General features: G+C 39.3%; 12 protein-coding genes and 5 long non-coding RNA genes across 58 annotated transcripts; 8 read left to right on the top strand and 9 right to left on the bottom strand.

The window, feature by feature from the left end:
• Nucleotides 1-80839: 80839 nt before the first annotated feature.
• On the bottom strand, nt 80840-92164 carry LOC116231278 (uncharacterized). Its single transcript, XR_004167431.2, has 4 exons — nt 91990-92164; nt 82762-82810; nt 81844-81941; nt 80840-80998 (listed from the first exon to the last, which is right to left on the bottom strand). It is a non-coding gene; the product is annotated as an uncharacterized LOC116231278 (long non-coding RNA).
• Nucleotides 92165-209643: 117479 nt separating this feature from the next.
• On the top strand, nt 209644-449749 carry UNC5C (unc-5 netrin receptor C). Of its 2 annotated transcripts, XM_090139303.1 has the most exons (17): nt 209644-210020; nt 362538-362759; nt 381236-381379; nt 394082-394185; nt 405049-405229; nt 406718-406885; nt 408152-408316; nt 420715-420771; nt 422190-422381; nt 423591-423935; nt 426031-426118; nt 434211-434379; nt 435996-436229; nt 440109-440258; nt 440546-440710; nt 442965-443143; nt 443355-449749. In XM_090139303.1, the coding sequence occupies exons 1-17, from the start codon at nt 209897-209899 to the stop codon at nt 443518-443520; spliced, it is 2853 nt and encodes a 950-aa protein (XP_089995429.1). In that variant the 5' UTR covers nt 209644-209896; the 3' UTR covers nt 443521-449749. The 2 variants fall into 2 exon arrangements, with proteins under 2 accessions (XP_089995429.1, XP_089995430.1); XM_090139304.1 differs by lacking the exon at nt 420715-420771 and having other exon boundaries at nt 209765-210020.
• A 2691-nt stretch (nt 449750-452440) lies between these two features.
• Nucleotides 452441-690229, bottom strand: BMPR1B (bone morphogenetic protein receptor type 1B). Of its 10 annotated transcripts, none has more exons than XM_090139295.1 (14): nt 690142-690229; nt 639803-639873; nt 627674-627815; nt 602853-602911; nt 485571-485726; nt 476395-476497; nt 475370-475472; nt 468258-468354; nt 467348-467486; nt 462417-462609; nt 461707-462004; nt 459244-459419; nt 457450-457580; nt 452441-456085 (listed from the first exon to the last, which is right to left on the bottom strand). In XM_090139295.1, the coding sequence occupies exons 5-14, from the start codon at nt 485711-485713 to the stop codon at nt 455960-455962; spliced, it is 1509 nt and encodes a 502-aa protein (XP_089995421.1). In that variant the 5' UTR covers nt 485714-485726; nt 602853-602911; nt 627674-627815; nt 639803-639873; nt 690142-690229; the 3' UTR covers nt 452441-455959. The 10 variants fall into 10 exon arrangements, with proteins under 10 accessions (XP_089995421.1, XP_089995422.1, XP_089995420.1 ...); XM_090139296.1 differs by lacking the exon at nt 627674-627815 and adding an exon at nt 602146-602201; XM_090139294.1 differs by lacking the exon at nt 627674-627815.
• Nucleotides 690230-705492: 15263 nt separating this feature from the next.
• LOC149918203 (uncharacterized) lies at nt 705493-715692 on the bottom strand. The gene is made up of 3 exons (XR_016466443.1): nt 715601-715692; nt 712383-712497; nt 705493-705543 (listed from the first exon to the last, which is right to left on the bottom strand). It is a non-coding gene; the product is annotated as an uncharacterized LOC149918203 (long non-coding RNA).
• A 10212-nt stretch (nt 715693-725904) lies between these two features.
• Nucleotides 725905-840384, bottom strand: PDLIM5 (PDZ and LIM domain 5). Of its 20 annotated transcripts, none has more exons than XM_090139272.1 (21): nt 840242-840384; nt 837876-838011; nt 803936-804087; nt 779290-779332; nt 777764-778179; nt 773788-773805; nt 773323-773495; nt 771704-771740; nt 769346-769375; nt 767606-767740; nt 766789-766905; nt 762820-763020; nt 761987-762073; nt 761107-761262; nt 760155-760286; nt 753838-754025; nt 740623-740797; nt 734622-734802; nt 733485-733605; nt 729694-729809; nt 725905-729051 (listed from the first exon to the last, which is right to left on the bottom strand). In XM_090139272.1, exons 2-21 carry the CDS (start codon nt 837969-837971, stop codon nt 728962-728964), a joined length of 2664 nt encoding a protein of 887 aa, XP_089995398.1. In that variant the 5' UTR covers nt 837972-838011; nt 840242-840384; the 3' UTR covers nt 725905-728961. The 20 variants fall into 20 exon arrangements, with proteins under 20 accessions (XP_089995398.1, XP_089995409.1, XP_089995411.1 ...); XM_090139283.1 differs by having other exon boundaries at nt 777764-777879; XM_090139285.1 differs by lacking the exon at nt 777764-778179 and adding an exon at nt 775783-775799.
• A 13741-nt stretch (nt 840385-854125) lies between these two features.
• Nucleotides 854126-882557, top strand: MCUB (mitochondrial calcium uniporter dominant negative subunit beta). The gene is made up of 8 exons (XM_031596956.2): nt 854126-854452; nt 874907-874982; nt 875569-875739; nt 878696-878800; nt 879008-879168; nt 879995-880198; nt 881396-881512; nt 882355-882557. Exons 1-8 carry the CDS (start codon nt 854141-854143, stop codon nt 882430-882432), a joined length of 1224 nt encoding a protein of 407 aa, XP_031452816.2. The 5' UTR covers nt 854126-854140; the 3' UTR covers nt 882433-882557.
• A 334-nt stretch (nt 882558-882891) lies between these two features.
• On the bottom strand, nt 882892-898501 carry CASP6 (caspase 6). 3 transcript variants are annotated; one of them, XM_090139269.1, is made up of 8 exons: nt 898365-898501; nt 891547-891588; nt 890235-890277; nt 888084-888230; nt 887569-887645; nt 886954-887129; nt 885023-885179; nt 882892-884401 (listed from the first exon to the last, which is right to left on the bottom strand). In XM_090139269.1, the coding sequence occupies exons 4-8, from the start codon at nt 888197-888199 to the stop codon at nt 884163-884165; spliced, it is 765 nt and encodes a 254-aa protein (XP_089995395.1). In that variant the 5' UTR covers nt 888200-888230; nt 890235-890277; nt 891547-891588; nt 898365-898501; the 3' UTR covers nt 882892-884162. The 3 variants fall into 3 exon arrangements, with proteins under 3 accessions (XP_089995395.1, XP_089995396.1, XP_031452806.1); XM_090139270.1 differs by lacking the exon at nt 898365-898501 and adding an exon at nt 893056-893419; XM_031596946.2 differs by lacking the exon at nt 898365-898501 and adding an exon at nt 893446-894848 and having other exon boundaries at nt 882900-884401.
• A 777-nt stretch (nt 898502-899278) lies between these two features.
• Nucleotides 899279-902836, bottom strand: PLA2G12A (phospholipase A2 group XIIA). Its single transcript, XM_031596953.2, has 4 exons — nt 902442-902836; nt 901760-901836; nt 900686-900851; nt 899279-899406 (listed from the first exon to the last, which is right to left on the bottom strand). The coding sequence occupies exons 1-4, from the start codon at nt 902659-902661 to the stop codon at nt 899288-899290; spliced, it is 582 nt and encodes a 193-aa protein (XP_031452813.2). The 5' UTR covers nt 902662-902836; the 3' UTR covers nt 899279-899287.
• Nucleotides 902837-903073: 237 nt separating this feature from the next.
• LOC149918202 (uncharacterized) lies at nt 903074-916268 on the top strand. Of its 2 annotated transcripts, XR_016466096.1 has the most exons (5): nt 903074-903506; nt 907080-907176; nt 913568-913671; nt 915478-915612; nt 916160-916268. It is a non-coding gene; the product is annotated as an uncharacterized LOC149918202 (long non-coding RNA). The 2 variants fall into 2 exon arrangements; XR_016466095.1 differs by lacking the exon at nt 916160-916268 and having other exon boundaries at nt 915478-916135.
• On the bottom strand, nt 903574-917277 carry CFI (complement factor I). Its single transcript, XM_031596954.2, has 12 exons — nt 917137-917277; nt 914888-915227; nt 914369-914510; nt 912970-913136; nt 912171-912281; nt 911441-911557; nt 910190-910228; nt 909603-909706; nt 908913-909028; nt 907984-908258; nt 906677-906778; nt 903574-904853 (listed from the first exon to the last, which is right to left on the bottom strand). The coding sequence occupies exons 1-12, from the start codon at nt 917194-917196 to the stop codon at nt 904636-904638; spliced, it is 1791 nt and encodes a 596-aa protein (XP_031452814.2). The 5' UTR covers nt 917197-917277; the 3' UTR covers nt 903574-904635.
• Nucleotides 917278-917673: 396 nt separating this feature from the next.
• GAR1 (GAR1 ribonucleoprotein) lies at nt 917674-922302 on the top strand. Of its 5 annotated transcripts, none has more exons than XM_031596951.2 (7): nt 917674-917859; nt 918413-918630; nt 918711-918865; nt 919696-919755; nt 920152-920287; nt 921071-921181; nt 921554-922302. In XM_031596951.2, exons 2-7 carry the CDS (start codon nt 918426-918428, stop codon nt 921565-921567), a joined length of 681 nt encoding a protein of 226 aa, XP_031452811.1. In that variant the 5' UTR covers nt 917674-917859; nt 918413-918425; the 3' UTR covers nt 921568-922302. The 5 variants fall into 5 exon arrangements, with proteins under 5 accessions (XP_031452811.1, XP_031452812.1, XP_031452809.1 ...); XM_031596952.2 differs by lacking the exon at nt 917674-917859 and adding an exon at nt 917903-918096; XM_031596949.2 differs by lacking the exon at nt 917674-917859 and adding an exon at nt 917903-918186.
• LOC116231273 (uncharacterized) lies at nt 921189-930612 on the bottom strand. Its single transcript, XR_004167429.2, has 3 exons — nt 930538-930612; nt 929423-929537; nt 921189-921609 (listed from the first exon to the last, which is right to left on the bottom strand). It is a non-coding gene; the product is annotated as an uncharacterized LOC116231273 (long non-coding RNA).
• Nucleotides 926510-939967, top strand: RRH (retinal pigment epithelium-derived rhodopsin homolog). The gene is made up of 7 exons (XM_031596955.2): nt 926510-926677; nt 931636-931826; nt 933466-933565; nt 934262-934415; nt 934792-934960; nt 937437-937615; nt 938510-939967. Exons 1-7 carry the CDS (start codon nt 926572-926574, stop codon nt 938613-938615), a joined length of 1005 nt encoding a protein of 334 aa, XP_031452815.1. The 5' UTR covers nt 926510-926571; the 3' UTR covers nt 938616-939967.
• Nucleotides 939968-940341: 374 nt separating this feature from the next.
• Nucleotides 940342-952093, top strand: LRIT3 (leucine rich repeat, Ig-like and transmembrane domains 3). The gene is made up of 4 exons (XM_090140084.1): nt 940342-940472; nt 941649-942127; nt 949533-949838; nt 950846-952093. The coding sequence occupies exons 1-4, from the start codon at nt 940357-940359 to the stop codon at nt 951949-951951; spliced, it is 2007 nt and encodes a 668-aa protein (XP_089996210.1). The 5' UTR covers nt 940342-940356; the 3' UTR covers nt 951952-952093.
• A 10016-nt stretch (nt 952094-962109) lies between these two features.
• Nucleotides 962110-1019317, top strand: EGF (epidermal growth factor). Of its 4 annotated transcripts, XM_090139266.1 has the most exons (26): nt 966097-966759; nt 973914-974045; nt 976846-977045; nt 977995-978176; nt 980940-981170; nt 982146-982348; nt 986130-986255; nt 987201-987323; nt 989184-989306; nt 990501-990626; nt 991453-991589; nt 992722-992870; nt 995003-995107; nt 996720-996943; nt 999654-999821; nt 1000612-1000761; nt 1001724-1001873; nt 1002196-1002312; nt 1003281-1003406; nt 1004950-1005069; nt 1006839-1006989; nt 1008547-1008705; nt 1011459-1011561; nt 1015215-1015317; nt 1016752-1016965; nt 1017061-1019317. In XM_090139266.1, exons 1-25 carry the CDS (start codon nt 966633-966635, stop codon nt 1016952-1016954), a joined length of 3738 nt encoding a protein of 1245 aa, XP_089995392.1. In that variant the 5' UTR covers nt 966097-966632; the 3' UTR covers nt 1016955-1016965; nt 1017061-1019317. The 4 variants fall into 4 exon arrangements, with proteins under 4 accessions (XP_089995394.1, XP_089995392.1, XP_031452805.2 ...); XM_090139268.1 differs by lacking the exon at nt 966097-966759 and adding an exon at nt 962110-962166 and having other exon boundaries at nt 1016752-1019317; XM_031596945.2 differs by having other exon boundaries at nt 1016752-1019317.
• An 18791-nt stretch (nt 1019318-1038108) lies between these two features.
• LOC149918201 (uncharacterized) lies at nt 1038109-1048819 on the top strand. Its single transcript, XR_016466094.1, has 4 exons — nt 1038109-1038390; nt 1044965-1045085; nt 1047985-1048145; nt 1048466-1048819. It is a non-coding gene; the product is annotated as an uncharacterized LOC149918201 (long non-coding RNA).
• Nucleotides 1048820-1050641: 1822 nt separating this feature from the next.
• ELOVL6 (ELOVL fatty acid elongase 6) lies at nt 1050642-1116520 on the bottom strand. Of its 3 annotated transcripts, none has more exons than XM_090139264.1 (5): nt 1116233-1116520; nt 1073311-1073442; nt 1055741-1055892; nt 1055361-1055498; nt 1050642-1052994 (listed from the first exon to the last, which is right to left on the bottom strand). In XM_090139264.1, exons 1-5 carry the CDS (start codon nt 1116319-1116321, stop codon nt 1052570-1052572), a joined length of 936 nt encoding a protein of 311 aa, XP_089995390.1. In that variant the 5' UTR covers nt 1116322-1116520; the 3' UTR covers nt 1050642-1052569. The 3 variants fall into 3 exon arrangements, with proteins under 3 accessions (XP_089995390.1, XP_089995391.1, XP_031452803.1); XM_090139265.1 differs by lacking the exon at nt 1116233-1116520 and adding an exon at nt 1076859-1077099; XM_031596943.2 differs by lacking the exon at nt 1055361-1055498.
• Between the last annotated feature and the right edge of the window lie 36913 nt (nt 1116521-1153433).

Raw genomic sequence — 1153433 nt, 5'->3', positions numbered from 1 at the left:
CAAGCAAAAAGTCTTTTAGTTCTAATGAGTAGGAGCAGCTTTTGAAAACTATTTTTTATTTATAAATTGCTGTTAATAACGTTTGTTGGTTATTAACTTAGCAACCACTTCTTCCATAATAGACATTTGACAAGTCACAATAATTATTGTCCCTACAGTGAACAGAGAAAACATCAGCAGATACTTTCCCTCATGCAAATACAAAGAAATGCCAGAGAAATTAGAAAATAATAAACATTTTAAACAGTGATAAGGTATTTTTTTCTGAAAGGTATTTTAATTAATCATTGACTGCAGTTATAACTGTGCCCACTGCATTGAAAGCTAAGTATCCCAACCATTTTTTTTTCAATATGTAAAATTCACTTCAGCTGTGATTTATGGTATATCCTTAGAGTTCAGTATCTCCCTACTAACCCTTTTCCATCAGGGCGGTTGATTAATTCCATGTCCAAACAAGTGCAAAATATTATTTATTATCAGTATTATAACTCTAGTAAGTTTAAATTGGCAATCACTTTGATTTTAACCAAAAGCCATAAATATCTTCTTGCCTTCTTTTTTGTACTTTGTTTTCTGTATCACCAGACTGAAGCTGCAATAGCAGACTGGGCTTACACACTTGGCTGCTTCCTTTCTCCCCAAGCTCAGCAGCAGCTGATTTACTCAGTTGTTTAAACAGACTGGCAGGCTCAGCTACCACTGGTGTTCAACAGTCAGCCTCACCTGTTCAGCCTTTTGCTGCCAAATTCAAAGATTTTTTTCTCATCTTCTTTTTAAGTAACACAATGGTGGAATATTGAGCTTGTATGTAGCACCACACTGAGCAACAACATATATGCTGGAGAATAGGAGTTGCATTGATGACAAACTAGAGAAATGAATGTTGAAAACACAGACTTTAGTTCCAATAGGATCACTTAAAGATATAACTTGGAAGAAACTCTCATCTGAGGAGGACAAGAAATGAGGCAGCAATATAGTGAGACACAAGTTGAAGAGCAATGGCAGGCTGTAGCATAAGACAAGCACTACAGCTGGCTGCACGAATGCAAACAACTGCAAGAAACTTCAAATAATTATAGCAGCAACCAGAAGTAGCAAAGACTACATTTAAACACTGTGTCTTACCTTTGCATGAGTACAAGAGATATATATGTGAAGTAAAGGTCTAGAGAAAAGTAAAGTATGCAAAGAACTGGAGAACGTGAACCTGCAGGGAAGAGCTCAAAGCACTGGCATTTGGTCCAGGTAAGTATGAGAGGAAGTGTGTGAAGGAATAGTGCAAAAGAAAAGAAAGAAAAAGAAAAGGAAAAAAAAAAAGGGAAGAGATTGCCTTTGATATTTGTGTTAGAATGTGGTGTGAAGATAACTTAAGTTGCAGAAAGAAAATACATCTTCAATTGTACACAAGTTTTCTATAGACAAGGACAGTTAACCTATACAATACCTGATGTCAGAAAGATACAAAACCTCCACTGTCATTTACTTTAAATAAACTGTTGGGCAATCATCTGCCAGGTGTGATCTTGATCTTATTTATTATGAGGCAGACAAAAAAAATACATGATTTCTCAACATTCCTTTATTTTTCTACTGCATAAGTTACTGGTTTAATTTGCAAGTCTCTACCTAACATTTTTTTTTAATAGATTTAGATCTTTTGATCTGAAAAAAGAACAGATAATGTAGCTTGGTAATCTTGTAATTCTTGACCTTGTGATGAAGTGAGACATTAGATACAATCTAGAATTATTGGGTTATTTCTAATTATACTCTAAAGTCTCCTCTAAAATCATTTTAGCAATAAGCAATTGCAAAAGTTCAGCAAAATAATTTTTAACTTCAGTGATTTCTTCTTTATCAATGATAAACAACTTTAAACTACATATTCCATTTCACAAGAACCCTCAGTTGCTTGCCTTAGCCAGAATTACAGTTTCTCTGCATAGCTCGTGTAGTGAGACAAGTGCTTAGATACACCTCTACTTGTTTACATATTTACAGCATCTTATCTCCTTAGCTGTTTCACATTGCTATGGGGACATCCCACTGAAATGGAAAGAGCTCTGAGCAGAGAAGGCAAATGACAATGAAAACACAGTTTACTGTATGCTGTAGGAAAGGGGCAGAAAAACAACATTGGCACAGACAAGAAGGAAAAGCAGTGCTGGATTGTTGACATCCACAGTACAGGCACACTCTCATTTGAAAGATATCATTCAGAAGAATTACTTACCTCTAAATGGATTCATTGAATATATTGCTCCCTGAACCATGATTATGCACAGTACAAATATATCCCATTTGAGTTCTCCTAAATCACTAACGCATAATAGTAGGAAAGCAAACCACATTTTCTAAATGTCAGAAAAGTTTAATAAAGCCTGAAGAAGGATATGAAAGTGTCTCTCTTTTACTTGGAGCCATAATTTGTAGTTATCAATGATGATATTCATTACTGAAACAGTGCAGTGATTGAAGTACCTAAGTCAAACTGTGCGCATTAACTACAAAAAATAAATGCAATCATAATTCCATAGGCAGACTCCCTATGCTAGACCCTTAATAAATGTAAATTATCAGCTGAGGATCTGGTCATCCTTGCTGTATCTTTCTCCCATTTTAAAAGAAAATGCCGTTAGTCGTACATAAGAGATACCAATGCTTCTTTTTTTTTTTTAATTAAGCACAGCATGACTTTTACATTTTTATGGGACTGCCTGAAAGGAACTCAGAGATCAACTTAGTCAAAGATTCCAGACTTCTCATAGAGGACCTAAAGATGGAAAGAGTCATTACGAGTGTAAGATTGGTACTAACCACGATGCCAATGACTGCTAACATTCACATAAAGAAATGGAACCTATTGGTAGCACACATGAAAAGCAAAAGAGATGCTTGGCAAATATAAATGCTAATGAAAAGCTTACATCTAAATAATGCCTGATGAGTTCATGAATTCAAATTATTTCTCATAATCTTGTAGTAACTTTCATTTAATAACTTGTTTGGCACAAACTTTATAAAAGTCAAAACTGTTCTCCCTATTCCAGAGAGCTCAAGGTTAAGTAATGTCCAGTTCTGATGTCTGGCCACCGGATAGACTCTAAGTAATCATGTGGTGAAACAATAGTCTACTTGCACTATGAAGCAGCATACTTCCTACTTCACTGACCTGTTTGTTTATCCAGACTGAGTTCCTGCAAATGTAGCTTGTCAGAAGAGTAACTAGGCTCATGGTCCATCAATCAATCAATTGGAATGGAGAGTGATGCTTACACTGAAGTTCAGCATAGAAGATTTTGTGAAGAAGCTGTAGGTCCCTGAAATACTTAGGGATGCAAATAAATTCATTGTGATGTTGCTATGAATAAGTTAAAGGGACACTGTCAAGGCTGTTTAGCTAAGAAAAATTGTTAGGCACAAAATTTAAAATAAATAAAACGCACACATGACTTACAGTGGAACCCAATAAAAACAAACCAGAGTGAACTATTGTTTGGTGCTTGATGCTGCCTTTTTTTTTTTTTTTCTTTTTTTCTTTTTTCTTTTTGCTAGTTGTTTTCCTTTAATTAATAATATTTTTCTTTATCATTTATATTTTGGTTTGTTTTTAAATCTATGCCTTTGAGAGATGTAGGCTTTCCAAATTAGTATATTACTGCAATCAGGAAGCCAAGGTATATGTGAGGAATTTTTTAACAAGGGCATTTTTTTGGTATGTTTGATAGTTAAATAGTAGATATTGGAAACTATATCAAATGTAAGTACATCACTGAAAAAAAAAAAAGCAGAGTTCGATCAGAAGATGTACTGGGTATAAACTGATGCAATCTGTGAGTTTAAGACCTGCTAATCGTTTTCTTAAAGCTGTTTTACTTCTGCCCTGAATCAAAGGGTTAAAATTTATGCAATGTTTCAGTACCAAGAATTTTAATAAATCAAAGAGGACATTTTTAACCTCTTTAACAGATACCAAAAATGATGTAGAAGACTATCTCAGTGAATGCATATATTGTTCTAAAAGGCAAATATGTATTTCTGGTTCTACCAGTGTTAATGGTCCTATAAGACAGATTACCCTCAGAAACACCTTAAAAAATAATTCCCTATACATTCTAGGAGTTCATCAACGAAAGTCATGTAGGATGCTCTGAAAATAAGGCTTCCAATTTATTTCCATGGAAACTACCACAGATAAAAAGAGCACGATAACACCATTGATAAAGCAAATTCTCAGCTACAGAATACTGTTTTTCAACATAGCATTCAGTGTTTTTCACCACTATGCACACTATGCATTTTTGCCAAGAATGAACAAGGGCCTGCATGCCATGCTTGTAAATAACTGCACCAGCAGATGTGACCCGTTGTCGTTGTTTCTACTGCTGAAAGGCAGCACCCACTCCCTCACTGTGCTCACATTCACTTGTTGGTTTGCATAAACATTCAGCAAACACCAATGAATGTCAATGGGTGCCATATTTTCCACATGGAATGTGGAAATCACTCCAATTACACACCTTTTCTTCATACATGTTCTCAAGTCAGACATCATATTATCAGTCTGTCCCCCTGTGGCCATCTCTTGCATGGCAACAAAATATAATGGGATATGGTTCAGCTTCTACTGCTATGCTACCAACACCTGCCTTTGATGTTGTGGTCCAACATAATACAATAGAAATCATTACTCCTGGACTAGTCCTCATAAAAAGATGGATAAAAGGGAAGAACTGTGTGATTGAAATATGGTGTAATGTTTAACTTCCCAAAGTAGTTAGGAAAGTTTAGAGGGCAGGGATATTCTGAAGAAAAAAAAAAAAAGCATTAGAAAATAAAACACGGATTGTCCAAAGGCTTCAAGAGGAAAGAAAACACTGAACAAGTATATTCATAATCAAGAGAGCCGGGTCATTGGAGTATAGACTGAATGTTTTGCACTATAGCAACAACTAATTTTTAAACCCTACTTCCTGTACATTGACAAGTATGCTTTGGCCTCAGAAGCATTTCCTCCCTCTACCAGTACTGAAAGTGGGCAGTGTAGCTGGGATGACTGCAGAGATATGCTCTCTACCAAGCCCTTGCCTAGAGTCTTGGAGAAGAAAAGTTTAGACAAGACTGAGAGTGATTTATACATACTACTCCAGCAGTCTCAGTATGTTGTATAAGAGTAAGGGTACGTGGTAGCTGGAACTTGAAAGACACATATGGGTTTCATTTCATATTCTCAAAAATGTTGTACTGCACCTGTGTAGAGCATAATTACCCAGCTATGAGGACTGGTTCCAAGTCAAAATTAAACTTAAGAAACTTATGGGAAAATAAAAATCAGTGTAGAATGACAAAGTACAGAAACAGAAAAAGAAATAAAAGCAGACATAAAACTGTTTGCTTCATCAGCTCAAACTTGTGTTTAATATTGTTTGCTTTTTTTTCTAGCAAGTTAGCAGTTTTAGGGTCCTGCTAGTGATAAACTAATCTGGCTGAAAACTTCCATATTTTGATTAGTCACTCTTTGCTGCGTTCCAGAAATGCCATTTGAAGGATTAAATTTTAAATGAAGATAAAGTGCACATTTAGACAGACTGTAAAAGATGAAATAGAAGAACAAAGTGGCTGCTTTAAATTTGCTGGACTGATGTAAGCATTGGTATATTTGAATAGAACATGTAACAGAGTAGGACCTACTCACAGCCTAATTAGGACTATCTCTGGCCTAATTTCTGTAATTATTTCAGTGCACACTTGTGGTCAGTCAAATCATAAGTATAAAAATGCAAGCTAATCCTACACACTTACATGAAACATAAATTCTTATTATCCAGCAGACTTATTGTAAACTCCTCATAACTAATTGTTTTGAAATCCGTAGGAGGACTGACTCATTCCTTCAAAAATACAATATTTGGAAGGCTAGGAACTCCTACTCTCTTACCTATTTGTGGATAAAGAGGAGAGCAGAATTTTTATTTACAGAACTCTAATACTTCTCATAAGACCTAGTCAAGAAATTCAGAATGGATGCACACACAGGTAGCTCCCATTCCTACCCATTGCCAAAATAGGGGGAAAAAGATATTAATTTGAAGTATTCCATTGGAATATATTCCAAATACTGAACATTTGCAAAATAATTAACCAAAATTATTTAATTTATTTTTTTGTTTTTGTTTTTAATAACAATGACTTTAAAAGTTGTCAGCTTGATTTCAGCCAAGACCCATCCCCTTCTTTCTTTCATTTTGTATACTAAAATAATTTCAGATCAAGTTTTCCTTCTTTTCCCCTTAATTTTCATTTTCACCAATAAAAAGTAAAAATGGAAAAAAAAAAAAAATCACAAAGATCTAGCTCTGGTTCTTCACTTAAATAAATAACCGCTGTTTTCTTAACCTGTATGTTCTGATTTCCAGCAAATGATAAGTGATCCAGTTTGAGTTATGGTTACAAATATCCTCATCCTCAGTTTATATCCTCCACATCAACGTTATATAAATAAGAGAACTTCAAGCTTTGCTTCAGTACTTCACCCTCCTTAAACTGACTTAGTTCTAGGAGAATGCTGTGGAAGAACAGAAAGATCAGCCATCCTTTTAAATCAGGTTTAAATAGGTAACCTACTGAAACAGGAGAAAAGTTTAATACCTATATTTATGCATATCTAGAAATTTATACTTGTTTGATCATGTTTGATAGGATTAATCTGACTTTTCATTATAAAATCCTATGCTTCTATCAAGTCTCAGCTAGTTTTTCCTGCTTTCTTTGGAGCCACTCTAGAGAGTAACTTACACCATTCATGGTCCAAATGCATTCATGCTTGTGGTTGTTCCCCTTCTGGTGACTGGAGTTAATGGAGAGGAAAGTGGGATTCATTGCTTAGACATTTTGCCAGATTTTCAAACTGTCAAATGCCCAGAGTTTATCCAAATAGTAAGGTTTAAGGATTTAGGAGAATGTGAGCTCCTTGTTAAAATTCAACAACATCAGTTCAGAGCCCAAATACTGCAGAGCATAGAGGATAGAAAATTAGAGAATAAGAAAAGTGAGAAAAGAAAATGGTACAAGCGTGCAGTACAGGAGGTTCCAGAAGAATAAACCACTACTTGAAATGGCTAAGTAAGTTCAAAAGCAGGATCAGAGTTTACTACCTTACCCAGCCATGAAAATGGTAATCCACTTAAAAAGTTGATTTATCTTCTTTGGTGAGATTTTTCTTTTCTGTTTTGCAGCTAGGCCTTAAGATAGTTATTACAGCTCACCTCCAAAATACTTTATAAGTGGTGATTTTTGCCGAGGTATACCAGCAACCTTGTAACACATTCTTGTTGAGGTTTAGGGAACGAGACAGGGTCTGCTCATCAAAGGAGGTGTGTTTGGTTTGGTTTTTTTTGTGGTTTTCTTTGGACTATTTCAAAGCAGTCTGCAAATTTCTTACTCAGAATAAAACACATCATTAAATTCTGGCTCCCACTGTGTTCACATTTAAGTATGCATATGACTTCACTCACATGAGTAATCTTCTTGACCTCTGGGCCCAGGGATCAGAAAAAGTGTATTCAGGTTTGCCTGTCACTGGAATGGATAACGTACATTAATACTTTGGTTATGAATAAAAAATCTACTGCAAAGCTTTCAATAAATATACTCCTGTTTATATATGGAAAAATGAATAGAATTCTGTTTTGTCAAGATTTTTTTCTGATTTAGCATCAGATCTGAGATGCCGGAAATCCTTCCAAGTGAGAACACTTTTTTGACAGTCCATTGCTTTAGCCCTGCCTCTGTGTCATTTTGCTTGCCTTTTTGCTCGCTTCTGAATCACTGTGAAAAATAAATTTTAGTTATGCAGGAAGGTTTTCAGGGGCATCATACTAGAAGAATGATTACAAAAGGGATAAGAGGAGTAGTTGCATTGTTGGGTTTACAGTAAAGTTAAATTCACTTATCAATTCCCAGTCTATCATCTTTCATTAGTCAGTTCAGTGCAGGATTTGAACACCGCATGGGCCACTTGTCACAATGACCAAAAGTGAGATAAGAAATGATGTAGAACTCTTTCCCTTGACAGTACAGACACAGATGGAGACTTCATTCTGACCATATTGTCTGCTTTAGTGCCATCCCTAAAGCTATTAACTATCATAATGATGGGGCTCAAGTTATTTATTTCTTCACCATTTCCTGATGTTTTTGCAGCATTACTGAGCATACTGAGTCCTACTAGAAGCCTTTGTGTTTGTCCTTGAAGGCGTATGGTACATGCAAAATGCTTGATCTAAGGTATTCACTTATCAGCAGAAATACAAATGTGAGATAAAACACCATTTTTCTACAGTGGCTGATCTAACTCAGAACGGAAACATATTACACTCATTTGCCAAATATCTGTGCTTTCTTGTACTGGGGCTTGAAGATTTTGTAACCTTTTTGACATTCTTGTGATGATTAAAATCAGCAGATAACAGTTATTATTACAAAAATTTGTTACAATCTGATTCACTTCAGCTGCCTTTGTGAAAATTATCATACTTCCCAACTTCTAAGAAAAAATGAAAAACTAATGTTTTCAAAATGACAATTTAATAAAAAATGAATATGTAGTAATGTAGACCAACAAAATTAATAAAAATCCCTTCCATGTTTTTCCTTTCCACACTTTCTCAGCCAATACAGAACTCCCTAATTGTAAAGTTGCAGTAAGCAGCTCCATAGTTCTGGAGAATAGTTGGAAACTACAGCAAATCAAGAAACATGGAGGGGAATGACCCAGGAGCAGATCACAAATGTCATAGTATCAAAGAGAACTCTAGAGATCAAGTTCAACACCCCTGCTAAAGCAGATTCCCTACAGTAGGCCGTACATGTAGGAGCTCAAGTGGGTCTTGAATGAAAGAGGCTACGAAGCCTCTTTGTGCAGTGGTTCCAGTGCTCCATCACTCTCGCGTAAATAGTTCTTCTCTGTGTTTGTATGGAACTTCCTGTGTTCTGGACTGTTCCATGCAAGAAGTTAGAGTTTCTCATCTTAGAGAGACTGAAAAGTCTGAACATTGGCAGAAATGCTATTTCTGACAACAGATTTTCCCATGAAAAATTCCCAGTCTGTTCTTAGAAACTAGATAATTTCTGGGGAAAAAACAAACAAACAAACAAACAAAAAACCCCCAAAACCAAAACCAACCAACCAACCAACCAAACAAAAAAAACCAGTACAATTAGCCTGGTATGGATTGCTGCTTCCCTGGATGATAAGAGATGCTGCTAGTCTTGGTCGTGCAATCCAACTTGGATAACACAACAACCTCTGCATTTTCTTCAGATTTTACTCCAAAGACAAGCCAGGCTGAGATAATAACTTCTGTATACATATTAGCTGAAAGTCACTGCAATTATTTACAATGCATTAAGTGTTATGAAAGCTAGACAAAAAGAAAGAAAAAAAAATAGCAAGCTTAATAAAGCACTCTAAAAGCACTCTAAATTAGCTCATTTCTGAGAACAACATTATTTCTCTCGTGAGTGCAAAGGTTTTTCTTACTTTAGAAGGTATCCCAACAGTAGAGAAACAGAGAAAGGAAGACTCCTGACACTTTTATCCCAGGTGTGGTTATGGCAGGGTTTACTGTTTAGACCAAACTGAAGCCATGAATGCTGCTCTCAAAGCTGCCATCATTTCCAGTACATCTACATGCATATCTGCTTCCATAGGGCACAGAATGTCCCTCAGAGAAGGGGAAGCTTTTCAGCAGGTGTTTGCATACATGCAGTAAATTATGAAAGAGAAGCATCCCAAAATTTTTGTGGGATCCACCCTACTGTCTGATTTTATTTACTCTGGAAACTAGTTTAAATAATCAGATCCTTCATGCCTACATGTGAACTGGTGAGAATCCCTTTCTGCTGTGTTTGTTCTCTCCATCAAGAGCAGGTATTTATACCCTTGCTATTCATACAGCTCCTTGTAAATACAGCACAGCAATCCAATTTTAATTTAATTGGAATGACAGCTTTGATGCTCAGAGCTATTGCTCTGCAGAAATTAGTAGGGAGATGTTTGGTCCCTGTAATCACAGTGTGCTTACAGTTTGCTGCAAAATAATTCACCTAATAGGATCTTAACTAGAACAAACTTCATGGTGAACAAGTGTGAACATGTTCTGTACTACGAGTCACGTATAGGTGATAAAACTGGTTGGATAGGTAAAACTTGGATCAAGTGCCTTGTAATTTAACAGGATAATTTGCCAAAGTCGTTAAGAGTCCTCTTAATAAAAAAAAAGTTGAAACATTTAAATATCAAACACTTAGTCAACAGGCCTCGGCCAGTAAGATACTTCATAATTTAAATCTCAAGTTGCAGAGATATTGTGTAGTAACAGGACATATTTGTGACAGGCCAACTAACAGTGCATACGTGCAAGTATGCCTATAAGCATCCATAAAGTTGTACATGCATGTTACGCACACACTAACACAATATCTCTTCCCCCTCTGCATATAAGCCCTAGGGTGGAGACAATGCAGGATGTAAAAACAACCTAAAATAGCTACCCCTCAGACTAAAATTATTTGTGTTTCTATGTTCTTTCAAGGAAAAAACTCCTTGTGAAAATGGAAGGCAGTGGATTGTAACTAAGACCCCTGTTCACAGAATCACAGAATGGCTTGGGTTGGAAAGGACCTCAAGGATCATTAAGTTTCAACCCTCTGCCGCAGGCAGGGTTGCCAACTGCTAGATCGAGTACTAGATCAGATTGCCCAGGGCCTCATCCAACCTGACCTTAAACACCTCCAGGGATGGGACATCCACAACCTCTCTGGGAAACCTGTTCCAGCACCTCACCACTCTTCAGTGAAAGCCTTGCCCCTAATGTTGAACCTAAATCTCCTTTCCTTTAGTTTAAAACCATTCCCCCTTGTCCTGTCACTATCTACCCTTGTAAAAAGTTGATTCCTCTCATCTTTATAAACTCTCTTTGAATATTGGAAGGCCACAACAATGTCTCCCTGCAGCCTTCTCTTTTCCAGTCTGAACAAGACCAGTTCCTTCTCCCTTGTCTTCATAGATGTGCTCCAGCCCTTGGGTCATCTTTGCGGCCCCCCTCTGGACCCTCCCCAAAAGTTCCACATCTTTCCTGCGTTGGACACCCCAGGCTTGGACACAGTATACTTCAGCTGGGGCCTCCTGTGGACAGGATAGAGGGGAACAATCCCCTTCCTTGCCCTGCTGGCCACCCTTCTTCTCACTGAAGCCATGATACCATTGTCCTTCTGGGCTGTGAGTGCACACTGCTGGCTCATGTTAAGTTTTTCATCATCCAGAATCCCTAAGTACTTCTCAGTAAGGCTACTCTCAAGGAATTCTTTTCCTATATTCTATTCCTACATATTTGAAAAAATACATTAAAATCTGTGAATTTTTATCAATAATCATATTTCTCACACATACCAAATAAAGAATATAATCTTCTCTTTGTATTTATTTTATGATCATTTTTATCACTTTGAACTCTCTCATCTACTGTCATCTTAGGGCTGGATACTGTGCGAAAATAAAGGCCCCCAACTTCCCGAAGTGGAAGCACTTCACTTGCCCTCAAAGGGCCACACATGACAACATTAAATACATGCAACTGAGATGCATTATCTACTTCAACCTGCTTCATGCAAAGAATAATACAATAAACATTATAAATCACAGTAATCACAATTGCAAATACACATTTCTTTAAGAGGATAGTTTGGCAAATTGAAGTCCCACTGATTTATGTAGGGACAGTGTATTTCATATGCTCTATGGAGCATCTCTGTGAATCAGACTCGAGTTCATCTGTGGTACTTTTCATACACTTTCATCTAGTTCAGGAAGAGTTCAAGCAAGTTCCTTTCAAAAGCAAGAAACTATAAAGACCATACATTTTCACTGTATATAACATATCTAAACAAACATGCTAAGTATTGGCTAGCCCCAGACTTTGTGCCTGTGTTAAATCCCAGCCAGAAGCCTACTAGTAATGTGATACTTCATTTGCGTAGTTGCTGAAATTGCCACTTTTTACATTATCTTCGCCTTTATTGGAGTAAACCGAGTAACAGACTGATTTGCTGGAGAAGAGTAGCTTTTGATTTCATGACACATGGAAGTCCTCCAGTGCTGGATTCTGGCACTGACAGCAACACAGAATGTGTTTAGTGCTTAGATTTCTTTTCTCCCCATCCTTACTATATATAAAACAAAATTGAACTTTTTGCCTGATAAGAGAAAATGTGATCTTGTAGCACACAGGCTGTGGAAGACTCATACAATTCCTGTCACTAGTTTTACCTCTCAGCAGTGAGGTATGGAATAGGCTTTTTTAAAGATTAGAATGTAAATGGGCGTACACCTGTATGGCTAAGTCTGTTATTGACAGCTTTCATTTCTGCTCCATTGGTGCATAAAAAGTATGGCTTCAAAACACCAGTCCAATTTAGCTGACAGGCAACAGCTATATGCCTTTTCAAAGTAGAGGTTTAGAAAGCAAACTCATGCTGAATGAAAAGCTCCTACCTTCTCAATCTCTGTTCAATTAAATGACTGCTTTCACTGCAAATTTTATTTCAAAATTTCTGTCAACTGCACCGGGATTTCTATGCATTTTTTTAACCTTGCATGTGCTCATGTTGCTCGTGCTACATGAAGGATCATTTTCCATTTCACCGCTAGAAAGAAGACAAAAAAATTCAAACACACTGTGAATGCTGAGCACAGAAATCTTTTCTCATGTCCAGGCCATCTTTGTGCTTGCCTCCTTGCCTCTGCCTTTCCCCTCAGAGCTGTGTCTTTTGTCTTTTTTTCACTGAAGCTATCCTCTCAAGAAGATGCAGAAGGTATCACTGAGCCTTTACTACTTTCTCCTTTCTTAGCTTTATTCTTATCTCATCTTTGTAGAGATTGCAAAGTAGCTTTCCCCACATTATGAGTCTTCACCATGCTATTTGAACACCTTCTACATGAAAATCAGTATTAATGTTCCTGGCAGATTTCAGACAATTGCTAGCACTTCTTACAATGATCATAGTTTAGGGGCTGGCATAACCATGTCAGCTCCATGCACACATACCTCTCATCTACTATCTGATTTCTGTGTTGTAATCACTGATTTTTTGGGTAAATATGATGTCACATCTTATTAAACACACACAACTGCTCAACAGGTACTTGTGCACTCTAGTCTATACATCCATTTGAATTTGCTGAAATTAGGTATTCTGGCTTCGGTAACTACCCAGAAATGCATAGCTCTGAAATCTGTGTGCATATAAACCAATTTTGTTAGGAGAACCTATATAACAAATTAGGGAAAATTTATTTTCAATGATATTCTCACAACCAGCTAATCAGTGTAAACATGCATGCTAACAACTTTTAAAGTGTTGTTTGGAGCAATCCACATATTGTTTAGACCTTCTATAAGCAATACATTTTTATTTCTTTCAGTCATCTTGTCCAGCTCCCCTGCAATGAACAGGGATATCCACAGCTAGATAAGGTTGCCCAGCACCTGATCCAGCTTCATCTTTGAAGTCTCCAAGGGACAGGATACCAACCACATCTCTAGGCAACTTGTTCCTGTGAGTTACTGCCCTCACTGTGAAAGACATTTCCTTATATCCAAAATAAATCTACCATCTTTAAGCTTGAAACCATTTCCCCTTGTTTTATAGCAACAGACCCTACTAAAGATTTTGTCCCCTTCTTTCCTGTTGCTCTTCTTTAGATACTGAAAGATTGCTGTCAGCCTTCTCTTCTCCAGGCTGCACAGTCCCATCTCTCTCAGCCTGCCCTCATAGAAGAGCTGCTCTGGTTGCATTCCAACAGGTTGATGTCGCTCCTGTACTGAGGACTCAGGAGAAAAGGATGTTATGAGGTACCATGTTGAAGGTCTTACTAAAGTCTAGATAGTGGCTCTCCCCTTGTCCACTGATGCACTGGCACCATCATAAAAGGCCACTAGGTTTGTCAAACAGAATTTTCCCTTCATGAAGCCATGCCGGTTCTCCCAGATCAACCTCCCTGACTTCCACATGCCCTGCATAGCTTGCAGGAGGATCTGCTCCATGACAGAAAAGAGACCTATAGGTGGGTGGTTCCCAGGGTCATCTTTTTTACTCTTCTTAAAAATGGTTGTGATGTTACCTTTTTTCCAGCCACCAGAGACTTCATCTGATTGCAACAACTTTTCAAAAATCTTTGAGTGGCTTGGCTACTTCACCATCTAATTCCCTCGGGACTCTGGCATGCGTTTCACCAGGACCCATAGTCTTGTGGATATTCAGGTTCCTCTGGTGATCATGATCTTTGCCTACAGTGGGAGGGACATTGCTTCCCCAGTCCCCTCCTATCAAACCAAACATCTGAGGGCTGTGTGGCAAGCAGTTATCAGAGACGACTGAGGCAAGAATTCATTAAGATGTAGAGATGTAGAGCTTACCTTCCTCTCCTCAGTAACGGGCACTGGTTAAATCCCACTAAGAGATGGGATTTTGGTTAAATCCACTACTTAAAATCCCATTAAGACCAACTACTATACTGTTTCTATCTCCTAGCTACAGGTTGTCCAATCTACCAGAAAACAGCACTTGATCTTTCTGTTTACTTTGTTAAAACTGTTAAATGTAGAGAATTGTTCCAACAATATAGATGATGTTACTCTAAAGGAAATAAAAGAGGTAGGAAATGTGCTATTCTATCACAGAGGTACTGTATTTTCCTGGTACAATCTAAGGGCAACAAGGAGAAGATGCACCCATTTGGGGAAATCATTCAGAAAAGCTGTTCCCAAAGCAGAAAGGCAAACATCTCTACACAGACAGAAAATTAGCCATCTGTCTTGACCTGTTCACCTTACATGAAGTGAAAGGGGACATTATTTTATATGCTTGTAGTTCTCAAGTTGCAGAGAAAGTATGCTTGTTACTGGCCTTGTCTTCGGGGAAAAAAAAAAAAAAAAGATTTCATAATGATGATTCTGAAACCAACAAAAAAAGAAACCTGGCAAAGCTTACTATTTCCACATAGAGCCTTGGGAGTTTTGCCCTTAAGTTTCCAAACAGAAATATAAATTGTGTTTTTACACTTTTTCTTCCATTATTGTCCTCATCACTGATGTGAATAGTGCCACTGAATTAAGTGTCCTCAGTGCAACACAAGGGAATTGCAAAATATAACTGTTGGAATATGTTCCAACTCACTCGTGTTTACATATTTCTTAAAAGAAAATTTGTGTCTTTGTGTCTTAAAAAAAAGAAGAAAGATGAATAATTCCCAGAGGAATTTTGAAGCATGCCTAATAAGCTGATTTAGTAGCAAACATCTTTGAAAAGAAATGTCATTTAAATGCTCTAAAACACTTTTTGCTCTCAAAGACTACTAGTATCTGGGGACTCTTTATCATGTTTCTGCCTCCAGATGTAGCTCATCCCAGTTGCTGAAAATGAGAATGTGAATAAATCAGTGCTTCCACTTAAATGAACTTCGTGTATTAAATTACTGGACTGATTCCAATAAAATAAAATTAAATAAAATAAAACCAAAACCCAACAACACCAAAAACTCTACCTTTTATATTTTTCAGGAGTTTGTGAACCTCAGTAAATGTAAATGGAAAAAGTTAAATGCTGCCACACAGAATATGAGCAGCAAACTCTCCCTGTTTTTTGACACTCAAATCATTTCGTACTCACTCTGCTTTCCTGTTTACCCACAGACACCACCTGCATGGCTGCACTTGTATATCCACACCCTCATGAAGTGGTAGAATGGACAATCACATTTTCTTTGAAGATAGCTTCCCATCAAGTTAGCATATGGTGACAACATGCTTCAAGACAACTGGAAGATTGGTTTCTGGGACAAACTCAAGCTTGCAGCTTTGAGAATAGCAAAGTAAGAGGTTTTTAAGAAGGTGATGCCCCTGTCTTTGGGAAGACAGCTGCCCAATGCAAGAGCATCTTCCAGAAGACTGGATTTGGCAGTAGCCGTTGTGCTGCTCTTGCCTGAGTAGACAGTACACCGCAAATAAATGAATGTGAAATAAGAAGAGAGAAAATAGGAGTGAAGGGAAAGAAAATAAAAATTTTTATTTTTCATGACTATACAGCAATTATGCAGCAAAATGAAATGATTGTTCTGTCAGGAAATTAGCACCACTTTGGGAAAGGGCAACAAGTGATGTCCCCCAAGGGTCTGTCTTGGGACCAGTGCTCTTTAACATCTTTATCAATGACATCAATGATGGAATTGAGTTCACACTCAATGTGACCTAATTGCAGCCTTTCAATACCTAAAGGAAGCCTATAAACAGGAGGGGAGTCAACTTTTTGAAAGGGTAGATAACAGTAGGACAAGGGGAAATGGTTTTAAAGTTGAAGGAGGGAAGATTTACATTGGATGTCAGGGGGAAGTTCTTTATTATGAGAGTGGTGAGGTGCTGGAACAGGCTGTTCAGAGAGGTTGTGGATGCCTCGTCCCTGGAAGTGTTCAAGGCCCTGGATGTTCAATGCTGGATGGGGCCCTGGGCAGCCTGGTCTAGTATTAAATGTGGGGGTTGGTGTCCCTGCCTGTGGCAGGGGGGTTGGAGATTCATGATCCTTGAGGTCCCTTCCAACCCTGGCCATTCTGTGATTCTGTGTTTCTGTGATTAGGAAATGCACTGCTGTTGTTCAGAGTACTAAGCTCTGCTATACGTTTTTCTCCCCACATACATATTGTCTTGAAGGTTGGACTAGATGTTCTTGTAAGCCTTTTCCAAACTTATGATTCTATGATTCTATGTCCTGATTGTATTTCCTTTTCAACAGCTTGATGGAATGCTGAACAGGTCTGACATTAAATTGTCCTTGGTCTCTATTTTTCAGTCTGTGACACTGGATGAGGAAAAACTGCAGTGGACAAAACACTTACTGTACTAGCATTTGTTTAAAAGTCCTCATTCTGGGATAACTATTAAAAAAATAAAAGGGGGATGGAGGGGGGAAGGGAGGAAGGAAAACAACTTTCCCTGTCTCACAAACATTGTTATCTGCTGCTTGTCCTCCTACTGTCAATTCCCTTAAATTTTCTGTCACCTTCTCCTTTCTTTCACTGCAATTCCTGTCTTCTTTGTGGTTCTCCTTCAGTTTTATCTCTAATCCCCTTCTGATGAGTCTTGATGAATCTTTATTTCCTTGTTATTTCATCTTTTAAATAAATATAATTTATAAAAAAACCCTAACATTTCTTAGCTGGGGAATCAGATGATAATGGGTCGTTCTGGGTAAAGCTAGTTTATGTGCATAGTTCTATTTCTCAGGGATCCTTCAGTGCTATGCAGCCAAACCAAATGTAAGATGTGGATAATAATATAACTACTCTCTCCACTCTTGTAGGTGACATCAGAGGAGAACATGCTTTGAAAGTACAATATTGTCATCTTTCAGAGGTAATAATATTTCATTTATAGTTTTTTAAAAAATGCTCTATTTCCCGCTTATAACAATTTGTGACTCAAAAAGCACAAGGTAGTAGCATCAATTAAATCACATTTTGAGAATAAATTCCTTCCTGTTTACATATTCTTCTAAAACCCATTTTTCTCCTTGCAACAAAGTATGGGGTTAAAAGCATTATTTCAACATCTCTTATTTCAAAATACTGAAGTAGCATGAGAGAGCACTCTCCAGAAAAGAAAGAATCTAGACTGAAAATTAACCGCTTTAATCTATACAACCAACCAGTCCCACTCTCTAAAAGAAATGCCAGTAAACATAGTTGAATCAAACTGCATATATCTCCCAGACAGATGGTAAATGTTATATATGCAATTGTATTATATATTACCTTCTATATAATTCTATTATACATAGCTTCACTTTTAAAAGAATGTTACATAGAGTAGCTAGAAGAAATGGATGGGAAAAAAAAGATCTAAATTTGTCCTTTGAATAGATAAGAAGTGTTGTTTTCATTTCAGAGAGTCATAAAATTTCATTTCTCTTTGTTTTTAAAATATTTCTTTGGTAAGATGGGAACAGTGAAAATCTAATGTCAGTTGTTATTGAAAGCCCTCTTTCTTCTCATTCACATAACGCTGGCATCGTATTGACTTTTCTTCTACCTCCACAAATCCCCTGACTATTTGTATTTAAGGTTATTGTTTAATAAATGCAAATACGTACATCAGTGGCAAGTATGCCCAGGAGCTCCAGAACAGCTCCAATGCTTCATATGAATCTTCCACAATTTTGGCAGGTGACCTTTCTTTCTGTGTGAGCAAAGGACACAAATTCCAAGTGGCACAGAGCTGTTTTCACTGCTGCGATCTGCAGCATAGTTCAAAGAGCACAATGAAAAAAGAAGATACTTATTAAGAATTTTTCAGCACAGGATATTTAATAGATGCTTAACTTTCTGGCTAAGAAGAAAGATCTTCAGTTAAATAATTGTTGGTTTAGCTAATGGTGCTAGCATCAGATATATAGAGAGCAAATTGTTTAATCATTAGAACAGATGCTTCTGAAAACCAAACCAGGAATACACTATTAGCCTTATCATTAGCATAAATTGATAGCTTTGATTGGCTGATCACTTAATTAGGAAAGAGATCCTTAATACTGTCCTGTTTTGGAATATTTTCTATAACTACAGTATTTTCTTAGCCTGGTCCTGTTAAAAATTTAGACTCCTTGTTACTTGACATCTATTTGATTTTTAAAAATCTGGTAATATATTACATAGTGTATTGTTTTTTCCCTTATTTTAGAAACTTACATAAGGAGAAATATAAATAAAAGATGGATTTTTGCTCAGTTTTTCACTGATTTCCTTAAATCATCTAATGTTCTTCCCCAACACAATCAGAGCATGTGTACAAATGAAAGTTTCAGCGTCAGCTCCTTTACTGCCTCTAAAGACACAAGCTATCACTTCTCTTGAACCACACAAACAAATGTAGTTCTTCAATGCAAAGTAAAAGACCCTACATTGCAACATACAGAAATTAAGCCATCATCTCTTTACAAGGATTGCCCTGTGAGTGATATAAAAAGGGGAGCTGAGTATTCTAGTTAGAAATAATAGATACAATATGTTATGCTGAAAAGGTATTAATAAGATATAAGGAAATTCTTTCAAAGGCCAGCCTAACAATTCTCCAAAAGAATCCCATGGGGTCTGTTGCTTTCCCTCTCCGATGAGCCCAAATAACTGTCTTACACAGTGGCATCACAAAGTAACTAGCTTAAAACAGCATTTCAAGAGCTTTTTAAAAGCAAGAATTAAGTGAGTCTGTCTCGTTTAATTTCATTTAACGTAAGTGAGCCTCTGAACTGCATTCCTTTGCTCTAACACTGAGCTTGAAGCCATGCTGGCTGATTAATACTGAGCTGTTTGAAGTCTACTCCTTTCTTATCTAGCACTGTGCAGGCCTCACTACAGCCTGGGGAGACCCGCTGGTAAGTCAGAGCTTGGGGAGATTTTTGTCTGCTCTTCACAGAGGGGGATGGAGACCAGATAAGCCTCATGCTATAAAAAAGAAAACAAAATGAAAACCTGTTGCCAATCCAGAAAAGCTTGTTTATATGGAAACCAGAGGGAACAAATTGCAAAACACTGACTTGCTCTGTTTGCCTACTTGCCTATGACTTTTCTTGTGTTGATGCACTCATGAGTGTTCTTACAAATAAAAATAATCAGATACCATTGCAGAAAACTTTATATTTCTCTGAAGATCTTGTTTCTTAATTCTATTTTTGCTTCTAACATGATGTAAATTTACAGAAAAATTATTAAAGGAAGGCCAGAAAAGATTTAGTTAATCTCTGAAAGGGACCAATTAAGACTTGTCATCCCACCCTTGAGCCAGTTACCTTCATACTGTGTTCACAGTGAACTTCACAATTTTTCTCTAATAATTTGAAATCTACAGATATTGCAGATCTCAAGTTCTGCTAAACATGGGAAACAACTTAAAGAAGTACACATTGGTATATACATGATTTTTTCTGCCAGCACTCAGTTAAGGTGAAACAAAAAAACTGTTCTTGTTAGAAGCATATTTTGGAAGTCTACTATATTTTCTTCGATGCTAGAAAGCTATGTAAATAGCTGAGTTTGAAAACATTAAATTATACTTCTTTTTAATAAGATGTTCAAATCTGCTTGGTGTTGAAGCCAAAGACATAAAAAGAATACATAAGCAGTTAGGTTTCTGACTTACTATGACAGTTTTCTGCAGTCACAAACTAAGAACATCTCCCTGATCAACAGCATCCTCAGGGATCAAGAGATGAAAATAGCAAAACTGAAGGTGTTTCCTAGAGGTTTTCAGCTGAACTTAAAGGCCGAGGTTAGGTGAGAGAGGTCAGAAACGACACATTCTAAGAGTTGGCTGAAGCATATTTGTTACTTCTGTTATCAAATTGATTGTAAAGCATTAATGGACATAAGAGAAAAAAGAAACAGACTCTAACTTAAGAAACTGAGGAAAAAAATGTCTTCTTTTTCAACTACACCTCATTAAGAAAGTTAGCACCTGACAAATACTTATGACAGGCAAAAGAAATGAACTTCCAGATTTCCTCATTGGCAACCTCAACTATATGTCAGGAAAGCCACAGGTTATTTTGCTGACTGGACGAATCATTATATGACCTTAATTATCTTGTGGCCAGAATGATCTAAGAATATAGTAGATAACACTTTGGTGAAAAAGAGACTGTTTGTTAAATGAGCTGCTAGGGCTGGAAAATTATTTAGGGGAAGGGGATGCAGAAACAGCTTGGTCCCAATACGCAGAGAAAATATTGGGCATATATTTTGTACTAGATCCTTTATTTTCCTCTCTTCTCTCTTCCTCTTCTCAGTAATTCATGGGTTTGTACAAAATGTCACTCATTACAAACTGCATGACTTTACTGCAGAACACCTTCTAACTACCAAGCCTGAGAATTAGGCACATTGGAGAAAAAGTCTGATTAAACACCCATGTATATTGAGAGGACTGAATATGTCAATTTGGAAAATTCACACCTTCACAGTAGGTTGTAGCTAATTACATACAGTGAGTATTTAAATATAGAAATGATCTGACTCCATAAAGCATGTAAAATTATCAGAAAACATTTTGAGATGTAAACAGCCTATTTAGCATCAGTAATATAATTACTTAATGTAAATTCAGGAGTGTATCTAAAAGGCCTTATGATAATTGCCATTAAAGATCTATAGCTGTTTTTCTGCCTATTTTTCTCTTTTCCTACTAGTCTGATCTGCATTAAGTAATGTCTAGGTCCCTGTCTAGGTCCCTTTGAATGGCATCCCATCCCTCTGGTGTGTCAATCTCACTCCACAGCTTGGTGTCAAACTTGCTGAGGGTGCACTTGACCCCACAGTCACTGTCATTGATGAAGATGTTAAAGAGTATCAGTCCCAGCACTTATCCCTGGGGGACATCACTCATCACTGATCTCCATCCAGACATAGAGCCATTGAACCCCACTTTGTAGACTTGATCTTGCAGCTACTTCAGTGCCTGTTGAGCGGTCCACCATCTAATTCACATCTTTTCGATTTGGAGAGAAAGGTCTTTTCGATTTGGAGAGAAGTCCATATAGCATGATATTGCTGCTTCTGCTCCTCCCATTCTCCTGTTTTTCTCTTTACAGTACAACATATACTGCATTTTCTTGTACGTCACAGCTTGACAGTGAACATTGAAATTTATTAGGCTATGATTAAACATTAAATTATCTTTTAAGCAAGAAGGATATTGACTTTTAAGCAAGAAGGAAATGTATTTGCTGTCTTTGCATCAAGCAGACACACTTTACTGCACTTTTAAGGGGAACATAAAGAAATGAATTGTCCCCCATCCTTATTCACTGTCAGCCCTCAAAAGTGAAATTTGTCAGGATAATTTGGCTCTATTTTTAACACACATATATATGTTAGCAACAAAAATTCTACAATGGTACCTTACTAGGAAATGTATTTTTAATAATTCTTAAAAGGCCCAAGAAAGTTTAGCTGATGACTATGAGCTCTCTGCCATACCAGTGTGCTGAATCAGTTCTCATGCACATGCAGTTTTGTTCTCTCAATGTACTATTCTATGGCTAGCAAAAAAATATTAAGTGTCTTTAAATAAAATTAAATTAAATTTTAAAAAGAAAAAAAAGAGAGATCTTGTTACCTACTTTACTCTACTCTGAAAGAGCCTAGCTTTTAGGGCTGTTGAGTGATCTTCCAGATATAATTTCAACAGTATAAATGACAATGACAATCTGTAAAAGAAATCTAATCCAACAGCTCATTGTCTTTGACTGACCTTTGCCAAAGACCATTTTTTAAATATCAAATTTCTTTTGGAGTCTTACAGGAAAATGATCATCTTTTGAAAGGTTTTGAGCTCATTAATATCATTAATTGAGTGTTAATCCCCTGCATATTAAAAGAAGCACCATAAGTTTGCAATATTAGTTATGCAACAAGTATAAGAAACTACAGCATGCATTTGAAGGTTTCTTTCAGCCTGAGATATAAACTGTTCTTTTATTAAAGCAAGGAAGGAAAGCTTTGGAGAGAGGCAAAGTATCTTTTTTTTGGACTGATGGACCTGGAGAATAACAATTTTTAAAAATATATAAGTAGCACTTAATATATGTGCTACTGGAAACAAATAATTAGGTTTGTTTTGTGAAAAATACGCAGCAGAATCTTTTTATGCCGTAATGTTTTCCTCACATTTTACTTTGGATATTATATTTGCGTACAAAACTGACATGCTTTCATATTGTTAAAGATGGTGCACTGCTTGGTTTTACAGTGCAGTGATTAGAGCATTTGAGATTTCTTCCATATGTATTATAAACCTAGAAAGAGACATGTCTCCCCTGTGCAACCAGTTTGTTAGAGCAAGAAGCAGCAAGACTGTATGCACTGTTATACTGCCAACTGTATGGCTTTATATAAACAACAACTTCTGCTTATTCCAGAATCCTTGTCTGTAGAGCATAGAGATGTCCACATAATGGAAATATGAATTCTTACACAGATACCTCTTCCCAAAATCATTTTCTTAAATAAAAATATATATATATTTCTAAGTAATATCATTGTTAGTGGAGACAATTATTATATAAAACAAACAACTGAAAATGTTTGTTTCCTAGGAGTGGAAAATGAGCTCATATGCAAAATATAGATCTGTGACTGAGTTAGACCTCACACTGAGATCAAAGTGACAGAAGCAGTGTTCAAAAACTCTGCTCTATCTTTCTGTAACTCAGGAGTTCAATTGTACTCATTGAAGAATATGTTTGGTTACCTATGCATGAAAACTTCTTACTAAACATTTTCTGGAAATCAAATTATTCCATCAAGCTGATGTTTTCTTGTTCACTGTTCACTGATTTATTGTATCAGAATGCACAGCACTACTTTAGATGTTGGAAACAGGAAACAAACAAAAAGTAAACAAACGGAGTTTTCAGAATAATGCTGAATCCAAGTAGTGACTTATATGCTGATGGCTAACTATCATATCTTCTGTTTTATCACTGTCCTGGATGCTGGAACCTATGTTCCCCATGATTCATTTAGATCAAGTGGGCAATTGCCTGAACAGTGAGAAATGCTGACAGGACAGAAGATCATACAATATGTCATCTCCCAGTATGCTTAAGAATCCTTAAGATCCCTTAAACCAGCCTTTCATATTCTCCAGCACCTTCCTAAAAGCATGTACTCCCTTAAATACTTAAAAGCTTAAAAAAAACCCACTATTGTTGGGACAAATCTGTCTAAAACCTAATATTCTACAAACAGCATAACAGCGTACCAGCTTTCTCCTTTGGCCTGGCAGTTATGCCCAAGGCCTTACTTAGGACCGATACAGATAACTGCCTTGCTAAATATTACCAACGTGATTCAATCATTTTACCCCATAAATACTGAGCAGCCCAAGAATCCCTTGAGCTCTAGTCCTCATAACATTAATGCATATGATCTTCCTAGTTCCTCTTAAATATTATGACTTGAGTAACTATAGTCTCAGGGTGGATTATGTGGAGTAATTATTGCAGGTAACTTACTGAGATGTCCACCTCTTAAGAGAAGATACAGCACTGAAGAAATCTCCGGTCATGAATATGTGGTGAATATGCAAGGAGCCTGTTCCATGATAGTTCCCTAAGCAATATAAAGCCTGTAGATCTTAAATGTTAAGAAAAGCAGGGGAGCATAGTATCCTGACTCTAAGCGATTCGGCACAGAGAGTGGAATGGACTATAAACACCATGCCCAGATTCTGTGATAATGTCTCAGGGATGGGAACTTGATAGTACTATGGAACCAATAAACTCCGTAGTTCTCACTTTCATTTTTCTGCTGCATCAATTTCAACAAAGATAGGTACAGTTAGAGTAACTCAAACTCCAAATGTAACTAGCACAAAAATGTCTTAAGAGAGAAGGAATTTGGAGAAGATGCCATTGCAAAAAAAATCAGGAGGATATTGCTAACTTCTGGGCCTGGTTAACAGACTGAGCCTCCCTTTTTCCCATGTAGACACCTATTGGATACGATTTGCAGTCTATACTGTATAGAGTGCTTCTGGCAGGAAACTTAGAAATCTCTATTGAATTACTCCATAATGTAATGCATTTGTTGTGGGCTGTCATACTCTTGGTACTGATGAGTGCTCTGCAGCGAGTGTATTTGTTGTCACAGGCGATCCAAAAGAATCTGTAATCTTTTGCTTCAGTGAGAAGCACTATTTACTAAGGTAGCCATGACTGTTTTCATTGGGCACAAACTCCTTCAGAGGAGCTGTGTCAGCCCATTCAAATATTATTGTAATTATAGCACCAAACTGGATGTTTATCCTTTAATGCAACAGAGAGGGAAACTGAGCAGTATTGTGAAGTCCTCTGATCAGAACACGCAGATGGGAACCAGGCTGTCATGTAGATTTCTGTATTTCATGATATTATGTTTCTTGCAGCCTACAAAAGACTGAAGATCTGTTTCAGTTGAGAGTCTTCAAGTGATGCGGACTACAAAAGCATGTAAGTCTAAGAGCCAGACAGAAGTGGTGCAGCTGAGTTACTGCTATTGCAGCTGGTAAGTAACACAGAGACTCCTCAATATCCACACTGAGGATGCTAAAAACAAATCTAACAAATGTATAAACATGCTCTGGTGTTCCCAGCTATTGTTATGAGAAAGGTGGTTTGTCATATTTATACAAAATTTAGGGCAGTTTTTACTTTAAAATTAGGGATTTTCTCATTAATAGACTGCACCCCTTTCATTATCCTCCAGGTTGAAGACACTCTGAGATTTAAAACATTGCTATCTATCTATACTGTGTGACATGGACTGTGTATGGAGAAATCTCCTATTTCCCTCCCTCCAGCACTAGCATTTTTTTTCCTCGTGACCCTACAAGGCTCTATGCTTTAAAAAGAATTAGATTAAGGCAAAGAACAGGTCTTCCATTAAGACAGTACCTTTTCTATTTTTCTGTTAAATCAGACCAAGAAATTTTCCACTCCTCTTTTAACTAAAAAGGTATCCCCTGTGATTGTTTGATCTACAAACATAATCTCTCTTGCCTCTGGCTATGCATTGGCTTTTAGGAAGAAAAAAAAAAACAAACCTGCAAATGTTCAGAAACTAAGGGACTTGAATAAAAGTATGATACAACTAATAACTATGGAGAATGAAGTTATATTGCAGACTGTAAAATACTCTGGAACATTCATTTAAAATCTTAATTACTGCTGATTATTGGCTTGTTGAAAATTTCAAAAGACAGCAAGGTCTGATTATATTCATCCTCTGCATTTGTGCATTCTTTTTCCATATGCCAGTCATTAGTTCCATTTCACTTCTAGTTAGGATGGGGCAATGCAAAATAATCTATGTCATCATATGATGAGCTCCAAAATGACAGCTCTCTCCAATGAGGAGCTGATCAAAATTGCAATCACGAAGAAGGGAGTGAGGGGAGGGATTCTTAAAGCCAGCGATTGTCTCAGAACTTTGGCAAGGTGCCCACTGATAGCAAAACAGGCACCAACAAGCACAAGAAACAGCTGACAACAATGGCTAAACCAGACTTAGGCTCCCCGGGAATCAGTCACTGAAAGACACCGTGGCTTACAAGAGCCTCTGGTGGGAATTTTTAGACAAAAGACCCAAACAGCTTGCAATGTTCTCATTATCTGCAAAACAAAGTGTGTTAATAACTATGCCAAAATGCTCCCTGTTTCTGAAGTCTGTACGCTGCAGACCTTTCTTCTTTTCATCACTGAAAGTTGGAAAAACATTATCTTTAACAGGCGAGAGAGCTGAGTTGGGCACGGGGGGCGGCTTAATACATAGAGCATATCAGCCAAACTATTTTCCATTCTTCTTCATTTCTCATTAGAAATTTCTTCCATAAACCCAACATCCTATCCTTATTATCATATATGGAACATTCAGTGAACTGCTTATTTCACTAAAATGAAAAATAAATAATCTTCATGATATGTTGTTATGGAGTTTAGATCATCGATAACTCTATGTTACTAAGTGTAATGTTAAAACAAAAATAAGGCATGTAAAAATAAATAAGTATTTATATATAAGACCTGCATGTGTATTGCCCAAATAATCTCAGTGGGAGAAGTCATTAACAGTGAAGAAAATTAGGAGTAATTAAAACATAAGCCTCAATTACTTTTAGGCTTGATCCAAAGATCACATCTGCCATGGTAGATCTTGCTGATTTTTGCTGATGTGAATAGTTCATATTCTAGGGAGGGATTTTAACATTTCTGCTTCAATGAGAAATTAGTTCTCCAAAAATAATGTAGAAAGAGGTTCTTTTCTGTGTTATCGCTATTGAAAGTATCACCACCAATAAATAAGGGATACATTACAATACACACATTATCTAAAAACTAAATGTGAGTTACAAATTTACTTTTAAAATTAATTCTGTGTTCCTTAACTAGTCCATGTGATAGACAAAATAGATGAAAACAAGGCACTTTCTTCCTATTCTCCTATATGTAAAAATAATAAGCTGGACATGAGTTTCCCAAAACTGTTAAAAGTTGAAGGTTATGCCATTTATCAGTAGAAAGGTAATTTCACAAACATATGGAATCATGTCTAATGATCTGACATATGACTTAACATCAAAATGATTTGAGCATATTAATGTCGCATTTTTTTTTCTTACAGACTAGTTTTATGACCAATAATGCCCAACTGATGGCACCCTCCTGTACGAATCAAAAGAAAAAAAAGCTGGAACAAGACAGATTTTTTTTTCTAGTTCTTTTCTAAAAATGGAAATTTCTAAAATTATAAGTGTTAGGCATCTTTCTCCTTTTGTCTCTCCCTTTGAAAAGATACAAGACTCAGGGGATGCTGTAGTGCTGAGAAGAAATAAATACTGTGTAATGCTGCATACCTTGCTATCTATCCTGGCACTCACAGACAATGAATGAGTACTTCCTGAATTAAAGCAAGAAGTGAATGTCTCAAACAATCTTCAGTGTATTTTACACTGCTCAAAAAAAACAGGTTCTCTTACTACTTTGTCAGCTTTTGACATCTGTCCCAGAGCACTCTAAACAGGAAACTTTATGAAAATAGTAGCGGATAAATCCTCAGCAGGTAGTCTAGAAAGCAGAAGAGTAAATATTAAAACAGAAGAGAGGAAGAGTGTTGAACAGAAAGAGAGCATGCCATGAAAGCAAGGTGAAAACAGGAAAACTGATAGGAAAAAGATATATATATAGTAGAGGATCATAATCATGGAACTGGACTCCAACAAAATGCTCTGACTTCAGGAGCACGGTACTTCAGAGTCATAGCTAGACTTATGTACAGCTTGCTCAATATAAGAACAGTGGCAGCTTGTTTCTTCATATCTGTGTTGCTGACTAGAAAATATGTCTTGTCATCTGTGAAGATTCTTAGCTGTAGGTAGCTTCTGTGTGCTCATTTTTTTTACATGCTGACCACCCCAACTTTTGTAACAACTCCTGATAAGAGAATGGAAAGAGAGTGCCCTCCCCGCTAGGTTAATCTGTTGTAGAATTCTCCTAATGGGATTTAATTGTTGCTGTTTTTTTTTTTGTTTGTTTGTTTGTTTTTACAGCAGCCATTGCATATGCATCTACTGAGCAAAAATAATGCCAGTTTTTTGCTGTAGTTTACTTTGATAATCCTGACTCTCTTTTATAGTTAATACTGTTGATTTCTTCTGACATCATTTGTTCAAAAACAAAACCAACCTGTATGTAACTAACAGCATAAACTCCAAGTAATATGGGAATTTTATTTTAGTGGCAATGCTTTCTAGAATATTAGTTCATTCACCCACCTACATATCGGTAGAAAGACAATATCTTCATCAGTCTGGAAAGTGACAATGCCAAATTATAAATACTACTAGTTTGTGGGTATTACTTGAGGAATGTAATGCTTCCCCCTCCCTATCACCAGAAATCAGTTAGCAAAGATTTTAATTCTCTATAAAGACATATTTCATCTAATGAGAAGCTATGATATGCAAACACTTCACAACACAGAGGATAAATATGAAGTTGTTACAGTGAAAAAAGAATATTTTTTAGTTGACAGACAGAAGTAGAAAATCCATTCTCACTGAGTTGGTCAACTAAGATTCAATGAGTATGAGACTTGGTATTTAGACGCATAAACATATCTTGAGAGCTGGAGCCTATATATATATATATTTATGGAGAGAGAACTAAGAAGTGAACTAAATAAACAGCTGCATCTTGAGTTGGGCTCTAAGTTATGCAGTATCTGGCCATTGCCATCTATCTGTATATTGAAAACTTTGTTTTAAAGGCATGCATTCAGAATTTTTAAAAAGAGATCACAGTCTGACCGAAAGGTAACCTCCGCTAATAATAGCGTAGTCAATAATTCACAATAACAAGGAATTTATGATTCTATGAAGTGTGCATATTTGAGTACATGCATATGTAATACACACACCTTTTTATTTTAAGTAAGTGGTACACACTGAAAAAATCATTCTTTTCATTCTCAGCTAAAAATCTAAATTTTTAAGAAATACACCCACACAGACTTGAAACACCAAGGAATTTTTTATGTGCAGTTCATTTTCTGGACATCTCTATTAAGGGAGTTTAAAGTAATTTAGTAGTGAATTCCATGTTGGAAAAGCTTTCTGAATATAAAGAAGCCACCTGATGACATTGCAAGGTCATTCTCAAAAATCTTTGAAGGGTCCTGGTGACTGGGAGAGTTGCATGAGGACTGGAGGAAAGCAAACGTCACTTTTATCTTCTCAAATGGCAAGAAGGACCCAGGGAAATACCAGCTGGACAGCTTCAGTTTGATCCCTCAGAAGGTGATGGTACCAATGGTTTCCATTCTGGAAACCATTGCCAGGAAAGAGAAGTTTATGAGGGCAAGTCAGAATGAATTTCCAAGGGAAAATCACATTTAAGCAGTACTATAACATTCTATGATTAAATGTTTGCTTTGGAAGATGATAGGAAAACAATGGGTATTGTCCTTTACTTCAAGAATGCTTTCAATACTGTTTCCCATAATATCCTTCCAGATAAGCTGTTGAAATATAGACTGGATGAGCAAACAGTGGAACAGCTGAGTCCAGAGGGTGGTGAACAGTGGAATAAGATATAGGTGGAGGCCAGTAACTAGTGTCCCTGTACCCCAGAATCAATACCTGGTCCAGTTCTGGTTAAGATTCTCTTTAATGATCTAAATGATTGAACAGAGTGCCTTCTCTGCATGTTTCCTCATCATAAAACATGGGAAGGAGTGCCTGATTCATCAGAAAGTCAATGATGCCATCCAGAAGGACTTCAGCAGTCTGGAGAAAAGTGCTGATAGGAACCTCATGAAGTTCAATAAGGAGAAGTGGAAAGTCCTGTCAGTGAGGTGGATCGACCACATGTACAAGTAGATGCTAGAAAGCAATTTTGGAGAACCTGGGGGTTCTGGAAGACACTGAGTTGAACATATGCCAACACGGTGTCGTCCTTGCAGCAAAGAAGGTTAGGTGGGCAGGTGACTAAGCACTGAACCAGGTTGCCTGAGAGTCTGTGGAATCTCCCACCTTGGAAATTTTCACAAACTGGACACGGTCCTTGACAGTCAGTTCTGGATGACTCTGCTTGATTGGTGAAGTTGGGCCAAGTGGTTTCCAGACATTCTCCAATCTCAAACATATTTTTGTGATTCTGTAGTAACATAACCACTGCTCTTCATTTTCCCCAACCTAGTGGAAATTAGATAGCTGTACAAAAATGCCGGTAAAAGAAGCCAAGGCAAGAAATATTCCTTTCCCAACAGGACAAATCCTCTTAGAAGATCGTAATATCTAACAGTTTTTCCTTTTTTCCCCTCAGTTTCTTGTTCCTGTTAATTTTATTCTGTCATAAAATCTGAAGAATATATGATTCATACAACTACAGACAGTGAAAACAACCCTCTCTTTACACAGGAATGAAGATGATGTCTGTATAATCAATGAATATTAAGATGTTATAATTATGAAATAAACAAGAGAGTTTAGGCAAAGCAGGTTATAACAACAGAGAATAAATAGGACACTTACCCATATCCTGGGCTCACTTATGAAACTCCAGCAGAGTGGATCTCCAGAAGAGATCCTTCCTCACAGGTAGTCAGCTCTTAAATGGGTCTTGGAGAGGTGGAGCCAGGCTCCACCCCTTCCTGCAGCACAGGGTGAATTGCTTTCATCTGTGCTCCTGTGGCTGACTCATTGCTCACCTCAGGTGATCAATCAGATCAATCATGATTCAGCAATTCCTGTACAACATCACTAGTCATTCATGTCAACTAATAGGCTACATTCAATGCTTCATGACTTTAGTGGAATAAGGATGAGGACTCATTCCATATTAACTTTACCCGATTCACAATTACTTAATATATAATATTAATATATAAACCAAGACCAAAGATAGCTATAACCCAGGGTAAAGATATTCTAAAATGAGCTGTGATGTTTCATGCTTGTACTGATAATAATTTAAATACAACCAGATACTCAAGGCAATGGTTGGGACAGGAGATTTAAGATGTCTTTAAAACATTCTATATCAAGAAAAGGAAAATACTAGGCATCAAATTAACAACATGAGTTTAAAGCATGTGGCCATATAGAACATAGTGATGTCATGTCATTTTAGAAATGCACAAAATCCAATTTTTCACTTACCAGACATCATTTAAATTTGGATAAATTCTGTTCTAGATTTCAATATTTTACACTATGGAACTTTTTGATTATTTCCACACTGTGAGAGGTAGAATGTGTTTTTGCAGTAGAAATTTCCAGTATTTCTGTATGTAGCGCAGGATACGTTGTTTTTCACAAAGAAAGCTGCTGAACAGAGTTCAAGTTGAGAGTGAGGCATTCCAACCTGGGTAGAATTGGCACAGGCGCTAAGTAAGGTAATTATGAAGGGTACAGGAAAGTCTGTTACAAGACAGAATGAGTGAGCTAATTTTTGAAAATATTGTCCTCTTATCACAATAAAAAGTACAGAACATACCTAAAAACAATGGGTTGGTAACAGGCATTGTATGAAAATATAATGTAGCAACCACATCAGGAAGACTGAGAGCCTGAGATGCTCAACCAATGAGTGTGAGGAGAGGCATTATCTGCGTGGTACCCAGGGTACGTAAGAGTAGATTTCACTGATTAGGTGCATAATTTCTCCCTTGTGAGTAAGAGGTGTGCACCCGTTATTGCAGTAACGAGTAAACTGCTCTTCACAAAGATCTTTGCCTGATTAGAAAATTTTGATCTTGAGCATATTTCTCACAGCACTTAGTTCTTAGTAGTATTTGCATTTAATTGGACTAAACTTTCTTAATGACAAAACGTGACTTTTCTAGAGGAGGCACTTTAAAAATGCTCATGAAATTTATGTTCCTTGGTCAAAACTACAGTCATAAGTCTTCAGTGCTGCTGTGTGATCCCTAACAAACAGATTTAACCTTATCAAGGATATAATTCCAGTACAGAATGCCTACACGCTACTGGAACACAAGTGGACAGGACTAATAAAAAATTACAGATCTCTGTTGTTAAGAGCTATTATCAAAATTTGAGTCATCATTATATAAAGATCTGTTCTTGCTCAGGCTTCACCCTGTTAAGACTGTGAAATGTCATCCTAGAAACAATTATTAATTGTGGCGACAGCCTAGCAATCAAATATGTGACATTTCATCTCTAACAGAAATTCATCTTTTATCTTTCTTTGTTTGGAAAAGCCCAAAGTGTCTTTTATTTTGTACATACTTATAACAATGTAATCTTAGTTTTAATTATGTCCATTAATATCTGAATTGTATGCAGAGCTAATGCTACTGAAACTGAGAATTGGAGATCCAGAGATGCTTATGGGAAAGTGATCATTTTATGCGATGTGACCTGCTCACACTTCCACATGTGCTTAATTTTACATCCATGAGGATAACCCTATTATCAGTCATATATTGACTGACCAATCAACATATGATCACAAGTAGAAGCATTTTAAGTGTAATTAATTACTAGCACCACCTTTGGGGAATTTAAATGCCCTTAAATGGTACTATATCTGCCTCAAAAAAGAAAAAAAAACAGAACCTGACAGACAAGTTTTTAAATGTACTACTATTAAAGAAATTACTTGGCTTTCTACTTGGCAATTACAAAAAGATTTTCACACTGAAACTTGCCTATCTTAAAAAAACACTATTTACACAAGATAGAGTATAAAAAACTCAAAAAGAAAGGATTGAGAAGCAGCATCATATTAACTGCATTGAAAATTTCAAGTGCTGATCAAGACATAGCATAACTTAATTTGTTTATTAGTGATAAAATGCCTCATCTGAGGTCACATTGATATTATACTTGATATTGTATGTGTACATGCTAGTAAACAGCACCTGTACTGAGGAATTTATAGTCTTATCAAGCAACATAAATAATGGGAGTGAATCAAAGAAAATTTATTTTCTCTTTCTCACACACTTCACCTCTGAACAGTTTCCTGATTCCAAATTACTGCTCCATAGAGCCAAAAGTACAATGTCAGTTATTTTAAGATATCTTCATAATATATTTTGTGATCTATTCTCTCTTTGACTGCTTTGAAAAACAATTTGTGCAAGTGGATGGATGACAAGCCTAGAGCAACTATAATATGAATCACTGCTTTATACAATCTCACTAAACTGGTAACTAAGAGCTTAGCGTTCATTTGATTGGTGAAATAAGAATTGTCTTTTGTTTTTTTCCCCTGCAGTTTATATCAAGAGAGCAATATTACTTTCCTTATGTTTCTTAACTACATACTATATACAGTTTGTATGAGAGCAATCTGTTTTACAGTATTAATGATTCATAAAAGATCCCTAAAGCAAGGTACAACAAACACTGTGGCAAATATTTGACCACTTTGCCTTTGTTAAAAAAAAATTAAAAAAATAATCAAGTTAATTCGAGTTTCAATAGGAATCACTAACTAAACCAGACACGTTCTGCTTGAACAGGACATCATGTATTGAAATATCCTGAAATATTTGAGAAAGTATCCTATTTATTCATCTTTTCTAGGTCAGAATGAAGACTAATACATCTCATTGCCTATGCTGCACACCAGTGAAATGGCTAGTCACTTAATTCTGCTGTCATCACCAGCATACAAGGGATAGGCTTGGGGCAAATTCTAACCCCTGTCGGTAATTACTAGCTACTCTGGAGATTACTCCAGATGATGGAAAGATAATCTTATGTCTCCCTGCATCTGCATATCCATCTGCACAGCCTCTCAAGATCAGACACATTACTGACAAATGTCACAATAATTCTTTTTTCCTTCCCCTTTATCGCATTTTCACGTCTGATTAACTGCCTATGACTGGTAGGAAGATTATTTCTATATAAGCAACCAGGCATAGCTGACTTATTTCATAGGCATTTGTAATTTTTCATCAGAACCACCAGAATGTCCATTAATCTTAGAAATATAAAAACAGCTATTTTTGAATACGTCATTGAAAAATACAGATTACCAATGGAATCAACAATCATAGGCTATTTTAAACATTAATAAAAGTCAACATTAATATGAAAGGCCAACAAATTTTCTAGCATTATCATTAGTTTAGCCATCACTGGGTGGCTAAGCAGCCATCTCAGTCAACTGGAACTGACATTGAACTGAACAAGAAGACTGCTATTGAAATGTGTATTTGTAAGAATATTTTACAAATCCTTTCAGGATTCTTTAATGAGGAAAAATATAGTCTACAATTCAAAATCAATTATCTCTAATTTCATCCACACAGTAAACATTGCTAAATATTGTTTGTCTCTTAAGCCAATTTTATATGCATTAAGTCACTTTAACATAACTGATTTTTAGATGTCCTGAATATTCAGCTGCATATTCTTATCATATATTAAAAAGTTCTTCTTATGTTTGTGTGTCCAGTATTAACTACTGCTGAGATTTTCATTGAAACTAGATGCATTTTTGCTCAATAGCTCATTTGGTAGATCTTAACCTACACACATTCATCTAGAAAGCTGAGTTTCAAAACTCTCATTATGTTCCCCAAAATACAAAATATTCTATTTTGTGGGCCAATTGACTTAATTGTGTTGGATTTTACCCACCACCAAACAACATAAGCTTTCCAGCAGGAGAGCATGATCTGTACTAATAATACAATCTTTTGTCACACTAAGTTTTTGGGAGACATCATTTCTTAAATGAAGCACAGAAATGGTTTCTATTCAGATAAATCAAGACACTAGAAACCATAGAGTCTATTTGCCCAAACTGAGCAGATTCAGTGGATTTCCTGTAAAAATAGTTCCTAACCACAGAAAAAGAAAAAAGAAAAAAACCTGTTTGATAATAAGAATAATCAATACTAAATATCGGTATTAGATGGCTTTTTCTTCCCTTGATTCCATGACAAAAAAAAAATGAGATTATATTAGAAGTCATGCAAAATCAGTAACAGAGTATCACAAAATGCAGAATTCTTAACGTGAAGACAGATTGACCTTCAGAATGTTTGGTGGCAAGGAGCATGCTTTAAAATGATAAAGGCAGAGATTACCAAATTAGCTATTCAACACCTTCTGAAGAAAAGGCATGAAACTAGACGTAACACAAACAGACACACACACACACATTGTTTCATCTCATATTTAACTATCCTAAATAAAAGGAAAGCTTCTAATTCTAATTGTTGTAAGAAAACAAACAAAAAATATCCTTTCAAAACATAACTAAATTAATGTAGCAATACATATGCACAAATCTGCAGAGACCTTTTCAGAATGTCTGAGATCTCAGCTGCCCTATTTCAGTAGTTTATGAATCAGATGACCAATAGTTATTTCTGTCAGAATGTAAAGAAGGAGATCAAATATTCTATTATGAAGTTCAATAGCAGCATTCCTCAAAGCATAAAGCGAGAAAGTTTTTAATAATCAGAGGTTACAAAAGTTACTTTCATATCAACCTCATACTCCAGCACCTATCTTATGATCTACCCTTAGAATGCCTTTATGAGAGAGAAAAATAGTATGAGTGCTATTGAATTTAGATCATCTGAAGGTAAACAGATCCTTTCACCATGTGCTTTTCCTTTACTTGCTGGCTTCAAGCTAAATGGCAGAGGAGCAGAGGGAAGTTGTAACAGAATTATTCACAACAGCAGAGTATTAGAATCAAATTATTACTGTAAATCCTCTTATCCACCTTTTTTATCCTATTAAACACTGATATTATTATCCAGCAGTCTATCTTGCGGGAACAATGTATGCCAATAAACAATCAGAAAAAAGCTCTCAAGGAAGATCCTGACATGGCACAGAATCTAATATTGAATTTTAAATTTGTCATTTGCTTTTTCCTATAAGCATATGTACATATCTTTTGTTCTTAGGATAGCCTGGATCAAAAATTGAATACTGAGTTTTATTAAATTAACTGACTAAAAAAATCTGAGAAATTACCCAAGAAACATCTGTTCAGAGGAATGCTTCCTACAAGGAGATGAATCATTCAACTCTTCACACCTTCCTGCACCCCATTGACCAAATTTCCTTACACTGCCAATCTAACTCCATTTGTATAGAATCAGAAATTACTATAAAGCATAAACAGCTTTCACAAAGGTCCCAAAGAAATGGCTTGTGTAATCAGACTAGCTTCAGCAACTGAATGGATCTGGTATAAATGACAAGAAAGCTGTACTCAAAACAATAGAATTTTAAGTTACAATCAAGGAAAATGGTTCTTTCTGGAACTGTAAAAACAATTTCTACAAGGACTCTTTTTAATAATCCTTCAATTAAACAGTACTCTAAACAGCACTCTTCCACGCACCAAGACCTTTGAAGACAGAAATTTTACAGTCTTTTTTCTTTTTTTTTTTCTTCTTTTTCTTGGGAATGCTAAACACCCAGATCTAGAAAGTCAACAATAATTTGAAAGTCAATACTAAGTCAATCAAGACATTCTACCATGTTGTTTTTTACTCTATAAATGTAAAAAAAAATTATACTCATTACTTGAAAAAAGTAGTTTGATACATGGAACAGTTTTCAAAATATTAAGATAAATATTAAATTGACAGTAATGTTTTAAGTCAGCTAGTACGTTTGCTATATAACGCAATTGAGATAATGCAAGACTGACATTCTGGAGCTTAGAACTCCCAAAGTTTTTTGTTTTGTTTCTTTTTTTTTTCCCCCCTCTATCAGCCAGACTTAAAAACCTCTAGAGAGTATGGTTGTTGGAATCCTAATTAAATACAATAAAACATAAACTCTAGCTCTGACATTTAACAAAACTTCATAGCCCTAGGGACCTAGACTTTGGCTAGAGTTTGAAATATGAATGAATCTGCTATTTCAGAAATGCTTAAACTGAGCTCAAGGTTAAAAATAAGATTTTGAGGGCAGACAACAGAAAAAATACCAGAAGGTTAAATAAAATTCTGAGGTAGAAGCACAACAGAATTCTGTTTGAAAAGCTAAATAATATAGAACTTAATTACTATTGTACAAAGAATGTGCTAATAAAAATGAATGACAATGTCAAATATTAGGATTAAAATAGACACGTAATGTGGCTGTTTAAACGTGTGGGAAACAGATGTAGGAAGAAAAGAGTGGTAAGTACTTTTTTTTTTCCTATTAAGATTTCTAGCAACAGAAGTTCCTGAAACAGATACACATGTATTCTAACAGCCTTATGATAGGAAAATGGTATTTTAAAAAATTAAAATTAAGGATATTGGACTTGCAATATCAAGACAATTTTTTACCATCTCACAGTGAACTAAAAGCAGTAGGCAAGAATCCCTTACCATACCCCAAGATGAGCTAAATCAAATTTCAATAGGGATTTCTGTTTTACTACCTCAAAAGCATCTTGGAATAGAACAAAGGAATTCAAAGAGCTGCCACCTTCTCCCAGAACATTCAGAAAAAAATCAAACATGCTTTATCCTTCTGCTGTCTTTTCATTCTACAAAAATTGAGATATTTATTGCTTGTAATATTTGTTTGATTTTATGAACTTCCTTACCTTTCTGTCCAGAAGTCTTAAGGAACCCATTTTGGTAAATAAACTAATCTTACTTTCCCTATATAGAAGCTCAGTTCACAGCTGGTATATATTCTACTCTTCTACTTGCTGTTCTCCCCAGAACTTTTTGTCTTATTTCTTTCGGCTAAGGCTTCATTGCCTGTTTTGAAGCTACTTCCTCACCTTTAGTTGACAAAAATAAAGTCTCTCTCACAATGAATTTTCCTTATTATATTCCTTCCTTTACCCTGTTTTTACTTGTCCATGAAGGAAAGATTTAATTGCTTTGCAATATCAGAATATACAGCCAGGACTATCAAAATTTCTGTGATTACAAAATGAGGAAAAAACACTCCTATCTACCAGATGTGATTGGACTGAAACAGCTTAACTTATGTTGCCATCTAGATATCTGAGGATTCAAATTTTAAAGTTTTGAATCAGAGAAAAATGTGTTGGTGCATAAGGCATTAGACTACTGATTCAAGAGTGTTCAGGGCTTGTGAGTTGAGATGAAAATTTCTGCATTTTTTAAGAGAAGCCAAAACCTGTATCTTCACACCTATAGGCACATGTTTAGATTTTTCCTGCAGAGTACAACTATGAGGAAGGAAGATATGATTTAAGAATACAAAATATTGTGCCAGTATCCAGAATTGTTCACCATTAGTGCTCTCTTGAACATGTAGAAAATAAGCTTATGCATCATCACACTATCTTCTGTTTTTTGCATCATTTAAAATTGGCTTTAATCAAGTTACAACAAGGAAGTTGAGAACAATATTTTCAGAAGCTCTCCTGGTCAATGACTGTGAAGGTTTAAAAATGCGTGAGTATGAAAATTGTATGAAGACTGCCCAGTCAAAAAATTGTATCTCATAGAGAATTAGTCCATAAGTCCTTCTCATAGCACTTCTGAGAAGGACTTAGGGATTCTGGATGATGAAAAACTTAACATGAGCCAGCAGTGTGCACTCACAGCCCAGAAGGACAATGGTATCATGGCTTCAGTGAGAAGAAGGGTGGCCAGCAGGGCAAGGAAGGGGATTGTTCCCCTCTATCCTGTCCACAGGAGGCCCCAGCTGAAGTATACTGTGTCCAAGCCTGGGGTGTCCAACGCAGGAAAGATGTGGAACTTTTGGAGAGGGTCCAGAGGGGGGCCGCAAAGATGACCCAAGGGCTGGAGCACATCTATGAAGACAAGGGAGAAGGAACTGGTCTTGTTCAGACTGGAAAAGAGAAGGCTGCAGGGAGACATTGTTGTGGCCTTCCAATATTCAAAGAGAGTTTATAAAGATGAGAGGAATCAACTTTTTACAAGGGTAGATAGTGACAGGACAAGGGGGAATGGTTTTAAACTAAAGGAAAGGAGATTTAGGTTCGACATTAGGGGCAAGGCTTTCACTGAAGAGTGGTGAGGTGCTGGAACAGGTTTCCCAGAGAGGTTGTGGATGTCCCATCCCTGGAGGTGTTTAAGGTCAGGTTGGATGAGGCCCTGGGCAATCTGATCTAGTACTCGATCTAGCAGTTGGCAACCCTGCCTGCGGCAGAGGGTTGAAACTTAATGATCCTTGAGGTCCTTTCCAACCCAAGCCATTCTATGATTCTGTGAACAGGGATCTTAGTTACAATCCACTGCCTTCCATTTTCACAAGAGTTTTTTTTTTCCTTGAAAGAATGTAGAAACACAAGTCATTGGATTGGAACTTAATGATTATCGAGGTCCCTTCCAACCCAAGCTATAGAACCTATGATTCTATGAATTCTATTCCGATCACCGCATGGGAAAATATTCTAAATTATGGCTGATAAGTTCATTGTATCTCATGATTTTCACCCAGAAGTTTTCCAATGTTTTTCCTCAATGTGTTTGAAGAGAGCCAATTTCCTCAATTTAGAGAAAAGAAAACCCTAAGAGAAAAAAATGATAATAATTTATGGTTTATAATAGAGAGAGGACTATATGGGACAAAGCCACCTATTTTTAATCTTCCCAAGGCTAGAATAAACAGTAATAGCTAGATGACAAAAGGCAAGTCATGACACACAAAAATACCCATCTGATCTGAACTCCTTTTCTGAGAATTGTTAGGATTGATTTCATAAGAAATCCAACAGAATATCTGTCTTTTGTAATAGACATCAAAACAGTAACAACAAATGACTTCAATAATGAGAAGTGAGAGATTTTTCTTAGAGTATTACTTATCTTCCTTAGTGTAACACTTTCACATAATACATTTATCACAATATTATATTTAAGGACTGGAGAAAAAGGGATAGAAGCACCTTATTCTACCAAAACTTTTCTTGCTTTATATTTCAGCAGTCCACTGTGATTATGTCATTAGCCTCTTTCAGTTGGTGACAGCTTAAAGAGCTCAGCACTATTCTGACCAGTAGAAAAATTAAAAAAAAACAACAAAAAAATATCTAGGTGTTAATGGGGCAGTTCCAAACAGGAAACAGAGATAAACAAATTCCATCTGCAAAATGGTGGCCAAAAATAAAAGATATTCAGGGACTATTATTTATTATATGTCCAGTTTTCTTCCTTTACCCAAAATAACTGACATAGCTTCAAGTTTCAAAACACATTTAAATCCCTTTGCTTATTATAACAAAAGGACTTCTGTATGTCAAGCAATAAAGAATTGTCCAAAACTGAGCTGGTAAACCTGCAAAGCAAAGCACACACACTCCTACTTCCCCAGGTCTGTAAACAGTGTAGTTGTATCCCCCTACAGGTGGTCCTTAGTTTCTTTGCAGACAGTCACAGCTTTCTAGACTTAGGAACCTAACACTTATAGATTAGTGTACTTCAATATGGAAGCTTCTGCCTAGTCAATGAATTCTGTGTTTAAGAAGGAAGAATTAACATGTCCACTATTACACACGAGGAACCGAACTTACAAATGTCAGAATATCCAATGAAATTTATGTTTCCCTTACAAAGCTGTACAGAACTGAACTGCTTAAAACCACAATGAACTTTCTCCTAGCAATGAAAAAAATGTAAAATAAAAAATACTTATTACTTCCCATCAACTTGAGTTCACTGTGCAGATGATTAGCTCACCAGATTTAAACTTCCACTTGGCATTAGAGGAGGGGTATGTTAAATGACAGACTGTTCCTTCAAAGCACTGAAAATCTAATGTTTATCTTCAAGAAATAAAAAATAGGTGTGAGTTAGGTCTTAGAGAGCTTTCATTTGAATCACTTACTATTTACTTAAAAGATCAATACCACAAACCACTGGGATCTAATAAAGCTGAAAGTAGTTCAGACATAAGCCTGTTAAGAAATGAAATTAAATACTTCAAAATAACAGGCACAATATGGTAAGCTTTTAGGAAGAAACAATCATATGAATTCACATAAATTCTTACAGTCTTTTCATTCTTCCTACATTCAAAAAGCATTCCTAGTGGTAAGGGGAATTTTCTGTGTTCTTAATTAGCAAAAGCATTAGATCATTCAAGTTTTGCAGTAATCTTATATTATTAATTTTTGTTACTTTACTTAACATATATGGCTAAAAAATAAAGTAGAATTCCAAGAATCCTATAATTCTGAGAAATCCAGAGTCAAGGAACCTTTAAGAGCTTGCTTTTCCACTTGCACACCCTATTGCAAAGCTAATGAGAGAAACATGCACAAAGTTAGTGTTTGCGCAAACTGAACCAAAATAAGTTCATAGATAGCATAGTCTAGCACAACAACTTTTGCTTTTCACAATGAGAGGAATCAGAACATGAACTTTTATAGGTATACTGATGCACCAACAGCTAATTTATTTCATATTACATTGTTCAAAAACAGTGTCTTCTAGTGCCAAGCTTGATATTGCCATTAAAAAAGCCCGAATGAAAAATGTACTATAAAATTTATGCATTTCCCTGTAAAAATTGTGAAGTAGGCTCAAGAAATGCTGCTCCTGTCCAGTTAGAATCGTGCTGCAACAAATATATGTATATAGAAATTACAAGACCTTACAGAGCAACTAGTTTGTGCACAAGATGGGTAACTCACTGCTTATTTCAAGTGACTACACAACTTTATTGAACAGTAAAACCCTTGGAAAAGATCATAAGAGAGTGTAAAAGTATGATTTTATATAGAATTGTATTTATATCAGCTTACAAAAAAGATTTTTTACTTTATAGAAAGTGTCATGCAGCACCAAGAATATAGCTGATCAGTTCTGCCAAAGTCAAATTTTAACTTGGGCTGCTACATAGATTTCTGAGGTGTATCAAATTCCAACATGAGTGCTAAAATCACAAATGTAAAACAGAAGCATTTCTTTTTGCCCAAGTTGGGCCCAAATTTCATTTAAAAGCATTAGTTTTCTTAGCACAGGTAAACCAAAATACAGGCTCACATCAACAGATGCAAAATGAAGATTTTACAAAGTGTGACTCCATAAAAATGTACTAAATTTCAAGAAGGCAGAAACTCAGTCTAAGATTAATCAAACAAAACTTAAAGAAACAAAACTTTTGTTACCCTAATGAAAATAGTTACATGGTATACTCAGGTTGCTGGATTCATTGAAAATAAATAAATCAGTTGAAGAACATTACCTGGGCAGACTTGAATGGATCATTATAAATAGACTAGGTAGAGAGGTAGCAAGACGATTCCAAGCGCAATGAGATTTAATTCTTGTGCATCCTTTTACAGTAGTGAGACTGACCTATGTCACTTTAGCAAACAGAAAGTCTTCAAATATCTTCTATGTCATCACTACGATATAGAATAAATTTGTTGCTTTATTCCAGTTTCTTCATTATTGCTTCCTTGGTATTTGGTTTATTATTATTTTTAATTATAATTTCCCAAGCAAAAGTATTTCTCTTAAACTGATAGCTGGATGAACACCCAAAGTAAATTTATGATCAATTAATTCATTATTATCTCATTACATAACGAGATTTACTTAAATCTTACCTATCTGTTCTTAAAAATAAATCTGTGCTTGTTTTCCTAATATTTTCCCTTGCAGTTGAAAAGAAATGCTGCTCACTTCGAAGCATTTAGGTGCCCCAAAAATATGTATTTCCCATATTTTGGAACTAATTATGATTTAATTTTCAGTTTAATTGAGTTGAGCATCTTGCATGAACTACTGAAAGTAAACCATATGAAAAATTATGCGATTCATCTCTTAATTCTAAAGGTCAAATCTCTGAATCAGATCTCAATAATGCTGGTATTTCTAACGTGCATTTGAGAAGCTGTACTATACAGCAGCAGAAACAACTTTTTAAGATAAGTTACAGCACAAGTAGTATTCTGTGCAAGGTCTGAGCTACATGGAAGTCTTAATCCTTGCTGGGTAATAGGCCACTGATGCCAAAATTGCTACTGAATGGATGAATGGGTGGGGGCAAGCAGGAAGCAAGGAAAGAAAGGACAAACAAAGTACAAATTTTTCATTCCACAGAAAGACATTGGCAACACAAAGCAGGAAAATCCTTGAAAGCTGGACTGTTTGTCCATGCCATACCAAAGAATACAAGAGCCAGTGGCTCTTCATCAAATTCAGTACACCACTGAAGGAAATTTATTGAAAGGAATGAAAGTAACAAGATGTATTGCCAAGTTGGGCTCTCAGAGGCAAATTATATCACTTCATCCTGCAAAAACTAAGACTACCTTTAGGAAAGACATATTTTGGTAACATTTCACAGCTGGAAAGCAATGACATGTTTTCTATTTACAGAGTCTTAGATACCTGAATACTTCCAAGTTCTTCTACAATCCTCGTCAAACTTCAGCCAACTGAACACTGGAAACTGACAGCAAACGGCATCTTCTTCCCTCAGGTGTTCACTATCTAATTAACTGTGACGATTTCTGAATGTCTCATAAACTATACTGGGAGATGAATGGAACACTGGATTGTACAGCTTACCTAGCTTCTCTCTCTTCAGTCACGAAACAGACCCAGAATCATTCACTGAATTTTGATAATAGTTGTTCTCATTTTGCTTTGCAAGTACAGATTTCTGGTCTGAGTTATTAAAAGACAATTTTATTTCTAAATACTCCTTTGTGTAGGCCAACTGATGCAGAAACTAATTTCCCTTCTTCTTTTAGAGTCTGTCAGGATCTACAGAACCTTGATAAAATTCAGATTTCGTGGACACAAAAAATAAATCCCAGGCTTTATCATTCTCTTGTCCGTAACAGCCTTAAATAGTACATGAAGAAAACAAGAAGTTAATTGTAAGCCTCACAGAATTACCACTCTCATACTTTCTTCCTCTATTCTGCTTTCTCACTCCCTTTCTCTTTAAAGCTTTTTTTGTTGCTGCTGTTCTTTATAAGCACAGCAGTAGGAAAGACGAAAGACGACTTGCGGTGATAAAGAGACACCGCTGTTGAAACTATTATTAAAACACGACAAGAAACACTGAACCAACTGTGGCATCTGAGTGGGATCTGTCTCTGTTCACATAAAGGCTAAATTGTTACAAAAAGCATAACAAATCAGCAAAACCAAGACAGAGATGTCTTAGTTCTTGGTAGGCTAAAATGAGGCAGGAAAAAGAAGCACAGAAAATAATTTTTATTAACAAAGCTAGTAACATTCTGATCTGGACAAATAAAGCACAAAATAAATCTAAATTAAATGGGTCTTTTGGACTAAGTTCACATTTCATTAGATAACACTCTATAAATTATTAGACTAGAATTGAAGACAGTCTGGAAATACAAAAACACAGATTTGGTAATACACAGACTTCTCAGCAGGGGAGGTTTCTCCCTCAGTGTGAATGCCATTTCTCTATGAACAACAACCCTGCAATGTTAGAAACACATGTCTAAATCAAGGAAAGCAAGTGCAGATCCTTTGTTATTTTGCTAGCCATGAGGAAAATTTGATGTCTGAAATTCCCTTGTTTCTTTATACTTTTATCCCCCCACCTCTATTTCTTTTCCATTGTTCCTTCTCCTTTACTCCTCCCACTCTAACTAATGGAAGAAAGATTCTCGACTAACACTACACAAGGTGAAAAAAAATTATGGTTTAGAACAGGGATGATCATAGAAAAAAGTCATTATTTTTTAAGTGGGGAGAATGACATATAAAGAATATAAAGAGTGCTTCTATAGCTTATTGTACCACTGAGAAAGTCTTCATGGACCAGTTTACTATTAGTTCTGGATATATTTCAAACTGAAAAAGGTTATATTGTTTAACAACTTCTTTAGCTATTCTCTCCCTTGAAAAGACCTGACATTAAAATATTCTATGAAATTAACCTTCCATCAGTGAATGCAGGTAGTACATGCCTTCAGTACTAAACTTTCAATATCCAGAGCACACAAGAACCAAAAACCCTGGCAAAATAGATGAATGGTGTGATAGTCACATGAGATCTTATCCTATACACATCTGTAGCGCAACTCAACATACTTGTCTGGCAGCCTGTCTAGCACAGAGGCTGTCATCTTATAGGTCTGAAACATCACACTTTGGAAGACAGTATAGGTTTATTTGACAGGATGTAAAAAATTTATCTGCCTTTTCCAGGTATTAAAAAATTGGGAGCCTTAATATCTGGAATTCTTTTTTTTTTTTTTTTTCTCCTCTTTTATAAATGCCCTAACTTCTAAGAATATTAGAAGCAGAGAGAATGTTCTTTGAGGAACTTCAATGTCATATTATCATTAGTTTCCTAATGATTCATCTTCTCCCCTCAAAAATATTCATCTTTTTGGCATAAAATTGCAGCGGACAAAACACAATGGAGGTGTAATTCAAGATAAGTTTCTCACATGCTGTGCTGATTCTGGATCGGTGCCCCAAGGGTCTTGCTTAAAATCACCTCATTTCATTCACAATAGAACGTAACACGAATTTGGGATGTTAAAAATAGTAATAACAAAAGAACAACAGGACCTCAATTCATTTGAATCAATACTTCTTAAAATTGTCAACAAAGCAGGTATTAAAAAAATCTTGAAGAAAAAAAAGCTCGAGTGCTTTGAGGCTAGTGACAACATCAGTAATGGAAGGTGGAAAAGAAAGAGGAATACTCTATTTAATAAAAAGTGAAGACTTGGAAATATGGTCTGAGAGAAGGCTAGATGACAGTTTAAACAAAGAAATTTACTAAACTTAAACAGATTCTATAAATATTTGTTGGTATCATGACATTGTTAATAAGAAACCAAATGCATCTGCTCTTTGTGCAGTTACCTAGACTACATTTCTTGACACTACTGTTCAATAATAACCTCCATCTGCTCTGTGTGTCTGTCATTTCTTTTGCTATAACATACTGTGACAGAGGTTTCATTTGCCTAAACTTATCTTGGCAACTTGTACTTCATTAAAGAGAATCCTGCAAGCATCAGTTAAAGCTTTCTTATCTGGCCATGCATAGATAAGCTTCATAAATCATTCTTTCACTTTCCATTTTGCATCTTCTGGAAAGGTAACATTATTGAATTCAGATCACTGGAATAGAGCAGTACTGAAATGTTTATTGACCGGCTTTTAGGCACTGAGATCTGCTTTGAATGCAGACAGTAATATTAGCTAAAGCTTTTGAATTTAAAAGGGATGTCACTAATATGCTTTATACATCACCATAAATACTGTTTGATGGCAGGCCACTTTAGCAAGCTGCTACTAATCTAGGAGAAACAAAATATTATTGGCATATATTTCCTCCTTCCTTGTCATCTTTTTTTTTTTTTTAATCGTAGCATCTGAAAATAAAGTTATATTCATAGACCCAAGACCTCAATCACAGCTCAGTGGCACAGACTGTATCTTACAAAGAAGAAGGAAATGTGCAAAGGGACTTTAAACAAACCATCAGATGAGTCTGGCATTACACCAGGACAACACTCAATGCAAGTTACAGCGGCTGTGAAGGTGCCAGCCCCTAGTGCAGTTGTTTCTGATCTGTAGTGCAAGAGAATTAGGTCGGATTACTGCCTCTGCTCAGACTCCTATGTAGGAGTCATAAAACAACAAGCAGTATTTATACTGTGGCCAGTATTACCTCTTAATGGGGATCATTTGTTATTAGAATGAAAATAACGATGAGCCCATTTGCAGATGGACTGAGCTATTCTCTTTTGTGTCATACACAGAAGAGATTCATGCTGTGATGGCTGATGAGCCAAATTACAAGAGCCAAACTATCTAATAGAGTAGGAGGAAAGGAAGAGGAAACATTTTATTTGCTAGACAAACAAGCCTTCATCAACACAGAATAGCATAAATTCAGATCAAATTCAACTGACAGCTTTGAAAGGATATTTTCTATATGAAATCATATCTGAACTCTTCATTCTGGCAGTGTCAAAATATGTTGGCTTAACAATCAAGGCTAAACGTATATAATAATTTACAATAATTTGGAAACCTCAGAGATAAGTAGGGTGCTGGTGACCTGTATTTAGGACTCTGATCTACAGCAACAATTTGAACCAACATTTCACAGCTTCTGTGCACAAACCACTGGACTTCAGGGAGCCTGAAAATAGGATTCTATTGGTTCAACATACTCTAGTTAATCAAAATTAAGCATTCTGTAGACAAGAGACAAGAAAATACATTAAAGTAATTAAAGATACATACCTAAATGTAAAAAAAAAAAAGCCAAAAACTGTATTACCATTTCCTTGGAAGTTAGACCAATGTGATTCTAATGGTGTGGAATGGATCTGTGGTTCAAATTTAACTCGGACAATGAATTGCACTCTAGTGGAATATCCTAAAGCCCCGAGGTATGCAAAGACAAGCTCTGAGAAGCTTCTTGTAATAGTTGCCTTTCCCCTATTAAAATTACTGCTAAAACTGAACTACTTTATGTGAATAAATTTTTATTTCACAAAATGTACAAAAATAATCACGTTTTAAGTCAACATGAAGCAACTTTGACATAATTTTCCAACCAAAATTCCAACTTCACCTATTGAGTATAGTAAATCTTGATTATTCATGGAGAATCACAAACCACCCCCAGATAAGGAAAGTCAGTGAGAAAGTTCTGAAAGAGCTAAAATCAGTCTTCAGACCCTGTACACAAAAAACATGCAGCTGCTTAGGACAATTTCCCACATTTACCAAGCTTTGTAAATAAGTTCAATATCTAAAAGGAACTCTAATTAAATGTTACAGAACTCTAGGCTTGGTTGGCTTTCATTTTCATGCCAGCTTAGCAGAGTCTATTGTCTGTAGAGTAATATCTACCACTTTGATATTCACTCCTTTTGATGGAGTTGTGATGAGGGGAAGAAAGAAAAGCTACAAGAACATGGTCACCAGCTCAGAAAAAAAGACAAATTCTCACGTATCCCTATAGCTGCTGGGTACATCTGATTATGAATGGTTGCAATTCTTTCCATAGGAAAACCACAGAAGGCTCACTACAACTGGATGCTTTCCTTTCAGAGCCAGTTTCTGAACCCAACCATCCCCATTAACGTGTATGTAAAACATGAACTATTTCTCTAATCTGAACACTACTAACAAGATTGAAAGGGGTTTATAAAAGTTTTCCAACATTTAAATGTAAACTTCCTTGTTTAGAAGGAATAGAGAAGTCTATTATCAGTTTAGATAGCAATTTTATCATGAAATGAAGCTTTGTTTAAATGAATTATAATACCATTATAATAATTCCATTTTAACTAAGGTATTTTTTTGCTTCTAAAGGGCTTACTCTGCATCTACTGCAATTAGGCCCAATCTGCAAGGTAGGTAAAGTGAAGCAATTACTTTTTATGATCAAGAAAATAATTTTCTGCTGGGAATTTAAAAACAGTTTTTTGTAGCTGTTTAATTATGATCCTTACAGTGATAAAGGGGAAAAAAACCTGTGCATGTACTGCATTACAGGAGGAAGAAACAAGAATGTTAAAAATAAAAATGCAATCTTTAATGATAATCAAGGGAACGAAGAGACAATAGACAATTGTATTCAGCAAATAACATTATGCCTGTCTCAAATTCAGACCTTTTATGTCTGTATTGCAGTAATGTTAGCACATTTCATTAGTAGATTCTAAGCTTTTCATAAACTGCAGCAAACTTTCAAGTAAGAAGAATGCTAAAATTCCTAGTTGATTTTGGGAGACTGTCCTGTCTTCCAAGAACTTGACAGAAGAAAAGAGAGCACATCATATTCACTCAGTGTGAGGCAGTATGTGTACTTGTCATATTAATGACGAATTTAGAAATACTGAACTCATTAGTTTAGTATTAGTGAGTTAGAAAGGTATCTTGCTTCTCTGAGTATTAACTCAGAATACTAGTAACTAGATTTGTAGTAAAACTTGATAGAAAATAATAAACATTTAATAAGATTACAGAGAGTGAAATCTACTGAATATAACAGAGACTTAGCTATATGTGGGGATAATGATCAGACACTAGCACTTGCCCACAAATAAAAAATTCTAATAGTCTCTGAGTAGCTGAAATACTGCTGAATTTACACACATTCCTTATTCCTGCAGCCTGCAAGCAGTCCCCTACAAAAACATGCCTTCTCTCACACTTTGTCTGGATAACTAGGGCACAATAGTTTTGAAAATGAAGAAAGAAGTTATAAGTTAATGAGCAGAGGTGGACTCACTTTGAACATTTACAGATCAATATATGAGGAATTCAAATCATTACACGAAGCTCAAGGGAACTACTTCACTTTTAGCTCCTGCAAACCAAATAGTAGGATTCAATATAGAAGTCTTTCCATAAAATAACTGTTGAAGATATTATATAATACTTGCAAAACACTTTTTGATCTCTGAGAAAAAGATTTTATAAAGGCAAAATATTGTTATCTTTAACCAAAGAGGAGTCAATACTGCACTGTTTTAAAAGAATCTAAAACTTGATCATTTTTTATAATTATAGTCATCTAAAAATGCCTTGTACAAAAATAGTTCCCTGATAAAAACATACAGATACGCTGAAATTGATACTGACCTCAGTTGTTAAGCAACTAATATAATTGATATTATATATATTATATATTTTATACATATATATATATATATATGTGTATATATATACACACACATACATACATCCTGACCAGTTGTTAAGCAATTTGGAGCCACACAAACATTTTTTGTTTTAAAGCACATTTAAGAGAGTAACCTTAAAGACGCTGATAGTTTTAAAGTTTTCAAATGTATATATTGCAAGCAAATTGATCATTTCCCCTGTTATAAATGTCGTCCCATTTCAATTTCCAACTGCTCATATCTTTGTCAAATTAAACTACAATATTTCACATAAAAATCTGTTTTGAATCTTTGTTTCACTTATTTTTAAAACTTCAGCCAGAATATTCAAGACATTTTTAAAAAGAATACAACCTTTTCTCCACATTCAACATTTTACTGACCTTTTGCTTTATGGGTGAATATATTAAAATAGGAGTCATTAATTTTGGAAGTGACCTCATACAAGCAAAAGGATCTCTAAAAGACTAATGAATAGCTCTTGAAAGCATCAAGTTCCTTCATGGCAAGAGGAATAAATAAAATGAAAGCTAGAAAGACATTATCAAATAGGCACATCATTGCATTTAACAGGGAATCTTACATTGTTAATGACATTTGTATTTCTGACAGCACTGATATCCTTTTACGTGATAAAAAACCCCATGCCATTATAAAATCTTTCTAAGTCATTACTGAGTTTTATAAAGAAACAGATTATCCATAATGTCTCTTCATTCATTTGTTGGACACAAGCAGTTAGTTACATTGTTTTTACTACAAAGAACATGACTTAAGTTTTGTAGTCAGGCCATCACACAGCATTATGATCAGTCCGATTAAAAAGAAACAGTAAAAAAAGAAGTCTGCTACTTCTCTGTCCAGTTCCCATCCTGTGAGAAAGCAGGAGATGCTTACTGCTAAAATTCTGTTCAAGGAGATCCAAACTGTGAACTATTACAGTAAACACCTAAAGGAATTGGAGAGGAATGATGGGATATAGGTCTGCCAAGAAAGAATATAATTGTTTTGTGATAGGTGATAGATTATTACCTGTCTTTACATAATTAAGCAAGCATCCACTGTCTTGAATAGAGTATGATAGATTTCACATCAGATGCAGGTCTTGTTGATGGGTTAAAATTACATCACAGAAGATTGTTCTCTGTTACTCTTTGATGACAATGAACACCAGAATCTGTTCTGCACTTTAAAATCTTTCCCCAAAAGCATTCAATCTCAATTAAAAAAGGCTCCAAACAAGATTACTAACTCCTTCCTAAAACCAGGTAATGATTTTAAATGCAGGTAATGTATATGCTGTTGGGGGAATAAGTATCATATAGGTCAACTCCAAGGCTGAAGAATTCCACTTACCTCTATAATAGTGTCCATCTTTTCTACTGTTATTTAATCACTTTCCAGACTTTAGTGCACTAGTGCTTTATCCCTTATATACCTAACCTTAATGTGGATGGAGGAGGAGTTAAGATCTTATATTAATTTCATGAAATAGCACCCACTTTCAGTCATAACAAGCAGATATGGATAAACATCAGTATTATTTATAAAAAAAAAATAAAGCAAAAAAAAAAAAAAAAACCCCTCTGTTTCAGTAGGAGATATATTGTATTCCTTTAATAACTGAATTTACCATGACTAAAGTTTTCTTCACTGGCCTTTGATTTTTTTCTTTATTATACAACTTCTTCCCACCCTTAATGTTTTATCACAAGCATTAAATGCATGTGCCTTTCACAACTGTGTTGAAGATACCAGCTTCTACTGCTGCAGTCTTTACTGACACCTCAACACATCATGCTTCGTGTCTTTGTAAAAATCACCAGTACATTAAAATGAAAAAAAAAGTCTTTGCTTTTTGAATTGTTTTTATAAAAAGCATCATTGAAGCAATCCCATGTGGTTGGGCAAATGGCAATTGCATGAAATTAATACGTTCATTGAAGTTGTTCATACTTGAAAGGTACCTTCACTCCATGGAAAAGGGTTAAAAGCATTTTATGACCTGGGTTAATAATAGTCAAGTTACTGAGTCAATCAGCTGATGAGTTGAGAAAATCATTAATGGTGGATCGAGTGCTTGACCTGCTTTCTCAAAGGCAAAAACTAAAAATGGCTTCCCTTTAAAACACTAAGCAACCTTGAGAGCTTATGTGAATATTTGATTGACACATATGGTGAGTCAGTACATTTAATAAGACATTGGTTATTCTCCGATGTGCAAAACCTGAGGAAATATTTTTTCATATAATACTAGCTATCAAGGCCAGAATTTTCAGGAAATATCATTAATTTATTCTCAAGAAAATCTAACAGCCTGCTTCCAGTAGCACTATTTTTCTTAATCCCATTTCTGTATGGTAACTTTTTTTTTTTAATCAGCGTTTATACTTCAATACACATTTTTAAAAGAGAAATCTAAATTGCCTAAACTGATGTCACAAAAACCAATCAAGGGAATTTTTCATTGACAAACAACTGCAGATAGAGTTTTGCACCAAGCACTGTTTGCTCTTAAGCAGAGGTCCTACTGTGAGCAGGAGGGAAAAGAAGAGCAGAGATGAGAAAATGCAAGTGTGACCTATGGCATGTTTTGAAGGAGGAGGGTTTACCACGCAGATAGTTTCAGCTTGAAACCATCTCTGGAAAGAATAATAAGATGATTGCTACAGCTAGAAACTCAGTATTGCTATTTTGCTAGAACTCAAGGCAATGTTACCTCTCAAATTTACTTATAAAGTACCTACAGTTTTAGCTTCTGAATATTCCTGCTTCCTATATCTTTCTCAAAAAAGGTTTCTGTCTGTAAAAGAAAAAAAGCAGCTCATTATGGTGTTCAAAGCTTCATCATATGGTGAAAAGCTGAGATGCTAAATAAAAAGACTTCTGTATAAAAAAAGTCTGTCACTCTGTGCCAAAATATGAAATACACTGAGTGATACACTTTCTAGCTTTAACCTAGGAAAACTCTTGAACAGAATCAGAATTTTAAACACAACACCATGATTGGTGCCAAAGTTAAAGACTCTCAGTGTTCACTTAAACATATTTTAGTAACTTCATGAGTTTGGAACCTTGAATTAGTATTAAGTACAAATCTCTAAAGCTGGATTTTCATGGTTCTTAGACTATATCTGATGTCTCCTCACTTTTTTTGGGTTTAGCCTATTTGCAGAAGCCTCGCTTCTGTGTATGTTAAGGATAAAATTCTTCAACTACATCACCGGATATGTATTACCTGAAACTGCTTACGTGCTTTGAAGATGAAGCAAACACACATTTACTTAACATTGCTGAATCTAGTTATTACTGAATCTAATCTAAATAGTATGCTTGAGAAAGAAAACCTAATATTCTTTGCTTAGAAACTAAATTATATTTAGTTATGACTTGATCTGGACTATCATTTAACTTTCTATTATATGTAGGTCTTATATCTTCATCACTGGAGTACTGGACAGCAATAAAGAAAGAGTTGTTGCTTCATCCATAACCACCACAGATACTATGGTTAGAGTTCAAAGTAGAAAAGTCTCATGTCTGATAACAGCAAATATTAATGTTCCAGAACAACAGAAATATCATGCATCTTTAAGGAACATGGGTGTTATCTATTTCCTAATTTTTTTAATTTAAATTTCTTAAATTATGTTTTTGCTCCCTCAAGACAGCTTTTAATTCTTACATTTTGCTCTGCATGTTGAATTGTGTTCTATTAAATTGCTGAAAACACCTAGTAAAAGCACCAGCAAATATCAACAGTGAGATAGTTATTGGCAGACAGTGTTTGAAATGCAAATAATTACAAAAGTCTACCTTCCGTTCAACCTATAATTGCAGGGTAGAATGGAGGACAGGTGGGTATTTCAAGCTCTGTTAAGCACTAACATTTTTAAGTGTCTCTCTGGATATGGATTTTGATTGATGGCTGATGTGTCATCACTTGCTTAGAAATCTTGTAAAATAATGTAAACAAAACAGCCAATCTTCTACAAAGCTTCATCTTTGTACTTTTATCTGTTAACACAGAATTGTTTCTAATTAAACTACAAGTGCAGGGAAATTTAAAAAAAGAGACAAAACAAAACAAATTGAATAAAGCAATGATCTAGATTACTGGATAAGCAACAACCTTGCAAGAAAAAAATGCAAAAAGCAGCAGAGAGAATTTAAATGCATGTGCTATTGCTAGAAGAAATATAATTATCAAACCACAGGCAGTCCTCATTTCACATGAAGTTCTAACACTGGTCAGCAAATGGGATTATCTATAATGAAAATAGTATGGTCTGGTCTAACGATACTGGGATTATTTTAGCTTGGACTTGCCCAGTTGTTACTGTATATTCAGGAAGAGCTTAGAGTAAAACTTCAAAATTTCACAAACTGCAGGTCCTTGTTGGCTTGACAGTGTTGTGTGTTGTTACTTACTCACTGACCTTGAAATCTAGGACAAGAGTTTTATTTATTCCAGCAGATTCTACATCAAAGAACAAAAAAAATCTTCCATAGTAAGTAACTCTTGGAATAATACGTAACATCAAGGACATAAAGGATCGTAATATGCTTAATAGAGAATGTAAATACAATACTTAAGTTTTGCTCATGAAGCTTAATAACCCCAAGTCCAAAAACAAGCCAGATTTTTCCAGAGAAGAAACCTTAACAGAGCTTGTCAAGCGTTATTTAAAACCAGTGCTCAGCTTCCTGCTCACTTCAATATCAATCACCCATTTAATAGTGATTTGTAAGTTCAGTTTATTCAAGCAGGGACTGTGTATGAAGTGGGGAATGGCACACACAAGTACACTGGTGAAAATACTGGTCTGTTTTCAGGCAGTAGTGAGCAGTGCCTGATGCACTCATACAGTACCTACAGATATTTTTTGACGCATGCAGTGGAATAAAAATTGAGGGGAGTCCAGTATGAATGATCTTTTCTATGTTCGAATCAAGTTAAGTACTATAGGCAAAAGCAACTTCAGGCTCCATTACTGTCTCTGAAACAACTTAAAGCTCAGCTAAGCAAGAGGGTTTGAAAAATTTTACAAGACCTTTTCTTGCCCAAACAACTAGAACTTGAACAGCTAATGGTTATGCTTAATTTATCCACACACCAGTTGGAGAGCTTTGTCCCTACCACTCTCTTGGCAAAAAGACTCAAATGATAGCTCCTTATCTATTTCAAGCCAGATGGCCTGGCCTGAAGTAGGTTAAGAAAAAAAACTATGAATTCTTCATAAGGAGACTACAGGAATGTCAACCTCTATAGAGAGAGGGGATAAACTTAGGAACATTTTCAAGCCATCAGTTATTTGCAAAGGCAATCATAAATCCATAGCCTCAGTCAACTAAGGAGATTAAATTTGCCTCTTGCTGTTTGTGTCCTTTTCCACATAAAGTTCCAACTGTACTTGAAACAATTAATTACAGAAACATCATAAGGCAAACCTTTATGCTGCAAATTCAATTCAGACTGACAGATGCACACAAAAAGATTGCTGACTATACAGAATGAGCCTCCGCCTCTGGGAACAGTGATAACTTCTGAGTGTATACAGAGCAGAAGTTGGCATCTTCTCAGGCAATGCTCAAGTTAGCAGTATCACCACCATATCTTCTCAATCCCCCAGTCAGGATCATCAGCAGCCCAAAATACTTAACAAACAATATTTCTAGTTAAGTAGTACTGAAAATGGAGATACTAATAATAGTATCTTGGAGGTCTCAGATGCTAGAGATTGCACAGTGTGTTCTCAGTAGGTCAGTGTAACCATATGGTCAGGCTTATTGGGGAAGTGCTTCATCTCTGCTTTTGTCCTCAAAAACCATCAGGAATTAATATATGATGCTTCCAAATGCTCACCACAATGGGAGGACTCAGTCTTCTAAAGAAATGAGTAGCAAATTAGGTATCCTCTTGAATTTAATCCTGAAACTGAGCTGTTTTAGTTAATCTGTAGTTCTAAGTAAGATTCTCTTTCCATCCTTTTGTTTGTTTTTTAGTACTTCATTAATCTTGTTCTGCAACACGCTATTTGCTGTTAAAGTTTGCCGATTTCTACCGAGTGCTTAAGCACTCTGTGATAGCAAGTGCTACTAATACCCATGAAAATATAACAAAACTTGCATTGAAACACATGCCTTCCTCTCTAGATTGAAGGAAAACTGCTAAAACAAGCACAACAGAATTTAATAATAATACTAACCAGAGAGAAAGAAAACAACAGCAAGCAACAGAAAACTAAAATAATTTCACAATAGGAAAACAGGAAACACTTTTCCAGTATATTCAAATAAGACAGGTTCAAAATGGTCCACAACGGAAGAAAAGAATAAATTAGAAGTGATCAGATCACTGTAATGGAATGTATGTGGATAGAACTGGAAATCTTTCTCTATTTTGAATGCCAGTGAAGCACATGATTGAATTTCAGCGGTTAACTTCATTACTGGGAGAAAACAGAATGATTGGTGAGTTACAGCTTATCCTCAGTCCAGTTCACTGCTAAAGTATTAAGGAAAGACATTTGCAACTGAAATGGAAAGATTTAGAATATGGAAGAAGAGCTTCAGAAGTCTTGTGCTGTGTGACCAAGAAATGAAAGGCATATAAGCCCAACATAAATATATACAAAATAATAAAAAAGTGAATGCAAACTGGATATTACTATTTACCACAATTTATAGCACAAAACCAAACCACTGATGTTGAACGCAAGCAATTTTTGAAGAGAAGGAGATAAATATTTCAACACAGTAAGTAATTAACCTGTGGCAGTTTTCCTGGAGGTATTATTAAGAACAAAAGTTTAGCAAGCTTCAAAAAGGATTTAGACATTTATATGCATTATGAGGATATCTATGGCTGCATTAGACGAGATTAAAAAAATAAGACAAGAGATTTCAACCCTGATTCTTCAGTGAATAAGTCAACTTCTCTCTGGTGGGCATTAGAAAGAATCTTTCCCAATAGGTAAACTGCTCTAGAATTAGGCATTATGGTGCTTTCTTCACTTACCCTAGAAGGAACTAGCGCTCAGCACTCGGATTGCTGGAAAAGACGACAGATTTGCTTTGGCTATTTCTACCTTTCAAGTACAGTATTAGGTATTATTATGCAATTCAATTCAGTATGTGTGAAAGTGAGCCCACAGGATTTGAAAATTACAATAAATCTTGTATCAATCATTTCCTTTAATTATCTAGTTGTAAGTCACTGGAGGATGACAGCTTTGCCTTTACAAAAATTCTGTTTTGTGCAACTTCCCTTAAAATTTTGGCTTTTCACACTACATCTTAGTCTCCAGTCCAGCGCTTCGGTAAAACACACAGATAATTTCATGTGCTGTGAAGTTTCCTGTCAAGAGGATGCACAGAAATACTGCTTTCCTGTAGCTTACTGCTCACTAAAGTGTGATAACAGTTCTCATGACATCTGTAGTGAGTAAGGCGACATCCTTTCAGTAGCACCATTAAAATTTAGCCATCTTTTATAACTCTACTAGGATCCCCAGTAGCCTGCTCTCCTTCCTTGCAATACACAAGTGTTCTCTTGTGTAACAATATTTTCCCACCCATGCCAAATCTTAATAAATACAAAGTCTTTCAGGTTGTTCCCAAAGTCCAAATAATCTCTTGCCAACAGCTAATCCAGATTGTGAGAATAGCTTCAAAAGTCAATCAAGACTCACAAAAATTACCTGAAAATGGGACACTTTGATGTTCTTCTATTCAATAACATATGCTTAGCCAGGAAAAATGTTTGTATGCAACCTCAGTATATACTGGTAATGTGAAAGGAACGACGTGGAACTAGGCAGTTCACATCCTAAATCCTGAAACAAGTGATGAGAAAGAGTTGACGCATGCTGCATTAAGCAGCAATCCCAATTTGAAGGACTGTTTCTAAACTATGTTCTTTGACCAGTAAGTATAAGACACAAGCCCAGTTCTCAGAGCAAAGATCTAATCTACCTAGGGAAATTTGTAAAATAGATTAAGATTAGTATCTTAAATATTAAGCTGACAAAAAATAATACTCTCTTAGTCTGAACTAATGCATTGTTAAAGCTGCTCTGTTCAGAAAAGAGAATAGAAAACCTAACCTTAACTCTTTCCTCATATTCTAGCTCACAGAACCAATGATGAACATTCATTCATGAGATAAGCATGTTCCAAATCTCTACTGCAAGGTGAACTGGATTTCTTCACAATCAAGACACATGCTGTTAAGGCTGTCTGTCTTAAGTAAAAGCTATTATCCCTACTTGCCTCTTTCTGACAACACTTTTTTTATAGCATAGAAAACAAGATCATTCAGCTACACATTTGTCTTGTTTGCAGCACACCCATCAGACTAGATTCCTCAGAAAACACCAGCAGTAGAAGGATTTAACTGCAGAGATGGATTCTTTCAGCACAGAAGAGAAACTATTGAGTTGCTCAGAGCTGAATATTTACGAAGTCCAAGACAATCAGAAAGAACTTCCAGACGCTCGGGGAGCTTAACAAGAACCAATGTACTTAATGGGTTAGGTGAAGGACTGAGAAGCACATTTTCCAACTTGCTTGACTAGTCCCCTATTATATTTTCTAGATATAAATAAACAGATACTTAGCAATCAATAGCAAAGTAGGAATTGCACTTTCAGAGGTCATGCCACACCACTACTATAAGGCAACATCCTTTGTCTGCTAGTTTTATAGAAAAGTCAATGCTTAAACATCAACATCACTGAATTTGAATATAGATATAAATACACAGAATACCCCCGTGGATTGTCTATGAAAGTTTGTGTTTGTTTTTTCACCATATGCCAAAGATTTCCAATTTGAATTAGAGGGAGAAAAGCAGCTATTTATTTCTTTTAGAAGAATCTGGCATGCGTACAAAATGTGAAATACTGTATTTTTATAGATTACATTGTAAGTTAATGTAAATAACTGTGCCGAAAATGGCATTTTCAAGTGTATAAAGACAACTGCTTGTCAATAGGTATCCGTAAACGATATAAAAAGCCTTAATGGCAGACTGTGTACATAACCATATTGTCTGAATTTCACTTACACTCAGCTCAAGCTATTTTAACATCAGGTGACTTTTTGATTGTTTCTATATTAGTTGCTTTTTTGTTGTTTTTTTTTTTCTTTTTCTTTTTTTCCCTGAAGAAAATAACAATATAACTGCAAAGGAAACATCTTCACTTATAGCTCAAGGTCATCCCTAGAGACAGCTCATTCTAAATAAATCTGTCTACACTAATTATAGGTGCGAACTCAATGAAACCAATTATTGGTGCAGACCATCAGTTCAGAGGAAGGTAGTGCTTTTAAGTAAATAAATTATCATTTTTACATTTACCTTTATTAAAGAATCTAAGATCTCTTGTATCATCTCTAATCCCATTAGATTAACATCTAATTAGACAAGAATTCTTTTTTGTTTGGTCAAACTTGAGTAACCACACGTGACTTTCAGTAACTTGCTATGGATTTGTCAATATTTCACTGTGAGCATAAAAGACATTTTCATATATCAGCAGTTAGGTGGTTCCATTAACCTGAGGTTGTAAAATATACATAACATATACAATACTCAATACAGTCAGATGGGCTACGCTGATGGGCTTTTGTAGCAGATGTCTTTTTTATACCTCTGAAATAATGTAGCCGTTGCCATAGCTAAGATTTGTAATAAAAGATGTAGCATACATCCCAGAGAGATTATCCACTAACCACTAAAGCTTATAGCCTGGGATGCTGGATGCTCAGAGTCCCTGCCTGAATCCAGATTCAAAATTTACAGCAAGCTTCCATATTTATAATTGATGACAATATTAATTACAGACATACAGGCATACACACTCTCTTCATCTCCCTTTGAGGTGTTAAATATGAATATATAGCCACAGGTTGTTGCTTGAGCAAGTATCTCTAACATATTCTTTTTAATGCAGGGGGCATAAAATTCTCATTAACAATAATTGGAGTTAGAAGCAGGAATCCCAGGAAAGATGCGTTGTCTCATTAGATATTAACTAGAAATACTGTAAAATATTCTGTTTATTCATTGTTAGAATTCTGAAATCTTTTATTTTTTTCATCTTTCAAATTAATTCCTCTATGAATAAATCATTCCGAGACAAATGAAAGCTCCTATAAACCCAGAAACCACGTATACACTTGTAGCTCCCCTAAGAATATAGCCTTTCCACTACATTGTGGAGTTATAAGAAAACAGTTTTACAGCACCTGCATCCTGTACTGCACAGGTAATTAATCTCCACCAAAGTTCAGAGACCAGAAACTTCTAGTTATGTCATCTCTCCTTGATATTTCTGCCATACTGGAGCTCAGAAATTGCTGGTGGAGTTCTGCTTCATGACAAGAATATATCTATTATTTTTGCCTACACAGCAAACCACATCATTTCTTCTACATTGAAAAGAACATGGAGAAGAAGATAGAGTTCTCTTTAGGAATTAAGAAGTCAGAAGAATTGTAGTCTTCTGTCAGGCACCCATCACTCTCAACAGTCACCCAAAAGTGGTTTACAGCTCCATCAGAAAACTGATTCTGTTCAGATAGATCTTTCTGAGTCTCAGAAAGTGTACTTCGTTATGCTGCATATGTCAGGATGAAATTTTCATTAGTAGCTTAAGTCCATCTCTTAAAGTCAGACAAAGCATTCCCACAGATTTTGGTGGAAGAAATTATTGTCAAATGGTAACAAATAAAATGATCCTTTCAACTCCCGCTGCCAACTGAGAGATTACACATGATCATTTGTTAAGAAAAAAGCAACTGCCTCCTTAAATTCATGTGTTTTTTTTTTTGTGCACAGGTCATTTACTGGTAAATAAAATTAAGAGGGATCCTTCAGTAACTGATTTCCTAGAGCATATCCACATACGGATACAAAGTAAGTCCAAACAAAAGTGCAGTTGAATAGTTTAGACAAAACACCCTTATCCATTCTCATTCAAGCTAAAATACTGTTCCTTCCTACTGCAGCTGACAATTCAAAGAAAATATACCTTACCCCTCTTACAAAATAATAATAATAATTCTGTACAGGATGTAAAGCATCTCAAAAGAGAATAACTGTCAGTCTCTTAAAGAAAGTAGCAGTTGCTGGCAAAATTTTGTTGCAAATTTTAAAACAAAAAGAAAAGGATCAAACTGGACAACACTTTCCTTTTATTGCCGTTTCATTGCTTGATTGGTCAAAACTGACAGTGTGATTTATCATCTTCACTTCATCTGTTAGGGTTAAACCTTTCCAAAACGCCACAGGACTGTAAAGGATGCTACTCTTAACCTCCTTGTTCTTCCATTAATTCACTTATAATTCAGTATAGTTGGAGGTGCTTCACCTCCATACTGCTGCATTACACTGCATTCTTTCTCAATGTTCTTATTATTCTGTGGCACAATCAAACCTCTATTGCAAATCCTACAATCCTAACACTTAAATCCTGAAGAATACTAGATAAAAAGAATCTGTATTCATGTGTATGGTAAAAACAAACATACACAGAAGTATAAAAATCGCATACCAGAACAAGTTCTCGAAGCTTCCTTCTGTTGATAGCAATGATAAATCTCTCACTAGACCTGACATTTCAGTACTTAGATTTTAGTGTCACTGAACAGTCCTGCAGCATTTGACAACAGAAGACATGTTTGCAGCACATACTTCAGTTCACGATTCCTTCACATCTCCAGTAGCTTCTTGGTTCAGCCCCAGAGGCTATCAAGTGATTACTTTTCTGATCTCTTTTCTTCAAGCAGGCACAAAAAGTATACAGAGCTTATAGAAGCTGACTTCGCAGTCCGAGCACTTTCTGAATGTTATACTTTGACTCTTCACAAAGTTAGGTATTTTTTTTATTTTGACATGTTTTTCTGTAGAGTGCCAACATCATTCCTATAGTACTCAACATGCCTCACCTTAAAAAGGTGATACAACCCTTCATAACACTTCACAATCCAGACATCCTAGTACAACTGTATTATGAAATTGCAGACCCTTCATAACTGATGTATCACAATGTTTTGACTAGCTCATCGTGCTTTATCCAGAGATTCCTTCACACAATTAAACTACATCCGTGAACAGAAATACACACATGTACTTGTAAATAAATGTTACACTACTTGAAATTGCAAATATTTGTATATGAAAGGTTTTGTTGCTGTTCTCCAGAATTTACACATTCAAAGTCTTAAGGGTGGCATTTTGTGTCCTCTCAGTACCCTGGTTTGCACTCTTAATAACGGTGTCACATTTTCCGTTGCAAGTGGGAATCATGCACCAGCGGAAGATATTTTACAGTGTTACACTGAATACATCCAAGAGCTATGATCAACTCCATATTATTTTCCTGCATAAAATAGCCAAAATAAAATGTGAAAAGATCTATAAGCACATTTTGAATTATATGGTTCTATGAATACTATGATTTTATGAATGTTTTAAGCCCTTTAAAAAGTCAAGAAAAATTCTGCTAAAAATGATATATTTATTCACTTTTTATTCCCTATTTCCCCTGTTCTTCCAAACTAAGGCAAAGGAAAAAGCGGAGCCTTGCTATGATCTTTACACAGAACCTAATCAGAATGCATCAAGAGTTTGGTTGCGGATTCTAGGAAATAACCTAACTATGGTAGCACTCTGCTGCACACCTTCTCACCAGAACCTATATACACATATACATATGGAAAAAAAAACTTGTCTATTACTTTTGCATATCCACAATAAACAGTTGTTTAACACAAGTACTTCTACTCTGTGCTATCAGGCAGAGGAAACAGAAAAAGCATTGCATGCTCCTTGTTTTGTATAAATACGTAACAGTATTCAACTTTTTATCACTTCAAGCACTCCTGTTTATTCATAACTACTTCCAAATTCTATGTCTCTGCTGTAGTTGTTAATGTAAAAACTCTCAAGGGCCAGTCCTAGCCATTCTCTCTAGGAAAAAACATGAGACACACATTACTTTTTCAGGTCTGTGTACCTTGCTCTCTTGAGGACTTTCTGCACTTACTGATCTGTGGTTTTTATAACGTCCATTTGCTGTTCAACATTCCTATACACTTCTGATCAAAAGCACAGATTTCCATGCCCTGATTGCATACAGATTCTTCTGCATTCACTTTAATTATTTAACTGATTTACAATATCAGTTCTATTAACAACACCTGTGTATAGTCAATGAATATAAAGATGCTATAATTATGAAATAAACAAGAGTTAGGCAAAGCAGATTATAGTAACAAAAAGAGAATAGATGAAGCTTACCCAGGTCCTGGGCTCACTGCAAAACACCAGAGGAGAGAACTCCAGAAAAGACCCTTCCCCGCAGGTAGTCAGCTCTTCAATGGGTCTAGGAGAGATGGAGCCAGGCTCCACCCATTCTGGCAGCACAGGTGAATTGCCTTCACCTGTGCTCCTGTGGCTGACTCATTGCTCGCCTCAGGTGATCAATCAGAGGTTCAGGCTGTGATTCAGCAGTTCCCATACAACCTGAAATACAACATATTCCAGATCTGAACTAATTTACATAATTCCCAAGTCTCAGTGGCAGCACCAAGCTATAGTATTCCAAGTTGCAAATAAGGTTATTACAACACAAAATTCGAACTGATTTTTTTTCTTCAAACATTGTAGCAACAGATATTTGTTCATTTGAAATACTGAATCCTTTGCTAGTGAAAAGACAGCACATATTAGAAACATGGGACTTTATACACACACACACTTTTTTTTATTTTTTATTTTTATTTTTTACTAGAAAAGGCACTAAAGCAGATCACTGGGACCCATCACTTCCAAATAGAGCTGGTTTTTCTTTCTTTCATTGTGATTTTCACGAAGGGCTCGTTCTGGTCCAAAAAAATGTATGTTAAAATGTGTTTTTTCTTAAAGTATTTTTGAAGTTGCATCAGTGTCTTTAAACTTTTTATCATTCCATTCTAAATGCTATTTAAAATTCTAAAGTTTTTCATATTTAGTTCTAAAAGGAGAAAAAAAATGGGGAAAAAAGATCAGGGGAATACTCAAAAATTATAAAACTGAGATTGGATTTCTGAAAGGCAGTTGTTTTTGTTTTTAAGAATTGAGTAATTTTAATCCCAATTCCAAGAAAGTAAACTTCATGTTTGTTTGTTTTTCAGAGGTACACTGATCTGCTCTTTGGAGAGAGAGGGAGAGAGAGAAAAAAAATGGTTTTCCAGAACACCTCTATTTGGCCATTTTTAAGTGCATATCATCAAGTCACCTTAAAATCATTTTATTGCATGACTGACTGCTCATCCCACGTCCCAGCTTTGGCTCAGACTACACACAACTTACCTGCTCCTAAAGCCTAATCAGAAGTTTGAAATACCATCTCATAAGAAATCTGCTTTCAATTTCATAACTTCATACTTACACCTGAGAGGAGTTAGTTAGCTTACAATTTTAGGTAAAGACACACAGACTTTGACTTTAGATGTATCCAGAACACTGTATTGAAATCTTGTACACTTCTGTGACAATACGCTTTCTTGTGACTCTATTCTTACACTTTTTCAGATGCCAAAGTGTATGGAAAAGTTTACTGTTAGCATGTACTTCCTAGTGAAGCAAAGCATTCTCATCCCCTTACGACATTACCAGTGCTTAGTGGTTGCATATTTTACTAAGGACTAGACAATGTCACCATGACACAGTCTAGAACAGCATGCTTCTGCACTGAAGCATTCCACAAGAGTGACCGCAAATTAGTCAGAGGCAATTCCATCTTGCTTCCCTGTTGTTGTAGAGAGAAAGTAATTAGCTGCTGGCCTATAGCAGCAGCAAATCATTAACCCTCCTGCCCCTAAACATTAGCTCAGCTGTGCCAGCCACTGAATTGCAAAGAAAATAAATATATCTCTGCCCATCTTATACATCTTTTGGTCCGAGAATCATCATATGGGTACTTTCATTGACTCTTGAATAATCAATCTAGATTCCTGAAACGACTGAGAAGGATTTGGATCTGCTCATGTGATATCCAAAACATAATGTGGCGCTGGGTGACTGCAAAAGCTTTCCAGCGTTCCTGAAAGGGCAAAACCACGTACACCCACGTCAGTTCCTACACATCCTTATACTATGACAAGTCTCTGGGTAAAAATGAGGTTAAAGCTTGAGCAAGATCTGGGGCTGAGTTTTATAACCACTGCCTTGTTTTATCTTTATTATATATCACCTAACTATTTTAGGTTTTGATTCTATCTAATAAACACAATGCTTGCCATTTAACATAGACAGCATGATTATTTCTCACTTTGAGAAATATTTAATTGAAGTATTTCTTTTGATATTCTTCTTACATGGTCTTGAAATACATGTTGTAAGAGCAATTTTTCTTCACGGCTATAAGTTGAGCATCAAAGTAGGACAAACACATCCATCTAACTCAATGGGCCAAACATAAAAATATAAGCCTCTCACAAATACTTATAAGAAATCATGTTTTATCATTTGAAAGATGGAGTCATTGCGTTGGCATTAGAGCCTATGCATTAGATCAGACAGCAAATGAGATATTGATAGAACTATTTTGAACACTCAATAAGCTTTCTAATGATTGATAGCTTTGAGCTGACTCTGGTAATATTCATGTCTGCACTTGGAAGCTAGAGATTGAAACTGTAATGCAATATTCTCTTTGTGGAATTCATAAACATAACTCAAATTTAGGTAGTGGCTCCAGTAGCAGAATTTGTATGGAGCTCTTTCTTCATAGTAAAAGATAAGAATGACAACAATTTTCACTTGTTTCAATATTTCCATCTACATTTAAACAAATCAGTGCATCATAAGATTAGATCAGGGAGGGGGAAGACATGAGAGACACCGAGCAAAAGAATAATCTCAGGAACCAGAACTTCTCCGTATCCATTTTGCTTAAAATGTTCTGCAGATTAATCCCACTGATGTCAACAGTAATTGAAACAGAGTAAGTTACTGGATACTTACTCTGAATAAAGAACCAAAAAGTTTTCCCCTATATAATTTTCTGTAGTATATTTTAAAAAAAAAGTGGACAATTTCCACATCCCATCATTAATCCTTTACACCATTAAAGAGGGGAAAAGCAGCAGAGGAGAGAAATCTGACCATGACTTATGAGAAAGAAGTTTGATAATTATTGAAAATCCAGCAACTTTAGGCATTTTGTACCTTCCGCCATAAACTTCATTCATTTATCTGAAGGAGGAATCTAATATGGAACTACCAAGAATATTCTTTACATTTGCAAATTTTTCTCTTTGTTTCTTTAAGCAGAAAAACTAAAAAGGATTTTAATTTCCCTAACCTTTGTAAAATAATGAATGACATTAAAGACATTATCATTTATCTTAATTTAAATTTCCAAGTTCCAGGGTGATGGAAATGCTCTGAGAAAGCTTCAGTGTGAATTCGGTGTGAATTACAGCCACAAACATAGATGATTATCAAATAAGTTTCCCTTCAATTTCATCCAAAACTGGGTACAGGAGAATAGCAGAAGATGCAGACTAGAAGTCTTATCATTTGTAAACATTTGTTTTCCCTTATGGTCTTATTGAAGTGCTATTCACAGGGGTATTGGCACACACTTGCAATATGTTTGCAATCCAGATATTAGTAAAATAAAATATAAAACACATCAAGATTCTGTACATTAGAGAGGAAGTTCATAAGAATTACTTCATCAAATTAACTGTTAAAATCACAACTGTAACAGACTACAAGCACTAATGCAAATTTTAATTGCCAGTGATGCACTGATGCTTCAGTACCCTCAGGCATATTCCCCTTCTGCCCTCCCTTCACCTGACATGCATTCATTTCAGCCCCTCCTACACAAAACAGTCAATAAAAGCGTGTGTATAGTTAGGGATTCTCTTTGGAATCTCTGACTGTCAGCAGAGGTAGCTCTTCTTTCACTTACTTGCTATTATTCCAGTGTGAGTCTACAGTCATCCATAACACTGCTCTTGATTTATGCAGTCCTACCAGATTAGGATCAGTAACTAAAATGAACACAGTTCGGCACATGTTGATTTATTGTCATAACCTACTCAACCACTCAACCAAAATTTCCTTCACAGATGGTATTCTGTCCCAAGGAAGTGGTACCCTTTTCTACTGTACTGCTTCAAACAGGTGTTTAGTATCCATTTTAAAGCTACCTACTTGCTCTCTCTTTTCTGTCTTTCTATAAAAACTATGCCTGAATTATGGTGTTTGAACTTGAATAATCATCCCTAAAGTGAACTTCATGGTATCTAAACAAAAGAAAACAAACAAACAAAAAAGCTCATTTTAAATTTACGTTGTATAGGCATGTGAAGAAAACTGCTTGAAAAGTTAGTTCACTACAACACTACAGTTGCAAGGTGCTCAAACTGGAGATAAAAAGTAGCCAGGTATCCTACATAACAGTGGGAAAAGAAGCACTCTAGGAGTTAATGAAGTAATCCAAGACAGTGAGGGCAAAAACAGTTTTGGAAACTAACTTACACAGTGGTGTCTGGTTATTTTTATTTTACTGACTGCTTGATATAAATAAAAATTTAATAAACAAGCTTGCATTGCAGTCTACTAAGGAATCATGCCCTGAGAAATGAAATAAAGTAAGAAACATACTTTAAGCTTTGTCCCAACACCTGCATACCACAACAGAAACAACCGAGGAATGATAAGGTTCTCAAATTATATAAATAAATAAGCACAAGGAAAATAAAACAGAATAAAACCTACCCAAAAGAGTAAATGTAATTTTTCAGGTTGAGATTTGGAAGTGACTTAGCTTCAATCTTTCGTTTTTACAAAAAATTAAAGTGTCACAGTGTGTACTGTGATGATTTTAAGTATAAAAATCTGGATTTTTATATTTCTTGGAAAACTGTCCTGCTGTACATAGCACTAGCCTTTAAATTTATTTTATTGTTAGAGAATGGAAACAATACAATCATAGAATCATTAAGGCTGGAAAAAACATCTAAGATCATCTAGCACAACTATCAACCCACCACCACCACATGCACTAAACCATGTCCCTAAGAGCCACATCTACATGTTTCTTGAACACCTCCATCAATTCCACATGACTTGGAAAATGGAAGAAAAGAAGGCTATAATGGAGGATCACTTAGGCTTAAAACGACTCATCCCCCAAAAAAGATTGCCAGTAAGCATTTAAGTTTGTATTTAGAACGCACAGGAGTAAAAATTCAGTGAAAATGTTAAAGGGTGATCCTCCCAAAAATTCAGCTTGACGCAAAAAAAAAAAAAAAAAAAAAAAAAAAAGCTTGTGATTGCCCAGTGTCATCTCTTCACTGCAAAGCTCTTTTACCTGAGTAAAATTTAGTTAAGAACTATGTATGACGTTACTATTTGATATGGCTGTGTACTTTGTCTGCACTAGAAGTACAATTTGCTCTAGATAGAATTCACCAGCACACTTTAGGTCTAATTCTATTACTAGAGCTCAGTACAAGCTATTTTAATTCTATTTTAGCTTTGGGAGGAATTAAGTAAGTTTGGCTAATTTACAGCCATTACAATAGGGGTGGTGTGTCCATCCACAAAAGGCAAGACCATCTGGCTGCCTTATATGTATGCAACCACAAAGGAAGGTGCACATCCGCCATGAGACATGTCATGTCTTCATTTCAGCATAATTAGGTATTAGATACAGAAAGAGAAAAGAGGTCTTTAAGATTTGTCAGCAGACTGAATCATAATTACAAGCCCACTTGTTTTTTTACAATAGATGTAGCCTATAACAAACTTACAACTTCTGCTAGTGAACCTTCACAAGTCTGCAAAATCTTATGTAGAATGTCTCAAAAATAGATCTGTAAAACTCACCAACAGAAGTTGCAACTTATTACACAATACACTGATTCAAGGAAGAGATACAAGAAAGTCAGATAGTTACTAGATAAATAAAGCTACTACCAACCTAGCATGTCTCCTCAACCCAAAATGTCAGTGAGGCTAAAAGTATATGAAGTAGAAGTACCTTTACCCTAGTTTTACCCTTCACAGCAATTACTGCGAAGGACTTTTGATGTTACTTGCTAGGAAATTCTTGTGTTGTATTGAAACAAAATGATGTTTATTTTTTGCCCTAGCTGCTTGAGAACTGTACAAGAATATGAAACTTCTGTTCAGTACAATTAAATGGCATAATGGACTAATACATGTGGTGAATATGTTGAAACATGATTTAGAATTGATACAATGCAATGCACTGCAATTTAATTACCTGACATTCAAACAGACAAAATTCTGGAAATGCAGGAAGTGTCACTACATAATCTTAGCTTCAAATCTAATCAGTTTGTATCATCAATACGGGCATCGCAGCATCGGAGGGCAAGCACATTGTGCAGGAGCTTGGAGAAGCATGATCTCTGCATGCTTTGGAGCACAGCCATGCCATGTGCCACCTGCCCCCTCCCAGCTCTCACAAAGACTTCTCCGCTCCATCACAAATGTAAAAGCATCCCAGTTTGGCTTTTCTTTCTCTTTTTTTTTTTTTTTTTTTTTTTTTTTCTCTCTTTATGTTGCTTGGATATAGCAGAAAGTGCTCAAATACTTGCCTTCAGCACAAACAGCAAAGGGATTCTCGAAGATTTTCTTTCCTTTCTCCTCCCATTTCTGCTTACAGAGGGCATTTGGCCAGCACACCAGCAGCCTATCCTGGAGCACATCAGCTGCATTCAGGCAGCAAACCACACAGGTCTCGTTCACCCCGGGGATGTCCACTAAAACTCTTTCCCTAAGCCCACCCAGGGGTACTACTGGCTGTTTTTCACAGATTTTTCTGCCTGGAGCAGACGAGGCCTCAGGGAGGTCACGTTGAGGGCCGTTGTCATGGCAACGCTGCCACACGTGCCATCCTGAGACGGCTCAGGTGTCGGAGCACGGCAGCCTCGTGCCACGTCCGGGAGGTGCTGACTTCCCGCTTTGCAGGGCGGCCCCACAGAGCTCTGCGAGGCTCGCGGATCTCAGCAAAACAAGGGTGCAGAGACCGTATCACCTCTCCTCCTCAGGGCCACTCCAAGCCTGGATTACGAGCACACTAGCAGCCCCTGAGCACACGTAAGGGAGAGGCAGTGCATTGCCCTCAGCAGGAGCAATGAAGCTGTTGGTGAGGGGACAGTGCAGCCGGTAGCACTTGTTCTTCACAGTTACTTGGAGGTACTGCAAACCACACAGGTGTTACTCCGCTTTTTGTCTCTTTTGTTCTTCAAGCAATAGGAAGATCCTTCAAAGAGACTCAATCTCCCTCAACTAGATTCAAGGCTATTTTTTTTCTGTGATTGTTACACACTCGAGAGAAAACTTAAAATAACTTTACTCGGGCTTTGAGTGCTGGCAAGGATTGCAGAAAGAATGGAGAAAGCTTTATGATACTCAAGAATTGCACCTACATTCAACAGCACCTCTTCATGCAATCCTATTTGAAATACCTTCATATCCTGTATCGTATATTTCTCACAACAAACTGAAATAACATGCAGAAACAATTTCAAATGTTAATGTAAGACTTCAACTGTTGAAGACTTTAAATGAGAATGAATCCAAAATCACATCCGTTTTATGTGAACTGTCACATGGAGAACTCTTGAATCAATTCTATGCATTTCCATCCTATCAGTTTGTTACACTCTCCAAAATTCAGTCACGATCTTTTTCAGTATCAGGGAGAAATATCAGTAAACTGAAGCAAGAGACTTTTTCCATTATTTTGGTACTGCTGAAGAGAAATGAATGACACATTCACCCAGGAAAGTGGAAGATATTTTGCCGCATGCCAGATCCTCTGTGCAAGAAAAGAGACTTCCACAAGCAAAACCCAAAAAGTAGGTAATAACTATCTGTGTTTAGGGAATCTGATTTTCAGTAGTGCTGAATGTTCTTTGGATTATTCACTGATGATCACAGTGCTGATCCAAGAAGTTTTGATTTTGACACCCCATTTTAGACTCAGACATCCTAAAACACGATGCATAGAGCTGGAGAAACAAAGATCTAGGGAAATAAGAAAATGTTTATAACTGTAGAAAGAAGCATCAGATCTGCTCATATAGCACACTGAATAACACCAGGGTGTTTTAGAGGAGGTGATGATATCTTCTGCAAATGCTGCTGGAGGGTGTGCTGCCAAGTTATCTTATTTATTTATGATGACATTCTGAAAAGAGATTTCCCTAGATAATCCAGTCTAGTGATTGGTTGGATCAAAGTATGTGCTTGTACTGCTTATTCTGCCTTCATGGTTTTTTGCAATCTATGCTAGTTCTGGGTCTCATCGTACCCTATAGGAAACCAATTTGAGGAACCTAAAAAGTAGAAAACTATTTTCTGTGGGTTTCCACTTCAGTTCCATGAACTAGTTCCTGCTCATTCAGGTCTCAAAGCAAGGGAAAGGAGCATGGGGGGAGGGGAGGAGCAGAACTTTCCATTTTACAACAGGCTGTTTGACCAGCTTAGTTTTAAAATGAAGCCTCTATGCCACAGTCAACACAGTTATTCCCAAAAGCCAGAGACTTGTCTGGTGCAAACTGGTAAAAAAAAAAACACCAGATCTCTTTCTTCTTTTTTTTTCCCCCTCCATCTGGGGCATTGATCCACATGGTTTGAAACTCACTTCATTGCAGTTCTACTTGATCTACTTCCAAACCAGTATGCAAAAAAGAAATTGGGACAACAAGAAACACTGCAAATTATTGAAGAATGTGAAGTTGGTTTATTTAAACACATCTGAGCACATAAATCAGTTATGGGCCTGTATGCTCTTTTAAACTGTGAACTAGCCAAAACTGATGCTATACCACCTTGGTTGGTTTTGTTTTTGTTTTTTTTTTCTTGACTTCGCTATAATGGACAATGATATTTTGGAAGTAAAAACTCAAAACTGAATATCAGTTCTTTTCACTGTTTGATATTTCCTTCCATTCTGTTCCAGGCTGCAGGTTACATTTCGTGTAACCTAAACTTCCAACTTACTAAATTTTCAGAATTTTATAAGAATGCTTTGATAAGTCTTCCCTTGCAGTTACTGAGGTCTATTTGAAATGGAGAATTTTTTTTCTGGCCTTCTCTGACCTGTTGCTTGTCTACCTGATTTTGCTAAACATTATTTTCTGAAAAAAACAGGTAGTAGTAGTACATCTGATCACAGAATACTGTCAAGGCATAATGTCTCCACAGTGGCTATTTTGGATCTATGCTATTTTATGACAAAAAATAGAGAGCGTATGAGGAAAGTTTTATCTGATTTCACCTAAACTTTGAGAAAAATAATGTCCCATAAAGCACATGGAAGTGAGCAACAAATCTGTTTTCGGCCTTTCTGATCTCTCAACAATGTTTTCCTTTTTTTTTGCCCAGGGTAAGATGTTTCCAAACCTAGCATTAAGCTGAAAATGTAAGACTTCATACAGTATTTGCACCTCCATTGAATATTTAAAGTGTTTGAACAGGAACTTTGAATGTGATATTTTTTTTTTCTTTTTTTCCCCCCCTTTACAGACTGCATTAGAATTACAAATAGGAAATGGCCAACATTTAAAGAGTTGAAGAGCAAACTGATCTTACATTTATCAATTTGAAACAGGTTTCCAGTCAATAAAATGCTGGAGATCTGGGAGTAACTTATCTAAGATACCATCAACTCTTGGAAGAAACAGTACATTTTCTTCTGATAAATTCTTTGCAATACCAAAGTATCACTAGGAATATCAATAAACATATATAGTGGAAAAGGTTGACTCACAAAACTGATGAGTATCTAGCTACAAACCACTTCTTCTCAAGAAGCAGCCTTCACCTAGAAGAGATTCTCTTTTCAGAGGCTAGCTCATAAATGAACACAGGGAGGAATAGAAACCTAGGTCAACCCCTTTCAGTCAATTGCAATTCTGGTAAATTGCTTGCGTCTGTGCTTCCAGCCACCCCCTTCATCAGGTGCTCAATCATCATTTCAGGCCGTGACATAACAGTTCCCTTACAGACATATTGAACAGAATGGATATTTTTGTAATTGCCAGCAAGATTTTATGTTATGATTTCTATGTCTTTATTAGTTCATCCTTAAGGAAAATACTGTCTACTTGTTCTAATTCATTTCATCTTTACTGTGCCACACATTTTCAAAGCTTTATAGAGTGAAAATTGTATCAAGGATCCCAACAAGGTACTAGGCATACTCAGCTTCCCACAAATTCAAAAAAAAGTAGTGGAAGCTCCCCAGAGCACTTACCAACTTAAAAAGCTTGAGACCTCAGGCTGTCATTTACATCTAGAGTCTACTGCAGATGATATAAAGATGTAAAATTGGAGGCCTGCCATACGCTTAGTTTTAAATAATGTTCCCATGCAAGTATGTGGTTCTTTCACACAGAGACTTTATCACTAATAGTGATTGTGTAATGACATTCATTTATACAGCCTTGCAATCAGCTGCATCAATGTTATCTGTCACATGTATAGTTTTCTGGACTGCTTCTTAAAGATAATATTGATGGTATTACTTGAAAACACCCCTTTGGCTTTTGGATTCCTGCTATAGATTTTTGTTTTTCTACCTGTAATGCTTGTTTCTCTCTAATATGTAAGTGTTTCTTCAAAGTAGATCTATAACAGGGTAGTTTGGATTGTGTGCCTTAGTACTGTCTGCACACTATTAGTATTGGACTCCCAAGGGCTGTATGTGCAGTGAACCACAATGAAGATGTTGATGTTCCATAGAAGGGCTGATGTGACAAATTACTGACCTGTTTTGGAGACTAAGTGACCAAACCTTTGTCAAGATCTGTATGTAACATTTTTATTCAGCATAATTCCTGTAGTTTTAAGTATGGTATTTGCCCTGCTGAGTGTTCGATGTGGCAGTTTATCAAGAAAACAATTGCAAGATATAGTCACTGACATGATTAGTTGTGTCTCTCCCAAGAAAAAAAAACAAACAAAAACACATTTCTCTATGATTCATAACCTGTGCTGGCTTAAAGTTTATACAGCTTCTTGCTATACTTGAGGTCTTTAGGAATTCTTCCATTATCCTCCTTCTCCAACTCCATTTGAAAGAGTATTGGAAGGGGCACGTGTCCTCATTTATCCATAATAGAGATGTCACTCTTTCATTCCACAAAAGTATGAGTGGCATTTGTTTAAACTGTAGTAGTATCCTTCTTTAAGATGATCAATTAAATCACTTTTCTTAAGATAGAAACCCTTTTCACAGCTGGAACTTGAACAAATGTTAATAGTTTCAAGTTTCTGAGGCTGATATCTGCTTTTTATCAGTTTAGAGACTTCTGTTAGAAAAACAATCATGGATTTGCAAAGTCCATTACTTTCTCACTTCCTAGTTGATTAACTAATTAGACTAAATTTTCTCTCCATCATTATAAGTAATATTTTTCTCACCAAGACACATTTACGAAGCTTGTTTCATTTTCATTCCTAATTTCTTACATAAATATTAAATAATGAACAGAAATTATGGACAGGTACTTCTGTGATGTTCTTAAAAGTTGTTCTGTGGTTATGTAGGGGAACTGTTAGGTCACAGCTTGAAATGGTGATTGAGCTCCTGGTGAAAAGATGTGGCTGGCCTAGGGACCATAGGTAAATTGTTAGTACCTATGCCCACCATGTAACCAGAAGGGATGGACCCAGGATGGAGCCACCCTGAGTTCATGTAAAGGCCAGCCACTAGAGAGAGGTTATTTCTCTGACCTAGGCTGCTTCCTGTGGAGGACTGCTGGATAGCTAGCGTACCTTTGCTAGCTGGGTGAATTTTATTCTTCTTTCTGATGTGACTCTTTGCCTACCTGTGAATGCTTTACCTGGTATTGCTGAGAACCTGTCAGAAATAATTTTGCTTCTTCAGTGGGTGGTGATAAATGGAGTTAAATTCAGCTGGTGATCAGTCACAAGTGGTATTCCCCACGTGTCTGTACTGGGACCTTTCCTGTTTGTTGTCTTTACTGATGACCTGCACAATGGGGCTGAGTGCATCCTCAGTAAGTTTGCAGATGACACCAAGCTGGCAGGAAGTATTGATTTGCCTGGGGGTAGGAAGGCCCTACAGAAAGGTCTGGACAGACTGGATCCATGAGCTGAGGCCAATGGGATGAAGTTCAGCAAGACCCAGTGCTATGTCCTGCACTTTAGTCGAAGCCCCAGGCTGGTTTGGGATGAGTGGCTGGAAGACTGTGTAGAGGGAACGGACCTGTGGATGTTGGTTGATGCTTGGCTGAATGTGAGCCAGCAGTGTGCCCAGGTAGCCAATGGCATCCTGGCTTGTATCAGAAATAGTGCTGCCAGCAGGAGCAGGGAGGTGATCATCCCTCTATACTCAGCCCTGGTGAGGTCACACCTCGAGTACTGTGTTCAGTTTTGGGCCCTTCACTAGGAAAAAGACGTTGAAGCCCTGAAGCGTTTCCAGAGTACAGCAACAAAGCTGGTGAGGGGTCTGGAGCACAAGCCTTTTGAGGAACAGCTGAGGATACTGGGATTATTTCCTCTGTAGGAGAGGAGGCTCAGGGGTGACCTTATTGGTCTGTATGACTACCTGAAGGGAAGTGATGCTGAGATGGGTGTCAGCCTCTTCTCCTGTATAACTAGCAATAGGATGAGAGGGAATGGCCTCAAGTTGTGCTGCGGAGATTCAAGTTGGACATTAGGAATAAATTCTCTGAATGAGTGGAGTGGTGATGGAACAGGTTGTCCAGGGAGTTGGTGGAGCCACTGTCCCTTAAGGAGTTAAAGAAGAATTTAGGTGTTGAATTGAGGGACATGGTTTAGTGGGAAATGTTGGTGATAGTTGGGTGGTTGGACTGGATGATCTTAGAGGTCTTTTCCAACCGTGGTGATTCTATGATAAGCAGAACAGTCTTTAATGCCAGCATTCTAGTTTGTGTGAAAATTATATTCTTGTAAAATTTTAGGGACAACTTCAGTTAGACATATTCATTCAGTTGGTCTCTTCTTATTAACAGATCTTCTCAGAAGCGCTCTCAGTTTTATCAAGGCATGATAGTTTCTATCAGTAAATGGGACCTATATTGTTTTCTCTGATCTTGCTATTGGAATAAATACAACGTATGACTTTATTTTGTTTAGTATCTCATTGGTACCACTCCATAAATCTTTGTCATTTGTCATGCATCTATGCAGATATTATTTATTTTTGGTTCATCAAGTAGTTTGTGAGGTTTCTCAGCAGAATCAGCATCCACAATGTATTTTATTTTGCTGTTACTTTTGCTGATATGCTTTAAGTGTTTCATTTATGCCTGCAAGATTTTACATAGGTGCATTTTTATGGAGCAAAAATGGCTCTATAACATACAATGTGCATTTACATGTATTCCACAGTACTATAAGATTCTCAGTAGGAAACACAGAAGCTGTTGTTGTACTTGATGATTATGCTTAATTTGTCATTTTATTTTTGGAATATTCAGCAAATTGAGCTTCACTGTGCTACAGATGTGGCCAACAGAGAATTTGCATTGATGGTCTTTCCTCATTAGCATCGGCACTGTCTGTTGTTCTAGCTTTCATCTTTCCCATAACTGTTGCTTTGTTGTTTTTTATTTTATTTTATTTTTTTTTCCTGCAAGGACTCTTAAGCATTTAAATGAGCGCAACTTGCTGTTGTCCTCTCTCTGCAGTGGGATTGTCATTTCTGTCCCTGCTGCTGTCTCACATGCGTAGATTTCCCGAGGAAAAAAATGAATTCTGTGAAGTATCTTGCATAATTGTCTGTGCCTTTGTGATGTGTATAATGATGTGCAACATTACTTTGGAAAGGCTAAAGCAGTGATCAAAAGTTAAATCCTTGTTGCATGTCTGATTCATGTTTTATCAACACAGATGGCAAGCAGTGGTCACACTCACTTCTGCAATGATATACATCACTGTACAAACAAGTCCTCACTGGATGACTTTTGCAGAACTTATCTCCTACCAGGTGCCAGGAAATAATTGAGGCTTTGTGCACAGATAGCAGTGTTGTGTATTGAAAAAATATCAACACCAACATGAAAGTGTAACTTAAAAGTGCTGGGTAGATGTTGTGGCAATAATAGAATTCATACTAAAACTATCACATATAAAGTAGTGCTTTAACTTGACCTGTACTTTTCATTGTTTCTCTCTATTTTAAATTTACTGCCTCAACTAAAATTAGTTATTAGTGTTGTGGGGCTTTTGTTTCCCAAAAATGGGAATGTTATTTGAATAAATTTGGAAGTATGAGTCTCTGCATGTGATACTCTGTAGACCTTTGTTATGATGAGAGTAGGCTTAAAATGGAAGTCAAGATCCATTGTCAAAAAGCTGATCCTTACCATCTCTTGTATTCTGTATATGGATGAATTATTTGCGTGCACCCAGAGAAAGAAGTATTGAGCTATAAACAATCATTCTTTAATATTATCATGGCTGGTTTTTGGTTTACTAGTTCTTTCCAATTTTGATAAACCTCAAAGTCCCAACACTGTTTTTCACAAGTCTTTTTTTATTTTTACTTATATCAACTCATAACTCATCTTAAAAAAAAAAAACCCTCACTGACAATTGAATACGGTTGACTTGTGACAAGTGTTTATGAACAGAAATCTCTCTACTTATCATTATTTATTTTTAATAACCAACTAATCAAGATTGATTTATTCTTATTCTGAAATGTCTTGCATGATATGAAAAACTCTTCCGTAATGAATTTTTTGGAATTCTGCTATTCACCTGAGATTTGAAAAGCAGTTGATATCACCATCCATAGCCTTAGGTCTCCAGACTGTGTATTCTGCTTAAGAGTATATCAAGACAAATCCTGTTAATAGGCCTGCCTGGAGCAGAGCCTTATTATTCTGCAGCACAGTTAAGTTATATTGCAACATCTTTTCTTCAAAGGGAGTGTCCACATTGCTACACTGCAGTATTATCTTATATGCAAAAGTTTGAAGGACCTGCATTAAAAATGAAGTGTTTAACCATTTTTATAAGTAAATTGTTATTAGAACAATCAAGGAATTTACTGAGATGTTGATCAGAAGCATTTGTGCTTATAGTGACATAGCTGACTTCAGAGAGCAGCAAAAAGAGTATGTCAATCAAAAATTCAAAAATAGTGTTACTTTATTTAAATCTGATATGCTCTCTATATGTTGTGTTAAAATGCATGGCTCCTATTTCAATAAGAATAATTATACCAGGACAATGAATGGCATTTTGTGAAAATCTATTAGCGGTAGAAATACTTGGTATTTGGCATTCAGAGTCTCTGATTATTCCACTCATCAATTTGAACTGATATGATAGAAATACTTTTTTCTTTTTTAATGGCAGGAAATATCATCTTATGATAAAAGCTCTAGTAAATGTCTTTAATGGTTTAGCCTTCCACTGACTTGTCTGGGCTGTAGGATAATAACCAGAAGGTTCACTTGCTCTCTTCTTGAAACAAACTTTGTGCTCAGAGACACTAAAAATTTACACTGAGGCATTACTAAAAGCAGGGCTTTGTTTTGATTTGCTAACCTGTCAATTATAACAAATTTCAAACACTGTATCTCAGGGGACTACTTTTATGCAAAACTGATATAATATTCAGCAAACTTTCCCTATTTTTCTCCATTAAATTCCTTTTCTTGTCAAATTGACATGATTGCAACTATTAGTAACAACATTATCTCATGTTTCTCTTGATCACATCTTAAAGCTCAATAGAACATTATCCCTGTTGTCATGGCAAGGAGATACAATGCTTTTCTAATCTTTCAAAGCCTTTAATTGCTTCAATTAAAATGATATCATTTGTGTAGCATGTTTTTTCCATAACACTACACAGTGTAACATTGTCAAAGAAAAATCTGAAGAAGGCTTACTATAATTCATGTGATTTTTTTTTCCATGCAAAATCCAAAAATCCTTTAAAAATTACCAGCTGGTAGGCTTGTGGTCTACTGATTACTTACAAAGATACATAATGGAAAAATTAGATGTCACTCTGATTGGACACCCTCACAAAAAATGTTTTGAATTAAAATTACAGCAGAAGGCCATTAGTGGGTGCAGCCTGGTCTGCGGTGAAACTTCTTTGAAAATATTTCTGATGTATATACTTATAAGTCACATCCTTGTACAGTAGAATAACAAAATAACACAGAACTTTTGTTTAACTATAACATTGTAGGCAAATTTTTTTGCAGGTGAGAAAATAACTGGATGTGGATATTAAGTACATGTTCATAATGGACTCTTTATCTTCCCACCTGAAAACAAAGTACTAACTGGGAAAAAGGAAGTTTACAGAACTCAGTGCCTTCAGGAAATACCTACAGTACTTATATTACTCTTTCACCATAAGTGTCAGCTATTAGATGGTTATTATACAAGATAGAAGAAAATAATTACTTTCATCCATTTAAGTATTAGAAAAATCTTGTGATATTTATGAGGATTTTGGTGAGCTTTCTGACATTAATATCTTATAGACATTCATATATATATATATTATATATATTCATATATAATTAATGCTAGCATTTCTCTGCAGCTTTTTATAGCACTTGTGCCTTCTAAACAAGGTCCAAACTGTTCTATGGTCTTAACATAGCAGTAGTTCTCACACCAGTGCCTCAAGGCTCCTGCCTAACTTGTGTTCCTTTCACCATTAGCCTCTTCTAAGAAAAGGTATTATGTGGTGCCTGTTCAGTTTGAGAATTTTTCAAAGATGAATTGGTATTTGTGATGTCAACTTCAAGTCAAGATCAACCTATACATAGTTTTTTCCACAATGTTTTTGATCCAAAACCTAATTATTTTAAGTTCAGGAAAAATAACGTAAATACTTTACACTCAGAGATACTGTTAAGGCTGACAGGATGACAGTATGCCTGGACTTGATGCAACTCAACCAAAGTGGGAGTAAGTGTTTCACCAAAGTACTAGAGAGCTGAGAGGTTCTGGTAGTGCAGAACATTTTGTATTTGTCTGCTACAGAAAACAGGCTCCTGTGTCCTTTTGTTCTTTAAGCCAGCCTTTTCCATCTGGCACAATCTGCATGAAAGAGGTTTCAACTTTATTTGGCTTGCATGGGGAAGAATGGAAAAAGGATCCTTAGAAAGAACTTGAAATGGAGGTTCCTGTACAAGATAACAATTTTTTTTTTCATCAGAATTTTGCAATGAAAGTGGTATCTGCATTTAGGTGATGATAAAAATTCTGTAAATGTACAGTGTCTGAAGATGACAGTTTTTACAGATTAGCACAAATATTTGCCAGAGCACATGCTTGAAGTTGATCCAGTAAAAAGGCAAAGCTGTCATAGGGGAAAAAGAAATCAAGGATTTTCTTTAGTGAGCTGATAATTCAGGTGACTTTCTTTAGTGTGCTAGAAGTACTGTATTAGATCAAAGTAACAGGTTGCCTAGATAAATTAAAAAATAAAAACATTGCAATGGGAGAGACTGAGAATAATCAGCATATAGAAGAAAGCCGTTGTACAATTAATGAATATACAGATGTTATAGTGTATCCACGAGCGTGGCTATGTAATTACTATACTGGAGCAAGAAAGGACGATTCTCACCCTTATCCTGGGCTTGTGTAAGAAACTCCGGTGGAGTGAATCTCCAGAAGAGATTCCCCTCCACTCGCAGTCAGCTCCCAGAATGGATCCAGGAGAGGCGGAGCCAAGCCCCACATCCTCCGGCAGCACAGGCGAACCACCTATGCAGCTGACCCCACATTGTCCCGGGCGGTTGACCAGAGATTCAGGCCATGATTCATCAGTTCCCATGCAGCCGTACAGCATGTAGATGAAGGCCATAAATAAATAAATCTAGATTATGCTAGAAACCAAGCAATTATACTATTTATTTTCCTTTCCAAAGAATCCTTCCTATTTCTAGAACTGAACACTGTAATTAATCTTGACAATTACTTTCATATGAGGATGTAGAATCTTGCTGATGAACTTTTAAACATCTATGCTGCACTCAAGTGGATATTTCAACTGTCGCATGAGGATAAGTAGGTGTATCATAATTTTTATTAGCTGTTCTATTCATTATTTGTCTACCCCTATAATTTCATTTCTTTTTAGTCTGTTCCTTGAACTGAGTGGTTCTGTTCTGTATATGCATCTTCACTAAGAAACTGTCCATTCTTTTATGAATTTATTTTACCAGAGTTTGAATTTCTTGTGTGACTGCTTTCTCCTCTCTAAAGGAATACAGAAAATATTGTTAATGATAGTGTGTAATTGATATAATAACATACTATCAGTTATTTGCTGTTCCAGACTGTGCTTACCTTGAATTTGGTGCTGCTGAAAATCGAGTATGTATTTTTAGTCTCATTCCAAATGAATTCATTCTTTCCTCAATTACAGGAGGTTTACAACCACTAATTATCTATTTAGTATACATAATGCTTTTGTCATAGGATGATGAGAGTCAGTGTGTTTTTCCTTTCCTTTTGGCATTCTCAGTCTTGTTTAGACTTAAGCAACCTAAATATTCAGCTATTTGCAAATGCTACCACTTACATTCTGTTATTAATTAGTAATTGCAGTCTGCTATGACATCTTCAGACTAGTCACCAAGTTTTCAAAACAGACATAGATTAATACTTTTTGTTTTATCAGATATTGTACTTCTATATTTTGATCAAAGAATGTCTCCGAACAAGATGTGAATACTCTAATAGTAAGGGTCATTTGTCAGTGCTTGAAAAGAGTATGTTAGTTTTGACTGAAGACAACTTTTTGAAACTCTACTTATATAGCAGTTCACAGGGAGAAAGAAAGGAGAAATATGATCAGACTCTGAAATTTACCAGAAACTGTAAACAAGAACTTTTTCACTGACTTTCCAGGACAAGACACTGTAGATTGTATATGTGTTTGAATTGATGCTTGAAAACTGCTGAACTGACTTAAAATAATAATAATAATAATAATAATTCAATGGTTTTCTTCCTAATTCTCTTTCCATTTTGTGTTAGTCCTGAGAGAATATGAAGATCTGCTGTAGTGATTTGGGAAAAAGTGTAACTTGTGTCCTTACCTCTCTAAGCCTGGCAGCTCTGATTTGTTTGGATTTCATCTTGTAGATTGTTCTATCCGTTTAAAAAAGCAGAGAACATATATCCTGGGGAATCTGCTCTGAGAAATGGAGGTTATGACAATGCAGGAGGAATTTAAGAAATCGAAACATACTTTTTTATGAATGGTTTTGGGACATGACTTTTGGTGATACTCTGATATATTTGGGGTGTACCTATTTTGTATCCATAGTCAAATCTACAGTTAGCATCACATCCATCTTACACCATGTTCCAGGGTGCCAAATTGCTGCAGTCTGCTAGAGAATGGGTGAAAGAAGTTCAGCTGGCAAGTGGGAAAACTGGAATGACTATCTCTGACCTTAGATATTGTGTAAAGTTTAGTTTCTCATTGAAATCTTAACTTGGTAATAGTCTAATGGTGCATGTAAAATGTATTGACAAACTTAGCAGTAGTGAATTCAATCATGGTTTGCCACTTCTACCTCAACCAAAATTTTTAAAGTTTGCCCTTTTATTAATGTACAGAAACCAGTTGTAGTGAATGGATAAATATTTCAGCTACACATTGCAGTAGCTAACAGTCTTCTTGCATCAGTACTCTGGCTCACTTTCAAAGCAAAGTCATAGACAAGGTACTACTGAATGTCTAATTTAGTTATGCAGCTTGATGTGAAAGCCTAAGCTGAAGATTGTGTCTGTGTGTAATTTCTTAACTGCTGCTCTGAGCTACAGGCTTTTTCTATCAAGGTAAAATGCATTTAACTGGCTCATAATTCTTCTGTCTTCTTTGTGTTGCTTGAGAGCCTCTAAAGAGCTATAATTAGTTTGCCAAACAAATAAAGAACAACCATGACCTTGCACCATGCACAATCAAGAATTCACTACTGAAAATGCTGTGTGTGTAAGTATCTCCTCACCTGCTACATAGCTGCAGAAGCTTCAGGGTCCTTGAAATGACATTGTCTGCTGAATAAAGAAGAAAAAAGGAGAAAAAAGGATAGCAATGGATATTTTACTTTTCTGAGGAGAGAGCACTTACCTAATTTTAAATTGTATGTGATAGCAAATGAAATTTGCTGGTAAAAATGAATTCTGATTGACAGGCTCTATATGTTTCTCCATGCTCCTAATTTAAAATTATAAAAATGAAGGTAACATATCATAAACTGTGGGATTATTTCACAGAAAATGTTTTATATGAGTTTGCAACTGGGCATTAAGGTTGTAGTTTTTTTTTGTCTGAAAAGGAAACAGAACTACTAATCTGTGTGTTTGACCACAATTTCTAAAAATGCCCATTGGAAAGTCATTGGTAAAAAGAATTCAATGAAATCATGGCTATTTTGGATTTATTTCTTTATTTAGGAAATCATGATCAGACTACTAAAAATACAGTCAGAAGAGTGAATAACAGTCTGTGGCTTCCTCCTCGTGGCACAAAAGAAGAAAAAGCTCTAAGGAGCTATGCATAGTCTGTATTTCTAGGCCTGTCTTCCTATATATCTTTTATCACCCAATTCCCAGGGTTGTTGGGGACTGCGGACCTATTACAGTTTCCACTATGTTAGCTATTGAGGGCAGATTCTTCAGCCAGGATCTCTTCTTCACTTCTGTCACGTGTGATGGACTCATCACAGAATGGTCACAAGTTAGTTGGCAAAATCATCTGTGCGTCACTATGAAGTTCTCATATTTTAGGGAAATGTAGTTGCGTTGTGCTGCCAAAGAAATGGCTGGTAAATATGGTAGACTATTAATCACCCTTTCCTAGACTTGAGAGCTTAGTGATTTTCCTTTTCTCTCTCCTTTGTCTGCAATTTAAAACTGATAATATACAGAGTGTTTATTGTTGTTGTTGTTGTTTTATTTTGCCCTAAAAGTGGAGTTCAGTGAACAAATAATCACCATATGACATAAACTGACCCAAATCTTTCCATAAAGAGTGCTAAGAAAAGTCAGTTTCAGAAAGCAGAAAAAACAAATTTAAGTGACTGAGATGCCATCTGTTTAGAGGCTAACTTCAGTTTCAGTATCACCATTTTCCCACATATTTCTTCACCTTTTAGATTGGTTCTAGAACAGCAATTTGTAAACCTCTTTTTTTTTTTTTTTTTTTTTTTTAACCTCTTCTCTATTTTCTTTCAGACATGCTGGTTTTTAAAAGTGATTACTCAAGAATATGTCTAATTAGCAATCATTTTCATTAATTGTGCACCAAGGAAGGTGCACGTTCCCTCACTAATAAGTAGTCAGCAGTGGTTTCCTGACATGACGAAGTAAAATGACCAGAATTGGATTATTGTTGAAGTGAAGCATTTTGTTTCTTCTGCAAAGCTTCATGCCTACATGTTAGCCAACAATGATTTTACCTGGTGTGAAGCAGTCAGTGAAGAGTGCAGTTCAGCTTTATGCATTTGCTGTATAACTAATGTAGCTCTGAAGGACGGTTAAGGAAGTAAAGGGCAAGGAAAATGGCAATTTTGTGACTGCCTTTTTCCTGTGTAGCGAAGTTCTTAAACAGTAAGCCTAGAACTTACTGTATCTCTTCCTCGGAATTGTTCTTTCCTGGCAATTGAGTAATTGTATAAGTGCACAATGTACTCAGTACCTTCTGCTTGCCAGCATATCAATGGCTGGTATGAATGTTACTTAGAGACTGAGTAAGTTCTCAGATCATTACTTATTTCAGAGTATTGTCAGTATTTTTGAAGCATTAGTCATGGAAATAGAGATATTTGGAGGAGAGATTATGATAAGATGAGCGGTTAGAATCATAGAATCCCCAAGGTTGGAAAAGACCTAAAAGTCCAACCATTCACATATCACCAGTGTTTCCCACTAAACCATCTCCCTCAGTCGAAATCCTGTGTAGCTAACTCCTCCATAGTCTTAACGCAAGGCTGATTAAAATACACAGTATTCCTGTTTGGATAGTTTGTTTCAAGTCAGATCAGATACTGAGGATATATTATTGCCACATGTTCTAGTGCTCTGAACGTCCTAAAGGCAAGGTAACCAGACATAACAATCTCTAAAAACATGCTGGTGCTGTCTAGGGACAGAGTTTACACAGGAATGAGACAGTGCATTACCTGAAGGCCACACAAAATGAGTTCAAGGCTAAACAGAAGTGAACTCTTTGTTATCTACGGATTCAAAGAAACACAAAAATAGCCAAACAAAGAAAATAAAAGCTAGAGCACCAGATTTGGGAATTTCTTACTGATTAATAATTACTTAAGAAATAATATTGTTGATGTTTGGCTGCTTTTTCTAGCTGTGCATCTATTTTTGAACATTCTTCAGCTTTGTTTTCACGTCTGGCATTTTCCTTTTAATAAGCCTACTGGAATATCATGCAACAGCCTTCAGCTCTCTGTCAATATTTATATTAAATGCAGAAGTTTTTGGAGGAAATGGCCCATCTTGTTTGGGTGCAATCAAACCACAGCTTTGCTTGTTGTTACAAGATGCTCTCCTTCCTGACACTTACCACCCCTGTGTAAATACGTGCACATATTATTTTCTTCATGACAGTCAAATGCAGCAATGAAGTTGCTCATGGAAGACACTGGCAAAGAGTCATGGCTGTTGAAGCCATGTGGAGAGTAGCTGCAACACAGCCAGAGCAGCTGGAATCACACTTATAGTGAAGTTGTGTGAAGAAACAAAGATGGAACAATGGTGCTGGTTACAGCAGGTGAGATCCACTGATTGTGACTGCCAGCTCCTCTCTGTCAGCAGAGATTAGATGGAATAAGGATGTTCCCAGCAGGAGGCTTCAGAGTTTGAGCAGCTAGTTTTGGAAAAATGTTTTCAGCCTAGAAACTACAGTGCTTGGTCCTGCCTGATAACAACTTCATGGTATGGAACACAGTAATATTCACTTTCCTCTTCTTCACCTATCTTCTTCCCTATAATTTGAATATTTATGTGTATATATGTACATATTTTCATATTTTTGTGTGTATGTATACTTCTGTGACTTTCTTCTCTATTGATAGTAAAGAATGATACCATTAGAAGTCCTAGCATCACTCTTCCAAAAGACAAAATTGGAGCAGTGTTTTAAGTTACAGTACCTATTTTTAACATTCCTGATTAGTACCCTCCCATTCTGACATTCCTTTATTAGCCCGGTTATTAAAGGAAACTGCCAAAGTATGAGTTAAGTAATGCCATTACACGACTCTGCTGGTGAGCCCTATTAATGCTTTACTTTAGAAGCATTCAGTACAATACCAGTAGTGGCTACAGTAAGTCCTTCACACAGCGTCCCTGCTTTGAGGGGACAAAAATGAATAAGGAGTGTGAAAATTTTATATGTAAAGGTTCTGTAACTTCTCAGGATTCAAAGAGTGGTGATGTGAGTTTGCTTGTGTTTCAGTCTAGACCTTAACCATCTGAGAAGTGAATGTTCTGCTTTGGAAACTAGCAAATATCCCCTAAGGAAAGTCCTGATTATCCATTTTGTTTTGTTTTTGTTTTCACTAGGACACTCAGTACTTTCCATGCACAAAGCTAAAGAGGGTCTAAAAGAGAATGGATGACAAGAATGATTTGAAGCTCATGTAGGAAATATGATTGCCTAGGAGAATTTTGAGGAAAGACATTTGATTTCTGGTGAAATTAAAGCTTACCTAACTGTAAAATGCTGAGGAGAGTAAAGATTGAACTTTAACAGTTCTAACTGTGGGGAGCTCCGTAATCCAGAACGCACTAAGGCCCTTATTTGCTGCCTAGATAACTCTCTAGAAATATTTGCTCTTTTCTGGGAATGTATGTCAGTGATGTTAAGATGATTCTACCACTTCTTATAAAAGGAGACTACTGCCCGATTGTTGTCATATAAGTGGGATCACAGGAGGTTGCAACAAGGAAATTACAGAATGTTAAAAGAGACTTAGAAAGATGCTAAAGTGATTGTAAGCACAAGTGATGTCCTCCTGACCGGAAGCTGGGTCCTGGAAAGAAGGAGGAGAATAGATCCAGTAAATGACTGGCTGAGGGGGTGGTATTAGGATCAAGGTTTGGGGTACTATGATCTCGGAAAGGCCGTTTAGAGTCCAGATATGTGGGTGTCAAACAGAGTGCAACTGAATAAATGGGGCATAAGTGTTCTGGGGAGAAAACAGGCTGGATTGGTGACTAGAGCTTTGAACTAGATTCAGTGTGGGAAGGTGGTGGAGTTTCTTGTGACAGAGAAGGATCTGAGAACACTCTCTTTCTAGTAAACTATGGAGAAAAACCTCTCAATTGTCCAATAGGTTCTTGTGAGGACTCTTCATAGAAGATAACATTGCAATAGCCCAGCTTAAGCATTCTTGCATCCCTCTAGAGATACCTGCACCCTCTGCTTCCCTAAAGTGCCTGTATACAAATGAATGCAAATTAACAGGAGAAATTAGAGATCTGTGAGTGGTTAAAGGGCCATGATCTCATTGTGGTCATGGAGACGTGATGGTGCAGCTCACATGACTGGAATGCTGTTATAGACGGCTATGTTCACTTTAGGAAAGACAGGCTGGTAAGGTGAGGCGGTGGAGTTGTTCTTTATGAGAGAGAGCAAGTAGAATGTATGGAGCTCCACTTGATGGGAACGATGAACAAGTGGAGAGCTTGTGGGTAAGAATTAAGGGGTAGGCTAACATCAGTGATACTGCTGTGTGTGTGTACTACAGGCTGCTTGATCAGAAGGAGGAAGTGGATGAAGCCTTCTACAAACAGCTGGAAGTAGTCTTGGAATCCCCGTTGCTGGTTTTTATGGGGTACTTCACCCATCCTGGTGTTTGTTGGACAAACAACATGGCCAGGAACACAAAGTCTAGTTGGTTACTGCAGTGCACTGATGATAACTTTCTGATGCAAGTGGTAGAGTACCTGAAGAGAGGGGGTGGGCTACTTGACCTTGTTTTTTACTCAGAAGGGCAGAACTGGGATGTGAAGGTATGGGACAACTTGGGATGCATCAATCATGAGATGGTAGACTACAAGATTCTGTGTGGAAGAAGCAAAGCAATGAGTAGGATTGCTATCCTGGACTTCAAAAGAGCCAATTCTGACATCTTTAAAGACCTACTTGGAGTGTTCTATGGGCTAGAGCATTGGAAGGTAAAGGGGCTCATGTAAGCTGTTTGGAATTTAAACACCATTTCTTCTGAGCTCAAGATCTGTGTAAGAAATCGGGGAAAGGTGGCAAGAGGCTTGCATGGAAGAACAAGGAACTCATGGATAAAATGTAAGGAAAAAAGAAGATCCGTGGAATGTGGAAGAAGGGCCTGTCCACCTAAGATTCTAGGGATGTTGCCAAACCCTATAGGGATGCAATGAGGAATGCTAAGGCCCTCTTGCAATTATCTCTTGCAAAGGAGTTAAAGGATAACAAGAAAGTTTTTTTTCAAGTGTGTCAAATGTAAAAGGAAGAGTAGGGAAAGTTGGGTACCCTACTAAGAAAAGCGAGTGCCCTAGTAACAGGGGACACTGAAAAGACAGAGATTCTGAATGTCTACTTTGCTTCAGTCATTAATGCTAAGACTAGCCCCGAGGAATCCCAGACAGTAGAGGTAAAAGAGAGAGTCTGAGGAAAGGAAGACTTCCCGTTAGTCAAGGAGGATCAGATCAGAGAATGTCTAGCAAAAATCAATGCACACATGTTCTGAGGGAGCTGGCAGAGGTGACTGCTGAATCACTCGATCATCTTTGAAAGATTTTGGAGAACAGGAGAGGTGCTCAATGACTGGAGGATATTCAGTGTTATTCCGGTCTTCAAAAAGGTCAAGGATGATCTGGGAAACTACAGGCCAATCAGCTTCTCTTCTGTCCTTGGAAAGGTGATGGAACAAATTCTCCAAGTAAGTGGAAGAGAAGAAGGTTATCAGTAGTCAACATGGATTCATCAAGGGGAAATCATTCCTAACAAACCTGTTAGCCTTCTATAATGTCATTACTATTTGAGTAGATAGAGAGAGAGCAATGGATGTTGTGTACCTTGATTTCAGCACGGTGTCTGACACTGTCTCTCACCACATCCTTCTTATCAGACTTAGGAAGTCTGGGATAGATGAGTGAATGGTGAGGTGAATTAACAACTATCTGACTGGCAGAGCTCAGAGGGCTGTCATCAGCAGCTCAGAGTCTGGTTGGAGGCCTGTAATTAGCAGTGTCCCCCATGGATCAATGTCAGATCCAGTTTTGTTCAATATATTCATCAACATGGACGGTAGGGCCCACCTTCAGCAACTATGCTGATGATTTGAAACTGGGAAGAGTGGCTGGCAACCCGGAAGGTTGTGCTACCATTCAAAAAGACCTGGACAGACTGGAGAGTTGTGAAGGAAATAACCTGATGAGGTTTAACAGGAGCAAGTGCAGAGTCTTGCACCTGGAGAGGAATAACCACATGCATCAGTACAGGTTAGGGGATGACTTGCTGGAGAGGAGCTCTGTGGAGAAGGACTGGGGGGGGTCCTGGTGTATTAAACAGGTTGGCCATGAGCCAGCAGTGTGCCCTGGTGTCCAAGAAGGTCAATACTATCCTGGTGTGCATAAAGAAAAGCATGGCCAGCAGGCAGAGAGAGGTGATCCTCCTCCTACTACTCTGCCCTGCTAGATGTAGAATAACTGTGTCCACTTCTGGGCTCCCCATTTAAAAAAGGCAGGGATCTTCTAGGAGTCTAGTGGAGGGCCACAGAGATGATAAAGGGCCTGGAGCTTTTCCCGTGTGAGAAAATGCTTAATAAACTGGATCTGTTTAGCCTGGGGAAAAGAAGATGGAGGGGGATCTGATTAATATTTATAAACATTTGAAGGGAGGTGGGAGGCAAATGGATGACATCAGGCTCTTCTTGATGGTGTATAGTGATAGGACAAGGAGTAATGGCCTAAAAATTGTACATAGGAAGTTCTGTACTGACTTGGAGAAGAACTCCTTTATGTAAGGGTGATGGAGCACTGGAACATGTTGTTCAGAGAGTTGTAGACTCTTCTTCTATTCAGATATTCAAGACCGATTTGGATGCCTATCTGTGTGAGTGCCTGCTTTAGCAGGGGGTTGTACTCAATGACCTCTTGAGGTCCCATCCAATCCCTATGATTCTGTGATTTGAGAAGAATGAGAAGGGGCCTCTAGAAAGATCAGATAGCTTTTACTTACAACAAAGTCTCCTCAACTAATGCCAATTTAAGCAAAAGGGACCTTCAACCTATGAACTTTCTAGGTAAAACTCCTGGAGAAGAAATCTCCAGAAAGGATCTGAGCATGAAATCCTAACTAAACAAACCCCCTTTCTTTGTGGGTATTCATATTTGCCTAATTTGTAAGGATGATATGAGAAGATGGGTGAGTATTAAAACTGAATAACATGTAAAACTGAATAACAATTTTACAGGGAAAATTGCTGGAGAATTTCCATCTATTCATTTAGAAAACATCAATATTAGGCTCTTTCTTTCTTTCCTTCTTTATTTGAGAAGGAATATCTTTCATTTAGAGATTTTTTTTTACCTATTTGCTCAGTCCTCTCTCTGACGTGATTTGCTTGAATAAAATGTATATCTTAGATTATTTAACACTTTTATAATACTTATTTTTGTCCCATCTTTTAACTATATTTTCTGTTCAGTGTTGTTACTCTCCATGTTTTGCTAAGGCCTCATTTCCCATCTGATCTGTGCTCAGAAAACTGAGCACTGAGTCTGTTTTCATGACCTAGATAATATGCATAGCTTTCATAAACAGGAAGTACTTGGCATTGTAACAAGTTTTTCCAAGGGACCACAGTTTTCATTCAAAATGTAAAGAAAACATCCTCAACAATATTACACAGTTTTAAATCTCATGTAATGTTTATCCTTTGAAGGGTACCCACAAAATTCAAATTCTTTGTTTGTATGCCTGTTCTCAGAGTGTGTGGAAGTATTAAGAGTTATGTCTATTTGCTACTCCATATTTACTGTTATTTCATGAAGAAAATTTTAAGCAATAGAACTTCTAATTGTAGTTGTCTGGGCAGCATGAATAATCATCACACTGTTTTAAAAATGGATGTTTCCCAAATAAGGAAGACTGAAATTGTTTGAATAAACTCATGCAGAAAAAGAAGGCCTAGCTCTGTTTGAACTGACATACTACTCAGTGATACAGAAATAGATGATATGTTTAATCTGAAGTGGTTACTTGTAATCAGTATTGTATGAATTTTGTTTCTTGCAGGTTATCAACTTGTTCCAGAATTATGTCTGCTTAACCATGTTTCATTTTACATGTTTGTTTATAGTCCTAAATTGATTAGCCTTTCCTATGGGTAATTAGTCCATTATTTTTGTATCTATTGTTTTAACATCCACTCATTCAAGATGTGGCTGTGGTCAGGTGGCAGAATATCCCCTACTCAGCAACATATGCAAGTAATTTTTGTCATTCTGAAATTGTCATTCACCCCAAATGCTTAATAGAAGCATCCAGCAGAGCTCTCTCCACTGCAGAAGGACACATTAATCTCCTATTTTAGGATTTGTTTGCAGCACTTTGTATCAATAACATCAGTTTCTGCAGCAAAGATTAGGTATCTCTTCTAGATTATCTGGCATGGCATGAATCGTATTTCTTTCAAGGGAGCAAGCTTGTTCCAGTTAAGCCTCTTTATCTTTAATGCAACATTCATTAATGCTGAGGTTCTACAAGATCCCATTTTGGGACCCATACTGTTTTGTAATTATGTATTTCCCTGAGGCAGTATCAGATTGGACTCATTGTTTCCAGCATCTCATGCAGATGATCCTCAGATTTGCCTTTTTCTATTCCATCCTAAATGGAATGTTAACGAGACAGAGTAGTTACTAATTGGTCCATCTCTAGGTCTCTGCACTCCTCACTCATTGCTTCTATAAATAGATGCTCCATTTTCCCTGTTGCCAAGGCTAGTAGCCTTGGTGATAAAAGAAGAAAGGGGGAAAAATTGAGTCCCTGAAAAACAGTGAAGATGTCCTAGGTGAGATGTAAGCATTTATAAGAGAGCTGAACTTGTTTTACTGGAGTCCTTATAACGGAACAGATAGGAATAATGTTAATAAAAATAATACATAGCAATGACTGGTAGGACTCAAAGTATAAAGGGAAAAGTGGACTATCTGCAAATATTACTTACCATCCTAAGAAACTCTATGGGCTGTAAAATATTTTTGCAGCTAATGGATTACAGTTTAAAGAACCATTCCTCAGGCCATTGTGTCTAATCTGCGGTCTCAAAGGCATAGAAACAAGTAGAAATGTAAGTGTGACACAGAAGGTGACAATGCAGCCCTCTGCAGTGTGACATCATAGCAGCTTGATTCTGACGTGGAGTTTTTTTGACAGTGTAAGCTAAAGAGGCTAGAAAATGATAGTCACTAGTCAGGAAAGGTGCAGAGAGAGTCCAGTGTAGAGCAACAGGGTTGCAAAAACATAAAGATAGATAAACTGCATCAAACAGTCCATCTCATTCAGTATTCCTGACACAAATGAGCAGTGATTGTTTAGAAAAGAGGGTAAAAATTAGATTTAGAACAAAATGCCTCTCAATGTATTTCTGAACTTGTAGTAAATTGGAGTTTAGGGAATTCCTGAATTCGAAGCTGTGTCACGATCATATTTTTTAGTTGCCATTTTTGTTTAAATGTTGAAGGTGAGTTAATTATTTTCTGGGGGGCAATATTAATACTACTGATATTTTTATCTACCACATCCTTCAGCAAGGAGTCCCAGGGGAAAGCTTTCTATTAGTAAGGAGAAAATGAAGCTCTGGAAGAGACTGTAACTTGTGGTGATCTTTTAGTTTATGTCTACGAGAAAAGGATGGACAACTACTTGTCTGAAACAATATAGTATAACATGACTTGGACAAGCAGATGAATTACTTTGTGTTTTACTGTTGTTCTGGGATGTTTTCTTCGTCAATTCTCAAAAAACCCTCTCCAAAACCCTAAATTGTTTCTCACCTCATATCTCATATTTAGTTGCCAATAACTAAAGCTGTGAGGCAGACAACAGACACAACTGCTGTGTTGAGAAAGATTTATAGTAATATTCATAAAGGATGAACTTATTAGCTTGTTAGATAAATGTCTGTTAGGGAGTAGCCAAGATCCATGGGTTTTTAGAAGCAGATCTTGTCAGAAGCATGTGAAAGGATTAATCAAGCAAGTGGGACAAAGAGATTAGAGACTGGGGATGCTATAGATCTGATTGACTGAGATCTGAGTAAGGCTTTGGTAAAGTTTCACAGAAGTTGATAAGCAAATTCAAGAATACCAGAGTCAATGAGAGGATGGTAAAAATGGATGAAAAACTGAAAAGAAGAATGCTGCATAAATGAGCACAAACTGACTTAGAGAATAGGAACAAGTAAAGACTCCCGGATTCATTCATTTACCATTTAGAAAATACTCCAGGATTTATTCAGATGCTTACTCACACTGAGCATATGTCCACTATTGCAGGGAAATGGCTGGAGATGCAACAATGTAATATACTTCTACATCTGAGGAAATTTTCTGTTCCCCCATGAGAAAGAGAGAGAAAAGGAGCCAACAGAATGCAATTTCTTTCATTTCAAGACATAAATATTGAACAGACAAATCCATTTTTAGAAGTGCTTTTTACCTCTGAAGTATGTGTGACTGACTTTTGAACGTAAACATGGTTGGCATAAACTGAAAGCAAGATGAAATTACTCCAGTGCTTTTTCATCTCATTTTTGCCAGTTATATATAAGAGTAACTGCTCTGACTTGTGCTACTACTTTAATTCCCTCTTTTGAAGGATTTCCCCTTTACACCACCTTAAAATGCCCTCTTTCAGTTTACCTGCCAGTTTTCTTTCAGTTTTTAAATACCGAACTGTGAAGGCAGTATGTGACCTTACAGAGGTGCACTGCCCTTAAGAAAATCTCTACTTTTGGAAAATCTCCTCTCTCCTTGTGTGGGGAGAAAGTCTCAAAGCCAAACAATAGAAACATCATCTGCTACATGGAGGTTTGGGCTAGCATTCGGTCCCGGCTCTAATTTGCCCTTTGAACAGTCAGTTCATGATTTGCCTCAGTGCTCTCTGTATAAAAGTGAGAATGATACAGAGTTATAGTGTAGACATAATCAGATAATGAAGCATTTAGCACTCTGCCATAAGGTGGGAAAGCATGCTAATTAATGCAGACTTTACAAACAAACTCGGGTCTTGGAAGAATCACACTGTACACAGTCTTTTACTGTTTAGAAAGGGGATGTATGTACCAAAAGGGAATGTATATGCCATAATCCATTCCAATCTGTGTTGTTGAATGAATTTGCAATGGGGCACATTGTAACAGTGCTAGTGTATATAAGACGAATTTACAGTCATCCATAGAAGTGAGTACATAATAAGGCATATAAGAGTCTTTTTATTCAACATTTTGTTGTTCATTTGATCCCTTTAAAGTTCAGGATCACAAACTTTTGCAGGTGCTGAAGAAGTATTTCTCTGAGCTCTGGGTGAGGAATGTAGCCTGTCCTCAGTCAATGACACAGAAACACGTGTTAAAATCTACACAATTCTTTTTTTCGCTAAAAGTTCCTATTCTTCATATTCTCAGTATAACTCCACTGACATCAAGTATACAGCATAGACTCAAACAGAACAGAAACAGTAGTACTTTAAATCTAGATCTTCTCTGAGGAAGTTTGGGTGCCCCATGAATTTGAAATTAGAACTGGGACTGACATCAGACCAACTCTTTGTGAAACCAAACCAAGGCCGGGAAGGACAGTGCAGTACTCTCACATCTTGTATGACCTTAATTCTACACAAAAAGCCTGCAGTTTCCATCATCTACAGAACAACAACAACAAAAAAAGCTTTGCTTCACTGCAATTCCACGTTGCAATGAAATGTCTGCCAGTACAGGCCCATATAAATTTTCATTCAGCATGAATTTGTTCTTTTCCTTTTGTTTTGTTTTGTTGAGATCAAGAAAGGTAAACCCTTTTTAAATGTCAAAGAAGCTCATAATGATCATTTTGAATTCTGCATCACAACTTGGTTAATGGGAATATAACAAATACAGCAGTCCCATGTCAACTATGGTCAACTACCTTGACTTCGATAGCAGTGTGTGTGAAAACTTTTTTGATGCTCTGGAACTGTTCTGACATGTTCAAGCCATTTCATGATCATCTCCAGTTTTATTTAAGTAAATAGTTTGAAAAATACAGATTAGATGAAAATCAGCCTTCATTTCTAAGAGGCTTTGAATAAAAAATTGAAATAATTATTCTACTAATGAGCTTATCATTTGATTTTACCAGATGATCAATCTTATTTTTTTTTTGTTCAGTTTGTAAGTGTAATATAACAACTGGAATATATAACTTCCAAGTTAAGGAAATGCTTAATAATAAGGGTTGACTTGATAGAGAAATGAGTACTTGTTCTGCTAGATACTCCTATTCAGAAAACTTGTTCATGCTGAGCCCATGCTCGTTAGGTCAACACTCTATTCCAACAATATGCTAATCAATGCCTTTCCAAACAACAAACTCACAGCTATTTTTCTCCTGTGGGGAAAGTCAAAAAGCCTATAAAGCTTTTATTGACTTTAGGCTCAGGGTTTAGAAACAACTTGCTGAGTTCTGAGCATTGTATTGTCTGAATTCAGTACCAAGACGCTGGTGAGTGAACAGTTTTCTCCTTTTTGGTAGATGTCACAAGTCAATAAGAACTACCCGATGGGCATAAAATAAATTTGACCAGTCAAAAAAGTAATTTGGCAGCTAGTTCTATAAATAACCTGAGTGATTCTTTTTAAAAAACAATTGTAAAGTAGCAGTAGCTACACATTTCCTACTTGTTCTTCCAAATACATCACCTTTCAGAAATAAAAATATATTTAGAGAAAAGGGAGATATTCACTTGAAAAGTGCCATGAAAACTGTTGTCAGTTTTTTTCATTTTTTATTTTGTCATTGAAAAGGGAAAATATCATTTTTATGAGGTGCCTAGCTGAGGTCAAGGTGACTTCGTTATGCCCAGGTGACCAAGAAAACCAATGGCATTCTGTTCTGCATTAGAAATAGCGGAGCCAGCAGGGCTAAGTGGTTGTCCCTCTTTTCTCAACACTGGAGAGAACACATTTCAAAACTCATGTGTTCATTTTCGAGCCCCTCACCACAAGAACAACAGTGATGCTTTGTTTCACATGTATTATCATTAGCTGTGTAAAAGATTCTTTTCCTTGTATTGAAATCAGTCAGTCATATCATATGAAAGCCCTAATGTAAAGAAATTTCTTTCTTAAGGTAAGAATTTAAAGCTACTGTACCTCAATCAGTGTTTGCCTATAAATCATTATTATAAAGTTTAATCCTAATAACTTGGCCATAGGAAAACCTATTTCCCCTTTTTTGGGAAGGCAGGGGAAGTTGAGAGAGATTTGTCAGTTTTTCAATACATGAGACTTTTTTACAGGCCAGGAGGCTATGCAGAAGGCTCACAGTTGAGGCACAATCACTTATTCAGAGGTTGTTTTTGGAAGCTGCCTACTGTCTTGGGAAAAAAAAAAAAAAAAAAAAAGACGACATTACATTTCACTTTTGAGTACTGGTTAAATTTCAGTTTGGATGGAACCCACTTGCTCCCTTGCTTTTTTTCCTGAGTTTTGTTTGATCTGTGCCCATACAGGGCACTCATTTCAGTACTCAGATGCATACTCTATTTCTGTGTTACAGGTATCAAAATTATTGCCATTCCTTTGCACTACTACCCAAATAATTTGCATTAGTAAAGGGTATGTAAGTGGTGAGGGACACCAATGAATAGTCATTTTTAATTGTGTGAAGTATGGAATTAAATGCATCTGAGCAGCGTTGTCTTATGCAGAGCTGAACCATGTACATTTTACTGAAAGACCTAAGATTCAAGTGTGTGGAGATTTATATAGAATTTGGGCAAGCTGTTGGCAAATCTAAATCTCTCTGGAAAGGGCATGAAGTGGGTTATATCTTGTCCATGATTCAACCCATGTTGCTAAGCCATTTGGTTAAACAAGATTTAATTAGTAAAGATCACAGCTTGATAAAAGCAAAGATATGGAAGAGCTTTAAAAGCCACTTGATCTATCCCAAGGCAGAAGTACACTTGTAATTTAATACTAGTCATATCGTTAATTAATAATTTTATCTTCATGAATTCTGTAAGAATAGTAGTAGTGTTCTCACTTAGAATATGAGAAAAGATCAGTGAAAACGATGAAGGCTTTTCTAACCAGTCATGCAGCCATCAATAACTGCCATAAGGATTTTCTCCCTTATCTACTTTTGACAAGTAATTCTAAACTAATATTAAGGTGTAACTTAAAAACTTATTGTACCTTTTGATTTTAAAATTAGCTGTTGAAATCTACACTAAAAATACATGGTGTAGTATTACATAAATAAATTTACAGGTTTAGAAATATTGAATTCCCATGCATAAGGAGTTTCTATGACTTAATATTGGTAATGATTTCATTTTCTTTCTTCTCCAAGACTTTTCTGATAGAAGAACGTAAGATCCCAGAAGTTCTAGTGGTAGGTGAGGTGCTAACAGGCAGCTAAATCTGAACACCTTCTATGTTATGACTTTGTGTTTAGAAGAATTTGAAGAACTGAATATCTCTAACAAATTGCCAAGAAATGTCTGTATCTTTTACCTACAGGTTAATTGCACGAAATCTAGCCCAGATAAGTAGATAATGTGGTATACCTGCCTGATACAAGTTAGTGACCTTATATTAGCTGATGGACAGTTATCTACTATTGTTTTCAGAAGAGATTGTAGAATTTAATAGAAAAGTCACGAGTAAGAATTAAGTTCTCAATCTTTAATATTAAAGTACAGAAAGTATAAAAATCATAAAGTATGCAGATTGATTTATTAAAAATGTAGTCAATTTCCACATGAACAATTTAATTACAGTTATAGAGAAAATTATACAGACTTGAGTCATAAGATTTGGTTTAAATTATAGATTCTCCCAAGAAGTTTCACAGAGACAACTTACATGTTTGCCATCTACTTGCTACTGAGATCTTTATATTAGCCAAGAAGTCAAAGTATTAAGTGGCCCAGAGAATAAAAGTGTCTGAATGATTTGTCAGAAAGGACAGAGAAATACTGAGGAGGATTCGTGTAAAAGTTACTGGTCTATGGCAAGTGACATAGTCACTTCTTCTTCTTCAAGGGCATCAGTTTATCTTCTGTCACAAAGTTAAAAACAACAACAACAACAACAAAAACTCTCAACTTTTCTGTCCACTGTCTGATACTTCTGGAGACTATCTTAACTGTTACCCATTTTAAACCATCCTGCTACATATAAGTGAAACTACTCCCATTGGATTTATTTAAGAGAATAAATAATTTGTTCTAAGTTTGGAATCCTGAACAACATTTTCTGCTCAAAACAGTACTAAAACAAAGCAGTTTAGTTTTTTTGTTTGCTTTTGTTTCTGTTTGTTTTTTTTTTTTCTTACAGTTTTTATCTGCTAGTTATTACCATGTGTAATTTAAATGTCACAGCTCAAAAACTAATCTTGACTTATAATTAAATAGCAGGTGTTATTAGTAATTGTTTTGCATTTAAAGGAAGCCTATGACTAAAGGCATTTTTTTCATCTAATAATGTCAAAGCGAATGCCTATCTTTACAACATGTAAATATTTCTGAATAGATTCTTTTCTGTTATTTAACATTTTTAACTATATACACATTAATATGGAAGAATATACCCAGAAGGCTATGCCAAGGCAGAAGAATTTGACCTATAATGGCATTTTTTAAAAAACAAACAAACAAAATTCTTCAAATTCCCTTAAGATTTCATAAGACAATTAAGTACAGATACTGATTTATTGAATTACTTCTCTGACATGTACAGTAGGATTGCTAGAAAAATTGTATATCTTCTCTGTTGCATTCATTCTTCAAAAACAGACAGAGACTAAGAATAGATCTTTTTGAGTTTATTGCTCATTAGGTTTTGGCACCAAAATATGCATGGCCATGAGTTTTCTCTTTTTGGAGGTAAAACTAGAATAGATGCAACTGGAAAGCTAGCTTTTGTAAATTGATGAGCTTGAATACCCTGTGGATATTTTGTCACACCTACTACATAAAACACAAAAAACTGTTTTGTAGAATCTGTTGTTCAGTGTAACAAAGGGCCTCTCTATCATATCTGATTTTGTAAAATCATTTTTCACAGACTCCATAGCTATGTTATGGATATCCTCTATATCATTTTGAAATAATTTTTAATAAAACAGACCATGTTCATCCATCAGCAGTAATTACAAAAGCAAAGACTGATCACTACCAATACCAATTAGCCAAGCTGATAATTAATGAGTATGATACACCTACCAGAGTTTATAGTGGCTATTATTTTACCAGATACCAGCACCTCAGCTGTGTTATCTTTCATGTTACAATTCTGCATGCCAATGTTAAGAATAAAACTCAAACAAGACTTCTTTATAGAAATTGTTTGGAGTTTTATTGATTATGTTGTTTTGTGATTGTTGTAGTTGTTTCCCCAGAGATAAAGTATAAGTGAAATTTGAAAAAATAAACCAGTGGCATTGTAGCTCATGTAAAAGACCAAGTTCTAGACATTTCTATTTATTTATAGTTCAATTTTTTTTTTTTTTTTGTATTTTTTCTTTGTTGGAATTTCCAATTTTTTTATTTTTTTATTTTTTTTGTATTTTTTCTTTGTTGGAATTTCCAGTATTCCCTGTTTTCTGCTAATACCATTAAAACCATTTACAGATTATGGAAATGTCTTTCCTTGAGTTTTTACATTTGACTGGGAAGGACAGAAGCTCTCTTTCTGATGTGTCAAGTGTCCTTGGTTATATTTTCTTGCATCAAAGTTGTACCTTATGCCACCTCACATCAATATCTAAATGTCTCCTGTTCACTTAAAACTGGAGTGCAAAGTCTCATCTTTGCCATCTCCTCTCTCTTTCAAGATACTGAGCCAGAATTCAAGATCAGGGTCTATACAATTCCGTCTAGACATAAAAACTAGATAAGCACATTTTATTCTTCTGAACAGTGATAACATAAATAACCACAGTTTCTCATAGGGAGTAAATTTGCAAATATTTGCAAGCAGCACAACACATCTCCTCCCCAGTGCCATTTCCCATTTTGGGAGTAGCATTAACCAGGCTATACTGCTTGCTAAAAGTAAGCTCTTAAGAAAGAGACTGTTATTTTAATTTATGTATACATTTACAGTCTTTCACCTTGAAAATAAATGTTTGTATTGGAAAAAAATGGAAGAATCCTGCAATTTTATCTGCTATCTTAGTCTGTACAAGCTTAATGCAAAGTACCTTGAACAATGTCCCAGGATATTCTTATCCAGAGCTGAAGCATTCTGTTTAAATGTGAGTCTATGTAACTGGGACTTGTAAATGTGGATCTGGAGTTACAAGTTTAAGGATTTTATATATAATTGGGAAACACACGTGCTTAATAGCTTTGGAAAACTGAAAATTTGACCCCATTTCTTTAAGATACATATGACATAATTTCATTCCATCTTAATATTTCATTCATAATTTCATTCATAATAATTTAGAATGACTTTTGCTATTTATTTTAAAAATTTATGTTGAATTCTTGGGATTTGTTTAAAATAGTTGTTTGATATGACTGACTCAGTTATCACATCCTCAATAGCATAGACAATGATGGGAAGAGAAATATCTGTTAGGACTTAGGTTTGAGATGCAAATGTAAGGAATGAGAAGATTAATTTGATAAAATAATAGGAAGAGCAATGCCTTGGAAAATTATTAATGTGTGCAGATAGAATGTAGAAAAGGATTAAAGTAGGAAAAGAAGTTAAGCTTCAAGAACCAGAATATATATTTATAAATCAGAACAAGCAATAGAATAAGGATTAGTTGAACTGTAGGAAGAAAAAAGAAGGATATCATAGCAATATTAGCTGTTTTCTTATGCGTAAAGATGGCATTCAGGTACAGCACTTCACCAAGGGCAAATCCTGCTTGACCAACCCAGTGGCTTTCTATGATGGTGTCAATGCATCAGTGACCAAACGAAGAATCACTGATGTCATCTATCTGGACTTTGACATGACAATCCATAACATCCTTCTCTCCGAACTGGAAAGGTATTGATTTGATGGGTGCACTGTACTGCCTGCAGGATCAAGTCCAGAGAGTGGTGGTCAATGGCTTCTTGTTTGGATGGAGATCAGTGACGACTGGTGTCCCTCAGTGGTCAGTGCTGGGGCTGATATTCTTTAATATCTTCATCAATGTCATCAACAGTGCAGTCAAGTGCACCCTCAGCAAGTTTGCTGATGACACCAAGCTGTGGGGTGCAATTGACGCACCAGAGGGATGGGATGCCATTTGAACAGACCTAGACAGGCTTGAGCAGTGGGCCCAGGTGAACTTCATGAAGTTCAACAGATCCAAATGAAAGGTCTTGCACCTAAGTCGAGGCAACCCCCCTTACCAATACAAGCTGAGGGATGAAAGGATTGAGAGAAGCCTTGCTGAAAAAAAACAGGAGTACTGGTAAATGGGAAGCTGGACACGATCCAGTAATGTGCCCTCACAGCTCAGAAAGCCAACCATATCCTGGGCTGCATGAAAAGAATTGTGACCAGCAGGTTGAGGGAGGCGATCCTGCCCCTGTACTCTGTGCTGGTGAGGTCTCACCTGGAATACTGCGTCCAGACGCAGAGTCCTCAGTACAGGACAGACAATGACCTGTTGGAGCATGTCCAGAGACAAAAAATGATCCATGCAATTGAACACCTCTTCTATGAGGACAGCCTGTGAAAGATGGGGCTGTTCATCCTGGAGAAGAGAAGGCTGCAAGATGACCTGATAGCAACCTTTCAGTATCTAGAGGGGAGCTACAGGAAAGAAAGGGACAGGCTCTTTAGTAGGGTCTGTGGTGATAGAACACAGGGAAATGACTTCAGTCTCAGGAAGGGTAGATATAGGCTAGATATAAGAAAAAATCCTGCAATTTTATTACAAAAAAATGGAGTAAAATATGCTGAACTTGAATGATTTTCACAGAAAGTAAAATATAATAAACAGAAAACTCCACATTCCAGAGAATGAATACCTCATGGGTCTTAAAACTACTACTGGATATTTTAGAAATAAATAGCATTAGATCCAAACATAAATTGCTTAGAGTAGAATGTAAGTGAAGAAGATGAAGTGAAGTGCCAGGTTTCAAAATCACAGTTGTGAAAGCTCCAGATTTACTGCTCCTTATACGTAGAGGTGCTTAAATTGCAGTAGCTTGGTCTTTCTTGGAGAAATTCCCTACAGCTCTCATCTCTACGTTCCTAGAAATTCAAGAGTTTTGACAGGATGCACATCTGATACTGACTTGTACCAAAACTCAGCAGAAGCCAGAAACAGCTTCTTTCCAAATTCCCTGAGAAGCTCAAACCAGGAAGTGTTCTCAAAATATTTGCTGCATACTAACAGCAGCAGATCCCCTCAAAATCCAATTATGACTTCTGTTACTGTTGTTGAGAACCCTATTTATTTGATTACCAAGTGCTTAGAGAATTTATCTTGGAGAAGTAGCAGATGCAAATAAAATTCAGTTCTGCTATGTATCTGATCTTGTGCAATACTTCTTTTCTTTTTCCAAGGTGAAGATGGATCTTTATTTACCTGCCAATAGCACACACATTGTTCTTGTTGAAGTTCTGTTGCAGGACAGTAGTCTTTATTAGGTCAGGAGGAAAGAGTAAACTTGAAGATGAATCCACAGCCTGGAATGCTTGCCTGGAATAAGGAAATCCAGATCTCAGCCAAAAGACTATCAGCACAGTTTTGTTTTCCAGAGTCTTCCAAGTAAAATAGTGTTGTGGTTGAAGCAATCTTTCTGCCAGTAAGAGTTGTTGGTTTAAATCAACTCTAATAACAAATTGGAAAAGCCTGACATTTACTTGTTTTAGAAAACTGTGGTACTCTCTGTCCCCAGAAAACCACTCTCAGCTTTGGAGCCCCATCTGTCTGAGCAGGCACAGGCATGTCCCTGCACTGGAAACAAAGGGGATGCTATTCAAAGCTTCATTGCTTCAAGCAGCATTTCCTGTTACTTGTCCTCACAGTGATGGTGTAGGATACACCTGGCCCTGTACTTAGCATGCCAGTTATGCTAGGTCCTGTTCTGAAAGCTCCCAGTGTTCTTCTTGATACCAAACCTAGTCCTGGATTTCACTTGAAGTTTTCACATTGGTCTACAATTGAAAATGTTGTTTGCTGCATACATACTAAAATACTATGTTTTTAGAGCTACTGTTGAAAGCATATTGGAGATCTTGAAAGCATATTGGATATCTTAATCTGATGGAGCCAGTAAAATGAACCGTCTTAATCTTAGGTGAGATAAATAGTCAATCATCAATCATGTGATAAGAAATTGTAGCAGATTTCAAGAAGGGAAGGAGGAAAAGTAAAAAAAAAATTCATTTACCAAATCTTATTGATATTTCACCTGCCAAAATTACTCTCGACATGACACATAACCTAACTCATGCATATGCATATGTTTGGAGAGGAATCTCTATTTGCCAGTGTTCTGTGAATTAAGAGCTGAATTCATGATTTTAAGGAAAACCGCTCAAACAATTTGCTGTTGTTTCTGCATCTGCAGTTACTCATGCTTTTCTCAAGCCTCAGGTTGCATGACTAAATACAGCTCCCCCGCTGTAGTGTATTTATAACACCCTCAGTGTTATATAAGATGATACTGAAGAAACATTTAGATTTTACCTGAGGAAAATCTGAAGGAGACTGTATTACCCTTAAGATAGAAGGAAGGAGAAAAATTCAAATGAATTGATGGAAAGGCTGGATGTTAGACTGTGAGGACAAAGTACTCTTCTGTGGATGTATGTTGATTGACTTCAGTCACCCCTGACTTGGTAAGTGGAAGTGCCTCATACGGAAAGAATTGCACAGGCAACAGTTGATAAAGAATATTGAGAAGTTTGATAATATGGAAGATGGACCAATTTATTGGTTCAGAAACATTAGAAGCTCTATCAAAAAACATCAGAAACATTAAAAGCTCTATCAAAAAAAAAAAAAGAAAAAAAAAAAAGGAAGAAAGAAAAAGTAAAAGGAAGCTTAGCTTGATTTTATTTTTCATTTTATCAGGAGATAATCCTCAGGAATTGTGGTGACTTTTCTTTCACCAAACTTCATATGAAACCCAGCTTGGAAGTTTTTTTCTTACTGCATTCCAGATAGTCCTGTGTGCAGTATCAATGTGGCCAGACATCATTCTGAAAGACTGCTGCAGCAAGATCTCTTGTATCAGAGATGTAAATAGCCCTCTGAATTGGTGGGACAAATACTGTAATTAATTTTGCTTCAACTGATTGCCTTGATCCTCTTGTTTGTTTTTGCCTGAGTTAACTTCTTTTGATACTTTATGCAGTTCATCACTATAGGATTTTAATTAAATTGATATATTAACTGTTTGGTAATTACAGTTGAAGTATCTGTTGTAAATGTCACGCTGCTGTGCTCTCACCCCTGGTCAGCAATGAAAATGAGATGTTGTGCTTCTATATATTTACCCAAGGAAATTAAAACATAAAATAATTTATGATTTATCATGATCATTAGAGGCATTTATTAAAATTATTTATTATCATGTGTGATGCAGCGTTTCATAAATGCATAATGTTCTGTGTGTAAGGAGAGAATAAGACATAAATACAATGAGATTTAACTTTGATGCCAGTGGTAGCTCTTCTGTGTTGCCATGTACTTTGTCTTGCCTTCCCTGGTGGAAGCTAGGCCAAAGAAGAGAAGAGAGAACATTCAAAACAGGCAAGAATTTTTAATTATAGTTCATACCTTGGACTCTTGCTGTACTAAAATGGAATTGTTACTACACATTTACTTCATAGAGCTATTACAGTAAGTAAAGACAAGGATTTTGATAATTTAGCTGTAGTGTCATAGATTGTGAGGAATGTGAGGATGCTTATTCTATATTCTGTAAGGATGAAAATGAGTCTGCTGTACAAAGTACATGTTGCCTGATAAAGAAAAAAAATGTTAGCCAGTTGAACAAGTATTTCTACCTAAATAATGTAAAAATTCTCTAGAAAATACATAGGTAAATGTAAATAATGTAAAAATACATTATTAAAGAAAATATTCCAGTCCAAAACACGTATTCAGTCATTACTCCGGTACTTTCTAATAGTGGCAAACTTTACCTTATAGAATTAACATTAACATTAACATTAACATGAGTACAATGTACTCATATATTTGACAATATTAAAATAGAAGTTACTTCCAAATAGGATTTCAGGTTCTGTTTCTTGGATTAAATAGACATATCACTGGAACATATAATATGGTGTCTCAAGATATTTAGCATCATTTTTCATCAAAATCCCCACTGAAGCTGAAACCATGTTATGCAAGGCATTGCTCGTACATATAATTGTTAAAATGAGAACTTGCAATGTAGAACATTAAAATGACAAGAAAAGCTGATATTGTCCTTTTATAGCTATGGAATTCGGACGTTCTGCATTTAATGCAGAATTAAATCACTTCTAGAAGGCACGTAGGAAGATATGAACTAACAGAACCCAACTGTTGAACCAGCTGCTTGGCTACATCTGAGTCTGCTCTGTGGAACAGTATGGTGAACAGTTTGTCTGTGTCCTTTCACATCATGATCAGGTTGTCAGTTCAGCATCGCCATGTGCCCTGCTCTCCTATAGAGTAGCCCTCTGCACACTTTAGGAGATCCTTCTGTGCAGATGATTAAAGGACAAAGGCTGCAGGATACACCACGGAGTGCATCTGCCACAAAATGATTATACAGCAAGTAGCATCCTCCCTCCTGTCTTGTTCTGTTAAACACTTAATCTGGCTTCAAAGATGCAGTTCTAAGAAGCGTAGTCCCATTGCTTTCTACTGACATGGCTATTTTGATGTTACATTCTCTGAGGTTGTTAATGATCTCATACGTGTCAAACAATCAATATAAATAAAAGAGAGAAGTTCAGAATGCACTAACCTGCACTACATCAAAATAATTCACTACATAAATTCCAAAATGTAGAGGATTTTTCTAGACATCATTGTAGTTTCTTGACATTGCTCTGCTGCCAGTATACATATTTCTTATGCTACGGTGTACTGCAGATAGAGCATTGTGATCAAGTTACTTTAATATATTAAGTGGGGCAGCTTTTTCAAAACATCAATTTCTGACTGAAAAGCTGACTGCACTTAATAGAAGTGGGTATATTCTGACTGTGCTGTTCTGCCTGGAGTGCACTTTAAGTGCAGTAAAGACTCTTCATGTAGGATTCAGAACAATGGGAGAATGTGTATAGGTTATTATGTTTGAAACAGACATTTAAAAGTGCCTTTGTATGTAATTTTATATTCCTATGTGTTCAAAAGCTTCAGAAATTTTTGAAAGGCATAGGTAAATGCAGTTTAAGACTTCATCCCAGCAAATGTTGAACAGTTGAAAGCATCAGTGCAGTCCTCATCTTGTTCTCACTTACTACCGCAAAACAAGGATTTCTTGTTTTGTCTGTTACTCTGATGCATTGTGTGCCCTTGGACAAGTCACTTAGTTTTCCGGTATCTTCATTTCTTCTTCCATGAAATTAAGAGTCATAGTTACTTCACGTAGGCTTCATGATGATATTTTCGTAATTTTATGAAACCCTTGGGAGGCAGATTCTTAAGGAAGTTGTTAATAAATGTTTGGGTTTTTTTTTGTTTTTTGTTTTTTTTTTCATTAATTCATGTCTGTGTGGGACCTGTTAAGTCACAGCCTGAGTCAGTGATTGAGTGCCTGGTAAAGGGGCATTGTGAGAACAAGTGCAAACAGTTTAACTGTGCAATTGGAAGGTGTATACCTGGGTCCAGCCCTCCCTAACCTCATTTAAGGGCTGACAGCCAAAAGTAAAGAATCTCTTCTTAGATATTGCCCCTTTTGGATGTTTCCAGAAAGCCCTAATTCTTGGAAAGGGGTAAGCTATTTCATCTTAATTACCAAATTTTGACCACTACATTTCTCAGGTGATATGAAACTGATTAAACTTTATCAAATGCCTCCTATCCTTACAATGGCATATGCGCAACACAACACTGCTGGCCAAGGAAGAGACACAACAATTTGGCTAACAGGATTTTAGATTAATCAAATTATTCTTGAACGGAACTGTTATTAGCTAGTGATTCTCACAGTCAAATTATCACTGATTAAAAATGAAAACACTAGAAGGCTAGAAAACTTGGAGCTATGTTTACCTGTGAAGTATCATCTTGAATGTCTTGACCAAATAGTAGTCTCAGTCTGAGAATATGTTTGGTAAAATTTTAAAATCACAAAGCTATCAGATTGATTAAAGCTACACAGTGTTGTCAACTTAGATGTTACAAGTTAAGATAATTCCCTTTTATTTTTATAGACTACAAAACATTATCCCCAAATTTAATATATTACTTTAACATAAGGCTTTGAGGGAGATAAACAGTGAAATCTGGACTGGTAGAACTTGTACTGACTGTGCATCAGCTTTTGTGGATCCAAACTATTTGGAACAACTAAATTTGAAGAGCCACTATAATAATAGTTGTAGGTAGGACAAGAAATCATTCACTTTCAGATGTTCTGTATTTTTCTCAAAATGAAATTTAGCATTAGTGAATAACTAAAGTGCATTAGGTGCTCTGTGAAGATACTGGAGAAAATGGCAGACAAGTCCTGGATACAAGCCACCTTTTCAAAATTTAACATTAACAAACAGCAGTTTAAGTCTTTGTGATTTTTTTCTCCTTATAGTGTCTAGGATCATAATCATGGGATATTCTTTAAAAGTAGGTCCTTACCTTCTGTTGTTCCAAAACTAAACTACAATAAAGAGTTTCATTTCTGCTCGTCTTCTGAAATGTAGCAAAATTTGATCTTTTCAGAGTAGTAGCAGGCTGTCCTAATCATGTGGAATCTCTTGACAGAACAACTTGAATTTTATGGGTTGTCTTGTGCTGCTCCCCACCAGCATTAAAATTGTTCACTCTTGCTTAAAGCAGGGTCTATTTCATTGAATTGCCATGCCCACACAGATCAGAGGTCTAGCACATAGTGCTTTGACATCTTCCACAAAAAGACTTCTTCACAGTTGTATCCACAGTATGTGTGGACAAGATTAGAACTCTATGTATTTTTAGATAGATAATGTTTTCATGAACATTTGGGTGTAAAAAGTGCCAACACTATTGAATGGGATAATGCGATGCTTACTGAAACGATTTTCTTGTTCTGAGCGAATGTGGGCTTTGTTGCTCTGAACACTGTGCTGCTATACTTTCTTTTCTGGTTTTGACTGTCCACTTTACTGATATAAATTTCCATTTGTTAAATTAAACAGTAATGATTTTTTTTTGCCCCCACTAATTTACAAGCATTTTCACCACCGGACTTCTCTCAGGACATGTTCTATGAAGAACAGAAATCACAATGTTAAAACTGTAACATGTTAAATAATAAAATGTGGAAACTCTGTTAATAGTGTTCTTTCCCTTGTTGGTTTGGCATCCCCTATTGCAAAATAGATGGAACTCTCAGGTGAAAACTACTCCTTATTTCTGTCGCCCCCACTGGCTTTCTGGAGGCCAGAATTTCTTCAGGGATTTTACATATACTTCAGAGCTTTTGCAGAAAGCTTCTTGTAAAAGTAGTAAAGAATGTAAACTTTGTGAAGCTGAAGAATATAAATAAACATGATTTAACTCACGTCTTGAAGTAATTCTTTACACTGATCATCATTAGATCAGCATCACATCAGTTATATGTGGGCTGGTCTACTGGGAATTTTCAGATGGAAAAAATGCTGCTGGACTCAAGTAAGCACGAGAAACCCTTTCTCTCCTGTCCAGAAGGAAATAGTAATGTGGCTGGACCTATTCCTTCACAGACCCGTAGGAAAGTAAAGCAATATCAAGTAAGTGAAGCTAATGAATGAATATCAATTCAAACATTAGTATTCAGTTACAAAGAAAGATCAAAAAGAGATGCTCAGGAAGATAGAAAAATCAATCAAAAACTGATGTAGCTTGGAATCTTCCATAGAAATGGGAGAAAACCAAGAGACAATTACAAGTTTTAATTGACATGGAAAAGTATTGTGAAACTGTACAACTGTTCTGGTGCTCTTTAAATACTTCCTGTAGTCAAATCTAAATACAAACCCCAGATAACTCACAAAACAGGCACCAAGACACCACAGAAAAATAGGTTCCCTATTTGTTTCAGTAATTCTGTCATCAGATTCTCTGTTTTTCATTCACTATACAAATGAGAATAGTAATTCAGACAGACATCATGATAGTGATTTCTAACAGTTTCGTACACTATGGAAAACAGTAATATCTTCATAAGCTCTATATTAATTTTTTGGGATAGAAATTTATCTGAGCATGTAAGTTGATTCATCTGCTGACCTCTGAGCTGATTTCTCTTGAAGTCAAAGGCTTTGGATCATTTGACTTTTTAGAAAGTGCTGATTTGCATCAGGTAGAGTCTGAAGGGCTGTGATGAATGTTTATTTTCTCTGAATATTCACCAAAGCACAAGTAGAAACTTTCTGTGAGAAAAAAAAAGATTTCTAGAAGAAAGTATATTTATTTTCCTAAGACTATCTGGAAATGCCTGTGCTGTGAGAGCTATTTACTCTGCCAACGCTTAAGTTTTAACTGTTGTGAATAAGCCTTATGCTGTTGTTAACAGTTTTGATGCACTCATATAAAATGAACCTTAGTTTATGAAAACTTATTATGCTACAGATAATCAATTTGGCAGAATTGGGAACAAAATAAATTATGTATTATCACCTGTAAAAGAAAAATTCTCTTCACACATGAGAGATTCATCAGTCACTAACAGCGTTAACCCCTTGTAAGATGCTCCCTTAGGCATGAAGATATGATCAGCACATAGCTGTGCTCTACAAAGAAAATGTTCTCTTGAAAAACTGATTATTTTCATCTTGAAGAGCAAGTAGTTTATTTCTGGCTATTTCAGCTGATGTTTTATTTTGAAGTCTCTGTTTAGGCTATATGGGTAGGCCATAAACATCACTGTGAGTATCTAAAACCACTTGGCATGTAGTTGTTGTTGCTGAGTCTAAGAAACTTCTCTTTTCCATCTCATTTCTCTGGCATACTGAAGATTTGCACAGGCTCATTACAATGTGTAATTTGAGCTGTCCAATTCTCTCATTTCTCCTTCTGTCACATATGTTATCTTCCAAAATGAAAAACTATTATTCACAATACATTTTCCTTTTATTCACAGTTCTATCATTGCTTCCTTTGCAAATATGGCCACAGCTTGTCTAGTCAAAAGACAGAAACTAAATACAGTATAATGCTGAAAGAATTTGACTAGCTATCTTACTCTGCCAATTAGTAAGAGGATTGCATTTTAACACTGTGTTTGTTACGTGCTACTTGGAAAATATTTTCCAATATACGTTTTCTCAATTTTTAAGGCCTTGTGGGTATGGAAATTACAAACTAAGTTTGATTTCTATACAAACCTAGATACTACTAATTGTAACTAAAGTTATAAACATCCACTTTTTTAATTTATCTTTAGTGAGGAATGAAATGTTGAACTTGTAAAGGACTTGACAACAGCCATTGAGTTTCCCCTGTTGTTAACTGCATTACTCTATACATGTATGATAGAACTCACCTGAGCCTGGAGACCTAAATTGTAAAGAAACAGACAGAAACAGACAGAAAGAAACTATTCCAGTCAGAGCTCAGATGAGAAGAGCTGTACTGCTATTGGCATGATCCTGACTCCACACACTCCCCTATCTCTCTGTGGTAGGGGAGGACCACTGCAGCTGTGGACTCTGTCTGCTGGTCTCAGTGGACCTGCAGTTTTCCATCCGCAAGTGAACAGAGAAGCAGAATACAAGCTTATCCTAATGAGCAGGCTGTAATTTCAGTGTAAGAGGGAGTTGAGAAATGTTTTTTTCCTAATAATTATTGAAGCTGGGAGGGAACTTATTCCCGTGGTGCTTCTGAGGAAGGAATATTTTGTTTTGGCTTGCCTCTTCAAGTGGAAACATAACTGAATTAAAAAATGACATGCTGAGTTCTAGGAGTGGCTTTTTCAATATTTGCCAGAGAAAAGCGCTGGGTAGAGGGCAAGTTGTCATTGAGTTTTTGAAGCTTGAGTGCACTTTTCATACCCTGATGCGGAATAGTAAGTGTAATGCAGTTTACAATAGAAAGTCTATGAATAATGCTAATAAATTGAGTGTTCAAGCTGCTGTTCTCCTTCCTTGACATTACATAGCCACCTGCTCCATACTTTTTCACTGATAGAATATGAATAAAAACTTTTTTTTAGGAATGTGATAAGTTAATATAATCACAATGAGAAAGCAATTTCAGAAGCCCTCAGGTTCTTTGTTCAGATTTCTCTCTAATTCTGTTTAATAAGTCATAATAAATATATTGTTATTTATAAAGTTATTTCAGTAATGTTCTTCTGTATATTATGATCTTCGGTAGTAGCAATGGAAAAACTACTGGTATTGCTTTAACACCAGTGTGAATGTCAATCAAGATGATGCTGTATGGAGCTAGCCAACAGGTCATCATAGTTATTTTTGTATAGATTTCTTGAAGAAGAAAAAAGATTTCTGCCATGATCAAACATAAACTGAATTAAAATCCTTGTTTTGTAAACACTGACCCCTGAGTCATTTAATGAACATCCAGTGTAGATAAAAATAACTGATTGTATTAACAAGCAAAACATTCAAGAAATTGTAAAGAATGCAAATAGCAACACATCTGTAACATTAAATTATTACAGAATATAAATAGCATTTATATGCTGCTATCAAAAGTAGAATTCAGTCCATAAAATCTGATTTCATAAGGACCACCAAAATGAAATAGAGCATCCTGAAGTAGTGCTTTTGGCCTGGATTGTTGTCATTCTAGAGCCATATGGTAATGGTCTAACTGGAGAAACGTAGTTCAGTTCTACTCCTGATTTTTCTCTGATTATCTTATTAAAAAGAAAGAAAGTAAAAAAATCCACCAAGAACTAAAATTCATAGTTGCTTTTCTTGTGCATGTCTTGTCCCTTATTTCATGGAAAACTTTGTTTCTTTTCGCATTTAGATTTTGTCAGTCTTAAATGAATGAAATTTTTTACTGAGAGGAGAGATAATGTATTGCTTATTATTACTGTAACATAATTTTGCAACAAACTAAGATAGTTCTATTGTTTTGTCCCAGAAGATGTGTAACTTTGTATTCTTCCTTTTTAAACAAACATGACATTAAGCTTCCTCTACTATCTCTGGGAGTTACCCAGTAGTTAAATTAAATTTCCTAGAACAATGCCTGAGTCAGCATAATAAATAGAAATTATATGTTTCAGTTTATGCCTGGAAATGAGAGCTTACAGAGGGAGCTTTTAAGCAGTACAATTCATGCTACCTTTTTTCCCCTCTTGGAACGAAATTCAACGCCATATGATATTTAGGGCTTGTTTATGCTCTCTATTTTAAGAACTAGTAGAGACTTATGCAATTCATAGACTTCATTTGGTCATGGAATTTTACCTGTGCACTACAAAGCAGCAACAGAAGCCTATCCTGAGCTTTGCTCAGATTAGGGTGAGACTTGGAATAATTTTATCGCTTTTCTTACTTTACTCCCCCCCCCCCCTTTTTTTTTTTTTTTTTTTTTTTTTTTTTTTGGATGCTGCTAAATCATGTCAGATGTGACTTATTGCTCTTGGACTCACAAACTTAATTCTGAACAGTGAATTGCTTTCTATAAGCAGATTTATTTAAAAGGCAGTTTTTTGTAAACATCAAATGATCTTCAGTTTGGAAGACATCTTCAGGGTCCTGCAAGTCTTCAGCTCTCTCACTCCTCTTTCATGTTATAAATGACATGCTATACTTCATGCTATATAAGCTGTGATTCCAATCTTTGTTTTGCTTCAGGATGGGAAATGAATACAACCAATGCTCTTTTAGTAGGTGCTACTGTTTTTTGCCATTGCTTAAAAAGTCAAGTGCCCGTGTGCTGAAGATTGGAACATGCACAGAAAATATGGACACTTGAACAAGAATCATCCTTTTAGCTACCCCTTAATCATGGAATGTAGCTGGGAAGTATTTCTTTCTAGCAAGACGATCAGACTGCTAATATACACAGACAGTAGAGAGAAATTATACAAAATGATAGTGTACAGTAAGTGGACCATCTTTGCTATACTTTATAGAAAAAAGGCAGAAAGACCACATTTCTTACACAAAAAGCAAAACTGTGCATATTAGGAGAGGATGCATGAAATATAAAAAGGTTTAGAATTTAGGAGCTGTTTGGAAAAGGGTCACACAAGTTCACATATGCATGCAACTATACTGATGCAGCAAAATATGACTGAAAATCTTGGTAAGATTTCCTATGAAAGTATCTGTCACATTATTTTTCTGCCCATAGATCCTTCAGAAGGCCATTGTATGTGCTAATGCTGCAGTTAAGATGAAAACTATGTTAGTAAAATTCATCTGCATTTCAGAAGATTTCTGTTCAATGTTGTTATGAGATAGTCTGCTGCTGTGGATGTCTCTATTTATGAATGGCTAATTATGATTGTGTTTTGGGGTATAATTTTTTTTTTTTTATTCCCAAATGCTCTTTTGTGGATATGTTAAACGAGAATAAACTCTTTGTTTTTAGCAACATCGTTGCTAATTACTTACAGGTGAAATGTATATAGCTAGGAATTTTCTGGAAGGCGTTCAGTCTTTCCATGCCTGTCTGCCTACTTAGAGCTCACCACAGGATTTGCTGTGGTTGGATACCCTGCTTTATCTGCTTGAGGGGTGGCACTTTTCTTATAGATGAAGAGTGAAGCAGTCTAGGACTATTCGAGGCAGATAAAGATCCACATAAATAAACCTAGCTACACACAGAACAATGCATTATAGACTCTCTTTAGAGAGTCTTATTCCAGTCCTTTTAATGATCTGTGATTTTTTTCCAAAAATGATAGTCTGAATGAGTAGCATTTCATTGGAAATAAAGGACTGTGATAAATACCATCACTCATATATACGAATATTGCAAAAAAAAAAAAAAAAAAAAAAAAAAAAAAAATCAGATATATTGACAAAAACCTCACAAACGCACATCATAAAGTATTATTTCACACAAAGGATCAGAACTGTCCATCACATACACCCCAAATGTTGCAGTAGTCCAAAAAAGAAGGAGAATTCCACTCATCAAATGAGATGCTGATCTTTTGTTATCACTACTAATATTGCAATACCAGTGGAGGTTTTTTAGGACTTTGCTGGAACTGGCAGTCTACAACTCTCTAATGGAAGGAAATGATAGACTTCCTAAAGCGACAGTATCATTTCACTAATGTGCAACTAAAAGTATTCAAGAGAAATCTAATATCTTCTACTTTCCCAAAACATTATTAAAATAATTGCTCCCTCTTTTTGCAAAGTAATACTTTATGTAGCATTTGTCAAAAAGGAAGGTAACCTAAAATATAATAGAGAAATGCAAATTGCTAAGACTATACATTAGTAATTCCTGAGTGGTATAACAAGAAGGATTCAACAGCCCAAGAAACAGAACTAAATAGGGCCTGAGTATAATGGATCCCTTTCTCATTGTCCAGAAGGTTGTGGGACTCAGCTCATCCTATTTACTTTATTGGTTATTCATTCTGTGCATTTCTTTATCTGTCATGAAAGTAGCAATGTGACAGCTTTGTTGTACTCTGTCTTATTTATTTCCACTTTCACACTCTTGCATTTGGTTGTATGTATTTATATACATGAATACTTGGGTAGTGTGGATATGAATATGTATGTACATGCACTTATATAAGAATCAAAGAGAATACATGAATAAAATATTAATAGTGTACAGTGTGATTAAATATAAAAACTATTTCAAAAACACTGTATATCTGAGCACATTGTTTTTCTTGGCATAAGCTATTTTTTACACTGGTATTTGTTATGTGTATATATTAACTACAAAATTAATGAAAAATGTATAGGAAATGGGCATAATGTGAGTACTCGGTGTTCTACACTTCTGTGAACGCTGACTGGAATGTCAACAGGTTTTTTGTTTTGTTCTTCTGACTTTTTCTCCCTTAAGCAAACCTGCTTTGTTTTCATAGAATCATAGAATCACAAGGTTGAAAAGGACCTACAAGGTCATCTAGTCATACCATCCTCCCATTACCATTCCTATCACAAGCTACTAAACCATATTGCATAGCTCCTCATCCAGACACCTTTTTAACACTGCCAGGGATGGCGGCTCCATCACCTCCCTGGGCAGGCCATTCCAGTCCCTGACCACTCTCTGAGTGAAAAAGTTTTTCCTTGTGTATAATCAAAATCTCCTCTGGCACAGATGGCCTCATTGTGGCCATTTCTTCGGGTCCTGTTTGTTGCTTGAGAGAAGAGGCCAAACCCCTCCTCATCACAACCTCCCTTCAGAAAATTGTAGAGTGCAATGAGGTCTCCCCTGAGCCTCCTCTTCTCCAGACTAAACAATCCCAGTTCCTTCAGCCATTCTTCATAAGACTTGTGCTCCAGACTGCTCATCAGTTTCATTGCCCTTCTCTGGACACGTTCCAGGGCCTCAATGTCTTTCTTGCAGTGAGGGTCCCAAAACTGAACACAGTACTTGAGGTGTGGCCTCACCACTGCTGAGTACAGGGGGATGATTACCTCCCTGCTCCTGCTGGCCACACTATTTCTAATGCAGGCCAGATGCCATTGGCCCTCTTGGCCACCTGGGCACACTGTCAGCTCATGTTCAGCCAAGCATCAACCAACACCCCCCCAGGTCCCTTTCCTCTTCACAGCCATCCAACCACTCATCCCCAGGCCTGTAGAGCTGCATGGGGTTGTTGTGGCCAAAGTGCAGGACCCAGAACTTGGCCTTGTTGAACCTCATCCCATTCACCTCAGCCCAGTGATCCAGCTTATCTAGATCCCTCTGAAGAGCCTCCGTACCCTCAGGCAGATCAATACTTCCAACCAACTTGGTGTAATCTGCAAATTTATTGAGGGTACACTCAATCCCCTCATCTAGGTCATCAGTAAAGATATTAAACAAGATGGGCCTCAGTACCGACCCCTGGGGGACACCACTTGTAATAGGTCACAAGCTGGACTTAACTCCATTAACTACTACCTGTTGGGCATGGCCCTCTAGCCAGTTCCTTACCCCAAAAAAAGTATACCTGTCCAGGCCACAGGCAGCCTGAGAATACCGTGAGAGACCGTGCCAAAGGCTTTGCTGATGTCTAGGTAGACTACATCAACAGCCTTTCCCTCATCTACCAGTCTGGTGACCTGCCTTTTCTATTATAACATGAGTAAAACCCCTTCCCATTACCTCTATGAGTCAAGCCCAACCTAAAGCTGTGAGTTTCTGCTCTTACCCTCAATCATGGCACTCTTGCTCTTCAGCAGTCTTCATTGCTGCCAACTCAAAGCACTGATATAATCACAAACATGGAGTTTTTCTGCTAGATGTGATCCCATTCAGTGCATGTTTTCCAGCTGTGTGTGTGGTGAGAAGGGAGAGGTGGGGAGGGAGGGGGCTGCGACCATGTACTTCTCACCTTGCTGTGTTGTAGGACATTATGGCTTTTGGAAACTGCTGCCTGCTTCCTGCAGAAGTGGAGCACTGTAGTCTCTGTGATTCCTCTGCACAGCATCACAGGCAACAGCTTCCAGCCTGAAGATATGAAGATATAGCACAGCCTGGGTTTGCTTCAAAACCAAGGAAGATTACTGCAGTTGAGCTGCTGCATTTCCCCAGGGGCAATAAGTTTCCTTTGCAAGCTTTCGTGTTCTTCAGACTGTCTGTTGGTAATGGCTACAGCATGGAGAAGAGCAGTGTGTGAGGGCAGCTTGCCACATCAAAGTGAGAGCCAAGGACAGGAAATCAGTTTAAATCTCCATAAAGAGAGGGATTCTCCCTCTTTTTTCTGATTGTGTGTGCGCACTTTATAGGATATGTGATTAGAGCCTTGCATTAAGCTGTCAATGCAGCCTTAACCTGGAAACTTAACACTGCAAGTGTTTAACCCACTTGAAATACTGACAGCAACATTTGGTTTTAATGTACGTAAGGCCAAATTCTTCCCTCCCATACTTTCACTGGCCATAGTGAAATTATATCACAGGGATATTTGTCACAGAAAATCCTGAAATAGTTAACCTTCATATGCTTAAATTACTAACAACCTTTAGTCACGTAGAACTGTGTGGAAATAAATAAATCTCCTTTTCAACTTTCAAAGAAAAGTGAGAATGTACAATGTGGCACTGTTATACTCAACTGTTCTGCTTCATTTCAGCAGGCAGAATTCCATTAGTTGGCTTCAGTGCCTTAGCAGGACCCTTCCAGTCTAGTGGTATCAGTAGTTCCACAAAGGCAGTGATGTAAGAAAAGAAGTGCTGCATTTTATTCCAATTAACTTCTCTCTGAAATGAGAACTTAATACATAATAGTATAATATAAGCATATATCATTTCAATTCCAGAACACAATATTATGAAATTTTATAATTGTATATATAATGAAGCGTCTATAATCTTAAACTGTCTAAAGCTCAGCTACCTCTGTGCAATCTCATTGAGAGTATTATAGGACAAGCCAGATGTTTCTGATTGTATAATTAGAAGCTAGTGGTGTTGATAATTTGGCCCGTCCAAGAAAGTAAATGCTAGGGAACGTGCACCAGAAATAAGTGAGTCATTGTTCCCCTATGGCACTATGCAGAGAAGGTGTGTGTTACTCTGTATACAGGGAGTTTAGCTTAAAGTTATTGTGAAGTAAACATCCAGTCTCAAAATACTCACTTCCACTAGGTCATGTTTCCAAATAGGAATGTTCTTGAAGACATTGCCCCCTGTTTGGGCATGCTGTACAGTCTATCTGTTAAAATAAGCATTTCTTTTGACTCAGCAAGGAATAAGCTTATACTTCGCTGGAGCACGTGCTCGAAGTGTTAGCTAGTCTTGGGACACAGAAGTAGATCCAGATTTAAGTGTTTGACCAATCTAGATACTGAAAATTCAGAAGTCAAAATTCTCTGAGATGACCCACACAGTAAGGGCAGTTTCCCAACATTTTTAATTCTATTAGCAATCTGGGCTTTTATTTTTTTTTCTGTTCTGGAGACCATGTGTCAACTTGTCAACCAAAATAATTTCGTGTTAGATCTTAAGCATCAGACTTAATTTATCTTTCAGATATTTGTGGGAGAAATAAGAAAAGTCAAGCATCCACCCTTTGTTTATTTCTTTGGGTTTTTTTGCTTTTATTGCTGTTCACAAACCTAGGGGGAGGATTCTTTCTCAATGTTTTATATCAGTCATTGAATGTGGCCTAGAGGCTGGAAGGGGAGGTCTGCAATGCATGGAGCAAGAGTTCCCTGCAACAATGCCAACATTGAATTATTTCTTGTGAACAAGTATTATTTTTGCCATTCATTTTTCCATAAACTCCTTGCCTTCTTTTCTGTGCTTTTTTTGTGTGTTGGGTGTGGCATAGATGTCTGTGAGAAGAGAGCAAGAGAGAGGTGTGAATTTTTAGGAATAAAATCTTGTTACGGAATCATCCTGCACATAATTGACAGAATTGCGACTTTCCTTTTCACCTCATGGCTGTGATTGTGCCTGAATTTATCATTTCCATTAAGGTTCAGACCGATTTATTTGTCTTTTTTTTTTCCTCGTTTTTCTGCCTGTGAGCGCACACACTTTGTCTTGTTCTCATATTTGAATGTACACAAATGTGTGTGTACACAACCCTACACTCTCCTATAGGGAAGGTGCAAATTAATTTCCCAGTGCAGAGCATGGCCTAGGTCATATAAAGCCCTGAAGAGTGGTGGCTGAGCTCTTCAGGAGGAGTGGCGTTGGTACTCTTGTGCTGAACTGGACCTGTGGCTTTGTTTCCAGTGTCATATAAACTCCACAGAAACCTGCAGCAATATTCTCTTTATGACAGACAGTGAGTTTCAGTCTGTTTAAATGATTCTGTATACATTCAGTGACAGGACTCTGGGTACAGAAACGAAAAGCAGTATTTTTGATGCATAATTTTCCTCATAATTCTCACAGTGGTTCCCCCCTGCATTTCAGAACATCAGCAGGAGTTTGCCTTATTTAAGCACACCACCTTGGATGTGTCCACAGCATGAATTGAGCCTGCTGTGCTCCTGCAGTAAACAAAAGGTGCTCAGCAGTGGCCTCTTACAAGCATGGTGTGCGTGATGTTGAAGGCACAGTTTGTTAGAAATGATATCCCATTTAAACCTGGCTTGCCGTGGCAGCATGGTGGGTTGTAAGTCTCTGTTTTGGACCCCAGCACAAGGCGTTCTTGTGCTATGTTGTTTGCTGCCCAGTTTGATAGTGCTGCTGTCACTGCTGTCCTCTCATTCCTGCAGGTATTTGGCATCTCCGGGGAGCGCTGTCTTTGTGCGAATGAGGAATATGACACTGCAGGATGCAACTAGGGCGTTAATGGGTCAGTGAGTGACAGCTGAGCCTGCTCTCTGAGGTATTGAGCTGGCTATCGCTGCCAGGAGCACAAGGTCTGTACAGTGAAGTGTGCCAATTTAATTTTGTCACATGTGGCCTGGGTTGTACAGATAGGGCTGTTTCAAGTACTCTTTGACAATGCTAAAACTGATTCAGGCTACAATGCAACATTAAAAGATGCTAATTAGAAAATAATTGTGCTGGGTTGTACAAACTTCACCATTGTAAACATCTTAAAGGCCCCTATAGAACGGGAAATAAGGTATTTTTAATGTGTTTTACATGCAAAATAAGGCAGTAGATTTTGTGATTTGTTACAAACCACTGTACAACTGCCATCACCCAGTAAATCAGAAAGCAAAAATAGTTCTTAAGCACCAAGCACTCTGCTTTATTTGCTAATTAAAATGGGTTTTGGAACTGCTCTTCAAAAATGATTGCTCTAATTAATTCGTTGTTCTTTTTCAGTTTTACCTTCTATGCCATTTGAGTACAGGGCAATCCCTCGTGCTTCTCAAAAGCATGACAGCCAACAGGGCATCCTTCCCTTCCTCAGAACAACAGGCTGTATTGCTTGTCATTGTTTAATAAAATGTCTATTCTATACCACGGCTAAAAGGTCATTCATATACACATTCACAAATCTGTTTTCAATAAAGTGAAAGCATAAATGAAATTTTTAATTAGAAGTCATATTTTTAATTTATGCAGAATTAAAAAAAAAAACAAACCACAACCAGATGATCAGTTTTATAAGGCCAGTGATAGATTTTAGCTTTAATTATTTTTTAAAACTTAATAAAAGTTAGTGATTATTGTAATTGCTTTTTCTGTCACAGTGATATAATCTTTCATTTATGGATGATGGATGCAATTTAAAGTAGTTCCAACAGTTGCTCTTTAAACACAATAAAACACAATATGTGTTACTGCCATGGCTAAGCAGAGTGTAAGGCATCACATATGAAAATGAGTTGAAGTATGGAAAAGGATACACTCATTATTTCACAGAGTGCCTGAAAGTTTGAATATGACGTATATAGAACAGAGGTAAAAGGAGATGTAATTGCAATATTGGTTGTGAATATACTATCTGATATAAGTAGTCTTTTTCTCTGAAAGAATAATTCTGAAACTGATCCTGCTCTCTGTATTACATGTATTAGTCACAGGTTTTGGCCTTATGGCTGTTTGTAAACTGATGTTTTGATGACTTGTTCAATACATGAATAAGTTTGTTCTGTTGCTTGAAGAAAGAGTCCTGAGAAATCCATTGAAGTCAGTATAAATATAGATACTTGATGATATCAAAATCAATTTGAACAAATCTAAAGAAATATTAAAAATATAATGTAGGTGTATGAAATAATGTACAAATGGCTTCTTGTACAAAAATGAACGAACTCTCAATATTATTTTATACAAAGAACAACATGATCCCACACATATATGACTAGTGTGAACTCTAAATTTTATTCTGAAGAAAGATGTGAATCTATCCTGTCACATGTTATTTGACCAGGTTTATTAAAGTAGCTGAAAACAGGGTTTTAACAGATTTTCATTGCCAGCATATTTGGAATGAATCTCTTTTCAACAATACTGTAAAAATGACTGTGACTTCAGCTTAATGTGTTTTAAAGAATTTAAGATATGAAGGATAAATGTCCGTAAATTTAGATTTTGGTTAGGGGGCTTGTAAGCTAGAGCTAGATCAGCATAGTGGCTTTTGGATTCTGCTTTGTGCAATATCTGTATACAAAGTATTAGGAACACTACAATAAATATTGGATAACTGTAATGAAAGTCTATTTTTCATAGAAACTTCTCTGCCAATCCAACTCTCCAAGGTATTTGAAGTTACCCTCCAAGGTATTAGAAGTTGGCCTCTCCATATTTATTTAGTTGATCATTAGAGAGAAAAAAAAAAGACCTCACAGTATCGAGCTGCTCTATGGTTAAGAATATTCCAACACAACAGTATTTGTCAGCAAATTATAAATCTTGGAAAGGAAGTGTCACCTATTTACCTCTCCTTTATCCACCTGTCTTTTCAATAACATCTCAAAATCAACCTAACTCTTTGAAAGTATTCCTCCTTAAAAATGAACAAGGAAGCTAACTGATTTCTGTTAGTCTTTTAAAGCAAAATGAGCAGGAGCAGTGCACAGCCTGATTGCTCCAAGCAGGGAGCAATGGATGCAGCCAGGGATCTGCCTCCTGTCTGCCAGAGGCATACTGGTTCCTTCTGGGAACAAGCACACTTAAATATGGTGCTTTGTCTACTTCCACATATCTTCCAGCCTCATCTTACTCATCACCAAGAGATTGGTAGTCATTGTAACCTGACTCTAAAGTTTTCATGTTTTTCCTTATGTTTGAGTAAAATAATGATACAACTTTTCATAGGAATGGACTATGATGAGTGCTTCCATTTCTTAAAAAGCTACAGATGCTTAGCCTTCAACCTCATGCCTAATAGCAGTGTGGCTTATTGGTGTAATAGTTGTTTTCTGTACATCTGGAATAAGATCTTGTATATGAATGTGAATATTTGAGTATACATCTACATGTACAATGCCTTTTCACCCAGCTAGTAGTTTTGTAGCTAAGCATTTGCAAAATATTACAAAAGCAGCAGCAAAATATTTTCCTGTTAAGTCTACATTTCAAAATAGCAAATGAAAGACTTCATAAAAGTAAGATATTCTTACAAATAGTTTACATGTAGTTTGCTTCCTACTTTCACTGCATTATTTTCTTGAGTACTTGTCATCTTCTCCTGCCTGTCAAAGTCTTCAGATTTTCTACGTTAGTCTTTCAACACTTTATTCTAATGAAGAAAACTTTTCAGTGGCGCTTTCTGATCAACAAATGAACTAATGCAAATCTGCTCTGCTTAAACAATGTCTTCTGATACTTCTAGCTCTTCTAACAAAAATGTTTGTGGGAAAAGGCAAGAGAACTATTTCTAGAAATTAAAACAAAAATCTCTGGGTATGAGTACTTAACAGTCTGAGTACTGATGAGAATTTTACCAGGAAATGTCTGAGATAGAGAATGGGAGAGGCTGGTAGTATGAAGAGCTAGCTGAAACAAGCAGGTGGTCTAAAGGAAGCTGAGAAAGGCTGTTAGCACATAAAGCAACAGACACTTGATGAAGAATTGCCATTTTGAGTCACTAGTTTCTAGAAGGGTATTGAAAAGCATCCTTCATCATTTTTACCCAACGGTGGAGCTGTTTAAGTGTTTAAGAGTAGAGTAATATAAGGATGGATTTCAAGCCAAAGGTGCATGCAGCCCTTGGGATCCAGACATTATATGCATTGGTCTCATTTAGTTAAATACATTGCTTTAATGTTATTTCATAACAACTATTCATTACTGGTAATGAGCTTAGATATGATGAAGAAGATATATTTCCAATTTTCTACTATACCTGTAACGCATTAGTAATTTAAATGAGTCCATGCAAAATATGAAATTACAGCATCATGCACTCTCACTGCAGTATGAGTGGATTGCCACTCTAAATTGTTCATCATCAATAAACACAAAGCATTGGTCTAACTGTTGTCTTGAATTCAATAGCTTAGCTTTATTGCCTCAGCAGCAGCTGTTTAAGTGTGCCTTCCCCTGTCACTCAGGGATGTGATACACTTTTTCCATAAGGCAAGTCCATCAAACTTGCCAGGATTACACTTCAGCCCACCACAAGGGATCTACTCAAGTCTAGAATGACACAAGTATATTTAGGGGACATAAATAAGTAATGAAGGTATGAGTACCCCTTAATTTCCCTTAACTTAATTAAGATTCATAAGAAAAAATGATTATGTTGGCTGGTGATTTGTAAGCATGCATGGAAATGTTTCTTAATCATTTCTGAGCCTTTCTCTTTCCTAATTTGATGCAGTAGGACAAGTTGGTTCCTCTCTCTTTCAAATTGTTTGCAACGTGTTGTGCGAACTCTTAGTGAACATGTGGCAGACACTCTAGAAAGAAGGAAAGAACAAGTTATCACACATTGTATTCAGTGCCCAGGCCTTCCCTGTCATCTACTTGGCAATCTAGTCTACCCCCTTCTTCTCATGCAATTCAGAATCTGACATTTTAAATGAGCTAATGTCATATTTAGTTATCTTTTCATGAATGTCAGGAATAATTAAATTGAGAAATACACCTAAATGGATAAAGATAGCATTTGTGTATCTTCATTAACTTCATTAACTGGGTAGCTTTAACTGTGAAACTTTTCATTTTGTGAAATAATGAAAAATATTTATAAGCTTATTCTTTCATTTCTGAGCTAAACTAATTTATGAGCAGGTTGCTAATTTACACAGGTAAAACATTCCCAGGGTGCCTCCCACAAAATAAGATTATTAATATTCTATGCAAATAAAATACAGTTATTATTTTGTATTCATGAGCTTTTCACAAACACTTTATGTCACAAGAAAAATAAATATAAATATCTCCACTACATCTGCTCTGTATTCTTCAATATGATATTCTGTTGTTTCGAGTTTTCAGCCTGGAGCTTTGTAGCCTGGATGACAATGGTTAGGCTGATGAAGTTGTTAAGCTAATTAATGTATAATATAGTAATAGCTAGGTTTATCTCTGCTCTTCCACACTCCTGCCCTGTGCCAAGAGCTGTTTATAAATAAGCTCACTGATGCTCAAAAAAATAATTCTGTGAGCACAAATCATGTAAGGGAAAAAAGATAATTATGCAATACAAATATGAAAAAATGAACTCCCCAAAGAATTTGCTGTGAATTTAAACTTTCACCATGATAAGTCCTATCATGTGCTTTAGTCATGTAAAACTTAAGGACTTGATGATCTCTGAGACCTTTTCTACCATAAATGATTCTAAAATTACGCCTGATGAAAATTCACATGAACAGCAGTTTATAAAAACTTATGTAACGCTTTTTCACTACTTCAAAGAATGGCTTCATCCAGAGACCACTGAATTTATATGGTAATCAAGATAACTTCTCCTAAGTTAAATTCTGAGGTCTCTGCAGGTTACTACAGTATTCTACACATCCATACTCTTCAGCACACTGATAAAGAATATGGTTTGCTTTAAGACAATGCTTAGGAAATTTAAAAAAAAAAAAAAAAAAAAAAGATATTTAAAAATAACTCACTAAGTGTTCTTCTGGATTGTGACATTTGTCACATGCTAATGTAAATATTTCAAGCCTTTTCTAGATATATACCTAAGCATAAGACTTTCATCCTGAAATTTAGTAAATAATTTGAAGAAAATGCCTTATTCTATTTATTAGTCATTTTAAGGATTGAAGGGAGGCAAGATTCGTTAATATTTGTAATCATGTGGTGATCGCATTGTGTAACTTTTCAGAACTACTCATCACATAAGTTCTCCAAATAATTTTGAAAGTTTGTTCAGAATACTTCATTGCAAATATCAATATTTTCAATATAAATGTCAAATGTCAACACTGCCAAGTTCATGTTTTCTTACATTCTGGTTTGACCGAATTCACTGAGGACATTTTTTAAATTTTTAACTGAAAAAAATAAAATTTGGAGCATGGAGGAGGGGGTGCTGAGTTTAAGAACTTTGGTTTCAAAATTCCTTACAATTTTTTCTGGAAATTTTGAAAGAAAATGCAGATAGAGTGGATATGTATTTCAGGAAGCTAAACTGTTAAAAAAGAACTGTCAAATATAAGGAGTGAGATTTGGATTTTTTTTTTTTAATCAAACTAATAACATTATTTTTCAAAAAATTATATGCCTAAATTGTTATGGCATCCTCAGTAAATAGAACTAAAATTCTCTCAGACTTGATTGTAAATGAAGTTTCATTGTGTTCATATGAATTCTATATGCATTTTATTGTATGGACCACTAAACCTATAATCCTTGTTCCATTATTGCACAATGCAAGAACAAGCACATCTTTACTTCTACCAACCTACTGAAGCCTCATTTTGTTTCAAAGATGGACTTAAGATTAAACTATTTTACAAAAGGCTACATAAAGAAGTCTATCTATATGGCATATACAAAGCTGAGTTTTAAAAAGAGGATTTCAAACAAGTTGTTGCTATTCTTCTGGTAACATCTATAAAATACATTATTTTCCCAGCAGTTATGCCTTCTGCCCAGAGTTATTTTATTTACAGATTTTTTGATTTCTTTTTAATTCCTCAGAGTATCTCAGATCACAGCAAGCATAAATCTTGGAACAACTGTAGGAAAATCATTGAAATCATCTTTGTATTGATTTTCCACATTTTTATCCACTTTATAAAGAAAGTACATAAAAGCTCTAGGAAGCAAGAGGTGCATACGTGTAGTACAGTGATCAGAACAGCTTAAATCATGAGAACTAAAGCAATTCCCTGAGTCTAGGGAATATTTTATTAGAATAATACAACAAATTCCAGCAGTTATTTTTAATGAGTTTCTAAATAAGCTTTAGTATCCTCTTTAATACAATCTAGGTTGATGTGAAAGCCAAATTCATAGCATAATTTGGGTTAGCAGCTACCCATTTCCCGTACATTAGGAGCAGTTAGGAAATGAGTTATTAATAGACTGAATGGAGTAGAAAAAATATCTTTGTTGAACCTTTTGCACTTCAGATTTATTTTACCATTTACAGTAAATTATCCCATCAAGCCTTTGTGATTGTTCTTCTCAAATAAATTTTGTAAATGTGTAAGTGACCCTCATTCTGGTTTTATGTGAAGAATATACCTGAATTGTTTGAGATACACTATAAAATATTTCTCTAATTCCTAAATGAAAACATTCCGAATTTCTAGCAGAACCTCCTTGGCTCCTAGGAAACAAGGGAGTTGTCTTCTTTAGGATGCACACACTTTCTTTATCTTTCACTATCCTCATCCTGGGCATTTTAGATCAGCACTTTCTTCTAGGCTCCTCCCTGGATGAATTGAGAGTGACTGATTAGTTCTGAGAAGTATCACCAGAAAAGGAAATACATTTTAAAAAATACTGAGCTAATTTTCTGCACCAAAACATTTCTGTCTTTTTCTGAAGAGAGAATTCAGTATGTCCTTGAGAATTTCAGTTTTATTTTCCTGGAAATGCTTGTCATAAGGCTTATGCTGAAAGCTGTCACCCCAAGTGACATTTTGCTTTTTTTTTTTTCTGCTTCCCTTTCATTTTGGTAAATGTTTAATTTTGTGCTTTCTCATTGGGCTTCTGGTGTCATTGCACAAGCATCTGGGCACAGTCCTTGAAACTGGGACAGTATAACTGCTGTATTCTGTAATATTATTTTAGGCTTGTTCCTATTAACATTTCACTACAATACAATGGTATCAGAAGAATAGCAAGGACAATCTTGTTAATTAAAATGGTATTTTGGATGCCCTTAAGGTTATGACAAATGGATAAAAGGCAGGAAATGTAATATAAAGTTTGACATGCTTTATGACTAGCTTAGTCTTGTAGTGTTGGGTTTAAACTTGGTGGTAAAACATGCAAGTTAACAATGAGACTGTATCTGTTTTAAGTTCAGAGTATCTTCTTATCAGAAAAAAAGTTATTGTGTACTATAATTAAAAATAGGATTTTGTATCCACAAGGTTTCCTTGAAAAGCTAGAATTCATTTCTCACATACTGCACTTTTAAACATAATACCTCCCTCATCTCTGTTGATTAGGCAGTATTTTTTTTTTTCTTTTAAATCTAGAGCAGAAAAAAGCAGAGTGAACCCCTTCCTCTCACCAAGATTTCTTTTTTGTTCTTCAGTTCTCATGTTAGTCTTAATTTTGTCATTCAAAGGGAAACTGCAAGCCTGGCCCTTCATTTCAATAAAATTGTGTTATGTTATGGGGGTTAAAGTAGCTCGTGCACTGAGAACAATGTAATAACCCATCCCACCTGCAAATTTTTTAACCAATGCTGTCCGAAGTCAGACAAACCATGACTGGCTCCTTAGGGAGGAGTGGGAATCCTTGCGTGAACAGCAGTCCTAGCTTTTGCTGAAGTATAAACACAGGATACCATCTTTCAAGTTCTTTTTGTTTTTGTGGATTTAAAAATACTTTTGGTACTGTGCTATAATTGCATCCTAAAGAGCCATTCTAAACAAGAAATATTCTTTTCATTAACTGTAATAAATACTTATACCAATACTGAGTTGCTGTTAAAATGCTTATTAATATACTTCATGATATCTTTGCTCAGTGCAAAAGAAAATTACGGAAATCTATTCTTTACCTAATCTTTATGTCTAAGACTCTTCTACATTTCCTTTCTTGGAAAGACCTACGATCTGTCAGCTGAGGTCTCTAAGCAGTCTCAATTGCTTAGATTGACCAATACCTAAAAAGTAATCAAGTGGCTTCAAGAAAAGGATAGTTTACACTCTTGCAGGTCAATTCTTCTAAAAGCGGATACTAAATACTAGTATTCTTTCTATGGCGAGTTTTGAAGATAAAACTCCTTGATTAAGAGGGATTTCCAAACGTAAATATTGACTTCCACAAAAGAGTAATCAATAGTGATATTTTGCATGCTCAGTATTGCATTTCAACAAAAACAAGGGCTGCACAAATGCATGCGGTCCTGACACAGGCATTCATTCAGCTGCTCATTGCTGGTTGATGTTCATGCAAACCTGGAGGCATTAGTAGGGCTCCTTTCTCAATTTGAATTTCTGTTGTGTGATTTTGTTTACTGTTTTCTTATAGAAGGTACTTATATCATGGAAATGCTGGAAATTTAGTACTTGAAATTCTCTAGTTTAATTTCAGAAGTTAGAGAGGAACTCATGATGTTTATTCATACTTTCAGGTTGAATTCATATGTATAGTTGTTTCCATTTCTAGATGCAATATTCAAGAGATGCAATAATTCACATTTAATTATCACACATCAACTTTTAATTCTCTGGCAATAGAAGAGTCTTCATTACAGTGGTTCTATTAGATACTGTTCCTATTTTAAGAAATGAAATACTAGAAAAATCTAAATTTGCAGAGTGCGTTACAAAAATCTGTTAACATGCATACAGATGAGAAAATTCATTTAGTTAAGATCAAATGTGAGGTTTTCTGAAGTATGAATAACTGTAGGGAATCCACCACATTGTTTTTGTACTTCCAGCTCTTCTATTCATTTCTTATAATGTTCTCCTTTTAGTATTAACTGTTAAACTGTGCTCACTTCCCCATTTAGAAATAACTGTCTATCAAAAATAACCTCTGAAAACAAACTTTAATCTTGTTCAAGTAATATGTGAGGTCATATTTACATTTCCTCTTTACTACAGTGGAAGTATTGGAAAAGTACTCTTTTCTAAGCCAGGCTACACTTTTACTAGAGGATACATATATAAACCAAACATTTAAATCCAAAACAGTTGAAAGTAAAAAATAAGGAATGCGACAAAAAAATCATCACCCTACAAAGCACTGTAAGAGTCATATCATAAAAATAATCTTAAACAGAGATATTTATTTCTGTTCAGTAACAGGACATCTCTGTAGGTGCATATGGCACAGAGATTTGAATGCCAGACCTGACCCAGATTCCATCCTGTACTTGAAGCTCCATTTGCAGTAAACTGCAAATAAAAGCACAGCACACATAAATATTTGAGTCCATGGAAGTTGGTGGTATTAAATAATAATGGTCAGGAACCTGCATCATGACATTTGATATTTTATTTTCTACACCTGGTTGCCTTGTTAGTTACTGGTCCATTACTATCTCTGCCTTTTATTTCAGTGAAAATACTTGTTATTTCCTTAATGACTGTACTAAATATACACTCTACAAAAGTATTTCTCTTATAAGAGTGTTGTATGTCTACGAAACCAAATTTGTGACATTGCCTCTGAAAGAAAAGTAATGTGAATGAAAGGAAGTGTTTTTTTTATTATGACTGGTGCTATCATCCTCCTATGGTGTCTCGGCCCGATGAGTTTAAATCAGTGAGAAAAGCAGACAAGTAAAATCTAGCTTAATCTTCTTTCTGACTTCAATTTTGGTTTATCCATGTGAATGTGCCACTAAATCACCTTGAATTTATTTGTTTTATAGATTTCTCAGTCCTATTTTTTTATTATTTTTATTTTTTAAATACCAGGAGTAGCTACAAGAAGAGTTGCAGCTCTAATGTTTGATCTCAGTTAGGCACAATAATATATGCCACAGATCCACAAAATGAGCTCATCAAAGCTGTCTGCATGACTAAAACTCTCATTAACTTGTACAAGGAAGGAGACTTCTTGTTCTTTCACTTTTTTAGCACTAATTTTCTGTTTGCCTGACTATTTCTCGATGATTAACTGAAGTTTTCTGTTTTAGTAACTGGTGAAAAGGAGTAACTTCCTGCTTCTATTTTGATATAATACAATAATATATATATCATCATGCAAAACTTACATTTACTTTTCATAACATCAGAATGTAAATCCATTTTAAGGGGCAGAAAAACAACAAAGCCTTAGGCAATGAGCAAAGTAAGCATCAGGTGAAAGACAAAAGCCTAGAAGAATTGATTATGCCACTTGGCTGCTCTCCTGAGGAAGATAAAAGAGGCCAGGACATGCTCTGCTACTCTCTGCATGTAGAAATCAGGCTTGGAAACAATACTTTGACATCTCTGCCATGCAGATAACTCCAGCAAGCAAGTCTGCTGATATAACTATTTACATTTCGTATTTTTTGTGCCCATTGATTGACAGCAACAGAACACATTCTACCAGCATGATATTTGTGTATTGGCTTTATTGAGAAAGAAAGAATTAGGATAGGAAAGGGATGAAATTGCAAAGATAATCTGATTAAATAAAAGATAAAATTCCTGAGGACTGGGTATTCTGCCAAGATCATATAAGTAGAACTTGAGCCAAAGTATCGGGCCTTTGTGCACACAGCCAAGGGCACCAATTACTGTACAAACTTTGACTGTTCAAAACTTACCAGGAGATGTAGCTGCACAAGAGTAGCACTTCATAGATCTTCACCCTCTCAAAGGCTGGGTCACCAACATGTTGCTACCTATTGTGCTGTAATACCTCCAAGCCTGTGTATGAAAGGGCAGCACTCTGCTAACATTCAGTTCCCATTAAATATAATGCTATAAACTCATGACATTGCTTGGTACTGTGCTGGATCTAAGTGGAGCTGATAAGAAGATCTAAGTCATGGTCATTATCTGGAGAAGGAAGAACCTGAACTCTGAGATACAAAATCTGCTCTCCAACCTTCTCTCCAAATAAGCCAATTTAACTCAACAATGAAACATCCAGAGTAATATGACCCAGGTTTTTTATGTGTGTTTTTCTGTATGAAAGTTTCTTCTGTCTTGCTTTGCCTTCCTTTGAGTGCAGGACAGAAAGGAACTGCTTAGAACCATGAAGTGCTGGTCCATTATGATCCAAGTTGGAAAAACGGATTCTGTAAGCTATCATATAAAATGCTAGTTATTAGAGCTAGCACTGTAAGAAGAGAATAGTGTGGGTAATTTTGTATCCTTGAGCGATATAGCATCATCTGATCAACAGACAGCACACCAGGAAGACCCTGCTGTGGAAGATGGTCATTCAAGCTATAGTAGGATATAATAGGATTTTCTCATAAAACAAAACAAAACAAAACAAAAATCATTTTTACTGTCATACAGAAAGGATATTCATGTGAGAAAGCCTTTCTGTATTTTAAGTAAAGGCAAGACCATGCACGTGGTGTAATCAACTGCTCCAAATGGGAGCTGCCTGCAGATGCCTCTGTTACAATGAGTAGGCTATATTTACCCTAAAACCAAGGGATTTATACAGCCCAGCACAGCCTGATGTCTACACTGGGTGTGCAAGAGCGCAGCAGAGCACAGGCCTGCACCTACTGAAGTTAAGTGTTACATGTGTCACTAAACATTTTATGTACAATGGTTCCCTGGCCAGAAACACTGCAGGAGATGGCTTAATTTTGTATTAATCTGAGTGTTGGCACTTTTATCATTCAAAAAGTAATGATTCCTGAGTTGGCTATGAAATAGCAAGTTACAATGAGCAAGATGAAGTTAGGCTATCCAAAGGAAGCATAAGGATCTGTGTACTAAGAATCTAGCTGCAGCAGCTTTAAAATAAAAGCCAATAAAAAAATGCAAGAGCTTGGAGATAAAGCTCAAAGCCCTGATGTCTCAAGTTCTCAGAAAAGAATGATCTGCCAGTTGTTCTGAGCCTAGCTTTTCACTTTTCCAGATACACGAGCTATGACAGTTGAGTCTTTTTACACGTTATCATCATCCTTTGGAGACACTGGAAAGCAGGTCTGCAGAGAACCCTTTACAGTGATCATTCTGCTAATGTCCCATGGTGGCACTGCTCCCCTTCCTTCTTTCATCATGGCCTTCCTTACCCCAGCTAGGTTCTGCAGATCCTCCTGACTGGAGCAGGAACCTGTGCACAAATCTGTTTTACTGTTTTATAAAGAAACCTTTGCTAGTTCTCAGAAGATGATTTATCTGTTTCAGAGTCCTCCAATTCAGTACTCTGTCACTTGAGAAGAGAACAGTAACATATAATTTCAATATATTTCATATTCACCACTTTTCTTAAGAAAATACTACAGTTCTGACATTCTGTCTTCACTTGAGAGATACACCTTACTTCTGCAAAAATTGCTTGTTACATCTGTTACATTTTTGAACACATGCAGAAAATCAGAAGTGTGCCAAATTCAATTTCTTACATTCAAAATGGAGATTCATTTATGTTAACATAAATCCAGTACTCTAACAAGAAGCAGAAAAGCTGATAAAGTGGAAGTTATCTTCTGTGCTCAGGTAGGAAATTACAAAACACAGTGAGTTCTGACAGAAATCATGAAAAATTTGCACTGAAGAGGGTAAGACTGTATTAGCTAAGCTACCAATTAAAGATGTTAGCGAGTGTAGAAGATTTAAAATATGAAATGGCTATTATGTAGAATAATTGCTGAGTGCCCAATAAGGGGAAAGAAATGGGAAATAAAGAGGAGAGTCAAAAAATAAGAAAAAGGGAAAAAAATCCAAAGGCTGCAACTGTGATTTTAGGAGAGGTATCAAGAGGTAGTTTTCCAACAGTGAATTTGAATCTGCAGTCCTGAACCTAACATGACATCAACCTAAGTTGCCTTGTTACTGCCTTGTATACACACTTGTAATACAAAAGCTGACAGCCAAAAGACATAAGAAACAGCACAGTGCATGTCTGTGGCTGTGTGTGCTGTAGCATACTCCTCTGCTTAAAATAAGTCTTTGATAGACATTCCTAATGGGCAAGACGATCGTGTTAAACTTTTCCTCCAAAGATGAACTGTGTTGGGAGCATATGAAAGATAAAGGATGCTGTAGGAAGGTGATTGGTGATATTGCATTGAATTTAATCTATTACAGCAGAATTATTTTAGCTGGCATTCATCTTACTGAGAGAATTATTTCTTGGCACTCGCTACTGTAGCAACTGAACACATAATGAACATTAATAGATTGTTTTCATCATCATAAGCCTTATGTGAGCTGAGTAAGAATTAGCCCCATTTCACAGGTGGTGAACTAAGCTCAATCCTTCAACATGATGAACATGTCCTGCACAGCGTTGTATGCCCTCGGCTCCCATTGGAATTGCAGAGTGGTGAATACCTTGGTGAAAGCTTTCAGACATCCAAGCATTTTGTTCAAGTGATTTGCTAAAAGTTCTACATGTGTGGCATTTCTTATTCACAATTACACTAAAACCATATTACGTTAACTGGGCAGGAAGCCAGGAAACACCATCTGAATGCTACCACAGTAACTCAATGCCTTAACCACAGGATTGTCCTTTCCCCTTAAAATGGACACCAAAAAATCCAGGATTTTCATCAAACATAGATGTTGGGCTAATGGAAGCAGCACATTCCCTTGGCACAAAAGAGAATCTGTCAATGACAGCTAGAGGGTGGAAGAACGAAAATGATTGTGTGAATGTTGGGAGGGGGGGAAGAGACAGAAGAAGGAAGGAGTGGCAAGATGGAGAGGATGTAGAACAAGTCAGTAGCAGCAATATGTGATGAGTGAGAATATGCTTATTAGTTAGAGCATGGAAGGAAGGCCATTGAGAGGGGGAAAACAAATGCAGCAAATGGTAAAACATGAGTAAATGCACTGCATATGTTTTCAGTAAGCAAATTTTCAGTATTTGGTGTATTATTTGCACAGTGGCACATGTAAAGCTCTGGAAAAAGAGGTGTGTAACTTAGAATACTATAATAGCTGTCAATATAATTTGATTTTCACCAAATGCTATTCTATATGTTTGTTGTTAATTATCTTTTGTGAGTCATGTATTATTTCCTTATTATGTTACAGTATTTATATTGATTATGGAATTATTAAATGCTGAGATATACTTATTTATATTGATCCAGCACTACAGCAACAAAATAATTGTAACTTTGGGTTTTTTTAATTAATTTATTATTTTATTTAGTGTTATAATTCATGTAATTCCCCTGTAGGTTCTCTTAGGTGCTGCTCAACAGCTTCTAGAAAACTACATGAAATCTTGAAAGGATTTCAAAGTATTAGGAATTTTGTCCCTAAAATGAGAGAATATTAGACAGAGACTGATCTTGCAGCTTTGTGTTCTGCCACTTCCTCCCATTCCTTTTGATCCCCTCCAACTTTGCCAATGCTAACTTCTGCCCAACAAGTATATCACAAATTGTTCAAGAAAGAACATACCCTTCTTTCTTTAACCAATTACTTTCACAGTATCACTTATATATTCAGACGCTGTTCCCACTCTGCCAGTGTTACATAATTCTGTAAGAAGGGAAGATGAACTGCCTAGACAGAGGCACAGTCACATGCATATTCATAAAAGAAATTCAGGTTTTCTTGAGAAGGATAACATGTTTTACCAGAAAAAAATTATACTGCTACTCTGAGGCTTACAGGATTTTCATCAAGTTCTTCAAAACAGTCCTTGAGAAAGTGCTATAATTTTGCTAAAATTATAGAGGAGGTTGGGAGAAGGCACTGTTATGAGCTGACCCAATTACTCCTGTTCAATTTCCACAGTTAAAATTATCTACTGTGACACCCATTGAAGATACTACTGGTGCCTAACATTTTCACCTGTTTTTTTCACATGCAGTGACCACAGCCTTGAGGTACTACACTCTCATCAAAAACAGCTTTCAAAATGGTCCTCCCAGATTTGCTGTATCAGATTTTTCTTGCAACAGAATGGTCAGCAGCATTTGCCATCCTTTCAAACAAACATTAAGAGTTGCTATTCACTTTGTTCTCACTTGCTGCTCAAAAAGGGAGAACTGGCCCCACTAAAGGGGAACTGATTGCCTAAATTTCTCTGGGTCGGCCACCAACAAGTAACAAAGGGGAGACAAAAGAGATCTGATTGACACAGATTACCCACTGGGCTGAACAGGAACCAAACTTTCAGTCAGTCTACTAACACTGCGGTCACTCTCCAGAACTTTTCCCCTACACTGGTCATTGCCTACTTACTTTCAAAGAGAGAAGTACAGTTTGACAAAATAACAGCCTTTTCTGATAAAAATAAGTGATTGATGTTTTGCATTTCACCTCTAAAAGGAATGGTCACTTTCTGAAAGTGTGCTACAAATGTTACTCCAAAGTGGTATTCCTTAGGTAATAGCTGCAAACTCTTTATTATTTTTCTACAGCAGAACAACAGTAAAACATCTTTTAAATAATCCTACTTAAGGTTTAAGCTCAGTGCTGCAAAAAGCTGTCATGGTTGTTTTGATTTCAGAGGCTGAGAGAAAGGGAAAATGGTGAAAATTGCTCTGACCTTTATTCCTGGTATAATGGAAGTGGATCATTTCTGTGGTTACTGTATAGAGAGCTTTGATATTTTAGGATGAAACCATAGGTTGTTATTCACTCTTCAGTTTTTGAGAAACCACATACACAGAATGAATGTAACTTGGGCTTAAAGAAGAATGTATATGCGCGCACACACACACACATAGATCAGCTCACTTACTACAGAGAATATCAATGTGCAGCAAATTGGCAGAATTTGATCTCTTACCTGTACATCTTGTCCTGTCTGTTCAGGTTTATTCCTTCTGTCCTTTGAGTTGTCTGTTATCTGAACACTGTGGCGAGTATCAGAATACTATCAAAATATTGCTGTGCCTCACTAAAAGGAAAGACAAGGGCAAACATGTAATGGCTATAAGTTTGGAGACACTCAAGACTAACTAAGCATTGCAAGATTAGTAAGACTTGCAAGTTAGTTTGACTTGCACAAAAGAATTTTAGGGGGAAATGTGACTAGGATGCTTTTTAGGGTCTCTATTAGCCAAGGCAGTGATGCAATGGCAAGAAGACAAAACTGTGAAGTAGGATTTAAGTGACCAGCTCTAGGAATTAGAAGGGAGATTGGCAAGGCAGCACATGAAAATCTATGAGCATATTATGAAATAATGGAAAAAAAGCAGAAAAAAAAAAAAAAAGAAAAAAAAGAGAGAGAGAAAGCAGTGATTCACTTTCTGTAAGAAATGATACCCGTTACTTTTAAAACTTACACAATGATCCAGGGGAAACAAAAAAACAAAAAACAAAACAAAACAAGACAAAAAAGCATAAAACCAATACAAAACAGTATGATTAGGGCCATCCATAGCTTATAAATCTGCTTGTATCCACATAGTAATTTTTCAGCTATGATATTTTTTTAAAAAAATTGTTTGTTGTATTACTGATGTCATCAGATTACTGAGCACTTCTCAGCTAAAAATGGCCAAATATAAATGAATCCTTAGAAATCTTAATGAAATCTGTAGTTTCCCACTACCACAGATACAACATTGTTTCAATTGTTTATTATCCAATGTTAATTGGCATAAGGTCAAATATTCAATCCACTTCTGTTATCATTTTAATCTTTAAGAGCCTAAGGCATTACGAGTCATTAATTAATTGGAATTTCCCTTCGAGTACATTTAATGAAATGCTAATTATATAAACAGGAGGTACTGACAACTAATAACTTGCAAGAAATTTGTGATATGTCATGTATTGTCTTTGTATTTGGCTGCATATATTTTGTTTATAGACTTTTGTTGTTGATGTCAACTTTTACATTTCCAAGGACTAGAATTTAATGTTAAAATATTCTGTAGTTATCCTCCACCCATTTTTAAAATGTGAGTCATGAGCAAACTCTGAAATTCTTAAAACATAAAAAAAGAAGTAAAAATGACTACAGATTTTCCAAATAGAATATTCCCTGCAGGCCCTATATAAAATAGATTGATTCTCTTGTCTAATCACGTGTTATCAAAAATAAGTGTATTGCGTACTTACCATATGAAGCACACAGGACATTTTGAATGAAGAAGAGGCATAGACAAAAAAAGACAGAAATGAAAATAAAATGTATTTCCCATCTTTCCCATTTTTCCTAATGGCATTAGGAATTCATATTGAATTTTATTATTTCCAATATTTTTTTGAGAAAGAGATAGCATTTTGATAGTTAATGGCGTTAAATCCAGCTGGAGACACAGGTCACAAGTGGTGTTCCCCAGGGGTCTATACTGGAGCCTTTCCTGTTCGATATTTTTATTGATGACCTGGACGAGGCAATTGAGTACATGCTCAGTAAGTTTGCAAATAACACCAAGTTGGAAGGAAGTGTCAACTTGCCTAGAGGAAGGGAGGACCTACATGGCCATCTGGACAGGATGGATCACTAGGCTGAGACCAGTGGGATGAAGTTCAGCAAGACCAGGTGGCAGGTCCTGCACTATAGCCACAACATCCACAGGCAACACTACATGCCTGGGCCAGAGTGGTTGGAAGACTGTGTGGAAGAAACGCACCCAGGAGTGTTGTTTGGTTCTTGGCTGAACACAAGCCAGCAGTGTGCCCAGGTGGACAAGAAGGCCAATGGCATGTATCAGAAATAAGTGTTCCAAGCAGGAGCAGGGAAGCAATCATCTCTCTGTACTCAGGACTGGTGAGGCTGCACCTTGACTACTGTGTTCAGTTTTGGGCCACTCACTATAAGAAAGACACTGAGGCCATGAAGTGTGTTCAGAGAAGGGCAACAAAGCTGGTGAGGGGTCTGGAACAAAAGTCTTATGAGGAGTGGATGAAAGAACTGAGATTATTTCTTCTGGAGAAGAGGAGGCTCAGGGGAGACCTTATCACTCTCACAACTACCTGAAAGGAGGTTGTGGGCAGATGGGGTTCAGGCTCTTCAGCCACATAACGAGTGACAGGAATAGAGGGAATGCCCTCTAGTTAAGCCAGAGGAGATTCAGGTTGGATGCTAGAAAAAAAATTTCTCTGAAAGGTTAGGCATTGGAATGAGTTGCTGAGGGAGGTGGTGGATTTACCATCCCTGGAGGTGTTCAAGAAATACTTAGATGTTGTACTAAGGAACATGATTTAGTCAGGAAATATTGCTGGTAGGTGGACTGGATGATCTTGGAGGTCTTTTCCACCCTTGGTGGTTCTATGATTTTCTCCTACAAACAATTGGATCTTTCAGTGATATAATTAATATTTCTGAATACAAAGCTGCACATTATTTGAGTCGGTCAAATATATTTGACTTACTATTATTCAACAGAGTAATTATGGAGAAGATATCTAACCAAATAAATGTAATTAATATCAAGCCTTTAAACAGGAGGTAAATGTTTTCTTTGCATTTTTAATTCTGTACTGGATTTAACTTTGGACATAACAAGAGAAAATCCTGCAGCTGATCAGCTTCACAGGAAAGCAACCCAGTATAAGAACAGAGATTGAAAATCAAAGGACTGGTGAGTTTTGCTATCATTACTGAGGAAATTTATAAAGTCAGTAGTTAAATAAATAAACAAAGGAAGCCACAGCACCTGCTGAGACAGTTTGAAGAATTTAAATTAACACTTCATTATTACTGTTCTATCTTGCACTACTTTCCCTAACCATTATGTAAGAAAAACATCTCCAAATATTAAATATCATTATTAAAAAGCCTCATGATGGAAACAGCATGAAAAAGTCAGGTATTTCTCCAGAAAATCTTGGTACATCCATAGCTGCTGAAGGCAGGCTCTGTGTGAGCTCATATTCTTAACTTACTGATAAATGTACCATAATGAATATGTAAAATATATGTGCTTGTCATAAGAATTGTGTGTGCAAGCATACTCTGTGGCAAAATAGAACGTTAAAATCATAGAAACATAGAATAATTAAGGTTAGAAAAGACTACTAAGATCTAGTCCAATTGCCAAGCCATCATCACCTTGCCCAGTAAACCATGTCCCTAAGTGACACATCAGCCCTTTTCTTGAATACCTCAATGGATGATGACTTCACCATCACCTTGAGCAGCCAGTTACAATGCCTTACCACTCTTTCTGAGAATTGTTTCCTAATATCCAGCCTAAACCTCCCCTGGCACCACTTTAGGCCATCACCTCTTATCCTATTGCTAGTTACCTTGGAGAAGAGGCCAACCCCCTCCTTACTACAACTTCAGGTTGTTATAAAGAGCAATTATGTTTCATTTGAGCATCCTCTTGTCCAGACTGAACCAACCCTGTTCCCTCAGACACTTCTCGTGATACTCGCATTCCAGATCCTTCAGCAGATTCATTGCTCTTCTTTGGGTATGATACTAGTGTTCCCCACCTGAACAAACTATAGACGCCTAAGGATTCAGCCTTCCAAGGCTACAGCTCATGCCTTATCCAGAAAAAGTTAGCTCTGCACCCCAGCTGAAGTCTGATCTGAAATAACTGCAGCTTTTCTCATTGTGGCCTTCTAATACTTGAAGGGAGCTCATAAGCAGGAGAGGAAACAACTTTTTACACATTCTGATAGTGACAGGACAAGGGGGAATGGCTCTAAACTAAAAGAGGGAAGATTTAGGTTAGATGTCAGGAAGAAATTTTTTACTCAGAGGGTGTTGAGGCTCAGGAACAGGTTGCCCGTATAGGTTGATGCCCCATCTCTGGAAGCATCCAAGGCCAGGTTGGGGGGGATCCTGTGCAGCCTGATCTAGTAATTGGCAAACCTGCCCAGGGCAAGAGCATTAGAACTAGATGATCTTTAAGCTCCCATGCAAGCTAAGCTGATCTATGGTTCTGTGTTATAATTCTTAAATTAGTCTTCATGATCTCAGGGTCCTTTTCAGTCTAAACAATTATACATTTCTATGGTTCTGTGGTTCTTCCAAATTTTTATTTATTACCTCACACATTCAACACACATCAGAACTGCAGAATCACTGTGAGTAGCCAGCGCATACAGGGGTACCTCTGAAATGCCAAAGATTTTGAAATACATTTCTATCACTAGAACAGCTACGTTGAGCTGCACCTCTCTCTGACTAAAGGCTGCTACATAGCAGGAATTGAGACATTTTACTGTTCCACTTTGTACTTGCAGATAATTCTGTCTATTAATATATCTATGAAATTACTGAGTACAGTGTGTCCTGAAAGACTCTGTATGTCTCAGCTTGGCTGAAATCTACCTCTGAGTAATACGGGGGGAAAAAAATTATATATATATATTATATATATATATGAAGAATGAAGAAAATGGGAAAGGAAAGGTCTTTTTTCACCCTCTTTCTTCTGCAGCTTTATGAGGATGAAGTAGTTTGCACTGCAGAGCAGTTCTGTTTCAGAAGATACCTTAACAGATAAAAAGAAATAACCTTGTCACCTTCTCTATCTTTTGCTGAAGTTAACATTATGTCATTATGTTTCTAGTGTTTTACAGTGAGACATCGAGTCAAAATAACATTTCTTTTGTCTTTTTGTTTTTGTTCTCATTGTCAGAGCCTTGAACTCTAGGTATAAAGTGGGCCTTGAATTAAACATCTGCTCTCTCTGAATTTTTGACATTTGCACCTTTACTAGGAATTCAGCATACTCTGAATGTAGTCCTGTCCTTGCTAACACCAGTGTAAAGTAGGGATCATTACAATACAGACATTAGAATTATTCTGGTAGCAAATGGGGGTAAATGGGGCTCAAGATTGTCCACAGATTTTCAGTCAATTGGAAAAGATGTTGCAGTATGTCCTCCAATTATTATTAACAAAAGTGCTCTTCTCCACATAGCCATTTTTCTCAAAGTGCCAATTGCTTTTGAGCTCTACTTCCCATTAAGACTTTTCTTGAATGAGGGCAAATGAGAGTGATGCTCACTTTCATCAGCCAAGAAATACTGGAGAACTGGCCTTGCTATTACTATGCACTCAAAACCAGCTCAGAAGCAATTGCAACACACTTGGTTGTCTAATTTGAAACTTTGAAAGAAGAAATAAAAGTTTTTTTAAGGTTCAGCTCGGTAAGAGAATACTCTGCATGGCAGCATCTCAAACTTTCAAGTTCTTTTTATGGCAAAATGCATAAGAATATTTTTTTCCTCTCTTCTCTTGTCAGTGTCCAGAATTTGGTGTGTTTCTCCTGAACGAATTGGTGACAGCAACAAATATCTGCAAGATAAAGTAAGAACTGCAAGAAAATGTTTTGTCTTGATTGTTCTTAGTGTGACTAAACTTCATGACAACAAATTAAGTCTGGTCTTGGCAGCTGAGTGAAGGAGAGCAGATGTATAGAGAAGAAAATGTACAAAAAAAAAAAAAAAAAAAAAAAAAGGTGAGCAGTCCAAGGTCTGATTGACAAATAATAAATTTCATGCAGTAAAACCTCTCAGTGAAGTAATGAGTGAAATCCACTGGCTCCTGTCCATCCTGGTTGCGGAGGAGAGCTGCTCTCTCCCTCCACTGAAGAGTAGAAATGGCCATAAGCCCAGGTGTGACGCAGGCACATAGAGCTAGACCAGGATTATGCCTGTCTCTTTAAACTAAAACAATTTTCATCTCAGTGACACCAAATTTATATCCATTTAGACTCCTTTACATTTGCTTGGAGTAAGAGTGACAGAATCTAGTTTAGATAGTTTTATTAATTACGTCTGAATCAAATCTGAATCTGTTTTCTAAGGGAAATTAAATAAAAATGTCCTCTTCGTATTTATGACAGCTCTCCCTTGATCTCAGAAGCACACCCTCTGGAATACTGTAGCCAAACAACTTCTCAGAAGATTACGGGCAAAGTTGTTATTTTCAGTGGGACACTCACAACACTCTTTACTTCCATTTACTTTTTGTGTCAGTATGTAAGCAGCTGCTAGCTGACATATACCCAGCACCAGCCCTCTTGGTTTGGGTGAGATGTTGGCATGCTTTCTGCCTCACCCAGTAAAGCCATATCCCATGGGTGAAGAATGTGCATGTAATGGAAAACATTACAGCTTATTGCAGAGTCTGTGGAAAATATTACCATTTATTGTAGAGTCTGTGCTTTAGTAAATGTAATGCATTTATTGGCATGCTTATTCCAGTATTTTTTCTGCTTAGAGGTCAGTTATTCCCCATCCTGTCTTATCAAAATTCACAAACAGTACTGGTTGGAACAAATTACGATGGGCAAATTCTAATATAGCTATAGCTATAGTGCTAATATGAAGATGCTACTGAAACAAAACAATTACCCTGATTTGTAGGAAATTTTCAGTTGGGGAAAGTTATGCCAGAAGGACTAAGAATGAAGCATTCTGATTTCAAAGTGGCATTTGTACTGAACTTACTGTTACAACTTAGCTAAACAAAAATTCTTTGTACAAGAAAATATTTACTAGTTTTCATCCTTCTTACTTATGTCCGCTGCTAAAAATATGATGAAATTCTGTACTAACCCTTTTTGCCTACGGGGATTAAGGCATTTTCATCAGAATGTCTCCAATTATTACACAAAACCTGCAAGTATTGTATTCTTTTTCTCAGAAAAACAGAGAGTTTGTTCAGACTATACAGTTGTAAATGAGTAGAAGTGAAATCTCAATATTTTTTCTTCTTGCTCTCTTGAATATATTCCATATAAATATTGTGCATATATATATAGCATAGATTGCATAGGTGCTTTTAGGGATCCTGTCAAGCTTAATCTGCATAAATAGAGTGTCTCTCTGTACTGTGATTACAAAGGTGGTAAACTACCTTTCATACAAAAAAATCCTACCAAATATAATATCTATCTCTCTGGGGCTCTTTAGAGAAAAACTGTCTTCACTCACACTATGATCTTTTTTTTTTTTTTTTTTTTTCCCCCATTATCTTTTTATTCACTTATATTTGAAAGAAAATCCAATATTTTAATTATAGTAACAACAGAAATATGTTTAAAGGAATTCTGATTACATCCAGTTTTAGGAAAAGCTCTGTTTTACTGAATCATGCACTAAGGATGTATGTGTCAGAGCCTCAGGACTTCATATGAGGTTTTACATTCTTATGCATTGTTTTGGTTTGTATGCATCATTGTTTGGAGCTAGTGGTGGCAGAGGCAGAAGAGGTGTCTGTGCACTGTTAGGATACTTCATGGAGCTCCCTTTCTGTTGAGAAGCAGTGCATGCACGATTATTTTCAAGTGAATGGTATTCAAATAACTGGGCAAAAAGAGGAAATCAAAGTTTCAGAGCTGTTTTTAAATAAATTTCCTTTTTAAACAGATGTAATTTGAGAGAGGATAGTACTTCAGTTGTTGATGTTTTAACTGTAAAATTGCCATAAATATTCAATTCCTCATTATTTCTGTCTGATGGGCAGACTGGCACATATACATCTACTTGATGTCTTATCATATTGCTTAGTCATTTATTTTAAAAAGTATAGGTTGCAACAAAATTTTTCATCATGTAAATTAACATTTTAGTACTTCATGTTAAATAGTTTTTGTCGTTTTAAAGAGATAGATTATCAAAACCGTTTTAAGATCTCAGTATTCTCTGCCTCCAGGAATCTGTTCTGGATTTTTTCACTACTGTTCAAAATGTAGAAATGCAGATGGCCCTGAAAAAGCTTTTCTTGAACAAGACAGAAACAGACAGCATTGTTTAAGTGGTTTTGCAGCATTTCTTAAGTGAGTTTGCCTCATCTTGGAGACCTTCTTGACCTGCTTGGTGGCTCCTTAATGAGACGACTGACAAAAATTCCAGTGTGAGCCTTTCAAGTCTCACAACTAAGAGTGCTAAGAGCCTCCTCAGTGTTGCAGAATATCCCTTTGTTTTTATTCCTGACTCTCCTTATTGTATTTCCTCACAACACTCTACCTAACTAACCTTGAGAAACATAATTATACACTCACCATTGATTAGTAAAGATCTATATTTAATTACGTGTAACACATTCCACTCTCAAACTTGTTCATCAGTGCATGTTAGGTCAGACTGCTGTTTTCTTTCTGCCATTAGAATGATGATCTTCATAGGACACTGAGTTTCCCACTTCATAAATTAGTTGGGAAGATACATTTCCTGATCCTCTAGTCGCATGCAAGCAGAAGCTATAATCTATTTTTTGGTACAGAAGCTTGACCGGTGATTCCTCCTTGAATGATTGTATTTGTATTTTTTACAAAGAGAACAGTTAGCTGAAATAGTGCTTTGAGATTTTTGCTTTGAATTTTTGCTGTGGGTATCTGTGGATCATGTCAGTTAAATTTGGATGTATTGCCATAGCAGTTCCCTTATTTTTAGGTCAAATAATCAGCTATCTTGCTGGTGGTATAAGATCACGTATCTGTGCAGAACTAGTCTTCCTTAACCAGTTCTTATTTACTGCAAAAATAAACTTCTCCAGAAGAACAGGAAATGTAAATGTGAATTCAAGCCTCAGCAGACCATGAACTATCTGATTTTGAAGACAATCTCCTTAGAAGTAATATGTGGTGATTCACCTCTCATTGAAAAAGGAACCATGCATTAAATAAACCTTACTTTACAAGATTTTTCTAAAACAGAGGCCTAATCTAATCTTCCTTCCAAGGCAAATCTAATCTATGATTCTTAGAGATGCAGACAGCAATTCTTGCTTCTGAATCTGCATCCTCCATTCTTTTTTTTATTATTTCAGTGAAGAAGAATTAAAATTAGAGCACTGTAGTCTCTAGACCTGGTTCACATATGCTATGAATTAGAAGAAGAACCATAACAGGACCTCACATAATTGTGCTCCCAAAAGTCAGATTTTCCAACAGACTTCTCTACAGCACATTTCCAGCATCAAAGAAGCTGTTGCTACTGATAATTCAGGGTTCCATTCATAAGCATCAAACTGGATGCTAAGTGAACTAACTTGAGATGAGTGCCTGCCACAGATATCACTCCAGTCTTGCTTAAATAGCTTTTACAGACTTTAGTATGAGATGATTTTTATAAGGGCATCCTTACTTTCTTCCATGTCTATCATGCCTTTACATGATAATCTCATAGGAATCAGGATTTTGCATTGTGAAGAAGCTGTGTGGCCAAATTCTTCGTCTCTTTGGAGTTTTGATTGCTACCAAGGCATAGAACAGGATTCCCTTAAAGGAGAATGAATATGCCCTCTTAAGATGCTGCTACTAGAATACTTTTTTTTCCAGAAAATGTGAAATGAAAACATACTGATGAATTCATTGCTGACTGGGGCTATTTCTGGAACATTTACACTCTTGGTCAGAGATCTGCCTAGTGTTATCATCTAGTCATGAAGGTTTGCTTAAGATCGTTGTGCAGTGCTTATTAGTGGATGTATTTTCTTTCAGATATGGCTGTACTCCAAAAAAGAGTGGATTATTTGTGCAATAATGCCAGTTGGTAATATGCACTGGGAGCTGTTTGGATCTCAGATGTTACAAGTAGAGAAACATTAGCACTGTAAAGCATTTTTAGTGGAAAATATCTGTATGAAGAAAGAAAAAGAAAGAGATTGTAATGAGAGTGTAAAGATCAGATTGAAAAGCTTATCAGAGTAACTAATAGAGCTGTAGTAAATATTTAAATTTAGTAGTGTCATGGGATTATTTCATTTGTATCATGAGCATCTCTGATAGGAAATAGGTCTACAAAGCAAAACTGAATGACATTGTTATGACTGAATTGAGTACAAAATATTCATCTTGTAGTTGATAAGGAGATATAATAATCTCTCATGATAATAATAATTATTTATATAATGCAAGATGGGTTACATTTTTACTTTGCACTGAACAAGAACAGAATAAGAATGGTACTTATCCTACTGTTTGTGCATTCAGTGAGCAAGAGCTAATCTCTCAGTCTTCCAAGTTGTCCAGACCAACAGAAGAAAACTACTATAAAAATCTGGCTTTAAAAATCACATCTACGCACAGTCAACAGCCAGTGGATTTTGAATATACCTGCAAGAAAAAGGCAAAAGAAATGCATAATATTTGTATATCTGGTTATTAACTACATTAATTAAATGAAAGTTTTACCATGATTGAAATCACAGAATAGACAAACATTATTTTATAGTACTGTTGCTGATACAGTAAAAGAAATACATTCTCCTAGTAGTAAAAAGTTCTGACTGAAATCCCCCACTTTATGTACAATTGATTAGCTGTGGTGCATCTTGCAGAGTTCTACTTTTATGTCTGATAATACCATAGTGATGAATAGTGCTGTGTAATTTTAAAAATAATAAAAATCCTTAAACAAACATTTGTGGAACTAGGAAAAATGCATAAGACAGTAATGGCAAGACTAACAATAAGATAATTTTGTTCTGAGAAATTTTCTACACACTTTACAAAATCTACAAAGTAGTTTGGGTGAGCTGAGACAGATTTTATCTGAAACTTATTTTCAATTTACTTTTTATAGTTAGTTATTCAAGAAAGCTTATTGAGATAGCTTTATAATTTTTATGTTTTGAGAGGAGAACACAGACAGAAAATTGTTTGCACTACAGTAAGTTACCTTCCACTAAATGGCTAACAGATCAAGTGATCAATATCTACATCAGGTAGAAAACACCCTTATATGATTTTAAAATTGCTTACTTTTTCCAGTCTGTAACCTGAGGCCATAGCAGGTTAAAAATTATCCAGATTTTATCTTTAGAAAAATACAATCAGCATTTACTCTTGACTTCTTTACCTCAAAATACAAATTGCATGATACAGGAATGCATGACATCCATGCTTGCATTCTCCAGTCGTTAGCAGAACCTGTGTTCTGGACACCCTTGAATAATCTGTTCTGTACAAGTAGCTAAACACAGTTCCCTCATGTTTTGGTCTGATGTGTAAGAACTGAATCCTAATGTGGAAACAGGAAATCAGCATATAAAAGTAATAGCCCAAGGTGTTTCACATCTCATAAGGACAGTGTCACTTGTTTCATGAGATACTTGTAATAAAGCTTGTCTAATCTCAGCGCCTGGGCCTAAGTAAGCTAAACTGAGTGGGTCCATACTGTGACTGAACATCAGCGTTTTCCACTTAGTAATGAGCAAGGACGAGAAGAGTCATATACTTACTTTTTGTTGTTCTTTGTATTATTTTTATATAAGTTTGAAATTACTCTGTGTCCAGGTCTTTGAAAATTCTAATAAACATAGAGACTGTGTGAAACTATTTTAATATCCTAAACAGAAGTAGGTATACTAGAAAATTATACTGCATGGAGTATGCATTTAGCGAGACAAAACGAAGACAAGATCTTCATCCTTATTTTTTTAAATTTAATTGACCTTGAATCAAATAATATTTCAAATCCATGAAGTAAGGATTTTCATAGAATCATAGAAGGATTGGAGTTGGAAGGGACCTTAAAGATCCTGCAGCTCCAATCCCCCTCCTACGGGCAGAGTTGCCACTTACTAATATCATATTAAAGACTGAGAGGGAGGGGGTTAAAAAAGCAGAGGGCAGTATATCTGGATTTGGCCTCGTCAGTCATGTTCACGTTGACAGCTACAACTGTGAAATTACAGCTTTGCTTTAAGAAAACTTTTATCCTTCTTGATCAGTCATACCAAAGCTTTGAGACTTGTGATTAGACTGTAACAGTGAAAATAAATTCTGGCAGTAACAAGTGAGAAAGCAAAACTTTAATGTTTCACAGTATTTTAAAATATTCTTTTGATACAGTTATACCAAGAAAGACATTAAGTATGGAGGAAATCATGAGTCTCTACACTGATATTTACCTTTGATGGTTCTGCTCCAGGTACCCATTAGTTTAATGCACACCAAAACATTGCTAAGAAGGTCTATCTAAGGATCCCATTTTTTCAGGAGGGAAGAGTTTCAGAATTTGACTGTCATATACTGCAAACTTGCTTGATAAATACACGTAATACAGGGGGAGACTACAGTCAGGTTGTGTTATTTTCTAATCAATTATACCAGCTAGCTAAGACACGGTTATGTCCTCCAACAATAATTCATGTTATATATTATATCTTGTCATTTACATGGCCTCAGAGAGTCTTCAGGCAAGTCAGATAGGTTACAGTAGAGAATCTGAAAAGATCTATGGAGGAATCAGCTTTTCTGCGCTCACCTCATGAGTCATTCTGGAACTTCAAAGCTGGAGAAGACTTCTTAAATGGATCCACACTGACTACAAAAAATAACAACTCTTCCAGAGCATCAGTTTGTCCCTATTTTTAGCAGGAGTGATACTTGGGAACTCTAATGATCCTTAACATGAAAAAGAACTTTAACGTTGTCAAAAAAATGTTTCCTCATGAAAACATCACAAAGAAATAGCAGAAGTGTCGGGAAAAATATAGCAGGGTAATAAGGAATTGGGTAGGGCAAATATCAGATGGTACAAGAAAGTGAGGTCTCTTCAGGAGGTTGATCGCCCTTGGACAGTGTTGAGAAAAAAATAATAAAACAGTACGGAGATATGTAAGGGACACACTTGTTATACAAGACTCTAGTAGCACAAAGTGAAGGAATTCATTGTTTAAGAGTTTAAAAAGAAGATTAACCTCCTTATCTGCACTACTTGACCGTAGGTTATTAGGCATAAATAATAGATGGTGCTTACTTTGATAAGAAATAATTCTATTAAAAATTACTCTGGACTTGTATGTGTAAGGAATACAATTGTGTGCAGCCTCACCAACAACTTGTGTGAGTGGACCAGAAGCCCGCTTATAAACACGAAGGCATAAAGAAGACAGAATGGGGTTCTGAGAATACCTCATTGCAAGGACTGATATGCCTTAGAGTCTGCCAAGCTGAAATAATGGATATATATTTGAAAAATTTATGGTAAAATTGAGTAGAAATGTGTGAGTTTTGTCAAGTATAATATCCCTAGGAGATTTCATATTATTGAGATAATGTCAGGTGCAGAGCAAACAACATAAATGCTGAGCTTTGAGAAACTCTGTGTGGATAAATATGTGCCTATCACACTTCAATCATGAAATTTTAATATAGTTAAATTCTAATTCTTCTCTAACTGGACTGTTTTCTGAAAAAAAAATGGATTTTTTTACAGAAAGTCACTGACTATAATTTACACTGAATTTTAGTGGTATTAACAGTGGCTAGAAACACTAGCTGGCTCTTCCTTAAACCCCATTCTCCTTTAATTGTGAATCTTCACATTACATGGGGATAATTACAGAACAAAACATAGCACAGGGGGATAACAACACTTTTTCTTGCATCAGTGCCTATAGTATGAAGCTGGTTGGGATTCAGATCCAGGCCTTGAATTCACTCGTCTCTGAGAAGCAGCTAAAGATTAGTGTGTAATAACAAATAGGTCAACTATGTCCAGCTTCAATTAGGTCAACTATGAGCAGCTTTAATTAAAAAGGGACAGTCTGGGATAATTCCAAATGAAACATTGTGCTTTCTTGACTGTTTAAAGCAGAAAAGAGCTGTGTACCCATAGTGCTGATGGGAAAACCCCAGTGATATCTCCAGAGTTTTCAATGACTCGTGGTCAGGCCTGGAAATAATACTGAACCAAGAAAAACAATGTATATTTACTATTTTTATTGGATGTTTGGTCATTTGCAGCACTGTGGGCTGAAAGAGACATCTCACCTCCTTATATGACAGATCTGAAAAGAATAAGAAATTTGAATCGATATGCAAGTATTGTTCAGCTGCTTCATTGTGCTCAAAGTGAACAAATGCAATGCAACTACCTGATTCTGTGCATCCATTCCTAGATCCATGCCTTTGAAATGATAATCTCTAGTGATAAATAATGGTCTTTAAAATTGTGGGGTACTGAGATAATGGAGTGATATTACGAAGATATCTGTAAAGAAATAGATGTTCCGAAGCAATCTCTTCCTGGGGAAAACAGCATGCACCCTACTGACATGGCAATCACCTAGCACGGCCCAAACCTTCCTTCACTTGCTTTTACACCTGCTGGAACCCTTTGCTGCGTTATTGATATTTATCTACCTTGGCTAGCTCAGTTCTCTTCAGTATTGCCAAGCAGCAGGTTTCTAGGGCTTTATCCACCTTCCCAAAAATATAGCACTGTCTCTCTTGTGAGTTCTCTATATTCATTTCTCAACTGGTTTTCTTATTCCTTGAGCACAAACAAACCTGCCACAGCATATTTCATTGAATATTTTCCTTCTCTATCAGTTTCCTGACTTTCCATATGCACAGCTGAATTTTCATCGTCCCTCTAGCCAGCTAAACACTTGTGGTTCTTTACACTGTTACTGCAGTTCCTGAAACTTAAAACTGGTTCACAAACTCTCCATCTCCTTTCAAATCTCACCTGAAAGCATTTTAACATTTGTTTACAGCTCTTATTTTTCTCTTTGTATTCATTATTTAACCGATCATTTTTGCTGCTTAAGAAATATATAGTAAAAATATATTTTTAAGTTATATAAGATGTAGCTGATTTGTTTTGGTCAGATTATTCTTATTCACATCAGCAGGAAAAGAACTCCATGGTTGTCCACAAAATTACACTCTGGAGCCATGCAAAGGGGCAATTCTATAGGAATACTTGACAGCAATCCTGTAATGGGCCGGAGGCTGCTCAACTGTGTCATGTATGTGAGCCCTACATTGCGCAACAAACTGGTCCAGCACCAGGAAATTGCCATGGCAGGAAAAGCCATGTTATAATAAGACACAAGACAAATGAGAATTTCTGTGAAACAAACTTCTTGTATAAATTCAGCACTTTGCTTACTGTCTTTGGATGAACATTATTTTAGCCCTTGCTACTTATTGCAGCCTCCTTATTAATACAAGTCATTAGTATAGAAATCTTATATGCACAGGAGAAACAGCAGTCCATGCTCATCTTGCATCCTTGGTCACATTAGGTCAGTGTGTAACTTCTAATGCCAAAGGGCCAGCAGCACTGCAGTAGAGCTCTAAAATCACTTTAAGGTGCTTGTATCAAATGACTTTTCCATGCTCCCACCCTAAGGTTGAGTAAGTCAGAAAACAGAGAGTATATGTGGTGCCCCCAGAGGTTGTGTCACCAGTAAGTCAGGCATTGCTAATTACTGAAGTGCCTTACTGTGTCCTCTGGCTTAAGAAACTGAAGGGTTGATCCAAAGAGACCACAGAAATCAGTAGGAATTTTCTTCAATTTAATTCAGCCAGCCTGGGGTGAGGCCTTTATTACAATGTTTCAAAACCTGCTTAAACACCTCTCCAGTTTCTGCTACACTGGTAAATTCTATCAATTGTTCCTGGATGTACTATGCAGGAAATAATTTTCCTTTTCTGTGAGATTTCAAATACAAATAGCAAACAATATGAGAAGTCTGTGGGCAGCCGGTCTGACTGAAGGCTGCGGGGTGACCTAATTGCAGCCTTTCAGTACCTTTCAGCCTACAAACAGGAGGGGAATCAACTCTTTGAAAGGGTAGATAACTGCAGGACAAGGGGGAATGATTTTAAGTTGAGGGAGGGAAGATTTAGGTTGGATGTCAGGTTGAAGTACTTTACAGAGAGAGCGGTGAGGTGCTGGAACAGGCTGCCCAGAGAGGTTGTGGATGCCCCGTCCCTGGAGGTGTTCAAGGCCAGGTTGGATGGGGCCCTGGACAGCCTGGTCTAGTATTAAATGGGTAGATTGGTGGCCCTGCATGTAGCAGGGGAGTTGGAGATTCATGATTCTTGAGGTCCCTTCCAACCCTGGCCATTCTGTGATTCTGTGATTCTGTGACTTTTGTCACAGAAACTCCAAGCTGGCCATTCATAACCTTTCTTGTACAGAAAAAATAACAGTAATTCAAATTGGTTTGGATGTGAGTGAAGTTAAAAGGATTGAAAACTGGCTAAAAAGACCCTGGTTTGAGAGGAACTTCAAACACCACTGGGGAGATAAATAAGAGGAGCAGAGAATGTAACTGCAAGCTGGAAATTATAAAATTAAATTCAAACCAGAACAGAAAAGTTAATAGATCTTCATTAAAATTCTGACTTCATTTGTACCTTACGTTTTTCCTTTGTTCCTGATTTCTCTTTCCGGTTTTAAATAGGCCTGATAAGGCCACTGGCTTCACTAAGGGTACTGCAGTTTATCCTCAGTGATTTTGCAAAGTGTATCAGCTTCAAAGACTTTGAGCTTACTGCACACAGACAGAAGAACAAGTAAAAAATATGAATGATATTTACATGTCTTTTCCTATGGCATCACTTTTCTCAGAATATGCTGGGAAAGGGGCAACTAAGATTACACCATCAAATGGGGATTTGGCATTTCCTAGCTCAGTGAGGGATGTGTGCTTTAAATAGTCTTCCTGAATACAGAAGATAGAGAATAGGCAGACTTGTTTGTGTGACACTGGATGGAAAAGAACTTAAATCCATTAAATACTTGAACTAAGTAGCACTTTTTACACCAAGGGAATCGTTTTCCTTGAAATGTGCTAAAAGCCCTGCGAAACAGCAGAAGAAAACTGCAGGAAGCAGCCTGGCCTTGGCAAGAGGAAGAACCTTGAGGTCATGTTAGTCTAAAATGAATCCTGCAATAATTGTAATGCACTTGTCTTCAACTGGGAGTGATGCAATGTTAGCAGCCAAATTCCTTACTTAGTTGAAAGAGTTCAGACACTGATATATTTAGAAACTAACCACAGCCTAGTCTCATTGAATTGTGACACAGGTAAGATGGGTGCTAGATACAAGAGACACTGAATGAAGAAAAAAATAAGAAGAGGGCAGTTTGAGTATGAACCACAGAGGCTCTGTGTTCCCTTGTTTCAAGGAAAGATCCAGGAGCCAGAAGAATCAGTTGACATAGGTTAGGGAGGAGAGGGAGGGAGTGGGAAAGGTACTCAGGTAGTAAATTTCAGTTTGCAGTCATGAATTTGAGATACTCCATCCAGGATATGTCATAAAACAGTAAAATAACATATATGTACTTTTAGATACATTTTAGATAAGTGTCTATAGTCAATTTTTTTTTTATGGAACTAAATGAAGCAATTATAATCAGGCCACATAGTATCTGCATGCATGAAAATCTAGTGCATAAAAAGTAATTAGATTAGCCATCAGTCCAATATACATTTAGACATATTGTATAAATGAGTGACCTAATTATTCTGTCGTGCTACTGTTAAGCAGATGTAAAACAGGTTTAAATCATGTGCAGTGGCTTGGTCCATTTTCTTTTTTTATTTTATTTGGAGTAGGTTTGTCCCTACGTAATTTCAGTGCACTGGTATATGCTTAGTGCCACAGGAAGAAACAACAATTTGGGTTTTTTTTATTTTTTTTTTATTTTTCTACAAATTTAAACATTAATCAGTATGTTAAGATGAACGTAAGGATAGAAAGCAAGAAGGAGGAAGAACTGAGGGACTATTTATTTGCAGAAAAAAATGCAGAATTTCAAACCAGTGGAGAAATAGGTAAATTCTTCATCTCAGTTGATTTTCACATTCATATATCCATCTAAATTTAGCCCATTAAAATCAATATAATTTACTTCATCTTTTCCTAGAAACAGTTCTCTGTTTCTCTTTTCTCTTGTATGAGTGTATTGCTGTTAACTTTTCTTCTGGTCTTCTTTTGGGGTAGATAATTTTAGGGATTGTGTGGCATCTTTTCAGACACTACTCTTCCCAGTCTAAAAAAGCTGGGAATCCCATCATCCCCTTCAAATCTAAAATTCCAGCTTTGGGTTGTTTTTGTTTGTTTGTTGTTGTGTGTGCTGTTGTTGTTCGAAATCTTGTTAAGGTGAGGTAGACTGTGAGAAAAGGAAACGATAACACTAGTCACTTAAATCCATGGGTGGAATTAAGTGGACTGACAGGTCAGGCTTCGTTATAATTACAATGGAGGAGATTAGGAATCTCAGCACACCAACCCCATGTTTAGGTGTATACCCAGGGGAGTGCAGGAGACCAAGAGGGATGGACAGTGTAGATAAAATGAGAAGCCTCGGTAGAATACAATGGGGAATGTGAGTTTAGTTCGGATAGGAATAGCAAGTCTTGCTGCTCTTCTTACTCTAAAAGCTGCTGTTTGATTTTTTCTATTTGGATTTTTTTTTTTTTTTTCCCTGAGAAAACCAGATACATATCACATGAGCATTTTGAAATATTCTGCACTCACAAGCTTCTGTATGACAAAATACACAGAGAAATCTAATATAAAGTATGGATTCCAAAAAAAAAAAAAGAAAAAAAAAAAAGAAAAGAATAGAATGATGCATAAAAAGAGAAAGCAGAAGAGTGTAGATTAAAATCCAAGAGGTGTTTATGGAATTGAGTCAACAAATCAGCTTGAATACATTTACTTTAAGACTATCTGTAATTCAGTTTCTAGATTGTTTGCTGGAGTATGTAAGGTCTGATTGCCTTCTTGCTTGCTTGTTTCAGTCAGAAACTTCAGTGCATTTACTAATATAACTGCTATAAAACAGAGATGAGTCAGTCACAAAAAAGAAAATGTATCTATGATAGCATTTAAGAATGATGTGCCATAGTTGGCTGTAAGGAAAAATAATTTACAAGCTGTCAGCAAACATGTGAGTAAGATTATCTACAGGGGACCAGTTCTACAGTGGCTCAGTTTCAATCTGTGCAGATGAGAGGCCTGTTTGGAGGCATCTGGCACTGAAGCAAGCCCAGTGCAACAGTTTCTCCCAGTGATGCTATTGCTTGCAATTCACATTGGCCAATGGTCATTTCTTCATGTTAGAATCTGAGCCGGTCTAGTCTCCTCATTTTCAGAACCATGTACAAGGCATCTACCAAAATCTCTCTCTTTTTTTTTTTTTTTTCCAGCTTTCATGTCCAATATTGCTTTCACTCAGTCAAGAAACAAGAGTGAAGACACATGATAGATTTGGTCTCCTACAATTATTTGCCAATCTTGTTGGAACAAAAGAGATCAAATATAGAGAACAGTTTGTATTCTGTCCACATTCTTAAACAAAATTAGCTTTGGATAATGAATACATTTGAGGAAATCGTGACTTGCATGCAGATAGTTCTACAAACAGGAAATGGGACTAAATCAATTTGATAAATTACTCTGAGCAAATGAGTCATACAGGCTAGTATTTTGCAAGCACTGCCTTGAGAGCTGAGTGACCAAGAATAGAGGTACTCTTTCCTGGCGAAGTGTAAGGAGAGTGTCCATCCTATTCCATCCAGGAACCATGTAGTGGCAGCTGTCAAAGTTTCCCACCTTCCATGAAGCTGCCATCCTGTTACTGGAAAAGTCCTCCACAGTGACCAGGAGATATCTCTGTGAGTATTGTGGTTTACTGCAAAACTCGGGTCAACTTTCAGGGAGCTGTGAGAAAGCAAAACCGCAGCTCTTTTCTGATCTGAGAATGCTGAACACCATCATTGTGGAGGCGCTCAGCATCTTGTGACAAAGGTGTGTTCTTCACAGTACCAAACCATGGATGTCAGTGAACTATTTCAACTCCCTCAGCAGCTATATTACACCAGACAAACTGCATGTGAACTTAATAGACCTAGACTTCACTTCTAATGTATTTATTTTATTTTACTACTAGGTGTAGCTACACAAGGGAAAATAAAGATTCCAGGTAGCTAGCTGAATGTATGTGAAAGTAAGCTGTCTGTCTTCCTATAGACTTCTTGTATGAAATAACATGCAAAGGAATAATTAGATTCCTTAGTGTCGATCTTAGATTTATCTATGTCTCTGGTACTTTACAAAAGGGGCGAAGAACATAGTGGCTGCTATAAACTGTCAGGGAAGCATGCCCACTCAGGTGTGCTCTACTGGTTTCTTATGGATGAGTGCTATGCCCACCGTTACCCTTTGTGGAAGTTAATGGTATCCTGGTTCAAAGAGAATTATGTGCAAAATGATTTAACATCATTTCTTATTTTTCCACTGCATGTTGATACAGAGGTTGGTAGGTAGTATTACTGAGTTACTGAGGCTGCCAGGTAGAGCAGTTTTGTCCCCCTTTCTGTAAGGTAAGACTGAGAAGATGGATTCAGTATTCCCACAGATCAAAAAGGTAGGATATTCTGTTTGAAAAATAACAAATCTGTTGCTAAAAAAGTAAGAAGGAATGGGAGAAACATGTGGGGAGCACTTAAATAAGAGTGTATAGGTAAGAGTGTTTTTGTTCCAAAGGCATAGGTATTGTATGTGCATATCTGTGGGTGAGAGAGAAATGTTTTCAAAAACACACATTTTTCAGTGCAGGTGGAATAACAGTTTTTACTCCTGAGAATACTAAGGTGACAGACAAAGTAGTGCTTAAAGAAACTTTGAGCTGAAGTGTTATTTCTATAGCCATTATCAGCTGTACTCCCATGACTAAACCGAGTTCCTCCAGAGAGAGAGGAAAGCTAACAGAGCTACTAGCCATTTCATGGGAAATCGTCTTTTTCTTCTTCAGAAGGGAGCAGAGGGAGTACTAGGTGAAAAAAACTTACTTTGCTAGACCAAATTTTCAGCACACAAATAGACATTAAATAGGCAATTATATAAGAAGCTAAAGACCCAGTCACACAATGGGGCATCCCAGAGCTACTTGTTTTTAATGGCCTGGTGACATTTGAGACTGGATGGACACTGTCTTTCAGACAGCAGTGCACACAGTGCTAGGAAAAATTTTCAATTGTTGAAACTGTAAATCTCTTGGAGGATTTCTACTTTTCATTCTTCTATACCTAAAATGATACTACTTTCTGCATTACTAATCACCATCTAGAATATATTTGTTACACATTCTGTATTAGGATAACATAAATGTTCATGGTAGATGGAGCCAAATGACACAGAAATAAGAAGATTCTATAATTTCTCAATAATCAGAGATCATCAAACCCATTTTGTACATAGAAAAGCAATGACTCTTACAAATGTTCTGTGGCAAAGTTTGAAAAACTGTTGATTTATAGGAATTATGTAGTATCTGCTGTACAGACCTACCTCCTCCTCATTAAATACTATCACTGAAGCCAAAGGTTACAAGGTGCATTTAGCAGGTGAAGCAATCACGCAGAGGCAGTCCACAGCTGAGATGTTCTTCCAGAGTCCCCATTCTACTGACTTTTTTTCATATCTCTCTCCTAAGATCTGTGTAGGTTTAAAGATGTTTCACTATTCTGTTTTCTTTTCAGTACAGCAGTATACTGATAGAGAACACTGGTATATCAGTACAAATACTTCCTAGTAATGTGCGAAGAAGCATTTTGAAAGGGAGGGTATTTAGAGTCTAAACTATTTGTTGGAGCAAGATTCTGTCTCCAAATTGTATTTGGCAATTTTAGGTTGTCCCAACATACCTAGTGAGACAAATTTCTTGAAATGTTTTTTAAAACTAATGTTTTTTTCTGGATTCAAAGATTTTTTTTAAGCATTTGCATTGTGTGCAGAAAAGGGCTGGCACATGAAAAAATAAGATGAAAAAGTGTGTTTTTCAAAGTATACTGATATGTTAGACAGTATGTTCCATGTATCTGAATTCACTACTTTGCTTGTACAGTTGGTCATTAGTTTTGGCCATCAGCCTACAGTTCTTGAGCAGGACAGAGGAAGAGAAGCACTGAAAAGTAACTCCTTTGAGCTTCAGACAGTATAAAACAAGTCAGGAAAATATTTTGTCAACATTTTATGGGCTGGTTCGGCCCGGTTCCATGACTAGCGGGGCGGAGGGATTTCACAAAATCCGCGCCTCCGGAAAAAGGGAACAGGGGACCCCAAAATAATTGAAAACAGCAGCAACGATCTGAGGAGAAACAAACTAATTTACTAAATATATTATCGGAATGCAAGGTAACACATTATAATACAATATAAATAAAATTGAAGCTAATAAATCAAATATAATGAGAGAGAAAATGTCCAAAAATTGGATAGGCCTCACCACAACACTGAGGTGAGATGCGCAGTCCAGTTGAGCAGGCGACAGGAAGAGAGCCGACGAAGAAGAGCAGGCAAAGAAGAACGCATCAGGTGACCTTGCCAGGAGTTGTATCTCGAGACTCTGTGTGACCGCAAAGTCCCCTGGGGAATGTAGTTCTTCTCTTCTGTGCACGTAACCAAAACTTGAGCATTAACAGTTAAACTCCCAGTGCCCCACATGATGTTATGATGTGGAATACCGAAAACCAAAAATCACAAAACCATGACATATTTCCAGCAATTTAGGTAATAGTACTATCACATGAGAAGAGTTTCTAGATGTGTCAGAGTCTCAAAAGAAGCATTCCACCCAAAAATCAGAAATACATTTATCTGATTGTTAAGCTCCATTTGAAAATGTGGCTTAAGTATCATTTGTGTATATGACTGCATTGAAGATATCATCACTATTAGATGAGAAATGGAAAAGAGTAGGAGTTATGAGAGAAACTGCCAGCCAGTGGAGGTGATGGGAAGAAATAACATTTAGAAACTGATTGTGATGAAATATGTTTGTATTGAAGGAAAGAGTTAACGTTCAGAATACATATGTATAGCATATATAATTTGGTGAGATGCTAGGATTGAGCTAAAAAGACCCCTGGTTGTAGACTACAAGAGAAAGACCACTACTTAGAACTAAAGAAATCAAAACATTCTACTTTGAACTACAAAAAAGAGGTACCAGTAAGAAGATCTTTGCTTTAGCCAATTAGCAACAGAGTTCTGCTTTGAAATATAATTAGGGGAAAAAAAAGAAAAGAAAAAAACAAAAAACATGTCATACTACACTCTGAGATGAAATGAAATTAAGAACTGTTTTCTTCCAAAACAAACACAATACAGATCTGGGCATTAGAAAAAAGAGCAAGGAAAAACAGTTGTAAATGTAGCAGTGGAGTTGTGTTATCTAATGGTCAGTGTTCAGGATTGAAGATAGCTTCTTAGTCATGGATGCTATTCATCTGGGCATTCCTTAGCTGTATTACTTACCTGATGGCTTCACTCTGTAAAACAAAGCTGCTGATGCTTACCTAATTCGCAGAAGTGGGAGTATTGTTTACACTATTTGAAAGTGTTATGCCTTGTGTACATGCTAATATCTTTAAAACACTTTACCTTGGCTGATTACAATGCAAAGTAGAGAATAAAAGCCTGCTTCACTATAGGAAAGATAAATGAACATTCTAGCTGTAAAGAGGAGACAATGTAGAAAAAATCAAAAGACTGAATAAAAGAGAAAAGAGACAGAAAGGGCTGGGGGAAAAGAATTAAGCAAAAATACTTTTCCAGGTTCATCTGTCATCTGTGAAATGGAAATGATTTGGAAATGACTTGCAACAAGGTGAGTTTCCACATGGAAACGACTTGCATCAAGGGAAGCAGTGTTTGCTTCCCTCCTACTGGATGCAAGGCCTCTTGCTGTTGCATTGCCATCTGGTGGGGAAAAGTGCTGCAGAGAAAAGCGATGCTCTCACAGCACGTGCTCTTCAAGGAAGATTGTCCAAGCGACATGAGGAAAGAGCCCCCAGGAATAGAAAGCAGAAATGCCACTGCCCACAAATGCCATTGCTTGATTGATATCTCTGGGTGCTCTGCCATACTGAGGAGACCGACTGTGCTAATCTGAGAGCAAATGCCACATATAATGGTGCTTCCCCTAATGGGTAGACAAAAGAAGGCCAGTCATGCTGAAGAGGATGTGCTGAATACTTCAAAAAATGGTATATAATTAGGGAGACATACGGGTAAATGAACTCCAAAGACTGAGTACTTTAGCTGCTCAACTGTATGCCTCAGCTAGCTTTTTTCTTCAATCATTCCAATGAGAATGGAGAAATAATGAGACAGAGCTACGTACTTGTACTCCTAAATGCATTAAATGAAGAGCCTGATAATTATGTCCAGTGTAAAGAAGATATATACAGAAAGAGCAAAATCAACTTTATCTTGAAAAAAAAATCAATATCAAAATGTGCTGAATTAATTTTTGTTATTTTTTTTCCTTCAAAACACACACAACAGAGGAAAGAAAGAATGAAGCTGTGAAGAACAGAAAGCTCTGTGTTCTGCAGAATGTTTTGCTACTTCAGTATGAATAATAAGTGTGATACGCTTATTGTATCTGCAGACCAAGTCGACCAGCTAAAACAATTTTTTCCAAAGAAAATGTTGATCTTTGTGGGCTAAAACACGTTTCCAATATGTACAAAACATACCAACTGATGTAAAAGTGCCATGGATAAAATCATATTCCCTGAAGTTATTTTATCTTCATGAATGAAGTGATTAAAGTCAGTCTTGTTCAGGGAGGCCAGATCCTGAGTTCATTTTCACCACTGTTTGTCAGATCAGCTCTGCCAACTCCATTCATCAGCCCTGCAGCAGTAAGTTTTCTGTGGCATCACTCAAAGGCATCAAAACAGAAAGTCCTTCAAATATTGATTCTGCCACTAAGTATTAGGCACACTGTTACATTTGATTTTTATGGATTGTTACCTTCATCAAAGACCTTTCTATTCCATGTGCCCTTGAGATGGATGAACATGCATGCTAAGCGGAACCTATCAAACATTATTCTCCACTCATTTTAAACCATTTATTTCAACAAGCAAGATGAAATTCAACATGCCACAAAATGCTTCCAGAGAACTGAAGTTCACCCTTCTGTCAAACTGAGAGCAGTAGAAAATTACACCAAAGGAGAGCCTGCTTAGGGAACACCTGTGTCCTTTTGTGTTGCATGATTGAATAGCAAGACACCGGCACAGACCATCTCAAATTCCCTACACATGTTGCAGAAATTAAACATGGACTCATTTTCCTCCTGCAGCTTTTGATGACCCTTTTCTCAACATGGCAATGAGGCTTGGAAAGCAAAAGGTGCAGACGTCTTCCATCCAGTGATAAGATGGTGTGACATTGAACTATTCCTGTTTTGTGGTATCAGTGGTATGACCTCAAGCTCTACCCACATTGTGGTACTGTCTCGCTCCAATTTATAGGAGGTTCTTTTAATATCTGTATATCCAGTGTGAGATTAAGAAACAACGGTTCATATGTTGGTCCAACCAGTTTATTATAAATCCTAATCAGGGAGACGGGGAAGGGAAGGAGGGTGATAGAAAATATAGGAAAGAAGCAAGAATTGTGTAAAGGGGGGATAGTCATCACCAGGATCCAGCAGCGGTCCCGTTGCACGATGTTTTGAAGGTCCGAGGCAGAAGCAGCAGGGGGGGAGAGCAGCAGCGTGGCTGGCCTTGGGCAGCAAGCAGGTAGCAGGAAGAAGTCGCAGAGCCAATCCGGGAGGAAGCAGCAGGACTCAGGCAGAGGCCCAGGAGAATCTGTCAGCTTGCAGGAATTCCGTAGTGAGGAATCTGATGGCAGACCTTTGTTCTTCTTCAGCTTCGTGGTAGAGCACAGAGCAAGTTCAGGAGGGAGAGAGACAGGTCATGAGGCTTCTCATCTCAGAAACCTCTTCCTCTTCATGAAGAATCTGTTGCCAGAAAACCTCCACCTTATGGTTGTAGGTCCCCTTTTTACCCTTCTTCTTCTGCCAACGTGGTATTCCTGGGTGCTTGCGTAAGAGTCATGTGCAGCACCTCCTGAGATGGCCATCTTCCTTGAGATAAGCCTACACAAAAGACTGCTTCACGGCCATTGAGCTGTGGCTTATCTCTCTCTTGTTGCCCCTGACCTTTTCCATCTGTGTCCCTCAGAGGAAGGATTTCTCAACCCTTGCCCAGGACTTGCTTGAACTTGTTCATCTGTGTCCCCAGCAAGCTTTGGGACAATGATGTAAAAGAATAATCTCTTACAGGTACTAGCACCTTGGGCTTTCCATAGCCTATCTGGATCATTTACGTTTTTCTCCTTTGGCTTAAAGTAGCTTGGGCATATTTAAAAGACAATAATAAAAACCTGAATTCCAGACTATGAAGATTTGATAATCTCTTCAATCTGAAGAGATAACTTGGTGTACTTTCTGCATAACTGCTTTTGGATAACGCTGAATTCTGTTTCGCTGTATCTCTCTCAATTCATGAGAACCGTACAAAATTTCAATTATTTGAAAACAAATGCCATTCAGCATGGAGATTTTAGGAATATAAGGCTTGAACTTCTGTTGCAGCATCCACAGCTTGACTATTTCCAGCAATGCAAAATGAGAGTGAAGTGGGTGGGAAATGTTAGTAAAACTGCATATTTAATACCCACTGAAGGCATATGACAGCAATTTAAAAAAAAAAAAAAAAAATTAGAGAATTAACTCCACAAAATGTACTGTAGCTTCTGCTTCTCAAGATTGTTAAGGAAAAATCATACTATTATTTGTCTATGGGCATATTTCACCCTAGCAAGACACAAGTACAGTCAGGTACAACCAAGGAATGAACACTCTAAGGCAGTGGACTCCATGCTTGTGGCTTGGCACTACAAGCAATACTGCAGTTAGCAATGGAAGAGGCTGTCATAATCGGTTTGTATGGATTTCAGGTTGTGCTATTAAGAAACATCTGTTGATCAACCAAAAAGAAATGCCACTATGACAAGACTGAGTACTTAAGTCAAAACAAGATACAGCAGTTATTGCTGAAGTACAATGCAAAAGATGCAAATAATAATGCTCTTGCCATTTTTACATTCTTTAGCATGTTCTAACTTTTACCTTGCAAACTCTTATTTCACTTAGTATCTTGCAGGACAAAGCTGCTTTTATGGCTATTTAATTAAAACCAATTATCTCAAAGTGATTCCATTTTCTACATTGCAGTGCCCTTGTTTTACTTAGGAATGCTCTGAATTTACATCAGCTTGACAATTAAAGCTCCAAACCAGTTGTGAAAGCCTTTTATATCTGGTTTTCATTAGTTCATATTAAACGATTCATTGGCTTGATTCTCACTTCAGTAAGCCTTCTCATAAAATCTCCTTAGGCATAATGGTGATATCACATAGAATGTGAAATGAATTAGTGCATCAACAGAAACAGTAACTGGAAGACAATTTTTTTTCTCACATTTTGTTATTTTGCTAATATATTTGTCAGTCATGTGCAAGATTATACTGAGACCAAGAGGGCAGGAAAGTAGCATTAAGTCAAAGGGATGTGTTGACATTGTATTCTAGATTCACTTGCTGAAGCAGGTGTAGTCAGTAAATGTATGCTGAAGGGAATTACCTTCTACACACTCTCAGTCTTATAAGAGTGCCCAGTAAAGCTGCAATAATTAAGCAGAATTTCATTACAAAACCATATTTTCAAGTGTATCTATAGAGAAATTTTGCATTTCATTTGAATGTCTTCCTTAAATTAGAGTTCTGAGTGAGTTTTTTAAAAAATACACATATTAATTTGTTGATAAGATTGACTTGATGTGTGTTTAGTTCAGAAAACATGGAGAAACAGCTGCAACCCAATATAAACAGTTCACTATCTTCCAAATCTGTGCAAGTATTGTACATAAACATAATATATAAATGCTCCTGTGTCCAGGCGAAGACACAGATGATCAAATTTATATTTGTTTATTAGGTAGGGAACATCTTTACACTTATACATTTTTAATGTTTGGTGGTAGACTTATGCTGGCTAATTGAATTGCAAGATCTTAAATGTTATAATCTCATCAAAATATTAGGAAAAACAAACAAACAACAAAAAAACTGAACAGATTAAGTTGTAGCTTGCCAAAGAAGGCATTGAGGGAAAAAGCTGATCATCCAGTTGTCTGCCCACTCCAATAAAACATTATTTTACATTATGCTTCAGCTAAAGGTACTCTTCAGTTATAGAATCATAGAATGATAGAATCATAGAATCCTTAGAGTGGATGGCCATCCAGTCCAACTCCCCTGAAACATACAGGGACATCCACAGCTAATTCAGGTTGCCCAGAGCCTGATCCAGCTTTGCCTTCAAAATCTCCAGGGACAGGGCGTCACCCACATTTCTGGGCAACCTGTTCCAGTGTCTTGCCACCCTCACTGTTAAAGACATTTTCCTTATATCTATCCTAAATCTACCCTGTTTAAGCTTGAAACCATCCCCCCTTGTTACAATATAGCAGACCCTGCTAAAGAGTCTGTCTCCTTCTTTCCTGTATTTTCCCTTTAAAGACTGCTATCAGGTCATCTTGGAGCCTTCTCTTCTCTAGGCTGAAGAGCCCCAGCTCTCACAGACTGTCCTCGTAGGAGAGGACATCCTTTGGATCATTTTTATGGTCCTCCTCTGGATGTGCTCCAACAGTTCTACATACAGGAGCAACATTCTAGAAATGTATCTGCTGAATAGCATGTGCAAGGGCATATGCAAATTAGGCTGCCATAGGTGAGGAGATGTGCTTTAGCCCCTAAATCCATAGCAAACAGCTTGATAGTATGCCTAGGCACTCTGGCTTTCAAATGTGGTTTGCCTGTTGCAGGCAGTGAAAGCAGTGAGTCAAGTAAGAAAGATGCCAAACTCATCTATATCCTCCACACAGCTAGAGCAAGCCAAGGATCTCCAGTTATTGTCAGTCTGTTTTCGTTCTTTTCCATGAGTCTTCACTTGATAAAATCAGACTGGGACCCTGTTCATGCATGTGAAATGGTTTGTTGAGGGTGTCCATGGATAAATATGACAGTGGTAATTATGTTATTCCTTGTCAGGCTTTCTTCTCTTCCTTTGGAGTTTCCCTTCCTATCCAAAGCCTGTTCACTATGAAGATGTTAGAAGAATCGGTTGTGTACTCCGGAATTTGAACTTCCAATACTTTGAACATCCAATACTTTCCACAGCACTGTCACAGGCTGTTGTGGAAATGAGTTCTGTTACAAGCTTAAGACAGCAAGAAATGACACATATTTTTTTCCTTAATTTCTGTAGAAAAAAAAAAAAGCAATTTCAGAATTTCAATCTCTGTTGCGCCATACAATAACTTCATTTAGTTTTATTTTAAAAATACACCTAAAAAAATATTTCAGACATATTCAGTCTGAATATCCAGAAAGCTCTTCACTGGAACATATAGCCATACAATCTATAAATAACAAAGAGGATTAATTAGGTGTTTATGCAACAGATGGTCATTGAATTAAATAATACAAATTGTAGAGCCTGTATAAATAAACATTTTTCCTGACAGCCTAGTAAAGAACTGTATAAAACACTAAACATGAAAGTCTGGAGGATGACATTTAAAAGAAAATGGAAAATAACAAAAGCATCAAAGATCCCTTTCCAAAACTTACACAGTTCAGTATCAAGTGTCTGCTCTTCCAGTCTTGTTGGAGTTACTTCTGATTCATGCTAATAGAACTAGGAACAGAATCAAGGATGGAGTTTTGTTCTCTATAAAACATGCTATTCTGCCTTTTTTATTTTTGACTTAAATTGTTCTAGCTTGCCTATCATTTTGTTATATCCTTGGCACTAAATCATATTGCACCATGTTTTCTGTTGGAGCTATGTTAGTCCACTTTACATAGAAGGATGTGTATATATACATACATATATATATATATATATAAAAGTATGTAAAATATGGGATTGTATTAATGCTTAAGTTTAAAGAAAGTGCTCACTATTAAGCTTTGGTTTTGACAGCCTAATTCATTTCTACTTATTTCCACTTAATATTATCTTCTCCATGTCCTCTCCGTTTTTCTTCCATATTTCAAAGCCCCAGTTTTACACAGCAGATTTACACTATGATTATGTTTCTTTTACCTGCACATCCATGTAATCTTACATCTTGAGTAGCTGAAATCTGATTCAGGTGCTGTGGAAAAGCCACTCTGCCTCACCTGCGGAATGATGGTCATATTGTTATTTGAACAAAATGATGATTTTTTCCTGATAAACACACCACATGTATTAAACTGGCAGTTCTAATACTGACATGACAACCATTTGGAATGGTAAAACTGCTTTTTCTTTCTTCTTACCTTTTAAATTCCTTTTGTAATCAGCCTATTCCAATTTTATCTATGTAGAGCAAAAACAGCAGTTTACAACTCTACATCTCTATATTTTAGTCAGGTTAACACTTAACAATACCCACTCTTCTATTTTTTTTCTCTTTTTCATTATTTTACTTATTACTTCAGGTCACATACTCTCATAAGAGCAGAAACCACTTTTTAAAACATGAAATAGCAGCAAAAGATTTTCTATACCTCATAACTGTAGGAATAAAAAGATGTGAATCTGTTATCTGAACATCTGGTAAGCCTCTGAAAAGTAAAAAATAAAAATTAACTACAGATGTTCTTTTAAATCAGTTTTTAAGTTGAGCATATGAGATGGTTTCATTGAAACCTGATTCTGATGTTTGCAAGGTTTCTCTGAGTCCTCTCTGGAAATGTGTGGGTGTCAGAGGAAGATCACCTTCTGCCATTCATCCCAAGAGTGTAAAAGTTAGACTGCCATTAGAAAGGGCAATGATGATCCATTGTCTGTGATGCACACCCACAATCACCACTTTCCTACAAACAGATGAGAAGAACCACATTTGCTAAAAATAAAGTTCAGTCAGTAGCTGAAAAGCAAGCAGGAACAATACTATAATGCCCTCTAGAAACTAAGGATGGAAAAAGGGCAGGAGGGGGAGGAAGCATAGAAAAAAGTGAGAAGAGCTGTACAAAGAAGTCAAAAGGGAAACAAAGCAGGTGACCTACAAACCAGCTACTATTCTTCAGGAGGCAACTTTGCCTTGGATGTTGGAAGAGAAAGCATGATCGGTAGTAGACATGGAGTATGCAGTAAATGCGAGACACCCCTGTTGAGAAGAGCCTATAAATAAAGCCTTTTATTTCTTTTTGTTAAAAAAATAGACAAAATCCTATTTTGCTTAACGGTGCTCATAAAACTTTCCAGGAGCAGAGCTAAGAGGTCTTCAGAACAGTTATTAATATAGTTTCCATTACTTAATTTTACAATTTTTCTTTCTTCTGACATCCATTTTCCTTTCTAACAACAAAATGGGATTAGAGAAAGATAAACCAGAATCAGAAGGGGAAAAAAAAGATAATAATACTGTTTGTAAGATTTGAATTCACATTTTGTAACTTCTAAGGAAATGTTGGTAGATTTTGTACAACTATTTTTTTCCCTGAAAATGTTTGTATGTCTTTGCAAAGTCCTTCTGGAAAGAGCATAAGTAAATAAATCTGTTACAAAAACTATTCAAGGTTGTGTATGCACAGCCTGAGATAAAAGCAGGGGATAGTGCATTCTACCACAGTGTCTGAAGCAGAGATGCCAAAGTTCATAGAGAAAAATAGAAAGAAACCTGGATACCAAAGAATTTGCTAAACATATTCATGTGGTTTTCTAATTTTTTGTATAATTATGACTTTTTAACTTTATAACTTAATAACTTTATAACTTTATAACTTAAGTGAGGATCAAACCCTTGAAAAACAGTCATGGTACGAAGAGAAGCAATGGGAGCAGAGAGAGGTAAGTAATAATCTGCTGCAAGTGCCAAATTCAAGGTGAGCTGGGACCACTGGCTCTTTCCACTCACATCATCACACAGATGCCATCTGGTAACAATTTATTTAGCACTGTAGAAAGGGGAGATTTCTTGTCTTAATTACACCAGGTCCAGAATAGCACTATGAATTCCATTGAAATTATTGCATAATTGAAGAGGTGGCTGAAGTAAAGGAGCCTACAGTCAATATTCATATTTTATTACTTAGTTATTACCACAAACTGTGTCCTGGTTTCCTAATTTGTGGAAGCAGAGGAATATAACACGGACATTCATGTGGGACCCCAATACAGAAGGAATGTGCGAGGCAAAGGGAAGGAACAGGGGACCGTGGCATTGGTATTCTGCTTTTGCAGGTGGGATGAATTGAGGAATACTGCATTATAATGTGGCTTGCAATATGGAAGATATAATAGTCTGAGGAATAAATAAAAATGGATAGGTAAGTCTATTAATGCTGTTTCTCCCTGAAAACTGTAGTTAATGGACAAAGAATAGAAATTCTATGTTGGCTGGTGGTAAACAGCAGAGAAAACAAATGAAGAAGTATAGTGGCTTCTCAGTGGTAGTCATGGAAGAGACAGGAAACTTCATATAAATATTACTAACTATGGAGGAACTCAGTTCTGTGGCTAGATCTAATCAAATAGCCCATACCTAAATTTCTAGATGCCAAATCAGCCCAATGAATGAGACAAGAAATGTTAACTGACTGTTGAATGACACACAGTTTACAAAACCTAACAGTGAAAAGCTAGTACAACAACTTTGGTGAAATGAAACCAAGTTCTGTCTTGTAACTCACACCTTAGAACAAGTCAAGTTAACTTTCTCTGTCATTGGAAGCAGTACTTGGGGGAAAGAACCATAGACATTCTTGGAGAAATACTGGTGACTAATTCAGGTTGTGTTTTTTTTTGTTTGTTTGTTTGGTTTTTTTTAATTATTATTATTCCATGTAATTGTAGGAGATGATCTGGCAGGGGGCAAAAGAGATCGTCATTTTTTTCCACATCCATAGGAACATCTCAATACCAGAAAATATCTATTATATTTGATTTCCAGCTTTCACAGAATGATTTACTATTAAATAACTTCAGGGAATATTTGCTTTCTGAATTTCAAGTTAGGGTACAGAGAGAAAAAATCCCAAGCAATTGCATTATCTTTTGGAATAGATATCACATCTTTCAAATTTTGCAGATATCTGTTCTGGCAGAGCAAGGCACTGAATCCTAAACTGTTTCGTCAGTTTGTCCATTTAATGGATTAAGGGCACACCAAGGTTCATGCCTACCACATGGCTTCTTTTATTACAAAGAAATGCTCTTATCAGAAAAATCCCAACATTTATTTAGCACCAGCAATGCAAACAAGAACCACTCTCTGTTCACAGCCCAGTAAGGCTGGTTATGTGGCTGCTGTCTCCAATGGCCAGATGAGTGATGGCTTCCACATAGGAATGAATATGTTGCAGGATAGACAGAGAAGGGATCTTCTTATGCCCTGCAGAGAAACCTAAAGGGGAATGGGATTTGCTTCTTAAAGTCCAAAAAAGGAAAAGAAAAATCATGATTATGTCTGGATTCTTTTTTTTCCAAGCAGCTAATAATTTGGTAATATGCCTGCATATTTGCAGCTGAATTGGACGCTGCTTGGTGTATTCCAAGGGGAATTTTATCAGTAAAAACAGTCTTCCCAGTGCAAGAATAGAGACATCTCTAGGACAGTGATTGCTGAACAGAAGACCAACAAAAAACTATTCCCAGCCAAATATAGCATTAATTCATGACTCCTGAGAGCTAACTAAACATATGTTTTTCTAGCATCAAGTGCAGAGCAGCAGGAGGAGATCTTAAGATCTCCTGTGATTATCTGAGCTCTTTCTCTTGTATCAAAACATAACCTTTGTTTTGCCCACTGAGACATCTTTTGGCATTTCAGAACACCTCTGAGTACCTTGCCCCAAGGCTATGCAAAACTGCTTCTCTCAACTGGCTTTGAAATTGTGCAAATGCTGCACTGTATCTTGGGGAATGGAAATGATTTGTCCGTTTGCACTTACCACCAGATCAGACGAGGCTCCCCAGCCAGGGCTCTGGGCAGAGTTTTCCTAAGTAAATTCTAGCAAAGTGAACATCTTTCGTGCTAAGTATTCTCGCACAGTGCTTATGTTATTCCCTTGTCAAAAACAGTTTGTGCTGAAGTGGCTGGTTGTTGTAAACAGGGAGCAAGAGAATGACTTCAGAGGAAGGCTCACACACGCACACAGCTCTGCAAGCAGCTCTGATTGAAGCTGTTGGCAAACTAGCAGCTAAAATCTGCCTTTGGAGACTAGAGGCCAGAGGGACCTAAACAGCGCAGGAAACTTAAGACATTATCAAACAGATGTGGTTTAATTTTGCTGCATCTGTTGGCAGATAAACAGAATGTAATAATGCAGGGCATCTGCTAATAACAGCCTGAGAAGGCAAAGCCACAGGCAGTGAAGACTGAATGTCAGGGATGTGGAGCCCGAGGCAGGTGGCTCTGGGCATGAAGAAAACTCTCCCTGCTCAGTCTGCCAGCCTAACAGCATTTGTTTCTTTACAGAGAAAAAGTTGTTCCTCTAGAGATGCTGAAGATATTTAGCAGGGTGTTCATCCTGCAGGTACAGTGAGTTGGGAAATGCAAAATAGAGGCATCAAATTAGTGGAGAGTTAAAAATTTGGAAGTCAGCATTTCCAGGACTGCGTACAGGTTTAGGAGGGTTTGGTTTCTGCATACTCAGCCTGAGATACACATGGGGGTGCTTAAGGGCTGACTCCCCCCTCCCCCCACTTAGAAGTCCCAACTTTTCAGAGTTCTCAGCCTCCATTACAAAAAATAGGCATTGGTTCTTTTGTGTACTAAATGCCTACAAATGAAATACCACCAATCATCAGCAGCTTGTTCTAAAAAGTCACTTCCAGATTTCACCTTTGTTCTTTATGATTGACAGCTCCATCCAGCAAGCCAGATGCGCCAGTGTTCCTGCAAACTGAGATCCCCAGTTCACTTCTATTCACAGTCAGTTTTGTTGATTTTTTTTTTCAAATTAACAATTAGCTATTATATTTAGGACTGAATACAGATAGAATCTTCAGAAAGATAGCATCTACAATGGATTTTTCATTTTTGGAATGCCATGTGCAGTGACTTATTTAAATAAGATCTTCCTGAGCTTCTGTGTGTTAGACTGCTGCTAATTTATTCCTACTTTAAGTGCATAATAACTTCTTATATGAGAAGCAACACAAAGTTTTATTTGATGAATATAACAAAGGTTCCTGCAAAAGGTAAGCTTGTGCAAATAATCCCACACTTTGTTTTTTAAATATCAGCTAGAAAGTATCTTCTCTCATGTCCTATCCTCAACACCAAAAAGTGAAAGATATCAGAGATTTAGAAAGGAAAAAAAAAAACCTTTTCTTTTTGGGCAGCTAATTATTGCACCTGTCTGAAAAAAAATGCCTTAAGAGTTCAGCAAGTATTCTGATTGAGAATATAAAGGACAGTGCCTGTGCTGATTTGGCAAAATTTGAGATATATTTTACAACTCAGGAAAACTCAGGACCTTTCAACTTCACCTTGCCCTGGTGGCAGGAAAGGAGCCATATCTTTTAGCCTTCTTAGCTAGATTGTCCCTAGGGAGAAGCACAGGCATTTGCCATTATCTACTGCTGCTGGGATCTGCAGACAAGAGGAAAGGCTCTGGCTCACACTCACACTGCACCAGCAACCGCTTTCAATAAGCTAAGCTTCTTGTATGTCATGACCATGTGCTGTTGAGTATCCAGCTTGGCTCCAGGTAGTCCAGTTCACTCCCAGAGTGCCAGAGTGGTACGACTATGTTAGCACAGCAAATTCAGCAAAACTAGAGTGACTGCCACCTGTAAAAATGCCTGTACTTGCTGTGAATAGGCCACAGACTCTGTGGGACCTGGATACCCTAAGGCTACGACAAGGTTACATCAACATGCCACTCTGTCTGGCCTAAATACCCTACCTAGAATTATAGAATATCCCAAGTTGGAAGGGACCCATAAGATCATCAAGTCCAACATCAAGTCCTGGTTGGTCTCTACACTGGACCACCCAAAAATCAGGCTACATGACTGAGAGCATTTTCCAGATGCTTCCTGAACTCCAGCAGCTTGGTGATGTGACCACTGCTCTGGTGAGACTATTTCAGTGCTTGACCACTCTCTTGGTGAGGAACGTTCTTCTGATGTCCAAAATGAACCTCTCACGTTGCAGCTCAACAACTTTCCCTTGGGTCCTGCCACTTTCCCCAGCCAGCTAGTTGCATTGTGTTTGATGTGACCCAGGATACTGTTGGCCTTCCTGACTGCTTGGGCATACTGTTGGCTCATGTTCAACTTGCTGTTGACCATAACCCCAGTTCTCTTTGAGAGAGCTGTGGCAGACAGGCCAACTATCTCAATTGGCAGTAATTTCCACAAAGATATGGCAGTAACTGCTCAAAAACCAGCAGAAATGCTAATCAAAAGTAGCATCACATCACAAGCTTCCTGAACAATACAGTTACCAAAACAAAGCAGAATTCTGTAGCTTTCAGGTTGATGCACATCGAGCACTGGTCACACAGGTGCAGACTGAAGACCTTCCCTCACATTCTCATTGTATGGGGTTAGCTTATTCAATAACAACTCAGGTTCTTCATTCCTAAAGCATGAGTTCAACTTGCTTCCTTTTCCTTAAAAGAACATGGACTTTAAAATCAAGCATGAATGCATTGTACTCACATAAGTATTTTTATTATCTCCTGGTACTTTATTTAAATACAGCTTGAGTATTTTTTACATTGTGTTGCCAGATATCTGCTTGATTTCCTTGTCTCTGAATGTGAACACATGATCCTCATTTCAGAAGCAGTGAAATATCTTTTTTGTAACTCTCCCTTCTTAGTCCCGTTCTTCCATAGCTTTCTGTGTCTGTGAAGAGCAGATAGTGTTGTGCATGGGTTTTCTCATTTCCAAGGAGAGATAGGAAATGGAGAAAGATGAATTAACTGGAGCTCAGTTGAAACAAGGCTAAAATTATTTCATTTAAATATTCAGTTTATTTCAAAGGCAGAGAAGGGCAACTATTATTGTAGTAAGACAAGATATATTGAGAGAAATACAGAAAACATCACAGGTCTTTGCCCATTCATCTTCTACAGCTTGTAAGCTATGAAAATATACCTGATATAATCACAGAAATAATTATAATTTTACCGTCTGGGGATGCCGCCAAAATAAATCAGACCATTTTCTGCAACTTCACTGCCTTGAAGTTTACACAGAGAGCCTTCTTCAAGCAAATTTCCCAGTGAAGTCAAGGAGGTTTTAAGGCACGAAAGAATACATGATTGGCTCTTCAGGACACATTGATTTTGACATGAACTGAGAAAATACTCCTGCTGCGAATGCAACCACTAACTTCATGCTTTGATATTGAAAGGCAACCATAGTGCTTAGCTACTAGGCAAAGAACAGAGAGTGAAATGCAGCTCAGGGCAGCTGGAAAAGCTAATGAAAGCAAGCAGTACCTGAGCTGCTCCTTCCCAGAGCCATACAGCTTGCACCCCATAGGGCAGCTGGAGCATCTCCTGGTTCTCCCACTCTATGGCTGCAACAGAACTGTATCTGCAGTGGTACTCATGTGGGAGCTTGAAACGAAAACCCAAGAAACAAACAGCTACTAAGATAAAGAAGAGGTGCTGAGAAAAACAGAGCCCTGGGCTAACACAAGCCTGCATTGATGGGAGTTGGACCAATAACCTGGAAAGCAACTGTTCTGGCTTCAATTCAATTAAACACTTTGCAGGGAGCCAGAGTGGGTTTCTGTTGGGGATGTGTGATGGCTGTGTTTCCCATTGCTCAGAAAATGTTGTTGTTTTCTGCTACAGGCAGGGGGGCTGGAGTATGATGATCATTGAGGTCCCTTCCAACTCAAGCCATTCTATGATTCCATGATTCTGCGAGCTCCAATGAAATTATGAGAAAGAATAAAAGTAAATTTGGAAGGATTCAGAAATGAAAAATGATATTAAAGGAGCTTTGGGAATTTGCAAGAGGAAGTGAAACCAGAAAGTACTTGAGCTGCCTGCAGTAGCATCTTCAGTCTGCTGGTGCAAGATGCTTTCACATACCCCATTGAAATCTGAGAGGTCCACTGTTGAAGCCAGTGCACTTAGAAAAGGGTAAATCCAGTGAGAGAGAAAAATTAGGAGCTATTATTGTGACATATATTAAGAAAGTATATTTACTGTGAATATAAACAGAGATAGCTACTGAATATATTTGTTCCTGGAGAAGTTTTGCCTGTGCACTCTTTCTCAAGCAACATTCTACTTACAGCCAGAGAGCTTATTTAATGAAATCACTTCCTGTTTGTCTTAAGCTTCTGATCTCTCTTTATCTGAACTGTGGTGGTCTGAGTTCATATTTTCAATGAGTGCTACATTAGTGTTTTGTCTGAGCCCACTGCTTTTGTTTGTCATTGTGGGACATGCTCAGAGCTCTCAGCTTCCACCTGCCAAGGCTGCTTCTGGTACCCCTTGAGCAACATCAGAGGTCATCAGCACTTCTCATTGAAATAATCTTTTTCTTCTCAGGTTCTGTCAAGCTAGACTCTTTGAATGCTGTGTTTAACTGCATTCTTTGAATTCTGCTGTTTTAATTCCCATGTTTGACTGATCTATTTCCCTTGGAAGTTTCTGATTTGTCAGCTTACTGTTTATTATCTCCTTGCTTTACACCTACCACTTTTTCCTTTGGCATTTTTGAGCTATCTGCACTTTATTTGTTGTTAGCTGTATCACCTAGGGCTGAGATGGCAGCACACACTTCTGCTGTCACTTACTTTTGTCTGAATGGTTGACTTTAATTCTTTCAAAACAAAACAACAACAAAAAAAAACTGAGTGATTTTTTCCCATTCCACAAGTTTCATCTAATGCTGCAGTGCTCAACTTCAAAGCAGTAACTGGCCTTCAACTCTCTGAACCTATGAATTTAGTTTTTTTTGAGTTTAACACTCCTTGAGACATGACAGCAGGGTCCTTCATCATGATTGCCATCTTCCAAGGTGTGAAGAACAAAACCAAAAATAAAATGGTAATAAGAATACAATATTGGCGCTGACATAAGATTGGGATTGGCTTTGAAATGGGTGATCTCCAGATATTACTTAGCTATCACAGGAAAGAATATTAATGAATGCAAAGCTTTTATTTTTCCCAACTCAGCACATAGGCAATGTTTCACCAGGATGACGAGATGCTGTACTGCAAGGTTTCTTTCACTTAAATGTAAAGCCAAGTTTATGACTTCTTATGGTCACTAATGTGTCCTGGTGTACTTCCAAGTGCTGGATCATTAACCTTGCTGTCAAAGCTAAAATCCACTCATATAATTAGGTTACCTTGTAGTTTCAAATGGAAAAAAAAAAAAATTCTTTCTTGCCTTTCCTTCAGGAAAGAAAATGTGTGGAGCTGCTGCCAAAGAAAGGTGGCTTGGCTCCTGCTTTACATTCTCCACTTGTTTTTTTAAACACATCTCCTCTCCTTCCTCTCTGATTCTGTAGCTATGTCATAGAATTCAACTTAGTAATTTTTGATTCTTATTCTGCACCTATGATTATGTTGCAGAGAGGTACTAAGCCAGGTGAGTGGCAGCTTTCATATTTGTTGCTTTCTCCTTAGCTCGCTTCTAACCAGGCATAAGGTTAGGGAGAGTAGGAACAGTTATGGTTTGCCATGAGATATTCTGGGGCTTACCTTTGAAGACAAGGTCACAGCACCTTTTAGTCTTCAGAAAGGATAACAAGAGGGCTTAAGGTGGTTCTTGTTGTATGAGTGACAATTTCTATGAGATATTTCTGGTGCCATTTTTCGTCACATTTTTCCTCAAGGCATAACACATTCCTCGGTAACTCAGTACTTTCTGTCATCTGTATAATCCTGTACCATCGTTTAATGTGATATTCATACCTGGAGAGTGACCTCAGCCACCCGGAAGGGCAGCAGAAGACATTTCATGTGCAATCAGCCGTGTGCATGCTTGCAGTTTTAAATCGCAATTATGATTTGAAACTTGTGCCTGTGGAAGCAACATTGTGAGAGTTTGGAGCATCTGCTCACAAAGTTCCCAGAGATAAAGTGCTCTGTAAGCTTTCTATTGGCCAGTGCTCTCAAGCTATTGCCAGTGCTAGTACCTGAAAACCCATCTTTACTCGGTCTGGCACAGATAATTTTATATGTAGCAAAAATTCTAGTAGAGCAAAATCTTACCTCATTTACATTTTTGCAACTTTATTGCCATTAGGTGCCTCAATTCCCATCACATTTTTATTTTTACTGTATACCTTAGAGGGATATAGACTGTGGATTTGCACAGGTGCCATGGAGGCACATCTGGACTGGCAGCTGCATCTGGGTTAACAGGTTTGTCACAAATGAGAGCATAATCCAGCTCAGGCACTTTCTATGCCAGATCTGCATGACTAACAAAAATAAGATAGCAGTTAAGACACATTATTGTTGCTAATTGCCATCAGCTTGTCTCCAAATATTTCCATTCTCAACATCTGATGGAAAAACACATTTTGTGTATCTGCTGCTCTACTGGGAATGTGGACATTGGCTTTATTGAGGGATTTTGTTTTCTGTTTCTTTTATTGCCTGAGCAGATAAAATGTTTTCAACCCTCAAAGCTTTGATGCTGATCATTCTGTATGTTCTTGTTCATGTAAATAGAAGAGATGATGACCACTTGGGTTTGCATCTGTTTTGGTATAACCATTTGTAGTTGTCTTTCTGCTATAGCCCAACACTTTCAGTTGTGCTGAACAATAAGAAGCTGTTCTTTGCAGAGACTGTAATCACAAAAAAAGGAAAGATTTTTTTTCCCATGAAATGTAACCAAGATTGCAGGATTTATAACTTAGGAAAAAAAGTCAAACCTCACATAGATAAAGAGAGGGATATTTTAAGTAATATAATGTTAACGAGAAGACTTTATTAGTGGTAACATGGCTTCACTTTTCTCTCCTTTTAAGCTATTATGGAAACAATTCTGGTTTTAGAACTATAATTTGTCTCAGTTACTTATAAACCAGAAACTGTATAAAGCATTATTAATAACTGGATAATAAGGAGCTTAACTTATTTACAACTACATAGAGCAGAATATAACCAACAGGAAAATATAGATCACTTTCATGTAATCACTGTGCTCTTTTAGCAAGGAGCAACACGTACTTTGATGGTAAGAAATGACATATGAAAGAAGATTAGACCCATCATATGTTATGCTTCACAAACTATCTCCATGGAAATGCAGAGTTCACCTTCTTCATTGCTCAAAACTTGTTTTTGGTAGAGATGACTATTGATTTGAAATTTAAATCAAAATTTCCTCATGAATCAAAGGATTTTATTAGTCATGCATGGCATTGTTCTTTCCAGTATGACCTCTGCTTGCAAAATGATGTCTCACTCCCACTCTCAAATTGATAGTCGTCAAAGAAGGAATAAGGCTGGGCAGCTTTGAAAAAGGTAACTATTTATCTTGATTGCTTATTTCAGTATTTTCTGATGTGGAAGCAAAAACATATCAGAACCAATTTCCTTGCCTTCTGTCAGCCTGCCTCACTTCTTCTGCATGGTGCAAGTTGTGGGAGATCACTGGAAAGCAATGATACAGTTCAACCTGTCCTAAGCAGAGCTCTCACTTCCATTTTAATGTGCTCGCCATTTGAAAATGTTGCTTGGAGTGGAACATCCTTTAGCATCTGCTGTATAATATTCTAGTCCCTGGTGCCAGTGGTGTATGGTTGAATACTAAAATCAACCAAGAACTCAGCGTACTATAATATTTTTTCACAATGTTTCTTCCCTGGAATGATGTTGATTGATGTCTTTGATTAGTCCAATTTTAGCATAGGGGATGGTGCAGTTTATTCTCTGTCTTGTCCTGAAATAGGAAAAAATGCAAAATCTGATCTTTCTAGCAGATATTTCTGAATATGGGTACTGCTCATTTCCCCAGTGACATGAAGCATTTAAGGATTTATGCGCTGCAAGGTGAATTCATCCAATAATATAAGAAAAACTCATTCTCTTTTCTAAGGAATATGCACAAGCATATATGAATACAAACAAATAGTTTTATTCCTGTTCTGAGAAACTTACAACTCTGGAGTCAGAGCCTGTCATTCTTATTAACAGCATTTCAGTTCATTTTAATTATATATGTATTAAATAGGATTTAGTTAAAAGTTTTTATTAAGCAGAGCTTTTAAAAGTTCAAGTAATTCACATAATTTTAAATTAAAATGACAATAACTATTTCCTAGCAGTAAAATAAAAATTTAAAAATTTTGATTAAAAGACAGAAGTGGAAAAAAAATTAAATCATCCACTCAAGTGATTCCATTATTTATACTAATAGAAGGTTTCAGGGGAGTTTTCAAACATCATCATAATGAAAAAATCTAAATATAAAGACACGTCTTTTTTTTTATTATTTCCTCTTTCTTTGCTTATCTAATTCATATAAATAAAAGTAAAATGTAAAGTGGTTTTTGAAAAAAAGAGTGTATGCAATCATATTTTATGGGCTACATTTCAATTGGTTTAAAAATAGAGACATCAATGAGACTAGGTTTCTATGAAGTTTTATCATTGACTTTAATGTTCCCATAAAAGTGAATGAGAAGTTACTTTTTTGGTCATCACAGTAGTTAAGCTAACAAAAATATATACTTTTTCAACCATGCATAAAGTAATAGTCTCAAATGATTAAACCGTTGTGTTCTGGTTTGTTTTGTTGCTGTTTTTCTTATTTTTCCTTTTTATATTTATTCCCTGGAATATTCCATTATAACTATCCTAAATTCACCTGACTATCAAATGGTATGGCTTGGAATGGCATCTCTTTTGAGGAAACCAAGTAAATCTTAGATAGGACAAAATAATGTTCTTTATATTTTTTTTGCACAGAGTCATCTCAATTTTGGGCTGAAGCACTTATTTTGGAGAAAAATGAAAATGGGGAAGGAGGAGGTTATGCTAAACTTACAGAACTGTTCAGTTAAAAGAACAAAGACAAAATAAAAATGTAAATTTTTTACGTAGAATTTTTAAAACCTTTGTTAGAAACCAAAATTATTTTATTCTTTCTTCAAAAACCATTTCATTTTTAAATTCTCCTGCTTATTTTAGCTTTTTTTTTTTTTAAGTGGTGAAATTAAAATGGTGTTAGCATACCATCTTCATTCACCTGCATTGATCTGCTGCTTTTGATCCTGCATTCTTCTTGTTACTCCTAGAAAAGATCATATATCAAAAATACCTTTCCAGTTTCAGTTTCCTAAAAGAAAAGAAAGCAAAAATAAATCTCATCTTGAACATCACTTAGGAGCACTGAAAAATGCATGTTTTGGAGCTAAACTAAACTAAGTCAAAAATCATTTTCATCATTCTAGTTGTATTGGTTTAGATAGGAACAAGTACAGGGAACATCCAGCCTTTGGACATAAGCTTGGAGACACTGCACAGATAAAGGAGGCTGGTTGATAGAGGCACATAGAGTCTAACACAGATATTCTCCTCCAAGACCAAGGTGGTATGTCTGCAAGATAGTATGCAAGGTGCATTGCTGGTGTTAGGGCAGCTTTTATGTCTTGAAACAGTGCTTATTCGCAGCAAGAAGAAATCACCAAAGATGTAAATGATTTTATTATCTAAACAGAATTCCCCCTGAAGCCAGGAGTCTGTGAATTAGCAGTAACCTTGCATAAGAACATTTCAAACTTCTAAGAGAAGCAAAAGGCATGTATCAGCCACTCTTGGTTAACTCCATGTCACTTGTCTCACTTACGGCAGCTCTGTTCAGCTGCAGCTGGTGTTCCTACCTCATTCTTTATTGCTCAAATACCTGAGGTATAAAGTCAAGAGACTGGGTATGTCCACACAGTGGTTAGAGCAATGGCTGCTGCCTGGTGTCGAGATAACCATGCTGACTTTTAAGCAGCTATCCTTGGTCATAGGCAGCACCTTGTGACCCTGACACATCAGTCCACTGATCAGCCTCACACTGCTACGTGGACAAATCCTGTGTCTCCCAGCAATGGAAACAAATCACAATCCTTTCATGCTCAGCCTTGATTCTGCCTGTTCAAATAGACTTGAAAGTTAATGAAACAGGGAATATTGTTTGTTCTGTAGTTCATTTCACCAAAAAGTCAGGACTTCAAATATTAACTGCTAAACAGGGTCTATTTGGAAAACAAGGTGTTTTCTCTGTTCCTAGTGGCAGTTCTGTTAGCTGATAGTAAAGCAAATGAAAGTTGGCTTTTTAATACAAGAGTAAGATCAGCTTCTGACCTTAAAGGAAGATTCAGCTGATGAATCTTCTCATAGTCCATCAACTCCTTTTAATAAAGAGATATTAAAAAATAAATACCCTACCTATCTCTCTATCCTTTGTAGTAAGTGAGAAACAGTAATGTTTATGTTAACATGATTATGAACACAGCAGAATGGTCATTATTAGGTAAGAGAAAAAATAGAAAACTTGGAAGCTAGGTTGTTCATCATTACTTGATAGAGTAATGGAATTTTGTACAGCAGGTATTCCTTCAAGCACAATGAAGATGATACACTGATAACAAAATCATTCCACTGTTAACTTTTAAATCCACAAAACGTATTTTTGCAGATAAATATTTTTTCAAACAACAATATTGTGAAAATAGTGTGAAAAATATTTTAATGTTAATGCAAAATATTTTGTACTAGTTATTCTTATGAAGTCTAGGTACCCAAATAGCAATGTGCTGAGCTTAATCAAGTAGGCAATTTCTAATATGTCTTTTAATGTATGAACTGGATTAAATATATATATATATTGTGTTATATGTGCCAAGTACATATAAAAGTATTAATTCATAGCATAGTTAGAAGTAACAGAAATTTCACTCTAGAAATTTCACAGAATAACAAAATTGCAGGGGTTGGAAGGAACACCAAGAAATCGTAGAGTCCAATACCCCAGCCAAAGGAGATACCCTACAATAGGTCACATTAGTAAGCAACCAGGAGAGTCTTGAATATCTGAATAGGAGCCTCCACAATGTCTCTGACCAATCTGTGTTTTGTCACCCTTACTGTAAAGTTATTCCAATGTTAGTATGGAACTTTGTATTTTCAAGTTTTAGGCCATTTCTCCTTGTCCTATCGCTATGTATCACCAAGAAGAGCCTGGCCTCATCCATTTGCCTCCCACCTCCCTTTAGATATTTATAAACATTAATCAGATCCTCCCTCAGTCTTCTTTTTCACAGGCTGAGCAGACCTAGGTTACCCAGCCTTTCCTCATCTGGGAGATGCTCCAGGCCCTTTATTAACTTTGTGGCCCTCTGCTGGACTGCTTCTAGGAGATCCCTGTTTTTCTTCAACGGGGGAACTCAGAACTGGACACAATGTTCAAAATGTGGCCTCACAAGGGCAGAGTAGAGGGGAAGGATCTCTTCCCTCAACCTGCTGGCCGTGCATAGTGGTTTGGAATTTTATTATTAAGAAATGAAATAAAATAGACCCTAATTGGAAATTCTGACCTAGAGGATTTGCTAGTCTACTTCTATGTATTTCTCTCAAACTTATACTTTTACTCAAATCCCTAAAGAAATATTTTTTAAACTTTATTTTAGTTACTAAGCAAAATTTTATTGCTGATCTACCACAGAAGATACAGCCTTATTCCTCAAGTCCATTTGAAAAGAGCCACTTGGAAAGATGAGTCTGACCTTCAGCACTTCAGAGCACCACAAAATTGACACAGCAGAATTTTCAAATCACGTATCAGCGTTAGTGATATCAATTTTTAAACTGTTGCACACCATATAGAGCAGAGTGTTATACTGTCCCAATTACTGGTAAGAACTGAGCTGAGAAGTTGTAACATCCAATAAAGTAAAACATGATAAAGAAGGAAAAGATTATGTTTAATCCATGCTGAAAACTCCTATTCATACCTGTGACATTTCTATGAAAATCACAGGTAAGGTGTGATCCTAAGCTGTTAAATGTAAGGTCATGCCTGCAAGTAGAACTTAAAACCTCAAGGTACTTACAACTGTGCAAAATCAGCCAAAAATATCTTGCTGACACCAGTCTCTTAATATTCCTGTCCCAGAATGGAAGCTGTTCAGCTGCCTATTTCCCATGGTATCAAACACTTCCAAACCTCTGGCCACCCTGGCTCCATCAAGGTCTGGAGGAAATTGCTGTTGTACATGAGCGTGGGCTGAGGTCATTTCTTCCATAGATTTGTATGAACTTACATCTGGAAACAGAGATAATGCCATATCCCTGAGCTTTTGTAAGACTGTGAATAGAAATTAAGAACTGAGAGAAAATGGTAGCAGTGTAACAGAAGTTTTGCCAGTACCTTAAATGGCCTATAATGCTTTTCCTGAGGATGGACTCCTGCAGAAGCTCTGTTGGCTTCTGTGAGGCTTGGGATGGTATGTAGTCCAATTTTCAGTCAGCATAGGATATGATGTGTGACCTTAAATAAAGTAGTGATGGGTAAATAGATTGAGAGATTCTCTAAAGCAGGTAACTGGTGAAGGAGGATTGAAGTTTATATCAAATCAAGAAAGAAAGAGTAGAGAGACAGAAATCTAGACAGAAATAGAACAAAGAAGACAATTCAAGATAATTTTCCTATATAAAATTGCGCTCTTTGCCTATGGGATCCTTGTGACTAAGCAGGAAAAAGATAAATCAGAAAAATATGTAGAGAATCTTTTCCATTACTATATTTTCTGTGGTGACTTTGTGTAGCTGTTCATGTGTCTGTAGAAGGGACTTCTGTCCATTTTTTTAGTGATTTTCCTTCAAGGCCTATGAGATCTGTTCTTGCTTGCTTTTACTACACTGCTCCTTAGCTCACACAAATAATTAGTCCCCATTTTAAATGGAAAAAATATGTGAGACTCGTTCTGTGATCATGACATATGAAATGCTTTTATCTAGTTTGGGATCTAGAGTGTTTGGGCCAGAACGGGTAAATATGATGATGACAGCTGAGCAATGTCTCAATCAAAATACGAGTGCCTCTTCTAGCAATTACAGCTAATAAACAATATGCCTTTACCTTTCTAAGTGAAGGGTATCACTGTTTGCATGAGATTCTGGCTAATATCAGTATGTCATGGATTTCTTGCATGTATTTTATTTTAATGGTAGTTTTGTGCTTTTGTTTCCCCTTTATCCTTGGGCATTAGGTGGATGTTTTCATCTTACAGGCTGGCTCATTTGTCTCTGTAGCTCTTCCATTCAGTGCATGTTCCCACTGCCTGGTGCAAAGCCCTTCAGCTAGCAAAACCAATTAACCTCGTGCTTTTTCTTTAAAACTGAAAAAAAAGCCCTCCTCCCCTCTTGGTGCTTACAATAGGGTTAACCAAAGTACATATTCACAGCTATAAATATACTTCTTGGAGAACTGTAAGCATGTGCTGTGAATTGGATTTCTTTTGTCTTGGGAAATCACGCAATATAAAACTACAATTTCTGACCTTTTCTTTATTTTTCATTGTATTACTTATTAGCATAAACTAACATTTATACTTCTGCTAATATCCAAAAAGGTGTCAACATACTCATGAATAGCTAAGCTTGTCAGATAAATGACAATCCAGAAGGACGAGTCTTATCCATGCAGTCACTGCAGTGCATTGCAAAGAAGCAAAATACCCTGCAGGTCAAGGAGGTGTTGCAGGATGAACACCATCACCTTGACTGAATACAATCGATTTGCCTGAAAGTACTGGCATCAGTTTAGGGAACAGTAGTCGCTCTGTCAAGACAGGATTGATATACGCTGTATGAGCCACCTGTTTTTTTTCCACTTGTAATACTTGTGACAAGGGTGGGTGGATATCCTATAGTAACCAGTGCAGCTGGCAAAAATTACCCCTCATTCTGGCAAAAGTCCCACCTAAGCCCACATGAAACACATGCTTTGTTTCTATTTTTATAAAGAGAAAGGCATAATTAAATCTCATTTCTGTTTCCCAGGATATTTTTCATCTGTAGGTCGGAATCTGTATTAATAAACTGAAATACTTGTAATCACTTTCAAGGAATTTTATGACGAAGAGGTTTTGTGTGGTTTTGTCATTATCATTTTAAATGCCACATGTAATATTTCACACGCTGTTACTATTTTATTAATTTATGAACTACCCTGAAGAAAGGTGTGATAGCTATAGGCTAGCATAGACTCAAGGCTTCTCCTGACTATTGGGTTCACCTTCAATTCACAGAGCTTCATCTGATCCTGGCCTGAAAAGGACTAAAATTTTGTAGATACAGGTAGCACACAGAGCACAGATGTGATCCAGCCATGGAGAAAAAAAAAAAAAAAAGAATGTTGAATAAGAGTTAGGAACAAAACGAGACTATTGAATTTTACCAGGTATCTAATTCACGTATTTGAAACACCTGCAATCTTTTCTAGGAAGAAAAATGCTAAAACCAGGTGATATAGGACAATTCAACAGATTTTGCTGCATTCAGTCCTTGGTAAAAGCATGTTTGCCACTCATAATGTGATCATACATAGCCCTGTACATGTTCACTGAGATTTCTGTACCTCAGTGTTCCAGTCAGAGATGTCCCGAGCACCTCCATGAGCCCTTGTTTCCATAAGTCACAAGACAATACTTCAGAATCCTTGTTTTATCACATCATTCCAACAATTTCACACACTCTCATGCGTACTCATGCATCTAACCAATGTCTCTGGGTTTGTAAACATTGCCTTTGGATCAGTAAAACAAGAGGATGTTTTGACTGCATTTGTTATCAGGGAGTGATCTGCCCAAACCCTGATTGGCCGCATTACAATGTGCTGAAATTGGAAACAAGTTGACTCACTACCTCTTCAACAAGTTGAGTTTCCTTGTAGCTGGGAGTTTTCTCAGTGACCAGATTTTCCAGGATTTTGCTGAGAAGCACAGACTGAAAGGTTGGACCTTCTGATGCAAACTCCCAAGCGGGGCTGTAAGAAACACCCATGCATGTTGCAGTTAGATGTATGACTTTGCAAACTCTTGTTGTAATATAATGGAACTCTAACTTCTCCCTGTCTATAGAGAAGCCCTACCCTTGCAGCCTTAGTTGCCTGTACTGCTGGAGGCAGACAAGGAAGGTGCAGCCCACAAGGCTGTGAGCAGGTGCTTTGAATTTGCGTTTTGGTCTGCACTAATAAGAACACTGACAGAAGCTGAGGGGAAGCATCAGATTCTCATTTCTAGGTCACCTCTCTGCCTGTTTTCTCTCAGCCTAGAAATTCTTCATGCAAAGGTCTTTTCTCCCTGATATCTGTTGCTGCTTTCCTGAGAAACCAGTTTTTGTTTACAGCAGTTTCCTAGAATCCACTGACTGATGATCAGGGGCCAAACTAACTTGTACGGTAGACAACAGACCCTCAAGGTAAGCTCAGTAATTGTACCTTATATGTGTTTTGGTGCCTGCTGTGAGTTTAATGTGGGGGTTGGTAATCAAACACACTACCTTTCTCTACAAGAGAGAGTGGGTAATTGTATAAAGTCATCTTCACCCAGTTGTATAGCTGTGTGCATCTGTATGTGAGGATTTTTTTGGCAGAACTGAAGTTTCTCCAATATGCTTCCTGTGTGCTAGCTGTAGAAAACAAGCAGAGATCTGTCTTTTTGAGACCCTAAGTTCTTCAAATGCAGGAATTGCGACTAGTTACGTGACACTGGAGTCCTTCTTACTCTAAGACTTGATTTTTAAGGTTACCTTCTATGTGAATTTGATAGACCTCTGGAGTGTTTTTAAGCTAGTTAGTGTGTGATAGGAGGTGTTGGTTCTAGACCTGTTAAAAGTGGGTACTTATATCCTGCAGTGAGAAGAAAGTGTGGAAGAGGAGGTTAAAAACAAAATTGGTTGCTTTTGACCTGACAAAAAAATGTAATATTTTTCCTGGGAATAAAGTAAGGATAAGAGTGTTATTTGTAGTGTCCACAGTTTCAGAAGCAACTGTAGAAATGAAATCAAGCCCTACTGTGCAGGTGTGAAATTGAGAGGTCACAGGCATCTAGAAATATGCTAGATAGAACAGATGCTGCTTATTTGACCTTACTTTGTGTGCAGTAGTTTCATAACCTTGGACAGTAAGTGACATGTGGCACTGGCAGTGCATAGTTCTGATATCCTGTATGCAGTCCTTTTGTTCTTTTCCTCAACAGATTGACTCAATGATTTGCCAGCATTTCTGATCCAAAAGTGGCTGATCTTTCTGTCCAAGTCCCAAAGACCTGTGCCTACCTCTGTGCCTTCCACACATTTCTTGTAATGTTGTCTTGGATTGGAAGCTTTCAACTTGCCAGATAAAGTAGTAATTAATTCTATTCTGAAGTCAAACAAAGAAAAAAGAAAATACAAGGGAAATATGTTTTCTTTATTTTAGCATAATTTTAATCAAAATGATCTTTTCCAGCCTACTCTGTCAGTAATCTGGAAGGCTCTAAAACATGGTAATTCCCCTCTCATCTCTTTCTTCACAGTTTCTTAAATATAGAATAGCTCGTTTGGAAGGGGTCCATAACCTAGTCCAACTGTCTGACTGCTTCAGGGCTAACCAAATGTTACAGCATGCACTGAAGGCATTGTATAAATGCCTCTTGAGCACTGATGGGCAAGGGGCATCAAGAATCTCTTTAGGAAGCCTGTTCCAGTACCCCACCTCCTTCACAGTAAAGAAGCTTTTTCTAATGTCCAGTCTGACTCTCTCTTGGTACATCTTTGACCTATTCCCATATGTCCTGTTACTGGTATCTAGGAATGGATCCTCAAGGAGCTGTAGAAGCCTTCTCTTCTCCAGAAGGGTGTCCTTCATCTCTTCTCTCAATATATGCCCTCCAGCCCTGTTACTTGTTGTGTTGCTCTCACCCTGATGCTCTCAAGGACCTTAGCAACTTTTTCTATAATATTCAAAATGAGGATATACCTGTGCTAGATATACTAGGAGAATTGCCTCTTTTGACCAGATGGCTGTGCTGTGTTTAATGCCTGAGTGCTGATGCAGAGGGCCTCTCAGTTCTGCTTAGTGGGTTGATCCTGTGATCCAGCTGGTCATACCCACACTTTCAGTGCAGCTTCAGGTAATACAGTAGGGCAAGTCCTATGAGATCAGAGTGGAGCTTGTCTCTGCCAATGTCTTTTTCAAATCTCCTGCTGTGTTCCACCGAGCCAGAATTTCCCACTTTGTGTGGTGCCAGATATCTACTTCTCTTGGGCAACAGTTGACCTTGCCTTTATATAGGCTGTCAAAAATGACCAGGTTTTTTTCCAGCTCTTCTGGACAAACATGGAAACCTAAATTCCGGTGGAACTGTGGGGAATCAAAATCGTTTGGCAAGATCTTTCCAAAGAGAAAGGCAGAAGTAGCACAAGCATTACAACTACATCGATGTTGTTTTCAAAACTAAGTGTTTTCTGTTAATTCTCATGCTTATTGCATAGCCAGATCTTGTCAGCAAAGAAGCAGAGTCGAAAGCTCTCTTGTGAAAATTTGGTATTTAGCTTATTTCTTATAGTACATCTAGCTACTGCTTTCAGAGTGATAAAGCCTTCTATGAAGGAAATGAAATGTTTTAGGCTTTGTATTTCCTGTTCATATTGCAAGTGAGAGTTTTCCTATCAATTAATAAGTAGGTATAAAAGCTCTCTTTCCAGAGTAGGGAAAAAAGCCACTATAATTTGCTGATTTGTGCCTACATAAAGCAAGCTTCTGTCTTGTCCAATTGCTACTTTCAGCATTGTCCAAGTATTGAACACCTTTATCCCTCTAAATTCATTGTACTCTTATTCTGCTGTTAAAACAAGAATACTTTAAAATACTTCTTTATAACCACTAGATGCTTCAGTTATTTTTCTGCCCAGCTTTCTCAGTTCCTTGCACTGGCAATATACCTCCCGTCATCTCTTTGGGTCACACACTGCTTTGTGTACAGTACAGCAGAGTAGGGCTGAATCTCATTTACAGTACTTGTAGTCATGTTTCCAGGGAGTAGGTACAGAATTCTGCCTCTTTCAGGTGCTGTTCTGTAACTGTTTAATATGGATATAAATGACTAAATGGAGATCAAAGTGGAGGTAGACCCTCTGTATGAAATTGATGATATCTATTCTTATTTTTGAACAAAAATGTAGACAGCTTGTGCAAAGCACTGATCTTAGAAAAGGAAAGCTTTTTGAGGTTTGCCTCTGTTTGGCCTTCTGTATAACTGACAGGAAAGTAAATGCCCTGTTTGAAAAGAATTTACTTCAATTCACAAAATAAACGTTGGTTAATAAATTATTTTACTGCTGATATTATTACCACTTCTCTTAACTAGGCAGTTATCATAGCAATGCATTGCCTGCTTGTAAAGGCTGAGCCTTGCAGGGTGGGATAAAACCTTCCCATGCAGATGTGAGGACTGGGAAGAGCTCCAGTCCTGAGCATGGTGATTGAAAGAGGTGGGAAGGCATGCTGCCAGGGTTTGGCCTTTAGGAAGCAGCATATCTTCATTTTGACAGCAATGGGAAAAGATAATAGGAGAGAGAATCAAGTGTGGCCAAGGGGCAAGGGATAAAAAGCTACAGGGCCCCTTTCCAATTTCTGTATGTAAATTATATACAAACAAAATCTATTTCCTGTTTTTTTTTTTTTTTAATTAAGACTTCAGAACACACAGACTATAGAAGGAAAGGCCCTGCTGTGTACTCTGAGGTAAAACAAGGCGGGGTGGCACAGTATGATTTGGGCCAATGTTAAGACTTGTTTTATCACAGCGACTAAAAAATGGGAGCTTTCTGCAAGTTCACTCCCAGAACATCATCACTATTCTGCTTAACATTAGATATAAGTATCTGACATCCCAGCACTCACAGCAGGTGAGGATTCAGCATTCAAATGCTACCCCAACTGGTCAGCCTTGCTGACCACCTTAGCAGAGAGGCCAAGGACTCGGTGATGTTGTTCTAATTTGAATGGAATAGATTGGCACAAAGAGTTGAAGGCATTAGCACAAAGTTGTTGCTGTACACAGGGTTCAGGGCTTTGAGCACAGAGACTCCAGCTGAGTCCCATGGCAAAAAGCACCATAAAAAATCTTTTGGCTTTTATTAGAGATTCAGAGGAATGAAGAAAAACACTGTAGTCCTTGAAGTGTAGACTTAAGGTTTTCACACACCCTTCCTTGTTCCTTTAACTCTTTAGTTATAGGAATCAATTTGTATGGAGAAATAAAAAGTAAATATTTAGTCTCAAGTGGGATGAAAAATGATGATTATTATGGTTTCAGGAAGAAAAACAAGTTTGTTGAGATAGTCTAAACTGTTGCTACTAAAGCCCATCCTCCACTAACTGAAAACACAGCTATCCATGCAGCAAATGGACTTTCTGCTACTAGAACTAGCAGAGTTCTTCTCCAAGGCTTATACTTTTCAGGAGGTTTTTGGGGCAGATGAGGCCTAGGGGAGACTCAAAGCAGTGGTGTAGCTTTGACAGAAATGGTGTCCCTCAGGGTGATGCTTCATGCTTGCAGAGTTGCTTATATGCAGAACCATTGACTCAAGAACTTAACTGAAGTTTTATTTTCTTCACCAATCAATTACACAAGCAAGCTAGTTTTCCCTCTTCTTGCCTGTATTCCTTGGGTAGGATCTAACGTCACACTTGAGCTTTGTCAGTGCTCTTGGTTGGACAAGCTTTGTGTCAGAAAAATTCAAGAGATACTTCACTACATGACCTGGACTTGATTTACCTTGAATAGCTTTGTACATTACTGGAAGAAGTGAACACAAGCTGGACAGCAGTGTGCTTTCTGGATCTTGCTGAGGCAAAGTTTTAGAGCGGTGCAGAATAAGAATGCCGTGCTGTTTTGGGTGATTAAAATAACTTAATTTGCCTGGCCATCTATCACAATGATGCATCAAGAAATAAAACATGAGCCCTGGTAGTGGTAGGTGTCATACAGGTGTAGGTTACAAGTCTAACCTCAGATATTTGATAAAAGTAACTTAAGTACCTGCTGACATTTTTGCTTCCCTTTCCATTTGGCTACTTGGAAGACTGAATTAGTCTTATGAGTAATGGCCCTGTGTCCTCCAAAACCCTAACAAGGCTCAGATTACCTAATTTAGTTAGCTCACAGTGAAAAGGAGTATTTAAAAGAGGAAATACAACTGCGCATGAAATTCTTCCAAAGTCACTCAATGGAATATTTCCTTGAGTTGTTCCGGGCAACTCTTACATGCTGTCAGCCACAGTCGGATAGAAGTATGAAATCAAAATAAGGGAGTCTGCGGAGCTGCTTGAACAGGAAGACATTGCTAAGGAAAAACACAAAACATGCAAGGTGAGGAACAGAAATGGAAAATGTAAACCTCCTTACACCTGTGAGATATAAAATAGGTGTACAGACCTATGTGTGTATGACCTATGTTTGTAATTGCTCAGCTTGCCTGGTCCAAATCCAATTGTGTTATTCTTGGTAGCTGCAGGAACTCAAGAGCATGAAAATGGGAAAGAGGAAGTTTCTCCAGACCTAGAAGAGTTAAAGCCCTTAAAACTTAAGAAGTGTTTTCCTACTCTGCTGGGTTCATAGGGACAGGGCCTATTGTAAATGTAAAGTTAATTCCGTGTTACCAAATAAATTAAAGAAGTTTACTTGAATTTAGAAAGAGTGAAATATAACCTGGCTATCTCTGCATGCAATCTGTGCTCTTTCCCATGCTTAGGCAGCAGGAGCTCTCCTGAGTGCATTCTTAAGTGTTTCCCTGCAAGGCATTGTTGTAGAAGGGAAGAGGGGAGGAAAACAGTTCTTTAAATAGGAATGGTAAAAATGTAGCAATGCAAACAAATACTGATGTGTAAACAACTTACTTCTTGAGCTTTGCAGTGGATGTGAGTTATAAAATTACAAAGGCAGCAGTTTGCATGCTTTCTAGGGCTTCATCCACCACCTGGTAAATCTCAAGAAAGGGCAGCAAAGCATCTCCTGAAGCTCTGGGATAGTGCCAAGCTTCAAGATGCTGGAGTAAATTTAGCATACCTGCTATCCTTGCACCCATGCAGAGATGGCTCAGGGTTGGAAGAGCAGAATCAGAGTTCAACTACCAAGCAAAGCATTTGGAGGGGCCCTAGAGCCACGGAAACAACAGCAGCGCTTGCTAAGAACTTCCATTACCTGAATCCGAACAGTGGCTGTTTGGCAGCAAGATCAAGCCAGTGTTACATAGTTGAGATACAAAAATGAGGCCTTGATATTTGGAGACCCGAAAGAATCCAGATATGCTGTCCCACTAAATAGAAACCAGTGCCCCTTTTCTCATTATAAGAAAATTCACTCTGTGTAGAATTTCCTTGACAGGTAGAATTAATATCAAATCATCACTCATTCTTTGCTGTTATGTAATACCATACAGAGTTCTCAGGAACTGTTTTATTGCCCCTGAACAGTTACTTTTGTGGACACTTTTACTTGGATGAGCTGACTTCTGTGTTAGAAAACAGCTTTACTTTTTTACTTCTACGGTCAGAAATTTATGCTATGGTCAGCTTTAGTTTTTCCAAAGTGTTTACTGTAAGCAAGGCTTTTTTTTTCCAAGTATATGATATTTAATTGAGGTACTTCCTAATTGCACAAGAAATAGAAGTAGAAAAACTGCAGGATGGTGTTTTAATTTTTTTCTTTACTTTTGCTGTGGGGGAAAAAAAAAAAAAAAAACATTTTTGCACTGATGAGATTTTAGTTAGACACAGCTTGCATTAGCTAAGATTAGGAGCTGGATTACATCTCCTGCATTTTTTTGAAACTCTATATAATGATAAACAGAAAAGGAAGAATTAACACAAAGTTTCATTGCATCTAAGGATATGCTTAACAGCATCTGAACAAAGATTACTGCCTTCCATTTTACCCTGCTGATACATCTGGGTTTATGAGCAGGAAATGCGGGTGTTTATTTATTGGGAGATATTTGTTTTAAATATTTATAGGGTGCAAACTCCTTAGGCATTTATAGGAGGCTTTGTGAATTCATGATGAACTTTTTACTCACATGTATTTTAATAAATCCTTTGGCAAAACACAAAGATTTCTTGACCAGCTTCTGTATTACCCTTAATGCATTGTTTGGGCTAAGAGGAGTTGGAGAGGCAAGGACGCTGTCACAGATGCATGGATGTACCTGGTACATGGAGAAATCTCAGTCTGAAACAAAACTGAGATGGTAGAGTTACAGCTCTGGTATTCCTAACATTTTGTTCTTCCTTTACCTTACCTTTGCTTACACAAACACATATAATTATGATTCAGAGTTTTCTCTGACTTGAGTATACCAAAGAGGTTTTTGGGTAGCTAGTGTTTAGATAGGTGCTAAGAACTTATCTCCTGTGAATAATCACAAAAAATATAGGAGCTGCCTTGCTCTGCTTCTCCTCTATCTTTTGCCCTTAGATATGTTTCCCTCCTTTGGCTTGTGAAAGAGCTATACAGAACAGTGAGAGATGTAGATGTTTAAAGCTGAGCATAAGTCAGTGCTTCAGCATCCAAGATAAATATTCTGGATCATGCCCTTTAGGTTAAGGGCAGAGCACTTCTTAGTGCCTCAGTTTGTTTGGAGAGGTTGGGCAGGGGGTTATGTTGTTTTCTTTTCCTCTGTCTAAGTGACTGTACGTGTTGAAGAATGACCTATGAGTTTTCTTTTTACTTATGTATCTATGGAGGAAACAAGAAAGAAAAGTAGAGAGCATATTTTTTTTTGTCCATAGTTCCTGATGACACAAGTGTAATAGGCTACACCTCCCAAATTCCCTGCCAGCTCTTCACCCGAGAGCAACCTGTGAGCCAAAGACTGTTTCTTTCATTGAATTCTACTTTGTAAAAATGCATGCTGTGGAGCACTCAGTTGGCTGACAAATAGTCTCTCCCACGTGGCATTTCCATATCAGTGGTACTTAGGACTGAGAGCTCTAAAATATTTGTAAATCTCCTAGTACAACACCTCTGCCATGAGCATGCTCATGAAAGATGCAAAATCTGGCTTGACAGTCGGTACTTTGTGCCCAAGCTGATGAACAGAATGAGTACTTTGGCTGCCAGCTCTCCAGTCCCATCTGTTAGGAAGATGCTTATGTGGGTTAGATAGTGGTCAGTCCCCTGTCCGTATCGTAGAAATGCCATATTTGAAAAGCCTGGCAGGTCAGTTTGATCCCAAACTTGCAGGAAGAAAGCAAACAAGGTGCATATTTGTTGAGGAGACTTACAACTGACTTCTTTAATTAGAAGCTGTATTAATTAGAAAACTTTTTTAAAAAAACACAGTTCTGTATACACATTTCTAATTTTATTAACTGGAAACAAAAGTGAACTGAAAAATTATAATTAGCTTTGCTTCTCTACTGAATGATTTTGTACACTCTACCACACCTGTTGACATTTAAGTTCCAAAAAAACTTTTCTAAGTTAGACAATAGTGAAAGAGCAGATGATGAGTAGGCATGCAGATCGTAATGCTTGTAAATGCCAAAAAGACAGATTGTACGGAGCAGGCACCCTGAAAAAATATTTGGAAAGCTACTTGGTCTCTCTAAGTTTGTCACAGTGAAGAACTGCTTCCAAGCAGTCTCACTCCATCCACTGACACCTGCAGATAAACTACAAAAGGAATTAATTAGATGAGACAGTATTTGGAGCCTGGCAGTCAAAAAGGAATAATCCCAACTGGCCAACCCCAGGGTGCATAATGCCCTTGTAAAAATACCAAGGACATCACAAAAATCTTACTTTCCTGTAAAGTTTATTATGATATATTGGTTCATATCATCCTGCTTCCTCTTGGTTTACACGGCAGTTTTTCACTGTATTGTATATAATTGTAAGTAAAAGCCTCACTTAGTGCTCTGGGTTCTGGATTGTGGTGACCATCCAAATATGAGCAATGGCTTTGGACTCTGCCATAAAAGCAGAGGCCATCAGACAGCATACATGAGGCAAGATGGAGAGATTCTTTAATAGCTCTGTAAGGAGTTCAGTAGATGTTAATTTTGAGATGTTCTTCATCCTGTTTACTGTCAGCTGTAACAGTAAAAAGAGGAAGATGAGTTTCAGCTAAAAAATCATTTCTGAAAAAGCCCAGAGCACTGTTAAGAAAACAGGAGAGTGTTTGAAAGCTTAAGTCACTATTTCATTGTTTTTGTTTTCTTTCCCTATTTCCCTGTCTTTCTTCTCTAACCGAATGTCCTTTGCCACACAGCATATATTAGCTCAGGGATGTATAGAGTTTTCCTCTTGAAGAACACTAGAGTACAAATAATGTAGGACATGGCAGGAAATACAGCAACTGGTGGTCTCACTGCCATGGGAAAAGAGTAATTTTTGTCATTTCTGACTTATCGGGCCATTATAAAATTACTTCCAGACATCGGCTGAGATCATCCCATTGTAACTTTGATTCACTTAGGTTGTAAAATAAATAAATAAAAATAAGGAAACGAGCAGTAACAGAGTGCACAACCCCATAATCTGTTGCTTCATTAATGCAAGATGTAAATGCTTCTCTTAATCTTTCTGAGTTTAGGAGTACAGGGTGGTGTATCATGATGACAAAGCAGGGTTATTGAAGGGACACTCTATGCACCCTTTTTAACTCAAACACGTTTGGTGCCACTGAACAAAGAGCTTTAATTTATCTCGTGCAAAGCTCGGAATGTATTGCTCCTTTTAATCATGTTGATGCAGATAGCACAATTACTCAGAGCTGAAACTTCTTTCACCTACAGCTCAACTTCAGGTCATATCAGAACCAAATGCAGAGGTCAATTCCAAGTTGTTGCATAATGTGAGGCTCTTATTCACAGCTGGGCTAGCCACAGGGCTGCAAGACCCAAAGTCTCCTGAATTCCCAGCAAAATCATTAGTGATAGAAGCAGAGAGGGAATGCTGTGCTTTCCCCAAGCCCAGCAACTTGAGATCCTTTTTGGGGATATGACACTTGGTCACAACTTCAGTGTATCTTTACTGAAGGACAGAGATATGTCCAGTGCAGGCACTGGCAGAACAGAGTCAGCTCTGCATCTGTGGACATCAAGCCATTCAGCTGGAGAGTTGAGAAGGCAGCTACAAGTACAGATGAGTGTATCTTATTCTGTGTGGTTTACCTCATTACACTTTGCTTTCAGACACACATGTATGTTGCACCAGGCTTAATGCAGCTTCATAAGCACACAGCAAAGCAGGATATTTATAGTGCCTGTCACTGTGATATGTAAGTACTTGTCTAACTTGCTTTAAGTGCTGAACAAGCCAGCTGCAGGCCCTCCGAGGAAACAAGATTAGCAGGCAGCTTGTTGCTGCAGCCTCAATAGGAAGCACTTCCTGCTGGAAACTTTTGCAACCAAAGCAAGGGGATGATCCATTTCAGTGCAAGTGGCATACTCAGATCTGGCAGCAGGATACTCAGCCATGGACAGGGTAAATCTGGTTAGAAACTTTAAGTATTTCAGAACTCAATTGTATTTTTATTTACCTCATGTAGCTCTTGTTTCAGCTCTTACATGGCTTTGGTGTTGTGAAATAAAAAGATTCTGAGTACTGGTTCTGCATACATAACCTGTTGCATCCCATAAAAATAACTGTATTGGAATTGATCTTAGTCCTGCCTCTTTCCTCCAGGCAAATTCAGTCTATTTTCCAATTGAGTATGTCAATCATTATAACAAACATTTCTAGATCACTTGAGGCACTGCATGTCCATGCCAGGGGAAAAGGAGGAAAACCCTAGAGGTTGTTTTAACAGTTGTTACAGAGCTTTTCCTCAGGTCTTTGCATTCTAGGGTCTAGCCCATGACTTCCTGGAACTTCAGTTTAGCTTTACTAATTTTAATGTTGCTCTGTTTGGATATAGGGCCAAAATGTAAATTCCCACATATGCATGTGTACTTACAAACCCACTCTTGTCATCATAAGCAGCATGACTGCAGCATCAACCTCTGCAACCAGTCTTTGCACTGGCCATAAGAGGTTTGAGATGCAAGGCAGCATACCAAGGCCATGCATTAGTACTGATGGTAGTATACATCTTTACATAAGAAATCAAAGTTCAGTTCATGTGTCATTGAATTTCAACTGGTTTTAAATTCCCTCTAGGTTAACAAAAGGACAGTTACATTTGAATTCTTACACAGTCACTGGTCTTCAGAGGATTCTCAGATGTTTTGAGATGCTCTCTGTCTTGCTTTTTTTTTATTTCAGTTAGATGTTTGCATGACCTTCTGTGATAGAAATCTCTCATTAACTGTAGGAGTGAGAGATCAAGTGTTTTACTTTGAACTATTTAATTTAAGATTTAATTTTGTGCATGTCACTGCCTTCAAAATCAGTTATGGAACAAGAACTCAGATGATTATTGCTGGCAACATGTTACTGTTTGAGACGTGGACAAGTGATCCTGAATGTACTTATCTATGTACTTTGATAAGATCTGGGAAAGAATGTAGGATCTCCACATGCTTCCCAAATTTCCTGCTGCCTGCACTCTGATTAAATTGATAGGCTTCTTCTGCCTGATTTCTGTCTGACTTAAAGGGCTGTAGCAATGACAGGATAGTTTGAATTAATATGAATTACCCAATAGTGTTATAGCATTTCTAGATGTCACATGTTCGAAAGCTGCTCTTCCAGGAATGATTAAGAAGCTGACATTGACAGCAAGTTGAAAGGCAACTTAAATACTACCATGTCTGCAACTTAGCATCCATCATATTACTGTATGCAGAATTTATTCTGCAGCTTTGGTCTGGTTATGGTTTGGTTGGATTAAGTTTTTAATTAACACAGAAATAGGGCTTATAGTGTTTTGAAAGTGAAAGCATATATAAAAAATGTTTAAGTTCAGTATGTGCAAATTTACTTATAATGCTTTGGAGAAGTAGAACTTAAATGCAAAGATAAAGGTCTCAGATAAATCAGACTTGCAGTTGTAGTTGAAGCTGTTCAAGGTGGGATAGAGGAGAGGCCATTAATATTAATATGGGTTTTACAGTTTGACATATGATAAAATAGAGGACAATTTTGTCCCTTATTCCATGGAATCACTGGACCTCAGAATAGCTGAGGTTGGCAGGGACTTCTGGGTCTATCTGCTTCAGCCACTGCTCCACAAGGACCACCCAGAGCAGGATGCCCAGGACCACATTCAGATTTTGCACATCTCCAAGGAGGAAACTCCACGGCATCTGACCAACTTGTGCGTGTGCTCCATCACCCACGTAGCACAGAAGACAGAACCTCCTATGTTCCAGCTGTGCCCAGTGCCTCTTGTCCTGGCACTGGATGCCACTGAAAAGTCTGGGTCCATCCTCTGCAGCCCTTCTTCATGTATTTATGCATATAGATGTAATCCCCCTGAGCCTCCTCTTCTCCAACTGAGCAGCCCCAGTTCTTTCAGCCTCTCTTCACAGGAGAGGTGCTCCAGACACTTAATCATCTTCATAGCCCTTTGCCTAATACAATCAAGATACCATCAGCCTTCTTAGTTACAAGTGTGCATTGCTGACTTGTGGTCACCTTCGCATCTATCAGGATTCCAAAGTCTTTTTCAGCAGAGCTTCTTTCCAGAAGTGATATGAAAGTACAAATAAGGCATCCAAAGACCTTTGGGTCATCACAATCTCCTTCTTTTCTTTCTTTCATAATCCATTAAGCTGCATTCAAAAAGTCATAAAATACATATTTATGTGAAAGTGTGGAGTTACATGGCATGGACAAAAAATAATATTCAAGTCATTTTCAAAAGAGTTTTATGTAAGGATGTGTATAAAATAAGATTAACATAATTAACTGGGTCTGTGTTTAGTTCTGTTTTGCAGTCAAACTTTCAGATATATACATATATATATTTGAAAGTGAATAAAAAAGCTTTGTTTTATGCTTAATTAATGGTAGGTACCACCTCACACTTCATGCAGCAATAAGATAGTCTACTTTCATTATGGAGTAGTGGATTATATTTCTTTATGGCTAAAATAGATTTATTGTTACTATTTCAATGGAGTTACTTCCGGGAAAAGTATTGCTTAGATTTCCTTTCCTCTTTTTCCACTCTTTCTTCATTAATTTTTTTTCCTTTATGTTTTTTCCCCCTTTACTTCTAGGCTTTGACTGGAGATTCTTTTTATAGAGCAAGGAAAGCAGAGCAGGTTTGGCATTCTATTTTGAGTACCATTAAAATGTGTATAAATGGAACACTCAACAAAATGTGACAGTAATGGCACGCCAAATTCACAAGTGTTACTGTTTCACACTGCAGTTCCTGCTCTCATGCAATTAAAATGTGCAGTAGATAATGTTGGATGACAATCTCTAAATATTTCTATGAGTTTCTGTTTCTTGTAATTTTGCCACAGTTCCCTTCCCTTATAACAGTAAGGTAAGAGAATATTACAGTTATTAGTGTACTTTCTGGAAGTATTTTGCAAAAACACATCTAAAATTCAATTATGTTTAATGTAGGCCATAATCTTAAAAGATATTTAGATGCTGAACTTTGAGGATCTTGGCCCTAGGCACATTGCAGGATGTACACACATGAATAATAATAGCACTAGTCACATTTATGAAGTCACTGCATGATGGGATATATGCGGGATCAGGAGCTAGTGTTACTGAAATTAATGAAAGTGTGACCGTGGTTGTAAATAGAGAATAACAAATGCAGAACCCTGTAACTGTCTTAATTGGAAAATGTCTTGCACATTTCCTGAAATTTTCAATAATAACAATTAAATGCAAGACAATTTACCTTAAGCACTTAAAATTCCTGGACCCTGGCATCTTCTAGCTCTCTGGATCCTGCAGCCAGCAGACTAGCCTGGTAACAAGCTTGAGCTGACAGTCCGACATTTGAAGAGATTTTCTGCCTCTCCACAATTTTCATTAGATGATTACAAGAGATTAAAAAAAAAAAAAAAACCAACCACCTGACAGCCTGGAGTTTTTCTTTCTCAGAGTGAGTAAAAATATACAACTATGCTGCAGATTTTCCAGCATCTCATTCTAAATTAACCAGAGACTAAATCAGACATTAAATAAGTCTAACTTTAGTCTAAATGAAGTCTAAAGAGCATTAATATCTGCTCTAACAACAATTCATCTTACAAGATTTATCAAGCATGTGTATTATGTATATGCAAGTCAATCCGTCCGCTGATGCGGACATAATTAACTTGCACGGTGTCTCCTAATCACCTCCTTCTGCAGCTAAGAATCTGCACAAAAAATAATAGGTAGATTGTTTTTTGTTTAGAGTAGCATTCAACATTGCTGATTAGAATCCAATTGCAATCCTCATTCCTGAGGGCATGCTGGAGACAGGCTAATTTATCCTTCCTTCTGGCAGTTAGATCAACTTCCATCCTTTCTCTACAGTTACTAAGGTACAAATGAGTCTCAAAATCTAGATAAGATACACCCAGAACAAGCATGGTCTGAAGAATCCAGAAACACAGAATTGTATGGTTTTAGATGACAAATGTTCATCCTCAAGTTTCCAAACTCTTGCCATTGTTAACTCTCTTTGCAGTGGATGTATGCTGGCATTTGCAGAATTAGATGCTTTTCTTTGGCATCTACTTGCACAGAATTTTGCAGAGGGCCTGAATGGCTTGTAACGTCACTGTAGGCTTTATTCTTCCTAGTCTGTTGCAAGTCCCAAAGAAATTTGTATAAAGGTTGGGAGTTGTGAAGAATTAGGGAAAGGTATTATTGAGTAGGCAACTCATTTCCTTCACCCTGGGAGAGCAAGAAGTGGTTTTGGTTATTGGCCAAGGAGCCCACAGCTGCCTATCTTCTGGGGAATGGTCAAATTCTCTGAGGCAAGAGAGTGAATGTCTCCACAGGTAACCAGGAATGACAGCTGGTTCCCACTCCACCTTTCTAAAAAATTTGAGATTACGTTGAGAGATCATCTGTCAGGGGAATGGACAGTGAAAGGTCAGACACGTAGAGCTCTCAGATCTTTAGAAATGTCAGGGAAAAGATTGTAAGCCATCTGCATGTTTTAGTCATTTTAACTAAACTTTCTTATCGTTGGACTGGGTTTCAAATGTTTAAGCAGGATTTGTAGAAACCCCAACATCCAGGCTGAACCACATTTGATAAATATTGTTGTATTAAGTTGCAGGGCTTTATCTCTCAATGTCTATACAAAGGCATTGCTTCATTTTTCAGTTCCCTTGTGAATTCCTCTTGAATGTATGGTCGATGTACAACCCATCAGCCAAAACTGTACTCATTCTAGCAGCAGCCTCAAAGCACAAAGCTAACAGCATTGCCATCAATAAAATGTATATGGAATTCCTTAAGCCTGTGAATGATCACTTTCTCACCTTTTTCTCTCAGAGGTACAAAGTAGTTCATAAGAGCAGGAGATTTCAGTTATAAAGAATATTTGTGTCAGTAGCAGACATAATTAAAGGAATCGTTCTTTGGTTTAACATTCACCTTTGGCACAAATTCTGTTGGGGTTTAAATGTGGAAGGTCATAAATATTGTACGTAGGAAGAATAGCATCTCTATTTACAGACCAGCTGAATTAAAAACCACAAGCAGTTAGGTGGTCCAGATGAAAACTATTACAGTGAGAGGTGAAAACCATAGCGAGTATTGTGGCCCCAACTTAAGGAGCAGTGCACACACCCACAGTGATTTGCAGCAATGGTGAAGTGATTTCATGGCCAATCTGCAAATGCACACCTAAACCTTGATAGTGTAAGTTTGCTAGGAAATCCCTGCTGAAGTTCTCCAGAAACCAGTAATAGACAGCAGGGAAGATTTGCTTCATGTTTTCATTGCTTTTCATTGCTTTAGGTTACTCTGGACCAATATCAGATGTCATCTTTTGTTATTTTCTCTTCCAGTTACTTTCAGCTTATGCCTTTCAATACTAATCACCTTCACTTTCTATTGATACTTAATAGGAGACAGTACAGGAATAATAGGAAAAGCAGGGCAGCTCAGCTTTTATCTCACCACCAGCTGTGTCTATTCATCAGTGCTCTCAAGTGAATCAACTAGATGCAGTGATCTAAAAATATCTCTTTTCTGCTATCATAAATCCATAAACTGGCACATGTTTCTTAATTATTCCACTCATCAGCAGAGAATAAGGATGACACCAATCTGGTACCCAAGCAAATCTCTTTAGCTTTGGCATTGCAGCTCCTGTACAGCAGTGTGAAACATGAGACCAAGTAATATTTGTTTCTATAATTTGGATTAAAAGAACCACATAAATGATCTGACATTCTCAAGTGTGTTTACATGGTTACTTGTGGATGTTTTAAATAATCTTTTCTTCAAACCTCCTGTTCCAAAGCAATATATGTGTCTAAACTTGTCTACCAATACTTTCTGTAATCAGCTGAATGGAAAACTGGAAAACTCCTTTATTTTGGGGTACTATAATGAGATGCCCATGTACAGGACTGGGTTAAGTCTCAATGAGATCTGAACCAGGTCTTGCTTCAAGGCACTGCATGCTGTTCAGAACTTTTCCATGGAATCAAGTTTTACCGGTGGTTTGGAGAAGAACAATGATTAATGCTGGAGCCGTGTCAAGGAATAAACAGATCTTACTTATGTATGATGAAATTGTTGATACGTGTACTAATTCTGGGAAAAACAGCAAGGAGAATAAACATGCATTGAATGTAGACTTGCCTCTTCATCCTAAGACCGTTATCAGTGGAGATCTTAATTCTTTAGTAAACATGAAGGACATATGGTATTCCTAAGTAAAAGAATGTCCTTATAAGGCAACTAAGGGTCTGGGACTGAGTCAAAATGGAGTAAGACTGCACAGAGTCTCCTTTGCACTCTGTACTCTCTTTTTGAAGCTCCACCCAGCACAAAGATTTGGCTTTATGGATAAAGTCACAGAGCTACCTTTCACTGCAATACTCAAAGGCAGTTCAACTCACGGCACATGCTTCTGTGCAAAACACTGCTCTCCTGGCACTACTGCAAAAAGGAACATGAGTAGGTAACTGCAGAGGCGAGTAAGCCAAAGGCTGCACTGTTAAGGCATCTCTGAACACCCCTTAGAGAGATCTAAGGAAAAGCTTTGTGGATTCTCTGCCTGACACCACAGGTCTCTGTGGCTCTCTCCCTGGCTGCTACCTTCATTGGATGGCCTTTCTTTAGGGAGGATAAGGCAGAGCAGGGCTGCAGTGTGAGCCACATCACTGGGAAAGTGATTGTCTTTGCAGAGAAGGAACGGCAACATGCATGGAGGAAATTTAAGTGGAAAATGAATTATTTCTGTGGAAAGAAAAAAAAAAAGGGAGTGGGGAGATGGAAGGGAAAAAAATGATAACTCGTTCTGTGCTCCTCCAGGGGTTTTAGCAACTAGAAAAATTTTACAAGTATAGGGAAGAAGAAGTATCATGAAACATTTTCTCAATTTTTAATGGTGAACCTTATTCTTGTTAAGATTGTATCATGAATCTGTTTCTTTTAAGAAAGAGGATTGTGCCGTTTATACATATAGTGTAGAGTTACTGTTCCAGTGTCCCATCCTCTGCAGTCCTCTCACATGGTCATCATCGTAAACTGCTATCAGCTCTTTTTTCTTCAAAAGTAGCCAAAACTTCCTTATCAATTAAAAAATCAAAGGATAAGAAGTCAGCCAGCTGCCTACAAAATGGCAGCCCTGCTCAGTTTTAATTTATGCCTTCCTCTTCCAGGAGATGTTTGAGAACATGTAGAGCAGGTAAGGCAGCATCAGAGGTCTCCAGCCATTAACAAACTTACCACCATACCCAGAGAATTTTGAGACTTCTCAGTAAGGGACTATCTCCTTCCTCTTCCCAAGCCTATAGACTTCCATCCTATGATGGAATGCCTTCTATCTCAGTCACTTAATGATTACACTTTGTTTTTCAAAAGAATCATTAAGTGAGCTGGCATTGTTGATACTTGGAACAACTAAATTCAAGAGAAATCAATGAGTCCCCAGACAGATCTATTACAGTCTGGCCCTGTTTGGTAAAGTAATGTTCTTCCCTTTTTCCCCCTCTATAGTGCAGAGAAGAAGGAGTTATTTGGGGTGTAAGTAATCACTCTTTTTCTTGCCAACAATACCATCGCTTGTACTGCTTTGTTGGGTCAAAGAACTGGAATTCACCATATCCTGTTCTTCGTTTTTTTTTTTCTGTGTTAAGTTCTTGTTTTACATTTCAGAGCTGTTTTTAATAGACTAGAGACTGAGTAATGGGTGGTGTTTTAGTTATGAATGTAAAAGACTACTTTCAATCCTAGAGTTCATATTATTCAGAGAGGAAGGAAAATCTTGGCCATTGTCAAGTCAATATTGGAATCTGATCAGGGTCGTGAAGCGTCTGTGAATAGGTCCATCTCAGAGAAGAAAAAAAAAAAGAAAAAAAAAGGGAAAGGAAAGAAAGAATAAGGGAGGAAAAAAATCTCTACAACACATTACAAAGAGTGCTGTAGAATATTAAGTTTTTATTAATAGATTACCATCTATTAATTTATGAATGCATATGGAACGAAATAAACTAAGAAACTCAGTTCAAGATTCTTTAATCATCCTTAAACGCAGATCAGCTGAAAGGTGTAATATCAGAAAGCATTGTGTGGAGCCAAAACCAGGCGTTCCTTTATGTGACATTACCTTTCAAAACCTTACTCAAAAGAGAAACAATGAATAAGAATGTAAGCCTAATATTAAAGCAATAATAAACTAGATCGCTTCAGATAACCTGCAGTGCTCCCTGCTTAAAACACAGCTCTCACTGTTATGTTTATGATAGAGGCCTACAGGTGATAGAGCACAGTGTTTTTCACTTTTGGGGGAGAGGGCTTATTCCCAAAGGTCCCGAGCCAGTTTCTGTAAATATCTGTGTATCTTTAACGCAAGCACACTCACATTAATTGCATCTACTTGGAACAAAACTTAAACCTTTGTTCATTTTTGTTATGAGAAGGGCATGCGATCGTGGTTGGAACTTAGAAGTATGTAACTTTATTTTTCAAGTTTGCTCAAGATTATACAAGCTCCACAGGAGGAAGCTCACAGCTGAGTTCCCAAAAACTTCTTCAGATGAAGAAATCTTAAGGCTATCAATTTAAATCACTGTAGTGATGCAAACCACAGAAGTTGCTTCCTATTGCTGAATAACGTGATTTAAAGAGCTAAAGGTTATATTTAAAACACAGCCACCTGTTGTCATGATGAGTGATTTGTTTCATAAACTTTTCAGCTGTGGGGCTGAACATTTTTGTTCCATTATTTTCCAGCCTCTGTTTGGTGAAAGGAAAATGGCTATTTCTACTAAAACAAACTAATTACTGCTAAACAGGCGAGAATGTTGTTAATTAAGGGACTTAAACAAATCACGCAGTTTGTGAAACATTAAGGTCTGTTATAAGATGATAATGATAACTGTGAGTATTATAACTGCCATTATGAAAATGTTAGAATAAATGTTCTGGAAATTATGCAGCCTCTCTTCTATAGTTTCACACTGAACTTTTTTACTCCTTTATCTCTGAATTCATGAGCATTAAACACACACAGCTTGGAGCACTTCACAGAACAGAATAAATACATCTCCTCTTTCAAATCAATAAAGCCACTTCAGTTAACAAAGACTTCATTCTTGTTGGAGCAATAAAAATCTATATAATGTTTGCTTTGATTACTGTTCTGGGATATCTTTTGCCTGTACAGTTGGAGCTCTAATTGCCCTGCCACCAAGAGGCCAGGAGAAAAAAGACTCAAACCACACAGCCAGGCATAGCATTACAGGCTTCCATCGAACACTCTGCCCGGGAATCAGAGGGTTACTCTATGAAAGCTGCTTTCTGTTAGGTGAAAAAATATGTATATAATCTGGCTATTCATCAGTGGTAGGAAATGCTTTCAAGGAAGCTGCAGTAGCACAGCCATAGGGAGAGCTGCACTTTGAATCCACCATACAGCAGAACAGTTTGTCAACATTCAAACTGAAAAAAATAGTAATAAGAAAGGGAAGTGAGGCTGTTGTGTTCTGGCTGTAGTTGTTCTCCTCTCACAAAGCAGATGTAAATGGGGAGGCTGGGACCACTGCCATGTGCTCGGAGTCCCGCAGCTAGCTTGATGTGATCTGCTTTCACTAAACTGCTCGTGCATAAGCCTGCACATGTATTTAACTCTGAGGAAAACCCTTAACAATGAGAAATATGCCGGTTTCGAACTAGAAGAAGGCAGATTAATGTTACAAAGGTGTGCATGGAAGTCTGACCCTACTTTGTTCAGCCTTCTTTTTAGGGAAACATTTTTCGAGTTTTTCTGAGTTTTTCATGTCCTTTAGGCTAAGCTTGAATCTGAACCTTGGGAAATCTGTTGTGGGAAGATGCAGAGGCTTAGAGAGCCTTGCCCCAGGACAAAACTAGCGAGGAGCCGTGGGAGCGATGTGCCGCCCGCCCCAGTAAGATGCGCCGGGGCCGGAGGAGACGGCGCCCGCCCTCTGCCGGCAGCAGCCCGCCGCGCCCGGGGACGCGCAGGAGGGAGCGCAGTCAGCCACGCAACAGCCCGAGCCGGGAGCGACCCACGGGGGTGACAGAGGCCACCTCCTGGCTCCACGCTGCACCGCCCGAAATACGGCAGCAGAGCTCACCATCGGGATTTCTGGCAAATCAGGGGATCAAAAGGATCAAACTTGTTTGTTTGTTTGTTTCAAGTGCTACAGAGTATTTGTAGATGGGAATAAATAAATAAGAGATCTGTCACCTGTTCGTAGATAACTTGAATGAAAGATAAAGCTCTTTGTTTTATCATTTGGTTGTAGTTCGAGGGCACAGATTTCAATAATGGGCAACGAACCAAAGCCTCGCTGCCTTTCAAGAATATAACATCCCTCACTATTGAAAGTGACACACATCTCTGAATCTTTTGTCTTTATTCCCTAGGTGTGTGAGTCTGCAGCTCCAACAGCACCCTACTGCACAAGTTACAAGCTTGATATTAACAGGATAATATTCAGAGTACCCAATATCCAGCAGGAGCACAGGTACGGAACTTGACCTGAACACTGGCATAATTACTAAATGCTCTTTTAGTTCAAGGATGTCCCCTTCAGATATCATAAGCCCAACTGTTCTAAAGAGCAGTGAGGGCAGCATTAATTGCTATACATTTGTTAAGCAAGCAGGAGCATGTGAAGCCAAAAATGTGTCATGAACAGGACATAATGCTGCCTCTCAGTGATTCAGCACAGATCTGAAGGGTTGATTATTATGAGGTGAAATGCACTTTAAATCCTCTTCTCCGGGTAGGGAGGTATACTTTGACCACAGCCTTGCTAATATAACACCCAGACTGAAAATTTAGCACACCAGTATAGCGTGTGAGCTTGGGTGGTTTTCAGAAGATCTGGTTCCCTAAATGAGTAAACTACACAGTGATCTATGATTCTGGAAGTTGAAACACAATCACCTGTTTTCATAGATTTTGCTAGCTATAAAAGAAACTTTCCTCAGATCACATTGCCACTACAAACAGTCATTCCCAGCATGAAAAAAAACCCTCAGAAGTTTCAACTGGAAATGATGTTGCATTGCTCTTTAAATGTGGGTAGTTTCATTTGCAGATCTTCAGTATCACACAAAGCAATCACAGAGGAAGTAATTGCCTACAGATTTAAAACTGCATTATTTGATGCCTTGTGGTATGTATGTCAGTGAAGTTAAGAGATACGTATCACACCTGCTTTTTTGATTGTACTATGCTGGGCTCTGCCATAAAATAAGAACAGTGTGGCAGAGCCTGAGGAAATGGTACAACCAAAAGAAGGTGTGTGGTATGCCTTCAATGACAGGCATGCCACATGCTGCCCAGCACTGCAAACAGCCAGAGGAGTAGCTTGCTAAATGTAGCCTTTGCTCAAGTACTTCATGCTTCTTCAGGTGTGTTTCAAGAGCTGAGAGCACTCTACCAAACATAATCACCTGATGTGGAGCCCCACTCTGCCCCCTTATAAATACTTATGAAGTAGAGTGCTTTCTCAGGTGAGTTGCCCCAAAGTGACAGTATCTGTCTAGGGACATGATGCTCAGGGCAGAAATGGGTTATTGAATCTTACCTTAGTCATCAATCCATGGACAAGATTTCTCTGCTGTTCAAACAGCACTGCTCCCACCTAACATAGGGTACCTTATTACCTCTGCTCTAGTCGTGATCCAAATTTCCCTGCTCTGTGCAATGGGGATCAGGAAATCATTGTTTTCTTAGTGTCTGCTGCACTGTATCACTTCACTTCAGCTGTGCCACTGTAACAACTGAAAATATAAGTTCCCAATCTGTTGAGCACTGTAATTAGATTACTTTTTGTATATTTTTTATAAATGTAGAGAACCTCAAGAAAGTATCTAGAGCAAAATCTGGTAATTTATACTACTATTCACAATGTTAATTATGAAGGCTGGTAGGACTTTTCCAGTCCAATCTACCCTCTACATGATTGTTTTGCAACTCCAGATGCTTGGGCAATAAAACACAGTAGAGTCAAATGTACCAGCTCTGCACTTTCAAAAACTGCCTTTTAAGAGCTGGAAATTCCTGAGCTGACAGCAGGGGTGAAAAATTTCAAGTACTGATTGAGAACCTTACTCTCATTTAAAAAGCTCTTTTGGAAAACAAGCAAACAAAAACACACACAAGTTACATAGAAACACACAAACATTACCCTTGTTTGCATAGTCACTTGCTATAGATATGAAGTTGCTGTTTCTTGAATCTAGCTGAATATATCAGCTAAGATAGCACCCGTTAGGCACCTAAATCTACCTTCCAAAGCAAACTGTTTGAAACAGTTTGACACCCCATATTTCTGTCTAAAATTGGAGATGGACATCTGTTTCAGGTAATTTTCTGATGGTGATATACTGATATTCAGTAGTTATTAAAGGCATTTAAAGAAAATTAAATGGTAAACTTAAGGTGGAATATATTTTTAAGTCACCTACTTTTCAAACATTCAAGAAAATATCCTCTCCAGCCACATTCCATTAGAAAGCAAAAACAAATCCACTTTGGAATAAACCCAGGCAATTTGAACTTTCTAATCCCAAATCCCGGAATTATCTCAGTCTTTTATCTGTATCAAATCTGAAATTTATTAAGCTGGCCTAATAATTCTGCTCACCTCACAGGGAGAAAGCTAAAGAGTCCTCGGGACAGACTGCTTTCTGGATGGGCTATGTCCTATTAGTGGCATTTGGGATGCCCAGGCACAGGTAGTGTTTGACAGTACGTAGAGGACCTCTGAGGATGCCCCATGATTTGGGCATGTGCAGCAGATCGGATGCACTCTCTTATGCATAATGGAGCACAGAAAAATTGGAAAATACTTTTTCCAGAGAGCCTCTGTTTAGCTTTTAAGTGCTGTTGTTTGAACTGCCTTCTGCAGGTCAAAGCATATCTACTTCCAGCAGGAAAGTGATTCCTCCACTCCTTAGGCTGCAGTACTCTGGTTCCTTTGTCTGCCACAACTTGGGTATTCGGAAAAGACTTCCTTTATCCCCCAGCTGAGAGTTAGCTGTCCCCATGCTGTCACTTGCATCCTGACTGTGATCAGCTCTGCTCCCCATGCACTATACCAGAGCAGAGGCTGACTCACTGGCAGCCACTAGAGATCCCCAGACAAGGCTGCAGGGACATCGACTTGAAATTGGGATGGACCTATTTAATGAGGTCACTGAGGTACTAACTAGAAACTAAGCCTGGAACTATAGGTATTACTCCTGGGAAGACCCAAAACATCAAAAATAAATTAACTCCATTTAATGGAGAGGCCAGACCTCCCTCTCTTGTCTCTTGTGGCACTGGATGTGCCCGTCAGCTTGTGCCTCAATGCATTCAACTTCCATCTTTCAGGGATCTGTTTTCTTGCCTCTGCAAAGTTTCATCTAGCACAAGAGAAACAGTAAGTACCCAACAAATGACAGAAGCTCCCAACTTTACTGAGTTATGGCAAAACTGGCAAACAAATGTCATGGATGCGGAAATGATCTGTTTGCTTCCCACCCACCGCGTAAGGCTGGGGATTACGAGGTCTGGGATGTATGTAGGGCACAAGTAATTAAAAACAAAACAACAAAAACAAAACCAAACAAACAAAAAAACCAACTTGTTCTGGAATTATATTCTTGTTCAGAGTTTCCCTTCCACTGCTTACACAGCTTCCAAAGTGATGATGGAGCTTCAGTGTTTTCTAAACTATGCTGTAGAGCTGGAAACAGACAGGACTAGAACACAGAAGCTGCTAGGCTTGAAGTGTGGTCTTCCTGGGGCACCTTCCTGGCATATCTCTCCTCTAAAATAAAGCTCCCAAAACCCAGAAATGGGGATGGTACTTGTGGGAAGAGCATTAACATCACAGGGCTGAGGTATAGAGCCCCATGGGGATAAGCAGCTCCTGTGGCCCCAGGAAACTCTTATGCAGCATTGCCATGGCAGCCTCATGCTGCTACTTCTTCCTGACGGGCAGAAGGCAAAGGCAGCGTGTCTGGGAAGATGCATGAAAAAGTGCTGCTTGTCTCATGGGCACCTCTCCTTGGGGAGCTTATGGACTGCAGGAGAGGCTGCCCGGGGAACACGGTATGCTATGGGACTATAGCCCCTTGGAATAGGTGCAGCCTGGCACATGAGAAGCTGTGTCTGGGCACTGCCACAGGCAGCCCACCTGGGTTCTGCAAGGGGAACAGCAACTTAAAAACCCAAACCAGCAGTGAAACCTAAGCAAACCCTGGTCGAGCAATGAACCTCAGCTGTGGGCACTGCCTGTGGGATTCGGTGGACAAGCAATGAAGGCAGAGGGCAAGAGAAGGCACGTTGAGGGTGCTGGGCTAAGGGCTGGGACCCTGGGGTGACCTCAGCCTTTTAGGAGAGGCGGAAAAGGAAGGGAAAGGGAGAGCCGTTCCCTGGGGAAGGGGGCTCCCCAACCCTCTCCTGGGGTAGCCTTTCCCCTTCTCCCCCAGCGGGATCGGGGAGGGCTGTTTGCGTTCGGTCGTGTGTATGCGTGTGCTTCAGCATCCGTGCAGGGGGAGCGGGGCAGGGCTGCGGCGGGTGGTTCCCAGCCTCCCCCGCCCCCTTTCCCTCTGGGTTCGCTCCTCGGCTCCGGCTCGCATTTGAGCGCAGGCGGGCGGCACAGCCCCTCTCCCAGCCCGGCCCTGCCCGGCCCCCACCCGTCCCCGCCCCGCGGGCTGCGGGCTGGAGGTAGCCGCGCCGTTCCGAGCCGAGGCACCCGCGGGAAGGCAGCGCTCCGCCGGGCTCCGCTCCGCGCCCCGCCATGCCGCGCCCGTGCCCCGCCGCCCCCCGCCCCGCCGCACTCCGCGCAGCCTGAGCGCCTACGGGGCTCCGCGCCGGGACGGGGCCGCCGGCGGCTGAGCCGGCTTCGAGAGGCACCGCTCCGCGCTACCGCCCGGCTATGGGGAAAGGGTTGGAGGGCACGGCGGCCCGCTGCGGGCTGGGAATGGGATACCTGCTGCACAGCGTAGTGCTCCCCGCGCTGGCCGTCCTGGGGGCCAGCCGGCCCGGCTCCGCCGCGCAAGGTGAGACTGCGGGTCGGCGGGCGGGGCGAGCCGGCGGTGCACGGCCAGCGGGGCGGCTGCCCCGTCCCGTCCCGGGGTCTCGAGCCGGGAGCGGAGGGAAGCCGCCGTGGGGCTGGATGGGGCCCGGTGGGGCTGGGGGCTCCGCGGGCACAGCAGGTGGGAGCCGTTGCGGCCGCTCCAACCCCTCGGCAGAGGTCTTTGGTGAGACCCGCTTCTCCCACGCTCTGCTTCTTTCTTAAAGCGTGATGGACCCGAAGGCAGTTACCGCTTGTGTGGTGTCTTTATTTTATGTTACTGTTTTATGTTCGCCGGGTCGGGGGCTGCGGAACGCATTTACTAAGTCTGTTTCTCTCCGAGCTCGTGTGCAAATTCCCCCATCAAAGTGAAAGTGGCTCCATGCGTTCCGCGGTGTCTGGAGTATCAATCACAAAGAGACCCGGTTCGGTTCGCTCCAGCCCGGCTGCTGCAGGCAGGCACAGCGGGAGGCTGCTTCTGCTGCCAGATAAAACTTTCTCGGTGCTTTTCTCCTCTCTTCCCGAGAGTTCGAGCTGAAGTGGAAATGATGGCTTCTGCTGGGAAATACTTTTCTACGAGCTCCTCAGCACTGTGGGGAGAGAGGCTGCTGCTGCGTGTGGGCAGCGCAGCACGTAGCAGGGATGTGCGGGTTCGTTAAAGCTCTTGCAAATTCCCGGTTATGTTGGTAGCAAGAGAAAGGAATTGTCAGAAGCTGATCGCGTGTTTCAGACCTGCCACTGAGAAACAGCAACGTGCAACAAAGCTTTGATTTGGAGATGTCAGCATAGTGCAAGTGGAAGAACGCTGGTTTCCCCCTCATCACTTCAGTCGAGAGGCACTAGAGATGGCCTCGCAGCCCGACCCCGTGCTCTCTCCCAGCCATCGCAGCCTGCTCCTCTCCAGCCTTTGGCCTGGGGAGCGCTCCCATCCGCTCTCGCTCCCGTTGCCCCCGGCAGGGTGTTGGGATGCAGTGTGCATCGTTTCTGTACCTTAACACCGTTAATCCTTACCCACTGGTAGTTGCTTCATCCTTGGTCACATTTCCACAGTGTACCAGAAATTTATCTCACAGGGATATTGGAAACCTGGTTATGAAAAAGAGAATGTAGAAAATGGAAGTACAAAAACCAATTATGCATCATATCACATTTCTGGATCATTTTTTTCCTCGGTTGCTTTCCTGTTGGACATGGCTGGGGCTTGATGTTATGTTTTTCAAGGTTTTATTAGCACCATGTGCATGCAGACCTAGATGTCAGTGGCTTCATGTCAGTCTGTGCAGATCTGAGAATTGAGAAGATCCCCTCGGGCAGCAGGACCTGGAGCAGCAAGGAGCCTGATGTCCTGCTGGCAGGACACGGGGACCTGCTGCTCCACGTCTGCTCGCTGCAGGGCATCCTGCACCCGCTGCCACATGCTCATAATGTAATGCTGCACGGCAGAGTGCTGTGTGCATGCTTAGGGACAATGGCAGGGGGCATGAGTGTGGGACCAAGAGAGGCAGGAGAGGTCTCCAGCAATATTTCCCATCATTTGCCATGTCACACACTTTCCCCAACTGGGTGGAAAACTGAAGGAGATAGTCATTTGGTTTTGACTCATTTTTCCATGGCTGCTTTTATTTTTGCTTCCTGTTTGTTGGATGTGGGTGCAGAATTTGGGTGCAGACCTGGCTTTGGCATCCTTCCCAGAGCTGAGGGATTTTCTAATTGGTGTTTGTCTTGGTGAACTTCATTTATGTATGCATAGTGCTTCTGTAAGGCAATGAATCAACAGTTTAACTGTGCCCTCTTCAGGAAGTTTTCTTACTATATCTCACAGGCAAAGTTTTAATGCTGTTTTGTTTCTATGTTTCCAAAATACACAAATATTAAAATGATTCTTATGCAATCTCATTCTCCAAAGCCATCACCCAGTTGGTCAATCTTTTCTGTGGTGGAACCCCTCCACTACTTCTTTCATTTACAGACCCTTGAAAGCAGCAGAAATTGAAAATGTGGCACTCTCCAAATCAGCCTTGGTCTTTTCTGATTTTCACTGGGTCTGCAGCCAGCTGACATGGTTTTAATTGTGCAAAAATTCAGTGGTCCTATGTGATGCTTTGAAAAGCAAAAACAACAGCAAAAAAAGGCTTAAAAGGGTGACTGTCTCCAACCAGCAAACACTGACACAGTTATAATGTTAAGAGGCATGGAAGGAAGTGCATTTTTTTTCCCCCAGTACTTGCTCCTAGTGCTATTTCTTATTTTGCTTTGCTTCTCCATTCCCCAACCAGCTTTATCTTTTGAAGCTGGCTAGGGAAGCTGTAGGCATTGTGGGGCTTCTGCTTTAATGCTTTCCCTTTCCATTGCCTCTTGGAAAATAAATGTATCAATTGAGTGCTTGGTGGATCGGCCCCCACGCTCCCTTGTAGAGAGATTCATATCATTGCATCCCAGAATCCTCCTGTAAACCGTTCAGCAGACCTAAATACACTTTTTTATTAGCATTTCTTATCTTATTATCTGAAGCTGTCTTAAGTATTTTTCCGTTGTTATCAGGAGAGAACAGGAAATGGCCCCAATGTTAGAGAGAGCCTGTAATTTTTAAAGGGGAGTGAAAGCGGCCAGGGAAATTATCAAGCCAAAATCAGTTTGAATGTGATGTTTGTTATATTCATTATACTGCTATACATTAAAAAAGCCCCATTAGAAGGAGAATCCAGGCATCCCAATGTGCAAGAGAAAAGAACAGCCAACTCCAGACCAAGCTGTGCTCAGCGTCTTGGTGCCATCTGCCGTCAGAGCAACTTTCCCTTCTTGTGTCTATCAGCAGAGACTGTGCTTCAGCTGTTGTGCTTCCCTACTTTCTCTTCTCTTTGGACGTAAAAGGACTTTGCCCCACAGCCCTATTCTTTTTTTTTCAAAGATGGGTGGGACAAAAGGAGAGCTGAAATGCCTCATGCAGTGGTGAGTGTGGTTCCACCAGCTTCATGGGTTAATAATAATGCGGAAGAGATGGGTAGAAAAGTTGAAGTCAAAGGGACTGCATGTGAATGAGGCTTTGTCTCATTTCTTCCTTTGCAGTGAAAGTGCATTTTTTATGCTTAACCTCTGAAACCTAATTAAATTAAAGTGATAATTTAAAAAGAAAACTGTAAAAGAGCCATATGTGCAGATATTTGTCCTACCCCAGCATACTCCTTATTACCGACAGCAGCAGTTTGAAAATGCTTGGTGCGGAAAAAGTGAAACACAACATGTGAATGTACGAACCTTTTGGGGATGCACTTCCCGATTAAAAAACTAAATGCATCTTGTAGGAAAAAGGAAGAAACAGACTTAATTTTCTTGATGTATCAGTGGACCACTTGTATTTGATCGTGTGAATGTAATAGCATCTGCACCAGTAAAGCCAAGGAGTATTTCACTGTGAACAGATAAACCCATTTGGAACATTAATCTCTTTTCAAGTGTTGTGCTCTTGCGGATTTCAGTGATGTTCACAAGTTTGGGCCAGATGCTGCAATCCTTGCTTGCCCCCAGTAGCATTTTAGTGCTGCAGAGGCTTCCCAGGGAGCATGGCAGCCCACTGGGAGGCCCTGGTTGGCTGAGGGGCAGTTTCAGCAGGATTAAAATGAAGTGCAGAGATCCCTCTGTTATGGAGGGAGTTTCTCCATGGGAATGAATGAGTCAGAATCTGTACTTTGGTCTGTCCAGTCTTTAGCCAGCTGGTTGCAACAGTTGCAGAAAAAAAATAACACAGAAGTGTATGCATCAAATACAGCCCCCTTCTGATGAAATTTCAGCATTACTGTTCTTGCTATTGTTATTCAGTATAGTAAGAATGCATTTGTGGTTTCTCAACATTTCCACAATCATGCAGCATTTTTACACCCAGTCATTTTACGTGCATCGTTCAGCACGTGACTTTTTCGTTTGCTTGTTTTTCTGTAGTGGTCTCAAAACCCTGGTTATTCACTGCACTTTGTGACTAGCTTTGTGTGTGAAAAAGTCAGAAACAGGAAAGAGCATTAACCATATTAAAGAGATTTTTTTCTAATTGAATTTTCCAAATACAGTACATCTGAGAACTGTGTTCCAAAGACAGGCAAATCGGTTCCATAGCTGGTCTGCAAAGCAAGAGAGGAGAACATGTGGATTATATTTATCAGGCATTTTCAAATAAATATCTTTATTTTTTTGTACAAGTAGAGACTGATGTTTTGAGGCACAGTCAGTCTGCCCAGTTGAATGGGATAAAGTGCAACATCAGTTCTCATGGTACGTGAGGGGAGCTCATGCTGGTAGAACAGTAGCTGGATATTTCTGTACTGTACATGGTCAGAATTTTATATATATGTAAAACACTGGGTAGAGCTAGTTTGAAAAGTGAAGCTACACATATTTTGCATTGCCAGCCTGGAAGTCTTGTTTGAAGTAACCTACATATTATGGCCATGTTTTTTCCTTTATGGTGCCTTTCAGGACTTCACACTGTTGGACTTCTGAGGAATCTGGTTCCTGAATTCTGGAAAAAGACACATAAAAGTTGCCTTTGTAGATAATCAGAAAAATATTTGTAATTGCTCTAACGTTGGGGAATTTGAGTATGTTACTCAAAGTAGCAGACTGTTTACTGCAATTTAGACAGATGATTTGACTCAGTGTGAGTCTTAAGCATTTGGATCTTTGGTTTGTCATCTAAAACACGTCATATCCTTGAAATAAAGGTTAGTTTAATCATGGGTGCTCTGCCAATGCAATGTGTTTCATGTAACTATATATATATATGGTGCTATAGGAAAGAAAGGTGTTCTCTTTTCCCATCCCCATGTCCTCCCCTCTGGGTTGGGAGAGCAGTGTGTGTGTTTGTGAAGTGTGCGTGCTGCTGGCCACCCAGTGGAGGTATTCAAGTTTAGCAGGCAGCAATCTTGGCACCAGTGCCAATACAGCAGTAATTACATTGCCTGTCGTTTTCATTAGCTAGTTCTGCTTTGACATTCGACTCACAGATATAAACCAATGTGAGCTTTAAAGCATAAGTCAAGGATGTAGTGTAAGGAATAAGAGGCAAGTGGTGGTTTTCCAGTTAACTATGACCTCCGTCTGCAGAGCTGCAGAATAATGCTGTACAGAGGCACAGTTCAGCTCTGACTGCTTCCAAGGGCTGAAGGATGGTGGTGTTTTAGGTGATTTATTGTGTGCGCTCAGCAGAGTCTGGTCTTGGGAGTCAGTGCCCCTAGAGCTCTTCATCATAACATTATCCAAGAGGTGATCCAAAGGAAATGGCAGTAAGTCTTCTGGGAGGCCAACTGTATCCAAAAGAAGATTTAACTGGCTTCATTTGTAAGTGAACATTTAAAATTATGTTGAAAATGGAAATGTTTGTGAAGCAGCTAGCATTGACTAAATAGGAACAACAGAATTCTTCTTAATTTGCACATACTTTGTTACCCTATGCTTAATATGATGGGGCCATCTGCAAATATTCCAGCACCAAATTCTGGCAGGTGACAGGGAGAGGATTTATTCAGTATTGTCTTTGTATTTGTAGTAGGTGTGCTTAAACATTTTGCAGAGGGTGGGTTGCGGGTTTTTGTTTGTTTTATTTAGATTCATCTTTCTAAGGTAGGGATGAAGCACAGAAGTGACTGTAAGCCACACACGCTAGCAGAAAAAGGTGAAATGAAGCCACAAACTGTAGTATGTTTCATTTGCTTTCTTCAGGGCTGGCTTTGCACTTTCAAGCAGCATTCACAAGTCAGGCACTGTGGTTCAGAGTAGTGGGCAAGAGCTGCTAAAGTATTTCCCAGCTTGTCATAACCTTGGAGATGCTCATATGCAGCATTCCCCCCAGGTAGTCATCATCAGAGCAGCTTCCTGTTTGCCTTCCTAACTCCATCCCAAAGCACATGTGTTCAGCAGGAAAAATGGGATTTCCTCCTAATTCACCAAACACTGGGACTTGGGGAGTCCCTTTATAGTTTGGCACATTATTACCTAAAAGCTCTGGGCAAAAGCAGTTTCACTTAAAAATTTTATCAATGCAGAAAACTCTATTGGGGCGGGGGAAGAGAAGAATAATTTTTGTTTATTTGCTTGGGGAAGTGGGATGTGGCTGACACCCTTCAAGAAACCTCCCCCCAACAAGAAACCTTAATCAAAACCAGAAAGGATTCAGTTCTTTTAGCAAAAAGGTCAGTAACATACCAAATATTTGTTGTGCTGGCCAAACTCTTTTTTTCTTCCCCTCTATAAAAGTCTCCTGGATGTTCAGTGAAAATAAAAATGTTAGACATTATGGAATCTTCAGACAATAACAGCTTTCATTCTTCTTTACATTTATAAAAATATTCCAACCAGATTTGTGGAAAGCTTCACTATTAAGCTTGACTTACAGTCCTGATTCAACACAGGTTAAGGCATGTATTTGCAGCACTTCCTAGGTCTTGTGCTGCTTTTATATCTCACTGATTTGACTGATGCAGATTGAGGTGGAGAATCACAGCTTGGCCACGGTGCCTGCCTCAGGAAGGACAGGCAGCACTGGGTTTAAGTGAGTGTTTTTGCCAGTCCCCAAACACATCTCTCCCTGCTGCTCTAGTTTGTGTAGGTGCAGTAATCCCATAAAAGCAGGGTCTTTTTATATATAGTGTAGTGCTCGGTGCCTCTCCAAATTCTCACCTTCCTTTGTTATGAGGTCTGCATTGGAACAACAAAGAGAAGGCAGCAAAGAAGTTGTGTGTGCACACATCAACTGGTGGCACCCCACATGGGGAAAATCTACAATTGCCTCTTTAGGATGGTTTTGCTATGTTTGCATTGCCGGAGATAGTGAGTTTCTCACTGGTTACATTGCACTAATGAGATTTTTAATTCACCTTGCTGAACTGGGAGAAGAGCTGTGTTTTATTGCTGTTTGGTGGAGAGATGCTGAAAAGTGTGGAGCAAATGTGTAGGAACCAGAATGAGAACCAGAGGCTTGTGAATGCTGGAGATGGTGTTTTTTCTAGTCCCTCCTTTTCCTCATCTGAGAATCCCAAAGATGGATTGTGGTGGGAATGCTGTGCTGAAGGCTCTCAGATCTTTCCTAAAATTGAATTTACTGGGTCTACCCAACAGTTTGTTTATATATGCTGGCACCAAAAAAATGCCTAAAAGATGAAGGGCAAAACAATACGCCGTTGCTCAGAACAGGGATGCTTTGTGGGAACTCTGCATTTACACTGGCAAGTGTTTAAAATGGACTTGGTTAGACCAGTGAAATTATCCCAAACAGCCTACCTTTGCAAGGAGTGATAGCAGTTCCATTGGGTAGCAGCAGCGCTGCTGTAAATGGAATAAGGATCACTGCTTTGGGTGGATTTGTTTTGTTTAAATCTGCAATTCGGGAATATCATATTCAACTGAATGAAGCGACTTACACCCTGTTGCCTTATGAGTTGCCAAAGCTCAGGTTGCCTAGGCAATTAAATCAGTATCTTTTTTTCTCTCTTGGAGGTAGCATTATCAACAATAATGCTAAGGAGCTTGGAAAGGTTTTACTGGTCTGGCAACAGCTGAGAATTTTCTTGTTAGGTAGTTCCTCCCAATCCCTTTTTAGTTATTTTCAAGAAGTAAAGTAGCTTTATTTCTTAGTCTCATATTGAGTGAGAGGTTGAAACGTTAAGCTCTATGGATTAACGGTGTATCCTTTGAGAGAAAGGAAAGCCTGCATTTTCCTTGGTCCCCTGAGTAGTGGATGTGATTTTTTGAGAGATCTTGAATTTCATCAACTAGACAGGGGGAAACAGGCAAGTAAGCTTTAACTTATCTGCCAAAAGAGTTTGACTCCTCTATGTGCGTTTAGGAAACCTGTTTGAACTCCTCCTTTGCTTGAATTTAGTACATCTCATGTGAGGCAGCAAGAAGAGATCGCCACAAGATTATTAGACATTCAGAGAGTTTTTGAGAGCTGTGTTATAGCCATAAACTGGCTGAATAACAATTGGAGTTCTCCTATGGTATTTGGTGTATTTATGTATTGCACAGATGTATCACTTGTCTTCTTCAGTTCCAACATGCATGTTTATACTAGAAGTTTACATATTGAGAGAAAATAAGGATGTAGTCTCCCTGAATAAGGTTAATTGCAGTTCAATCATACCAAAAGGGGGGAATGAGAAGTGGGACAGAATAGCAAGTGAGGTTAATACTGTTCTCGTGCACTGGATTTACCTACACGAACTGTAACAGATCTACTTCTGTTTGCTAAGAATAATTCAAGGTATGCACGTGCACACTTAGTCTGAATTAATTTTCTCTGTCATTAATATGTCTCCCAGTTCTGCCAGCTGCTCTCAGAATTAACAGATGTATTCCTTTCACCTCTCAATTGTACAGCATCAACAGCTTTCAGCAGCAACCAGAGCCGTGCATGTAGCAGCGAGGCTCTCAGTCTGAAATTTTGGATAGTCTGCAGTCACTGAGACAACAGTGTAATCTCTGTGGCTTGAGCTTTTGTTCTAAGTTTAGGACAGAACTCAATGGTGTTTTTAACTAGTAGGACATAAAATTTCCTTTCTCTCTTGTTTGCCACAGATCTGAATATATGAGTTAATTATGGAAAAATCCCAGTTCTGTCCAGTTAAGGGATGGGGCTATAATTAGATGGTGAAGAATATGCCCTGGTACCAGCAGTGTTCTTGCTGAATTGGCTCATGAATTACCAGTATTCCTTGCTGTAAGCTTTTTGGCCCAAAAGCTGCAGTGGTTTTTGGCAAATCATCATCCCCATTAAAAATTCCTTTCACACAGACGTTACAAACACAGCTTAGGGACTTCCTTTCTGCTTCCTCACCAGTTTCTGAAGGTGAGGGTAACTTTTTCAGTCACTTGCTGAAATAAAACACAATGTTCTTCTTATGCAGCACATCTCTGCTGACAAGGGTACGAGTGCTGGTTTTCCTTGTCTTTCTCGTTTAGAATAGCTGTGCCTTAGCAAGTAGGAAGTTCCTAATTTCTTGGTTATTACTGAGTAACTAGAAAGTTTATAGCTAGAAAGTTCAGAACTTAGGTGTCAGTTTACTTTTGTTTTCTTTTTTTTTTTTCTCCATACTTAAATCAAGGATAGACTTACACAAGTCCAGGCTGTGGCCAACAAAATATATAGCTCCATTAATTTCAAAGACAGGACATAGCAGCTGTAACAGTTTTGTGTAAAAAAAAAAAAAAAAAAAAAAAAAAAAAAAAAATTATGTCAGCATAGTAGAGTGAGACTCACAAATATATGGACTTTGATATAGCCTTTTGTTTGTTTGTTTGCTTTTTGCTGTCAATTTTTTTGGTATGTTTTGTTTATTTTTTAGCTCAATAATTTGAATACTTTTGTGGCTTTCCATTCCTCTTACATGTAGTGATATGACTTAGCTGTACAGAGATTAATACCATGCCTTACTTGAAAATCGGTTGGTGAGGATCTTCCAGGCAATTGTTCTTTTCTTGGGTTTTGCCACATTATTTCCAGTAGGAACACTGACAGCCAAATGCCACCAACTGTAGGCAGATACCTGCATAAATGTCTATTACACACAGGCGATGCCTGGCGATTACCTGCCTCAGCGTTCTGTTGTTTTTAACTGAAGTCCTCTGCTACTGTGAAAGCATACTCAGGCTTCTGAGGCTGGAGTTATAAATGTAACAGCTGGTAATAAAAGTGATTATCCTAGGCTAGGTAGTAGAATGAGTAGTGCCATGTGTCTTTTGACAAAGGCAAAAATCTTCAGTTTCTGCTAGCTTTTGTGCTTTCAGTGTCCTGCAGTATTTCTGTATGAGTCATCTCTTTTTTTATTCTGCTAAGTCTTTTATATATTAGTTCTGTGTAGTAAACATAGCTTATTGGATAAAATCTACCAAATCTTGAAAAGAAAAGTACTAGTTCATTTACTTGCGTTGTAAATGTGTCTATCATTTTGCAATCTCCAGCAGAAAGTCTTAAATTTGCATTTATAAGAACCATTTACAAAGAAAACTGATTTTACATGACAAAGTGACGTGCCGTGGAGTATGTATCTGCTAAAACTTTGCTGATGAGCTTATTTTATGGGAACTTGATTTTATTGTAAAAAAAAAAAAAAACAAACAAAAAACCAAAACAAAAAACCAAAAAAAAACCTTTCTCTTGGGGAAATCAACCAATGACATACCTACATCATGTTTTTCTTACTATCTCCTTAGTTTTGCTGGGTTGCTTGGGATTTACATCTGAGTAACATGAGGAAAATTTGGTCTTTTGTCCTTAAAGTTTTATATCTGCCAGCACCAATGTAAGATGTGTATTTTGTTTGTGGAGGCCGGGCTGAGGTTAAGTTGGTTTTAAAGATAACAGTAGATTCCAGCGTCCTTGCATTTGTTTTGTATTTGGTGACAGTCACTAAATCAGAGGAAGGAATGTTCAAACAACATGCTTGAGGAAAAGCGATTTTTATAGAAAGGGCCCGTTCCTGCTAATAGCCAGTAACTGCACATAACCCCACTGACATTAAAAGTCCATTAGCTAAGCCCAGTTTAAACAGCAGCTGATGCTATGTCAGCTAAATGTACAATGGAATTTTTCATGTAATGCAGCAATAGCACTTCTGTAATTTTTCTAAATGTATGTACATTAAGGAAAGCAAATGTCATCTGATAGTAGTAAGATGAAGAGTTCATATTAAAGTAGGGAGAGTTGTAATCATACTGAAGTTCCCATCTGGCTGCATTAACAGGAAACAAAAATAGTTAAATGAGAAGCAATGAGTGTCAGGTTTGTGAATTGAAGCTAAATTAGCAAATTCAGCATACAGACTTCTGTAACACAGCGTAACCGCAGAGCTGCTTATCTGTTTGGTTCTTTACCATGAAATATGTTATGACCTTGCTCAGGAACATTTTCTACTGAAGCTAGTAACATGCTTTGTCATGTAGAGCACTGGGTTGCCATGGGTGGGGGGGGAGGGGGGGGAAGGTTATTTGCTGTCTGTTTCGGAAATATGTCTCATTATGTAATGTGAGAGCATTTAAACTTGTCAGTATACAGTGTTTGTATGCCTTTGGCCCTAAATTCTAGTTAACTATTTCCACAGCAAATAGCATCTTACACATACCACTTATGTATAGGAAAAAGGATACAGAGGGATGGCGAGAAAACGGTGTGTGTTTATTAAAAAGAAAGGAAGCATGACAAATGTTGAAAGAGTGGAAATGGACTCATCTTCAGAAGCAGCCAGCAGACTGGAATCCTCTCCTGGAGCACCACTTAGCACCCAGTTTGGCAATCCGAACCCAGTTTAATTCTGAAAAGTTGTCTTGAAGTCATCTTTGAAAACAGATACTGTGGTATAAAGCCATTGTGGAGGCCGTCTAAGGGATGTTTAGTAAGCTAATGCGGGAGCTGAAGCAGAGGGGTAATTAGCTCCTTGCTGTCATTCTCACAGACTTCTCCACCTCCTCTTTGCTGTTATCAGTCCATTAGTGAAACCTTGTACAAGTACTGACAAGAGCAGAGCTTAAATACCTGATCTGGGTAGGCATACCCAGAGCAAAAATCCTGCAAGCGCATCTGGAGGGCTCTCTTAAACTCATAACACACCATGCTAATAGTGCAAAACTCTCAAATGTGGTGTGAGGCTTGGCTGATTTTTTTTTTTTTTTAATTATTATTTTTTTTCTTCCCAGGCTGCAGGAGTCGACATTAGTAGCGTGATCAGAGCAGACCATGTGTTTGTGAACCGCAGGCTTTAAGGAGAGTAATTCAATTGCATTTTTTCCCTTCTGGAACATAACATGTAAACATATTACTGAACTAAAGCCTGGCTTTAATTACAAGCAGTAACTTTTCATGTTGACAGATTTTCACATGGAAAGCTTTACTGAAAATGAGAGGAGACTTCTTTTTTTGCCATCATTATTTCTTGCTGCTTAGTGCTTTTATCAAGTACAGTAAAATACCATTTGTAATTAATTCCAGTGGACATGTTTAATATAATTACCAAACAAAATCCTGTTTACTAACATATTGCTTGTGAAACCAGTCTGAATAATCTGGTCTCTGGCACACATAAATCAGGCAGTAATAACAGTAAATATTTCACAATATACTTAAGAGTGCTTTGATTTTAATACTGAATCCACTGGGGTTTAAAGGATAAAACATAGGTCAAAAGTGACTTTTTCCATATGTTTTTGACTCATCTTTTGCACCATTTCTCCTGTTATTGAAAAAAATCATTATTGTATTTGATTATAAAAAAAAAAAATAGTAAATATATACATTTTCATATGCTGGGAGAATTATGTAAATGAATTAGGCCAGAGCTGACAAAGTGATGCTGTTCACATTGACATAGGACAATTACAGTCACGAATACTTTTCATTGGAAGAAGAATTGCAATACCAATACTCTTCGTCTTTCTGAAAGTTTTACTATTTTTACCCATCTGGTTGTCTGTCTGTTGCACACTAAGCCTGAACCACATGCATAATCATCTTCTTCTCCTAGTTTTATGAGACAATTCAGGGCCCCTAAGGACTGTGAAAACCGAAGGTGACCAGAAGCTAGGTTTGTAGCGGAGCACTGGGAGACTCGTGAGCCTGTGTTATGTGCTAGATTGAGGCTTTCAGGGAAGACTGAGTCTGTATTTAAATAGAAAGAGGAGAAGGAGATCAGTAGTCTAGTACAGAATAGTTGGGGTTGCATGAGGCTACTAAACCGTCTTTGTGGTAGGATTGTGTGTGTAAATGTGTTCAGTTCAGAGGAGAGCCTTGAAGTTCCATGAAAAGGTTTATAATCATCCTGCAAGTCATTTTTTTTTTCCCCCCCAAAACAAAGGATTTGAAAAACAGTAATGTAAACCAAAGTATTTTTCATTTTATTTTTCTTCTGTGGTTGGATTTCCCCACTGAAGTTGACATAAATTGGCAAACATTTTGTCCATCACTTTCTTTGAAAGAATTCCTTCCTTCGTTTAGCGAGAACCATTGGTGATAGGTGAATGGTTGGACTGGATGATCTTATAGGTCTTTTCCAACCTTAGTGATTCTGTGATTCAATACCTGGAGCTTGGCTGTGGCTCAGCAGAGGTTTTTTCATAGCAGGCCAATGAAGATCTGTGGTGTAATTGGTACTCCAAGACACTGTTAATATTTTCTGCAGTTAGTAAGGACTATAACGATTGCTTGCAGTCATTTATGCAAGCAAAAACTTACTGTCAAGCAAAACTTCTGGGATGTTCTGATTGTGTCAGCTCTCAAAGACGTCTGATATTTGTACAGTTTTCTCAGCTTTCTGCTGTCAAGTAAGCATTTTGGAATTCAGTGGGTTAATACATATGCATTTCTGACTCCTAAGCTGTGAAGAGGGATGTTTATTAAATAAAAATTGTAAGGGTTTTCTAATGTATTCGTTTATTTTTCTTTCTTCTTTATGCTCATCAAAAGAGCGTCTAGTTGATCCTTTAGAAGTTTCCCATTTTGAACTGTGAATTTCAGGACTTCCATGGAAGTACATTAGTGGGGAACTACTTGCTTCATCTTCTGCAAGGTCAAAATTTGTCTTAAAACTCTCTTGACTACTTTTTGTCAGGTCTTGAAGTTTGGTTTATTTGAGTATATTAACTCTTAACCATAGTCCAAAGTAAAAATAATTGTATTGCTTGTTGTCTGAAGTGGCATCTGAAAAATAAATGCACAAAATAGGCTATTTCTTATTATTATCAGTCATGCTTATGATAAAATAGAAGTACCAGGAAATGTTTTTCTTAAGGTCACTCTTTAAAAAACAATAAAAATCAAAACCTAATTCTCTAATGATCAGACTTCACCTAACTTTATCTTGCTTTTAGATGGTCACTGTTTTAAGATACATCAATGTATTTTCTTAAATATAAACTGCTGTCATCTTGCAGTCAGTATTCATCGCTATCGACTTCATATGGGCACCTAGGAATGCATAGCTATGATTTGCAAAGGTGTAACTATACAATGTGTAGCAGGTGATTGTTTCCAGAGAGGCTCCTAAATAATGTACTTTGATTTTTGGAAGCTGAAGTGCCACTTCTCAGTTTTCTGAGAACCTGCACTGAAGTCTGAGTCATTGGTTGAGAATATTGCAGTGTATGAAAAATACTAAACTGCTTTGTTATGTGTATGTGCATACAGTGTCCACTGTCCTTTGAGAAATTTTTATATATATAATTACTTAATCACAAGGAATTTCTGAGCTGAAATAACTTACATAAATGTTTGTACTTTTCCCCCATAAACACAACTAAAAGGCTCGTGTGAGTCTATTGCAAGTCTACAGACAGTGAGATATTATTTCAGAAGATGCATTTACCTGCAGAGTAAAGAGCTGACCTGACAATAGCCCTAGGCTCAAAATTCTGTTTTCCTGACTTGTGTGCTGGTTTGTTTATCAAATGTGGGATTGCTTAATATCAGGTGATGTGACCTTTAGTTTTCAGCTGCCACCATTATCTAACTGGAAACATAAGTCTTTCTATAGTAGCAAAAAAACCTTAACAAGAATTTCTGCAGTACCGTATTTTCATGACTTGAGGGCCACCTGGTCTGATACGTGTGTGCAAAAATCTTGTGATTGAAACAGCATGGGTCTGGGGCTAGGCAAGGCCAACAGCATTTTGGTTAGGAAGAATGTAGACACCAGCTGGTGTAGGTATACGTATAAATGCATCTTAATGTGTTGAGGTGCACAGGTAAATTGTGTATGCATCTTAGCCTCATCTGTTCGTCACAAGTATCAGCCCTTGGGCTGTAGTTTTTGAGCCTTCTGATTATGCTTAGGTTTGCTGCCTTTCTTGGATGGAGGGGCCTTCAGCAAATGCGTTCCTTTGCTAAATGCTTTAGTGCAGTGCTGGCTGAGGGCTGCGAGCAGCTCCAGTTTCTACAAGGTTGTGTTCATCAGGGAGAGATTTCTGTCCCATCTGTTGGGATGGAAAAATTTCCATGTCTCTAAGCATGCCTTTAAAGTAAATGAAATAAAGGAGCAGAGACAGCAAAGCACATCAGAGATCAATCCCAGTGCTAACAAAAAGCCTCCGCATTAAAATAGGGAGGAAAATGTTTCTATCTTTACAAGATCTTGTCCCAGTTGAAAGAATCAAGAAGAAAAGATAGCCATCTAGAACAGCAGTTATTGGCTAAAATGTTTTTTATGACTGCTAGTTGTTTGGGAATCTTTTAGTTTTTAAAAAGAGCACAGCTTGCAGAAATTTTCTTGGGAAGACATTGAAGCTGCTCATCACCTCACCACAGCAAAGGTTTGGCCAAGTATGATATTCAAAATGAAAGGACTGTGCTCATATTGCCCCTAGAACAGAAATATCTCCCCGATCTGGTCAGCAAGTGAACTTTCCTCAGCAGGTCTGGGTGCCACCGAGGCTGTCTGTCTAGCTGCTGCATTTGCCAGCTGCTTTTGACCATCTCAGAAGGTATTTACTAAAACAACACTAAAAGTGCATTTTCATCATTGGCTTTTCTCAAAGTAGGTAATGGAAAATTAAAACAAACAAAAACCAACCTGAATAGGATTAGTGGTTTCAAATACTAATTAGTAACAGTAGAAAAAATACATTTCTCTGGAGAATTAAGAGTTTTGAATACATTACAGTATTTATTTTCATTTCCCTGCGTGGCAAAACAGATACTGCACTGTATGAAGAAACTAAAGCATCCTCTTTCCCCCAAAACATGTTTAAAAAGATGATGTACAAAGTATACCTTCTATTTTACTTGCATGAAGACTTGGGATGGGAACAAACTTACTTATGGGATTTAAAGCTGAAGAAAGGCAGCATTTTGTTCTAACAGCCAAACAGAGATTTGTTTGGGGGAGTTGGGCAGTGTGCATTTAGCAGCTAGTTCTAAAGCCCATGGCAGACACATATGGGCAGTCTGGTTAAGGTTACCAAAGCATGTGCTACATTATGCTACTGAAAGCAACAAAAGGAAGATTATTATAAAGAAACCACTCCTTTCTGTGCAGGCACAGAACACAGAACTGACTGGGCCTGCCTAATTACTGCAGGGGCTCATGCAGTGCTCTGTTACTGGGGCTTGTTTGCAATCAAGTGGGCTGAGTAATGCCCTGACATAAACCAGAGGAAATGGTTAGGAGACAGGCCCATAATTACCAGCAGCAGGTGCCCATAAAGAAATGCTGGAGAGATGTTTGGAGAAGCACATGGTGCTTTGGGATAGGCCTCAGGAGCCTCCGACCAGGCTGGCAGGCAGGTCAGTAAGAGCTGGGGTGAGTGGTAAAGCACTCCATGAAAACCAAAAGAAAAGTCATGTAAATTGAAGGGTTCTTAAAATAAATGTTTTACTATCTACATGCTTTTAACATCTACGCTGTTGTAATTACAAGGCCTGTTAAATAACACAGTAGTACTTTAAGAAGCTAGACAAAAAAATAAAATTGCCATCCAGTAATCTTTTAATGTTGTGTCATTTATTTATTTTTTTCAATAGGTGTTCATTCCTTTTTCATCCAAAAACTATTTCAGGAGTCTGTGTGTGGTGTGGGCAGCACTCAGAAGTGCTGTTTTCCAAATTGTTTTTTTTTTGTCTGGTACAAAAGATACTTTAGTGTCATCATTGTCTCTAAATGCTAGAGAAAAAACTGCGGAGCCGAACAACAACAAAAAAATAGCAGAACACAAGAAAACACGATGTAAAAAGAACTGATAAAGTTGATTTAAGCACTTTGGGGTTTCATACTCATAGAAAACGTCAAATGAAAATGTAAAGTGCGAGTGGGAGTGAAGGCAGAGTTCTGCACAAATCATGTCTCTCATGACCAGTCCTATTAACATTTCAAGTACAAGGACACTTTGGCAACTGTCTGTGTATCAGTGTGGGAATAGTCCTATTCCTCTGCGTACAGCTGTGCAAGGCTATGGCCTAGAACAAGGGATCCTACCAAAACTTTCTGACAAGATGAGGAACAGCCTCTTAGGAAGCATTTTAGAGCAGGAATATCTTTGAAGAATTATTAATGTAAACTCCCCGTTATGGGAACTCTCATCGGAAAAGTGTTGCTGATGTCTATTGATTACATTTCTTTTTTGTATCTTGAAAAGTAAATGAATTTTTTTTTGTATTGGTGTGCAAGAGGTGTTATTGAATCTTTCTTATGAGTCATTATTGAATCTATAGAAGCCTAACTAGATTGCATAGTTAAGCTTGGTAAGATTGCCAGCTCTTTTTACATATGCAGAAGAAAGGAAAATACAATGTCCCTTTTCGTTATTTAAATTATGTGTGAGTGAGTGAATTTTATGGAATCAAATACATCTTAGCATAGAAAGAAAGCATGATAGATCTATACTACTCCATTAATTCCAAAATATGCTTAGCAGGGATTTTGAGGGAATACTTTGTTTTGCTGCCTAATGGTACCACATATTTATCACTATGAAAACAAGCAAAGAAGTCAATCGTTCATTATGTGTGCCAGAAATGCTTGCCACAGTCACAATGGTGATATGTCAAAACTCAGTCTCACTTTAAAAGAACAGGCAGGATTTATTCTGGAACTATACCAAAATGGACCAATCTTTCTCAAAAATATGAAGCTGGGATCAATTTTGCAAAGTTAAAATAAACAGTAGTCACACTTGACCCAGTATATTATGCTAACAGAGGAAGAAATTTAAAGGGCTGTTTGTATCTATGGATTTGGCTTGATTTAACATTAAACATGATACAGTGGATCAAAAATTATCCACTAACTTAAAAACTATTCATAATAAAATTTAGGAAGAGTTTTTAGTGTATTAGTGTATTCCACACTGTTTTCTTATACATATTTTTCTTTTTATGCCACTTGCATGAATGAATGAACGAAGGCTATTTTGCAAGGGACATGCAAAGCTAGTACCCTCAGAGTAAGAATTGCTTTGCATAGGGAGGGCTCAGATCACACTCATGAGAAACTCAGAAAGCCTTCAGAAAAATATTGTACATTTTTATTTGCAGTAGGAAAAAATGTATCAGAGACAGGCACATGTAATTATCTCCATTTTGGGATGGAAACTGGAGGAGTGAGAGGCAGGACTGGAGATTCAGCAGACCCTGCAATTCCCCTCTGGTGGGCTTATGGAAAGCATGGAAGTAATTTGTGGTATGAAGAGGGCTGGCATTTCTTGTTTCCAACCAAAGACCATGGAAAATGTAGAAAGACAATGCTGGGTTTTTACGTGGTGAGTTGGTTCGTGAGCAGTCTTGTTACTGCTTCCTGACTTCATCCTTGCTGCTCATCCTCAGCGAGCTGCTAGAGCAGACAAAATTAGGAGCCAGATTTCCTAATCCTTTTCTTCCCATCAAATTGGCAGTCTCTCCAGAGCATTTACAAGGATGTTCTTCCTGCTGCCAGGAAACTGGAGCCTATTCCTTTTCTCAACTCATGGAATAGGCACAGGTCAGCTCTCTGTTTTTCATTTTTTGAGTCATGTTGCATATTCAAGTACTCTTTTTCATTCTGGGTAATGGCTGTGCTGGCTCTGGTGTTTATAAAATTATGTTACTGCTGGAGGGAAAAGATCTGTGGTACGTCAGACTCCCTTTATTTTCTCCTGTGGAAGATGTATCTAGAAAATACATTGCTTGGATCTCCCTGGGTGGGAGCATCTGCTGAAGCCAGCTGGAGAAATCATCTGAGCTGGCATAAGAAAACTGCAGGATTACCTGAACAGTATATCTGAAATGCATTGCTGCATCAAAGAGGGAGAGGCAAACCTGTTACCTTTCTTTTCAGGTATAAGTAACACAAAGAATAAAGGTCTGGTTATTTTCCTTTTAATTGAACATTTTGGTTAAAGTTCCTTGCAGTTTGGAGATGCCAATACTTATAGTAATATATATAATATATTTGAAAGATAAAGACGTTCTGATGGCTGTTAACATGTAGTTTCTACTTCACCTAAGCTCCTGAATTCTTCTATTTATTGATCAAGCTAGCATTTATGGTTATAGGATGCCAAGAAGTGTTTGACACTCCACATCAGTAAGAACACAAGGAGTAAGCACAACTGTATGTGCTATCTCCAGGTAGGCTTCCAGGCAGTACATTTCTAAGAAGACAGACAATTCCTGTTTTGTAACAGATAAAACTGAAAAAAGAGAGAGATAATTGAAAGAAGGCAAATAGGTAGATACAAAAATGGAGAGAGATAGTTGGGATTAATTAATTCTTTGCCGACATGTTGTAGGCTCCCCACTGTTCACGGGAGTGTGCCTGAGAGTTGTGCAGCGAGCAAAAAACTAAGCTGGTTTGGATGGGGGCAGAAGGGTGCTAAGTTGTCTGAGAAGACTCCTGCATGATCCAGCTGACAACAGCAGCGAATGCAAACAGAGCTGTTTGCAGCTGCCAGATGGGAGTGAGGGCCATGCTGATGACTTGGCTGTCTGTCTGGAGCCCTGCTGCAGGCAGGCAATGAATCTGCTGAGTGTTCATGGCATGCCTCAGGGGGAAATAAAAGCTTTTGTGAGGCATTTGCTAACTTGGGTTAGCAAAATACTGGGTATTTCCAGCAGGCGTTTCATTCCCAAGCTTCAGCTGTCCCATGGAGGAGATGGGTGAAGTCATAAGCCATTCCCAAAAGCCTCAGCCCAGCTCCTTCCTTTGACCTCCACTGCATTCTCCCTGGAGACCTGTGTATGCTTTCATGTTCAGAAGTGCTTCCCTGTGTTTTGGAATTTCTTGCTTTTCAGAAGTCTGTAAGGGATGACCCGTTTTACAAAGCTGCCAGTTTTTATCTTTCCATTAATACACCAGGCTTCTCTGGACAAGGTGGAACTGGTGTCTTCTCCAAGCTAAATGAGGTTTCCATCTGCTGTTGAATCTGGGGATATTTTTTTACTACTTTGTTATATAACTTTGGGTCCAAATGGGTGTTTCATTGAGTCTCAGAAATGGCAGTTATCACCATGTTACCTCAGTACTGGTACCAACCATGACGTTAAGAGGTAAGCCACGTTCTTAGCAAGTTGAGAAGCTGGGGTGAAAGCCAGGGTAGAAGTATGCCAAACACTTGCACGCATTTGACTGGTCTTACAAAGAAAAATGGACTACCCCTGTGCAACTACAGCCAAGAAAACCAAGTTTTGGATAAGTGGCTAAAACAACCCTTGTTTTTTGGAAGCAATGAGCAAGAGTTCAAGCTTCATACAAATCCTCATTAGCTACTGTATGGTAACTGTTAGGTCATAGCTTGAACCAGTGATTGAGTGCCTGGTGAAGGGGTGTGGCCAGCCCTGGGAACACAGGTCTGAGCAATTAACCTGTGTGACTGGAAGGGGTGGATCCAGGGTTTAGCCCTCCCTAAGTTATTTAAGGGCTGGCAACTGAACAGGAAGCATCTCTACTCGGAGACTGCCTTCTCTGGGAGTTTCCAATAAGCCCTGCTCCTCAAAAACTGGTAAGCTATTTCTTCTTTGTTACGGGACTGCGTCTGATTCTTTTCTTGGGTGACCTGAATACTAATCAAAGGTAATTTTACCTGCTGTTGCCTATCCTCACAGCTACAAAATGAGGCTGTGCTACAATAGCTTTGAGATACTGCTGAGCTTCCCTGTGTTTGCAGTGCCCATACTGGTAGGATGTACTGATGAGCACAGGAGATTCCCCTGACAGCTCTTCCCTTCCTCATGTTAGTTGTGGGTATGCTGCTTTCAGCTGGGTGCTGCTAAAGCATGGCTGCAGCACTGTTGAGATCCTGGATGAGCCAGCTGTGCTCATAACATTCCTGCCATAAACTCTGTTGTTTCCCTTCCTCTCCTTTTCTCTTGCACAGCACTTTTCAGGCTTTGTGTAACAGACCTGTGTTACTTGGAGCTTGATGATGCTTGAGGTTCTTTCCAACCCAAGTCATTCTATGTTTCTACTCACAGCCTTTAGGACACCCAGATAAGCAAACTACTCTAAACCTGCCCACAGATACTGGTGACTGTCACTGCTGTAGCAGCTAAAGCTTCATGCCTTTATTGTTAGAAGCTGCATGGCGTTTCTGTGGGAGGCCAGCTCAGGCCTGCAATTCCCACAGAAGGTTACATATAACAAAAATCCCTGGTCTGCAGCAAATGCAGTACTCTGCGTGATATTCACTTTTACTTTGCTCTTCAGGCAAGGAGAGTTTGTTCTCTACAACACTTTAAAGTGAATTATCTGCTTGTAATTTGCACTGCAGAGATAGCTGTGCTTGTCACTTCTGGAATGGAAGGCTGAAGAAATAGGATTTGTTTTTTGCAGAGGAGCAGTTGAGCTTTTTGGCACATGGTATATTTCTGCTGCTTGTATGCAGACAACTGGGCAGGGGGTTCCCATTAAAATTCCGTCCTCTGATCTTCACTGAGTACATAGCTAGACAAACACTGTAGCAGAACTTTCATGTGGTTGTTTTGCTGGTTACTTTTTTTGGTATTAATGGCACAAGAGGATTTGCATTACTTCTCTCTCTCTCTTTTTTTTTTTTTTTTTTCCTTTCTTTCAAATCAGGAAGCTGCATTAATGATGGGTATTGGATCATTTATCTCAGGTGTTGCAATAATACTGTGCAAGGTGAAAGGAGCAGAAGAACAATAGAGTTACATTCTCCTTGTGCTGTCAACCACCAGGCTGCCCTTCAAGCAGCCTGGCTGGGCTTTGTGCACACAGATGCTTGTACTCTTTCCCTGCAGAAAACGCTGGTAGGGTCACAGTGCGCAGAGGAACTTGTTGAAGAATCTAAACTCCTGATGAAAACAGGGAAAATAGCATTGCAGTTTTTTTCTCTTTAACGAAATATTGTGTTTTTTTAATGGTTAAAGCGAGACTTAGGCTCCACTTATGTTGTGTTCAAATAATTCCAGTAGGAATTCAGTGTTGATAAGATATTGTATGAGTCCTTTGCAGAGATACAGATTAAATTAACAAGTGTCACAGTGTAGGAAGAAAACTTAAGATTTTGTTCTGTTTTTTAAATGGTTTTCATTATATAGTTTACTGCATCAAATCTTATTTTGATATTGGGGTTATTGCACAGACTTGTATTGTCATAAGAGGCTGCTTACAAATCCATCTGTCTAGTGCATAATAAACCTGTTTCAGTCGTATACGGTAAGATATTTGATGTTGCAAGAAAACTTGGTTCAGCTAATTCATATGTAATACACAAAATGTTTGAACTGGGAAACTGGATCTGTATTTGTAATACAACTGCTCACTTCTGGTGACGTGCAAATACTGTGCTTTGTATGTCTTTGTCTTTCTGTAGAATACTTAAAGTGTTAGGTTAGTAAATTGACTGTGTATTAATAATGTATTCAAGTCCAATTATTGGGACAGCAACAGCTTTCAAAGTGACAGCTGAGTGATTCTTCCTAGCCCTTCTAATACTGTAAAGCCACATCTCTGTGGGAAAGTGGTGGGTTTATGTTTTCTGGGATGTATTAGCTTCATTCATATGGCCATTGCTAGGAGTTAACAAAAGGTGGATGTGTTTTGGAGAAACGTGGGACTGAAGTTTCACAGGTATGTTCCACTGTGTAAGCAACACTGTGCTGTCCATCAGACATGATGTACACAAAACCCTGATCACCCAGTCATCCTTGTTCACATTTCCACTTAAATCTGGTAATCCAGGATCTACATGTGCCTTGCTGTCCTAGAAACTGATTTTTTTTTGTTTATGCATACGTGAGTGCTACTTCTGGATGTACAAGGACAAAAATCTTTAAAGTTATTTATAACACAGCTTTATTGTTTCAAGGGCGGAGGTATGGAAAGGATGCAGCAGAATAGCTGGAATGATTGTGGCAGGGTACAGAAGGCCATACCTAGCATTAATTTGCAATGTGAAATATTAAACAATGCCTTCAGACAATCTGAAACCTCCAGAATACTTCCTGTTGGGGGGGGGAGGGAGGGGACAAAGCAACCTTCCAGGAGAGTAAAGAGAGAAGCTTCCTTTTCTACTTGTTCTATTGGCTCTACTGGTACCTTGCAACCATTATGCTGGTTATGTTTACATGTGTGGTTTAACAATCCTTGCCACTTTTCTTGGCATCAACCAACACAAGACAGAACAAATAAATAAGCTATACTTTTTCATTGTTATACAGACAGTATATAGGAAATTCTTCATATGTGTGTTTCAATATGCAAGGGATCACTGGCACATTTGGGTTAGTGAAGAGTTCCTCTGCCATTGTGGATCTCCCATCAAAAATAATAGTGCTTTAGGTTTGCTCTCTGATTACAGAAATGGAGAGAGGCAATGTTGACACTTTTGTATGTAGACTTGACCAATGAAAGCATAGAACTGAAAACTAGTATTTTTCCATAATACTTTATTACATGCTTCTTATGTAAATAACATATAATTCCCCAAGTGAAAAGAAGAAAAAAAAAACAAAACAAAAGAGCAAAAAACAGATGAAAGTAGGAATAAATGTAAGCATGTTAGACTGGCTCTATCATAGCCCCATCCTTTTCTTCCAGTTTCTTCTCCTATGACTATGTGAAACAATTCTCAAAAGTTCTGCCTCATTGCCTACCCCCTTAATTTCCTCACTTCTTCCAGTCGTTCTGGAATTAAATGTGAATCTGTTTGACGTTTCTACAACCGTCAGTTCATTTACATGCTTTGCACTGCTGACTTTTTGTTGTTTCTGCACATCCTTTTGATGGCCCTGACAAGGCAGTAGGTTTGCCTCTGGTAGTGGTCCTGAAAGTGAGAAGAACAAAAACATCTCCCTCCCCAGCCCATTTTCAAAAGTTTCCAGTTGAATTCTACAGGCCATTTTCAGAAGCTGTCTTAACAGCTATCCAAATATTTTGTTACTTTTCTGTATGTTGTTGATAAGACTGATGCTCTCATTACTTGTAATGCTTTTTATCTCCCAGAGCAAACATTTGTCAGTATGTTTTAATTTCTGTGACCCTTTTGATTGTACTCACCAGTGTTTTGGAGCATTTGGATAAGGTAGCATTCAAAACTCGTGAATCTTTACTGTCTGTTGAGTTGTAGTGTGATTGATCATTTGTCTGAAAATATGTATTAAAAATGCATTGCATATGCAAGGTATGTCAGCAACATACTTATGATTTACTCTTTTCTAGTACTGGGAAGCAAGAATGGTTTGTAGGATCTTGTATGCATTGCCAGCTAAAATGGTATATTGCCAACACAAGGAGTTTGTGAGTAAAGTGTGCATAAAAATTTTCTGTGGAAATAACTGTGAATAGCGGGAAACAATAAATGTAGCTGAATAATATTCAGATTGGATTGTAAATAAAAGTAAGAAAGAAATAAGACAATATATTACTCGCAAAGAAGAGCACGATCATTCATTTTTGTCACTACTTTATCTTCTTGCTGCCACTATTCAGAGCCAATCAGAATTATTGTAGTCATTTCAAAAAGCATGTCTGAGTTACTGGATTTCAGGAAGCACAAATCTGAACAGTGCTGTTCTCACCTTTGACTTATGCTTCCCATAACACAGATTTTTTTATTTTTTTTTTTAATGCAATGAGATAAAAGAAAAATGAGAAGCCTGGCACAGTTAAAGTTGAGAAGTTCTGTGAAGTAAGGCTGGTACATGCAGCAAAGATGATGAAGGCATAAGGTGAGGAAGGACCAATGGGATCAAAGCCTGCCTCAACAGAAGCCAGGAGAGCATTACTGGGGTAGGACCTTATCCAGGCATACAGTGGGTGCCAGTGGGAAGCTACAAGTGAATGAGTCCTGTACAGAACTTTTTCACAATCTGTGTCTGTTTTCCAGTAGAAGAAATACATATATATTTTGATGACAAAGTATAGTTTGCCTTTCCAAGCAGGTTAAAAAGTGCTGATTTGCAGCTTGCTTGAATTTTTACCCTCGAGGGTATGGGAGAAAATCACAGGAGAGGAGAGACAGAAGCACCTTAAAGATGTTAGTGTGTTAGTGTATCCTCTGGTTCCAGTTGCAGTGATTTCTTCCAGCACGTTCTGCTTCTAGCATCATATTAGGTATTTTATCTGAATGTACACAAATCTTTTATAATTGCAGATATTTGCTCAGGAAAAAAAAAATCCAGGAATTTAAAATCTAAGAAGGAAAAAAGGAAAGAAAAAAAAAACAACAAAAAAAAAAACAGTATAATTTCACATAAAGAAGTGAAGACTCATGGGGGGGGCGGGGAGGGGAAAGAGGGGGGAGAGCGAGAAGGCAAGTCAGAGGGAGCACTACTCTTCCCTGCTCAGAGTGAGTACCCATGGAGCTGATAAGAATTTGGAGGCTGTGCAGAGCTTGATGTATTGGGAGCGAGGCAGGCAGTGTTTCCTGAGGGACTGTCAGGGGTGACAGTATAACATGGCTGAAAGGAGCAGAGCTGTCTCCTCTCTGGAGAGCAAGCAGAGTCAGAGCCTCCCTTTGGTATGTTATCAGTGCTTGCTGTAGTGCCAGCTTACGCTGAGTTAACATGTTTGCTATCTCACTCGACTTTTTCTTTCTCCTTTAAGTCAAGGAGACTCAGCTATCAGAGTGTGGATAGCATGCTCTGTGATTACAGCTGATGCAGTCACTAACACCTTCCAGATGTTTTATAGTCCCATGCATCAGTTTTAATGATAAAATTCCTCTTTGTTGCTCATAATTTCTTTTATTTTCCCCTAAATCTAGACTGTAATTCATGAGTGTCAAACCTTTTGGCTTTCCTGGGCCACACCATGTGAATAGGAATTGTCTTGGGCTGCATATACATAGGCTGCTACAAAAGTACTGCCTCCTATCTATTACCATAAAAACTCAACAGATACAATGAGCACAGTAACTCTGTATGCTAAAGCAGATTCTCAGCTGCAAAACAATATTTTTTAACTTAGTCACCATAATTAGCTATGCATTTTTGCCAGTAGGGAACAAAAACCTGCATACTATGCTCTTCAAAATCTGCATCAGTGGAGGTGAACCATGGTCGCTGTTGCCACTGCTGAAATGCACCATCTACTGTATCACTGCTCACATCCAGAGTTTGGTCTCCACAAATGTTCAGCATGCACAGATGAATTTTTTCCACACAGGAATTCAGTTCCATACCTTTGCTTCATATGCACTTCCACGTCAGGCACCATTCTGTCAGACTGCCCCTCTGCTGCTATCTGGCACACAGCAACAACATGTAATGGAATATGGGTGGGAAGGTTCAATCTCTACTGCCATACCAACAACATTCACATCTGACATCATGGGCCAACATAATAAAATAGCAGGCAGTACTTTTGGAGGAGCCCTCAAATAATGCATACCTAATGTGTATAAGTAACAAAACTTACTTTAATTGTTAACCTTTTTTTTATAAAACTTTAAAAAAAAGAACGGCAAAAACATAAATCAAGTGAAATATGTGATGCTGTTTTTGTGAAACTAACACATCATTCTGGTTCAGTGGCAGTGACTGCAGTTTTTAGTGATGTTTTTAGTCTTCCTGTACCTCATCCTTGACAATAATTGTACACAAGTATGCGTACTGCCAAAAATTGGTGGTATGAATAAGGTGTGACTGTGAAGTGAGGGATGTCTTCCTCTGGTAACAGGTTTTACATAAGTCTAGTAGAGAGACATTATCACATTTTGAGTTGAATATCTGATTGCGGCTCTACACAGTCCATTTGAAAATTTGCAGGTAATGTATTTATGTAAACTGAAAATGGAGTAATGAACTGAAAATGTAAAATAATGATTTTTATACCAATCTTGAAACTTATTCTCAAATTCCTTTTTCAAAACATAAAGTATGGCTGCATGTTTTTTCTTCTGTTCACAGGACTGTGCTTAGCCAGGGTGTCAAAACGTATACAATTATTTACCATCACTTGAGTTTGCACTCACTGTGCCCTCCCCTTGCACTGGTTGTGATTGAAACAGTGCTAACAGCATACTGATGTTTGGTTGTTGCTGAGTGATTGGATCTGTGCCCAGGGCTGGACCAGGCTGATTAGTGGGGAAGAGCTGCCACCGTGATGGCATGGGACAAAGGACAGGCTGCACTGCAAGCAGGGCTGTGCTGCATGTGGCCCGCAAGCCAAGGTTGGACATACCTGCTCTAATGGATGCCTGCTTTATAGGATGTAAATTAGAGTATTTCATCAGTCCATAACAAACGTTCACTAATAGCTCTACATGAATTTAGCGAAATTTTTATATACTAGTTTAGCTGAAACAAGATTGAGTATTTGGTGAATATCCAGATACCTGCTAAACAAGGAGTCAGGGAAATCAGTATTTCTTGATGCAGTTATATAAACCAGGATATTCCTGGACATCCTGAACAACGATTTAACTCTGGCAGAGGCAGCCCTGCCTGGAGCTGGGGAGGGATGGGGCTGGGGATTTAGCTGTGAGTGGCTGGGAAATGCTCCAACCCTCAGCACAAGTCAGGCATTTCCAAGCCCTTCAGCAGGAACAGTCTTAAAACTTGGGAACGGATCTGCATGATTCAGTTGAATAAATGTGTTTGACATTGAAGACAAATATTGTACTCGGTAGACCAATTTTGAAGTGTTATATTCTCCTCTCCCAACTAATTCTAAGGCTTAATTACTGAATACCAATATTGTATAATTCACAAATAATTCCCTGGCTGCCTTTTGTTCACTTGTGACTTTAGTACCGTATTATCAAATACTAAAAAGATTACCAGATAGCACGACTGCCTTGCAGATACTCAGAGTGCCAAAAAATATCACAGGACGTTGACTTGCCAGTTCACAAAGTGGTGGTGTTCTGCCTTTGTAGAAGGATGAATTATTATTCCCCTCTGGTTTGCCAAGCCTGATTTTACACACGACAGTAAAACTTCTCCTTCATAATACTCTTAATGTCCCAAATTTGAGAGGCAGGTAGAATGAGCTTCCTTTGTTTTTATGTAAGAAAATACATGCTTTGTGTGTGTCTTAGCTATTTGCCATCATGTTGTTCATAGCCCTAGGACGTACAGGGAAGAAGACATCAGATCATCCTGTATGGACAGTTTCTGTTTTGGTATGAACAACTGCAGCTCAACTGATTTAAACTACAGCCTTCTCCAGGACTGTTACGTCTGGTCAAATCCTAATAGTTTAAGACGACACAATTTTTTTTTATTTTTATATTTAGTAAAAATTAGTTTCTTGAAAAATCAAGCTGTGTGAATGAAAACTTTGGAGTGTCAATTTTCAGTTAGGTTAAGTACTGTATACAAAAGGATATAAGAGCAATATGTCTAGCAGTGGAAATTGCTAAAATTGGGGTTTTTTTTGGTACAAATTAATCTTACTTTTAGTGATAGTCATATTACATCTTTACATCTAGAGATTTGATAGATGTGCAGTTTTTTCTCCCTTTAATGAACAAGTGTCAGTCAGACTCTTAGCATTCCTGTGTTCCATGTGAAAGTGTGGGATGGACTGGGATTTTCACTGTGAATATGTATCCCACCATCAGACACAGCAATTCATATATTTAACCCAATGAAGGAAAAGACACAAACTGAATTGCTATGTAGCCCTTGGAAAGCTGCAGTATAACTGCAGCCTTGCAGTCTCACCTGATGATTTCCTACCCCCAAGAGAGATGTAGCAGGCAACACGAAGGCCTTTCCTCATGTTAGTTTATTAACCTGTGCATCAGAATTCTGCATTGATGCTCAGTTTAGTCAGGACTCTCAAATTCCCTGTGCCAAGCAATGAGTTCAGAACAGTTCTTGTTGTTTTCCAAGCTGCAGGCCTAAATCTATTACTGAAGCAGTATGTCTTTAATCCCCTTGAAATACCACATACGGCAGCCACAAGAAAAATAGCGCAGAGCTGCCAGGCTGTCTGACAATGGCAGAGTGACATGGACCTTCTTTGCATAGACTTCTCTCCCTGCTTGGCTTTTGGTGCTGATGAAGATGACAGCAGCTGAGGGTGTCACCCCAAGTATCATGGAACAGCAAATGCTGCAGCTTGAGCACTCATTGTGAGCAGGGCTGTAAATTCTCCATCACCAAAGCCATACTTACCCTTCTGGGGTGACTGAAGGCTTCTGGGTGCTAGTTGTGGCTGAGACTTCAGGGAACAAAGAGATGAGGAGGCCAAAAAGTGGTAGGGCTGAAGACAAAACTGTCTGAACAGTCAAGCTGATGAATTAAACTAAGCATGTTGTAAATCTGGGTTGGCAGCCATGGCTTTGGGTTCAGTTTTGTTTTCTCCAGTACATGTTTACAGAAGACACAGGCTATCGTGTAGGATGGCGGAGTGTCCCTCAGAGATAGGCAGACTTTCCACCGTGCTGCTGCAGCATGAAGCTGAAGTGCATCAGCGGGGTGTTTCAGAGAAGCTGTGCATTGCTTCCAGCCGTGTTAGGTCTACTGCACAGAGGGTGATGGTTTCTAGAGCTCTCTCCTTACTTTACATATGTGAACATGAGGACATTAGGGCAGCAATTAAGTGAGGTGGCATTAAGGAGCCACAGCTGGCCACTTAGCTTGTCATCTGAGGTAGGAAACCCTAGAAATCTGCCTGAGAATGCCTGAATCAGCAAAAAGGCCAGAACGGTTTTGAGATCAGATGTTCAAAGGATTCATTAACTCTAGGAAAACCACCTGCTAATGAATCCATACTGAGCCTGTAGTCAGGCCCACCACAGAGTGGGATAGGGTCCTAGGGCTCCAATGTGGCCAAAGCCATGGCTGTGTAAGTAAGCACCCCTCTGCCCAGCAGTGCCAGCCATGCAAAGTCAGCGTTAGAAATGCTAGAACAGTGTGTTGAACCCTGCTCGCTTCTTTGTTTCTTATTTTATTCTTGTACCTTCCAGTGTTTTCCTGTCCCTACTTTAAAATGAAAATCCTTTTTTACCAGAAGATACCATGAAGTTGAGTTCATTAAGCTTTGAATTTCTTAGCCTCAGCAGGAGCTGAAGGGCTACGTGCATGTGAAGCAGTGCTGAAGGAACATGGCGATGTTTGGTGAAAGCAGCCCAATCCCACAGTCTGGTACCTTTGTCATGCCAGTCCCTAGAAGTAAATAACCAGTTAGTGATTTTTAGAAGGTTTTTCACTTTCCTGAGAGAGAAGTGCTTAAGCATATATGCTTCGGTCCTTCGGTAGCAGAAGACTTTCTCAGACACTTTCCCTCTGATTCAATATTACTACAACAGGCAGGGATCTTATAGCTGTTACTTCTGCACGTTGCAATATGTGACAAATACTGCTTAGCATACTGAATGGCACTGTCCCTAGCTTAATCTGCCTAAAGCCCCCACTGCAAGTTATAAATAGATTAAGAGAGAAAATCCAATAATTTCTCCATTCTCCCACCAGAGCAATACACATTACATGTTTCTTTCCACCTAATTGCATTACATAGCAGGGATGCAATAAACATTTAATGACAGTCACAGTCATCTGTCACTTCCCTTTAGATTGGTAATGTTCAGTATGATTTACATGCTTAACACTGTATGTTTTCGGAGGGGGGGAGGGGAAGAAATATGAATAACCTACATCAAAGTTGTGCTTTTTAGCTAAAAAATTTATTTTTTTTAACCCTAATTAAAGAAAAAAGGTAGGGTACCAAGGACCCCTGAGGTTCCTTAATTATTCCCCCAAGAAACCAGGATGGGACTTTCAAAGCATTGGGCCTGATTTATCTCTGATGGTACTTCAGTTTCACACGGGTACACTAGAACAAAATGAGTTGCATCAGGGAGTTAAAAGCAAACAATTAGAAGTGTTCTAGGAACTATGACTGAATCCTACTCTAACTTGCTACTCAAATATCTTCTACAAAGTACTGTATTTCAGGAGATGTGGTGGGTGCTGGAAGCAATGTGATCTGAAAAATTTATATATTTCACGACTTCCTGAATGTAATTGATTTAAACACTGAATTTTTCATTTAGCTTCAATGAGAACAGGGCAGTTCCATTCCAAAGTCTGTTCTAAACACAGACACCATGAAATACAGCATTCATGTTGAACACTTTAATGGAAAAGCTACAATCCCGTGTGGACGTGTTAATATCCAATTATATTATTTTTTTTTCCCCAGGGGAAGATGCTTAGCCACACTTCTCATAAAGCTGCTTTGCTGTGCCTTCCACAGTTTTACCATGTGACAGGTACCGTGTTACACCACCAGAGGCAAAAGCAGCTGTTTCTAAATGGGGTGAATGAAAGGATTTTTCTTGCAGCAGCATCAAGAGCTGTGCTTTTGCATATGCAGACCATTAGCTTTAGTGAGGGAAGTTAAATGTTACTACTTCAGAAAATGTCCTCCACACACCACTGTTTTTCAAGTTTACTACATAGGCATGAAATATTAGAAACAAATCCCAGCATAGTTAAGACCAAAGCATAAACCAGACAAAGTTAGTTTGAAATAGGACAGCAATTTTTAAGGCAGATACAGTCACTGTCTCCTGCTGGCAGACCACCGGCAAGATATCATCTGGTGAAAACTTTCAGCTGGGGAGAATTTGAGCCCAACAGTAGCCTGCAGGTGACAGTCTCTGAAGCCCATTAGCAGTCCCTCGAGGCTCACAATCCTGCAGCTGAGCCCACTTCTTTCTCATCCGAAGAGCAACATTTGTGTTGGCTTTGCTGCATTCCCCAGCAGCGTGGCACAGTTTCCTTTCTCTGGCTCCTGGTGTTGGTTTTGACAAGGATTGCTGAGAGGTTTCTTCTCTCAATTTTGCTTTGGTACTCTGTGTTTGTGAAAAACAAGGGAACAGAGGTTTAGTTTAGTCTGGCAGAAAGTGGCATCCAGAGGTGGGACAAGCACAGAGAGATTGAGTACCAAACTACTAGAAATCGTGCTTGGTGAAGCTGAAAACAAAGCTGATGGCAAAAATCAGAGAGGTGTGCGTGTCGGGGGATTCACTTGTCAGCAATCTCTTCTCTGTAGTTTAGCAGTGAGCTACCTGCCGTATGGTGCTCTGGGCTTCTGCTAATTTGATAAGGTCAGTTCCTGTGGCACTATCTGCAATGCAAACAATTACCAAAGGTGGCAAGGTGTCTTTTCTTGCATGAACCGCTAAATCATTAACTTCTGTGTCACTGCAAAAACATCCAGCTCTCTGTTGTGTCCTCCTCAATCAATATCCCCAGACAGAGTATCCATGTCCTCCATCCCCCGCAGGAACAACTGAACCTTTCCACCAGCTCCACATCACTCAGCTAATGGGCACGGGAGCACAGACCTTAATTGTCCCTGACACCAACACAACCGCTTTTCTTCTCTGCATATCAATCCTACGCATCTCTGTCAGCAGGGGCAAATTGAGTTACAAAAACGCTAAGGCTGGTCTCAGAGTACATTACATCAAGTTTAGGGCATGCCGACTTGATTCTGCTAACATACTCGGGAATTTTAATAACTCCCTGAAAGCAGATATTAGTCATTCATTGTTGAGCTTGTCTACGTTACGCTGCTTCAGTATTGTGCAAAATGAAAAAGAAAAAAAAAAAGAATAAATATAGAGAGAGGGAGAGCTCTCTTAACTCCAAGGATGAAGTGCCAAGCCGAATTTTTGTCGTAGGAAGTGGAGCGGGCTGCAGAAAACACAGATAGCCCCGACGGGAGCCACGTCAGTAAGTGAAATAGAAATAGAAGGGGAACGCGGAAGCAGCGCGGGGCTGGGAGCTGCGTCCCGGCGCGGTGCCGCTGCCCCCTGGCGGCCCCGGCCGTCAGATCCCCTGGGGGCTCCGGAGCGGAATTCCTGCTCCGAACCGAATCCCTGCTCCCCTTGATAGCGTGCTGCTTCAGTTTTAATGCTGAGAGGAGGTTGTTGAGGAGTGCATTTCAGCGCTGCCGCCAAATTCCCTTGAAACTACTTGCAGGGCAATTAAAAGCAAGGGTTGCAGCTGTTTTTATATGGCCCTTGTGATCACTGATTCAGAGGTTTTGCAAGCTTGGAGAGTGTGGTAACAGTGGAAATGTTGATTGCCCCAACAGTGAAGCTCCAGCACCTTTTTTATGGTTTGAAAATTGCAGAGATAGATGGGACCAGCAGCACTGGAGAGCATGGCCGTGGCTGCTGAGCCACTCACTTCTTTTGGGAATGAGAAGTAGGAACAAGTGCAGTGCCCTCTCTGGCTGCCCATTTAGGCATAAGTACATGCTCTAATTAATTTTTCTACTAGTGAGATATATTTTTCCTTAACTGAGAAGGTTACAAGAATTACTCCATCAGTGCAACTGGGAATTCATGGCCTGAGATGTCTGAAGCTTTGTTTTTACAGATAATAGGTCCACGAGGAGTCTTCCCATACAGCTAATAACAGAACAACATTTTGAAGCTGTATTTGTACTGGTAGTGTAAATATACGTGTCTTTTTCACCCTGTCCCACACGTAGCACAGAACCCAACACAGTCACTGCCATGGCAGCCCCCATAACCCCGCTGCAGCTGCTCCTGAGCCATGTGAGCACTGCTACTATGGGCGAGCATGATGGTCCCCAAATGTTCAGTAGTCACATGGCCCCCTCAGATCGGCCCTTTGTTCCTATCTCTTGGTTCTGTTTTCTATGGAAGCATCTGCACTTACGGGCAAGTGGAAGGAGATGACTTCTCGTACATATTCAGCATTGTTACCTGATTATTATCAAGCTACAGGCCTTAGAAGTTTTGATAGAATTATGTGTGTATATACATTGTCATTACTGCTTCTATTATTTGAAAATCTACAGTTAACTGCAGTTATTAAATAAACAAATGTGAACAGCCTGTAACATTATTACTAAATTTCCTGGAATATTTATTTCAGTCGGATCCTGCAGTGGTGTAAACAGGTGTAACCCCACTGAAATCAATGCTACTGTGAGATTTAGAGCAATCTGAAAATCTAACCACAGCATATATTACTTGTTAAGAATTTGAGGAAGGAGTTTTATTTATTCCTCTGAGGCCAATCTCAGAGAAGACTAGATTTAAAACCAAAGTGATACAACCTGTCATTAACTTTATAGGTAATACACATCTCAGCAGCGTATGCCATAAACCAGTACAAACAGCTCTAGCCCCTGGAAATCTTTGGGAAAAAAAAAAAAAAAAACACCACATTTTTGTATAGCATATAAAGCATGACTCCATCAAAATAATACAGGCTTGGTGAGTTGTTTTCCTACGTCTGAGAGGGTGGATTGAAATATTCTGCCTGTTGTGGGTGCTGGGACAAGCCCATGGAAGCTTCCCAGGGAGTTTGGTGGCTGCACCATGCGGGCAGGCTTCTGTTTTTTCCCCATGGCTGGTCTGCAGGGATTGGGGTGGGGAGGTGCTGTCTTTCCCTGTTTGTTTCCAGACTCACTCCGTCTGGCTGCCAGCTTGCTCTCCCTGTTCTGCTGTGTCTATCATTGCCTGTTCATCAGAAGCCTCCAGCGTCAGCTGCTCGGTCCTCTGAGGGTTCTTGCCTTTCTTTAATGTATTTCTAAGTTGCTAAAAAGTTTATCTGTAGCTGTAACGGCCTGTGCTATCCTAATTTTTGTCTGCATGTTTATAAAATCATATGCCAGCAGCCACCACCGTTTGAAATCATCGCTAGCAGATTTCAATTATATCCCTTTAATGTTGGTAAGGGCTCTTTAAGAATAAAATAACAACCCTGTACTTAATGCAATCAAAGTTTCCTCAAAACAGGTTTATGCCATCATCACTCATTCAGTATGGTTGAAAACATTTTGTGTAATGCTATTAGAGTGAGTTGCCAGTGAACAGTACAAGTTAAATATTGATTTTAATACACACAAATGATTCCTTAAATCCCCAAATGCTAAATGAAAATTTCAGTGTATTCTTATAAAATAATTAATGGATGCCAGCTGGATAGCATGCAAACAATCACTGATTCTTTTATTCCAGACTACAAACTGATATACGGCATACTTGTTTATCTTACCTAGCCTCCAGGTAAATAGATTCATGGCTCTATAAATATTTGACAGGCTCTCATATTTTTTTTTTTTCTGTGTTGTTGTTGTTGTTGTTTTCCCTTCAAAGAAGATCACAGAGGTGTGTTTCTAAGGCTCTGTCTGCACAGGGAACATTCAAAAGCTAATTCCCAGGGTTAGCAGCGATAGGAGTACTGGAGCTGACGATACTTTGCAGGCAGACCTATTTTTAGCACCAGTTAACAGAATGAAAACTTGCTGCGTTGAGAACCAATGGATGTTTCTCTACCTGACCTCATCCTCTCACCACATTTCTGCTGTTTTAATTTCCAAGCTCATGTATGATCTGTGTTGCAATGTGTAGGGGTGATACATGGAGAGCACAGTAGGTAATGGTGAAGGGAGGTCTTAGCAGCACTGTCTGGCTGCTTTGTTGCCTTTGAAGTCAGAGACCTGAAAGTGCACTTTCATTCTAAGAGTAGAGAGCTCAAGTAAAAGACAAGGTAAATAAAAAATAAAGGGAGCTCAAAAGAGCTATGAGAGGATTGTTCCAAGAAAATGGAGGTCCCACCTTCCAGTCTGCTTTGCTGCAGCTGGCAATTTTACAAGATACGTATGAACAGGGGAGTGTTACGTGTAAAGATTCACCAGAGACTGAAAAATAACTTGTCTGGAAATCCACCAAGCAACCAGAGATAATCATATGTCTGAGTCACTGGTAAAGTAGCTTTGATTTGAGTTAGTGACCTACAGTAAAAACGTCCGTGTGCTGGTAGCGCTCTGGAGAAATGCATTGCCTTTTCCTCTGTGTATTCATTAAGCATAAGTTGCATTTTTATATCTCCAGCTTATGCATTAAAGTGCTAAGGGAAATGCTATAAACAGAAGAAATACTTTATAACTCTACAAACTTGCTAATATTTGTGCAGCTTGATAATTCTTTTTTTTTTTTTTTTTTTTTTTTTAGATTTTATTTTAAGATGTGCTTGTAGTGTGAAATCGCCACCCCCAGATAGTTCATGTTTTTGCCCAGGCTGAGACATACAAAAGCATAAAGGTCATACTGATGCTTCAGTGACTGATGTTTAGCAAGCATTGCATTTTGTGTAAAAGAAATCCCCTCTCTCAATCTGGTCTGCATTTACCCTCACTTCCTTTCCTCCATTAGCTGGCCCACTGCTGCTTTCTTTTACACAGATTTGTGTATGGAGAGTTGTTCCCTCTCAGAGGAAAGGGAAATGTGACCCTAATGGCTTCATCCAGTATAATTCAGTTGTGTAGTCTTTGCACCCCCTGAAGCCTTTAGTGCACCATTTTCACACTTTATTCTCCCTGGAATACCAAAGAGGTCTGGCAGTGGCATGAGGCACCTCTGTATGCAACACTCCTGTGTCTGCACACCATATCCACACCATTGCAGAGTATGCCTTAAAGCTGAAACTATTCTACTCAGTAAATTGCTTTGAGATTGTAAATTGCTTTTTGATCCTTTGGGATGAAAAGTTCTATATCAATGTATTATTATTAATGACAACAAATTATTCTTAAGGCAGTGGCATTGCTTTGCTGCCAATGGTGCAGAATGAGCAAGCAGTTTCCTGTGCGTACATCCAAAACACAAAATGTGTCAAGTGACCAAGCAGTCTGAAGCTCATAGAGAGGATGTTTCACCATCAAGTATCCTCATGTGTGTCCTGTTTACTGGCCTAAAACATTAGGCAAGAAGGTGTCACCTTCCCTATGTCTGGCCTGGCCCTGAGCCATGTTGTCCCTGCCACGCTGTTGTAGCCCTCAGTGGGAGCAAGCTGGAACAATGCCTCCTTTGAGAGGCTTTTGCTACATCGCAATTTGGTTGCTGAAATGTTTCCACCGTTTATTTTTCTAGGCTCCCTTCCAGAGCTGTGTGCTCATAAAGACCTGGCTGTGGAAGGAAGCGGGGTAGGCTGATGCTGAATTGGCCCCTTGTTTGCTCAGCTTCCCTGACCTGTGCAAGGCCTTGTGGCACTTCCAGGCCTCGGCTGCTCACTTGCACGGCTTAGTAGATAAGTCATTTTGGGTTAATGAATAATTCAAAGCCAAGTTGTGATAAGGGACAGACTGGCCTTGTTCGGGAGCTGACAGTCTAGAAAGCAAGCGAGTGGGAAATATGGCCTCTGGCTGCCTTCCTCTCATGGCTTAGCATTGCTGTTAAAGCTGCTGGTCAAAATTTTGACTGAGATGCTGCCACCTGGTTCCTGAGGTGCTGCAGGAAGAGAGTTCAGCCTGGCACAGAGGAAGGAGCCACCAAGGCTCAGTAGCATGCTATGCTTGCTGTGCACCACAGCCAGGGGATCTCATCTGATGGGCTGCCCTGGCACTCACCCTGTTTTTCTACACTGGATAGGCAAAAGGCTGTTTTAAAATACTTCAGTATTCCTGAAGTACTCAAAAACACTCCTATGTTACAATCACTGTCTGTGGAACAGCTTGTCTTTTCTTATCCTGCCACTGACTTTAAATATTAAGAATTTATTGCTTTGAACAATGCCCTGTGCAAAGACATCTTTCAGAAGACAGAAAGGCTGACAGTCCTTAATGTTTGTTCTGGCATTTTGGGAGTGCTGTTAACAAAGTGAGCTTCACAAAGATGCATTTCAACCAAGAACAATAGAAATGTTCAAAGTGATATATTCACAGCCAAGCAAGTACAGGAACAGCTTTACACAGGCTTGAGAACGGGAGAAGCAGAGGGATGACAAGCAGTGTAATAACAGATTTGTTCAATCGTTCTTTCCCTTCTGTTTTTATAGTAAGTGAAAGGCTATTGCAGACTGTTTTGTGCCAGGGAACCTGTTTTCTGAAAGGAACCGGGTACTGTCGAGAAAAACAGCAAAAAACAGTTGTGACACAACTTCCCCCACTAACTACTTTATACCAAGTTTTCAAGGCTGAACTAAAGCCAAATCATTAAAAGAATTCTTATTATACACTGTAATTTCATGCAAAATGAATTTATTTGCTAATTTAGAATGTTTGATAATGGAATAAGTTGAGAAGGCTGGAAAAATAATATGAAGTTACTTTTGTTTTCTTTCTGCTAAACCTAAAGAGATTCAGATAGTTGAGATTTCAGAAAGAGGGAGATATAAATGAGTTGGCAAAGAGATTGCTTTATCCAGTCATAGCATGCAGGGATCCTGCTTTGTAGCAATGTTGCAATACAGATGTTGATAGTTGCTACACAAAAAGACCTGGAATGGAGCGATGATTGATAAGTTTGTTCTTCTGAATAATATACTTTGCTGACAGTCTGATAAGAAATAAGTACAGAAAGTCCTCTAAAGATCAGAGAAATATTCTGAACCACAGAAATCTCCTTCTTCTTCAAAAGAGAAAAGTGAAGAATACAACTACTGTGGGCTTGACTTGCTGGGCATCAGCCAGGGGAGAATTGTTGGGAAATTTCTTTGGAGGATTTGGTGAAGAGTATTACAGCTGAAAAATTTCTCTAAAGAAGACAACAGGAATGATAAAAGGAAAGTCCTTTTTTTTTTTTTTTTTTTTTTTTTTTTTTAATGCATGTTTGTAATAATTTTCAAATACATAAACACACGTTTTTGATCTAGCAAATTCTGAGCTACTCCATGCTTATGTTTTGGCATGAAATGGGAAGAGAATGAAGAGAAGGTTGGGTTGACTTCTGGATCTCTGGATTTAGTTGAGGCAAAGATGGGAGATCGTGATCCTGTGCTCAAGTGTAGCACTGGCTGCTTTTACAAGATGCTAATTTGAAAACCTAGTTTGTTTAAAGAGGTGTTCTTGTGGACAGATATAGATGATGTGGACAATGAAGTTAACTGCCACTGTCATTTGTGCCAGACTAATCAAATATAAGCAGTAGGGGTCAATAGGATTTTCGTCTTGTATGGTAGATCTTTCATGGAGTTGTTCCAATATAACCACATCTTTCAAGTACAAGAAGTCAAACCTTGGGCAGCTTTACATAAGAAGTAATGTCATCATGGAAAAGGCAGATAAAATAAAAAGACTCAACCACAGAAGCTAGACCACATCTAAAGTCCTCATACAGAATGAGCCAGAATGTAATGGCCATGGCAGCAAAGCATCCTTAAAAATGTTAGACTAGCATATTGTTATTTACAGGATTCATCAGGGAAAGGGAAGAATAGCAATCCAAAGAAGTGATGTTATTGAAGGCTGGAAACTAGACCTCAGGGACAGGAAATGGTTCTGATTTGCATGGGTGGTGGTTTTTTTTTCTTTTTTCTTTTTTCTTTTTTTTTAGAACTGATTGCATTTGTCCTCCACTGAAAACAGGAGGAGTGGGTGGCTAGGGACATATTCTCTTTTTGTCTCTGAGGACCTATTCTGCTTTTGTCTCTGCTTTTCTTCATTTCAGTTTTTCTAATGAGACCAAAATAAAGGAATCATTTATCTCTTTTCAGAGACAGCAATTTAATATGACCTAACAAGAGCATTAACAAAATAAAGGCTGAAAATGATAATGATTAAGTAGAACACTAGTGATCTATTCACATGGCATTCTGTGTGTGTATGTGTTTTTAAAGAGAGCAAGCTATGCAGTCACTCTTATTAGGAAATTAAGAGCAAAAGGGTAGTCAGGCAGAACTGTTCTACTTAGAGGGTAGTAAACATATGGAAGAAGCTGTTGAGCAAAGCTATCAAAACCAGTATGCAAGTTGCAGAGAGACAAAGAGGTTGATGTTTTTATTGTGAGCAAGTACGGGATATTGAAGAGACAGAAACAGATGCAAATAAGCAGGGGTGAAACACTTTTAAAGGGAGTAGATTTGATTATGTGAGCATAGCATTTTCTTGTGTTCTCTTTTGTACCCTATAACATAAGGGATAAATTTATTTTTACATAGGAGTATTTAACTGAATGGGAGCTGATGTTTTCCTTTAGTTGCTTTTCTAAACTAAAAGAGCATGGATATGGATAGCTTTATCTTTTTCTTGCAGCTGCCATTTTGAGAAGTTTAATTTCACATCCACAAGAGCATTGCTGGACTTTGGTGTCACTACTTCAAGTGAACCTTGGCATTTTACACTAATTAGCAGGTTTATGAGCAGGTCTTCCCTTTCCTCTGAAGTCAATGGATGTCCTACTGGAGGAAAAAAAAATAAAAAAAAGAAGGATCTACTGATGCTGTGATTCTGCTATATTTACAAGATACACAGCAGAAACAGAAACCATATAAAGAGGATGTCAGCTTCACAGTCTTCTGCATGCAGAGGGCTCAGCCCTGCCCCCAGAAGACTGGCTCCCTGGGTCTTGGTGAGATTGCTAGGTGAGGGGTGGACTGCCTGCACAACCTAGAAATGAAGCATCCTTGTGACCAAGGGAATTAATTGGGAATGGGCTTTGCCTTTTCAAGAGCTGTTCAGGAGGCTTGCTTTTTCTGCTAGAGTTATGAGGAAAGTGTGGGGTTTTCTTTAAATGGAAATTTTAATGATCTGAGCACTTCCAGGGAGTCCAGCTTCCAGCCCTGCTTCCCCCTGAAACATCGACCCCTTCCCACAGACAGTTCTGATTGCAGAGATAAGGCTGTTCTGTGAGAAGCCATCCCTGCCTCCTGGGGTCTCCTGTGTGAAGTGTGCCGAAATGAAGAGAAGGACACATCCTTTGGTCCAAAGTGATAGTGAGAAAGAAAGGAAGTGTGACCTGAGATCTCCTAATTATGGCTTGGAGCACAGAGATCCAAGACCAAGGGTCTGGTCTTTGCCCCCATGCCTCTTTTTCCTTTATGTGAAACAATCCCCCAAGTGTGATCATTGGCTTGTGGGTATCCTAGCAAAATCCTAGCAAATGTGCAACCTGGAAAGATTGCCTGCTGCTTTGCATCAGAGCTCTCCTTAGTTAATGCTTAAATGTTTCACATAACATTGATCTTACATGGCATAACTGTTGTGTCCAGGGGCTTTCAGCTCCCTGAAATTTCCTGTCTTGTTGTCCAAAAAATCTATAGTGTCTGATATTTATTATAATTTAAAAGAGCACGTTGGATAATATACTGTAGGAAAATTTTCACTTTTAGGATTGTATCTTTTTTTACAAATTGATAAAAAAAAAATTACACACCTGAAAAGTTGTACCAAGCCTTATGCTGGGAACAGCCAGTCCTCGGCGTGAGCTGGGCTCAGCCCTGCTGGAATTTGCCATGTGTTTTTTCCAAAAATTGCCTGTTGTCCAAGAAGAAATGTCATCAATAGAAATAGTTTATTTCTAAATCTACTGAATCCAATTTCTATTAAATGCACTGGGAGCATTGATTAATTGGTTGTTTCAGCTTTAAGGCTTGTGCAGGTGGTGGTGGGAAGAGGGGTTTGGGATGCTGGTTGTCTGCCAGGGGTTGTCACTCATCTCGCTGTCAATTCTGTCTCACTGGAAGGCCATATAATAACGTATTTCAAAATAAAAAGTCAGTTAAGGGAACATTCATCACTTTGAGAGCATTTTCAAAGTGAGTGTCAGGCTTGTAATTCAAGCCTGCTTCAAAGCAGAGCTCCCGAGAGAAGAATTAATGGGAGAAAGGCACGGTCAGGACACTGTGTTCTCTTTCCAACCTAACTTTTCCTAGCAGGAGAGATGTAGCTGGTAGTCTCCATCTTGCGGACACCAGGTCCAGTGTTAACAACCATGCCGAAGCACTGCTGCCTATTAGCGCTGGTGTAAGCTTAGACAGGGCTGTCCATCCTCTCCTTAGATTGGAAAGGATAGAGCTGGTATCTCTGGTGGTTTTCACATGTGAAAGGGATCTGTTGTTATGGGTCAGAAGTGTGCTTGCCAGCTGGTGTCCTGCATTCCCATGGTAAGAAAAGGCTGCAGGTATGGTGGTGCATCTCTGTTAATTGGGCAGCAGAAAATCTTGTATCCCTCAGTTCCTTGTAAGCTTCCGCTTCAGGAGCAGAATACAGTCTCCATGCTTGCCTCTCTTCAGTTATGATCAAAGCTGAAGTTTGGGGATCCTGGTACAAACCAATGCTTTGCTGTAGCCTGAAGGCTTTGAGATTCTACATTTTAGCCCATGATCTTCATGCAGCCATGTGAGTACATAGAGGTTACTTGAGTCTCCAGTGAACTGAGTGCTTTTACATTTTTGGGTTAACAGGATGAAGCCAGAAGATGCTAAATTGCTCTTAGTGCCAGTTGAGGCTAATTTTTGTTAGACCTCGATTCAATCTTTAGGTTAGTTTTGCCATCTTTCCAGTGGCATTCTGTTGGCCTGATGAAAAGATATTATTTTTCTGATCTTGCTGTTTCTGTGCACTGTGCCTGCTGCCTTGGGTCTAGATGGAGAGGATCCTTCCATTTTTCCATGACGAATGCTTCGTTTGGTCTCACCATGATCTTATCTAACATCTCCATCAGATGAATGAGAGTTGATGGGATTTTTAAACTCAATTTCTCCTAATCATATTTGGAAAACAAATTAATCTTAGGCCTATTTGTCTTAAGTGTAATTGGGTACTGGCTTGTCAATGCTGCTGAGCAGAAAACCTTAGTTATTACTGCATGCCATCTCCACAACACAAAATGTCTGGTGCCTATAGACAAGAGGATCAAGGTGCTATCAGTGAAACTGCACTGTTTTCACCTTTAGATAGCTGGTAAATGAAAGTTTATCTCCAGGATTTCAAACAGGAAAGTGTTAGAAACTCTTAACTAATAGCTTTCTCCCTGATAGCATTAGTTTCCCATTCATTTCATTAAAGGGACAGTTTTGTAGGGACTTGTAAATTATAGCACGCTCCTAACAAAATGAAAGTTTCAGGAAAAACATGTAATAGCTCTTTGTAATCATAATAAGGGCAAATTGTTATTTATCCAGCAGAAGAGCTGTTGATCACTAAAGCCTGTTTTTCTGTTTTTCACACTTGAACAATCACACATTTTTGGAAACATGTTTTAAGATTAATATAGGCATATTTCAGTAATGTACGTCCTTATTTGATTATTTTTTTTGTTCTGAATGTGTTTATGCTTTGGTTTCCTTTTTTCTTTCTATGCTAGTCTCCCTGTTCATGCCTCAGCCATCTTCTTTGGCTGTGCCACCAGCAAAAAGAGGCAACATCAAACTGTAGGATAAAACAGAATTCTGCCCCTATGGGATAATGTAGCAGATATTATCACTGTTTAGATAAAAACTGATGTGAAAATCTCCTGCTGGAGTTGAACAAATCTTGTCTTAGTCATGTAATAGATCAAGTGAGAATTTCTGTGAGTGCTTGTGCTGTAATACTCAAGACCAGATCATGTTAACTCTGCATATGTAAATAATTAACACAAGGTAGAAGGCAATCCAGAATTAAGCCACTGGTGCTAGCTGAGTTTTACAGGGAACATTAGAAGCAAACATGCTGAACATAGCTAAGGCTGTGGTCTTCATATTAAAATAGAATAAATATGTTTGTGAAATAATGCAGCAATTTAATAGCTGTAATCCCTTGCTCATTGCCTATGTATTTATAAGGACTGACAGGGTACTATGCCATATCTTGGAGCCTTCTGAAACCTGGGTACTTGTGCTCTTTCATTAAAAAAAAAAAAAAAAAGAAGAAAAAAAAGACACAGTAAGACTAGGGGTTATTTTTTGAAAGTTAAATACTTGGTTATGATTTTGAGAAATGCAGGTGATTTCCACTGACTAAAGGCTGGCTAATTTGTAGTGGAATAGTTGCAAGGAGGAAGGAAGTGTTATGCAGGGACAAGGCTGGACCGTAGTTTGCCATTACATGCTACCAGACCATGAGCACTGGCTTTTCCCATAAACAACTAATCAGTGTTTCTAGCCTGTCTACATAGAGTCCACTGGAAAAGGACAAAATAACAGCCCTTTGTTTGGACAAAATGAGGACTGGAAAACTTATTCCATCTGCTGCATGTCTTTCATTTGGCTTCCTTGATCTGGTCCAATAAATATGTTTGCAGATTGTAGTGTGGCAGGGAGCTGGAGTAAAGAGCTGGGGCCCCTTGCATCATGTCAGAGGGCAGGAAACTTGTGCCTGCATCAAAATCTGATTTTTCATTGCTAATGGCTGACTTCAGTAATAGCAATGTTGGTGCAGATGGAAGCAGGCAGAAGAAATCATTGAGAAAACCATGAAGAGCCATAATGTTCCCCAGAAACAGCTTTTTTCTTGGACATACAAGGTGTGGCATGCAGTGTTCTTGCCTATATTGTGTTCTCCATCTGGCTGGTTACTGAAAGCTCAGATTCTCCTGGGCTTTTCTGAGCTATTTACTATAATATTCTGCCTTTTATAGAAAAGATTATCTTACAAACTGGATTCTCCATAGTGGATAGATTTTTATGGTTTAATCCTGTTTTTGATATCTAATTCTGTTTTTTCCCCTTAAATTTAATATTGTTTCCCCTGACACACATACATAAACATGCACAGGATTTCATGTCTTATTTTTTTGGTGGTAGTGTCTCATGCAGAGATTCTTTTCTTACCACACTTGATTGAGAAATAGCTCCTGTGGGATTTGGAGAATCATTCTATATTTTCAGCCCACGGACTGAGAAATCCCCATATGCCTTGCTCCCTTTAAATGGGGACTACAGCCAGAACTCAATTAATACAGTGGGAATCCTTCCATTGATTTCAGTTACCTCTTGGTCAGGCTCTCTGTATTTTATGCTTCTTTATCATAATCAGTGAATATACCATAATACAGGTATTTATCTTACTACGTGCCTATAAGGCAAGGAAGTGATAAGTATTTTTACTTTCTCAATGAGGATTTGGAGTACAGGAAAATAAGTGCTTGATCTGGAAAGAAACGGAATTTAGTCACTGAAGTTCCGGCTTAGATAAATCTGGTGCGTTCTTATCCAAAGCAGGCAGGTGCTGTTGAAAAGTATGTATCCTGTGCATCCTGTGCATGTCATGGAAGAAGTTTTAGGAGGGCAGACTGGGGTTTAGGACTAGGAGTCTTTCTGGGATGCTGGCCTTAGAAGAGCACAGCAGTTGTCTTTACAGTCTCTCCCTACTCCTTTTTTTCCTAGGTATGCACTCAAACATTATGCTCTTTGGCATCAATGCTGAATATCACTTGGTGACTCTAAGGCTCTAATAAGAGTTTATAGACTGGAGCTATCAGGAACTGAGCCTTGGCAGTGAATGGTCTGTGATAGATTATTCTCCTTTCTTTCTGTGCAATTTCTCTCAAGACATTGGCTCTTTAGAAGTGTCAGAGCTGGACAGCACTAAGCTGATAACTATTATTGCTATTATTATTTTAATCAGAAGGTTAGTTGGTGCGTATCATGGATGGTGATAGCATGCTTTGGATTGCAATGGAAAAAATGCTTGGGATGCGATGAAGAAAGTCTTACAGTCTATAGTTGAAACAAAATAGCCTGTGTTTTATCAGCCCTGAGATCACACCAGGGGCTGTTCTACCTCTATCCCACCCATTGTGCTTACAAGTATGGTGCTGCATACTTGCAGTGAAAAATGGACCTCATCTGTTTTAGGTATTTAATTTTATGCAGGAAATTTTTTTCCTATTCTTTACTTAAGACTTTGGTGTAAAGGTCCTTTAATGCCTTATGCAGACCATTGTGAGAGTTAAAGCAGAAAGCCTAAGACTGTGTTTAGTCTTCCCGTTAGGCCAAAAGAGGTTTAGATTTCCACTGATTGACTGCTGAACCCCTCCTCCCTCCCTCCTCAACCAGCTCCACTTCTCTGGCCCAGATCAATGTCAGTAGTTAAATGGATCGGTTATTTGAAAGCTGTCTATTGACCTTTCCTTCGTGACTGATTGCATGAAAAGTGCACAGGAGTGTGGCTTCCAGCTAGGCGAGCAGTTGCTGTTGATGGCTCTTTTTCACTGCTCCCCATAGCCCACTAGGATTTCCCACAGTGGAATAGGCTGCCTGCAAACATGCAGGGACAGAGAGTGCTCTCAAGTAACCATAATGAAGCTGAAAGCCAGCGCTAGCCTTCCTCAGTGGCCAAGAGGAATTATTTATGAAGAGAAGCACAGGGCTGAGTGGTTGACTGGTCTTTAAAACACTTCCTGACTGGAAAACTGGAATTGGAGAGCCACCAGAGCCTAGGATGATATTTGCCTAGGGGTGCTGGTTTGTGTCCTGACAAAGATGGGGAAGGAGGACATAACCAGGGCCTACCAGTTCTGTCTGGTGCACACACTGGCCTGCAGCTCCCATTTTACATCTTGCCATCTCACATACGTGCTGTCCTAGTCCAGAGAAATAATTAACTTTATCTTTCAAGGTGCATTTAAATACAAAAACAGCCTGCAGGAGCAGATGTATTGAATTAGTCTCTGTGCAACTTTTCTTTCTTATGCTTTTGGAGTCTAAAAGTAATGTTGTCAGGGTTTTAATTTGCTTTAAATCTCCTGTAACCAATTCCATGGTAACAGGTTTTGATTTTTGGCATATGGAACGTTCTAGTTGCTTCTGATTGTTAACATTATGAATAATAAACTCACCTTTTAACTCCTAAAATAAAGTTTGACAGTGCAGTAAGTGACATTCTGTTTGCACAGAAGCAGAGAATACAAATTACCCCAAATCAGGTAATGGGAAGTTGATATATGATGATTATGTTGTTTCATCACCTGTTTTTCAGTAGATTGTGCAGGATTGGTAATTCACTGCTTGGTCTCCCTTTTAAATCACTTTCTTAATAAACATGTAACAACATTGTCCTGATGTAGGGCACAGCATGACTCCATGCTTAATCTGTATTTTACAAACCAGCAATACACCACTTGTAATGAAAAGGTTCATAATGTCAATGCATGATTCTGATTATCAGGGAATTGCTCTCTGCAGAGCGCAGGGTGGCATAGGAGGCTGGAGGTTGGAGCAGGCCGGGAACTGGGGTTTCTGCTCGTAAATTGCAAGTACCAAAGCCTAGAGCCGTCCCTGATTGCTAGGACATAGGGCAGATCCAGGCCAGAATTTGCGACTTGGAGAAGATAATCCTTGTCCATTCGTGGCTGAACATCTGAAAGTGAAACTATGATGGGAAAAATCTTGCAGATCCACCTGAAGTGTACTTGGTTCCATATAATTCCATCTCTACTCTCTCCATTTGGATCCACAGCTTCTCAATTTTCTGAAGAGTCATATATTGCTTCTCTCCTACCCCAGTTAAGACATGTAGTTGATGAATTGCGTCCTTCTCTTCTCACATGCTCCTCACAACAGGAGGCTTATTATAGCAAAACTCCCAATTTGCCTTGAATACCTTATTAATTTATAAATGTCACCTGCATGCTGCCACTTTCTAACACCGGAAGGTATTGACAGAGAGTCTTCACTGTCACTTCCCCATCATCTTCTAAAAGGCTTACTAAAAGAGAGGGAAAACTGTTACAGGGTTAATAAAATAAATTGTAGCTTTTGTAATTGATAGTAGTTCTTGTTCATCAGTCCAGTCAAAACTTCTTCCTAAGCAGAGAGCAATCAAATGTTGACTTATCAAATCATAGGGAAATTAGATTATTTCGGGCTCTAAAAGGATTGTAATCAAGAGCAGACTATTTATTTATTTTCTTGGTGCAAGATGAAGTTATTGTACTAGAGGGGCCAGGGAAGGAGAAAAGAGATGTAAGAAGGAAATAATAATAATAATAATAATAATAATAATAATAATAATAAGGCAATAAATAAATGCAAAAAAAAAAAAATTAAAACATACTTGCCTGCCACTGAAAACAAACAAAAATCCTGTAGGGATGTTCTTTTATTGCAAAGATGTAATGGGAGACTTTAATAGAGCTAAAAACTACATATCTATAAAAGAAAATAATTAGGATTGTAAAACTGACCACAGGAGAACTAACTGTTCAGGAGCAGTCTGCACTCATTAGCTTGCGTGCTCAGGCATAACAGGTTTGAGTTTCTCTTCTGACTTAGACTAAGGACTTGAATTTCACTTTCAACTGAGAAACACCCACTGAGTGTCCTGGGTTTATTTCTGAATCAGAACTCATATCTTTGATCTGAGGAAAAAAACTATCAGAAGCTTCAGAGAGAGAAATAAGTTTATTTCATCCAAATTTTCTTTCTGGATACCATGTAAATATCCTTTCAATAGGAAAGGAAGGGAATCGGTCTAAAAATCTCCAGCTTAAGAAAGAATGAAACAAAATACAGACTTTCATATCAGTACTCACTCTCCCTCCCTTCCTTTCATTGCCAAAGCTACGCTAAGTCAGTGACTCTTTGCAGCAAGCCCTGGGGAAAATCCTTATTGCAACCCATGTATCCTGCTTCAGGAAGAGTTCTCCAGAGCTTATGCCAGAGGGAATCCCCGTGTCTCCCACTGATCTTGCCAGTTTGGTGAAAAGCCTCTGAGCTCATATTTGTGGTAAGGGCAGACAGTAACTTAGTGTTGATGTGGAGTTAATCCTGAACAGTGCTTGATTCCTGTACAAGGTCTAGAAGTAGACCTGAGACATCAGCACCTCACATTTGAGTAAGACAAGGACTGAAGAATTGTTTTGATGGCTGAATAAAAATGAAGAGGATGGGGTTCTATTTAACTCTCTGGTAGCATAGTATAATGATTCCAAACTTCCAAACCCCAATATGTCATCTTGGAAAAAAAAAAAGAAAAAAAAAGGGGGGGGGGGGGGGGGATGGTGGGGGGGAGTATCAGTCTGTTTTCATTTCAGTTAGAGGAAAAAATTGAGACATTTAGAGAGATGAAGTGATATGCCTAAGGCTGTGCAAGGGGGTCTGACCAGAGTTCAGACCTGAATTTACCGTTGCCCAGTCATTTCACTCAAGTTCAAGACTTTTTCTAGCCTTCGAGTAAAAACTGCTTAAAGCCAACATTTACCATTCTTTCTGGCATGGTTTCTTTCACATCATCCCAATAAAACCAGGGATATTAGAAAATTTAAGAATAAAAAAACGGGTCACAATGTCCTGCTCTTTTTTTTTTTTTTCTTTTAAGTCTCCAAGTGAATTTTGAGAACATAATTTCTATTTTATCACAGTGACACCTGTAATGTTTTGTTTTTTTTTTCCTTTGCAAATGCCAAATCTAAAGTTTCAAAGAAGGCTTAAGATGAAATGAAAATGAGAGCAGAAGGCTGCGTAGCTGTCATTAGCCTTAAGACTGTTTATGAGAACTCGAGATGACCTACAGCTTTAAATGACATTGATTGGCGTACTTTAACTTTGTGCTAATGGACTAATGACTTGCAAGGCTCTGAACAGTCAAAGGAGAAAAAAAAAATACTGGCATCTGTGAAAGATGTTGATTGCAATCTGTGGTATTCAGCTGACTTTTCCAATAAGTGTTAAATATGCAGGGTACTGCATAGAATTGTAATTGTTGCTATTTAGAAAAGAAAAAAAAGGAAAAAATCATTCCTCAAATAGCAAGTTTTTTTTCATTGGTAACAAATAGTACGCCCATTAAAATGAATACTTTCAACTTGCCTTTTTGGAGTGGAGGCAAATCTTGCTAGAATTCAACAGCATGTAGCTTCTGAATAACTAAATCTTTAGTCTAAAAGGGAGAGGACTAAGTGGATAAGGCTTAAAAATACCACATAAATCCTTCCTTCTTCTGCTGTGGAGCACCTACTAACTGCCTCTGATTCTTGTTTTCCTTGTAACTCAGTGGGATGCTTGGGATAAAAGGGAGGGTCGAGGCTGGCCTCACATTTCCTATGTGTCGTTGACTGTTTCTTCTCCTTTCATTATCCTGAGTAAATTGTGCCACTACAAGAACCCTTTTGAGACGTGAAATACTGCCTAAAGGTCACTGTTTAGAGCACAGCCAATATAGCAGGAGACACCGTTAATCTATTGGTTCTGTGATGAATATGTTGACAAGCAGCTGAATTTTAATAATTAATCATGATAAAACTAAGGAGAGTTAATAATTTAAAGTCTGATAATGGAGAGTGGTGCTGCTACTCAAGTAGGCAGTTTCTGTTAAGTTTCACCTCTGTTAATTTTAACCAAAGGGAGCACTGTCACTTTTAATTAGCAATAAGAAGCTCTCGGTGCTGTGAGGCTGGCACAGAGGAGGTCAGCTCCAGTAAATGTTAACAGCTCAAAGAGAAAATGCAGGGAGAGTATTTTAAATAGCCTAATGATAATCAGCAGGGCTGATTCCTCAAGCTGTATGTTTGTTTTACTATAGCAGTGCATTTCTGGACAGCAATAAATTAAAATTATGAAATGAAAAAGACAGGGAAAGTACATGTTTCTCATCCCGAATGTGTCACTCACAAAACATCAGTGACCTTCAGCAGAATTTTTATCTCTAATGGAGCCAGCATTTATCCATTTGTAAGCACATGTTCACCAAAATGTTATCATGAGACATCTGTCTTTGCAATTCCTCCTTTCTTCTTGAAGTGGACAGACTGAAAATAGGTTGGATTCCCAAAGAGATATAGGTACACTTTGGAGACGTAACAGAGCAAAAAAACCCTTCATGTTACTTGCTTTAACTAGCAAGTTTAGCTCTGTGATAATGCATAGCATAGCAGGAGGTAGGAGAGGACCTTGACAACCAGGTGCTGGGCAGCCTGATGTGCTGCTAGGGCTGCGCCCAGGGAAGAAAGTGGAGGGGCTGCAAGGCAGGAATTCGAAGGAAACCAGGCTTTGTCAATTCTGCTACTTATGGAATACCTTTGGCTTTTATATCCCAATGGGCACATGCATCGTATTTTCTCAGGGATGAATGTGCCAGAGTGAGGCACTGCAGTGCGCTCTCTAAAATGGCCAGCACAGCATTAGGTGCCGTGGTGTCTGAACACTGTCCTGTGTTTCCCACTACTCACAGGAGGAAATTCCTAGCATACTGGAACTACTGAGCTACCTATTCAGTTATCAGAAGCATTTGGTGGGCTTCTAAGGGCGACCAGCATAGTTGAAATGTTATTTTAGTAATTTTACAAAGTCCTTTGATAAACAGAGCTTGACATTTCTAAGGTGCCCTGTTCTGTTCACCCTCGTGGCAGTCAGAGTAAGCCAGGGGATAGGAAATGCCTTACACGGTATGGCTCAGGTTACACAAATCAGATGATTTAACAAACTTTTCAGTGTTTGCTACTTTAAATAGCTGATTTTGTTCCATGTCTGGCTGAGTTTTCAGTGGGCTCCATTCTCCACTATCTTATTTGCAAAAGTTCGACATTCATGTTAAAGACACATTAACATGGTTTTACAAGAAGGAATTATAAAGCAGAGCAGCAAGTAGTTAAAACATACTGTGTGTAATATTCAGAGTTATGTTATTTGGCCTTGGCACTATATCAATGGCAAAAAAATTAACACCAGAAATGCATTCAAAGGGCGGGTGCTTCTGGAAAGTGCTGTGAGCGGTACTCGCTTGCCACTCTTATATCTCAGAAGTGTGTGATCTTGTCTCTGTCAGTTGTTTGTTTTGGCCATACTCCAAGGGATTTGTACTACAGGCAGTTTTGTTCCTCTAGCTGATATAAGTTACAGTTTTTGCCTTTGGTTTTTTACTAGAGGTAATTGTATTTGTTGTACTGCACAGAATAACTTCATCTCACTGTCTGTAACTGCATGTCATGTTGTGTTGATGTGTGACAAAGGCACGTCCTGTCATGATTTTATGTCACTATATGACAAGACACCTTCCTCATAAATTTGTCATAAATTTGATTATGTTGCAGCTCTGGGTCAAGTTACTCTAGTATGTATTTGCGAAATTTCACAAGTTCAGGAGACCCAAACTGATTCAGAACAGCAGCAGTGCGTAAGGCTGAGCCTGTGTTATGCGAAGTACTCCCCATAAAAATGTGGGCATCACATGAACTTCTTTGTAGGAAATCTTTACGTGATCTTCCAGCCTTATGCTGTTATTAAAACTGCTCCTAAGTTGCCCAGCAAGGCTAGGTGTTGAAATGCTTGTGCTTAAGGCTTTCATTTCCCTAAAGACAGAATACGCCTGTTTTCAGTTGACTTGAAGAAGAGGAACTACAAAATATCATTCTAATTCCCCAAATCCATTACACTGCAGTACAATTGGCTAGATCAGACATGTTGCACATTTGGAGAGTGATAGCCCAGAAGGCTAAAACCTATACCCTGTGCACCATCATACTTCCATGGGCATCCATGATCTATTAGTCATTACATTTATGTTAGCAACCAGCTACATCAAGGGTGGCACTTCAGGTATGAGCAAAGGCAGTGAAAAATAGAGCCATACCTATTTTATAGTAAATCATAATTAATTGACCATGTTCCCAAAAAAAATGTGCCAACATTTCTGAAGTCATGTGTGAACTGCAAGTAATTATGGACAAATATCTTCATGAAAGGTTTGGATGTGTTTCACATGCCCCGAGAAGCTGAGTTACTTTGAGCCAGACTTTGAGAGCTAAGTCTATATCTCAAGGATCACCAAATTCAGCCTCTCCTTATGTAAATGTTATCACCTACTTTCTTGATTTATTTGTTGAGGTAATTGCATATGTTATTACTCTACTACTGTAGATTTTTCATTATAATCCACTCATCTATAAACTCAAGGCCAAAGGAGACCGTATGTCTCATGATATTTTTATTTGTTATAGCTATAGAAAAATAGCTTAATAACATTTTAAAGTATGTTTATTCATATCAGCAGTCATCAGCTTCCTCTTGGTGAGCTGGAGAAGGAGTAATAGTGCATTCTCTCTTTAAAAATACATGGTTTGGGGTTAGTTTCCACGTATACCTGTAAATGTTTTTTGAGAATCTTGTGACTTTTTAAACTGTTCAGATCTTTTGTAGGTGAAATGAGATGAAAATATAAAATTGCAAAAGGAAAAAATAAATAAACCCAATTTTTCTTTCTTGCCAGTCATTCATCGCTTTATAGCATATGAAACTCTGGAGCTTTTTTTTTGTCCAGCTTTCTTCTTGCTACATAACATCAATAACTACTTATATCTTCAATGCAATCTATGGACAAAAAGACAAGTCTAGCTTATCCATGATTTATTGTAAAAGGGCTAGCAATTAGTGTCCTGGTTTTGGCTTGAGTTCATTTATTTTTTCCTAGTTGCTGATATGGTGCTGTGTTTTAGATTTAGAATAATGCTGATAATGCATGGATGTTTTAGTTGTTGCGCAGCAGCGCTGCACAGAACCAAAAATGTTTCAGCTTCTCACGCTGCCCTGCATGAGTCTGAGGGTGTGCAAGGAGCTGGGAGGGGACAGAATCAGCACAGCTGACAAAAACTGGCCAAAGAGATGTCCCATACCATATGATGTGGTAAAAAATGCCATATGCTATGGAATATCCCTCTGGATGCTTTATATTCCAATTCCAATACCCTGCCCTATTAAGCTGTCTATATCACAGCCCGTGAACTCTATCTTTTACCAGATTCTCTCCCTATCCCATTGGGGCTGGAGGAGTGAATGAACAGCTGTGTGGTGCTCAGCTGCCTGTCAGGGTAAACCAAGAAAATTAGACTTTGGTTTCTGGTAAGCAGAAACCCCTTACACTTAATCTGTCCCTACTTAGTGAATAATACTGCAAGTTTTCTCAAGTCATTCAACTAGTACAGCTATAACAACGGACTTCCATCCTACAAGCCACTATATTAAATAGCTAAAATTGCCCCCCATGTTTTGGCTTTTACTACTTTATAAATAATGGATGTCACGTTTATTTCTTCCTTAAGCAAATGGTGCTATAAAGTAACCCATTCTACATCACTTAAACAAAAATAATGACTAGAGTTTAGTGTTTAGCAGTTAATGACCTTGCTTTAGGATGGAGACTCTGGGGATGACAAGAGAAAAAAGGAAAGGGTCCATTCCTTCTTAACATACCCCAAGTCTTGCATTTCCTCAGCTTCACTATGATTACAGAAGCCCAGATTTGTCCCTTCTGCATTAGATAACATGAAGAATTTAAGGTGCTCCTTTTTTTTTGCTTTTTTCTGTCCTCTAGTTGCTCACTAGTTTTTTGTTTGGCTGCTTTGAGGCAGCTGCAAGGCCACTGCACTGTATCAGTAGAAGAGTAAAACATGTTACATAAATCAGATAAAGAAAATATCAGTCGATACCTTATGGGAGTTTATCTGTTTTAAATCACTTTCGTGTGACTGATGTGAGCTGAGCTGCAAAGAAAAGCTAGCAAGCTCACAGTACCTCTGGCCATTTTAAGATCTCTTCTGGAGAATTTAATGCTCCTTTTGCAGTCCTTGGGCATCGTCTAGTTGGAAATGATCATAGAGAAAAGTGAAATAAAAACCGTGAAGCCATTGGTGGAAGAAAGTCAGGATTTTGTGCCTGTGGACTCAGAACTACCACTGTGTGGCTGCTTGCAGCTCACTGGTGATCACAGTTGCTGCAGAAATAAACTGTATTTTATGTAGGCTAAAGTTGCACTCCTAGCATTTTGTTTTCGTTTTCAAGATATAAACATTTTTGGGGCTTTTGTTTTCCTTTATTTAGTTTATTTTTTAAAAAAAAAGTTTTGTTTTTTTTTTTAACAAAGCAGCAGGGTGGAAAGCACTCCTACATCTTGCAGCATAGAAAAATTGCAACGTAAAACTCAGTACTGGCAAATTATAATCACTTGTTCTTTATGCTAGAATAGACAACACACTTCAGGATCTATTCAGAGATAGTGGGAAGCAATGATTCCTGCACTGCAGAGCTCCTCAAGTCAGTGCAGGCATAGAAAAGTAGATACGAGCTAGAGCAGATATAGAACATTGAAATAGAAGTTAACTCTGCTTACTGTAATATTGCATGATTTCTTGAGAGTAATGCAATGGAAAATGAAGCTAAACAGTTTAGTTGCATTACCCAAGCTGAGATAAATGCACGGGGAATGCATTTTGAAATATAATCTAAGCTTCCGTGTGATTTAAGTCTTCAAACAAGTTCAGCAAAACACAACACTGCAGCCTGTTCAGCAAAACACTGTAGAATTTGGACATTTAAACACAATTAAAATTTGAGATCCCTGAAAAAAAGGGTCTAAATTTTTGAAAAGGATTGAATGATTGGCAAAGAAAGATTTTTTCCCTAATTAATTATTCTGAGATCACAGCGGACCATCATTATCTTTGGCATGTACCATCTTGCAGATTATGTAGAGCATTTGGACACTCTTACAGTTAGAGAGAAGAAGCAAATTTAAGGGTAGTTGGAGTTGATGGGCTGGCAGTACTGGTCAGTTGGCGTCTGGACCATGGTAGAAGGGGTGAAAACAATGTATTTTTTATTTCATTAACAAAATCCCCATCCTCCTAAGGGTCTCCTGAAAGCAGAATAGAACTGGGGCCAGCGCTATCTTCTAATGAGAGAGACAAGTACAAGAGACACAAATTTTAGGGTAGATGAGACTGGGGAGTAGTGCAAAAATGCCACCTCCACCTATGTGCCAAAGCTGCAGGTTGGCCCTGGGGACCCAATGGGAAATGAATTAGCTTGATTGCATGTAGGGATGCAGAAATAATCCCAGGTCTGATGTTTTGCCAAACTCAGGAACATGCACGGAGTCATGGGTTTGAGAGGGAAACTGATCCTGAATACCCGTCTCACGGAATTCTGACTTAACAGCATTTATTATTCAATGTAAATTTCTTTAAATTTTCTTTTAGCTTTTAGATTTTAGGGTTAATAAAAAAAATCAGTGATGAAATGTAAGATGACACGAAGACAGCAGAACGAGGACAGTTGTTGAAGGTTTGGTGTTTAATGTGACTACGTCCCTGACACAACTTGTGCTGTTCAGCCCAAGTGACTCATGGCAAAACATCATTTTTGCTTCCTTCTGTGTAGTGTGTGCAGAGAGTGAACAGAAAAACATTTAACCCACCAAGTCTGTTTCCCCAGGAATTCAGTGAGAAAACACTCACTGACATTTGTGAAGAGACACAGCTTCACTTGCTTGATAGATTTCATGCAGAAGGTAAAACTTCCCATTCTGAGGTCTTTTATAACCTTGCTAATTGCTGCTCATTAATGAGGATCCTACTTCCCTTCTAGCAGTGATCAGAAAGCAGAAGATGTGTTGGATCTTGAGGTACCAGAGATAACACAAGGCTCTATTTTGGCTCATTTGCTCTTATGCCCTTCTATGAGCTCAAAAATGTGCTGCAACTCTGTGGAAAAGCTATAATATACAAAACAAACATGGTTCTGGGGATGCAACATTAAGCAACTGATGATGTTAAGAACAGTACTAATATTCATGTTTGAGCTTGCCTGATCTGGTTCAGTCCTCCTGAGCCTCTTTAATAGATGGGTACTGTGTATTAAACAGTGAAGCACTTCATGATGAAAGTCTTCGTGTTGGTAACTTCAGTGAGATTACTGTTAGCCGATTTATAGTTCCCTTGACTCTCCCTTCTTCGTATGTATGCATGTAATATGTTTATACATTTTGAAATGGAATCTTATATTTCACCTCTCCTGGGAAAATTCTGTTCCCATCAGAAACCTGGTTTCCCCTTACGCAGGCTGGCAGCAGTGAGTTAATGAATTTTTTGCTTCTTTCTGGAAGAATTTTCATTAGAGACACTTCAATAATAGGATAGTACTGGATGTAAATAGAATATAAATTTTACGTAGTTGAAATGCTTCCTGTGATGGAAGGGGGAAGAATTAGAAATGTTGGATATTCCAAACTGTTTCGAGATTGCTGGGTTCATTTGAAATACAACATTGGTGCAGAGAAACAGCTTGGGGGGGGATTGATTTTGTTTACCTTCTGACACGTTCCTTCCACAGTTGTTCGTCTGTGCTGAAATTTGCCCATGCAGAACGGTATGCACGGGGGAGGCAGAGTCATTACAGAGCTTTCGCCTGATTTCTTTAGAGTATTTGGGTTGTCAAAAAAAAAAAAAAAGAAAAGAAAAATGTTGAACTGTTAAGCTTTAGAAAAGCAGCTAAGATTCATTTAAGCCTTTAAAATGTTTCAGCGGCCCAGAATTTCTAGAGCATCTCAATGCGTAGTTGCATCACTCTAAAGAATTGTTTCCAACTTTTAATTCCTATATAATAGAGTTAGCTAAGGTACCAGTGTAAGAGGTAGTAGAACTGGGCAAGAGTACTGTTTCTCTTGGTTTGGTGTTCCCTATCCTCTTCTGCCCATTAAATTGTGCTGCTGCACGTGCACCTATAGCGAGGAGCTCTGCTCACTCTCTTCTGCCCTCACCCACACACCCTGCTGTGGGGTGGAAGGGAAGAGAAAACAAGTTCCCCTGTGACAGCACTTTTTATAATGATTTATTATTTCTAATAATGTTGTCCATAGAGGCCACATTTAAAGACCAGGGGTTAATTTCACTGAGTGCGTTTCAAACATGCAGTAGAAAAAGGCAGGCATCATCCTGAAAATGCATGCTAATAATGCTCCGTTGCTGGCTGCATGTCAAATAGATGTGTGAGATGGATGCAGGGAGAACAAGGGTAAGATGAAACATAGGAACAAGTTGCTGTGTTGTAGGCATGTACATATATTGAGGAGTGCCAGGATGCCAAACCAGAGGTGCCAATCCAGTCGTGGTGTGCAAGGGAGGGACCAACCCTCTCCACCACTTCCTGTGAGCGTGCCTTTACTACTCTGCTCCACCTCCCATATGTACCAATACCTACTGCTGCAGCCTCGAGGCCAAACTTCTTCCCTGGCTGATAACATGACAGCAGCTTGCCATGTCCCTGTGTCTGCTGCTGGGCTCCAGCTGTGACAGGAGCTGGGAAATGCAGGCAGGTGGAATTAGGGAAAGGCAAAGTTATGTCATGAGTTATGTTTAAGAGTAGTGTGGATATAGCTATTGCTTTCAGCAACAACACACAGGAAAGTAAACGTTGGAATTACAGTTTTGCTTATTGCTCCCATGAAGAAGTAGCCTGGTGAACCTGGTTATAAATCAAAGTCCAAAGCCCACAGCGATGGGGAGGTGAAATACAGAAAAAAACTGGAGAGGAAAAAATGAAGACAATGGGGGAGGCATTGATTTAATTTTGATAGCTGCTAAATAAAGTGGGCTGACAAAAACCATTAATGCCCCTTTCAGCCGCCTACACAGGAGGTCAGCTGCCAAACAAGAAGGGAAATGGCAGGGGTGAGTTATGTGCTGGCTGGAAGGCTGATGACTTATGTTGCTGGATTGAGACAGCATTATTTGCTTGTGGATGTGCTGATTCAGAGAAAGGCCAGGATGTTTGCTCTCTTCTGGGGCATTCTGAAAGCAAGGTCATGCAAAAGCTATGTTTGCAATGGCTCCGCCACATTTGCTTGTGGAAAATGCTAAAGCTCAGATGTAGAAGACATGCTGGGACCACTTGTAAATGCCCCAGTCTTTCCTTGAAGACCCAACCTGAGCTCATTCTTACTGAAAATAATTTCCATGTTGGCTGTGATTACAGACACAGTTTGTTAATCTGTAAAGTTGTTTGCCAAAGCACTAGATCATATTCTGTGGAAGCCCAAGTTGTTTCACTAATGGCAGAAGAGGGAATAGCCATGTATTGAACATTTAATTATTGATATTGACCAGTGCTAGCTCTTCCTTCTTTTTTAAGTGTTTCTGTAGCTGGTCACTTGGAAGGCTCAACAAAATCTTGCAGCAATCAACTGACGTGAAGTTTAACAGCAATGCAGGACAATGTTTATGTTTGAGTGGTACTTGATGGGCTAAACAAAATCTGAAAGAATGGTTTTCCTTTCCATTTTAATGTCTTAGTCCTTCACTGAATGTTTTCATGTTAGACACCATGGAAAACAGTTGGTAGTCTGTCCTGTGTGAGTGATAGTGCGTTAAAATACTGTGGATTTCAGCAGCAGGCCATAGTTAGCACTTTTATCCAAATGGTGGCCAGTGGGCCAGAGATCCAATATATGTAGCTCGTGGTAACTTTGACACTAAAGCTCTGTTTAGCTTTTAAATGTCCAATTTGTTCCCATTTTGTATGGGAAAAAAAAAAGGTACCCTGCTCCAGGCTACCTTTACACATTTTCTTTGACTGCAGATGTCCAAGGTAGAAGTCTGTAAACTACTAATAAAAGGCAAATTGAATAATATTGTTGCATGTTTCCTTAGGTACGTTATCATATAACCAAAGTAGTGTACCTCTCCTTGGCAGAAAATGTGGCTTGGGAGGTGTCTGTGTGCTCTGCACCTCTCCACTGCTTACTCTTGGCATGATCTGAGTTGAGAAGAAAGTCTTAGAATCACAGAATCATAGAAATACCAAGGTTGGAAGAGACCTCCAAGATCATCTAGTCCAACTGTCCACCTACCACTAATAGTTCCCCACTAAACCATATCTCTTACTACAACATCAAAACATTTCTTGAACACCTTCACAGATGGTGACTCAACCACCTCTCTGGGCAGTCTGTTCCATTGCTCCACAAAAAAGAAACTTTTCCTAATATCCAACCTGAATTTCCTCTGGTGCAACTTCAGGCCATTCCCTTAGTCCTATTGCTAGTTACATGGAAGAAAAGGCATCGCCTCCCAAGCTCTCTTCTCTCCCAGAAGAATCTTTCCACATTTATCTCTTTCTTTATAACATTCCCACTCCTTTCAACACTCACCTATCCCTTACTTTCTTTCCCTCCTCTGCAAATATTTGTTCTTGTTCAATTAATTCTCTGAAAATATTTCATGGATTTTAGGAATTCTTGATTTTGTTGAATATAAGATAATGCATAAACTATCAAGGAGAAGTTGTAAATAGCAATCTCTTTAAAATTCATTAAATTATTAGGGAGGTATTTTACTTAATAAAGAAACAGTTAAAGATTAATTTAGAATAATAGAATATCCTGAGTTGGAGGGGATCTGTGAAGAGAATCAGGTACAATTCAACTTAAAATATAAAGAGCTTTAAGGAATTAATAAAGAAACTGACCAAGGCCGATAGTTTGGGAGTAGAAAAAAAAAGAGACAGCTTTGAACTGAAAGCATAGCACCTGGAGTATAAGAAACAGTTCTGTTTTTCTGGAACTGGTGCTCAGAGGAAACAATGCCCATGCAACTGCTCTAGAGAAACTACGCTGACCTCATTAGAATAAGTGGATTTTTTTTTTTCTAACCATATAACTTTGTATTAAAACCTCAGTGCTTATTATTAGCATAACCAGGCAAAGAGTGAGCTATTTTCCTTATCCTCAAGTGGTGGAGATAATACTCCAGGCTGAAAATACCACAGGTGACTTCTCTAATTTCCCTCATTTTAGAAGCTACCTTTATTCTAGCACTTGCTCCGTTATTCCCTTTCAGTTTTCCTTGCCTTCTGTAAGTATCTGAAAAACAAGCAGCTTCTGCATCTGTACAACAGTGCAAGCTTCCAAGATTTTTATTTCCGTTACTTGCATCAGGACAACACTAATGAGGTATGAAATCATGCTGGCCACGAGACATTTTCTGAGCAAATTCTTCTCCAAAATAAGCAGGCATCTGGGCTTGATGGAGCAGTGAAAGCTGTGCAGCACAAGGAGGGCCTTAGAGAGCCATATGTCTGAAGGCTGGTGGTGACATTTTCTACTTTTCTTCCTTATATGGTCCATTTCTAGAGTTTGTTTGCTTTCTTAATTACTCTCTGTTGCTGAGTTTGTGTTGACTGTAATGCATGTAAAACAATGTGTACAGTTCAAGGGAAAACAAGGCTTGCAGTGCATATAGATATGTGGAATGCTGTGAGCTACAGACTATAAGTTTATGGAACCCACTGTCCAAATAAATCTTCAATTGGTTGTAACTTAACTTCTTTGTGATTTAATTGTGATTTAATATTTCATATGAGCAGACTTGTGTAGTGGTGTTGGGCATGTGGTAGTTGCAGAAGACAATAGTTTGCTTGGCTGGCTTGCTGCACACACTATGGATGTAGCAGCAGAGAAGAGGTTGCTTTGGCTGAGTAGGTACCAAGTCTGAGGAGAGGGAAGTGTTTTTGCCTTGTTTGCAGAAGGGATTGGCTAAAAAAATTAGCACACCTGCCCATAATCTTTTGATATCTTCAGAGGTGTGCTGGAAATTGAACCTCTTGAGTCCTGGCACATCGCTGTCATCACAAATTGCAAACTAATCAATAACACGTTTATTTGTCATCCCATAATTGCAGCGGTATTTTGTTGTTAAATACCCTACAGTGTCATTAGAAAAGTGGTTACTTAAGAATTGTAACCAACACAAGCACTTGAGGCATTTCTAAAGGAAATAGTGTGTGAGCCATTCAATAGAACCAACAATAAAGCAAAGTACTTGAGTAGCCAGCGGTGCAAAACTGAAATCCTTCCTGAAGCAGTCTGGAGAAAGCCTGGAAGTGTCTTACTGGCACAACATGATCTGTTTATGACTCTGCATAGCATGGGGAAGTGGACTTGAAATGCAAGAGTAGAAAAAGTAGACTTGGGCTACCTTGATCTGAGGCCAAGGGAAAGAGCATATAGCCCTGTAGCCTCCAGTACTCTAAAAAGAAGCCCTATGGCACATAAGGCAAGATCCAAAATGATGAATGAGAGCCTTTAAATTCTAGATTAAGCATTAAGGAAGATTGGAATGTGGTCAAGCAGACTGATGATCTACTGGAGATGCTACCTGCAATTGTGTTTTCAGACAAAAACTCTTAAGAAAGCCACAGGGTCACTAACAGAGGTGCAGAAAACTCATTTTCCACTTGTGCTTTCCTTTAAGTGGTTGTAAACTGGGATTCCTTATCTTAAAGTCAGAGCAGTGCAAGGAGATGATTATGTGGTTTGATATGACATTTTAAGATGCTTAAACCTAAAATAAAACAAAAATTCATCATGCTAGACAACAACTCAACTGTGTAGGTAAAGGAAGCACATTGTACTTTCTGAGCAAGAGCACATGAGATAACACAAATACTGAATGTTCACACAAAGAGAACCAACATGCCTTATCCCAGTGAAGACAAAATAGAAAGCAGTTGTCCTAGAGTAAAAAGGCAAGGTCAGCTAAGAGGACCAGTGCATCGGGTTTTATAACCTACAGAGAACCAAGGCTGTTGCATGTAATCTTTACACAGTAAAAATCAGATTAAAACTACTGGATTATGATCCAAAGAACTGAAGCTAACAAACTAATGAAGATGGCTAAGAATTATCCAACAAAGGAAATGTCTGCAGATAGTTTTCCAAATCTCAGTAGTTAAAAAAATTATGAATTCAACTGACATATGGATAACATTGTCTCTGCTTTCTGAACAGGAACAGTACATTAATTAGATTTTTAGTATATGTACTTGCTGTTAGAATTGGGTTTGGATAAACCCACAGGGAAGTTTGCCCTTACTGTATTGCTTTAGCAACATTCTTGTTTTCTAATATTCTCATAAGACCAATATTTAAAGGCTGTAAAATCACTGAAGTGATTTTATTTACAACTTTGAATGAACATTTGAGGGAAATATTATTCTTTTTTAGTTGCCCTTTTTCCCATTTGGTTATCAATTATGCTGGAGATAAGAAGTCTAGTCCTGTTCATCTGCTATTGATTTTGGACTAAGCAAGCAATCAGCCTCCGTAGCTCTGCTTTATCACATCCTGCAACAACATCTGTAAAAGCAGAATTGTACTAACAGACGTAAAGATCAGATATGGGTAGCCCACCTCTACAAGGGAAGCAGGAAGAATGAAGTGAGGATAGAGAGTAGGACTTGAGGTGGGAAGGATGCTGGGGTTATTTGTGCTGTTGAAAATTAGAGAAACAAAAAATATAATTTCACCATAAACTGATGTTGAAATTCCTCTACATCAAAACCCCAAACTGAGAATATGAAGCAATTAATGCAAATATACTACAGTGTTACAGAGAACAAGTTTATACATTTTTTTTAATTTACAACAATGGAATAGGCCAAATACCATTATATATTACATTAATGAGATAGATTGCTACTTTTAATGGAGTCTCTGTGCTCTGCACTGCACTGTATGCAGATTTGCTAGTTAATAAGCTCGAACAGTGTTTCTCTTCATGGAAAATGAATCTGAAACATTTTGTCAGATTATCTGTTTGGCATGCCTGACTGGTGTCTGGAGTGGCACTTTGCTAATGTGCTATTACTCAGTGTTATTAACCCGCACAAGTGATTGAAAGGTGAATTTATATTTACATCATGCTGCTCAGAGCAGGCGGAGATCTGGATTAATGCGGTGCCCTGTGAAATGGTGCTGCATGAGATAAAATGAACTGTGCAGCTCAGGAAGCGCATTGCCCAGAGTCTTGGTAGCTTTTCTCCTTAGAGGAGTGTCCTATTGTAGTAAAACACTGTCTTGGAGTTGCTTGTGGGAATGTTTGTTTGTTAGCTGTCCACTCAATGCCATTAGAAATCCAGAATTTTTCTAATTTCTGCAAAAAGCTTTACTCTTCAACATTAAAACCACATCAATATTTTGGCAGCTGAATTATGTATGCATAGCTTTTAAACATTGCATAAAGAAAAGAGGCTCTGAGAAATGCAGAGCCAATGTTTTTCCTTATTGATCAAGAAAGTGTATCCGTTTGCATGCAAGCAGATTATTCTGCAATATATTTCCCCTGCACTGAAATGGAATAAGTCTGATTTTCTTTCCTTAAGTGGATCCATCACCATTAGTTTGTTTGGGATGAAATAACTCAACTGCTTAATGCTTTGGATCTTAACATGTTTTTAAAACAAGTTTTCCTTGAAAATGGTTATTAAGAGGGGTTTGTCAAGTAAAAGCTGTAGTTCACAGCCTTTCATTTACATTTATTTTGGAGTCAAAGTGGGGTTTGCTACATCCTGTTGGGGTTTGCGAGGCAATACAAACCCACAAAACTGTTTTGTTTGAGTTTTTCAGCTCACTCAAATTGTAGAAAGTGAAACGGGAGGAGCAGGAGAAGAGGAGGAGACCATGGTTATTTTGCATCTTTTCCAGTTTGTTTTATTGAAATATCTAAAAATCTATCTATGTAAAAAGGAAAAGAAAAATTAAAGCCTTAGCTCATTTGCAGCGTACTTTACAAAAGGCAGAGGAGTGTGATGGACCATGATAATCTCCATTTGATGTACCCCAGCACTGGAAACACATTCAGACACCCTGTGAAAGGGGATTTCAATTCCTACATCACCATAGCAGGGCTCTGCTTCCACCTCTTCTGCAGCAAAAGTGCACATCAAACTGCACAGTAAGGATGAGAAAAAATGGTTGCCAAAGCATATTCAGAGCTGATTGAGAGGTGTCATGATCTTAAATGAATTCGGTGAATCGGGATGATGGGCTGGCATGTTCTGGGTCAGGCTGTGTGTGCCCCCCTCTGCAACACCATGTATCTGCATTCTTACCAGTTGTCCTGTCAGGCTTAGGGCTGACTCCGTTTAGGAAGTTTGACTTCATTCAGGGACTGAAAAATAATAGACTTGCTATTCTTCTCAATTAGTGCTCTATTTTGTTTCATCAGATGGGGATCAGTTTTCTGTTGTCATTCCTAATAACAATAATAAATGCACTGATGAGCCTAATTGTTGTAGTAATTAGACCTCAAACTGGGAGCAGTAACCCAGAAGTTTCATTGTTCAAAAAAGGGTAAATGCAAAGCAACCTTGAATGTCTTTCCATGCGTTGATTAGCTGCGTACCCTGAGTACTGGGATTCTTGTATGCATTATTTTTACTGTTATTGGATGGTAAAACAAAGAAAAGAAATCCCAAGGAGTTCATCTACATTGACATGATAGATTACAAGTGCTTCTCCAGGGCATTTGTTCATCACATATAGATAAATTCAATCTCCCTCTCCTTTTTCTGTAATGGAAAGCTTGCTTCAATGTGGGAGTTAATTAGCAGAGCTGTTTATGAGAAGAGGGTTTTTTTCTTTTTCTTTTTTTTTCTTTTTTTTTTAATAGGCATGGATAAATGCCTGGGTGGACTGATGGATGAACAGATAGATACTGGGATGTTTTTACGTTTAAAAACAGTCCAAGTGTATGGTATACACGGGTCTGCAAAATTTCGAGTTAGCTTATATTTATAAAAGAACTAAATTGCTACTTAGTGTCAGCCCAGAGATGCATTTTACAACAGAGAGATTTTGTATAGCTGTGTGTGCACATGTGTTTGTGTTAAATGAAAAACACTTCTTGGACCCTGTGGAATTCCCCTCACTAAGCAGCAAGTTGCTCAGTGTCACCCAGTGGAAGCAGGATGGGCAGTGCAGATCAGTAGAGGAAAATAATCACACAATTTAAGAAATTTAGCAGGGACAGGGAGGTGATTGTTCCCTTCTACTCTGCTCTTGTGAGGCCCCATCTGGAATACTGCGTCCAAGCGTGGAGCCCCCAGTATAAAAAAGACAGGGAGCTGTTGGAGAGGGTCCAGAGGAGGGCCACAAAGATGATCAGGGGACTGGAGCACCTCCCCTATGAGGACAGGCTGAGGGAGCCGGGCTTGTTCAGCCTGGAGAAAAGAAGGCTGCGGGGTGACCTCATTGCAGCATTTCAGTACCTAAAGGGAGCCTACAGAGGGGAGGGGAATCAACTCTTTGAAAGGGTAGATAACTGCAGGATGAGGGGAAATGGTTTTAAGTTGAGGGACGGGAGATTTAGGTTGGACGTCAGGGGGAAATTCTTTACAGAGAGAGTGGTGAGGTGCTGGAACAGGCTGCCCAGAGAGGTTGTGGATGCCCCATCCCTGGAGGTCACAGAATCACAGAATCACTAAGGTTGGAAAAGACCTATAAGATCCAGTCAAACCATCCACCCATCACCAATGGTTCTCGCTAAACCATATCCCTCAACACAACATCCAAACGTTCCTTGAACACCTCCAGGGTCGGTGACTCCACCACCTCCCTGGGCAGCCCATTCCAGTGCCTGACCACAATCTGGTGTTCAAGGCCAGACTGGATGGGGCCCTGGACAGCCTGGTCTAGTATGAAATGTGGAGGTTGGTGGCCCTGCATGTGGCAGGGGGGGTGGAGATTCATGATCCTTGAGGTCCCTTCCAACCCTGGCCATTCTGTGATTCTGTGTGATTCTGTGATTCTGTGAAATCTGTATGGATTTCTTAGACAAAAGATAAAATTGGTTGTATTTTGTGTGTAATTCTTTATTATAGTCTACATTACTCAGTTTGGAAAAATGTTAAAAACTTCAACTAATGCATTTGTTTTTCCACATTTTGCTCTAAGGAGATTAAGGCAAAGGCCTTCTCCTATTTCCACTTTAATGGTTAATACCGATATAAATCTCAGAAAGTTCAGGGCCTTTCTGTTTCTGATTGGTTTCCATTCCTGCTTCTCCCTCACTAAGAAAACATTACTGTGGACCTGCACGGTGCTCTTCTACTCAGATTTCCATTCCTCTGTTCTGATGTTTATTTCACTTAATACAGTTTTTAAATAAAGCCATTGTTTGAATTTAATAATAATAATAAAAAATTAGTAGCTCTTGAAGTTGAGATATCTCATCATAAAATAATATGTTCCCATTTTCTTTTTAAGTAAATACAAATGTTTAAGATATGAGTGAAACATGTTCATTAGAATATATAGGTTTAGCTCAGTAATTTTTCTTTTATTTGAATTTGTCCACAAGAAATGTAAATGTTAAAAAATAAGCAAAAGTCTTAAAAGCAGTAGAATTATTTCTAAAGCGCATTAGCAGGATGTATATATAAATATATATAGCATTCCTTTGAGGTTTAGGAGGGATAGCACAAGGTTCAAAGTAAAAACTCAACCAAAATTAACTGCTAATGAGCCTCTATACAATGGCATGTGTAAACATGTCAAACAAAACACATTTGGGAATTGTACAGAAGTACTTTGAAACTTGCCATGGAACAAGCCTCCTTACTGTCCTGTTGATGTGGAAGAAACTGTCTTATTGAATATGAGACCAAAATCCCTCTGAGCCTCTAATGCTTTCGTTCTGTGATTTAGTGCAGAATATAGTGTGACTGTGTTTGAGTGAAATCTTCAGGAACGATCTTCAAGAGGAATGAGAGCTTTATCCAGAGTAAGAATTCATCTACATCGTTCACTCCTCCACTGTCCCATGCTTGCTCTTGCAATTTCGTAATTCTTCTTGCCCCTCTTGAGGCATGCCTTCACCCTGCAGCACCATTGCTCTGCAGAGCGTGCCTTTCTTCCAATGCACATCACCCCTTGGTTTCCTGTTCTGCTCTTTTTTCCAGCACCTAAATCTTTATTTAGGGTGGATGGGAGATGTCCAGATACCCATAATCAGCCAATGTGTCTCCTCCAGCTATCTGATAAGATTTTCTGTTTCAGAAAGCTGCTTGCAAGAGTACAGCTTGGTCACAAACATGTTGTATGGCTGTATATTAGCCACTGTCAACAAATAGTGCCAAATCTTCCACACATTTCCCAAATACCATATTCCTACAGAAAGTGAGAGTCCTTCCACTGGGATCTCATCACAGAGAGACACTGTGCAGCTTCACATTGAGTGCCATGTTTTCAAACATTATCAGCTGAGATCCTTCTCACTAATGAAAAGGAAGGTCATGAGCAGTTTTCAAGATAGTAAGCTGGTGAAACACACTTAGGACAAGCTACCATTTGGAAAATAAAAATGCTTAACTTATCATCTGGAAGGACCGGCCCTTGGGATGTGGGGACTCATTCCTTTGTCCACACAAGAAACCCATTGTGCTTTCTCTTGAGTGCTCTGGGGGCTCTGCATTTGTTAGATTTAAATTTTTTATTGTTTTGTTAGCTTAACCTGCAGTTGACCCATGCAGATTTCATTCAGAGTGATGCCACTTAGTAGTAATGCATTTTCTGACACCCTGTAGAAACGAGGCTGCCGGTGTCACAGTCTCGGCTGTCAGAGTGGGCTGAGAACTGGTGGGCTCATCTGCAGCTAGGGAGCCTTGTACAAGATTTCTGTTTTATTATTTAGCACCTTGCTTATGGCATTGTGCTTGAACTCTGGAACTTTTCAAGTCCACTTCCTTGGAGTTTGAGGGCAGTTATTAACCTTTGTAACACCAAAAAATCTCCATGATGCAGAAAACCTATTAATGTGTGTGTTTGCAGTGTTGTGTACAATGTTATTGCTTGAAATGAAGGCAGCAGCCATCTTCTAACACTACCTCACAGATGCCAGTGGCAGTCCCTGTGCAGGGCTGGACTCCAAAGAATGGGCTGTCACTACCCCACGCATTCCTAGCAAAGTCCTAGCCATGGACATAGGCACCTAAAGGCAAGCTTCTGATAGCCATAATGGGGCCAGGGTTTCACTCCTGACATTGAATTCCAAAGTTAGATGCTCTCTGTAGAAAGAAGCATTTTGTGCAGTTATTTTCAGGGCTTGCCAATATATATTACTGGTTTATTTGAGTGGAACTTGTACCAATATCTATGTGAAATATGCCTGTTGAAGTGTAATGAAAGAACAAAACAGGCTCATTACCACACTGATTACATGTGGTATTCACTGCTCAACACCTTCTTGCAAACATGATCCTTTAGGAAATCAATTTTAATTAAAAAAAAAAAAAAAAGCCAACTTAAAATTAATGTTTCTGCTGTGCCTGAGCCTTTGGACCAGGCAAAATAACTTAGAATTTAGCTTTTGATCTAGAATGTGTGAGAAATTAGTGTATTTTATCTAATGAAGTAGAAGTTATAAAAAACAAGTGAAACTGTTTGTATTTTGTTTTAAACTTTGAGCTGTAGGGTTGGAAAGCAAGAGAATAACAACCCTGCACCACACAGGGAGGTTTTTGATGGCACAAGCTGCTGTGAGGCCGTGTACCTGGCTGTGGGGATGCAGCAGCCGAGTGGCTGCTCATACTTCAGAGGAACTGAGGGAAGCCATTCGGTGATTCCTTCTTTCTTTTCCCATTCCCTTTGTGGGTACCTGGACAGCTCTCATGAGAGCTGCATTACAAACAAAAAGGAAAGAATAGCCAACGTCAGTGATTAATGCCAACTGGAACTGCTCTCACTGGTCCCATGTTTTGGAAGAAGACATCCTCAGTGTTCCCTTGGTCCTATTATGACTTTGTCATTATGGCAGGGAGATGCTGATAATGAAGCTGTGTTGGTCCTACAAAGCCAAATAGGGAGACAGAGGCTGTGCATGGGGCAGCACCTTCCTGCGGACACTGCTGAGACACCAGGCTCTCTTCGTAGGCTGCTCCCAAAAGAAGAGGCTGACACACTTTGACATAGAGCTTTGACATAGAGCTACATCAAAAGCAACCATGGCAAAGACACTTTAAATCTGTTTCTCTTTTATCTTTTGACTCCATCTGCTTAATGGAGAAACATTTCTCTTGTACCAAATAAGCCGGACATAGATGGCAGCTACCTTTAGCTCCTGTGCAGCTATACTTTCAGATCTTTGCGTTTTGCTCATTTTTCACAGCATAGGCATAGTTCCTCAGATTGGCACTACCTACCAGCCAAGTGTTTTTTTGGCAAACCTCTCTTGAAAGCACATGGGGCTGATCCAGCCTTTATCTTTACAGCTACTCTGTCTGACCTTCTCATAGTGCACTGGGAAACTTAAACTGTCAATGGCACAACACTGCCAGGTATTTTGTTATGAACAGGTCTGTGCCTCCATTGTAATCAGGAATCAAAATAAAATGTGGTAAGATGTTATGCAAATGAGGAAGGAAAAAAAAAAGTATTGTTACGTAAGTGCCAGTTCATGGAAATAGATGTCTGAAGGCTTTCAGGCTCCTGCCCTCACATGGAGCTCTGGAGAGCTCTGCAGAAACAGGACAGGGAGTCTTCCTCATGCACCCACTTGCAGGAGTGGGACTGGTGTATTAACAGCATAGAAAAATATCAAGTCCTGTTTTTGTTCTACAGAACATTACCGTTTGGAAAGGTTTTTCTGTAGGCAGGCTGTAACTGCTTCAGAACTAAGTGTCCATAAGATACAAAACCACTGCAGTTCCCTTGTTAAAGGGAGATTAACTTTTAGTGGATATGAATTTAATCCAACCTTTCTATTCATATTAGACAGATCATGCGTTATTGCTGATGATTATTGGAATTCTGCTTCAGCATTTGAAATTGCAGTGGGATGCTATGAAAGTAAAACTGAATAGGAAATGATTGCAGAGAACGGTGAAGCCTGAAAAAAAATATTTTAAGTCTTGAGAAACATGCTAGGTGGTGAGAAAATTTCTCTGTTGTTGATAATCTTAACATGCTTGTATTTATGTGAACTTCCAAATCCAAAAATTTTAATACTATGTATGTTAAAATGCATTCCTTTCATACAACAGTATTTTTTCACCAAGTCTGGATCATAAAATTCACTAGTCAGTTTGTGGGGAACCAGCTGGGAAAACAAAAACTAATGAAGTCGCCAGCAGGCAACTCTTTGACCATCCCTGACAGACCAAGACAAGGAGAGAGAGAAGCAGAAGCTACCCACTTCTAAATATAGTTTGTTGTTCTTTTACTGGGTGGTGCTTGCTGTTTAGTGACTGAAGTCCCTCTGGTGGTATCTGCTGTGCCATCCTATGGCATTTCCCAGGGCAGCTGGCAGGAACACTCCACTCTTGTGATTTATCTCATCAATGACTTGTACTGTAGTTTTGTTAATGCTGTAGAACTAGTTAAGACCGCCTTTCTAATTAAGAGGAATTTTTTTTTTCCCACTGTAGAGAAGGTTATTTCCCACCTTTCAAAATGGGAAGATGAATCTGGATTGCCTAGTAAAGAGCATAAGTTGTGCAATGGAGAGCAATTTCTTTAGCTCTGTCTCATTCATGGTGTGCCATAAAAAACAAGCTTCTCACAGTCAGCCACAAGTTTTTAGTGCTTTCTTCCTTTCATAAAATACTTAGAATTGTAATTCTTTAGCTCAAAGAACTGTTTGGGGAGTATAATTATTAATATTTATTCACTTAATTTTCTTTCATTAAAACTAACAGCTAATATTTTAATTTTTAATACTACTCCTGGTATACCTGGTTCTAGAGGGAAAATAAGGATGCATCTGGGAATCTTGTTGAATTTATAGCTGACCTACCAGTATGAATCAGGCTTCCAAGAAAACAGAGGTTCATTTTGGTAATCCTTTGTCTAGAGTTTTTATACTTACAGGAAGGAGACTGGGAGTGTTTAAACACTTACCTGGTCAGTAAATATGTACAAAAATTAATTGCAAGTTCAGTTACAAGTGGTGGCCAAGCAGGGGTGAATTTGGTCCCATATGTGAGAGAGAAAGGGACATAGTCCAGTCCAGTGTGCTGGGCTAGTCAGCTGGAGAATGCAGATGAAAAGTCATCAGGAGCTAAAATACAACAGTTTTTCCTTAAAACTGCATTTCTGAGGATGAGCCAGCTCCAAAAGAAAGATGTAATTGAAAATTAATGTTTAAATCCAAAGTCGTCTTTGGGTATTTACATTCATTAAGCATTGCCTTATTGAAACTGGTTTTGCTAAGTTGCTTATAGCTCCAGAAGTAACCTAGAGCCCCTGGTTGTGCTATTGGGAGTAAGGTGAGAAACAGGACCCTGCAAAACAGCACTATGGACTCCGGATTATTTTTTCTTAACATTTTGCTTTTAAGAGAAAATAAGTTTTTCTTTTTAGTGTTCATGGATAGTAACAGGTATTTTGATAGATATTGACAGATAACAGATAAAATAGATATTGACAGAAATGGCTCACAAGTGAATGGCTTCTATTTGAGAACTCTCTAGGGAAATCTAAAGGTTTCTGCCTTCTTTCAAAGACATTGAAAGCAAAGCTACTGTATAACTCGGAAGATCAGTTTCCCTATATTTAAGAGTTTGTATTCAAGAGTTTATGAATGAATTTGCATGGATACAATATCATAGAATCATAGAATGGCCTCGGTTGAAAAGGACCTCAAAGATCATCTAGTTTCAAACCCCCTGCCACGGGCAGGGTTGCCAACCACTAGACTGGGCTGCCCAGAGCCACATCCAGCCTTGCCTTGAATGTCTCCAGGGATGGGGCATCCACAACCTCCTTGGGCAACCTGTTCCAGTACATCACCACCCTCTGTGTGCAAAAATTCCTACTAACATCAGCTCTTCCTATGCCTGGGAGTGGTGTTTAGGATCGCCCCTCCCTACTGGCTCCCAGGGATGGGTACCTCTGCTCCCAGCTCTGCATCAGTGCAAAGGATGAGGACCTTAGCAGGGCCTCTGGACTTGGGTGGACTAGGGATTTTGGGAAGAGAGCATCTGACAGAGACAGTGCTTGTGCAGCTCCCATTGAGTTGAATGGAAATGCTGTGTGCCTTAGGCAGATGGCAAGGTCAGGGTGTGTGTGGAGCAATATTTAAATTACAGTTTGCAGAAACGAATATTCTGACCTTTTTGTAAACTTTTTGCTACTTGTTCTTTTCTTTTTTATTCTTCACTCACTGATGCTTAAAAAAAAAGCCAGCAGAAGGTCTGAGACTGACATTTTGGAGTGAAAGAGAGAGTACAAAATTTCAGTTTGACCCTGGCACTGCAGCTGCTAAAATATTAACGGCATTAAATGCAGGTGAATTGGAAACGTGTGTGCAGGCCAACGATTCCTCCAGGCGCTTTCCTTCAAGCTGCCTCTCCCCCCTGCTCCCCCCCTACTGCCATGAGCAAGGAGCCTCATCTGCCCAGCACGCCCAGATGAGGAGTGACAGAGTGACGGGGATGTGGGTATTGCCGCAGCGCTTCTTTGATAGCAAAAGCTGTCTGTCTGCTCAGATTTAGCAGGTGACACAGGCTCTCCAGGCAGGGCAAAGCTGCCCCTGGGAAGGGCAGAGGAGAAATAGGGAGGGTGCTCTGGGGGACTTGGGTTCTGGTGGGTGCTTTGCTTGCTTTTCTCACCATTAAGATTAATGTTCAGACTTGTATTAACATCTTCCCTCAAAAGGCTTGTTCTAACAATTCTGCTCTTCTGAAGGTTATCTGAAAATAATAGATCCAGCCCCCTCAAAGCTCTGTAGAAGGTGGGCAGGAGAGCAACGGGCCAGGTCTACTTCTGATGGACATTGCCTAGGATGCATTTGATACAGCCAAGATGATGTGTATTTTTCACGGTCATCCATTTTGGTCATGTAAAAAAATGACTAAACCTGTAAGCAAAAATATTGAACATAGAACAGCAGATGTTATCTATCAGTACTTGCAGGGGCATGGAAACACAAATTGACTGTTTGAGAAGGACTGGGACCTCAGATTGCGATGCACTGCTTCCCAGTACTGAGCTTCATCTGTGATGTTTGCCCATGAATTTGTGATGGAATTTTGTGAAGTGGGCTGCCTCAGCACATGCCCCGAATAGAACAAAGGTAGCGAGTGAAGTCCTGTGGGCACAGGGTATAGGCAGGACCATTGTTTTCTGTAATAAGCTATCACAGCTTGAAGTCTGGGAAGAGGTATTTGATGACTGAAAAAAAAACTGCTCTGAGCATTGCGAGCACTGAAGAAAGCAGTGGTGCTGTGCATGACTGTCAGGCATGACGTTCCCGTAGCTGCAAGGTTTTGGTGGTGTTAGAAAGTGTAATATCTTGTGGCTCCCAAAGACATTTGAATTGTTAATTTCCATCAATGTCACATGAATTTTTTCACAGAACTGGTTAATGAGGTTCAGGAGTCATTTCGATATTGCCACATTTAGATTACTGGAAAATCTGCTGTGACATAAATGGATTTTAAAAAAGCCAAAATAAAATGCAATGTCTTTAGCTGTCCCCACCTCCCATATTTGAATGAGATAAAATACCAAGAAGCAGATTTAAGTGGCTGTATACATGCCCAAGGCATGAGTTTCCCTCCTTTTTATTCTCAGGACATGAATAAAAATCATAAGTTTGTTTTAAAAGTTGGTTCTCCACCAAGAGTCTTGTCTGATTTTGCTTTAGCTTTTTTCCTGCTCTTTTACCCCACCAGTCTTCCCTCCCCCAACTGCCACCACACACCATACTTGCTAGCTTTCTTGCAAAGCTGCCAAGAAACTGTGAGCAAATTTAATGTCTGAATAACTGCTTGGTCTCTCAGTGACCTTGAAAAAATTACTTTGCATCATTAAAAATTCATAGAAATGAAATTTTTGTGAGGAGACTGGCACATGCAAAATTAGTACTTGTTGAAATGCAGCTGGAGTAATCCAACCTACTGAACTTTCAAAATTGTAATTCTTCCATAAGCTAATTGCAGCCACCTTACTACTTGGATCAAGTGTTGCTATTTGACTTTCTAAAATAATATCATCCTGTGCATGATACACCTGTAAGCATATGCAATAACTGCAGGTAGAATTGATCCATAGCTTCACAGGGACAAAAATGTTTCAAGACTGTTAAGTGCCAGTACGATGTCTGGTGCCGTAATAGGATGCAATGATTGAGTGGGACTGTTGGGAAACAGGTAAATTATAATGTTTTTCTGCTGTTAATAAACTGCACATCCTTTCTGTGTCATTAATTAGCTGTGGTGCTGTGAAATTCAAGCCCATGTCAGCTGTGACTTCTTGAACTATCAGAATGTACCAGTCCAGTTTTTGTTCCGTTGTGTTTGCCATCTGATCTGTAAAGTTCAGTTGTGCCTTTGAGGAAAATATAAAAAAAGGCTGCTTCAAGCATTTTGGGGTGCTAACCATGTTTCATGTTGTCTCGCCTTCCTGTTATATGTGAAGACTGTTTAGATGGAGAGAACTATAATTAAATGATAACCACTGAAGTACAGCATGTTGGAACAAAGTGCACTGCTCATCAGTGTGGCAGGAGAAGGCTTTAGCAGATGTTGCTTGTTGAGCTCAGGGAAATGAAGTGTGATGTTCATGGGCCTGAGCAGCAGGGGTGATGTCCCAGGAACCGAGTGCACCAGGTTGTTTGCCCAACTGAAGCAGTGTTGCTATTGCATACAGTGTTTGCCAGGATCAACACAATCCCTCACTGTCTGGCTCTCCATTTTTTTTTTTTTTCCTTTTTTATTCTTTTTAGGCTGTTTGTTAACACAGAAAAGCCCTGCAGTATGCTGGGTGTGAACCCAATTTAACTAATATCAATTGGAGACTTTCCATCTACACTGCTGGATTTGGGTTTCAGGTTTGTTGCACTCATGAGAAAAGAATGAGATGTCTTTTAGGCTTACAGTCCACGGAGGCTAGTTAGACTCTCATAGTTTAAAAAAATCTCTGACTATTGAGTAATTTCCTCTGGAATCAGTGCATGTCACTTAGAAGTGCGATGTGGCCATGAGCAAGCCTACACCCAGGTGATGTTTCTCCACTGCATTCCCCTGGTCTAGCAAGAGAAGACCTCTGGCAATCCTGGGCTCTCAAACAGAGCTTGGACCTTGTGAAAGAGGCTGTGGGAGTGTGTTCTTTCTATGTAGCTTTTGTTTGACTAGCTCTGGAATCCACCCAAAGCTCAGTGGACACAGTGAGTACCAGTGGCAGCTCTGTCAACACCCGCACCGTGGTCCATTTTGCTGTCACGTAATAATTAAAATATCATTTCCCTTAGTAATGTTTAGCAGCACGGCTGAACTAAAGCAGTAAGTAGCTCAGATTGGATGTGATTCAATGAAGAAGTTTGGTTGCCCAGCATATTTTCCGCAAAAATCTGCTAGGATAGCAATACAGTCATAATTTTGAGGAGTGGGCTCACACCCTTTATTTGTTTATTTGTTTATTTTAATTTGCTTTGTTTCTGGGTGTTTTTTCCTCCTGTCTTTGTTACAGTGTCTTTTTGTTTCTGATCACAACCTGGTATCTTCCTTAGCTCCTGGCTGCTGGATGCTATTAGCATATATCTGAGCCATCCTTTGTGCCGAGTTGTCCCCAGGTGAACACCCTCATGGTCTGGGATGGAAAGAGGCTGCAATTTACTGAGTCCATTATCACCTCCGGACGTGTAGAATGATAATGGAAGTGACAGAGGTGCAGCTGAAAATTGGTTCTTAATATTTTATGTGTTAAAGCTGAGGATTGGAAATCTCACACTGCTCTTCAGGGAAAATGAAGTGTGTGTGTCTCTTTCTCCCTCTTTCCCCTCCCATCAAATCCAACCATTGAGCAAAACAGCTCTCCTTCTACACCTACACATAAGGGAAATACTGTACTTCAGTAGTGATAGTTTCAAAGACAATGCCATGAAATATTATGAAGAATGAGAAATTATATGGCGTGGTCACATGGTGCCATTTGTATCACTGCTGCAGTGAAACTTTGGAATATGTATGTACAAGAATACTTCCTTTCTTCCTTCAAGTTAGGGATGGAACAAAATGTCTGCCTTCAAGTAGCATCCTTAAATTGTTTTCCTTCAAATCTCATAGACTGTACACTGGCTGATTTCATCACTCTCTTCTAACGTTGCAAATGGTGCTCTTTTTAGCAAGGCCGTTTCCTTCCCGTTCCTCTGCACATACATACCAAATCATTAGTCAAGATTACTTTTCATCTGTTCATATGTAATTTGTCATAGATACAAAATTTTAAATAGTTTCTTTTTCTAACTGACTTATGCAAACAGCAAATTAGATTCCCAACTTTCACCAAACTCTGCAGACATTTTGCATTTTCTTTTTGGTAATGATTACAAGAAATATTGCATAAAATTTGTTCTTGAAGTTTAGCTTTAGTAATTTCTTATGTTGTTACATCAATTAAAACACTTAGATCTGGGTGTTGTCTTGAATTCCCATTGACCTGGAGATTTTTTGAGTGCTTCACAGGACTCCTCCTCTTTGCTTAGCCTAGTCCATGCCTAGAGACTAGAGAGTAAGAGCAATCTGCTGAGGGGTATTTCCATGCATACAAAAATGTTTCTGACTTTTCTGATGTGCTCTGCATTTTTGAATGTGATGTTCCTATTCCTTTCACTGCAAAGTCTTCCTGTGTACTATGTCTGGCTTGTTTTGGAGCAACCACTAAATACAGTTCTATTCAACTTTACATCAAGGGCTGCCTTACTCTGTGCTGTGTGCTGTTTCTGATATCCTGCCCACAACCAGAAATGTTTAAATATTAATGCAAACCACCATTTTGTTGTTTTCATTACAGTAACAGGCTGTGAGTTGTGTAGACCGTGTAACATACTTAGATTTAGGGAGCATGGACCCTTGTTGTGGATTTGCAGAGACTTCGTATCTTGGTCCATATGCATGGTTTCTCCATGACTCAATTCTTCTTTTTTTAATGAGAAGTAAATACACTTCCTCAGCATAGTCATTGCATATAACTAATTTGGAGATTGCTCAGATATTATGACAATAGGAATACTAAGAAAAAGCTTATGTTACTCATCACTTTACAAATTGATGAAATAAAGATGTCAAAGAACTTCAGCGTAAACGAGGTTGAGGAATTATAGCTAATCCTATGTTTTTATTATGTGACGGACTAATTTCACTGAACAGAAGAGCACACCCACCTGTGCTCTGCTTCTGTTTCTTTTCTCAGCATTGATGCACAAAGATACAGGGAACGACATCATGCGTAGCTGGTTGCAGCTGGAGTGGGAGAGAGAGAAGTACCAGTTTGAGGAGCAGGGAATATTGCCAGGATAGTAAACATGTTTTCTTTGTTGGTTCCCACTTGACTATTATGGAGGATTTTTTTTATTAAAATTTGTTGATATTGAAGCGAGCAACTCTACATGCCATATGGGTGCACATAAAATAAAAAAGAACAACCTTTCCATACCATTTGTATTCTGTCTTTTTGCTTGTTCTGTTATAAATAACCAGCCAATCACCCTATTAATATCCATTGAATTCACACACTTAAAAGCCTAAGAATGAGGAGCAAGTATTTCTCCTATTTCTAGCAACTTCTTATCCAATATAGAAAAAATTACTCAGATTCTGTTATTTATATATTACTCAGATTTTGTTATTTAATCACCATGTTTGTGCCCAATTTCTGTGCCTCTTGCAAAGCCTGCTGCAAATAGGCAATGAATTTTCCACTGGAAAGCCCTGTGCAGATGGTCAGAAGGAGCAGTATATTTGCAGGACATTATAAGAAGGCATAAAAAATGGAAGATGGTCCTGCAACCTAAGCGAGGTAAGGAGAAAAGAGTGGATGGAAATTAAACTGTGCAGTTGTAGTCTGCTATCCTTTTTGAAGGTATTGGAAAATGTTGGCAATTACAGGGGAAAATAATGATAAATATTTTTCCCATATTAGATAGTGAAGATGAGCAAATAGAGCCACAACATGAAATATGTGGCTCCAAATCAAACTTCAGACTAAATGGATCATGATTTTTGTATATGTAGGAAATTCTGCTGAAAATAATGTAATTCAGATGTTTAGTTTTTGCATTATTACATTTACATCTGCTTTCCAAAGGCTGTTATTTAAATGTATCTACTGTTTTAGGGTTTTAAAATGTAAGCAGTACTTTCTTGGACACCTCAATAAATATTTATCAGAACAGGGTAAAAATTATGTAATGAACTATCCTGAGAAGTAATTGTAAGAAGTAGGTTTCACTGTGGTCTAGTGCTCATAGGTATGGTTAGCTCAAGATATGAGTACTTGAAGTAATGACAAGTAATAGTCCGCCATTTCAGCACTCTGACCTTTCTGAGGGCACTGCTAAGCTTCTCATACATGAGGAGCTTCATGTAAAAGCACGCACAGTTCTGGCTTCCCATGAAGTGAGGAGTCCCAATTGGAAGCTGCTGCAAGTGCTGTGCAAACAGGAAAGCTCTTACGTGTGTCTGCCTTGTTTCAGAAAGGTGGAAATGAGCTAGAAATCTTTTCTCCAGGTTTTCTGCTATCTAATGTTCTTGAAACTTAACATCTTTGGGACACCTGCCTGTGCAATGGACTTTCTTGTTGTCCAGATGTTTTAGCAAAGATGAGAAAACAGAACCGGACTCTTTAATGGAAAGCAGACCGCCATGGTGGGACGGAATTAAACTTCTGATCTGTGATATGCTAGATCCCTGCCTCCTTAGCAGACCACAGCAACACTGGGACATCTTATTTCAATTCCATGTACTTAGAACTAGTGTCAAGTATAAATAGAGCTATTCATGCTTCAGTATCTGGTGGTTAGGGGCTTTTTTCCCCATCATTTTATCCAGTGACTTTAAGAGTAACAAATGAAAAGATCTTGCTTCTCTTTGGTCTTTATTACAGCCGCACAAAGTGCAGAAGGGCTGACCTGGACAGCTTTGTAATTTAGAGCACAAAACCATTTTAAATCCCTTTACCTTTTTCTTTTCTAATTGCTTTCTTTGACATGAAGTTAATTGCCTAATGTTCTTGAGAGAGAGAGAAGTAAAACAAAAGAACTGATAACACTGGTAGCACTTGTGCTTGCTGTGAGATTTGAGTTCCTAAGGTTTAAAAGACCTTGGAGACCTCCTGTGTTCCCAGTGCACCCAGATTTCATGACACATTGACAGTGTGTGGATTCTTACCTGCTCTCTGTTATTTCTTAGTTTTTACTATTGTTGTTCTAATATTTCACTCACTCAATTGACAAAGAAAAAGGGATTTAGGTGACTGATTCTTCTAAATTATTTTGCAAATATGTATAAATAATTTATATCCCCAAATTCAAGACAAAGCCACACTGATTCCATTTAAAAAACGGAAGCCAGCAGGGTTACATGTGAAATCCATTTTCATATGAAATAATTTTTGCAAGATTTTATGCGCAAATTAATTGTACGTATTTTAAAGAAATGACTCTTTTAGAGATAATTATGTTTTTTTGTACAATTTGAAGGAACAGATATTATTGACTAGTCGTTATCAAATAACACTCCCTTTGTCCTCATGCTAATGGGGGAAGAAATCCTTAGAGTTTCCAAATAGAGAAGGAAATGAAAAAGTAAAATAACCAGTATAAATACTTTGTGTGAAGAGACTTGTTAATTTAGGACAAAAATGAGAGTGAGAATAACTCTATTGCAGCTGTTGGTCTTCTGAGCTTGTCTAGAGCAGATGGCCCAATGGTCTAAGCATCTGGTTTGAAATATCTGCTTTCCCTAGGGACATCAGTTCGAATTTAGGCAAGCTGGGTTTACACCTTTATTTCAAAACAGATCACTTGATCTGACTCTCTGGTTGGTTTTACAATCGTTTTTGTCCACCACTGATAACTGGTTCGGAAGGTTTCATGCAATTTACAGGGCAAATTTTCCAGGTTTGTCCTTGAAAGTGGAAGTTAAGTTGGCTACATGTGATTCTTACAAAGGAACTTTGTGCTGCCGAGGGATTTGTCCTGATGTCATTGCTCTGAATTTCCGTTTTGTCCCTAGTGCTAAGCAGCATTTCTTGGATGGATGATGTATAATTCTTACTTCTCTTTCATGCTTTTAGTATTAACTGAAAAGTGCTTCGTCTTGGAAAATTCACCTGAATTTGGATGGAAGGCTTAAGTGTGAGAGCAAGAAGGAATAAAATTCCCTCTTATATGGAGAGCAACATGGGAGCATTGTATCATCAGTACTCATTGCATGGGATTCTGCAAGATAAGACTTGTTATGCGCTCTGTGTCACGTTTACATCTTTCTTTGCTCTTTGCTATCTGTTACGCAGAGCATTCTCTCAGACACTTTCTAATAAAACATAAAAGAACATTTTCTTATAATAAAGAGCCAAATCTGAAACAACAATAGGAGAATAGGAGGGCAATGGAAGGGCAGGTTCATTTCTTGATCATTGTGTAAAATTGTTTATGTTATCATGTATTCCTCATTGCTGAAATCGTCTTTCTAACAGATTTCCTGCAAATTTTGTATTATGCTGCGCTACAGCTGGTGACCTATATGCTGTCATCTGCGTGGTTATTATATTAAGAATCTGGGGCTGAATTACTTTTCTCCTCTATTATTTATTGACAGCGTGTTTTCAAAAAAAAGAAAAAGAAAAAAAATGAATAACAGGGAGATTTATAAATCAAATGATGAGAACAGAATTTAGTCTGCTGTATGGTAATTGAGTGGCAAAAACAATTCCCCCTGCTGAAGAGAGATTAATCGAAAGATTAACCAAAAACACTTGCTATCGGAAGTTCTTAGGACAGTCCAGAATATGTACGAGGCAAAATTAATCCTCCTAAATTGCTAGGAAACTCAGAGACTTCAATATTTAACTCAGAGCTCTGTGGTTAGTAAACCCTTTCCAATCTGTGTCAGGTTTGTAATTCTTTGTTTAGTTTCGGACATATATATAAAATAGATAAGGAGGTTGGCAGACCTGCGTGCAGGTTGGAGCTTGATGATCCTTGAGGTCCCTTCCAACCCAGGCCATTCTATGATTCTATGAAATCTCACCTGTGTTTGTGCAGGGGGTCAAACACTTGCCTGAGCTGTGTCACCTTGGTTCCTATCTGGGTCCTGCAAGGATGGGCTCTGGAGACTGCTCTGAGACAGCTCTTTGTCTATCTGTCTGACAGAATATGGTGGACACTGTTGATTTTTGTCATGTGGGGAGACTTTCTTTAGCTTCTGTCCCATTGACGCCTTTTCCTGTTTCTGGAGCTGATCACAGAGTAGTTGGTGCAGCACTGAGTTGACGGCTTTAGGCCACTTCAGGTTCTGGCTACATAAGCAAAGGGATCCTTCATCAGTTAGCTGTGTTCATTTTATGGTGGCTTTGCATGGTGGTAGCCTCCATGCAAAAGTATTCTTACTCCACAGCATTGGATGCCAGAGAGCTATGGCATTACATATCTCCAGGGTTGATCAAGGGCTCTAATGAAGAGCATGCCTTATTAATGGGTGTCTGTGTAGGTTATCTTAATAGATGACCTGAGCCTTTATATAGAATACTTAGGATGAATACATTCTGCTGTGATTAGAATTTAAAATAATCTGCTTCTTATGTTTTGTTCCCAATGAGTTTATTGTGATCAAATTAAAATTAAGAAGGAAATGAAAAATAAACAGTACTGAAAAGGAAAATGAGACTCCTGCACAAATAATTTAGCAAATTATTTTTATCTCAAATATTTTTCATATTGCAAAGAGGGGAGTGTCAGAAGGACAAGACTTCTGAAAAATTCACTTTGATATCGCGTTTTCTTCATGCTCTTTCCACTATCAAGGCAAGCCAAAAATCCACATTTAACTGTTTCTTTTTTCTCTTTTTCTTCAGACTGGCAGTTACAGTGCTTCACTTTCCAACTGTCACCTTCCCTTCTCAAATGGCTTTCAGTTCCTAAGGAGGCCCTGGGAGGGAGCAAGCCTGCCAGGCGTGCCTGCCTGTCCCTGCCAGCTGCATGCACACAGACTGGCAAGCGGACTTAATTCCTCCCTCTGTTGCCTCACTTTTCTTTCTTGCCAATATTTCCAATCCTGGAAGTGCTTTTCATAAGTAAGCAAAGAATCCTTTGCTCCTTTTCCAGGACTTCAGTATTGCTCTATTGTGGGTATCGTAAGTTTACCATTCCTTTCCCTATTGCTGAAATTTTTGCTCCACGGTATTGAATTATTCTGAGCATACAGAAAATGAGGATAGAAGTATGGGATGATTAAAACCAGGCACTGGAGCAGTGGAATCCTATAGACTGTCTGAGGTTGGTTTTTTTTTGTTTTTTTTTTTTTGTTTTTTTTTTGTTTTTTTTTTGAGGATAATCTAGTATTTTGCTGTTGCTTTTTTTTTTTTTTTTTTTTTTGCCAGGTTAGAGATCTTTAATAATGTACTTATTCATTACAGAAATGAATTAGTTCTTGAGTAGCCAGTTTGCTTTCTAAGTGATTGCCAGATATCCGATACTGAAGCAAAGCTGCTGCCATTGATTCTTGGTCACTTACTCTGATTTGTTATCACACACTTTGCATGTGATTATTGAATTCCTTTTTATGGACTGTTACTACAAAAAATAATCAGCATTTTTGCCGTTGCAGGTCCCCTCAGTATTATGAAGGGAAATTGGAGAGGAAAACCAAACCAAAGCAGTATTTCTTAAGTAGTGAAAGGCTAAAACTGCAATAAGCACAGTCCTGTTGCTTGGCCTAGCAGGGCACTTGAACACCTGTGAAGTTTTGGGGATGGTGTATTTGCAGTTCATGTGTGGTTTTCATCTGACATGCTGCAGTTCTGAGCTCCTGAGTTCCCCGAGGGCTTTATGTGGATTGAGAGAGCCTTAGTTAAGCTTGATTTGATTCAATACTCCTGGAGCCAAGACAAAACAAAGCTTTCATATTTCCTAAAGAGCACGTTATCCTCAGAGCATTTCATTTGTGCCCTCCACTTCTTCTAGCGGAAGAGGCAGTGCAGCTCTGCAACACATGGGGCAGTATCAAGGCTTTATTCCTTTCTCTCTCCTCTGCACATCCATTTAGCCGTTAGAGGCTATATTATTCATCTGTATTTGCCAAGATTGTTGTGTAAATAAGGTGATAAAAATGAGGTGGAAGAGGATATTTTGCTTCGAGCCTAGTGCACATCTGGAGACCACTTTTTGTTCCACTGTGCCTGTTGCAAAAGACTATCTCAGAAAGGAGGGAAGAGAAAATGTGCACTTGTAAATATGCAGTAATGCTTCACAAATAAGAGAAGTGGCAGAAAGGCGAGAAGAACATTATTCACTGATATTGTGATATGTGTAGAAAGTCTTATATATGAGCTCTCTATATACTGAAAATGTAATCCCCTGGATATTTTCCCAGATGTAATCTAATGGCCTTTTTTCACTGCCGACTGTTGTCCTATTTTATTCCTACCCTTGGCCACAACTGGCGAAGCAAATAGAAGGATGAGATGGCATGATTCTCCTGAGGTTCTCAGTCCACATATCAATTCATAAATATCTCTCAGATGCATGTGGCAGACTCTTAGCAATTGCTGCTCAGCAATTGAGGGAAGTAGCAGAGTAGCTGCTTCCATCATATGCCTGGGAAAATGCTTGTGGTATGGTCTTTGGCCAAGAAGTATACAGACAGGGATCCTTCTTATGGCAACATATGTGCCCTGCCCAGCACACACAGCTATGCTGCTGATGCACATGGGCCTGCAGATGTGCACCTGACACAACTCCAGCAACTGTGGGGGGCAGCTGCTGATGGGCACAGAGTGTACAGGGTGAGAAGCAGGTCCATGCCATCAGGTGTTACAAGCCTCCATACTTACACCTATACGAGTCATGGTCTGGAATAAAACCAGCATGCAAAAGTGCTGTGTAGAGAGCCTAAGGAGAGATGAGGCAGGAGCTGGAAGCCATTTTTCTATACCCAGCACTCAGCTTGGTTTTGTTGCATGAATGTAGAATAGAGATATTAGAACAGTGAAAGGTACTTCTTTTTATTCTTAATTTGCATCTCTAGCTTGTCTTATTAGGATTTACATAAATAAATTAGTAATAAATATAAATTTGTTAGAAATTTATATAAATACTTGCAGTTTTGCCTGGAAAATCATGGCCCAGTGTCATCTTCCATGAGAAGCCATGGCAGACAGAGGATGGGGGGAGGCATGGATATTGCCCAATCGCAGCTTGTAAGAGGTCAGAATCATACAGATGCTTCTCAGGCATGACAGTCCAGGAGAGCAAAACCCCAGACCTAGTCTTGCTCTTGCCCTTTCTCTTGCTTTCAGATATTAAAATAAAATAAAATAAAAAAATTAAGAACCATTCTAGGATCTTTTTTTCTTCAAACTAATGAATGTTTGCAGTGTGTCTAGTTTATTTTAGATCTATGTAATCTGTGTTTATCTGTCTAAGTAATGTATGTATTCTGTACGTATTAGACTCTCATATTTTCTGTGCTGCATTGCTATTGCTCTCCATGTCCAAGATATCCCTCTATAACACCGGGATAGTGGTACTGACTAGCAAGATAAATCTGATTTACCTGCAGTGCTAACAAAAGTGTTGCAGTAATGTTCTGTGGAAAGAAAGGGGCAAACACATTAAACTCATTTTTCATACAGCAGAACTCCTTTGTTGGTTTCTTTGGTTCATTTTGTTTTGCTTTCAGTAAGTGAATAAGATCTGCACGCATTATTAATAGTCAGGAGCATGAGTGAGCTGGCTTTTACCCACAGCCCTGCTGTTATCTCTAACACACAAATAAACTGCAGCTAAATTGCAGAATTAATCACATAAAATTTTTTTGTCCCTGATAAGGAAAATGCCACTCTATTTTTATTTATTTTCAGCCTGGAAAACAATTTAGCTGAGTTCCTCTGGATGTGCAGTTTGCTTCCATTTCAGCATCCTATGGCACTATATTAGATCTTATCTTTACTGTTGCATTAGCTTTGTCTAAGCAGCTTTCCAGTGATTATATCCACCTTATTCAACTCCGCTGCTAAATGAACTGGGACGGAAAAGCTAATTACACCTTTGTTCTGGAGGAAGTTTTCCTATTATTCAGTCTACCCTCTGCAAAAGAAATGCGCTCCTTGACATCTGTTTCTTTTTCCCTGTAGGGTTTGGGGGCTACAACACAATGTAGATTTTAGGGGTTTGGCTTTCAGCCATTGGTAGTGGCAGCAGCAGCTACTTGCTAAAAGATTCAGAATCCTTTTAGTACACTGCATGCCTAAAATGTTGAAGGACTCAGACTCCAGATACAATTTTTCATATTGCTTGGTCTGCTCACTGCCTTCCCAGGTCTGCAAGGATTGTTAAGCACTGCATGCCTTTAGGAAAGGCTGGAGATGGTGAGAAGAGAGGAAACTCACTGGTTTTAATGGAAAGAGGCAAAGGAAACTGTTAGAACCAGGACAAGGTGGCTCAGAGGCAGGAAGGAGTGCAGCCTAGGAAATTGTAGGAAATTGTTAAGCCCTAGAAAAGTAGGGGCAGGCTCCAAATCCAAAGCCACATCCTTTATGGGGTACTGGTAGGTTTGCTGTACGTGCAGATTGAATCAGCACTATAAAAATCATAAGCCATAGCCATAAAAAGTAACAAGTATGTCTGAGGAAACCATGACCTGATTATGAAAAAGAATTCTAGTTTCATTGAATGAACTATTTCCTGATAGTGATTAACTTGGATGTAGTAATAAATGAAGTAATAAATCTCTATGTTTGATCCTCTGGGTTTAATCCACGAGACAAGATTTATGACTGGATCCATTAGCTCTTATACTGGGAAAAAGCTCTTCATCTCTCATCTGCATGCTATTCCTTTGGAAGGTTTGCATTCAGACAGGTTCATTTTCAGTTGAAATAGCAGGAACCTCTGAGAATATTTCACACTTCAAATGTGGAAGATATAGTCCCAAAGCAAACTCTTCTGAGGTGCACAGCATTGTGCTGGATGTTGTGAAATTAAGATCTGGATAAAATATAAAGCATAAGTAAAATCTATTTACAGCTTCAGCCCACTCTGAATTCATGCTGCTGTTGCCAAATGTGATGGCTACTGGTGGATCTAATTCTGCAGGAGAGAAGAGCGTATGAGCGGTGGTGTATTGTTCTAGCAGGATAGATTTAGAGCAGAATTCAGGACTTAACTCTACATTTCACTGCCCCTGTGGATTCCAGCTGGTCTACTGCAGGCATGTTCAGGCAGTTTGAAGGTTCACTATATATATTTGCACATTTTGATAGTCTGAATTCCCACCATCAGAAAGGTGCTAAAGCTATGAATGCATCTTGGGAGATTCAGCCAAATCAAACAGATCTGGGCTTTAGAGTAGTTCAACACAAAAAGAGAAAATGGCCTCATATTTAGTCTCTTATAAGTGCTTACAAAATGGCAATGGCAATGGTTTTGTTGTGCTCTTTGTGTCTGTTGTAGTTTCCATGGAAATAAAGAGGAGTTACTTTTGGAGCAACCTATGTGTGTGTGTACATATGTATATATGGAACACACTGTGCTTGAAGTAAAAAAAAATGAGGAGACATGTAAGTGCCTGTTTTCAGGTTGTTACTTCTGACAGTAATGGGAAAATAAGTTCTTTTGCAGTGCGCTTTCAGACACTAAAACAATAAGCTTGTTACTACCCAGAGTATTCAAGGTCCCTTAACATCAGTGAGAGCTTAATTATAAAATATTACCCCATAATAAGGACATGAAATGTTTTCTAAGTGTAAACATCCAGGCTGCTCCTATTACAGCCTCTTCTGTACCTGCTTTGGAAAGACTCACACTTCTTTGCCAGCTTGCAGTGGGCAGAAAAGGGTGCAATCCATGCTGTGGGCTGATCCTGCATGCTCTCAGCTGTACCAGCTGAATAGTCTATTGACATCAAAGAAAGCCTTCAGAAGATAAAATCTCAGCATTTTGTGGCCAAGTAGGATTTCACCTAGGCTCTTTAAATTAAAGTCAGTATGTGCAGTTTTTGCAGATTTTGGACCTTAAAGACCAAACATTGCCCTGAGGTAAGACTGCACAACTCTTTTGAAGTCATTAAGACTGCAAAGTGTGGCTTGTGGCTGTGCCACTAAATGTCCGAAGAAGAAAGATTTCTTTCTTCCTTTTTTTTTTTTTTCAGTCTGGTGAGGTGTGAGACTCTAAAGGATTGGTCTTGGGTGAGTATCCAAAAAGTGATTTAAATTAGTGAGCTGCACATAAATTCCTGCTATTTTTATTTGATCATTACTGACATTCAGTCTTATGTTCAAAAGAGCAAAACGTTCAAACGGTGCTCCAAAGCAGGCACTCTGTCTCCAGTTGAGCACCCGCATCCAAATGGTTGGCATGCAGAAACACTCTTCTGTCAGCCCAGCCCGGGGTCCTTGCTGGGAGATTCTCCTTCTGCAGGGTGCTTGTGATCTGCTGCAGCACCCAGACCTCTGCCTTCCTGTGTGGGACAAACGTGATGGGAGGGGTAGATGTGCCCAGCACAGACGGAGCACCATGCAAACATCCTGCTCCACTCTGCTTCCTGAAGCAGTGACCCATGCCAGTGGAGAGGGGAAGGCAGGCAGCACCCACCACATCCCACTTCTGTGCACTTTAGTGACCCACTTCCTACCCTTTGGTAGTTTTTTCCTTTCTCCTCTCCTCTCCTCTCCTCTCCTCTCCTCTCCTCTCCTCTCCTCTCCTCTCCTCTCCTCTCCTCTCCTCTCCTCTCCTCTCCTCTCCTCTCCTCTCCTCTCCTCTCCTCTCCTCTCCTCTCCTCTCCTCTCCTCTCCTCTCCTCTCCTCTCCTCTCCTCTCTTCTCCTCTCCTCTCCTCTCCTCTCCTCTTTTTTTCTTTCAAGCCCATGCCCTTGGGAATAATCTGTTTTCATCTTTTTTTTCCAACTGCAATTGAGGTGACTGCATGCATCAGCTACGTTCACAAGATCAGCCTCCTAGGGTTTGTAAAGCCTCACATGGTTAAGCTCTGATGGTAAACTTCTTTTCTTGCTTGCACATCTACCCCAGAGAAAATGGTCAGAAAGTGTGTTCCTGGCCTGGAGACTCACTAACCTGCCACTTAAAGATGGTTGAAAGGGTTCCTCTATATTTATGGAGAGTGCAGATCAATAAATCTTTAATAAACATTCAGTTTTTCAGAAAATGCATGTTTTCATCTACGGGAATACTAAATCACTTGCAAAGATGTGCTTCACTACAAAAGCTCATGTATAAAATTTCAGCCCTGGGAATTTTTTGTTTTAATCAATTTGCTTAATAAAATACAATAAGGCTATTAGAGTTATCAGGAAGATACTTTTCAGAAATCTTACACCTACAGCTGTCACATTTATTAATGCGAATCACAAAAATAAATAGGAAATGCACAGCATTCAGCTCGAGTTGTGTTAGCTGCCAGGATGCTTTATTCCATTGCCTCACTAGCTGAAGTTTACAATGACAGCATTGAAGATCTCATGTCTTTGTACTGAATTTTTTAGTAATTCTTAGAAGAAGGAAAAGTCAGTCACATAACCAATTAAGATTGGGTTTGGGTTTGGAGTTAGAGACACTTCAAAGAAGGCTAAGTTTCCCCCAAAAGACATTTTCTCTGTCACTTTTAGTTCAGATGTGAGATATATGTTTGTAAAATGGTTGCTTGTTTAGTGTATAAAAGCCATCTAAACAAGCTTGTGGTTGTAACAATGACGGTCATGTTTAAAAAGTAGTTGTATATATTATAACATAATAAGATAATAAATAATACATGTCTGTCTATATCTATCTGTCCACCCATCCATCCATCTATCCATCCATCCATGTAAATCTGTTCCTCTTAACTGTGAATTACAAGTAGCAAAAAATGCTCTTTCTCCCTAATATGCTCTATTTTTTTCCAGGAATGACTTTGAACTTCAACCTCAGATGTAAAAGCACTCATTTTTTGCTCAGCCTTTGTTACAAATCTACATGCTCTCTGTGTCACCACAGATGTCAGCATGACCAACATGCTGCCCTTCACTTGCATTTAGAAATTGCTTTTTGTGTTTTGCCTTTCTTTTTGTGGGGACTGTTCTGAAGGACAGGAATGTTCTTTCGTGCAGAAAATGTTGCAGAGCCCCAGCCCTGTCAAAACCCTTGGTCTTTGCATAAATCTGAGGAGCAGGACCTTGGGTCCAGGTGCCAGCAGTGTCTCCCATGTGCTGACATCAACTAAATGGCATTTTCTGTTTGAGAATGGAAGTCCCTGCTGCTTGTGGTGGGGAGCTGCATAGTGGCTGAGGAGGGTGATGGGGGAGTGTCGCCACTTGGCATCGTGGCAGCTACCACCAGCTGCAGGCTCCACTTTTAATAATTGAAAGCTTTGCTCCCCTGCGCAATATGCTTTATACAGTCCTCCTGCAAAAACTTCCCAGTTCCTTTGCCAAGCTTTTATGTTGCAGAAATCATCTGTGTGGGATGTAGCAGCAGAAAAGAGATATAACTAAATCTCCTCTTTCAGACAAAACTTGGTCACTGCAGTGGGGAGTACACAATTAGGAATAAGCACAGTGACGGGATGGAAACCACAGCCAATGAGGCCAACACTGCGGGGCAGGGGAGCTCACACAAGTGACCATAAATCTTGTTTGGTTCTGTTTGCATTCCCAGCATGGATTATTTTAGTTCTTCTGCGGATTTATTAAATGCATCTTGTACTGGTGGATCAGTGCTTATTTGTCAAGTTAAAGCAAGCAATAAATTGCCTAAGCTTGCCTAGGCACAATGGACAACAAAACAGCACTTCAGTTATTGTGCTAGGAAATAAAAATGAATAATCAGAATAATTTAGAGAAAATTGGAATGCTTTTAGTGCATTTCTTGCTTTTGCGTTCTGATAGATCTCTCTGGAAAGAGGGATCTGTGTTGGATCCCTCCTGCAAGCAGCCCTCCTCTAGCCCTGGGGCACTGATCCCAAGCAGCCCTCTGGCTGATGAATAATCACTAATTTTCTTTCTCTGAATATTGGCATCAGCCTGCAAAGGCTGATCCAGGCCAAGCATGTGTTCCATCCTTTTACTTTAGCTCCACTTTTTCTTACACTTTGGAGTTGCAATGGGGCTGCATGTCCCCCTGAGATTCACAGATAGGTCATCTCTGAGGCTGGCATGCAGGAGTTTTGTGCTACATCCACAGTTGGCCCTTCTCCATGCAACCCATTAAAGCTTTTAAATTATAATTTAGTCTAAGAAATTCTATTTTATCAATTTTGTTTTCCTTCAGGTATCACAGTGAAGGTGAGATTAGGTTATACAAATGAGGATGGTTTTAACAGCCTGTTAAAGTCTTTCTGCTAGTTTTATAACTTAGTTTATAAAACACTTCTGTGAGTATTGACTTTGTTATAAGCAAAAATGCAGAGGCTGTTTGGTCTTCTGAACACATTTCTTCTTGAAAGAAGCAGCGCATTGTGGGGTTTAGTTGAGAGCGTCCAATAAACATACTGGGTTCCCAACATCTGTCTGCCCACAACCCCCGTATATTTTCTATGCAAATGTTTTCTGCTCATTTTTGTTGATCTTCTCTAGTTGTGATCCAGTGCATCTCTACATCTGAGGTGTTTAATTGGCTTCTGCAGTTTCAGAATGGATTTTGTCATGTTTCGGTGGAGAAAATGTTGCTTTGACCAATTACTGCAAAATCTGCTATTCCAAGAAGGAATCAGAAGAGAAAGCAGAGATAAGAGACCATCAGACAGAATGCCTTTTGTAATTTCAGATGGCCCATTCCTTTCTGGTGTGGAAAAAATACCAAACATATTACCGAACAGAACAATATAACCATATATCTGTATGGTTGATATTAGTGGGAAAAGGCTCATGAACATACAGTGTTCTTTAGTAGAAAGAATCTGCTCATGTCTTTGGGATAAAACAGCAGTTTGTAGAAGGGAGTATTTTTTTTGCTGTCTTCCCAGCTAGCTGTAGAGTTACCGAGCTGTTTGCAGTTATAGCCATGCTACAATCTATTGATAAAACAGGCAGATGAAGGCAGGCTCCTCTAATGACTGGAAAGAGTCCAGGCTATGTCAGGAATTTCTGAGAAGCTTTCTGGGGTATACCACAGCTAATTAAAAACAAGGAATAATCAGGGGAAAAAAATAGCATAGAGGAAGTGCAAATACAGATTGCAGAGCTAACCTTAAGGGTCGTTCCCATTTCTGAGCTGTCTTCACTTGAATTATTATTTTTTTTTTTTAGAGGGGGCAGGGAATAACTGAATTTACTTGCATTTCCACGTACCTTCTACTTCCCTTCAGCTCTCTGGGTTGAGCATCCTCAATGTGGCACCCAGAGGGTTGCACACAAACAAGAATAAGCCAAAATAGTCTCCATAGGATGGGTGCTGCCTTCCTCCTTTCCTTGCAGCTGTTGGAGCAGCTCCATGCTGGTGAGGTTTTAAGTGCCCATCAATACCTGAAAATGTTCTGTATCACTTGCATGTGTAGGATTCTCTGTGAGTCACTCTCTTGCTCCTTGCTGTTTGAAGCTGTCTAAGCATCCAGCCACATGCTGAGACTCACCTAACAAAATGCAATTCAAGAGGTGTGCATGTAGGTTAGGCTTCAGGAATGCAAAGACTTATTCTATTCCTGCAGTTGACAGCCCACTCTGGAAATCAGCAGGCTCTTGCCACGCTCAAATAAAATGAAGAGAAAGGCTCAGGGGGAGCCAGGCATCAGCGTGTGGGGTTGCAGGGCTGGCCCTGCCCTCCTGGGCATTCATAAAGCAACAGATAAACATTTTTGCTCATTGTTTATTTTCTGAAATGGGAATAGAAATGAGCCTTTCTGCAACTCCTCTGTCCCAAGTCTCTCAAGGAGCAAAGCAAGCTGTTGTCAGCAGTTTGTGGTACTGGCATGCCTAACTTCATCACCAAGTTACCTTCAGCATTCAATTGCACTTGATCCATACCTGTAGCCATCCTTTTACAGTGCCTGCATCCTGTGCATGCTAGTGAGCATTTGTGACTAAGCTACTGATGGACAAAGCGTGCAGGAGAAACCTATGGAGGCGCCTCACCTACGTTTTTGTGAGTCTCCTTCTGGTCATACTGCTGAGAGCTGAGCACACAGCTCCAATCCCATTCTTACCAGTGAGCAAACACAACTGGCATGATGCTCAAAGCTCGCCAGAGAGAGGGTGGGTAATTAACTATAATTTTACTTTTACTTTTTTTTTTTTTTACTTTCAAAGTTGGAGGCTTTGATTTTCATTAGCACCAAAAACCTCTTGGTCAAAACTGGATTCTTTTTTTTACATTTTATTGAGAAGTGGCTCTCAGTCTGGGTTATCTCTGCTAAAAGGGAAATAATGAGCAAGGTAATGTTTTTTTCTGAGTTAAGTGCTTGAATAAGAGAAAAGGAATCTCCTGTGTTCCTGTATCTGCTGAGCTTGTTTCCTACTAAAGGATGTAAAGTTGTAAGGCATGGGGGTAAAGTGGCTGCAAAAATTTAGGCACAATTACAGTAAGGATGAAGATTTTGAATTTGTAAATTCTTGGGAGTGAGCCTTTGGGCTGGCTGTGGAAATTTCTTCTGGAATGAGGTTTTGGACTGGGCATACAGATTGCAAGATGAGGTACTTTTGTGCTTAATAATGTCCCAAATTTTCAGTATGAACAAATAAATGCAGATAACAAATCTTGTGGCAGTAAGAACCCCAGGAGCCCGAATGCAGTGTCAGAAAGCCCCTTTTTTTCCCTCGTTTCATCTGGTGCAAGGCTTTGTTTCAGATTTAGACCTTTACTGCAATGCAGTTCGGCAAAGCTGAAAGCCCACAAGCTGCCTACTAACCTCGGGCTGTGCACTCAGGTCAGAAGTAGTCTCTTTTCAGTGGCAAAAGCACAAGCAGAGCTTTTCCATTTCATTCTTTAATGCTCACTTCTATCCTCCACACCTCTTGGAGGATGGATATTTTCAGAAATATAACAGTAATCCCATTGGGCTATAAGTACTGAGACTTTTAACTGTTTTTGCTGTGCTGGCTTTCCAGCTTTCGGCCAGAGTCTTTTTTATTTTTTTTCTTATGCCTTATTCTGTGTGTCTGTGGCTCTTCCCTCCTCTAGTGGCACCTGCTTATTTTGCTTGGTTTTATGTTTTAATGGAGATGTGGGAAGATGACAGGTTGTCATGTCCCACTGATAACTATAGGAGACACGCTGTAAAACTTTGCTTGTATCATGTAGAAATAAGGTCCTGATTTTCATTTGCTGGGTAAAACTTGGAAAAAACTAGCAGACATAGGGCATATCTGATAGCCATTGTGGGCTCTTTTTGTGCCCTATTCCTTAAATACGACATAAATGGAGAGGCTTTCCATGCTTCAGTGACTTGGCTTGCTCTTCAGTAGCTGTAGTATGGGAGGGCAGTGCCTGGGAAGGGAATGTGATTTGTGGAGTAAAAAAGCTTTCATGGGGTGCTTACATGAGTTTTGCAGTATTTGGGGATCCAGCTGCTGCTGGTGTTTGTGACAGATACATTTCTAACATATTGCTGTCAACCTGAGCTCAGCAATGTGACCTAGGGCATGCCAGAACCATGCCAGCTCTGCAAGGGACCTTGAAGGGATCCTTTTTTATTTTTCCTTTACTTTTCATTTCTTCTTTTCCATTTTCCACTCTCGTAAGGGATCAGACTGGAAAGATTCAGTGTCCTCTGAGGAGTGTCCCAGTGTCACCAACTCAGGCCAGCTCCAGGGAGGCCAGGCTTCTTGAAGTTTATGTTTTCCTATCCCATCCAGCTACCACATCTCTGCCCACTGATTTCCAGAGGCTCTCCTCTTGCCTAGCAAGTGTGATGTGTCTGTTCTTGATAATATAGTAGCAATTTTCTCCAAATGCCATAACCAGATTTTGCCAAGCTGAAACTTCAAGTTCACAAACCATGTTTCTTACATCGCTCCTCATCTTTTAATAAACACATGGCTCATCCCCTGACATTGTGATGCTTTTTTTTATACTGATTACACTGAAATTCTTACTCATTATTATGGTTTATAATCCTCTGAAACCCCATTATGAAACCTCTTGTAGTAACAAGTACCTGGCTGCCACGTATGCAAATGCCTTATCTGGTGAGCACAGCTGAGCACAAAGGGTGTACTTTGCCAAACACTTCAAGGTATGTGCTGAGGCAGCTTCTTTCTTTTTCTGCAAGCTTATCCCAAAATGAACCTGCCCTCGAAGAAATCAATAATGCTTCTATATTTGTCTGGGGGGTTTTGTAAGTTTGTTTAGCTGCACCAACACAAATCTAAACCAGAAAAGTTACTGAAGCAGGAAGATAACTTTTGCCTGGCAGCTATCAGAAATATCACATTATTCCAGATGTGCAGGACCCGCTGTACAAGGGTGCTAGATGCGCAGCCTGCCATGGCTGGGATGATGAGCAGCAGCATATGCTTTTGAGCAGCTAATTTTGTATGTAAAATCCAGGATTTCTTTGTAGTCTCCTTCACTACTTTTAGGTGGTTTGAGGAAATGTGCAGGGAGCAGACAGCTGTGCTGCCTTCCTCATAGAGGGGATCTTCTCTTACCAGAAGCACCCTAAAGGTCTGTGTTTTATACAAACTGTCCAGTCTTGTCTCAGGGCTTAATTTGCCTCTTAAACACCTCTATGTCTGCACTTCTGTACATCTGCTGATAGTCATGGTTCTTCTTTCTGCAGCTCTGGGGAAACAGTGTAAGCTCAGAGAGCTGCCCCTAGTCCTTGCTGGAACAGTAATTAAGGAACTTGCTGCATTAACATGCACAATGTGAAGCCAGATTGCATCCTCTCTTGGGAGCCTGCAGAGAGACAGATACTAGGCCTTTATCGTAGGTCTTCGTCTGGACTAATTGAACTGTCATAAGCTATACATCAGTTAAGAAGGTCAGTAACATCTCCATCACAAAATCTACAGTTTACAAAGCAACTTTCTTCAGGGCACATCCTAGCCTTTGGCACTGGGGATGGAAGGGAGTGTTCTAGGATAAGAAAAATGGGTTAAAAATAATAACAACAGCTAACAACAAAGGCCTAATCCAAATTAGGAGTGATCCTGTCTTAGAGAATGTTTTCTTAACAGGTTGCTGCAACACTCAGCGTCAGGTTTTCATTGAATTGCTGGTGACAAAGAAGCTCCATTAGGGCTCTCATTTTCAAAGGAGGATTTTCCATTGAATTTCCTCCCTCTTTCTTGCCCAGATCTCAGGTACAATGCTAGAAACATTAACAGGGCCCAGAGTAGGCCAAGAGGATGAACTTTTTATTACTATGCAAATGTAGGCAATCTGGGAAATTAATATTTCATGTGTGCCTCTTCACAAGGAGTGTTTTGATTACAGACTCCTTGTCCCTGGGCTGGTGTCTGTGTAAAGGGCTCCTCTCACAGGCAAGGTCTTGAGCTCATTTTCCTTTCCTGGTGGCTGTTTTTGGGGGGGCAGTCAGGGTGTCATGTTGTGAGCAGATGCATCCTTATCCTGCACCACCATCTCGTACATTCTTCCCAAGGCATCCAGATGGGACAGGGAGCTCTGCAATGATGAGAGAAGAAATTGTTGCCTCTGCACTTCCCCAGCAGGTATCTAGGCCAGATGTCCCTGTACTAAGATGTTAACATGACAAGCTGCCATCCGCTGGGATAAACCTGCTGTGTGCTTGCACGTTGCCCTTTGCGCTCTGCTTCCAGCCGTGCACAGGTGATGCCAGCAAGGCTGCAAGGCTGCGGGGCTAATAGAAGTGGTTTGAGCAAAGAGCAGGTCTGCAGGCGCAGATGAAGGTGCAGATTTCCTCAGGCTCCCCCAAGGGCACCAGCAATCTTTGCACCTGCCTTGGGAAGAAACAGGACATTGGTCCCCCAGCACCCGATACACTAACCACATCTGTGCCTGATTTGCTGCAGTCCCCCAGGGCTGAGGCTGGCTGCGGGCATGCTGCCCAAAACCCTGATATCCTCAGGAATACAGAACTGGGACTGGATCCTACCCCCTTCCCTCTTGCTCAGCCACTCTTTAAGGAGCAGCTGCAGTTTTGCATTCATTAAGCCTTGTAGTGAAGTAAGTAAATGCTGCTGTATCATTTGCTCTGCAGCCACTGTTGTTAAGTGGCTTAGCCAAACTAATGTATGAGGCGGTTGAGGACAAGTCACTGGACTCATTTCCTTGCTCTTTTTTTCACCGTGCTTTTAATGAATGCTGATCACAATACACATGCAAGATGAAAGCCTGAGTCAGTAGGTACCGCAGCCTGAGAGCTCATAGGCAGCATGCTGCTTCAGGTGCACTCACCCAGAAGGAGTAAGAGCCTTTTAATGTGTTCGAAGCATTAATAAGCTTAAAGTGGATTTGGAAAAAAAGGTAAGAGAATTGTGAATTAAATATTGATCCTGGTATTTCATTGTTGAATTACAAACATTCAATTGCTCGTGGATTATTCTACCATTGAATCATAGCAGCTAGAGATGGAAAAGCTGTACAATTATTCAATTCATCTCTTTGCCAATGGAAGAGTGTTCCCTGCAGTACATTCTCATAGTGGTTGAAGTTGATTACTTAATTCCAATTACTGACAGTCTACTAATTGCTTAGGCTGTATTCCAATTCTTGTCAGCCCTCCCATCACATTAACTCCTTAGCTAGAGGTCTGTCCTGCTTTCTGGAAGGAGAGCATGGGAGTGGTTTTGAACAGGAACTTTTACAGTAAGCTAAAGTTTTCCCTTGATTTTTTTATTTTTTTTTCTCATTTCACCTTCATTTCAGAACCTATGTGCTCTTGATCCACCTGTGCTGCTATGCAGGCAATCTAAAATGTCTCAAAGTGAGTTCTTTAAGGAGAGCAGACATTTTGTTTGTCAGCCTTTCCCAGCCATGATTATTTCTCTTCACTTTTGCCCTGGTCACTAAACTCCAATGGATAGCTTTCTGATTTTATACACTTCTGAATAAACTGAGGAAAAGCATTTTTGTTCAAATGCTCTAGCATCAGATTCACATCATTTTTTCCACTTGCCACTATCCTCCAGTAAGCCCTAGTTTCAGAAATTAGTCTCAATTAAGCAAGCAGAAATAGTAATTCTTTTCATTACTCGTTGTTAAATGTATGCTTCAGCCTTTCACTCCCTTCTCTCATCTTAAAGGTGCTATGTTTTACTCCAGGTCACTTTTACTATCAGAGAAAAATCAGATGTGCGCAGTGAACATCAGGGGGCAACTGGCCCCCTTTCTTGCCCAAACTGCTTTAAATCATTTATTTACTCACTCAGACTTTTGTCCAGCAAATATGCATGAGCAAGGTCTTCTTGATAGGCCTGGGCAGACAGAAAGGTGCCATATGGAAAGGCTGGCAGAGACAGGGGCACAGGAGATCAGGGATGAGTTTGTGACGTTTATTTAAAAAGGAAAGAGCTGGCAAAGGAGCTGGGGGTAAAGGCTGGCATGGGTCTGGGGACAAGATGAAACAGCTGAAGGTGGATAAAAAGAATGTTCTTGTGCATATTTGTGCACTGCAGAAGCACATAACAAAAGGCAGCCAGGTGACAGCAGCAGGCTGGGAGGATGCTCAGTATCTCTGTGCACTGCTCAGCACCCCAGGGGAACAGTGAGAATGAGGGGCTGTGGGTCACCCATCCATGGAGGATGAGCTCACTCCAGGGATGAGGTGAGCATAAAGAGGCTCAGCGACATCAGGAAGACTCTAAAGGGACTGTGGTAAAGAGGCTTAGTTTTGACAGGTGAGGGCGCGGCAGTCCCGGATGAAATGACACCAGATGAATGACTGTCATATTCAACCGCATTGCTGGCGCAGAGTTCTGTGAAGGAAGATTTCCAGGCACAAAGGGAGGAATCTGACTGTTACTGGGGGTTGCAGACAGGAAGAGTAAGTAAGTAGAAGAAAGTCCACTTTTATAAGAAGTTTACAGAAGACAGACAACCATGTGAAAGCAAATTGTTTAGAGCTTCATGCACATGACATTAAAGAATTCTGCTCAGTCACAAGATGATTCAGAGATATGTCAAGCTTTCGGCCTGAGAGCTTATAAAATGCATTAAACTCTTGGTTGATCTCTTCCTTTGAACGTCCTTATTCAGTCCTGAGGTAAAGGAGGGCCAAGGAGCAAAGAGGCTTAAAAGGAGCCTGTGTGGCAGAGCTGCTGCTCTGGGGGCTCGTGGCCTCTCACCGCTGCACAGTTTCATTGTCCACAGCTCACTGAGTATGCAGCCTGGTGAAATGGTCAAGGCAAAGGGAGGGGAAGCAGCATGAAGGGCAAATGGTACATCCTTCTGTCATTTAAATTGAGCCTTGAGTTCAGTTTACAGAGTAAAGTAATTTTGCGGGATTTTAATATTTCAGTAACAGTAGTGAAGATCATGGCTGTAGTTACAGCTGGCAGTGTGGAATAACTTAAAAGAGAGATAATCTCTCCTGAAGAATACATGGTCTGAGACAGGGGTGTTGTATGTAAGCTCAGAGTGTGATATTAAAAGGAGCTACTATCTCCCTTGATAGTTGCTTATGAAAGAAATGTATTGCTGGTTACTGTAGCTATGCTGCATAACCCCCCCAAACTAATCTCCACTACCACCTTCGAACAATAGCTTGTGGATTTTTATCTTCCTCCCTTTGATAGTTCACATGGCTGTTCTCTCAGAATATGAATTGTGTCTCCATTAGTGCTGGCTATCTAAAGCAAAAAATCATCTCATTTTTTTTCTGCTTACCTTATGATAATGTATAGCTTATGGCACATACACTTGACCAGTCTCAAACTTTAACGTATCCTTCATGTTATGAGTTTGAACAAAAAAGGTGATAAGATGATGCTGGTGATACAGTCCTGTTGGTCTCAGACCTTTATATTAGGCAATAATTTTTTGTTTCAGTAGTGCATCATTTTATGCTCACAAGTATGGCATTCCTCAATTAGGGACAGCCTATATTTAGAAGATTTTCAGAATTCATTTCATTCATTTCCATATCAGTTATCAGCTAGATAACATATGCTTAAATACATAGGTTGCTCCAAAAGCAATGCCTCCTATTTTTATTTCCATTTAAACTAAAACTGATACAAATATCACAATAATATATTTGATAGAGCAAATTCTCAGCTACAAAATACTATTTTTTAATGTAGTCACCACCATTAGCTATTTATTTTCGCCAGCAATGAGGCCTGAATGCCTCATTTGTAAAAATTTGCACCAGCAAAGATGACCCCCACTGTTTCACAGCTACTATATGATATCATATATAGGAAAATGTTGCCCACACAGTCCATCTTTCATCAGCCTAAACAGATAGAATCAGAATAGAGGAAGGTGCCAAATCTGGACTATACAGTGGGTGTGGTAGGACAGTCCAGCTAAGACTGGAAATATTCTCTACAGTTTTCAAACTGTATGAGGTATGTGGCTTGTCATTATTGTGTTGCAAGAGAAAAGTTGTTTTCTTCTCTGCCTGAGTCTGGAAGTCCAAGCCTTCAGCTTAGTCTGATTTGTCTGGGTTCCAGGAAATCCAGAAGGATCACCCTTTTTATTCCCAAAGGCAGTGGACATCACTTTAGCCACTGAGAACTGAGTCTTGAATGTTTTTTTTTCAGTTTGGGTAGATATCCTAAAAGTCTTTTAAAAAAAGAATAATTAATCACCACGTGGTCATGTCTGCACTGAGAGCAATTAAAACTCATTTGGGCTTGTGTTGTTGATCCAAGCTGAGCAGATCTTGTCCATGGACTAAGAGGTGACATCTGCTTTCAGCAGTTCCCAATTGTCAGATCCAATTGCTATATCTGCTGTGCCTACTGCCTCCTTCCTATGCTCTAGCATGAAGTTCAGTGCTGCACCAGCAGGGCAGGTGGACAAGTAGGGAAAAAACATGGAGATTTGTCCCCTATCCCTCTCAGGGTACCTCACTAGTCTGTGCACGCCACAGCTAGAGAAGGAATCATATGAATGAGCAAAAGCAGCAGTATCAAATTATTTCTGTCCTGCTGTAAACAAGAAACTCCAAGGTTTCACACTGGTTCCTACCATCCTGCCCGGATTTAAATCCCCTTGTCTTGAATGGGTGATAGGATTATAAAGCTGTAAGCCTCAATAATAATGTTGTCTTTAGGGCAGTGCACTAGTTTCATAACACAACATAATTGCAAAGAAAGGTCAATGGCCTTATTCAGAGTTAAGCAGAAAGATACACAAATGAAAATAGCCCAAGTTAGCAAAGCAGAAAAGAATAATTCAGTGGGCAAATGCCCTTCTGTTTCTTTTTAAACTGTAATGGTCTTCTCTTCTAAGTTTGTTCTCCAGTTGTACCTTAAATATTAGTGAACAGAAGTTTTAGAATCTCCTTCCTGAATAAATAGGAGGTGCAGATTTACAGGGTGGTGATGAATGACTGCAGAGACCATTAATACTGGATGTGCCTCCAGATCATGCAGTGTAGTTCACAACTCCTCCAACCTCTCTGCGAAGTTTCTTTAAACAGCAATCAACCTCTAGCCTGTTGTTGTAACGAACACTTGAAGAGGATTATAGGACTGTGGTCCTGCATCTCTTCTCACAGGGGATGTTGTCATCAAAGCAGCTCTGGGAAGAAAACAGCTTGCAGAAAGCTGGACTTTGCAGAGCATGGTCTTGAAAGCCTCTTCTTTTCTCAGAAGGAAGAGGAGCTAATTTCTAGTTTTACTTTCTTACTTTTTGTCTTCCTGTCTTTAGATATCTCACAGTGAAGTACTGAAGATTTTGCTTGTGATTCTAGGGACGCTTCAGGACAAATAGTGATGGGCATGCATCGCCCATCTGGCTATTAGGAGCTTTCCAGCAGCCTACACTGCCCAGAAGCAGCAATGCCATCATTCCTGCTGCTGGAGAATGGACTCCTGAGCTGCTCTGTGTGATTACTTGCTTATATTTGTGCTACAGAACTAAGTTCTTGAAATGAATATGTGCAGGTGATAATGGAAAACCAAATGAGCAGCAGCGTGTTTTCAAATGCTTATCAATTTTTTTCTTTGGCTTTTCACTTGCAGGAAGGCTTCAGGAAAACGGGGCTGGACTAGCAAATAGGAAACTAAAGAATATGTCCACACGTGAATTTTAGAAACAGTCATCCTTGTTTTGGATATTGCTTCCTAGGTGAAACAAGAGAATGAGAGAAGCATTCCCTTCCCTCTGTTCTCAGTTCTGACACATTGATGTAGTATGCACAGGAAAAAAAAGAAATGTTTGCACCAAAATTATTTCCCATATCTTTGAGAGAAACAAGCAATATATTCTCTTCCCCCCTCCCCCCAAATTCTTAGCACTCAGAGCTCTGCCTTTTCTCTTTAACAGATGACTGTGTTTGATGAAGCTTTTTGAACTGGTTAAATGGTCAGGTGTCAGAATCTATAGGCAGCTGGTGCTTGTTTAGTAAATGATATCCCTGCTATTGCAGTAGAAGACAAGCCTCAGTAGGCTATAAATACACTCTGTTCCAGGGTATCATCATTTTGTCCAAAGGAACATTTCAGACCTTTAGTTGTTTGGTCTTCAGTTTTTTTACTGATTGCCTACCAAGTTATTACGCTGAAACATGACCTAAGCAAGTAATTCAGGTAAGCCTTTCGTAGGGAATCGCAGTTCTCTGTACACAAAAGTTATTGTTGCAGTCTTTATTGTTGCCATTTGTGAACAGTCAGTGCTACTGTGTTACTTGAATAATATGGTAGAGATGACAACAAACATGTATTGATGGATACCACTGTTGCAAAATGCTTCTGTCTGCATCGCTAAGCTGGGTGGAAATAGTAGATCTTAGTTTTTTTTCCAAAGTTGATGGTATGTCTGCATTGGAGTGAGTTAAAAAGGAAACTCACCTGGTCAGAGTGTATGGGATTCTGTGATCAGATGAATCAAAAGAGAACTTGTATAGAGGGGCTGTATTTACTATCTGTGGCTCCTTATTTTACTCTTGTGGTGGTTGTGGAGGAATTACAGGTAACTTAATGTATTAACAAAGCCCCACCAATATCCCAAGCACACCAGGCATTTATTTGATTATCTAAAGCAGTAAGGTCAAGGAGAGTGTAGCTTTTGAGGGCTATTTTTTTTGTAGAATTTCATTTCCTAACTGAATGTATTTCATAGTCTCATATACTCTGATAATATTTAAAAATAGGTTGTCTTGTGGTGTCCTGATCATTTTGTTACTGAATCTGTAATGTACTGAAGTGAGAACTTGATTCAAGGCTTGGAAAAGTCAAGAGAGGGACTTATGCAGCATATAAGTGCTAACCTTTCTTTGTTTTGTATGCTGCGTGATCTTTTTTCTCATATCAAGTGATTTGTAGTCTATGGATTGTCTCATCTCTTTTGCTATAGCCATAACATGAAGCTGCCAGTCTGCTTGGCTGGAAATGTCAGTGGAGTGAAATTTAGAATAGAAAAAACTGAACAGATCTTGCAGGTGGAGTCAAATCTGCTCTGAATATAAAGACATCTGAATCCAGAAGGAGAGTATGTTTGAAAGAGGAAAGTGGGATGTAAACACTGAAGCTTGGGGAGGTTCATATTCTCATAAAATCCTTAGCCTTGTCTTTCCAATAATAATGATCTCTGGCTTAACTCTTTGAGCAGTAAACCTGGACATCTTATGTTTCTCTTCTGTTGAGGAACTGGCAGAAAGCCTGGGAATGTGGAGCCTTGAGCTGTCCTCTGGTTAAGATCTCAAAGTCTTCAGATCTACAAGTAGGAAACCAGCATCTCATAGGATCTGGGCACATCAGAGTTGCTTTTGACCATGATTTAACAAATGCATTCATGATTTAAAAATTGACTTATAATTTAGAATCACATGCAATTGCTCAAGGAAATTCCCTGATAGGCATGACATTCACCAAAAGGTCATGAGGACAAGAAAGAATTATGTTGTAGATTTTCTGATACTCTTCAGAAAGGGCATAGTCATTTGTGCAGTATGGAGGAGAAATGCAGTTGGAGAAGAAGCACAAAACCTTTTTATTGCTGTTTTTTTTTTTTTTTTTCCCTTCAAGCATATCTGGTGGGATTAGAACTTCAATAAAACTGTCCTGATAATGATGCCGATCTGTGAAATTGCAGATCTCCTTGAACAACTTTGTGCCCTTACTGAGTTTCTTTTCAGCTTTCAAGCTGCTGATTTTAGCCTCCCCTTATACTGAAACAATATTTTATTGGGGAAAAAAATATTTTTTCACTTTCTTTTGACTTAAATTTCCATCGTCTGCATTGATACTCCAAAGGATGATCTTTGAGGGAACCGGATAATTGGAATCTTCAGGGTGCGGATTGTTCATTTTCCACTAAGTATGAAACTCATCATGCTGAACTCTGAATACAGCAGGATACACTTAGCAGGTGTATAAAAACGAAAATAAAAGGATACTGATTGAAAAGAGAGAGGAAAAAAAAATGAAAGTGACATTTCCTCAACTCATCTTAAATACACAAAACTATTTTAGCTGCTTTCATAACAGATACCATGCAAAGAGACCCAATTAATTTTATCTCCATGCTGCTATACAATCTGTATAATTCTTTTGGTCACCAAAGTGTCTGAGGTACATTATATTATTCATACAGACTTCACTCCTTAGAAAAAGAAATCACATTTAATCTCTTTTCCTCTTTATCTTTGGATAGATCTGCCCATGAGCAGTTCCAAATCTTAGAAGGAAAAAAAGCATAAGTAATAACAACCTGATAAATTCTGGAAGAAACCCTAAAGAGAAAAGCATGTTCACATCAGACAGAGACTGACTTATAAATAGAGGCACAAATACTGTGTGAATGTAATTGCCTTTAAGAACATAATGCCTTTACACTTAATATATTTGATGAGATGAAGTACTTTAACAGGAGGTTGCAGTGGTCTTATACTTCCTACCAGGATAAATGGAGAGAACATTGACAATAGCCAATGATGCCCTGATTTTTGTCTATAGTTATGGGGAGCCAAATCCACTTCTGTGAGTCGTTCAGCCAGATTCCTTTGGGTTTCTCAGCTTTATATATTGGCAAAAAAAAGATGATGTGGTTGAGGCCCTCAAGGGAAAGCACTGGAATGTTGATCATCAGGCAATGGCAGAAATGTTAGGCAGGTTCTCTGAAAGGTATGTGGGATGGATGGTCCTGTTGCCTTGAAATTTGTTGAATAATACTGTGTTTTCTTTGCAAGGCTAGAGCTAGACAAGTTCTTGCATTTTCAGTCTTGATGCTCACTGCAGATCCCTTCAACCTACAGCATATACTACAGGCTGCTCAGTATGCCTGAGCTGAATATATTTATCTCCAAGGATGGTGGAGAGAGAAAATGACACTATCTGCTGGAATTCTGTTATGGTGACACAAATGAGTATAATTTACAGATTAGCAAATGGATGCTCAGTGATTCGTTCTCCAGTAGTATCTGAGAGGGAGGATGGATGAGTAGGTTGATTTCATAATTAAGTATGAAATTTTAGGGTTTTGTTATCAGTTCAGAATGGATGGCCCCATTCTGATGGGCTCCATTTTTCTCTGGTTTGCAAAGTTTTCGGGAAGTTTTGATGCAGTTTCAAGAAATCTTGGGTTGAATACAGTCTGGATAAATCTATATTGGTGTATGATTTCATGCATCTAGTACAGAGAAATCAAAGCAAAGTACATAACAGAACAGTACTTTTTCCATGTAGAGGCCAATACAGGAAAAAAAAAAAAAACTACTGCCAAAATTGTGGGGGACTTCAGATGCTGATTGGGTATGTGGACCCATATCATATTTTAAATGCCTGGGACCCAACATTTGGTGGTCTGTGTTTGTTATCTCATCTGAATGTAAATCACAGTATAAAGCTTGCTGATCTCCTGCAGAGTGAGAGCATGAGAATTGTTCTTGAAATATTCACTACATTGAGTGTGCTGATTGCAGAGGCCAACATGTACTCAGCTGGCTTTTGAAGAAACCTGAAGGATACCTGTGGCCACTTGGCATGGAATAGGGCTGGTAAATGTCTGAATCTGCATGCAGAAATGGAAAAAATAAATGCAATAGAAAAGATGAAAGTATTTCAACTTTCAGCTACAGAATTCAATGTCTCCTTTGTATTTAGAGGTGGGAAGTGATTTGTCAGATGTTTACTGCTTTTGCAGTGCTGTTTCCTTGAAAATAGTGGGTGAGTGCCCAATGTTCAGGCACCCACTTTGGTACACAGAAAGCGATATCCCAGGACCTAGAAATGATCCCTTCACCTTGTCCGGTTTCTCCCACCTAGTTCACCCATTGCTTTGCAGATGCAATAATGATCTTACGATCTTTGGCTGTGATAGGAAGGATGGGAGTAACTCCTCCGTACCCTCTTAAAGAAAGCAAATAGACTGGCAGAAGAAAGGGGTAGGATGGACAAAACCATAACTGCACATCTCCCGTACTCACAGTCTAGCTTCTGAGGAAGGGATAAACCCACTCTGCAGATGGGGTGAAGACATGTGTCCTCCCTGCTAAGCCTGGGACTACTCGATGCAGAATATCACTTGTCATCCAGTCTGATGCCTAGGCAGCCCTGCAGCTCCCTGCCCTTTCTGCGAGCAGGTCACACAGCTACTATCTAGTATATAACGTGTGTGTGTTCTTTTAAAAGATAGTAACATCTTCTCCAGGCTGCCCTGATGTCAAATTCATAATAAGTGTGTATTTGTAACACCGTGGGTGGGAAGCCTGTTGCAATATAGGACAGAGGGCCTGTCCTATATTACAGTGTTGTTTTTTTTGTTTGTTTGTTTTTTTCCCCACTTAATAAATGCTAATTTATCAAGCTGTTGGGGAGAAGGAAACCCAACTATTTTCTGGCTGTGTGCTTGCAGGGATTTAAAATACACCTCTAAAGGTATAAACATACTTGAAATCCCAAAGGATTTAAACACAGACATGAATCATATGTAAGTTTTCAGAAAGATAAGCTCTAAACTTACTGTGTTTTTACTGATTCAGGAAAACACCTTAAACTGTGGATTTCAGAATTCTCCCTACATTCCTCTTCATGCATGTATCTTTGCTTGGTCTGCACATTTCAGGGAACCTATTTATTTAATTGTATTGTGTTTTGTTTTTCCTTATTGTAAATTATTTCCTTGGTAGTGATTGTATTTAACATTTATGCCTCAACTAAGAGGCAGAATGAATGTTATGGTTACCATTCTCTTCTCAAAGAGTAGAGGTCAAAGGGTAACTGTGAAGTTCAAGTAATTGTGTTGCTCCAAAATTGCCATTAGAGGCTTGTTATGCCTCTTTTTTTTTTTTTAATGTGTTCTTCAGTGTTTTTAGGGTGGTTGTTGTGTGGTTTTTTTTTTGTTTGTTTTTTGTTTTTTTGCTTCTAACACGTAGAAAACTACTTGAAGAATCATATTTATTTGTTCTCTACTTGCTTTGTTCTTCATACAGCTGTAAAAGAAAGAGGTAGACTAATTCCTGTTTCAGGACATGACTGATCACAGAATACTGAACTGTATCTTCCTTTCTTTAAGAGGTTCAAATAAGAGCAAAAGTCAAGAGAATTGAGAACAGCAGGGAGAGCCTTCCTATGCAGGGGTAGATTACTTAATTCTCCTTCTTTCCTTGTGCCTGATTTGATGTGCACGTTTATGCATTCATGTACACACCTACTTATACAGCTTGAGTTTCTCTTCCCTTCCTTCAGAGCTAGAAGCATAAATCTTGTTGCTCTAATAAAGGCATTTAAAGCACAAAGTTACGAAAATAGTCTCTCTATTTCTGTGTTGGATATGTCATTGGCAGTAGGAAGCATTTATCTTCCCTGTCACTTAGTTTCTCTACTGAAGTCTCCAGAGTCTGTAACATTTGGTTTTCTTGAAATTTTCAATAAAGGACAGGCAAATAATGTTTCCTTACTATGATTTCCCAAGCTTAAGCCTACCCAGGGTGTCTTGCAGGCACAATTAAACTGCTACTGACTGAGCTGGGCTGGACAACATTATTGCTGCATTTTTCCCCTTCCTGACAACTCATAGAATCACAGAATGGCCTGGGTTGAAAAGGACCACGATGATCATCTAATTTCAACCCCCCTGCTATGTGCAGGGTCGCCAACCACCAGACCAGGCTGCCCAGAGCCACATCCAGCCTGGCTTTGAATGCCTCCAGGGATGGGGCATCCACAACCTCCTTGGGCAACCTGTTCCAGTGTTTCACCACCCTCTGAGTGAAAAACGTCCTCCTAATATCTAACTTAAACCTCCACTGTCTCAGTTTAAAACCATTCCCCCTTGTTCTATTGCTATCAACCCATGTAAACAGTTGTTCCCCCTCCTGTATATATGCTCCCTTCAAGTAATGGAAAGAACTCACATTATTCCTGTGTCCTCTGGGGAACTGGGGGATGATGGTGAGAAGCTGCTTACCCTGAGCAGCTCCTGTGCTCTGTGGTGCTCAAGAAGTTAAGCAGTGGTGCTCAGGAGAGTAAGCTGGAACTCTTCTGGAGCTCTTCTTAGTCTTGCTTCTCTTAGCTTTGCAGCACTGCACTTGGAAGGGGATATTTTCCATGGGTTGTAATCCTCACCAATGCCTAGAAATAACACTGCCTTGCTAAAATATGTTAAATAACTAGGCAGGACAGCAGATGTAATGGCTCTGCTGAGGTCTGTGCAGTGAAACTCGGAGCTTGTCACCTTGGGAGCAAATGGAGCCTCGATGTTGCTTGTTGCATTAAATTAAGAGATGTTAGATGATAGTTTTCACCTTGACACACTGATGTGAGGACGACAGGAAAGTATGAAGAGATCAAGAATTAAATTCTTATTTCAAGGTGAAAGTCTTCCCCTGTTCAATCCTAATCTCAAACATTCAGCTGCAAAAGCCCCTAGAAGAACAGTTTGCAATTCTCACTTGTTTGTTTCCATGTTTCTTGTTTAAGCCTTACTAATGCATTCTTGTTCTTTAATTATGGATGTTTTCAATTTACTTTTTGACATATGGACAGGAAAGATCGTGCATTATATATTTCCTAATATATAAGTATTTCACTTTACCTAAATAGGCTGCTTGGGAAGTGAATGGCTGTGCTTTGAGAGGTAAACAGTCTCTGGTCTTCTCCCTGATTGCTTTAAAAAGCCTGCAGGAAGCTGGTACTTTATCACTTGTAAGGTCCTTTCTCTTTCTTTCCTCAGAAATCACTCCCTAGAAACAACACGTACATGTTGCTCCCTTCCACCTTCATTATACTGCACTTGTGAGAGAATACTCTTATGTTGTGTTAAAATGGCTGATTTAACTTGCTCAGCAGTTCAGTTTAGCACCTTAACTTCTAGGCACAGCCCTATTGATAACTGTTTCCACTGGAAAACAGATGTTCTCTCCCTCTCAGAGAGGCAGGTAATTTGTTTGATGGTCTTGTTCTCCATGAACTTTTATGTTTTAATAGCATTTGCTAGCCACATTTTTGTTTACCCTAGACAAAATACATACCCTACCACATCAATGTTATGCACATCATTGCTTTTAGAATTTATATAGGGTTTAGGTGGAAGCACATGAGTCAGAGTGGTTAAGTGGTTAATATATAGCAAGGTATGATTTGTTCCTTCTGTTTTTTCTTCCTTTGATGCAGACAGTGCCTTATTTAGTGCAGGTGCTTAGTTGGGAGTCTCAATACCTTGCAGTAACAATAACTGCAGATAATCAGCCTCTGTCTGCAACAAAAAAATTACTGTGATTGGGTAACATACTTTATCTCCTCTGGGATATCAGATTAGTGTGTTGGCATAGCTGCACAGTCAGCCAACACAACTGCTTTACACACTGTCCAGACCTGTGAGATGCTTCTTTGCTCAGTAGGGCTGTAATGATCAGTCATCTGCTGAGGCTGCCATTCCCACTGTCATTAACAGTGTGGGTACTGTATTCCCAAAATATTCCTAACACTCCCACAATTCCACTCTTCCTTACTTGTCTGCAGAGCTCTTCTGCTTGTGAAAAGGTGTGGCTTTGGCATTGCCGTGCTCTTCTGCCCTCTTTCTCTAAACACAGCACAGTACTTTGCATTACTGTGCCTAAAAATAAATGCTGTGTGATCAATGATGAGATTTTAAAGATAATTTGGTGAGGCAGTATGTTATATAAGATTACTGTTATGTTGTTTGGTTTTTTTGCTATTGTTGTTTTTTCAAGAGTTCACCTTTTACTCAGTGCGAAGTGTATGAGAGTGTGTGATTTGCTTTCATGCTTAATTGGATATAGCTAAGCTTTAGAAGCACCAATCACTTGGAATATATGAGAACACACCTTGACTGCGTCGAGAACTTTATTAGAGTAAGGTCTGGGAGTCCAGGCATGCTGCAAGAACTGTAAGCTTGCAATAAGTTCCTATACAGGCAGAGATTGAGCAGCTCACAGATGATAATGCATAGGGACCTCAAGATGGAAGATGAATCTGTGCTAATGTGGCCTCACCTTGAGTACATTGTGAGTGTGCTGAGTACGTTGTTGGTGCAGTTTGGGGCACCACAGTACAAAAAGACATAAAACTATTAGGGAGAGTTCAAAGGAGAGCTACAAAGATGAAGGTCTGGAGGGCAAGACCCTGGGTTTGTTCAGCCCAGAACAGAGCAGGCTGAGGTGAGGCTGCGTGGCAGCCTGCAACTTCTCACAGGGAGCAGAGGGATAGAGATGAACTCTGCTCTCTGGGGACAGCAACAGGGCCTGAGGGAACGGCATGGAGCTGTGTCAGGGGAGGGTCAGGAGGGTGTTAGGAAAAGGTTGCTCACCAAAGAGTGCTTGGGCCCTGGAACAGGCTGCCCAGGGCTGTGGCCACAGCCCTAAGCTGCCGGAGTTAAAAGGAGGACAGTGCTCTCAGACATAGGATTTGAATTTTAGGTTATCCTGTGTAGAGGCAGAAGTTGGACTTGATTATCCTTTTGTGTACCTTCCAACTTGGGATAGTCTATTCTTTCTTTTTCTTTCATTTTGAGCCCAAAAAAGGCTTTTGAGAAAACAAAAATAAAGTTTATACTTCAGGATTTGCATCTGTGTACATAGGTGTACATCCACGATCTATGAGTTAAGACCTTGACTGTGACAGTAAGTAATGCTCCTTATTTCACTAATGTGGCTGAATAAAATACAAAATAGAAACAGTATCTATGATGAAGAATAAAATTCTTTAGTTTTAAATAAACTTGATTAATTTGTAAATCCAGTTGGTGTTATTGACTTCAGTGGGTCTCTCTGTGAAACAAATAAGCCTATTTTTAATTCCCCAATCTTTCTTCAAAGCATCGTTAGGACATTTATATATAGGAAGTATTTATCTTGATAAACTCTTATTATTTGAGGTTAAAGTCAGATAATATATTAGAAAATGAATTCAGCTCATCAATCTCACTGCGAAGCCATCTACAGTAAGAATTTCATTTTGATCTCTTGCTGTAGTTTCTCCTTCCAGAAATCCACTTCTTGGCTTGGGGCACAAATTACCACCTTCGTCAGGAGCCCTGGCCTCAAGATGCCCATACATATGTTGTGCCATCACTAGTGCCACTGACTGGGAAACAAAGAACGTTACTGAGACCTAAGTAATTGAGAGATTCTGGCCTTGAGCAATATTGCCTACATGTTTTAAGTTGAGTTGTGAGGATCTAATGGAGACAATTCTGCTATGGGGTTTTTATTGTTGTGATTTTGTTGTTGTTTTTGTTTTAATTTTCATTTGTTTTGTGGTTGTTTTTTTTTTTTTTTTTTTTAAGTTGGTTTTTTAATATTTATTCTAATTAGCTCTATTAACTATGGGCATTGGTAAAAGAAAAAATATGCTCTGCTTTGGTCTGTTAAAAACCACTTAATACCTTTCTAACATATCCCCTTAAAGAGCAAACCATGCTACTTGAAAAGAGACATTCAGAATACTGTGTAGAACAAAAATTGAGTGTTTTCTCTTAAGTTATTAATTCTTAACAATCCAGTAGATGCATGAGTTATAAAAGAGCATCTCAAGTGACATTATATACCTATGTTTAGGCAACTGATTTAAGTCTTTTGTATGGCAATGGCAGTATGATTAATTCATACTATACAAGAAAATATACATAAGTAATTCATACTGAATGAAAAGTGACATTCTTTTGGTCTAGTGTATGTAGAAAGACTTGGGGCTGAAATAAAACTTCGGAATTTTTCTTATATGTTTTCATGCATATGGAGGAAATACAATATTTTTTTTTTAATTTCTTGTGGCTTTGGTACATCATCCAATGCAAAAGCTGATCTCAGCCTTGAAAGTAGTGTCAAAATTGGAAATTTGTCTTAAGTTCTTATGGCATGAAATAAAATTTATTGGAAGATAAATATTAAATGGACACTCAGCAGCAGCAGTGTGAATAGGGAAAGGCTGTATAGCCAAAGGAAAATGCTGAAGTGTAGCGGGATCAGGAAGCCACAGAAATCATCAGTTCCCTTAAGATAATGGGGAGTAATCAGAGGAGATCAGAATGTTGCAGATGCTTTTCATGATTCCTTTTTCTTGGTCTTTGCCCCTGAGAATGATGAATAAACTTGGAGAATTCCAGGGAGTAAAGGTGCCATCTCTTTGACAGATGTTTCCTAAAAATTTCTCCTTCTATATATGTATTTGTGTGTTCATGTATAAAAAGGAAGAACTCAGGAAATTAAATGTCAATAAATCATTTGGACCAGATGGCATTTGTCTGAGCTTTCTGAGAAGCTCAGTAGCAGAGTTACTATAAATATATATACATAGATTTTTCACTGAAAACAACCTCATCTATTAAACAAGTACAGTTGTCAATTGAAAAGACTTTTTAAATGACAAGAATAGTGACAGAAATTCTGTGGTCCCCACTGAATTCAGTCTCTATGGCAGGAAAATATATTTACGATGCTTTACTGAATTAGCATACTACTGCATTTGACTGGCTCAGTTTCTGACTGTCTTAAAATAAAAATAAAAAATAAAAATAAAATAAAAAAAAAAAAACCCTGAAAAATTGGAAAAAAGGGAGAAAAAATAAAACCATTTTTTTTTAACATGGAAAACATGGACATATTTATTTTTTTAATGCTTTGTTTTTAAATGTTTTAATGAAATTTGTCAATTAGAGGGTGAGGATAAAGTTAGATATGTTCAGAGAGTAAGGGGGGAATTAAATTACCTAGCTTACTGTTAGAAAAACCTGCAGTCGGAATATTAAGAGCCAGAATGTGTCCTGTTGAAGATGCAGTGGGTGGGGTCTGGAGGGAATGAGATGACTTGGCACAATGGTAGACAATTTGATCAACACAGTGCCTTGAAAAACCTAAAGAAAGCTAGAAACTTGGGTGATATAGCTCAAGATAGTGCAGTGAAGCATCTGCTGGGAAGTACAACTTGACAGGCACTCTGGATAGCTTTGGTTCAACCCCGGCGCACCCTAGAGAAGATAAAGGATTGGTGGTGAAACTGTGTCCCTTCAGCAGAGCAGTAGTACTCTGAGTCCTCGAATAAATGAATCCCTGGGACTGGAGGGAGGAGAGACAGTGGTGCATGCTGTGGGGTGCTGAGGTACAAGACACTAGTTAGCTTTGTTCTTTGGGCATCTGTCAGCTCGCTTTGCCCAGCCCAGCACAAACTAGCATAATCATCCATATGAATGCATGCATCATTGAAGGTAGACAGTTACAGATACCTGTGTGGCAGAGAAGAATGAGCAGGGTGCTGAAATGCTGTGCTTTGTTAGGAGGAGATAACGTTTTCTGTTCTACATTTTTCACTTTTGTTAAGGGATTCACTTTCACTCATTTTATTGTGACAAAAAGAGTAAAAGAAGAGTAAGAGAAGGCTTCCCAAAAGGAAAGAATAGTAGATAGGAGTGAGAAAAAAAAGATTTGGCAATCAGAACTGGAAGCAGCACTAGGAAATTGATTTGTCTCCCTTCCTATGCACAAGCTGTAACTAATGGCTTGGAGGAGGCAGGCACTTGCTGTGTACCTCTGCTGACTGCTCCTTTCAAGTCAAAGTACATGATGGGGGGAAAAGTGTGCTTTATCTTCTCCTCTCAAGGTAGAAACAGTCCCACTCATGTTTCTTTCACTTCCAGCAAGAAGTCTACACTGCTGATGTTTTCAAGTCCAGCTTTGCGAAACGAACATCAAGAGACCACTTCTTAAATGCTGTCTGAGCTCTTATTTCCTCCAAGGAATCAAAAGGCTGGACCTATCACAAAAGATTTACAAGCGTCTCTTCCAAATTCTCAACATTCAGTTGAATAGGCATTCTGTCTGTTGAAGAGCGGATTGATAACTCACTGCAGTGGGGATAAACTATTAGCTTCTGGTGTTTGCCAAAAATTTTGTATCAGGATGTCCTGAAGGAGCAGGATCAAGAGCTTCAATGTCTGACATTACAAAGCACATCTCTAGAAGCAAATATCACGTGGTTTGGAGTTTAATGAGAGGATGCATTTTGCTCAGCAGTGTTGGGAGACTTTCAAAGGTCAGAATAATGGGATTTTTTTCCAATGTGATTTTTTTTTTCCTAATTAGACAAAAGGCAACTTTTCATCCCAAGAAAGCCAGCTCCTGCATTTCCTCTCTGAGAGTGCTGCTGACAGACCAAGGGCTTGCCTCTGAAACCATTGCTACCAATTACACAGGGAAGATAATTCCACTGAGAGAGCAGAGACCAAACTTTATCTCATTAAGACAAAGTCCAGATGCTCTGTTTATGTGTGTTTAAAACTGCGCAGTGAAGTATTCCAGATACATATAATTGGCAAGAGAAAACAGTACGAAAGGGTAATAGTTCCACTCTTTTGTTTTAAATTAACAACTGTGGTGTGTAGTCTCCTCTCCAGATACACGTCTGTACAAGGAAGTCTTTTTGGCATGCCTGCAAGCTCTGCAGGCTTAAATAACAGGAACAAACTAAGGGGTTTCTGGTGGTGAGGAGACACTACAGAGGCCATGGTGCCCTCACAACCCGAAAAGCCAACCATGTCTTGGGCTGTATGAAAAGAAGCGTGGCCAGCAGGGTGAGGGAGGTGATCCTGCCCCTGTACTCTGGACATCTGCATCCAGATGTGGAGTTCTCAGTACAGGAGAGACAGGGATGTGTTGGAGCATGTCCAGAGGAGGACCACTGAAATGACTATAGAGATGGAAAACCTACCCTGCTAGGACAGGCTGAGGGAGCTGTGGCTGTTCAGTTTGGAGAAAAGAAGGCTCTGAGGTGACCTTATAGTGGCCTTTCAGTATCTGAAGGGGAGCTGTAAGAAAGAAGGGGACAGACTCTTTAGAAGAGTCTGTTGTGATAAGACAAAAGGAAATGGTTTCAAACTAAAAGGGGGAAGATTTAGACTGGGTATAAGGAAAAGGTTTTTGACTATAAGGGTAGTGAAGCACTGGAACAGGTTGCCCAGAGATGTGGTCATCCCTGGAGACGTTCTAGATTAGGCTGTGAGCAACCTTATCTAGCTGTAGATATGTCCCTGTTCATTGCAGGGGATTTGGGCTAGATGACCTTTAAGGATCCTTTCCAAATCAAATCATTCTATGCTTCTATGGAGAAAAAAGTCCTCCTTTCAAGTCTGTTGCAGAGAGCAGGATGGGAAAGCCCTCCAGGTCAGTAGGCTGCCCAAAAGTCCCAGTTATAGAGGATGCTTGTAGACATGGATGCCTTGTCTAAACTTGTAGATACTTCATGCTATGGATTCTGCATGGGAATAAGCTTGCAGGTTACTGAGAGTATCATTTTACACAGAAAGAGTAAAAACTCTGCATTTAGGCAATCCTCTTTGGAAAATCATAGCCCAAGGGTGTAATAAGATGCCAGTGTTATGAAACTGAAACAGGCCTTGGACACACTGAATTAAGGAGTAAGAGGAGCTTAGACAATTAATAGCAAAATTGCTCTTAAATATAAATGAGTATTTAGAGGATAACATTTTTTTATGAGTCCTTGTAATAGCACAAGGAAGTAATCCACGTTGCTTTCCTTCATTGTTTTTCCTTGCAGAAAAACGTTTATGTGAAATGCCCTCTATTCCCTTCAGACCAGCCTTAGCTGTTTGTTATGCACTGTAATGGTACTCAGTGCTTCCCAAGCACATCTGCAGAGTCTGGCTCCATTTATCCCAAGTGCTGAATTCTGCCAGGATCCTGTTGGTTCTATATGGCACCAGCATGGTCAGGGATGTGATGTAAAATAATGCTGGGCAGAATCCAGGTTTTGTAATTTTAGCGGTGTGTGCAAGGGCAGGTCTCTGAAAGAAGAAAAAATCCGACTTTTTAAAGAATGGTTGCATTCAGTTTTGCAGATGAGCAAAATGGCTATTATAAGCATACCAGCTCCTTTAAGTGCTTTCTGGGGGAAGCACCAAGTGCATCAGAGCTTCACAGTGTTTCTCTTGCCTCCCAACTGAAGGGATCAACTCCCATACTTGCAAGTGCACCAAAGAAGCAACTCTTTTCTGTGCTCAAAAAGTAGGGTTTGGGAAGAGGCTGGAGGCTGGTTGTTGTCCGAGGGGCTGTGAATGCTTCTTGGTTGTTCTCTGAGCCTGGAAATGTGAATACAACTTCTATTCTCACCCCTGGTCAGGCTGTGCCATCTCTGGTGGCAAAGGAAGGAGGAGTCTTTGCTGTACCATCAGGATGTGCTTTTCTAGGGATGGGGTTAATTGACTTTTTAGGGCAGTGGGAGGGAAGTCAGGGTGAGCTGACAGCTGTTTCATTAGTCGGGCTGCTGAATAAAGCAGTTAAGAGACTGCACACCCCCAGAGTTAACCTTTCCAATCTGTGTTTCAAAGCTTGGCAGTGAGGTTAGGTTTGAAAAGGCTGATGAGGTGGGGGAGGGGAGGTTAATGTGTTCCATTGCAGTCAGCTAAGGGGGAAAAAAAAAGTTTTGCTTTCGTAATGACCTGAATTATTCTCTCCTACTCTAAATGAAATGATGGCTCACCTGGGAGAAGAGAGGAGATTTAATAGCAAATAATGATTCATAAAATCCATTGCCACAAGATAAATAAGTTTCAAAGAACCTCTAGCACTCTGCTAGCTTGTGCTCTGTGAACAAAAAGAAGTCTAGCTGAAAGCCATTAACTCAATTAACACTGTACAATACATCAGAGCTACTTCGTGCTGACTGAAGGTCAGCTCAAGGCAACAATGTCCTGGTCTTTCTGATAGTCTGAGGCTACAGAACCTCCACACCAGAGCATGGCCCCGCAGCACAGGGCAGCATGAGGATGCTTGCTCTGCAGCCTGGGTTTTGGGGTTTGCGTACTGCATAGGCTTTTTTTGTTCAACTCTCCTCTCCTGGAACTTGCTTCTTGTTATTTCCAGGCCAGCATCAAGGTCTTCTGGCAGAAATGTTGAGGACCAGTGTGCTTAGGGCTGCTCTTGTTTGCTAGGGGACCCATGCTTCAGGATCCCATCAGATGTAGCCATGCTCTGCACCATTGTCAATCCAGAGGAAACCCCTAGCCCATTAGTTTGCACTGAGGAGAGTGGAAGCCCCACTGCATCAAGGGCATTCTGCCAAATGAAGTAATAAGTCAGTCCAGGACTCTGCTCAGCCTTGTCAAAGGGCAGCAGAGAGACGTGTGGCTGAGAGCTGGGCTGGGTCGGGAGTGGGCTCAGTTTGAATGTTTGCCCTTTGAATTAATTCCGGTTGACCTACTTCAGCAAGGATTGAAGAATTTTTTTTTCAGTTTGCCCTGATCTATCCCCTGGTGAGCATACGCTTGTTATTTTTTAATGAAACCATTTTCACAGCCCGTTGTTTTAGGTGTTGAGAATGAATGTGAGTGAGGTTATTTTTTTGGTTTGTCTTCTATTCTCTTTCTTCAGGGTTCTCAGTGCCACGTGGTCACTTTTAGCTGCTGCCTGCAGCTTGCCATGTGCCTCGCACTCAGCTCAGCAGGGCTGTTTGTTCTGCAGATAAAAACAGTGTAAGGATGTAATTGATGATTAAAAAAAGATCTCTCTTACAGGAGTTATAACTAAGTATTTCGATCTTTCCCTGGGAGTGACATGGAGACAGACTTGAGGGTATTGTTCTGGCTTGAAACTGTTACGAAGCACTGGCGTTTGAGCCTGTAGGCATAGGATATATGTGGGATGCACAGAACTTACTGTGCGAAGTTGCTCTTTATTTTCATTCTCTGCTCAGGTTGAACACAAAGGATTTGTGCTGGATGAGATCACCGATCCATCTTGCTTTCTACCCTGGTGAAAGCCCAGCATCTCTCTTCTCCCATCACAACACATACATATTGTCCCCCAAAAGTGATTTCACTGCAAGCAGAACATCAAGCATCCTGCATTTTTGGGAGCTCAGCTTCACAAGATTTGCTGTTATTCTTCCTTGCACTGGAGCTTCTGATGACTTAGTGGTTGTATGGGGCCAGGCTGATAGCTTCTGAAGCGTTGTTTTAGCTCTGAAGGAGCAGGTATTGCAAATTTCTTAATGAAAGTAAACTCTAGGTTTCAGGCAATGAAGACATTGTGAAAAAGGTTAGTTTTAAAGATCCAGACAACTGAAAGTGAAATAAAAAGATCTTAGATTTATTTTTTTTATAAGTGAATGCTTCTTCGGCAACTAGCATTGATAATCAATTAAAATACTGATTACTGGATTAGGACAAATGCCAGTAAGCTTTCTCTAACACAGAAATAAAAATATTCCTAGGGAGGAATAATATGGCATTGTTATTTGCTCTATTATATCACTGTGATCAGCCACATCAAGTTGAAAGGGATTAAACAGCAACAACAACAAAAAGGCAGCCTTTATCATAAACAAATACATAGAGCTTTATTCCTCCTTCTCAGTATAGCTTGCCAGGAACAGATTTCATAATGGGACACTATTATCATAACTTTAATCTTGTTTAAATTCAAAATTCTTCCTGCAAGCCTTGAGGCCTAGAGGAAAGACCTTTAGTAAGTTATCTTAAGAAAACAGATTGCCTGTGAATCACTTCTTATAGTCTATAAAATCCTTTGTAATTTACAGAACAGCTGTCCATAATAAAACATCAGAGAAGCCCTACTTTGAGTTCTTAAGCTGAAATAAACACGATACAGAAAAATACACTTATGTGAAATACATTTACAAAGGTGCAGGTGCCAGCTAGAAGCTTTCGCCACCTTGGCACTCTGTGTCCTAATGCAGCAGGTTAGAAAATGCTGCAGATTAAATAATAGCCATATAAAATCCATAGGGGAGCTCAGAGATCACCCACCAGGCTTCCTCAAAGAATGTGACCTCTGAATTTGAGTGGGAGAAAATGTTTCTAAATGCAGGTTTTCTTGAATCATTGACCTTCAGGTTTTTAAGTTATTCTTCTTTTTACTGTTCTTATAAACAAGTTGCTGGATATCTCAAGGTTAAAGAAGAGTTGATGTAACATTTCAGTGTAATAGGGGTTCACTTAGCATACGCTGGCCATGAAGAGGACAAATGGAGCCTTTTTTCTCTCATGGCTATTTAGAAAAATAGCATTCATGATATTGATCCCAGGTAAATGTCTTCATAACTTACGGATATGTTTTTTGAAATGAAATTTCCTGTAAAGTCAGGTGCCAGTTAAAACAATATTGATGCCTGTTTTTCTACCACCTTTCTTCCTTGAAGACCTTAAACTTACTTTGGCATCACAGACCCATCCATAATTCACTGACAGAGTCTAGGAAATAGTAGAGTGAGGAATAAAATACAGACCCATGGACAGAATATTTTAGAGCTGACCTCTTATGTTGGTTGGGAGCAATGTTGCTCCTTCTGATGCCCTTTCTGAGATTCTCCAGAGTGGACTTCTGAGCTGAATAATTTTTCTTGGTACTTTAAGGAAACATCACCAGCTCAGGTTTATTGTGGAGATTGCTTGAGCTGGATTGGCAGCAGTGGCAAGCCTGTCCACCAGGAAAAAATCCCTTCCTAAAAAAGCAGTTAGCATTCAAAGAAGGCAATGTGAGCCCAGCAGAAACCCTGCTCTTGTGAAACTTGGGGAGCAAGAAGTAGGCTGCCAGTTCTTGGATGGCAAAACCGTTCCAGCACTCTGTTCATTTTTACACTGTCTGAATCCTTCTGCTTTTTTATTGACATACTAACCTTGCAGTGATTTCATTGCAATAGGTCTGGACGCCTGGTGGTACAATACATGTAATTTGCAGCATATGATGGCCTCTACATAAAACACGGGATTATTTAAACTGTCGTCTGTGCTTCTGTCTTATCAAATGAGAAAGTGAAAATGGTTGTTATGTCCTTATGTTAAGACATTGTATCATTACCTTGATAACTCTTTACAGGTTTATTTTCTTTGCCCAGAGCTAATAAATAAGGAGGCAGGAAGGCAGGGATCTCTTAGTTTGGTCAGCATATATTAATTGTTACAATGAAAAGACATTGCTTTCTGATGGGTAAGAGCTGTGTGTGCTTAACTACTTGAAAAATAAAATGTTTAATCTAATTGCAAAATTACAGCAACTCCTTCATCCAAACAGCAACAAAAAGATCTGTCAAAGAAAGATTTCAAACCTGTTTTTTTTTGTTGTTTTCAGTTCAAAACTGAGTAGTGCTGTTATTCAAATGGGGACACTGAGAATGCATTTGAGATCTGACCAGGGGAACTATGGTAAAAGTGAAGACTGAATTCAGCAAAACGAACTGTGGAATAGAAGGATTTTCATTCTGCTGCAGCAAAGGGATTAAAAATAAAGCAAAAAAAATCAACAACTTGCCTCGCCATAAATATGAACAACCACTTTCATGGTACAGGGCTCTATAATATGTCCCATATCAGTGTACAATCCAGGACCGTGTGTAAGGACAATCATCACAAGCTACAGTAGTTAAGACAGAAAAAAGACTTAAAAAAAAAAAAGGCATAATGAGAATGAAAACAAAAGCTAAGCTGTGAAACAAACACTCCATGTGCTTGCTCTTAATCAAGTAAATGACTTTTGTAAGTAATATATTTAAACTGTTTCTCCCTTCTGACAGCATTTCTCACTATTACGTTCAGCTTATCATCTTATTCAAAATCTTCACCTTCATATTAATCAGAAACTTAGCCTGTCACTTCCTTACAAGTGTAAGAAATTGTATCACATAAGCACAAGTGATGGAGGGGGAAAAAAGAGTTTGGGGAACTCTTGGTAGAGCTAAAGATATGTTTTGCTACCTCATGTGTGAAAGGATATCCGTAAAGATGGTTCTGCCAGGAAAGATTAAGTCATGCTTGAGAAGAGGGGCTCAACTGTGAGTTTGGTTATTGAATAAGTGCAGTGACTCTCCTTTGCTTTCAGGAGTGTTTTTAGCTATCTAGTCTTGATAAGCACAGGCAGAAAGAGAAGGTTGAGAAGGATATAGCTTCCACTTGTGATTAGGCTTCCATACTGATAAAGGGATTTGGGACTGTCAGTTCATTTTCTTAAAAGTTCCATTGCTGTTTTCTCAAGACCATCATGCTTGCTTGCTGAATTTACTCTTTCTATATTGGCAGATTTCAGTGATTGATGCCCCTTTGCATGTTTTTCAACATTACCTTCATAACAAATTGACACTGCATTCATTTTTGCAGTTCTCACACCATATAGAAAGTGGTAATATAAACAGTTAAATTTCCTTGGTTAGTAATATTCACAACAGCTTGTATTTATTTTGTTAAATTTAGACTATTAGTACATCCATCAGAGACTTTTTCTGACTTTCAAATACATTATTTCCCTTTTTATCTCTTGGCAGCTCTAGCAAGTAAGTTGAAGTTGCAGAAAGCTCCACTAGCTGTTGGCATTTATTAATAACAGTAGTGAAAGTTGGCAAAGGTTTTGGTATGGAGGTCCTCTGAGAGACTCCCCCTTGAAGGAGTGGGGAGTCTCTCAGAGGGGGGGAGGCCAGCGCAGCCAAAGCTGAGTAACCTCATGACTGCTTGAGAGGAGGCAAAGAGGGTATGCTTACTAATGCAACATAAGAGAAGTATTTACTAATTGGGTTTCTCAGAAGCTGATCTGCAATTGCGAGGTAAAAATGTTTTCAAGGTGACTTTACACAACTGCAACTGGTTTTGGTGATGGACCATTAAGAGAAAACAAAGGTAGCATTCTGCATAGGGAGCAAGTTCCGCTGGGGTAGCAGCATACCTACCTTGTATTTCTATTTATATATTTTGCAATATGCCCAACATTAAATTTCCCTGTTGCTGTTGCTTTGAAATTTATCAACTCTCTTTGACGCATCCTGAAGCAGTAGGTTTATAATACACTGTTGTTCCTACGTCCTCCTTTCCCAGATGCAAAGTGTCATCCTTCCTTTAATCTTCAGCAAGCACATGGATGGAGTAAAAGACTGAGCCCTTCTCACTCTCCCTTCTGTCTGTGGACCACTTCCCATATGTTACATTTTAAGATGTAATTTAATAACTAAAGGGAGCTAATACATGGGGGGAAAAAATTGATCATGAATTTTCAGTACTTGTGGAAGGTGCCAGATGGACAGGTGGTGGAGAGGGGGACCTTTCTTCATCAGAAGCCCTATAACATCACCACTGCCAGCAGAAAGCTTATCATGTGCATGTTAACATGTCGTAATCTTGATGTGAGAGGCATACTCAGAGATCTCTGCAATGGTGTTCTACTGCTAAGCTTTTTCTCGGTCTTTGCTCCAGGCTGACCTTTTTGGCTGTTCCACTGTCTGTGCCTGACCCACAAAGGGACAGGTGGGGAGGGAGCAATGGATTTGGGCAAGGTGATGCACAACTCCTAGGCTGGGGAGCAGTGTGTGTGCTCATTGGAAAAGATAAAGGAGGAAGCTGGCAATTGCCAGACCCCTCCCTTGGGTAGCTCCTGATTTTTGTGAGGATACAAAGGCAGCTGCAGATAAACAGAACTAGCAGTTGAAGCATGTCTAGCCTGCATGGATACAGCCTGTGGTTTGCTGAGATTGCAGGGGTATTATACAGCAGAAGTCTGTTTGAAACCAGGATTTATATAACTAATCCACTAAAATACTATAATGAATAGGGCATTGAGCTTTTAATCAAGAAGTGGTCTTTATAGCTACAAAGTTATACCACAATAGTATTATGTAACCCAGTTGCACATTTAAAAACAAACAAACAAACAACAACAATTTAATACTGATGACTTTTGCTATCTTATTACTCCTCTCTCTTAAATCTGCTATGCAGTGCATCAACTTGTTTTTCAGAGTGTGCTTTCAGCATCATGAGTACAGTGTAGGATGTTTATTTTAAAACAGGCCAACAGGACACCACCTCACTCTTCTTGGAGCTGTGTCTGAGTGCTCACACTGTCCATACCCACACAGAGCTGATGCAGTACTCCTGCGAGTCTTGTAGTCACTGTCAACTCTAGTGCATTTTTGGTAGAAGCCAACCATTAATCTTAGCCTGAAGTTTCCTGAGAGATTTAGCAGTGAGCTTGGCACTGGGATGAAGGGTCAGGACAAATGTATGCAACTGGAAATCTTGTCCCTTGTTAGTGTGTGGCCCGCCTTGTCCTCTGCATGGCCCTACTGTGATTACTGCCTGTGATAAACTCCTCTAGCATCAGTGCTCTCCATCTTGAAAGGAAGCATCAGAGGTGTTGGTTTTAGCTGGGTTTCTTGCTGTTGCTGGCCTGCCCACAGCTCCACTTTGATGATAGGCTGTCAAAATGGTTTTCCTGCCCATGCTGCATTCAGTGTTTATTTCTCATTACCATAGCTGCTGACAACAGTGGTGAATAGGAATTTTAGCAAACATGTGACAGCCTCTTCAAGGAAACACACATCTTCAGTAAGTTAATCAGCTCTGGATACCTACAAAGCAACTGTAATACAGGAAGAAGACTGATGGCACGAGGCAGCAGTAAATTGTTCCTTTATGGGAAATATGGGGTAGTGGTGTAATTGGGACGATGGACCATGTGACAGCAAGCCCTTCACACGCGGCACACCCACAGCATGCTTCTCACTCCCTTTTACATTCAGCCATGCAGTAATGAGGTAGTGGCTAACCAGGAGAATCGCTTTCCAATCAAATGGCAGAGTGGCTATTTATCCCCTGGCCAAAAGGTCTCTGTCAAGCCCCGCTGCCTGGGGGATGTTCACTTGGCATATTTATGCGAGGAAGTCCTGTGTGTGCTTGTGTGTTGGAGGCTTTTTATTAAAGAAAAATGGCTGAAGAGATAGGGAAAATAGTAAAAATCTTTGTTGATGTATGTCCTATTGCATTCATTAAAGTGAGGTGGCAGAGTGGCAAATTCAGGGAAAGCTATGCAGAGTCTGTGCAGCCATGCAAAGGGAGTCTTTTTCAATGTTTAATAAAAGAAAGAGCGATCAGACAAAGAATGTATGTACATGGGCTGACCTGGTTAATCGGTGCTTGGCTTGGCCAGATGTTGGAATATTCAAGTAGCTTAAAGAATGACCTGTAAACAGAGTCAACACTGTTATGCACGTACTGCTGCAGCATTAATCTGAACTTTCTGAGGGATTTAAAACACAAAGTAGAACTATGATTTTACAAGTGATTGGGATTGAGATTATCCAGTCTCAATATAGCTATTTCTTTTTCATGAAGCACATGATTTCTATAGAAGCACTTATCTTCTAAAACTACTGGGAAAATCCTACAAGCAAAGAACTCAGTTATTATCTGAAAAGGGAAAAAATGCAGTTTCAGTGCAATAAAATTCCCTGAATTATTTGACCTCCTCCCTATATATTAAATGTATGTACTCCAACTACAATACTATGTGTGTGTTTTAGTTTCAGAACAGTTTGAGGTTTTTTTTTTTTTAAGTATTTCTTCAAAAGCATGTTGTTAGAAAGGTGGTAGTTTAGAAGCTTATAGTTTAGGAGCTTACAGCGGTCAGAGATTAATTCTTCTCTCCAGTGATCACCTGCAACTTTTTTGCAGATGTTTGCATCTTTTCTTTAAGTCCTGAAGTTCTGCAGACAAGTACTTACTTTCCTGCCTTGTCCTGCTTTTCATCCCCATGCACAGCTCTTAGATTAGTTGCTTTTAAAAAAATTGTAATTTGCAGTGTTATAAACTTACTGTATTTCTACTTAAACTAATAAGGCTTGTTTTGGATTTACACCCATATAAATTGAGAGGAAAATCTGTCTAATTATACGTTTATATATGCACACCTTTTAAAAAAATCCTTCATTTTGAAGTTATGTTTCACTAATATTTCTGAGACACTGAGCAATAATATTTTTGAGATTTGCACCATTTGGATTCACTTATCTACTTATTTTGTGAATATTATACCTCCTTTGGTCATCTGACTTTTCTTGCAGGTGCTGTTATACAGCTTATGCTTTAATGCTGCTGCTGTTCAGCTTGTCTGTCATGAATTACTGCAGACCTGTTTACTTTAGGTAGATGTCCAAGTTCAAGTATGTGAAGTTTGTTTACTTCAGTACTTAGCCCAAATGTGGGTCGTATTCTGTGCAGAGTGTTCGTGCATGTCTTAAAATTCCATCTTAATTTCTGCCTACATTCAATTGGGGTTATGTTTGTATAGAAATATATATATTTCCCAGGGCATCCAGATTTCAATATAAGTTATTAATGGTCTTTCAAAGTAAAACCATGAACAACCGATGTATCTCAAAGGTTTAATGCTTTGGTATCACAGTGCTTGGTCCAGTATTGCTTAGAGCTCAGGTTTTAATGTTTGAGAGGTAGGTTACCAACAATCATATCTGATTGCATCACATGCAATCCATCAGACCCTATGGAGCTCTGGTAAAAGCTTTGATTTTGGTACTTAAAATTTCGGTTCAAAGTATGTAAAGACACTGGAAATAATCCTTCCCTCTACATTTAGGTTAAATAAAAAAAAAAGTCAACCCTAAGAACTGTCCTACTTCATATCTTCCTCCTCACTCCCTAAAATATGCCTACGTGTTAACATGTGCACCTGCTTTCTTTGCAGAAATGGCCCCTTTCTGAAGATTTATATAGATTTGTTTCACTAAGTTTGGTTCCGTAGGCCTTGGGTGAAATCTGGAGGTTGTGTTTGGGTTGTGCTACAGACCTGACACCATAGATCAGTTGTGGGCTTCTCTAGGCTCCATGCAATTGTAGCTTTGCCTAACCCTCTGTTGGGGAAAGCATGGATTTGCTCTGCAATTTTAAACACCTGCTTGGGAGACTTTAAATTTGGACCCTGAATTGCTCCAAGCATCATATGTCAAGGTCTCTACTCCAGGATTTCATTCTCTGAGTAGAACTTTGCTCAGGGTTGAAAGCCAAGGAATATACAGGTGCCCAGGAGCAGAAGTCAGAAGGGACAGATCTCCATGTTCGCACCAGAATATTTTGTCTCAGGTTATTTTTATATGTCCCCATTTTCTGCAACAGATTCATTTTCTTAAGTTGGCTTGGAACCTATATTGTAGCAACAAGGCTAATCACAGCAATAGAAGACAGGACGGGTGGATAGGTGATCTTGTAGGTCCTTTCCAACTTTGTGATTCTATGATTCTAGGAAAGTAAGCTCAAGGATTAAACTGCATCAGACCCCTCTCAGTAGATTTGGGTAAGTCATAGTTAGTTAGCATACTGGAGGTTTGTGCTAGATTGTATGCTGTATGAGCATTTTATTTTCTGTCTATGTTAAGAAGATGTCCTTATGGGAGGACATGTTCCTTTAAGAGTAGAAGAAATAAAACAAACAAGAGGTCAACTGCATCAAGATACCTATTTTGTACACCTTTCAAATACAGATAGATGCAACATTTGATGGGCCAGCAGTTCCAAACGCATGTGGTGAAAGTTGCATCTCACTGCCTCTGACTTTGTAGATTAAATAAAAGAGGATTTGTTTAATCTAGGGTCAGCTGGCAGCCAACTCTGGAGGTTTTCAGCAAGAGATCTTAAATTGAAGTCCCGAATCTTTAGAAAACATCTTTGCTGCATGGTTTATGGCAGTTCTTGGTTGTACTGAAGAAGCCCATGATAAAGTTCTGAAGGATGAAAGTTAAACAGGAATGATGCAAGGTTGTCTGTGTCCTTTCTTTACCACTCCTTGCTACTGTTTGGGATTAGGGGTGGAGGAAGAAATGGAGTTACAGTACCTCCTGAGCTACCTTGTGGATGACCTCATTTCTCCATCATTTAAGAACCTACACTGTGGCTTCCACAGAAGTATATGAGAATCCTGCTTTAAAAATAAATCATGCACTACTGACTCTGCAATTGCTTGAACTGGTAGCATAGCAAGAATTTCCTGAGATACGCAATGTGAATATCTTATTTTGTACAAAACAATACGGTACTTTAAAAATGTAGGGCTGTAAGGGGATTTCTAAAAACAATCAATCAAAATGTGTACTCTGACAAGAGTGATTCACACAGGCTGTATAACAACCTCTAAATGAAATGCCAACATCAGGAAGGCTCTGCAAATGTTTCTAGAAGCATTTATATTTTTCAGTGTGACACTAGTGTTTTTGTTGGGTGTTTGGGGGAGTGTGGCAGTGTTATAGACATAGAAAGGTTTATCTATACTACTGCTGCGTGCTATTTGCTGTGTGTCATAACCTTATCTTCCTCGCAGATTTTCCAATACTGCACAGTGTGCATCTGTGACAGAGACAAAATCAATGCTTATAGATTTAGCTGTGTAATCCTATCACGTGTCCTCCTAGATATGATTTGAAATGTAAAGTTCATTAACGTTTAAATGAACTTGAAGGCTGAGAGTCTCTAGAGGAGTTTTCAGTTTCTTAAAGAGTAATCCATTTCTTATCTTTTTTCCTGCTTGTCACTCTGTCTATCTTTTTGTCTCCTTAATCATTTAAGACTCTGCAACACTCAATCATGCCCAAAGCATATATTGAATGAAAAAAAAGCAGGAATGTTGCTAATCGTGTTACCAATAGCTGCTTAAGTACAGGGAATACTTGCATTCCTCTGAAAGAAGCGGGACTAGGAAAGGTGAAACAGAAAGCGAGTAATTGCCTTTTACTGCTTTGGCTGTAAAATCAGCTAAAATTCATTTCCATTGTTCTTTAGGCAACTATTTTTCCTTCTTTCAAAAAAGCTATGTACTGTTCTACAGTACTCTTTTTGGTAGTAATCTTCTAATGAAGATATAGACAAAGCAGCTCATTTGATTTTTTCTCATTCTTAGTTTACCAAAGTGTATATATCAGTGCCAGGAGAAAATAATAACTGAGGGGATACTTTGAGGCAAAAAAGTCCTGTATGAATTTGTAGAGGAGGCAGAACAGCTGGGGACTTGTTGCAGGTTTTGCTAAGTTTGCATTTACAACCAGCTGTTCCTTGGGTTGTACTGGTGAGGAGCCAGGGTTGCTTACTCATGTCAACGGCTGCATGGGTCTTGTAGGAACTCACCTGTGTCCAGATTCTGAGAGCAAAATGTAATGACTTTCAGACTCTTAAAACCCTATCTAACTGAGACAACTGCATTGTGCTGCTGTGTGTAGCCCTTACCACAATGTTTTTCCTGCATATTCAATGCCTTCCTACAATTTACTCATGCTCATCTGATAATTATTTCTGAACTAGATGTGAGATGTTGCTCTGGCATTTGGAAACAGGGCTTATGTAGCAGAAGAGTGGCACAGACTGCCCAGCCAAATGTCTGCAAACATACCAAGCTCATCTCATTCCTTGTGTCTTTCATATCAGTGGCCTTTGGCACTTTTAAGAGAAGATTTGGCAGAGATGCTTGCCCTTGAGGATAGCAGCTCCATGTGGAAGAATGTCTCTCAAGTTTGCTCAGCTTGAATTCTCAAACAAACCAGAATGAAATCAATAAGATTCTATTTTTTTTTTGAAACCATCTTCATGATTCATTTCCTAGAACTTTTATGCAGTGAATCTTCAAACACGTCTGTTTGTGTGTGTGCATAGCTGGGGTAAACAGTCAAATCTTGGTCTTCCCACAAGGCTCCGTATGTGTAGAGACTGTCAAGGAGTCTCCAATGAGAGGCAGAGAGGAGCTTGAGGAGGATTCTTTAAATGTCATTTTATTTTGGTGAGGGAAATATCAAGTTTCTTGTCTTCAACTCAAGGCTAATGCCAAGACTTTTTGTTTCATCTTTTGTGCATTTCTTTATTTACTTAGCAGGGAGGTGTAGGACTAGCAGGGATATTAGGGTGAGTATTTTGCACCTGGTGATCCCACAGAAATAACCTTGAGTGTATGGAAATGTTTGCCTTTAAGCTTGCATATATGGAAAGCTCAGGCTTCTTCCAGCTCAGGCATGTGCGTCACTGAAGTGCAGCAGGACAGGGACAGCAGAGTTGGATTTGTTTGATCCAGTTGTTTCAGGCATTTTACATATCATCCCTGTGCATCTCCCAGGTCAACCAAAATTGCAATAAGATTACTGAAAAAATGGGGCTCATCTTTCAAAAAAAGTGTCCTGATAACAGAGAAACTCTTCCTTTGAAAGTCGTGACCCCTGTGGGCTGATGCCTGCTTACACAAATGCAGCCTGCAGGCTCAGCTTTGATGTGAGGTTGTGCACATTGGCACGGGTACTCCCACAGACTGACCTTCAGCCAAGGCTGAGCAAGCAAAGCTGGAGGCTGGTGTGCTGCCTCTCACAAAGGAAGGGCTGATAGTAGGCAGAGGGGGCAAACAGCCCCCTTCCTGATGGCTACAGTCATGGGATGAGTGCACATGAAGGGCTCAGCCATTAGATAGTGATACTGAAGCACTGGGATTGAGACATGGACAATTCTTTTCTTTTGGTTTATTCTCCACAGTTTGTGGCTTACACCCACTGGAAGATGTGAATTTGAGGTGAAGTAGTGAGGGATGATAAATTGGATGCAGAGGTTCTGTCATAATCAAACTGGTGCCCACACAAAGTGCTATTTACAACTGTGAAAATAATCTATGTTAATAATTAATTGCTCAATTACTAAAACAAATGTTACAAAGTTAGACAGCCTTTTGTGCAGGTGATGACAAGAATATATTTGACCGTGCCCATTATCAGTCCAAGGCTGAGAAATATTATTTCAAGCAAACCCTATTTTTTATTCCTCTGGCTTACCCTTTTCTTCCTCCACCACCTCTAATTGCATAATGCAGGCAGACACAAGGCACATGCTGTGAAGAGCATTAGATGAAGATTGAGCGATGTGTATGGTTTCACTGCTGATACTACTAGGTAGCACAAAAGGACCCAGGGGTGTCTCTGCCAAGTAGCATCAGAGACCCAACTTCTGCACATTTTCAGGAGGAGAAGCAAGCTGGCAGAATTTCTTGCAGAGGGCACAGAAACAACATCTGCTGCAGTTTTATTTAGTTTGCCCTTGTAATGTTGTTATGTCTAAAGCCACAGTGGTTTTTATTGCAGAAGAATGCCAAAACTGTGGTGTAAGCAAATGTAACTTTTTGACAAGCCTCGGAAATGTATAAATGCAGCAGGTACAGATTACTTCCTCTACAGTGCAGGGTTTTTGTTTTTTTTTTACTTTAAATATTTGAAAAAGCTCAAATAAATCCTTTTCTTAGTGGTTTATTTTAGAAAATGGTGCACACCATAAAGATTTTCTAAACCTGTTGCCAGGAGCTGACAAATCCCTGATCAGGAGCAACACAACTGCTGGACTGCTTCTGGATACCCTATTGAAATCTATAAAGTTTTTGTACAAATCAATACTGGAAGTAGCACCATAGTAATCATTCTTCTGATTGCCACCACACATGGGATTCCTAGGGCAGCTTTCATGGAAGGATCTCAGAGAAACACCTAAATGTTAACAGATGAAACCTCCCTGCATGCTGTCAGGTGAACCTAGTGGGTGTGATGATGTTATGACCATTATTCAAAGGAAGGTTGCCTGTGAAAGAAGGCAGCTTAATAAATGGATGGGACCAGCTTAATAAATGACTGTGCCCTATATTTGGCGCTCTCCGTTCTGAACAAACGGTCCAACCCCTCAACCTGCCAGCACAGTCAGCACTTTTTAGGCTGCTGCCTGGTGGGTTGGGAATTTGAACTTCATGTATTTTAATCTCTTAGCATTTTGGGAAAGAAATTAGTAAGCTAGCCTGCTTACTCGTATTGCCGCAATGCTGAAGCTATGCGGAGGCACTGGGTATGCCTGTAGGGCTGCACAAGTGCACCGGTGAAGACCTGTTCCCTAGAGGAGATGTTGGAGGCATCGCCTGTGATGTGATGGATTTGCTGTTGCAGTGTGCTAGAGTGAGGAAAATTTGGATGTAGGTGCAAAGCTGCATCAGTGGGTGCCTGTGCTGACATCAAGAGGAAGGAGGCAGAGCTCAGTGCATTTGTGTAATGAGTGCTGAGGAGAGAGATGTGATTAATAAAGGTCATTATGGAGCTGGATGGCTACAGAGATAGCTAGCGCCTGTTTTAATAATCCCAGAAGGCTTTGCGTTTTTAAGTAATGGCAGTGACAAGAAAGAGTCAAAAATAATTATACCGTAGTAAAAGCCAGTAGTTTATTTTATTGCAAGAAGTGTAGTGCTGAAATTTTCAGAGATTTCTCCATTCCAAAATGTCTCACCATTTCCTTCAGTGTGAAAAGGCAGCAATCAAAAGTGGATCTACTTTTTTTCACTGCTTTTTCTGGTTTTCTCCCATCTTTGTCTTTAGGGACTCTGTGTGTGCCAGCACAGAAAGATTTAATAGGTGTTTGCGCAGTGTGTTTGGGCTTCCTTCTTATTGTAGTACTTGAACACTACCAGAATAGAGCTAATAAACAATAATTATATCAATACTAGAGCCACACAGACACATATGTAAAAGTTTATAATGGAAAATCAGTCTTAACATGATTAATTTGATATAACGTGATCAATTAATATAATCAGACTTATAGTAAATTGTGCTGGTTTTCTAGCATGTGTCTCTGCCATTCACATAAAAATCCCCGTCACAACTTTTGCATGTAAAATAGGTTGGTGGTATGTGATTTTCTATAGATATTACATCAGTGTAGTGTGGAAATTGACTTTTGGTTTTGGTTTACAGATTGGCTTGACTTTGACAAAACGATTTGGAAATGAATTAATAAAGAACTCCACATATATTTTTGAATATCGAAACTCTTAAAAGATTGAATTTAATAGGAGACAGACTGAAAAGACTTTTGCCAAATGTGTGATAAAATATTATATGCCTCTTAGAGTTTGCAGCACAGCTTCCTACTAAACACATGGTGTTCTCCTACTGTTTTCCGTTTATATGTTTGTTTAAAAGAGAAATAAATTAACTCAGAAGAACAGCTGATGAAAGTGGACCAGCAAAGAGTGAGTTTTCTTGGCTTGTCTTGTTGCTGTTGATCAAGGAAATAGGTCAGGTGGTAGAAGTTAGGCAAAAAATGAAACTTACATAAATTCCTTACATGGTTCTGGAAGTTATTGCATGGCTCAGATTGAGTTTCATTTGTGAGGTTTTAGCAAATATCATGTGCCATTGGCATTAATAACTGAGTTTGATGTTACATCCTTCAACATGGCTTGAAAGAATTTGCAGAGCTGCACAGGAGATAGATGGTAGGGATGCAGGAACCTCTTTTTATGGCAGTATTGCTAGGTCCCAATTTTCTAAAGTGCTTTTCTCCATTTGTCAAGACGTGTCCTGAACTACAGCATTAAGTCCAAAATTGACAAAATTGTTCTGTGTTGCAGGGATGTATTTGTATGGGACATTCTGTGAGAATAAGTGAACTGATTCTGGATCCAAGATCCAAAACCTTAGGGCATACATTATCTATGTTCTTTGTGTTCTGACATAATTGCGAATAAGTAGTAAACATGAATACAACAAATTTGTTACACTTCTCTTGACTATATAGTTCATGATGATGAAAATATATACTTAGAAAGCTATTACTAAAGGAAGATTAAATTGGGAGCTGTGATATTCTTGTGCATTGAGTGCATTGAAAATTACTGCTTTGCTGAATCTAAATTTTGCCTCTTAAATGTAGGTGTAGCATATCTCATCTCCTGGAAGTCTACTGCGTTAGCAATAGTATTCTATTGTTTACTGTAATTTAGGCCATGAAAACTTGTAAACTGAACACTTGGAAAGCAGCTGTTCCACTGAATGTATTAAGCAATTTACTTTAGGTAATGTAGCCTATAAAATTTTAATTTTGGACTAAATAAACCATATCCTTCAGCATGACTGTTCTACCTTGATGTTCAGAAAATGAAATATGGGCGCATTTAGTGAATTTCTTCTCCAGGATGCTCCAGTGGATAAGGGTCAATAGTTTCCTAATGAAAGCAGTCAATAGCAATTTCTCTTAGTAAGCACAAAGAAAATTAGCATTATACAACAAGCATCAGTGGCAGAACTTTTACTGATTATGTGGGTAGACTGCTACAGGCTTTAGGAAATAGCTATACCAGGTAGCGTACTGACTACTGAGTGGATGGAAAGCAGTTTAATTATATCTCTGTTGACAGGAAATGTATCATCAAAACCAGTGCCTAAACATGTTGGCAGCAAACGTACAAATATTTGTCCATGTGTGCAAAGGTAGGAATGTTTACTGCAGTGTTTACATTATGCATTTTATGTCTTAAGACATGAAACTAAGCAGACATTTTGCTGTGGAAGAAAAGCTGAAATGGTTTCCTGTCACAGTTCATTCATGAACACTCTTCTCACTCTAAAATCTTGACATTTCTTGCCTTAGTTATGGTGGAATGTTATGTGAGTTTCCCTTGCACTTCTCTAGGGACAAGATCTTCAGCTGGCATTGAAAATCTTGCTCTGCTGATGGTGACTGACATATCATATGGAACTCCTGAAGGTCTGTCCCTTCATGCCTTGGTCTCAGGACAGAACAATGTTGAAATGATGTAACCTAAAGCATTAACCAAGGCTGTCTTCCTACATGAAATGAATATTATACTGTTAATGTCAGCCCAAAATCCCACAGGTGACATAGAGTCTCTCCATTGACTGGAATCACTGGTGTCTAAGACTGAGAAGGTACAGACAGAGATGTTGGTAAGGGTATAAGTAGTTAAAGAGATGGTGACAGAAAGTAGTCAGCTATCTTCTCCAAAGCATCTTCACCAAAGCATAGCTAACAACTTTCTGAGGAGAGAAAGGCTGAAGCTGAACTATATATAGAATGGTTTTATAAACAGGTGTAAAAACAAGCAGCCCTGAGAACTGGTGAACACCATCAGCCTTTGCTTACTATTGTTTAGTCTTGGTGTCAGAATAGCTTTTCACAAAGGAATCCATGTAAAATGTAGGCTCTGAGATGTAAGAATTTGGAATTCATTAGATTTCACTAATCTGTTCAGAATATGTTAATAGCCTGGGAGACTTGGTTGTGTGGTGTGTGTTATCTTTTTAACTCCATATTTTTAATACAGTCCTTCTAAAGTTCTTATCTCTCTTACGTCTTTTCCAGAGCAAATTATGTCTCACACAGTCAATACTGAAATTTCTACAATCTGTAGCATAGTATTGATGTGGGACAGGTGAAAAACTCAACTATTGGCAGACTGAGGAATGAAGAGCATTTTTAATGTGGCTGAGATTTGATTGTGCCAAGGGCCCTTTGTTCAACCTGATTCCAAACCACTGCTTCACACTGAAATATCTGCAAGGGAAGCAAGTAAAAGCAGGGCAGAATAGAAAGATTTTGGAAAAAATCTCTTCCAGATGTCATCTAAGGCTATAGGATTTTGTACTGTGTATATTGATTATTGATATATTGTGTTTGGTAGGCTGAAGTAAGCTAGCTCAAAGTGAACACATAAGTAATATGTTACAGTGAGAACAACAGAAAGTGGAGTTTTGGTAACCTACTGATCAAAAAGATGCAGTGAGGGTAAAAACAGTTTAATGTGTTGCTTTTAAAGACTAGTGTTTCATCTCTTAAGATCTTGAGAAAATCTAACTGTTAGAATCACAGTAAGATAAATTAACATGCTCTTAGAATGGCAGAAGGAAGAATTCAGGTTATTTTATGATAGCACAGCAAGCACTTGTTTTTTAGCAGTTTTGAAGTCCCATATTTTCATGTACTTCTTTCTTTGATGAGAAAAGTAGCTTAGCACTTGCATTATATCATTTACTTTCAGAACTGTCATTTGATGGAAATATTTAAAGCATGGATGGGTTATTGAAGTTTTGATTTTATTCTTGACAGACTACAGATTTGCCCAGCAAAGGAAGTTTTTAGGATAAATTTTTCTTACAAGTGATTCATTCCACAGTTCCCTTTCCAGAAAGCACAACTTTATTATATATTCAATCTCACCCTCTGCTGTTACACAAAGAGCATACCACAGAGATATGCACTGCTTGTGAGATAAGGCTTTGCTCTTGGTCAGCTGTGACTTTATGAATAACCAGGCAGAGAATCTCCCTTGCTGCTCAGCCTGACTGATGGACATATTATTGTGAGACCTTGGAATAGCTCCTCAATAGGTACAAGACAGTGTCTTACAGTAGCCAAGAGATGTGTAGGGATTCATCTGACTGCACAAAAGCCCATTTCTGCTGGAGGAAAAGAAGCGGAGCCATTTGAGAACACTAGAGCAAGTTAGAAAAGATGTTTTATGCTGTGTAACTACATTTTTGATATTTTTTTTTTCATATTCTTTTTCATGGAATAATTCTAGTAGGAAAATAGAAGACTATGTAAAAATGTAGCCATGGCACTGTATAGATGTCTGTAATTTAGACTGAAACACAGTACGGTTATCCCCTGTCAAGGGTTATAAATGCAGGATATTTAGACTTCAGTTCACAAATCTATGCTTGTCAAGGTAGGAAAGTGCTCGCTATGCAGATGAGCTTAACTCTTGCCACCCCAAATTAACAACCCTGTTATTATGGGCAAGACATTTTGCCATTTTGGTCCAGGATCAGATTAAGCTGATATCAAAGGAGTTGTCACAGGTTTTTCTCCACTGTGTCTGTGTGCTTTCATTGATTTCTCATGCCGCTAGTCTTCCTTTGCATGGACACATAGACTCACATATGCACTGACTACCCTTGTCTCTACGTAATGCCCTTCTGTCCTCACTCCACAGCTACAAATGTCTTCTCTTTCTCAAAACTGCTGCCACTATCCCTTGAAATTAGAAGACTAGTGACAGGCTGTACTATGGTGCTCTCTTTCAATGTGACCAACTCCTTTATTATTTCCAGAAAAGTAAAGTTGCCTTTTTTTTTTTTTTTTTTTTTGAAATTAACTGTATTCTCAGTCCTCTAGTCCTCTTGAAAATAACAGGAGAAAAAGTGTTCTCAAAGTAGCAACCTAACAGTGGGTAAATTATAACCTTTGTCCCTTTCAGAGCAATAGGAAATTATGGCCATTTGGAGAGATGGCAATTCTAGATGATATTCTATATTCTCTGGGTACAATCACATGCTGATGCTGGAAAAAAGAAATGCTCAAAGTTGAGAGAATCACTGGAAAAATGCTAAAAGGATCACCACTACCACCAAACCCAGCTTCTGTGTGCTATTTCAGTGAATCTCTGGCTATTTCAGGCTATTGAGTACCCAGACACACCTCAGTCTGTGTTCCTCTTAGGTGCCCTTAGTACAAATACTAGTGAAGGAACAGCACTGAGGGTTTGATTCAGGTTTAGTGATGGAAGCAAAATATCCAGGGTCAACACATAGCATACTGAAGACAAACCTGTCTCTTATTCGTTGCTTCTATTACCCACACAGATTACAGTGGCGCAGTGCCTGCAAATATAATTCAAATGGTGATGCAGATGCAGATTTAGCTAAAAGAGAAGTGTAATGCATCCATCTTACTCCGTAATGAGGAGGAAGCGGTCTGACACCCACAGGCCAAATTTCTTGAAGGGCTCATATTAAAATAAACTTATACATTAATCAGTTTGTTTGCATTGTCTCAGAAAGAAAAGGTTCTTTGATCAAAGTCGTAAGCTCTTTGACCGGCAGAAGGTCAAGTGCTTTCCTACTAGAAACATAAGTAAGTACTTTGTTGCATCTGTGCCTAAATTCTGTGATTTTCTGGGAAGCTGTCATTTGCGCATAGCCAAGGCTTTAGCTTCAAGGCTAAGCTCACTCTGTTTAGATAGAGCAGGAATCTAGTGAAAGGTCTTTGTCTCTGCAAGACTTCAAAATATTAAGAGGTAAAATACAGGCAGAGCGAAAAAACAATTACTTTGTGATCATATAGACCAAATAGCTCACCCGTGGATGTTCAAGTCATCCTTGGCAGAACTGGGATTGACCTTGTAAACCCCGTGCTCTGTTGTGGAGTTCAACTCCCTTCCCCTCAGGACGATGTGTTGTTCTGTGAGGCTGGACTCACTTCTTGTGCAAGAGGGGAAATCTCCTGTGCCTAGCTTTATGCTGTCTTTACATGGGCTGACTGAGAGCAGAGGGCATAGCGGCTGCAGGGCCACCACCAGGCTCCCACCTGGCATAACCTTGCACTGAGAATTGAGATATCATTGCAATGTGGGACACAGCTGCCGGGAGCTGTAATGGAGTGCACTTTCCCATTTCCTGGCAAAATTGATCTAGTCAGCACACAGTATGCTTTACAGCAATGATAATCAACCATTCCGTAATGATGTATGATTGAAAAATAGTGCTGGCACTCCCGGCCTGCTCTCACCAGTTCTTCATATTAATGGACGGCTTTGCCAATTTTCCCTCTCCACAGGGGGGAAATCCATCCAGGCAGCTGGGCTGCGCTTAGTTCAGCAAACCTTGGAGCATACTCTGCTTACTCCACAGCAATGGGATCAGCAGTGCCATACATTCACTGGCATTTTCCTAAATAATTTCAGAGATGCACTGGGTCCTGGCCATGGTTTTAATGGGGATTTCTGAGAGTTTAACGCAAATCACAGCATGCTCTGGGTAGCAAGGATATGAAATTGCAGCAGTTGCTGCCAGTATATAGTCTGGGGATCATGTGAAGACCATCTTCCATCTTCCCTGCCTCTCCTGAATGAAGCATGAACTGTTCTCAACACAGGCACTAGGAAGAAAAATAATAGGTAACTCACAGGCTGTGTTGCTATTCCACTAGTATTGACTGGCAGCACCAGGATACTGAAGAACTGCCTTTCTCTAGCTGTCAGCTGATCAGTTGTGACAGTGGTAATAATGGTTGTGTCAGGAGGCAAGCAAAGAGATGCCACAAATGGATTGCACGTGTATAATTGCTTCAAAAACAAATCTGTTAATAAAAGGAGATGAGAAAATTGATGGAAAAAAATAGCTTATTGCATGCTAATTTTCTCCAGCTTTCATATGCTTTCTCTCTTCTTTTTCCTTTATTCGGGTCACTCCTCCTGGGTGAATCATGGTCAGCAAACTGAATATGGGAGAATGTCTGTATAATGAATAATTACAATGATGTGTTTTTCACAACAATAGTCAAGTTCAGACAGATGGATTTGGCTGAAGAGCTGTTACCTATCTGATAGCTCTTTCATGTTGTTTACAATCTCTCAGCTCTTGGAGTTTAAAGGCAATAAAGAAAAGGTGATGAATGATAAATGAAGGGGTCCAGAGAGCATAAAATCCCTTTGCCCATGTGTCTTCTAAGGTCCCATGATGTCCCACATGCAGAGGAAACTAAAGATGCTGCAGCTTTTCTTCATAGAAATGCCAACATGCACAGCGGATAGGAAGGATTTTATTTTTCCCAGCCCACAACATACCAAAATCCGTAACTGTTTCAGAGTCACAGCGCTTAGGCCTTCTGCATCCTCTCTTTAAGGTTGCTAGTGTACATAAGCAGTTGCATAAATGGGTGTTTATGAAGTTTGTGACTGACAAATGTACGTAAGAAGTGGAAAACTGAGTCACACAAAAATATATATAAGATAAAGAAGATATATAAGAGATAAGGAAGCTGAAGTAGAGGAACAACAACAAGAAAAAGTGGATAATACAGCTGATGGAACAATAAAGCAAGTAGTAGATAATTTGAGAAAATTGTGCCAAGTAGTGAGATCAATGCTTTTCTTGATGAAGGCAATAGTTGACAATAGTGAAAGCAGCTGCAAAACCAATAATACAACTCAGGCATGACCTGTAAATTACTGACTTAGTTTAAAAAAAAATTAAAATTTTTTTTAAAAATAGCATCTTTGTCTCTGATGTATGAGGACCATTGCTGATGGGAAGATGGACTCACACAGGAGTACTATGCACATGCAGAAACTGTTTGATGTGTCTATTTTGCACCTGGCTTTTTTTTTTTTCCTTGTATCTAATTTATGCTACAAATACACATTTCAGAAAAGGAGTCTAGGGAACAGTTATTTTCAGATTTGTAAGGAGATATTAGAAATGGCAAATGATTAGAGCAGTAATAGCAGCCAAGGGAAGTGGAACAAATATGAAGAAAGATCTGGACAATAATCTTTGATGTTGGTCATTTAACAAAGATAAAGAAGACTCATTTTGTAGCTGACTGCTGCAAGCCATACTAAGATAGTCTATGGCTTTGTCAGTTCTTACACTTTTCATCAGGTTGTTTAGGGATGTAGCATTTACAGCATGTTATTTAAAGACAAGGTGCGCTTCATATTTATGCTTTCCTTAATTAAACTCTGTGCACCAGGGCTCAGGGTTCAGCAGAGCTATTGCTGCATGAGTTCTCTCCGCTTGAGCAATGAAGAGCAAGTTGCTTTACATGACAGCATTTCATCTCTGTATGGCTGCAGACAGTAATGCATGAGCAGCAGGTGAAGGCATTAATCTCCTTAGCTATCCAGAAATGAACTGTCATGTACAGCAACTTGTTCTCTGCTCCTGCTGCTACTCCTCTCCTTTCGCATTCAAGATCATCTGTACATGCATTAAGCGTATCCTTGGGGCAATGACATTTTTTCACCTGGGAGTAGCAGGCCAGGGAAATACAAAGCCTCAGTCTGCAAGGCCAGACAGCAGTGGTGGCTGTGAGCAGCAGGGATGGCGCAGGACATCTTGACAAGCCTGCAGATGACATAATCTGCAGGGTGCCACAGGGGAGATCCACAGGACTAGGCAGAAGCTGCTGTATGCAGCGTAGTGGGCAAACAGGTTGGCGATTGGTTGTCTCTGCATTAGGTGCAGTACAAAACCCAAACTCCTTTCAGGCTGGGATTTCTGCTTATCTGGCCAGAGTGCAGGTTTTCCAGCATGGCAGGGAGGATCCTGGAGGGAAAAATGTCTGTGCAGGTGTCAGAAGAGGTTGCCCAGAGAGGCTGTGGAGTCACTGCATTGGGGTTTGGCAAAAGCTGCCTGGACTGATCAAAGAATCATAGAGTGGTTTGGGTTGGAAAGGACATTTAAGATCATCTAGCTCCAACCCCCTGCTACAGACAGGGATACCTCCCTCTGGACCAGGTTGCTGAAAGCCCCACCCAGCCTGGCCTTGAATGCTTCCAGGGAGGGGGCATTCACAACCCCACTGGGCAACCTGTTCCAATGTCTCACTGCCTACACAGTAATGAAATTCTTCCTATCTAGTCTAAATCTACCATGGTATTAGACATCCAGTTGGAGCAGGGGCTGGAGCCGGAGCAGGTGGACCTAGAGGTCCCTGCCAACTTCAACCACTCTGTGTAGTCACTTAAAACTCAGCTGCAGCTACAAGACAGTCATCACGTGGAGCAGTGTAACTTTAGCATACCAACAGAGATGAATGTAATAGTGGTTTGTGGCTTTTTTTATGGATTCAGATTAAATTTACAGTGATGGAAAGAGTCCTCTGTTGATTGCGCATAGGGTGAGAATGTTACATGTTACCAAACAGCAGAGGTGGCCTTGGGAATGAAGCAGCTCAGCTAACAGAGGTTTTGTTCATTAACAGGAAGCGACAGCCCAGGCTCCCGAGGCAAAATGCTGACTGTCTGGCTCTTACAATACCTGTTTTCAGCTGCGCTATAATGTGTTTTGGCATCAGCTCCATGTACAGTGAAAATCTAACCAAAATATACCCCTCGCTTTAAGTATTAACAGAGAGCTTCTAAGGTTTCTTGCATACAATTACTACCCAAGTGCACAGCTGCTGTTTTAATTTAGATATTTGCTTGTATGCTGTCATTTTGCCTCTTCAAAGGAAATGTGGCTCAGAGGGTAAGACTGAACAAGTACAAGTGACTTTTTTTTTAATGTGAGATCTTCACATATTGTGTCTGATAATGCTATACATTTTCTATCCTTTCTGTTCCAACGTTTGAACAGTCACAGAACATGACTATTTACTATGTATTTACAGATGTTTGGTTTAATGATACTGTGTTCTTCTGGTCACAAACTAGAAACCTGCTGAATGAGATTACCTAATGTCAAAACTGGCTTGTGATGTTCAAGCCAAATAACCAGTAAAAGCTCTGTAACTGGAGAACCAGTTTAAACTGTGGTATTTGGTCAGACTCAAGGATAACACAGGATTAACTCTTGCCTTATTAGCGTATTTGAATATTACAATTACTACTGTGTGGATAGATGGATTTTGTATGAATACGGGTAAAAAAATGTAGTTAGTTATTCTGAGAGTCATGAATGTAAATAGAAATAGTTAAGTTGGATACTGGCTTTTGGGTGAGCTCCTATCTATAGTCATTTTCTGTCTTCTTGCCTATAAAGATTTTACATCTGTAAGAACATAGTGGGATTCCTGACTAGTAAAGTTGGTTGAACTTGAGAAGAAAAAAGGATGGGGAGAAGATGGGAAAACCAAAAAGGTAGAGAGCATTGAGGAAAGAAAGGAGAAGATTAAATAAGGGATAAATGATACGACAGAAAACCAAGAAAGGTGGTAAAGAAAATTGGACGCGAGGAAGCAGAAGGCAGGATTTATGTATTTATGTCTTATGCTTAGCTTAGATCTGTGTTTTTCTAGTGATGGCATTTATGATCAGAACTCGACAGATTCAACTGAGGTTGAATATCAGCTTCCTTGAAAAAGGTTGGGGATGATGGGGAGGGAGATTAGAACACTGATTCATTGCTCCTCAACTTCGATCTGACCTGCTGAGAAGCACTGATAAATAAATAGCATATAGCAATACAAAATATGTCCAGAAAAACCTGCAAATGAATTCCATTTCCATTATTCCTTGTTTCTTTTTTGTTTTGGATTCATTCATTGGCATTGCTGTGTTGTCTTTTTGAACCTAGGTCAATATTTTAGAAATCAAATCCAAAGACATTCCTTCTCTTTTTGTGAGGACCAAGGCTCTGGCTCGGGCAACAGAGTTACATATGCTGAGAGTATAGACATTAAGGATTTACATTTTTATACTAGATAATGGTATAAAAAAGCTGCAACTTCTTGTAATAATGTGAGCTATTAATGAGCAATACTGTTTTTTTTTTTTGTTTTTTTTTTTTTAGACACAGAAATCAATGGCAGAAATAAATTACCGTATGTCCCTATACTAGTGATGCACTCTGGCTAAATGACCAATCCCAAGTGCTATCAAGTCTGTTAGCACCTTTGTCATCTACAAGACAGAGCTAGATATTTCCCAGTATTTATCTGACATTCATACCACATCATATCATTTCACATCTAGGATTTCTTATTCCCTGCTGCTAGAGTTGGTCAAGTTAGAAATACCTCAGGCAGCCTTTTCTCTCCCTTTCTGCATGTATGATTTCAGCTATGGATACTGTCAAGGAAAGTAAAAAATATGAGTATCTGACCTATAATCCCAGTTTTGGAATGCTTCTAATTTACTGCAAACCAATTAACAGTACTGAAATGAAAAACATCTTGGTAGCAACTCTTTTATTGTCTTTTCATGATCTGACACTCCAATATCAGTGGCATTTTCTGTTGGCATATGGAGAGATAGCTATCTCTGTGGGTAAGAATTGTACATTAAAAATGAATGTAGCAGACAAGAAACTGTTTACAGATGAGAAAGAGAAGCAAGATCCGGGAATTAACCTTAGGATGCCAGTCTCTACACACCAGAGCTGTCTGCCATTCCACGAAACATAGGTGTTGCATCTGTTCTCAGTACTTACTGAGGGTTTCTCTCATTTACCATCATTTCAGTTGTAGTGCTGATTACTGAGTGTTTAGAAGGGTTTCAGTTCTTTTCCTACTCTTGTTCATTTTTTGTTTTAGTGGTGTGGAGTGAACCTGGAAAAATTTGGAAGCAAAGGGTGGGATGGTGGATAAGAAAGGTGACCGCATGTTTTGCTGGTACTGAGGTTTCACACTGTGATCCAGAAAAAGTCTCATGATCTTGTCAGGGCATCCTATTGGCACAGTGTGTTTGATATTGTTAGTGTCAGCAACTTCAGTTTGAGCTATCTTGGACACTCCTGATGACAGAAGGGCGCTTCATGCTTTGCAGACACTTGGGTCGAAGATTGAGGTGGGAATAAAGAGCCAGAGGCCTGCTGTCTCATGTTGCTGTTTAAAGTTTTACAATTATTTTTTTCAATTATTTATGAATTTGAGAGTAAGAAATCAACAAGTCTAAGGAAGTGAGTGTCAGTGAATTTAGACACTGCAGGGGGAACTCTGCAGTCTGTAACCAAACGCTTCATCCCTTTCACAGACTTCTGAAATGACTCTGTGAATGCAGAATGAGAGGTTCTGTGCTGCAGTGTCCCTCCATGGGCCCTGGGATCCATCCATAATCATTTCCAAGTTTAGAAAATGATAGGGTGTTAATCTAAGTGAACTAGCTGCATTCTCTTTCCACTTGCCTTCATGTGCTGAAGCTGCTGGTGGTAGGGCAGAGGAAAGGATTTGCTTTCCTGTCAATAAATGTTCTCAGAGGGGGATATTGTCTATGCATCCCCTTGAATAAACTGGCTCTGCATGGAGGACCCTAGCAGATTCAATCATCTTGTGGGTTCCCAAAGTAATAAGTCTCTCTTGCTTTCATTTTCTCCCAGGGGAAGGAATGCAGTTGATTATTTTGTATTAAGATTTGGTTGAACACTTTATTATTGGCTTTACTAGTATATATAGTACACACAATCTGTTGTTATCTGCATGAATGTGAGCATGACAGGCCTTTACTTTTCATCTGCTTACAAAGTCCCATGTATTTACAAAGCCAATTGCTAGTCAAAATAAATAAATAAATATCTGAGTCATATGTCTGATCCTAGGCAACAATCTGCATTCTTCCATCTGGCTGCCTATATACCTATGTGCTTAATTCAAAAAGATTATATTTGTCTGTTTTTTTTTTCCTTTTGCTAGTTCTTTAAGGACTTTTTTCCTTTTTTTTTTCCCCCCCCCCCACATTTTATACTCAGATTCCCAAGTTACTTCCCTCCCCTTCTCTTTCTCCCTGGAAACCCCTGCTCAGAATTTAGCTAATGGATTTCTAATTCAATTTAGACTTCTGCTGGGATAAATCAGCCTCCTACAAAATAATTTATGGTTCTTGAGAAATTGGCTGCGGATGAAATTAGGTAACTAGCACTACACCAATAATAATACCATTTAGACCCAAGGAAGAAAATAGTGAATCAGTAGATATTCATGATGAGGATTAGTGTTAGTCTCAGAACATGGGTGCAGAAAGAGACCAACATGAAAGCAAGAGGTTACTACAAGGGCGCAGAGAAAAACCTGGTATCTTCTGTACCTATCACTGGCTCCAAAATAACTGGGATATATTTCCTAGTTGTTCTGTAAACATAACTTCAGTTGTAGTCCTTTGTATAACTGCTGCTGGCTGTTTAGTAAATGATGCTGATTGAAGCGTTTTGGATACATTTTGAAGAAAGAACCTGAGTGCTGCATTGTGCACTCAGTTGTGAAGGTGTAGTGCATTACAGTGCTAGCTGTTAGGCTGATGCATCCATTTTGCAGATGGGACCTTCAACCTGCCAGGACAGATTTCCTCATGGTTGCACAAGAGTATCCATTCCCTGGTCTCAGCTCAATGCCTCAACCAGAATGCCAGCTGACTGAGCAGTTATTTGAGGCATGGGCAAGTGTCCTGTGTTTCTCTGGGATGGAGTGATCCTGCTTATTTAATTAACTGGGCACTTCAGATATCTCATGCAATCAGGACCCATAACATCCCACTAGACTGCAGTTTTATTAATCATGAGGTGTTGTTCATTGGTCTTTGCTAAGAAAAATGCCAGCACTGACAGCATTAGAAATCTGGAAGCAGAAGTCTGCAGCAGTTTTAATAATTGGAACAGTAAGGATATAAATAGCCATACTTGCTAAAACCAAAGGACTGACATTTTAACCCCAACACACTGATGCAAGAAGCAAGCTTAATTATTAATATGAAACAGCATAAAAAGAAAGAATTTGCAATGTATCGCATCCAGTTATAGAACATCTCTCAAACTGACAGTGCTGAACTCCTTTCATGTGCCCTAGCCATAAACAAAACGTTTTACATGGGTTGATTTATATTAAACCAAGTTGTGCTGATGCTATGATTTACCACTAGCCCTGTTTGCCTACAGCTGATGACTCTCCAGTCTGAGCTCTGTTGTTGCTTCCAGGACATGAAAAAGCACTAAGGATCTTCTTTGGTTTTTGTATTCAAGACACCGTGTTTAGACTGTTAACATAGCAGTCAGATGAGGAATCTATGTTTGAACTTTTAATTCTACAAATACATAGAGTTAATTATCCTCAGATTTTTCTTGAACTGTATGCTTTGGACTATGCGTTTCCACTATGTGCTGAGGATATATTTTACAGGCTATAAAATGCCTCCTACCTTCTCACCACAAAGGTTAACTTAGGTCTTGTAAAAGGATTTTTTGTATTATTGTACGAGGCACCTAGTTTCATCTTCATGTAAATACGGTGGGCTCTGTCTGTGTGATAAAGGGTGCCTGAAGGGGACTTGAGAATGAATAGGTTTAACGAAAAGTATTTTAGCTTAAGCCTTGTCCATCTTTAATTAGTTATCAGGGTTAAAGGAGAGGTCAAGAGCCTGAAGCTGCTTCAGGACTAATGTGTCAAAGAAAAGTGAAGCCTAACACTGAAGAGGAAATGATGCTCCTTAGAGGTTCAATGATTTTTTGACCCTGTGTCAACCATTACGACTGCTAATGGCAACTGGGGCAGAAATGTTTCAAATCAGACTTCGCTTTGCAGGTGGTTGGGAAGGAATCTCATGCTATCATGCAAGCTCATTGCTGAGTAGAATCCAAAAGGAAAAATGCGTTTCAGTTTGCAGATACTATCTGGCCCTGTTTCTTCACTGTTTGTATATCGTACTCATACTACAGAATAGAAGAATGGAGCACGCAGCCCCAACTGCATGAGTCTACAAGCACAACCATGTCCAACAGAGCCCTGCAGTTTTGTAAGTTCGGTAAATGCCTAGAGCTCACACTTGAAGAGTACAGCATATGCACTCAGTGAACAAACACTTCTTGTTACTCTTTGTGTTTTTGTTACATGACAGAGAAAGGGAGATAAAGTTTCTGAAACACTCCTCAACCTGCTTACTTTTTAAAAAACACAAATCTTTTATTAGTTTGAAAGAATTGGAAAGAGCAACAGGACAAAGGAGAGCAATCTTCCACATGATAAGTTACAAAGAAATTTCACTGATGCCATTTGTTGTTTACAAGCCCTATTTTATTTTCAGAAGCTGCACCTTTGTTAGCCTTGGTGATGTAACCAAACCAACCCAGTCCAATAGCTCTGTGAAAGCACTAGAGCAAAGTTTCCACTAGAATTAATGGATGTGTTGTAAGGAAGGATGGCAGAGACAGGGCACTGCCTCTTCACTTTTCATTTGCCTCCATTTTTATTTATCTATCTAAATGGCTAGGCAGCTTCATAATATGTAGATTACTGCATTAGATTTCTCGTACTGACAACAATTATTATAAACCCCATTGCACAAAGAATGGCTTGTTGCTTTTCTTATTCTGCAGAAAATAGTTTCAATGCCTTCTGTGAAATTGCACTCTGTTCTGGCTTTTTCCTATACTGAGTCCAATGCTAACAAATACCTGTGCCATCCCCTGTATGTTTACACAGCAGCCTATAGTCTGACAGAGTTTGTCTCAAGGCAATGGTAAAGATCTGGATACAGCACCTTAAATGTCATGTCTGTGTCTGTACCCATGTCTGCTGGATTAGCAACATGATCTACAAAGAGCTCTGTCTCATACAGAAGTCTGCAAGAATCATTTTGAGGACACATTCTGTCTTTGGATTGTCTCTGATCTGAGTGATGATAAAACTGCCATTGGCCTCAGGAAAAATAATAAATTTAATTATAATTATGAATTAAATGAACTGGGGGAAGATGCATTTTGCCAGGCAATGATACGTAACTTGCACATTGCTTTATAAAACTAGTACACACTCTTTAGTGCATCTAAGTAAAAAATAAAATTGTTCTCCTGCTTTTGATCTAAATTTCCTTTTTGTTACTCAGATGCAAATCATATATGACTTGATTACCATCAGTACAGTTTTACCAGGCTAAGCATCGATGTGGAGGAAAGGAGAAGGTACAGCCAAGGAAGAGGTAACAGGGCACAAGCTGATTGCTGTAGGTAACCCAGTTGTGCAGGGTGTCCGCATTAGCCATGTCAGAGTGATAACTGTTTACTGTTTCATCTTCCTTTGCCATTGGTTTAATATCTGACCATGCTCCATTCATATGAAACAGGAAAATGGAGCAAAGCGTGCAATTGAGAGCAGTCCTGTTCACTGCAGTTCTGCAAGCCAGCAAAAGTACATAGGCTCCTCTTGCTTCTGCAGCTGTGCAGCTTTCCAGTTCTTGAACCACTGCTCTCAGCTCATGCAATGTTGGGCTGTGTGCTGATGTTACACAAGAAAGATGATGCTCTCTTCTCTCTTTAAGCTTTCCCCAGCTTGCTGAGGTGGGCCGATCAAGATGAGGTGGATAAAATGAAAAGTATTATTGCATCAGATCTCTGGTAGCCTAGATTTTATTTATTTATTCATGTATTCATTATGTTCAGTATAGGAGGCCTGTCATCAGACAGAAGTAACCTCTTTCCTGTACTCAAGTTGAACTAAAAATGCAGTATTTCAGATGCCACAGATGACCGTGCCCTGGCATTAGAAAGGGCTCCAGGTTGGCACCTGTGCCTGACATTAGACTGCACATTGCTTCTGGACCTATACTGAAGTTGCTTCTTTTGGTGAGGATAAAAGAAGGAAAGAAAGGATGTATTTGAGTTTTGTTTTGTTTGTGTGTTTAGAGAGCAGACTCTTGCCCAGCAGCCTCCTGATCTAAGCATGGCTGCTCAGCGTTGATGGCTTTCATTCTATACCATGCAGAGCTTGCGCTTGTCCTCCTGGGGAGGTGTCACTCAGGCAAGGTAGGATTATCTGCACTGAGCTCTTGTGGGTGCAGGAGAAGTTCATTCTTCTTTCTGGTATTTATTTATTTTGTTTCTGAACTGAACTCGCCCATTTCATTGAATGCTATATCAATCCTCCCCTCCCTTCTTTTTTCCCCCAAACTGTGCCTGCCCTCTGCTTTCGCTGCTGAAAGTGCATTTACTTTTGTCAGTGCTCAGTAAATGTAAGCCTGAAATCCCCTTCAGTGTGTTTCTAATAGAGTTCAACAAGTTTCTGCATGCATCTCATTTGTGGGCTGCTACAAAGCCAAGGACTCTTTTTTAGATACAGAAGGCCTGCACTGAATTCCACTCCAAGCAAGCAGATCTGAGCCTTCCAGGCTGGCTAAATATGATGCTGTTATAAAACTGCAATCTTCCCAGGCTTTTGGTGAAATCTTTCTTCTTCGAGATACTAAAGAATTAAGGTGTGATTGCCTCATAGCGTGCTGCCCTTGCCATCAGTTGGCTGCAGGGCTGGCAGAGGATAAGGTGCTGAGAAAGCCACCATCTCCTCTTCCTTCATAGGGTAAGGCAGGGAAATATGCTTTCTCTTTTCAGAGGGCTCCTGGGGTGGGACAGGGACAAGAGGGACCTCTGACAGGGCAGTAATTCTCTCCATCAACTTGCTTCTTGCTTACACATAACATCTCATTGCATCTTTGAAGAAGTCCTTTTTCTCCCACTTCTCATGCTGTTTGGCCTAATTGTCGTGGCAAAGTTTCTAGCTCAGGCAACATAAATGGGCTGTAAGGTGGAAGCACGCTGTATGGCATGCAGGATTTTTGCTTTCATGCTTCCCATCTGGTAGCAGCATGATATTGCATACCCTTCCTGGGAATTAAGAAAATTCTGGGACCAAAGGGCTTGGAATTGAGCGATTTGTCCCTTTCTATTTTCAGGAAGCAAGCACTGTAGTACAAACCATTGCCTCCATCCTGAGAAAGCTGTCTTACCAAGCTAGCACCTGCTGTTAATCTCACAGTAAACAATACTCGTTGCTCTAGAAAGCTTTTAATCATAACATTAAAAACCAAACAGAAATCCCATCCATACAGTTAGCTCCGGCTGCCTTCCTTGCAATGCACAGGGAATGATCTTGCCGAGTGATGGGCATCCAAATGCAAACGGAATTAGCTTCACAGCCATTCATTTTAAATTGCTTTTGACTCATTCTGAAGTGAATTCCATTTGAGAAGAATTTGCTGCAGGTCTCACGCGAGATAATGGTCCTATCTATTATGATCTAAGCAATAATAGTGTAAGTCTTACAGTTTAGAAATATAGTGAGTTATACACTGGGCTGATGAGAATTAAATCTCGATATATAGTAATAAAACTAGTGATCTAGAGATGAATAGATTGGTGTATGAAACACAATATTTTCCTGCCACAGATTAGAACAGGGATACTAGTCCATAAAAAGGGAAGTGTACTATAAAATCTCTTTTTCCACTTGTTATGCTTGAAGAGCTATAATACATACAGTTTTACAAACAAGTGCATGAAAAGAATAAAGATGTTGACATCAAAAGGCTCTTGCTTAGAAAAAGGTTTGTTTTAGCTTCATAGAAAATTAAACTAAAATTAAACTGAAATTTCTATGTGCGTCATTCTGTGCCAGCTTCAGTGCTGATTTCAGTAACACTTTACCTATTCCTATAGATTTTGCATTTCATTTGCACTTAAAATATATATAAAATTGTCAGATACTACAGAAGGCACATAGAAAAGCACATCTGTATTCAGGCCAGCAACTAAAATAAAATCCAAATTAAATTTATAGATTAAAAGGACTTTTTAAAATTTACTCTCTTAATATGAATGAATTGCATAAGTGAAATCAGTTTAGTGGTACCATTAATCAGGTCTTTTGTCTTGCTAACATAAATCAGTCAATAACAACAGATGGGCTGTACACTTTATTATGTGAAAATAAAGATGAATGTGACATCTTGCAGAAGTAAACTTGCAGCTCAAAGTTGCTGAGCACAAAAGGGGCTTTGTTATAACAGGGGAGAAGTGTGCATGACTTGTGTTTGTATTTGATCAAGGTTGTGAAGAAGCCATGGCAGAATGATTGGCAGTCAAGTTTGTTTGTTTCCTCCAGACAGAGGAAAAATTGTCTACCTCTTCAGCACAGTTCAATAAGAACAATATTAAACTTGCTTCTTCATTGACAAATTGGGAGATAAAAATTTTAAATAACCAGAGAGGATCACCAGGAAGACTGAGATCAAACTCTCAGACAAGATTTATCCCCTTGTATAGAGATGGAACACACTGTGAGAGCTGCACTCCACCTGCTCTATAGAAACAGACCCACTGGGTCATAGTTGAAACACAGTAATTCCTCAGAAAACTAAGTCGGTACTCTTTTGGGCAGAGGAATGGCCCAGAGGAATGGTCAGGAGAACCTTTGATGGAAGTATTTATAAAATCATTGGAAACGTGGCTTAATGAAAGCACAGATTCATCAAATGACTTTAAGTTCTGCTGAAAGCTTGCTTTGTAGAGGGTTGCAAAAATTCTGAGTGTTTTCAAGTATTCTGTATTGATGTTTTCAGAAGTAAATGTGTTTGATCTTTCAGAATAGTAATACACTACCATTATAATTATCCATTTACATTGCTGCAAACATCACTATGAAAGCATAACAGTATATAATTCCATTTTTAAAAAATGCAAAATTTTATCTGAATTTGGTTCTAAATCCCACTCCGAATGAGCAGTCTGTGCTTTACCTGTAATCCACCAACATGTGACTTGGGTTGGGTCCTGTTTATTTGCTTGTCGGAATAAACTTTTCCAACAATTTGAATGCAGCAAGAAAACCCACACCTTTGTCTTTTCTGCAGCTCTCTTCTCCTTCCTTTTAGACTTTCTACTTACGTCTTTGCTAAGATGCAGTTAATTGGTCAGGCAGCAGAAGTATTGCTTTTGATAATGTGCTGAAATCTAGAGGTGAAAATAAATACATTTATTCTTCCAGTCACCAGAAATTAGTGAAGCAATACTTGTTTAATTATGAAACATATGTGTGCTTTGTTAGTTTCCATCTGTCTGCTCACTGATTTGCAATTAAATGACCAGAAGAAAAAGATACATCCTGTGGCAATTCAGGGGAAATGATTCATCTCTAATGTTGCTGTGCTGCATGTGGCTGTGGAGCAAGTGTGTGAGGGAGGGAAGCAGTGGGAAAGTGGGGAGTTACAGGCAGAATGCTGGAAATCCTTTTGCTTCAGTTTAGGCATGTTTCTTTGTCAGGAAACCAAATGTTGTGTCGCCTCGCTCACTGAATATCATCATTCCCTTTGGAAAGAACTGGAGAGCAGAACAGAGCAAGGAAGAAATACCTAATGAGAAGTGGACAGAGGACTGCAGAAAGGGTGTCTGAACTGGTCAGAATGGAAAGAGAAAGAGGAAGGAAGGAAAGTGTTAAAAATTAAATTGAAATATTTGGAGCATTGGAGATGGAAACTGAATTATTATTGTATGTCACAGATGTTCTCTTTGCTAGAAAAATGCCAGGCTGTATTTAGTGGTCCTTTCTTCGTACATTTAACAGCTCCATTGTCTTATCTCTGAAGGAGTGATGTGGCAATGAAACAAGCTCATTAAACTAGGGAAAAAATGCTAGACGATTATGAATTAATGTGAAAAAAAAAAGGTGAACTTATGCTATATTCATAAGCAGTTCAAGAGGCTCACAAAGTCTCTTACTGCACAGGGTGCTCCCTGGGCAGCCAGCTGCCTTCTCGTCCCATTTTCTCCTTCTGTCACTGCTCTTTCTCATCTTTCTGCAATGCTATGGCTAGAAGAAGTCTTCCAAGCCCATGTAATTTTGGAACAGCTGGTTCAGGCATGTCCTAGGTAGGAGAAGGAGCTGCCTGACATTTTGTCTTCGTGAGGACTGGAAGGGAAGAGATAGCCAGCCTTCTGCAGGGCTTTTAGTTTGATGTTCTGTGCTGTTTTATTGCTCACCAGCAACGTCCATCACTGTTTATAGTGATAACTCCTTCAGAGGCAGAAAGGATGAGGTTGAGTAGAGCTCTCAGGACCATCAAGCTTATTGCTGATGGATCTGTCACCATTTGGCGTTGGCGATCCCACCTGGCCCCACCCTCCCCTAATTCTTGCATGCATTGACAGCGAGTGGGACAGGGGTTGTTCTCAACTGAAATGATGCTATCTCTACTAAATTGGTGTTTTCTGGTGTATAAATACTAAGCAGAAAGGGGCAAAAGGGCTTGAAAGAGAGGTTTGTGAAGAGGGGAGCAAGAGAAAGAAGGTACATGGGTTGGGTGTTTTTAGTGATTTCTTCTGTTTATTTGGACTCTTTTCCTTCTTCTTCAGACTTCTTGCACTGAATTTACTCATGACCAGCAGCTCCAGGGAGGTGCATGGGTTCCTTAAATCTATAGCATGGGTTTCACTGGTCCAAAGTTTCACCCTCTCACAACTGCCATGCCCTGTGTTGCAGCTCCTGCATCCTCTCCATGGTGGGAACAGCACAGACAATGGTGCCACAAACCAAATACATTAAATACAGCTTGACGCTCTCATTAGCAGTCTTCACGACAGTCTGAGTGCTGAACAAAGAGGCATAGACTGGACATGCATTTAGTCTTCTGCTCTTAAAGAAAATTTAAAATTGTTCATCTAAAATGAAAGGCGTTATTTCCTATTTGTAACATCCTCAGCCTATACTTGCTCTGTGCATTCACTTGATTAAACACAGTGATAAGTCACAATAGTAAAGTGTGACCTTGAAGCCTTCAAAAGTTTCTATTATTTCTTTTTATGGTTTTTCAGTCAACTCTCCCAAGTGCTAACATAATGTTTTATTGCTTGTGTTGCTGGTGATGATAACAAAGGGCCATTTCCAGTCATATGAATGTGCACATCGCTGTCACATCACATAGAGAAAGGAGAACTGAGGATGTAAAGAAATATTTCTTCTAGTCTGCAAACAGCAGTGCATTTAAGCCTCTGTCTAAGATAACCTTTTATTTGAAAAGCATGATCAGGAAGTACTTTTGAGTCTTTGACAGCTGAATTTTCGTTGTTTCATTTGCCCTTCTTGTTTCTTTTTTTGCAGATGATGATTTTTTTCATGAACTTCCAGAAACTTTTCCTTCTGATCCTCCAGAGCCATTGCCCCACTTTCTCATTGAACCCGAAGAAGCTTACATAGTGAAAAACAAACCTGTGAATCTGTACTGCAAAGCAAGCCCAGCCACACAGATCTATTTTAAATGCAACAGTGAATGGGTTCATCAGAAGGACCATGTGGTGGATGAGAGAGTAGATGAAACCTCTGGTGAGTTTCCATTATGTTATGAGAATTAAAATGCTTCATATCAAGCTGACCTTTGTAATCTAGCAGCTATTCATATGGCAGCTACTTTTCTTTACTCCTGATGCAGTTGTGAATTCTGTACTGGCAATACTGAGCACTAGGTGTCATAGCACAGAGGTAGTGTCTGCATTCTGGTCAATTAGTAAAATGTGATTTGTAGAGTGTCCTACTCTCATCTGAACCAAAAACCATAAGGACCTTTCACAGGAAATAGAGAATTGTTTCCTTAGCCAAATCTACCTCTTTGTTCACTTTTCTAGTGTCACAGATTCTGAGTGGTTGTTCTGCATTTTAGGTACAGACCAAGAATCACAATTTCCAGAAAGTGCTGAAAAGTACATGGGTTCTTCCTAGAATAGAGTTTTTCATAGGGAGATCTGGGGGGAAATAGGAAAAAGAAAAAGAAAAAAAAATCATCTTCTAGGATGATTCTATGAAGGAAGGAGAAAGTACATGTGAGCACAGTTTAGAGCAGGGTATTGATCCAGAGAAAGCACCTGGCTGTTATTCTGTTACACCTGCTCCACAGAGCCCATATGATGGAGAACAGTATGTTCGCAAGGAAGAGAAAGAAATAAAAAGCCCAGAGCCTCATCCTTCCTCAGTCAGTATCTGAAATCCAATGGCATTCATGGGGGCTGGAGGCAAAGCTTAAAAACTTGAGCTGTTATCTAGAGGAAATCAAAGATATGATTGTTCCAATTTGGGAAGACTGGTAATCAATTGAGTTGGAGTAACATGCAAGGAGAGAAGGGAAACTTACTTCAAAAACTCAAAACAGCAGTTTTGATGGCTCTGAGAAATAGCAGGATACTAAACAAGAAGGTACCTTTCATTTGGGAATTACACCACCACTTGGTCTAATTACTTAGAAAAATAACTCCACCAGATGTCTTGGAAGTCTCTTGTGAACTGCCTTTTATTTGTTTTGGCTCATTTATTTGTACAGAGATCAGAAGCATAAGCTTTTAACAGTACTGTGGTGCTCTCAGCTTGAGAAAGAGAAGGTGGGTGTAGGGAAGAAAGACTCTTGAAAAAATCTATATTAAACTTAGGGCCTCTTTATTTGATTGTAAGAATAGGCAATTCCAGCAGGGTGGATGCAGCAGAAAAACTCAAAAAAGAAATATCTTAATACATCAGCTTTTTTTTTCTTTTCTTTTCTTTTTTTCCATCCATGGTAGTGCACTGCTGTGAAGGACAAGCAAGAGAACAGCTATCACTGTTAGTTCTTTAAGCTTTTATCAACATCAGTATTCAGTAACTGCATTGTGGCTTCTGTGCAGTACAGTCAGAGGCAGCTTTGAAAATGAAGGGTCTGATTTTTCTCAGTAACCTAGAAGAACTAAAACAGCATTTGTTTTGAACTCAGCAGTTCTGTGCTGATCTGGAGGAGGAAAAAATAAGTTTCTAAATGATTGTTTTCAGGTTTCTTCTTTCTGATCTAAGGAAGGGAATTAACATTCCATATAAACAATGAAAAAGTACAGCAGGCTTTCATATGGAAAAGCTAATGTAGGGCTTGTAAAAATCAGTTGTGAATCGTGTGCCTCAAAAGATAACACTAACAGCAAGCAGTTATCCATCCAACTACAAAACAAAATTGCTGAGTAAAGCGCTGCTCTGTAGTGAAAAAAGGAATACCTAAAGATGCTGCATACATCTTGAGTAAACTGACTTGAATACCAGAAGTCCACACATGATTAATATATAGTCTAGGGTTAGTGTGTTTGGTAAAATTGGTGCAATAATGCCCAATAAAGTGCAAGATGGAGACAAATGCATTATATTTATTCTCAGAACTTTAAACATAATGAGACAGAACAACAAATTATTGAGAATGCTTAACAATAAATGCATTCTGCAAGCTTTATTATGGGAGGTAGTTTACATTTAGGAAACACTGACTTAAAAAGCTTGAGCCAAAATAAGAGAAAGAAGTTGCAAAGCTGGCTCATCCTGTTAGCACCTTTGTTCTGCAGCACAGCTTACAGGTCTGAGAGAAATGCTGATGTGTGGACATTAGTTTTTAATGCAAGTGAAAAATTCATTGCAACACTTTTTTTTTTTTTTTTTTTTTAAATCTCATTCCAGAAGACCTTCATGGTGTTGCAAAGCAATTTGAAGCAGAGAATGTAGAAGCCTAGTCTTGAAAAGAGATGCAGCTGAATATATTAAAGGACAAATGTTTTGAATGATAAACAGCAGCAATTACATGTAAACAAAACCCATATCCAATTAGAGAACCTACATTAGAGAACCTACATTTGTTAGTCAACCTGGTTGATGCCAAAGGGTTGGTTAATGCATATAACAGGTGCAACATTTGTGCATCTTTCTCTACTTAAAATGAGAATCCACAGCTCATAACAGAGTGTTGGATATAAATGGATAAACTGTATGTTTAATAGGAGTAAAGTTGTAAGTAAAATAGAAACTTTTTTTTTTTTCTTCAAAATAATAGAAACTCAGGAGAATGTATATCTGCTGTAGGAGGAGCTGGAGATGAAGCTGTAGGATACCATGGCTTTGAGGATTCATATTGGTGCCTACAGAGAGAAGGCACTAAACGTAAGAGGTGATCAGCTTGGCAGCTTGCATCCTGCAAAGCCCTTTGATTCTACCACTATTGAGGCTACTTAGGTCTCTTTTGTTTTTTTTTTTTGGCTAGTTAGCACAATAGTTATGATACAGGGCACAACAGTAGCAGGTGAGATGCACAGAGGGTGGTGAAGGGTTGGGAGCTCAAGTCTGTGCTGCTTCTGGCTTCAAGCTTGTGGATAAGGAGGCTGGAGAAAAAATCCACATACCAGGATATGCCTATCTCTTATGTGTGCATGTGTTGTGTGCCTGTCTATGTATGAAGAAAGTGGGTGCACTGCCCTGTCTGCACATGCAGACATGAAATCCAGTCTGTCTTCTTGGAGCACCTCTAACAGCAAACTCTTTGTTTACTCACCTTGTAATAACCCAGAGCTCATTTATAAAGTAGTTCTGCTGCTCCATCTTGTAAGCCAAGCAACTGAGAACTCAGCACATTCTTCACCTGTGAAGTTTTACCACTCCTAAGTTCTGTTCTGTACAAATATGAAGAGGTGCACCATGCTGAAGTGCTCTTCAGCTGCCATTTTTGAACCGAGCTTTCCCTCTCTGGCCCTCAGGTAGTAAAGCAGAGCAAAGGAACCAGATAAACAGGCAATAAAATAAATGACAGGAAAATAGTAGAGGTCAAATATGCTTTCTTTTCTACAGCACAGGTTGTAGGAAAGAGAGGTGTCTAAAATACAGGTATAATGCCAGCAGTACTTCATCTAGGAATTGTAAATGATGCATGAAAGAGATAAATATGCTTTGATTTGTGAAAGATTATATGCTCATGGATTTTGAGCCTGTGGCAAGGAATTAAATCTGCCTAGAGATAATTAACTCTTCTTATAAGGCAAATTTGTTTCTGCCACCAATAAAACTAGAGAAAACAGCACAGCAATAATTGTGTGCAAGAGGAGGAATGAGAGTGCAGTCATACTCTCATTGAAGAGAGCAGCTAGACACTAATAGTGACCGTATTAAAAATGCTGATTTTTAAGAGGAGAGAAATAAACAATTCTCCTGCATTTGTTTATATGTATGTACATATATACATATACATATGTGTATATATCTTTTTCTTTATAATGGAAAAGGTACAAAGTCAGAGTTACGTACCTATGCACTTTGCAGTGTGTGCTATTTTAAACAGTAGGTAAAACTTCGCTGTGAGGAATACGCACAGGGACTCTGTGGGAGTTGTTACCTTCTGGTTGGAGAGAATGAGAACAGTAACAGTGACAGGGTGTTCTAGTACCCACTTTATTTAATCAAATTGGCCTGAAGAGAGCCTGGCAAAAAATTCCAGTGATTGAGCTTGAGAAGCCAGAAGCTTTACTTAGAAGATCATTAAATTCTGCTTTAAACTTCAGACTCTCTGGAATTTTTCTTCTTTATGAAAAAGTTAAGCATTTTCATAAAGAAGTCAAATGGGTGCTTTGAAAATCTTTAGTGCAGATCTTTGACTTTCATTTCCTAAGTACATGAAATACAAGGCAAGTCATGGTCTATTTTTTTATGTTTTACTGGAATATTTTCCCATTAATGTGGAAAAAATATATGTAAAGAAATAAGAACACTGGTTTTAAAAAGTAAAAATGGAAGTTGTTTTGAGGGAGCACATTTGATTTTATGACCGACTTTCATAAAAGATAATAGCAAAGAAAGTAGAAGGAACCCTGCAGAACTGCTGCTACTGGGGGCAAGAGAATTCCATTGTCAAAGAGTGGGAAGCTTAATGACATCAATAATTATTAGAGAAATTTTTGCACGTTTTCCAGATTATTGTGCCTCTAAAAATGGCTATGGCAAAAGATTTTATCTTGCTTGTCTGTTTTTTATGGAGAAATACTTACATGCAGAAAAAACGTTCTGTGGTGGCAGAAAAAAAAAAAAAAAAGCTGCAGACATACAGAAAATCAGTATCTTGCACCACTTTAATTTGTCCAGAGGGATTAAATGCTGCTAAATCAAAACAAATATTGCCCTGTTGTACAAGAGAGAGAAATCAGGACTACTGCTTATCCATTTGGATATGCATTGAAATAATTTCCCCATAAATATTAAGGTGAAATGATCTATAAACCCTCTCTTGCTCTCTGCAATGGCAATGACTTGTACTTCTTTGTCTGCGTCAAGCAAAGAGAAAACAATGTTAGGAACATTTCAAGTGCTAATGAAATGTATAGAGCAATTTGGTCAACATTCTGTTGGCCTACAACTTATTTTTCTCAGGGAGAGAAAGACTCAGGGAGTTTACTGATTCCCTCCTGAGTGCTCCTAACTAGTAGCAAGATGGAATAAAGACTCCTGCACCTGTCCTGAGGGCTCAGGTAATGCAAAATGAACAAGTTTATTTGTGCCATCACAGTGGAAAGACATGCTGAGGGAGGCTCTGTTAAGGACCAGGTGAAATCACCAATTCTTTTATCCATCTCTGGCATTCAGAAGCAGGATCTCAGGGGATATAACACCTACCAGGACATCCTAGTGCCACTTAGCCCTCAGCAGGGAATAAAGGTAACTCCCTGTACTTCCTTTGAGCTGTCCCTTCCACTCACCACTTCTCAAATCAATAAAAACAATGAAGTTAAAATTTGGATCAGAATAAGGTTTCTACCATGCTGCAGGTGGCTTCTCAGACTGCACTCAGCAAGGTAAATATGTTCTTCTTCTCAGACAGAAGTCTCAGACTTCTTCATTTCAGTCTCTTGACATAGCTGCTGCTATGATTCCTGTGCTTACCTCCCACCATTACCTTTTCCCATTAATAATGTATTTCTGGATGACTTGTAGATTTGATGAAAGGAGACTGAGCTTTTGACATCTGGTCAGCATTGATCTGGCAAATAGAAGGTTGTTACCTTAAGCAATGGCTTTGGCAGCATGTCAAGGGAGTAGGCATCCAGCTAGCTAAATCTTTAATAGTTCTCCCTCAACAGAAAGATCAAAGATTGACGTCTACCCCTTTGCCTTTAAGGCAGTTCTTGCAGGATGTTGCAGCCAACACAGCATGGAGAAGCCTCCACAGTGACTATCTGCTGTTCTGGCACCATTTACAGAGACAGAAATATCACTTCCACAGCACTCTATCACTTTCTTTTTCTCTGTGTGTATAGATCTCATGAAAGCTCTTTTGGTGTTTGTGGCATGATGTTTTGAGGCTGCATTGCCCTAGCAAACAAAAGCCCCAGCAATTTGTTTGACCTCCAGCTAACATTCCTTGTTGAAGCTGGGACTTCTGATTGCACAAAGATCATCTTACACCCTCTCATTTTGAGCAGTTGTGTGCTTTTGTCCTGGTATTTTTCATGAACAACAGAAACTATTGCTACTGTTAAAATGCAGCACTTATTTGAATATCAGCTGTGGAAAGTTTAACTTAGGAGTTTAGATATGAAATTTAGGTGCCGTGTATGAATGAGTCTAGGAGAGGAGTACAGAGGAGTATTGTTTTCCTTTTTTTCTCTTTTCCTTCTGCATGTTTGCTCTTTTCTTTCTGCATGTATTTCTTCCTTAATGCCTGTTTGCTTCTTCGTGACCTGCTAAAGCCTCTTAATTCTCTTTATTATTTTTCAAGTGTTCAAAATATGACCAGTTTCCCTTAGCAACTTCAGTAAGGAAATTACAAGTGATAATAAATGCTGCAGTTATGCCTCAGCCTGCAATATTTTGACTCTCTGGGGCAGAATACCGTAGGATTATGTTAGTATGGGTAACCACATATCATAAATAAGAATTGTTTTCATTCCACTGTTGTCATAAGCCATTTTATTTTCTGTTTGTCATTGGATCAAATCCATTACAAACATCAAGTACTCCGATTCAAAATAATTATTTCTTAGCAACATATTGCCAATTTTTAATTCTATACCTTCAATACTGTCCCCTAATCTGCCTCATTTCAAGGAAATTTAAAAATGTGTCCACGTGTCTTTTCTAAATGCTTCTATTAACGGTTTGGAGATGTGGGTTGGTCCATCTCCTTTAGTAATTCTAACTCTGCTCTCTGCAAGGATGCTATGAAACATGCCTAAATGTATGGACTGAAAGGCTGCAGCTGGTCCAGAAAAAGCAGCAGTCTCTGTTCCCAAGGGACTGAGATTCTGTGGAAAGGTACAGGATGTTTACTTACCTAGAAATATATGAGTAAACCCACAGTATTTTCCTATTTGACATCTTGTTTGGTGCTATTTCAGGTGCCACTCAAGCCTCCATTCTGCCCATCACTTCCTGTGACCTTGTGGGAGGCCTGTGCCCATCACTGCTGTGAGAGGAGCTCTTTCTTGTCCTCTTCCAGCTAGCACCTCCCAGATCACCCTGATCCAGCAAATTCCCCACAGCAAAGCTACTGTAGGCATTTTTAAAGAAGACAGTTTTTCCTCTTTTATCTTGAGTAATTAGTACATTTTGATAGAAAAAGAACCTTTTTGAATACTTCAGAAGCAACACATATATGCTCCTCCAGAGAATCCCCATTTTCTGGGATAAAAATTCAAAATGATGGTGTTTCTCAAATGATTTTGTTTTGTTTTGTTTTTGTTGTTATTGCTTTTTTTTTTTTCTTTTGGAGGAAATAGAGGCATCATTAAGTTCAGTACTTATCACAGGAAGGGAAGTTATATTTTTGTGTAGAGAGTAAGTACATTAGGCTCTACATTCGCTCTCCTGCTTATAGGTAGTGCAAAATCATCAGATGAACCCATAATTTTTTTCTCTTTAGTTAGTAAGATTGCAACGGACTTTGTAGATTTTGAATTTAACTCTATCGAGTATAGTATTTATGGTAAATAGCACACTTATAATGCATATATTACCATATAATTAATTTCTTCATTAATCATATGGTGCTACAGAAGGTTTTTATCCCTGTAATTACTTGTGGGAGGCAACTTCTAGCTCTTCCATCTAGACACCTTCTTTAAATGCTCATAGACCTGGGCATCTGTCTGTTCTTGTGCCATTGCTGTTGTTATGAGGGGACCAGCCACTTCCTGACCGGGTGCTCCTGTGTGCCAAAACAATGTGGTGCACTGATTGTTGGTTTGGGCTCGTACCAGCTCCAATGCACTGAATTCTCTTGCTCTGTCCTGCAAGGTATTTGGGGATGCTAACAGGGGGGTAAAAGGAGCTCTTCCTCTTTCTGCAAGTTAATCCTGCCTAGGCTCTTTCTGTGAGTAGTTATGGGCTCATGAGAAGAATCATTCCAAATTTTCTGTGGCTTTGCCATGTATCTCTGTGCAAATCACTCCACTTTTCAGTTATTTACCTCTGCTGAGTTCTCTGGGACAAAAAGATAAAAGTTTAGGGTATTTGTGCGTTATAAGGCCAATGAGTTTTGGCTTTGTTTGGCATGGGAAGTGAGTTTCAGTTGCTTTTTGGATACAGGAACAGAGGAGAAGAAGAGCAGAACCTGGACCTTGTGTGCTGCCCAACAGAAGGGCTGCAGCCAGCAACAACCTAAGAAGGGATGCTTGCATCCTATACATGTAGGTTTCTTAATTAAAAACATAATGACTCAGTCTGAAGTCTCTTCATTAAAATCCCAGGAAGTATTCAGGGAAATAGAGGGTTCAAATTATATCTTGCCTTTTCTTTGCTGAGAACAAGTGATAGCCCTGTTCTCACTAAGCAGACAGGCCTCCAAATCATTGCTCAGGGGGCAAGGCAGAGTAACAGATGTCACACATTGCTCTGCTCCATGCAAGATCTAATTTTGTGCTGCCTTTATGGGTTCATAGCTTGTACTTGTTTTGTCCTTCCCGTGCATTCCTTCTTCAGAGTTATTGAGCAACATGATGTGCTGGATACCAGCACAGCTGCCATTCGCTGCTCTTTCTCATCATGTTTTAATGGGGTGCCTTTCGTAACTCATAACTCCTCATCCTTCCTCATATTTTGATTGTGAGAGCAGAAAAGACATCTTTCATCAGTCTCTTCTGCATCTCTTCATCCCCCTGAACACTGATCTTCAGGCTCTCATGGTCTCTTCCATTATTTGGTCCTAGCTTTTGATTTTAGAGAGGATTGCAGCTGTCTGATTGCTGCTTTGGGCTTCCCAGTGGCTTGTGTAACAATACCTCTGCAATAAGTGGGATGTGGGAGCAGGCAGACCTTCAGGTTTGCCTGATGAAAGTCACTTCACTTAGTTCACTTGGCCTCTCTGAAAGCAGCTTCTTAACTTATTTTTGGTACAATAGTAAGCATGCCCCTAAATCAGCCATGAAACGAACACAGAACAACGGTAACAGAAAACGGTGTGGCTGTGACACATCTCCCCCAGCCTTCTGTTCCCATGTAAGTGGGCTAAAAAAGGAAAAAAACATCTTGAGAAGGCTCCCAGGTGACCCCTTGTGTCATGTTGTGTCTGTCCTTGGTTTGACAATATCTGCACCAGCCACTGAACCATGTCTCTGCATCAAGCACACAGAAATGGGGCAGCTTCACCTCATCTTTGCTTCTCATATCCATTCAGAATGGGCGTGGTACATGCATGCATATATGCACATGCTTTTTTATATAAATATGTCAGTAAGTCAATAACAAAATAACTTGATGTACATTTTTACCTTAAAATGTTACAAATATATTTATTTAAAGAAATACACACAAGCCCACTTATTGTTTCTTCCCTTTCCCAGCTCTTCCACTATGCAAAGAGAATGTAAACACGCTGTTCAAAATTCAGATGCTCTCCGGTGGCTTCCCAGATGTTTGAAGTTCAATAGAATTTTTTTCCCCCCTAATTTCCTCACTTCTTCTAGTGAAGTGCTAAACAACCATTATTCTTTTTTTTTGCCTGCACATTGAGATTCATCTGTAGGCTCCAAACTGCCTCAAAAGTGCTTCAATTTTGCATGAGCACTAAGCTGGGGACTGGGAAGCATTACCCACTGCTGAAGGCCCAGATCATTAGAAAGAGCATGTAAATCCTCTGAACCAGAAATAAAAAGTGCACAGATTTTCTTTGTGAAGTCTCAACTGCAGCTTTATGTAAAACATGAACCTCTGGCAGGATTTTTTCCTGGCCTTTGGAAAAAAACAAAACAAAAAACAAAAAGCAACAGTATCTTTTCTCAGCCACATGTGCCTCAACCCAAAGCAGGGAAAACTGGGCTTTGACTCAAAAGCTGCTAAGAGCTCATCCTCTAGCTTTCCTGTGCGAGTTCCCCTCTACCTTCTGCTTCCTCCTTTCTGGGCTGCTGTGCAGTGGGAAGGTTTGGGTGGGGGCTTCCTTGTACATTTCTTTCTACTCCAATACCTCAGGGATCTAAAATGGTGATGGCTGTGGTAGAAAACAGATGTACGCTTGCAGCAGTTTTTCTTCAGAGTCCTGCTATACCAAAGCACGACTATTTCTTTTGTACGAGGAAGAAGAAAAAAGAAAAGGGTGGGGGGAGTGAGGGGGGAAATAGCAACAATAAGCACACATTGTTACTTGTGGAAGAGAACAGCACATTTTGAAGCAATTTGCGCATATTAACACAAAAATACCATGAAACAAAAAATAGCTTCCATTTTTTAAAAAGTGAGGGGAGGTTGTTATTGTCTCTGAGATGTTTATAGGTGAGAAAGAGCAATTCAAAGTAATTTTAAAGTATTGAACATATAGAGAACAACAAGGTGCCTAGGTAATCATGGAATTGTTTGAGTTGGAAGGGACCCTTAAAGGTCATCTAGTCCTACTCCCTGCAATTAACAGGGACACCTACAGCTAGATCAGATTGCTCAGAGCCCCATCCAGCCTGACCTTGTAGATCTCCAGGGGTAGGGCATCTACCTCTCTGGGCAATCTGTGCCAGTTCTTCCTACCCTTATCATAAAAAACATTCTCATTCTATCCAGCTTAAATGTTCTCTCTTTTAGTTTCATTTCTCCTTGTCCTGTCACCACAGACCCTGCTAAAGAGTCTGTCCCCTTCTTTCTTACAGCCACTGTTTAGATTCTGAAAGGCTGCTACCAGGTCTTCCTGGAGCCTTCTCTTCTCCAGGCTGAACAACCCCAGCTCTTTCATCCTGTCCTCTTAGGGGATAGGAGAGTGATAGTGCACCTGCCCTATGAGGATGAGCCCACACAGCCCTTGCCTGCAGCCCACCTACTCCACCCCAGCAGGGACCAGGGCTTGCATTTGTTTTCCACCCATATCCAAGAATTCAATTTTGAAATCTTTCTTGCATCTTAAAACACTCGATTCTTCAGATGTTAATGGGAAAAGAACAAAACCAGCTTGTTTTTACTAAAAGAAAATAAAACCCAAACAGGATGCACGTTCTTTAATTCCAGTTCAAAGTAAAATCTCTCTGAAGACAGCCCTTTGTAATTTCTGTGGAAGTGAGTAAGTCAGTTAAAAAACAGTGCGGGAATGAGGATTTTAGCTCAACCTACTGCTGTTAATTGGTAATTAGATACCCTAGCTAATGTGCAGACTAGTGCAAACCTGATGTAGGTTGTAATGCAGAATTTTCATTAGGCTGTTCATCTGTACTAATTTGAGTCAAAGATGTATTTCTTTCCTAGGGAGAAAGTTATGAAGAGACCACAAATAGCTGGAAGCCTTTAATTTAAATATTTGAGCTAATATTTGTGGAAAATTGTTTGTAATCTGCCTTCAGTTGCTTTCTACCATCAGCCAGACACCAGTTAGGGAAAAGCAGCATCAAAGCAAAAACAGGTGCATGCAATCACAAAGGAGGATTGCTGAGTATTAAAGCTGTTTGCTTTTTTAAAATATCTCTAGATATCTGTGTGCCTATTTATCTTTTGTTGAGATTGCCACTGCTTTATGTAGAAAATAAGATATAGGCAAAGTGTGCCGTTATGCAATCATCTCTGTCCCATTAGGATGCACAGAGTACATTTTTCTCAGCAAGAACTTTAATATTTGAAGCTGTTCTTCTTGTACATAGCCTATTTATTCATTTTAAAAACACCACATTCTACAGCATAAGTACTCTAATGTTTTGGAGCAGAATTACTCTGTGGCTGTGAGAGATCCATCTCTGCAAGGGGGTAAATAAATTCCATTCTGTGCTGATTTTATGGTTACCTTTGTAAAAAGGTTATTTCACAAAAGTGATCAGCCTTCTACTGCAGAGGCAGCTTTCTGGTAGCACCTGAGATAAGCAATTACATAAATCAGACAGATCGTTCCAGACTATCACTAACTACAAAGATCATCACTCTTGGCTTTGGTCATGTGAATTGTACCATCAGAGAACAATAAAATGACAAAGGACTGTGTAATAAGAAACATATCTGTTAACTTCCATAAAGTCTGTTTATGGTCATACCACTTTGTTGTATGGGCTTGGCCACTTTCACAAAGTCAAAAATATGACTTTGGAATTTTGGATGAAGCTTTTTGTATGAAATGTAAGACAGATGGGGCCTATGAGAATGCTTTCATCCGTTTTTGCCAAATTCTGCAGAGATGATGCAGCCTCTTCTGAAATAATAGCAAAACTTCCATTTTAATTTTTCATATCAGGATTCTCCTTCCACCTTTTGTCTTGCTTTAAAGAGCATGTACAGGCGTGTTGTTAAAATACAGAGGCTGTTCTGAAAGTAAGGCCTCCTATTTTATTATATTGGCCCACAGTGTCAGATGCAGATGTTCTTTATATGGCAGTAGCGGTTGAACCTTCTCACCAATATTCCATGAGGTTTTGTTGCCGTGTGGCTTATAGCAGCAGAGGGGCAGTCTGACAAAATAATGTCTGACACAGGAGTGCATATGAAGCAAAGGTGTGGCACTGAACTTCTCCATGTGGAAAAAAAATGACATTCATTGATGCTTGATGAACATTTATGGAGACTAAATAGTAGATGTGAGCACAGTGATGGATGGTGCATTTCAGCAGTGGTGACAGTGACAGTGGGTCTCTTCTGCTGGTGTAGATTTTTAGGAGCATGGCATGCAGGCTCTTATTCATTGCTGGTGAAAATGCAAAGCTAATGCTGGTGGCTATGTTGAAAAAGAGTCTTTTGTAGCTGAGAATTTTCTCTATCAACTAGAGTTATCATGCTCTTTGTATCTGTTGTATTTTCCATAGAAATAAATAGGAAGCATTACTTTCAGGGTGACCTATGTACTGCCTGTAAGATGTGACTGTAGCAGCACTTGGCATTCCCTACACCATAGCTGTTTTGACTCCCCAGAACCTCATCTCTATCCTCAAGAAATATGGTCCCTGACCTCTATTTCCCTTCTGCGCAGCACAGAGAGAAATTTTGTGGAATTTAGGGGAACCTGTGACTGTCTAAGGAAAGAGAGCCAACAGTACCAGCAGCCAGTTTTGGCAGACTGCTCTTAGTACTGACTTCAAGACATTAAACTTGTAACGGGTTGCAAGTTGCTTGCATGCAAATAAGCTATATTTCCATACTTGCAGTGGCTGTGAGACACCTGCAATCTATATGCATGTATCACAACAGTGTCTTTCTCCAGACCAGCAGCTCATAAAGTTCAGTCTCCTTAAGAAATGTGTTCTATGGCATATGTGATTGCTAATTAATGAAATACCTCTCAGGCAAATGAAAGCACAAAAGCACAAAAATTATCTGAATTTCCACTTATAGAGAAAATAAATTATGCATCCTATTTCTTGGAGCTCGGAAGCACAGTTTAGTGTTGTAACTAAATAGCTTCTGGTTAGTACTGTGCCAGAGGGTCAAATACATGCCAATATAATGCTTCCACAAAAATTGCTCTGTTGAAGTCCTGAGGAATAGTTTCACACACACAGGGTATTAATATCAAATGCCTAACATTTATGGCAGCCAAAATATATTGAAATAATTTCTTGGCAGAGCCATTCCCAGTGAGGTGTGGATACTGACTTTGAAGCCTCAACTGACTCCGGACTGGAAAATTGCATTTGATTAATTGCTAATATTCTGATGTTTTCAGATGTTTACTGTGATCATTTCTCACCATAAGCAGTCATATACATTTGCAGAACCTTATAAGATATTTTTGTTTCCCTCTGGAAAGAAATGGCTCTGACTGGCATATCTGCTCCAATTAAAATCATTGGGAAATTTGCCAACTACTTCAGTAGGTGCAAGATAGAACCCATGAGTTATTATTGCAGTTACTAATAATGTACCATAATATCATACAATTACATTACATTTGCATACATTTAAAATGATAACATTTTTGCCTCTGAAGACCAGATTATGTAGCTCACAGTTTGTAGAGCCGCTAATAACTTAAGCACTTGGGGACTGTGTGAATGGAGTATGTCTGGGCTTGATTGTGTTTCTAGGATACAGCTTATAATAAGATAGTATATATATAAACCACAATCTCCTCCCCACTCTTTCTTTTGCTCCAAGAGGGGTAGTAATTTTATTTTGATGGGTACCCCTAGCCCATGCCTCTCCCCCACGTTCATGCAGCTGTGCTCCTTAGCAGCAGGCACGCTGAGCACAGCTCCCGTTGCCCTCTGCCTTGTTCTACCCATTCATCTCCTGTTAACATGCAAATACAAAAATATGCGAAGTTCTGGTTTCCTGCTGCTCCATTTCGGAGCCCAACTTGTGTCAGTCTCAGAAATACATTTAGTTTATTGACATTAATAATTGTGTAAATTGTGCTCCTAAATATGCAGAACTTTTCATTCTTGGAGAACCTATTTAATTTGTGGAATGCCATCATAAACTGATTATTGTGAGGCTCTGAGCCTTCTCGTAAGCCAGCCTCTGTCCTAACTAAATAATTAGTCTCCTAAAAGGTTTTGGACTTCTTTTTATGGAAAGCGTAACAATGGAACATCTTTATCTGATGTCATATTTAAGTGCTTTAAAAGTCTAATCAGTGTGTTTAAGTAGCCTGGCCTTGAGCAGGCTCTCTGACATTTTTGTAGCCCAACTGATCCAGAACCGTATACTCAGGACTGGGAGAAGACAACAAGAAGATTTTTTTAGTTTTGTTGTGTTGCTGTTTGTCTGTTTGTTTTTTTCCCAAAAGATTTTCATCCTTCCTTGCACTCAAGTTCTAAAACTTCTTACATTGCTAATCTCTTGGGAACTCTGCTGAATCTTTCCTCATTCACACAGATCAGAAGAGAAACACTTATGCAGAAAGAACCCAGCAACCCAAGAATGTGCTTTTAAGGAATTGTATTTTTTCAGTGTGCAATCAGCATTTATTTTGGAGAATTGTTTTAAATTACATTGATTCTCTGTATTTTTGTTTTAAAGCTTCTTTCTTCACAATCTTCTTGTTGCCAAGAAATAAGGTGGTCATAATTAGACCCAGTATCTTCACTTACCTGTGATAGACACCCAAGATTCAAGTGGCTGCAAAAGTGGGTACGGAAACAGTTCTCAGTTTGCTGAATGCAAATCAAGTTTGGATAAAGCAAGCAAATACCTTTCTCTTTCCCATTTTAGTTAATTGTCACAGGCAGAGTAGGAGATGGAAGTCCTGTGTTGATGCTCTTTGTGGATTTGTGCATAACATTATGAGGGATGTCAAGCTCTTTAGTTACCTACATTCCTGTTGTTTCCCTTCAGTTGTGTTTATTATTGCATTGCTTTAAAATAGGAAAATCATAACTTCTTTCAGATTGTGGCACAATGTAAGGAACTGTTTTAATTTTGGATTTTTGCAGCCTTCTCAGGTGTTTTAAGAAAATAGGGTAAAAGTATGCTGCATAACTTCACTTGCTGTGTAGTTATATGTGAAGAGCTAGACTGAGAGTATCAATGTATTTCTAGTAAAGAAGGTAAAATAGAAGAGATACTGTGTGAGAGGGGGTGACATTTTGCTGCTTATCACTATAGCAAAGTAGATTGAAAGGAATAAAATGAAGATGACTGTTTGAAGTCATCATCCTAAAGCTGTCTTGTGCTAACTCTACATGTGAAGTGTACGAACGATATACTGCTGAATGAAAGCAGACATACTGAACCACCTTCTCTATGAAATCTGATGTACAGCAATCTGTCAGCTGGTAACGAGGCTGTTGCTATCTGAAGTACCTTGGTAAATATCTTCTTTGTAACCCAGCCTCAAAAGGCATTTCCTATTCAGGTTATGGTGAGGCATGTTAGCAGAAGGAATAGGGTTGCGTTTTGATGCAGCAAGAGAAGGATATCCCTCTGTGCCTAACCCAGAGTCTGAAGCTGGTGAGATGTTCCTCCTAAATCATTGTGGCTCTTTGTGCAAAGTGATGTCCATGAGCAGTCCTGGGAAAGAGTGATTGCATCACCCTTCCTTGTGCCAAGGCAGAGGGAAAAGCAGCACAGTCAACAGATTCCCTTACATGCCTCAGATGCTTGCTGTGCAGCACAGGGAACAAATCAATATAGTGGAGATATCACTGTGGGGAATTTCTACGTTTTTGTCACCCAAAGTTCTGGTCATTGATCCTTATATCCCAGGTGATAACAAAAAGTCGCCATCTGCTTTGATAGATTCTGAATTTATAAAAAACAGTTCACCTTAAAGAAAAAGACACATTTTTTTTGCTTGTAAGCAGAAGGAGGCAGCAGCTGAAGGTATGCTCCTGTTTGGCCATGACATAACTCTTGGTATTATTTGATGTCCAAAGGCCAAATCAATTTGAATAACCTGATACCTATCAGTACTTTATGGCTCTCCCAAAACATACTAAGTGGGATAGTTTGTAATTCTGAATTAGGAAACATCTTGGAAATTCAAAGAAAAATATCCTGCTGGTATTGTTCAATGGGAGCTGTTTTTGTGTGGGTTTGTATCTTCAACAGGCTATCAGAGAAATGTGTTTGTGTCACAGATGTTAAAAATATTTCATAATCACTATTATTCAGGACTGTCATTATGAGCCTGCTTGCCTCAGCCTCTGGGTAACATAGTCCACTGTTCCATCAAATCCTGTCATAATCAGCCATATTACAAAAAAATAATATTGTAACCTCCTAAGGCTCCCTGGGCTAGTGTTATAAAAACTGGGAATGAATTGAAGTAATCTTTAGGCAAACTGCAGTTGCGCAGGGAAAATATAATGATTTTATGCATGTAATGTACATGTTCCCTCCTTCCTTTCTTCATGCTCTTCTCAAAAGGACAAAAGCTACCCCTCAGACCCCTTCTGCAGCCAAATTAGCTCATCAAAGCAGAACAAGTTTATATTATAGTGTTTGCTGCAAATCAGGTGTTCACACACGACTTTGATTTTCATTCTTTGAGCTCAGTTGCTATATATTTCATTTCAAGAGGGGAAAGCTATTAAGTATTTTCCCCAAAGTATCTGATTATTCAATGGCTGAAGATGTCAAGGATAATGAAATAAAAAAAAAGGGCTAGGCTGCGATGGTCTCTAGCAGGAAAATGCATCTCATTAGAAGGCATTCCCAGCAGAGAGGCCTGTGATATTACATGCATGAATTCCTTTCTGCTGGTGTTAGCTGAGTTTTGGAAGCAAACAGCATGGAGCCCCGGTGACAGTGCATGGGTGTGTACAAACAGTAATTAATCCTTAGCTCCCTGAATGGAGCCTCTATGAGGCTGGAGGCAAAATCAAAGGGCTCGCTTGAAGAACATGCAAGCCATCCAGGCAGGAGCATTCTCAGCATGAATATCACCTTGTAGTCTGTGTGGGGGACTTAAAGGGCTCAAGACTGTGCTCAGCAGAAGGGCTCATAGCCCAGCCTTTGGTATATGGTGATGGGAGATCACTGAGCAGGCTGTGAGCCAAGGTCCTTGCCATTCAGTTTCCTGGCAGTTCTAGAAAGAAAGAGAAAATCAGTCCTGCTACACAAAATATTTGCCTGTGGAAAATTTGTATTCAAGGCTGTTTGCGAGAGCACAATTCTGAAAAGGTGATGGTGTTTTGTGCAGGCAGACACATGTTAATGGTTTGTTGGTACTTTGGCATTGACAACAAAGACCAAATACATTGACAAGGAGTGCATGCACCTCCTTTCTGTCCTTCCTTCTGATATCTTGTCAGGGATTAAGAGTATTTTGGACAGGCTATGCCTTTTTAAGTGAAGAAAGAGGATGTGTTGGTATAAAGTTCAGTGGTGGCTGTTAGATGATTACCATTACCAACAATTCCTGCAGTGATATCTGAGATACCACAACACTTTCTTGCACTTAGAAGTAAAAGAGCTTCCAACAGAGAGTACTCTGTGGGAAATGTGGCCAAATCTGGTGGTCTGCTGGTAAGGGCAGATGTGTTTAGGGACGGCACTGAGACAAACTGTGGCCAGGGAGGCTGTCAGACATTGAAGTATATTGTAAATGTCTTACAAAATCATCTAAAAAATCCTGCAGTATTTCCAGAATGTGTGGCAGTAACAGTAACAGCCCCCAAACTGACATCTTGCTATAAATGTGCTGCAACACTTGTGCCCATCATTACAGAGCACCAAGACATTTTCTAAAATAGCAAAATCTATTTTTCTGTGCAGTTCAGTGTCAGAGCGAGCAGGATATCTCCCCATGGCGTATCCAACTAGCCAAAGCAGGTAAAATGCAAGAGGGCTAAGGGAGTTATATAAGCTTAATAACTCTATAATTTTCTGATATTTGTATGAAAATAAAACCAAGTTGGATCATCATTTGATGTAAATCATCCTGTGGACATGATACAATTTATGTCAGCTGAGGTGCTTATCCTTTTATTTGTCAAACAGACACATGATATGTGATAAAAGTCATGATCAGAGTGATTTATTTTTCAGTTATCGTTTCTTGTATTTTTGCAAACAAATTGTCGCTTTTCTTCTTTCATATCCTTATTGCTGCAAGATGGGCAGAGCATCAGAAGGTCTCAACCTTGCAAGCAGACTTCTGATCCTTCTTTTCTTCCTTCCTGTATGCATAATTCTGATCAGTGCTCTTTGTACCTTCCCAGGTCTGATTGTCCGTGAGGTGAGCATCGAGATTTCCCGCCAGCAGGTGGAGGAGCTCTTTGGGCCCGAGGACTACTGGTGCCAGTGCGTTGCCTGGAGCTCAGCTGGCACCACCAAGAGCCGCAAGGCCTACGTCCGCATTGCATGTGAGTGCTGTGCCGGTGTGGGAGGAGTGAGGGAAAGAGGAGTCTCTGCCATTTGGGAGAGAGAATTTGTGTCCCACACACTGAACTTTGTGTTTTCTAACGTTATGGATGTGTACTAAAGTTCAGTCCTTCAGACGCATAAAAAAAAATCTGTTTATCCTGTTTTTAAGAGCAAGGAGATGTTCAAGGTTAGGTTGGATGGAGCTTTAGACAACATGAGCTAGTGGAAAGCATCCCTGCCCATGGTGTTGGGGAGAATTGGACCATGTGATTTCTCAGGGTCCTTTCCACTCCAAACATTTTCATGGTTCTGTGATTCTGAGATCTCATTCTTCTCCCTTGTGTGGGAGGAAAGCAGCAAAAGCAATATTTCCTGTGTACAACAATTACATGTCTCAAGTGTCTGAAGCTAATGAGTAGCAACATTGTCAAAGCAAGCTCTGGAACAAGGTGACAAGCATTCTTTTATATCTAAAGCTACTTTTGCTACAAAAAGAAAAAAAAGCACATGTTTAGTATATCATGTAATGAGATTGGTAATATAAGACTGCAAGCTGTTGTCTCAGCCCTAACACTTCATCACTGTTATTCACGGTTACTAACCTCCATGTTTATTATGGACAACTCCCAGCTTAGTCCCCAAGAACTCAGAGCAGGCAGCTTCCTGAAAACAGATCTTCATTTGACTGTACAAATATTTAATGTTCATTAATTTTCAAAGAGCTGCTTTTCTTTGTAATAGAGTAGCCACACTTGGGACTCCTGTTTCATACAATCAAATCCTGTTTTATATAATGGGAACAAAATATTTCACCCAGAATTGTATCTCTTCCACAGTTTTCATCTCAACAAAAACACGTTTTGTGAGAAAAGGTCATTAAGAGCTGAGTTTCCAGCATACTTATATTTCCTGCACCAACCTTAACAATTTATAATGAAAACGGAGAAATCTTCCAGCCAAATAAAGTTTTTCATTGACACGTTAGAAGAAGGACTGATAGGATGACTCTTCTGTTTTAAGCTCTTCATTTAGAGCTTTATTCTTGTTTTGTTCTTGTGAAAGTTCTCAAATACACATTTTCAAATGCTTTTACTCCAAGTAACTTACTGGAAATAGAGGACTTCCACCTTTGAGCACAAGACTAGCCTCAGAGAAGAATTTCTCCAGAGTTAAGGTAATTAAAAATATTGCACATGGTCACTCTAAAAGATTAGAAATGCTATTAAATATGTATATAGTGTTTCCATATGCTAGAAAGCTTTTCAAGACTTCAGTTATTTTCTTATTTTGTACTGAAACAAAAAAGGCATTCCTTTTTTTTTTTTTTTTTTTTTTTCTTCCAAGCAGTCAGCACTTCAGGGAGGCTTAGCAATGTTTGAACAGGTTTTTTAGATTATGAGCTCTGTGTTAACTCATTAAGTCGATTTTCATGTCCTGCCAGTTAGCCTGTGACAGATGACCACTGTATTAATGCAGTTAGAAACTCTAAATACATATCACTTCCGTGCATTGTCACATCTATGCACTGAATTTTTATATATAACATAATCTTTGTACTCATACACAAGTTTTTTTTTTTTTTTTTTTTTTTTTTTTTTTTTTATATCAATTGACATTTCTTCCCAGGTGTCCAAATTTCTATTAAAAATACTCATAATACAGATTTTACTTCTTTTTCTTACCATATTGTGGAGAGAGAAGAACAGTTTAGTGATTTTTGTAGTGTCTTGGGCTTTCTTTTAGAATAGTCTAATTAAAGAAATTCTAGGGAGTATTACATGCTTGTCACTCAAACATGGCTTTGGTATTTTAGTGTAGATTTTATCATTTGTTCCTGAGCTTGGGATTCTTCAACAGTTTTGACTTAGCCAAAGTCAAAACCTTCACTCCTTGGGACTAGGAGTTGAAGTGTTAGGCTGTCAGACTGCAGGTTTTCAAACAACTGTAGAGACACCTGTGCAGAATTGTCTGTTTCCAATTTCACAGATTTCTATAAATTTCTCAGGGAACTCAGGACCACTCTTTTAAGAACTCGAACAGCTGATGAAGGCTACATGCCTCCCTCTGTGATGTGATTTTGTTTGCAAGATTACTATTTTAAACAGTGAACTATGCTGTATCTTTGTTTATTAATACTCACAATATTTATTTCAGAGGATCAAATCTGTACTATAATGGTTGTGTCCTACCTAAACTTTAAATACATCTGAAAAGTCTTCTACACAATGTGCCATGAGACTGGGATATAAGGGAGGGTCTGTGTAGTATTTATGAATCTGGAAGACCAAGGATGTCCAAGATTTAGGAGAGGCAGAAGTGTCCAGTTCTGCCTGCATTTGTAGTTGCATGCTTATGGCACCAATGCAGTTCTCATTTTTAATTCATACAAAAGGGGGTGCTGATACCTCTATGTATCAGTGAAGTGAATGGAGCATTCAAAGTATTCTGCTTAAGCTAAATTATGGCATATTTTTATACCCAAACCTGGTGGTGTCATCTCAATAGCTGCAACTGTAGCATAACTTGCCATTCCAATCACATTAAGAAAAAAAATATTCTGCCATTCTCCCTCTCTTCCTTCTCCTTCTTTCTCTCTTTTCTCCCCTATGATCACTGGTCTTATTCTGGAATTACAGTGTCATCTCAAAGACTGGAGCCACACTCTGTTAAAACAAACAAACAAAAAAATAGCATTCAACATCTCTGTTCACTGAGCGTGTAATGGAATTAACTGAAAAGTAATTTGAAAGTGTGAAAAATGTGCATCCTGGAAAAGTGGCTTGTATTTGTTTAATGCAGGGTCAGGCATGTGTCAGAAAGTATATAACAACCCAGTCAATGAAAGTTCTCTATGAAAATCAATTGCAGCATCGCCCTGGCCAAGTAAGAGTTTCAGTTATTCAGGAAGGGAGTAATCTATAAATATGGAGGGAAGATGCTGCTACATTTTAAAGGCTGCTCATGCTAGCAATATAAACAGGAAGAGTCTCAGTCTAAAGCCAACATCCAGGCTCCTCTAAGTGTTCGTGTAGGGTACGAAGCCACTCCCTTCTGGGCTGTCTTTTTCTGAAAACGAGGAGAAACAGCAGGTGATAGAAACATCATTATTTTCAGCTTCTTTCGTATGCCATGGAATTGATCTTCCTGAGGCATTAGACTTCCCATGAGAGCAGAGCTGAGCCTTTTGTCCTCTTGAACCAGCAGATATGCTGGGATTCATTTTCACTCTCTCATTCTTGATAGCACAGTAAACTGCATAGTGGGGGCTCTCAATGTACATCTTTGTGGAGCTGGAAAAATATAATATCGTTCTCTGGCTTAGCGGTCTGTGAAAGTGCTAAAATGCATTTCCTACTTGTTCACACATTTCTTATTTACTTCAGGCACATCCTGCCAGGTGTGTTGGAGTTGCTAATAGGTTTTGATACAGTTTTTCTGATCATGGTTTGTTTGTTTTTTTTTATAGTTACTTTCATTGACATAGAGGAAGGGAGGATTTGAGGTGCCTTTTTCTTTGGCTGAAAAACATCAAGCCTAGTATAAAGTTTTGATGTGAATTTTATGTAACAAGGCAGATGTCATTGAACAGCTAAGACCTAACAGAGACAATTCCTATTAAAAGGATGAATGAGGCCTGAGTGAGCAAGAATTAAACCCACCAGGAAATGCATCTGATAAAGACTAAACAATAGCCACAGGATTTGACCTAATTTTTAGATCAGATAATAACGGGGTGGATAAGACAAATTGCTTTGAGCCCATGTGCAGAAAGCAGCCTCACTTTTCATTTCCTCCAGTTCTGTGGTGTAGCCTCACTGACTTCATGATGTTAACCCAGCCCGTCCTTGAGAAGGTATAATGAGAATGTGAGCTGTGTGAGCTGTTGTCCAGTTTTCAATTTGTTGAAAACTATTAAGAAAATATCAGCTTTCACTGTAATTTCGTTGAATAATCTTTTTTAGTCTAATAAACTGATTAGTTTTCCTTTTTTGTTACTTTTTACCTTAAATCAGAAAGGAAGAGAAAGGAAAGAAAGAGTTTTATTTTTCATTTTAAAAAGCCCTGATGTAGTAAGGAAATGAACTTGTTAATCTTTTGTATAATTTCATATTCATTTCTTATGTGCTAATCTAAAAGCCTTTTTCTCCCCAGACATTTTTTCAAAGGAATGTAACTAATAGATGCATGTCAGATGCTGTATACTGATAAGATAAATGCGGTATCGAAAAGTAGACTGGCTTACCTGACGGTTTATCTCCACTTACAAGGGTATACAGTCATAAAAGTAGCAGATATGAAAGAAATCACGGATTCATTATTGACACTCCGTTATCTCATCTTTTAGTATTGGGGCTGCAGTGCCTTTCTTCTTCCTGCCTTCACACACATAATCCAGGACAGTGCTGTGGATGAGGGAAAGGCTGTTGATGTAGTCTGCCTGGACTTCAGTAAAGCCTTTGACACTGTCTCCCACAGCATTCTCCTGCAGAAGCTGGCAGTCCGTGGCTTGGACAGGTACACTCTTGGCTGGATAAGGAACTGGCTGGAAGGCCGGGCCCAGAGGGTGGTGGTGAATGGAGTTAAATCCAGCTGGCGCCCAGTTATGAGTGGAGTTCCCCAGGGGTCGGTGCTGGGGCTGTCCTGTTTAATATCTTTATTGATGACCTGGATGAGGGCATTGAGTGCACCCTCAGTAAGTTTGCAGATGACACCAAGCTGGCTGGAAGTGTCGATCTGCCTGAGGGTAGTGAGGCCCTACAGAGGGATCTGGATAGGCTGGATAGCTGGGCTGAAGCCAATGGAATGAAATTCAACGAGACCAAATGCCGGGTCCTGAACTTTGGCCACAATAACCCCAGGCAACGCTACAGCCTTGGGGTGGAGTGGCTGGAAGACTGCGTAGAGGAAATGGACCTGGGGGTATTGATTGATGCTAGACTGAACATGAGCCAGCAGTGTGCCCAGGTGGCCAAGAAGGCCAATGGCATCCTGGCTTGTATCAGAAATAGTGTGACCAGCAGGAACAGGGAAGTAATTGTCCCCCTGTACTCAGCACTGGTGAGGTTGCACCTTGAGTACTGTGTCCAGTGTTGGACCCCTTGCTGTAAGAAAGACATCAAGACCATGAAGCGTGTTCAGAGAAGGGCAACTAAGCTGGTGAGGGGTCTGGAGCACAGGTCTTATGAGGAGCGGCTTACGAGGGAGCTGGGATTGTTCAGTCTGGAGAAGAGGAGGCTCAGGGGAAACCCTATTGCTCTCTGTAACTACATGAAGGGAGGTTGTAGTGAGCTGGAGCTCAGTCTCTTCTCTCGTGTGACTAGTCATAGGACTAGAGGGAATGACTTCAAGCTGCACCAGGGAAGGTTCAGGCTGGACCTTAGGAAACACTACTTCTCTGAAAGGGTGGTTGGGCGCTGGAATGGACTGCCCAGAGAGGTGGTGGAGTCACTGATCCTGGAGGTGTTCAAGGAACGTTTGGATGTTGTGTTGAGGGACATGGTTTAGCGAGAACCATTGGTGATGGGTGGATGTTTGGCCTGGATGATCCTGTGGGTCTTTTCCAACCTTAGTTGGAATTCTATGGATTCTATGGATTCTATGGATTCTGTGATTCTGTGATTCTATGATACATGCCTATACCCACCAAAGCACCTTGTAGTAGGTATAAAGTTTGGTGGAGAGAGAGGTGGGAAGGATAACACTTGGCAGTTTTAATAGGAAGGCATGTCCAGGATGTATGCTATTAAAAGCAAGTAAAAAGAACATTTTTTGCACTTTGATAAGTGTATATAAGAGTTAGCAGAGATAGGATCTTAATTTCTTCCTTGTGCACATTTCAGTTGCTCCTAATCAATATCTGCTGCTTACAGTTAATAAGGGGATTACTGCCTGGCATGATCTGGAGCTGAGATTGCTGAAGAGACAACGGCAGATCACAGGGAGGGCAGCATGGAGTTAACCGAGCATTTAACACACTTGATACTCGTCTTTCTCTCCTCATAGGCATGTTTGTGTGCTGCTTCCCAAATTAATAGGCACAACCAGCTCTCAAACTTCAGCATGCAATTGCAGCAGTAATAAATACACATAAATAAGTAGTACCAAATGCAATAAATACAAATCACGTTGTTTTATAGTAAGGACTTGCAGCTTTATAGATTAATATGGACATTCACTTCACTGTTAACATTGCTTTAAATGAAAAAGAAATACCTTTAATGAATCTATATGGATTTAATCCCCTGGTAGGAACCTTGAGAATATCCTGCCTATATTGACATGCTCAAGAAATAATCATCTTTCAGTGGAGTCTGTTTAGTGCCTGATGGTGAGACAGAGATGCAACCAGAAGTTAACAAAATTTTGTATATGTTTTGGTCGTGAGAAGATAGCTCTGTGAGTCAGAGTAGTACATCAGGAGGGCAACAACAACAAAAAAATGCCATGTTTATATAAATTGTTTGCTGTTTTACTGTTTCAGTGTGCTATTAATTCAATTCTACGTATAAATTGTAATGTGCACCTGGAGTTTCTAATGCCTATCTTCAATGCATTTAGTTAATCTGCCATCTAGAGCCTGTTGAGGCTAAGTCATTTCAATTTTACATTTAGATTTATTTGAAAAATGATATTTAGGTCCCATATTTAATCAACAAATAAAATAATGAAAAGAATTAAGTGTGTAAGTTAGTTTGCAGGTTAAGCTTACAAAGAAAAACAAGAAATATCTAGCTATCAAGTAAAAATATAAGAGGAGGGGAATGGTGTGATCGATGCGTGCTGGAAACCCATCTGCTCAGTGAATTCTTTATGAAGTGGGCTTGCTTGTGTTTTTTACAGTTGTACCAATACCAAATGTCTTGTATGGGCCCTTTACTATCGACTTAGCCCACATGAAAGCTGTTGTTGCAAAAGGGAGTTCTATCCCACCAGTACCTGGCTAAGCTAGCTTAGAGTTGAATATGGAGGAGTGGGACAAATGGTTCTTTGGAGCCATGCAGAGGGTGAGTGAGTTTCCAAGGAATTGCCAAGGGTAAGCTTTATCCTCCTCTGTCTCAAAATGCTATCAGCAGAATGAGGGTAGGACAAATGTTTCGTTTGCTCAGACTGTAAAGACACAATACATACAAGAAAAGTGCAGGCCCTGGGCTCAAGCAAAGCATCTTCCAGGTGGTAGACCAGCAGGCAAGGGGTATGCATCACTTTGTTCAGTATCTCGAGTCAGGCTGTACCCTCAAAAGATACTGTGCTCTTGAAAGAAGTATTCTCTGTCCCCATCAGCTGCTGGACTGTGAGAGCTGATTTTGGTCACAAGGGATGATAGCTTGAAGACTCACTCCCCGGGCTGCTCCTGGCCAGCTCAGCTCTAACCATGTCTTGTGAATTGGGAAAGCTTCAGTGTCCTGCTTTAATCTAATTAACAACAGAGAGCTAGAACCACGCAGGATAAAGTGAAAGAAGAGAACTGTGAACTGAGAGGCTAAACTATGTCTCATAGCACATGATTTCTTATATTTGGAACTTCAGCTTAGTCTCTAACACCTTTTTTTTTTTGCAAAGAAAAAGGTGTTTCTCAGTTCCACCAGCACAGTGAAAAGTGATGAAGGAGGAACAGGCCAGTTTTACAGTATTACTCAGGTTGCTCCAACTCAGGATCAATTATCTAAGTTTGGAAAATAAATGCAGTGAGATGTGCCTTCATACGCATGTGGATCCTTTCATTTCTTAGAACATCATCGACATTTTCCCACTCTTTCTCCAAAGTTATTTTTCTGATGAAGTATTTCATATTAAGTTAACTAAAATTAAAACATCAACAAATCTAGCCACTTGAGAATACTCTCATCAATAGGAGATAGACTTGATTAAGAGAGCTTGCCTAACTTTTAGTATACTAGTAATGGTTTAAAAGTGTCATGCCATATTCTCTCTTTTCTAGTGTTTTAATGGCATTTTTTGCATAAGATGTATTTGGTTTTATATGTATGCCTGCATGTGCTACCCATATAAAGCAAACTGCCATATATATGTACTCCTCATGAAGTTTTTTTTGCATTCTTAAGAACTTATTTCTCTGAAGGCATACATCAAATATACTTCCCTCAGCGGCCATAGCTAATGTGAAAGTTGGATAAAAAATAATGTGGCTTTTCAATTTGTTTTCTTAAAGCTTGCTTTTTTTTTTTTTTTTTTTTTTTTTTCCCCATTTAATTTTGAAATATTTACATAGAAGGAAAGCTGAAGTTGGAGTTACTATAAGGAGCACAGGATAAAGTGTCTTTAAGGTCTACCAAGGGCAGAAATCCATCTTTCCCTGACAGTAATGCTGCATTGTTCAGTTCATTTATGGTTTACATCTAATTCCTGGCTGACAAGTGTCCGTTTTTCATTCTCATTCATTAGTTACCCTTACATTAGCACCGCCTTTAAGGCATCTGGTCTGCCTCTTCTCACGTTTCTCAGAAATGATAAAAGATATCTTTAAAGTTTTACCCACCCACCTGTCACAGCAAAAAACAGAGCAACAGTAAGGATATAAAATCGATTTGATTAAAAAGAAGACTAGGGCCATTCTTTGCTCTTTCTTAGAAGATGACAGCTACTAAAGGAAGTGAGGAAATACTGTGAGTTTATATAGAAGCTATTACCTTTAGTTGGTAAAAATGCAACTTTTGAGTGTTCTCTTAGCTAAGAATGCATTGAACTTAAAGGGAATTTAACAGTGCATAAAAATTAAGCTCTAATGCTCACCTCCTCAGAAAGCATAGAAATTCAGGAATAAAGCTAACAATATGGTGTACGCTGAGTTTTGATTCCCCATTACACTATTTCAGTTTTATGCTTGTGGAAATTCTCTCATTTCAATGCAGTTCTGAATGCAGCCATCTGTCCTTAACAGATAGGCTTGTGGAGAAGTATTTCAGGAGTCTTGGAGGAAAGTCTCATCTTAAGTATGCTGTAAATGTGCTGCAATATATGCCACAAGAGCCCCCTCTGAATTTACTAAGACCCTATATTAATAAAGAAAAAGCTTGGCTCAAGGTGGTGGGTCGGAATCTTAATTCTCCTCCATAGTTTCTTTTTATGAAGACATCCTCAAAGGGGTGTGAGAGGCAGGGGAAATGCCTGCTGGTGCTGTGTTGACCCCTAAGCCTGGTGGCAGAGTGACACACATGAAGAAGCCACTGGCAGAATGAGGGGGACCTCTCAGCATCACTTCCTAGCAAGGTTTGATCTGCTCTGAAGAGATGAGTTGTGGCAGCAGTACTACCTGTACAATGGGGAGAGCATTGCTAACTCAGTCAGAGATTATTCAACATTACTAAAATAATAATGGAGAGAAAGTGCAGCTGCCTTCTTTTTGTGTCTCTCTGTATTGAGAGTGAGGGTAGAGAAAGCTCTCTCAGCATCACGTTTACAGGGCTGCTGCAGACCAAAAGCTTTAATAATTCACACTGTCTCTCACAAAGAGGTCCTGACTCAGAATGGATCGAGTGTTTTATTGTTTTGCTTTTTTTTTCAGGCATATTTTCTGAAGATTTTGAAAACTTGTTTTAAAAAATTGGATGTATTTATTTGTCTTTTACCATTCTATGTGAAAATGTATTCCTTCTGCTTGCAAGTGGTTGTAACAGACATGACACTTCAGAAAAACAACAAATGTCTTTGAGAAAGCTTTGTTTGGCAATGATCCAAAGTCCCTTAGTACATTAGCACACTCACCCACTCCTGGTCGGCAGTGTGAAGTTGTCATGAGGACTGTAAACATTAAATGGAAAACGAAGCTGCAGATTGAAGAATTAGAAGGAAATCTTTGTTATCTACAAAAAAAAGTCATACTGCAAGGGCCATGAAAAATAGAAGTCAGTGCAAAATGCAGTGCTAATCCAGTAGAGTGTTTCACGGTAGCACAGCAGGTGAGGAAATTGTTCTCCTAAGCTTTCCGCTTCTTCGTAATTTAGAGCTCACCTTATTACCATGATTGTCTTTCGCAATCAGTGAACCATATGCCTGGTGAGGTAGAAGCTGCCCTGCACAACTGCTGCCTGTAGCTGTTTGTAGGTGGCACAGCTGCAGCACGAGGTGGTAAGTAGTTCTGCATGGGTTAAGCTGTAAACACGTGGGAGGGAGCCAAAAGAATAGGGTATAAAAGCTTCCAGTCTTGTAAATACACAAATATGTACTTTTTTCTTATTTATTTATTTATTTTCAAATGAGTATCATTTACTCAACAGTATCTAATGGCTCCTTTGAGAACATTACTGTCTATTATGTCAAGGCACCTACTTAGTGTATTTTTAGTTTGTGACTCATTGACCCGCTGCAATCCAATGGCACCAACAAGTGGGGTGGGAGGGGAGCTGGTAGGGGCCATTCCCACAGGATTCATTGCACCTCCCATATCCACGCTGGAGAGCTTCACAGAGAAAACAAGCCCTGCACACCCAGCACTTCCAGCTGGTGATAATAAAGAAGGTAAAGTGAGTGGGTTTTTTTTTACTGTTATTACACATTTCTAGACTTAATGCTGTTTACTTTTGTATGCACTAAAACTGAGGATTTTTAGAGGGGAGTGTTTTGTGAGTAGGTGATTGCTGTGCAAGAATAAGGCTGCTGAGAACTTCTGAGCTCTACAAATGTTTTGGGAAGGCAGGGATGACAGTAAATCAGCGATCCAAGGAGAAGCCTCAGATTCTTGTCTGTCTAATCTGGCTCCACTGTATCAATCCCTCTATATTGGCACGCCTGAATGCTATTATTCATGCACAATTTATTAGTATTATATGCTTCTCTTACCAGCACTGTAACTTTCTTATTTATCCTCGGCTGTGCTATTTGAGCACGTCTGTTATAATTTTCCTACCATGCACGTATGCATACACGCATATGTACATTAAGTGCACTAAGGCACTTCTTTCTTCCTCTTTGAAGAAGAGAGAATTCCTTTGGATATATCTGTGGAATTAACAGTGATACGATTTTAAAAATGACCCAGATGGGTCTTGAATATCTCCATAGAAGGAGACTCCACAACCTTTCTGGGCAACCTGTTCCACTTCCTCATCACCCTTATTGTGAAGAAGTTCTTCCATATGTTAGTACGGAACTTTCTGTATTCAAGTTTTAGGCCATTACGGAACTTTCTGTATTCAAGTTTTAGGCCATTACTCTTAGCCTTATCAGTACACACCACCAAGAAGAGCCTGGCCTCATCTGTTTACCTCCCATCTCCTTTCAGATATTTATAAACTTTTACCAGACCCCCTCTCAGTCTTCTTTCCCCCGCAAAAAAAAAAAAATTACTCAAATTGAGCTGTACAGCCAGTGTGTCCTCTGGGTAGCCTGTCAGAGGGTGGGCTGGAGCTGGTGTTGCTGGGGTTGGCAGCACAGTGGGAGCTCCACAGGCATCATGGACAGCACTGCTCTTGCTGGTTGTCTTGCTTTGGTCACTCTCACATGAGGTAGCCTTGCTGGGCTGGAGGACCTCCAGTGTAGTAAGGATGACAACACACACAACCGTGTGAAGGTTCACATGTTGTCTGACAAAATTACTGATTCTAGACGAAAGATAGCACTTTGGATAGTCTATTTGTAAGGTGGTTCACTTCAGTGATAAGTTTTCCTGAACAGCCATAGGTTATAGCTTCAAAATATTTAGCATTTAAGTTGATCCCATAGGGTTTATTTCTAGTATGACACAACTATTTGCACAACCTTGCCATGAACTGGCATAGGGAACTTGTCTGACTTCAGAACAAAAATTTTAAAATCCCTTTTTTTGAAAGGTGTTTTTTCAAAGATAGATCAGCTCTCTGACATGGCTTCCAGCATGGCCTCCATCTACCTGCAGCAGGAGCCAACAGCAGGGAGAAATGTCCCCAGCTGTCACTAGGGCTGGATGCTCACTTCTCCAAAACCCCATCCTCCCTGATACTACACAGAGGATGCCAGTGCGTGGTGGAAATACAGACGTAGTAAGAAGGGAAATTCTCAAGTCCTTTTTAACACCAGTGCAAATATATTACAGATGTACAAAAGCCGAAGTGTGCATCTGCCCAGTACAATGAACAGTTCCATGGTTAGGAGACACATCTGATGCTCCTCTGCCTTTGAGGTTTCTGTGGTGCTGTGCACAGATCCATATGTCGTTTGACTCCACATTATGACTGTTGTTATCTAGTACTACAGGAATAGTGAGATAGTAAAGACAGATGAGCTAAACTTGTAAAATTAATGATTAAAAATGGCAGTACAAACACTTTAAAGCAGGAGTTTAGGAAACTCAGCTTATGTATTTTAGTTTTACAGGCTTATATAATTTCCTTTAACTTTCTTTAGTATTTCCCAGAATCTCTTTGCAAACATAAATTATCCAAAGAAGGAATTTCTTTCTTGTTGAGTTCCATGTCTGGGCGTGACCTTTCACAGTGAGGCCTTGGTTCCTGGCTGGGTTCATGTGTACTACCACAATATAAATAATAAATCTGCTATGAAACCTTTGACCACTTCATGCTTGAATGAAGTGAAAACATGCCTCAGTCTTTATTAAGTGCTCTACTTTCTAGGGAGCAAATATTCTATTTTCTCTGTTTAAAAAGACTTTTCTCTTATTTGGTCGTATGACAATGAAACATGAAATAAGCAAGCAGTTATTAATACTACTAATTTATTAATACTGTTAATTCTTCTTCTCTCCCCAGATCTCAGGAAGACTTTTGAGCAGGAGCCCCTGGGGAAAGAAGTGTCCCTGGAGCAAGAGGTCCTGCTCCAGTGCCGTCCTCCTGAAGGCATTCCGGTAGCTGAGGTGAGCAGTGGTGGTGTTTTGCCCCAGCAGCTGGTACTTGGATGTCCTAACTCAGGCCTGATCTGTGGCTAATGGAGCAGGGAATAAGGGCTTAGCATGATGAATGGGTGGCAATGGAGAGCTGGCTGCCTGCTGCTGGTAGATAAGATTGATCTGGAGCTGATTAATGACTTTGGAGGCAATTACGATGTCTTGCTGGGCAGAGCTACAGGTGGTGTAGTTTCAGGGTTTTTTTTCCCTTTCAAATATCCTAGTTATTTCTGACATCCAAGCAACATATAAGTGGTGGAGTATACTGATACCAGCCTATTATCCTTCCCTTCCCTTTTAAAGAAAATGCCATTTCAGTTTTTGAGAGAAGCACCTTCCCAGCTCACCAAGACATTTTAATTCCATCATGCACTTATGCACACACTTGAGTATGCACCAGGGTAGCTAGCTGGGTGCACAAGGACGTACTGTGGTTCAGGTGAAGCAGCATGTACTGGCAAGTAGGGGATGCATCTGCATAAGAATTCATCTTCATGGATTTATCTTTTTTTTTTTTTTTTTTCCTGACATTTAAGTATTAGAGAGTGGGTAGCCTTCCACCCACTTGGCAGGAAGAAACTTTCTCTTCACCAAAATCTGTGCCCACCAGCCGCAGCAGGTATCCCTGCCTACATGCAACTGTGGCTTCAGCCAAAAATGGCTCCAGACTCTTTGCTCACAGCAGGGGGTTCCTGAGTCACGGAGTGGCTCTGAAGTCCTAAGTCTGCTGTTGATGTTCAGTGAAAAATTCATATTGTTAATGAGGGTAATTCTCTTCAGTCTCCCTCTGCCATACAGGAAACTGCTGCCGATTTGCATTAAGATAAGCTAGACTGTCATGGCTAAGTAGCAAAGCTGTTGTTCCTCGGCACTGATGACTGATTTCTCAGGAGACCAAGCTTAAAATGTTGCCTCCCTATCTTATGCAAGGTTTAATCAGATTTAATTTTTTTTTTTTTTTGTAGAAAAGTGTCTACAAACATCTGAGGGAACAATTAGCATAGGTTTCTCCTGTTTCCTTTTTCCCTAGGTTATTTTCTTTCTCCTTTACAATACCCAAAGCTGTACAGAGCATATAGGTCTGATGAATCTGCTTAGTCAGTTGGCTTTCCCCAACAACATTTTAGTGAATTTTTAATATATTTTTTTCCATTTATGATGCATCTTTACATCAAATCAATATGCTGTCATGCCTTGATGAGTATTTGAAATAGGATAGGTTATTATGGAGGTGCAGATACTATCAGAGAACTTCATTAACTGAAACTGAGATTGGTCATAATGAGTGGTTTATTTGAGCATGATGTTACAAGCACCTCTGAAATTTCAGCAATCAGCCCAGCTATTTCCATGGAAAGGTCTGTAAAACCCCAGTCAGGTGGCCAGGCCTGGATTTAACATGACATGTGGAAGGGGAACTCTCTCTGCTCTTATAAACATTCTGCATCTTGTAATTGCTGTTCTTAAGTCAAATTATACCTGTCCTCCTTCCACTGAGCTGCTGTAAAGGCAAAAAAAAAAAAAAGACAAACAACAAAGATTCCTCAGTAGCCTTGTCTGCTTCCTAATACAAGGAACTGAGCTCTGAAAAGATCCTCTTCAAGTTCTTCTCATAATAATTGCACTTATTTCTGCCTACTTGTATCCTGACTCACTCCGTCAGTAGCAGGGACTCATGACTCTACATTGGCTCCAAGTCTTATTTGTACGATGGTCAGGGCAGACACCAATTACCACTTGGCAGCCTCAGAAATCATATACTACCCATCTGACATTGAAAAGAACTGTTCTCGATGTTGTATTTTTTTTTCTCTCTTCTGACTCTTGAAGTCAGGAGGAGATCAAACACCCAGATTGGACAGCCGCCTAATACAGACTCTTTGTAGATTCTTTCCAACACTATTAAAAGTACAAAGACCTGAACACTAATGAATATGAATACCTTAATGTGACACTTTATTACAGCCACTTGGTGAAGCTGGTAAAATAAATTTTAAAAAATACCGAGATGAAAGGTAAGTTGGTAGGTTGAAGGATTACATGATTATTTTAATTTAGAGATGAATTAATTCTATGCTTATGACTTCCTTTATTTGTTCAGAGGATTTTCTGATAGGATGGTACAGGTAACTATGAAAGCACTTGGAAGAAGGCAGGCAGCAAACCAAGGCTTTTTGTACACTGAGTGGTTTAATTTCAAGTACAGTAGGTAACACTGTTGCTGTAGTATTAGCAAGTTAGCAGTATTTACAAATGCTTTGGTGAGCGTGTACCTTGGACTCTCCCCACTCTGGGCATTGTGTTGTGTTTTTTTGTTGTTATTGTTTTTTCAACTTCCTCCCTTGTGAAGTGGTCACTGGATTTAGCAACAAAATGGGAAGAAGAGCTTATACTGTGAAACTGTATGAAATACTCATTCAGTGAGACATCATGCTGGAATCCAGAGTCCACAAGTCTTCCACTTAATTTTTCTTTTTTCTTTTAATTCTGTCCCTTAATTTTGTTTTTCTCTTAATATTTCTAAATAGCTGGAATAAACATGCTTAGGGATAAATACTTTTCTCTTTTTTGTAGCTAGGGTATTTAGTCTTGTAATTCTCGGCATATTTAATTGCAATTAACTGCACTGATCTCTTGCAGGTCAATGCAGGAGCAGATATTATTATTATTGAAAAGCTGAACCACATAGCAGCATTCAGCTGTTCCACAGGGCAAGAAGGACAAAGGTTGAGATGGGCAGCAAAGCTTTTAAAACAGCACTTACCAGCCCCTTAGCCCCTGCTAGGACATGACCAGCATTAGAGTAGACTCAGATCACAGCTACTGAAATGAAACTTCAGGATCCACTTAGAAGAAAAATAGAAGAAGGCGTGTTAAAGTACACCAGTCTCATGGCCTGAGGTCAAATCAAAGAAAAGGTTGAATCAAAGCACATCTTGCTTGTTCACTTGGGACGAAGTAAGAAGCAGAGGGTTTGCTTGGTCACTAGGAAAGTCAGATCAGCTGCTCTGTGTCCATATACCTCTGTCCAGCATCTGTGCCACTGCTCCATAGCATGTAACTCCCATCCTAGCATTATAGCCAGTACCAAGCTGAACCAACCTGCAGGCTCTGACACACCTGAGGAAATGTTTTGCCTTTTCCTATATGTGGCCTAAATGAGCAGGCACAGATACTATTATTATTAAAAAAAAAGAAAGAATGAATGAAAATGTAAACGAAAAAAAAGCCTGCCCTACCTCTATGCTTCCTTGACCTGTGCTTTGCCTTGGTGGGAAGGAATGCGACAAGACAGTGAGATAGTGAGATAAACAGTCTGACCTGCTTATCATCAGAAGCTGCTGCTGCTGCTGCTCCTCACTGCTGGACTTCAGGCAACTCCAGCTTCCTGGTCTCATCCCAAATAACCGTTTCTGCTTCACTCTGTTTTGTGCATGCATTTTTTCAAGCTTAATCTGAGAAGTGGATAAGGATCCCATTCTGATGCATTCCAACACTAATGGCAGAACTATTAGCAATTAATTCCCTAGGTCATTTAATATGTTCTTTTGAAAAATGCCAGCATCAAATTGCACATGATAAAATATAGTCCAAGACAGAGTCACATCAAATTAGGTCAATGAAATAGGATATAGATCAAAGTATCAATGAGATGTAAGATTGGTTAATATGCCATAAGCTGCTAGATGAACTTTTGCATAGAAATGTGTGATTTGCTGCACCTTCAACAGGGGGATAATTGCTTCTTTAATTATAATTGAAGTGTTTCACAGAGGAGTTTAACTGAAGACCAGGGTGCAGTGTATAGTTTAATGACTCAGCTGAGTTTAAAACATGACGTGGTATTCTTGTCTTCAATTAGGTATTAGGGCAAGAAGCAAAATGTCCCTCAGTAAAAAGGCATAACAAGATCTTTTACCAAGTCAAGATAACTATAGCACATAATTCATTCCACTCCTGTTGCATGGAAGCAGCTGGAAGCTAGGGATTTCTCCAAGTAGGCAGCATCAGGTAGCTGCTCTATCTAATTGTTTATTGATACAACTGCTGTTTGTTTTGTTTCATGAGAACTGCTCATGCTTTGCTGCAGTTATCCCTTTATTTGAAATTCATGTGTATGCATTTCCATGGAGGTGAGCATTATGGAGACAGTGTTTTATATTCCCAGACAGAAAGTGAGTTTTAAGAGAAGGGAGAGAAGCAGTTTGTGGGTACAAATACTGATCAGCTGGGAAATGGCACTGTCCTTTGCAGTGCTTGTATCACATAGCAGACTTATTTACCCAGAGCTTCAAGGGTGGGCAAGAGGTTCATGTCCATATGTCAGTGTTGAAGATACAGCAGCCTGATACCCAGTTCTCACCTTGCCTGCAGGGAGGAGCAGGGAGATGAATAAAGCTCTTTGGTACAAAGGAACCCTACTTTCTCACTGCTGCTCCAAGGACTGTCCATTCATTTTGCCCTGGAGAGCCATTGGATAAGGCCTAGCAGAGCAGGTCTGTCCTTCAAATGTAAGGATAAACTTCCCATAATAGTCACTGTGTGGTCCTGTACATTTCCGCTCCTTTTTCACCCAAATCTATTGGTGGATAGCTCTCTTCTGAGAAGCAAGAGTTAACTTACAGCCTCTTCCTTGAGAATAGGCTTGCATGTTGGTCTTGTGCTACCCTAGGAAATATGCTGACTATGAGGTTGTATATTTGTTTGTTTATATTTACCTTAGATACATATTTGGAAGACATATAGTGTAGGAGACAGTTTTTACTAACATTTTTTGTTAAGCAGATGAGCATCACAAAAATTTCTGAATTCTCCCCTTAGAGAAGATAGCTCATATCCTGGAGAGACTATTCTGCACACCTACAAGGTGCACAAATCCTACTTTGACGCCAACAGATTTTCGCTCCTTACAGACTTCACAGTGCCAGATGTGCTTATCTCTGACAGCAGTTTGTGGAGCTTGAGCTCTCCTCAGCATTCACAGTCACCCAGCAATAACATTTGCCTAGGTCAGTTCTTGTGGCAGTAGCTTCTTCGAACTTAGTATTCACAGTAAGCATGAAGAATGTTAATGCCTCCATATTTAATAGAGCTGTTTCCAAAATTTGCTTTGTTATCACTCAAGAGTCATTTGATCAAGTTTTGCTGGGTTTTGCTCAGGAATTTCTAGGTACTTCTAGAGCTGATGGTCTTCTATCATTAACATGTCCAATGTGGACAGAACCCTAAATACCTTTGAAATCAATTGGGGAAGTTGTACATATGGCAACTTCAGGGAGGACAGAAAGAGAGCTGTTCTCAAGGAGTGCCCTCATCCCCAACATCCTTCTTCCTTGTTGAATTTAGTGATCCAGAAAAGCCTATAATTCAATCTATTTGTCCATTTGCCCATCTCCAGTGTATTCAAAGAACCACAGACTTCACATAAGTGACCTGTTTAAAGCTGTTTCCAAACTCTGGGACTTGTGGACCCAGGACCAATCAACATGTATGAGCTGTGAGTCATCTGTCCCTAAACTCTCTTTGCAGCAGGAAACGGAGCACAGCAACTCCTGGGTGTCACAGGGCGGGCACCCCCATCATTTCCAGTTAATGATGCCATGATCTTTATTTAAATTTGCAGGTCTGTGAAAGAAAGTTTTCCATCTGCAATTACTTGAACCATGCAGCCCACTACGGCCTTGGAAGTTTCCTTGTTGAGGCTTCACTTCCCCATTGTGCACAAAATGAAGCTGTAATAGGGCCAGAGACATCCAGCAGCTGTACATACACTCTGTATATATTTTAGTGTTCAAGCAGCAAGCTAGATATATGTGCAATTAAGGAAGCGTTTCCACAGCAGGAACACAAATTCCCTTTATTGGCAGCAGAAGTAAAGAACAACTGAATAAAATGTCACTGCAGTTTGCATTTGCTGTCTCATTCTCAATATGTGTTCTGCAGTCTCTCATGGCTGTAATCTCAGCCTCTTTGGAAAGAGATTTTTTTAACTTTAAACCAACTAGCATGCAAAGTACAGCATCCTCCTGTTGATGGGATGAAAGCATACATCTGAGAGCAAGTCCAAAAATCAAGTAACTTCTTCAAAGAGGCACTCAGATCTCAATATACCTGAAATAACTGTTGGCCCAATAGCCTGTATGAAAACTGCTAGTTTCCTCTGTCTCACTTGGGCACCTTGCATTGTATCCAAATCAGTGGTTAGCTTCACAGATGTTTTATTAGTTCTGTGACATATAAAGAACATAACCTGGATCACTGTTGTGTCTGGGAGATGAGATAGAATGTGATCCTGCTGTTTTGCAAGCCATGGGGAATGCAGGTTCACAATCATCTTTCGTTCCAGGTTCCTCACTCATCTTTTATTGAGGCAACTCTCTCACTACTCCCAGCTGCTTGCAGCTTGTTTGTTCTGTCGGTCTGTGCCTAGAGATTTTGCCTATGCCTACAGGGGTAGAAAATGTAGTGCTGGTGTTGGCAGGTGCTCCGTGCTCTGAAGATGGGCCTGGGGCAAGCTGTTGCAGGGTAGTGAAGGATCTAGGGCCTGCACCCTGCTGGATTTTCTTGAGATCGCTAAAGGAAGAACCAGAGGAGTCCACATCCCTTTTGCATTCTGTAGTTCTTTTTGAGCAGCTGTGCTTCTGCTCTACCAGCTTCTAAAACAGTCACGCATACAAAAGTGTGCCAAGAGATTTAAGTATCTGATAATGTTAGTAACTTGGCATGGCTAAATTTGTGTCAGCAATTAGCTTCCGTAATAGGTTATCCAGCATATGTAATCACTTGTGTGATTTATATCCTCTGTGCTCATTTAGCCTGCCCAGGAGCCTGGACAGGTTTTGCATGCTGTTGGATCTGCCTAAACTATGTTATTTCAGGCTGCTGAAGCATCCTGCAGTGGGACAGGGCTATCCTTAGCCCCCAGGTACCACCATCCCGGTGGCTGCAGGCTTCCTGCTCTCACCGATGGTCTCGCTTCTTATGTCGAATGGCATGTGGCAGGTTCCCACTGTTAATTAGAACAAATGTGCCAATTATGTTAATGTATCTCCCGATACCAATCAGTGAATAATTAGAGTCAACACATCTGTCTCTCACCAGGGAGCAGGATGGCAGCACAGACACTACAAAGTACACTGCTCTGAATTACAGCCACATTGGGTTGTGCGTCCTCGGCTGCTCACAGGGACAGTTGGGTCTTATGGCAGGCTGGGAGGTACCTTCTGAGCAACTGCAGGGACTGTAAGCTCATCCGCTGCGCTCACTCCTCTGCTTACAGACGTCTAAAGTAAAATTACCTGAACTAGGAAACTGGCAATAGAGATAAGAATTTCATTCTGGCTTTGTTCTGGAGGGCTGATGTTTATGAAAGCTGAGTGAGTGTTGTTATTTTCCATAGCTGGCATGTCCAGGAGAGAAAACTTAAACACCCTTTATGGCAGTATTGTGGCTGATTAAATGTTTGCTGTTAGATGAAGGAAAACTTATGCTCAGGCTTGTTCTATACCTATGCACAGCTATCCATGCATTTATGAGTAATAGTTGGAGAGATATGTCTGGTTTAATTGAATAGACAGATCTAGATCATAGAATCATAGAATGGTTTGGGTTGGAAGGGACCTTTAAGATCATCCAGTTCCAGCCCCCCTGCTAGAGACAGGGATACCTCCCACTAGACCAGGTTGCCCGAAGTCTCATCCAGCCTGACCTTGAAAATTTCCAGGGAGGGGGCATCCACGACCTCACTGGGCAATCTGCTCCAGTGTCTCACCATCCTCACGGTAAAAAATTTCTTCCTAATATCTAGTCTAAATCTACTCGTTTCCATTTTAAAACCATTTCCCCTCATCCTGCTGCTACATGCCATTATAAAAGTCCCTCCCTAGCTTTCCTGTAGGCCCCCTTCAGGTACTGGAGATATCTGTTAAAGAATCTTTGTGACTATAGCCAGCAAATGCATACTCTCAGTATCTAGGAATAGCAAGCATCTCCTCCAGAAATGTCTTCTTCAGAGAAGACATTGAAAAACAAAGTCACAAGGGCTTGGTTTAGCCTGACCCTGAAGATGGACATCTTGTGGATCTCAGAATGCCCATGGGCATCTCACTTCACCTCTGCCTGCTCACCTGGTAGAGCGCAGGTCTGTGGCACAAAGCGAGAGGGCTACACCCTGGGGAATAACATGGCATCACAAGAGAGTGTTGCTTTTAATTTCAGTAATAACAGTTTGCATACTTGTCATTCACAAGTCATACTGTCTCACTCCACTTTGCTCTCTTTTGTGTTTGACACCCGATCAGTTTATATGTACATGAAAACAGCCCTGCTTTCCTTAGATCTGCTTACACTGCAACTCAAACCTGCCTCTTGTCAGGAGTGCTGAGCGCTGCAGCCAGTGGGTGAGTAGCTTCAGAAAAAAAAAAAAATAGGCCATTAGCAACTGAAAATATATACTAACAGAATTCTTATTTACATGTTATAATGTGCTTTAATTGGTTAACATTTGTACAAGGACTGAAAGAGAAAACACAAGAGCTAATTATTGCAGGAGCAGTGTGCTCTTTTCTGTGTTGCTCTTTATACTAATGGCTAAAATGTGTAAGAAAGAAGCATCCCTTCTCTTGTCTCAGATGTTTTCTCTTCAGTTCCTCCCTTCAGATTTTGTGATACTTTGCTGTGTGAACAGACTCATTACATCGTTAAAACCCAGATATCAACACAAGAATGAGTTGGATTATATTCAAGAAGTACCTAGTAAAAGAGATGAGATTTAGACATGCACACACAGTACCAATGTACTGGCAAAGCAGATTTTTCAGAAGAAAAAATAAATCCTGTGGTTCTGCAAGCTTAATGTTTTATTGTTAGCAAATTCTGTAAGCCATTAGGTGAAGAGGATCTTTTTCCCAGCTGATTTGACAAAGAGCTAGAGGCAGTATACTGAATTATGTAGAGCCTCTTTTTTTTTTTTCTGATATTGGCAACTCTTATTTTCATATCCTCTTCAGTTTTCTTGCAGGGATGAAAGGGAATTTAATGCTCATAGCTTTAATTTTGTCTAATCAGCTGAGACTCAAGCTGAATATGCATGTGTGTGCTTTTGTGGAGAGAGAGAGAGTGTTGCAGAGTGCTGGTATTTATTGAATACAGAGCTCTTGGCGAGGAGGGCTGGTGCACATACTTACATGGCTATACCAGGAAAATTGTTAGCTGAGCCTCAGACCACGATACAAGTGTAGTCCTGTCCTCACCGATGTCCTGATTTTCTCAATGTGCAGATCACAGAAAAAGTAGTGGTGGGTCTGAAGGTGTTGGAGTGCACAGCTCTGGCACTGTGTGTAGCATCTTTTAGAGTCCAAACACTCCATCCCAGAGATAGAGTAGGACTGAAAAAACAGAAAGATGCTTGATTTGTGTGAGAGATGGGGGTTAAGTAGCAACCTTCTGCAGGAGGAGAGGTGAGCTGCTGGCTGTTTTTTCAGTCTGGGTTGCATGCAGACTTGACCTGCATGTGGGAAAAGAGCCAGAGATTGCCACTGACTGAACAAGAGTCTGTCCATCTTGATTATACTTGATGGCCATGGGGATTCCGGAAAGGAAGAACAATTTCAATCATCCTGGCAAGCAAAACCAGGTTATGACCAAGAATTTGTGTCTTCCATGGCAGATAAAACATGAACGCTGCAGTGATAGAAACACAGCTTCCAAAGATTTATGTCTTTTTATTTCTCATCCATTCCTATTAATTTCTGCAGGACTTTTAGCATCACTTGTTTTGGGATGATTTCAGAATATGTGGCTGTCAAGCAGCGCATCAAAGTGGAGTTTGAGAGAGCAGGCCTTGGCAGATAGCACCTCTTGGGCCCAGCAGGCTGATTGTGTTTATGTTTTTCTTCCTTTCATTAACTCTGGGCACAAGCTGAAATGATCCAGAGACACGAAGGCCCTGCTTTGATCCATCCAGGTCCCCAGTCCCTTCCTTCAGAGCACACTCTGTTCAAAGGAAAACAAGCTACTAGTTTTTCAGCCAAATTACATAAGGGTGGCTCACAGCAGTCAGCTGGGATATAATAGGGTGTTTCTTTGGGAAGGCAATAAAAAGAACATTGTCTGGATTAAAAATCACATATAAAAATATTTTTATGTGTAACCAAGGAAATTACACTTTATTAAAATGAAATACAGCTTATATAAAGAAAAAGGAAATCTAAGCACCGATGTAGTCTTTTTGAGCTCCTATTTCCTTGGTAACTGTCTCTGTTTCATTTAACCCTGACTACAGCAGAATGATAGCAGACATATATGCATGAGTGCATGTGTACTAGAAAATTTTGGCCTGTTTGCTGTCTATCTGTTATGTGGCCTCACCGTGTTACAACTTGTGCAGATGCATACAAGGTTACTGCACTATTAGATGAGATGTACAAAGATTGGGTGAGAGACTTGGTCTTTTTTAGGTTTCAGGTGTAAGGGAATGTTCTGCATGTAGATAGAAACCTTAGTTATCCTATTCCATATCCCATGCCTCATGCTCTGAAAGCACACACAGCAGCTGGCCGACTCTGAAAATGCATTAATACTTTGAAGGCAAGCCATTCAGTGAGAGTAACGGTGGGAGATAGTGAGCCTGAAGAAAAAGGTAGATGTCAACATTACTCTTCCATACTCCTGCCATGGTGCCACCTTCCAGTTGGCAGTGTGCACCAGGTGAGTCCTTTGTAGTGTGCTTCATAACTCTCTCAGAGATGGGCAAGAAGATGGCAGATTTTGTACCCACTGTGGTGTGACCAGTGCTGATTCAGTTTTTCCCCTTCTGCCCTTTGAATCGCTCAGGTGGAGTGGCTGAAGAATGAAGAGGTGATTGATCCCGTGGAAGACCGAAATTTTTACATCACCATTGATCATAATCTAATCATCAAGCAAGCCCGGCTTTCTGACACAGCCAACTACACTTGTGTTGCCAAAAACATTGTGGCCAAAAGGAAAAGCACTACAGCAACTGTGATCGTCTATGGTAAGTGATGCCTTTTCCTGCGGCACAGGGGTGAACAATCAGGAGGGAGGCTTCTAGAAATGTAACATGCCTGTATGCAACTCTTAATGCTGCTAGCACTCAAATTGCTACATGGAGGCTTCCTCTAGCATCACACCTTGCTTTCTACCCATACATTTCATTCTCTCACTGATGCTTTTCAGAAATAAGAGTGAAACTAAAATGAAATCTGTGCTTCCATGTACTGGTAAGAGTGTCTGTTCAACGGACTCACCCATCTTCTTATCCCTTTCTAATCAACCTATTTTTGATGCCTATTACCAAAGCATACTCTGATGTCAAATTCGCAAAGCACTCTATGGCTTCAATTCATAGGAACACAACCTGGCTTGGAAATAAATAAGGGGAGTAGAAAGTATTGAATAGCATTATTCTACACAACAGCCCTGATCTGATAATGAGGTTGGCCCTCCTTTGGCCAGCCCAGTTTTTCTATTGGGGTCTCTTCTAGCCTGTCCTGTTTTTCCCCACAGCTTGAGTTCCTGCCCCAGTAAGCCATCGCTACAATGCTTCCCAAGCTGGGGTTTCCTGCAGAACAAAACCTGATCTGACAGCATGCCAGCTGACTATCCTGGTGTTCCTTACAATCAGCTTAATTATAGGATAGACAAGTGGGAAGAAATCCCTATGATTATCCCTAATATTCATTTCATATTCAGTCTAGCAGTTAGATTTAATTGTAAGCAGTTGCTTCCCTGAAGTTACAATGAGGGCCTTTTAGTTCAGATTTTATAGAAAAACAGCTGAATTGAGTTGATTAGCAGTGTTTGTGATATTGAGAGATGGACCTTGCAAAAGCACTATGTTTTGTAACTGTGGTGAATGCAAAAGCATAGACATATAGGCATGCTTGAACTCCTCCTCATTTATATACAGTATTTTTTTGAACAGTGAAGTCAAGAACGTATGTAGAGGAGCAGCCACTTGTGTGGGTTTTGATATTATATCCTCTTAAGGGTTGTGTTATACCACAGATATTTGGGAGCTGGGGAATTTAAACGGTTGGTATGTTATCCGTACCCTGATGATGCCATTAATACATAGAGTGGCACAGTTCCCTCTCCATCCACATCATTCTTCTATCTAAACTAGAAGCTGAGGCAGGTGGAAAAGAGTGGGCAGAAACATCTTCCCAAGGATAAATATCTCCCCAAAGTCCAAAATGAAAAATAGTGTGAGCTCACTCTGAACAGCTTAAATATTTGTCATGGAGGTGCTCGGACATTCATACGCACCGGCTGTTACTACACTGGGGTGAGTGGAGTTGCCCTGACACCCCAAAATCACCATCTGGAAAAGAAAGATAAATCATCACTTCCAACTCTTCCTGTTGAAAGCATGAGAGTGTCTCAGTGTTCGTAGATGATGGATAAATCCAACAAAGAGGTGCAGTGCAAGTTATCTCCAGGATAGCTTTCATGCAGTCACACTCTTCCTCTTGCTTTCCAGTGAATGGAGGCTGGTCTACCTGGACTGAGTGGTCAGTGTGCAACAGCCGCTGTGGGAGAGGCTTCCAGAAGCGCACAAGGACTTGCACTAACCCTGCCCCACTCAATGGGGGAGCTTTCTGTGAGGGGCAAAATGTTCAGAAAATAGCTTGCACCACCTTGTGTCCAGGTAAGGTATGAACAGCATATAGCTCTCAATGCATGATTTTTTTCTGGCACCAGTCATTCCAGGAGAAGGCCGCTAGTCACAGAAGCTTCTTTCTCTTTATTAATAAATCCAGCATTTCAGTGAATGAATAGGAAATTGTGTTATGTAAGTAGATAAAATAGTGCACACATTACATCAAGCAGCAAGGGATTTGGTCCCACTTTTGCACACAGATTGCGACCTTGTCTCAGCCTTAGTAATTCAGGGGATTTGGAGAACGCTCAGAGCTTCAGACAGTGGGAGATAAAGCCTGAAAGCTCTGGAACAGGACAGGAATTTGAGTCCACAAAGTAACGGTGATGCAAATAAATTTGTAATGTTTGTTCAGTCCAGCTGTCACAGCAAGTGCGTCATTTGAGACATGTGAAGAGCGGATGCCAAATTTCAGGCACATTTACCTGACTTCAAATACAATACCTTTAAAAGGTATTTAAATGCAAACTTATGAAAATTACAAAATTGTTTTAGGAGACAAAGGGTAGTTTGTGGCCTTTCCATGACAACATTCTGCCATCTGTCCTACTGCCTAGTACTCTCCTATGTTGGCTGCACCACTGAAATTAGTATCACTATGGTGTCACCTTCAACTTAGGAAGCTTGGCCATCCAAGACAGTCGTAGGAGTGGGTCAAAGGAGTTCAAATGAGCAAAAATCTCACCTCTTCTCATTATTCCAAGTTGCAGTCTACTGTCTCAAGCTCTGTTACTGGAATAATTTAGTTATTAGTTCATTGACTCTTTCACATTTTGCTTTTGAAAATCTTTGCGGGATTTTGAAAGGTGCTAAATGCATTCCTGATTCTATTCGTGTGAAATATATCAGTGCCTTTAAATAGTTCTTTTAATATCAAATATTTAAAATTAAATATCTTCATTCTAGGGAAGAGCTGCTGGCCAAGTTTAATTTTAACCTCTGTGTTAAAAAAAAAAAGGAAAAAAAATCACAGATTGCCAACTTGCACACTTTGAGCATAGATAAACTGCTGACATGTTTCTAAAAAGGGAGAGGAAGAGCAGAAATGATGCTGGGACAGAAATAGGACTTTTAAAAATACAGGCTGGTTCATTTCCTTGATTCACGTGTTGGCATGGCTTAGAGTCCTTCCTTGCTACGATAACTGAAAATTCCAGGTAGAGTTATCCCAAGAAGAGCAAGGATTTGGCTTGGTCCCACACATCCCTTTGTGTACCTGTTCCCCTAACACCTTGTGTCTTCTCCTTGTCTCAGTGGATGGCAAATGGACATCCTGGAGTAAGTGGTCCACTTGTGGCACAGAGTGTACCCACTGGCGCCGGAGGGAGTGCACAGCCCCGGCCCCGAAGAATGGAGGCAAGGACTGCGAGGGACTGGTGCTACAGTCCAAGAACTGCACCGACGGGCTCTGCATGCAGGGTGAGTGCTGCTGCATCAGCTTTGGGGTCCAGGAAAGATGTAGCCATAGAAAAACCTGCTATTGTCATCATATATCTCCTGACAGCTGTTACCTATACAACCTTCATATAATTTATGCAGTAGCATCATGAAGGTCTGCTCTAGTACTGAGATCTGTTCAAGTCTGTGTCTGTCCATGCCGTGGTCCTGTCTTAGGGACTAATAAGACTGAGATGAAAGCAAGAGTACGCTTGTGCTGTGATTCTGACTTTTTTGCAAGCAATATCTTCTATGTCTTTCTCATCCATTCTTAAAAATGAAATCTTCTCCATTCTGCTGGTATGTTGAAACTTCTCTTTGCATTTTGTTAGAATAACCTGAGTACAATAACTTCTCTCCTGAAGAGTATGAGACACTTCTTCCTTCTTCTCTGTTGAGCCTCAGCTCTTCACTGCCCAAACAGATCATAATATGCTTAGAGTTTTCTAATGAAAAAAGAGTCAGGAATTTTTATTCTCTCTGACAGATGACTACTGACTGAAGTAGTCCCAATGCCACATAAGTAACACCACTAAACTAATAGGTCTACTTCCTGAGTAGGTGGCTACTGTCCTGGCAACAACCTCTTGTGATAGTCTATGTCAGTTATTTTGCCCCAAGTTTTCCAGATTTACCAAAAACACTTCTTCAGTGTGACTTGCACCATCACTTTCATCATGTGAAATGCTATTAGTCAATGTCAACAGCATAAAAAGTGTAGCTCTCCAATATTTGTTTTTAAGAGGAATATAGAAAGGTAAGATTCAGAGCTTTAGGCTTTTTATTTTCCAAAGACATGGCTGGATTTTTTTTCCCCTGTTTTATTGTAAAACATCTTTGCGACTATCATAGTGGGAAAGTTAACGCACCTCTAGCTCCAGTGGTATGAATAAGTCATTATGGTAAATTAGGAAGAAAAGATGCATCCCCTCTACAGAAGAGCTCTTTACTATCAGTTTATATTTAGACAGGTGTATGTCATCTTTGTGTATGTGCATAAAGAGAGCCATTTAAGCAGAAATCTGGTAGAAGAATAGATATAATAGTACAGCAGAATAAAAGCCCTATAGGGATCTCATTTATCTGTTGATGGTATATTGCATTTTATTTGTGAAAGTGGATGCTGAGTATAAAGCAGAAGCCTTCAGTGGGAGAGAATGTGAGGTTATTGTGAATCTTACTCTGCTTCATATATATGTATATAAAAATGGTAATGAAAAATATTCAGTCACATATTGACCCACTTGGCTCCAGGGGCCATGATCATCCTTCAGTGCTGGAATTTAATGGCAGTGTTTTAGTGGTGTCTTCGTACTCCTGGGGCTTCATACACCTGTAAAACCTACAGTGCTGCTTCCAGATCCATCACCTCTGGGAAGATTGATTTGCTGCACTTTATGGCAGTGTGCCTACTGTTCTCTCTCTCTTTCTCTCTTTCTTTCTTTCCTTGCAGTTTATGCAAAACCATTCTGTCTCTTTTATATTTTCACTGATGTGAGTCTAGATCCATAGCAGATCTGCCCATAAGCAAGGAAGGAACATGGACCTCTTCATTCCTAAAATACTGCACATGAGACTGGTGAGGGCTGGCCTGAAGCTGGCATTTCCCCTGCCTGGGAACATCTGGACCTACCAGAGATCTCAAAGCTGTCATGCTGGTGGGTGCCACTTAGTGCCACAAACACGTGCCCTCTGTGTTCAGCCTTTCAGGAGGCTGCGTTGGCCGGCTGCTTGCCTGCCCTATGGCCAGATCCTGTCTCTGGGTGCTCTGGTGCTTCCTGCTCTGAGGCAGACCTCAGTGACTGCATTGTGTGAGCAGCTGGGATCAAAGAGTTACTGGATGGGCCCAACTTACCATGAGGCTGTTGCTTTGACAAAAACTCACTTGTAAACATACATCTCTATATGTTTATGTGTATAAAAGGTATCCTGGAAAACGTTGAGTTGAATGAGTCTAATTTGCAAGCTCTTTCTCTTTCAGTCTATTATTCACTACAGTAGCATCAGCTGGATAAATCAATAAGCTCTTTCATCAGACTGCCCCTGCTCCAGCAAAGAGCAGCAGTCTGCACTGATATTGATTTCTGTGGGGATAAAAACTGTGGAGCTCTCTCCATCCCTTGTAATTACAGTATTTTGCACCCAAAGCTGCAGTTTGTGCTTACCGCTAACTGTGGCATTTCTTGTGCAACTCAGCTGTCACATTTATTCGGATTAATGATCTTGCTAGTACACACACACACTCTCTTATTCAGTAGTTAGTATTTTTTCTGTTAACATGAAAGGATGAACAGTCATTAAACTAGAAAGCCTGCAGAGAGACAGAAAGCTGAACTGAAGAAGAGTAGCTGTAGTGACAATTCAGAGTGGTCATTACTATTTTAAGTTTCCCCATACACAATATTGCCTAGCAGGTGCCGTTAAAACAATTTTGTAATTCCCATAACAGCATTAATATGATCTTCTGGAACAAAATATGGTGTAGGTGTAAGAAGAATTGGCTGGCTACCACCCACACTAGTTGCGTTACTGCCTCTATAGTTGCATTATTTCCCATTTGAAGTACAAGAACTGCAGTAAATACTTTGGTGCAATGAAGAACGCTTTCAAAGGCACACACTGCATCTCACAGGGGATTGCTATAAACTGAAATGCTGCAATTAGCCCTCCCCTCATCCCACTTAATGACTTTTGTGGGTGTTCTGTGCGGACACCAAGCAAGCACAACACTGCACCATCGCCTCACACTTCAGCACAAATAAGATGATGGGACAAGCATCTTTAGAGCAAAGTACAGTGTGAAGTGTTTTGCTATGCCCAGTAGTGGCAAGATACCTGTGTGATACTGAAAAGTGTCTGGTGGCTGAAATTTGGCTCTGCATTCTGCATAAACTGCTGCTGTTGGCCAGGAAGAGGTGGACACCCTATAAAGTGAGTTAACTGTGTTGGCTGGAGGCTCCCTGCATGAGTGGTGATGTGCAGCTGTCTTCTCGCTTTTTCACACCTGAGGTCAAAAATATTAGCTGCTGTATCATAGTATCATAGAATTATCCAAGCTGTAAAGGACACAGAAGGATCATTGAGTCCAGCTCCTGGCTCCACAGAGCCAGATCAGACCATACATCTGAGAGTGTTGTCCAGATGCTCGTTGATCTCTGGCTATTATTTGATGCCATGTTCCATACTCAACCACCTTCTCTTGGTGAAGAATCTTGAACATGTCCATGCTCAAAGTGTTTCATCTGTGTCCTGTCTGCTGATGGTCTCAGGTGGCAGTTTTCAGGTCTCTTTTATCCTTAACTTCAATAAATAAGCTCAGAAAGTCTGTAGACATGAGTGAGGGTGCCTGTCCATGCTGGTAAAGCATGTATTTTCTGAAATCTGAAATTCTGAGATCATGCTCGTGCTGAGCAAGTTGGCACCAGCATACTCAGGAGAAGATAACCAGTGTCCCTTCCTCAGCTCACTCTCAGCTTAAACAGGCCACTATGGCTTTTCATAAAGGCTGGCTTAGCTGTGCTTTTAATTTTTCTTCAAATCATAGGTTTAGCTGTCTTACAGCAGCAAGGTAATACTGAAGTACATGTCACTTGAGGACTGTAGATTATCTAGTTCTATAAATAGTACCATTGCTCTGTTTAGTAAAAACTGTTCACTTTATACTGTCACAGTATGGATTACAAACCCATCATTTAACAGAGCCAAAAGGAAATTTCCTTGGGTTAAGCATAATCAGATGCAGTGTGGAGTTTTCCTTTATTCCTTTAAATAAATTATCATGAAAAGACTGAGGCAGGCTGCTATCACTTAAAGAATGGTAGAAAAGATTAAAAAAATCCTCACCTGCCACTAAGGGCATCACTGGACCAGCTCCCTTCTCACTCTTACACTGTAAGAGAACCATATAACTTATGTGCACAGAAACCTAGTTGGATTCACCATTTGAGAAATAGGAAGTTTTGCAATGAAGAAGTTGTTATTACCAGAACTGTAATTCCATTTCTTGTTAAAAAAAGGCCCCCTGCTAGTTGAGAGTGAATTGATGTGTTGCTTCTGTAGTTGCTAAATTTTTTGAAATCCTTGTATAAAAGTCAGAGTTAAGTTCATAAGGTTGCCTCTTACAGCCACAGTGACTTAAGGACGTGAAGGAGATGCAGTTTGTCCTACTGGTTCACTAAGCGGTTAACTACTGCCCTTTTCCACCCCTGTGCTATTTGTATACAGATCTGAAGTGGAAAGCAAGGTTAATCTGATACTAAGAATTCTTTCTTCCTGGAACATACATGTACTGCACATGCCCTGTTTGTTTAATATAACATGCCAGAACTTTCTGATGGGATAAGCATTTGTTTCCCTTATTGGCTTGTTTTGAAAGCCAGCATTCAGCAAGGAGTTACAGAGCAGAGAAGTTTGATGAGGACTTCTGGTCTTCCAGAGAAGATTAGTGTGCAGAGAGCAGGGGAACGTTTTTCAGGCTCTGGGAGGTAAGCAAAGCTCACTCGAGGGAGATTGCAACAGAAGCCTATGTGTGCGGAGGAATGAAATAAAATCTTTTATTAAGAGCACGTGGGTCAAGAAGGAACTTATAATATGTTCAGTCTGTCAGTGTAATGATATATCCACATGGCCAGTTGCATTGAGCCTTTGAGGGAGAGTTTCATTCGTTTTAAGAGTGCATCTCATCTGTTCCTAGAGGAAGTTTTCTACACTATTGTTATTTGATATGAATAAAGAGTTGTGATATTTTATTTTTAACCCCACTTCTATGTAATGATGTAGCAGCTAAGGGAGTTTATGTACACATCTCAGAATTATGACTCTTATTTATTTTTATTGTAGTAACATGAGAAATCCCCAGCTGAAGACCAATCCACTCTGGTGGGTCGTCTGCAACTGCTTACTGAGAGTTCATACTTAACAAAGCTCCTACTCAAAGCAGATGAAAGCTCTAAGTATAAAACAGAAGTGCAGATCCACAAGCAGAGCCTGGGACATTGAAACTGCTTTTTCCCACCCCAGTCACTTCAGAAAAAATGTCCCCTCCCCATTAGTTTTAATGAAAAGTGAGCACGCTAAGATCTCTAGACTGTTTTGAAAAATAAGCCAGAGAATACATTACCTTACTTAGGAGCTTATAGACCTGCCAAGGATTTTGGTGCATCACAACATCCATTCAGGTAACTCCTGCTTTCCACAAGCCTTTTTTCCAACAGTTTCTGACTCCTCTTCTGGATGCATTCTAACCATGTTTTCTTTCACCAAGCTGCTTGCCATGCATTCCCTCTTCAGTGCCATCCTGTCCTTGTTTCAACTCTTACTGTAACTCATTTGCTCTACAAAACAAAACTCATTTGCCAGCTACAAAGCAAACCCCAGGAAATCTATTCAGGCACTGCAAATGTGGAATTTGCAAATACACAAACTAGCAAATTGCAGTGCTAGACGTGTGTTTATTTTTGCTGTCAAACATCCATAAGAAACCCAGCATTAAAGTTCTAAGATACTAAAGACAGGCATAAGATTTAGCTAAAAGGTCAAAGTCCTTAACTTCAAAAGATTGCATAATGTCAAAATTGCCTCTTCTAATCCCCATCCAAATTGTAGCAACAGGTTATCCTACTCCTCCATCTTCTTCCATCCCATGTAGATGATATGCATGTTTAAACTAAGGCAAGACCTTTCTAACAGTGTTAGCAAAAGTCAGGAATCTAATTTAAAATGAAAACACAGTTTCAATCTTAATTATAGAATATCATACACTCATGTTCAAGGATAGAAATGAGAGAGGCTCCCTATTTAACCTATACACTCAGGAAAGATCTGAGATAATACCCAAGTAAATAATCAGTCACAAAACCTTGAGCTTCTTGTTTATTAGCCCACCATGAACTTGCCAATAATTAGTTCTTTAGCAGGAAAATAAATTACTGTGCATTATCTCCAGGATGCCTGATATCATATCTGACCTTCAGCATACTTACTGCAGACTTGAAGGTCTTTCTCTAGAAGAGCAAATAGAAGAAGCTGGACACATTCTGCCTGAAACATTTTTTGCAGTTCTGGGGATGTTATTATGCACTTCCCCCCCTTCCTCCCCCCCCCCTTTTTTTTTATCCACTATAAATTAGAGATGACATTTCCTTGTTTATGTGCTGGAATTTCTGCAAAATAGTAGGGGAGAGAAACAATTAACAGCAGCTGCAATACAAAGATTATTATTGTCATTTCTTCTCTATTAAATCTGTATTAGAAACATGTTAAATGAGCATGGAGGTTTAGTCCTAAACAGTAGGAATATGGGATTTACTTCAAGGTTATATTTGTACCCTTAACTTTGCTCCCACACAAAGAAAGAACTACTAGCAGCTTGTGCAGCCATGGCCTATGGGCACTGGAGGGAGAAATTCAAAACTGTAAGTCAATTTAAGTCTCCTAATTTCCTTCTTGTAAAAGTGACTGCTTTTCCATGATAGGGAGTATATGAAGACCTATGTAGTTGCGTCTTAGTTAACATTATGACTTGAAAGCTTTGAGCATTTTCACATTCTGCTTGTCATAAAGAATTTGCTCTAAAAACAGCAAAGAAACTCAGCAAGCAATTCTGAGCATTTGAAGCCAGAGAAAGAGGAAGATACTGAATTACCACTGAAAAATCTCATCTTCAGAATTAAGAACAGAACTAATCAGATGCCTGTTATTTGGGACTGGCATGGGAAAAAATGACTAGCTTGCTGGACTTGATTTATTAAATATTAGAACTCATCTAGCATATGTATATACATATAGTTGGGAGCAAAGAGCTGTTCCTGTAAACTCTTGTGTCACTATGCACCATCTGCTTACTTTAAATTGTCTAAGAACTGCTTCCATCAAATTTTAGGCCTCTACATTTGAGAATTAGTCTCTATTCATCTTTCACAGTTCTGCAGTTCAGAGCCTGTTGCCACCAAGAGGTTACTACAACTTCACTGTCACTACACTGGATAAAACCATCAAAGTAGAGAAAGAAAGATAGCAGTTGAATGAGTGCCCTCTTCTTTTCTTACATGCAATTTAAAGGGCATTGACTTTGGAACCAAAAGGGGAAAATGGGCTATTACTGTATATTATGCTCAACCTGTCATGTTCATTGCAACAGGATGATATGGGGACACATCATGTGGCTAGGCTTTCAGAAGGACTACATAATTACATGACCCTAGCTTCTTTTAAAAGCACTGTGCAGAGGAGAAAGTAAAGAGCTTTTATAGATTAGAAGCAAGTGATGCCAGATTAAAATATTATGCATTAAAGAAACGAGCAGTTTTGATGTACTTTATGCAATCTTCACTTTATTAAATGTGTGTGCATGTCTCAAAATCTCACTAACCTTGATGCAGTCTCAAAATATGTACCATTAGCTGTGACCTCAGCAGCTAATGGCATAAAGCAGTTTCTTTGTAGGATAATTGTAAATGTTTTTGTAAATATGACCCAACTGGATAAGTATCAGTGTGCCCAGAAATATCACCTTCAGCTGCTCCACCATCTTATGTAGTTACCTGCAGGGAAGAGAAAATAGTGATGCAGGCAGCTGGAGAAAATACAAATGGAAAAGGCTTTTTTTTCCCCCTTTCTTTCTAATGTTGATATTTTATTTTCTGCAAGTAACAGAATAAAACATTTTCATTATCTGCTAAAAATGAAACAATAATACAATTTCAGTATGACTAGAAAGCTGGTAAAATCTATTAGGGACCAAAAAGGGGATGCAGTTACAAAATTCTCTCTGTGTGAAGCTGTAACCTACTGTACACCACAAGGAGCAAAGTTGTCTTTGAAATAAGCTAGTTCCCTGGCCAAGGGCTTTCCAGGTAAAATCAGAAACAGGATTTCAGAATGCCTATGGTTATGATACTGAATTCCCACTTTGTGTAGTATGCATGTGTATATATGCTCATAAATATTTTGAGAGGTGTGTTCATCCCTGGGGAGAGGAGTTGGAAATAGTTTAGAAAAGTTATCTGTCATAGGTCTGAGGTTCTTCATTCCTACCCCATCCCTTGGCAAACAGTTTTTTCCCGAGGTAAATTGCAGCAGCTGAATTCTTGCTGTAAAAAGAGATGTTCTGCTATGTCACAGTTAACCACCTAAGCCAGGTGATCCCACACATTCAGATATTCTGAAGACTATTCAACCCCAGTGACGTGCCTTTGAGTCTCCTGTGGTTATTGGCACAAATGGATTTCCAGAAGGTTGGAGCAAGGCGTGTGGGACCAGAATGCTCCGGCTGGGCTCCCAATGGTTAGGGATCATTTGTATTTGCAAACAGCACCAGACTAATTAAATGAGCTTCAAAATCTATTTAGTTAAATGGACTCAATTTCCCAAAGCAGTGTAAGTGTGACTGCTACAGAAATTGAGTTAAGCTAAATTGATAAAAAGCCTGCTGAAGTCTTTTCTGTTTACCAGTGTTAGACTGGTTTTTCTTTCCAGTTCTCTGACCCTTGACATATTCATCCTTTCAGCGTATTACATTGGTATAAAAGTGCTTAAATTGCTGTAGGTATTCTTTATGGAAAGCGAATAGCCAATGCCTAGGGAATGCATCTTTATAATGACATAGCTGCATTTGTACAAAGCATTTGTGCCTATGTAATTACTTGAGTTAAAAAAGTTCACCTTTAACACTTAATAGACGCACTTTTACAGGGGGAAAAAAAATGTATTTAGAAGCTTAAAGTGGAATATAAAGTAGAAGGCATGGAAAAACATCAAATTAATTAAAGACTTTTTCATAAATACATTTAATGTGCAATTACATTGGTGCAATTTCTGTGCATAGCCCAAGCCTCCCACTGATTCTCCAGGTATGACATAGAGTATAATACTTGTAAAATAAGGGAAATAAATAGCCACTGTTGGTAAGTCGCTGAGATCCTCAAACAGAAGGGACTATGCAAGTGTAAAGTATGTTTATTACTATTTGACTCGTCCAGCAGTAAGTTACACAACAAAAAATCAAAAGCTGCTTTGAAAATGTACATTTCCCAACAAGCTGTAGGAAGAAGCTTAAATTATTTTTCTCAAAGCAAGTAGCTCACTGTGAAGCCAGCTGCTCCGTGTGTGAGTCAGCAGCATCGGCAGCCTTCCTAGAGTCAAAGCCAACAGCACCTTTCTACATTTACCCTTGTTAAAAAATGTGATGGTCCTGGTAGAAGTCCCTGAGGTTTTTGCCAGGCGATGCTGTTGATACAGGGGAGAACAAAATTTTTTAAAAAATGAAAAAGATGTCTATTCGCTGCAGTTACTTTGAAGAGAAAAAGGGAGTCATTCTTCATTATTACAGGTATCAATCCCAGCAGGTTTGCTTCATTATTCGATGAAAACATTCTTTCTTATTGTTCGAAGGTGTAGTCAAAGGGACTGGTATGAAAGCCTATTTTCTAAAGCAGCGCCTGTGCTGTGGTTCTGGGAGCATGGCCATGGACCAGCCTTCTGTGCAGCTAGCACTGCTGTGTGCAGCTTCATTCCATTGCCATGGCAAGGCCCACTCCCTTTTGGAACACTCTTTCATGACAAAGGAGCACCTAAAAATTGTTTTATTCTAGAAGCTCCTGCCCAAATGGCAAAGGGTGACTATAGTAGCCGTGTTTGAGTCATCTCCTACAATTATGCTTAATTTGCAAGCACAAATGGAGCTGGCATTTGATGTGTTGTTCAGCGGACTGATGACATGGCCCAGCTTGGCTGGGATGCTTAATAACCAACCTGAGGTAAGGAGTCCTCTTGCTTCAACCAGGGGAGTTCTTATGGCCACCACAGCCCAGCTTGTTTTCTTGACCAGGACTTTGCACTTTGCAGTCTCCAGCACGGATGGCTATTTATCTACCCATGGCCAGCATGCTCAGACATGACTCGGCCCTTGGCAAAAAATTGGTATGCCCACAACTAAAAGCTCAGCATGGCGCCTCATGTCCTTGGCCCTTCCACTTCGTCCTCTTCTTTCTTCTATTCAAAACACGTTTTTCCAGCTGCAAAGGTTTGCTCAGAAAGTTGCCACTCAGTAGTGGTACACACAGAAGGGTAAAATCAAATGCTATTTGTAAAATATGTCAGTTTGTAAGAGTAATGGAAGCAAAAATTTTCCTCGTCTTTTCCTCCTCTTTGTAATAGGTGTGCTTTGAATACAGACACAAAGCGTTTCTGATAAAGGATTTGGTATCAGTCTTTGGCAGCTGCAAGGCTGTTCTTTGCAGTTATCAGTATGAGAATCTATGCAAAATTGTCAGAGGCAAATAAGTATTTGCAACAAATAGGGTCTATGAAGAGATTGCTGCTTCTTTTAATGTATTTTGAGACCACAATTGGTTACTTCACTGAAAATACTTGAACTTGGATTTCTACTTTGTTGGGAATAGAAAAGGCTGTCAGTAAACTCACAGCTAATCCAGGCGGTGCCAATTTTTGTGCCCTGAGTGGCAGATATCAAATCACTTCCTGTGTGGCAGAATGACGTATTCTCAAATGCCAAACCCAGCAGGTTTGAGTATGAGGCATTTGGAGAAGCAGTCAGCCTAAATTCAGCCTTGTTTTTGTACCTTGCATTTCTTCTGGCTGCCCCCTGCTCTCCAGGGACATCTTGCCATAGGAAGTATTTGCCATAACGTTATAGCTGAAACAGCTAGAATTTAGGTGGACTAAATATGCACCTCAGCATTCACCTGGGGAATAATTGGGAAGTAACCAGCTCACGGTAAATTCATGCTCCAACTTGCTGAGCACTCACTCAAGCCCTCAGAAGTTACCTGCCTGACTTTTTATGGCTGATGCCACAAGCGCACTGGTAGAAGCGGGAAGCGGTTATTACAAAAGATTTAGTGTGCATGCTGAGAGTACACGTAAGTGAGCTTCCCTCAACAGACAAAATAAATGAGTGTGAGAACATAATATTTCTGAAAGCAATTGTAAGGCTGGAATCATTGCGGTGAGATAAAGTTTTAAGTAGATATTACAGGCAGTATAGTCTATCCCATACTGCCTCAGAAAAAACATCATCATCAGAAAGCAGCTCTTCTTGCTCTGGCATTTCAGTTGAGGTAGCATTTATGTGATAGTTAATGTCTGGAAACTTTGTGGGGAGGTATGTCTATATCTGCAATTGGGACAGACTGTATCTTCATTAGCAAGCGGCACAGCCAAGCAGGATGAAATACGCAAAGCTCAACAGATGCTGAGCACCGATCTCAGCATTTCTGGGAGCTGGAGATTATTACTCTGATCTGCCTATAATGTGGTCCTGTGCATTAAGCGCACACCAGGAGTCCAGTTTTGTTTCACGCAGTGTGCCCCAAGGCATGGGGGAGATGGAGAGAACTGTGGGATTCCCTTCAAAGGAGGAAGAGGGGGACCCTTTCCCTGGCACCCACTCTAATTCCATCCATGGCAGTGACTTACCCTTGCTTTGTCATTTCCCTCTCCAACAGCATGCGACTCAGAGCCTTTCCCTTGCTCCCCATGTAAATGGAGGGGGGTTGAGAGATACTCAGCAACTCCATTGATCTCCTGTAAAACCAAACATCCTCAGCATGCTTCGCTGTACAAACTGCAGAAAGAAGAGACTAAAGAAACGATCTCTCTTATTTAGCCATTCTGAAATATAACTGTAAATTGTGTTATCATTTTGTCGATATACAGGGCTTGCAAAGATTTCAAATAAATAATGCTGTGACCCCAGGGGCCTTATTGATTTTTTAATAATTTTGAAGAGAAGCCACTCAGTTTCCTGTTTGCTGACAAATTCTTTGCTCCCTGAGGAATTCCTATTGAACGCGTCTTAAAGAGAGGATAAAATAATTCCATGGAAATCCAGAAAGAGGGCTTTCTGCATGGACTCTGCACAGCAAATGGGTATTTAACCTCTGACTGGTGACGACAGGTCTCCTTTAGCTCTATTAGATCAACAGCAAGCTACTATAATTAAATAAAAAAACTGTTTAGAGCCTCACCGAACATGTCCTGGGAATTAAAGCATATGGCAGGGATAGGGAAAAAAGACTTTCCATATGCTAATGACCCTTGATGTCTGAAATAAATTAGATCCATTAGAGTTTATGCTCTATAAAAGAAAGACTTTAAGCACTCCAAAGTTAGTGACTCGAGACCGATTTTGGCTTAGAAATTCAATCTGCCTACTTAGTAATTCTTAGTAAGGCTCTGGAGGAGACAGAGGATGCAAAATCATAATTCTGTGCTGTATCGGAATTCTAAAGTGCCATCAATTTCTTTTCCTTTTTTTTTTTTTTTTTTTTTAATTAAACCATTTTTCATGCTTCCCTTTTTTTGTTCTCCTCATTAATTTGATTTTGTTCCCATTTTTGTTTAATTTCTTTCTTTTTAAGGTTTCATTTATCCTATTTCAACTGAACAGAGAACCCAGAATGAATATGGATTTTCTTGTAAGTTTAATGTTTCATTTTACGTTCCTGGACACTAATGCAATGCTGTTCCTGGGGTCAAGCTTTAGTATTGTGCCAGCTCTTTGTGCCCAGGCAAAGATGGATTGGGCAAATGAAGCTGCCTGCTTAGCAGCGGCTTCCCTATCAGTGGGCTGACATAGGCTGATCACAGCCCTTCTACCTAGGGAAAATGGGAGAAGCTGCTGCATCAAAGGTAGAAAATGGAGAGAATGAACCCTCTCTCTCGTTAGTGTTTCCTTAGCAATTGGAAGAAATGTGGTGGAGGGATAACTTTGCATTGAGCTGTAACTCAGAGATCTGCTTCCTGAACCGCTGGGGATGTAAGTCCTGCTGTTTTGAGGCTGGCATGTTGAAAGTTTCATAGCCAGAGGCTGATGGACTTTGATCAGTCTTTTTCAACATCTGCCAACTCTCACCTCTGTGCTGGAGGGCAGCTTAGCTTAAATGACTAAAAGGTGGGGAGCAAAACATGAAATAAAAGTGATTTCATATGTTTTAAATTAACAAAAATGGGCTGCTAAAAAGGTCTGATTTGATTTTTCATTTTCTTTTTGCATTGTCTCTGCTACTGGGATTTTTCACTGTGTAGAAACACATCAAATTTTGATCATGTATTCAGGCCCTTTGGAAAAAAGTCTAGTTGATAATGATGCTGGAGATTACCCTGGAATTAGTGCTGAAGATATGGTATAAGCAGCTAGTAGAAATATCAGAGCCATTTTCTCACAAGACAGCTGTAATAAATCTGGGTTCCTTTTAGTAAATTACCACATTATTTCTCATGCCTGCTTTAGCTTTTATCCAAATACGTATGTGTTAGTGCCAGTAATGAGAATTCAGTGGTTGATTCTTTGCTTTCCTGGACATTTTTAAAAGGCAAAAGAAAATGGCTCAACACCTTATCAGTCAGAAATCACAAAATACATTCTATAGGCATTCTATAGAAATTGGACTTTTTTGTGGTTTTTTTTTTCTTAATTAAAAAATAAGGCTTCTGAAGTTTAAAAACACATGACATGATCTGCACCAATAGATAAACAATTAAATACTAATATTATGATGCTATATCTCAAAGACATACTGTTTTAGTTCATAGGGTGAATTTGTTTCATGAGACTAACTGTGTTATGAGTGTTCTGTTTAGTGCTTCACTGCCTGGGTGCTAGATAGATGAACGAGTAGATAGGTAAAGAAATAGAACACGAGTTAAAGAGAAAACAGAGATCATTTCCCATAAAAAGGGCATAGACCTGTTATATAGCTTTAGAAATGGATTTTAAATTAACCTATAAAAAGGTAGTAAATATCTGCAGGAAACGGGAATAATAAGAATGTATTTTCTCAAAAGACCCTGTGAGAAGCATGTTTCTTCAAGGTTCTTGCCTCTCTTCCTCTAGCTGCACCTGACTCGGATGATGTTGCTCTCTACGTGGGGATTGTCATTGCTGTGATCGTGTGCCTGGCTATTTCTGTGGTTGTGGCCCTGTTTGTCTATCGCAAGAACCACCGTGACTTTGAGTCAGATATTATCGACTCCTCGGCGCTAAATGGGGGATTTCAGCCTGTTAACATCAAGGCTGCAAGGCAAGGTTAGTTGTCACTTCATTCCATGTTGACCAATTCAGGGGGATACTATAAGGATATGGTCTCTAGGGCTGTATGAATGATATCTGAAGGATGCCTGTTGGCACTTCATAAATGAGAGAAAGATTATATCCATTTGTTTCTGATGGTCAAGCACTAAAAACCCGCAGTAGCTTTTTTTAGATGTGCTCAGGAACATACAGCAGAGGAATTTAACTTCTAAAGGGAGAATGTGAATGTGAGAGTGAAACAGACATTTATAAAAATACAGGTCCTGCTCAAATTTACATCAAAGGCAAAGCTAAGACAGAAACAAGGGAGGCAGGATTAATCACAGAAACAATAATTCTATCACATTTGCTTCCCTTTTACTTCACTAATAGCCTCTTTTACTGTGCCCTGTCTTACATGCATAAATAGTGCATAGTTAAAGAAGTACTGTACCTTCAATGGACAATGTAGAAGAGGTTGTGGTGTAATTTAATAATTAACATTTTATATCACTAGTACATAATAGATTATTTCCGTGCTTTGGTGTCCAGGAAACAAACCGTCATATGCTAAGGCTGGCTCTTTCAAGCCCCATGTTTAAGCTGAAGAGTTCTTTTCTTCCAATACATGTTTATGAAAAGTAAATCAAAATAAAGAGATGAGATTACAAAAGAGCTCTTATAAGGAAGGTTAGCAGAAGTGTCATTTTCTGTGTGATGCAGGTACTGTTTCTACACTGACTGGGAATTGCGGGCACGAGGACTTCATGGCTTTGTTCTTTCTGCTAATTCAGAAATTCTGTTTTTATGCCAGTTTGAGAAATTCCTTAATGAATCTCTTAGCATTTAAGGTAGGAGTATTAATTAATACTGTTATATCTATTGAGCATGGAAAACACCTTGCCATGAGGCTAGGCATATCACACTTGAAATCTGAGCACAGCCTGAAAAATAATGCCAGTGAAAAATCCTTACAGCAGAAATGTGCTGTAATTTTGTAAAACGATTAGATTCCAGAGCAATTCAGGCAACACAAGCCGTGGGCTGTTGCTAGATACAGGTACCTGGAAAAGGTATGAAGGTCAGTTTACAAGTACCTTGTATATCTTACCCTTTGGTATGAGCAGAACAGAATGCAAAACCAAATCATTAAGCAGAAGAAAGTCGTCAGGTTAGAGAAGTAATCATAAGCAATATGGTTCTTCTTTCTCATTTCCAATGCAGACCTCTTGGCAGTGCCACCAGACCTCACTTCTGCTGCAGCCATGTACAGGGGTCCTGTGTATGCCTTGCATGATGTCTCTGATAAAATTCCAATGACCAATTCTCCGATCCTGGACCCACTGCCCAATCTGAAGATCAAAGTTTATAACACCTCTGGAGCAGTCACCCCCCAGGATGAACTCTCTGACTTCTCTTCCAAGCTGTCCCCACAGATTACCCAGTCTCTGTTGGAGAATGAGACATTGAATGTGAAGAACCAAAGCCTTGCACGGCAAACAGACCCATCCTGCACTGCATTTGGGACCTTCAACTCCTTAGGGGGCCACCTAGTAATTCCCAATTCAGGTAAGTGCTAGCCATATTTCAAGGGTTTAAGTAGAATTAGCTTTCTTGTATACCAGAGAAAAACAAGGTCACTCCAGGGAGTTTGCCTTTTCTTTGGTCAGAACGAACGGATGTGTTTTACTCAATCAGATTAACTAAAATATTTCAAGGTTCACTTTCCCAAAATCCTGGCTGCCTTTTTAACAGAATGTTACAGGGCATTGAAGTGCTGCCAGTCATTCTCGTATGTTAAGATGTTTTCGAGGAAAGCCATGCTTCTATTTAGTTCATAAATGAAATGTTTTTATTCCAAATTTTACACCTAGATGCTCCCATGTGAGACCATATAGCTCAAAGTCTCACAGCTTCTAACTTTGTATTTTGTGTTCAGTTCTTGGTCATTTTACAGCACAGTGCCCAGACCAAGAAAAAACTTCTTGTCTCCTGCTTCTTTACTGGATCCTTTTTTTGTTCATTGATGTTATGGAGAAAGCAAAGCATCTGGTTGGCATAGGATTAGTTTGTTCCTTTCAGGATACAGACCTATACTGCCCAGAATGCAGCCAAAAGTGGGCCATAAGCAGTAGTGTTCCTCTTTGAGGAGGAGTGTCTCCTTTTCACATAGAGCCTAATTGGAAGCTGAACTGCTTTAAGACATCTGATACAGACTGCTGAGCAATGTTGAAAATTCATGCTATACTATCCTAGATTTCACAGTTCTCTAAGCTGCAGCTGAGAGTAGGCATTAATACTCAGGTTTCTTATGCCGTGGTGGTGAATGGTTCAGCAAAGTCTATTAGTCATATTTAATTCACATATATTAATATCAATTTGTAAAGAAAAAGAAATGCTTATTCATCACTGTAATCTCTTCAAAATTATTAAAACAAGTTTTGGAAGATATATCAATCTGTCTACCACTCCTGCATACACCTCTGTGCTGCTTCTAGATGAATTTATGTATATCCTTGTAGCAAGACGATCAAAGTCCTTCATGTACCCTACACCTGTCTCTACATCTGAGAACATGCAAAGGGATGTTGTAACAGTCCTGTAAGGAAACAAGTCAGAAAACCTTAATGGAAAACACTTTCACAGCTAATCCTTCCCGTACAAAGCCAGTTGTGGAACTGACTCCCAGTACAACTCTAGTACATGGGAGGTTTCCAGTGTAACCAAACGGTGTACAGTGAAGAGAAGAGAGAGGGCCATAAAAGATTTTATAATAATTCTATTGTGAGTATGCATATATGGAAATAATCTGCCTATAGGTTTGTACTGAGCTACGTATTCATAGCTGAATTCAAACCCCTGCCAGTGATTCCCCACTAGCCCGCATCTGCATCGACAGCTGGCAGAGCCGTGTCCAGCAGCATGCCAGAGAGTTCCTGAGCTATGTTTGCCATGCAAGGACATGACCTCTGGTTCCTGGGGAGTTCCTTGCAGTGTAAGAACAGCATTTTGCAATTGATCAGTCCTGAAAAGGGCACAGAGTGTAGTTGCACACATTTTTCAAGGTTGGATATCCAAATTTTGAGCCATTCCACAGAAGCAGGCACATTCAAAATACCAAGAAGCCCCATTTTGTCCCCCTGGTAGTCTAATTAGAAGCTGAGTGCATTAACAAACATGATGCCAGTTTCAGAGCCCATCTTTCAAGAAACAACTAGTTCTTGTTGCTTCCTTGTACAGTACTCCACTGCCTTCCTTTCCTGCTTTTAATTAAATAGGAATTGCCTAGGGAGATATATCCTGTTACAGCTGTTGGAAAATTTACTCAGAGTTGTTCCCTTTCCATTATTTTACAAGGTAAGAAGCAGTGTAACCATCTGTTTGCTCTTTAAATAAAATAAAAGGGAAGTGAAGAAAATCCTCTTCTCTGCTGCAGCATTTTGTGCTGAGGCACAAGAGATGCCGGGGCTGCAGTAAATGCTTTATCTCCAGAGCTGCTAAAATCATATAGAGCCCTCTTGTGAGGCTGGGTGAAAATCTAGCATTGCAGATGTCATCTACTGCTTCTCCTGTTGCTCCTCTTCAAAGGTTCACCTGGCTTTTTTTTCTTTCTTTTTTTTTTTTTCCGTTTTATCTTTTTTTTTTTGTCTCTTCTGTTCTGCAGGAGTGAGTTTGCTGATCCCAGCAGGGGCTGTTCCCCAAGGAAGAGTCTATGAAATGTATGTGACAGTCCACAGGAAGGAGAGCATGAGGTAAAAATTTACTTGCTTTGCGCATTGATTGCATAAATGGAGGGTAAGAGGGCGTGGAAGAAAATGTAGTAACTACAAATCTGTGATAATATGCTTATGTAAAGCCAGCTATGTTGACGTTATTTGATGACCTGGAGATAAACTTGAGCAAAAATGACAACTCTACACAAAACCAGCTTTTGCTTTCCTAATGAAGGACTGCATTCTGCAGCAATCTCTCAAGCTGGAGGATGCTGAGTCTAAGCCAGAAGCATAGAAAGTAAGTCAGCATGAATCCAATGCGGCAGAGAAAGTGTGAGGAAATGTCCTAGTAAAGACCCATTTCATGAGGGAGAGAACAGAGGAGCAGGGTGACCAATCAGCTCCACAGAGGGACAGGTGTCTGACCACCTGCTTTGCAAAACCTCCTCTCCCGCTGTAAGGAAGATGAATTTGTATTTTTCTATTCATGGGCATGGCTCATCTATGAAGTGATGAGGACAGAGCCACCAGAGCACACCATGCCATGCCACCATGCCACCCAGAGCCAGCAACTAGATGATCCCTTTTCTGCTTGCTGACCTCTATATGCACATGTGCCTGATTCATATTCCAGGACTCAATGTCTCTTGAGTGATCTGGCAGCCTTGACATAAAAAGAGTTTCCATGAGGATCAAAATACCATTTGAAGCAATTTAGTAAAAACTTAATGAAAAGGAAGGTGAGATCTTAGTCTCCTGAATAAACTCATGAACAAAAGCTGAATGACAAATAGAAAACTAGCAATCATTACACGGTACTTTGCCTCTTTGTCCTCCCCATAGCTAGATACATTTTTTTGGCTCAGCCCTTTAATGGCTTTTATAATGTGCTAAGCCACATCTGTTTATACACTGTGTGATATTGAACACTGTTCTTTAGCTTGGTAGTCTTTCACCCATGTTAAAATAATCTGCTTAAGGAAGAAATAAGTAACATACCCCCCTTGCACTTTTGCATACATTATTCATGTCTTGCTCTTTGAAAATAGCTAATTGCAGCTACAGAAGAAGAGTCTCTGTTCATATTTAATATTGATTGTATTCCTATTACTTTTGTCTATGTTTTAAAGAAGCTTGCAAACTACTGAAAAAAGAGGGAGGGAGAAAATAATGAAAATCAGAAGGCTTTCCCTGATACTCAACTCACCTCCAAATCTCTCTCCTTTAAATATCTAATTCTTCCCCCAAAAAACTGTTTCATTCCCATCAGGAGCTGTACATGCAATTATTTTCTTTCCAGCCAGCTATGGAGGGAATCCCTGTCTTTTTATTCATTCAACTGTAGACAACCAACACTGCATGCTAGCCTAATTTATTGGCTTCAAAGATCATAAATCCTCTTCTGTGTGCTTCATGATAGCTGTTATTCAGCAGGTCATACAAGGGGTAGAAGTATAGGTCAACCAGTGTTGGGAAATGCATGCTTTGGTGCCATCCACCAAACTGAGTATGCATGCTGAAATACCTCTGCAAAAGTATGGAAAGGTGTGAACCCTCACTTGAATGAAGATTTTGTGAAGTTAGCAGAGGGCAGGCTGCTGTAACCGTAGCTCATCCCATTGTAGTGATCATTGCATCCTGAGCATATGGATCCAAATCCTTGAGGTTTGTGTATAACAGTTTTTCAGACCCCCATCCAAAGTACAGTGGAAACCAACCTCTTCTCTGACATTGAAAATGGAGCTCATCAGCTCTCACCCAGGTCACTCTGAGGTGAACAGTCACCAAATATTACTTAAACACAGTGGAACTGTAATACTTTCCTCTGTTACCTGTTCCTCTTTCCCAGATGCCCATGGGCAGAAAATGCTGACTTGCTGACTGGCACCAGCACCCAGATGTAGTGGGATGCTTCCATTGCACTGTACTGCCAAATACTTTTACTTCCCTTTCTGCCACAGAACTGCACTTCTGCTCTTCTTTCTGCCTGTATGGGCCACAGATGTTGCTTCGTATAATTGGAGTCATATGGGTACCACAAGTTAGCATGTGGCGTAAATTATTTTTTAAATCTGTTACCGTGCTCTCACAGCACTCCAGCAGAGAGTGATAGTCCACAGTGAGGACTCACTGCAGACATTTGCTTTTGTGGCCAAGCAGTAACTGGAGTGTGTTCAATAAAACCTTGTGAGAGCTGATATTTATTTTCATGTGCACTGTGTAAATGTGCATGGATTGAAGAATCCTATTGTGTGTTGATGTAGTTTGAAAGGGCACAGATAGGACACTGTAAAATGGAAATTATAATCCTCTTGATATACAAACAGCACTGACAAGGCAAGAATGTGGTCCTCATAGCATTACCCTAAGTAAAACCACTGAAGGAGCAGAGAGGCTCTCCATCATAGATCACAAGCATATCTTCAGCAACTTAAGATTTAGCTCATACTTTGTAGAAATACAAGACAACTTCTGAACAGTCAAACTGAAACAGGAAATCTGTTATCCCTCAGTCCTGCAAATTCCCCTTTTCTTTTCCTTCATTTTCCTAATCCATTTCCCCAGTTAGTCTCTGAAACCTGTAGTACAGAAATTTTGTCACAACCCAGTAACATCACCCTTTATGTTGCCTCACAGATTGGTTAGGAAAGCTTTTTGAGCTATAGTATTTATTTCATTTTATATCTATAGCAGAAATGCTAATTCACGGCCCGAACCAGTAATTGAGCACCTGGTGAGAAGGCAGGACCACCCAGGGGAGCTCAGGTGCATACAATGCACTTGAGTAACCAGAAGGGATGGAGCCAGCATCCATCCCTTCCCAGACCTTATGTATGGGTTGGTAGTGGAGGCAGGAGTATCTTGCTGGAGATCCCTGCCTACTAGAGGCTTTCCAAAGGTAAGTGTTTTTTCTTCCTTTGTTTTTGCTTTTATGGCTGCTGTATTTGGGCTTGTTCTCATTTGCTGCAGCCTGGGCTTGTGTCACTCTGCTGTTATTGCTGTACTTTTCATCGCATTATAGCATTTCAGCATCCATCAAAGAGTGTGAGTGTGCAGGTTGGCCTAGAAACATCCTTCTGCAGGTAATTCGGGTTCTGATAGCTTGCAATAGAGGTCTCTTGGAGACAGTTGTTTTCTTCAAGTGTGTGTTAGTGTGACTATGGCACAGTGGGTTTTTTTCTATTCTCAACCCAGTAGTCTAGGAGGCTGTTTTGACTAATTCTCATTCTGTTTGTCAGACAGGACACAATTGATTGTAGGTGGCTACCAGGCACTGATCCCTTTACTGGTGTAGGAGGTTTGTGTTAGCCTTATGAAGAAGTTCGTGTGTTTTAAGAAGTGACTTATAATGGGGAAAAAGATATCTATGTATTAATGTGTTTGTGTACATACATATAATTTTTTTTTAAAGCTGAAAAAATAAGAAGCCTGAGAATATTTCACTGCAATCAGACAAGTTTCTGTCTTGAGCTCAAAGGATCAGAACTAATCTCTGTTAGTAATAATAGTTGGTCTCCCCCTTAGTCTGGGGCAGTATCACCACATTTGAGATTTGCAAGAAGGGATCCCTTCTTGAGCTGTAAAATAATCACACTGCTGTGACCATAACCCAGCAAGAGGCTGTTTCCTTGAGTAACTGGAAAAACCTAGGTGTTACGCAACTAGGGATTAAATAGCAAGAGTATAAAGCTCCAAATTTCAGGGACTTCTTAACTGCTTCAGGTTATGGAACAAATATAGCTCTGTGCTAAATCAGGGGAACTCTGTGCTTCCTATGGAGACATCTAGCACTGGCCAGTGCTAGACAGGGTCTGGCACTGTTCTGATCTTGTATGGCAGCTCCTGTTTCCCATGTGAGCCCCTACTGAGTTCAAGCTCTCCTAGCTTTAGATGGAGGGGAAGGGGAAGAAAATTCTTCATATCACCTTCCTGGGAGGAGACTGAGAACAGATCTTATCAACATGTAAGATATCTGAAGGGCCAGAATTAAGTGGATGGGACCATACTCTTTTTGTTGTTGGCCAGTGAGAGGAGAAGGGGTAGCGATCACAAACTGGGAACACGGGGAGTTCCATCTGAGCATGAGTAAGAACTTTTTTACTTGAGAGTGACAGAAGACTGGGGGGAAAAAAAAAAATAAATAAATACACAGAGAGGTTGTGGAGACTCCTTCTCTGGAAATATTCAATGCTCCCTGCCCCCCACCCCCCGCCCCATCTCCCTATGCAACCTTCTGTAGGAAACCTGCTTTAGCAGGGGGATTGGACTAGATGATCTCCAGAGGTCCCTTCCAATCATCTGTGGTTCTGCAGGTTTGTGATTCCTTCTATAGACGGACTTTTGGACAAATCAGGATGCCATTTGAGAATATTAGATTTGATACTTAAGAGGGAGCATGTGTTAAAAATAAAGACCCTTCAACAAAAGGAGAAATAAAATGTCTTTCCTCTGACTTATGGCTAAACTGGGCAGGAGGGCTGCCATCTGTTGCTGCAAGTTAACCATGCTGTTCGCTGCTCCATTGTGAGCTTCCTGTTTCTTGGAGAGTTGTGGTCCTTGCCTGCAACATCTATGCTTGGTGCCAGGAAGCCCGCTGAGGAATGAGGATTTCTCTGGTTGTGCTCACATCTGCTGCCTGACAGCTACCTTAATGAAAACAGTCCACCTCATTACAGAGAGTCGGTTTCAAATGAGCGATCTCATTAAGAACACAAATTTGATTGCGAAAGGACCGGATGTAGTGAATAAAAGTTTGTTCTTTTTTAAATAAAAGTTGACTGTTCTTGATGAGCAGTGCAAGATATGGAATGAGGACTAAAAATATCTGAAGACTTCTCACTTACACTTAGTGTCTTTTAATTATAATGCTAGATGAAGTTGAATTCCACACTTGACGAGATCTTTGTAAAATAAAGGCAGCTCCCATTACCACTTGGACATGCTCCAAGTGACTTTGGAGTCATACTGACACAGCTGGAAGCCCAATCGTATTTAATAACTAGTCCAAAGACTAATAGAAGCCTAAAGTGAGCACACTTGGATGATTTTTTTGTTCTGTGTTTTTTGGATAACAGCCTTAAACCTGTCTAGGTCTTCCTGCTTTGGAGGAGATAAGTCCCTTTCTCTGTGTTGTCCCCTGAGTCAGCGTGTGCTAGATCTTAAGTGATCTCTAACAGAAATCACAGTTCTTGGTTACAGCAGTCGAGGCCTGACTTCGATAGTGCTGCATCACCCTGCTACAAGAGAAAGTGGAAAAATACTTGTAATGAATAGCTGCACAATAACCTGTCTTCAGGGGAACTTGTTGTTTACTAATCCCATCAATTAGTGCTGGGTTTATGTCTTGAAGCAGAAAGATTAATATCTCCTGTATAATATATCTTGTCTACTGCATCTGTTTTGGTCCTCATTAGCTATAGGAAGGCATAATCCTTTTGTTTTAAGATGGAAATTAAAAACAATGAGAAATAAGGAAAGCTCAGTCAAGAGATTTGCATTTCTTTCTTCATTTCATTTGCCACAGGGTGACTCTGCTCTCTGTGGTGCTGCATGGTTTCATTCCTCCAAGTTTCAGGTGTTTATTTCCAAGCTCTTGACACAGTCCCTGAACACTCTGCTGCCTGCAGTCATGTTAGAGCTGTGTGGGAAAGGGAATAGCAGCTCTGTGTGCTTTGACACCTCATCCCCTACTGCCCCAGAATTCAGATTTGCTTTTTGCAACCATGTTACATTGCAAGGTGACACATGCTGTGTTGCCGTAAGTTCACCCAATATCTTTTTCACTTTTACTGTTCTACCTTGCCACTAAATACAAGTGTTTGGAATTTGTTTCAGACCAGAAATGAGAGCCGCTGAATGAATTTTACTTCCCACCAATATTTTTATCCTCAATCATTTGCATGGTTTCCTGTCTCCCATCGCGTCTCGCAATATTGCCTTACGTGTTGCTGTCTGTAAATTTAATGATTGTGCTGCTATTTACATTGTCTTCCACTTTGTGAGTAGAAATCTTGGCCTCACAGCAATAAGGGAAAGATTTAGCACTGACTTCAGCAGAGCTGGGATTTCACCTATTAAATGACACTTGCCCTCATTTCACACCACTTGAGAGCTTCTCCACAACTCATTATTATCTCAGCTTCCTAAAGCTTTAAAGTGGCTTAGATTACTTTCAGTCTCAAAATTGGTTCAGGCTTTGGAGAGCTGAGGTGGGTCAGCATCTGCATGAGGTGGGCTTTAGAGGCACTGGGACCAGCAGCATTACCAACTTGGAGAAAAATGCTAAGCCTTGCTATTCTTTTGCATTTCCTGTCTATGGTTGTATCCACTTCCCATCTACCTCACTAACTATTCAGTCTGCAGTGCCTCCTAATTTCATGTCTGTGTCATCGTTTATACTTGTGCTAATCAGATATAAAATGCTGCAGCACAAAATCATGCCCTCCATCAGAGTCCTAAAATTTAACAGCTAACAAAATTTTGTCACGGAGCAGTGACTAAACTTAATTTTACTTTGAAACAACTTTCAGCTGTGTGATTTATCAGTACACTATTATTTTAATGACCTTTTGGCTTTTTTTTTTTCAGCTGCTTGCATCAGTGCTCAGATTCTTATTGATTTTAACTCATTTTTCACCTAGAAGACACTGTATGAATTTTTTACATCAGTCATGATATATTTTCTCCTATATTCTTTTTGGCTGCTGGGCTTGTAATTCAGTCTGCAGAACTATGATAATTTGTATTTTTCTTCCTTCTTCATGGGTCAGTAGTCCTTTAGATGAAGTTAGGTCAAACAGATGATTAAGTCTATAGCTTGTCATTTCTGTAGCTTTCCAGACGAATATTGTAATTTTCAAAAAAACTTTCCTGTAAGACTTAATATTTTTAAATAACTTTTTTGAAACTGCTTGACTTATCTGCAGGAGAATGTTCAAATGTCTGTTAAGGCATTAATGAATACACTCCATTCTGAGCTATTTTTAAGCTACTCATTGCTTCTTATAGAAACAAAAGCTGAACCTAAAAATTTTAGTCAAATTTTGCTCAATGATTTATTCAGTTCATTCTTGCAAGAGAACAACCTCTGATCTTAGCCTGTAATCCAGAGATCAATATAGCTTGCAACAGGAGCTGAATGGATGCTCTAAATGCTTCATTTGTCTTGTTAGGCTAAAACAACCAGTGTAATTCATGATAGCCATCCAGATTGTTATATTTTGGGTTTTCTTGAAAGACAGCTACCACAGCTGTTTGTTTCCAGCCCATGGCTTTTTAGAAACAATTGTTAAGTCATTTAGTAAACTCATCAGTTAATTTCCTTAAGGATCCGCAGATGTGTATCATCTGGTTTTACTGATTTGTGTACATCTCAATTTTTCATCTTTGTTCATTTTTTCTAAACTGTTATGAAACCCCAACATTTTTATGAATGATAGACACTCTTCAAAAAGGCCTTTGTTGCTTTTTAAAAAAGAATTTCTCATAAGTTTCTTTCATTTTCTGTAGGATTAATGGATTATTCAAGGTGGCTTAAGGTGGCAAAATTAGGATGTGCCTGTGAATGTATCTGCAGTAGTCAGCATAGGTGCAATAAATTCAATCTCAACTCAGCTTTTGTCCTGATTTAACCTACTTGAGAATGTTCCCTAAGATCATAGCTACTTTTTGACTTTCTTGGTTGATGCAGACTTGCAACAATACTTACTCTTGTCTCAACTAATCCCCCTAAAACAAATTGTAATATAAACAGAAGTGTTTGCAAATACACTTGAACTGAACCCTCAGCCAGTGCAGAATATGCAGGGTCCCGTGGGCTGATCCTATGTCCAAGTGAGATTTCACTGAATACTTCTTAGCTCTCGCTTGCTGGTTTCTGGATCATGAATTTGTCCTCTCTATTTTTCAGGGATGCAGCTGATGAGGCACATTCAGCTGTGTTTGTCATACACCAGATGTCAGGGTAGTTAAACTCACTCATGCTTCCTCTGTTTTAAACTCCTCAGCGTTTGGGCTGGGATAGCTCACACATGCATGCAGCCATTTACAAACCACACTGTAAGAGCAGGATTTTTGCTCTTTCTACCTAGCTTAACGTATCTTTTTGTCTTTCCCCCCTGTTTCATGATAGACCACCTGTAGAAGACAGCCAGACGCTGCTGACGCCAGTGGTGAGCTGTGGCCCACCAGGAGCGCTGCTAACCCGACCTGTTGTGCTGACCATGCACCACTGTGCTGAGCCCAACATGGATGACTGGCAGATCCAGCTCAAGCACCAGGCAGCCCAGGGACCATGGGAGGTGAGTCTCCAGGCCTCTGGCCTCTACCTGCTGTGCAAGGTGCCTGCTGCCCCAAGAAATGCATTCCTGGGACAGTGGTAGGGCAAATGTGCTGTGAAACATGGTGTTCCTTGCAGGATTTGGCACTTCGGTTTGGGCTTTGGCAAACTATAATGCTGAAGTTATGGGTAGGGGAAAAGAGATAAAACAGAAAAGAACACTAGAATATCAGTTCTGATTCAATTCTAGAAATAGGAAAATACTTTTTACAGAATACTTTGAATTTTCTTTGTTTAATGTCTTTCTTCAAGAGCAAGACAATAGTGCTGAAAATAATGCTCTGCTTCAGCATCAAGGCATCAGCTAGCTTATTAAAATGGATAGGCCTTGTCTTTCTCTTTGTTCTACCTCATAAGATGCTGGTGGAGCATGCTTTGCATTTAACTTATGCAGTCAGCACATCTTCACACCCCATTAGCTCAGGGAGCCTCTACGAGTGTTCCTTGGCCATGCAGCTTGGTGGGATCCTCTACCAGGAGAGTACACTGGTGCTGGGCAGCAGAAGCACCTTGCTTTCTAACTGGAGCATGATGTGATGCTCTCAGCAGGGCTCAATTCAGCTCTCCAGCCCATCTTCTGGAGAACTTTATTGCCCCTAGGTGCCGGCTGCCAGTTTGGTCTCATATAATTAATTTGGCAAAGGCAAATTCTACTGGCAGGTTTTATGAGGACAGGGTGGCTTTTGAAGGCTGGCAGCTGCCAGAAGTGCCGTGTCCAGCACAGCCTTTGCAAGGTCTTGCTTTGTTGACTGCCCATGGCACCAACTCTCTCTCACGCAGTGCACACCAGCCTGTCTCGCCATCCAATATGCACCCTACTGGCCTGGCTGTTGGCACCATATGCATGTTACTTTATTTGTGTTTGGGTTACTGGCATCTCTTCATTTTCTACTCTGTCCTCCCTGGCCTTGACAGAGCAGTTGTGTCTGGTGCCAGCACTGTAATCAGCATTGCAGCACCTTGTCTTCTGCTCTCCTGAAGGACAAAGATTCCTTCTAACCCAAGTCACTATGTGATTCTACGTATCCTGAATGCCATAGGCCCCAAGCTCAATTCCATGTTTCTGTTAAGCCCAGACTGCTGCAGACTTCAAGACAATGGGGATGAGGCAGATGGGGTGCAGAGCATGAAAGCTATGCGAGGGGAGGCTACAATCCACTGCTGACCTTTTCTTTCTGCTTGCTCTGAAGCTCCTTGAGTTGTGCACGGGGTGCTGCATGGGGGTTAGTGGAGAAGGTAGCAGGCAAATTCTTTTATTCTGAGCCGTTTGCATCGTAGGCTCTATGTATTTTTTCATTCACCCTGCAGTTTCATCACAGAGGTGATGAAGCAGCAGGTGATATTTCTTGTAGTTGTGGCATTTGGCCATTGTAGAAGTTACTTCATTTCCTTGAGTTTTTATAAGGCCTTATTTTCATGCTTAGGAAGTGAAGGGCAGCTATTTGTTCATATTTATTATCTGGTTAATCTAAGATGCAGACAGCAAGGACTTTGAGCATCACTGAGGCTTGAAAGAAATCTGAAAGGACAGCATCTCTGAGAGGTCAGGAGATCTAATATGGCCTCTTTCTCCCTTAGGATGTAGTGGTGGTCGGGGAGGAAAACTTCACCACTCCGTGCTATATTCAGCTGGACCCAGAGGCCTGCCATATCCTGACAGAGACCCTCAGCACGTACGCCTTGGTGGGACAGTCCATCACCAAAGCAGCAGCCAAACGTCTCAAACTCGCCATCTTTGGACCACTGTCCTGCTCCTCGCTGGAGTACAGCATCCGCGTCTACTGCCTTGATGACACACAGGATGCCTTGAAGGTGGTTGTTGCTCTCATACTTGCTTTTCCTCTCTCGTCACAGCAATGCAGTGACCAGACACTCTGCTACATGTATTTATTTTCCTAGATTATTTTTCTGATCAGGAGAGCCTGACAGCAACTGCTGCTTTACAATTTAACCTTCCCAAGCTATAAATTGTTCTTTGTAAAGGGATCTCACACGTGTATCAGACTGTTTTCCACCCAACGGCGTTTTTTCCTTTGTTTACCTGTATCATATCCTGAATCCTAAGATTTTTGCATTATTAAAGGGCCATAAGGTACGCCAGGCTTCATTCGTTATTCATGTATTTTTAATGCTAAGTGCCAGCTCCCCAGAGATGGGGAAACATATAAATGCCTCTTTGTAAATAGTTGATAATGATAAAAGAAGCTTCTGGACTGTTAATCACTGCCTGCTTTCATACTGCTTCATTACACCTCTTTGTGTATTTTGTGCTGGGAGTTCAGCACCAAAATAAACCAAAGCTGTTGCTTACTGCAACTGTACTCTTTACCCTCACTGCATAATTCTGTTGTTCTCATATACACACACACTCCCTCCACATACAGATGAGCAGATAGATAAACATGCTTCCTTTTCCTCTTTATAAATGTGTATTTATACAGATGGTATCTATAATAGATACACTCATAAAATATGTAGCTCCAACTGTACGTGTAAGAATGGAGCTTATTAAAAGGTATTTTTTTTTTCCTTTAAGCATAGCTGATGTGACTTTCCAAGTGCTTTTTTAAAGCAGAACAAGTTCACATCTTGCCTCTATGCAGAGACATCCTTATGCTGTGCATGGGTTTGCTGTACCAGCACTGCATGGGAATTGTTTGGGCATACACCCCAGAGGCTGGCAGGGAGATGCTTTTGCTTTTCAGCTCACCTGTCTCCATCATTGCAAATGGCACAATCCCTTTTCATCCAAAATACTGCTAGCTACCAAGACCCTGCCTGGGCTTTGTTGGTGAGATACTAGGAGCATTTTCACTATAAATAAGAAAATTTTCTTCAGAGAAGTGGAAAGCATTTTTTGTACTGATCATGAGGAAATGCTTTGAAAGCCATCATGGCTTTATGGCTATGCTCTTTGGTGCCTGTGCTGTGTAATACGATTTTCCAGGAGTCCATCCAGCCTGAGGGAATAATAAGTAACTGGGCAGAGCCTTGGACAGATAGTGATTTGAGTCAGAGCTGGGCCAATCAAATTAGGTAATACTCAAGAGCTATTGGTTTATTTCTAATAGACTGCGGGAGGCATTGCAGGGTAATGTTAATCCGATTCAAAGAGACAGCTGAAGAAATCAGGAAGGGCATGGGTAACTGAAAGCCATCTTTCATAGGAGAAGCTGCGATCAACTTATAGGAGTGGAGTGGACCAATTATTGGGTTTTCTGCTGCAGGTATACCCCCCAAAGCAAGCTTGTAATTTGGTGAGGAAAGGGTTGCGGAGAGAAGTCAGATAAACACTGTCATCTGGTACCTATCAATCCTTTTTAATTTTCTATTTTTGGGCACTTTAACATCAAGAGTGAATGGCTATGCACAAGCTGCTGTACACTCTATTCAAGACCAAGATAGCTGGGCTTTGCATGACTAGCACAAGCATTTCCTGGCCAGAAGCTCTTTGGAAGCTATAAGTTACATTTTTCTGGAAACAGACAGTTTTGGGAAGGAAGATGTTGTAACAAAGAGAGGTCAAAATGAAAAATGTGAGCATGGTCATGGTTTTGGCTGGAATCAAGTTTGGTTTATTAGGGCTGTAAAGCCAGATAGCCCCAGTGCTCTGGCCATGACGAGAACCATGTTGTGGGCTATGGTGCCTAGATAGGATGCTCATAAAATGTTTTCTGGGGAAGACTGAGGGTTGCGATGTCCCAGAGCCCTGATATCCTTTTTAAGGCACTTAGACAGGGTTGCCCAAACTAATCTGTTGTGAAGAAATCCTGCTGTTTTATTCCCATCTATTAATTCACGTATGGCTTTGAGACTGAGGTGGCTGAGCTATGTGTGGTGATGGTGGCAGAGCATTGGGCCCACCATAGGTAAATAAGTTATTTCAGGCTGTAGCAGGGTGGCTTTCTCCTGCCTGCTTCATGCTGTGCAATAACTGTTCTCTGACAAAAAAAAAATAAAACAAAAACACCACCATAATCAGTATGCCATTTTCTCTCAGTTATTTAGTGCATATTTATCCCTCTAACAAAGATGCCTTCTTGCCTTTGCTTGCTGTGCTCCTTTAATGAGGAAACTGTTTTCCAACACAGGTTGTAGCTGTGCTGGTGGTGCTGCTGATGGAGTGATGTCCTATGCAGTTCCCTCTCTTGGGAAGGGAGTAGGGCACAAGTCCTGGCTCACAAGGGAGGAGAGCGGTGATGGAAAGGATTAATTCAGGTGGTGGCCCTGAATTAATTAGCTGAGCCGAACTGGAGAAGTGTGGGCTGCTTGGTGTCCTCCACTTGGCGGAGCTACAGTGAATAGAGATGGCTGCTAATGGTGGGATATCAATCTCAGACACAAATTTGCAGTGCTGAGATCTTTGCCCCTGCAGTAGCACAGCTCTGGACTGACCACAGGTGGGGAGCGAGAGCCTGCAATTAGCACACACAGTGCTGCCAATCTTCTGGTTGTTCCAGGGCGGTAATTTGGATGTAATGAAGATCTATAGTAATCAGATAATTACTATCGATTGCTCTTTAGATGTCTTGACGAGGTAATTAGGGGGCAGTGAAACTGACTCATTGGAATAACCTTAATCTAAAAGGTTTCCTGATTCTTTTTCTTTTCCTGTAATGGCTGATAAGCAAATGTTTTTGCTTTGGGATCTCTCAGGAGCTGGGCTCCCTGGGAGTGTGGGCTTTTCTTTTGTGCTAACTAGATGCTGAACTTGATCAAGAGTGGCCCCTAGCTAATACGAGACTCCTTTTGTTAGCCTGGGCTAGCAGCCCAATTTCATGTGCCCATGTGCTCCTGGTGTGTGTTCACTGCGTATGTGATTGGCTTTGGCTGCATGAGACTGCTTGTTTGGCCTGCTCTTGTAATTAAATATGACTGTGTTTGGCTGTATTTGCTTCTGATGAAGCTCATGCAGCCTTTGTACTGACTTCTTCTGTGTGAATTACAATTTGAATGTTTCTCTGTAGTCAGTGGTCCACTGTGATCTCATTTGTTAGAGGCATATCTTTATTTTTAGCTGCAGAAAATGACCACGCTCTTCATCTACTAGCTTTTAATTACACATTCAATATTTCAGTAACCCTTAATCTAGGTATTTGTACATATAAAATGCTCAGTCATAGTGTCTTACTTTCATTTTGATTCCATCCCATTCAATGGTTAGTCTCAGTAAGCCCCTGTATCCCACTCTGTCATGGATCAGTTTGCCAGGAGGCTGTCAGCTGCAGGACAGCATATCCACATGTCCTATACCAGCAGTACCTACACAAATAAGAGCTCATGACACAAAAGAGTAAAGCTGCATTAGATGTCCAGTTTGCTGAACTGTGGAAAAGGTGAATATATTTCAGTATTCAAACAGTATGTAACATCATCTTTGCATTCAGTATAGTTGCATGTAGTTAGTATTGCTGCTCCTAGGATGAATCAGGTAATGATGCATCTCCCACATGAGTCAGGGAGTCTGTATCCCTCCTGGGTTCTACTGTGTGATGGGGGCAAGAGGATTATCTGTGGATCCACTGGTGCTATACATAGGGAAAAGTAACTTCATGCAACACCTGTGTGTGCATTTTCTCAAGTAGTTACAGCATCTAAATCAGTCAGTCTGGAAGAGCCAGCAGACCAGTGCTGATGTCTTGGTGCTGTCCGCGGCCTGACCTCTTTCCTCTTCTGTTCTCTGTACTGCAGGAGGTCCTCCAGCTTGAGCGGCAAATGGGTGGGCAGCTGTTGGAGGAACCCAAAACTTTGCATTTTAAGGGAAGTACCCACAATCTCCGCTTATCCATTCATGACATTGCCCACTCTCTCTGGAAGAGCAAACTGCTGGCTAAATACCAGGTGAGCATCGCAAAACATTGGATCCTAGGGGCTTAAAGAAATACAGTGACACACTGTTTGAAGAAAACCAGTTGCCAAGCTGTAGAACCGTGGACATTTTTTCCCTGGACTATCTGCAGTAGCAGTTGCATGGAGCTCAGTTTCCAGTCAGATAGTATCAGTGCCTTGGTCCCTCAAAATGGTCCCTATGGCAATGTTAATGCTGAGCTAGTCCTCAACTGAAAAGAGACTGTGGAAAATAACTGATATTTATACTCTATTCCTTTCTTTTTTCTTTCCTCCTGCAGGAGATTTCTTTTTACCACATCTGGAGTGGGTGCCAGAGGAACCTGCACTGTACCTTCACGCTGGAACGATTCAGCCTCAATACAGTGGAGCTAGTCTGCAAACTCTGTGTGCGGCAAGTTGAAGGAGAAGGGCAGATCTTCCAGCTTAACTGCTCAGTATCAGAGGTAAGAGGTGTAAGTGTGGGAACACGGGATGACTGAGGAGTTATAGCCTTTCCCATCACTGACTCTTTTGTGCTTTTTATTTTCCTCCTGATGGTTGAGATCATCAGAAGAGAGAGATTAAGTTATTGCTTTATATCTCTTCCTGCGTTTTTCCTTAGTTTTTCTCTGTACTCTGTCATCTGGAATGGAGTACCCTGCTTCAAGGAGGGAGGAGGGCAGTAATGGTGTCCTTGATTATTCGTTTTTCTCCATGGAGGAGCTCTTTGCCTAACATCGCCTAACACATCTCATGAAGCACCGCATGGTTCTGGCTTCTAGATAGGGAATACCAGATGGTCTAGTTGCAACAGACTTGTCCCCCCGGACTTTGCTACTGCTGCAAATCACAGTTATTATTTTTGACAGTTTTTCTTTTGCTGAGTGACATTTTCCAGTAGAAAAATTATCATAAGTTTTGGGGCATCTTTGCCATAGCATAAAAATTTTAGCTGAGGGTGAGTGACACACTCAGGTGTGAAGCAATCTTGACATCAGTTTGTGTTGATGGCTTTTGTGCCCGCTAGATCTCAGGTGTTGTCTTCATTTTGTGGTTCACTGTCATCCTTTAGATGCTGCTAGGCCAGCACAGAGGAACAGAATAGAACTGCATTATAAGCCCCATATGTCAGAAAAGCAGAGTAAATGAGCTGTTACCCTGCTCAAGGGCTGCTGCTTTCTCTTTACAAAGATGGACAAAATGCATTTAGAAAATTAATTCACCTCCCACAGCAAACCTCGAACACATCCTCATCTTTTATTGCATTTATTTATTATTTACTCTCCTAATCTACTTTTGGTTTCATCTCCAAATCTCTTTGGAGTTGCCAGGTGAGGCAGCAGAGGAGGTATTTTTTACTGCACAGTTCTGTGGCACCCAGACATTAGTGGCTGCCGGTCTGGGGAAAGGCTGGGAGGTTGGTACTGTAGGGCCATGTTGGTGGTTGTTGGTACTGTAGGGCCATGATGGTGTGCATCATTACCCATAACATTTGCTTGGTTATTGGGTGTAAAGCTCCATTTTCAGCTGGGACTATACAGCATTAAAGACAGATGGTGAAACAAGTATCATAAACAATTACTGTAATAAGTGCTGCATTGAGGTAATCTCTAATTTAACCTAACAGAGAAGAGAAAGAACTGAGAGTAACTTTAATGAAATGCAAATACAGACTATAATCATCTTCAGCTGCTTCTGTGTAATAGGGCCTGGTAATAGATGCAGGGGGAACAGGATAATATTCATGTCTTGTGCAGTGATCCCATCCATCAGGGATGAATAGAAGGAGTGAATAATACTGCAGTTATCAAAGCTGCCCATTGCAAAATTGCTCCTTGTTGTTGACGCTGAGTGACGTGCCCAACCCAAATGAAGGCCAGAAAGAGTTTGGGTGCTAAGGGCTGGAATAAAGTGCTGGATCCTTCAGCAGCAGTGGACCTGGATGTGACAGCAGTAGCACACGAGTCCTTCTGCAGCCCATACTGCTGGATGAGGAGGAGGACAAAGACAACAGCTTGTGGCCTAGAGCAGTGGGCTTGGCGCAACTAGTTTGCAATGCAGAACATTGCCTGATTTTTAAGATGGCTTTATGAGCCTTTCTCAGCAGTCGGTTTGACATGAAACTACTGGACAGCTCAAGGAGGAGCAAATAAATTGACATTTAAGGATGAATATTTTGCTTCCCTCCAGCAGAGGCAGGGACAAAGTTGTTCTCCTCACTTCTGTCAGCATCACCTCAGGCTGATCACACTGCAAATGAGAGCAATTGAAAATTCAAACAGGAGATGTGGAATGAGAACAAATCACTCCTGCTTTTTTCCAGGCTTCTGCCTCAAATAATTAACCATCTCTCATTGACCTCTGAGAGATTATTATTTCACCCAACCTAGGAGAGTTCAGTACTGCCCTGGCAGTAGTAATTTGCTCTGAAATGTGACAAAGTGCTTGATATTTATTTACAGAGAGTGATTAATTAAGCAAGGCACAATGCAGTCCAGCCGTAGTTCATCCTCAAAAATAAGACAACCAAAAGTCTGATGTCTACCTAGAGCTGGCTCTTTTCCAGCTAACATAAGTGCTTGACAGAGGGCGGCTGCTCTTCTAATGCGTGCAGGTAAAAGCACTGACTCTTAGAGGATACACTTCTGTGATCGCTTGTGCATTCAGCAACAAAACTACTGTATTTTATATTGTCTTTTGCCTTCTTTTCAACATCAGGAACCCACTGGCATTGATTATCCCATCATGGACTCATCAGGCAGCATCACAACAATAGTTGGGCCCAACGCCTTCAGCATACCACTCCCAATAAGGCAGAAGCTCTGCAGCAGTCTGGATGCACCCCAGACCCGGGGCCATGACTGGAGGATGTTGGCTCACAAGCTGAAACTGGACAGGTGAGAAGGGTAACATGGGAAGGCAATACATCCTTGGAGGTAGGTGCAAAGGGACTTCAGGAAAACCTTGCTGAGATGAGTGACAGAAGGCGTACCTTCAGACTGCTCAGATTAATGTCACAGTAGATGAGCACCCTGACTAGTGACGGGGATGGTCTAAAAGTATGAATTCATGCAGCTCAAAGAAACAAATCTCCTTTTGGCATTGCAGGTACCTAAATTATTTTGCTACAAAATCAAGTCCCACCGGGGTGATCCTGGATCTCTGGGAAGCCCAGAATTTCCCTGACGGCAACCTGAGCATGCTGGCAGCAGTGCTGGAAGAAATGGGACGACACGAAACCGTCGTTTCTTTGGCAGCGGAAGGAAATTACTGATGCAGCCTTGGCATGAACAGGAAGGACAGACACAGGGAGCGGTAATGCCCCATTATTGCAAATGTTTGAAATGAAAACCCCAGACCAATGAGTTACACAAGAGACATTTCAGAGAAGAAAGCAAGCAAACAAACAGAAAAAATATACAGCCCTGACCTTCACATGTGCTCTCCTTGTACATTATCACAGGATCTAAAAGAAATCATGCAAAGTTGTACCTTGAAAATATAAATCAACCTAATGTTCCTCTTGGCTTGGCTGTACACTGCTTGGTACAGGATTTTACAGTTTCCTAGGAAACGCTTTTTATTGCTATCCAGATATATGGATAAACTTTCTTAACAATCCCAGTTTCTATGGATGTTGTTTACATCAAATTCTGGACAGGGGTAAGGAGACTGTCCATGGCTCTTTATATTTTTTGTTCAAAGCCATTCTAAACAAGGCTGTGGACAGTTGGTTGTGGCTATTTCAGATTATTGTTTTCTGGTGAATTCAGATTTTGGCTACAATTCTGAATACTGATTGTCTCACAATGATACTCCTGTCATTATTCTGTTTCCTAGACCTACCTGTAAAAAAAAAAAAAAAGCAAACAAAAAAAATCAGTGTTTAAGAAGCATGCATCTGGAAAGCAGGTACTCTGGGTGCTAAGCAGGAACACACATACTATTCCCATCTTTCCCTGACGGGAGCCCCCACTGAGCCTTGGTGGAAAATGGCTGTAAGACAGTGGGACTATAGAGTAGGAGTCAATTTTCAATTCAAAGTGTAACAAGACCCTTTCTACCCCTTTGCTATATGGTGGGATTGGATATGCAATTCAGAGTGGTTAGAGGGGAAAAAAAAACAAACAAAAAAAAAAACACAAAAAAGCCTGAAAAAAGAAAAGAGAATTTGCGATGATAATTATTTACTTATTAGTATCTAGTGCAAGGATTATAATTATTATTATTATTATTATCGTTATTACTTTATTTGTAGTTTTGTCAGCAACAGGATAAGTTGTTTCCATTTTTATTGAACCTATTGTCCCCTTCCTGAAGGTCTTCTAAGTTTTCCTCTATATGCTGTCCATCCTTCCCTTCTCCAGTCATCCTTCCAGAGTCCTCTGCTAGCACAGAAGGGGTGGTTATTTCATGTTAGCCTTGCTGTGTATGCTGCTTGATGCAAAAAGGGTATAAAAACTGGTAATAATTCACTGAAGACAGTGATCTGAACCTAGTGGGGATGTTTGGCATCTGCCTGGTCTGCTAGTACTCCAAGAAGCAATCTGGTTCCTAGGTGTCTGCAATGGCTTGGCCAGTCCCATCGAGTCTCCCAGGCCAAATACACACAGCCCACTGGTTCAGAAGAACAAGTGCAAGCGTATGGAGGCACTGATACTGAATACCTGATTTATGTGCCCACTGCGTGAGGCTCACTCAGCACATCCCTTATTCTCCTCCCGAGCCAGAAGCCATGACAAGTGTTGAGTGGTGAAGTGGTCAACCCATGCAGCTTTTTGCCTGCATGGGCAGTGTGTTGCAGGTCCCTGCTAGCCTGTTGGGTGCATTTGGTCCTCTGCTACACCCCTCTTGGCTGCTGCAAGCCAGTGGAATGGGAACTTGGCAAAAGGACCTTAATATTATTTTTATCAGTTGTCACTGCAAACCTATTTCATTTTCTGCTCTGTGAAAAGTCTGACCTTTCAATACAACACAGCACACAAGATTGCAGTGGTTTAACTTACATTCCTGTTTGTCTGCTATTCCTGATGCAAAGAATTCTTTCTTTTCCATCCCATCATCAGCTCCAGGTTTAGACCAGGCCCTGGTTATTGCTATTGTGCTCCAGCAGCCACCTCCACCCATGCATGTATTACCACTTAGTGTTCTTCCTCAGACTTGAGTTGTTTTGTTTTTTTTTTTGTTTTGTTTTGTTTTTGTGTGTTTTACCCAAGGCTTTCAAAAGTGTGCCTTTAAAGGTAACTTTGAAAATGTCAGTGGTCAAAATTAAAGGAAAATTTCATCTGATCTTTTTCCCATTTGACATTTCCACTGGCTTGGGACAATTTTTTTAAATTTCTCAGCTCTCTGACACCAGTGATACTTTCTTTACACACTGAGCAGTGATCACAAAGCACTCATTTTCTCAGTGGTTAGCCAGCAGTATGCAAATCAGACTTCCAGTCAAATCCAGGGACTTGAGGACATAAATTTTAACTTTCATCATCAGTTCAAAGTTACACATTTTGCCTGTGTAAACCTCTGTGTTCTTACCAAAACATAGAGATGCCAAGGGCATCTTTTTCACAACCAACCATCTTCTTTCTAGCTGCGCTCTGCAATGCTAGTGGGAATCTTGCTTTCGATTTCATGAGGCTTTGACCAGGGCTGACAGCTCTGCCTTTTCCTACATTTTTTCATCCACCTTAGATCTGTAGGTCTTAGCATTCCTTCCTTCTTCACCCTTCCCATGCATTCTTCTTCCTGTGGAACTCCTTTCCCAGGGCAGGTGCATGACCATTACTTTCTTTCAGCTCCTTCCTCTTTTACCTGTCTTTGTTAGCTCACATCTAGGCTCACCTGTACTCCCAGCTATGAGCTCTTGATAGTGTGAAATGCATGCACCCTTGTCACTGGGCTGTGTGAGGAAGCACCTCAGAGTTAACTGGTTCACTTCAAGACTTCTTTCTGTGTGAGCTATTTGACCTACTCTTTCAATATCCACTTCAAGAAAAATAGATGAGTAATATTCTTAAAATATTCTGAATTTTGGGCATTATCCTTCTGCTGTTTTGCTGTAAAGAGGATTTACTGAGAGGTAGGGGGATCCACAATGAATGGTAGTGAAGGATATCACTGCCTGACAGGGCAATGGCATCACCATCACCAGGAGATGGAGCTGGTCTTCTTCCATCCGGACTGGTCAAAACTTGCTGCGGTCATAAATGGGACAGTTTCTCTGTTCAGTTCTCCATCTGCCTTTGCAGGGAATGTGTGAGCTGCCTTTTGTTTCTTCCACAGATCCACACCTCATTACCACCACTGCTCACATGAGCTTCCACTCCAACTAAAGCTATTTTCTTTCTCTCTTTTTAAATTTTTCCCAGTCCCTGAGGCAGAGCCTGGTGATGCTGTGAAGGAAGGGAGTAGACCTCGTGGCATCCCCCACAGGAGGAGGGTGGGCAGCAAGGCGAGCTGGCTGCCAGTGATGTCACGTTGTGTGGGAGGCCGTGCGGTGTGGGCACACTGCCATCTCGTGGGGCTGCGCCCTGAGAGGAAGGCCACACTGCTCCGTTAACCGGAGAAACACCGTCTGTCCCATCACTTGTGCTTAGTTTGGCAGATTGAGCAAATGCTTAGAGATCGCTGTAACATTTGCTCAGGGACATGATTTAGTGGAGGGCTGTTAGGGTTAGAGTAGTCTGGTTAGGTTGTGGTTGGACTCGATGATCTTTAAGGTCCATTCCAACCTGAGCAATTCTATGATTCTAACATTTTACATCAGGTGAGCACATTTGTTTTTGGAAATGGCTGCAGGCTTCTTATCTTCCAGTTATTGCTACTTTTTAAAAAGTGCTTATCCTTTCAGTTGTCTACCACATGCTGTATCAGTTTTGTTGCTCTTCATATCACCTCTTTGTTAAGTACATGCTGATTGCTAGTGATATGAATAATATATATATTATATAAATATATATAAAATTCCTACTGACTTTAAGGAAAATCTTTGATTTCTGAGTTAGAAATGCTGCTGGAGACAGTCCTTTTCACCCGATTTTCTTCAGTTCTTCTGTGTTCTTGTTGTTGTGTTCTTGTAAAGGTGGCTGTTAGTGTATGGGGTAAAAGTTGTTTGGGGTTTCTTTTGTTGTTTTTTTTGTTTGTTTGTTTGTTTTTTGTTTGTTTTTTGTTTTTAAATCTATTAATATCTGATCCTTGCATCATGCTGAACAGTGCAAGACATAAGAGCTGTTCTATTGAATACTGAAAGTTGTGAGACGAGTCTTGAGTCAAGATTTGCTTCTCTGGAAGACTGAGGCTCTTTTTTTCCAAATCATTGGCAGAAATGCAGACACTCATGAGACATGTCGGAGTCTGGGATGTACACAGAGCAAAACATGTCTGTTGCTTGGGTTTCTTGCTATTTTTGTTGCTTATATGTAGAATAAATCTATTTACGTGTTGTAAGCCCATCACTGTGGACAGTCCTAATGTCTTGTATTGCTACCTGAAATAGTTTATTTTGGGTTCTTCTTTTCTTCTTGTTTTGGGGGTGGGTGATATGGGGAAGGAATAGGGGGACCTTTAGACTCTTGTATGCTCTAGCCAAGTAGGTACCCCAGCCCAGAGGTTAATTTTAAACAAGATGATACTGTTGAGTTTTTGCTCCTGTGCCAAGGGCACTTTGTAAACTATCTTCCTGAGTGTTCAGAAGCCTTTTCAGGTATTGCTTGGGCTCTTGTCTGGCCCCAGAATGACTGCTTGCAGGCTGGCTTGCTTAGTCATATGAAGATACGAGTGGGTTGTGAATGAAAACCAATCTTTGGCCCTTCTCCCACAGGGGCTCCAATGAGATATTGACATTGGGGTCACCACCACCATTCACTCCTAGCTTGTGTGTGAACGCTTGAGTTCATAAACTGAGCTACACTGCAGACTTTCAATTGCTGAAGGATGCATCTCTTACTTTCTTTGAGGTGGGATTTCCACAGTAATGCTAAGTGTGCGTATATACATGCACATATACATACATACGTAGAGAAGTGAAAATAAAGGATATCTGAGGGAAGCTTTTAGCTCAAGTTAGTCATGGGCATCCTCTTAAGACCAACTTTTGCTGAAGGTCAAAATTCAGTGCTGTATCATCACTGCAAGATCAGATGATAGGCAGTACTGCAAGAGCAAACAGTTGTTTAAAAACTGACACAGAAGTAGAGTTGGTCTTGAAAGCCACAGAAGTTAGCTCTCAGGTTTAGTAGGTCAAGCTCCTTGCTTGAAAGAGAATCATTCCATTTACTTACCTACCCGTGCTTTATTTAAGCTTGGCACATGTTCCCTGAATTCTGAAAATCCCTTTATCTGAAAGTCCTTTGATAAGCTCTGACTGTATAAAAAAGCAGAGATAACTCAGAGTTCCCACTAACTTCTGTCACTGAATAGGTATCCCACATTTTCTGTGATGCTGGTTAAGTGTATTTAATAGTGCTTGAGTCTCCTTGACTGTTATCAAAGAAATTAATAGCTGTGTGTACCACACCCTGGGTCTGGCCTTTTCTCCAAGAGCATCCTGTAGACGCAGCAGGCACGTAGCTTCTGGATGGCCTGAAGAAGCGGAATGTCACCTATGATCTCTCAGGGACATCCTACAACAGTGAGGTGCCCCTCAGAGTCTTGCATGCTGGTCTCCAGCTGTCGGCTTGCAGCTGGTGGGACAATAGCCCATGGATGAGAAAAGCTTGCACAGCCTCTTTGGTTGCTGCCAGCTGGCTCTTGCTACAGCTTGCCATAAATTTAAGAGCTTAAACAATAAGAATAAAAGCAAAATCTGCCTGGAAAGTAAACAAAATTACAAAGAATGAGAAGCAAAACAGTCTTTCCCATCGATCTTACAGGTCTGCTCTGCAAAAGTGCTCCCCGAAGAGTGAGCCAATACTGTATGTCAAAGGAGGGTGCATAACACAGTTAAGAAGTCATGGCATTATCATTTTAGCATATCCATGTAGTCAACTTGTTTAATAGCATATGTTCTGTTTGTTAATATTGAAGAGAGAGAAAATGTAAAGGCTGTATCTTTATAAAGTGCAAAGTACTTCACTTACTTTTGTACCTTCATAAAGTGTCCAAGGAGGGCCCATTTCTTCTGGGTCCTGTGTGATCCAAGCCGAAGAGGTGTACTATGTTTCTTCCTCCTGTTCACAGTTCTCACCTTTGCAGCTCTGCCAGGGTTTGTGGGATTTGTTTTCTTTGCTATTCAGACATGGAGAAGTATTTTCGTTTTGATTTCCCTATTGCTGTATCTTCTATGCAACTCCTTTTCTAAAGACTTACTACCAGAGAAGTGCTAGCCATTGCATTATTTGTATTGCTGTACAGTGGAGGTGTGGTTTACTAGTTCTGAGTGTGCCTCTTACCCCCCTCCCTTTTTCTCCTTTCCTCTGTTTGTAAATGCCTGCATTTATTCTGTCAGCCTGACATGTACAAAGTGTAAGAAAGAATTTTTAAACAGGTAATAAATTATATTTATAAGCAACTAGAAAAAAAAAAAATACATTACTACTTTGTGTTCAATTGTTTAGTTCCTGGTAGCTTGGAAGGAATAAGGGGCCTTTAATTTAGTTTAATTAAAACATCAACAAACTACTCAAAAGAAATGCTTCTGTGCATAAAATCTCCTTGTAATGCAGCTTTTCTTGCACTATATTGTTCAGTACACCAGTTCTTACCTTAAGCCCATCTCCCCATAGAGAACAGCCAGAGACCTGAGGAAGAATCACTTTGGGTAATTCTTCTAGGGCAGCATTTCATTACCACAGTCAAAGATGGCAAAAAGCAACAGTTAGGAAAACACATCATCAGGCTTATGGCTGCAATGGCCATCTGGGGCTGCCCCTCCATGAGGTGCTGGTGAGGAATGGTCCCCGTGAAGCTGCCAGCTGCACGCTGGAGGTCAGCTGGGACTGAGGAGCCTGCCCTGCTTGCCATGGCCTGTGTGAAAAAAAGCAGAACACAGCCCAGAACAACCCAAAAGCTGAGAAAGTGGCAATAAGCTTCTGTATCAGGTTTGCTGGATCCTGAAGGCCAGCTGGAAAAGGGCACAACTTTACAATAATTAGCCTGTCCTGTGCTTGGATTACAGGAAGCTTTTGTAGGATTTAGTATCTTTATTTCATTTTCCTCCTATTGGCCATTCCTGATGTGAGTTACAATGGTGGCTGGGTTCCAGCTGCTCAGGCTGCCTTGCCCATGTGGAACACCACTGGGGTGTGCCATGGCATAGCAATTGGACAGATCAGTACGATGGGAAAAGCACTACAACAAAAGCATGACGACAGAAGGACCAACATCATAGAAAAGTGCTATAAAGGAAGGGGAGATGATTACTCACTCATATCAGAAGATGCCAAGTTCACAGGGGGAAGATTTACCAAGGAGGAATCACCAACTAGAGATCCTTCCCCAGTGGCAGTCAGCCCTTAAATGAGGTCTAAGAGAAGTGCAGCCTGGCTCCACCCCTTCCAGTTACACAGGTGAATTGCCTTCACCTGTGCTCCCACAGCTGACTGGATCCTTTCCCCAGGTGCTCCATGGCCGTGACTCAGCAGTTCCCATACACACGGTCTGCAAGGGAAGGGTATCACCATGAGGCCTCCTGTGGGCAGTGGCTCCTATTCTCCTCTGGCTTCTCTGTAAAAATGGAATGAAGGCCACCTCTGCCTACCGTTCCTGTCTTTTTTGTTTCAATTTACAATTATCTATTCTGTTAAAGAGAGGTTATATATGACATATATTGGAGCTACAACACAAATGGAGACCTCTATCTCAAGGGTCGCAAAGAATAATTTCTTGTCTGGTAATTTTGAATACTTGGTGGTCCTGCAGCTAAAGAAAACCAAGCTGCAGGACTTATTTCTATGACAGAAAGACACCCAGACACCAGTGACTGCCGTGTCTGTCAGATTTCTCATTCATTTTTCCCCTTGCATATTTGGCTTTTATAGAAGACAAGCTCCTTTCTGTTCATCCCACTATTGCCATCTTGTCCAATCCGTGTGCTGCTGAACATGAGATTCCTGTATTTGGCATGCCTGCAGGCTGGGGCTGCTGTAGCCCACAGTTTTTTCATTGTCCAAGCAGTTTCCTCCTTATCCTCAGGCACTTTTCCATAAGGTACCCCATCTCTAAATATTATTCCTGAGACTCCTGAGAGCTCTGCTCCAGGTGTTTCTGCATTTATCGGTGGAACTTCAACTCTTCTTCCCTTGTAGCAAGAGGCACAAGGAAGCAGAGTTTCACTTTCAGCACGAGACAGTAGCATGACTACCAAGCATGTATGGAAGCAGGACAGTCCCAGCGTTATCTGAACTGCAGAAGATACAAGTAAGTAACAAGGTCCAAGGCTAAACAAGCCAGGAAACTAGCACAGAGGGAAAAAAAATAGAATGGAGCTTGGTACTACCCCAGAAAGCTGAATATGAAAAACATGGCAACCCATAGGCAGAGCTGGTAGGGAAGTACAAATAGCAGCGATCACATCACGTGAACAGAGCCAGCTGTGCCACCACAGGACGAGGTACAGACATGGAGGCATGGGCTGAGTGCAGCTCAACAGAAAAATGCTCTTTCCAGACTGTCAGAAAATAACCAGCAAGGTAATTATATGCTCATAAACACTGAGCTGAATGATGAATGCTGAAACATGCTAGTGCAGAGTGAGAAGAGGGCTCAGGACATAAATATGCATACAAATTTCTATCTGAATGTATAGTTACATACAGTCTGATGTCTCTAAGCACAAAGCTTTGCTGTGTTTCAGCTGATGCAGTACATGGGGGCTGCAACTTGTATTTTGTTTTGCTGAACCACTGGGCTGGGAAACCAAGCCTGTGCACGATTACATTCTGCACCTTCATTCTAGTAAAAATAGTAGACATAATTAATAAATAAACTGGGGAAGAATGGATGGGAGGAGGGAGGAGACTCACATAAAATTATCAAATTCCAAGTTTCTGTGAATTTTCATAATCAGCCACAAAATGCAAGTGACTGCTCAATTAATGATAACACTTATAATTACTATTTCTCTCCTCACTAGGTTGTGAAAGGGGTGATGCCTTTTTTTTTTTTTTTTTTTTTTAAAAGCCAGTGGAAAAACACAAAACATCTTACTGTTAACTTCCTTGCCATGGAAAAATTTTATGTAAATAAATAAATAAAATGTGTCATGGTCAAAACAATCTAACCAGTGAAACGAAACCCAAAGGTAGTGCTTTTCAAATGCATGAAAAGTAAATAGAAATAAAAGCAATCTATTTCATAGGGAGATGGAAACAATTTTATTCGGGGGAACGTTAAAACATCCATATACAATTTGAACAAATACAACAGAACAGTGTGTTCCCCAGGTTTATAATTACAGTATTTACAGGTTTAATAAGGCACTGGTTCTCAAAAAAGAACACAAATTAGTTTCTTAGTCTTTACATCATCAACCTTTTCTTTAATAGAAATAATTCTGTGCTAGAGAAAGGATAGCAATTGCTAGATGGCATCTCTCTTCCTCTTTGTTGTATTTTTTTTTTCCTTTGTCTCCCTATGCCATCTTGTCTATGCCAGTAAGTCACTACACTAAGCTTTTCCCATTAGAAAACTGGATTACAAACCCGAAGGCATTAAAACCCCAATTAATTTTACCACCAACTTCCAAGCCCAAATCAATGCACACTGTGAAACTACCAAATCTGGAAGTGCCATTAAAAGTCTACAATTGGTAAAATAAATGTACTAATGTGTGTCACCGGGCACCTTAAAACTGTAATAACTTTATCTGGAGTATTGCATAAAGTCAGCCTTGCAGCCAGCAACTCAAATGTCACTGTGCTAAAAGAAATGACTTCCAAGCTTGCCTTAAGCCATTTTCAGGTCTTAGGAATACACCTTTATAGTGTCATTGATTATAGTGGATAGGAGATTTGAGGGGGAAAGTCCAGCCTTTTGGGTCTAAGAAGAAAACGAGCAGTTACTCACATAAACGCAGACCCTCTGCTTTCTCAGGTGTGTGTCTCCTCATCTATATATACACATATATATATATATTTTCCTAAATAGCACCGTTGCAGTGATTTGTCAGTTATGCATTTTCATAAATAAATATTATGTTTTATTTAGTGCTTTACCATCCATAATATTTTACTCTCAACCCACATACTGAAGTTATTCCAGACACCCAGCTGTATGTGCATATATATATATATATATATATATAAAGCCCTAAACATTACCTTGAACACTTAACATAGACACTTTATGTAACCTATCAACCAGTACTTCAGATTTCTTCTGGACTGAAAAAAATAAGGCTCGTTCAGAGAACAAGCACACTTTCACAGCACACTGACAGCTTGGAGAGCCATTTTGTCCAGTAAACCATTGGCAGGAGGCACCAGCCAGCAAAACCCCCTCCAAAACACTTTCTGAGAAATAAATCATCATTAAAGTAAAAAAAAAAAAAAAAAAAAAAAAAGTATTTGAGGAAAATGCAACAGAGCAGGAAAGAGGCTTCCTGCTGAGTGACTGCTTATCCAGGACCTGCAAGGACTGGACTTGCAGGTGCCATGTGTGGGACCAACCAAGTCCACCACCTACTGTTATGAAAATCAGAACAACATCCCTGTTTCCAAGAGTTTTACCCCCTCACCAGCCATAGTGGGACCAATCCTGGCCATTAACATTTCCCATTCTCTTTGTCAGGGCAAAAAAATCCAAGCCCCTTTGAGATTGGGTTTGTTTCAGAAGGGAAAGGGCACAAAGGCAAAAGGTAAAATGAATTAATGAAAATTAATGGAAACCCTATGAGTCAAGTCTCTAAGACAAAAAGGTACTATTTTTGTCCACAAATCTTCAAATAAAAGCACTCAAAGAGAGCAGCAAACTCAGGCCTCATTAATGTGAGTATTCTACTTATTAAAGACAGTGGAAACCAGCATTCCCCCTCTGGGGCAGGATTTGGCTTACTGTTAATTTGCAGAGATTTTCTTTTCGTGTTGCTTGGTATTTTTGGGTACAGGCAGGGAAACTGCAAAGCAAAAACAAAACAAACAAACAAAAAAACCCAGCACTCTAATTAATGAAAACCCTCTGATTAAACTTTAACACCTATAATCATGCAAGTCTCGCTGTTTCTCTTGAACCTCACACATTTTTCTCCATTAGCTTGAAAGAATTAAATGGTAATTTTTCAAACTAGAAATACCTTCAGGGATCCTTGAAGCTAAACCCCAATTATATTTACCTACCTACCACAAATAAATCAGTTTTGTCCAAAAAGGAAAACAAAATAGCATTGCATAAATGTTAAGGATAAATCCAACATGGCAATTATTTTACTTCTGAAATAGTTTTTTAGCATAATCAAAGCAGTATTTGTAAGGATCTATTTCAAAATTAAACTGAACACTACCATGTGAAACACGACACAGGAGGACAACAAAATTTAAAAAAAAAAAAGTGTAAAATGGTAGCTTCCATACAGCTCAGCTTTGATAATCTGATGAAGAACAGAGACCTTTCCATAGAAGAATACTTCATAGGGAAAATTTTGTTGTCCTGTTGCCTCTCATTCCCTCTTCAGTTTTTACATTGCAGTAATTGCTGCAGCTGTAGGATGGAGGAAGGGAGAGAGATAACTGTGTTTCCTGAGGCTCTTTTCTTCTAAAAACTCTTACCAGTGAGATGCTACGCAGTCTTAGCTTGGTGGTGGAAACTCTCGCTAGTGTGCAGGCTTTGAGGCTGCTGAAAAGCCATCAAAAATAGTCATAATTTCATGTCAAAATGCTCATCTAAGTCTAGTGCCCTAAAAGTATGGTCTTAAATGTATACCTGCTGCAACATTACAGCTGCTGCCTGGTGATGCTAGCCACGCCTACTACATGCTAGGAATGAAGAGGGGCTTTGGAATGAATGCTAAGAATCAGCCCCTCACTGAGATGACAGCTGACATGAGGTGTTGCAGCATCACGCTGGAGCTGTGTCCCAACAGCTTTGGGTGATCCTAAATGAGATGCAACCTCCCTAGGGGCAGGCAACTGCAAGAATTCTGCCTTCCACATCTATGACAGTAGGGATGTAACCAGGCTCTGTCTGCAGCAGGACAATCCCCCAATGTGCACAGGGCTGTGGGACGATGGCAGGGAAGTGGCTTTCAGGATGATTTCCACTGCAGCTTCCCCAAGATGCTCAGACCCTCTCTTTTTCTAAATGCTGGAGTGCAAGAGTTTCATTATAAATGAGAAAGTCGCTTTGCTTACATCATCAGCACAGTTTCATCCTTTTTTTTTTTTTTTTTTTTTAATGTAACAATATACATCTTTTTAACTTCTAACCAAAGGTTTTATTTTCATAAAATTTAAAGCAGTATCTTTTAAAACAATCAAAATAATAATAACAATAATAATAATAAAATAATAAGTGGCTTTCATGGAAAGCAACATGCATAATCTTAAACCAGTTACTAAAACTGTATATCCCTGTGTAAACAAGGGCAGATAAGCCTCTCCCAACCTTGCATGCCAAAATTCAGCTGATTTTGCTAAGAACAGTCTCCTCAAAGCTGTCAAACAAACAGTTGCTCTTAAATACGACTGCACTCAGGGTACTTATCAGCACCTCTCCACGACTTCTGCCTGCAAGAGAAAGTCTGTTTCCATGGGTCTTCATGAGAAGGAGCTGTTTTTGCTTCATCAGAGCTTGATGTCCTGAGACTCTGACATTTTGGCAAGTGTTTTCTTGACTCGTAGGGCTGTGAGCCTGGAGGCAGGGTTATGGGCCCAGCACTCCATCATGAGCTTCCCCATCTGCCGCAGGCACTGTGAGGGGAAAAGAAAGGGAAATCAGTGGAATATGAGACTGCAGCTGGTGGCCAACTAAAGGGAAGTGAGTCTTTTCTAAGGCAGCCAACAAACATAGATGCTGGCTTTCAAAAGGACTACTCAGCCTTGCTCTGCACCTGGCACCTCCTTTCAAACACGCTAAAGTCTATCTAGAGATAGACACGAAACATGTTCCCTCTGGTGTGACCATCCTGCCTGAACGTTCAGCAGCTGCCATGAGGCTGCGTTCCTGGGCACACGTTCCCACAGGCTGTGGCACAAGTCACCCAGAGGTTGTTTTGTTTTCCCTCACATTCCCAAATGATTCATAACCTGTGTAACCTCAAATGTTCATCTGCCTTCCAAACATTCATCTAAAGGGTGCTGTTCCCAAATGACAGCTGTCTTCTGTGACTGTAGAAGACTTTATAGCATGAAACTGTACCAATTAATGGGATTAATGACCCCTCCATAGAATCTCTTTTGCAGTCAGCAAGTTTGGTACATCAACGGTTTGTCTCTGATTCCACCAGCACAATATTGCTTCATTACATTCTCTCGGACTGTTCAGGTTCTCCTCCACTCCCCTTACATCAAGATTTGACTCTGGAAAAAACTACATCTCTTTTGAAAGGCTGCATCAGTAGACCTCCTTACTACAATGCAAAGAAGTGCTGCTCCTGTAAGACATAAAGGCTGCTCTTCTGTGCAGTCTGGATGTAGTGCTAGCACTGCGTATTAATACCTTAAGTATGAAATACAATATCACACACTAATGCTAATGTTAAATGATGCTAAAATCAGGTTTTCAGGACTGTACATCTGTGATCACAGAAAAGCTGTATGCTGACTCGATTTTAACTAGATAGAAGAAATCTGATTATTATTATTATTATTATTTTTTAAGGTAAAAACTCTAGGAATCACATTCCTTGTGCCAGTTCCCATTGAAGTTGCAGCCAGTACACCACGTACACCATCAGTGCACTCAGCACTAGGAATTAATTTAGCTTCCAAAATGTTCGGTTAACCACTGAATTGTTATTAATGCTGGGAAAAGAAAGCAAAATGAGCAGCAGATGAATACAGAGAGACTAGAAAGGTCCACATGCAGCCTGCTGTCACTAAGTGATCTGGTAGGCAGGCAGCAGCCTTTGGGGTTTTCTACACCTGCAGCTTCAGTGGGCATCTCTGAGAACATCACTTCCCCTCCTAAGCCTAGTTGCACCAGCAGTGAAGTTCCTCCTTACTCAAAATGACACAGAACTAGGTCAATGTCATTTACTCACTCTGATTAAAAATATTAGGAATTTGAGCCCATGCCCTGTTAAGCAACAAAGCTGTGTTTTAAAGGATGGTACCTCATCGCTGCTCCATCTGTTGGGGAATGAAGGACGTAGTCTTTTGATGCACACAATCTCTCGCATGTCCTCATAGGATGGGTCACTGGGCACAAGGTCGTGATATGGGAGCTGGTATTCTTCCACTATTCCTGAAAGAAAACAGCAGCTGCACATCACTGAAGAAGACATTTCCCACTAGCCTCTTGTTGTTGACCACACAGTAGTCACACCTCTGCCATGCACCAAGCTTTGTCCACTTTGTCTTACTATCATTCCATTTTGGCCTTTCCTGATTGAGTTTCATGAAGGCACTGCAATGAAAGAAGAGCTAGCTCATGGTTTCACTGCAGGACAAACTTGTTTTATTAACCCTTGCCATTCTTATCTAGTATAGGGCAGTGGGACATGCGCATCCAGCACTCCACATCTATTTATTACTCATCCACTGATTCCTCTACTCCCAGCCATTCCTTCTTCTGAAATGGACTTTCTCAGAGTTAAAGCAAAGATAGCATAAGCACAATTTGCTGAGAAAATAACTCTAGTGGTTAACAATTAAATGCTTCTAAAAAGGACTTCACTGTGAAAGTTCATGTCACAGTCAAGCTCCAACATAATCATTAGCTACTTGCCAAGTGAGACAGTTTCCATCATTGTTGTCCAGTCCAGCAAGCTCCAATAAGTCGTGATAAAAAAGAATAATTTTTTAGCAATGGACTCCTATCAGAGCAATTATGCAGATAATGAACTCTGAATTAGGTTTACCTCATATCAGTGGATCTGGCACGTATTAAATACCTGCTTTTTCAGGAAATGGCAAAGCATTTTTTTCTTTACAGCAGCGATGACAATATCATTACAGACTGTATGCAACATCACTGCAATTTACTCTACCAGTGTGCAAATACAGGGATCACGTTGCTCACCAGTGAAATTCAGCTCCTCTCAGGTGAGCCCACAGCAAGCATTCAGCACAAGACTGCAAGGTTTTAAATATCAGTAAGGTCTGGCGAAGGTAACACAGGCCCAAGAGATGTGCTCTGCTCTTTACTCGCCACCAATCTGGTGTGTAACCGCTGCCAAGTCATTTCTCTGCATTTAACTCTCCTCAGTGGCAAAATAGAGGTAATAACAGCCATCATTTCTGTACTACACTGAACAATATGTGCAGAAAGCACACATGGCCTATGCAGACAAGAAGGGTTCTTCACCCTAAAGCTGCAACTGGCTGCATTGCTTCATCACTCTCCTCATGCTTGAATGCTCAATACCAGAAGGAAATGAGGCACATGACTGGTACAACAAATGATGTAATAAGTGCCACTTCCTCCTATTTTTTTTCTACTTGCCTTGTAAATTGATTATTTATTTTAAATAGCAGTGCTGCATCCTCCCAAACTGTTTATCTTGTTATATTTAACTCCAACAAAAAGAAAAATTCACTATGTTCTTGCTGCTAAAATAGCTGAATGCCTTCAGTCCAGAAAAAATTTGTCTTTAGAAAAAGCACCAAGATTAGTCCCAAACTCCTTTCACAGTGCAAGCATCTGCTGCCTCCAAACAAGCCACTAAAATACAGTATAAATCTTTGCTCTCGCAGTAGCATTGACAGATGCTTTAAAGTAAGTTTCAAGCAGAAAAGAGAAATTAAGAGAATTACATGCAAGGTTTATCCATGTATTTATTACATTAAAAATAATAAAGAGGAAAAAGGTTGCAATGGAGCATTAGGGCTTATAATCAAATCATAGCATTCACTGACACAATTAAAAGCAAATTCCCGACTATCAAATAGGTATGACTGTCATTTACCTCCTGACACACATCTCCTGGCTATCTCCCAGAGGATGAGTCCAAAGCTGTACATATCAGCCATGATGTATGACTGAAAGTGATTTCTGTTCAAGCTTTCATCCAGCACCTCAGGAGGCATATAGCGTTTTGTTCCCACACGCGTGTTTGGAGGGATGTCTACCTCATTTGTATCACTAAAGTAAAGAGAAGTAAAAAAAGGCATCAAACATGCTATAAAAGTAGATTGAAAAGAAAGTAACTGAGAAGGGAGAAGTAGTAAATTCAGACCACATCCACTCTCAAACAAGGTCAAAAGTAGTGCATAATCTTAATGGAACAAATCTTACAAAGAAAGCCTCTTAGTGTGAACACAACTCTTCCTAAAAGGCTGACTTGCCTCAGGCAGTATTAAGTATCCAAATGCAGAACCACAATGGAGATAAGACTCAACAGGGATGCTGTAACATTTGTGAAATTTCATTAGCATTAGACTGAACTCTAATGCTGGTGATAACAATCAAATCTTCATTAAATGCTATTTTCTTAACGTACTCCACCACATAATGCTTTAGTCTTAGTAATTATTGGAGGATACTAAATAGCTCCAGCAGTATCATTTAGCTATAGAAAATCAGGTCTGCAATGAAGAAGAGTCTATGTTTTGTGCATGCATTATGTTTGATCTCTCTCAGCCTCTACACATCACAGAGTACAAACACACAGATGGAAATGTGTAAAAAAATCTAACCAAAGGCGTTGCATCTCACACACCGACCAGAAGAGACAATGTGTTTCTAACAGGAAGCAAACACCCATTAAATGTGTGACTGGATTTTTTTTTTTTTTTTCATTATTACTTAAGATTCAACTGTAGCAATTTTGAAGTGTTCAAAAGTTTAGTGTCAGGCATACACTGAGGCTTATTTAGAAAGGTCTGTTTCCCTTTCCTCACCTTCAAAATCTGAATCTTTTAATGTGACAGATACAACAAAATCTCAGAGAATAATCACAGAACTGTAATTTTCTTTACCTACAAGTATGAAAATGACACATAAAAGCCAGACCTGAGATACAACCAGTCACCTGTGCAGTCATTAAATCATACATATGGTGATTGCATTTATGTATCCCTCCAAGAACTAACATAAATCTAGTGACCTGCACTATCTCACCAGATTTTGAATTAAATGAGAAAAGCAAAAAGCTTTACTGAACTCATTATTTTCAATGCAACACATCCCATTCAACCACTTCTTTTCTGGTTGTTGCCTGGGAAGTGCTAAGGAAGGATTCTTTACGAAAACAAGCTATGCAAAGTAAATTCCATTCAGATAATGAGAGCTACATAACTCACCTTTTATAGACACACTTGGTCTTTCCCAGTTCTCAGTTCAGACCTAAGCAGTATGCTGCCCTGTATCTGTCAGGTAAAGTACGCCTACAAAGGATTAAGTTCTTCCCTGAAACTTTTAGAGTGAACAGGGTATTTCCTTACCTATTGTTTTCCAGGCCCCTGCTCCCCAGTGTAAAATTGTTCATTTCTCATCTCCTACAGAAATGTCAGCTTCATAAAGGGAAGACCTCACCAAGAAAGCTGGCAGATAAGTTGCTAGTGAGAAGGGCACATTAAACTATCTTTTCTTACATTCTGAATAATTTCACTTCAAGATCTGTAGAGATTTTTTTATATATACATACTTAAGGGAGCCCACAGTTTCAAAGCTGACCTCTGAAATGGAAACTTTCAGTCTATGGCCACATTTCTGTGCTTGGAAAAATCAGAGCATTCGTAACACACATCTCCATTGGGACCAGTGCTGAGCTCGGGCTCCTCGTGAGCAGAGCAAGCAGCTGTCAGAGAGAAATGACTTCTTTATGAATCCCTGGAGCAAGCAAGTCCTACTTGTCTGCTCCTTCTAAGTTGTTTAAACACATAACCATTTTTAAAAATCAAATTTAAAAGCCATTTCAAAAATCAAATCTGTACTTTAGCAATTTGATTTGTTGGAAATGAAACAAAACACAGCCCAAATGGGGTGCTTTTCAATAAATCCCAATTAGCAACATGTGCAAACGATTAGTATTATTCTATATAAGTTATCTATGAATTATTTAGTTATCAGACAAGCTGAAAGCTTCAGCGACGAGTTTACTGATGTGAATTCAACCTGTCTGTGCAAAGTCCTTTTAACACAGGGCAGTAATATGCAGGTTGATACTGAGCATTCAGTGATGAAAACTGTATGTTTACACAAATGCAACGGATGTGCGCAATTACTGGAAAGCAACTGTTTCTACACCTGGAGTATGTGTTTATGCAACATTCACCCAGGCAGCTGCAGCTCAGGTACGGGTGAGCACTGCATGGAAGTGATGCACACAAGACACAGGTGCTTGCTCCCACATGCAAACTCATGCATACAACAAAACCAGCATGTGGCTCTTACCCAACTTTCCCTCACCCTGATTAGCTCTACTCACCTAATAAATTTAACAGCCAAGCCCAAATCTGCTATACAGCAGGTTCCATTCTTTTTCACCAGGATGTTCTTACTTTTTAGATCACGGTGGGCAATAGCTGGTTTGCCTTGGGTACTGAAGATCTCCGTATGTAGGTGGCACAAGCCACTAACGGAGGAGTAAGCCAGTTTTAGCATGCCTTTTGTGTCCAGGGTGGTTGATTTTAGGTAATCATAAAGGGAGCCATTCTCATGATAGTCAGTGATGAGATACAGTTGGGTCCAAGAGCCTGTGCCTTTAATGTCTGCTGCAATGAATCCTGAAAAAAGCAATAGCAAGTTAATTCTTCTCAAGGCATTTTTGACTGCTCAGGAGTCTGAACTGTCAGCCACTTCCATATTTTTTATTTTAACAACATACTCAATTTCTTTTACGTTACTTACATGCAGCTATGCCTCACCTTTAGCCCTTTACACATTTGCAGAAAGCCTAGATACTCAAACACAGGTGGCAGAGCCAGATGTCTGATTTTTCAAGCAATAGCCATATCCCCATTATTTTTTACCTGCACAGTAATCCTTCCAGCTTTTTTCTTTTCAAAAGTGCAGACTAACTGCAGAGCACAGCAGGTAACAAAGCGCATAAGAAAGGGCATCAGACAATGACGAATATAAAGTAATTAAATTTAAGAAAGCCATCACTATCAAATGATGATCTTTAATTTCACTCACCGAGAATATTTTCATGCCTCATCAGGACAGTTTGGTAGATTTCTGTTTCTCTGAACCAGCTGGCCTCTTCCGTGGTAAAAAACACTTTGACAGCTACCTTTTCGCCACGCCACTTTCCCATCCAGACTTCCCCATAGCGACCTTTTCCAATCTGTTTTACCATCTGAATCTGTTTTGCTATGGTCCTTTGAACCTGTAAAATGCCAAGACTCGCAGTGAGAACTCGTTCTGCAGAAATTTTCTGCCTTCATCTCAGTCCTTCATTTTCTCTCTGAACAGCAGAATACGCAGCAGTTGCAAAATAGATTTCAACAAAATTTTGCCATATGGATGCTCCTCATCTCTCCCCAAGAGACAGCACTAGTGAGGCCATCCCTGTCCCTGAGAAGACGCCTTCCTATCTCATTTCCAAAGGCTTACCTACTCAACACTTTTGAGACAGTCTCAAGATCACTGAAATTACTGTGAATAGCTTCCTATGACCTTCCTTGAAAATCCTATGACTAATAATTTCAAAATATTAATTTGTTATTAGGAGCCTTAACCATTACTTACCCAGTTTGGATCCAAGTGCCTACATTCATTTTACTAGGAACTGATGTAAAAATGAAAGCATTTGTCCAGCTCTAGCAGAAGGTCAATGCATTTATTTAGCAGCTTTGCAGAGTTATACATCACATATTGACAGACTATGCATAGTAGATGGGCTGATTCTACATTTAATGAACTTTTATGATGACAAAAAGTCTTGGACAAATGGAGACTAATATAGAATTGGAGCATGTCTGAAGATGATGTATTTCAGCAAGCTCATAGAAGTTAAAGTAGATGCTGCAACACAACCCATTGGTGTTCATGGTTGACTCAGCCTCTCCTTAATGTAACAGGACATTAAGATGTCACCACAGATAACAATTTTTGGTTTTGTAGGATTTTGCAAGATTTTGCAATTTCATTTTATTCTAGGGTTTTTCGTCTGGCCCAGACTATGGGTAAAATCTGGATAAGAGTCATGTTGACTCTTGGTAGGTTTTGCCACCATCCATACACAATTCCTGAGAAGCTTAACGCAACAAGTCTGCACAGTCTGAATCTCTATGAAATCATAATCCTAAGAATTTCTGCAACCCTGGCTAACAGAAATGATCAAACTCTGATTTTAAAATTGTTTGCTTCCACTGCTATCCCTGGAATGACCACTGAAACTGTCAATCTGGTAATGCAGAGCAGGACTGCCACAATCCTCCTGAAGTATGACTGCATGTCACAAGATGAATTCAAAAGCTATTGAGGTCTATAGCTATTTGTTTCGTAAAGAAATTACTGTTTTCCATGTTAAACAATTCAAAGAAGAAAAATATAGAATGACATTTATGCAAAGCTATTTCAAAAGTTCCAGCTTTCTTCTGTTTCGGTTTACATACAATCCCATTTTTTCAGCCCTGCAATGTGTAACTAGGGTTCCAAGATGGCTGCAGTGCCATTCTTTTTTATTAACATCAGTGAAAGCCAAAACCAGATCAGACTGAATTTTTAAAATTGACTCATTCTCCTTTATACTCTTATATAGTGATTGAACAATAGTTACATTACATTGGAATTTTGCTTTAACATTTTGTAATGTCATTTTAGCATTGTTGCTTTCTATTCCGCCCATTTTAAAAATGCATCCTGAACAATAATGCTGTTATCCCAAATAACTCAATTTGTGCAAATATATGTAATGGCATCATAAAGTACATGAAATTACAATACTTAATGATGAAAAGTTCCTTATTATATTACATTAAGAAAATGAAAAACACATCTCTGTTATGGGTTTTCAGGCGGCAGAATACTATGTGAAGACCTTAACTTGGTTTGCTTTTGCTAGAACTAGTCAGATGATTTATTGTGAACAATTTATATTATTTTAAGGAATTTAGCCCTCTCTGAAATCTGATTATGATTTTTGGAACAAAGCAGTTAATCAAAAATGCTAGATGAACTAATTCTATAAGTATGCCAAATGATGTATCCATGCAAATTGTTTACAGTGATTTTCTTTACTTATTTCTAGATTTTGTTCTGCTGTTTTAGCTGTGTGACCAACCAGGTCCCTGTGTCCCATTGTTTCCTTTCCTTGACTGCAATCAATCCAACCGCCAACAATTTCTAACTGCTGCATTCTGCTTTTCTGATCTTCGGCTAAATGTCTCCATCTAATGCAGACTAAAATTCAGACAAGCAAACTTTTTTAATCTCAACATTTTGAACAGAGGGCTGGGGTGCAATCTATTGAAAAGCAAAATTCATTGGAAGAGAAATTTGAAAAAAAACATACACGAAAAGGCAGAGAGGGAACTCTGATTTCTCTCTCATTTATGTACTCAGCATTTTATCTCCTTTCCTGGTTTTGAATGTAGGTTGACTGTGGCATTAGCTTTGCATAAACATCTTGTGTTGGGCAGTGGGGTTCTGTTTGCTCATGCAGACTTGACTGTACCCGAGCTTATTGGCTCAAAGCTTTTTAGTTACAATTTGCTGTACTTTTTTGGTTTAAAATTTGATTGGCAGCATTTGACCTGCAGCAAACTTTTCTGTCAAACAGCCCAGGAAAAGAATGCTTGCTGAATGTCAAAATCTAGATAAAATCTTGTTTAATGCTTATTTTTGATGTAATATCTGTCCTCATTGGAATAAATTTTCTGCATAGGAGGAAGACAATACTGTTTATCATAAACTTACATTTTGAAATAAATGTGTGGGTTATGTTCCTGAAATAATAGCTTTGGATGTTTCATTCCTTGAATAAAAAATAAAGCAGTTGAAAACAAATTCTTCCACAATATTGTCTAGAGCATTATTGCTAGGCACTTCCTATATGTTTCTTTCAGGCATGGGCCCAGAGGTACTAAGCTGTGTACTTCCAGTGAGCATGTAGTGGTTGTAGCTGTTTGGGAAGCACAACCAACATTTATTATTATGGGTAAGTTTCACTGTAGCTCTCATTTTTCTTCTCTTCCACAGAAAATGACTATTTAAAGGGAAAGTTGAAGAAAAATGTGTGTTTTCATAGGCAAAGAGAGAGCTAGGGGCAGCAGTAAGACCACAGATCCCACCTTCAACCAGCTGAGGCTCACCAAGATGGAAAAAAGTATAAAGCACAAACTGTCATAACCAGTTTTTTTCCCAGCTTTCTTGTCCCAAGGGCATTCTTTGGATGAAGTATTATGCCATGAACAGCTATGAGATCAACCAGGCCACCTGCTACCCATGTGGGCTGCTAGGAACACATCCTCTCAGAGGAAAACGACCAAATTCCTTGTGTTTGCTCTAATTACAGTATTTCTTAGAGAGCCATAGAAACAGCTAGATTGAAAATGATCTTCAAAATCATCAAGCCCAAATTCTGTCACTATAACAATTAGTGCAGAACAAGACCTTGATGTGGAAGGAATACAAAAAGCAAAACAATAACATTAAGAGCCCCTTACAGCCAAATAAATTGGAAACTATCATTAGGAATGGTCCTTGATATTAAGTATGATCCATTCCTTTCCATGACAGCTTTCCTAAAAGCCTAAATGTAAATGATGGAGTTTTTCCTCAACAGAGGGAAATGAGCATGGCTTTTCTATGCTCAGAACCATTCACAACACACATTTGTCAGCTTGCTTTTTTTTTTTGCTTTTTTTTTTTTTCCTCAACAGCTATGTTGCCACAAAATTGGATTTAAAAAAAAAAAAAAAGTTAGTGCTCATCTTAAATGAGACTCTAAGCTCTTACTCCTGTCAGAGCAAATCATAGAATGGCTTGCATTGGAAGCGATCTCAATGATCATGAAGCTCCAAGCCCCCTGCTGCAGGTAGGGCCATCAACCTCGATATTTAATACTAGACCAGGCTGTCCAGGGTCCCCTACAACCTGGCTTTGAACACCTCCAGGGACAGGGCATCCACAACCAAACTGAGTCCAAACTGACTCCACTTTTAGCCAGCCACTCAATCTGTCATCTCATTTCTCAAGGAAATAAAGTTTCCCATTTATTTTTGTCTTTTAGGTTTAAAAAACAAGATGTAAGGGCAAAAAAAAAACCAATAGACACTACTTGGAAATTGGGCAACATCACCAGTAGCAGGGCCACTACAAACTAATCAGTTTGGAAGAGTCTAGAGACATATAATTTCTGAAAAAAAGAAACTGAAATCTAATTTGTGCCGTTCTTTCAGTGCTAAAAAGCAACAATGGCCCTTGAGAAAACAAACTGCTGAACAGAATTGTTTTCCTACAGAAAGTAAAGCCATTGCTTTTTCGGCATGTGAGCTGAGGGGGTTCAGCCATCCTGCAGTCAGTTTAGAAATAATGGTAAAGCTCACTCCATCCCCATGCCTTTAACCTTTGAGATTACCTCAGTACAAGGTAAAATAATTCATTCTTGACTTCTGAATGCAAAGTGAAGTCTGCACATAAAAAGGTTCCACATTCGATGAATTGCAATTTCTTTCACATAAAGCCTACGTGTCAGTGTTGGAAAAGCTATTGTGTGTTGCACATAAAAAGTGAGAAAATAAGACTGCAGGCTAAATGCTGTCATTTGCAGTGGGGTAAATCCTGATAAATTTCTGTGGTCTCTGTTGGTCTCTATTTCCCCTGTGGTATTCTAAGTTAAGAGAGGAATTAAAAAGAAAACAGAACAAGTAAGATTTTTGGCTGAGTATATATGAGGAGAAAAAAAATTCTCCTGATTCTAATGCTGTTGTTTGTCAGCTTAAATCCCTGTCAATTCTAGAAGAAAATAAAAAACAATAATAAATGAAAGACAAACCTTAAAGACACAGTGCCTCCTTTCAAACATTTTAAAAAAAACCATTTCTTGCACATCATTTTGTTTTCTCTCTTTACTCCTTTTTTCCTTGTGAACTGACATTCAGATAATGTTGCTTCCTTACCAGGAGAGGGAGCCCGGAGCCGCTGCCGGAGCTCTGGGACTGCTCAATCAGATCCTTCAGGGACTCTCCAGGGGGAATGTAGGTCTCATCCTGCTCCAGTCCAATGCTGTAGCGGGGCCTGGCCTCTTGCCGCTTATACCTGCCATTCGTACACCAAAGTTAGCTTCCAATATAATGAGCACAGGTACAAAGAGTAAAGAACCTTATCCTCCACATCAGCCTCATATACAGACACACGGCTTCCTCGGCTTCTCCAACCAATATTTTCAGTTTTATTTCTAACAAACCGTTTTCAGCATCAAACCTCTACGTATAAAACTCAAAGACTGTGCAGCGTGCTATGAGCTTGCAAAGCTAAGAGATGCTTTTCTTTCAGAACCTTAAAACACAGACAAAATAAATACAAAATTTTATTTACCAACTGCAGTGGGTATTTTAAAAGTAAAAGGAGGAACAATCATGGGACCTGGGAGTATTTAAAAAACACAAAGAATTATTTAAACATATGTTGATTATGATGATATTCTAGATGCTTACATTCCTGTATTCTCCTCTTTTTTAAGATCCTCACCACATAAACACACTGAGAAGCCTCAGGTTTTTTGTTCTGTATAAACTTTGTACTGTGGCATTCTCAGCTTTACTAAAGAGCAATCTGTGCTTCAAACCAAAAGGCTTCTTATGATGCTGGGTGATAGATTATACATGGAATACATCACTGAGGTATGTCTGTGAATAACATGAACAAAGTACACATTCTTTCCACATGATAAAATTACATCATTTTTCTTTTTTTTTTTTTTTTTTTTTTTCCCATGAAGCCAAACTTAAATGTTTCAAAATTTTGACTCCACCAAAAGACAAAAGTTAGGAAGAATGCTAATGAGGTGATAAAACGCTCCTTATTTACCTGAAGTAGCAGAATATGATGATAAGCACCAGAAGTATACTACAGACAGTCACTGAGATCAGCAGGGCCTTATGGTGAATGTTTCCTTCAGCAAAGTCTGGAGATAAAACAGAGCAGCAGGAGGAAAGAAGTGAGAAAATTTGGAAAGGGAGATGGTACAAAGTCAGTGTGAAAAAATGCACATCAAGCACAAGGTTGTTGAAGCTGTGGATGTCCCATCCTTGGAGGTGTTCAAAGCTAGGCTAGAACAGTTCTGTCCCTGCCCATGGCAAGGGGGTTGGAGATTAGATGGTCTTTAAGGCCTCTTCCAATCCAAATCATCCAGTGATTCTGACTTTGTGATTCTACTGCAGCTCTGTACATGATGCCTCTGGATTTCACTGATGTTTTGTGCATGTCCTCATTGTCCCTTACCCAGCAGAGCAGAACCAGTGCCCACAGGAGCCCATGTGTTGATGCATACTTACTCTGTCAAAGCATGGATTTGCAAGTCCCTGTTTGATTCTGAATGAAATCAATTAGGAAAATCAAACCAGGACTCATTGTTTTGTGTCTTAACATATGTGATCAGCAAGAACATGCAAAGATCTTAAATTCATATCTTAAATCACTGGCATCTGATTGAACAGTTAATATAACAAATAAATAATTGTGTTTATCCTAGTAGGGAAACAGAGGAGACCACCCAACCTCTGAGAAGGCAAATCGCTAAAGACTTTGTAGGCATATTTCCAGCACTGAAGAATACTCCACCTCTCTGATCCTGCTTTAACATTTAAGTGGGCATTTTTTCCCTCATTCATTCCACAGCAGCCCTATGTGCCAGAAAAAGCCATACTGAGGGGTGAAACCATCCTTGCAGCATTTATTCTGTAAAACACTTTGAAGATGAACCATGTCAAATAACTTGAGGAAACACCACAGCATGAAAACTACTAAGATATTTCAGTCAGTCTTTGCATGGAAGACTAATATTGTGCTTTAAAGGGCATTGCTAATCCCTAAATTTGTATTCTTGACTCAGGCAAGTGATACTGACCTTCATCCATGTTTCCCTGCTGTACACCAAAGATATTTGGCACTGCTTTTCCTTTAAACATCCCAGTCTCAAAATTACACATCAGCATGTACATACACAAACCATTCTCCTGAAGTTGCTATCTAGATTACTGCAAATGAGGATAACAGTTCCTGAAGCTCTCCCAGCCCTGCCGCCTTGCATCTTTCACGCTAATGCCGAACACATCATAAAATGCAAGCACTCTACCCTCATTCTGGAATAGTGCTACTACATTTCAGATTTACAAGGGTAATGAGACAAGGAGATTCCTAAGGGACTCTTGGCTTACTGTCAGGCTCTTTTAGATTAAAGATCTAATTTCTCCCTCTGTTTTTGTGCCCAAACAATTCCTTCCCTTTCTTTTTTCACGATAAACAGAGATTACCTCCCAGTGCACCTTTTGATCACGCTGGTCATGTTTTAACCTGCCGTTACCTGCACCCAGAGCATTAACAATGTAAACATTCAAGCCACAGCCAATGCTTTTGAAAGGGGACACTGACACGATGTCTATCAGGAAAACATCAGAGCCTGTCATTCCCACTGCTGTGGCAGATTTCTACCTGGCCTGGAGCTGAAACAGAGAGCCCACTGGGGGAATCCAGTTCTCTCCTGTGATGATGAGGGCTACTGAGGAGGTCCAAAGGCTCTATTTCATGCTCCATAGGCAGCCTGGGTCTGCCAACCACTACCCTCTAAAATATGTGGTTTGCAACAGTGGAAGATGTTGCAGTGCATCAGCTGAGGAGAGGATAAATAGGGATCTGCACAGATGTGTGTAGTACTAGTGTTACACTACAAGAACTTGAGATGTGCCAATATAATTTACACTGACTATGTGGATTTGATTATGTACACGTGGGAGAAGGATGATAAAATGACAGATCTTAATTGTACTGTGATCATTTTAAATGATTCAAACACCGTGCCCAACATTACTAATGGGCTTCTCCCATTCAGACAACTAAACATGGCTGTATGTTCCTCAAGGCCAGATGGCATCTTGAAAGTGTTGCTTAGCTCTAACACAAACTTGAGTCTTCAACAGAATTTTTTACTAAGTGCAAGGGAAGCATGCAAGACATGAAGGGCGTGGCAGTAGGTGACAGTTCCCTGCGCACATCACAGTGGGCATGCAACCAGATCTCATGGAAAAGGAGAATGACTTCCATATGTCTTCATATTTATTTGGCCACATAGGAAGAGAGGCTACAGAGATGCTAAATGGGCTGTTGTCTTGTCCTTCAAATACTTCCTACTGGCAGAATTTTGCTTGTTGGCTTGAAGACTTCATAAACCAGTTGGCACATGGACAACAACATATAGAAAAACTGCCTCTCTTCTGCCACGTGTAATGTCTGTTTGCCATAGAATCATAGAATGGCCTGGGTTGAAAAGGACCACAATGATCATCTAGTTTCAACCCCCCTGCTATGTGCAGGGTCGCCAACCACCAGACCAGGCTGCCCAGAGCCACATCCAGCCTGGCCTTGAATGCCTCCAGGGATGGGGCATCCACAACCTCCTTGGGCAACCTGTACCAGTGCATCACAACCCTCTGTGTGAAAAACTTCCTCCTAATATCTAACTTAAACCTCCACTGTCTCAGTTTAAAACCATTCCCCCTTATCCTATCACTATCCACTCTCAGCCGTTCTCCCTCCTGTTTATATGCTCCCTTCAAGTACTGGAAGGCCACAATGAAGTTTCCCCAGAGGCTTCCCTTTCCCAAGCTAAACAAGCCCAGTTCCCTCAACTTTTCTTCATAGGAGAGGTTCTCCAGCCCTCTGATCATCTTAGTGGCCTGTCTCTGGACCTGCTCCAAGAGCTCCACATCCTTCCTGTAGTGGGGGCCCCAGGCCTGGACGCAGTACTACAGATGGGGCCTCACAAGAGCCGAGTAGAGGGGGGACAACCCTCCCCCACCCTGCTGCTGGCCACCCCTTTTTTAATGCAGCCCAAAACACAGTTGTCCTTCTGGGCTGCATGCGCACACTGCTGGCTCATGTCCAGCTTCTCATATACCAGCACCCCCAAGTCCTCCACAGGACTCTCCAGGAAATTCCTCTCCAGGAAATCTTCCCCCAGTTTCTATAAATACCTGGGATTGCCCCGACCCAAGTGCAGCACCCTGCACTTGGCTTTATTGAACCTCAGTAGATTTTCATGGGCTCATTTCTCCAGCCTGTCCAGGTCCCTCTGGATGGCTTCCCTTCCTTCCAATATATCGACTGCATCGCTCAGCTTGGTGTCATCCACAAACTTGCTGAGGGTGCACTCGATGCCCTCGTCTATGTCATTGATGAAGATGCTGAAGAACACCTGATGAGGGACACTGCTTGTGACCAGCCTCCACTCTGACACAGAACCATTGATCACAACCCTTTGGCTGCGTCCAGCCAACCGATTCCTTATTCACTGAACAGTCCATCCTTCAAATCCGTACCTCTCCAATCTGGAGAGAGATGTGGTGAGGGACCATGTCAAAGGCCTTGCTAAGTCCAGGTAGATGACATCCATCGCCCTCAACAACAAGGTGAATACAGTATTTCACTCAAGCTTCCCATGTGAGCTATCTGCTAGAGTTACCCCAAGTACAGGAGGCTGCTGAACTGAGGCAAGCTAGTGCTGCTGGAGACTCACTCCTCTCTCCTTCTACAGATGAGGATGCTTCCCACAATGCAGCAGGATAAAACCACTCTTCCTGCACCATTTTAGGCAGCTGAGACCATCTCCAAAGAGAGGGACAGGACAGGACTCAGCCATGAGTCCACTTTGTCTCTGCAGTGGGTACCAGTAAATGTGAGATGAAGCAGCTCTGCTCTTTAAGACTGATGCTGTGCTTCTTACTGTTATGTTCCTTGGCAACTGCAATGTGCCAAGCAGCGAGGTTATGAGAATAAGCAGCAGCTTCCAAGGAGGCAGCAGTGAGCTATGACTGTGAGCTCAATGAGGGGAACACAAAACAAACAAACAGTAAGTTTGGGAGGCTTCCTCAGGTACCTTGGCTCACACATAACAGCAAAACCTAGCATAGAGCATGTTTAAAACAATTTTAGGTGTAAGAAAACATGGATGTGTGCAGGTATCAGATATGATCAGCAAGAAAGGGAGAAGTGGCAACAAAAGCGGGATCTCGTTACCCCAGCCTGCCTCTAAGTTACTCTTCTGTGCTTTCTCCCTTCTGCCCCTCACATTCACCCCACTTTGCCATCTGCAAGGTCACGCTGATGAGCGCACTGCAAATGCCACACAGCAGGTTGAAGGGAGAAGTTCAGGGTGTCAAAGGCTCTCCTCCCTCCCTGTTTCATCCAGTTCACAATGTTAGGATTATCCAAGTAAAAATGGCAGTGAAATCCGAGGCGTGGAGACTGTGTGCACACATCAAACCCAATCGTTCCTCCAATCGTTCCCTTGCCCATTCATCACTAGCTCTACAGGCAGGGAGCCAGACACGGTGGCACCACCACTTCTGCTTATACAGGCTTTAAATCAGTAAAGATATATTTCTCCTTTCGACTGGTCTCAGTCTGCACTTTCACAGGGATTTCCAGGAATATCTTTTATTGTTTAAAGCAGAGGTGTTATTTCAGACCCAGTTATGATTTTCATTTCCTCAATAAGACAAATACACAGCTGGTACAAGGATTTTGTGGTATCATCTGGCTATTTTAACTTGCCAGGTTTCTACTAAGATGAGCTCAAAACTTAAGTTTGGCTCTTACTTTCTTCCATCTTGTTCAAGAAAACCCTGCTTTGACCAATGCTAACTCTTTGAGCTCCCACCCTCATGTGCACAGCTCTTCTTTCTTCTCACAAGGAGAGGGTAAAACCGTTTTTCAGCACATGCCAGGTCTGGAAAAACACTTCCAGGACACAAGCCGCTTGCCTCTCTGGAGATGTTACCTTGGTGTGCGGGTTAATTTGCAGTTCAACAACCTCTGACCTGCAGCTGGATGATCTCCCTAGGCTCTGTTTCCCATGAGATACGACCTTGGATGTAAGTTCAGAAGCCAAATTTCTGTTTGTTTTTTAAATGCCAAGTAGCACACACATTTTTCGTGGAATCCTGGAGGTCAGGAAGCTTCCTAGAAGCTTGTTTTTAGGTTAATCTTCCTTTTGTCATAATTCCAGCTTATCAGAAATGTAATGTACAAGTCTCACAGCTCTCATTCAATTGTAGCAACTCTAAAAGTTTCCAATAGACATAATGATCACAGTGCACAGTACTGAACACTGGCAATAGTGGGCACTCAGTATTTGTACACAGCTGCACTGAGAATCCTCTAAGTCCAGGCTTTGCTCCGAGCTTTTAAACTAGCATACAGCCATGGCACATAAGAACAGTTCTGGCACCAGGAATGACATATGTGCGTAAGGCTTTAATAAAGGTGCTGGCTTCAGCCCTGCTCAGCCACATGGAAAGAAGCAGTTTCTGGAATATGCTGTCAGGACACTAGTAGTGCACAAACTTAGTTAAAATAAAAATCCTCAGAATACACTGAATGATGCATTGTCTTTTGTTTGTCAGTATAAAATAGACATTTTGCAATATAAAATGGCTAGAGTCCTGCTCCAACCCTATAACATTATTCTTTCATCAAAAAAATCTATCTGCTGTTTAATGGGTCTGCCACCACAAGTGCCCAAGCGATACTTTTTTTTTAACCCGTGTACACACACAGCAAAGTCAACGTTGATCCAAACAATTTCTGCCACCATAAAAATCTTGTTTTACTGTTTTCTGTATAAGCAGCAGATAGTACAGCCAAATATCTAAAAACTTAATAAGGCAGATGCCTAATGCTTGGCACTGATTCGGTACTTTTAAGTAGATTTAACATAGAATTAACTCAGCAGAGAGAAGAAATCATCTTCCAAACTGTAATGATATTTACTGATACACTAAGTAAGTGTGAACAAATATTGACTTCCTTTTGGAGTTTCTCCCTCAGTTCAAATAACTTTTTAAAATGAAAAAAAAAATACACAGCAAAATAGTACATAACTCTCACGTTGGAAGTTGGAATTTTATGAGGTTTCACTGACTTAATGACTTGCTAGTAAATAGTGAAATATTTACATACCACCCTCCACATGCCTGGCGCTGCAGCCCATCTGTGCAGAATTTCATAGGTGTGAAGGGAATATCTTACATGAGAGAAGGCTTTCTATGAGCATGCATTTATGTGTAAGTAGCTGCTGTTTGCCAATTTGAATTTCCAACTCAGAATGCCATGATACAAATTCTCCTGCAACCCTGAACATACTCTCACAGACTAAATTCCATGCTGACCACCACAGATCTTGTCCATTGTTGACAGTGCCAAGAGTTCATGAAGGAATAATGTTACACTCATCTCAGGAACACATTCTTTAAAATGTAATCTGCCATATCCAGCCAAAATAGTTTTAGAAATTTTCAGAAAGCAATGTTTAAACAAAACAAACACACCTAAACCTGACCAAGGCTTGCCTCAGAATCTACTTAAAGTTAAAACACTTCCATTTGTTCTTAATAACAACACACACCAATTAAATAATAGTAATTGCATGAGTTTTCACCTTTCATTCTATTTTGAGTTACATTTTTCAAGTAGAAAATCCACTTCAGTGGATTACTGGGTCCTGTAAGTAAGAAACACTTATGGATTTCAGTCAGTTTGAAATGCTAGATTAACCTCGAGAGATCTGGTCCCAGATGTGTGTGCTGTTATGAACAGATAGAGGATTCAATTTTATTATCAGGCAAAAACTATACACTATCCCTGCCACATGCAACTTCAGTCTTTGGGATGACCACTAACAGCCAGCAAATCTCTGAAAATATTGAGCAAATAATTCGTCTGGTGCTCACTGCATGTGAGCAACATGAATAACAGCAGGAACCTGCAACCATGGGTCAAGACACTGCTCTCTACTTCAATAAATCCAGACACAGTTTTTAGTGGGGCTCATCTCTCTAATCATGTACATGCGGGTGCCTTGGTTATGGCTTTGTTTCTTCCTGAGACACAAAGGTCAGTTTGGGCCTGGATGGACTTCCCTTTACCTCGATTTTTCAGTGGAGGCAGCGTTGGGTGAAGATATTTGTTACAGTAATCTTGGCCTGTGCAACATTCAATAGATCTTCTTTGGTGTGGAATAGGAGTGTCCTGAAATACACAATTTCAGAGAAAGGAAAGTAACTAACTGTGTTGTAAGCAGACACACTCATTCTGACACTGCAGAAAAAGACATTTGGTAGCAGCTTTGCAGAATATTAATTTGCAGGATATGTGGAATAAGGATTTGTGCCACTGAATGTATCCAAAAGCAAGTCATCTAAATGATTAAGAAATTAATCCCTCTCACATATTTCTATTGATGCCTTAGTGCTGCTGAAGGAACCTATTGTCATTAAGAGCTCGAAACAGAGTTCTGAAAGTCTCCTGTGTGCATCAGTTGGAGTTGCAGTATAAAATAAATAAGCATATTATAAAAAATAGTTTAGCCAGAATAATACAGGAATTGCTGAATTGCTGCGTGGACTCATTTACCTGCTGCTGCTTCTCTCATGGAACTGAGCAAAATACCTTCCATTGACTTTGAAGCAGCCCTGGCTAGAGTGGCCCTGTACTCAAGTAAAATAATTTAAGGACAACTGTAGAAGTTGTAGAAGCAATTCCTGCTGCAAGACTTTCTCAGAGGGGTGATCATCAGACTTGCAGCATTGGAAATAGAAAAGCACTTTGGAACTGCATGTAAGAAAAAGGTTGCTAAGGTCCATAAAACAGCATCCTGACTAAATTTACTCTGGGACTTAAAGAATTAAATTGTATTTCTCTAAATTCAAACTTCCTCTGAGTAGGGCTGTTGCTAGACACAACACTGATAAAAACAAAACCTTAAGTTTTTGAAAGGAACAGCTATAACATCGCTGTCATAAACGTTCTGGGATATAAATGCAATCCCCTCAGCAACTTTCTGCCAAATGAACAGAAATTGAGCACGTGGCTGTTTTAATATCTGCTGACTGCACTTCAATTGAAAGCCATCAAAATTCAAGCAATACTCAGGCAGCCAACACTTTCTTACCCGACACTGGAAGTCCGAGCCTTCTAGTCCTAGACATCCTTTGGTGACCAAATGTCCACCAGAATCATCTTCTTCTATTATGGTGAAGCAGTAGCCATCAGTGCTGAGGATTGAGAAGAATGAATCAGTACAAGATTCTGAAGTGAAAAACATGCTGTTAAATACAGTCTTCAGCATTATTCATTGGAAGGAAAATCTGTCATTACCAAAGCAACATATTTCCTCCAACAGCATGACAAAACACAAAGGGATGAAGCAGTATTGCACGTGTGGAAAAAGGCAGGCACCATGCAATCTGCTGTAACAGCACAAGACGGCTGACAGCATGACATACTCACCTATCCAAAATTTCACAGCTACAAAGCCCACTGACATCTTAATTCTCCGTAAACACCTGCAGCCATTAACATGTGAAGGCTTTGGAAACCTACATAAATGCAAACAGCAGTGCTACAGCAGGTTTGCCCTGCGCATGGGAACAAGGCATGGCTACATGCACCATGGTGGGAATATGGAGAAAGAAACATTCTTGAGATTCTCGCTGTGAAATATTATTAAGAGTGATTTGCGATTCCTGTTTTAGAAGTATCACAAACTGCAATGCTGGTGTGTGAGTCCTTGAGTTATCATCAACACTCTTCATAACTGTTTACTTGGGTTACAATCCTGAAATTATCCAAAACACTCCCATTTACACAACCGTGTCCCATGGAAGATAAGTATACCAACAGATGGCTAGATGGTGCTGGTGATAAATGTCCTTCCTTGATGAAGGTCAAATGCCTGAATGCTGAGGGAAGGGGAGGAGGGTACAAAAGGGGGACTTCATTTTACTGAGACTGCTATGCATTAATTTCTAATTACTGACAGCGAGCATGTAGCATAAGTGAGGAACACAAGTTGACTGATTTGGAGGAAAAACATCCAGAAATAAAAAAAGAATTATTTAATCCAGTACATTTACGTCACAAAAAAATATTTCTTTATTTTCATGGGAAAATAACATTGGTTATTACGCTCAGCAAGTATTTTTCTGAGGAGAATAAACTCAGTTAAAAGAAGGAAATAAAAAGAAAAAAGGATTAGAAAATTTAAGCACCGCAAAATTTCAGATGATTTGCTCCCAGTAGAAGGAAAGGAAGTCTAACAGAGCAGCAAGAGAAAAGAAAATAAGATGTAGGATTCAAAGGGTGCTGTTACACATGGAATAGATAAACACCATTTGTAAGTATTAGCTACAGGACAGACAGATGCTGGCTGGAAAAGAATCATGTCAAACATTTGCAGTAGCATATTTTTATATTAGTGGTGCAGGGTCTAGCCACTGTAAGCTTATTACTTCAAATAATAATCTATCACTCGTTATTGACTTCTGGATTTGAAAAGTAACCAATTGTATGTTACAAATTGCTTTCTCAGAGAAAAGACAGCTAAGAGTTCTACTCCTCTCTGACACTGTGCATACGAGCAAGGCAAAGGAGACAGCTGCCCTTCTGGGCAACAACCACCTTGATTTCATTGCCAAAGCTTAAGATAGGAACGATAGGATTGCCAAGAAGAGAGACTGTAAGGAATCCATTAGAGTAGAATATTATATTAGATTAGATTTTATTTGTTTGCATGGTGCCTTTGATTCAAAGTAATGAGTAAGTGTAACCCAAGGGACAGAGCAACAAAACAATAAATTGCAATCCAGTGAAACACAAAGAAGAACTACTCAGCTAGCAATTCACAGCAAAAAACAAAACTCTGTTCACCAAAAGACAGGGGCGGAAGGAAAAGCCAAATTGTTTGCAGAAGGGAAAAAAGAAGCAGGAAAAGTCAGCAATTTTATTTCATTTCTTCTGACTTGTTGTGGGACTCTGATCCTTTGCTCATTTTAGAAAATTGAATTTGGGATCCTCAAGCACTTCAGTCCCTCTGAAAATTTTACTTCAGATTTAAAAAGACAAACAATATTACACTAGATAGAGCAAAGCATAAAAGTTATAAAGCTCCAACAATAAGGGTAACAATAAGGGTTGCCTGTTCTTTACAGGCAACAATAGAGTAATGAGGGAAACGCATGAGAAAACGAAAAATAGCAATGCCAATCAGAATAAATATTGGTTGCAGTTGATTCTAACACTAAGAAAAAATAAAAAGTATTCATACAATATAAGAATTCTTTGTTTTATTGCAGATTTGGGAAAGAGATAGAGGTGACTCTTCTGAAAAGAACAAAGTCTTTCATTCCCACCCTCCTGCCCTGAGCTCCTCTCCTGATTCACAGGCTGTCCAATGAACTGCGCAATGCAAGGAAAGGGCACAGCATACCCCTGCTGGTTTATTGACTTACCTGCCTCAAACTTTCCTTATTCTAACAAGTTAGAAACAATTTAGCTGTGTATCATCTCTAATTTGATGTTTAGTTTGGTGACTGCACAAATAGAAACATATGCACGCTGCTGATATATACAAAGCAATATAAAAAAAAACATTCTCCACTTCCAACCAATTTGCACAATTAGAATTCTGCATAATTTGACTCTAAGAATCTGAGACTGTTCTGTAAAGAAAGAATTCGTCCCGATGAGTACCACCCCATACACATCCACTAGCCTGTTTCACTAAAGCATCAGCTTCTTAAGGTATGATGCAGGAGAGCAATTGAATGCAAGTTGGACGTGATTGCTAATAAGCACAGATTTGGTATGTCACACATTTGCCAAGAGTGAACTTTCAGAGCCAAGACAAATGCCAGGGAAACAGAGCTAGTCTGTAGCAGAAACATTGGCAGGCACTGATAATAGAAGGTGCTGCTACAATTACAGATTACCTGAGCAAAAGAGGTGATCTTAACCAAGAGCTTTACTAAATGTCAGAAGAGAGGAACAGAGGCCAACAGTTCTGCAGCTGCTCACACAGATGTCCTTACTGGCCAACAGCCATTGCTCACAGAAGATGCAATACCTTAGCTACCAAAACTTGCCTGCTGAAGATTTCCTGTCCTGCTTTCTATATGCAGTCAGGCATAGCAATATATAACTTGGAAAAGCAACATTGTTCCTTCGTGTGATTTGGTGCCTATGACAAGCAGATGGGTTAAATAACTTGGTGAAAAGAGTCCTTACATTTAATTCTGTTTGCAATTGAGTCCATATGGGTGTTATGTTTTTATCTCCTCCTCCCCGTTATACTCCTGGTTTTGATATCAGAAAGAACTACACCATCTTTTCATTTTCATCCTAGGGAACATGGCAAACTTCTGTGTTGGTTTTAAAAAATGATTAAAAACTGTTAGAATATACAATCTCCAGAAATACTTCTATAAAGATTGGATGAAATGATCTAATTCAAAAATTGGCTGGCTGACTCTCAGTTTTCATCTATTTCACCTATTTTGTCATATCATTCACTTAAGGAAGATGCTGAAGGCCAAATTCAGCAAAACAGTGCCTTTGGATATCATCCATTAAACAAAGAGCCTCCTGTACATGTGCTCAGTACAGGCTAATTTTCCAGAAGAAATAACAGTTAGTGGCTGTGCATCAGGGAAGTAACATGAAACCACGTGGGAAGGAGAGCATTACACAATTGTCGAGCCAGATGCACCTTCACATTTGCACAGCTACTCCAAAGGCAATCAGAGACATACAGACATGACAAAGCATAGAAGATGGCCCACAGGAGGACAAAGTTCCTGGCTCCACTAGTCTTTGAGATAGTGATGCTGGTCCTACCATGTTCTGCTGTGTGTCATACCCTTTGGCATCACACTGAAACCAATACGATGATGGAGAGAGTAAGATCATCGGGGTGTTCAGTGACAATCTGTGTCTACTACGTTACACACAGAGCATGGAGGGGAAGATACTCAACATATCTTAGCAGAATATCTTCCCATATATCCCATTTCCCATATAAGTCTATCCATCAATATTATCTCTATGTGATCTTCCCAGCCATGACTCAGTCTATCAGATGTGTCGTACACTCCTCTTATCACAGAATGGCCAGGGTTGGAAGGGACCTCAAGGATCATGAAGCTCCAACCCCCTACTACATGCAGGGCCACCAACCTCCCCATTTAATGCTAGATCAGGCTGCCCAGGGCCCCATCCAATCTGGCCTTGAACACCTCTAAGGACGAGGCATCCACAACCTCTCTGGGCAGCCTGTTCCAGTACCTCACCACTCTCTCTGTAAAGAATTTCTCCCTGACGTCCAACATAAATCTCCCCTCCGTCAACTTAAAACCATTTCCCCTAGTCCTCCAGTTATCTACCCTTTCAAAGAGTTGATTTCCCTCCCCTCTGTAGGCTCTCTTTAGATACTGAAAGGCTGCAATGAGGTCACCCCGCAGCCTTCTTTTCTCCAGGCTGAACAAGCCCAGCTCCCTCAGCCTGTCCTCATAGGGGAGGTGCTCCAGTCCCCTGATCATCTTTGTGGCCCTCCTATCACAAATCAGATCACAGTTTTCCCTGATTTGTGGGTCACAATGCCGAATTCAAGACACAATGCCAAACTATCCAGGCTACATGCTAAGTATATGAGATTTGACAAGTCTACAGATCTAGTAGCATAACCTTAGGTATGACAGTAGCACCAAGCATAGGTACCTCTCTGCACATTCACCAGGTCTCTCCAGTACCTTTCACTTACGTGCAAAATCCATTTCAGGAAATGTGAAAACTATGAAGAAGGAAACTACCAACATAAAGCTATATACTATTCCCTTTCCCCTTTATTTTTTCCTTTTCTTTCTTTCATGTAAAAAAAATTAATGGTAGGGCAGCTTCAACATGGATACTTGCAATTTTCGAATGTTTTCTTGGTTTAAGTAAATTCAATATGCAAGGGAAATCTTAAGTACTTCAACACAATAACACCAAAGTATTCCCACATGCTAAAAAAAGCTATCTGAAAGTAATGCAACAGGTCTCTGTACAGGGAAATTGGACCTGCATTACTGTTTAGCATAAGGCATATATTAAAAACCAATACAGGCAGCCTCTGAGCGAAACTAAGAACAAGCAGTTTCTGAAGCATGGTTCAAAAGGGTGGGATGGGGACCTGGACCTTGGTTTGAGCACTCGGAGAAGTCATCTGCTGAGCCATGTATGGGACATAAGGCTGACAGGGAAAAGAAGAAGAGTGGAGCTTGCAAGGGTTTTTCACTTTTGATTTTACCCATCAAAACAGACTTACTTGCCTCCTGTGCAGCCCTGTATAAAGGCTTACATTAACAAATAAAAATAAGCTAACATGCAACATCTCATCATAGCTCCCTCATTAGAAAGTGTTTAATTTTACACTAAAAATTGAAAGTGACTAAAAGAAAGGGTGTTTGAACTGAGTGCTCTGGCCCACTGTTAAATCCTCTACATTTCAAATTACATAGAAAATTCAATCCCATTATCCGGAGAACATGAAAATGAAAATAAAATCAGTCAGGTGAATTATCACCTCTGGTAATGCTGAGAAAGCATCTTAATTATTTTATTGCATTAGATAACCAGTGCTACCTTAAGACACAGTTGGGCAGAAACCATAAGAAATTAAATTCTATCACCCCGATCCCTAAAACTGTCAGCATTTATTTATGAACGTAAAGAGAATACAACTAGGAACCTAATCAGCTCTGCCTTTATTGCGATCCCATTACACTGATAGCCAATTAAATCTAACAATACTTTTAAAAATATGCAACTAATTTTGACTAGACACAACTGCCCACACATTCATTTTGCCCATACAAAACTTAAAATAAAACAGTAAAATGAGGTCCTGGTTGTTTCAAAGCAGCTCTGAGCTTCTTTATTGAATGCCTTTTATGGACTGCACAGATGTTCAAAAGAATGAAGTTCCAACACATCACAGGTTAGCACACCCTTTACAAGCAAAGAACCATGAAACTTTTACAAAAACCTTAATCATCACGGCCTCAAGTGCACTAATGAGCTTTAATTACCCTGAGTGGTACCCTCACACTGCCCAGCCGCCCGTTCTGCCCAGGAGCTCTGCTTGACCTCAGGCTTAAGCACTACATCCCTTCCAAGCTATGGTGAGAGAGTGCCTACCTCTAGTTCCCTCTCCTGCTGCTCCATCCTGGAACTAGCTGGCCCCTTGCCACAGCTATCAATAGACCTAGATCTACCAGTGATTTTAGGTACACTGAGGGGGACAGGGTGTTAGTGGGTAAGGCAACAGCTAGCACTGGTATCACCCTCTGCTCTTGGCTTGGTCTACCACACACAGCAGTGTCCTTTCACCATCCCCCACCACTGTCTCTTGATGAAATGCCCCTCTAATGAGTCTTTCAAAACTGTGCTCACGGATTGATCCATTTTAAAGAACACTCTTCAAGCTAGAGCTACCAATTTGTTGTTGATAAAATAATGTGCATTTGCAGCTGTGGTATCATCGATAGTTTCCTAAAGGACTATTGCACGTAAGTTGAAAAAATACAGAGAAAGGATAATTCTGTATAGAAACACAGAAGGCTGGTCAAAGATTTGACACAGATGTAGCTTAAGAATATTTATTTCAAATTAAAAAAAAAAAATACAATTACAGAGAAAACTTTAAATGGCCACCAGATGTCCTCATTTTTACATAAACATTCAGGCTACTAGTTGTCTGCTGTCCTGATAGATAAATATTTGTGGTAGCAGACCAAAAACTTCAGCAGGGATGGGAGACTGCTATTTATAAGAGATTTCTATTAGTGACTGTGGTGGAACTGCCTCTTTTATTCCAGGGCTTCTAATTTAGCCACAGCTGGAACTGCTTTTCCATTGAACTTTGGGAGCCCTTCTCACTCTTGGGCACACAAAAAGCTCCTCTGCTCTTGTGGAAGCCTCAGTGGGAACAGTGCATGATGCTCTGAATCAATGTAGCTCAGAGACCTGCAGACTCCAGTACAGCTCAAATCTTAACAGACTGACAGAGCTGCCAACAGGGTTCAATTCTTATCAAATATTGAAAGCTTTTAGTGACTCTATCTGAGGGAAGAAGATAATTAATGCAATAACAGTTAATCAGGAACAGTTTATTTATTCTTCAGACAAACACAGCACAATCAATAATATTTGAATTTCAATATGGTGTAGTTTTCTTTAGAGTGAAGTTAAATGAGAATTCTTGAGTGCTTTCAAACTGTGCCAATAGCCGTTCAGGCTAGCACGAAGCACAAAAGTTACAGGCTAACTAGTAGAAATCTCTCAAAGCATGGGGAAACTCATAATCCCTGCTCACTTGACTGGGCTTGGTCAAATCTTCTGAAAGCCAGATACTGGAATGTTAGGCTTAGAATTTCCTTGTCACTGTAATGTCCCTTTTCACTTTTCATCCTTAATTCCAGCTAAGCATTAGGAATTTAAGACGCAAAAGATTGACAAAGTTAAGCAGGTGCAGAGAAGACAAGGCATGTTGTATGCTTTGTTGTCCTTTGACCTTACTGCAGCTCCCATATCAAGGTAAGGGGAGCTATGGCCACAATCACTATCCTGAAAAGGATTATGGCTGGTAAACCACAAAGGTAGGGTATTTAATTTCAAATAATCTAAATTTTTTAATTTTAAATTTCCCTAAACTCTTCAGCAACTTATTGTTGTTCATTGGGCAAGTTGGATAGTGCTCAGGTAACAGCACAGGATGGGAAAGAGCGGATAAAATATGCAACAGAATACCCAAAGTTGGAGTATAAATTGTTCAATGAGTCAGTTCCTTAACATGTGCTTCATAATTAATGAATTCAAGTCTTCTGCATCTTTCCTGTTGATGCATGCAAGCCAGCATGTGTGAAAGCAGTGGCTCTTGTTGGGCAGGGACAGGAAAACTGATTTCTGCTGCAGGAGATCTGCAAACTGATTTCAGAGGGAATTTTTGTAGCTTTTTTTAAATGGACTGCCATTTGAGCGCAGTTAGGTCTGACTTCTAGCTATATATGGGTTTGAAGAAAGAAGGTTGAAAGGGGGAAGTAGTATTTACAGCTGTCATCAAAAACTGTGATACACCTCAGTGTGAAACAGCAGGCTGAGCTGAACCAAGTCAAGCTACAGAACAACATTCATAAAATCCCAAGAAATAGCACTTTGTCTTCAACAACATTGGGTTTTTCCCTTGTCTATCTTCTTAACGTGCTGCCTGGAAGACCTAGCTAGCACTGACACAACGTTAAACAGTCTCACCTCAAACATAACTGCACACACAATTGGCTCATCCAGGTGGGCTCACATCTGTGTCCTGCTTTGATGCTTCCTGCAGTTGCACAACTTCACTAGACTAGAGTAGGCAGTATCTCCAGTATTTTATTTGTTTTTAAGTAAGCAGAATAAAAGGTTGATATTCATGTGAAGCAGATGAAGAGTTCACCCTACATGGCTGCAAAAAAAACCAGTGCATTCATCTCAAGCCAAGAGGGGTGTTAGATCAGCACCCTAATTCAGCAGCAACAGTTCATGTGTTTGCTGCAGGAGCACCCTGTTTAAAAAGTCAGAATGGGGGAAGGGCAGCGTGCTTCCACTACAGGTACCACTGGTCCACTCTGCTGTATCAGGCAGTGCTCATGCTGAGCCACCAAGGCACAGCAGGATATGTCCATCTTAGGGAGTTAGGACCTCTGGGGAAAAGCAGAATCCAATGCAAAGAAGTTTACAGTACTCTAACCAGTGCCTGAATAAAGACTGTAAGAGTACAGTTAATATCAATAAAGTATTGAGGTTCTCTTCACCACAAGAGAAGACTTCTATCATGAAACAAGATGTCTTATCAACCTATAAAACACTTCTGTAAAAACACATACAAAAGAGTAGGTTTCTTATGATAAATGGTGCTTTATGAAGATTGATTATAAATTTATGAGCATTTATAGACACTTCAATATATTTCCAGTAAGTCTCCTCTCATCAATTGCATGCACCCTTTGAAAACAAACTAATACATTCAGAATATATCATATATAAAAAGAATTAATATAAGTATTTATCTAAAACTTGAAAGATGTAAATACTGTGAAAAGAAAATATAGATGTGTAGCTGACATCTAGGCAAAAAAGAAACAAGCCAGCTAATTTCTAAACAAATCTCTTACAGATTCCTGCTCAAACAAGAACTAACACCCAACTCGAGACTGCAGAATCATCACAAACAGATTTTCTCATGTTTTACCACCAGATAGATGCTCCACAAACCTGCAGGTGCTGTTGACTGAGTCCTCAGGACAATGGTGGTGGCACTGACATGACAGCTTCTTCTGTGGAGGGGCAGGTGCTGTGCCCTCACCATCTTCTTTTCTGCTCTCCATGCTCAACTTGCTGGAGCTTAGCAAGGGCATCTTGTCCAGAAAACTAGCAAGAAATCAAGGAAGAGAAAAAAATATTTAGGCAGGATTGCAAGACATGAAATGGAGGCTTTGAAGTATTCCTTCACATCAAAATTTGAGTTATTTGAACAGTTATTTGCTACAGAAGAATTTTCTTTAGAAGTCACTAGTCACTGTGGTGTTTGAGGCTCACTGAGCCTCAGTGGCCTTAGATTAAAGGTGCTGATGTTCCAGTTCAGCTGCTGCCAGTGTTGCAAATAAGAGTTATGCTGGGCTTTACATACTGTGCAGTGCAGCTTTTCTTCTATTGCATTACATAGCTCAGATCCTTGATTGCACCTTTGCACTTTGTTTCTCTTTGTACTTGGCACACACCTTCACCCACTGAACTCTGTAACACAGACTGGGATTTACAGCTCTGAAGGCAGAACAGAACATGAGTATAATTCGGAAAAGATCTAACAAAGTGATGCTCTCTCAAGTTCAACAGAACTTTCTGTCACTGAATGGTATAAAGGCTACTCCTAAAAATTTTCCTTGTTTTTCCATACAAAATACTGTAAACAAAGTAAAATGCAAGAATGCGCCCTAAAATGAACAGAAATACATGATTACTTCTAACAAATCAGAATACTGAATCTCCATGAGGCTGTTGCAGTACAGCTGGAGATGCTGATGATGGGCTAGGAGCTGCTTAAGCAACTTGTTCTTTCTCTTACAACATTTCTTCTCATAAATATCAGCTTTCAGTGCTTGTGAATATTTTAATTTTCAAAGACAAAAATGAGATCAGCATGAAAAGCTTCAGTAGGCAGTTTCTCACTTTCCTGGTGCTTCCCTGTAAAGAATCTTAACTAAAGGATCATTTATGAACAGCTGTCTCCAACAGAGTAGTAGATCAGGCTTGAAATTCTTGATCTACTGTTAAATCTTCAGAAACAATTGGCATTATTATTATTGTTTTGGTTGAATGCTTCTTTGTCTCTAATTGAAATCCTTCCCAAATTTCCAACACCAGGACTGATATATTGCGGAGCTGAAAGAAAACTCCATCCTTCTTGACACCCTAGAGAAAGAAGGGGTGGGCAAACAGGCAGAGGGGATAGGAATAAGTAGCTGCATTGGGGCTGGGATGGCAAGCAAGGACTAGAACAGGCTGAAATATCCTGAGGTAGTGTAAGATTGGAGCAAGAGCAGGCAAAGGGCATGGTAGGAATTGCCTGCACTCATAGAGGCACTGGCAACAGCTGGCAGATGTGCTCTCATCATTAAGTGAGCAAATTGGGGAATACCCTAGCAAATTGGGGAAAAAAGATGAACATAATTCACACTGAGGAAAATGAGGCTTTGTGTGAGAACAGTATTATTTAAAGAATTTTTTTTTTGAAGATTACAGCCCTTTCACTCTTTACATATTATGATGATATATGAATTACAACCAGATCAAATTATAACATCTATGAAAAAGAGCTTAATAATCAAATTTGTTCAGTACCTACAAATTCCATTGAAACCAACTGGAGGTTTTGATTAGCTCACCTTTTCTGAAAGCCAAACCACAAAACTTATTACAAAGCATACACAAACTGTGGGCTTGAAATCCTTGTGCTCAGCATCAAAATATTGCTTTCACGACGCAACTGGCTGCTGAAGACTAGTACATTTAATAACTATTAAAAAGTAGAAAATTAGAATGAAATGGTTTGGTTCACTTGTCTGATCATTTCCTCATTGCTATCACTTAAGATAAAGAAGCAAAAAAGCATTTTATTTCTCATAACATATTTATGATATTTTGATATGTAGCTTGTGTACAACAAATTAACATCAACAGAGATTTGGTCCCTGGGTCACAGGCTTAGAGTTTATTAAATAAGTTCTTTCAGTCAGCAGATTGCCTGTATTCTTACAGTAAATGGGAAATATTATATTATTAATATTCCTGTCAATAATTTTCAAATTTCAAGCTTGAGAGGCAACAAAGTTACCTGCTAACTCATGAGGTAGCTGAGTGAAATCCTATGCTCTGTGTAACATTTTAATGTTTTTTTCTACAAGCATCTACAATTCCATTAGCGATCTTTCCTCAGCAAAGGAAGAGTGAAAAAATGAAAGCATTTTATATCTACCACTTAAAAAAAAAAAAGTATTTTCATGTATGTGAAGGAGACTGAATAACTAAATACCTACCTCACGATACATACAACGATAGGTCAATTCCTTTTTCAATAAATAAGACCCCCCAATACAGTCTGTGTCCATCATTCATTAAGAATAAGCTCAAGAAGAGCTTCTGCAGAGCTTGCTGTAAACAGCTTACATTCCTAGACCTGTCTGTACTTTTAAAATATTTTTTAAACAAAAGACAAGAGCTGCTGAACTAAGATCTGAAATCTAAAGTAACATTAAAGTAACAGGTGGTTCTTTAGAGGTGTAGTACCCTTCTAGAAAACACAGGACTAGCCAAGCTGGCATTCAAAGCTACACTTCCTAATTGTGTGAAATAGGGGATAATCTAAGATTTTGCTTTCAACTCATGCCCAGGGTCAAAACTAGTGGAAAACCATTGCAGTTCAATGCCCAATGCATACAGCCAAATACAAATAAAAGAATCTCATATTCTTAGACTCTTATTCTTAAAAGAAAATCCTTCTCACTCTATTCTCTTGTTCCTCCCAAGCCTTAATATCCAGGCACCTAGCTTAAAAAAAAAAAAAAAAAAAAAAAAAAAAAAAAAAAAAAAAAGCAGATCTCCTGTCTCTGAAATTCAGATGTCTCACCCTACATTAACGAAATCTCCTGGTCAAAGTTGAGTTTCTGTTTGGTTTTTTGAATTCTACGCCTGCCTGACTCCAGAGCAGAAAGATTATCAGAAGTTCCCACCCTTAAAATATAAAGTGTGTAGGATGAATGCCATCACAACATGAGCTTTCCATGGTTTGACAACAAGTTCTTCCTTATTTCAGGTGTCAAACAAAGTTTGGATGGCTAGGTCCGTTATTCTTGCCTTTGCTGCTGTGCTGTAACAAGCACATGCTGATCATGCAGACCTGACTCTGTCTAGCAATTAGAAATCCTCTGGACTTTGAAAGTGCTCCCCAGGAGCTATATTCTAGTGCCATTAATGCAAGCAATAGGTCACCTGCAGACCTGAACTTCTTCATCAAATTCAGCTGCTCTTCTCAGCTTGCCCTAAGAATTTCACCAGGCTGTACAAAGTACCTTACACCACAAGAACAGGCAGTTGTCCACTACGGTTCTTAGCCTATTGAGAGTGCTGTTTGTGAAAGATTTCCATCTGTACAACTACAACTACTCAACTGTGTTGTGATTCATTCTTATGAATGAAAAAGAAGGTTATGTGTGCCCAGGCATGCCTGCTTTTTTTCTGTAAAGCCTGGGTGACTACAGGAATGACTAAAGTTTCTAGTCTAAACCCTCATGCCGACAAATAAACCTTCTCAGAAATGTTCTTCCATTTTGATTCCCATCACTCCTGGACTTCATGGTAATCAAAGATCACTAACACTTCACTTTTAAATATTGAATTCTCCCTTCCTATGTGTCAAACCCTTTCTGTTTTTCAGTTTGTTTTGCTATCTTCTTTCTAAAGATAGAAAAGTGATTGCATACCCCAATTCCATAACCCCAGTGAATTAACAGTCAGAATGAGACATATTTTACTTTTTAAATGCAGTCTATAAGATTGTGATACCTTACACACAAAATGAAAACCACCTCTTTTAGCTTCTTTGCATTTACCCACGTAAGAGCATAAGCTTCATATATGGAGTGCATCTCCTGACATGAAGTCAGTCCTAGAGCTCTCTGCTTTGGCTGCCAGTAAGCACTCCAGCCCTTGCCAACTACAGCCATAGTTATGTGATTTGGACAGGAATTCCTCCACTAGAATCTGGATAAAGCCCAATAACTCATTTCACACCGGCCCACAGCCATCAGATGGTAATGACTTTTGGGCACTTCTCCGATTCAACAAACTCAGTAATGCAGGAGGTGAAAAGCTCTGTACTGTTACTAGAATCCAAATCTTAAGCCACACTGTTCCCTGAGGATGAATAATTAGTAATAGTTACCTTGACAGATTGGCTTCTGTGCCACAACCACGTGATTTACGTGCTAGCCATCCAGTGAAAAAGCAGATCTTCTACATTCATTGCCAGGATAAAAAGTCAGACTTGCTTCTTATTAAGAGATACTAAGGGACAAACTAGTATAAGAAGAAGAAAAGAAAAAATCAAAGTAGAGTGTTCACTCCTCTCTCTACATGAAGTATTCAAAGCCTCGTAAAATCAGAGTACCATCCATTCATATTTTCCTATGCCAATAACAGCTGGCTACAGCATCCACTGACAGTGTGCTGTTTGCCGATTCAGAGGTTTACCAAGGAAGCTTTGTGTTACTGAAGAACCCTTTCAACTGCTTCTTTGTGCTGGACATTATACACATTAAATACACAAAAGCATTTGAATAAGAATTAAGGAAAATCTTCTAAATCTATCTTTGATTAAAAGGTGGCAACACAGTTAGTCAAATTGATAAAATTTTCATTAAGCCATAAGCTTACTTTATCTATAGCCTGCATTGCCCTATACATTTAGCAGGCTTTTCATCAAATCATTCCTTTATTAAAATATGAAACTACCATACAACACTATGTTGGAGTTTCCCATGCTACATCATAAACTACAGCCTGATGACTTCCCACCAAGCCAGTGTTACATCACTGACACAATTGTTTTAAGAGAAAGGGAAATAACTAACTGCTAACTCACTGCACTTTACAGTCATCAGATAAAAGAATTTCCATGGGATATTTTTTGGCAAACAGTCAGCAATGAAAACACAGGGTGGTTAAAGAAGCTGAAATAAATTACACCTCTTAAGTCAGCCTGATCCACTGTGTAGAATAGTCAAGAGGTAAAAGTAAAGCATTTTTTATTGGTGACAAATAATAAAGAAGGAAATAAGGATCATGACAGTTTCTCTTCACGGGATATTCAAGGCTGACATAAAATTCAAGGAAAAGTCATGTACACATTTGATCCAAAACCACAGTGAACAGAATCCGGCACAAAACACCAGAAAAATAAAAATAACCATGTTTTGCTTTTCAGTTGATGACTGTACGGCATTAATGAGCTCCAAGTGAAGATGGCATCAAACAGTGGCTGAAAATATCTTTACTCTGACAACTCATCCATTGCAGAAAGTTGCCATATAGACAGAAAAGTAGCACTGTTGAGCTTATCTTGTATGATTTGCTTCATTCCACAGCCATGTTGGAGCTGCTGTACACCAAAGCATGGAGAACCACTTCTCTATTTCTCATCTCTACGGTTCAAAATTTGGGATGCTTTTGCATTTACTCATGATGCAAATAAGTAGACTACAGTCAGATATAATATTAAACTGTCAAAATATCTTTAAAAAAAAAAAGCACCTAGTACTAGTTTAGAAAATAGATTTATTTTTCAGAAAATGCTTCTGCATTTGATTTGAACAAGAAAAGCATCCTTCTTTCACGAAGTCTATTTAAACCTTCTTGATCATACTCCATGTTATAAGCTAAATTAGTTAAGTTCAGCATGGAATCTAATAAGCTGTGACAAAACCACTGTGACAAAACTCTCCAAATTAATACTTAAATTCATGTCATATTACTTTCAGCTTAAAAATGCAAAGGCTTCTATGGTATCATAACCCATGGAAAACTCCCATATAATTTGCTGTCCGCCATTACATCACAGTTTGATTGAGTGTTACTTTTTCCAGGTTTCCTCTCATTTCTGCTATCCACAGTTAATGTCTCATTTTTCATTTGGAAAAAATGAGAATCCATTGGCTCTCTTCTCATAACTCAAGATACTATACCAATAGATAGGGGGAGGAGGGAAAAGCACAAAAAGATTTTTTCAAATTTCCAAAAGAAAGTTCACACAAAGTAGATTTCTTGACACAGAGAAATCTAAGCTATAGCTGCTGTAATTTGCTAGAACTCCATCAAACACCTCAGAGTTCTACTGTTGATCATCATCCGGTTCCATCTGTAAATGTTTCTTTACAAGAAGAAGCTTTTTAAACTTAAATCACTTTTTTAACATTTGAGAATATGAATGAAAAAGTATTTCACATCATCCTCAAAATATTTTCCTTTTTTTCTGGTCTCTTTAAGAACTACATTATACATAGCCAAACTACAGGTTCCATGAACTCGATCTATCATTACGCTTTTCTGAATTGTGTTATTGTCAAATTCAATATGAATAGGCATCTGTGCGAAAGCGCTACTGTTTGAGGCATATATGAGGATAACAGGTAATAAAACTAGAACACTAAGACAGATATTTCACAAATGCAAAGGTGAGATCCACAGCCCATTCTGAGAATGACTAACTCACTTGACTTCACCCCACATATGATTTTATCATAATGCATTACCACCACTTCAAAAAAAAAAAAAAATCAGAATAGATGCAGGTGCAACTAGAGCAGGTCCATTCTGTCCTCCCAATAGTGTTTAGTACCTTTAAGGTACTAAAAATAATCAGAGATATTTATTTCCAATGCACATCAGCATAGCTTCGGAAATCAAAGTTCGCTAAGCTGGCATTTCTTTATATTCCTTCTTTTATCAATTTGGTTTATACTGAATGCCTATGTTTACAGGATAATTTTAAATGGAAATTAAAGTAACGAGTAATAGCTTATAAAGGCACATTAAATGATACCCTTTTGTCTCCACCAAACTCACTGTTTTCCTTACTAAAAAACAAACAAACAAAAAACAACAACAAAAACTATTTCATTGAAACCACTGAAGCAGCTTCTTTGAATGACAGGTGTTGTTTTCATCTCTCATCATTTATGAACCAGAGTTCTCTTTCACTTTTTTCTTAAGAACATCTTGGGAGACTGTTTAGCTGATGTAGTCAAAACTCATAAAGCTACTCCAACCAACCCTCAGCTACATAACCCTGTTTACTATTTATGGGCATCACCTGATGAAAACTGGGAATGAAGGCTCAAATACAGAGATGTGAAACATGTAATCCAGCTTTCAAACTACAGACAGCATTCAGTTTGTGTCACTCCTCCATTTAGCAGCTTTTCATGCAAAGAGAGATAGGAAGATTGCTGTCACAGACCAAACCCAGTTATTTCTATTTTTACACTGCAAATTCTCGTGTGCTTGCAGTTTCCAGTAGCAAACACTGAATTCCACCATCACTGCAAGCAATCTTGAAACTTCACTGAACTAGCAAGAAAAAATAAAAAAGAAGCAATATAATCTGATGCTACTGAATTATGCTTTGCTATCTGATCTTTAAGAAGGCATCAAAGATTGAAATGGACAAGCATTATTTCTTATTTCAGATGATATTATGATTGACTGAGACATTAAGACAATGAGAAGCATTTAAGAGAAGCAGCAAGAGACAGCCTTGACCCCATGGCTTTCTTAGATACATTTATTAAATCATCACCACTTGTGTTCCCTTTTCAAAAGAAAAGGGACCCAAGATCACCATTCCCAGCAGTCAAGATAAATACAGTGGCTGGAATATAAAAATATCAGCCTGTCTTTCTATCCCAACATCAAAGACTGCACCCATACATTAAAATGTAAGAACATTGCCCATGCCATGCTCGCAGAAGCCAGTGCCCTTCTGACAGACGTGCTTTGGCTGTTGTTCAGTAAATATGACATATCTTCAGAGCAGTATGAAGAGAAACCTACTTTACAGTTCCCAAGCTCATGTTTCAACTTTATGGTATAGGAATTATTCCTTCTGACTTCCCTTAGAAAATTAAAGAATGCAGAATTCACAAGAATAAGAGAGAGCAGTTATATACCTGTCTTACTGCATAAGCATGCAATATTTTTAATGGCATTTTTAATGAAAATGTTTTAGTGATGAAACTCAGTAGGCCAGTGTCCTGTCACGGGCATAAATTGATCTAGTTAACTCCGTGACAGCCAGGCTGCTGATTAGACTTGATGATGGTCTTGAACAATTTTTGAAACTAAATATCCCTATTCCTATGGAATATCCTGAGTTTGAATGGACCCAAAAGGATCACTGAGTGCATCACCTGGCTCCATGCAGGACCACTCAAAATTCAAACTCAATATCTGGGAGCTTTGTCCAAACACTTATTGAACAGCTCAGGGCTATCGGCCACTGCCCTGGGGAGCCTGTTCCAGTGCCAACCACCCTTTAAGTGAAGAATCTTTTCCCTAACACCCAGCCCTCTAATTAGTGTCTCTTCAAGGCCTCTCTACCCCTGAGATGGTCAACAGCTCCACCCAATTTAGTATCATCTGCAAACTTATTTTGCATTCAAATCCCACATCCAGATCACTTATAAAAAAACTGACGAGAACTACCCTGAAAATGGAAGTATGGTTCTATATGATTTTCTTTCAACTTGTTTTATTTATTAGCTCATCACAAATGCTTCCCAAGTCATCCACTTCACACTGATTTCCCACAAGTGCCCATCCATCTGCCAGAAGGACAGGTTACTCAGTATCTGGGGTAAGCAATGGTAAGTTTTGATCATTTTTCATGTGTGAATGCCACCAATACCCCTAAATCACATATGGTTACTACATACTGACCAACTCAACACTGCTGAATGAAGCACTGAAGTATCTAAAAGACTTTTTCCTCCCTGAGGCAAATGCTACCCTGCCAAGTCACCAGGCCAGGCAATATTAGAAGTAATTGAATAAGTGGCAGGATAAATTCCTACACTGTTCAGCTGCCAAAGCAGAGAGCAAACTGAATTGACTGCTGCTGCTGTTGGCTTAGCTACACACATGAATGGGGGCTTGAGCAATGAAGAAAATCTTTGTGTTTGGAAAGGAGGGCTAAGGTACAAAACTTGTTTTCTGCAGATATGGTTGGATGCAACAGAAAGTGCCACTGATTTATTCACTTTGACAGAGAACAAATAATTCAAACAAATAGGGAGGAGGAAAGCATCTCTACTGCAAACCAAAATTAAGTGCACGCGTGAAATGATGATAATCAGTTCCAACCACAGATGTAAGTACTATGGGTTTCCTGAAGCGTTTGAGTAGCCTAAAAGCATTTCCCTGCCTGAACACTTGGAAGCATATGCTGAGCTCATTTGTGTGTGCCACATGGCACCAATGGTACTGCTACCAAAGCATCAGCCAGCCAGTGCTCACCTCTGGAAGACAGGGATTGTGCTGTCAGCCACACAGGGTTTGGCTGGCTTGTTCTTTAACAAAGGCACAAGGATATGTATAAGGACCAAAAAAGTTCATTGCAGATGTCCTTATAACTTCTATCTCTCACGCACCGCTACTTGAATAAACGTTTTTAAGACCGATATGACTACATTTTGAAACGAGAAACAATTCTGGGCAAATGTAAAACTAGTCTTTTTCAGTACTCAGCCACACAAAAACAAAAACTAGCTTTAAAAAAAGAAAATACAATTGTTTCTTATTTTGGTATTTTTTCTATTAATCAATGTTTAAGATGCATAGGACAGATACAACTTTTAAATAAGCATTATTGACATACACGTTTCCATCATAGCTTTAAAATTAGACAGAAAGGTGTCTATTGCTAAGGCTAAGACCAGTCCTAGCTCTGTAATTCATATGCAAAACACAAGCCAAGCATCAAAATTGGACATTAACAAAATTACTAAAGGACTTTTAAATTAACTTCAAAAGCAAAGACTAATATGAAAGCATGTTCAAGCACATTCCATTTTAAACTGTCAGGCTGAATACTGAGTATCAGATCTTCCAAAATTCTCTTTTTCCTTACCAAAAGGAGAATGGGAAATCTTTTGTTTTAGCTGCAGTATTTTTTCTGGGGATTTACCATCTCTGGTTAATAAAAGAGCACCTGCAAAGCATTTGAGGAAGCCTGCAGTACAACCTCCCAGAAGGGTGCAAGGTGAGCTCCAAACCCTAACTGCCCCCACACACCACAGCCGTAGAGTGGTGAGAAGCACAGCAAGCATCAGGCTGCCCCTCTTTTTATTTTATTTTCTTTTTTAATGTTTTCTTGAAGTGCTCTTAAAAAATAGATAGGGGAAAAAAAGAAAAAAAAAAAGAAGGAAAAAAAAAGACAAGTGCTTTGTGAGCTGCAAAGCTAAGCCATCTACTTACAGGCAGTTTCCTTGGGCATGCTACATCACCACCAGATTCTCCAAAGATGAGAGTCATGTGAGGCAGCACACAGTTCAGCTAGGAAAACACAGTACCGTGTGCTGTGCTAATCCTGCACCTGTGGTGTGTTATTCAGCAGCAAAGAAAGGCAGTCCAGGCTGCTCCTGCCTAATAGAGCTCAGCTGTTTTCCTCAGCCCTCCCTTTGATTGTAAGCTGGCAAACAATGTTTTTTCAGCCAACTACAAAGCACTGTTCAGGCTGCATAGGATATGACAGTAGAAAGGTGAAAGAAAAAGAAAATCCTGGAATTACAAATAGAGCAATACAGAATTTGTAACTACTTCCAGATGGCTACACTCAACTTCCAAAGTTAGGATGTGAAACACACACTGGAACTCCCCTTTTGCTCCCCAGCTCCCTTTAAAGTGTGTCTGCTTGTGCCAGGGATATACCTCTGTATCCTGGCTCCCATGTATCCAGACCAACACAAGGCTTCCAATCAGCACAACTAAGAGAAAGTTTTGATGGTTTCTCTGTTCGCTGTGGTTTACCTTTTAGGCACAGTAAAAAAATAGTGATGGAGAGCAGATGATAATTTAATTAAAGATATGGCCTACAACCAAGGTTGTTGTTTTTTTTGTTTTTTTTGTTTTTTTTTTTTAATAGAAAAAGCCACCAAAGAGTTCTTCAAATCTCTGCCATGACACACAGTTTTTCAGAGCATATAACAGCAACAACAACAAGATAGGAAACTTAATAAAAACTATGTGCAAAGAGGAGGAAAATGTGGTCCCTGGTTGGAAAGATAGCAAAAATTTTGGGAAGTTTTTAATTCCAAGGTAGAGGTACAACAGTTTAGAGTAATCAATTGTCCTGATGCTTGTCTTCAAGATTAACCAATATTTAGAATACTCTGTAATTATGATGTGCAAAGGCATTTAATAAAACAGTGTTATTTATTTAAATTAAAAAAAAAATTGTCAGAGTATTGAGTATAGTTAGATTGTAACACAATGAAATCTTATATTAGACATTTATTATATATAATAGACATGTCAATTAACATCATACACCTCTTCCATATAACACATAACATCTACCATTTCCAAGCTCATATATAATTGTTATACTTGACTGAAAGTTAGGGTTTCTAATCAGCTTTATTCTTTTTGATCTTAAGCTGCAAACATGTAGATGCTGCATTGACAATGTCCTCACAGCATTTTCTATTTAAATGCTTTTCTCCACAAAATCATACTTTAATTTCTACTCCATCATTACCTAATCTAATTCCAAGTTTGCAAACTACTAATGAAAATAACAGGAATTGGAGTACTGGAAAATTATGTATCTGACTTCTTCTTGGATGTTTACTGCTGTTTTTGTTTACCAATGAGATTATTTCCAAATAAGTACATTAAGTTTATTTTATTTAGGTAAAATGTATTAATGTTTTAGAAGAACTATATTCTTATGAGAAAATGTTCAAAACTATCCAGATTTTCAATTCTTTAGTAGAGAAGGGCCCCCTTATCAAAGTGTTGAGTGAAAGCAGTACAATTCTTAATGTGACAATCAAACTTAGGCATTTGAATATTCAATTTGATGTATAGAAGAAAAGGTAAGGAATAAGACTTTATACAACATCAACATCAAAATAGCCCAGTGGCTTCAAATTTCCATTTAAAAAAAAAAAAAAATATATATATATATATATATATATATATATTACCCTAATACTCTGTTTTCTTTTTTAAAGCATCCTTAACTACACTTTCTTCAAATTATGCAATACTTGTAGACAACCCTCTGTTACCAAAGGGTTTGAATCATTCCAGTGTTTTGTGCATTCCTGCTGCAACTCTGCTTTAGCGAACTACTGATCTCTGCCAATGAGATCACAAGCACCATGTGTAGAAGACACATGACTTACAATACTCTGCCAATGCAATGACAGGACATGGTCCAGCATGAAATTCCTTGAGCTCCCTAGTGGTGCTCCTGACAGCCATCACACTTCTGTTTAGCTCCAAGGGCATCCCACTTGTTGCCTTGTCTTGTCATTTCATAGGGTTTTTTTAATTATTATTGTTACCATGTTCTAGGGTAACTATGTGAGAAGGAAGGAGGAGGTATCCCCCATGTTTTGGTCTCACTTTCCATGCTTTCACAGTTCTCCTAAAATGAGGATGCAATCAGATGCTGAGATGAACTACACAGCCAATTTGCTTTACATTTCATAAGGTTTATATTGAATGTGGTAAGTCAAAATGAACCAAAATAATGTAAACCAGCCCTTCTCTCTCACCCCTACTGTCACCACACATACTCCAAAGTGACATCTCATTTTAGAGCAACAGAATGGTGACCCCCAGGTCACAGATTTATTCATGTGGTTAGGCCCCAGCTCAGTTCCACTTCACATGTGAGCCCAGCCTTTACAAGGAAAAAGCTCTGCACAGTGCTGGAGCCTGGATCAAATCAGGCAGCCTTTTTGACAGAGGAAGGTGAGACGAAGTGGGATGGGAAACTTCAACCAGCAGCCCAGGTTCCTCAAATCCAAGAACCAGAGTTGAACAACAAATTACCTGACGCTGGAAATCAAGTAAAGATAAAATCAAAGAAATTCAGTGATTGTACCACTGTGTAAAGGAACAGGAACTTAACTGTGATTTTTCAAATCTTAGGCCAAGTGCCCTCACTCTGTGTTATCCACACATCTTTACATACGAATATTCAATACAATGTGCAAAGCACATTTTTAAAAAAATGTGAAGAAAATGGAAGCTGAAGAATAAGCAAGATTGATAACAATTTCTTTAAGTAGGAATAAATTTTGCAGTTTCTTTTACAACTGGTCACACACCTACATCTTTATACTGAATTAGCTTTTCAAAACAGTGGACTAGATAGCTATATAGACTAGGAACTAGATATGGAGACTCCTCTGCATGTCACCAGCAAAAATTGACCTAAAGCAAGGAAAAGCTTGCTGCTGGATTGCTTATCTGAAATTAGAACCTTGTCCCAGCTGGAACTCTTCAAGGAGATATTCACCTTACACTGCCAGTATCTGCAACTTACAGTAAATACTCTTTTTTCAAGTAAAAGAACTCAGGTCAAAGATGATACGGAGATGATGACAGAAATATAGAAGAACATTAATGCTCAAAGCATGAGGCATTGTTGCTTTATTATTCCCATTTCAAATTTTGTTCCAGAGGTAATAGAAATACAGCATTTCCTATGAGTGTTAAATCTACTCCTTTTTTTCTCTTTTTTTTTCTCCTGAAGCATGCACTTAACTCTATCATAATGGAAAGGCTACCACTTTACTACATTCAGGAACCATGCCAAGGGAATTGTCAGGAAAATGTATGGGGAAAAAAAAAAAGGGCATTTTACTTTCATTAATTCATTAAAATGTCATAAAAAATGCTACAGCACAAAATGCAATAATTGCCAGCTGCCAAATTATTTTCTCATTCTCCTCTGGCCCTCAACATAATGCCTCCTTTAGGCTCACTGCCAGCGATGTTTGGAACATTAAAAATATCCCCAATTTCTGCAGAGATTTTATGTGGCAAAATGTGCTCTGATGGATAAAACTGAAGCAAATCTATGAGCAAAGGGATACTATTTATTTTAAATGACGAGAGAAACAAGACGGCTGCATGCTGTTAACTTACCCGCAGGATAAGTAACAATACAATCTGTATTTGTAGGACAGTTCAATGATAGGAGGTTAGAGGTGGCTGAGGACAAATTTGGGTTTCCAATTAACACTCGTGAGCCATGAAAGCCTTGTCTGCTAGGCGCCATCACACGCAAACTATCCTCCCATAGCACAGGGCCCTTGCTCTCGGCTGGGTTCAGTGTCTCCTTACTTGCTCAACAGTGTAAGCAGAGGGATCATTAGTTATGACTGGTAGAGTCTCAGAGATAATGTTGACTCTTATTTCAGGAACTATTAAGCTATAAACACTGCTCTGAAAGCCATTTATCTACATTTGAAGATAAACAGAGAAGCTACTCAATTAACAAGATTGCAAGAAATAAGCTACAGATGCCAAACTGAGAGACTTTAAATTCCAAAAAGGAAAATGTGTGCGTTTAATAAGCATAATTTTCTACCACAAAATTACTGATATGAAAGTTCATAAGAAGTATAACCTCACCACTCTGCAATATCTGAGAAAGGAACACAAATCAAAATGTAATTACAAAACAGTTAATTCCAAGTAACGCAGATTACATTCACTCAGAGTTTGCAAGTTACTACCAGAGATATCAGTGTTGAAGTATAGCATTATAAAGTGGAAATCTATGTAGAACAAAATTTAAAGTTCATCTCTGCATCGCTGCAATTTGAAAATCAGATGCTATCAAAGACTTCTGAGAGCGTGATAAACACTAAACCTGTCATGCCTGAATCCACACTTGCTAGGGAGAACATTCTTGCCCAGATAAGCAACAGAGTATGAAATTATTTTCCTGAGTCTTGCCAACGAACCCTTTATTATTATTTTTTTTTTAGTGAACACTATCTGTTTGGCTGTATCTCTATGAGATCTTTAAGATAATTTAATAGAATCAAAAGGAAAAAAGGCACCAAACCACTGAAAGGCACACCCACAAAATAGTTTCCAATATCCTTTACAAAGACATAAAATGCAAGGCGTTCTAAGTCAGGAAAAAGAAGGACCTTTTTTTTCTTTTGGTCACAACAATTAAAAACCTGATCTTTCCTTGTGCTTACAGATACCAATGCCTTTCAAGGCAGCTCAGGGGTCAGAGTGGGGAACACACAGGTGCACAGTGTGTTGGCAGCTGAAATCTTGTGAGGTTGTGCTGAAATCCTATCCCTCCCCTCCACATTCCTCCAGGCATTATAAACGCTCCCTGGAGGAATATTACCCTAATGCAGACTAATTTTCCACAAACAACCCCAACCTCATTAAACCTCTTCTTTATCAGCATTGTTCAAAGCTGTTTTTCTGGTAATATTGAACTCCTTTACGCCTGTCTAAGAAGAAAAGCAACTCCTTTTATTTTACCTCTGGTATCACTTCTCCTATTCAGGTCCATTGGCACTACACAATAGATTCAATAAAAATATTCAGTTTCATCATACGGTAGTAATGTCCTAAAGACTACGACACAGAGATTAAGAGAGAGAGGTTATGTTCCCATAAATAAATACAGAGTAAAGGCACTGTTCTCCAAGCAGGGTCTGATAGATTTATATTGGTGACTCATCCAGTTGGCAAGCAAGCTGAAGTGAATTAGCTGGACAATATTCCCAAAGCAGGTGTTCTCCTGGACCTGTGGTTCCTCATGCTCCTGAAATGACCTCCTATTCATCCCTAGACAAATCATTTTGGCCTTCAGTAAGATCACACAAATTTAATTCTCTTAACATGAGTATCCACTGCCATTAAAATCATTTAAAAATTTGAATATGTTTTTGCCTATCAAAAAGAAGAACTAGCTTGCACACAGGTATACTGCAATGGAGCCTAACATAATAATGAGGCTAAAAGAAAGTAGATTCTCTTCCCAAGGTGAGAACTACCTAATTACTAAGCTCTGTGATGTGATGCATCTTGGCCATCTGCGAATCATTGATGCAAACAGTAATATTCTTTAATAGTGCTTCTGGCTTACAGATGAAAATCATTATTAAAGGATTGGCCCAAGGATGGCACATAGAGATTTCCTCTTTCCCCACTATATCCAGATTTTCTGGAATAGCCTGAAATCCCACATATAGCACAGGATAACAAACTACAATAAGGAGACAGACAGAGAACATCTGCCTATTGTAAGGACAGTCTAACAACAATCCTGAAATGATAAAACCAGTTGGACTATAAGTTGCTTGCTCCAAGGAAAACAGTAGAAAAAACAGTGCTTTAATTCCCATTGATTCTTCTACCTGCTGCTCAACATACAAGTACCCAATAGCGATTGCCACAAAAAAGGACACAGGCAAAATGAAATGCATGTGAAAGACATGAAGGAGGCAAGCCATATAGAAACACATTTTGACCAGTTCACTGCAAGCTTATAGGGATTCTTTAGAAGGAAGCAAAACTATAAATAAATAAACCAGGGGAACAAAAATTTAGCTGTGTTGAAACAATTACTGGGAAAATGAAATGTCTGAAACACTGAAATTATTCAATATTGGTAATGCAGCTAATATTCAACATGGTAACGTCAATATCAGCATTGCAGATACAAAAGCTGTGGTCCATATAATAAGCCAGTGGTCACACATGAACATGAACATAAATTTGAGGTAAAACACTGTTGTCATATGCATTTGAAAGATGTGTATTATGTGACTTCTTAAGTGAAAATCACTGTCTGCGAACACTTATGAAGCAAGCCAAAGCAATGGCCACATCTAGGACAGCCCTAAGCAAAAAAACAGCCATTCCATCCTCCAGATAGCTCAATTACAGACCCTACTGTAGATAGAAGAAACTTGCAATACTGTAAAGTGCGTGTGTGCTGCTGATATCCACGTGGCACCAGCCAAAGCCAGAAAAATTCCTTGTGCTCGTCTTACCACTCTGACAAGGAAAATCTGAGTGTCATGCTTGTTTTAAATTGTTTAAAATAAAACACTGTTCCTGTACTTTACTGTTCAAATTACTCTCTCTTCTTTCATAATTTCTCATTTTAAACACTTCTATCTTTTCATCTTTTGATTTTGTTTTTGTTGCTTTCTTCAGGAAGTTTTCTTTTAAATAAACCAAATAAGCTTCTTTCCAATAACTCCTTTCCCCCAGTTTACATTCTCCTGGTCTCTCTCTCTGTCAACTGCCTTTCTTCTATTTTCTTCTGTATCTTTATCACTCTTCCAGCTTCTCTCTACTAAGGATCCTTGGACTAAGTCCCTGATCTTTTCCCCTTTCTCTCACTTATTTTCTCCTCACTTCCTAAAATATTTGGCTAAACCATCCAAACTTTTTTTTTTTTTTTTTTTTTTTTGTCGGTCTTTATAGCACTGTCCCATTTTCATACCCATTTAAAAGCACAAGTGATGCAGACTATAAATTATGCTTAAATTATGCCACATTAAGTATACCACCTTGGTATGCAGGAAAGCATAATATTTACCTTTCTGGAGGGAATGTCTTGCATGGATGAGTGGTCAGAATCACAGAGTTTGTATGCAATATGAATACTTCTGTATGCAATACCAGCAGACTCCCATAACTGCTGCCTAATCCCCATAGTAGTGACTGTCTGACACAAAGCATTTCAACTTTGAGTGTCTCAAAACACTCAAATCTTATATATCTTTACTGTGGGGAAAAAAAAAAAAGTTTTGGTCTCCCACTTTCAAGTAAGACTCACTCTATTTTTCACACTCTATTGCAGCCAGCCCCTCCTTACAAAAGAGGGAGAGAGGTTGTATACACTTTTCACAGAAAAGGAGATAGAAGAATACAGGCTGCCACACTATGTATTTCAGATGAGATCCAATCTGAAGCTTACTGAGCTTCCATTAGTCCATTAAAATTTGATTAGAAGACTCAATCTCAATGAAAGCCAATGAGAAGCTGCAACTAATACCAGCAAAATGGAATAGTGTACATCTTCCCAACACCTCATATGAAATAGTGGCTATGTCCACAGGTATGAATAAAAAATCAAAAATAGATTATTCTTTTTCTCTTTAGCTCCTTTAAAAAGATGGAAATTGTCATTCAGTTGAAATTTTCATTCCTTTGGTCCATTCAATCTCTAAAAATACTTGAAGTCATAAGAACAAGGGGCCTATAGCAAATATGTGTTTCAAGCTGAGATGCTGTGTAACTTCAGAGAGAAAGAAAAATATTTTCCCAAGCTTTCAACTTTTCATTTGTATAAAATAGTTTATTTTATAGCTAGGTAAAGATGTAAAATTAAACTTCTTCATTACTGTAATGTACTGTAACTCACTATAACACTGCTAACATAACTAAATGCATGAATTGTGCAACATTTTCCATCAAAATATATAAGGGAATAGATGCCAAATATAGGGTAAAAAAATAGAATAACAAGTCAGCTTTCTTCTCTAAAATAGCAAAATTCATAAAGAATGTGTTGGTGGTCAAGTTTTTGACAAATAAGAGGTTGTTTCCTTGCTACACAGTCTGATTATTGGTCTGGTCAACCTTTATGAAGGATCAAAAAAAAGCATTTGGATATTTTGTAAATATGCACAGGGAATACTATTTTCCTATAAAGTCATATGCAATTACTCACTGCCGACTTGTATTTCTTATTGCTGCTTATTTCATGCATCATTTCTAAATGAATGCCCTACTCAGCACTGCAATACTAGACTGATTTTCTATGACCATTTCCTGGGTGGGAACAGAATCAACCAGCATCACCAGAGAGATGGAGAATGAAAGGGGTAAATTGAAAAGAGTTTTTTAGAATGATGGTGATGACCATAAAAATTTACTCACTATCAGGCATGCAATACTCTACATGGGTTGTTCTGAAAGTAATGCCTTCTATTGATTTCTGTGGAAACTACAATAGGTACAATGAGCACAGTAACATTGTTTGATACAGAAAATTCTCAACTACAAAAAATTATTTTTCAACATAATCACCACTATTAGCTATGCATTTAAGCCAGTGATGAACAAGAACCTACATGCTGTATTCGTAAAAATCTGCACCAACAGAGGTGACACAATATTTCACACCTGATATGACAGCATCACTGCTAGTAATATGTTGTCCATGCAATCCCTCTTTCATCACCTCAAATAGATATTAGTCAGAAGGCACCAAATCCAGTCTATACGGTGGGTGCAATACGACAGTCCAGCCAAGAAATGCGCTCCACAGTCTTCACCCTTCTTTTTTCTAGGCTCAAAGGTCGCTCTGTTGCTGTTGAGAGTCATCAACTAACAACACAACCTCCAATGACCCATCACTACTGAAGATCTTCATCTGGCTCTACAAACGCCTTCTGGAGCCATAGTGGTGACTATTTCTCTTGCTTTCTACAAAGAATCCTCGCTTTTGTTTCCTATCTCCTTTCTATCACCCATCTTCCCTTCCCCATCTCCCTAAGTGACTGGGATTCGTAATTAACTAGTCAGGCTAACATTTGAACTGTTGTGTCTTAATCTCACTGTCAGGCATACATATATCAAAGAATCTCCTCTTCTTCCTGTAATTGGAGAGAGACACTGGTATGGGGCCTGGCATTACCGTGTTGCAAGAGAAAGCCTGTCTTCTTCCTTGGACTGACTCTGGAAGTTCAAGCCTTCAGCTTAGTTAGCATCATGACATAGTGGTCAAAGTGATTATTTGTAGGGTGCCAGGAAATCCACAAGGATCACTCCTTTTCTATCCCAAAAGACACACTTTACCCATCGAGGGCTGTGGCTTGAGCTTTTTGTTTGATGGGGAATTCACATTAGCACTCCATGGACTGATGTTTTAACTCCTGCTTGTAGTGGTGATACCACGTCATCACCAGTAATGGTGTGATCCAGGAAACTGTCACCTCCAACCTCGTATTGGTTCAATAGCTCCTAAAAAACTTGCACAGTGTTCTTTCTGTTCCCGAGTTAGCATTCATGGAACCTGCCTAGTGCGAACTTTGTGATATTCCATAGTTGCCACCATCAGTTCCAGTGCATTGAAAATGCAGCTCTGTACATAGTTCCCTGGTCATAACTTTCTGATTCATGTGGATGAACTGACTGAGATACTTTTCCTTTCATAGTGTGATAGTAGCTTGATCGTCCAGAATGTGGCTTCTGTCACCACTGCTGAGACACATCATCACCAGTCAATGCACTCACATCCACTATTTGCTCTCCAGAAAAGTTCAGTAAGCATCAATGAATGGCAGTAGATGCAGTTTTTTCCACATGGAAGAATTCAGTGACACTCCTTTGCTTCATACACACGCCCATGTCAGACACCACTTTGTGAGACTGCCCCTCTGTTGTCATCTGTTGCACAGCAACAAAATGTCATGGGACTTTGGCAGGCTGTCATACCACCAATATCTGCCTCTGATGTCATGGGCCAACATAATAAAATAGGAGGCATTCCTTTTGCAGGAGTCCCCATACATTTATATACCAGTTTCCTTTCTAAAGTAGCTTTCCCTTGGACTGAAGATAGTGGACACAAGTACCACCTGTGTACATGAAAGAATCAGTCTCACCTCCATGCTTGGGTTACAGAAAAAAAAATCTTAAAAAATAAAAATAAAAAAAGGCCAGTTGATTCAGCACAGCATAGGATACAGATTTTTTCACTTTCAGTTACCAGTACATACAAGGAAACTAAATTATAAGATCTGGAACTGAATTCAACAGAAAATCAATTAATGTGTGTGACATCAGTATGTTAATTTTAATAACATTCTTCCACAAAATATACTGTAGTTAAATAATTAGCAAATTTTTCTCAAAAAATATTTATTTTGAATACTCCAGTTACACACCCTCCTATATGGAATGGCTACTATATGCAATGCCTACATGTAATTTTACACAAATTACATGTAAAACAGACAGCCAAAAAACAAGAACACCAGTAAGAAAATCAGCAGAAACTATGAATAACCTTTGCTAAACTGATTGCATGCTACAGCTGTAGGATCCTGCTTAGGAACTGAGCTCTGAGGCACACACTTCATCTTATGAGTTATAGCAAGAATTATAAGGGGGAGTACCCCGTTAGTTTTACCTCAGAAATATGAAGTTTAAAAAACTTCATATAAACATGATGAAAATATAAACCTCAGCATCAAGCTAACATTATACACTTTATTTTTGTACTAAACAATATCCATCTAACCTCAAAACAAACAAGAACTAACTTTTAACATCTATTTGACATAATAAGTTTAAGAAATTTCTATTTAGAACAGTCCAGAATGTACTCGGAGAAAAAGAATATATTTTCTTGTGTAATCAATCACGTATTTGTTATCCATATAAATATAAATATCACAAATCACCAAAGCATAAAAGGCATTGGTATCTGTTCAAATGTATCCAAAAAAAAAGGAGGAGTTAAATAAAAAATAACAGAATTAGCACTTTATAATTTATTCTACATCCTGCCTGCTGCAATTTCGATAGGATGTGATACTCATCATAAAAACAAACAAACAAACAAACAAACAAACAAACAAAAAAAACCACTTATTCAGTTTTATCCTCAACAGCACTGTTGATGCAAGTTATTAAATTGAGCTGATTAAATTCCAAAGCTGGCTATGTTTCAGGAGAGAATCAGTGATTCCTGTTTTGACATCTTCAGTAAGAGCCGTAATCTAAAATCTTAACCTGTTTAGAAAACCTAAATCTAGATAATAAAATCCTCGCTTTGCACTGAATTCCTGTTGCTTTCTCTTTGTCAGTTAGGGAAAGTCAATTAAAAAAATTATGTATTGCAGTAATTCCCCTGTTTCTCACCTAGACCTTAGTCTCCACTGAAAATAAACTGAGTTATGCCGTTAAAATTGAATGTAAAACTAAGTCCAGCACGCACTGTAATAGGTTTATGGGATCTCTTTTGATTTCTCATTCAACAATGAATGAGAAATACTAGGGAGGGCTTGGGAAGAAGTCAAAATCCTTGACTTTAAAACCTCACACCATTCAGAAACATCTTTTTAGGAAAAACAGCGCTCTAGCATCATATTTCTAATTCCCTTCACTAGTAATAAAATGTTTTCAGATTCAGCAATAATATTAATCAAGTGTTTTAAGACCTCATTTTCCCTTCTCTGCAAACCTGTGCCCTCTTAGCACTCTCAGGAGCTTTTGTTACTGCCAAAGGCAAATTCATTTTCTACCCATAACATTGGTGGCACAAAGGGGCTCAGCACACTTCTAGCAAGGACCAGATGTACTTTATATAGAACCTTCTATGAGAATAGCTCAAACCAAAATATTGCCAAATTAAAAGTGAAAAGAACATGCTTTTCAGACATGCTTACAAGAAACCAGCACAATCAAGTTACATAATTCCATAAAGTCCTGCAAAACAGATTCTTTCTCTGATTTTGTGTGTGTGTGTGTTTCTTTCAGAGCCCTTTTAAACTATGTGAAGAAGAAAAAAAGCTACACACTCTGAAAAATTCCTTTATACCCACTGTACCACAAGATAAGCATCACCCAGAGATACCAGGGAAAATTGTGGAGAATTATTTACAAAACAGATACATTAGAAAATTTGGCATATAAATTTGCCATATTTTCCTCATCTCTCCAAAGAATTTGTTTCTCCTAGTCATTCTAGCAGCAGATGCTATCCACTGTGCAGTCTGTCCTACAGCAAACATGAATCAGCTCACCAATGTTTCCACTCCAGCCATTCTTCTCTTTTCAGGAGAAGGGCAACTCAATACTCCTTCAGACAGTCACCAAACACCCCCAAATCACATTACAGGGGTGACTGACAGGTGGGGTCAGCCTTTCTCCAATCAAACAGGCTCAGAGATTTTGAGAGGCAGACGCTGAGCTTCATCAATCCAAAAGCTTTCCAGAAGTTCATTCAAGGAGAAGAGATGGAGGACAATGCACTCAAGCAATTAGCCATGTTTACAAACTTCTCAAACTTCTGGCAATTCGGATATAGACAAAGGGCTCCACAGCTATATAACAGTGACCCAAACTAGGAAAATCTTCTTTCCAAAAGCAGCTCCCCTTTCCAAAGTCCTCAGCAGCAGGCATGAGCAATGACTACTTGCTTCTAATTTTCTAGGTCATTCATTGAGAGACCTCTTGGTCTTCCGATCCCAAATGACAAGAGCTAGGGATTCACTAGACTGTAGGGATTATTGTCAAGAAAAGAAAATAAATGATGGAAATCTAAGCTTAAATAATCCCCAAAGATCAGATTTACATGATTTAATTCGTAAACAAAGCAGAAGTGGAAGTTTGTGGATACAGGGTAGGACTCCTCTTTTATGTGAGCTGCCAAAGTCTAGTCACCTATGCCTTCTCTCACATTATTCAGACTCTTATTTTATATCAAACAAGCATCTTCTGGACCTCTCTAAACATCTAAATACTTCTAAAACACCTTTCTTCTCCCTTTGACTATGGTGCTGGATATAGGCAGGAGACATGACACAAATTGTACTCCCATAGCATGGGTACACAACTCTCTTTTTATATTTTACAGTTCATAAAGATAGGAATTAGAAGCAGATAACTCCTTTCCTGCTTGTGCTTTGCAAAGAAAAATGATATTCAAAATTGGGATGTTCTTTGGTTGGGTGCTGCTTCAACCAGAGGCTCACTAGGATGTTGGTGGGAATCTCCATTTGCCATCAAGAGATGCTGAAGGTGCAGCCTCTCCACTTCATCAGACCCAACTATTCCTCCTACACAAGTCCTAAGACATATATTTTGGGCCAAAGCAGACTGCCTGGATTCAGCTAGCAGCTCTGTGACATAACACAGAGGCTGAAGGAGATGTAAACTATTTACCCTGCCTCCACACGGTTATTTTTGCAGGCCAACCTCTCAGACTGTATGTTTATAACACTCTCTGCTGCAACTCAGAGAGATGGAGTCAACAGGAAGATTCTATATGGGGAAGGCGCTAAGTGACTGGGACTTCTGGCCTGGAGGGAGCTTTGTTTAACTTGCAAATAGTTTGGAGAAGTAGCATAGCAAGTGCATTTTCTTCCCCAGAGAACTTGGTGTCACAAATGATGCCACAATGAGAATAAGGAGGAAAAGCCACTGGTTCAAAGGAGACCACATGGAAGTATATATACATCTAAATAAAATGTGTGCCCAAGCTTTAGGTTGAAAAGAATAGGAATTTTCAAATTTGGCGACTAAACAAAAGAAATAAATAGAAAGTAAACTTAAATAAGCTTTGGAAGATTCCCCCCAACATTTCCCAAAGAAACAGCTTAAGTCATGCCTATTATTTAGCCCAAAGTATTTTGTTTCTTTATTAGAGTATTTACCACTTCTTGAAAACATTGCATTTTTGTTTTTGGGGTGTAGAGCCAGGTCAATGTCCACACAGAAATGTTATTTTGAAATAAAAGTATTTACATTTCATTGAGAACTATCCTTACAATTTTTCAAAACTCCTCCTTCTGTCTAGTTGAAACTATTACTCAAGCTTAACTCAAACTTATGAATACCTCGGGCCTAAAAAGTAAATATTTTTCTGCTGATCTGTACTATCTTAAGTTTATTGTCTTGACTTTTTCCATCAGCTCTATCAACTGTACCACTTTCCAAACTCATAGGAAACAAACTAAGGTCAATAATGTTAATTAAGATGTTTCTACTGTACCTGTAAATTTTACAGGATACTAAGATCAAGCATTAGACTGAAAAGAAATAAAACTAAAGAAAAGTGCCTATAAAAAAGTAGAAATTCTAAGGAATCAGCACTTAGAAAATTCTCAGGATGTCACAGTAGGTGCTTGTTTCCATAACAATGATATACCAATTTACATACCTCTTGTTATAAAAACCTAACAGAGCTCCATATATCTGTGAAAACAGTGACATAACGGGCTCCAGTTAAAATACATAATCAATCCTTCATCCACTCAATGTTCAAGATCTTGTCACAAGGGTGAATCCACTGGTGGCAAACATCCCTGCCTTGCAAATTCACCTCCAAGTTGGCTCTCATCAAGATGCCAGTGAGTCATTTAAAAGTAATCTTGGGTTTTAATAAAGCTTAATGTAAATCACATTCTTTGTTGTTTTTGTTATTGTTGTTTATTTAAATACATTATGAGGCCACAGTTCTACACTGATGGTTCAATTTCAAGGGAGAAACAAGGAGTTCAGCAAGAGCTGATCAAACATATCACCCAGGGGACACACACTGTTTTTCCTGCACTTCACGGAAAAGTGGTATTTCAAAGGCAGAAGATACTTAATTAGAGCAACTCTGAGCCAAACCAGCATTCAAGCACACCATTCTTTCCAAAACATCCTACAGTTTGAAGGCTAACACTGCAGTGTGGCAAACCTCATGGGGTGTTTCATAGTTTAATTAACACAGAGCTGCTTGGATTTTACGATGCAGAGGATACCCAAAGACACACATCCTTTCAGACTCTGGGCGACTATGTGCAAAACAGCTACAAGTTAATTACATCTGCATTTGCTAGAAAACAGTTGTATTCTTTTACTTCAAATATCAGACATTTAGCCTTAGTTAAACAGCCCTGGTGCACGAAGTCTCTAGTCTACATGGTGGCTGTAGGAAACACTTTGCAGGTCTGGCAGCATGCCTCATGCCCGATTTGGACTTTCAAGGGCAATTTTAGTGTACTTCCTGTAGCAGACTACTGCTAGCAGCTCCTCAGCACTCCTTTTCTGTCTCCATCACTTTTAGCCCACCAGGAAGGGTTGTTATTTAAGTCAATGCAAATTACCTTTCCATTAAAATTTTTGCTGCATTAAATACATTTAAGATTAAAATGCATTAGAACTCTGGCATTTGTTTCTATTTTTCAACTTTTAGTGTTCAAAAGTCAGTCTTATGCTACTTTCCCTGGGATATTTTCATGCCAATACAGAAAAATATTTAGATAGAGAACATATAAAGTCTATGGAGCAAATCTTAAATAATTGCTACTGACTGCAGTGACTAGTGCTGCAAGGAAACCTAGGGGAATTTATAGACTTAACTTGAACTGTTTAATATACTATTTTTCATAAACGTTTACTACTGAAAATGAAACCAAATTATGAAAGAGTCTTAATTCTCCAAAGACATCTGTATTTTGCATTACTAGGAGAAGAACACATGAATGTTGTTCCCCACAGAATAATATAAGATTGGAGCAAATCTTAGCAGAAAGAGAGTAAAACATTGCCAAAATCCATCCACAAAGAACACCTCTTCATTCATCATCTCACACATAAACCTTCATTTATATAACTTTAAATAAAAGTTTTAATCTGGAAATTGGGGTTGTAGGTATAACAGCCATTATAACAGCATTACAGATGAAACTGGCTCACACTGGAAGTGTTTCTGTCTTTGAAAAATAATTCTGACTGTCCTTCAGCTTCTTGTTGCCAATGACCCAGACTGTGAAAAACAGCAATAAAAGAAGCAGTAAAGAATAGCTCTGATTTTCTTTTTGGGGTTAGTTTCAGATTTTTGGCAGTGGATTTACTTCCATGCTCTATAGATCAGAAGTAAAACAGCTATTTGAATTCTCTCTCCCCTACATCCTATCACCCAGAAGTTCACCTTTATTCATTAACAGAAGGGAAAGATGGACTGAAGAGAGAAGAAACCAGCTCAGTTTAAACTCTGCCTTTTGTTTCTCACAACACAGTAGGATTATTTATGTTTGAGTACAGAATGATGCACTCTGTTGGGAAGCTGCACAATTAAAAAAGATCACATCTGATTATTTAAAAAGTCTAAACAGAAGATAACTTGGGTTGAGAAACTTCTGAGTCTGATCAGTTTAGTTTTCAATTGTTGTGCATGTCTCTGCTGTATTTTTCAAAACAAGACTCCACTTCTCTTTTCAGTCTCATTTGCTCTGATGGAAGTGCAGCCTTAAGTCAAAACCCTTTCGCCTGCTCCCATGCACTGCAGAGATGCTGATAGACACACTTGTTAACAGGCACGTTAAGTGTACAGAAACAAGGAGATATATTACAGGGAGGTGCTGAAAATGAAACTCAAAGCTCTGGCATTTCCTTCAGAAGGGGTAAAATAACATCATGATCTTAGACTGCATTACTGGTGGCCAAGAGCCCCATAGTATGACTGTGTGAAAGACCTTAAACAAATAACTTCTATCCGATTAAAACTGTGAACTGTCTCCTTACTTTGGTGAGGAGACTTTTCTCTAATTTCTGAATAGACTGATATCTTAGTGCTTAATGAGTAAGTTTATAACAGCCTCGAATTATTTAGCAGATCATCAAGAAACTGGAAGGTCTTGCCAAAGGAGTTAATATGCACATATCAAACCCAAAAGCATATGAATATTCTTTGCAGAAGATGGGATGGGCAGAGATGGGAGATCAATTCTCGTTCTCTTTTGCACAAAGTGCGTACTTCAGATTCAACCGAATGACAAATTTCTGCATTGCTCAAACAAGTAGCTAGATTGAACTGGGCAATTTGACTTATTATCTTTTATCCCATCTACCAGTGATAAATCACCTTAGTTAATCTTCCAGGCAAAATCAACAATTGAGCTAATCCTGATTAGGCCTAATATTGTTTGAATCACATTTGTGCTCACCCTGGAAAAACAGGTCACAGAAGTTAATCCAGCCTGTAAAAATATCTAAAATAAAAAAACCTGTTAGACAAAGAATAAGTCATATGCCCAGTCAGCTGACACCTGCTACAGGCCCAATTTTAACAAGATTTAAGCATGGGCAACATCTTTGATACCCTTCTTTTCCTCTCTTCTTTTTTACAAGTTCCTCAGCAACAAAAAGCTAGATGCATCCCTATATTTCTACCAGAAAAAGCCTTCAGGGAGAGTAGGCAGTCTATAAAAGGAAGAGGTTCTCTTAACAACAGGAAGAGCAGCTGAAATTTGAGCAAAGAAGCCCAAGTTTTACTTCTTGTGCCTGACCAAACCTGATTGTTGGCTGTTCTGAAACCATCTGGACAAGGAAATCTTATGCTTATGCTAATGGTTTGGGTATCACCAAAATTAAGGTTCCAGGCTTATTATGAGATCATTCTCCCAAAGGGAGGAATTCTCTTAGATCATCCAGAAGTGCTTTGCTGCTAATGGCCAAGCAAGCCAAGTTGCTGGCTTCCTCCTCTTCTATAAATATGCCTCAGCACACCTGAATTTTATAGCAGAAATAAAAGAAAATCCAAAACCCTGCTGCTAAACTTACTGCTTATAATAAAATAACTGTAGTGTCTTTCCTTTTTTTTTTTTTTTTTTTTTTCAGATTAAGGAAGACCTTTTTTGGGCCATTTCCCAGGATGAAAAAACAGCTGTCTTTGCCAATCTCCTTGCAGGCAAAGAAAATCTTCAAGATGAGCAGCTTTGATAGAAAACAGGAGATTAATTTTTTTTCTTTCCTTCGCCAGGATGGCCTCTTCTAGAGTCAACATTGTGATCCTCAAGGCACTACCAGCTACAAATTAATTGCAGATTTGACGCATACTTGTTGTTCATAGGCATCAGGAGTGGTACACTTGAAAATTCTTTACATCCTTGAAGTCTACAAAATTAATTTCCCAGTTCTCAAAGTAAGCTTATGTGGAAAAATCTCTGCTTTTCTGTGATTTGAAGCACAGTGTAACGAAACTGCATCTCAAAACTGGGCTTTGGAAGAGGATGGTGGTCCAAAACCACAGTAACTCTTACAGGAGAAGAACTTCCAATTCACTGATGAAGCAAAATAGCAGAGATTGGTGCACATCCATGCCGAAACCTATGCTGCTCAGTATGTTTTCCTTTTTAAATAGGATATTTAAAAGACTGATATATAGCCAAGAACCAGAATTGCCTGTTCTGGTTTGAGAATAAGCTCTCTACCGAAACAAAGTATTAATGTGTCACTCTGTATAATAAATACAAGACTTACTATACAAGGAAGTATAGCAGAATGGCTTTGGCCTTGCCTAAAACTAATATATTTTAAGTCTATATATAACAAGTTCCTCTGACAATGAATCGTGTAACGTCTACAAGACAAAAAACGGCACACTTCGTTAGCTACAGAAAGACAGGTGGACCGACAGAAACTTCCACTTAGTGCTTTATTGGCTGCCTGCCACAGCTTGAATGGGAGCAATTATGAAAAAATTGAACACATGACTTTAATAAGCTTCAATATGGATTGCTGTCTGGTAAAAACAGAGCTTTACAAAAAGTTACTCTGGGACTAGTCTTTGCTACTGGGAACAAACCTCTTGCTTCAGATGTTGATCACATACTCTCTGGATTATTTGAAAAGGTTAGCAAGAAGAGTGACATGTGAAATTGGGGGTGACAGGAAGCAGGCCTGGGAGATAGCAACTCATGCTGTGCTAGCGGGCAAGCACCTCTCCCAGCACAGTGGCTGCTGCATTTTTGCCCTTTGTGCATACACACATTTATTCAAATTCAACACCTGGAAAAATACATATTAACAAAGATGTGCTCAAACTCTTCACTGTGAGTGTGGTGGGAAACTGTAACTGGTTGCCCAGAGAAGCTGTGGATACCTCATTCCTGGAGGTGTTCAAGGTCAGGCCCTGGGAGGACTGATCCAGTGGGTGGTAACCCTGGTAGCTGGACATAACTGGTCGTTAAGGTCACCTGCACCTTAAACCACTCTGTGATTCCATGATAAATAGATACACCCAGGAACAGGCAGAAGGATCTATTTCCAGTCCCATAGCACCTGGAACAAGACTACTGCAGCAACTATGGATTGTTTTACCTTCTATCAAGAAAAAAACAAAACAAAACTGGAAAGGATAAGAAAAATGCTGTTCCATTCAATAAGAAATTCCAAAAAATTATATAATCTTTAGCAGAAAGTGAAAAGAACATGACTAATTTTAAACAACTTTCACCTTGAGTGGGACCACTGTAACAGCTTAGAACGCCCAGTATGGTAGCATCAAAATTGTTCCACTTGCTGCAAGCTTGTATTTTCCTGAATATCCTTTTTTTCTGCTTGTGTTTTCAATGGCCACCCTCCTGTATGTGTATTTGAGATGAACTGTGCATGCGCCCTATTACGCTTTTCTACTTTCAAGCCACAAGTTCTCAAATAATATGACTGCCCAGTTTAAAAAAAAAATCATACACAACATAAAGGAACTGTTGCAATCAAATGACTACTACGAAGTGTGTTTTATTTTCACAGGTTTTTGAAACTTTGCCCCAGAAACGATGGTATCCTCTCCTTTTAGCCTGACCCCAAGTTCCCTTATCTATAAAATAGCAATTATTAACAATAGTAACAACATTCACTGATAACAGCTCAGTCTGAGACTCTTCTAACACATCATAAACTCAGTGAGGGTAAGTCCAAATAAAAGCAGCAATAATCTGCTGCACAAATACAACACAGAGAACAACTGGCTAGTCAAAAATCTGCAGCATTAGACAGTGGGTCTCAGGATTAATGAAGTCATCAGTGCAATCATTCATGAGAAAGCAGCTACTGTATCAGGAGGCATCCAGAGACTGCTCTGTGTAGGATAGGAGAAACAAGCCTCCTGCTCAGAGATGGGAGAGCCTCTTCAGAAGGTGTATCTTGCTTTGGGCAGCACTGCTCAAAGAGGACAAGAGCTTGTGAAAAAAGCTCAGAGAGGAACAACTACAACTGTCACACATGGGAAAACAATAATCTATGAGGAATGATTAAAAGGAGTGTCAGTCTTGAGACAAGGGCCACATGGTAACAACTCTGAAATAATGATGAGGTCTCTGCAAAGAGAGATGGAATGCATTCTTTTTCCATGTACACTCACACAGGATGAGAAATAAGGGCTGATGTTCTACAGCTGAGATCTCTTAGACATTCTGAAAATGAGATTATATTTGAAAGTGCAAATAAGAACAGAAACAGATAGTCTACGGAGGTAACAGGATAATTGCCTGCTCCTATTTTAAAAAATCTCTAGAGCCTTCTAGGCTCATTTTCCACCACTGAAAATTTATGACATCCAAAAATTGATCCAATGGATTTCAATTTTCAAAGCATCAACACTTTCTCATGTAATTTCAGTTTTTTATTTCAGAACATCTTAAATTCTATTCTGACCTAATAAACAAGAGAACATAATTTAAAAATGACTATTAGTTGCCAAACAAAATAAAAGGTCCATCCACCCCAGAGCTCTAATCAACTAACCATATGTCATCATTGCTGTGCTCACATCAGAACATGAACAGATCAAATATAGGGTCAGTCTTCGTGAGAGCCTGAAATCATCACTGTTATCATCAGGGAGAAGAAAACAAAAAGGAAAGCTACTGCTGAAGAAATGCTAAGATTTAGAACTAGAGAACTCAGGCGATAAACTATTCTGAGAAGACATACAGAAGCTCTGGAAATAATGAGACTACAGTAATTTGTTTTTTTTGTTTGTTTTTTTTTTTCTTAAGATTCAGAATTTACAGCAAGTCCTGGGCTAAATTAAAACATATTTTATTTTTATTACTGAATCTGATTCTGCAGTAAGTTTCTTTAGTCATGATAGCTTAATATCAGAGGAACAGTGCAATATTAAAAACCACACTGTGGCTTTATCAATGTTTTCTAATCTCCTTTGAGACAATTTTTAATGAAGGAAAGAAAGCATCTTTTCCAAGTAAAATAATCCATAACACACTTGTCTCCACACTTTTAATTATTTAATGTAATTTCTCTATGAAGACATTAAGATTCATTAACAAAATCTTCTTTTATTCCAAAAGACTGATCAATAGGTTGAAATGAAAAGCGACTTAACTAAAAATATATATATCTTGACTTTTCACATGAGTAAAAATGAAGTTCTAGCAAACAATGTAAGTTTTGTTTTTTGCCCACATTCAACGTATGTATGCTTGTGCAAATTGTAGCACTTGCCAGCTGAGACTTGGCTACTTTCATCCTTTCTAAATGTCTTTCTTTACGCACTAGAGAACTTTTCATTTACCACAGAATTGCTATGTATGCACACAAAAGTGAATTGTTAACTTATAGGGGAAGGTGGAGAGCAATATATTCAGCCTGGAGTGAATGTAGGGAATAAATAGTCAAGGAAAGAATGGGCATGAACAATAAAGGAAATGTGGTAAAAAGTGTCAACTCTGCTCAACTGAAACTGCCAAGCATTGCCATTGCTTTACTCAAAACAATAATGTTATATGTCTAGAGTAAGTCTGTAACAGGCCAAAGAATATTTTCATGAAAGGGAAGAAAAATGCTATTTAAGAGTCCTTCCATGTCCGTTCTCAGGGGTTTAAGGAATCAGATAGCAAATGCTTACAACATTGCATAAATTGTTTGAATTTCTTTATGGTGTGTGTCCAGAACATTCCCAAAGAAACAGCTTTGGACATAGCGTTGGAGCAAGGACACTATGATCAGCATCTCGCTCTGTGGGCATGCAGGTGTTCTGAAGGAATTCTTGTCTGAAACCTGCCTTGCTATTGTTATGGTTTTGGAGATGTTCTTAAAAGAGAGCTCTGACAACAGAGCTGAGCTTTGTTTAGAGAATGTAATCCTCATTCTCCCAGCTGCTGACAGGAAAAGGCCATGTCTTGCTTAAGTGAAAAATTCCTTTCTCAAAGTCAAGGGATGAAAGTGGTAGAGAAGAGCAAATTTCTTGCCTGAACTGCAAACTTAAAACGTCCAACAGATGGCTGTTAACAACATCAGAAACAGCTTTTTTTTTCTATTCTTAAACATATATCAAAGTTAAAAGTTTCTACCAGGTGGTATTAGGCATTACAGGGATACAGAAAGCATCCAAATAATAACCTGATCCTCTGAGTTACAGAGGTCCTCCCTCCTATAGAAATGAATGGTGTGGAGGGCGCTACACTCTTGCAGGCATAAGCCATTCTGGTGCTGCACTGAGCATTATTTTAAATTTTTTCAAAAAAAAAAAAAAAAAAAGCCACTGTTTATTTAAACAAAATGCAGACCTTAGATACATACATTGCCATGACCCTTGATTTCCATTAGTCCTAGAATACTGTTAGTGTGTGTGCAAGGAAAGGATTTTTTGAAATGTATCGCATAGTTTGATTTTTTTCCTAAACAACAGCAAAAACCTAGACACTGCCAAACACACTTAAATACTATGGGCATTTAGTAAATGTAATTTAAAAAATTAAGGGCCAAAAAGTTGAGAAAAAGCATTGGAGATAAAACTGATATGCCTGACAAGGAAGCAAAGTGAGCTGACAAACTACATAAACTTGTTCAGAGGAAGATAATAATAGGCTGTGGACAACTGAGTCAAGTAGGAAAAAGAGGAAGTGGATGAGAAGGGGAAAATTATGGCATGCTTCTCTATTGCTTAGTATGGCACTGAGATTTGCTGAATCACACTGCTCTTCTGTGGAAGACTTTTCTGCAAGGCCCTGATAAATCACCCTGTCCCTTCTCAGAGTGAGAGATGCAAGGATTTGTAACTTATTAGTTGTGCCACTTACTCTGTTCACTTAAAGGAGAAGTTGCATGCAGTAGATACGCCTGGACATCATGCTGCATCATGCTCTGGCTCAGTGGGTCTGTGTACTACATGATGAGACTTCTATTTTCACTTCTTTTTGAAAGAGAGTTGAAGCAGTGCCAAGTATAACGACATTACGCTAAAAGCACACTTTAAGAAAATAACCAGCTTAACCATCCACAAAAGATGCTACAGTAATACTCTTCGAAGTTTGTTTCATAAAGAGTAATTATTTTTGCCTATTTTTTTTCCCCAGAAATTTAGAAGGTAGATATGGTAGCTGACAACAAGAAGAACAAAAATTATTAAAATTAAAAATAAAGGAATGATTTGAGAATATTGCAGCTAAATGCTTTGTTCTGACCTATTTCTCCCACACTTCTTGGGTGTTCTCTGCTTCACTTCTCTTCACGCTCAACTTAAAAATCCTGGGTCAAATTGGCAAGCACGTTGATGACTTGCAAGTATCACTCATCTCTGGGAAGACCGTTTTGTGGCTTCAGTAAGCGCTAAAGGATTGAGCCCAACACACTACAAATAAGCATGAAGTAAAACAAAGAAATGACTCCACCAGTGGCTTCAGCCAATGTATAAAGGCACTTCCATTGATAGAGAGAGCCCACTCGAAAATAAGTCTCCCATCTGTTTTGGTGAAGCCATTTTGCAATCACATCAGCAGTTTGCTTCACCATGTGGTTGCCTAATCCTGCCTTTACCATTCAAAGTGAGGCTGCTGTAACCTAACTGTGAATGCACAGCCTTGGCGTTTTCACCCAACCTGCCCCTCCTCTGTGCCATTGCCCTGTATGCAACATGGAGTACAAACACCTCTTTGTCTACCAGGGATTTTTGAAACTAAATTTAATGAACTTTCAGATACTACAATGATGGGTGTCTCAGGGAAACATGGGAGGAAATTAATAATTACAGCCTCAGCAGGTTTTGAATAGCATGCAGTAAATAAGGTGATGGTCACACATTGAACAATGAAAGTAAAACAGAATGCTGAATGGGGGCTCATTAAGCGAGTGCTGCCCATCTTTAGGTTGGAACAAAGCAGGGGTCCAGTGGAAAAGCTAATCTGTTAGTTATCATGTAATTAAAGCCTGCATAGAAATGCTTACGCACAAAGGTCAAAAAAAGGTTGCCCACAACATAAATACAGAGGTTTTAAACAAATCCAGTAATGGCATTTTCATGCAAATTTTTGCTTATGTATTGTTACATACTTTGAATATAAAGCTTACCAGGCAGCACTCACTATCTTTGTAGCTCTGTAAATAGTCTTTCTAAACAACACGTTATTCACCTGAAAATTTACTTGTTTGGGTAGATTAAGAGTTTGAATAAATTCTTCGGCTCAGATCAGGCAGGAGATCAGCCCAAGAGATTAAATCTGGGCTACTAAGGTTAGGATGCACACCTTTCCTCCAGCACATCCCTCCTCTGGTCCTCGTGATACAGCCTTCACAAGTGAAAATCCTGGTTGTGAGAGTGGCAACAAATGAATGGCAAAACTCACTTCCATTCTATGAGGGAAATTTGTTTTGATTTTAGGTTAAGCCATGCTGGGGAAAAAAAAAATATATATATATATATATATATATATATATATATATATATATATGGGCATGTAACATGAAAGAAGCTTGTAGTCTAAATGGGCTGCTGGAGGAGTACACAAATTTGGAAAGCTATTTAGAATAGAATAGAAACAGCCTGTTCTTTATATATATATATATATACAGATATTTCTATGGCCTGTCTCCACCTCTGGAGACAGCTGCTCCCAGTTAACATCTCTCACAAACAGCTCTGTGGTGTCAGACTGTATTATTATTTCCATTTTGCAAGGAAAAAGGTGAAACAGGAGAACAGATCAGGTTCAAGAAGGTATCTTCGCGCCTCTTGCTGAAATCAGCTGAATTCGATTTAAACAAACAATATCTACAGAGCTGTATCTGCAAAATGGTTGTCCAACTAGGTGGCATTACACTACAAAGTTGCAATATGAATCTATTTTTAATTCTCAATCTATTACATCTCTAAAAGATCACTGAACAATGCTGATCTATGCTAAAAAATCATGCACTCTAAATAACAAAACTGCACATTCATAAAACTGGTCTGTATTATTTCCTTCAGTAAACTCTTCTATTCTGTTACTACCAAGATAGAACATTAAACAGGCAAGACATTTGGAAAGGAAAAATGAAGAGAGTTGTTTATTCCAAATGGTCGCTGTGGTGGGTTTGATGACTCTTTCACATTCTGTCTGTGACTTTCCCTCCCACAAATATTGTCCACTCACTAAAAGCAAGTAAAAGCTTATAAACACAGAAAATACAAAAACTACTAATGCTGTCATGCAGTAAGAAAAATCTTGTCATTTTAGCTGTTTCAGAAGTAAAAGCTTCTATAATCCTAGATTTGTAGAGCAATACAGTAAAATTTACAAAACGTCTATAGTTAGCTCTTCAAAACCATTCTGATGACAAGTAAGAGTAGAACCTAACTAAAGGACCAGAGAGCTCCTTCAACTCTTCAGGTACAGATATGAGACATGCTTGCTCACTAGCAGAAACACGCAATCTGGAGGGAAGGCAGGGGAGGACATCAGTCTTCAGAATATTCTCCCCAGTGCTTGCTTTCTCCAGTTGCCAACAAGCGTGCCAATGGCAGGCACACAGCCCATCTAATAACTGCCCACCAAGAAGCACGAAGGTGCTTTCCAAAGCAACAGTGTTTATGCAAAGACATAAAAACAAAGGTACAAATATTTGCTCTTAGCAGATGTTGACATCCGAAGTTGTAAAGCTACAGATTACATCCCCTCCTTGCTCTCTAAACATGCTGAAGAAACTACCAGCATGTCTCTTACAGAAACTAAAGAAAAATAGGAGCTTCTTCACATTTTAAAAAATGTGTTTTGGAAGCAGAATTTATTTTCTCTTCTTTTTGCATCATCTAGGCCTTTATTTCCGTTATCTAAAACAAACACAAATTTTCATATATTTTTTACAAAAGGAACATACTGCTAAGCTGATCAAAACTTATTTTGGGTGATGAAGTGATGGGATAGTGCACAAGCATGTTTAAGGGTAATGTGTTTGGCATGTGTTTTACTTCCTGAGGCTGAAGTAAACTCAATTACAAAGGTTAGATTTTTATATAAAGGATTGTCCACTTTATGTGCTTCCATAATTCAGTGCCACTCCATTTTATTGGTTTATGAGGTTTAGTCTGTTCATCTTTGGTGGTATTATTTTGTTACAAAACAAAATATACACAACTCAAGTGCATGTTCACATAGCTTGAAAGAGTCTATAGGATTCTCTTCCCCCTAAGCCCCCAAAGAAAAGGTTCTGAGTGATTTATGGAAAAGTTACAACATTATGCTGAAGTATATTGGTAGTAGATACTCCAGAATGTGTTCTGCTCAGCTCACACAAAGGACAGCAATTCCCTCAGAGAATAGTCAGTTTGCACCAGTTTGACAATCATAACTATCAGAGCATAACTATGCTTCCCTGAGTTAGCACAGCTTTTTGCATGAAGACAGTAATCTAAGAGAAACACAAATTTCATAAGGCCACTGTTGAAGAGGAACCATCAAACACAACATCATCTGTTTCACAGGGAGCAAACGTTCCCTGCCTGAAGTTTCCCTTACAAACAAGTCTCTCCCTAGCATTTCCTGCAGACCTGTGATCATGCTGTTTCCAGTAGAAGTACTCCACTGATGTAATTTATTGCCATTTTTTTTATTTCCTTTGATTACTTCTTATCTTTCTTTTTTCCAGTGACAAAAACACTCTACTAAACCATCTTTTCTTTTGTAGCACTTCCAGCTCCACAGGCAGCAGTATTTTTTTTTGATGGTTTCCCATTTCTTCCTTTAATTCATCCATATTTTAATACACAATTTTCAGTACTACCCCAAGGAAGGGCTTGGGGAAAGGGCAGCCTAGGAGCAGGGACAGGAACAGAGCCTGTTCTAGGCTGCCTCAAGGCAGCTTTGCAATGGCATTATGTTGTGGTACCTCAGCTCAACACAGCTTGGCCATTGCATCTCAAGTTTCAAGCTTTTGTCTCTGGCAGTCAACAGTTCAAACCCCTACTGCCCACCTAAAGCATTTATTCCCATCTACAGAAATAAATTTCTCTAAATTTCCTTTATTGTAGTCCTAGACAGAACTTTTCCCACCTCCATTCTTTTTTGTTATTTTTTTCTCTTTTTTTAAGGAAATAAATATTAATAACATAACTACAGAATGACTTTTTTTTTTTACTCTCTTCTTTTTAGTGAAGCCTTCTGGTATACAGAAAGCAACAAAAATCAAACACATCTTTAGGCACATAGCAACAACAAAACTGTTAAGAAAGTATAAAATAAATTACATTTAACTAGTGATGGAATTGATGTTCTTTGAAAACAGATCAGAATGCAAGAGAAGCCTAAATTTATTCACAAAATGTAAACCATTCATTACCAGTTCACAAGAAGATTATGTTATTTCTTCATCTGTAGCTGTATTTTCAGCTGTTGGCTTCCCACAGGCAGCAATCATTCATCCAACAAAATCTACTTGGTGGCCCATATTCAAATAAAATAAGTTTAGCTTCTTAAATAGAAATAATGAGTTCCCATGTGTTACTCAGTCAAAGTGAAAAAGAGGTTATTATCATGTGATATTGATTTAATCAAGAGGCGTTCAGACTTAAGAAAAAATGAATTTCTTTCAGCTTCCAAATGCTAGTTTGCACTGAAAGGATAATATCAGCAAAAGTCCCAGATGAGCACTGAGCTGCCTCATGAAAGTAGACACAACGTATCCATCTATAAGAAATGGGGAACACCCATTTTCAACAACCCAATATTAAATACTGTTGTCCTGTAGAAAGATGCTGCATAATTTATGCTGAGGCATCTCGATGAATAAGAGCAACAAATACTATACAATATGTGATATCTATTTGGGTAGGAGGAACAAAAGCATAATTAAATAAAAGCCAACACTGAGGAAACAGACCATGTGATGCTTGTGTTTGTCTTTTATTTCTGATAGTAATGAGTTGCCAAGAGGAGATAATGCTGATTTCACAATATATCCTGTTCTGAGAAGTGAGGGAAATGTTTTATTTACACTGTGTATTTAACTATAATACATATGTAGCTTTATCTCAACCTATGTGAATACAGAATTGGATTATTAATCATTACATTTCAGAACATAACTTTTATACTTTTTTTTTTTCAAAGGAAAATCTACCTGGTTGATGTAAAGGTTCAATCTGCCTTGAATTTATCACAATTAACACAAATCATGGCAACCTCTGCAGAGAGTGAATCTGCACAATAGCAAATTGTGTATTTTTAAGTCATTTTTGATTCAAGGTTGACTTGCTAGGATTTCCCACAATTTATCATCCAGCCACTTCATAATCTTATGTGAACATTTAGAAAGTAAAAATTGCATCCAAAAAAGAAGGGGGAAAAAAAAAGTAGAAAGAAATGTTAATCCTGCCATCTCTACTTAATAGAATGAGTTATATCAGTAAAAGTTATCTTATTGTTCGGGCTGATCAGACACAGAGACACAGAACCAGGCTGTCTATCAACAGCCATAGATGGTACAAAACCCAACTAAAGAAAGAAATGAAATCCATTTGCTTCTGAACCTGTGCTCCACCTACTGAATTTTCCAGTGCTCCTGTGTAGTCACAAAGACTTTCCACAGCTGGCAAGAATAAGAAAATTACTAGAAACCTTCTGCAAATGAAACCCAGCTGCTTAAGCACAATCCTATATGTCTCCTACACTGTGTGGCTCTGATAGATTAAATTGAGCATAAGAAAGAGATGAAATATTTATGAAAATTAAATTTGCAGAATGCATGTCAGTAAGCCTGAAAAACATTTCTTTTCAAATGAAGACAGGAAACCACATTTTTTCACCCAACCAGGTTAGGGTAGGTTATAGCAGTGGTATTCACACAAGCCTCTGAGATGCCTATGTTTCCTGCAGCCTGCTTAACTTTTACTCAAACCACTGATTCCAGAAACAACGACCACAAATACTGACTCTGACACTGGTGTATCAAGTGTTTGTAAACAACACACACAAACGAAATACTGTGTTTTACTCCATCTTCACCAAAAGATATTTTGAAGGCTGCGAAAAGGTTCAGATCACGTGAGGTATTCTGCGTACTGACACTACCCTGAACAGAATATTGCTGGAATGAACAAAATCCTTGTTAAACATTTAAGAGAATGCTTTCAGATATTTAAGTAAATGAATACATTCTGAAAGAGACACCTTCAGGCTGTTTGTTTACCAAATGTTCATATTTTCCTTGTACTGGCTTTCTCCAAAGAGCTATGAAAGAAAAGTTCAGTGGGGTAAAATAGTCACAGCAACAGAAAAATGAGCTAACATTTAGATTCAAATAAAGCTACAGAAGCACAAAATACCTCCTGTTTTTCCCAATGGCAAACATCTTGCGTGAAATCCCCCCAGATAGCTTGCATCTCTCTCTGTGGTCCAGATCTTGCCTGTCTCAGCAGATCTGTTATCACTACAGCAAGCTCTACTAATGAGTATGATCAGGGTTTCATTTCCTATCCAATCCTACCTTTCATCTCTTTAGAGGCAAACAACTCAGAAAAGGTGACACTCTCTTTTCCAGGTGCTCTTCTCTCTCTTTATGGGATTGAGAAGCCCAGAAGACCTTTTAGGGAGATAATCCTTCTGATGGTTTAGCACTCGATTATTCCAAATTCCTGCATGATACAAATACCCATACACACATGGAACTGTGACCTAAGGCAAACAGATGTGGTTGTCTTAGCAAAGCAAAACCAAGACACAGCATTAATATTTATACTGAGGATTAATAATAAAGAGGTTGCAGCAATCTGTGCTGCTTAGCCCTGACTTCAGCAAACCAGAGACAAAACCAACTCTTCCCATATTCTTGTACTGCTTGAATGCCTTCCACCAGCATGCTGGGGCAATGGGATAAGCTAGGATACTAGAATCATCCCAGAGGAGATCCATGATTTATTTAAGAAGCACAGCAAACAATGTTTCCCAAACTCTTTTTCAACAAATATTCTATTTTCTTTTCACGGGGTGTTTATACATCAAGAATTGAGTACCTTCTATGATGCTAAAGTGATACAAGGCAGATATCAGTAGAGAAATTATGAGGAGTCCTACTTACATTAACAGTATCTGAAGTAATAGTTTAAAATTTGCTGATCAAAAATACTAAATAATATCTCCTTACAGTCAGTTTACAACATAAAAGACTGAAAAACAGAAAGATGGAATTTAGTAAATTGATAGGGTGGACTTCCTTATAATCCCTAATCTTGACATGATAGTGCTATATTTTTTTTATCAAAGATTTAAGCCTCCACTTCTGTCAGGTACTCAAAGCCCTGTCAACCCTAGAAAGACCATTTCCATTTAGAATTACATAGGTGTTTTACATGACTTCCCGAGAAAAAACTTCATGGTTAATTTGGCTAACAAATGGCACATTTAGTTTCAGCCCACTCAAATATTCTACAGTCTAGCTATGATTCTGAAACAAACAGCACCCAAAAGTTGTAGGAGGGAAGTGTTTGCTGAACTGCAAAATAAGCCTGGCCTTCAAACCCGCATCTTGTCAAGGCCAGACAGTGGAGGAGCAGACACTCTGAGAGCAAAAAACTCCTGCTCAGAACAAGTGGGTGCAAAACATGTATACAACTCGTGTGTCCTGGGCTGAACCATACCTTCTAGACAAGTGAGGGGGTGGAGGAATATAGGAAAGAAGATGCATATCCCGCTGTCTTCCCTGCAGGTATGATGCTGAAGAGATCAGGTTTCCAGCATCTGTGATGCTCACCACAGGTCACTTTTATTGCTGATTAATAGCAAGAGATTAATAGCTGGGGATACCACATAATGGCTTCAGCACAAAACTCCAGAGCACCCAGCCATAGCTATGCCTTTAACAACTGTGCTCATACTTGCAGTGCTTTTTGCCATATGGTTACTGGGATCAGCTTACACTTTAAAAATTATTACTTTAAACACATACTAAACAATAATACTGTACATTTACCTCTCGAATAACATAGCCCGAAGGCTGCCTGTCCTCATGCCTCATCCTTCAGCTTCACACAAGCCAAACAATGTCACCTCATACCTTGCAAGTGCATGAATGTTTTATCAGAGTGCAAAAACCCATGGAGTAGCACTGAGTATTGCCTCCAGGACTCATTGGTCTGGCATTTTGCCAGATGACAGCCAGACCAGCAGGTGAACACAAATCTCTTTTTCAGATTAAAATGAAGTACAGTACTGCCTGCTCAATCCCTTGAGCAGTGAACTGTGTGACAAGTAACTACTCTAAGGAATTTTCTTACATCAGGTTTATATACTCACCAGCTTGCAGCCATAACAATTGTGATGACTCAAAGTCCCTGTGGGTTTGGATCTTTTGGTTGTAGAGGCTGATGTGTCATAGTGCAGCATGAGGATGGAGCACACCAACAGAGAGGTAGGTATAAGTGCTTACACTGTAGGTGTAAGCATCGTCCTGCTCCTATAAGATACCACTGGCTTCAGCACAGCTTTCTCCAACATCTCTTCCCTGTTTTTCACAAACATTATCCTTTTGTACGTGGAAAAATCCCTCATGATTTCCAGGAATCAGCTTAGGATCAGCCTATGACCTGCTCTGTGCCCATTGTTGGGAGGGCAGAAGTATCTGTCAAATAAATATTCCACCTATATCCCACAAGACAGGCAGGAGGGAACCAGGACTCGGCACATGTTAAGCTACAGTATCTTAAGGCATCATTCTACATATAGGGATTGATATAGCTATTTAGTGTTTTGCCCAATACTCAGCCACCCATGCAACATTTCTTTCTTTTTTTTCTTTGGAGCCAATCTTTGATCAGATTATGGAATATAAGTTACTTTCCCCCCAGGATATAAGAGATGTTTTGGCAAAGGGAGTTTTTGCCACCCATTTATTTTACAACACAACCCTTTGCCTCATCAAGCTCGGTAAGCCTTTTTTTTTTTTTTTCAAGGACCAGTTAATTTAAACTTTTGTCCTATGTCAATGACAATTTCTCATCTTTGCTGAAGATTTCCTTAAATGTGAATTCCAGCTTTGAAAATTACCACCTGCAATTTTGCAATGCAAGATAGAAACATAAAATAGCACTTTGCCCAAAATTCGGAAGACTAAATCTGCAGTTCTGTCTGACTGAACTGATCTACCCTCAACACATGTTGTCAGGATGACCCTTTGCCCTCAAGATTAAGGAGAAAAAAATTAAACCCAGCCAAAAATACCCAAAAAAATCTAGAAGATAACGTCAAGAATAGTAATTGCTGGTCCAGGTAAAACAAGTGGAGTCAGAAGTATTTAAATTCAATTCAGAAAAAGGCATTGGTCTTGTGGATAGAAAATAAGCCACAGATGTAGCAAATGCCTTGACTCACACTGCGGTTTTTGTCGTAGCACTGTGTAACACAGCCACAGCCTCAGATGCAGAACCCACTGGGTACAGTGTGGGCAGAGGGATCTCCATCCAAAGCACCAGTGGCAGTGACTTGTCACCAAGACAGAAGCATGCAGCATTCAGCATATTTCTGCCCTGAGCGCAGTCTGGTATCACATTTTCACTAACAATTTAGACACTGATTTAGATGTGTTTGCTTACAAAAAACTGCACTTGCTACCAGGCTGAGAAGACTGCACATGAGTGGGAGGACAGAACTCACACTGAAAAGTGTTCTCAAGAAATGGGACAAGTGAATAAGAAAGCCAGCTCTGCTGTTCAGACAGTACAACATAATACACAAACAGTGTAACATAACGCACATGCAACCACACAAATAAACAATCTGCCAAATGGCCCTTCTCTGAAAAAGGATCTGCAAATTACAAAGGCTTATAAGCTGAACACAAGAAAACAATGACAAGCCACCCTGAAAAAGGGAAACACTGCATTGGGATGTACGAACAGCCACAGCTCAATAAGCAACTCTTCTGCAGTAGCAACACAAGATCCCCTGCTAAGAACCAGCTTCTGCACACCTCCCTGCATTCAGGGCAAACCCACTGTTCCATTAATGATATGGCTACAGGTGCTGTAGTAATGATGTAGAACCATCAGCACCTCCATGGGCGTATCTCCAGGCAAAATTCAGGCTCCACAGCCTGATCATCTCCCCAGTGTGATCACTCTGAAAACCGTGGCGCTTGAGAGGGCAGAAGTAGAAGCATCTACCAAGCAAATTTAAGCTGGAATGAATACTGCTTTAGAAAACTTTGCACTCGGCCTGAGGCCAAATTACTTAAAGGATCTCTTAATTTGATTTTTAGCATGCCAGTCATAACAGCTAGCCTGGAAACTGCCTAGAGCAACAGGACTCGGACACATTACCCAAAGGGTAGGAGGAGGAAAAGTACTACAGTCATGTAACTGAAAAATAAATTATCACATTAACAATATAATTTAACAGTGCATAGTTTTGCAACTTTTTTTTTTTTTTTTTTTTCCCAGTGATTTCTCTCCTAAAATTATCTTAAAGCATTTGGCTTCAGTTGCTCCTACCTTCCTCTCTTCAATTGCTGAGAGGTCTTGGGCCAGCCTCCATCCCCCTCAGCTCTCAGGAGGTGACAAGGAGCATGTGAGAGCACTGGGGGGCTGCCCTGTGGGCTCTGCAGCACCGGCCTCTGCCGCAGAGCCATGCTGATCAGCACATAGTCCTCAGGAAAGCAGAAATGGCCAATCTGTACAAGGCACTGGTTAAATTTGTTGCAGTTTGGACAAACGCTCAAAAATCAAGTCAAGCTTCCACTCCCCACTGATGGGAACATACTTTCAATGCAAACTGAGATCAGGAACAACTGGATTTCAAATCAGACTCCCAGGAATCTTCCTCTGACGTGCAGCTACAGTGTTGATCATATCTAATATCTGGGGAGCAACTTGGAGTACCTTTTGCATGCTGATCTTTGCACCTGAACTTCTGTAATGATGCAAACATCTTGTCACAGAATGGTTTGGGTTGGAAGAGTGCCCTAAATATCATCTAATTCCAACCCTCTATTATAGGCAGGGATACCTCCCACTAGACCAGGTTGCTCAAAGCCCCATCCAGCCTGGCCTTGAATGCTTTCAGAGAAGGGCCATCCACAGCGTCCCTGGGCAGCCTGTTCCAGTGACTCACCACCCTCACATCTTGGTCTCCTCCAGACCAAAGGAGTTTTCTGTGCACAACTCACTGCAGTTCTGCTACAAATCTGCATATTAACTCTGCAGATGCTCCTATGTCAGAGTGCAGCTGCCTGCCCATGGGGGTCAGTCATCACACTCAGATTTCTGGTGTCTTTAAGAGCATAGCTTCTAAATGCACTTTTAAATGCAGCTGATGTCTGTGTTTCTAAACTCCATTAGATGTCAAATTTTTTCTTTTGGGTTTTGTTTTGTTTTGTTTTTTACACTGGTAACTCTGAAGATAATTTAGGAAGCCCCTTGTTTTTTCAAGTGATGATATGAAAAAGAAAGTGCAGATCACTAACACATTAAGAATGTTTCCAAGGGAATTGAGACACTAATAAAGTTCAGATACATTTATGGCCAGCGCCGGGTTCTGGGTGAGCTGTGTACATCCCCAGCTGCACTGCCCGCTTGGGCAGCAGAGGGTGCTGGCAGAATACCACGGTATCCCTGCCAAGCATTCCCCAGGTGGGTATGCAATTGGGCCACAGCCTGCACTGAGGGTCTCTGAGAATGAACAGGACCAGAGAACGGATTGAAAGAAGGGCTGAAATAGCACCTACAGCTTGCAAGATCTGCTTGTGCTATGCAGAATTGAGACCGTGCTCACTCCTATTCATACACACAGGCTATGAGATGCTCAGTTGAAAATCAGACAGAAAACATGACTTTCAGCAGTTCCTTTGACATACAAAGAAAACCATCAACCAGTGGTGGAAAGAGCTGCTACATCTGGCACTGCAGCCTCCTCATCCACCCTGCATCCCACTCCTACCACCCCCCTGAGCCACCCCATCACACAGAGCTGCGGGACAGGTGGATTGCAAGAGTGCAGCTGAAGCATCAAAAAAGCTCACTCTGCAGACTGAAGATTGTAGGTGAGGTCACAGAAAGTTTAACTGTTTAGTAAACAGAGCTGACTAATTAATAGAGAAAAAATAAAAAACTTCCTTACTGTATGTTCTTCTTTTCAGATGTGATACTCAGACTGCTAACAGCCAAAAGACAGAGTGCTTCACTACCTTATTTGCAACATCTTTAAAGACCCGATGTTTAGCAAACAAACAAAATGACTCTTCAAAGACAGCAATGTACACTCCTTCCAAAGAACATCGGTTCAGGAATGAAGCACACCACCGTAAACATGTTGATGAACTACAGAAAACATGCCCTCACATTCGCTAACTACTGAGCTGGCTTTCCAATGCAATTGCTGTAAATACATTTCACTCATTAACACACGTTCCATATTTTCAGTCTCCATAATAAAGCTGCCACGATTGTGCTGTCAATCAAAATTCTGCCTAATTACAGTCCGTTTGCTGCTAATTAATGCCCCCTTCTCTTATTAGCTCTGTCAGATTTTTGCTTCCTGATGGTTAAATATAGCATCTTCATTTATCACTAGTATGATGCTTTCCTATTAGAACTTCAGCGGGAACAAGTTCAGCCTTCTCACTAAAGAAGCAGAACAGCTTTTAGTGTTCTTAAACAAACAAACAAACAAACAACAACAAAAACAGCGAACAGCTCGCTCTGAGAAGGAGTAATCAGGTAAAGTTAAAGCCTAAAGCCGCTCAGGATTCCTACGGGAAGATTTAATCCACCCGGCCGGTGTGTAAGGCGACGCACGGAGTCCGGAGCTGCCTTTCCCCTCCCGCCCCAGCCCCGCGCACAACACGAGCCCCCCCCCGCAGTCCCTCTCAAGCCCCCCGGCCGCACGTACCGGCTGCGCTCCCGCGTCTCGGCTGCGGGTCCCAGCTGCTCGCCCCGCTGCTGCCCCTCCGCTCGGCCCCGGGACTCGAGCGAGAAGCGGCTCAGCCGGGGCGGGCCGCAGGCAGGCTCCGTGCGCCGGGAGAGCCCCGGCCCCGCCGCGATCGCCGCCCCCCTTCCGAGCCGCCGTGCCGGGGTGCGCCGAGCAGAAAGCGGCTCCCGAGCGGCAGCGGTAGGAGGTGAGGAGGAGGAGAGCGTGAGCGGAGCGAGACGCCCGCCCCGCGGCTCGTCACTGGACAACTGCTGTAAGCAGCGGGGGAGCCGGTGGCATCGCTCAGGCGCTAAATGAGTTCCTGCGGCATGTGCGCGGGGCTGCCGGCGGCTCAGCCGGGCTGCAGCCCGAGCCGTGCTGCCTCAGCTGGGCTGGGGCTGCAGGACGTCCGCGTTGACTAGATGTGGATATTTGCTCAAGAAAACGCTACTTTCCATCGCTACACGAATTTCGATCCCTTACCAGTTGCTCAAGCAGGGTAAGTGGATGCAATCCCAGAAGATAACCCAGCTACAGGTCTGCTCTTTGGCACAGCAACAGCACTAGAAGTGCTCTGGCATCAAATAGAAAAGTACAGGGTCTAGTTTGTGAGCAAAACAGAGGTGAGATCTTGCAAACTTGGAATACAGCACTACATCAGCAACGCTACAGACTGATGGACTGCAACGGACAGACTCCCAACTGCCACTAAGCAAAACAAATAAAAAAAACAAGAGCAGGGTACTACTCACTAAGAATTTACAAATTCACTCCATACTTACAGGTAGCAATTAGCAGTGAAAACACTAATAATGAGAAAAGCAGCTTTGGTGATTCATTAGCTTCTTTTTGACCAGTTTGTTCAGTTTGGCACTGACACTCTCTCTACTCCTGCAGCTAATGAGAGCCTGGCATCTCAAGGAGCAAATCTCACTGCCATGCTTTGAAGGGTACTTCACACTAAAAAGAGTGAGCCAAAGATCCACATTCTTGACAGCACTTAGCAAAATGAAAATGACATCTATGAAGTGGGCACCTGGCAGCTGTAGTGTAACACATAGTAATAAAGTAGCAAAACCCAGCTGACCAAGAGCCATCTTCCTAAGCCTTGTCCAGATATCAAAAGCCCAATGAGTATTGGTCTTTCCTTCCCAGTGATGTGGGGCACTTATTTTTCCTTTCTTTATCCTTGTTTAAATATCCATACTCTCGTTGAACAATATGTCATTTTGCTGTGTGAAAGCAACAGAAACATACATTTTATACGCATAATTGGAATACATCATTTATGAGAAGGTTTGTGTTTTCATTGGAATATGTTGCAACATATAACATGTTAGTATCTAATCTATTTATTTTGTAAAAAACCTAATTACAGGTTTGCTCCACACTTAATATCAATTCGCATGGGAAATATTCTTGTACCTCACATTTAATGTATATGCTGTGTTGCTGTGTATATGCTTGATGTCCTTCCCAATCTCGCATGTAAGCACAAAAAAGCATTAGAGCTTATCCAAAAATCCCAATCTGCCATGTATCATACACCTTTCATCAAAAGGACAGGATGATGCTCAGTGAGCTTTCAAACTGCAAGATGTGGAAGAATCATTATTGCAGACACATGGAATGGACACCACAACTCTTGGTTGTGACTGCAAAGAACTGGATAGATCTAGACTTGCAAATTGTGTAATTTGAAAGGCTACCATTAAAAGCAGGGAATCTAAACTGAGATGCTTTTAGGACGCCACAGAAAAGAATTTCTTGTGCAAACATAAGTTTTTAAAAATCTGTATGTAATTCAAGTTTGTATCTGTCCACAAATCTAACTACCCCACTGCAGTAGTGAGATAAAGTGCATGGTGGTAGGAGCTCAAGTACCGCTGTTAACATGGTTGTTTCTTGAATAACACAAGAGGTCTCCCATCCCATACTCCAGTACTTCTGACCTCAGCACAGAATCATAGAATGGCCTGGGTTGAAAAGGACCACGATTATCATTGAGTTTCAACCCCCCTTCTATGTGCAGGGTCACCAACCACTAGACCAGGCTGCCCAGAGCCACATCCAGCCTGGTCTTGAATGCTTCCAGGGATGGGGCATCCACAACCTCCTTGAGCAACCTGTTCCAGTGCTTCACCACCCTCTGAGTGAAAAACTTCCTCCTAATATCTAACCTAAATCTCACTTGTCTCAGTTTAAAACCATTCCCCCTTGTCCTATCAATATCCACCCTTGTAAACAGTCATTAAATGCATAAATGACACCATCCCATTCAGCAGAGCAGAGATGTGATGGTAACTCAGTTCTGGGAAGCCACTGAAAGGGAGAGGCTTTTTGCAGTGATATTATGATCATATTTTTCTGATGCCTTCGATGTTCAAGACGTGAGCTGTAAAACTAAGCAATCTTTTCTATTGTGCATTTTTAATGAGGGGTGGGGAACTCCTGTTGGTATTAGAGCACAAAGCAGTACAAATAAATAAACAAGGCAAGCAATAATGTGCTGTAATTACAGGACTTCTAGGAAGGCTGACAGCATTCATGGCTCTTCCCCTCAGTCCTGTGGAATAGGTCAGCTTTGTAACATATATTCACTGCATAATATACAAGCAAATAATTGCACTGATAGGGAAATCATATTCCCAAAAATGGTAAGAAAATTTTCAAGATATCATAAATGTGGAAAAGATACTTCTACATCATAGAGGATGACATAATTGTTTCCATAGTTGTTAATGTCATCAATGATGTAACTGTATCTTTAATTTCTTCCTGCTAATTGTTGTATTTCTTATAAATTCTGTGTTCTGCAAAAGCTCTTTGCCCATTAAAATATTTTTCTAAGCCAAAACACAAATCAAGTCTGAATTAATAACATTTCATTGCTTCCCCCCCCCCTTTAGACAACCATGCAGCATTTAAACTACAGTAAGCAACAGTCACAAATAAAAGATTCTCCCTTCATACAGTACTTTCTTACTGATGCTTTCTCCATGAGAACTTGCAAAAACAAATTCTTTAAGATGCCATTTTCTAATATTTTTGCTTGCCATGTGGTGAAACATAACACTGCCATTCAGAGTGCACAAACTCAAAAAAAGCAAAAAGATGCTTTTAGTCTACTTTGAAAAAAATGGAGCATTCAAACCCAGAGGTAGGCAGACAACAAAAGTTATGATGTGTTTAGAAATCTCTGAAAAGACTCTTAAAAGAAGGGACAAATTTTGCCCAAGTTTTTTCCCCTCCCACTCCACGTGTGGAGAGCTTCACAATATAGATGTGGTGCACAGGGACCAGCACTGCCTTGCAAACAACCCCCAGCCCCCTACATGCAGCATGGCTGAAGGAGCCCTCTGGTATTCCAGACACGTATTCCCTCCTGGTTACTTTGTTTTTTGTAGTGTTTTGTTTTGTTTTTCAGAGTGCTGCCAAAGCTTGTCCTCCCTCCATCACCTCCCCCCATTTGGAAAGGGGAAAATGCAAGCAAGAAGGGAGAAAATCCCTCAACTTGTCCAAAGTATGCAAGGATGATTTGTGTTCTCACTTATGGGGTATGACTGTCACTGTTGATCTGCTTTCAGGCCTAGATTACATGTGATAAGGGCTGACCTTATTTGAGCATTCACACATTATGCACTCATGGAGAGCGCGCTGGACACAAAAGTCCCTCAGATGTTCTGGGCATCAATCACGCTCACAGCGTGGAGGCTGCCAAACTTTTCTTCCATTTAGCTCGAGAGAGGAGAGGGTAGTCCAAGACAGACTTAATAAAGTTTAAAGCTGTGCCACAGTATATTTGGGGCCCATTGTCTCCTAAAAGTGTGCTTTTCAACAAATTCTCTGCAGTTACCATGGGCAACTATTCGTCTTTAACAAATTTGGTCAGGGAGACTGTAGGGAGGAGGGCAAGTGAACAAAGAGTTTGCCAGATCATTTAAAAAAAAAAACTAACTCAGCTTCTTTCTTTTATTTCTCACATTTTTACAGGCAAAGTCATTTTTAAATTCATTCCTAAAAATTGAGTAACTTCAGAACACGTCTTAACGCAAATTACAACCTTAGGAACACATGAAACTCATTGTCCATCACATGCAATTTTCAGTAAATACTTAAACTCATTTCCTCAAATAATGCATGCTTCTGTAAAGAATATATTATAAACAAAGATCACCATTGAAATGTTTCATCTGTTGTGATGAGTGACACCTCTGTTTAAGCTTTCCTGATTTCATGAGAATTACAAATCGTTTGCTAAATCTTCTGTTTCAGTCTGCGCATTTATTTACAATTACAACATACAGTCAGTTGGAAATGAGAGCACACAGCAGATGATGCATGTGCTGCTCCAAAATGTACTTACCAGCAGGGCCCAACTTAATTTGTCAAGTCTAAATTTCCATGGAGTATCAGCCTTACAGACAAAACAGACTGCAAATATTCATCAAATAAGCAAAAAACCCTCCAAACCATCCAATCTAGATCTGAAACGCTTCTTATTCCCAATTTCTGTAGACACAAAATGACCCTTAGAACAAGGTATGATTTGTTTTGCTTATATGTTTGTTAACTCTGAAACTTACTTACACCATGTAAACTTGCTTTCTTTCACAACCGTCCTTACCAGCAGTAAGACTGAGCAAAGGCATTTGTCATAAAGTTGGAAAAATATAGGGAATGCATTTGTTAGCTAACGTCTTTGCCAAGGATGCTCTGAAGACTTCAGCGTGTTCTCTCTTTTTCAGTTTTAGGTGCTCTCACTGATGGAGACTGTTGCTGCAAGTTAAGAAACATGTTCACAGTATGATTTATTTTATCATGGGAAGAGAGACTTGGTGGTCCTGGTGGACAAAAAACTGGACATGAGCCAGCAGTGTGCACTTGCAGCCCAGAAAGCCAACTGTATCCTGGGTTGCATCAACAGATGGGTGACCAGTATAGTGAGGGAGGTGATTGTCCCTCTTTATTTTACCTTTGTGAGGCTCCATCTGGAGTACTGTGTCCAGGTCTATGGCCCCCAGTACAAGAAAGATGTGAAGCCAATGCAGAGGCTCAGAGGAGGGCCTCAAAGATGATTAGAGGGCTGGAGCACCTCTCCTGTGAAGACAGGCTGAGGGAGGTGGGCATGTTCCACCTGGAGAAAAGAAGGCTCTGGGGAGATATCATTGTGGCCTTCTGGTACTTAAAAGGATCTTATAATCAGGAGAGTTTTTACACCAACAGTGACAGGACAATTAAAAGAGGGGAGATTTAGATTAGATGTCAGGGGGAAAATTTTCACCAGAGGATTGTGAGGCGCTGGCACAGGCTGCCCAGAGATGCCTGGAGGTGTCCAAGGCCAGGCTGGATGGGGGCCTGGGCAGCCTGATCAGGATGGCAACCCTACCCATGGCAGGAGGGTTTATCAGATGGTCTTTAAGATCACTTCCAGCCCAAGCCATTCTATGATTCTGTGTGGGGAAGTTCTGCTGTTTTTCCAAAGTCCTCCCTTCCCCCCCCCCCTTTTTTTTAAACCCCATCCAATTTAAAACTGTTTCTCAGCTGTGTGTCAGATATGACTGATCCTCAAGAAAAGGAAGGAGCAGCATGCTGCCAAGACAGGAAGAGGCCTGTGGATTGAACCCAAGGAGAAACATTCTTGAAATTCAAGTACTTTATTGTGAAGGAGGGAGTATGAGCAATACACAAAAAGACACATACAGGTGCTCACTCCATTAAAAGTTCATTTGTGTATTTGAAAGGAATTACCACATTATAGAATAAAAGTACATTTTTCAGACAAGGGAGATCAAAATCTAAAAGTGAAAAGAAAGAATGCATCTTCACTTTTTCTAAAGCTCCTTGCTAGTTTGAGTATATTTCAATGAGGAATCAACATCATAAAAGGTGTATAATTAGGAAAGTTGAAGGAGTTTGGATGTATTTGACTAAAGCAGAAACAACTGTAAGTAGTATTTTGTTATATTCTGCCTAATCCAGTCTACCCATACTTCTGCCTGAGCACTTAGACAACTGGGTGAGAGCCTCACAAACAGGAAAGCAAAAGCACATACAGCCATCAGCTCAAACAGCTGAGGACTCTATCACGATAACTCCATCACCACAACTCAGCTCCTACCACAGAGAAGGCTACTGTCTGGATGCCTCAGGCTGTGGCAAAAGAAAAGCTTGCTAAACTGCAAAGGCTAAAGGTATCCCCAAAAAGTCACGCACCACTCTCTGAACTGACACAGTGGGTCAGACCAACAGCTCAGTTAGCCTGTATTCCTGTCTCCAATAAAAAGGATATGCTTTTTATTATTTTTTAAATGCATCGCTTTTTAATTTCATTGGGATGTCTCCTGTCTTTTATTATGTAAAAGGTTAAATGGAAGAATCCAATTTGCCTCGTTTTTTTTTTTAATACATATTATTTTATTTTCCTTCTCTGTCTCCTGTTATTGAAGCCCTCTCTAGCCAGCCTCCTTATTTTAAACTCTGCTCTCCTCTGAGAGATGGCTCATCTCATGTTTTAGCCACTCACTTATTTCTGCTGCCTCTTTATATAGGCTAGGATGGCTAGACACAAAAGCAGCATTCCTGGGGAGGATGTGGCACTGAGCAGCACAATCACTTCCAGAAGTCAGTTCTACCTGTTGCTTGGAGTCTAATGTTTTATTTGTTTTTCTCACTGTGCTAAGTAGAAGATTCACTGACTTGATAAGGAAGATAAAAGGGTATTTTTTGTATTCAGTTGATTCAACATACAGTAAATACACTGAGACTGAACATTTGATAATGAGCATTTGTCAAAAATACTTTAACTTGCCTCTATTCATATCATTTCAGAAAATCTCTCTCAGCTTCACTTTTTTCTTTCTTTCTGACTAATTTAAATCATTACCTTCTCTTTCTCTGAAGTCATTCTGTCCTGCAAAGCTTACTATATGTAAAAGCAGTTCCAGAAGTAGCATATCATTACCTTCCTAGATAACACTGCAGGAGCATCATATCTTCCACATCCCTCATTCTCTTTTCTTTATGAACACAGTGCAAGACTTGGAATGGGAAGAACTACAGCGAACCATGGTTGGGTACAGAGGAGAGGTTCCATAACACTGCCCCATAGCACCTCAAATAACTCTTTTAATAACTCTCACTGATTCCTCAGGTCTTTTGTTTTCCTCTCATAGAGAATGCATTACTATAGACATGGTTACTGTGCATTACACTTATGTGGACCCCATTGCAGTGCCCAACATGGGACACTTACTTTCTTAGTACCCACAGCCATACTGCCACAGGGAGCCCAGATGTGCTTTTAGCCCTCTGGTCTGTCCAAGAGAAAAGGATGAAGATTTAGGAAGGTACATGTAACATTAGCCAGCACAGACATTTGAATGAACAAAACATTAAGTTTAAGCCTACATCAATAACCACTCTGTCATGAAATTTGTCTTCTCTCACAGCAGAGAAAAATGATGAAAAGGGGTATCAAGCATGCATAAAAATAATTGGCAAAGTTTTTATAAAATAAATTGTTCTCACTAAGTTATGGCAGAGTTTCTCAGTGTACACAATTTCATATTTATGAAGTTCCTTTTATCATAGTTTACATTTCAGTATCCAAACTATTCTCTCAGCTAATGGACAAATAAATAGATTTACATTCTTGGGGCAAAAAAAGGTATTTCTGATGGATCTGGCAAGTGTCCTATAAATTCAAAATAGGCACCCACCAAAACTGTTATTAAATGCTCATGAAGAGGACCTTTTTCTTACAAACTTCATACTGGTGAACAATTTCTAGTTCAAACCACATCCTTTTACTAAGTCAAACAACTGGTCAGTCTATTTCCATTATACTACTCTGGCTGGGACCTTGCAGCAAGTCATCCTGAGGAACCACACTGCCCTTAGGTGCCCAGCACTGCTTTGGAGTTAATGCCATAACATGTATCCACTATTTTTAACTCCTCTAATGACAGGTGCACCAGGACTACAGAAGACATCTAACACACAGAAATCAAATGCATTTAATGGCTTCAAACTCGCGAAAAGCACAAGCAGTGCTTGGCATCAAAGTAAATCTTGGCTGTATTTTCAGGTTTAGCACATTTTGGAACAACAATAATAGTAATAAAGTCGTTTTCATTCCATTGCTACTAAATTCTTTGTATTGCAATACAAGACACACCAAAACCTCAATGCAATTTCTAACACCATATGAAAACATATGAATCACATCTAACTGGTTTGTCGAACTTGAAAGCAAGGAGAAGCTTGCACACTGAATTTTCAAGTAGTAATTTCACCACCACCTCTGTGGTATTATTACAGATAAACACACGTTTTAAAATATTTTAGTTCAACAGCAGTCCCTCTTTTGATGGAAGGTTTTATTTGCTTGCTTGACTTTTCTTAGCCAGCATACATATTGGATGCAACAAAACTGGGCTCTGCCTCTTTAAATAAGTAGGCAGCTTCTTGAGTCTTCCAAATTCCTTCACCTGTCCCCAGTTACACAGCACAGCTGCTCTGGGGGTTAAGATTTTTTGTGAAGTAACAGTTCATGATAATCTCATTAAATCCTATCTAACACTTTCCAGTTCATACAGGATTTCCTTAGTCCGGGTGACTGCAGTGAAGATTGGCTGTTTAAACCCCCTCATTGAAAAAAAAAAAAAAAAAAAAATTAAATTAAATTAAATTAAAAAGTCATCCAAACCTTTCGTCCATGCAGATCAAACCTCTGCAGCTTGAGGAGCTAAAAGCTTAGCTCAAAGTGAGAGCTGCAACAGCTCTCTTTTCTGTTTCTTCCTACAGACAAAAAACAGCATTAACAATACAATCTTTAATAATTTCTGCATGAAAATTGTACTATCCACTGTTCCTTTACCTATAGATCATTTTGTTTAAATGTAGAAAAATCCCTTAAGTAGGGAGAACCCATCTCCACTGAGCTGCAGTGGTCATGCTTTGCAGGAGAGGCTCTACCACCAGCCTGGCCGCTCACCCTCCTTAGTTATCCACATGATGGGGAGAAAAGCCTTCAAAGCAGTGATTAAAAATAAGTGATTTAAAAGATTTTATAGATACGCTTCTGATTAGATCTTCAAAACCATGCTGCGCATGTCCCCAAAATGGACAGGAGTTTCACTTTGGAAAGCTCAACCTAGATGTCTTGGTGATGAACAGGTAGAAGTGACATTACAAGGAGCAACACCAAATAAAATAATAAAATAAAATAAAATAATTGGATGTCTTACACTGTTCCGGGGGGAAACAATTTTTAGGCTTCATTGCAAAAAAAAAAAAAAAAAAAAAAGGACAGTACCAACTAATTTGAGCAAAATACCAATTTTCATTCTACTGTACATAGTCTCATCAATTCCAGTTTAATAGGATTTTTCCCTATTTACATGCACTTAAATAGCAAATGCACATTTCCTGTTCTAATGGCCAAATATACTTTTTCACCTTGTCTGCCTAAACTCATCCAAAATGAGCAATGCAAAAAGTCTGCAAATAGTAGAGCTCAGGTATCTGGATAACAAATATTTTCATGGGCTTTTCAGTGGCTTACATCCAGGACAGCTCTGCGGTGATTTATATGTCTCCAGCAGCTCTAGGATGGCCTGTGTAAAATTAGCTGGTAATCACAACCCGAGATCTCAGCAGGCACGTTCCCCACCAACAGCAGCAGAGCCCAGTGCTCAGAACCAGGACTGAGGATATCTGATTGCTGTTACAAGGACAAGGCTCTATAGCACAGCATTACACTAGGATTTCGCAGGATCAAAGCACAGGTTGTCTTATTTAAGCTATAAATATAGATGTCACTATTTATGATTGCCCTGGTAGCACTTTGAGCAGTCATTAAGAACAGTTTTTAAGGGCTGTGCAGAATTTCTCTTTCAAAACACACGCCCGACAGACACTCAGTGTTGGCTGTTCGCAGCCTAAGTTCCCACTGAGGTTCACATTTTTTAATGCACTAAAATGAAAACTGTCTATTGTTCCTCTAATGTGGAAGGGAGTCAATACTAATAGCACAAGCTGTACCTTCCCCATTCAGAAAAGCTCTCATGTCTGAGACCTCACTGATGAAGACTTTTTGCATTACTGTAACACCTTATTTAAGACAGACACGGTTATGAATCTCCACACAATGCAAGTCTCTACGTCTTGCCAACAGCTGCTCTGGCCTGCAGGCTCCAGCTTCATCTGGAAAACAAACACACTTTTCTAAACTATCATAAAGTAGAATTATCTATTTAAGCTTCATTGAATGGGGCAGCAACATACTTTCTAATCATTCCACGCTCTCAAACTGAAGATCGTAAATCAACGTCTGGAGCACTCATTGCAAATCAAGTGAGTGCTTGCTTCAATCAGGAGCGACTCCACCAACAAGTGCTACATGAGTTTTGAGATGCTGACCTACCCTCAGCCAGTCATCACTGAAAGGGCTGCCCATATTACTCACTTGACCTGCTGCAATTCCAGCCCCACAAATGGAGTTTTGCCCAGTGCTTATGCCAAGAACATAGGAACAGACTTACTCCATGAAATCACACAAAGCTGGCACTGGTCACTCATCAGTAGAGGAAGCTCTTGGGAACTCATTAAATATCTACAATAAAGTCCACAAACATAACTGAAATTGCAATGATTTTTATTTATTTATTTTTTCCTGATTCCAGGTGCAAGTCCATCTATCTGTGCCAAAACATGCAGGAAAGGCAGAGGCTGAAGTGCAATATATGTACTTTATGTGTGGTGGAGATAATTCAGCAACATCTGCATGGTCAGATCAGATACTAGTCTGATAACTTTTTCTGTCACCGACCTTAAGCGAATATCAGACTGTAGTCATTCTCATACCCTCAAATTAAAGCCAGAAGTTGATAGGAGACTCCCAAATCCAAAACAACCGAAACACAAACCCAGAAAAGCAACTTCCTTTCTTGAATGATTCTCCTCTAATAAGGAAGAATGTGATTCAGAAAGAAATCACATGAAATCACATTTTGTGCTCTCAGCTCCTATTATGTTCACTCAGGTAAAAATGAGTACCTCATGCAGATTCAGTTCTGCCATATTTTTCATTAATTTTTGTTAATCTTTTTTTTTTTTTTCTATGTTCTCCGTATGTACCTTCTAAAGAAGTAGCACACATCAAAAATGTTCTCTGCCTGCAGATGACACATCAATCTCAGCACTCAAAAATACTCAGATGGAAAATATGAACTGGACACCAGAAGCTGCACGATTATTGAAAACATGTAGCTGGACAGTATCAACATGACACAAGGAGAGTAGATTAAAATTAACCTACATTTCTGTAATATCATCAAATAAATCGACTTGCTAATAAAAGGAAACACATTTCCATAGGAATACGAGTGGTATCCAAGTAACAATTCCACAATGATATATTTTCAATTAAAGAATTACAATAGAGTACTCTTATTTTTTCTCTCTAATGTTAGGTTGTAATTCATTATTGTACAGGCAGCTGAATATTAACTTACAGCTTCTGTTCTTTGTCTCTGTAGTAACTAGGAAACATTTTCAAGGTCAAATCCTGATTTTATCACAAAGAAATCTACCAAGCAAACATTTAAAGTTGAAGTTGCTTTGCTTTCCCTTTCCTTTCTCTTGGGGCTTGTTCTTACTTTTTATCAAGATATGGAAATATTGACAGATCTGTGAGAAACTGATTGCCAATGGTGTGGAAGAGTGCGTAACACAATAGAAGCAGTGGTAGCTACTTATTGCTATTTTGTGACCAAAAAAGGCCAATTTCCCACAAGGCCACAAGACTCATCAGAAACATTTAATGAGTCAATGTTTGCATAGGGCAACCCATTTCTTATTTATATTACATATACTTATAACTACCCATTTATGGTCACAATCTCTTGAATTGCAAGAGTGTGAAAATTAGAGGACTAATTCTTAAAATACAAAATGCGGCCTTCAATTACCTTATTATCAGGTTGCATGGCATTCTATCACAACATATCATACACTAATGTCCTATAATATTACAAAATGATGGCATATAATCAAACAACAAATACAATAAATTACATTTTTAAATATTTTTTCATAAACAGCTACGTTTCTGTCAATAATTACAGTTTTAAGTTTTGGACGGATAGCATCAATGCCTGAAAGAAAGAGAATACTATTCTGTATTATCCAATTTCCGACTAAAACTTAGTTTCCGTAATTCAGAATTCATTTTGAATGCTAAATTGCACAGCCATCGAATTTAAAGCTCGGAAAAAAAAAACCTTCTGAATCTGAGAAAAACTTTTTTTTTTTCCTTTGAAAGTTTTAGGAAAAGAAAAATAGGGGGATGGGAAAGAGGGAATCAAGACGTTGTTACACAGTATCTGTGCAAGGATTATTTTAAGTTAGAAAGCTACCAAGAAATGCAAAAAAATATGACATGCTGAACAGTAGTTCCTGCTTCCCATGAAAGCCATCTGTTCTGTGTATGTACATGGTTTGAAAGACATTCCCGGGATTGTGTCAAGCCAAAGGAATCCCCACTAGAGTTACAGAAATATAAACTCTCTTTACACTGGCAGAAGGGCTCTGAAATGCAGTTCCAAAGACACGTATACCACATGGAGCAGAACCGTAACAGTTCTGCTGACATGCCATACGTTATGCAGGATTTTCTCATCTGATATTATATGATGAGAACTGAAACTTTAGCAGGGATAACACTGCAATACTTTGAATTAGAAATTCTTCAAATGAGCATGAGGCAAGTTCTCCACTCCTCTGCATTGCAAAATGGCATCATCACCCTTTTTCCTGTTTGCAGCTGACATGAAAAATGCCTGGAAAATATTTCCAAATCAGGATTAATTCCATAGCATGATTTTTGCCATTACTGACTTTAATGGGAGAGAGACACAGCACAGTTTGAATTAAATACTTGTCCCATGTTCACTCTCAAACTCAGCTAGACACTTTGTGGAAAGGAGAGTTTGAAAAGTGTAATAATTAATACTCATGTAAGAAGGACAATCCTTCCTGCTCATCTGGCATTTTCACAATCCCTATGTTAATTATACGACTGAGTTCAAATTGCAATTATTTTTCCTAGGGAGCAATTAAATACTGCTACCAAAGTTCAGTATAAACACCACTCTAACTACAAGCAATGCTCAGATGACCAGCTCAGGTTCAAAGGTTCACTGCACATGAATATCCATAAATACCACTGACAGCCTTAGCAGTATAATGAACTTTGCAGCAACTCAAGCAGGCAGTCTACTCAATACATGAGCATAATGCCCTTAACTTTAAAGCAAGAAACTTCCAAAAGCAATTTTGAGCAAGTGCTACAGCTGAGACAGCACATCTAAGAACTATTTAATAAATATTCCAACCCTCTTTTCAAAAAGTTCCTCTCTGTTATGTTCATGTTTATTATTTTTGAAATCACCCTCTAGAATCATACAGTAGAACTGAATGAAACAAGCTATTCACAGAGATGTTCAGTTCCACTGAATTGTCACTCTAATTAGTGGTGTATTTGTAACTCTGTTAATTTAACCATGTGACATTACAAATTACATACCCTTTGCTTTTTATAGAAGCACACAATATTTTATCTTTAAGATATTTACATTTTTTTTCTTGCAAAACACATTACCTCATGTCCACACATAAATAGATATTTCAGGCATCCATTGGAATATATTCCCAGTTTCCAACTTCAAAATCTGTGTTGAAGAAACATTATCTATTTGAAATCTAGGGAATATTTTCCAAGCACTGGTTCTGTTTCTTTAATTCCATTGCTGATTTTCCTAATCACAGGGATGCTGCTGCTCTACTTCTGTGCAGAGTTGTAGTATGAACAATAGAGGAAGGTACTGCACAAATCTGCATACCTCATAAATGCTGCTAACAAAAAGGAGAAAATTGAAAGCGTGACATATTTACTGACTCCAAGCATCAGGAATCTCAAAATGACATTAGAGGGAAACCAGCAGAATATATGATTATTAAGTTAATAGGGTTTTTCAGGGTGCACACTAATTCTAGGTAATGACAACATGCCTTCCTATCTCCTTGATTAAGAACATGATGGAGAGCCTCTTTTGAGGTGTTTTTTGCTATTTTTTAAATTATTACAGAAATTTAGCACATCAGTTTCTCCCTCATGAAACATGCTATTTTCTCACAGAACACCAGACAGAGTGAGCCACATGAGAAACCCCCTCACCTCCCCATCTATTTCTCAGACAGCTCTGCTTGCCTTGGTCTGAACAGCCTCAGCAGCAGCTCAAGGCAAAACACTCGAGCACTTCCAAAGCAGATGAGAAGCACTTAGCAGTCCTGCCATCTCTCTCTGGGAGAAAGGCCAGAACCATCAGCAGACAAGCAGTAATATAGAAGTACCTGCCCATCTGTTCCAGTAGAAAACATCTGTCTACATTCTGCTTCACCAATGTACCCACCTGGGATTCAGAACTGCAAAGGAACTCAGCATCATCATGGATAATTATCTTGTAGAATTGGAATATCAAGCACAGACTAGGGGCACTGTCTGGTTCAAGTATAAACTAGAGATGTTTTTAATTATTTACTGCTAATTTGCTTCCTGAATCTTACTATTAGATAAGTAAACTGCTGAAATTAACAGATCTTTTTGATTTTAAGCTCAAGTTATGTTTTAATCACCTATGATCACCAATGCTCCACAAGAACTTGCTGGAGTCTGATCTGCTTTGCTCACCTATAAACCACATGCTCACATGGCATATGCCATTGTATATAATGTAAAATCCCATTCTTCCTGAATATGCAGAGATCGTGGCTTGGGAAAAGTGCTTCCCAGTTTGATTGTGTTGAAAGACAGCAGAGATGCTAACTCATTTTTGGCCATGACAAGACCCACTTTTGTGCAGACAACCAAAAGGCAAGTATTACTGCAACCAGTTCCTCTTAACATAGTGGGGAAGTTTGCATGTAGTAACACAACTGATGCACAGCACTTTGTGAGTCCCAGGAAGAGTACGTGGCAGGGAAAGGACCTGGCTTGTCTATATACACTGGTGCTTGGGAGAGGGACAAATGGAGACTAAGTCACAGGTCAGGTGACCCCACTCCTTCTGATCACAAATTTTAAGTGAAGAGAGGTTTGTAATTCGAGGAACAAGAAATCAATACAGTAGCTGTGCTGTCTTTATTTTCTGTCTCCAGTATTTTCCTCAAAACCCCTACAAGGGATTTCCCCTAAATAGAGGCAGTTACCACTCTATTCAGTGGCTGATGTAACTTATTTACTTCCATGTTTTCTTTCATCTTCTTAGGAGCTCAACCATATTCACACATAGCTTTTTAATGGGGGATCTGAATGATGCATTTATCACTTATCTTAGATGAAAAGCCCTTTAACCCTGTTAGGAAAACAGCCTAATATATAGAAAACAGCACTACTTTTTTCCTGCACACCTACAAGCTTGCACAAGTCTGATACAAGTCTGAAAGGTAACAAAAAGAAATATAGTTATTTGAATATCCTAACTGCAAATTAGTAGGAGATTATTGTAATTTTTCATAGTTCTTGAAACACTACAAATGCTGCATTAAATTTTCTCAAAGATACAGAAACATAGCTTTAAAACATTTATTGTAGTCCATCTCTGATAACTGAAAGGCCGTTACAGAAATGAAAATACTTCATTTTCAGTACTGAAGTGCTATAACTACTCAAAACATACACTGGTTCAGATGGTAGTTTATATATACACCTAGAACACAAAACAGCCTCTAAGCTAAAGATGAAGAGCAAGCTATCTCAAAGGAAGCAGAATAAGCTGGATAGAGAAGAGCAACATGCAGAATGGAGGAGCATGAGAAAGGCCATATGGAGCCAGGCAGCAGTGCACGGATGAGAATGGCAAATCGTCCATTGGCCGAGTGTGGTCACTCCCAGCTGTGACCCTGATTTTCTGCCAAATATTGAAAAGACAATAATTCTACAATAATACATCCACAGTAGGTTCCAAGAACTAAATAATATTGTTTTTTTGTTGTTGTTGTTTTTGTTTTTTTAAATCTCTTAGTTTGTTTATTCAACTTGTTAAATCCAGACACAACGAGGAAGTGTTATTTCTCAGAACTGTTACCAAATCAAGATGTTATTTCCATGTTTCCTTAAGAAGCAACTGTTTATCTTTTAAAATGTACTATTTAAAAATACAGTTTAAGTATGAAAGTGCAATTGCCATAGTGTTTAAAAATTTTGCTACAACAAATGCTATTCAGTTACAAGGTAACATCCTGGTGCTGACAGCCTGTAGGAGTGAAAGGAGTACGTAAATAGTTCCTAGCAAAAGAAAAATTATATACACCAAGAATTTTGATTAAAAATCACTTCCATGAGCCAAGTAAACCTATAATGTGCCCTATTTGTTAAAAAAATCCTTATGTTGCATGACTCAGCATCTTGATTACTTCAGTAACTTGTTAGTCCAGTCATTCATTTTGGATGAACAGACCTGTAAGTTTGTTATCTTGAAGATAGATATATATACACACAGACTTTCTTTTTCTAAAGATCTTTACTGAGATGATGATGAATTTAAAGGAACTTTCCTACAAAACCCTGAATAGGATCTCTCTGGTGAGAGTTTAGAGCACTCAGACCTTAAAAAAGACAATAAACAACTAAAAGTCAATAGATAGTAGAAGGGATTTAATTCAGTGCACTTACAGAACAAAAAAGGCACAGAACTTTCATATCTTGCCAGCAGGATAGTTTTCTATGTTGCAGCTCCATTTGCCTATTCCAAATATAAAAGTTTTTAACATGTCATGAAACCATCGCTCTGAAGCAGAGATGAAATGTACTGAAGTAATAATCCACAATGCTAATCGTAGATTGTTAACTGATAATCTACAATGACTGTCACATTTATTGGCTACTTAATGCCCATCAGTTGGCTTTGACAAATTGCTTCATATAAACTTGAAAAGTTACCATTTTTGTTGTTCTAAATTGATTTGTTGATTTTTTTTTGTGTACATCTTCACCTCATAACCATATGGAGTCTTTCCTACTGTTCAGTCTTATTTACCCCACCAATTCCTTGCTCAAATATACATAGTCTATAAAAACATGTAGCTTAAATACTTTTTCCTCTGAAATACTAAATTTATGGGGGCACAGGGAAAACAATTTCCTTAATATTCACATTCTAAGCTGCGAAATGGGAAATGCTCTCAATGAAAAGTTTCAAAAGACTGCCACCACCTCCTTGTACATAAACAGCCTCAAATCAGAAGTAATTGTTCACAAGCTATATGGCAGATATAGGAAGTGCAATTAAAGGAGACTCTTTGAGAGTATTAACTCCTTATTTTCATGTCAGAAAAGCTGGTTTCTTTCTAGCAAGTATGGATAAAACACAAAAATGTATTTACCATTTCAAGGCATTTGCACAAGAACAGAATTATGTTTCAATACAGAATTCATTGTTCCCAGAAGGCATTTAATCCTTTACATACCCAGAGCCACAAGTAGTTTTTATTCAGTTTCCAACACTCAAACTTTTTTTTTTTTTTTTTTTTTCAAATACTGAATGATCTTCTTTGCAACCGAATTACTACTCTGCTATTGCTAACATATAGAATAGATAAATAGGATATAGATCATAGACAGAATCACTTTGGAAGATACTCAAGTCTTACTATATTAAAATTTTAAATTATCATAAATAATGATCCACATCCAAAGCTGGATTTTAAGAAATCAAATGCTACACTTGTCATTCCATTCTATGAAATAATAGGTATCATATGTGTTTGTACTTGCCTGTGGCAATCTAGAAATAACTAAATCCGAAAACAAAAGAATTCTAGTTAATCCATGAAATCTAAAACACTCAGGAAAGGCGAAATGGAATTACTTGAAATGCCGAATTAGATATCTATATTATAATTAGAATATTTTGAGTACATTACATACTTCTCCTAGAAACCCTGCATTGTCAATCATAACTAGAATTGTGAATCTATTTATCATCACTGTACATACAAAATAGACATAATAAGGAGATACTCATTAAGAAACCCTGAAACTGACTGGGAAACATTTCCTACAGTCAGAAGGACAGCAGTTATACTAACTCCTCAACTAAAAGAGCACAGCTGGGCTTAGTCTGAATAGCCAGCAGCAACAGTTCAAGGGAAAATACCCAAGCACCACAGCAAAGGCAAAAGAGGAGTATTCACCACTCCTGCTACCCTTCTTTGGGAAAGAGGTTGTGATTACCAGAACATAAGCAGTAATGTATTAATACCTGTACATCTGTTCCAGCCGTAAACACCTGTCTGCAACTCACTTTACTAATGCACCCACTTCACCCAGATTCATCACTGTGAGGGAGCTTAACATCGTCTTTGATAACAAGCACGCGGATAAAGGACTCCAAGAAAGGTGAGGAGCAATACATGACCCAGATATAAACTAGAGATAGAGATATTTATAACTAGTTTTCTTTCCAACATGAGAAAAACAGATTAGATTTTAAAGATGAGCAAACTATAAAGTCTAACATGCCTTATTCTTCATTAACAAGAAAAAATCATTTGTGGTAGATGCCATCTGTGATGTTGAACACTAACACAACTCATCCACAACTTGGAGAAAAGAAGAGTCTGGATTTCTTGAGCTCTTTGGAATTTTAGCTTTTCTTTTTCTTTTTCATTGCCACTGTTCAGTGAGATTTTTTTTTTTTTTTTTTTTTTTTTTTTTTTCTGTTTTAACAAGATGGCTTATAAAGGAAACAGTAAGATCCACATTTTTATACACTACTGTCTATACATTTGGAGTAGTGCTTAAGTCTTTGTAGGTTGGGATTTTCAGGAGAGGTAAAAGCACACTGCTATCCTTTTGGACATGCTTATGTTTCCTTTCTTATTTAACATTAAAGGCTCATTTGTAGCTACAGCTGAATTGCTAAAATCAGATTATTTGAACAAAAAGAAATTATTTTTTCCCTACACTAGCTTCAAGCCTTTGGTGATCATGTTTTCAAACTTTTCCCTAACATTGTGAGAAATGGAAACCTAGTTTTCCTTTTATTTTGCATGAAAGCATACATTTTCATGTCATCATTTGACTGTGGACACAGGGATATCAGACAAAGAGAAGTTACTGGGAGGCTAATGATGAGATTACAAAAGCTGGCGGCTCTGTACTGCCATTCAGAGCATCGCAGGGGAATGTTGACAAAAATACCCACTTATTTCCTATTGAAAATGCTCACTCACTGCAATTTATCTTAAAAAATACTACAAATGAGACTTCCTAAACCATTTGTTTTCATCATAATTTTAAGACCTTGTTTCTTGCACATGAGCTGCCTTCCCTGGTGTGATCACTGAGGGACGCCTGGAGTCTTATTTGCCCTGAACCTGCTCATGCTGAGTTGCTGGCTGCTTTTCCATTAAGAAGGAAGAAGGACCTCAGGGAGACTTCCCAGGAAATAAACTTGTAGGAAAGAAGGCATGAAACACATCCTGAATCATGATACTGACTGGCATCATGCAACTCCTGAATCCTACATATGTGCAACAGGAATATTCCCAGCTATCCCCATCACTGGCAAATACACAACAGGAGAATGAGCTGAATGTGTGACCTGTAAGCACTTGTGAGCTGAATGTGAGCACAAAATGCAAGAGAGCATGTGAAGTGTAACAGCAAAATTACCTGTAATGAGAGTCCTAGGATAATGGAAGATGCTGTGGCAAAACCAGTTGAGGAAGTGATCTACCATCCTCTTCAAATAAACATGGAGAAGCAGTGAACAACCACTACCAACTCCTGACCTGCCCTCTCTTAAACAGAGATGGGATAGCATTGTAAGTAAACTATAAGGCAACAACTGTTTTTCTTTTAAATTCCAGAAGTGTGTGCATTCAACATTACTGCAAAAGTTTAACATGATATTTTAGTGATCTCTTAGCAATTAAACCGTGGCCAAAATTGAAATTCTCATTTCCACAAGACAAGCATAGGAAAAAAGAGAGAGAGAGAGAGAGAGAGAGAGAGAGAGAAACAAAACAGGAAAGGCAGACTGCATCATCTATCTTTCACCTCCTTATCTCTCCAAAGTATTTGTAGAACAAATACTGTATTTTGTTCTAGCTCATGCAGCTTTCTGTCCTCTGCTTGGGAACATGAGATTAGCCAGACAAAACAAGAGGGAAGTCCTCAGAATAGGAGGGAGCTTCAAACCTGGGAAGCCTGCTTAAGTCTGCAGGCTGCTTTGTTATTGGCAGCTGGAATGAGCAAGTTATAAAGATTAGAATAAAACACACACTGAAATGGTGCACGTCAGCACAAGTTTAAACTTTCAGCTCTCCATTTTGAAATCTATAATCAGTGAGCAATTATCAAAAATGGTTGACCCTTTCTCATGTTGGCCAAAATGACAGGAGTTAAGATAGGCTATGCTTTTGGCACTGTTTAGTGTTTGCTTGCTTTACATTTTTGTCAGGGCCATGGAAACCTACAATGAGTCTATAAAGCAATACTGAGATTCAATGGTTAAATAACGTGGTTTTAAGCAAAATCAGCTTAATAGTTAATGCTTTCTTATTTTTTTAAGTAGGAAACAATTTTTGAATTTGTTTACAGATGTTCTTTATCTAAAAAGATTAAAAAAAGAAAAAGAAAAAAGTTGCAAAATAAATGGCTTACAGTTCAGAGAGTATTAATGAGGTAAGACATTTCCAAAGAGACCAGAGAGTGACAGCAGCACGCAGAAGGCGGCGGTGCTGTAGCCACAGAGCTGTCCCCCAGCAGTGAGCTCCCACTGGAGCAAAGCAAAGTGAGGAGACAGAGAAAGGAAGGGCAAAAAAAAAAAACTGTCGCGAGTTCATGCACCCCTATTACAAATTCATTTTAATTAAACAAAGAGATTATACAGACATTGCTGACAGGGATTATCAAAATAGAATGGCACCACCTGCCCCTTGCAACCCAATTAATTAGTGGAGAATCTGAGGTGCCAATTATCATGAAGAAATAGGAAAGGATCAGTAAACATAGCTCACGGTGAACTTGAAAATTAACTATTTCAGCTCAAGCCCCACAGCCTCCCACTCAGGCTCCTCCAAAAGCCGCACACTGACAACACAAGGGACTTCTGCAGATCCTTGTTTCACATGGTCATGGGAAGAATGACTACTTCTACTCCTCCTAATGTCACCATGTAGATTTTTAATTGTATTAGAAAACTTAAAATGATATTTTTATCAATTAAGTTTGATGGGTCTCCTCAAAAAAGGAAGATGGACTTTTAACTGTGGTTGAGGTACATCAAGAAGTGGTAGATCATTTCCCACGTCATATCAGAGAGCTTCAAAGACAGAAAAACTCCAGCTAGAATTCCAATTATTGAAAAAAAAATCAGGCTGCAGTCAGGATCACTCAAAACTTACTGATGGTAAAGCTTCTCCTCCTGTTAAAACATTCAAAACTCTACCTCCTCTAAAACTACAAGCTTGAAGTAGTGTCATAAAGAAGAGTTACTATTTCATATGTGGGGCTTCTGCATTTTTTCCAGCCTTTGGAACCAACTTCAGCAGAACAGTAATCTCCTGATTTCTTTGAAGAAACAGAGCTAGTATGTTTTCTGCACATCTGTAGTAACCCCTTAACCCTACTGTACGGCTACCCGAAGGTCATAAAAAATTAAATAGACACTCAGATGCAAAACCACAGAACATTTTTCTAGTTAATTTCACTGAACAATAATTTACTTTAGAAAATGTTTACCTCTTCACTACGCATGTGCTCATTTTATGGTTAAACTGACAGCTGTTAAAGATAAGACAATGATAAATCTGCCCATACTCAGTTACTAAAGGCTGGATGAACCCTCTACAACCCATGTGAATTCCACGTAGTTCCATTCACTCTGCAGGATTTAACGTGGAAGTGAACATTTCTCCCTAGGTATGCATTCTTTCTTCTTTATTGCATATGAAATTTAAAAGTGTTGAACATGAGCAAGTGTATTATTAAGTAGCTGCTGTAGTAAATTAAACAGAAAAGAATAATTTCAAAATTGTTTGCACTGTCAACATTTTCTAATACTCCTATAAATAACAATCACAACAGAGTATTTTCAACCAGGTAGTGCAATTGAATTTAAATTAACACAATTGATGCTGCATGATACATAATTACATTTCAGTACCTATCACAAGAACTGCTCAAACACAAAATGAATATCCAAATATTTTAATAAAAGCAAAATGAAGTACAACAGATTTTAAAAGTAAGTCTGCTTGCAATTCCAAACCACTTTTCCCAAAATTAGTGCTGAATCTTTACTCGGTGGCTTTCACTGTTTTGGATCAGAAAGCGAAGAATGAAGCTGCACCATACAAAGTTTGTCACTCTCTGCACACCCGAGTAGTGAACTGAGGAGCAGGATGTGCCTGCACTTGGTGCAGAATGCTCCAAAGGGAACTGGCAGGACTTGGAGTGCCAGAATGCTGGCACCAGGCAGCTTGGTGGGACCTCGCATACCTGTGGGGTGTGAAAAGGCCACTGGCACTCATCGGCAGCCATCAGGATTAAGTTCATCTTATCAAATGGGCCTTTGAGTGTATTGTGAAGTAATTTACCAACCGAAAAAATCATAACGATTTTCCACTTCATTTACTTCAACAGTAGCTACGTAATGTCAATAGTTTTAAACATTTAATTAGACACACCACGTGTTTTATGCTCCACTAATTACATAAAATTGTGCTCAATAATTTTCTTCCCATTGAAACAAACCTTCAGCAGCTGTTAAAACACTAATTGGGCAAATGCCTCCATGCAACGCATTTGACCGGGAGCCAAGTGCGTTTCTCCTGAACGGTGAGCAGGGTTTTTTCCAATATCCGCGATGGAACAGTAAACGCGTGTCAATCTGTTAGCCAAGGGTGAACTCAAAACATTTACTTTGGCTGTCACCTTTAAAAACTAACATAATATATAAAATGCAACAGTTCAGAAAGATGTTTAATTATACTGGGCTCTTAATTTTCCCTGCTTCCATTTTTACCTCCAAAGAGCTGCTAAATTTGACACAGAGCTTGTCATTTACAATCTCATATGAAATCAACACATTTTATTACATTGGGGCTGCTTTGCAAATGTTATCGCAGTATTGCAAATGGAACTGCATGCTCAGTCACATTGCTGAGCCTGGGGAGGATGAGGGCCTTTGTACCACGAGAGATTTTATTTCTATAATATTTAAAAAGCTGGGTCATAAACAAATACTTGAGCCTCAGCAATCTGTGCATAAAGTTGCAAGGAATGTAAAAGCCTATTTCAGTCTTCAATGAAAAGATCAGTTCAAGAACTATTTTTGCTTTGGATATTCTTACAAAAAGGCACAAAGTTTTACTACCAACAAGTTTGGGGTGATCTGATCACAATTTGAATTGAATCGGCCCCTCTAAATCATTCAAATGGCCTCACATGGAGCTTTTAGCCCTGGATGTAACTCCATTAAAATTAGGTTTTCTCAATTAGTAACTAAGTCTGTACAGCTGCAGGCCTAATCCTGGCACTCCAATGAGGCTGGAGGCCAAGCAGAAGGAACTGAACAGCCAACAACAGGAATTGTCAGAAACATTTTCCTACCTTGGCAGGCCGCAGGCCAACCTACAGCTCTCTGAATCAGGAACTTGGTACCAATCACATCAAGACGATTCCATGATATTCACTTTAGGATACAGGGGAAGAATTCCTAAAAGAAGAAACTGCCTGCATTAGCTTGCCTTGGAGACCCACAGGGGCATTTGTCTTTACATACGTAGTTTGGGATGAGTTTGGGATGGCCTAGATGAGTGCATGTAACTGTTCTAAAGTTCAAAAGAAAACAGATTTTCTGTCTTTGACATAGTTTGACAAATTTCTAAACATCATCATCTGTGCATGAATGCTGCTTTTACAACACACATAGCATGCCAGAGTGCCTGGTGTACTACATATAATGGATCTCTTATATTAGCTTTTGTTGAGTTTTGTGAACTATGGATTTTTATAATTTTTTTAAATTACTTTTTAATCATTTCCAGAGCTTGGTAATCCAATTTACAAAATACTTCAAAAATATGTTGTATGTGTAGGCTTATTTACTTTATATACTCCCTACATTCTATATTAAAAAAAAAAAAAAAAAAAAAAACATTAATTATTGTTCTCAAAATAATTCTAGACTTAACTTAAATAGCAATTATAAATCAACACCACAGCATTAGCTAGAACAATACCTTGGTTTACAATCCCTTGTTTGTGTGAAGCATTAACTCTCAGAAGAAAATGAATCACACATACTTCCACTAGAATAGAAAGCTTGCCAACACCTGGGGGAATCCTTTCAAAACACTTCTGCAAAATTAAGGGGCACATGTTCCTTTCCTTCCTTTCCCACTGTCATTACCATATACATCAAGTGTACTGTGGAATATTATTTCTTAATTTGCATCTCTGAAGTTAGTTACATTGCTAAAAAATCCACATATCCATTCCAACACTGAAAACCATCAGAATACTTCTACTTTAATGAATTCATATCATTCCTATTGAACTCACTGAGTCTCTACAGAGGAGACAAACATTTTCTATTAAAAAAAAATAAAGAAAAGCACAAAATGAATTTAGCATCTGTGTCAGAATTCAGACAGATTTTTCCTTTTACTTTACATTGAAAACCCTGCCAGTACAATGACATACATGAGTTGAACTTGGTGATCATTGCAGATCCCTTCAAGCTCTGGACATTCTATGATTTTTTGATTCACAGCAAGAAAACATTTCCTGGGTAAAGGAGTGCATTCACTCTCCGTACACTGGATGAGGGAGAAGGCTAAAACAGGAAAAGATACTTCCTTGCACGCTTTCTGTTCTCCATGACATCACTAAACAACTCCAGATACAAACCACCACAGATGTAGTTTAGAAAGTCTACACAAAACCTGCAGGATTAGAATCTTCTTTATCCCAGTTTTTGGAAGTTTCCAATTTAGCCCACTTCTTAGGCCATTTGCACAGGCAGGGAGATACTCTTATGAAGTATACAAAGGAAGGTACAACTCTTCGTCTAACACATAAGAGTAAAAATCACTTTTGAATGAATTATAATAAGATGTAATATGTGAACTAGTAGAAACCTTAATACATGAAACTGTGGATTCAAGCACTTCTCCTACACTAAAGGTCTACAACATTTTTTCTAGTAATTAATACATCATTTAATCTCCCCATTAAACTCCTATGTGCCAAAACAAAGTTCCCATTCTTTACTTCATAAACAAAAATAGGAAATTTAGGATTTAGTTGTCCAACTTGCATCTCCATAAAACTCTAGCAGTCTGATCTAAGAAAACATCATCTGAGAAGCTGATTAGGGTGCAAAAAACATTAATGCAAGACAAATAATTAATGGCAGACTTTTTTGTGCTGTTAGAGACGACATTTTTAGTCCTCTTTTCACAAAGATGTCAGACAGTCTTATACTCTCATTAGAAAGCACATCCATATGTATATAGCTAGACATGACCCATAATTTCCATATACCTGTAAATAATCTTTCTTGTGTAATCACTTACAGCATCTTTTGTTGGAGCCTTTTTGTCGACTTGTTCAAAATAAGGTAGGGATATTATACAGAAATGCTGCATTCTCTAGCGAGAATAAATTTTTAAAAAACTTTATGACTTTTTTCTATAACCATCACTACAGAAAAGTTATACATTGATAGTAAAGCTCATCATGCAAGCTAGAACAAGCATTTTTTTTTTAGTTTTTTATTGTTTGCATATAAAGCTGTGGAAATTCACTTACTGAAGTGCTCTTCCAGGAAATAGTAGTAGAACTTGTTCCACTAATATGGAACAGTTCTGCAGTGTGCTCCATTCTACACCAATCCCCTGCACATGCTAGGAGACTAATTCACAGCAAGAATCCAGTGTGTCATTCCGACACTTTTGTCACACAATCAGAAGATGCATTTTAGCTTCAGCGCTAATATGATGGCACTTCCCTGATACATGAACATCCATTTTGAATTCACCTCGCCGATGAAGACTCCAATGCAGTGTTAGCTTTGAACAAGCTGAATAAGGAGTTTGATGGAGTACAGCTGAATCATTTGTCCCAGCTAATGTGTCTTCCACCATACTTCCAGCTACCTGCTTTGACCATGAAACGGATTTAGATGACTTCCCAAGAATTCTTCCAATCTGAACAACCCAATCATACCTTAATAACTGCACCAGGCAGCAGTATCTTCAGTATCTTCAGTTGCAGCTGATGTCTTAAATCTTCCATCTTAATACAAAAGACCATTACATCTACCCCCTGCAGCCTGGATAACTCAGTGACTTTCTTATAATGTTCGATGTGCAACAGAATTCAGAGGCCACAAGGTCATCATCTCTTTCCAGTTCCCTCCTGTCTGCTGTATTTACTTAAAGAAAATTTCCTAATCAACCACAGCCATGTTCTTAGAAATGTGTTTGTTTCAATAAATTGACTCACTATTTTATGGAAGTCTGAGGCCAATGACCCAAATCCTATAAATCAAAAATACTTTTTCTCACAGAATCCTAACTATGTTGCTTTTTTCTCAGTAGCAGAGAAAGCATCTTATTATAAACAGTTACATTTTTTGCGTACACTAAAAATTCTGTATTAAAAATATAGTAAATGAGTGACAGATGTTTGAAATAGTGGATCTACAATGAAGTATTAAATATTGCTGGCACAGTGAGTCCTTTGGTACAGTTTAGTCTGTTTTTGCAATTGGCATGTTTTCACAGCTGTAAAAGCACCAGAAATTACTGTCTTTGCTCCAATATTAATATAGAAATCAATGAAAAAACACAGCAGACGGTTGAACAGATTAGACTATTGTTCATACATACTATTATTAAAATCATTTGCTTTTATAAGTTAATATTAAAATCAAATGGTTTTAAGTTGTTGGAGAAGTGTCATTTTGATTATTACATGGATTGTCTATGCAAAATTTCACTTTCTATCAAAACAAGTTGCAAGGTTTGATTAAGAAATCAATGAGCTTAATTTTATGCTCATTAAGAAAGTCTGAACAATGGCAGCATGGAGACGTTGGACAACCTTGTGTGATATACTTACAAACTTGAGCTAAGTATACAGTGTTGAGGTGAAAGCCCTTTTCCACAATTACTGGTAAATGTCTAAGGGCACACGAGCAAGAAGTTGAGATAATATGTGAAAGCACACACTGAGGCACAGTAATTTTGATATTAATACTCACTGCACATAAATAAGAAGAGCAAGGACATAAAATATACAATGAATAATAATAGTAAAATCTGAAGACCTTGATCCAATAACTACAGGATTGATTTCAGTAGCATTATAATCACACGTCAGGACCTGCTCAATTAACATTAATCTGTGGCTCCCACAGGTGGAAATGAGGAGTACACATCAGTAGCACTTCATTTTTGATCTCCTGCTACATTAAAGGTTTAATTTCTGCATCCCAGTCCAATGACACAGAGCTCCAAAATTGAAGAGTACTAGTTCATGCTACCAGCCAAATTTCATCCCAGACTTTGCCTCATTTACTTGAATACCAACTAAGCAAACTGTGACCATTGTAATCCTCATGAAGTGATGCCTACTTAAGTCAGCAACAGCCTGAAACAATAATAGTGATCGCTATGTGATGCCAGAAGTTTGATTTTCTTTTCAGTGAGTCCCACTCCCAACATCAATTAGGAACATTAGTTCTTGTAACATGACATGGAACTCTTACTACTCAAAGCAATATGGAGAGGAAACAAAAACCTGCATCTGCTGTTACATAAAGTGTGGAGGATTTGAGCCTTTGAAGGAACTGGAAAAAGAAAATGAACTAATTCAAAGTATAGGTTTCAATTTATGTTGAAGTTCATGATAGACTGCTGAAGAAAGACAAAAATTATTAAAGCCTCCTAAATCTGGAAATACTGTTTTAAAAACTGGGGAAGGTGGGGGAAAGGAGAGGTGAAAGTGTAGAACAGAGGCAAGGACTCTGCACGCTGAGAATGACCAAGAGGCAAAATGCTAACACCTATGGTAATAGAAACAAAATCCCACAAGGCTTACTGTTGAACAGCACAACTCATACTCAGTAATTGAATTCCCTGGACTAGAAGTTTTCTAGAAGAAGTGTGTGTGGCACAAATTTTTCTACTCCCCTTGCTACACAGAGTGCTGCAATTTGTAACCAGCGTTTAACAGGACTGTACTTTTCCGAGATGGCAAAACAAACAAACAAACAAAAAAAACCCACAAAGAACATCACACACACAAAAATAAGACTGAAAATAACAATGATCCAAGTGAATCACGATTTTCAGCCTCTAGAAAGTAAAGTGCTACCTGCCTCAAGTAGATCCTGGAAGAAAATGATGAACCTAAAGACCTATCCTCAGTGGGATTCAAAATAGATATGGATGTGGCACTGTGGGACATGGTTTAATGATGAGAGTCCATAAGTGAATTTGATGGTCAGACTTTCCGGTCTTGAAGGTTTCCCCCAACACAGATGACTATAGTTAACCCTGTGTACATACCTAATTATTGACTTGAAGGGTTGCCCATTGCAGTGCTGACAGTCAGTCAACAAAGTGAGAACAGTTGCAGTGGCAGCAAATTGCAAGCACCAATGCTTACAGCTGTACCCACATCTTAGCAAGAATTGCCATCACGAACATCTCATGTGGAACCCCACTGGCTTCACTGGTGTGTCCTCAAGGGATGCAGTGGCACAAAGCAGCTAGGCTGCCATGGAGGCCAGCACAGGCCATAATGTAAGGAAACAAATATCATGGTTAGAGGGAAAAAAACTCAGGGGCTATAAAACCTGGGAAGGTAGAAAAAAAGGGGGAGTAAAAACAATCTCTGAGTAGAAAAACAGTATAAATTTATTGAATAAATTATTTACGGGAATTATTCACTTAGCTTAGCAATTACAATCTACCCATTCTATTCTTCATCTACATTAAATTATAATAAATTCTTCTATTATAACTTGGCATCATGCCTGCTGATTTACAATAGCATATTTATTCAGAAAACAAAAGTCTGATGCTGTGTGGACTTCCATAGGATTTAGATGTGCACACCTGGACATCTACAGTTGTTGGGCATCTACAGACAGTTTCTTTTTGAGAAATTCATTCCTTTTTTGAAATTATGGAGCATATAATATTTAAATAGCTACCAGATACTCTGAATAACATAAAAATAGGCCCAAAATATCAGAATAACCTTAGAACAAAAATATCCTGCTGCTTTCCTGAAGAGTTTGGCATACATTCTTTACTGAATACACAAACATAGTTCTGAGAATATATACTCTCCATCCTTCAGGTCTCTTTGCTGAAAAGATGTTTTATGATTCTTCTGAATGAAAAATATGTTATTCTCCTTTACCAGATCATCTTTGACAATCATAAAATACTGTAGTTAAAAATTAATACAAATAAGACTCAGAAAAAGGGAAAAAAAACAAGGGTTACTTTTACATGTCATATATATATAAGTTTAATTTCCACAGAAAAACATAATACATTTTTTTGATAAGCATCCCAATTTGTGATAGGATAAAACAGAGATTCAAAGGAAAATGTCTACTTACATTGAGAAACAGTACAGGAAGCATGCCATTAAACCAAAAGTTTTAAACTGGGAGAGTAGTGCTCAATTCCTACCCTCATCCCCATCCTACTGCAACCACTATTCTTATAAACTTCCCAATGAGGAGGGGGAGGGCAATTCCAAAGGTGCAGGTTAAGACAGCTAGTGGACATGCACTGAACAGGACAGATTCATTCTCCCTCTGATGACAGATCAAGACGAATTTATCAGTGCAGAAAAACTCCACACATGTTCTTCTGTTTCTGAAATTCTGAAAAAACACTAGCACTACTTCCCCTGTTGTTTCACCACTGATGTCTACTACAATTAAAGGGTAAGCATATACTTCAGAACTATAATTCACTTAGCTAGTTACCATAGCCAGTATTACACGGATAAGCTTGATAGATCTGTGCTCCCAACCTACCAGAAAACAATTTATGGAATCTAATAAATTAAAAATGAATTGTCTTCAGAAGCCATATATTTCACAATAAGATATACTCTTTGATCACGACTCACTGCACTATGCTCTAATTAATTTTTATACAGAAGTATGCCATAATAGATCTTATACACAAGACTAATCAGTGAATATTTTCCACTGTGCCTTCGTCTTTTCACCTTCCAAACAAGTTAAATATTCACAGATTTCTAGTATTTATGGCATTGCTTTCAGCCTGAGTCATTTCAGTTTATGGAAGCAAACACCCATACTTCTCCTTTGCTTTCTTGATCCCAACAGGAATATAATAAATATATCTAGATAGCTTAAGGACTTGACTCTGGACTAGGGGACTATGAAAATGAATCTCTCTATAGCACTCAATTAGTCTTTTGTCTAGTGGAAAACAGAAACAAACTGCAAAACTACTAGAATTACACAGCCACTGTGTATCTCCTCCATGATATTCTGAGACAACAATATCAAATGGCTTATATTTCTGTGTGAGATAGCAGAATAGCCAGCACAGAAGTACATTTTTGTCCTTGAGGAAATGAAGAAAGTATCTCATAAATTCAAATGAATTCCCAGAGAGAAGGAGAACGGCAAATTTTGCTTCAATATCAGGCATCACTGCACAGAACAAAATTCCTTTTGCATACTGTGTGGTTTAGAGACACCAGTAAAGTTTGCAGAGCATCACTTTTAAAGCAGATCAGAAAAATATCTCTCTACAGTAATCTGAGTGAATAAAGATCCTGCCATGGGACAACTGCAGGTCAGATAACCCTTGGAGATCTTTTCCAGCATTTTTCTGTGATTAACAACTTTTTTTAAAAGTTAAAATTTTAGAAACATTCTTTGTTCTACACAGAAACCATGTCCAGAAACATTATTACACTTTGATACTGGTTTCTCTATGGACTGATGTTGCAATGAATAAGAAATATACTTATTATATAAGAAATATAATTATTGGTTTATGAAGCACTGTCTTGATTTTTTTTTTTCTTTTTTCTTTTTTTTCTTTCTTATTTTTATGGGTTTTTGTTTTGTTTTGTTTTTTGGCACATACAGACCATACAAGACCCTTTATGTTAAATGCTTAAAAATGAAAGTCCACTCTGTAATACAGACAGGAAGTTAATGCAATGGGAACCAAATGGGAGTAATAGAACACAGGTGGTTGGAATGGGTACAAAAAAACATATAGATGATCATGTACAGCACAAACTGAAGCCTGGAGATGATTATAACTGCAGCCTTCCAAAAGAAAGAATAGCTGTACACTGTACAGTTGCACCAATGCAAACATCTTGGTATCTTAACATTAAGGAAAGTGTGGTGAGAGGGTGTTTATAATTTACTTATAACTAATGCAATCTGATCGTGCTGGCTGTAACTTATTAAGAAATATAGTGGTACAAGGCATCATATGCAAATATTTTAACTCTTGACCAGAATAAGACCTGAGCATAACAGATGTAGTCCATTCCCCAAGCTGAGATGGAATTTACTTCAAATTTGAATGATACTGATTCAAATGTTACAGGACAAAATTGTCATTTGAGTATAATTAATAGCAAGAGGAATCATAGAATATCTGTTATTCAGTAAATAAGTCAGTAGATGAAATACACTTAAACTTTAATAATGTAGTTTGTGTCTCTAAAATTCCTTCATTTACTAATCTGTTTATTGCAAGGCAGAAGACTAATGTCCTTGTCTAAAAGGATTACGTACAAAGCACACTCAAACTGATGAACAAATCCTTCCCAGATGAAAACGAACACCTTGGAGAAGTGTTTCTTTAAGGGAGAGTATATACAACTAAGAAATGGTAATAATCAGCCTCAGAGAAAGAAGAAAGTTCCCAAATGTCTCTGGCATTGGATGTATGAAATTAAAACCCTGAAAAAACACAAGCTGAATCATAAGCTTTGTGAGCCACAGTTATCCCCATCAAATGCAGAAGATACAGTGACAACAGCCTACAAAGCCTATGTCCAGGGCTTTGTAGATTTGCATTTTATAAATGCAAATCATATACGATATGTAGGACGATATACTCATTTTAGCAGTCTTTACTGCAACAATTGATAAAGCAGTAAGACTTGCTTCATCTCTGTAGGATTATCTAATAGCTCAAGTCTGCTTTTGAGGGCTTTGGTTGGTTTTTTGTTGTTGTTGTTGTCTTTAATAGGAGGAGGGAGTAATTTTTTTTTGACAGAAGAGGGAAGGAGGGCAGACATCAGTGACATATATCAAGATCCAGTCTGAAACCTTTAGTAACACTTAGTTCATGTTGCACACTGAAGAAATATCATTTTGGCATCAGCGGACTAGAGGTAGCTACCCTATCAAAGAATAATGAACCAAAAATGCAACTCAAAACACTTCCAAGTAATGCAGAATTTTTAGCTTATTTAAATCTACGCAAAATAAATATATCTTACTTTCTCTTACTTTGATGGCAAAAAGATCCAAAGTGCCTATTGTTTGAGAGTTCATTCTTTTCCACTGCTATGGCCATTTATCTGGCTATATTTCATCGTTTGCTGATTTTGACTTTTTTTTCCTCTTCAAAGCCTTTGTGGCACATACTGTAAGAATTAAACAAATCTAGACACAACCTTTAAGAAAGTAGTCAGAAATCTGTAAAACCATGAAGAATGTTAGAAAGCAAGGAATTGAGCACCCTGGATGTTAAAATCAAATGGAACCAAAAGTTACCATTTTAAGATACTAATCGAGTATGACCCAGAACCAGAGCCAATACCATCAGCCTGACCTATAATATAAATGCAGACAATATAGAGCACTTTATTTTTTCATTATAAAGCTAAAAATACAAACTACCAAAACTCTGTAAAACTGAAGAATTGAAAAAGAAATCTACAAGACATAAGACCCATATGTAACACCTACAGAAGTTGCCAGTAACCGAGTCAATATATTTCTAATAGTAAACATCCTGAAAGAACTGACTGACATTTCTGTAGTAAAAGAAAAGATCTAAAGTCCCATGTGAAAAGGAAATAAAAAATATCTGCTTAGGATGCAAGCTGTTTCTTAGCTGGCATCAGCTGTGGGAAGCTTCCAGTGTATCAGCTCAGAGCATGCCAGCAGGTGTTGCTGCAATTATTCAGAACAGGTAGAGGTGATATTTCCCAAAGAATGGAGATGACAGGGCCAAGAAATATGGCAAGCATGATACTGTCAATGACTGAAGTGTAAGTATTTCTCACAGATTCTGAGAGGATCTTAGTGGTAAAGTATCTTAAAACTATCACCAGGGCCTCAAATTTTACGAGTCATAGCCACATGAAATAATATCCTCCTTCATGAAAGATGTTACCAAAATGTTTGAAACAACCTGATTTCTAACATACTATTTTACTATGGTGAAGCATCTCACCTTGACAGAAAAGAAATGCAAAAACAACAAACTGGGTAATATTACCAGTACATATTTGATTGTACTCATGTATTTTCAATAAATGTGAACTTTTGTTAATGTTGAAGTTCATTATTACTTAGATAAACCGAAAACTTTCTTAGCTTTAATGCATTTTGTCATTTTCTTTTTTCCCTTACTGACAATTTCAGCATTTATTTTATATTCTTTCAACGTAGATATTTTCCAGCTTACATGTGAGCATAAAGCTGGTCTCTACTATTTAGAGGCAGGTTTTTAAATTCACTTTGAGTACTTGGTCACACTGACTACATGTGTGATATTCCCCAGCTGGGCATAGAGGCTGACATTGCTTTGTAGATCAACACAAAACACAGCATAAATTTACCTAACCATAATTTTTATTTCCATTAATGAACTGTACCTTACACACCCAACACTTCAGAGTTTCAGGTAACTCAAAAGTATGTCTACTCTATGATATGCTCTCCAGTCTAACTCAAATCATATTCCTTATTCATTCATCATTTTAAAAGAAATCAGAGCTTGCTTTTGATTTCTATAAACTATTATCTTTCTAATTACCTTGAAATCTAGATGAGAAGTCTATGAAAGAATCAAATTGAGCATTATAGGGCTAAATTTCTACTCATGAAGTAAAATCAGTGGGAATTCTTCACACTGAACTGCATTGTGATCCTGCATCACTTGATTTGCAACTTTGCTAGGGTCCCAATGGACAGTTTTACTGCTGTCTTCAGAGGGCTTTTTGTCAAAAACACAGCTGCCTGTCATTTAAATCACACCGTTCATTTCTTGGAAAAAGAACTGAAAAGAGTTATCAACCCTTATTTCATTTAATTTCAAGAGCTAGGCTGATGCCCTGCTTATTTCAATGTTATATAACTGAGATGTGCTTTGGAGGTCTGGCCTCAGGACCAAGAGCCCACTTCTCCTGGGCACACTTTTATAAAACACTAGCAGCTGTAACATGATAGAGTTTATCACAGAAATACAGGTGGTATAATTACACTGAAGTTCATTTTTCCTTTTTACAATTAATTTCCTGTCATTCATATGCTTAGCACTATACACTCAAGTCAGTTATTCTAAGGTTAAAAGGCACACATTCCTTCTGTGCTCAGAATAAGTTATTTAACACACTCTCTACTTTCACCATAAAACACAGTTTACCATTTTCCTACAGGAAGGATGCATTAGCAAAGATTTTAAAGTCTTCTTAAGATGCAAACTGCTATGTAAGTGGTAGAAAATATTCTAAAGAGATCTGAGGGTGGAAGAAGATGCTAACTGGCACAAACATTCAAAAATATCCATGAGAGAAAAAAGACCCAATATATCAAGTAGAAAATGAAAAGTGGTTTGGCAGAAATGACACACTGAAATTCAATATTTATCTTACAATTAATCTGAAGTCTACAAGTTTAAAACAAACTAACCAAAAATTAAAAAAGAAAAGCTAAACAACTTGTTTTTTTCTAACAGCTCACTTCACAAACCACACCTGAAGTATTCTCCCTTCCTCATATTAGAAAACAATTAACAATTTTGTCAATCAACAAAATCAAAATGGGTTCCAGCTCATTTTCTCATACAATTATAGATCCAATAACAGAAAAAAAAAAGTCATCAGTGTTTATTTTTGAACTAAAGAAAGCAGATACATCTTGAAATAGAGACAGATTTTAGATCTCTGGAGAAAAATGATAGCATTTGTACACAGTCCTTTTCTGACCATATATGCACTTCACAAACAATCCCCCTATCACAACATCTTAGCTGGACTAATTCAAAACTGGAAAAATGTCTGCATTTCGAAGAATATTTCTTTCCAGTCACATGCATTTCCTTCATTAAACTACTGAAAATAGCTGCAGAAAAACTATTTGACTACTGGCAGATGCACAACAACATTTGGTGATTTAAGAAATTGAGATAGTACCAGTTATATGAAACCTTTGTTATTATGAAATAAGAATTATCTTTTTTCTGCCTATGCATATAAAATAAAAATCTTGCACCATACATGCGCTTCTCCCTCTTTTTGGTAATCAAAGCTGGACAGCTGGAGGGGCAGCAAGAGCCAGAAGTTGGTACCACTACTGTGGCTCATGCTGCTTCAGGAGGACAGACTAGAAGCAGAAGCAGCAGAACTAGAGAGACCTGAGAACAGAAGGGAAAAGTGCTCTGAATAAGGAGAGTGTTGAATAAGTAAGAGTTTTGAACATGACTTAAAGCCTAATTGAGACAAGGCAGCCATGAACAAATGTAAGCATAAACCTCTCAGTTTGCTTCATTATTACACCAAGAGAACTTGCATTTAAGTTAGTCTCAACCCATTCTGCATAGTCCTGCATGCCATGTGCATAGCAGACAAACAGAGAGAAGGAAATGAGTTGAACATCAACCAGTACCCACCTGACACAGCTCTTATTGATACATATCTAAAGCAATCAGAACCCAAACACTGCACACGCATCAAACATGAGAAATGCATCTTTCAGCAAAAGAAGAAAGGAATTCTTCCAAGTGAAAAACCTCCTAAGTGAAGGACAGGAATCAGCACTTCACTACGTAACTCACCTCCTCATCACCAGGAGTACCCCTGTGGACACCTCCAATTGCCCCAGGCTGAGAAGGGATGACAGAGAGGGGACCCACTTCAGTCCAGACACAAAACTGCAATCCTCAGTTTCATTTGTTCAAAGCAAGAAAACAGCTTAGCTATCTCAGTAACACTAGCTAGTTTAGGGAGATTATCTTGCTCTGCTCTATGCTGGTATGGCCTCACCTCAAGTCACAGTTTTGGGCAGCACAATATAAGAAGGATAGAAAAAAATAAGACAACGTACAAAGAAGGACTACAAAGATAGGGCAGGGTCTAACGGACAAGATCTATGAGGAGCAGCTGGGGGCCTTTGGTTTGTCCTGTCCAGATTAGAGAAGGCCAAAGGGAGGTCTCATGATGGCCTACAGCTTCTCATGAGAGAAATGAAGGAGCAGTGCTGATCTCTGCTCTCTGGTGACAGCAACAGGACTTGAGGGAACAGCATGGAGTTGTGTCAGGGAAGGGTTGGATTGGGGATTAGGGAAATGCTATTCACCAGAGGGATGTCAAGCATTGGAACAGGCTCCCCAGGGCAGTAGTCTTGGTCCAAAACTACTGGAGCAAGGAGTCTTTGGACAACACTTCCAGAAATAGGGTTTGAATTTTGGGTGGTCCTATATGGAGCTAGGAGTCAGACTCAAAGGTCCTTATACATCCCTTCTAGTTTGGGATATTCTGTGTTTCTATGATTCAGCCTCAGCAAAGGATGAATGGACCCACATCCATAACCACGTGGGCCACTTCTAAATGCACTTGTCTCAGTTAAAGGCACTTAGCATCGAAGGAAGAGTATTCTCACACAGAGAGAAATTAATTAGCAGAAGAAAGGGTTACAGGTTCAATAATTCATGCATCCCACATTAATGATTAGCTAACTGAACTGGCCACGCAATTGGTAATTTGATTTGTTGGAGAAGAAAAGGCACTCTACAAACCTTGAAAGATTTTAGCAGAACTGTGTGTCCCAGGTCACTGTTTCCCCTTGTCTTTAATATCTTATTGTCAGGCTTAATTTGCCAGCAAGGTCCTGACAATAAACACAAAGATATGTTTCAAGGTTAGTAGACAAAAGGACAAGCCACTGTAGTGTTGAAGTAAAGGAGATCTTTGGGGGGGTTATCAAATGGCATAGCCTTATTCAATTACCACCCTTCATTTATTTTACTACGCTGTTTAACACTTTGTGTGTACCTATGATTACTAAAAGGAAGCAGAAAAACATTCCTAGGAAGTTGAAGTTATTATTATTTATGGCTTAGAGAGAGAAATGAATGATCTGCTAAACAGTCTAGATACTGATATGTAATTTTCCAAATCAAAGCACTAAGACAATGTGCTAGTTAATTAAAAATCACACTTTACACTTATGTTTTCTTAGGTGGAATGAAATACAGTAAGCAACAATAATTCACTGCCTTATTTTAATTTCAATAGAAACCATGGTGCCACTTCAATGCTCTGGCAACAACTGCAACGTCTAAGAAAAGGGTATGCTGACCTTAAGAGAAAGATTTCAAATATATGGCCTATGAGCCAAGTAACAATTCACAGCAAAAGATTAAGAAAAATTGGAACACTGCTAAAATAAATGTATTCTTGAGTGTCAGTTTGACAGAGGAACCTGATGGCTCTTGAAACACAGTGGCTATCTGGTTATTTCTCTGCACAGTTTGTGTTTTCAGCACCACTGTTTTTTTGAGGCGGACTATGGTCAAGTCTGCCCATACTAGCCAACACCAAAGACAGCATCTAAACTAAGAAATACATTCAAAACTCTAACCTTTTTCAAACCTATTTTATGCAAATATTAAACATTTCAAATAAATTAGAAGCAATATTAGATAAGAAATTCACACTTCTTACAATTATGTGTAAGCTTAAGCCTTCTTCATGCTCTAAGTTGTCACATTTCATTTTACAGACTAAGAAAAATTAAAAAAAAAAACAACTCTTCATGCGACAACTGTTATTTCTAAACCAACATTAATGAATGAACGTATGTAATTCTCAGCATTCCAGGTCTACCTAAATGAGCACTGGCAATGAAACAAATCAATCTTGCTCATACAAGACTGGACTTGCTATGTGTGGGGAAAAATTGACAAAGGTCAGTGATCAAGGGTCTTCGCAAGGGCAGGGTCTTCTGTAAACAAGTATTGTTGGATGTACACCTGCTCTCAAACTAAGCAGTGTTTAATGTGGACATTAAGTGCTCTCCTTGTATCCATAAATGATGTTACTGATAAAACCATTTTAAATGAAATGTCCAGGCCATTCTATGATTCTGTGATAACAGAAATGTTTGTCTAAGAAATCTTTGCCTCAGACAAAAAATTATAAAATTAAATTCAGTGATAAGAGGATTGGTAGCAATTAGCAAATACAAATTAAACTGAAATATATGATCCCAAGAATTTAAATTTATTTAAATTTGAGATCTTTTTTCCATTCAAATTTTTGGAGACACCAAGATCTTTCAAAAACATTTTCTCAAAAATCACAGATAGAAAAAGTATATATTTCAGCCTGTCCTGACTTCAGGAATTTGCACACAGAAACTAGTATTTTTAAGACAGGTCGTAATAGACAGAAGAACTTGGTAGTCTAGATGTTAGAATAGTCATTGTATGTGTAACCAGGGGATGAGTCTTCAGTCCCATATACATCTCAGCAAATGTACAGAGCGAAACAGCTTTGAGGCTTGAGAAGCTCACAGCTTTTTATAGGCTAGTGTGGGAAGTACCCAGCTACAGTAGGGGAAAATGAGGGCCCACAATTACAAAAGGAATCAGACAAACTCACAAGATTAAACTTCAGTCATTCACAACTCACATCTGTGCTTTCTATCAGGTATTTTCTTGCCATACTAGTCTTTGTTGTTCTAGTCCTGACTAGAAATTCAGTCCCAGATCCAAGATATCTTTCCCGATTAAAATTTCTTCCAAAAAATGTGTGCCATAAGCAATCCTCCCATCCTGACATATCATCACTTACATCAGAAATGATGTCAAAAATAACACGCAACTCCCTAATTCCTATTCATGTGTTAGGACTCCAAAACACTATTTCCAACCAAAGCACTCACCTATTTCTATGTTAACTTTACCAATATACACACATACACATACATACTTCATTTCATAGAATCATAGAATCACTGAGGTTGGAAAAGACCCACAGGATCATCCAGGCCAACCATTCACCCATCACCAATGGTTCTCGCTAAACCATGTCCCTCAACACAACATCCAAACGTTCCTTGAACACCTCCAGGGTCGGTGACTCCACCACCTCTCTGGGCAGCCCATTCCAGCATCCGACCATCTTTTCAGAGAAGTAGTATTTTCTAAGGTCCAGCCTGAACCTTCCCTGGCACAGCTTGAAGCCATTTTCTCTAGTCCTATGACTAGTCACACGAGAGAAGAGGCTGACCTCCAGCTCACTACAACCTCCCTTCAAGTAGTTATAGAGAGCAATAAGGTTTCCCCTGAGCCTCCTCTTCTCCAGACTGAACAATCCCAGCTCCTTCAGCTGCTCCTCATAAGACCTGTGCTCCAGAGCCCTCACCAGCTTAGCTGCCCTTCTCTGAACCCACTCCAGGGCCTCGATGTCTTTCTTACAGCAAGGGGTCCAACACTGGACACAGTACTCGAGGTGAAGCCTCACCACTGCTGAGTACAGGGGGATAATTACTTCCCTGTTCCTGCTGGTCACACTATTTCTGATACAAGCCAGGATGCCATTGGCCTTCTTGGCCACCTGGGCACACTGCTGGCTCATGTTCAGTCTAGCATCAATCAACAACCCCAGGCCCATTTCCTCTACACAGTCTTCCAGCCACTCCACCCCAAGGCTGTAGCGTTGCCTGGGGTTATTGTGGCCAAAGTTCAGGACCCGGCATTTGGTCTCGTTGAATTTCATTCCATTGGCTTCAGCCCAGCTATCCAGCCTATCCAGATCCCTCTGTAGGGCCTCACTACCCTCATGCAGATCGACACTTCCAGCCAGCTTGGTGTCATCTGCAAACTTACTGAGGGTGCACTCAATGCCCTCATCCAGGTCATCAATAAAGATATTAAACAGGACAGCCCCAGCACCGACCCCTGGGGAACTCCACTCATAACTGGTCGCCAGCTGGATTTAACTCCATTCACCACCACTCTCTGGGCCCAGCCTTCCAGCCAGTTCCATATCCAGCCAAGAGCGTACCTGTCCAAGCCACGGACTGCCAGCTTCTGCAGGAGAATGCTGTGGGAGACAGTGTCAAAGGCCTTACTGAAGTCTAGGTAGACTACATCAACAGCTTTTCCCTCATCCACCAGACGGGTCACTAGGTCATAGAAGGAGATCAGGTTGGTCAAGCAGGACCTGCACTTCGTGAACCCATGCTGGCTAGGCCTGATCCCCTGGTTGTCCCGCACATGCCCTGTGATCTCCCTCAAGACAATCTGCTCCATAATCTTCCCCGGCACTGAGGTCAGGCTAACAGGTCTGTAGTTCTCCGGATCCTCCCTGCAGCCCTTCTTGTAGATGGGAGTCACATTGGCAAGCCCCCAGCCTTCTGGGACCTCACTCATCAACAAGGAGCGCTGATAGATGATGGAGGTGATGGCTATCACCTCCGCCAGTTCCCTCAGCACTCTCAGATGAATCTCATCCGGTCCCATGGACTTGTGGCAGTCCAGTTGGAGTAGCAGGTCTCTGACTGTTTCCTCCTGAATTGTGGGGGGGTTTAGTTTGCTCCCCAGCCAAGACTGCCAGGTCAGAGAGTGGAGAAACCTGAGGATAACTGGTCTGACTCTTAAAGACAAATGTAAAGAAGGCATTCAGAACCTCTGCCTTTTCCTTATCCTCAGTGGTCACATTCCCAGCCTCATCCAGTAAAGAATGAAGATTCTCCCTGGTCCTCCTCTTACTGTTGATATACTTGTAAAAGAGTTTTCTTGTTCCCTTTTACCCCACTGCCAGCTTGAGTTCAAGCTGGGCTTTTGCCTTTCTGATTTTCTCCCGGCACATCTTAACAACTTGAATTAATTTGAATTAACTGTGTTCCTCCCTTCCTTTCTTTGCATGCATTTTTTGGTTAGGCCATGGACTCACTGACAGTAGGGCCTATCTTCTTTTCCTCTTAGTTCACCTTTGGCATTCAAGCAAGTGAGATTAACTGCATCCAACTCCAGACATGGCATGATCACAGAGAGGCACAGCCATGACCATTGCACCCACACATGATCTTACTGAAAATATTCTGATGTTTGTTTTGTGGTTTTGGCTCCTGTTCCATTCCACTTCTGATTTTATTGATAAGATATTACTACTTAGGAGATTTGGAGGCTGACATGGGTGCTATGAGGGCTGACATTCAATTCCTTGTGTGGTGTCCCAGCTCATTTTCCTGAATTTTCAGAGCCTAAGGAGGCTGTAAGAGTAAACATTGATTTTCCAGTGGAATAAGTGAATAAGTGCACAGGGAATAAGTGCACATGTGAACACTGGTAGTCTATTTTGAAGGAAACAAAAGGAATTTGATTTGAAATATATTTATGTCTTCACTGCTGCTCCAATAAATAAGAGGGTGACATCATAAAAAAGTAATCCCTGTTCTTGCCAATGCAGCCTTCCTTAGCCATCAGTTTGTAAAATCGCTGGAAGAAAATTTGAAATCCTCTCAGCCTTGAAGTTTATCCTTCCCTAGCAGGTAAGGAGTGGACAACCCTCCCAGCTATATAAACAACAGTCAAAGAGTCCCAGCACTAACTCTTGCAATACCCAATGCTGTCAGAATTCCTACAGACACATGCGCTATCAAGGCAGTGCGTGACTTTTCTTACTCAAACCCCAGCAGGTAATTGGACTTCCCATGGATAATCCCAGCTATCAGAGAGGAAATCTCTGCCCCTGCAGTGACCTATTAGCACAGAGTTCACTGATCAGTAGGTTAACATGCCATTAAAGCACCTCTCTGCGGGGCTTAGGAAGGGTCAAGAAAACTCCATCACAAAGAACAGAAATACCTACAGAGTCCTTGCATGATTCTACCAAGGCATTTAGAAACTGGTCAAATTCTGCTCACAGGCTATGTGCTTCCCCACTGCTGGACATCTGCAGTCCTGATATTATTCTCCACAACCTCCTTTGGATGTCACTTGAATATGCAAAATAAAAAATGTTTTTCTAAACTATATGGGAAAGCAAACAATCCACCTCATTGTAAGATTGAGAAGATAACATCATACATTAGCTACTCCACAACTTGCAATTTATGTACCCTGGTTAAATATGTGGTTTACCAGCAGTTAAGCCACATTAACATAGAATAATGACATACACACAGGCATATATTCTTCTGTACTGAAGAACAGTTGATGCTCTGTAAGGATCATATAAATTTTCCTCTGATAAATAATGGGCCCATAGCAGTAAGGAGCACAGTAACAGTAAAGATAATAATAGTAAAAACTATCAAGGCTGCAATCATGAAGGGACATGCAGTCATAACAATGAAGTTCTGAAGAACTGGAGTAATGCCTATTAATCCACTCTTTGCAATTACACCATGTTAATTCCCTTTTCAACAACACTACTTTGTCTCACTTCCTAATAGCTGCCTTTGCCAACATGCTAGACCAAAGAACACCCATGCCATTTTCCAGCAGAAGCACAGATAAATTTGGGTAAGAAAGAGGGGAAAAAACAGGAAGTTTCAGCTTGCATATATCATTTATTTATAAACCTCAAAGAAATGTAACAGTGCTGCTCTTTACACCTCCATAAAATTCTATGCTTAAGAGACAGATGATTTATATATTTATGTATTGTATTTTGGTTTTGATTTATTTTTCACAATGCTCATGTACTGAAATAGCTCCATAACTCTATAATGAGAATTTCTGAGATTAATTTTATTAGCGTTAATTGTCCATATAACACAGATTTCTTTCTTGCCTGTTGAACATCCCAGAGCAGCTTCTTAACACTTCTAGCGTTTGTGATGGTGTTTCAACACAGAGTATATGATATACATAGGAAATAATGATCATAATAATCATTAAATGTATACATGTTTTTCTATAGGTTTCCCATATAAATTGCTTTTCTTAGCTGGAAATCACCTCTGTTCTTATGCTTTGCTTGGTAAGTCTTAAAACTGCAGACAGCGGCTCACATTACGTGCCCTGTGTGTGCAAAATGCTGCTGCTAACAAGTAAAGTTAAGGATCTAACATGAGCCCTATCTTGCACTTCCTCATATTTGTTAGTCTGAACCTCAGGCTTAAAGTTATTTTAACATAATTTTGTTTTCAGCACATATTCAGTATGTGTCTAACACCCTCTGGAGTTGCAAGCCACCCTCCTACTCACCCCCAAAAATCTTCAACCAGTGCCAAAGTCTATATTTTCTTAACTTAAAGAAGTAATTCCAGCGCTGTCAACTGATAAATTTCTTTGAGGGAAATGCTGTGTTCTTTAAGCAACACATTAATCTTCTCTGAGCTAACCACAGTAAACATAAATGTTGAATTGTACAGATTTCACATGTTGCTGCCAGGAGAGAGTTTTAGAAGAATTATCCCCTTTTTAGGTAACCTGGCTTTTAAAATTACACCCTAGAATATGCAAACAAAGAAGACTAATGAACTCAGCAGCTTGTGTGAGTTGAGGAGGCTGTTGAAAAAGATACTGTGAGTAATGGAAAAAGGTTCATTTTTCAAAAGCCATATGTAGCTGCCTGTGTGAAGGTGGGCGAGGGGGAATCTTGCTTGCACCTTGGTTATAACAGTTTGCTGTAAACACTCATTTCCCTTCTGTTATCAGGAAACATCCTGCAGGGGTGTGTGTTCTTTGTCACCTTTAACAATGCAAGAAAACAGGGATTTTCCTCTCATAATAGTCCATTTGCTTTCCCAACCTTTATTTAAAAAAAAAAAATAAAAACCAAAATCTATTGTATGTGACAGCCATTAATTACTGTCCTGATCTCCAGAAATACACAGTTGCTGCAACATTAACACTGAATACCTTATGCAAAGACAGAAGTTTGAGCGGATATTTTTCTGATTTTCAGCTACTAAAAACTGCACATAGAGGACAGCAGGCTTGTCATGTAAGTACAACCATCTACATACATTGAGAAACGGATACTTGAAAACTCAGCATAGACACTGCTGAACATTCATGTTTTAAATGACCCACACCACTTGCAACTGCGCAGGGGAAGCAGACCATGCACTTCTCCTGATGCTAGCTGACCTTTTCAGGCATGTTGCTAAATGAAGGATCAACCTGATATTCCTGTAACTGTAGACAAAATCACCGCAGACGGAACATCCTTACACAGCAGGCAGCGCTACACTGTACCCAAAAGACAAACTGAGCTCCCACTTACAGATGCTATGCCCTCAATGGCAGCAAGCTGGCTAGGACACTGGAGGTAAAAACAACACTAAATCAATTACTTACCCACCAAACTCTTGTTTTAAATCTGTTGCTTCCACCTGGTCATAATGCAGAGCAGGACCGCTATAATTCGCCAAGAGAAGATTAAGCTTGACAAGGGGGATTTATTTTCATGTTATTTAACTGACAAGAACCTGAGATAAAATTGCCTTCAGTTCAGCCAAGATTTCTCCTTCACTCCCTCCTCGCCTCTCTTCCCCGGACTGGCGTGCAGTGGTCTATAAATATTGGCCCCAACACTTGCTCAGCACTCACCCTCCCGTAGCACAGACCTGTGTCACCATACACCGCGGCATGGCTGGGATGAAGTTCTCAGCTGCTCAGACAAAGCCATGGATTGGCTCCCGTGCCTGCAACACTGCCTGCCTGGAAATACTTTTCTCCTGCCAGCCCTACAGATGCTGCAGCCATTCCCAGAGGCCCAAAGCAGGCACAGAATGGTAATTATGAGGCTCGTCCAAAAAAGAAAAGAAAAAATACAGCTTTTGCAAGCAGGTGGAAAGAAAAAGGGGAGGAAGCACTTTTGTTTCATCTGAGCAGCCTAATCTTTCCCACACTGCAGCACATACCTAAATATCATTTATCTACAATTATAGGCTCTAATTCCTAGATAGCATAGATGTCAAAATGCTCTGCAAGCACATTTCCTGTAAAAACAAGGTCTCCAGAATGGAAAAGGTGCATTTTTGTCAAGAACTCAAGGCACTCATAGTAAAATTACATACACATTTGCAGTGTGATGAAAAATATACATGAATATTGCCTCATGTAATTTGTTAGTAGTCAAATATTCTATGCCCAACATCTTTTTTTTTTTTTTTTTTTTTTTTTGTAATTACACACAGATGAGTAAGCAGGAGACATCACTGAGGGTAGGAATCTACAGTCCTGCTTCACAGTTTGATCTTCAAAGTTTAAAAATCCTCCCAAACCACAGAATCGTCATCTCCTGTCCCTCTCCTTGAACTCCCTGAGAGACTGCTGCCCAGCAATGGGTGCCTTGCTGTTGAAAGCAGAGAAACCAAAAAGCAGCTGGCAATACTACCATAAGCAACTTAACATTTACTGTCTGCTTTTGGTGAATACAGTGAGATAGGTATCACAAATGCAGAGAAGTGTCATACCTATAAAAAATTTGCATGATACAATGGGGGGTGTTCATCCAAAGTAAAATATAAAATATATTTAAAGCAGTTAGATGCTGTGTTTTAAGAACTGCTGGACTTTGATTTTATTTTAAAATCAGTCTTTTTAAAGTGGCTTATGATCATTATATTTTCCTTATCCTCTATGCCTTCCCCAGGATTTTATATACACATAAACTCAAGTCTGTTCAAAGGCTTACATGACCATCAAGTTTGTGTGAATAAAGCAAATTTGAAGACTCCAGATTGGCATGGTCCAGTGGTCAGCATTCTTTGACATTACCACCAGTGTCATGCCCAGTTCTGTTGAAAAACCCACTCTGTTGAAAAAACACCAAAGTTATACAAATAAACAAAGAACAACAAGAAACAACAATACATTTTTACTACTTACAGGAACAATAGCTTTTGGAAAATGCTCCTACTACTTTGTTCGTATAATTAGTGTTCTACTTTCATATTTATTTTTACTCTATCATTTGAAAAACTAAGTTTATAATTATTAATGATAGTACCAAAACAGACTTTGTTTACATGGGCACTGTTTTTAAAACATCAGTTTAGAAGCCATTAATTAATGCCACAGAAACCTTTTGTCTTTAAATTAAAGTACATTTTGATGACTCCAGTAATTTCTAAGCTTAGAGAACAGGTGCAAAGACTTCAAGCTAAGTTGCTCATCACAAGTTTCTTGGTGATAAAACTCCTGAGCAAAGAACTTCTGTGCTTTTTTTTTTTGCATAAGATCAAGATTGCTGCCCATCAAGTCAGCAATTTGGCTGATGGCTGTTACTGCATCACTTAAGCTCAAAGTCTTAAAACGCAATCTGATTAGCCCTAGATCTAGGTTATACTGCAAATATTAATCAAAGATAAGAAGCTTACTTAAAATACTCCAACAGCATCATAAATTTCAAGAGGATGTAACAGTTAGATAACATAATCCCCGCAACACTTTAAGAACTGCATAGGAATGGTATAGACCAGTTCTGTTCCAAAACACCCTTTTAGCAAGTTTAATAATACCAAAGTTTCACAGTCACCTAGTCTAAGTGAAAAACTGAAAAAAAAAAAAAAAAAAAACCTGCTGATTGATATAACTAGAAAAAAAAATTATTAATGTGACAGACTCAAGTTATTTGGAAAGAGAAAAAGGAACGCACCCATCTGCAAGAATTGTACTATAAGGAAAAAATTATTTCCAGTAATGCTATAAAACTGGGAGATTGTAGCAGATACTAAGACTCAAACTGTACCCAGAGCCCTGGATTTCTGCAACTATAAAACAGTTCAAATAATGAAAAATATTTTAAATATTCTGTGTATTTTAAAAGCACCTCATTCTGTTTTCTTTTATTACAACAGTATGATTCATGCTAAAGTTCAAATTGCACATTTATGTATAATGGTCATGTTTTTCTGCTTTTCTGCTTCTTCCTCCAAAACTCTGAAATTTCCCCAGAATTAGAAATTTCAGATATCCTATACAAACATCACAGAACTGAACTTTATCTGTATAGGCAGTAAACTTGTTTCCTAGATTAAAACTAAAAGTCAGTTAAAAATGTATGTGTTGAAATCAGCTATTGAGTGTCTTACACTGTAAAGGATACCTTACACACCCATTTAACTAGAAAGATATAAATCCTCCATAAATCTATCTGCTGTTTTCCCTGATTAATAAATGCTTTAAAAACATGGAATTTGTTCTCTGAACAGATGACTGAAGCAAGACCAAACGCTATGGTATTCTGTAGTGTTACCTTTCAACCTGCCAAGAAAAATAAGAAAATGAGCACCCCTAAGGGTTTTTGCAGTATAGTAAAAACTTAGACAAACCTATACTAACCACACAAGGTTAATAACATCTGTCCTCTAGACTGGTGCATTTCAAATGTAATGTTTGTGAAACTGCATTCATTCTGAGATGGAGTTTGCAGTTTTAGCACAGCCTATTCTTGTGTATGTTGCACAGCAGGAAAGCTTATCAGCAGCACAGACACTCCTGAATATGGCTTCAGTTTGCTTTCATGAAATTTAAAGAGGTTAAAGACATTGCTGGAAACAATCAGTTCTTCCACATATTTTGTGATTCAACTCAAGAAGTCATTCATACTACACATACTGTCTACAGAATTCTGTTAATATTCCACAATTCTGGAACTGTAAGTTCGAGTCTGCAAGTTAAATATAAATAATGTTTCTTCCCATCAGGAGGTTTCTGATCACTTATACATTTACAGAAAAGTAAGATATACCAAGCATCTACCTAGTGGCTTTCTTGAGACTAGGGATCAAATTGTCTAATGTTTACTCCGTGAACATCCACTTTGTCTTGGTGCTGTTATGCTTTATGTGAAATCCACCAAAAAAGGAAGAACCTAATCAATCACAGTAGAGCTGCTTAGGGGTAACCCCACTCTGAATTAACTGCTCTCTGTCTCTTTGAGTGACAGTCTATGAAGTCTCTAGCCTGACTAGAATAGCCCACTGTTGCTATGATGCGTTTTCATGAAAATCTTCAAAAATCTAGCACAGAAATTCAGCAAGAACATAATAAATAATTCACAGCAGACATTTATAGCTAGGAATAATGAAAGCAAATTATGTTACAGATTTTAAAGGGTAAGATCTTAGTCTCAGTATGCCAGAAGGAATCAGTTAGCCTCTGATGATGTCATTTCTTCACTTCAAAGACCACTAAAATTTGTGGAAATTATGGCAGGGATTTTGTCATGCAATAACAGGACTGTCCAGAAATTGTGAAAATTCATTTCTGCTTCATAGGTGCATTCCATCTCAGGAAAATTAAAAATCAGTTTGAACTCAATGATCTCATGCTGAAATAAATGATACTTGTTCACTCCTTGCCTCCTTATTTATTTAATGCCTAGACAGACTGAGAATTCACATCTGTTCAATTGACACAGAAATGGATATGACAGTAATGAATCAGTTGTAATAGTGGAGCATATATTGGGAAGACACTATTAGAAAGTATATAGGAACAGAAGCTGTTAAAAATAATTCAATCACGCATGTCGTGTTCATTAGGAAGATGATTAGCAGAGGATACATTGCAAGAATTAAGATTCTATGCCTCCAAAAAGATCATTTGAAAAAAAAAAGAAAAAAAAAGATTCTATTCTATACATATTGAGAAAATACTGAAAAGATTTTTTTTTTCCAAAGTAGTCAATTCCTAGAAGATTCTATCAGCTTCACTGAAAGCTCATGGGGACTCTCACTGACTTGGAGAAGAATAACTGACCCCAAATATTTTTCTTTATTTAAATTGAATATATTTATTCTTCTACAGATTCTGAACTAAATTACCTTACATTAATTGACAATGAATTCGATACTTCAGTCAAAGCTTTGACAATATTTTAACTTAAAAAAAAAAGAAAAGAAAAGAAAAAAAAAGAGGAAAACCACTTCCAAAATGAGAAACCCTAGACTTGCCAACTACTATGCTCAAACTTTGGAAAACAAGCAACGCAACACCTCAGACTTCCATAGGAAGTGACTCCTGCATACATAGCTAAGGCCATGAAGTTATCTAAATTCATATCTGCAGCACCCCCCTACAATTTCTCTCTGGGTGCATATTACTGCATAGTCATAGGCAATGAATTCTTCCAATAAAATGTGTTTTGGATGCCACTGAATAGCGAAGGAAAAGCTAACTGATTCTATAAAAGGTTTTGGTTGAATTTATTAGACAGACACATCACTGTTTCCTACAGTTCTTTTGCAAGCTTTTGCAAAGACTCAAACATACGAAAAAAACACCTGGGAAAATGCTGAAAGGTAGAGGAGGAAAAGCAGAACGGCAGCGTGAGTTGTCACAGACCTCCAGCAAAAAAGCAAATGTGCAAAATAATGTAATTAACAGAGGTCATTTTCAACACATTAAATTTACAATACGTATCTTCCACATATGCTTTCCTTCAGGAATACATACTGACAGGAGCTAATGAGGTGCTGTCATGGAAGGGCACTCTGAAGCAGGTCCTTCGTTTTACAACACAGCATCAATAGAATAGTTATTTCTAAAAGGAAAAGGCTTTCAGAAATGGAGAATAAATAATAAAACCACGAAAGATCTCTTAATTCTTAATTTCTAACAAAATAATATGGAAAAAAATCCACAGGCAGTGAACTGTACATGGCTGCACACCCTGTTCTGCTTCCAAAAGATGAAAAACTAATTCAGATTTGTGAAATTTGGACTTCAGATTCCCATGACGCTGGGTTTCTAGTTTCTTCTCTCCCACAGCCTTAACGATTAGCCTGATTTTCACTAAGTCTTTTTCTCTTAAGCCAAACATCTCCATCTTATCAGATATAACAGAAAAACTACATATTTTCTAACATCAGCACTGATTAGAGGTTTATTTAAGTGGGTTGTTTCCAGCACGAATACAAATGAACAAAGAAAAGGGAATTCTAAAAGGAAGATAACCTTGCAGTGTTATCAGTGTTTGCTGTGAATTTGTTTTCACCAAATGCGCCACTAAGAGCATTTAAAATGTCAGAAGGCATATGTTAAAAATATAAACAAAGTTTCCCTTCTTCTTCTTGAGAATTTCTATTCAAAACTCCAAACATGTTCCAAATACTGCAATGAGACTTTATCATATTTCATTCATACTAGCATTATGAACCACCCTAATAACCTTCACTCAGAGTGAATTCTATTTAGTTTTAAGGGATTTATTCATACATGTCTTAAAGTAAAACAAAACTCGCATTCTTAAAGCTTGCTAAAGCCCTGTAAATCAGTGTAACACATAGGTTGCTCCAAAAGTAATGCCTCCTATTTATTTCCACGGAAGCAACAACAGTTACAAAGAGCACAGTGACACTATTCCACAGAGTAAATCATCAGCAACAAAACACTCTTTTTCAGCATAGTCACCAACATTAGCTATGCATTTTCACCAGCTATCAAGAAGAGCTCTTCATTTCATGGTGTGACAGCTGTGCATGGCTGTCTGGAGCATGGCTCGTCTTTCACATCTCTGTTGCCACTGTTTGAAACATACCAACCACCACCTCACTGTGCTCACATCCACTGTTTGCTCTCCATGGCATTCAGCAAACATCAATGAATGGGTGCAATTTTTTAATTTTTTTTTTTTTTTTTTTTAACAGATGAATCATAGAACAGCTTGGGTTGGAAGGAACCTCAAGGATCATCATCATCAAGTTCCAACTTCCCTGCCACAGGCAATGTTGCCGGCCACTAAATCAAATAATTGATCAGATTGCCCAGGGCCCCAGCCCACCTGGTCTTGAACATCTCCAGGGATGAGACATCCACAACCTCTCTGGGCAACCCATTCCAGCATCACACCAAGAAATTTGACGACACATCTTTGCTTCATACATACTTCCATGTCAGGTGCAATTTTGCCAGACTGCCCACTCTGATGCCATCTATCATATGGCAATAAAATGTAAAGGAATATTTGCAGAAAGGTTCAGCCTCTACTGACATACCACCAACATCCACCTCTGACATAATGGGCCAGTATAATAAAGTATGAGGCACTACTTTTGGAGCAGCCCTCAAAGTTATTGGCATTTGCTTACAAAGTTAATGTGAAAAAGATTATGTCATTTTCTTAAATACAGACTTCCATGATACAGATTTGCCACAACTGAAGAACTACAGGGTGCAAAACGATGCTCACTCTGTGACATACGTGGATCAATACACTCAAAACAGGGGCTGGAGAACCTAATGTTTTGTGTTTGTCTGGAATAAACATGCATTCCTTGTTGAATAATGAATACATATGAAATACAGGGTAGAGCATGAACATTTTACGAGCATGGCCAGGGGAGTCATACCGCTTAGCTGAACTAGCTGGGAGGGCATTGGGTGGGAAGGGAACACTGAACACACAGTTGGTCCCATCAGAGGCCTGTTATTCACTGTTCTCCACTATATTCCCATTTACAGCCATGTTCCCACTCTTTCAGCACACTGTTGCTTACCTTTGGCTCTAAGGTTCTTTGTTTCCAAGTAATAAATACTTTGGGCTCCAGGGAGCAGACAGGAAGATCATACATGACTCCAAAAAAAGTTTACTGTTGATAGATTATTGTAAGTGCTTATTCACTATTAGCTGAAATGGTATTGACTGCACACTTAATAAATAGGCTATTTGTTCTTTTCAACTGAAGCAATACTGAAACGGGACTTCTGAAGAGAAGACCATTAAAAATATAAAGACATCACACAGCAAGCAATTTGGGGAATGTGGTTTCACTTTTCTGTTCATCCCAAGACAATCAACAAATGCTGCGTCAATAAAAATGCTGCTACTTGAATAAAAATTGACTGTAGGCCATTTATACACCGTAAGAGTGGCCTCGCCATTTCCAAGAAATGAGGCACTAATGCAAATAATAACCATATTAGCATAGTTTCATAACACAAAGTAATCATTTTGCTCCTCTCTGGACAAATAAGGCAGCCTTCGATCTACCAGGAAATATGCTGCCCTGAAGCACTAAGCCAATGAACCCAGTGAAGAGCCCACTTTGCTGCCAGTTGTCAGAGTGGAAGTTAGAAGGTTATAAAGCTGAATGGTTTTTTCTCCTTATTTATAATTTTGCTTAGAAGAAGAGGAAAATATTCCATTTTAAAACTTCTGATGTTCTAAGCCAACCTATTTGTATGTTATTTGATGATTACAATTTTTTTGTGACTTAATTTGTTGCTTTTAAGACAGCACCTTATAAACTATGTGCAACATAACTGTTGCTTAATGCTGTCGAGAAGGAAAAATATAAAAATTCAAACTGTTTACAAAAATAGAATCATAACATAGGCATACTGCACAGGAGGAAGACAATAACTGAGAGAAAAAAAGCAGAAAGAAACAGTCAAAATATGTTTATTACAATATATACTATTATTTACAATATATAATTGTAAATAATTATATAACAAAGAAAAAAATAAGAGGAAAAGGAAACAATAAAAAGGAGAAAAATAAAAAGTAAAAAAAAAATAAAGGAAAGAAAAAGAACCATCAATGAATAGTAATTAGGAGTAGTTAATCTGCAAGGTTCCCAATGAGAAAAAGCACTATGTATGTCAGAAATAATACTTAAGAAATTCTTCATTCCCATGATAAAAGCCATAATATCTTGTCAATAATTTCCAATTAGGATATAAAAATAACCTAATTCACTAGTATACTCAAATTTCCCATGTGACGCATTTGTGTTACAAAGATGATTCTGAAGAAATCTTACGCAAGGCTTGTACTCCAGCAGAGTAAAACAATACCTTTAAGAACTGGTGATGGCTAAACAAATGCGACACATGTTTAGGAATGCCTGTTTATTTATGATCTTGTGCAGTAGTGACTTTATAGGACAAATGAGAACGTTACAAACAATTCCAGACTTCTGCAGTCCAATGTCTTTTTTTCCTAACTTCATAGAAAAAAATATAAGGAACAGCAAGGTCAAAAAGCAGTGTAAATTTCAGCTATAATTATTTTACATGTGTAATTTTTATTCATTTTATATTTACAAGAATGTTTACTTAAACATACTGAATTTTTGTCTTTGGTGGCAAAGTTTCTGAGCAGTGAAGGAGAATGAAATATGTTACTTATCCACAAACACATATCTCATTGATGTCTTACAGGTACCTCATTTTGCTCCTGATGCTGGACTTCCCCATACAGCTGGATACCAGCACTCTCAGCTGGATGCCTGATGCTGGACAGCTACAGTACTCATGGCAGAAGCAAAAACAGAGGTAATGATATGCAGTGAATTGGACTTGTTTAAATCAGACTAAATATTTGGGTTAGAGTCAAATTCCTTCTAAAACACATATTGCAGGCATATGTATGATAGAAGAGTTCACTGGAGGAGAAATATAAAATAAATAGGAGTCCAATACATGGGAAGAACAAACTAACTCTTTAAGTGTTTCTCAGACAAATGTAATTGATTTATTTCTTGCAATCCTATATAACTTACTTTTCTTGAAGAGTTAGTTATTGCAACTGGTATCATTCAAATACATGTAGGAATATTTGCTATTCTCAATATTCTCAAGGTCTCATACTTATGTTCTCTGGCTAGTCAAGATAAGAAAGGCAGAAAGAACATGAGCATGCTGAGTTTAACCTTGATGTGGAATCTGAATAGGGTTCAAAACTTGTACACTTGATTCCTTACCCTGTTTACAGGTAGCCATTGGTCCATGACATGGGAAGCCTGGAAACGGTGAAGCACTACCAGCTTATATTCTGGTTTTTGTTACAAAAGAACTCACTGATTTATGGTCACAGACCCTCCAAGCCAGAACAGCGACTTTCCTCTGGCTAACATTTATATGAACAAAATGATTCATCACATTAAAACATGAAAGCAACACATCAAATACATTTACACTTGCATTTGTGCCTATTGCCTCTTAAACCATCACTACACACCACTGAGCAGTGCCTGGGTCTGCCTTCTTTACTTCCCCATTTCATGCCAGGGAAAATTCCTCTCATTAGTCAAACATTCACATAATAATTTCATTTTCCAATCCAAAGCAGCTTTCAATCCATTGTTTTTAGTCATTTTAGACAAAGTTTGAATTTAAAAAAAAACAAATAATGTTACAAAAATAGGGCAGATGGGCATATGACTAACAAAACTACCAAAACACGCTTATAAAGACATTGAAAATACATCTGTTTTAAAACACTGGACTAGGGAAAAGTAAAAAGAACTGCACTAAGAAGTAGTTCATTGACAAAAGATCATCATTCAGTCAGTTATGGATATTTCCATAGTTATTCCGTCTTGGAATTGTTTCCTGTCACTATTCACAACATGTTTTTTGGCAAATGCTAGCTTGTAATGATTAAGAGCCCATGTATCCAAGTGCTAAATTATGAAAATGAAACTTCAAAGCTTGAGAAGTTATTGGCCATTTCCCTTAAAAAACTGTTGTTTAAAAATTCCCTGCTTTTTGCCTCTATCCCTTCCAAACTCTGATCTGCTGGCTACTAGCTGAAAAAAAATAAGCTATATGGGAAATGCTGTTCTGAACCCTGCTCCATGCAGTTGCAAACTGATTTTATGGTTGCACAGCAAGGGCACACAACGTGTGGCAAGAAAACCAATTATGTCGCAGGGGTTTATAAAATGCAGCCAACCACCATCCTTCTCCCTGTAACTACATATCTGATTAACTGTATGAATTGCTTGTTAACACAAACAAGAAAATTTTGCACAGCCTTCCAGGAAACTGGAAACCTAGCAAAGCCTGGCTATGGGCTTTCTTGTAGGAGGAAAAAAAAAAAAAAAAGAAGAAGAAGAAGAATTCATAGACTCTCTCTTTCACAATCAATTTCTAGTTTTCTTCCAGAAGCTTTGGGGAAACCAGTCTCAGGGTGATTTTGCATTAATATTTCATATATAGTTTCTGGGAAACTGTAGGCTGCAGGAGCCAAAAAAGAAATTGAGCACTCTGAAGTTGGTGGTCAAAAGGTTTAGAACAAAAACAGTCACCTGGGAGGAGGAGAAGCGGCATTTTCTCAGAGATAGAAAATAAAGGAAAAAAATATATACATTTATTTTAAGTATATGATATATTTTGTCTCTATAATCTTTATTCTAACAATTAAGAAAACACATTTAAGACACTGATAAGCAAAGTTGAGATAGTTAAGAACAGGAGTATAACTTATACTGAAAAATGCAAGAATAGAGAACGAGAAGCCTAGCTTCTAACTTTTTCTTTCTGAATGTTCATAATATATTGTTAGATTATTTTCCAAAGGTAAACAATATTTCTTCATTCTTCATTAAACCAAAAGTAAGTTGCTCAAAGATAAGCTATAATTAAGCAAAATTTAAAAAGAGAACATCCTAAAAATTACATACAATTCAACCATGTTGTCTAGAAAAATACTGTATTTTTTGTTCAGATGCAAGATAAAATAAATAAACATAACACATTACACTTTGTAATCATGAGCTTTGAGACAGATAAATAATTTTAGTCATAATAGCTAGTGATAAGAAGGTGTTTGGGGTTACTTTGTCCTCTTTCAATGAAGGAAAGACAGAGTTCAATGGATAAACAGAACGTTCCAAGTCCCCAGAAAATGCCACTGATCAGATAACATGTGACTCACTGAACTGACATTAGACAAAAGCAGAAGTTCCATCTCTTCCTAAAAACAAAACAAAACAAAACAAAAAACAGAGTAGATTAAAAGAGAGAGGGACATGAGGGACATGGCAGAAGAACAGAGAAGAAGCTCTTGAATTATTACCAGGAAAAAAAAGACACCTGTGAGGAGGAACTATGCACCTGAGGCACCTGAAGAATCAGGAAAAATTCCAAACTAAGAGGAGGAAAGGATGTCCAGGGAATGAGTACATTCTTCACAGAATGAAAAAGGGGTGTGCAAGGAGGCCCCGGAACACATGGTTACAAAATGTTGTGAGGATGCATAAGGAAGGGTTCTGTGAAAAGGAGAAAAGGAATAACTCCAAAAATTTTCTGGAGAACTAAAGTTTCTTGAAGTATTTGCAACGTGCAAATACTAAGAAGTAGAATTAGTGTACATGTACTAAGGTTTCCCAAAGTTCACATTCTTTATAGAAACTAGAGACGAGCCTCGCCTTGTAATATATGTGGATAAGAAAAATGGAATTTTGTAGAAGCAGAGAAATGAAACTAATTTACCACCTCCCAAAAAATAAGCATTTGTCAAGAGGATGGTGCTATTAACAAAGACAGAAAAAAGAAATCCTTGTTGCAAAATTCTGAAAAGTTACAAAGAACAGAGGCTGTATTTCCTCTCAGCTTACTGAAGCAAACAGATCTAAAGAATTTCATTTCTGTCATGACAATGCTCGAAGTAGTTAAGTAGAAACCAGAGAGCAATAAAAAAAAATATTTTATTTGGGTGTTATATGCAACACTAAAGAAAAGATTCCATTTGATTCTCATTGCTTCTATATTTTTTTATTGTTGGAATTTTATCATTATAAAGCTATTTAGATTCAATAGGCTGGCTTCCAAATTCTTTACATAGGAAAAAAAAAAAAAAAGAAAAAAAAGAAAGAAAGAAAAAGAAAAAAGACATTATTTATTATTAGTATCCTAGATTTGGCAAAATTCAACAAGACTACAAGATGCGTACATTAGAAATTAGGGCAATAGAGTGTCTTTGAATTACTACCACATGTACCTCAAATTATACTCAGGGAGACACAAGTTCCAACATTCAGAGTCTCCGTGCACATTACACTGAAGCATAATTTACAGCAGACCTTCCACATTAAGCTTTCATGGTGGTAGCTGTGTATGTGTCTCATTATTTTTTCAAGAGATTTGGATAGCAGTGATTTGTCCTACATACACAGTCCTCACACGTTACAGACTGCGTTAGTAACGGTGGCCTCCTTATTCAGACTCTTCCTCCACTTTTTTTTTTGTCCCTTTCCTTGGCTTTTCTCAGCCATACCTGCCAATTATTTGTACCTTGTGTTTTTGGTTGTCACTATATATATTAATAATATGCTTTACCTTTTGATTAGCCCTAAAGTATTCAGGCAGTTGGATTTCATGATATTTGTAGGTCCCCTCTGAGTGAACTATTTTGTTCTACCTGTATTCCAGCTACCAACCAGTAATTCACACTACGTGTTCACTGCTTTTCTTCTCCACTCATGTGCCTCAATGCTAGTTATTTAATCAAGGCTTGAAAGCAAAACTCTTGGCATTTGTCAAGTGGAGCGTTTGGATAGGTATCTACATTTTAAGCTTTATTTTGGCTGCAAAATGATCTTCTAAACATGAATGGGGAATAAATATTACAGCCGGATTCTCACGTTTACAAGCAAGTGAACAATTTTTGATACCTCTTCAGCTACAGAGAACTATGCCAAACTGTGGCTGATCACAGCAGCTAGTAAGAACCAGGCAAGGTGCTTGTGGGAAGGTGAACAGCAATAGGAACAGAAAGGACAGCTACCACCTTCTTTGCTACAACAGAAAGCTCCTTTGTTACAATGTGATTGGTGTTGGGCTTTTTTCAAGTTTTTCACTTTTTATTTGGAGACAGTAAGATACTAAGATACTAAGAAGCATCCCCTTCATCTGCTCATCCCAGTCTGATGGTAGCAAAGCCAAAAAGATTCCAGGACCAGGGTAAGATGGGATTCAAAGCACATAGCTTAGAGAAGGACTCAGCATATCAGGGTCTCTTAGATAGTCAGAGTTGACAGATGTTAAGTAAAAACTCTTAAGGATATTAAGGGATCTGAAGGAAAATGTGGATCAGTGCATAGCAACTGAGAGCAAACAAAGAATAAATTTTTCTTCCAGATACCAAAAAGTAATGGACACATAACACACAAAAAAAAGGTATCTGAGAAAATGCAGTTATAACATTTTTGTTCCTTCACACCTTTCTTCCCACACTTATTTTTTAGTCTACCTAACATACAAAACATCCATCTTCATGTTTAAATCCAAGTCCTCCTTAATCACTGCCTCTGAACACAACAGGAAGCACATCAGCTCAAGTATGCCCTGGCATGAAAGCACAGGATACATTTTTCAGGCCCTTGCCTCAGCCTCATGCCCTGGTCCGGTTCCTCGAGGAAACAGGACAACTCAGTCACACCTCATTCCACAGCAGGCTAGGAGCACAATCTGTTCCCTCGCTGCAGCAGCAAAAAGTGCCAGACTGCCTCAGGACCCCACAGCCACCCTGGCTTCAGCCTGCCGTTTGTCTTCAGCAGCTAACAGGAATTAGTGTAGTACTGTGACTGTGGTGAAGACAGCAAAAACTACCAAACAAAGGTTACTGATGAGCTTGTGACTGAGCTTCTTCATTTTAATAACATTTATTGCTCCAAACGAGGCTATTCCTACCAAGAATGATACAAGAACTACAGTGAACATGCATGGTCCAGACAGCAGTAACTGCAATGGTAATGTATGTCACACCAAGGAAACCCAGGCAAAACATAGCTCAAGAACAACAGATAAACACTAAATCCCAATAAGCAGGTTTATATGGGACTGGGGGAAAGGCCACAGTCCCAAGGTGCTGCTTCCAGTGCTCCATGAGGGCTCATGCCCTCAAGTACCCACACAGTCTCTGGCACTACAGCCAAACTCATCCCTGTGAATTTAGAACCTCAGTGAATCCAAAACCAGCATTTATTCTCATATACAACACAAGAAAGCTGAGAACAACTACAGATTCTCCAGTGTCACCCTACAGCAAAGAGAGGGATTCCTCTGCCCACTATTTGATAGCCCACTGGTACAAAGTATAGTTCCTGAAAGTCACTCAATAAGCTGTTTTCCATCAGTCTGTAGCAATAAAACTATACAACACTATAAACATTTTCTGCATTTGACTCCAAGATGTTTGGCGCATTAGGTGGAAACACTGCTCCTTCTGTTTTCTATGTTACAGCAGACCCCTTTAGACTCACTTTCCATCAAGACACCAAATATTTTTATCTTCTATTTTGTGTCTGGTGGGCCCTTTCTAAAACCAGGCAAGAGACTTTTGAGCACTGGGGGAGCATCATGGCACATCACAAATCAGACCTATTAAAAAGCAGGGGGATGCCCAGGGAAGGATTTTCTCTTCTGTAACCCTTCCAGCACATGGGCTGGCCAAACAAGTAGGATTAGAACTAACAGGAGATAGGGATATACATCTCACAAGCAGCAAGGAGGGATCCCACAAAGGGCAAATTTTCCTTTTTTGTGCAAAGTTCAAAGTAGAAAAAAGTCATCAACTCTCTGCTGAATGTTATCAGTCTGAGTAGTCATCTTTGTACAGGAACATTTTCTCCTTTTCTGTCTAGAGGGAGGACCTAATGTCTGAGAAGTGCAGGGCAGGTAAAGCACGAGCAGAGTTACAACATAAGAAATTCAACAAAACATCATGTCCATGCAACAGCTGGCTTCCCTACTAGCAGGGCCAACAGGAATGCTAATGTTTCAGTCAAGGAGAAGCAATATACTTCCTTAGAGCAACTGATACAGTTGGAAAACAGACAAGCTTTCGGGCCACAGAAAGCCTTTCTTCCACAGACCTGAATAAGGGCTTGGTTGCCTGAAAGTCTGTGGTTTTTTCCCAGCTAGATTGATAAATCTAATAAAAGATATTACCTCTCCCTATAAACCCTGTCCTGATTAACACTGAGGCTACAACAGAGACACTATGACTTTTTGTTGTAATAATGGCTTGCAGTATTTACTTTTCTTCAGAAACTTTTTGTTTAACAGGCATCAGTTGATTTCACAGAGAACAGGCTACTGGCTTTAAAGGCAACCACTGATTACAAAGCATTACCAAATCAATCTCACTCACAGAAGATTTTTAATAGGACTAATGAGATAAAATTATTTTCCTCCACAAATTTCCCCTATGTTATGGCAACACTGACAGACTGATAAGTATTGGGCTTGGCAAGTGGTACTCCAACACACGCTATACCCTAAAGGACTTATCATGAGGAACATGCTTATATAGCAGAGAAATGCTCACAGAAACAAAGCTTTTCAAGTGCTGTGGGCCTTCCTATCTTACATATTTTGATATTCTGATTGCTTCTGGCAGAACAGGTGAAACAGTTGACTGACACGCTTCATGCTCAGGGAATGTAACCAGGATGTGCAATAAATATCTGAAAATGTACATTTGTCTAAAATATATTTTTTCTTTTCATAGTCTATTATTAGCTTTAGTACAAATCTAATTAACAGCTATACTGTAACATGAGAAAAACAATTTTCAGCATATGATTTACTAGCATTAATTTATGGAATGAATGTACTGAATTTAAAAACTTTTCATTGCTATCTCCTCTCACTCAAACGTGCTTTCATTAGCAAAGCCATTTCAGCTTAATCCTTCTAAGAAGGTTCTCAATTGGAAAAAGACAGGTAATTCTTCATTGAAGTACGTTTTTGGGACACATTTTCCTACCAAGATACACTGAGTTTTATTTCAGAGTTCTAAACAGCAAAACATAAAACATCCTTCATGAAAGGCAGGGCATTTATTTTCCAGATCTCTTTATATTCAGATTACAAATACATGAGCCATACTTGATTCAGAGATGGAACATAGATTAAATATATTAATTTTCATGGAATTCCTCCATAATTTTGCTTTGTCTTATAGATCAAACAGATGCAATCGTTACCACTGAACAACTTAATGTATATATTGTAAGTTATAACTAATGCATAATCCTTTTCTACAGTAAAATCTATCATCACTGGAGGATGCCTGAAGATCTGCATTTTAAAAACAAAAAGAGTATAAAATATCTTTATTTCTTTAGACAAAATTTCTGTAATCTAGCTAATAGTTAAAATATATTAAAATATATATTTATGCAAATAACAATTACTCTCTGAAACAATTTGGGGGGAGGAATGAACAAACAGTTCTGTAAAGAAGTTTACTTACTGATAAGAACTAGTTTAAAACCTTGGTTTTACACCACATATGAGCCAAACTGGCTATGAGTGCAATGCAAGAAAGCAAAACTTTCTAAAACAATATGGGATTGAAGAAAGAGGAAGGAAAAAATAATTTCTGCACTTAGCACAGGTAAGTGACCGCAAATTTCTGTGTAACATGGTGTTTCCTCATTTGCTTTCTAATTGTTAGAAAAAAAAAACATTAAAATTAGATTTTGTTCTACTAAACATCTGATTTTTTTTTCATTTCTTCCAATTTTAATAAGAGAATGATAAGAAGAGCCTTCATAAGTTATTTGCATTTAGAATGAAACTGGATTTGTTTTAATCATACCATCCCAGCCAATGTGGCCTGACCTTCAAAAATAGGAATGTTTTTAAAGTGTCCTCCTACCCAGAGTATTGTTTGGCACAAAAGCCATAGTAACGGACACCAAACATTAGTCACTTGGTACAACACAGTGTCAAATGTTCAAAAGAATAACTTCTTTTTGCTAGGCAGCCACCTCATATTTCACTTGCTGAATTAGATGTTCTGCATTTACAAATCAGAAGGTAATTTCCATATGTTTTGCTATATTGAATATTAGTATTACATCTGCTTTAGGATATGTCTGTAGAAAAGTCAGGCACTCTTTTGTAAGGTTCCTCTTAGATAGCAAGAGTGGTTTGTAACTGATAATCCCCAGAAGGCATTAGTTATTTTTTTTTATGAAATTATTTCTCTATATGCAGCCACAAAATGGGCATCATTTGATTAATACCATAGACAGGAACAATATACTCCTTATCTAGCTTCATGTTGCAAGGTTAGCATTGATTTTCTCTTAGTATCTTCAGCTGGCTCACAACCACCTACCTGGTGTACAAGCAATCCCTCTGCATCACAGAGACACGAGAGGCACTTAGCTGCTGGATCTTCTTCCACACAAAGAAAGTACTGCAAAAGACAGCTAAGGTAACAGCATTAATTGATTGTCTATCTTTTTGTGGCCATATTACCCCATGAGGCTTGGCAAGTCTGTGAGCCAGGCCATGCCCCAGTCAGGCTACTGGGCACTGAACAGCAATTGCCAGTTTTGTCTCCTTACTCCAGGGAGAAGATCCAGGTGAGACATGAACTGGCTGATCAACAAGCATCTTGCTGCTCTGTGTAGCATGGCAGCTCTCTATCTAGGGACATGTCAAGGGAATGTTTTGGACATACTTTCTATTTTTGTCACATTAAATGCAGATATTTACTGGAACACAGAGACCCAAGTTCAGTTCATGCATATCACCAACAAGATACTGAGACTCCAGTCCAGGCATCCCAGACAAAATGCACAACAACAGTATGAGTGCCCATATCCTCTGCCACCTTTACTTAGAAGAAGTGATAGGAAATTAGACATAACAGTGATAGCAACAAATTCCTACTTCTATTCAGTACTACAGCCTCTCCGTAAAGTGGCCTCCATGGCATCACTGAACTCGAGATGCACAGAGAAACAGTGAAGCAAGTCTCCTTGACCTGAACTATAAGAATTGACAAGAATTTTAAAACCTCTACATGCAGTCTGCATAATAATTATATTTAGGAAAAAAAAAAGACTACATTAACATACTTCACACGATTTGCCTTCTGGGCCAGGAAGCTGAGTACAACACAGTTTTTATCAACTTTAATGCACAGTTTGGGTCAGAGGAGAGGCAGAAGGAAATGGGACCAACCTTTGACCAGTATGACAGCAGCATAAGTAATCCCTTATTGCATTATGAAACGATTCATACATGGGGACCTGTTACATTAATGGCCTGTTAACAGCATCACAGATCCTTACTTTTAACTTTTTTTCATTTTGTTCTACATCAGACAAGACTATTGCTGTCATTGGTAGAGAATGGAAAAGTTGTTACTGCTTTAATATAAAACACAGAAAAAAATACACAGCAGCTGTTCATATTTGCTAGGAAGGCTGTTATAATAATGATGTCATGGAAAAAGGCTGGAATCTATTAAAATGAATCAGACAGGCAGGCCATTCAAATCCTTCAGACAATACGCGTATACAAGTTGCACCATGTACCTTACATTAAAATAAAAGCAAGCAAAGAGTGGAGTTCTTTAAAAAATATCATTCAGAACAGGCAACTAAAGTCATTTCATAGCTTTCCTTCAATAAATTATGTTTACTACTGGAACTACCCAATAAAGCAAAATACAAAAGCTACAGCCAGCTCACTGTCAAATAACCTCATTTTCACCTATAAAAGCATTTAAACCTATTTTGAAATCTCAGGCTTAAGCTATGTAGGAACTCTCATTGACAAAGGAGACAAAAGGTGATTTGCTTTTTTTGCAGGGGTGGGAGTACAGGAGTAAGGGTGATATATTTTTCCTAAGTAGGGAATTAAAACACACAGAAGGTGCACAACCCAGGCCTCAGTTTGGCCTAAAATTACTGATCAGACATTCTAACTGTGTGATGCTACTTTTGAACCATGGCAAGTTTACATCTCTTGCTGCACCTTGTTTGCATGCCTCTCCTCAACCTGCACAGCACAAGTGTATCCGGAGTATATTAAAAAGAAAAAAGGTAATCTGCCTGTCTCAACAACTATATGTTGCTCGATTTCTGATAAGCTACACCTTACTCCCTAAGATTATCACTAGAAAGGATTTTCTGATGGTGGCCTGAAAATGTTTGCCAAACCTGTGTGGGAATGAAGTGACATGTTTCTTCCTGGCTCAGACTCTGTGACAATAATATATGGAACTGTAGCATTGTAAATTCCTGCTCTCTTTCCCACTGGTTAAGAGACAGGCTCACAGCTAACTGGTGACTAGTGGAACAAAACTAATCTTGAGAAGGCCTCAGAACAAAAAAATTGCACAGTAAGACTCTAGTGAATGTTACAGAACAAACACATGAGTGCAAGAGCAAAGAAGCAGCAAGGAGTTAGCCATTTTGCTTAAGGCTGTCTCCTGTCCCTCCCTACTTTTCCACCCTCCCCAACCACTGCCATGCGAGGGGAGAAGCACAGACAGTGCGGCATGCGCACAGCATGAAATGCTGGACACTCTCTGCCTGGCAAAAGCTCCTGACCCAGTTGGAGGGGACCGTCATAAGGCAAAAGGCACTGCCAACCCCACAGGCAGCACCACTCAGCCCATCACATCCTCAACCACCGTAGAAAGAGGAGAACAGACCCTCAGGACATCATGGGATCTGCAGTGGTGACTTCTTTTAGTTTCCTTCCTTTTCTTCTTCCTCTCTCACTCACCCATCTTTTAGTAAATAAAATAAAAATAAAAATCCGTACTTGATCAACACCTTTGCTCCATTGCAAGATTTCGTTTGGAGGGACTGTGGTCAATATAACAAACCGCAAGCCTCTCTGGCTTGCACCAGTATTCAATGGCACCTGACACAACATGCATATATTTCTGCTAATGCAAGATCATATTTTGACCCCACTTCTTAAATATTCAAGCTGACTTTAGCATATTCTGATGCTGGAAAAGTACAGCAAGACTGATCATGTTTAATCTTTTAAAGTCACAGGAGACATACACAGACCAAAATACAACAGACACAAATACCACAGGCAAAGTTTTAACTTGTATTCTGGGAGGGCAGTGAGAGCAAGAGCTGTATTCTTCAAGATAAGAAAACAGATCCTCACCTCTACAGCAGCTGTGAACAGTGTGGAAAGCAGAGGTCCTACTTTTTCTCCTGTTTTACCAAAATACAATGAAGTCAACTATATATGATTTCAAATCTTGAATATTCTGAAATGCACTGACAAGGCTACATGCAAAGTGAATATATTTTAGAAATAAGCATTCTAGATTTGAGATTGTGTAAAAGTTAATATGATAGTCTTAAACTTCTTTTTCAAACTATCAAATTTTGTACCGTATTCTGTCAGTTATAGAATACAAACAAACAAAATTAAGGAAAATATCTTGAGACTCCAAAAATGAATGTAGCTGCAAATTGGCTTAAAATGATAACTATTGAGTCACCTCAAAAGAAGTTTGATTACAGCCCTTGTCAGTTACACACATTGCATAAGATGTTACACTCTATTAAACTGTACTGAAGACTGCAACAACCATCTCTGCAGGATAGTTGTCAACCAGATTTCAAGATTTCTTTGTAAGGATTACTAGCAAACAAAAATTCAAATTGCTAATAAAAAAAGAAGATAACTTTACAGATACATTCACTCTTAGGTCATTTAGCACTTCGTCCTGCAACTGGCTACATACAAATCCCAGAGTTGACAAGCCTAGCTGCCAAGACCCCTACTGTTTTGCTCACATTTCCAGACCTGCTAAAAGCAATAGGTTACGTATGAAAGTAGCTCTATGTATTTAATTGAAAGTACAAAAGATTTGAGCCAGAGGTGAGTAAAATGAGTTTGAATGCCTTATCTCATGCACCCATAGTATCCATAAATGATAACTATTATTGTATATAATAAAATAGTGCTAACACTTAAGATGAACATCCAGGGCAAGCTTATAAACCATTCAGCAATTAATGCCCTTGTCTCATGTTTTCAATTTTCATTGCTACTGACGGTCACATGTTATGATGTCAGCTCAAATCTGGATTTCCAATTTCAGCAATTTAATTTTAAGTCACGATACTAAGACATATGATTAAAAATTGCTTTTATAAAGTCTCTTAGTTCTATAACAGAGTAATCTTATTCACTCTGTTACTGAAGTAGATTTCACATTTGAGTGCCACTTATTCAGCAAGCACACACCACTTGGATATATCTTCCAGCACATCAAACATGCTGTAATTCAAACATGCAAAAATAAGATTTATCAACACTGATATGCAACACAACACACCAACATTTAGTACAGGGGTTTGTAGTCTGCGCCAACAGGAAATTAATTAACTCCCCAGTGTGCAATGCAAATTGAATCTGCCAAAAGGATTGAAGAGAAGGAAGAACAGGAGTCTCTAAAAGAATTCTGAGCTGGAGGGAACTGTGGCAAATATGATCCTTCAGAGCCAATGTGATGAAGATGTTTCATGGGGTCTGGCACTCAACCATCATTCACTCATTTATTCTCAGCAGACCAAAAGACTTCTCCCAATATACAAGTAGCATTTTTGCAAGACAGCTGAGTGGAGCTGACAGGTTGCCACCAAAGGTACTGCCCTCCCCCCTTTCCCTAGTTCTCCCCCTACAGTCCTGTTCTCACCCTCCTATTTCCCTTGGAGTACTGCTTTTTTTTTTTCCCCCGCCCAAAACCCTGCCTGTGACACCAGTTTACAAAGCTCTTCCACACTGCAGCTACCTCCTCCTCCTTTCTCCACAACCTCCCTGGTCTTTCCTTTCCAAAACAAATAGAATTCAGGTGCTTTTTCTCCTTAAGATAACTCTCTGTGGAACCACTAAAAGCCAGCTCAAGAATCGGGGTGGTTTCAAGCCCAGGCTATGGAGCAACATTTTTCTGAACATTGCCAAGGTGATTCCACAATACTGGCTGCTTGCAGGGCTGGGGGTGGATATTCAGTTCTGCTGATGACTCATAAGGAATAAAAGGAACCAGGCAACCTTATCTCAGCTGTATTGGTTCCATGTGAAATATTAGCAGAAAAATCATTCCAGCTGTTGAAGTTATTAGGTTTAATATTATCATTAATAGTTGCTATTATATAATTTATTCTCTCCATGAAAGAAATACCTGTGGAATACCATGATTAAGCTTAAATCCTTCTGAAAGCAAAATCAAGCTCAAATGGATTTTTCAGATGTACAATGCATGAAAGACCAGACCTATTATTACTGTAAAAGTCGATAATAAATGACAGGAAAAAGAAACAAGACTTAGTGCAGTATATTTATACACAGCCTTTGAAGTACAACAGTTCCTATATTTGCAAAGCAATGACAGACAACAGCCATACAACACAGAGTTACTTCAACCTTTGCAACAGAAGGGAGTTCAAAATGTAAATATTCACTAAAATCTCAGTTTGATTTCAGTTGTAAGCAGTAAATTGTTAAAATGCTATTGTCAAAGACTGGACAGTCTTCTACAGCATTTTGAAGACAGAATCTTATGGTAGAGCCTTTTCAAAATTATTGTATCATCTGCAAGTTTAACGCAAAAAATAGCTAAAAGGAATATTACAAAGAATTACACAGAACAAGTATGGACCTATTCACAGTTCTTTCTGTGTTCAACTTACTAGTGTATTTTCTTTCTAAAATGACTGAAGTGACCTAACATATAATGCAAGATGTCAAAAATAACTCCTCGTTCCAGAGAAGCATTCTAAACATAGAATAACTCAACGACCTTCAGAAGACCCTCATTGTGAAGCAGTAAAGACACCTACATCTACGGAATCACAGAATGGCCAGGGTTGGAAGGGACCTCAAGGATCATGAATCTCCAACCCCCTGCCACAAGCAGGGCCACCAACCTCCCCATTTAATGCTAGACGAGGCTGCCCAGGGCCCCATCCAATCTGGCCTTGAACACCTCCAGGGACAGATCATCCACAACCTCTCTGGGCAGCCTGTTCCAGCACCTCACCACTCTCTCTGTAAAGAATTTCCCCCTGACGTCCAACCTAAATCTTCCCCTCCCTCAACTCAAAACCATTCCCCCTTGTCCTGCAGTTATCTACCATTTCAAAAAGTTGATTCCCCTCCTGCTTGTAGGCTCCCTTTAGGTATTGAAATGCTGCAATGAGGTCACCCCGCAGCCTTCTCTTCTCCAGGCTGAACAAGCTCAGCTCCCTCAGCCTGTCCTCATAGGGGAGGTGCTCCAGTCCCCTGGTCATCTTCATGGCCCTCCTCTGGACCCTCTCCAAAAGCTCCCTGTCTTTTTTTGTACTGGGGGCTCCACACTTGGACATAGTACCAAGATGGGGCCTCACAAGAGCAGAGTAGAGGGGAACAATCACCTCCCTGTCCCTGCTGGCCACCCCTCTTTTGATGGAGCCCAGGATACCATTTGCCTTCCAAGACACAAGGGCACACTGCTGGCTCATGTTAAGTTTTTCATCTATCGATACCCCCAGGTCCCTCTCCACAGGGCTGCTCCCAAGGACCGCTCCTTCCAGTCTGTATGGATGCCTGGGATTCCTCCGGCCCAAGTGCAAAACTCTGCACTTTGCCATGTTGAACCTCATCAGGTTCACTGGGCCCACCTTTCTGGCCTCTCGAGGTCCCTCTAAATTGCATCCTTTCCTTCTATCATGTTGAATGCACCACTCAGCTTGGTGTCGTCAGCAAACTTGCTGAGGGTGCACTCGATTCCGTCATCGATGTCATTGATAAAGATGTTAAAGAGCACCGGTCCCAAGACAGACCCCTGGGGGACGCCACTCGTTACCAGCCTCCACCTGGACATGGAGCCATTGATGACCACCCTCTGTCTGCGGCCTTTCAACCAGTTTCTTATCCATCGAGTGGTCCACCAACCAAATCCACATCCCTCCAATTTGGAGATAAGGATGTGGTGGGGGACCATGTCAAAGGCCTTGCTCAAGTCCAGGTAAATGACTTCAGTTGTTGCCTTTCCCTTGTCCACCAATGCCATCACTCCAGCATAGAAGGTCACCAGATTGGTCAAGCATGACCTTCTCCATCTACAAAGATGTACAATCAAATGCGATGTTGATGTTCATGCAATTAAATTGGTAATATTACTTGTGTATTCTTTTTTTCAAGCAGACAAACAACAAACAAGAATAATGAAGAAGCAGGGCCAGCACTTGTTATCTTACAACTACACAGTGTAAACAAATCAGTAACCTTAAAAGGATTCAAAATGGACTGCATTTTAAAAAGTCTATTGTAAAAGGTAATATTTCTAAACTTTAGTTTAGAAAACCTATTTGAATATCTAACAAGAAAAAATAATCACTTTCCATAGCCAAGGCAAAGATTTAGGAAATAACAGAAAAGTAATGGATTACTTTTAATGGTCTTAAAAATTTTGTACAACTGATTTCTATAAAAATGAATATTAAAATTGAAAAGTTTGTCCTTAATTTCTATAACTTGTAAGCTTTGAAAGACAACAGATAGCTTCTAGTGCTCTGAATACCTCCATGAACTTACTGGCACCTCAATGGTAACACATCCATGTTTATAAGAAAAGGCTTCAATTTTATTTCGAACTTAACAGGCATTCATTCTTCTCCTTTCAAAACCTAGGCACAAGTAACAAAGCACCAGAGCCTTATAAATTCCCCAACACCAAATGCAAATTAAGTCATGAAATTGCTCTAGGATATGTTCCAAGAATGCAAGCCCAAAGGAGTTTCAACACAATTTTTCTATTTCAGGCTCTTTATGATACTTCAGCAAGGTAACAGAATATTATAGGGTCAAGAAGAGTTATCTATGTATGGAAAGATTTAATTATCCAATTTCAAAAACTTTCTGTATTGTATTTACAAGCTTTAAGATGAGAAATATGTTTATAAGCAGTATAAACCAAAAGGATGGCAAAGGTTCTGCAGATTAAGCAGCTCAGAAAGTTTTAATTCCCTTGGAATGCTGCACTGAAAGTTTTAAACACTAACTTCATATGTTTTGCAAATGGCTATCGTATTAGTGGATTTTTCTCTAACTCATAAATACATGAACTGCTCACTCGCATTGTACTAGCCTGTATTAGAAGTAAAAATATGCACAATCCCCACCCCATTATGTGAGAAATGTGAGAAAGTAAAAAGACTTACGTTTTATGTCAGCTGTAAGTATGCGCCTTTACATGGCCATCTCCAGCAAATTGGGACTGTTCCCATAACGAAAAAAATATTTAATCTTTCAACAGTCGTCTTGAAAATACCCAAATTCTTATGCACAAAGCAGGCATTTTAACAGATTGTATAAACAAAGAGCTGCTGATTTTTCACTCTGCAGAGCTACTGCTTGTTTATCCCAGGGGAGAGATCAGTCAAACAAGGACAACTTCAGTTACTGGCCTTGCTATTATTTAGCAACAGTCCCTAGGGGAATAAGAACAGTTCCTGAACATGAAGTTTGAGTCTGCCAAAGCTCCCCAAAACATAAGAGAGAGACTACAACAAGCAATCTGCACTAGTCATTTTGCTAAAACCTGGTATCAGAGAGCTGCCCATGAGCCACCTTCTCAGCTCACTCCCATTTTTCTGTCCGAAGACAGTTCTTTACCATTCCTTCCTCAAAAGACATGCTAGGTACCAAATATTCAAAATAGTAAAACCATCCAAAAGTATATATCTATGTCTTTTTCAAGTAACCTGTTTACTATAGCTTGCATCACTTTCAACACATTTCAAGTGACTTTTCTTCAGCTTTTCAAAGTTTAGATCACAAACAGTAACCACCCTCTGTGTTCAGTTAATGCTGGCAATATTTTTCTTTCTTAAGTCCACACTTGTTAAAAAATGAGTTCTGTCCTTACCTGAAGATCTCAATTTTCACGAAATCTTCGTCTTGTAGTCTAAGTAAAATGGGTGTAACCTATAATAGAACAGAAGGATATACATTACATTACATTAACTTTAACATGAGCCTTGTAATTCAATCACATATGAGAAAACTGACAGCTATTTTTTTTGTTACTATGCTGTGGCATGATTTTTACATGTGACTTATACCAAGCAGCAATTCTTTGGCAAAAACTGTACAATATCACATATTGACTCACTAATAAGAAGTACCTCTTTCCTTCTCTAGCATTTCTGTTCAAACACAGAGATGTAAGCTTTGATCTACCTCTACATATTACTCATAATGACTGTGTTGTGGTTAGATTAAATAATTAAGATCCTGCTAACATCCTATTTCTTGTTACTAAACAACCCAATCAATTGAATTAGGCACTTGGGGAAGAGGTACATGATTGGGCCCAGATACACTCAATTCCCATCTAACTAACCCATCAGTAAAAACAAGTTAAAATGTTTGCTTAAAATATAGATCTAATTTCATCCTAGAGAATAATCAGTAAAGCCTAATTATTAATTAGCATCCTGAAATGTAGCTAAACAAAACACTATTAGCACTAGTTTCTCCCTATCTAAAAACCTACAGAGACACAGCAAAGATATTCAAGTCAAAACAGCATACATATTTGTATGCTGTACCACCCAGATAAGGCACAAGTTACAAATTCAGTCTCTTACACATCTGAAAATACTACTGGATATCACCAGCAATTATATCTACTGCCCCTCAATCTGTATTTAGGGCCAGTCTTGTGTAAAACTCTACAGTTATCAGTCACTGAAGACTCTTTGCTGACTTGATTTTCTAGAGAGATTCACTTATTGCCAGCCCAAGAAGAGCTGTTATAAGATATTGAACATTTGCAGACCTCAAATTTCATTCGTTTATTTTTCTTTCAAGATAGCTACATATCGACAGCACAAGTTGTCTTTAACCGCACCTCAACCAACACAGCAAATTTACACATGGTCTCCCTAAACTGCACACCACTAAGCTGACCATTGGCAGTAAAAGCATTTTATGCTCAGGTATCTCCAGGAACCACTGTCCAGACTTTGTTTCCAGAGACAGTTCTGCAAGCAGGATACACAAGCAGAAGACTCAAATTACACTTCATTGACCAAGAAAAAGGAGATGGTGTTCAGTTTCAGTTCCATAACCTCCACGCTGACCTGCATGTTTGTTGGCCTAAACAAGGAGATTTCAGGAAATGAAGGATTTGCACTTTGTCCAAGTTTTGTTTTCAGATAGAGGATCTCTGCCCCAGAGGAATGTGCTGGTTTGAAAGGAACTGAGAAGACAGCCATGCACACTGGTCCACATTCCTATTTGTTTTGCTTCTTCAAGTTTTGTTTCTGCTCTGTACTCAGTATGACCAAAACAAACAAACAAACAAAAACCTAGAAATGGGAGGAGGACTCAAGTTCAAATTTCTTTATTTATTTTTTATTCCTATATTTTTGCTTCCTCTGGTGAAACTGTTATGGAAGGAGATTACCAAGCAATTTGCACAGTAATTATTTTCACATATTCAGAAGATTATATACACTCAGGCAATCCAAACACAAAATTTGATCATATGAAATAAAAATATATCCTACCTGGAAATTTAAAAATGTAATGGATGATTATGTTAATAAGATCTCAGCAGTGAAGTGCTATAATATAAAAGTAGGGTACAAAAAAGTTGCCCTGAGAAAAACAAGTACTTCTTCAGTACCCCCTACAAACTAAAACATTTATTTTATAACTTTTTATTGAGCTACTTTATAGATAAAGGTTGGTCAGACGTAAGAATTTCAATTTGAACTCAAGTAAAGATTTTCATTTCAGTAGGCCACAAAAACATTTATACAAATGGCATATCTTAACATCCTGCTCCACATTAAAGCACATAGTGTGAATAAATTACACATTTTTTGAGAAAAAAACATTCACTTTTCTAATGCAAGTAGAAAACACTATCTCATTGTATTCATATATGGGAAATTGAAGACTAGAGTTTCAGTTATTTGCCTAAAACCATATAAAAAGGAAGCATAATCTGGTGCCTAACTCAATTCTAAAATCTGCTGCACTGCCTCTGCATTATCTTACCTTCCTTTAAAAGGCTGCATAATTCTAATATCCTGTTATGCTGCAGCCTTGTCTTACACCTCCCAGCTGCATTTTATTATTTATTTTAGCAAAGTAATTTGTTTGAATCTTCATCTGCATTCAGATGGTACCTTCAGTTTCATAAAAAATCTCATACTTCATGACTTTAGGTTAAGGACACACATTGCAACTGAGCAAAGGCTAAGACCCTTGTTTCTCTTTCTATACAGAGATTTTCATAAGCAAAATGTTCATACCACATCCAGAGACTCAAAACAAAACCCATCATGTTGCAAGTCTTTTTTTTTTTTTTTTTTTAATTTAACCTAAAATAAAAAGGACATGTAAAATTCACATTTATTTCCCCACAGTTCAAAATTCAAGAGAGCCAAAAGTTCATCATTAAATTAGTATGTTCGTCTGTCCCAAACGCAGAGGAAACAAGTGCTAATTTCAGATGCTGATAGTGCTCAGTTCTGAATATCCTGTTCACTGTCCAAAGACCAGAGATGCCCTATTGTATACTTATTACAGACACCTAGCTGTACACCCTCAGTAGCAGATGTACTGATCAGAGAAAGTTCATTTTCTGAAGTTGGAATGTTAGAGCAAAAAATGTAGCCTTTTTTCATAAGTTACAGTACAAGAAAGATGGTAGGAAAATGAAAGGTAGAAACCCATTTAAGATATGGTTTCCTTTACATTTCTTTCAAAACTAGAAAAACAAATATAAAGTTTCACCTTCTTATCTTGAATATGTAAATGTTTCTGATCCTGATCTCACGCTGACACCAGTGCAGTGGCTGCACACAGAGCTGCTGCTGTCCATCTGCTTTATGCTGGTTCAAGATGGCAATCAGATCTGGGGCATCTCACCCTTGAGTTTGTTACCCATATAAATTAAGAGATTACACATAACAGCACTTGTATTAGTTGAAGTCTAGCTTACAGGCATAAAAATATTTCATCTTTTCCCCAGTTGCTAATGTGGAACCTATTTACATAAGTGAAAGAGGAACAACTTCTTATTTGCTCTCTCTTTTATGCAGCAGAAAAACACACTCATGCAGTATGATTTCCCATGCTCACAGAAAGAGATCAAACGTGGTATAATGTATTAAAACACAGGGAAAAAGGGATTTTTTCATTATATTAGCTCATTACAAATATACATAACTAACACTACATTCTGCATTAATGTAGTCATATGAGCAAACAATCATAACTTCTGTGGCTTGATTCATTTCAGTTTTCATGAGGTGCCTACTTACATTGTCCTGGATGACAAAGATTTTGTGATCAAGCCACTAGCAAGAGCATGAATGCTGTAACATGCAAAGTGTTTGCTTTCCAGTAGCTGCTGTATGATTCCCTGACATTCAGAAGCAGAAGTACCTGGTACACAGTGTGTTACTGCCAGGTGCCTTCACTCTCTTCATTCAAATCAAGTAAGCCTGAACAGGAAAAGTAATACAGTAACACCAGCAGCTCAGCATGCAGTGCTGACCTTGAATACATTTCAACAAGATGGTTCAGACTAATTAACATAGCATTAAAAATAAAAAAATGAAAGCGCAGAACCTGACTTATATTGTTCTGAATGTATTGTACACACATGGTGCATTACTGCATTCCAAACCAAAATATTATATGCCTACATTTAAAACAACAGAAAGACTGCTCTGCTATATCCAAGCTTGAAAAGCAGTCTACATTCACAACACCAAGCAACTGCAAATGCTAGGTCATCCACACAAACACAATCTAATACGCTTCCTATATCCTCCATCGTTTTCAATTTTCTGAGTCACAAGAAATATCTCAAAAAGAAAAGTATGGTTCCACATGTAATATTTCCTTTTCATCTGCATAATCTGTATTTTCTCTTGCCTTCTTTTATAAGTTAATTACACTTTAGATTTACAGTATAGAGAATATGCCAAAACACAACTGAACACAACAGGTTCAGTTGAAGTGAAAGAAGCAGACTGGTAGAAGTGACAGAATCATGGAATGGATCTAGTCCCAACCCCCTGAATCCTTATTTTTCAGTACTTACCTTCTCAATATCTTAGATGCGGCTTAAATGTGAGCAATCACAACTCCTTCCAAGGCTGATGTTGTACCAGTCACCCAGCTAAATAGAGGACCATTTAAGCAGACTTTTTTTTGATGTTCACTGAGACAACGAAAGCCGCAGCTCAAAGACTAGTGCAAGCAGTAAGCTACATTTCTGCTCCCTCCGACTGGTTTGTTCAACAAAACACACTGCAGTTCTTGGGCCACCTGGTGTGATCTGGTTTATATGCATAATGGGAGCTGCCAGGGTCTCGAAACACATCGCTCACAGGGACAATAAAAGAAATATGCAAGAGACTCTGGTCTGTGGCCAGGTTTCCCAACTCCAGAATTTACTTTCCTTACTTGAAGCAAAGGCAAGGCATAAACTACACAGGAAGGATAGGAGGCTTTCACTCTCTCCCTTCTGTGAAAGGACAGGTGTCCCTCAGAGACTAGGAGCTGGCTTGGATCCAGCTCCATTTCCTATGTGATGCTCTCACAGAGGAGCAAAATCAACACGGATTTCAATGCACAGCAGGGAAATAACAAGTTTGTTCCCACTCTGAAAAAAAGAGGGGCAGATTTTTGCACAGAAGGCAGGCTGAGAAGCCAGGTTTTGTTTTAGAATCAAGGAAGCTGCTTCCTGTTGTTTGATCTTCTCCCTTTAGGAAAAGGGCACATGTTAAATACTGCATCAAAGACATTCTCATTGCCATCCTGACTTCCACCTGTCAACTGAAACACAACCCCAAGCAGCGGCAGATGCCTCCCATCCCAGCTGGCACCAGCATGCTCTTCATTTGATGTTCCAGCATGAACAGGCTGAGAAACTGCTCTGCTATGGAAATAAAAGGTTTGGAGTCTGTCCCCTAAGTAAGTTTGCACTCTGTCCTATAGAGCCTGCATAATGCAAAATTGTCTTTTAATATTTGAGAAAAGAATTAATTTCCATCACTACTAAAACTTATAAATTACCTTCTTCATGAAATCTGAACAAATCTGGCAGTGAATGTGAAATTTCAGTTCTTTCACATCAAAAATCATTACAAAAAAGAAAATTAATCTATACAAACTGAATCAAGTAAACAGATAAACCTGGTCATTGCAAGTGAGCAGGACTACACTTACTGGAAAATGTTCAGAGCTTTGCATTCCTGTTAAATTCAGAGGAAGGCGCTCCTGCTTCACAGACTTGGTAACTAGTGCCAGGAGCAGCAGCATAGCTACTCTGCCTGCAGTGATTTTGCAGCAGGAATATATGGTGCCCCAAGTGCCAGTGTAACCAGGAACAGGCCAAGGACATGGCCAGTCCTATAATGCAGTGCAGAAAGGTGACTAGTTAGTAAAGGATGGGAGAGCCCTTTGAGGAGAGGGAAAATTCATGGCTAACTCACAGTTTCCCATTCCTCTTTGCTTCTCTACTACTTCTTCCTCTTTCCTTTCCCATTAGTGGAAACATCAAGCTAACCAGGCAGTACACTGCATCATAAAGCAATCATGTCAAAGGAATCAGATCACTTTCTGTCTTGGTGGTACACCACAGCAATGACAGATGAGTCAACATGCAAAGCTAAACAATAATAATGCAAAAATAAAACATTCTATCTGTTGGTTAATATTTCTTGTAGCCTTCACGTAATAAATAAATTTGAGAGTCTAAAGCAATTGCTGAATCGTAACTGGCTTTTTCCACATGATGAAAAGATTCAAGTATGTTCCAGCCTTATATTTACACCTACCTTTTCCTCTTACAATAATGCCCCTTATTTTCTGAGTTTTCCTCCTTCTGTATATCAACTGCATCAGCATAGAGAAACAAAAAAGTATTACAGAACAGAATTACAACACTGGCAAACATGAAAAACTATAAGCTTTCTTTTTTTTTGTTAACTAATTACACAGAAAAAAAATTTAACTTGACAATGTCTTTTCAACACTGCCCTACCAATTCCCAAATGCTCTCCAATGATCTGGTAAAGCTTGGTTTTAGATAGAGCTGCTTGTTTTCTCTCTCTCCTCTTTATCTGAGGCTTTTCATCTTCCCACCTGAAGTTCAACAGAATACCAGCTCTCTATATTAGGAGGCGCTTTCAAGTGCTTCTTGCCTGCATATAATCTCTTGGATGTTTTGTTTCTTTAAAAATAAAGAAGCAGAATATTTTATCATTATATTAAAAGCTTACTGTTTTTGTATCTTCACTGACCTAATCTCTGAGTGAAGTTTAGTAAGCAGCTGGTTTTAACTCTGTGTTCATTGAGGAAAAAGTATGCTGTGCATTTTTATTCCATTTAGCTTTACTCACCTCATATTGTAAAATTTAGTCTCCAAAATAGAAAATCTGTTATTCAGAATGTCAGTACTAAAAACATCAGCCATACTGTGATTAAGGGTCTCTTTCAGTTGCTGATGAATCCTTTAATTGTGACTGAAGTGAAAACACATGAGAGTCTGAAGCACAGCACATTCATTTCTCCCATGTGCCCTAAAGTACCCATGACTATGCAGGCAATAGAGAACTGATCAAGTTGCATTATCTGCCCATACATCCCCTGAACAAGAAGTCTGTCTACATTTAAGCAGGACACACTTCCCTCAAACAACTGTACCACGTTAGGCTGGTCAGAGGTTTCTGCACTTGGGGATGCTACCATTGCAGTGCAGAGGTGCCACCCAAGCTGGGAAACAGCTTGCCCCACCCTGAAAACCATTCCAGCTGCAGCCTTCATCTTGATTTCAAACCAATGAAATAAATATTCTGAGCATACTTTTCCAGACATAGTCATCCATGAGGAGTTTTGAGTTCCATCCAGGGGTACTCACATATAGGTCTGTGTATAGGCAACGAGCATCAGATTCACCCAGCCCACCCACAGACTGTATAAGTTGTGCCTTGGGGGCCCTGGCATTGTGCTCAAAGCCCCTCCTAAGATCCAAGATGGTAAGCTTAGTAAGATATGATGCGTACGGAGCCCTGTAAAATCCTTTAATGGAAACAACAAGCCTGCATTTGAAGAAGGTTTAGCAGCCACATAACTGCAATATGAGCAGCTCAAAACCCAATCATGTGTTTCTGTATCATTGTTTGCCTTCAAGTTTGCATCCTCAAGTCACAATTCATATAGCAAACATCAATATAATTGTAGAATGCTTTTTTCTCCATTCTTACGCTAAACTGTAGGAAGTAGGTTAGAATGAACAAGATGGATCCTTCATTTGCTGCTCCTGTGACTTCTGTGGGATACTGCCATCCAATGTTCCCTTCATAAATTATTCTTAGACACAAGACACTCAGTTATAATTCCTCCTAAGTGGAAGAGGGCTACGTCTGTCTCAAGAAAGGATTCACATAGCAATGAGGAGACAGGACTGAAGAAGCATCAAGCTGCTCATCACAGCAAGCCTGTATTATCCACATTTTTCTAGGTATTTCTTTTCTTCCATAACACATAAATGTAATGGCCCTTCCTCCTTCTGCAGAAGCTCTATAAATTTCTGGAACTGTTATCTGTAGCACAGAGTGCTGGTTATTTCCAGACAGAAGGGAAGGCAGGACTCACTCTGAAAAGCATTGCAGAAGCATGTGTTGGGATGAAAACAGTAGCCCTGATTACATTCATCAAGCACAGCATCTCTAGTTCTTCCATTGCTTCTGTTCCTTGATGTCAGTTTGGCTGTAGAGCCACCAGGGACATCAAGTTGCTTCTACTTCATGGAACCTTCTTAGAAAGCAGCGATTCTCTAGATAAACAGGCCTGTGAATATTACACTTTCCCTATCATGTCATAAAAAACCCAATTATGTAATTCACTGGAACAAAAGAAGTAGCTGAATGTGACTGTAACTGCGCATTCAATTATTACCCATAATCAATCTTTTTTTCCTGACTACTTAAGATTCCCTTGCTACTCAGATACCCATGCCACTCAAGCAGTTCAGAAAAAAAAAAACAAAAACAAAACAGCAGCAGTTGTACACAGGCTTAGGGAAGAGGAGCACCAAATAGAAGTCCTCACACACTAGAGTTAGAAAAAATCTGTTCTCATATCTAAATATGAATGGCAACATAAATATTGAAAAAGAAGACGGTAAGAAAGTAGAATCATCAACAGGTAGGATTCACATCACCTACAGTAATAGATCAGACTTTCATTTCTGAAAAATGATGTGAAAACGGAAGTGCCAGAAAACACTGCTTGAACTGAAATCTTTCTGATACTCACTTATTGTAATTACATTTTCACTTTTGCTATGAAAATTTAAAACCACTAGTGTGGCCATTAGGGAATTGTCTGTTTAAAGCCAGAAACAATCTGAATCCACAAAGGAAGGAAAGAATTAGTACAACTGCCTTTTCTTGATGCTTATTTTCTATGTAAGGGGACTAATAATACATTACCCAATTTTTCATTCAAACTACCATTTCACACTGGGGGGAAAAAAGTCTTTGGAAAATAGTGAATGACTTTTTTCATGACTGAGTATCTGGTTTATATTTAAACATACAGGAAATAGATTCTTCTAATCAGCCCTTTTTTCCTACTGCCAAAAATATGAGTATGCAGCTTTACAGCCAAAGCAAGCTGTCATTCACTTTTTTCGTAATTGATTTCAAACTCCTACATTAATTCAATATTGCAAATGAGAGCTTAAATGCAGCAGAACCAGGAAAAACAAAAGTTTAGAATCTCTCTGATACGTGGACACATTCGATAGTCCACAAAAGGAGATGTTCTATTCTTGGGTTATTTTTGCAGACATTTGATTTCATTCAAAAGCCAAAGTAAACTCCATCTTAAGCCACAGGAAAAAAAATAGTATGGGAAAATAATATAATCTGCCCCAATATAGTAAGTAAGAAAATATACTTTCAAATGTTTCATTTGCATACAGAATCATTCTCTGCTTAAAAAAAAAAAAAAAAAAAAAGGAGTTACCATACATTCCAGGTAGTCTAAATGTGTTCTGTTTTTCCAAAATAGATTTTTTTTCAGACAGAAAATTATCTTATCCATTTGTGCAGAACAGTGTGCTAGAGTCCAGGAGGAAGGCTCTTATACTTAATGCACTGCCACTGCAGAGATGGCTTACATATGTACAATTAATCCCCAAAATTTTCTTCATATCAAGTTTATAATGTTCAGAGCAACTGCACAACTCACCAATTCACAATATTTAGAGTTTTTCAGATTCACTGCCCAGATACAAGCCACATTAAATCATGAAATTATTTCAGTTGGAAGGGACCTTTAAAGATATTTACTTCAACTTCCCTACAAGAAACAGAGGCATGTACAGATCCATCAGGTGCTCAGAGCCCCATCTGAGTAAGACTGACCCCGAGTGTCTCCAGTGATGTGGCATCCACTACTCTCTGGGCAACCTGACCTGGTTCTTCACCAGCATTACTGTAAAAATCTTTTTCCTTACATCCGGTCTAGATAAATCCAATTGTATACCTAAATGTATGGGCTACCCTACAAAAGCATGATACCAGCTCCCAAATGTAGATGCTCATCATGTAGCAGGAACAAGCATTTTAAACTGAATCTGTAAGAGAGAAAGCTTGCTGTATCTAACGCCATAGGTGGCAGATGATTGATCTGTTTCCATTTCATCTGACGGTCAGAGAGAAATCCCTCAAAAGAGGCAGACATTCGTATGCACACAAGGAACACTTTCATTCTGACTTAAAGTAGGCAACACCAAAATAACTTTCAAGATTTATAATTTAGGGGTTCAGAAACCAAAAAATATAAGCCCAGGACTGAGAAATTTGACAAGTACTTTAACAAAAATATGGCAGAACCGTTAATGCATTGTGACAAGACAGAAAACACTCCTAGTACAGGGCACCTGAACAAACATTTATTATCCTGACCCATGTGTAACCAAAGAGTGCCAGAGCTTATATGCTAATGTACCTTACTTCAAAGATTTCCTTAAGCTATATCAGAAGGCAAAATCTCTAACACTGAGAATTTTAGCACTGAAGAAAATAGAGCTGACAAAGTGCCATGCAGGCAAAAGGAAAAGATACTGAGAAGTGTTCAAAGATGTGAATCCTTTATCTCTCTCCAAGTTAACTATTGCTGTTTTCTGCAATTGCAAATTGCAAAATCTGCATCCAGATGATCTTTGTTCCAGCACAGGAAAAGAATATTTGACAATAATTTCTATTTCCTAAGTGTTTTGGTTTAACTTGCCCAGTAGCTAAGCATTTGCTTTACTCCTCAATGTGATGGGGGATAAAATGAGGGATAAAATTAAAAAAAAAAAAAAAAGATATTTTGAACACTTTTGTGAGAATAGGTTTTTAAAAGGCAGCAGATATGCTCAATATCCACCAATTTAACTGGAAAAGAAGAGCAAAAACAAGTTATATTACTTCTTCCTGCAAGCCTTGCTTCTTTGTATACTTAGACAATACTGGCTAGAAAAGTATAATATCAGTAAAAAGCCCCATTAGCTTGTTAGCTTAAACTTTTTTCTGCCCCCAAACCTTATCGGTTAAATTCATCTTGCATATCCAATTGCATCTTTCACACCTGCTTTATGATCTGTTTAGTGTCAGCATACCACCACCTAAGGCATCACTGGACTTGCTCTGCAATGTCAAAAACAGATCATATTCTAGAAAATTACTTGGTTATTAGTATTCATGGTTGGTGCTCAGTGCCTGGAAAAATGACAGTTCAAAAGAAGAAAGTAGTCATGTATTCTATCAAGAAATAAAACACTTTTGTTAGTATTTACTTCTGTGTTCTCTCAAGTTTCCTTACTGCTACTGGCATGACTTCCATGAGAGTAAGGTGAGGTACCACTTTGCACTCAATAAATCATAGCATAAATCCTAAACAGCTTGGGTAAAGAGATAAAAAAGCTACCAGTGCAGGAAAAATAAGGCCTATAATGCCAAAAACAAACCTTGATGATAGTTAATAAATGTGTCAATCTGCAAAGGAAGCCCATGTAACTTTAAGGCCATCTGTAATTTGACATCCAGACCAAGCAAGCATTTTCAGGGGATTCAATTGATATATAAGCAAAAAGAGTTATTAAATTAATGCCAGACAGCATGGATTTGCAGACAGTATATCTAGTGAAACAAAGGTTTTGTTTACTGAGTATAACAAATTTAATTAAAGACTTAAAAGTATTGTACGTCAATATTTGTGAGGCATTTGTACCAACCAAAATTGAGATTAAAAATTCATGCTGAAAATAACTAATATTCACACATTCAAAAAGACTGGCTGATCTTAGAGTCAAGACCAATACAGAACCAGTGTCCACTACTGACAGCTGTATCAAGGCTCTGCAAGAACATGTATCAACTCAGCAGTATTCAACACCAAGCTGAAACACAGATACTCCTTACAAAAGAAATCTAACCATTGCCTCACCAATGAAAAGGTTTAATTAACACAAATAAACACAGAAAAGGCACACCGTTCTTTCTTTTGCTTATTGTATTGTCTTGCATGACTACAGACTGCCTAATTTGCTGACAGGAGGAAAATAAAGTGGCATGTATCCAGTACAGTACAACCTGAAACTGATAACATTATCCTACTTGAATGTCAAGTTTACTTTGGTAGCACATGAGTGATATGAAGCCAGAGAAAAATCAACAACAAAAATCCCCAAGATGCTTAGGGGAAGGAAGGAATTTAAAAAAAAAAAAAAAAAAAAAAAAAAAAAAAAAAAAAAAGCTAAAATGAGCAATTGATCTCAGGCAAGATACTGGAGTCAAATTTAATCATATGCTATGCAAAAGCAAGCATGTCTCAGGCAAAGTGGATTACCTTTGCAAATGAGCAAGCACTGAAAGGAGAGTTTACTCAATTCCTTTTTATACTCTAGGATTGGAAATACAGATTGGAAAGAAACACTGCTGAGAAAACAAACCAACCAGGGGAGGGCCTCACAAATGGATTGGAATACAGGTAACAACATAAAGAGGCAGAACAGCCTGTGCTGGATAGAAAACATCAGGAAGAAAATATTGCATAGCCTACAAAATTTAGTTGTAGGAACAAAATATATGAGTAGATTGAGGAGAAAGGTCAGAACAGAGTTGCTATTGCACTTCACTACTTCCGCTTGTTTCAAAAATATACAGGATCTGTTTAAGTTTGTACAAACCCTGCTGGATCACATAGAGGACAAGAAGTTTGCCAGGCAAGCATCTGAACAAAACAAAGCTTGCTGTGCTTCTCTGCTTCTTCAACACTACTGCTCACATCAGGAGCTGGAAATGCTGCTTTCTGAGATTACACCAAGAGCTCACCTTCTAGGCAAGAGTAACATCCTTGTCACTAACCGATAGAATTAATAACACACTCCTCCAAAAAATATATGTATAGAAAAGCTGCAGTATCAATGAAGCTGCATTCACATTTGGAACCTTTGCCCTGCGCAAAATAAAATAGTAAATCCCTTTTAGATGGTGTGGCACATCAGAGTCTGCTACTAGCACCAGTAAAGAAGAGAATATTCTATGAGGAAAGAGAATATTCTTTATGAAATCCAAATACACTCCAATGAGCTTGATAACACCTGATATTCCAATACTGTGGGAAGAAATTGCCTGCTCAGTATCTTGAAAATTGGTTTTGGTTTTGAATAACTTAGGTGACTTGAACACATCAATCCTTCACATAACAACACAACCTTTACTGAACAGGCAGTACATAGCCTTTTCTTCATGGCCCATATTTACACTTGCTGTGAAAGATGAGCTTGATTAACTGCAATCATCTGTTCCACTAGTGAGCAGTTATTGCTTGTTTAATTACCACTTTTATACATACTTAGCAGATGAAATATTCCTTCTCAGTTCCTGAATTCAGTGATAACCTACTCTTCGCATATATAGCGCCTCACAGTCTCTGTCTCTCTGAGTACTGTGTGTCTGATGCTCACTCACCATTACTGCTTTCCACACAAATCCTAGTCTGTCAGTATTTCTCCTCCAGATGGGCACATGGGAGAGCTTTCCTTTAGCATATCATCACTAGAAAAGGTTTCTGGTCCAAAACATCAGGTAGATGTTGTCCACTTCGGTATAAATCATAAGCAGCAAAACATAATGAAAATTAAAATATCTCATAAGGAAGCATTTAAGATAAAGAAAGAACTGTATAAAGGTTTTACAAAAAGTTACTGTTGAATCCACAGGACCGCCAAAATTCTGGATAATCTCACTTCATGGCTGTGCTCTCAAATTTCAGCACTGTACAAAGAATTCATTATCACCTTTTAATCTTATGGATTAAATATGCTTAAGAAATATTTGGACCATTAAGGAGACCTCCCAGTTTATAACTCACATATTAAATAGGACCTCCTGCTTAGAGTAACTTTTTCCTAAATGTTGATTTAACAAAATTCATCACTTTAAATGCATGGATTATGATGTTTGCACCAAAATATACAGTTCCCAGTAAAAAAGTTGCCATACTTGATGAAATACAAGTGTGGATGTTTTTATGGGAAAACAAAACATAAAGATCTTAAAACAATGAGAAGATTATGGATGTCTCAAACAAAAATGTGTGGAAAATCACTCTAAAAGAATCTTCCTACCAGTAACAACTGCCACCACTACACATTCTGCCTCTTAATTCCATAGAAAGTGAAAAATGCAGAAATGTCCAAATAAAATAGATTTGATTGTTAATTTATGAAAAAAAAAAAAAAAAATCCTTAAAAAAAAAAATGTGTACAAGTTTTAGCCTCAGACTGAAAGGACCAAAATAAAAAAGCAAGCTCTTTTTTCTTCTTGTCTGCAAATGATGAAACCTCAACATTTCTACACTGAAGTTCATACACTGTTCTGGCACACTGCACAACAAAGGATTAACTGACTTCAATGTTATTGATGTCAAGGGATTTAAGGGCACACAAAATGTGCTGAAAATTTGGCACAAGTGGATTTTTCTAATGTGTGTTTGTATTGTTTTTTTGTTTTATTTTTAAAAAACCTTCCCATTCTGATTCTGGAGTTACTAGAAACTGTTCCATTTTAGGGAATGCAATCCATTCAATTTGAGTGCTACTAGAACTGGCTAATTATATACAAAACATGACCAGCTATCTTTTGCATTCAGTTTTACTGCAGCCAACATGTTGAAGACAATCTCCAGAGTCAAAAGACTTTCTCACAAGTTATCAGAAAAAGAAATTACATGTTCTGCTGTTCACATGCTACTTCCGTGCTTAACACACTTAACCATGACTGAAAGGGATTTAGATTAAAAAAAGAAATAGAAAGAAAATAAAATTTATTTCAACAAGTTCTCCAAAAAGAAAAAAAAAGCTGATCTTGTTCCTGGTTTTATCTTCTTAATTAACTCTAGCTCAAGGCAGACAATAACACTCTTAAGTCCTGCAGCATTGGCTTTTTTTTTTAATTGGAACAGAGTATCTTTTTGAGTTGTACAGCGTTTGCACATACATGCAGCAGTCCATGAAATGATTCCATCATTAGATGACTCCCCACTTCAAACAGGACAGTTCATGCTGCTGAGCAAGAAAGCTTGTCCCTACTACAACTCCTGCAAAATCCTGCATGAGAATAAGAAAACCCCTTTGGCGGAGAGAGTCTCAGCAATACCACAGTTAGGGTATGCCACTTCACTTGAAACACTCCTGCATGCACTGTACTTCCCAGTGAATCAATCCCAAAGAAAAAGACTTGAAGTCATCTTTATGCCTGTGCATAACCCAGAACACAGTATTAAAACTGAGGGGTTGCCCAGAGGTTAAAATCTAACACACATTCCCTAATTAATCAAAACAAGAGGGAAGCATATTTAGCTGGAATGAATGCAAGAATGACACTTTAATTGTTCCAAGTAAAAAGCAGAGTTCTCTCCCTCCCAAGCCCCCAGTAGGAAAGCCGGCATGCTGTCAGCTGCACTGATTAAACCACTTGCAAACACTGTCCCCACACCTCCATGGCAGACCTTTCCAGATGAGAGGTCTCATGGCTGATTTGCATCCATGTGATCCCCCTGCGGGCCAAGATAGAAAGAAAAGTATCTCTCTTATAGTGGGTGTTTGAAGTCAAGCACCTGCCACAGTGTAAGCTCTTAATTCAAGACAGCAGAAAATGAGAGCACAGGACCTGAGAGATTTTCAACTGCAGTTTACTATGTTTATGCATTTCAGACTCAGATTGGGTTTTGCAGAGAGAGCCATGGAGCAGCCTTTCCCTGTGCAACTCCCAGTCCTGCTTTATGCTACAGCAGCCCAGGAGTGGTATCCTGAGTATCTGGACCAATGCTGGGAAAGAAATCCCACAGTTCTCCCAGTAAAAGATTCTTCTCAGAACGCCAAAAATTTATTACCTACAAGCAAACAGGATTTTCTATGAAAGACAGTATGGTTTTTAATAAAAAACATGAAAGTTAAAAAGCTTTCTATATTCAAAGAGCAGGAAAAAGAAAAAGCAAACAGATCGAAGACATAGTAGTTTCAAATCCAGTAAAGCTTTTACAGTTGCTCATAACTGTATCAAATATTCCTTTTGAATCATACTCCTTGCCCAAAAGAAAAATCTTGCTAACAAGTAACTCGCATTACTGAGTCAAAGCAGAGTGAGCCTCACAAATGTTTTTCGATTACATCAGATGAGAAATCTCACAGTTAGGGAAGATTTCAGATGAGTATTATTAATTTAGCCTTGGTTTTTATTATTTAGACAATTGTAATATCCTAAACTCTCCTTTCTTATCTATTCAAGATGTTGAAGATCACCAGAATCTGAGTCCTTTATCTGGGAGGAAGGAAAACAAAATCAGAAAGATTTGGTTCATAGTGGCTTCTACAAAGATTTTCTACTCAGATTCTTTATTCCAGAAAATGGTGCAATGCCAAAAAAAACCAAACACTTCAGGCTGCTGAGAGAACGAAGTCATATTTCAAAAAATCTAGCTTAAAACTAAGAAGCAGGACAGAAGATACAAGTGAATATGAAGCTGTAAAACTTTATAACAAGTTACTTCAGGAAATAATACCTAAAATAAGTCAGCTGACAACACACACACATTTGCTGTATTTTTTAGTCCTTGGATGCTGTTACATGTTAAGGCACATGCCTTTTCTCAGTACAATCATACACTCAATAGAATTCTTCAAATCTGACTCAAATTGTATGCATCATTGACTGGTTAGCCTTTAGCTAATGCGAGTTGGTATGTTCAAGCTTCAATAGAGCAGCATCTTGAAATGCAGTTCCTCAAGCCTTCCTTTAATTTTCTTACAGATTTTAAATCTGTATAGATATTATGCATGGTTACATTTCATTTTTGTACCATTTTATATGTTTTAGTAAATACAAAATCAGCTCTTCTATAAGTATCATACTTGACACATTAGAAGAAGTAATGAACATTTGGGTGGTAAATGTGAATCATGCTTGCACTAGGAGAAAGCATTTGTCCTGGACGGAGGCAGAAGGAGAGAAGAGCAGCAGATTGAAGTTCCTGGATGCTGTAAAGCAAACAGAAGCATATCTGCTAACCTAAAAAGAGGTTCCAAGCACTACTTGTGAACAAGAACATCTGAGAGGGCAGGAACAGCTCCACAAGGGTATAAAGCTACAGCAGAAAATACCCCTGTGCAGCTAATGGTGCACCAGTTGGGCCTGAGTGTGCCTTCAAGCACCTGCTGAACATAAGGGCTATTTTTAGATTTCTTTACAAACTGAAAATAGCAGTTTGCAAAGCTTGAAAATGGATTATTTAATTTCATTTTATTTGTCCTGGCATTTTACTGTATATACTCATAAGACTGTTTTCAGGTTAAGAAAAACAACCAAAGGGAAAATGCACAGGTTAGAGCTCATTCTTCTTGAAATTTAGCCCAGAATTGCTATGTGTTAATCTCCAGAGGAAAAGCAAACTAATTCTGTAAGAGTGGCTCTGATTTTAGGCCATGTGATCTGTTTCTCACATCTCTCAGAGATTTCATATAGTTTTTGACAATCTACCATTTGCATAAAATCCCAGGGAGGTTTTTATTCATTAAACCTAATGATTCTAGCAAACTCTTCTCTCTTAATAAGCTTTCAAGAGCACATGCCAATAGCTGCACTCCTGAGCTGCTACCTGCAGACTTTCCAGTTAGAGCAACTGAAATTTTGCTTTCCTCAAACGTGAGCAAAGCAAATACATTAGAATCTGTTTAGAAGAGAAAATGCTAACTGAAAATGGGACTTATCATATTAACAACTGTTTCTTAATCCTAAGTAAAAGAGTTCAAGTACATAACAATGTCACTAATGAAATTTTGTGAACATTTCAAAACAAAGGCTGCACATCACAGTTAATTTCCAAGTAACTTGTATATGTTAGTTAGCAAGTTACAATTCTGTGTGAGGCTCCATTTAGCATTTAAACACTAAATGGAACATAATTTTTTTCCCTAATTAACCATCATTATTATTTGTTTATTTTTTCATGGGGGAGTGGAAAATAGAAGGAAGGCTTTGTTCCACAAAACATAGCACAGCTTGCTACATTTATTGCAATATTAGAACAGGTATTAGAATGAACACTGTAGGAAGTTATGCTAATAACTCTGCTATATACACAGAAACATGAGAGACTTCAGTCTTTGTTGGAGGGAATTGTTTCTGCAGTGTACCCCACCTTCACCATTCACACGTAAAGCCTTTCAGCTTTTCCTGCATGGAGCCCACTGTGTACCTCACTCTCTACCTACTTCCAGCTTAAGAAAGTACTGAACTTCAGCCAAAGTTCTCTCATCCTTTCATTTGTCCTTACTTTGAATGCTGCCTTTGTTCACAGCTGCCCAGGCGAGGTAAGTATTCCAGTGCCTCTTGACTAATCAGAGGTCAGTGCACCTGGGCATGATCCTGGCCATACTGCCTTGAGCATCCCTGCTTGAGCAGGGGTTGGATCACATGGACTGAGACATCCTTGCCAATCTCAGCCATTCTGTGATTTTTCTCCTCTGGTTGTAACTACAATGAAGGAACAGGCCTGCAGACTTCTCCCCTACACTAAGGCTTTCCTGACAAGTAAAGTGGTTGGGTGAGATTTATAGCTATCTACAACAGTGGCAGGACCAGCAAAAGATGCAGCTACAAAGTTGTGTGGTGGAGCCATCACCAAGATGCCTTAGATCAAAACAGAACCAGTGAGGAAAGAGCATCTGCCTTAAGTGTTGTCATGTTTCTTAAACAGTGTAGCATAATGAGCAGTGAAAGGATTGCACAGTCTGATCCCGCAGCATGCTAAGAATCAGCAACTGTGAGGCAGAGTAAGTGGCTTCTGCCTTCTTGACCAGGATTTCCTGAAAGCAAGCACGTGCCTCAACACCGGAGGGCACTTCTGCACAATACTCTGTAGATCTGGCACCAATTTAGAGAGGTACTGACACCAATGGAATGAAGATCCTTGAAACAAACAAAAAACATACAGCCACATTCACACTTGAGGCAAGAATTGCATAAGTATAAGAACTTTAAATTTCCTGAAAATGATGTGTCACCACATCACTATCTAACAAGATAAATAGTTATAGACAAATTTCTTGGTAAGTACACAGATGAGTAAAATGTCACTTAGTAAAACAAAGCAGGCTGCTAATATTAAATGCTTCTTTCCAGATTAAGAAGTTTCCATGTTTAGACAATTTTTTAAAAGCCAAAAGCAAGGAAGAGGTTATTTTATTAACACTTTCTATTACACCCAAGGCCCCACCATTCCAGAGATAGACAAATATTGTTATTTCAGTTCACTGCTACTATACAAGCCATTTTGCTCCCCACGATCACTATCTTTTTTTTTTTTCCTCCTTTTTCCATCCTTTATGGTCGCAGTGCAAAAATCCACCCTTGGTTCAGCTAATGTAAAACACTGGAGCTATGCACAAAGCAGGCACTGACTCAGATCCACAGGCCTGATCTCCCACACTGTAGTGCCTTTCTGCACCAGAGCACGTGGCCCAGCCAGGAATGTTATGGTTGGATGCCATACAGGTCTCCAAATGAAAAAAAAAAAAAAAAAAAAAAAACACGTTGATTTCATTCCTGTCGTGTTTACATAAAGGCTCCAAAGATCACAATGGGCAGGTTATTCCTAACCCCCTCTTCTGCCCACCTCCCCAGCCATGGCCTGAGCAAAGCAGCTGCACGTCAAGCCCTTGCAGTAAGAACCTGTGGTTCTCCACAGCAGCTGTAGCAGAACATTTGGCAATAAATTACTGGTGCTGCACATTCCCAGCCCTCGATATTCATCAGAGCTGCAGAAAGCAGGCAGAAATGGTTAACTGCATCTAAGCCCAATTGCACTGGCAGGGCTGTTATTCATACAGCATCGTCACTTGGCATCTAGGCAAAACTGGCCAACAAACCCAATTTTAGCTGAAGTAATGTTTATAATGAGTTAGCTGATATTTATCTGACTCTAATACTGGTCACTGAACTTCACGCAGCTTTTCCTCACAAAACAGAGGGAAGCACAAACTGGCAGTCTGCAGTTACTTGTATGCTTGTGTATTACTCCCAGCCTCACTACAGACAGAGTGAGGAAGTACATTTCCTACCAGTGGCTGGGGCAGACTGATTTCACATTGTATTACAAAGGACACAAAGCAGGGTGGAGGTCTTATGCAACATGGCAGCACAAATGATAAATAATAAAAAAAACCCAAAAGTTTCCTGTCTTCACATGCCCTGCCACAATTCTGTTGACTCAGCTAGGGCAGCTCAACATGCAGATTTAATCAGCAAAAAAAGATTTACACCAGCTGATGAGGTATGCTGTTGCTTCTCATCACTCTGCATATGCACAAGGAAGCTGTTTTGGCTAACACTTATGAAGATGTACTTTAAATTTTGTACCTGCTATAACGAGCTTTACTAAGATGAACAGAGAAAATGAGAGATCTGGTGATAGACTTCCCAGAGGATAACTGGCATGAGACTCAGCATATTAGTCAAGACACAGGACGCTGTCTCAGAGGTGCTTTCAGCTCCAAAACTCTGCCTTTTCCCCTCAATTCTGAAGCCTCTGAGCATGCAACACATGGGCTCCAGGCAAGTAGAGAGACAGCTAAGAACTGTGTGTGGCATCTTTGCTCAAATGCCATGTTCCACATTCCTTTTGTTACTTGGTTTTGTGTATTTTGTACAGTTACTGAAGTTATTGATGAGTCATTAAAAGACTCATCAATCAATCTCCATTCCTTCTTGCCACTCAGGTTCATTGCATGCACAATTTCACAAGAAATTTGCTTTTATGCTTCTAGTCCATTAATGTGTTATCATAGAACCACCTTGTGTTGCTCATATTAGAAACCACTGACATTTCATCTGAAATTCACATTTAAAATTCTTAAACTATGAAGTGTGTATTGGTGTATTTGCAAAAACCCAGAATTCTTTAAACAAAAACCCACCTCACTGAAGCACCTATACTTTCCTCTCTCTAACATATCCTTTGTAATAATTCCAGGCCAGAGGCAGTATTTCTGGTTTTGGTGTCAAGTCACATATATAATTGGTATTATCTGTAAACCTGCAGCAACACTAACATGTCTAAAAGACATGTAAAAGTTTCATTTTTTAGTGTTACTTAATATGGGAAAATAACTAAGTCTTAACTTTCCCCTATTTTTGTTTCAGACATTCAACATCTTCTCCACACACTTATTCCATATTTACTGCAGTCTTTAAATGTACTTTTACATGCTCCTGATTCACATCCATCTGTCACAGAACACTTCTGGAAGCTGTTTGATGAACCTCTCAAATTTTACATTGTTAACAACAAACTTATTCCTCTTCTTTTGACAGCTAGCCCATGATGACACTCCTATTCATTATTATTTTTTGCTTGGGTAATAGCATTGTATGTTGATTCTTTCTACGTGTTTATTAGAAACACAAATTGAAAAGGAAAACCATTTCCTCAGAAAAAAAGCCACAAAATTGGAGAATGTTTTTAGAGTAAAAACTGTATTTTTCATGAATCCTTCTTAAACTGTCTTATGCTGGAAAAGGAAATCAGAGGGATTAACTTGTCCACCAAGTTAAAATTAGTTTGAAAATGTCGGTTTATCTTCTTCCACATATGCCATTTCATCTGCTTGTATAGGAAAAGCAGGAGTGCGAGATTCAGCATCCTCTCCTGTCTACACTGCAGGACTGCTAAAAGGGCAGCAAGAAGAAACACTATAGAGATCAGAAAACCTTATGATCTGCTGTGCATCCATTTTGTCTCTGCAAACGATGATGACTTACAGTACCATTTGCTTTTCATCCTTCAGCACCATCCCTTGCTTACATCCTACTTCAGTTCTGATTAAATCAAGCAGAAATTTCTTGCCAACTTCAGTAAAAGGATAAGAAGTTGTAATGTGTACAAAAGCTACTGCAAATTTTATATATGAAAATATTTCTACTCCAAAGCATGGAATATTCTAGACATCTTGAGAGAATTTCTCTCTCTGGTTCTGTTCTCATTTTCCTTCTTTTTGTTTTTCTCAGTCTTTCAGATACATTTCTGTACATGTTCAGATCTAACTAGTTGCATCATTAGAAATCTTACACTACCACTGTGGTACTAAGGGACATGATTTAGTGTAGTAATATTAGTGGTACGTGGACACTTGGACTGGATGATCTCGGAACCTTTTTCAATTTTGGTGATTCTATGATTCTATTATTCTGACATTAAAACTCTTCCACATTTCTAACATTCTTAGAAACCTGAAAAGAACTGATAGATATTACAAGCATTCCTTACTTTAAAAATCTCTGTGCTTGGGCAATTTTATGACATTTATTCTACACACCATATCAGCTCTTGTATCAGTGTTTGCACAACAAGCTACTATTGGCTGACCCATTCAGAGCAAAGACATAAACCCAGGGACCTGCATAAGAGGAGGGTCAGTCAGGTTGAACAGGGCAGAAGTTATCAAAGATACACACAGTGTTCCTTACCTTGGCATGGCCACAGACATGAAACTTAACTGCACCTGATGCCACAGACTGGTACAAGATTTTAAAAAGCACCTATTGTACAAACCAAGAACAAGAAAAGGTGCTAAAAAGGAGCAAGATGTTTTCCACTGGATTAAATATTACTGCGGCAAAATTATATTCTCCACAATGAACAGAAAACGTTCTGAGATGCTTCAGGACTAATAAAATTTAAAACTAGTCATGCTACACAATTTTGTCTTCAGTCCCTTGAAGACACTGAACCGAACATCTTCAAGGCCAATGCTTCACCCTTTGTCTGTTTCCGAAAAATTCATGTTCAGTTACAAACTCACAGAATCAGTATTTTGTTGCTATTCATTCACATAACTTGCTATTCTACCATCTCCTTGGACATGTGCATCAGATGTTTTGAGAACAACTCCCACCCATTTGCTTTGAGAATTACAGCTATTTTAGCCATATAGTGACTACTCTTTCTATGTTGGCTCTGAAATAAATATCAAAAGCAAGAAATCCACATTTATCTTGAACTATTAACAAGAAAACAAGTGGTTTTGTTTGGGAGTTCATTAGCAAAAAGCACAGGCATACAGACAGTCCCTTACACAAAACTTCTTTCACCAGCATCAGTTATAGAATACTTTCTGCATTTGTCACCTTTCAGGTCTGAGTTTCCAGCACATTTCTTGTTATACACAATTAGCCACATGCCAAAGCTCGGTATATTTCGTAATAAATCCCTGACCACATTTGCTTTGGGCTTGGCAGCTCTGGAAAGGCTCCATTCATCAGGGCAGAATCAAGCCACAGGAGTTACCACAGCACACCACGCACTCATCGAATTCCAGCACGTTGCAGATTTCAACAGCCTTCCCTCCCTTCCTCCTCATTTCAAGCAGCCTGACATATGACTGTGATTAAGTGGGAAATGAAAAAGCCACAATCAACTTTTCTCTTTTTTCATCTCTATTTTCATCTCTCTTTCCACCTTTTTTCCCTTTAGATGCTTCCACCCCTGAAAAAAACCCTTCCTTCTCTGCCAGCATTGTATGTTTGGTAGGTATCTATTTATTTATTGGCCTGTCTTTAAAATAATAACCACGTGTTACTTGCTAGATGACCCTCTTTGCTTCTCAGATTTCTTCAGCTTCAACCACCAACCTCACAGGCTTCAGGCAGAAAAACTCTGCATGTGGCACCAGAGTTGATCAGCAGGATCAACAGTGATAGCAGTCATTGCTTCTCATGAGGTTCCATGTTCACGGACAAAGTAGTGAAACTAAATTCACTTTTCCAGCTGCCACTTTACAGCCTTCACATACCTACAATGACAAGGGACCTGAGAATGGAAAGTCCACTTCACGATTGTTCTAAGCAAAGGATGAAGGGAAAAAAACCTCCATGGTGTATCTAATGGGCTTTTCTCCTCACCCTGCTCTGTAAGTCATGTTCACTGGCAGCACCAATATCTTTCTTTTTTGGCATTAAAAAAAAAATCAAAAAAGCACAGAGCCTTGGTAAAGATTTCTTGTCATGCTTAGTAGCAATATTGCAACTACGCCTCAGTTGAGTTTTTCTCTTAAAGAGGAAAGGCTGAAAAACTAATAACCCATTACTATAGCTATTTACCTTATTTATTTACAGCTTAAATCCATAGAAGGTAATCCCAGTGGCTCAATGTTAAATGGTCTGATGGAGGTCACCTTCCAGGGCACTTTCCACCTCCATGCATGCTTTTGAAAGCTTCCTCTTCTTTCTAGGAAGCTTTCATCCTCCTCCTTATAGAACTGCTGCAGAAACAACCAAAATACTGCTATGCTGAGACACCTCCGTTGGTCCCTCTTGGTCAAGCAAAACTGCATCTGGAGAGAACAAGATAACTTCCAAAGAAATGCTGGAGTTCAAACTAGTCAAGAGTCAAGAGACAGCATGCAAAGGGTAACACTGTATTAACAGGCCAAGTTTTCTGCAGGCCTGGTTGTTTCTGGAGCTCCTTCTTCAAGGACCCACCCTTCCCAGAGAGCCATCACTTTTCCAGAAGGCTATTCATGCCAAAGCTTGAATCTTTTTCAACATGATAAATTGTAAAATCATTCTGCAGCTGACTATACCCAAAGGCAAAACCTAATGAGAAACCAAAGGAGAAATTAAAACAGAATTTTATCTAATTAATATATTTGCCTTGTTAGCATAGCCAAAGCACTAACCTAAATATACATCTTAATTTTATGTCATCACGTTGCTTGCCTGGAGCCACTGAAAAATATCAAAATCCACAGTGAGATTTCCTGGGCTTTTTTTTTTTTTTCCCTCCATTTTTTGACTGAATCCAAGACTTCAAAAATAGTAAAGCAGTTGCCTAAGGCACAATGAAATCAGACCTTTAACTACAGTACTCCTAGACAAACCACAGCAGCAAGAGAATGTATTTGATTGATCTAAAGACAAGTCAAATGAAAAGCTCACCTGAAACTTTAAAATGTACCTATCTTATCATAGAATCATAGAATGGCTTGGGTTGGAAGAGACCACAAAGACATTCTAGTTACAACCCCCTGCCATGGGCAGGGCTGAACACCACTCAGTGAGGATTAGACTAATGACCTTCCAAAAAGCTGAGTTCACTCACCTACTATTCAAGCAGTGCCTGTTCCTGCATCCCAGCTCACTTTTCTAAATTAAGGACACAGTTGAATTCACGAGTTTTGGAGAAGTTGATTATGCAGCATCTCCATTTCCAGGGTTCCTGTTTATATCAACACAAAGGCACGCTGTATTGGGATCAAAAGCAGAAAGCACACTTAGTAAAGCAATTATGCTAAATGTACTTGTTACGATCCTTCAGTTCTCATGCAACACTCTTCTGGCCACTCCATGACATACCCACAGCTCTGGGACAGGACACTGTAAGCATCCTCTTTGCAAGTACAGAGGCAGGTATATGAATTTCTACCAAGTTCTACTGAAGTTATCCAGTACACACAGGCTCTTGATTTGTTAATAAAAATGCCAAAAAAAAATGGAATTTGAGTTTCAGCAACTTGCTCTTATCATCAACCATTAATTTTGCTTCTAGCTCTACCAAACCTGTCACAGAAAGCAGGGAAGGAGAGTTGTTTTACACATATATGAATGGTACCAGCCTTACTAAGAGGCAAAAAGCTTAACTTTCCCTGCAAGTCCAATCCATCTGGTTTTACAAATACATACACTTAACTTTAATCTAAGCACTATTTACTAAAATACATACAGACATAAAAGAGCATAATAAATTAATAACTCACAAGTGGCAACAATGACTAATGAGAGATCTTACTCTCCTTTCTGAAGAACTGGCTCAAGGGAACACAGCAGATAAGTTACCCAGGTTGGCTTTCTGTGTTTCTGTTAAACACAAACTTTGGTATATTCTGAACTGTCTGTGTGATGTTTCCCAGCTGGAAGACATCAGCTTTCCTAAACAATTTAGAACTTTAATGTGACCTTACAGCTGTCATCTTCTTTCATACAGCCAAGGGATATGCTTGTTAGTTTATACAGGGTTTATCTTATGCATCAAATTCTCCTGCCTGAGCACTGATGTTGCCTACTTGTAGGCTCTTCTGGCAGTATGACTACAAAATCCTCTCCTGCCAATCTGACTGCTATTTATGAACAACAGCAAAACTGTAAAAAACAGTTGTGCAAAACCCTTTATGAGTAATTACTGCACAAATAAGTGGGTCCAAACTAGATAAATGTGCTTTATAAACTGTTTTAAATCTGCACATTTAGTCTGGATTTCCTTGATGAAAACTGTCACCAGTAGATATTTGGCTGCCAGATTTATAAATATAAATGATAACTATATCTGAGCAAAGGCTTCAAAAGTTCAGAATCAAGACAAGAGAATACTATGAAATTCTTGACAGTACTGCAACTACACATAAATGTAAATCCCGGAGAGCTCATTTTCAAGTGTGTTTATTGATTGAATGTTACAAAAGATAAACCAATTGATGTTCAGTATTGCTTTTCAGCTCCTACATTCCACATTGCGGGGATCACTTACTAAAATCTACATAGACTGCTCTGTTCACTTTAGCCTGGATTGTAATGTGATTATACATGGAAGAAATGTGTGCGCACATGCACGTGCATTTGGAACATGACAATTATTTTTCCTCTCATAATTTTCTTATTTTCTCAAGATTACATTTTCCACACGATCACCTTTTTTTCTTGAAGTTTAACTGCTTTAACCACCCTGCATTTGTCTTCAACAATCTTCACCAATCCCACATCTACAGCAAGAAGCCCAAAAATTGACTGAAATTTGAAAACACTGTTTAAAATAAAATGAAAGCAAAGGAGAAAACTTTTAACCCTGTTAATAGCGTTTGAAATTATACTGCACCATCATCTGACATAGATAGACAGAACATGCAATAAAATATTGAAAAAATGATAATATTTTTAAATGGAAATTTATCTTGTAGTCTGACTCCCATTTGCAAAAAACGTTTACATTATGTCAACTAAGGACAGCAAGATTGGTGTTGGAGGAGAGGTTGTGGGAAAGGAGAAAAGAAAGTTGTCCCTCATTAAAAAGTGAGAAAAACTTCATCTTTACTGTAATGAGAGGGGAAAAATCTCAAACTGTACCCTGACAACTGCTAGCTTACAAACTTACGTCAATACTGTTCACATATTTAATTTCAAATTGATATATAAATATTCAGTGTGTAGTAAAAACAGTCTTAAGCCATGGCTCATCGAGATGGTAATTGCAGCTTCATGTTGCCCAGTTACTCTACAAAGGTTGCAAAAACTTCATAGCACAAAAAAGCAGAAGAGGTACAAAGCCATTCTTCTGTTACAAATACATTTTAGGATTCTGAAAAAGAAATTTTTATCTTGGTAGAGTTTATGCCAGATCATGTATCATCTTTCTTCCTCCTTCTGGTGTAGGGCTGCTATAAATACCTCATAGTGTGTTCCAGCAAAGCTGACAAAATCCAAGAAGGAGACTCCACAGCCTCTCTGGGCACCTGTGACAGTGCTCCGTAAGCAAAGAAGTGCTATATGGTATTTAGAAGAAACCTCTTGTGTTCCAGTTTATGCCCACTGCCTCTTGTCCGATGAAGAGAACTTGGCTCTGTACAGTTTGGACCCTCCATTCAGGTATTTGTAAATACTGATGAGGTCCATCCCTAAAAATAATAATTCATTCTTATTTTAACATATGTGAATGAATAAAATATTAGTTCTAATAATTACTGATTTATTTTTTTAAAAAAAACCATGACATCACACAGTCAAAGTCTCTTGGCTACTGTTAAAGTCTTAGAGCCAATGGGATATTTCCAGTTTAATCCAGTATGGTACAGATTGGGCCTTTAACCTCCTGCTTGTAACTCATTTATTTCCAGCATAGGTTTGGCAAAATCCTACCAGCTTTACTGCGTCACTTCATAATAAACTGTACTTCAACTGAAGCTAACTGAAAGCTGGAGGTTATGATGAGTGTTTGCAATTACGTTTTCATTTTCATTTGTCCACCGCACACACAAGTGCTGTAAATCTCTATCATTTTAAATAAGGGCAATTTTGGCACCCAAACAGGAGCGTGCACCGTGTTTGAAGTACTGTATAATCATTTTCTCACTCTCTTTTTTTTTTTTTTTTTTTAAATCTTTTGGACGCAGATCTGAAAACCTTGAACAAATTCAGTGCTCAAGTATCTGAGATGACATTTTAATTGTAGCTTTTAACTGTATATAGACTAATGGAAGAAAACTGAACAAAAAGTTCTTTGAGTATACATTCAGATAGAGTCTTTACAGAGATAATATATTTTGCACTACTAGAAATGCAACACCTATAAAGTATCATTAAATACAACTAGAATGAAATGCCTTTAAAATAAAATTTATTGCTTTAGAGTTTTCTAAAAATTTATCTGTTGCTTATAAGCATTTTTAGTCCATGTATAATTTTCTAATTCACGGAATTATGGAAACAGCTTCCTAGGTCTCTGTACCTACCACCTCCTATTGTTTAGTGTTTTTTTTATTCTGTCAAAAGATCCAGCATGCATACTTATGTTTATATCTTTGTACTGACAGAGCTAGGAATTCTCATAGGAGTAGCTAGTGGTTTAGTCCTTTTTTCTTTCTCCCTCCCTCTCCTTTCAGCCATCAATAACTTTATTTTCTCACAGTCAATGTTATGAACCTCATAAAAGATGTTCTCTAGATGGTCTTTGTAGCAAAATCTTACTATGTTTACAATTTAAAACACTGACATGTGATCATGCAAAAAAGGGAACAAGAATTCTTACACTGAATGGCTATGTGAAACTAGAAGGAAGTGAGAAATGTCTACTTAAGGCCATGAGGCTCTCTTCACAAGGTACCACATCTGCTAAGATTCTTCCTTTTTCTCCTTCATAGCAGTAGTGTCTAGTGCAATTATTCATATGCCTATAAATGCTAGAAATATATGCTGAATAATTGTACTAGTAGGCTTTGTGTGATTGCTGCTGTTTTAAAAGTGTAATGCTTAGTTTCATTACAAAATAATGAAAGTTTCTGTTATGTCCTTCCAATATTCATTATATTTATTTTTTATTGAATGATGACATTTATAACAAACAAATGGCTAAATACAGCTGAAAGGTCACTCTAGTCAAAAAAAAAGAAGTCACCTATTACATCTTCCTTGCACAGCAAAGAACTACAAAGACTTTATGGAACATTAATTCCCACCTGTCAAAGTTGATATTCCAAAAACTGTAAGCCCAACATCTAAACTCAAGAACCATAAGGTAAATTAGAGGCATAAAATATTTTAAATCAAAATGAATGAAGTGAATGTTGCAGATAACAAACAGAAAAGTAAACGCATAAATATTTAGCATTAAAACTGATACGAAACATGCGTAAACAGCACTTAACTTTGATAGCTATTAAAAGTAAAATACCAATTTGAAGATGAAGACATTTGTGGATTTTATATTCAGTTGTGAACAAATAATTTAGCTGTGAATATTTTTTTAGATGAAAACTGTGAAATGGTGCACCTACTTATAACTTTGAAATTACATCTCACACATATTCCTGCAAAAGCTGAAAAGCAGGACTTTAGGGACTAAAACCACAAAATAATGTTCATAGCATATAAATTAACAAAATGACATAATAGAGGAGAATTGCCAGCAAAGGCTCTGACCGACTGGCACCAATGGGAGTCATACTGCTGACTGAGGATACAGCACACAGAATCTCTGCTGCATAAGGTTCTCAAATTTAGGATGAAATCTTGAAACCTGCACTCAGTGATTTAAAACACACATTTGCTGATGGGAAATGTAAATATGAAGGCATAACTATTAGAGCAAAGAGCAATGACTTTTGATCAAAGACCAAGGTTTGGAGTCCCTGTTTTAGATTAGTTTGGTAACTTGGGGACCAGTATTAAAACATTGCAGATCAGAACAAAATAAGTCCATGCAGAAATCTGACATGGAAATTTAAAAGAATTCCTTTCCTCAATCAACTAAACTCTATTCTCATTAGGACTATATTTCTTAAGTTAAATATCTGATTTTTCACTGCAGCTGTGAAACTGGTACTTTTCACAAAGCTAATGAACTTAAAGTATTGAGAAAGTTATATAGAAATCAGATGGAAGGTTCTAAATATATTTTACTATGCTATACAGAGCCTAAAGTTATCTGAAGTGAATGAATTCTCCAAACTGAAAGACTGAAAATAAATACTGACTTAAGAAACCAACTGATCCATTTGGAAAATAATTGCAACCATTTTGTACTAGAAATTAAGGAAATTGCTAGAAAGGTCTAGTATGTAATTTTACTAACTTTTTCTGTTTGTTTGTTTTTTGTAATTCAAGTTACCTGGCTTCCCAACTCATCCTATTTTGAACAGTGCTTGAAATTTTACAAGCTTATATGAAGTTATAGTCCTAAATCCCATTATTGAAAAATGTGGTGCCTGATTCCAGAAGGTCTTTCAAAAATAACCTAGAAATAAAGATTTAAATATCAGTTCCAGCTGCAGTAGACCTCAAATACAGCAAGATAACTTATTCCAGAATTGTATGAAGCAAGACACTTGGATTTAAAACATGATACATTGCCTGATTTAGGATTAGTTATTTGGTTCTAAAAATTCACACAGGAAATGCAAAAAGTCTGTTTGTTACCTAGGTGTACTTAGACATCTGTTTTGTGTCTGCACCATAGAAAATAACTACAAGTATAGATACTTAGAACAACCTGTATATATATGTATATATAACTACACCAAAACCAGCAGAGGTCTCTCTTTTTTTCCCTCAAAATGAAAAAAAAAATAGTAATAGTTAAAAAACATGAATATAGGTTTATTTAAGAAGTACCTTAAAGAAGGGAAGCAAGTTAAAATTCACTTTTGAGAGCTCAAGGCAGCCAAACTCAAGCTGCTACCTTAATCTTTGCTTGTAAAAGAAGAAAATACTAAGTAGCTGGTAAAAGATTACTGCTCTCAGTGCAGAACTTTTGAGAGCTCTTTGTCATCTCTAAATTGTACTGCTATTGTTAGTACTACTGAAAATTTTTTTAAAAATCACCATATTATGTCTTGCATAAGACAGTGTAGGGCATTTAACTTCTGTCATTATCAGATGTTTCTTTCTTTTTAAGTCATGTCTATGTATCTGTCAGAGAACTGATGTGAGTCACTAAACATGTCAATGTGGTCATTACAAAGATCAGTGTACCATGTCTAAGCATCTTTCTACAGATTTATATGCAGGTTAAATCTATAAACTTTATTTTAACATACTTGTATATGGTGCCCTTTCCAAATTCTGTCAGCGATCACTTCCTCAAGCTACTGAGACAGGAAAAAGTATATATATCTATATTCAAGTGGTATCCCTGTCCCTTCAGAACAAACAATCTATCAAATATCAGGATTAAAAAAAAAAAAAAAATTAAAGTCCCATTCTCAATTTGATCTCACAAGCAGTCTCTGCTCTAGCAGCATCTTAAATTAACATGACTACGTTCCGAGTTCCTTACGTCTGAAAAACTGAGTGTTTTCCCGGAATTTAACATAAACTAGTGACTAATGTTGCCATCACCAAAACAACCCCCCGAGCTCTCAGTTTCTTAGTCTCTCCTAAGAACAGTCACGAAGCCACAAAGACAGACAGAATACTCCACAGCTTTTAAACAAATCCTACCACATTTTAAACACGTGCATGTTTGCAAAAGCACTAAGCCTCTACTGCTCAAACCACTTGTGGTTTCTCAGCACTTCTTTTTTTGAATGATTGTGTCTTTATAAAATAAACATGTTTGAGACTAAATTACTTGCGTGTCTGTGGGGAATAATTATAAAATTAGCTTGCTCTAATTTACACTTGTGGTTTTTAAAAACACAACCAAATACCATAGCGAGTCTCCTGGAGAAATCAAAGTCTAACATGTCAAACATGGTTTAGCTCATGTACATGGACTTTGATTTTCTCAATGCAGAAGTTTGATCTCTACAGAAGGCTTAATCCCTTCTTTTTGGGTCATGATTAGCAAATAAGTATTTCCGTTTGTTCGCCTCCAGAAACACTCATATGCACTCAACATGCCAATAGGTTGTGCAATATATTATCCAAATAACTGAACTGCAGGCAAAGTAGTGATAATCAATATGCAGTATTTCAAGCCAAATTTGGCTGTTAAATACCTCAACATCCCAAACACATGATGGAAGGCTGTGCTACCATTTCAAATACATTCCCTAGAAATGTACTGAAAGTTCAGTTACCAGTATTCAGGAGAGCGACGTGATTTATCTTAACTGTGTCCTTCAGTCCCACTGATTTCAAATCAGTACATTATCAAAGTGCTTCTACCTTACTATTTTGACACAGTTAAATTTTTTAGCATTAGGTAGTCATCACTGGAGGCAGGAAACTGCAACTATCAGCTTATTTCCAAGTTATTCCAGTAAGCAGCATTGGTTGACACTGTCAATATTTTAACATTGCTATTCTGGAATCCAGTTAAAATATGCTTAGTCATCAAAAATCAACTCTTACACAGCTTCCTCCTATTTTACTCTCAACTTGCCACCCAGAAATGGGTGCAACTTCACAGACCCACAAGATGTGAATTCATAATGAAAATTATTCATTGTTCCACAGGATATCACAGGCTTGTTTCTACTACCAGTGACAAGAACTTGTTAGGCCTCCTAACAAAATTTGCCTTTTAATTCAAGGCCACGGAAGATGCAAATCGTACTTTCTGTACTAAGAAAAGATGGTTTTAGATCCTGTACTTACATACTACTTTTGATACCTCAAGGTTGCAAAGATTAAGTTATCCTGCCCTTGCCACAACTCCTTGTTTTACTTTATTTCTAATTAATCTTTTAATGCAATACCTGAAATGGATTTTTCCTTTGGATCACATCAAAGCCAATACTTTGGACAGCAACTTTTCCATGCACTGATTTTCTCAAGAAAATTTCATTCCCAACCTTCCCAAAGCTTCAGTTCTTCCAAGTTGAGTAATAAATCATACCACTAACCCCCCATCTTTCCCTTTTTCATCCCTTGCTAAACAGCACTTTGAGTCACACGTTCTCTTAGGATTAATTTGGCCCTTCCCAAATCTGTACCTCACCTGTCTGCAGGCTCTGACTCCTCTTCCCTACTCCTCACTAGCTAAAGTTAAGCATTACTCCTCCATTTTTCTAGAGTTTTCTTGGGAGCTAATTCATTCTCTAACCCAACAGAAGAGTTAATAGTAAACACTGTATATAAGAATCTGTACTACACATGATGTACTACATGGCAAACTACACACTAGCACAGTTTTTCAACTGCAGTTAAATTTACCTTGTGTGTAATATCTCTTCTCACTCACTCCATCTCCTGTACTAATTGACTTTTAAAGACAAAAGAAAACCAGCAACAACATGAGAAAGAGATGCATGTTAACCAAATACATTCCTCAAGACATATGTATCTTATATTATTCACATTTCCAAGCTGAAAGTTGCTTAGCAGTGATCTGAAATGAACTACTTACTAATAATGTGGAACAGGAAAGGTGGTAAGATGTTATCTTGCATAATTTTCCACACAGTTTAGCCTTGCTCTGTTGCATCATAACATGCATCTAAGCTATTTATTAGTAATCTGAAAGTTCTGAGAACATTTTCAGAAGGATGGTTCCTAGCCACTGCATGTTTCATTAATTCATCGACTCTGCTGTCAGCTATATGCAATAAATGAAGTATAAACAGCATTTGTCTTTCAGTGCTCCTTAAATGGAAGAGTTGCAATAAATCTTTTCAACAGTAGGTACTGTCTGTTTCTGAGGCCTGGCATTATACTTTAATAATTGGATTACAATCAATTAGTGAAAATATCCAAAATAAGCAAGTCAAGAAAATGTCTAACTACCTGGAAAGTCAGGCTCCCCCAGTAAAACAAACATTTGAGCAGTATCAAAATACTGCTCATATTTAAGGAAAACAACCATCCTATTTTCCTTGTTCCATTTGTGATATTATGCATTCCTGCATTTTGTTTCCAATTACATCACAGAGGAGGTCAAGCTCCTTTGAGACAAATATTATTACTAGGGATAGCCTCTGCTTTCTGACACAGCCCTGTTCAGTGGGAAGAATAAGCAAAAAAAATTATGTGTTCTGCTGTAAAACAGACCAATATGAAGATTGTTTCTGCCCCAAGAAGTTCATGACTTTTAAAAAAGGTCAGGGAAAAAAGAATTAAGACACATATGGGAAGGATTGTCAAGTTTGCACTTAAACTACATTATGATTTTAAAAAATTACACTCTTAGTTATATCTAGGGAAGAAAAAGACATAGGGAAGATGAAGGACAATTTCCGACCCTCCTCCTCCTTCAGTCTCCTTGATATAATATTATAAAACTATTCCAAAACATTAACTTGGACTGCTCCCAGCAGAAAGCATAACTGAATTTGCAGTCCACTTGCATTGTCAGTTGTCAAAGTATTTGTACTATCATTATACACAATTGTTAGAGTTTAAAACTTCCAGTGTATAATGTGGAAGCATGTAATGTCAAAAATAAATTTAAATTAATTTAGTACTCAAAGACAGTCTTTTTGCAGCAGACCAGAGGTAGAAGGCAGGATATAGTTAAGATATTTTTCTTCATGAAACCTGCAGCTACTGCAGGAGTATTTAACCTGAAAGAATTGTTATGGTACAGTGAAGTATGAGAGCTCATAAATTATAATGTACTTTTTTTTCAGTGATACTATTAAGTGATTCTACCTTGTACAGCTTAAGTTGCTCCCACAGATCCACATGAGCATTGATTCATTGCAGACAAGAACCAAATCTGTCACTGATCACATTTGGGAATTTCTATCAGTAAGCATAATTCCTAAACCCAGTTGTCTGCTGATAAGCTTGGAGTTTGAGCTCCTAGCTTCTACACTCCCATGAAGAACCAAGGAGTAACTCTTTGCCCATGCAAAGAGTTGCTAATCTGTTGCACAGGCTGCTTTTTGCACCTACAGGAAACCAAACATCCCAGGAACTGCAAACATATCTAATTTTTCCAAATACAGAAAGAAGTGCAGTGAGCTGGATCTAACTTATTACAGATATCACCGGGAAATTTTTAATGGATGCACAAGAACCACAGAGCAGTCTCCAAGGAGGAATAACTGATCCAGTGCAAAATAATAATAATAATAATAATAATAATAATAATAATAATAATAATAATAATAATAATAATAATAATAATAAATGCAAGAACATTCTGTTTCATTACAGTTTGGGGCTTTGATTCTTACAGTGGGAAGAAAGTTACCGGACTCTAACCAACAAATTAACACATTAGACACAGTACTATTATATATTTAAATATATTTGAAATGAGTTCTCCAATGCAGAGAAGAATAAAAAAATTAAAAAGAGAGGAAAAAACAAACTCAATTAGATCCTAACCCAGTAAATTCTCATTTCCTTCAACATAGGTTTTGCTAGAATGAGATTAAGTTTAGGCCATATTATTTATCTCTAAATTATTATTAATACAGTTTTATGTATGTTAGCATAGTAATTTTTCCCTCTGCATCTTTAGCAGTCTAACACTGAAACAGATTCCTTTACTAAGGGTCCACAAGTCCTCCAACAGATGTACCACTTCAGCAGGAAAATTTCTCTCCCTTTTCAGGTTGATTCAGAATTCACCCAAACGCAGTTTAGCCTCTGAGATTATGCACACTGAGTAAACAAAAACCAACAGCGATAAAATGTGAACTTTTGAAATGAGGGGCAACAGCTTCATGAGATGCAAGGGGAGGGGAGGAGAGTTGCACCAAGGTACATTTGAAGGATTTTACTGAACTCAAGAGAATTTTTCGCATTATCAGGGAATAGGTGATCAAAGACAAACCATAATTTCATAAACCAAAGAATCTGAAAGAAAATGTTTATACCAAAAATATGTTTTTCTGTATATTTTGCCAAGCAAGAAGGCAATGCAACTCTTAATGTCTGCCAGCCTATACATTCTCAAGGCTATGAAGATTATAGCTCGCTCTCTTTCTAGATCCAGACTATAGTACAGTAAGCATGTGTAAACTGATACAGCTGCATTCATACACTGCATCACAATTATGCTGCTTTATTGTTAAAACACTGTATAATACCTCCCTAAGAGTATCTCAAAAGTTAAAAAACTATATAGCCACTAACACAAAAATCTGTTATCCTTTAACACATTGCCACATTCAGACAGAGTTTGCCGCTTCCATCAGATGATAACTACTAAATGACTGTGTGTGAATTCAAGTCCCATTGAATAGAAATTACAGTAGACTTGCAATAGAATTGAATAGATTTGCAGGGCCTACCTGTATGGCACAGCATGCAGGACACACAGATGATCAATCTGCTACACGTTGGTCTTTGTTAAAATAGACAACACAAATCTTTGCAGTTGTCCACATTAAACTTACCTAGAAATACCTTTCAAAATTTGCCAAAAGGAGATGACGAAAGTCAATGGTTTTATGCTAATTTTGGCATCAAAATATGCAGCTAGCATGTCAAAACTAAGTTACACTCTGGACCTTTAAATCTTTCTAACATGTTCTGTAGCAGTTATAGAAAGACATTTTAGCACAGTGGAAAGCAAAGATCATTGAGGAAAGCATCTCAGAGGAGATTTCCAGAATTTTATTCTCTTTTCTATTTCCAATAATAAGAAGTAGGATAGGCATTTGCTACTTATTTTTGAAGGCATATCTCAATTTAAATAGGTCTTAAGACTTTTAGCTCTCTTGTAGCAATATAGAGAAAGTTGGTACATTGTCCTTGAGAAGTGGCATGGACAACTCTTTTTACTTATTTATGAGTTCTCATTGAATATGTGTAAGTATTATGGATAACGGTTGGGCAGGCCAGCTGAATAACATATGGAAAATGTCACAAGCTTCAATGGTAGAACAAATTGCTATCCACTTTGTCATGTTGATCTACATGTACTTGCTTATCTTCAGAGCTTTTACTGATACCTGTGGTAAAATTACACATTCCATTCCCAATGCAACTTATGTTATCACATACCGAATTTACTACAAAGCACAGAACTTGAAAAAAAACACAGAATAAACAAACCCTCCATTGACAAACTTTCTATGAGCTCATGATAATGAACAGTGTCTTATCATATCAATAGATGCTGTCTTACCTTTATCAGGAAAAGCTGAAATGTCCCTTTCTGCTATTCAACTTCCAAGAACAAAAGAAATGAACTCCACCCTGTGGGCAAAGAAATTTTTTTTAATGATTACTGATATTCTGAAAGAAGATTTAATTCATTACAAAACAATACAGACCTTCCAATTCTGCTGTGATAGGTAACAATGTAATGATATCCAGAAAAAAAGTCCACTGATGGTATATAATTAGTCATGTATTTACTGCATGGTAAATGTCCCTTGAAGAGGCAGTGAACTGGTAATAAAATACTCAACAACACTGTTTCACAAGGAAAATTATTACATTTTTATGTGTTATGTCAGTTTATAGAAGCTAGTAGCACTACAATCTGCTGTGGAATATTTGACCACACAGGTTTCCATCACATCTTAGCAGGGGCCATGGAATAATGAAATAATGTGATAGGCATTATTAAAAATAATAATGGATGCTCAAATAATTAACATGCTGGATACACTAAGGATCACTCCTCCTCCTTGTTGCAATAAACACAGGAAACCATATAGTACAATGGGAGTCAGCTGAAACTTTTAAGGCAGAGATCGTAAATCTTAGGGCAAAATCAACTGCTTCATAAGTAGCATGGAGATCTAGATTAGTTTTATGTAGGGTTCCCAAGATAAATTCATGCAAGTTTTAATGAAAAAGCAGTTCCAGACTGCTGTATGACTGAAGACAAGCCTGGAAAACTGTGCCTTGAGGCTGGAAGCAAATGAAAATGAAGATGGAACAACAGCTACACGAGGATGCTGAAGAAGATAGAGGAGGAACAACGTTCTACATTCTTGCATTGTAAGAAAAAATGATTTCACAGACTGAATAAAGGCACAAGAACACAGAGACAAGGAGAAACGGGAGGACAAGAGCTTTTTCTTCTTTCACAAATCTCTATAATTAACCACTCCATTAGCACACTAGAGTGCAAAAAAGAAATTATTCATTCAGACAGCTCCTATGAAATTTTTACTATGTCACTGCTTATCTTATCTGAAGTAGTTTTACACATATCAACACCAATTCAAGAGTTGCAGAATGTCTCAATTTCATTCCTATCCCAAACAGTGGCCAAATATTTATCATTTCCTTCACTACACTGGATCAGCTAGAAATTTTGCAAGGTCATAACTGAACAGAACTGATTTGCAGATAATGGTCTGATTCAAGTACCTATCCTTTTTCCTTTAGAAGATCTGTTGTCCTCCAGTTATTATAATCTGATGTTCAAAAGGAATACTGGAGATCCAACCCTTCCACTTGCATCAGGTTATAAGCTCATATTCTTTCTGAAATACTCAGATTTTGTTTACAGATCCTAAAGGTTTGCCTGGTGTTCACACGAAGCTACAGGTTGAAAAGGGTTTTGTTTTTGTTTTTGTTTTTTTTTTTAAGTTAATCAATTCCCAAACACTCCATATTAGTATTTCAGAACACTGATGTGCAATATCACCACTCTAATTCACTCTTTCTCTTCCAGTCCTGCAGCATCACTCTGAGAGGGGTGAAGTCTATCCATTGGTAATGCAAGTCTTTGCAGGATTATTTACCTGGCAGCTGCTTGGCAGCACAGCAGAATGTTGCTTCCCAATAAAGGGCATAAACCTCTGAGGTCAAAGGAATGCAGATCATAAACAAGCACAGCAATTTCAGGATTAAAAACTGAAGTATACTAATTTAATCTAATTTAAATCCTACTCTAAAGTCTAGGCTAAAGTAAAATTTTCCTCTGGAGCAAAGGTTTTAGATTCATAAGAGAAGTACTTACAGGCTCAAAAGTAATGACTTTGACTTTTATCTCAAAGGTGATCATTTTCCAGAAAACCTAGCTCAATCCCGTGCTCCCACAGAGCACTTAATTTGTGCCTTCTCATTGGAAGCACATGGAGGAGAGGATGGTAACATCATCCACAGCCACAAGCACTTCAATGCAGAAAATGCAAACTTCATGGACATATATGAATAGAATGAAAGAAAAAAGAAAAAAAAAAAAACAAGAAACCGTTCCTGAACAGAAAAGGCAAAGGTCTTGGATAAGCATAAAACAGGTCTTTTTGTTTTGTTTTTTGAACTTCCCAAGAAGAAAAATTTGCCCATGCTGAGATAATGTTAAATATACAAATGGAGGTACATTCACTATAGACAAAGTAGGTCTATAATTTTGTTTTAACCATGACACTGCGTGTAACCTTCCAGCTACTAAAAAGCACTTTCTTATTTGAGAGTGCTTTGTGTTCTTTTCCTTAATCTATTTCACATTTCATTTTCTGATCTAAAGGTGACACTGAACAAAAAACGTTTCAGCTGGCATTTAACCATATGCTACCAGTCTGGGCTGAGTTAAAATGCATAATATTTTTTTCCTTATTTTATTCTCAGAAAGACAGAAAAGTCTAGAATATATTGGGAAACAAATACAGAAAAGACATGCTGTACAACTTCTACTATGCTTTTGCACACAATATAACCAAGATTTGATATCCCTGTATCTGATCTCATAACTGTGCATAACCAAAACAGCAGCCAAAAAGGTCAGTGCCAATAAAAATATGAAGATGATTCATCATTAGCATTCACTCTCAATTGCATAAAAAACGCCTATAATCCAGACCAAATTTATCATTCCTCTTAAACTCTGGAAGCACAGAGAGAGAAACTTCATTCTGTTCCTGATATAATCAGGGATTTCATGAGTAAGGTTATACTATGGCAGCAAAATGCTGGGAAACAATACAGTAGCCATAAAAATGTAATATTTCACAAGATAAGGAAGCTGTTTGCCATGACTGATATTTCTTTACACTTCTTAAATAAAGCTGAATAATATTTCCATAGCTCTCCTGCACACTCTGTCACAGCAGCCCTTTCAAAGGGAGTTCCCCATTGGGAATGCCAGAGACAAAGTGGGACCAGTGCTCTGCAGCCTGGAGCAGGAGGCTGCCCTTTTCCCCTTGCCCCATTTATCAGCCTTGCAGGCAAAAAGCTGAGAAAGAGGCACAGATTGGAATAATTACACAGATAGTTGGAGCCTTATTAAACAAATTGCTCAGGATCAGTAGTATTTAAAATCCATTGAGAAAATGAATAGATGCCGTCAGAAAGCTTCTAAGAGAGACGGATTATAGAAAAGTGCTACAACATGAGGAGCTGCAAGATTTCATGTGATGCATCCTCTGTCAGGCAAAAAGACTGGATTCTAATGAAAAAGTCAATGAGGAACTTCTTTGTAACACATATAGGCACAGCATAAATAAATATGCAATTTGACTGCAGAAACAGAATTTTACTTGACATCAGTTTTCATCAGTGGGTTTAGTTTGCAAATGACAGAAAGCTATGATAGAATGAAATTGATTTAATGCATTTGCAATCATTTGTACCTGCATGTTTTATCAGGGAAAAAATATGATTGCAATATAGGCATGAAGCTGAGTAAGCACACAACAATTGAAAAAACAAAGGCATTCAATCTGAAACTGAATCTGATACCATAAGGCTTAGAACGCAGGCATTCTTTCTTATCAGCACTGGATGCACTAGGGATATTCTCCACCTACCGTGCATAACTTGCACAAAAGATCTTCAGCTTATATACATTACTTGTCTTACACATGCAAAAGCTTTCCTGAGCAGTACATATATATTCAATACTTTCCTCAAAATCATTAACAGAGGGTTCTGTCTCCTTGCATACGCTCAGTCTTTTTGTGGTGGTGATCCCGAGACCCTTGAGATGAAGTCAGAACTCTTCCTCAATGTGTTCACTGGGCAAACTCAGTATTCATGCACGCTCAGTTAGCTCCTTGCCTTGATCACACAATATTAAGTTTCACAAAATTAGCTGATTCAAGCAGAACTTCCTTATCTATCTGATATAAACAGGTCAGTATATCATTGTTATCTATTTGCTGCAAGAGCATAGATTCTTCCTGTTTTCTAAACAAACTGTGGGGCTGTCAACGAGCACTAACAACCTTAGCAATATCACTACAACTTGTATTAAATCCACTTTTCCTCTCCTACTAAACTACCTGTTTCTTAAATAATTTCATTCTTTATGTAGGACAGAATCATCCAAAATTTCTACAATACCATTTCACGCTTACAATTTTATAGTGGCATGTCAATGAAACAAATGGAAGACTACAAATTAAAAATGTATACAAATAAAAAAGAATAGCCAGAAGTACAAATAAATCTTCTGCTCAAGGGAAACTAAACTAGACTATGGAAAAAAAGTAGTGCCACAGGAAAGTAGCCATCAGTGGCAAACCAGGAAGTCTTATATCCCATGCACTATCAACCAGAAGGGAAAATTATAGCTCACACCACTGGTAAACCACCATCCCGCCTCTAAGACTAAAATTTCCCCCATGGTTTTCCCAGGTACCATAAGGCTCCCAGTGTTTATGTTATCAAGAAAACACAAAGTCCTTTCCTAAGACATAGTTATATTATTACAGAAATAAAACCACTGCAACTTTGCCATAGACTGAAGGCATAGCTATTTCAAACCATTCCAATAATGTTCTATTCAGCTTCCCTGTAGTTATAGTGCTTCAAGTTGTCTGAGAGACTCTCCAAGGTGTAGGCATTAAAATTAAGGGTGATCTCATATGCAATAAAGTCCTTGTCTGCTTTGGTTTGTCCCTCCATTCTTACTCATACTTTCCCACAACCACAGATTATGTGCTTTTCATGCACAACACTTCATGTTATCCAGTCATTTACACACTGAGCCATTCCCGCTCTCTATTAGGACAAGTATCTAGCTGAATATCCAGTGTGAAACTTGATCCATCTGTTTTCAAGGGAAGTACAAAATATACGTGTGTGTGTACTTTTGTATGTATATTTTTATATATATCTACATACAGACGTGTATATATGTAATGTCTTTTGGACAAATACATGCAAATGTTTTCTTGGTACAACAAGACTAAACTACCATTACAATCTGAAAAGCAGAGTTACATTCCCGGTGTTAAAGACATAGAATGTACTGGGTTTCACTATTTGCTGCAACTGCTCTCATGCATGCAGAAGTACTGCAAGCCACAAGAAAGCTTCCCCTTCTTCCCCCATGGAGCTTGCAGGTTCGATGCAGCAAAGAAATGCAGCTGACAAGCAGCAGGACTGGAGTGCAAAGCCCTGGCAACCCTTTTGTCATTCATCCTGTCATTCATCCACCTCCTGAACTGCACAGGAGGCATAGGGATACCTCTCTAGTACAACAACTCCCAGTATCATGAAGTCACTGCTGCTCCTCTTGTCTGCACAGAGGACTCGAGAATTCACTACTAATCCAGCATACAGGTGGGAAAGGGTCTAGAGCAGTGGCTTCCATTTATCTGACATCTCCCACAGGCTTTTACCGTGCTCTGAAAGCAAAGAAGCTCAAGAAGCTGAGTTGAACACATTGTTGAGGAGAATAGGTCAGATTTATCCCAAGATTAAACAACCATAAACAAATGAGATGATAAGAGAGGCCACTGTTTCATTATAATTGATTTTTTGTTTTGTTTTGAGATTTGGGAGGGTATTTTGCTCTATTTTGCTTTAAGATCAAATCATAAATTCTATAAATTCTCAATTGCATAAGTCTTTGATTTTCAAAAGGCTGATGAACAGCTTCAATACACACTTAATAATCCACTCCACTTCAAAGGATTTCAATGCATCCCTATCAGCAGAAATGCAGTACCATTATATTTGTTCCCACTTCATGGAAAAGAAACCAGGATCGTAAACAAATGTAATTGCTTAGAACAGAGTCAACTTTTAAATATTTTTATGAAGTTCAAGTACAAACAAATATCCCCCAGGTTTACATGGCTCTATTGAGACTAATCAGCATAGTCAATATTGGAACACTGTATTCTAGCCAGTCTACAATTAGTACTTGAGACACTCCAGTGTTGTTTTCCATGGAGAAGTGATAGAGAAAAGGTACTACAAAAACCACCTGCATCACCTGTTTACACTTCTTAAAGCAACTACCCAGGTAGGTTTGAGGCTGGTAAGCTTAAGGGAAGAGTACAAAGTTACACTTCAGAGAAGTAAGGTTAAAAATGTAACTGTGGCATCCATCTACACTTAACAACTGGAAATTCATTTCCAGTCTCAGACTCAGACAAGACTCAAAAAACCTATTTTGCTCTTTACACAAGACTGGCTGGCACTACTGGTAGAAATGCCTAGCCAGTGCAACTACATTTTCCACATGGAGTTTATGGACACTTTTAATAGAGGTGTTGGAAAAAGTAATAGTTACGTACCAAAAAAGCAGAGCACTACATGCTCCATGAGAGTGGCTTCAATACCTATACCAAGGCACATTACAGAAGACAGAGCACAAAATCATGGGTGGGTTGTTGATGGCTAAAGCACGTGGGAATATTTAAAGCACAAATAGTACTTGATATACTTGCTGTCAACTGAAAAATGTGTCAGCTGTTTCTCTTCCAAACACATACCCTGTGCTGTAACTTGCAATCTACCTAACATACATGTAAGGTAGAGGTACCTTCACTGCTTAATCTATAATTTGATATTCATACAATAGGTTAAAACTGGAATAAATACTACCCAGTAAGCCACTTAAAATCCCTTTCCAGGTATGTCTCTGTAAATTCAAAACCTTTTCCTTTAAAATAAAAGGATTACATCAGAAGTGAAATAAATTAAAATACCGATGACTATGATAGCTCCAGCATGAAAGAAATATCTATGAGATATGGTTACAAAAATGTTACAAGACTTCAATATTTGTTGATTTTTTGTTGTTTGTTTTAATAATGCTAAAAATGGAAATAGATGGGGAGAAAAACCCACAGGAAATAGAATTAAAGGTCTTTTTAGGCTGATGTAGTGAAAAATAAGGAAGTTGTGAAATTCTGCATAAAAATCAGAATAATTTCTAAAACCTCCCTTATTTACAACATAAATATGCTATTACCGTTTATAAAAAGGGAATCAGGTCTGCACTCTTCTTTTGTAGACTTCATACAAGAAAGTGTTCTGTGCTTTCTTTTAAAAAGACCTACTCACTGCATACTGTAATAAAATGGGGTGAACTATGGGGAAGCAGGGGACAGAAGTCCTGACTTAAATGATATAATCCAGTTGCCACATTAAGCTGCAAGAGAAATTACAGTCAGGTCTCCATCCATCTGAGCAGTCTTCATTGCTCTGGAGGAAAAAAGTGTACTAAGTAATTTGTTAACTGAATGGAAAACAAATTTCCAAATGAAAAAATGCACCTTAGTACAGTGTAAAGCAAGTTACTAATACACTGCAGTAGAATGTAATTTGTGAACTGAATCTCAGGGCATTTCCTTTCACCTGTCTTTACTTCAGAGCTAAATGTTCTTGAACTATAGGGGTTGCTTACTATATAACAGTCACCAGTTTTGTCTGTCGCATACGCACACAAAAAATAAACATATATGGAAACAGTACGAAAATTGGGAATGCTTAGAAGCATTATGACATGGAAATACCACTTAGGCATGAAGAGCGCATAACATTACCCTTGAATAATTAAGGGTCGATAGGTCAGTACTTGCATTCAGACCTTTCCTCAAAGCAAGGTTACCAAAGTGACCTATCCTCAATCCACTGCCTCCCAGTGTAGTTTTTGCCCATCTCTGTTCCAGGTTTTCCACATACTTGGAATTCCACAGATGGTCCCCATCACCCCCAAAGAAACCTTTTTTTCCAGATGAATTCCCCAGAACAGAGCAGAACTTTATTTCTTAGAAATAAAGTTCTTAGAGGAATATTTTCCAGAAATTCACAATTCACGTAAGTTCAACAACTGGCTAATAATTGGTTATTCTATAACTTTAAAAAATCTGATAGAAGTTTGAACACATTTTCAAAAGGCACTTATATTCCAATAAGTACTAGAAGGCTCATCATTTCAATTCAAATGATACATTCTTAGAAAAGCCTATCCTAAAACCACGTCTAAAATTTTAACCAAATACTTTAAGCATGGTATTCTAATGTCCTTTGACAAGCACAGAGAACAGTCAATATTCCAGTTCTACAGTCTCTCCTTTTTCACTTTATTACATTTCTTTATGTTAATGATTTGCTAAGATTATTTCCCTTCAACCAGCTTTTGTATTTCTTCATTTTCTTCCTTAAAAAATGCTTAAGTGACAAAAGCCATTGTGACAAAAAGATAAAAGATAGCATAGCATGTGATTTCCCAGCTGAAAAGTCTCACCTCAGCACACACAGCTGTGCCCATAAACTCTCTTATGCCATCAGAGTATCACAGCGATGCATACATATACAGCCTTTGGCCAAACACCCCACATTTATAACATTGTTTTCATTTGGATTGCATGTTTAGTGATCCTTTTTTCACAGGTCTACCATCTGTGAAGATAGTGAAATATCTGCCTCCGGTATCTGCACCCTACCACAAGTTGCAAAGGCAGATTTCTATCTTAAAATAAATTTAGTATAATTAATAAAAGATTAATAATGTATACAGAAATAAGATGTATCCTCTCTGTCCAGACATCTCTCTTGTAAATGCTAATTTATAAGAATACATAAAACTAATTTATAAGACTATAATTTATAAGTGGACTAATTGAATACATTTTTCAGGAAAGAGATGAGAAATCCTGTAACTCAAATGATACAGAAATGTATATAAGCAAAATCTTTAATTTCCTATATTAGTGTAATACTTTAACAGGAAGTCATCAAAGAGAGGTAAACTTAAATTAAATGAGAATAAAGGAAATCTGGATTTAATAATTGATTTTTAATCTCCTTTGCATTTATACTTCCATGACCTTAAAGACAAAACAAAGCCCCCTTTTCACTGTCTGCAGTAACCACTGAAACAAATATTAACCCTAAACCAAATTAAAACAGTATCTTAAAGTACTGAAATAGTTCACTAAAGGTACATTACGCAAGTGGAAAACAAGTTTATCTGAATGGTCCTACATTCAAAACAAAATCGCTGAATAAAGAAATTTCTACTACAAGGATTTATTGTGAGCCTGGGTTGGAATTTTTAAGGTCTGTAAAAAAAAAAAAAATAGATGCCTGGGAACAATTCTTTATATATATAAATATATATATACACACACACAGTCTTTTGAGTGCACATGGAGATTTTTTGTACATCCACCATACCCTAAGAGACCCAGCTCCTCCAAGGTGTTCCATGCTCAGGGCTCCATGGGGCATGTTCACTGCCCCAGAATTCTCAGAACATTTAGAGGATGGGCAGTTTGATCTGTACACCTTACAGCAAAACTTCTGCTGAAGCAGACAGCCACTGAGATCTCCACTAGCCATGGCTAACTGCTGCTCCTCAAGACCACTGCTGTACACTCCTACTGCCCTTGACAAAGCTTACAGTCACTGCAGTTGGAACACTCTACATCAAGAATCACTCCACACAAAACACCTGAACACCACTCACATGTGACTGGTTGCTCCCAAGAATTATCTAACAAGCTGATTTCAAGTTCTCCCCTACTTCTAAACATAAGTTTTCTGCTATGCATCTATTTTCTGAGACTGAGGCCAATAAACTTTTTAACAGTGTTTTTCTTCACTGATCAAAACTGAAGATGCCACAAAGACAATGCATTATTTACTTTTTAAAATATCAAATCAGTTTTAAAAGACAGCTCACTTAAATGCTTTACTTAAAGATACTAGTATTATTAATATTCTTTAAATAAAGCTTAATGCTCTACCTTGCTCCATACTTACAGTCTTTATTTTTAACTTTTCAATCAATTCTGGCAGTGCAGAGAGAGAAGTGATTTTTATTAGTTTTCCCTGCCTCCACTATGGCTGACTCTAGCTTGATTTCAAATGCTTGCAGAATACATTTGCTGTCTGGACTACTAACCAAGACATTTCTCTTTCAACTTGTTTCCTTAAAAGGTGATGGAATCAATTCTACTACTGTTATTTTCAGGGAAAAAAAAAATGATGGAACTTCAAAGACTACTGTTTTGTTTTAAACAGAGCCAGTCTGAAATTCAACTACCTGCTAGACTCTAAAATGCTTTTTTAAGCGGTTCACATAACATAGTGAGTAAAAAACATAAGACAACACTTCAGCAAGTATGAAAAGAGAGGAAAAAACCCACATGCTCTTACAGTCTGATTGTAACTACGCATATAATATAAATTAAGCATAAGGTAACAGTAGCTTAATTAATTCTATTAATCTCTATGAATACGCATTTCATTCGGCCATTTTCACATCCTGTAATTATTCCAGAGGAAACGCAGGTTAAAGGTTCAACTAGCACTTAGAATGTCTCCTAAACCATAATTATATCGACAAGACTTCGCCTGCGGGTAAAATTTAGAAACCTATGACAGAAAGCATTTATTTTTCTCAAATACATTATGGTGTTTAATTATTGCAAAGAATTTCTCCTTTACTACTAATATTCAGTTGTATGCAAAATGTATCTCAAATCGTGCAGGCTGTGAATAGCTTTTCAATCTGGGACAGGAAGCATAATTATTGAGGTTTAATAAGTGATTAAAACAGAATCATGAGCTTCCTCTTCAAGTTTATTCAAAAGAAAGCATCATCTACTTCACCTGGACTTCACGAGTCCATGGGGTCAGATAGGATTCACCCAGTGCTGAGGCAGCTGGTGGAGGTAATAGCCAAGCCACTTTCCATCATCTATCAGCATTCTGGTCAACCAGAGAGGTCTCAGAGGATTGAAGGCTTGCCAATGTGACTCCTACAACAAAAGTCATAAGAAGGATCTGGGAAACTACAGGCCTATCAGCCTGACCTCAGTGTCAGGAAGGGTTATGGAGTAGATCATCTTAAGGGAAATCACACGGCACGTGCAAGACCACTGGGGGATCTGGCCTAGCCAGCACGAGTACATGAAAGGAAGATCCTGCTTGACCAACCTGATTTACTTCCATGATCAAGTGACCTGCATTACAGATGAAGGTAAGGCTGTTGACATAGTCTACCTAGACTCCAGTAAGGTCTTTGACACTGTCTCCCACAGTATTCTTCTGGAGAAACTGGCAGCCCATGGCTTAGAAAAGTACACTATTCTCTGGGTAAAGAACTGGTTGAATGGCCCGGTCCATTGTGAGTGGCGGTGAATGGAGTCACGTCCTGCTGGTGACCATCACAAGTGATGTTCCTAGGAGTTGGTATTACAGCTTATTCTGTTCAATATCTTTATTGATGATCTAGATGAGGGCACTGAGTGCACCCTCAGTGAGTTTGCAGATGACACCAAGTGTTGATCTACCTGGGGGAAGAAAGGCCTTACAGAGAGATCTGGACAGGCTGGATTGCTGAGCTGAAGCCAATGGGATGAGGTTCAACAAGACAAAGTGCCTGGTCCTACATTTTGGCCACAACAACCCCAGGCAATGCTACAGAGGAGATTCAGGTGGGATATTAGGAAATACTTCCTCTCCAACAGAGTGGTCAGGTGCTGGAATGGTCTGCCCAGGGAGGTGGTGGAGTCACCAACACTGGAGGTGTTCAAGAAATGTTTAGATGTTGTACTGAGGGACATGGATTAGTGGGAAATATTGCTGACAGGTGGACAGTTGGACTGGATGATCTTGGAGGTCTTTTCCAACCTTGATGATTCTATGACTCTATGATTCTATGATAAAAGCATAGTTACAGCTGTAGACATTGCTCCATCATTTTCAAAGATGGGAGGAGAACCTACAAACTATACAATGTTGTGATGTACACCTGTTTAGATAAATTATGCTCTTAGGAAAAAGTATATATATATATACAAAATTCAATCTGAAATACAATGGGGAGAGGTTGAGAAGAAGTGAGCATTCGGAATGGGCAGGTATTCAAGCTGATAATACATAACAAGCAAAACTTACATATCTTACCTATAGAGTTTTATTCTCCTTTTTTCCATTAAATTTGAGTGACTGCCATACAGAGCATAGATTCAACAAAACATACAACATTAATTTACCACCAGTAATTTATGACACCTAAATAACAGTCTATTGCTTGTCATTATTAATAAGTCTGATTTTGTTCAACCATGGCCTCTCTGGTTTTTGATGTGAAAGCATTAATAGGAGCTTTTCATAATGAAGGTCGTGGGCACCAATTCAAAGTCTGTGTATTGGAAAACAACTACTTCACTGCTCGTTGCAAATAGTGCAATTGATGAAGCCTGGCAAGCAAATTCTAAAATTTTGGTTAAAAAATATGCAACGTCAAAAACTCATGAAAGGAACAGTATATTTATATACACATATATTAAACTCTCTAAGTGTTAAATAGTAGAATTAAAGCTGTTCATGAACCATGAATTCAGTTGTCTGATATGTAACCGTGATAACTGCTTTGCTGAATTTTATAGCGCAAGCCATCTATGCAACCAAGGAGTGGGGAAAGAGGGGAAAATAAATATAGCAGAAACACCAATGCTCCTGTGACCACTTCAGTGTTATAAGTTAAAATAGTTCTTCTCTTCTAAACCTTTATTTTATGCAGTGCTTATCCCATTTTATGAGATATAGAAGAATAAGAAATCACTGTACTCCAATATATACAAAGACTATACAAAAATGCAGAAAGAGCATTTTAATGACAAAGAATTTAACACTGACCTACTATAGAGCCAAAATAAATCTAAATTGGAATGACCACAGGTAATGAATAAAGAATTTTGCTTTACACAAGCTTTTCTGCTATACATTTTTTTGAAACCTTCCAGTTTTCCCAAGGAAAAAAAAAAGCCTCAAAGCCACCCTAACTGGGCTTCACATATTTTTAGAATTTTCCCAAGGTGGTCCTTTCCTTGGCAATTTTTCTCCAGAGTTGCATTAACATCTCACTCATCAACACAGATGGTCAATAGATATAAATATGTATCTGTAAAGAAGGCAAGTATTAAATAGTCAACCTAGTGCAAATCTCAGGATGTTTTATGTTTCAGACACTATTCCTAACCGTTCTGATCTTTCCACAATCAAAGCTACAAAGAGATCAGGGAGCATCTTAAAAGGATTTCCTAAGCATCTTCTACAAAGTAAAACACAAATTAATCAAGATTACATATAGGTTTTTTGCTGCTCAAACTAGTTTTCTGACTGCTTCTCACTTAGTTCAGTTTATGTTGATGACATTTAGGGGATGGAGATGGAATTAAAATATCAAATCTTTACTTCCAGTTCAGAAGATGTTCAACACTTTATGGAAGCAGCACAGAAGTCCAAATTATCTCTGACATTTTTGTCCTATTGGACAAGCTTTACACAAGGACTAACAGTATCACATACTTTCTCCACTACAAAGGTACTAGTATTTTTGTTTATACTTAGCATTTGGGTCATTACATCCTACTATTAATTATGGGGCTGCTCCAAAAGCAATGCCTCCTATTTCATTATGCTGGCCCACAACATCAGAGGCAGACATTGGCAGTATGGCAGGACAGGTTGAACCTTCTCACAATATTCTGTTACATTTTTTAGCCAGATGACAGCAGAGGGGCAAAGCAGCATAGGAGTGTGTATGAAGTAAAGGTGTGTCACTGAATTCCTCCATGTGGAAAAAATAGCATTGACGCTCACTGATGCTAGCTGAACGTTTATGGAGACCAAACAATGGATGTCAGCACAGCAAGGTGGTGGGTGGTGCATTTCAGCAATGGCAACAGCAACATGAAAGGCAAGCAACGTTCCAGATAGCCATACACAGATGTCACAGCACAAAATGAAGAACATCTTGATCAACTCATCTGAGGTTAATAGTAGTGATTATGTTGAAAACCTAATATAGCTGAGAACTTACTCTGTTGTGTTATTTTGCTCTTTGTAGTTGCTATAGTCTTCATCAAAATGAATGAGGCATTACTTTCAGAGTGACCTACGAATGTTTTTCTTCTCTTTCCAAAGGATACTACTCATCACTGTCATAATCACAGCTCAGTGATGCAAAACACCAGATCCTGTCCCAAATGCATGTCTGTTTTTTCGGTTTCTTCCCCTTCCCTAGTGTCTGGAGAAGGAGTTCAACTTTCTGTATCAGCAATTTGTTTCAATGGTGAAATTGGTCACATTTTACAAATGATGCAAATGAGCCAGGCTTGAACATTTTGCTTACTGACAAGTCAAGTTCTGCTGTTTTACAACAGGAATGCTAGAAGCAGTCTAACTTTAAACATCAAGTTTCCCTGCAGTAGGCTCAAGGTTTCTTTTCTGCTTCACAGAGCCAAATTACCTTTGCTCAACACTGACATACTCATAAGCAGGGTTTACAAAAGATCAGCTGTAGTCAAAGCAGATGGTGTCAATCACTGAAGTATTCTAAGCATTTCTCTTCTTAAGCATCACTCAATACCTCTAAAGAAATGTATTTTAGAAGATAGAGCCATGTGCTAAAAAGCAAAAGGCTTAAATGGAATCAGAGTGAACACAGACTTCCCTCATAATGTATCTGCTAAGTAAATAATGTTATTTTTATTAAAGAATAAAGCATCTTGTAAATTTGCATAAAATAAAATAGTGTACAATTGATATGTTCGAATGCAAGTTTTGAAAACTTACATTTGATCAGAAATAAACACTAGTCTAAATAAAGCTGTACAATACTTTCAAGACATTTATTAAAAACAATCTGAAAAACATACGCATGGTCAAATTTTACTTTATTTTTCACTGAAGGAAAGTATAACAGCACACACCTGTTGTTTACAACAGGTTCTAATGAAAAGGTGCCAACACAAACCTACTTGTGAACTCTCCATGCTGCTCGGTAGAAAGAAACTAAGGCCCTGATTCAGCAAACTCTTAGTTTTGATTGAATATGTTACCTGCATTGAAGGTTCACAGGAACATTTCACTCAAAATAAGCTGTCAGCATACAATAACATTTCAACAGCCAAAGCTAAAATGGTACCTAAAAAAAGCCCACCAACACTAATATGCTTTGTTTGCAAATAATCGTGATGCATACTTTTAGATGGGGAATAACATCTCTTGTTATTTTTGTCACTTACAGCCTGTCATAGTTCAGTAACTGCCCACTGGAGAACACACTGACCATGAAATTTCTATAGTTGAGATTGGCAGGCAAAATTTAAACTGTCAGTCTATTCATTTACAATAGCCCCTTGGCACTGCTAATGGCAAGACATTCTCTGTAGCAAGAGCAATTGCTCCAGCTTTCTGCACAAGGTTCCTGTGTACCAGAACAAGTATAAAACATCACGGACTTATCTCATACTCAGTATGAGATGTAAGCATCCTCTGCAAGAACAGCATCTGGAACAGCTAGCACTTAATCTGATTATTTGTGTAATATGAAGCAAAGAAAATAACCACTTGCAGATTAACTATATAACTTTCATTGTAATTACAATTACTGTTAAGAGAGGGAAGAAAAAAGGTAAATTCAACATTTAGGTATAGCTGTTAGTGCTTTGAAAACCCAAAGTTACTGAGAAGCATCAAACTGACTTTTGACCTTGCCAAAGTATTGCAGAACTCCCACAGAGTAAGAAAAGCACCTTTTCTTCTCACTGCAGCTTCATTCTCTAACCCAGCAGTGCAGAACAGCCCTGGTCAGCTGCAGCCAGCAGTCCACCCTCACCTCCAACCCACACATAGGGCAGTACACCTGCAGCAACCCCTGTGTAAACCCAAGGAAGTCTTTGGGCTCTAGAGATTAGTTAAGTATTAGTATTTTCAAAATGCACATGGTTAAGAAAGGAAAACAGAAACCTGTTGTACCTGCTCACCTCCGCTTATCTTAAATCCCCTGATCACTGGTTGTTTTCCAGATTTCACCTGCACAACCTACAATTACAAAACCAGATTTCCTAAGGTAATTTAATGGATCCAATAAAAGCAAGCATCTGGTATTTTCTTAGATTTCATTTTTCAGAAGAGACTTGCTCATCTGTATTTCTTGTAATTTTGTTCTTCACAGAATATTTAAAACATCAAAAAATATATGGTTTGATTTATGGAAAAGCTTCCACTAACAGCATTACCTCATTGTGTACTCAAGCATTATGGAAATGCAAAGCCCATGTGTTTAAACCTACACTCTTTAATAGTGTTCTCGCAGGCAGACACTTCAGCAAACTTTTGCTAGGAAGCAGAAGTGACCAAGGCAGTGATCTCAGACAGCAATTACTGACAGAAGAAAGGAAGGTTAGAAAGAGAGGGCAAATAAGGTGGTGGGGGTTTTTTTGTTGCTATTTCAATTAGTATTCCTGAATATGAACACATCTGCTAGAGCAGGTGAAGGGATAATTTAATTGTGGTTGTCAGCTCACCTTCAATTTGCCACCTCCAAATAACACAGCACATGATTTGGAGTCATCCCCAGGAAGTTATGACCAATTTGACACTTGCACTGGTGTCATTAGTGTTAATCAGTTCTCATTTGGATGGATAAGGATTTAACACAATAATTACATGAATAATTATGTTACTCATTACAAGAGTAATTATGTTAATACAGTAATATTATGTATAATCACTTTAAGAGTAATTATCAATATTAATGCTATATAATAATTAATATTAGTTTTACTGATCCCTGCAATTCCTAACTTAGCGGATGTTGCTACGTAAATGGTACAACATTTTTTGTGCATTTATCACCTTTATAAGTTATTTCTTCTAAAGCTTAGTTGTTCAGTAACTGATTTTGAAACATTTGACCCCAATGCTCTTACTCACCTGTGTGAATAAATCCTAGCCCCACAGGGAACAGAAGAATTCTGTTTCTTTATTATCAACTTCCTCTGTGATACAGCAAGCCCTTTTAAAAATATTGCCAGGTAGTAAAAACAGATTTTGCATTTTCTTAAAGCAGGAAGACATGTAGTAGGAGATGAGCCCCTCATTATCCATCTGTTTCCAGTTGTTCATATTTATATTATCAAGTTTTCCAGATGTCATGCTCTTCATGTTTTGTCCCTGTGGAATGATAAACTATGCTCCTCTTACCAGCTCTGACATCTACCCTTATATTTGGACATTGAAAATAACTTATAAATGACTAGTGTGTTAAATTCTTGTTTTCTATAGAGATTTCCAAGACCAACATTCACCAATTCCCTCTTGCAAACTACTTAAAGAGAGAAGAAAAAGGATGGAGTGGTGAGTCTGGGTGGAAGAAAAGCAGCAGCACAGAGTGAAGTTAGCTGGAAATAAAACTGGAGGCAGCCTTGCCTCTAGTGAGCCATTTATATATATTGAAAAGAGGAGAAGCAAACAACAAAACAAATGCCAGATCTGCAGGTGTGCTAACAAATTAAAACTGGAGCAGGAAAAGAAAAAATCTGTTATATCCTTTCAACCTCTGTTTCACCTCAGCAAACTGTATGACACAACCATTATGCTGGATTCTAAGGAGAATTGTGTGCAATCAGCCTTATCAGCACCACCTGTAAACACACTGCAGGTATCTGCACAGTTTGCTACAGCTCTGCCCTGCCAGTTGGCACCAATCACAGGTGCTCCAAAGCTGCCCTGAGCTACTAAAGGATGGAGAAAGGAAAAGAACACAAACTCTAAGCTAAGAAATTGGTATTACAGACACCACATGTGGTGATAATTTTTTTCAGCCATTAAAGAAGTTTTCAACAGTACATGTTACAGGCATCTGGCTACTCAAGAAAGCACTGAAGAGACTAAACGCATGTTCTCCACTTATGTAATTTTTGTCACTAGGAGTTACTCCAATGACATACAATCAATAGGTGTACAATCAATAAGTGTACAGAGGTTAGGCTAAGTAGGATTATCACAGTGGAAAGACAATAATGAAAAATGCTCCACCAATGAAATGGTGGAAATGAAAAATGCCTACATCAACGTTGTAGGCTCACAATAAACTCCAGAAGAAGCTATCTCCAGAAAGAGACCTTTCCTCAGTGGCAGTCAGCACTTAAATGGAATCTAGGAAAGGTGGGGCCAGGCTCCACCCCTTCCGGTAGCGCAGGTGAATTGCCTTCACATTTGTTCCCATGGCTGACTCATTGCTTGCCTCAGGTCAATCAGAGATTCAGGCCGTGATTGACAGTTCCCATACAAATGCAATGAGGGAATTTGTGAGGTTGCACTGGACACATCAAAATAGAATTAGACATTGTGGTCTGAAATCTCCAGATGATGTTTATCTTTGCATGCATCTCAGTCAAATTTTCTGCCTCACATAAAATTGTTGTCCTTCACTAAAATCTGAAAAACAGCAATTCAATTTCTTTATGTGAAGATAAAGAATTCCTGATTCTAAGAGCCAAAAACTATTTGTGTGTCTATTACTTGGGAGAAAGAATAATGAAAGAATAAATCTTCAAGCTGGAAATGAGCCAGCAGTGTGTCCTTGGAACCCAGAAACCCAATCATATCCTGGACTGCATTCAAAGAAGTATGGCCAGCTGGGTGAGGGAGGTGATCCTGCCCCTCTACTCTGTGCTGGCGAGGCATCACCTGGAGTACTGCATCCAGATGTGGAATCCTCAATAGAGACATGGACCTGTTGGGGAGTGTCAAGAGGAAGGCCACAAAAATGATCCAAGAGATGGAATGCCTCCCCTATGAGCAGGACAGGCTGAGAGAGCTGGAGCTGTTCAGCTTGGAGAAAAAAGACTCCAGGGAGACCTGACAGTGGCCTTTCAGTATCTAAGACGACGACAGACTCTTTAGCAGGGTCTTTTTTGATAAGAGAAAATGGTTTCAAACTAGAAGATAGAGATTTAGATTGGATATAAGGAAGAAGTTTTTTATGATAAACTTAGTGAACCTCTGAAACAGGTTGCTCAGAGATGTGGTGGATGCCCCGTTCCCAGACACATTCAAGGCCAGGCTGGATGGGGCTCTAAGCAACCTGATCTAGCTGTAGATTTCCCTGTTCACTGCAGGAGAGTTAGACAAGATAACCTTTAAGGGCCCCTTCCTACTCAAAGGATTCTATCAGCCCCTTGTTGGACTGTATGTTCGGATTATTACAGTGCAGGTTCTAATAGTATTTTAAATAAAAATTCACAAGTAACACAACTTTATCCATTCTCTTCAAACTACCAACAGTGGTCTCATTCAACAGCATTTCCAAGTAGCTTTCTAGGGGTTTATATTCAAATTATATCCTCACAGCCTCTATCTTATGTACAGGGCATCTGGGCACCGAGGCTGAACGGGCATGGCATTGATTCACCAGGTTCCTCCAGGCAAAGACCAAGACCCATGATGCAACCTATTGAATCTTGACAAGCAATGTAGACACAAATGTGGGATAAATGGCTACATATGTAAAGGTGGGTTGCTGCTTATTTTCAGAAAAACAAGAATAAACAGAAATAAGACTGAATAAAAACAAATAATTGCATAGAGAACAAAAATTAAAAAGACCCCTCCTCCTGCAAATTCTCCTCTATTCACAGTTGTTTAGGGAAAATAACCAGAGCCAGACTTAGTACATTTTTTTTTACCCTTCAGGATTAGGTTCTGCCTCACATAATTTCTAAGAAAGCCCCCTACAGTTTGGAAAGCTTACTCCAAAAATAATTTCTGCCAAATTACAGGAAGAATTACTCATACATTTATTATGAACTGTATGAAATACTTATGTCTTTCAAAATATTAAAAAAATAAAAAGGGAGACTGACTCAACTGATTCAAAGAAAAACAACTTTTGTCCCTCTACAGCAGGTTGTAAATACCCTGCAGAATATTTTAAGAAGTAAATTGCCAGTCCCAGGAAGTAAAATTGCCTATTTAGCAGAAAAATGAGGCATGTTTCATGATTCCCCATGTTGAAGATATTCCTGCCCTTGCAGGGATGCTCACTTGCTCTATGAACGAAGCAAATTTTTATTTACAAAATCCTTCAAAACAAAGTCAGAGAAGAAATTGAGTCATATAAGTTGGGCACTAGCATTTTAAATGTAACATGTAGAACTTTCTGCAGAACTGCATTAGATAGTTTTAAATTAAAAATGACATTTTAAAAAAATTATACATAATACATAAGCCATTAGGTAGCTACGAAAAAGTTCATGTTACAAGCCATGCTGACTTTGACTTAATAAAAAATAAATAAAATTATGCTTTGCGTTTGCAAAATGGAAAACTAACTACAATCAATAGATTTTCCTGAGAAAAAGTGCAAACAGAACTGAAAGACATCAACATCCAAGACTAATCATACTCTCCAGTAGAGCAGAATAGTCTCATAGATGTGCAGCACTTGGGAAACAACACACATTTGCAGGGAAATCAGAGGGTTCCTGAGATTGCTGTAGGCATAAAGTTAACACATCCCACAAAAAGAAACTCAAAAACTCAGGAATAAGATCTGAGAAACAGCACTTCAGTGGAAATATTCTACCAGACCAGGTCTCAGTTTTGAAATGTATTCTGACTAACAAAAGCTTAAGTTAAAGGCTTATGTCCATGGCCATATTCTATTGCTTCAGTGCCCCTATTTTATTTTTTTTTTTAAATCATGATCAAGTCTGTTATTGTAACCAAGATACTTGTTTTACTAAAGGGTAACTAGCAGCTTTCCTTCAAAATGTTTGGGAATTACAGTGGCACCAAGCGTGCAGTAAAATAGTATATTTAAAACTTGCCTATTGTAAACCAATGCTGGCAATGCACAACAGGCTTGGGGATCACAGAGTTTGGACTACATTTTGTATCCAGCTGCAAAAGTAAATTGTGAGATTAGTATTATCAATTCAGAAAATTAGGAGGAACGCTCCTGCATGGGTTTGCACTCCAACAACAGCAACAAGCAGACACAAGCAAAGCTTGTCACTTTGTCACTATAAGAATAAATGCCACATTGTCACATCATTTCATAAACATACACATCAAGAAAACAAGAGCAGTACATCCCTACATATCCCTAACTGGTTTTGCCTATTAGTCTACTTTCTTCAGACAGTTCCCCAGCAGCTGCCTTCCCTGATAAAAGAAAGAAAAAGCAGTCTGTTGCAATCCAACCTGTGGTTTTGGCAGGTCCTGAGCTTTTGTTCTGTGGACAAAACTCACAGGTTTGGCTGGACAAATAGTCAAGCCAGGTTTCTTGCAGGTAGAGAGTTGCTCTGCAAAAACCCTGCCCCAGAGTGGCTTGTCCTGATCCAATTTTCTTCATTATATGTTTTTCTCATGCTTTCTTATTGAACAACACCCATGATTTGGCATAGAGTATGCTACATATAGTATACATATATGTGAAGTATGTGTATAGTGAGTACTTCATTAGCCACTTTAGACTTTCTTTAGATTGCATAAGAGGTTCCAGCAGGGTTCTGCCCCTGTTCCAGTACTTTCTGGTTTGCTGCAGCAATACTAGGTCAGACAACAAACTGTCCAACTACCAGAGGTAACGATCTGGCTCTTGCTGGTAAGTTTTTCCCCTGTCAGGGACTAGAGCTGTCTCAACCAATGCCTGCTTGGTTTGTTTGGATGATCAAGAAACAGCTGCTAACCTAAAAGACCCCGTAGCAGTCAATTTAGACCCTTGTAACTCCATTCCACACTTGCTAAACCTTTTCACCGAACCTTATTAGAAACAGAGCTCCCACAGCACGGGAGGGAATTAGAGGGTTTCTGCACTGCATTCACACCATCACAAGCTCTACTGGAACAGCTACGTGCTGGAGTGCTTTCCTCAGCCCCTATATTAAAGCAACTCACTTTACAGGTCAGTGCTCTGGCAATCTTGCTCCTTGGCGAGACTAGCAGCTTCCACAGTGGCAGAGGTAGCCACAGCTGTACCAGCTGTGCATTTAATGCTGAGCACAGGTTCCCAACAGCTTAAGTAATAAGAGTTCAGCATAGCAGTCAAGATTACACATTAAGCATCCATGAGCAAAACAGAAGCAATTAAAGAACAACCAGGGAGTGCTCAAATGCGTAACCAGATACTCTCGCAGCCAATACATATCAATACAACATATAAAAACATGGTCAAGCACCACAGCTCTCTCCCTCAGAGCACCGTAGTTGGGTGGTCTTGCAATGAAAAGTATGTGTTAAATCACATCTTGTCCACCCAGAAAGACAGCCAGCCATAAACTGGCTCCCAAAGCTTTAAAACAGAAAGAGCTCCAATCAATGCTGCCAGTAACTTGAGTAACCCCAGAGAGGACATCTGTGGCCAAGGCAATGGTTGTCCATGGCTTCTCATGGGAACACAGCACTGGAAGGGACCTCCTGAATGGCAGGTCTAATGCACTATTTCCTCCTTTCACACCAAAAGGGAAAACAAGGCATTCTCCATATGTAAGTGTGGAACATTCTAAGCCTACACATTTATACCCTGACAGCTGGTACACTAATAGCATTGCACATTTTCTGCTGTTCCCAATCCTGTTATGTAATAGGAAGCACTACTAGCAACTGAACTTCTGCAGTAAGGACTTCAAATCATCAAGTCATCAAAAGAAAATTGCAGTAATTCACAGGTCCTAATGGAAAGATGAGAAAGCTGCAAAAGAAGTCAGGCAATGACTGGAAGACTGCAAGAGGCTGGAAAGACTATAAAGGAGATGACAGCAAAACACAGAGGAACAAAGACCTAAGTTCTAGGACAAAAGGAAATGGGAAGTACAGCAACATTCCTGATGAGCTGGAACAGAGACACATGAAAAGAAAAACTCCATACACGAGGTTTCAAGGTGTCCATTTTCATTCTGATGTACTAAAGAAATGTCAAAAGCCAACAGTCTCAACACAAGCCAAAACATAAATCAAAAGCCAAAGAGGAGAATGTCCACTCTCCTGCCAAATGACTCTTCAGCCCATGATTTTAAATTTCTGGGAAACGTATGGTACATTTATTGTCAATTGGCTTGTGTTTTTTATGGCTTCTTGGATAATAGCAACAGGTCAGTGACTTCTACAGGCAGTTTTAAGGAATGTTTACCAGGCAATATCCAAGATTTCTGAAGAATGTGAATTACCAAATAGGTGTTTTTAATTTAATTTATAAAGTGAAAATTGTACTTTACTCTTTGAGATTAGTTACTGTCATTACTGTTAATGGACATGAAAATAAACACAACCAGCATAACCACAAAATTCAACAGAATTTAATAAACTCATTTTAGGACTAGATAATTCATATCCCAGAGCTCTGGAAACCCTGGCACAAAAAGCAGGAAGTGGTGAAGAAAATATTTTAATAGCTCTCCAATACTGAGGATGGTGCTATCTGATCAAAAATGGCAAAAATAATACCTATGCTTAAGAAAGAAAAAATGTAATCTGGGAGAAGAGTCCACTAAGTCTGATCTAAGTAAAATGCTTGGCTCTAGGATGATTATTCAGAAGAGATGGAAGTAAAAGTATGAATAGAAGATGAATAAACTTGTACCTGCATTTCCAAAAAAAAAAAAAAAAAAAAAAAAAAACCAAAACAACAAACAAACCCAAACCCTTTAAATTTTACTTAATTTTTCTATCTTAAATGCAAGCATCTCTAGTAGAAATCATTTATTTGGCATTCAATAAAGCATATGATCGTGTGACTAATTTTTATTGAGCCTAGAAACAAAGGGGAGACCTGAAGTATATATTAGCAGTATAAAGGAATGGACTAAATTGACTATGGAGTCAATATGGAGTTTTAAAAAGAAAAAGTATGCAACATGTTGAGATTATTACTGGGCTTCTACAAATATTTGTTCAGAAAACCATTTCATTTGGTAACTTTATCAATGATCTTAGCAAGAAAAAATACCCAGAAGTATCTTATCAAAACCAGCTTATAACACAAAGCTTAGAGATAAGATCAACAAGCAGAAGTGCCATACAGAATATAATAGTGTTTAATGGGTTACTTTGAGATGCCTGAGCATGGAAGTCCAATTGCAAAAAATACTGTTTCTGGAAATACCAGAAAGTAAGGTTACTTATAAACTAGGAAAATTTGTGGGCGTAAAATATCTTGTGGGCAATATTTGTTGATAACACACTGACTGCAACCTTCCAATATAATCTATACGTGTCAAAGGCAAATATAGTCTAAGCACTTATCAGAAGTGATATATCCAGCAGAGGGAGGAAAGTGTTAATGCTAAAGTACTTCAGTAGAGAACACAAATCTGCCCATTCATGTCCCAGAAAGCTGAATACAAACTAATGACAGAGGAGGTCTTAAGAGTGTTGCAGGACTAGAGAGCATCTCTCAGAAAAAGACACAAAGAAAGAAAAGTTACTAAGCAAAAATAGCCCAGCAAGGCAAACTGAGAGAATGACTTCCTCTTGCAAGCACAAAAACATTAAAGTAAAGAAACAAGTAAATAAACAGAAAAGAGACCAAAAACACACACAAACTCTGTTTCACTGCGCATGAATTTCCACAACTGGTTGCTCACATTTTTTACCTAGTTACTGATGTAATAAACATGGAGATTTTTATATTTAAACTATTAAACTGTTTAATATCATTTCTTTCTGATCACATGTAAATCTGCTGGAACTTCCCTTATAAGGAAGGCCGGTCTCACTGGAATGAGCAGAATGAGTGTCAAAACCTAAATCCTGTCCACCCAAATATTAAGATGTTCAAAGGAATTCAGACATCTATTTTTAAAACCTTTTTATGGGAATCAGACTCAGTTCTGTCAGTCTCGTTCTTGAATAACCTAGTAGAACTAAACAAACCGTGCAAAAAGAGGCTGAAATTTGTCTGCCTGTAGTGCAGGCGGATGACTTTTCTGTCAGACAGGAAGATGTGACTGGACTATTTGGCTTCAAGAAAACCTTTAAAAAAAAAAAACACACACGATACCTAAGGTGTGGATTGTTCAGACTGTATCCTTTCAGTGATATTTGGGTATTTCTGAAAAAGACATGATAACTTTCAGAAATGCTGGACAACCTCTCTGTAGTTAGGTTTAGCTTGTGCCAGTACGAGAATGAGCCTGGTCCTGTTGTGATTATCTGGCTTGCCTCACTGGGTCCCACCACTGGTATGGAACAGCAGTCTGCCCATCAGGCAGGGCAAGGTTACATTTATGCTTTGTGTGGAGGCTATTCAACATCTGTCTGAACTATGAGAATAAGGCCAAAGCCTTAAAGAAGTAGTTAGTGAAAAGCCACCTTACTAGCTTAGCAGATTCTCACATCTCATAAACTGTTTCAATCAAGACGTTCTGCCTGTTCTTTCTCTGTTGTTCATTTTTTGAATCTATTCTAACATTCCTTTCTCTTCAAACCATAGCAGACTGCTAATCCAATGTGTACCTGTTTTTTTCTCCTTAACACCCCTATTTACAGACCTAAAAAATAATGGTATATTTTTAAGTGCAGCCTTGAGATGGGCATAGGGCTACTTTCTGTAATACTAAAGCTAGGACATATAGAACAGTTGTATACATAAAATTGCAAGAAGCAAATAATTTTTTGTTTGTATCATAAGTTTTTCTTTGGACGGAAAACTTCTGGGGCTTCTATATGAACTAAACAACCAAACTGAAAGCAGACTTGGCAGAGCAATGAACTGCTCTTCATAACAAGTGGAAAGTAAGAAAATACTTAGAATTCTTTCACTTCCTTCCAGCTCTTGTTCTAAACCACCTTATTAAGTACTTTTGCAGTTGTCCCAAAAGGAAAAGTAATTTAAACAATAGATTTCAAAAGTCTCTTTCAATATATAGTTCTCATAAACGTTGGTTCTTTGATCTGTTTTATTGGACTCTTTTTTCCAACTCTCGAAGGTCTACTATTAAAAAAACCTACTTAGATAAAATATAAATGCTCAAACTGAGAGGAAGTTTTTTCCATATTTGAATTTTGCAATAGCTTTATATCCACTGAATAAACACCTAGAGAAATAAGTCAAACACTGAGAATAATCTACTTTTAGGAAAGAACGCATGGTCAGTGGATAAACAAGAGAAAGGCAAAAAAAAATACAGACTATGAATATCAAAACAAATGACAAGAGGGGGGGGAAAGAATCTAAGCTTCAGTTTTTAAAAGAAAGCATTCAAAAAAAAAAAAAAAACCAACAACAACAACTTGAGACTGTGAAAAGAGAATAAAAGGAACAGAGAACTTAAAACTTTTAACAAGTTAGCAAGGATTTGTCCTGTTAAAGATGCATGGAACAGGGAAGTTGCATATATTTAATAGACTTTAATTGAAAATTCCTAGAGCATTTTATCTGAGACACTACTGTGTACATGTCTGTGGCTCTATAGAGGTGTTATTGGACAGTTATGGCACCAGTATGTTGGTGCCTCGTGCATAATATTTACATGAACAGAGCTGGGCTGGGTTCTTAGGCTGTGGCAAGCAGCTAAATTCTGTAAACCAAAGGGAAAATACAGTTCCAGGAATGGAAAATTGAAGTCTATTTCTCAACCAAGACTGAAGCAGATGTGGTGGAATGTACTCTTTCCTGAATGTGTAACATGAAGGTAATCAATGTGAAAAGACCAAAGTGTTCTTTCTTCCCTTCTGCTTTGGAAGAAAGAGGCCTTCAAATGGTTCTTGTTAACTTTCACAGCCTGTGTTTCCTCTTTTCATGAAGGCTCAGGAAAGAGGGAAGTATGTGGTAGTAACTGGCTTGTAAATTTATATACTGCTTGAGAAGAATTCCATCCATTTCTGTGCCTTGGGTTTTTCCAGAGGTATTGAACATGTCGGTGTGAACAACCTTATTTGTGTGCGTCCCTGCTGCTCTTCTTGAACACAGATTTTCCTCTCCTTTGTCTAAAGAACTCCGAAAACCTCCACCACCCCACTATTAGTAGAAGTAATATCCAGCACAAGGATTCAGTCACACCAGGGATGCAAAACATTCTCTCAAAATCAAGCTCTGCCCTTAAGACATCATCACTTGCAACTATTTTCCACTGTCCAAAGCATTAAAGTAAGTATTTGTATCATTTAACTAAGAGATCATTCAGAGATGTGCTCCCAAAGCTACTATGAGCTTGAATAGCTGTGGTATCAGAACCTAATTTAAAAATGACAACAAAAAAATTAAAAATAGAAACCAACAATCAACCATTTGGCTGGTTTTACTTAGGGTGGATATGGGAGCACCCAAAGGAAAGGAACAGTTCTATCACCTCTCCAGTTATGCAGAAAGCAATGAAAACAGCAGCATCTTCAGCTGCATGAGTGGATAGACAATAGGATATCTTCGTATGACCTGTTGTTGGCTCTTAGAATTTGAAGCACATATAAATCAAAGCTGCAGAGACTTTGAGGAATATTTTCTAACTTGTGTACCTGTTGCAGGAAAAGCTCATGCAAAATATCATCTCCCCTAGAGCAATGGTACAGGTCTACCAAAACAAGTTGCTTACGCTCTTCGAATTCCACAAAACTTCTTGTGGTGCAACACTGTGCAGAAGAGTATATTACACTTTCCTATGGAGAGCACTCCTCCCCTTTCTCTCCTGATCACATGATATACATTGTAATATAATCCTCAGAAAATGTCATCAAACATTAAGCAACTCAAGGGAAACTGAAATGTAATTAAACATGTTACAGATGGATTTCCTCTTTCTTGCTATGGTAAAATTAAAAGCTTTGTACCAGGAAATCTTTTAACCTTTAGATTTAGGAGTATGATCAAAAACAGAAGCAGCATCAAAAAAAAAAAAACCACCACAAAAAACAAACAAACAAAACCCTATTATAGCACTGCCCCCTTAATAGCCTTTCTAAACTATTGAAAACAAAAATTACACTAAATACACAGTAAAATGCTTATTACTTATTTTAATCAGCCACATTACTCTGTGGAACTCCTGCAAATTAAGATCTCAGTGATTTAAGAAGGCTCAAAGAAGAAAACAAAAAGTATCTGCTGCTTCCTCTAAAACAAAACAATTAACATAAACTGAGGGCAAATGCACTAGTACTGAAGTAATGCTCACTTTTTAAAAATTACTTGTTGTTTCTCTAGAGTCTGTACAGTTAAATTTGGCAAACTGGTTCTGTCCTTGAAGCATTGCAGTCTGACCAACTCTGGAGTTATTAGCAGATGTTTAGTTAGAAGAAAGTGCCACAGAAAGGGAGAAAGCAACCTGCAGGATGTGCAGAGCACTTTTAACCTGAATGAGGACTTCTGCCTACACTACAGTAAGCAGGAAGAACGGGTATTTTAAAAGACTACAAATAGTCATTAGTAAGGTGCAATTAGCTTCATCAGCCATAATCATCCAATTATTAATTTAATGAATAAATTAGTAGCAGTATGATCAAAGATTATCCATGAGTTTGCATTTAGTCTTTTGCTCATACAAATCTTTCCTAAAGAATTCCTCTACTATTCACACTCTGCCCTGTACAGTCACGTTTAAATAAATTCTGCTAGACATAAACCATTATTTAAACAAAGGAAGTCAAATGCAAGTTTTTGAATAACCGAGTGTTTTATGTTTAGAGAATTCACCCTAAATATTTAATAACCTGGCCACAAGACAAAAAGCTTATACTTAGGTTTGCAAATACAAATCAGATCATAGCTACGCTTTAGCAGAGCAGGTGGTGCTAGGCACCAGTGAGGAACGAGATGAGTGAAGCAGTGAATAGACTGTGTATCTTCAGCAAGTCTGAAAGAAAGCAAAGCATTGCATTATATGGGCCAAGTGAGTCCTGGAAGAGCGAAGAACAAAGCAAGAGAAAAACATGGCTCAAGTATGAAGATTACAAATGGGATTCTAAAAATTTTAGCTCATAACTTAACATTTTATCATTTAAAAATTGCAATAAAAACTTGCAGGAGAACAGCAATACATGACAAGACTATCAGAACATGAGGTCTTTTTTGTCTTTTTTTTTTTTTTTTTGTATGGAAGAATTAATTAAAGCCAATACATCATAAGCTGATAAAAAATTCTCCTGATAACAATGATTTATGGACAGATGTTTTACAGAAATAAGGTAGAATGGTTTAACAAGCTTTGTTTTGTATTTTTTTTAGGAAGAATTACAACATTATTCTATAGTAAGGCCCACATCATTTTACTTTCACTGCTGAGTTTCATAAATATTTTTAGTTAGGAATGGGTGCGGGGCTAAAATTATGTTGCTGTCACCCTTAGTAACTTTTCTACTAGCTTTGGCATAATACTAGAATTTGAATTCATAAAAATTAATACCTGAACAAGCCTTATATAAAAAGTGCTTTGTTTAAATTATATACACTCAAATGATGGAGTGCATCATTTCACATACCTAAAGGAATACAAAAATGTATGTTTTAGCTAACAGAGTACAATAAGCCATCTTATATTGTCCTGAATAAAAAAGTTAGCATAAAAGCTTCTTAGCTTCTTTGTGAAATTCAAAGGGGTATATTTTCAGCAACACTAAACATGCAAATTCTTCTCGAGTGTGCAGGAATCGAAATCCATGAACAAAGAGACACAACCAACTATATATAAATTAATATCTGCTTGATCAGTTTGCACACTTCTGACATGCATTTACCAGTTACATTTGAGAGCGTTTATTAATATCTCCATCTCCCACTGTTGCCTTTTTTTAGGGCAAAAAACTTGCTAGAATTCAGTTGAGGGACAAATCAATGTACAATACATCAGAATACAACTTAAGTGCCTCACTCTACAACTGCAGCTCTCAATAATGGTTTGGAAGCCCTTAAATTCTCACTTAAATCAAAGTTAAGAACTACCACAAACTGAAACTTTAGCCAGGCACTAAATAAAATGTATTATGCCCAGTGTTTTATGATACTATCATCCTTAAGTACATAAACAGAAAACTGAGGTATAACAGGTACCATTTATACAAGAAGTCTGCCAAGAATCCAATTCAGACATAGCTATCCAGAAAATTTGAATATGTGCCTGTCTCTGCATATTTCACTAAAAGGAGGCTGTACCTGCAATTTTTTTAGACTTCTTTCCAAGGTAAGGTTTGGAACACTATACATGTTATGTAGCATGCAGTATTTGGCTTGTTCTGAGAGCTAGCAGAGAAAATAGGAACAACCTGATGATGGGTTGTTCACAGGTATTGGCTCAACATTCTCTGCCTCACCTTTTTTTGGATCAAAAGGAGTTTGACTGAAATCGAGCACTTGTCCATCATCATCAGCTCTGGAGGAAGAGTTAGCCATTGCAGAATCACTTTCCCTAAGAAGAAGCAAGTGGCCACTGAGTTTCACAGGTGGGCATTTGGAGCATGGTATACATGGTAGGAACAAGTCTCTTGACACAGAAATGGAAAATATTTCCTCTACACACATTCACAAGAGAAGAGAAAGTAAAATCAAAGCAGGGATTCAGACTCTCTCTCAGTAACTACGAAAGCATCTTTTATGTTGGAAAAAAGAAAAACTTTTTTTTTTTTTTTTGCTACTTCTAAGTGTATCTTTGAAAAACTTTAGCTTTGATATAGGGTCTGAGTTCTGGTAAACAAACTCTGTATTGGTCTGAACTGGAAATGGAAAATGACCTTGCTTGGTCCCAGGAGCCCTGCACTCTGACCAAGCTGCTCTCATGCATTCATAACACCTGGAGAAAGCCTTCAAAAGCCTCAGGGAGCTGTTGACCCTACCTGTTGGAAACTCGTCGGCAGCCAAGAGCCGTTGTGCCATGCTGAACAAAAAGGCAAACACTGTATCTTCTTTTATTCAGTATGCCTCCAAAGCTGCATGATGCAGCACTGAACAATGCCGTCACCTCTCTACAGCATCTTCCACTGAGCTGTTCCTCAGAGGGTCATTCCTATCTCTCATTCATGGCTTTTTTATGCCATAGCCATACAAACAGGCCTGCAAGATAAATAGGAACTCCTTCTAGAGGCAGGACTTGGCTTCTCTCCACAACAGCTGTCTGAAGCATCAGGAGGATAAGCAGGGCTCTCCAGTCAGCATAAACAGCTGCAGAAGTCCACTGCACATTGAGACGGGTCAGGAGAATGTGCTGTCTTGCCAAGACTAAGATACCATTTCCAACCGCAAAGTGGATTTATAAGGCTTGAAGAGCGCAGTTAGGCAGCAAAACAAAGGCTCACTTTACAAATGCTGGCCAAAGTGTTTGAAAACATGCACTGGAAATTAAGCAGCTAACTCTTTATTTAGTCATCTAAATATTCAGACTGGTATTAATGAGAACTGTGAGGTGGCCAAACACTTTGGGGGGAAGCCTGCCCTCGTGACAAATTCACTCTGGGCCACTGCCTGGGAAGTGGAATGAAAAGAGAAACCCGGGGTAAAATATACTGCTCTGAGCCCATCTGCATTTTCCTTCTCTTCACACTGGGAGTTTTATTTTCTCTAAGAGTCAGTAATAAGTTTATTGAAAGAAGTAGCAGGTTTTTAAAGGGTCTAATTTGGAACAGATATAATTTTATCATACAATTTCCGTCCTATTTATTTCCTAGGTGCCTGCTTCGTTAACTGTACCAGTATCACTTACAAAAGTCTACGGAAAATTTTCTCGGGGATATATTTACCAGGTGGTTGTGGAGACTGCAGCTCAGCCATCTATTGCACAGAATACGTGGCATGTCATAACACAGGAAAGTATTTCTTTTTAATTCACTTCTTCAGGTGAATTTTCTAAGAAGCTGATTGCTTACGGTCAGTGATAAGAAACATTTTATCAAAAAGATGATAATAAGACTACAGGAAAACATTTGGGGCCCTATTAAGTTAAAACAGATTTTATGAAAGATAAAGAAATGTGTACAGATAGAAGATCTTTTTTTTCAAGCGTAATTTATGTGTCTGATAGGGCTAAAGAATCATTCTGATGCTACAGTTTTCTGTAGCATGACCTACTGGAACAATTCCGATCTTTGCATGAGCTCCCAGGAAAGCCAGCAAAACTTGGATTAGATTTATGACACATTCACCATTCATACTAAAGTAAAATCATCAACAGCAAATAACTTTGTTCCTGCTTTTTGGAACAGGAATGCATTCAGAGAAAAGCAATCAGTGATATTTGAAAGTATTTTATTTCATCTGTACCAGTGTGTTTTGCGCTTGATCTAAAGCTGAATTTCTCAATCCTTTCCTAACACTAAGCCTTACTTATATGATAAGTACTTATTTCGTAATAAGCCTTACTAAAATGAACAAAGCAGTTGGCAATCAGTAAATTTTGAAATCAGTGATTTACAGTGGAAGAGAATCAGGAAAAAAAATAATAAAATACAGGATTTCTTAAACACATGTTCATTACCAGGAGAGGAGATAGATTGCTTTGTGGATGAAAGCGTTACTGTACACTAGCTTGTACACATGCAGTAATTCTGAAATGCACTGACATATCACACATTACACTAGACAAGTGGCTTGGCTATATCTGCTTGCACTGGATGCTAGACTTGCTGAATGTAAACATACATCAGTGGCTCAATACCTTCAGATCACAGAAAACTGATGTTAAGAGTTCCAGCTGACTGGATTAAGTTTGTCTATGGCCAAGCATAACACCACTTTAGAGCCTCACACTCTATGAAGGGAGAAAGTCTAATTGGATCTAACAAAGAGCTCACTGCCTAGGCACACAACTTAAAAAATATTTGCACATCACAATCTGAACTACTAAGTAGAATAATAAAAGGACATGTTTTCAGAGCTCTGGTATAATGACATGTATTACATATATTGCTTTCAAGTAAGTATCATGTAAACTATGAATAATGTATGTGCTGGTAAAGCAGCAGATATGCTGAATCAAGTCTGGATTCAGACAAAGACTTATTTGCATTCATTTCTGCTATTCTTCACTGCAGGGAAGTGTGATGGAAGATGCTTCACAATGAAAGTATTGTGGTAACTCTATTTACATTCAAAGTGCTATCTTAGGAAGGAAAAATATTAAAGTAATAAAAGGAAGGTGGGAAAAAAATAAAGTGGTGGGAAAAATGCAAACAGATTGTGAGAACAGAAAAATCAGATTCTCCCATTATAGTCATGTTTTGTGCCCTCTTCTCCCTCAGTCCTTTTTTATCAATTCTGTGACAGGCATCTCAATTTTCTGGCTAAAAGTGTACAATATCACATTTACAATTCGGGAGAAGCATGCTACCTCTAAACCCATAACACATTAACATTTCACCACTGATCCATGCCCCTCTCTACTCTTGTGTTTCTCACATCTCCTCTACTATTGGAATAAGCCTACCTGACATCCCCTCTGCTTCAGCAAAGCAGGAGGAACAGATTGCAAAGCAGTGTTATGTGAACAGGAGAATCACACAAACTATCGTCTAAGAGGTTCAATATTATCACAATACTCCATGATACACTAAGATATCATGTAACTCCATTACATTTACTCTATGTTTGACTTATATCACTTCAGATATGCTCAGAAGGTGGGCATAGCCATGGGTCTGACCCTGTGCACTTTGCAAGCTGGACCCGATGGCTGTGTTGCAATAGGGAGCAAGTATATTGTAATACAAGTCATCTAGATGCCTGGCAGCATCTTATATTCAATCAACAGGGGGAAGAGAGTTTTTACAACACTGAGTCACCCTTGCAGATTTGTTCTCAGTAGCATCCAGCCTAACACCTTCCTGAATCTCAATAAAGTGAACAGTGATTACAAGATAAGATGTGCTACTAACTATGCAAAAAGGAGAATACTGATTCAGGCTGACTAGAAGAAAAAAGTAGGTACTGTGAAAGTAGGATGTGATATTCAGCTGGGAAGGCTAACCAGAGCCACTCCCATGGTCAAGGATCACTGCCACACCACATAACATGAGTCCCATCCTGATTCCTGGAATTTCTGGACAGACACATGTGCAGGCCAGTTAATCTTGGCAGGAAGAGGAAAGGATGAAAAGATGTCACACCACAAATCTAATCTGGCTCTGCACTGAGGATATCAGACATTCAAAACTCATCAAAATATTTTGTAATTCATTACCCTTCTCTGCACAAGTCCACTAGCTGCTTGATTCCTGACCCTAGAAAGAGGGACATGCCACTGCACACTTCCCCACTTCATGCCATGCTGCATCTATACTGCATCTATATTCACTAAGGAGCAGTCAAGAGGTAAAACACAAAACACACAAAGAGAGACATGAGCTTTGTTTGTCTTTGCTAACATACCTTAGCAAAAGAGGGCACTGAATTGCTATCTACCAGCATATCAAAGGAGGAATGCACAAGTAGAAGAAAGCATAAACACTGCATTTTTCCTAAGAGCAGTGCCAAACACTTTGAACCAGTGATGATGATGTTCACAAAAAGTTCCTCCTAGCTTCACAGGTCAGCATCTGAAAACATCCTCCCACATAGAAAACACTGAAAGCTTTCACCATTTAGGAGACAAAATCTGCTACTTTTGTGAAAGGAACAGTATGACAGATGAAAAAGCAGAAAACTGGGAAACAACCCAGAAAGTCTTCTGTATCCACCAGTGGGGAAAGATTGGAACAGAAGCCTCAAACAAGGGGATTTACTCTAGGTAATTTCTGGTGGAGCAAAGCTTCCCTGTGGAACTTTTCATAAAGGTGGAAGGAAACTTAAGTTTAATTTGATGTTGAGGTCCATAAACTGTTGTGGAAGGCACAATTTAACCTCTGCATCTTACATCATTCCTAAATAATAATTAAAAAAAAATATGCTTTGGCAACCAAGGGAATTCAATGTAAGAGTCAGATCCCCCATTTTTCAAGATAATGAGAATGCTTGCTGCTACTAAAGGAGATTAAATTACATGATAATACATTTTAAAGGAGGCAGTGTGATTTCTGCACACTGTAGGAAAAATAACAGTACCATCATCCAGAAACAAAAATCTGAAGAGATTAGTTTTGTAGCTCTCAAACAACTAGTCAAAAATCACCTGGGTCTAGAAGAATAGATTATGTTAAATATCCACATGCTGTTAAACAAGTAGTTTCTCAAAATTCCTATGCCATTTAAGAGTACCTCACAAATGCAATAGGACTTTGCTTTGGGTAGGTTTTTTAGTGAGGCATTTCATCATTATCATTATTCTGAGATATCAGAAGGGACTTTTTACCACTACAGATTACACAGAAATTCTAGAGTGCTTGAGTTACCAATACAATGACACAGAATGAAATAAATAAAAAGCATAAGCTCATACACCATTCCCTGTCAGTACAGACTATTAGAAAACCTAGTAAGCAGTAAACAGTAAAGGACTTCACTGGCATGAAAGGACTTCACTGGTGTGTGAGAATAAGTTCCTAGCTTAACAATTACATTTTGTAAGCTCTCTCAAAGTAAATTAAAAGCTCATCTATAACAGTCAGAGGCGGAATATGTAAATATAAATTCAAGAGAGGTCCACATTAACTTTCCACTTACAAACAAATAATGATAGTATTAATAATTATAGTAATAATAAGTCTTTTGTGACCCTTAAACCAAGGGATTTTACTTTATTTTCATCCAAATATTCTTTCACTGTGTTCTGAAGCCACCTTGGTAGAGCTGTGACCCAGCCATACCCCTACCCTTAGGCCAGAGCTGGTTTTAAGGTTTTAACCTGGCTGCTCTGGCAGTGCTGAGGGCAACGCTAAGCAAGCCAAAGACTCCCTGGGGCCTAGGAACATTATTCTCACAGTATTGAGCCCTTCCTGCCAACCTAGTGAAGGGGTGCTGCTCAAATTATTTTGTCTAGGGGTTTCTTGTTTTGCTTTTAAATATAACATTTGGGGAACAAAGACCCTCTTCGGCTTTGCAAACAGAGACAGAGGTAAAGGGGTGGTAAGACGAGGCTTTCACTTGCCAAATGAAATTATGGTCCTATTAAAAAACAAGCAAGCACCTAATGAGAACTCAATGACATAATATAAACATCTTCATTTCCTTCAGTAGATTAAAGGCAGTTCATAAATGAACTTTTAAAAGTAGCAAAATCAAGATACATTTGCCTGTCAAGCACATTTGAAACCTAAATTTAAACTTATCCACCAATAATTTTTTTTCTTAAACAGACAAAAATCCTTTATAAAGAATCATAGAGAAAGGTAATATAAATATGAGCACACGTTCTAAAGAAGTGAGCTGTGTTTGGGACAACATGGAAGCACTCAAAACAGCACCAACATTTATCAAGCACACCAACCATTTCTCCCTTTGATACTTGAGCATTATTTTTGCTTTAAGACTATTGAAACTTTGAAGTTTTGCAGAAGACCTTGAAAGAAACATAGAGTTTAACCAGCTGCTAAGTATGATCCTACAGTAAATGATTTCCATGTACATTACATAGTAAGCATAAAAGAGAATAAGTTGAGCAACGTTAAAAAAAAAAAAAATCAACAATGAAGCTCTTTGAAAATTTATACTAGATAAAAGAATCTGTAGTCTCAACATTTCTACCCTGCCTTCCAGGAAAATGATTAAAAAAGAAAAAGTTCAGCAGAACAGTTGGAGTCCACTGGAGTCCAGAGCAAAGGCAAATTGTTTGAAATACAATTTGCTCTGGATATGCTTAAGTTGTGTGAGACACTTTCACAGCCACAATAAACCTCTTGTAACAGCTAGCCCAGTTGATGATCCATCATTTTTTTTTGAACCTTTAGAAAGTCAGAGGCAAGACGGCTGGATAAAGAGGATATTATCAAGAAAAAAGCAAATCTGCAGACATATTTGAAATTATACAACAAAACTGTGCTTTGCATATGCACTTCGCATACAGCTGTAACTAAAGGTTGTATGTATGGCCACAGCTTTTCTGAGAGAATTCATAACATCAAGAAGTGCCAGTACCTACACAAAGCCTACACACACAAACCTAACAAGCATCCCCATCCACATGAATCTTGAGCCACAAAAGATTCCTTTGCCAAAACACTGCTCATTTTCCAGCACTGGAAACAAAAATAAATACAGCTACTATTCTAAAACAGAGTAAACCTTATGACCTGTGTAGAATTCAAAGTTGTTTGTTCAGTAAGAGTTAAAATCTGCACGTGCAAGAAGGGACCATCAGAATTTGCTCCTCACAAAGGCAGCTTGCCCATGGAAGAGCTGTAGAGGGACATGAGGCAGCCAGCGAGCTCCTGCACATGTGCAGGGAACTCACTCAAGTGGCCATTCACAGCTGCAAAGTGGAAACATATAAAGTGCATATAAACACACCACAGTAAAAAAGAGTTTCAATAGGTTACTCCAATCAAAGTAACTTTTTTTTTTTTTAAAGAATACAGTAGAAAAGCAATACATCAAAATGAAAAAAAAAAAAAAAAAAAAGCTAAAGGAATTACTCTATTTTAAATCTGCACTTTATTTCTTTATTCTAAGCAGTTTACTAATCCAGAACCTCTCCTAAGGGATGAGAGAAATTTAGTCAATATTGCAATATTGTACTTAACAAAATGCATGAAAATTATGAAATGAAAAACGGAGTACGTCCAAAGTGCATGTTATTTTCACAGCTAACAAACAAAGAACTGCAGTATAACCAGTGAATACTAAAATTATTTTATAGCTGATGAGTGGAAATTGTGCTTTTACTAACTGTAATGCACAAACTGCTAGAGCTTTGCAGCTAGGGAAATAAAGGTCAGTAGACTTCAGTACATCCAAACTGAATTTTGTGGCAAGGAGGAAAACATCTCCTAGGTGATCTTCACTTGCACATGGCCTACATTGTTAAGTACCGCAACACAGTCCAGGACTGACAAACACTGAGAAGTACCAGCATGGCTCCTGATACTAACGATATACAGAAAATTTGGAGAATTTGTAGCATAAGAACAACAACAATAACAAAATCTGTGCAAGTAGTGAAGGAGGATTTCTGAGGGGAGATTAATAGTTGACTACATACCATATTGAACAAAAGATAAAGATATTGCTGTGAAATAACACGTCAATTGATTAAGAGTGTGCAACAACAGTAAATGTTATAGGGAATAGATAAAAGAGGGTTTTGTAAAGCATAGTCTTGTTATCCCACAACTGGTCCTCAGATTCTCAGTCAAAGCAGAGAAAAACAGAAAAAGGAAAGCATCCTACTCCCCCAGTACTAAGTGACACCTCTTGTAAGTTGGGTTCTTGTGGTGTCTCCACCTCTATCTCAGAAGCGGATTTAGGACACAACGTGAAAAAATGGACTGAAGTTTGTAAAAGTGAGCCTCCATGTGATTAAACAAAAGTTCCTTTTCACCCATGGGAAAGTGACAGAAGGAAAAAGAATCCACCCTAAAAATTTCTTGGTCATAAATAGGAAGTGCCTCTAGATTTGGTCAGACTCATGGTTTGTCTTTTGAAATGGGAGAATACACAGAGTAACCTATCCAAAGCTACAAGTTATTTGCACTATATGTTACACTATAACAAAGAAAATTCACTTCCTATATTGCTGCTTCTATTTATTGAGATTTATTTTCAAGGCTGATGGCAAAAGAATTATAACCAGAAAAGTCTCATTAAGGAAAAATTAATAAGACAAATGACACAGCTCTCTCTCAAGGTCCATAAAAATAATTAAGTGAAGTTGTATAATTTCTGTAATTTCAGATTTTTCAGTCAAGTGGAATAGGACACTAGAAAATACACCATGGCTATGTACCTGCCAATAGCAGAGTGTAGGACATGACTATATTGCTTAACAAAAAGTTATTCAGAAGTTTTGAATATTTCTTATCAGCTAAAGATGCTCGTTTCTCACAAGCGATTTATTCATCATCAATTGAGTTTCAAAGCATATTTTCTAGATATTAACATATTTTAAAAGTTGGCTAAGAAGGAATGACCTTCCAGCCTGTGATATCATTTGCCTATTTTGGCAGGGTCATTTCGAACTGAACAAAGTCAGCTGTTGCTTCAGTTTCAGACCTTTCATATCATCTGTTGTCATTCTTTCCTTGTAAATCATGTGTGTAGTGTCTACAATTCCACTGCATCAAGCATCTACTTATCTGGCTGAAATTACAAGGGCAACTTTGACACTGATCTCTGCAGGGTCAGTTTTTAAGACTAGACCTTAAATCTGGATAAACAGAGCTAAATGCTTATTCTGGTTGTTTTCAATGTGAACACAGACTCAACTGTTCAGTCTCACACCATGCCCCTCACCTTCAAGCCCATGTTGATTCATGATCACACCTCACAAGCTTACCTGTACAGACTCCAAATTCTGACAAGGCAAAAAGACATTTCCACATTTACAAAGATGCATCAGAAGGGTAAGGTTTTTGAGAAAAACCTTGAGATATTTTTCAAGCAAACTACATGCACACACTTCATTTCATAGCCTACTTTCCTAAGATGAGGCTTACAATAATCCCCATCTTTGTCATTTACTATGTCTTCTGGGCTTCCCCTCCGTTGAGTGCCAAACCATGTAGCCCATATGAAATAAACTTAAAAGACAGGGATAAATACTCCAAAGACCTAAATACTATAAAATTCAGTGTAGAGGAGAGAAAAATAAATTCCTTCTGCCCTGAAGGCCAGACCTCACTGTCCCATCAGCTGGCCCTTGTAGATCTCGGTGACCATCTATTGAAAGTGGTTATAAGAGGTACTATTTCAAAAAAAGTTCTTCCTCAAAAAAGTGTAATGACCAGTTGTTTAAAAGAAATTTTACATCTCAAACAAGAAGGAAAAGGAACATTTAAAAAAAAATAATAAATCAGTACTTCAGTACTCAAGGTAGACAGGAATTTATTGAGATGCTCTCAAAACAGATCCCAACATTGTTTGCATTTTCACTAGTATGAGGCCCTACTTCCAGGACAATTACAGTATCAGATGGATCCCCAGGGAAAACAAACATTGCAGCTTTAAAGATAAGGCAGGGCATAGGACCTAAGAAAACCATCTTCAGGATATCTATTAACTGGACTCATAGAATGGTGTTGCTCAAAGAATGAAGAAGATTTATACAGGCGCACTTCACTATAGTAGCATCGCAAAATATAGCAAGTTGTATAATCCATGTTTACTGGAAACTGCACTAAAAGAACTCAGAGTTGCAATTGAGGATTCAGCCCAAGCATTATTTTCCAAAGAAGAGGGATTACCTCAAAATCTAGATGAGAAAAGAATAACTATAGAAATAAAGCACACATGATGGTTCTCTATGCCACAGAGGGTAAACAGGGCTTCTCTCTACCTCTCATGAAGAAAACGAACACATTGTTTTGCATACACTTCCTCCCCCTCCCTTAAATAATGATCTCAAGGGAATGTCACTGTTGGTTCTTCTATGCCAATAGAAAAAAAATAGATTCCAGTGGACAGAAAAGGTTAGTGGCTGAAAGAGAACTGAAAGAGTGCAGGAAGAAGGGAAGGCTTAAATGGAAGTAATATTGCACCAAATTAACAGAACCACCTCCATCAATTCTTTATTCCATTCATGATACGGAGTTTATTTTATTCTCAGTAATGAATTAAGGAGTTGTCATTTGCAACACATTTTAAAAGGTATTTTAATTACGCTTTCAAAAGGTACTTTTCAATAATTCTGTTTATTTTGGTCTGGTTTTTTTGGTTGGTTATTTCATTTGTTTCTTTCAACAGCTAATGCAATTGCATTCTGGGAGCATTAACATAACAAATGTCACAGTGAAATATTTAACCCAGATATACAAGTGTCTCAAAAAGCATTTCCTTTCAACATTTTCTCTCTCTGAGTCTTATGGAAGAAATATCATATAAATAAATGAATGGATTTAAATGTGGACAGCTAACTTAAAAGTATACGCAACAGCCCAGATTACATTGTACTTATATTGCTCTTAACAAAATACAAGAATATGCTTGCACCTCCTAAATTATACATACTTATAGTAATAGAAACCTTTGACTTGAAATGCACCACAGCTGGCAGGTTAATGACTTCCCAGAAGTCAGATAATTAGAGGAGGAACTGTCTTTAAAAGTCGTTAGTGCCAGTTTTTAACTGCAAAACCAGTTATTTATTTCATTTCAAACTGAATCTTGGACAGTATGGATTAACAAGATGTCAAGGCCTCTCTAGAACGGATACTGATCCTGTTTGCAGTTAAAAAAACACTTAGCAGCTCTTCTGTTTCTATAACTAATCTGTTTTCCTGCTTTAGAAAGAGAGGAAGCAAAATCTGCATTAATTGCCCTCCTTGTTCAGCCATAGCTTCTTCCAGAGCTACAATTCTGCTGTACCTGAGGACAAAGAGGGGCAAAGACATCCTAGGTTTACAGACACATAACCAGTTTCTTTGAAACAAGCTCAGGGAATTTAGGAATATGTGCAGAATGGTTTACTACACTAGCAGACTCAGAAAGCCTCCTACATTATATTCATGCAATAGGCCATCTGCTGGAAAAGGCAGCATCCGCGGCCAAAAGTCGTGTGTGGGCCAAAAGGCTGTAGGAAAAAAAATGCAACAAATCCCTGAAATTAATGACTTTGCATATCCCTTGTGCCACAGCCCATGACTGCGTTTCCCAATGCCACCCCAAAATACGTGGTATCACCATCACAATCATAAGGCTTCCTTCCTCATTCAGCAAAGATTATCACATAGATCTATGTGATGTGCTTGGCACTGCCTCACAGTGGGATGAAAGTCACCCTAGTTGCCCTCTTTCACATACAGTCATTTGCAAGATTGCAGCCTGTGGTCGTACCCCTCATCTCATACACTTCAGAGAAAGACATGATGTAGAAAAGTTTGTTCTGTGCTGAAAGTTTCCCACAGCTTTTGAAATTCATGTATCATTCCTTCCACCCCCGCATCTCTCTTATTTGAAGATATGGCTCAAAGAGTTCAAGGACTTTAAGATGTAGTTTCAAGCTGCTAGAAACTGTTCTGCAATGATTTCCATCTCCACAAAAAGGAAAGCTACTAATTAATTATACTCTTTAACTCGCTTGCATTTTTTGCATCTGGAGAAGATGCAACTGGACCTACACCTATTACAGTGAGAAAATCACCTGTAAGTTAGCATGTTTTCTCTGAAAAAAAAAAAAAAAAAAAAAAAAAAAAAACAGATCATCACCTGGGATAGTTCAAAGGGCTGATAAATCTGCATATTAACTTAGAGTACACAGGTGAAATAAGAAAGGTAGTACATTTCATCTTTAGGGATGCTGAATACTCATAGTTCTCAAAGGTAACAAGTACAAAATATGCATGTGCATGCTTGGAAATAAGTCAGCCAATCTTCAAATGACTTAAAAGACTGTCCAGTTCACAATTCCATTGAAAGGGAAAAGTTTTCCTCTAGACTGAAGTATGATTTTACTATTTCAGTCTATGCTAGTTTAAGAGAAACAACCTAAATAAGAAAAAAAAAAAAATCATGCTGTTCATTACAAGATATCTTCATTATAGTTGTCACATCTACACAAAGTGCAGACTGCAAGAAAGGGTCGACAATGAAGTCTGGATGAAAAGAGGAATACTTTGTTACAAGCCTTTCAAATCTATAACCATTACTACCATATACATACAGCTACTGCTTCCAGTAACCCATCCTTCCTGTCTTTAGACAACCTGGAAAAAATTAAGTTGTAGCAGTCCTGACTTCCCTCACCAAGCTCTTCCATTTGCTTTTTCTCTTCCAACTTGGGATGGCAGCACTTTCCTTTGCCAATACCTTACAGAATCATGGCTTCACACAACGTACAAGATTTGTTTCATTCTACTGAAATAGCAATGCAACACTTCAGTCCAACATCTGAACACCTACCACCAGCACTATCTACTCATCGCACGTTAAACTCTGTTACACCACCACCATTATCAGTTAATCTATTCATAAGACCAAAGCCAAATGCAATAATTTTGCAGGACTCCTGTTGGTATCAATGTGTTTGGACCTCTCTGCCCTACCTCCTGGGGACTTTCTTCCATTATTTTCAATTTATAGTATATGTATACACACATGCACAAACACACAGTGTAGGAAATTAGTTGCACATAAAATATTCAAGCACTTTCCTTCCCTATTCTTGAACACATATGAAGCATTGTTTGAGAAAGTTGCTTATTCTGGAGTCACAGAGAAGAGTGGAGTTCGAGAAAGCTTATCATTTTCAACAGTTTATTTGTTCCTTAATCAATAAGGCCAACTCAGACTTCACCCAGTTGCATCACTCTGCTTGAGGATAGCTTGAGGACAGCATATGGAGTTCTGTCAGAACACCACTAGGAATGATAGAAACTCAGGGGAAAAAAAAAAAAAAAAGCGAGCCAGTCATAGCAGCTCCTCAAATGCTCCAACAGTTCCCAAAATGATTGCTCATATAGGTCCTTAGTTTTATGGGAAACCACTTCTAAAAGTTTAACTCGGCCCTCAAATCATAAACTACCATCAGAGCATGGCATTTAGTCAACTGGACTATTTGCAGTTCACTTCTTACTTTAAGCCAAGGCCAGTATTTCAGTATGACTAGCATTTAAAAACACATTTTAAAAGATTTTTCAATACAGGTAAGACAACTCCTACTTGCATACAAATGGCATTACACATGCGAGTCAAACAATCAAAGATCCAAGCCTCAAAAATAAGAATGCAGTTTACAACCACGAGGACTAGAATCTCTTCTCCTTTTTGTCACTTTGCTTCTATTTTTCAAAAGAAAGCAGTGATAACAAATGACTTCCACAAAACCTTAAAAAAATGTGAGTCATAAGAAAACTACTAGTTCAAATCATAGCTCGCATGTAATACAGATTATATGCCAGTTCTTGTCAAGAAACCAAACTTCACTCAAAATGAAATAGTCCTGAAAAATTCCAAGATACAGTTACAGAAAAGCTTGATGACTCCTTATCAATAGATTTCAGAGCAAAAAAGTTAAAGGTTATTTTTATCTTCTTTAATTTTAATTGAAGTAATGAGTGATTTCTGCAGGTCCTCACTCAGTAGCATCCCTATTACACTAAACAGACAAACAACATTCTGTAATCCCCTGACTTATTTGTAGAGGGAAATAAAGAAGCCTAAGCTGTTGCAATAGAAAAATATCAGAGAAAAATTATTTAGCTTCAAGTTAGAAGTGTACTCACTCTTCTCTCTAAATGCAGAAATATGGATCTGCCTGCTGCTGCAGCAGTTGTCAGGAAAAAAATATCCGGTTCCCTCCATAAAATACAAGCATGTATCTATGCAATGTCACTGCTTCTCATGTATTGCTGGTAAGCATAGCTTACATGTCCTATTTTAAAAGATTTAACCCTTAATAAATCCACAGGATTTACCATCCAATTCCAATTAATTCCAAATTTCTAGAAAAAAATGTTTTTCCTTTTATCTAAAGTAATGCAATTACATATGTACCAAAGTAAACTTGAAAAAGGAGTTTAATACTGTGGGAGAAATGTTTCCTGCCATAAGAAACTCACTTCATGTGACAGTGATGGGTGTCCTGTGAAAATCACAAACTGAGGCAGACAGAAGTTTGAGCACAAAAAACATACTGGCAATCCTACATCAATGCATTTCTTATCATCTTCCAGACAGAAATGATATTTATATTTGAAATTATAAATACAATGCAGATTCAAACTTTACATTCATAATATTTGCAAGGTGTTGGATGTAGCAGCCTTGAACAGCTGCTTGGGAATGCTTGCGAAAAAAAGGAAAAATACATTATCAGCATTTTTAAATATGAAAGCATAAAGCAGTCACAGAATTACAGAACTACAGGGGTTGGAAGTGACCTCAAGAGGTCATCAAGTCCAACCCCCCTGCCAAAGCAGGCACCCTTAAATAGATCAAACAGGTAGGCATCCAGACGAGTCTTGAATATCTCCATAGAAAGAAACTCCACAACTTCTCAGGGCAACATCTTCCAGTGCTCTGTCATCCTTTTAGTAAAGAAGTTCTTCCACATGTTAGTACAGAACTTCCTATGTTCAAGTTTTAGGCCATTATTCCCTGTCCTATCACTACACATCACCAAGAAGAGCCTGGCCTCATCCATTTGCCTCACAGTTCCCTTTAGATGTTTATAAACATTAATCAGATCCCCTCTAATCTTCTATCCCCCATGCTGAACAGACCCAGGTTATTTGGCTTTCCTCATAGGAGAGATGCTCCAGGCCCTCAATCATCTTTGTGGCCCTTCACTGGTCTCCTTCTAGCAGACTGGGGAGCCCAGAACTGGACAAAGTACTCCAGATGTGGTCTAATCAGGGAAGAGTAGAGGGGGAAGATCACAGCTCTCTACCTGCGGGCCACACTCTTGTTAACGCGCCCCAGGATAGCACTGGCCTTCTTGGCCACCAGGGCACACTGCTGGCTCATGGCCAACCTGTTGTCCACCAGGACACCCAGATCCTTCCCTGCAGAGCTCATCTCCAACAGGTCATCCGCTAACCTGTACTGATGCAGTCCTCTGAGCAACAGAAGTTTCACTCTGTCCATTAAAGTAGTAGCTTGGAGTTGACCTCTTTCTTGACTCAGGATCTCTGAACACCTTCAGGGGTATTTGTTCCTGCATCCCAGCTGACAAACTTAGATGCAGAGCCATATGGAAGTGCCATCTCCTTGAAGCACCAGGACACAGCTCAGTTTCAAAGGTTTCTCCATTTCACTTCTCCAGGACAAGACCCTACAAGACCTGCCTATTAATAAAGCAAGTCTATGATGCTTGTATGAAATTAATTGTATTTCTGCAGGCTACAAAAGTCCTACTATACTCATTTTAACAAACTCTACCAGATAGTTATGCCTGGAGAAAAATTCCCTGATAGGAAAAAAACTGTTTCTCCAACTTCAATAGCAAATGCAAATAGCTAATTAGCTTTATCTCCATTATGCTGTCCTGACTTTGCAATACAGCTGGCGGAGAAACAAGAATTTGTTTGCCCCGTCCGCATCTTCTTACATACATATAGAGCCTACGATCATCAGGAGCTGAATCAAACCCAACTAGCGAAGATTCAGACCGTAAGTATTCTTGTACCCTCTGCACTACACTTTACATGCATATTTGCGTTCATCATCAGTTCTGATGAAGAAAAGAGGAAACTGCAGACACATGACAATTCAAATTATATTTGACTCAGTTTACAAATCAAGCTGTATTCACATATTTAAGACAGATAAGAAACATAGCAAATCCCTGCTCGAATACACATTACCAGTCCAATGTGAATAAATCTGTTATTTTGCCCATGGTATTTCAACCCCAGAAAACAATATGTACTTCAACAGTTCACCTTTACAGAGTCTTTTAAATGCAACTACTTCCTTGTCCCAAACTGGTAAGAATAAAAGAAAGTAAGTTGGAAAAAAGGTCAGAGATTATAATGAAATATATATCAGAACACCTATTTCTGATAAGGAAGATAGTCATGAAGGAATTAAAGTCTCACCTGATCCTTAATTGACCTCTGTGTTTTTAATTAGGAAAAAGGGAAATTAACCTAGAGCTAATTAAGGTCTCGATTCTACAAACATGCAAGTACATAATTTTGTTCACTTAAGGATTCCTCAGTGAAGTTATGCATGAGCAAATATGTTTGTAGCTTCAGGGAATAAGTCTTGGATAACTTAACCTTTTAAATACTTTCCTTTTAAGTGGCTAATCATATACACACGCCATTCTGGATGTTAGGCTTTACATGTGAAATCTTTCTGAATTCCAAGCAAATTTTTCTTTTCTTTCAGGTGGGAACAGTTACATCTGTGTTACAAAATGAAGTAATTTTAAAGAACGTGCATTTTAAGTATGTGCCTTTATTCATGCTCATATGAGAAACTACAGTTTTTGGTTTAATAATGTAAAATGTAGAGATTGCTAGCAATATATTTTGACACTAATACTGGATTAATTTTCAACATGTAATAAAATCAATTTCTATGGAAAAAAAACTTCAGTGTGCATTCAAGTCATCGCATACTACAGTTCATATACTGCTTGAAATACAACTTTATGGAAGCTTTAAACAGAGAACTTATCTTTAGAGATATTCTTCCCTGCACCCAAACCACTACTCCAGGCTTTTCCCCTCATTGCATTCAGTGGTTTGCACATATCTCCTCAAACTCCGTGGACTCATATTTGAAGTTCTATAAGCCACAACAGATGACTATGAATATAGGGGCCAAATGGTCATTTAGGCTCTCATGAACCCACCCATCCTGCTGGCCATTTCCCCTCTAGATGAAGGCTTGCTCTACACATGGCTAGGATAGAAAATAACTTTCTGCCTGCTTTCCCAAGGAAATGTTTAGACTTGCTTATCTGTGGATAAACATGCCTGCCAGACCCACTCTTACAAGTTTTGAGGCTATTGGCCAATTATAACCAAATCTGACAAAGGTTTAGAGCTTTCAGAGATATTCACTCTGACAAGAGGCAGAAAAGCAGGCAGCTGGACTGAAAGCACAGCGCCATGAGGAGAGAAGCTGGAGCAGGAACTTACTGCTCTCCTATCAGGGAATCAGTCTGGAGATGCAATGCATAAGAACATAGACTTCCTTACCCTTGCTTTCTATCAAACCCCTACAATGCATTGTGGGTGGGAGGAATTAAAACATATTGCCTGAATAGCAGAGACACAGCCAAGCATCTCTGTGTGTATGCTGTTGGTGTGAGCACACACAGCTGCTTGTGCACACACAACATGGCTTGAACTGATCATGAAGAATAACTGATCACACAGGAATTTCTTTGCAGCTTGATGAGATGCTGACATTGTAAGCAGAGAAAAGTAAACTCAGTAATGTAAATGTAACGCATGACAAACACAGTATAATGTAATCAAACATTATAGAGTATTATAGTTACCTAAAAATCACTTCCTTATTACAAAAAGTCAACCCCTACAGAAGCTGTAATAGAGAAATCTTTCTCCTTTCACACACTAAAAAGAACAAGATCGCTGATAAAAAGAACAGTCTAATTTTCAGATATCATCAGAATGTTACAATTTGTTGACTTTTTGGAAACCTTATCGCACAGTCCTCGTTACATTTTTGCTACCTCCACCAGACACGGAGTAGAAAGAGTGAAGTACTTATCAAAAGCAAGCTCAGTCTGAAACACTCACTGCTGCAGGAATTAATGAAGAGACCCATTTGGCATGTGCAAACCTCAGTTCAAGAATGTTTTCTAATCATTTTCCTCCTACTTTGGCCCAACAGCAGCAACACCTCCAGTTTTTTCAAGAGAGTATAAAAACAGTAGTTCATATATTAAAAATAAAACAAACACAAAATCCAAATGAGTCTGTAAAATGTATTTTATAATCTGCTGTACTAAGTACCGCTAATTTATTTAGTTCTGCTAAATATTTACACTATTTACAATATGGTGATCTATGTCACTTTGGCATGAATTATTTGAATGCTGATGTCTCCATAAAACCTAACCAATTTCTTCAGTAGAATAATGACAATGTGTGTTTATCTATGCATTATTCTACCTTTGCAACTACACTATAGGCAGGAAAAAATACCTGTCACAAGTTTTAGGGGGACTTTTCTGGTTTATTCCATATTCTATCCAAAGGTTATGGCCTACATGGTGTCTGTGAGACACAGACAGCCCTCACTCACAGCTCATTGCCTCAGATACTGTGTAGGTAAGGCAGTACAAGGCAGTCCCTTCCCCACAGGATTTACTCACTAGGTAAGTGCTTTTTAGTAAGTAGCTAAGAAACAGAACAGCTCATAAGCATTCATTAAAAAAAAAAAAAAAAAAGAAAGAAAGAAAGAAAGAAAAAAATACTATCATTTCTTGGGAGTAGTAACATAATTTCTCACCCAAGCATCAGGCTCTGTCCCATTGTTTCCTTGCACCTGGCAACAGATATTATGTCTTACATATCAAAATTCTTGTTTTCTAAAAAACAATATACAGGGAAGAATGGCAGAAACAGGCAGGAAAGATGAGACTCTGGGAACAGCCTTTGCAAATCTGTCAGTTTACATTATTACCAACCAAATCCCTTTAAAAAGATTTTTAAGACCTGAGGGCTTGATGATGCAAAGAGCTCCATAAGGCAAAGCATCCTGCACATGCATCATTTCAATAGCACAAGCACAACAACTCAAATGGACTTGCTCAAGTCCTTAAAATTCACTGCATATTGAAGTGCTATCTTGAAGCTGCAGCATTTGGTACACTGACCACACAGTATCAGCTCAGTGATGCACACACAAAATAGGAGATACAGACACAATTATCCCAAAGTCCCCTGCTGCACAAGTGTAAATCAAGAGTAGTTTGCTGAAGCCAGGCTGGCAGCAGGCTGTGAGAAGGCACTCATGGCCCTTCCATGGTATTTATTGTGGCGGATTCCTTGTTTTGAAACAACTGCAGAATTGTTTCATAACAATGTTTCAACACATTAACCAGAGGATTTTCAGTTTATTATGAGTTCATCGTGTCACTCTAATGTTAAAATGCTGCTTTGATTTTTCAGTTGCTTTTATAGCAACTTTTAAAGGAATCCACCCCTGCATATACAGCCAAAGCCAGAAGGAGGGAGCGTGAATCTGCACAGATTCTGACCAAGGTGAGCCACCTCTGTGCGCAATCCCACCTCTCAGTGTCCTGACTCTTAATATCAGGGTTCTAAATGATCCACTCTCAAAACCAAACAAACACATGGCGATATCGGTTTCCCATAAGATTAGCTTTAAACGAAGCAAGAGAGAGCTTTCCAGGATGAAAAGGAGGAGAGGAAAAACGATGTGTTTATACGAACGTGAGTGGCACAAGAAGGAAAAAGGACCAATCCTTCACCACCAACGCTACCAGACAGAGATGTGGGTTTTGACACAGCACAGAGTTAAAGCACAGACATCCATGCCACGGTGTGAATGCAGAAAGTTTACCCAGGGTCAGGGGCCGCTCAAGTGGTCCGTGGAAAGGGAAGATCGATGCGGGCTGCAAAGACACCCGCTCCCGGACGGAGCCGAGCTGCAGATGAGTGGCTGCACGCTGAGCGCGTTCCGGGGCGTTATCCCTATACTCCTGCCCTGTCCTCACTCCGGCGTCGCGCTGTCACGACGCGGGGCAGACCTCGGGGTTTGTGCCCTCCCACGGCCTCCTTATCGGCCAGGCTTCCTTTAATCTGCATCCATCGGGCGGCCTCAAAGAGAGCCCGAAGTTACCGAGAGATCCGACCCGAAGGGCACGCCGGCGCTCTCGCCGCTCTACCGCACGTGACGGAGCTCCGCAGCTGCCCCGAGCCACCAGCCCGCACCGCCGCGTCCTTTCCCACCGATTGGCCCCGTTCTCCACCGACCCTAAGTTACAAAACCACACAGATCAGCGTTCGGGGAGCGCTGGAGGCTCCCTGCACCGCCGGCCTGCGGCAAGAAGCGGCCGAGCAGCCCCCCGTCTGCAACCGAGTAGCCCCGGGGCTGCGGGGCAGCCGCCCCTTTAACGTCGTCCTTACCGCTCGTCGGCGCCGCCTCACCCGCTGCACCGCGGCCGCTCTACTTGGGTCGGGGATTTTTTTCGTTGTTCCCCTCCTCTTGCCCTCTCCAGCTCCCACTAGTGCTCGCTCAGCCCCGCGCTCCGCCGCCGAAAGCGGCCGCCGCCCCCCCGCGGGCAGCCGGCGCGGAGCCGCTGCGCCCCGCCGCCGCCCTGGGGCCCGCACCGCGGGGGCTGCACCCCCGGACCGAAGGGCGGCCGCGCGGCCGTCTTCAGCACCGGCTGACGGCCCCCGGCACCCAAAAGGACCGGCGGGGAGATGGGAAGGGACCCCCAATCGGAGAGCGTAGTGACAGGACCGGGGAACGGCTTCAAACTGAAAGGGGGCAAGTTTACCTCATATACGGGAGGAACTCTTCGCTGTGAGGGTGGTGAGACACTGGAACAGGTTGCCCAGAGAAGCAGTGGCTACCCTGTCCCTCGAGGTGGTAGCCAGGGGCCCTGAGCAGCCTGATCTAGTGGGAGGTATCTCCACCCATAGATGATCTTTAAGTCTACTTCCAACCCAAACTATTCTCTACGTTGTGGAGCATTTATAGCATCAGCCTGCTGCAAAACGTAGGCTGCACCATGGTCCTCTGTATAGGTATTCCTGCTGTAGCTCATACCACACCTCACCAGCAGTCAGCACTCACAAGCACAGCTGAACATTCAGCCCTGGGTGCTCACAATCATGTTATTGCTGCTTTGCTGGGATTGATGAGAAAATAAGTGATCAGCAGTTCTGATTATTATAGAGACCACAGTTACGTCTGTCGTAACACATGATGAAGCTTGAGCTCCAAGAAAAAGGTGAGCTCCAAACCGGAATACTTGAGGCTTGACCACAGTGCTGTTTTAGTGTGCACCAGGAACACACTGAAGCAAGCTCTGAAGCAGCCTCAGCACACAGTGCAAGCAGTGAGATAAAAAAAGCATCCCACCAGCACCCTGTGTGCCAGGGCCAGACCACAACTGGGTCGAATACCTCAGCCTGTGCACCGAGTTCTCAGCACCAGCCAATTCAGACAGCAGCTCTCCTGGGCTACACTCTGATAACATGGGCATGCATTACCCCAGCCTCATGGGTAGTTTCTATTTCCCACACTTGGCAGAGCTAGCAGTCTGCCTAACTTTCTGGGAGAATTAATACATTCATATCCACACCAGCAATCCATCCTCCTTCAGCTGAGAGCACTCCACATGGGCTGCAGAAGACAGAGAAGATGGTGTAAATGTTTTGGGGCAGCTATATATGGAAGAATGAGCAAACTAGGATCAAGGAGGGAGGAGAGCTGCTTTCAGCACACCTCTCCCTGTTCTTAGACCCAGACTTCAGTGCTGGAAAGAGCTAACACCGTTGATTTTTTTATTATTATTGTTATTATTTTCATGCACCTCAGTCAAAACCAAAGCCAGGAGTGATGAAATACTGTGAGAAAGGCTTATTACCAGTTGAGACAAGATGTGAAAACACTGAAAAACGGAGGACAAAGCTTGTTCCAGTGAGATTTCTGGACAGCTATTTAGTGAAATCTGTGTAAGCAAGTGATCATTGTGCACTTCATGCTCCACACTTTTCTGGCCTGCATCCTAGCCACAGCTCATTATAACACAGGTATATTGCCTATTGTGAGCCCCAAGTTTCTCTCTCAGAAAATACACTTCACTTTTTAATTGGTTTTTCTCTTCTGTTTGCCTGCTGCAGGAAGACAGAGACAAATAGATGTAGTTGCTTTGCTAGAAAGCAGCTGAATAACTACCCCATGCTGCCCTGGCAAGGGAAACCTAGAAACAGAACTCACTGAGGTGGTGGGGAGAGAAAAAAAACACCTCAGGAAGTAATAAAGAGAGGGGTGAAAGGGAAGAGGAGACAAAAATAAATAGGGAGGGAATAAAAGGAATATGCAACAGAATTGAAAAGTTGTTGTAAAATGAAGTAGTTGGCAATGAGAAAAGAGGTGTTAGGAACACCTTTGCTTCACACTGGAGAACTGCAAGGCTGAAAAGTATGGTTGCATTTGAAGCACAAAAATAATTAGATATCTAGAGTGTGAGAGTCAAGGACTTGTGCTATACTGCTACAACGCCAGCACGCAGCCAAAACGAAGCAAGAGTTGCTTACCAATTTCCTTGAAAATATACAGCAACTCTTCAGATAGGCATGCCCTCTAGAGCTGTTGTGAATTAGCAACCACAGAAGCTATTCAGTCCTAGGCTGAGCTCTAATGAAAGTAAGAGCTTCCCCTTCACAACCTCCTACTTCAGCCACCATTCTTTATCTCCTAATTGTATCAGATCTCATTAAAACAACACTTAAATGAAAAAAAAAAAAATAAAACTTAAAATACTGAGCTCCCAGTGATGATACCGTGAGGGAGGTGGTAGTATTTCTGAACAAGACACTGATTGAGTCTGCCCGGTAATTGCCTAAATCTTCTATCATAGCTAAGGTAAACAGATGAAACCACAAAAATGCTCAAGGCTCCTGGCAAAGTTTTCAGCATGCTTTCACCTTCCTGACCTCAAAGCACTGAGCACTACACTATTCCTCTGCACTTCCCTTAGATGCTGTATTTTTTAAGCAGAGAACTCCCACTAAACATATGCAAATAAACCATCCAGTGGAAAAACAAATATTGTGTGATCTCTTCACCTTATGTCTATGTTTAGACAAGACAACACAGTCCTTCCTGTTCTATAAGCTAATACTCTACCATTCCCCAAACAGTAGCATTCTCTCTGTCTTAGAAGGATCTACATAGTAAACAAAAAAATGTTTGTCATTCAGTGGCCCTATGTATTTCACAGAGGGAGAAAAAACACATGCAACTGATTTATTCTGCTATCCTTAACATTGTGGGTTTTTTTCTGTCCTATCAAAGTTGCAGGTTTCAGCAACGCAGAAAGAAAGTGTTATGATGCCAGATTAAGTAAGCTTTGGTCCTCACAGTGCATACAATATTTCATAGTTTTCTTATAGTTCTGTAAGGTTATTACATTTCCAAATACCAAATTTCATTTGTTTTTGTTTACACATAGATTATAGCAGATAGCTCTCTACTGCTGGTTTGCTGGAGGTATAGTGTGTTTGTAGTGTAATGCTGTAATTTTCTAATCAGCCCTTAAATTTTGATAGTCAAACAACTAAATACTCCATCAGCCAGCTGAAGAAAAAGATAATTACCATATTTATTTTTTCAGGAGTTTTACTTGTCAGGTGTACTGACCATTTGTGCAATTTTCTTTTTTTAATAAGCATACTATAGGTAAAACACATTAACCAAGAGAAGATCCATGTATAATCTCTAGACTCAAGTTGTGCTCATATATATATTGAGCAGTCTTATTTTGTGTTTGCTGTACTGACTCTACAAACTCAGACTCAAACGTGCTTCTTGTTACCTCCCTCTACCATCTGAATCAAATAAATAACTGAACATATGCATATGTATTACAACTGGAGTAAAACACTGAAAACTCATCTCAATAAAAGGAGAGGAGCAAGAAGAAAGGGTACATGCTTCCCATGTGAAATGGTAATTGTGAGAAGGTTGGAGAACTGGAAAGAACATAAAAGGCTCTATATTTGAAAAGATTTATTTAAGACAACAGTTCCCAAACTGAGATCCAGGGACTAACTCCCTCCTGGGGAGAGCAGCTGGCTGCCTGCCTCAGCATCTTCTACTAGCAAGAGGAGCCAGCAGTCAGCCATAACATCCTCTGCAAGTTTCAATGCTGGGCTCCTATCCTTATGGATTTCTGGCACTCACAGTCCTTACTGATTTAAATGGTTCTTGAAAGCCTTCTGGACTGAAGGCTGGACCTCTTTACTAAATAAGAAAGTTTACAGCACAGAGTCTTTTAAGAAAATACAGAAGAATTAGAACATGTGTCTTTCTCTAGAACAACAGCAACAACGAAGAATGCCCTCTGATTTATTTTTAATGTTTTAGCTTCAGTCAAAATACTCAGTCTAACTGCAGACAAAATACCATGGATTTGGGGTACATCCCAAAACACCTATGTACACATGTTGCCTTACTGATACAAGCTGTGCACTTTGAGTTCAGCAAATTTGCTCACACAAATAGCTCTTCACATGTCTGGGCATTTCAAAGGCTGGAACTTCAGACTCCATTTTTTGGTGGATTTTGTTATTGTTTTTCCAACCTTCAGCAGTATTTTATAACTTCTGCCCTCTGAACTACTAACTATTTTTATAATATGGATTAATCCCTTTTCCAGTTTAAAGAAACAGCTGAGATAGCAAACTTTAACAATTTCATATTCTGAACTCTAATTAGCTTAATGTAATGTTATTTGTTCAGGAGTGCTTGTCCTTTAGTCAAGTTTCAGCATAATCCTCGTATAATCCCTAATTTTTTTTTTCACCTTTTACATCGCATACTTCTTTGAAATATTTTTAAATGTTTTGATCTACTGAACACTTACTATGCAGCTTGTTTTGTGCTCAAGTATTTTCTTTGATCACTTCTCTGAAACCTAACCCAACAGGTGTTAATTAAGTCTGTCATCATTCTTTTATAATAGTAATTTTATTTCCCTATTATGGATTGATTTTATACATTTTCTTCCTCTTGCATCTCCTTAATTTAGGACTCGTACATTAGGTGTGCTCTATATTTACTGTTTGTTAATCCTGTACAAGTATAGATATATTCTTTTTTTCCTATACTGTAATGTTATTTAATATTAGGGAGATTTCCTCTTGGATCTAAATCCTTGAAAAGGGACAGGCTTTCTGGAGAGCATGAGCCGACTAATTTAGTGCAGTAACAGCAGTTCTCCCTAAATGCAGCTGTGTTACCACAGAGGATAACATTTCACCTTTTGCAGAATGACAGAAGGAGGGCTAGATATTCCTCAAGACATCAAAATAAGGATACAGGCTGAGACTTGAAGGAGCAGTAGGAAATTCTCAGAACAAAACTGTTTATTTACTGTTATCCAGAGCAGTACATGACTAATACCTGGAAAGGAGACCTTGATGGGAACACAGACAAAAAGCAGCAGAGTTCACAGAGAAAAGGACGCATTTCTCTTTTGAAATCTTCCTTTAAGCTTGTTCTGCCTTTTTTTAAGTGTGTCAGCCTTGATCTGGAGAACAGGAGTAGGAAAAGGATTTAGTTTGCACACCAGTGACCCACCTACCATGGAGCAACCCCATGCTGAGAAGGCTCTTACATTCTTCCAAAGGAAAGTAACAGACATTTGGAAAAAAAAAAAAATGGTTTCCTTCTACTTGTGGGCACCCATTTTGCCCAACCATACAGTGCATTTCTCTTATGCTCAAAGTGGAATGTGTAGAAATACAAATGACATTCATTATCTCATAAAACGATCATTTCCATTTGTTCATTGTTGTTTGGTGTGGAAAGCAAAGAGAAACAAGCCGGGGAAAACAAAAGAAAGCTGACGTGTAGAACATTGCATGTCAGGGATAAAGCCCAACTACAAGCCAGGGAGTTGTCATCACACAGGAGTTACATCAGACTATAACCATCTCCAGTACTATTCCACTAGTCCTCCCCACACACATCACAGCTACGTGGTTATCTGTCAGTCAACTCTAAAAATAACAGCCAAATACCCTTGTATTTATGACACTCCTTCCTTCCACTGTGCTCTGTACTTTCAAGATCTGCCATGTCATATAATCCGTTGGACTGCTTTTCTCCTTTGCAATGCAGAAATGACTTCCAGTGCTTTGGTCTCCTGGCTTTCTGCTGATGAGGCTCAAAGGAGTCAGCCCTTTGATGAGTTAATGACAGAGTATTGCATCAGGTGAATCCCAATGAACACAATGTCCATAAAAGAAGAAAGATCCTTTGTCTCAAGTTCATTCTAAAAAAAGTCAAGAAACTCTTGGCAAGAAAATATTTTGAACAGTTAATGAATGTACTCAGGAATCACTCAATAGATCTCCCGCCCTCCATCCCCCAACTCTGCCAAGTCTTCATACTCAGACTTAGGATATTCATCATTTTATATTTCCCCTACACATTGGCAGTGGAATCAGCTGGGTATTGAATATTCAAGAAAGCCAGTCATTTGGGGCAAGTCCTGCTATTACAGTTTCTCTTCTAAAACAAAGAAATGTAATAATAAAAAAACTTAAATCTTTATAATGCTATTAACAGGAAAGAAAAACAAATATCTGTCATAAAAGCAGTAACCAAACAACTCAGAAGTAAATAATATTAAAGAAAAAAATCACTGCTTGCATATAATTTCCACTGTCTGATTACAGTAAAAGGGCTTTTTTCTCTCCAACTGTTGCTCACATGGGCTGGAGAGGCTGTCTTTCCTTCTCTAGCCCAGCTGTTCTGTACAAGCCAGAATCATCTCAGAGGAGTGAGGGAAAGTTTCTGTTCCTCCCCCAGAGTTCTCACAGTGGAGACCCTCATCTTGGGAAGATGGAAGAATGTTCTGGGGAGCTATCTCCTCAAACATACTGCAGTTTCAACGCAGAGACTCAACAAGCATTTTGTTCTTCATAAAGACTATTGGAGGTGAGGGCCACATGACCTAAACATGTTGTTAGTGCATTGCTTGGGTTTGGAAGTTTCACTGACAAAGGAAAATGGGAAACTAAATGAGGTTGCATCTACCAAAAGCTGTGTTAAGATATTTCTTTAAATCCAGGACCACAGAGTAAATGGATGTTTCAAGCCACTTTGTACTTACTGGTGTAGATAAGAGTTGGAAGAATAAACACTGAAATAATAGAAACTTTAAAGAGCCAGCAGACACCACACAGAAACCGGACTACAATTTCTTTTTCCCCCCATTATGTTCCAATAGCAAGATAAAAAAATAAATAAATAAAGGAAGGACATTTGTCTGGTGAAAAATAAAGTGGAATGTTTTAAATTCTCATTTTAGTGCTTAACTATTAAGCCACTTATAATAGATGGCTCTTATTTCATAATAAGGACATAATAAACTGAAAATTGCCTGTCTAAGCTGCCAAGATACCAAGAATAAAAGTTGCTCAAAGCTGATCTACTTCTAATCACCACCCCAAAACATCTTAGAGCTGGATAAAACTACAGATCTTTGCACACTTGCTGCATATATCTGTTAGCAGTCGCTGTTTGCAAATAAGGTATAGATGCATTTATCCTCTGCTCCCCTTCATTGCAAACAATCTATTTCATCTTGAACAGCTTTCCCCATGTCCTGTGATCACATACTCTAGAGCAGTAAACTTTGCTTTGGTGCCTTCTATGTGGGTCTGGGAGCAAACAAGACACATCAGAGAAACACATTTCTGTCCTGCTATTACCTAAATCTGATATTCATTTTATTTTGTTTAATAAGACTGTTTATCAAGACTTATGAGCATACACTAGCTGTAAGAATACAGTCTCCACAGGAGCATAGTACAGAGAGAACTAGTGAAATACAGCTATTTCTTCATTAGAATTACACAAATCCTTTAAACATTTTCCTATTATATAAAAACAAAAGCAGCAGCATATTAGAATCATGGAATCACTCAGGTTGGAAAAGACCTTAAAGATCATCAAGTCCAACTATGACCTAACCATACTACCCTAATTCTAACAACCCTCTGCTAAATCATGTCTTGAGCACCATGTCCAAACAGTTTTTAAACATATCCAGGGATGGTGACTCAACCACCTTGCTGGGGAGCCTATTCCAGTGCTTAACAAAGAAGCTGTCCCTTTTATTTCCATCTGTCACATGGATAAAATATTTAATATCTTTATGCCACATTTCCAGTTCTCAAGTTGAAAAAGATTATACTGCATAGCACCAGTTCCTGCCAATTCTGGATAATATTTTACAATGCTGATACACAGTCTACAAACCCTTTCTGCTCAGCCCTTTATGGTCCATAATTTCTCCAGATGGAGTGGCCTTGTTATAATTTAGATATCAGATAGGAAGTTGAGGGCAGCATCCAAGACCCACTTGGATCACTGCTTGGGAGGATTCAAATGGAAGGGTAGAGGCACAAAGGGCTGACATGAATATGCTTTGGTGGGTATGATTGTACCGAGTGCAGAAAGCAACCCTCAGAAGAATTAAAGCCTAGCAGGTGCAAGAATTAGTTATAAATCTAGAGATACAACAGATGTAGTAAGGATTTATAACTATTGGTGATAGGTGGATGGTTGAACTGGATGATCTTGTCTTTTCTAACCTTGGTGACTCTATGATTCTCTATATAATTTTTGTTTGTTTTGAAGAGAGAGAAAGCCCAAACCACTGCTGGAATGCAAAACGGAAGTTTAAGACCTCTTCTATTAAAGTCTCAGCATTCCTACAGTACTTGTAACTACCACAGGATAGAAACTCTGCTACTCCTCTCAGATGCCCTGTAGAGACAGTGGCATATTACAGAAAAAAATTTGAAAATATGACTTTATTTTTCCACAGTGGATCTGGTTTGGACTTTATATCTTCAGGTTAGGGAAAACGGAGTGTTATGCAATATGAAATGTTTTTTGAGAACTGAGTAAAAGAAATAATTATTTACTGCATGAATATCTCAGCCATAAAATGGAAAGCAGTTGCTACTGCCTCGTAGCTCACCACTGGATGCAGTCAGCAATGGGTAAATGCTTAGCTCCTACAACTCTTTGATTACAAGCCCTTACATTCTTTTTGAGTGAGGTAGAATGCCACTGGAATGGCTTCTTTTTCCCTTTTCTTTGCAATTGCTATTTTTCAAACATAGACTTTCATTGAGCATTTGACTGTAGACATTATTTAACCAAGTGTTTATCAAACACCTGGAAAATCACTCTCCTTTAAAAAAAATTATGATGGAAAAGCAATTACCCTCTAAGCCCTGTTTCTAAGTCACTTCTCAAGAATCCTTTGGAAGCAAACCTCAGCCTTTTCTCCTGTTTAACACCCGTTGTTACCCAGCAAGCACATAAACTATTGCTGATTATATTCTTTTAAAATTTAGTATTTAAAATTTAGTAACAAAAAATGGATGATAAGAGCTTTTCTTTTCTTCAGATAGGCTACAACTATTAGTAAAGGAAGCTATTAAATACACGAGGATGAGGTTAATTACAAATATTTCTTATATACAAATATCCATTACTAGTGTTTAATTCTGTAGAATTATTAAAGCAAAAGTATGTCTTCAGCTTTTTCTCTACACCAAAAGCAAAGGCTTTGTGCTGAAATAAAACATAACCTAAAAAAGTCTATCCAAGAATAAAAAATAATGTCATTGCAAGAAGAAGAAAAACAAGCCAACAATGCATCTCTAATATCCAATATCCAGCTGAAAAAAAATATCACCAGTCTCAGTAAACAGCAGTCATTAAAAAATTAAAGTTGCATGTGGCAGTAATCAGGAATGCAAGAGTTGCACAGAAAGTTACACCATGGGAATGTTGTGGTAAGGTTAATTTTATTTTCACATAGAGAATCAGCATGCTAAGATTTTATCACTACAGCGCAAAACTCTTACAGATCATCTGAAACATATATAAGAGACTCAGTTTGACTAAAAAGACACAAACACATTGAAATCCCATTTCAGATTTGGATCCTAACTTCTCAATTCACAAATTCAAAAAATCTGAGGTCTGACTCGTTTGTGCTAAGTTTATTTTGCCATCATGTTTAAAAAGAGAAGCCACATTAATCAGCATTTGCCTGGTCACAGCAGTGCCAAACACCTATTCAGTCTTTCACTCTGCCACCAAGGCTGATGCCAGTGAATTCTCAAGCTGTACCCTCATTCCCTCCTCCCTGTTTTTTCTCCAACTTAATATACACTGAGAAACAAAAAGCCCTGGAACCATACTTCAGAAATGCCCTTTAAAGTTTCCACACATCATGCACCGACATACAGGATAAACATGACTTTTCTACAACTTTATTATCTTGAAGCATCCCACACCACACCTGGAAAGCCCATGTAAAAGCCAGTAGGCTAGCCCAGATCATGGCCACACACATACTCACCAAGTGGACAGACACCTACCAAGAGCTCAAGTTGCTTTTGGCTGTTCCTTTCCTATGTTCCATTTTATACCTTTGTTCTGCCCCACAACAGCATCATATGTGAAGTTGCAAGGTCAAAGCATCAGGCAGCTAAGAGAACCAGGACTCACCCCAGCTACGGCCATGCCCTTGTCCCATAACACCACATTCCACAGGGTACTTGAATATAGCAGGCAGATCCAGGCCTATTGGTAGCCATGGCTAGAGGAAGCCTGCCCAGGTAGGAGCAGCAGGAGGCATTGTTAGAGATAACTAGAAACAAAGATTGAAGATACTCAATACATAGCTCAAAGGAAGGAGAGAGGTGTTCAAACCTCAGCTTAAATACAGCTTTTGTCCTAGGGGCAGGGTGTGTGGGGGTGGTAGACTCAGGTAGGACCAAACTAGGCAATTAAAGATCATTAGCATGGTTAGGGTTTACAGTGCAGTAAAACCAGTATAGCTGTGAAGCTCACAAGATTACTGTAAGACTAGACATCATTCCCCAGTTTATTATTTTTCATGGGAAAACTATGTTCTGTAAACGCAAACAAAGAGTTGAGACTTTCAAGGTCCCAAGGACAAGTTATCTCACTTCATTTACACTGGAAGGGACGATACTTGGTCTGCAGGCAGCTCCTCCAGTTACATCAAAATAATACAGTACACTGTTGACTCTGCTTTCAAGATGTATTCTTTTAAAGTGTTCTGAAAGTCACTAAATTTAAAAGCTACAAGTACTTTATATTGAAGCAGCTAAGGGAACAGACTGCACTATGTAAACTGGCATCTTACAACAGTAGAAAGACAAATCTCAAATAGTAAGCCACGGCAGGTGCAAAACTCATAGCCAGTTTCTGTGGTTTATCAAATCTCTTTTACAGGGATTAAAAATAAACTCAAAGCTGTGATTTGGTCAAGGACAAATATTTCTGAATATGTTTTACAGCTGTTTAGAATTCTAATTCCTTGTTAAATCATCAGCAAACAACAAGATTACCCTCATGATCAGGTGTCTAAGCAAAATACAGTTGCATTTTGCCAATTAGTAAATATGAAGTCATCTAACTGTGAAACACTACTATTCATAATAACAGATAAAACTGTATACAGATTCCCTAATGGGATTTTCTTTATGCAGACACAAGACTTGTGAGTTATACCAATCCTCGAGAAGACATATCAGTTCAATAAATATACACTTCACTTACCAACACTGAAACATATAGCAGAAAAAAAAATGCTGCTGAGCTCTATTACAGTGGTCTCACATTCCAGAGATCTCACTAGTGATAATGTCATGCTTTAGATTTGATTTTTGGACCAGTTGTATGTGGTTCCTAAGATATCTTTACTGTTCTCTGGATTTAAACATTCTACTCTACATATTGTATTTATGATATTTATGTCCTATCAAAATGTATGTGTGGGATATACAGAAGCATCTCCCACGGTCTCCAAAGTGAGACAAGAGCAGCACAACATAGGTAAGTGCAGTGTAGTCCTAAATGAAGTACTAAAATCTCACAAAAAGGGGAAATAAATTGCGTTCAGCTATAGCACAGCTAATAAACTATGTGATTTTAAATAAATGTACTCTCTGAGCCAGGGTGTTTTGGTATGCAAGAAGAACATGTAAGAAGAGGATATAATTGAGTCAAGTGCTTTTCAAAATTCATTGCTAATCTTCCTGGTGGAAAGTAACATATGCATCCACAGATTACTTCTGTCCTTTTTTGTGAGAGATTTCAGATTATAAAAGGTCCTCATATTCTTCAAAGTAGTATGGATGGACTGAGCAGTATGAGCAGAAGCTGTGGATGTGACAAGGAATCCTAATAAACAGCAAGTTCCCATCCCTTCCAGTGGCCACAGATGTGAAGAAAGACAAAATCAGGCAGCAAACATGAGTCAGGCAAGTCATTGCTTATTTCCCATTTACCTCTAATACAGAAATCCACTTGTAACCAAAATGGTGATGAAACACCCATAAAATAGCTTTTCCAGGTAACTTAATGGTTATACAGTGGCAAAAGTTTTCTGAGGATGCTGCCTGATCATTACAAACATGGGCAGTCTTAAACTATATGCTTCTCTGGGGATCAAGAAGAGGTGTCACCTGTCCTCTGGATGCAGACATTAAAAAGTTATATACCAGCCAGGAAATAAACATGGGAATGGCTGAATTCCAGCAGCCAGAGGAGAAATTGCTAAGCTGCAAGAAGAAATCAATGCTTTGCTGAGAAACAATGACAGAGTGCAGTTTGTACAGATCATAAAATTCCTCAGTGCTGGGAAGTCCATACAAAATCTCTGTACCTTCAAGGTACAAATCTTAGTGAAATAATTGCTGATGGATTTTCAAATCTTGATAGCTCTAAAAACCTTTTTTTTTTTTTTTTAGGAATAAAGTACAAAAAAAAGAGCCCTGGAATACTACAGTCGAGCCAAAATGTTCCCACTTAGGAGAGACTCCCTCATGGTTTAAGTCTTAGGCTATTTTGAAAGCTCTCACTTGTCTAAGGAGAGATTTGGGTGTGTATTTCAATGTGACATTTAAAACCTGGATTGATTGAAGGAAAGAAGAAAAATTACATAAGTTTCCTTATGTAGGAAGAAACTGGGAGATGTGCATGTTAAAATTCACACATCCTGACCTAAGGAAAGGGTTTGGTCTTTTCTGATGGAAGGAAGAAAGGTCTTCAGCACAAAAGGTAGAGACAAGGCAAACGTAACAACCATAGCATTAGGACCATTATCACCTAATCCCTACCCATCTCATGAGGATTTTCATACTCATCACTGTGCTCCCAACTGCCCACTGTCCTGTCCTACACAGTCTACGTAGCACATTGGCGGTGAGTATGGTGCTGTGCTTCAGGAGCCTTAATTGCAATTGTACCATACCTACTTGTTAGGATTTATATGTTTCCATATTGTAAACATATGTTGATATGTTTACATATTTCAGCAAACGGCCTGTCACTGCGTCAGTGAACGCTACCACAATAGATTGTGCTTATATTATAGATTAAAAACTTCAGTCCCAAGTTTTGCTTGTCCCAAAGTATCATCAACATTTATTGCATAGGATTATTCCCACAGTCATTAATAATAATTTTTCTGAAGACTTAAAACAAAAACACCTGAATAATCCTGAAAATAATTAAACATGAGTCCATCTAAAATATTTTCTATCATTATCACTCTTCAGCCAGAGCCCGCGTATTTGTTCAACCATGCCCAAGGCAGCTGACAGCCTAAGTGTAGGCGGCTTGCCTGTTTCCCCCAGCCCAGGAAGCACTTTCCACCACACCCAAGGTTTCTTACAGGTCAAAGCTTTTTCTTTCTGCTACAAACCTTGGGCAAAAAGTCAAACAAAACAGTTCTTTGCTTAGCTTGGGCTACCACCCTGCCTCTGAATCTCCTGCCTCTCTGCTCCTCGGCTCTGGGGACTATTGCAGGACATTGCCTGAAATTTTGATAGGAAGAATCTGGACATGGTCCAGGTGGGTTTTATAACTGCAGAAGTCTCTCCAGCCTGGGCAAAGACCTTTTAACCTGAGAAAATTCTCCATTTGTAGCAGAACGTTCATATTTGTGTAGACTGTGCTCTCATCGCTTTCAGGTTTCAGAACTTTAGCTGGTTGCTTGAAAAAACTGAGAAATGAGTGTCTTTCCACATGCATGCACAGATGTCCAGATGCTTCTCAACATCTAATAACTTAATATATATTTTTTTTTTTTGCAGAACAGGGCGTGGTCACCTGCCTGCATCGGGTACCTATATTTTCCTTTCTTGTCACTTAGTAGGTCACTACTGTTTGTAAAATGTTTACTCTCTGCTCGTAGTGAACATCAATAATTTCAACTTCAAGGCTGTTCTTAGGGAGTAATGGGTAAGAAGATATTGACCAATAAAATATAGAAGATCAGGCCATGCAGCTGCTATTTTGCCCTAAAATTTAGTAAAATATCTTAAAAAAATTAATAATCTACAATTGATAGCACTCAGCATTTTCTTTTGCCTTTTTCTGGAAAAAAAGTATTGTTTTAGTGCTTGGTCTCACTGGAGCCCTTTGGAATTCTGTCACTGCAGTTCCAAGAACTTGCTACCAAAACTGTCCACAAAAGTAGAAAACATCAGAAAGACCTACAGATTCTTCGTTCCAGCCAGATAGCTAAAGTTCCAGGCTATATACAAATCTCCAGGTAAGAAAATCAACACACACAAGTATTTGGCTTCAGCTAAAGGTGTCATCTTCAGAGACGGTTAGCAACTTTGCTTCCCTCATCAGGCAAAATAGATGTCTTAGCCAGCTCTAGCAGTGACCAGAGCTCTCCTCATACATTAGCAAAGTACTGAGGCAAAAGATGTGCTGATCCTTCACAGAGAAATATGCTAACAAATAAGAAATAGATAGCATGAATCTTACTTTGAATTCAGTACTGCTTGAAGTTACTCTTACATTAATTTCAGCATCAGATATATTGCTCTTCTTTTCTTTGTGTCTGTTAAAAATGAGCATAAAACCATCAAGCGATGTGTTGCTGTACTAACTGTGGAATACAGCTAGGCATTACAAACACAGCTTTCCCTCAAAAATAAATACCTATTATTTTAGGTACTGTTTTATCTAGGTGTACAAGTCAGGACAATGCCAGTATTGGCAACATCAGACTCACAAGTGACAAATGTATAGTGTCTAAATTGATTTTTTTTTTTTAGTAAATTAACATTCTGAATCAGATTTTTATGAAGAGATGAATATAAATATTGGAAAAAAAGAACAACCTCTGAGCTTTGCCCTTTATTCCTAAATCTGCTTATGACAGCTTAGCCATTCCCAGAGATTGTTTATTCCTGGTAGAAAGAGCACACCCTACCTACTGCAGCAATACACTCAGATAAGAGCAGTTTTCAGCCAAGAAAAGTGGAAAATCACTCCAGAAGAACTACAAGGAACTACTAAAGAGCAATCTCATATGCAGTGATCTGAAATATGCATTATTTCTGAGTGGATCCTCATTCTGTCTGGAAAAACCTTGGAATTCAACAATGTTAAAAATAGTGAAACCTCTGAATATAGACCAAACAATTTTGACACACCCAGAACAGATTTTTGATAAAAACATTAGCTTTGTATGCTAAATGGAAAATATGAGGCTACTAGGAAAAATTATGAACAGTACATTAGGAACTTTTATAAAGCAACAACTATTACTAAGTTTATTTAATTTAATATTCAAAGAAGCCTTATCTTCCAAGTAGTTTTCTTGTGGTCATCAAGTTATTAACCTCCTTAAATATTAGAGGAATTCAAAGGTGCTGCTCTCTTATGAGGGATCTCATCTCACATCCATGGAATGCAGAGAATTTCTGAAAGAAGAAGTATTAAGCACAGATGTTCTTTCATTTATTATTCTCAAGACAATGCCTATAAAACATTAGCCAGGTTTGGAAGCCTTCTTGCCAAATGTTGGTCTACAGGAGGAACCTGCAAATAATTTAGTGAAGGTTGATTATAGAACTGTCTGTAGTTGATCTGTCACACACTAACATCTGCTTGAAGAACAGTTGTTATGCAGCAGTAGACAAAGCTAAGAGTTAATTTATGCCTGCCTCTGGAATATGTGGTGACGGACTAAAAAGGACCTTTCTTCTCACCTTCGTTACATGCAGAGGGCATAAGACTCTTTTACTCCAGAATGTAATTCAAAGACAGACCCCTACCGCTTGACGAAGAAAACTAGAGTTCAGACATAGTGAAGGACTTCGGGCTGTAAAGCCTTGTGTTGTCCTTGGCACCAGTACCTCACCATGGAGTGGAAGAATCTGGGGCCTCAGAAGTGTGAACAGCTGGGGACCAACAGGGGGAGGAAGGTCAGAGTGTTCTCATCTCACTTGCTATCCATTACTTGAAAGACAGTCATCTGAAATATGACTACAATGGATTGGGAAGGAATAAACAAGGTCTAGGCCTACCTACATATTGAAAGACTTGCCTGTCAAGTTGTTCAAGGGTTACTTGCTGTGAAATACACAAATGATGTGGGAAAAATAAATGATAGCCCCAAACACTCCTCGTGTGGAAGCTCTACTCTGTAGGCTATAAAATCACATATCTCCTCTGGGCCAGTGAATCTGAAATTATTATTATTTTGCTTACAGGTAAATTAAACAAAAACAAAACCTAGAAGCCTATAGCACAGGCTCTAGGATGATTTTCAGAGGGGGAATATTCTGACTTTAAATTCTTTTCACATACAGAAAGAAATAAATTCATCCTCTCACTTGGTGGATAAACTGACAAGAATGGTATTACATAAGTGAAGGTCTTTTCCTTCAGCTACAAGTTAGAAGGCAGTAGCAGCCATGAGTTCAATTTTTGAGGAACCTACCACTTCCAGTACATACATCAGACATTTTTATGAGGAAGACACAATGAAGTAAAACCTCTAGCAGAACTTTTAACTGATTTTTTTTTTTGAGGGAATTATCATTTGTGGGAGCAGGTACCTTCACTAACGACCACCCAGCTCCATTCCAACTTCTATACCACTTTGAATCAGCTTGCACAGTTAATGGTTATGCTGCATTTTGGGGATCCCAATGCTACTGTATAGTTGTCCCTGAGGGCATCAGTGGAAACATACACTTTTTGAGGACCCTGATGTTTTTCACTTATATACTAACAGCCAAGATTCTTAGTTTTGAGAAGATTAGAGAAATGGTAAAATGTTCAGAGATACCCACAAATCTGGAGAAAAGAACACCAAACAGGTGAGTACTTGGAGAGTTCAGGTGCCTCTGGAGTCCAGTATCAGCTTAGTAAACTTTTCCAGAGAAATTTTGAATTGAGGTTCTTATACCCTTTAATAGCTCGTGTCTACAGTGCTCAGTAGTAACAGTAGCAGACAGCCGTCCTTTGTAAGTTATTCTTAAAAAAAAAAAATCGAAAATGTCATGCCAGTTTTCATAGTTCTTTCCAAGTTTCTGAAGTGCATAGCATTTGACTTTTCCACTACGTCAACAGCAGGAATGAATGCCCAAACTCCAGCCTCAAAGCTCTTCAAACTGAAGGATTTCATCCATTCACTTGGATCAGTGGTCATCTTTGGTAGATTAGCCACAAGAGAAGCTGCATAACATGCTGTAGGGGCAAGTCAGCCAGACAGCATCTGTTCACAGCACAGCAGCATGTAAATGAAGACATCAGACTAATACTGGCAGCAGCTACAACCAGTGTAGGAGAGGGTAATCCTGAGGTGTGCTTATGCAATGAAGAATGGCCATGCCAGTGTGACTGTGGCAGAGCAAATGCTTTTCCCATCATTCTTAAGATACAGGACAGTCCTGAATCACACCCCTTCAAATGCATTGTCTCCTTTTAGCGTTATCAAATGCTGTTGTCACCACCACTCTGACAATATAGCAGTGACTGTTAATTTACCAAGAAATATACATGGCTGTAACAAAGAATTTTATATCTCAAGAGGTGCATCTGCAATTTATTCCTAGGCAATCACCTGATGCTGCTAGATAGTATAATGAATTTAAACCTGCCAAGAAAGAGCAAGAGTCCTGTAACAAAAGCAGAGACCTGTTTCACGTACTAGATCAAAACAAGCATGAAAAAGAAACTGTTTTGAAACTGAACTTCACACATTCCAGTTGCAGAGCTTGGCAGACTGTCAAGAGACTCAGTGGAGACTCTGGTCTGAGAAAAGGGAGTACCCTGTCACAGCAAACTCCATGGCATCACAGCTAGTAGCCAATAACACAAAACCCTAATTGAAATAAAGCTTTCAGTCATGCATTAAAAATGATGGTTTCTGAGACAGCAGATTCCAAATATCAGCAGGAATCTGATGGCTTCTTTTGCTTACCCAAGTCAGATTAGCTCTTCATCAACCAACATCATTTGGGACCAGCGCTTAAACAATCAGCAAAAGATTATATGCTGTGATTTATGAAGCATTATATTCCACACTGCAGATCCCCATCATGCAAGGATAGGCAAGCATTGTATCTGTCCTCTAGACAAGGAAATCAGTGATAAACAGGAGCTTCCGACCTGCTTTACAGCTGTGCACTGTCCCACAGCTTTCTGGGGAGGGTAATTTTTATGTGAAACATTCTGGGGAGGGTAATTTTTATGTGAAACAAGGCTCAATGCAACCTCAGAGGGCATGATATTTTACTAAAAATACAAAGGACTAATCTTTAGCAGGAAAAAACTAGTTGATGCTGCACTTAGACATCCTCCATCACTTGAAGCTAATCATGTAATATGAGTAGCTATCTTACTGTGCCCTACTTCCTTGTCAGTAACTTGTCCTACCAGAAGTGCAAAATAGATGATGTGTTGTGCAAACTGATTAAGATGCTCTATAGAGCACTCTCCTTTACATTCCTAGTACCTTTGGTTTATTATGCTTGTATGTTAATACATATGTAACATACGTAATACATACACTGAAACTCCCTGAATTAGACATCTCTCCCTATCAAAAGGGATATTGACATTTGACTCTGAATACAAGTAACTTATGCTTCAGTGCAGCCTTGTGCTCTTGGATTTTATTTAAAAAAGTCCAAATAACTGACTGATACTTTTCTAAAATTTGTTGAAGTACAATTCAATATATTTAATTGGCAGGATACCCGCAACTAAAAGCAAACCAGTGCTGTTAATGGAAACAGATAACAAATATGATTCTGTGGCTAAAGATGTTACTTTGATTTGAGATAACTCACAATGTGTAATACTTTGCTCAACTGTTTGTAGCATATGAGAAAAATTCACATGTTCTGTGCATTTCAGTTTGCACCTGTGCCTATAAGAAACAACTATCTCTTTATTCTTTCTGTGCAGCACGCTTGCCTTTCTCATGTGCTGGTAAAGCTAAGGCCAAGCTGCTCTGTAACTACATTCCACTCCTGGAGCTTTAACCTTCAGTCATGTCTCAGACTAATTCCCATAACAACTGAGATAAGTAAGTGTCTCAGAAATGATGGATCTGGAGCTTGGTAATGTGTGTCCTTGCTGAATTAAATGAATGTGCTGGGCATAACCCAGGAAAAAATAAACAGGTAGTTTCATTTTACAGAATCACATGCACACATATATACACGCATACGTATTATGTATGTTATACCCACAAGCACACTATATATGGGATATAATACACAATACAAGTATGATAATTTGGCAGATATGAAGAAACCAATTAGCATTCTGCCCTTGTCTATTGAACAACTGTTATTGATTTTTCTAAATTTTGAACATAACTTTAGAATGTACTTTGAATATTTATTTTCTCTCTTATTTTAACCTCCAGCACTTGAGCTACTTATTCATCATGGGCAAATGCAAAGGAGAGTCTCATAGCGCCAAAACTACTGAGCACTGAAAAATCATGGGATATATTGGATTTTGTGTTTAGTTCTACAAACAATGGAGATCAAATGTAGAAATAAATATTTCTTATTTTATCTCAGATTAAAAAAAAGACCTGAATTACTCCATCTATCAACTTGTGTTGTGGGCAGTGAATTCTTATGGCATAATCTTGGTTTCAAAATCAACTCTTCAGACGATGCCTATTGCAAATTCTCTCTCAAAAGTAACTTTATACCTGGTCCTACCAGCAAATGCAGGAGCAATTCTGTACCTAAGCCTATGCCTCCTTGCAAAACAGAGAACTTTCTTTTTTAGTTTGCTAGACAAATCACTGAGGTAAACAGGAATAATCTATATTCATGTACTTCATGGGGGTCACGGTGATTATCTGCTTCCCATGAATACCAAGAGCAGGAAATATTTTCCATTACCACCATACTATTGATTTCCTACTGCTTTTTTACTGTTCTCCCTCAAGCACTATGAACAATTTGAGGCTTAAACCAGTCTTTGTGACATGTCTATACTGTACATTGCAAAAAGAAGTCTCAAGCTGCATGAAGCCTATGAATATGTTTCTAATACAGTTATGGTAAAGCATCCTTAGAATGAGACATCTTTTCAGTAATCTACCAGGCAGGAAAAAACATGCCTCAAACTTTTCGAATACACCTGCTCTTATTTTTTCATATGGCCAGTAGACACAGAACATACACCAAATGCCAAATAAATATAGGAAAATCATTAGAAGTTCTTATTTCCTTCAAGTTTCTCAATCCATCTTCTTGCTCTACATCTTCCTTGTAAAGATTGTTGATCATTTAGCAAAACTGCAGCTGCCCTAGTAATTGCCTGACCAACCCACCATCTCCCCCCCACAGGAATTGCAATCCATTAGATTTAACTTCTCCGAGAATAATAAGGGTCTCTCCTTTGGTATTATTCTGAAATCAGGATCCAAAAGATGCAAAGCATCTCCTGGAGATGCTGCTCTGACCTTCTCTTAGTTGGTATCTTTTTACTTTCAGCCTGTGAAATAAGAGGGTTTGGGTAGCTCTGTGTGGATTGATAACTTGATAGGGAAATCAAAAGGCAGAAGCAGATGAAGATTTTTCCCTTTGCAATTTGAAAAGCCCCAAAGGCTGGGAAGTCAGTAGACTGGGATTACTCCAGTGAATGCATACGTGCCTCTCTTTGAGCAGGAACTGACTGTAGTTTAATCTATTTACACTGACTTCTACCATGACCTCTGCAATACATCACAATAAACTCTGAATGAATCTATAAAAAACATGTTTGAAAAATTCATAACTAATCAGATCACAAAAAAGTTTGGCTTCCTATTTGGACCAGATGGAAGAGATTTTACAGAAAGCACATGTAGCTTCATTTTTTTACATTCAAACCCCAAACAGCTGAGGTCTAAGTGACTTTGAATCACTAAATATTCTGCAGAATTTTCCTCTTTACCAAATTGTATTTTCTCCTTACTGTTGCATTTCCTTACCTTTCAGCTGCTCAGCTAATATATGGTATATTTCCTCTATGGGTATATGGGCTGCAGTCAGGCTAAAAGAAGTTATGTGCACACATAGAACAAGGAATAGAGCCTCTATGTGCTTACTCTAATAGCTTTGGCCAAGCAAAATAATATTTTGCTGAAGAGTCTGAAATATTATGAATGGCAAAAATATAAGATTTCACATCCAGTGTCTTATACCTCTATTATCCTTCAGATACATGATCAGAAATATGTATAATTAATACAAAGTAATTGACAGGAAGAAATCCTATGAGAACTAGCAGCACAGATATCATCTTATCAGCCAAACCAAGAATAAAAATAAAGATATCAATAAAAATTTCATAGAGAATATTTGGCATCTGGGACAATTCATAGGTGGGATGAATGAAGCAGTCCCACAATTGTTCTGGATCAGGCTTTCTGCTTTTGTTACAACTTCTTTTGCACAGTCCATAATGTTTATTCTGCAAGAGTATTATCAACAATATGCATGGCTCAACATACTAAGCTAATATAGTTCACACTATTATGTTGCTTCATTTGCCAAGCTAGACAGTCATTAACAGCTCTTGTGTTTCGTCATTTATTTAACTTTCACATTTTGTAATATTTTCATTCACACCTAAAATCATAGAAAACTATTAATGAAATGGAAGGTGGTTTGATATGATATTTTCAGCAACATTTCCTGAAAAGTGTATAAAATTGTGTGAAAGTTAAGCCCTTGCTTTCCATAAAGAAAACCATTTCTTGCACACAAACACAAAGTTTCGACTAAAAGCGCGATATCAAAGTCATCCTTTTTTGTCTTCTTGGTAGTAGCACAGGATAATCTGCCGTGAAAGGGACCTCAGGAGATTCTCAGACCAAACACTTGCTTTGAGTCAGGTCAGGTTGCTTCAGCTGCTATTTAGTTGGATCTCAAAAACTTCCGAGAATGGAGGCTGAATAACCTCCGTGGGCAAACCAATATCTCAAAATATATATTCTTTAAATAAAATGCAATAAATCTTGTATTCAAACCCACAGATGTACTCTTTTAGAGATGTACAACTCTCACCACATTTTCTCAAAAGATAGAGAATAAAAAAACACTTTGAGAGTGACAAGAACAGTCCCATCCCAAGTCCCACATTCCTATTTTTACCCATTTAATTTTTCATTAGTTGAGCTCTTTATACAAAAAAAATATCAATACAAGCCTTTACAATCCAAAATATACATGTTTAGACATGAGTATTTTGTCAATTCTAAGATTTTTCACTCATCAGTTGAATGTGAACTTACCTGAAACCCCTGTGATTTCATATACTGGCTCCAGACTTATCTCTTTCCACAGCATGTGTAGCAATTATGTCCCACCTGGTGTCTGAATGGAGATTGCTGACCTTCCTGTTGCCAACTGTAAATGAATACAAATGCTCAGCTGAAGTTTTCAGTATTCTCATGGGCAAAACTTAGCTAGATTTTTGGTCAGCCAGGACTGTTCTAACATTAAGAATTTTTGCTTTAATTTCAGCTCTTTCTGATGTAGCAGACATAGTCATGTACAGCAGATTTATATAGCACTTTTTTTCTGTGTGTCTGTGATAGTTTTTGTCACTTTTTTCCCCCAATTATGGTAGAAAAGGGCCTGACAAGGGTCGTGAAACTTCTGCTTGGTTGCAGAGGAGTTTGCAGTTAAGGTCCTGCTAGTTGGCTATTTTTATTCTTTGGCATCATTAGGTGTCTGGAAAAATGCCCTGAAAAATTGAGTCCAGGCACATTGACTTCAGAAATTGTTATATATTAACCAGAAATTTCCTCTTTCCCCACCTACTTTTAAAATTTTTTAACAGTGGAATATATTGAAACATGCAGAGAACTGTAAAACAGCCAAGTGGACTTATATAAAACTCACTGAAATGATCCACTCAGCAATGAAATAAATCAGGGGAAATATCAGCAAGGAAAGAGGATATCCAAAGAAAGTGACTGCAGACCACTAGTTAAAACTAAAGTGCGATATCCCTTTCAATTCCCATTTCTTTGTCCATAAGTAGCCAATGGCATATTCTAAATGAAGAAGTTTTCTCCATTAACAGGTTTGGTTTCAGAAAAATCTCCCATTAAATCCATTTTACTTTCCATTTTCCGTAGCAAACAATGGCAACAACAAAAGTTATCCCTTCTTTTGGGATCAGCACTGGATATCTGCAGGCTGATGTCTTCATGGGTACATTTGCCTTCGGTATGGCACGCAAATGCAGGCACTTTATGTTGGCTGATGAGCATCTCTGGGGAGATGTGACAAGTGTTGAAACATGTGGGACAAATCCCGTTCTTCAGTTGTGTGTTTGTAGCCCTGCATCTATTGTCTGTGGGGAGGAAGTAAGCAGAGTGCCTTAAAGATGAGAGCAATGCTGGAAATGGTGATCAGAGCCTGAGTGTGCTTACATCTGTTACGGAGAGTTACAATGATATTTCTGAGAACTCCAATTACCACTTATAACTATGTTTTCCAAGAAAACTCCCAATATAGTAGCTGTCGTGAACAAAGACCGCAGGCTATAAGCAACAAATGATCTAACCTTCCTGCCTTTTGGGGCATATTTTCTTTGGCCGGATCTGCAGACAGTTGGTGCAAGGTGCAGGGGACAGTCAGGCTGGCTGCTGCCCTGTCACAGGAGCCTGTGATGCAGCTGAGAGGATGGGACTGAAATGCTGACAAGTGGCACTGCCACCACAGTCCTGCCTCTCCCATCTGCCCTGCTCTAGCACTTTGCAACTCACATCAGCAATACAAGGCACAAGATTTTGACTACAGTCTCCAGCGTGTGGGCAAGAAGTAGTAATCTACACTCAAAATTTAAGGGAGTGAACTTCACTTTGGTTCCTTTCCTGCCCAGAATGGACAAGTGGAGGCAGTATGGGGAGCTGCCACATGCATCCCAGCCACCTCTCTCATTCTAGTTTGACAATTTTAGCATTTTGCAAAAAAAAGAAATCCAACCAATTCTAGCACTGTTAACCATCGCAACATGTAGCCAGTAAGCAGAAGACCATTTTAACCACTTCCCATCATAAACCCTCAGAACCTGAATTTTGGCTTCACTAATTTTTGACTAATTGTATCGAAGTCCTTAGCTATACTTTCATCCCAATTTTTATTTCCCCTGCAATATTAGCTTCAGACTTCACTCTTTTGTTTATTTTTTACTTAAAGACTTTGGCATTTAGAAGCGATTTTATGTTTCCTATCCTGGCAATATTCAAAGAAGGACTACACAGATGGACAAATAATCATATCAAGATCTGAGGTAACGCTTCCCTTCATCTCGGTCCACTTGGGTAAACTCACACCACGTGCCAGCATGAACTATTCTTGTAACAAGGGCTGTAAATCCCTGCTGAAACTTATTTGGGAAGGGTAATTTTGGCTACGCGTGAGTGCCATACGTTAAATATATTACAGGTGAAACCTGCTAAGAAGGGCTTTGACATTTATAAGTTACACCAGCAGCGTATAATACATAGACTCCAAATTCTGAGAGAATGCAATAGAATATTATTTTATATAGCAATTTAATCTTCAGTTTCTTCAAAAAAAAAAAAACAAAGAATCATTCAATGCTTTTACACACTCTGAGGCTCATATTTTTTTGGAAAGCAAGAACAGCAGCAACAACAGTAAAAAAAAAAACAAAAACAGTCTCCAGTATTTAGAATTAAATAATTTTACTTCAGTTCTTCCTAGGTAATCCCTGTACAAATGTTACCTTCCTACTGCCGAGGAACCTGGGAGGCTCGGACAGCACCTGTAGCTCTGCCAGTGCACTTTCTGCACTCTGCACTACAGCTACAGAGCATGGTCTATTTGTAAAGTTCCATCCACTTCTCTGCCTAGTTATAGGTCTTATTCTAAAGTTGCCCAGGGGTCCCACCAACCTCTGGGATATTGCTTTTGCTAGAATTATTTGCCACTGAATTAAATTTCTCTGTAAACCTTTTATTTCTTATTGTGCCCTGGTGCATTGGGGGCACCTAATACTCACTTATAAAACTGCAGGAGATGTGTTTCTTGCACACAGCGTAATTCTCATGAGAGGTTTTAAAAGTTGATACGAATTCTCTAATGTTAAGGTGGTCCAATTGCTGCATTCTCCAACAGGTCAAAGGCTGCTTGTCACTACCTGGATACAACCTGCTCTGATATTTTGTTGGAGTCAGTTCCAAGTGAGTTCTTTTGGCTTCTCTGCGGCAGTTTGGAATGGAAACCACTCCTCCCATGGACTCAGCAATGAACAAAGCCAAGGACATGATACAAGGAGTCTCTCTCAAATATGAGCACAAATATCTGACCAAATGGAAGGTGTTGCCCTTCCTTTTTGAGTTTAACTGTTGTATAATCAATGGAAATTATATAAAGGAATATTATATAATCAAATAATATTAAGATGTTATAATAATGAAATAAGCAAGAGAGTTAGGCACAGCGAGACAATGAGAATAAAGAGGATGCTTACCTATGTCGTGGGCTCGCTCAGGAAACCCCAGTGGAGTGGATCTTCCAAAGAGAGAGAGATCTTTCTCTACTGCTAGTCAGCTCTTAAATGGGTCTAGGAGAGGTGGAGCCAGGCTCCACCACTTCCTGCAGCACAGGTGAATTGCTTTCACCTGTGCTCCCAGGGCTCACTCATTGCTCGCCTCAGGTGATTAATCAGAGGTTCAGGCCATGACTCAGCAGTTCCCATACAACTGTACTTTAAAATATCTCCTAGAAAAATAGTAGTCAGTTTCTCTTAAGCAGACATTTTCTCATAAGAAGACAGCCATATCCTAACCCATTATCTGCATACATAATGAGTGACAAGTAATAGATATTCCCATTTAACTCATCTCCATTTGGTTTCTCACAAACAATTTGGGAGATAATCATGCCATCCAGGAGATGCAGCTGTGGTGCAGCCTCAGAGCATGGCTGAGGCTCACCTAAGACAGTTTTCACCTCAGCCCAAACAGAGGTATCAGAGGTGCAGCCAAAAATGCACAGGTTCCATCTGCTGGGTCTGCACCAGACTCTGACCCAACCAGCTGGTTTTTGCTTCACAGCATCTCTAAGTATCCACCGCTCCTCTACTTCCAGCATACATCTTTCCTGTCAGCTTGTACCTATTCATTTCTGGATCAGTAACATTAAATTTGCCATCTCATACCTCCATGCTATGAGAGGTTACTTCTCTGGCCTTGAGGGTAGTTGCATTACACACAAAACATCTGGGATGTAAGTTTGTGCCTGGGAAGCATCAAGATAGCACAGCCTCAGTGGCTGCAGATGCTTTTAGCCATACAGTGATTAAAAATGGCAAGTGCTAAATCTGCCACTGGTCCAGAATTAAAAATTATCACTCCTGGCACTTAGGTAGATGCAACTCTTATAAGATTCGTGCTGGAACTAGATTCACATCTGTGATTGCACTGATTCAAGATCACTTAGTCTTGCTAGCTTCCACAAGTCTGACTACATGGAAAAATAATAACACTGTGAATCATTTTAACAAAAAAAACTTCCACATAAGCTGACAAATGTAAAGAGCTTAGAAAGTGTGCATAGTTGAGGTCTGCAAGGAAGATAAGTAGTCTGCTGAATTTCAAAACAATAATAAAAAAGCTAGGAGCTATACATTAATATAATTGCTTACAAATATTAATTTAAAGATGTCTGTGGCACACTGCTTGCAGCCAGAATCTAATAAAGCACCTATCTTCAAGGAGACTTCTTGCATGTTTAAGAAGCCCATGTTTAAGGGCTTTGCTGGCTTGCCAGGCAGCGAATGTTGTGTTTCCAGCAAGTGTCGTGCTGCCTGCAGTCTCTGGCTTAGTCCAACGGACGTTGTCTTGCATCCAGTTCACAAGTCAAAAGGCCATGCAGTTTACTGTAATGGAGTGCCTAAATCTGGAGTTAATGAACAAGAGCAAGAGGAAGGCTGCTAGTTGGATTTTATGCTCATTGTCTTTACAATTCAGAGCATGAAGTTTTCTATTCTTTGTATACATCTGCATAATGTTATCCATATGACAACCATAATAAAGGAAAGATAATTAAAACCGGGGTGGTTGGAACTGATACAAAATAAACAGTTTGCTTAATAACTCTAGCTAATTTCCCTTATGAGAAAATTGAAGCTAATGCTTCCATCCAAGCTATGCAGGGGGTGGAACAGAAGAAAAAGCAAAATATTTAGCTTACATCACCTGAAAGCAATTTTCTCTTTGATCCTGTTTTGATTGAGATGCCAAAATCACTTCTTCTCCAAGATCAACAATTCTTTCTCCATCTCTATGCACATCTCCTTCTGGCCAATTGTTAAGAGCCTAGTGACGTTTTAGAATTATTTTTATTAAATAGAATTTCCATATGTGAAAAAGGCTTCATAATTAGCCCCTTTCTCAGCTATATTAGTTTTGCTCCAGCTTTTTGTGTCCAAGACAAAATCTTTAACATAAAGGTGAACACCTCAAACTTCTGGTAGAATTTAAAATTACTTAATTTCTGCTTATTGGAGGAGCTTGACAAGCCTATTATTTATCTCTCCCTCCTTAGAGAAAGGCTTTTTCTTGTGTGTAGTTAGCTGTATAGTTTGATCTATTCTTGCAGAGGAAAAACTTAGGAGGAAGCTTGGTGTATCTTTAACTATAGAGAACTCTGTTTCTGTAATTGCACTCATACTAGCCATACTGCCATCACTCCAGTCAGGGCATACCATTGACTGCTGTGTGTGGCCTTTACCTTCTAATAAATCTTCCCCTGGATTTATTTTTACACTCCAAACGTCTGAACAGTTTGAGCTTTGAACCAGAGCAGATCGTGCATATGAACACCACAGCAGCATGTGTCTTTGCTGTGCAGATTGTATTACACTGAGAGAACACTGGGAAGGTTGGGAAGTCACGGCCTCTGAAGTTGGGGAACAGACAGCACCTGTTCATCCCTCCTCACACGCAGCCTTTGATCACCTGTGTGCACACTGGTGTCCAAAGGAACCACCCTCATCCAGGGAAGCTCAACAGGATGAAATGGGAGTGCTGCCTGAAGGTGCTGCTGCTTCCTCATGGCCTGTTGTGGGTGAGACATAGATCCAAATTTCCAGTGATACACTGGAAACTTGGATGGATATCCCCTAAGATGGTTGATCATTTACAAGCAAAACTTCTTTCCATTAATTGTTTTGGAAGTTACTATTTGCTAACACCAACACGTGTATAATAACAAAATGAAAATAATAGCTTACCTTGGGGACTGTTGGGCTCATTTAATATGATTATATCACCAGGTCCATCTGTAAATAGTCATTTTCTCTTCACAGGCAGCTATCATTCTAGGAGATTTTATCGTAGGCAAATAATTAAAATAGGATTAATTGAAATGTGTCACTGAGACCAGGCTAAAGTACAGCAGAGGGTACAGCAGCCAAAAATCATCTGCTGAGTACCTGAGAGGTCTTACAGCCTCGTGACAGCACATGGATCTTAGAAACTGCTTCCTAAAGGAAAGAGGGGCAGCGGGTGGAGAAACACTTTCTCGTATCATTAAAATACATATTCTTTATTGAGCTGCCACGTTAGTAGAAGTAAAAGGAGCTGAATATACAGGTGATGTCATGGTGGCTCTAAAACAGAGAACAATCTGACAGCTGAGTACTGCCTTTACCCTTTCTCTCTGTGAGCACATACACATCTCTGGGTTAAACCATCACTTTCATCCTATACACTGAAAATGCTCCATGTGTTAAAGCATGCTGCAGGCTCATCCCATGTGCTTTCAGGGGACTGATCCTTACCTACTCCATGAGCCAGCCAGAGCTGAACTTGGCTGAGCAGCAGCTCTACCAGTTGACTTGAAAAGGTCCCTTCCAACTTCAACCTAGCTTTAGGAAAATAAGGACAGCTATTTAAAAGAGGGAAATGAGGCTGCAGCTCCCACCATCACTAACAGTATCTGGGAGGGAAAGCATGAGGATCCCTTCCAGATGGATAGGAACTCCAAACTCAGCAGTGCTGACATAGTGACAAAGCGGGAGATCAACTATCAGATTAGCTCTGGGATTCTTTGTGCTGTTATTCACCCCCAGCTGACACAGAGGAGGATGTGGAATCTGCAGACTGGGGCACTGCAAGAGGAAGTACTTCATGCTTGCTCTGTGAAGACTCCACATGGCTTTTAGCAGAGGTGGCCATGCCAGAAGCTGGTAGTAATTCACAGAAGCAAAGCCATTAGGAAGACAGAAATAGTTCTGCTGCCTACAGACAGCACAGGATGGAACGCTGTAATCTGATGCAGTGGACAGCACTGATAACGTTAAACAAAGCTCACTTCAGCCTCTTGGTAACCCAGGAACAATGATAAGAAGAAAAAAAAGATTTGTTTGATCTCACAGGTACATCATGAAGACAAAAGAACTATTTGACCTAAAAGAAAAAAGCTGGCAGAAGAAAAATTTGATGATGAATAAAAATGTAGGATAGAGAGCGAAGAAAAGTTCTGTCCCACCAGGCTACAACATCTGCATCTCAATTAGGAACATCTCTAACATCTGTGTCTGCTTGCTTCTGAGAATAGTTAAATCTTCATTCATACTTCGTGTCCCCTCACAACATTCAGCCTGACCAGGCTGACAAAGAAGTTCTGTGCCAAAATCAGTTTGCCCATTTAGATTCTCTCATGTAGTAATCTGTGCACACATTGAAGAAATAAACCAATTCATTTGCTTCTGCATTTGATTCCTGCTGCTCTGAATTTCTGATGCTACTTATATCCCAGGATCACTGTGCAGACCTGCTTTACACCAATTCTGATGCTGTGAAGGGCACTGAGTGAAACTACTTTGGAGCACCATTTGCCTTCCTGGTTGAGTTTGCAAACCTGTGAGGAAGAGAGCGTCTTCCTGGGAATCAAATCATGTACTGCATTGACTTAGCAATGACAAGGCCTGAGATTGCAATCAACAGTGACCTCTGCAGTGACAGGATGGCATGATGCAGCCCAAAAGAACAAGAAGAGAGGAGAAGCAATAGTTTGAACAGCCATCCCACTGGGTTGTTTTTGTTCTGGGTATACAAAAAATTATCATCTATGCAAGGGAAGGGGCTGGAGCCTGGTTGCAGGTGGTAATCCACCATACAATGATTTTCACCTCTATGCATCCTTTGTGTGCACAGAGCCATAGCCCAACCTGTAAGGAGCAAACAGTGAGCTCCCACTCATGCCCAAAGGCACTGAAGCTCTGGAGGAACTTTGCCTTTTCTGAAGAAGAAATCATTGATGGTTTGTGACAAACAGAGCTTGGCCAGCACTGGCCTGCAGCCACTGATCACTCTTCTGGGAAAAAAGAGGAAAATCCCCTTCATGACATTTTAGAAACATGTTCCCCATGACTGTAAGAGATTCCAAATGACTAAGGTCTGAGTCAATGCAAAAAACATTTCAGTGTTTTTTTCTTAAACAAAAATAACTTAATACTATATGTTTTTAAAGGAATGCATCATTTCTCAGTATATCAGCTCATTACAATTCACAACATGATAAAAATATAAAAGCCACCTCTTTATTAGGCATATGTCGATATATATAATATTTAAAAAAATCTGTTAAAAAACAAAAACAACCAACAACAACACATTTATAGTTTGGATGGTTGAAGTAGTGGTGGCTGTGATCTCATAGCGCAAGCTAGCACTGCTTTTAATTCCTGAGCACCAGAAACTGACAATAACTTAGTCTTCAATATGAAATAACATTCCCATACATAATATATATTACAAATGTAAACTACATAGGCAATATAACACCATCTGTGGGATATCTCAAGTAAATAGCAATATTACCCGCTTGTCTCTTTTCGTAAAGGAATGCTACAGTTACAACATCTGTCATGTTCCAAATTCTGACTGTTTCCCTGCAGTACCATAACACTGTCTAACGAGCCATCCAACGCTCCCACCAGACTTTGCAATCCTAAATGCTAATTCTCATTGAGAAGAGAAATATATGATATCTCATTCTCCTACTATGATCACATAACTGCCTAGAAGATGAATCTGTTTGGTATTAGGAAACTTCTGCCAAAGCTTTAGAGCTTTTGTAATGGAGAAGCTTTGAAAAAGAAAATGTGATATTGCTGATTTTTTGGGAGAGCATCACAGGCTTCATCAGGGCTGATCTCCGCCAAGAATCTGCACAAAACCTTTTGGAAAAAATGAAAGAAGAGACTAAAAAAAATAATCTCCCTCCAAATGTTGCAGAGGAAGCCTCTAGCCAACTATAAGAGGCGTTTCAGTGAAGGCAGGAGCAAACAGTTGATTAGCTGCAGATTTGGGAAAATATATATAAGGAGGAACATGTGAGACTTAATGACAGGTTGTAGTTTTAGTGTAATTTTACTGATGTTGACACACACTGCTGTATTTCAGAGAAAGCTCAGCGTATTTGTTTCTCCATATATCACTGATCAGAAATTCCCTGTAATGCTTTACTGATTGTCAGTAGAGCATTCCTATATGGGAAAAAAAGTGATACAACAGATTGACTGCACTTGGTTTACTTAAAGAAAATCATGGTAAATCATAGGTTGGACCATAGGTGCTGTGAATGTTAATGTACTCTATTTTATACCCTCGTTTGTCTCCAGAAACAGGCATATACAAAAACAAGCAGGTTTTCTCTGTGAAAAATAAAAATAAAAGTCTTGCTTTATAAAGTATTATTTGTTCTTCGCACAAAAGTTACAAAGTAAGTTACTGCAGTATGTGTCACAAAAACTCTTTAAATAATGAAAGTGAATTTAAAGTAATGCTGAAGTAATTTTTGAGAGCTCTGAATGAGAGATCTAAGGAGAACTGCAGTTCAGTACAAACACCAACAATTTAGTTTATTCATGGAGCCAAATTAAGAATTTATCTTTACTTTTTATTTATTCTTGGAATATAATGATGATCTCTTACTGGGTAAGAACTAAGAAATGTTGTATTTGTGGGGAAGTGTGTAAGAATTCAACATTTCACTGAATCAGCAAGTAGCTAGAGTAGGCTGAGTAGGATCTTATTTTCACCTTAACTGTAAATTTGAGATTTGACAAATGAATAACACTGTTTTAAGCAGCATTACTTATGGTAATGATGTTAGAATGACTTACTTTTGGATGCTGTGGTACTCAACTCTTTGTCAGCTTTCCTTTGAATAGCTTTTGTGACATTAATAGAAACCTCATTAAAACCAAGGGCCCACATCCCATTTAATTTTGATCTCACTAACTGGGGAAAGAAAATGATAAAGTTAATATAGCTTTGATACTAGTTCTATTTTATTTGGAAGGGGGTTAAGTTGAAATAAGTGAGGCTGTATTCACCTAGGTTATCAATGAATGTAATGCTACATTTGCACTTAAATGCTTTTCTTTTACCTGATAGGTTTCAAGGGAAAGAGTTTATGTGGGATGTAATTACTACTTTGATCTGGTATATTAAGTTACTTTTCCAGTGGAAACTTCTGGGTGGGAAAACTTGATGCTTTGGAAAGTGTGCCAACATTTAGTGGAAGTTTATATTTGCTAAAGGAACATTTGACATTTCGTTGATGCATCACGAAGACAAACAAAGGACACACCTTGACAGGATTATCTTGTGCTGAAATATTTTAAAACAAACAATAGCACTGCCCAGTAGTAAGAAAAAGTGAGGCAAAGGCTTGAATACTGAACAGGAGTTAACTGTGATACTGTGGAAAATATGAGCCCTACTCAGAATACAATGTGACAATACATATTTTCAGAGTATAGTAGGAATCCAGAAAAAAAAAAAAAAAAGAAGAAGAAGAAGATTTTTTGAAGAGCTGAAGATTTTTTCAGTGCAAATACAGAAGTGTTTTATTACAACTTGCACACCTTGCTATCTTACATATTTTGGAAAAAATCTTGTGGAAGATATTTTTTCCAAGAGAGCCACATATAAGTTTTAGTACAGTGATTTTAAATTTCTTTAGAGATATTTTGCTTGTGCTCCATACTATTATAATTTGCCATTCTGGTACAAGACTTTCCTGTAACCATTAACAACAGACAGTGGTTTTCTATCCCCAAACTGCCATAGACATGCTATATTTGGCCTTATCACAGAGCTGAGTACTTTGCCCTATTTTTTTCAGTCATAAGCACAAATTTCCTATCTATGTCAACTTTCTTGGCAAAGGATGAACAGTAGAAGCAGTAATAAAGAGCAATACAAAAGCTTGTTATAAACTAGTTCATGAAATCATGACCTGTAGTGTGCAGTATGTACAAGGGAAACTGCAAACCAAGTTCAGGAATTCCAAATGAGATGATAAACTTGCTGCTGTTTTTTGTTTTGTTTTTTGTTTTGTTTTTTGTCTGGGAAAAGCAATTCTTTAATGAGAAGTTAGAAGCACAGCTAAATATTTTCTCTCATAAATTCAAGAAAAAGCCATACCACTTTGAGAGTTCTGCTGGGCAGCTCTTTCTCCTTTCTTTTCCTCTTTTAAATTTTAAATACTGCATAGGAACCATTTGCTCTGTGAGGTTCCCATAGTTAGGACCAAACCCTTTCTCAGAGGAATTTTGGCACCTTATTAATTAGTTGGTTATGAGAAGGAGCTGCACTCTTTCAGTGACTCCTATTTTGCCATCAGTAAAGTGTGATCCCATAATAAATTTCCATCAAGCAAACTATTTCTGGTAATTCCCCCTAATTAACACCAGACCACTAATAATAAATTAGGCCCTACGTGTTTTTGATATAACCAAGATCTTGTCTGAGAACAAGATATTAGCCAATGTCCTGAGAAAGTAAAACTCAAACCTAAATTGAGCCTTTGCTGGTAAAAGGATTTATATGCAATTTTGTGAGAAACCCTTTGAAGATCTCATACAGTGCATTTTGACCAGCAAACATTTTGAGTGACAGAGAGATTTGTTCTGTGCTGAGCAGTGAAAGTGGATTTACTGTGAAAACACACTGTTGAGTTTTAAGCCTATAAATCTTACACAGGATTACAGTGTTTTAATGAATGAATGACAGATTTCTTATTTTTGTCGGTGCATTTAAATGTTACATGACGTTGTGATTGATAGAAACCAAACCTTTGCTATTAAAACGTCAAATGCAGACCTGATGCCTTTAAAAGTTTGGCTTCTGGAGTTTAATATACTGTTTGCAAATAGACTTGCATTTGTCTCATTCATAGCCTAAACGCTGAAGGGGAGGCAAGTTTTCTGTAAAGTTGCCTCTAAATTTTATAGAGCTACGTGCAGTGTTTTCCTTTGCTTGTGTAAACAAAGGTAGAAAATAACAGCACTTTTGCCTAGTTAAGAGAGATTCGGCTAGGGAAAGTCTTATGAGACCAGTGTTATCATGAAGTAATTGGCCATGTTATACTTGATGGCTAAGAATCCTGCAGTGAAAGCAGAGAAAGCTTTGTGCCAAGGCTAAGTACAGCATCAGATAGCACTTGTCAGAGCAGATAGTATTGCCTTGAACAGTCTTAACATATAAAAATATAAAACACTTTTAAACAAACGTTGTAAAGTATTCTATCTGGGTGGTGGAATAAAAGTAAACAGTGCAAATAAATAGCAATCGGCCAAATCTGAGTTTTACATTGTTACATATTTCACAGTGTTCAGTACTTACTTCCAACTTTTGAAGATGGAGAATCAATCACTCCAAGGCTTGGAAGGGTGTGTCTTTGTCCGTCTACCTTTCGAAATGAAGGGACCTTGTCTAATCCCCTGTTCAGAGCAGGCAACCATGATCAGTCATGTTTTGCAAATGTTCAAGGACAGATAACTCCACAACCTCCTTGCACAACCTGTGACTGTGCCTGACCAGCCACAGTTCCTTGTCACAAGATACCAGGGAGCAGGACCTGGCTCCATCATCTTTACTCCCCCCATCAGGTATTTATCCATGTTGGTAAGATCCCTGAGCCTTCTCCTCTCCAGGAGGAACTATCCCATCTATCTCAGCCCCTCCCCAGAGGAGAGACAGAACTGTAGAATCATTTGAGTTGGAAAAGACCTTCAAGATCATCAAGCTCAATCACCAACCTGACCTACCTAGTTTCATCACTCAACCATGCTCTAAATCTTTCATCATTTTTGTAGCTTCTCACTGGACTTGCTCCAGTGTGTGTATATATCTCCTTTGTACTGGTGAGCCCAGTACCCCTAGTGTGTCACCAAGGCTGAACAGAGAAGGCAGCTCACCTTCCTTGACCTGTTGGCAAGGCTCTGCCTAGTGTGTCCCAGAAAGGCAGTGGTCTTTTCACAAGGACATTGCACTGGCTTCATGGTCAACTTGCTGTCCACCAGAAACCCCAGGTTCTTTTTTGTGCAAAAAAACCTTCAATCTTACTTGAAGAATAAGCAGCTCAAATGATATTTATTCGTGTGTATAGTCATGACTTTCTTTTACTGACTGAATCAAAACAAAAGTCCAGCAACTGCAAAACAACCACAGACAGATAGCAAGTTCTGTTTTTTATGCTTTTTGTTTGTGGCTTTTAAAAAATATATTATTAAATTTCCAAATATGAACAGCCAAAAATGCAATGCTCAAACCTTTTAAAGACAAACAAGCAAATCGGCAGGAAAAAACAGCAGACTGTTCAGAGTAAAACAATAAAAAATAATAATAAAAAAAAAGAAATGCAAGAAATTAATCTGTGAATGGATGTATTTCCCCTTCTTACTCACTTGCGAGTAGCTCCATAAGGAGACAGGTGTGCAGCTGAACAGACAGACACATAATGAACCATTACTTAACTTTTGTTTATAAGTTTATTGCATTGTTATATTAAGCATTTATTATATTTACACATAACTCTGAATCATTTAGTCACAATTTACTGAAACACTCATCATGATCCAATTATTTTGTTATAAAGATCTTCTAACTTCAAACAGAGTTAAATCCAATTCTCTTGACACAGTTTTGGAAGAAAAAAGGAATTACTGGCTGAAAATGCATGCAAAAGCCTACAGTAGTTAGGTTACTAACAAGAGGTTCCTGACTTTCTAACTATCCCTCAAAACATGAATGCTATAGATCTATTTTATGAAGCTGGGAATTTTAAAAACAAACAAGCAAAATCAAATGATAATGAAACTGCTCTGATTTTTGCTATGTCAAGTCTTTGATCAAATATATGTATGCTTATGCGCACAAATATGTATGTCTCAATGTACACACATGTGCATACCTAGGTAAGTATACATAAATACACACAAATTGACACGCAAAAAGATTCCAGAGATAAGTATGCAGGCTGACAAATAAAACAATCAGTATGAAATAGTCCTAAACAACAAAAAAGTAATAAATATTCAGTGAGATATATGGCATTATTATAAAGTGCTCTACTAAAATCTCACTTATTAAAATAACAATAAACAATATGTTCCTTTTTGTCTTAGTTGATTTAGATAATTTGAGAGAGCCATTAAATATTCATTATATATCAGTGATTCTATGCTTCCTTTTTAAATTTTAAACAAATAAACATAGCAAAAGCTAAAACACAAAGCAGCTAAATGAAGCAGTCCTACTGGAGCCTTTCAGGCACTTGTCCTCAAATTCACTAACAACTGTGAAAGTTCAAATGCTAGAGCATATGAATTAAGAAATATAAATCCAATAAAAATTATGAACCTAAAATTAAAAAAAAAAAAAGAAGAAGAAAAAAGGAAAAAAAATCAAATTGACTTAAGAATATTGACAAACTTTGTGCCCATTGACGAGCTTCTATCCTACTTCGAAATAGCCAAGTTTGAACTGCAGAAAATACCACCTTACCCTGTGCATTCCTATCCTCTCCCCTCAAACATGTGCAATATAGCTGTATGGACACCTAGCTCTTAGGTCTTGTTTTCCCACATTCCACTTTTTTCAAAAGTAAGCTGGCTCACATTGCTCTTATCTCATCCATTCAGCTTCCACCCTTTTGATTTTCAGCCAGACTCACAGAAGGGTACATCTATAATAGTATAAACACCTTAAACAGCTTTGTGACATTTCTTCCATACCACCAGAAGTTAAAAATGAAACAGCAGTATTAAAGAAAAATATCCTCAGGAAATAAAGTGAAACAGCCCATCGTGTGAATCCGTTTAACTGAATTATAAAGAAATACCTTCCCATCTTTCAGTACAGCAATTTTGGTGCATTTTCCCCCCCTCTTTTGTTGACTTTCCCTCTTACTCAACCATAGTAATTTTTTGTATTTTTTCCCATGACTTTATGTCTAAACTTTTTTTTTTAATCATTTAAAAAAACAAACAGCAACAACAAAAATCCAAACAAAAAAAAAGAAATCAAACAAAAAACCTGCCTAGTAAATGGTCAAATGGTCATTTTGAATGTGTATTCGAAAGGGCACTAAAGCCTAACAAAATTCAGCTCTAAAATCCCAGTTGAATTTAATAGCACATAAATGTTTTGCATCAGAAATCTAATATTGCCCCAGGAGGGCATCCTCTGCTGTGCAACTCTGCTGGAGTAAATTCACCCCGTGCAGAGGGTCATCACCCCTCCCCTATATACTTACTATTACTCCATACCACTTGAGCCCTAATTTGAAGACAAGTGCAAATTAGCTGGTGCACAGGTTTCGTGCTGACTCTCTTTGTGGAAGTGAAATTCATACAGGATTGGCAAAATCTCCTGGCTTGCAATAAATGCATAATGGCAGTATTGTCTCCTTTCCCCTGCAAGAACTAAGAAATACTGGACTGCCTGACTCAATGTTACATTATTTAACAATATATTCCTTGCATCTGCTGGAAAGGAGAGAAAAAAAGCAAAACTAATAAAAATCATAACAGTAGAGCAAGAAAATAAGTTTTCAGTACACTACCTGGCACACCACCTATATATGTATTTATAAGCTACGTCATAAATAGTGTACTAAGAGAAAAACAATGTCCTCAGTGGCATTTCAGAAGTTTCCCTCATTAAACACCAAAGCATCACATTCAAGTTATAAACACTTTTATGCATAGATTCAATGTGATTTCCTTCCCGACGTACTGAAAACTTCTTAAAACTTCAGCTGTGAACAGAAGACTCCCACTTCCTTATACTGAAGATCTGATCTGACATTTCTGTCTTGTCAAATGCACCTCAACTAGCACTTTGTTTTGGCTAGTGTTCTGGTAGTACATGCCATCTACGCTTTCTTTCAAGTGGCCTCTTCTAAGTCACTCCTGTTTGCTCGCGTAGCCACCTACGCTTATTTGCTTTGTAAAAACATATGTACTCTGCAGGCCCATCAGAGACTTCACTGCTAAAGGCGCAGATGAAATTATCAGTTGTTGAACTGCATACATACCAAGTAAGCCTATTTTTGCTGTGAGTTCCTTTTTAATGGAGTTTAGCTTCAGTACTTCTAGATACACTTTAAAAAACAACAGCAAAATAAAGTGATCTGGATCACTGAAGCTAATCGCCTTTTGTTTGTTGAACAGCAGCAATACCAACACATAAGTATCAGGTATTTATTTTTAGAGAAGTTTCCCTTCTCGTATGTAAGTATATATAAATGTGGTCATAAAGTCATGAACCCAGTAAAATGCAAGTGCAGATGTAAAGGCACTCTAATAGTTTGGCTTGGGTTTGATTCCCAGTTCCCATCTTTTTATGAAGCAAATCCCTAACTGATAAAGACTTTAAAAATAGCATACAAACACCTAAACTTTCCACATTTCTCTTCCATTTTTAACATAGCATATATAAATAATTTTAACCAATTATTGAACATGGACATTTTGACCTTTCCTTCTGCTCAGTACATTCGCTAAACAAGATGAGCTGCAAAGAATCAGATGTTGATAGAGTGAGCATGTTTCTTGCAGAGTGGCTTGTCCTTCTTGGAGAAGAAAGTCTGACCCTCCAAACTGTCATTACATACCTGAAATGGGATCAGAAAGAAAACAACACCCAATTCAGATGGATGAATTGCACTACATATTATTCAGAATGCCTAGTCATGGCACTGTAGTATGCAAAAGTATATTCAAAACCTAACAATTATTACCATATTTCTCAGGGGTATTCTCTGTGATGCAAAGTTAATGGTCAATGAAAGCATAGCCTTCTTCTTTAAGTCAATAGGTTCTTAACTTGGAGCAGCATTTACAAAAATTTATTCCACCAACTGGATTTTGACGTGTGTGTGTGTGAGAGAGAGAAAGAGAGAGAGTATATGCCACAGAATATTAGAAGGTCATACGTTGGCTACAGTGTCTTTATGTCAGAAGCACTCTTGATAGCTAAGAAATGCAGCCTGCTCCTTTATGGCCTTCAACGTTCATTTTAGGGAAGTAAATGCCAAGGGTTAAATGCTAGGACACAGGGCTGCAACTCAGGCCAAAGCATCTGGACTGGTGCCAAAGGCTCACAATAGCAACATACCTTCCAAATAACTGTGAAAGTGCTTTTTGTTTGGGTTCTGAAGACTGAAAGGCATTTTAGCTGTAAATCCCATATCAGTCAGGTTAGCACAAGTACTGCCGCCATGGGTTTGTTTAAAAAGTAGAATAGCTTTACTTACCGAACATACAAAGCAAGTGTCATGCCAAGTGTGGCCCAGGGCTTCAAGGAACCTGTCTCCAGCTTCAATGGGGAATTCACAGCCGTGGCACATAGTACCGAAGAGGGCATAGTAATCTGCATCAAACACAAATTTTTAAGATGAAGTATACACAGAAAAGCAAGACTGACCCCTAGAAATCTTTGTGCTTTTCTTTCAATGGCAGTGGGTCTGCACTCACTGAGTTTTGTAATATTAGGTACACAGTATAAAGAGGACCTAGACTGAAAGAAAGGGATATCCTCCTTTCATTGGCGATTCAGTTCTCTTCCCCTTCTTATCCTTTCAACTGAGCAAAATGAGCACTGCTTCCATCTCCTTGGTGTTTCATTTCCTTGAGAACAATAGAGTGCTCAGCAGGAGGGGGAATGCACTCCCTGCAGGGGACCAGTGCAGACCCTGCCTGCTACTTATGTTCTCTCAGATTCTGCTTTGAAAGCATGCCCTGGTTTCATGCTGCCTCCTTACATGACAAACCTCTTTGCTCACAATCTGGCACAATATTTATCCGAGATTGTTTTACACAAAATCATACAATATTTAGCCTCCCATCCTAAACAGAATCTAGTAATGTATAACAAGTCAGAGGAGTCTTCTAGTCACTAGAGCTTATTTCATGGATCTTTAAAACTCAAACAAACAAAATCCAGAGCCTTTAGCCAGTATACTTATTGCATTTACCAAAAAGTACCACTATGGTATCTGGATGGTTATTAGCAACTAGTGTTTGGAAAGTATTCATACCGTTATTTTTAAGGCAGTGGACAGCTTGAAAAAGAGAGAGCAAGGCAAGAGATATGTATGAAGTTGGGCGGGAGGCACATACAACCTTCCATATCCTCACAATCCCTCTGCATAGGAATGTTGCTTCTCTGTACAGACCTATATCATGGACCATGAGGCACTGCAGCCCTCCACTTCCAACCTGTGCAGATCTAAACTTCAATTCAAGTTGTCTGGTCTTTCCTGTTTATTTCTACTTTCAATGCTTTTTCCTGCACAGAACACAACAGCACTACGGCTCTAACATGAAAAAAAATGTGATCAGCATGCTGTCATGCCAAATGCATAATGTCACATAATATTACATCTTCATAAAATGGATTATAAAGTGACAACCCTAATGAAGGTTTTAACTGCATCCTTTATAGTAACACTCCAGCACTTCCAGGGAAATCAGATATTGAGGCCCTTCATCAAGAAGCCTTTTAAGGAGTAGCAAGGAGGATACAAGGAGATTCTGTTCTTCTACTTCATTATTGAGAGATATATGCCATAGTGTTAATTGCTGCAGTGACAACAGAGGTTTATCATGTGTGCCCAGCACTGGGAGAGTCCTCTTTTAGTTCAGTAAAACAGTGTTTTCTGTAGTGACCTCAAAGAGCACCATCTGGACAAGAAAAGCTACCAGCAGCAAGGAACACCTTCACCAATCTTGTTCCTTAATCTATGCTGTTGGAATGAATTTGGAAATGACAAGACGACAGATAGTGAAAATATCAAATGGTAGAATAACTCCAAAACCTCTGAAGGGCAAGGTCTCATGATCATGCTGTCTCAGCTCTTCACATTCTTGTTCACACAAACTTCTACTGATATTTTCCTGGTGCCAGCCATTACAACATTTTGTAATGTGCACTATAGTTTGTGTTACTAAATTTAATGGCTTTTCTTCTGAAGAAAGAGCAATAGATAAGGCAGAATGAAGGGCATCAGCTTTCTTTGGCTTTCACATGCTTAAACTGCGATACCACAGAAGTCTTCCAACACACTTATCACATAATAATACAGTGCTTCCTGCATGCAGCATTTTCAAAACTAGGTTACTAACTCTGCACTGCGATATTTTAAAGTTGTAGACATCTGCACGTTTAATTAAATTTTAGCACTCAAATAAAAGAAAATAATATTGAACTTTTTGCAGATTAAAGCTCCCTCATACTAATAACCGTCAGTGTGACAATTTTAAATACAAATTTAAAATTAGAGCCCTTCATTGCATTAGGAAGAAGGAAATTTGGCAATGACATTTACTCCCTGTTCCTTTAAAATTAGTTTCAGGTCCTTAACTCCAGCTGGACTGAAAGTCTTTGAAGAACGAATACATCTCAAATTAACATCCAGGTTAGAGAGCCAGAGCCACCACAGCACATCACTGTCAACAGTATCTTGCAGAACGTGTCTGCCTTAACTTGCACCAGGACCTTTTATCTCAGAAATAAATTTCACAAATAGTATAATCTTGACCTTTTATCCATGTTTCCTGCTTGGAGCAAAGAAAAGCATGCATTTTGTGCAAGGGAGCTGTAACAGTAGCACAAATCAATGCACTGCACAACACATGGGTCATTTGGTGAGAGGAACAAGAATTCAGTGTTAGCAGAACAAACCCAGTCATGAGCTTTCCACCCAAAGGGGAGTAATCGATCCCTCTGGTACTATTTTTGAATCATCAAAGAGCTCCAAGATCAGGGGCTTCAGACAGCTTCAGGATGAAATTTCACCATGCTGTCACACTGGAGGATGCTGCTTGTGTATCCATTTCCTGTGCTGCTCCACAAATCCAATAGGAGCAACATGTTACCCTACTTGTGTAACTGAATTAGCAGTAACCTACTTTGTCCTTTCACATCCGCCAACACCTCATCAAACCTGCTCCAACAGAAAATATGGATAAATTTTGCCTGCCTTCTTCACCCAGTCAGCGTCTATTATTCTTCATAGCACCCACTTTGAACAGCTGTGGGATCAGCTTGGAAGGAAATCTCAGCTTCAAATAATTTACTAGGATTTCAAACTTGATTTCTTCCCAAACTACTTCCGCCACTTGGTAAAAAATACAATGCTCCTTACAGTAAAGGAAAAACACGGAAAAACTTTGTCTGGCAATTCTGACAGAGATGTAAATAATGCACAGTGCAAAAATAGACAATTTTAATATATGGTTTTTCTTATACATGGAACTATTTTACAAATGACATCTATTTCTGCCCTAGCACAAAATAGCACAAGTGAAGTTTTAAGAAAACGAAGAAATTGATACAAATGAAAAATGTTCATATTAATCATAGAAAAAGATACAATTAGCTGGAAGTGCTAACAAAACAAAACAAAACAAAACAAAAAAACAAACCCTGAATTTCTTTGCCACATTTTTCACATATTACAGCTCAACAGGCTTTCATATGCTATACTCTTATCACTGTATTTTTCTCCCAGTGTCCTAATTTATTTTTTTTATTTTTATCCTAAGCTTATGTTTCACAGACGTTATCCCTGAATCTGCAAACACTTCCTGGGCAGACTGCTTGCTCTTGGAAGTAGCCTCCCCACTGTGAATAAGGCTATTCAAAGAAAAGCACATTGCTCTACAGATATTTGCTCATTTAGTAAATAAGCAGATCAACATAAACTATTTTAAAGCCAACCAGAAAATCAACTCAAAATGCTTTGCTGTATCACTGATACCTACAGTTGAGAACTTAACAGAAATAACAAGTAAAACCAATGACATGAAGCCTGCTCCTACTGAAACCAATGAATATACTCTTACCATCTTCTCTGCAAAAGAAACCCACTGCAAACTTTAAGTGTCTACTACATTTATTGTTAGCATGAAATGAAATTTCAAAGTTATACGAATTTGCTTTTCTATACCAAAGTGAAGCTTGAAAAAGAAAGATTATTTTTTAAACCTGATTAAGCTGTTTCTTTGCACAGCTGCACTAATCTTTGCTTGTGTTACTTCTTACCCGTCTCACAGTAGGGATCACCATCTTCTAAGTGGAAGACATTATTGCGGATGGGGTTATGACAGGCCACACACACGAAGCAGGAAACATGCCAAGTTTGTTTCAAAGCATTTATTACTTCCTGTGGGGATTAGAAAGAGAGTTATTAACACATTATTTTGATGTGACGACTAGATTGTGGTGACAGTGCTTCCACGCTTATGTTTCAAGAATACTTTGCTTCCTACTGCTACTTTGAACACTGTGCATGCAGTTTCTGCTGACGTTTAATTCTATGTAGTGATTTATTTATGGCACATTTCCTTATTTGTCAGAAACAATTCTACATGAACCTACCAAAAAATGAAGAGCCTGACATATTTAACAACTCATTTGTTCCCCTTCTTCATCTTACTTAGGATCTTATCTACAACAGTCCCCTGAAGTACGAAAAGAAGCATCTTTGACATCTCATGAAGCCTGTGAATAGTTAATCATAAATTATCATGCGGAAAATTATTACTGCTCTGTGTTGTTTTGGAAGACAATATAATGCCAAATATGACTTGAGAACCATGCTGCCAAAGCCCTGCATGACCCCAGTTGCATAAGAGTACAGACACGCCATTTTCTGCAATACAGCAGAGAGCAATGAGCTGGCGGGCTCAAATTAGTAATATTAGTGCCGAGTGGAATAATGCATCTTTCTATTAGCATTACCATAGGGAATATTTCACTATTTCAAGTCTAGCCAACCAGTGTGTTTTCCAGTGTTCAGTTTGGTTAAGGAGGATTATTTATTTTCCTTTCTTTTTTTCCTCCATTTCTGTAAAGAGCTGCCAATTAAAAGCATTCTGTTCAAGAAAATCTAGTAATAGCAAACAGTTACAGAACAGATTAATGAAAACAGGGGCTTAATTTGAAAGATCAAATGAGACTATACCACTATCAGAATGTTAGAGAGAGACTGAAAAGGCTCAATATTTAATATATGCTTATAAATACATATACATGCTCCATATGTGATGGGAACATAAGAGGTATGCCAGGGTACATTTGGAGGAATACAGACTTTCATTAATGAAATGCAGCGAACACAGTAGTTAATGCTCCCACTAAAGTTTGGGTTAAAGTTTGGGTTAGCCTCTGATCACTTACTCCAAGGATCTTCCTCTGGCACTTAGAACACTCAGGTGCGAAGAACTTCTCATAGCAGACCTCACAGTACAGAGCCCCTTTCTCTTCCACAAATCCAATGTAAGCCATGGAAGTTTTGCAGTGAGCACAGTTAAATTCCTCTGGGTGCCATGACTTCCCCAAGGCCACCAAGAAAGGTCCTCTTGTTAGGAAGAAAAGATTAGTTAGCAAATGTCATTGAAGTGATTCCTGCTGATGCTTTTAATTTACCTCTGCAACACCATGGCACTGTTCACAATATGGTATTGCTCCACGCCTCTTCCTTTGGATGGGATTGTGAGAAAGTGCCAAGTGTCGACTACTGCTATTCACATAGTACTATCTCCCAGAGACTCATGACCCCAGTAATGACTAATTCTTTTCACTTCGTGGCGTTTCAGAAATCCTGTTTTAGTATTGCATTGAATACAATGCTGAAGTGGCTACTAAGGAAAAGAAAAAAAAAGAAAAGAAAAAATAAAAATGTTCTATATTCCCAGCTGTTTCTATCTACTGCAAAGAGACTCAGTGATAACATCAGCTCTCTTCCAGCATGTAATTTTATCAAGGCCACAAATGTTAAAGTACCCTTGACTCCATTGAGAGCCAATTACAACTTTTTCTTGTAAAACAAAAATTCCATAGCTGTCCTTATACAACAATTTTTTTGCAAGATAGACCACTCAGTTGCTTTTTGTGTGTTTGCTTGTTTTCCCCAGAAGCTAATTAATATTGGACCATTTTCTCCAAGAACAGAAGTTCTTCCCGCTTCCCCTCCCCCCAGACACAAAGCATTTGTCTGGCAAATGCAATATGGTTAATGCACAAAATGAAATCTGCCATTTCTATGCAAACAAACATCTTAGTTTTTAAGTCATAAATCTCTGGCATATATCACTGCATCAGCATTCAGCTGAAAACATAATCAGCATGCTTAATTTCTTTAACCAAAATATTTACTTTAATGAGGTGCCTCCAGAGTCCCGCCAACACTCAACCTTTCAGAATTTAGGTTTTAAGTGAACACTGTGGCTCAAGCTCATTTCTCTCATCAAATGTCACACTTCTGTGATACCACTAATAAAGATACCATTCTTACAGTAACACGTCAGGGTTTTTTTCCTGATCTAATACTTCATTGCAGAAGAAGTGAAAAGTATTAGCTAGTGTCACCACCCTATTTGCTAACCAATTATGGAAACCGAATAAGAAACAAAAATGTTTTTGTATAAGATAAACATTCTCCTATGAGCAAAGAAATGACAACAATAGAAACAAAAACCTTAAAATTTGTTTCCAGGGTTATGCTGATCGTTAGATGAGAAAATAAATGAGCAGAGGGTGATGTCCCTGAGAGGAACAGATAATTATTTTTGTTTCTTTTCTGTGTTTTCTCTGGAGATGTTATATATTTTCAACAGAAGGGGAAGTCAAAGACAGAAAAACTGAAGCAGATTTAGGATTCATGTGTATGCTGCAATGAAGAAGATACTGAAGCAGTTTCTTCCATTCACCTCTCATTATCATAAAGAGAGCAGTGAAACAACTCCTGGAGTAGCTCTCAGCCCTCAAGGAGTGAGCCTGGGGATCCCAGTGGATGCCTGAGCAGTGCAAACACTGACCTAACCTGATACCCTCCTGCTGCCATACAAGCACCTTCCTGCATCAGTGCCCTTTCAGTTATGTACCGATCAAACAATACAAGTCCTTGTGTACAACAAAGTATTCTCCTGGTGCAGTGTCAGCACAGGCTAATTTAATAGATTCATTAAGACAGGACTGACATTGAAGAGGCTCTCCCTGTGCTACAGGCAGGATTGAGTTTCTGGCCATCTGCACTGCAATGATAGGCCTGGTTAGTTATGAAATGGAAAGAAAGCATGCTAGCGACCAGAGGGGAAGGAATTTTTACAACATCTGCAACATTTAGCTCTCCACAGTTTACAATTCTGACATATTGAGGTTAGCCATTCAAGACATCATGTAGGACCCCAGATGGAAAGTGCGCAAGAGTGCATCTACAGAGTTTCATTCCCAAAAGTCCCCAGGAAGCCGTGGCTGTGCCCTGCACAATGTTTCCTAGGTGTTCCATTAGCAGGCTTGCTCCCTCTGCACATATGTCCAGAGGAGCACTTTCTAAATGTGATTTCACTTTTAATCAGGCCATAGTTTAAACATGTCAAACTGACATTGCAGCTTAATGATGTCTGTTACTTAAAAGCTGCCCCAAAGCATGTGGGAAGAAAAAAAAAATGGAAAAAAATAAACACCTGCCATGTAAAAAACTAAAACATGATATTCAGAACTTGGAGGTGTTCCTAGTCTCTGCATACTTTCATGATCAAAACGATAACTTCCAGTTATCAAAGGAATTTATTTCCCTGCTTTCATTCAAAAAGGAGTTAAAATGCCTAATTTGGCACAGTCACGCATCCTGATAGGAAGTACCCAGAGCAGGAAATGCTAGGAAGATGGCTACAGATGACTTCGTCCTTTCGTGTACACTAACAAAACAACAACAACCCCTTTCTGTCAACTATCTTTTAGTAAACTAGTCAAATTCTAGAGGTGGAGCTCAAAAAACATCTTACTTCCAGTTGATGATAAGGAATGGTAACATAACTAGAAACAGTTGGCTATGAATGCACCTCCATTCCAAGCTACCTTCAAATGCTAAGTAAACTGCTGACATTACCATCTAAGACTACATGAACCAAACCCACAGATGGAGGCAAACAGTAGTAACTTTGTTATTATTATTATTATTATTATTATTTAAGAGATTCTTGTGTATTTACATCAGTAGTTACATACTGTTACGTCCCAAAGGATCACTAGGTACATATATTTGGTAGCCATGTATAACATCTGGGTCCCATATGTAGCAATGAAACAGGGTCAAATTGGAACAAAAAGTAAGTAATATACAAAGAATGTAAGGATAATTTCAGTATTTTTCCATTTGTAACTATGTATAACTTTATCAATATGTTCATGATGTATTGACGTATGGCAATAATCTAGCTTCTCATGTGTCTTCGATTATGATAGAAATCCAGAACTAAAATTTGGTGGTAGAAAGATCAAAAGGATTTCCACATCTGGTGAATTGGTGAGACCAATTGTTTTGTAGTTAACTATTCTTTTTCTCCTCATTTGAAAATATCATAGTATATAATGACGTGTATGGAAATGGGATATGGATATATGGGAGATGGGATATGAATACATGGGAGATGCTGAAGGGAAGCACCATTTGTACTTTTTCCCTAGTACCTTTAAGATAATTAAGATCCATGAAAAGGTGACAAAAGCAAATAATCATTCAGAGGCAGACAAACTAAAGAAACGTTCTCAGACGAGATACAGGGAAAACACTTTTGGACTTAAAAGGCAGAGTGAACTCTGCACTGAAGCACTCAGTGAGACTGCCTGATGACCAGAAGTCTTCATCAGAAAATGTCAGTAGTTCATCAGACTAACACAGCAAGCAGATCAAGAGAAATTTAGTTTGCCTCCTACTTGATACTCACAGACACGGAAACAAAAGTTTACTTATTGAAGCTGTGGAAGAACTTGAAATCTTCATACAATCACTGTATCAATAATTAAAGATATATTAAAAAGATATCAGATGCCTTTGGTTTTAGCTTAACTAGCCACGGTTATTCAATGCCTTAGTGTAAAGTAACCAATTTTCACAACACATTCTGGCTTCAAAACAGATGCACAGTGCGATGTCACTTAATCTTCCTCCTACCTTTTCATAGGTAATGTGACCACTAAGGGCATGAACTGTAATTATGATAAAACTTGAAACCAAAATGCCTTTGCAGTCTTTCAAATTCATTGTAGACTGTGAACATTTGGTATAATTGACATTGATTAACATGAAAACTCATCCACAATGAAACAATGCTTGCTTTTAATAATTGAGATGGCATTTAACATATGAAGAAGTATTAAGATTTAAACAATGACAACAATTTAGGGAAAGACATGAGTATCAGTTACTATTCATAAAGAGGTGTCACTTTCAGTAGGTGGCAATGGTTTAAGTACTGTTAAGTAGGGCTCACTCCTTTCTCCATATGCGATCACTAAGGAACAAAGGTTGCTCCTAGACCACTACACTCCCCTACTCGCAGGGCTGAAGCTCATTTCCTTTTCAATGGTGATTAAAGGAGGGAATAGCAGTTTGTGTTTTAAGTACCGAGAAGAGCACTCAGGAGTGATAAGTGGACTGTGCCGTGAGAGCCTATGGTACAGAGCATAAACAAACCCTGTAAACTACAGGTTCTGTAAAGGGCCTGAAGTTTCTGCATAAAAGATGCATATTGTATAAGTGCTGTGTTCGTATTACTTTTAAATGGAAATGTTAATGACAAAAATGAAAGTATACGTTTTCTCACACAGTATTTACTAGATGAATTCAAAGCTCTCCATCACTCAGAGAATAAAGAAGTCAGAATGCTAAAAACGGATATGGTAATTATCAGATGAATCTCTTCCAAAAAGTGCAAAGGCCTTTTTGATACTAATCTTTCATTTTGCAGTGAAGCATAAGATCAGGTTTGGAGATCAGGTACATTTACATTCAAAAATCATGTTGTTTTTTTTTCTTTTCTGTTGCTTCAAAGAGATTGAGATCATATATTTTTATTACCTTGTCATATAGAATTAAAATAGGAAAATCTTCTCCAGAACTCACAGAAGAGTTAGCAAATAATCCCCTAAATTAACTTTATGTTAATAGAGCTAGTAGTGAAATATCAGAACAGACATCTAATGGAAGTCAACAAGTTAGACTTGATTCAGCCCTAGAAAGAAGTGATCAGTCTGATGAATTTTCTGATGAAGAGTTCAAGTAAGGATTCAAGAAACCTTAAAAATTCATCATAGAAAGCTTGATTTTCTATTATCCTGAGTGAAATCTATACATCTTATAGAGCTCACTTTTCTAATCAAACAAGTTTCTTTCTTTAACTATGGTGAAATATAGTGCATGCTCTCTGATGTTGTTCACTGAAAACGTGGGACACAAGTGAAAAAAAATAAATACTACAGTACATTACTTTGCTCTTGCAGTTCAATAGCAGAGACAACTGAACAACCAAGAAGATGATATCTTAAAAGAATATATTTCATCTAATAATCCCTCCAAAATCCCAGTCAGAAAATTGAGGAGGGTTTGCACACTGACATGAAAAGTGGTAAGACAATCACATCTAATTTTCAGAACACACTGACAGAACAATGTAGCCCAGAGTCATTTCTTCCTCCATATGAAATTCTGACTAAATATAGAATATATTGGAGATTGAACAAAAATTATTTATGTCAATTAGCAAACTTATTTTTGCGTATTCTGTTGATTAATCCTTTCCATTGATATTATACAAGTCAAGGACACTAACTACCCAAATGCCAGAGAGCCCACAAAGGACCTTGAAACTTGAAATGTAGTAGGAAATTATTACTAAACCAATCCTAGCAATTGTTAAAACTGTATTCCTTACTTATCTGTTATAATTGGAGCCTGCTATCTTTCCTCCTCTCATTTAGAAATTCTGGTTAATAAATTGGCATTTGTGATGTTCGTCTGCATTTGGTTTCCCTGTACTCTCATTTGTTTCCAGCTTGCTCATTTTGCAGTTTTACTGGCAAGGATGTGAAAGCAAGAACTAGCTACCTTACTCTTTTGCTTTTATTTTTGCCCTACTCCACCCAGCTTTCTAAATCTCTGTAAAATGCATGGCAAGGATGTGACTGTTGCAACGTTTTCAGTGTTTTCCAACATTTGCAATATTCTCCCTCCATTTTTTTCTCTCATTCTTAGGTTTTCTAGATAAAACACATGCAAAACTGGTGTTCTCTGTTACTGAAGTGGAACCATACAATGCTTGTGACCAAGGAATCAAAATCAATGAAAGCAAAGAAAAGCTTTGCTATCAGAGAGCCTGTAGGATGAGTAGATACGAACCTAATGACTTGATTGCACTGTGCACACATTGGAGTACGCTTTCCTGCTGGAATATGCTCTGCCCTCTGAACCAATGTGTCCTGCTCTGTTAGCTGAGGGGCTGTTTCAAACTTTTGACTCGGAGCAGTTGTTCCAAATGTTTTAATACTATTTGACGTCCGTCCACTGGCAGGAGCTGCGAAAAGAGTGACAAAAATATTTAGAAACTGTCTTTCAGTACCAAGTAAATGATTCTGAAATACAAGCAACAGGTAGAATTTGTCCAACATCTTTGTCCAGCTTGGTGTATGCCTGCCTACTTAAAGCAAAAAAGTATAATACCTTTTTCCTTCCTCCTCCACCAGTAAATTTGTACTTACAAAACACACATGAAATAACACAGAACAGTTTTAGCTAGCTTGTAAAAGCAGTGGACAAATTTCAACGTGTGAAAGAATGTACAACCTGTGAAGACATTATTTTGCTTCAGATACGAAAGCCAAAGCCAAGAATATCAGTGTATGAACAGAAACAAGAGAATACAACATAGCTGCTCAAAACATTTTACATTAAGTAGAAAAGATCGTCCATCGTTACCAACAGAATAAATAAGAATATATATTCAACACAACACATATAGGAACTTAACATACAGTATTGTAAAAGGAAAACATATTTCTAAATCGAATTTAAACACTATGCTGGCTCACTAAACACTGCCAAACTGAAGCATTACAACAGTGGATCAAACACATCCCTTCAGAAAAGCTGTGTCTCTGACATAAAATCCAGTCATTTCCAAAAGTGTATACATCATAGACTTGCATTTGCATTCTGGTTTTTAAGGTCATAGGCGTAAGCTTTTACGGAGTTTGAAAAATGCGTTTACAAAAATGAAATGCATAGACCTGTTGCCAAGGGTGATAAAGAAACAAACACTTCTCTGCTTTTCTTTCTTCTCTACAGATATGTCTACCTTGGTGACATACAGATCACAGCAGTAGATGGTTATGGGAGTAGTTACTCCCATCAAGTGGAGAATTCTTTTTCAAAGCCAAAAAAACCACCACCAACAACAACAGACATTAAACGACCCCATGTTTCCATAGTGTCTTTTTTGTAATCAGAGGCAAGCAAAACCATGATTGTTTATTCTGTGTCCTGGATTTATTACAACCATATTAAGCCATGTAAATCAAAAAGAGATACTAAGCTGTGACTGGTCAGAAAGTAACAACCAAGCAACTGCAGACATGTCTGACAGCATGTGACAATGCTTCTGTTGCAAAGATGCAACACTGTAATATACGGTGAGGGTACCTGCAGGTAGCTTCACCAATACTTTTTATGGAAAATTAGAGTTTGTGGACCCATTATCCTCTGTGCTAGTCTTTCACCCTTACCTTTTAAATCATCTTCCAGGCATAAGACAAAAAATTGTTTCGCACTATCTTTACCCTATCAAAAAAATGCAAATGCCTGTCCCTGCTCAGATCAGAGCAGCATACTAGTTCACAGATAAACTTGAGTCAGAGTGAATACTAAGGGGTTGCAGTGTCTGTTGAATTTTCTTACTGCACACTGCACAATTTAATAAAATGAATCCATTGAATGCTAGTTAAAAGAAAAAAAAAGGTTATCCTCCTGTATATCGGTGCACTAAGATAACACAGCCTTTTTTAACACCAACACTTTTGGAATGTAATTATGCCTGGTATTAGTCCACGGATCCTACTTTTTCTTATTTTTTCCTCTGTATGAAGAAGTAACATAACAGCCACACACTTATTTTGTCTGTCTGGTTCATCAAATTTTCTCAAATCAGTCATTTTAAGACTGATATATTTTTTAAAGCCTTTCAGTATTTGAAATAGCAAAAAGCATTCCATATTCCCAGTTGTTAGGATGTTGGGTTTTTTTGTTTGTTTGTTTTTTAATATTAAGACCCTTATCTATGTATAATATATAATTAATGTATAACATCTTGAGTATAAAGACATTCAGCATCAATGAGTAGAAAGTATTCAGAAATATGCAGCTCACAAGCATGCACTCTTGAACAAGTCTCTCTGCTACTGTAGTTCATTTTAGATAAATAGCTGCTAACCTGAAAACTTAGGAAGATATAAAAATGGAGATGGTGGAAGAATAGTTTTGAAGATGAATAGCACTTTCCTATTTTCACACATTGCCTTCTAATTTTCAGGTCCTGTTTCACAAGAAGACAAACAAATACACATTAAAACAAAACCTGTTTGAAGATTGTTTTCTTCATAAATCAAATTGCAATATAATTTCCATTATACTGCTAACATGCATTCATCTGCCGAATCCCAAAACATCAGCTAGCTCTTGTTTGCACCTTGTAGTTAAAAAACAATAGTAACCACCCTTCAGCTTGCTTAAAGAAAGAATAAGTATAAACACCACAACCCCTTTCTTTTCTTTGGTCTCATTACAGCTTCTATTAATGTTGTATTCATGAATAATGCTTCTTGGAACACTGCCCAGCTTTAAAATCACTACTGATCAGGATTTATCTGTATAAACTCTCCTAAGAGTTGTTAGACAAATCACCTGTAATTCCTGAATTACTTAAAGCACTACTAGAGGAGAAGATGACTATTCATCAGTTTGAGAGACAATGTTGGCTTACCAATGACCCTATGATAAAACAAAAATTCTCTTAAGCATGGACCATGCTATAAAATATGCAACTTAATATTATGTTAAGCAAAAGCTGTGGCCTAAGCAATAACAGATTGGGCATTGAGGACTAGTCAAGGCAGGTGGACCCACTGTATCTCAATTGAAGTGGATGAACTCAAGCTCAATGCCCAAACCAGAAAAAAGACCAGTAACATATACTAATAGCTATTTCAGAACACACACTATACTGGTTTCTTTGTAAAACTCCTACAGTTGTTCTACAAGACTTTTTTTTTTTCCACTATCTCTTTCTCGCTGTTTGATTTGCCTCAGACTTTTATCTTCATGATTACCATCTGAACACCAGCCTGCAGACAGATTTTATTGACCACTTGTATCTTTCTGTAGGCCAGAAGCATGCCATTAACACTCCAGTAATTCTAGCAAAGGCTTATCACTCTCACTGCAACACAAAGAGCATTTTTTGTTGATAGTGGTGAGTGGGTTTTTATTGTTGTTTGTTTGTAACACTAATAGTCGCCTGCTTATAATCTATATGTATTGTCATTATTTTTTTTAAGCTTTGTTCAACCTGGTGTTGCAGAATTTCAAGTATTAGGCATATTTTCTCTTTCAGAGTGAACACTGTTTTTTTCTGACTAGCCCCCCTTGTTTAAAAACTAGTCAATTTTGTATCAAGCAAGATTTCATGGATTACAGGGAGGAAGACAAAACTGTTAGAGTTCCTGCATTTTTTCCTCCGTTTTATTCCCTATTCCCTTTGAAACTTTTCAGACTGAATTTGGTTCTAAGCTCTGTTTTACTGTGGGAAAAGCCTAACTTGTTTATTTACTTATTAACTTTTGGTTACTTAAACAGATCCTCTAGCTTTCAAACACAAAGGCATCATTTAAAGAAAAACATCAGCCCCTGAAAATTTCCACAGGTTTTTCCCTTGCAAACAGAGCTTTTACTGTGGCATGCAAGTAAAAGCAAGGTGGGTACAAATTCTCACACTCAGCCTAAGTCTCTCACCCTCTCAACTCCGGCCATCAGTCTGAGCCCTCCTGCAGTTTGTACTTTATACTTTGCTTTTTACTTTCTCCCTTGGGTATCAAAGCTTGGGGATGGGTTGCTGCTAACTGATGCCTTCCTTTGGAAATACTGCGGACTGCAGATTTGTTGTAGGGAAAAGAGGCTGCAGTAAGGAGGTAGTTATGCTTCCAAGTTCCTTTAAAAATGGGTAGAGAGGTTCAACAATGAAAAGATGAAAAGACCAAGCACACATGAAAGGAGAAATACATACTATTGGATCTACCAGCAGCTCTGTTCTCACAGAGCTGGTACCCAAGGTCTGGCAAAGTGCTCACAGGCATGTGATTTCAAAAGATGACCTACAGGAAGGGGACAGGGAGCAACGCCAGCTGCCCCACAGCATCTCACTATAGATTTTCTGGCCCTTGTGCATGCGGTAGCATAGAGTGCAGCAACTTGCAGGGGGGCTCTGAAGTATTAGAGCTGTAATAATAATAAATAATAAATAATAAATAATAAATAATAAATAATAAATAATAAATAATAAATACATTATAATCAAAACATGACAATTCATAGGAATTATATATGTCATCAGGACCAATTTCACCTTGAGTGTCAGAGAGGCTCACATTCTCTTCAAGTCACTGAAAAGACCTCTGTGGTTAAATTTTGGAGTTCTGCAGGTCTGCACCTTCATTCTCTCTTTAGTTAAACCTTTCAAAGCACCGTTGATTTCCACCTGTGCATTGTCATAGCTGCCTTTTCTAGAAGACAAAACACTCTGTACCTGACTATTAACTTTCTACTTTATTAGGTTTAAGTTTAGCAAGCCCTCAATGTTTGTTTTTACTGAACTCCTTGGTATGGCCAGTTTAATATTTAACAAAGTTTTAGGCAAGGTAGAGAACTGGCTTTTTCTTTCTAAAAATTCCAGTGTGACTTTGCCCTTGTTTCACTAACAATAGGCTGTTCCATTGCTGAACACATGGATAACTACAAACACAAGCGAAAGATTTTTAAGACAAAGGGAGAAAGGCGGATACGCAGCGGTGCCAAAGTCACTTTGACAGAGGTTCTCCGGTGCATAGCAACAATACAACAGCCTGAACTGTTTAACGCTCACTTAAACATAACATCAGGCTTCATGTAATATCTATAAATAACAGTGCTACTTTAACTGGTGGGAGTGCCAGAACTTCATTTTAAAGTGTTCTAACTCAGTGATTTATACACTGCTATCAAACTACTGTATTATTAATGGAAAATATAAAGGTTCATATGTCCAATTTTCTGACTTCTCTTAATATATCTGTACAGTAAGAAATCTTCCAGCTCTTTCCTCCAACTCAAACAGATGGCCGGATGAAGCAACGCGTCTGAAAAGCTCTGCTGTCAGCTCGTTACATTAACCATATATAACACCCTATCCATTCCCGGGCCCGCGTGAAATCGTACAAGTTAAATGGAGAAAACTACAGGAGTAGCAAGAAGGAGAAAAAAAGAAAAAAAGGGAGAGAAAAAAAAAAAAAAAAAAAAAAAAAAGAATGTCATGTTCAGCAGTTCTCCCTTTGCTTGCTGCACGGTCTTGGAAGCATAGACAAAGCTAAAAGCCCACCGCTGATTAAAGGCAGAACAGGAAGGATTAAACCATTATCATTTCTTTAAATGCTGGTGAAGGCTGGTATGTGCTCCGTGGAAAATCACAACAGGTGCGAGTGCGGCCCAATTTCAACAACCTCTGCAACTCCAGGGGCCAGTTCCTGTGTTAGCAACCAGCCTTTCAACTGCAAAGGTTCCGACTAAATTAGCTGTAAAGGATCTTTAATTAAAATGAGTATGGTGGTTTTGGCTTGCTCAGCGTGTCTCCTTGTGATTTGCTACATCACATACCATCACAAATTTGGCACAACTGGCAGAGCTGTTACTGAAAATGTGCTTCATGGAAAAGAAAATGAAGCCCTCCTCATTCCCCTGTACAATAGATTTTTATTTCACTGCAGTGACAGCTCAGAAATCCATTTTGTGGCCTTCTGCAGATAACATTTTGCTTCTCTCATTCTGAGCTCCTGTTTTGACCTTGATAGCTTGACTATGTCTGAGGAGAGCAGGACAGGCTGGTCCTTTATCTGCTGTTTTCATAGAGCTGATGTTTAAGCTTGCATAGTGATAAGACCATATTTGACAAAGAAATACTGACTTTTCATTTGTTGTATAATTACTAAGGATAACTTCCAGACAATCTACACGCACAGAGCTCACTCTTCTGAGTTGGCACCAGCAGTAGTGCAGGCTGTAAATTAAGGAGAGGCTATCAGACAAATCTGTCTGTGACAACAGGCTAGTAATTTTTTAAGAAATCAAAGGCAATGAGTATCTAATCTTGAAGACTGGTGAATGTTCTCACTTAGTGGGTGTGAAATAATCAGAGACAAATAGTCTCCCCACCTCCCTTTTAATGACTAGAGAAAAGAATATGAATCGGTCTGATTTGTGCCTACGATTATTTTAAGTGCACAAAAGTTTGGTGCAATAGCACATGAAATAGCAATACGGGACCACAGGAAAAACTTCAAACTATCAATTTGTTACAGAAAGGTGAGTTTCTGTTCAGCAGATCTAGTATTGTGTAGTAGGCCACTCTGCCTCCAATAAGCACAAAATACACATCTCTATCATTACTAAGACCCACTTCTTCTTAAATATCAATATTCAAGCTTTAAAAATATATTCTAATTTTCACTATGTCTGCAGGAGTTACAATTTCACATTACCATCAAATTAAGGTTGACATTTATAAATCACTCTGGTTTCACAATGGGTTTTGCTTGGCTAAGTCCAAGTTCACATTACTTAACTTGTAAGAATAAATTCCCGTGCTTTGCTGTCATATGACAATATAATCATTTAGATTAGATGAAAAATTAATAAGAAAAACAGTCCATATGCCAGAATCAGGAAGCTTTTGTGTTTTGACCTGTCAATATATCACTTTTATGGACAAGCCTTTCTTCTTTTATTAACAGCAACTGCATCGCAGAGGGGCAAACTTTAACAGTCTTTTTCAATGAAAAATACTGGAACTGTCTATTATTTTTGGACCATTTATAGCTCACCAACAATATAAGAATTTGCCTTAACTTGAAGTATTATTCCAGTTTCTCCCCCATATTTACACCATTGTCCTCAGGGGGCATGTAGTTCCTTACAACCCTAGTAATTAGTCCTATCTTTATTTTCCTAATCAGCAAAGGAAACAAAGTGGGACAGGGTAACAATAAAGAAAGTACAGGACTTTATGAACAAGGTGACGTTGCCTTTGCCATGCAAAGGTGATAGGGCACAGACTTCACTCACACAGTCAGGGCAACCTGTAATGCCTTGCTTGCAGAGAAAATAACTACTGAAACACAGAAAAATGAAGTTAAAGTGCCACAGGAAACTCCTTTATGAAACTTGAGTAAGTCTTTACTGGAAGTATAAGCATTTTGCCATAGCAGAGTAAATCTCAGCACCCCCATCCCTCTTCTCCTTAGCTCCATGCCATTTGATCCCAAGGCTGATACGATCTGACACATTTACCTTAGCAAACTTTTGCAGAGTAAGTCACAAAGAAAAACACAAAGATCCAAACTGGTGGTACATGCAGGACAGGATGTCAAGTCACACCTAGGAGCAGGTTTGTATTTTATTCTGTTTTCAACGTTCCAAAATTATCAAGGGATTGCTAAGCAGGAAAAAAAAATGCAGCAAGACAGCACACTGAGGATAACTCCAGAGATGGTAAAGGCAAGTCTATCAAACACATGAAAACAACTGCAAGGAAATAGCAGAATTTTTCAAACAAAGTTGCCTGGGGAGCAATTTTTCAATGCTTACAGTTAGCTTCCAAGTGTGTTTCCCCTGCTGAATGGAGCATGTGCTTAACACATGTGCTGGCTCAGGATTAGGCAACTGACAGTTGTGGGTATTGCAGAATTAGCTGACATGTCTGACCAGCTCTACTGGAAGAGGATTACATATCCCAGAGGTATTGGGCTGAGAAAAACCCTGAGAATAAGGAGGTTGGCAAAAACAGCTAACTGGTCACCTAACACTGCAAGCTTTGGGTGCTTCTTTCACAAACCCTTCCCATTCCATCCTCATGCTCAGGAGGAAGGTCAGTGCTTATGGCAAACCCTCCTCTCCAAGTAGTTTGCTGGCTTTTGTGGCCTCCAGCTATACTAACTGCAGGCTATGGTCCTGCTGGAGTCCACCAGCAAAGCAGGGCTCTGCCCATGTAAGTCAGCACCGTGCCAGCAGCTTGACATCTGACAACAGCATCTTGAAGAAGGTGATCTTGCATAAGAAATGTGGTCCTACAGTCCCGACTTCTGATCATCAAAGATCCTGCTGCCCATTCTGAGAGACAGTTTGTCTCCTGGCCAAACTCCAGTTCGTGTAACTGCATTTATTGGATAATTGTGCTTTCTTAAATTGTCCCAACAGTTTCAATTTGACACGGTGCTATTGACTTCCTTTCAAGATGCTGTGGGGTGTTACAGTGTGCTGACAAGCAGCTGTTATGTTTCACCAAAGAAGTGCCTGTATGGTGGGCAAAAGCAGTGCCTGTGAGTGCATCATGTGCTTGCACATGGTATCAAGACTGCAAATGCTTTGGCGTTCCTTGGGGGTGAATGGTGCTGCATAAGTTACAAAAGTTAGCTATGAAATAGTAAAATAACTCATTGTATCTATGCTATGGGTGGGCTGTGATGGAGCTAGGCCACTGGTGGGCATTTTGTTGCTGTTGATTGAATATAATAATCTTGTCAAAAGCTCCTCTCTCTCTCTGGTGGGAGCTCAAAAGGAACATCGTAACTTGAGAAAAACAAACTGAGGGCTGCTATAAACCCTAGCCAATAAACTTGACACAGTAGCCACCACAATTTGACTTATTCCAACAAATGGCAAGAGTGTTCTTGTCAAAGTGCTGTCTAGGTGTGTATCACCACTTCATCATGTACACGTCCCACTTGCTCTGGATGTTGAGATCCTTGTATACCCAATACGCCAAAGATCAGACTTGATTTGACAAGTCAGGCTTTTGTCATGTTTATCCAGCTTCTATGAGCGTACAAGGAGTAGGGCAGCTATCCACCATTTCCTGTACCAAAGCACTAAAGAATCCTGCAACATTAGGATTTAATTCCAGAAAAGGACGTTGTATTTACTTTCATACTGGGTAACTAACATTGTGATTTGCTGGAAGTTGAAAAATAATAATAGTAGAACAATTATGCCTAACTGAACATCTTTTCCAGATGCTCTCAAAACAAACAAACAACAAAAAAAAGAACACTTTTAATCCATAATGCCATCCCACAGAAAACTTTCTACAGGCAACAATACAGAGCTCGTTTTAACCTTAAAAAATTATGCCATTCATTTCAGCAAGTTGGGAACCTATCATGAGATATAGACTAGCTCTTGCCATTCTCAATGTCCATTACCACTCATAGTGCTCCAGGTTGTTTCACAGAAAAAATGAAATCTTGCTCTTTAAGGAGGTCACAAAAGATTTTAAGGAGGAGAGCTTGAAAAGGGCACACTGATTCACAGACATCTGAAACAATTTTCATGCTACTGCCCAGGAGAATAAACCAAATGCTCCCCTGGGGAGGGCAGGAGCTTGCCATCAGGGAACATATGGTGCTCCCGTGTTTAGCACAAGTGTTCACAGATACCCTGCAAGCAGCCTCCTACAGCATACAAGGATAATTGAGCTCTATTGATGCTATCATTGCAAGATCACTTGGATCAAGGTTGACATCTGCACTGAGAAACTCTATGCCTGGGGTATCTCCAAGTTCACTATGTGAGCCACACACTGTAGACAGTTTTTGCACTTTCAAACATCTCAGCATAATTTAAAAAAAAAAAAAAAAAAAAAAAAAAAAATCTAAGCCAAAATCAAACACAAGAAGCCACACAACTTTTCTTAATATTAAGGGTATTCTCTGATAGCCTATCCAAGAAAGGGAGATGCCAGCTAAAGGCCTGCAGATGCCTTCTGACCAAATGACTGATGTGTGTAGTTGGACAACTTAATAAATAAAATCACTGGTAATATTTATGCCATAAAACAGCAGGCTACATCTTCCCCAGACACAAACAAAATCCTGTAACACGTCTGCTTAGCTATGGAAACAACTTAGTGCTATGTACAATATTCATTAGAAGAGTAAGTATGACTAGATCTGCAAAACTGTACTCCAAAGGAGTTTCTATTATTAATAGCATACTGATACACATTTGCAAAAGACTATGCCTTCATTCCTATTTCCCACACTAGACTACAACTATGAAATCAATTAGACTCAAAGGGAAAGGTTTCTATTTGTTTAAAATTTTGTCAGGTCCACAACCTGCAAGGCCAAATTTTGCTTGGCCTGTGTAGTGCTGGCAAATTTACTTGATAAGAAACGTCAAGCTCCAGACTGCAAACAAACAGCAAAATTAGTGACTGAAATCCAAATATGCCCTGAAACAGTTATAGTCTTTCTTCAACATTTGACTAAGTTTACCAAAACACTCAGCTAATTAAAAGGTTTTACTTGTCAGACTGCTGGTTTCAGCCTTACTAAGCAAGCTTAGGCACAATGAAACCATGGGAATTTTTGTTTTTGTGAAATACATGCCTGAGAAAGACTGTGATCAGTCTCTGCTGTAACACTGCTGTAGCCACGTTTAGGTCTCTTCCAACTGCTAGTTTTGCATTACTGACCTCGTGAGTGACTGGGGCAGCATGTGACAGAAAAAGCCAAGGGTGACCTTATGACAGGTCTATGGGCCCAGCTTGCAGTGAAACTTTTATAACCTCCGGACAAGCTTCAGATGCCTAGACAGCTGTCACAATCTCAATGAAATCAAGAAATGTTTCTTTTTTCTTTTCCTTCTTTTTTTTTCTTCTTTTTCAACCTAAGAAGCTTCCTCACACATGGGCAGATGAAGGTACCTCCAGACTGATGAAGTCAAATAATTTAAGATGGGAGAAAAAATAGAAGGAAGAAAAAAGGGCATTTTGACATTTCCGAATTGTCCATTTCACATTTACATTTCAGAAAGAAGCTCCACGAATTGGGAATGAGTACAGACTGGCTGTCCATTTTAGGAAGCATTAGGTTTTCAATCTCTCTCTCTCTACTGCACATTTTATTTCTTGCTCCCTCAGTATTTCTGAAGCAGGTCTTTTTTGGCAGTGAATTTGAGGCAAGTTATTCTCAGGTTTTCCAGCACAAAACATACAGCAAGACAACACAGTTCTCATATTCTCAGCACCACCTTTTCTATCATTGCACATCACTCTGAATAGGGATGCAAGGAATGTGCCATATTTCTCTACCTTTGTCCAAAAAGGTATTTGTTACCCAACATCTTGCATTGTCAGCCTCTTCCCTTGTGCCTACTGCTGTGGGGAACAGCACTGATCATAACTGGCTCAAATCTGGGGTTCAGCTGACCTGGTTGCATCTTCCAATGTGGCAGGCCCATACCTTCATTTTGGACTGCCAGATCTTTACATAGATGCCTTGAAAGTAGTTTATATAAACTTTGAACACTTAAAAAATAGACTTCTCATTCAATATGTATACATGTAAAACCTGCAAATGCCTGAAAGTGATGAAAAAAGCAAGAGCCAGATACAAGTTCTAGTAACTAATTGTGGACTTTGCAATTCTGTCAACTTGTACATTATAAAATTGTTTTAAATATGTTGAAATAGCACACAAAGTTGTTTGGGTTATTTTTTAACCTTTTCTAGTGTATATCAACCAAATCTGCATGCCTAGCTTTTATCCTCACTGATCAACTTGATACTCCTAAAGTGAAAGAAGAGATTTTCAAATCAGACAGAGCAGAGGCCCAGATTTCCACAGATGTACAGAATAAAGTGAAATTTAATTCATCCTTACTTATCTTTCTCCATCATGCAGCAGTCATCATCACTTCAAAAAATTATTTCAAACAATACTTACATTAATGGCAAAGCACAATAGTAGAAATTGCTGTGAAATACCTAACAATATACTGCAAATGGGTGTGGTACTGTGGAAACCTAAAGTTGACCACTGTGGTGGTTGGTTGTTAGTTTTTGTTTGTTTGTTTGTTTTTTGTGCAAATGTAAGAAATTAATCCCTTTGTGGGACAGAGAAAGAAGTTACACAGTCACTTCTAAAAATAAAGGATTATCATATTCCCACAATGCTTGCCTGAAGTATATGAGATCAAAAGTAACTTAAAAAATATTTTCCAATGATAGCTAACTTGAAGTCAGAAAACAAAATTTGACTTAAGTCTTCACCTTGTCCTTAAGATGTTTGACAGGGTAGTATAGAAATGACAGCATATTGCCATCTCGAGGCTCCATAGCAGTACTGCATGTTCAAAATGTCATTTGTCACCAGGCATAACAGTAATTTTAAGCCATATATGCCAAAGGCTCCATTATAAACATACACCATTAACACCATATGTTTTATCTTTATTTTTATGCCATGGCCTCTGCAGATCCCTTTCTGGGCTGAGTATATTTTAAAGAAGGAAAATCCTTAAGAGAAAAACTTAAAAAAAAAGAAAAAGCAATTTTAGCATTACATCTCTTTTCAGAAGGAGAATCGATAGTATTCATCTCATTATTACCAGAAAATCCGCAGTCTAAATTTAATTAGTAATACAGATTTCTTGGTTTCTTTGAAATTAATACTAAAGTTTAGTTCAGCGCCAAAGACAGATTCAATTTAAGAGACAAGTTACATTAAGAGATTATCTAAAATCACTGCATGTAATATTATGAAAAAATATATACAGAATTACACATATTGTATTTCTTGATATGCATACAGTAATAAGAAAGGAGCTTCCATAAAGAAAATAGCATGCTTTCCAGACATTTTAGTGTTGGTATAAAGCAATAAAAAATAACAAAACTGCATTCAAAGGCAACAGCCATGCTAGTGATCATTATAAGAACCCAGCTGTAAATAAACCCTTATGTCATAAATTGCATAACATTGGCATCCTCCATGAATAAAGTCTGCAAATGCCAAATATGTAGCCACTTTCATGTTTTAGTCTTTTTTTTCCTTTTTTATTTTTTATTTTTTTAACATTGACTTCAGAGGAGATCACTTGGGAAACACGTGTCTCTGTTGATATACTCCTTGAAATCACAGAGAATACGTTCTGTTGAATTTACAGTCATATGGGGAATACCAAGTTAAAACTATATTTGTACGTATGTGATTGTTACACATAATTTTGACAGAAGGTCAGAGATATTGGATTTTGCCTGTTTGTGCAACCAATTACATCTATAAGGCTACTTTCATAAGGCTACTCATTTACCAGAGCTTCTGTGCTGTTTTTCTCTTTGCTAAGCAAAATTGCTTCTACTCGAAACACACGAGTAGCCCTTTGCAGGCTGCTGTTCTTACACCTCTGATCAAGCACATCTTACTGAGCTCTCTGATGGTCTTTACCCAAACATGAAAATACCTCACTGCAAGTTACCTGCTTGGCTTGGAGGCTGCCAGCCCGAGTACTTGGCACTGCTTGGGGGTCCTGTTGGCTTGGGCGCTGAAGGAGATGTGGCATTGTTGGTGGGGGTAGATCTAGGATCTGGGCTTTCGTGTCTGGCAGACACATTCCTCACTGAAGTGGCAGTGTAAGTGGCAGGTGGGGTAGGCTCCATGGAATCACTGTTCAGAAATGAGGGAGAAAGAAATAGGATGTATGGTCAAGTATTGCCTTGACCATACAACATGCAAGCACTCAGACACATTATGAAGCCAAAATATAAATTACCAACCTTGATTTTTGTCTCCAGATTTACAGGGTTAACAAGTTTCACAATGAAAAGAGTATATCTGAATGTTCAGTTTAGTGAGTAATAGCTACTGCAATTAAAGTCTTTTGCTAATAGAGGTAGCTGTCACTGATGTTCCAGTTGATTTCTTATATGCAGTGCTTACAAGTCCAGTAAAGCACAAAGTGCATTCTGTTACATTCAAATGCTAAAAGATATTCAGACATCTGAAGCATTTACAGAGTATGTTAGACTTCTCAAAAGCTTAGTATACAAGTCTTTTTAACAACGGATTCTGAGGAAGTAGAGATACTGAATAAAAATTGTCTTTGCAGACTGAAAGAAAAAGGATAGGAAGACATTATCTGCCATTAAGCAGCAGCTCAATGCTACTGACAAAGTAGTTCAGGAGACCAGCTTCCAGAAAAAAACTTCTGAAACTTCATTGTCACAAAAATGTCATTCTAAGTTGTTGAGTTCATTTGACACATAACTCACCAAACCAATGGACCACTCACTGGATAAGGAGCTGGCTGGATGTTCACACTCAGAAAGTTGTGGCCAGTGGCTCAACGTCCAAGTAGAGACTTATGACAAGTGGCATTCCACAGGGATTGGTGGTGGGACTGGGGCTTTTTAATGTCTTTGTAGGCAACATGGACAGTGGGATCAAGTGCAACCTCAGCAAATTTGTGGATGACACCAAGCTGAGTGGTGCAGTTGACATTCTAGAGAGAAGGGATGCCATCCAGAGGGACCTGGACAGGCTTGAGAGGTGGGCCCATGACCAGCTCATGAAGTTCAACAAGGTCAAGTGCACTTGGGTCAGGGCAATCTCAAGCACCAAAACAGTTTGGGTGGAGAATGGCTTGAGAGCAGACCTGATGAGAAAGACTGGGGTGTTGATTCATGAAAGATTCAACATATGTTGGCAATGCATCCATATCTTTGTCTCACTTTAAAGAACCCCAGAGATATTCCACTTTTTACAAGCTAAACTTATTTCATGCTTCAGAACTAATGCTTCAGAACTAATTCCTAAACATCTTACTTTATCTCCTCTTATGTCAGAAAGCACTCAAACTTCAACTATTTTTATCCATCTTTATTAATAGTTATGTATCTGAAAGAAATGAATTGGTTATGGAAAAGAACTGCAGTTAATTTTTCATTAGAAGACTGAAGAAGGAACAATGGACTTCATGTGTTTAGCAAATTCCACATAAGCAGCTTTCTCAGACTTTCCAAGTAACACTGAAAATGTTCAGGTTATTCTGATGTCAAAACACTTCTACTGTCGTTAACATCAAGCCTATCGTCTACCTCTAGTTTTAACCTTTTAGCTTTGTTTTATAATTCAAATGATTTCTTCTCCAACTATTTAATACTTATAGCAAGAAAAAAGTCCATATTGAAAGTTAACACACGTTATCACTGCAAACGTCCTTCTAAACTTAGGGTAGAAGAACATGTGGTCTCTCCAAAATACAAATGACAAATGTTCCTAGATGTAACCAGAAGAGTCATGTTCATTATAAAAAAGATGGTACAAGGTAATGAGAGCTTACTAGATGCAATAGAGGGGTGATGAGTGGGCACCATGTGTGGAAGGAAGCAGGTCCAGGTCACATGTGAAATGAGGATCAGTTTCTCAGACATAGCTCCTAGATAGCTGCAGCCATGCTTCCTTTTGAAAATCAGGTGCTGAGAACACTTCAGAAGTATTCTAGGAAATTAGCACCGGAAAATCCTCCTGAACATATTCAGACATTTTGATACCCTCTCTTCTCTCCCTTCAAAAAGCAAAGAGAAGAAAAACAGATGGTATGGGGTTATAGATGCCTAAACCTCCATCCATCCTTAAAAGGAAACTCTTGTACAGAGCTGTGTAGCAGAAATACATGCTTTAAAGAAAATAACTACATCTCATGCGGTTGTTAGCCAAAGGAAGAGCAGTGCTCCTAGCAGAAAATTCAATACAGGTCATCATACAACTTCTAGCACTGCTGAAATGGTAACAGAGACAAATCTCAGACTTTCCTGAGCAGACTTTTTCTAATGCAAGTTCAAGATAGTATGGTATCCATCTGTAAACATCAACAACTGAGCCTCAGCATGTACTAGTAACTCAGTCTGGTACATCAGTATTTTCCAAATAGTTCTCTGTGTTATAAATGATATTTTCACTCCCACTTGTTGCCCAGAAAGACTGTGTGAATTGGGAACAAATCCCATGGGGTCTGAAGCAGCTTGCCAACAGGAAAGGTCACATAACATCTAAGAGTCTGTAAGAGCTTTCTTCATATGGCCAGGAATTCTGTGAGGTTATTTTCCCTTATGAACAATAAATCTTTTAAGACAAAACAAGACAAAGGGGGAAAAAAAGAAAAAAAAAGGTGTGAGCAAATCATTCTTCTTGGTTCTTGGCACAACCAAGTGGAATGTGATAGCTTTGATTCTGCTTTAAAGAGTCCATAAAGTGTCTATATATATATAAACAAACTAGTAAGAATTCCTTTGTGTTAAACATTACTGCCTGTCAGTTACCTGTTCATCCCAAGCAGGCATAGAGTATATACTGCAGGAACGTATGTAACTTCTAAAATGTATGCACAATGCTTGATACAGCTTTGAAGAAATGAGAAACTTTTAATACAAGATTTTTGAGGCATTTATATTGAATAAACTTCGAAATGTAGCAGTCAGGAAAGAATGAGTTCTCATCTCTAGGGCCAAGTAAACTGTTGCACAGATGCCTCTCCAAAGAGTTACATACAGCAGGATATCAGCACAGCCGAGATAAAACTTGATCCTAAAATCTCAGTTTCTTGCTTTTAGTTACATTGTTTAAGTCATATATTACTCATGACATATCTTGTCTGGTATCCACATACACATTACCTGAAGATAAATGCAGAATATCAGATATCAGAAAAAGCCAGGCATGAAAATCATAAAACCCCACAAATGAGGGAAGACAGTTGTCTTACACTCTTGCAAAAATGCAAGAAATACTAAGTGCTAAATGTATTCCTACTGCTATTGCAAACCCAGAGTCACATTCAACTTCTAAAAATGGCATTTACATTCTATATTAGCCTAGCAGTGTTCCAGTAACTTGCAAGAAGGAAAAAAGGTGCAAAACAAAATAAAAGAGCAGAGAAAGCTGTGTGGGCAGAAGTATTTCCATATCAAGTTCCAGTGAGGACATACATTACCCTTGTGTAAGCAGTGGTCTGCACAAAAAGATTTCATAACTTCTTTCAGAATAAATATTCTCCCACAGGTTCAGACTGTCTTCTTTTCAAGTAATTGTACACTACATTGGGTCGGGTACTTAAAGCAAAAGTCACATTTACATCTATTCTTGCTAATGTTTCCCAAAACTTCAGGGACTTTTTTGCCATGTGGTTTAATTTTAGGGAAAACTTTTAATTCTTGGAGAGTCAAGATTATTAAAGACATTTGTTCCTTTGGTTTATATATGCAGTTTTGGGGTGGAGGGGGTGGGGATTAAAAACAAATTATCACCAAGCCCTATAAAACTTAAGGATCCATTGCCAACAGGATGACCAGTTTGTAAAAGACTGCATGGATACACTATACAACAACAAAACACAACACATTCTGAGGGATCTGGCAGAGGAATAAAATGTGTAGATATTTAACATTACTTCAAGCCAGTTAACAACAAATATTGCATTAGTCAGAAAAATGCCAAATTTTCCGGAAGCTATGCAGTACAGTGATGTTTAAGACAGCAAGCTTTTCAGAATAGAAATGAAGTGAAAGAGATTCAATAGAAATAATTCCAGAGCAACCCTCCTGCAGAACAAGATCTAAATACTGTTTTTGCTGTATTTACAACCATCTTGTGTTCTTCCCTAAAGACAGTGTAAACATAAGCTATCTCAGTAAAATAGATTCATTACCCTTTTGTGAAAAGTATTTAACATAGAGCTAGAAAACACAAAACTTGAAGTTGTTGAAGCTTATTTACCTTGACTGTCTCGGTTGTGTCGGTTGTTTTTTGAACAAGTCAGTGTATCATATAATGCCATACCCTCATCTCTTTATGAACATAAGATTTTAGCTCTACTCACACACCAGCTATTGCTTTGTGTCATTAAGTGAGCTGTTGTTTAAAATAACTTTTCAGCACTGTATTTGTGCAGATATTACATGTCATTAGACTGATGGTAACGCAAAGACATTTTAATATCTAGTTTATCATAGAATCATAGAATCACTCAGGTTGGAAAAGACCTTAAAGATCATCAAGTCCAACCATGACCTAACCACATTGCCCTAACTAACAACTCTCCACTAAATCAGATCCCTGAGCACCACGTCCAAATGGTTTTTAAATACATCCAGGGATGGTGACTCAACCACCTCCCTGGGAAGCCTATTCCAGTGCTTAACAATCCTTTCTGTAAAGAAGTTTTTCCTGATATCCAACCTAAACTTACCCTTCCTTCTCCTGAAGTAACTGTAAGCATAATTTGCCTTTTGCCTCTACTTTTGCTACATGTTTCTCAGCCTATGCAATGAGACTGCGTTACCTCCCTAGTTACAATGAGGCATCGCAGAGCCTAATTTCCATGGCTCCATCTAGTGGCAATCTCTTCTTCCTTAAGTGGCACTGACAGCCCAAGACAACAACGAAATTAGACACTGTTACGCTAGTATGTTGTGCACAAGCTTTGTATCAACACCAGTTACTTATGCATTTACATCTCCAAAAGTACACTTCCCAAATCAGGAGAGTTTCTACTTGACTCGTGAGCAAAAAGTGGATAAACAAAGACAGTGTCACAGTCTACAACTGAAATGCTTACATTCTTGTAACAAGCTAACTTCACTTGCAGCTTATGCCACAAACACAGAACATCAGTGAGTAAATGAGAGTCAGAGAATTAATTTTCACCTCCATTATTTGCTCTGCTAAAGTATCAGCATATAAATAATGCAGATAAAGAATAAAGTCTTGCTGGCAGCATGCCTTGGACTTCATCTGTGTTGCACAGACATCAGAATTGCTACAGAGAATTTTTCTTTTGGAGCACACAAAAAAGAAAATTTTGATACAGCTTAACATCATCTTTGTGTGTCTAATAACACTATTTTCCTCCCAAAAGTCTGGGCTGCTTTAGCCTTTTTAAGTGACTGAAGTCACCCTGGAAGCTATGAAGAAGGAGGCAAATGACTAATACATAACACTTTTTAAAAATATTAAGTGGTGTTCAGCTCTATCTTTAATTGGGCCTTATCTCCTGAAGTGTATTACTCCTCTGAAAATGCAAGTAAGCACATGAAAATCCACAGATTATGTCTCCCTTATCACAGCTTAATGTGTACTGTCTTTTAAAATATCTGCCAAAGATTTTCCCCTCTGAGGCTGAAGTCGATTACAAAGCATCAGCTTTTCACGGGAGCTGGTGTTAACATAGCTGTGGTCAGGAAACGAGAACAAAATGTCCTGTTCACTGAACAGAATCAGAGTTGGAACAAAGAGCCTGGACAGCAAATAATTTTTAAAGGACTTATTTGCTGCACCACATGCCAGTTATTTGATTTCATACGTTAAAAACAAGCTTTGAAAAACAGCAGCGTCCCAGGAACACTCTCAGCCTAACATACAGCTTGCTTGCCCAAGGAATCGTTGCAAATAATTCATCTGGGTAGAGCTTTCAAGCCAGAATGCCATTTCTTCTCCAGTCAGCTACTTAGTAATAGTGCCAACCAACACAACACAAACAGCACCGTGCCACTCAGATGTGCACCAGATGCCCAGCTAGACTTAGTATGGTGGATTTACACAAATAGCATTGGCAGGACTAGGGTGCAGATTAGTTCTACAAACAGGTAAAAACAATAGGATTTGGGGCTGGGTATATTATGCCAAAGTCCACAACAGGCAGACTGCTGAAAACATGCAGACAACAGAAACAGGCTTTGAAGTTGAAGCCAGTTCTTTGCAAGTCCTCAGTGTTAACCACATGCAACACCAGGACAATACCTCTTGCTCTTTGGCAATTCCAGAGCGCTTGTTGACTTTCTGGAGGGCCTGCTGGCTTGTAGAGGAGGTTTAGTGACAGGGGTGATGAGCAGGGCATCCAAGAGCAAGCGGTAGGCACTAGGTTCTGAGAGCCTAACAAGCATTTGAAAAGACCATGTAAAGAAATTAGTTGACTGAACAGATTTCAGGTTGGCTGGGATTAACTGAAAAGACAAATAAATGAAAGATTCTGAGAAATGCTATTCAAATAAGTGGTCTTCAAAGTGGTGTGTACACACTCCAACGTGGTGCAAGAAAACTCACCACAGTATGAGAAACATATTTATCTTTTATTTTTTTATCTTTAATAAAATAATTTTTAAAGGCTTATTTAATATCCTCCCTCTCCCCCCCCCCCCCCCCCACCCCTTTTTTTTTAAAACTATCTGGCTTTGTGTATTGTCCATAATGTATGGATACGTATATTAGTACAACAGGTCATGTATACAGTTTAGAAATAAAAAAATATATATACATATATTGGGAATGCATGTTCAAAAATACATATATATATATATTTTTTTTTTGACTGATTGATGTGCATGACCAACAAAGTTGAGACCACTGGTCTAAGTGATCCCTTTTAAAGAGCAGTGTGATAAAGATTTAGATGCAACTCTCTAGTTGTAGTCTTCAGCATCCAAAAGCTATTGACAGATGCAAATTGTTCTTTGTCATCTGTACAACAGTTGTTATTTTCAGTTGTTTTACTGACTGAACCACAACATGGATGTCCATAAAGATCAGGAAGGTAGAATTACTCATCGAGATTCAGAGCAGCAGTTTGGAGCTAAAATAAAAGGACACAGGAGCTTTGGAAATATTCTGACAACTCATCTACCACAGTATTGTGAAAGAACTTAAATATTCTTATGCCAAACTATGAAAGGTTCCTTTCAGAGTTGATCTCTACCTGGCATGAACAGCAATGGCAGCAGAAACAGCGGCAGCAGCCATACTCTTAATTTTTGATCTCTGCTTGAAAGGAGAAAATACGGGAACAGGAGCAGGTCCAAGCTTGGCCAGACTTCCCAAAGGACTTCCCAGAAATTCTGTTCTAGCACACAAGCTTTGAACCAACAGAGAAAACAAAGAAAGCAGAAAAGATTGACAGAGAAGCAGTACAATACTGTATAGCATTAACTACTGGAAAGTGATGCTACCATAGGTTACCAGCTCTCAAAGATTTCAGGGCAACGTATTAGCAACTTGAACACTAACACAGAAAACAGCAATTCTGATCTTACCTACAAATAAGTTTTCACTCATCAAGTCAGAGATCAGCATCTACCAGCCTTCCAGTTGCCCATCCTAAGCTACACCTCACCCTTGGCTTGTTCCCACTGAACCCTCTGCCCATGACTGATCTCATTCTCCATGTGTTGATGGAAAAAGTCCTGCAGGTCAGTTAGCTTGCTCCATGTTTTCAGAATAGATAAACATAAAAACGTTAGGATATTCATTGATACAACTTCAGCATTCTTCTCCCACCCCAAACTATTTCCCCTAATTATTATCTAGTTGGAAGGAACATGAAGAGGCAAAAATAACACTGACTCCAAAATCAGCTCTACACTGGTGATATGTAAATCAAGCTCTGTTTTAAAATGTCAAGATTACCCACAGAATTGCTCTGTATTTTTTAAATCACTTCAAAAATTAACAAAAGACTCCAAACACCTCCACTTATACAACTGCATGTTACAATGTATTGGATTTACATGCATAAATCCTGCCTGAAAATGTTGCAAACACCCAAGGCGTCTGCCATAGCTCTGCCTTGAAAGATTTACCTTGTGTGACTTATGGATGATTTAGACTGACAGCTTGAGATAATACCGAAAACATTTGTTTTGGAAGTAGACACAGCTGCATCATGCCTGCCCAAAAGCAGGAGACAAAAAATCATTAATCAGATACATATAAACTTCGGGAGATGCTACCTAAAGCTCAGGAGAAGTTCATTTAAGCATTTCTATAAGCACTCCTTAGTCAATAAAAAAAAAACAAGTATAGCTTAATATCTTTGATTATTAGTTCTAGCATGCTTATCTGCATGTTAGAAAGATCAGACAAATTGTTCATTAAAACTGAATGAACCCAGATACAAAATCTCCATTCTTATATCCAATGCCAACTCCAATAAAGCTTTATTTTTTAATTCTTCTACCTTCCCTCTTTTTGGGACATGAGGTTAAGCTATCTTTCCCTACTGGAATAATTAACATTCTGCCACTTCACAAGTCGATGCTTGCTCTGCTCCAGAAACTTCTGGTCACTGGACAATTCAGAAATGTACATTTTATAACAGAGATGACAAAACTTAGCTGGGAAGGTGAATAATATCATCAACTTCCTAGAACAGTTACTTTCCTATCAGATCTCCAATCTATAACTTATCTTCCCCTATCTGAAGGTCAGTCTGATTTCTGATTTACTTTATCAGTTTTTGCTTAATAGCTATTCCAGTTGCTAGTTGCTATATTAATCTCCAGAGCAGCATGAGAGTTAGGAGATGGCTGAGGACTGCTCCAGCTTGACAGCATTAACATAAAAAAAAATCAGGTGAAATCATATATTAAAATAGGGCTTTGATTGTGACTCTTAACAGTGGGTATCCTTGTACCTGGCAGGATGAGAAGGCACAACAGGAGTTGCTTCCACAGATGGGGCTGCAGAAGGTGGCTGCATGGTCGAAGGGGTGGGCAGAGCGGGCTCTGAAGTCTGTGTAGCCACACTGCACTTTGCAGGGAGAGGAGGCTCTGTGCCAGCTGTGCTTGGCAAAAGGACTGATGCATCAGGAGAGGGCAACTCCACAGTTATTTTCCTAGTTGATGTTAATTTGATAAAAGGTAATTGTAATGAGAATACACGCGCAGAATTTCCCATCTAATTTTTAAACACTGAACAGTAACAGACAACTCCTCCTAAATGGTGTTCCAGCATCCACTGTTATAAAAACAAGTAAGTAGCTCTTGAGGGTTTCTTTTTCTTCCCCAGGAATAAAATATTAATCCTTGGGAAATTAGACTATGCTGAAATGCATTCTTTGGAGCATATTTTATAGATGAAGTTTGAAAGCTTAAAACTAGTCTTGCTTAACCGTGGAGAGTTGAACAGAGAGGATGCTGATGAGGTTCAACAAGAGCAAGCAGAGTCCTACACCTGGGGAGGAATAACCACATTGCATCAGTACAGGATAGCGGTTGAGCTGCTGGAAAGAAGCTGTGAGGAGGATAATGTAGTTGCCCTGGTGACCAACAGGTTGGCTGTGAGCCAACACTGCCATTGTGGCCAAAGAGGCCAATGCTGCCCTGGGATGCATTAAAAGATGAGTGGCCAGAAGCAGTACTAGGGAGGTGATCCTGAGGGTGATAAAGTGGTGGAACAACTTGCCCAGAGAGATTATAGAATCTCCTTCTCTGGAAATATTCAAAACCCACTTGAATGCTCTCCTGTGTATCCTGCACAAGGGAACCTGCTTTAGAGGGATCTCCAGAGGTCCCTTCCACCCCCCACGAGTCTGTGAAAATAAACTCTTTGGGTAGTTTTAAGTAATTACTCGGAAATATATACTTGAAAAAGAGCACAGTCTGCATATTAGACTCTACCTATTGTAAGGAAATGTCACTTTAGACACTGTGGCTACTTGGCTGCTGGTGTTTAAAACCTCATTAGTTGCAAGGGGATGTAATTCATACTTGAGTAAGGCCTTCAAAGGATTCTCAAACAAAAGTCTTCTGAAGTAAAAGGAAGCAGAAGGACAAGTAGCATTCACCAAAGGAAAGCAACATTTTCACCCATATTTGATTTCCTCCTGCTTGTAATGAAAGCAAGACAACCATAAAAGATCTGGCAGTTTTGGTTCAGGTAGCCTGGGACATCCCCTTTCCCCCAGCCTGATACTCACTTCTCAACTAAATAAGCAGCTTCCATTTTCGCAAGGTTCCTTTTTTACACGATGACTACAGATGAGGCAATTTGTTTAAGAAAATCAATGTAGAAATGTCAGACCCGACAAAAAGGTGATCTGTCGGACATTAGGGAAGTACAGAAGCAGATAAAACAATTCACAACAAATGCAGAGCACGCAGATTCTGGCCTTTTCTGTAATTGCCCTCAAGTAGATCATAACTTCATAAAACATCTTTGTAGAGCTCTATAAGTCATAAAAAGGAGCTTGAAATACAAAAGGAGAAGAGAAATGAATAACAATGGGGATATACTCCAAAAGGAGAGCAAGCAGACTCCAAATCTTATTCAGACATACATACTCATTGCATTTCCATTTCTCACTTGCTTTGGCAGCAGTTAGAAAAGGAATAAGGAATGACTTTTGGAGTTTCTGCAGAGAATATTCTTGGCTCTGCACTAATCGGAATATACATAACAAAAATGCGGATTAATACCTTCTACTTATTGCTAACTCTGACTATTAGGAATAATTTCATTAATGAAAGGATAAAGTAGGTCCGTTAAGCTTATAAAAATTTTTTATATTATACAATAATCTAACGACTTGCTGGCACTGGTTCTGCTTTATATTAGTTTTATTTTGCAGGAAGTCCCAGATTCTGTGGTTTACAGAGTATGAAGTTGCCAGGATGACCATTTAAGGTGATTTTCTGAAACTTCCTGGAAAGGCTGTAATTTCTCCTAAATATTTAATTGCTGGTAAGCCTACAGGAGGATACTGCATATATGAAATTGAGTAATAATATGCTATAAATTATAGTAATTGGCTACATTGTCATATGTCTACTTTAAGCTTTCATTAAAGACATAAAACTACAATTAAAAAAAGCATTATGTTTTATACAATGGGGTCTGCTTTATAAGCGGCAAACCTAGCTTTAATCCAGTAATGGCATCCAGAACCTTCTTACATTTCACAGCAAGATCTTGCTCTTTCTTGGTGGTTTGGTAGTGGGTGGTACAAATCACAGAGCTTCAGCCAACATAAGACAGAGCCCATTAGGAAAATAAATATCTCTGCTAGTCACTGACAGTAAATGTAGGGCTTTAGAGGCAAAAACAAGTCTACTGACCTTTGGATGGACCACATCTGCATTATTAAAAATCTGATAATGGCACCATGGATTTCTGATAGTTGCCATTCTAAAAAATACAGGATTTCTGGAGACCAGTTTTAGATGTACTCTCTATCCTAAAGAGCATTGTAAGTAGCAACAGTGGCTCAACTACAAAATATAAACACCAAATATAGTTGCTATACAAATTAACTCAACTTCAGAAAAGAAAGAAAACTCTGTAGTTTCATCAAGTAGTTTACATTCTCCTTCCCACATTCAATTCTAATTCTTCTGTCTCCAGCTCATTCCAAGCAAGAAATACTAAATTACTTTTTTACTGCTTGCATAAATGCTTCAGCTCTCACCCTCAACCATATTTTCAGATTGAATACAGTTACAATAACTTTGCCTCAAATTAATAAGCTAACTACTGTACCTGTTTATCAGTATATAAATTTCCCTCTTAAATGCTGCATGTGAAATGAGCTAATACTAGCTGAGAAAGAAGGGGAAAACTATCTCAACATGCTGAAATGTAGCTGCACACACTCTGGTGAGGAACAAGTAACATAGTACCTAACACATCAGTAGACAGCTGTTAATGGGCTGCCAAACATTACTGTAACTAAACTAAAAATAAAATTAAAAAAAAAAAAAACCTGAAATTTGAAATACTAGTGTCTGTAACAATCTCTGTAGCAAAGCAGCACCCACGCAGTACACATTCTAAAATGTTAATTGCACGGCCTTGCACAGAAGTAATCTAAACTTCTGCTTTAAGGAGAGCACTGTCTGCAAGGATACAGCACAAAATACTGAACCCCATGCAGTTGTCAGATCTCAGGATGCCTTCCAAAAAAAAAAAAAAAAAAAAAAAATTAAAAGCCATTATGCATTTTGTTAAAAGCTGTCACCCATGTCTCTCTCAAAGGACAGAAACAACTGTCTGAATGTGTATCCTATTATCTCCTCCAAGTGTTTTTTTCTCCGAGAGCAGAGTAACTGAGTACAAACTTTGACAAGAATCTGTCTTTACTTTCGTGTTGAAAGTGTTCAGGAGGAAAATAAAATAGAAGGAAAACAAAGAGATCCACATTTTGCTTAGAACTGCAATACACAATCTACCAGAAAATGCTCTGGACCTTCAGTAACAGCACTAAAAAAATTTTAATCACTGTCACAAGACTTAGATCCAAAGATGATCTCCAAAATATCAAGAACAGCGACACTGAAGCTATCCAAGGCCAATGACAGAAAATTTGCCAATTTGAGCTGTTAAGTGATTCAGGGAACAAAAGCAGCCCCACTAACAATGTATCTATAACTAGATAGAAACTAGACTTTCTAAATTTCAAGTAACTGTCTTAAGCATCATGCCACATTTTAACAAATACCCACAAAATTGTTCATGAATCTGCTTAGCATTTTTTTCATTTCTCTTCTCCATTCCTTTCCTACCATTTCCAGGAATGTCGCTAATGAATGGCAGATTAAAAAGACAAGTTTAAGTGAATGACAGACAGCTCTCCTTCCCACAAGATAATGAAATCTGAAAGATTTACCTCCCAGGAGCTGTTGCATCAATGTGTTCAGTGAGTCTGAGAGATGTGGCACTGCCAGGGGAGGACTCTGCTATCGGCAGAAAAGTGGCTGCAGACTCTGCTCTAGCATCATTTTCACTCCATTCACAATAACAAAACATACAAAGATTTTAAATCCATACTGAAATAATGTGCTGGACAGGATACACAGTGCTTAAAAATGTTAGTGAATTATAAAAAGAAAAAAAATGCTACAGTTCATAGTGAAATAAAAATGGGAGATAAAATGAGGCACAATACTCCTAAGAGGTGTCACACTTTTAGTGAAGGGTGAGAAGCATCCTGCTGCTTATCAAATCAGAAAGCTAAGCAGTATTTTCCACTGATAAATATGGAACATCATATTATGTGATGGAAAAGTTTTTAGGAAATGCCAGAAAAGAAACAGCCAAAAGTGCTGGTGGTACTCACTCCCCGAGTTGTATTTACTATTTGATGTGACTATTCAGGATGTTAGTTTTGTGAAGATTACAGTATGCATTTCTGCCTTCCCCCCACCCCACCCCATTTTTTTTCCCAGACAAGAAAATAATCTAGAAAATACTGTAATGGTGGATCTCTACTTAAGGAAAAATACCCACCAGAAATCTTATTGTAGTATACAAAAGTAAAAGTGATTAACCTTGAGCTTAGAGCAGACTAAGATAGCCACACAAGTAGAGTTTGTTTCATTTTATTTATTTGAATCAGCATGCAGAACTAAGAATGTTAATAAAGCAGGGACCCATACTAAGTGCAGAAAATTAAAGGATAGCATAGGAGTGATCAGGGAGCAGACCTCATAGGAATTAAATATGTAGATGGAAATTCTGGTACAGGCGGTATCTCCAAAGCCTGGGTGGCAGTGGAGCTTTTACTCAGATTAGTAGAGGTATCCTGGGCTTCTGCTCTGCTATGCAGATCTGCAGGTATTCTTTACAGATATTTGTGATGAGGAGAAAAATAGAAGAATCACATGATTTATTTCATTACTGATCAACTGAGGGACAAATATTTTCCAGCAGCTATAGATTAGCTAAAATATAAATCTGGGAAAATCTAGACATGTCTTTACTCTGGAAAGTGAAGTAATTCTACATTTAAAAAAAAAAAAAAAAAAAAAAAAATCTGGATCCAGTGGCTCAAAATTATACAGTTAAAAGTGAACATCAACATACTGAGAAATAGGATACGGTAGAGTTAGAACTGAGCAGTTCTTAAAATGTGTAAATAAACTAGACTTTCCCTTTCTAAATTTCAAGTAACTGTCTTAAGAGTTGCAATCTACACATTTCACTGATGGCCCTCTGCTTCAATTTCCTGTCCTCCCATGTAACTGAAACGAAAAAAAGAATAAGAATGTATCTCTTTTATTCACTTAAATATCCCTAGAGTGGCAGTTTAGGGAGAGAGAATAATACTAAAAACCCACATGGCATTTGCCTTGGACAGTGTCCATAAAGCTGTAGTATTAAGTTGTGATATTTATCAGTAGATTACTGATGGAAGACAGGTTTCTATACCATTTTTTGTTATGTTCTCTCTTTAAGGTGATCACTTATATTTAAGCCAATTCATTTATATCAAAAACATCTTCATAATGTTTTTCTGATGCATACCAGGAAGATGTGAGCTAAGGCATGTCATCCACATCCAAATGGAAAAGCCGAGCATTATTTCGGATACAGTAACAAAGCCCAGAATCTTTGGTGTTGTGTAATGGGGATACTCGGAGAAGAGATGACAACTTCATAGTAGGAAATAAAATGTTCTACATGTTCATATTATGTTTTTGGGAACTAGTTTTGTTACTATGAATTCATAAAAATACAAAACTTTAGGTAGCCTTAATCAAACTATACTCATACTCAAAATAGATAGACTGGGATTGCCTATGTTTACTTTTAATTAAAACAGAGACTTCTATGCTTTGGATTACCTAGAGAGGCTTTTTCACTTGTGTCTAAGTAAAGTAATTCATCCTTCAAAAGAAGAAAACCTCATTAACTCTCACTCAGGAACATCTTCCAAACATAGAAATACTCAAAGGCCAAAACCATTCTAACCTTATGAAGAATACTTCAGAGAATCGAAGTGATAATCTCTCATGGTTTTCATTGTACTGATAGCCTCAGAAATTCCTGTTTTCTTTTTCATTCATAAGAAATTTTTTAAACCAAGCATAATAATTTTCACACACAGTTTTACATTCTTAATTCAATACACAGTATTCTGTTAACTGATTACATGGCAGTGTATGTGCTCTTCAGTAACATTCAGTTTTAGTAACATAGTACTTGGACAACTGAGTTATGTGGTAGAAAAAAGACAAACTGATTGGCACTTCTCATCAAAACAGCCTTCAGTGAAATTATTGAAGTACTTTTCCCATTCGCTCCTAAGGAGTTAAACCAAAAGGTGTGTAATAAGTGAGATGCCTTAGTCTGTCATTACTGGTGTAAATATAATTGTACTCAATGCTGTGCAATGTTATGCATCCATATCAGTGATTGTTAGCATTAGATAACTTGGCTGTTACCTGAGCTCTCCATTCTCTGTTTTTTTTTCCCTAAAGATAAAGTGACAAATACAGTAAGATACTATAATGTGTATCAGTATAAACCATCTGGAAAGGAAATATAGGCATAAAATATCTTCATTAAAGGTGTCAATCCCTTTCAATTTTCCAACTTGTGCAATTAAAACAAAACCAACCGAATAAAAAAAAATCCCCCAATAGCCCACCACCCATTTCTACATAAGTGCTTTCTGTGAACATCAATCTGTTTACAAGACCAATTTCATAACAACTTTTAGATAAGCTTCAGAAACTACAAGCCAATTGCAATGATTCTCATGAAACATTTATGAGCAATTGGACTTGTATACGTGCCTCACAGTTCCCATATGAGGGTTGAAACTTGTGTGATTCAAAAATGTAGCAACAGGTGATGGTGAATTTTACTTAATTGAATTCTTACTTCTGCAGTCACACAAAAGGTCAATCATTTTATCAGTTTCTGTAAATCTTGTGTCAATTTTGAAAACACAAAAAAAGTAACACATTTCAAAACATGATTATAACTCTTTTCAAGTTACTTTGATACTTTCGTAGAGTTCAGAGAGTTTCTAGGCATACTAATAGCATGGATGTGATTGTTCCTCTTGCTACAGTCTGTGAAGGTGTAATGAACTTACAACTCTTTGCATGAGCAGACTACTCAAGGAGTCCAAGAGACTCAAAAGAAAAGAGACATCACTACGTTAAAAGCAACTTTTATTAAAATACTCTTCAAGCTTCAGAAAGCATAAATTAATGAAGTGTAGCTACTATAATACATTATTTTACAGGAGAACCACAGAGCCATGAAGCTTTTATAAACACTAGAAATTCTAAGAGCTTCACTCTGAAATAAATAAATACTATTGTCTTGTCTTGCTCTTGTTAGAAGCTATGTGTTGAAGCTCTTACAGGTAAGGTACACAGCAACATTCTGTTTGTTTTCTTCTAGCTTTTCTACAATATGAACAGTTCACTATAAGCTGCAGAATCTTTATATTTAGCTTGCACTTGGATTGGCAACTGGCAATTGTTTATTATTATTACTACTTTCATTCAATTAGAAGCTGTTTGTCTTCTTGTTCTACTTTGTAAAACATTTACAACCACTCTAAATTTGACTCGCTGAAAATCTAATGAAATCCAAGACAATTATCCTGTTAAGTACCACAGTCTGACGTAAATGCATTCAGCCCTCTTCTTCCTCTTCCCCTACCCCTAAATCAAAGTAATACCATTTCATATTCTCTCGTTCGCTGTTTTCTGCTACAACCTACAGTAACTGAAACTTAGCAATGCAAATGACTCTTTTGAGGCAAAAAGAACTGCAACAGCCATCTTCTCCCCCTTACTGGGAAACCCAAGTTGTTCTGTGATAAGTACGTGTTTGGTTGTTTTTTTTTTTTTTTTTTGTTAACTAGTGACTAGCACAAAAACATTTTTATCTCAGTTTTTATACATCAGTAGGAAAGTGTTAGAAAAGTATAGAAAAGGCTAGAATTTCTCTCTTAGCAAGGCTAATGAAATACATTTTCTATTTTATTTTTGCAAAGCAGATGGAAAAGAAGAAAGGAAGTGTTTGTATTTTGCTTTTGCAACTTGGGTAAAATCACTGGACATTAAGAACACGTGCTGAGACTTCATGGTGCCAGTCACGTAATTTTGTATATTTGGGGCTAAAGACGTGGATGGGGAGCTTTTCCCTGTGGAAAGAAGTGACAGAAAAAAAATAAGAAAAAGAGAAAGAAAGAAAGAAAGATTGTCTCAAGCAGTTGCACAAGTGGGCATGCAATCTCCATGCACTACTTATATCCATATATCTCCTTCCTGTCCTTCAAACTGTTGCCTCCAGTGTTAGATAATGCCAATAGGAAGACTCCCGACTGCACAAACAGTAAGATTTAGCCACTACCTTGTCCTCATATCAAACAACACTTATCCCAAACCAAGGAGACAGCTGACCCTCATTCAGTCTAGAACAGTAATATTTTCCAGCTACATCTTGAAACCCGATACACACTTGCAAATCAAAAATGCCTGGTTAGATTTAGAAAAAGAAAACATGTTGACAAGCTGACCTTGCACAGAAAAGCAAAACAGTCCAACTTTTTGGAAAAGCTCAAACTCCTGCACAAATATTAATACTGGACTGTACAAACAGGGATTTTAAAAGATTGGTCTGCATAGAAAGATCTTGATTTTTACATGCTGAATTACAAGGCAAAAGCAGCAATATTTTAAAAACACTCAAACTTCACACAAATGCAAAAGTAACACTATCAGTTATGAAATAAGACATGCAAAGTATTAAAGTAATAATGTAAAACATTGACTCACTTAGACTTCTTTGAACCTTCATGTTCTGGTTCTTTCACTGCAAGAAAACAGAAAATTTTGACTTCCTAAGGCGCAAAACAGCACTGCCAAACACCGAGATTCTTCCCTGTGCCAAAGTATTCACCCCAACAGGAAATTACAACAAGTCATGTTTGAATTCCTCGATGCTAAATTTGCCCTATGGGAAATGAGATATGTCTATAAACTTGAAGAACCCCTTTGCCAGCACAATTACTGTAAGGTGGTTCTGCTGGTCTCTGTCACGTCTCTTGGCCTACTGTCCATGTTGGCATTGAGAAAGTACAGAGAAAGGGAGTTGAGAAGAGTGGAATTTTGGAGGCAATTCTTTTGAACAAACATCCAGAGGGTTTGAACGGGGTGATAATTCAAGCATCTGTTTGTAAGGCTATGACTCATCAAGGTGCTAAAGGGCTGCAGGCAGAATAACATAAAAGCTCAGCCTGGTTTTAAGTTTGGCGAATATAGTTGCAATCACACTTTTGTAATATTTAGTAACGTTATTATTTATCAATACTAGATCAGAACATAGATGTATTATTTAATGTTAAGTTCTCAATCTGACAGGGAGAGAATTCAAAGAAAGATAATGATGCAATACTAGACTAGTACAACACAGGATTACCAAACAAACTATTAACTGTCTGAATTCAGAATGGTGTGTCACACAAAGACACTAATCCTCATTCAGTGAGATATTATCATTGGTCTTTAGAGTAATTCTGCCAGAGAATTGATAGCTGATTTAATCAAATCTGCCCCCAGGGATGGAGTCCACTTTACTCACTGCCTTTATTTTATTATTATTAAAATATTCACTTGTCATAGCACTAGATGTAAAAAGCAGAAAAAAAATGAAATTATCAACCTTTCCATTAGCTGTCTGTCTGAACATGACAGACATCAAACATTCTGACACAATTTCTGATATATTTTATATAGTTTTATAGGTATCAGCCAATAAACCACAACTAAGAGCATGAAGAGAAATTCAAGATCCACCATAAAATTGTATGACTGGGAAAGATCTCTGCATTTTTAGTTTCAAACTATGTCTAAATATAGACATACTATATCCTAAGTAGAGGATGAAAACATGCCCCAGGAATAAACTGAGGAGCTATGGAATCGTGCTTCTGAGTAGTTAAATCATGACAGATTGCATACCTTCATATAATCGTCAAAGATTTTCTACCTGAAAAAAGCTTTAGTTTTTCTTTGCACTTTCTGAAGTACTGCATTTGAACAGAAGCAGTGCCATTTTGGTCATGCAGAAGGGGAAAGAAATGGCAAATACATATTTGCCAACTATTTTAGGAGTAGAAATGGTAACTTTAATATCTATCTAGAATGTACTGATACTCAAATCAATAAGAAATAATGTCTACTAATGCATATATTTTAAGTTACCTAGGAATTCGAACAATTCTATAAAGACAACTTCCTACTATAGTCTTCTGAAACTGTCTTCTGCCTTCTTGATTTATTGTCCAAGAGGGGAAAACTAGTAAGTTTGACTGAATCACCTTATTATTTCCCCCACCAGCTTTAAAAAACACCTATCACAGCCTTTAATTTTATTTCCTTATGAAGCTACTCACTATGATCAGTGCCGGTGATCTGGGCAAGGATGCGAAAAGAGCGTGACTGGGTGGTGCCTGTCCGGGGATGCCAGTCTTCAGTGTCTTCAATCAGCCGCTTCTTGCTGGCATCGCTGTGAGTAGGGGTGTGGTAGAACTCCGTATAGGTATCCACAATGTGTTTCCGTGGCGGGCTGTGTCGAAGAGAGAAGAGAACAGTGAGCTAAAAGCTTCTTCTTTAATCATCTAGGTTGGGGTAACTACAGAAACATGAGCAGAACTGTGGCTTTTCACAGCATTTAAAGACAACTTTGAATAAAGCAGTGAGCTCTACAAACACATCTGAACACATACGCAGTTCTCTGAACAAAAATACAATTTGATAATTATTCTAATCCAAATAAAATATTTTCTTTTGTATCATTACTGGAACATTTGAAACTGTAAAAGGCAGTATTATCAAGACATACATATTTAAACATTTACCGTTTGGGTGGGATTTTCCTTGGAGATGACAGAATAACAGCAAGAAAAAGTATTCCCAGTGTAAACAGGAAACAGAGAAAAAAGAAAAGAAGAAATAAAGTAAGAAGTATGAAACAAAAAAAAATGCAGCTAATTATTCTACTGAATTAGTTTGGGGGGAAAGTGTATTGAAAGAGTATTGAAATAATAGGTGAATATGCTTGTTTTAATAAAGTCCAGTAGTCTATTCACTTATGATCAAGTGTCCTGGACTAAAAGTCCTGGACAAACTCTTCCTTTCATTCACAGGAGGCAAAAAACTAACTGTGCACAAGGCCACCCAGCACACACCAAGTCTTTTGCAATTGGTATGACCTGGGTCATAGCTGGATGAAAGTATAGGTAAACATGCCCTAAAGCACAATGGGAAGCTACAGAGTCTTGATACCCTCTCCAAAAGTAAAAGAACATAGGGTAATGATTTTTATCTGAAATGTTTCTCCTCAGTAACTTCTGTGCTATTATATGACCAACCCCTGAACTGTGGACTTAAGTGAATACAGGATTCTGAAGCCTTACATTAAGTAATTGATCTAAAGAAAATATAACGACACTGATTAGTTTAAGAGCAGGTAACAGAAGATTCCTACTACATATGTTATTCCTAAATTCTCTATTAGTTATCTCAAAGCATTAATCTCTCAGAACCTATACCTGTACTTCTTCTTTTTTTTTTTTTTTTACAAAATTTATAAGAGATGACCTGTGCAAAACTAGCTCCTAAGAAATCATAATTCTATTAAAAATAATAATAATAAAATAAAAACAACCTAACGCTTTAAAAGTTACTTCTAATTTTTTTTTTTTTTTTTTTTTTGCTACTACTTACTGCATTGTTAATGTCCGAAGTGCTTTTGGTAAAGATTAAAAATGTGAATGAGAATTTTGTACATTATTAATTGCCATCAGGAAAGAATTAGATCCATTCAGTGGAATGCATTAACAGATACTTAAGCTTAAAAGAATAGACAACATTCGAATGATAGGAAACCTATCATTCAAAATTACAGCAAAAAATTGAATTTAAGGACACACAGCATTAGTGAAGGAAATGTACCTCGCCAGGTTACTACAGAGGAAGGGGTATAGGAGCAAGGACAGTGGCATTTCCAGGATGGAGTAAAATAAATCCAAAGAAAGTGAAGTAAAGCGATAAAACAGTTAATGGTGAGAATCAAGTCTGAAAACTAAAGCAGTAATTAAGGGTATAGTGTTACATAGAAATGTAATTATTTACATGCTGTAATAGCATTAGAATAATATTATTGACTGCATTCTAGCAACTATCACGGTGAATTAAGTCTTTCACATTTGATGATAATGGTATAATAATTAAAATATCCTGCTGGTTTCTCTGCTTTTACTTTCTTTCTTATGGCTCAATGGTCTACTAGTAATGAGCCGCTGAGGCACGAGGTGGTGCCAGAGGCAAAGGAATATTCTATGAGACAGACTGAGCCTTGACTCATTCTTGAGGCAAGAGCAGAAGACAAGCCAATAAAATCACAATAAGTCATAATTATCATCCCATGTCATTCTTAATTTTGTGGTATGAATTCAACATCTGGCCTTTCATTCCATACTCCTCAGATCATTTTCCCTTTTATACTGTATTTCATCATTCACCAGTTGTATTACTGACACCAATTAGCTATAGGTGTATCAAGAATCTATCAGTACACAAATACTGCACAAATGTTTTGAGGAATAATTTTTAAAAATACTGCAGTTTAACACAGTGAAAAGCAAGATCACATCATGTCCAATGCAGACAAATCATTTATTACACTAAGTAGTTATAAGGAAGCTGAAGCTGTTTTGCCAAAATTTTAAATATAAAACTCTGTAAGAGTTTTATATAATATTGTTTTGTTTGCAAAACCAAAATACATGCTGGTTATTCCAACAAAAAAAAAAAAACGACCATAATTCAACTCCAGTGCTGTTGATACTAACTTTGTCATTGTTGTTATCTGCAAGGGAAAAAAGGTATTTGACTTGTTAATACATTCTCTGCTTCTTGAAATATTACAGGATCTTCCAAATCCAAGTTCTGGTAGTCACATAAAGAGTCAAAACTTAAACCATCAAGAGAACCTATAAAGGAAAACTTTAGCCCACCTGAACTTAAATTGAGTGAAGTCTATGAACATCTTACCTTTTTTAAAGCAGCAGGCACATTTTCATGTGAGAGTTGGCAAGAAAGTCACAACAAAATTTAATTGCATGTAGCCTAGTAAGGACAAATTGCTCTCCATTTATTCCAGGAGTAAACAAGGAAAAACAAAACTTCCTGGCCCATCCTGAAGTGAAGGCAAATAGTTTATATACCAAACATTATTTGAGGGAAGTGAGGAGGAAGGAAGGAAAAAAACAACTTCTGAGTATTAAGCTACGTCTGAAGAATTCTATTTGCTCAGCAGTGCTGTCTATGAACAAGATGCAAGTATACAAGAAGTAAAATGGAATTTATTTCAGATTGATCAGTAATTTAAAGCCTTCACTGTTACATCATAAGTGTCAAATTCCACTGTTAAATGGGGTTGTGGCTTTACTTAGCAAACTTACATTTCTACAGCGATGGTTAACTAAGTAAAACAAAGTCAGTCAGGTAGCTGCAGATGAACATAATCACTTTAATGTTTCTTTACTTGTTTCCTACTTCAGGATTGCAAGACTAGTATTTAATTCTTACTTAAACTGAGTTACAGACTTAAAACACTGTCATTGGGAAGATATAATACAGTTTAGCTCATTCTTTTTTTGTTTGTTCCTTTTCCGCTGCAAATGTTTTCAAGATTACCCAAACTAGATAAGCAAGGCTGGCAGCAAGACAGGAATTTCCCAACCTACCAGTCGTGAAACTCCTCAGTATTATTCACTCATCTCTAAACATAAGGCAAGAAAGGTATCAGCGTGCATTCAGTCACTCTATCTGGATTGTTAAGTGCTTACACCTCCAGCACTTCCTTCCAGAAAACTTAATTTTGTTGCTACTGTTCAGCTTTTTTAGTACCAATTAGTACTTCTGAATGCTCCTTACACACCAGTCGGTAAAGATACATTCCTGGGAAGACAAAGACAGTCTGGCAATGTGTATTCAAGAAGCAAGTCCTTGGGATCTCCTGCTCTCATCCCATCACTAAGCACTATGGATTCCTTCCATCATCTGTTAAAGATTGGCCTTGAAGGCACCATGACAACAGAGTAATATAAAATCCATATGGGCAGCATTATATAAATATGCATATGGAAAATATTTGTACTGCAATTTTAGGGGAATAGATGCCTAAATTTTTCTTTCCAGGAGATGATTACTTGAAACTGTGATCTTTTATTTTAGCTGATATGGATGGCTACTTTTCTGTAGATTTCCTCGTATCAGGCCAAGAGGAGATTGGATGAGATGAGCACCAGGCCTCACCCCCTTCCCTTTGAGGAATGGGAAATGCTAATAATAAATTTTAGGTTTCAAGTTCTTGAAATTGAAGATTAGTCAAGAAAAGTCAAAAAGCAAGACGACAGTCATAACAATCAATGTTAAAGGTCAACAATCCTTCTTGCCAGGTGGCTCTGCACCTCCAAGTGCCTGCTGCTTTCAACCTCTGCATTGGGACCCAACGTAAACAATGAGACACAGGTGTCCAAATGAATGCTGGGCTTGTTGCACAGTCTGAAAACACATCATGATACAACAAATTTCGGTGTGGTCTGCTGCAATTTAGGTGTGCCACTACAAACTGACATATTTTCAGAATTAAATTCTCATAGACTCAGCCCTTCAAAGCACCCTTTTCTGAAGGCACACTAATTCCTCAGAAATTTGCTTCTGGTAATTGGACAGCACACCTGAGATGTGTTTTACTTGGCACTTGAACAAGCCCAGCTTTTTTCCTGCGAGGAAGAGACCCTCACAGCAAAAAAAAATCCCACCTACCCATTTTGCTGTTTATTGTCACCCTGGTTCTCTCTGAATCCTCGTCGCAGCCCCTCCGCTAGCTCCTGGGTGCCGTCGCCGACATGGCCGCCCGGAGCGGCATTGTGTGTGGCAGGCTGCCGTGGGACATTAACGGCAGGTTTAGCAGTGCTCGGCGTGGGCGGACGCCCATCAGCATTAGGCTTGGCGTTAACATGCAGTCCTGGTGCAGCAAATGGGGCCGGGGTGGGGAGCATGGGTGCTGCCTGGGCTGGGGTGAAGGCAGAGGACGGTGATGGGATGGAGGTGACTTTTGAGGAGGCCACAGCTCCGAATGGCCTCGGGGTCTTATTGTAAGCCACACTGGCCATGGCAGTGACTTTGGATGCAGCAGCAGAGGCAACAGGCACAGGCTTAACTACTTCTTTAGGTTCTCCCTATGCAAGATAAAAAAAAAAAAAAAAAAAAGAAACACACAAAACCACACCAACCACATGCACATTCCTCAGCAGGTATTTTCAGTGCTGCTGAGGGAGATAACCTGCCTAGCATGAAGCAAAGAAGAGGTATGAGCATCATAGAAGCAAGTGAGAGTGCAGTAAAGAAATCTATGGAAAAAGTGAGCCATGCATTTAAGAAAGGGAATGATCTGTGTGTGCATGGTCAAAAATCAAAGACCACAATGCTAACTTTTCTCACTGCATCCAAAACAGACACTACACAAATCAAATTCAAGACAAACTTAAGCACTGCTCCACTGCAAAACCCAATGGATAATTCATGTGGAAAATATTAGTGTTTTTAGAAATCCACATTCCACTTCCAAATCCAGTTTGAGAAACGCACATTCCTCATAAGCTAGGATCATGTGAGTGCATATGAACACACGGTATACATTGATCTGTTGATAGAGGCCTGAAGAGAGGAACCAGGGCCCTGGAGCTCATTTGTCAGAGGCCAGTGCTTCGGAACCAAGTTGGTTTTTCTAGTTGCACTCCACTGACTACAAGGACAACAGTTTCTCCAGCCAAACTTCAGACCCACTCCTGTCCTTACTTGAGACTCCAGGACCAGGAGCCACTTGAGTGGTTGGGTCACAAATACATAACCCAAGATCAACACAGATTATAGCTTCCAGATGGGAAAAATATAAGACTGATACCACCTGATATACTACAGCCATTTGGGAAAAGAAAAATGTGGTTATCCCAGGGTCAGGGATGCAAGAGAGCAACAGTTTGTTCTTTTTTTCCCTCTTTCTATTAAGTCATTGCCTTTAGAGCAATTGCAGATGAAAATGGAAAAGAGTTTCTCCCTTCAGGATATAGACAAAAATTCAGCATTATCTTTCAAAAAAGTTCTAAAAGCTGGAAGATAATATTTATTTACTTTTTTTTAATTTTTTAAAAATAGATGCTCATTTGCCAGGTTTCTCAATTCTTTTTGGAGAGAAAAAAGATGTGGAAATACAGCATGCTATACTATTTAACAGATGGGTAACAGTTAGTGTTACATGCTACATGTCTTGGTTGAGGTGATGAACATACCTTTGGTACTTGAATAAGATCAGGTTTTGTTGCAGGAGCCACTCTGGAAGAGAAAAAAACATACACACAATTACAAAAACAAAGGCTTCAATGTTTAAGTATTTCCCTTTCCCAACTCACCACAATCTATCCACAGACTTATAAATTGTACCATTTTGTTTCCTTTAAGGGAAACAAGAAGTATTCAAGTTATATATCTGGTAAATAGAGGGCAGAAGGAAAAACAAACTGGATGAACTAATCCAGATGCAAAATTAGGAACTCTGGTGTGCATCACTAAGTACTATTTCACTTAGAAATTCATAACATCATATCGCCAGAAAGGAGACATCAGTTGAAATTTGCTTGTTGTTTTCCTTCCTTTCATTAGAAGATATATTGTGTAACTCAAAAGTTCTGGTCAGATAAGTTGCATTCTCAAGTACATAACCCTTATCTAGGCTTAAAACGGAAAGCTTCCTTTTAAAACAACAACAATCCTTCTGAATGACTTAAATTAAAAAATACAGGGTGCCACTTTTGGCACAGTATTTGGTCTTCATAGATGAGGTTAATATCACTTGAATTCCACAGCAGATAGCAAAAAAAAAAAAAAAAAAAAAAAAGCCTTCCAAACAATGAATGCATTGAAACTACCACTGGGTGGTAGGAAGCAAAGGAAATATTGTAACAGAAAGGATGAAGATAAAGAAATGACAAGTTCTGAACTGGTAACATAGGACAGTAAGAGAATCTCATTTGATTTATTTTTTTTTAGATTTGCAAGTACATGTGTGCAAAAGTACACTAACACTCTACAATTTCACAGAAGCAATCAAATCAAGAAAAAGTTCAACCCACTGACATTTTGTCTGACAACATCACTACTGATATACTTCAGCTTTCTGTTGATGTTTTGGTAGAAAAACGGCTTCCTGACACATTTCAAAACATTTCCAGCCATATTTGGTAGCTGCTCAGAAAAGCTGAATCCTTGAACGACTGAACAAGAGTTATCATATCCTGCCTAAAAATCCCACAACTTTGACTTTCTAAGAACCATCTAAGCATGTGTTTGCAGAACTGAAGCTGGATTAATATTTCTGAAAGATACTTTGTTGCTGAGGCAAAAAAAAGATTTGTTTATTTTGAGATCAGCAGAGAATACATTTTCATTAAACACCCCTATAGTATAAGGCAGATTTGAAGCAGGCCCACCCAGTCTGCTTAACTGAAGTCTTCTTAAGTCTTAATAAATGTCTTTTTTCTTTTTTAATAATTGTTTAAAATGTTTACTCCTCCCCTCTAAGCCATTTAGTCCTCAGAGCTCATTCAGTTTCAAAACAGCCTTTCGGCCATTCAGGTTCAGGAACTCACTTATTAAAAAAGGGAGATGCATATAATTCACATGCTACACTGGTAAACAAACTGAAAAAGCAATAAAACAATAACAAGCAGGGGAAAAAAAAGCGCAAATACAGAGTGCAAGAAGATCATCATCTGCACTTTGCCTTTATCATTTGTGCATCACAGCTGACATGCACCATGTCCACATCAACAATAATTCTCAGAGAGAGGGCTTTCCCCACTCTGAAGAAGAGGTCTGTTCTCCTGTTTCCCACAGAGTTTCCAGCCTATGAGAATTCTGGCCTCCAGCTCTCCAAAGCACCGAGATGCATCATTAATCACTCCTAATTGCAGAGTTGTCAATTTGCAGCAACAAAAGCAACATAAATGTAACAACACATATGGAAGCCTTTTCTTTTTAAAGACTAGAGTTAGAAGGAAATATGCATCTTGTTCTATGTTTTAGGTATGCATTTGTTAATAAACTTGGAACTTTTAAAATATGGATTAACCTAATCTAACAGTTAGGAGTAGAAAGATATTCACTACTCAGATCAACTCCTTATTTCAGACTTGAGAAGAAATGTTTCTCCTTGCTAATGCTTGATCCTGCAGTTCCAATCTGTAAGAGAAATGCATCTTTTTCTTGACTGTTTTAAAAATAATTAAATTCCAGTTTGCAGCATGAGTTTGCTCTGAATTCATCATAGCACTTAGCAAAATTTCAATCCCTGCTTCTACTCCTCAAAATTCATCCACCAAGGAGAAAAAAAATGCATTAAAAAAAAAAAGTCTTGATAACTACACTGTTCCCAGTGTTCTTTTATTACTGGAATCAGACAGCAGACAGCACAACACTACTTTAATTCCCCTAAACATACTTGAAACAAGGACATAAGTCTGTGTCCCAGACATACTTCAAACAGTTTAACTTGGCCATGTCAGATTCAGACCATAGTCAGACTAAAATCTTTGATTTATCCAGTACCGCATAAAGAAAATGCTCATCCAGCAAACTGAGCCACCAGGATCTGAATGTGAAAAATGTACAGTGGTTAGACAAGACAGTACAAGAGGAAATGCACAGTTCAAACTGAAGAGCTAAACGTGTTCAACACATTTAAGAAACTACCTGCTTCAGGGCTTACATCTCGATTGCTGTCATTGGAAATAAAGATAGATATTAAGAAATCTGCAAAGTAAGATGAAACACTTAACTGCATATTCTTGATCATTTTCTTAGCTGTTAACACCTAGCTTTCCACCTAGCAATTTAAGATTTCATACTATTTTGATTAAGCAGAGTGTATTAATACCTGACGATGTGGGCTTCCAGAATAAGATGACATTCTTGTCTTGTTAATACTCATTAGGAAAGTAGAACAGCAGGGTATTTTCTGAATGACTTAAAGATGGCAATTCAGCGTATTAGTTTATGTAAAATTCTGGTTATGTACAAACAAAACAGACACAAAAGCTCAGTAATAAATGCTTATTATAAACAGCGCACACAAAAGATCTTTGCTAATGGTTGCTGGATTGAATTCCAGGCGGCATAGTTAAGCTTCACACAAATTATTTTAGACAATGGAAATACAGGCAACATTCATCAGTTAGTGACAGCTGGGATACTGAAAACGAAAGTGCACAACATTTTTGCACTTCTCCATCAAAGTTGTTTGTTCTTTCAATAAAAGGGCTATACTTAGTCTGCATAAACAGTTCATTTCAACCAGAAAAACATGTTCAAATTTACTTTCCCAACATCCTACAAACTGCTTCTCTCCAGTGAATACTTTTGTGACGTTTAATGTAATTCCAACATTCAACTTCTAGCACAGCCTTATTAGGAAAATGAATTAGTTTGCTCATCACTGTAAATAGTTTGCCCAGCAAAAAACATTCATTCTTTAAATTCTCCTTTTATTAATTCACTCTTCCAAGTATTTCACCCATTGAGAAGACATAATACAACCAAATCCTTTCAAAATTACTAATACCTGGAAACCCCCAAGTAAAGCTATGAGCTGTACAACTTGGTATAACATCTCTAAAAATCAAAAAGTCAGTCAACAACATAAACACTGTAAACTCACTGATGAGTGTTAAGGCATTACATTTAAGACAAAACTAAATTCCTCAGAGGCCCCAACACCTAGCTGTTAAATCTGGTAAACCAAAAGATGCATTTCAGAGTATTTCTCCTCAATTCCCTTAAGGTCCCATCACTCCTTTAAGGTAAACCTTAAGGCTTCAAGGAGGTAACTGCAAACAACACCTACATTTATACAGGTATTGTGTTTTTGGCTTTTTTTTTTTTTTTGTCTCTGAAATCTAAAAGATTGCTTATGAATTCTAGTCTCAGATACAACAATGAGATGTTGCAAAATTTTAATTAGTAAAATAAAGTCAAGGCTAGAAGACTTTCTGCAAAATTGGATTTGTTGGTCTGAAGTGAAAAATTTTAATAGGAGGAAGGAAGATAGAATTTTTTCCCCTCTCATTTTGAAAAGGAGCCCCTTTTCCTTAGCTGTACAATCAGGACATAGTTTCTGGCAGCAGATACAACATCCCTGAAAAGTCTCAGGGTCTTCTTGCTGAAAACCTCAGCTTTTAATGGTTTTGTCATTGTAGTCTGCAGTTCTGCTTTATTGATGTTTTTGACTCATATATTTCTAGATAGCAGTTGACAGGGCAGGATTTACTTTTCATAAATTAGCTGGTCTGCATGAAAACAAGAAAATGACAAGCAGAAAATACTTAGCATTGTAAATAATAAATTATGACTTCTACTAGGGGTTATCTGAATAAAAACAAATGCAGATATAATTTAAAGAAAAGAAAGAATAATCCAAATATATTTTTTCCTTAGTGCAAAGCCCTTTCCCTATTGCAGACAATTCAATTTTTATCACCTCTGCATTACAAGAACAGAAAAGCATTCTGAAGTTTGCTTCTTCTTGCAGTGTATACAGAATATATCAGAAATGGTTGCCTTATGTAAATAACTTGAGTCATCTACCAGGAAGTAAAATGACATGCAACTGCACTTCCCACAACTTGTAGGATTGCACACACTGTGCCAGGTGGCACAAGTTGGCATGCTGGCACTTCAGAGACATTGCTGGGAGAAATATTCGCAGCCCAGCAACAGCAACCCTGTGCACATCCCCATACATGAGGAAGAAGAGGCAGAAAAATTATCATCAAGCAGAGCTAGATGAGAACTGCAAAGTACTACAGTCACTGTAAAAAGGAGATGACATTTTTTACTCCTCTTTAAGAAACACTGCAATGTTTTCAAACCTGTACTTTGGCCGTCATGCCTGATAGTTCACCAACCAGCTGCTGTAATGGTTGTATCACTTTCTCTCTCCCCTAAGCCATTCTTTTTGTTCTAGTTTAGTATGTTAATTTTCATTTAGCTGAACAGGTCAAATTATAACAAATATGAAAGGATGAAGATTGGATGCCCATCTGCTTTTTACAGAAATAGTGGCAATTCAGACACAATATATAGTAAGTCTTAGTGTTAATGTCGCATTCTTACATACGAGCTAATTATTACATTAAAAATGCATATTTTTTCTCTTGCCCAATAAAATCAGTCTGTAAATCTTGCTTCCAAGATCTTTCAAACTTAAATGTTAAAACACAAACTCCAGTGTGTTTCTAATGAAAAGAGTTTCTGTGGGTACTCAGTTTGCATCTGAAATGCCAGGAAAGGAGCTGTTCAGCCAGATGGGTGATTTTATTTATTTATTTATGAACAGCTAGCATCTTTAAACCCAACTTTGAAAGAGTTGTCATTTAGAGGCTTAAGGCATCCACACTCTTTGCTGAGCTATATTCAGTGGAATATGTTGAGAAGATTGGCATTTATTTCTTCATAGGTTAGTATGTCAAGATAATATTTGTCATCTCTGAAAACAGTGCTTTCTTACACGTAGCCTAGGAACATTAGCTTATAAGTCATTCAACACATATTCTGTTTTCATTAAGTTTAAAGGGGGAGATTTAATATAGTGTGCATGTCAGCATTTTGCATCTGGCATATACTGTGTAATACCTTTATATCCGCACACTGTGCTCCCTCCCAGCACTTCACAGATGAAGATAAAATAAAGTCAGGTAAAAGAAAGAAAAATTATGTCCTTGCTTTACTGCTCATTTGATAGTTGGCCAAATGAAACGTAGATCCTTGAAATTTAAATAAGGTTTGGGATTTCATTATTACGTGTTAAAATAAACAGTGCTGACATTTTAGGAGAGGAAGAAATTGCCCTTTGCTTCAGTATGCCTGCCCACAAAGGATTAGTTGTTTTCAAGACCTCCCAAAGGCAACCACTGCTCATAGTCTCATTCCTGTGGTCTGTGGCAACCCTACTGAATACATTTGTAAAGAAAATTTAAGTGCACTCAGATAATATTTTATTTTATTAAGACAAAGCCAAAACCAAACTAAAAGCTAAGGAAGAAATGCTGTGAAATACATCTCACTTACCTTCTGACTGACAAAGATTCGCAAATACTTTTTAGAAGTAGAAGTTTAGAAACCTGCAGGTACCATGCGTATGACCAGGAGTGCACCAGGAGGAGTATATCTGTCCGTACCTACTTATGACTCCATGACCAGAACTGAGACAGGAAAAGTTCCCCTACTACCAACTATGCCCTTTGTGTTACATCTGCATACAACTCAGGGTGTCCAAATCCTGCCATCTACTTGAAATGGCAAGAATCTCTCCTCGCCACTGCTTCGCTACTCACAAGCAATGGGAAAAATAATATCTTGTCTATAAGACTTGCCCATGCATTCACTTCAGCAATGGTGATTATTTCTATCCATTACACCTTGTAACTAATTTTCTTATTTAATGCTTCTAAAGCTGGCTGGCTGGCCAAGTAATGTTACCCACGTGACAATTAAGCACAAATATCAAGATGAAACAAAAAGCCTTCAAGCAGCTATACCTCAACTTTTTGTTTTCTTAAAAAAAATTTAATAGATATTAACTTTAACACAGCAAGCTACCTTTCAGAAATAGCCAGCTTAATGAAAAGCATAGATCCAGACAACTCACAGATCTTGTTCTTCCTCCAAAGCTGCTTGACTTCATGTTGACTTCAGTCTGTCATCAAATCTAGGTTATAATTTAGGAGATTTGACACTACAAACTAATTTTTTTTTTCTAGTGCCTTCCATGCTATCGTGACTAATATTTGAATTACCTCCTTTGTACAAAATGCAGTTTAAATAAGCTTGAAAGTATCGGGGCATTTTTTTAAACTAAAAAACTCATGACAAACAGCTATTCAATCCCCAATATGACGTTATTAGGGTTTGGGGTTTTTTTTAATCTTTTTTTCTTAGTAAGTGTATGTTTGGGATCTCTCAATTGAAGAATCTGGCAACTTAGAGAGCCATTGGGCTATTACATCATTTGTCCTACAGAAATTAAATTCTTCTCTAAAAAGCAGGTCACCCATAAGCTTTGCGACAAACTTGGAGTGAAACGTTGTGGAAGCACAGTTAATAGGATGAAAGCTCAGTGTCTGAGATGTCAGGCAGCTGTAACAAAGAGTAGCCATGTCCTCCACTGTGTCACCAGAGCAGGAAGCAGTATCACTCACACAGTTCCCAGCCATGTCTCCCAGATGTCTTCAATCTACACTAGAGCCTCTCGTTTCTTGTTGACTCAGTGATCATACTGGAACGCTACAGCTTCTGAATTTGAGTCAGTTTAGCCCTGCACTAAAACCTCTATTTCACCATCAGTAATAGTGCACTGTTTGGAACTGCATATCATCTCAACCATGTGGATATACACAGAGCCTTCTGCAATTGTACGGTTGGCAGCATGCTATTGAGCCTGGGGCTGGTCCAGAAAAGAGAGATACAGCAGAAATCACCAATAAAGACGCACAAGACATCCATAAAAGGATGCACAAGACACATCAAAGGAGCACCACCCAGCTTCCTCTTTCCTGTCCCTCTGCACCACACACCTGGGGTGAGGGGGAGGTATCAGCTGAAGAGAAAGCAGAGCTGAAACCTTACAGACACTCTGCAGATTCATTACAGGATCAGTTTAATAAGTATGCAGTTGTCAGAAGTTGACTTCTCCACCTTGCGCCTACCTTCTGTCTTTGCTTTTCTTGGCTTTTATCACTTCCACATATTGTTCATATGTTAAATATATTTAATGTCACCAGTTATGTAGTTTTATCATTTTGAGAAAAGTTGTGTTCCATTCTGACTAAAATAACTTTAGATTACTAAAAGCTTTCATGTAAAAGAAGTCTTATAAGAAAACCTCTAAGTATCATATCTACATTTTATGGTATGGAAGGCCTCAGCTTAGCCTTGGCCCGTAGATCTAACCACACCCATCTCCAAGGGAAGCCAAAGAGAATCAGCCAGAGCAAGGTCTGCAGCTAGAAATCGTCTACTGCAAAAGCTAAGCAAAAACGATCAACTATTTGAGATGACTACTGCTCTTTAACTCCTGTAGTCAACACACCAAGGAACTAATTATAATGGAAACTCTCCCGCTGTTTAAGTAAAGGTGCATAAAGCACATGGTTGTAACTCTTCTGGGCATTTTTGCAGCAACTGGGAAAGAACAGAAAAATGAACAATGCCAGCTGACTCAGACTCAGTAAAGAGTTCTCCCTTCTCACAGCCTAGCTTTAGAAAAATAGCTTTTACTGCTCAAAATACTTAGGGGATACCATTCAAAGCACTCGTGCAACACATGAGGCAATTAACTGTTTTGTGAGCAACTAATCACTGATGCAAAACACTGACAGTAACAAAACTTGCAGAAATTTTTTCACAATGCTGAAACCATTAATTCTGTTCTAAGGCAAGACAGAAGTAAGTAACTTGTGACAGGCACGATAAATGTTTTCATTACCTCATGGGGTTTTGTGGTTCTGTGCCACAGACACGGCTTACTACTTACAATACCCTGGAATTTTTCAAAGGCACTAGTTTAAAAAAAAGAAAAGTGGGGAAAAAAAAAACAAAAAAACTTTCTGAGGAGTTTGACTGTACTGGAAAAAAATATTTATATTTTATTTTATTTTGCCCCCCTTGCAGGTGAATAACAAACTAAAGAAAATGAGCTAAAAATAGATAGGAGAAAGAAACCTTGTTTCTTTATGTCCTACAGTTCTGCATCACTGCAGCTACCTTTCCTCCCTATTAAAAGCTTGACTGTAGCTACCACTTTCTGTTTATCAGTACAATTGATGCATCTCCAATAAAACTTTTAGTGGTTGCTCAACAATTTGCACTTATCTCCATTTCAGACCCCTAGAAAAGTACATATACCTGAAAATCTGACAGCTTTTCCCAGCATTACCACAAATCCTATCTTTTTTAAGCTGTTATACTTTCAAGATACTACCACTGTCTTTCAAAAAAACATCCAATCTTCAATTTGTTCTAATTACATTGTCTACCAGAATGAAGTAGAAAGTCCTATTGATGAGTCAGGGCACTGCAATTTTGATTCTCAACAGCTGAGAGATGATCTTGCATGGCACAGGACTGGTTTTATTTAAACAGTGTCTCATTTTTTCCTGTGGGTAGATGCAGGAACAGTTTATCTACCACCACCAATCAGTTCACATATTTACCCTCTTTTTTTTTTCCTAGCTTTTACATCCTACATCAAAGAAATGCAAATGTTACTATCTGAAATTAAAAAACAAAGCATTTACTTGCTATATCTAATTGTTAGCACTATCTCTCTCAGACAACTTGAACTATTTTCAGCACACAAAGGACAGAGGCCATTTTTAAACCATGAAATCTTCTTTTAATCCATTTAGAGACAACTGTCCCTTGACAGATCTTCACATAGCCTTTTATAATTAAAGAATGTCTGCAAGTTAGCATCATAAATCTTGCAGGTAAGAGAGATGTGCTTTTCAGAGGCAAATAACAGTTGTTGGGCAAGTACTTTATTTGAGGAAAAAAAGTGTAAATAGAAACAAGTAATATCACTTGTGACACCTAAACAATGAGCTAATTCATGTTTACCAAAGAAAAAAGTGATGAGCAGATCAAGGTAGGTTAAATTTGGGTGCCTTTGGGTCAGACGAGGTGCTTGTACTCATAATAGAGAGAACACAAGGAAATTGTTTTTCTCCCACTCTTAATATTCAGATAACAGGAACAAGATGAAGTTGATTTTCAAAAGAAGTGAAATAAAAGCCATTAAGTATATCACACAATCAAGATATTGTATGAAGTATGAAAATCTTCACATTTGCTCAGAAAAGATGACAAAGTTCCACTCCCATGTGTACTCGCATACTATTCAAACTCACAGGTGAGAAGGATCGCATTTTAAGAAATGTTTCCATTTTCCAAAATGTAAGCTTTTCCATTTCTCTAGCCTTGGCCAGGAACACAGGAAGCACCACTGTTCACGCATGGTTGCCAAATGACTGCCAAATCCCAAGGCTACTTCAGGTTCTGGGAAGGAAACCAACAGTGCTTCGAAGCTTTTTGATCAGAAAACTTCTGGACTTGAGTCAAGCAGCCATTATTTAAACCTGCTGTCTTTCTGGCAGTCTCATTAAGCTATTGAATCCAATGGGCGTTTGACTAACACCAGCACTGGAGAATCAAAAGCAGCAGCAGCAAGAAAGCTTTGCCTAACATTTGCATAAAGCTGTTGCTTCCTTGACTTTCTGATGAGTTGTTATTAACACATGGAATTATTAGGGAGGATAATTCTCCCAAAGCAGTACAGGTAGTACACTCATGTTAGTCTTGAGATGCATGTAGTCAGGTTGTTTGCAAATCAATTACACAGACAAAATGAGATCTGCACTTCTATGTTCACATGGAGCACATACAACTTCCAAAGTGAAATTTCTCAGAGGTGCAGCTTTCTCTTATATCTCCTGGTTAAAGGCATTGATATTTTTGCTATTGGCCTTCTTTCTGTGGAAAAAAACGTTTTGCAGTTGATCCAAGGGCTATTAAAACTTTCCTCCAAGAACAACTCCAGTGGAAAACATGGCAGAGACAAACATGATCAAGATAAATTTTTGTGCAGGCAGTAATGTGTGTAAGAGCCATCTCCCCTCAACCTCAGATTCAATTACTATGAAGAGATCTTTGAGTGCTTTATAGCCTCACATCATGCAAAATCCAGAATGGTTGCTGGGTTAAGTTGCTGGTATGTACAGCTTAAAGGGTTTTGCTTTTTCAGTTAATTGAATGCGGTAACTCTTTCCACAGAGATCAGACTTGCTCTAACCCAGTAGCCATGTTGGGCATAAAAACAAGGAGGTGCGATTTGCAAAACCAAAACAAACTGAACAATTCTTCCATAACTGCATCTTTCTAATAAATACTTTGTAGAGCTCAAATCATCAATTCCACAGAAAAGGGCACACATGGACAGAGACAGCTTATCTTGACAGATCTTGTCTTTCAATATTTTCACCTACTCCCATGCAAAATAGCTCAAGGTTTGGCCTGATACTTTTTGGGCTTCTGAGTAAGAAGCAGTCAGGCACAATATGCAAACAAAATTGATCAAGGTGAAATAGAAGAGTGCATATATCTTTAGCTGTAGTGTGCATTTTGTAGATATGGCTAAAGCCTTGGAGGATGTTGAGCTACAGCATACTGGACAGCATACACATAACCACTGGATAATTTCACTACAGCGATGCTTATTTCCAAATGCCTAAGTAAAGATCTCCAGAACAAGATACTATTTATTTGCTGTAGGAAAAGGGCTTTGGATTACTTTTTCAATCTCTGTGAGTCTGCTTTTGCCTACCACTCCCTTAAAATATAACGAAGGACTGATTTCCTTAAATGAATGCATCCCAAATAATTCTCCATATCCTGAAGAAAAGCATACCAATACACCCATGAGTGATCTTTGGACCAAACAAATAAATGTATTCAGGGGCGTGGAGGAGTTTTAACAGCTGCATTGTTCTAATGCAGCTGTTACCAATTACTGGCATACGTTGTGAGGCCAGTCTGATTACAGCTTGTTTCATCTATATATAAACGCAGTATTTTGCTCCTCAAAAGTTTGGCATTCAGATGGTAACTGCAAGGCTTCAAAACTGAAGCCTATCTGTTATGTCCCAGCTGGCTATTTTGAAGTGTGCCAACAGAATTAAAATGTCACTAAAGATCATGCCACTCTCCGAGGTATCTATGTTATTTTAAGACTTGAAGATAAACTGTGGCCAGCTCACATTGTTTCCTTAAATTTTTCACTCAATAGCTAAGAACGAAGCTTAAAATAAATTAATGATACCATAATGTGCATGCTAACTGACAAGTCTCTGACATTCAAAAAGGTACCGGATGAGTTACGCAGGTCAAATTAGGAGTGGAAAGAAGAGTTTCATCCATAACAGTGAATGGCAAATCAACCAGAGACCAGTTATACAGATAATCCTACATCCTTTTTCAACAGCACTAGCAAGAAAATCTGATAAGAATGGTTTTAAGGAAACATTTAAATTCTTTATTTGAAGTACAGGAGTTCTGAAAGCACTGGACCAGATTACACGAAGTGTTCTATAAAAGTACTTTCATGCTAATTTGATTCTGCAAATTATTATATATGAATGCTCTTTTTTTAGTAAAAGATACTGAGGTGAGCCACCAGAATTGCGAATTCCTTTTCTTGGGTCTACTGTTATCTCCAAGAGAAGACATGATAAGCCACATGTACAATAACCTTTGGAGAGCTCCCACTAGGACAGGTCGTTAGGACTAAAGCCCTTCTTAAAGGTTTTCTGCATCTCTAAACTGGCTAAGTTTGAAATTACTGCAAGCGCTTGGGTTCCCTTAATCCCACAGTGAAACACTTCCACATCTAATGCTGTAAATGAGGAAGTGAAGGAATACCATGAATACCACAAACTTGGGTCATGGAGCCTTCTCCCCCACCCCCCCCTTTTGCTTCCTTATATGATCATTAGCAAATCACGGTAACTTATAGCAGGGGATAGTACTGGACCACTAATAGCATATACTGTATCTTCTGTTCCACATTTTCACCTAAGTGGGTAGCAATCAAGTCTGATAGATCCCCTTCAAGAAGGGCAATAACAAACAAAACAAAACCAACCATAGATAGGCAGGCATACAGATTTAAAAAAAAAAAAACGAAAAATGCTGAAAAATTCAAAAAAAGCAACAGTGATTTAGTGACTCATGATCAAAGTCTTCTGTGGTATTTAAGAAAAAACACAACAACAAAAAGCGGTAACTTAGTGTGTCATAGGAAAAATCAGACGAATTCTTGGCATTTTTTAATAATAGAATCATTTGGGTGAATTACCCCATGAACAGGGCAGGGAAGAGTAAATACGCGATGTTTGCAATTGCTGCAGCTCACTCCCATGCTTCCTTTAGGCTTCACACGCAATGAGCAGCTACTTATAGTATCTCATTCTAACAAGACATTCACCAATGGTAAAGTACTGGGGGGGAGATGAAAAAACAAAACTAAGCCAAGAAAATATTCATAATCAAAATTAAAGGTATAGGTTTAAAATAAAAATCTTTGAAATTATATCTTCAGACAAAGCCTCGCAGAAAACTATAACCTTCTCTACCTCTGTTTCAAAAAGACAAGAAAAAAACAACAAAATTTTCACAGCTTCCTTTACTCATGTCTTGATCAAAAATGGCTTGAGTCTGCCAAATACTGACTTATGGCAGAAACAGTTTGGGTCCAGCCCTGCAAGGTATTATGCTTCTCCAGGAAGTCTGCTATGCGCCTCAGGCTCCATTATCTTTAACATCAGATGAAGTCCTCTTCATTAAACAAAGAGCTTTCTTCCACCTCAAGAGAAATTCAAAACTTAATGACTGTATTTTATTTCAAAGCACTACTGTTATTTCAAGTATGAAAATAAACATATCTAAGATAGGAAACCATCTTCCCTACTAAGATAAATCCACCAGATTAGTACCCACTTAGGAGTACATTAGATGCATTTCTGATTTCTCCAAGTTCTTTTTTTAGAAATGACCAACAACAGCATCAAGTTGATATAATATTGGTTTTAGCACTGACATTCCACCTCCTCTCACTTGTGTGGTGGCACAACAATCTATTTTTTTGTTTGTTTCTGCTCCAAAAAAAAGCTCCCTTCAGTCTCTTCAAGAGTAATTGGTACAAAAATACTGCAAATATACTCTCTTTGTGTATAGTTACATTATTATAGTTATACATTATTATATTATTATAGTTACACATTGCTCATTTTTTATACCAGGAGAAGGTATGATAAAAATCACACTTCTCCTGGCATTCATTTCACTGTCACCTTAATGGGGTGGTACTTTATGGATTAACAAGTCTTAATGGAAAACAAATAACTTTCTGAGCTCTTACCTTTCATCCAAAACATGGAAAGGAGATAGCTGGCAACACTTTTGGCCAAGGGACTGTAAGATCAATATCAACAGCAGGCACATTCATGAATTTCAGTAATTGAAAGGCTTTGAATGGAAAGTATTACCTGTTTTTGTTTTAAAAAACTGTTATGTTATACTTAGCACAGTGCATGTATTTAGTGGCTCCATGAGCCACTGAAACTTAGCCTGCTCATATGGAATGGCTTTGTATGTAAAGGAAAAATAATCTGTTTGTAATTGAGAAGCATTAGCTATCTCTGAAGTCACTGTGTTCATTAAAACTTTGGCTTTCTGAATTCTGTAATAGATTTCAAGAATGTATCCTACGTTCTGTTTTTCACATCAAATGTTAGTAGTTATAAGTGACACTGTGTGGATAATAAACTAACTAGCCTGGTTTGGACTGTTTTTCCACCAAAAGTGACTGTTTAAAGTTCCCTTTTCTGAAGCTCACATAGTTTCCACAATTTCTGCTGAAATGTTCTTTGTACAGCAGAGATCATAGCTTAAGTACAGGTAACAGATGAGTCAGAAGAAGCAAGTCCCTCAAACAACTGCCTTCCAGGTAACCCATTTAATTGCCAACTTAATTATCCAGAAATTAACATCAAACACTGGCTTGGAGGCTCTCATCCGCTGATAAATTCTCTCTGAAATCTGTGACCATCTCAAGGCAATAGCTTCTAAAGTCATTAGTTTTTATTTTGGAGGGTTTTCTGCTCAGATATATCCATGTAACACTAGCTGCTCAGGCCTTTTTTGTTTTTCTAACCCAATGGTTTTTTAATAGTATGCTGGTAAAAATTAACTAAGTTATGATATTAAAGCTTGCCAAAATTGTAGGAGAAAAATACTTAGCTGCCATTATAAGCTTAGAAGTTAGTTGCAAGGCATTAAGATGAACATTTAAGATCCAAAATATGAAAGCATATAAATCTTTGTGAATTCAAATGTGACAGATTGAAATCATTTGCAAATTATGTTTTAATGACAAAGTATACTCAGTTTACACAAGAATGCTGGTAAAAAGCTCAGACATGTGCCAATATTTTATAAAGCATACACCAAACAACTTGTTCACATCAAGCTCAGTTGAACTTATCTGAAAAACTAAACAAAAACAGGGGGTTGCTGCTTCTACATAAGTGATAATGCACCATGTGCTAAGTGAAAGCAAAGATGCACCATACACAGAGCTAAAGGAAAAAAAACAAAGAAGAAAAATGTGAGCACATACTTCCCATTTTCACACAGCACAAACACTTTGATGCTGTCAGCCTGTCTAGGGTGATTGTCACATTGATAGATATAGGAACCAACATCCATAGGACCCGCATTTAATAGTCAGCTACAAGCATGTATGATAATCAATCCCCAATCTCTTGTGCAAGCAGCTAGATTTTCACCACACAGGAGTTACACAAAGCTGTTCTCAGCATGGTTTACTTTCACCTCCCTTTTCCACTGAATCATCAGGTACCAGCTAGGACGAGTCTGGCCACCAGACTAACAAGTTCACAGATCCAATGTGCTCCCCTTTCAGAGGAAACTGTCTCTGCCATTTTTCCATTCTATTATTGTTCAAGCTTAGCATTCAGACTAGAACACGTCCACCAAAATAAATCTACTCAACAGTGTCAGGCCAAAACATGTCCTATTGGAAAATGTGAGGTAGCGGGGGACATAAAACCAGTGCATGTATAGCTATGCCATTCAAGCCACAAGCAAAGCTCAATTTTACTTCTAATACAAGGTAACAGCAGCCTTAATAGATGCAACTCATAGGACATTTTACAGGGCAATTTATCTCTGTAGGGTATTTTACAACAGAGCTTCCAAGAGCACAGCTTTCTCCTCATCATAGGAAAATTCTCTTTGGGAAGTAAAATATGGGCACCAAATACTATTTAGCAGTTCAAAGTAGAATTATGTCATTACTGAATTGTAAGAATACATGTAATAATCTCTATTTCCCTTGGGAGTTTTTGATGAGAAGAACACTTAAAATAAAGCAAAAATGACTGTTAATAGCCATCTTTAATTGAATGGTCATCATGGTGTCTTACGTAGTTTTTTCCACTGAGGTCCTTGGAGCCTCAATAGTTATCAAGCAAGGTCAGATTTTACAGTGTGAACAGTAGATAAGTTACCTGCACAAGAGGAAACTTCTATAGTTTTAGGAAATAAAATGCTGAACCCAAATGAAATCTGCAAGAAATCCAGAAATGGCACTAGAAATTACACATTTAAAAACTAAATCAGCTCTGACAAATAGAATAACACCTAGTCTAATTCTAATATCAAGATTGCTTGCAGAAAATATTTTGCAAACACTAACATTCTAAAAAAAGTTGTAAATAGTTGTGAAGTTGTAATTAGGTGCTTTACAGCAGATAGTATTACTAAAGAATCAAAAATGTTGCACTGCTTATGCACATATGTCACTATCACTGTGCAAACTAGGGAAGTTTATTACAAGATGCAGAAATGAAAGTCAGAATTCTTTCAGTAGCCTCCTGGACAGTAATACTCTATGACTATTGCTTCAAATGAAAAAAAATATCCTAAAGAATATAACTTTTTAAATGGCCTGTAACTCATTAATAAACTAATTAATAAACCCCACCTATGTTTCACACTGAGGATTAATTCTAAGTGGGAAGAAACATATATCACCCCGAAACACAGCTGTGAATCTTCTCTGCATATAAACCAAAAAAGCAGGACCAAACTGGGAAGCTACATGCTATTGCATATTTGCAATCACAATCAGAAGTATTCTTTGACTTGATATCTGCATTTTTCCCAACATGTATATATTTAATACTTGGAAAGCCATTCAGTTTACCAATTAGAAGCATTCATGCTATCAAAGACTCCTTGAAAAGTGAAGTTGCACTGCATTAAATTGATCTGAACATCTTCAAACTGAGGACGTTCAAACATCAATTGCAAGATCTTGTTCCACACTTCCATAGCAATGAGAAGGGTTTTCAGCACTGGGAATATAAATCAATTTAACAGACAAGCAAAACTGTCCCAAGGAATTTGCAATCTGGAGATTTCTATTAGGCAGTAGTCAGACTCCTGGTAACAGTAGTTACCACTGCAACCTTCCTAGACACATTTTGAGTATTAAATTTCAGCTTGCAAACATTAGTTCTTGATGCACATGTTAAAACAGAAGTTTAACCATGTGGAGTACATTAGAGAATTCCCCGCTGCCCACAGAGATAATCACTCAACTTTGCTTCTTCACATTCTGGAAGAATGCACACGCTGGCATCAAGAGAGCTGCTCTAATTTTCAGGTATTTCAAACTAATTACATTGCTTTGGGTAAAATATGTTTGATTAAATTATCACTGTTTGTTCCTGTCTTCAGAGATGTAAATCAATCATCGTATTTCAGCTAGAGTACTGTTGAAAGACACATTTAAGGTGCTCAGTAAATTATGACCTACCCATAGTACCTGGCATTGTCCTCTATATATCTACTACAGAATTTATGATTCTTTATTACCAAAACACATTTACATATTTTCATCCTTACAGTTCTACAGATCCCCAGCAAGGCTCTGTGGCAGCCAATATGTGGAAGGCTACTGTTTGCCAACCCTCACTCCCACCCACCTGGCAGATGCATAGATATGATCCCAACAAAAATAAGATGGATCACTGGACTCTATTTTTACCCTGAAACCTTACATTTTCACCCCAGCAACTCCCTTTTGAACTTCAAGGCAAGTCTTTAGTCTGTTCACTTTGTTTATCTGCAGCATATTTTGTGGTTCATCTAATTGCTAGTTGACATGCAGCAAAACGCTGTGCATAACAAAAGGTTTGAATTCCAGCTGGAAGCAAGAGCTGTACCCCTTGCATTTATTTAGTTTGCAGCCAGACTTCCCAAAGGCATGTCTTAGCCAGCAAAACCTGTTCAGCTGCTACACGAGGAGCAAAAACTTTCTATCCTGGCTCCAATTAAAAGGAAAAAAGTGCAAACACCAAGAACACAAGAGCACCTCTGCGTGCAAAGGAGGAACCAGAGCATCTCCATTAACTTTGAATTCTGTGGACAACTGCCTGCCCAGTGCTGCTTAATTTCAAAATGACGCACAAGGGTCACTCAGTTGCTTGCACTACAATATGCTATGTTTCTCCTGCAGGTCAAGCTACTGTTAAACCCAAAGGGCAGGCTGACCGAAACACTACGTGATTTTCCTGCCAGGAAGCACACAGCCTTGAATCACCTTTTCCTCATACCAATTATCTGCACTGGTGCAGGATGTCAGGTGAGTCCCAGCTCGGCACTGGCATTTCTCCTCAGCCCTGCTGAGCAGCACAACATCATGAAGCAAACCGGAAGGTCTAACAAACTAACTCTCCATTACAGCACTGTTGGCACACTTCTCCCGCTTCATCAAAACTTCCAGATTTATGAAAGTACAGAATAAAATAGCTCTTAGAGTATATTGGGTTGAACTGCTTGGTGACTGTTGTGTTTTATTTTGCTTTGCATTGCTGCTTTTCTTGCCTGATCATGCAGACATTCAGTGTAGGCATCCTTGAGAGAAGAGTTATACAAGTATTTATGTTATAGAAAAAAGAACTCCAGCAAAAAAAAAAAAAAAAAAAAAAAGAAACTTAAAAATGTAACCCAAGTTGAGATTCTTTAAACTCAAGTTGTGATCCTTTAAACCAATTTAATGCCTACATTCCACTAGCAAAGGAAACAAAGCCATCTTTTATATGCTAAAAAAGCAAATCACTGAAAAAAAAACTAAAACAGAAATGCCTATGTAAGGGAAACAATGATGACTAGTAAACCAAAGTGGGAGAAAAATAAGACTTCCTAATGCATTCTTGCCATAGCATTCTTAAAAGTTTATCCTTATATGGTTTGTGGAAACAAAATATCCACCCCAAGCAATCCATGACTCATAAACCATAAAGTACAAGTCTTAACTATTACCTAAAGTGAAACTTGTATTATTAATAGTCTGAAATCCTTTCTACACTTGTAATTCTTCTAGTGGTTCCTTTCTTAAATTATTATTTTTATCATATCATTACTTCTGTCATTTCATTTAACAGTTATACTGTTTTCTCCCCTCTCTCTGGAGGCTATATGAACTTTTAAAATTTAGGAATTCCAATTTCTGTACTGATGACTCAGGCCATATCTTGGGATCCACAGTACTATTTCCAGCACCTCCGACATTTTTTTTTTTTTTGAGTCAAAATTGTTTACAGACAGTCTATACCTAAGGAGCAAAGCAAGAAAAAATCTCTTATAATCTCACTTCCCAAATTCAAAACAGAAACAAGATCATATACTTTATCCACACAGTTTGGCAAAATACATATGCCTCACAGCAAAAAGCTCTTCCTCCTGTGCCCTAACAGATCAGGGTTCTTTATACAGTAAATGATAAAAACTTTTTGTTATTTTCTATTAAATATAATATTGGGAACAATAAAAATGGTGATTAAAATGCATACTGAGTTAGTCTTACTGCAGACAACCCTTTCTGAAATGGATAATTTGAAAAATCACTTTACAAAACAGAAATCAAATGATCCATAACATTTTTCCTTATTACCCCACCTCAAATCATGAGAATTTCAGCTGTTCTTAAGCTGGAAGTCTAGACTTCGTATTTCCTGAAGGAAAATCTGAGATGAGGAAGAATGCTGTGATAAAGATCTCATACTCAGGAAAGCAGATAAAATAAGTGTCACTGGTGCAGACATTTGGTTTATTAAGTGCACAACCCAGTCTTAAAGCTCATCTGAATTTTGCCTCCAAATTTGTCCTGCTAATATGGATATCAAATTGCCCAGCTGGCTCTAGCCTCACCTGAAACTTCTGGGTAGCCCTGTGGTTCTAAAAGTTCAGAAAAAACAAAACCCAAAATCCCATAGGCATCTCTGAAATTCGTTGGCTGCGTTGCAATGCACCACATTCATTTTTAAAATCCATGAACTCAACCACTGCAGAAATGGAAGCAGCATTAGAGAAACTGCTCTGTTGTAGACACACAGCACCCAAAAGATTTCTGAAGCATTGCTGTAAGGTGATAGAAAAGCAAAGAACAAATATCCTCAAAGGTTCTTCCCAAGTGAATTGGCTTCATAGCCTTCCGTTCCTGTTCTCAGGGAGAGATGAAAAAACTCCTTCAAAAGTAGCACCTTTTTCTCACTATAAAGATCTGTTTTATGAATTAGAGAGGTAAATAAATTCCACATTATGAAAGTAAAAAAAAGAACCAGTGTCTTCCAGGATTTTCTCTACTGTTTCTTCTTAATCCTTGCATTGCTCATTGCCACTTTTTCCAGAAGTTTCATAGGAATCACAGTGTCATGTAACAGTAGAAATACATGATCTTTATCTTTCTCAATTCCAAAGAATAATTAAGGCATGCGTCTGGAGAAATAGTCCCCAAAAACAATATTTAAAATAGGTGGTGGCTCTTAGCTGTTCAGTAACTTACAGGTTTATTTATGGAAGCCCATGCTAAGTTACTAAAGTTGATATTCAAAAAGCAAGCATCTGGTTTCCATCTGTCCTCATGGGAACCACTAAAGAGCTTTAACAGAAAAATAAAATACTGGGGTGCAAAAGAGCAAGGTCTCTGGGAGGAAGGGATAAATATCACAACGAAATAATTCTCAACTATAAAATGCATTTAATGTTTCTTAAAAAAAATATATATATATATATATATATGAAGAAAGAAAACAAACATTAAAATGGAAGGTAAAATCGTACGTTATAAAAGGAGAATTTTTTAGCCATATCCCCAAATTTTTTAGCCATATGTAATAGGAAAAAGTGAACAAAACATCCACAAATTGTATTTTAAAAATTGTGAAATGAAATTATAACTTTCATGCTAACCAACAAAACTTGTGTCCAAAGCTAATCAGTTTTAAAGACATCACCTGAACACGCTTCCCAGCAATGGAAATGCTGTGTATAGCAGGCAACCACAGTTTTATCTATTTGTATTTAAGCAATTTCCAAACAAAGTGGACTTTTAATTATGACAGCTATAATACCAATTCCTTCAGTAACAGAGGAATGAATATATAAAAAGCAGCGTGTGATATAGTCCTACACATGAAGAAAGGAAGCTTTTATTCTGCCCTCTTCAAATATTGCACTAACATTCAGTTACAAAACAGCTAAATTGGTTTTTCAATCAAGATATGTGCACAACTGCCTCCATAAACATACCCCTTTAAGATGTAAAGTTTCAGAAGGCATTGCTTTAAATATGCCTTCCAGGCAAGCTACTTGTTGCACCTTAATTTCCTTCTCTTCCTTTTATTTTTTTCCATTTTGCACAAAAAAAATAGGGAAAGTCAAATAAAAACCTGACAGAGTTGTACCAAATTAAAATATCTATGATAAGGAAGTTGATCATAAAAACTTCTCTCTTGCCTTTGTTGTGTATTCTCATGAAGCTATATATGCAGATATAAAAGCTATAGCTATGTAAGTTTTACTTTCAAACAGCAATTGCTCTGATCATTTTATTTAGTCTCTCACGAGCAAGTTGCACAGAAAGCTCCATCGTGCAAAATCACTGGGTAGTGTACTCAGTAATTTTTTCCCATCTTGCCACTATTTTTAATTCTCACTAAAGTCTCATAACCATGCTTACTTCCACATATTTGAAATTACATAAAACTGTATCAACTTATAATTAATCAAGGGTAAAGCAGGCATCCATAGATGAAAGTACAGTAGTTCCTACCATTTATCACAAAGGTTCTTAAGTATTACCACAAAAAAAAAAAGGACCAAGTGGAAATATATTCAGGTTCCTATAACTACCTTCACCAAACATGGACACTGCAAAAGCCATTAGCTCAAGTTGCAACACCCACTCAGTTTTCTTGGCCCTCACTGATCACCGTTTTCCTTTAAAATGGCAAAAAACTGGGGCATTATCTAGACATCTATATATGCTTTTAGGACTAACTTCAGCATTCTCGTACTGTAGCTATCAGTGAGTGGAAGTATATAAAAATTCAAGTTTTGTGGTTTTTTTGTTTGTTTTTAAGAAGTTGTCTTAAGTTTTCCTATCCTATCAGTGGTATTGACACGTAATTTAAAGACCAATGCTGTTTCACATTCACAGCTTCTCTTTAATCTTGGAGGGGAGCAGTAATGTCTCAGAATACTTTATTTAGTTTTGAGAGAAGAGGTAGAAACAGAAGAATGTAATTATGGAAATCCCTCAGTATTAAAATCTTATCTCACCACCCCATTTATAGCCACAAGCCATTCTTCCCATGGGCAAGCAGCATCTGCAGCTAGCGTGAGTCCATCCAACTTCGCAAAGCACTTTTTTTCCAGACAAAAAAGAGTAAACAAACCAACAAAGCAAATCCCTCACAGGCAAGAGAGCTGGGAGTGCACTGCCCATGGCTTTGGTTTCATGAGATCCAAGCAGAATTAGAAACAGCTGAGCCCATGGGACTGTAGAGAAGCACCACCTCAAGACAGGACATCCGCCCCACTCCCAGATGATGGGGCTGAAGCTATTTCTTTGATCTCTGATTGTCTGATCCCAACCCAGCCTTCAGCTGTCAGGTAGCAGACACAAACCCATGAGTCAGTTCCTCAGCAAGGTAGGAAGGGTGAGAACAGGAGATGACTGGGTTAACTCATGATTAATTCAATTTTTAAACCACACAGCAGTCATCTCTGTGCCCAACCAGGCAAGTTACTGCCTGAATGGGACACACCTGCTGTTCCTTTCTGATATCTGATATTAACCCCGCCAATCGATTTAAAATGACAGGCAAAAGTGGGTCAAACCTCTACCCATGGTTGCCTGCAGGTGTGACTCAGTGGACTCCTGGAAAGTGAGGCATTTCCAAATGACCTTCTTGCCTTGTTAAAAAGCCCAAAAATGAATGACACACTAAGTACAGCGTATGGTTCCACTGGTGGGTTGTTTCATCAAGAAACTCTTAATGCCAACTTTACAAGTTTCACTGGAGAAGATGCCCCAGGCATGAACCACACAAGATAATCCTTTCTTCAGAGGCTGAGCAAAAGGAATCGCTTATTAAGAACAGCTAAAGACCAAAGCACAGCAGGACAACAGACAAAACAAGAATCAGCAAGCAGGGCTGAAACTGTACCCTCTCAGAAAAGAGAGCATTCACACACAAATTCAACTACATGTCTTGTAATGCTGTGTACCACCACCACCCTGGAGAGCATGACATTTCTCAGACTACAGCCATATCCTTTTTTCATTTTTGTACTCTCCAACAGGGATGTTCCTTTTCTAATTGAAAAGGAAGAATAACTTGTTCAGAAAGGTAGCAGTAACTGGTGAGGCAATATTGATATGGGGCTCAACCAACACTCACTGAAGAACTGCATTGATGAAGGAGGGCACAGCAGCAATCAACAGGGTGCAATGGCAGTTATTTTCTTTGATAACAAGAAAAGATAGTTCTCATTATGCAATGGTTTCAGTGGTCAATTTTTCTGCAAGATACTCACTCACATCATTAAATAAAAACAGCAGTCTTCTAATAAGGGCTGATTTTTAGCCTTGGGAGACTTGAGAGTCTGCAGGAATTTCTTGCATAGTGCTGCTGCTCTTCCTGCTTCAGTTCCAACAATGAGCAAGCACATGAGCATTCTGCTCCCTTTTTCCAACCTCTCCCAGAACATAGCCCCATGCTAAGAGCGGTATGCTGAAATTCAAGCAATTTTAGGAACAGGCAGATTGGCCCAACCAATCTGTAGTGGTAACTGCAGTTCACAAAGGGAAGCTGCAGTTTTGTACAACTGCACAACCGCTTCGGGAGCCACCTCTCTCTGACACCAAGCTGCAGTATTTTTATCTGTGTAACTCAAGGGCTGACTGAAAAAAAAGAAAAAAATCCATCATCCAGCAGTAGAGAGATTTTGCTCCAGGTACTAAAACAGCTACGTGCCAAAGTCAACCATACACCAAATCGGCAGAATTCCAGGAACTGGACAGTGCTGTACTTCACTTTTATCTGCAGTAAAACCGAACACCCTTCCCTCCCAACCAAAATCCAATGCACAGTTTGGCTTTGTGGAACAAGGGGTATTTTACATTGCTCTATATTACTGCTTTTTATACTTTAACTTCTCACATTTTCTAATGATTTACTCGCAGCATCAACTTATTAACCAAAAACAGGTTCAGATCTTCTACTAATAGTGTTCTTATGCCTTCTAAGATTCCCCTTAGTAGTAGGTTCTAAAATACTTTATTAAAAAAAAGTTGTTTTAAACAAGTGCTAGCAAATAGTCATCATTTGAAGAAATGCAATCTCATTGCAATTTTTTCAAGAAACTTTCGTCACAATACACTTCAACCAAAAGTATTGCTGGCCTCTGAAAGGCCTGTTCTGCCATGTTAGCTGCTGTTGACTTCTTCCACAGTGTCATTCAGCTTATTTTTTAAACTTCTAGCAATATGTAATGGAGTAGGTGGAGGTTTAGAAATAAAAATAACGTAGGACCTGACACAAAAAGAAGTACTCTCAGTCATTTAGAAGAAAGAGAAGAAAGGCTGGTCAGGTCTATTTTTAATTAAAAACTGTTAACAAAACCGAAGTTCAAGGAGGAGCTAGACATCATACAATGTGGAAGAGGTGACATAAGGCTGGCAGAGATCTCTGCCTACTCAAGTAATTAACAACTAATATGTTTTCTGAAATGCTATAAATCAAGACATTTCAGGTTACAGTAGTGTATCTTCAAATGGCAGCCACTTAACTCCAAGCACCTTGCCCAACTATTTACATGCTTTTAGCCTCCAAACATCTGCTATGATAATGATTAATTCTCCTTTAAAAAAAAAAAAAGAAAAATCTTCCTTACCTTTGCAAAGTCATGTTCAGATTGCCTGTACACGCCTTGATCTTGTTTTGTGCTTCAAGATGAGTCATCCCGTCTGTACTTATCCCATCAATGGTGAGAACCACGTCACCAATCCCCACGTGTGCTCGGGCTGCTTTTCCACCGTCGTTAAGCTGAAATGCCACAAAAAAGGCAAACGAGAGACTTAAATACCTTATGCTTATATTCTCTGAACAAAGGAAAATAATTTATACAATGTTTTGCTCATAAAAATGGAAAAAGTTTGAGTTTCTTCTTTATGAGCATGTTTTTGTGGATACACTGTGTATACACAATCTTTTTGGTGAAGCATTATTTATAAATTCATGTTTTTATTTCATATTAATGACAAGAAAAGCACTGCATACCATTATCTATTTTTCAAAACCAAATTCCTCATTGATTGGCTTACAGCTATGCACATTCACCAAGAAATGCAAGCAGGGATAGGCACATAAAATTTCCTGGTTGCAAGCTTCAGTCTATTATCTCTTCACATCTGAGATTTCTCTCATGGGTGAAAGAAAGGCTGTAAGTCAGGTTTTTCAATTCTAGCTTTTCAATCTAATCCATTCCCTCAAAGTTTATGTATTTGTCAGTAGTTGGTTATATGTATGAAAGCCTTTATTAACGGTGAAACTATCTTTCCCCCCAGCTGCAACTACAAAAAAAGTCAAAAGTTCAACATTACAGACAGGCCAGTTACAGAATTTTGTTTTGACTCATTCTTGGTTTATAGCTGCAGTGACCCACAGTATACTCAAAACAGAATAAGAAAGGCTTCTTGAAAAGTCTGACTCTTTGATCAAGGTCACTGCTGAAGTTCAGCTTAGCTGCCTTTGGTCCACTTTAATGGAGCACTCCAACAACAAAAGCTTTTGTAAAGATCACATTACTGACTCTGACTGAACAATAAATTAATCTTTTCATCTGATGCCACCAGCTTTATTCCCAAGGACACACACACACACACACAAAAAGCAATCCATGGTAAGATTTACATATTGATTTAACTCATGGTCCTCAATCTGTTGAGCACTTCGTAGCTAGCTATTGAGAACAGTCCTATATGGTGCAAATTCCCTCTTTGTACTCGTATTTCCTCTCTTACAGCAGACAGGCTGTTACTGTTTGGCTGTGTATGTAAAACCCCACGTCTACTTTGCACGCAAGCATGAGTCAGTTTCTTGAAGAAATCACTATCACTACTTTTAGGGAGGTACTGCAGGCAACACAATTACTTTGTCTTCATTTCCAAAACCGTGGCCCAAAGAGAACTCCAATTGATGTAAATCAAGCAGCTGCTCATGGGAAAGCAGAATGAAGGCCTTCATCTGAGTTGCCTGCAGCCTCTTCTTTACTGCATCCAGCAGTTACCAGGAGGTTACTCCTTTCAACAATGACAAATCACTAATCTACCTCTCATTTACTTTTCCAACAAGAGAAATGAGGCTAGATCTTGAAATCAGTCCATGGCAAGGGGGTACAATATGAATATGAGAGACTCACTTTTTGTATTTGTATACGAACAGTGACACAAGAAAGAATGTCACCTCTTCATCAACCTGTGGAAAGTACGCCATCAGCCTATCAGATGTGGTTATGGCTTTTCTAAAATCCCAGGGATAATGCACTACAACTGGGATGTATGTCTGACAGTATCTGAAGACAAACACTTTTGTGTAATGCTACAAGGCAAATGCAAAAGCCCCCAAAACAACTAAATTTGACAACATTCACTGAAAGCAGAAGCTTTTACACTTGGTGGGTCACCAGCTCACACTTTCTCACATCAGTCTCTATCACACAGACATTTGAAGTAGCAATCATTAGCGATTCAAAACATTAGCCAAAAACTCAAACAAAACCTGATAAGTCTTCCAGTTTGGTGTTAGTTTTGTGAAATGTGTTATCTTTGTGAAAGGGGAAGCAGGAGAAGTAGCAAGACTTGTAATCTCTTAAGGTTCAAAAGAGCAGTTTGTCCCTCACCATGACAGGTCAACACAATTATTTTACCCAGAGATGAAACTGAAGTGTGCTAACAAATGGAAGGCAGCAGAGCAAGTTTCATGCAAGCAAGACAAGGAGAAAACAGGAAAAAAATGATGCTCTGATTTTTGAAAGTTTCTGGACTTGCTACATTAACCAGAATTAAAGTTTCTGTGGTGAAACAATTTCCAAAAGGCTTCAACAACAAAGTCAGAATTTCTCCAAAAAAATTGGTGTTCAGACCCAGCTTTCAGTGAAGAGACCCAATTATGATAAAACCCAGTTCAGGGAACCCCATTAGCACGCAGAAAGCTATGACCAACATAGCTATTTATAGAGAAGATCCTTAAATCTTGGCGGGGGGGAAACCACAGTAAACAGTTCTCTAAATCGCTACATTACAGCAGGCTGACATTTGTCAGCAACGTCTGCAAAAGGGAATGGAACGTCAGGGCATTAAAAGCTAAAGGTCAGAAGGATCACCATGCCTTGTAGCTGGACTGCTGAAGTTAATAAAATCCAGCTTTCTCAGAATATACGCAAATGGGCATAATCCACATATGAAGTAATTGGTGATGAAAAGAGCAACCTAAACGCACTTAAGCAGCAAAAAGCAGGCTTCAAAGTGAATATTTTCATTGGGGAGGTATGCTTATGTTCTGGAGAAGTGTAAAGTAAAACAGAAAGAACACTTTTTTTGTCTAATTACAATGCCAATATATCACAAACCAGAGTCAGAGTGACATTTGAAGAGGTCACTCTTAAATATTTGTCTTCTGGTAATGAAACTCTCTGTATGTATTAAGAGGGAGCTGCAAAATTATTTTTCAGAAGTGAGTCCTGGGCAAAAATTCATTAAAAATGTCACTGGGAAGTGCATCTTGGGAAGAAAGCAGCACGTCCCAGAAAGCAAGGTGAGCTTCTGTCTGTGTCCATGAGACCTGCTGGCCAGGCAAGGAATTGAACCTGCCTTAGAGATGAAAGGATCACAGACACGACTGAATTAAGAAATTACTGGACTGTTAACGGCTGAACCACGCACTAATCTCCTTATCTAGATAGAGCGGATAAAACTTCTAAGTAGCACTCACTGATTTGGGATCAGAGATCTGACTAATGAGAGGAGAGGTTGGTACTTCTAGGAAATCTCAGCTCAGCATGACTCTGCTCTGGCAGTGCCCACCAGCATCCCTGGTTCATCAAGCATCTGTCCATCTCACACTGAACCTACAGAGCAAGCTTTGCCACGGATACTGCAAAGAGCAATATACTCAGAGCATACAGAGCATCAACAGATACATAAATAAAAATAAACATCTACACTGAATACATCAATAGGAATTCAAACACTGAAAGAATTATGGACTGCAGATGTATTTTTACTTCCAGTAACCTCAGTTTTGACATCTCTTTGTTTCTCTAGCAGCACATTACCATTACAAACAATAAGTTCATGTACATATTGAGCATTGTGTACATATTACTGTATAAGTATTCGAACCAAAAATAAATCAAAAGATTCCCTACATATTCCTCACCGTTAACTCCAATTATTTGTTTTTAAACTCAGAACTTAAAAAAATCCAACCGATATTGAAGTTCTAAAAAAAAATAAAATAAAAACGTAGGTGCCAGTGTATAAGAAAACCTGGAGTGTTATTCATAAATCATATCTACTTTTACACAGCACTTGTCTTGTATAAGTGGTTTGGTCTTATACTGCACGTTTAACTTTAGCTATGAAGTTAGTAAGATGAGCCTGTATCAGTCAGAGGTGAACTACAGTGTTACATATGCTTAAAGACCAAAATACCAATAGACTGATGGGCAAAAAGCCAAAAACTAATGCAGAAATCCTAGCATGAGAAAAGGATATCATTAAAATGTATGCTTGTTTAAATGTGCCTAAACAACAAATGGAAGCAATGCAACAAGGTATATGTACAGAAAAGTATGGCATTAAAATTGTAAGACACTATCTGCAAGTCAAACTAATTTCTAAGCAGCACAAATATTTTTCCAATCCTTTATGGATCTGTTTTTAATTCTGCATTTACAATATGAGCTTTTAAATTTTTTAAAATCAAGTATGAATTAAGGATAAAAAAAAGTTTAGTTTTGTTTTTGATGTTACATAGAATACTTCTAAAACTATGAAACTGCCAGTATTTGCTCCAACTGAGCTCCATCTCCATATTCTTTGGGAAGCTCATTTTGAGGTAGGGAGGCAAGCAGGATAGACATTTCATGACCAGGCACCTGCTGAGGCCAATCATCCCCACAGCCCTGGCAGCAAACCTCCTCTCAGCCTCACAGCAGCCCCCAGCTCCATGGCTGAAAGCCAAAACCCAGTCTACGCCATCCACACTCAGGACACTTTCTAATAAACACTTATAAAATCATCCATCTAATATTAGACTTCAGCTTTGTTTGACCTCCAAGTTCTTTTCATTGCTGTTGTTTTTAAACAGCAGAATTTCCAAGCTGCAAACATTGTTCTAAGCTACGTTCCAAACTAAGATAAAACAAAAGTAAACTAGTTCTTGATCCAGGATGAACTTCAAAGGCAGCGTAAAGTAATCCCAGCACAGTTCTACCCCTCCAATTTCTAAAAGCAAACAGGCCAAATCACACTGCAATAAAGCCACTTTGTTCAGCTAAGTTTTAGCTCATCTTTTTATCATTTGTTGTTTTTTTTTTAATGAAAAGCATTTAAAAAATAAAAAAGAAGATGAGATGGGAAAAATAAAAGTACCTCTTTTGCTTTCCAGAGATATTTTAAGATAATATTCTTTTCAGGAAAATTGTACGTGCACACATACATGCACACTTATCTCTAAATCAATGCAATTTGTAGTTTAACTCATTCCTAATTAGCTTATAACCATTTGTTTTCCCTCACATGACTATGAAGAAAGCTTGACAAACATCTCTTCTTTGGGCCATACTGTTTCTCAGCTTCTATGCAGTAACAAATGAAATACCTAGACTGCAGTTACCCATCAGACAAAGGGCTATATACAGAGATGGATGCTGCCTTTTGTCTTTCCTAAATTGCCTGCCCTGAATCAACTGTAGCTACCAGCAGCTTGCCTGGTGCTGCATCACAACCACTTTGCCAGATACTATTTTGTAGCCTGACAGCAAATAATGCTTTCCCTCATGATGCAAAAAAGCCTTCAATATCAGATGTAACTTCCACACTCCTAGAATGGAATTGTTTACTCTGAATTTAAAACTTTATGGGTTCTCTCCAGTTTGATTTTTATCCCTCTAGCACTTCTGATGCACTTTTGCCTATTGCGATTCAAGAAATGCATAAACACAACAGAAGTCAGCCAGACAACGACCTTTAATTACTACCATTCCTGCTTTCCTTTCAGCCTACACCCTTACTTACATTAAAATATTGAAACAAAAAACACATAAAAAACAAGCAGCACACACACTTACAGAATTAATGTTATGGGAGAACTTTGCCTGTTTGATTAGTTTGTGGCTTTGCAATCTCTTCATCAAATACCTTCCTGTTTTTGCACATAGCAGTCCCAGCCACAGGAGCTCTCTGCTGTAACACATGCAGATCACATTTACATTGTGATCAGTTACTCCGTTGTTGATTGCTGACCTTGCTTCACCTGAGGAAAGCACGATGTAGCAGCAGCATTTAACAGCATGCTCTCACATGCACACAGAGCTCCAAGCAGGCTTTGGTGATTTATTGAAAGCTCAGGGAATAGACCCTTGCCCCACACTAAGAGACCCAAAGACACAGCAGCACATCACCCTGGGGTCTGACATGCAAACCTTTGAGTACACTCAGTGCCGTGCTCCAGCCAGCCCTAACTAGTGCAGCAGCTTGTCCGAGCTGTTTCTCCCCTGCAAATCAAAAGCAAAAACCCCACCTAAACTCAGGCCTTCTAACAGGCTTTAGAATCTACATTACCACTTCTCCATGAAAAAAAAATTTCTGAAAGAGTCATGGGAGCACCTGCTCTTTGTGGCAAATGAGCTTCTTCAGCTCTCACTGGAAACTGAGAGCTGGATCGTATTCCTCACAGCCTTTACTACTGCAGTATTATTCACATAGCCAACAGATTAGCCAGCCAGCCTTCGTACTTGCTTCCAAATCAAGAACGTACATGGCAGTTTTAAAGTCCAGATCAAATTTATACAGCTGAGGTATAAGAGCTCTAATACAGGGTTTGCAGTGGAAACCGCTGACACAACTGACTACAAAAGGGGTTATGAGGCAGCCCTATAACTATGCTGAAGATTTTCCCCAAACCAGCCAGAGCTTAGGTTAAAAAGAAAAAACAAAAAACAAAAAACCTCAATTCCCAGAGCATTTTGCTGTGGCCCATTTCTCCCATTACCAGGAAGCCCTGCCCTCACCTCTCCCTCTGCCCTGTGCTCCCATCTTTTGTGTTCTTCTCCCTGCAGCCCTAGGAGTGCTCCCAGATTAACGCTGCAGTTTGGGGTGAACACATCATGCCAACCATCACTGAAGACAATACATAAACATAAAGCAAAGCATTAACTGTACTTCTCAGCCTCTGCACCCTTCTGCCAGCTACCATCCCAATGAGAGGACTACACTACATCCCAGCCTGTTCTCACAGGGCATCCTGCCCTTCTTCAGCCCTTTTCCTCAGCTCAGCAGCAGTTTGGCTGAAGTTTACCCAAGACAGCCCTTCAACTCACTGCAGCCCACAAAGAGAGCATGGAGGGAGCCCACAGGCATTCAAGCATTTTGCTTGGGAGCAACCCACAAAACCACCCCTCACATTTCATTCTCAGTTCTGCCATTTATCTTCAAAGGAGCACAAGGAGATGGCTGCTGAAAAAAGAAGAGGCATCACACAGCATAAATTACTCTTGCATGCAATTGGGTTGATGGCAAATAGGATCTAAAAATATTAATTAAGAGTTTAGAGAATAGGATAACTGCATAATGTATAGGTCTTTTGAATAGGCTGTCTTCTGCTTTTCATCATCTGACACTGAACAGATCCACTTGAATGCCAGGGGTGTGAGACAGACGAACAAGTCCAGAGCTTCCCTTGCTTGCTCCAGAATAGATTGCTAATAAGCAGGCATGGTTTCCAGGTGCTGCTGCCAGAAGGGTTATTAGCTAGTGCCATTCCTCACTTGTCACGGCTTGGCTGATGGTGGTTTCCTCACAGCCCTGCTCTTCCACAAGTAGGTTTCATCCATGCCACCTCTTTCTCTTATGACAGCTCAACTGCTGCAGTGCAGCAGCTTCAGAGACAGTGCCTTCAGCTTTAACTTCTCTAGGAAGAGGGAAGTAAATAACTAAGCAAACTCAGCAATAAGTTCCAACATAAATAATGTGTTTTTATGTAGCCTAAAGATGTTATTCAGGTACTGAAACATAAGCTAAAATCTAGGAGCATCCACTGGGATTCAAAGAGCTACCAACATGAGTCAAAACTTCCACCCAGTTCACAAAAGGGATAAAGAAACTTTTCTATAGATGTGTATCTCTATTGGCAAGGCTAAGCATTTGGTGTTGCTTTTCTGAGCCACCAAAAGCACTGAGGAAAGCAAACAGGTCACCACTGAAATGAGACAGGTAATACCCGTAGGCTTCCTGAATAACAGGATCCAATTAATGTTCTGATTTAGGGAAGAAGTTGCAGTGTCAGAAATCAAGTCGTCAAAAGGATAAGGGCAAAATAATTCAGATATTGCAGCTACAGCTGGATTTGAAAGAAGGTGGGCAACTCCTCCAAATACTTCAATGACAGAAAATGACTTACAGCTAAGTGCTAGAACGCCTGCAGATATTTTGGAGTATAAATTAGAAGATTTTGCAAAGCCTTCTCTCAGAAGGCTCGGTTCCCATACTGTCAGTGTGCCCCAGAGCCCTTTTTATTTTAACTGGCTGGCTACTCCCTGAAGATTATTCTTCTGTTCATAGAGTTTACAGAACTAATCCAGGCTTCTCCCTGGGAGAATATATGCCAGTGGGTAAAAATTACTGCCTACTTAATTTCTCAGAGAGACAGAAAGAGGAAACAATAAAAACATAGTTAGCAATGCTATGTAAACTTTATGCGACTGCTCTGGCTCTTGCAAGCTTTGTCTATAGAGACTCCCTTCCAAAGATTTTTGTACGTCCAATACAAATTAATTCCACAACTGAAGCATGCAATTGCTTGGGACTGTCGAAGAGACATCACCTTAGGAGCCACATGGTTTGCATCAAAACAGGAGCTCCCAGTACCTAAAGTTTTTACAACAGCAAGAAACACTGCTGACTCCAACATCCTCTCAGAGGCAGCAGTCAGGGCCTTGCCCATCAAGGAGGGCAGATGGCATCCATTCCCACAGCATGAAGGCAATACACATGAAGATCCCTGCACTGCATACAATGGTGTAAATTGTCCTTTCCCAAACAGAACTATCATTACTCATTTACAGATGATAAAATTAATTCAACTGATTGAACATCATCTTGATTCCATATGATCTTCAAGACTATTATTTAGTCCTAAATAAAGAGATATGCCTTTCATGCATCAAATGCAATATCATTGTCCTGCATTTTCCAGGATGTCCTCTTCTACAGGAAACCAAATCGATTAACATTTTATTCTGTTAGTCCTTCCTGTGGGAAGTTGACCTGAGGGATGCAGAGGAGTCTTGCATGTTGCAGCAGTGTGAAGGAAATGCTACTCGTGAAACAATCCCACATGTGAAAGCAAAAGCAAACAGACAAAGTAAGTGGAGAAGCATGAACTGAAACCTGACCTGAAAGAAACTAATAGCCCTTCACCAGTGGCAAGAAAACACTACTACAAATTAGGTGTCTCACGATAGCCCATCCACCGCTTCACTTTCACAGACATGCACAAACACATAAGAAAGTCTTGCTCCAAAGACTATATAATTTAGATAATGATAAGCTGTACCACATAAGTAAAGAGGAAGACAGAGGCAAGTTCAAACATTGTCAGTCTATCTTATGGGTAAAATCTGTACAGGGAAGACAGCATACCTGAACATTATCTCAAACCAAAATTGTGCTGGAGTTTCTGCAGAAGTCCACTTTCAAAGCTAAACCCATATGCAGCAATGGGAGTCACCACAGAATCACATATGACACATTTAGGAGTCACATGTAAAAAAAAAAAACAGTGAATTTATTCACAGTGACATAAGTCCTGACCAGGAGTGGCACAGTAGATGTAAGGAATATAAATGGGACAGGAAGATCAATATATTTTTATTAAGTGCAAGAAGAGATCACTTTAGAGGCTGAAGGGGAAGGGTGAATCAATTCAACAGACAATGAAGGAAGTTTTGTGGCAACCGTATCAGATAGGACTTGGGGAGCACCCAGGACCAGAAAGGAGGAAATTGTGCTAGCAAAAAACAAGGTTTTGCGTTAGAGAATCCATGTCCAGTCCTGCAAACATCACAAATGAAAAGGCAGCAACTTTTCAATGTAGCTTGAAAGAAGAGGAGAAGATATACCGCATCACCATCACATAGCTCATTTTGTTTTGTTTAGTATTACCTATGCCAGATCACCAGATCAAAAAGATTCCTACACGTATGTGCTTTCACTTAAGGCAAGGAACAGAGGACTTCCAGGATTTGTCAAGCAAAACTTCTAGCACAAAGAAATAAAAGAGAAATAGGAGACATTAGGAAATCCTAGTGGATATCTAGCTTTTTGTATGTCAAGGGAATATTAGAGCAGACATTTACTTTTAGGCAGACACTTATTGGCTGAAAACCCAAAGTATAAAATATTGCAGAAAGAAGTCCAATAAAAACCCTAAGAAAACAAGAAACACATTTTAAAGGAGTTGTATATTGTTTAATAAATTCATACCAGCTGTTTACAGCTAAGACACAAAAGTCTTTACCACAAGCTAAAAAAGCTCATGAGCACATATAACAATATCAAATTTAATTTTGCATTTGTAGATTGCACACACATACACACAAACAACATGGTTTTGGTTTACTTGACTTTAAACATGACTTTTACATTACTTCAGTTTACACAGATCCAGGTGCATGGGGTTGTTTTTAAAGCAATGGATACATTACAATAGAAAGTGTTACACATGCACACACCTTTTTTAGTTTGTTTCATTGTGTTTTGTTTGTTTGTTTTTAAAAACATAGCCACACACAAATTTAAGGGCATTCTTCATCTCCGCTGGGGGCTGTATGAAATGGCCACATGAAGACGATCAGCTTTTCTTTTTAGGCAAGTGCTTGACAAAAAGCACTTCTCCAGAGAAATTGGAAGCTATTCAGGACAAACACTCTGACAGCAACATGAAGACCCTCATTCTGGGTACAATTTCCTTATATTTTCCTTTACATCCATGACTCTGGACTCTATCCTACAAGTCAAAACACTTGAAACTCAGTTCTGGAAAAAAATCCCCCCTAAATTTTCACTGCAAAGTTTACATTGTGATCACATCGCAGGAGGATAACATTTAAATATCTCCACTCTTGAATTTTGGGACTAAAAACAAGACAACTTAAAAAAAATTCAGTGCAGATTATAGACAAATGTAGGCAACAATTCCAGTCTAAACAACACAATACCAAAACCCAATATTCACTCATTTCTCCACCCTGATCCAAGACAGATAATACAGTATCTTTGCAGATTTTAGCATATTTTTCTCCTCCTCCTTTTCCTGTTAAGTGCAAGTAACTACAAAATAATAACAACTTGCATAGGAGTCAGTGGGCTCCATATGAGCAGACTGTTGAAAGCAGCAGTGAGATTTTATGCATTGTACCTTCCAACAAATGAAAAAAATATTTTCAAATGAATCTGGTATTTAGAACAAATCTTCAAGAAAAACTAGGTAAGTAACCTCTCAAAAGCATATTTTTTTTTCAACTACTGAGATAAAAAAGAAATTAGAAATCCAAGAAACATCTTGGAAAGCAGAGTAGTGCTGCCCTAGAAGAGCTGTGCCAACTTCATGCTCATCCCCATCTAGAGGCCTACCCAAGCTGGACCTGCTATCCAGTTCAGCAGGAGATGCAGGTGCCCACTGCCTGAAGTGGGGAAAGATGCCTCTCCCTGTCGCCCCCCCTCACTCCCCCCATATATTGTGGTGAGATAGGGAATAGTTCCAAAATTGATGAGGTTCCACCTTTAGTTTGAGAACATAGTAAAATACAAAGTAGAAATATTTCAGTTCTTCTTCTTCTCCCCCTGCCCAACTACCATTAGCCAGGATATGATGCACTGCTCAAAAGCTATCAAGGAATAGTCACCAAAAGAACAAGAAAGATCTGATGGTTCCCTGCTCAAGACCATCGTTAAACAGCAATGCCATGCCTGCTCTTGTGGGTGGAAGGCAAAAATAAACACATACAGAGGCAGAAAGTGAGATACAATATGCAGCCAGTGACCTTTGGCAAGCTATGTCTAACTGCCACGTGAGCTGGTGACATCAAGGATCACAACATTCTGATCCTAAAATGCATTGTTTGCATATTTGTATATTGGTTTAACAAACCAATTTTAGGAGCAGGCTTTTTCCTCATCTATATGACGTTCTTATGCAGCCACTTTCTAAAAGCCAGATGGGTTCAGCAAGGCAATTTAAAAAAAAAAAAAAAAGATACAGAAGGTTGTGAGTTCTTCACACAGTCATTCATCATGTCTTCCTCAAAATTAACAGCTTCATACATTCCTCTCCAGCCACCTATTAGGAGGCATCAGATAACTTCTAATTACGCAAGCCACCTGCCTGGCCTCTGCAGAGGCTGAGCAGTCTGGAAGTGTTTAATACCGCTCCCCGTGTTCAGTTACAACCTGCACCTCAAGCCATGGGCAGGATGGCTTTCCCAGGCAGGAATGGCTTCTCTGTCTCCTGAGCTGCTAGATTTAAATGGCAGCATAGCACAGTTACAGCATAACTAAACATAGTTTTGATGCTGACCACATAGGATTTTCCATGCATTAATAGAAACATGTTGTGATAATGTGATAAGACTTCTGAAGAAATAGAAGCATATGGTACATAAACATGTAAATACATAAACACTAAAATGGCTATAAAAATATTAATTCTTTACTCAAATTTTATACTGGAATTATTTTAATGTAATTAAGTTTCATCTCAACAACAAAATAATTCAAGCTAACCTGGAACAACTACAGGTAAACTAAGCTGCTACTAGTATCAGCAGAAGTCTTGCAACTGGTTACAAGTAGCAGTGATCCTGAACAAGAACAGCAGTAATACTGACAGAAATGTTTTTTCACCTTCCTCCAGTTTCAGGGGCAATAACTACACCTAAACCTCTTTGGGCAGTAACTGGAGAAGAATGCAGTACTCCTTTATGCATACGTTCTCTTCTCTGGGAACAATGCTACAAGCCACGAACGCACAACCACATGGCCACAAAAAGTGAAGGAGAGAATGAACATCTCAACTGGAAACGAAGAATGTGCTACTAAAATAACTATTTAGTTTAACAGGTTTGAGATGTCACAGCAGATGAAATACAATTCATGTCTCAAAAGCAGCTCACTGTTCTAGTTTCCTCACAGAATACAGACTACTCTGCCTTCTGAATGCAGAGATGAACAGAAGCAAACTGCACAGAGAACAAGCAAAACTGATGTGAGTTGAAGGCGGAAAACAAAGCTGGAGACCTTGCAAATAAAACATCTCTGAAGCATCCCTTCATTCCTACTCATAGACAAAGTGAGGGGATACTAGTCTTATGTGGATTTAGAGCATTTTCTTTTTTTCCCTACTCACATAAAAGTATCTTGTGACTCAGAAGAGTAATTTGGTTGAATTAACACACTGATCATCCATCTTGCAACATGCAGATTACTTGGAGTGTGAACTGAAATGGAATTTATGACTTTAACCCGAAGTCCAATCCCTTATTACAAGAAAACTCACTAAACTGGAGGTCTCTGTTGCAAGGGAAGGATCTGAAGGGTAAGTTCCTACAGAAATGCAGATGAAACGTGTCTGAACACACTCCCTGAAACCACAACACCACACTGCAGCTCGAGTTCTGGGCAGAAAGCTTGGTCACAGAAATGACAACAATCCTCATAGATCTGGTACTGACCAATTAACTTTACATTTAACTCCCCCAGTCCCCCCTCCTATCCAAACCACAGTCTTGAGACTATGCACAAAAATAAGAGAAGGCCTTCCTACAGAGCAGGCTCCTGTTCATTCTAGGGAGCAAAGAGCTGAATTGCCCCTGTTGCTTTCAAGCACTTTACTGCCCTTGAGGATGCAGACGGCTTCAGCCTCCCATTTATAGGAACTCCTTACTACCATGAAATTTACTACATGTTTAATCACCTCTGAAGGACGTCTCTCAACAACTAAACATGCCAGGGGAAAGAACAGCACTGACAGCATAGTATTCTGCTGCTGTGGCTCAAGCTGAAGAGCATGACACCCCTATGTTAACAGTAGGGGCATTTACATCACAAGCCCTTCAGATGCAAAAGGAAACCAAGTACACCTCTTTAACCTGCTGTACTTAATTGCAGCAAGGAAACCCAATCTTTGAGAACTGAGAGTAGATAAAGTGCAGATATAATGACAGGAGCACAAGAGGTGTACCAAGGGAGCAAGTTTCCTCCACATTCCAATTAAATTGAGAGGAAGGAGAATGTCTTTTCTGAATAAACAAAGCTTAAAGCAGAACATGATCTTTCCCTTTTTCCTCCAGAGTAGACAAAGCTACCAATGCAAACAAAATAAAAGAAGTAGCAAGCAGATACACGAAAATTCTGGTTCAACCGAAAGTTTGAATTCAAGCATCAAAAGGCACAGTGGTTAACCTGCCCAGGGCTTCACCAGACCTCCCTGCAGCTCAGGTTCCTGTCACCAGCACTTACTAAACATGAGGTACAGCACTCACTGAACACAAAACAGCTGTCACTCCTCTTGCTATAGCAAAAAAGCCAGGTAGGTGGGCTGGTGCTCATCAGCCTGCAGACAGGACTGACTCAGTACCTCAGCAGCCTGAGTTGCAGCTGGGGCAGCACTGACAAGTACAATCTGTTGGAAAGCAAAGCAGCTCAACACACCCATAGGAGCCTGGGAGAAGAATGGGATCTATGTGTGGGCGACCCAGACCACTGCATACATAGAGGTGTACAGGAAGATGAAGAAAAGAACACTTTTAAAAGAAATAAATATTTGTAAACGAAGCATCACAAAGCTGTGCTGCAGAGCATCTCCTTTTAAATCTCTGAAGCTATCTCAAGCCAGAATGAAGGGAAAGTTGATTTCCCTAGTGCAGAAATTCACATCCTTGTGGTTGGATCAGGCAAGCATCACCAAAACAAAACAAGAATGTGCTAACCTCCGGTTTACAAAATTAACTTTGAGATTTTAATAGCAAAAAGCCCTGCAGTTACACATAATTCACCCAGAATCCTAATTCTAGGATCCCACCAGTAAAGCTGACAGTCTCACACAGCTGTAACAAAGTATGGCTTTCTGCTGTTTTAGCACAGCATGTGAACAGATGAGCAGGGGCATATGGGCTGGGAAGAACACAGGCTGTGGCAGGACAGACAGACTGCAGACCGCCCTCCTACACAGGGTTATTATTAGAGATGGGTTGTAGAGCTCACTAAACCATACTGGCCCACTAATGACACTTGCAACCACAGAGGAAGCTTCCACCCCCTAAACTGGAAGAGAGTTTGGTGTAACACTGAGAAAGATGCAAATCCCCACAAAATAAATCCTAGGCAAGCTCTGAGCTTCTAAGACACACAGTTTGAAGAACGTAGCTTTAGCCTTACAGCCAAACAGATCTGTTCCCTGAAGGAAAATACTAGTAGGTATTTTTCCACTCATTTGATCTTCTTTTTAGTTGGTAGAATGAAAACTTTACTAGCACAAGCATCCTCTGATTTAAACTCTGCACAATTATGTATTTTTAAGTACTGTTTCCCAATCTGAGGACATTTCAGCATGGCCACCTAAAAATTTTATTTCAGTCAAATGCTGTTTTACTTACATGGAACATTTGCAAATAAAAATAAACAGTTTCTAACCTAATATAGAGATATCTTGGGGGGAAAGCAACAAGAACATCAATCTGCAGGCACATACAGCACAGGAAACAAGCTCTCCTCTAGAGCTGTCACTCTGCTTCAGTTCTAAAAATCAACAAAAGATCTAACCCCCCAAAAAACTGGGAAAGCAGCAGCAAACTAGACCTAGCGACATCAGGGAGCCCCCAGACACACGTGCCCCTGGAGCTACGTGTTGGACAGTGAGCTCCAACTTTGGTATGGGCTGCTCAGCAAGGGGCTAAATTTCCTCGCATACTCTGGGGAGATGAATGCAAGTTATTTAAAACCCCAGCACATCAAGCTGGCACGTCATGTCAATACACTGCCTGGGGATTACATTACAGTTCTGCTTGACAGTGAACCTTTAGGTCCATTTCCAGCCCTCTGGTGAAACAAAGCAGGCTGCCAGGCTCCATTTCTGAGAATGACAACTTTTAGTTTACTCTTCTGCCAAATATGAATGTGCAGATCCAGATGCATCCCAAGGAAGTGGAAAATGCAAGAGGTGTTTGTTAAGAGACTTGGGTTCAACATGTTTACTATGGACAAATGAAATTCAGTTGCAAACTACCATATTTATGGTGCTCCACATTCTCTCACACTTTAGATAAGTCTATAAACATTTTAATATTTTGTAAAATGTGCCCTTTCCTCTCCCAATTTACACACACTCCTCAGATTTATAGCTTGGGCCTTCACAGCTTTCCAGCAGTCAGCAAAATCTTGTTTAAAGCAGAACTAATGAAAGCATCAATTACTTCAGCAGTACAGGAAAGTGTGGGTGGGAAGCAGGGAGTGCCAACATGGATGTCAGAAGCACAAGCATCACATGCTGTGCATAAGGCTGTGTCAGGCAGGACAGCAGGACACAGTCAAGGCAATAGACAGGCTGTCCCATAACAGTGGAATTGCCAGCAACACTAAAGGCAGATGTGGAAAAAGCAAAATATTGAAGCATTTCAAATCACTATTGCTTCACATGTTAAGAAAACACTGTCATTTCACATTAAAAAAAAGCCCTAAATAAATTATATGAAACAAACCAGTATTCTGCACAATATAGTTAGTAGATAGTTCCCTTTAGAGACTACTCAGGTATTGCAAAGACCTGGGCAACAAGAGGAAAAAAAAAAGATCAAGTATACAAAAAATATTGTTATGTTTTAAAAGAGTATAGAAATAAAAAAAGAGAAATAAGAACTTTGTCACTCATTTTTCAGTGGCATTCAGTTTGGCTCATCACTGTTCCTTTAAGGGCACAGTGAGGAAAAAAATGAGGAAGAGTCTTGAAAACAACAACAAAAAAACCAGTTTGACAACTGTTAAATAAGCTGGTTTTCACAGTAAATTTGAGCATAATTAAACTACTATTTTTGGCCATGCTGTCATGTAGAAGGATGAGGCCATAGTAAACTACTGTTGCATGAATGAAGATGCCCTATGGGACGCAGGCTGAGCCACACTACCACTTCCCATGGGATTGCCAAAGAATATATTTCTTTTTCTCACTAGCAAGTTTTTGGTCTTGAACCAAAGGTTGCAGTGGGTGCTTTTCAAGACAGAATCTGCCTTGCAATAACTTAAAATTTGATTAAGAACTTCAAGATATTTTGACAAAAGAAAATAATGGCCTCAACAAAATTTCAAAATTCATTCATAGCTCAGAACGTTTAAGGAGAAGCAAAGTAAATTTTTCAGTAAACTGTCTCTCAGAAAACATAGCATCTCATCCTCCCTCAAGGGTATGGTCGTCACTTTTATTTTTAGTCCGGCTCAACAAGTGTAAAATTTTCTTTTTTCCATGTGAAAATATTTGAGGTCTGAGGAGAGGTCCGAGCCTTAGAAGAATTGGAGAATAGACAAGACAATACAGCTTCAGCAGTGAAATGGAAGGGCAAGGCATGCTTGCAAGGCTAAAATCACTTTCCTATTTCAGCCTGTTGCAAAGCAAAAGAGCAACAAAAATAAAAGGAGAGTTCAGAAAAAAAGAGCAGCTTTAGTAGAGAAACATTTATTGACTAAAAAGCCAAAAGAAATTGGAGTTCTGGGCTTAGCACATCTTTTTAGTAAATAAACCATTTAAGTGGTTTAGCCAAGGAAAGCTGTTAGATAGGACCATCCAACTACTCTCAGAAAAGGTGGTGTGCACGGTTTTCCTTCAGGCATTATCATCACACCATGCCAGGGGTGGAACATATGAGTTGCCTTTCATTACTTCTCACTGTTTCATTCCAAAAAAGCCCTCAGTCCTATTGCAAGGCCGTATCAGCTTTGGGAAGGCTCAAGGTGTTCCAGTGTGCGCAGAGTTAGTATTTAAGTGCACAAGCAGAGAAGAAAAGGACTAGAAGGTAAAACCATTTTGGTGATGGCTTACAGGAAAATATCCCTCTAGCCCATGCATATGGATCCCAAGGTGTCCAAGGGCTCGAAGTTCACCATCTGCTTAGGCGTTAAAGCACTACAGCAGAGCTGGCTAGAATCAGGTATTTGCCCACAAACAAGTTTCTTCTCGTAGCCCAGAGAAACGTAAAATACTCATTCAACTGCTAAATTAGTTCTATGCCACGTTCATTACTCTGCTGGTTTCTGAAGCCAAAATACTTAAACAGTAAGTGAGTAAAATTTTGCTGAAAACAAAAGTCCTATTCATCTCAAAAAATATTCACTTACTAGCATCAAAATATATTTTAACATGGAAAACTTGGAGCTGTCTCAACTCTCCTTTTTTGGGAAAGTAGCCAGTGAAATCACAAGAGCGACAACTTTTCTTTTAAAGTCTTTCTAGACTGACTGCAGTTTGACCAAAAAATTCCTGAAACTTTTAGCAGATTTGTTTGCAAATACATGTGGGAAACATCAGCACTGCAACAAATACCGAAAGTGAAGCAATTTTCCCAGTTTCACATAAGATTTTATTTTGGATCATGGATAACTTCTAATTGCAAAAGTCTTCTAGAGCACTCTCCCACTCAGCCATATGGTGCAAGTGGGAGACTGTCCTACCCCAACACTAGGGTAGAAGCCTGGGGATGATGCAGCACCTCAGTGCAGCTCTGCAATGCAGCAAGGACAGCAAGCACAAGCTCCATACCAACAGACAGGAAATGCTATAGCAAATTACTGTCTGGGTGAGCCAAAAGAGGAAAATTCAGTGGATATTAACATTTTTCCATCTGATAAAAAAAAAAGACTACAAAAGGTATGAGAAACAGATTTGTCACTTCATAGCTTTCCATGTCCATCCAGCTGCCAGAAGTGTTAAACTGTGTGATTCAAAAAGAAGGCATCATGCCAGCTGTCATATTCCTCTATATAGAAAGTGAACCAAGTGAAGAAAGGAAAAGATATTAAGGGTAGAGTTGCTCTTAAAGACAATGTATTAATCCAATTTTTCCTACAATCAGTTAGTTTAAAAAATGTTCAAGAGAATTTAAACTGTACAATATAAACTCCATTCTGACACTAAAATTCAGTTTTCAAAATAAATGCATTACATGTAAAAGTCAAAATTATGTCTGATTGATAACTGTGGTGTGCTGTGTTCACCTACTGGTTACACTCTACTGTTAGTCACCTCATTTTGAACAAAAGCATATGGAGACATAAGGTACATGCCATAAATATTACTTTCTTCCCAGAAGAAATTGAAACTGCTAATTTTCCTGTATTGCAAATCTGTATAGTTTATAGTGACTGGGCCCAGCCACTGAAAATGAACTCAGGTATTACCTTTTAAAACATTGCAAATTTAATTGAGTAATGTATTTCCTAGATAACTTAAACAAGAATAACCTAAACCTTTCTGTGTATCTACTTCCCCAATATTTGCTGAGCATCTTGCCTGCAATACTCCATTCCTGATTCCAAGGATTTCCCACTCATGGACACATGCTTGTGAAAACAGCAAACAAGCAAGTACATTTTGAGGAGCAATACATGTTTTCTCTGGCTAAAGAGCTGCCCTTTCCAGATCAGAGAAATAAGTGAAGGTGGTCCAGGAACTCCTGCAAGTTTGAGGGCTTATTCTACCTGTGCACACAGCAGTTTGGTTTCATCGTGAGCTTTTCCCACGCAATACCACACTCATAATGAACAAATTAGAGAAGTAAGCATATGCTCCTTTTCATTTGCTTTGTATATGCTGCTGGCACAGGCAGGAGTCACCATTCTGAGCAGACACTGCCCTACTTATTTTCCTAACAGGGTCAAATTCTACTACACATGCCACAGTCTGTTTATTTCTAAATATCTCTAGCAAGCCAGCTGCTGTGCAATTCACTTCAATATACACTGAACAGCATGCACCACGTCCTGATAAAGCAATTTTCAGACAACCAGCAACATTTCATTCGCTATCTAATTGATTTAAATACCTAGATTCGATACACCCTTCTCAGAAATAGATTTTACATTCTGCTTGTTTAATTACACACAATCAAGTTATAAACAAGCTGCTGTAACTTGTTTTGGGAATTAGGAGGAGAATAAAATGAACACTAGAAAAATATTTGGCAAAGCTCTGTGCCCTAAAGTCCTGAAATATTTATAATGCTACATGACCATAGGAGCAAGCATTGCCACCCTCATGCATTCAGAAAATATGAGTCAGGCCCTAGAAATAAGAAGTGTTTTCTAATCTCACGATTTTCATGCCAAGATACACTCTGAGGTTTCCTTGGGTTTTTAAGCTTAATTTTCTTGAATACTTCATGTAACACTAAGGGATTATTTAGATGATGTAAATTGCATCCAGATTTTGATACAAGCAAGGCAATGCAAAGCACTTTGGGCTTCGCAGCCTCCTCTGCTCACCTCCCTGAATTTCACTGTAAAATCAAAGGAAGGTACCAGTAAGAGCAACTCCGGGTTTTTCTATTGTCTAGACCTAGAGCAGCCTTCCCCCCTTGCAAGGGCTGCTGTTGGAGCATCATTCGAGCATGAAGACAGCAAGAGAGCTCAAAAACAGCTGGGGCAGTGAGCAATGTCTCTCTGGGGAGATTACTGAAGAGCTCCCCATCCTTCCTCTCTTTTACTGCCCTATTCACAGCCATGGCACTACCAACTGGCGAAACAAACTTGGCTCTGTAACACTGCCACATGGAAAAGGATGGCCACAAAGATATCTTTTGGGAGATTTCAATTAATGCTTCACTTCTAGGCTGCATAAATTGGTTCCTGAAAGAGCAGTTTGTTTCTCTGTGCTGAAGCATTTAATGCAACTGTACTAGCAACACAAGCCTGCCTGCTTTTTTGGCTAGCAGAAACCCAGAGCTGGGCACAGTAAAGCCAGGATGGGCCACAACACAGGGCAGGCTAGCAAGGAGAGGGAAGGCTGGAAGGAAAAGGATGGATACAGTCTCAGAATGCAGAATTTATAAAACTCAAAACAGAGACAAGAACTTTTAAATGAGTCACCCCTGTAAATACTTACAGCATCTAGTACACAGGGCCCAAAGCTTTCCTCATTTGTTATTCACAACTTTCTGACAAATATCTTGTGTACATTTTAATAGGGTTTTAGTTTGTTTTGGTTTTGTTTGATTGTTTTAAATACCTAGCTCTTATTAATCCATTAATTCCAATCCCATCATATGCTTTTCTAAACACTAAACCCTGCTAAGCACCACAATTAATATCGGCTTCTGAATGGAAATTCTCTTAAAAAAACAAACTAAGAGCAAAAACATCTGACAGACTTATTTCGAGAGAAAGACGAGCACACAGGCTAAGAAAAGCAAAGGGGAAAAAAAACACCACAAAAAAACCTGAAGGCAATATAGCTCGTATTCTTGCAAAACTACCTTCACAATTAAAATTTAAAAAAAAAAAAAAAGCAGGTGACAAATTGGAAGGATCTAATCTGTTTGGCAGAATATAAAAAAATATGCCACTATAAACAGGTTTGAATGAGTTTGAGCAGTTCATGATTTTAAATGCCATGTTAAGTATTTCCTAGCCTGTAGTACCCATTGTTATGCATTGCATTTCCCAGAACTGTTGCTAATATTACATAACTGTCATTGCTCTTTTATCTGAACAATTTGCATGCTGCCCTTCTCAAGCCTATGCTATCCTTGAAATGCATAAATGTCTTTATCCCTTTATTCCAGATATTTTTCCTCCATGAAAGATCACCTCTTGCAAGTCTCAGCTCTCCCCTCTAAACTCTCAGCCCCTCCAATTATCCAGGAGTTTCTTCCAAGGGAACAGATCTGTGCTCTAGGATAAAGGGGGGCTTGTACTGGGTAGTCAGCAGGACAAAACTCCAAAACCTCATTTGACAAGTTGGGGATAGCAGAGTGGCAGCACAGATGAGTTTGCCTAAAATCCTTGCTTTGACTGCTGTAATCAGAGCTTCCTGTGAGCAATTTCCAGTTATTTATTCCCACGCCATCCAGGGCAGAGCTGATCTGGGCTGTCGACTGCAGCAGCAGTTTTCATCAGGTCACATATCCAAACAAATTAGTGTCATATGAATTTCCAGTAATCATCAGTTTCCACTTTTTTGAAGTTCAAATATAGATGTGACAAAGGAAGAAATACCCTCAACAGAGAAATTACTTGGCCAACCAGAGAGTATCAAATGCCCTCCAACATAAGACAGTCAGTGATGCTCGTCTCCACAACAATACAGTAAGAAATCCAGCCTGGAAGATTTAGGCACACATCACTAGTTTTTCATGTTGCAAGTGGACTGCATTTCCAGACACATACAAGAAGTATGCTTTCAGCCAAAAAAATGCTATTCATCTATATATTGTTCATAAGCTCAGTCATTGTAGTGAATAGTTCAGAAAAGGCAGCTTTACAAAATTACCTAAAAAGGACCAGCTCTAAGGTTCTAATTTCTCACTTGACAAGGTGCTAGAGCATCTGTACAGGGTTTCCAGGAGGTAAGACACTGTCATCACATATGGTTTTTGAGAGCTTCTCCCCCAAATGCTCTTGCACCCCTTCATTTAGCATTATAGTTTCAGTGATGGAGACTGACCAGCTCAAAGATATGTTTGTAATTAGTTCTCCAGACATCATACCAATCTCTCTGCTAGCCAGTTCTCTTGTGGCTAACACACATCAACTTGTACCAAGTTGACAGAAAGCAGAAAGTTGGCTGGAAAGAGTTCATTTTCTCCTCCAAGCTATCCAATGACTCCTTCTGGTAATGTCGAATTAAAAAGCCAGCACAGCAGTGCTGGCTTTGAGTAAAAGCTGAGCTTTAAGTAAAAAAAAAAATTAAAAAAAAATCACCTCATGAACACAACCTGCATGTCTAAAATCATACTAGTGCTCAAATATTTTTGTGGCACCAAGGCCTGAGCTCTTAGCATTTACAGGATTATGATCAAGCCACACAAGAGCTAAATAGCTTTATTTATTAATTGAGTATATTCTCAAAAGGGACTCATGAAAGTCCCTGCTACAATGACTTTTGCTTATACCCAGTTGCCAGAGTATGACAGCTGGAAAGTAGAGAGAGCAGACTGCATCCATAACTGACAAAAGCTGTAATTTAATAAGCACTTGGGGGGCAGTTTTCACAGCTTAGTACACCGACAGATGTGTCCTAGCAAGCCTGGCCTCGGCACTTTCAGACTGCCCTGTCCCCAAACACCTGCCCTGGTTAGGATAGTAATACCCCAGTGCCACCTATTACACCTGCTTAGGGTGCTGATGGAAATGCAGACAGGTCCTCTTCTATCAGCTCTTTCCAGCCAGCTACCATTGGTATAGAGGTGGGGGGGAAGTTCACGTGTAAGAGATGTGTTTGGTATTACATGAGCTCTTAAGTGAGCTGCTGATGTCCAGGAGCTGGACTCAGTCATCCTTGTGGGTTCCTTCTAACATAGGATATTCAATGATTCTGCTTGTTTTGTTCTTCCCCCTTCTTCCTATCTGTGCAAAGACAATTTATTCAACTTTGACAGAAATTTAAAAGAACTAGGTTGCCAGATAAGAAACAATGTTGACTGCTCCCCAACCACTACTTTGTCAAGTAGGTTGTATCCATAGACCAGTGTCTCCTTTACCATCAATCCCTCAAGAAAGGGGACAAGCACAAGTCCCTCAGAAAGGACAAGAGTCCTGACAACTGAGGGTTGAATATACTCTGCTTGCCAAAACATGTATTTTTGGAGAAGTCTTTTCATTTCTGAAATAACTGCTACTCAGCCACATTAAGCGCCGTATAGAGAATCCTCTTAAGAGGTATGGATGCAGAACATTTAAGATTGGATGAGGAGCTAGCTACAGAGAGCCAAAAGGAAACAACATTATTTACACCACCAACATATATTTTATGTTTAAAAGGTTTACAAGCCTTCAATTTCCCTTCCCTTCCAATAGATGTAAGCCCAACTCTACTCCAGAAAAGCTCTGGTTTGCAGAGTTTCACTGGTGATCTTTCTAAAGTAAACAAATAAAAAGGCATTAAGTAAAAATGTAGAGCTACATTCAGCTATTTTTACTTAATTTTTACTACAGGAAAAACTGCCTAAATACATCAACAAGTTGCAGAAACAAACACTACGCCTTCATAAATAAATAAATTGGATGTTGGCCTCCTGCTTTACAAGAAAGAATGGAAAGCTTAACTTACTAGTTGCACTGGACACTGAACTACACCTGACTTGTCATGTGTAAGTTGTACATCAGGGAAAAAAATTATTAGTAACAGACATATTACAGATCTCATTTGTAGATTCAGCCATACTGTCTGGCAAAGAGATTGCTCACACAGAAATGTTATTTCTTCTTTCTAAAGTTTCTAAATGAAAGCATTTCACAGCTGGAGTTTCTAGCAGAGTAAATCTTTTTTTAATAACAAGAATACATTTGTATTTATGTCTGCAGCCTTCACATTAAGTGTTTTGTCTTTATCCTATTGCACTCCTTTTTATAAAAAAAAAAACACCAAATGCTGTTGCTACCATTACAATACCACACTTAACAGAGGCACTTGGATCATTTCCTGCCCAGATTCAATAAATGTTAGGGATACATGCAGGTGATCCCATTAGTTAAATACAGAAACTTTGGCAGGGAATTTTACTCTCCTGAAACCGATACAGCCAACACTAACCCAGGCTTTGCACCTCAATCACTATTCAAGAGCCTTTAAAATAACCATGAAATAACACAAAATAAATTTCCGTTGTCTTCCCATTCTAAGTACTTGACATTGTTCAACCACTTGGTAGAGAAAGAACTAAATGTCACATTGGGTCATTCCTTAATATAGACCAGGATAAGCCAAACTTCTTTCATGTTCAGTTAACAGGCAAATCATTTGACCTTTCCATCAAGACTACTGAAGACCTGGCAAGATGTGCTTTTTAGTCTATAGCACTTCACACGAGGCATTGCATTTCATTTCATTTCAGGGCTTTGTTACAGACAAAGCTGACAGCAGTCACTACAGCTCCCACTTTTTAATACTTTCAGCAATGAGGTATTGTTTAGTCTTGCTTTTATTTCTGCTAAACTGTTTAAGCAGAACTTTCTAAGGTACAAATTTAATTCTGAATGAGACAAACTGTAGTAACAATAATATTCTATAGTGAAAAAATATGGATTATTCTACTGGGAAATTTCTGGCAACTTCAATGGAAAAACAAAAACCACTCTCTTACGGAACGCATAGCACCTTCGTATTTTGAGTAGGAACGCAATGCTTGTGGAATTACAAAGCTTGAAAGGGAAGAAAGGTAGGCAGAACAGTCGTCCAAGTGTCACAGATAATCATCAGCTTCACTCCAACTTTTCTGGATTATAAAATTCCAAAGACTATCATTTTCACTATTAAGTAAAAATAGGGCACTAACAGCAGAAGTTTCTATGCTCCACATCTACTGGCCTTACTTCACACCAACACTACTGTGTATTACCTTGGTGCAGCACTTTCTCATCTGCTTTGAAGATAACTGAAGAGATGTGTCATGATATGGTCTTCAGTTCATAATGTGCTATTTTTCCCCTCCACAGTACCTCCCTGCTTAGATTAACATACATAAGAGACTGTGTGGTGGGACTGCATTGGTGTCTCTGAGTGACAGATGACAAAGAGCTACTCTGTGAGGACCCCATCCCACTTATCTGACCGCACTGAAAGGTGAGTGACTGATGAAGCAGAGACACAGAAAAACAGAGTAAGAATATCCCTTGTGTCGAGTTAAGCAAATAATTTAAATTAGATTTGTGACATTAAGAGTGATCATGACTACTCAGCTAGAAACCATAAGGTCTGTGCAGCACGCAGCTGGCTGGTGCGTACACCTCCTCATACCTCAACCAAACCTGAAGGCAAAGTTTGTTCTCTCCCCCTCTTTTTCTGAGCTTCATTCCCACACATATCTAGTTTTAAGTCGGTTGATAGAAAGGCCACTGTTCAGTACAAACACAGACATTATCACTCCAGCTGAAGAAGAGGGGACAATTTCCAAAACATGGTATTACCAGCATGACCACACTACTGAAGAAAATAACTCCAGCAAGGGCACCTTGAAGTGAATGCAATCACAAACCTGATTAGGTTATCTTGACCAAGAATTAGGATTGTAATCCTAATCTACACCAGTGTTGTTTACAATCATCTACTTGTATATCCATGGTCATAGCTTCTCAGCTTTTAAACAAGACTAGCAAAGTTTGTGACACCAAATCTTCTACCTAGCAGCTCCACCTTCAGCATCTGATAAGAGAACAGCTGGATTATTACCAAGTCTTCTACACAAACAGAGATTTAAGGCCAAATGGTAACTGAAACTACTGACACAGAGTCCTTTGCTGAGCTGCAAACGTTCACAACCTTTACCTTTCACTTATGCCAACTTGTCTAACAACACACAATAATTCACTCCACAAATTCAGCTTGTGGATCCCTTACAGTAAGGCACCCTAAACAAATATTTTAGTTACATTTTTCTTCTTTTACTCCTCTGAAGCCTTATGTCATTCACAAACGTGGGTAACACCAGCCCCAGGAGCTGTTTCCCTTTCCAGTGCCTCTATTCTTGGAACAGTCACCTATACTTCCATTTCTCATATTCAGATAATTCTCAATCCCATTTCCAACCCCTTCTTGACCACTGCCAGGAAGAATACAACCTACTTATATTTTGCACTATTTCAGGCCCAGAATAGACAGTTTTCTCTCACACTTTCCCTTACATTGATAACACATGAAATCTATTCTTAAAATGTCAAAACAAATGCAAAAAATTAACAATGTTATCTGCTGGCTCCATACCAAAACCAAACAAACAAACCTTTCACCACCATGTCTCTTCTCACAATGCCTTCTGATAGCCATCAGCCAATGAATAATGACAAAAACAGTCACACTAAAAATAGCGCTCAAAATGGTGGGGAAGTCGACAGAAGTTGTCAAGCCTCCAGGGTCAGATACTCACAAAGAAAATACTTTTTTTTCCCCCCCCCCCAGTTTCTATTTAATGAATGACCTTACTTTTTAGCCTCCAGACAGGCTGCCAATTTTTCATCTACTCTGAGCTTCTAATTAGAATTTATTTTTTCCACTACATCTGTCTTTCAAAAGTGGACGCCGTAAACAAACTTCAGTTTTTCCATCATAAAACATTTCACTTATAATCCTCATACTGTAACTGCAACAGTCACTTATAAGTTAAAAAAAAAGTTACCAGCATCCTTAAATAAAAAAAATAACATGTTGACACATGAAGTCAGATATCCCTTAGCCACAAACTTGTAGGTTCCTTTTCTTCCCTGATATGACAGTTAAATTCACTTTTGGGGGAATTACATCAGTACAGGAACTATTTAGATTAAGTTTGCTTCCTACTAAGTCTGAGGAGGTCGTCTGCCAAATAAGGACAAGGACAGATGAGATGTAGACATGTTTCTCTTGCCTCTCACCCTACAACCTTGCTTCTACCTTCCCGTCTCCCTTGCTCTGTCTTGCTTTACACTACACAGCAAGGGAAGGAAAACAAATGATTAGGGAAAACAAACTTTTTTCCAACTTTCAACACAAAGTTTGAATAGTGCTGAAAAGGGAGGCAGCTGGTAAATTACAGCCGTACAAAGTGATCTCTCCTCCCATTTTCAAGGGAAATTCTTTCAAGGAGGACATTGCTTGCAGGCAGCTCTGCAAACCCTGAAGCATTACACCATGCTCTTAAGACCTTCAGAAAACTTGCTAATTTTATGAAGGCTGTTCTAAAAGTAATGCCTCCTATTTTGTTATGTGCTCTTAGTATCCATTGTAGCTTCTATGGAAATAAATAGGAGACATTACTTTTGGAGTGACCTACATACATGTAAAGCAAGGAACATTATTATTGTCCATATTCCACTTAGTACCAAAAGTAAAAAAACAAAAACAATAAACCCCCCCCCACGCTACCTCTATTCCTTAAGGATTCAGCGTAGAGAGGATGCAAACTCATAGCTCGTTTGTCATTTTTAGTAAGCCACATCTAACCAGAATTAAGTAAAATACAACCAAGAAATGCTTCTTGCTTTATTGATTGCTGAATGTTATCCATTCTATAAACTCCCATAAAACAAAGCACGGTGCACCAGGAGCAGGAAGAGCAGGTAACTACTGCGATCTCTGCAGATTCCCCCTCAGTCCCCCCCCCCATGCCAGGAAAGATCCCTGTTGAGAACCACAGCCTGCATTTAGGCCAATCCAAAGTTCATTTCTGAGGAGAGAAGAAATTGAACAAGATAATTTTTTTGGAAGTTCACTTAAAATAAAATAAGGCAAGTGAAGATTAAATACAACTTTTACATAGACTATAAAAAGAAGAAAGATCACTGATGTTAATGTTCATCCTTCTTGAACCTCAAAGGAAGACTGCATAAGTAGATAATTTGGGTTCTTGCCAAGTTTTCAGTTTTGTAACTTCCTACTCTGGTGCTACACTTTAAAAAAAATTGCTGAATACCTCAATACTGACAGTTTTCTTTAAAGTCCAGGATCTGGAAGTCATGCTATTATTACTATTTTCAAAGTGATTGGTACATTCCAGCATTCATTGTTGCTAAGAAATTTTAGACCATAAAGGAAAAAGAAATAAGACAAAGAGACTTGAAACAAGATGGAGATTTAAACAGAGATTTTTTTTTCCCCCCCCAAATCTCATCTTGGAAATATCAAGTTCATCCTTCAAAATACTTTTGGATCTATCAACTTTCAGTATTTTTCTTTTTAAAAATTTCCCCAATAAAATTAGAGATTAAAAAGAAAAAAAAAAGATGACAGAAATCCCATTTCATTACCAGACATTGACATTACCCATTATCTCCTACTCATGAACGTCTCTTACAGTTCACAAAAAGTATCTTTAATGATCAGATATCCTCCATGAATCTTAAGATACAGACTGACTACTTACTCCTACACACACTTCTTATCCTACTTCCTGGCTTGAGACTCTTCCCAGAGATGTGCAACACTTTCTACAGCTCATGGTTTCATTGGACACCTATAAGAAATTTTACATTTTAAAATGACACGTTATCTAAAATAAGTCTACCAGAAAACCAGAGCAATGCAAGTTACAGTAATGGAAAACATCTGAAGCCATGTTTTGTGGAAACCATCACCACCCAGGAGCAACTCCCAGGAGCACAGCAATGCCAGCAGCTGCCAGTTAGGGCTTAGTTAGTAGCTTGCAGGAGCTTCCAGGACAGAGCATAAAGTTACCGACACAATTATCACTGGCCAAGCCACCAGTTGTTCTAGTGTTTCTCTCCTATTACACATGCCTGCTTGAAAGACCATTTCCCTACTCCCCCACTGTAATAGTTTACTTTATACCAAGAAAAAAAAAAAAAAACAACTTTATTTTACTGAAAACAATACATGCAGCTTAAAAAAAAAAAAAAAAAAATCATGCCAAACAAAGGGCTCAGCCAAATTCTAGTCAATCTAAGCTGGCATACCTGGGGTCCATTCAAGACACTGTTTTATTTAGTTATCATTAAAATTATTTTCACAGATGTTAACGACAATCAAATAGTTTTCTTTCTAACATTAGGAAGACCAAAGGCCAAGCGTCTGCATAAACAAATATTATGAAAACACTGTACACATGCTCCATCCCCATGGATAACTTGGTAGATAGCCATATGGATACCTGGGTAGGAAGGATGGAAAAAATGGTAATGCAGAGGAGGGCAATTGCCCTGGTGATGATCATCTGACACCAGCATGAAGAATTTCAGCATGCTCATGTGGGACGTAGATTGAGCTACTGATATGCTGCATGCATGTTCATTCTCCACATCATCCCAAGGTGGGCTGCTTGTCTAACTGTTCCCTGGGGGTGCTTCATGCTGACAAATTCATTATCATGAGCCTTTCACCAGCTATAACCTTGCCACAGAAACACAAGGAAAAACGCACTTGAAATGTGAATAAATGCAAAAATACAGGGCTATTTCTGAAGGGATTTCTGGTAGTGAAAAAAACGTCAATGGGTTCCATTTTTTTTTCCCTACATGTAGGAACTCAGCTCCACACCTTTGCTTCAAGTGTAGTTCCATGTCAGAGGTCATTTTGTCAGACTGCCTCTCAGCTGCCATTTTTCACACGGCAACAAAATGTTAAGGGAATAGCGATGGAAAGGTTCAGCCTCTACTGCCATACCACCAGCATCCACCTCTGACACTGAGGGTCAGCGTAATAAAGTAGGAGGCATTGCCTTCGGAGCAACTCACGTAGACTACTACAGTATCGCTTCAGCATTTCCAATTGCTCAATTTCTGGCAGCAATTGCTGTCATAAAACTGAGATAAGAATTGCTTGCAGACTTTGCTACAAGACTTGTGTCCCTATTTAGGTGTGTTACAAATGTTTCAAGAATGCATTTAGAATGAATACCTAAACCTGTCAGTTCGTTACAACATTAATGAATAATCCTTTAGTACCAAGGACTACTCATTTCATTCTGCAGAAGGCAACTGTAGGATTACAATTGCCAAAACTGCTATGTTTACCAAGTTTATTCTAGTTACGTTTATTGAGCACTGAAGACTAACTAAATTGTCCTCAAAGTAATACAGATATAATATTAATGCGAAGTCTAAAGAGATTAATACATCCAAATGGACGTAACAAAAACATCACTAGGATTTATCCAGGACCTCAGATGTGCATAGATATTAACCATAGCAAATCATTCAGTATTGGCAAGCTGAAAATGAAATAACACCATTTCAAATATTTTGACCAACTGTTTTTGGTCCAGTTGGTATTTAGCAACTTGGAAATAAACTTTACATGGAAATAATTCAGAAATAATGAGGGTCTTGAATGCAATTATTACAATGTAGGTGAATACCAAAGAATGGAGATGCTACCTCATGTCCTAAGAGCCTACTAGCAACTGCTAACTGAATCTTGAGATAGACATGCCAAATAAGCAGCTGCCTGTGTAGTGGACTGCGCTGATTCAGAAGTGATCAATTAATTTGCATCAAGTTGCATGATGACAAATGTAATTTCACATAACTGCATGTATTAGAAAGACGGACAGGTATTAAGCTTTTGCTTTCATAGGGAAAGTCAGACATTTCCTACAATAGCTAAAAATAAAATCTGCATCCCGAAGTAATTAGTTATTACTTGCTCTAGGCTTCCATTTTTTTTATTTTGCATTACAGCATTGGTCTTAAGCAAATGTTTTCCTTGCTCCTTCAATTAATGTATAACACCACAAGGAACATGTGAGGACAGCATCTCAGTAATGTTAGTTTGCACACATTATCTCCTGCAATTTCTACTTTCTTCAGCATGAGTTAACTGGCCACAGCTTGCAGTCTCTCATTATACAAGTGCCACTTCAGAATTAAATAGCTGGAAGCCTCACAGTACAGCAGCATGTGGTGGCTTGAGCCACTTGAATGGTTTATTGTTAGTAGAAGATGGAGATCTACAACCTCAGCCCGCCCTTCATTCCTGGTCCAAGGGCAAAGGTCAATTTTATTTATTTATTTTAAACTCATAGAGCAACTTCCTCTCCAGTGAGGACTCTCTTGTGAGGGCAACATCTCTGCTCCACACCACTAACACAAACCTACTACAACCACTACCAACCCACTATCTCCTGCTATGGGTCTATTTCTGACCCCTGTAATGGCACTGGATAGAGTTCCTTTGCAAGGAGCCACCTAGTTGAAGTCCAGTCATATATAAGTGCATGCAGCTCCAAGCATTGCACACATTGATTTATGCTACTGCCTACAAGGATATGCCCAACATGGTGTACACTATTTACCGTGAGATGTGTGCAGCTGTATATGTAACAATTTTAGTGCTTTAACATTGTTAAACTGTTGGTTATGATGTGGCAATAAGTCTACAGTGTGCTAGTGTTGGGGAAAAAAAACAAACAGCCAAAAAAAAAAAAAAAAACAAAAAAAAACAAAAACCAGTAGAACAAAAAACAGATTGGCTTTACCATGTAGAGGCAACTACCACTCCCACTGAAACAGCATACCATTGCCAGCCAAATGACTTACTGAAAGCTTTCTCCAGGAAGCCTATGAAATGCTGTTCACATTATCAGCAATAAGACATTAGCTTTTTGGATAAACAGCATTCAAAAACAAAGTATTCTCTATGCTTCATAAACTGCACTTTATTTGAACTTAAATTCAAGGAGCCAAAACTAAACTAAAGCAGGAAATTAGCCCTCAGCGAAACAGCCGGATTCATCCTCAACATCAAGAGCACAAATTTAAGGAAAAAAAGAAGTCCTCCTTGCCAAAGAACATAATTCTGCTGCCTCATTACTGCATTACTGTTGTGCTAAAATAATTTAATTAGTGGTTTTCAGATGCAGGAAGGCATTTATACTTTGTCAGGAAAAGAAGGGGTGGGGGTGAATGGTACAAGCTGTTCCAGCATACCAGGAACACAGCACCGAATTCTTCCAGCTACCAGACCAAAGCTGGACTGGCATACCAGCCTAAGACCTTTTTTGATTGAAAAGTGTTGTTGTCGTTGCATTAGAGCAGTGCAAAATCCGGATGATCTTAACTCCAAATAGAAAGAAATGACTCGGAGAGCAGAGCTGAGGTCCAAAATGTGAATGGGGTATTGTGCTTTCCCTCTCCATGCACGTTTAGAACCTTAAAACCACCTCAGAACACATTTTTCTGCTGACATGAGCACTGACACTTGTCATTAGGGAATCCCATAATTCAGGCTTTTAAATGCAGCTGTTTGAGCTGATTCCTTCCTGCTACTCCATACAAACAGCACATTTAATTTTTGTGATAAAATACTCATCTAGACTAATTTCAATACATTTGTTTCCTCTATAGAAATTTTCAGATGGGAAATATGCTTACCAGCCAGGTTGCACTGTGGCTCTCCAGGACGGCAGAGCCCCTTACCAAAAAGCAAGTGTTACTGTTGCAAAAATTGGCTGATCATTGTGTCTTCCTGCCTACAGCCCTGGGCTGCTCATCAGTACCTCCTGCAAATACCTCATGGTGGCAACAGCATATGCTTCTAAAACCTTTCCTTGCTACAGTGGTCCTTCGGCCATCACATTGGAAGAACGTTCTCACTTCAAACATCTTATTGCTGCAGGAGTAACCAGATGCTGAACAAGAAACCAAGTTATAGCTTAGCTTGAAAATTCCCAGAATTTGGGAATAAACTGTAGTTCAGCACCTTTTGGTTCAGATATAATCTGTTCGCAGGTATTTTCACAGCTCTCCATTTTACCCCAGCCATAAAAAAAAAATAATAATAATCCACAGATTAGCCAAGTCTAAATGAACTGGCAGGCTGCGAATCGCTAGTTGAGATTAGCTAAAAATATTACCATGATGCATAAACCCAAATAGAAACCTGCTCCCTCTCTCAGGAATTCTGCAGTCCAACAGGTGTAAAAAATAATTAATCTTTGTCACTAAACTGCATAAATATGCAGGAGGGGGAGGCAGGCTGCTAGCAGAGAGGTCATTTATACATGAATGCTTCCACCGTGCAAAGAACAGTTTAAAGGTGCTGGAGTCCAAAGCCATAACTCTTCACCCAGAGATTTCCAGTACTCACATAAATTCAATAGTACAAATTTATTCCCCATGAGATGTAAATGAAGTGTTTTAGTTGTCTGAAGAAGGCTTTGAAACTCAGCCCACATAGAAAAAAAAGATTCATTACTAAAAAGAAAAAAAAAAAAAGCCATTTCAAAAGCTGGGAATTGGTAGATAGTGCCCGGGTACAAAGATCACATTTATTTTGACTTAGTTCCTCAAATCCTTTCAGTATCAGTTAAGAGCACATACTCTATAAAACACTCCTGTGAACATCAGTTAAGAGCACTTGCTGCATAAAAAAACACTCTTGAGAAAGCAGCATTTTCACCCAGGCACATATCCATGAATTACTGTTTATAATTCCCGTCTGTTAAGTGCAGCTTATTGCAAATAGTGGGATTTGAAAGAACAGACACCAAAAGATCTTCCAACTGTTAAGAGCTGCTGAATAAACAATGGGAACATGAGTGATTCTCCCCCACTGCCTCCCATGTGAACTGCACAGGCAGAAAATTGCCCATTTCCTGCCAGCCTCCTTCCTCACATAACAACTTTCTGAGGGTGAGCAGGGAGGGGAATTCAAGGGTGCTTTCTGCCTGTTTTGTTGCACAGATAAGAACATAGATTAGATTTTAGATGAAGATGTACAATTTCCTTGGAGCCTCCAGACAACAAAGATGTATTTTCCCACACCAAGGGGGGCAACTTGAGCTCAAGGCTTTATAGTCTGATGAAGGCTACAGACTGACTGCAGCACGATGGATACCCACACACAAGCAGAGGGAAGAACACACTCACCCGAGAGATGGACAGGGGCATGTTGAAATCCTTGCCACCTTGAAGCCTGAAACCCCAAGGAGCCGGGCCAACCAAAGACACGCTGTAGTTGCTCATGGTGTTCAGTAATCAAGGATCCAAACTAATGACTTGATGCCTGCAGAATAGGATTACACTTTTAAATTAAGGAAGATAAAAACAAAAAGCACTGCCCACTGCTTCTCCATAGTATAAGGACAGCCAAAAATCTACACAAAGTCTGTCATTACTTATACTTTCATTCCCATGTTTTGCTGTGCTAAATTGATTAGGAAGAAACACAGGGAACTGATAACATTATCTTCCTACTTCCAAGGTTTCTGGTGTTGAAATACTTGCATCTCAAGAAAAGCACACAGTAAAAAGTATTTGTCAAGCATCTGATAGAATACTGTGGAGAAAAAAAACAAACCTCAGTGCTGAGACAAGCATGAATTGATAGCATCCTTTAAATCCAAGTATGGAAGAAGTTACCACCATTGGCACATTTGTCTCTGACAAAATGAATATCACATGCTGCCATGTCATCAGCTCAGAACTTGTTTCCCAACACATTATGGTTTGACAGTTTCAGAACAACATCAAAATGTCACAACTTTGAAGTTAACCAGAAGAAAATAAAAACCCCATGACTTTTAGTTTTACAGCATAACTTCACATTGACAGAACAATGCTACAGACACAACAGATCTTAACACCAAGCCTCAAATGAAAGCTGCAAATTAAATTAAAATACCGACAGCCACATCGTAACAGTGAGGGGAAAGAAAAAAAAAAACAAAAAACAAAACGCAGAGCAAAACTCCAGCGTCTCCCTCCCCTCTACATCAATGCGAGCAACAAATTACCTTTAAAAGGCAACCTCCGCACTTAATTGCTGCCCAGAGCCAAAGATAAGGGCTTCAGTTTCACCTCAGATAAGTAACATTACAATGACATCTTAGGTAGTGGATCCCGACTATTTTGGTATGGTTGAAGTAAGGCAAAGAACACAGCAGAGCGGGGTGTAAGCCTACACCGCGGTACGGCCAGATTCCAGCTCCTGTGCTGACATTTAAGGTGGCACCACGGGCACACTGCAGCGAGTGGGCTGCACGCCCCAAAGCCAGCCTGACCTCACCGTGCACTGCAGAGGGATTTTAGGTTTTGAGGCAGAAGGGTTTGCAAAGGCACTCAAGTCCAGCTGGCCGCCCGACGTGTGGAAATCGGGATTCAGAGCTACCTTGGCAGTTCCCGGGGCAGCTCTAGCCCCAACACTGGCTCAACGTACCCCAAAATCCTCGGCATGGTAAATGCCACCGCTCTCACCCCCCCCTCCCCCCCCCCCCACATTCTTCCTGCTGCTGGAGAGGGTGAGAAGAAGAAAAAACTCCAAGCAAGTTTGAGCTCTCAGGGGGCTTGCTCACCACTGAAGCAAGAAGTACAACTTTGCTAATTCCTTCTGAAAGGGGATTTTAATTAGTCACAGATTTCCTCCCTCATGAAAGGGAGAATTCTTTTCATTCCCTGTAAATGAAAGGCACCACGGCAACAGGTCACCATCCACTGGGGACGTCAAGAAAGCACACCGTGTACAGCGTGGTTCACGGGCACCAGCAGAAGGCTTTACCTCTAAGAAGGACCTAAAGGTCTCATAATCAGGTTTAAAAAAAAAAAAAAAGTGTAACAACTAGTTGCAACAACAGCTTCAGGAAAAGATTAAGTTTCTTTCGAAAAGGATGGTTCCCCCCACCCCGTTTGAAGCAGCTACAACGGGGAGAAACTGCCTGGTGAAATGCCTCGCGTGGCTCCCAGCACCGCTCCTCTCTCCTTTCTCACCCCCGTGACTCTGCACCTCCAGCCTCCCAGACGGAGCAGGAAGGAGGCGATCACTCGGAAACTCACTGCACTTCTCAAAGCATGAGAGCAGCATCTAAGCCTCACTACCCTACTTCGTGCAAGGGGCATTGAGCAACCACGGAGGAACTGCGCAACTTCCATCGGTTTTCACCAAACGCTCTCTGGGTCGGTTCCTGGAAGGGGGAATTTCAAAACCCTGGCAGAAACGCCAATCACCACGCGTGGGGACGCGGAACAGCGGGAAGCCGAGGAGGAGGCAGTCATCCGGGCAGTGACAGCACCGAGCCGCCAGCCCCGCCGCACCGCCCCGGAGCGAAGCTCCAGCCCTAAGGCAGCGACCTGAGTCCCGCATCCTGCGGTGAGCTCCCCGGGCAGCCTAGCGGCACCCCGACACGGAATTAAACTACAACAAAATCAACTTACAGGTTACGAGAAGCAACGCGAATTTCGAGCCTCACCTCAACCTCCTGGCTTCCCCGCTCCCTCTCCGCCTAGCCCCGCTCACTCACCCAGCCCGGCGCTGCGGGGCGCGGAGCGACGAAGACACCCGCGGCGCGTCTGCCAGGCAGCAGCTCCGTCCCTCGCTCTTGTTTTCACTTCCGTCTCTCGCCGCTCCTCCCCCGGCACGGCCCGGCACCGCGCGGTGGGGACGGGGCAGGGGCGGAGCGCGGTGCCCGCGGTCCGGCGGCTGGAAATGCTCAGACTCACCGCTCTCGAGAGGATCTGAATATTTGACTGTTATTTCTTAGTCCTAATTCACTACTTTTTAACAGGGAAATGCTTTTTTTTTTTTTTTTTTTTTTTTTAACTTTATCTTACTAAAGGTGCACCTGTGAAATCCAAAGCATAGTGATGAAGGCGGGGAAATTGAGTGTCTACACATCGCCTCTCTACCCTCAGCCTGAAGAGAGGAGCTGCTGTGTAAACTGATGCAAAGGGGCAGCCCAAGCTTACAGCGCAGCCCATGTAGTCTGCCACAGCTATCCTACAGGTAACTTCTACAAGAAGAGCAAAACTTCACTTTATTTACCAAGGACACCATGAGGACTGATGAGGATGTTTGCCTCCCCAGTCACATCAAAGTGGTGAACAGCAGCAAGGCAGAAGAGGTGTTTAAGCTACAAAACAATGCACAACAACAGATGGGTATAAGGTGACTGCGAATAAACATAACTCAGTTAGCAAGGGAGGCTTGTGCAGTAGTAGTGCTGGGTAGTGTGCTGCCATGCTCTGCTGACCTGTGGCACCACTGGGGCCTGGCAGCTGGGAGAAGCAGTGTGGAGAGCAGTGGCACTGCCTTAGAGATTTAGCTGTGTCACAGCTGGGCAACGCCTGGGGTTCCCTTATCTACTTCACGTTCATTAGAAGTGATCTCAAGTAAAAGTGGTTGTGAAAGAAACACACCTCATTAACAATGCACGCAGCGCTGCAATCGTGATCATTTCAATTTGGTCTTCAAGCATGAATTTGTTATGGAGGAAGAGTGCAAAAGAAAGCTTTAAGCCTTTTGCTAAGTCCGCTGCTAAATACAACACAGTCCTTTATCATCATCCTGCCTAGTCCTTCTGTCCCTGCTTGGGAGCAGAGTAACTGTCCCTTGTCTTCCCAGTCACACTTGTGTGAGCTTTAATGGAGCTGTTTAACGTCACCCCCCTGAGCTGTCCGTTTTCTTGGCTGTGCTGACTGAACAGAGTGAATCTCACATCATATCTCAGCAATAAAAGCATCCAAGACCCTGCCAATTTAGCAGAACCAGTCTTCTGGAAATCTGTCTTCCTCACCCTGCTCTTTTCCTATTAAGTGTCTCTAATCAGGCAAAACTGAAAAGTTTCCATTGCACACATAGACTCTCACATGGTTTTAATTCACAGAGGTAAAAATTCCCCATCCCAAGGATTCTTCATAGTGTCACAAGGGCCTTAGGTCATTCTCACAGTATCACATTTATCAGAGGATAAAGAGCCCCAGGACCCCACAACCCAGCAGAGCCCATGTGACACCCCCAAGGCCAGTGTGGCCCTATGCCATCTTGCTGAGCTGCAGTCTGCCACCACTCACCAAGACTGGGCTATCAACTAGGTACATTCAAGAAAAACATCCCTTTCCACTTCTCCAGAAGCCTGTAATTTTTCTTTATGGATGAACTGTTTGCTCAGCCATTTGAATATTTCATCTCAGGATGAATCCCCCAGGACTAAAAGGGACAGACCAGTAGGCATCCCCAGTGCCACTGTGCACAGCCAGGCCATGCCAAAGCCTACGCTGCTCCCAGCTGTCAGCCTGTCATCCCCTGCTTTGTGACAAATGAGCCCCAGAGACAGTTTGAGAGTTCACCATCCCTGGTCACTTTTCAAACATTCTCCTTCTTGAGAAAGCTCTTCATTAGGGCTGAATAGTAAAAAAGAGAGATAGTAAGTAGAGGACAAACCTTAGCAGCAGACAGAACTATGGCCTGCCTGTTCTTCCTACTACTGCTGGATTTCAGACAGAACTTGCATTTTTTCCTCTGAACAAAGAAGAAGTCCGGGATTTAATTAAATGCAGTAGACAGCTAGCCACACAAATGCAGCCCTATCACAAAATTACTTAGGCACTTAAACCTAATTTAAATGCTAATGAAATGCCTCAGGTGTCAGTAATACCGAACTTGATGGAGAGTATCACCTGCAGACTTGAAGTACAAAAAGACACTCACAAAAGCAAAAAAAAAAAAGTCATAAATTATGAAAAGATTAATAGTGCATGGTGAAAAAAATTTCAGTTAAACAACAGTTAATCTAATATTCTCTTTCTGTGTGCTGAGACACAGACCTGAAATGCTTACATTACTACATATGTTTTTACTTTTCTTTTGAGAAGCTAAGAATGCCAGCAGCTTTAGGACAGGGCAAGTTTTATGCCTGAGTCATGCTGAATGTTAAACTACCTTCAACTTGTATCACAGAAGACTTATACATTTCTTCTCTCTCCCTGTTTGTTTGTTTGTTTGTTTGTTTTTTTCCCCATTCCTCATTTGGAAAGATACCCAGCACTGAATTATATCCTATCTCACACATTCTATCAATTATATTCTATCTCACCATATCTCTAGTTAGCTTGAAGCCTTTCTCAGGTGGGAACCAGTGCTATACAGCTGTGCTGATGCAATTCACTTCAAGTCAGCTTTGTTGGAAAAAAAATTAATTAAACAAACAAACAAACAAACAAACAAACAAAAAACAGTCAAGTTTACCTTAGCTCTCCTCTCATTTCTCACATTTTTTATTTGCTCTTCTCAGAGCCCTGCTCTTTCTCCAGGTGTGCTATCCCCTCTCACTCCTTGTCAGCTTGTTTTTCCTCTGGTGCATATTCCTGTATTACAACTTCAATTTATATAGCTGTTTCACTCACAGTGGTGTGGGGCAGTCCAGCATTTAAGGCTGAGGCTTTCATTAGATTAAAACATTAACATCATAGAGGGTAAGTGGTTTTATAAGTGGATTTCTGGTATTTTTGTATCCTGACATTTTCTTTATTTTAGCTTATCAATACATGGATTTTTTCTTTTATAGCATTTTTTTTTAATGTAATTGTTACTAAGAAAATAAGTCTTTTTTATTATGTCCCCTTAAAGTTACATAAACCATGTAAACAAAGGGAATAAGTGTTTGTTACTACTGGACTTCTTTGCACTAACTGACCGAACACGGTTGAATCTTGATCATTCATCCTGAAACTTTAAGCTACTTCAATCTTCTTCATTCCCTCTGTCTGAGATAAAGGAAGGACCACCTATGTGCAGGCCACAGCCCACACTGCAGGTCCAACATTTCTTCCACACCAGCCTGAATCAATGTAACACCAACCCAATATTTTCACTTCAGGGAAAAAGAGTGGCCTTTTGAGGAAATTTAGGTTACCGCCTTATCATATTTAACATGGATTGTTTTAGGGGCTATATGAAACCTGCACAAAGCTTCCCAGCGCTTTGCAGCCTGGACAGCTTCATGCTCAGCCCCGCTGCGAAGCATTAGCTGCCATTTGCAGCTGGTGACCAGAGGTAATAAACATTTATACGTGCTAGGAATCAGATGTCAGACAAAGAATTGAAACCAGTTTTTCCAAATTCCTGCACAGCTCCTGACTACTGTATTACCCTCCCCTGAGCTGACATATCACTTAAACCACACTGATGAATGGAAAAACCTCGTAGTTCATATTTCCCATTCTTAACAGAGCCCAGCTTGTTACAGGAGTAGCTGCTTCAATCATTCACCCTATTTACTCTTTAAATCTATTTTTCCTCAACAACAGGAAAGTGTTTGCACAGGAATCTCTGACTTGGCGTGGTCTAATTGCCATCCATCAGCTGTGCAGGAAGGGCTTGCTGAGTGAAGCCTTAAAGCTGGGTTTGACATATACCACCATCACCAATTATGTAGGGCTTGGCATGTAAACATCCAAACCTTCAGAGTGATCCTCACAGTTGTTTATATTAATTAATGCCACGGGAGAAGAGGTGCAGCTAAGCCTATAATCTCTTGTTGTAAGGTATTGCAAGGGAGGGGACGGGTACAAGCCAGAGCATGATGAGCACTTTGCCTGGCAGATGAGGAGCAGCCCAACGTAGCTCCACCATGACACCACACCTGCATTCTTCCCACCAGTACCTCTAACTCAGTCACACAGCTCCATGCAGCCTTTTCCCAAGAGCCATTTGCAGTTCAACCAGAGGCACTCAGGTGATGCCCTCTGGGGCTTGGCCACTGTGTTCCTGTGTCACCTTCAGTAAGTCAATTCACTGCATTCAACACTCCATGGGGTTTTTGCATACTGATACAAAAATCAGGGTAGTGTAAACTGGTGAAACAGCATCAACAGGCATAGCAATGCACTTACAAACATATAATAAATATAAAAGAAAAAAAAAAAAAAACAGTTTGCCTATTTCATTGACTGAACAGATGTGGATTTTATAACAACTTAGGTAAATTCATACAAGGAAACAGCATTGAGAAGCCTCTCTAGGCTTTTGCAGCAGCCTTTAAACTTACGTTTTTCTGAGGAAAAAAAAAAAAAAAAGATTTGTCTATGAGAGCAGCAGCAAGACCTGGGAACATGTCAAGGAGACCTTATTTTAGCTGCTGCCCACAAAAAAATAAAAATAAAAAGTATTAAAGCAACTAATAGCTATTCCCACAGTAAATAAAAGACATCTAATCTTTACTGACAAGGGGAATGGAGAGAAAAAGAAACAGAAAAGTTAATATTTATACATTTTAAGAACTTGTACCAAATTTGCACACACCAGCACATATTTATATACCAGCACAAAAGTGATTTATAGCCCTCTTGTGGCTTGTGAAAACTCTGGTTACTTGTTAGCTTTGCGAGGTTAGCTGCCACACAGATCTGGGTGTCAGAGGCAGAAAAATGAAACCTGCACTGTGCCAATATATATATATATATATTTTTTTGAAACATCATATGTAAATCAGAAATAACATAAGTGACCAAATGACAATGAGCACCTCTGAGAATCCTGCCTCTCCAGCTGCCTGTCAGAGGCTGTCACCTTCCAGTACACAACCTGGGTGGACACAGGAATCAGACACAAAACATCACTGAGCCTCTGTCTCTCCTTCCCGAGGTGCTATAGAGTTTCTTCCCAGCTGAATTTACATTTTAAGTGTTGTACTTTTTTTTTTTTTCCCTCAGCTGTTCCCATCAGAAGACCACCCTTGCCTCTGTTTGTCTCAATGGCCAGTATCCTGCATCTTATTTCCAGACTATGTTTAGTCACAGACAAATTTAAATAGCTCCTCTCCCTCCCCGCAGTTTCACTCCCATGTATTTTTAGATGGAAATTGTATCCCCTCTCAACCTTCCATTTTCCTAGACTAAGCAGTGGCGCTTGCCTCGCCTCTGTTTGCAAGGAAAGATTGTAGCACTCCTGGCCATCTCAGTAGCCTTTCTTTACACCTGTTCAGATTTGTTTTCTCCCTGAACATGAGACATGGCACCCTGGGGACACCTCACTGATGTAGCCTTCTGCAACGGAATTAGTATCTCAACTGGAAACATTTTGTTCAATGTATCCAGGGATGATATTTCCCTGCTCTCTGAAGAAAATCATCCTAGTGGTACACAGGTACCACCGAGTCACCCACTCATTTTATTCCTACTTTTCTCTCGTTTTCAGCTTTAGGCATATGGGTTTATGAAATCAATTCCTTTTGATTTTTTTTCCTACCATATGATTGATTCTTGCCATACTTGTGTCTCGAAGCCTTTTTTCTTATGTTTGTTATGGCAGCCCTTCAAAGTATAGATTCTTAACAGAGATGCCAAAGGGCAGTGCTGTATGTTGATTGTTTATATGAATTTCTTTTTGAAAGGAACAAGTCGTATTCACTAAAGACTTCAGCAAATTCCCCATGAAAGTTGTAGAATTTCACTAAAGTAAATTAATTGCAGAAATGAAATATATAATGTACATATTACATTTGTAAAGAAAATGTAAAAATGTAACAACAACAACAACAACAAAAGACTGCATGAAATTGTTGAGTGTTCAATGAGGAATTGTTTCAGTCTCAAATTGACTACTAAAACGTGCTTGAAAAAAATCCCAGTAGAAAGAACATGACTTCTTGCTCTATTTAATTATTTTAGGTGAGTTTATTTAAGACTGACTTACTAATTAAAAATATTTTGCTTTTTCATGCGTTTTCATATCTATGCAAGTATAATGTTTTTGCAACTGGACTCTAACTGAACAACATATTGAAGAGTACATGTTTACCACTGTATTTCACAGATCTCTGGAAGGGGGGGAAAACACTGCATAATCTGAAATGAGCTATTGATACAGTAGTTGAAGTTCCTAAAACTCTCCCTCCGTATTAACCTAAAGGAGGCATATCTGTTAACTTTATTTAACTTTTTGTAGACTGCTTTAGTCTTGGCCCAGGCTTCTGTAATTCGTTTTGTCTGCCATTTAAAGTAAACATAGGTAGTTACCCAGTCTGACCTGACACAGTGATTTCTGCTGTGATATAAAGAGGGACAAAGAAGGGAGAGGGAAAAAAAATTCAGTTTGATTTAGCCCAGATTTTAAAATTTGATTTTCAAATTAGGATGGTTTGGTTTCAGGGGTTTTTTGGGGGAATAATTCCCAAAGCATAGCCACTCATGCATAGTATTTGGCATTTTTTTTGTTTGTTTGATGATGACTTGAAGAAGTATTATATTAATATATTATTATATTATATTACAATATATTTTAGTAGTGTATTTTTAGAGATATAGCTGTTGAGTTGTTGTATGAAGTGACTATTTCTAGCCTTTAGATGTTGTGAATAGTTACGGACGTAGCATTAGAGACTAGAAAGCATGTTGCAAGGCTGCTCTGTTTTAACAAGAGACCTTCTGCAAATGAAACACAACCGTGAAAAGATGCAAGTAGGCTTATGAAACATGAAAAGAAGCCCCCACGCAAGGCTGAATCATCTCGCTTCAGGAGCAGACTGGGATGTAACAGGCAGATGTCAAGGTATTCCCCTCCATCCTCCTTATTTTCCAACATCCCAGTACACATCATTAAAAGACAGGTTGCTGAACTTATCTCTACCCAAGGACGAGCAGATGTTTAGAAATAATGGCCAAGTGCTGAGTGAGCAAATGTTAGGGCTTTGGTACCCGTAAATTACTTGTAATAGGCATTCTCCCACTGAGCATGCGTCGACGAAGAAAGTTCGCCTAGAGGGCGAGCGAGGAAGGCGCTGGGCGAAGGAAGAGACCGGGGCCGGGCTGCCATGGCGCTACAAGGACGCCAGGCGGCAGCAGAGACCAGGTTGTAGGAGGCTGGAGCGCTCCTCAATCACTCCCTGAGGTAGGCGCGTGTGTTAATGAGCTCGCGGGTACGTGATGAATATGTACAATCTGTGGAAATCTAATGGCCTCCGAATCACGTCACCTGATGGTGGAAATACCCCCAGCGCGTCCCGGCGCCGCTAATAAACAATGCCTGACGTAATGGTAGCAAAAGTTTGCAGTTTAGTTTCTCGGCTTCGTTTCTTCAGTTCAACGAGACGTGACTACAGCGGTGGTTGGTGGCCGACGTCAGCCGCTCCGGAGCCCGCCCGGCCACAACCGCACTGACACAGTCGAGCCACAGCGCGGCTCCGCCAGGCTCTTTTGACGGGGAACCCCGAGAACGGGAGCGGCCCGGCATCTCTCGCGAGACCGGCTGACGTGGCGTGGGCGTTGCCAGGGCAACGGAACTGCTCCTGCGCCGTCTGCCTTAGGAAAAGCCTGCGGGCGGGCAGCGCTGCGGCTCCGTCCGTCAGGAGCACGGCGGGGCGGTCGGTGCGCGCTGCCCGCAGCCTACTGCAGCAGCAGGTGCTCGTGCGGCGGGGCGCCGAAGCTCTGTCCTTCCTCGTCCGGGAGACTAGCTTACCTACGGGCAGTGTCCGAGATCTCAGGTTTATCACGGTCTCCACCAGGTGGTGAGCTCGCCCCTGGAAGGCTGCGGCGACCCAAACGGCGGGGCTGCCCGAGAGCGTGGCTGTTGAGGTCTCCGGCTGCGGGGAGTGCCGAGCCTGCTGCTGCCTGGGGAGGGCGCCGGGAGCTCCAGCTGTGTGACGTGTGAGCGGCTGGGGGATCCGCTCAGCGCGGTGGCAGAGCTTAAGGAGGAGGTGGAGAAGCTAAGGCCCATCAGGGAGTGGGAGCGAGGGACTGACCGGCGGAGTAACTCCCTGGCATACTGGAGAGAAAGGTGTGAAGGAGGTAGCCCCCAAAAAGAGAGGCACCCCCTGCCCTGTCCCTGTCAGTCAGAGGATGGGGAGAGTTGGAAGACAGTCCTGGCTTGGTGTCATGGGCAAGCTCCTTCCCATCTACCTCGCTTCCTAAGTAACAGGTTTGAGGTACTGGATGGTGAAGGGGAGGTGAGCAAGGAGGGGAGGGAAAGTTTACCTAAGGTGTTGCCAGGGGCAGCATGTCAAAGGCCTTGTGCAAGTCCAGGTAGATGACACTGGTTGTCTTCCCTTTGTTCACCAACATCATCACTCTGTCACAGACAGCCACCAGATTGGTGAGGCATGACATTCTCTTGGTAAAGCCACACTGACTGTCTTGGATCACCTGCTCATCCCTCATGTGCCTTAACATGGCTTCTAGGAGGATCTGTTCCATGATCTTCCTAGGCATAGAGGTGAGGCTCACCATCCTGTAGTTCCCTGGGTCTTCCTTCCTCTATTTCTTGTAAATGGGAGGTTTCCTTTTTTCCCTGTCCCCTGGGAATTAGCCCAACAGCCACAACTTCTCACATACAATGGAGAGCAGCTCAGCAACCACATCAGCCAGCTCCTTTAGGACCCTGGGATGCATATCATCTGGTCCCAGTGGATGAAAAAATGAATGTGAGTCAGCAGTGTGCAGCTCATGAAGGCCAGTGATATCCTGGTCTCCATCAAAAGAGGGATGACCAGCAGGGACAGGGAGGTGATTGTCCCTTTCTACTCTGCTCATCTGGAGTACTTTATTGGTCTGGGGCCTCCAATATAGGAAAGATGTGGAGCCATTGGAGGGGGTCCAGAGGAGGGCCACAAAGATGATCAGAGAGCTGGAGCACCTACCCTGCAAAGAACAGCTGAGTGAACTGGCCTTGTCCAGCCTGGAGAAGACTGTGAGGAGAACTCATTGCAGCCTTCCAGTATTTAGAAGGGGTTTATAAACAGGAGGGGAATCAACTTTTTACTAGGGTAAACAGTGATAGAACAAGGGGGAATGGTTTTAAGCTCAAGGAGGGAAGGTTTAGATTGGATGTTGGGGGAGTTCTTTACAGAGAGGATGATGAGGTGGTTGAACAGGCTGCCCAGAGAGGTTGTGGTTGTTCCTTCCCTGAAGGTCCCTTTTATTTCTGTGCCTTCTGCTGTTATATATTAGCATTTCCTCCCTCTCTGTAGTTTAAGACCTTTCTACCCTGCTATTTTGTTACACTTTCCATTGTGTTAAGCTATGGTTTGCAAATACTTCAAAGACTATACTAGTTAAATTGTTCAAGTATTATTCTGTAGGTTAGCACCAAGTCATTGTTTGGGGAAAATATAAATCGTGTCTTTAACTAAACGTGTTTAAGTTTCCCAAAGATTACTTGAGGAAAAAAAATCCATTTAGTAAAATATCATGTAATAAATGTGTGAGGCAATGCTGAATGTTGTTTCTAAATCAGGATTTCAGTGCTTATGTGCTTGTTCATGGATGACTTAGAAGTAACAAATGCTATTTGCCGCAGAGCAGACTATCTTAAAAATTATTGTAATTGCAAAGATGACAAGAGCATATTTCAATTTAAATGCACCATGCTAACTGCTTCTGATTTGTGTATGTAATCACTTCTGCAGAATCACAAAGCTAAATTTCCAACTACAACTGAGTAATATAAAGACTATTGGACCCATGTAATTCTGAGACTGTAACGTGTTTTTTGGTACAATGGTATTGAGAATTGTACATGTATGAGGGGAAGACTACAATGATTTACCTGCCTTTTTTTTTTTTTTTTTTTTTTTTTTTAGAATAAAAAACAGCAGCCTTTAAATAAATTGAAGTTTTAGTTAAATTGATGTTACATTTATAGTGAAATGCAGGAGTCTGCAATGTTACTATGACTACTACAAGTAACTAGAATTAGAAGTCTCTCTTAATAGTGTCTTTTATTTGCTTGCAAGCTTCTGGTGATTTGTTTTCACAAAAAATCCAAAGGTTAAGTGTAACAAGTGAATTCTCACATGATTAGTAGTGCATACCAGAGATTATACCAGATTATAAGAGCAGTGAAAATGCAAATAACCCCATTGTAAGATTTCTTTTTTAATTTCTTGCTCTGGTCCTCTACTCTTGATTATTGATGTCCACTTGCAGGTCTTTGTTTCTTTCCTTTACGACTTTGATAACTAGAAAATTCAATACTTATTTATTGTGTATCAATCATCTTCTGCAAAGCATTTTTCTCTGCACTTCTTCGCATCTGAATGCACTGCCGTTATTGTCCTGTGTGGACCTTGGGAGAAACAAGGAGAAGTAGGACAGGACCTGTTGGTCTGTGCCCTGAATGTCAGGGCTGCTAAGCACATGCACAGCTTCTGAACTCTTCTGATGTTTGATTTCAGCTATTTCTTGATATGACTGCATTTCTAAGTACCATATGTTCTGTCTAGTACCTTATAATTTAAGTACCTAATTCAAAATAAGGCCATGAGTTCCCAAACTCCCCCACATCCAAATTACCATTCCCAATTACCAAGTATACTTTTTTTACACAACAGTGTAATTCATTTTTAGAAAGTAAGCATTTAATTTTTCAGCTTCCGAAATATGTATTTTGAAAACTCTAGAAAAGAGTGGGAAGTGGCTCTGCAACCATGACTGATATCCCAAGCAGCCTGGATGGATTGTTTCTGGTTCTGCAAGAAGAATGTGACTATTGAGAAGAGCAATGATAGAGGTGGTCCATCAACCACTTAACTGTTGAACAGCAGCTAAATCATTTAGTGGTGGTAGAGATCAGCCTGCACCAGAATTCTGTCCTGAGAGTGACAGGTATCAAATGGCCTGGGGTGAAATGTGAGAAACTTGTAATATGCAGGTTAACCAGACCTGACTTTTCTCTGTATCTTGCATGTTTAGAAGTTAGCTTAAACCTTGACAAGCGAAACACTGTCAGCATTTTTGCTAATCAGTTTAATAGCACTGTTGACCTTAGATTTAATCATATCTTGTAATGAACAGTTTTGCAACCTAATTACTTGTGAACAAAGTATAGTAACCTTTATTTCTGCAAAGTTGTGTATGTTCTGTAGCTTCTGTGAATGTGCTGTCAGCTGGGATAAGCAGGAGACAGCCAACAGCTTTGTCTTTGCTGTGCTGGTATCTTTCTTTCTCTGGCTTTCAGTTTCTCTGTTTAAATTTTTTATGGTGTTCATCTGTCTTCTCACTAAGACAATACTTGAAATAGGGTGCCTGGTATTATGCAATGCATTTCAACCTGTGGTGCATGAAGTGACTTACACCAGCCTTTTCCCTGTTCTGTTATTTTTCATCCAAACTTCTTGTTACAGTCAATTCTAGTGGTGCTACCTGGATCTTTTATCTTTTTATCTTTTAGTCTGTTATAAAAAATAAGTTTTGTTATATTGCTTCTGGAGGAAGTCAGAATGTACTGAGAGCCCTGAGCATTGTGTGGAGCCTTTGCCAAGGCTGCCCACATACAAGGATGTGGTGTTGTGATATGGTCCCAACAAATGCCAATTCCACTCCCACTCTGATGACATTACATGTACTTTGCCTCACATTTTAAGCTGTAAGTCATTCAAAGGTCTAGTGCAGGTCATTACGATTGCCCAAGTGAGGAAAATTGTGTATGTTAATAAAGGTTTTCTAAGCTTGTGTTAATAGTGCAGTCAAAGAGCTGAAGTACTTGAGAGTGGCTGAGGCTCTTGGTGTAGGTGCTGCAGCAAGGGTACAGCTGAACTCTTCCATTGTCCCAGTGATGGCAGATTGGCCTGCTGATCCCTGCTGCAGCTGGGCCTCAAATGGCCCTGAAACTATGATGATACAACCTTTACAATCACAGTTCAGCTATCTGCTGACTTAATAAATACTCCAGTGCAATCTAGGCAGCCTGGCAACTCTGTAGTAAAGAGTGAAATTTACGATCCTCCCTCCATCCAATCTAAGCACCTTCCCATTCCTTCAGTCAGAATTTATCTCTATAACCAGAATTCAGATCTTTTTTCATGTAGTGTTGTGTCTTCCAGCAGTCTGTATAGGAAATCTTACTTGAATGATCCTCTGCTCCATAGAAAATGCAGAACTCATTTCTTGTCTTGTGTAAGTCAGGAATGGGTCTCATTTCACTCTTACAGACACACACCAGCAGGAGGATTAGCAAGCTAATATTTGCTACTACTGCATTTTGAAGACAGATCTTTGTTCTCTGCCTGTGGAGGGAATACAGTTCTCTCTGGTGGAAAAAGTTGGTCTGTCTTTACAGCAAATAGCCTTGGTATTGTTATCCCATCCAAAAGAATCAAAAGGATTTTATTTGCTACCTTCTCTGTGGAAATGTAGGAGTCTAGGTTTCATTTGTGTGACTGTTTGGAAAGCTCTGGCTGTTTATTAATGGCTTAGGGGTGCGTAGCGAGACTTGCCTGAAATCAGGGTTCAGCCCTCTAGGTGGTTGGTTTTGGGATTCATTGGTGCTTTGCTTAGATGACAGACTGGTACCTGTGGGCACCAGTTCTTCTCCTTATGGGATGTCAGAACTCCCGCTGGGACTTGGAGCTTCCATGTCAGTGCCCTTCATTCCTTTTGGTTGCTGCTTGAACCAGGGATTCAGATGTCCCCTGTGAGCAGGGGACAAGAATTTTCTTGGTTTTACTAGCGTTGCTATTCATTCCCTAGTAAACTTTTGTATTGCTAAAAGTATATATAGATTTTCTTTGTCAAGTGTTAGTTATGCATGGTGCTAGTTTAGAAGTGTTTTGCAGATAGCTTTGAGGTATGAGATGCAAAGTTACAGCGAACGGTTAAGAAATAAGAAGGCACAGAAGTTACCTTGTGATGCAATCTGAGGGGTGTGAAATATAAACATAGGGCAGGTTTTTCAAAGAGGTAAGGTCATTGTTTTTATGTGGCAATGGTGTAAAGGCATTGTTTTAACGTGGCAGCAATGCAAGGCCTAGCAGGTAAAACGTTCTGCCTGCTCTCTTGGCCTGTGGAAACAACATTCTACTTTGTTTCTCAGTTCCTGGAGAGGGATGCATGCATTCCCTTTACTCAGCTGGAAGCTGAAGGAGTATGGAGTCTTAATCCCTTGGAGTTCTGCCATGCTAGCAACGCTCTTCCAGATCTGCAGTTTTGAAGAGCTTTCCATCACCATGGGGTGCAGCTGTGTTTTGTAGTACGCACTACTGCTGTGGATGAACATTACCAACAGCAGAGAAAACCAATGAATCCAGCACTTCTCTACTTCCCTGCTGTAACACCATGGGTCCCTTTCGCTTCAGTGCTCTGCACTGAGCACAAAACCTGTGTTTGTGGTCATGAAGATTTGGTGGGATAAGCTAATGTGCCAATTGCAGTTTGCTCTGCAATCATTCTGCTGCTGTGAACTGACTGCTCTTGAAAATACTCAACTTTGGGACGTTTGGGACGTTTTTCTTTTGTGTTCAGCTGTTCATTTCTGTGCTATAACAGCGTTTATTCTGCTAAAGCACCGGTTGGGAATAACCAGGTTCCCTTGCGCCGGGCAATTTGGCTAGTAAATCACATAGTGCAAGACAAAGGGTTATTATTTATCAGCTGTACAAGCAGCAGGCGTTCACGTATGAGAAATCCAGGATTTTTCTTCACCCTGTTTATAAATGCATCTATCGAAATCCGCTGTCAGGACCGAGCAGCAGGCGGACGGCGCCCCGGGGCTCGCACCGCCAGGCGGACGGCGGGCGGGAAGGAAGAGCCCCGCACACACCGCCGGAGGAAACGCCCTCCGCTCGGGCTCGCCCACGCCCGCCCCGAGCCGAGCCTGGAGGAGGAGGAGGTCCGGGGCGATGCTGGCGGGACTGGGGCGGGCGGTGCGGAGTCTGCCGCCGGGCGGCGGGCGACTCCGGCTGCTGGTGGGCGGCCGGGCGGCGCGGGGCAGAGGGGATGGCCGCCCCCCACTCGCGGAGCCTCAGGTGAGTGCGGCGGTGCACCGCTCGGGGAAGTTCAGCCGCTGGCGGGGAGCGGCGGGGCGGCAGTCCCGGTGATGGGGGGGGAGCGAGCGATCCGCTGCTGGGGTCGCCCGGGAGCGCCCGGTGCCGGCGTCGGGCGGCGGCTGCTCCGCCACCGCAGCCGCGGCTGTCGCCTCGCCCGCGGGCCCAGCAGCGGGGTTTTTCAGGCACGGGGCGTGGTAGGGAAGTTGCGGGGCTCTGTTACGAAATAGAAGTGGAAGGGAAAAAGAAAAAAACAGCCAAAACTTTTCCTCAAGTGTTGCTGCAGAACTTCGTTGTGTGCAGTGCCTGGGGTTGTGTGTTGTGCTGGGCCCGAGCTGCAACTGGAGCTGCAGCTTGACAGATGCTCCCAGGCCACCAGGCAGGGCAGCTAGCAGGGCCTGTGGCTGTCTGCCAGCAAAGGATGAGCCATAGTCCCTGAGGACCGTTTTTAACAGCAGAGATGCCATGTGCACTTGATAGTGTTGCTGTGATGAAGCAGACCGCGATGCTGTCCTCTGCCCGAAGGAGGACCCGGGCCAGGAGGTGACAGGCAGAAGGAAGCACTGAGCGGGGCTGTGTAGCCTGCACGGGTGTCGTGACCACTCGGAGGCACCCAGCACCTCCATGTGTGCATCTTGACAAGGATTGCTGCACACAGTGTGCTCGAAGAGTCACCTGCAGAATCCCCTAGCATTAATTTGGCCCTACTCTGTTAATCTGAGAAGCTTTCTCAGCTCAATCACGGCTGTGTTAGGAGGACACTTAAGAAGGGAATTAAAATAAATATTGGCTTAGCCACCTTCATCTCTAAGGTTTAAATGTGGAGTGCTAAGAACGTGTTGCCTCTTGCAGTGAGCATTTACACTGCCATTCAGCATGCTCTGATGCTGCTTGTTCAGTTTATCACCTCTGATTTCTGCAGGGTGCAGCTCTGCAGGCAAGCTTTGTGCTTTTCTAGGACTCTGAGATGAGCCCTAGAAAATGAGATGAGCCCCTTCTTACACTTTCTGGTTTAAGGAGAAGGATTCTGTTGAGGACTTTTCTAAAGTGGAAGTGTTTAGAATAAGTTAACATGAAATGCTTTTTATATGTGCAGTTAAGAGTTTTAATTTTTCTACAGGGCCATTAGCATGACAGCATGAGGCTTGCTTTCTGATTTTCCTCTTCCTGTGTTCATCTTTGGACACTTTACAAATTTGTAAATGTGCCTCTGTAGAGCAGCTCAGGCAGTTAACAAGTTTGGTATCATAAAAGTTAAATTAATAGCCTGTAGGTGTAATTTCAAGTAGTGAAACACATTATTGCAGCTGTTCAGCTCTTTAGATTTTGAAGTTGAGCAAAGCATCAAATTATGTTCATCTCACTAGTTAAACTCTGGCATGGCTCTTTGATGGTGTTTCCCCCTTTAAGTTTTTGGGTAGTTCTCTTTGCTGGTGTGTGTTGCTGGCTACTGTGTCATTGTCACAGGCATGGGAGGAGTTTTGCTGCAGCTCTGGAAAGGAAAGTTGGAGCGCTCATGGGCAGTTCAGGAGGGCAGAGCTCAGCACTGGTCACACTCACCCTTGATCCACTCTAGTGCCATGTTCTTCAGCTCACTTTCGTGCTGCAAGCTGTAATGGAGATCAGTGTGCTCAGGCACCTTTTGTGGCACTGACCATAGGCTTCCATTGGCAAAGCTGGAGGTGATGTTTTGGTGGCTATGTAGGGTTGTCACATACCATGGAGGTGCTTGGGTGTTACTGTGTTGGTGAGCAGATGTGTGTGCACAGCATCTGTTTGTATGCTGTGCTTCTTATCAATAAATAAGCTACCTCAGGGGTAAATCAGCCACCCTGGAATGCCTAATTTTTTTCTGTAATTTTTCTGTGAAAGCAGTGATTGCCATCATGAACAGGATCCTCAACTGTCAGCTTTTCAGCTCAGCTGTTAGACAGAATCGTTGCCTTCTTTGATTGGCTCTGATTAAGGCCACTATGCTTTCAGTATTTATAGAAATCATACTTAATTTTATCAAGTTGGTTTTTTAGTTAGAGGAGTTGATTTGTATAGCATGACTTTTTTGTTCTGAGAAGTGTTCAGCATTTACATAGGCATGTAGATTTTCAGACGAAGTGAAGCATGTTGTGTTTTTTGGGCAGGCCTTATTATTGCTACACAGAATTTTATTTCCAGAAGGATGTGGTTCGCTTTGCTGGAGTCCCGGATTTGTAATGCCACAGCTATTTGGTTTGTGCTGAAACTTCAGAGCTGCCAGCTATTTCACCTCCTCTTGCCTTGCATGTGTTAACTCTGTGCTCAGGGAAATGCTCTGCCTCTGCTGTTCTTTGTGAGGAAGAGTTCTTCTATCATGATGGAGAACAGATGTGTTAACACAAAACTGAGCTGAAAGTTGCCAGTTTTTCTTGGCCGTTCATAAACAGTCTGAGCAAGAGAACACTTAAATGGCTTATTTTAAATTTTTTTTTTAACTGGTAAAAAAAAATCTGGTTAGATTAGATCTGGTATCTAACAATCTAGTTAGATACCAGATTTGGCACTGCAGAGAAGCTAAAATGGATTTGCTTTTTATGGCCATTTATATACATGAGATTCCTGGTTTAGTTCATGCAGTGGAGATCTGTACAAGGCTGCCTGCAGCCCTGGAGATTTCAGCTGCTATTGCATCGAAGCCTGAGTTACTCTATTTCCTGTAGCTTTTTCATTCAGTGAGCTTTCCCCTCTTTTCTTTCCGCTTCTTACAACATAAGTTTGCTTAATGATCCAAACCTTGTTTTCTAATTCAGAAACCTTAAAATCAGGTTCCCTTGCAGTTGCAGGGTCCCCTTTAGCAAAACTTTTTGTGTGCAGTGTGGATTTGGTGGTGTGGTGACAGTGTCTCCTGCAAGGGGCATGGCTTGTATTGAGAGAGCAAGGAACTGAAATGGGAAAACTGTTTGTTTGTTTGTTTTACAAAGCATTAGTTCTGTTTAATATCATTAATTCAGAAACTGTCCTGCTCTTATGTGTGGGATTCTCTTAAGTTGCATATCTGCACAATAAAGGTTGTATGTAAGCTGAAAGGTAGGCTTGCAAATATGCCTGTGGAAAGTGTTTTTTGTTTTCTTTCTGTTTTAGGAAATGATGTATGCTTGTTGCTGAGGAAAGGATTTTTCCTGGTTGCAAATTGCAGCCAGTTGGGGAACTACTGGGTTTGATTACCTGCAGAAAGCAGGGCAGTGAGTATTTTTGGTTTTGTCCTTCCCAGTATCATCCATATCTGTCAAAAATTTCTTTTAATGCTCTCAGCTGACAAGCTGTTGGCTACACCGTGCTTCAGGCTGGCCCTAACTTTGTTTTGTCCTTCCTGTTAATGACATCTAGTTACTCTTGTTTCCTTCCAGACTGCTGTACCACTTTTAGCGTTACTCATTTCCAGTTTATCCTTTGGTTTTAGACGGTCTGGGGAGTATCAATCTAGAGGTGTCTGAATAGCCACAGGATAATTTAAACTTTTTCCTGCTATGTTTTAACTTTTGCTTCCTTCCAAGATACTCCACCAAAGTAGCAATCACAGCAGCTATAGAAGTGGTTATCATTGAGCGTCTTGGGTGGTTGAGTATTCCTTTTAAACATGTTTTGTCCCTGCTGTATATTTGCAGTCCTCATAGGTACTTTGAAAAGTGAGGTATAATTGCAGCTGAGAGGTGGAAATAGTTTGTGACCATTCAGTGAGCTTCCCCCTCTTTTCTTTCTGCTTCTTACAATGTAAGTTTGCTTAATGATCCAGACCTTATTTTCTAATTCAGAAACGTTGTGTTTTTACTGGAGGATGTCATCAACACCATGCACACCCCTGAACTGTCTATGGAAGTGCTGTTCACTCTTCCGTATATTAATTTACAAATGTCTTCGGTGGGTCATTGAAAAGATCCTAGTCATCTACTGCAGGAAATGTGCCTATCTCATCAAGTTCATTTCATTGCTTTTGGATACTGCATCTATGCCAGAAAAACAGAATGGCTCTGGGGATGGCAGCTGCATGCCTTCTGCTCTTACTCTTTCCATGTCTAGCAACTGGGAAATGGCTGCATTTGCTCTGATATATGTGCTTTTGAAGAGAGATGTGGGAGATAAATAGATAGGAGGCAGATACCGGAGGTATGTGTCTGTATCATGGAAATTCATCATTCTTTGTACTTCTAAGCATGCTCTAGCTGTTCATTATTTTGCCATACATTGTGAAGAGCATCTCCATGTGATAGCCAAGTAATAAACTGTGCTTCTGAAAAGTTTGGAAATAAGTGACTCTACTTATATCCATCAGGCAAAGGGAAGCGCATATGTAGTACCTCCCTGTTGGTAGCCCTTCTGACAGTGTTTGTTTTTATGTTTTGGGTGGTTTTTCTTTGTGTTTTTTTTTTTTGGTTTGTTTGTTTTTGTTTTTTTCCAATTTAAAATGGAGATAAGAGGAGTCATGCCGTGAAGTGGTACCTGCATGAGGCTCACTGTCATTGTAAAGGAGGTAACAGGAAATGATGTTGCAGTTTCATTTTGAGCGGTGCTGTGATAATCCCAACAGTGCTGTAAGTGTGAGTATGTTTTTGTGCTGTATGGGATGAGGAAAATCCCAGTCAAGCTCTGTTCCTTCCCATGCTCTGAGTGAGGCTCTCTTTTGTACTTGTAAAAAGACTGATTAATACTGAACTTCTAGAGAATGTCTGAGAAAATTGCTTTGCAAATGCCTCGGATGCTCTGAAGATTTACCACAAATCACTGCTTGAGCACTAATACTTAGTGCTGTTTACAAATGTAGCGCGTCTCTTAAGAACTCTCTTTTAATAATGCTTTTTTTTTTTTTTTTTCCTTTGGATGTTCTTTTTATGTGTTAAAATCTTGTTTTGAAGCTTAAAGGTAAAAACATTTAAAGCCCCTAATAAGGTATGTCTGAAGGAGCGAGAGAAGAATGAAAGAGATTGATGTTTCTTTTGTTTGGTTGTTTTGTTTGTTTGTTTTGTGGTAAAGATTTCACCTTCTGAAGGCCTTCCTGTAAGACTTTGGGCATTGGAGAGAAAGCAAGCAGTACACCAGTTCTCAGTGTGTAGTTAAACATTAAAATCTCTCTCTCTTTCTCTCTCTCTTTCTCTCTCTCTCTTTCTCTCTCTCTCTCTCTCTCTCTCTTTCTCTCTCTCTCTTTCTCTCTCTCTCTTTCTCTCTCTCTCTTTCTCTCTCTCTCTTTCTCTCTCTCTCTTTCTCTCTCTCCTCTTCTTTTTTCCTCCACCTGAAGGGGAATGAGCTATAGGAAAATGAATGGAATTGCTGGAGCTGGAGTTGATTTCACCAGGATCTTTTCCACCCTGACAGCATACTTGCAAGTCGGCAGCAAAGATGAATTTCTCATTGGGTCTGCTGGTTGGCAGCACAGTTAATGCAGCCAGGTGAGAAGGCAGTAAGCTCTTCTGGGCCCGGAGGTGTTCTGCAGTCACTTCTGGGCCTTGTTGCAGTACAGTGTTGATTATGAGATACTTCAGTTAAGGGCATCTAACATCAGCTCTGGCTCTGGGATGATGATGCCTTTTTCTTTTCCAGAAAGATGAAAGGAAGAGACAGGCTCTCTCCTAAGCTAAGTGTCCTAAGGTAAAGCGATGAGTCCAGCAAACAATTAAGCCATTTGTTCTCTGAACTGGAGCAGGGAAGGGTGGGCAGAGGACAGCTCCCAGGCCTGCCACTTGCTTGCTGTGACTTTTTCCATCCTCATCTGACTCATATGTCCTAGATCATCTTGACACTGCACCTGAAGGTGCAGGTATTCTTGCACGCAATCCACAGAGTGTTTTATGTCTGCCAGACTGGCTGCTCCTTAATTCCTGCAGGGGGAATCGACTTGCTCTGTAAATGTGCTGCTGTGTGCCATTTGTAGCTGATTGAGTAGATGAGGAATTTGTGATCTGTTCACTGTGAGGATAGATGGCTCACAGGGAATGCATGACATGACGTCCACGATCCCCAGGGGTCGGGGAAATGTGGATTTGGACTCTGAAGATCGAGTTCATCACTTGTAAAGTAAATCTCTCATATTAGAGTGGCTTTATCTGTTATAACACAATAGCTGAAGAAGAGAATAGAAATTAAAAATGAACACTGATTGGCCACTTGCCTGCTAAATATTGTATCTTTTCTTTTTGGTCCATGAACCAATTCTTCATCCATGCCTGGCTGACTGGGAGTGATCTCATGCTGTGTGTGGCTATGTCAAGTGTCAGCAGGCAGTGCGTGGGTAAACAGAGAGCTTTGTGCTCGTGTGGTGGTGCACAACCTCCTGCTGCTGGGGAGGGAATGTGTAGTGCTCCTTCAGATGAAAAAAGAAATGTTTGCTGTGAACACAGAAAACTTGCACTTTTAGAAGCTGTGTTTATCACAATGAGCAGACAGTGCATCTTCAGAAGGACAGAGAAATTGAATACATTATACACAGACAAGATTCTAACTTTTTTTTTTCTCAATTTCAAATAAGCAGTTTTGAAGCAATTATCTTGTCATTTGCACTCTGGTCATTTCAGATCAAAATTACTTCAGCCTTCACATTGTAGTCAGATGGAAAGGAGGCGTTATGTCTTCTTGTATGAAATGTTTCATTGCTCTGCAATGCAGGTAACAGTTTCATCTTCCTGCTCTATCTCTGTTATTGCTTAACTGTAGAGAAAGAGACCATGAGGTTGATTTAGAGATCACAAAAGCATCTTTATATGTCTCGTGTATGAGGAGAGATTACATTGCTCTTCTTCCTGGCAAATCAAATATAATATATCATGAAGAAATTGGTTTGGGGCAGAGTGTTCTGCTGTGCAAAAGACAGATATTCTCCATGGAAGGTGCAGTCACCTGTTGGGCTGACATCCTTATGCTGTGATGTTCACAGGACAATATTGCTATGGCATTGTTCAAGTTTTCTATATTTTTTTTTCCTAGGACCTGTCTTGTCCTCTTACCTTCTCTTGCAAACTATCTCTTACTTGATATTCTTTACTTGCTTTTTGAACCAGCCTCTCAGCAGAGCAGTGTCATATCCCATAGTGCAATCTGTGGAAGACAGACTTCTGTTTATTTCTTTATTTAGTAAAACCTCCCCCTCACCTTTACCAATGGGTTTAAATAGCCCCTGAGCACCTGCTTTCCCAGGGCCCTCTGTGGCCCTCATGTTCCACACCTTGCTTCTCCCATAGCTGGCATAAACCTGGCCTTGCAGCAGGGGTGGATCTGAGGGCTGCGGCTATAGGGTAGAGGGGGAGTTGGTTGTGTCCTTTTGTTGCAGTGGTGGGTTAGTAGGCGGGTGGGCCAGAGGCTGCCTGCTGAAGTGTTTCTTAGGGAGTGGGGCAGAGGTTTGGATTAGCCTGAGCTGTACAGGTGAATAGCAAATAGACTAGTTTTAAATTAATCACAGTATAAGAAGATGTGCTAGAGTACCTAAAAATGTTTGAGAAGATGGCAAATGTGCTTTTAGCCACAGGGTAGCTCAGTTTCCTTTTCTGCAAATCCTATCACTGCCATGCCCTACAGAACAAAAGAAGCTGAAAGAGGAGTTTGCAGACGGTAAAATGAAAATGAGTACAAAAATAGAAGCCTGATGGAAAAAAAACACCTGTCATAAAAATGCAATGTCAATAATAGTAGGTTCTTAGAGCGCTGTTGTGCTAATATTGGTAATGAAAAGCAGGAAATCTTCTGGGTCTGAGTTGGGAGGGGATTGAGGCACATCGACTCGTGATCTTGAGCCATCTGTTTTCTTCTCCTACCAGAGGGGAGGGTAAAGTGCCTCTCTTCTGACTGCCTCTGGTTTCACTTCACTACGTGTTCAAACAGGAAAAACTGAGTCAAGTATTGAAGCTCTTTTGTGAGGAACTTTTGTGTGCGGTAACCAAACCCTGCTGTTAAATCCTACATGGAACCTGTACTAGATATGAGTTCTCTTTTAGTTCAGACATTCTTGTTTAACCATGTATGCTGACAGCTGTATCCTGGATTCTTCTTCATGCTTTCTCAAAGGCTGCTTTTAAAATGACTTGCAGACTATCTAGCTGTCATGGCGCTTACACTTATGGCATACATTTTGGCAACCTAACTCTTGTTGGTTTGGAAAACTTCTGGAAGCTGTAGTGTTCTCACTTCACTATGTCAAAGCATAAGCCTCGCTAAAGGTGCAGCACAAGGAACTGGAAAGGTTCAGAATGGGTGGACCCTTTGGGGCTTTGATTTGGAAAACGACCTGCTGCAGAATGACTCACAGCTTGGCTTATACTTCTCAAAACCAAGAGAGACCTAAAAAAATCTCAAAGCATGTTCCCAGGCACTGGCACTATGGCAGCATCTTTTACTTGCAGTCAATCCAGCTGGTACAGTTTCTCAGCTAGCTGCAACGGCTTTCAAGCAAAAGCAGTTTATTGTGAAGAAAATGATGTCTTTTCCTTCCTTTTCCTCCAAAGCTGGAGCTAGCCTCACTTTAATATGCAGACACTTCAGATTTTTGCAGTGAGATTCCCATCACTTTTTTCTCTTTGTAATCTGTTAGTTGTGCGAGTGTGCTCTGATGTTCTTTATTGTAGTCATTTGAAACAAAAGCAATCTGTATCTGAAGCCATAAAGTCTGACATGCTGTAGGATATGAAAGTGTAGTTCATATTTAGGTCTGCCATCTTTAGCCAGAAGCCAAGGGTGCATGCTTAGTATTTGTAATCAGTCTTTCTGCTGTAATAAAACTGGGTATGCTTGAAAAATTGTGGCCCAGATCTGTGCAGTTTCAGGCTTAGTCTTGTAGTGCTTATGACTGTAGGCATCCTAGACAGGTAAGTGACTGAGCTGGGTCAATTAAAAGAGCCCACGCCTTGTGCAAGTGAACTGCAGCTGTTGAGCCATGCGTGCTCTTGAGAGTGCTGACCCCAAGCTATCCTTCATGACAGTGAAAGTGTAAAGCAAAAATAATCTGATATAGAACACACCCTGATAAGATTTTAGTCTACGCAAGCATTACAGTAGTACCATTCTTCTGCACTTCAAAAAGCTTGTTTCCTTGCATGACAGTTGCCTTGCCTTCTGCAATGGCTTTCACTCCTCTGGTGAGCAGGGATGCAACCATCATTGGGGATCGCATTGTCGATGCGATGTTGTCGGGGATTCCCTGCGCCAGCTGATGAAAAATATGGTTTTGCTGCCTTTGAAATACGAATACACTTTGGGCTTGTTGGTGGGCTGATCTTACGAGTGTGCACTCCAGCACAAACCATTACAGCGTGTCTGGTCTCCCTTGGCATTAACCATCAGTAATTCTTAGTTCTCTTTATGTATTACAAAAGCTTTTGCGCAAGTTATGAATATTCCCAACTGTAATGCTGCAGGTAGCTGCATGCAATAACATAACAAAATAGATGCTATCAGAAGTTATGAACAATCTTGAACAAAAAGACTGATGTTGATCATTCATGTGCTAATAATTCTGGATGCTGTGCAACACTTGGAATTCAAGCCCTTAGGTACTGCTGTTGGCCTTTGTGGTTTTCCTAGTAGTTCCTAGGTTTTGGAGGAAGCTCTGTGGTGGTGAGGGAGACCTCTGTATCATCCCTTGACTCAAGAACTTGAGCTTTAAGGAAAATACATAGCACTTTTTCCAGTCTTCAGAGGGTCAGGGTCTGCTGTCAGAGCAGCACAGTGCTCCAGGGGAAGCCAGCAGGAAAATCTCATGTGCAAGTTCTAGAAACTATGGTTGAGCCCCAGCAGCACATGTGCAGAGGAAGGGAAATGTTGAACAAAGGTGCTTATTCAGAGGAGATGATGGAAATAGAGCTGCTGGACTTTGGTGTTTATCTCAAACTATCAATATTTAATGAGTAGTTTGTGTTGTTACGGACTTGGTGCACTTTGCTCAGTGTGGCACATTCTCCGTGGCCTTTTTATCTCCTTACAAATGCAGAGATGTTCAGGATATCCCATTTAGATTAAATAATTGTTTTGTAGCATTAATTAATGCCTGTGTTTAAAAATGAGCATTTGGCAGATTGCTTCAGAGACTTCAGATGCAAATGTAGATGCAAAAGAAGGCAGATTCTTAACTGAACTTAGATAGTGTTATTCTGCATGAAAGGAAAATACAGACTTGGGGAAAGCAAGCAGAGACTGGTGTGTCTCTTTGTTCCCTTCATGCCCACAGAACAAGTGAATAAAGAGATTTTCAGTGTGTTCATTAACCCATATCAGATCTTCCCTCGTGGAACTGGCAGACAGCAAAAGCACATGGCAGCAAAATATTTGGTGTCAGAGACTGTGACTGTTTTTTCCCTTGTATTTTCTTCCAGGATAGCACTTTGCAAACATGGCTCTTTTATTGCTAATTAGATACTTTTTTGCTCATTTGCTAGACTGTTAGTAAACCATCCTTGAAAAAGTCAGATTATCTTTTGTACTCCAGAAAAGCTCTCCTGAGTTATAAAAGTGTTAACTACAGGCTACTGCAGGTTGTCCAGCATGCTTTTTTCTCAAGACAGTGCAGATGTTATAATGTGGGAAAGGTTTACAAGAATGCTGTGTGCTTGTGAGGAAGGTTGCTCCCCTCCATTGCTGGTGCTCATCACAGTGGAGCAGCAGGTGGTGTGAGTTGGTCCCAGTTGCTCTGTTCCTGTGAGAGGCACGTTGCTGGTGCTGAGGACCTGCATTTCCCATGGCAGGGATTTCCCAGTCAAAGCAACTGGTATTAGTCCTGGTTTAGGAGCTCTGAAGGAAAAAAGAAATGAGGCATCATTTTTTCTCCCCTGCTGCCAAATGCAACCTAACGGCCTGTTTTGTAACCAGTGCTGGAGTTAAATTTACTCATGCTAATAAGGTGCCTGGAGAGCGAGCCCCATGCTATCCAGGGAATACAGTGCTTCAACAGCTGTTGCAGTGAGGAAATCTGTGGCTTGCTGTGAACCTGGAGGAGTCTGCTGGGGGGCTATCCTGGCATTGCTCTGCTGAAATAGCAGATTGTGAAATTCTCACTTTAAAAAACAAAACTAAAACAATTCTTCTGATGGCAGCAGTGTAACTATGGGTTCTCAATGCACATTAGTGACAGGGGAGGGCTGGCAGTTCTCTGGAGCAAGTAGCACCAGGGCTGGGAGATATGAATATTCAGGGCTGCCTTCTCCTGACCTTTGCCCATAGCCACAGGGACCTGATTTGGCCAACACCTTGCCTATAACTAGCCAGAGAACACTTAATCCATAGCCGGGAAATGTCACCCCTCTGTCTCCTCCAAATAGTTTTAAAGAAAGTAGTCTGCTGGTAGGAGCTGTTTGCTTCCAGCCTGCACTAGTGAGTACATTGTGCTACTAGATTCAGACATCAAAGTGTCATGCTGAAGCGTAGGAGAGGAGAAGCAATCTGGGAATTAGGTTGGCATTGTTCTGATAGTTAATTATTTACCCGCAGCAGGCTGCTCCTGGTCTCATTTTTCTTCACTCCTCAGTATCCTGATGTAATAAAGCATGCAGGGATCGTGTTTCTCTGGGATATGGCTGCAAAGGGAACTGCTTCTTGAGTGGAGATGGTTAGGGTCCAGTTCCTGGTACAAAACACACTGAATGTTTGGTAAGAGCTACTGGAAAACCAAGTTGCTGCTTGAGCTGCGGTGGTGGTGTAGTACAGTGAGAGAAATACTGTGTTTGTCTTCAGGCTTCCTATTACTTCAAAGGCACTGATCATTGAAGAGAAATCACATGCAGTATCAATGGTTAAAAGTTGTAGAGTTTAATTTATTAGGAAAAAAATGTAAGGATTAAATACATATAACAGGCCTAGGCAGTAACTACAGAGGTTCATAAATAAAGAAGCGTAAGAGGTAAGAGCATAGAAAATAGAAAAGGATGTGTCTGGGGATAGGGATGAAATGAGAAGGAGACTTTGGATATCCCATATATGACTCCTCAAGAGTGAAATGCTCTTGACTCTCAAACACTTTCCCCAAGGAGAGGGTGGGAAATTTTTACAGGATGGACATAGAGCTACGCTAGACAGCAATCCAATAAATATTTAGAATGAAAAATCTTGTCCTTTTAGGGTGACCACATCAATGTATTGAGTCTGGCTTCATCTTGTGACATAAGTCACAGTCAACATTATTTGAATCTGTGGTGAAGGACATGCAGAAAGTGAATCATGCTGTGCTAGGTGCCTGCAGGCAAATGTGCATTTACAAGCCTGGCAATGTCCCCACACTCTGCTCATCTCAATGGCATTGTTATAGTCAGCTTGAATCTCAAGTTTACAGGACAGCCTACTCTTTTAACTGTATTTCATCAACTCATTGGGAAGGAAAACCCAATGTCAGACAGGGGAGTGGGCCTCGTCTGTGCAGCCACAGGAGGGGAGCTGAATTCTGAGCTAATCCTGTGTGTTCTGCTTGTCACTTCCACTTGTTGCAGCTTTTTTCTGCCTTCAGCAAAATAGCCGAAGGCTGTGAAAGTGAATCTAAAGCTAAGTTGCTGAGCATCTTCAGTACATATGCTTATTGCAGTGACAGTTGTGAGACAAAACAGTACTACTGTGTGACAAAGACATCAAGCTGCCAGACTTTGCAAACCCACATTATATGTCCTGGTGTAGTGCGTTTTCAAAGATACAAAGAATGACAAGCTATTTCTAGCAGAGGAGAACTGTCATTTGAGTTCTATGCAATAACATATGGCAATGTTTCACCTTACTGCAAAAGCTAAGAGATTTGCAGTGGGATAGGTATGGTGTGCACCCCTCTGTCAGAAAGGTGGTGCTCTGTGGTGCCATCTCAAACCCAAGCATGTGATTCTGAACCATTTGAGGAGGCTTCATGCTTGTTGCTGGTGGCCTTGGAAGGGAGGAAGAGCTGTATTCCTATGTGCATGTGCACCTCACTGGCTCCCTGCTGGCTGGGCACAGGCAGCACTGGGCATTTAAATCCATCGGCTTCTGCCTTCCTTCAGGTGGCTGTTTTCAGAGAGGCAAACTTGTGTTGTTTAATTTATGAAACAAGGAAAGCCTTATTAGCCATTATTCCTGTTTTTTAATCTCGTAGGCAAAAGAAGGTCTGTCTTTTTTATTCAGTGCAGCAGCATCCTGGAGAAACAGAACAGATGGCAAGCAAAAATCTTTGTGATTCTACGCTGACATCATTTTCTGTCACTTGCCAGTTTGTTTGTTGCTGGTTGACCACACTGGTCAGGTGAGCTTGGGTGGGCACTGGGATACATGGTAGGTCTCTTCCCCAGTGTGAATGTCTTTGTATTCTTGGCTGGTATGAATGAACGTTTTTCTCTCTGAATATCTCATGTTATCTCTTAATCATGCTTATTATGTTTCTCAACTAATAAGCTCCCGTGTAAAGCTACTGGAAATCTAGCAGGAAGGAGCAAGGAATAACAGTGGGGCTTCCTACGGGGATTCAGCCTCTGCCTAACTGGCAAAGACTGGCAGCCCCATGGCTTCTGCTTGCTTCCAGCTTGGTACCTGAGGCAATACACAAGATCCTCTTCTTGCTATGGGCTTTGGGATGCTGGAATGTATCCTGGGGCTGATTGTGAGGCTGATAAATAAACATTGTCAGTAAAACAGAAGTAGATACTGTTGGATTAACCCAAAATGATGTTCTTATTCCTTACTAGAAGAAAGTTTTGCAATGAATTAGGAGTTGATCAGCTTTAGGAGCACAGTCCGTGGTTGGGTAGAGTTAGGAGCACAGTCCACGTAGCTTTCAGGGCTGTCTAGTTTAGGCCAAGGGAAGGGAAGGCATTTGATGTTGCCTGCCTTTCCGTGGAAGAAATAGTCTCTGAGTCCTTTAAAGGCAGTAAATGATTTTCTTGGAAACTCTGACTCCATCTTGCCTACACGTGAGCGTTACTTCTAGGGCAGTATGAATGCCCTGATTATGAAATAAAAAGCAAGTGATTTTTTAAAAATGCTGCTTACTGATTGCCTGGAAACTGCCTGCAGCTGACAGCTTAGGATTTGAAAACAGAAAGGAAAGAAATTCAGCAATCACCATTTGACAAAAGCTGGAGTCTGCCTGGTAGGCAATTTTGTAAGGAAGCAGATAATCATGCATGATACAATGAAAGTAGGAAATGACAGGCCAGCTTGACCGAGAAGAAAATAAGCAGTTTCTTCTGATTGCGGGGAATCCTTCAGCACTTATTATGCTTGTGCTGTATGAAACCTTTTGCTATTATCTCTGTTGCATTTCATCTGTGATTTATCATCTTGGAGCAAATTCTTTTTATAAAACTCATGAAAATTCATCTTCTTTCTAAACAACGAGTCGGTGCAAAAGACGGCATTAGTCCATTTTAAATCTTAATGATTCACAAACCCAGGAGAGGAGCCATAAGGCTCCATCATAAGGCTGTAGAGCGAAATACATTAGGTAAGGGCCTAATGGAGCTGCCAATATAATGGTTTGTAATACTTACTAAATTGTACTTGTCGTATTCATAAACAAGATGTCACTGAAGTGTGACTAAGTTCTTTGACTAAGTGTCACTAAGTTCTTTACTATGAGGTGCTGGAACAGGCTGCCCAGAGATGTTGTGGATGCTCCATCCCTGGAGGTGTTCAAGGCCAGATTGGATAGGGCCTGGGCAGCTTGGTCTAGTATTAAATGGGGAGGTTGGTGGCCCTGCCTGTGTCACAGGGGTTGCAGATTCATGATCCTCGAGGTCCCTTCCAACCCGGGCCATTCTGCGATTCTGTGAAGTGAAGGTACAAAAGTAACTGAATTCAGTGATGGCCATGTGTTTTAGGAGGCTGTGTAAGATACTCTTACCCAGTGATATTTGAGCATCATAAGGCTGTAGAGCAAAATACAATTACTGGTAAAATGTAGAGGTGTAATCTCTACATCTCAGCACTATGGCGGCATCACTTGAATATGTTCAAAAATCATAATAATTGTATGTCAACAAAAATAAGGTGATCCATCTGGAAGGGAAGGATGCAGATGTCTTGTGAGGCACATGGAGCATGGATATATGTGGTGGCCACATCTGAATCCTATTTAAAGAAGCTACAAGGACTCTTGAAAGTGTGAAAAAAAATATTCATAGCATCATAGAATCTGATCACCTCCCTCGCCCTGCTGGACATGCTTCTTTTGATGCAGCCCAGGATATGGTTGGCTTTCTGGGCTGAGGGCACATTGCTAGCTCATGTCCAGCTTGCCATCTACCACTACCCCCAGGTTTTTTTCAGCAGGGCTGTGCTCAATTCTTTCATCCCCCAGCTTGTATTGTATAGGTATTGCCTCAACCCAAGTGCAGGATCTTGCATTTGGATTTGTTGAACCTCATGAGGTTCACCTGGGCCCACTGCTCAAACCTCTCTAGATCCCTCTAGATGGTATCCTGTCTGTGGGAATTAATACAGGAATAGAGGAAGAAGAAATGGAGCTGAAAGGTGCTGGGTAAGCAGCAAGCAGTACACATGCAGGTTTGCTCTGGGGTAGGCTCAGCAGGCACATCCCAGCACAGGTGCCAGACCATTCAGGAACATGGGGGCTTTCATCTTCCTCTGCTGGGCTTAACTGCTTCTTTAATGATAACAAATTTTAGAAAAAGCCTTTGGAGAGCTCTGCTGGAAATGTTCAGTTTTTCCATTCTCATTGCCTGCTCAATACAAGAGTTAAATAAATGAGCAGCCTTATAATACAGAGTGAAGACAGGTGGGTGGGCTGGGTAGCTTTACATATTGCAGCTGGTGTTGGTTGTTTTGACAAAACCTGCTGCAGTTTCTATAAAATTATGTTTTTAAGTTCTCTGGTTACTAGCTGTGGAATGTTCTTAGAATGTTTGCCTTAGAAATATTTTTGATGTTGCCCATCAGAATCTATTGGAAGGAAAGCAATTAGCCGTCTGCTTACTTGCCTTATTATGCCATTGATTTCATTGGTTAAAAAAGTATACTGAGATCAGACTGACCTTATCTATCCGTTCCCACCAATTTTTCATCAACTAATCAAAAGAAAACTGTTCTCCCTTTGGAAAAGTCCATGTTCACTGTTGCCTGTGCAAAACGCTGTTTCTGAAATGCTTGGGCAAGTTCAACGGCAGACCTTTAACACGAAATGAAGGAACAGAGGTATGGATGTTTATTTTAAAGACATTTTTTAATGGTTTGTTGTGTTTCAATAATTATATGGACAAATGTTGCTGCAGTAAAAGGGAGAAATTTTTTTAGTAGTGTAGCATTCAGCTACTTGCCCCTGGATTTGTGCTAAATTATGCTGGCGTCAAGGCAGACGTGGACATAAGGCTAAGTATCTAATCTGTAGGCAGGAACTGGTTGTGCCTGCAGTGGAGATGGGATGAAAACTTGCTGGAGTGGTAGTGAAGCGGGAACAGCAATGCTGTTGAACTGCCAGCTTTCCTTTCTTCCTCAGCAGCTGCTTCTCTTTCATGGACTGCTTGGCAGAGCTGATTGGCAGGGCATTACCTGCAAGCAAACTTCATGAAAATCAGGCGTGAGCCATCCCTGGGAGCTCCTCTGCTGCTAGTGGTTCTCATTCACCTTCTTACCTCTGCCAGGTACTAATTTTAAGCCTGGCATCAATCTGATTTCCCAAGCACTTTACTCTTGCTCAGCCAAGCTTCAAATGCCTTAAGGCATAGTTAAAATAAAGAAAAGTCTGAGAAAACAATACTCATACATTTTGCAAAGTGCCTCTTTTAGATATATTAAGATATCCCCTGCTTTTTATGGTTTGGGGCATGGGTATGGCTAGTCATATTCCAAGTAGAGAAGTCCATTCTAAATGGAAGTGTTGACAAGCAGTTCTGTTTTCTGAATAATGTCTTTTTTTCCTATATGCTGCAAGCTGCCCAATGATTTCAATCTGAGAAGTGCTTTAAGAAGAAAACAGGAGTTGGCTAAAACTGTGGTAAAGCTGCAGATGGATTAATCTGACTTTGCATCCTGTTATTTCTCTTCTGTTATCTCTGCAGTATAAACAAGATTTTTCCTGACTGGCAATTTGAAGAATTACTATTTCCCCTAGAGATGAATAGAAGCATATTTTTGAGAGATACGAAAGCAGCTGTATGCATTAAGATGTGCACTTTCTTGGACCTTTGTAGGAAAAGATTCAGCTAGTCCATTTTCTTATCTAATGAGATATATTGTAAGTGTATTTTTTAAAACAAAGTCTCTTTTGTTATCCTTAAAGTCAAATACTGCAGCATTTTTTGGATTGGGATTTCTATCAAGAAAGCACAGCACAAGAATAAAGATGCGTTCAGAGGGAGAAATGAAAAGTCCCGTCTGTGCTGACAGACCACTCTTTTCACTGTGTGTTGTTAGAGAGCAGATGGCACAGCTCTCAGAGTAGGCTTGCTTTTGTTTTTGATAAAACACAAACACATTCTCCATGCTATAATCCCTTTCTCTTCAAATCTTAGCCTCTTGGGTTTGCAAGCTTAGTTCTAGGTGTTGTATCCTTCCTTCTGTTCCGAAGAGGAGGTAGGTTGGGAAGGACAGCACCTTTTGGATGGCTAGACTCGACTGAAAGTGGATGAAGATGAAAAATTTCTGATACCTTGGATGCAAAAAGACTTCTAGATCTCCTTCCTCAGTAGGAAGGGAAAGGGAAGACGGTTTGCAAAAACAGTAAAAGGAAACGCTGTTTCCCTTGATTTTCAGCCTTTCTGAAATGTCTGGGGATAGTTGACTCACATTGTAGCTTGTTATTCTGTAATTAGTTGATTGCTTGGTTTGCGTCTCTTAAAGAATCAGACTGAAGTGGACATAATTCATACTCAGAGAACTGGCTGTGTTTATTGCAGATTTAAAACAAAATGCAAAACAAAACACACACACAAAAAAAACAAACACAAAAAAAACAACCAAAAACCATACCAGTTAATGTGGAACATCTCAATAGTTTTCTGCAGTATGCCCGTTGGAAAGCTTGCTGCAAGATGCCTTTTAGTTACTGTGTTTTAGTGTGGCGTATTTAAGATAAATACTGATGCTTAGTGGCATATTGCATTACAGTGTGGTTTTTTATTTCATTTCCCTACTATTACCTTAGAGAGGAGGAAGTGAGGATACTGGGGACTGTAGCATTGTATTTTTTTGTAAAGGCCACTCATGAGTTTGTCTTGGGGCATTATTGACATTGTGTTGACACTAGAAGGACAGAAGAGCTTTACTGAGGTGCTGCTGGGACCACAAGGGCACAGCAAGCCCTGCGCAGGAGAGTGCAGCTGAGTGGGCAGCTGTGGGAGCAGCACACTATCTTTGCTGTTGAATTAACAAAACTGCGGTATCTTCTGAAGCCACGTCAAAATGGTTTCAAATATGGCCAGCTGCATTTAGATTCAGATTATTTTTATAATCTTTTGGCATGGCAAGCCAAAATGAAATAAAGCCATCAGTGCTCTCTGTGTTCTTAGAGAGTCTGCTGGTGATTTTTTTTTTTGTAGAATTTCAAGATAACTTTTTCATAACAAATATATATATATAAAATTCTTGCCTTCCCTACCTACTTTGTAATTTTTCACAGAGCAGGAGTTACAATTTGTATTTGCATACATAGTGCAGAGGAAGATGAGAGGCTTTCCTGCTGCCTCCTGCAGTGATGATGGTGCTGGCTTTCGTATCAAACTTGTCACACATAAATTTGAGCTTCAGTTTGCAGCAGCAGTCAGACAACACCCTAAAAGACTGCTTGCTGGAACAGATACTGCCAGAAAATGCTATGTAGCTAGGCAGTGTGTTTTTGTTTTCCTTAGAGTTTATTTATTTATTTTAAAACAGGAAGGTGATATTGCTATTCTGGTCTTTCCCTGCCCTGCTCAAGTCTTCCTTTCCAGCTATGGTGGTGGCTGCTTTCATTTCTGTGCCAGCAGCAGCTGTTCCAGACTGCTTGAGAAAGGGATGGTTGTTTTGCTGCAGGGGACAAACTCATGGCTTAATGAGTTCACTGAAACACGAGGTACAAACCTGGAGATGCACGGAGAAGGATTGCTCAGCCCCTCACACTTCCCAGTTATCCTTGCATAGAAAGAGCTCGTTATTGGGAACTCAGTTATACTCTATTGCACTGTGACTTTCTAAAAAATATCCATTAGAACAAACAGGTAACATATTTACAGTAAGGGAAGCTGTTAAGATTACACGTGGGCTGTTCTGTGTGTTTCAGGATCTTCTGTGAAAAACGGATCACATGTTGGATGTTGTTTCCTTATGTATGTTTCTGTGTGTGTGTGTGTGTGTAATTGCTCGCTGTAGGTGGAGTCTGGTAGGTGTGTACAAATGTGCTCTGTTACAGGGAAAGCCTTTTGCTCAGGTGAGGGCATGAGCAAGTCACAGTGTGTGTTGTCAGCTTTTTGTCTTTCTGGGACTGCTACTGCTTGTGTGCTTAACAATGCTGGCATGCTTAGGCATTATGCTGTTGTGTAGGTTTCTGACTGGTGCCTGAAGTTTATAATGTACAAATTTCTCAGTGTTGGACGTTCCCAGAGTGATTTATTTTTATCTTTAAATCCTAAGCAGTGCTTGTTCCAGGCAGAAACCCAGGGCGGAGTCAGTGCCTTTGAATCACACAGTGCATGATAGATTTGTTTCTCACAGATAAATTATGTATTCATCCTAATAGGAGATACTCCTGTTCAAATATTAGAGCCTGGGATTCTTTACAAACCAGTATATCCCATAAGGATTACAGGCAGGTGGGAGTGGAGGCTGCCTTCCTTTGCAGCTTGTCTTCCCTGCTTTTTCACAGGGCTTTGGCTTGCAGGGTTTGCGTTGGCTTGCTTGGCCTTCAAGATGCTGTGCTGTGTTACACCCAAACCTTTTCTGGGAAGCAACCAGTCCTGGTCACCTCTCCCCAGTGCGTTGGCAGCTGTTGGAGAGGGAATGCTTTGTGCCTGGCAAGCTTTGGAAAGCTGCCTTGTTAGCATTGTTTTTTAATGCCCTGAATGCCAATGCTTAAATTGTGGTTAGCGGTGTGTAATGAAGCAGAGAGTGCCATCAGGCTGCACTGCTCTTGTTTTATTTGATACAACTGAGTACGTTCTGTTTGTGAAACTGCAGTGAAGTGATGCATGTAGTTTTGGGTCTCATTACAAGCTGAGTGTTGCAGAGGTCCTGTGCCTTCAGGAGAGAGAGTTGCACGAAGCACTTTAGGAACACTATTTTTTCCCCTTTCTTTCCTTCCTTTTTTTCTCTGAGTTATTTAAACTGTGCTGCACAAAAAGTTTAATTATAGGTCGCTCATACAGCATTTACAGCATTCATGCTTTCCAGAAAGAGGGTTCTGCCTATTAGATAAGAGTTGGTAAGGAAAGGGCTTTTCAGAAGCACATCTTGCCTGTCATATGGTACAGAAATGGATCCCCATAGGTGGTGCTGCCTGTGACCAGCTGTCTTGTATTCTCACCTTGCTGGAATGATCTTTCCATGTCTGTACTGCAGGTGCAGCTCTGGAGGCACGCTGGGACCTGGGCACGCCGGGAAGCAGCCTGCTACAGCATGCTGGTGCCCTCTGACGGTAAGGCTGCCTGCTGTTGTCAGCCAGTTTCTCTGAGAACAGAAGGCATGACGCTGTCAGCCGAGAGCAGGCAGGCCAGCACCTAACTCAGCTGGGTGGTGCAGCTTCTGCTGCGAGACCAAGTTGATTGTGTGTCACATGCATAGAATCAAAAACATAAAATACCCTCAGCTGGAAGAGACACACAGAGATCATTGAGTCCAATTCTGGCTCCATACAGGACTATCCAAAATTCAAACCCTTTGACTGGGAGCATTGTCCAAATGCTTCTTGAACTCTGACAACCTGGTGCCATGACCGCTGCCCTGGGCAGCCTAACTCTCCCCTGACATAGTTCCATGCTGTTTCCTCGGGCTCTGTTGCTGTCACCAGAGAGCAGAGCTCAGCACTGCCCCTCTTCTTCCTGTGTGGAGCTTTAGGTTGCCATGAAGCAGCATGTCCCAGAAGATAAAGCGCTGTATTTGTTAAGGATATGTACAATGTGGTGATCTTTATTTATCCCGTGCTTTAAAAAACAGCTTTAACTTAAGCTGCAACTTACAGTACAGTTTTTTCACTTATTTCTTTTTTTTTCTTCTTTTCCCAGAAGTAACTATTAATTACAGGCATGGTCTTCCCATGATAACTCTGACATTGCCTACAAGAAGAGAACGCTGCCAGTTTGCTGTTAAACCAGTGGTAGCCACAGTGGGGGCATTTCTGCAGGATGTACAGAGAGAAGATAAAGGAATTGTGAAAGCAGAAGTCTTTGCAATAGGTATCTTAAATTTGTCTGTCTTCAGAATAAATTCCTGTTCAATCACCTGTACTTCCCCTCTGAAGCATATTTAAAACCTGCATCAAATTTTGCTTTGTTACTGTTGAGATTAATGCTTCTGAGGTTTTTTGGTGTTTCACATTCAGTATCTGAGTCCTCTTGAGTTGATGTGAAATGCAGAGTTGGGCATACTACTGTAACCTTCCAGTAGATTCCTCTGTTATCTCTTTGAAGTAGCTTCTCTTTTTCATGCTGTTTTTGAATAAATGTCTCTTCTGTTTTTTTTCCATCTTTTTCCATCCTTGTCCTCTGTGATCATTCTGAAAGGCAACCAATCTGGTTCTTCCAGATGTCTGCCAGTTGTTCTGTGTTCTCTGAAGCTGGAAGAATGCTTGCCTTAATGCAAATATGAATTCATGTGGAAAACATATTGGGAGCTAAGCAAACAGAAAAAGCATGCAGTGATAAAGAGCAGCTTTCTGAAATTCTGGAAAGAGATAATCTGTGTGGATCACAGTGCATGAGCTTCCTGTATGCAGAAGCTGTGCGAGTTGATTTTCCTGGCAGGATGGTCTTGTGCTGTTCTTTTTGAATACTGTATCTACTGGGCAGCAAAGGTAGAAACATCTCCAGAAAAGATAATTCTGTAGGATTCTCACATATTTTCAGACAGTACCATGGCAAATCATCACTGCCAGTAGCTTCCCTCTAACATGGAAGTTCACAGTAAAAATGGTTCCTCCATGGGGTAGATAAGGCAGGGCTAACCAAGAACGTTCTCCTGCAGTATCTCTCAGTACTGCTATCTCTGCAAAAGAGCACCCATGAATTAAGTGTCTGATTCACTGCTGAGCCCCATTCTTCTGTGTTAGGTCTGCAAAAGCTTTATGTTAACTATGCATTCTGCTTCAGGGCAGACTTCAGAACTTTTGTGAAACAAAAGATCTGATTTCTGTGAGAAACCTAAAAGTCTAGCATTTTCAGTATAGATGAACACCAGGTTCCAAACTGTAAAAAAATTTGGGCTCTTTTCACCTACTGTCATCTCTTTAAACCTCCAACTTTGGAATACAAATGCTGTCTGTTTTGATTAAAAATATCTTGGTTCTCTAGTCTGTATTCTCAAGTGCCAGGCAGTTGTAAGGGTAGAGAACAGCTTAGATGATTAATTCATTAGGAAACTGATACTGTAAAGAGAAACTATTGGTCAAGTGTTGTGAGATGAATTTAAGCATATATTATTAATGAAAGATTATGAAGATTTGATTTAATGCAGATACTTTTCAGTGTCATTTAGCCATTAAATGAAACTCAGCCTTAATTGAAAGTGTTGGTTCTCTATTTGATGACTCACTTTCATTTTCAGTAGATTTAGTCTTGCAAAATGCCTGTAGACAAAAAATGGCCCTTTGTTCACCTTTGAATATTTGTCCTTAAGTATAGAAGGAAAAGTAAACCTTTTCTGAATGCCTGCATGGAATTTTCTAAAACAAAACAACCTCTTCTCCCCAAATTTTCCAACTTTTCAGCTAATGAAAGGTTTGGACGGGTTAATAAATCTGCAGTGTATCAGATCCAGAACAAAGAACCTGTCTGGCAGTTCTTTTTGGAACATTTTTTGCTTAAATGTCATTTTATAAATGTCACCTTAATTTACATGCAAATGACATTTGATGTTCTATTACACAACTTTATAAAAAGAGAAGAGGGAAGAAACATTTGGATGGGCACATTAACATTTCAAATTCTGAACTGAAATTTTTCCAAGTCTACTTACCTACCCATGTGAGGTGAGTAGTCTGATCATTCTGCTCAAGAATAAAGCTTCTGTTTTCTGCTACTGCACACTCCTTTGCAGAGGCAGGCGAAGACATGCTCTGTATGTACAGGGAATGAAGCCCAGATCAAACAGCTATTGTGGAGTGGCTTGTTGCTGGCTCTTGGGCCCTTCATGTCCAGCAGTGTTTCCTCTTAGCAGGCAGGAAAGAACCTCTTGCAAAATAAAATAGTAGGAAATGTAGGGAAGAAGTGTAAAAGCAGGAAGAAAACTTCTACAACAGCTTTCCTCATAGCAGATTCCAGTTTTTCCCTTGTCTGCAGTATTAAGTCATTGCAAATAGGTGTGAACAATATTTTTTTTTTGGTTTGTTCTCTGTGGTGTTGGTGGAGTATAATTTCTGCAAGTTTTTTTCATAGGAGAGAAGTAGGAAAGGGTTCTCTAGAGTGTTTTAGACTAATGCCTCTGTGGCTCCTGGTCTGCCTTGTACTGGACACTTTGTTTAGCTATCTTAACTCAGTCAGAACTGGCATTAAAACAGAATGATTGCAAGTATCGTTCATACCTAATATAATAAAAATAAGAAAAATGCTACTGACAAGACATGTTCCTGTTGATTATAACAGCTTGTTTAAGGAAATACATAAATCTGTAATTGAATGTAAGGTCTCTCAAGGTGTTTTAATTTCCAGAAAGTCTTTATCGTAGGTTTAAGTGGAGATGCAAACTGGTGCGTAAGTGGCAAAACCAAAATTCAAGTCTTTCCATCACAGTTTATGAATTTTTTTATGCAAGACTTTTTTCCTCTACCCTACAGTTCCAATGGGTCAATTCTAGTCATAATCATAACGAGAAAATATGAGCCTGCTTGTAGTAGAGACAATATCATTACACTTCTAACCAATTTTGTATTCACCAGGCACTAGAGACAACATAGTGAAATAGTAGTAAAAAAAATAGTAAAGCCTAGTGAAGCTGAGAGGATTACCCAAATGTTGCTGATAAAGAAAGCATTCAAGTCTCTGCACCGATTTCCTTTTTAATATTTAGCATCAGTTACGGGATTTACTAAAAGTACCCTTCCAAAGTTCCCTTCCAAACATTAATAAAGATCCGCTAGCATTTAAGATTCTTTATGATTAGAATGATCTGTCTAGAATCTTAAATCTTATTCTGCAGATGGTAGCAAGGTCTCTGATGCAACCTTGATGGAGGTCTTACTGATGAATGACTTTAAGCTTGTTATCAACAACACAACATACAGTGTGTCAACTCCTGTAAAAGGTAAGAGCCATGCTTTAATAGCTCTGACTGTCTGGCTTAATCTAGTGAAAGGCATGAGAAGTCTCAGACAATTGGAACCTCTCTGGAGAAATAAATTTTGGTTTTGTACTGTTGGATGGTCCTGCTTTCAGGGGTGTAGGTTAGGAGAGAGAACGATAAAGGGTAGATTCTTGAAATGTTTTGAAATGATAAACACTTTCTCTTCAGATAAGCTGAGTAGTGAGCGTGCTACTGAAATGGAAGATATCAAATCCTTGGTTCACAGACTGTTTGTGGCTCTGCATTTAGAAGATCACCAGATCAAGAAAGAGAGAGAATTGCTACAGAAACTGGACCACTTGAAAGAACAGCTGATGCCTCTTGAACAGGTTGGAAGGGAGGGAGGTGGTTCTATTGTTATGTTTTTAAGGGCAAAAGCATTTCCTCATATCAGGAGTAAGTCCTGTGATAGAAAATGATCAGATGGATGCATAGAGTGTCTACTTTGTCATGTGAATGAAGTCAATTCAAATACAGTTCAAGTAACTTTCAGTTCAGTTCTTTTTCTCTCCTGCAGCGCATGTTACCTGGTTAAAAGATGCAACATCTGGTGAAGACTGTCAGGAACAAGCCTTAGCATGGCTGGTATTGGGATTGAACACCCACTTAATCACCTGTTGCCATATGAGTTCTGAATACCTATTAAAGGGAAAAAAAATGAAAACCAACAGTGAGCTTAAAAATTATCTGTGGCAGTTTCCTGTATCCTCAAGTCAAAAGGCAGATTGTATGGACTAATGGTTGCTGTAATCTAAGAAATGAAGTTATACATGTTGATCTGGGGCAGGTTAAGGTAACTCAGCTTGAAGGAAGGAATCTAGAGTCTGACAGGATGAGCAAATTTTTCCTTCACTTCAGACCTGCTACATGTGAGTACCAGCCTCAGTGTTAACAAAACCTGCCTTTAATGATAAATAGAAATCCAGCAGATGTAAATCTCAAGCAGTGGGAATGGAAATTTAACAGTTGGTGCTCAGTAGCCAGGAGGCCTGTTTGCCCTTGGATTTCAGTCCTTTTCTTTCTTCACAAGGTAAGTGTGTAAGAAGAGAGCATTGAGAAAGGATCCAGCCCAGCAGGAGTAAACGCAGTGCAACTGATGAGCTCCTCAACTAATGTTTGTTTGAACAAGTTCCTGTGTTTATTTCTTCACCCTAGATGAAAGCCAGAATTATGGACAGCGCTGATGCAAAGACCTCCAGGCTTCTATGGGTTGGTTTAGCTTTGATGTCAATGCAAGGTGGAGCATTGGCATGGCTCACATGGTGGGTCTATTCGTGGGACATCATGGAGCCGGTCACATACTTCATCACCTATGGGAGTGCCATGGCTTTCTATGCCTACTTTGTTCTTACTAAACAGGTGATTCCCCCTCCTGTAAATGTCTGGAGTATTGAAAAGAAGGAGTAGAGAAACTGAAAATCCTAGTGCTTGAACTCTGATTAAAATGTAATTTATTAAGTAGCCTTGTCATCAGATTGGGGGAGTTGAGATTGATTTCTGATGGGATTGGATAAAAATGCCTTACATTATCAGGCCAGGTACTCTTACGCCTGCACTATAGACCAGCTTTTGAGCAGAACTACTTCCTGTAAAACTCCATCAGCCAGGATATGAGAAGTGATGAATGAATTCTGTCATTTTATTTTAATTTTTGTAGGTCATCTTGAATAGTAAATTGTACCTGGCTCATTGCTGTAAAGGGAGAGCAACTAGTAGTTCTGTACCAATTCATGAACACTGCTTTACAAGTGGCCAGGAAGCAGATCACTGAACAGTAACATTAATAAATAAATAAATATACCCAGATGTTAACTGAGCTGCACAATACAGACTAGTCCTGAAATCCTGTAAGATTTTGCAGAATGCTTCTTCTTTGTATTTTAGCTCTGTACTTTACTCCCAAAGTAGACATCTTGATGTCCAACTTTTGTAGTGGAAAAACTCTTTGTTTACTAAGCTGTTATGTGGAAGAGTAGCCACTGCTTCCATCCGTAATACTGATGGATCCATAGACCTCATGAGATACTAGGTGCCATTTGTGAAAAGGGGAGACACGTTTGTTTTTACGAACAACTGGCTTTGAATGTAAGTTTTATTCCTTCTCACTGATTCTTAAGAAGGGCAGAGGTATTCCTACTTTATGTATTCAGATACACATAAATCTTTTTATACAGATTACTGGTTGTCTTTTTAGAACAGCTGTGTTGGCATGAATGCTTTAGACTTTCAAGTAGTCTTTGAAAAAACAGTGATTGAACTTTCTCTGACTCCTTGGAAAGTCATGTCCATTTATTCAAGTGGCTTCAGTCATGAGGTTCAAGCTGTCTTTATTATAGAAAATTACTTTAGACATTATAAAAATGATTTCTAGCATGTGTCTAAGAGGGCCCGAGCATGCTTGTGTGTGTAGTCTCTTAACAGCATGTGTATGTATTTGTGCTAATGTGTGTACATGCCTATGGAACTAGATAAATAATTGTGAAACAGGCTGAATTTCTCTGACCTGGACTCTTTTTTCTTGCTAACCTCAAATATGTGCTTTTCTTTCTTCACTAGGACTACATTTACCCTGATGCTAAAGACAGGCAGCTCCTCCACTACTTCTACCGGAAATCCAAAGCCCAGCATTTTAATGTGGAACAATACAACAAGCTAAAAGAAGAACTTGCAGAGGTATTTAAATACAGTCCTGAAATAAGGTGGTCTCCTCTGGGTTTACTTTTTCAGTAAACTCTCAGCTATTGGAAAACTGACCTCAGGGTTTGTTACTTACATGGCATACTGTTTATTATCCAGTTTGTGATTTTTAAATAACCATACGGTGTTTGCCTTTGACATGTAAGCTACTTCAGTAGTTCATCAGCAAAGGAGACCTTCACAAGTTAAATTTCAAACACATAAGTTAGGTTTTGAGCACTACACTACCTTCCCCCCCCCCATATTTGAATATGTTACATTTCCAGCTATTTTAATAGAGTAACTGCATTTAGCCAATGTATTACAATGCATAAGCATATTTGCCATCACTTGAGTCGGCAATGCACTGCACCTTCCCCATGCCCTGGTTTCAGCCCATACAGTGCCAACGGCACACACGAGGTTCAGCTGGTGCTTAGCAATGGGTGCGAGGGGGCTGCGCTGGGCTGCTCAGCGGGGCAGAGCCACAGCCGTGGTAATGGAGCAGGGTGCAGCTGCAGGATGGGCTGGGCTGCATGTGGCCTGCAGGCTAGACATGCACAGGCTAGAGTTTGTTGCTTTTTCAATAGCTTGTGAGAATGATTTTTTTAAGTGTAATTTCAAGAAAATAGTACTTTGGATTGTGTGTTGGAGAGGGTGTGGGAAAGTGGTGTACTTGCATGCACTCTGCTCTCTGGAAACTGAATGGCCTGAGTAGGCCTGTAAAGTTCAGCATACTCCATTTGAGTAGTCTGGTTTCTTGTATGAGACCAGTGTCTTCTGAGAAAGGGAAAAATGAAGGGCTGCAGAAGATGAACTCACTTTTTCTCCCATTGCAGGCAGAAGAATCTCTGAAGCGTTTGCGCCAGGCTCTGCACCTCAGACTTCCAATCCAGGAAATAACTAACAAGGACTGACTTTGTTTTGGTGTATGTTAGAATTGTCTTTTCAAAGTTGATAGGAACATTTAATTACTATACAGAAACTGGATATTTTTGACCACTATAATTTTGAAAGTTACAATAAATATTTATAAAAATGATTTGATTACTTTATGGCTCTGGGTTTGTTTTTTGCTTTAAATTTCGGTCTTACAAAGAAACTGCTGAAGCAAAGTTCTTCAGATATTTGTCAAGTCATATTAGTAAAATGGAGGCATTCTGCTTCCAGATAAAGTGATAGGAATGTTCTCTAAAGTGAGGGCTGTCATTTTCAGACAATTAGCAAGCAATTAACTCCTGCATCAAGTATTACGGATTTTTTTTTCCCTGAAATTGTTCTTTCTTTTCCCTAGCTCTGTGTGCTCTGATTTTGTTGGTATAACACCATTGGTGGAGGTTAGATTTTCATCAAAAGTAAGCTATTTCTAGTCAATGTTTCTGGAAAAATAGCACATACATCAAACTCATTTATTCTAAAATTATTTTACTGTTGCATTTTATTGAAAGAACTTACAAAAACATTCACGAATACATGATTTACTCAGAGCTTCAAAGTAGCCATACTAACTCAGAACACAGTGTATGAAAGGATGTAACTAAAGTAGAACCAGTAAGTCAATTATTTTTTACCCAGAAAAATGAATTAACTTTCCTTAGCATGAGTTCTCTGTCCACCAGAGTTAAGCATTATATACCAATAATGTAAAACCTAATTTTTTAAAAAATTGCTTCTATTAAGTATTGCAGTTACTAATGCTACAGTAGTAGCAACCTGAAACATCCTATGATGACAAGCATACTATCAGTTCTGTATACAAAATGACAGTGTACAGCTGATCTCTGGAGCCCAGAGGAGGCAGAGTCTGGTCCAACACCAATACCTCTGAAGAACCAAGGTTTGCTTATGTTGTATACTGGAGAGCTGCCTAAAGATATCTAGAAAAGTGGCAAGTGAACCTGAACCGTATAAATCATTTGCTTTAGTGATGTGTAGCAGATAAGTTTACCCCTGTCAAAGAGTGTGTTTGTACCCCAAATCATGCTTTTCCAAAGCAAGATATTTGCCTTATTTCATTACTGCTTTCTTTCCCTCTGAGGATGCAAAGCACCACAGGCTTTAATTGTGCCACAAATGAAAATTATGTGCCAGTAAAAGAAGCCCTTTATTTGCATTAGAACTACAACTGTACTCAAGGAATTAAGTACGTTTTTAGTGTTGAGAGGGAAAAAAAAAATATATATATATATATAAATGCATAAAAATTAGGTGGTGGATACTGTTGTACACAGATATAAAAAAGATGCCTTACAAGTATATTTCCTGTAAACTGTACTCTTGGAGCAAGAGAAGCTAACCTAATACAGTGTTTAAAAAGTTTTGGAAATAGTAAAAAATGTGCCATAATGAAACAGGTAAATTGAGCACAAATCTTTCTTTTTCCTTAAAAGTTAATTTCAATAAAATCTGAGCACCTCTTACTAATCTAGCACCAGTAAACTTTTTCCACATTCCCTGAGATGAACAGAGCTGTAATATTAGCTTTAAATTTGCCTTAAGATTTTTGAAACTATTGCATATACAAACTATAAGATTTGATCCCAGTTTTTTTGCAGATAATCTTATAGAGTATTAATCTCCTGATCTAAGATGGTAGTTTTCTCACTTCTGTGGTGAGCATTAAAGAATGTCATTATTAAGTAGCAAGCTACTTAGATTTTGGGTGAAAATACAATTTTTTTGTCAACATTGAAGCAAAACAAGGAATCTGTTTTTTTCCTATAGCATTTATATCTCTGCACATATCCACTTTGCGATGAGAAACTTTCCGGTTAACGACAGTAAGAAGTTCTGTGAACTCCAAGGAAGAGCCGTGCTTCCTGAGAGCCTCACATAAATCTTGAATGTACCAGGAGCCATTTACAGTTTCACGGTGAGAAAAGTAACCTATTGTAGAAAAGGAAAATAAAATTATTCTTAGTTGTAAGTAGCCACTCCCACTGAAAAACATTCACGACAGTTAATCCTTGCTAGCTTCACCTAATGGAATTACTACTGAATGTAAATCTTACCGTGTCAAGTTATGCAGTCTCACTGGAAATGGCAGAAGGAAATGGTTTTGATATCACTTACTCAGTCTAGCCAAGAGGAATACAGTTTAGGAACTGGTAGCTTATTGTCCAGAGGACTGTATCTGCAATTTGCATGGCAGCAGATGGGACTGAGGACAAAACAGATGATGAACTGGGAAATACAGCCACATAGTATGGGGTAATAGATAAGCCTCTAGAATACCACAGTCTAGGAGAAAAGGGGGATGCTTGCTGCTGGCACACAGCTCAGCAACAAAATTATAAAGAGAATGATTCTGTTTGGCAAATTAACTGCAATTTTGAATATTTGTTTTTACTTCTTTCCTAACATATGGGGCTCCTTCCCAGATGTCACTTAACAGGGAGCAAAACAGATGACATGGAACTGTACTCATTATTTTGACTGCAAAATGAGGAAGTGTTCAAGCTTGTTATACTGAAATATCAGACACACAGACATAAAATAGAATTCTACCTTGTGCCACAGAATAGCACATAATAAAGTCTGCACCAGCCGGCAGGGTATAGACGCCAGCTGCATCCACTTCAGTCTGGTTAACAGTGGTTTCATCTTTGCTGTCTACTAAATCCTGAACGAGAACTGGGTCATCATGTTTATCACCTCGACATGCCTGTTGGGGAGAGAAGGATGATTATATTTTCATCTCTGTGAAGTTGATCTGTGTTACCACGACACTTTTAAACAGAGGGGACTCCTGTTACATTCTACATTAACCATAATTGTAGATTCATAAAGACCCATGTAGTTCTCTATCAATTAAAATATTGGTGATGAAATCCAATAAAAACTCAGGGTCAGCTAAAGCATGTTGTTCAGGACTATGTCCAGTTGGCTTCTATCTCCAAGGTTGTGTGACACCTTTTGGTGTTTGCTCACTTACACAATAAAAAAGTGTTTTCTTGTGTTGAGATGTTCTATGTGTTTAATCTGTACCCATTATGCAAAATGGAAGAGATCCTAGCTTCCTCTTCATTCCCACTCCTCCTATCAGGTATTCATGTATATTGATAAGATCTCCCTAAGCCTTCTCTTCTTTAGGTTGAACAATCCTAGTTTCTCCTGATATGAAAGATGCTCCAGTTCCTTATCATTTTCACAGCCCTGCACTGGACTTATTCCAATAAGTCTATATCTTGTATAGTGGGGAGCTCAGAACTGGACACAAGAATCTGAATGCAGTCTCACCAGCTGGGGAAAGAGAAAGGATCACATTCCTAAGCATGACAATGCAGCAAGGAATAAATGCTCTGAAGCACAGCCATTGTAATATGCTGTGCTATATTATGTTGCTGAATTATTTATTTATTTAAAGATAAGCCATTAAATAAGCCAAGGATTGTCTGTTGCAGAAAGTGTATGTGGAGAAAAAGAAAGTAAGGGCACACTTAAAAAGTTACAAAGTAGGCAATAGGTGTTACATAAGAGCTATCACAAAAGAGAGATATGAAAATTTCCTTTCCTTTGCCATGATGAAGTTCTGTCTTTGCTGTTTACTCTGTGATTTCCAAAGGTAAGTGTTATACTGATTGTTCTTTCTTCTGTAAAAGAACTCCGTTCCTGAACTGAACTAATGCAATTTGCTTCTTTGATAAGTATCTTATTAATATTTCCAAGTATAACTTGTATTACAAAATCAAAGTCTTAAATATTTTTCCATCTTTGGTCTGATTAAAAAAAAAAAAGTGAATAAATCGTAATGAAAAATGAATTAACAGTATGCTGACATTTGTACCAGCCTTGTGCCTAAGTCACCTTTCATTTGAAAAAAGGTAGTTCTTTGAATTACTACATAACTACTAGAATTACAGTCTACTAAAGGTCAAGTTTTTTGTTTGAGTTTACTAATTGTAACATAAAGGTGGGCCCTTAAAAATTTGGATTGACCCCATATCCAACTGCTTTGAACAAGAAGCTGGACCACAGAACTTCTGGGATTCTTTTCAGCTTGCATTATCCTTTGAACCAAAGAGTGAAATAGGAAGTTATTGTATGGGTTTTGTTTGACCCCTTAGCACCATCAGTATTTTTGTGACAATAAAGCCTTAATATGATACTTTGTTTTTTCTAGAGATGCCAATTACAACAGATGAACTAGAGGTCTTTTCCAACCTTAACCGTTCTATGATGAGTATTGGTCATGGAAATAAATAAAAACAACAACAAAAACAAAACAAAAAAAAACCATAATCTTCTTCAATTGATCATGTGAAGGAACTTGCCTGGTGGAAAACAGTGAATGTAAGGAAATGAAATAACTTTTTTCAGCCTAACCTATGGATGAGAGGTATGAATGGGAGGAACTGAGCTGAAGCTGTGCACAACTTTCTCCAAAAACTAATGATACTTTCTTCTCTGCCATTAAATGTACACTGACAACATCTTACCTGAATTATAAATATCTTTGGCTTTCCTACCAGACTCTGGCACTTATCTCCTCTGAACATGTTTGTGATCGTCTCAATTTTGATTTGGGCATCATATGCGTAGACGTGGTCATTCTCACCATGACTCAAGAACACACAAACAAAGCAGTCAGCATTGCTGTAGTCATCCAGAGAGGCTGAAATATCAAGTGCGCTTCAGATAACTAAACAGCGATCTTCGCTTTCAAAAAAACATGGTACATTTGTATCATATAATTTCAGATCAGTTGTTTTTCAAGTGAACTGCATTTTCAAATAGCATAAGACTGCAGAGATCTAAAGGTACAGTGATTAAGTATGGCTCAAGATAAGCTGAAAGTAAAAAAAAAAAAAAGAATATTACTAACTTCTCCCAGCTGAAAGATAACTTCTTTTAGCAACTTCATTTAGCTCTCATTACAGATTTCCTTACATTGCAATAAAAAAAATCTGAAGTTTAACCATTAAGCCCTTTTTATGTTGAACACTGTGCACGAAAATTAAAAATGTTAAGTTAGCTGAGCATAGAGAACGGAAAACGTAAGTCTAGAAATTCTGCTATTAGTAGTTAGACATAACTCATATATGGTCTCCTACCTTCATAAACTTTCTGCAGCACATCTTCTGCTTTCAGATCGTCAAAAATTCTGACTTCAAATCCAAGGTCTGTCAAGCTATTGTTAAAACACATACATATTAGTAAAAACATTTTCTCAAATTATATATCAATTACTACCAACTCAATTGCTTTCACAATGAGATAGTTAATATTCATGTTTATGCATTGTTTATAAAAATAACTGAAAATGATTTTGGACTCGAACTGGTGTCCAGTGCATATGTAGTATCTAACTCTAGTTACTTTGAAGACTTTGGCCTAAGAAAGGTCTAGAGTCGCTGCAGTCGTGTTACTTGTGCCAGCAGTTTCTGTGACATACAGGAATGCTCCTTGAAGTTTTTTTAATTATGTCTTTTTTTTGTCAAGATTGCACAGACGCTTATGTTTGCGAAGTATTTTCTTCTGTACTTAAATGTAAGATCTAGGTAGCTGCTTATTTGATCTTAATTTCTGAAGTTCTTTTAAGCTTTGGGGGAGAAACCAAGTTTCTTACCTGCGTTTCAGATTGTTTCTGTCTGCCAAAGTCCCACGTCTATCTGGCAGCCTTAAATGCCAAAAAAAGTGCTCGTGATTGAAGATTAACGCAACTCCTCTTCTCTGATGGTTCATTTTGTATTGCTCTGCAGGGTCAAATGTTTGTCTGTTGCCAGAGATAGAAAACTTTCTTGATGAGTCAGTTAGCTGCTAATTGAATTCCTTTCCTGTATTCCTGCTAGCTGAGACTGTTGTAATTGACTAGAGACTTTGAGAATCCAATTTCAGAAGACTTTAAATATGTGTGATATTTTAGAAAGAACCTAAATCATTAAGTATTTTTTGAAAGCTTGGGAATGTTAAACAGTTCAGTAAAAATATGTTTAGGCTGGGGACAAGGATCTGTCAGGGAGTGTTGAATGGTTTCTCTGTATTTTCTGTTTTCAGGAAGCTGTCACATTAATAACACTCTGAGGCAGATAAAAGTGCATTTCAGATTTGGCTCCAATTCTCCATGTTACATATTTAGCTAAATATTATTTTAGCAGAGTTGTATGGTGCATATGTATTTATTTGGAAGTCTAACTGTGTGAAATTTGCTTCCAGTTCTTCTAATTGAGTGTTACATCATAAACAGCAGCCTATATACCATATACTGGTTGATGAGGTAGTATACATACTGTTTGTGAGAAGTCAAGAAGTTTGTATTATTTACAGGTCAAAATGAAAGCTATGATGGTACAACTGTTGACTGGTGTTTATCAACCAACCAACAGAGCCCTACAACCAAGGGACTACCGGCAAGAGCACAAATGGCCAACCCAGCTTCTAAGTAGAAACATTTTAAATATCAAGGCAACAAATGTGTAGAGCATTTGTATGTTTGGAGTAGCATTCTGTTTCTTTTATTGTGTTATAAGCAAACACAACACAGAGATCTGCATTAACATGCTATGATCTGTATACTTGGACCCAAAGGGTCCTTTCCAGGCTTTGGCATGGCTGTATTTAGAGAGACAAATCATGCTGCTTCAGTTGATAGAGGCATCTGTGCAGGGAACAGAGGCTAAAATATTTCTGATGATAGTTCCTCACAACAGAAAAGGCCTGTGCTGTAGGTTTACAGAGTGACAGTCCAGGTCATGCTGCCCTAGAACTGTCAGTAGGCAGAGCTGCTGTATTTGGCATGTTACTGTTTTGTTTTCTTTTCCTGCTGCAGACTGTTCAGTTTTGGTGCAATTCCTAGAAAAAGTTCAGAATACTCACTTGCAGAAGTTACTTAAAGATTACAGTTTACTCCAAAATGTTTTCATTTGACTACAAAGCAACCAAAATGTTTCATTAAGTATTTTTGCTTCTCCACTTTACTATGAGCAGCTCCCTTCATAATGCCTGCAGAATTCAAACAAGGAGCAGGAATTCTGGACAGCTGACCTCCAACTGGGGATTTCTAAAGTGCTACATGGAAAACTGGTCAGAAAAATAAGTGGGATGCTGTCTCACGCTCTCCCCACTTGAAGTACTTAACATGATAAAATGCAAAAATGTTCAACTTTAGCTCTGTAATTATGAATGATAGAAATATCAAGTGAAAACCTGTGCCAGTGCCAGAGCTTATTCAGATTCTGGTAATTTTTGTTCCTTTGGATTTAGCAAGATATGTGGCTTATGGACTGTTATGTCCTTGGATCCATGAAAGGACCATTAAAGGATGGTTGCCTACATAATTCTTCCTCTGCTCATCTGTATTCACTGAGTGAGCAAGGCAAAGGAAGCTACCAGACAGGTAGTTTACCTTTTCCAGGGCTATACAATGTTGCATGATAGAGCAGGAAAAATTAATGGAACCACTAATTCATTGTCTCTCTATAGAGGACTATATTCTTGTGTTATACACTATTGTTTTGCCCAACTGTCCAGACTGTGATGGTATTTTTGTCACTCTCTCTGCACATTGCCTAACATAACACGAATGCACTCCTAAGAATCCCTTCTGCATGTCTTCATCTTAAGAAGGATAGTTCTACACCTGACGTTGCTAAAACTAAAAACATGTTGTGTAAATGGGTGAGGTTGAATGAGTAATTCACTTGCATTCATAACGAAAAGCAGGAAAACTTCCAACTGACCGCAGCAAGCCATCTCTCCATTGTTGCCATCAGAACTGTACCTTATATCAAATGCATCCACTTCTGTGATGTTCTGATTTCCATCTGTTAGAGAGAAAAAAGTGAGTTAGCCACCAAATTTTTAAAGGGAAAAGCTTGAACTTGTGCATCCAACCGTAAAGTTTAGCTATTAGTGTGAAAGATGAACCAAAAGCTCATTCACTCATCAGCTAAGTAGGTATGCAGTTTAACAGCTTCATTAGCATTTGTACCCCAAACATTTGGAGGCTGTTCTTAAAATTTTGACTCTAACAATATGAATTTCAGGTGGTCAAGATGTGCACATTTTTTATTTAGTAAGCTATCTGTAGCTACTTAAATACATAAATCATGATCTCAGAATACATAAGGAGTTAGCAGTCTATATTTAAACCGTCTCTTTGGCTCAATAATTTGGAGTTTACATTATCAAAAAATACACTTTTTTTAAACTTCAGTAGTGCTGCTAATGCAAAACTGAGCAATCTCTGAGGTTGGGTACAGCTTATGAATCACAGAATCATAGAATCAACAAGGTTGGAAAAGATCTCCAAGATCATCCAGTCCAACTGTCCACCTAGCACCAATATTCCCCTACTAAACCATGTCCCTTAGTACCACATCTAAATGTTTCTTGAACACCTCCAGGAACAGTGACCCAACCACCTACCTGGGCAGCTTGTTCCAGCACCTGACTACTGTTTTGGAGAAGAAAGTTGTCCTAATAACCAACCTGAACCTCCCCTGGTGCAATCTGAGGCCATTCCCTCTCATCCTATCACCAGTTATGCAGGAGAAGAAACTCACCCCTGCCTCAACTCAACCTCTTTTCAGTTTTAGAGAGTGATATGGTCTCCCCTGAGCTTCCTCTTCTCCAGACTGAGCAACCCCAGTTCCCTAAGCCGCTCCCCAAAACACTTGTGTTCTTACAGCTTCACTGCCCTTCTCTGGACACACTCCATGGTCTCAATGTCTTTCTTGTAATGAGGAGCCCAAAACTGAACACAGCACTCAAGGTGCAGCCTCAGCAGAGCTGAGAAGGTAGTATAACCATATGTGTTAGTAACAACAATTGAAAATATGCAAGATTTATACCTTTTCTTCTGCTAAATTAAGTATCACCAGTAACAGAATACACATGAAGGTAACACTGTGGAAACAACTGGAAATCTGCATATCTTGGGAGGGTGCAAAACTAAAGGCTTGGCAGATGGCCAGGCCAAAATACTTAAATCTTTTTTCTTAAACATCTCAGTGGGCTCTTCTTATCATGGTTTCTACTACTATCATTAGAGACTAACAAGCACATTATGAAAACAATATGCTGTATTGTACCTGTGGTGGTTGGTGTAGATTTGCTGTCCAACTGGACACGGCCTGCAATCAAAACAAAAGGCATGGTTACATATACATACATTTTAAAAATTATTTTGTATACATATTTTTCCTAGTATTTGTCCCTGTTTTTCACATCTGATTAAAGCCTTCAGCAAAATGAATTAACATCTATGTATTGACTGAGATGTTCATAAAGACACTAGAGTAAGCTTGGAGCTCTAGAACTGACTTTACAAGCCCTTACGTTGAACTTCATAGCATGGGAGACTGAGAGACAGCTTAAAGGAAGTCATACCCTTTGAAGTGTTGTTATTTACACACAAACTTCCCATCTGTAAATATTGATCACGCTTTCATGTGTTGTGTCCTGCAAATATCACTTGTGACCTGATGGATAAAAAGCTACTTCAGTTTGCTTGAAACAACATGTAGGTCAGACTAACGACAGAAGTATTGAAAATGAGTGCAGACAATGTAGCAGCAACACTTGTGCCTGTGATTTTGTTTATAATATGAGCCAGAGATCTGTATGTTTAAATTTAAACTTTTTTTTTTGCTTGTGTACCTAAGATCTGATACTTTTGCCTCAACTTAAAGGAGAGGGGGAGGAAGGAAACACTTCCAAAACCCTCAACAGACTTTTAAAAGGTTAAAGTCAGACTTTTGCACAGAACAGGCTGGCATGTAGATACAAAGACAGTGGAATGCCTGAGCCAAAGGAGACCTGGGAAAGATGTTTTACTTGTTCTTTTAAATCTGCTTAGCAAGTTTCCAGCCTTGAGCTTTTCACTGCCACTGGCACACAATAGCTTCATTCAGGTAAACAAACAAAAAAAGTGGTGTATGAAAAACTTGTTTTACACAGGCTAAGAACTGACTGTTCTCAAAGGGATTACTTGACTTATATCTTGTGAAGTTGGATTGTTTTAAAGGAATTAAAACTCAGGTATGCACTGAGCTACACAGTGAGATCTGGCTACACGTTCTTTGGATGCATTTTAATCTCGTAACATTTCAAATAGGCCAACGGACATGATACTTAGAAAATACCAATGGCACAAAAAACGCACGTATGCCTAACAGCATCCTGGGGAACCAAAAACATACAGCTACCACCAAGGAAAGTGGTACGTTTTACCAAAGCCAGGCTTGCTTGAAAAAGAGGGGTTGCAAATTACGAACATTCAATGCCAGATGATGTCAGTGCCTCTTTGAGTACCTGGACACTGGGGGTGCTCTCAACGAAGGGGAAATACGGAAGAAAACGTTGGACCCTTCAGCCTGAGGTGCCCAAGCCCACGTGTGCTGCAGCTGCTCTGCCCGCACGTGGTTTCTACCACGTCAAGCATTCTAGTTTCACCTCAGTTAAATTACAGGCGTCAACATTTGCACCTTAGCAGTCCAGATTTCAGAAGGCTTTCAGTACATGGCTCATCTCCTCTGAAAGTGAACACTGACTTCGAAATTGATTTCGTTTATCCCTGCAGTAGTTACATTTTGAACTACCTGGTGCTTCGGCGGCAGGTTCTGAGTCACCTATCAGCCTTACGGTAAGAACATCGATCGCAGCGGTGCAGGCGCCTCTCAGCGGCGGCGTTTCAACCCCGACAGCCACGTCTCCTGCTCTCCCTCCTGCCTCCGCACTGATAGCGCACTTATCTCCAGCAGTAACCTGGACTTCCAGCACTTTCGTTCCGGGTCCCCGTGCAAATCGGAGTTTCCGCCTCGTCCCCACCCCCACCCCTTTGTTTCGCAGACGGAGAAAGCCGAGCTCCCCTCCCTTCAGAGCGCAACGGCGGCCCTGCGGCTCCGCTCCCCGGGAGCGGCCCGGGGCTCCGTCTCGCCGCTGCCCGCGGGGCAGGAAGACGTGCCGGCCGCTCACAGCCGCCCGCCTACCTGCCGCCCGCCGCCGCTCCGCGCCCGACATGTCGAGAGCCCTGCTCTTCCCCCGCCGTGTGCCGGCCCGGCCCGCCTCCTCCGCGCTGCTGGAGGAAACGGGGCGGGAGCGGCGCAGGCCGCGGGCCGTCCCACGGCGCTCCGAGGGCGCTCAGAGAATCGCTTTCGCTTGGCCCAGCGCCGGAACGGCGGCGCCTTGCGACCGGTGAGGCGCTGCGGTGCTGCTGAGCCGAGGCTCGGGGCTCCGTCAGACTGCACAGGTACGCGCGGTTTCCCCTGCTGTAAGACTTGTGTTACCCACATTCGCGTGAATGAAGCCCTGACAGAGCTGAAAGCTCGCAGATTTGCAGCCTCGGTCTGTTACTGCATGAGTGCTCCTTGGTGAGCCTAACTGTGACCAGAGCTCAAGTGCTGGGGAGAGCACCCAGACAATGGCCCTGTGTGTGGGCAGCCTCTGCCTTTTCATGGTCAACCGAAGAGCTCCCAGAGGATTGGAGGCTCGCCAACGTGACTCCCAGCTACAGGAAGGGTCCTTAGGAGATCTGAGGAACTACAAGTCTGTCAGCTTGACCTCGGTGCCAGGAAAGGTTATGGAGCTGATCGTCTTGATGAGATCATGCAGCATGTGCAAGACAACAGGGGAATGAGGCCTGACCAGCCTCATGGGTTCATAAAAGGCAAATCCTGCTTGATCAACCTGTTCTTCTATGATCCAGTGACCTGTCTGGTGGATGAGGGAAAGACCGTCTACTTAGTCTACTCAGACTTTAGCAAAGCCTTTAGCACTGTCCAACAGTATTTTCCTGGAGAAGCTGGCAGCCTGTGGCTTGGACAGTACTCTCTTTGCTCTGGGTAAAGGACTGAGTGTGGAGGGCAGAGCCCAGTGTGGTAGTGAATGGAGTTGAGTCCAGCTGGCAACCTGTTATGAGTGGTGTTCCCCAGGGGTCAATACTGGGGCCCGTCCTGTTCAGTATCTTTACTAATGACCTGAACAAAGGGATTGAGTGCACCCACAGTATGTAAGTTTGCAGATGACACCAAGCTGGGAGTAAGTGTCAGTCTGCCTGGGGGTAAGAAGGCTCTACAGAGTCTGGATAGCTGGGCTGAGGTATGGATGAAGTTGAGCAAGACCAAGTGTCAGGTCAGCGTCACTTTGGTTGCAACAGTCCCAGGTAACACTTCAGGCTTGGAGCAGAGTGGCTGGAAGGCTGTGGAAGAAATGGACTTGAGGGTGTTGATCAGCGCTTGACCCATCATGAGCCAGCAGTGTGCCCAGGTGGCCAAGAAGGCCAATGGCATCATGGCTTGTATCAGAAATAGTGTTGCCAGCAGAAGCAGGAAGGTGATTATCCCTCTGTACTCAGCACTGGTAAGGCTGCACCTCGAGTACTGTGTTCAGTTTTGGACACCTCAATACAAGACATCAGGGTCGTGGAGTGTAACCAGAAAAGGGCAGTGAAGCTCTGATGGGTCTGGAGCATAGGTCTTATGGGAAGCAGCTAATGAGAACTGGGATTGTTCAGTCTGGAGGAGGCTCAAGGGAGACTTTATTACTCTCTACAACTACCTGAAAAGAGGTTGTGGTGATGTGAGGGTTAGCTTCTTCTCCTGCGTAACTAGGAATGGGGTGAGAGAGAATGTCCTCAAGTTGTGCCAGGCAAGATTCAGGTTGAATGTTGTCATGGTTAAAAAAAAATTTCTTCCCTGAAAAAGTGTTTAGGTGCTGGAATGGGCTGCCCAGGGAGGTGGTTGAGTCACTGTCACTGGAGATGTTCATGAATTGTGTAGATGTTGTACACATGGCTTACATGATGTAAGCCATGAGGGACATGGCTTAGTGGGGAAGTATTGGTGGTAGGTGGATGGTTGGACTGGATAATCTTGGAGGTCTTTTCCAACCTTGGGGATTCTATGATTCTATCATCATGTATAAACAGAAGCCAGTGCCCAAACCCATCCTTCTATAGCTAAGCTCTGCAGGTTTGTAACGAGGACAGGTCTGAACTGTGTATCTGGGCCACTGCTCGGTGGGCTCTGGGGCACACTGACGTGTGAGGCAGCTCTCAGAGAGCAGAACTGCTATAGGTACAAGAGGAGGTGGCTCTGGATGGGGATTTTAGATATTTTATCCAGTCTGACTTGTTTTACATGTTTGTTGTACAAATAAGGAATTTTGGACATGGTGGCTTCCTTGCGGGTGAGGGATCAATGGGTATTTCTCACTGCCTTCACTTGTTTTTCCCATGTTTGGACTTGCTATCTTCAACCCGCTAGCAGCCAGTGAGATCAAGATAAAATTGTTTAAATTCTTTTTGCTTATTCAGACAAAACAGGATACAACTACCAGACTTCAGCACCTTTCTTACTCTCTAAAACAGTTAGATTCTTACTAGGAAGATCTATTTATTTATTGCAAACTGCAAATTTCAATTCTCTCAGCTCCTATTGGAGCTGCCCCTTACACCTTTTGGCTGTAGTAATTCTGTATGAATGGAGCAACTGCAGAACCCAGCCTGGGGCTCCGTAGCAGCAATCTGTTATGTAGCCCTAAGCAGGTAGCTTAGGGCTCAATGTGATAAATGACACTGCTAATCCAGAGTGCAATATCCATGATTCATTTTAGGATTGTAGTTTAGGATTTAACATTATAAGATGTGTTTGGTATAATTTGCAGGAAACTATAAGCAAGAATTCCTGCTACTAAGTTTTGCTACTTCCCGCAAAACTTAGGCAAAGGCTCTCTGGAAGAAAATAAATGCTTCCACAATTATCAAAGTGTCCTTTGTGATATTTAGCAGTGTTAAGGCTCTTTTTTGTATTAAAAATGGTTTGAGGGAAACTAAGAAATGCTTTCACAGTGCATTTACAGGTAAATACATTAAGGAACAAAACGCAGTGCTTTCCAACAGTGAAAATTTTTCTTTTTTGTCCATTTAAGCATATAGTTGAAGCTCACTTTTACTTGAATTACCTAACTGAATTATGATACTGTGTTGGACTCACTGCATCAATGTTTTAATTTTAAACAATCAGGGTACTACAGTCACTTCAATTCTGTGACAAAATCTCCCTGTATTTAAAGGCACCGCAAGTTGTTCAGACATGGTTTTGTAAAACTTGGCAGCAGTATCTCTTGCTGTGTTATTTAATACCCACAAATAGGAAAATAAAACCAGGAAGTGGGGTCAAGGAACTTTGGCAGGAATTTTATTGAGTGAGACACTTATTTTGTGTCATGTACCATAAGCTTCAGTGAAAAACAAAAATACCACAAAAAAATAGTAAAGCAAAAACATACAAAAATACTTCCAGAAGAGAAATCACATTGCAATCTGAGTTAAGTGAACTTTAAACTTTCTGCATAGTTTATTTTCCCTGTTCATGGATGCAGTACTTTAATTTTCAGTCATATTCTGTGGATTTCTAAGGCAAATGAGGACAACAGGACAAGACTCAATGCAAAAGTTAACTGAGGTCTGACAACTGGAGATTAGCAACAGAAAATCAGTACAGAGGGCAAACCACAAATAATTCAGACATCAGATGATTTCAGCTAGAGCAGTCATGGAAGAGATGACAGAAATAAAGGCTCAGATGTCTGTCAGCCTCACAGAGGTCATGGGAAAAGGTGACAGAAATAAAGGCTCAAATTTCTGTCAGCATCACAGAGGGCATTTTAAATAAAAGGTTTGTTGGGCTGACCCTATCTGTGGAATCTTCTTCTAGTGTTCCATCAGAATGGACTAAATGAAAGCAAAGATGAATACAGTAAGTTGTGCCATGAGACAAATATAGATCAACCTCTTTGAACAATATATCCTTTCTACACATATAATACACAATACATTGTTTAATTTGAAAAATAAAGACTTGAATCCTTTCTAAACTTATGTAACATTACAACCACATTCCAGCATTCTGTCAAATCAAAACTATATCCTTAGGTCACAAACTGTTCGCTTTAGGAGTCAGTCCTTAAAAGGATCAACATACTTTTCTGAAGAGTGCTGAGGAAGTTCATTACCGGATCAGGTAGAAATATATAATGCAGATATATACCTTGCTTAGGGCTTTTTTCTTTGTTTTAAAACAAACGCACAGGACAGAGTACATCAGAGAGATCTGAAGGTATCTATTCAAAGTGAAGGGCTATTCAAGGTGCCATTTTAACTCTGCAGAACTCTCCTACCTACTGTTATCTATCAGATACATCAGCTGCTTGGAAACCTAACACTTGGCCTATATTAGAAATAATATGAGATTCAGCTCTTCTGTACCTCTGATTTCCCCACTATTCAGTTTCCTTTTTTTTTTTTTTTTAATTGAAAATAGTGTTTGTGTTTTACAGTAGCATACCCTAAATGTACATACACTAAAAGAGTCTAATTTCAGTTTCCAACTTGTAGTGTAAAGAAGATAAGGAAGACTTAACACTTTTTTTCCTATTTTTTAAACACGAGGAAGAATAGCATAATGACTTTCAAACAATACATTCATGTCAGTGTTTAATATAAGTCATTAAGGTTGAAAAAGACGTCCAAGATCATCTAGTCCAACCATCAATCCACCACCACCTTGCCCACTAAATTATGTCCTTAAGTGCCACATCTACACACTTCCTGAAAACCTCCAGACCCCCTCCTGCCACCGCAGGGACAGTACTCATGTGATGGTGTGCTCCTCGCACCACTTCTTTCTTTCTCTCAACTTCCTCCTTCAGCCTGGTTTGTACATAAGGGCTTGCATAGAAAGACAATGAAGGACAGTACTGGTAACACTCTCTAACACAGCTTAACAACCACAAATCTGTCTCAAACTGTGAAGCTGAAAGAATGGATAGAAGGCACCTGGTTCAACAGCTGAGTGCCAACTGAGCATGCGCCTGAAAACAAAGTATGATTATGAGTCATTCATCTTACCCCATAACTGGTGAGCAGCACAAACAGCTTTTCAAGCTCTCCTGTGTGGCACTGAGCTGCAGGGACAAGACCTCCCCTCAAGCAGGGGCACTTCTCAACTGTGAGGCTTGGTGCACTCGAGGCAATGACGCTACTGGTATATGACATCCTATCTTGATGCTGGCCACCTGCTTCCTTGCGTTCCTCCTTCTTCTACAGGAAGATGCTGGAGCCTCCCAGAGTGGCCAGAGCTGAAGATGGCCTCATATACACCAGGCAGCTAGGCAGCCTCAGAGCCAGTCCTGGCATCAGTGCTGGCTGCCTCAGCTCTCACCACAGGCCTGGAGCCCAGCACTATGCTACCACAGCAGCCAGAACTCCCCCTCCAGATCCCACCTCCAGCAATAAGATGTGCCACCTCCTCAATGCCATCTTCCTCTTTCTCTTCAGGGAGCTCAGGGGCATGGTCCCAGTCAGGAAGTGGGTGATGAATAAGATGAAGGCAGAGTTTGAGAAGAAGCTCCAGACAGGGAAGGTGCTAGAGGAGCTCAGCTTCAGGGACATTAATCTGGGCAATATTCTGCCCATCTTCAAAGCCATCAGACTCATCTGGCCAGTGGACAGCAATGAGGAGAGCTGCCCCAAAGAGCTGAGCTTCAAGGTAGACCCGGAATACAGTGGCGACTTCTGTCTGACTGCTGACTCTGTCTTTGAGTCTTTGGTAAGTCAGCCTACCTCTTCATCGAGATCTGGGTGATGGGGCTGAAGCTGGTCTTCATGCATGTACTCTTCATGCATCGGTCCTTCTCTTTTATGGATGACTTTGTGATAGTCTCTTTTTTTAAAAAAGAGCATTTGTGTCAGGCCTGAGAAGTGTAAAACATTTGCTTCATTCCAGTTGTTTTACTTCATTCCAAACTGCAGGACATCCACACCATCTTCTCTCAGAGATCTGTCTTATCCTCATAGCGACACATACATGAAGCTCTCTGGCTGTCAAGGTACGGCTTACATCCTAAGTGTATAACTGCATCAAACAACAGCTGAACAATTGATTCACAAGCTGCAAGCAAAGAGGCATTCAGTTAGAAGTACTCTTCAGATAGGATACAAAACTAATAGGCATGACTCTGGCAAACTGAGAAGGATTTTAAAAAGCAATCTTTTCTGAGCATAGCAAACAGGCTGTCAAAAGAAAGAGTGAACTGATATAGAATCAGCTAAACTGTGATTAAAGATTTTTCACATACCAGTCAGAACACTCAAGATGATTCACTGGCTATGGAATGTTATCAGTGTTAAAAATATCACTCAGTTTTGGAAAGATGAAAGAACTGTTCCACCTTCTACTTTCCCAATTTATCACAGAACCATAGAATGGCCTGGGTTGAAAAGGACAACAATGATCACTGAGTTTCTACCCCTTGCTATGTGCAGGGTCGCCAACTACCAGACCAGGCTGCCCAGAGCCACATCCAGCCCAGCCTTGAATGCCTCCGGGGATGGGGTATCTACAACTTCCTTGGGCAACCTGTTCCATTGTGTCACCACCCTCTGAGTGAAAAACTTTCTCCTAATCTCTGACCTAAACCTCCCCCTTGTCTAATCACTATCCATCCTCGTAAACAGCCGTATTTATGCAAAGGTTGCTATCTTTAATAGGAGCTCAACGGAAATGAGTAAATATTCACCAGTTCTGACAAAGCAGAAACATGACCTCTTTGCAGTTACATGAATTTGAGAAGTTCAAACACAGGCTTATTCTAAAAACTGATTATTTTCAGTGGGACTCTTTACTGAGAAAGAGCCATTGTCTAAATTAAGTGTGGTTATGTCATGTATTGATCAGATGTGGGCCAACAACAGAAGGAATCTAATCACAGGATTATAGGCTGTTCAGGAAAAACCTAAAATGTATGCACTAAGGGATAGTATTCTACTATAATAATATATTATTTTAATACCTTTCACAAAAGGAAACAATTCGGTATTTTCCTACTGTTTATATGTAATAGACCTCTAGAAATCAGTCATTAAAACAGCAAACATTCAGCTACACTACAGCAAATGCAACAATTATAGTGTGTTTTGATAATCCTAGAAGGGAAGCCTTATTTTTTCAGCTCAAGGTTAGTTTTAACTCTGATCATTTTCCTATGCTGTGTAATTGCTCAGCTGCACAAGTGTCTTGGCTGCATACAAAAGGACAGAACAAGGCACCTTTCAGCAACAGCATCAGTTTATGGAAATGTAGCATTACTGTGCAGCAAAAAGATTCTTTGCCAGACAAGCTTAGTAAAACTCGGGGGCAAAAAAAAAAAAAAGGCATTTATCAGACTTACCCTGTACGTTCTCGGATATCCCAAGTGTTTTCTGCACATCTCTGCAAATTTTGGAGAGGCAGGACTGAAATTGCTCATCACAGTCATTTTTTTTATTGCCACAAGTATCATAACATCTATCATGGTGATTGCAGCACTTTGTCATCAAAGGGATACCAATGTCAAACTGTGGGGAAAATCCCACATGCACCATGAGTAATGTATAAGAGAAAAGAAAGAGTCTATGAACATGATAGAGTATAAAAGTTAGAAAACAAAAACTGATGTAATCAGCAGCTGTCATTCACTTATCTCTATCATTTGCTGTTCACTAAGCTGTGCTGGTTTGACCCCAGCTAGCAGCCAAATACCCACATAGTTGCCTGCTTAACCCCTGCCCCTCACAGGTCAGGGTAGACAACAGGCAGATCAAAAACAAGAAAACATGTAGTTCTAGACAGAAGTTTAATAAGTGAGCGGAAAAGGGGAAAGCCACTCAAAATAAGCCATGCAAAAGCAGTCACTCACCAACCCCTCATGCCCAGCCTATCCCTCAGAAACCAACCTCCTCCCCCTCTGCCCCTTCTCTATCCACAGCAGTTGTATCGCCAAGCATGATGTTACATGGTAGGGAACATCCCTTTAGCTTCTGAGTGTCTCAACTGCGTCCCCTCCCAGCTCCTTGCCTAGCCCCAGCCTACTCACTGGGCACAGTAATGAAACAAGGGCAAGTCTGAGTGCTGTGCAAGCACTGCTCAGCAGCAGACATCAATCATGTGTTATCAACACTGGTTTAGCCCCAAATCACAAGCATGGTGTGGGCTGCTAGGAAGACAGTTAACTTCATCCCGGTCAGACCCAGTACAGCAGCTAGTTGCTATTGATGTTGATGATGAAAATGTTTATGCTATGTTTACCTATAATACTAACATTTTCCATGCGTTGTTGCCAAAGCATATGCCCAAGCTAATAAAAGCAGGGACATAGCACACAGGTGCTGTCTCATCCTTAGAAAGTGGGAGGAATAACACCACCCAGCTCAAGGAAAGGCATATGAAAAAGCACACAGACACAGAAACCCCCAAATGGACTTACATGAACTCCAAATAGAGGTGATCCACAACCACTCGGCGGTGAAGGCTTATATCCATAGCGAGGAAAGGGCTTTGATCCTGAAAAAGATAATTTCTAGTGCTTCAAAACGTTTTTTTTTTCCAGATTTTTAGCACTGTCAAAACTCAGCACAGACATTCTGATGGGCCTGAGACAGCACCACCTGTACATCTGATATAAGCACCTCAACGTCAGCAACTCTTACCAAATTAAAAGAACTAAGCACTTTATAAATAATTCAAAAATAATAATAAAACAAGGAGAAGGCACCTGAGCAAATATTCACTTTAGATTTCAAGTTAAAAAAAGCCTCGAGTGACTGAAACTGATATATCACACATACTATTACATTAAAAAAAAAAAAACAAAAACAGAGGTTCTTTGAAGAATTAATGAACTTACTTCAAGGTAGCTTAAATGCAATGAAGAACACTATTGTGATGTTTTCAGCTCAACCTTTGCAACCCTCTGGCAGGCAGCACGGCGCTGCTCGGGCTCAGCCTGCCGGTCCGCCGGCTGCCGGCTCCCCGCACACGCCGCTGGAGGCGGGTAAGGCCGCCGCTCCCGGAGCGGAGCGGGGCAGGACGGCACAGCGAAGCCCGCTGCTGGAGCTACAGACGGCTGCCGGAGGGGTCCCTCCCGCCCGCCCTGCCGCTCGTCTCACCGTCGCTGCATTTGTACTGGCAGAGGCCGTCCTCGCCGCCCAGAAGGTCGAGCGCCGCGTTGAGGTACACGTCGATCTTGTGCACGCCGTTCCGGATGGTTTTCAGCGTCATCCTCCAGTCCGGGGTCTGCGGCGCCTCCTGGCTCCGGGCCGCCGGCGGCCGCGGGCCCACCCAGGCACCCGCCATCAGCAGCGGCAGCAGCAGCAGGGCGCGGGCCATGCCCGCCGAGCAGCGCAGCGCCCCGCCTCGCCTCGCCCCGCCGGGCGCTCGCTAAGCCCCCGCCGCACGGCCGCAGCGCTCCGCACGCACGGCCCAGCCCGCCGCCATCGGCCCCGCGGGCGCCGCCCCGACGGCTGGGCGGGACTGCGGGCAGGGCGCGGCCTGCTGGGGAGCGCGGCTGGAGTCCGTTCGCGGCCCGGCGTCGCTGTGTGCGGTGCCGGGAGCGGAGCCGTTCCGGCGTCTTTCCACGTGCGAGCGGTTCGCTTTCAGGTAACGGCACCGAGCCGCGCGGTGCGGCCGCAAGTAGGGCGGTGCGGGAGGACCTCTGTTCAGCACCGAAGGCCCAGCGTTGGGGTGCTGACTGGCACCCCGTGAGTCCCCTGCTCTAACGCCGCGTTCTGCGCTTCTTAGGTGAGGCAGGGTGGAACCACGCGGGAGTCGTTTTAATTTCTGCAGCGAAAGCCTTGTTTTAAGACGTGTGGAATTCCCCAGAATACAGGCATAGTAGGATTTTAGGACACGGGTAACTGCAGGGGACGGGAAATGTAAAGAACGCGGACAGGCGAGATGAAAAGTACCTGGTAAATGCTGCTGCGTGTTCGGGCTTTTGTTTGCTTGTTTGTTTTTCCTCTTCACTCTTAACGTTCGGTATTGTTAACTGGAGGAATACTAGGAAAAGCTGTAAGCAGGCGTTGTCAGACGGAAGAGGGAGCTCTTGCCGCACCTATCCTGGAAAGTGCCGTCCCTGAGGTTGCTGTACGGAAGCCCTCCTTCGGCGGAGCGGTTCCTGGGAAGGGGAGTTGTGCTCACATGCATTCCCGAATGGAAAGCCTTGGTAGGGGCGGGTAAGGAAAGCAGTCTCTACGCTTACTTTGCTAGGAGGTGAACGACTTGCCCCAATTCATGCTGATGTGGCTTTTTTTTTTTTTTTTTTTTTTTTTACAACTCAGTGGAGGATGAAGTCAGTGAAAATGTAAAAATGTTGCCTGAAGTACATAATGGTGAATCATTAAAAACCAAACCCCAGACAAACCTCCAAATTCACAAAACTTGTGCAGAACCCACCCTTTCCCCCCCCCCCCAACATCTTTGTGTGAGCATATGCTATTTATTTGGTGGGACAGCTGATTAAAAGGAATGAAGCAAAATAGGGCTTCAAGCACTTGTAAACTGGAATCCAGCAAAGTGTGTTACAAACTGTTGCACAGTTTGACAGGACTGAAATGGTTCTGAAGTCATTTGTACCAATACAAAAGCCAACTACTGGCTTTTAAAAAAGTGCCAGAACTTTCCTAATGGACTCAGGGCCTACCCTACCTACCACATCATTCTCTTTGTGGGTAACTTTTTGAATAACTGCATGGCTGAACTTCCCATGACTGCATAGCACAAGATCAGGACCCTGTAAGGATGTGTTTTTTCTTTGTTACTCATCAAAACATCAACAGATCTCACAGTCATGTTCAGTTCATCACATGGTCTGAAGTTCTGTTTCTGGGTAAGCCAAAAGGATCATCTGCCCAGCAAAGCTCAGGGTTTCTAATGACCTACACCTTGACACAATGGAATTGCTTTTACATTCTCTGGTTGCTGTCCTTTCTGTGTTATTCATATATTGCTAGTGCAGTTGGTTTTCTGACCACTGCTTTCAGTACGGTTGTCCATTTAAAATAAACAGTTACTACTGAAAGCGGTGTGAAATGAGGTGAGAGAGAAAAGAAATAACAACAACAAAAAGTTGTCCCTGCAGTAAACATGGTTTTATTAGATAATTTTGCTGTGGATTTATATGACTGTAAAACTCTTCCGTACAGACTTCTGTAAAACTGTTGTATTTGTAGAGAGCTGAACATTTTCAAACTACTTTATTTCAAGATTTGTACTAATAGTTGCTAAGGTATATGGCTGCTATTGTAAAAATAGACTAGTGTTCATTTCTGTGTGGATGATAACAAGCGTTTAGTTTCCTGAGCTTCAGATATTATATCGTGCAATGAGACTCCTTGTCACATGGTGGCTAATCCAGTCGTAGTAGCTGGCAACTTGTGTGTAGACGCCAGGGTGACCAGCCTCCCCGCAGTTTTCACCCCAACTCACAACACCCCAGACATATGCCACGTTTTCTGCATCAAAGCAGACCAGGGGACCTCCTGAATCACCTTTGCAACTGTCAATGGAGCCATCATAAGTACCTGCAGCAAAAACAACAACTCAGAAGTAAGCTTATATGCAAACTAGCACGTAAAGTAGAGCCCAGGAGGCTTTTTAAATCCGTATCACTTCTGGACAGGTGTCTGCCTAACAGTCACTAGTACTGGAAGTTCCCAACCTCTTTGATCTACTACTTCTTAATTATTTTGAAGTGTGGGCCCCTTCTTTATAATTTTGGTTGGGCCAAAAGCTCATTTGCTTTCACATCAGGAATGTGATTCTTGTTATACCCTGTGTAACAGAGAAGAATTGAGATGTATTGTTTGTTATATCATTAGAAGTAGCTTATAAAAAGGGGACAGAAGGTAGAATAAAAGGGTAAAGATTATTAGACTGATCCGTCTGGAAATTAAGCTATCATAATATGCATGTTCCTCTACATCTGCTATTAATGTCCTCTCTACCCAGTAATACATTGGCCAATTTCCTCTGAGCTATGCAGAAGCAGAAGCCTCAAAATTAATTTCTCTACAAGCTTTATGGCAAAAGGTGGGCAGGTCCAAGGATAGTAATGAATGATGAGCTACAAGAGAGTGCAACTCCAGTGTTTAACTGGAGCCCTTGAGAGGGCACTTGAAGTGTGGACCACCTGGAGCACCAGGTGACATCTCTGAGACCCAACATATGGGCTGTGGTGCTGTCTACAAGTTTCTGGGGTTTTGAAGCTACTTGTTGTTTAGCAAATGTAGTTGTTGTAAAAAATAATAATAAAATAAAATTAAAAAAAAAAGAGGAAAGAATATGATATTGGCAAAAATTTTCTAGAGAGTTGGAATACATTTTATGCTTTGTCTCATAGACTCAGTAGAAGTGTGTAAAGATTTAAGTCTTTAACTCCTTCTTTTTACCTGGTTGATTGATCTAGTAAGAAGGAGCCCATACTAAGTAAGATTGCCGATGTTTTTAAATATGTAACCTCTTTCTTGAGTCTCTGCATTACTGAGAAAGAGTTTTGTGAATGTTTCAGGATTGGAAAGACTAATTGTATGAAACTAGATTTTGTTGCCCATACTCAGTTGTATTAACATTACCTTGTATCAGTAACTTCAGCAGATACCAGTCCTTAATTCCAAAATTTATATCTGCATTCACATTGTACTGAATTTATTCACAAATGGTTAAGCTTTTATATCCAGTTTTGATTCGTCTTGTTATGTAGTTTGTTTAAATACTGCCTTTACTTCAGAGTTAAAGAACAGTTGAAACTATCTGTCCTGTAAGTTGAAAACTCATTGCTCTTTAAGACATGTGTTTGGCAATACCTTTTGTTACTAGAAAAGCAAAAATGTGTACTCAAAATGCTTATTTTAGCATTAGGAATGACAACCAGTTTCCTGGCCAGACTAATCTTTGTTTGAAAAGTTTATAGTATTTTTCCTGGGGTGTGATTTAGTGGTAGAAAACATCTCAGTAGATGAATAGTCACATGCTAGTCAGCAGGACTGTGAATGTGCTCCAAAAAAGGCATTTGCTTTATTACGTTCCTGACCAGAATAAAATAGAGGTAGGAGGAAGTTCAGTGGGCTGTGAAGTGCTTGTGTGTTTAGAAAACATGACTCCAACTGTGTGCTAAAATTTGCCCACAGTCACTGAAACTTGGCATACAGTCACCATAACTGTTTATAATTAGATAGTTAACAACAGATGACTGTAGGCTCCAGTGGCTAGTGCTTTGCAAATGACAATGTTGTTGCATTTGTTTTATTGCATTTTCCAAGTCTAAAAGATTCCCAGCCAGTATGTCAGACCTTAAAAACTGTGGGCATTATGGTAAGGAAATTATAGTAAGAAAATTCATACTTGCCTGCACATGCCATTTTTTGTAAAAATCGTCCTGGATACATTTCAGAACAATTCTGAAATAAATTAACATTTCCCCATTTGAGCACATATTGTTTGGTATAACCTAGAAAAGAAAATAATAAACTTTTCTAAATTTAAACTGATAAATGTGTATGAAACACTTTTAATATCATAAGTTGAATGTTATAGATTTGTTTATCTATTCAGTGTAATCTTAAATATTATAAACCAGGTGCCTTAATCTGCTGCTAATGCTCACCCCGCATCCATTGCCCATATATTTCAAAATAAAAGCAGAGTGGTTAAATTGCAGTATTAAATGCAGTAGTTTCATTTTTGTGTGTGATTTTTACTCCTTTCCTTTGTTATTTTCTTCATTTTTTTCCTCATGTTCTCCATATCAGGGTTTCCAGACAGTATACTATTGGGAGAAATAACTCTGATCATCTTTGTTACCTCTCTTTCTCAGAAAGATGAGAGGACTGGAACTTGCAGACACAGGTGAGCTATGTAGTACAAGGTTAAGAAGAGGTCCTATTTTGTTCTCTGTGGTAATTCTCAACTTTGTATTTTGTTTATGGACTGCTAGTGCTCTTAGGCCTGGCTGCAGTCATTCTGTGATACAAACCAACTGTTTCCGAAGGCTTCAAAAGTGTGACTGCATTGGGCCTAACCTTCACTGGGTTGAACCTATACATGGTTGAGATGAGATGTGCTGAGCTTCATAACTGCTGATTGCATCTCAGATCCGTTTGGGTAGGGCACAGAGGTCTGGCTGTGACCACGGGCCGTGTGTTAAATACTGTTACCAGGTTTGCACAGATAAACCTAAGATAAATACAAGATTGGCAATCACAGTCACTTCTTCTGGATGCCTCAGAGGTACTAAGCAGCTCTTGTCTTCTTTGAGAAGCATGTACTGCTGTGCAGCACAACAAATAAGTTTTTTGCTTATGCAAATGTTGTCTGAATGCTGCCATCTCACTCCTGCTCTCTTGCTGCACTGTGCTGACACAGATGTGCTGCAGTGGAGTCAGGCTGCAGATAAAGCTGCAAACCGAACATTGCCTTTTACCAGGTTAGTTCTCAAACAGGTGTCCTCCAAACCGATTTACTGGGGCAAGAGAGGAAGCAATACAAAAAAGAGAACTGACAGCCAAATGCCAACAGCCTGTGTTTGCTGTGCTCAGCCTCTTGCAAGTGCTTTGCATGCACCACTCTTCAGCCTTTTCAATATGAGAGCTGACCGCTCTTTGAAAAACATAGATAAAAATAATACATTCTGGTAGTAACCACTGGATCAAATACCTTTCTCTAGTCCCCATCCAGAAACCTTGCATTTATCCCCAGCCTTGAACATATGCTCTGACCAGGGGATACAGGCAGGTGTGCTGTATTTCAGGGAGCACTCTCCTTTTCCATGACCTTTCAGCTCCAGCAGAGCAATGTCATTTTCATATGTTGCAGCATTGTATTTCTCATGGATTATCAGTTGCTTTAGTCTGTAAGTGTCTGTCTCTATGTCATACTCTATTGTATCCAACAGCCCAATCCAGACACGGTATAGATGAACTCGAGTTGATCTGGAAAAAAAGCCAATGAAATAAATATGTTTTGGTACCTCACATGAGCACTGTATGTTTCAATTAGTCTTGAATTTTTGCATTTTATCAAGGTTTTCATAGAATAAAAATTCATATTATACACTATACATATTACATATATAGTTTCTTTCTGGACTTGTATGTTCAGATTGTTCTGAGGCAAGTAGAAGGCTGGTGACACTTATTGCTGAGCTGAAGCTCCTGAAAATCCTGAAGACAGAAAGACAGTACTAAAGGCCAGTGTGTTTAGTGCCCTCACAAAGAGAAAGCAAGGCTTATGCCTCTGATATCAGATGAAAGAAGAATGAGCAAATACACATGGAACACTGGGTTGGCACTCCTGTGCACTCCTGCTGGCTCTGGGGAATATGTGGCAGCAGGGACATTCTTGGGGGAAGGTGCTAGACCTTCCCAGTGCTGAAAGGAGGTAACTCATAATTACGTTTTTGCTCAGTGACAAGATCCTTTGTCTTTGAATCCCTCCCATTGTTAATGTGAGCAAGTCAGTGATTTTAGTTGATGTATTAAATGGGCAAGTAAGAATTAACAACCTAGTAGCTGAGAAGAGGAATAATGCACAGATTCATCTTTTCTACTTTGCAAGGAAATCATTTCTCAGGTTGATGCTTTTACCTGACACAGTGTGCAGCAGTCAGAACCCAACAGCCACCAATATAAACCCCTCCACAGTAGACTGTTGCACCTTCATTGCCAGTGTCTTTAATTGCCACTTGCCAAGGGAATTCACCCTAATAAAATGACACAAACCCAAATAATATGAAATTATCATTGTGCTATTTTTCATGCATAAAGGGAAACGCCATATCAGTTCATCTGCTTGACTAAATCTATTAAAAAATTGTCTGTAATTTGGGCTCTGTTATAAAGGCTCTGTATTCTAAACTACAGTAACTTTGTTGTTTTCTGACATTATGCAGTGTCTCCTTTTCCCCACCTTTCTGTCAAGAATATCCTGAAAAAAAGCAGATGGTATGATCAAACATTACATTTATGACTATAATTATCATACATAGCTATAGTATTAAATATTTTGCTGGATCACTTTCAATGCATACTTGCACTGTAATGCTGTATTGTGTAGCTTGGTGTTTTAACTTATTAACTGTGCTTCTATTTATATTCATTCAGTGCATTGTCACATATGAAATTAATGTTGTAACTGACTTGGTTATTTCTGTACATTTTAACAGAAGGACAATAATGAAATTTAAATTGTTATTGAATGAACACATGAGCTTATATTTGTAAGGTTTGGTTGTGTGTGTGGGGAGGGGGAGAGGGAGGGATATTATTATTTTTTACCTTTCTTGCAGTTTGTCCACCTATGATTCTTTTCCGTCGAGTTAATGTGAGATTTACAACACCACAGTTTATTTGGGGAAGGAACGTCTTTGCCAGTTTTCTTTCTTTAACAAAAAGGAAAAATGTGTCTCAGTTCAAGCATTCATTCTCTCTATTTGGAGACAGACTTGTCTTTACCTTGAAATCATGAGTGCTGTGAGTATGCACAGCAGCAGGAAAGCAAAAGACCCAGAATGTTACATCTGTTTTTGCTTTGAAAATTACTTCTGTCTTAGCATCACATTATTTCTCTTTATTTTCCAGTGCTGATAGCATTCGGGTAAATAATTTCAAAGCAGTTGCCATAGACTTGCTTAGAATTTACCTCTGTCTGTTGCTAATATGTACAGATGTGGATCCTGAGGCAGGATGAATTATTATTATTGTTGTTGAGATTAGTGGAAAGCTAGTCAAATAGTTAAGTCCCAGAGTGTATACTACTAAGCCACAAAGTCTATGTGTCTGAGTGTTGCAGGTCTGGCCAACTGGCTGGTAGCTAGAAAGCCACTAAAAAGAGGGTATGCAGTGGTTTGTGGGGGGTTACTTACCTGCATCCATACTGTGATTTTCATTGTGCTTTGGCTTGCCTGTAGTGGAATAACAGAATACTAAGAATATTTACAAATATTTATATTGTTCTGTTACTTGAATGTTTGGTTGTGTACCATAATCATGGTACATTTTTAACTGGATAAGGTGCATACCATTTCACATATACAGAAATACTCTGTAAGCATGGTGCCTGCTGTTTCCTTTCTTCTTAGGCACTCTTTGCTGCTACAGCTTACAAATGACCTGCATCCAGCAGATACTCTTTAAAAACTACATGATATCTACTCTTCTTTCTTCTTGTCCAGAGGACCATTCTGCAAAGAAATCCTGTGAAATGGCCTCCTTTGTTTTTTGTTTTTGTTTTGTTTTTTAATCTCTAAAGCAATAGACCTCTCTCCTCTACCAGGAAATACCAGAAATTCTTCCTCCTGCCCCATCAATCCCTTGGAGCTTTCTAAAGCCCAAAGGAGCATTAGGTAAAAAGGTAAAAGGATATATATTTTTTTTCTTTCCAATTTAGATGCTGCTGCTCTATATTCTGCGCCTCCTTTAATACTTACTCCTTTTAAGGATAAGGGAGGGTATTCAACAGGAGAGGTAAACTAAATGCTTCCTGAATCTGATTTGTCAGCTTTTATTCAAACAAAATACCCATTGAATTCACTTCCTAAATGGAGGTTGAGGATTGGCTCTGTTCTCATGTTACTGACAGTAATGTTTACTTCTAGGGTTCAGTTTACCTTTACCAATTACCATGTACTGAAAATGTTTACTTTTTGGCTTTACACTTTGTCTCTTATCTAAAATATTCTAAGGTCAAAACAAAACAAGGTATTTTCAATGGTAAGGAGAACAGTACAGATGAACTATTATATTAACAAACTAGTTAAATTAATTCCTTATACACAAGGAGGATATTCCTGCGTACTCCATCTACATTTTCTTCCTTAAAACAGGATACCAGTTTGATAGATGTCCATGCATGCAGAAGTCATAATCTGTTTTAAGTCTCCTAAAACATCATCTGTTTCTTCTGTCCTTTAGTTTTCTTGCCGTTTATTTCTAGTATGAAAGGAAAAGTTTGTAACCTTTTCTTAGTCCCCTAGTATCTGTAACATAACATCAGAAAGACTAATTTTTGCATGCATTTTGGTTTTGTTAATCTGATAAATGACTTAAGAGCACGCATTGTGTGTTTGTAGTTTAATCAAAAGTAAAAGAAAGAAGAACACATCTTAAAAGGAAACCTGAACAGAGAGCTTGAGCTTCATCCTCTCCTGTTAGGCAGTCAATTTCTTTGTTACACACATTCTTATTTGGAATACAGATATTTGATCGACAGTGGAAACTGTTGTTTCTGCATTCTGTAATATAACAGAAGTAAAATGGTAAAGCACAGGACTGTATTATTATTCAGTGACCTCACATAATTAGGGAGCTTCTTAAAATATAAACCCAATAAAATATCCGTGTTATAGGGGACTTTGCTATTTATAAATAGATCCTGAAAGTGGGGTCTCATTTTACTGTCTTGGTGTTTTAAAATTTATACTATTAAGAAAGATCTTATTTTAGTTTGAGGTAGTTCATTAAAAAAAACCAACATGGTTTTGTTTGATTACTGTCAGTTTTGCCCTATTGAAAATACATTTAATTCTGTCTAATACAGTTGGGTTTTGTTTCTTTATTGTTGTTTGTATCGACAGCCTCCTAAATAACATTATTTTTTTATTATTGGAAGAAATCCAGATCCTCAGAGATCAGTTGCTTGCTTTGGAAAATGGCATTATTTATGTTATTATAATTATCTATCAATAGAATCATAGAACTTTTTTGTACTTTCCTATACAGAAACTATAGGGTTTGTTTGTTTGTTTCCAATAGAGACTTCATTGTTACATCACTGTTAGAATTAATTCTTTGTGGGTGGCTTTTTGGTGAAATGTTCTTTAAACAGCTGAGAAAATAAATTATTACCTTTACAGCACAGTTCATCACTTAGGTCTCCACAGTCATTTATACCATCACAGGTTTTAGTCACAGAAATGCACTTGTCATTTGCACAATGGAACTCACTAGCTGAACATTCTGTGCAGTGAGATGAAAATGGAGTTAGTATAGAAATGACTGTAGTTCACAACTGCCCAAGGAAATACTCGGCATACACGTTTTATTCTCTCATCAGTTTGACCTGTCAAAAGTAGGTGACTTAAGGCCTAGTTAAGTAAATAGGAATCTTTTTATTGTTTTCAATTGTTGCCTCATCTTCTAACTTTCAATGTGACTATGTATTTTCTTCCTCCAACTTTCAGTAACCTTGCAAAAGAGAACTTTGTTTCTTCCAGACATGGACTAAAGCAGAAACATTAGCTTCAGTTGATCTCCCAAAGCAAGAACAAAGGAAGAAGTAGGAGGTTGTCGCCTGTCTCCTCATCAGTTAACCTAGGAGAAACAAGAGCTGTGGGATGTAATGTGCCTTGGAAAGGAAGGGGGAACAGCCAGAACCATGGGTGAAATTTGTCCACTTTTGGGTAGTATCTGTCAAGATATTCTAGGAGCAACAGTGCATTATTTTCCAAAGTCATAAACTTAAGATTGCCTCAATTGTCTTAAATGTTTGCAAAAGGATTATTTAAAAAAAAAAAAAATTAAAAGATTTCATTGCAGATTTGTGGTGGCTGAGATTTCAGCAAAATAAATCCTAAATATGTATATTTCAAATAAACTTAACATGAAGAGCATTTAGCAGATTTAAAGCCAAAAAAGCCCTACTAACCTCGGAGAGTTTTCTGGCACTGGAGGCTAACAAATCCCTCATTACTAGCTCTCAATTTCTTCTCTATGTAACATTCGGCAAGACTTGTCTCTAGGCCTCTGCAAGTTATTTGGAAGCAGTGTGATGGTTCTGTGATGTTGTAGTCAGTGTGGTAATATTCAGCACCTCTATAAAGATACAAATAATAATAACAAATTCTGTAATTTCACAATGGATTGTCCTCTGCTCTTATTGTTTAGAATTTGTATGATTTTCCCCAGTGTTAAAGAACTTTGGTAATGGCTAAGGAAATTAAAAAAACAGATTTCCCATGGAGTGTTATAAGAGTAAGGAGGAAAGTAGGAGATATTTACTTTGGAAGAAAAGGTTAAACAAATTGCTAGTTTTTGCCAATTGCATCATAGGACTGGCACTGAATCTGTGACACTCTCATCTCAGTTACTGTGTACGGTGATAGATAGAAACCATCTTGCATGAGGCTGAGTACCGGTGGCGCCATCAAAACCAATGCATATTGAGGAAGCTCAGGCCACTGCAAGATTGGCATTCATTAATCACCTGTATGTAATCCTCTAACATTGTCTCTCTTCTCTCTTAGGAAAATAAGGAATGACTAAATAAATAACTGGAAAGACTTGCAATGGGAGTCAAGGGCTGAATGCTCTGTCCCAGAACAAACCTCTCTCTATGCTATATAAAGAGGTATGAATCAGGACTGGGAAATATTTAATTCTCATCTACAGGAGACAAATTTAGGCACTGTGATAGCATTCTTAGTCTCTGTGTAGGGTTTGAGAGGCAGTCCTATATGGCTCAGTTATGCTGTTGTTTTAAATGATTATGTACAGGATATAGAGTTAACACTTTATGATGACCTCACCATGTAACTCAGATCATTGTATGATTTGGGGAAAAAGAACAAGCTGTTTGTGGCCTCAGCTGTTTCTGGTGGGCAAAGCAAACAATGGTGGCAGGTCAAGGGATGAAGGAAAAAAAACTGTGTTCTGGTTCTTGTTAATCTGGCTGCTGCAAGTAGCAAAACACAGCTGTACTGTTTGGCCAGCCAGTTTAAGAAACTTTTCTCTACAAGCAGTTCATTGATCAGAGCCATTTGGGGATCATCCATCTATGCCCTTTCCCTTATACAGAGTTGAGAGAAAACTCATCTATCAGACTTCAACTTTATTTTAAAAGTAAAATACTAAGCATTTGAGCAGTTGTTATTTGTAAGAAAATGCAGAAATCTGTTTTGGCTTCTGCTTACAGGAAACTTTATTGTAGCCGATATATTGTTCATGAATTTTCTCTTAATAGTTGGCTGACTGACTGACCCTTATATAAGCATCACTATTCGTTCACATCCATTGCAGTCACAGAGAGAGAAATTCCCCGAACTTACAATTCAAAGCCAAGGTGTCTGCAGGCCACATTTGCTTCATCCATAGTCCACATACTGTCACATACAAAAAGGTTCTCTTTATTCACAGGTTTTACTTGAAGCAAATGTGAATCCTTATAGACCAAGGAGATTTTAAATGTTTCTAAAAAAAATAATAAAATCCCATATAAATTTGTATTCTATAGATGTATCTAGTGGAAAGATAGCACAGGAAGAAACCAGACCTGAAGTATGTTGTAGGTATCCAGAGTTCATATGGAATGAACAGTAGGTTGGGAATCAGAAGCTTGAGGTATTACTGCAGATTTTTCTGAGAACTGATGTTATGGCTATGAGCCTGATGCTTTTTCAAAATATACCAGCTTCAGAACAAATGAACATAACAGTTCCTGTTCTGGAAGCATACTTGGAGGACTTCTGAGGAAAGGTTGCATCTTAGTGTAAGACTTTGTTAGAGGACTTTCAGTAGTCAAACAAATGATTGATAGATTTTGAAAAAAAAAAAAAAGATAATAGTACCTGTGGACATGCATTTTCCCTTGTTCAGAAACTTTGCTTCGGGACGTTGACACTCATAGCTCTTTAGGTGGCAGTAAGTATGAAACTGCCTTCCAGTGGTAGAACAAACTGAAGTGCCGTTCTTTGGACACTGGTAAGGAAGCTTACAGAGGCATTTTCCCTCCACACATCGTTCCCATGGGTGACAAAAAACTTTCTTACAGGACTTGTGTGTGTATTTGTTGCTTAAACAGTCTTCTAGGAGGTAAGTGTCTCGCTCAGCTGGCTGACTGTCTTGCTCAACTGGCTGAGCAGGCTCAACATATGAAAACTGTTCTTCTGTATCGTTAGATGCTGCATTCTGCAAGGCACAAATTAAAAACAAACAAACAAAAAAAAAAAAACAAAAAACCCAAACCAAATATTGAACAGGACTAGAGATTACACTAGCAGTTCTGCAGATCCCTTGTATATCTCAGCAAAGTGATTGTGAGCTTTTTCCTACCTTGTAAGAATGGAAGTCCTCTATAGTGTTTTTCCCCTTGTCTTTGAGATATCCACCATATCCACCTTTCTGTTTTTCTGGATTTTTTTTCTTTTTTCTTTTTCAGATCATTCCCCTGGTGTGATTTTCACTATTACTGGTCACCCACAAACTATACTCTTCAAAAATCAGCTGAAGTGTGCAACAGAAGATGATAAACATTTCAAGCCAGTGGTTTATAGCACACCACAACAATGGAACCGTAAGCAAATTAAAATGAGGGGACTTAACAGAATCACACAGAATGGCCAGGGTTGGAAGGGACCTCAAGGATCATGAAGCTCCAACCCCCCTGCCCCCCACCACAGGCAGGGCCACCAACCTCCTCCTTTAATGATAGACCAGGCTGCCCAGGGCCCCATCTAACCTGGGCTTGAACACCTCCAGGGACGGGGCATCCACAACCTCTCTGAACAACCTGTTCCAGCACCTCACCACTCTCATAGTAAAGAATTTCCCCGTGACATCAAACCTAAATTTTCCCTCCTTCAACTTAAAACCATTTCCCCTTGTCCTGCTATTATCTACCCTTTCAAAGAATTGACTTCTGTAAGTTGGCTTAAACACCAGAAAAATGAAATTAAAAAAAAAAAGAGTAGCAACTTGATTTTTTCAAGACCTCTTTATTGACTTTAACTATAGCCAATAACTACTTAGAAACAAATAAATCTAAAATTAATGATTTGTTTCATTGCAAGTAACACGTATAAGTATCTTCAACAAAAGTTAAAATTAAATTCCCCTCCCAGTCCATTTCGTTCCCGTATCTTGGATGGCAGTGGATTTGCAGTGTGGTTTCTGGTTGTTACAGACTGCAAGGAGCGCTCCTGATCTCTCCATCTGACTGTGTGTCTCTAGGTAAGTGATAACACCTATCCCTGCAGCTCTCTGGTTATTCCATTGCTGGCTGAGTGCTTTTGTTCACTAAGATCTGTGGGTAGGGGGAATGTTGAAACGTGAAAAATATGTAGCCAGACTTTGCATAAAGATGAGAAATGTCAGTTGTCAGATGGGATTTATCAGCTTTGAGTGCATCCACTGAATCAACAGAGACAAAGTTTAAAGTTCTCATGAAGAAATCCTGGCCTAAGTAAAGGCAGTGGGAATGTTGCCGGGGCAGAACTTAATCCGAGCCCCTCCCACCCTTTTAAGGGCTGTATAATCTTAATAAATTCTTCCTGTTCTTCTCAGGTCAGTAGAATTCTATGCATTATCTTTAAATTTACATACCAGACTCTGAGCCAGACCCTGCTTGGCTTAACTCCCATACTGCACTAGTCGTTTCTCCTTAGTTTTGACTGAGTAGCAACAGAAGGTGCTGATCTTTATCTACGGGTTTTTCTGAAAAGCTCAGAGTTTGCTGAACAAGGGGCCCATCAGGACTTCCTGAGAGGCTTTTGCCAGAAGGGATTTTACAACAAAAGCTTTCTGAGCTGAGCCACACTTGCATGTTGGGTTTAGCATAGGATCCCGATTATAAGATTTTCCAGAAGCCTGTTAATGTAAACCTCAGATAGAACCAATACATGGAGGAGAAACAACAAGATTCAAATTCTCAAACTGGACTATAACAAATGTACAAAATGCAAACGCTACAAAAGGAAATAATAATTTAAAAAATCTCTTTCTGTTTTTGTAATAATAAACTGTTTTAACTGTTTGCTGTTTTTTTGTTGTTGTTGTTTATTTCTAAATAAGCGGATACCACAGTAAAATCAGTTCTTACCTGTGCTCGACAGAAAGAAAAGAAAGAGAAGCAAACCAAGAAAACCGCAACCACTCTCATGTTGAAGTTTTATCTCTTTGTAGAGAAATTCCCCTGGCCAGGATTTTCCCAATCGCCAGTTATTAGGTTTGTGTTTAATTTTTAACCATTGGTAAAACACTTTGAAGTGGACTCAGAAACAATTACAGGAGCATGAGAGACTAACGGATGAATCTGATCTCTCCACACGGATCCCACCCCATTTAACCTGTTATACTGTAAATAGAGAACCAAAGCCAACGATTACAAGGGAGCGCTCAGCAGGGTCTCTCGCTCCCCTCCGGTTGCCAAAGCAGACCGACCGAGCGGCGGGGCCGATCGCCTGGCAGCAGGCAGCCGGCTCTGCAGGGTGCTGTCAGGGGAGATGTGCTCTTAGGTGAGATACGTCTGTCCCCGTGCAGGCAGGCAGGCAGACGGAAGCAGCAACGCTACTACTTCCGTGTGAGCGTGTAACCAGCTGAGATTTGCTCAGAGAACTGCTGGGGCAGCGGCCGGTCCCGCTGCATCCCTCCTGCGGGCGGCTTCCGGGAGAACCCCGGTCTGGCCGGGACCACGGAGCTGCAGCCCCTGCGAAGGCCGTTTTGCGACAGTGCCTCTAGGCGCTTGTTTCTCCTTTACGGCAGGATGGCTGCTTTTCCGGCGCGTGACGGTGACGTCATCAGGCGGCGCTTGTATGGACGCTGGGTACGCACGTGTGCGGGGCTAGGGTTTGCGGTGCGGGTTGGGGCGCGTGCGGGCGGTCGTTAGGGCCGTTAAAGCTGTTGGTCTGACTTCACGGCCCGGCGCCGCTTCCAGGGAGGCCGTCCCGTGGGAAGCTGGCGGCCCGGCGCTTCTCCGTGGGGCTGGGGCTGCGGAGTGTGGTCGTGACACTGACGTGGCCCGTCCTTCCTGATGGATAGGCATTGCCGTAGAATCGTTACGGTTGGAAAAGAGATCATCTAGTCCCACCTTGCCCAGTAGCCGTGTCAATCAGTACTACTTCCACGCGGTTCTTCAGCGCCTGCGGGAACGGTGACCATCACCTTCCTGGGCAGCCCGTGCCAGTACACGACCACTCCTTCGGAGAATAAACTTTTCCTAGTTAGTGGGGAAACTTGATTATGGCTTATCTGCATATTTTCAGTTGGGGCTGAGGTGGGAAACCATTAAACAGGACCATCGGGAGACCTTGATTCGGACAACATGTTAAACAACAAATACGTACTTCTTAAACAACCAATTTTTGTCTACAATGTAGGAGGCAGTAGAGAATGTCCTTTCGTGGAAGAGGAGGTGGTGGCGGAGGGCGAGGAGGTGGCGGAGGAGGAAGAGGAGGAGGTGGCTTTAATCGTGGAGGAAGTGGTGGTGACAGAGGTGGCTTTAATCGTGGTGGACGAGGTGGCTTTGGACGGGGAGGTGGACGAGGAGGCTTCAACAGAGGAGGATATGACCAGGGCCCTCCGGAGAGGGTAGTTTGTAAGTTATATGCAGAGGCTGTATTTATTTAGCTCGTAGTGAGTGTTGAAGATTTTCAGTTTGTTTGTTCTTTATTTCAGTACTGGGGGAGTTCATGCATCCATGTGAAGATGATCTTGTTTGTAAATGTAAAACAGAAGAAAACAAAGTTCCTTATTTCAATGCACCAGTGTACTTGGATAATAAGGAACAGATTGGCAAAGTGGATGAAATTTTTGGGCAGCTACGAGACTTTGTATCCTTCACAAATCCTGTTGGCTTCTTCAGTGGGTTTGCTCTAAAATATGAAAATATTTAATTTCCTTATCCTACTTTATACACTTAAAACAGGTTTAGAACACCCTTCTGATCTGAATGTGTGAATTTGCAGAATTACTTTTTTCATCAGTATTACTCAAAGTTCAGAATTTTTTTTTCTTCTTATAATAACAACCGAGAAATATAAAGGGAGCTCAAGTGTAGTTTGCAGTTCCTTAGCTCCCCATTTAATCTTGAGTACTGTTGAACAGAGTCAGCCAGCAGCTTACAAACAACCATCCTTGCACATTTGAGAACCATAGGATCCATAGTAGTTATCTGTGGAGTTACAGAGAGCATCCACCATATCACTGTAGGTTGAAACAGAGCTTGTGGTTGGGTTGAGCAGCCCCTGCTGGCTCATTTCTTTCCACAGCCAGGTAGCTGTATGGGCCAGGACAGTCATAACAAAGCCACTGCACCATCCACATTGTTCTGGATAAGTCTGAGAGACAATCACTTGTCAGACAAGTTTGTTTCTTTATGGTTACATTTTTATGTATTCATTTCTGCTGGAATGTTCTTTATGCCTCAATATATGGGAAGGAAAAAGTAATGTTTGTATAAAATGCTGTCTTTGTAGCTATGAGGAAAATTAGAAACACTTATTCCTGATCATTAGGTTGTAATTTTTCATCTGTAGTGAAGATGTTTAGCTTCATTTATGGAGTATGAATTTAGAAAATGTCTAAAGTGTGTAAATTCTTCCATGTAAATAATCAGAAGTGCTACTTTTATTCCTGGTGTGTTCCTTAAAGAAGCTAACAGTATTTTTCAGTGAAACTATCTGAGAACATGAGAGCCTCTTCATTCAAAAAAATGCAAAAGGTTAGTTGATCTCAGTAACAGACTTCTATTGTGTGTCATCAGTTAGATGTGTAATCAAATAGATAATAAAAGCTTTATTAAGAGATTTTACTGACTTTAAAAGCTAGCTGTCCTTTGAAAATGTGTTTGTTTACTCATCCTTTTCACTTTTACATCTGCTATGCGCTTCCCTCTCCTAAATAACAAAAAAATGAAGATGTAGTGAATGAAACTTAATAAGATGTATGTCATCTGTATTTTAATAACTTCATAACACTGATTTATTTTGCGTATGATTTTTTTACTTGGCTTTTTGCAAAAGGCAATTTGGCATAATGAGTTAAGATGAAATTGTGACTGTTTCTTAGGGATTTAACCTGGGTTTTCTCAAAGCCTAATGGAACTTTCTTCCTGCAGTTTTACATTGATCCAGCAAAGCTGCTACCTCTTCAGAGATTTTTACCACGGCCTCCTGGAGAAAAAGGTGCTCCTCGAGGAGGTGGTAGAGGAGGACGTGGTGGAGGACGTGGAGGAGGAAGGGGTGGTGGTAGAGGTAAGATCCCAAGAATGAAAATTGCAGAAAGGTTATTTCATTTCTTTGTTTTTGGTGAAGTTACCATTACATACTTGACTAAACACTTCTATTGCAAAGAAAAATGATAGGTGCTTTACAGTTTCATAACTCAGTTTATGTTTGATAAATCAGTGGAGGAGACAGTGATATCTTTCCAAGGCAAGAGCTAGTTTCTGTAATGCAGAAAAGGGAGTACACTGATCTGTAACCAAGACAGAAAGCATAACTATTAACCAGCTTGTGGTAAAAGGTAGTGGGTAATACCCATTCAAAACAATGAAAGCTGTACTTTTACTGTGTTCTAAAATGTAGTTTGGACAAAATACTTGAAATGCAATGTTTGAGAGAAGGAGTAAACAATCTGTAGATGTCATCCTTTACTTTTTAAGCACAGTATATGATGTACTCAGTTAAAGTTGAGTTCTCACCACTCTGCCACCTTGTGTGCAAGGAGGCGCAAAAATGTCTTTTTTCTTTTATTGTTTTGAAGATTTCATGTGTAATAATTGTAGTTAACAGTTTTCGTGACAGCTAAAAATTATCTTGGAGCTTTATTAATGCATTAGTGTTTTAGACATTGGATACTGGATATTCAACAACACTTAACATGCTGCGGATGGTCCTCAGAAGAAAGAGGGCACTAGGATGAAGCAGTTGGCCGTTTCTGATTTGGTTTGGTTTTCCTAACTGTCAATGAAAGTTGTTGTTATATATAACAAAATTTACATGCTCCAGAAAGTGTAACTTGTTTTCTACATTCAGGAGGATTCGGAGGAGGAAGAGGTGGAGGAAGAGGAGGAGGAGGATTTAGAGGTGGAGGAAGAGGAGGAGGAGGATTCAGAGGAGGAAGAGGTGGTGGAGGAGGTTTTAGAGGTGAGTGTGCAGATGTTATATTTTTTCCATAATGAGAATGGCTCTCAGTTTCTGAACTTTTAAGTATTAAACAGAATGCTGTATTTTCTTTTTCTCTTGTATGAGTGTTCACAGTTTTTATGTAAAAACTTGACGTGCTTCCCAGTAACTTGTTTAAACCAAAGTTCAGTATTCTCTGTTTTTTGATGCTTTATAAAGACCGTGCTAGTTTCTACATGAAAAGGCACTATAAGAACTGGTAACAATGATAAATTATTTTATCAATTCATGAAGTTTTATATGCATAATTTATTTACTTGAACAGAGTCTAAGATAATTTGAATTAAGTATCCATGATAATGAATTAAGTATCCTTTTTCCCTCTTAAAATAGGGAGAGGACATTAAAAATGGAGCAATGAGAATCTTCCTGCTGATTTACCATGTCACCTGCAGAAGTGAAGAGCAAGAAAAAAAGTTATAAAAGACCATGAAAAAAGTTGTTTGTAAAGAACTGGAAGCTATGAAATGACAGTTAAGGACTGTCAGCACATGAACAAAGCGTGTAGCCCTTGGTGAAGAATGCAAGACTGCTCAGAACATACTTGAACTTTTTTAACTAAGACAAGGTTCAATGTTATTCTTAAATTGTTTGTTTCTGGCAAATGACTTTGTCAGTGCTTGACTTCGTGTTGGAGTCTGGAGTAAACAATCAACTGAAACTTTTTTTTATGGAAAAACCCCTTTGGGTTCACTGCATGCACATTTGTCACTACGAACTTGTAACCTCTGTGTGACTTGGATAAGATCCCTTGTTCTCATTGTTTTATATGGAGCTTTTGGGTCACCCTAAAAAGGACATGTGATTTAAATAACCGTTATGGACCATTTTTTACAAACTAAGCTTCACATTTTTTTGTCATTAGAACTTTTTTTAATGCATAAAAATAAATATGAGAAAAGGAAGATAGCAAATAATATTTTGTAGATTTTTTTCTCTGAATCTTAATGAAAGCAAAGGCATTAAGACACACTCTCAGAAGATATTATCTGATGAGTAATACAGAGTTAATTCTATTTGTAGGTCACCTCATTGTATCTAATTTCACTGATAATAAAGTTGCTAAGAGTTTTTAACTGCTCCCCTCTTCCTCTTAGCCAGTTTCTCTTGAGGTTTTGATGTCCTGGCAAATCACCTCTGTTGTGCTCTGAGCTTGCAGAGGGCTAAAATGAAATAGCTCGTTGTGGAAATGCTGAGTCATGGCCTGAACCAGTGATTGAGCACCTGGTGGGATTGCAGGGCCAACCTGGGGGAGCTGAGGTGCATGCAGAAAGGCCAGAAGGGATGGAGTCAGGATCCACCCCTTCCTGACCTCATTTAAGGATTGGTAGTGGAGGTGTGGGTATCTTAGTGGAGATACCTGCCTCCCTGAGGCCTTCCAAAGGTAAGTGTTTTTTTTTCCTTCATTTCTTTGTCCATGGCTGCTGCATTTGGGCTTGTCCTCATTTGCTGTAGCCAACAACTTTGCCACCCTGCTATTATCGTTGTACTTTTCATCACATCACAGCATTACTCCCATCATAGGGCTCTTCTGCATGTGGCCTTTTCAGTTTAGTATGGCTTTAAAAATACGTGGGAAATTCTGTGTGAATACATTTCCAGTCTCTTAAATCAGATTTATTATGAGGAGTGTTGAAAAGCTAGTAAGTGTCTCTTAAAGCACAGAGAAGCACCTTGTCATCTGTGTTTAACTTTGGAAATTGAGTAAGAACAGGAAAGAATCTGTCTCTTTGCATTTCATCAGGAGCAAGGAGTCCATTGGCAGATCTCATACCAAGCATTTTTGAGAAGAGATCTGTAGATTAATTGACATGAAAACATTTAGACAGCATTGTGTTTGACATGGGTAGAAGTATATTTCAGAACTGATCATGCTGTTGTACTTTTAATTGCCATAATTGCTGGATCCATTAGCCTTGTGCTTACCAAAAGAAACTGAGGTTATTTGTCAGTGCTAATATTGGACAACTACTAGTCACTAACAAACACAACTCTTAGTTCTGAATTATTTCTGAAACAAAGATTGAGCAAGCTAGCACAAAAGCTTCAAGAACTCAGCTGTCTAGTCTGAACACCTACTCTATATAGGGCAGCAGTTAAAAATGTTTAGAAGAATTTAATTTTCTATTAGATCTGCTTTTATGAGAAGAAACCAAGTCTATTCGATCACAACACCATCAGGGATTATAGAATACTAATTATTTTGTTGGTGTTAGTACTCACTTAACTTTAATTATGTCAATTAAATACAGACTTTTGAAAGCATTTAGTCTTTTGTTACTAGCTCTATGGAGATAGAGCTCTGACTTTAGATACTGTAGAATTGTAGGCATTGTAAGCCATCTCTGTCATACCACATGCAACTGTGTGATACCAGTGCTTCAAAACCATGTTTGTAAATGCATTCTCTGCAATAGATGCATTCTTCACCAATGCTTCTGTGCCTAGTTCTGGATAGCTGACGTAGATCTTTCCTTATTCTTCTGGCTTTGGAAGACGGGGATAATGCAATCCTCATTCTTACACCCAAGTTTGTGCTCTGTGCTGCTGTTCTTGCTGCATGCTTTAGAGATGTGCTTTCTCTAAGGGTATCAAAAGGCTGGCTATCTTGACATCACCTGTCAATTCAAATGTGGCAAATGACAAAGTACCATCTTGCAGCCTAGAGCAAGAAGTGAATAGTTTGAATCTTACAGCAGGTGGAGTCATGAGTCATACTGAAGTCTGAAGCCACTGAAAGGCAAAAGCCTTGCACTTTTGTACTGGTGCAGTTACTTTCAGTTTGGCAAAGCCATATCTTGGCAATAAATGGTATCTTGAGAAAATCAAGGTTAGTATGTGAAACAGGCAAGTAAAGATTTGGAGGCCCCTTTTCAGGACATCTTGTCAGTCACCTGAAGGTCTCTTTACAGAATCAATTTTTTTAAAGTAACAGTTTAAATCTAGAGGCTGTGTGTGTGAGAAATTAATAATTTATTAATTTGCCTGCCTTTGGTTTTGAACCATTTAAATGTCTGTGGAGTTGAGATTAAAGGGAAGTACTGCCCTATACAGCCCTCTAGTGTTGATGCACTGTAATGAATGTGGGAGGATTTTTTTAAAAAGCAAGCAGTATTTCTACTTCTACCATTTGTGGATTGAAATATTTCTTTAAATATTTTACATCTAAATATAATGTTTACAACTTACTAAACCAAGTAATAAATCTTGCATTGCCCCATTTCTGTATAGACACCTACAAATTGAAGGATTGACTCAAATATAAACTACACTATTTTTGTACTGATCTGAGCCAAGTCAAAAGGAGAAACTCCATAATTCAAGGGTGTTTGTTATATCTTAATAGTGAATTCATTGCTTTATATTTTGGCTTTGTTTTATAAACTGCAGTGTTCTGGGGGGGGGGGGGGAAGTACTTCTTTTGGAGATGTGCCTAGATTACCTGAGCTGTAGGAGCTGGGGGTGTTTAGTCTGCAGAGGAAAAGGCTCTGGGGAGATCTCACTGTAGCCTTCCTGAACTTGAAGGGAGCTTAAAAGCAAGAGGGGGAGCAACTTTTTCATGGTCTGATAGTGATAGGGCAAGAGGGAATGACTTTAAACTATAAGAGGGGAGATTTAGTTTAGATGTCAGGAAGAAATTCTTTACTCGGAGGGCGGTGAGGTACTGGCACTGCTGCCCAGAGAAGCTGTGGGTGCCCGAACCCTGGAGGTGTTCAGGACCGGATTGGATGGGACCCTGGGCAGCTGAGCTGGTGGGGTGGCAACCTTAACCAAGGCAGTAAGCATTGCAAGCTCTGACTTCTGTGCAAGCTGCATGATTGGAGATGCTTTTGAAAATATTGCCAAGGTTTCAGGGGAGGGAAGTAAAGATATCAAATTATCATTATGCTTTTATCTTTCAAGATGGAATGATTAAATACTAGGGAAGTAGCTTAATCACTGAACAGATAATTTTCCCTTTCAAATTCTTCCCACCCTGTTCCTGCCTAATCCTCTTCTGACAGGGAAAACACCTCATTTGATACAAGTGCCCTGCAAGCTAAGAGTGAGTGTAGTTCTATGCTAGTAAAATGTTTGCTGGTAGTATTGTGACACATGATCTGTAGCAATGATGATTAATTGTCATGATTGCATAAGTTTTATACCAAAATTCGCTCACCCATAGGTTGAAATGGATGAAAAGTAGAGGATGTCTATTTTAAAAAGCTGAGGTTGGATGGGGAAAGCTCTGTGAGTGCTTCATGGGTTAGAGAAGAGAGGTATATGACCTTCCTATGGGGATGGCTTTGTTCCTCAGTGCTGCCTGGGGCAGTACATCCTTCCTGCTGCTCGCACACGTGGTCTGAGCTGCCTGTGAGCTGCATACAACTGAAGAATTTTTATATCACTTTTATATATAGTATGGGTACAAATTGCTTGAAGGAGAACAAGTGGTAAAGGCCTTTAATTGTTTGGATTGATGCTGCACGTAAGCTCTTTGGGCAAAGGTTTGTTGTTGCTCATATTTACACAGGATTTTGTAAAAGGCCTTTGTGATCTCCCTCTATGCTGCTACCTCATAACTGAAGAAACAAAAACTGTGTCACCTTTGGAAAGTGCCCAATAATTTTCTGTTTAAGAAAACTTGCCCAAGCCTACCTGAGTAAGTCTGAGAGAAGGAGAGTGTTCAGACTTTATGGCATGTTCAACACCCATTTTCTGCAGACCAGGCCTTTTTAGAAATGTGACGATTGAATTTTCCAAATGTCAAGCTTTACTCCAGAAAATACTGGATTGGGTTCTTGTGTCTGTCATCGGTTTGAGTGTTTCAATTAAACTAAGAATCTTGAAGAGGAGAAGGAAGTTTTTAAGAGTTTGAAGGGGTGGATACAGTCAAGGTATTTTAATGAAACTGACATTTGTGTTCGTGCTGTGGTTGTGTTCTCTGCGATGGTTGGAAGTAATTCCAAACCAGGCTGCAGGCCAACTAACCAGAGTCAACTTTCTCCTCAAGCGTTGCACAAGAGATTTGAAGTAAAAAAAGTTTGGGGGCATGTGACTGTTAATCTCTTTAGCAGTAAGAATAAAGTTTAAGCATCCTGTTGGAAATGTACTTGGTTCTGTGTTGCTCTTTGTTTCAATTAACAAGCTTTTTCTCCTGCATAGATTGGGGGTATAAACTTCTTTGTGCTCTGTCCAATTAGATCATGCTTGGAAGCTGTCAGCACTGATGGTGAGGCAACCCTCCCCTGCCTTTTTTTCAGTTGTTCAGTCTGTTGGATAATGAAAGAATTTGTCTGACGGGGTTTGGTAGTGTTTTGTCCTCTAGATGAATTACTGCAAGATATAGACGACAGTCTTGTGTGTCCAAAATGCATTGGAATGATTCAGCCAACTCCTCAGAAAGTGACGCTGAAGCTCATTCTGCCTTTACACAGACTGAGCACAACATAGTCGCAGCTTACTTAATAACAGCAGGTATGGCATTGATCAACTGTTGCATAACTTTTTATAACAGAACTGTAGATTGAATGCTTATTTTGTATAGTTACAGCAGTGTTTCATTCTGACTTACAAGCAACAAGTTTACTGACAAGTCAACAATCAGGCTGAAGTGTGCAGAGACCTACATGCTCTCTGCTCTATATTTGAAGGCAGTGCTATGTGTTAAAAAATCCTTTTTGTTGATATGTAATTATAGAAGAGAGTAAGAATTAATTTCCGCCAGCTTGCAGAAGAGATAAAAATAGGGCATAGCTGTCACATCTTGCATTTTTCTGAGATGTGCTTGAAGCTATCTTGAGATTTCTCTTGGGCCACATGTTCATAGTAATATATGTGTAGTCTGAGCATGTGAGCGGGTGTCTGATAGGGGGATGTAAGGGGAAGGGTTGGAATGTGACCAAGGGGGAGGGAGGAGCTGGTCATTTATCAGAGAAGAGCAGACTCCACTTGCAGATGTATTTTTCACTGATGATCTGTGTTAGAAGAAGCATGCTGCAAGGCTTGACATGTGTTTTCTGTGACTGCAATGGCCTTTAGCTTAACTTGAATGATATAGGTTTTGTTGTGGGATTTTTTTGTTTGTTTGCTTGCTTGTTTAAATTTCTCATTATTGTAACTGTAAGTGTTGCAGACATGTTTTTCTGAAGCATTGACTGCTGTAGCAGTGAAATAATATCTTGGCCAAATACTGAAACCTACTGTGTTTAGAAACATGCCTTCTATATTTTTGGTGTGGAAAATAAGATCAATTTATAAATACATTATTCCTAGACTATACCATACATTTTCTATGTTATAATTAGCTTTTCAAATACCTTAAAATGTTTACTTAGAGATATGAAATAGTCATTTTATTTAGCATATATGTCTGAAGTGGGAAATATCAAATCACTGATATAGAGGACATTTTGCATCAATGTGAATGCAAAGGCAATAGTTAATTTCAGATTTTTACTGAAATTGTTGGAATACACAGAGATACATGGGCCTGTTGAGCAGCTGTAGGGCTGGATGATGGTGAAGTACTGGAAGACCAAATAAACTCTGCAGTACCACCACATCGTTTGTAAGTAACTTTGTCTATTAGGTGCTGCAGATATGTACAATGCTTTGCTATATTCCAGTTGATGGTTTACTCTGTATGTAACCAGGTGGTATTTTCAGATAGTTTGAGCACCTGATGCTAAGAATCAAAGCTATCGTGTATTATCCAGAATCATCTCAGCTTCTTCTCAGAAGGAGAGAGTCTAGTAAATATGTCAGCTGTATGTTGGACTTTGCTTTCTTCGTTAGTAAAGTTTTTGACAGTAAGATCTATAGCATGGTTCAAACTATGGTTGTTTACTGCAGCAAATATCACATCAAGAAAATTTAGTTTATGTTAATAAGCAGATATCTAGGAAATGCAATGAAAGTTAGATACAGTGTTCAACATAATGTTCCTTTTTAGAAGGATTGAATGCTTTCTTCTTTTGTAAATAATTGTTTTGTTTTCTGAGGAAGGAAGCCATTAGTAACTATTGCAGTTTACAGCGGTTCAACATATTATTTTCAGTGATGACATGGGGACACTCAGACTGCAGGAAGAAGCCTTATGGTTGTCCTTCACCTTGTAGTGGTGAAGTGCTCTGGGGTGATTGACTAGAAAAGTAAATTCCATGTAATGCATAGACCTAACCTTCTCCTTCACTGTTTTTGATGCCACTACTTGTGTGTTCTTCTGTTAGGGCTTGTTTGCATTCCATCTACCTTTAGTTTTTGCTATTTCTCTGGGAAAAGGAAAAATAATAAACATTTTTGTTCTTGACCATATCATATAAGAGCCTTTCATCCTCATGTTGTCAAAATCACAAGGTGTAATGAAAAATATGTGGGAATAGTTGTCGAACTCTAAGCTATTTCACACACCAACTGGCAGCATCCATGTGCTTTTTCTGAATCAGATGAGTATGTCCTACCTAATAATATGAGGCTACTGAAGTCTGTGGCCCAGTCTGCACTCTCTACCCTCTAAGAAATGGGCTCTGGTTAACTGCTTCCTGGAGAAACTTCACTTTTTTGTTTGACTTATAAATTCTCTCTTTCTGAGAATACTTGTTTATTGAGTCTATATATTTTTTCCTTCTTTGTTCACAATTTAATCCATCTTTTTTCTTGCATGTTACTCTCCGGAACTTTTTTTGGTCTCTATTATTAATTTGTTCTCGTACTTCTGAAATCTTTGATCAGTATGGGCTTGGCACTTTCAGTGCTTTCTTTCTTTCTTTCTTTTTCTTTTTTTTTTTTTTTTTTTCTTTTTCTTTATTACTGTTAAGTTTGGGCACTAAATCTGTGTCTAGCAGGATCTTTCCTTCACCCTGAAGGTAGGAGTTTACAGTTCTGTTGCATTTCTGATTTCATTCTAGGTAACTGTAAAATCATAGAATCATAGAATCACCAAGGTTGGAAAAGATCTCCAAGATATCATCCAGTCCAACTATCCACCTACAACCAATACTGCCCCTGCTAACTCACATCCCTCAACACAACATCTAAATGTTTCTTGAACACCTCCAGGAACTGTGATCCATCACCTCCCTGAGCAGCCTGACCACTGTCTCAGAGGATAAACTTTTCCTTATGTCCAACCTGAAATCTTTTAAAGCATGTCTCATAAGAAGCTTATACAGTTTTAGAAACCTGTGACTGGCATTCTTCCACTGCCAATGTACTACCTACCAATGGGGCTGAGTCGGCTGGCATGGAGGATGCTTCTTGTTGCTCACTTCACATCTGATCCCCAGTTTCCTGCTTTTGTTTATTTTAGGGGCTCAAGGCATCACAGTTGTTGTTCCTAAAGTGTGTGAAATATCATAGATGAGTGGTTGTAACTTCCAATATCACATTTAATGTTATTCTTATGTACTATGCTCTAACTGAGGAAAGGTCAGGGCATGGTCTTTTGAAAAGAGAATAGAAAAGAGAAATAACTGAGAATTAATTAGGCTTTTTCTGCAGACCTTATTTCACTCCTAAGGCCAAAAGATGAATTTCACTGTGCTGGATTGTTTGCTGCTCGATTTTCATTGAGCCTTATTGTATGTACTTGTTTGTGTCTGCTGGGCCCTGTGACCATTAAGGATGTAAAGTTAATATCCTTTATAGAGCCTGATGTATTATTTCAGACTTTCTTGCTCTGTTTTCAGCACAACACCTATTCACTAAAGTTCTTTATAGAATTATCTGTACAGGACTGTAATGATGCAAATTACAGTGTTCTGGTTCATAGGTGAAGTATTTTAACAGAAAAAAAAAAATCTGAGAAGTATTTCCATGGATATTGCACTGTTTGACTTTTACCAATGTAACATTCCACTGTGCTTGTAATCTCAAGTGCCCAAATTATACAGATATCTGTAAGTTTAGCATTTGATTCAGTGGTATTGCAACAGATGTATGAGACAAGGGAATTCATGAGCAGCTTAAAATCCTGTTACTACTTACAGGGTTGGTTTATGCTTATTTATTTATTTATTTCTTAAGTTTTAATGGCTGTGTTTTCTTGAACGTTGCAATTCTCCATTTTGCTGATAAAGGGCTGTGATGCTTTCTCAGGTGAGGTGCAAACTGGTATTTTAACTTTATTAGCTCTTATGACTGTAACTAATAGTGGGGTAGTAGAAATCTAGATGATGGTAGTTTGCTCTGAATATTTCTGAGTCTGAAGAGAAGAAAATCAGAAGAATAAAAAAAACCTATTATGTAAATTCATTCTAAGTGCCATGCAGTAGGGTTTGGCTCAGAGGGAGGAAGAGCAGGAGAAATGAGGGATGTAGAGGTTTTAATATAGGTACCAGGGTTGGACAAAGCTTGCTGATGCAGAGGGTCTTAAGGAGCCGTGTCCTGCACCACTTGGAGAGCATTGTGAGGCTCCAAGAAAATTCTAGAATCATTGGATATGAAGACAGAAGAGTGTGCATGCTAGCTTTAGTCTTAAGTCTATTTTTTTTCTCTATTACAACTCTGTCTACTCACCATTTCTGGTGTTGCCTCATAGCCTTCAGGCAGAGTCTGAACACCTTTTGGTGCTGCCTCTGCTGTATATTTCTGAAGAATTAAATGTAAAAGCACTTGTCGTGTTGGGGATTTGGGGATGGCTGTGTTTAAGTTTCTGGAACACAGGGAGATTGAGCACTGGAGTCCTATTTCTGCAAAGAAAGCAGACAAAAATCCTGTGCCAGAGGAAAGAAGCAGGGTAGAAGACATGCCCTGCCCAAAAGAACCACAATTACCTCATATTTGTGAGGTAGAGCAAAATCAGTACACAGCTGGACTTCTTTGATTATGATACTGACTGGAGCTTGTCAGATAAAGAAAACAGCTTTTGTGCAGGCTCAGCATGCCACCAATGTGAACCAAAAATTATGCTTGCAAAGACTTCAGGCCTCACGAGTAGAGAGGAGATTTGTGACTGGCTGGCATGGAGGTAGCCAGGTGGGAACAGTGGAAACTTCTTTTCAGAAATGAAGAACTCAGGTTGTGGTAGAGACCTTCTACTACATCAAGTGAATCAATGTAAAAGCGCTGCTTTTTTGCCAGTCATCAGCCTGCATTCTTTTTGGCCGTGGAAAACAGCTGTACTCTGTGGCTGAAGTATCTAAATTGCAATTTTCTATGCTTTTGGATGTCTGCTCTGCCTGTTGCCATTGTACAGGAAGTCCTAGGTTTGACAAAACACTCCACTTTTGGCCTTTACTGAATCCAAGTAAGATGAATCTAATTACAAAAGCTTTTTTTTCTTTTTCAGGTGTTTACTCTTTGCAAAATCGTGGTTGATTGAAAATAATTCTTGTTTAGGACTTAAATATTACAGTAGACTGTGTTTTCTTTTGCATGGGTATTACTATCTCATCTACAAATTTTTGTAAAGCTTTTATTTTCTGTTTCCACAGGAGTGATAAGCATCTTCAGTAACATTGTTGTGTTAGGCATCTTTGTGAAGTACAAAGAGCTTCGGACAGCAACCAATGCAATTATTATCAACCTGGCTTTCACTGACATTGGTGTTAGTGGCATTGGCTACCCCATGTCTGCTGCTTCAGACCTGCATGGAAGCTGGAAGTTTGGATATACTGGATGCCAGGTATTGCAATTTAGGCAGGGAGAAAATTTTGAGCACCTAAATGCAAGATAAGTAGTAGCTCTAATTGATATTTGCTCTCCGAAGAGAAAAGATGGAAATGCAAAATTTGACTCTAGAGTTGGAGCTTACGTTCTGTAAAGGCCTCAATTTCTGCATGTAAATTCTGTTTTGAATCCTTTTCCAATCTTTAAATCATAAGTTAGAATTCATTCAAATGTGACCTTACATTTATCAACCAGAAATTTTATATTAGCTTTAAGGATCAAAGTCTTAGGAAAGGAAATCTCCAAATGAAGAAAGTTATAGTAGTAGCACATGCTTGTTTGATGACTCGTTTAGTGCTAAACAGACTTTGGATATGACTGCTGTTTTGATGATGAGCTTGACAAACTTTAATGAGTTTTGCCTAATGAATACATCTTCCTTTGGATGGAACAAAGGATATCCAAAGAGAAAAGGTCTGTGAGGCTATTAAAGGGCACTATCAAAAATTTTGGCTTAGTTTAAAGAGCTGCCTATATTTAAAATTTAAGAGTGACTTAACGAATTATACTTCTGTAACAGGTGAGGTGCCCTTTACTCACTATGTTCTGTGATTTTTAAAAAACTTTTAAATAGACCACTAGGCTTAGTGCTCAGGAAAATGAGCAGTAATGTGAAATTGTGTGCCAGAAGCGTGACTCAAGAAAAATCGTAACAACACTATATATTTTGGGCTTGTATATCATGGATATTTATAATCTGGCATCACTTGCCTGAGTGCACAATTATTTCAGACTCAATGTTCTTGTCATTCTTTGACAGAATGCCTCATTTTTTATATCTTTGCTTCTAGATTGACTTATTGTTGGTTGAATTTGATGTGAAATCTCACTACCAATGGTTTGGGAGTTCCTGAGATCATTTCAAATGCGACTCATATCAACCCAAACCAAATAAATCCTGTCAACTGAGACAGATGAATGTCATGAGGCTCTGTTGTAGCTGTGGGTGGCAAGTGGTCTGGCATGGGGCTCTGGATTTTGGGGGTGCCAATGATAACACAACCCTTCTAGTCATTCTTCCCAGTCAGGCTGTCTGTGAAATGACAGTGCAGGTGCTTTTGGAGTGTGCTGGCCCTGCAGCATGTGTACAAGTACTATCACCATGCATTGTCAGACCTGACACCAAGTAAAAATAGGGACCAATGGAGAAAATCAGTGTACCATATCAGTGAAAAAATACATAATAGAGGGAAGAGTGATGATTCAAAACTTCAGATTTGCTGAAGCCTTATATGGTTCCAATCTTTTAATGATGAATCAAATGTTCTTCAGGACTCTTTAATGTATTTTGAAAGTATGAATTGAAGAACCCCTCCCAGTCTTTGCCTCTGAATCTCAATTTTACCTATTGGCATATATTGTATTAGACTGCCTTCCTTGGGGATTCTGGTGTACAAATTGGCAGATTGCTTTTGAAATGTTCGTTTTAAATTAACCATCACCAAATTGCCTGCACTGAATTAGTTCATGCAGCACCTTGCTTACAGAAGAAAATACTGATTATAAGGTTGCCTTAGATTTATAATACAAATTTTTCTTTGTGCATTTGGAAGATTTTTTAGAAAGGCCGTGTTATCTGTTTTTTATAATTTCAGATCTATGCTGCCTTAAATATATTTTTTGGGATGGCGAGTATTGGTTTGCTCACTGTTGTTGCAGTTGACCGTTACCTGACAATCTGCAGGCCTGACATAGGTACTGTCTGTTTTGTCAAACATCCTTCACTGTTAGGCTTCTGTAAACTAAGTGTCCAATTGTATTGTTTTCTTGTGAATGACTCCATAATTAAAGAGCTGGGTGTAATTAAAACAGAGTATGATACTGCAGTACATGATAAGCAATACAGTTTGCATGGATGGTGCTGCTTGTGAACATGAGAATTTCAGAGGTAGGCTGTTACTTGCTCTATACGTTGTATTTTCCTGGCAGTTTCCAGTCATTAGAAGTCACATCCATACACTGAAGCATATAACATGCCTCAGCTGTGAGAGGTTTTGACCTCTGTCAAGTCTGCGTTTGCTTCCAGCACTGAGTCAGCACCGTATTGAATATTTTTCACTTTTCTTTATTATAGCTGTATTGGAACAGTCAATTCCTCTTTGTTCTTTCTTTCTGTGTGCATAGTAGGCCTTTTGGCATGGCGTCAGGGTCAGATCTTGTCTGTATGCTGTGAGTTGAAGTGGATGATGGAATTAATGTAAGTCTGGAAAGCTTAGATGTATTTCAGTGATAGGAAGCATGTATGCTGCAGTGTTTGGGAGTGTAGTTCTCTGAGAGGATCGTTATCATTAACACCATGCTGGTTTGCTCTCACCTACTTGCGGTTAAAATTCAACACTGGAAAGAAGAAAAAGATGACAACAATTTGTGAATATATGTGTTTTGTCACAGGAAGAAGAATGACTACCCGTAACTATGCTGCTCTAATCCTGGCTGCATGGATCAATGCAGTCTTTTGGGCGTCCATGCCTACTGTAGGCTGGGCTGGCTATGCTCCAGATCCAACTGGGGCAACTTGCACAGTCAATTGGAGGAAAAATGATATGTAAGATTTCACCTCACCTTTTCTTTTAAATCTGTTCTCTCATTGAAGGTTTAGACTATTTAATTTACCACAGAATGACAATAAATTCTTGAAATATGAAGCCTAATTTACAACGATAATTTATTTTTTTTAAAAAAAGTATATATTTTAAGGCAAGGCTAGATAAAAGGTAGAAAAAGAGCAATGCTTGAAACCTGTTCATAAAAAAAAAAAAAACGCTGCACCTGTTAATAAAAGCTACAGACTGACATTTTTTTTCTAATTCTCTAGAATTTTATTTCAAATTTCATAGTCAAATCACAATATCAAATTCTTCAGTAACTTTTCATGGATGGATATTTGTAAGTTACTGTGTTTTGTTTTTCTGTCTTATCAGGTCCTTTGTTTCCTACACAATGAGTGTAATTGCTGTTAATTTTGTTGTACCCTTAACAGTCATGTTTTACTGTTATTACAATGTTTCCCGGACAATGAAACAATACACCAGCAGTAATTGCCTGGAGAGCATCAGCATGGATTGGTCCGACCAAGTAGATGTAACAAAGGTATGGTAAATGAGGGTATGTTTCATTTTAAGCATGTTCTTTTGTGTTAGTTTTGGGAATGGAGGAACAATGCAGCCTTTTAAGCTTTTCTATTTCCTGCATTTCCTTTTTCCTTCTTTCTTCCTAAGTATTAACTGAAATTTAGCCTTAGTGAAATCTCTAGACTTGACTAACATTGCTAGATTCTTTATTCTTCCCAGATGAACAGCTGTTTTGAAGCCTGGGAACCATGTCCTTGTCTCTGCCCTCTGTCATTGTATAGAAACATACCTCATCAGTGGCCTAGGAGGATTGTCTAAGATACTTTTACTCTTTGTGTCAGCAGAGTCTTTAGGTGCTCTGCCAGGTTCACTAGTGTAACTGGTCAGAAATGGATCAGTCAGCTCTGTTTTGCTCTCATGGACTGTAAATGAAAGTGCATTTCCAAGCTTCCAAACTGTGTGCTGCTGCTTCTGATCCCTTGTTGTTTTTTTTTTTCTTCCTTTTTTTTTTTTTTTTTTCTCCAGTCTATCGAGCTTATCTCTTTCTTAGGTAAACAATAGGAAATGTGAATTATGGCATAGTATGATACATCTTGCTTGAAAAGTTTACATTCTTTTAACATACAAGAGTCCTTGAGAAAGCTTTAAGTGCACTGGCTCCTTTGATTTTCGATGAAGATATGGTTTATGGTTGGGCACAAGAAGAAAACATACAGAAATTAGGAGTAGACTGAAAAGAATGAATATTTGAATTAGTTATCAGTGCAAGCTTAACATTCCTCAGAGAATGTTCTCGTGACTAAATTAGGGAAAGAAAACCCCAACCCTTAATTATGAACATTTTATGTTTCTGAATAACTCAGAATGCTTTAAACTGAAGATTCAGTTATAGATTTAGACTCAGATTTGTTAAGATGTGTTTTTCATATTTCACAGTTGACTATGAGTTGTATTTAAAAAAAAAATAAAAAAGATGAAGCCTTCTGGTTAAGCATAATCCTTTAAAAATGGATTACTTGATTTTTTAATTTTTTTTTTATTTTTCCACAGTTTGGCATCTTCTAAGCTTTCTGTGCACTGACAATTTCTGAATAGAAATATTCTTTTATGTAAGAATCACTGTTATGAAGTTATTCTCTTACAGACATTGTGTTAGTATTGAAATAGAAACCTTCTGTGGACAGGGTACAGCTTGCTTGTTGGTTGTGCTCTGAAACAGCTCACAAAGATTTGTTGATTATTTCCATTGAGAACCAAAATGAGAAACAGAAGGACAGAATATGGGCACAGGTGAACAACGCTAGAGAACCTTACGCTAGAGAAAGAGCATTCAAAGAGCCCTACAGTTTCACTTAGTTTTGGGGTGATTTGTTTTGCTTTCCTGATTAACTTGAAGCTTCCATTCTGATTTCTAGTACTGATTCACCTCCCTGGCAAAAGCCAGAAAAGTCAGACCTAGTTGATTCCACTCCTGCCCTCCCACTACTCTCAGGTTGTTGCTGTTCAGCCTGCTGGTGGCTTAATGTATCCTGGTGTCTGAGCCCCAACATCCCCAGCTGCTATCTGTCAGAGGCTGGCAGAGAAGACAGTTAACTGCTCAGATCTTCTTCCATATAATGCTTGAATGTGGCTGTCATGCTTCATAAAATGAAGATAACGTTTTTAGGTTTCCTAAGTATAAGGACAGAGCCTGTGTGTCATGGAACATTTACTTTATTAAACCAGACCTTTGTTGAACCTTAAGAAATATGTTTATTGGGTTGGTTTGGCTTAGATATTTTATCTATTTTTTTATTATACGGAATGTTTTCTCCTGGGTGTGAATGAGAAACATCAATTTCTAGAAAAATCTAATCTGCAAGATGTTGAGTTTCCTTGTTCTTTCTGTTCATATTTGTCTGTAATAGCATCCCAAGATGACCTGTTTTCATTGGATTCCTTCTGCTCTCTTCAGAATAGCAAAAAAAATTGCATTCTGAGCTCTTTTTCTTGATGTATACCTCAAGACTCTTTTGAAAGGAAGCCTGTCATTCTCACAGAGCATTTTACCCAGTTTATAATGTTTTCTCTAGCAGGATTAGAAAATAGTTGTTTACACCTGGACATAGAACAGAAGTAGCTAGGAAATGTTTAAAATAATGTGATTTATACAAAAGTTGGCACTTTCTACGATGTAAATGATATTGAGTACCTAATCATTTTTAAATGTTGCATTTTATTTTCATATACCCATTGGTAGATGTTGGAGATGTGTGGTAATAAAGACAGTAACAAAATGGTAACAATGGTAACAAAATTACAGTATGCCAAAATACAGTATGATGCATTGTTAAATCCCCAAAATGAGTTTTTGCTATAAGTTATCGAGAATGATCAGATGTTTTTATTTCCATGTCATTATTTAGTTCTGGATACCTCTTATTATCACACAGATGTATGTACTTTCTGAGTTAGGTTAATCTTCAGGTTATGTGTGTGTTCCCCTTGTTTTACAGATGTCTGTTGTGATGATTGTAATGTTCCTGGTGGCATGGTCTCCCTATTCCATTGTGTGTTTATGGTCTTCCTTTGGAGACCCGAAGAAAATTTCTCCTGCAATGGCCATCATAGCTCCTTTATTTGCAAAATCCTCCACATTCTATAATCCCTGCATTTACGTCATTGCAAACAAAAAGTAAGTGTTCTTCGGTGCTGGTCTACATAACGATCATCTGTAGATTAGGAGAAACTGATTGGTGAAGAGATCAGGGGTCAGCTGCTCTGGATTTACCAAACATAACGTTTTGGGCAGCAAAATCCAAAAGAAGTTCCTTTAATCAACATCAGAATATGTTAAATTGATAAAGATTTTTGAAAGCAAACTAGTGAAGATTGTGTAAGTTCATTTTGAGAATCCTTTAGTGGTTTCTCAGAGCGACTTATTGTGGAATTTGAGTTCATCAGCAGCAGACTAGTTGTTCTAATGACTGTGGCCAAAATGTCTTACACATCATCTTAGTGAAGTGTAACTTTGGAATTCCTTGCTTGGCTTGAGATGTTCCATATTGTGATTGATTAGGAGGGACTTACACTTTCCACTAAAGTAAGTTAGTTAAGCCTATTCTTCTATATTGAGGAAGCATATAAAATGCTCTAACCAACCCATTTCCCCTGAATGGGAATTGGATTTTGCAAATAGGAATCCTTCCTTACTTTACTACCAAGCTACAAAGAGGCTGTGATTTCTGATTGGCTTGTCTCTCCTGATCCTGCTGAGTCCATGACAGTCCATCACCTTTTCACCCCATTCTCCAAACTTTGCTTTTGTCGTAGCTACGCATCCAGTCTTCAATTACCAAAAGCTGCTGAGTTTCTTGTTGTGGGAGAAATGCTTGATTGAGTTATTCCTGTACATGGAAATGTAAAAGATTCAGGTTCTTTTGAATTCCAGATATGCAATTTTTTTTATGAAGGAAGTTTTACTAAAGTTGAAAGAAGTTGTAATACTTAAAAGAGCATACCCAGTTTGTGTTTGTATATGGTTCTCCAGCTAGTCATATTTCTGCTTTCACTTTCTTGTCCTTTGCAGGTTTCGGAGAGCAATCCTGGCAATGGTGCGATGTCAGACAAGACAAGAAATAACTATAAACAATGCCTTGCCCATGAGTGTTTCTCAAAGTGCATTGACGTCATAAAACCCGTTCAGTTTTTCTGCATAGATTTTGTGGAAACAAATTAAATCTGGGTTACAGTTTATTTTTTGGAATAACAATTTGCTTCTTCCAGTCAATTGTTTTCTGTCAATCGCTGAAGTATTTTCTAGGTTAAAGAGAAAAAACAACAACAAAAAAGCACTGCAACTTTAGTTTTCAAGAGTGAGACTTATTGGATTGATATTTCTGGCACAAACAAAAAAAGCCATTGAAGTGTTCCATGTGACTTACAGGGCTGGACAAGGTGACATCAGGGCAGGGAGAGACTGAAGTAGGAAGTGCTTAGGTTCAGTAACAGATATAGCACCTTTAATTCCTCTTGTGAATGACTTTCTCTCAACTTCACTTAAAAGTTTCCAGACGTGGATTCTCCCTGTATGTGTGTATCATTTGTTTTGCTTCTGTGAATATGGTAAGGTTATCAGAATATCTAGCCAAACCCCATATAGCTTTTTATCAGCTTTTAGGATTTTGAAAGACTCATGATATTTCATGGATTTTTGAAGTTTTGGCTCACAGAATCAAATGAACCTGTGAGATGGACAGCTTTTTTTTTTAGTAATGGTACATTTCTAGCGCTCGCCCCTGCATGGTAAATCCTGAGAGTGGGACAAAATGCTCCTTGAAGTTTGACACTCAGGTGGCACATGAAATAGTAAAGATGATTTCTCATTATATCTAAGTCAATCTCATGGACATCCGTTGTGTAATTTTTGAAGAACGTTGACAATGTCAGCAATGGATTTATTTGGGTTGGAGGGGATGGCTGCAGATAGAGCTAGTGATGGATAGTAGTATACATTCCTGATGATTCTCAGATTTCGAAAATAAATATCTTTTTTTGATTGCCAATCCAAAATCTTAGTGATCCTTCAGACATGCCTCAGCCACTGTGACTTTGTGCAGCTACAGTTACTCTGTTGCTTGGGTTCTTTTTTCTCCTAGGATCTCTAGTGTTGGTCTGACAGAGTACCACTTTAAGTGATGCAGTCATCTGGGAAAGCTAAATGTTATTTTTATTAATTTGTGTGAAATGTGTGATGTAATTTTTTTAGGCTTTCCAAAATGGTGGGAAAGAAACTTTTTAGAAAGTACATTTAAATCTGACTACATGAGATTTAATTTAACAGTATTTTGAGTACAATTTGCAACAACAGATGGTTCATTTCTACCATTTTGATATTATTGTATATGCGTTCATCCAAAGTGTGGCTTTGCAGTATGGAGCTGTTGTTTTAAAATTTGTGTGTTATTGGTAAAAATCTGTCTTTACAGATTTTTTGGAAAGTTCTCGAGTCTATGCTTCCTATTAATTTGTACTTTTCAGTAATAAAGTAAATGCCATACAATGTCTTCTTGCTGTACTCGCTTTCTTCCCAGAACCTTGGAACACTGCATAGACAGTAACTCATGCACTGCCCCTCAGAAGAAGCAAATACATGTTTTACTATATGCTAACCATACAACAAGCACGTATTAAAATAGCCTGGAAACATGTTGTGTAGAACTTGACACAGTGTGGTGTTGTGACATGATGAAGAACAAGCTGGTTTAACAGATCCCTTTCAGGATACATTTGAAGGTTAAGCAACTAAAGATCTCAGCTAATCTGATGTAATCTGCTGTTACTAAATGGATGTCTGCATTCGCATTCGTGCTGCACACGCATGTGTATCAATAAAGTCTTCAGTTTTTTTGGTGTCAGTTGTGCTGGGAGGAAGCCATGTCTCTGCTTTTTTATTTATACCTCATAATGAGCGTTTCTGCAGAAGCACATGGTTTTTGTCCTTCGCAATGCACTTGCGTTTACCATGGCAGAAGTGATGGCACTGGAACAAGGTATGTGTTTCATTAATTCTTATACTAGTTGGTTTATAGGGAAAAGGAGTAAGGATACTGGAAATAACATCCTCACATACACTGCAAATTACAGTTTATCATGGTTACTTTGAAATAATGGCATAAATTATGTTAGTATTACGTAGCTAGCAGTTTTTCTGAATCAGAGCAGATAGTCTTTGTTCTATTTTAGTGGCTTTGTGCTTAACAATATCTACTCTAAATCTTCATTTTCACTGTAGAAGGCAATTTCTGACCCTTGTTTTTCCTACTACTGTAATGATCTATTTCCTCAAACTATTTGTCTACTGTAAAATGATTCTGGTTTAAATAAATACAGTAGTTTCTTTTCCTGTATTCACAGGGAAATCATACTTTTTGGTAATAAAAATTAGGTTAATTGGATGTTAGTGTGTCAGTTTTGGGAGATACTGTTTCAGCTACTTGTCACAGCACATCTAGCATAAAATGACAGGAGGAGGAAGCAAAACTGAAGAATGTAGAGGAAAAAATGGAGTAAATTAAAGCTAAGTTTCTAGATAGAAGGGGACTCTAAACTAATGCATGCAGACAAAGGAAATGCATATCCAAAGGAAAGGGAAACCTCCTGATTCCTGAGAATGCAGAGGAATCTCATTTCACTGAAATTAATAGGAACAGGAAGTTATATAGAGTCTCTAAAAAAAAAGCAGATTGTTCCTGCTTAGACACCAGAAAAAAGGCTAGCAATCTTTTCTTTTGAGAAATATGCTGGCATTTTCAATTTTCAGTCTGTTCTGAGAAGTAAATAAAGATATACAAATGCTTTCTATCTTCATCATGATAGAAAACTAGAGATTAGTGTCCAACATTCTTCATTATAATAAAATGTCATACAGCTTCCATTTGAGAACATAAATGTGTGATTTACTATACAATGACTTTTCTTTTTCACTTGACAATATAACGTTAGCTGAAAGGTAGTGCTTGCATGGAATAAAACAAATCTAAATTTCACATAGAAATATTGCTATTTATATTCACTGTTTCTTTAGAAAATTCACATTCTTTTTAAATTCTGTTTTTGATTTTTTTTTTTTAAATTCTGATGTTAATTTTGTAGAAGTTAATAGCATTTAAATCTGAAATACAACTTTCTGATAAAAAATGCTGATCTCTCTTTCTTTTTGGTGCTAGATCTGTGCTCTGTAATGACCCCGACATGTTTGAGATCCCTGTGAATGTTCCTGTGGATACTGTAAAACTTCGTATAGAAAAAACTGTCATACGAAGGATTCCCACTGAAGCCTTTTACTATCTAGTAGACCTCAAATATCTGTGGGTAACTTACAACTGTGTAGCCAACATTGATATCAGCAGCTTCTACAACCTGAAACAACTGCATGAGCTCCGGCTGGATGGTAATCTGATCTCAACTTTCCCTTGGGAGTCTCTGGCAGAGATGCCCAACTTGAGGACTCTCGATTTGCATAACAATAAAGTGACCAGCATTCCAGCCGAGGCTGGCAGGTACCTGAGGAACCTCACCTACCTGGACATCTCCAGCAACAAGCTCACCACCCTGCCCTCTGACCTGATGGACATTTGGCCGCCCTTCTCAGAAGTTGTCCCTCCCAAAAGCACAGACATTCTGGCAACTCAGAGAGTCATTTTGGGTATGTTAATGTTCTATCATTCCTTATTAAAATGTACCTAAACAGTAAGTTGGAAGAGAGAGCAGGGTGAGATGGGCCTTGGGTTCAGGAGGGTCCTAGTACAAGTCATTCTTCTGGCTTGCTCTGCAATTTATCTGTCTGTCATCTATCTGTCCATCTATTTTCTGCTTTTGATAGAAAAATATATAGGAAAGATAGTGACCTTCATGTATATTGTTATCTCAGGGTTATAAACGTGTGTGAAATGTACTGGATTCCCGTTTCCTGATGAAATATTCAATATCCAGATAAATAAATGCAGGACTTCCAAAAATTGTGCTTCTGAGGACATTTCTCTTGTCACTGAATGTGGCTGCAAACACAAGTGTGTCCACTTGCAGCTGTTTTTAGCAGTGACTCGCAAACCAGATGATGAGCTAGAGTAGATGCTTTATAAAAAGCCTGTTCTGAAATACGGTAGCCTTCCCATGACACGTGTTGACCCTGCATTGTTCTAAAGCTGACATTTCTGCCAATTCACATTGGGAATACAAGAGGAAGAATATAAAGATCCCTGATATACACAGTGTTGCAGTGCTTTTTATAGTATTTAAAGTGAGCATTTAAGAATAGCTTGGCTGGACTCTCATTGTTCATAGTTTTATTCTCTCTCTCCAATTTCTTTTAGATCATGATGTTAGTTCTTTTTGTGACCCTGTGCTCTATCAAGTTTTTGACTTTGTAGCCTTGCAGATAACCATTTACCATTTGCAGTTTAAGAATACAGCTGGATCAAGTCCATTGACAGCTTTCTTGTCTGTCACCGTATAAGTGCATGTGCCAGTGTTTCTGTAATGCAGTGCAGCAGTGGAAGGGAGGAAAACTAGCACCAGATGAATAGCTGGCTTCCCACAGTCTAGCTGCAGGGGCTTGGTACCCACTGGTAAAGATCCTCCGTACACTGTGCTGCCCAGTAATTCCACCTTCTTGATCTAAAACCATTATTAAGCATTCATTTGTTCAGCTGCTTTATTTTACAACAAAACGTTTGATCTGAAGTTCTCATTCAGATGAGATTGTAAATAACTTCATAAATGAAAGTGGGCTGAGTGATTACATACATGGCAACTGTAAGTTTGCAGCTTTAAAAGGAACTTGGTTAATTTGGGATTAAAAAAAAAAAAATCTGTAAAATTAAGTCAGCTCACTACCCCACAATGAAGGCAATAACACGGGAGCTGACTGGGCTAGGTCTAATCCTCCTTATGATGTCCTCATGTGGGAATCCCTGAGATTATTCAGTTGTCTTTGCTTACATAGCCCTCGTTACTACTACTTAATTAATAAATAAATAATAATAAAAAACCAAACCCACACACTCTCTTCCCCTTTCTCCCTTTCCCACCATTTGCACTGTTCATTGGTGCATACTCTTTGCCTGCCTCCTTCAGTCCTGGTAAACCCTCTGAGACCAACAGTGACTTTTCTAGCAACGTAGGATGTGACCTTTGGATCATTTTCATTATCATTTATGAACTACAAGTGGGCGCAGATCTGCAGAGAGGGATGTGCACTGGGTACAAAGCCTTGCTTCTCCTTTTTTAACATTACAGTCTGGGGAAGGCTCTGTCCAGTCACTGTAGATTTCAATGGGAGAATGTAGATCCGTGGGTAGTGCTGAATAAATTTACCTTAGGTAAGCTGTAGGTAATGTACTGAATTTTCATTTGTTGACAGTATAACCTTCTTATGACTGTTTCATTGCAGGCAAACAACGCTTGCTGTATAAGAAACTCTATAGTGAATCAGAAAATGCTCTTTTTCTTTGGAGATTAGAAATTTTGAGTGCTTTTTGTGTAACCAGACATTTTCACAAGCTTTGTTTCCACTTGGTGTTGTGTTAGCTTTATTATCTGTATTACTGCAGCTTGGAAAGTCGCAGTTAGGCCACCCATAATCATTGCCAGAGGCTCATTCTTTGGTCGCTGTTGGACTGTTATGAAACAGTCAGTTTTTAGGAATGAGTGGTAAAAAGAAACAAGAAAGATGCCCTAGGAGTTGAGGTGCCTCTATATTGCTCCAGCAATAGGAGATGCTGGCTCAAAACAACAGGAGTGAGGTGTGCTCTGTGACATTATTTCTTCCCTGACACCCTGTTGGAGCCTGAGGGAGGAAAATCATATCCCATTGATGCCTTTTCTCTTCTCTGAGATGGAGATAAGGATCATAGAAGTAAGTGACCAGGAAGGAATGCAGATCTAGATGAACTGAACTCTGCCTACCCTTTGGCAAAGAGGTGGACCGCTCCAGATCCTTCCCTGGCAACCTCTTCCAGTGCTTATCTTTCAATGCAGTGAGAAAGTTTCTCTTAATACCTAACCTCAATCTCCCTTACTGCAAACTAAGCTGATCAAGCTGATTAAGTATTGTCCTACATGAGATGAACATGCAGAAAAACTAATTGCCTTCTCTTACAATAACCTTTCATACATTTTCCTTCCCTGATGGCCTTTTGCTTTCTTAGCTGGTTGCACTATTTCTTTCAGCTATTTCCTATAGACTATGAGTTTTTTCATTTCCTACCATATTTACTGGTTCTCTTTGGCCACTTTTTTATTTGGGGAGGGTGGCGGGAGGAGTGGAAGGGACCGAGTGGGCAAGTGGGGAGGAAAGAGTTTTTCCTTAAATGTGATGCCCATGGTTACACATAGTACTCATTCTGGTGCTCAAGAGTAGTTCTCTGCAGGAGAGTTCAGTCTGGCCCATGTACCTACATGGAATGGGTACCAAAGCCAGAGCACTGCTAGAAGCTGGAAACTGAAGCAAATAAATGCTGTTTTTGTCTAGTTGGGAAAATAGCAGTCAGATTCTACTTAGTGTAAGTACTTATGGCTTGAACTCGCTCATCTTCTACTTCTGGCAAAACAAGATTGTCACTTGTATTTAATTAACAATATCAACACCAGCAAAGCCCTGAATTCATTTGTGCAAATGTATTTTTTTTTTTAAACACCAGGAGGCAATTTTATCTGGAATGTCTTGACTGAACATCAAGAGAGCTGCATGTAAGAGAAAGTTCAGGTTCCCTGTGTTCACTTCGAGGCCTCTTGGAGAAGTCAAAGTGACTGGCAGATTAGTATATCTCCTTATGCCAATTCATAATTTCTGTCCTGCAGGGTGGTTTCATTGCTCCCTACTGCGTGATGTTCCTCAGTATGCACACTATGCTATGTGAAGAGGGATCAGGGGATGATTCCTGGCCCTGTGGCTGAGTGGTTCTCTCTGTCTCACATCCTCAGAGTACAAAGCCAGCTCTTTTTTTTTTTTTTTTTTTTTAAACCTGATTGGCTGTTCAACATTTTGCAGGACTATTGGTTTTCTGCAGCTCTGATGGGATGTTCCAGTGTCTCTGAAATGTGAGTGGGTGGGGATGTCTTTTTCTCAGTTCAATTTGACTGAATTAAAGAGAGAATGCAACCATTGTACTTTCGTACAATGAAACAGTATGCATGTTATATCCCTGATGGGCTGGCAGGTACTGCAGGATGATTTTGAAGGTGCAAAGCCTACTGCACGTATGCTAGGAGAATGAATAGGACAGAGGAAACCAACCTTGATACAATCTCATTCAAACTCCCACCAGGAAAAGGTCCCTAGAGGGTGCTGGCTTTGTACACTTTGGAACAAAGCTGTGGAATGAGCTGACAATTAAACAGTGGAAATAATAAAGGAACAAGTGTGTGAATTCAGCTGTCCCTATCTTGGTTAGCATGGAACTTTAACCTAATACTTTGATCCAAATCACAGCTAAGTTTCAGCATTGGCTGCTGTACAGAAATTGATATTTCTGGCATGAATGATGGTAGCAGTATTTTCCACATGGAAAATTAAATCTAGCGAGTCACTGAGAGGAACAGAGGAGTCCAGGATTTGACAGAGTGGCAGTAAAATGAAATCTTGCTCTGCTGCTTGTAGAGATGCCAAAAATTTGAAACTCAGCAGGTCCATTGGGTTCCCACTGGTTGTGCTGGGCTACGAGGTAGATGATGCTCTTCCTGGAACTTCACACTAGCTATTAGTGTGTAGGAAGCACTGGGACACAGTGAGGGAAGTAGAATTTACTGTTTAGATCCATGGGTCAAGATTTTGTAGCTTCAGTCAGAAGAGAGTATTTGAGAAGGTTGGTTGTTTTGATGAATGTTTCCATCAACCCCAAACTTGAATATTTCATGTACTATCATTTTGCAGCAAGTGGAAGTTACGGTCTAAGACCAGGTACTGATTTACAAGGGAAACTTTACTCACAGCTATTTCAAATGCTAAAAGTTGACATGGTGTGGGAAAATCTTGTTTACTGAGAAGACTGCAAAAATATGCATGCGTAGATGCATATATGCATATTCATTATACATACGAACATGTGTATAAGTGTGTGAAAGTAAACTTCAAATATGCTAAATCTGGAATAAAAGTTTTTTTTATAGAGTAGTTTGTAATCCTTATTTAATTTTAACATACATTGCATTGGTATATTGCAATGCAAAAATATTTATCAATGTTATCTTTGCTTTGGTTGATATTTCTCAAGTCAATAAGCTGCTTTAATATCTCTTCAAAAGAGGCTGGGATTTATAAATATTTAGCATTCCATTAGATATATATGCCACTGGGGACTTACTAATGTTTAATTTTCTTCTTATGAATTTATTTTCCTGAGGGAATTGTACCACATTACTTTATTAAGCTTCTTCTAGTTTCTTCAGTTTGTACCTTTTTTAAAAAATCTTTTCTTTATTCTTTCATATGTTCTTTCTCACTTCTATCACTTTGTAAACACAAGTTGTTAAACTTCAGAAGTTTATTCCCATTTCTGTTCTCTTCAGTAGCTAACTGAAGCGCAATCAAATTCAGTGTGTTATCCTTGTGTCCAAGTGCTTTCATCTTTTTATTTTGGGATTTTGTGTGACTTGATGACTTACAATGGCTCTGCAAGTTTACTGCAAATAAAGTGCATACTGCCAGGTATCGGCAAGATGCAAATAAATAGAAAGGATGAGCCACAGATGTAAGGGAGTAACTCCTGTAGCAGTAGGTATTATCTGTATGTATGTCCTGCTTCTTCAGCTGGTTCCTCTGGACACTGTGAGAGATGGGGCAGATGAGGTGATGAACTGAAATAACTCCATTGCACTGAAATACAGAAGCAGGGAGTCCTCTGGGACTGCAGCTTTCTTCATCCATTGAAACCAGGCCTTCAGAACAATCTGAGACAGTCAAACCTGTCCTGGACTAGACTGAACAATCACAAAATCTAATGGCTTTGTTTCACCATTCCTTCTATTTTGCCTGTTTCATTTAGTCTTTTTAAGTTGTAACATCTTTAGTTCTCCTGTTTGACACTGGGAGAATGTGAAAACCATGTATTCATATATTTGAAAGACCTTTTGCAGTACTATTAGAAACAATAAAAAATCTATCCTTTCCTGCACTGAAGCTTGCAGGAAACAGAAGGTAGCATAAGATATATGTTAGTATCATTTTGCATAGAGACTGTGCTGGAGAGTTCACATGCATTTCAACATTATTTGGTACAGAGGGACTGTTGGTGTAGGGCTTGTTTCCAGGTGGGTCTTGATTCCCTTCTTATGCATTAGGGGGAATTTCATTTTCAAATACTCCTACAGCCTTTTCTGCTTGAGATGATAGGGAAAATTGAGAAGCAAATGAGAATAAACAAAATATAGGAATATATTCCTAACTACCAACTAAGGTTGCCCAAATTAAAAGGTAAGTACAAGTAGGTAGGTGCATATTCTTAATTGGGCAGAGCTTGTATAAGGAAAAAATTGATATGCTTAGACATATGGCAAACAATCCTATGATATCACTTCTGTTCTGTAAATACATATTTGAGTTTCAATGAAAATTAGTTTTATATTTTGGAGATTCTTTTTTTCTTAAAGCAGAGGTGTTGCTGATAAGATTTCCTTGATTTCTCCATTCCTGAGGGCAGTAGGTGGTGAACAGATACAAAATCTCTTGTGTCTGAAAGGGGTGAAATTGGATTGTGATGTCAAAGTCAGGGAATCTCTTCAGGTCAAGTCTTGTTTTAAAAACAGGGATTAATCAGGATTTATCACTACTTTAGCCAATCACTGCTATGGTGCTTAAAAAAACCTAATCTCAGTCAGGTGATGAAAGGAACTAGTAGTTAATTATTCATATACTCTTTTATCAAAAGGTTTCTTCCAAAATGGAAGGTAAGTGTTTTTTTTCCATTTGCTGATGTGATAATTCCTAAAAACACACCCTGAGAAATACTGGCAGGTGTTTCATTTTTTTCTTTTAACTGTGAATTAGTTGACATGACTTGTATCTTGTGCTAGTCAGTAAATTCAGTAGTGAGCAACTCTTGCATACCATCCTCCATTTCAGTCTGTGAGCTCTACTTATTGCTAGAGGTAGAAGAAAATGGAAAAATTATGCCCAAAAGTACAAATCAAGGGAGAAAATATCTGAACCCACGGGTGACACACTGTGCAGTTTTTTACCTAGTAAAGTGAGTGTTGAGGTCCACTGTAATGGACACCACCTGATGATTTAGACACTTTTCTCAGAAGTGGCTACTCTGTTTTATCATTAGTAACTTCACCAAGTGCAGAAGCTTCCCATTCAAAGGCCTTAGAACCAAGAAGAAAATGTTATAGCCTATAACAAAAGAAGAGACAGTAAACTTCTATGCCACCGTAAAAATCATTGTAACTGTCAGCTTTTCCCAGGATCCTTCCCATTTTCCTCTATTCTTTTATATTTGAATGTTTCCAAGACTGTGATAAATTAAAGCCAGATTTCTAAGAGTATTGGTATGGTTCAGAGCCAGACAAGAATGTTGTTGGCCTAGAGCTTTTTCTCCTTAGCCCATATTATTTTTTCCCATAGGCAGAGATGTGGATGTAAGCTCTACCCCCCCTTCCATCATGTTCTCTGCAAGCACAGAGAAGATTAAACTGTATGAGCCCAAAGAAATACTAAAAGCAGAGGAGGGTGACAGGGTGCAATAACTCTGAGAAACTCTCCAGAAGCCACAGACAGGTGAAAACGTGTCATCAATCTTAAGATATCTTTTCAAAGTTTTTTTTTTTCTAGATAAATAGCAAAGTTAAGCAAAGGTAACACCAATTTATTACTGTGCTCCTGCAAATTTATGCGAAGAAAAGACTTAATAAGCATTTTTCGTCTTTTCACCTCTGCAAAAAATATTCCCTCCCTGTCAGCTAACAGAGGAGAACAACAGAAAAATATTAAGTCAGAATAGGCTCGTGGTGATTCTTGATTGTACTTGATGGTAGTCATATGTCATATTTAAATTACAGCATTTGAATATTGCCTGACAACACTTTTTTTTCCCTACTCTTTCTTTCTTCAGGTTTGCAGGACAACCCATGGTTTTGTGACTGTCGCATTTCAAAGTTAATTGAATTTTCCAAAATTGTGGACAACTCAATTGTACTTCTTGACCCACTGGTTACATGTAGTGGACCGGAGAGCTTGGCAGGGATCTTGTTCCAGAGAGCTGAGTTAGAACAGTGTCTTAAGCCATCTGTGATGACATCAGCAACCAAAATCACCTCCCCGCTGGGAAGCAATGTGCTACTACGCTGCGATGCAACCGGATACCCAACACCACAGCTTACCTGGACTAGGTCAGACAATATACCAGTGAACTATACAGGTATAATAGCTCTTTTATAGAAACAGCTCTTTTATAAAACACGAGAGAGCCTGAAATTACTGGGTTTCCTGTGCTTTGAGATTATTCTTATTAGTAACAGTGGACTTGGTATTGCACCATTCTGGCAGTCACATCCATGGAACAGCTATTAGGAAATTCTTTTTCCAGGTCCAACAGGTTGTTCTGATTCTGTTTGTGATCTGTAATAAGAACTGTGTGTGTGTGTGTATGAAAATGGATGAAGGAGGGAAGGATGAAGGAAAAACAGAGGTTAGAATAGCTGGGTAATAATTTAGAAGCTGAGAAGCAGAAAGTTACTGAAATCTCCTTTTTCATTTGAAATCTTTGTGATAATAGAAAAAGCTAGTGAGGCTATAACTGAGCAACTTAAAACATAGCACTATAAATTAGGGATTTTCCAAAAAACGTTTTCTTATTTGCAAATGTTTACTGCTTATTTGCAGTACCCACCTTGAATGCTAAAGAGATTGCGAATATCTAATATCATTCTTGCTGTAATATGCTACAGTACATCTTTATGCAGTAGTATCCAAAAAAAGTTTATTGTTAATGGCAAGTAGCTAGCAGTTATCTTAACTTTTAGTTCTGAAGAGAATAATAGTCCTACATATTGGAGTATCTTATGATAAAGGTCACTTCTGACATTTTTTTTAAATAGCTGTTGTGTTCAGTGTCTCTTGAAGTCAGGGAGACTTACACTTTGTAGTTGTTTGGCTTTAAGATGTTTTGATTTCTCTTGTTCTTGTTTTACTTAATAAAACTAAAAAAAACTATCTTGTAATTCCTCCTGAAATTCCATTTTGACCCAGGCTGAGCACTTTTCTACCAGAAGTTCTATAGATAGCATGTATGTGTTTTTTTTTCATTTTTAATACTTATGCTTCATTCTGATAGAAATAATTTCAGAGAAAAGAAAAGGTAATCTAATGATTACTTTCTCTTTTAGCTTCTTTTTAAAATATTTTATTCTTTACATTTTCTTGTAGTAATTCAAGAAACACCTGGAGAAGGTGTCCGATGGTCCATATTAAGCTTGACAGGGATTTCATACAAGGATGCAGGGGAATACAGATGCAAAGCAAAGAATTTAGCAGGAATGTCAGAAGCTGCTGTTACTGTCACAGTGGTTGGTGTTGTTACTACAACCGTGTTGCCACAGAAGTATGGAAGGAAGCAGGAGGCTGAGAGACAGAATACCACACTGGAGGAATCCAAGAAGGAACCTGAGAGAACAACCACACCTCTTCTGACCACATCAACCACCACAACAGCACAGGTTACCACTGAAAGATCAACAAATGCCAGGGTTACTGACAAGAAGCAATCCAGGTCCATGGCTGATGGAAAGAAAAATTCAAAGACAGTGACAAATGGTAGCAAAAAGCAGACTGGGGACATGAGGAAGAAAGGCGAGGAGGCAAAGCAGACTGAGGAGACAAACAAGAAAAGTGAGGAGACTTCACTTAAGGCAGCAGCTACAGCTGAGCAAAATATTACTGTGATGGACCTAAGGGTGATCACTGAAACAGATGAAAGAGTGACCTTGACTTGGAAAACTGTCAATGCCTCAAGCAACACTGCAGTGACTGTGTTATATTCAAAGTATGGAGATGAAGAGATGTTGCCTCTGAGCACGGATTCTAGCAAAAACAAAGTCACAATTGATGGTTTGCAACCTAGTACTCAGTATATGGCATGTGTTTCACCCAAAGGAGTGCCACCTACAAAAGAGCAGTGCATTATTTTCACTACTGACATGTTAAATGATGAAAGCAGCTCTCAGTTTTCTATTCTGATAATGGGCAGCAGTGCAGCATGTGTAGTTGTTTTACCTTTGATAATTTTCTTACTCTACAAAGTTTTAAAACTTCATGTGAAACCCAAAGCTCCTAAAGAAGCTGACCTTGCAAAAGAGACTTATGTGAAATTTGAAACACTCTCTCTCAAGCCTCGAGCAGTGAATGCAGGAGGAGAACTCTGGGCAAGAAGATACACAGATGAGTCAGAAAGACTTCTCCTTTGTTCTAGGTCAAGTATGGATTCTCAAATGACCTTCAAAAGTGAAGGCTCTAGGTCTGAGTATCTGTGTTGAACAGGGGTGAGGATGGAGGTGATGGAATACACAACAGGTAAAATTATCCAAAGTGATGCCGCATGGGAAAGTAAGTTGGTGTCAGGTGGTGGTCAGAATATATCATCTGATGTCACGGACCCTACCAGATGGGTAGAGTGGTGGATAGGAGAGGGAACTGAAGATATTTGTTTTTGTACACTTGTGACTTTGAATATGAAGGAATGGCATTCTTTGGAAGATAAATATAGCATAAAATGGTTACTTGCTTAAAGTTCTTCTATTTCTGCTTTAATTAAAACATCATTGTTTTCTCTCATTTAACTGTATGATGTGCTCATTGTGTGAATCAAACATTATCACAACTTTCATTAAAAAAATTATGTATTTAAAGATGATAGAAAAAAAAGCTTAAATCATTTTTATTGAAGTTGAAGCTTTGAAAATTTGTCATACAGCTCTGTTTGTATGAACTGGAACTATGAAACTATGTAGAACTGGAGGTGATCCTAAGCAGCCGCAATTTATGGATTCTTGAGAGCTGCAATATACATCATATCATCATTTTGGGGATGCTGTGGTGAAGGAGCTTCTTTAGTGTCCTGAAACTTGGGTAAGATGTCATTATGAGCAACTCTGAGTGATACCATGTACTGATACTGTAAATTTACAGCAAATGATCTTATTACATAATCCCAGCCTTAGAATTTACTTGCATTCATGTGGCTATATACCTCAATTTCAAAAATCTCTGTAGAGAGAATTTTGTGGCATTTTATAATACAAAACGCAATGTCACATAGCAGTGTATTACACAGATATTACAAAGTATTATATACTACACTGGAGTACTATAGTATATTTTGAGATACAGTAGGAGGAGGTCTTGTCCTCCGGCCACACTGGATGCCTAATGAAGTTTAATGAGCATAATCAAAGTTAACTGTGAGTATGCTTCCCAATCTTTAGAAAATCCAGCGTTATTAATAACAGTGAATGTAGAATTACCTGTTACTAATAGTAATGAACTGTCTATTCTGAAGCTGCTTTTTCAATACTTGAAATAAATAACAGAACTGCATTGTTTAAGGTTCAGGTATTATGGTTAGAATAACGTGTGAATTAGGAATCACATTTTTTCCTAAAAATGGAAACCATACTGTTTTCTTGGACCTATTTATTCCTGGAAGAACTTTTTACTTTGTTTGGAAACTGGAAATCTTCTCTCTCCAAAGCAAGAAATGTTGCCTAGAAGCTACAAACCAAAGGTTACTTAATTAAATTCAAAACAGTGGCATCTCTTAGTGTCATTAGTATAGCATTACATTTTCCCCACTGGAATGTTGGAGAGCTTGCCTTGTTTAAAGCATAGGCTGATGAGGATAACTATTTGTCATAAAAGCAACATGGGTCACGGCAGAAAATAAACACACTCCAAAATTTCCATAGCATCTACATGTCAGGGCTCTATAGTCAGGGATAACAGGACCCACATCTGAAACTAAAAGAGCTATGCTAAGGAAGCAAGTGAGATATTCAGAAGTGCAACATTACTTTATCCTCATGTGCTTTTAGAATTGACCTTGTTGTTTCTTCTGTGACTAGTGTGTATGTGTGGTTAAAAAGTGTTCTGTCATCTTCCATAGATAATTTTGATTTCAACAAAAATATTTTTAGTTCTCTCAGTGGAAGATTTTGACTTTGGAATTGTGTTTTTTATTTGGCATTTTTTAAGGGAAGTAGTTTATTGTGTCAAAAACATAGTTTGTCTGAAAAGATATTTGGGATAAAATGTAATGAGATCTGATGCATTAACTTGAAGTGTTACATTATTTGCCTTCTATTCTCCATATAGATAGTAGAGCCAGCAACTGTCACTGAAGGTTTTCCCAATTTTCATTAATAAGAGTTTTTCATTAATAAGAATAATTATTTTAACCTTTATTTTAATTCTTGGAGAACATTTGATTTTATGTTTCAAAGCTCTGTGAGAAACTTGAATCTAATTCTAGAGTGACTTTTAGATGCTGTGTCAATATACCAGACTGTGGTAGTGCAGTGCTCATTTGAGAGAGCTTATTTGTAAATGTGAAACCTGTTGGTTTGACTAATCTTTGAGGAATTAATATGTTTTATAGTTAGGAATGAGTTAGGTCCATGAGTGCTGTCAGTATATTGAAGATGAAGTGTTCTATGAAGGGCGTGGTTTTTTCTAGAAAACACCATACACGTTATTTTCACACTTCCTGAAACAATGGAGGTATATAACCTGAATGTGTATCTATACCTCATGTCAAAACTTCTGATGGAGAATTTAGATAGGAATTGAGCGCACAGTAGATGTGCACACTGCATCACCCAGATTTGGTGTAACTGAAGAGCTGAAGAAGTACTTCTTGGAACAGATGAAAGTTTTTATACTGTAAATTCTTAAGATTCATAATAGAATCATTATAAGATAGATTTCTGTTGAGATTTTGTTTGTATTTGTCTAGTGTCTTTTGAAATGCAATGCTGAGTGAATCATCATGATGAGCAGTGAGTGACTGCAATCTATGGTTGGCCAGGAAAATCTCTTTGGAGAAGATTTGAGCAAAGTTTGTGTGGCCTTTCATATGTTTTTGCACTTTGTTGGCTCAATTAATCCCATGTTTCACCAGAAAGGTTGGAAACCTTTTTATACATTACCTGCAATGAAATAACTGAACTGCATTCCAAGTAGATCCAATTTTTACTTGAAAATTAAAAGGGTCTCAGCACTCATTACAGTAAACACAATCCTGTCTTCAATGTGCACTTACTAAGCCCGACTTTAAAATCATGTTTTAGTCCTTGCTGTTACCCACATTACCCACACTAGATATTCTTTGCACTACTTTAGAAATCTCATACTTGTCCCAGGTGGGGGATTAGGAAAGAAAACTCTTTCATGTGTACTGTGAAAATGTCTGTAATAGCAAAACCATATATACTTGGGCTTAGTTGATAGACTAAGGAAAGGATGTTTTAAACTCATTACCTTTTCTCTTTACTCTTAAAGAAGGAATTACAGTAATAATTGTTTTGATGTGAAAATAAAACTCTGTTTTTATATCTGATCATGTACTTGCCTGACCCTTCCTTCTTCAATTATAACTTTGGACTGTATGTGATAACTGTGAGAATAAGAGGAAATCTGAGAAGAAATAAGAGAAAATAAAAAAGAAGGCTGAGAACTTGGAGGGATAATATCCTCAAAAATGACTGGACTATGTGCTGCAAAGTCTTATGCACACAGGGGTATCTGCAGACAGGCAGACATCAAAGGATGGTGAAGATTCTGCCTGCACAGTACAAGGAGAGCTCTATACGTATATCTGACAAACTGGGGACAGCTATAAAATAGAAGTATGGAACAAGGGCAGTAGGGGAATTTAAAAATGTGCTTGAAACTGGAATTAAAGTCTGCTTGGGTACATCAGAAGCAGAAGAACCATCCAAAAGGACAATTACTGGTAGAGTCAGTGCAGCTGTTATGTAAACTCAGTGGCTTGCCTATTCAGTAAACAGAACAAGTGCTTTGTTGGTATATTTTTAGTCTTTCTATTCACTTAGACATACAGTTTTATGAGTCCTTTAGAAGAATCAAACAGCTGTTTCTCTAATCCTTCGATGAGTAAATTCCTAAACAGTTCTCAAAATCATGTTATTGCTTAACTCTCTAGCATTTATTCTCCCAGATTAATGTTGTTTGATAAATAGGAACAAAATAACGTGAATAGTCTGCTTTGTAAAATTTTCCAGTGTCTAAAACAACTGTACTTTTGTTGAAGAAAAGGGATATTAAGTCCAATACTTGTAAGTACATTTTTTTCTGTGAGAACCTGATTTAATTAATGGTGCTGAAGTCTAAAGCCTTGAGCTGATCAGATTGGATTCTGAGTCATGTGTCCTGAATTTTATGCTGCTAAGATTTGGCTGAACATTGGAACCTCCAAAAATAACCTTTACCAATTATATTTTGTTTTGTTTCATAGCCTAGTCTCCTGTGTTTAAATTACAGAGGGAAAAAGAGGGCAGGTAAACAGTCAGCTATGGGACGTGGAAAATTAAATTCATTAAATTTGTTAAATTGAAATTTTATCCTGCTTTTTTGATAGAATGTTTTTCTATGTTAGACTAATCCCACAGTGTGCAGCTAGCTTCAGATTGCACGTGAATGACATTATCTGTGGGTGTTTTCATGGAGCAAACTCTTAGATCTTGAGAGACCTCTTAGTTTCTCAGTGATTACTTTAAAAATAAAAATTACTTTTCCACTCCTTGTCCTTTAGTGCAAAGGTGATGTGGTGACATGGTTTCCTTCCTTCTGAAGCAGGATAGTGAAATAAAAAATTTTAATGCCCCTGCCTGTTCTGGAACTCAAACTCATAGATAAGGATCATCTTCACCTTGCAGTTGCTGCCACATTTGCATTACATCAGTGTACACAAAGCATTCAGTTCCTAGATATCTCTTCCAATCAGTCTGTTTTCATCCTAAAATTTTAGTAGATTGTCTCTAATTATTTCTCTACATTAGAAAGAAATCTTCCTAGAGGGATACAGGCTCATTTTTGTGACAAAAAAATGTTATTTGTTCTTTATTTTGCTTGAGCATTCTTTATTCTTTGATAGAGGAGCAGACATTCCCTTTGGATATGGTAATCAGCAGCAGAAACAATGTAAGTCACGTTTTTCACAAGCCAGACAAATAACGTTCATTATTTTGGTAAGGCACAATGATTGAATAGACATCATCCAGCATTCATACATGGAGTATTTCTTTGTGACAGGAGAATTCATGAGGCGAGGTTTGGAGAGAGAATTAATGCAGTTCCTTGTTTATTGATAAAGAAAAGTGACATTTTCTTGAGTTTTCAGTGATGATTTAGCTCTACAGATTGACTGAAATGCTTCACATTCTGGCAGAAGTTCAGCTTGTCACAAGTTGATTAAACTTTTCAGTTTCATATTGCTGAAAATTTGTGTAGAAGTGAAGTGTAAATCAAATAATCTGAGAGAAGAAAAAGTGATTGTCAAAGCTTATTGACTTTCATAAAGAAATGAGAACTCTTTCAAGGGTTGATCAGCCCTGTGATGCCAAACAAAACCCCACCTAGAGTAGTGAATGACTGCATATTTTTTTAAATCTGTCTATCTATCTGTACATATATCTATATATATATGAATATGAAAGGGATAAATACCAAGAATTTTTAGTATAGCTGTTCACGTTCAAGTCTGCCCTGAAAAAGAGCAACAAGTTGGCATCCTGATCAAACACGGATTCTGAAAATCGAACAAGTTGTGCTGAATGAGAATGCATGAGTAGAGAAGGAAAAAGTACTACAGGAAACACAGAAGTAAAATTAAGCAGAAAATAAATGTGCTTCACTGAAGAGCACTCAGTTCTCTAAGTGGAGATACCTAATTCAACAGTTTTTGGGTTTACAAAATCATCAGTAAGAACTGCAAGGACGATGAACATTGAGAATGTGTTGCTTCCAGTAGAGGATTGAGGATCCAATCTTCAGTGGGATTGAGGGAAATCTGACCTGAAGCATAAAAGACAGTGTTCTTTTACATGATTTGTGCCTTTCATTTAATATTAATTCAAATGTTAACTACTTTGTAACAAGGCTTGTGGACAAGGAACCCTAGACTTGGGCTGAAAGAAACATGAAAGAAATTGGCTTCTTGAATTTGATGAAGCTATAAAGGTGAGGAGCTGTGTGATTGACATCTTTGCTGTCAAAGGAGCCTCACAGGACTGACAAATGAGATGGGCCACACACTAAATAGTTACAGTTCAGATAACATGTGTTTCATCAAAAGCGCAGGGGGACTGGCCTGGAGGAAGTTGAAGTCAAATATCCCACCTAAAAATATATCTGACATGATGAGGTTTCTTCCTCTGATGAATATTTGGAGTAAATTTGCAAGAGGCCATATTCTTCTTGAACTGTGTGATGTTAAACTTGTGTGGATTGGGGATAAAAATTAGGAAAGGTTTTGAAAAGATACTCTAAATTACTTACTGTCCACATCCTGGGAACTGGTATTCAGTGGTGTTTCTAATCCCACAGCCATTTCAGCAGATGCCAGCAGTTTGAGAATGTGAAGCAATACTCCGTTTCAGTGAGATGAATCCCATTGCACATTATTTCAAGTAACTTTCAGACACCAAGAATAAGTACACACAAATAAGGAGAATGTCTGCCAAGAGGCTGAGACAAGGGAGAGATTGAGAGGATGCTTCTGCATCTCAATAATTTTGGCCTCATGACAAGCAGATGACAAGCCACTTGCTGTATTGATAGTAACTGTTAGAAAAAGCACTCCCCTCTGCTGAATTTCAAAACTATCTCAAGAAATGATGATACAGGGAAAGTCTCCAAGGAAAACTGACTGCCTATTAGGGAGATCATAGGTGATCAAGATCTTTCGCGTGGTAAGGGAGCCTGAGCAAATGCTACTGCGCGTTCTCTTTACATCATTATACAAAGCTGATGTGTGTAAGTAATCACTGATAATCACAGATTAATATTATTCGTGATTTTTCTAGCTTGTCTACATACCCATCCAGAATCTACATCATATCCAGCACTTGTGCAAGAGCAGGGAACTGTTTGACAGTTTCATTGCAGTTCCAGCATCCTCAGAGGTCAGCAGTTTGTGAGAAACAGCTGTGCTGGTTGTCATAAAGGTGCCATTCACAGAGTTTAATGTACCTGTTGCCTCAGTAACAGTGCTGCAGAAAGGTAAAGTGACTGCCGCATACAAGGTAGCATACCATTTCCTTCTGTGGCTTTGGCTGACTACCTTTTCTGGTTTTGTGGAAATTCTGCTCCTCAGTAACTCTTCAGGAAGCCACAGAAAAGCAGTTCATTTGGGTTCGGCAGTCAAATCTGAAGAGTATTTCTTCAAATCCTAACCACTTTATGAGTGCTGATTGCCAAGGTTTTTGCTGTGTCAAAAAGAATTATTTTCTTTTTTTAATTTAGTTAATAGTGAGCACGTTAATTCTAGGAGTAGGCCAGCTTGTTAGTCAGGAGAAATTATGACAACTTTGGAGTATTCATCATAAATTAATTTACATTTACACATGAGTTTAGGGTGTGACAGTCTCTCCCTGTTTGTACAGCTGTCTGAATTTGACTATGTGCTTCATCTGATGGGCCTTGGGAGAACCAGCGTGGTGCGAAATAAAGACATTACCATTTATCCCTCTTGGCTGCAGCTGTAGGAAGAGTTCTCAGCAGCCACGCAGCAGTCCAGGCAAACCTTTCTGTGTTAAGCACTTGTAATTATTTTCTCTCTTGAATCTTTCTGCACTTACAGTTTATTCTTCTTCACCTCCTGACAAAAGCATTAATAATAGTGGAATACTTGATCCACGCAGTGCTATGACTCAGAGAGTTTTCAGTAACTCATTTCTGTCAGGTAATTGCTTTGCTGGGTAGCAGTGAGCAGTGGCTGCTGCTGGTAGAGAACAAGAAACTTTGTTATCAATTGCTAATTAATGTATGTTGCTGGGAGATCTATTAGGAACAAGACAGAAAAGAAATGCCTGCATTGTATGCTCATGCAATAGCAATATGTTTGGGACAGGTCTAAATTTACATAGCCTGAAAAACATATCTTGAAACCTTACTCAAACATTACTTTTGTTTTATCTTTAATTTTGCTACTCTTTAGGAAAATATTCATATATTAATATTAGTATTTCTATTATTTCTGATTACTGGATTTGCAGTACATTATACAGGTTTAAAAAAATACTTATGTGGCCCCTGGAGATTATACCATTAAGATCTTACCAAGATGTTGATCTGTTTTGGTTTCTGTGGGAGAAAAAGGAAATACGCTTATTTCCCCATATGGGGATGGGAAAGAATCTATCTCTTTCACAGGATATGCCAAATCAAGTGGAGTTTTATTGCAGTCATTGGAAATTTGCTATTTATTTCAGTTAGCTCAGGATGAGTTTCTCCTTAGTGTCTGAATGCAAAGAGCTGTCACTCTGAGTATTTAATCCTGGAATGTGAAGATGAGCCTGTGATCCAAGAACACTTGAGGAGAGTCCCTGCCCTTGGCCCACATGTTTTGCAGTGATGAACATCTAGGGGCATTGAGAATTTATGTAGGAATTGCTGTCTTTGACCTCTATATCAACATCTGTAGGGTAGGTCCTTCTCTAAGTCTGCCTAGATATATGTAGATGATATTAGAGTTTTACTAGTTGGCCCAGGTGTTTTAGTATTTGGATTTCTCCTGATGATGCATGCTGTCTTGCCAATCAGCCCAGCTCTAAATAAAACAGCCAAATGAAAAGGCGCAAAGGGAGAGGTTTCTTTAGCACTGCGTAATGCATGCATACTCTCAGAATAGAATTCCTCTCCCCTTACCAGAGTCTTGTTTCATTTTGGAAAACCGGGCACCTATGGCTGATTTTCAAAACATTGCCTAAGGGATACATCCAACCCTCTCCAGTTAGTGTTACTGGAAAGGATTTGGATGGGTACTTCCTTTTATGATTTTGTCCTATAATGCCCAATTGACCTTAACTATGGAAGAAGTTTATTATTAGGCTGAGTGGCCCTAAAGTACTCTAAATGTTAATACAGATGCTGTGACAAGGTGGGGTAGATATTATAGATTGTGATGTTATATTACTGTGTTTATTGTAATTGTGTTTTAGTTGGTTAACAAGTGAAATGACCTGAGATAGTGAAGCATACAAGGCAGCCAGTCTCAGAAATGCTCTCCTTACTTTATACAAAGTGGTATGCTCCTACTGAAGTAATGTGCTAGCTCTGGTAAAACCACAGAGGGATTCTGTGTATCCATCTCCCTACCAATAAAAGCTGGCAGATATGAATGAGGTAGCCAGATCTTTCAGGAGTCTGCTTGCTCACTCTCTAGCTAGGCAGACATTGCTGGTTGCCATGCAGCTGACTAGAAATTTTGTAAGAATGTGTGTCACTGTTAGTGAGCATTTTGCTTGCAGTCTGGTTTGCTGCTTCTGCAGTCACTGTGTGCTGGTTTTCCCTGCTCCTTAATGCTTAACCTAGTGCTCAGAAGTCTTGGACCAAGGCTGTGTCATTATCTTCGAGAACACAGGAACACTGTCTCTGAGTCCTACAGACAATCTCAGTGGATATCCGTAGAGTAGTAATGTTTTGTAAGACACCAAAAGCAAAGAAACTGATGCTAAGAGTTGTCTCCCCTTCTCTGAAAAAGCCTGCTAGTCAAGTAAAAGCTGGAGTATCCATACTCACACTCCTGCTGGCAGTGCAGGATCTATCTGAGGTTTTTGGGTATGCAGAACCACACTCTGAAAGTTAAATATAACGTGGGCTATTGCTTGCACCGAATGCCCCTGCCTTTTTTCCCCACTGCTCTTCTCTCCGTGTCTCTGTATAGGTGGAGAATTGACAGCTGTGGCCCCAAGCAGGGCGTGTTTGATAGCTGCAGGATTTGGATGCCAAGTTCTGGGGTATCATTCTCTTGGTGGCATTTGGGTCAGTGAGAGGCTCTGGCAACGCACTCCCTGCAGCTGTGGGGCTTGCTCTGAGGTGGTGTCAAGTCAGGCTGCCTCCTTTGCCAGCAGCCCCGTGCAGATCACTGCCACTTTCTCTGCCAGCTTCTTCCTGATATGGGATAGGAAATCCACATGTGGGGCTCTTATGGCTGCTGTGGGTAGGATCTGCAATATGTGTATTCTTTTTCCTTAAATCTGCAGTGTGCCTTTAAAATTATTTCATTCACTAACTTCCATCACATTGTCAACTTGCTCTTTCAGTGCAAACTAACTTTCAGCTGGCTCTGGGCAAATTCATTGTAAGATTCTGCTGCTCAGCTAGCTATTTATTAATTAGGACACATTGGGTTCTGGAGATCTCCTGAGTATGTCCTATGAGCAGCAGGGCACCGAATATTCCCAACAGTTAGCAATGTTTAGTTACACCTGCTCTTGATTGCCTACCCATTCACCAAATGGCTCGTCTGGCAGCAGCTGTGTGGCCATTCACAGGAAAGTGTTGCATTTTTGCAAAGAGAGCGAGGCTTGTATGTGCTCAGCCTTGATCCACTGCAGGTGAAGAGCTTTCACAGATATCATTATTTCGAATTAAGCTTTCAAGTCTGGCAGCAACAGGGAGCATTCTGTAATACGCCCATGGGAGCTCAGTGCCAGGCACAGGCTGCATCTTTGGTAAGTCTGCTCTTGAGTTCATCTCAGGTGCTTTGCTATGGAAAGATGGCTGTAGCAATGGCTGCTCCTTCTATTTATTAATCATCTTGTTGGGTCCTGTGTCACCAACAACCATGTACGTCAGTGATACACAGACAAGCTCATGCAGAAAGTGTACAGAAAGTGTACAAGAAGAACGAACCAGCTGAAAAGGTCTGTAATGGGGATACCAAAGTTTACTGAAACAATCATTTCAAATATTTATTTTTCTAGCCTGGAACTTGGGATAAAACAAAGAGGTAAAAGTAACAAAATTTTAATAGACGGGCTTCAGAGTAAGCACCTACAGCCTATGTGAAATTCTGCTCTCTTACTGGTATAAGTAAGTAAAAATCCGTGAGTGCTCAGTAGCTCTGAAAATCAGTGCCAGATTTCAGTGTCTTTGGAGAGATCTGCTGTACGGCCTAATGCATACGTAAGAAATCATTTTGCTATGAGTATGCTATCTCTGGGATGGAAAGTAGCTGTGGAGCAGAGAACATGGGGAGGATACATTTTTTGACCCCGATAGTGAAGTAATACCATACATACCTGTTACTAAGATTTTTTGTCTCAAACGATCTCATATAACAAGCTGCACAGACCTTATCCATGGAAACTAATGACTTGCTTTATTTTCAGTTTTATCTCCATTTCAGAGAGCCAAATGACTCTTTCAACATGCTATTTTAGCCACTCCTTTATGTCTGCTAACATAGAGACCTAATGTAGGCATCTAACGTTGATAAATGTCATAAGTCAGCAATGTGCTATGTGGCTTCCCCAGAATGTTTTGCTGCTGTTCTGTCTGTCTCGGTGCAAGGGAGAGCATGCTGAACTCTCCTTCTGGATCCTTCGTGGATGCCAGTGGTGGAAGGTGCCTATTAAAATGTTCAAATGTATCAAAATGCTTTGAAAATACAATATTGGTTTAGTTGAGTAAAGTTTCAGAGGATTGAGCGGGTTGTGTTTTTTTTCTCTTTTTCTTTTCCTTAAGATCAGATTGAAGTTGGAAAAATTGCAAATAGCCAAAAAACTCCTATGAGTATTTGTTTTAATTGCTGCCATAAAAGAAACTGAGACAACTGGAAAGAGATTACCTACAACAGCACTTGGTTTCCGTGATGTTTTCATGGTTAAAGCCCTGTTCTTCAATTAATTTTACCAATAAATTAAATTAAAACATCCTGCTGGCTAAGTATCGTTTTCAAATAGGTTGAGTAGAACAATGAGTGGCATGCCTGAGGACAAAAACAGAATGGCCATCATACCATGGGAGGAGACTTGACATTCCTGACTGCTGGAGATCACTAGAATATGTTGCCCTCTCACTTGTTGATTGTTTTTTACTTCTTTTTTGCTTCCCTGGAGGCTATCAGAAATCTTCAGTGTCATTAAAATTACTTGTGTTCATCAGCTCCTGCCTCGTTGGCAATACACCTTCTGTCCCATGGGCACTCTGACCCTGGGCTGGCAGGTTCCCTGGGGCCATCAGGATGAATCTGAGGGGCTGTTTTGTGGGGTTATGAGTGCTCCTTTCTGCTGTGAGCTCTTACTAGAAATAGCCACTACACATTTTCTACTCTGTGTCAGTGAGCTCCTGCATATAATCATTAACCTCTATTGGCAGTAATTAGTATGGTGCTGACTATAAAGTATAATTTTAACCAGATTAGAATATGGCTGAGGCCAGGATCAAACTTCCAGAGGCTGACAGGAAGAGAATTTGAAGTGTTGACAAGCTAGTATAATGTGTAGTAAGCAAGAATAAAAGCCAATATATGATTCGAACAATGTGCAAATTAATACAATATTGATACTGAAAGCTCTGGGTAATAGAGGGAGGGCTCTCTTTCCTTCAGGCTCAGAAAGAGCCAGAACATACTGTCCTTGAATCAGACAACAGCAGCTCTTTGCCAAGGTAGGGGACAAGGCTCTCTCCAGTTGGGTGACTAACTGATTTTTACCTGCTTTGGCAAAGCGAGACCTCCAAATCTTAGGTAGTGGAAAGTCCAAAACAAAGGGAGAAAAGAATGTTTATTTGTTATTAATTTATTAATCATTGAGTTGGGAGATCAGATTAAACTAAATCAACTCTCTGCATTTGATATACAAGGACAGATGAATCTGAGATCATTTGGGCTGATTGAGTAATGAGTGCCACAAATGAGGCTACTGTATTAATTTATCTGATTTATTGTGTGAATGCTAGGCTGAAATATATTGTTGTACTTCATACCTCTAGATGGGCACAATGGGCTTTGTGGTAGCATATTTGAAATGACTTAAATGTTGAATGATTCAGGTGGGAAGGAATCATTGCACACAGCATGCTAAACTACATGGCGAAAAATGGTATGTGTGAGAAGTTTAGCTGTTTGGTACAGCTGGATGGATTTCATCTTTTGTTGAGGATTTCTTGGTCTGGTCTAAGGGAAGGTGATCAATTCTATGCACTTGCTATCATGTACATCCTCAGGCCTTTATCATTTCGCACAGTTGGGCTGAAGTTTATTTTTGGCTTGATGTACCTTTGGCCTGTAAGAACCAAAAACCTATTTCTACTACTAAGTGTTTATTCATCCAGTTTTTAAGCCATCCCTGTATTTCTAGGGTGATGATATCAATGACTCTATAAACCACTCTTTGAGTGCAGAGAAGGGATCTCTTCTTCCAGGAAACATCATTGTGGTATTGACACATTGGACAGTTCTCTTTTCACTGTTAATTTAGAAAACAAAGGGAAGGTCTGGACATGGTTTTGACAGTGCTTTGAGTAAAGGCAAAAAGAGTAAATGAATAGTGGTAGAGGGGGGAAAGAATGAAGGAATTGTTCCATAAAGACAACAGTGTAAATGAGAGATTAAAATAATGTGAGAGCCTCAAGAGCGACACAAAAATTACTTCTGTGTTTTAATATGAAAAGGAGAGTTTATTGTTTTTGTATCCCGGTGATTTGCCTGAGTCTCTTCTGGAAGAGTTCGGAGCAGCGCCAGGACTGCCACTGTTGCGATCCAGCAAACTCACAAAGAAGTGCCACATTCCTTCCTAGCTGCTCTGGTTGTGTGTTCACAGTGTGAACAGCAAAGAAAATAATGTGAGGAGGAACCCATGGTAGCAGAATTAGTAGAACAGACCCTTGTGGCATGTACCACGGATCCTGGGAAGGATACTGTAATCCTCAGTGGAATGGCATTGCTCCACTTTCACACTGGTTGCCCTTTTGTATTCCAGGGGACTATTTGGAGAAGCAGATGCTGTTTGGCATGAGTCTGTCCCTGCATAATTTGCATTACTATTATTGGATTTTATAACACACAGAATAGAGACTCATTTCTGAGCAGCGTATATGAAAACGTGGTTCACATTTGTCAGCCCAGATTTAATTAGTTGCATTAGCTGTAGCAGTGAAGACTGAGCAAGCAGGACATGGGTACAGACCCAAAACATCAAGAAACAGTTGCTTTTAGTTGACAGTAGCCCAGTTGATAATCAGGTTTTATACTTACTATCTGTCAGTGCAAGTCAGGACTCCTATCAATTCAGCACTGTACTGGGGGGGGGAATTTCCCAGGGAGGAGCACACACAGCTGCAGGTTGCTGTCTGCTGCTACTGCTGTTCCTGTGTTAGTGTTTATTCCAGTGCAATATTGAGGACATGGAAGAAAAAAAAAAAGAGAAAAGCAACAGAACCAGAATGCCTCAGAGCATTTAGCACAATGCAGTCAGCCTCAATCAGCCACTGAAACACCTGCTTAGCTGCCAGCACATGAAAAATTCAGCACTTTACCCACATTTGTGCTCTCTGCTTTGCTGAGCTGGGAGATTGCAGCTGAAATTTCTCTAGTGCTAGTTACTATTTGCAAACACAGGGTTCACTGGAGTGGTACTAAAAAGAGAAGAGGTGGGGCAAGCAGAGCCTTAAAAAGGAAAGGGGAGTCCGTCCAAGTCTGTGTGTGAAAAGCAACTGCGTTTCACAGGACAGTACCTGGAGATTGCAGTCCCTGTACTCCACTGAGGGCAGCAGTGAAGTTTTCTGAAATCTTTGCTTTTAAGACCCGAACAGCAGCTTTGTGTGTTGTGAGGAAGTTTGCAGTGATCCTTGTGAGCCTTGCTTTTAAGCTGTGTTAAATTTGTGGCGAGAGTGTCAGGCATTTCATACTTGGCTTCCAAAAAAGAAAAAAAAAAAGAAAGAAACGAGAGAGAGAGAGAGAGAAAACGACATGTGCGGGGAAGAAATCTCCTAGGAATTTCTTCAAGGTTGTATTCAGACACTCTGGACTGACAAGAAAAGCAGGCAAAGATAAAGCTTCGTGCTGTGATAAGATGTCTGAGTGTAAAGCAGGAGATCACAGAGACTATTTGGGATTACCTATGTTCATCTCACCCTGGATATGACTGCAGTCAAGCTAGCTCTTCTCGAATGACAGTTTAAAAAACTCAGGACTATGTTTCTCTTCCCTGTTGCTTTCTTGCCAGTGTTTTTTACCACTGGCTTTGCCAGCCCTTCAGCTCTGCAGCACTGGAACTGTCCTAATGGATACAGATTAAAAAGTGAAAGCTCTGCCTGTGTAGGTAAGTGGTGGACCATTCACAAATTAAGAAAAAAGCATTTGTATTCATTTAACGGAGCTTTATAATTATCATGAGTTTTCTATATAGATTGCCTATGCGTGGTAGATGCACAATTGATACAGCAGCTTCTCACTATCTCTTCCTTCTCATAATGGATGTTTTGTCTAGTTGCTTTTTCAGAAATCGGTCCCTTGTCTGCCAGTTCAGCTATCACAAAGCAGGTTGAAGGTTTATGTAGTCAATAAGAGATCAGAACTACTCACTAATCACAAAAATGCCTTTGTGTAGCTGTAGTGTCTCTGTATTTTTACACACATACACACTCATGCAGATTCCTGCTTCTATATGTATATAATTTGTGCATGTGTTTTTGAACTTCTATATGCATATAGAAAGAGAAGTGTAATGATTGTAGATGTGTACAAGTAAATACTTAGATATGGGCTGGATAACTTTAAAAACTGCTCTTTCTATGATAGTACTGTTATATACAGATCTGTGTGCAAATATACAATGAATGACTCATGTATATAAAAAAAGATGTATTTGGAACTGTACTGCTAAAATTTGAGGGAGATATATTACATTAATGTTAGTATGATAACCTTCAGTGATTTGGAATATGTAAAATTAAGGTTCTTATTCTTCACAAAGTGTAGGACAAATCACGACAGAAACCTCCCCCCCTGCTACTTTGAAGGACTATGTTTTTTTTTTCTGGTAAGGAGATGAGGAAATGCCCTGGAAGTCTTGCACCCAGACCTAATACTTTGAGTTCATGCTTTGCTTTAGTTACTTGGGCTTCAGAGCTCTGACTCAGTTCTTGACACGATTCCAGTGAGTTAATAACAGGTGCCTTCTCTGCACATCCTGCCAAGAAATACCAACTTGTAAGCAGAAAATAGAAGTACACATGTTAAATGTCCTTGTATTGAGAGAAAAGGAGCCAGGCATTTCTTATATATAAATGATAAACCTGACCAAAGGCTTGTCAGAGCTCCAAGCACACCTAGGGTACCTCTACACTGATTCTTGAATTCAAGAGAGAAACACATTTCTGAAACTAACCTCCGTACTTTTGCCTCTTACCGTGCTTGTGTTCACACTGTGGTACAGTCCCAGAGTGCATGGACTGGATTCCCTTTTTGTCAATCTAAACCAGAAAGTGTAATTTAGGAGAACATCTATTCTCTCTGCTGCTGATGGCCATTTGGTCCACGAGACCAGACTAGTCCTGGTTCTCCATAACCCTACATGGAAATATGTGCAATCTGGATGTCAGATCCCCACCAAATGTTGCACCCTACAGAGCCTCTCCTATAGGTCCACACTATTTACTAATATGAACCTAGCTTTCAGGACCTAATTAGGATGTACATTAGTTATGACTTCTGCATTTTAGGGATGCCCAGTTAATACCTTGTGTATAATAGGGCAATCCTGAAATGAAGTAAATTGATGGCACTTTCCTTTGGGTCAAAATGTACTACACATCCAAAAAGTGACTATATATATATATATTATATATATGACATGTTTTTAATATATATATATATATATATAATTTCAGGTGACCTATTTTGCACATTAATGTGCACTGTTCTTCCATTAATGGAGACATAATACTGTGTTTTTTCTGTTGAAAATTAGATATCCAATTGCTCTATTGGCCTTGAGGAGAGTGTGGGTAAAGCACCAAAACAGAATGGCTGCTAGTTCAGCAGACAGCGCAAGAACTGATAGAAGTAGTCTTCTGCATGAGAGCTGATGTTACCATGAGCAATTCTGTGTAACATATAATAAACAAAAAAATGAGCTATGCTAAGGTATCTTTTTAATTAGAGACCACTGATTCATGGGTGACTAAGAAAAGATAAAATTTTGATGTGAAATATTAGACTGCAGGATGCTTTGATGGAATGGATTTCCTGTGTTCTTCCATGAACTGGATATGCAAATTCTGTTCTGACAAGAAGAGCGGATGTGTGATATTCTAGTTCATTAACTGTGTGAGATAAAGGGTGCAGTGGCAGCAAATGGTAGGAAGCTGGGGGCAGACTTTGAAGGTAATAGTGGGGATGCAAGTGGTGAGTGGGAGACATGACTCATGCCACTGAGCTGTGAACAATGACAGCAGGCTGTGATCTGTGGCTTGGCAACCATTCTTGGTGCGCTGTAATAAATATACCAATTGTAAAATGTTCTGTATCATCTGTGACCATGGTGGCATCCTGCCAGCCATAAGGACTATAGTGAATTAAGAAGCTGTCCCTTACAAACAGCACTGACTGAAAAGTTTTTCCAACTTTTCTAGAATAGTTTTCCATACAACCACTACTTATGAAGGCCTAGGCTTTGCTTTTCATACATTGTTAAATAACTCACTTCTTAATTATTTCCTTTTAGTTCTAGGGATATTCAAAGATCAAAGGCATCTCATCCTGTTGAAGGATATTGAAATCTAGCTCTAAACATTTCACGTAATTTTATACAGTTATTTTAAGAGACATTATTTGAATCCTGAGTCGGTATGCCAAGAAAGGAAAGGCCTTTAAGCTGGGAGAGCACGTATCTCGGAACAGATACAGCACAGTTTATAAGAGACAAAGTATGGGAGAACAGAGCATGAGATCAAAATAAGACTGGCCTGTTGCAAGATTATATCCATTTATAAGAAATCTGTGATGCAACTGGAAGCATTTTTTTCTATTCTTGACATTGTCATCTTGACTTAACTTATGATGATGTAAAGAGTGGGAACTTGGTTACCATTAAATAACTTACCTTCCTTAGACCCTTGTGAAAACAAAACCTACTTACTCTAAAATAAAAATAGTCTTGGCCACACAATGGTTCTTTCTGCAAGGTAAAAATGTGTACATAGGGAGAGCTTTGATTTCTCATGTTGTTAACCATCTAAGCATTCATGTACACCAGGAGATGGGTCTTATGCCTGTTGAAATCAAATGATTATCCCTTCCTGAAGTATTGATTTAACAACACTTTTTTTTTATCGTCCTGAGGGATATAGATACTCTCCCCACTTGAAACCAAGAAAATTTCCCACATGGCAGTGTTTATTTGAAGACACCCATAGAGAAGCCTCTTGCATTACCAATTTTCAGAAGGACAGTAGTGCCTGTACTCTTGGGCTACCAAAAGTATTATGTTATGAATACTGCAAAATTTGGTATGCACCTTGGCTTCAGGACTGACTTTGAGAACTCATTCTGTCAGTTTTAAAGGAAAAGAAATATCGTTATTAAAAATAAGTTTATTTTTTATAATATTGTAAAATTGTAACATATAATAAAAAGGGAAAACACAACCCTTGTCATTAAAGTTGTACCTACTCATAGAACCTTACTCTACTGTCTCTGCTAACTTCTGATACTAACTGATCAGCTCTTTTCACTTCTTCAGCATGCTGCACATTCCTACAGAGCTAAAGTCTGCAATTGGAGGTGACGACTGCAGCTATCTAGGTCAACACTTTCAGTCAGATGCTTCTTTCTGTGTTTCAAAATTTTCTCCTTTCTTTTTTGTTATTCACTCTTCTCCAATCATAGAATGCTGGTGACATGAAATATAGAAGTATTCCTCTTTGTATTACATCTTTAAATTCATCTTGACTAGCTAAATGCTGGCTTCGATTTGCTCCATGCAGCCTCACACCCTTTTAAGAATTCTTATGTTGCTTTCTGAGACGTTTGAAATGCCAAAACCTGGCAAATTAACAGACACTGCAAACACTGCATAAGGAGCAGTAAGGGCCAGTGAAATGGGGAATTGTATTGTCTACCCCTGTCATGACTTAACATTAGGGATAATCCTGTTGAGATCTCACTGTATCCCTATTTTTTCAGAAGAGCTGAAGTAGAGGCATGTTTGCTTGCCTCTTTTCATCAGCTGTCTTCCAGATATCTCACTTCATATTACACTGCCATGGGGAAGTTGATTGAAAATACACTTACCAAATAATAAGAGAGAATTCTTCAACATGGCCAAATCATGAGAAGATCCCCTCTGAGTTCTCTGGAAATTGGATACAGCTGAATATGGGCAAATACTGTCCTTACCTATAAAATCTTGGATCAGAATAGAAAAGAGGGAAATGTGTCACAAGAGATGACAGAATTGGCATCGCATTACACATAAAGTTTAATGCTGAAAAGCAGATTCTAGGGCCAGTGACTGTTACTACAAGGCTCATCAATGTTTTTCTCAGTGGAAAATAACAGATATTAATCTGATATTCTGTTTTAAGCGAAAATTATGACTTTATAGAATATCATTTGAAATTTGTTTTTAAAGGGAGCTGGAAGACAGTATTTGCTGATGCATTTCAAGGAGGGGTAGATAGGTAATAGCATCATGAAAAACAATCCAGTAACATTATGTTGAAAATTGAACTCCGTGATCTGGAAAATAGAGGTCTGCTGGAACTATGAAAATACCTTGGACATGATTTTGTAGTTACTAATTTATGCATGATGTTTATTTATTTTTCTCTTCTTGTGGCTTAACTCTTGAGATTTGAGTCCAGAAAGGTAGGATACTAAAGATGCCATAGTCCCTTACCACAATACAGGAGCACTACACAGCCTCTACCCTCTCAAAAACTGTGAGCGCTTGAGTTGTACTTCAAATCTCATTGAAAAATTTGGTAGCAGAGATACTGAGTGTGCCACTTCAATCTTACTGTGACTCGTTGGTAGCTGAAGTATCTTCTCTGGCTGTCTTCTGTTGAGTTGTATGTTTTTAACCAAATAGTTAAAAAAGGTGGGTTGTTTCCTTAAGTGTGAAAAGGTTATGCTGGTGGCTAGATGAAGTGAACTGAATTCATCCTCAAAGTCCACATTAACCAAATTTTGAGTGAGTATGCCTATTTGCAAGTGTATATTTTACATCTGTAGTCCGTTTGCTTGGGGCCATAATGAAAGGCAACTTCTGGCTCACTGTGGTTTCTCTGTGTCCCTGCCAGGCATACTAATGCTTCACCTTCTGCAACTAGAGCATTTCTCAGGACTCTCAACAAAGTGGCATATTTGTATGCAAAGTCATTGAGGGCTGCCAATGTCGTGATGAAATGATTCATCGTTTTTGTTGATTCTCAAGGCATTTTCTGCATAAAGAAGCCTTTGAGAACAGAGCAGAGCCTCATTCGTCCTTTCAGGACTGGCTGTCAGGGCACTGCAGACAGCTTTTGTACTCCCTAAGCCTATTTCTTTCACAGGACAAAGTTCCCACTGGGGGAAGTGGTTGCCAGGAGGCAGGAGGTGTGAAACAGCTACAGCAGGATGCTGTACAGCTATGTGCATGGCTTTGGCACAAGGAACTCAGGTGAAGGCATGACAGGTTTCAACTTACGGATGTTGTTGTGGTCAAGTTCTCCTAAGCATTAAGAAACATTTATTTATTTCCTACTCCCCCCCCCCAAGTTTACGAAAAGAAGGGAGTATGTTAATAACAGGACCCTCTTCCACTGTTATCAGAATGAGTCAAGTGTTAACAATGTGTTTAATAACAGCTCAGTGTTTCTCATTGCTTCCTCTCTACCTCTGAAAAGTCCACTCCTTGATGCCTGGGTGTTCTGTCTCTGCATCCCTCTGCTTTCATTGGCAATCTTCAGCTGGACTGATTATTCCCTTTTCAGAATGTGTGAAATTTCTTTACTGTGTGAACTTTGCTAGTGGTGAAAATGGGCACACTGATAATCCTAAAATCCTCTCAAGTACAACTATCCAGACAATCAGCATAAATTCTTTTAGCCCGAATGATCAGTGTGATCTGATCTATAGATTCATATTGCTTAATAATGGAGGAGACCACCCTGTAAAACACAGGCCATTTTCCAGTTACCTTAGTATACAGCTCAGCATCCCGTGCTTTGTTAAAGCATGTCTCCCCATTCTGGTCTTGCCTTGAGAACATCCACTAGTGGTTTTCACGGTGTCACAGCTTTTTGTGGTATCTTAGCAGTTCCCTTACTGAATCATATTTTCTGTTAACTGAATTGAATTTCTCTCATTTCAGTTCTCAGACATGAACTTTTTAATTATTTCCTGTGGGAGGTTAAAACGTCTCTGAGAAAAGCTGGTTCTTTGTGAAGGTATTTGTATATTGTAGTCAACTTCTCCCAGGCTTCTTACTGATAAGCTAAATAGACAGAGCTCTCAAATGTCTTACCGACAAGCTGTTTTCTTACACTTAAATCATGCTTTTATCCTTATTGTGTACACTTTTTAATTTTTTGATCTTGCCTGAGGGAAAAGCTGCTCCTCAGAGCATCCTTCACTGTGCTTATCCAAGAAATACAAAAGGGTATGATGCCAGTGACCTCAGGAAGTTGTTATCAGATGCATTTTATTTCAGTAGGAACTGAAGATTCTCTGAACTTTTAGGGACCATCATCCACGGTGCTGAGTGCTGCCAAATAGGGTAATATCTTCCCCTCTTATTATTGAATGGGATCCTCAATGGTGACTGTTTTGAAAAGTAAGATCCTTAATTTTCTATATTTACTACTATTTATACCCTACCAGTTAAAAGTCAAGTTTCTAATTTGTTTGTTTGCTGCCTTGGTTTGTGCTTGCTGATCTCAGAATACACACACATATGTATATATAATTTTTTAAGTGTTTTGTATGTGTTTTTGAAACTCAAACAAAAAGGGCTTAAACAAAAATGAGCTCACTGCCATAGCAGGCTGCTGCTTTGCTGTTTTGTGAAATTTGGAGTTTTATTTTCAAAAATGTTATTGTGGATGGAGGGATAATGATAGAGGGAAGCAGCTGCAGAGGGCATTTGCACAGCAGATGATTATGTAAATAGCAGAAATGGAGTATGAGACAAGTCTGTTCTCTCTGTTTGAGCAATTGGAGACCATTTGTGTAGAGTGCCCAGACAGTGGGTAGAATGGTAATTTCTCTGGATAGTCTCTTAAAACAATAAAAATCACAGTCCTGTGTGTGTGATGGCAAGCAAAGGAAATAATCTTGAAAGCAATGCATAATGCAATACAGTCACCCTCCTTTCCTCTCTTAATGTGATATTTTGTACCTAGCTTTCTCTGTGAAGGGTTTTCTTTCTGTTTGCCTTGTGCTGCTGTTTCTAGTTGAATTGTCCTGATCTGTTCAAAAACCACATTTCAGATATTGATGAATGCCTTGAAGGTGGTCTGGGAACCTGTGGCCAAACCTGTACAAACGTGCCGGGGTCCTACTTCTGCTCCTGCTTGCCTGGTTACACCTTGGATATCGACAAACGGTCTTGCTATGTGAATGGTAAGTTCATTTTCTTTTTTGTGATTGAAAAGGTACTTTAGAGTTCAGTTAGCAGTCAGCATTATATTTAGAAGTGAATGATATCTCACCTGACCCTACTCATGGTGCTGACTTAAATACTGCATAGCAGCTCTGGTTTGGTGACTGAAAAACTGCCTCTTCTGTGTGATGAGGGGAAAATGAATGAAGTGGAGAATGAAAGGTACAGTAGTAGGAAACAGGAAAACACACAAAAGCAAATGAAAACAAACCATGATTTTCTATTTAGCAAAACTACTCTTCCTCTGTGATCAGAACTGTGATCACTCTATTACCGTGTCCCTACTTCTACCAGAAGAAGACAGCAGCATATGAGATTTTGCTACCTTCATCTCTTCTAATCTGTTGGCACTGATATCTGTCCAGCGTATTTAGGGTAGAGGCAGAGTTGTGAAATGCAGGCAGCGCTTACTTTTTGGTTTGATCCATAGGCATTTTCATAATAAACATGAATCACAGAATCACAGAATGGTAGGAGTTGGAAGGGACCTCCAGAGATCATCGAGTCCAACCCCGCTGCCAAAGCAGATTTCCTACACCAAAAGTAGGTGTCCAGGCAGGTCTTGAATATCTCTAGAGAAGGAGACTCCACAACCCCCTGGGCAGCCTGTTCCAGTGCTCCGTCACCCTCACCGTAAGGAAGTTCTTGCGCACATTTGTGCGGAACTTCCTATGCTGCAGTTTCTGGCCATTTCCCCCTGTCCTGTCTCCTGAGTGCTAACGTGAGGTCTTTCTCTCCTGCTCTCTTGAGGGTTTCAATTGTTTTTTGATCACGTAAGAAGTACTGACATTTAAAGAGAATTTAACCCTTCTGAGAGGAAAATATCCATCATTACACCTTCTAAATAATCTTAGTTTTGTACTCAACTGGTGCTATTCATGGGAAAAAATCTGGTTGGATTTTATTAATTGTTTAACCTTGCATCTTGAATATGGTGTGCGAGTGCTCTAAATTTCACCTCTCACCTCTCCCTGTTGGTTTCCTGAACGTCTGGTTTTGGTTCCTGTCTGGGACTTGCTACAACTCCTTCCTGGTCCAGGACCCAGGTTTTCTTTCTAATATTTACCTGGGACTCACCCTGGTGTGGAGATGAGATGTGGCAGAGCTGGTTTCCAAATTAAGGATTTGAAGATGTCCTTGATTCTCTCTGGATGTTGTTAATCTTCACAATAATCAGTACAGTACAATAATCAAAACTATTCCATGCAGCTCCCAAATTGTCACCAATGCAAAGAGCCAGGCTAGATTTCTTTCAGTACTACTTAAGAATGTCTTTATATAGATTTTTTTTTTTTTTTTTTTTTTAGTTTGACTGCTTTTTAAGCCATTCACCTTTGAGCTGAAGAGACCTGAAAACAAACCTGTTAACCTGCAATGATATTTGTGCTTAGGTATCTTTCAAATAACTGTCTTGCTTTATTATGTTGTATGAGGGCTTCAACTTCTTTAAAGGTTATTACTGATATTTATAGTAGTAATAACGATAGATGAGAGGTGATAAAATTTAATCCCAAATCTGACTGGCTCCTCTGTGATCAGAATCAGATTAGTTCAGTCCCAATTCCATTTACAGCCCTCATTTGCAGGCTCCAGCTGGGAAATTCAGAGAGTGGAAAGGACAGAAAACAAAGTATAAAAATGTTCTTGGTCATCTAGTTGGCAAAAATGCTGGCAGTACAGCTGTCACATTCCTGAGACAAATCAACCTTGCTACACTTCACTGTTCATTTACCATTTACGTAAAGCAAGTCTCCATAGTTTAAACTCTCTCACATGGGGCTGCTCGGTGCAAATAGCAGCAGAAAAAGGGGGACACTAACATCCTAGAAGCAATTTTTATAACTGGGTAATACCTTGAAAACTCCAAATATGCACTGCTGTAATAGTCTTGAATTCAGAGTGTTGATCATCTTCCTTGTGAGCAGCAGTTAATTACATCCTGATTGCTGTCAGAACTTGTTCAATGGTGAAATCAAACCTGGGCTCTTTCCTCTGCTGTGAAGGGGGTTGAATTCTTGGAAACATTAATTCAACAGGTGACTAGATTGGTTTTAAACTTGTTATTCTCTTGGATCTGTATAAGTGCTTGTATTTCAAAGTCACTTGACAAGAGAATTTCTTGTATGACACGATCTGTTGTTTCAGGCAACCATTTTATAAATCCCCACGGTAACAACCATCATGGGACTTTCTTCTTTGAATGTGCTTTAAGGGTATACTAAAGATTGGTCTCTGTCTCCAAATATATATATTCTAGTTACAACTTTTTCTGCAATCTCAGTTTCACTACTCAGATTTTTGACCTAATGGATTTTCAGCAGTAAATGTGAATGAACTATTATATTTATATCACACTGATCATTGATTCTCTGTACAGTACTTAGAAAATTACCATTAAAAATGAGTGAGAAGGTTATATCTCCTACACTGTCTAGGATAATACTGATGAGAATTTAGAATCATAGAATCATTAAGGCTGGAAAAGATGTCTAAGATCATCTAGTCCAACTGTCTACCTACCCACAAATATTACCCACTAACCCATGCCCCTCATTACTGCAACTATGCAGTACTTGAACATCTCCAGGGATGATGACTCCACCATCTCCCCGGGCAGTCTGTTCAGTGCCCATCTGCTATTTTGGAGAAGAAATTTTTCCTAATATTCAACCAGAAACTTAATGCAATGCAGCAAAAATTAAATGCTTAACTATTAATTGGTGTCGTCCCCCCCACCCCCCCTTTTTTTTTCCACACCAGACCCTGCACCATTCCTACTTTTTCACCATGGAAGTGCCATCTACAGAATTGACACTGAAGGGACCAATCATGAAAGATTGGTGGATGATGCTGGTCCATCAGGACTTATGGATTTTCATTATACAGAAGAGAAAGTGTACTGGGTAGATTCAGAAAAGCGACTTCTGCAAAGAATTCACCTGAATGGCACAAAAAGAGAGGTAAAGTCATCATTTCTCTCAACCTGTTCGAGTTATTGGGCATTAAACTCTATGCAGAAACACCTACTCTGAGGTGCAATTCTGCGGTTCCTGTTTATTTATTGGCATTTCAGGCTTATTAAATGGTTTTTGCTGCCATAATGATTCTGGTTCTGAGCCTAGGCTGTTTTACCAACATTCACAGTACATGTAGTATTTTCTACAGATCAACTAAAAGGGAAGAAATGTAGACAAGCCAAATCTTTGAAGACAATGATGTCTCTATCAGTTTTAAATTAATCTTTGGCATTATGAAAGTTTGTCTTTCAGATTATTGTAACTCAAACCACCACAAATGGTATGAGAAAAATGTGCTTGAATTCCTGCTCTTTTTTTCCTCAATCTTTTTATCGGTTTCTATGGTTGCATAAATGCTTCTTTTAGAACTGCATCCTTTGTTCAGAAAAAACTGTGCAGTTCATTGCCTCTGGCTCATTAAAGGAAACACAGGCTGGTATGGCTGCACTTCAGTGCTGTGAGAACCTTCTTTTGTTGGAGAGAGATTACTGGTTTTGCTGTACCCATGTGGAATCTTAACTTACGTATTTTAGGCTGTTTTTTAAGGATCAAACTCCAGCAACAGTGTGTTAGGTTGTCTTTCATATGGGTGCTTCATAATGTTTGAAACGCAGGCAGAAATTGTAGCTAGAAGATCAGTCCAGCATATTGCTTACAAGTAATATTTTCTCTTTTACCTGTGGTTCACTCATTCAGAAGGAGTGTATGTAAGAGCCAAGGGAAAATGAAAACAATTAAAAAATAAGAAAGACCAATAATACAGGTCTGAGAGAAAATGAAGCAGGCCAGTAGAAAGAGATGGAAACCTCAGTCTGGCACAGTAGTCAATGTACTGAAAGTCAAGCTTGTGGAACTATGATACTTCTTGTTAACAATTTTTTGTTGTTTACAGAGATTATGTTATATAGACAAAGGCATTTCAGGATTTGCTATTGACTGGATAAATCAGGACATTCTCTGGGCCAATAGACAGAAAGCAACCATAGAAGCAACAGACATGAATGGAAAGAAACGCCAAGTTCTTCTAAGAGATGTTGGTCGTCCCACAAAGATTGCCATTGATGCTGAGCAAAGGTAATTTTAACTAGGTTAGTAATTTCATTAAAATGAACTCTACTAGACTAAGTACTGTGACTGTGGTTTATCAGTTGTGGAAATACTGTATGCATGGTGTTTTGTCTTTAGTACAATACCTACTTGAATGTTGATAAAATCATAGAGTCATAGAACCGTAGAATTACTTCAGTTGGAAGGGACCTTGAAGCTCATCCAGTTCTGACCCCCTGCTATGGGCTGGTTACCCCCCACCAGGTCTGGCTGCTCAGGGCCCCATTCTGCCTGGTCCTGACCACCTTCAGGGATGGGGCATCCACACCTTCTCTGGGGAGCTGGTGCTGGTGCCACAAAGTGAAAAATTTCTGTCAAACATCTAATCTGAATCTCCTTTCTTTGGGGGTAATAGAATAAAAGATTAATAAATAGATAAGAGAGAACCGGAGAAGTGTGTGAGAAATGCCTACTAAGGTCTAATGCAGAATCTATACCTATTGGTCGTCAGAGAAAATTTCATTAGTTAGGAGATCTGAGAATCCACTGGTCCTTTCTCAAAGAGAGCATAGTTTCGGGGCAGCAGGAAGAATTGGAGCAGCAAAGGCTCCAATGCCTGCAAATCATAAAATCAAAAGGTTGGAAAGGACGTACAAGACCATCTAGTCCAGCCATCCAAATGTTGCTCACAAATGTTCATCCCAAATATTGTGAATCCCTTTTACTCCCAACCTGGTACACTTAGACTATAAATAAGTGTATTTTCATTTAAAATATTTTCTTCTGATTTACTTAAATATAGTGTTTACCAGTTTTGGAAATATTCATGTGTCCTTAAATCCATGGTTAAATGCCATAGATGGATATGTTACAAAGTGACATTATAGAAATATATCTCCTGAACTCCATCAAGCATATGTGGAGATTCAAGTTTGTGTATTCACCTAGGTGTGATTCACCATGCACTGAAACTGTACGTATATGCTTACAGAAAGCCAGTAATAAACTGTAAAGGAAATAGACTTCAAGAAGTCTGATGTTACAATTCTGTCCTGGTGTGTTTTGCTTCTATGGAAATCCTAAAGGCTCTATTTTTGATGTGAATTAAAAAAATTAAAAAAAAAAAAAAGCAAAAACCAACAAAATGTTTATGCACACAGGTATAAACATTCTCTAAGTCTGATGTTAACAGTGTCTTTCCTAAGATCTATGCAACTCTTAAGAAATGAAAGTCAATGTGATACCCTAGTAATAGAGTTTCTCTCAATCAATGTGCCTAGATATTAGTAGTGATAAGATTATTTTACTGCTAATGATGTAACCCTAGCAGTAAGATTGATTTTTTTTTTTTAATGCTATTTAGAAATGCTGAAAAATCAGGATTAAAAATAAAAGGAGATGACAAATAAAGTAAATGCTAGCAATTACTCAAGTTGGCTTGTAAACTTTGTTCTTCACTCTTCCTGTTTGTTAAGATCATAAACAGATTTGCAAAATATCTGCACAGAAACTATAATTACTGCTGTTTCTTAGTTTTCTAATTGACAAAAAGTGAATGCTTTTATTCAAACTTCCAGAGCATTGAAGTTTCTTAAATAGCAAAAGGTGGCACAGAAATGTGAGCAGGTGTTAAAGTGTTTAAAAATGACAGTAGAAAGTTGGACTGTCCTTCTGGAAACATGTTTTTGGATCTACTTTAATAATCTATGGTGACTGGAGACCATGTAACAGGGAGAAAAAGTCATGAGGCAAGGGTTGTTTCTTCCTGCATGTTTAGTACAATCTCTTGCCAGTGAGATCTAATCCTTTTCAGGGTCTTTAACAATAGATTAATGCAGTAAAGCTGGCTCTATGCTGTTTCATACTGTAAATCTTGCAGTTTTGTGAAGATAAGGCAAAATTATGAAGTGTCTTGGATTTTTGTGTGCTTATGTGTAAGAATCTAAAGCAATGAATCTAAACCCAAGCCTTAAGAAATAAAATAGACAAATGAGTGCTAACGTGCCCTATTAGAGCTGTTGCTAACCTTGGTCACATCGCTAAATTGAGTTCTGATCCATTAATAACCTCAGATGTATGTAAATTCAGTGCCTAACTGAACTTTATTTTGACTGGGCCTTAATTTGATGATGTCATAGGCTGGCTGCTGTAACCAGGAGGAAGGTGGTAGAAGGAAATGATTTGGTATTTTTAAGTAAAGTACTACTGTGTGTGTTGTTGGTCTGAAATTTTTGGAGATACTTCCTCCACAGAAGCAGAGGGCCAAAGATACGTTTTTTCCTAAATTTGCAGCAGTGCCCTGTAGATTTCAGAGGTTGTTCTAATTTCCCTCTCTGACTGCATGGTGGAATAAAGCAGGGAGAGAGACAAATGGGCCTCATGGTTAAGCTGGGCTGATTCCTGCTTGACCTACATGAGATTTCTAGTATATCATTGCTTCCTGAACAGTCATAAGGTTGCTGGTAGAAATATATTTATTAAGACGGGAAAACAACTGTAACAAAAAATTAGTGGTAATATTGATTCCATTGAACAGGGAACACACTTTTGGCGAAAATTATTTCCATTCTAAGTAGAGCTATGTTTTGAAGGACATATATGTTTTTTTCCTGGAAAAAGTCAATGTATACTGAGGAATCCCCTTGCTTTATTATTAGTTTTGATTCTGAATGCACTTTGGTAAGACTGAAAAAAGTTTGTACACAGGAGCAAGGAATACATACCAGTGATGTAATCTTGTGAGCATATAAATACTTTATTTTTTTTCCAAAACATGCCTCTTTCCTGCAGGATACTGTTTTGGTCATCAGATGGTACGGTTTCAAGCATATACCGTGTGTCCCTCAATGGAAGTGATGTGAGAAATATTTTAAGAACCACAGAAAAAATAAAGGCCATCTCACTAGATTTTGTTGACGTAAGGCTCTACTGGATCCAGCATGACCATGGGAATGAGATTTCCCACATTGGATCATGTGACTATGAAGGGGCTGCTGTTCATTTGCTCCGAAGTTCTGGTCGGTGAGTTTTTCTGGGCCATCAGAAATAAAACATTCCTTTCCTGGGCATGCAGTTAAAGAAAGCATAAGGAGACTTTTAATTTGTTGCTTCACAACACTGTAATGCATATAAATGTTTTGTAACTGTAGTTCTACAAAGGTGAAAACAGAAAAAACTAACTGTTGAATTCACTGCAGATAATGCTGCCACTTAGTACTCTCCATCTTATAAGCTTTTAGCAAATGATAACCACTTAATCCTCAGAAATCCTCTCGGAGTGTTTATTAGTTGCCTTTTTCTGCAGATAGAGAAGCTGAAAGCAGAGAGCTTAAATGATTTGTCCAAGGTCACCGTAGGTTAGCTCAGGTGTCTGAGCTATGCTCAAAAGCCTGAGCTCTATCAGGTCTTCCCTGTCCTCCTCTAAGCCTGTTGTCCTGTTCAGCTGCTGCTCAGGGAGGCATAGATGGTACCCTATGCCCAGGCTCTTCAGAGAATGTCAGCAGATTTTCAGTTACCCTCGTCTCCCCAGTGCCTGACTGAGTGCAGCAGCAAGACAGATTTAAGGAAAACCCTATTCCTGTCCCTCCATCTTCACCCTAACTTCCTGAGACAGTCAGAAGGCTCAGTGAAGCCACTTTCCAGTGCCACATTGGGAAATGGGGGGAATTTTCTGGTCTAAATCCTTCGATAAAGCAAGTGCCCATTTTAATTGCTGGTTCAGTAGAATCTGTCTCTGTCAGCTGAGTCAGTCTTAAAAAGCATCTCATATACTCTGTGAGAAATGATCACAATTTTTGTATCTGTTTCTTGTAAATCTGAAGGATTTTGAGTGCTGGGAGCGTCTCTGGCATCTCATCTGACTCTCACATACAACCTAAAAGAAAACAAAGGCTATTTACAGTGAACTTGACTGAACTCAATGCTCATAAAATGTGTGAGTCAGTATATACAGGAATTGGGTGATGTGCCTTTCATACTAATTTTTTGATGTTGTAGCTATCAGTTGCTTGGTATGTCTCTCTTTGCTGACCACCTGTACTATTCGGAGCTGAAGTCTGGTACAATACGGACAGCCAACAAGTATACTGGAAAGGTTGTAGTCACTATTAGCCTGAAACCATCACTTTTTCCACCCGTGGAGATAAAAGTAGTGCATCCATTTAAACAACCTGGTGCAAGAACAGATCTTCAAGAGTTTGGTAAGTAAACTGTAATGTATTTGTGAAAATAATAATGGTGTACGTACTGACCTTTCACAGTAATAATTTTCTTCTGCAAAATTCCAGGCCTCAGTAAAGTCAATGACCAAGTTTTCTTCAACTTCAGTAACCCGTATGTCCACTAGAGTATCAGACAGGAAGCTGCTGAGCATTAACTGCTCTTTTCATTAATCTGAATGCATATAGATATAATTGATGATCTTCAGAGGTCTCTCTCCGGCCCCTGTGATTCTAAATGTGATTTTCTCTGTGTCATCTCTTTTGCCCAGCCTTCCAGTTTTCTTCCCTTCCATTTTCCTTTTCCTTCCTTTTCTTTTTTTCACAAATTTATTTTTATACTTTACTTCTAAACATAAAGAGCATACAGCCTTTGTGTGTGTGTGTGTTGATTGTATTCATCAAATGCCAGTTCTCTTCTGGAAGTTTTAATGTAATGCACATCTAAATACCTCTGATTGATTATTATGGCACTGAATGATTTTAAGAAGAATATAGTATGACCTACAAACGATAGCATGGATGTCTCAGCTTCATTGAATTAAGAGTCATTTTGTTTAAGACAGGTCTGAGGCTGCCATAGTAACTATTAAATGAGAGCCCTAGGTGTCTTTAATTGGTATCAGTTGCAGCCTGTGGTATGAAATAGCCATGCCACTGCATTTCGCTGTGGGATCAGAAGATGAAAGTTGACTGCGGATAGCCTTCCTTGATGATTCCTGCTGAGGCAGTAGGAAGTGCAGGGTGCCCAAGAGGTGGTATAAAAATATTAGGAAAAGGTGGTGTGTGCTTTTATGAGCAAAAATGAAACTGTCTCTGTCTCTTTTGAGCCACTTTGAAATATCTACTATATAATAGGCTTTGTCTTTCTTCATGCCAGCCAATAGCTTTATGTGGTATAATGCTGTATCTCTTTCCTGAACTCTGATCTGAATGGGAAAATCAAAATCTTCAAGGGAACTTTCCTCAAAAATGCTTTGTTTGCAGTGCAAGGATCTGTTGAGGTGAACAATAGAAAGTAATCTTGGAAATCAAACTTACGCTTGTAATCACTGGGAATCTTCATTCAGAGACAATACTGGTTCTGTGCTTCCTTTGAGAAAAACAGTTGTCTTGGCAAATTAAAGCACTTTCTTCAACTCATACATTTGGTGCTTACACCTGGAGTAACTATGAAAGGGTGCATGTGTGGGGTAGATAGTATAGTGACAAGCCCACACGTTTCACTGTTGTTGCAAAGATTCCAAAATTTGGAATGTGCCATGTAGTGTCTCATGAAGCCTTCTTTGGTACTGCCTGTTTCCATATCTGCATTTGCATGAAGACAGAGAGGGGGACATAGTGGCTGAGGAAGGTAGTTCATGACAGTGTTCTTCTGAACCTCAGGGGCTATTAGTTGTTACATATGCTCTCTCCACAAAAGGATGTAGCATAATGCTCACTGACTGTGGTCACTTGGTTCTTCCCTCTAGAAAATGTTATTTTCTCTTTCCACTGGCATGAGGTTGTCCCCACCTCTCTTTAATAAATCACGTACTAGTGCTATTAAATGCCTTGCATCATTTACTCCTATCTTCTGACATGTCTTATGAAACTATGACAGTGTTTTCAGCAGTAGTTCTATTTTATTCTAAATACCTTGCAAAAATGTCTGGGAAGTGATGGAGTAGAAAGAAGCTTAAAGGGCTGAATCCAGATGAACTTTTTGGACTTTGCATATACATTGCTTGGCTTATCCAGTGCGAGAACTGAGATGAAAGAAGGGCTAATGAGTCTGGAGTACAAATGAGATTTATAGCTGATCTTACAACAGAGAAACCTGGAGATGAAAGCATACCTAGACTAATTGGATGCTCTGTACAAGCTAAGAAAGTATATATTACACTGTAGTGTCAGCTGTGAATTATCAGGCCTTATTTAAAGCAGATAGCAAATAAGTCCTTCAGATGAGAAGAAAACTGACAAGAAGTGCTCAACTGATGTGATCAGATTTTTGACAGGAATTTGGATTATTTATTTTACATTTCTCATATCCTCTTTTCTCCTTCTCTTTCAAAAGGCTTTCCTGAACTGATCAGGGCCAAGTAGGGAGAAGGGCATTAATTCAGCTGTGGGTTTTGCTATATCCCCACACGACAACTTTGGCATGGTAGTATCTAGAAGATGGTCTTTAGTTTAACTGAAGACTCTTTGATAACTAACCCTAGATTTGATGTCAGTATGTGCATTCACTAATGCCAGTTGGAGTGCTCTTTCCACTTTTATTAATGGTTCATAAAATGCTTTAATTATCTTAAAATCTCAAAGGCTCTGTCTGGAATTTTTAAAAAATATTTTCTCTGACAGGTTAATAAATCAAGAGGAAGTGCTATTCAGAAATCCCAGGATATATTTTTTTTGGAGGAATTACCTTCTGTTTCTTTCTAATGTAAGATACTGATGTCAAGTAATCATCTGAGAACAAAAATTTCCATTTAAAATGTGATAGGGTAGGGGGCAGTGAGAAAATACGGTTCATAGTGACTATTTCTACAGAAAATATCTTAAAATTTTTGTGATTCATGACTTAGTGACTATTCACCTTCAGTTTTAACATGCAGTCTTGAGTATCATCTGGTTGCTCATTTGTATTGTTTTGAGATTGAATATATTTGCACTGCTGTCATTGTGATTTGTTCTGTATTTGGAAGTTAGGCACCTCACCATAACATGTGTCTGATTCAGCTGCAATAGCAACAAAGATTAAGGGTCTAGTTCGTAAATTCAGAAATAGTTCTACAAAAAGATAGGCTGAGATCAAACTACATAAGATTCGAGTTTCTGATAAGCTCACATGCTTATCTTATTGACACACATAATATCCATCTAGTCATCCATCATTGTTTTTCATTCAGCGATATGATTTTTGTTAGAGAAAAATTAATCAGTCTGATATAAATATATCCACTGCTGATACTTTCAGCCAAGATGAAATGTCTGTCTAGGAAATTAGTTCACTCTTTTATAGACATGATCTGTCATGCAGCTGATGGCCAGCTTTTCTTTCTCTGTGGCTAGTAGAAGATTAAATGCTGAAATTTAATATTATGCTGGTGTCCATCTCTTGGAATTTGAATGTTGAATTGGAGCTGGTATAGGCAATTCCTTCGCATCCAATCTCTTCCCTGCCTATATGAGACCATGATTCCCTTTATTGCACGTACAGCACAGGGCAAGAACTGAGTTGTGTGTGGGTGGCTACATACCCATATCCAGTGGCAGCAGTTCAGCTATTCTTAGCTTGGAAAAGGGGCAAGCAACCCTAGAAGAAGATTAGGAAGATTAGAACAAAAATAATAGTTTGCAGGACAGAAATAAGAGCATGAGTGTTGTGTATCTGTGGAAGCACCAGCTGTGAAAGGTGGCTGAGCTGACACGAAGCTCTGCCAATCCTTCCTGTGGAAAGAGATGCTTCAGTGTCTGTTTGCCTTGTTCTATGAAGTGAGAGTAAGGCTTCTGCTGTGGACTCATTTCTTCTGAAGAAACTTACCCTTTGTCTTTGAAAAATGTACTCTTTGTCCTACAAACACTTTAATTTGATAGTGAATTTTTGGCTCGATTTTACCAATAGAAAGTTATAGAAGTTATTATAAAATAATGTCACGGGCATAATGTTACTCAGGTTGAGCAAGTTGAGAAGGAGAGGTATGTCACTGAGCATCTTTGCTTAAAACATCTTCTCCTTGAACAGAAGATTACATTTACATTACGTTTGCTCTTCCAGAAAAAGGAATCTGTGATTTGAACAAAGAAAAGTGCAGAAGAAGAATCTGCAGGCTGGACTCAAGGACTCATCGGTGTAAATGTTCTAGTGGCTTTATTTTAAGTCGAAATAAACAGTTCTGTGAAGGTAATGCATAGATCCACTCTCAGCTTTATTCCACCAGATAAAAAGATTCCTCTATCTGGCTCTTTTACTTTATTCCAATCTTGAGGATGAACAAACACTTCAAGGTGACGTGTCAGTTTAGTGGCCTTCCCTGTGCTAATACAGTCTAAAAAGAGACATATGAAAATGCCACAAATGCTGTCCTTGTGAGAAATGTTGGTCATAGCTTAAGAAGTTGTCATTCTTATGGATCCTGATAAAACTTAGAATGGATTACATCACTGAAGGTGAAATGTTGAAAGATATTGTAACACAGTGGCTGTTTTAAACCTCACCTTTAAAAACTGCATTAATTCCTAACAGGTATAAATGTTTGAGCGTGCATTGTTTTAATAAAAATCTAGTATCATTTATTATTGTCAACATATGACTTCTAGAAGCATCTTTTTTTTTTCACCGCATGACCAAAGTTGGATAGATGTAAAGGCATCAAAATTATGAGCTTAAAACATTTACACAGCCATGCAATTCTCAGGAAATTAGCCAGAATTGTTTTCCAAAATGAATATTCTAAACCACTTCCCCATTTTGAGAATTTTTCTCAAGCCATGTTGGAGTCACTTTTAAAAAAAAGAATTTTTTTTTTGTCAGAAGGAAGTATCTAATGAGAATTTTTAGGGTGCACACAGGATTCTGGCACTGGAATCTGTATGGGAATGCATACTTTGCCTCTGGACACATATGCTGGGTACATACAGCCTGAATATGTTGCTTGAAGGTTTTTGAAGCTTATCTGAATTAGGTCTGAAGACTTGGTTTTTAAAAAATTATTTAGTAGGACCAACATATCTTGTAAAATGAATGGGAAACAAAGAGATTTTTTGAAGACTGTTAGGCTTTGTTAATTCAATTCCATGACATTGGCTGATGATCATATTCTGACACAGTGAGTGCTTCTTTTGGCAGATATCAATGAATGTGGCTTCTGGAATCATGGCTGTACTCTGGGGTGTGTGAACATCCCTGGTTCCTATTATTGCACCTGCCCAAGAGGTTTTGTTCTGCTGCCTGATAGGAAAACATGTCATGGTAAGTAGCACTAATTCAAAGATGTCTACAGTATGATTGGATATAAGGAAGAAATGTTTTATGATGAGGGTGATAAAGCAGTGGCTCATGTTGCCCAGAGAGGTGGAGGATGCCCCATCCCTGGAGACACCCAAGGTCAGGCTGGAGGAGCTCTGAGTATCCAATGGGGCTGTAGGTGTCCCTGTTTTGTCTCCTGTTGCAGGGGAGTTGGACCAGATGACCTTTAAGGGTCCCCTCCAATTCAAAGTATTCTGTGATTTTATAATATTGGAGACAGTCCTTGTATGACTCTGAAACATCTGAAAGTTTTTCTTGTTGCATTGTTTTTCTTCTTTACTATACAAGTAGGACTAGCTTAAACTGCGTGAACCAAAGACAGATGACATTTTTAAGGAAGTAAGTCACACATGAGTAATCACGTGAGCCTCTTGTGGACCAAAGAGGATTCAGGTTTCATGCATCTGTGTATCTGATTCTAGATGCCTGCATGCAGCACTCATGTTGAGTTTTGGCCCTAAGTTTTACAGTGTTTGCTGAGTTGCTTGCTAGCTGGCAATATCTTTTCTTCCATAATGCAGTGTTGTGTATGCTTGGCCTACAAACAAATCGAGTTTTTCTAGGATATAAAATGTGAAATTCAACAAAGTTCTTCAGGTCTTGGGATATCTCCCATCACTCTTCTACTTTGGAAGAGACACGTAAGGGTCCTTCTTCCTTGTTTCCATAGAAATTAAACATTGCTATATGCCCTCTTTAGAAGTGCCAGTGCAAAGCAGTGAGTTCAGTATGGATTGTGGCAGAACATAGGATGTATTAAATATCAATACTAATGTCTAAATATAGCCGTACAGTCTATTGGCTTTTAAAACTCCAAGAGGCATTTCTCCCTTAGTTAAATGAAAGCCAGGTACAGGACTCAGGGATCTAAGCATAGGTGTCCAGGCTGTGGGAGATGGCTGCATGAGGCAGTTAGATGTGACTGAAGACCTGCAGCCAGCAGCTGTTGGGTGGTGCAATGTCCCTGTGTGTCCAAGATGACTAACTTAAACTCTGTGCCTACAGTTTGAGTGCCTCAAATTAGATAGAAAATGCAATTTTTCTAACATACGTTAGGGATGTGGCATGGGTAGTATAACTCCATAACCACTGCAATATAAGGCAGATATGTCACTATCTATGCACCTTGAGATTGTCTTGTATGCAGCTGTTCATCCAGAACCACATGCTCTGGTGGGAAATAAACATGAGATTGGTTTCTTCACCCTCTTCACCGTGCCTAAAGGGTTAGAGCAATCCAGTTCAGAGCACAGCTGCCTGGGAGGAGTATTTGCAACAGCTACACCCCATTTAAGCTAGTGTATGCAGCTGGTTCAAAGAGGCAGCTGTGTGAAACCTATGTTACTTCTGGGAGGTGCTGCCGTGGGGTGCTGAAATGGGGCTGCAAAGAGATGAGGTGGAAGGAGAGGATCCCGTGGTACTGCATAAAAGAGGGAGTCATTGTTTTTTCCTTATTGTCTTCACATTTTTCACATTGTCTGACTTCCCTTTATATTGGAAACTTGATCCACTTTAGATAAAATGTAAAAGTGATCATTTTCTTATCTGTTTCTATTTTAATCTCATTCCTTCATAAAAATTTGTAAATTTTAGACTGGTGAGTGTAAGGGCTTCATGACTCAGCAATAAGTTTGGGTTTTCCTTAGCTGTAATTAAGAGAGTGTGAAAAAATTTGGAAGGAGGAAAAAAAACCAAACAATCGAATAGCAGCTATGAAAATGTTAACACTCCTTTTGAAGGAGGTTTAGTAAAAATATCTTCTATCATTTATGATTATCTTTTTTCCTCTTTAAATTACTGTAGAACTAATTTCCTGTTTAAATAACGACACTGAATGCAGCCATGGTTGCCTTCAGACATCTAAAGGGCCTGTTTGCTTTTGTCCTGAAGGATCTGTACTCAAAGAGGATGGCAAAGCATGCACGGGTAAGTGTTTAACATTTTTATAGTGGTAATGACTGCCAAACTCTGTTTGTTCTTGGCACAGAAAACCAGAAGTAAATGATGGCACTTTACAGTCATTTTGCACAGCTGTAAATGATTGTACAAGATAGGAGGCATTGGAAAGTCTGGCTCTTTGAGCGCTGAGATGTGCAATATTCATCTTCATTTTTAATAGATGCTTACTGGTAACAACATTCAATATTTACAGGCCAGATTCTGCTGTCAGCACAAAACAAGGCATCTCCCAGATATTGGTTGCAGGTGGCATCTACAGTTTATATTTGAGAGGAATTGTACAAAATCAGGGCTTTGGTGAAATCTGAAGATGGCTTTATCAACATTGCACAACCCAGGTTCTGAGTCACTTGAACTTGCAGCAATTTGATCTACTTAGCTACAAATGGCATTTTTGCCATTAGAGTATTTGGAGAAGTTCCACCTATTCATCTGTCATTCCACATTCTAGTGGCTCTTCAAATTCAGGAGGCTGTACTTTTCAGCTGTATTTTTGTAAGCCTAGGGATCAAGACAGCATAGTTAATGCCACTCTCATGCCTTGACAAATCCCCTTCCTGTTTTACAACTGCAACTTACTTTGCACTGTACCATATACATGTAGCAATGTTGCCTTTTTGCTGGGGATGCTCCACTGAGTAAGCTTAGGCTGGAACTGTACAGCCCAAGAAGAATGAATGGCTTCCTTTCATTTTGCCTAAAATTTTGCCTTATTCTATAAGAAAATCACTGTATTTCATCAGTTCTCCATCCTAAATTAATTGACTTGGAGAATAGTGTTGATTAGCAGCTGCTTTGCATGAAGTGCCATTTCTGATAGAATTTGTTACTGTTTTATTTTGGATGAGATTTCCACGGTTGAAAAAGTTCTCAGAACCAATCAACACATGGAAGCCTGGTCATATATCCCAATCCCATGCACTCCCACCTTGTATCCTGAATTTTCAGGAAAGGCTCAAGGAGAAGCTGAACCTAATTGTATTTCATTTCACTTGGCTTCTGCTTCCAACATGAGGCTTTTCAGAATTCTATCCATCATGGAGAGAGTTCATACTGTAGAAATCCTAACCAGAGTGAATTGCTTGCTTACTCATACTTACGATTTTGTTGTATTTTTTCCTTAGGATGGCAAAGTTAAAATTTTCCAATGCTCTGTTTAAGGTTGCACGTCTCCAGATAATGGTGGCTGTAGCCAGATATGTTCTTCTTTAAGCCCATTCTCCTGGGAGTGTGCTTGCTTTCCTGGATATAAGCTTCAACGAGACAGAAAGCACTGCACTGCTATAGGTCGGTATCTTGATAAGCCTGCTTATTTCTGCCAATGAAAGCAAAACTGTTTCAGAGGCTTTTAATGTGAGTAGCATAACTGGAGTACAATTTTGCACTAGTTCTATATTACTTTGAGCAACACTTAGAAAAATAATCTGTTTACTGTCTGTCTATGTACTGGTTCTAGCACAATTAATCCTAGCCTTGCTTTTAGCTCAGTAATAAGAGTGGTCACAACGTTCTCTCAGGAAATAGTTTTTGACTGCCAAATTAACTTAATAGATGCATGAGGTTACCTCAGATGTGTGTGAGATTTAAATCCAGGCTCTAGAGGTGAGAGGTTAATAAAATAAAATACTACCAAATTCCTTCTGTCCTTCTCTGTTATGTGTTTAAGACATTTACCTAGCAGTGGAGGTGGAAGTATATCATAATTTCTAAATGTTATATTCAGGTTTTTATCTCTTCTGTTCTTGCTTCTTTGTTACTTATGCTTTCACACTTTCAGGCCTTCCAGGGACAAAACTTTCATTGCTTGCTTGGGGTTGGCCTCAGGTAATTAATATAGTTAAGTGAGAATGAAATAATTTGACCTGAAAAGATGTACATAGTTATACAGAATTGAAAAAAAAAATACAAAATATGAAAAGAAACAAATGAAGCAGCACCCAGAATGTACTTCAGTAGTTAAAGTATTGGTGATTATATTATTAAAGTGCCAAAAAGAACACAGAGAAACAGAGCGTATGCAGGAGCTGTTGTTCACACCCACAACATCGTATGTAGTCGTGTAGTCTAGAGACCATTTTGTAGAATTAACATATGTGTAATTCTTCTTCACCAGGCCCTCGGCCATTTCTGTTGTTTGCAAACAGCCAAGATATCCGCCGGATCAGTTTTGATGGAACAGATTATGCAAGTTTACTTGACAGGCAGATGGGAGTAGTCTTAGCACTGGATTCTGACCCAGTGGAAAATAAGGTAAGGTATTAAAAATGAGAGGATTTTGAAGTGTTGCAAGGACAAATGGATTGGGCTCTCGTTTGCCTTAACCTTTCTGCTGTCAGTGATCCAGATTACACATTGCTCTGCGTGATGCTCTGTTGCCTGCCCAGGATTGCCACTGGCACAAGATGCCACACACAAGTTGAAGTTTCACCCTTTCCCTACTGCCTTTATGTGTATGTTGACACAGCCAATTCACAGGGAATTTTTTTCAGAAGAGCTACATGCCGCAGTCCCTTCTAAACCGAGGAGTAATGGTAATTACTGAACAAAACTGCTGAATGCTTGCTGGATTTTTTTCTTATTACAAGTTGGAAAGATGAGTGTCCTCCTCATAGAGAGCAGTTTGTACGGGTGGCCACATCCCAGTGCCCTGCACTTTGCCTGCAGAGTTTAGAAGAGAGGTTCAGCTATACTTTGCTGAGTCTCCCATGGCAGATGATCATTTTTTGGGGGGATGGTGAAATTTATTTACACTGTTAGATTGACACAGAAGGGTACTGGATGGTACAGTGAAAGCCAGTGAGGAGCTCAGTTATTTTGCTGGAAACATTTCAGGGACCAGATGGACAGAACTAAATAAATGAGAATGTAACCAGAGCCACATTATAGGGTGATCATTTCAGGTGCCACTGGAACATGGCTTGCTCCGTGAAACAGGGCCCTGTGGGGGGAGCTCACAATTGATCTGCATTGTTCCCAGTGTAAATCACCTCCTCTGGTGGCATTAAGCCCCCTTTTCCAAGTGAGCAGGTAATGACATGATAATATGCTTCCTTTTGCTTGCTCCTGCTTTTGCTTTCTCAGCTGCGCTGCATGTGATGCAGCTGCTTACTGCAACAACCCATAGGGTATTGAGGTGACTGTATGTAGGGCAATTAGGATTTACTGCTAAGCACAAGCAGCCTGCAGCAGTCATCCTGGTTGAAGGACATTTGCCTTTCATTTGGTCAGGAATCATGGGTGACCTGTGCAGATTTTTGAGAATAAGTATTCAAGGAATTTTTGAGATGAGAAAGTTCATTTAAAAAAAGACCTGTGAGATGAGGGAAGTAAAGCAGAAAGTACAGTGAGAACTAAATACGCTTTGTGTGTTATTTCTTCACAGATTTACTTTGCCCACAACGCCTTGAAGTGGATAGAACGAGCTAATCTGGATGGCTCAAATCGTGAAAAAATTATTCATGGAGCTATAGATATACCCGAAGGCCTTGCTGTGGACTGGATTAACCGTAAATTGTATTGGACAGATCGAGGGTACGTGCTCCACAGTGCATTTACGTTGAAGCATGCCATAAGATATTTGGAATAAATGAATGGTGATGCAGAAATAGCTGAGATATCACTCTAAATTCAGTAATGTTTCACATTCTGACTGGATAGCTGTAATCTTTGGTATATGCAGTTGGAAAGATCTTTAAAACTATAAGGCGGGAAGTTCATGTTCAGTCTACTATTGTAGACTATTGACTATCTGTCAAAGGAGCAAGGTTTTGGACTCAGTTGCAAAAAATCTAAAGCATGTGCCACATGCATGCATTTATATGTGTGCGCACACATGAATATACATATGTGTATACAGTTGTATATATGTATATTCACAGTGCATGTTCTTAAATATATATAGGAGTATTACTGCACTGAGTACATCTCAGGATGGACGCAGTATTACTGACAGCTAAACTTGTGCCCCTTAAAACTAATGGGCAATTATTTTAAGATAATTTTCTTTGTCAGTTCTCTGTTATTAAAGGGAACTGACCACTGGCAATCAGTATGACTTCATGTCTCAGCTGGTAACCAAAGTTACATGTGGAGAAAGAGAATTCATCTGTGGTAAAAAGGTGGTGTCAGAACTGAACATGCAGTGATGGCTTCTTGAAGAGCAGTCATGATGCTCCAGCATAACTCATATTTATTAGTACAAAAAAGATAATTTTTAAAGTCCCAATCATAGTCACTGTCCCTGTTAGGTACACTTTCTTGATATTAGGTACAAACTTGTCTATGCAATCATACTCCCATATAAATGTGCCAGAATTTCTTGTGAAATGGGAAATAGTGGTTCTCCGTAAGACAAGATCAAGGATGTAGGCATGAATTTGTATTTGCTACTTCCTCCTCACTTACTGGGTTTACCTGTTTCTATTCCACATATATAGATATGTAGGTTGCTCTGAAAGTAATGGTTCATATTTATTTTCATGGAAACCACAACAGATACAAAGAGCACAATAGCGCTACTTCATAGAGCAAATTCTCAGCTACAGACCACTATTTTTTCAACATAATCACCACCATTAGCTACGCATTTTCACCAGCAGTGGACAAGAGCCTGCATGGTATGACCATAAAAATCTGCACCAGCAGATGTTGTTTCACAACTGCTACAAAAATGGTTGCATCACTGTTGAGAAAATGTTGCCTCTGCAGTACATCTTTCACTGATCCACACAGAATGAAGTCAGAAGGTGCCAAATCTGGACTGTGTGGTGGGTGTGGCAAAGCAGTTCAGCCAAGATGGACTGGGTGCTCCATGGTCTTCAAACTGGAATGAGTTGTGACATTATCGTATTGCAAGAGAAAGGTTGTCCTCTTCTTCTGTGACGCAGTTTTGCTTCATACACATTTCCATGTTAGATGCCATTTTGTCCGACTGCCCCTCTACGGCCATCTGTCACATGGCAACAACATGGAATGGGATATCAGTGGGAACGTTCAACCCTTTACTGCCATTTTGCCAACATCCTCCTCTGATATCGTGGGCCAACATAATAAAATCGGAGACATTACTTTCAGACCAACCCTAGCGTTTCTCCTTCCATCCTTGTGTGATATTTCTTTATGGATTGAGGAAGGCATGGAAAGCGATAGGCTTGCTTTCATGTAGTGGCTGACATTTGTTCAGCAAGATGCAGTTTCTAGCAATGAGCTTCTACAGTTGTATACTTCACTGCTCTAGATCTAGACTGCAGTTTATGGATGGAAAATGCTACAAAATGTGCTATTTTAAAAAATTCTTTACACATTTGATAGTGTCATTCAATTAGGAGTTGTTTTTTCTCCTGACTCCTTTTAAAGTTAAGATTAATCTGTTAGCAATCATAATTCCAACTCATCATTTTCCCAAAAAAGGAGAACTTCAAGTCATCTACACAGCAGCAGCTATTTTATCATCATGTCCTGGACCAGATAATGAAGCTGTAACGCGAATTACTTATAGATAAAAGAACTGGACACCCCATAGCAGCAGGATTACTTATGTCTTTGCAAAGTGATTTCTTACAGTTTGTGCTAAATTAAAGCAATGAAAAAACTTAATACATTCTGCCTGAAAAGGCAATTAGAAAGATAGCAGGGAGGACCTAACAGTGTCTTATGTGTTGCAGGAAGGCATGCATTGAAAGGAGTAATTTGAATGGAATGCAAAGAAAAATGATCATCTGGGAGGATATCTCTCAGCCCCGAGGGATTGCCATTCACCCATTTGTGAGGTAAGGAGTGATAAACATGTTAATTGTGTAGCAGTTAGTGAGGCTTTTAAAAAATGAGCATGCCAGCCTTGCCCTTTTGGCAGACAAAATCTACATTAAGCCTTACATTAGGACAGTAATTGCCTAGAGAGTGATGTGAGCTGCAGTGATTTATTGCTGGATTTTTGTTGCGAGTTGGAGCATGTTAATTCCTCATTTAGATTAAAGAAATTATAACCAATAAAGATATTGTATGTGGTTGAAAGTACAGAAAGGTACATGCTACTAAAATCATCCTAACTGATAATTGCTTTGTTTTTCCATATGTATTGCTGTGAAGAAGGTGTAGACACTTTTAACATATGTTGCTTACAAAGGATTTTTTTATGGCCATGATTCAGTTTCTTCTGAAATCTACTGCTGTGGAGGTGTGTTGATTTAAGTACACCTTATATCTTCTTAGTGCAGAGATGATCACAGAAACCTGAAATTTTAGGACTATTGATGAAATTCTTACAATTTTAATCATTGGTGAAGTCCCATGGATTTCAACCCGTATACCTGTAGTAAGGTGGTTTTAAAGGGATTCAGAATCCTGCTGAGTTTCTTTGTGCTAATATCCTGCTGTTTTTAAGTACTGATGCATGAAACCAAATCAGGGAGGGCGTTGTTAGCTTTACTGTGGGCGTAGACCTGAGGAAATCTTTCCATAGAGATGGAAGAAGGTAGTGGCATTTTGCACAAAGCAGGTCAGTTCAGGGAGATTGCTTATCTGAAATATCAGTAGAGGCATAAAGCTTGCACAGCTTGGAGCAATAGCTACCAGGGGAAAAGGAGAAGGAAACATCATTAAACTTTGCTCTGTTAGTGGTGAGAGGAGTGACAATGTCCATAATTGTAAAGCCAATGCTGAAGAGGAATCTGAGATAGAAGAAAGACTGTCAAGAACACTGATCCCTGCATTGGCTACAGCAAAACTACTTGTGTAAATAAAGCTGAGTGAATTCAGGGGTAACTCTGTAAACCTGAAAAAGATAGCTAATGCCTTGGGCTGAGTCCAAACTTTGAAAGTAATTTCTGGTTTTAGCAGTCTCTGTTTTGAGCTGTCTTGCACTGTCCCTTTGAAAAAAAGTCAGCATTCACTGTGTAACACTCAGGACTCCTGAGGGAGAGCCTGAGAATCACAAAGTTATTATAAGATGAGGCAAGATCTGTCACTGGTTTGTTTTTTTAAGACAATTTGTGGGCTCTTGCTTGCTTTCCATGGGTGGTGGGTAACTTTGCATGAGTGCATTGTTACACCATTGTTTAGCCAACCAGCTGGGTAATGCGTCAAGTCTTGTATTGCCTGACTTTGCTATGCCGCTGTCAGCACTTGTGGAAAGTGCAAAAAGCAGATTGGAGGACTAGGCTGGATAGGAGCTGTTTAGGAAGGTTTTGTGCTGACAAACATAGCAAGGATTCTGCATAAGTTCTAGTGTAATCAGCTGGAATCTTATGTCAAGTTATAAAAGATCAGCAGCCAATATATTTGTTTGAAGCAAGCACCTTTCCTCCTTCTTCTTGAAAGAACTCCACAGTGAATAACCATCACTTCCTCACTGACTCCCTGTTTGTGTTTTGTTTTCTAAAGGAGATTATTCTGGACTGAAATGGGCATCCACCCCCAGATTGCCAGCTCTTCGTTAGAAGGCATAGATCGTCGGGTTATAGCCAGCATAGGTCTCGTGCATCCCAGTGGAATAGCTCTTGACTACTTAGCCAACAAGCTGTACTGGTGCGATGCTAAGCAGTCAGTGGTTGAGAGTGCAAATCTGGATGGTTCGGGTCGTCGAATTCTTGCACAGAATGATGTAGGTGAGGCTTTGGGATTGATAATTACCTATTGCTTCTTGTCAGCGTGCATGTATATGTGCATATGTGATTATGTATGGGAGCTGTTGGTTGCTGGCTGTGCTGTGTATCCCTCGCAACTCTGTATTGAAGTTGATGGCATTACTTAATTCTCTGATCTGTCAACCAATTGACATTTATTGATCTGTTTTAACAAAAAAAGAACCTTTCTGACAATCTCTGCTTTTCCACATCAGCCATTTTGCATTACATAGAGACCTTTTCTGCCTTCCCCACAAAAATGAAAAAAAGGGAAAAGTTGACTGTGTTTTACTTGTTCCAGGCATGGCTGCTTAGTTTAAATCAAGTCTTGCTGTATTTATTGCCCCAGTGAGTTAATATTGTCATAAGCCGGAAGACAATCTTGGCCATTAAGGTCCTTGAGCAAAGAACCTGCATCTGCAGTGTTGAACACTGGAAGAATTCTAAACACACAATAGAGATTGAATGGAAGAATGATTTGTGCTGTATGCTTGTAGCTGTTATTGCTGAGATTGCTATTGTTTGACATGTAATTCATTTTTTTTTCTGGAGCAAGAAAAAAAAGTATTAGCAATGAGGAACTGATGTTGTACCACATTTAAAGTAAACCATGTGTTTGAAAATCTCATACATGGCAAATTAATTTCTGGAGAGGACAAGTCCCTTTTATGCTTGACAACTCTCTGGAGACCAGATTTTTTTTGTAGGTTTACATACAAAACATGGGCAGAATGAGGACTCTTGGTTCAGCAGCATGATTGGTGTGTTAAACTGCTGCTCTTCTGGGCTCTGCTCTGTGAAGACTTGTGTTCATTCCCAACCCACCTGCTCTCCAACTTGTTTGGAGGTGAGCAGGGTGAGATCTAGGAGGAAGCACTGTTCTGCAGTCTGTAGGATATTAGAAGCCCTGAGCAGTGACCTTGCCAACATCTCTTGCCCTGCTGTATATTCTCCTTGCAGCTGACTTGAGAAGAAAGGCCTTAAATTCTATTGAATGTCTCACTTTCTTTTTCTGCAAGGAACAGGGCAATGTGTCTTTTGGCTGGATATCAGAAAGAAGTTTTTTACAGTAAGTGTAGTGAGGCAGTGGCACAGGTTGCCCAAAGAGGTGGTTGTGCCCCATCCCTGGAGACATCCCTAGGTCAGGCTAGAGGCTAGGTCAGGCTAGAGGGGCTCTGAGCACCAGATGGAGCTGCAGGTGTCCCTGTTCATTGCAGGGGAGTTGGACTAGGTGACTGTTTAGGGTCCCTTCCAACTCATTTGAACCTGATTCTGTAATACTAATGCTGCAGTAGGAATTTTTATTACAGCAGCTCCCTCTAGTGCCCCTGGACTGAGAATTCATTTAGTCTAGTTGCATGTGAAATAGGTAAGATTAGTTCTGCTCTTCTCCTAGCCCTATTTTCAGCTTTAAGTAAAACAGCTTGTAAGCACTTGCCCAAGGTAGTAAATACCATGACCATTCATTTTCTTTATAAAGTGGTTTGAGTTTTGGAAAGGCTTCTGCTTACATGTAACTGTTAACTTTCCTCTTCCTGGTATATCTCTGTTAATGATATTGTGTCTCTATTTTTTATCCATAATATCTTTGCAAATGAAGAGATTAAGAAATTTCTGGTCAAAGGGGGTGTTGTTTGTTGATGGTGGAGGCTATATATCTTTAAAATGTGAATAAATGTTGAAATGTAAACAACATATAAATTTTGTGCTAGTTGCTCAAATTTCATGGAAAGAAGAGCTAAGAACAACGTCCAGTGATTTCTACAGCTCAGTGGGGGTGGTGAAGTGCTAGGAGAATAAAAATATACTCTTTAACACCTAAAAACAATTATGAAATATCTTAGAAATTTTCTTACGTAGTTTTTTTTCCAGTTTAGTTGGGGTATGTATTTAAGATATATTCACAAATACTACTTCTGCAAGGATCTAATTTATCTAACTTACTTGTTTTCTTTGGTTCTGATTTTTGCTAAAACTATTACTTGTAGGGATTTCACATTCATTATTGAAGCTAAACATCATCTAGTTGAGACTTACATCCAAAAATAATAACACAGAGCATAATATCTTGTGTCTAAAATATACACCTCTCAGTGAGGCTCAGACAGAATTCAGAATGCGGGTGAGGACCAGGAGGAAACAAATCTGATTCAGAAAGGAAGAACACCTCTCTGAGACCAGTTAGACATCCATGAAATATCAAGATGTGTTCTTACCTTCTATTGCAAAAAAATTGTTCATGGGCTATACTGAAATCAGGAGATTTCTAAATGAATGACTAATGGCAGTTTTTTACCACAACAGAGAAACTGAAAACAGAATAGTTTTACAAAGATCTTTATGTCTACCCTTATATGTGAAAGTGTACTTAGGACTCTGAATTGCTGAGTTCCTCTTGGGATGTCGAACAGGGATCTGAAGTATTCTGGTGCAGATAGTGTTGTGCTACCAAGGGAAAATTTATGTACTGAGCTGAGTTGGGATTTCTCTTACCTGCTGTTATTCTGCTGGGAATATGAGTAGCAGGTGCCTGTGGTCCATCATTCATGGATACTTGGTGCTCCTCATGAGAACATCGAAGTGGAGAAGTCATTATGAAGAAATAGACTATTATGCAGATACTGATCTCATATACTTGGTTTCTTGTGTATATTCTACAGATGTGGAAATGAGGAATCTTGTTTCTTTCTAGGTCACCCCTTTGCTGTAGCGGTGTTTGAGGATCACCTTTGGTTTTCAGACTGGGCTAGGCCATCACTAATGAGGGTCGACAAGAAGACCGGGCAAAACAGGGTACGTCTTCGAGGCAGCATGCTGAGACCCTCATCAATGGTTGTAGTTCATCCTTTGGCGAAACCAGGTATACTGCAAAAATTGAGCAGTCATTCCCTTCCAGCCTCCTCTTGATGTTCACTGATGTCGATATAATAGATGTTCTCATGTCCTTGGGGAGAGGATTATCTTCTCAGAAACAGGCCTCTCGCAGTTCAACTGGCATTCATTGAAAGCATCATCTGGGCATGCGTCCAGGAATACTAAAGAATTTTTTATGTTTATGATCATGCCCAAGAATATATGCTCATCAACTGCCACAAAGCTATCACAGACTTGTAATTTCTATTTATCTTAGTTTACTAGTGCCCCTTTCACAATAAGTAATGAAATATAACATGGAGAAAGGTTTTGTAATTTATATTAGTTTTTGATCAAATAATTTGATTTTCTGTTAAGAACAATCTCTCTGTAAGCAGAAAAAAATATCATGTAATTCAGTATACCATGACTGAGAGAAGATAATCACAAGTTCCTCATGCCCTTGTAATGTTCTCTCGGATGATGTTAGAACTCTAAAAATTAAAGAAGAGATAATAAGGAAATAATAATACAATAATAAAAGGTCACACATTTGTTAAGAAGAGAGTATGCAAATCTGCTTTCCTGCCAGTGGCTAGGTGATGATATTTATGCTTTAATATATACATCTGTTTTTACCTAAAAAAAAAAAAAAAAAAAAAATCCAAACAACACCCATTAGAAACCTACTAGCTTTTCTTTCCTTACTGTGTTTTCCACTGCTCTAACTCTGCATGGCTAAGAGGAGATGTTGACTGAAGAAACAGCTTGTTAAGTTGCCTAATTTTCTTCATTAGGGACAAATCCTTGTCTTCATATGAATGGAGGCTGTGATCAGATCTGTGAAAACAATTTTGGAGTTACCCATTGCACATGCCACCCAGGATTTGGGAAAACTCAAGATGGAAAAACCTGTCAGCCTCTGAATGCTTCTAATGTGACAGCAGGTACAATCCTCTAATAAAAAAAAAAAAGACCCCCTTAAAGAATCTGGCAAACAAAATTGAAAAACATTCACCTTCCATTACACAATGAATGACAGCTTCTCTGAAGAATGAAAATAATGCACATTTTCCACCGTTATGTAATATAGTTTCATGCTGCATCTCACCTTTTCTCTCTCTCTTTTTCTTTTTGTTCCAAGGAGGCTGAATTATTCAAATTTTGTAATTTTTCATGCATGGATTTATGGTACTTCCATATCTTTGATTAGAATGTTGTGATTAGAACTGTCAAGAAACTTCACAAGGTCCGCTAGTAAAACTGGCAGCCAATTGAAATGATATGGCTCAGGTGAACAGCTTGAATATAGATACTGCAGAAAGATTAGAACATTTACACAGTACCAAAGCTTACATGAGAGTAGAAACTTCTTTACTGTTGAGAGAACTCTGCTTTCCAGCCCTATGCTTGTACTCTGTTTTGAACTGAGACCCCCTGGGTTCACAGTTGGCAGCTCTGCCCCTGCTCTCCACAGATCTGTTGTCTCCTATCTGAACATGCAACTCCTTCTGAGGGACTAATGCATCTAAGATACTTTTTCATGAATGCTTTGTTCTGTTTGCAAGAAACAAATAGAGCAAATTTCCTTTAAGAAGCACTGGGATGTTGTCCTAGGACAATAAGGTGTAGTATGACCACTGCAAATTTCCTTTGATATTATCTGTGAGAGAGATGTCTGTAGTGCTGACATAGTTGCATTCCTTGTTTTTTGTATTTGAAAAAAACACTAATAAGTGGTTTCAGTAATAATTTGAATCCAGAAACAGGCTAGCCTGTGTAGGAAATGATTTTTATTTAAAAAACAAACGAACAAGCACTGTGATGACTGGAAAGTAGAACAGTGATAGAAAATCAGAAAGTTCAGTAAATGTAAATAATCTGTGTCACTTTTTTCTTTTCTTTTCAGAAACTATCTCTATGCAGAAGGAGGTAGGTCCAGTGCCAACACTAAAGAACCCCCTCCAGAGCACATGGAGCAATGCAATATTTAAGGGTACAGAAAATGGAGAAAAGAAGAAAATTGAAGTTTTTTTGATGGCTGAAATCATGATATCAGGTAGAGTCTGATAATTAGTCATCCTTAATAAGAAATAATTTCCTAAAGGAAGAAAGACTCAAGCCAAGACTGATGGTGTTCTTAATGCTCTTACAAGAAGACTGGTCTATGCAATTATGCCATGTAAAACTGCTTTTTTATTTGTCTTTGTGGTGCTTAGATATGTCAACAAAACTTGATAGTATTATCCAGGCCTAAATAAAGTTCAGTGGCAATCACTGTGCTTCAAACTAGGACCCTATGCTTTGTTTTTCTAATTGATTTTATTCTACTATAATTCCTTCTTTGATCCATACAAATATATATATATTTTGTGCTACAGATGAAGATGACTGCGCTGCACTAGAATGTGATGCCAATGCACAGTGTGTTTTGCTGGAAGATGGTGCTGTGTGCCAGTGTTTGAAAGGATTTACCAGGAAGGGCAAATCATGCTATGGTAATGAAAACACAACCTTTGGGAAAAACGTAGATGTGTGTAAAGGAAGAAAAACAATTTTTTCTCCCATTGGCAGCTCTGCTGTATGAACCATTACAAAAAGGTCAATGAGATCACTTGTTTTGAAATGGCTGATGAGCAGAGAGCATGTGAGATGAAATAGCTGATTATCACACAGCTTATTTTCCCCTGAACACGAGCGTTAATCCTATTAATATTAACGACCAATAATGGAGATAATAGGAATAAAAGCCTAGAATATTTATTTGTAAAAATTGTCCGATTATAAAAACTCAGTGCATAGACATGAGAGTTGATGTATAATTTAGAAGTACATGGTAAGAAATCTCTTAAAAGTTAGTATTCCTGATACAGTATTTATGTGAAAGGGCTGTTTCTGTTTTTGTCTAGCTCTAGAGAGAGGCTAATAATCAGACAATTTGCTGATCAAAGATCACTCTCTTCAAAATAAATTTTTGGACTTGCATTCCAAAAGGGATCAGAAACAGGACAAGTTACCCCTTTTTGTTCAAACATCGAGACTCACAGGAGTCTATGTTTATACAGAAAGGGGAAAGGAAAAAAAAAGGAAAAAGGGAGGTGGTTTGGGTGTAAATTCTATTTTCAGTGACCTGTACAAATTTTTTATACTCTTTCTCCTTCAGCACAAAATTTGTCTCTGAGTAGAGGTTAAGACGGTAAGGATGTAAGACTGATTTTGAATGGGATAATTCCATCCAAGTAGAATTATTTTTGAAGCAAATGTTCTTTTGTGGAACATCTGGGTCTGCAGCTGAAAGCAGCTGTTTGATTTTTCAGGCTCTTTAGAGCATGCTTGGAAAATTTCATACCAAAGAAAGAACACAAAGTCCCTCTCTTTACTTCATGTGTACAAATGACAGGTAACAGCATCATCTGAGAGGTGGTTTCATGACCCACATGTCCCTTCTCCCTGTTTCACCTCACAGATGTTGATGAGTGTGCTGCAAATATGGATCACTGTAATCGAAACCTGTCGGGCTGTATCAACACTGAAGGGGGCTATGTCTGTAAATGCCTGGAGGGCTACACGGGAGACGGGCTCCATTGTGAAGGTATGGAGTGCACAAGGACTGTGCTGCTTCTGGAGATTGGAGCAGGATGAATGAGCAAGAGACACTTGTAGTAATTTGGGCTAGCTCTGCATCAAGCTGTGGAGCTGTCTTGTGTCCATGTTGATTGGTTCTGGTTCTTTTTGAAGAATCTGATAAGGGTGTGGATCTTAGCAGTGGCTCCCCCAGACAGTTGACGTTAATCATTTCTTGCTTTATGATTCTTTCCTTCCTGTCTGAATTGTGGCAGCCTCAACAGCTGATCATTATGCAAAGCCTGTAGTTTTCAGTGTATAGTTCAGTTCCTCTCTGTTTGCACTCTCTTTAGTAGCTACAGCAGGAGAGAAAGGATGAGTGAAGTGGAGGAAAAAAATGGAAGAGAACAAGTAGAGCTTTATTGGAAATCATTGTCATGAATACAAACGAAAGCAGGTATTGAGTGTGTCATAATACTCATCAAATAATTAATAGTTGGCTTGATAGGCATGAAGTTCAAGGTGTTGACACTTAGAATCTGAATACGTTTAGAGTCTTGTTAATAATCAGACTCACTGATTCTCTCATCCATCTCTAATGCCAGGTCTTCAGTTCATTACCTACGTTTCTTAATTTTTTAAATTTTACATCAAATATGAAGGAACAGGAAACTGTTTCTCCCCTTCAGTATTTGAATAGTACAGTTTAGTACTATCTGTACTAGTACAATAGTACTCTCATAGCTTTGTGAAAGTCTTAGTTTCTCTTCTGTCCTTTTCTTCTTCCTTTCTCCTTTATAGCCTAATTCAAAGCCCATTAATTTTGACCCAGATCTTACATGGTTCTCCAACACAGATAAGGGCCACTGAAAAATTAGGATATTATTATCAGCAGGGTGTAGAGAGTGTTGGAGACAGGAGGTTGGAGAAATCTTTCTGTCCCAAAAGTTAGAAACATGTTTTTGGCAATGTTTGGAAGTGCGGACAGATGTGACAACCTCCTTTGGCTGTTCTTCACCACCTACCAGGCACATCTGCATGCAGCTGTGGGTATTCACTATCTGTGACTTAGGTGCTCAGCTAGAATCACTGTGGTATATATCACTGTTATTAAAAATAGTCAGTTATCTTCAAGTTATCCTCACGATGTGGCCAGATACATTTCCGTAACATTTTATAAATGTTAAGATTCTGTCTTGATGTGAATAAGACTGAAACGACTTACATTTAATGAGTTGAAATGTACTGTAAAAACCAGAAACGGATGGCTAAGTAATTTTGTACTTCAGTTTTAGATGCCTAGTTGTATGCACATTGTCTAGAAACCTATAAATACATTCAGAGATGGTACAAGGTGAACTCATCTTGTGTTTCATCATGTTTCTTGGAATATGAATATACTGCAACAGAGCTGGTTGCTCTTCTGCTCCAATTTCTACCAAGGAAAGTGCATGGAGGGAAGGCCCCTGGCATTTTTTTCCACTGCCAGGAGACTGTGGTGCTGCTGCTGCCCCTTTAACTGATGCTCTGAGGCATTTCATTCTTCTAACTGCAGACTGTTTGGCTGATAGATATTGATGAGTGCAAGATGGGGACCCACACCTGTGGAGAGAACAGAACCTGCATAAATACAGAAGGAAACTTCACTTGCTCCTGTTCTGATGATGCTTCTGGAACTGCCGTGGGTTGTGGTGAGTATTTGGAGTGAGAATTAAAATGAAACGGCCCATAGCTAGGATCTGTGGTCTCAGCCAAATTGTTGTACTGGGAAATTAAGGAATGACCATGTAGTGGCATACTGGGCAGCTTGTGAAACCATTAGCATTGCTTTAGGAGAGTGGATCTGAGTTTAGCTTGGAAATATCTTCATTAATATTTGATGTGAAATTATACTGCCTAAATGAAATGACACATCTATCTAAAGGCCTTTGAAATCAAGAGTCGAAGTAAATGCTCCTCAGAGATTATGTTTTTGGAGTTGATTTTGGGCTGCGCTGTTCTTCAAACTGTGCATTCTTTATCTTTGTAAGACTCCAGCACAAGAAATGCTCATAATTGAAGTCCCATTTCATTCTTCAGAATGTTAGTTTTTCAGATCCTAATTTTTCAAAGGGCTTTGAAACATTTTGGAAAATCTGGTTATCAGAATGATGAAAAGAGCAGTTCATAGTATCTGATGCTCATTTCAGTTCCTCAGTGTGACAGCTGCATTTTCTGAAAACGTGGAGCAAAGTGACACATTGCCTTCCTCCGTGTCAGCCATCTTCATCAGAGTGAATTTTGCCACAGATCAAGTGACAATTCGGTAACAGAAGGGCACTGTGAGATTGTCATAGATATTTTTCTGCAGAAAAACAGAAGGAAGTTACGGCTTTTTAAAGTAGAACATCAATCAGGATCCTCACCCCTTTTTCAGCCATTTAAGCTTTCAGTAGTTTCAAGTGTCACTCAGGAAATGATGATTTTAAATGATGTATGACTTGGAAGTAATGCCTTATAGGTCCCTCAGCTGTAAATATGATCTCCTGTCTTCATGTGTGTTAACACGCTGTTTTAAGTCTTTGCCTAGTAAGCTCTTTTAGCAGGCTGAAATTTTCTTTGCAGAATGCAGAACATATGGGATTCACTGCTATCACTTATTCCTTTCCAGTCTGGGCTCTTTGCCCTGACAGTTCTCCTGCAAATGAAATTTTAAGAAAACAAATGTCATTAAAGGTCATATTGCAATAAAAGTGGTGTGAGTCATAAAATTGATCCCATAAATGTGTGGGATTAGGTATATTGCTGCTAAGCCACGCTGCTGTGTAGATGTTCGGTTCTGATTTACAGATTCAGTGTAGCACTGAAGTAGGCAAAAATTTGTTCCTGTTCTATTAAAGCACCTCTGCAATATAGATCACACGCAGAGATATCAGAGCCCTCTGATAGCCAGTTGGGTACTTATGGAGGTGATAGTCTGTGCAGTTATGAGCAAGCTACAGAAATCTTTGAAGAATTGGGTCAGAGGAGTTCTGTGCTTCCAATGAAGCTGTTAACTATACTTGAGATAGCTTGCACAGATGCTGTCAAGTGGGTAGCTGCAAAGTAGAAATTGTTTGTGCAAAAATGTTCATTTGCCTATGAAAACTTTTCAAGTTGACATTCATATGCACAGAGTGCAGTCACCTTTCACCTGTATGTCTGACTCTGCATAGTGAAGATTGTCTGTACCCTCAAGCTGGGTAAGAAATCATTTAATCGTGAATAATTAGGCAGTTTTACCAGAATTATATTCACACATCTCAAAACACAGCTAATCTCTGTATGCCTAAATTTGATATGCAAAATAAGCAAACATGAAAAACAAGTATTTGGTTGTAATTGGTTGTAATTACCTACTATCCTATCTTGAAGTTCTGGAACTCTTTCATGCTAATGTAGCCAACAGCTTGTTATGTCTTTGTGAAATCCTGCCTTTCAGAATCTACTTTGTCTCCTACTGTTGTCAGCAATGAATACTCTACACACCCTGTGCCAGGTGACTCTGTAGGATGCCCCCCCTCCTATGATTCATACTGCCTCCATGGGGGAGTGTGCAATTATGTTTCTGACCTACAAGACTATGCCTGCAAGTAAGTACAGAGCTGTATATCGTCTGTGTTGATTAATGGTATCTTTGGGACACAGTTGAGTGCAGATTATGAAGTGCTTGCCCATAGATCATCCATCACCTGTGCTGGCAATTATCTTTAGATTCTGGTCTTTTCAGTAAATACTCACTTTGTTCATACCCATTGCAATTAATAATAGGATTGGATTTGTTCTCTGAAGACTAAATTCTTTGTTCTTGAAGTGTGAGATTAATTGTTAAATGACTTGGTGCTCGCAGCCTTATGTGAAGGCAGTGCTTGCTCGCTCTCTGGTGTAGGTTTGCACCTGCTTGTTGGCCTTGCTGTTCATTTTCCACTGCCACTTGACCTCTGTACTCTCAGGAATAACCGGGGAATGTATCTCTCTACGTGTATGTATGGGAATGAAGTAGATGCTTTGTGCTGTGGGTCTGCTGAGGTCACCACGGCTGATAGGAGTTGGTATGACTTATGCTTATCTGTGGTGTTTGCTACAATTTTTTAGAATAAACCACAGACATTCAAAGCTCTATTTTTTCTCCTCATTCAGTTCTGCATGCTGAAACTGAAGAGCCTACAACTGCAGAACATTTAAATGGGAACTTATCTCAATTTTTTTTTTAACTGTTAGCATGTAAGAACCCACAATTCCATATTCTTTGATACCGGAATTGGAAGACGTTAAACAAATTGTGGACTAGCCCTACTTAGCTCTGTTCTGCGGAGTTGCATTGAGCTGATTCTACACAGTGGTCACTAGATGGCAGCATTCATTCATGTAGGCTGTCAAATAGCTGAAGGAAGTCATGGAAAAACGTTATCTAGCAGAATTTTCGCAAATAACCGAGTATATTCGTTAATTAATTACATTAATATTTTGACGTGTTTCTTCACTTTCTATTCGTTTTGATATATACATTCCATTCCTCGATAAGCTATTTCATTGTTGGGCTTTTACAGTGGTAAAATCTTCAACGTAGTAAACTAAAAGAGCCTGCAGAAGAAGCTTGTAATAAAACTAAATTATCAAGACATTTCTAACCCATATATCTTTTTCACACACCTTTGTTTCTGTTAGCAATTTTTCAGATTAAAAATTGATTTCCTCAACAAAATGACTCTCCAAGAGATAACAACTTCTATGATGCCAAGTTCAAAAAAAAAAAAGGGAACCTTGCTTCTGAAAAGGGTTTAACAGAAAATCCAAGGGAAGCATAGATCATAAAAAAGCAGTCTGGAATTTTTGAAAATATGTTACCCTCTGGAATCTGAGACATATAATCTCACTGAATAATTCGATATAGTGCTTCTCTCTATCGAGAGAAGTGCTAGATGTACATTAACGTTACATTAACATTAATAGATGTACGTTTAATATTGAGTTCTATGTGTTTTGGCAGACCTTCCTTTAATGTCATCTTGTCTTTACCCCTGCTAAATTCAACAAGATATTTCCATAAGGGTTGCCAATAATAAATCAATACGCAAGGTGACTGAGGCGGTAATTTGGGTTGTTTTCTTCGCTGTCACTCACAAAGTGCTCTTGCTTCCTTTTGGCAGCTGTGTGACAGGCTACGTTGGGGAGCGGTGCCAGTTCAGCGACCTGGAGTGGTGGGAGCAGCAGCAAGCCGAGCGGGTGAAGGTGCGGAACATCACCATCGCCGTGTGCATAGCGGTGCTGCTACTGCTGCTGGGGTCACTGGCCACCTACTGCTCCAGGTACTGCTTCCAAACTCATGTTGTGAGCGCACCGAAGAGGGGGTGAGGTGCTTGTGGCCTTCACAGGTGGCTTGTGGAGAAGAATCTGTGCTGTTCCTCAGCTGTTGGAAATCCCATAATGTCCTCGCTCCTCTCTTGCATTTCAGTAATTGGTTGTATAAATAATTCATACAATTCTGGCATGCCCCTTCACTGCAGTACTCACGTTAATGTTCAAGAATGGCGTGTGTCTGGGAGAGAAAGAATAAACCTGTTTAGGTTTGAGGAGGAGACATAATTTGTATTGATGAGAGAGTTTCAGAGCACTGTATTTACATCTTCCTTAGTTTCCCTTACGAGCTGTAGATGTCTGCAGTGCCATGGTAGGACTTTGCTCTTCTCTGCTAACGGTATCAGTTTACTTCCCTTTCAGTGTAGGACTGTACCTTAATATTTCCTTGCCAGTGAAAAAAGCGCTGTGTTACCCTTCCAGTAGCCTATTTCTACAGTGATACCTGCAGCACTGAATGTGAAAGCAGTTTTCCTGGTAGTAGATGTGGGTCTAAGGCACATCTGCTGTAAAAGTACTCCCTGGCATTTTCCATGGCTGTAATGAATTGTGCAGGTTTGGGATTCTTCTTGTGGCAAAGAGAATCCCTATGGTCACTATTTAAAAACCTTCTCTGTTGTGAAATAAATGTCACTGGTGTCCCTTAGACTGGAAAGTATTCAGCATTTAATAAGTTTGTCTTTTGGCCATGACCTTGTCAGAAAACTGTTCTCAGAGGCTCTTGTTTAAATGTACATTTTTTATTTAACAAGTAACAGAGTAAACAAATAAGAAGCCAGACAGCAGCCAAATCAGCAGACCCCCGCTGCATGCCTACCCGCCTGTCTAATGTGTTTGTGTTTTTTTTTCTTTTGTGGTTTAGACTAATTTTAAAATTAGAACCTTCTAGGCATAAAAAGTTAAGCTGCAAGAGAAGCTAGCTATGAAAGCTAATATTTTCTGCTCCTATTTAATGGTTCTCAGCATATTTAGTCCATAAAAGTAGATAAGCTGTCACATTTCTGTGTGATGTAGCTGATGATAGAGCTCCAGATTTAAAGCTAAGTGCAGGCTGATTTGTTCTCATGACCTGGGATTCAGAAGCTAATCAGTGGAATGATACATGCAGAATAGACAAATCATTAGATTCCTGTATTTCCCATACACATCTTTCAAACTGTCATGGAAAATAGCTACAATATGGCCAGTTTTAAGGTATAAAGATAATGAATATCTCTTCTCTTCCTCTCTCTCTCTTGTCATTTCTCCCTGATTTACTTTTCTTTCTTGCCAAACGCTTTTGATCAATATAACTATTTATCTCAACAACAAGTTTTCAATTACATGCTTGACTGCATTTGTACTGCAGCTATTACTAGCCTAACTAGATCAAAATGAAACCGCTGATCTGAAATCCCTGTTTAACTGGAGTCTGGAAACCAATATTTGTCTTGAAATCACTATGCTGCTTTTCCTACGATCTACAGTATTTTGAAATGTACCGATTAAGTCTACAGCAGTCCTATTCCTTCTCCAGTATGACGCAGAGTTCTCTCTGTAATTGGAGGAAACAATTTCCAGTTTGATAAGTGTACAAACTGGAGGCAGAGAGTGCTGAAGTATTGTGTTGGTTTGTTCAGTGGCTGTAGCCTGCTGTAGGTGTTGCTCTTCGCTTGTGGTTTAGGTAGTCTGGATGTATAGGATTTCAGGTTTCCTGTCTTCTTTGGGAAGCAGGGAAACAATCTCTCTTCCAACTAAGAATCACAGATTTAACACCCACAGCTTGGCAGAGGTCACGCAAAGATTGGCAGAAGGCCTGGGATTAGGATTGAGAAATCCTTGGCCAGTTGCCCATGCTCAGTCAACTTGATTCCACCTCCTGCTCACTGAAATTGCTGTGCCTACCGAGTCCGTCTGGCATCTGTCATTCTGCAAACTACAAAGTGAGCCACATCATTAGAGCGATACTCTTGAGTAGGGCATCCTCCTCTGAGCTGTGCCTATGTGCTCTGCTCTGTTTTACCCACAGAGCAAGGGGCTCCACTTCTGTTAGCATAATGATGATGTGCAGTGCTGAGCAGATACATCTTAGTGAGGTTTAAAACACACACAGCAAACTTGCTGTGGTGCCAGGAAGGTAAAATACCTTGAAACTTCTGGAAGTCAAAAACATGACTTTTAATCTGATGTTGAGAAGAAAAATTGAGTATGTTAGGTCAGTAAGGATGTGCTGATTTGAATCTCAAGTAGTGTAAATGAGCTCTTTTTCTTCTGACCATGTCTTCTGCTTTGGAGTCTATACTGGCTTTTAATCCTGCCTTACAAACGGTCAGTGTTGAACTGCAAAAATAAGAGTTTTTGAATGCATGGAGCTAGCCATTTGGAGCTATTTGTAACCTTTTCTCAACTCAAGATTTTACTTATAGAAAAATATAAGAAAATGAAAGGGCTGGTTAAAATTTTAAAGTCTACTTTTTTTTTCTAACGAATGGGCCTTCACAGATGGCACATTAGAATAAGTATTCATTCAGTTCTTACTTTTATTTCTATTAAGCTGTTTGTTCTAACCTCTTTGCTGTAGTTAACACTAATACTCCTTTTCAGAGGAATGAAAGAGAACAAAATTTGTCTCTTCTGCAAATACCTACAGAGTAAAGTGCGAAAGGAAGAAGCATCTGTTCCTCCCAAAGTGAAATAATTTGTTTCAGCTTTTGTTCTGTTGCAGAAGTCAAAACTTTTATAAGAAGAACCGTAATGCAGAAGCGATAAGAGATGCCAGTAGCTGCACTGACAATGAGAACGTGACACCTACTTGCAACAAGTCTCGGGTAACTATATTAATATGGAGTGAAGGCGAAAGTAGGAAGGATCAAAGAGTGTTAGGGATCCACTTGAGCTTATCCATCAAATAATTCACATCTTAAATACATTAAATAACTGCTAGAGTCATCAAGTGCTTTGCTGTGAACCCTAGTTCATCTTACCTCATTGTTATCCCTCAAAGTTCACAGCTGCCTGGATGTATTGCAACCATTAGTGGGTGTTATTGTTAGCTGTGAATACAACAGTTGGGGAACTGTGTTCTAAATTAAGGAAATGGCAATGTGATGACATGGCATATCGGAGTTATTTTCTCAGGAAAGTATGCCCTCCATATAAAAGACTTATTGGAAGACAAGTATTGTGTGTGTGCTACCTGAGATGGTGAACTGTATTTTGGGGGCTGATGCAATTAAATGTTGTAGTATTAGGAGCTGCTGCCTTGTAAAGATAGCCTCCCAGGATGTTAATGGGCAATTTGGGAGGGAATATAAAATACTCATTCAGCATGTGGGTAGAAGTGCCATGCTTGCACTGACCCATTTTTCTTCTCACTGGTGACAGCTGACAAGATGAGGGGAAATGGCCTCAAGTTGCACCAGGGGAAGTTGGCTATCAGGAAAAACTTCTTTAAAGAAATGGTTGTTAAGCACTGGAATAGGCTCCCCAGGGAGGTGGTTGACTCACCATCGCTGGATGTGTTTAAAAAACATTTGGATGTGGTGCTCAGGGACATTATTTAGCAGTGGGTTGTTGGGGTTAGATTGCAGTTGGACTTGATGGTCTTTTCCAACCTGAGCAATTCTATGATTCTGTTGTCAGTTTTGAAGTTGCACCAGTGAATTTGGACCCAGGAGATCTGATCGAGGGACGTGATTTTCACTGGAGTTAGAAGAATGTTATGCTGCTGGATGGTGGCAGTTGGAACTTGGAGTGGGCCAGAAGGACATAATTGGCATCTGTGGCTACTTCTGTGCCCAGACAGAAACTCCTCTGTCAGAACAGCATGACTTTCCCTGAGATCTTGTCTGCACATATCCATCATCCAACACTGTATAAGCTGTTGTAATGCAGATAGCAGTCATGTTTAGGCAGCATCACATTATCTAAGCAGCATATACTTTTCAAATAAGAATAGAGGGAAAGAACTACTGAAAGAGTTTGCTTGTGCTGGCTTGGAGATAAATTCTAGCGATGCACTTACTTTTTTTTACTGGGATAACTGCACACATTTTTTTATGGTATAGATATTACTTGAAAGGATTGAAAGCCTTTCACATCAAGCCACAGTTGGAAAGTACAAAAACTGTGCAGAGTGAACAAGATCACAGGTGAATTTGGCTTTATACATTTACTTAAATAATAATGGATACTTTAGCTTTAAATTTAGACTTTGTTTGTCTGAACCTGAAGTTTTGATTCTGCTCCCAGTCTTTCAATCCAGAAAGAGATGAGTTTGTTTTGCTTGAGGGCGTGTTTGAAGGGCTGAATATCTCAAACTATCTGTAGTGCAGAGCTGAGCATTTTTAATCCACATGAAGAATGCCTCGCATGTTGTTTATTTTAAGAGTCAGGCAGGATTTGTGAGAACCACTGAAATACACTGTTGAGCATGTCCAAAGAGTACCAACCCTAGTTATGACCTTGGCTGGTCAGCCTGGGAGTTTCATGGGCCTTTTGTTACTAGCTGCTGACCTGGCCAGCACTGTGTTCCTCCAGACACCAGACAACAAATGTGCTGAATCTTTGTACTGCCATCGTTTGTTCACAGCAGAGACAAAAAACATTGTTTGCAAAATATCTGGAGCTGGCAAAATCAGAAACATTTGTTGGGACTGAGAACAGCTTGTTGCCTGGGAGCCCTGCTCTAGGAGGCCTGAGACTCATCAGTTCTGTCCCTGCCTGCTGTTATTCTTGCAGTTAATGCTAGTGGTTGGTGACATTTTTGCTGAATATAGGAATAATTAGACAGCTAAGCAACAAACTGAATCAAATTAAACCAAATCCTACCTATTCATCTTTTACACACTCATGTTGAATTTCACTACGCATTCTTCTGAGAGACAACAAAATGCATTAATAATAAAGTAATTCATTGTAAATGGCTTCTTGGAGACTGGAAAGGGAAATCACTGACCCCTTGCTAATTATTGCATCTTTCACAGTAGTGGATTCCTGTGGTTTCATGCATGTGATTTTCTCTGTAGTGATGTAATCGTAAGTGTTAAGTTCATTGGGGCTCTATGTGAGCACTCACACAGGTTAGAAAATGAAGAGCTGCCAAAAAGCAGCAGGAAGTTGTGCACTTCTGCTGTTCACTTAAGGTGTTTTTTTGGGCAGATTTATGTTTCAAAAAAAACAAAAGCAATAACAGAAAGAGTAGTTCTAATGAAGGACTGATGAGGTTCTCTCCTTTCATAGCAGTGCTCCTGATAATTTGTGACTCTGGGGAAGGGATGGAGTACAAAGATGTTCCTGGTGTTGCCCACTCAAGCTACAGTATTGGATGAGTTTTTAACATGTCACACTTGCCAGATGGTAGATATCGTAATATTGAAATTATTCATACAATTCTCCCAATCATTTCTCTGTTTATTTTGCTAGAGAAGGCTACATTTTAGTGAGGGTATGCCTTAGGTATTTTTCTTTTCACATTTGTACTAGAGATCCATAAGCCTAGATAACTCTGTCCCTGGAATATGGAAGCCTTGGTAAACTTCAGCACATGCCCAGCACATGTTATTCTGAAACTTGTAAACCTGCAAGTGTTCTGTTTTGCACAGTCAAAGGAATTTTGCAAAACTGTGTATAGCTGGAGCTCCTCTGGGGGTCTGTTTTGTGTGGGTTAGCAGCTCTAAGACCACGGATTTTATGCACACAAAAAGATGCCTAAATGGTCACACCAGCTGCAGATATGACCTAGTCACACAACTCCACCAATTTTCCACCTAGACAACTGAATCTGTCAACAGTCTTCTTGGAACATCTTATTTACAGACATTTTCTATACTTCTCTAGTTCTGCTCTTTAAATACTATCCTCCCCCTTTTCTCCCTCTTCCTATTCTTCAGCTGAGCTTCTCTCTTTCCCTCTATACTGTTTAAGCACATCACTTCCCCCTGTGCCTGTTCTTTCTCTTTTCCCTCTGGTCTTTACAAGCATGCTTCACAAGAGGGTCCCATCTTCGTGATACGGTCTCATTTGTCTTCCACACTCACTGTGGGATAATGGAATTGCACCCCCAGGTGTTGCCAAGAGCTGGGAAAGGGAGGCTTGCTTCCTTCCCTGTGTCTGACAGGGTTTCCTGCTGTCTGGTTGCAAGCCTCCCTAATACTTTAAATGTGGCCCTAAATACTGTGGACAGAGTCAGTTTTCATGTACTTTTGTTCTTGCATCTGGAAAGGCCAATTTGCAAAGCAAGGGAGCGGGCCCTTCTTTACTAGACTGGGACTCACACTTTTCAAAGAAAGACCAGGGCTGTCATCAACTCCGATGTTTAATTATCTTCAGGGGAAGGGTCATCTCAGAAGCCAATATGACCTTTTTCCCCCTGCTGTGGTTGGAGTGTGTGGCCTTTCTAGTCTGCCTCTTGGGTTTCAGAGAACTGGTTCATTTCATATTAATTTGTGCTATATTTTGTGCGTATTGTATGTATTTGCAGTTTGCGGTTGTCAAGGAGTGTAGCAGTTCTCTGGAGACTAAAGCGGTTGATCTAATTGAGTGTGAGACAGGAGACCCTCATCCGGCCTGTCCTTCACAATATGGTGAGTAGGCTTTTCTTCTTTATTACATCTCTCCTTACCTTTGTGCTGGCAGGAGCAGTAACTGGTGCAGGAGACAGAGAAATCAAATGATGCCACTGCCTTGTTCAAAGCAGACTGGGCAGAAATGATGTTTGCATTGTTGTGAAATCACTTGGTCCTCTGCTTTGCAGATTATACATCAGGAATTATACTGTAACTGTTCTTTCACACTCATAAGAAGCCAGATGCTTCTCATGATAGTAATAACATCACATCATATTTTTGTGTTTACATAAAATTTCATGGATTTGTTTCATAGCAGTGAATTATCCAAATCGCATTGATGGGGAATGCATATCCTTGGAAAGATATGCATTGATAGCCCTCACTCATTCCAGCAAGATAACTGACAGGGTGTGAAGAGTCCAGAAACCTCTCGTCCTGGAGCAACAACTGCAGTTTTGCTTTTCTGTATTAAACAAGATATTTGACTGAGAAATGCTTGGTGCTTAAAAAAAAGATGAGATGAATGAAGGAGATATTCCTCCCATCACTGATGCAAAAGTTACAGGTGGCACAAGAGCACATAGCAGGCTTTCTTGACCCATGGGTTACCAGCTGGATTGCTCTGAGTTTAAAAAACTTTGCACTGTAGAATCAACTGGATCTCCTAATTGCTCGTGTGATGGGGAAAGGTTGATGTCCTTAAGTATTTGTCTTATGTATCATACTTACTTCCTGTCCACAGAAGTTACCAGACAAACAAGTTTGCATCGGCCATTTAGAAATATGCAAACACAAATATTTGAGGATACTGAAATGGGCAAGCATCTTGTAAGATCTTCATAACTGTGGATCCTGTCCTTAGATCTATTTTAGGAAGTCAATTTATTTATCAGGAGAAAATATGCCTCTCATTTACTTGGTTGGACTAGTATCATGAACATGTGTAGAACCATGCTGTCCAGTGAAGGAAGCCTGATGTTTCCCATTAGGAGACTCTGTTCTCACTTACAGTTTCATCAGATGCAGCTTTTGTAACAGAAATTTCACATGACAGGTGTCTGAAAATATTAAGAAAAGTGATTCAACCACTTCAGAGACTGACAAATAATCTGATGCCTTTTTTTAAGGCATTAAAGAAAGTTATTCCCTGTATCACTGAATGATTCTAAGACCTTTAGACTTCGGAGTGGGGTGGCCTTCCTGTCACAGGCATGTCTTTTCCTGATCTTACATGTTAGAATACAAAAATATGAGATTTGCCTAGGGCACGTCACTTATTAGAATCTCAGTCAAGTTATTGAGTATTTTCTTTTGTTCTTTTTTGTATCAGTTGTTTTTCTAATTTTTTTTTGTTATAAATTTCTGCTGAGCTATCGTTAGCTGTATTTTAGCCTAGGTGCTGTGAAGCGTCCTAAAGAGCTATCAGTAACATATATCCATTTTGTTCAGTGGAACAGCCTATAGCTTATGACAAAGTGGCAGAGACTTTGGTGGAAGAGAAGAAAGAGCGAGGCTGCCCAGAAGATGTTCCCAGCACAGACAAATTTCTTGAACCCACAGTAGAAGAGAAGAGCCTTTCCCAGGCTGTCTGGAGAGCCCACCCCAAGCCCTGCCAGCCTGCCCCAGCCAGCCTGCTGATGCAGCCGGACTAGAAGAAGTCTGAGTTGAGTGAAAAAAAGAGGAAACAATTGGAAAATGGAAACTTAGGAAACACTGAAACAGACTTCATTTTTTTTGTTTTTTTTTTCTGTGTACTAGAAAACCGACCAACCAACAATGGCACAAATAAAAATGGAACAGAGAAGTTGTTACCAGTCCTTCCCTGTTGTCTCTACTTGGAAGAATTACTGTGAGCAATTCATTACCAACAAATACTCTACAAGTATCACTTTTAGGGTCAACACTGCAAATTTCATTGAATTGGCAGCTCAAAGGACACTGAGAGAAAAAAGACTAGTGGGTGGTTTCTTAGAGATGAAAATTTTGTAATGGAGATTCATGCAAGAAATAGTCTTTACGTGCACAAAGAATCCAGAAAATTGCCTACATAGTGGGCCACAAGGACAATGGTGAAGAAACTGGGATTGAAGATGATGCAGGAAAATGAGATAAAATGAATCTTTTTTGTTAAAATTTTGTTCATGGAGGCTATAACTCTCTCCCCAAAACTGCTTTCAAACCATTGTAACTTCTGGGACTTCACTGGAGCTGTTGTTGTAATAACTGATACCAAATGTGGTTCTATGTTTTTCAGATTTGGTGGCTCGGAGGAGTGTTTGTGTGTGTATGGTGTTAGTGATGACCTCATCTCTAAAGTGAGATGAAACATTTGAGGAAAAAGTGATTCTTCCATTAAATTTCTGTGACTGGCAGCAAAATCTGCACTGTTATACAGGACTTCATGTCCATGTATGTTTCGTGTTGGAAAAAATGTCCAGCCAGTTTATGCACCAAAAGAATATAAGTGAGACAAACAAACAGTTTGCCCCCTCAGTTTGGATTGATATCCACATAGGTGATTTGTGCTGCCTCATAAAATCCATGTGATCAATTGGAAAACAATACCTGTTTTTCTTGTAACTGGCTTTCTAACAGCTACAGCTCTCTTCCAATTATTTGCTAAGAACAACTAACTTGCTTATAATGCTCTGTCATATACTGAGTTGTAGCTTAGTTGTTCATCATCTCATCTGATTTTTACCATTAATCATGAATTCCTAAGGCTTTTTTCAGAATGTTTGGGAAGATAACTGGAAATTAGCTATGTTACTAATGACTTGAAATCTGCTGCTATAATTACTGAACACCTCCTCTAAGCTCCACTACAGTGGTCATCAGTAGTGTTCCTCATAATTCATGAGCTATATACCAGTGGTTAATATTATTCATTTTCATATTTAACATCCTCTTTTTTATTTTTTGAAGCTCCAATATGAAGTTATGATGTCTTGTCATTTGGTTACCAACTCTGTAGACCAGTGATAGAAAAGAGTATTGAAAGGCTCTTGTCTGTTGCCCAAAATAGCTGCACTCTTGAGTAACTCTGTGAAGTTGCTTCTGATTTATGTAAACAGTAAGAACATTGAGCCCAAGATGTCTAAACTACGAAAATTGTAAGGTTCTGTTTTGTAGACAGTTTTCACTTGCTGATTTATCCTTCCAGTGTGATTTTTTGGTGGATAGTTTTGAATTAATGAGTCAGTTCTGAATTCAGAATAAACTTGTAAAACAGATCTTTCCAAAGCATGGTTGGAATTAGCAGCAATGAAGGCACATTCTCTTGTATGAATGGAGACAGAAGTGCTTACATGGAAAATGTGTCTAAGGAGGGTTGGCCCACAGAATTGTATTAAGGCAAGGGGAACCGCTAGGCTGAACCATTAGTATACAGTAGATTGGATTTTAATTCAAGTTTAGTTTAATTTCATTAACATGATAAAAAAGCATCTAGGTTGGGTTCTCCGGTATTTCACAATTCATTAGCAATCTTATATATGTTGCTGGGAAGAGAGTCCAGCTATAAAGGCAAAGTAGTTTATTTTAATGAGATCTGCACAGTAAAATGACTTTTATCCTTGCACGTTGTTTACCTCTGGTGAAATATGTTTCTGTGCTTAAAATCCAAGTGCTATGTTGAATGACAGTCAACATTTAGTTGGATGTTTCCCTGATCAAAGGAAATAAAGACTTGTAACTTTGAATCTTGTCTAAACAAAAATATTTTAGACTCCTTACAAATTAGTTTCATATTCTATTCTATTCCATGTTTTGTTTACTTTGCCTCCCTTCAGTCTGAGGATCTAATTTTGAATTTGATAGTTTAGAGAATGAGATAGGAAACTCAGAACAATATGTTTTTATATTTAGAGTGTTACAAGTTCTAAATGTTTCTTACACTCAGCAGAAAACTCAAAATAATCCTAAATGATAAAACCTTGGGATGGTATTTCAACATAAATATAATATATTTGGATTATTTGTATGTTTATAAAGCTGTTGATTTATAAAAAGAATAATAAAGAGGATGTTTGTTGTTTGGATGTTTTGAAAGAAGTGTGAGCAAAACTTATAATTTAAACCATATCGTGTTTGTTGATAGCTCCACTGATTTCATGCAACTGCAGTGTAACGTGCCAGGATAGTACATGTAGGGATCATGAGTTTTTCTTTCACCACTTAGAGGACCTGTAAAAATGAAGATTATCACCTGAAGCTCACAATTAGATCCCAGCTAAATTGTGGTAAGCTTTCATTTGTGATTTTAATTACATAATTTATGTAAACAAGTGGACGGTAAACATTTGTTTTTGTGCACATTTAAATGGTTCTCTTATGAATGTTGCTACCTCTTTGTATAGAAAAATTACTGATGATTTCAAAATATGTTTTCAAACTTGTCTCCAATATGTTATTCTCAGGCTTTTCGTGCAAATCAGTTGAAGTCAAATGGTAGAATGCTGGAGGTATTATTATATTTTTTGCAAATTTATTTATTTATATCTTACCTCAGAAACCTTTAAAATTATTAAATATTCTGGGCGTACAGCTAGCTTAGTATTAATCTCAAAACATACTGGCATAGCCTGACTTTTAAAAATGAAATTAATGCGTATTGTATTAAGCTGCAAAAGAAGGATTTTAAAACACTGAGAAAAATCTTGACAAGCTCAAAGTGAGAAAACTGTTAGGCAGTTCTGGAGAGAGGAGTAGAAAATGACTTTGTTTAGTTTAGTAAATCCTGATTTTATTGGGCTTGACATTTCAATTCTCCATAGCCAGATTTTCATCATAAATGAATGAGGAATGTTTCATGCTTATTCATAACAGACATAGGCAGTGCAATGGTTCCCAGTCATTGGAATACATGACCCATCTCATATTTAAGTCCTCATTTTCAGTTACTTGTGACTTTGCAGACTTTTACCTGTTTGGGTAACTTTTTTCCATCCTGGGAGTCTATTTCAGGATGGAAATATTTCAGAAAAAAAAAAAAAATCTATGAAAAAGTAAAAACAGTTCAGAATGGGATTAGCAGAAGTATTTGCCTTGCTAATATATTTTGTGGTTTAGTCTTACTGGGAGTAATTTTATCTCATGTTATTTCAAGGTGATGCCTACACTGTTCAGTTAGTCTTCAGGACACACTTGGTGTTATTGCTTCACACCCTGATAACTTGCTATCTTTATCTGTCTGCTTGTGAAAAGGAAAGATGTTAGTGGCATTAGAAGCCTCCCTCAGAGCCTCAGGAATGCATCCAAAACACATCTGCAAAGATGATAGTCTAAATTAGCTCATGTTCCTCTGATCTTTTATTGATACTACTGCTTAATGCCAGTTTTGAGGTGGACAAGGAACAGCCAACTTTGTGAAGACCATTCATCAAAGGATTAATTTTCAGGCACTCCTCAATGCTAGGATGGACTAGATTCAGACCAGTGAAAAGCCCTACTCTCTTCTACCAGTTTTAGGAGGCCCTCAACATCCTTTAATTTCAAAGCTTTGGATCTTGAATTTTGATGCAATTGATGCAGTGATCATATTAAAAGATGCAAAACCGTTTTTGTATTGGAACTCTGGCCACTACCACTTCTTCCTCTTCAAGTCTCGATGTTACAACCAATATGTCCTCTTCTGCCTACTCTATTCTTGGAAGAGATAGTTAAGATTCTTCCATTCAGCAGGAGCTAAACCAAAGCCTAGGAAAAACTTTTGTGCTCTGCAGATCAGGACCCTGAAGGCTGGTATCCTCTTTTCTTCCAGGTAAGAAGTTGGACTATGAGGTGAATACGCGATTCCCAGATCCTTGTTTTTGCTTGCACCATTTGCCACACGCCACTGTGACCTTTCCAAACATCCAACCTTAAAGTATGTCCTTCAGGAGCTTTGGTTCATAGGAAGGTCTTGTTCATGTTACCTCTATTCTGGCCATTAGTCTGACCCATTTCTCCTATGGGATTCTGTGTACCAGCCATTTTTCAGTCCATGTAGCAATATTGGCCTTTCCCATATGGCCTTTATCCAAACCAGTTTGGAATGGCTTTTTAAAGGAGTCAAAGATATTTGATCAGCTATTGAAATCAAAGCAGTTGGAGTGCTGGTACACTAACAAGTCCTGTAGGTATTAAAATGATGCAAACAATGAAATGAATATTTAATAATTTATAAAAGAATTAGCTACTCATGCCCCTACAGAGAATAGATTTATTTAAAAAAAAAAAAAACAACAAAAAAACAACAAAACAACACAGGTTAATAGTTGTGTAGTTTCATGACTCAGCAATTTTTGTGCACCACTGGGCTTTTTATTGATTGAAGTCCACAAGTTTTATGTGTCTAGAAAACATTGTGCACATTTTAATGGGCATGATCGCTGTTAATATTGATTACACAAAATAGTATATCTGAGTGTGCTGTAATAAAGGGATAGAATGCACAGTTGATATTTCATTGGTCTATCAACAGTAGTTACAATGTAAGAGTTTTGAATGTGTGTTATAATTTAAATTTACATTTTTCATGACCCAGGAAAGAAATTGTGAATAAATTATTATTGTTCTGATTATCTGTAGATGGTTGTAGGTGGTAGTCAGTGATGCTGCTTAAAGAATGTAAGTTCACATAATCTTGTTGCAGTGCACCTCAATTACAATTATTTAGACTAAGATTCTAACCACCATTTTGGTGTTTGTTTCTTGTTTGATAAAGAGCATTGGGCCCATTTCTGTGCAGGCTTTGTGCGCTGTGTGTGGCTGTAAATAATAAGAGTTAAGCAGGAGGGTGTATTTTAAATGGCTCTTGAAATGTAGCCATTTAAAAAAGAGATCAATAAACTAAAGACAGCCAGATACTGAACATGTCACTGGAGATTGAAAACGCTAATAATTATGGGAAATTCAAGGATCCCCACAGTATTTGTATGAAATAATAATAGAGTTCAGATTTATTTCCGCTGACCTTAGTGTTGCTCATTAAAGGTTTTAGCAGAGACATAGCAACAGTCGCATTCAAGCGAGGTGTTTGGAATTAAAATACAGATAAAAGGAAAAAGGTTAATCCAGGTCAAGGGAACAGACCAAAACTGGGATTGCATAAGATTATAGTATCTTTCCTCATTTCTCCAATGGTCAACATCAGACAGTTTTAAGTAACACTCTTCCTGCAAAATCTGCTAAATGAGAACCTAAACATACTGTTTTTATAGTCCCTATAAGAATATAGTCCATTCTTTGGATTTTGCAGTATCCTTAATCTCTATACAATGATTTTTGATCTCTAAGAGAATTTTACTTGCTTAAATCTAGAAATCTGCTGAATACCAACTCCAGGGGACTTATGTAATAGCAGCCCCTACTGCTTGTTCTGTGCTTTAATCCTAACAGTTCTTTTCTCCTTTGTCAAACTTAATCATGTTTATCAACCAAAGGAAGCAAGTATATCAAAGCACATTTTCATAACAGCAAGTGATTTGTGACCCTAGAACTGAACACTACCAACTGCTTCAGGCAGTTTGAAATGGATGTAATAATAAACCAGAACTAGAGACTTTGTTCAGCCACTGGCTCCCTTCTTCATCATCCCATGTAACATTCCCACAAAATGCAAACGCAGAGCTCTGTGGCTGAGGATGCTACTGAGTTAAAGAGTGATAGTGAGTAATCAGGAGTGCTTTGTTCATTTACTCCACTGCTCATAGGGCGGCATCAGGCAAAATTCTCAGTGGGTCTTTGCACACTCCTCCTCCACTTGAAGAAGAAAAAAGGGACTGAAGGAGAGATGGAGAGAAAGACATAAGAACGCTTATTTATATTCTGTTAACTCTTACTATGCTTTTCATCTCTAGAAGAGATTCCCAGAGAACTATTTTTACAAATAAAACTGGCATTGAATCAATGGATTTGGAATCAAGCTGACTGAGAATTACATTTCTTGCTGCTTGAGACAGATTAAATCCTAGTCTAAGTGAACATTGCTTTAACACAGTTAGCTCTGACTCAGTTCTGACTCTAACCCCTCTCTCACTTTATTATATGTGAAGGGTGATTCTTGAGCACCCTGACTCACTCAGTATTTTGAGTGCAGTGACTAATCTTTCTTGGTAAAAACAGCCCTTTGTCTTGAGCCTGTTCCCCATAATTTCCAATTCAAGTCCTAATGCAGTGAAACTGCTAACCTTTTGTGTAGAGGTGAATTCACCCTCTGTTTATATGTGTAATGCTAAGCAGACCTGTACCTAAGATTTTAGAAGTGCTTTACGTACCAGAAGTACTGAAGCTCTACATCAGGGGGCTTCAACAAGCAAAACACAGGTATGTTTGCCCCAGTGTATATTCTAGGATGAAGGGAGCATTAGAAGCATTTGAATGTATCAGTGTATGGTCTTCTGATCTACAATAACACAAAGCGTGCAGTGTGAAGTCTGGTTACAAGTTTCAAGCAAACCTGTAGTATGTGAGAGGGTTATGCCATTACGTTGTTTGCCACCCAGCTTGCTATGAGTAAAGGAGGTAAGGGTGGATGGGTTTTTTAAACACATAGGCCTAACAAATGACACATTTCGAAGTCTTAGGAAGGAATGTGTGCTAGAGCACACTAATACTGGGAAACAACAGAAGAGAAATGGATATAGCCAAAAGTTGGCAGATCTTCCCTTGGAATGTATAGGGGAAAAATAAAAGAATCTGGGGATAAAAAGCTAGATGTTATTCTTTCCACATGTGTTTATAGAAAAGGGATAGATTTCATGTTTCACCTTTTTCCAGTTTAATGTGCTTTTTTTCTTCTGGATTGTTATTTGCTACTTCTTTCACCATCCATTGTTCTATTACAGGTCATTTGGCCTTATATTTACATGGTTTTGTAACCTAGCAGTATGCCTCTGCTTCCCATCTGCAAAATCAAAGGGTCATATTTAGTTCACTACTAAGTATTCACATTTATCCTGCATGCTACACACAGATAACAAGCATCTACAGTCTGCATTTGCATGCAGTTAATTTAAGGATTTAACAGAAGAGATGATGATTTTGTACCAGTGGCCAATAGATACATCAGAGAAATACCAAAAAATGTAATCTGTTGTTTGGACAACTATGTTCTCTTCAAAGATACAGAGTATCACTCTTGCTTCAGCTTGTGGATAAATGTGTCCTGTGCTACATCTGTGAGAGCAATCCAGCAACTCTAGGCAGGGCCATGACTGAGCCAATCTGCAGCCTAAATACACACTGGATTGTACAACAACAAAACACAGATTGATATGCCAGGTTTACAGTAGAACCTTCACAAAATCCCCACAAGGAAATCCATTTATTTACTACCGAAATGGATCTACTGAAATTTACCAAATGGGACATTTGAAACTGTCTGTTCAACAGGAATTGAAACCTCATTTTTATATGAATTATGTTCATTTATTTTCTTTCTCCCTCTGGATTTTTGCTTCACTTGTGAACAAAATAATTTAAAACAGATTTACACTAGAAAATGATTTTGGTGCACAATCCTGACTGTATTCTACCAACAAAATGTCTATTGTGCTGTTAGAGGAAGGAGCTGTAAATTCACTTAAATGGAACCTCCAAAAAACTGAAACATATTTTCAGATAGACTTGGATGTTAATGTCAAGGTCCTGTCTAGCAATTGTGCTTTACAGCACTGACACCATTCTGTGGGCTATTAACAATGATTTGTCTCTTTGTTTAGCCTTGTCACCACTGTTCAAGTTGCTCCAGCGGGAAGCCTCAAGAAGTGGGATTGATCCCAGTGTGCCTCCTAACTCCAAACCTGTATGTCTGCTGTGCCCAGTTTTCAGTTCAGAGCAGTGATGTTTTGTCTTCACGAAGGCTGCAGAGTCTGCTCATGTGTGAGTTGCAGAATTTAAGTGTGATGGCTGTAGGAAAGGATGAAGTTCCAGCTTGAACTATGAATTTCCTGACTTCTGATCAAAACCAGATGCTTGGTACTGTTATAATATGGAGTTTCATGGGTGAATATGGCAATGCTTTATTTCATAATCTAATGGGAATTGTAAAGTAGTACCTGACATTATCAATATTTAAATGTCCCAGTGTTAGCATATTAAAACAATAGCAATTCTTGTTTCAGGACCCAGCCGAGGTGCAAATCCATATGCTGATGCCCTCAGAAAAATGTGTCAGATGTAAGAGAGCAACACAGTCTCTCAGGATAGTATTTGAGGGCCAAATGCAGACTCATATGGGATATCTTTACAGATTGATTTCTTAGAGATATGAATAAGAAATGTAAACATTCTTGCAAAAGGGTTTCTGCATGTATGGCTGTGTGTTATATATTGTTTCTGTCCATTTATGGCAGAAAGAAATGGTACAATGTGTCATACAGGTGTTTCTACATTTCGTGCTAGTTGCTGCCTCAGTGTGTCAGTGAGATTTCAAGGAAAATCTTGTCCAACACAGCTGCCCACCCTGTGCCAGTGCCAGGCCCAGTGGCTTATACAGCAAACAGGAAGCTCTGGTTGCCCACAAGTCAGAGGAGCTTGGTGCCTCATGATTTCTCCCTATTTAGCAATGGCAAAACGTCCTCTTGTGAATGCATATGCACTAATGAAACTTTCCTTTATTTGTGGCTGGCAGGGAGGCACAGCACAAATTTGTGTTTTTCTACCCATTTTGCTCTTTTGCAGGAGCTGCTCCATCTGCTTGCATCAGTGCTTTCCCAAAGCTGCTATGAACACATGCATGATTTCACATCCATAAGCTGAATGCCATGTAGGCAGAAGACTTTATACCTATGATGTTTACAAGTGTGGACTCTCAGGTGTCTCATAACAGGGCTGACCACAGGCTGCAACCTTCCCCATAAAGCAGTTCTGGTTTGGCTCCCTCACTCCTCTCCCCAACTGCCTATTTTTAGGGAAAAAAAAAAAAAAAAGAAAAAGAAAAAAAAGAAAGAAAAAAAAAAGAGAGAGAGATAAAGATAGTGTATTTGAACACTCAATCTCTCTGTCTCAGCTACTTTAAACTGTCCCACAGGTACAAAAATACGGGAAGGAGAGAGCTGGCCCAAACCATCAAACGCTGTTTTTCATTGGGAATTTGCCTTAGAACAAACCACCACTAGGAAGTGTCTTCATTTTTGAGTTATGATGGCCAAAATTTTGCAAGTTTTCACTTGTGGAGCTCAATTCCTAAATTGAGCACTATGCTTTTGTTCCACTTTACAGCTGTTATGTCTGAAGTGAAAGGTGCTGGGGAAGATTATATTGCCTACAACCTGTCTCCTTCTTTCTGTGCCAGGAGATACGTATTTCCATAGGGAGTGCAGACAAAGGCATTATGTGGATGAAAGTCTGGATCATTCTGGGCAGGGTCCATCACTGTAACCTTTTGATCTATGGGGAAAAAAAAAAAGGAAAAAAAAAAAAGTCCTCTTGCATTAGATCTATTTGGTGTTTGTGAAGACATATGGAGTGAGAATACTGGAAACCACATGCCCACATTTATCTGCAGGTTGGGGATTACCTTCCTGACAGGTGAGAAAGAAGTTGTCTCAAATCTCATTCAAATGTTTCCTTTGTTTCAGTAAATCTTGGAAGAGACACAAATTATAGCAAATATGTAATTTTGACATGAAAAACAGTCCAAAAGGGCCTGAAATGAAACCACAAATTCCCTTCAGTTAGACATGGAGATTAAGTGTGGCTCTCTTGCAAATGATATGCTCTTGCATGTTGAAATTCCAAAGATTGATCCTTCTCTCTTTCTCTTTTTTTAATTGGAAAAAAAGATAACATACTTCCCCCCATAGCTCTGTCAGCCTCCAAAGGGGTATTGAATCTCTCCTCCAAGTGGGATATAGCAACACTTTGAAGTCATTTTAAATATATACTGATGTCAGCTTGTTAAGGGTCTTGTTGTCAGGTCGCAGGTGAAGGTAAGAGCAGGAGCTCAACGAGGGCATCCTCACGTGCTATCAAACTCTGACATTCATCGTAACAGAGAAGGTATGACTTCTTGCACCAGTGTATTCCAGCAACTTTCTCTTCTGATCCCAGCTATGCAGAGTAACTGCTCTTTGTAGTTGGACAATGCAGTAAATGTCCTAGCTGCACACGGTCATAAGAAAAATAGAATCACAGAACGCTGGGAATTGGGAGAAACCTCTAGAGATTATCAAGTCCAACGGCCCTGCTAAAGCAGGTTTCCTACATATGGTATTGCTGCACAATGCAGTAATATTGATTAGCTAGGAAGTAGCATATAGGGTTTTTGTTCACTTGCCCTCCAATGATCCTGGCAGACATGTCCTATGTGGGGAAAAATATATACCACTGAAATAGATACAAAAATTACCCACCTGAATGATCATGTGCATCAGCTCATTAGTTCTGTTGTATATTCTACTGTTAATATGCATGTGTATGTGCGTGTCAGCTGTCCATATATTTTTTACTGCTCTCAACACTACAGAGTGGCAGCAGACTGAGGAGCATAGGAAGTTGCTGTTATTTCACCGTCCTTTCCTTCTCCAGTGAAGATCCTGTCCTTTTATGTTATGTCATTCAAATTAGAGAGCAGAATTTTGTCTTCTGTCTTGCTGTGGATTTATTTAAGTCAGATGTTGGTACTGAAGTTATCAGTGATGGGCTTTCTACTCACAACAGTGAAGGCAGAGCAACTCGGTGTTTTTACTTTACTTGTGTTTTCGACTTCTCTGGCATTGCCCCTTAGGATGTGCTGGGGAAAACTAAAAGGAAACCAACCCTTAAGTCCCTCTAAGCAAAATAGGATGTTAGGTTAAACAGTCTACTAGGACTGAGTGAAAGCTCTGCATTATCAGACGTTGCTTGTCAAATGGGTTGGAAACAGTGTGAGGAGGAGTTTGCAAAACACATCAGTAGCTCTGTGAGCTCTGTGCAGGCCTCAGGAGGGAAGGAGGGAGCCTCTCCTCTTTTATTATCTGAGGAGCATCAGTCCCTTTGGTCAGACTGCTAGGCGCCTCCTGGAGCTTAACCTCAGATTAACATCTGCCTCATTTCAGTGTCTGTCTGATAGCGATATCAATAAACATCATCATCTTACAGTAAAAACTGATAATTAAATCTGTGCCTGCTGACTTGTTATCTTTTGTGCCCAGGGGAATAGTTGCAGATAGCAAAGATTTAATAGATAGGAATACTTTATATTTCACTGAATAATGAGTATGAAGATCTCGTAAGCACGATCAGGGATTAGGCACTTATAGTGTGTGCCTATAGACCACTGAAGTGCAGAGCAAGACAGACTGTCCTGGCGTTGGTCTGAGCCTGCTGTCAGTGGGTGCACCTCATTGGCTCAGACAGACTGATATCTGTGGCACTGGAATGGACTGCTGTCCTAGTTTCTGTCTCTGTGGGGTTTTGTGGCTACTGAAAAGGAGTGGTTTGTAGGGAAAACACATCAGTAAGAAGTTACCTTCCATATGTGCATGTAACTAAGAGCACTCGCACAGTTTTGTAGGTAAATTTAGTGTCAGGCTTTGGTTGAACAGAGCCACAACTAAACTATAAAAATCCTTTATTAGTGACTCCCTCCAGACTGCCCAATAGTGTCTGGTGGTAAACAGTCTCTCAAGCTGATGAGTGTACAGCTCCACCCATGATGAGGAGCAAGAAACCTCCCAAACCAAAGCACAAGGCACTTTCTATTGTTACATGGGAACCCTGCTAGCAACCATACCTTCCTTGGTCAGCAACTTGCCTACAAGCTGACAGAAAAGACAGTCCTGCCTTCTGCATGGTACCACCCCAGTGTTGTGCTGAATTCAAAGTTCCTGTTGATTGCTATTTCTTGCTCAGACCTGCTCAAGTGGTCCATACAATGCAAGCATAGAAAACTACAACTTTGGGAAGGTTTATTTTGGTATTTAGCTTAATGCACCACCAGCACTTTCTTGGATGGTAATACAGGCTTGAGTGGAGGTCTTTGGGTTGAGAAGACAGAATGAGGAGAAGAAACAAAAATCCTGTAGTTAACTTTAACTTTTTAAGCAGTCAGCCTATGTATTTGTACCTTTGGAAAAAGTAATTGTGAGGAAATGTTCTGCACTACCACCAGTTTTCATGAGACTAAAGCAGATATAGGTGTAACGTGGCAGTGATTTGATACCCCACAAAAGACGAATCCAGGGACTCATATTTGATGAATATTTAGAGATCTGAGACAAGTCTTTCCTACTTTAGCTAATCTCCATCATTAAAACATGGGAGAATATCATGGATTAATATATATTACACCATGAAAGCCTGATCCCATTAAAATCAAAGGTAACTATGCTCTTGATCTTAATGGGTTATCATTTCAGTCATTTAAATAATTTATATCTTTAAAAAAGACTTGTTTGTAGCTCTGTGGGAGTATTCAATGCAGAGAGTCAATCAGAGATCTATAACATGTATTGAGAGTTTGTGTAATGCTTCAGAATGAGGCCCAGCTGGAAACGAAATGAGGTGTGAGGAAAGATAATGAGGCACATTATTCAAAATCTTCACTGACAGGACAAACCTCATTTGCCAAGGCTTAGGCTAAAAGTTTTTGCTTCACTTTTCCCATGTGGGCAGTCCCAGTGGTCAAGCCACTTGCATTAACCCACTCAGCCTCCCAGAAATGTCTGTTTGTAGAGAGAAGGGAGAAAGCCTTGCTCTTTCCCCTTATCCTGGAGTTGAGGTGACACTTGAGCTTTGTTTGGCTTAACCTGTTTATAGCTGTATTTTGTTTTGCTAAACCTGTTTGTAACTTTATTTTCCATTAGGAGAAGAAACTTTATTTTTAGAGAGCACAGCCCTGTCAAAAAAAATCACAGGGGTACTGGAGGATGGCAGCTGGACATGAGCCAGCAGAGTGTGCATGCAGTCCTGGAAGCCAACACTGTCCTGGGCTGCATCAACAGAAGTGCGGCCAGCAGAGCAAGGGAGGTGATCCTGCTTCTTTGCTCTGGGCTTGTGAGGCCTCACCTGGAGTACTGCATCTAAATGGGGAGTCCTCAGTACCAGGGAAACATAGACCTGTTACAGCACATCCAGAGGAGGGGTACAAAAATGAAGCAAGGGATGGAACACCTCTTCTATGAGGACAGGCTGAGAGAGCTGGGGCTGTTCAGCCTAGAGAAGAGAACACTCTGAGGAGACCTGATAGTGGCCTTTCAGTATCTAAAGTGGAGGTATAAGAAAGAAGGAGACAGATTCTTTAGCAGATTCTGCTGTGACAGGGGAAATGGCTTCAAATTAAAAGAGGGGAGATTTTGCTTGGACATAAGGAAGAAGTTGTTCTACAGTGAGGGCAGTGATGCACTGGAACAGGTTGCCTGGAGAGGCTGTGGATGCCCCATCCCTGGAGACACCCGTGGTCAGGCTGGAGGGGCTCTGAGCACCTGATGGAGCTGTAAGTATCACTGTTCATTGCAAGGGATTTGGGCCAGATGACCCTTAATGGTCTCTTCCAACTCAAAAGAATCTATGATTGTATAAGTAAGAGTGGCAAAGTTTTGGTGAGACTATGTATGTTCAAAGAACTCTGGGTTTTGAAGCACATTTTGCTGCTGATCCAGTGGTCTCCAATCTGTAGGGATATTCTGAGCCTCTTGGATGCGACTAGGGCTTGTCCACTGTGGTTTTTTGAGGGTGTAGGGGCTCTTTTGGCACACAAGGACTTTTTCACCTACAATGGGATAAGTAGCTGGGGGGAATTCTACATGAATCACATCCCTATTTCACCCTACTTGGTGGGTCTGAGGGCTTGGACAAGGTTTTGCCTTTCCTCTCAGGGCACATCTCATGTACTTGTGATGCTGTGTTGTGATCTCTTCCCTGCTCCAGGGCCTGATGGGCCAGGTGATTGTTCAGCTGGTCCTGCAAACTGCTGTCTGGCTTTTCCTGACACGCAAGGCCACAGGGCTGCTTTTCAGCCTGTACAATGACAGCTTCAGATCATCATCTGTCCTTAGAATAACTTGCTGGGGAAAGTGGTCTTTGGATTGGTTAAATACTGTGGACTTTTCATCTGGCTGGCAGGGCTAAAGGCAGTTGGGCAGTGCCAGGTTGAGGCATCCATCTTTTCCTGACATGAAGATCTAGGCTGTGCAGCAAGTTTGGAGCTGGCTGGTGAGATGGGGCAGGTGAAACCTGAACAGCTTGAATTGATTGGGCAATTTGTGCATGTTGCTTTGAACACATGAACAGCCATAAAATGCCAGTCAATGTTATGAAGTGCCTAATAGAGCTTTTTGATTTACTGGTGCTGGTTTGTTTTTTGTTTTGTTTTGTTTTGTTTTGTTTTGTATGTGTGTGTGTGCACTGGTAAAGAGCTTCTGGGAAAAGGAATTGTAGCTGCTAACATTCAGAGAGTAAAATGTTGGGTTACCTGTCCAGTGGTATCTTGGAAAAATTATATCTGATAATGTGCCTGATTAAAGTGAGATCAAAATTAGTGGAGTGGGGCTCGCGTTAATGAAGCAAAGCCATCTCACAACCTTTGCTCTTTGAACCCTTTTGAAATTTCTGGAAGCATATAGATCCCCCCAGAAACCTTTCTGCTTCCCTAAATGTATTTTCAGCTATATTTCTCAAAGGAATGCATTATTATTGGCCTATATTTATATTTATTGAGAAAACACTTCCATCTGAACTCTTAAATGCTTTACTGATGTTAATGAATTCTGGCTGGGGAGGAACATTATTTGTGTTTATGAATATGGCACCTGAGGCAGAGAGTGAGCAAACTCTTTTGATGCATTAATGCATTAGGGCAGCTGCATAGCCCCAGCACTTTGCAGCCAGGCCTCACCCAGCACCTCTGCCTCTGTCCTTGAGGTCTCACACAATGCCTCAGCCTCATCACAGTGGGCCACATGGGCTTCCTGGCCAGCCTGTATGCAAAACGGGAGGGGATCTGAAACCCTTCTTTCCCCTCCACTGTGGCAAGATATGGCTCCCTTGCTGCCCCAGACTCCAGCCCATGCAGCGTGCTCTTCTTTGTGGTTGCACTGACTTAAACTGAGTGGCTTCCAGAATGTCCCTGTGGGACAACAGCACCCTCAAGTGTCACTTAAGTGTTAATCACGCTCTCTCTTTCGGTGCTCTCACATAAAATAAAAGTCATAGATTATTAACATTGAAAAGACAATTAGATCATCTAGTCCAACCATCAAATGAGGAGCACTTTCAAATAACTTGCTTCTGCAGATTTCATTGTTTTCAATGATTTCTAGTTGAGTGCAGCCTCCATAGATGTAGTGAACCCCAGCTCCCAGGTCTCCTGCTTGCCTTGGCCAAGTCAGCTGCCATCTCCCAGAGAGATGGACACACATCTGTACCATTGGCACCTTGATTTCTGAGCAGCAGAGACCTAAGAGCACAGGAGAGAGAGGAACTGTGGCAGCCTCAGCCAGGGACCTACACAGTGCATCAGAACAGCACCATATAAGCCAGAGAGCATGCATATAGTCAGGGAGCCATTCAGTAGCAGCTTGCTGAAGCTGAGTGCAGCCTCCAAGCCTTTGATTTTGTTTTATCCTCCTCTTGAGGCATATCTCAGGGGGCTGGAGGATGCTTCTGATGTTGGAGATGTGACAGGATCAGGGCAAGGAAGTGGCTGTTTATCAAGGGAATGGTACAAGTTCTCTTCCAACAGGATAGTTCAGAGAGCTGGGGCAACAGAAGGGAAGAAATTTGCAGATCACTGTTATTTGTTTCCAGGTTCTGCTCCTGGTGAATTCCTAGAATCATAAAATCATTTAAGTTGGAAGGGACCCTTAAATATCATCTGATCCAAATCCCCTGCAATGAACAGGGACACCTACAGCTCCATCAGGTGCTCAGAGCCCCTCCAGTCTGACTTCAGGTATCTCCAGGGATGGGGCATCCCATCTCTCTGCAACATGTTCCAGTGCATCACTGCCCTCATTGTAAAACAACTTCTTCCTTATATCCCAGCAAAATCTCCCCTCTTTTAGTTTGAAGCCATTTCCCCTTGTCATGTCACAGCAGAATCTGCTAAAGAATCTGTCTCCTTCTTTCTTATACCTCCCCTTTAGATGCTGAAAATCTGCTCTCAGGTCTCCTCAGATTGTTCTCTTCTCCAGGCTGAACAGTCCTAGCTCTCCCAGCCTGTCCTCATAGAAGAGGTATTTCATCCCTTGGGTCATTTTCGTGGCCCTTCTCTGGACATACTCCAACAGGTCCATGTCTCTGCTGTACTGTGCACTCCACATGCGGACAGAGGTCAGTACAGGCCTCTCTCTTCCAGAGTTATGCCTTAGCATAGCTTTCAGGAGGATCTGCCTCATGATGTTCCCAGGCACAGAGATAATACTAACAGGTTGGTAATTCCCTGGGTCATCCTTTCTACCCTTCTTAAAAATGGATGTGAGACAGCTTTTTTTCCAGTTCAGTTACAGGACTTCACCTGATCACCACGACTCTTCAAATATCATCAAGAATGGCTTAGCAACTACATCAGCTAATTCCCTCAGGACTTGGGGTTGCATCTCATTGCGACCCGTAGACTTATGGATGTTAGGCTTATGAACTTATAAGCTTATGAAATTACTGCTCCAATTTTTGCATGTAGAGTACAACTTGAGTTGCACTCCAAGATTGCTTGGAGGTGGCAGATGGTGACCTCCCAGGTGAGTTTCCTACTGACTTATTCTACAAACTGTTTTCTCTCTTCTCTTTCTTTTTTACCAAGTGATAAATATCATTGTTATTGACACCTAGCAAATCAAAATGCACAAATTCACATTGTAAAAACTGGGTGTGAAGTTCTGTGAAGCTGTAAAATAAGGCACTATTAAAAGCCCCAGCCTGTACTGCTGCCAGACAGCACCATTAAACAAAGAACTGTGAACTAATTAATCTAACTTAAAAATAGTGTTTCCCCCAAAGTTCTTATTAAACATTTTGGAAAGTGCTAGGAGAATTTGGCAATTTGATGTATCTTTGACAACATTCACAGCAACAGCGTTGCTTAGGAATTTGTGCAGAATTTTTCCTTTTTTTGGGAGGGGGGAGGGAGAAGAAGAGAGGGCAGGAGGTACCTGTGGAAATTTTTTGGTGTTGCTTTCAAGCAAAATTCCCTGTGTGCAACTGGACCTTAGAAGGATGTGAAGACTAAGTGAGGATCTACACAGGTTTTTCATCATCTCCAATAGTAGCTATATTGCCAAAACGATCACCTGTGAAGGAATTTCATCAAATGTACACAAGAGGAGTGGAAATTAAAGCCATTGTTTTGAGGTAATAGGTAGCAATTATTTTAAGGTAAGAGCTGCTTTGATTTCCATACTATAATGTGTGATGTGAAAAAAAGGAATGAGGATCTGGGAGGCTCAGTTTAGAAATAACTTGTTCTTACAGGAAGATCTGATGATTCTTATTCAAAAAATTCAAAAGGTGTTTGCCACATACTGTTCTTAAGTTTATAAAGAGGTAGAAAATTAATTGTGAAAACAAACAATGCACGTTATATAAAATGGCCACAAGCTATGCAAACCTATCTTTGAAAACCTTGTCAAGAAATGTCAGAAGGTACTGAAAGTGCCTATAAACCACAAGAGGTGACTGTAGGAAGCTCTGGGCTGAAAGTGCCTATAAACCACAAGAGGTCATTGTAGGAAGCTCTAGTCTGTGTGCTGTGCTGCCCTGAGCAGTGGCCAAGGGCTCTGAGCCACAGCCGGGATCCTCTGCCCGAGTGCAGCTGGAAGAGAACCACAGCTCTGATAAAGCTGTCTAACACTGTTTAGTTTGCCAGGGCATTTTGTCTCTGTCAGGACTTCAGCGTGCATATCTTGTTCAAAACCAGGTCACTGGACTCAAAACTCTGTAGAAGGAATATTAGGTGGGTTTTATTTGTAGGAGAATTGTGTGCTAGGGTTTGATTTGGGACATTAATCTTCAGTGCTATCATCTCCTTTCACATTACTGATTAAACTCTTTAAAAGTGAGACTTCACATAGGTATATATCGTGTTGTTCAATCTTCAGTTTGAAACAAGTAGTATTTAAATGTAGGAGAGCAATGAGCGTATGTCATGGGGGAGCATTACCTCAGTAAGTGTGAATGCAGGTCCTGCAGAGTGCTAGCACAGATAGCTGGTTTCTTCATGTGTTTGTTTTGCCTTGTATTAGGTATAATCAGTAGTCCAGAAGCTGTTCAGAGCCTATACATCAAAAGATATACTGAATTATAATGCTAATAGGTATCTGGAACTGACTTTTATGTGGTCTGATAGTGATAGGACAAGGGGAATGGCTTTAAACTAAAAGAGAGGAGATTCAGTTTAGATGTTAGGAGGAAATTCTCTAGTATGAGAGCAGTGAGGTCCTGGCACTGACTTCCCAGAGAGGTTGTAGATGCCCCAACCCTGGAGGTGTTCAAGGCCAGGTTGGATGGGGCCTTGGGCTGCCTGAACTGCTGGGGGCACCCAGCCGAGAGCAGGAAATTGGAACTGGGTGATCTTTTAAGGTCTCTTCCAACCTAAGCCTTTCTACACTTGTATAATACGATATATGTCTTAATATACAGGGAAACCCTGCTCCAATCAGCATGTTACAGTAAACCCAGATCTGCTTATTTGCCATGCTCTAAAAACATATATAATCAGCAGTAACATATGACTGGACAGCTGGGTTAATCTTTTTGCCTGGATTTATGAACGTGCTAACAAGCCTTCCTATAACCTCTGAAGCAGATTGGTAAAGATGCTGTTATTAAATCACATGGATTTTGACCTCAGCACTGTCAATGAGAGGCTTTGTTGCTGGCTGAGAGTGTAGAGTTGTGCACTTTGAAGTGGGTATTATAAAAATGTGTATGCTCTGAATTAACAGTTGAATGAATTTTGGCAGCTAGTTCTGTGTTTGATTTTGTCTGTTCTCTGGTAACGAACTTTACAGGGACAAATATTTGAAAAGAGTTAAATTCAAACTGATGCAGAAGTATTCAGTAAAACAGAGACATACATTCGCTGTGCAATGATTTTTGCTCTCCCAGCCAGGGGCTGGAACTGGTCCCAAGCATGACCTGTCATAGCCAAGCAACAATCTGTTTGGGAACAAACTATTTGTTTACAAGCCTACTCGATAGATAATTATACACCTACTTATTAAAATAATTGGTAGATTAAATGGTTGTGCAGTTGTTTCTAGAATGGCATTTAAATGGCATTCTCTACATTTTAGAGAACAAAATAATTCTTTCTGAAATCATAGAACAAGAAATACTTTTGAGGAAATCACAATTGGTCTCTGGTGTCCTGCAAATGAAAAGACACCGGATGCATCCATCCCTGGGTGCAGTTCATTGAGAATGGCTTGTTCCAGTTCCAGCTGTGGATGAAAGACTGAATCTAAAGTGGCCAAAAATTACACACAGCTGTAACTACAAGTTTTAAAATTCAGTAGGAGAAAGCTCAGAAAAATAAGAAAAGCCATTTCCACATGGCTGAATTGAGATAACAACCCAGGACAAGATCCCTTTGACACTGCCTCCATCTGAGCAAGTAATTGCTTGGAGGGAACGAAAGAGCTGAATTTGCAGGGTGCATAGGAAGAAGGAGAAGACAAAAGGAGAAAGCTGGCAGCAGTTTTGAGAAATGCTTTGAACGCTGAGGAGCTGAGCTGTGGTGGAAGCTTCAGGCAAGGCCCTCTGCTGCCTGATTCTTCATTACGTTCTGATTTCCAAGAATGTGAAGAAGGAGGTCAAGAAAGGATGTGATAGATGACATTGCTAACCAAGGCTTGTGAAGGTTTATTTTGTCAAAGTCAGTGGGTTTTTAAAGCACAATTCAAGGAAGGTTTTCCTGTTCTGTTTATTTTCCGCCTGAATCCTGAGGTCAGACTGGTAGGGAGAGATGCCTTCTGCAACAGAAAAGCAGGAAAGAATATCTGTTCCTGCCCATGTGGAACACACATTCTAGAAAATAAGTCAGAGTTCACAGCAGTACATTTATTTACAATGTGTTTGTCAAAGGAAAAGTGTGTAACTTCATCACTTTCCAGGAAAAGGGAGATTTGCTGAGTGGCTGTTCACTGCAGATAGTTTGAACAGCTGTACAGGTTGTACCTCCTCTTACAGAAACCTTCCTTTCAGGTGTGAGTTCTTCCTTCAACTCTTTCTGAGTCTCCAATTTCTTAAGCTTCACCCATGAAACTGTGCCACCTCTTCTACCCTGATCTCCCGTTTCTACAGCTTGGTGCCTCTGTCATTTTCATACGTGTTAAAAATGTTGGTTAAATTCCTTCCTCTACTAATGAGTTTGTTTGCAAAAGTAATTATGGCTGTAAGCCTTTCCCTCAGTATCTTTGCCTAGCATTCTTTTCAGTTAAGCTTCCACAAAATTACAGTGCTCCTTCCCTTTCAGTTATGTGTTTGAGCTGCTTTTTATTCTCACCCTTCAAAAGGTTTGGGATCCTCTCTCCTCTCCATCTCATCCCTTTGCTCTCTGGGGACGTTTCCCCTTCTGTCTTAATGAGATGCCATCACACCACTCCAGCAAGCCCTACTTAGGAAAGATTTACTGCCACATAACCACATCCTCCGTTGTTTTTTGGGTTGCTGTTTTGTTTAGTCTGTGTTGAGTCAGAGTGAATGGCTGCATTACTGCCTCTCACGCATGTGCTTGTGTAGAACATCGTTTTCATTGCAGTACAAAACACAGCATGATGGATATAACCCATTTGGTTACTGTTGAAACAAGAGACCTCTGTCCTCAGCCATTGGGAAGAATCTCACATGGATTGAATGGATGATTTTGTTACAGACAGGCTACACACTGAACTCATCCTTTTGGACCGCAGTTAAGCGGTAGACAGCAAAACACACCGACAGTGCAGCAGGCAGTTTGCTGACAAATCAGATGCTCTGACAGCACGAGGGAAGGCCTTCTGCTCACCTGTGCCTTGAGGCAGCCCTGCCGGGTTCGGCTCAGCAGAGGCAGCGCTCACCGCTCGGAGGCTGCGGAGGGCTGCCGCGCTGCCGACCAGCAGAGGGGGCTTTGGCACAGGAGAGGCGGCACGGCGGCGGCTCTCGGCTTCAGGGAGCGAATCTCCCGGGGTCCGCTTCAACCACTTGGTAAGTAAACGCGGTGATGGGTTTTTTGCATTAAATCTTGATGATGCGGGACGCATTTGGCGTTTCTCGAGGCTGACGCAGAGTTGTCATGTCTGAAAACAAAGCCTTCCCTCTTTGCCTTTCCATTTTCCCAATCAGAAGACACGATCTTGGTGGGAGTAATAGTCTAAAGCCTGAAAAGGTGTTTGGATTGAATTTGCATGACACCTGGATCTGACCCTCTGTAACACAGAATAACCTTCACTTATTACTCTGAAATGTCGTTTGATTTTTTTGACTTAGGGTTCTACATATGGAAAACTAAAGGTCAGTGAATTTGGTCATTTGTGCAAACAGGTCTCCAGTGATGAAGAGCAGCTTACAGCTGTGCTTTGCCTGCTCAGTCCCTGGTCCTTGCAGCTGGTCCCACTATGCAAGCACGTTGTCCTCTCAGGCTTCACTTACATGTCCCCAAAACCAGATTTGCAAATGCTAGAGCCTGGGCTCTAGAGCAGTTCTGTCCCCTCCTCGCAGGCTCAGGCAGGCTCTCCCCCCGCTGAGACTGGGCTGTAGTCCACAGTACAGGGTAATAAGTTAAAAATCAAGGTGTTCTGTTGCATGCAGAATCATGCATGCAGAACAAAAAATATCTATCTTAAGATATTCCCAGCATGATCCAAGTTTAGGTGCAGTATGAGAAATTACAACTCAATTAAGGTGATGGGTTCTGCTACAGGGAGACCCTGGTTGCTGAGATCCAGGACGGACTCCCACTACCTTTGTGTGCCCCTGCACAGTGTGTATTTTGAGCTGCTGCTGCCTGCAAGCTGTTCATCTTCAGTCTTTATATTCTGCTGTATGCACACCTGTAAGCATTCTGGGCAGACACAGACACACCTCAACATCTTTTTTTTTTTTTTTTTTTTTGGTACTTTCTGTTATTTAGGGTATTTATTTCTTGCTCTAAGTGCAACTTTTTTTAAATTTGAGCTGGTTTGTGACTTGCCTGTTTCTTCACACCGCTTGATCAGATATTGTCAAATAACATTTAGCAATGGGCAGGTACTGTTTAGCAAGCAAGTGTGCAGGAAAATGAATTCCAGCAAGGAAACGGGGAGGCTAGGAAGGAGGAAGATGTGAGAGAGACTTAGTGCCTTGCAGAGAGGACTCTAAGAATGGCAGCTGCAATGGAAGGGCTGGTAGGAAAGAGAAATCTGCATTGTATGAGGATCTCCCCCCACAACACAGTTTCAGAGACATTTGTTCTTTCCTGAATGCTTCTGTGGATTGTGTTTATTATTGCTTCAGCAAAGCTTTCAACAAGAAAGCGCAAAACCTGGTGGAAAGCTTCTCTTGGTAAACATCTGATTTTAAGAAGACAAATTAGGAGGAGAGGGAATGGCTTCAAGTTGTGCCAAAGGAGGTTCAGGCTGATATTAAAAACTTACCCAAAAGAGCGCTCGGGCACTGGCACAGGCTGCCCAGGGAGGTGGTGGGGTCACCAACCCTGGAGGTGTTCAAGAAATGTGGAGATGTGACAATAAGGGACATATCTGAGAAATACTGGCAGTAGGTGGATGATTGGACTTAGATGTTCTGAGAGATCTTTTCCAACCGTAATGATTCTGTGATTCTATGAATTTATACTTAGGACAGAATACATTAACGCTTGCTATTGAAACTTCATAGAAATTGTGTTGCCATCAGTGGCTCAGTGAGACTCTTAGAAAAACAGTAGTTGCTTCTCAGATTTACTGCTTTTATACCATAACTTTCCATTAATTTCATTCATAGACTGATTGTGCTTTTAAAACTGTTCTGCCAGCAGCTGCTTGAGGGCTTCTTTCAGTCGTTTTCCACAAGTATACTTTCCTGTTCCTTTCTGATCCACTGGAATAAAACCTGTTCAGTCATTTTTAGAAAATGAAATGTTGTTCTGTTATTACCAAGCATACAGCTCGGTAATCATGAGCTTTATATATCTTAGAAAATGCTTTATCTGGCTCTAGTATGCTAAGAAAACCCATTAAGGGTCGTAATAATAATCATAGAAAGGAGCACAGGACTGAGAGGCAATCCAATACATCACCTAGTTCTTTCTGCTCTGGGATAAAGGCCAACTATCTTCATAACGATACCATGTTCTCCTATAATATTGTATCTTCCTATGACCTCCAGTACTTCCAGTGCTGCACTACAGCCTTGCCATAAAGTCCACTGCAGCACTCCTCTCCTCCTGCCACTACCATTTGCTTACGCATGTGCTATAAATCCTCCATGGATGCTTTCAAGTACAGCAGATGAGCCTGAGAAGGTCAAACCAGCTGTCTGCTTCAGAACAAGACTTTCTGAATGGCCTTCTTTGGAATGGCAGTTTTTCAAAAACCTTACCCACTGCCATTTTTCAGGCTTTCTATTTTCAGAATGATAAAGATAATGATCAAGAAACATGATTTTGTTTTAGGAAATGAGAAAGCGACTGTGGGTAGTGAAGAATACCTCCCCCCAAAAAAGCCTTTGTGCATCCCATGGAATGAAAAATAATGTTGCAGCTTGCACACTTACAGTGCATGTGTATGATTCAAAACAGAATTAGTTTCCTATTCGTCTCTAGAGATGGAGTTGCTCTGTGGTTGGCATGATTCAGAAGGAACTCTGCGTGAGATATTTCATCACGTTTTGAGATTACTCAACAGCAGAGAACTAGAAGTCCCATGGCATTAAATCATTCTGATTGAAAGACGCTGTAATATATTTTTATAAAAAATTGTGCCTCTGCAAAATTTCCACTTATCTGTAGGACGCGTCTGTAAGGAATCAAATTAAACCCCCACCTAGGCAGAGGAAGCAGATAGGATTAGGAAAACAACTTCCAGTCTCAGCTGATGCATAAATAGGTAGTGACTGAACTACTATCTGTAACATAGGAACAGCAGCAGATCACTGATTTTTGTTTGTTCTTTATCACACTGAATGATTACTACTTGGTTGGATGAATGGGAGTAATTTTTGCCAGTGACTTTCTGTTAACAGTTTTTGTGGTTTGGAAGTCTAAGTGTAAAAATAATGGTGCAGTGAATCAACAGAACTTGGCCTGTGTTGTGGCTTGCTGCACTTCTGGGGAAAAACAAATGCTTTCTATGCATTCCTGCTATAGAACTATGTCCTAACTCTTCCCTGGATTGAAAATAGAAGGATAAACAATGCTGGTTTATTAAAGGGTTCTGGGGTACAGCCAAATAAAGCTCATCAAATTTATTGTGCTTGACACACAGGTATTGTGGTCAATGCAATGATTTTAATTTTAGTGATGCTCTCTGATCTTCCTCTGTTTACAAGATTTTTATAGACTTCACAGTAACTGAGTGATGTCTTCTTCCTTCATTTGATATCTCTGTCATTTTAAACTACTATTTGAATGAACTATACAGCTTTTTTGAAGTATTTTCTGCTGAAATTCCATGTGGTTGTCAAACTAATAGCAGAGACAGATTTGCCTCAGTCTATTTTATGTCAGATCCTAGGAAAATAAATAACTGCATCATATGAAAGAAAAATAGTGTTTTCTATTCCTGAGGAAGACTCCATCTTGTTTCAGGCTTCCACTTCTCTTTGAGCATGTATGTTCATTCTTTCTGTGATAACTTCATTAAAGATGGAGAAATGATTTATTAGTACTTCCTTGTCCCAGCCTTAGCAACTCCACAAGCTGTGCTATAAGACACAGACTTCTTAGAAAAGAGGAAAAGCAGAAAGAGAAGGAAAGGATGCTGAGAAGTCTCCTGCTTCATTAGAAGTTGAAGGCAAGAAAATTAGATTTTGGCAGCTTTTCTGGTGGGAACACAGACCTGTAGAAACATCACAGGAGCTTGGTTTCTTGGCACCAAACATCCTAATAGCCACAGCATGCCACCTGTGATTCTCTTTCCTAGAGGTGTGGGAAATGCTGCTGCCTTTGATTGATATCAGGCTCAGTAAAAGTAGTTACTCGTTGATCTAACAATCCTCCCTGCTAGCAGTTCAAGAGAGAGTGAGCAAAAGGAGCTTCCTTTGCCACTTCTGCATCTACAGCCTTTCCCTTTAGATGCCCAATGGCATAGATAGATGTTCTGTGGCAGCAGGAGCTTGAACTACAGCCATCAATGTCATAGGGCAGATCCAGCAGGCCACTGGGGGATTTGCTCTGTTGCAAACTCTCTGTGGTTTCACATTATGATTTTAACCATCCGACAGGAAGCAGCTAATTAAAAAATATCAGAACAGATCACAGAGTGCCTTGCAGTGTGGTGGTAGCATGCTCTGAATTACACTGCTGCACTGCAAGCTGCTCTAGATGCAACAAAGGGAGGCAGAGAGCTGCACAGGCACTGTGCATCCATGGTCATTTTGTGCTGAGAGCAGAGACTGGTGGCACCATCACTCGATGGGTGACCTTTGCACAGGTGCAGATAGCTGGCAGTGAGCAGCAGCAGCTGTGGGAGGAGAGGAATCGTGCTTTGAGGATGAGATCACACAAACCTTGTAATTATGTACTGTCCTCTAATTATGACATTGAGATTTTCAGTTTGAGTCTTTGAAAACAAGTTTAAGAAGTATGCAGTAGTTACTCTAAAACTTAGGATGTGTTAAGAACTCTTGCTGGCGAAATACCATTTATTTATTTATTTATTTTTAAAGAATATTTTCTTTTGAGTCTTCCTATATATTGACTTTTGAAATGTTTCTTGTTGGTGATAATTATAGCAATACTTGGCTCCAGCTGCAACAGAGGAAGATGCTTAAAGATGAGTCGCTCTCTAATGGATGCTACTTCTTCAAGTTTTACAGTTCATCTTGACTTCATTATTTTAATTATTCTTCTCTTTGAAGAGTTATAATCACTATAAGGTATACATTACTGGACAGTATAAACAGCCTGTATGAACTCAGGATAGTCTGCTTGTACTGTTCTTGTGCAATGCATGACTCTGCCACAGGCATGAACAGATATAGGCAAGTGTGACTGGGAATAGTTCCGCCAAGTTGCGAACAGGACTGGAAGTTTCACACTTGGAGCCCTTGCAGAGTTATGGAAGTTGGTGTCTAATACTACCTTACATATTTGCACAAGTGAAAGGCATCTGAATGAGTAAATAATTAAAAAAAAAAAAAAAAAAAAAAAAGAGAGATCTCAGTGTCCTTGTTCATTGCAGGGGAGTTGGACTCCATGACCTTTAAAAGTCCCTTTTAACTCTAAGGATTTTATGATTCTTTCTTGATCTTGGCTCTATTGGCTACTGCATGCACAGTCTTTGCTAGTTATTATCCTGAGCACTTTCCTTTCTCTGCTACATTTGCAAAGAAAGGTCCACACTACAGCTCTTCAAATTGCAGAGTGCCATTCTGTGGCACTGAGCTTGTCAGTAGGGCCGAGGAACAATTTACTTATAGCAGTAGTCTGGACTTTTTCTTTTAATTTGTCATTATTGCTTCATTCATCCATTTAAAAAAAAAAAAAAAGGAGTGACACCTGCATAGAACCAAATCAATCATATCTAGAAAGCACCCTTGGTGCTGTAGACAGTTAGCCACCACTCTCAGTTTTTCTACTACAGAGATTTTTTCCCATTGGGAGAGAATGTTCACAAAGTACAGTTTGAAAGTAGAATCCTGAGCAAAAATGGGTTCTTTAAACTTTACACTTCGGTTGCTTTCACAGCTTTGCCTGCAGCACAGATTCAATGTCTGCCTAAAATACTTGCAGACAGTGGATGGTAATTCTAAATTCCACTTAACTGTTTCTTTAAAAACCTCCTGATTTTAAAACTCAGTTGCAACTTTTCAGGAAAGTAACTCCAAAAACTTTTGTACATCAAATATTCACTGAAGAGACCTTGGCAATTAAAATATTGGTGTTTTTATATAGAATCACATATGAATTTTGATGTATTTTCTTGATCTCTTCAGAATTCAAGAAATGAAGTTAGCTCCTGGAGTAATACTCGGTCACTATCTTACCCAGGGGGTATGGGAAAGTAAAAAAGAAAAGAAAGAAAGTGGAGAGAGAAGGAGGAGAGAGGAAAGGGAGGAGAAGGAGAGGAAGACTCCTCTCCATGCAATTAAGAGTGAAGGAGATGCCTACGTGACCCTCATACATGTCAAGCTTTCTCAAGCCCTGTAAATTTGAAGCTCTCTCCTCCAAAAGACAGAAAGCCTCTCTAACTAACATCCCCACCTCCAAAAATCAGCCCTCAGAAAGCCCTCACAGCTTTCCCCTCAGAATTTCACAATTTACTTTGTCAAGGAGATCTTACCATGGGAGGTCTGGAGTTTGCATTCCAGAAGTACCTCCCTGGATCAGGACCCTGCCAAAAGCCAAAGGTTCCATGAGACACTTTAGCATGTGCTGTTTCTCCAAGTTGTGATGAGACTTTTGGTCAGGTTTGCTTTATCCACAGTTACAAAATGGCAGGCTTAGGAGAAGGTATCTGGGTAACAGAGACCACCTGTTTTTTATCTTCAGTGTTCTGCTACCAGCAACTCTTTTTTTTTTTTTTCTTTTTTGCACCTGTAGTCATTTAATTTTTTTTCACTAATTTGGTGCTTTTATTTCCAGAATAAGACCCTCAGGCTCTTTAGCCCTGCTGAGCTATGGAAAGGACGGGAGCCCTTTTACCTGTCAGCAATTGGCAGCTGTCTGCAAGGGATTTCTCTCTGACCCACACTCTTTGAGAAAGGTAGGTGTTCCCAGCCTCTGCATGCAAATCCTTTCAGCCCACCAAAACTACCTGCTGTATGCAATGATCCTGGCACACCACCACATTCCATTTTAAGTCTTTTTCTTCTGCTTGAAGGAACAGGTTTTGCCTCATTTAATTCAAACAAGACCAAGATCTTCTCCCAGGTAACAGTGACAGGATGAGAGGTAATGGTTTTAAGTTGAGCTAGGGGAGGTTCAGGTTGGATATTAGGACTAATTTCTTCTCTGAAAGAGTGTTGATGCATTGGAACAGGCTGAAGTCACCATCCCAGGGGGTGTTCAAGAAACATGGAGACATACTTATGAACACAATTAATGGGCAATATAGCTGGAAGGTGGATGGTTGGGCTAGATTATCTTAGTGGTCTTCTACAACTTTAGTGATTCTATCATTCCAAGATCATGCAGAGAACGTATCAGCTCAAAGTGTCCATATAGAGAGACATATATTACTATAGGAGCATATATCCTGAAATTTGTTTTGCTGGTACAGTCATATTTTAAAATGTGTAGCTTGCACAGATTTTGCTACTTCTCTGCATGGTTTGTGCCCTGGCAAGGCTTGCTGCTTTAGTGGAGGGCATGGTGGGAGTGCACTAAGGCCCTCAGCCAGAAGCAAGAGCTTAACCTGATGTCTTCATAGTTGTTCATAGTTGTGTTTTCACCACCCAGTCATCCAGACTAAGTAGATGTTTCTGATAAGTCAGCTGCATTGGCATACCCTTTCTTTTCATTTTAAACAAACCCAGTTAACAATCTGACCACCTGTACTACCCTCAGGGCACAGCTGGTATAAACTGTGTGGGATGAGGAGCAGGAATCCAACAAATAACATTCCTCAGATGGTACCTTGTGGCCACCCCATTTTCCAAAGCATTCTCCAGGCCCCCTGGGTCACTCCTGCCACCCTCTGGGGTGAGGTCACAGGACCAGGGACCCTCAGGATGAGGATTCCTCGTGCCCATCCTGTGCTAGACCAGTGTGTCTCCTCCTCTTTAACACTTGCCTGCATTCCCAGTCCTGTACTTGTATTGTGCCAACTACCAGATGTGACGGGATGTTTACCTGAGGTTCAATGTTACATCCTTCCAGCCTGAATCTCAGTGAGCAGGAGTAGCTGCAAGTTATAGTCAGAAATGACAGTGTTATGTTCATTCTGTAAGAGATAGCAGGCCTGTAATGCTTTTATCTCCTTAAACCTGGCTTAGCTTGCACAAAAGTGTTCCTGAGCAAACAGTGCTCTCCTCAAAAGCTGAGGCCTTAGGTATCTTGCAGACATGCCCATCAGCCAACATGTGCACCATTTATCTTATGTAGATAAAGCCATGTCGAAAGCCGAAGAGGTGAACAGCAAAGCCATTGTTGGCTGGGTTCTGCTGTCTGCCCGATGAACGTGTGGGGAAAAGGCTTTCAGTGCCCTCGGCAGTTCCTGTGCCACCGGCGGGCTGTAAATGCCACTGTATGTCTCCCCAGCCAGCCCAAATACGGGCCTGACCAATCCTAGCACCAATCCAGGTACTTTTAGTAAAATTCTGAAGGAAAAATAATACCGATCTCCCCTCCAAAATCCTTTACTTGTAACATGTAAAGCTTTTTTAAACAGACATAAATTATTCTATATAGCTCATTCCCAAACCATGATGCTCAGGGAATAAAAAGGGCACATGAGGGTTCAGGTTTTGTTTCACCCCAGAGATGCAGAGATCAGGACTGCCAAAGGGCAAATGTGAATAAAGAGAACATGCAAGCATCAATTGCGCTGCACTCAAGTCATACAGATGCACGTGTGCACACAGAAAGAATACACATATAGGCTTCTGTGTGGCATGTGGAAATAGGAACATGGCAGAGATTTGCTGGGAAGCAAAAGGCAGAGCAGCCAGGCTGTAGCCCAGCAGACAGTGAATTGTTTTTCTTTCTCAACAGTTGGACTTGATGGCACTACAGAGAACTGATTGGGCACTACAGATTAATAAAACACAGAGATGCATTTTATTTTGAACCAAAAGTTAAAATTTTATTTGGAATATCAATATACCAAAAAAAATAAAATAAAATAAAATAAAAAACTTCATTTTATGTAGTGAAATAGCCATTTGAAAATGGTAAAATAAAGACATTTCTCATACTATTCTCTCGTAGCTATTGTACATGTATTATTTTCCCTTGTTTTTTTTCTTTCTTTTTTTTTTTTTTTCTGAATAGAAATCTAGCTCAAGCTTTAAGGCTCCTCAAAGCCTAAAGCATATAGTGGCTCTTTAGAGAAAGCGGATAAGTCAATCAGAGCTGTGTTTTTTCAGCAGACGGCCCTATCTGAAGCTGTCCAGGGCCAGACAGACATGAGACTTCTCAGGAAGGTCACTATTTCAGGGGAATATCATTTCATACCCATTGGGAAATACCCTCTGACCCCACTTCATGCAGCATTTCATTGAGCTTTATGATGCACTGGGAGGTCCCTGGTCTCCCTTCAGTGCAGGGCTCTTGTGCAGATCTCACCTTATTTGTGTTTAAGAAATCAAATTAATTCTACCCTGTGTGTGGTTGTTGCTCTGCTATAAAATAAGTCTATAACAAGGCACTGATCCTGTCTTTGCCCCTGTAAAAGAAGGGTTTCTGTGCCCATGTACACTGACCACAGTGGAGTGTTTGTAATAGCAGGATCAGGGACTCATCTTTTAGCTTGTTTTTAATAAAATAAATGGGATGGGCAACCATCCTCTGCTATATTTTACCTGCTTTATCAGGGGGGTTGGATGCAATGGTCTCAGAGGTCCCTTCCAACCCCTGCCATTCTGTGGGACTCCATGAAAATGTATTGAAATAAAAAGGTAGAAACACACTGACAGTGCTGAGCTGTATTTCTTCTCTTTCAGAAGGCTCATTGAGGTGGCTCTTGGAAATAGGACTGAGGACTAACGCCAGGGCCTGGGCAGTTTGTGTCACTGCTCTCTGAACCAACCACACTGCAATAGACTGAAGCAAAGCTGGTGGACATCTCCGGGCATCACCTCACTAGCAATCTCATTTTCTGCAGGTATTCAGCCACGTGCTGAGCTTATGTGGCACAGTCTGCAGTCTGCACTGTGCTGAGCTTTCTTCCTCAACCAAAGACACTTTTGTTACTTACAAGTGGTTCTGCATTTACGACTTGTGTATCAATAGCTCTGTTTCTAGTTCTGAAGTACAGAGACAGAATGCTAATACTGGAGACATTATGGCACGTGCTTACAAAGGCTGCTGTGTCATGGCCACAGTAATTGGCGCCTTACACTGGCTGTTACCTGAAAATCTGATATTGATCCCCTAGGTATCGTTGCTCTCAATTAATCCATTCTCCTATATTTTTCTTTTTAGGAGAGAAAAACGACAGGCTCAGCATTTGGCCAGCTGTTAAAGCACAGACCAGCAGACTGCAGGAGGCCTTTGGCTGCAGCCTCCTTCCATCGTGGCCCACCCGGGGCCCTGCACAGCCTCATGGCAAGCAGGCCACTGTGCATGAGTCAGTCCAGTGAGTGGCTCAGCCATGTCCTCAAAGCTTCTTCCTACCCAGGCACTGACTGGTCTCCACTGCCACCTCACCTTCAGTTCATGCTCCCCTACAAAACAGGCTTTGTTTACCCCTGCTGTTCAGCTGGACCTCTTCGGGTGATTCCTTTCACACGGTTAAACCCTTATGGTAAGACAATGCTTTTATTCATTTCCTCTGAAACTGTGGTGAAAGATGTCTTTGGGAAGCAGCCACTTATGTGTTACCAGTGAGCTGAGACGCACACCATTTGTGACTGACTTACAGGAGGCTTGTCAGCATGAGGACTTTCCTTCTCACAGACACAACTTGAAGGAACTTTGCAATTACCCAACTTCTTGGTGTTTCCCTACCAAATTCTGCTCACAGCTGCTTACAGATAAACATGCACAACCCTACTGTTTTTATTCCAGTACACTGAAGTCAGACACGAAGCACAGACTTCAGCCCTGGCAGACTGACTGTATCAGTGTAACTTGCCTGACTTCAGCAGTGAATCTCCTGACAGCACTGTGGTTGCTGTCACAGTTCCATAATTTTTAGTGCACTATACAAGCTGTAGTCCTCCAGAGCATGTGTGAATATGGCAGAACTGCAGCTTTACTTAAAGTTATTGCCAAAAAAAAAAGGTTCTGGTAGTGACAGAATAGTGTGCAAGTGTGGTCCCAAGGTTTAAAGTAGGGGAAATAAGTAGGACCCAATTAGCTGTGTTTGGGTTGAAACAGCTGGAATATAAGAGGTGTCATTAGGGATGACTGCCTCGCTGTTCAAGTACATGGGTTAAAAGTGATGTCTAAATATCAAGAATGTGCTTTTTAGAGGGGGGAAAAAAAACCAAAATTGAAAAACAGTATATGTTAACTTTTTCGTCATATCCTCAACTTCTTTAATGTTAGTTGCCACACTTGCCTCCAGTGTAAAATCTCAGAGGAGCCCCATGGCCAGTTGGAACTGGCATGTAGAAATGCCTCTGTGACATGCCAGTTCCAACTTCTGGTGGCAGACGTATCCTCATTTATTCCTTACATGTCTGATCTTGCTGTCCCTTCCCTACACACATACTCGCCAGCAAACCTATCCTCCCACTGGACTCCCCCTCCCCACTGGTTTCCCTGCACATCTGGGGTACACCTGTACTGCATCTGGAGGAGGCCTGTAAGCCAGCCCCTGGTCTGGAGCTGCTGACCAGGCAGCATAGGAGGGACCTGGCCCTTGGGATGGCTGGGGACATCTCCAGGTCTAACCTGAGAGCTCACAGGGATGCAGGCAGATGGGGAGCAAACAGCACCTGTGAGGGCTTTCAGGGAACGGGGGTAAAATGCCTGCTCTGTTCAACTCAGTGTCAGCATTGCCAGCATTTCCATCTGGCACACACAGAATGCTTTCCCTCCCCCCCCCCCCCCGCCCTTCATGCAACTAAGGAACACAGTGTACAAAACACAGTGGGTTGTTTGCACACTCGTTAGCAACCCATCCTGTTTTCTGTCTGTGTAAAACTTGGGCCTCAGGTCTACCCCTAGCTGTGGTATCACTTCCTACTTGTAAAGCTTCTTAGGGTTTTAAGCCTCTACCTGCAGTCCTCCAGCTACCAGGGGTTACATGCAGCTCCTTGCGTGGCATGATGGGGCCTCCACTTCCCATCTAGGGTGTAGGTAACCTGAAACTTGAAATTTGGGTTTTCCCGGTTACTCAGTCTTCATAACCTGGTTCTCAGCCAGGGAAAAATTAAGCGTGAGGATAAAGGCTTACTCAGCATTACAGTTATCTACTCCCAGGCTGTAAAACAAAATGGTTTACACATTTAATTGGTTTTGCCTATTGTTTCCATGTACACAGTAGTCCTATTAATGAATATCATAGCTGGATATCACATTTTGCTGTTTGTATGTGTACCATAAAATAACGTCAGCACATCAATAACTTAAATAACACAAATGTAAACATCTTTTCTGCTTGTTATAATTATGATTTCAGCCTACAGAGGCTTTTTGATTTGTAAGACCATTCACATAACATGGAATGTAACTTTATTTGTTTTTCTTTTGTATATAATGAGACACCGAAAGCCCTTGTCATCTCTTAACAGGATACTAAAGCAGCTCTGTTTCATGAATGACAGCACAATTAAAGCTAAAAATCAAAATTAAAAAAAAAAACCAAAAAACAACAAACCCTTTGCACTGTACAATCTCAAATTAAAACAAGAAAGATAATGACAATCTTTTGCGTTAGCCAGGAAATGTGATTCTCTGCCGCTGGGCTTTTTTCTTGCTGACAATTCACAGAACGTGTATATGGGTGTAGTTATAGGTGTGTGTATTCTACGCAGAACAGCAGTCCCTACTTTGTTGATCTAGTTCTTCTAATTGTTTAGTTAAGCTACCTAACTGATACAATTTAGAGTACTACATTAACACATTTAACATCAAGTTTACATACTTGCATCTTTGAAATACTAGGAACTTTTACACATTTTATTTGGCTTTGTAAGGACTGGAATATCACAGATAATGCAATCTATTCATCTTTGAGAGAATATGGCTGTTATCAACTAGCTCTCTAAGGTTCAGAGTGAAACACATTTTTCCTTATTTCTGTAGCCGACTGCGGAGAAGAGTGTCTTCTTTAGTGGTCAGTCTGGTGTTACAGTACCGACTCTGCAGAGAGAGAGATACATGTTTAATGAAGAACAATTCTCTCTGGACATTAGAGCTAAGCTGTTGCAGCAAAATCACTCCGCTCAAACTAATTTCCTATCCAATCCCAAGAAAATCTTATTCCAGGCATGTTTTGCAGTAGTATCTCCATGTGACCAGAGGAGGGCTCTTGGCACATCTTCACCCAGCCTGGCAGGTGCATGCAGAGGCACAGAGCCACCCAGCGCTGCCCGGTCCCGCACCTCTTCCCCTCGCCTCGCCTCCTGGGTCCACCCGACACACAGTTTGGGAATCAATGGGAAGAGGCGTCGTTTCACCGCTCGCTGGTTAGAGTGGCTTCTCATTTCCCCTCATTCCATTCCGTGTTGCTGTGGGTTAATTTGAGATTGATGGATAATTCTTAAAAATCTTTTCAGGAGTTGCCTCCCTCTCCTTCCTGAACATTCATCTGCTCTTAGCCCCTGGTAATTTAGCATATATCGGTTGATTTAACCCTCTATGTCTTATCCTGCTACAGAAACTCCTTGCCTTTAGCTGAAAAGCGCACTTGGAAAATGCACTTGCTGAGATATGTATTGCAACAGCGCTTCTTTTCACATTAGGCTCTTGTACAAGTCCTGCTCCTTCCTGCACGCCAGAGAGGTGCCTGCCTCCCAGCTCTACTCCCTTGGCACAGGACAGAGCAGAGCACTCAATCTCTTCTCGCTGCCATTCATGACCACAATGGAGTTCAACCGCTTTCCACATAGGTGTATGTGACATCCTCTTGGGTTTCATTTTGGCTAAATCTTTTACAGAAAAGATTTTAATTTCACAATCCTACCATTAACGTAAATGTTTTGTTCAAGTTTAATGCTGAAAAACTATTAGAAAGAATTTAGAAACTTTTTTTCACAATAAAATTCTTTTCATCCCAGGGAAACACAGTTCATTTAATGTACTTTATTTTTTCCCCTCAGTATTATTCCTTTCTGTTCTTCTTCTCTTTTCTTCTCACTTTTTTTCTGTTTCTCCTTTTCTTCTTTCTTTTCTGGAGCAGGCAGGTACAAGAAGGAAGGAGTCTTTCATCAGCAGTCCTTTGAGTTAGAGTAGATTGCAGTGAGTCCTCACCATGATAGGATCATAAACTTACTGGGTTAAACCAAGCTAACTTTCCCTAAGCTGCCAAGGTTTAGCTGCACCATACATATATGTGTTTCCTTGTGCCATTTTCTTTTCTTGTAATTTTGTTTTTCTTGATGACCCTGAGCTATGGCTTCTGTCTCATTCTCACCACTAGTCAACCTTCTTTGCTTTTGTGGTTTTGCCGATATAGGCCTCAAAGAAAAAATGGCAGAAGAGCACAAAGTAGCTGAGGTACATGAGAGAGGACCAGATGATGTTCTGCACATGGGAATGGCACTGGCCATGCTGCATCCAGGAGAAGACCAGGTAGTTGATTACACAGCCGACCAACATCTGGGTGATCTGCGACAAGGTGATGAACATGGCAAACTTGCGTGAGACTCTGAAGCCAGCAGCCCGCAAGGCATAGTAAGAGTACATAACAGCGTGCACTCCATAGTTCATGGTCATAAACCAGCCACCGCCAGCCACCATGTCCTTGTAGGAATACCAAGAATAAAGTAACACAGTAATGTGATGGTACCAGTGTAAGAAGATGAGCTTCTGTTTTCTAAGAATAATGAATATTGTATCTCCTGTAACAAAAAGAAAAAACAGAAAAGAAAAAAAAAGGGAGGGGAGGAAATGAGAAACACATCAAACACAGTTACTGAATTCTGCAATGCTCTCTTCCCATTGCTCTTGCTAGAGTACATGCTTTTGGAGCATGAAAGAGCACCTCAGCAACTGAACTCAGAGCTTGTCAGATCCGAGTGCCAGCTTGGGTCTCATATCTTGATGCTTTTTCAGAAAACCCACGAATCCCCTTTTTGTTGATTGGACATCCCCTGTTTGAATACTCCATAGGTCTTTGCTGTAAACATAATCTGCAAAAGCCTGAAGTGAGGCAGGTGGACATACATGCATCACCTCCGACTGTCAGGCTGTCCATTGTGCACTGTGACTACAAGAGAAAACCAGAGAGCAGAAAATCTACAGAGGAAGCAGCACAGTGGTTTGAATGCCTACCTGCAACTGGCTCTAATTAAATGTTATTATGCAAAAAGCTATTGCATACATAACCTACATTACTGAAGGTATGTAATTGCCAGAAGAAAAAAAAAAGCTTCTAGAAAGAATTTAGTTTATGTTGAAATGAATATGCTCTCTGCAAATTCATGTTACTGTTTTAGAAAAGCAAATTTTATTCCTCATTCCTGCCTTTTTCTTTCTTCTGCTTCTCGTGATTGTTCTGAGCATCCCAATTAGATCTAACCTATACATAATTAGATATAATAAATATATATGTATGCTACTTATGTGCTATTGTTATAGGCAGTGTTTCCAAACAGGTACCTTGAGATTTGAATCAGGGGCCTTCTTTCTACATATATATCCCTGAAAATCCAAATAAGAGTATCAGTGAGGGCTGGAACTGAAACTGCACAATCTGCACTAGGTCTCCAATAAGCCATAATACTTCTGTTTATCTCATTAGCTACAAGATGTTGACTCACATTTCAATAAGTAATCATATGACCAGTTTATTGTTGATGCATAGTTCAAGCTGACGTCCTCCAGTTTTAACCAAATGAGATTTCAGTGGTTTTGCAGTAATTTAAGCAGCAGGAAACCAAAAGATTCTGACACAGCAAAATAATTGGTGTCTGTCCCTCCCAGTGTTTGTGCTGATGAATTGCTATCCTGTAATTTGCTGAATCAAATTCTCTGCTGAAAGGTAAAGACTTATTTTGCTGCACACCTGAACACAGTGAATTCTGCAGCCCTTTGAGGTTTGGCAAAGGCATCCTCCTAAAGGAAAGCTGGAGGCTGCTGAATCACTGTCTTCTTCCTGTTAAAACAATCCTCTCTTATACTAATAAGCTGTGGGATCAGAACACACACAGATGGGATGTTAAGTTGGCTTTGGCATGCATATCATAAGTATCATTACAAATAAATCACTGGATAGACAGCTGTTTATAAAAAGCCGCATCACACTGGATTTGGGGTTTAAAAAGCCAGGGATGTTGTGGGAAACTGGCTTCTATCTAAAGATAGCTTTCAGCATTCAGAAGAAGTGCATAACCGCTCATAATTGTAGGCCCACACCTATATTTAAGGATGAATGCTGCAGAATGGAGGTAGCTTCTTGCCAATGCAATGGCTCTAGCCCAGCCTCGCACCAATATCCACAGGGTGGGTGGCTGCCAATGATGCTACTCAGATTTGTCTGCAATCACTATTTCAGAAGTGATTGGCCAGGCCTAGCAATGCTGAAGGGAATACCAAGGGAATCACCCTTTGTCCTTACAAAAGTTTCATAGGGAGCAGAATGGAGGTGACGTTTTCTCAACATCTGTATCATGTTCGTGAAGTATACTGGTCCCTTGGGGCTGAACTTGGACCTACAGATCTACTGTGTGAATCTGCAAAGCATGAGACCCCAGCTAAGAGCAATACTGGACTTATATCTCCTGCTGCTGGAAGACGTGGGGTAACAAACACAAAAATACAAAGACCATGAAGAGTGCTTGACTGGCAAGCTTGGATATTGGAAGGGTGGCAGTGTGTTCCTAGCAAATTGTTGTAGACTTGAAAAAAAACATCTCTGGAACTACAACTCTAACTGACGTTTCCTGATAGAGATTTCTTATTAGCTTTTCCTGGTTTTCATTCTACCTACAGCTCTTACTGTGTAGAGATGCCAAATAGCCTTGAGTAGTGGCCACTTGCAGATGAAGACAATGTGTAAAGCAGGAGCTCTAAAGAGGAACAGGGAAACCTTTTGCCACTTACAGGATGTCTCACAACTGTGAATCCATGGCTGATGTCCAGCTGTTGTTAGATAGCTAAAATCTATGGCTGGCAGATAGGCTACATAAATTAACGGACAGGTTGGTGATGAGGCAGACTCCAGTCTTTTAAATACACTGGAGCTTAGTTGAGGACTTGGACCTACCTGTTCTGTTACCTGAAACCAGCATCATCACAGGTGTGCTGACAAAGGCTAGGAGAAAGCTCAGAAGGCTGAGCTGTAATTTCAGCTTTGAAGATGTGTTTAAATGAGGCATACTTTGGAGACCTCCATCTGGACAGCCTACGGTGTATATAAATAAATGAGATTGTCCAGTATGACTAGAGCAATGAATCTAAGGGCTTTATGCTCTGCCAAATTAATTGCAAAAAAAGCAGTTTTGAAACAGTGACAAAGGCCCAGCTGCTTTTCAGAAAGACTGGCAGAGAGGCTGAGGAGAAAGAACAGCACTGAACTTGATGGCATTTAGAAAAAATGCTCTCTTTGTTCTGCCCTGGAGAGAAAAAGGAAGACAGGGTACTCACCTAGTTCAGGTGCTTTGCTTAGCACAAATGCATATGCCCAGAATTTGCTGACAGGTCCAATGTAAAAACTCTGGTCACACACTGACTGCTTCAGGCCTTTGGTCATCAAAATGTACAGCATGTAAGGAGCAGTTCGAACAGCACCGAATATACTTTAAAACAAAAAGAGAAAATGAAGAAAGTTGAGTAGATACTTGGCATCTACATGTGGTCACTTCAATTCATTATGAGAAAAAAAAAGCCATTGATGTGCTGAAAAAAATGAGCTTGAGACAGCCTTAAAGTTGGATAACTCTTCTGGCTTCTAGGAAGGTATTCTGAACTCATATTTGCAAAGTGGACTGCAGTAGTATTCTCTGATGTCTAGAAAGGTAACACCAATGGTTTTTATTTCATTACTACAGGAAGGAGCCTTCTCTTTTCAGGAACAGTTGGAGATCCCTAATTCCACTGAAAACAACATGCAGAGTTTTGATGCTGGTGGCTAGAATACTACAAGACAAGAGTTAATAAAGAGCTGCCATCAACACAACCAGGAACAACTCCCTCTTCTGATTTCCTGAGTTTTCTCTTGTCTCTCCCTGTACGTGTTACATCCATGGGAGTTCTGAGCAGTGAAGAAAACAGGCAGGGTGCACAGATTGTGGTGGGATGTTGTGGTCAGGCCTGGTGGTTTGGTGCATGTGCTGACTTCATCTCTTAACAGGTCATTGCTAACAGAAGAACTGACTGGTTGAATTGTTGTAAACAGCACAGATTCACCCTCATGTCATCAGTGAGGTGCAAGGTAACAGTGTTCTGTAAATGAGAAACATCATGAAATTTGAAATTATACTAATTAGTGCAATTACAGAGGAGATAGGTTCAAATAACAGAAGACATTCAGCTGATGGAGGAGATTCTGTCTCAGCAGTGAGGTTCTTTGCAGAAGTAATTGCCTCACGAGAACACGCTTGCCCATTGTTTAACACTGTCGCTTGGTGAGCCTTCAAAAGCCATGACAAATACGGAGTGAAACAAGCACCTTTCAGAAAACTGGAGCAAAGAAAGGCCCAAATTCCTCCAGGGTTGAGTACATCTTCATATCACACATTCCTGTGCTTCTACCCAGGTATACCTTATCTCCTCTCTAGCTTCTCTGTGGCTCTGTCCTACCTATCTTACTTGATCAGAGTAGATGGTTCAAGTAAGCCTGCCAAGCTCTTGATAAACATTTTTATGTTATTTGTATAAAGTACTTAGATTTCCAAATCTACAGCATTAATGTAGCCAGTCCAACTTGCCTGCTGTTAGCAGCAGCACTGCCCTTTGCCCACCCTAGCCCACTGCAAATTATGCTCCTGCGCTTTTTCATTTTGTTGCGTGAGGTTTGACTGTGCTGTCAGAAAATTCAGACAATGATCAACACTGCTCTGTTCTCCATAGAAGCTACTAACATTAGCTGCTATTTGAATGGTGGTATTTGTTCATGGGTTCTACTGCCAGACAAGTCCTCCTGTTCTGCATGCAAACAAAAAACTCATCCTGCTGTGGTACAGGTTTACAGAAGGTATTTAGGTAAGCCTATGCTTCCCAACAGAGCCACCCAAAGTTTTGCAGACATTCCCACCACTAGGCAAGACAGCAGTGGTAGTTCCTCACATACAGATTTTGGACTCATCCATCCCTTCACATAGAAGGGAAAGTGCAGCACTTCAGGTGTCCTCACAACCTGAAGTGTGACTCCTCCATGGGATTCTTCCTCCCAGAAGTGCTGTCTGTGCATGTTTTTCTCATGTCTTTCTGGCACCAGTCCCTTCCACCTGGCAGAGAGTGCCCAAGCCTGCTGAAGGAGTTTTTAAACTGGGTGCAACTTGCTCCATGCCTTTCCTCCAGAGTTTCACATATGCTCTGTTTTCCTAGGAGCCGCATTTCTTGTTCTCAAGAAGACAGGAGATCTTCACAGCAATGTGATCATATCACTTCCTGAGCCACTGAACTCCTCAACTTGGCCAGGGCAGGCAGCTACTTGCCTCCTGTGTTTCAGGTGGTAGCAAAACCGGGTGGAGGAAGATCAGGCAGAAGAGTTAACAATACACAACCAGTTACCTACTTCTCCCATTCGCAAATACTTCAGAGCTGACATTAAAATGGCAAAAAAGGAGGAAGTCTTAAATTAGGAAATCAAAAAGCTGCAACTATGGGCCTTCGTTTGTAATGAAATTGTACTGCTTTTCTAAAATATCATATATTATTGAAGTTTTAAAGACAAGAACTGACAAGCACATACTCAGAGGAGCACAAGCAACAAGCAGACATTGATTTAACTGCAGGTGACTCAGAATGGATGTCCACAGACTTAATCTGGACTGATAAGAGAGCAGAAGAGTATTTGCCTTGTCGGGATGGCACAGTCACACTTTGCTGTCCTAGTGATGGCATGCATGTGACTCTTCCTGTCTTTCTGTTAAGCAACAACTGCAGAGCTCTCCTTGGAGTGGGTGCACATGGGCACACACACACACACACACTCATTCTTAATTGCAGCAGGAGTAATTTCGTGGTACAGTGGCTTCCCTAGAGAGAGGTTCATGACTCCAGAAGAAGTGACAATGGCTTAAGGTGGTGTGTCAGACACCTGAAATCAGTACCAGTGAAGAACAAACTAGATTTTAGTATAATTCACAAAGGAAGGCTTTATAAATAAGGAAGAGGTAAACTGGAAGTAACCGATCTGGCTGATCCTAATACATGCCATGGGCAGGTAGCTATTTGTGCCAAAACACTTGCCAAGAGGCACGTACTACTGGAGACAGAAAAAGATCTAGTGTATGCCTGCAAATACACCTTGGATCCGGAGAGCTTGTTGTGTTTCTGCCACTTAATCTTGTTTGCTCCGTGAGGTAAGATCAACCAACACATTTCTATCTTGCAAAGACACGATGTGCAGCAAAGTGATGACACTGCTTGCTCAGTAAATCACTTCTGTTTCATTTTGCCCTTGCCCTGCTCTGTGCTGTAGCTTTTGTGAGGTATTGAAGTGAACTGCTTACCAAAGCAGTCTGTCTAGCGCGAATCATCCACAGGGATTTCAGAAATAAGGTAGCAGTGAATTACTGTACAATTACACCCTTTTGCAACAAGAGAGACTGATCAGAAACAAACTGCACCAGCTAATACAGCTTTCTCATCTATTCAGACTCAAAATGTCCTACATTCTCCTCCCTCCAGGCAGTGGCTGCTCTGCTAGGCTAACAAATGCCCAGCTGATATTTTACTGGCTATAACATGAGCAAAATGCATCCGTGAGTAAAATAAAATCTAAAACTTTTCTCTCATAAACTTGGTTTCAAATGTAGGCCTCAAAACCCATCACATGCATGGGTCAGGACAGCATTTTTTGAAGAAAAACTGAGGGCCAGGAACTCCCTGATGTGACAGAAGACAAAAACAGTCAATAGCCAAAGGCTGCTCACTGCTCCATGTTTCCTCCACCCTGCTGTCAGAAACATGGTTTCCAAAAGCCAGAGAAGGCAGCAGGCAGTTGAGACCCCTATTTGACCCCAGCTGTCACTGTGGCAGGCCCAACTCCTCCCATTGCAGCTACCTCCCTACAAGTGGCACCGCATTAAAAATATATATTAAAAAAGCTAAAGAAATCCAGGCTTACATTTATCCCACAGCAATGGCATTATTGCATTTTGTAATGTCCTACTCAGACATTACTCATTCTGACAATGTCTTCCTATCTAGAAACAAGCCAACACCCCAACTTTTCAGCACACAGTTCAGCACACAATGCAGCAGCATATCCTGAAAGCAATGAGAGATCCACAGAGAGGAAATCCTTTGCTCTGGATTTGTGCCCTAAAAAAAACAAACAAGCTGATCCAACACCCCGTGCCCATCAGACAAGTCTCTGCAGAGACAGTGACCAGAATGAATGTAAAATACATTAGCTAAAGGTGTCAGAAGTGAAGCACTTTTATTTTCTAAAGCATGCCCCACTGCGCTGTAATCTATGCAGATGTGGCACCAGCAGGGAGCAGCAGGGAGCCCATGGGCAGCAAGAACGTGCTGTGCTGCCCAGTACTAGAGAATTACCATAGGGACTTCCTAGGGACTGCTCAGCACAGGCACATGGCCAGGCTGGTCTAGCACCCAGAGCCCCACAGCCTGGCTGGGGAGAAAAAAAAATCCAAATTCTGTCCCCATCTGTCCAAGGAGGCAAGTCACAGAATCTCTGCAAATGCAATTCCTCCAAGTGTGGTCGCAGGACACCCAAATTGAGGATAATCAGGGCCCAGGAGAGCAGATATTCCTCTCCAACTCTAGCATTCACACGGCTTCTCAGCCCTTCCTTGACACACCACAACAGTGAGAAAAAAGTAAGCAGTTTTTTTTTTCATTTTAGCATGCAAAATATTTACAAAGGAAGGACACTGAGTTAGAAAGAGATGTTCAAAGGTCAGCTCCACTGAAGAATGCAGCACTTTCTAAACCTCCTTTGTGATAAGTCAGGCTGCATTCAGCTTTCAGGCCTGTTCAGCAAGTGTTCGGCTAGTCAGATCAAGTTTCCTTTCTCCTCTCTGCTTGGTCTCTTAACAAAATCAAATAGCCTTTCTGTGCTCTACTGCATGACACCTGCTATCCTGATGCAAAAACAAGAGGCTGTGGAGTGGGTGGCGTGTGGCACGAGCACAGGGTGTGTGGGCACCTCTTGGGCCGGCAGTATGGGGTAGCCTGGAAACACATAAAATATAAGCAGGCACTGGGAAAACATACTGAGAAAGCATCTGTATGAAAAGTAACTGGATTAAGTTTCTTGAACAGAAATACAGCTGAAGCCACCTTCATTAGAAAAGCTCTTAGCCCCCCACTGGATGGCTACTCTTGAATCTGACATGGCCAAGAAACTCAGAAACTCCTGAAATAAAAAGTGGTAAACTAAGACCAATATGGACAGGCAAATCAATCAGATCACAATGTACTTGCTACCTTGCTATGGATGGGGTGATTATACTACTAATCAGTGGGAAAGGAGGCAATTTTATGGAGCTGTTTGCTTCCTCCAAACCTAAAATCAATCACAGAATCATAGAATAGCTTCAGTTGTCAAGGACCTTAAAGAGCATACAGTTTGGAGCCCCCTGCCATAAACTGGTTCACCCCACAATGTCAGGCTGCCCAGAGCATCATCCAAGCTGGTCTTGAATGCCTCCAGGGATAGGGCGTCTACAGGTTCTCTGGGTAGCACTGCCAGGGCTTCATCATCCTCTGAGTAAATAATTTCTTCCTAACACCTAACCTAAATCTCCCTTCTTTTAGTTTAAAGCCATTCTCTCTTGCCCTATCTGTGTTTACACTCTCTGGTGGCCTCAGGCCCTGCAGGAGAAGTGTCCTAGGAGACAACGAGCTTTTGCGTTAGCAAGGAGAAGACTCTCATACAAAATTTTAGTAGTTACAACAGGAGGTTTATGGCAGCCCACCTTCAATCTGTAAAGCAAAATATGAAATCACATTTCTTTCAGTTCCATTGGGATCTTGCTGCAGTAAGGATAATGGCTTATAGCTGAGTTGAAATCAAAGGAAATGTCCAGGTTAAAGCAATTACTTGGGTGGTGCAAAATGAGGAAAGGATATTATCGTTGGGGTTGAGCCTACTGGTTTTTATAGCTGCCTGTGCACCCATTTGAAGCCTATTGTTCCCAAACCCTTTGGGGTAGACATGGCAGGCAGTTTCAGTGCTGGGGAAGAATTAAAAACATAACAAGAACCTTTCAAGAGTATGCAGAGATGACATTTGTTCCCCTGCAGGGAGGGAACTGGCAAGACCTGTCATGAAATACCAGCTTCTTACATAAAAAAGTGTGGGCTGAGAGAGAAATATATTTCCAGACTAATTGCCCTTAAACTTTATTGGATGAATCCAGGAATGTACATGGTGTAAAAACTATCAGGTTGCTTTAGGATTATCTATCTGTGATTGCAAAATCATGGTATCCTTGCAGCAGAATGAGAAACCATAAACTAAGAAACTGATCATTAACTACAGATAAAACATGGGAAATAACTGGCTGTCATTCAGTGACCTACATGAAATTGATGGATCCTATCTGGATCTCAAGTAGCTCAGTCAGAGCAATAGGACATGTACTCTAGTCTCACAAAAAAGCAGCCTAGAAAAGGATCTGGCATCCTACATCCTAAATGGTCAACATGGTGCGAGGACAGCACGCATGAAATTTTTTCTAATTTATTTTAATATATTAATAACTGACTAGAAGAGCCATTTCATATGTCTGCAGATGGAGATTAAAAATATTTTGCTTGGTTTGTTGAAGAAAGGGTTACATCTTTCAACTAAATGCATCAGCCTCGTGGGTAGTGAAGGATATGCAGTTACAGTGACACTAGATTATAGAAAACTTTGGAAAAAATAATACTAACTAGATATTTAGCCACATGTAACATTTATGAGGCATTTTACAAGCATTTAAAAGAGAAGACTTCTTAAGTCCAAGAGACTCTCCAAAAGACACACTTGTGCAAATTATGGCAGATAAACTGAGCCCGTTATTTTTATAATGGCAGAGAAGATTGACATAAATAGGCTGCTGTTTCACCATCTTTCAACATTTCTGAGGTGTTTTTGACCAACATCAAGGTTAGATGTGGAAAGAGACCTGGCCCTGCAGAGAGACTGTTCTTGCCAAATACATGTAAACCACCTTCCTGTTTTAACTCCCAGATCTGGCCCAAGTACCTCACAGAAAAATCCCATCCCCTCATTGAATCTGCTTGTGATGAGAAGGACAATTCATTCTCACCACAGAGCAGACCTTCCTTGTTGCTGTACCAAAATTTTGGTCTTATCTGCTTTCCAACAGCCAAGTGATCTACCACTGCCAGCTTGGGTTGCCCCACAGATACCAGTGCCTCAGCAATATCCAGGCCAGCAATTGCTTTAGCTCAGATGTCTATGTATAAAGATCTGCCAAGGACAAAGCTGTTTTTCAGCTGGATCCCATTCAGGTTTAGACCTAACTTCCTTCAGGCATTTCTTTGTGTTGGCATCACCAAGGCTCTCAGCATTGTATTTGTGAATATTTCTGTCCTTAATGGTGTTCATTCTTGCAATGGCGTTGTGAAGTGGCTAAGCATTGATCCATTTCAAAGACTGAGAGGTAAGGCAAACTGAAATTTAAGTGTCCTGTCAAAACAAGATCTGTGCCTGAGCCAGGACAGGCAATGTTGTGCAACATCATGAATTGCATATAGCTCAGCACCTTGTCCACGAGATCTGTTTGAGTTAAGCAGGACATCTGACCTCACTCTGTAAGTGAAAACAGTATTAGAGAATCCACATAAATGCTCTGGATTGAGGCATTTTCAGAGAGAAGACCCTCATATAAAGCATTTTCTAACCTACCACAATTTTTTTTTCTCACTTTTTAATACTACTCCCTAACTTCCAAGTCACAAATTCTTTGTCTTAATCACCCCAGGTAAATCTACATCTTTAAGTGGTTTGTAGACATTAAATAAAAAAAAAAAGATAAACAGTCTATAGACATACGCTTCTTAACATCACCTTTTCATCATGGGCACCTCTGATACGTTGGCAGCATACTCTCAGGACATAAAATACAGAGTAATGTACAGAGAGACACACAAAGCCACGTTATCCAAGAAACAGAAACAGCTGAAAACTTACTCAGCTAGAAGATCAGAGAAGAGCAATGCATGCTTGCCCCAGACTTTGTTGTACTCCTATTTTTCCTTGACATATCAGGCTAATACAAGCTTGGATTTGATCTGACACAGCTGGACAAGAGGCACAAAAAAAAAAGCCTGTATAATGAGTTTTAAGAGTATCCCTGCTTCTATTTCACTTTGTCTTGCCTCCTAGATTTATGTAGGACCAGATCGCAGCAACCTGTTCTATGTTAGGAGAAAATATTTGAATTCTTTTTCCTCACGGATTTTTTGCTGCTGTTCTGATTATCATGGCTGCTTTGTATGTGTGCTCCTTGCTGATCCCTTTACTCGCACCAGTGAACTCCAGAAAAAAACCAGGCATTTAAAACCACCCTCCTGCAGTTGATCCTGATCCATGCCCAACTCCTTGTGACAGGTGCAGATACAAAAACCACACCAATGAGGTGGAAAATTCTGTGTCAGTGTTCTTAAAAACTCATTATTTCCTTTGCTAATGACTTCATTTGACAAAACAGCAGAAAATGTGACTATTTAATGCCATTCAACAGCAAGTGATTCTACAGGAAGTTCATTTCAACAGGCTTCTATCCAAGTCTAGGAAGAAGAAGAGGGAAGACATAACCAAGCCAGCCCAGCCATAGGTGCAGCTGCTGGCATGGACAAAAACAGACCCTGAACTCTCAGAGTAAAAGGAAAATCTCATTATTTTAAAGTCAATATGGGGATTTTGCAGAAGACAGCAGTGCTGGGATTTGCAACTATCCTGATGTTGCTGTGCACCTAAGTAGAATTCCTTTCGTCTCTATGTTGTTTCTGTTTCACTGGAAAAAAATTATGCTAGCTATAATTTCCCCATATTTTAACTAAACAAACCATTAATTAATTTTTTGCAGTTGGCATGAACAAGGAAGAAGTATGGAAAAAACAGCTTGGTTCCATGATATCCCTTTTGCCTATGAAATCTGAACACCTTTAGAAAGCAATTTTCAAAGGTTATGAAACCAGTTTTGAAGAGCACTTACGTTAATCTCATACTTTAGGAAGAACATAGAACTCATTTTCTTCAGTTCATGCATCTGAAAAGCATAAGGTACCTATAGTCTTCATTGTAATTGTAACTATTGTAATTAAGAGTACAATTTTCACACATGATTTGGGGTAATAAGTGCCTTTAGCTTCCTGAACTCCCTGAAAGCTTGAAATGATGCTTTTGTTCCAACTTGTAATTTCACCTCTGCGGCTGCGGGTACACGTCATTTGGAAACATTAGTTTTCTTCCAGAAGGTGTACCTGCTAACTAGAGATGGACTGTCTATGTTGTGGTGCCTCCAAAACACACGAACACAAATAGTTACCTGCTCTGCAAAGGTGCAAGAACACAAAGAATTGGGCAAGCCCCCTGTAGAGAAACCTTCCTTCTAAAGCCCTACTGCTCCATTGCTCCTCAGCCTCTCCCCTCTCCCATCCCCTGAAAAGACAGCAGAACAGATGGAGCCCGCTCTGAGGGTGATGGAGTCCTATTGAGGGTGGAATCAAAGCCACTGTATTGTTCAAAAAAAAAAGGAAAAAAAAAAAGGAAGGAGGAGTTGAGGAATAACATATGCTTGTCTCAGTGTGACACTCAGCTAAAACCTAGTGGTCAGCAGTACTGAACGTGCATTATGATGGGGTGCTCTAGCTCTGAGTACCATGTGTGCAAGCAAAAGTTCTGCTGATCTTTGCAGTTTTTATCACTGGTTTAGCCCAAAGAATTTTCTTTGCATAAGTTCCTGCATACTTTGAGGTTTGGGCTCAATCCTATCAAAATCCCAAAGCAAAATTTAGAGAATTCCCCTTCCATCTCTACCCCTCTGACACACAAACCTTGCATTTCAGACCTGCTTGCTGTATCTGACCCAGATGTTTCTCCAGCAAGCTTTTCAATGCAAATTATGTGAGTTTTCAGTGGGGACCAAACCTGAAGCCAGGCCAGCTCAGAGTGATTTAAAAATTGTGCAAATATTTTACATGGCTCTAAGAAATAATATATCATTTGTGCAGATTTATATACCCATAAGCATATGCATTCATGCCTGGGTGGTTATGACTTTCCCACGTGATGAATTATTGGGAAGGAACGGAGGAATTGGAGGTATGTTAAAGTGACAGCTCACTCTGTGGCTTCAAGTGAGGGAGATACTGTGCTCCTTGCTTCTACGTGGGGCTACTCCCTTCCGCCCTTCTCTCATCATAAGATTTCCCAGTCACAATTCATCTGATTCCTAAAACCTTGTCCTTTTTATTGACAAAATTGGAGGAAAACAAAACAAACAAACAAACAAACAAAAAAAAAAAAAAACCAAACAAAAAAAAAAACAACAGGCTTATTTCCTTTCCTCTCCAGGGACCTCGTTGAGAATCCCAAAACAGTGACATCTCTGCGGGGCTCCGGATCAATGGATGCTGTCATTGAGCAATTTTAATCGTGTTAATGCCACAGCAGTGTAAAATCCATCTGATTCTCTCTTGCTAAAGAGCAAGCTCAACACCTCTACCAATTGCTGCAACTGCTACTTGGAAAAGCTTATTTATCTGTGGATAAAAATCAATCTGCAACAGCTACTGTCTTCTGGTCCCTCCTCACCAAACCTGAATTCTCCCTCCAGGAAATGCAGTTTGATCCCACACCTGCCTTCTTTACAACTGGGATTAGCTATACTTAGGCAATTCTGAAGAGCAGATTTCAAAAACAATGCAGCCCCACAATGTAGGCTGGTAGAGGAGCCTTGCTGCTTACAAAGAGCCACAGAAAAAAAAAATGCCAGCATCAGATTCTTGTGAATATTTTTTATAGCAGTTGTGCTTGGTCATCGCAAAGAAACATGAGAGAACAGCAGAATTTGCTTACAAACACTGAAAAACATTTAACTGCATTCTTGCAAAGAATGAAAAACAGTTTTCCAGCTCTACCCACACATCCCTCTATTTCATCTGACTTCCAAAGAGTTGGTTACAACCCGATCAATAGTAATTGCCCGTCATCTATTCTTTGCCCCTCAACATGCTGTTACCTAACAGTGGTCCCAGACCACCTGGCACACTGGACTTGCATGAACACTATTTCTTGATGAAAGCTGTCATTTCTCAAGCAATAACTCACCCTTCCATCACTAAATAATAACTGGATTCTGGTTGCTGCTGAAGAGCCCCAGCACCCTGCGAAAGCTGTTTATACAGTGAGGCAATTTTCTATTGGGAACTATTTCTTAGTTCTCAGATATTTATTTCAGCAAGTTTCGATTGTGGCTAAGCTGCTAAAAAAAAAATTAAAAAAAAAAAACAATTTTCTGCTTAAGCTCTGTATTTTGTGCAAAATCTAATAAGAATTAAGGAATTCATCTAAGGATTTCTAAAGCAGCCCATGAGGATTCATAAGCATAGTGTATCTCTTAAGCGATCTTTAATGAATGCTTTAGAAGCATTTGCACTTGTTCCTGTGTCATCACTAAAATTATTCTCAGCATCCAATGTTATCTCAAGAAAATTTTAGAATAACTAATATTCCAGTGATTTAAATGATAAACTGAAAAAAAGTGACACATCTATTTCTGCAGGATAATTTAAAGATACTTACAGGATCAAATGTATCAAGTTGGCAAAGTAATCACCATGTCTAGCATTGAAATGTATGTATTCAGGAGTTTGAAATTATCCTGGGCAAATAAAGCTAAAATATAATATAGTAAAAGATTTAGCAGAGAATCAAGCGACCCAATGGAACCAGCAATCACTAAAGCTATTAAACAGGCAGGTAACAACTCAGGTAAAATCTAAGTTACAGATAAAGACTAGCATTTGACTGAATAAAGAAGGCTTAAAGAAGCTAAAAGTTATAATACAGCAGTAATGAGATGCTCAAAGTCATAAATTAAATGGCAGCTACAGGTCTGGAGTCACTGATCTCCTCTTTCAGCTCAGCGCTCCTGCAGGCAGCCCAGCCCAGGGGGCTGCCTGCAGCTGGTGAGCAGCAAATCTGCCAGGGTTGGAGCAGCAATACAGGGAAGGTGTGGAGTGACACAGGCATGAGGAAGTTCACCTGCTTAGAAGAACACCTTAGAAAGAACATTTTACACTTGTCACATTGTGGTGGCTTAGCTAAACTGTGGCTCACTACCCGTGGTCTGCTTATGCAGGCTCAGTTCATTACTCACCCGATACGCTACTCAGTATGTTGAAAGAAATCAGCTGCCATGGGCTGGGGCAGTGTGACTGCATGAGAAAGGTGTAATTTGGAGTTACAGAGGGTCAACACTCACTGATTTTGAGCCGGGACAGCAGGGCCAAATGGGTGCTACAACTGGTTTCCAAACAACGCACTACATTCACTCTACATTTGGTTTTCCAGTTACAAAAACAAATAGGAAAAAAAATCCACTTTTTTAAAGAATGGAAGTCCACTTTCATGCTAAATTTAATGGCTGCCAAGGGAAGTTTTCAAGAAATGTTTAGATGTTGTACTGAGGGACATGGTTTAGTGGGAAATATTGGTGATAGGTGGATGGTTGAACGGGATGATCTTAGAGGTTTTCTCCAACCTTGGTGATTCTGTGATTCTAAAGAAAGCAATTTTAACAGGAATCGTTTAGCCAGTACTATCTGCATCTCCTGTAAAGCTGCATTAGCCAGGTCTCATGTGGCTTCAAACACAGTTCTGAGAATAAAGAAGTTTGTCATCAGATGCTCTTCTTATTTAGAATAAACAATGTACATATTGGGTCTTCCTGATAGGACATTATTTCTTCTATTCCATATTTTTCTTCCACCTTCACACTGTTATTTTAATTCCAGATAGCATTTGTTCTACAATTTATAAATGTTTGCATTTCCCTCTTGGGATTACAACTATTAAGTCTCATCAATGGAATTGCCTTCTTTCCAACCATTCTGAACTCCTGCTTTTCACCCAGCTTTCAACTTTGGTTCCAAAACGGTAACTAAAAAACGTTCCCTATATCTTTCAAATAAGAAAATCAGTTGATTTTATATAGATGAGCATGGCTCAATTGAAATAAATCATTAAGTAGATATTTGGGTTCTGAACAATTTCATGTTGAGAATATCAATGCTCTCAAATATAATTCCCTTGCTTTCCAGTTTAAAAGAGAGAAGATAAATTAATTCACCTTAAATGCTACTTATTAACTTTAATGCTATTTGGCAAATACTGCTCTTTTCATTAATTTGTTCTCTTTGAATGCATTTTCAGAATCAATATAAAATTTCAGAGTATTTAAGATTTTAATGAGCTGTTCAGCAACATATGAAATGAAGTTGTGTTTTAATCTCTGTGGTGAATGGCAGACCTTGGGACTGGATGGAAATTTCAGTGAGTTTTCATCAGCTGACTTATACATAGGCATGATAACTAGAAGGTATTTCAGAGTCCCAAATCCAAGCAATTGGACTCCTGCTTTTAAAGTTATGTTCAGTCCTTTCAGTTCAGCTCATCTCAGGACCAAGCTGCAGTTATAATGATTTATTTTGGATTACCTCATTGGGAGCAATCTGCAGAACAAGTGCATACCTTTCTTTCTGACTGAAAGAACTGGGGCTGTTTAGCCCAGGGAAAAGAAGGCTGAGGGGAAAAAATATTGCTCTCTTTCAATATCTGAAAGGTGCTTACAGCGAGAGCAGGATTGGTCTTTTCTCACTGGTGACAGGACAAGGCAAAATGGCCTCAAGTTGTGCCAGGGTAAGTTTAGGTTGGATATCAGGAAACACTTCTTTACAGAAGGGGTTGTTAAGCACTGGAATAGGCTCCCCTGGGAGGCGGTTGAGTCACCATCCTTGGATGTGTTTAAAAACCCATTTGGACGTGGTGCTCAGGGACATGATTTAGTGGAGGATTGTTAGTTAGGGTACTATGGGTCATGATTGGACTCAATGATCTTCAAGGTCTTTTCCAACCTGAGTGATCCTATGATTCTACAAAATGCTGCTATGCTTGTGGAAACAAATCCATTACAGCAGTCTCATAAAAGAAAAGTGAGTAACCTTCTTCCAGTGAGACACTTTGGCTGTGTCTTTCAAATACAAAAAATAAGTTGCTACTGGAATATTTCATCTCTGAGGCTTTGTGGAAGACAGCTAGTGGCCATTCACACCATTTCAACCTCTTGAAGAGAAAGTGTTTCCCAGGAAAAATGACATACAGATACCCTACACTGACATCAGCCTCTGCTACAAATCACAGCTGAAGCTGTATTAGAATCTGCATGACCTCAAATAATGATAGCAACTTTAGGAATGCATAGTCTGGCCACACGAAGACAAATCATGACCCTCATGGCACCAGTCACAATCAGATTTAGCTTCTCCCTTCCTCCTGCATACAACTGCACCACAATAGATGCTTTAGGTTCCTCCTCTCTTCTATTGATGTGATCGTGTTCCTTAGGGAAAACAACATTTTGCTATTATTAGTTAGCATCCTGACACTGATTCTTCTGCTGGGAGCCCTTTAAGGATGGAGAGTGACTGAAAACAGTGCCATGCCTTCTGTGAAGGCAAGGCAATCAAACCCTTGTGTGAGCTCCTTGATGGCAATGCTACCCACACACAGACTCTAAGACCCATAAAAGGAAAAAAAAAAAAATCCAGCCGAGATGTAATGAAACCCTTAATTAATGATTACACATCCTCCTGTGAGATTCTTGGTAGCAGCTTTGCTGATTTTTAAGATGCCAATATGGCATTTTTGATATACACTAACTGAAAAAATACTTTGGTGTCAATGAATGACCCTAACTTCTTGTTCAAAGGAGCACAGACATAGGACTGGCAATTCCAACTTGTGTTTTTGCAGGTTTTTCAGTCTTGGAAACTTTCTTAAATACATGGCTGTCATTTTGACGTCCATGTGAAACAGTAACAGTTTCTTTGGGGTCTTATAAGTCTGAAAAACAAAGTGGGCTCCTGTTGACAAAGAACACCACAGAGCTGCTCCCACAGGACCTCAATGTACAACCAACTGGCTGCGAATGAAGTGCATAAAATAGAAGAAAAAAAAGCCTGAAACCATGTCATGCCACAAAACAATGTCTTCAGTGCTTGAAACACATCAACAAATCTGCTAGAAGGGAAAAGGAAAACAACCCAGGAAAAACATCCCAAACTAATTTATCAGCAAAAGACTTCAGAAGATCATGTTTTCACAGTGGTTTCAAAGTGAAAAGCAAGATTTATTGTCACTGCCTTCACAGAGGTATTCACATAGAAGCAGTAACTTTATCCCAGAGACAAAATGTTCGAAACTAGTTGATGCTTCCAAAGGGAAATAGAGCTGCTTTTCTGTCTCACAGATCCTGCTGGCTGCCAGTGTTGACACAAAACTTACTCTTGACCGAACTCCCTGAATGCTCAGCAAGCTCAGCAGGGTGTTGTAGCTTGTTTTGTTTATTTATAAGCGTAGCAAGTTTCCTACAGTAGCTGCTACCACATTTAAATGATCTTGGCAAGAGCAAGGCGTGCAGAATACATTGTGAAGGAGGGCCATGTCATTGCCTGGCAAGCAATTTTGTGGAGCTTTTTTTTTTTTTTTTTTTTTTTAAGTCCAGAACGCCATTTTTCCAGCCTCTGCTAAGTGTTACTATTTCTGAGGATATTTGCAGTAGGTAAAAATGGTAGGAGTGCAAGCAGAGAGATAAACAAGGACTCTGGAAAAAAGTCTTGCTCTGACCTTGAGGCTAAGGAAAATACTGAGGGCTCTCTAGGCAGGCTTTTCTTCCTCACTACGACTGCTCACAACAGAAGTACTTTACTCAGCATTTCTTAAAGGTATTGTAAAAGTCATAGTATTTCAACAGCCCATAAAGCTAACGAGGAAGAATTTTAAAATTGAAGAGTATTTTCCTGGATCTGTAGTAAGTCTACAATTAAAACAACAGCATCTAAATCTATCCAAGTTTACCTTCAGAGGAAGCAGGAATATCTTTCATATCAAGTATGTGCAAATGAAACACCTCATCATGAAAGGAGCCAGAAAATAAGTCTCTTGGAAAGTAAAATTCAAGTTCCTTGCAAAGCTTATAGCAGTCAAAGTCTAGTACAGCTGGCTACAGAGTCAATAAAGTTGGGAGTGACTCTGGAGTGTTCATTCTGGCAGCATGATGCTTCACAAAGGTGAAAACCACATTTTAGATTTCACACAGACTTCCCCATCAGCTACTACAGACTGTGCATTAGCTATTTCATGTGATTACGATGGGAAACTCCAGCTATCAAGTAATGAACATGTTGATTTCAAAGTCTGAATGTTCTCAGTCCACCTACACAGCACTTTCACACCATAGCGCACACTGCTGCTATTTGTTGGTTACCGCATTGCTTTGTTTTTGAGAAGTAACTAATCAGTGAAATTACTTACAAGCCCCACGCTGTGCATGTCAGGCACAGAGTCACCTCAAAGCAACATGACTTTAAAAATCATGCTAGTGACCCTCTTTGAAGCACAGTTATGAAGTTGTGTGTCCTGCCTGCAGGTCAGGAAATAAACTACAACCTCTCTGCATACATCAGCTTCTTTCTACTAGCTATGCTCAATAACAAAGTATAATTGGAATATATACTTAGGGATCCAGCTGGCTACAGATCACTTTACAAACTGATTCACAAATGATGCGTCACCTAAGAAGTAATTCAGCACTTGCTGAACTGGCAGCTGTGCACAGGACAGTAACAACAAAATGACGTTAGACACATATCCAGAGGCACAGCACCAAATGCCATAAAACAAAAACAGTAAATTTTCAGTGTTAGAAATTGCTCTCAGTTACCCCAGAATGATCAAAGCTTTTTATTTTATTATTTTAGAAATCTTTAAATTATTAAAATCAAGTAAACATAGTTTGAAGTTCTACAGGTAGCATGTTCCAGCTGAATGAGATAAGTGAAAAATGTAATTTATTTTTCCTCACCAGAGTTTTAGGAGATGCCAGTGTGATAGAATGATTCTGAGAAGAAAGGAAATAAATAAACATAACAAGGCAAAATAATTAGACTTCTCTATTCCCACTTCGATTTACTCTTTAGAAACTCTCAGCCTAAAATACCCCCATCCTGTGAAAAATAATTCAACGTTCATGGCTGCTCAGTATGCAAACATGCTTTCTGTACTTGTGAACTATTCAAATCAGTAATTATACTGATACTAGAAAAAGATACTGGTATCAGTGTTAGATATTTGTTTACAAATGTTTTCTATACTGTAGAGTAAACTATCAAGAATGTGAACCTGATTTCCCTTTACTCAGTGATATACAAGAAACACACAATTAAAGCTGTCCATCACTAAAACAGAGCCTTTTTGCTGTGGAGCCACCCATTTGCTGTATTTGTAAGCTCTTCACTTCTGATGGAATAACCAGAAGCCGAATTCTGACCTCAGTCACAGTGGCCCAGGTTTATCTCACTGTAATAGAGGTTAGAACCTCAATTAAATATTCCGTATATGCACCCATATAAATGTAATGCCAACTAGCAAATCAGAACAAGACTAGCATCCTAATTCGTTTATTTCCATTTGTAGTTTGCATGGTAAATTTATTGCAATGATTCATGCTCTTTCTCCTGTCCTCACTTTCTTTTTCACCTTTGCTCTCCAAGAGCATTACTGATTTCTCCCCTCTTTGAATGCTGTATGATCTGGCAAGTCAAAGGGGACCATTTAAATTGTGAGGATTGGACTAGGACATAACCTTGGGAAGCAGCACTAAAGAAAGGCCACTTCTGGGCAAGATCGTTGCTATACTAGCACTGCTGTTAAACCTTACAAAACCAAAACCCTTTTCAGAGACTACTGTTGAAAGCAGCTGATGAGAAGGAGCACCTACCTGAAGACAGCCAGGCTCAGGGACCAGAGCACTAGTGGTTTCCTCAGTTCAAATTTTGCTCGTTTATTCATTAGGTGCCGACCACCAAATATGAAGGCAGCGTACAGTGCTGAAAATAGAAAAGATTTCTTCCTGCAAAACAAAAACAAACAAAAAAACACCTGTCAAGAACTGAATTAGTATCAGATAGATAGCAGAGTCACAGCTGGACATAACTGCTAAGTACTTATGTGTTTCCTTGAAAGGAAACTCTGCAGAAGACATCCCTGCAGCCCAGTAGAGATTTCTGTTCTTGTAGAAATCTACACACCAGCATATAGGTCCAGGTATTACCTCAAGCAAAACTGACCCTGGGGTAGTTCTCCCCCAAAGGACAGCCACATTTAGCTCTCTGTCTTCTTCAGTTTACAAAGACTGATCTTCTGTGAAGATCAGAATAGACACTAGAGAGCTCATGCAGTCCTCTACCTTCCACAAGCACAAGGTGAATGCTTCATGAGGTTTTGTGACTTGTTTGTTATTTTCATATCCTATTTCCTGGTACTTGGCAATTTTGTTTCCCACTGTTTCTTACAAACAGATACTCAAAGATCTTGAACATTTCCAGGCAGTATGGCTCTCCCACCAGATGCAAGAGGTCAACAGCCCCGTTAAGCTGCAATGATGCTATGTCATGCCCTGCTTACAACTGCCACTGTGGGAACTCCAGTGAATGTGCTGACAGGTCATGCAGTGCTCTGCTGAGGAACTTCAGTGATACTGGTTAAACTGCAAGCTTTAATTTTTTAAAATGCCTGACAGTAGCCCGGCTCAGCAATAATCAGCAAACATTTGAACTCTGGTACTATAATTCATTGCAAATCAACCACTGGATGTCAGAAACGGACTCAGTCTGGGATTTTTTCCCCACACATCACTATATTATGCAGAGTAAAACACCATTAATGTACAGCTCTAATGGTGGCCTGACTAGGTGGCTTTATTTATTAGCAGATTTTCTCTATTTTCTCTATATTATTGTATATAATTATATACTATATAGTTATATATATTATTATATACAATAATATCAGTGGAATATGGCTTTGCATCAGGAGGTGTTGGTTCTTTCTGAATCCCTAAAGGAAAGACACACACACACACACACACACACTTTCAAGAAAGCCAACTATTTTATCAATATCCCAGGAAAGGTGACAGCAAGCAACAAGATCTCACGTCCCTCCTGACACAGAAAGAAGGAACACTGTTGTCTTCATAACTGTACTGGACTTCTTTCTTCCTCAGCAAGATACACCAAAATAATTCACACTAGGTGATATTTCATTTTAGTCCTTATAACTGAAATTATTTCTTGTGAGTTCAGTCAGCTGAATAAGGTCAAGAGCCAGATTACACTAATTAGAACAGATTAATTTTAGGTCACTTTACTAGCTTCTTAATGAGTTCAGCATTGTCTGCAGTGATTGCAAACAGCATTCCCGTTGCACACAGCTCGGTGCTGGCAGTACTAGACATGAGGTGTGAATGCTTGCATGATGTGATGCAGAGAGCAGCTGGAAGCTGCTTCAGACAAGGAGTGAGGTGGCACCTATTTCTTACAGAGAGAAGAACAATACTGAAGGAGGATTAGTTTGACTTTGAATGCAATTTATTTTTATTTTCGATGACTCCTGATGACTTTTGATAACTTTACTTTTGCCAGCCAAAGGTCTTAGAATTTTCCACACTCTGCAGCATAATAGCAGATAAAGGACTGGTAAGTCCAGGTGATACGGTTACAAAGGAATTGCAGAAGTATGTACTCTTATTAATCTGTTAAACAGCATTAGATTGATGTTACCCAGCCTCCTAGCAATAATTTTGTGATAGGCATCCATGAGAGATTCATGACTACAGACTGGTTCCTGGACTGGAGATACAAAGCAACAGCAATCTCACAGCACTCAATTATATCTGACGCGCTTTTAGCCAAAGAGGGCTCATACCAAATGAGGCTTTTTAAAGACAGAGTTTTGGGGTCATTCAACAGCACTGCAACTTTTCATTACTGCTTTCTGTAGAGACATTAAATAAAGCAGAACAATAACAACAACCTTGAAGCTTAGAAAAAATCCAACCCCCACGTAACTCTGTGGCAGACTCACATCCATTAGCTTCAATGCTAGCACATTCATGTGTTTGTAGTCAACACTGTTCTTCAGGGTAACACAGCAGACATAAAGACAAGGCTGCCAAATCCTCCACATTTTTCTGACATTTCTGTTTCTCGCAGTTGTCTCCCACCTTCCTACATTTTCAGACTTCAGGGACTAAGTACTATCTATACTGAATACAACTCCATATCTTGCTGTAGAAAGCTGCCAGCTTGTTCCCCCAGAAGGGAGGCAGAGGAATTTTCTAGAGGAGCTGTAAGATGCCCTGCTCTGTCTGAACATTCCTGTGAAAAGAGAAACGTTGAAAACGCAGGTGGCATCCCTCACCTAAATAGACTAATACTAATAGACTCAAGCTGCCAACACTGCACAAAGTGCTTCATTCACTGTCTCATAAAAATTCTAAAGCAGGGACAGGCTACAGTACTACCTTCAGCTGGAACACAGCCTACAGTGTTTGACTGACCCTCTGCATTGTGTAAATCAAAGTGAGATTTTATTTTTTATAGAAGGTTTGCATACTTATACACTTTCCAGAGGCTCACATCCTTCATTAGATTTGCTGCCTGTTAGAGCAACAGAGACAGGAAAGAAGAGAAGGAAAAGAAGCAAAATTGAGAAGAGAGAGGCAGAAAGAAGTGATTTAAAAAACACTGAAAATAGAAGAAATGACATAGCATTCAAAAATAACAGCCCAAGGCCTTGCGATGAGCCTCACATACAGCAGCACAAGCCAATCTGGCATCTGTGATGTGAAGTGAGATTACTCTAAACATTGCAGTGCCTCCGACAAGGTGTTTGCAGCCCAGATGCACTGTTGTCACTTTCTTATTCTGAAAATAGCAGCCTGAGCCACTGTTGTAGAGCTTTCTGATACTAATGAGGAAACTGATAAAGATATATAGAATTTAATACCTTCAAAGAATTTTCCTTAACTGTTATGGAAATCCTTACAAAAACACACAAAGGACAACCTTCGCCGATCTTTGAATTACTCCCTATAAGGTAACACAGAATTAGCCCTGTTATGGCACTCAGCAGGGGCACAGTAAAGTGAAGCAGGGTTATCCGATTCAGTTTACCTCCTATAGTTTTTTAGACATGCTTTTTATAAAGATGTATTTACTTTCCGCACGCAAACCTCATCCTTAAATTCATTACCACTTCTGCATAAGCAGTTAAAGGCAGTGCAACAAGTCAAAAAAAAAAAACAAAAAAAACCAACCACAACCACATCCCAATAGCCAGAGCAGAGGCAGTTTCAGGGTCCTGATGTTTTCCTTGTTGCATTCTTCATCAGCATTTACAAAAAAAACACATTTCACTAAAAAGAAACACACACACACAAAACAAAAAAGCTTGGTAAGATGAAAGACCTGACACCTTCCTTACCTGCTTCTTCCAGCTTTCAACAAAGAAACCAGTTGTGTCTATTACTAAAACTCCAACCTTGAGAGCCTAAAGCAACTGTAATACCATAACATGATAGAAAGTACAGTGATAATAGCGGAGTAGCAAAGTCTTCAGCTGCAGCAAAAAAGGACAAGCTCAAATGCAGCAAGCCCTTAAATTAGGTCTGGGAAGGAGTGGATCCTGGCTCCACCCCTTCTGGTACCTTGCATGCACCTGAGCTCCCCTGGGTTGGCCCTGCCTTCCCACCAGGTGCTCAATCACTGGTTTAGGCTGTGGCATAGCATTTCTGCTACAGCAGCATAAATCACACAAGTGTCTCCATGACCATGGTCCACTAGCAGCCTTGGCAAAGGAACTTTGTCTTGGAGGCTTGTGTAAGTATTGTACATTTTGCGTGTACAAAAAAAAAAAAAAAACGGTGTGAAAATGCTTCACAGTCTCTCAGGGTGTCTACTTCAAAAACGCTGTCAAAGCAACCCTTTCTCTCCCTCTTCTCAGATTCAGCCCTGACAGACCCAGCACAAAAAGAAGCGATGTGTCAGATGTGTGCATGGAAACACAGTCTGAGAGCTGGCACTGCTGCCTTTGTTTCCCATTGACCATACCAGCCCTCATAAAGGAGAAAAAGTGAAATGCAGAAGACAAAGACCAGCCCAAAATGCACATGGCAACACAGACCAGTTTACTCCTACAGCCTAGCCATCTTTTGACATTTATATTTAGAGCAGACAGGGCGAGTCAGACATGCGATAGGTGACTCACCAATGACACTCTTTGACGTCACAGGCTACTGGAATGTAAACAGGGATACATCTCAGAATAATCATCTGATTTCCAAATCTTGCCTCTCAAGGAGTGCTCAGACCTCTAACACCCCTGTAAGGGGCACTGCTGGATATGTGAGGGCTGTTCATCCCAGCAGCCAGGGCAGCCCTCCCTGCACCTCTCTGCCAGGGCAAGAGAAGAGGAATCCCAGAACAAGTCCCAGGCAGAGTCCACTATCCCTACAGCTGCCTTTTCACTGGGGTCTTATATCCATCATCACATTTATGGCATTATCAACATACAGAAACCGCATCCTCAATCCACAGGCTCAAATCCATTGGAAAAGCTGCTTGGTTTAAAGGGAACTGAACATTTTTTTGTGGTTTACCACAGAAACACAAGCATCTGTGATCCAGCTGGGTGCCTACCTACAGATTCATTCCCCATCACCAGCCTGTGTGGGCACTGCTCCTGGGGAGGTAGGGTCAGGGAGTGAGGGGCCACATCCTCCTTGTTAGCCATAAACTAAAGTGAATGCAGCTAGGGAAGAAAACAACAACAGGGAACCTTATAATTTGCTTTCCTTTTGCAGGGGAAATGTTAGAGAGGTGTAAAGGTGCTAAAATGAAGTTAAAATTCATGGAAAATGTTTTAGATAGAATAGTCAAACTCAGTTGTAAAGAACATGAAATCCCTTGGTCTTTGTTATCTTATAAGCTTAATGAAACAAACTACAAACCCTTAAAGCATATAAGCTACAATCCCAAATATCTGCAATGTCATGAGAGAAAAATTACTCCTCAAGTCGAAAGCAATGCAGAAAACAAAATCCCAAGAACTGTGGGTATTGAAACCAATTGCCAAAAGTTTATTATCCCTGAAGGCAAATCAGCTTTATCCTGGGCTCTGTCCCAGATTTCCTCCACTTCTAAGTTGTGCTGTGAGCAGGGACCCTCCTAATGAGATAGTAGGTGACAGTGTGCTTGCAGTGATGGCAGTCTTCTGGATGTCTTTACCTAGCGTAGCAATGGAAATCTCAGCCTGGCAGGCTGGATGTCCTCACATTCTGCTGGTATCCCAGGTGACAGCATTCAGCCTCTGCTAGAGTCCATGTACATATCTCCAGCATCTCCATTCTTCCTTAAGGACAGGCCAGCATCTGACCTCATTGCCGATGCTGATCATAAATAACTACTATAATGGCCCAAGATTTACAGCATTAGAACTACAAATTGACTCATAGGAATGTACTGGCAAAACAATGGCCATCCTTGGCCCTGTTAAGAGTCTTCATGGTTGCTGATGTAGTCAGAGAAGCTTCCTCTCCAATGGGAACCTTGGCTAAACTCATTGTATACACACTTACTTAATGCTAAGAATTTTAATGGTTAAAAGAGGTGATGAAAGCAGTGTCCCCCTGAACCCACCAGGCTTTGATAGGCCTTTAGGCAGCTGCTGGAGAGATGGCAGAGAGCAAAGAAGCCAATGTAGGTCAGAGCACTGCAGCTCTGATGAAAAGGTACAGTACTTTCACTCTTAATTTCATCAATGCAAATTTAAACCTCTGGCCTCTACAATAAAAACCTGGAGCTAGTAAACAAGCTCAACAGCAAGTGAACTTGGGGACTACTGACCTACATCTCTCCCGGTTAAAGCTGCTCTATTTGTACCGAGATGTCACCTGGAAGCAATTAATGATGATACAAGTGAAGTTATGTTATACAGACACAGCTTGAAAATAACTAGATCTCCTACTGCCCCACTCCTTTGATCTGCTTCATCTGATCAAAACAATCAATGATTACAAAATGTAATGAGTTTATATTTAAGTATTACATCAACGTAAGACCTACAGATCCAGCAAGACCCCTCGCAGCAATTTCTGAATGTTATTTATATAGACAAGTGCTGCTTTAGTCAGTGCTTTGGGGACAGACATTTATTTATTTGACAGGACACGATGCAACACTGGAAATAACAGATCAGCCGGACTTTGCTAACACTACATACATCCCTGCACATGCAGGTCAGCTATCTCTACCACTGCAAGTGCAGCTTGTAAGTATCCTTGGAAGTAGTGACTTTTGGATCCCCCAAAATATTGAGAATAAAAATAACAATTCAAAAAAGCAATTGTTAAAAGCGGGGGGGGGGGGGGGGGGACGGACCCAAAACATGAAAAATGCAGTGATTGCAACCAAGTTTTTCAGTCTGTTCTAAAAGACATTCCTTTCAGCCTTCTGCAATACTACCTCAAAATGATGTTGCCTCAATTGCTACTGGATTGCAAAACACAAACAAACAAAACATTTCTGAGCACGTACCCAGTCAAAAGAGACACAGGATTCTCCTCTGGAGCAGAGCGTAGCCTTAGAAACAGGGCAGCCACAAGCCATGTACAAATAAGCCTTTATATGTCAGGCTTGGGGACCACCTTATGTACAGGATCACTTTGTAACTCTTTCAGTGCTGGCAAAAATTAAATTCTCCTTGAGGAAACCAAGCTGAAGGGATGCCTGAAAAGCACAACAAATTAGAATGACCTACATACTCTTCTACTCCTCATCTAAAGGCTGAGACCCAGAGAGACGGACCTGAGCAAGCCAGCAATGCCATTCTGTGGCTCAGGTCTGATTAATAGGAGACACCGGTGCCAGTGACATCTCTGTAGCGGAGCTGCAGAGTAAAACGACTTGCTTTCAAAGCCTGTAAAAGCTCATTGCTCTGTGGAGGAGGAGGGGGACAACAGAGCTCACAAAAAAAATATTTGAGCCGAGAAGGAAATGAAGGAATCATTTCCATCATCCATCAGTGAAGAAAAATCAGGCCAACCTGGAGAACAACTACCAGTTCTGACTGGTCCTGCAGTATGCTTTGATGCACGATGGCAAAGATTGCTTGAAGTATCTAATAAAATCTCAAGATATCTGGCCTTTGTCTACTGCTGTGTGATCAAGTGACAAAGGAAGCCAATGGAAAAGCTCAGCAAACCTGAACTCAATTCTTAACTAAAGGAAACCAACAGAATCCACACACACACACACACACACACCAAAAAAAAAAGGTGATATCTTGCATCTTTTCAACCGTATCTCTAAAACAAAAAGCCCTTCCAAACAGCCACTCACTCTTTTACCAACTGGGTAACAGGTTGGAAAAATGTTTTCCAGCAGCAGGAAGAAGTTCAGAGCCACCACAAGGCAGGTTTCCATGTTACTGCCTCCTTATGACACGATGCTCTTCCTCTTGTCCAACACGTCCCCCAGCAGGGAATGTGTTAGCTGGCTAAGTAATAGTTACCGAGTAACATTTTCAGGAACTAAACTTCTTCACTACATATGTAAGAATTTTATGCTTTTATTCCTAGCAGAGGCTTCCACTCTCGGACTAATACATTAATTCATTTTTGAGTACTTTCTATCTGTTGCAATTCTCCTGTCATCAGTCATGACTTATAGTCTCCTCCTTAAATCCAGAACTGTTCTACCTGAAATCAGTGCCTTTAAAACAGTACATTACAAAGATAAAGGCAAGGAAGAGGCAAGCTAGCCTGAATCCAGCTAAACTTATTTGAGAAGAAAACGTACAACACCCTGAGAAATACTGCCAATGGTAAACCAGTGGAAGTAATTTTCTCCTTATGGTTGCACTTCTCAGTAGCCAGCTCAGAAAGTAACAGGCCGGATGACACTCCTAAAGCCTGCAGTGGAAATGAAGACTGGGCAGGAACATAGTAAACGTCTGTGATCCCCAGCACCCCTTCCCCAATTACTCCTACAGCCAGGTTGTTTTTCAGGCATTTTTGGCAAACATCCTGTTTGCAGTCCTGAACCAGCCTGTAGCAATAGGCATAAACCGGCAGGAGTGGCACAAGGCAGTACAAAGTACACAGTATTAATGTGGCTTATCTATATCCTGTCAGCAGTAAGTTGATGACAGCTCATTTGGGCTTTTCACCCCTTCCTAAAGCTTTGTGCCTGAGGCAGGCGCCCACGTCTCCCTTTAGAGGTGATGGGACATGCCAGCTTGGCCTGGCTGAAAAGCTGGGGTCTTTCTTTTCGCTTCCAACCATGAGAGCATGACTGTTCCCTGCCCTTAGTTGCCGCCTCACCTAATTAGATGGGATCCTAAACTGCTTAGCAGTATTTCACTTTCCATCGCAGTACAAAGAGCCCAGGTTACTATAGGATTAGCAAGCATAATATTAAAGTGTTGTGTACACATGGAGAGGTTCAAATCCTGGTTTCTGCCAAATCCTGGTCGCAGAGGACCTGTTGGAACATAGGAAGTGCCAAAAGGAAAGGAATCTGGGCCAGGGTGGAAGAGGCTGCACACATGACACTGCACAAAGGAAAACCAGCATGACCAGGAGGGAGCAGTGACTGGCACACAGCTCCAACAGAAGGAAATAAAAATGCTTTCAAACAATTCAAATACCACCTTCAGAATTTAATGACCTCGGTGACTAAGGGGAATAAACAACAAATTACTGTAAACGAAGAAGAAAGCCTGCTGGCATGTCAGTGATACCACTTCAGATGTTTTAAAATAGAAAGCAGTCTCCCACAAAAGTAGGAAATAGGTGATCCAACCTTTGCTTTTTTCCCAAAGGTCACATAACCAAAATCTGTTTTACATCTCCATAGATATTCCTTTTGCTATCACTTTTCTTAATTGAATTTCCACCACTGATTTTCTCTGTAACTGTTGGGTTTCACTCCAGGGCAGGCTTACTAACTTAGGGCTTATACAGAGGTGAAGAAAAGTCTGGTTTAGTAAAGAGCCAGGGTACTCCTCAATAAACTTTTATATCATACAGAAGGTGCTATGTACCCGTTTATTCTCATCACCTATACTTACCACTTTCTTCCAGATGACTTTTACAAGACACCAGTAAACCCATGTCTCCTGCACCTGTCCACTGCTTGTGTCAAGCTATGAGCAGCTGCAGTAACTATACACAAACCTATTTTCATTAATGCCTAGTGCAGGGATGCTCTGATGCTTCCTTGGCAGCTGTATGTAGGATCTGGGAGGCAACACAACAACCTTCCCTTGCCCAAAGCAGCGCCATCCCAGCACCTTCCAGCCTGCACCGACCGGGCGCTCAAGTTTCTGTGCAACTGCTCTGCACACACACTAACAATAGCATGCTTTTACAAGTTTCTCTCCCTGGGAAAGGCAAATGCTATCTCTTTGAGGCTGGTAATGATCAACGCAACTGCATGTTTGCTGTGGAGCTAACACAAGCTCCCAGAGAAAAATGTGTAACAATGTGCATTCAACAAGTTTTTCCACTTTCCTGATACCCTAGAGCAAATGGCAGTTTGCCTACGTTTACTGCTTCCCTTTCTCTTTTTCCCCTCAGCTGTAGCCTCCTTTGAGATTATTAAGACTAAGAGCAGTATAAATGCAGATCAAGGAGTTTCACAATTACCCTGTTCAGACCAAGCTTTCACTACTGTCTCAAGTTCAAAACACCAAGTGGAAAGAATTTACTCCTTTCTTAAGAATCCATGCCATTCCCTCCCCATCTCAGTGTTTTCTCATTTTATTTTTCTTTCCCGCCTCCCATATCCACAACAACTTACAAACATGCATGTGTCCCTGCATCTCACCCCTTTCATATTCAAAAGCAAAAAGTAATTGGCTGATGCCATAGTACTGCAGCTACACCTGGACATCAGAAGATGTTTCCAGCAAGTGACTGGGTGTGCAGAGGGGTCTGAGCAATGTGACTGAGCATACAGAAGAAGGTATGGAAGAGAAAGGCCTTGCAATGAAGGCCATGTTCCTGTGGCTGAGCTTCTCACCCACATTTCTAAAGAGTGTCAGATCCAGGCTGCAACCTGTGCTCCACCCATCCTGCCTCACCCCGGGAGCTTTTGCCCTACATAAAACAAGGGAGTTACAGGGCCACCAGCCAGGCAACAGGCAACTTCAGTCACAGCCCTACCAGCCTGCACTGCTTAAGTCTGCAGATATTCCTTTCTTCTGATGTGCATTTAAAGACTGTGCAAGTATACACCCAACACCCCAGAGCATCTCCTCAGTGCTTCCCTTTGCTTGAATGGCAGGAAGAATGAGTCCCACTTCTTACCACTCACTCCCATTAAATAGTGTCGAGTGCATCCATAATAACCAAATAAGACTGTTAATAATACTACAGGAACATGCTAAATGATCCCATTGAATATTAATTAAAGAAAATGGTTTCATGAGCCAAATAGGTCAGTGTGCTGGAATTCAGTTGTATATAGTAGAGATTTAACCAAAAGCACTAATAAGTTTGCACTCAAAGGGAGACTGTAAACTTTTTTTTTTTTTTGGAGGGGGGGAGTAGAATGATATTCAAATGATTAGGCTAAACTTGGAGCTCATATTGTGGGCTCAACTCACACACTTCTGAGAAGTCTCAAGAAGATGAATTGGCTCTGTCAGCTCTTCTAAACTCTGAAAATGACAAGAGGCAATGTGAGAGCTTGGAAGCTCCTGGGGACCAAAGAATTTCTACTGTAATTAATAATAAAAAGAGCCAGCAATGATGGGCCTATTTGAATTTAGTGTCTGCAATCATTCAATTGAGGAATGAAGGAAATGACCTCAAGCTTCTCTTACCCACCATGGTGTACAGAGGTATTTTAAATCATTTTATATGCCCTGTAGCTAAAAAGAAAATGTCCCAGTAGGAATCTTAATCATCCTGCGGCTAATATAACTGAAAGGTGCCAGAATACAGCCCAAGAGATGCTGGCTTATCCTGCTATGCCAGACAGCATGAACTCTCCTGGGAAACTCCCTATATCCCCAGCTCCTCAAATCCAAGAAGACCAGAATGCTGCAGTGACCAGTGAAGCTATTATGTTTTTTCCCCAGCAAAATTTATCAAATGGTTCCTCTATAGGCACAGTTTGAGAGCAAACCTGTAACTCTTCCCCCAAGCACAGTGAAGCCCAGCATGAAACTGTTCAGCTCTTCAAGTATTCTGCAAGGACAGACCATGCAGCAAATACTTGAAATCAATCTCTGCTTCTGCCCAGAGAAATATAAGGCAAAGACAGAAACTAGGCTAGGGAAACACTTGCCTCTGAGGGGGTTGGGGTAAAGGAAAAGTGAAAGTCACCGCAGCCACTTGCCAGAGAGAGGACATGAGTTGCTTCATGAGCATTACCTGTGATAAGTCAATGCCTGACACCTAGTTACTAAGCTGTCTTCTCCATGGTGTGACTGGGGGCTCAAGACATCCCTTCAGAAGCTGCCAGGGCTGGACTGAGAGAAAAAAAAAAAAAAAAAAAAAAACAGGAAAAATGTGGAAACACAAATCTGAAGGAAATCAAATTCAGGTTGTGGCTCTGAGTCAGGTCAGCCAGCTACAGAGTAAAGGCACGGCCTTTTCTTCTCTTTCTTTCTCTCCTTCAATGCCAGACTTGTTTAACGAGGCTCTCCTTGACTGATTTTCTTTTGTAATTAACAAGTGAAAAGGAAACACACCTCCTTACATTTAAAAAAAAACAAAAACATGGCTGCCTCAGCAAGCCATTTCAATTTCTAGGGATGGAAAAAGGTCTTGCTGTCTCTGCTTAAGCACTGTGCTACTTTTCAGCCTTGGTTAATTTGGGAGGGGGGGGAAGGGAGCAAGTGTTTTAAAAGATTGAGGATTTTTGTATTCATATTCAACGATAAACTACTAAGAAAAGCAGTGAGACAGTCTCTATCACACAGGCTGGGACAAAGCTATCAAAACAAACACAGCAGGTGGCTCAGCTCACAAGCTCTGAAAGACTATCTTGATGCTCACCGTGTGCTAACTACAGAGGCTTTAAATAAAAAAAATAAATAAATAAAAAGATCTCTCGATGCCTTACATAGGCTCTCACAGCGCTTCTCTTCTAGGTGTCTGTTCAAACAGCCTGGCAGGTTGCTCTTGCTCTCACGCAAGAGGGAAGGTGAGGAGGTGTATGTAAGTTCCCTGGCAGAGAGCAAACACATAGACACCAGCCTGGACTGCATGTAAACTGGAAGACAATTCCCAGCCATCTTGACACCAAAGTTTCACAAGATTCCGCTTTCTAAGTGCAGAAGCATTTGCCAGCATCAAATATAGGGATTGGCAAGCTTGTGAGAAAGATTAAGGGCTGGCTGAGGGGCTGCGTGACCTTGCAGTTCCTTACTGAATGATGCTGCTTCAGGATCTGGACAAGCCTGCCTGTCAAATCGCATCTGCAGGATGACTGTGCTGAAAGCGGCCTGGGAGCACTGACCAGGAGAGGAAAGACTCCATGGTACATGGGGTAGCAGCATTGTTTCGCCTCTCTTGTCACAGGCCCAAAGCACACAAATCCAGCAGCTTCATTTTGCAAATGCTTCTCCTTCACTTTCCAGCAATTCCTTCACTGCTAAGCAAGTGATGCCAATGCAAACCCTGCAGTATAAAGGGATAGAATTTGTTGATTATGATAACGGAATCACACAATCATCTAGGCTGGAAAAGACCCCCAGTACCAAGTCCAACTATTAACCTCACCTACAAAGTCCCACCACTAAGTCACATTCCCTTAGTCCACATAACCTTTCAATATCTCCAGGGATGAAGACTCCACCGCTGGCCTGGGCAGCCCATCTCAATGCTTGTCCCCCCCTCTCAGAGGTTATCTCTCTGCGAAGAAGTTTTTCCTAATGTCCAATCTAGACTTCCTGGCATAACTTGAGGCTGTTACCTTATATCCTATCCTCTCAGCATATAAAGGGGCACTACAAGAGGACAGACTCTTCAGCAGGGTGTGTTGTGATAGGACAAGGGGAAATGGCTTCAAACTAAAAGAGAGGAGATTTAGCTTGGATATATGGAGATAAGGAGAAGTTTTTTTGACAACACAGGCTGTCAGGTGCTGTCACAGATTGCCCAGAGAGGTGGTGGACGCTCCATCCCTGGAGACACCCATGGTCAGGCTGGGGGGACTCTGAGCACCTGATGGAGCTGTAGGTGTTCCTGTTCATCATATGGGAGTGGAACTAGATGGCCTTTCAAGAGTCCCTTCCACTCCAATGATTCTATGACTAACTCATCACCTGAAAGAAGAGACCAACACCCTCCTTGATGCAGCCCCCTGTCCAGAAGCTGTAGGTAGTGATGGGACCAGATGCACACAGTGAAATCCTGACCAAGACTCATAAGCCTTAACATCATGTACCAACAGAGATGTACAGGCACCTTTCCACCAGCCACATTCCAAGGAGGGCGGCAGTTATCAGGCAGAAAGAGAATAGGGCCACTGATGGGCTACCAGCAGGCCCAGTGGCCATGTCCCTTTGCATATTTGCTCGTGGGCCTCTGCCCCAAGGGCCTCTCAGGACTCTGGAACCAGGGTCAAGCCCAGAGACCTCTACAACTGCAGTCCTGGGCCAGATAGCAAGCCTACCACTGGCACAGGCCAAGGGCCTGCATGGATAAAAGCTGGCAGCTCAGCCAAATGCAGATAAAATTAAAACTGCATTCCTCTGAGGTTGACTCACAAAAGCAGTGTATTCTTTACAGAGACTGTGCTTCTACTCCCTTTGGTTCACATCCCTTTGTGGGGCCAAAGCACTGGTGTTTGCCTGAGAGCAGCCTCCCTGCACTGTTCCGCATTGCTTTGCTCTCACACAGTTCAAAGGGCTCCACTTTGGATGGAAACACAGAGCACAGTGTTGAAACACTTCTTTGGGGAGAAACCTGCCTGAGCTGTGCCTGTGCTTGGCTTCCTCGTCATTTCATTTCTTTTGCTGAAACGCTTTGCTGCATCACTGCATTGGTTTGGCTGTCAACAGTGTGTTTCTGGTAATGAAATAGTGAAGTATTTCTTAGCCCATTGCAAATATGACATTTGTAACAAGAGCAGGGACGTGTTCACTTGGTTTGCATCAGAGGCCCTGGTTATGCACTGTAATGGAACAACAACAAGGTTAAGAGTTCAGGGTTTGGTTCACAGCATATGTGTGGAAAGGAGTGAGAAGGGGAGCCCAGCTACTGCATTATAGACATTGACATCTATCTGGGAAGTATTGGTACTTCCAAGTTCTCACTAGCTTAGGCTGACAAGTCTTTGCTGGTCTCACCCACCAAGAGACCTCCTAGAGCTGCCCCGATGGCACATGGCCCCCTCCACAGTGGCCACCAAGATAAGCAAGGAGGAATGAACAGCAACACTGTCTCTCCAGGTCAGGTCATCTCAGGTCAGAGCTGAGGTGATGTGGAGAAATGTGCTTTGCACAGCCTGTGAAAGAGAAGCCAATAGGCTGCCAAAGCTCTGCCAGCTTCCAGCCATAAATTCACACATAGGTAAAATACAGTCTGTGCGTTTCCACATAGCTCTCTATCTCTGGCCATAAATATATCAAGACAAAACAGAACTAGCATAGGCTGCTGCATCTTACTGGGTGGAGAAACAGGGAACAACCCTTGCTTAGGGCATAAGCATCTATTTCCACAGCTGGGACATTCAGCTCAGCAACTCCAAGCCAAACTCAAATGCTGCAGGCAAAGCAGCTCTACTGCCTATCAAGTAATAAACTGTCTTTACTATCTGTCTTCTAATCTGCATTGGACCAGTGGGAAATAAAGCAGCAAGGAGGCCAAACACAGCCAAAGCACATGGTGAAATGGCAGCAACTCCCAGAGACATGCTTAGGTCTGGTCCACAGCTCCAGAGCATTAATGGAAAATTTCCTTCTAGTTCAGAGTACTTTGGGAAAGCTGCATGTTAGTTGGTGAATGTTGTTTTCAGCATTTGCTATCATAATTCTGACAGCCAAACTTGATAGCTTTAACAATCTTACTTTATTTCTTATTCCCTCCAGTCCCTCTCCCAATACCTGTCCTTAAACAACCTTTTTAAGGGGACAGATAAACATGCAGTGATCTTTCCTTCTGTGTGACCCCTTCATAGGCAGCCATCAGGAAAATGGGTCTGTTCCCTTCCCCGAGGTTCCCTGCGATAATTCTGATCTGTTCAACACTGTTCTTTGCTGACTTGATTGGCAAAGCTGCCCCTCCCTGAGTGGGTGTGTTGGTTTTATACTGCTTAGTAAGCGGAAAAGAAACATTTGAAAAAGCTCTCTCTCATCTAAAAATCCCACGTGTCCCCTTTCTGCAAGGGCCAATTAAACAAAGGTATCTGAAGAAAGGAACTATGCATCTGACCATTAGTGTTTTGGTCAACCAAAGGAGTTAGTTTAAGTCCTCTACAAACTAAGGACACTTATGACAGCCATTTTTAGGGAGGGAGAAAGAGTTATCACTGCAACCTGGCCTTCCTCCCCTCTGGAAATCAAGCTGTGCAGCTTCCACTGCCCACATGCAGGTGCATCCCTGGTCTTGCTACAGCTCAAGAGAGCAGAGAGGATCCCAGGCTGCTAAGAAACATTGCAAGTAAAGCAAAAGCAAGGTGCTCGCTATCAAAGGAAAAAAAAAAATGATGTCTCTGTTCATTTTCTGCCTGCCCACTACAGCTAGAGTTGTTACAGTTCATTTCACTGGCAACAGCACAAAACCATGTTCGTGCTGACGTCAGGTTGCTGGTGCTGTGAGCTGCATTGGGCAACTCCTTCGTTACAGTTACTCTAGCACAGGTTTTTCTTGCAACAAGACTCAAAGCAGGCACATCCAAGCCACAGCCGGCATACGCCTGGCCCAGCCCAACCTGGTCCTGCAGCTGCCTCTGCCCCATCAGGGCAGCAGCTCTGACCCACCAAGTGGGCCGGCCTGACTCCAGGCACGCACCCCATTGCTCAGCACCAATCAAACCTCAGTGTGCTGTTAACCCTATCTGGGCTCAAACTAGGGCATGGGGAGGATGCAGCGCAGGGCTGACTCAAGTGATGGCAAATAAGTTTATACATTGAGATGCACTGGCTAAACACAGTGCTCTGAATAGCAAAGAGCACACAGTTGTGCCTTCCACTGCAATGAAGGAATCTGAGAAAATGTTTCAAGATTGTTGAAAAAATAATCAATTTTTTTGTATAGCTGAGACTTCAATTTCAGTTGACATAAATACATGATCTGCCAATTTTCAAATGGAACGTATTGAGTTGCAATCAGATACTCAACTCAAAAATCTGATCATGTCTGTTTACCAGACTTGTATATAGCTTGTCTTACCAGAGAAAAATACCCCTCACTTCATAATCACACTTATTCATGTTGCTGTCTGAAAAGCAGATATGTTGCCCAGTGTGCCATCATTGCACACTCAGGAGAGACACTGCTTACCTATTTCAGGATTACACACCACTGGGCACTAAGTGGTTTTCCACAGATCAAGCACTGCATGAAACTATTCACACAACACTTAATACAAAAGTTACAAAGTTAGTAATTTTCCAATCTGTTCTCACGATGGCTGTTAGTAATTTTCATACTACTATTAGGACTTTGGATTTTCTTGCCAATTTGGCAATGTCTCCAAAGTATCCCAATTAATTTTCTCTTCAAGGACTACTGGCTCTGGGAAGTCCCTGGTTAAGGAAATGTATTTATTCTTCTGATACCTAATACAACAGTAGCCCAGTTTGTTTAGAATTAGCCTTCAACAATGCTATACCTTTTGGCAGTACATACATTTGTAAACTGTTTTCAAGGAGGAAGCATGGGAAGAGTAAAATTTCATCAAAAATCCATGACAAACATCCTGAGAGCTCACCAAGAATTGCAGTCATTTCCATCAAACCAGCCTGATGTGTTAGTTTCACAAAAACAGGGTCAAATATCCCACTTGTTTTACAGTTTTGTTGCTCTCTTTTTTAATGTTTTAATTAAAGAAAAAAAAATAAATATATGCGCTTATATAAATTAACTATACTATGTATTTTATATGCAGCTCAAGACTATTCCTCTTCACTCAGTGCAGTCCAGGCAAGCCAAAAGGTTGGACATCCACACTCCAGAGGATGTCTGAAGAAGAAGAAGAACTTACTAGGAGCAAAAGGCACCAAGCTTCATCTTACCTTCCAAAAACAGCTCACTGGATACACCATGTGCATTACATACGTATTTACCACGTTATCAACTTCATTGTAGGTCCCTTGAAGAATCACAGTTTAATTGCAGAGATACAAAACAAATACATAATACTTTCAACCTCTGTCTTGTCTTCTTAAACTCTGGAGACATTGTCTCCTGCAACATGTCTGCAACACAGATGTGTTTGCTAGAACCTGATAACAACATGAAAATAGTAGGGGGAAAATCTAATTTTTTCCCTAACAATACCTGAGCAAAATGCCACCACATTATAAAACACAGGAAGAAATTTAAATACAGATAGACTTACAGTCATAACTAGCAGTTTCCCTTCTATATAGTCACATGCACATATTGTACACTTATATGGATTACTTTTCCTAGCCAATAGTTGATAAATGCAACTGATTTCATGCCATAATTAGTTTATATACTGTCTCATCTGCCTTAAATACCCGTGTAACTTTAATACTGCTCACACTGTTTAATGTTCTTTTTTCAGTCTGCAGAAACACAGGAAAGATGGTGCAATTTTAGTGGCAGAAGACCATGGTGCAGAAGTAGAGCTGTCCACATTCACATCTTTGCCCTTCTGTGGGTGAATGTTGTGCAACAGTAAGAATTAGCAGAAAATATCTTACAGTTTATTTCCCCTTCTCTCTGTAATCTTTTACCTGCTCATCTTAGGAAACAGACGAATGTGTTGGACTCAGTCTATAAAGCAAATAGTTTTGGCTGGGATACACTCAGATGATCATTTTTTTAGGAGTAAATCCAGCCTGCGACTGTAACCAACAGCAAAGTGGCTTAGAAACCCTTGAGAACTGTCTAGTGGAGGCTAAAAGTGATACCACTTATTCCTGGGCCTCACATGGAGCTGCTTCCCCAGTGACCTGCATACACACCTGGAGGGACAGGCCATCTCACCAGCCACACTGAACACTTCTTGGCACAAAACTGACCACGCAATGCAGATGGCATTGCTTTCCATTCTCAAAGGCAGCAGGTACCTCCAAGTGCATGCCTCCAGTGGCATCGATGGGGTGCATGCAGGTTCAGGAAGACATGGGAAAGTAGGGAGACCTTGCATCGCATGACAACAGCAAAGTCAAACAGCACAGGTGGTGAGTGACACTGGGAACAGTCTCCTGAACTGATATGTTATATGAGTATGGAAATGATGTGGGGGACACATTCTCACACTCAGGAAACTGGAGTCACTGCAGCGTTGGGCTGTGGGATTAATGCCTGGAAAACTTGAGTTACTCCATCGTAAGTTTCCTGTGCTCTTGAGCAAAGAAATCTAACTACATCCTCAGATGTAATCAGGTGGCAAAAGCCCATAGAAATCACTTGAACAAATACCTTTTGGGCTCTGCTCAGATCTCCTCAGTATATGCATGTCTCATTTCTATATAACCAAACTAATCTTGATGCTGAGTTGAGTTTGATTTTATCCAGGTCAATGACAACCCTCCTGCCCCACAACCTTTTTTATCTTGCTGACATTTCAGTGTCTGAGGTAAGAAATCAGGTACAAAATATTACCCAAGACCTTCTTCCCCTACTCAAACACACTTTTAATTATTCGTTTCATTAATTGATTGCATGAGGGAACTGCAGCATCAAGCATATCACATTTAGGACACATCTGCATTCTCCCTTTTAATACCTCTTCATGATTTGCAATGCATTTCTCTCATTTAGAGGCAGAATAACATTTCCTAATGCAGACTGAATTTATTCAGAAGCACAGAAGTCAGTTGCCTTTACTACTGACAGATGCACTTCAATGTAATTAGTTTCATGACTATTAATGAAATAACTCATTTGAACTTTTGCCACTAAAATGTTAATGAGTAAGACCGGATAGAGGTTTTGTAATGGGATATAGATCCTTTTACCTCCACAGTTTGTTAGTTCAGATACGGCCCATGTCCACCATGAACAAAGGTCATTTACTACCTGAAGACTACTTGATAATCTGTATGAGATGAGTTGGTTGCATTAAGCCTGTGCTTAGTGAGGAATAGCTTAACAATTTGATTTCAGCAGAAAAGCAAAATGGAGAAAGGTCACTGTAGCATGCTACTTTTATATAGCTGTGGTCAGAAAAATTCAGTCCTTAGGACTGTTTACCCAGAACCTTTCAACAGCAATGAATTCAATGAAAGCAGAAAAGAAATAATTTGAGCTGAAAAAGCTTGTGGATTTTTTGTGCAAGACACAATTAGCCTTTCTGACTCACAACCACAGATTGTTGGCTTTTACCTCCTAGAGTGCTTCTAAAGAAAACTGGAAAATAAATAAATAGTAAGACCCACAAAAGATCAGCCAGTCACTCATTATTTCAGACAAAACATTTCAGAGGTGAACAGTGTTATTTCTGGTACGCTGTTTGCTGTTACGAGAGCAAAACCAAAAATTTAAACAGGATGTCCAAAAGTGGCCAACAGATACTGTACTCACAGGTTTCAAAAAACGATGCTTTTCTGTTTGGGTAGTGATATAATTCAGCCAATAGATAAGCACATCCCCGAATGAACAAATTGACCCTGATGGCAGAATGGTGCAAGCCTTAAGAATTGCCACTACAGATGTACAACAAAATCATTTGTTCAAGGACATACAGAACTGGACCTTTAGGTAGGGTAGAATTTCCAGCACTGCACTCAAGCTGGCATCCCTCCTCTTATGAGTGTACAGGAGCTGAATGCAAGTTACGCACCTCACTAACAGGATGATACCTCCAGTACCATATTCCCTTGCATTGTCAGCTCACTGTTGCCTCTGTATTGACTCAAGTAATGAAGCAATTTGGGAATATTGTCTTTTTGCTAACTGTAAACTAAATGCAGTACCTTAGCTTTTGTTCCCTTAGTTTTCTCCCCTCTGTCTTTAGGCTCCTAAGAATGTACTTCTACCTGGACTAGAATATTTCCTGAAAGAGATCACCGGTGAGAGACCACACAAATGCTCACTGCTCATCTTGGCTACAGAAAATGAAATGATAACTGCCTCAAGCCTGTGTGGATTGGACACTATGACAAGAGCACTCTTTCAAATGTGGCTATGGGCCACAGTCTTTGAATGCTCATGTGTGCAGATTCAGGATAAATGAAATGGTTTTAGAGAGCTGTTATTCCAAGAAATTTTTTACATAATGATCAAGACTTAGGTTTCAGTTTTGCATTTTCTTTTTTTTTTTTTTTTTTTTTTTTGAAAGCCATAGAGTCATACAATCACCAAGGTTGGAAAAGGTCTCCAAGATCATCCGGGCCAACCATCCACCTACCACCACATTTCCCCACTAAACCATGTCCCTTAGTACCACATCTACACTGTTTCTTCACCTTTGGGAACAGTACACCTCATATTAAGACAGCTCATTCTTTTCTTGGAAGGTAAAATCAGTTACTGATCTACTAACCAGGCAGCTGTCATATATTTACATACATATATGTATGTGATTAGGCTTTCCTTAGCAATACGCAACACATCAAAGTCCAAAAAGAATTTATCGAGCAGCACTGTCTTAGACTTCACAGGGGGCAGGGACTAGGGACTGTACATGCCTGAAGTTTTCAGATGCCAGCATTCCTGTCAGGTACCTTTTGCAAACCAGATTTTTATAAGGTTTATTTATTAGTAGGAGCCCACTGGGGAGGCATCATAACCACTAGTCATCTTCAAAACCTCAGATAGTGGTAAGGTTAGTGTCTCACCCCACGTTCCTTTCAAAGGCAGACATTCATACTACATCCTGCAGCCTTAATTCCAACTCCTTCATTCATAAGCAGTCTTTTTCTTCCAATTCCAGCTTTCCTACAAATGCATCCAACAGAGCATGAGTCGTTCAAAGAAGACCCAAAGAAACAACTTATTCATTCATTACAAATCCGTCAAACCTCCACATCAGCGCAAAGAACTGTGGATTTCCCTGCTATACTCCTCATCCACTGACTGTAGGGGAGCTTGGCACTGCCCCAATGCCTTCACCAGACCACAGCAGCCACATCTTCATGTGTTACCCTGCCATCAAGTGCTGTATCACAACAGCTGGCTGGTACTTTTAGCCAGGAAGCCACACTGCCAGTCAGTGGTGTCATTTTAAGCACAAACACATTCACATGGTTTGTTTATCAACTCTAATACTTAATCCAAACAGACTGCATGCATATTGATATTAGCAAGCAAGGGTGACAGAAGGATTACCTCAATGGAGCAAAACTCTATTTGTCTTCATGCAGACAGTCAAGAAGAAAAAGTGCTCTTTTAATAGCACTGCTGGAACACTACGCTTTGATTCTCTAGAAATGGGGCATTTTGTTCTGTACTCATATTTTCCTTTAACAACATGCTATGGCACTATCTTCCTGTGGACAGATTTTGTTGCTGTTTGCAGTAATAGTTTCTTTATTTTTAGTATTTGGGCTTCTTCTAAAGTGGGATCTTCTGCACTTCACAGTGACATTCCTGAAATAACTTTGAAGAAGAAATAATGAGCCTCCCGTTACTTTACAGGTTCTCTAATACAACGTAAGCAGCTTTACAAGGCTTAGCTAGTCTCTGCTGACCTAACTGCACATTTCACTCCTACAATAAACTAAAATAAACAGCCTGCTTCCAAAACAATTGACCAATTAACAGCGATTTGGTGATTTTCTTATTACAAAATAAATCCCAGTCTTTCAAAAAGTCAAAATCAGACTTATCAAACAACAGTGGATTAGATTATTATAAACCTCTCATGTTGAAAATGACAGACTTCATCTTAAGAAGCAAACCAGTACTGTGCTAAGATTCTTGTGTGTTCTTTTGTTTTGTTTATTTTTTAATTTCCAATATTTTGAGGTGTTTTTTTTTTTCCCTTAGCCTCTTACTACATCAAGAGCAGTCCCCATGTTCAAATCCCCTTTGGCTGCAGTGTCTGACCGCTCCCCGATCAGCCCGCTGGTGCTTTTACAGGATCTATCTGCCACTGAGTCCCCGCGTCCCCGCAGAGAGCAGGAGGTCATGGCTGCTGCTCAGAGCACCCGCAGAGCTGGCCCTGAGCTCAGCGTGGCCATGGCTGGCACACAAGAGTCAGACTCCAGTCGTCGACCTGCCATAAACTTCTCTGGGTCTGCTCCAGGAGAGCCAATAACTGGCTTTTTATTAACAGACGCATTTAGTAGATAGAAGCTCGTGGAATTTACTGTCTGGAGCATCAATGTCTATTGCACTGTGCAAAAGGGAAAGAGGCAAGGATTTCACCCCTCTACACTGAGTATGTAGTGATATTGGGAAGTACCAAGAGGAGAGGGTGTATAATTGGAAAAGAAAAACAATTTTCTCAAACTTAGCTCACCACTCCTGTGATGGCAGATGCCTTTAAATCGTTACCATCAATGTTCTGAACTAGTGCATTGTTAGGAAAATAAATAAATAAAAACAAAATGAAAGCTAGGCAACACTCAATTCAGCTCAATCTATCAGGCAGAAAATTGCATATTGATAAAACTTACTTCACAAGGGTTTAATGCTCTTCTTTTCAAGGTTCTAGTTCTACTTTAGCTAAGCATTTGGTTTGCAAAACCCCAGAGGCAATTCTATAGAGCGTTATAAACATATTATCATTTAGCTTTATGAAAAAAAAAGGTTTGCTATCCACAGCCCAAGCACAATGCCTGTGGTATTTCTCAGTTTCTCATTTTTGGATCTTCACCTCCTGGCTGATTCATTCAGGCAAAGGTATAGATGAGCAAGCAGAATGATCCAATGGGAATTGCAAGGCAAAGGTACCCATAGGCATTGCTACATGCACCATGTGTAACAAAACTATGTAGGTAAGAGATTAAGCAAACACTTGAGCTGATCTCATGAACCAGTGACTAAGAGCAAAGGAAGACACAGTTCATTCCAAGCAGCTATTTATGTGGTGACGAGCCTTATCTCCCTGAGTGCCACCATAAGCACTGATAGCACATGAAAAACTACGCATGGGAGGTGGATTAATAGATATTTTTTACCTTGTTTCACACGCACACAAGAAAATATATAGAAACTCACTATGATGGGAACTGACAGGAAGTGCAGCTGAAAAGGCAAAACCTTCTGAAGTGCCAAAATGTTTTCCACTGCTGCGTGCCATTCCACATGTTTACTTAACTATGTGATGTTCTGACTACCTTAATATAAATGCAGTCAGGACCACCATGCACTCTTCATGCACAAACAGGGACCACAAATGTAGGCTGTACCTGCCCATTTTCTCTACTAGGCACTTCCCTAAAGATTAAAAACATGAAGAAGAGCTGGGCTTACTTCCTTCATGGCTATAAAAATCAAAGACCAAAGTTCTCAGAGGCTAATCGACACAAGACAAATCAAAAAACAGCTGACTACCCAAAATATTTGACTGGTGGACATCCTCAGCCCTTGGGAAGAAATAAGAAAAAAAGAAAGAAACCTTCTGATGGCTACAACAAAAAGCATTGCATAAGGCCTTAACTATGGTCCCGGTAGAAGGAAAACCAAAGGTTCGGGCAATCTGTAACCCAGAACATATGTCCCACATCTTCCATGTATCCTTCTGAAGATAAGATACCTGACAAGACAAACAAAAGGAAATGCTGCGCAAACAACTCACCATGCAATTCTGAGGTGAAATTTTAATTGCACAGAAATAAAGGCCTTCAGCTTTATCATTACAAAAGCAGTTTTACCTTTCTCCTCTTGCATGCTTGAATTTCTCTTGATTGTGCAAGTGAATACATCACTTGATTGTGCAAGTTCTGACAAGGTGACATTTATTCAGCAAATATATATAAGAGACTGAATTTCTAAAGTTACATGCATAAATGCAGTCATACGCTTTCCTGCCATTATTCCAGGCTGTCACTTAAATACCATCCCTCCGATGCAACTATGTATAAAAGATGAGCTCTCCAGTGAGCACATAGATTTGAAAGGTTTTCTATAGCTGGATATATTACATACCCAATTTCATATTTCAACTGGATGTTCATAAAAGCCTCTTTGATGAAAATGTATGGGGCAGGAGCAAAATGGAACTTCACTCAGGAACGTCTAAGCTCTACCACTGTATCTTCACAGAATCACAGTGATCATCGAGTCCGACCCCTCCTGCTGAAGCACATACCCTGTAATAGGTCACACAAGTAGACATTCAGACAGGTCTTGAATATCTTCATAGAAGGAGACTCCGCAACCTCTCTGGGAAATCTTTCCCAGTGCTCTGTCATCCTTATTGTAAAGAAGTTCTTCTGAATGTTAGTATGGAACTTCCTATATTCAAGTTTTAGGACACTACTCCTTATTCCATTGCTACATACCACCAAGAAGAGCCTGGCTTCACCCATTTCCATCCTACCTCCCTTGAGATATTTATAAGCATTAATCAGATCCCCTCTCAGTTTTCTTTTCCCCAAGCTGAACAGACTCAGATCACTCAACCTTTCCTCATATGGGACATGCTCCAGGCCCTTTATCATCTTTGTGGCACACACATACCTTAACAACATTGAGAACCATCTTGCAGATGAGGGAATTAATCACTAGTCAAAGAAAAAGGAAAAGAAACAATGTGGATATTAAGTTATAATATGGTATTTTTCATCCTTTCCCTTTCTGTGGCTTACAGAGCATTCTGGTAGCAATTCCCTTACTGTATTATTTAATTTCTTTCTCCATGTAAATTGTCATTCAGAAATCATTAAGCAGAGAAAACATTAAGAAGACATAATGATAACTGAATGACAATTCATTTACGTCTCCATCCATACATTGCAGATATGTATGCTGGATAATCCAGATTGCTCATCCAGGAAGTATTATGAAAACCCATAGCTTTTATTTGCTAATATACCAAGAGACTTAGAGAACCATTGCCTGCATCGTGCTCCAAGTCACACTTCCGGAAAGCTTCTAGTCCTTTGGGGCAATTCTGGAAGTTTCCTGGCTTGTGTGTATGCAGTCACAAACTCTACTCTTAGCTGCCTCAGATCTAATGCATCTCTGAAGCCAAATTAAAGTACGGTACAATTTTGAGATCTTCACCAGCAACAAAACTTACCATTGGCATCTCTAGAATTGTTTCTCAGTACTTAAGCCTGCCTCTCCTTTTCAGTAAAAAGAAAGGATGTACCCAGCAGCTGAGACTGATGCTTGGCTGCTGCTCTGCTCTGGTTACTGCTATTAATTATGCACAAATTCCTTCAATTTTCAAGGTCTTATGGATGTCTTGATTCCCTAGTTTCACTCTGCTGCCCCTTATTAACGTTTCAAAGACTTGCCTGCCTCAGGTGGTCTTTTCTTCTGTTTTGAGCTGTGTTGTTACTACTGCAATACCTACAGTCCCTGTGGATCCTGCTCCAGGGATGTCTGCAAGTAGGACAGAGCCAAGCCCATAGAATCCCACAGGTGCAGTCTTTCTGAAAGTGTTCTTGCGTAATGTAGGTCTGAATTCAGCCCTTGGTATTTTTAGATAGCAAAGTGAGCTGAAACACCTTTCATTACAGAAGATTCATTGCCTGAATCAGTTCCAAACAGGTGTGTGTGGGGGCATCACATAAAGTTGATCAACACCACTCATACAACCAAGGGTACAATTAAGGGGAAAATCCCCAAACAGCTCAGCCTACAGATTTGCACAGGAAATGCAATGGAAGTACAGCAACACATTTCTTCTCTAATTATTTCCTGTTTACAAAAAAACAGCATTGAAGGGATCCAATCACAGTAATCACCACAGTAGCTAAGCACTGCACAGGTTAATTAAATTTTGCAAAGAGAGGTTCACCATGTCTCAATGCCTCCCTGCTTCAAATTCCCCCTGTCCTTGACTGAAAGGAAGAGGTTCCAATATGCAATCCCATTCACAACTCACTATTAACTATGCTTAGGTTTAGCAGTATTTACACATACTAGAGTTACGAAGAGAGAGCTAAAAAGATGACCCAGAATACTGCAAATTCCTTCTGGTCTTGCAGAAAATGGCAGTCTCAAGTCCCTTGCCACTGAGCTAATTTTCCTACTTTTTGAGATGCTGACCAGAGGGGTCGGTGTTTTCCCACCACCACCTTCTCAGGCTCATCCTCCAGACTTCCCACTTATTTCCCAAGTATTTATATTACTTAAACACTGGCTTGAACTAACTCTAATAAACAAATATGCAATAGTTTTAGCAACAACTAAAATGTACAGAACTAGCTGATCCATTCATTTTTATAACACAACTTCCTAACTTGTATCCTATGAAAAAAGGCAACTGGCTCTAAACACATCACAAACCTGTGTTTCTTCTCTCCTCACACAGGCAGTTCTGCAGGTGTAAGACTAGGGGAAAGGATAACCAGTGCCCATACGCAAGAGTTTACAGCAAGAGTTGTCCACCATTCTACTGAACAGTATTATCGTAGTTCTGTATTGGGCACTCTAATCTGTGCCTGATCACCTGTTATCGCTGAAGGATAGCTTGTGTAAACTTGGATGTATGATTTTATCACCTGCTAAAAGGTTTCCATTTAAAGACAGAGCTATGTCTGCTTCTACAGCTGACTATCATGCAAAATCCCGTGCAAGACATCCAGATTTCCATACACCACGTGCTGAAGTTTCTAAGCTCTCAGGGATCTGGCTGATTTTACCCTCTGTCTGTAGGAAAATATTTGCCTTGAGAAAGACTGTTGCAGCTATATTTGCTCTGCTATGCTATATACAGTTAAGGCAGATACTATAATTGCATCTATGGAGAGCAAAAGAAAGGAGAAGCACTAAATAAAGACAAAAAGCCTTGATGTAAAATGATGACTTCATAACTGAAGAATAATTGCATCAGAGATTAGATGTTAGTAAAGACAGCATGACTGTACACATGGAATAACCTAAAAGACAATTGTGAATTTGGAGAGCATTTTCCCACAAGGTGAGAACATATCACCTATCATTAAAAGCTGAAAAGGTCTTGTCCTTTTTGCTTCTGGAAGTCTGTCCTTCATGCTTCACTTCCTATCTACTTGGCTTAGAACCTGGTCCTGATTCATCAGTCCTCTCTCCACAAAGCACTAGACACATTACAGAAGTGTATATCAGCTTTGTTTAAAAATGAAGCATCAAAAGATTTTTTAAGCTGAACAAATGAAAATCTGAAAAAGGCAAAGAGCAAGCAGTGAATGTCACAGAGATGCAATAGTGACAATGGGAATGAAATACTCCAGGTTCAGCCAGATGAGTTTCGTCATGCACATCTTAGCTGCAGAATTTAAGCAGTGAAAATACTGTAGCCCAATGTGAACTAATAAAGTGCCAGGAGGAGTCTGGAGGCATACTGAATTATTCTTGATTAGCAGAGAAATAAAATGATGCTAATACCTGCAGAACAATAGGTCTAGTACAACTTCTGTAAAAACTCCACAGATCTAATGGAAAATATCCCAAGTGGTGCTTCCACTTGGTGCAAAAGTATTTGTCATGTCCAGAGAAGAGTCAATGGAGTAAATTGGTCAGATGCAAGTAACTCCAAAATGACTCCAATACATCAGCACCTCTTTGTTTAAATATTTGCTTTATTTCAAAGACTGAAATATATTTACTCATAAATCAGTTAAATATTTAAATCCCAGGATTTGTACACATTACCTCAAGTTATTAGACAACAAAAGCTGATCCAAGGAAGGTTAGCAGGCATTTAATGTGGAACCAGAGACAGAAAAGTCTAACAAAATATACAGAAAAATCATAGGAGGATTACATCCATAAGAGAATCAAATCTAGGTATGCATTTGAATCCCTTTTGTAAAATTAGCACACTGTTATATGGCTCACAGTACAGAAGAAAATTTGTCCTATGGCATTAGGGGAAGCTTTGCAGGGGAACCCTTGGCAGGGCTGGGTTTGCTAGCTCAAACACTATGTCAGAAACATGGCAGCCACAGGTGCAGACATAAAAGCTCCTTTTGTAAATGCTTCTGATGTCAATCATAAAAGGTATTCCTTGTAAGAGATGAACTGTCAACTGGAAGATGCTCTCTGATAGCTTAGCTACAGTGATACAGCAGCAATTCTCAGTAAGACAGGAAATCATGAATAATTTTAACTTTAAAACTGATACGCTGACTCTATTTTTTAAATAAAGCAGGTGTATATGTAATGCGCATTTACTTTAAAATCTGACTTACAAGATCAAAATGTCCGTATCCTGGAGTACCACTAAATCCAAGCTAGATTCATTTTTAATCACTGCAAACCAGGATGGAAACTGTCAGCTACTAGAGGGCAGATTAAATTTTAATATAGTTCAGAAACTCTGGAACTTACAATTGAATTGCTGGAGAAGCATTCTTATGCCAAAAGAAGTTCAAATGAAACAGAAAAAAGCAGCGGCTGATACTTATTCTTGTGCTGTAACCGGCAGGATGTTTCTCCCTGGGAACCTGAAGTGGGCTGGAAACACCCAGAGCTGAGTTTCATCTCGGTGAACAGGGCTGTATGGTCTGTTGGACAGCTTCTTACACCTTCTTGGCTAGCACACTGTTTTATGCCTCATTTGAAACAGTCCAAATCTGTTCCCCTCTCTCCGCACCTCTGCTGGGCAGATGCAGTCACTCTTTCCAAAGTCAGCTGCTGATGCTTCTACAACTATGTCAGTCTATCTTGAGAAGATGGTTTTAAATTTTAGACCAAATACAGTGCCGAAGTCTACACTGGTTAGCAGAAAGAAATTCATCCAAGGATATGGGAAAAACAAGTACTCTTTCAATGAGCTACCAAGTCTGAAGCTTTAAAAAGCATCAACATACCATGTAGGCCAGTAAATAGTAGTGGATTAAAAATGAACGCTAAAGGTCTATTAAAGTCATTAAAATTAACTTGTTAGCCTTAATAACAACTAACTGCATTAAGATGTCTCAGCATGCTTGTAAAATAAACAGCTGGAAAATCTGGCCTAAGAGAGAAGTAATATATGGATGTTTTCCCATCTCCGCCCACAGCCCCAAGCATCTTCAGGAGGTACCAATCACTTCCTTGTATCTTAAATGAAAAGCAGGATGGCCTGACATGGGCAAAGGAATGGATACGGAGTTCTGGTTCCCATTTTCACTCCTGAAATCTGCACTGAAGCAGCCATTCATCCCTCAAACTCACTGTGTGGCTGAGGAAGGGAACATCAAAACACTGCTGCTGCCTGGGGTTGAAGAGAGATCCTCTGCTGCAGTGCCACTGCTCACCCTGTCCTGGGACACAGCATCATGCTGAAAACAAAGCCCACTCAGAGTACGCAATACCACTGACTGATAAAGATGAGGTGCCTTTTCTAAAGCTCTCATATTACTGTCTATTCCAGGGCTGGTTTCTGTTTGATTGGGTAAAATGAATATAAATTTATCATTTGCAAATAGGTTGTGCCAGATTTTCTCTGCCAGTAAATATAGCACAAAAACAGAGGAAGCTGAAGCAGAAAAGGACTAATTTAATGGAGGACATGCTTTGGTCATCATTTAGTCCTCACTGAATGGGTCCACAGTGCCAGGCACTGCTTTTGAGAATCATTAAGAGTAAGTGCAAAGAGTACACACACCCTCCTTGTACTGTTTACAAATATATTTAGTACAGTGCATACTCAGAATCAATGACAAAAATGTAAATCCAAAACCGAGCAAAGTTGGTCCCAGGTCCTTAGTATTGTCACTGAAATGCCTGGAGGGCTTTCAGTTTGAGAAGCCGACAGTCATTGCTGCTACAGAAACATTTAACAGAAGAAAACACCAGAGAAGCTGTGCATTTCATGCCCTCCAGCACTTGCAGAAATCCCAAATCAAAAATGCCAAGACTTTCAAGTTCTTGAATTTCTGTTTGCAAATGCCAGATGTCCCTGGTGTGACTAAACCTGCAATACCCACACCTGCAATAAGCAGTACCATAAATAGAGGTTAGCATAATAAAAAAGAATGTAGAGGTGTGTAGAGGTCATAACTTCAACGCAGACAGGATTTCAAAGACATCTTCAGTGCTGAATTAAACTTGGTGATGTTGGGGAATGCTGGCTGCCCACTCCTGCTGTGACGCAAACTGATGAGCAGGAAAAGACAAATGGGAAGAGCGTGCTTCATTTACAGCAATGCTGCTGTGAGGTTATCCTTCCTGTGTGGTACAAGCTCCTGGGAATGGGTATGTAATGCTCTTTGATCCATAAGGGAAGAAGCTGTCTGCTAACTAGCTTCCCGGTAATTGACCATGCAATGTCATTCCTTGCATGAGGATTGCTGGTAAAACACTGTACATCATCTGACAAAAAAAAAAAAAAAAAAGAGAGAAAAGAACATTATATGAGGGCAACTTCACTCAGGGAGAGGAGCTGGGTGAATCTCTTCAGGGAGCATCCTGACAATCTTTGTTTCCCTATGCAGAGATGGCAGAAGCAGACCAGCAGGGCTCCAGCAGCCTTAAAGCTCCTCCACACTCCTAAGCCATGCCCAGCTCCTGTGCTGCACAGCTTGGAAACACTTTCACATGGGGATAGCCTTGCAGCAAGTGACAGAGGCACAGCAGTCTCTCCCATGGAGGCCCTTCATCTCCTTTAGTTGATTGCTGTTGCTCACTTGTATGTGAGTAATTTTAACATTTGTCTTGAAATGCACATATTTTTCACCACAATCACAGGCAAACACGTGCACTCTGATCATAGAGTATCCAAGGTGCAGCCCTGGGAGCAGAGATAAAAATCAACACAACAGGAAACACAAGGGAAAAAGTCAGCACCAGCATGAGTCAGCAACTGTGGGCAGCCTTGCTGGAAGCAATGCAGGCAAAATGAGATGGGAAGCCGTATCAACCCAGTGACGCTCCATCCCTGTACAAAGGGCCCCACTTGCAAGGAGGGCAATGCATTTTCATGTAGCTTTGGGGAAGGTTTTCCTGCAGATTTCTTCCATTTCTCTGCTTATGCAGGAAAAAGAAATCTATACCATGTTTAGAGATGAAAGGGTTATGGTAGAGATCTAGTCACTTGCCACCACAAAGACCACCTGGTCTCAGAATTAGCCCATTGGCATTGTAGGCCAGAAAACGCTCCACTGAACCTGTTTACAAATTAGCCTGTGTCCTGGCTCATCCTGCCACAAGCTCTGCAAACCAAGTCACTGACCTTCTGCCTTTGGCCAGGGAATCACACATGGCTGCACTGCACTTGCTGGCTGCAGCTACAGAAAGTGGTGAGTAGGACAAGGCAGCAAGGGACAGGGCTGGGAAGTCTTGCAAAACTCACTGGGTTTCAAGCCACCAGCAAACTTATTGCCAATTGCCCATTTTTCTGATATGGCACACAAAAGCCATCACTAGCCAGCGTTTCTGGGAAACAGGCCCTTGATCCACCACATAACCCCATTTGCCACATATGTACTTCCCTCATGTGTTGTCCCTCCTCTCCATCACAGTCCAGCAGGAAGCCCATGGAATTGCAGCTGAGCTCAACTTAGCAGCACTCACATCGCCATCTGAACAAAGCTATGTCTAACATACCACCACCATATGTAATCCCACAGACTGGAATGAATCCCAAACATCAGTTTTCAGAGTGAGGGTCTTCGAAAGCCCACAGTTCTCCAAAAGGGCGTTACCCCTCTTAGAGCAAGACATATAAAGGAGCCACTGATATGCCTGGGTTTGCTCAGCACAGCAGAGGAGGCTGAGGAGAGGACTCATGGCAGCTGCAGCTCCTCATGGTGAGCTCTGCTCTCTGGGGACAGTGATGGGCTCGAGGGAATGGCACAGAGCTGTGTCAGGGGAGGGTCAGGTGGGGATCAGGGGAAGGTTCTGCACCAGCGGGCATGGAATACCCTGCCCAGGGCAGTGGGCACGGCCCTGAGCTGTGAGAGTTCAAGGAGCCTTTGGACAATGCTATCAGACATAGGGTTTGGATTTTGAGTGGGCATGTGTGGAGCCAAGGAGTCATTCAGAACTCACAACTTTTGCGCACACTCAGGCAGCCAGAAGAAGACTGCTCAAAGTGTGTGAGCCACAAGCCACGTGTGTGCTTCCATGGGCGCTAAGTTCTAACAGACATGTCATCTCCATCTCCTGTTGGTTTGTTTTTGGGAAAGTCACACAGACAGCCTCCAGAAAAGCCACCTGGAGCAGTCAGACAGTTTACTGCCTTCATCAGGCCTTTCTGAGGCTCCACAGGAGGTCATGGCCCCAAGCAACACCATGTCAGGTGGCCTTGGCCTTCTGATTGCAGCTACGGTTGCATGCTCCAGATTCAGCAAACACCGGCAAGCCAACCCACTCTGACATCTCCCTCATGAGCAAGGAGCAACAGGGAGGCTGCTGTGTTGCCCCACAAGCTGGCTGACATTCAAGGGGCAAGAAAAACACGTGCCAGTACAAAGATTACACCTGATGTGCTTCAGTCTACTGTATGTATGAAGGGAGGCTGTCAAAATTGCTGGAAATCAAAATCTTACTTTCTTTTAATGTCATATAGGAGGTGAGAAGAGACCTCATGTGAAAGTCAATGAAGTAGTCAAGCTAGCCTGATGAGATTTTCAGGCACAGAGGCTTTGAGTAGCAACCAGAGCAGCCCCAGTCGTAGTGCAGAACCACTACTTGCAAGGCAGCTACTACCATTAGATATGTTAGCTAGCTTTCTGTCATTAAAGCATATAACTCACCTAGCACATGACTGTAAATGTTCTGTCTAGACCTTAGTGAAAGGCAAAAGGATACTAGAAAACAGTACCTCTGCACAGTAATACAATGAACACAAGTGTCTCTATTTCAGCAACACATGAGCTTCTTGAAATTCCACCACAACTCATTCTTGAAAATTCAAGCAAGGAAAACTGACTAAAGATGTCTGAAGTCCAATTCATGTCCTCTTTAAGCAGATGCAACATGATCTAATTTAATGGAACTGGACCTACTCTTTGCCAGCAATAAATTTGGATTGTAACTAATAAGGTCATCAGAAGACAACCTGACAAGACAAAAGCCTGCAGAAAATCATAAAAGGAAAGCAAAGCAAAATACTTGTGGTCTGTCAAGAGGCTCCCTCAATCACATATACCATTTAAATTGTATGTAGTTCGAAACTGCTCACCTTACTTACAAAAGTTCAGAGATCCAAGGACCACCCCCAGGATCTTACATACCTTGCAGATCTACCCTAGAGCCACTGGCCTTCCACCAGGGAATATGCTTCATGACGTCAAAGCTGCTGAATTCACAGGGACTGCTAAGGCAAGAAGAGAATTTGGAAAACCTGAGGTTGAAATCTGTGCTCCCAGCTTTAATGCCGATACACAATAGTTGTTTTCTTAATCTAGTCCATTTTTCTTTTCAGTCAGGGCATGCTACTAGAAAAAACAGAGGGAAGAGCACTGCTCGCTCACCAGTGTTAGATCTTGTAATTATTATTTCTGCCTGAATTGCCTATTTTATCAGCCTGGTGTGCATCTTTCCTACACGTAGACACAATTTCCTTTCTCTTCATATTCTTCTTGCATCTCTTCCAATTATTCCATTTACAATAATGACCACTTCAAAACATGCAAGTTATCACAAACATTTTACATACCAGTTGCCATATTACATTTACCTAACACACACAATTTTAGAAACTTTCTCTCTCATGTTGAAGTCAGCAGAAAATTTACTATAGATTTTACCCAGGATTTTCCCAGCTAGTTGCAGCAATGTGCTTTTTAGCACATGAGACATGACACAGGCTGAGCAAAGCTACAAACCAGCAGCCTTCTTTTGTTATTGCTCTATTCCGGAAATCAAGGACCACGCAACTACATCTGAAGGCAATGTACATGGGCAGTGCCTTGAACAAGGGCATCTTGTGTGGTATTGGACAAGAAATGAAGTAGTATGAAGGCAGTACAACTGGCACGAATTGCCAATCCAAGTAAGATTTAAAAATAATGGATTTAACTCTAAAGTGTTTACAGAGTTCTGAAACAACAAATAATGATGCAAAAAACCAAACTTGTGCTCTGTGTACACAGAGCCATTGCAAAACAGAAGGTCACTACAGGACTGTTCTGGTGTGAGTGGTACCAAAAATAGTACTTTCTTCATCAGGCATAAGATCAAAAAACAGTATTTAAGCACACAGGAGTGACCAAGTGAGGTGAAAAGTTGAACAAGGTCAGTGTCTTGCTTCAGATAGCAGCCAACAGCAGTCTCTTATGCAACAATGTAAGCGGACAGTGCCCTCACAAAATAATGAAAACATTCTGCATCTCAAAACACTTTTGTCTCTTGAATAACTTGCTTCATCATGGGTCCATAATCAATGTTGTGTACGCAGTCAGTGTTCACTTAATGCAAATCTGTGATTTCAGCTTCTACCTCGGAAACACAAAGATCACCAGCTGTCAACCAAAGACGATGAAGAAACCACAAGCAAGCAATGAATCTAAACCTAAGCTGTCCAAAAAGTTCTTAGTTATGAACAAACACTTCCCTTAATTGTGATCTGCAAAGACATGAAAAAGGAGTTGGAAAACCAGTCCCTCAAGGGAGCACAAAAAAGCAAGAAAACCCAAGGCTTTCAGCTGCCTGTGTATGTCATATGTCTGAAACCACAAAACTCCCATTAATATTTACAGAAGTCCTGCATTTGGCAGATGCACAGGAGAACTGGGAAAATTCCCTATTAAAGCTAAAATAATAGGAAAGCCAGACTTTGTAAAGATTTCTAAACAAAACCACTATCTGAACAGAACAGTGCAACAACTTCGGCATCCTGCTTTTGTTTATACTTAGGGGAATTTACTACCATCTTAAATACCTCTTAACAGCTCTAAATGTAAAAGAAAAAAGAAAACCAGACAACCTTATTAGCCAGAGGATCCAACTCCTCACTAATATCATGTTGGTGTTCTTGCTGTGATGAACTTGGCCCACTGTTTCTTCATCTTAAAATGTTAATTGGCGTTCCCCGGGATTGCTGTTTCTAGGTGTGTTTATATGACTGATGGCTCAAAACGTACAGGGTAAATATTCATCCTTAATAATACTCCGGACTGACCATAAATTTCATGCCCAGGGGTAAGTGAATTCATCAGATTCCAGAATCAATGCATTTGAGTTGAGGCGCCATGATTGTGGATGATGATCAACTTATTTTTCACTCAATTTCCGAGCTTCATATGCTGGAAGAAATTACCAGTAAGCTTTAAAATTTCTACTTAAAAGTTATCATCAGAAGATGTCTGAAGCTTTATTAGACTATGTGAAGGACAATTCCTTTCATAAATTTGCAATTACAAATGGTCCAGACTTTTGCAGTTTAATCCCATGATAACAACAGCAAACTGCCTTCTCTCCAATATTAGAACAGTTTCTTACTCTCCAATTACCACAATCAAGGAGAAAGACTTTGCCCCACATCCTTGCCAAGAATGAAGTCTTCTTCAGTGCCACACAAATATAAAGTTGCATGGTATTAACATAAAAGCTATGTTTTCTGAATTCTTCTAACACAACTACTCATACAGGTCTTACCATCTCAGAATAACCTCTGTGACACAGTTAAAACACTCAAACAAACAAACAAACAGTAATACCTTAGAAAGAAATTGCCTCATGTTTTCCAGCTAAGAAGCTAAGACACATGGAACAATTTTCAGAGGTGACATAAGCCCCCAACGTTCACTGAAACCATGGGACTTCAGCACATTCTAAAGTACTATTCCTGGATGATGGATGTGGGTTTGTACTATGGGCTATGTGGGTTTCGGCTATGGCTATGCTCAATTTGAGGCTGGGTTCCACACTCAGGGATGGATGTAGTGATCATCACTCCCCTGTATGCTGCACATTGCACAAACTATTGCACATCCTCTGCAAAGCCCCAGGATCTCTGGCACAAGGTAAAACTCCTTCACCACTCCAAATAACCACTCTCCCTACACAGGGTCAAAGATTTCTTGGCAGATACAAGATCTGCCCATCATTTCATCACTTTATGGCATGTATCTTCTGCAACATTCTGGCCAATTACCCTGGCAGATCAGGTCATGTTACTTTTGGAGCATTTCTGCCTGCTCCTGAGTCCATAATTAACACAAGTAAGCCTCGTGGCAATCAAAGGTAAGATTGTTGCCCCCACAAGAATCAATAAGGCTTGCAGCTAAAGATGCGTAATGGAGCACAGTACAAAGGGCACAAGGAAAGTTGCCATCATGTGCAATTGCTACTTTGGATGGGAAAGCAATACTCATTGCCGCTTTGGCTTTGTCCCTTAGGACCAGAGTAATAAGTTGCACCAGCAGAGGTTCAGATTGGATATTAGGACTTTTTTTTTCTCAGAAAGAGTGGTCAGGCACTGACACAGGCTGTCCAGGGAGGTGGTGGAGCCACCATACCTGGAGGCATTCAAGAAACATAGATGTGGCACTGAGGGATGTGGTTAGTGGGCATGGTAGGGATGGGCTGGGGTCGGACTAGATGATTTTAGAAGTCTTTTCCAATCTTAATGAAGTGACAGAGCTTCTTCCTTGAATTAGACCAGGTACAAGCACAGCCATGTTGCTACCCACAGCACTGCCTGCCAGGATGCCACTAACCTGAGCATCCCTGCAGAGCACCCCACTGGACTGCACTTGCATCCCACAGAAAGCCCAGGGAATTCTACATTGTGATACATAATTATGGAAGCGAGAATGGCAGGGCTCACAGTGCCAGAAGTGCTGGGGGCTTCACTCAGGGATGGAGCAAGGCGCTCTGTCAGCACAAAGTAAAGGCACATTTTTTCTGCATCAGGACAGGACAAGATTCAAACAGGCTAACAAAACAGTTTACAAATAAAATAAAATAAAATAGTATTGTATAGCAATACACAGGTAAAGTTGTTGCACTAACAGCTCATGTCAATACAGTCTGAGTCAATAAAAAGTTTATTTTACATTTCAGCTAATGCCAACTTACATTTAAAAATAATATTTTAACCTCTGACCATTTCCATTAGAAAAAAAAAACATTCAACTCTCTCTTGATTAAGCTTTCAAAAGAGCATTTTCTGTCATCTCACTTCTTGCACTCCCAGTGGACCCTGTACTACAAAATCACTCTCAAAACTACAGAAAACTCCATAGGCACTCAAAGTTTACCCCTGAAGCAAAAAGGGAAATCCCAACTCTATATTTTCCTGCATTTCAACAAACTCTGAAGCAGAGCAAAGTCTCTGTGCTCACCCATCAGCTTGTCTCCATTGCCCACATCCCCAAGGCATTTGGGGAACTAGTGCAGTGCTTACACTGTTAGGAAAACAGCAACATTGCAGCCTTTCCCTTACAAGATGTCACCCCTTTTAATCTCTACATTTATCACTAAGAGTCCTCACATGAAAGTCAGCTGAGAAGGGCTCTTGAGCAAAGTGCAGAGACTGCGTAAAGAGTTAAAAGAATAAATAAGTACAAACGTCTCTCTATCCCCAGTGCCACTACAGGCAGCTGTGGAGAAGACATGAATCCCAAACACAAAGCAAAAATTTGAGGGTTTGATAACTGGCCAGACCTTTCTCTGCTGAGGCCAACATTAATGGGACCAGGCTTTACTCCTCAGGGAGTAATAGATGCTCTGGTCACAAAGGCTGACTGTATTCAGTGGTCTGGGAGGACAGTTACATTAAGTAGAATAGCAAATGGAGTTATCAAAAGTCCTAACCATGCTGGTTGCATTCTGTTCTAATGATATGAACCTAGCTGAAGATGTTAGCTATTTTTTCAAAAGTGCCAAAGTAATTCAGCATTCTATTGCTCTTCCTAAGTGAAAACTCTCCTTAATATTCAAATTTGCATTTGCAAATAATGGCAGTTTCCTAAATGAGTTCATGTTGGCCATTTTTACTAGGTGGCTAGTCCCATGAGCACACAGTGTTTCACATACAAAGCAGAAGAGATTTCTTCACTCTCAAAAGCTTAAAAATTCATGAAGCTGCACAACAAGAGATGTACTCAAACTCCGGGAACAGGGTGAGGGAAAGGCCAGTGAGTGTGTTTCAGAGGCAGGCTGAATCTAGAAGTCACCAACACATTTATCTTCAGGATGATATTTCTGTGCCACCATCTTTTCTGTTCTGTTGTTTTCCTCAAGCACATACAGAGAAAGAAAGTACATGATCACCTGAACTCTGAAATAACAAGTGCTGTTGCTCCCCGCTGGCTCCATCCTTGCACTTTCACAGAGGCAGAGTTCTGTGATGCTGCAGTACATCAGTCTTTTGCTCAGAAAAGGATGGAGGAAATGCAAAGGACTATTTCTATTCACTAATTTCCATGGCACCAACATCACTTCATACCTTCAGTCTTTCAGCTTTCTGGACAGTTTGCACCAGAGAACAGCAGAACGGCCTTCTGGGCACTGGAGTAAATGTAAAGGTAACCTACATTCTCTGAACTTGGTCAAATAAAACAGCCTCCATGGTAAAGAGCAGGTCCAGTGCTGCATTTTGCATCCTTGCCATGGCACTCAGGAGAAGGACAAGGTGACCGCAGCATCCCTCTTCATGTTCCCCTGGCATTTTGCAAGGACTCGGTTTAAAAAAAAAATATAAAGAAGTAGCTTACATTGATCTTAAGCTGCAATACACATATGCCTGGAGTGATAGGCACAGCCTCTTATTCTTGATTTTTGCATGAGGTAAGAGTACTTAAGTGGATTAGAGAAGCTTGTTCTGCATTTAGGAAACAAACCTGTCCAGAACGATGGTGTCTGCATGAATTATTAAAAGGAAAGCACATCTTGAAACCCAAATTGGCACACCTTCTGCCTTTCCACATCTATTTTCAATTTGGACTGGAAAGAGAATTATAGCGGGGCGTGAATTTCTCCCAGAATTAGAGGTACTCTCAGTCTCCTGCCACATAAGAATTTCAGATAACAAAAGGTTAAAACCAACTTTTCGAATACAAAAGCATTTACACTAATCTAGGGTCAGAGTTAATTTCACAGTCATGCCTGAATTGCCAGACTTTCCACAGGGCTTCACTCTCTCCTACAGCTTCATTAACAAAAATGGCCACTTACTACAGCACAGCCCCACAGCATCCTCAGGGAGCAACTAGCTCTGCTCTCATCCTCCTGCTGCCACCTGAGAGCTCGCTGCTGGCTGACAAGGGGTAAAGGAAACAGAGAGACATGGAGAGGGATGGGGGGAGCAGAACCCTGCAGTGCAGAGCCGCCAGGGCACCAATGGCTCAGGATGGGATCCCAGGGCTCTGCCGCCGGTGGCGGAGCAGCACAGGAAAAGTTTCTGTGATTTTCGGCAAGCCCTCGCGTGACGTCACCCCAGGCAGATAATCTCGGCGCAGTCAGCACAGGCCTCCTGCCTCCCCATTGGCGAGCCCCTCGTCAGCAGACATCTGAAGATAATTATTATTGGCCAGACAATTATAACAGGAACAACTGTCACTCGGTGCCGATGCCCCAACCTGGCGCTCTGCGGCGCGGCGGCACCCGGCTGCCAGCGCTCCCGCCACCCATCTCTGCCACTTCAGCTCCGGCCACTTTCTGCCACCGCAGTGCCTGCAGCCAGGACGGCAGCGCTGCCGGCACCTTTGCTGCATGCCTGCCTGAGCCCGCAGTCCCCTGCAAAATCCACAATTTACTGACTGAAAGAAATGAAGGGCTACAGCAGCACCTACTCTCATGGAGCAGCTTGGTTAAAGATAATAATATTCTGCAGATTATTTGCTTCATCTCTTTTCAAGGAAGTTTGGGAGGAGGTAATAGAACAGCTTGATCCAAGAATTCATTTTAAGCAATAGTTTTAACAAACTTCTGGATTAATTCTTATCTTGCTGAAATCACAACTCCCACAGCACAAGCACCATAAAATAATGGGGTGCTGCATCTTACATGAAAATCCAGCTATCTGATCACAGATGGTGTAAACAACCACCTTCACACAACACGAGTGCATGTTGCTCCATGGGACCCGATGGATCTAGCAGCTCATTAGCCTCTCCCAAACCTGCTGTTACTGGTGTGGGGTAGGGGACCAGCTCTGCCCCTGAGACTGGTGGCCTCACACCAACCCTGCTGCCATGCAGTAGGGCGGTGGGATGCATGAGCTTGGAAGTACTGGGAATGGATAATTCATTTTCCCTCTGCATTCCAATAGCAGCCTCTGTACAGCATAGCTAATGTAGGCCCATGCTCCAGAAAGCCTTCTCACTGTGGGAGGAGGGTCTTCATAAACTGAAAGAGGAATACCTAGGATGGGGTAAGGAGGCCCTCACTCACTTCTGTCAGATCTCTCAGCTGTCAGGAAGGCTCCATCCACATTAGCCTCACAGGGAACACTTTCAGAGGCAGACTTGGGAGTGAGAACAACCCCAGCACGTACGTGTGCTGAAGGCAATCATGGGTGTTTCCAATGAGTAAGGTGCCAAGTTCCCTGTGACATTCATTTGCCCTGAGGAGCAGCTTGGAGTGGGAGAATGGAGGCAAAAGAGGCTCAGCCCTGGCAAAAGAGAAGCAGCCATGTTGTCTCTTGTACCATCACACATACAGACCAACCACACTGGTACTCAGGGGCATGACACTACCCCAGGACTCTGCGTTCAAGCTTTTCCAGCTTGGCTGGAAAAGTCATAATTAAAAGGACTTGTTAGTATTTAAACAGCCCAAAACCCAGAGGGTATGTAAAGGGATTAATATGCTGCCTAAATCTGGTCTGTCCTCATATGCAATCAAGTTGGTCTCCATGGATGTTCCAAACCCAGAAGCTGCTCAACACTTAGAGCCACTTCTTTGCCTCTTACACACTACAGATCTTACTTATTTTTTGGCCTTGTAAGGCATCGAGAACTATTTCTGAAATGGAAGTAAAATAACAAATGCCACACCTTTGGGACTTGTTTACCCACATTTAATGACTAGTAAGAGCATAAATTCTTGCCACAGACTTCTGGGAAGTCAGACCCCTTAGTTCATCCTCCTGTTAAAGAGGAAAAAACAGTATTTATCCCTACTTAATAACTTCATCTCATAGTCAAGATGTGTGCATCCAAGTTCTACCTACTAAGCTGGGAAGGCAAATACTGCCATCAGTGTCAGTGCAGACAAACATTCAGAGTAAACTGATGGGAAGTGGGGAAATCTCCTTGTACAGCCCTTAGCTGCTGTGTTTTATTTGGTAGTCTTTCACCAACATCTCACGTGCTGGAACAGGACCAGTTTCATTAAGTGAGTAAACTTCCATCAGATAAAGATGCGTTAGCTAACTTGAAATCTGGGTATTTTCAAGAAAAGCTTGCTAGGAGAGAGACTGCCGCAGGCACGGCTCCATCTTGTTCCCTGAAATGTCCCTGGGCCAGACTGCTCTTCTCCTTTACTTTCATATGAATCAAACTTATGAATGCATCAGCTCCTTTACAGAGTGAAACTACACTGAGACTCCATGCACATCTGGAGCATCCCATCTCTCGGGCTGCACAGCAGAGCAGAGTCGATGCCTCCTCTGTTGGGCCCACGCAGCGGGGCCTCACGCTGATGAGTCCCAGCTAGCTAACTGCAGCAATCACACAGCCAGGGAGACTTCAGTAACACTGCCTAGCATTTACACAGTGCTTGATGTCTCCCAGGCCCTCAGTAAACAGCATCTCAGCCACCAAAGCACTCCACGAGGTAATTCAGCATTATTACCCCAAGTCTCTGCTGGCTGGGGAAACTGAGGCCCAGGAGAGGTTATGTAATTGTCTCAAGGTCACATAATGAAGAGCAGGAGAACCACGAGGACGACGCAGGAGTCCTGGTTCCCAGTCATGTTCTTTAATCTGAACTGCATCTCCTGTGGCTCATCCAGCTAATGCATATCGCAAACATCACCCCCTCCAACCTCTTTACCAGTCTGTTCTATTCCGATGGCAGTTTTCTTCCAGAATGTGGACAAAATAGGAAGCATCCAACACTCGCAGGCCAAGAGCACCTATATGCTCTCATTTCTCCAGAGACATGAGCAGCATGGGGTACCAACACAAGTTACCCACACTAGCCATTATACAGAGTGCCCACGCGAGTAGTGAGCAATACAGGGTACCCACACAGCTCATCTGCAGGACGACAGGGATACGCAAACCACAAGCTGGTCACTTTGCTTATCCCGCCCTTAAGAAAAGCGCAGACGAGACACGGGAGGATGCCGCAAGCCCCTGCCCGAGCCCTACCAGGTACCCGGCACATTCCCGCCTCCACGGGCAGGGGCAGCGCTGCCCTCCGTCGCCCCGCAGCTCCCCGGGCTGAGGGGACCGAGGGGCCGCGCAGGACGAGCCCGGGTCCCGGCTAAGGGAGGGCGGCAGCGCGGCGCGCCGCGGGCGAGGCGCGCCCGGCGAGGCCCAGGCGGGCGGCGCGGGCGAGCGGCCGCGACGGGGAGGGGGACCCCGGCCCCAGACTCCCCGCGCCGCCCGCGAAGTTGATAGCGGCGCGGCTGGAAATGAAGTTTGATGAGGGATCCGGGGCGGGGGGAGCGGGGCCGGGGAGCGGCGGGGCCGGGCAGGTAGCGGCGGAGCCCCGTGCCCGCGCACGGCGCCGCGGGGCCGCGCAGCCGGCTGGGCTCAGCGCCGGCACTCACCAGTTCTCCTGCATCCACTGGATGGCCTCATGCTCGTTGAACTGCTTCTCGAATTCGTATTCCTGCAAAGTCAACACGGACATGTTCATTGGCCCGGTGGCTGCGGAGCCGCTCCCCGCGCCTAAATGCCTCCTGCCGCCTCGGGAGCCGGAGATCTCCCGCCTCCGGCCTGGCCGCCCCGCCTCAGCGGTACCCCAGGTTTAGCATAGCTCCGCTCCCCTCCGCGCCTCTCCTCCCGGGCCCGCCGGTCTCCTCCTCTTCTGCAGCCGCCGCGCCGCGCAGCGCCCGGGGGCGGCGCGGTCTTAGTGCCCGCCCGCCGCCGCCGCCGCCGCCGCCGCCGCCCGGGACACCCGCCCCCCGCCGCCCCCCGATCAGCCGGGGAAAGGGGAGCCCCTGGCCGTGCTGGCAGCCAAGTACAGAAGCACGGGGTGAGGCTTAGGCAGCAGTGCGCTCCCCAAAACGCCTCACAGCCCCCCGGCCTTTCTGCATCTCCGTTCAGTACACCTGCTGAGGCTGCGGGCCCCGCAGCAGCGCGGTCCCCGTGTTTCACAGCTCGGCCCGGCCCGGCGTGCTGCGGGAGCGCTGGCCTGCAGGAGGGTAGCCCCGCTTAGGGGCCGCTGGAGCATAGATCTTCACTCACACCTAGGGCAGAGACCTGACCCAGGGCCGTCACCTGCTTGGGGTGTACCGACGTATCCTTCATTTCATTTTTCCTGGCACATCTGCCCCGTGCTGTTGTCACCAGCTGAGTTCCTCTGGCTCCAGCAGGGCCAGCACCTTGGCCACGCTTCTCCCAACAATTCAGGCTGAAGGCAGGGCATAGCCCCTGCTAGCTTTGCAGTCTGAAGGCAGCGGGGTTCCCACTTTCATGGATGCCAGACATAAGCAGAGCAGAGCCAGCACAGATCAGCATGCCCTTGGCTTTTGTGGATTTCAGTTCTTCTTGACATGGAAGTGTTTAACATTGTCCAAGCAAAGAAAAAAAAGAAAAAAAAAACACAACATGGAGCCCTCAGGATGTGGGTTACTAACACCTAACCTGTTTGGTGTTTCTATCTGCATTTTGACCACTATGCTCTTCAGCATCATGTGTTTCAGCTGCTCACACTGAAATTGCAAGGCAGTGCTGAATTATTGTTTATTCTCATTGTACCAGAGGCCCTCAGCAGATCCAGGTCCAGCAGTCTTTCCTCGGAGAGATTGCTGTTTGCATAGACATGATGCAGTAGCTCAGGAACATTCCTCTCCCTGCTTTCCACACAGAGAAGGGCAGCTCAGAGCTTTCCAGAACTGCTTCCTGCAGCCACCAGACTGTAGGTGGGGTAGGGTTTTGGCATAGCGGCCTTCCTTCACTTTCCTGCTCCTGGTGACTGCCCCTGAAGCTACTCAGGGTATGAGCAATAGGAAGGCTCCCCGCCATTGTTCAAGGAGCAATGCAGCTCCACAGCAGCTCTCTACTTGCATGACCTGCTCCTGTGCCAGCCTGGCTTCCTGTAGGTTAACCCCAGCTATGCTACTCCAGCTGAAACATCACCTGGCAGTGCCCTCGTGGCAGCATATGCCTGGGCTTGCTCCAATGGTGGACTCTACTCATGCGTCTGAATGTTATCTTTAGTACAGGGATGTGGAGAAATCCATTCACAATTCAACAAGCACTATTATACATTAACTTGCTTTTGTCGAGCGTGACTCTTGAACAAGTAAATCTGGACACAAGCTTTGAGAGTTCTGTACCTACATTTAGGTGAAGCAATTTGCAGCCAGTCCTTTTTCCTCTGCTGTCCTGGTCCCACGTAGGCTACCTGAATATTCCTCCCACTACATGGCTTACTGGATGGTAACACCTCCACTTACAGCACTTAGAGAAACCTGCATGGACACTGAAAGAGTGTGTAACACCTCCACAGCCTTGCTTCTAGGTGCTTATATAAGTTGCATTTGAGAATAGTAAAATACATAGCCTCTTTTAGGGGAAAACAACTGTTATATAACCATTTTAAAAGTAATTTGTTTAATTCTTACATGAAAGCAGTGAAAGTTGTAAATATCCTTTCATGAGGAAGGGTGGGGTGAGAATGATAAGGTTTCAAAATAACGTCTCCAAAAGACAGGGAGCACAACCTTAGCAAATTTTCTGCCTGCATTCAAGTGTATACCTTTATATTTTTCCTATGGGCTCCTTGTCTCATTCAGTAAGAGGCTAGTTATCAAGCATTAGTGTTTATTCCCCTCATTCAGGATGCCTCTTAAAGCTGTACAGAATGTGTAGCAACTAAACACTGCATTCTATACCAGATAGACAGCAATGCCATTTACATTTTACCCAAGAACATTTGGTTGAATAATGTGAGCAGGTTCATTCAGGGTTTACAAAGAACTGTCTAATCAGGTTGAGCACCTAACCATCATCATTCCTGCTACTAAGCAAATACTTTTTCCTCCCTTGTCACATTGTTAAATTACTACAAAAACCATTAGGCATCATTGCCGTGAGGAGTGATTTTGAATAGTTTGGCATCCCGATGTATAGCTGGATGTTGACTAAACTCTTAGCAGCTGCTGGGAAATGAGACGCTATATTGCTGACAAGTCAACATAAGGTATGGTAAGTGGCAACGAGAGACAACATCGTGATTTAGACATAGCATCAATTACTAAAAGAAATAAAAACTTGAAGGAGGACTGTGTACTGAAAGCTTTTTTTCCATCTGTATCAACTGATGTATTAAAGGGTTTAATTTCTCTCTACAATTTTGGCTGTCTTGAAAGCAAAACAACATACAAATAATGGAAGCCAGAAAAAGAATGAGAGTTCCTATATTCTCCGTAATCTGGAAACAATTCATTAGTGCCCTTGGATGGTGCTAATGGCAGAATGAAGTAGGTAGGCATCTCTGAGACTACTAGCTGGTCCTGACCTGTCCTTCCAAAGAGAATGTTTTCATCAGGTACCAGGGAATAAACAACAAGATGGCCAAGGACCACTTACTGTCAGCCCAAGCTTGTCTATCAGTGAAGACCCACAACTAGGTCGGTCAGTGCCACTGCGCTGTACTGGGGCTGTGCCACAGCCTGAGTGGCTGCTGTGGTGGGCCCGAGCAAATCCCACTAACAAACTGCTGAGCCTGGGCAGCCAGCTGGTAATAAATCTTTAGTCAGCACTAATCAGAATTAAAATGTTGTAAAGGAATTTAAAGCTGAATTACTGTGTCATCTTCCAGATCTGTAAAATAAGCCATGTCTCAACATAATCCTATTCTGTTGCACTACAGTAGCCAAAGACTTCAAGTTGATCACATGCTTAAAAACCAACAGAGTGCTCTGAAACCACCTATCTCTAAGATCGCTTGCATTATTCTTAGTGCAGCTCACACCAGATAAAAGGGAAATGACAACGGGCAGGAGTGAAATGCAGCATAAGAGTACAGCTCCCATGGGCAGCTCAGACAAAAACCTGCCCCTCCGCATCACTGGGGCTATGGCTTAGATGGATTAGATAACAGCTCGGCGTGTTTACAAGCAAGATGATGAGAGCATTGCTTTCACATGGTTCATTTCCTCACTCCCTACCCTCAATATTTTCTACACAGCCATGAGCAGCAGAAGCATTTCTCAATTCATGCTTAAGCTTCAGGCCATGGTTCTGTGGCAAGAAGTGGAAAATCTTTTGTGAAGCACTTTTCTGAAGTACACAAAGTCTTGTGCATAAAATGCAGTCCAACAGCAAAACCTTCCACATTATAGCCATTTACATATAAAAATTGGTATTTCCCATTTTTCTATATTTTAGCAGCAGTTCTAAGTGTGCCCCAGATGGTATCCATTCATAAACAACAGGCAGGATTTATCTTCCTACATACATTTTCTGGAAGTACATCTGCAGATCTGTAGAGGGTTTCATCCCTACAAGCCAGGGAGAGAACACAACTGAAGGTTTATTTTCTTAACTAGACTCTAGGGTTTGATCCCATCAGTAAAACAGAGAAAATGAATTCATTTTCCCTGCTGAGAGGTCAACAAAATGATCTATTTTTTAAGGGAAGGAGGCAGAAGAGAGAAGTGAAAGGCAAAAAGCTCACACAAGCACACAAGTTGGATACCTACGCTGGCCACTCTGCATACTGAGATCACACTGCAGGTCTATGGCAGAAGATGGAAGATGAGACAGGCTTTGTGGTACTTGATGTTGGATGTTAATACATATATTTGCTTAACAGTCCTATATACTACCTTTTAAATGTATTAGGGTAAGAACAGGAGGTGTGGTTGAAACAATGAGATCTGTGCAACCACGTTGCTCTTATACTGCAGTATGAAAGAATCACAGGAGCAGAAAGTGGTGCTTCAAGTGATCAATGATGTTATTTTGGGTGTGCATCTGTGGGTGGGTATGTGTTTATTTTGGGTGATGTGGAGAGATAAGGCAGTAAAGAGCATGTATACATCAGCCTTAACTCTCCATACTTTTTTGCACTTCTGGAAAACCTGTTTCTGTATACTTCAGGATCCTTGAAAGAGAGCAAAAGCCTGACTGTTGCTTTGATGAAGTGGCTGCATATGAAAATACTGGGCATCCTGAGAATCTTGTGGTTGGATTTTGTCTTTGTGGTTTCAGCCTTTAGGACAGAGCTTATCTGCCAGCAGTGGTTAGGAAAGTGTAATTAGACAGGCTTAGGCTTTTCACCTGCTTTTGCTCTGTGCAGGTTTATCTGCTTCCAGAGCCAGTAAACTGATAACACTATCTCTCCTGAACAAACAAGTTCCCTACTCTCACTTGCCTAAAAACCTTAATATGTAACAGTGGTATTGCCAAACTGCTCACAGGCTCCATCCGAGCCATCACAGCTTGTAGTACCTATAGATCTTCAGTTTGCTATAGAATTTTGAGGGGCCAGCTTGCAATGGCTCTGGAAAGTCCTGCTGAATTCAGCAGGGATAAGCTGTGTTGCAGTGCTTGCTGTCCTGAGGCAATAGAAGCAACAATAGCATTAGGAAGCCATACTCAGCCCACTCGCTGCCCATTAGAAGATGAGAGCCACCACTTGAAATCCCACAGCAGGAAAGCAATAACAGGATTAAATCCTGTTAATTACTATTTATCTATTATGATTAATATCACTATTACTTATCACTGTTATTAAATAAAATATACATGTGCTATGCAAATCCCACGCACGGGCTGTTATGAAGGATAGGGCTCAATCATCAGTCATGCTGCATAATCTCTCTGATGGTGCCAGTGAGACCATACAGGTATGCATACATGCATGCAGTGGCCTACGGATTTAAAAGGTGGAAAAGAAGGTCTCGCTTTCCTATATAGGAATGTCATGTTTAACTTTATAAATATTGATTATATTCCATACTGGGGATGTCTAGCTTCAAAACTAAAAATGGGAAATGATTTCTGGGGTTTTCTGTTGTTCTACTGCTTCATTGGCTGGACTAATCCTGCAGTGATGAAGAGGGTACAAAAGCTGAGTATGTCTTTATAGTCACCTCCTCTGAAATCTTTAGCTTTACATAGAAAAGTCACTCGCTCTGTGCCATCTGGAATCTGTGCAAAAATAGTCTATAGAAGAACTTTACTTTGCAATTTAGAGTTATGTGCTCTTTAGAGTAGTGGAAAGAAAAGTCATGCAATAAAGTGGTTTTACAGAAAAGTAACTGCAGAGAGAATGTCTTTTTAAAAGGCTACCTTTAATTTTTGAATATATCTTTTAACATCTCCTGGACTATGCAGGTATTATTTGGCCTCAGAAATCCTTCCTGTTGGTGTTAAAATAAAAAGCTCTGTGCTAGCATTAGATTGAAAGTAGACATGAAGGAATAAGAGGATGACAAGATGACAATAAAACTGCCAGGGTTTTTGAAGAAAGTCAGTGGGGTCAAGAGGAAGCATTTGTACCCAGTTGTACATTTGGTATGTTGCTACTGTATCAGAGGGAAGTCTGTGGGTAGGCACTGTCATTGCCCTGGCCTCCTACCACCTGATCTCCCAGGCAGTTTTATCAGTGTAGATGGAGCTGTGTTGTGTCAGAGCTGAGGATTCTGGCATTACTCACTTTGGGTTCAAGGCATTTGCAAGGATGTATTATTACACAGTGCTTTCTGATGTCCCACCTGGCCTCCAGCAGCTGTTCCCCTTATCCTGTGTCCCATCTGCCAGTCCCAGGGATGTGCTGGGTACACACTTACCATTGGAAGCAGACATATACATGTGGATACATGAGCAATGTCCATGTGCCAAAGTTATTCTCATTCCACCAAAGAGACTATAGAAATGACTCCACTGGAGGCTGCTGATCATGTGGACGATTAATGCTGTTTTGGGAAGCATTCCCAAATGATGGGTCATTCTGGTCTCTGCTTCAATGGATTGCCACGCTGGCAGGGGAAGACTGCCTGAGTGGAAGGGCTGAGCCAACCCAGTTGCCACAGAAGGGGAGTTTCTGCTGCCTGCTCTCCTGTTGGTCCCCACCTCTGGCACTGCCCTAACCCCTTTGTCAGCTGATTCAGCCCATTAAAGGTGATGTCACCGACAAAAAAAAAAAAAAAAAAAAAAAAAAGGTAAATAGCTTGTGTAGTGATTTGCAATGTCCAGGTGCTGACCAAGGATGTTGCTGTAGTACAAACTTAGAGTAGAAACAACTTCCTACAGCTAAGAGCAGAGTGCTAACACAGGTTAGCCATGGGCTGGCTCTTTTAGTGAAAAGAAGGAATTTTAAAGTTGGTTTGGCTTGGTTGGCTTGAGTTAGATGTGGGAGAGGCCCCTGCTTCAAGTCATCCTGATTTGGAAATTAGGGTTTTCAGAGTTCTATAATGAAGTTTGAGCAATAAATTGTCACACTGGCATAAGGTGAGATGTGAACACAGCTGTTTAATTATTAATGAATAAATAATTAAAAAAAGATGATAATGTATGCAAATGCTGATTTTTTTCAACATTTTTAAAGGTGCAGATACTGGGAAAAATCTTTCCAGAGATAAGAACTACCTTCCTACAGAAATATACTACTATCTTTAATCCTATGCTCATTTCCCCAGCCATTTCCTCCACCCCTTTCCAGGACAATCCAAAGATGACAGAAGAGTTTTCCAGCATGATCATAATTACCAAATTATCACCCTGATAATCATCATGACTTGAATTTGCGGAGGTCAGACACTGATCAAAGGAAGTATTCTGATTTCTGCCCAGGGCTTTTCCCTAGCTCCCATAGGAAAGGATGGTGAATTCATGCATTTCTTATCCGAGTGCTTCGCTTGTTTAAAACAATACCCTATAGAAAAGAGCAACGGCTGTTTTATCAGTTGGTTCTTAGTATCATAAATTTTGTCACCAGAAGCTCAAGGTCTGAGTTCCAAAGGTAAAATGATTAATTACTGAAATCAACAGAATATTTGTTGGACTTCAGTCAGATTTCAGGCAAATACAAACACAGTTTACGCTTATACCACAAAACTGAGAAACTGAAGATTTTTGTTCATTGACCCTAAGCGAGTTAATGCTAAAATTTCCAAAACACTTCACTTCTTTGCTTCAATGTTTCTGAAAACAAACAGCTCTCCCATCGTGACAGATGCAGTGAGACTAAACTCATTATTGAATTTCATAAGTTTGGAAAGCCTTGAAAGGAAAGTGTTATGTTATATACAAAGCATAATTATGATGTTGCTTATCTGCTACAGACGTTGCCCACAAAATTAAATTGTGTCATACTCATACTGTTAATAGCATAAATGTTTCTCTGTGATTCTGGTCATCAGTTAAGAAAGATCTGGATGCCAACATGCTATATCTAGGTATCAATTACTACCACATTGTAAAATGCCAGTGTTGCACTTGTCATAATGATCTACTGAGACACAAAGAGACAACTCAAGAGGCTGCTAATTATGCCACAGAGGCAGAGCCCTGACTGGGGAGAATGCAGAGCTAAAGCATGCATTGGGAGGCACTGCAGGAAGGATGACTCCCTAAGCAGTCTTCTGATTTGTACCTCCCCAAAGGCTGTATATCAGTTTCCCTGCAAAAGCTGGCTCAGAAAGAGGGATCCCGTTCCTCTGCTTGGAGTTTCATGCAGATGGATGGGGGATAAGAACCCAAGCAGGCCATGTGCCCTGCTGGATAAAATGTACCAAGGGAGATCCCCATGGAAAATGCCCTACGAAAACTGGTCTGGTCTGCAAGTTAGAGTTGATGGTTTTGCTGGTGGTCACTTTTTCAGAAAAAAAAAAAATATATATATATATATAATGTGTGTGTATATATACATACATATTGTTGAGGCAGATTGGCTGCTCCAGAATTGTTGGAAGTTGTTTATAAATAAGGAACAAGGACCACATGCTTTTGTGGTAAATACTGTGCCTCCTTTGAAAGTTGCAGGGACTTGCATGGCCATCAGGAAGGGGATAATTTTAGGAACCAGCCATGGGACACTTGCTACTGCAGCACCCTGCTGCTTGCTGCATGCTGGGAGCAGTGCATTTATACTGGCTGGCTGTGCCCTCTGCTGGAGCCTGTTGTGTGGGTGCTTCAGGGTGAACCAGGCTCAGAACTGATCCTGGACCAAAAGGCTGGGCAGTGCTGAGGTCCCAGTTGGTCACACAGCTCCCCTCCCTGACCTGAGTCTGGCCCTGCCAAGACAGCTTGGCCTGGCCTGAGCTGGGAAACAGCCAGGCAGTAGGATGTGAGCAGACAGAAGTACTTGATATGGCCAGGCTGTCCATGGCACACAGGTTTGGGCTCTACTTCAGCTTCCCCTCCACTACAAACATATCAAGTCATATTTTCATCACAGGGTTTTGCAAAGACCTCCCAGGAACCAAAACTAATAATAAAATGTGTGTTACTGGCTTATTCTGTCTGAGTTGCTATTATCAATGTTCATAATGCGCATGGTGGTAACAGTTTCTGTTCTCACAGGAAGGAGTGTGGATCACTTTGAATTTACCTTAAAATAGCTTAACATTTTCAAGAGGATATTTCTCATTAGGGAAAACCCATTCCATGCACACTCAGAATTACTGTGATAATTCTCACAGAGAGGAGGGGCATTTTGATCCAATTGCAGATTGATACTGAAACATCCTCCTATATTTGTTGCACTAGTCGCATTCTAGCAAAAGTGAAAGCTTCCAGACTGACTTGCTGCAGACAAGGCTGTGCTATCTCTACCATGGTGCCTAGACAAACAGATCTTGTAGCTTATCATACCTTCTGCAGGTCATACTTCCTAAGATTCACTCAAATAAATAGGAAATACAGAAATACATTTTATTTGTACCTTTGTCTTCAGACGGTAACAGTCTCTAGGATTTTTTATCTCTCTAGACATTTCTTTTTAATTTCACTCCTATTCCATTCAGATTTATTGATCTGCTATCTGTCTCCTGTCTATTCGCTTCAAATCAACAAACCTCAATATTGGAACAGTTAGGAAATACAGACAACAAACAGAATTATATTATATAGAATAAATTATTACTCCAAAACATTTTTAAAAACCCCCATAAATACCAAACAGAGCAGAAAGAAATCAGATCTTTCTACACATCTGAGCACACATGCCCCAGAACCTTTCAGCTATGCCTGGCATTTTGTACTTCACCACGAATTTTTGTGAACATGTCAGCCTCCTCAGTGTAACTCCAGTGACATTAGCACCCAGCTTTCACAAGGGCTACATTTAACTTCAAAGGCCCACTGCACATTTTGGGATCGACAATACTACAAACAAACCCTCTTCATTCTCAGTTTCAGGCAAAGTTGTTAAACTGGCTGCGAGACAGCACTTTTAACTTGTATTGCTTGGGTGAGCCTTTGGAAATTTCCTGTGAAACACTGTACCCGACTGCATATAGAATGAAGCCTCTTGACTTTGTCTTTCAGTTCTCATTCTTGTGCAGTGGTGGTCAGAGCAATGATCCTCAATGAAATTAAAGTATTCATATCTCTGCACGGAGATACTGAAGATCCATGAAGGAAGGAGAGAATGGAAATCAAAGGAAAAGTGGAAATATTCTTGGAAGACTATTCAAGCAACTATATTCATTTAGATTTGTCAGAATTGTTTTTGTGTATAGAACTACTTGATGGAAGACATCCATTTCTACACGTGTAAACAAGCTTGCATCTTAGTTTACACTTTTCTAAAAGTAAACAACATTTACGTTTAATATCATGTACCTCCTATGTGTTTTGTTAAATACAATGTAGCATGCAATCAAATAGTATTTTGTGTATTGTGTCCTGTTTGTAGCACTGAGATGAAGGAGCATCAGAGATTAATTCAGTGATGTGTTTACGTATAAATATATATCATGATTTACCATAGATGTGCCTTTCATTTTTGGCAGCTGAAACTAAGGACAGCTTCACTACTGAATTTCAAAAGGCATTCACCTGCATTTTCATCATGGAAGGTCACCTCTCATTTTTCTAGCTGGACAGAAAGCGCCGTGCAGTAGCTCAAACTGCAAGGAAGAGTGATTCAAAGTACATTATGATTACTGAAATGTAGGTTTCTGACTTTCCTAGCATATCTTTAGCCTCCGTCCTCCTGCTGGCCACTGTAATCACCACCTTGCTCAAGCATCTGTTACTTCATTCTTCACATTTTCAGAGCCTGACTGGCAAATGGTGACCTCAGTCAGATGTTAGGGAACTGAAGCCATCATCTGTTGGTTGATAACTCATTTATTCAGGTACTCCACAAATCAAAGTGGAATACAGACCTTAACTGCAGAAGACACTTCAAGGTCAACCCCTGATTCATAGAGTTTAAGCACACTGTTTCCTCTTACGTAGAGTATTCCAATGATTCTGCTACCAGGTGATCCTAATTAGGCAGGGCTGGGTAAAATTTTGTTAGTAAATGCAGTTAAATGTAGTAGAGCATTCTGTCTAAAAGAATCTGAGCCACATGAGTCCAGCTGAACCCAGTTATGAGGCTGGATACCATCCCACCAGCCCTGGGCTTCCCATGCTGGTGCCGGCACTGCTCTCTGCCTTTCTCAGTACCTATGCACATCCGGTGCCCCTACCAGTACCTTCATGCTTTTAACCTGCACTGTCAATAAAATGGGAAGCACTGACCAGCTTTTGCTGAAGGCAGCCTTTCTGTCTTACATGCTCCCTCTTATGAAAACGAGCCCTTTTATTCATTCTCTCCATGTCAGAGTGCTGGGAATAAGTACTGGCAGAGACAATGCTGAAATGTTTCAGCTCCTCTGTACGCAGCTAATTATACCCATGTGCAGGTACAGCTGTAATTTGTGAGGGGTGCACTGGAGCACATCGGTGATCATCTCAGCCTCTTCCCTGACAAGCTGAGCAGTGCAGTGATCTCACACAGACAACTTCCTCGACTCTGCCTGCAGAACAGCACCCTGGATTTCAGCCAGGGTTTTGCTGCTGGGGGTTCTGGGCCTATGGGTAAAACCATGTTGTCCTCTATTGAATGTAGAAGCTTAGCAAGGAATGACTTCAATGGGCACCTAAATTCCATTACACGCCAAGGTAAGCAAAAATGTCCTCTTTTTCCTTCATGGACGCACCCCATTGGAATTGGTCGGTACTTCCTTAGTGGGAGCTGCTCACTGTCCTAAGTCCTCCCTAAGTACTCTGTACTCATCACAGTGAGCGACTTTGCAAGGGACAATCTATGTGTCTCTGTAATGCCCATTTTGTTTATGATTTCCTTAAGGCATTCTGGGAAATTTTCCAATTAATTTCTTATCTATTATCTTGGCATTCCTAGGTAACCTAGTTGCAACAACATCACTAAAGGAAGATCAACCATTTGATTTCTGTTTCCTTTATCATATATACATATTTTTTTCTAGGGAATTACAAAACAAAATACCTTCTGCTCCACCTTCTGCTTGGTGAGGAGTGGAACATCTCACACCAATGTTGCCATTTCCATACAAATCACATTATTACATACTGTTTTTAGCAACAGCAACAAACCAAAGAACCCAAAGTAACCCTACTGTACAAATACAGTATCAACGTAACTTGAAATAAAATATTAAAACCCAGCATGTAACCATCATATTAACTGTGATTGATACATGATAGGTGATCTAAACTGCCTTAAAGGTACAGGACATTCTTCTGAGGGAGATGCTTGTATTTTTTAATGTAGTGAAGTCTCAACATTTTAGCATCTCCTACATCTACCTGACCGTGCAAGCAAGAAATCAGGCCTGTGCTCCTAGGGGGAGACAGGACTTTGTTTCTTCCTGAGTTCAGCCTGCTTTGGGTGTAGCAGTAAACAACTGAATGGAAATCATTGGCAAAGGAGGATGTCAGCCAAGAAAGTATAGAGGACAACAGCACTATTAAGGTTGTAAGAAGCCCATGCTTTTGTTTCAGCATCATTGAATTTTGCACAGCCACCACTTATGCCTTTAATTATTACACATACGGAGCAAGCTGGCATGATGCTCTGTCTTGCTCCAGAAGCACAGGTAGCTGCAATCACGCAGACATAATTTGTGCACTTACACATTTGCAAAAACCTTCCAGTGGTTCTGACAGGAGACAGGCGCTTGGATTTGTTAATGAAGTGGCAGCCAAAGACTATTTATTTTTTTTCTTTGGTATCTTGTCTGCTTTAATTGGCTCACTGGGAGCACACTTGGAAAGCAGCTGCAGAAAAGCAGCACAACATCACCGTATGGGAGACTCTCTGAATAGTGGGTGGATGCCACTAGGAAACAATCTGCCTTTTAAACTCAGGTGACAGAGGGGGCAAATTTGGAGACAACTGATAAGGAGAGGACAGCAGTGCCTGTTTTCATTTCCATTTTTTCAAGTGACAGTAAAGGTCAAATTAAAAGATTTAAAACCACTCTTCCCCAGCTCCATGGTGTGCTGACTGCCCCCCAGCACAACATTTTTCCAACAAAGCCTGGGGACAACCCAACATGTGATGCAGACAATCTAGATATGGCTCCTGTTTGCATCAGTGACCTTCCTCTATGCATCATTCTCAATAAGAACTTCCATTCCCTTCCTCTACCCTTTCTCTGCCCTTTGCTTTTGGAGCTGAACTTCTTTTTTTTGAGGTAGAGACTGAGGCGCTCTTATACAACCAAACATAGTGGGGCTGCCATCCAGAATTAGGAGATAATCATGATACGAAGAAGAATAAAACAAGACTGTCCTGGAAAAAAACCACTGACCTCCCACAAACCTGAGTTCTCATGCAATAAATACGGCTACCTCCCCCGGAACTGAATTTGGCCTATTTCAAAAGATACTGAAACAGGAAAATAACCTAATTTCTTGGGGTTTCTTGGGGTAAGAGCTTCCCTGTGGGAAACTTTGCAGTTATTACCTTTAAAAAATTAGGCTATGAATTTTTCTTTGACATTTTCTAATGAAAGTTCATAATCAGTAAATGTAGCTGTTTTCTGATAAGATTAAAACCAATGTGAAGAGGGAAGAACAGAGAAAACTTTTTTCACTACACAGTGCTGTATTAACTGAACCTGAAATGCTCTGCAAATATGCACCTTGCCTGTGAGATTTAGAAAGAAGCAAAGTGAGAGCTCTCGGGCAGGTTTCCTTCCTGTCCCACTTCCACTTGCTTGGCAGCTCTCTTCCCTGGGGAAATGGCACCAAGGAAAGTAGTCTGCCTGGCCAACAGATCCCTAGCAGGCAGAAGTTTTGGGGACTTCCAAGGCATAAAGGTTACAGCAGAGCTTGCTGCACAGCCACGTTAGTCAAGGGTAAGGATGTTTTCAGTGCTGACAGAAAGGACTCAGAATGCTTTAGTTTCCCTTGGGAATTAGGACAAAAACTGTGAAATCCCCATTGCATTTATCTGCATAGATTTCTAGTTTTGGATAAATCTCTAATTACACCAATGGAGTTTTATTAGTGATACCCAGGAAGGTAATCAGCAATATTCTCCAATGGTAAAGGCTTGGCTTTCAGCATGAAAGGCTCCCCAGCTTGTCAGCAGACTCCTATGGTAGCACATTGCATTTCAAAGTGTAGTTCTTGTATTGAACTGATTTTCACACCATTAAAGGTTAATCAATCACAGGAAAATAGAATTTCACCTCCATAACAATGGCAACAAATAATTTACTTTTCCTTATTTTCTTTCAATGGCAAAGCTGCTAGCTCTCCCTGGACAATAAGCTACAAAGATTTATTAACCTAATACTAATAAAATCTAACAGTTACAGGAAAATCACTCAGTGAGTAACAAAAACATGCAAATATTACTGTTAACGGAATACCCTAGCTGCTACAGATTTTGAGGGGAAAAAAGAGGTATGATTGCTTTTTACTGCCTCTGGACAAATGCTAATTGCATCCTGTAGTTTCAAGCACATTTCCTTAGTTAATCTAGAAGGTAGGTATGCAATGCTAGTGAGCTGTAATGGTAATTCTGTACAAGTATGCCACAGCTTTTTATCTCGAGGACACTTGCAACTTGTAGATGACCATCCAATGGCTGTGTCAGCTCTCTGCTACTGGTCTGACACCAGCATGGATACATCTGTCTGCTTCAGTAGCAGCACACAATCTAGAAGCAATACCCAGACTGAGCAGCTATGAGTTTTGTTGTGCTAAAGCCGCATCTGTGAATAACAGAAACCATAACTGTTTGTGGCAGATTTGAAAACTGATAAAATGGTGATTGATGATGTGATAGAAGTCACTGTTATGGAGGGACAAGCATTTTGGTGTTGCTGTCCTGTGACAAGTTTGTGGCCTCGTCACCATGTTGGGCAAAGCAGCTGCTATAATCATAAATAATGGCTTGAGGTACTTGGGCTCCCAAGGCCTCTGGGAAGACCTGAGATTCACAGGCTGGCTTAGTTCCCCTCTGACAAGAAGGAGGAGACCATGCACCAGTGCTCACCTTGGCCATGGTGGGAAACATCAGTCATACTGCATCAAGTGGTGAGGAAACCCTTGTGAATCACAGCTAGCCACAGTCAGTGTGTACCAAGTGATACATCAGCAATGTTCAAACAGGCAAGGAAGAGCCAGGGCTGTGTCCTGTGCTGCTGGGGCTGCATCTGTACCAAGCCAGCATGGGAACACTGTCTGCAGCCTCCTACAAACACAGTGGAAGAAATGCCTCCCATACAAGTACCGTCAGCCTTGTATTGCCTGTTCTCTTGCTTTTCCTTTTATTTTTCCTTCCATTCTTTTCTATGCATCATGTAATATTTTTAAACTATTACACATTGTGAATAGTTCAAAAATATCTACTTAGTTTCTTTTTCACACAAAATACCTGCTGCATTTCCTGACATATATTGGACAGGCATTAGGTGGCAGTATGAACTGGAAACCTCAGTATGGGGCAACAGGAAAGATATTCATGTTTCTAATTTCAGTGGTAACTTGGGAAGATTCACTACATTTGCTGCTTCTGCCCAAAAAATGGAGGTGTAAGTAATGATGTACTGACATCCTGTGAAGATTAATTAGCTAATATGTTAACAGAGCTCTATGCTTGAAAAATGTACTCTGTGAGCAGAGAAATAGTCAAGTAGCAAATTCTTCTTTCACATCAGTTTTAATGTCACACTTTTTGTCCTTGGTTCCTGCAGTGACACATTTGATCCATAACTCAGACCACAGATTCTCAACTATTCTATTTTTAGATTTCAGAGACTCAGACAAGAATTTATAGCTAAATCTAACTTCCCAAACTGCAGTCTGACAGGACTGATCAGAGCTAAGTACACAGTGCTAAGTGAGGAGCTGACGAAGTGCTTTCATAAAGTCATCACAAGTTAAAGATGGAAAAGACCTAGTAGGCCATCTAACCCATCTCCCTCTGGAAGATTTTCTTTTATTTCACAGTTTACTAGTGCTTTATCAAGGCTGCTGCAAATGTTGCCTGAAATTTTCTAGGGAAATCCCCTGGCTGGCAGCCAAACAATACTCAGATTTCCAGACCACTTTAGGGCACATTTTCCCCCGGTTTCAGCCCAGAACTTTCACCAATGTATCTCAGTGAAATCCTCATCACTTTTCATACAATGAGCTCAAAGAGGAGTTTGGATAAAACCAGGGAAGTATGAGAATACCACAGCTAAATTCTGATCCGAATGTACTGTCACCTACATCTGGGTGCTGCTGAGGCCCAGTCGCACCAAGTTTGCCTTGTATTATTGCTATTCCCACCCACAGAAGAATATCTGCACAGCCAGGAAGGCAGAACAGAAAAGAAGGATTCTGTGCCTGGGAATAGACAGTAGGCCTTCTAAGTGGCAGAGCCCAGTCTCTGCTTATGTTTCTACATCTGAAATCCAGAGCTAGCCAGCTGTAACTGCACTGTATCACATCGCACACTCATTTCACTTGCTCTGTGCTCCTGTCTTTGCACATTTATCTTCCAGCCTAGGTGCTTTATACGATTCCCCTTTTCTTCAGATTATTCCCATCTATCCCTCTGTCTCAATGAGGTAATTCACATATTTTCAATGCGAATCTCACACTGTTATTCTATGCCCATGTCATACCCTCTACAGACTTATCGTGTCTTCTATTTCCTCCAGGGCAGTTACTTATACATTCACATCATCTGCAGTTTCCCTTGTACTCTCATTAATGAGGACACCTGCATTAAAACAAGCTCAACACAAATCCCTTTCTCAACCATTTTCCTATAGGGTTTATTTCTTCACGTATTTTTGAAAAGTCTCACTCCTCTCAGAACTCTTTGGGTAGAAGAAGTTATTCAGCTTCTCTCATTGCTCCAAGTCCTACCCATACTGTCTGCCTCACCAACCCTTCCCACTTCCTTTTTCATTTTATTCTCTGACATGTGGAACATTCTTGTATCTAACAAAGCAGTGCTGAAAAGGTGCTTATTTTCTATATACACGTGAGAAGTGTAGAACAATTTTCTCAACATTCAAAGCAGTGTAAAGAATTGATTTAAGTAAGACTCTGACCTCATGCTCATCTTTATCGTGTATGAATGATCATGCAGCTTTGACTCACATATTGTTTGGGATACCATCAGCAATTTTCACAGAGGTCAGCAAGGATGACTCTTGAGCAGCACTCTCCCATATTAGTTCTCATTCAACTGCAGCTAGAAGAAAAACAAAATAAAATTTAAAAAAAATCTTTGCTTTACAAATTACTATACCATAAATTTTAATGAGAGCCAGTTCCCACTGTTAAATTCAATGTCTTACTTCTAGTCTCATTTTTCTGGCTTCAAGACTGCATTACCAAAGCTTAGTAGGCTCTTGTAAACTGCAAGCAACTTACCCTCTAACTTCCATTTGATAAGGCAAATGTTAGCACCTACATTCTGGATTTTTTGCTCATAATAAATATTCTCCAGCTTCCTATTTTTTCTCATAACTTCTCCCTGAACCTGTTTCAGATTGTCATTGTTCTTCTCAAATTGTGGATGGGAGAACTGGAGACAGTTTTCTATTAACTTTGTCCCCAGTGGCAGACAAAAAGAATAACATCCTCATATCTTTGCTTTTAGAGCTGCATTATGTCCAAGGGCCTCACTATGGACTGCCTGTCCAGGAGAACTCACCACTGCTTCTAATCCATTACAGAGATGCTGCTGCCTGGGGAGAAGGAAGATTTTTTCCCTTGTGTTTTTTGTTTGTTTCTAAATTGTACACAATATATATCTGTGTAATAAACTTCAGCTTAAGATCAATATTGTTTACCTTAATCCTATTTTATCCAGAGAACCACACTGTATCATGGGCTTTTTTTTTTTTTAAGCCCAACATAGCTGTAATTGTCATTGGTGCAGTATTTCTGGGCTGCTGATGGTTAGTATGTGTATACGCGGCTAAGAAGCAGTCACCACTGGCCATTGCAGTGGCACAGGTCCTTGCTCACAGTTACCCAGTTCATGGCCACAATTAAAAAGCTGCCAGCTATCTCACTTCTAACGTGAGCTATGATGATTTTATAGCATTCTTATTATTTACAATACTGTGTAAGATGTAGTGAAATCCTTACCAGATGTCTAAGTTCAGCATATCATCAGTGTTATCCAAGAGGATACAGTATCTAGCAATCTATTACAAATGTGAAAGCGCCCACTGAAACTGTTTAATAAATAGTAATAAGTATTAATTATAAACCCATTAATTCTCCCCCTCCATTTGTTTTAATATATCCCATTTAAAATTTTTACCCAGAATTAATGTCAGAATGAGAAATAGCACTTGAAAGCATCTGAGGCATGCCATCTTCTGTTTGTAAGTACTGGCACAGCTCCAGAGATTCCCCTTTGTCTAAAGAGTTATTTAAAATCCATCTTTGAAATACCAAGCTCCCCAACCAGCTCACTTAATACTCCTGAGTCTTGAGAGAGCCAAACAATTTATTTCTCTCACTGTAACAGAAATTATTAACAAAGCTTTTCTCTAAAACATCTCTAAGATGTCCGGGGACACAGAGGCACTCTAATGGAAGCATCTGTGACGCTGTACACTTCATGGAGGTGCCCTCAAGATTGTTTGGGCTGCCACCTGCCCTTGGCAGTAGTGTTGTTCCCATGATATCTGCAATACTAGTACTAACCTCCTCAGACCAACCAAAACAGTAGTTTTGCTCACTGTACTGGCAAGTCCTGCTCTAACAGGTGTGCTCCAGAGGGAAACTCCAGGCATCTAAAATCCCCTTTAGTTCAGATCTTTCATAAGGCACAGAGAGAGCGCCAAAAAAATGGGAAGCTCCTCTGAGCTACTTGCTTTGGTGAGACAGGACTTGGTTCTAAGAGGGGCTCCTTCTTGGAGCATCGCAGATAAATTCCCATCAGCCTGGCTTTTAAATGTGGTGAAGGTTTCCAGCTGTGCTCCATAAGGCACCCACCCCAACACAGGGGCTAAGGCAAGGAGTCTGCTCCCTCTGCTCTCTTTCTTGAGCAGTGGTTTCAGACACAGAATAAAAGGCCCAGATCCCATTTCTGGCCTGTGGCTTTATCTGAAGCTTGTGTGTCAAGAGAACATTCAGCAGGCAGGGGAAGCAGAGAAAAAGTTGAGAAGCTAAAAGCTGATTTGCCCTATAGAAAGAGTGGATAAGAATAAATTATACACAAATTATATAAAAATAATCCACCAAAAGAATAAGTAGAAAAATCATGCCAATCCTATTTAAACCTAATAATTCTCAATATATGCTTATTTATAGGACCATAATCCCAGAGCAGTAAATAGTGCTTTTTTTTTTTCATGTTCCCATGAAGATAGCAGGATAGAAAGAGATCTGTAGCATGTAAAAGGGAAAAAAAGAAGAGAAAAAAACATATTGAAGGAAGAAATTGATCATGTAATTAAAATAGATTAGTTTTGTTTTAAAGCAGTCTTACACAATGGAGATTCACAAGGGATTACTTTCACAAAGTATAAAGTTCGCTAAAGATAAGGAAACAATTGCTTCAACTTGTTACATTGAGGCCATCAGACAGCGCACAAGTAGCCTTTGTTAACTATAAACCAGGCAGTGGCAGCTGAGACTTGTTAGCAGGAGCAATGGCAGCCACTGCAACCAAGAACAAGCTTCTGTGTCCCTGTGAGAACATGAATGCACAAACTCATCCATTCTTCCTCCCACACCAGCTCCCAAGGAGTGCTCTGCACAGCAGTCCCTCTGGGGTTTCACCCTGGGTCACTGCCCATGATGCACTAGTTGAAAATTGGCTCAGAGAGGGAGGAGAAATGAGGGAAAAGCGCAGCTACATCAGAAGCCAAAGGTGGTATTTCCTGTCTGGCCATATATCTGAATGAGGAATGTCCTCTCGTGGTGGATATTGAAGAGCCTGGCCTCACCTCTGGGTGATAGTGCCACTTTTGTGCCAAAACACTGCTCTAGGTTGATCTGAAAAAAAAAAAAAAACACATACCTATTAAGCTTTTGACCTGTTGCTTAATAAAAAGCAACACTTAAAGATCCTATTTTTTTATTCACCCAAAGCCTGACTGCACTTCATGAGGCAACGTTCAGAGATAGCCCAGAATAAAGCAGATTTGAACGCTGACTTCAGCTATTACCAAAACTCCTGTTCAGGGACCCTGCTTTTATTCATGTAATAGTCATGACTTGGGCTTGAACTCTCAAACTGTGCAGCAAGGAACATTGTAAAAATACTCCTGTAGAGATACATCACTGTATGATCAAAGTATATTAAGATAACATATAATCAAGGAATATTGTATAATCAAAGAATATGAAGTGTTATAATAATGAAATAAACAAGAGAGTTATGCAAAGCAAGACAAAGAGAATGGATAGGATGCTTACCCGTATTGTGGGCTCACTCAGGAAACTCCAGTGGAGTGGATCTCCAGAAGAGAGATCCTTCCCTGCTGGTACTCAGCTCTTAAATGGGTCTAAGAGAGATGCAGCCAGGCTCCACCCCTTCCTGTAGCACAGGTGAATTGCTTTCACCTGTGCTCCCAGGGCTGACTCATTGCTCGCTTCAGATGATCAATCAGAGGGTCAGGCCGTGACTCAGCAGTTCCCATACAATCACAAACAAGCCTTTCCTTTGCTGTGATGGTGGTACCCCAAGTGGTGTGAGATTCACAGATTTCCTACTCTCTTCTAGGTTCTGCAAGGAATTACCTGTTTGTTCCACATAACTCTTTGCCCCCACATTCTTTGGGGGATATATTCAATGAATTCAGCACCCACAACTGCCTTGGGAGACCCATAGCTTTCTGTTTGCAGGCAAATGCCAATGTTCAATGGCATGAAGTCTGATTCTTTAACCTATAACTGCAGCTGGGAAGCTGAAATTCTTCCCCAAAGGGATCGGGAAATGATGTAGGTGAACTGAATTTTATTCCTGCTTCTACCATTTGGGAGGCAACAACAGAACAGTGCAGCCATCCCTCAGCTAGAAATTCTCTAGATGAACTCTTGTTGAGGCAGTTGTGCAGCTGCAGCAGCCTGTCTTGGCTTGAAGTCCCTGCTCTCTGACTCATTCAGCTTCTGCAGCCTGCTTTACTACGCACTGTGGGTAGGTGCTTTGCCATGTCACTAAGACCACCTGAGCTGGCTGGAGACACTCCTGCCTGCTAGGAGGGAATGCAGAGCCCGTGTGGGTAACAGTTTGTGTCTATTCTGCCTCTGTACAGCAGGGACACTGAGAATGGCTGCTTACCTTTGTAATGCTTTGAGGATAATCACGTAAGCAATTTTCTACTTATCAATTACCTCATGCCTTAGGAAGTCAGCTGGTGCACAGAGAATCTGATTATGCAGGTCTGGAAGCAGTGTTTACCTACAAATTGGACAGGAAACTCTTGACCTTATCTCCTTGCTCCTGTGAGGGCTGTCTGGTGGTCAGCTGTGCACTGGCTGTGTAAAGGGCAATGAGCACACACTAGGGAGGCCACCTGGGAGGGCACAGCTCTGCCATCCCCTGCATCAAGGTTTCCAAAAGAATAGCAGCTGCCTACTCTTCAGGCAGCACTTGAGTGGACGCTGGCACCATTCCCAAACTGGTAGCAGTTGTGCTGTGCCCCTGTATGTGTACATGGGAACCTCTGCTGGCCATTTGCCAAAATGATCTGTTCCATTTCTTTACAGATCTGTACATCAAAGGGGGCCAAAATGCCGCCTGCAGTCACTGTGAGCAGGGCTGTGTGCAGAAAGGGAAGTGACTGGATCTGCTCCTAGGCTGGCCTTGGCATACTTGGTGCTTGGTGAAGAGAGGGAGCTTTCCAAATTAAAAGAGGAAAAACAAAACAAAACAAAAAAAGAATACAGTTGAAACATCCCATGTGTATGAGTTCCAAACAATCCCAGTTTCCATGCAATTTTTTTTCCTATTGCAAATAGCCATTCACATGCAGCATAACAATCTGCAAAGAGCACTAACCTAACAGATTTACAACAATTGTATTCCTCTCCTGAGTAACATACACAAATTTCAGGCTGCAGCTTCCAGTCTGGAAAAAAAAAATGCTACACCAGGAGAATTTGGAACATTCTGGCTACTTTCAGACTTTCAGACTACTGGATATTTCAATATAGAACTGCTTTGCAGCTGTATCTGGGATGCCTAGCTAAGAATTAATTCCTGAATTAGACTGCTCTTTATCATATAACTGTATGGCAATCTATTGCTCTTTCTGATAAGACCTTTTCCCATTCTTCAGGCTGGCTGTTGCACCTTGCTGGAAGCCTGCGCTCAAAACAGACGTTACAACTCCCTTTGCTGGTAGCAGGGTGGCTCATAGAAATGTCAATGAGTGACTGCTTTTGCGTTTTGAGTACTAGTAAGATTCCAGCTGGTCTCTTCATTTCCTGGTTAATGGCAACTGAAAGCAGCTACCATCTGCTTGCATGGTATTTATCTCTGAAGACTTGGTATCACCAGTCAGTCATACGTTCCTATGTCTGTAGAGACATAGCATGAAGCTGAAATGGTCTAAGAGCATGCAGACCCCTGAATTACAGCTTACGGATGAGTAAAAATTTTGCCTTGGCAGCTGCTATATGGAAAAAACATGGTGCCAGTCACACAGCATAATGCTGGCGGTGGCCCATCTTCTTTCTGTCTGAGTGGGTAGGAGAGAGCAGTGTGGACAGGACAGAAGCATAAACCTCCAAGCTGAATTTGTCTTTGGAGTTGTTTAGGTGCAGTGAGAATATGTACCAAGTATCTACCAAGGACTCTTCCCCTGCTGTTAAGAAGCTATTGTACAAGTGCACATCTTTAACTATTCATAAATTTGTATGCCCAGAATTTTACTCTACTATTTACAGCACCTTTTTCAACAAAAGCTGCATTTTGCTGTTGTTGGCCCATCTCCACTCCCATTTTTAGTAAAAAACACCAAATGAATATCACAGGATTGATACTCTGCTCCAAGTTGTACTCAAAAATAAGAGATTTTCACACTCAAAGCCCATAGCTGATTTTAACAAAATCAGAACTGTGTCCAGAAATGAATTAGCTGCTCTTGCAGGACAGTGCTTGTGGTTGAGTCCAAGAGCTAGTGCTGATCATACCCGGGTGCTCCTAAATAAATGATGGCTGGCACTCAAAATTGCTGCTAACAGCAGATAGGCATTTTGGATCTGATCCCAATACTTGTTCATGTGCATTTAAGGCAGAACAGGATAGCAAGTGAAGAAAAAATATACAAAAAGATCAAGTGATGAAAGGGAGATTACATTGGTGGAATTGTTGCCCATTTGTCTCTCCAAATTGCATGGTGAAATTAAAATAATCCCAATATACAATGGGATACTTTATACAGCTGAAGGATTCTGTATTAAATCATTGTATACTGGACATATTTAAATGTCATTTTACTGCAATGCCACCTACAGTGTTTTAGGTAGAACAAAATTAACTATTAGCTAAATGTGTTTAGTCAAAATGAAAACAATTATACTTTTTTTCTTTTCCTGGAGCAAACATGCTTTGAAGGACAAAAAAAGTAACCTGCTTTGCTTTAGTTCAGTTGGATATTTCCATCATGCTTCAAGTATCAAAGAGCCATTTTGCTTCCATAACTCCTATTCCGCTGTCCTGACAGAATCAGGTCCTGACTCTTATTATATAGTCCTGGTAGGCAAGGTAGATCTCACCCATGTGTCAGTTAAGGAATAAATTAGTAATACTTTGGAAATGATAGTTTCTCCTACTTCCATTACAGAACTCAGCATCAAGGCTTGTCTGACTCAGCAAGCTTTTTCCATGCTTGCTGGTGACTATCAATTTTTTTACTGAAAAAAAATAAAAGAATAAAAAAACAACAGAGATGCTTATCTTAACATTTTATCCAGAACAAGAAGTGCATGTATTGTTTTCAGAGCATGAAGATGTTTGTGGCTAAGCAACTTTCCAGGTCTTGTTACAAAAGGGAAAAAAAAGAGAGAGAGAGAGAGAGAGAAAGAAAGGAAAAAAAAAAGCGGGGAGAGGGAGGGGGGGGGGGGGAAGAAGGGGGGAAGGAAAAAGAAAAAAAGAAAAGAGAAGGAAAAAAAAACCAAACAACCAAGAAGCCTAAAAGTATGATAGAAATTTAAACCAGGGTTAATTCCTTTCACAATTCCATTGGTGTGAGTGAAGGGATCCTGGGAGGTCTGTGGCCACAAACTGCTGCAAGCCCCTCACATTCTTCCCTTTGTATGATTGCTTGTTTCAAAATCTTATCTGGGAAAAAGCATTTCTGCAATGGCAGAAATTAATGAGATTAAAAATAAAATCAAATTATTTTTGTGTTCAAAGCTCCTTGACCAGCAGTCTGGGAGAGTCACTGCTAAAGCACAAACTTCCTCCTACACATTCCCATAAATATGCCTCAATACTTGACAACTGTGTAAGTACATGATGGATTAGTGACCTTGAATATCTCAGCATTAAATCAGTGCCTAGCTGTACTACCAAACTGGTTTTATACAATCAGATAACAATAGGTGGCAAATTCTACTTACTATCAGGCAACTAAGTGCAAAACATATGAAGAGTTACATCTGGTCTGCTGTTACCTTGAACAGGTTTATAGGACTGCTAAATGCATGGGTGATTCCAGCATTTATACTGCATGAAATCTAGGAGACCTATTAAAAAAGCAATGAGAAGGAGTGTGGCAAAAATTTGGCTTTGTTTCTTTCCAATTTGCTTGCATCTCTGCTGAAACAAAACCACTGCCCTCCCTTGTGACCGGAGCTGTGCTGCTGCCTGGATGGAAGCACACAAACTAAATTGAAAGATTGTTTTCTGTTCAAAACTGCAAGACTGCGTTTTGAATATTTAAATTGTGGGGATTCCATTGCTTCCCAGCAGCATCTCATGACTACTAAGTAGCCTGCTTGTGGCTCTTTCAGAGGGCTGACTCTTCTCGTGGGATACTCTCACATTCAGAAACCCAGTTCTGAACAGAACAGTACTGCTGAAATGAGCACAGATGTGTAGCAAAGATCTGGTGCTGCCACTGGAGCAGACCAAAGCCTACAAATTGAATTCAGTGCACCAGGTGTTCTGCAGTCATGTTGGATGTTTCAAAATCATGTAAACTACTACATTTCTTCTGCTATACTTGCCTTCTCTTGCTGCCTCTCTGCTGTCTCAACAGAAGTAGGAATATGGCATTTATGACCAGAACTGCCTACCTGCAGTTCTGCACTCCAACACAAAGAGAGAAAATGGAGTGACCTAAAATAAACCATTTTCTGTAGTAAAGCATCTTAATCAAAAAGAGCTTAGTAATATGCTGTCTCTAGTCTCATTTTCACCTGTATTTCTTGAGATTTTATTTCCTAGCCTGTCTATAAACCTTGCCAGCATATCTGGACTCCCTCTTTTTGGCAGCAGATAAGGCAGAGAGGCCTGCAGATTAAATATAGCTTAGAGATAAGAGGTGATAATGCATCTAAATGAAAGTGCTATATATCTGAAGTTTGCTTACTTGTCCTGACTCCCTCCAAAACTCCAGATGCCTGCAGTTAGCAGTATCACAGTGAGGGCTCTAACAGTCTCACAATGCAGTACAGCAGATGGACACAGTAAGGGACAGCCACTGCCCCAAAGCAGACAGGGCAGAGGATGGGAGGGCGAAGGAGCTCACTGACTTGGTGGGAGCAGAAGCCATGTTTGCTTTCACAGAGCCCACAAAGAGCCCTGGTGTGTGTTTGATTCAAGGCACTTTCCTTGAATCTTTGATGCTAACACTTGAGATGCAGACGCAAGTCTGCTAAAAAAGGAATGCTTTGACAGTACTGAAATTCAAACTATACTCTGAACATTAACGTTTACTATTACTTTGTAAATAATGTTATCAAAGACATTGATAAAGAAGAAAGCTCTGACAACGTCAAAGCTGATCACATACTGCAGCAGCAACTCTTGGCTGCTTTTTGAATACTCTGAAAGTTTGGTATCCAAAAATAATGTTGCAGGAGATGAAAAAATAGGTGTTTCCTGGAATGACCTATTTTCACTGCAAGCTTCAGTAAAAAAGTAATACAAATCTGTATGAGCCTGCTGAAACTTTGGAAAAAGTAAGATTTCAGTCAGGGAAAGGGAAGCTGCTCAGCCCAGCTACCCTCCACTCAGCCTGCAGGGCAAGGGGTAAGCACCGACCGCTTTTCTGCTTTACTGAATCAGAATTGTTTGAGTTGGAAGGGACACTAAAAGGCTACCTAGTCCAACTACCTGGCAATGAATAGGGATGCCTACAGCTCCTATATGTTGCTCAGATCCTGGTCCAGCCTGACCATGAGTGTTCCCATGGACAGGGCATTCACCACCCCTCTGGGCAACCTGCTCCAGTGCTTTTTCCCTCCTAAATATTCCCTATAAAAATAATAGTCTTCTTACTCAGCTTGGGTTCTCAGATAAAATACATTTTCAGGTAGAGTGTTATTCCATTTTCAGAAATCCAAAACCTTTCTGTGTTAGTCCAGAAGAATCCACTTGGTTTGCAATTTAAGTTCCTTTTGCAAATATGCACTACGCTATCATATTTTAAGAGGAAGGGAACTATTCTTTATGGACAAAAGCACAGTCAATATCTCTAAGGTACTTTAATGAGATCTAGTCCCAGCTGAATAAATTAAGACTCACGACTGAGTGGAATGGATATATATTTTTTTTTAGTTCTTGAAAAAAGATGTGCTTTGAAAATTAGAAACTTTGAAAAATGGATTTTAAATGACCAAATGTTAAAATGATCTTTCTCCACCTACAATGAAGTTAAAAAAAATCAACAATCTAGCCCTTTCACATCCAGTGGTGCTAAAAAAAACAGGACAAAACTCAAGGACATTGTAGGAAAGAGTCAACAACTGAATAAGCACAATAACCATGGCAAAAGTTAGAAATGTAATCACACTTCTGACCACTAATAAAACAAACGTTAAGATTTAATAGCTTCAGTTATTAATTTATGACAGAGGGAAATGGTTCCTGTGGATTCAGCTACAGATTCAAAGATACCAGGAAGGTATTTTTTCTGAGAGAGATCAGTGAGTCCTTTCTGGGCATGTATAGGAGCTGCTTCAGCAGTGAAGCACTCAAGAATGAGCATCTCTTGTTCTGAACAATGACAGCACAGGATCATTGCTCCTAGGAGCTTCCTGAAGCTCTAGAGTGTGCTTGGAGCTGGTTGCCACTGGGACAGCGTGGCTTACCTCTGTTAAGAGGCATTACTAGAGCTTATCAGACTGCACTGAACACTTACACAACATTTGCCAATAGGGATTTGCACTGTGCAGTCTCACCTCCTGTTTCAAGTAAATACAGACAGAAATTTTGCTGCACTTCTTTTAAAAGGAAAATGGTTTGCAACAGACTCCCATGTGGCACAGTTTGATCTCAGCTTACCTTTCCTAGATATTTCATTATTTTTTTTTCATCTGATCCAGATAAATGACTGGAGCCAGAGGAGTGATCACACTATGCTGGTACTATAGAAAACGAAGAATATGTAGTACACACAGATTTTAGCTGCAATATATTTTGCAAATTCTGACTTTCAGGTTTGCATTGAGCCAATCAGAGGTAGACATCACAAAACCAATGAGAGGTTCATGCAAAAAAAAAGGAACTACAGATAAAATGCAGCTGGTCACTGTGTACTAGCCATTTCCACCAACACGTTTATCTACAGCAAGGGAAACACATGAAGCTAAATGAACCAGTTTTAAATCCTGCCCCAATCCTGTTCATACAAAATGTATCACTCATGTGTTGCCCACATGTCAGTCATATGTCAGCCTATTTATGAAAGTTTCCTGATTGATTTATAAACTAAGAAAAGGATGAAAAGTTATGAAAAGCTTGCAACTCAATGTGTTGCTCTTTTCTGTTTCTCAAATCGTAGTAAATCAAACCAAGTGCAGAACTTCACAAAGAAAAGGAAAATATATGAGTAGTACCTTCAAAATAGATATTTGCAATCAGGGTAGTTCACATGGATCCAGAGGATTTATCTTCACCATCCTTAACAAATTGACTGTCAACATCAGGATACAGGTATTCTTCATCTGTTAGAGTCTATCAGAGACTTCAGGTTTAGACTGTGAACATTTCACCTGCTTTCAGGAGATTCATTTTTTATACAAATTCTGAAGCAATCCTCCTTAAACCTTTTGCAAGCACATCTCCTTTAAGTCTGTCTTCCTTTCTAAGAGTTTAAACAAACCAGGAGAAAAGCTGTATTTAACTTCTGGCAGGACATCAGGCCCAGCAATATGGGTATTAGATTCAATGCAAACCTGTCTGCAAATGCAAAGATTCTGCATACTACTCTGTGATCTTGGTGATTCCAACTCACTGTCAGACACGTATACCTGGAGTATAAGGAATAAGACTGTTATTCATAAATCTGCTATTTTTCCTGCCATTCAATCAACAATATCAGCCACATTGAGTTGTACAAGGTAGCCACAAAGAAAACATAAATCACAGTTATATCCATCCAGAAAGTCAAATATTTCTGGGAGAGCTATGGGCAAACCTGAACACACAGGCTGTTCTGCTATTTTAAGAGTTCCATGGGATTTCATGGCATCTCATCAGCAGTTGGCAATGATCTTCAATACCAGCTGCAGGCCTGGCACGGTCCTGCTCATTAGGACAACAGTGGGGCAGCTCTGTGACCCAGTGAAGAGTGCTGGAGAAAACTGCCCACCCCCTGCTGAAACTCGTGCAAGAGAACAAATCCCCATGCTGGTATCAAATTCTGATTTCACCATTTTAGTAGAGCCTCAATAACTTAAATGACTTCAGCAGAACCTTGAAATGCCTTCACAAGTCTCTTAGTTTCTTAATCATGTTTTAGTCATTTATAGTATGAGAGCTGGTGAAGTATGTTCTATGTAAATTCAGACTTGGCCTTCTGTACAGATTCATAATTGGAGATGAGCAGTCAGGAGTGATATAAATAGCTATCACAGCCTAATTGAGGACAGCCTCAGCATAAAGAACTAAAAGATAAGAATGAGACTACACAGAGAACCTTAAACTTCTGATTTAAAAAACTAATTAATACAATTTATTTTGAAAGAAAGAAGAGAGTGATAAGTCAGGAAAAGGTCCTCTGAAACAATTTCAAGGATTGCAGCTAGGAGAAGCCTGTCACCCAGACAAAACAAATGGGGCTTTACAGTCAAGAAAGGAATTCAGTAAACATGAAGAGGGTGTCATTTGGCCAATTAAATCAGCCCAAACTGAAAAACTACAAAGGTCATGCCAATTATAATGACAGTGCTAGGAGAATTAATTAAAAGCTTGGGAATTGATTTCCTCAAAGAAACAAAAAGTGAAGAAAAGACAAAAAAGAAATTAACATCAGCAGACAAAGACTTACAAAGTTTTAGGGAAGAGAAAAAAAAAAAAAGCACACATTAAACTTTTTAGAAATGAAGGAAAAACTGAAGTTATGAAAATGCACATTGGTTTTGCAACAGATATTCCTCACTTAGTGCACAACAAAGCCTTATCTCTCCTGAAGATGACACACCTGAGAAGTTTATCTTAAGACTAGATGAAATCAGTCAGATTTCAGAACAGAATATAGTGGATGAGAATTCCATCTCAGTTCCTTATAAGTAAATTTCAGTCTCTGAAAGAGAGAAGTTTCTCACTTCCATTAAGGATCACACACTTGGTGATTGCTGCTGTTGCTGTTGATGTGGAAAGTGATAAGAGGCTACAGTGAAATGCGGCAGTGCAGAAGCATGAGACTGATGGATCTGCTCCAACTGATTTACAAATGGTTCTTTCTTTCTTTCTTTCTTTCTTTCTTTCTTTCTTTCTTTCTTTCTTTCTTTCTTTCTTTCTTTCTTTCTTTCTTTCTTTCTTTCTTTCTTTTTTTTTTTTTTTGTAGAACATTATTTTTTATGTGAAAAACTATGTTGGTAAACTCTCAGTATTTTTAATGATTTTTAAAATAAGGTTTACAGTTCTAAGCTATTTGTACTTCTGAGGAAGAAGAAAAGATCAACTGTGATTTTTAGCGTGCTATAACAGTCACTAATTCTATCTGCAGACATCAGTTAGGCAAAGTTCATCAAGATCTTTGGGTGTCAAATTCTGGCAACAACCAGTGGATGAACTGGAGATCCATGTCACTGCTTGATGTTCAAAAATCTGGCAAGGAGACTTTTAGATACTCAAATAATTTTTTTTGTGACAATCAAGATGGCTTCAAAAAAACCCTTGTGCTTTGAAGAGCTTTGGGGTTATAGATTAATCCCTGGGAAGCCTAGCAGAAGCCAGTACTTTTATTGCCAGCAGAGAATCCTGACTAAGTCCTAGGAGGTGAGACTGAGAAAGTTAGGCATGAGGAGGAGGAGACACAAAACCAGAGCAGTCCAAAGGCAGCTGTACCACATCTGCTATATGTCAGTGAAGAATGATCCATTTTCAGTGGATTGTAATCAAAAGTTACGGAAGAAGTGCTCCAGGAGAAACTTGCAATGAGAAAGTGTAGACACTGAGTATGGGTATAAAAGGAAATACTACTGTTGTTTAGTACAGCAATTCCATTTTGTAGAATTCCCTATAATTTCCAGTTCAAAATAAATCATACATTGCCTATCTAGGTAAGCAAGATGGATAACTTCAGTACAAGGCTATTCGTGAAGTGAAACAAGGAACTGAGCACAATCAGTTCTGAGGTAATTTCAGACTATTAATTACAACAATTCAACTGAGTTAACACGGTTGTAATGGATTTAGAAAGGAAACAGCTACCTGAAAAATAAGATAAATGTAGAAAATCAAGTTTCTTGATTTTCAAAATTTCTTTCAGGGCAAACAAAAGGCAAAGTGTCCCTAGTCAGATAGAGAAGTACAAGAGAACGTCTCATCTTATTCATCTATACCTGACCTACATACCATGTTACATCTTTTTAACATTAAGTAGCAAACATTAATACTTCAGAGCTTTTCTTTCAGAGAGAATATTCCCAGCAAAGAATCAGCAAAGGCATCCCACTGCTATCACTGGGAGGTGGACTTCTTTAGTACGTTCTAAAACTTACCAGATATCCTTGCATTTGGACTAGGTGATCTTTGACAGTTCCTCCCAGCATAACTATCCTATTCTTGCTCTAGTGAGGCATGAGCCTGAGCTCCACTGACTACTTATGTGTCAACTGAAAATAACAAAACCCATCAATTTATTGTAGAAAAACAAAACAAACAAACAAACAACAACAACAAAAAACTTGCTTAAAGCAAGGGCAGTGAGTTTTGTCATTTCAGAAATGCAACACTTCAAAATGCAAGTGTGAATCTATTGGCTGAAGATGCAGAAATCTAAGAGTTTGTATTGGATTTCAATGAAAGCATCAACTATTGATTCTTTTTTTCAAAGACAGGACTTATTTTTAGACCTTTTTTCTCTTGTAATAAACATTATAGAGAAAGGAAAGCTTTGGAGGGCTGATGTAGAAGAGACTACTGCAGCAGTATAAAAGGAGAGCACTGAAAAAGAGCCATGTTAGCAACCACCGAGTGTGTATGTGCTCTTCATCTGCTCCCAATTCCACAGCAGCTGCACAAAACACACTGGGATTACACTGATTTAGGAGGATGGACTAGATAACCTCTGAACTCTCAGTCCTATTATTTTCTATGATTCAGCAGAAAGAGAAACTCCCTTCTTGTGCAAATCTCAGTTCTTGCAGCTCCAAACTCCCATTTTTCTTTTTAGGTGTCTAAATTATATAAACACAGGTATCTTATCATTAGACATAAACCAGACCCAACATAATTACAACACAGATCAGTTATCAGCAGATTCTTGTTCCTGCCCCTACTGAGTTTCCTAGAAGAGGAGTGCAGACATATAAAATACACACAATGCAAACCTTGTCACACAAAAATAATGGGAATAATCACTCTGGTGAGTCTGCTTATTGAATTTGATCATATGTAATTTTGCCAGCTTTTGTCATCAAAGGAAGTCCATTTTTTTACATATTATCAATGTGAGCTAGGAAGTTTTCCAGAAATTTAACAGTTACTGTAGACTCACTGTGTTTAAAAGACCATTTACTTTGTGCCCAACTTCATCCTTATTCTTCACATAGTAGCCTATAATTACACACACTAAGAGATCTTAATAAGCAGATTTTTACTGCCATTGTCAACTTCACCCTACAAAAGATGCCTAGTCAGGCTGGCAAGCTTCCCTTTCCTGAGAACTTCTTTTACTAAGTATTGAAGCTGAGACTGTAGAATAGCAAAACCAGGTGAAACAGAGCACAGACCAAACACAAAATTTTCCACCATCTTTCCTGACATTGGCAGCTTTCGTTGTGTGACATCATGTGATCACTCATGAGAATCACTTTGTGATTATTTGTGGTAGCTCCAAATCAGTCTGAGCTGGTTTGTCTTGAAAGACAACCTACTAGTTCTTTGGGAAAGCAAAACAATGGCACCATAAACTATAAGCTCTCCAGAGTAAGAGTAAGCCATGTATATGTTTCTTGCTTATGTCTTGTCTGACAAGTTTAAGAGATCCTTCCCTTCCATTATTTGTAACTACCTGGAAATGAGGATAAACTGTCCATATGGGAAGCCTGACAAGGCTGTCAGTAATGCCTGTTTCACTCTCAATCTATTCCAAAGAACCTTCTGCTCATGCAAAATTAGACAATGATTTGAATGTTTCTTTTCCCTTTTCTTCTAAGTATTTTAGGAATAAAAAAATGAGCCAAAAATTATGCAAAATATGAAGTCCAGAATACACACATAAAGAAAGTATAGACACAAAACAAAGCTAGCAATCAAAACACTGTATCTTTTACTGAGCCTCTGGGCATATATGTGACAGAAGCTACTTCTGACAGCTTGCATATTTTGTACACAATTTATAATTGAATTTTGTACCCCTAGTTTTGGAGTTCAGTAGATTAAGGTTGGCATCTGTTTTTCAATAATATATAGGAAGCAGTATAATAATTTATACTCCTATAGTACTCCTATAGTACTATTATAGGTGCAGAGTAATGCAAATTTAAACCATTACGATGTACAAGTTTGCATCTTGGACATTTAATTCATTCATTGCACGGCTGTGGTGTTCATTTCTGAAGTAAAATCCAGCCTCTGTTAAAATCAATAGGAATTTTACCTCCTGTCTTAGAATGGCCTAGATTTGAGCCTTATGATGTGTGGTTGCACAGCAGAGGGAGAGAAAAAAAAAAGAAAGACCAATATGAGATTATTTTAGTTTCATACTGTTGGCTGAAACGGTTGGGAGTTAGGAGAGGGAAACCTTTCCTAAGCATCTCTACTATTTAGGACTTCCCACCAACACACAGCTAGAAGAAAAGGAAATGATCCTTCACATGCAGTTACAATTCTTCACACAGAACAGGCTCCATAAAAGCTGTCCTGAAGGCTAACAGAAAGTTTTGTCCAGAACTGGGTGTTTCACCAGGGATGTCTTGCATGCACTTAGGATTGTTGGACATGTGTAGCTGTGCTAACCAGACTACTGTATGTTGAGGAGACTGTGATTTATGTAGCAGTAGATGTGGGCACATTCTGCTTGGCTTTAAGGACAGCGTTGCTCTGTAGGTACCTCTTAAGTCTAAAATTTGACTGTTAGCTGTAACAGAAAAGGCTGGAGATGGCACTCACATATCACCAATGATAATGTCTCCAGCATGTCTTCAAGGAAAGTAGTATGTGTTACTTTCAAGAAAGTCCTATATAAACTCTGAAGCACACAGTGCCTACAAACCTCTTCCTGAATGGGAAGTCCATGCAGCATGCTGTGCTTGGAGCACAGCTTTGTCTGATTCTGCATCATCTCAGTATTGTCAGCATCAGAAGGGACCCAAGATTTTACAACTTTCTGTCATCTTTTGTGCTGAAGTAACACCTCCTGGTGCAAAGCAACATACAGGCATGACTCTGATATCCTAACTCTCTCCACCTAACCAAGCATTTCCAGGGGAACTCCAGCAGCAAAGCTAATTAGTGCTATTTAGCAGAAAAAAGGACAGGAGAATTTGACACCAAACCCTGAAAAACAGCTGAGTATCCAAACTGTTTTCTTTCTTTATGTCATGTGTCAATCTGCCTCTTTGAAAATACCATCATGTAGCTGATAACCCCCCTGCATTTGGTCAGCTGAGGTAACTGGGTGAAGCACACAGGCATATCACCGCTCACTCCAGTCGAGTTCAGCAGCAAAGCACTCATGGAGTCAGACTGCAGTCTGCAGCTGGGAGCTGCCCTCTTCTGAAATATATCCCATCGTGTTCATAGAATCATAGAATCACTGAGGTTGGAAAAGACCTTAAAGATCATCAAGTCCAACCATGACCAAACCAAACTATCCTAACAATCCTCTACTAAATCATGTCCCTGAGATCCACATCCGAACAGTTTTTAAACACATCCAGGGATGGTGACTCAACCACCTCCCTGGGGAGCCTATTCCAGTGCTTAACAACCCTTTCTATAAAAAAGTGTTTCCTGATATATAACCTTAACTTATCCCGGCACAACTTGAGGCCATTTCCCCTCGTCCTGTCACCTGTCACCAGTGAGAAGAGACCAACCCCACTCTCGCTGTAAGCACCTTTCAGGTATTGGAAGAGAGCAATAAGGTCTCCCCTCAGCATCCTTTTTCCCAGACTAAACAGCCCCAGTTCCTTCAGTCTCTCTTTGTAGGGCATATTCTCCAAGCCCTTCACAAGCCTTGTTGCCCCTCTTTGCACCTGCTCCAGTACCTCAATGTCCTTTTTTACTGAGGTGCCCAAAACTGAACACAGTACTCAAGGTGAGGCCTCACCAACGCTGAGTACAGGGGCAGGATTACTTCCTAGTCCTGCTCACCACACCATTCCTGATACAAGCCAGGATGCCGTTGGCATTCTTGGCCACCTGGGCACACTGGTGGCTCATATTCAGCTGAATATCTATCAGAACACCAAGGTCCCTTTCCATCAGACAGCTTTCCAGCCACTCTTCCCCAAGCCTGTATGGCTGCCTGGGATTGTTGTGACCAAAATGCAGGACCTGACACTTGGCCCTATTGAAACTCAAGCAGTTTGCCTTGGCCCATCAATCCAGTCTATCCAGGTCCCTCTGCAGTGCCCTTCTCCCCTCAGGCAGATCAACACTCCCTCCCAACTTGGTGTCATTTGCAAACTTACTGAGGGCAGTCAATCCCCTCATCAAGATTGTTAATAAGGATAAATAAGCGGCCCCAGTATCAAGCCCTGGGGGACATCGCTCGTGACGGGCCACCAATTGGATTTAATTCCATTGACCACAACTCTTTGGTCCCAGCCAACCAGCCAGTGTTTCACCCAGAGGAGCGTACGCCCATCCAAACCATGGGCAGCCAGGTTCTCCACAAGAATGTTGTGGGGGACAGTGTCAGTAGTGATACAGAAATGCAAGAAGGGGCTGTGCCTTTTTAGGAGCACAGACAGGACCCTCTGTGTTTGTTTACATTGTCACTTGCAGGGTGGGGGAGTGACGGCTCTGAGTTCATGAGAAGAAAGCAAAAGTCAGAGAAAAATACGTTAGCATACACAAACCTGACAGCAGGTATGTGCATACAGTATTCTGGACTGGAATCTGTTTCATCTATTCCTGGTTATAAAAACTGGCCAAACAGCAAACAGCTTTCCTTTTTTTTATTGTCTTTCCATAGTTTGTATGTCAGAACAAACAGCTTTTCAAAGGCAGGAGATCCAGGAGCTCCAAAGCCTTTAAAGCAGGCTTTTCCACTTCCCATGTTAAACGCAGCACTTCATTCCTGCCCCCAAAAACTTGTTAGCACAGCTGAGAAAAAATGCTTGATAGAAAGGCATAACCATCAGCTCTAAAGATGGGATCAGCACAAAGCATATGGGACTGAATTAAGAAAAAAAAAGCTTCCAAAAATATTTAAGGATGACTCTTTTTCACTTTTCTATAAATGCCAGTTATGAGCCTTTTTTTTTTCTTGTTTATTTTGTTTGCATGTCTTTCATTAATTACATCTTTCCATCATTTAAATGGCTGCTATGTTCCACGTTATTTGAGCACTTTTCCTCTTTCTATCCACCTAATTTTTCTTATTTCATTTCCACAGTGTCCTTGCACTTTCCGATGTCCTTAAGATTCCTTAGGACTGCTCACACCCTGAAATGCGCCTGCCAGCCTCCTGCCGGGGGTTGGGGGGGAGGGGGATGGATTTCCTTCTCTCCTCCCAGCTTCCCAACAGATGCAGACAGTGATGGGTGAATCCTTCCTCATTTCCTTCTCTCCATTATTTGGTCATTGCTCACATGCCATTTACAACTGTCTGGTAAAAACACCCTCACTTTGGCACTGACAGTATGGACACTTCCACACACAGATGGTGAGAGAAAAAAGCCAAGCCACAGAGGGATTAGAACTACTGTTTCTTACATAATTATTTTGAGATTTTAGCAGTTGGTGCAGCAAGAAATCAGCCACATGACCCCTTGCCTGTTGTTTTCCAAAGGGGCTTCTGCCTGGGTGCTGACCACAACAACTTTATCTTCAAGCAGGAGCCTGGATTGCCAAGTTTCAGTGGGAAAAAATACTTTAAATATCTACCTTCTGTATCCTTGACTGTAAAGTAACAGTGTTTTGCAGGGCTAGGTGCAGAAACAGGCAGCCACTGAGTGGCTCTGTTTGTGGGACAATAGCCAGCTCTTCCAGACTCTCAGACCCTCTCAGCACATGCAGAAATACCTGTAGGCTAGCATCACTCTCGGTGACATACAGAAAAGGCCTTTATGCAGCAAGTGTTGAACAGTGTGTTATGCAATGTGACATCACACACATGCCTGGCAGAAGGGGTCAGAACAAAAACCACATTGCAGCTGGGGCTTGTTTCAGCTGAAGTGGCAGAGAAGTGTCATCGCAGTTCTCCCAGATGTGGCTGTGCAAGGACTGCTTGTCATCCCTACAGCTGGTGAGATGAACTCCTATGACACCTCTCACTGAGAGACAGGCACCACACCTCAAGTAACATAAAGCTCTCCCTCTGATCAGACATTGTAATCATATTATGTAGATATGTATGTATCAGACTGGACCAGACTCTGAGCAACCTATTTAGCTGGGAGGGAGGGAGTTGGACTAGATGATCTTCAAATGTCTCTTCCAGCTCAAACAGGGTTGGTTGATTCTCAGCTGAACATGAGCCAGTAGAGTGCCCAGGTGTCTGAGAAGGCCAATGGCATCCGAGAAATAGTGCAGTC

This window comes from Phasianus colchicus, chromosome 4 (assembly GCF_987193195.1).
Source record: "Phasianus colchicus chromosome 4, bPhaCol1.hap1.1, whole genome shotgun sequence".
NCBI classification, from domain to species: Eukaryota; Metazoa; Chordata; class Aves; order Galliformes; family Phasianidae; genus Phasianus; species Phasianus colchicus.
Note: the sequence above shows the minus strand (reverse complement) of the source record. Positions and strands in the feature narration are given on the sequence as shown.

Bases quoted from the DNA above. Each gene is read 5' to 3' on its own strand.
- UNC5C (XM_090139303.1), top strand. From the start codon at position 209,897: ATGGGGAAAGGGTTGGAGGGCACGGCGGCCCGCTGCGGGCTGGGAATG. The intron at 394,186-405,048 runs GTGAGCAGTGGT...TGAATCGCTCAG, and splicing joins AAGGCATTCCGGTAGCTGAG to GTGGAGTGGCTGAAGAATGA. The intron at 443,144-443,354 runs GTGAGAAGGGTA...TTGGCATTGCAG, and splicing joins CACAAGCTGAAACTGGACAG to GTACCTAAATTATTTTGCTA.
- BMPR1B (XM_090139293.1), bottom strand. From the start codon at position 594,310: ATGCAGAGGGATTGCTTGTACACCAG. The intron at 462,005-462,416 runs GTGAGTGAAATT...TGCTTTTTTCAG, and splicing joins GAGGCATGAAAATATTCTCG to GATTCATTGCAGCAGACATT. The intron at 457,581-459,243 runs GTAAATGACAGT...GTTTTCTTTCAG, and splicing joins CAGGAGATGTGTGTCAGGAG to GAATAGTGGAAGAATACCAG.
- PDLIM5 (XM_090139272.1), bottom strand. From the start codon at position 837,971: ATGAGCAACTACAGCGTGTCTTTGGTTGGCCCGGCTCCTTGGGGTTTC. The intron at 766,906-767,605 runs GTCTGCTCCCTG...TTGTGAATGGAG, and splicing joins ACATATTTAATTCCTATGAG to TGAAAATGATGCTAGAGCAG. The intron at 762,074-762,819 runs GTACAAGGATAC...GCTTTTGGGCAG, and splicing joins GTGCCTTCTCATCCTGCCAG to GCATGATGCAGCTGTGTCTA.
- MCUB (XM_031596956.2), top strand. From the start codon at position 854,141: ATGCATCTATCGAAATCCGCTGTCAGGACCGAGCAGCAGGCGGACGGC. The intron at 880,199-881,395 runs GTGATTCCCCCT...TTTCTTCACTAG, and splicing joins ACTTTGTTCTTACTAAACAG to GACTACATTTACCCTGATGC. The intron at 881,513-882,354 runs GTATTTAAATAC...CTCCCATTGCAG, and splicing joins TAAAAGAAGAACTTGCAGAG to GCAGAAGAATCTCTGAAGCG.
- CASP6 (XM_031596946.2), bottom strand. From the start codon at position 893,476: ATGTCGGGCGCGGAGCGGCGGCGGGCGGCAG. The intron at 885,180-886,953 runs GTAAGATGTTGT...TCTCCCCAACAG, and splicing joins CAAAGATATTTATAATTCAG to GCATGTCGAGGTGATAAACA. The intron at 884,402-885,022 runs GTAGAATTCTAT...TTTCTACAATAG, and splicing joins GTGCTATTCTGTGGCACAAG to GTTACTTTTCTCACCGTGAA.
- PLA2G12A (XM_031596953.2), bottom strand. From the start codon at position 902,661: ATGGCCCGCGCCCTGCTGCTGCTGCCGCTGCTGATGGCGGGTGCCTGG. The intron at 900,852-901,759 runs GTAAGTCCATTT...TTTTCCCCACAG, and splicing joins CACCTCTATTTGGAGTTCAT to TTTGACATTGGTATCCCTTT. The intron at 899,407-900,685 runs GTAAGTCTGATA...CTTTGCTTGCAG, and splicing joins GATATCCGAGAACGTACAGG to CTTGTGAATCAATTGTTCAG.
- CFI (XM_031596954.2), bottom strand. From the start codon at position 917,196: ATGAGAGTGGTTGCGGTTTTCTTGGTTTGCTTCTCTTTCTTTTCTTTC. The intron at 909,707-910,189 runs GTAAGTAACCCC...TTTTTGTTAAAG, and splicing joins AAATCACAGTATGGATGCAG to AAAGAAAACTGGCAAAGACG. The intron at 909,029-909,602 runs GTAAAAAATAAT...TCATTTTATTAG, and splicing joins GTGGACAAACTGCAAGAAAG to GGTGAATTCCCTTGGCAAGT.
- GAR1 (XM_031596951.2), top strand. From the start codon at position 918,426: ATGTCCTTTCGTGGAAGAGGAGGTGGTGGCGGAGGGCGAGGAGGTGGC. The intron at 918,866-919,695 runs GTATCCTTCACA...AGAAGCTAACAG, and splicing joins TTGGGCAGCTACGAGACTTT to TATTTTTCAGTGAAACTATC. The intron at 920,288-921,070 runs GTAAGATCCCAA...TTCTACATTCAG, and splicing joins AGGAAGGGGTGGTGGTAGAG to GAGGATTCGGAGGAGGAAGA.
- RRH (XM_031596955.2), top strand. From the start codon at position 926,572: ATGCATTGGAATGATTCAGCCAACTCCTCAGAAAGTGACGCTGAAGCT. The intron at 931,827-933,465 runs GTATTGCAATTT...TTATAATTTCAG, and splicing joins TTGGATATACTGGATGCCAG to ATCTATGCTGCCTTAAATAT. The intron at 933,566-934,261 runs GTACTGTCTGTT...GTTTTGTCACAG, and splicing joins AATCTGCAGGCCTGACATAG to GAAGAAGAATGACTACCCGT.
- LRIT3 (XM_090140084.1), top strand. From the start codon at position 940,357: ATGTCTCTGCTTTTTTATTTATACCTCATAATGAGCGTTTCTGCAGAA. The intron at 942,128-949,532 runs GTATGTTAATGT...TTCTTTCTTCAG, and splicing joins AACTCAGAGAGTCATTTTGG to GTTTGCAGGACAACCCATGG. The intron at 949,839-950,845 runs GTATAATAGCTC...ATTTTCTTGTAG, and splicing joins TATACCAGTGAACTATACAG to TAATTCAAGAAACACCTGGA.
- EGF (XM_090139266.1), top strand. From the start codon at position 966,633: ATGTTTCTCTTCCCTGTTGCTTTCTTGCCAGTGTTTTTTACCACTGGC. The intron at 966,760-973,913 runs GTAAGTGGTGGA...ACCACATTTCAG, and splicing joins TGAAAGCTCTGCCTGTGTAG to ATATTGATGAATGCCTTGAA. The intron at 1,002,313-1,003,280 runs GTAATGAAAACA...TTCACCTCACAG, and splicing joins GAAGGGCAAATCATGCTATG to ATGTTGATGAGTGTGCTGCA.
- ELOVL6 (XM_090139264.1), bottom strand. From the start codon at position 1,116,321: ATGAACATGTCCGTGTTGACTTTGCAGGAATACGAATTCGAGAAGCAG. The intron at 1,073,443-1,116,232 runs GTGAGTGCCGGC...TTTGTTTTGCAG, and splicing joins CAGTGGATGCAGGAGAACTG to GAAGAAATCTTTTCTATTTT. The intron at 1,055,499-1,055,740 runs GTGAGTACCCTG...TATACACCGTAG, and splicing joins AAGCAAAGCACCTGAACTAG to GCTGTCCAGATGGAGGTCTC.